This window comes from Lates calcarifer, linkage group LG7_1 (assembly GCF_001640805.2).
Source record: "Lates calcarifer isolate ASB-BC8 linkage group LG7_1, TLL_Latcal_v3, whole genome shotgun sequence".
Classification (NCBI taxonomy): domain Eukaryota; kingdom Metazoa; phylum Chordata; class Actinopteri; family Centropomidae; genus Lates; species Lates calcarifer.
The window spans coordinates 2,323,470-3,196,895 of NC_066839.1; the positions used below are offsets into that span (position 1 = coordinate 2,323,470).

General features: G+C 41.3%; 46 protein-coding genes, 8 long non-coding RNA genes and 1 other non-coding gene across 151 annotated transcripts; 29 read left to right on the top strand and 26 right to left on the bottom strand.

Moving 5' to 3' along the window:
- Positions 1 to 17,137: 17,137 nt before the first annotated feature.
- hivep2a (HIVEP zinc finger 2a) lies at positions 17,138 to 118,793 on the bottom strand. 5 transcript variants are annotated; one of them, XM_018682962.2, is made up of 19 exons: positions 118,539 to 118,793; positions 118,310 to 118,387; positions 102,067 to 102,124; positions 83,955 to 84,008; positions 67,629 to 67,698; positions 38,540 to 38,612; positions 37,091 to 38,439; positions 35,009 to 36,897; positions 34,636 to 34,896; positions 34,299 to 34,467; positions 34,079 to 34,169; positions 32,126 to 33,902; positions 31,891 to 32,048; positions 26,678 to 26,853; positions 26,044 to 26,145; positions 23,200 to 24,079; positions 22,310 to 22,418; positions 21,169 to 21,288; positions 17,138 to 20,479 (listed from the first exon to the last, which is right to left on the bottom strand). In XM_018682962.2, the coding sequence occupies exons 7-19, from the start codon at positions 38,082 to 38,084 to the stop codon at positions 19,712 to 19,714; spliced, it is 7,494 nt and encodes a 2,497-aa protein (XP_018538478.1). In that variant the 5' UTR covers positions 38,085 to 38,439; positions 38,540 to 38,612; positions 67,629 to 67,698; positions 83,955 to 84,008; positions 102,067 to 102,124; positions 118,310 to 118,387; positions 118,539 to 118,793; the 3' UTR covers positions 17,138 to 19,711. The 5 variants fall into 5 exon arrangements, with proteins under 5 accessions (XP_018538478.1, XP_018538477.1, XP_018538481.1 ...); XM_018682961.2 differs by lacking the exons at positions 118,310 to 118,387; positions 118,539 to 118,793 and adding an exon at positions 111,114 to 111,679; XM_018682965.2 differs by lacking the exons at positions 83,955 to 84,008; positions 118,310 to 118,387; positions 118,539 to 118,793 and adding an exon at positions 111,114 to 111,679.
- Positions 118,794 to 122,755: 3,962 nt separating this feature from the next.
- Positions 122,756 to 138,646, top strand: aig1 (androgen-induced 1 (H. sapiens)). Its single transcript, XM_018682960.2, has 6 exons — positions 122,756 to 123,102; positions 127,534 to 127,689; positions 130,028 to 130,129; positions 137,203 to 137,318; positions 137,413 to 137,579; positions 138,028 to 138,646. Exons 1-6 carry the CDS (start codon positions 122,962 to 122,964, stop codon positions 138,045 to 138,047), a joined length of 702 nt encoding a protein of 233 aa, XP_018538476.1. The 5' UTR covers positions 122,756 to 122,961; the 3' UTR covers positions 138,048 to 138,646.
- Positions 138,647 to 141,596: 2,950 nt separating this feature from the next.
- adat2 (adenosine deaminase tRNA specific 2) lies at positions 141,597 to 143,432 on the bottom strand. Its single transcript, XM_018682959.2, has 6 exons — positions 143,164 to 143,432; positions 142,861 to 142,965; positions 142,456 to 142,606; positions 142,272 to 142,378; positions 142,036 to 142,108; positions 141,597 to 141,745 (listed from the first exon to the last, which is right to left on the bottom strand). The coding sequence occupies exons 1-6, from the start codon at positions 143,257 to 143,259 to the stop codon at positions 141,717 to 141,719; spliced, it is 561 nt and encodes a 186-aa protein (XP_018538475.1). The 5' UTR covers positions 143,260 to 143,432; the 3' UTR covers positions 141,597 to 141,716.
- A 296-nt stretch (positions 143,433 to 143,728) lies between these two features.
- pex3 (peroxisomal biogenesis factor 3) lies at positions 143,729 to 149,624 on the top strand. Its single transcript, XM_018682958.2, has 12 exons — positions 143,729 to 143,961; positions 144,745 to 144,876; positions 145,048 to 145,129; positions 145,279 to 145,322; positions 145,434 to 145,555; positions 145,807 to 145,873; positions 145,972 to 146,026; positions 146,105 to 146,243; positions 146,326 to 146,396; positions 146,507 to 146,629; positions 146,906 to 147,002; positions 147,124 to 149,624. The coding sequence occupies exons 1-12, from the start codon at positions 143,889 to 143,891 to the stop codon at positions 147,205 to 147,207; spliced, it is 1,089 nt and encodes a 362-aa protein (XP_018538474.1). The 5' UTR covers positions 143,729 to 143,888; the 3' UTR covers positions 147,208 to 149,624.
- Positions 149,625 to 163,512: 13,888 nt separating this feature from the next.
- LOC127142641 (uncharacterized) lies at positions 163,513 to 173,928 on the bottom strand. The gene is made up of 2 exons (XR_007813581.1): positions 173,250 to 173,928; positions 163,513 to 164,867 (listed from the first exon to the last, which is right to left on the bottom strand). It is a non-coding gene; the product is annotated as an uncharacterized LOC127142641 (long non-coding RNA).
- Positions 173,929 to 174,106: 178 nt separating this feature from the next.
- On the top strand, positions 174,107 to 178,700 carry atf3 (activating transcription factor 3). Of its 2 annotated transcripts, none has more exons than XM_018682957.2 (4): positions 174,107 to 174,263; positions 175,450 to 175,708; positions 175,845 to 175,952; positions 176,134 to 178,700. In XM_018682957.2, exons 2-4 carry the CDS (start codon positions 175,451 to 175,453, stop codon positions 176,443 to 176,445), a joined length of 678 nt encoding a protein of 225 aa, XP_018538473.1. In that variant the 5' UTR covers positions 174,107 to 174,263; position 175,450; the 3' UTR covers positions 176,446 to 178,700. The 2 variants fall into 2 exon arrangements, with proteins under 2 accessions (XP_018538473.1, XP_018538471.1); XM_018682955.2 differs by having other exon boundaries at positions 174,120 to 174,263; positions 175,398 to 175,708.
- A 2,634-nt stretch (positions 178,701 to 181,334) lies between these two features.
- LOC108887494 (uncharacterized) lies at positions 181,335 to 185,940 on the top strand. The gene is made up of 3 exons (XR_001961643.2): positions 181,335 to 185,406; positions 185,496 to 185,644; positions 185,735 to 185,940. It is a non-coding gene; the product is annotated as an uncharacterized LOC108887494 (long non-coding RNA).
- A 2,397-nt stretch (positions 185,941 to 188,337) lies between these two features.
- batf3 (basic leucine zipper transcription factor, ATF-like 3) lies at positions 188,338 to 190,314 on the bottom strand. Its single transcript, XM_018682974.2, has 4 exons — positions 190,146 to 190,314; positions 189,770 to 189,874; positions 189,237 to 189,281; positions 188,338 to 189,135 (listed from the first exon to the last, which is right to left on the bottom strand). Exons 1-4 carry the CDS (start codon positions 190,218 to 190,220, stop codon positions 188,992 to 188,994), a joined length of 369 nt encoding a protein of 122 aa, XP_018538490.1. The 5' UTR covers positions 190,221 to 190,314; the 3' UTR covers positions 188,338 to 188,991.
- Positions 190,315 to 190,672: 358 nt separating this feature from the next.
- On the bottom strand, positions 190,673 to 193,405 carry nsl1 (NSL1 component of MIS12 kinetochore complex). Its single transcript, XM_018682953.2, has 6 exons — positions 193,178 to 193,405; positions 192,732 to 192,804; positions 192,471 to 192,601; positions 192,304 to 192,358; positions 191,748 to 191,815; positions 190,673 to 191,644 (listed from the first exon to the last, which is right to left on the bottom strand). Exons 1-6 carry the CDS (start codon positions 193,364 to 193,366, stop codon positions 191,387 to 191,389), a joined length of 774 nt encoding a protein of 257 aa, XP_018538469.1. The 5' UTR covers positions 193,367 to 193,405; the 3' UTR covers positions 190,673 to 191,386.
- A 53-nt stretch (positions 193,406 to 193,458) lies between these two features.
- Positions 193,459 to 199,482, top strand: tatdn3 (TatD DNase domain containing 3). Of its 2 annotated transcripts, none has more exons than XM_018682951.2 (11): positions 193,459 to 193,646; positions 193,948 to 193,980; positions 194,156 to 194,229; positions 194,524 to 194,608; positions 194,911 to 194,973; positions 195,829 to 195,938; positions 196,368 to 196,423; positions 196,520 to 196,632; positions 197,065 to 197,145; positions 197,229 to 197,359; positions 199,094 to 199,482. In XM_018682951.2, exons 1-11 carry the CDS (start codon positions 193,590 to 193,592, stop codon positions 199,176 to 199,178), a joined length of 888 nt encoding a protein of 295 aa, XP_018538467.1. In that variant the 5' UTR covers positions 193,459 to 193,589; the 3' UTR covers positions 199,179 to 199,482. The 2 variants fall into 2 exon arrangements, with proteins under 2 accessions (XP_018538467.1, XP_018538468.1); XM_018682952.2 differs by lacking the exon at positions 199,094 to 199,482 and adding an exon at positions 197,506 to 197,632.
- Positions 197,481 to 199,095, bottom strand: LOC108887493 (spermatogenesis-associated protein 45). The gene is made up of 2 exons (XM_018682954.2): positions 198,025 to 199,095; positions 197,481 to 197,617 (listed from the first exon to the last, which is right to left on the bottom strand). The coding sequence occupies exons 1-2, from the start codon at positions 198,263 to 198,265 to the stop codon at positions 197,598 to 197,600; spliced, it is 261 nt and encodes an 86-aa protein (XP_018538470.1). The 5' UTR covers positions 198,266 to 199,095; the 3' UTR covers positions 197,481 to 197,597.
- An 81-nt stretch (positions 199,483 to 199,563) lies between the features above and the next one.
- On the top strand, positions 199,564 to 212,379 carry flvcr1 (FLVCR heme transporter 1). Its single transcript, XM_018682950.2, has 10 exons — positions 199,564 to 200,767; positions 201,453 to 201,597; positions 202,813 to 202,953; positions 204,006 to 204,073; positions 205,033 to 205,136; positions 205,379 to 205,489; positions 206,553 to 206,658; positions 206,881 to 206,992; positions 207,102 to 207,169; positions 208,204 to 212,379. The coding sequence occupies exons 1-10, from the start codon at positions 200,051 to 200,053 to the stop codon at positions 208,300 to 208,302; spliced, it is 1,671 nt and encodes a 556-aa protein (XP_018538466.1). The 5' UTR covers positions 199,564 to 200,050; the 3' UTR covers positions 208,303 to 212,379.
- A 627-nt stretch (positions 212,380 to 213,006) lies between these two features.
- On the top strand, positions 213,007 to 225,137 carry LOC108887489 (uncharacterized). 11 transcript variants are annotated; one of them, XM_051071701.1, is made up of 8 exons: positions 213,007 to 213,115; positions 213,734 to 213,876; positions 218,476 to 218,641; positions 222,700 to 222,987; positions 223,115 to 223,219; positions 223,385 to 223,410; positions 223,762 to 223,833; positions 224,532 to 225,137. In XM_051071701.1, the coding sequence occupies exons 1-8, from the start codon at positions 213,070 to 213,072 to the stop codon at positions 224,580 to 224,582; spliced, it is 897 nt and encodes a 298-aa protein (XP_050927658.1). In that variant the 5' UTR covers positions 213,007 to 213,069; the 3' UTR covers positions 224,583 to 225,137. The 11 variants fall into 11 exon arrangements, with proteins under 11 accessions (XP_050927658.1, XP_050927656.1, XP_050927657.1 ...); XM_051071699.1 differs by lacking the exons at positions 213,007 to 213,115; positions 213,734 to 213,876 and adding exons at positions 216,669 to 217,105; positions 218,890 to 219,021 and having other exon boundaries at positions 218,333 to 218,641; positions 222,832 to 222,987; XM_051071704.1 differs by lacking the exons at positions 213,007 to 213,115; positions 213,734 to 213,876 and adding exons at positions 216,675 to 217,105; positions 222,330 to 222,451 and having other exon boundaries at positions 218,336 to 218,519.
- A 3,274-nt stretch (positions 225,138 to 228,411) lies between these two features.
- On the bottom strand, positions 228,412 to 232,185 carry LOC108887476 (cytochrome P450 2K1). Its single transcript, XM_018682927.2, has 9 exons — positions 231,860 to 232,185; positions 231,563 to 231,725; positions 231,313 to 231,462; positions 231,057 to 231,217; positions 230,676 to 230,855; positions 229,982 to 230,123; positions 229,695 to 229,879; positions 229,097 to 229,238; positions 228,412 to 229,011 (listed from the first exon to the last, which is right to left on the bottom strand). The coding sequence occupies exons 1-9, from the start codon at positions 232,064 to 232,066 to the stop codon at positions 228,824 to 228,826; spliced, it is 1,518 nt and encodes a 505-aa protein (XP_018538443.1). The 5' UTR covers positions 232,067 to 232,185; the 3' UTR covers positions 228,412 to 228,823.
- Positions 232,186 to 232,889: 704 nt separating this feature from the next.
- LOC108887475 (cytochrome P450 2K1) lies at positions 232,890 to 238,243 on the bottom strand. 2 transcript variants are annotated; one of them, XM_051071663.1, is made up of 9 exons: positions 237,959 to 238,243; positions 236,264 to 236,426; positions 235,975 to 236,124; positions 235,730 to 235,890; positions 235,389 to 235,568; positions 235,073 to 235,214; positions 234,788 to 234,972; positions 234,234 to 234,375; positions 232,890 to 234,146 (listed from the first exon to the last, which is right to left on the bottom strand). In XM_051071663.1, exons 1-9 carry the CDS (start codon positions 238,163 to 238,165, stop codon positions 233,959 to 233,961), a joined length of 1,518 nt encoding a protein of 505 aa, XP_050927620.1. In that variant the 5' UTR covers positions 238,166 to 238,243; the 3' UTR covers positions 232,890 to 233,958. The 2 variants fall into 2 exon arrangements, with proteins under 2 accessions (XP_050927620.1, XP_018538441.1); XM_018682925.2 differs by lacking the exon at positions 237,959 to 238,243 and adding an exon at positions 236,680 to 237,055.
- A 1,015-nt stretch (positions 238,244 to 239,258) lies between these two features.
- Positions 239,259 to 242,917, bottom strand: LOC108887477 (cytochrome P450 2K1). Its single transcript, XM_018682928.2, has 9 exons — positions 242,557 to 242,917; positions 242,293 to 242,455; positions 242,055 to 242,204; positions 241,797 to 241,957; positions 241,487 to 241,666; positions 241,067 to 241,208; positions 240,168 to 240,352; positions 239,759 to 239,900; positions 239,259 to 239,671 (listed from the first exon to the last, which is right to left on the bottom strand). Exons 1-9 carry the CDS (start codon positions 242,761 to 242,763, stop codon positions 239,484 to 239,486), a joined length of 1,518 nt encoding a protein of 505 aa, XP_018538444.1. The 5' UTR covers positions 242,764 to 242,917; the 3' UTR covers positions 239,259 to 239,483.
- On the top strand, positions 242,712 to 247,771 carry LOC127142638 (uncharacterized). Its single transcript, XM_051071707.1, has 7 exons — positions 242,712 to 242,804; positions 244,468 to 245,579; positions 245,781 to 246,107; positions 246,250 to 246,519; positions 247,027 to 247,122; positions 247,207 to 247,235; positions 247,371 to 247,771. The coding sequence occupies exons 2-7, from the start codon at positions 245,522 to 245,524 to the stop codon at positions 247,431 to 247,433; spliced, it is 843 nt and encodes a 280-aa protein (XP_050927664.1). The 5' UTR covers positions 242,712 to 242,804; positions 244,468 to 245,521; the 3' UTR covers positions 247,434 to 247,771.
- Positions 247,772 to 248,851: 1,080 nt separating this feature from the next.
- Positions 248,852 to 252,239, top strand: LOC108887480 (uncharacterized). Its single transcript, XM_051071687.1, has 8 exons — positions 248,852 to 249,004; positions 249,165 to 249,497; positions 249,640 to 249,927; positions 250,272 to 250,367; positions 250,465 to 250,493; positions 250,620 to 250,676; positions 251,302 to 251,370; positions 251,724 to 252,239. Exons 1-8 carry the CDS (start codon positions 248,944 to 248,946, stop codon positions 251,841 to 251,843), a joined length of 1,053 nt encoding a protein of 350 aa, XP_050927644.1. The 5' UTR covers positions 248,852 to 248,943; the 3' UTR covers positions 251,844 to 252,239.
- Positions 252,240 to 253,588: 1,349 nt separating this feature from the next.
- Positions 253,589 to 269,838, top strand: LOC127142637 (uncharacterized). 7 transcript variants are annotated; one of them, XM_051071691.1, is made up of 8 exons: positions 253,589 to 253,850; positions 254,042 to 254,371; positions 254,479 to 254,748; positions 254,868 to 254,933; positions 255,139 to 255,240; positions 255,331 to 255,359; positions 255,459 to 255,515; positions 255,612 to 256,262. In XM_051071691.1, exons 1-8 carry the CDS (start codon positions 253,778 to 253,780, stop codon positions 255,681 to 255,683), a joined length of 999 nt encoding a protein of 332 aa, XP_050927648.1. In that variant the 5' UTR covers positions 253,589 to 253,777; the 3' UTR covers positions 255,684 to 256,262. The 7 variants fall into 7 exon arrangements, with proteins under 7 accessions (XP_050927648.1, XP_050927653.1, XP_050927652.1 ...); XM_051071696.1 differs by lacking the exon at positions 255,612 to 256,262 and adding an exon at positions 269,184 to 269,838 and having other exon boundaries at positions 253,590 to 253,850; XM_051071695.1 differs by lacking the exons at positions 255,459 to 255,515; positions 255,612 to 256,262 and adding exons at positions 261,478 to 261,534; positions 269,184 to 269,838 and having other exon boundaries at positions 253,590 to 253,850.
- On the top strand, positions 257,373 to 261,119 carry LOC108887504 (uncharacterized). Of its 2 annotated transcripts, none has more exons than XM_051071677.1 (8): positions 257,373 to 257,476; positions 258,091 to 258,399; positions 258,542 to 258,805; positions 258,994 to 259,218; positions 259,420 to 259,500; positions 259,596 to 259,624; positions 259,944 to 260,012; positions 260,140 to 261,119. In XM_051071677.1, exons 1-8 carry the CDS (start codon positions 257,416 to 257,418, stop codon positions 260,281 to 260,283), a joined length of 1,182 nt encoding a protein of 393 aa, XP_050927634.1. In that variant the 5' UTR covers positions 257,373 to 257,415; the 3' UTR covers positions 260,284 to 261,119. The 2 variants fall into 2 exon arrangements, with proteins under 2 accessions (XP_050927634.1, XP_050927635.1); XM_051071678.1 differs by having other exon boundaries at positions 257,377 to 257,476; positions 258,094 to 258,399.
- Positions 265,981 to 333,133, top strand: LOC108887474 (uncharacterized). Its single transcript, XM_051071660.1, has 16 exons — positions 265,981 to 266,112; positions 266,498 to 266,566; positions 274,661 to 274,729; positions 275,563 to 275,889; positions 276,032 to 276,256; positions 276,359 to 276,667; positions 282,786 to 283,061; positions 286,299 to 286,394; positions 296,484 to 296,813; positions 296,956 to 297,231; positions 313,730 to 313,843; positions 313,932 to 314,018; positions 314,112 to 314,140; positions 321,824 to 321,880; positions 332,297 to 332,365; positions 332,555 to 333,133. The coding sequence occupies exons 1-16, from the start codon at positions 266,052 to 266,054 to the stop codon at positions 332,690 to 332,692; spliced, it is 2,532 nt and encodes an 843-aa protein (XP_050927617.1). The 5' UTR covers positions 265,981 to 266,051; the 3' UTR covers positions 332,693 to 333,133.
- Positions 267,553 to 276,674, bottom strand: LOC127142642 (uncharacterized). The gene is made up of 3 exons (XR_007813582.1): positions 276,597 to 276,674; positions 272,047 to 272,205; positions 267,553 to 267,656 (listed from the first exon to the last, which is right to left on the bottom strand). It is a non-coding gene; the product is annotated as an uncharacterized LOC127142642 (long non-coding RNA).
- Positions 317,403 to 319,285, bottom strand: LOC108887486 (uncharacterized). Its single transcript, XR_007813578.1, has 3 exons — positions 318,457 to 319,285; positions 318,154 to 318,382; positions 317,403 to 318,063 (listed from the first exon to the last, which is right to left on the bottom strand). It is a non-coding gene; the product is annotated as an uncharacterized LOC108887486 (long non-coding RNA).
- Positions 324,576 to 326,950, top strand: LOC108887483 (uncharacterized). Its single transcript, XM_051071688.1, has 8 exons — positions 324,576 to 324,743; positions 324,890 to 325,219; positions 325,362 to 325,613; positions 325,730 to 325,827; positions 326,073 to 326,178; positions 326,269 to 326,297; positions 326,396 to 326,452; positions 326,678 to 326,950. Exons 1-8 carry the CDS (start codon positions 324,683 to 324,685, stop codon positions 326,759 to 326,761), a joined length of 1,017 nt encoding a protein of 338 aa, XP_050927645.1. The 5' UTR covers positions 324,576 to 324,682; the 3' UTR covers positions 326,762 to 326,950.
- A 137-nt stretch (positions 333,134 to 333,270) lies between the features above and the next one.
- Positions 333,271 to 339,796, top strand: LOC108887482 (uncharacterized). Of its 10 annotated transcripts, none has more exons than XR_007813566.1 (10): positions 333,271 to 333,590; positions 333,713 to 334,051; positions 334,194 to 334,475; positions 334,650 to 334,784; positions 334,892 to 334,975; positions 335,056 to 335,084; positions 335,576 to 335,635; positions 336,114 to 337,189; positions 337,435 to 337,767; positions 337,886 to 338,041. XR_007813566.1 is itself a non-coding variant. In XM_051071689.1 (7 exons), exons 1-7 carry the CDS (start codon positions 333,539 to 333,541, stop codon positions 339,225 to 339,227), a joined length of 963 nt encoding a protein of 320 aa, XP_050927646.1. In that variant the 5' UTR covers positions 333,271 to 333,538; the 3' UTR covers positions 339,228 to 339,796. The 10 variants fall into 10 exon arrangements, 3 of the variants coding, with proteins under 3 accessions (XP_050927646.1, XP_018538454.1, XP_018538452.1); XR_007813567.1 differs by having other exon boundaries at positions 337,435 to 337,695; XR_007813569.1 differs by having other exon boundaries at positions 334,659 to 334,784.
- A 119-nt stretch (positions 339,797 to 339,915) lies between these two features.
- Positions 339,916 to 374,563, top strand: vash2 (vasohibin 2). 5 transcript variants are annotated; one of them, XR_001961640.2, is made up of 13 exons: positions 340,026 to 340,850; positions 341,718 to 342,157; positions 349,868 to 349,956; positions 350,158 to 350,214; positions 351,536 to 351,610; positions 356,023 to 356,260; positions 356,363 to 356,506; positions 360,239 to 360,357; positions 364,253 to 364,458; positions 370,312 to 370,342; positions 370,537 to 370,609; positions 370,682 to 370,787; positions 374,328 to 374,563. XR_001961640.2 is itself a non-coding variant. In XM_018682915.2 (9 exons), exons 2-9 carry the CDS (start codon positions 341,837 to 341,839, stop codon positions 364,320 to 364,322), a joined length of 1,113 nt encoding a protein of 370 aa, XP_018538431.1. In that variant the 5' UTR covers positions 340,026 to 340,850; positions 341,718 to 341,836; the 3' UTR covers positions 364,323 to 369,981. The 5 variants fall into 5 exon arrangements, 3 of the variants coding, with proteins under 3 accessions (XP_050927641.1, XP_018538431.1, XP_050927642.1); XR_001961642.2 differs by lacking the exons at positions 370,312 to 370,342; positions 370,537 to 370,609; positions 370,682 to 370,787; positions 374,328 to 374,563 and adding an exon at positions 368,380 to 369,981; XM_018682915.2 differs by lacking the exons at positions 370,312 to 370,342; positions 370,537 to 370,609; positions 370,682 to 370,787; positions 374,328 to 374,563 and having other exon boundaries at positions 364,253 to 369,981.
- On the bottom strand, positions 352,760 to 352,832 carry trnat-ugu (transfer RNA threonine (anticodon UGU)). The gene has a single exon. It is a non-coding gene; the product is annotated as a tRNA-Thr (tRNA).
- A 3,681-nt stretch (positions 374,564 to 378,244) lies between the features above and the next one.
- LOC127142640 (uncharacterized) lies at positions 378,245 to 379,871 on the top strand. The gene is made up of 3 exons (XR_007813580.1): positions 378,245 to 378,594; positions 378,671 to 378,850; positions 379,469 to 379,871. It is a non-coding gene; the product is annotated as an uncharacterized LOC127142640 (long non-coding RNA).
- A 68-nt stretch (positions 379,872 to 379,939) lies between these two features.
- On the bottom strand, positions 379,940 to 388,878 carry angel2 (angel homolog 2 (Drosophila)). 8 transcript variants are annotated; one of them, XR_001961637.2, is made up of 11 exons: positions 387,778 to 387,945; positions 386,216 to 387,219; positions 385,648 to 385,868; positions 385,458 to 385,527; positions 384,930 to 385,360; positions 384,671 to 384,806; positions 384,379 to 384,451; positions 383,923 to 384,053; positions 382,920 to 383,468; positions 380,930 to 381,132; positions 379,940 to 380,149 (listed from the first exon to the last, which is right to left on the bottom strand). XR_001961637.2 is itself a non-coding variant. In XM_018682913.2 (10 exons), exons 3-10 carry the CDS (start codon positions 387,210 to 387,212, stop codon positions 383,305 to 383,307), a joined length of 2,223 nt encoding a protein of 740 aa, XP_018538429.1. In that variant the 5' UTR covers positions 387,213 to 387,219; positions 387,393 to 387,454; positions 387,778 to 387,926; the 3' UTR covers positions 382,192 to 383,304. The 8 variants fall into 8 exon arrangements, 4 of the variants coding, with proteins under 4 accessions (XP_018538429.1, XP_018538428.1, XP_018538430.1 ...); XR_001961635.2 differs by lacking the exons at positions 379,940 to 380,149; positions 380,930 to 381,132 and adding an exon at positions 381,153 to 381,564; XR_001961639.2 differs by lacking the exons at positions 379,940 to 380,149; positions 380,930 to 381,132 and having other exon boundaries at positions 382,192 to 383,039; positions 383,161 to 383,468.
- Positions 388,879 to 390,060: 1,182 nt separating this feature from the next.
- galnt14 (UDP-N-acetyl-alpha-D-galactosamine:polypeptide N-acetylgalactosaminyltransferase 14 (GalNAc-T14)) lies at positions 390,061 to 527,084 on the bottom strand. Its single transcript, XM_018682908.2, has 15 exons — positions 526,716 to 527,084; positions 502,063 to 502,232; positions 442,413 to 442,511; positions 432,538 to 432,605; positions 428,924 to 428,989; positions 423,523 to 423,644; positions 418,551 to 418,638; positions 416,116 to 416,200; positions 413,313 to 413,416; positions 410,129 to 410,255; positions 406,509 to 406,601; positions 405,303 to 405,386; positions 403,237 to 403,381; positions 398,332 to 398,451; positions 390,061 to 392,097 (listed from the first exon to the last, which is right to left on the bottom strand). The coding sequence occupies exons 1-15, from the start codon at positions 526,881 to 526,883 to the stop codon at positions 391,939 to 391,941; spliced, it is 1,698 nt and encodes a 565-aa protein (XP_018538424.1). The 5' UTR covers positions 526,884 to 527,084; the 3' UTR covers positions 390,061 to 391,938.
- On the bottom strand, positions 465,609 to 470,555 carry LOC108887470 (uncharacterized). Of its 2 annotated transcripts, XR_001961634.2 has the most exons (5): positions 470,376 to 470,555; positions 469,261 to 469,367; positions 468,105 to 468,211; positions 467,094 to 467,200; positions 465,609 to 466,042 (listed from the first exon to the last, which is right to left on the bottom strand). It is a non-coding gene; the product is annotated as an uncharacterized LOC108887470 (long non-coding RNA). The 2 variants fall into 2 exon arrangements; XR_007813577.1 differs by lacking the exon at positions 468,105 to 468,211 and having other exon boundaries at positions 470,376 to 470,543.
- A 2,598-nt stretch (positions 527,085 to 529,682) lies between the features above and the next one.
- Positions 529,683 to 543,034, bottom strand: LOC108887468 (AN1-type zinc finger protein 3). 2 transcript variants are annotated; one of them, XM_018682907.2, is made up of 7 exons: positions 542,479 to 543,034; positions 538,166 to 538,206; positions 536,876 to 536,935; positions 535,293 to 535,484; positions 533,493 to 533,558; positions 533,234 to 533,404; positions 529,683 to 532,660 (listed from the first exon to the last, which is right to left on the bottom strand). In XM_018682907.2, the coding sequence occupies exons 3-7, from the start codon at positions 536,883 to 536,885 to the stop codon at positions 532,506 to 532,508; spliced, it is 594 nt and encodes a 197-aa protein (XP_018538423.1). In that variant the 5' UTR covers positions 536,886 to 536,935; positions 538,166 to 538,206; positions 542,479 to 543,034; the 3' UTR covers positions 529,683 to 532,505. The 2 variants fall into 2 exon arrangements, with proteins under 2 accessions (XP_018538423.1, XP_018538422.1); XM_018682906.2 differs by lacking the exon at positions 536,876 to 536,935.
- Positions 543,035 to 544,067: 1,033 nt separating this feature from the next.
- Positions 544,068 to 551,941, bottom strand: btbd9 (BTB (POZ) domain containing 9). The gene is made up of 11 exons (XM_018682905.2): positions 551,795 to 551,941; positions 551,226 to 551,434; positions 550,359 to 550,722; positions 549,552 to 549,819; positions 549,222 to 549,441; positions 548,966 to 549,085; positions 547,780 to 547,889; positions 547,469 to 547,658; positions 547,035 to 547,142; positions 546,643 to 546,721; positions 544,068 to 546,421 (listed from the first exon to the last, which is right to left on the bottom strand). Exons 2-11 carry the CDS (start codon positions 551,408 to 551,410, stop codon positions 546,233 to 546,235), a joined length of 1,833 nt encoding a protein of 610 aa, XP_018538421.1. The 5' UTR covers positions 551,411 to 551,434; positions 551,795 to 551,941; the 3' UTR covers positions 544,068 to 546,232.
- A 173-nt stretch (positions 551,942 to 552,114) lies between these two features.
- Positions 552,115 to 592,470, bottom strand: LOC108887506 (uncharacterized). 9 transcript variants are annotated; one of them, XM_051071670.1, is made up of 11 exons: positions 592,336 to 592,470; positions 592,124 to 592,251; positions 578,500 to 578,835; positions 578,079 to 578,357; positions 572,748 to 572,816; positions 571,963 to 572,058; positions 558,607 to 558,693; positions 555,004 to 555,032; positions 554,000 to 554,065; positions 553,633 to 553,701; positions 552,115 to 553,294 (listed from the first exon to the last, which is right to left on the bottom strand). In XM_051071670.1, the coding sequence occupies exons 2-11, from the start codon at positions 592,143 to 592,145 to the stop codon at positions 553,196 to 553,198; spliced, it is 1,152 nt and encodes a 383-aa protein (XP_050927627.1). In that variant the 5' UTR covers positions 592,146 to 592,251; positions 592,336 to 592,470; the 3' UTR covers positions 552,115 to 553,195. The 9 variants fall into 9 exon arrangements, with proteins under 9 accessions (XP_050927627.1, XP_050927625.1, XP_050927632.1 ...); XM_051071668.1 differs by lacking the exons at positions 578,079 to 578,357; positions 592,124 to 592,251; positions 592,336 to 592,470 and adding exons at positions 572,917 to 573,195; positions 573,338 to 573,437; positions 579,669 to 579,835 and having other exon boundaries at positions 578,600 to 578,835; XM_051071675.1 differs by lacking the exons at positions 558,607 to 558,693; positions 571,963 to 572,058; positions 572,748 to 572,816; ... (1 more) ...; positions 592,124 to 592,251; positions 592,336 to 592,470 and adding exons at positions 555,125 to 555,217; positions 555,835 to 555,924; positions 556,025 to 556,300; positions 556,443 to 556,464; positions 579,669 to 579,835 and having other exon boundaries at positions 578,522 to 578,835.
- Positions 576,368 to 626,640, bottom strand: LOC108887455 (uncharacterized). Its single transcript, XM_051071679.1, has 9 exons — positions 625,950 to 626,640; positions 624,962 to 625,865; positions 610,009 to 610,344; positions 609,588 to 609,866; positions 609,326 to 609,487; positions 594,677 to 594,778; positions 594,126 to 594,212; positions 593,999 to 594,027; positions 576,368 to 576,882 (listed from the first exon to the last, which is right to left on the bottom strand). Exons 2-9 carry the CDS (start codon positions 625,020 to 625,022, stop codon positions 576,763 to 576,765), a joined length of 1,176 nt encoding a protein of 391 aa, XP_050927636.1. The 5' UTR covers positions 625,023 to 625,865; positions 625,950 to 626,640; the 3' UTR covers positions 576,368 to 576,762.
- On the bottom strand, positions 587,666 to 606,136 carry LOC127142636 (uncharacterized). Its single transcript, XM_051071667.1, has 9 exons — positions 605,787 to 606,136; positions 596,057 to 596,395; positions 590,358 to 590,636; positions 590,150 to 590,257; positions 589,359 to 589,454; positions 588,999 to 589,085; positions 588,871 to 588,899; positions 588,660 to 588,728; positions 587,666 to 588,583 (listed from the first exon to the last, which is right to left on the bottom strand). Exons 1-9 carry the CDS (start codon positions 605,923 to 605,925, stop codon positions 588,458 to 588,460), a joined length of 1,272 nt encoding a protein of 423 aa, XP_050927624.1. The 5' UTR covers positions 605,926 to 606,136; the 3' UTR covers positions 587,666 to 588,457.
- LOC108887453 (integumentary mucin C.1) lies at positions 607,272 to 632,762 on the bottom strand. Of its 5 annotated transcripts, none has more exons than XR_007813575.1 (10): positions 632,555 to 632,760; positions 632,091 to 632,420; positions 630,517 to 630,675; positions 630,324 to 630,407; positions 630,186 to 630,214; positions 629,715 to 629,771; positions 629,498 to 629,566; positions 628,933 to 629,127; positions 621,704 to 621,730; positions 607,272 to 607,568 (listed from the first exon to the last, which is right to left on the bottom strand). XR_007813575.1 is itself a non-coding variant. In XM_018682895.2 (8 exons), exons 1-8 carry the CDS (start codon positions 632,613 to 632,615, stop codon positions 628,987 to 628,989), a joined length of 930 nt encoding a protein of 309 aa, XP_018538411.1. In that variant the 5' UTR covers positions 632,616 to 632,760; the 3' UTR covers positions 628,798 to 628,986. The 5 variants fall into 5 exon arrangements, 1 of the variants encoding a protein (XP_018538411.1); XR_007813576.1 differs by lacking the exon at positions 607,272 to 607,568 and adding an exon at positions 620,537 to 621,454 and having other exon boundaries at positions 621,702 to 621,730; positions 632,091 to 632,417; positions 632,555 to 632,762; XR_007813573.1 differs by lacking the exon at positions 607,272 to 607,568 and adding an exon at positions 620,537 to 621,454 and having other exon boundaries at positions 621,702 to 621,730.
- On the bottom strand, positions 614,373 to 647,364 carry LOC108887450 (uncharacterized). Of its 6 annotated transcripts, XM_051071680.1 has the most exons (10): positions 646,603 to 647,364; positions 646,253 to 646,497; positions 640,976 to 641,072; positions 616,760 to 617,038; positions 616,591 to 616,659; positions 616,115 to 616,210; positions 615,755 to 615,841; positions 615,627 to 615,655; positions 615,416 to 615,484; positions 614,373 to 615,339 (listed from the first exon to the last, which is right to left on the bottom strand). In XM_051071680.1, the coding sequence occupies exons 1-10, from the start codon at positions 646,661 to 646,663 to the stop codon at positions 615,214 to 615,216; spliced, it is 1,158 nt and encodes a 385-aa protein (XP_050927637.1). In that variant the 5' UTR covers positions 646,664 to 647,364; the 3' UTR covers positions 614,373 to 615,213. The 6 variants fall into 6 exon arrangements, with proteins under 6 accessions (XP_050927637.1, XP_050927640.1, XP_018538405.1 ...); XM_051071683.1 differs by lacking the exons at positions 614,373 to 615,339; positions 615,416 to 615,484; positions 615,627 to 615,655; ... (4 more) ...; positions 646,253 to 646,497; positions 646,603 to 647,364 and adding exons at positions 637,926 to 638,703; positions 639,287 to 639,355; positions 639,492 to 639,548; ... (3 more) ...; positions 645,350 to 645,585; positions 645,825 to 646,246; XM_051071682.1 differs by lacking the exons at positions 614,373 to 615,339; positions 615,416 to 615,484; positions 615,627 to 615,655; ... (3 more) ...; positions 616,760 to 617,038; positions 640,976 to 641,072 and adding exons at positions 642,300 to 643,197; positions 643,377 to 643,433; positions 643,532 to 643,560; ... (2 more) ...; positions 644,851 to 645,111; positions 645,254 to 645,289 and having other exon boundaries at positions 646,189 to 646,497.
- Positions 647,365 to 647,911: 547 nt separating this feature from the next.
- On the bottom strand, positions 647,912 to 652,649 carry pnrc1 (proline-rich nuclear receptor coactivator 1). Its single transcript, XM_018682897.2, has 2 exons — positions 652,017 to 652,649; positions 647,912 to 650,595 (listed from the first exon to the last, which is right to left on the bottom strand). Exons 1-2 carry the CDS (start codon positions 652,359 to 652,361, stop codon positions 650,119 to 650,121), a joined length of 822 nt encoding a protein of 273 aa, XP_018538413.1. The 5' UTR covers positions 652,362 to 652,649; the 3' UTR covers positions 647,912 to 650,118.
- Positions 652,650 to 653,589: 940 nt separating this feature from the next.
- Positions 653,590 to 660,498, bottom strand: crip2l (cysteine-rich protein 2-like). Its single transcript, XM_018682901.2, has 8 exons — positions 660,306 to 660,498; positions 657,216 to 657,310; positions 655,842 to 655,899; positions 655,617 to 655,748; positions 655,141 to 655,209; positions 654,903 to 654,997; positions 654,640 to 654,697; positions 653,590 to 654,206 (listed from the first exon to the last, which is right to left on the bottom strand). Exons 1-8 carry the CDS (start codon positions 660,346 to 660,348, stop codon positions 654,142 to 654,144), a joined length of 615 nt encoding a protein of 204 aa, XP_018538417.1. The 5' UTR covers positions 660,349 to 660,498; the 3' UTR covers positions 653,590 to 654,141.
- Positions 660,499 to 662,180: 1,682 nt separating this feature from the next.
- On the top strand, positions 662,181 to 665,330 carry LOC108887449 (uncharacterized). Of its 2 annotated transcripts, none has more exons than XM_018682883.2 (7): positions 662,181 to 663,125; positions 663,253 to 663,585; positions 663,761 to 664,021; positions 664,156 to 664,191; positions 664,343 to 664,429; positions 664,514 to 664,542; positions 664,761 to 665,330. In XM_018682883.2, exons 1-7 carry the CDS (start codon positions 663,089 to 663,091, stop codon positions 664,833 to 664,835), a joined length of 858 nt encoding a protein of 285 aa, XP_018538399.1. In that variant the 5' UTR covers positions 662,181 to 663,088; the 3' UTR covers positions 664,836 to 665,330. The 2 variants fall into 2 exon arrangements, with proteins under 2 accessions (XP_018538399.1, XP_050927663.1); XM_051071706.1 differs by having other exon boundaries at positions 664,159 to 664,191.
- Positions 665,331 to 666,021: 691 nt separating this feature from the next.
- LOC127138926 (zinc finger protein OZF-like) lies at positions 666,022 to 669,417 on the top strand. The gene is made up of 2 exons (XM_018682881.2): positions 666,022 to 666,338; positions 666,922 to 669,417. Exons 1-2 carry the CDS (start codon positions 666,188 to 666,190, stop codon positions 667,986 to 667,988), a joined length of 1,218 nt encoding a protein of 405 aa, XP_018538397.1. The 5' UTR covers positions 666,022 to 666,187; the 3' UTR covers positions 667,989 to 669,417.
- Positions 669,418 to 670,744: 1,327 nt separating this feature from the next.
- Positions 670,745 to 672,849, bottom strand: LOC108887451 (zinc finger protein 239). Its single transcript, XM_018682892.2, has 2 exons — positions 672,229 to 672,849; positions 670,745 to 672,046 (listed from the first exon to the last, which is right to left on the bottom strand). Exons 1-2 carry the CDS (start codon positions 672,398 to 672,400, stop codon positions 671,184 to 671,186), a joined length of 1,035 nt encoding a protein of 344 aa, XP_018538408.1. The 5' UTR covers positions 672,401 to 672,849; the 3' UTR covers positions 670,745 to 671,183.
- Positions 672,850 to 672,943: 94 nt separating this feature from the next.
- Positions 672,944 to 680,738, top strand: LOC108887443 (putative mediator of RNA polymerase II transcription subunit 26). The gene is made up of 7 exons (XM_051072065.1): positions 672,944 to 673,318; positions 673,712 to 673,735; positions 673,882 to 674,397; positions 676,856 to 677,338; positions 677,696 to 678,130; positions 680,459 to 680,648; positions 680,735 to 680,738. The coding sequence occupies exons 1-7, from the start codon at positions 673,078 to 673,080 to the stop codon at positions 680,736 to 680,738; spliced, it is 1,893 nt and encodes a 630-aa protein (XP_050928022.1). The 5' UTR covers positions 672,944 to 673,077.
- On the top strand, positions 680,649 to 687,273 carry LOC108887445 (zinc finger protein 850-like). Of its 2 annotated transcripts, none has more exons than XM_051071661.1 (2): positions 680,649 to 682,081; positions 684,352 to 687,273. In XM_051071661.1, the coding sequence occupies exons 1-2, from the start codon at positions 680,860 to 680,862 to the stop codon at positions 685,470 to 685,472; spliced, it is 2,343 nt and encodes a 780-aa protein (XP_050927618.1). In that variant the 5' UTR covers positions 680,649 to 680,859; the 3' UTR covers positions 685,473 to 687,273. The 2 variants fall into 2 exon arrangements, with proteins under 2 accessions (XP_050927618.1, XP_018538394.1); XM_018682878.2 differs by lacking the exon at positions 680,649 to 682,081 and adding an exon at positions 683,195 to 683,513 and having other exon boundaries at positions 683,836 to 687,273.
- Positions 687,274 to 687,761: 488 nt separating this feature from the next.
- LOC108887446 (zinc finger protein OZF) lies at positions 687,762 to 692,183 on the top strand. The gene is given in 3 exon segments (XM_051072066.1): positions 687,762 to 688,071; positions 691,142 to 692,149; positions 692,152 to 692,183. Coding segments are annotated over 3 exon segments (1,212 nt in total). The 5' UTR covers positions 687,762 to 687,899.
- Positions 692,184 to 695,553: 3,370 nt separating this feature from the next.
- LOC127142644 (uncharacterized) lies at positions 695,554 to 718,190 on the top strand. 4 transcript variants are annotated; one of them, XR_007813593.1, is made up of 10 exons: positions 695,554 to 695,992; positions 696,233 to 696,568; positions 696,711 to 696,977; positions 697,157 to 697,345; positions 697,784 to 697,879; positions 698,121 to 698,213; positions 698,297 to 698,325; positions 698,489 to 698,557; positions 698,810 to 699,060; positions 717,790 to 718,190. XR_007813593.1 is itself a non-coding variant. In XM_051071729.1 (9 exons), the coding sequence occupies exons 1-9, from the start codon at positions 695,929 to 695,931 to the stop codon at positions 717,473 to 717,475; spliced, it is 1,257 nt and encodes a 418-aa protein (XP_050927686.1). In that variant the 5' UTR covers positions 695,554 to 695,928; the 3' UTR covers positions 717,476 to 718,188. The 4 variants fall into 4 exon arrangements, 3 of the variants coding, with proteins under 3 accessions (XP_050927686.1, XP_050927685.1, XP_050927687.1); XM_051071729.1 differs by lacking the exon at positions 698,810 to 699,060 and having other exon boundaries at positions 717,362 to 718,188; XM_051071728.1 differs by lacking the exon at positions 717,790 to 718,190 and having other exon boundaries at positions 698,810 to 699,382.
- LOC108887501 (uncharacterized) lies at positions 701,902 to 765,781 on the top strand. 28 transcript variants are annotated; one of them, XM_051071715.1, is made up of 10 exons: positions 701,902 to 702,381; positions 702,622 to 702,957; positions 703,100 to 703,366; positions 703,546 to 703,746; positions 715,993 to 716,088; positions 716,336 to 716,428; positions 716,512 to 716,540; positions 717,041 to 717,109; positions 739,682 to 739,703; positions 765,019 to 765,780. In XM_051071715.1, the coding sequence occupies exons 1-10, from the start codon at positions 702,318 to 702,320 to the stop codon at positions 765,108 to 765,110; spliced, it is 1,269 nt and encodes a 422-aa protein (XP_050927672.1). In that variant the 5' UTR covers positions 701,902 to 702,317; the 3' UTR covers positions 765,111 to 765,780. The 28 variants fall into 28 exon arrangements, 19 of the variants coding, with proteins under 19 accessions (XP_050927672.1, XP_050927669.1, XP_050927673.1 ...); XM_051071712.1 differs by lacking the exons at positions 703,546 to 703,746; positions 715,993 to 716,088; positions 716,336 to 716,428; ... (1 more) ...; positions 717,041 to 717,109; positions 739,682 to 739,703 and adding exons at positions 731,781 to 731,984; positions 732,425 to 732,520; positions 732,758 to 732,850; ... (1 more) ...; positions 739,361 to 739,429; positions 750,329 to 750,350; XR_007813588.1 differs by lacking the exons at positions 717,041 to 717,109; positions 739,682 to 739,703; positions 765,019 to 765,780 and adding exons at positions 733,784 to 734,778; positions 741,389 to 741,837.
- A 2,265-nt stretch (positions 765,782 to 768,046) lies between these two features.
- On the top strand, positions 768,047 to 803,129 carry LOC127142646 (uncharacterized). Its single transcript, XM_051071733.1, has 8 exons — positions 768,047 to 768,185; positions 775,718 to 775,981; positions 801,202 to 801,300; positions 801,407 to 801,490; positions 801,590 to 801,618; positions 801,755 to 801,811; positions 802,022 to 802,090; positions 802,343 to 803,129. Coding segments are annotated over exons 1-8 (717 nt in total). The 5' UTR covers positions 768,047 to 768,184; the 3' UTR covers positions 802,457 to 803,129.
- Positions 782,871 to 785,880, top strand: LOC108887466 (uncharacterized). Its single transcript, XM_051071731.1, has 7 exons — positions 782,871 to 783,122; positions 783,302 to 783,502; positions 783,955 to 784,050; positions 784,282 to 784,374; positions 784,458 to 784,486; positions 784,650 to 784,718; positions 784,964 to 785,880. The coding sequence occupies exons 1-7, from the start codon at positions 782,969 to 782,971 to the stop codon at positions 785,075 to 785,077; spliced, it is 756 nt and encodes a 251-aa protein (XP_050927688.1). The 5' UTR covers positions 782,871 to 782,968; the 3' UTR covers positions 785,078 to 785,880.
- A 1,774-nt stretch (positions 803,130 to 804,903) lies between the features above and the next one.
- LOC108887442 (fatty acid-binding protein, brain) lies at positions 804,904 to 806,484 on the top strand. Its single transcript, XM_018682875.2, has 4 exons — positions 804,904 to 805,056; positions 805,217 to 805,389; positions 805,736 to 805,837; positions 806,207 to 806,484. Exons 1-4 carry the CDS (start codon positions 804,984 to 804,986, stop codon positions 806,255 to 806,257), a joined length of 399 nt encoding a protein of 132 aa, XP_018538391.1. The 5' UTR covers positions 804,904 to 804,983; the 3' UTR covers positions 806,258 to 806,484.
- Positions 806,485 to 807,306: 822 nt separating this feature from the next.
- On the top strand, positions 807,307 to 813,907 carry smpdl3a (sphingomyelin phosphodiesterase acid like 3A). The gene is made up of 8 exons (XM_018682874.2): positions 807,307 to 807,542; positions 808,371 to 808,584; positions 810,119 to 810,263; positions 810,369 to 810,465; positions 810,672 to 810,835; positions 810,948 to 811,128; positions 811,575 to 811,699; positions 812,376 to 813,907. The coding sequence occupies exons 1-8, from the start codon at positions 807,449 to 807,451 to the stop codon at positions 812,679 to 812,681; spliced, it is 1,326 nt and encodes a 441-aa protein (XP_018538390.1). The 5' UTR covers positions 807,307 to 807,448; the 3' UTR covers positions 812,682 to 813,907.
- Positions 813,908 to 825,435: 11,528 nt separating this feature from the next.
- On the top strand, positions 825,436 to 856,787 carry clvs2 (clavesin 2). Its single transcript, XM_018682873.2, has 5 exons — positions 825,436 to 825,853; positions 827,969 to 828,143; positions 846,521 to 846,631; positions 847,401 to 847,633; positions 849,362 to 856,787. The coding sequence occupies exons 1-5, from the start codon at positions 825,465 to 825,467 to the stop codon at positions 849,453 to 849,455; spliced, it is 1,002 nt and encodes a 333-aa protein (XP_018538389.1). The 5' UTR covers positions 825,436 to 825,464; the 3' UTR covers positions 849,456 to 856,787.
- A 2,360-nt stretch (positions 856,788 to 859,147) lies between these two features.
- On the top strand, positions 859,148 to 863,491 carry LOC127142648 (uncharacterized). Its single transcript, XR_007813598.1, has 3 exons — positions 859,148 to 859,198; positions 860,494 to 860,555; positions 861,264 to 863,491. It is a non-coding gene; the product is annotated as an uncharacterized LOC127142648 (long non-coding RNA).
- Positions 862,236 to 865,509, bottom strand: LOC127142647 (uncharacterized). 2 transcript variants are annotated; one of them, XR_007813596.1, is made up of 3 exons: positions 865,448 to 865,509; positions 865,025 to 865,252; positions 862,236 to 862,794 (listed from the first exon to the last, which is right to left on the bottom strand). It is a non-coding gene; the product is annotated as an uncharacterized LOC127142647 (long non-coding RNA). The 2 variants fall into 2 exon arrangements; XR_007813597.1 differs by lacking the exon at positions 865,448 to 865,509 and having other exon boundaries at positions 865,025 to 865,281.
- Positions 865,510 to 873,426: the final 7,917 nt, after the last annotated feature.

Sequence of the window (873,426 nt, forward strand, 5' to 3'; positions counted from 1 at the left end):
TTTTGACACCTTACTATACTATGACATTTTTTGATGGTTTTTGACACCTTACTATACTATGACATTTGTTGATGGTTTTTGACACCTTACTACACTATGACATTTTCATGACATTTTGGACGCCTTACTACACTATGAAATTTTTATGACTTTTTGGACGCCTTACTACAACATGACATTTTTATGACTTTTTGGACGCCTTACTACAACATGATATTTTCATGACATTTTGGACGCCTTACTACAACATAACATTTTTATGACTTTTTGGATGCCTTACTACAACATGATATTTTCATGACATTTTGGATGCCTTACTACAACATGACATTTTCATGACATTTGTGACGCCTTACTACACTATGAAATTTTTATGACTTTTTGGACGCCTTACTACAACATGACATTTTTGAGGTCTTACTATACTATGACATTTTTATGACATTTTGGATGCCTTACTACACTATGACATTTTTATGACTTTTTGGACGCCTTACTACAACATGACATTTTTATGACTTTTTGGACGCCTTACTACAACATGACATATTTATGAATTTTTGGACGCCTTACTACAACATGACATTTTTATGACATTTTTGAGGTCTTACTACACTATGACATTTTTATAACATTTTGGATGCCTTACTACAACATGACATTTTTATGACATTTTGGACGCCTTACTACAACATGATATTTTCATGACATTTTGGATGCCTTACTACAACATGACATTTTTATGACATTTTTGACGCTTTACTACACTATGATATTTTCATGACATTTTGGACGCCTTACTACAACATGAAATTTTTATGACTTTTTGGATGCATTACTACAACATGACATTTTTATGACATTTTTGACACCTTATTACACTATGATATTTTCATGACATTTTGGACGCCTTACTACACTATGACATTTTTATGACATTTTGGACGCCTTACTACACTATGACTTTTTAATGACATTTTTCATGCCTTACTACAACATGACATTTTTATGACATTTTTGAGGTCTTACTACACTATGACATTTTCATGACATTTTGGACGCCTTACTACACTATGAAATTTTTATGACATTTTCATGACGTTTTGGACGCCTTACTACACTATGACATTTTTATGACATTTTGACACCTTATTATATGTTTTTATGACATTTTTGATACCTTACTACAGTATGAAATTTTTATGACATTTTCGTCACCTTATTATAGTATGACATTTTTATGACATTTTTGACACCTTATTATACGATGACGTTTTTATGACATTTTGGGTGCCTTACTACGCTATGACATTTTAATATTTTTGATGCCATCTTATACTATGACATAATTTTTGTTACTATAGATTGCTACACATTTTTAATATTGCAGATTACTTTGATTTTAATACTTTTCTGATACACTGAATACTGAACATAAACAGTTTAATGTCAGTGCTGTTTGTGAATTACCTGGAGGCCTCTGTCCTGGTCTCTAAGAACTTTTTGTTTGAAGATTCTCTGTGGCTATGTCTCTGCAATCATGGACAATATCTTTGTGATTAAGGACAATGTCTTTGTGATCATGGATGATATCATCAAATCAAGGACCTCCGTTACTGTGATTTTTGATGATCTTTCCATGAGTCATGGACAATGTCTTTCTGATCTTAAACAATGTCTCTGAAATTGTGAAATGTGTCTCTCCAATTGTGGATGATGTCTCTGCAGTCATGGCCAGTGTCTCGAAATTGTGGACAATGTCACGGACGAAGTGGTGACACCTAGGGGAAACCAAAGAGAAACATACAAAGGAAAGTGATCAATACACTACTACCTATTCCTCATCCACAGATTAACCATGAAAACACAGAAAAATATTCAACATTACAGCTGAACCAGAGGATTTTACAAAACATTAGAGGGGTGTTTCAGAAAATTAACAGTTGACTGGAAGAGGTCTTTCTCTGTAAATGCCAAAAAAGCCAGGTAATGAAAAGATATCCTGGGTATGTTGAACTTCATAGTACAGGCCTCTGGTGTGTTTGTTAGCAGCCATAAGGTTGTGGCAGGTCTTGTAGATCCTGGTTCAGTCCCATATGCAGGAGCACCTCCTAGTCCACAAGAGGGTTAGGGGGTTGGATTTGGGGCACTGAGTCTCCAGACACATAGAAGTATGAATTTATGAAAGGCTGAAATATTAAGTTACAGCAAGTTTTTAAAAATGTTGGAAGAATTTCACACTATACAGGTAGTAGCTGGATATATAATATAAATTATTTATATGTTTATATGTTGTTTGCAAATCCCTTTAAAGCACATCACACTGGTATAGTGATTCACTATTTTTTGCACAGGTGGAAAGGTAGGAAATATCTATACTACTACCTCTATAAATGCAGTTTAGTAGTAAGTAGTAGAGAAGCTCCTGTTGTTCAAAGTTTACTGACCATAACTCTAAAGGAGAAAATGTTCAGTATAGTAAATCACACAGTCATTAGAACCCTGTATTTGCATGAACCAGTCTAATTAACATGAATCCGGTGAATCCCACTGAACCCTGATAAACTTCAACAGGCTTGAGGTCATAGCAAGTACTTGGACTGTTAAAGTTGTGACCCTGAGCAGCTTTTTTTTGTGATGTACTCACAGGCCTGAATAGGTGATTTCATTACATCTGACAGACACCTCTGTCTCTATTTCCCTGTTTGTCCCTCACAAACAGACAATGAGGAAGAGACTACTTATCTATTCTGCAGCAAACATAATGAATATGGAAGAGAGGGTAATAGAGGAAATGATACTTGATTGTCTCTCATTTTTGACAGGAACATTATAGCTGCCAGGCTCTGTATATGTGTGTGTTAGTGCTCAGATACTGGTTCCCATGGGTGCTACCACAACATCAAAACCTTGAGCTGAACCCTGCTGCGGATTCCTCCCTAGAGTCTCTATCAAACTGTCAGACCGACCCATGGAGCACTTTGAGCTGTCTGACATTTTGGGTTTTAGGCTTTGTATCCATCCAGAGCTGACACTGACAGGAACAAAACTCAACATGCTGTCAGACCGCCATCATTTCAACAAACCAACAGGAAAGAGTGAAAGTGGTCAGTGCCAATCAAATAGGATCTAGAGTTTTTGCAGCTTAGCCCATTCGATGGACTCAAAGTTTCCTACTTTAGAAGTGTAATATTCTGATAGCAAATGAACCCAACTCTCACAAAGAAAGTAGAGTCCTTTTCCTCTTTGGATGTGAACACTGAGTGACTCTGTTCTGCCAAAGTGTTTCCAGTAAGCTCATCAACTAACCACACATAAAGTGCTTTATGAATGGGTTAAAATAACACTACCAAGCATTCAAGCTCTCGACTAAAACGTTTTGCCCCAATGTATTTTTTTTAAATCATGCAATTACACCCAAACCATAAAAACACCCCTTTCTGAATTGCTGCTTGTAGCAGTTTTACTGTGTTTTTTTATGGGGTTTGGTGACTCCGGGAGTTCCTGCTGTGATGCTTTGCGAACACACTGAAAACATGTTGGGACACATTTGGCATCAAAATTTCTGGCATCGTTTGAGGGAAAATAACCGACCTGCATGTAACATGAAGGTGGATGGCCTCCTATTGGTTTGGCACATTCAGCCCAACATTTATAGGAGTTTTTACTGAGATTATATAACTAAGATTTTGTTAAAATGTATTTCCTTCTGTTAACTATTTCATTTAAGTTAAGTTGAGTTTCTTATGGAAAAACACTTGTTAAAGGCTAAATGCAAACTATACCATATCTGCGTTTGCACAGCGTGCTATAGGATAAGCTTTAAGACAAAACACTACAGGTGAACAGGGTAAAATGTAACTAATAACTAATAGATATCACCATAAAACTTCATCACTTACATAAAACAATTATTTTTTGTAGTACAAATGCAATGTTATGTTTAACATATTCAAAGAATTCAAAGAATGCATTATCTTATTAAAAATGTACAAATTTGCATACACTCCCAAAAGAGAAATCTGAACACTGGATAAATCCAGGTTCAAAATTGTCTTGACATTTTAGATTCAAAGATTTTTACAGAGGCTATTTTGAGTGAACAGCTATTTTAAAAAACATATTTTTTAGCAAGAAAATGTCATATAAATCCGGCTATGAATGATGTATGAACAAAGCCTTCAGTAAAAACTAGTGCAAATGACAATAGTCAGATTTCCACTTAATGAAATGTTACATGACAAATGAAGACACATTTCCACTTCTCTGATGTGACCACCACAGGTTGAATTGAGATTAACAGTCGGTGCCACTTGTCCAAAGCAGAGAAGATTCAAGATGTAGATGATGTAATATAATAATATAACTGAAAGAGCTGCAGTCAAAAACACAAAAACAAGTTTCTGTTTGTTTCATGTATCTGTGCGAGGAAGGTCATCACTCCACACAGATCTGATGTTTTCACATGATTCATATATGTCATGATTTATTCACAAAGTCTGTTTTCACTGCACTTTGTCACATTTTGTTTTGATCATTTTGTTTTTTGTTTCCACCTCAGCCAAGCATAGAACTCCCTTTTTTATAGGTAAATTGAAAATGTGCATAAAAAGAGTTGATGGAAATGCACTTAATGTTGTTGAATCAACAGGGAAAGAAAAAAAAAGCCAGGAAAATTTGTTTACATTTTAAACAGTCTTTAGATATGTTAAAAAAGAAGAAATAAATCTTGTGTTCGCAGCACAATTGATAGAAAAGGGCATCTATTCATAATGAACTAGCTGCCCCCTCCAACACACACACACACACACACACGGTGTGACAGCTCAGTGTGTAGTTGGGTACAGGCCATGACGCGTGCTGATGGTTAACATGTTGCATCTCAGCGTGACTTTCTGAAACAGCAGTGGCTTGCTTGGAGCTGATGACGCCAATCAGGACTATGAATAACACACACACACACACACACACACACACACACACACACACACACACACACACACAGAAAGGAGTCCACCTTGTGCGTCACATGGATTATAAATGCCACCAGCTTCTTTACCCCACATCCATGTCTTTCCTCTCTCTCTACCTTTTCCTGGCTGCAGAGCCGTCATCTGCTCTCATTTTCAAGATGGAAATGATTATTAGAAAAGGTTAATTTACATTTTCACGCTTTATTACCATCCAGACACAAAGCAACAACACGAATCTTCTCTTCCTCAAACCTCCCAATTACCTCCAGCATTATCACTGAAATCATTAGCTGCATGTTTATTTATTCCCAGCTGATGTTCGTGCTTATATTCTTTTCTTTGTTGTAAACCTGACTGCACGTGCGCACACACACACACACACACACACACACACACACAGACAGAGGAAGAGAGAGAGAGAGAGAGAGAGAGAGAGAGGGAGAGAGATCTCGGCAGAGTTATCACTCCTGTCACAGTCTCTCCATAGACCTTGGCTCTCAGCCTAACACAGAACACTTTCAAGGTACAAACAGGTGTGTGTGTGTGTGTGTGTGTGTGTGTGTGTGTGTGCATGTCATGTTCTCGTGTATTGTTGTGTGTAAGGTGTATACCTAGGCATGCTACTTGCACATGCACTTGCATTTGTGTATTTGTGTGCTGGTGTGCATGTTTATTGATGTTGTTCCATCTTTTATTAATATTGGTGAGTGTAATAAATCTTCTGCAGGTCACACACACACACACACACACACACACACACACACACACACACACACACACACAGACCATCAATTCAGCTGATGTCTGTAAGAAAGGGCAAGGGCGTGCTGGATCATAAACAGGTTACTTTTATAGCCTGAGTGTGTGTGTGTGTGTGTGTGTGTGTGTGTGTGTGTGTGGGTGATTTAAATTGATGCTGTCTTTTCTCTGAAAGTCCATAAGTAAATCAACTCTACCTCCACACACACACACACACACACACACACACGTTGTCCTGCATGACAGCAGTTGTTGCTGCGGCCACAACTCAACCAGTGTTGACAGAGCCTGTAAGGCACAGTTTGCACGTGCTCTGTCTGGGGCACCGAGGAGGATGAGAGGAGTGTGTTTATTGTCAGGATAATAAATCAAAAACAGAGACGTCCAGTACACCCGCTGCTGAAGGTGAAAATAAACCGGACTTTACTTACAGCTTATACACTGAGTTTAAAGGAACAATATCCTCCAGTGCTCACTCTTCAGTTCTCTTTTTCTGACACGTGTGATTTTTTTCTGGATCCTTTAAAATCCAAACAAAACAGTGAATGTGCCACGAAAAAAAGTACCTAAAAGAGGCTGAAAGACCTCTGCAGAGCTGATGAGAATTCTCTGTGAACAGATTAGAGGAACTTTAAGCTCTTGAGTTGACTTTGACAATACATAACTTCCATTTCATGTGCTTTTTAACTGAAATAAATACAGAAGAAGACGACAAAACTAAAACCATCCACTGCATGATGGTCTGATCAGTAGCCATATGTTAGTTACAGCTTTAAATAGTGCACAACCTTTTGATATTTTTAAGAGAGTAGAGAGTGTGTTTCTGGCAGTGGCTCTGGACTGGCACCATCTACCTTGGCTGTGATGAACAGTCTGGACGATGGGTAGCTGCCAGTGTGGCCGCCTGGAGGACACCCAGATGGAGAGGTGCCCAAGACTTAACAGATATATGGTGGATGTCGTCATTAAAAAGCTTCACATGATGCCTGTAAACAAATATCTCAGCTCCAGGTAATGTGTACGTTTTTCTGTATTTCAGGAAAAAAAAAGATGCAAAAACTGTGAGAAAGATCAGAGTCACAGCAGGTTTTTATCCACGTTAATAAAAAATAGAAGCAGTTGACCTCTGAGGAAGGAAGGACAGAGTTTCACCATCTAACACTGGAAACTCGGCTCTGAAACAGAATTGCATTTACAAGCTACCTAAAGTCCAATTAGTCAGAATGACTGATGAAGCATTTCAGCAGATTCTTTCCAGCTGCATTTCCAAACCGACTTTAAAAAGAAAGCAAACACATAAGAGCAAACAAACAAGCCTTTCCATGCGGTCAGCCAAAAACTAAATATAGAACTCCCTGATGCTGAAGACTGAGAAGACATATGGCCAACATGCAGGGCTGCAGATGCAGGTGGTGAGGAGACCCAGAGGGAGGATCCTCCGAACAAAGCTTGACCTGCATCCTGCTATATTTACACCATCAGCAGATCCTCCTCTCTACTGTGTCTTCCTCCAGCCTCCTGATCTGCTCTGCAACTGACAGAGACTTAATCCTTTATCATTCTGCAACAAGATGAACAGAGCGCACCATGCTCACCACCTGAGCTCTGCAGAACAATCATCTACTGAGTTCTGCTCATGCTGCAGTTTAGTTTTAATAACCAGTAGGTGGCTCGTAAAAAAAAAAAAATAGGAGGAAGGTGAACAATGCAGAAAATCTCCTTCTTTATAAAGTGTTTTTATAACTTAGTCCATCCTAAACCAAGTGAATAAAGCTAGTTCATTATGTCAGCCTGTGATTAATGCAAATGAACATTTCATGAAATTAAATGTCATCTTTAACCAAAGTTATTTCAGGAAAGATGGGAAAATTCACTTTGTGCCACTTTTTCCAGCAAAAATCAGCTAAAAGTCAGATTACTGCAGACAGCACTAAAACTGCATCTAAGAACCAGTTGGCTCATTACTGCAGTGTCCCAGTCAAACTGAACACAGCAGCAAAGATGTTTGGGTTAATGGGTCGACAGTCACCTCTGCTGACAGATGAAGACGGCCTGTGTGAATGAAGAAGTTACTCAGCCTCATGACATCAGTCTGCAGATGGTTATGGGACAAGCTTTAGGAAAAAATAACATTGGGAAAGTCAATCAAATGAACACAGAGATGCAAAATGACTTGTGGCTCTTGCACAGAGGAGCCTCCTGTCTCAGAAAACAAGTGATCTACCTGTGTAACTCAGCAGCTCATCACCTGTAGCCACTGCTTGGTCTTTTAATGGAGATTTATGGAGGTAAGTTTTATTGTGTGGAGCAGAGGACGGTGGATTTTTAACTTTACAGCTGGAGCAGAAAAATCTCCATCCCTCTATCTGGACTAACTTACATTGATAGATGATAATATTTATTTAAATATATACATAGTGAAAATATTTTCAATATATAACTCGTTCTACATGATCTCCTGGACACAGCTGAGCCACTGCAGTAATTCAGTCTTCTTTACTTCTGCCTATAACCTGGATTCATCTGTAGCCTGCTCTTGAATGTGTATGGCCCATTAACATGTCAGCGATAGAAATGTTTCTTCTGGTCACCACATTTCTAACTGCTCGTATGAAGAGCTTTGGTCGTATAATTTAAAGCTGGAAAAACTGGTTCTAATCAAAGAAATGGCAGCGTACAGCAGATAAATAACGAATATTATCTCCACAGAGGACTGGGGGGTTTAGGGGTTGGGGGTTTGGGGGGTGGAGGTTCACACTGCGGCTCTGCACCAGCCTCTAAGTCACGCCACAAACAAGACGAGACGTTCCAGTAAACAACCAGCAAACAACTTATCTGTGTCCACATCTGGTGCTGGTTAGACATGGGCCTGATTCACTTACCACCACCACTACCATCGACCCCCCTCCACACACACACACACACACACACACAGGACAGATACACAGATTACAGATACACTGATTCACAAATTACACCTGTTTTTCATGTAATTCATCACAAAGCCAGAAAAGGAGACAATCAGCAGTTTTTCAGGCGGTTTGATGCCAGCTGCTACCTGGAAGTGCTTGGCTGCTCTGAAAGTGAACAGTCATGTTTTCAATTTTAAGGTGTGGTTTGGTTCCTTTGATGAAATAATGTTTGTCTTTTTTTCTTTCTTTTTTTTTTTTAATCCCAGCATCCCCGTGACTCAGGGTGTTTTATGGGCTCTAACTTTCTTGATGCCCTTCCAGGAAACAGAAGGAAAACAACATTTGTCATTTCTTCCAAATGACCACATCTCTGGGTGCAGTACCTCCGTCGACCAACAGGGGTCAGTGTGTAACTGTGGTCACATCATTTCTCCCAGTTACTGTTTCTGAAGAGTTTCCACTCTCTCCATTCTTCTTCTCCCGCCTCATCTCCTCGTCTCCGCTCTTATTTTGGAAACAACAGGACGAAGGTTTTCACTGTTGATCCTCTCACCTTCGTCCATCTCTCCTCTCTCCCCTTCTCCTCCTCTCTTTTGTCCTCTTGGAAATCACAGAGGAAGGAGGTCTCAGTTTTTCTTCTGTCTTTCCTCAGACTTAAACCTCTTTCCTTCCACTTCATCTGGTCTCTTTGTCTCTTAAAGGCAGCCGTTCTGAGGTTCTTCTCTTCCTCCATCCTCCTCTTTTTCTTCATTTCTCCTCATCGTCTGGCCTCCCCCTCTCCTCTCCTTCTTTGCCCTTCTCCCTCTGTAGTGTCCTCATCCTCTCTCCTGGATATTAAAGAGGAAGAAGAGTGTCTTTTTCCCTCCTGTAGCTCATCTCACCTCCTCTTCTGTCTTTCACTCTTTGTCTTATTATTTCAGAGAGACTGTCTCTTTCCTTCTTGTGTTCCTCCTCTCTTCTTCCTCCACCTCCTTATCTCTGGTATCCAGACTTTTGTAGTGTCCCCTTTTTTCCGTCTCCTTTTGTTTTGGAAATGATTACTGTAAGCAGCCAGAGAAAACTTCTTGGATGGAGATCTGACTTCTCCATTTTCTATATTTCAGATCATTAAATATGATAAAACATCATTTAACTTCAGCAATAATTCAGGTTTTTCATCTGTTGTGAGAGGTTGCTGCACCTGTTGCATCATGATCTTTAGAATATTTTTTCAGTGTGATTCTCTTGTCAAACCAACACAGTGTATTTACAGTTTAGCCAATGAAACCACAGCATTACAGCTGTTCTACATTCTACATCTAAATCATGTTATATGTTAGTGACACAGTGCGACAGTATGGAAACAGCAGAGTCAGTTAGAATCTGAATCTGATCCAAACCTCTGACACAACAGATCAACAGACAGATAAATAACTACCACTTTTTCTCTTCTCATCCTGTGGAGTCGTTTCCTCTCCTCCTCAGTGTCCTCCTCCACTTTCACCTTTTTTCTCCATTTCTTATTCCTCTGGCCTCTGTTCCTCTCTCCTTATCTTTAATCCACCCCCTGTTTTGGAAATTATAGTGTTGGATGGTTTGTCCTCTCCTCTACCCTGCTCTTTTTTCAGCTCCTCTCCTCTCTTCTTCAAGTCTTTCCAACAGTTCTCATTTTTCCTCCTCTTTGCTTCTGCGTCTCGTCTTGTCTTCTGACCTCTTCTTTCTCTTTCCGTTTATCTAGTTAATTTAGGAAAAAAAAGACTCCTCTCTTCTTTTTACTCTCTTCTCTCTGGGTTCATTTCACCTCCTCTCCTCTTTAAAGAATTAATTTTAGAATTGTTCCTGCTGGCATCTCCCTGAGAGAGAAAACAAATTGAGCTATCTCGCTTTCCATTTGGACACACACACACACACACACACACACACACACGCACACGCACGCACGCACACACACACTAATGTAGAGGGGAAGGATTTTTTGCTAATTCCACCTCTTTTTTTTCCTGGCAGCTAAAAATGGAAAGTTGTTTATTCCAATGAACAGATGCCTCCATGACACACAAACACACACACTGACCATCAAATACACTCACAGGCACATGTACAGACCGCCACAGCATGTACACACACACACACAGAGACCACCCATGGCTCTGTGCAGACACACACCATTCATTTTACCTCACATCAAACACACACACACATGCATAAACACTGAAGTGTGTGTTTCCCTGTGAGTGTGGCAGTGATCAGCTGAAACATCTCTGATGTCTGACTTGATGTTTTTTTTTTTTTCCTCCTGCAGCGAGAAAAACTGAAAATATTCTTGTGTGTGGGAGAGAATGGATCTGTGCAGATTTGAAAGCGTCGGCGGACACGTTGGATCGCTCAGTCGGGGGACAGACTAAACCACTTTCAGGCCAAATTGACCCTTTGTCAAGTCTCGCCTCTCCGCCGTTCTCCTTGGTTACGGTTGCTAAGTAGGACAAACAATAGCCTCAGAGAGTCTATTTCCATTGAGAACACCTGTTGATTTAATTGACTCGTATTTCTATTTAGCCTCATTCAGCCAGTGCTTTAAAAAATGTGGTTTTAGTATCTTGGTAGCCTTAAGAAACCAGTGACTGAGCACTATATAATAATATTCTGAGAACAAGTGAAAAAACATGAATAATTTTTCTCATGTCTGCTAAAGTCAAGTTGGTCTGCTGCAATCAGGCTCGGCTTTCTCAGCAGATTAACCACAGAAATCTATCTGCCACCATGTGTTAGTTTTCTTTAAAAAAGAAAGATGTGTGCGGATGCTGTTTAACAAACGCTACATCACGTCCACCATCAAAGAGCTGTGACGAGGCCTCGCTCAGTCACAGTCCACATTTTCATTTCTCATTTCCCATGTGTCACGATGTTGTCAGGACGTTACTGATGTGGTTCTCCACAGAAATGAATGAAAAGGAACTGATGGTGCATGTGATGGAAGCTGATTATCATCTTGGCTGTGAAGCAGGAAGAGACGGGACCACCAACGTATTTTCAAACTTGTGAAAATGGCGTCCAAGAAAGGAAGACTCATCATCATCTGCCTGAGACAGTGACCAGTGTTGGGGGTAACGCACTCCAAAGCAACATGTTAGAGTATTATTACTTTTTGGTTGGTGTGGCAACTCAAGGAATCATCAGTTTCATTTTCAAATAAGCAACAAAAGAAGAGAAGAATATCTGTTTCACAAACTTTACTGATGCAGACTTTACTTCTGTCAGAATCAGGACAGCACAGTCTTTCTATATTCAGTCCTGGCTTGGCCTTGAATGCAGCACGTTAGCTTCAGAGCCTCAGTCTCTTTTTGACAGAAACAAGACGTACAGCTCCACTTCCTCTCAGGATGAGTAAGATATGATGACAAGTCTTCAGCCTTCAGCTCCGTTCACGTTTCAATGGAAAACAGTCTCATGATCCATCGGAATTCTCAGACCTCTCACACTGTGATCGACATTATGGAAGCACAAACTCAGACGTTTGGACGTCAGTCAACTTCACAAAGTCTCACAGACTTGGAGCTCAGGGACTTCACTTGGACTTTAACCACGAATGAAATGACTCTCACCACACGATGATGATTTATTTCTGACTTGAAACGTCAGATTTAAGGACTTGGACTTGACTTGTGGCTCAATAGTTCTATAAATGTGTCTGTTTGCATGAAACACTGCCTGGGATGTTTTTAATTACAACATAAAACGGACACAGAACCAGGGAACGCCGGGTCAGTCGACACCTGTGGTGAGTGTCTGGATCAACACCACATGTCCGCTCATGTCTTTTAATCATCTGATTTCTTGTTCTGTTCTTCCTGAACAGATCACCTGACATTGTCTGCACAGTTCGCAGGTTTTATATAAACAGTGCAGACAAACAATCAAATTCTGCAGCCAAACTAAACTTCAGTGAACCAAAGCAGCAGGAGACCTTGAAGTAAACACCAAGAACTAAGACAAAGTGCAAAGAGATCAGGTGAAGAAGTCTGGGATGTTAGGAGGTGTCAGGAGAGGAGGTCTCAGAGCATTCAAGAGATAGAGAGGGACGCTCCTGCTCTGATCCACACACCGGAACAGCGTGGACTGTGAACGCCTCGTGTGCAGACGATGATCCTCGGAGCAACACAGCAGCTGAGAAGGAGGATGGTGCAGACACAGAGGTCTCTCTGTAGGCTGCGTTAGTGACTTGACTTTGATTCAGGTGGTCATGGGCAGCCAGGAGAGGTCATTGACCCAGGCACGCCGTAGAGTGGTAGTTCATTATGCCAATCACTGCCAGAAGGATTCGAAACGACTGAGAGGCTCAAGTCAAACTTAAAAAAACGGAAAATGTAAAAAGTGAATATAAAACTGCTGCGTATTGAAGTGAAATCGTGTTCGAGCTGCTTTGGTGGATCATCACAGGCTGAAGTTTTCTAAACGAGCCAGAGAAATCTCCTAAAAGCTGGCAGAAGAACACCCTGCTTTATCTTTAGAGTTAATTACAGCTGGGAACAGCTCTGCAGCTAAATGTGGTATTCCCTTTTACACACACACACGGGGTGTCCCACCACAGGCTGTTTGCTACTAACCATTAAGGCATGTAAACAAGCCGATCTGGGCGACACACAACCAGAAATGAGAGCTTTCCCAGGGTGCACTCACAGATCCGTCCCGTGTCCGTCGGCCTGCGGCTCCGACAGTGCGGCAGCGATGGCGTGAGTTCGCAAAATAACTCCCAGTGGTGAAATGATACGCTCAGCGAGATGTCTGACATAATGGTTGCCTGCTAAATGCTTCATTATAAAATCATAATAGTCCCTGCGTGTGATAAGGAATGTGAGTACAGGATATTTTTGGAGCTGGTGATCCCCACAGCAGAAAACTGATGGGTTTTCATGTTTATTTTTGTTGTTGTCATGTGAGCAGGTCGGCTGCCAAAAAGTGCAGAAACAAACTACTGGTTCCACGTCGACTCCATGTTGGCACCATCTTATCTTTACATTCACCAGTTCTCAGTCTAAACAGCCAATTCAGTTTCTGAACCGTGTATTAAATTCCTGATACATGCCCAGGCCTTTAACCCAGTTTAATGTAAAGCACTAAACTGGTGCCACAGAAAAAAACCTGACTTGCCTTATTTTGAGTGGTGGAAAAATAATCGGACACCTGCTTAACTAACTAAACCACATTAAAGAAAACATTCACCCACCTGAGTAATGTGCTCTCTGTCCTTTCAATGGAGTGTGATGAGACCTCAGCACCAGTACACAGCGACCTGGAGCTGATTCGTCCTCGTCGTTCGGTCAGATACTCGTCTGTTGAGCTGCAGGTTCAGCTGTGGTTTGTCTTTTCCTCACAAATCATGAAAAAACAACCTGTGTGAGCAAATAAACATTTGATTAATATCTGTTAAATATAAACAGCACCAGATCTTTTTAGTTTTTTAAAAAGTCTTAGCAGGAGATGATTCAGGTCAAACACAAGAAGACATGAAGTCTTACCGAGAAAACTTTCCTCTTTGCTCAGAAATAAACTGATACAAAGACTTGTCTCCCTCTTTCTGCTTCCTCTCTGTTTGTGTTGCTCTGATGGACAAAGACTAACTCAGACTGTCTGACTGTAAATTACACACTCTGGTGGTGATGCATTATTACCTGTTGAAGAAGCCACCACACAAACACCCACTGCAGTTAGCAACAGTTAGCAGGCTAGTTAACCCATTAGCTGGTTAGCTGCAGCTCAATACACAGCTTAGCATGATGGCTAACAAAACCTGGTCCTCCCTTCGCTCTCTCACTGCCTCTGGTCTTTGTAGCATTGATTCCACACGATGATGATTTTCCTTTGAGATTCTGCTGCACGTTGACATGACTGCACCTTCATGCTGCAGCAGGGTGGACAAAAGAGGAGGCCCAACCTAAAGGCCTCCCCTTATAGATGCAGCACAGGTGGCAGCCAATCAAATGATGAAGCTGCAGCTGTGGACAGGAAACACCAAAATAAAACAGGATGCACCACTCCTCCTCTGCTGTGCTGCAGCTTCTCTGGGCCTGTGAGGAGTTCAGCAGACAGGGAGATCAATACCTGCTGAGATTTCTGTCCTGCACCTGCACCACTAAACCCAGAACTGTACAGTAAATTCTGAATCTGGACACTGAATTAAAAAGCTGCAGGGTAAATATAATGAACTATTCACTCTCCTCGTCCTTTTAGACACTTAGATATTAACAATACAATTTTAAAAATGACCATAACATAATGTTTGACTTCTGAAACAGATACCTAATTGTGATTTGTGTCGATCTTCTGTGTAAATACTGACAAAGCAAATCAGAAACAGTTAATGTTGAAGTCTTATGGATGATTTTGGACCAGTTCTGTCATTATAGAATAAGAAACTGTGTATCCAGAGTTGTTTTAATGTGAAAGTGTTAAAGGATGTTTGAAGGTCTGCTCCTGAACAGTGAACACTGTGTTAGCAATAGATTCCTGGATGTTAACAGAGAGAAACGAGGTGTTAAGAAAACCTGTGTGACAGCCTGTAAAGGTGTTAATCACACGTCTATCTCCTGAAACATAAACAATAATTGGATGATTGATTGATTGATTGATTGATAGGACCTTATTTCAACTGCAATCTGCAATAGTTGAACAATGTTACACACATGCAGACACACCTACAAATACAGACACAAAGGCAGTGACACACACACATGCTACAAAACCACAACACATATGAGTCCCAGGGGAGATTTCCATATGCTCGCAGCGCTGAACCATGAAAACGACTCTCACACCCACACCTTACAAACCAGTGATGAAAGCGATTCCTCGAAACGCTAATCAGGACCAAAATAACTCGCTTGATCATCTTCTATCAAAGGCCACGGGACTCACCGACATGTGGACAGACTGACAGAATAAATGTAAGCTGACACCAACCTAGTTGTGTCAAAAATAAAAAAAATAAAGAATTAAATAAAAAACACACAAAAAAAGTAGACAGGTAGACATATGTGGGACATGGCTAATGACAGGGAGTACATTAAAATTAGAAATAAGAGTAAGACAGAAAGAGGGTGAAGGCAGAATAAAGACGTTAATACAGGTAGAGTCGTATGTGGTGAAGACTTATTAGCTGACCTTGTTCAAAGAGGATTTTAAAAGAGTTTTTGTGCAGAGCTACTCGCCAAATGCTGCTGCTGACACCATTATCACTGCAGCTACCACCATTATTCTAATGCTACTACCACTAATCATACATCTGACATTACTCTCTGTAGCTGTTATTAATCATGGCTGCAGTGTATAGATGCAGGGTCTCTGCCCACAGTGAAACTACGATGCTGTTACTACATGCAGTTTAATTTTTCTACTGATAGGAAGAAAACTTATATCCACCAAAAATAATCCTTTAGCCTGTGAACCTCTGAGGGGAGAGGATGATGGATGTGTCTGATAGACAGCTGAGACAGCAGAGGTGTGAAAATACTTGCAGAAGACACTGAGGAAATTGTTCTTTTACTGCGTATCTCCCTGTATTTTATCCTGTTTTTACCTCCAGTTTTCACACTCCGGTCCCTGATCTCCTCTGCTGAGTCCCTGTGGGTGTTGGTCCGGGGGGGGGGGGGGGGGGGCTGAGTATCCCCTCTGATACACATGAATTCACCACCTGCGTCTTTTTTTTTATCTGCCTCTGAAAGATTTCCCAGCAGGTTCATGTTTTCCCCACAGATTTGCTCAGGTGCCAGTAGGAATTTGCCAGCGCAGCGACATGGACATGATCCCTCACCGGCTTCCCACCTGCCAACAGCCAACACACCGCCAAGACACAAGCACTACTGCTGGGTTCTGCATCCGGATCTGTTTGCTGAGGCACCCCCTGCTAGCTGTTTGAAACAGGTACATCTTTTTTATCAGACAGCATGGAGAGTATCTTTAATAAACATAACGATTATTATATTATTTTAGCATTATTACAAGTTTTGGAGTCAAAACAAGCTGTAAACACAACATCTGCCATAAGACAGAACATAGAACAACACTTTTATTAATGTGGGGTCTGGAACGATCCGGTTCTTTAGCTGCTATGTTGATGTTCCACTTTCTTCACCAGCTAGTTTCTAATTTTGTCATTTGTCACTGGGCAAACATCCACCTCCTGCTGCTCCCACGATCCTGTTTAACATTTAAAATCTATCAGTGTTATTTGTCGTCTTATTGCTATTACTATCATAACTGTCATTATTATTTTTATAGCTGTCATTACTATTATTAATATTACTTACATCTCTATATGGAATCTGTATTCAGCTATGTTTTCTTTCCCTTATTCCCCTCCTTTCCTTCTCCACACCGACCGGTCAAGGCAAGATGGCCGCCCACCCTGAGTGCGGTCTGGCAGCACCTCGAGATAACGTCTGTTGTGATTTGACGCTATATGGATAAAGATTGACTTGATGATTGAGGCCATGAAAAAAGCCGCACAGACAGACAAACTACTGTATTCATATTTATTTGAAAACAACAATCCATTTTTTTCCACTTCTACTGCGATTCCTCGTTGCAACTGGGGTCATACATGATATTTGTATTAATTCCACGGAACACCATCACAAAAGTTACCCTTTTATATGCACGTTTACCTTTTTTTTGTCCTTTTTTTTTGTATTGTTGTCATTTCTATACAATGACTTGTGCTTTGATATTTTTGAAAGAGAGAAAGATTTTTTTAAAGACATCATCGTCGTCATGATAAGTGTACATAACAGAGGGAGGATCGAAATAGAAAAAAGTCGTAAGAAGAGGATATACTGGTCGAATACACACCGATACAGAGTACAGAGATACACACTCAACATTGCAGCCTGCCCGACTCCACCCAAAACTGTCAAAAAGAGAAAAAGAGTTGTGTCACTGAAATCACCACAACCCCCGCCTGCTCCCTTCTTCTCCTGATTTTAGGATTTTTAAGTACGCTGTTGTTGCCTTGCAACAAATACACTCCCTGCTGGTGAGCAGAGTTTTGGCTAAATATTGCTTAGCTACAAAAGGGATATCAAGGAGAGGAGGAGATCACAGAGGGGTCAGAAAATGCAGTGCAGAAAGCCTCAATGTCACAACTGTTAAATGTATTATTATTATTATCATTATTATTATTTTCCAGACAGTTTGAGGGTTCAGAGCGCAGAGCAACTCCCCACCTTAACACTTCCATTTCAATCAAAGTTTGCTGCAAAGAAACGGAGCAGAGTGCTGGGACTATCAGAGATATAAGGTGCATTTGTCAGAGAGTTTGGTGTATGTGGTTTCTTTTAATGTGTCCCTGGAAATAAAGCCATTAAATAAGAGCTTCAGTGGGTTGATTGCCATGGCCACAATGTGCATCAATGCCAAAGAAATGTATGTGTATGTGTGTGTGTTTAGGGTGTGTGTGTGTGGGGGGGTGGCTGGATATTTACACAGACTGGAATGTTTTCCCCATTTAAAAATCTGATGAATAAAACTGTGTTTGTTCAAGCAAAGTCGTTTGACAGGATGTGGAGCTACCGTGAATTATCGTTAACGTTCGTCTTGAACGCCGTCGGCGGCTGGTGTTGGGGAGGAGTGCAGGGTGGTGGTGGTGGTGGGGTGTGTGTGGAGGAGGAGGAGGAGGAGTTAAAACCAACAATAGAGCAGAATGCCACGGTGCAAGAAGGCATGTTCATTCACTTAATGCTGAGGGCAAGTCTGTGCCTCATAAAAATCTAAACAAAACAAAAACAAACAAACAAACAAAAAAAAAAAAACAAGAAGAAATAATACCACGAAAATAAGTAAGTAAAAAACAAGAGAAATCACAACCAGGGACAGGCAAAGAGCAGCAGAGAAAATGTACAAGCAAACTACCATAACCTTAATGTGAATGTCATTCTAAATGTTAAGTGCAGAGATAGATAGATAGATAGATAGATAGATAGATAGATAGATAGATAGATAGATAGACAGGTTGATAGATTCTATATACTGTATGTATTCATATGCTGGGTAAATATTCTGGTAAATCTTACTTCTATGTGTATATACCTCCAAGTAGAGGGCGCTCACTTAGACGTATATAAATAGGTCTAACATATAAAGCCATATTACAGTGTACATATCCTCGCCCTAATGTAAGCAATAGCAAAAAACCCATGCTTTACATAGAAAAAGGCATCCACGACATTTAAGAAAAAATGTACAATTTATGAAACATGGTAACAATAATAAATAGTATTATAGAATTGCTGCTGTACACAAAAAAAGCCATTTTTTAAATTTCACTCATATAAAAATATGTTTTAGTGCAACCGTACGTAATAGTAATATCCATAACTTCACATCGCTTGTCGAGACTTTTAAGGTGTCCAGAAGAAAAAAAAATAAAAAGAAGGAGAAGAAGAAGAAAGAAACACAGGTGGTGGGAGGAGGAAGAGGAGGAGGAGGGTGGGACTGCATTTATTACAAAGCTGATACGCAAAACGTGGTAGTATTGTATTTACATTTACCTTCCTGCTTTGTTTGCTTATAAGAATATAAGCAAAAAAAACAAACAAAAAAAGATGAAAGAAAAGGCACACACGTAGCTGTCCGCTTTCTGTTGCTGTTGTTTGTTTTTGTTTTGACGTACCGTTTAGAACCAGAGTCCTTTTTAGTTTTTTTTGTTTTTTTTGTTTTTCGCAGGTTTTGGTCGGGCTCATGTGGTGGTGGTGGAGTTACCGTACATGTGTAACCGTATGCAAATCCTCCTGTAAAGTCTTTAAATAAGAAAGTCTCTGATAGCAGGCCCCGGTTAGAACAGGCATGTGTACAGCATGCTGCAGGAGTCCAACTCAGTTTTAGTCTTTTTTTTGACAAGAGCTGTTTCTTTGTATGTGTGTGTGTGTGAGAGAGAGAGTGTGTGTGTTTATGTTTGAACTGAATTAGAAGAAATATGTGTGTAAAGTGTGCAAAAGTCATTGTTCTCTCTCTGTTGCACTTCATCCCTTCCTATTATCCAAAAACAAAAAAACTGAAATCCATTGTTTCTCCTCCCGTTCTTCTTCTGCTGCTGCACTACGACACGTCTTTGCTCCTCTTTGTGCTTTCTGCCTCCCTGTCTCTCTCCAGCTTGAGAGGTCTGGGTGCTGTCGGAGGCTGGAGGGTGTCAGATCCGGGGCTGGGAGGGTGAGGAGAGGAGGAGGCGGCGGGAGAAGGGGAGGAGGAGGAGTGAGGGGAGGAAGGCATGGAGGGGTGGGGAGGCCTGAGCTCCAGGCCGCTAAAGTGCTGAATCCCAGGGGGGGATGGCGAGGGGTGAGGAGATGGCGGCGACATGGAGATGGATGGCGAGCGGTGCGGTTGTTGTTGTTGGGAGTCGGGGGACAGAGCGGAGGGGGAGGAGGAGGACGACGGAGCTCGGCCTCCATCTTTCCCCTCATCCCCTCTGCCTCCTCCTCCTCCTCCTCCTCCTCCTCCTCCTCCTCCTCTCTCGGCAGGATCCTCGGAGTCGATGCAGAGCGAGGCGATGGCCTTGGTGCAGGTCTGGATGCCCTCCTCCTGCTCCTGCCTCACTCCCCCCGCCTCCCTCTCCTGCGAGGAGGGGTGAGGCGACGATGACGACTCCCTCACTCCCCACTCCCCTCGTCCTCCCCTCTCGATGAAGGAGGTGAAGTGCGGGGAGGCGGCCTCGCTGGCGGTCGACTCCTCTGACGTGCTCTTCTGCAGCGCCAGGCGGGACGCGGCCTGCTGCGCCCCCTGCTGGCCCAGAGGGGTGGAGACGGACGTGGGGACGGAGTGTACCATTTGGATCCCTCCGATGGGGATCATCGGGTAGGGAGAGCGCACCTGAAATCACAGGTGTAGCTTAAAGTTTAGAGCTCTGTTGTTCAGAAACACTGGGTGACGTGTTCCTTCATCACCATGAACACACACCGTGATCAGTCCCACACACACACACACACACCATCCTGCTGCCACAAATACTCACTGGAGCAGCAAGTGTGGATTAATCCGCCGCTGAAAATAGTCCCTAACAAACACACTGTTTTCAGTGCCTTTTCTATTAGTGACCGGCTGTTTTAAAAAGAAAAACCAATAATAATCACAAAATGAAAAAGTAGCTGTAAAAATATTGTAAATAAAATATGTGTTTTATCATTTTCTGTGTATTTATTTCAGTAGGTATGATTTTTTTTTTTGCCTATTTTGCTCTAGCAGGTCTATAAAATTGTTTTATGGTGTAATTAATGATAAATAATAAACTGTATTTAGGCAGCATATCCTAAATTCTATATTTACAAAGTCCTTTGCATCTTTAAAGCCAGATTGAAATATGTAAAATAGCCAGAATCTTTATTTAAAAGGTAGAAAATAATAATGACAATAAAATGAAGAAAATTTAAATATTAAATAAGATAAAATGAAAAAACAAACATACAAACTGTAAAATATATTTTTCTAAATATAATACTCAAACAAAACAAAGCACAAAAATAAAATGAAATACACTGGGGAAATATCTAAAAATGAAATACCTGGAGTTGAGAATGGAGAGGAAGGTGACTGAACAGGACTTGGTGAGGTGGGCTGGACTGGTTACCATGGCTACTGGCCTGGTCCTGTTCCCCTGGTGACGGTGAACCTGGACGATGTTCCTGGAAACACGAGAGGAGAAGAACTAAAATACACCGTCGTTCACGGACGTACTCATGAACCAGAGCTGATTTAAAAGAAGAAAAAAACATCACACAAAAACTCTGTTCATGTTGAGACAAAGCCACAAGAGAAACACACTCCCTCATTGGACAGTGCTAGTTACAATAAACACACATTTGAGGCTTTGTGATGGAAAACCAAATATTATGGAACAAAATAAATTAAGGTTCCTTGATGAAAAGTGCAAAAACAGAAATTTGTGGCCGCTGGGCAGCAGGTGTGGGGAAGACATAACAAACATAAAGCACGAAGGCTTCAGTCGAACTCCTGGTGCCTGAGAAATGGCTGTTAAAACATTAATCTATCATTTGGAGAACGGACGGTTATCAAAGCCGAGTCTCTCTGCTTCACGCTTTGTTTAAGTGGGACCAGCAGCAGAAGCCAGAGTTTGAAGTGGGGGCTCTTAAGAAGAAAAACAGCCGTGTTATTAACCACACCACCGGCAGCCAAGATCCCATTACCACCAAAACCCAGCAGCCCTATCTTCAATCATCCCTCTCTCTAACGCTCTCAGTCCATCTGACTCGCTCTTTATTCCCTCATCCTCTCTGAATGTTTCTGTTTGCCAGACGATTTTCTTCTCTCTGCCTTTCTCTGCTCCCTCTTTCTCTTCAGGTTTTCTGCACTGAAACTTCAGCCTGAGAGTTTAGAACATCAGAGCTAAGAAGCTAAAGGTTAAAGGAGTTTAATTGAAATGTTGAGGGAGGTGAATGTTTGATGAAGTCAGTCTAAAAACAAGGTTTTTTACACAAGACTGTTGAGGTTCATCCAAACTTTCAAAATAAAATGCTGCTACCAGCTGATGTCTCAGTTAGGACTTAACGCCACTAGAGTGTGCCAAAAAACAAAGATGCCTAAACATGTTAAAACCTTTAGTATCCAACAAAAATCACCTTAATGTTCTAAACTTAAAAAGTGCATGAATAAACGACCTACACAGTAAAATCAGAGGAATCTTACCGTCTCCATTTCTGTGCTGGTTCTGCGACGTCCCAGAGCGCCGAACTCTCCCTGACCCATCGCCCCGGTCTGATGACTCGGCCTCAAGCCCCTCGCTCCGCTCTGCTGGCTGGACGTCACAAACACACACATACACCACATTAAATCTGCAGCAAGTGTAAAACCTCTATCTGTTACTGTAACTTAATGTGATGACAGTTTATAGAATGAAACAGAACAGGAGACAGTAAAGGACTAAATGATCTCACTGATTAAAGAAAGGCTGATAAATGTGTGCTGTCCTTATGAATAAAAGGAAAAGTAAAAGCATCAGTCTAACATTATAAAGTGTCAAATACAATAAAAGTTCTCATTTGCTGTTATTTCTTTGAATTCCTCCTGGGTTTTACATCACTGTCAAATAAATGCAGTAATGAAAAATGTGGAAGAATATTGTATATAAGATATTATTTCATTGATTTACCTCAGGTTGTTTCAGTGTGCAGGTATGAGTCAGTAGAAGCATCAAAACTTAAACCTACAATAACTGAGTTGTTTTTTGAGTTGTGTCTCTTTTCTCTCTGTGTTTGGTCTCCACCTCCTCCTGAGGGAAACCTGTGGCTCTTTAGCAGCTAAATGCTTCACTATGTTCACCAGCTGCTCTCTGACTGAGTCTGTTGATGAGCAGGTGCTGTAGAGAAGGTTTACAACAATGCAACAGCTCTCTGAGCGCAGTGAGAGTGAACTAAACTGTGAAGTTGTGATCTGAACAAATAGACAATGAGCTGAAATTCAAGCTCTGTAAATCAGGTGATGAGTAAGTAACGACTCCCTCACTGTCCTTTGGAAAAAACAGGCCTGAGTTACACAGTCACTCATACAGTCAGTCAGGTCGTCCTCCCCCGGCTCACCTTTGGTGGTGGAGGTGTTGGTGCAGCCCTCGGCGGGGAGACAGAGGCCGGATCATCCCCCTGTGGCGCCCTCGTGGTGAGAGGTCTCTCTTGTAGTCTCTTCCTCCCGGAGACGTGGGTCGAGAGAGAGGGGAGAGCAGCGACAGGTGCCCCCTCCTGGGGGACAGGTCTCGCCGGTATCCCCCCGCCGCCCCCAGGTCTCTCTTGGGGGAGATGTGACGCAGAGGGGAGATGTCCCGCCGGGGCGAGAGGTGTCCGGCACGGGGCGAGAGGTCGCGACGTGGGGAAAGGTACCGACGGGCCGAGGGCGAGGAGGAAGGGGAGATGGGGGAAGGGCAGCCGGAGTGGTCCAGCCCGGGTGAGGACAGGCGGGAGGAGGGGGAGGAGAGGTCTGGGGAGGGGACGGAGAGGTCTTCATCCATGGAGGAGGAGGAGGGTGGGACCAGCAGCCTGCTACCTGGCGTCCTCTGCAGGCCTCGCTGGTACTCCTGACATCGCTCCCTCCCCGCCGGGTCGCTGGGCGGAGCCTGCGGCGTGATCTGGATGCTCGGCACGGTGGTGAAGTAGCCGAACAGCGGAGGCTTGTTGGTGTTTCCCAAGAGGTCGGACGCAGAATGCTGAGACAGGTGAGGAGAGGGGTGGGAGGCGGCCACAGCCGTGATGGACATGGAGGGCAGGCCGTAAGGCTGCGGGCTGGTGGAGCGCGAACGAGTCTTTGGAGTGGAGTCGCCATCGTAGTCGTCCTCTTCGTCGTCTTCGTCCTCCACCTCGTCGCCGTCTTCCTCGCCACCCTCTGAGTCGTCTGCATCTGAGAACTGATGCTCGGCCATCGCACCTCTGGAAATCTTCTCCGACGACCTCTGACCTTCATCTCCGACATCTACAGGTGGAAAGAAGAAGAGGAGGAAGAGAAGACGGAGGCAGAAGAGCAGGAGAGAGACAGACAGTTCAGGAAGCAGGAGAGGAAGAAGGAGGAGAAGAAAAGAGGAGGAGAAAGGAAGTAAAACAGGAAAGGATGAATAAAAAGAACAAGAGATAAAAGAAGGAAGAGGAAGCAGGAAAAAGAGAAAAGGAAGAAAAAGAGAAGGTTGAAGAAACAGGGGATGAAGAAGAAAAAGAAGCAGAGGGGGAAAGGTAAGAAGAAGTGGTTCATAATATGTGCTAGCAGAGTTGAGATGTGAAATAAAACAGCAGTGAAACCACATTCCCACCAGCTCAAACCAATAAAATATAAAACACAATAAAACAACGTTATTTGAGACAAAACCCTCGACACTTGAGTTTCTCTCTGCAGGATGGACTCCTGCCAAACGCTGGCAAAGTCTCATCGTACAGTAGCTGCAAAGTTACTGCTGGCAGGTGACCAAGCATCACTTAGAGACTTTATCCTAAAATACAGCTGATTGGATGATAACTGAGTGGAACAGAGAAAGTTTGTTTGTTGTTGTAAAAAGTCAAAGATACAGTTTTTACAGAGGAGTTCTAAGAATATTTATAAAATACATTTTCTCCTCCTCTTTTTAAAACTTCTTTTCTATTTTTTTCCGTCAGATTTTATTTGGCTCTCCTGGGCTTCCTCCAAACACAGCGTAGACAAGCAGCAGCCGTTTGGAGTTAATAAATTGTATTTAGACGACTGCTATGAGCGGAAATCAGATCCACTAACACTGGACTACTTTTCCAGTTAGTCTCTTATATACAACAGTTTTTCACAAACCACAGATGTTTATGTCTCAAGGACTTGCTGACTGACTTTCTGTAGCGCTCTCTCTTTCCCAAAAAGCCCCTGTACATGTGTGGGTTTGCGTCCCAATTAGATGGCGAGCCAACAAACACACCGGGGGTCAGCCGGAGTAAAATTTAATTTGGTGGTCTACATGGTGGGAAATTACCACCAGTCAGATGTTGGTACAGAGTGAGGAAACAGCCTCCATGATCTGAGTCTGTCTCATCAACCTTCATCTGGAGGTTTTTATTCTGAAACACCTGCTTTGTCCCTGATTATTAACACTGAAACATGTTTCAGTACATGTTGATGGAGAGAGGTTTGTTGGGGGACTACTTTCAGCGGCGGATTAATCCACATTTAGTGCTCTAGTGGGTGTTTGGTGCAGCAGGATGGTGTGTGTGGTGGTTTTTGGACAACAAAGGGAGGATATATCCAGGACGACAACTGGAAATGTTGTTATTAATGGCAAAAACTGTAAATTATATAAAATGGATCCCACTAATTTCCAGCCTCATTATCAAGTCATCAAAAGATTAACGGGGACGCCGAACGCGAATCATCTGTTCAGAAACCGTCACAGCCCCGAGAGACAGCTGACGAGAATTTATTATTTGTGAATATTTCATGGGAAATCACATTCATCCCTCCCAGCCCACAACATCGTCCCCAGTAATAATTTTCAGATTATTTCCATATCAGCTGATTAATGGGATGCCACGGCTGCTTGGCTTAAACTCGCGAGCCCCGTCATCGCGTGTCGTCGGTGGTCTGAGGCAATGAACGGCAAATATTTGCTGCTATCTCTTAGCAACTGACGGAAAATAAAACTGCGGCTTTAAAACTGTTCCTGAAAATCTTCATGGGAATATTTTAATGTAATAAGAAAAGAATGGTGGAAGGAGCTTTTTTTTTTTTTTTTTAAGGTGGCTTGTGTCAAGTGTGGTTGTTTGACATGAGCCCTGGCTGTCAGGATGAGCTCTGCTTTCCATTACACTAATTGTCCTTGTGCAACCGCACTCAGCTGAAGACACTGCAGGCAGCACTCAACCAGATAGCAGGAAGTGTGTGTGTGTGTGTGTGTGTGTGTTTTTGCTGGTTTTGTGTGTGTTTCCTACCTCCTTCGTCCGCCTCGGTGTCCTCAACCGAAGACATGGAGACTCCCAACTCCAGACACTTTTTCATATGAGCCTTAGACTTCATGTGCTTTGTCAGGTTTCCTGCAAAACACACACACACACACACACACACATGCACCATTTAATGACCCTTCGACTAGTCTTACTGGAAACCAGAGCTTGTTTGGCTGCATCAACACAAGAGTGAAAAAGAAAAGAGGGTGAAGTGGAAATAGAAGCAGTGGAAAAAAGAGCAAGACCACAAAATTATAATTTACAAATTACATATAATTTATACATAATGTAATTTAATGACAAAATTACTCAACCTGGTCTGAACTCTGCTTCAGTTTGTTGAATGAAAAGTCAGATAGGCAGGAAGATAACGGCTTTTTATTAAAGATCACATATCAGCCACTCAGCATCTCCAACCTCCGATATGATGGAGGTTCCTGTCTGACCACAGCTGCACAAAACACGCTCTCTGCATGTTTTATTCATCCATTCAAACACTTAGTTCTACATTTTAGAGTTAATTCTTCAATTAAAGCTCTAATATTTGAGTTTTTCTACTAAAAAAAAGAAAAGAAATAACGCTAACGTGTCATGAACAGTGAGTAAAACTCAGCCCTACCTTTCGTCTTGAAGGCAAAGTTGCAGAACTTGCAGACATATGGCCGGACGTCGGTGTGTGTTCGGATGTGTTTCTTCAGCATGCTGGGTTTCTTACAGCGGATGCCGCATTCCTCGCAGATGTATTTCCCTCGACCGCGGCCGCGAACGTAAACGTAGTCCTCGTTGGATTTGTACCTGAAGGAATGAGAACAAGTGACACAGACTGGATGATGAATCAGTCTGAACAATTTCATATGTTTCAGTTAAATTTAGTGAAGAAACTAATATGAATTCAGACTTAATTCAGCCTCTAACAGGCCGCAGCTTGTCATGATATAAAAGCATAATCATCTGCACTGGTTGCTACGGAGAGAGAGAAATATATATCCTGTATCATCCTTTCTTTGTTGGATATTGATCCTCATAGAAACTCTCTCTCTCTGTGTCTGTGTCCTCCACAGAGAGGTCAGAGGTCATGGTCAGCAGCCCTGCAGCTGGTACAGATTCGCTGTCACGCTCCAGGACACAGATGCTTGCTGACACAGAGGTTCTGCTTAAATAAGGCTGAAATCAGTTTTTCTCTGCTGCTCAAAATGCAGCTGTGAGCATCAGAGAGAAAAAGACCTGAGAGGGCTCAGAGAGCGTGACATCAATCTGGATGCAACACATACACTAATCCCTGAGTAACTAGAAGCAATGAGATGTTACTGGGCATCAGAAATTAAACAACTACAGCGCTTTACTGCTGGAGGAGAGGATTCAGAAAACGCTGAGTGGAGAACAAAAGCTTCATCATCCCCCTGATGAGTGATACTGTTTCAGTTCATGTTGCTGGAGGTTGCAGCAGGAGATGTACGTGAAAGGAAAGAGGATAAATTCCAAGGAAAACACAGTAACATTTGTCACTGTGCAGTGAAAATAAACAGATTTATACAAACTCCACTCTTTTTAATGGCATTTTGGTTAGGGTTAGGGTTTAACAGGTCCAAGCATGAAAAGCTAAAAATGCATCGTGATAATATGCAGAGTGACTTACGACATTTGGTGATACCAGGCTGAATATATTTCCCGAACTCTAATGTTAAAATCTTTAGCTGAACTCTAGTGGTCCCAACCTGAATGGTGAATCCTAACTGGATCACAGACACTGTCCAAAACGTGTCTGTGGGTCGTCTGTGCAGCAGCTTATCACAACCCAGAGTTGAGATTTGTCGTAAAGTGACACCTAGTGGTCGTAGTAATTATGACAAGAAGTGTTAGGAGGAGGTTGTGGTGGATGGATTGGTCAGTTTCTGTCTTAAATCTACGACCAGTTTTAACCCAAACCATCTTCTCCTAAACCTAAACCTACAGAGACTGCTCCACACTGTTACCCCTGTGTCATCTACGTTTAAGGACTTGTTTTTTTTTGTGATTATATTAGGCCAATATCAATATTTGAAAGACTGAAAGGGCACGTTAAACACAGCCTGAGTGGGACATTTTACAGCTGAAAAATAATCTCCTCTCTGCTCTCTGAATGAAATATCCTCAGACATATCTTTGGCTTTTCTATACTGCAATTTCTCGTCACTTATCAGCTCATACATACGCCGATAATGACACGTCTGCGCTGAGCTGCAACTGGTGGAGAACTTTGGCTCTGCTGACGTGCAGCTGGATGATTTACAGGATTTAAGCAGAAGACAACATGTACACTATCCAATAATCTAATCATTTTCTCAGATGTTCCTTTAATCTATTCAGATCAAACTGTAAGAAAAATCCCTCTTAAGTTGACCCAGTCATAACCCACAGACAAGCTTCACTGTCGCACAGATTTCTTTGTTTTAAGGGGTCACAAGCTAAAACAGGAACCAATGCAGCATTCCACCTCTGGGTTTTGTCTTCACAGTCTTTTATACTTCTCCTTCTTGTCTAAAAAAAGATAACCACAGTCCTCCTTCCAGTTCCACTTATTCTTTTACAAGAGTTTCTTTTTTTTTTTTTTAAACATCACTGTCAGACATGATTTTCAATCCCAAATGAGGCTTCGAGTGAAACAGCGGACACTTGGCAGCAGGATCAGTGCATGTCTGCATGAGTCTGTCTGTCATGGAGGGAAATTACCACCAACCACCAGTCAAACGCTGGTAAATTTTGTCTGTCTTTTCTCCGCCACAGAGGCATCACATTCAGGTTCTTTTTTTTAAAGGCAAAGGGAAAAAAAAGTTATTTTCTTTGTGGTGGGATAGTGAAAACGGCTGGTGAATTGTGCCGTTTCCTGTCCTGTCTGCAGCGGCTGGACGAGTAGGTAATGGGTAGTTCAGGGGCCTCATGTGTTAGAAGGAGGTCGAATATCAGGTACATCAAACGACCCGTCAGCATCAGCGAGGGGAAATTTGTCTTTCAACTGCGCGGCGGAGTGGGAAATACCTCTGAACGCTCGTCTGAGTCGAGACGTTTACACAGCTGAGGCCAGTTATGAAAATGAATCACGATGATGATTATTTTGTTTTATTCTGTTTTATTCACAGCACACGGTAAGATCATAAAGCAGATTCGCTTTCGAGACCACTGAAACTTTCAGGGGACACAGAGGTAGAGCCGGTAATGGGTTTGTTTCCTCTGCCAAAACTCGCACTTTATGGATTTCTTTCATCTTGAAAGATTTCAATCCTGTCATGTTGTGTGTGTGTTTTTTTTACAAGCTTCAGTGTGTGTGTGTTTTTATGCTTAATGTTTATATAAGTGCATGTGTGTCTGTCTTTTTCTGTTCGCCCTGTTTGTTTGCTTTAATCCACTTATTGCTTCTAAAGTGTCCTTTGGGGACAAAGGAGAATTACTTCACTGTCTGCTGCATTTAATAACTCCCTGCATACGTGTGTGTGTGTGTGTGTGTGTGTGGTGTGTGCGGGCATATTTGCATGTTTCTGTGTGTCTCCTCCGTCTGTTCCCTTCAGTAACCTTGGTCTTATTGGCTCTACTGTACGACTATAAAACATTATGATTCTGTAGGAATGTCTCTCACTACGGGGGTTTGTAGCTTTAACTCCCTCATGCAGCCTTTATTTGACCATTTAATACACATTTAAGGACAGATTCCGGTGCTTTCTGTGTGGAAAAATAAGCTTTATGTGACTTTAATAACATCATAATTAATAATAAAGGGTCTTCTTGGTTTTACTGCTATCAAACCAAACCTTTTACTGCCCTCAGAATCTGTTTTTGGATCAGTCCATGTCGGACCACAGACCAGATCTCTAAGAGTTTAAGTATCGATACCAATATATAGAAATCTTACAATCTCATAAAATCAGAAGCAAACAAAAACAGATTTTCCTGAATATAGTACAGTAAAAAAACTGGTAAAATGTGATTTGAATACCTGCATCTAATCAAAGAGTGAGGATGTGTGAACTGAGCCAGTTTTCTGTACATGACAATTCAATGCTCAGTTTTATCTAGAAGTTATTATTTCTATAAGAGATGAGAGTAATTTTCTGGAGGTCCACTCATCAGCTTTTTCCTCTTTATGAAGGTGGGAAAAAACTTTTTTCTCTCATAAATATAGAATAAATATCAATAATCAGGTGAGAAAAAATCTAAATTCCTACAATGGTCATTTGTTCTGCACCAGCCCAGCAAATTGTTCTGAAGCAAATAAACCATATGCTAGAAAAAAATTATAAAACTGTCCTCAGACTCACCTGTCATAATGTAAACAAAAAAACTATGTAATTATGTGAGATACATGCTGTAAATACAACAGTAAAATACATCTAATAAAATGCAAATAACTATATGAAGTCCTACTTCTCTTGACATTAACATAAGCAAAATAAAAAATAAATAAATACTACAGTTGCAGATTTTAGAGAAACAGACTGAAAAAGGCTTTAAAATACAACTAATGAGGGGCAGATTCCACTTCACACCAGTCTATAAAGGCAAGCGCAAGAATTATGAAAGTCGACGTCCAATTACAGCGATGCTCAAGTCGTCAGCCTGTGATGGGTTTACCAGGCTCAGGCTCTTGGCCCGACTCTCACAGGCACAAATTAAGCCCAAAGAATAGGTTGTAAAAGGATCAGTCTTTTTTTTTTCATTTACCTAAGAAGATTTTCCGATTAATCATGATGAAACAGATGTCGTAAACGTTCATACAGAGGTCACTGGTGTTCATTTTATCGAATATTGAGCTGTTAGGATTAAGAGAAGGACAAAAAGACGGCTCAGACAGACAGCTCAATATTTTGTGAGTCTGAGGCCCAGGCTGTCTCTTTGTGTGGAGAGCAGCAGATGTAAATGGAGGAGTTCAGGTATCAGAGGTTCTTATTCCGCCTCACATCTCCGCTTCAGTTCTCATCTCTACTGTGTTTCATTTTAACTTATTTCTGTCTTTGTTATAACCTGGTTTTATTTGTTATACGTTCATCATCTTCTTCAACATTTTACTTTTTTCTTTTGTTTTAGTGTTAAATTCTTAATTTGTTCGTGTAAAATCACCTTGTAACCTTGTTGTGATAAGTTCTGGATAAAGACGTTTCTATAATGGATGACACTGTGTCTGCTAAAAATAAGAGACAGAAAAAACTGAGCTTGCTGTCACACTCAGACATCGCTTTAATCAACGAGTTGATTGATTGATTCTTGACTCAGAAAAGTACCTTTAAGGTTTGGAATTGGGTCTCTGGCCCTTCACGATTCCAGCTTGTAAAGTTAGAAATCCCAGATCTCAATCACTGTCAAAATCTAACCAGATATTCCTCAACCAAAGAGCTGTCTGTGCACCAGATGTCACTGAAACTCCTTTTGAGATATTGTGCTGACACAGAGACCAAACAAGAAACTGAAATGGAAACAATAATTGTTTGGATTTATCAAGAACAGTCTGTAGCACGGGTAATGAAGATTTAGTATCTGAAGGGTCGGAGGATCATTGCAAAACACTGATTTATTTCTACTTGCGGTGATGTTTAGAAAACTTTTTCCTTAGATGATTGACTTTTTCATCTCACTGGGGTTTGGACTGTTGAGCAGATGATTTATATTCTTGTAGTGAAGTCCATTCTCAGTCAGAAAAGTAAACAGACTTTCAATAATGGACTTTCAATCTGATTTCTGCTCTTTATCCCACTGGTCTCAGAGCACGGATGAAACAAACTCTAGAATAATCTATTTAAATTCTTAGGCAAAAGTTGCCACTAAAAATGTCCTAAACATAACTGTGTGTGTGTTTGCTGGACGTACCCGCCTTCGAAGATCTTGATGCGGGTCGGCTCAGTGGCGGGCTGCTTGACCGAGACCTCCTTCTCTATCTGCTCCTCCTTCGAGCGGTCCCACGACACGACTCCCTTCATCTTCCTCCCGAAGTTACTGACATCAACAGGCATCAGCTCCGGTTTCAACTGTAGAGAGAGAAGCAGCGTGAAGGATGGAGCTGATGATTTATTCTGCATTTGTCAACTTCTTTTTTCATCATTACCTGATCAAACCTCAGCTTCCAGGCCACAGATGACACCAGTTTTCCAGAGCTGGGCGGTGACATGGCTGCTGTTGTGTACATCGAGTCGGTGTTTCTCCTCTGTTTGGACCTCAGCAGAGCCAGCGCAGCCTTGGTGCTGAGGTTCAGAGGATTGGGATTGTATGAGTTAACACACCATGAACTGTAGACGGAGCTTCGCAAAGCAGCCTGGATGCTGTTGGGTTTGGTGTATTTCAGGAAACACCAGCTGACTCTGCTCATGGTGCGCAAGCTAGGGAACTGGAAAAACTGCTGAACATCAGCCACATCCGTGAGCAGCAGAGTCTGGCCCACTGTCCCGGATAATCCTGCGCTCTGGTTAGCAGCGAGCTGAACCAGCATGTTGACTTTACCGGGTGCAGGCTGCTTTGTTTTGTCAGTATCTTCTGCGTCGTTAGAGGAGACCATAGACTGGGGGCTAAAGTTGGGCTCTGGAGCTGAATCGTCCACGTCTAGCTCCTCTGGTGAGTCCCGTCCACCTGAAACCGGCGAACGGTCTGTGACAATCTGGAGAGGAGGGGTGAAGCTCTCCGCCCGGGGTACATCAGGGAGGTGGGGGGCAGAGGAACGGACAGGAATGGCAATCTTAGTGGCAACAGGGAAGTCGCTTAGCGGTGGAGAAGAGGACATCCTTTCAGAATCATCCATGGAGCCTTCGCTCTTCAGACGGGGACGCTGACCTCGGCCATGTCCCTTCTCAGGCTTGTTACTGCTCTCAGTTCCACTCAGCTCCACGGCGCTCATCTCCTTAACAATCTGTCCATACATCCTCTCCTCCTTCACTCTTTTCTGCTGCTTAGTCTCGATGAAGAGCTCCAGAGAGCTGGCGGGGGAGAGCATGCGCTTGCTGCCGCCGATGCCAGACCCCGAGGCATCTGTGGTGGATATGGTGCCCGACGTTAGTGACAATGGGATCCCTGTGTTCAGGCGTTGCTCTGGCAGTGAATCTGGAACCTTCCACAGCGGGTAGCGCAGCACCGTGCTATCGGTTTGTCCCAGGAAGTGTGAGAGGTTGAAACCTGTTCCACTTATGCCTCCTCCGATTCCTCCAGGTGGTTTGCTGATGCTCGCAACACCAACCGGAGGAGACATGTTGCTGCTGTCAGCACCGCCCGGCCTTGCTAAGCCTACCCCCTGTGCTGCACTGCCATGGGTAGCTATCAGCTGACTAACACTGGTGTACATAACACTACCAAATGATGGCACATTGGTTTGGATCCGCACAGGAACCAGCATACCAGGCAGAGAGGCTTGGGATCCCAGGTTCTGGGTGGCAAAGACGGGTTGGATCTGCTGCAGAAGCATGGAGGCGTTGGTGGAGCTGGGCAAGGAGAGCTTGGAGGAGAGAGAGCCAAAGCTTTGATGCTGCTGGGACAGAGGGGAGGTGCGAGACGAGAAAGAGGCAGGGTACATCTGAGAGCTCAGATTTTCTGATTTTCCATCATGTGGCTGTTGATCATGGATTTGCTGCAGGGAGTGGAGTGGCTGCTGTTTGTGTGGCGGGTTTCCGGGCAGGGCGCCTGGCGACCTGATGTGGAGTTTCTGGAGTTGCTGCTGGGTCAGCTGCTGCCTGGTCGTCTGTCCGGCCTCCTGACTCCAGAAGAGACCTGGCTGCTGGAAAGAAAGGTAGGGGGGACCGCTCTGGTATTGCTGGATTACGTCCTTGTTCATGACCTCATGACCTGGATGTTCTCCCTCAGATGATGAGCCCTGGGTCTGCAGACGATGCTGCTGCGACCTATTATGGAGAAAATGTTGAATATTCTTCTTAAAATCAGCATTATATAAAATATAACAAAATAACGTTGTAATGGTAGAACTAGTTTGCAAAACAGTAATTAAAACACTTGTATTTTATATATGAGAGGATATTTGTATTTTTAAGGTTGCGTAAGAAAACCCAGACTTTCGTACCTGCCATAGAGTGGTTCATCCTGCAGGCTGTCCTCACTTATACTCTGCTGAAGGAGATGCTGGTGGTGCTGGTGTTGGTGAGATCCTATACCTATGAGAGCAACATAGAGCAACTATGAATTGTGTTCTTGCTTCAGGCTTGGTGTGTTTATCACTGGAAAATTATACAAATATTTAAAAAATCATATAACACAGATTAGTACTGTAATACAAGGCTTACCACCCGTGCTACTGCCAACTCTCTTGGTTCTGCTGGCTACATCGCTGCTGCTGTGGGGGGATCCTGTCGGTCCAGGCCATGCCCCATGTTCCAAACTCTCCTGCTTGATTGACATCTCAGAGCCCCCTGGTTCCTGAGTGACGGCCTCTGGATAAACACTCAGTGAAGCCTGTCAGATATAGGTGTAAACAATAGAGTGGGTCAGTTGTTAGGAAATAAAACTTTGTGTAGGTGTGGGTGCTAGGTGCAAAGACATCAGTTTTAGTGCCTTAGATGTTTTACCTCCAGGGTAATTACATGCTCAAACTAAGGATAGTAGGGAATAATTTTATGCTACCTGTCGGACAAGATATCCACGCCGGCGTTCCTTCATCGCAGAGGCACTGGAGTACAGCTCTCCCTGTCTAGACGAGGACAAGCTTCCATAGTCGAAGGATTTGCTGCGCATTTCAGGCAACTCTGTGGGCAGCGTGCACGGTGCCTGCTCCGATGAAGACCTCCTCATCTCTCTCTGCTGGTGGTGGCTGGAATGACCACTGCCAGGCACCGTCAGGAACTCCGACTGTTTAGCTCCACCACCGGAGGCTGACGAGTCATCCTGGTTCAGAATCACAAAGAAAAGTGTTCAAAATATTTATCATTTTGTTTGTAGAAGTAACGATACTGCCGGGACAACCCCGACAAAACTGCTGGAGTGGTAGTTCAGATACCTGTTTGGTGGGAGAGACAGACTTGAGGCCTTCATCTCTGTCGAAGGACATGGAGAAGGAAGAGGAGTGGGACAGGTTGCTCTCCTGACTGGGACTGCGAGAAAGGCTGGTGCAGGTTGACTCAAAGCTCGATTCCCCGGACGAGTGCTCCATGTCCGTAAGACGCAGCCTCTTCTTCTTGGGCGGGAGTTTTTCCGATGGCATCTGGGAGAGCGTGTCGCTCCTCTGTGGCAGCTGAAACTCCTCGACATGCTGCTGCTGCTTCTCTGGCTCCTTGGTCATCGGAGCTTCTGTATCTTTCTCAGGTTTGTCTGGCTCCTCCGTCACCCTGATCTCAGGAACCTGGATGTTGGGTTGTCGGACTAGCTTGTGTGGGATGTGGTAAGGCTGGCCCGGTGAGGCTGCAGCTGACGAAGACGAAAGCGAGGCAAGGTCGCTGTCACTCTGCAGCTGCTGCTCCATGCTCTCTGTCCTCAGCAGGGCAGATTCAGGACTCAGAGCATCTTCAAAGATCTCGGTGTCGGACTGCTCAGAGTACTGGCTAGGTGGACCTTTATCTGAAGGCTGATATCCTGGCTGCTCAAAGGACTCTGACTTCTCAAAGGAATTTGGCCGGCTGAGGGAGTTGGTGTGTTGGATGACTGATATGACATTACCAGCTGCCTTCCTGCCCTCAGAGTCAGGAAACAATGCAATGTCCTCAGAGCACATGCTGGCACAGGTGTCAAAGCTGTCAGACTGGCTGTGAGCGCTATGAAGAGAGCCCTTCCCTGTTGGGGTGGCTCTCGACCCATCAAAACTACTTTGTTTAAACTCATAGTCCCCTATCATCTCCACTGAACCACTGCAGCTGCTGTCACAGTGTCCAGGGCTGTCCTCCTCATCCCCAACACTCTTCTCTTTCCTCCTTTTTCTTGTGGTTGTTTCTGTCGTGCTAACTTTAGTACCGTATGGGCTGTAGGCAATGTGCTCTGGGAGTCCTGGGCTGTGCTCGCTGATCTTCATACCCAGAGATGAAGCTAAATTCTTAGGCATGTGTCCATAGCCCTCAGCCTCTCCTCCATGGGCTTCATTGGCTGAATGTTCAAACGCAGCCTGTCTTCTGAGTCTGCGAAGCCCTTGTGGGTAAAACACATCGTCCGACGTCATCATCTCATCAAAGGAGTGGCTGCCCCGAATCCCCGGGGGCACGCTGAGGTTAGGAGGGGAGGAGGTTGGCATGGAGTTACTCCTAATCAGGGGCCCAGAATCTGATGGAGGCTCCAGAAGCCCTGTGCTGCTCTGACAGGGTCCTGTTGGATAGTGCTTAGGATCCCCAGAGATTCCTACATCCCCTCCGAAACAGATACGATCCTCAGCTATCTTCCCCATGTCCAGAATAGCACCTGATTGCTTTAAGCTAGCCAGGCTGCCTGGGTCTGCCCCCGCCATGCCCACTGTGATAGACTGTCTGGATCTGGAGTTGGGTCGGTAGTACCAAGTCCGACCAAACATAATCTCTTCGTACGTCTTGACATTAGTATTCGGAGGGCTGATCTGCTGCTCCGCACTCTCGGAGCGTGAAAAGTAGCCAGAGTCTGTGCTGCCTTTACTGTGAGGACTGAGGAGGTTCAGGGACTGGGACATGGCAGAGTCAGTGTCGTGGCCTTTTTTCTCATTCAGCCTCAGGGCCAAACGCTGTTTGATGGTGGGCGAGTCGTCCAGTGAATGCGCTCTGGCGCCAGCCTGCGATGCCAACATGTGATGAGACCCCTTTATGTCCTGAAAGGGTGGGCACTCCATCCCTGTGGAGGGGACTCCCCCAGGCTTGGGGACGATAAGGATAGGCACTTTCATGGGTCCCACAGGCAGCTCTTCAGCTGAATCTGCATATGCTGGTTCCACACCACCTATACAGAGGAGCACGATCAAAGGAGAACAGAAAAAAGGTTTAGATTATGCTTTAGATTAAGTTTTAGATAATGCTCATTAAGAGAAGTCTTTACTAAGCAGTACTTAAAGAGAAATTGAGCTTTTAGGGAACAGAATTACATCCAGTTCTTAATAACTTAAACATTCAAAATGTTGTTGAGGAGAAATGACCTGTATTCTTGTCAGCTTCAAAGGAGATCTGCGGGATGGGGCTGTCTTTGTCCGTCAGCATGGTGGAGCCCTCCACACCTTCCTCATCTGTGTCGGTGCTCTGCTCTCCGTCTGAGTGGACCTCAGCCTCACCCACGGGTGATGCCTGGTCCAAGTCCCCACTGCGGGCCACAGCTAGCTCTGAAAATGGTACGAGTCCAGCCTTGATGGCGTGAGCGTGGGACTTGCGATGCTTGTAAAGGTTGCTCTTGGTTTTGAAGGAAAAGCCACAGGGCACACAAGGATATGGCCTTTCCCCGGTGTGTGAACGGATGTGCTTCTTCAGGACGCTGGGCTTGGCGCAGGCTCGTCCGCAGTAGTGACAGATGTACTTACCGGGCTTTTTCGGCTTCTGCTCTTTTTTGCTGTAGCCTTCCTCTCCAGGCTCGGGGCCTGACTGAGAATACTGTCCAAAGGAGCTGGGTAAACTGGGAGATTTCTGTCGGGGAAACCTCCCTGCCCCACCCCCATGAGGGTGAGTATGTCCCGGGTGTCCTACAGGGTATAAGTCATCTGAGGGCAACTGGCCGGCAAATGGCCAGGCGTGAGGCTCTAGGCCTGGCTGTGGTTTGGCTCCTGAGAGGAAACGTTCAGTTTGGGGGTGCTGAGGGTATGGCTGGCCCAGCTGGTAGGAGTATCCCCTTGGGAACCCCTGAGCGAAAGGCCCTTGGGGGTCTTGAGATGGCGGGCCTCCTATGGCCCCGACTGCAGAGGGTCCAGATAGCAGCTTTCCAGAATTCCCTGTGATTGCGTACTTCTGCTGAGGTGCTGATCCCCCGGTGGCACCGCACGGCAAGCTCTCGCGGTGTTTTGCCTCTGGGTCAGCAAAAGTGCTTCGTTTGGTGGTGGCAGAGGGCTCAGATGCCCACTTTCTCTGCAGCGGCGCCTTCTCCTTCACTGGGTCACTATTAAGTGAGCATTTCTGCCCAGCGGCAGCTGATTCACGAGCCTCCATTTTCGTGAAGCTCTTCTATGGGTTAGAAGAGGGAGGAGAGAGGGGATGGTAGGGGGAGGAGTTGGGAGGGCGGGTACTGGAAGGTTACCAGTTCCCCAATCTACCAGACATGATCGCTGAACCTTTGAAGGCTGCCGGCAAGTTCACAGAAACAGGAAGTACCCATCCATCGCTTGAATAGACTGATTGTAGAGCCCGACTGGAAACAGGAATTAGGAAGTGGAAACGAAAGGGGAGCTTTAATGGATAACATCAGAAATGTTTCTCCCCTTTTGCCATTTTGTAAACACGCTAATGTTGATGTGCGTCGTTTTTCTGTCCAGTTCATCTAAAGGCAGAAGGATTCTTGAGTGATCTGGAGAGAGTGCACAGACAATTTGAGAACTCACGATCAGCATTTACAGTTAAATCAAGGTTAACAACATAATGAATATTATTAAAGGAGAAATACTAACTTTTCTGTAGGTAAAAGTGCTTGCAGATCCTCTTTCTGTAGCTTCAAAAGTCATTCAGTTTTCTCAAAAAGACCTGAAACAAAAGAGAAAAGACGATAATTAGTTTTGTTGTCAAATTCAATGACGGCACAGTACAAATTAACCTTGGTTCTGTGTTGAAATCTTAAGGAAATTTACAATAAGATTTAAGAATTTTGTTGCTGAGAACAACACACCACCTTATACTCTGTTGTACAGAGAACATGCCTGATGTGCGAATGTAAATGTCATTGATTGCTCAGTTAGTTTCTTCACACTGGAATCCATCTGTGCTTTTTGCCTTTTCCACCCCTTCCTCCTCCCTCCCGCCCTCCCTCCTCCTTCCACTCAGTGAGTCACCGATGCAAAGCAAACCCACGCTGTTCCTAAAAAGACACAAAGGCTTATAAATAGCGCTGTGGAAGTGACGTCGGAGTGTCATAATGTGTGTAGGCGTCCAAAAAGGCCAAGTCGAAGAGCAGTCAGCAGCGCTAGCACCTTTCCTTCCTCTCTGGGTGTCATAGTTTGATCTAACTTGGTATGTACACTGCCAGACAGCAAACAAGAGAACACACACACAGAAACTAAGAGACACACACACATACGAACATACAGTACTTGAAGGCACTGCAACTGTGCTGCAAACACTGCAGTAGACACCGTGTATATGTGTGCGTTTCCGTTGTTTAACGTTTCTTAACCACACTAACACCTGACAGCAGACGCGTACACACACACACACGCCTGCTGAAGTTGCAGTTTTGCTTTGTATTTCCTCATCTCAGGGTTTAAACAACCTCCCTCGCAGTCTGATTGCGACACACACACACACACTGTGGCCTCAGTGCTGGTAAGCAGGGCTCAGTGACGTGTGTGTCTCGGGGCCCAATGTGAGATCTATAAATAGCCGCTGAGGGAAAACATGTTTTATTCTTAGCAGCAGGAACGTTAACTTTGAGCTACCTTGTGTATTTCACCCCCCTCTTTACACACACACACTCACACACCACAACCATTATCTCAGACCTGGGCCATATTTTTATGTTTTCCATGGTGTCAAGTGAACAAAAATGTGGTATGAAATCCAGAGGACTGACTCCTCTGTTAGTGATTGTGTATTCACTTTGGCCAGCATCAAACTCAGGATGATGCTGATTGGTTATTCAGAGGGTCAGCTGACATAACTACAGGAAAACGTAGACAATCTGTGGTGATGACTTAGAGGTAAAGTTGGTGCTAATAATAGGCAAGGCTATTCCAGACAGATTTATTTGTAAAGCATCTTTGTGGCAACACAATAGCGTGCATGGTACAATTCCCTGGAGGGTGAAACACACCAGTATCGAAGCGTTGTGGCTGAAGTGTCCTTAAATGGCTTTAGCACACATTGGATGTGCTGCACACACAGAGGGAGAAATAAAGACAAAGTAGCTGGGATGTGCCAAAGCCAGACGCAGATTAATGTCAGTGTTGGGTTAAAAACGAGGCCAGGGTGAGTAAAGATTTAAATAAAGTTATGATTCCCATCATTCCACAGGAAGAAACTGAAGTCACATCTGAGATATAAACTTACACATCACCTTTATTTGTAGCTGTGACCCAGGATAATGATCACACATCGGTGTAAGAGGTGAACACTTGCGTCACTCAGGCATCGTCTCCTGATTTAACAAGGCTTTTCTGAACAGCTGTGAACAGACCGTCTTTTCTATTTCTGATGCCACAAATTCACCCAGTTTGACCAAATTAATTTCTGCTGCTGAGATCTTTTTCACATACACAGGTAGGGCTGAGTATCGTTCAGAAATGTTCGATACCGATACCTTGACTTCGATACCGGTTCCTGAATGATTACATATCGATACATATATGGTACAAATCTTGAGTTTTATTTTTCAGCTTTGGCATCTTACCACTCAAAGCAGTTTTCTAACATAAAAAAATATACAACACATAATTTTCAGTGCAAAAGAACAAGTGACAAGTCAGTGTCTGATGCTCGTTGCTGCATAAGACAGACCTTTAAATCTTCGTGCAGTTGAACACGGAGAAACTTTCTGCTCGTAAATTGATTCTGTGTACGTTCAAATGCTTCATCAAGTTGGTCGTGATGCTGGCCTTAGCAACGGTGTCCTTTTTGCAAATATTTCATCATGCACTATTGGCATCAATCTTGCGAAAATGGAGCCACACTTTCGACCTTGGTCACATTTTTTAAACTGCTTTGAAACACACACACTGTAGTTCACGTCACAGATACTCGTGAACCCTGTCTGTGGGCGTATTTTTCCTGCATGCCTCTACCGCGTGCAAAGTTACAGCCAATCACCAAAACAAGGCATCTTTTGATACCGGGTAGTATCGAAGCATTTCAGTCGGTGCCATAAAAGAACCGAGGTTCAGTACCCAGCCCTACACACAAGACAACTTCAGTGACTTGAGAGCAAAAATACATATACACTGAAAGTTGAACTCACCAATGGAAGTTCAACCTCTTGTCCTCTCAGTCCAAACATCCACATTTTATCTCCTGATTACTGATCTCTGGCGACTGACGTCCTCAACATTCACTTACTTTAACTCTTGCTGCAATTTTGGGGGTTGCCAGTGGATGAACGAGCTTGTTGTGCGGCTGCAATCACACACACACACACCTCGCCCGGTGTCTATCTGACCTCCTGAATCACACACACCCATGATAACCCAATAATGAGTTTGACCTTTAAGCGTGCAGATAATTATTGGTTAAACTCCGGTTTAACATTATGTAAAGTGACTGGTTTTGTAATGAAAGTGCTGAATGGTTGCAGGCTGCAGAGTGAGTGGGAGCATGTAGTGAATGGCTTACATAAAGCTTTATTCATACATGCACCGACACAACCTGCCCCAGTTCCTGTGCGTAGGAGAGACATAGCTACTGGCGTTGTTTATGTGTGTGAGCGTGTGTGAGCGTGTGTGAGCGTGGGAAGTGAGTGTGTATGGGGTGGGCTGGCAAAGGGCATGACGAGACACCCAAGTTGTAGGTAGGTCAAAACAAGGCGCATTTGGAGGCTATACTCAGAGGTAAAAATAGTAAGGAACACACACTCGAACACAAAGTGATTTATCAAAAAGCTTTAAATAACCAGTTACTTAACATAAAGGAGCAGAGATCAGCTCAGCTTTCATAGACATGGAAATAGATCTAGGTGTTTTGAACACACTGAATACTTTAGTAGACTATCAAAACTGATCTGAGTTTCTCCTCTGTTGTATGTGTGTGTGTGTGACTACCGTGTATCCCGAGTTATGTAATCGCAGCTTTAAACAAGTGTGATTGCATTCAACACATGACGAGGCACCGGGATCCAACCGCTCCAGCCACATTTGGATGTGATCTGGGATGCCGGCGGGCGAAATGAACGCAAACACCTACATGAGTTCAATGAACAACCACTGATTTGTTTATGGTCGAGTTGATACTCACAGCAAGTTGGACGACAAACCTCAAATTACCCAAGAGAAGATCCACAGCTCACAACCAGATAAGATATTACTGCTATTTATTGACCTGAATTTAGTTGTGCATTAAGCTTTCATGCCTCCTTTAAAACATAGAGTAACTTCACTACATACTACATTACTTGTGTTTTCTGTTTCGTTTCTGATGCTGCTGGCAGTTGTTAATAGTACTTCTACTGCTATAATACTTCTACTGCAATGAACATTTTCTCTAACAGCACAATTTTAAAGCAGTAGTCTCCTATAAAATAATGAAACAAGGCAGTTAGTAAATGCATGCACCATCACCCTATATCATTTCTGCTTAGTGCTGCAGTGGAACTATAAATGGGTTAAATCCAACTAAAACAGAATTAAACATGTGCGTCTCCTCCATAGACATAAGGACCAGTGTTAACTCTTTGCATAAATGAAATTTTGTCTTAACTACAATCAGCTATGTCTGAATAAACACTCATAAACACTAGTATTCAACAGTTCAGTGTAACAGACTTCTGGATTAGCAGCATCGGTTTTGTGTTGTTTGCCCTGTGGTGACCTTTTCAAAACACCTGCTCCTCCAGACTTTCGTACAGTTGCGCAGACGGATTGTCTGTGTCTCAGTATCCCAAGATTTTCTTTATACCCGCTGAACTTGAGGAGACAGATGTTCGCTGGAAACTCACCAGTTGATACACAGTGATCTACGAGAGGCTGAAGTAACATACACGCAGGTATGTATGAGTACACTTATACAAACATACTGCCCAAACCCTGGAGGTACGGATACTGTGTGGGCATTAGCCAGGCACTAAGAACAGAAAGCTGTGAGCGAGTGTGTGAGTGTGTGGTGCTCGATGAAGTGTGTGGGAGGCTGTTCAATCCTGTGGGCCAAAGGCAGTCAGTCTCTCTCCCTCTCTCCCTCTTCCACTTCATTTCATCCGGCTTCATTGGATTGACATTTGGGAATAATGTTGCCAAAACGACGAGATAATAGATCAATATTTGTGCAAATCCTCCTCCCTCCTTGTATCATTATTAGCGCGTGTGTGTTTTCGTGTTGCGATGCATTCATCTCTCACTCTCTCTCACCAATAATCCCTCTTTCCTACAGTGTCTTGTTCAGATATGCAGTAGATAAGCCTCTCATTTACTTTCATTGAAAGACCCAGACGAGGGCAGAGCTGGCTTCTGGTGTAACAGTGTGTGTTTGTGTGTCTCTGTGTGAGTGTGTGTGGTGGCTAGTTATTCTTAAATTGGCCCGCCAGGGTGCCGCATTCCAACGGGAATGGTTGGAATTCCTGTGACACAAAAACAGAGAGAAAGTATCTTTGTGTGTCTGTGTTTGTCGTGTCAGTCTTTTGCATATGCAGCATAATATATTTCTAACAATAAAACCATGAGCAGAGCACAAAGAGTCAGTGGATAACAGCAAGAGAGGACAAGAGGGAACAAGGGCGGAAAGAAAAGAGCAATACAGGAGAAGAAATAAGGACAATGAGGACTGAGGGAATGAGGATGCAGGAAAAAGGGAGATACAAGAGGAAACTGAGAGGGAACAATTAAACAATCAATGAGAGTGAAAATAAATGAGGAAAAATGACGAGGAGAAGAGAAATGAGGAGCTAAAGGCAACAAAGACTAGGAAACGTGGATGCCAGGGAAGTGTGCAAGAGGACAAGGATACAGAGGACAGAACAAGGATGCAGGAAAAGGACAAAAGAGGGAACAAGAACACGGAAGATGAAATTGGGATGTAGGGACAGAGGAGAAAACAAATCACCCACAAGAGCAAGAAATGGGACAAGGATACAGACGAGGGAGTAAGGATACAGCATAAGAAAGGAGGAGGGAGGGGAACAGTTTAAAAATTCAGAGGGAAGGAGGAGGGAACAAAAACTAGGAGATGAAATGAAAAACAAATAGGGAGAAGGATACAAATGAGGGAACAAGGACACAAAAAGGAGGCCTAAATACTACATAGATGAGGAAGCAAAGACCAAAGAAAGAAAACAAGGCTACAACAGAATTAGGATGAAGGAGAGGGTTTAAGGACTCAGGTGAGGAAATAAAGGTGCAGGAGAGTAAACAAGGAGACTAAAACTGTACAGAGATAAGGAAACAGTGACAACAAAATGGGAACAAGGATAGAAATGAGGGAACAAGGACACAACAAAGAGACCTAAACAGTGTGGTTATTAGGAAAGAAAACAAACAAGTGAATGTGGATAACAGAAAGGACAAGGACACAAAGACAAAGGGAACAAAGATAAGAAATTGGGAACCATGCAAATAAGGGAACAAGTACACAACAAAGAGACCTACACTGTGTGGAAACAAGACCAAAGGTAACAAGTATACAAATGAGGGAACGTGGACACAAGAAAGGGACTAAAGCAATGCAGAGACAGGGAGACAAAGACCAAAGAAAGGGAACAAAGATACAAATTTGGGAACTAGGGCAGAACAAAAAGACCTTAAAAGTACAGATAGGGACAGACAGTGTGTTTTGAATTGGGACGTAGCATTCGAGAACGAGAGTCGTGCCAGCTGATATCAGGTTATACCACCAAGTTCGTCACACACACACACTCTCACAAAGGTATACGTACACCAAATACATGTATGCATGGATTAGACACACACAGACACACACACACAAAGGCTGGGTTCATATTTCTGAGTGGTAGGCGAAGTGTTCTGGTACTTTGGGTGGTCAGACGCTGTGTAAATTATTTAAACATGTTACTAATGGTTTCCATTCAGTGATTAACCACTTTATACAGCCATGGAGAGAGAGAGGGAGAGAGAAGGGGCGATCGAGGGCAGCTGGCAGTGTGTTTGTTTTTTGGCTCTGCTCTGTTTGGCCCCAACTGGACCGAAACCACACACACCTCCATTAAAACACTACCTTTGTTTTACCTGGAGGGAGACAGAAGTTACTGGAACAATAAGCCGGAGTGAAGATTATGTGTGTGTGTGTGTTTAAGTGTGCGCTGGGAATTGATCCATCCACTGGCACAAACACAAGGTACTTCAACTGTCCTCCATCCGCTGGTTGATGTAGAAGTTTGTTAATGCGTTACAGTGCAGGATAAGCCTGGTAATCAGACTGAACTGATCAGTTTCCATTTTCTCTTTGTTCAGTCTGATACTGTGCTCATTCACCACTTTCTGTCGAGAACTTAACTTTGCTCTAAACATCCTTACGTATAGCATGTAAAGTATATATCCCATTAACACAGAGGCTTGAGCAGTTAACACGTGCAATGTCGATTGAAGAGACGTGTCACTCCTGTTAAGTCAACTTAGAACAACCCAAATACCCCTGTGTGATGTGTTCTGTCTGTATTTGCTGCTAGAAACGTAATTTCCCCGAGGGAGTCATCCCAAAGGGATCAATAAAGTCCGTCTAAGTCTAAGTCTAAGTCTAATAAAATCTGTAAGCGCTCGTTCTGTAGCACTGGACACACTTTTAGTTCCATCTTTGTAGGGCTATGCTCCCAGTTTCAGATGATATCAGGTCTTGCTCCTACACTGCTTGAAAGCACTTATTGTAAATTGCTTTGGATAAAAACGTCTGTCAAATGAATGTACTGTACTGCAGGAGGTTGTGTGTCTTCTATGTAGTGAAGTGAAAATGAAGGGTTTTTAGTTTTTGTACGTACCCATCGGTTTAATTTGTGTTTAATACTACCTCTTGCGATTGTCACACAGAGTTAACTTAAAAAACAGAGAAACAGCAAAGAAAGGTTAAAAATTTAAATCCACGTCTGCGTGAAAAACTCATAATGAACTCTTCAGTCTGAAAACAGCGCTGTGGTTTGACGGGATTATCATAATCTGAGCGAAATGTGAAGAAAAGCACTTATGTCTGAGAGAAAACATCCCTTTTAATTCCTGGGTGAAAACAAAAACAGTATGTGTGTGAACCACAAGCAGGCCGACTGCAGGTCCCTGCAAAGTTAAATTTAAAACATTTTAAGAGCTTCTCTGTGCCAGGCCAAATAAAATTTAAGGCCAATTTCACCCCCTGCCAGAAGTTTTATAAATAAAAATACACTTGCTCAGCAGTTATATTACAATACCTGCTTTCTTACATCAGGCCAGGTAAAAGTTTTATGCAACTTTGTGTTGAAAATTAAAAAGTCATGTGTGAAGTATGAACATCGCCTTCCCTCTACTGTGCTACACCTACTGTGCCCTTGAGCAAGGCACTTGAGCTCAAGCTGCTCAAGTGAAGGCCACCGGCAGGAGGCTATGGTTTAACCAGGAAACTCGCAGCACGACGTGAGTGCAACTTAATGAGCGTGAAGAAGGATTTTGCAGAAGAGGAACATGTGGACCTATGAAAATAAAGGTTCTTAAAGGAAGCTGGTTATTTTAATGTCAGCTGTGAGTGTTAATTCATCTTCAGGAGTTTGTTTACATCTTAGGCGTTAATCTACAGCTCCGACGTTATATACCATCGTCTCTATTCCCATTTTCCTTCTACCTGTCTCTTCTACTTCTATTTCTGTTGCTCACTTCCTACATTTCCCAGAGAGCTTTTTGACAGCCTCCAAAGAAAGTGTCTGAGCTGGCTGCTGTCACCTCTGGGTTACATGTGTAGGTGGACAGAGAGCTTTTCCAGTCGAAATTCAGTGAGACTTTCTCGTAACCCATTCTGTCTTTTACTGGAGCTGCATTGAATTCTGGTCTATTTTCTGCTCTTGTGGGTGCAAAAATCGGCCTCTCTGCCTCTTTTACAATGGATTTTTTTTCCTCTGTGAGAGCAGCAGCTCCAGAAAGACCTCGCTCTTTCAGGGAGCTACATTCTGACATTAACATTTTTGCACAATTACCTGTGAGATTTGACATTTTCAAATTTAGGGAAAAAAACATACCCCAAAACATCCCCATTACAAGGCGAGAAAAACAGGAAAAAACCAAAGTGAAGACATTAACGATCCACGATCAAGTGATCACAGTCTGAACTGCTGCTGTGACAACTTTGTACTTCAGTTTATTGTGATTTTCATGCTTTCAGATAAATTAAAGGGCTTTTTAAGATTTTTAATCCTCAAGGCTCATAAAAACTTCAAACCTCAAAATGCATCATCAGCCTGAAAGAAAAGATTGGTTATTTTTCATTTCTGCCCCCCAAGGACTCCCAACACAGTCGAAGGCTCCGCTCCCTGTTTTAATACCTCGGTACCTGAGAAAGAACCAGTTTGGGCTTGAAATGTTGAACTTTTAAAGTAGAATTTTTTACAACATTGTTGAGAGTCCTTGGGAGGCACAAATCACAATTTGAGCTCAGCACCTGGACCAGAAGGTTTTTCAGTTGGGCTCTTTAATTCCACAAAAAGCTGACAGATACTATTTGAGAAAAGTTTTGAAGATTATACTACAGGCCCGATCGCAGCAGCGTTTATTACAGCAGATCTTAAATTGAACTGTGCAGCTTCCCTGCTGATTTAACTAGTGAATCCAAACTAGAGGAAGCGATCATGTTAGCTGTGTTTCTGCCAAAGTATAAACTGCACTGACTTGTGCTTGTGTGAAGATGCACAAAAGACACTTTTCTGTGCCACTTCCTGGTGTGTCAAGGCAGTAAGAAATGAACTAAGGTCCAGTGGCTGCTTCTAGAGTTACAGTACAGTGTTTGAGAGTTGAGTTTCACATGAAACATCGAAGCAGGGAAGTATGATCGGCCGCAGAAGCAGAAATAGAAATAAGATCAATTTGCGAAATAAAAATATCATCACCTAAAGCTCATTACTTCATCTCTCCGGAGTCTGTGCTCGGCGTAAGAGCATCATCACTTTGCAATCCAAGGACTTAAACTGCCTACTGTTCATGCTGGAGCGGCCATGTTTTGTTTTAATTTAGTGCTGTCAGTCACTGGCTGAGCTGCAGCATCGCTGTAGATCTGGATTTGAAAGAGACCCGAGCGAGAAGAACAAGCAGCCGGAGAGAAGAGGCTCTCCAGAAATGACTGAAATTAAATCTAAAGAGTGTGAGAGAGATGAAACAAATGAACTTCATCTGAACTGTGATGTACACACACACACACACACACACACTTGAGCAGACAGCTTGTAGACAGTGATTTACAGCAGGTAGGAAGTCAATTATGCTACTGGATATTTCAGACAGAAAAAAAAAATGTGTGTGTGTGTGTGTGCCCTGAATAGAGTATGTGTGTGGGAGGTGGCAGCACAGGCAGGTTTGCTGAGACAGGATGAGTGAGTGTGTGTGTGTGTGTGTGTGGGAGGAGGAAGTTCTTGGTGTGCCAAGGTTACAGTGCTGCTGCTGCTGCTGCTGCTGCTGAATTGCTGTTATAAAAGCCTCAGTTACACAACGGAAATACTCCAAACTTAACGCCGCTCTGTGACGGAGAAGGGATCTGACTTTCTGATCCCTCGCTTCACATTAATTCAATAATTTGACCAAGACGTTTTCACAGTAGAGATGAATCTCCAGACGATGTTTGAATCCTAAAATTCCTGATGATCTGTGGGATGTGCAGCACAGAAACACCACAGTGGTTAAAACTCCAGAATTAAGACTCCTCAGATTATAAAGACGATGCATTAATGAGTATAATCCCTCAAAGTACTTGTGGCAAAAACTCCTTCAAAGTCGATAAGAGGAAATTAAGACTGATGGGTCGAACACTGTGGCAGCCAAACAACAGTCGTGTTTTACATTCCCACAGCTTCATGTTTCACTTGTTGGTTTCCTTCACGCACAAATGCAAATACTGTCCCCTGCAGGCTTCCATATAGATGCTGTGATGATGTGTTTTTAACCAGAGAACATTTGTGTGGTTTCCAATGAAAGGAGAAACTGAGAAGAAGAAAATGCTGACCGACTAAAACCACTGCAACATCTAAACTAAACCAACAACTATGGTAAGGAAAAAAAGGTTACAATAGAGGGTGGAGATGCAGCTTAATTGGTCAATAAAATCTGTCCAGAAAAACACCAGAAAATCTGGTAAAGGAGGAAATATGGCTGCTTAAAGACTCGTTCTAACCCTTGGATGCACTCAGAGAAGAACCTGCAGGGTTTAAAGATGCAGAGTAAACACAGGATGAGGGTCTCTGTTTGTTTCTGTCTTTGTTGGTTTTTTACTTTCCAGACGGGATTGTGGAGTAAATACAGCAGCACCAAACACAACAGACCAAAACCACTGAAGGAAGACTGGCTTCAGTCCTGAATGTGAGATATGTTAGTCAGTGATTGCTGTACGATTCTATACGTGCACGTGTAATTATAAGGGTGTGTGTTCAGTCTTTAAGTCTTGAGAGGTGAGGTCATCCTCTGCTCTGTTTCAGCGCTGTCCAATGTACACAAGTGACGTGTATGTGCAGTATGTGTGCGTTGGTATGTGTGTATATGTGGTTACAGCTTTGTATGACATACACAGGACGGTTGCTTCCATATTAGTCCTGGAAAAGTACCTTCAGCGTCACACTGAACGACCGTTAGATTCTGGTTTCTTTGATTCTTGAAAAATGTTAAATCAGCTGATAAAAAATGAGCTTCTGCTGCTACAACACACAAAAAACAGAATCTGTGATGTTTGGCGGCGAATAGAATGACCTCCCTGACATCTCAAACAGCGGCCGTGTTCTCTCATTTACTCCCATTTGTTAATTTGCTGTCACTGCTGTGTGCTGTTCATGCAGCGTCAACACTTCCTCCATCTGTTCCCATCAGCTCATCGGGGATACTCTTCCCTGGAAAACGTTAACTCTGAGCCGTCTGAAGGAAGCGGTCAGCTTCATTATCGACTGTGAAATAATGTCAGAGCGCAGGAAGAGTGTTTCTGTTCAGAAAGTGAAACAGTATGGTGAGTGTGATTTGACTCTTTGGAAATTAATCAATAATGAATTTACCATAGCAGCCATTAGGATACAAGAACCACTAATTGTGGTCTTTTACCTCCTTTTCCAGACTTTTATTTTGGCCTAATTATGTCAAACAACCTGCGTCGGTTTTTGTTTTCCAGCTGTTAAAATCATAACTGTCAGCTTAAAGTCAGCAACAGAAATTCTTCAATTTATTTTGAGACTTAAAGTTGATTATTGACCTTGGAAACAGCAGCTGTCAAAACCACCAGGTCCATTTAGTAGCTCCTGTGTAACAGGACCGTCCTCAGTGCTGCTCAAACCAACGATTACTGATAAATCTACTGATTATTTTCTCATTTAAAAGATTAATAAGATTCAGCAAACCCACAGCGATGCCTTCAGTGTTCTTGTTTGGTCCAACTAACAGCTCCATTCAATCTGCTGTCGTATATAACAAAGAAAAGCAGCTAATTCTCACATTTGAGAACCTGCAACATGAAGTGATTGGACATTTGTGCTTAAAATCCATGATCAAATCAATTGCTGACTAATACCTCATTGATTGTCTGATTGATTAATCGTTGCAGCTCTATTCCTCAGCAGATCCACCTCTCACTGTGTCAGTGCTAAAAAAAAAAAAAGGTAAACTGAGCAACTTGGCAAACTCTGTGTTGAGGAAGATCATGTGATACGATCAAAAGCTCCAGAAAAACTACTGAGGTGGTATTGTTTGGTTGATTTTTTCATCAGTGTTTCTTTATATTTCTTTATCTTTTCACTCATCTGTTCCAGCGTGGCTCAGTATTCAGCATTAATACGTACATTTACTGAGTCGCAGTCGCACACACACACACACACACACACACACACTGTGGTTAACATGGGAAACATGATGTTGAAGAATTCCATGTTCGGTCTCCTGGCACTCGCTCACACATACAGCATATACACTGTACCTACAGAGCTCTCTTTTTCCCAAACAGCGGGTTCTTCCACAGCTGTGGCTGTTTGACCAACATGTTTCCATTTAACAGAGAAAGCAAAAGGAGACAGAGAAAAAGATGGAGAGAGAGAGAGAGAGAGAGAGCAGAAGAAACAGAGAGGAAAAGGAGGAGGGGGGGTGAAGAGGTGAGGAAGGGAAAAACAGGCGTCCTGTTGGTGTAAATTGCCAGTGGAAAAGAGAAGGCAGTCATATTTTCCACAGGGCTGTTGCGCCAGCCTTGAAACTATTACTGAGTTAGCCCTGTGTGTGTGTGTGTGTGTGTGTGTGTGTGTGTGTATGTGTGTGTAGCTTCATTACATTTTCCACAACAGTTTGCAAAATACACCAGGAAGCAAGATGGACAGAGGAAGGAGTAGACGGCTTTTGTTTAGTGGATGGACGCTCTGGTTTTTATGATGTTGGAGGAGTTTAGAGTTTTTTAAAGGGTTCTCCTGTGATCCAGCAACTTCCAATAAGCACCTTAAAGTTCCTCAGAGAACTTATAATGCTTGAGGTTTTTGGCAGAGCTAAAGTGGGGGTTTTTATATACACTACTATCCAGGGTTGTCCTCTCTCCTCAGAGATATTTTGCTGGTTGGCAAAGATCCCTGTAGTTTTTTTTCCCTGTAAACCTTCCCTTTCCCATCTGAAGTCAAAGTTCCCGTCAACAGAACACTTAACCTGTGGCTGCTCCACTTGTGAGGCTCACGATCTTTATGTTAACGCCCTGAAAGAATCAAGACCTAAGATGGATTAGACAGAAACTTTCAGGAGACAGTGATGTCCAGGTCTCAGTTTCAGGACAGGTTCTTAGGACAGATTTCATCTTGGGTTCAGATCTCAGTTTTCAGTTCAATCCTGAGTTTTGGATTTGGTTCTCCAGCGTGGGTTCAGATCTCATTTTTTGGGTTTTGACTTCAGGTTCGAGTTTTGGTCTTGGTCTAATTTTTTGGTAACAGGTGCTGATAAGTTTATTAGTTTAGATCTCAGTTTCAGGTTGCAGTTGTTGGTTCAGGTCTGAGTGTTTGGACTTCAGATCTGAGTTTTAGGTTTGACTCTCAGATTCCAGTTTGTGTCTCATGTTTGAGTCGGAGTCTAAAATCTGGCCTCAGGTCTCAGTTTTGTGTTTAGGTCTTGGGAGTTTCAGGTCCCTTGTTAGGAGGAAGGTTATGGGTACAGATTTAATTTTGGGTTCAGATCTGAGTTTTAGGCCTGGTTCTCAGTTTTGGGTTCAGTTCAAATTTTTTTAATGTTTAGTTCTCAGTTGGGTTCTGGTCTCAGTTTCAGTTTCATGTCCATGTAGACCTCTAGCAGAGACTGAGGAAGTAACAACCATTAAGACACAGAACTCTACTTTATCAGACACTTCATTTTTACTCCAAACTTCCCTTTACTGACCTAAAGCCACACCACAACAATCTCCTCTCTCTTTCCTGGCTGATATATATTTAGCCACGATGCCTCCAGCTGTGGCCACAGAGACGTTTGTGACGCAAACTGCAAAAACCTCTGCACACTGGCGGCCATTTATAGGAGCTCTCCTTCATGCATTCATCTTGAATTAGCATCGTGTGCACAGTGGCATCCGTTGTACGAGTCGGTGTGTTTTATGCAACGAGCCTTTAGAGATTCTGGGAGTCTTTGAATGAATGATGCACCGACACTCTGCTGCGTTCAGAGTGGGAGCTTCCAGCCCACAGCAGCTTTTTAAAAAGTTTGAGTCAAATTCAGGGCACAACACTATTCCTGGTATATAAGTGTGTGTGTGTTTGTGTGTGTGTACATGATACTCAGACTTATGTAAGCTGTTTTCTTTCATGTGGATCCCTCTTGCTTTCCTTCAATTTCTCCTCCTCTCCTTGTTACCTTCCCTCTTCCAGTCTTTCCTCCTCTCCTGCCTTGTTTACTTCTCTTTGTGCCTCCTCCTTCCTTATCTCCTTTTCATTCATGCTTTCTCCTACTCAAACCTTCTTTCCTCTCCTCTCCTCTCGTTAAAAAAGCCTGCAGGCAGGTTTTAGCTTCTCCATAATGCTGAGTTAGTTTTCCTCTCAGGACCCAAATCATCCTGGAGGCCATTTTTCACAGTGTTGCATCAGAAATCTGCAATCTGAGCCTCGCAACAACACCAATAAGAGAGCTCACACTATGTAGGGCGGATAATTACCAAAACTTTCACTTACAGACTTCACAAACCAAACAGGATACAATTAGAGCTTTTGTTAGCTGTATTTATGTCAGGAAGGCTGACAGAGAATAACCCAGTATAACCAGTGTTTTGCTGCCGGGCACTGGGGGTTGCCCATTATGGAAGGTAATAAAACATGTATAAACTGTGGAACCAACACCTCAAAAATAAGGGAAATTATATTTTTAAACCGCATGAGGTTTTAGCAGAACTCAACGTGATATCCTGCAGAAGCAGAAGCCTTTTTACCTTGTGTGTAATGAAACCTTCAACATTTATTCCCTCATTTTCTAATACAGAGATCAGACCACTTGATATTAATGATAATGGTCCCATCCCGACAGATGTGACGGGAGGGACAAGTGAACAACTACTCATTTTATCCCATGTAGAGAGTCACAGTAAACGACTACTCTGTACAAAGACGAGAGCGCTCGTGATGTGAAATAAAAAGACATTAGTGTCATAAAAAGGCTTAGGTTATATACTGTGAAAAGGTGTCTCTGATTTAGTATCTGCAGATGCTGTACACTGGATACTGATTTCTAACCATGCGGCCTGTGACATGTGACCAGTGTGAGTCTGGGTCAGGATCTTTGTTGCATGGCACCTCTGTCGTCCTTTTCAAATAAAGTCAGAAAAGCCTGAAAAATGTCTGAAATACTTTGTTATAAAATAAATAAATACGACCTCATGTTAGCTCAGTCGTTCCTTCTCATCCAACAAAATACTAAAAAGAAGTGTGAATGAATCTGGCTGTTCCGTCCAGGATCAGCTGAATCATAACTGGTCTTCTTGATTTGAGCTTCCAGCATTTTTAGTGATGTGTCACGTCTTGACACCATGACATAAAATAAACCTTGAAGCAGTTACGCAGCGCTGATATCAACCCTCACTGCTCTTGCTGACACTTTCTTTTCACCTGAGAGGTGAGGGAGAATCAGCACTTCTTCAGGGCTGAATGTTGATGAAAAACTCGAAGGCCGTGCTCAGTTCAGTTCTGAGAAAAAGAAAAGACGAAAGAGAAAAGAGACGGAAGTGGAAACTGATTTCTAAACTGTTTCTCCAAGAAAGCCGCAGCCGTCACTGTCGTTCATACAGCTCAGAATCCGTCAGCCAGTTTCCTTATTTTGCCAGTCAACTTGATGTTTGCAGGAGAGTACAACTCCAGAAGGACAAAATGACGGTTGGTTAGCTGCAGAATTGGCCGGCGGAGTAGAAAAACCTCCTCAGACTCTGCCAGGATGTATACCAGCATTTGGATGATGGCTGCCGGCAATTTCACTGCCTCTTTTTTTTTAGCGTCTTCTCCTGTTCTGGCTTTTTATTTATAAGCAGGGAAATGTATGTGCAGTGTGTGTGAGTGCACTGCAGTTTATTCTTGACACAATGGGGGCGGGTGGTTCAATGACTACTGTCCCCAACACCCGTTACTCACTCACACACACACACACACACACACACACCAGTGCTGACTGTCCACCCACGCACAGAGCTAATCTCTGTCCCCTCACATCCGCAGAGCAGCAGGTAGGTAGGAGGTGTGTGGTCTGAGTGTGTGTGTGTGTGTGTGTGTGTGTGTGTGTGTGTGTGTGTGTGTGTTCAGCAGGATGACTAACATCTTATAGAATTAAAAAGCCTGAACTCTCAGTAGCACAGATGGCTCGGTGAGCAAACTAGACGAACAAAAAAAACATCTCATTTCACTCGGTTTCTGCCTGAAATTCTCCCTAAACGTTTCCACGGTTTCATCCCAAAACTATAAGAACTGTAACTTGTACTGTGCACCTGCATAAAAAATGTTCCTGTTCCATTTCCTGCTGCAGTTTCTGCTGCTGATTTGCATCTCTCTTCCTTTCTCTCTCTTGCAATTTCCTTTTTTTTCAGCTTCAGTTTCTTCATTGGCGTGACATGCAAAATACACTGACGTTACCAGAGCATTTAGAGAAGGAAAACCATCTACCTTTTCCTCCAGCTCCTCCAGTGTCATTGTACGTGCATACTTTCCATTCAAGAAATGCTCACAGCCACTCACATGTGATATGCAAACTCTCCGCTCTGTCTTGCTTCACCTGATGGAAAGGAAACGATGCTGATCTATCTTTCTAAAAACAGCTGACAGCATGGCCAAAAGTGCGAGGACATTTGAACATTACACCCACATACACTGAACAAACTACAGCCTTTAATCTGCTGCTTTATCAGCCTCCACTCTCCTTTCCACCAGATGTCGAACCTGGCTGCAGGGATTCAGACACTGAGGTCCAGCACTGATGTTCGCTGATAAGGCCTGGCTCATGTTCACGTTGTTGGATGGGGCTGAGGTCAGGGATCTGTTCAGGGCAGTTACTAAACTGGGAAAATCACTTCTTTATGGAGCTGGTTTTGTGCACAGGAGCAGAGCTGCTCCGTCGATCGTTTGCTGTAGCATTAATATTCAGCTTCACTGGAACTGGAAGAGGCTCAAAGTACATAAAAGTACACACTGAGTAACTCAACAACAAAGCCATCAGTCTGACTTTAATTTCTCAAAGTCTCCAATCAGGACATCTGCTCGAGTGTGAGTGTGTGTGTGATGCATGCCAGCCAGTATATAAATACATACAGCATATAGTGTATGTGAGTGTTACTGACAGGAGCCGACACGCCACTTGTACATGACACCCGAGTGCTGCAAAATATCCCACACGGGGGGTCCTGACACATCCGTGGCAACCACATGGATGTTTACTGTCAATACGCTGACGTGCACCAGGCACCAGAGGACTGGTTTTAATGCTGCAGCAGAGAGTTTCTTTTTTTTAAATAAAAGAGATGAGGAGAGGAGAGAGAGAAGCTGGGAGGAACAAAAAGCCGTACAGTGGATGAAACAAAGAGGGAGGGGGTCATGTGCAGAGGTCAGGTGCATTTCAGTGTCAGGAAACTGAAAACAAAACAGTTCATTCAGAGCATCGTTACATGTCTGTTGATTAAAGATTCAGTCTTCCTGCTGCTGCAGACAGTTACAGACACCAGTGTCTGATTTTTACAAAAAATTAAAAGTAAAAAAAAAAAGATCAGAAAATGCTTTTTTTTTTTTTAAATAATCCCATGAAAAAGAAATCTGCTTTTTCCCACAGATTTTGTCCCCAAAAGTAGCCAATGACAGAAACACACACACACTGGATTTACTCCTGCAGGCTTCACTACTGTTTTCTCCCTATCTGTGAGGACACACACACACACACACACACACACACACACACACAGGGTGAGGACGCCATAGGAACAGATGAAGGCGCTGTCAGCAGCACCTGCTCCTCCTTCACAGCCTGCACTCCTCCCCTCACCCTCTCTCCCTTTGTGTCTCCCTCCTCCCATACCTCACCTCGCCTTCCCTCCTTTCCTTTTATTCCCCTCATCTCCTCCCCTCTCTTCCTCGCTCCTCTGTTTCACCTCATCTCCTCTCTCTTGTCTCCTCCCTCCATCTGGTTTTTTCTTGATAATATAAACAATCGTCACGTCTACAACTTCCTTTACTTCATAAAACATGAAACGCACAAAATCATTCAGGGAAAAACTTAACATTTGTTCTTTTCTTCCCATAATGAATCAGTGTTTCAGATATTTACAGACAGAAAATGAACTAAAGGCTGAAAAAATAAGAGGAGTTTTTCAGCAAAGTGTTACAAAATGGAAAAACGAAGTAAACTTCCAAAGTATAAAGCAGCCTGACAGCGCTTTCCAAACAAATGAAAGTAGGAGAGTGGGACAGGAGGTTGTTGATTTGAGATATTTATGCTTTTTTCTCTCAGTTTGCAGTCGAACGCTTTGGACCGTTTCCTCTCAAGGTCGAATTCCCCCAACCTCAGATGTCCAGCGAGGGGAGCAATCACATGACTCGGCCTCTGCACCAGCGAACACAAAGAGCCGACATTCAACAAAGTGTGTGTGTGTGAGTGTGAGAGAGAGAGAGAGAGAGAGAGAGAGAGGTTGTTGTATTAAGCCTTTGTTTTTCTCTCCACAATCTCCCTTTGTTTTAACGTCTTGATGTCTTTTTGACCTCTGCCACCTCTCTCTCTTTCTCTCACCCATCTCTGGTTGTCCACAGTTTCTTTCTCTTTCATTCTCTTTTTTCTTCTTCACCTTCTCCTGTTTACTCTCACTTTCTTTTCCTCCTTTATTGTCCATCTCTTTCTCTTTTGTCTACTCTTTTCTGTCTTCCTTCTGTCATCCATCCTTCCCTCTCCTCTCTCCTGTTTCTGCTTCATCCTTTTCTCCCCCCCCTCTCTTTCACCTCTTTCCTCCCCTCCTTCCGGTGCTAGTAATCATTCCTCACCTTTTTTCCCCATTTAAAGTTACACTTTCTGTCGTCTGTAGTTTTAATTAATCACGCGACTCGTTAACGAACTCTTCCCCTCGACTGTTAATTAATCAGGTTTCTGCCTTAATGAACAGTCTAAACTTGTTAAACCTGTTTCGCTCTTAATTAGCCCGTTAGCTCCGGGGCCTAACGCTCCGACAAGACTATTAGGCACTACTACGCCTTAATGGCAGCGTCCGTGAGTGTGTGTGTGAGCGTGTGTGTTAAGATTACCTCACTCCCTAATGGGGCTGCTCAAATATTTATAGGGCAGGAAGCTGAATGGGAAGAATGATAGCGCTCAGGGAGACAGCAGACACTGAGGGAGTACATGAGAAGACTGATGCTGCCTTCAAGTGCTCCTCGTAAGCTCCAACTTCCGACCTCGGAAGTTGTAAAGCTATGGAAAGCCCAAAGGGTCACAACACGCCTCTCTGCTCCTCCTACTGTAAAAATGTGGATGTGGCCCACCGGCTGGAGCTAAATGAATTCAGACGAATGTTTCTAAATTAACACCGACCATTAAGGCCAAAGTCACTTTACCCGCAGCTCACGGACGGACATTTTCATAACGTTAGCATTTCGTTTGCCCCCAAGGACGTAAATATGAAAATGGCATGTCATTGCCAAGATCTCACATTTTTGGATGAATCTGAAGCTCTTCATCTTCATCATCTTCATCATCAGGGTTATAAAACTGTGGAAACGAGATGCTAAAGCCACAAGAGTCACAAGAGTCCATGTGAGTTTCATACGTCCACGAGTGACGACGACTCAGGCGAATACATCTGCCTGCTGCCGACATAGTATGAAAGCCATCATCACTGTCATACGTCCTCAGTTCTGAGGACATGTGAAACTGCAAAGATCCAGAGTTGCGTCTACGTTGCACTGGGACTTTGTCTCCCTCGAGTTTTGACTTGACACAACTTGATGACTTCAGCTCTGCAGAAAACACAGCTTTGAAAGGAAATTGTTCAGATGTCATGTGGTCAGCACACAGACCAGACCAGCATCTGGACTCTGCGTTTGCTTTAAAAGATGACTTATAAACAACCGTGCCAAGAGCCGGCGACTGGATTACGTCCAGTAACAAGCAACATGAGTTGTCAGGTGATAACACAGGATGTGCACTGATCTTTATCTGCAGGTTGAGCCACGAGGGAGAACAGTTAAAACACAGCTTAAAATCAGTTTACAAAGTCAAAAATAGCATGGCAAATAAAGTTAAAATTTTGTCTTTCAAATACCGTAAGTATGACTGTGATTCATGTGACCACTCAGCTTACTGTTATCGATGCTGCCTGCAGATCTCAGGAGTTACCGTAAGTTAGTGAGTAAACTGCTGTCACAGCAAAGAGATAGGACAGACTGAACTGTGAAAATAACTTTAAAAAACTCCTTTATGTGTGCAGACGGAGCTGGAGCTGCTGAAAGATCTCACTTTCCCTTTAAAGAGATGATTTTGGATAATTACTGTCACTCAACACAGCGTGATTATGTGTTAAGTGAAGACTCGTATCACTCACCACCAACCTATGCCAAAGTATCACAACATTAAACACTGGAACAATCTGCTGGGGGCCTTTGGATTATTTATGTTCTCGTCGGGCACCGGGGGAAGTTTACAAAACACGAATCTCAATGATTTGCTGCAGTAATTTAGTTCATATCTGAGTCTTGAGCTGTTGTTTCTTCCTCCAGGCGAGTGAGAACCCCCTCTGCCAACAGAGTGAGGTAATTCCACTTGTTTCCAATTCTGTCTCACTTGTTTCAGAAATTCTCTGGCAACAAGTGTAAAAAGGAAGATAAAGGCAGATTGCTACACGCATATCGAGAGAACGAAGCAGAATGTGTGTAAACTGGAACATGATTCAAAGAAACTTGTGGCGCAACTTGTGTCACGGCGTCGGAAACAAATGAAGTGATCTCACCCCCACCCCCCCTCATTCACAGATTTCTCTTTATTTTGAGACAAATGGGATTTTTAAGACTTATAATTAGATGAAATTACATGCTGATGGTTATCTTTAGCAACGCAGGATGCAAGATGACAGGCAACAAATGAGCGAGAGGGAGGATGACGGCATGGACGTGGTATCTGGCTGGGGGAAAGTTGGGGCAATGACATCAGGGTGTTGAACACAAACACACTGAAACAAGCGTGAGGTCAAGGTGTTGTGTTACGCTGATGAAAGTAAATGGGTATGGGAGGATGGAGGGAGGAAATGAGAGAGTCAAGAGAGGAAGAAATGAAGGGGTGAGAAACACGGGGAATAAGTGGGAGAAGGAAAGAAAGAGAGAGAGAGAGAGAGAGAGATGTGGGGGGGGTATTTTGGCGGATAAAGAAAGAACAAAACAATAAAAGAACGAATGAAACAAAAGAGAGGAAGAAAGACGAGGGAAAGAGGTCAGCATGAACTCAGTGTTGAGGGACTGGGTGGAACCAGATGGGAAACACATGCTGTGAAACACACACACACACACACACACACACACACACACACACACACACGTTGCAGTGAGCGTAGGTGGAGTCTTCTGATGACCTCTTGACACCAGATGGAGGGATGACACTCTTCCTCTTTCCTCCCTCGTTCTGTCATTCACTTCTAAAACTCAGCCGTCTGATGTAACCTCACAGACTCACTTCACTTTGTCACCGTCACATCCTCGGCATTCTGGGTATTTGAGCCCCCCCCCCCCCCAGAATAGTTTGGAGCGAGCGTCTCCGGTCAGGAGTAGAGAATACTGTAACGTCACAGGAATGCTGTGTTCAAGTTACACGAGAGAGGAGGTAAATATGAGTATTTGCCTTAATCTAAGAAATAAAGGAGACTCAGATTAAAAATACTGCTCCAGACAAATCCATCTCCAGATAATACTACAAATCACAGCTTTAGATTGTAAATATTCCTGGGAAATACTGCCAGAGATGGCTTCAGATTACAAATAACTACAGTAAATACAGGCACAGATTATTAATACTACAATAACACTGCCAAACTTAGTTTAAGAAAACCATTCCAGCCAGTCCAGCTACTAAAATCATCAGCTCTCAGATGCTAAATACTATTAGAAAATACCAGTGGACTAGGTTTCATATTACAAATATGAACTACTGGGGTCTTCCAGGAAGTAAACACTTTCAAAAGACGCCCCTCAGAGTCATTCACAGTCCTGAGATGAGGTCTAATCAGGTAAACTGTGAGGACACGCCTGTGTGAGCGGACCATGAAGAAAGAAAGAAAACCCATCAATCTTCCCTCACGTTTACGCAGCATCACGTTAACACCTGCGATTATTTTAAATAACATCTTATGAAATTCACGTGTTGCTTGTGTTCATTCACTTTACACGTGAAGATATGTGCTGCAGCTGTGTTTCTCAGCGTACATGCGTGGATGTTTGCATTTACACTTTTTAGGCTTTGTGTGTGTGTGTGTGTGTGTGTGTTAGGGGGGTGGGATGACACAGCATGACGCCAAAGCTCCCCCGCTTTCAGAGAAGCTGGAGCGTGAACGGCTGATTGTCTCCATGGTGATGATGAGCCCTGCTTTCAACACCTGTAGTCGTCACGCCCCGGCGACGACGTCAAAGTGTGCGCGTGGGATCATTAAGCAACACACACACACACACACACACGTGATGTATAGCTCATTAATCAGTGCTTTTCAAGACTGAACACAGAAAACGAAGCGTCAGATTTTTGTACCGAGTCAAGAGACAGTTAACTCCTTTAAAACTTTGACTGTGAACTGACGTGATGCTGAAGCTTAGACTGAGAAACAATCTGCTACGAGAAAACAGCAGCTAAGGTGAACATTTGCAAGAAAGAGCATTTAAATAGCATTTATTTTTTATTGAACATCTTGGAATAAAATTGTAGCAGAAAAAAAATTATATAAGGCTCTACTGATGCTGAATGTTGCTCTGATTACAGTGTATGGGTCGGTTGGAGACTTCATGGCCGACATATGAAAGCAGTGCTGTGATTTAAGATGGTCAAACTATGTGGACAGTTTCACCACACACCATCCTTCCAGTGAGATAACAGTATTCATCCAGACCATGAGTCAGTTTCAAACAGTCGATCCCGTCTGATCACTCCAAGAATGAAATAATAGAAATCATAACAAATGTGTTCCTGAGCATCTCAGCCGTGCTTCGTGCACGTAAACATCCTAATCAGAAACCTCAGTAAGACCTTATCTCAGTTTTCAGAAACCTGGAAAACAACAGTCGCAGTAACACAATGGAAACTCACTTAACGTCCAGATTAATGTGTAGCCAGAAATCAAACTGAGCCACCTCATAACCCCTAACTGTATGAATAACCAGGCTCATGTATGTCCCATGTGAGCGCTCTGATCTGAAGCAGGAAACGACTCGTCAACATGTAAACACGCTCACTGACAACTAAAGATGTCAACAATAACCACAAACCCTTAAAAAAAGACGCTCCTATGTGATTCCGGCTCAAATCACATCACATCATCTCAAAGTAAGTCATCATGACTGAAAATGATCAAAACCATGTGATCTACAGTCTCGTCACATCAGAGTGCTTCCTGTGGTAATTGCCTGGGAATAATTTGGGATTTTCCGCACGTGCAACTGATGTGGTTCCTCTGTAAACATATTGGAGGAGCCGAGCGGCGACCACTAATCGCGATGGTCGGGGATACTGCCAGCTGCTTCCTGTGTCAGGTGTCCTCAAGTCGCCTGTTTGTACGTCAGCACATCCATGCTGTTTTTTCCTGACTCTACCCTTGTAAAACCTCTTATATACGGAGCAGGATTTTCACTTTTTTATCTTTCTTAAAGAACCATAAATTACTTCTCTGCTTCTCTTTAATCCTAAACAAATGTAACGTGCACAGACGAACAGTTAAGACACCAAGTCCTTCCAGTTCTGCAGGTACTTCGACAGGTGTGACCAGCTGCAATCGTACGTCACGGCCGTTTTTAATTCTAATTAAATAGTTTTCTTTTGTCTTCATGGGTTTCAACTCAAACAGCTGACGCGTAATTTGTTTCAAGTGAGTCAGTGGTGGATTCTGGGAAAGGGTTGGGTAAGGATGACCAGGACTGATGGGAAATACATCAACACACATGCACACACACCCAGCACACGCACACACACACATACACCAGTTCCAGATTGTTATGCATTTTATTGCTTTGGCAACACAGTAGTGACAGTCGGGCCAATGATGGATGTTTGAATTTAACAGAATAGAGGGAGAAGAGAGAGAGACAGAAATGAGGAGAGAGGAAAGAGAGAAAGGAGAACAGAGAAAATAACTATAGGTACTTCATTCTTCCAAGTCCTCTACTCTTTAAAGTATCTCAGATTTCAAAATAAAGCCACACAAACTGGGCAACAGAGGACGAAAAGAAGGAGATACGACGTCTTTTACAGCTGTGTAGCTCTTAGCATGTGTATTTCTACACTTGACGACCACTGACATACCTAACCTTAACCTTTGTCCTGACCTTAACCTAAACTAAGTCAGATCTTAACCCTAAAAAACAACCTTCAAACGGTCCTCTGCAGAGATGAAATTTAAACTAGAATTAAAATAGAATTAAACTAGAATAAATGCATCCTCTATTTACAGATTTGTCCATTACCTAATGGAAAAATTGAAATGTACACTCAAAAACTTAATTTTCTGCTGTTGTGCAAACCCCAAGCCAAAGTGATATTAGTGGTAGAAAATGATGATTATTACACGCTTGATGCTGAAACTGTACAGATCTCTGGAGCTCAGGCTCTGAGAGAATCATGATGCTGGGTCGGCTGCACGTTCATTTATTCATTCCTTTTCTCTGGGTTTTAACCAGTGTGAAATAAAAGGACTTTAAAATCCAAATCCTGGACTGGTTCCCAGTTGGTCACAAGGTGAAGCCTTAAAGCTGAAAGTTTCATTTCTAATCATATGAACTTTTTTTTTTTTAAAATCATGTTCCACTTTCTTTTGAAATGACTTCTTTCAAGTAAAAGATCATTGCAACAGACTGAAAATGGGAACTTCAGGGTCAAAGTTCGTCACCTTAAGTAGGCATTGCTTAAAAAAAGAAAGTCCTGACCTGAGACGTTCGGTAAAAGCTCCTCCTGAAAAACCCCTGAGACGTCTCCAGCGCCTGGTTTGGGATCCAAAACACGAACACACTTGACAGTTTACAACAAACTGTATGATTTTCTATAAGAAAACTCCCTCACAGAAAACAGAAGTTGGTCAGTTACATCATGTTCGATTGGCCAATTGCAGGGATTGTCGTTCGCTGCAAAATCATGAATATTGGAAGGATTACACACATCCATTTACTGTAATGTGTGTGTGTGTGTGTGCATTACAATACTTTGTTACTGTGTGGTTATACAGGTTAATCGAATACAACATAACCGCTGTACAGCAATGACCCTCGCCCATTATTCACTCCTCGCTGCTGCACACTCAGCAAAACGCTGAAGCGTACAGCTGTTCTCACCGAGGTGCTGTAGCGGGAAGTATTCGAATGAAAGCATCCCACACTCACTGCTTTGAAAAACAGCCAAGAACCTCGTCTCACCGGGTCAGAAACGAGCAGTCCTCTGTCACGGTGACACAGCACAGACACACAACAGTTTAGTAACGCACAAATCTGCAAGACAGGAGAAACTACATAGAACACTGTGATCTGTTTCACTGTAGAAAGAGCACAGGAACCAAACCAAACCAAAAAAAGACTGAGTTGCTCTTTTAGCTCGATTGTTGGTCTCCACCACCTCCTGAGAGAGGTGGTTCACCACTAACTGTGTCAGTCTGCTGTTTACACAGGGTTTCAGTAAAGAAACGACACTATGACAGCAGAACAGTAAAGTTATGGTGTGGACAGATCAACAATGAGCTGAAACTCAACAGAAAGCTCAGTAACACAGCAGCTCCTTTCACATTCTCATTTGATGCATCCTTACTGTAAAAGTAACGATTACAGCTGTTGTAACAACACAACGTAAAAATAAGTGAAACATGAATCTGCCTATGTCAAATAATCTTTACATTATACTTAAGAGAAGTAGTTGTGCTTGGTCTAATATATTAAAGACTAATAAACATGATTGATAACTGTAATCAGACTCTCTTTTAAAGTATCTTAAACATGAAGCTTCACCTGTAGACGACTGTTTTAACACCTTGTACGTATCATAAGGAGATTTTTCTCCAGAACAACATGAAGAACAAACTCTGTTTAACATATCACAGATGGTGATGAATTCAAGGCTCCAGAACAGCTGAGTTTCTCCAAGTCTCTAAAACTCAACTGGAGCAATGAAACGGCATCTTTTGATGAGAGCGATGTGTAACACGCTGCTCTCATAGGTGTTTAATTAGGTTGAGATTTGGTGAGTGGGAAGATTATGACATACAGTGTGACTCACGTCATTTTCATAATCATCAGATCGCTCAGTGTCTCCCTCATGGAACCACGTGCACTTATTACAACACAAGATTTTAATTATGTCTGAACCTTGCAGGAGCACACGTGTCCTATGTTGAAACGGTGATGTTCTGCTGAACCTGCTCGTATTTCCATCCTCTAAAAAGACCGTGAGCCGCTTCGAAAAAGTCGCCGAGGACAGCGCGGGCAGCTGAGGAGGTTGTAGTTTTATATAGTTGTTGTCATGACTGTCAGTGTTGCTCAGACCTTAATTGACAGCAGGCGCTTGCTTGCTCCTAATCCACAGCAATCCACTGTTTTTTATGAGTTAATATTTTCAATACTCGCAGCTAGTTTAAAGTTACTATCCCAGCTGTTTGCCACCTGTTTGCTTTGCGTGCATTTCCCCGCTCTGTCCGCATGCGAACATGTACTTCCATTTACGCCGTTGCCGTGCATGGGGGCTGCAAAAACAAACCGGATTCATGCTGATGATGATATCAGCGCAGCCGAATGCCTCCTCTCTCTCTGCCTCTGGAGGTTGTCGAGGGCAAATGGATTTCTCGCACGTTGTCAATAAACCGAGGCTGGGTGCATTTACCCCTGAATTATTCTGCTGTTTAGCTCTATCCAAATACTGCGGTGACCTGTAATTTCAGCCAGTTCAAACAGTTTGACGTTCGTGTTTACTCTGCGTTCTGGGGCACAAATTTTGCGACAAAACTGCACCAAACAAACTCTCACACTGCATTTCAGCGGTGAATCACTGGATTGCTCTGTCTATTGTTTCATTTGATCTTATGTTTATGTATATTTAGTTTATTGTGAGCGTGTATTGTGTTGATGAAAGCCACATTTCCCACTGGGGAGAGTAAAAATCCTCGAAGCCTCAACCTCTCCCCCCCGAACACCCCTCTGCCTCTCTGTGTCAAGGGAACGAGCATTACCCAACTGGAGCGAGACAGCTGCAACAATATCAGACTGGAGGCAGAGAGAAAACGGGGAGAGAGGGGGTGAGAGAGGGAGGGAGAGAGGGGAGGGCAGGGGGGGAGAGAAAGAAGAGGTCAGCGAGGTTCTATTTTTATCTCTCCTGAGTCGTGTCTCGGCTTGAATGGAGGCAAAGAAGCAAACAAGAATTGTGTTGAAAGGCGCGCGCAGGCAAATTATTTCATAACCTTGGCACACAGCAGGCAGCTGAAAGCCAGTGTGTGTGTGTGTGTGTGTGTGTGTGTGTGTTATCATGAAGCTCTCACCACAACCTCACTCTGACTTCCCCCCAGAGAACTTCAAACTCATCTTCTCATTGCAACATTTTCTATTGTACTAATTTGTTTTTTCATGATGTCTTTTCATGATTTACTAACTTTGTAGTCTCTGGGTAATATTACAGTGTGTGTGTGTGTGTGCATTAGGGCAGGTAACATATTCTTTACAGTTTTCTAACACACTTATTTTTTGTCTACCAAAACCAAAATCATCAGTGCTACTTACATCGACCAATGGTAATTTAGCTCCCTGGAATGTGTGTGTGTGTGTGTGTGTGTGTGTGTGTGTGTTACAGCTGACTTCTAGCTCCATTTCTGGTTGTGGTCACATTGAAATTCTGTCCTCTCCTGCCGTTGTAACTACTTAGATTCTAGGAATTCTTTTTACAGCATCAGGATGCTGCAGTCGGAGGAAACAGAAACCAGTAAAACCAGACTGGGATCTATCATAACAACAAGAAACAATTCAGCTCAGAAATCAACTGTTAATGCTCCATAAAGAAGAACAAATACCAGTGAAACCAGTAAAACTACAGTACGCTTCTGTGATCATCTGTAGCAACGTAAAACAGTCAAAAAGTCAGTCAGCTCAGTCCAGAAACAAGCTGCACAATAAAGGAACACACCATAAAAAATGCATCATTCAGCTGTATATCAAACGACATGGAAACCAGTCAAACCAGCTCAGCAACAACATCCCCAACAACTACATCACAGAAACCAATCAAACAGATTGATGTCCACTTCAGTAACATGTGTCTGTGCCACAGTTACCGCCTGTAAACCAGCTGGTTAAAGCTGCAAACTGACCAACTTAAATCCTGCACCTGTGCCTTTAAAAACGTCTGGCCGCCACTAGTTTTTTTGATGAAGGCTTGAGGTGACTCAGATTGGAGAGAGTGCTTTAATTAGAGGAGAACAAGAGGGAAGAAACCAAGAGTCTAAATCCATTTATCAGCATTTTCCTGAGCTTTCAACCACATCCCTGCAGATTAAAACGTATAAGGCCACGAGATCTGTTGAGAGCGAGTAAGTAGACCTTGAGACCCTGAATTTAAAGCTGAGAGTTTGCACTTTAAACATTTTCTCACTGTGGGAAAACTTCTGATCTCTCTTTGTTTACATTGAAATATTTATATTCTGCTTCTGAAATATGTACATATCTTTTTTTTTTCATCACAGAACATTTCTCTGTGGTAGATTTAGGTTTTAATTTAAATGCACCGAGTGGAAAATAGTCTGCAGTTGTTTGGAGACCATCCAGAGGTTACAGATACAAAACCCTGCATCAGCCTGAAGAAGCGAACTTTGTGTTTGATATGAGGAAGGAAAATGAGCTTTTTAGGAACATTCTTGGCTGAAAACACACTGCTCTGTTTCACACTGCTGTTTATGAACCTCACGCATTTCATCACACACGCACAATCAATCCGTGTTACACAACTCGGACTGTGCTGTCAAATAAAAAAAACCTCTGTGGAGTCATTTCAGCTAGAAGAAGTACATCACACATCTGGTGAGTGTGGTGACGGAGGGGAAGCCTACCTGATGGTCTGCACATGCTCAGTTTGATTTCAGCGGGAGTCCCGACAGAGAGCGCGCTCACGGGGCCGTCCTGTAAGAAAACACACACGAGAATATTCATGAGTTTAATCACTGAAAACACACCGCCCGACCCGTCGTTACAAACTCCAAACACCTGAAACTCCACGAGAAACCAAAGATAACAGATACAAGTACTGCACTTCAGTACAATTATAAGGTATTTGTACTTCACTTGAGTATTTCTAACTTGTTCTGCTTCATACTTGTAATCCATTACATCAGTTTTCCAGCTTTAGTTACTTTGATTTTACATAGAAACACATGATGCATTATAACAGATTACTTTTTACAGAATACTTTTACTTTAAATACATTTTAAGTGTTTTAACTTTGTGGTATTATTACTTTTTCTTACCTACAGGTTCTCAGTACCTCCCCCACCCCTGTGCCAAATACTATATGAATATATATAAATATTTAAACTCATTTTTTGTATAAAGCTTTTGTATATTTTTCCCTCGGTGAAGCAGCGCAGCCATGTTTCACTGAGTGTAAACATCATGTAGCTTCAGATACTCTGAGGTAAACTGTGTATCAAAGGGTTAAATGTGTGTTTGTTTATTTGGGTTTGTGCGTCTTGAATATGGCTGTGTGTGTGTGTGTGTGTGTGTGCAGAGTGTGTAGTTGTTTTTGTGGTGTGTCTTGGTATTTGTGTATATTCAAGCAGCTCAGTAGTGTGTGTGCATGTTTGTAGATTTAGTCAGAGGTTTCTGTGACTGTGTGTGTGTGTGTGTGTGTGTGTGTGTGTGTGTGTGTGTGTGTTTGCATTTCTGAGGGAGTCCGGTCACTATCGCAACAGGAAATAAACAGGATGTGGCGGAGGAAGTGGTCACCGGAGGTGTGAAGCAGAACCCCCCCTCCCTCTCCCCTCCTCACCCTCCTCCTCCTCCTCCCTTTTTACAATCACACACACATCGACACACACACTAAATATTTTGTGAAGGAAAAAGAAATAAGACAGAGAGAGACGAGGGGGAGGAGGCAAAGAGAGAGGGGAGGAAAGGGAGAGAAAGAATGGGAAAGCAAGACAAATGGGGAGGGGAGGAGAGGAGAGAGAGAGAGCAACAGGGGGAGGAGGAGGAAGGAGAGGAGACAGAAGATAGAAAAGATGGGGGGGTGAGAGAGCTGGGGGTGGGGGGTTAAAGAGAGAAAGAGAGAGGGACAGAGAGGGTGAGGAAGAGAGAGAGAAGGAGAGAGAGACAGTGACGAAGAGAACAAGAGTATGAATCAACAGGTGAAAGAACAGAGGAGGGAGAGGGGGGAGAAAGAGAGACAAGAGGGGAGAGTATGAGAGAGAGGGGGAGGAAGCCGAGACAGAGAGAAGAGAGAGGGGGAGGATGAAGGGGGAATGAAAGTGAGAAGCAAAGGGACGAAGAAAAGAAATGACACTGGGGGGGGCAGAGGGGAGAGAGAAAGAGAGGCGTGGAGAGGGAGCATGAGAGGCAGAAGGGGGAGGGACAGAGGAGGAAAGAGAGACAAAAATAGGGGCAGAGAAAGATAAAGAGAGGAGGAGAGAGGAAACAGAAAGAGGGAGGGGTGAGAGGAACGACAGGGAGCAGAGGGGGAGAAAAGAGAGAGAGAAAGAGAGGGAGGGGAGGAGAGCGAGATAAAGAAGTGAAGTTACAGAGGGGTGAGAGATAAAGGGGGAGGCAGGAGAGAGAGAGAGAGAGCGAGCAGGAAAGTTCCTTCAATTCATCTGATTCGTCGTGGCAGAGAACGGAAACACACACACACACACACACACACACACACACACACACACACACCACTGGAAAAGGCCAAACACAAACACACAAACACACACGCTGTAAACATCCATACACATGTCGACAACGTAATGGATGGAAAACATCAAAACACACAGTGACAGAAAAGTGGACAGTCACATGTGCCACAGGAACACACACACACACACACACACACACACACACAGTGGGACGACTGTTTTGAGATCAGATTTTTCCGAGTCGTCCTCTTGCTCTGGTCTGCCAGAGGAAGGCAGGGAAAACTATGACACTGTTTTTCTGTTTCATGTCTGTCAAAACAGTGTGTGTGTGTGTGTGTGTGTGTGTGTGTGTGTGTGTGTGTTTCCACCCGTCTGTAGCGAGCTTTCCAGAGAGGAAAATAAAGCCGTCCAGCTGTGCCGTGATGGGTCTTTTTATTGGACTATTCCTAACAACATGATCACACTTAATCTACAACGCAGCTCCTCTGCATGTTTTACCCATAACCCTGTTACACTGAGAGCGCTGAGTGATTCAGAGTTCCTCAGAGGAGCTGACATGAAACTGATCAGGTCTGGTTATTGATTATATTACCACAGCTACTGCTTCACCTGAGGCTGAAAACTCGTTCTTTTTCCAGACTGACGTAAATGTCAAGAATTTAATGTTAAAATCATAAAAGTTCCTCCAACACTTGGAGAAGTCATCTCTTCTTCTCCTTTATTTGTCTGCTGACCTTTGACACACAAAGTTACAGCAGTAACTTATGTTTGTTTTCATTATTGATTACTCTGACTCCACCAATCGATTAATAGTTCAGCCTATAAAATGTGAAGTCCAGTGTAACATATTCAAATATTCAGTTTACAGTCAAATAAGACCAGAGATCTGCTAAAGTAAAAGCACCAATACCACTGTGTTAAAATACTCAAGTTACTACTACTACAAGTTACTAATGCAAGTAACTAGTAACTAAAGCTGCCAAAAAATGCAGTGGAATAAAAAGCACAATGTTTCCCTCTGAAAAAGTGGACTGCAAATATGAAGTAGCAGAAAATGAAGATACCCTGGTAAAATATAAGTGCCTTAAATGTGTACTTGTATTGACAGTACTTGAGTAAATGTATTTAGTTACATTCCTCCCCTGCATAAGACAAAGAAAAGAAGCAAATCGCAGCAGTTGAGAAGCTGGAAGTGGAAAATTTTTGAGCATTTTTACCTGAAAAATGACTAAAAATTAATGATCAAAACTGTTGCTGATTAATCAACTTATCACTTCTGCTATAAACAGACTATCAATTAAAAAAAATGTAAGTGTGTTATCTTGGTTCCAGTTACACTCATTATCTCATAACCACAGATACGATAAGTGGGTGACGTCAGCAGCAGAGAGGATGATATCATTTTAGTAGTCAGTGCTTTACAGTACATTTAATCAGGTTAAGATCATTAGTGTGAATGTAAACATACTTATGGAAGTTTAATGAAGCTGATGTAAGTAATGTGACACCCTGCGCTTTAAAAGAAAAGCCCATTAATTATTGCTCCTCTACATTTTCTATGTAGTATTGGGTCTTTTTCTTGTTAACGATTTCCACCACCTCCGACTACTACTACAACTTTCCCACACTCCAACAACCTGAGACACAATGAATCACTACGCCACATTCTTGATGACATCTTATCACAAAAATGGTAAATTCACAAGATAAAGCTATTATTAAATACTGAAACCTCATAAAAAGGCAAAACAAACAATATGTCAGTCAAATTTTATTTATATTGCCCAATATCACAAATCAAAATTCGCCTCAAAGGGCTGAATTTTGACTTTACTTTCTGACTTCACTACTCCGTCTCCATCACTCAACTCCAAGCCCACTGGTTCCTACTGAAGAGAAAACCTTAAAAACAGTAATTCTTCTGGTCACTGTAGTTTCTAGCAAATGTCACTCAAATAGGAAGAATCAGTGCATCTGTCAGGGACTATTTTCAGCAGCGGATTAATCCACATTTATAGCAGCAGGACGGCGTATGTAAACCTGACAATAGTATGTGTGTTCATGGTAATAAAGGAAGATGCCATGCAGAGAACTACTGTGGTTCACTGATGTGTTTTTAATTGGACAACAGGTGGAGCTATGTGGAACACAGGAATATATCAACTCATCAACTCGTCATTTTGGCAGGTTGGCAGATAAAAACCTTCTTCCCATCGTTCCTGGTTGTCTGCTGAGAGTTGAGATTAATTCCTGATAATCACATCTCTTTCATTCTACTTCTTTTTCTCTCTTCTTTCCATACTTAAAGATGGAAAGATAAAGGTGGAGAGGAGACACAACAGAGCAGAGCAGAAACAAAGAGGTGTGGAATATTCCTCTGTTGATTTTCCACTCATTGTAGACTGGGAAGTAAGAAGGCCTCCGGGTGAGGAAAAATTTGGATTCTATTCTCATCTCTTCCCTATTCTCTTTTTTCCTCGTCTCTCCTGTAGTGAACCCGTCTCTTACAGCCACCAGCTATTTGTACTTCTGTTAGTATCCGAGTCCTGCTTCTTTCCAGCTGTGTCCCAGTTTTATCGTATAGGCAACCACACAAACAGCCACCACAGACATCTACTGCATAACAAGATAATAAACAGATAATTCAACGTCTGACAAGCTGAGGAACTGACTAACTTTTCTGATGCTTTCAAAACAACTGCCGAGAGTTTACAGGCAACAAACTCACTTGCCTTGTGTCACTCTACTTTTCTCAAATGTCCAATAAATGCAATCATCAAGATATATTTTGAATAAACATCCACTCGGTGAATCAGCCAAATCACAACTACAAACAAAGGACCAACATACAAATGAGATGATTTGACAATCAAATTAATTTACTCAACAAATCAGTGAACTCAAAATCTGCGATAACTGCAAACATCTGTACAGTAAAGCTAAAGTTATGAAGCTAATAAACCAACTAATTCTACTTTTGACACATCAAACCAACCAAACCTTAGACATTCAAGCAACTACAACCTATATAACTTAAAGTCTGAGTGGTGTCAGAGCATTAAAAGGTGGATTCAACAAGCAAGCATCCACCAACCAAACAGTTCACCTAAGACTAATATCAATATCAAAACATTAACTAATCATCAGATGTCCTCATTTTCATTGGATGTCCAACTGTCTGTCATGAAATGCTCAGCTAGCTACGATGCTATGAACCACTAAGAGACTATCCTCCTCTAGTAAACCAAACATACGTTGTTTGTGCAGCAGTTGCATCTTCTTGTTAAGTGACATCTAGTGGCTGCTCTAAGTATGACATCTTAATGTAAAGAGGAAAAAAGTGGCGGTTGGGGTGGATGGATGGGTCAGTCAAGCACAGGACTTTCTCATGGGAGACCCTGGTCCAGTTCCCATTTGAATTTGATAGTTTAGTTGTTTCTTTCACAAGCCACGTGATGATTTAGGTCTATCTGGTCGAGGTTTGCACACTCTTGTGGGTCGTATCTGAGGGTAGAAGGTTGGAGGACCAACCAGCCAATTCACCACCAAACCTTAACCTGTAAAACTGAACCCAACGATCAGGCATCCATCAGAATAAACCAATTTGCTCAGGGTAACAACTAAGAATGTCAACAACTCCATTAATATTAAACTCTTCTGATTTAAAACCAAAGTTTCCAATAATTCTGCATGCCAAAACTAACCAGTCAACCACAAAATACCATCCAGCCATTTATCTGACATCCCAGCATAAATATCAGCATATTTCTGAGCTGTGTTTCTGTGCAGGAATGAAAAATGTGAGACTGATTTTTGGGCAGTGTTTATGGTAGTGCTGCACTGTCGAGAGGAGGAAAATGCCCAGTTTTTATTCTGCTGTTAAGCTGCTCATTATGGAGCCAGACACCACACACACATACACACACACACACAGATACGCACATAACCTCCCACCTGACGCAAACACACACACTTTCACATGCAACACATGCAGCTTTGCCGCTTGAGACTTCACACACACACACATACACACAGAGACCACAGAGGAATTTCCTAGTTTCATATAAAACTGATAATGGGATGTGTCCCAGCGGGAGTGGAAAATCAGAGGTGACTTACGAGCCTCCACATTCCAACCTCACACACACACACACTCAGCTCTTTCCTCAATCACACACACTCAAACACACTAACTTCTGCACCTCTGGGAAGAGAACGAGAAAAGAGGGAGAGAGACAGAAGAAAGTTTGGCAGAGAGAAAACAGTTAACTCCTCGAAGTTTCCATGTCTTCACAGCGTCGGGCCTCTTTATCGTTTTTCTTTCGTTTTGACGGTGATTGAAGGGGAGGCAGCTGGGCCCTTTTTTCCTGAGAAGTCAGCAGTGTGTTTTTGAACATGTTGCTGCAACGTACAATGAAGTTAGTGTTGAATTTAGATAAAGGTGAAAAGAGGAGATGAGAAAGTCAGTGGGCATGGACAGACAGATAAGAATGAGAACGTACAGAAAAGATATAAAGATATAAGACTAAAAAGGGGGAGGAGGAATAGATAAGAGAGAGAAAAGAGAAGAAGAGGAGTTGTGGAAAAGAGAAAGGGGGTTAATGGAGGTGAGATGAGGACAAGGGAGGAAGCAGAAGGAACAACAAGAGAAAGATGAGAGGAAAGAAAAGAGGTGCGAGGAGTGGATGAAGGAATATGGGCAGAAAGTATTTTAGCGCGATAAGTTACTCCTCTTTCGCTTGTCTCCCTCCATCACTCAGCATTCCTCTCTTCTTCTAACCCTTATTCCATCACTCAACTTTACTTTCATCTCTGCCTCAGTCATCCCATCATCCTTTCATCTGCTGTATCTTTCCCCCCTAAATTACCCTTCTCATCACTCATACGTTGCCTTATAATCCCCTCCTTCTTTTTTCATCTTTACCTCTGTCACTCCCCAATCCATCAGTCACTTATTTCCTTTCCATAACTTCATCATCCCTCCATTTCTGCCTCTATCACTCCCTTTGACGCCTTCCATCATTCATTCTCTCTTCCCAAGATTTTATCATAAATTCTTGACTTTCAATCACTCCCAATTCCTGCTCATCCCTTCATCTCTGCCTCTGTCACTCCCCAATCCCTCAGTGACTTCCGTCCATCGATCATTTTTCTCTCCTCCATCTGCTCCTTATTTCGTTTCTCTTTATCATAATTTAATTTCTCCTCTGTCAATCCTCCCATCACCTCATCCTCCCTCTATTTCTCCTCTCAATCACTCCATCTGTGATTCTCTTCCATCACTCCTCATTTCCCTTGATTAATGCCTCTTTCTTATCAGTCACTCCCATCTCCAATCTCTGCCTCTATCACTCCCCTAGTCTTGAGTCACTCATCTACATTTTTCTTTCCTTCTACCCTTCATCACTCCCTCTGTCTGATTCATTAATTTCTGATCACTCTTTCCTCCTTCCATCACTCCATCAACATCCCTCTACCTTTGCCTCTATTGCTCCTTTCATCCTGTGTCAACCCTAACCCCTCTTTTCTCCTCCCTCCATCTGTGCATCCCCCCCTCTCCTGTCATCCCTCCATCATGGAGCTCTGTTTGCCAGGCGACCAGAGGCTATGATATGCTGCCACTACCTGCTGTGTGTGTGTGTGTGTGTGTGTGTGTGTGTGTGTGTGTGTGTGTGTGGTCCTGGCAGCGTTCGTAGCACAGAAGGTATAAGGGGCTTATACCTGCAGAGAGAGAGAGAGGGAGAGAGAAAAAGAGAGAGAGAGAGATGAATGTAGAGTGTGTCGTAAAACCTGGACGTCAAGGTGATACAGCCACCTGTCCCACTCGAGTGTGTGTGTGTGTGTGTCAAAGAGGAAGCTGGGTTGTGTTTGGTAACATGAGTTTTGTGGTTGAGTTAAACACACACACACACACACACCAAAGAAGCAGAAATATAGGTCAGATGGAAAGATGGATACATGTCAGAGAGGAAGAATGGAAAGGAAAACAAAATGATGCAAAGACACTTTTGACAGAGTCACTAACATTAAATTCATTTTGTTAAATGAGTAAAGTATGTGTACAGTTACTTTATTGTAGTTTATTAATTCTTTTGTGTATCTTTAAATTTGAGTTGTTTAAAGTTGGATGTAAACATCCGTCACAGTTTACAGACAACAATCATTTATTTCTAAAGCTCTAACAGTCTTATGGTAAACTATTCATCCTTTGCTAATGATGCTAACTGCATATCAGCTAAACTGCATGCTAACTATCCTGTTACCAGTTCCGTGTGTTTATTCAAAGCGGTCAACATACACCACTTCCAGTGTAGCAGAGGATTTTTTTCTTTCCTGAGAAACAGCTGCCGGACTTTACCAATAAACGGTAACGACAGCGTGGACAAAAATAAAAGCAGATACTGTTTGGTGTTCGCTGTGATGGACTAGCTGTCATCATTTTCATACCGTACGCAAATGAATGAATAGCTGCCTGGAAGCAGGAAAATCATATTAAAGAATCTGAAACACTGAGCTATTCTTTGGCAGGTTAGCATTAAGATAAAGTGTTGTTCTGGTGGTAAAAGGGTTAAAATATGAAAAAAAATATGATTGATATTCATCCCTCAGTTACAGGCAGTGATTATCAGTACATTAATAGCTGCAGCTAACAGAGCTAAAGGCTAATTTTGACAAGGATGTGGTTACACTTCATAAGCCAAGTTGTATAACAGCATCTTTCTGGGAAGTGACATCTCAGAAAAATTCCCATCGTCAGAGTCACATCTCCCCAAAACGAAATTTAAACCAACGCTGTTATCTCTGCTAAAGTAGAAGCGAGTGATCGGCTGTGGTCTCAGACACACATCGCCTACTCACCCGACTCCAGAGCATCTCACGGCGCGTGCATGTAAACACACACACACACTCACACGTGCACAGCAAACACACACGTGCACATACCAGGGCAGAAGCAGCACACTTCACTGTCTGAGAATTTGTGAATGGAAAAATGGTTTAACACACTTGGCGGACCAGCAGGACTTCCTACGCTCCTCTTTAGGAGGACTGCAGGGACCGACTGTTTCTCTATCTCTCTGTCTATTGGTGTTTCTATCCATCTATACGTCTACTCATCTTTCAGACTCTGTATTTGTATATCAGCCTTATCAGCCTGTCTCAGTGTTTGACTGCTTTACTGTCTCACTATTTGCCTGTGTCTGGATGTCTGGCTGTGTTTGGCTTTTTAGCATATATGACTGTCTGTCTTCTTCTATTCGTCTGCCTGTCTTCCTGTCTGTCTATCTTTTTTTTCTATTTGTTTACCCGTCTGTCTGTCTGTCTGTCTTTTCCATGTGTTTACTTGTCCATCTGAACGCGTCTGTTTTTATGTGACTCTGCCTCTCTGCCAGCCTGTCTGTCTTTTTATTTCTAAATCTGTCTGTCTGCATGACAGCCCGTCTTATGTTTGTGTCTATCTGTCACTTTATTTGTCTTTCCATCTACAGTATTTACTGAACTGTCATTCTTTTTCCAGAGAAAGAGACAGACAGCTGCATCTTTTCCACCGTCTCCTCTGTCTATCACTAAATCCAGACAGAGCACAGCCATTATGGTGCACATATCAGATTAAAAGCCCTTTTTAATAAGTTCAAAGTCAAAGTAAATGAGCACATTCAAATTAAAAGTCTGTCCAAAGGTCAGAGGTGATGGATGAAAGGAGACGGGGGAATAAGGGTGAGAAAGAAACGAGATGGAGGAGGATAAAAGAGAGATGACAAGAGTAAAGAAGGGATGAGAGGAGGAAAAGCAAAGAGAGCACATACATTTCAAAATAAAAGTCTTTCCGTGGGTCACAAGCGACAGACAAACTGAAAAAAGGCAAACAAGGGGGATGAAATGAGAAGAGGTGGAAAGTGAAGACAGACTATGAAAGGAAAAAAGAAAAGATGAGTATAGAAAGGAAAAAGATGAGAGGAGAAGAGGCAGGAAAATGTGAAAAAGAAGTAAAATAAGAGTTAGAAGCAGATAAAAAACTAAAAAAGAGATGAAAAGAGGAAGAAAAAGAAGACAAGGAATCGCTCTCAAGGTCACTGTAATCGCACCTCTGTGCTCTGGCAGACAAATGGTTGTGTGTGTTTCTCTGTGTGTGTGTGTGTGTGTATACTAGAGTAACTTGTTATGCAAGGGAGGTCCCAGCAGCGACGTGAAACATAAACACACACACACACACACACACACACACACACACACACTGAGTTCAACCTGTTTTCTTGTAAATCACTGTTCTCAAGGCTCGAGACGACCAACACCCTGTGTGTGTGTGTGTGTGTGTGTGTGTGTGTGTGTGTTGTGGTGGCACCCCTCGGTTAATGGAGGGAACTGACACCACTGTGTGAGACTGTCAGCTGTCCAGTGTGTGTGTGTGTGTGTGTGTGTGTGTGTCCATTAACAGCAGCGCCCTGGGAGAGAGTGGAGGGTGATGATGGATGAGGGTTTGAGTAGATAGATAGATAGAAAGGTGAATTTATAATAAAGAGCCTTATGTCACTGTCACTCTGTCACACACACACGCGCGATTACCACACGCTGTCACTCACGGCTGCTGCATCGCCACGACAACAGCAGACGAGGACATCCCCCCTGCTTGGTTGCAACATACCAGACGCACACACACAAACACACACAGGAAAGCACCCCCTTAACAGACTTAAAAAAAGAAAGGAAGGCAACAAAAAAGAGAGGAAGAAGATAGATAGACAGATAGATAGACAGACAGATAGACAGACAGACAGATAGATAGATAGATAGATAGATAGATAGATAGATAGATAGATAAACTGTGGACCGACCTGGCCAGCTCTCCCTCTCTATCACCAAAAGCATTCCTCCGTTTTCACACTCCCTCCTTCCATTGCCACGGTAACAGACACACCGACCGGCCGACCCTCTCTCTCACACACTTTCTCCCTCTCTCTCTCTCTCTCTTTCTCTGTCTCACACACACACACACACTTACACACACTCACTTACATGCACACACACGTAACACGCGCACACTCAAGTTTAAACTCCCATTATGTCCAGTTCGCCATCAGCAGCCATCCATTCATCCATCCACCCGCTCCTCTGTCCGTCCGCCACTCTCTGTTTACATCTGAGTGTGCTCACTCGTTCACCAGGCAGGCATGTGTGTGTGTGTGTGTCTGTGTCGGAAGGTGTGTGTGTGTGTGTGTGTGTGTGTGTGTGTGTACAGCAGAGTGGGAGCCCTAGAGAAACACTCCTCTTGCCACAGGAGTAAAGCCCAGGCGTGACGCAGAGCCAGAAATAGATGGAGGGGCCCTGGCTGGGGGGGAGGCGCTGGGCCAACACATACAGCACTTCTGCAAGGACGCACACATACTTGTACTGTACATACACATACAGTACATACACTACACATACAAGAAGAAAACGTTAGGGCTCGAGTACGCTGATACACTGCAGGCCGTCAGATGTATTTGCATTTATAAATATATAGTGTTTGTACTGCGTGTGTTTGTGTGTATATTACAGTGTATTTTTAACCCAGAAACAAACAAACAAATATTTAAATAAAGAAAGCAACAACCATTCAGTCATAAATGCCAGACATCATCTGCTGAAAGCAAACAGACCCTGAAACAAGCAGGAAGCCCAGCAGAGCATCACCAGGGGAGACAGAGCACAAGGCGTCTGCTGAAGTCTGAAGCTACCAAATAACTTCTGTCACCTGACGCTGAGGGACTGTGCATTAAAAACAGCAACAGATAGTTGGGATGTAAAAACCCTGAAATTAAAGCAACAAGGAGACATTTTAACCACTCAATGTCCTGGAGAACACAGCCAACTTTAAACCCTCAATCTACACCATGATCAAACCACATTCAACACATTCATTTGTTTCTTCATTTGACTAAAGATGCAGCATGTGTTGCTGATCTGACTGTTGGTTTAGGTCGAAGAGAACACTGTGAGACTGTACATGTATATGACAACACACATACAGTATACAGATGAACAAATATGCATAAACAGACACTGGTGATACTTCTTCACTGAATTTAACTGACTTTTATTTGTAACGGTGCATTTTCACATCTTTGTATTTCATTATTTCTTCCACCTCTTTGCATTGATGTGATCACACAGGAGCAGGTGTAGGACACATACTCAGGACTTAGAAAAGATCTATACATTCTCTGCTGTGTGTGTGTGTGTGTGTGTGTGTCACTGACACTGTGGTCCGTCCTGTTGTGCACTGAGAATACTAAACATCAATACATTTGATATGATTTATTCATGCATGCACAGTGGGCCAAGCTGAGGTCAGTGCTGGCATGTACTTACTGTATGTGTCTGTGTGTGTGTGTGTGTGTGTGTGTGTGTGTGTGTGTGGATGCAGTATATTTGCAAACCTCGACACTATGCAGCTTGTGCCTGGTTTAACTCTGATGTATACACCATGTATTATGTATGGCCATACACACAGAGAATTATGAATTACGTAGCCTGCATGTGCAGCCTGCTCTCTATAAATAGTCCTTCTCCTGTTCAACTTCACATGACAGTGAGTGTTATAGATTTTTAATTATTTTCGATTATTACTTATAATCTCTCTAAACAGAAGTGGGTTTGCAACTGGGACAAAAGGCGACATATGGACACACACACTTCTTCTAACTAGGCCAGATAGATGTCTGTTCTCTCCTAAGCATTAACTGCACATTTATAATTCAGTGCTTTATTGTTGACTATCAGCTATCACACAACACAGACTCGTTAGCATCCACACACACACACACATATATAACACACACATATACCAGCAACTGCCTGGTTATGAAACAGCTGTTGAGTCGAGGGCTGTGTACGTATCTGAGCAGTGAGAGTGCGGCTTACATAAATACTTGATCATATCTGGATCGCTCTCGGTCTGAAAATATATAATCCGCCTTGTTAGGATCGCTCACCACGAGGAGGGAGGAGCGACGGGGAGCGAGGGAGGGATCAAGGAAGAAAGAAACTGTCGATGTTGAATGGATCCGGAGCCTGAAGCGCATCACTCGAACACATCATGGTTTTAACGAGATAAAACAGTGTTAACGTTCAGCAACTAAAGCTCTGATAAGGCTCCGACACCTGTCGTCATCAACGCTGCCACGTTCACTTCATTCATTGTTTGTGCAATTCACAGCATCAGTGCTAACAAACAATTAGCATGTTTACTACACCATCATGAAAAAAAGATGTCAGATTAAACCAAACAAACATTCCTTATCCAGCAGTTATCTGTGTATGTTTGACTGTGTTTATAAGATCTACGATTTGATCGATCAGTGTCTACTTCCTGGTCGACAGGAAGTGATGTGTTCTATGCTTCTGGTGTGTTTGGAGTAAACAGAGGAAGAGAAACTGGCTCAGAGAAAAGAGCGCCACCTACAGAGACAAGATAGAAAATACAGGTGAATTCAGGGGAAGTTCTCCAACACGACTGCTCTGATCTGAAAACAAAGCACGAGGAACTAATGGATTATAAATCTGAACAAGTGTGAAAAGGGGAAGATGGAGGTGACTGTGACGGATGTGCAGTGTTTATGGATCAGACGAGCGTGTCGAGGTCATGGTGGAGGACGTAGACCGTGACCTGATCTGGATCCTGTGATCAGGAGGGACTAGAACAGAACGTAAACCGCTGAATGGGAGCCGTTTGTCTTTTGCAGACGTTACGACCCCCCACTTGCTCTTCTTCTTTGTTAATGGGGAATATTAATTTCCTGTATTCCATCTTTACTGCATTAATATTTGATGATTAAATATGACTAGGAGAGTCTCATTCTGGTTTCCAGCCGGGCGCTGTCTCGCTCTTTGTCTCTCTCGTCGTTTTATTTTCTGTCTCCCTGAAAGTGGTTTATTTCCGTCCTTCTTTGTCTTATGTTTCTTTGTCTTATACTTTTCTCTTCCTGTAGGTCTGTTGTTCTCATGTCTACCCTCAAAGTGTCTGTGCTTATATATCGATCTGTGTCTCTCTGTATCCCTCTTTAAAAGCCTCTTTGTCAGTTTTTTATCTTCTTCCTCTCGCTCCTCTCTCTCTCTCTCCTTCTGTCTTAAGCCCCGTTCAATCTGGTGGTTACTGACCAGATCCCTGTGGCTTACATTCAGTCGTTCCCATGAGCGATAAGGCTCGACGCGGATCCAGGCGGAAACGCCAACATTCGGAGTCGCCAACCCAGCAACAGTTGTTTAAACACGTTTCATCTCCAGCAGCCAGTTGTGGGCCAATGAGGAGGCAGCGAGAGGCCAGTGAGGATGAATCTGTGTCGAATCCATCACACAACACAAACGCTACTGCTCACGTTTACCACGTATACGTTCCTCCATTGGCCAGGTCAGAAATGTGACTGTTTCTCCAGGTTACCCACACACTTCTCCAGGTAACTGGACTGAGCTGCTTTGGCCAATTCAATTTTAATCCATCTCCAGTTCTTCTTGCATGTATGATTTCAGATAGCTGCCTCACTAATGAAGTTTTGTCATTTGTCATTTTGTAAGTGGTGCAGTGTAAACTACAAGCAGACTTTAATCCGAGGCAGCTTGGTCTTCCATGCCAACGGTCTGCACACGTCTGCTCCTCTCTTTCCTCACCTTCAAAGATTCACTGGTGAACTGATGTTAATGCACATGCACACACACACCTGCATGCAAACAACTGAGAATGCCTGCAAGCGCCCACATGTGGAGTGTTACACACACACACACACACACACACACACACACACACACACAAGTGCATCTACAATCATATTCACACACACACAAGCATGCAACACTTAAAATGCATGGCCACACACACAATGTTGCGTGCCTGCAAGCTTGCTCATAAAATAATACACACACACACACACACACACACACACACACTGTATAGACAACAGAGAGCAGCCAGTATCTTAGGAAGTGGAGCAGAGAAAATGCAAGGCCTGTTCTTTCCACAGCAGAGTTGACCTATAGCAAAGCATCATGGGAAACACAGTGTGGTCCTAAATACAAGGTGTTTCTCCGTGCAGCACCCAGGAGAGCTTCAGAAAAATGAAGTGAAATTGTTTCCTTCCTGTTTGTTTGACAAATTTCCGACCACAGTTGAAAGTGTGATTTGAATTTCAGTGTTTTTTTCATGTTTTATTTTTTATAAATGAATCTTCGGCTGCAACATTTCTTTGTGTTTCTCCGACAACATGCACATTTTGTTTTATCAAAGTTTCATTCGATTGAATCGAGAGAGAGAGGGGAAGACAGAGAGGGACCACTTTAGCCTCTGAGCCACAGGGGGACCCAGTCGAGTGTTATGCAACCAAGCCATGCCAACACACACACACACACACACACACACACACACACACACACACACACACACACACACACACACACACACACAGGCCAGCTGTCCCTGATTCCAGCAGTGAAAACTATCTCTCTGTCTATTTGTCTATCTCTGCTTCCCTGTCTCTCTCTCTCTTCCTCTCTCTTCCACTATCTCTCCATCTGCCTCCATCTCTATCTGTCGTTCTGTCAGCCCTTTAACACAAGATGACCAAAAGTATGTGGACACTCTCAGGCTCAGTGAAGGGAATCTTAATGCAACATAAAGTAATGGTTGCAGGAGTTTTGTTGAGGATGACCTCTGACCTCACCTCCGTCCAACACCTGTGGGATGAACTGGACTGTGACATTATCACCCAACATCTGGTGGTCGGACTGAAGCCAGAGGAGCGGAGGCTGCTGTAGCAGCAGTGGTGTGTGTGTCCACAAACTTTTGGCCATGTTGTGTATCTCATTCTCCTCCTCTTCACCCTCACTTTCTTCCTCACCCATCACTTCACACCCTCTCTCTCTCTCTCTCTCTCTCTCTCTCTCTCTCGCTGTGTCACTCTACAGGGTTTCATGTTGCCCGCAGCACCTGTCGCCCCCCGGGGTGGCACGTGCACACACACACACACATATGCAGACACACATTTACACAGAGGCGCACACTCGACTCCACTTTCTTGAAAGGTGGTGTTCATTAATAGAAGTCTTGCAGTATGTATAGGGGGCTTCCCACTTATAACAAGGGCCAGACACACACACGCACACACACACACACACACACACACACACACACACACACCCGTATGCCAGCAACCTTCCCAGCAGGCCGAACAAAGACTGAGCACAAACCCTCGAGTTCACCCTCATTAAAGAGAATCCAGCCTGCCTCTCTAACACACACACACACACTACACACACACTACACACAAGCACACACACAGCAGTAGCCGGCTGTGCGGGCACAGCTGACAACAGTGGCTGACGTCAGCTCTTAAAGGTTACCATAAACTTCCCTCAGTGGAAAACACAGCAGATCCAGGCTGATTACACAAAAAAACACAGTGTTTACCCCAAACTTCTGTTCATTAAAATTAACGAGTCAAACCTCAAAGCACAAAGGTTATCCCTGACTTTAATCACAGAAGATCAACACAAACTCAAATCATCACACATACCTTATTTCTGCACCGGAGAGAGGACACCTGTGACAGGGAACCATGGCAGAAGACCTGTGAGAGGAGACGGAGAAGAGCCGATAAGATGAAGACACAGATTTAGGACTCGTCTGTTTTCATGCTCAGTGTCGCCAACAACCTGTTGTTGTTCACTTGTGTCTTTGCCCTGTTCCCTCTCTTATCTAGCTCTTTACACTCTGTCTAAGAAGAATGCCTGTCTGTAGCTGCACGTCATTTTTAAGATGCTAATATTGTGTTGGAATTTAACAACATCTCCCGTGGGTCTGAGCTATCAAAGCCTCATGGGAGCTGTAGTAGCTGAATGCTAACATCCATGCAGGCTCCTGACAATACACCTCATTACAGTAAGAGTGACACTAGTTCTTTTCCTTAAAGGATCAGCCTGGTCATGTTGTATATTTTGCTTCTATCACACCACATGTGTATGAATCTGCTACTGAAACTAAAACACTTTATTTACTTCTGTTAAAGTGACGTTTATTTAAAACTACAGCTCTTGCTGCTGAAGGAAGTTAACGAGCTATTATGGCCCATTTTTTAAGATTTCCATCTCCACTGGGACTGAGCGTAGGGAAGTCAGAAGGTGTTGAGAGACAAAACTCACTGGTGGTTTATAAATAAATCAGACTTCTGCTTTAATGATGAACACAATCTGTACATATGAATTTTTATGTTTTGTAAAACGCTAAAATTCTGTTTTAAACACAAAAAAATGCAATTTATTTCATATTCTAGTCAGATTTAAAGATATTTCCTGATTATACAAAATAAACCAGCACCTCTAATCTACGAATATCAGCAATATGAGACCCTGGTGATAGCCATCTGTCCTCCTGTCTGTCTGTTCAGCATTTGTCTCTGTGTGTGTGTCATCCAGTTCAGGCTTGCCCCATAAAGCTAAAATTATTCGGGGCTGTCCCCACGGACGCTCCAGCTATGCGTCTGTTTCATGGAAGCCACTTTGGTCCCAGAGACATCAGGGGTATCCAGTTTAGTGTTACACAAGCAAAAACTACGCCAGTAACACACACACACACACACACACACTCAACTACAAGGTCTATGATAAACAGCAGTGTGTCAGGGTTATAGGGGCAGAGCTGTCAATCACAGCTGACTGAGCCAAACTAACTTTTACTGTCGTACTGAAAGAACCCTCAGACGACTGTTGGTAACTGTGAAGTAACTTCACCAAAACCAGAGTGAGATCAGAAACAGAGCGAATAAAAAGCCTCTTCAGCCTGGATACGTTTTTGGAACGATTACTCAAACTACCAGCCAATTTCAGTCTCATCCGAGTGAAATCTTTTCCAACATACTCCTGGCATTAAATTCAGCACCAATTCCCTCACGCGTTTTTTCGGCAAATTCTCACAGGCGAAGCTGCTTTTATCCATTTTAAAAGATGATTTGGGTGTCATTTGTGCCTCTTCATCATTCACGTGGTTAAGAGTACATGAAGAGTTTTTCTTTTTCGTCCACCTGTGAAAGGGAAAACAAGCTTGTGTGGAAATGTGGGAAAAAGATTTCACTCATTTATCTCAGTCTTCTGATCCAATAAGGAAAAAAGTCCAACCTAATAGATCAACATTTTAGGAAATACATTTGTTCACTTATATTCCAGCACCTAGCTTGGCTCTGCCCAAAATACACAAATAAACACACCTGCCAACACCTTTAAAACTCACTGACTGATGTGAGTTTGGCAGCTTCACACCTGCACAGAGACCGATATTAAAATCTGTGCTCACCGACTCATGCTACAGCCAGGTGATGTTTTTAAAATGTCTGTTTCTGTGCAGCTTAAACAAGTGTGAGCTTTAAAGGTACCGGTCGGTGCGCTCTGGACAGATCCTGGCTAGCTTTTTCCCCCTGCTTTATGCTAAGCTAAGCTAATTAACTTACACCTCTGATACACAGACACACCATCTTCTCATTTAGCTCTCAGAAATAAAGTGAATATCTGCACTTATAAAACTGTTGAGCTACTTTTTTGAGGGAACCAGGAAATGCACATTAAAGAAATGAATCCAGATTTAAAACCCATTTCAAGGTTTACTCTTAAAACTGTTTGCATGTAAGATGATCAGACTGTACTTTAGACTGTAAATCAGCTCTGCTTGTTGTTTGTATTTAACAAAGTCACATTAATACAGTATTATCTGTAAACCATATGAAAATCAGTTAAATAACGACAGTCTGTTCAAAACTTTGTCTCTAAACGAGGCATTCAAAGTCATAGCTGTAGGAGCAGACTGATAAAACTTCCAGTTAAGAGGTTTTTTCAATCCCTGATGCTTTAAAAGATCAAATTGCACTGGACTACATTTAGTTAAGGAACTCTTGCCTCGTCTTCCCCTGAGCTGACAGGAGGAGAAGCTGCCAGGCTGGCTCTGTGTGCGCCTGTGTCAGTCAGTCAGCCAGCGGTTCGTTAACTAATTAGTGAGCTCGTTTATCTCATTAGGCTCTGATTGATCTGCCAGCTGATGGACTGGCAACTGAGCGCCCCGTGTGTGTCTGTTGTACGTCAGATGGAGCGGGCTAATCGATATTAACAACACAGGGAAGAGTTTAACTGTTACGCAACCTCATTATCTGGCAGCGACTGCACAGGGGAGGGGGAAGGATTCCAGCGTTACACCAATGTCACCAGAAGGGCAGCCTTCCTGTTAGCTTCAGGAAATTAGCGCAGATAGCACGGCTAGCTGGCTGTCAGATGATATCTGATGGTCCGGGCGGTGCACGGGCAGACTCACACAACTTTCAACTGTGTGTCAACCTGCCACACACAAACACACACACACACTGCCACACACAGAAACAAGACACTTGGTGTGTTTTCTCTGAAGGAATATCAGTGTCCTTTTGTGCTTCTGTATTTTCTTCCTGACATTTTTGGAAGTTGTTTCTGCGGTTCTCATTTTTCCATTTCAGCTGCTCCTGTTTGGCAGAGCCCGACCTCACTGTGACTTACTTCCTCCAACAAATTAAAAGAAGGGAAAAAACACTCAAATAAAGGAGTGTGTGTCACCCCTCGCTTCCCGACAAAAACAAAACAAAACAGGTTGTTTACCATCAGAACGCGGGATTCGGGATCCGAGGCACCCGGAAAACTTGAAGCATGTCGGGAAAGCTTCATTAAGGCACTGTGGGAATGTTTTTTGTTTTTTAATTCAGTCTTTATTTCTCTGAGGGGAAATTCCACACATTCCCACCTGGGAGCTGCCCAGTATAACCACAGCCCTGCACCTCTGGGAGGTAACAGCTGTACTGGGGCAGACTGGGAGTTGAACCAGGGACCTACAGAGTGCCAAGCTGCTTCGTCAGGCTGTAAACTGCCACAGAGCAGAAAACAGAGCCAATAATAAACTTCTGGATCATCTATGTAGAGCTTAATCTAATTCACTCGATAGCACGACAGCTTTTTAAAAACATAAACCACAGTAGATTCTCACAGAGCACCAGCGTTGTTTTCAGATTGCATCAATAAATTCACAGTTTCCGAGTTGTAAAAGCAGCGTGAAGACAAGAGGGCTCTTTCTGCTGACGAAACAAACATAGAAAAGAGGTTAAAGGGGCATTTCACTAATTCTACACATCCACTTCAGTTTACTCGTCACAGAAAGTCACACTCAGCTGATAAGAAAAGCTGCATAATGGCTCTGCAGGGACATTTCCAGAGTTTGAACAACAATGTCATTAGGGTTACCTTCAGTCTCTTTACAGAAATACTTCATTCTGCAGTGCCTCTTTAAAGAGGTTCATCTGAAGAGTAAAGTAATGAGGCTGCAGCATTAACCCCATCCACACCCTTCCTAACAGTGCCTTCACAGAGAGTATAACAGAGTGACATTAACATGATATAACTCCTCCTGATGTTAAAGCAACTCAGCAGAAAGTTGATCGCTACATCTGAAATTAAATGTGCTCCATCACTGCACTGTACCCTGAGTGTGTGGACTTCTGATGAAGTGCATTGATGAGGCGAATCCAGGTAAAAGCCATTAACCTTCACTGATTCCTCTTATTAAATTTATATCGATCACAGGAGGAGGAAATGGAGATAAAAGAGAAGCAGAAGAGTGAGAGAGGAAGTTTTTAAACTCTGAGAATCTGTGGTCGAGATCAGGAAACAGAGACGGCAACTCAAAGTCAGGAGGCCGTTTTAGTATTTTCTAGACTCAGAATTCATGCACACACACACACACACACACACAAACACTCCTCTAGCTCTGACTGCCCGTTCACCTTTAGCTTTCCCTGTGACGCAACAGCTCAGGGAGGGCAAAGAGAGGCCAAACTGTAAAAATCTGGCTTTGAACCCCTACACACACACACACACACACACACACACAAAGCTTTCTGCGTTGCTACTGCACCATTCAGCATCAAATATGCATCAAATTATATAAGAGAGACTATTATGTAACAGACTCTATCCCCTTCTCTACCCCAATGTGTGTGTGTGTGTGTGTGTGTGTGTGTGTGTTTCATGCTGAGGTCTATGGCTAATGAAGCCATCTTTGCAGGGGTAAAACACAGAAACAGAGGGAGAGGAGGAGGAGGGAGGAGCTAAATATAACTCCTCTGGCCGTGAGCAGCATCTGAGAGGAGGAGAGGAGAGGAGGAGAGGAGGAGAGGAAAGGAGGAGAGGAAAGGAGGAGAGGAGAGGAGACATATGGAGAGAAAAGAGGGAGATGACTGTGGAAAAAAGTAGACAACAAAAAGATGGAGAGGCTGACCAAAATTTCCCTTGATGTCAGCTACAGTTAAGAGTTCTGGATATTTGTTTAAAAAAGATGTAGAGAGAAGCAGACGACTAGTTTGTCCTCTAGTGTATTTTTAGTATATGAACATCCATTGTATATCCAGGGAAAGTTCACACATCCAGCCTGAAGCGCCTGTTTCCAGGGTTCACCCAGCGAACTTTAAAAAATGCAGCTGTGTGTGGACTTCTCCTCCGTCTCTCAAGTTAATGCCTTCCTACATTTCCCAGAATGACTTTCAGCTATTCCTGAAAAGGCTCCACTTGTTCCTCAACATACTCTATACACAGCAGACATCATATGTATTGGATTCTGGTCTGTTTCCTTTGATTCCCACACATGTATTGATCCACGCAGCTGATACACTCACTGTGTTTTCTTTCACCTGCAACACAGAAGAATCATGTTCTTTCCTCCTTTGTTCTTCTTCTATAGTTTAACATTATGATATTTATATTCGTTTGGCCTGATTTGTGTTGAAGGACTTTAAATGTTAAACTCCAAACTCTATCTGCTGAGGAAGACCATGTGACACGGTCAAAAGCTTCTAAATGCAGTTTAAGGAGTATTTTTCTTATAACTGTGTCCCAGGCTTCTCTGTGATCAGATTTACAACTAAGATCTGTAATATTATTCAGTGTTTTTGCAGTTGTCACCTCGCAGGTGGGAAAGCTTCGTCTTCCTCATGCAGCTGAGTTCAGCTCAGATCATCAGACCCGAGCAGTCTCCACCTCAACATACACACACACTGCCTAAAAAAGCAGCACCCCATGGACAGAAACACAACACGTATAGCATAGCAATCTGCCACCGCACAGCAGCCTCTCTGCCCGGCGCTGGAATCCACAGCTCTGACATTTCTGCCCGCCACAAACCGAACGGGAAACCTTTAACGGCCTGAGGTTGGACTGAGAGAGAGATGGAGATAAATTACAGTGTTTGGTTTGGTGAGGAGAGCGAAAACCAAACGGGAGTGTGAGTGGGTTCACGTACAGCATGTCTGGCTCTGTACGAGTACATATACATCTATATGTCTGGATATGTGTGTGACTGCATGTGTGAAAGCGTGTACGTGTGTTTATGTGCAGTTCTCTACAAATGTGCTGCATATACACATAAACACGTGTATGTATGCAGTATTTAAACATCAGTTTAAGAGCCAAAATAAACTCACAAAGCTGTCGAGAAGCAGCTGATCTCTAACATGTAAACACATAAAAGTTGTGAAACGATAAAAATGCCAGAAAGAGAAAAAGGACACCAAAGAATGACAGTAAGAGACATGAAATCCAGCTGTGCTAACACTGGAATGTGTTAATGACTCCGGTCATTACAAAGTCAAACCTCAGCGTTATTACATGTACAGTACACACATTACATGCCCTGATGTACTTGGTACGTGTGAGATTGGAGGGTCAGCACTGATGTGAAACACCTGGACGATGTTTAAAGGTAAACAGTTTTACAGCTACTCCTACTCAAGTTTTACTTCATCATCCATTTGTTACACAAGAGAAGAAGACATCTAATATTTACGATTAAAACAAAAGAGTGTGGTGAAAACTGTTAGCTAAAGACATCAGCTCTCAAAAATGTCCTCAACTTTTTAAACAATGAATCAATTGATTGTAAAGTGACAGATTTGCTGCTAATTAAAATAATACTTTCAGCCCTAACATATCTCACATACATAAACACACAGTTGCCAGTTGTATGAGGTAAACTGAGCTAAAACTCCCATAATTGTGATGGTTCTAATGTTTGTTGTTGTTTTGGAGGCAGCAGTTCCTGTTTCTGTTGGACTGAGGTGTTTCTAATATTCAGTGGACCTTCACTGAGATAAACAGAGATGGAAGAAATATTAAAAACACCTCTTTTTCTATATAAGACAATAAAATCTTCACCCTACTTCTGTTTTTTCTTGCTGCACCTTGTTCTATGGGGTGTGTTTACCAACTCCACCCGTTAAAATAGGATGAAACCCCTCCTATCATATAAAACCTGCAGGTATGTCTGCTTCATCTTACCTGAGCAACGAGCAGAAACATGGGTCAGAGCTGCAAAAAAGGTGTTCCTGTTTTTCCAAACCTCTGTGTCTGAACTCTCCCTCCTGACACAGGTGTAAGTCATATCATTAAAAACACATGGGACTGTGCACGCTGGCTCAGTGTCACGGTTTACCGGGACACCTGATGGAACTGAGCCGTCGTTAACGAAATTTGTTTCACCTTTGCATTTCCTGCTACGACACGTCAAAACATTTGTCATGAAAGAGGATCTATAAAGTCCCCTATAAACTTCCTGTATCATGAAGATGTGTCTAAAAGGAAAGAAGGTGATCAGCTGAAAGGTGAGTTTAGTGCAGATCATTACACACATGGCATCAGTGGCTATTTTACACACAGGTGAGCAATTCTGCCCAAAAAAATGTAAGTATTTGGGAATGAAATACATTAAGATGACTCATAACGTGCTTTACTTTCATGCCAACAATCATGATTTTGGAAGGGACATCTCCATATTTACATTTTTTTGAAAAACGAGACTTTCTGAATATATTTGCATAGATATTTCTGGCCCTCAGCTGAAACGTCTCTGCGTTTAATATCCAGTGGGAATTAGAAAGATGGAGTACAGAGCAAAAAAAAAAATTACTGATGACATTAAGACAGTCTAACAAGAGATCACACACACAGACGGCTGACAGCTGCTTCTGATCCTCCTATGTAGTTTCAGTTAACGGAGAGGTCTAATATCACCGAGTTGTCAGCCAAATCCTGTCACTGACACCGTTATAGTACGTGTGTGTGTGTGTGTGTGTGAGAGAGTGTGTGTGTTTGTATCTCTCTGTGTGTCACAACATGGAAACACACTTCAGGTACTTTAAAAACAAACAGTGAATATATCTAAGTGTCTTCTAATTTCGCCTCGTGCCTCATCAGTTAAAAGACCGAAGATGAGGAGAGAGACAGAGACAGACCGTACGACTGACAGCTGAGAGGAAAAGGAGGATCTGTTTTGAATTTTTGGATTTTATTTTGCTGCATCTGGATAAAAGAGGAGAGGAGGAGGGGAAAGAAGACATAGGAGAGGAGAGAAGAAGAGAGAGGATAAGGGAGGAGAAAAGGAGATTGGAAAGAAGAAAACAGGAGAGAGGTTGAGACGAGGGCAGAGGGAAAGAATGATGGCAGGAGAGAGAGATGAACAAGGGGAGGAAAAAGTAGAGAAATGATAGGAGAGAAAAAGAGAGGAGGGGTGACAAAAAACAGGGATTAAAAGAAAAGAGAGGAGAACAAAGGAGGAAGTTTGAAAGAGAGGAATGAGGGAAGGAAAAGGCGAGAACGATAGGAAGAGGAAATGATGAGAGAAGGGGAGGATGTAAAAGAGGAGGAAAAGAAAGAAAAATGAAGGAGAAAGGAAGAGAAAAAGTGAGGTGGAAGAAGACATGAAAAAGAAGAGGAGGTGCTGAGGAAAAAGGAGGGGAAACCAAAGAAAATCCAGGAAGAGAGAGGAGGGGAGATGAAAATAAGGAGGAGGGGAGAAGGGAAGGCAAGGAGAAAAGACGTGAAGTGAGAGAGGAAAGGAAAGGAGAGGAGAAGAGGAGGGAAGGGAGACGAGACAAAAAAGAGGAGATGGACAAGAAAGTAGATGAAGAAATGATGAGATGAAAGGAGAGAAGAAAAAGATGTTGGAGGACAGGTGGAGAGGAGCGACTAGAAGGAGGAGAAGAGGGAGGAGGAGAGATGAAAAGGTGGGAGAGGAGAGGAGAGGACACGAGGAAAACCTAGGAGAAGAAGGAGAGGAGGAAATGAGGGAGGGCTGGGGAAGGAGAAAATACAGTGGAGAAGTAGACGAGCAGCAAGAAAAGAGGAGAAGAAAGAAAGAAGAAATGAGAGGCAAAAACCAAAGAGAAGAGGAAGAGAAGAAGGGAGAGGAAAGAGGAGAGGAGCACATCAGAGGAGAGACGAACACAGAGGAGACGAGTCAAGACAGGATGAGAACAGAGAGGAGAGGGGGATGAAAGGGAGGAGAGGATTGAATCCAGAGACGGATAGACAGAGCTTTGAAGAGGAGGAGGAGTGAGGGAGGGAGGGAGGAGAGAGGGGGATCAGAGTGAGTGAAGGATGAAACAGGAGGCGAAGGGACGGAGATAGAAGAGGGAGGCATGGATGGAGGGATGGAAAGGCTGTGAAAAAAGGAGGAGAGTAACACTCGAGATGAAAGGAGCAAGAGTCAGAGATAGAGAGTAAGAGAGGGAAAAGTTTAAGTCAACAGCTGAGGAAGAAGAGAAGAGGAAGAGGAGGAAAGTGAGGGATGACTGAAAGAACGTGAAGTTATTCTATCAATAAAAATACAAATGGCGACGATGCACCGGCTGCGTTCACTTCACACATCTGTCACAAAAGAGAAAATTACATGTTTTTCAAATGTTGGATGGAAAATAGAATATATCAGTTTGAAAAGAACCTCCATTTGGACGTGGAACTGTTTGTAGAGGAGGATGAATTTCAAAGGCGGACAGACAAACGCGTCGATCCAGGAGTTTGCGGGAAAAGTGGAGAGCTCTGCAATGCATTGGTGGTAATTGACTGTGACAGCTTTGAAAAAAAAAACAACTCAGAAATAAAACCTTAAACACAAGGAGACAATGTTAGCCAGCCCAGCTGTCAGTGTGCTGTAAAATAAGATATCACAATTACATTTTAGTAGCCTGTCAAAAAATATTGATAATAATCTAATAATTGTTTTAGTCTGACAATAAAGACGTCTGAAGACGTGAACTTGAGACGTGAACCTGCAGATGAATCAATAAAAAACTAAAAGGACGCTCAGTAGAGCGAATACCTCCTCCTCGTGGATCTCAACACCATAAATTATTTCCTGAAAATTTAGTGACTTCCTCCCCGATCTATCCCCCATCACTACGCCATGTTTGGTGTAAACAGGTTCAACTTTTTTTTTTCCTGCTGACAAATACGTAAACAGAAACAGATGAACTTATACTTCTTCTAGTAGAGCTTCAGAGCCGTGCACTACACAGATGAGTACCTTTACTAGCTTCCTAGTTCTCAGTCTCACTCTGGTTTTTGATCATCTAGAGGATGTGACAATGCATATCTGAGGAACCTGTTTACACAGCTACTGCATATACACAATCATAACAATATCCATGTTTCTATCAGTATCTGTGCAGACATGTTAATCCTCCACATCCAGCCACTTTCTGTTTGTTTTGGATAGAGTTTTAACTTTAAACTTTAGACGTTAGTGTAAAGAAACACATAATAGAGAGGTTCAACGAGAGCTACCGAGTCAGTGAGTGTGATCTTTGGAGTATTCCTCAGATTACTTCCAGTGAAAACTTTGTAGTTTATCTAAAAAATGCCAAAAAGAAACAGCTTTGATTTCAGCTCGACCCTGATGGATTTCCGAGTTCATCCAGTGAGAGCTTCAAAGGCTTTCACCGTAGAAGATAAAGGGTGGTTGGGTTTTGTCAACCTACAGAGGAGCATTTAATCCCTTGACTGGAGGAAAAGTATGAAGAAAATCTTTTGACTGAACACCATGAATGCTTCTTCTTCTTCTCCACCTTTACTGGTCCACATATTCAAATTGGGAGCTGCCCAAAGACGCCACACCTCACTGATGCTGGTTAAAGTCTTGCTAAAAGGTACCTCATTAAAAGCTGTGAGGCTGGAGCAGGCGTTAGACGTGCATGTTTCCCTCCCTCATCCAGGTATTATATGTAGGCCATAACATATATTTCTTCACACTTAAACACTTATGACTGCAGCAGAGACAGTGGGAGTGTGTTTTCAGGTCGTGCCAGATTTACTTCCTCTCTTTGAAGCGCTAATTCTTAGCCTGCATGGCCGCTCTCAACGCTAACTGTCGTTAGCATGTGCTAATCCCCTGTCGTATGACGGACGGGAGGAGCGAGGTGCTAGCCAGCTGTGCTAGCTTTTAAGCCTTAATACCCTAAGAGTGAGTGAGCTAGCGTGGAGCTAATCAGTCTTAATGCCATGCATATGGAGTTAGCTCCGGAGATGGCTAGCTACTGTAGCAGCAGCAGTGGCTAATCCTAGCAGCTACAAGAACAAGCCCAATCCCCTGTTTTCCCAAATATGTCAATTTTAGAAACTGCAGCATGAGATTAAGATTAGAGGAAGAGAAGAAAAACAGAGCAGAGGAGAGGGGAGAATATGTTGGAAAGAAGACGAAGCTCTGAACACTTGTAACGTGTTATTTGGGACGGACGCTCAGTTTTTGTTCCAGCTGAGGCAGAATGCACATACTTCATGATTCTGTCTGAACTAAAACGTCCGTCAAATTAATGTATGTCTCGTAAACGAGACGTAAAGATGAGGCATGAGGAGGTGGGGAAAGTTGAAACAACAGGAGAGGAAATACAAACTGAGTAGAAGCAGCAGGGAAGGTAAGAGCATTTAGAGCATTTCCCTAATTTTGCTGGGTTAAAAAAAATGGCTGAGACACACACACACACACACACACACACACACACACACACACACACACACACACACACTCTTTAGAGTGTTGACTTCCTGCGCAAGGACAGGAAATGAAGTCATGCTGGTGTGGGCACAGAAATATCTTGGTAGCTCTTATCTTTAAGTGCATGTGTGCGTCTGTACAAGTGCTTCAAACTGAAGCACCTGCTGCTCTCGTTCTCTCTCTCAGTCTAGAAAATCATAGCCTTCGGTCGGACCCCTCCTCCTCCTCCTCCTCCTCCTCCTTTTCCACTTCCTCCCGCTCCTCCTCCTTCCGTCCGTCACATGTTACAAGCCTGAGAGCCAGGGCACTGACATGGGCCACGATCTCTCTCTCTCTCTCTCCCTCCCTCCCTCCCTCTATCTATCTTTCGCTCTGTTTCGGGCAGGAAGCCACCAAGTGGCACAGCAGAGGCGAGCCACCTGTTCCTCCCTGGCAGAGGAGATCATGGAGGGATGGAGGGAGTGATGAAAAGATGAAGGCAGGGGGAAATGACAGGAGGGGGGAGCGAGGTGAGGAGGAAAGGCGCAATGATGGGGTGAGGGAGTGGAGGACGAGGGAGGGGTGAAAGGATGGAAATGAGGGAGGGATGTGAGGCAGGAGAAACAATAAAGGGTTAAAGGGAGGATGAAAGAAAGAAGAGAGGGAGAAGAAGGTATGGAAGAAGGGATAGAAATAGGGAAAAGGAAAGAGAGATGGAGCAAGAGATGCTGAAAAAGAAGGGGAGATGGAAGATAGGAGGAGGTATAGTAAGAGAAGAATGGAGGGAGAAATTGAAGGAGGGGATGAAAGAAGAGAGTGGACAATGGAGGAAGAAAAGAGGTTAACTGTGGCGGAAGTGAAGGGTAAGAAAGGGAATGATGGAGGGATATGAGAGTAAGAAACTGAGAGAAAAGGGATGAAAGAAGGAAGAGAGCAGACAATAAAAGAAGAGTTGAAACTGAAAGAAGGATGAGAGGGAGGAAAAGATGGAAGGATGAGGAACAAAAAGGAGAGAGGGCCGAACCGGAAAGAAAAGACTGGAACAGGTAAGAGAGAGGACGAGAGGGGAGGATAATGGGGGATAAGGTGAAGACAGAAAGGAAAAAGAAAAGATGACAGAGCGAGAGGAGGTGGAGGAGGTGACAGCGCCTAATTACAATCCCTCCCCCCTCCTCTTGACCTTGTCCTCCCTCCATTCATCACTCGGTCTCTCCTCCCACAAACATCCTGTCTCCCTCTGAATGATCCTTCAGCTGATGGGTCTCCACGTCATCCTGCACTCACAAGTCAGAAAAATCACCCGAAGGCTTTTCACTGTGAAAACACCACAAAGGTCAGATTCATGAATGAAGACAAAAGATTCCGTTCATCATACAAACATTTCAAACTCTACGTGTTATAAACGTTGGTTTCAAAATGTGTCACTGCTGTGTGTAACGTTCGGTGCTGATTAGTTAGTTTCAGCCTTGAAAACTCAGTTCGTTCACGTGGATCAATTCACAACGAACGATGAGAGGCGCTAATATAGTTCATGCTGTCATATTCACTACTTTATAGCTGAACCTGAGCAGCAGGACCAGCCCTACAAACACAAATGTTACATTTACACCACTGGTCAGCAGCTGTTGGGCTTTTCCCATCAGCTGTCACTCAATCAAAATGATTTCTTTTTTCTTTCTATCGATACTCGCTAAGCCTGTCGAGGACCACAGGTCTGCTGCAGGAACACACATGGCTAAAGCAGAAACCACCAGCTGACAACAGTGTCAGCAGCCCGGCAGGAGAGACACTCTGTGGTACACCTACACAGTTATTCTCATGTTTATCAGTGTTTTCTGTTTGGGTAGAAAACAAACAATCCTGCACTTGTACTTCGTTCATGCTGACAAACTCTGCTTTGCCTCATGAAGGTCTGAGGATCAGAACATTAACCCTTTAACTAATATCTGCTAGGATTCAGTAGCTTGTTTTATTTTAGTGATGCTAACGGCCTGCTGCTGGGGATGGCAGTGTCAGAGGATCCACCACTTTGTTCCACACTACAATGCTGTAGACATTCAGGTGAAAAGAACATAAACTCCTGACTTAGTTCACCCCTTGACCTGTTATCGAGCAGCACCAGCAGGTAAAGGTTTCCACTTGATTGGCAGAAAGTTTCAGTTTGTGCAACACTTACTCCAAATAACTGCAAACTAACGATCTTCCCAATCAGCCTCAGCTGTATTTTATCTTTAGCACGCTGACATACCACCAGTTTTCACACCTACTGTCATGATGAGTGTGTCTGCATGCTGACATTAGCATGTAGCTCAAAGCCTCACAGAACTGTTGGCATGGCCTCAGACTCTCAGTCCTGTTATTCCTGTTTATTCCTGTGGTTTATTAATGTTTTTGTGACTGACTAGAGGAGCAGGTAAAACACTAAGTGCCGGAAACTAATCAATCAAACAACCCAGTACAGAGAAACACAGTGGTGTCGAAACACAGATGAACACAAAGCACATACAGTCAGGATGTACAATCACACACAACGTATCACTGACGTAGACTGAACATGCATGGACCAAAGCAAATACACATGCAGAAGTGAACCACCTATGTAGAGTATAGACTCCCTAACACACACACACACACACACACACACACACACACACACACACACACACACACACACATATAGAGCATGTACAGGAAGTGTGCAGGCTGCAGAAGCAACAAAGCCGTCATTTGCATGAAGAACGATGCGGAAGCGAAACCAAAGCTCCTTATTGTGCTGCACGATACTCAGACACACCACTACACCCTCTCTCTCATACACACACACACACACACACACACACACACACACACACACAAACACACATATGTTCATGTTCATTCATAATGCATTCACTAGACCCTCACCTTAACCATCACAGCTAAATGCCTGACCTCAGCCCCGACCTAATTCTAAGCTGAACCATAGAACAGCCATGTGAAGGTGTGTAGTGGCTATAATGTCCTCACAGTGATGGTTTAGGATTAAAATTTGTCCACACAACCATAGAAATTCACATGCACACACACACATCAACACACACAGACACACACATACACACACTCTGCTTTCCATGTGATTTGAATCGACAAACAAAGAGGCCACTGGACTTCTGGGTACCTGGAGGAAATGGGAACCAAACTAACTGCTGTTGTCTCGGCAACAGTCATATCCCATAATGCTATTCAAATTCTGCTGCTCTGTTATCTCTTACACACACACACACACACACACACACATGAACACACACACACTCATTTAGAAGGAGGGAGGGAGAAGATGCTCAGCCAAAGGCCATTCATTTGGACACAGCTGTTCGTCAATACACATGATCGTCATTTTGCCCTGTGTGTGTGTGTGTGTGCGCGTGAGTGTATGTATGTATGTGTGTGTGCATACACAACTTCCTCTCCATGCGATGCTGTCAAGGGCACAGCTTGCATCCATCCTACCAAGCCGTGGTCGCCATGGCAACAGAACATACACTTCTTCTCCCACTTCACCTCCAGCTTTTTTTTTACTTTCTTCATTTGAACATACTATTGTGTGGGAGCGGAGGTGAATGTGTGTGTGTGTGTGTGTGTGTGTGTGTGTGTGTTTCAGTCACTTCCTGGTCAGTTTCGGCCAATCAGAGAACAGAGACTGATGTGAGGCTCTCATTGGCTTACTGTCCACTACTGGGTTTTTTTTTTTTTTTTCATTTTCAGTGTACTTCTCAATGTACCAACTCTGTGGTTACCATGGCGCCCGTATCCATTTGGTCTCTCTTTGTCCTCTCTCTTATTTTTTTGTTATTTCCCTTCATTCATTGGCAGTTTCAGCTATTTTTCATGGTTCTTTTTTCTCAGCTTTTAGATCTTGTGTAGATCTTGTATCGTGTGGTAATTTCTCTCTCTGTGTCTTTTTGAAACAGGGATCTATAGACCTGGAGCTTTCTGCCTTCTTTATACACTTATTGTTGGTTTTACTTTCATTTGTCACCCAGCTGTAGCTTTTATTATTGTTCACGCTGGATTTAGACTGCTTGATGAATCGATGATGATGAATGTGGCCTGTGTGTTTATGCAGCTTTACACCATTTTTGAGACAGATTTTTAAAATTTGGCCTAAAGAAATCATGAATCTGTAACATGTGCTGTGTCCAGAGAGAGTTAGACACATAAAGTAATGCAAGTCTTCAGTATTTCCCACCAAAAACGACACTTTCAGGCATTGATCCTTTGTCCAAAGACACTTAGATATTTGTCATCTGTCCTGTTTATTCTGTAGCCTGTGCAGTGCTGTGTTTGTACTGCTGGAAATTAAAACTAGAAGAGGAAGAAGAAAAAACAGAATCAGGGACAAATACAGCACATCAGCCCTGCTGTCAATTTGCCCCAGTGGCCAACTGTGGTACTGCAACACAAAAAATCCTCTGCAGATCAAGAAGTATTTTCTGAGGCACATCAGCTGCTGAGAAAGGTCACATGTCATGTCTGTGCATTTGAAGTTTTTCATGTGTCATTTAGCACAGTTTTGGGGTTAAGTTTAGGGAGAGAGGGACAGTTAGGGCTTAGTCAGGACAGAAATGATGCGGGGTGAAATGACACTGAAAAAGCAAAAAATGTGTAAGAACAGTTAACATGTTCTCGCCCGGGGACAAAACCATAGACACAATCACATCTGTAAGACTGCTGATAGGAAACCTAACATTACAAAGATGACTAATGATTACTCTTGAGAATACAGAGTGCGTCACACAACAGAGGAACAAACTGGGAACTGCACTCAGCCTTTATCATTTGTTTTCTTCATCCATCTTCTCCACACTGTCACATTCACACAGTTTGCTAAGTGTAAATTCAGACGGCACGTAACAATATGGACGTGCATGAAGCCATTCTTTCTGTCTCTCGCTGCAGCTCGCCACAGTTTGGAGCAGCCGTTGACATTTGTCACCTTCTACGTCCTCATAACCCACCTAACACACACAATATGTGCATTTTACAGCATGTGCACGGTCTGCAAGCACTGACGCACATCCTGTGTGCATGTTGTGTGTATTTGTGTGTGTTTTACAGGGATGACACTGTGCCAAGTTTAAAGGCCCACACCTTTGAGGCGCAGATAGTAATCTCTGCTTTACATGATCTATTTCTGTGCACTGTCTGACTCAACCACACACACACACACACACACACACACACAGTTTCGTGGGTGAGGACACATATACAAGGGGGGGATGATGTGAGAGTGAGGGAGAGATAGAGAAAGACAGAGGGTGTTTGGATGACATAGTTCATCTCATCTTTGATACGGAGCCGCCTGCTACACAGGAAGAGGAAGTGACACCGCACACAATACACTGCTTCTTCTACTATCCAGCGTATTTGCAACCGCTGCACATTTGAAAAAGAAAAAGAAAGCAAAGGGCCGGTCTCTAATCTTCAGCCTCCGATATCACTCCTCCTCCATCCTTCATGTTTTAGCCTCCACCTGTTTTAATCTCCACCACAGAAGCAATTACACACGTCCCTCTTCATGTATTATCCTGTATCTGGCTGTGCTCAAGTAACCTATTTTGCACCAGTGCTATTCTTCTACTTCTCCTTTCTCTATTATTATCTTGTTTTGTTTTGTGTCCTTCCTCACCTAAATGTTCAATTCCTTGTTTGCAAGATGCTCTTGACCTTTGACCTTCGCATTGATGCTGCTGCATGTACAGTCACATTTTGTCACACCAGCACTCAAATCTCTCCTTATTTTTCGATTAGCTTCTTCAGTTTTACACTGGCCGAGAAATTCATTTATCCTGACACAAAACTGTTGTGTCTGTGAACAAACGGCCACCAGATTATTGCTGATAACTTCTTCTGCGTGTGCAGAGAGCAGGAGTAGATCGGTGTGGAGCATGTAAAGGGAGCAGGCCTACAGAAACTTTACATGCTGGCAGGCAGCGGGACCATTAAAGTGAGCTTTTTCATTTACACTCCCAGCCGAGGTGACACCTCCGGTAACGAAGCTGGACGGTTGCCCCGGCAACCAGCCGGGAAAAAACAGCAAGAGTAATTCTGGTTAAATGAATACAGCTCAACTCTCTCCTTGTCTTACCGTCTGTTTCTCTGTGTGAGCCTCTCCCGCCCTCTCTCTCTCTCTCTCCCTCCCTCCCTCTCTCTCATGACAAAAGCATCAGCCATTTTAAACCATAACGATGGTTATTATTACAAAGACGGTCTTTTCCCACCATTTTCTCCGTGTTTTTTAGGCACTCTCACTTCCTGTCGGGAGATTCGACCTTAAATGTCGAGTTAAACTCACATAGTTTCTTTTCATTGGCTTAAATTTATCTTACTGTGAAATTTCCTGACATTAAAAGTATATTTTATATTAAGTTTCACATCATTTTACAGGATTTACTTGAGGTAATTTCACTTATAGTTATATTTCCCACCTGTTCTAAAGCATTTAATCCAAATTCCTAATTTTACATATCTTTTTCTTTCCACCTGAAATTTCATGTCATACATGTTAACTAACATGTTAACTAACCTTGACTGACAAACTACTGACTAACTATCCACGCTCAAGTTAGAGCTCACAGTAACAACTTTTGCTGCATAAAGTCACTTCATCTTATCTGATTTTTACTTGCTCTAATCAATACTTAACGTGACCTTATGACCCAGTTTATGTATCTTCACTTCCTGTCAAATGGTGACTCTGTCTACCTGTGACTGTGAGCTATAACCATGACACACACACACACACACACATAGAGACAGACACACACTGTTATCAGTTTCGCAGATCCTACCTGGTGTAACTGTTTGTACCCTGGTCCAGTTTAGCAAGTCCTCAACTGGTCACAGCCCCTGAGGGACAAAGAGATAGAGAGCATGATAAAGATGTACAGTACGTTTATGTAAATACACCTGGTGTTAACACACTCTCTGCAATATAAGACCATGTGCATTCAACATGGCTACCTCGCGGCCTGGAGTCCTGGCACAGCGCGACATGCGACACACCACCGGTATGTTTTTTAGGTAGTGTATCATGGTCTCATGGTTTTTATTATGTTTTTCAGGACAAAAGAAAAGTTTTTGTTGATGTCCGTGCAGTTTTCAAATTCCTGTATTGCCAAAAAAATAAGAAGCCTATATAATATACAGTATATGGCTAAAAGTCCTCGTCCCAGTGTTGCTCTTAAAGCAGCAGTTCAAACATTTTGAGAAATATTAATTTTCTGCTGAGATGCTTCTCTCACATGTGTCTGTTAAATACAAGGCTACAGGCAGCAGCTCGTTAGCTTAGCTTAAATCAAAGACTGGAAACAGGGGAAACCGTTGGCCTGGCTCTGTTTGAAGCTAACAAAATCTGCCTACCAGCACCACTAAAGCTAGCTAAATAACATTATAGAGCATTTTTTAAATTTGTACAAAACCGAAGTAACTCTCTGGAGTCTCCAGTGGTTGCCTGGCAAACGCTCCCAACCAAACATTTGTGGCAAACTGTCATAGCATATTATCCAAAGGCAGTAAGTGTATTTCCCTGATGATATTTTAGGCAGTGCCCTGAACTCTGTGGCAACAGTTTGTGTTTGACTCTGTGCACAAAGCCAGCTCCATAAAGAAACGGTTTTCCCAAGTTGGTTTGGAAGAACTCAGCCGGCCTAAGTAGAGCCTCAACATCGACTGAGAGTCAGATCTTATCACTCAACATCAGGCCTGGACCTCACTCAAATCCTAATGGGAGCAAATACTCTGCAGACCTCTTCCAAAATCTGGTGGAAAAGGTGTAAAGTTCTTTTGAATAGTTTTAAAGGTCAAAAGGTCATGAGACTCTCTCAGCGTATAAATATCAATGTAGTATTTAAATCTATGTCAGGAAAATAATAAAACAAGAGTGTTTTCTTTGTAAAAAAATCTCCCTGACATGCTGGTCCTGTGGTTTGTAATCATAAATTTCTAAAAACACTTCTTCATTCCCCAAAGTCTCTGTTGTTTTCGTAGCAGATTCTGAGCGTTTGACATTGACATTTCAAACCCTTCGATGAATCCAACAACAAACAAATAAAAACAGATGACACACTGTTTCAGAGTTTCAGATCACTCGTGTCATCCGTTTGTCATCTTGATTTTCAGTTTTCTTTTGTCACTTTTTTTCTTTTGGGTGTTTTTTTTTTTTTTTTTAAGCCCATTGGGGTTTCTAGTCTGTCTCACCCGCTGAGATTGGATTTCTTTTCAACCTCTGATATTTTTTGAAGTGTTTTTATCTTTTGTATGGATATGCAAATAACAGAGGTGGCTGTCTGTGTGTTTTCACTGTACCACTGCTAACACTCAGACTGGGCAGAAAGGCCTGGGAACAGAGCACCAACCTGGTTCACCACACTGATGTAAGGTTAAGGTTTGGTGTTACCATGTACTGAGTTTTAATGAAAAATACTCCTCTATTTAAAAAAAACAAGAGAAACAAGGACGGCTATGAAAATATTTCTATTAATAGATGATGAAGAAAAACTAGAGCATGAATGGCTGAATTTACCGATTATATTTCCTTAAATAACAATAAAAAGTAGCTAAATTACCTTATTTTTGTCATTTTTATAACCCAGTTTTCACCAGATTTACATCATCCTTTATTTTTGAACAAGAAAATCGTCTCTAACAGATCTAAACAGCCCCATTTACTCATTTTACACATTAAGAAAATGCCATAGATACATTTTGATGTCAGTTACTGTAAACAAATAAATCCCCCACACCAAAAGACGTCATCAGTCTGTGACGTTCAGCTCGTTCCAGTAATTATTTAATAACAAGGTTTTGTAATTTACCACTTTTGGTTCACCTACTTCACCTAAACCTGCTTCATGTACGTCATGTAGATTTCCTACATTTCCCAAAATGCCTTTGGACATCCCCAAGAGACAATACCAGTATGCAGCAGTGTTTTACGTGTGTGTAGAAGGGCATGGGCGGGAGTTTGATGAAAGTGAGATTTTCACGCTTTACTCAAAACTCAACAACCACGTTTGTCACCTCAACGTATTCTGGTTCTGGTTTCATTCCTGCGGGGGCAACAGAGCAAATTTCTCGCCGTATGACTGTTGAGCATGGTGCAAAATAGCGGCTGTAGATCGTAGAGTGACTGACATCAAACACAGATGGTTACCGCTGTTTTACTGTGGAGCTGAAACTTTTTTTTTTTCAATCATGCTAAACTGGAGCTGCTGGGAACACAACGTCATGTCACGTCATCGACATTTGAGCAACAGTCTGTTTCTGAATAAGAACAACAATGAAACTTAATGATGACTTGGTTTGAGTGCAAACAGGTTGTGTGACATTTTAATAAATCTAATCTCAACCATTCTAAGAAACAAGTTATAAACGACAGTCAAAGACCAGGATCTAAAGACTTAGGAGGTTGCTATTTGGCACAATGACGACCTGAATGTTTTGTATCTCGCTCTAATCTCTCCAAGCTTAAAGGACACTTAGTTTTCTTAAATAAACTTGCTTTCTTACACGGAGTCAAATCCTTTCTGTGCTTGTTGCTCCTGCAAAGCGTTCAGCATAGCTACGCATAAATATGGAAAGCGTGGGATAACTCCTAGCCGAGCTCTGTCGAAGGTGTCCTCTCACCATCCAGAAGTCGTATTTACAGGTTATATCATTATCATCTAGTTCACACTGTAAAGTAGAAATCACTGGGGTTTCCAAGCAGTTAGCTCATTTAGTAACCAGCTTACACAGCAGGGCCCAGTTTCTTCTCTTCATTTTATTTACTCAGAAATCCCAAGTGAGTCTTTGATGTATTGGTGGCTAACCTGCTAGCTAACAAGATGCAACCTGTAGATGCTGTAGGAGAGCTGTTGGAAGCCATGTAGCTGCTTCCCTCTGCCTCCAGCAATCGTGCTAAGCTAGCTTGTTCCCACTGAACAACAGGGAGGGTTTCTGCATATTCACAAGCAGCTACAGGGAAAAGAAAAGTATCTGAGACCGTCACGATGCTGTTGTTCACCAGAAAGTACTTTACAGAACAAAATAAAGACATGCTCCAGTAGGTCAACAGCTCAACCCCGACTCCTACGAATTATGTTTTTGTTCACAATTAAACCACAGTGACAAATACGTTTTGAAGGAAATTTGTTGCAACCATGCACAACAGTCCACAGACTCCAAGCAGGCTAGAAGGTAGTACAGTACTACATGCATGTCTGCAAGGAAATAAGAGAGGCTTAAGATTATAAAAAATATAATCTGGTCACAAGTGTTTCCCACAAAATGTAGTTTCTAAGCAAGTGTGTCAAAGAGTTTTAAATATTGCAATAAAGAACAGTACAGGAAGAAACAGATTTAGATGAAGAGACTTGTACTGCTCTTACACCTTGAGCACATCATCAGGGGAAACAGCACCTTTTACAGTGTTAATCAGATGGCATGGCTTCAGTGGTCGCGGCTGTTGACTGTAGGAGTTAAACCGCACGTGATTTATGATCCATTCACAGAATATTGGCAGCGTACAGTAAAGGGAAAACTGGATAATGGCTGTTGCAGTTGGGATTTTCTGATTACAAAACACTGATTTAGCTCTACTGTCTGATGCATAAATGCATGAAGTGAGACTAATTACAAGCCGTTGAGAAAGTAGGCCAGTTTGGGTAAAGGTCTCTCTCTCTCTTTCTCTCTCTCCCTCTATCTCTCCATCATCTCCTTGTCCAGTTAAATAGCCACACACACACACACACACACACACACAGAGTCCACCTGACAGCCCATCCACTGCCTCCCTTTGAGTAAAGAGAGGTTGGGTTACAATATCAGCCTCTTTCCCTGTTGCGCACACAAACAAACACACACATAAACACACACACACACACACTCTTTCTAGCAAGAAGAAAACGAAGGAGAGCGATCATATTTCCCCGCTCGTTAAAAAGCTGCCACGTGGTTGGCTAACGTGGAGTAACAGACGTGTCAATCAGCAGCAAGGTGAGCGCTGATTGGTTCCTGGTGATAAAATAAAATGTCCTCAGACGGCTGTTGTATAGGGACTGAGAGAGGGAGAGTTTCCTTTTGTACAGCTGAGGACAACAAGCCGACACACACACACACACACACACACACACACACACACACACCCGACTGAGCGAACTGCTTCAGATGAAAAGTGTGTCAGCAGCTGACAGAACAGACACACTCCTCTGTTGGTACAGCTTGGAAACCTCTCATCCTCTCTCCTCTCCTCTTCCTGCTCTCAGTTACTCCTCGTCCTCTCCTCTCCTCTCTCCTCTCCTCGTCCTCTCCTCTCTCCTCTCCTCTCCCACCATCTTGTTCTTTTTTAACTTCTTTCCCCTCACGTTCTCCACTGGCTCATTCTTTCTCCTCCTCTGTCCTCCTTCTCTCCCATCACCTTCCTCTTTTCCATTTTTTTCCTATCCTCTCTCATCCTTCTATTTCCATCCTTCCTTTTCTCTCTCCTCCTCTTATTCCCTCATCTCCTCTTCCTCCACTATCATCCCCTCTTCTTCTACCTTAGTTTACTCCCTCTTCCTCCTCTCCTCTCTTAAACTCCTCCTCTCTTCCAGGTGTAGTTCAAACAGGTATAAAAACCAAACCACAGAGGAGCAGTTTACCAGGAGAAACCAGTCAACCAACTCATTAGGCTTTATGTGTGTGTGTGTGTGTGTGTGTGTGTGTGTCTTAATAATTTAGCCATCGCTGTCAGGACCTCGGTCACCGGCGCGCTCTCAGGTTCCTCCACAGCTCTCAGGTGATCACTCACACACACACACACACACACACACACACACACTCCAGCGTGAAGTTTAAAATCCTCTTTAAATGCTCTGAATTAATTTCTCTGTGGAGGGAGCCGTTCACTGTGCTGCAGGTGCATCATGTTGCAGTGCAGGTGCTGTTTATTAGCAATAATCCAGTGTGATGTGTTAGAATAACAAACTGAATGAAGCAAAGAATCATACAACTCAAAGTGGAGCGGTGTTTCCTCTGTTGATTTATGTATTAAAGAGCCAAATCAGTGAAAGGTTAAAGGTTAAAGGTTCACTCTTAATACCTGATGACCTTACAGTATAGAGTATGTATTTAAACATGTGTGTCTTATAAAGAATTTAAAGTTTCATATTTGACACTTTTCTGGTGTTTTACTTGAAGAAACCATCTCAGTGTCGTTTTAAATCTCCTCTCTCGCTTCTCTCTGGAGCTCTAGCAGGAACAGGCCGCTAAGTGCCCGTCTCTGAGCGTCTCTTCTGATTGGCTGACTGTTTTCTGAGCGACTCGCTGCCAGGCCAACCACAGGTAACAGATCGTAGCCTACTGCTGTAGCTTGGTAAAACTCAGCGGTGAATGCAGATGAGGAAATGAACCAAACAGACGTCAAATTCAGACTAAAATGCTCTGGTATTTCAGAAAAATAAACATAAGCCACTGGACTGATATTAATATGCTTCAGAAGGCTGTGCAGTGATACACCAGCTTCCTGACGTCCAGGGAAATGACTGCTTGGTGTTACAGAAAGTTATGGAAGTCCTGACGGCTCATTGGATTCAGTGCTTTGATATTTTCACAGTATTTACTTACATAACACCTGGATCTGCTTTATGATTTAAAAAGATATATAAATCTCTACATTACAGAGAGCAGAGGAGCTGTAATGAGCGAATGTTGACTGATTTACATAGACTGTGATCTAAGTCATCAAGAACGAGCACTAGATACACGATGTTACTGAGAGAGAGAGAGAGAGAGTGTCTCTAAGTGTCACTTCATCACACCATGCCATACATCTGTAGTCATTTCAAATTCTCAAGCTATGATGTGTGTGTGTTAATTGACAGCAAATGCAAACATCTGCAGCGAACAGAGAGACAGACAGAGAGACAGACAGAGAGACAGAGAGACAGACAGAGAGACAGAGAGACAGAAACCAAATTAATAAATGGAATGAGTTCAACATGTGAGATTACAAAAATAAAATCCAGTCTGCTGTACGTTTTACAGGACAGCCAGATGAATGTAATGTAATCGATCAGATCAAAGATGCCTTTCACATTCTGCACCAGCTCTGAGCAGAGACGAGGGTTAAAACACACAACTGAGCCAAGTGTGTTCACTGGGAAAGACCGTGAGATACAGCTGGTATCTCTAATAAGTCAACTTAGAGGAAGGAGGAAGTCATTTAAAACTAGCATACAACACTGTCCTACTGTTCACGTTGGAAGAAAAAAAGATGAGAGATAAGTCTGAAAAAGAAACAAAAATTCTGAAGCTGATTTTTTTTTCCTGTTTCCTGAACCAGAAATCATCTCGTGACCTCGTCAGGTCTCAGTCTCCAGGCTGGAAACCACTGACTTAGTCTAATATATTAGCGGTAGCTAAGCTAGCAGGCTAGCTGTACTGTAGGTAAATACTAGCCATAAAAAGCCAGTGTGGCAGTTCAAGTGCTGGTTCGGAGCCGGTGCCAAATCCTGTACCAGTTCTACAACCAAAGAACCAGTTCTCCTCTGGCAGTAAATCTGGATCAAGAGCGGTGCCAAGACTTTGCTGGTCTGGATCCAAGAACTGCTCACATCAGGACCAAGACCAGCTACAACTGTGTGATGTTTTATCCTTCTATTCAACTTCTCTGTTTGAAACCACGAATGTTTGTTTTCATTGCACACAGTCGATACACTCTGCTGTGTCAGTGACTAAAATCTTCCAGGCACAGACTTTGAATCCAGGTTAACCTGAGTAATCACATCAGCCCTGTTGACTAATGCTTGTACAACTGTAGTGTGTTAGATAATGGTAAGTGGACTTCAACTCACACACATGCATGCATGCATACACATATAGAGTTCCCACAAGGCCTCAGTAATACAATAATTGAATGTTTCGTGCAGAAAATGAACTCACACCTCATGCACATTCTCTGTACGCCTGTCCACCCTGGTAACAGAGTGTGTGTGTGTGTGTGTCGCTCCCACACAGTACACCACGATGGCCATCTGAGGTGGCAGTGAGACAGATGGTACGTAGGTCGGCCTTTTCCCTCGCACTCTCTCACACACACATCTACCCACAGACGCGTGCACGTGCACAGTCACCAGCATGTGTCCTGACGGCAGAATGCAAACTGTAACGATGTCTTCAGCTGCAGGACTGTAACCTTATCACCGCCACAAACAAGAGTCGAGACACGTTTCTGTCGCTGCTTTTGCTTTTGCAGCTTTGACAAACAGCAAACAAAGCATTCATCTGTGGTAGTTTTCTGTCCGATTCACGGCTCATTTGTTTCCTCCATTTTCTGTGGCTGTTTTGCAGCGCACACAGCCTCTCATTGTTTCTAAAAATACTATCTTTACAGTGTCAATCCTTGTTTAAAATTAGCTGCTTTCCCTGCCGACAAAGACCACAAAAACACACAGATGTGACAGTGAAGTTTGTAACAATAAACCCTATTTACTTCCTTCTGTCACAATATTTAAATCTTAGATTTTCTTTCTCATCTGACTCATTTATTTATCTCCTGGCTTTACTGTTAATGTGTCCTTTATTTCAGCTTCCTGTGACATATTAAACATCAAAGAGAAGCAGTCATGTTGGCAGCAGCTGGGCAGCTCAGTGTCCTTCAGCTGTTTCAGACCTGCACTTTAAATCACATATTGCCAATCATCTACCATGCTGTAGTGTCCTTGAGCAGGATCTCCACCTCCTGTTGCACATAGTAGGTGTGACCCTGACCTTTGACCTCTGACCTCTGCGTGGAAGGGTGGAGGTGCAGAGGGCAGAATGGAGAGCCTCCCCACAGGTCATCACAGGATTAAGATTTGCAGTAGCACACGGCCTTGCTCATATGATGAGGCTGTAAATCTCTCTGGAAAACGCAGCGAAGAAAGACTCAAATATTTTCCAGCACAAGAGCATGAGCGGCTTGTTAAAGAGAGAGAGGCAGAGGGAGAGAGAGACGGAGAAGGGCCGGGCCGTGAGTCGGAGTCTCCCCGGCCGGGGCCCCTCTCTAGACGGCAACACGTCATGGAACATTCCCGGAACCAGCCAGCGCACCACCCACCCTCTCTCTCTCTCTCTCTCTCTCTCTCTCTCTCTCACACACAGACACACACTCACACACACACAAAAAGAGGAAACAAACGATGATCATATGAGATAAAGTCACTCCCTTTCTGAAATAGAGGTCGCCTTTAAAACAGTTTTCATCTCTGGACACATACTGTACAACAACACACACCGTGGCAGCGAGCCTGTGTTTCACCATCTGAGGAATGCCACTCCGGTCATACTGTAGCAGCAACAAGGAAATACCAAAGCGAGTGCGCTAAGGTCACAGCTTAAACTCACTTTTGAACACTCCTCGCGCGCTACTCAGTGACTGTGGGGACATTACACGGATCTGCAGGTGAACTTCTCACTGAGCTGAGCTGGTTTGTTGCTGCACGTAACGCACAAACGCAGATAATCGAGCGTCCAGACACCAACAATCACACCATCACACCTATCCGAGCTTCCACTTTCACAGCTTCATATCCACCCCCCTCCCCTCCCTCCTCTCCCGTCCTCCCTCTATCTCTCTCCCCCGGCCTTGCAGCCACCCTGGCCGTGCAGGCTACTGCAAATTCCTCAGGATATTACGCAACCCGGGTAATCTGCATGCAATGCAATGCGTGCCCGGGGTATTCCCCCTGCATAGCCTTGCCCTTATAAGCTAAACAAAAGATCAAGTGCCATGAAAACAGCCCATAACGCCCGTCATGGCGCAGAAAACCCCGCTGTCACTGTGATATGTGTGAGAATATGTCCGGTAAGGTTTCGCTTTTTCCCTCCCTGCTCTTACCTTCTGTCTGCGCTCCGGCTGCGCGTCTCCCGTCTCTGCGCGAAAATGACAACAAGCAAACCCGGTGACAGGAGATCCGATTCCGGGCGGGCTTGACACCTCGCTGGTCGTCCGTTAGAAACAGCCAGGAGACGGTTGTTAGAAATCCACAAGAGTCGAGGAGCGGCGGTGGAAACGTCGCGGCCGACGGAGGAAAAGTTACGCGTAAAAATGGAAGGAATCCTTTCCGACCGGATTTCTGCTGCCGGAGCTCCACTACTGCAGTCAGACAGACAGTAAATGTGTGCGTCTGCCTGTGTTGTGAGTGTGTATGTGTGCGTGTGTGAGGGTGAAATCAGGAGACACATACACACGCACACACACACTCATACGCACACGGGGGTTATTCCAAGCGCCACTTCCCAGAATAGCAGCATAGAGGAGAGGGAGAGAGTGAGAGAGACGGAGCGGCAGAGAGCGAGAGAGAGAGAGAGTGAGTGAGAGAGAGAGAGAGAGAGAGAGAGGGCGTGTGTATGTGTGTGTCTAAGTGTGTGTGTGTGTGTGTGTGCTCGTGTGACGTCGTCGGATCCCCCAGCGCGCAACCAGGGCAGAGGGAGGGGAGGGGAGGAGGAGCAGTGGCCGAGGAGGAGGCTCTGTCTGCAGGCGCAGAGAGAGCAGGATTCCCCGGTCACCTCTGGAGCGACCTGTCTGTCTGACTGTCTGACTGACTGAATGTCTTACTGCCTTGTTGTTGCCTGTCTGTCTGTACATTCAGCTACGCGTTAAGACTGGAACTGAGCGCATTAATACACGGTTTGCAGCACAAAATGGACATCCTACCGCATCAGTATCATAAATATATTTGTAATTATAGATATATTTTCATATGAATAAAATTACTAATACACACGCTCAGTCTTCAGCATCGTCATAATTGCCATCATCATTATTATTATGATGTTGTTTATGATAAAAGGACGTGCACCTGGACCCCTGCAACTTATCATTATAAAATTAAAATCTACCGATTGATTAGCCCCGCCCCCACCCCTCCTGAAAATATTATGATCACTAGACTCTTGTAATCTGGATTTAGAAATATCAAGGATTTATTACAGTGTTTGACCCCCATTAACCCATCTTCCTCTAACTCTTTCTAACCGGTACGGCCCCTCTATGTGCAACTTAACCCACCTTAAGACCTTTACTATGCCAGCTGATATCCTGGTTTAACAGTGCATATAAATTAGCACACACCAGACGTCTGATTTGCCTCCTACAGCTCAGATTTGTTCAGCGAGTCAGACTGCAACTGAGCAATCACAACAAGAATGGAGACATCACAGCTTTAAAAAATGGGTACGTCCCAAGGAGAAGGTCTAATCCACTATGTATGTAACACGTTCATATTCGTGCGATTCTTAATAGCACTAGAAGACCAACAAATTTATGCATGAGCTAGTATCCCACTGGTGGAAAACTAGGTCTGCAGGTGGATTGCATCCGTTTGCAGCAACATGCACAACAATAGGAAGCCACCTTGTCTGCCTCCTGCCAGATTTTGAGGTGGAGCCTCTGCATTCAAACAACACACCCACTCCAGCTCTGAGTGCTTTCATCTGTAAAACACATTTAGGAATACAGACGACCTCATTTAGCTCAGCCCTCCTGCTAATAAATTAAATCAGGCTTGATAAAGTCCTTTTTTTCCGTTTGGACAGTTTTTTTTTTTTAAGCGACAGGTGGCAGGTTTAATAAATGACTGAACACAGAGTGTCCTGTACCTGAGGCATCACAGGTTTGATTCCCTCTAACAGGCACAGCATCAACCTGCCTGAGAGGTGAGATGCATAGTGCAAATTCAGACGTAAACCAGTCAGACTTGTGCACGGCTTCAAGAAGTCAGCCTTCCTCAAATAGCTCCCATTGTACCTGGGAACAGATAATGACACATAATGGTCTGATAATTGTCTTGATGGCATCTGTCCATTGACAGCGCTGCAAGAAGTTATCCGAGGTGAGAGCGAATAAGAAGCAGGAATAGATGCTGATTGGCAGGGGCAGAGCCATCGATGGAGCAATTAGAAATATAGGGACCTTTTGTTGTCGAGTTTTCACAGATGTCACAGCTCTTTAACATCATCCACTCTCATCTCAGAGGGTTTTATTTGTCATATTAGACCTTTATTCTGGAGGCTCACAGCGCAGAGAGGCAGAAAAATCAGGGCTGATGTGCACCACACATCCTGGATCTGATTTTCACCACTTCACCTGAGCCACCGGGAGAAACGTCATTTTTTCAGGGTGTATTTCGCGATGTTCCAGCACACGCTGTCTGCCAAGCGCGGTGTGAATTCGCAGGGTGTGAATCCCACCTTCTGTTAACAGCTTTGATGCCGGTTAATCTGGCAGTTTACTTCCAATTCCATCTCTTTAAAAACGCTGCAGCTCTCTATACGTGTTTAGCAGTCTGTGTTGTCAACATCAACACATCAGAAAGTAATCTATATTTATAACCATTTGCGCTCCTGTTCAGAGGATTTTGAGAAATAATCAATCGATTCAGAACCCAAAAAGTTGGTCCCAGTTGGAAACAAAAAACTGACCTTTAGTGTGATTCAACCCCGGGATGATTCCTGAACAGGCCTAGGTACAGCATCCAGAGGTGGCAGTGCATTAGCTACTGTTGCTGGGGCAAGTTACCCCAGCAACAGCTAATACAGGGGTCTAATTTCTGTGTTTACCTTCAGTCGAGGCAAAGTTTATTTGGAAAGCTTAGCTTGTGCTGGAGTCTGTTTCCTGAATCTCTATGGCAAAGGTGACGAGTGCAAAGTTAGCATGACTGATTTAACCAGAAAAATAACATGAGGACATTTACAGCACATCTACTTAGAATAACCCGAACAGATGTATACACATTTTGTCTGAGATCATGTGTGGATGTATCATAAGAGCTAGATACTGGACTCCAAGATGGCGTCGATTCATCGGAATGAAAATTGCTCATCCAGGCCTCGAGCCAAAAAACTTTTCTAAATACCTGGTTTGCTTCCAAGTTGTGGAAGACGACGACATGCACATTAAAAACTGCTTGGTCTATGGGGTAAAATGCTTTAAGGGCAGTGGGTTTAAAGGGGGTTGTTTCCGCTGCAGTGCCACAAGTGGGCGCTCGGACAAACTGAGAGACGATGCCGCACCTAGCTGCCTTAATAAATCCATGAGATGATTGTCCTGCATACAAAGGTCTGATTGGCGGAAAAAGCCATCAAAGAACAGCCATTCAATGGTCAGGAACCAGGCTAGAAATCACCAAAGTTCATTACAGACAGACAGATACTTAAACCTCTCAATGAAAGTCCTCTGTCTTGATCCATATACTTTCTTATGTTTGGTGTGGGTGTGTGTGTGTGTGTGTGTGTGTGTGTGTGTGGGTGTGGATGTGTTTGTGCTGGCCAGAGCGATAAGTGGATTAAGGTCTGCCATCTCCCATAAGAGGCTCATCGGGACGTGATCTCATCACCAGTGACCCCGGAGTCCCCATGGCGACACCGTGGCAACACAGCACCATGGCGACAGAGAGCTGCCGCAGCTTCTGATGCTGCTGCAATTTGCATCTGCTTTTCATATGAAGCCCGACAGGAAGGTGTGTGCAGCTCTGGAGACTGCACATCAACTCTGTGTGTGTGTGTGTGTGTGTGTGTGTACACTGTATAGATACTGTATGTAAGCTAAGTAAATATCTGCAGCCTACGCTCCTGAACGTCATTCGTCAACCTCTGAAAGACGATTTATTTTATCAGACAGAACTATTCTACCAGCAAATGTCTTCAGGTGACTCATAACTTTAATAATTTGTTTTGTGTTGGAGCCAGCTGTCATTCTGATGAAGTAGGTGTGAGAGTTTTTCACATATGCCGTTTCACTTTTATTAAAATTGCATGAATTTCTTCTCGTTAAATGTCGCTTCAGTGTGTTATTCTCGTTAAGTCTTTCTGGATAGTTAAGTTAAAAATAAGTACAGTGGGAAAACGCATCAGCTGTAATATAAAAAGAAATAACCTTTACCTGAACCAGAATCCATTTTAACACTGTTTCCCTGTTTGAGATTCCACAGCACTGACAATAAGATTAAATACATGTTAATTTAAAAAACAGATCTGTGAGCAGTTTCAGTTGTAGCACTATTCATATTGCTGTTAATCATCATTTCACTGGGAATGCTCAATTTCTACTCGCTCATGTAGACACATGACCCCCCCCCCCCTCTGCAGTACAGGGTGTCTCCCATGAAGGAGAAATTTAAAGCAAAGAAACATCATGATAGAACTGCGATTGCACAACACAGATGGTGGGAATTTTGCAAAATCTTGTTATCTTACTGAGATGGATGGATTCCTGGATTGCATGTGTATACCCTGCAGGTACAGACATGTAAAATGCCCCCTCACCCCTCCGGCATGGGAGAGCAGAGTGATTATACTGCCTTTGTTGCTGTTTTGAGTCTATTTGTGGTCATTTTGCATCTTTTTATTGTTCTTTGGTTGGTTTTCTGAAGAGAAATGTCACTTTTAGTGACTGGACCAGGGTCTTCCCTGGTCCCTGGACCCAGGCCTGTTCAGTAATCACCCTCGGACTGGTTCAGGAAAACCTGCTATTATTTGGTTCCAGCAGGGAACCAACTTTGCCTTCACATTACACTCAGTCATTTAGCTCATTAATCAGTGGAGCTTTAAGGACACTGGGATCATTCGATGTAATGACTCAGAGATAATGCTACAGCTCCTCAGTGTTAGCATGCACAGAGCTCCGTATGACACAGATGTGATTTGGTGCCAGTCCCCTCACCAGACCGGGTATCGGCTAAAGTAACAAGTGTGGCCACAATCCCAGGATGTGAGTCATGTGTCATGCTCTAATGTACTGGTTACAGTCCCAGACTGGAACCTTAAATCCTCTCTATTCACAGTTTGCATTCACTGTACAGTTAAAAGAAAAACAACCATGAACAAGGAACCTGCTGAGTAGTTACGGGAAGTTATGAATAATCCATTACATCAGAGAGGTGGACACACACACACACACACACACACACACACACACAGAGAGAGAGAGAAACAGCCAGGCAGCAGCCTCAGGCTCTTGTCCCAGAGTCGAACTGTAACGCTCTGCAAGACAAAGCACTTCTGTGACAGCTGACTGATTACTAATGCTTATTCATACACACTCACACACACACACATAACACACAGAGAGGGGGGGGGCCTCCCCTTTGCTACCACTCCTAGTTTCCCACAGATTGACAAGTGAGCAAGTTGCGTTCGTCTGACACACACTTTTTTTGTACACACACACATTAAGGTTGTGTATCTTTCCATCTGCTGGTCTTTCATTCTCTCCCCGCAGCCACATTAATCCCTGTCACTGTGTCTTTCCCCTTCCATCACACACACACACACACACACGCACACACACACACTGTAATCAGCATGCTGAGGTGTGGCCCAACTGTTACGTAACAGCTCCAGGGTAAAGGTCAAACTACCTGGGAGATAACAGTTTCAAGAGGACATCTTCAGAGGGCGTGTGTGAGCGATAGAAGGAGGGAGGGAGTAACACACAGGTACACACACAGTACAACCATCAACCTCGTCATTATACAGGCTGTTTAGGGCTAAACTGTGCCCCCTACTGGTCTGTATCAGTACTGAGTTTAACACTTGAATTTATTTTATTGATCTTTTTTGACACACTGCAGCTACTTTAACAGTAAAAATCTTATTTTAGATAACTGCTATATAAATAAAGATTATCATAATTGTTCATTTAAAATTTTTTTCCCAATTTCGTTCCACAAACAGTCAAAATGATGGTCGATCCAAATCACAAAAGACACATTTTCTCAACTGTACTTGTAACTGTCTGAGATTTCTACCTTTATTATCTACTCTCTACTGAAGAAACACTACCTACTGTATATGATTAACAGTGAGTCATCCACACTGTTCACTCTTTCTGTTGAGACAGTTTTTCAAATGTAATTTTTAAGCAGCAGAAATAAAATTTGTGTATTAGGCAGATTTAAAAGGATAGATGGCTCTTACCTCCTCAGCCTTATCAGACGTCAGCTCATTTCAACAATCCCATAAATATTTATTGTCTTTGTTACAGATTTAAACTGCAGCTGCACAGAAACAGTGGTTAGGAGGTGGAGCTTTAATCCAGAAAGCTGAGATGGTGGTGTAACTGTGATTATTATATTGTGTAACCTGTATAATTACTTGACCCTCTACTTACTTTCTCTTTCTGTCTCTGAGGCAGTCAGCACAGTTTCCACTGTGGAACATTTTGGAGGGTGAAGGAGGGAGGTGAGGAGGAGGAGGAGGAGGAGGAGGAGGAAGAGGGAAAGAGGAAATGTGTTGCTGCCAACTCTTCAGAGACCCCACAGAGCTGGCAGTGTGTGTGTGTGTGTGTGTGTGTGTGTGTGTGTGTGTGTGTGTGTGTGTTTGTGTCCCTCTATGAAGTGGGAAACTGACATCCTGGTATAGAGAGGCTTATTTCCACAATGGGAAACTTTTCACACATGTCCTCACACTCACACACACACACAAACACACACACACATTCTCTGGGATCTACAAGGGTCAAAATATTCTGTCCTGTCACTCTGTGGCATTTTCCACAAAACTTTTCCAAACAAGCTTTAGTCCTTCACTTGATGGCTTTTTATCTGCCACTTGTAAATGACAGTAAATGAGGTTCTGAATTATCCCTCAAGACATTGTGTTAACATTGCTGAGCTTGTTGACAGTGATTGGCAGCTGCTAAGGAAATTCTTTAGGAAAAAGTTGTCAGTGCAGACATCTACACTGTGTCCTTGGTTTAGACATTTAATCCACACCAAACCTTTCAAACAAAATGTTTTAACCAAGGTGATGCACTCATGTGTGTTTGTTGGCGGAGGCATTGAAATCCGTTATTTATATTTATGCATTATAAGACATTTGGAGGGCAAAAAAATTGAAAATATTATCTTTAGTTTGGGTCATTTTGGATTTAACTTATAGATCTTAAACAGAAAATAACATGAGCAACATGTGTTGTACAGTAGTATATTCATACAATAATGTGATATTATGACTGTAGTATTGTCATATGGTGGGATCAGGTCAGTTTGTGTTTGTGTTGAACAGCACAGGGACATGATGCTGATTCAGTACCTGCTCTTCTCATCCTCATCACCTTCCTTCTTCCTTGTCCTCTCAGTCTCCTCACTCATTGATGCAGTCTTTTTTCTCCTGTGTCAGTGAAGACAGTAAACACAGGGTCAACTGATATATATATGTAAATATCACCTGTCTATGCTCGGATTATCTTGCAATAAATATAATCATATGCATAGGATTACCTCATTTTAACATGCATTTAATCTTCTTTACACAAACTCACCTGAAAGAATCGGCCTGACACTGGATGGATGGAGTTAATATTAGCTAGTTAGCTAGTTAGCTAGCCAGTTAGCTAGTTAATTCACTCAACTGAAACTAACTGACATTAATCATGATGGACGGCCACTGTTTAACGTATCGTGACAGCAGCTCTCGGTCAGATAAAGTCTTAAGATGACCGACGTTAAACTACAAAACTACAAACAGTCAGTTCGTGAAGTTGCCTAGTTACCGGTATCACGCTTCAGCAGATTCATCTTCCGGTCCGGTTTGTTGACGTAATAAAAAAACACTGCGTTGAGCAAAGATTTTGCAGTGACGACAAGATAGTTCACTCCACCCACCTAAACACACACAAACGATGACGCAGGTGGTCAAATGTTTAAAAAATGATCTCTTGGCGTTGAACAATATCTTTGCAGCACCAAAGTAGAGTTATTTAAACAATTATTTCACGACTTCAATTATATATTAACATGAGGAATGTCAGTTAACAACTGGGGCGCATTTTGGGGGATAATAACCCCCCCTCACCCCCCCTCAAATCGTGTTTTCACTGACATATATATTTTGTTTCCACTGCAACATTGAACAAATTGTGATTTGATAAAGGGTCTCAATACAAAATAGTCAAAAGTTCATTGTTAGCAGTTAGCATTTGTGACCTTTAATGAAATTGCTATGTGGAAACAGACACAGTTGCTGGCAACACCTTTAAAGTCATAACTGGAGACTGTCTTTAGTGGAAAAACATAATTTTGTCTTTTGTTCAGGCACTTAAAGTTGCTATATGGAACATTTTGCTATTGCTACATAGCCAGTGTTAGCATTAACAGCTGTTTACTCACCAGTCTGGAAGAAATGTTGGGCGTTCAGCATCAAACTTCATTACTTTTCTTGCCTAGAGCTGTCCCCAGCAGTGGAAAGCTGCTGCTCCTAACTTCAGCCGATATCTCTTCAACACAACACACAGACCGCTTATTTCTTCATGTTTTGTTCATACTTTTAGTTAATTCATGAACATTTAAAACTAAATACTTATATATAGTACCTTTAAACATTTTACATGCATTGGATGGTGAGATGTATGAGCTAGAAGTGTTATTTTGACATTCATCACAGTGGTCATTATCATTTCTAACTGTTTTTCCCTAATTTTGCAGTTTAAGTTGCCTAAACTCAACCAAACCAGACCAGATGAGAGAGCAAGGCTCTGACAAACAAACAGGTTCGAGAACTTGTTTCATCATTAATTAGTCTGGGAGAGAAAATTAGCAATTAGTGTGGGAGAGCTGGTGGTACCATATAATGGAGGTTTATCCCGCTGAGACCAAATGGGATGTTCAGCCATCTTTGTCAAACCAGTCTGACCACTGTCCTCACCAGATGGTGGAGGTACTGCACCATTTCATTGCTGGCCAACCGCCATTCATTTCTAAGAGGGGGGAGAAGAAGACGTTTGAGGCTGTGGTCCGATGTTTCTCTCAGTGTTCATGCAATTTAATTCATTTTTACTGGTTACACCTCGTGCAGGGACCAAACAAAAAAGGCCCTGTTAGTGTCTTAGTGGTTCTAAATGCCATGATGTGTTCCTGGACATGCTGTATGTTCATACGGCAGTTATGTAACTAGACGTATTGACTCTTCTGTCTGAACTGTAGCTTCTGCAGCTTAAAGAGTTTTTGAACTAAAATTGATTTAACCGCAGCAGTTCCCAAATACACAGTAAATGGTTGAAATCAGTTAAGTGTAAAAAACATGTGTGACTTAGTTTCTACCTGGAAACTCTAATGAAGATCAAAATAGGTGACACATGACGCAGACAGTCATACATTTGTATACCAAAAACCTGAGGTGCAGCAGTGCACATCTCATCTAATCACATCTGGATTTACAGAAGCTTTTGTCTCACTCTTGTGGAAATCCGGTGGTAATTTGGTGTCGTCAAAACTAGTGATCCCCTCTTTCTGTCTGACAGGTGTTACAAGAAGAGGAAGTTACACACAGATAAAAAATGATGTGAAACTTGTTGGTTTAACCTGTGATGACTGATTTCCTTTGGGCACTTGAGGCCCGTGGAGACAAGTTGTGAACATGAGACATCATCACCTTTTAGGTTGATTATTGATTTGGAGTGGTGTTAGCTCTGTGTTTGGTCTCCACCACCTCCTGAGGGAAATGTCTGACTCTTTAGCAGCTTAACGCTCCACTGTGTTCACCAGCCAGTCTCTAACTGATAACTGTCTGCTGTTCGTGTTGAGCAGGTACTGTACAGTTTTAGTTTGAGAGCTATTTGCTGCAAACAGCTGCTTTCTGTGGCTGAAAACAACACTGAGAGCTGTAAAACTGTGGGTTGGATAGTTAAACAATGAGACCGATGAGGAGAGCTGAGGATTGAGGTGATTCATCACAATATCTGGCTGCTTTCACATTTGATACATTGATATAAAACATATAGATTATATCTGATTTCCTGCAGATTAAGCAGCAGCAATAAAGGGAGTGTTATATGCACTGTATTTTGGACTTGCAGGTAGGTGTGACGGCTTAGTTACAGTTTGTCCCGTGTCCAAACCGTCACATGTTTGATCTCCACTGCAGCTGTGAATGTAAACACCTTGAAACACAATCACGTGGAGGTTGAGTGCACAGTGTGTCATGTTAACATTCAGAGCAGATCTGTGTAATATGTATCTGTGCATGTGCCCATCCATCCATAAAGCTGTAAGTGCAGGAACAGCACTACACTCCTGCCTCAGTAGCTGTTAAGGGTTGCCGTGGCAACAGCATCACTTCTCTCCTCGCCTGCTGCCGGAGCTCTTTTTATAATATCTGTCTGCGTCCTCTCTGTTCTCCCAGTTGGATTTTAGTTTGAATGGCTGATTTACTGACACGATACCTGTTCTCCCTGTGTCACCAAACCAGGAGATGTAATAAACTGACACTAAAGCTACTGAGAATAATTTAGAAAATAATATTTCATGTGATGAGGGCTTTTCTTTTTCATTCAGAACTGCAGCTACATGAAACTCTGCAGTGAAACACATGACAAACATCTGATGACAGTTCAGCATAAATATTAATCAAAAACAAGAGGAAATCAAACAACAAAAATTCAGTTTCCAGCTAAAACAGCTCACAGACTTGTGTTAGTATCAGTATTTTAACAGTGATAAATGTTAATATAAATGGACATTTACTATGTTGGTACTCTTATGTAAATATCCATGTTTGAGTGTTTACACCAAATGTTCTCCTCTGGTTTTTAAACCTCTAATATTTTTAGATCTTTAAATAACAGCTTTGCTGCTGTGTTTACAGTCTCCTAACCTGTCATGTATAAACAACATTTATCAATATAATTATCAGCTATAATTAGGGATTTTATTTTCCAGCTCGAGTCTGTGTCAGAAAGCAAATAACAGCCTTCAACCTTTATTAGAATAAATGCTGGATTACAGCATGAAATACCAACTGAATTTAAAATGTAAAGAAATTAATAAGTCGCAGCCTGATGCCTTCACTGTTCAATGTTCTAAGCTGCAGATGAAGCGAGTCAGGAGTCGGCTGTCACCATTAATCACCCTTTCATACAGATGATAGATCAATGATCTGTCGCTCAGCAAAGGATCTTCAGCAGCTTCTTCCATTAGTGAAAAATGATGATTTCTGTCATTTAATTTTCAGTGAAACCTTTTCAGAGCTGAATGCTCCCTGATCGATTGTCTGCATCTGTATCTGTGGACAAACTCTGAGCAGCCTGTCATACCACTGTGTTCAGCCCTGCCTGGCTGATGGAGTACCACTGAAATATTATGTACAGATCCTTTTAGATGTTGTACAGGGTTAAATCATGCAGCTGCGTTCAGATGTACTGCATGAGTTTACACACATCATGACGCTTTATGGTTCTTTCATCTTGTCTGCTCCTACGTATTGTTTGTATTTGTCCACTGCTACATTTACAATCTCTAATTTTACATTTCCTCTTGCAGGGTTAAAGGCCAGAGGATCCTTTAATAGTCTATTATTATTATAATCAGGCTGTTAGAATTATTAACATTAATATTATTTAATATGGTTATAAAGAATTCATGATAATGAATGTTTTTCATTCCTTAAAAAACTATATCTCCATGGTCTTTGTATGTATTCCTCTGTACAGAGCTGCACGCAGAGGAGATCACGGCTCTTCCCCCCTCGTCACCCTTCTCCTCCCCCTTGCATCATCATCACAACACGGAAGCAGTAAGACAGACGGAGGGGGGCAGGAGAGGCGCAGACACAGGGAGGGAGGCTCAGGCAGGTAAAAAAAAAAAAAAAAAAACCCAACAGCGGGGTAAAAGAGAAACAGAGAGAAAAGGTGGAATCAGGCGCAGAGAGGATAAAGGTAAACAGGTGAACAGAGACAGAGCGCGAGCATCATGGCGCTGATCCCCTCGCAGGTTCTCCGGGTCGCCATCCTCCTGTCTTATTTCTCCATCCTCTGCCACTACAAAGCTCTGGACATGCCGGCACACCAGACCTACGGAGGCAGCTGGAAGTTCCTGACCTTCATCGACCTGGTGAGACTGAACGTTTGGTCTGATTGTAACCGCACAGAGCAAGTTAGCTTAACGCTGCACGCGCTGCACGAGCTGCAGAGTCGGTGCTCGGTGTTGTCATTAGATTGAAATGATCGTTTCCGCTTCCCTGCACCTCATTGGTCCGGTGTGTAATTCATCGCTAATGAGAAAGGAGGCGATGAGACTCGGTAATTCACGTTAGACTGAGCGTGGAGTCGCTTTTGAAGCCTCCAACGTGGTTGGCCGGTGAGCTCGGTGCACAGCGCCTGAACCGGAACAGGTGTTGTGGCTCAGACTGTACCGCTGCCACAAAGGCTCCCCCTCTGCGCGGGAGCGCGCCGCGCGTACACTACTGATTGCAAGGGCTTCACGGCAGCTGAGGGCAAATTAATGAGGGGGAGGGTGGGGTCAGAAAAGAGAGGGGTTTTCATTTTTCAGCGCCCAGATTTCTATTTTATTTCACCCTTTAGATGCAGTAAAGCTCTGTTTCAAAATACACAGAAAGCACCAAAGATGTGTGTGTACCAGGGCTTTATTTTCAGGTTTATAATGTGTCAGCTAATGATGATATTCAACATAATCCAGCAGCCACAGGCACTTTATTTTGTGTCAGGGTGTGGGAGGAGTCCCATTCATTTTCCCCACAGACGATGTGAAGTGACTCACAGATGGAGGCCTCCAACAGCTTGAATCAGCCCTGAACAGTCATGGTTAAATCATCAGTACAAAAGAGCTGAGTTAGAAAATACCTCTTTGATTTAAAAGCTGGAGGCACAAGCTTCCAGGTGGACGTTCACCACCAGTCCCAAGAGACTGCAGCTGAAATCAATGCACTTTATTTGTGGTTCGGTTGTGGGTCAATGCTGAAATCACTCTGACTGGCCTCCTGGCAGCTGAGGTTCATGGGTATTGTAGTATTTAGACTCACCAATGACATAACATAAAGCTATAGGGCTGCTTCAGTGTCGGGGGCTGACAGTGTGTGTGAGGTTGTTGCTGCAGTTGACATGACTCTATGTTTGTGAATGACTAATAGAATTGGTCTCTAATAGAGCGGCCTCTGTGTGAGCGCCTTGTTCTCTATGAATGGGAGCTGTGTGTGTTTGTGTCTTCTTCCAATTTTTGCCGGTCATTATAGTGTAAAAGTCCTTCATTTGATTTGACTTCAGAATCCATAACACACGGCTCTGTCGCCTATATAACAGCCCTCTGTTCGTGGTGCCTTCACTGCACCCTGTGACAGAAGAACAGGGATCTGGTTTAGTGTAAATAAAGAACGAAAACAGCAACAACAACAACATCAGTTATACTTATTACAACTGTTATACTTTTATACTTAATGCTGTTGATAATAACATGTTTCTAATAAAACACTGATTAATAAAAGGCCTGAAAGGCTGAACAGACTTTCTAGTTCTCTCAGCAGTGATTCAGTTAAAGTCAGTTTAAAGGCAAAATATCCCCTCTGAAGTGCATACCTGTGTGTGTGTGTGTGTGTGTGTGTGTGTGTGTGTGTGTGTGTGTGTGTGTGTGTGAGAGAAATAGCTGTGTCATATTTTCCACATTAGACCTCTCCTCCTGGTTAACTGTGCTTTTAATGACCTGTACACACCAGCAGCCAGGAAACACACACACACACACACACACACACACTGCTGCAACATCTGGCTCTTAATCACTGTGTGTGTGTGTGTGTGTGTGTGTGTGTGTGTGTGTGTGCAACATGAACCCCTGCATATTGTTGCTACACTGACACTGAAACGCCGGACATGATTGCTTTTAGATCCATTTCATGAACAGTTGTGTGTGTGTGTGAGCTGAGAGGAGAGACGGAGCGTCTTTACTGATAAGAGCCTCGTCGCTAGCTGAGTTCTCATAGGAAACCATTATCTATGTAGCAGGCAAGCTAAGTTAGGAGCAGCTTTAGATTTGTACTGTCGTCAAACGGGTAAAAAACAACGCACACTCAGCTGGATGTGATCTAGCACCTGATCGCGTTAAAGCCCAAATCCCTCCAACATCCAGCCGTCCCTTCACCCACCGGGTGACACCAGATCCTCCCAGAGGGAGAGGACGAGCTGAGAGGAGGAGAGATGAGTGTGTTCACCCTCTCCCTCTTTCTGAAGGAAAAGAAGGTCAGATCCATCATCATGAACATATCGACGGGAGTGTTTCATTACCTCTCTCCCACCACAGTCCACGCAGTCACCCTGCAGCTCTGAGCGTGAGCGCTTTAAATGCAGGATCTGAGACAAGTATTTATGGTGCGTAGTAATACTGAGATAGTGTCAGTAGGAAAACAGTTTTTTGCAGAGAGTTTTTTATTCATGGTGAACGTCCCCTGAGGAAAACGACTTCAACCTCTGAGAGCTGAAAACAGTCTCACATTCACAGGGTCTTATTAAGAAAGTAGCTTCTCTAATCTGCACAAGAACACACAGCTTTAATTGTATTTCCACTCAGGTTTAATTATACACAGCAGCTCTGAAGTATGAATCCTTGAATCTCATTATGACACTGTTTAAAAAGGAGAGAAAAGCTGGTGCTGCTGATGGTGAAGAGGTTACATCATGTTCATTTACAGCAGCTGTGGCGAGGTTGTATTTTAACATGGGAAGTCAAGTACAGGATACGTGTGGCATTCAGGTGATTAGTAAGTTTGAGACACACTGTTGCTAGGTGATGGGCCATAAAATGGAAATCACCTTGCTCCCTCTGTTAAAGACTGTTTTTGTGTTTATTGGATTTCAGCATTGAGTTTAGGCAGAAGATTAAACCTGAGAAATGAAATGATAAACTTACTTCCACAGGCTCAGAGGACGGCGACGCATCTTAACTCTCATTTAAAGCTTTAAGTCGTGAGTGTGTGTGTGTCTCCGTCATATAAGAGGCCTGGTGTTCACAGTCTCAGGAAAGTGACAAGAAAAGAGCTGTGAACTGAAGTCGACTGACTTTTCTGCTAGTGTCAAATTTTCATGATACATTTTTAAGCTCAGCTCTCCATATTCCTACATCCCATAAACTCTCCTGAAACACTACTGGTGCTAAAATATAATGAAATGACTTCACACCATGATGGCTTTGAACGCAGCACAGCGCTACTAGAAGCTACCAGCACCACCTGCCCCCACTACACACCACCTCTGCTAATCCACTGCAGAGCTGAGCCCTGAGGAACATGTGTGTATCTTTACACAGGGAGTTTCCTCTGAACATTACACACTCCAGACACACAACCTTATCGTGCTGAAGTAGGTCAGTTAGTTTATGTTAGCATAGCAAGTCATGGCTATGGTAGGTAGAACTAGAGAGACGTGGGCTGTTAGCTTTTAGCTTTAGGAAGGTTCCTGACTGAGTGAGATGACCCTGAAGTATCTGAGCGGCAGCCATGATCAGAGAGAATGCCGTCCCACAATTCCTTGCAGCAGCAGTGTTTAGTGCGACGCACCGTTGTAGTTTCTGTCTGAATATCATTTGCACACTTCCTTTTTTCATCGTTATCTTAATGGCTCAACTTTCTCCACTTGTACAGTCCTCTCATGTTATTAGCCAGTGTTATAAATAAAGTTAAAAATAAACTAAATAAAGTGCAATTGATTCTCTAAACACCGGTTCTCTTTTCCTAACTCCTCGTCACTTCTCCTCGTCTTTCCTTCACCTCATGACGTTTTCCGTCGAGGTCGAGGAAACGTGTTTGGCAAAGGAGATGTCTTTGAGTGTTCGGCCGCAGCCGTGGAGCCTGATTTGCTGATTCTGCTGAGGCCTCTGTTTGATTGGTTGAACGCCGCTCCCCTGTGGCTGATGATGGCTGACATACTTGTCCAATCACCCAGCTCTGGTTTTGGCTAAAGCTGCTAAAGCTGACATTGTAATGGACGCAAACGTGTGTCGCTCTCAAACACAGTTTTATGATTCCAGTTTATTGACGTTCAGAGCCAATAAAAAAGGACACAGGCTCTGTGGAGGAAAATCTCCTGGTAAGTTGTGAGAGCAGTCGAAGGCTGAGCTGCAGCTCGTGTCAGCACAGTTGAGCTGTTTGTGCTGAATAAACATGAGCTGCAGAAACACTCCACTGGTCATATTTGCGTAACAAACTGTCTCCAGCTGGCTGTGTTCTCACACACTCATCTTAGATTGAAGTCAGTGTTTCACGCTCCGTCTCTTGAGGGAGATGATTTGGGGATAATGTATGAAATTACTGAGTGAAGGAGAAGTGGGCGAAGCAGGTTCAGGAAAAAGTGGCTGCCCCATAAACTGTAATGATGGTGGTGCAGTTTGTGCTTTAATGTGGGGTTGTCCTCTCTGAACTCTTCTGCTTTTGCTTCCCTCTCTCTCTCTCTCTCTCTCCCCCTCTGTCCATGTTTTTGAAGTGTTAGTCATGTGAAAGCGCAGCAGCTGCTGAGCTCCCTCTCTCTCTGTGCGTCTCTGCAGGTGATCCAGGCGGTGTTTTTCGGACTGTGTGTCCTGATCGATGTGTCCAGTCTGCTGACTAAGGGAGGCGACAGCAGGGAGCAGGAGCGGCAGCTGAGGAAGCTGATTGGCCTGAGGGACTGGATGATGGCCGTGCTGGCCTTCCCTGTCGGAGCGGTGAGCGGATGGATGCATACGACCAAACACACACACACACAGCGACACACAATAGCCCGGGGAGGGATCAGCCTGGCTTGCAGGAATCAAAGGCTTGAGTAATGTGTTTGCAGTATAATCAGCTCTCGCCCTCCTTTGCTCTCTCTGATGGGTGGTGACAGTAGTTTTCTACAAACCCCTCATTAAGGAGATTTTTAGTGTCAAACGGCCTGAATGTTAGTTTCAGAGTTTCTCCTCTTTTCTGAGTCTCAGAAAACACAGTCAGGTCTGAAGCTCACCATACATTTAGACCTTGATGAGAAAAGCTTGTCACATGGTGCAGTTAGCCAGAGGCTCGATGGTTTACTCAGCAACAACAGTGAACTATTCCACGGCTTCTCAGAGTTATTTTAAAACGGTCCACAAACAGAGATGCTGCTCGACAGGGGAAGAGAGAGGAGCGCTCCTTGTACAAAATTTCAGCAGGTGCATATGAGGCACAAACACTCTCTAATACATGTGACTGTGTTCCTCTTGGAAAGTGAATTTAAAAAAGTCCATCTGTAGTGCTGATACAGTTACAGAGTGTATAAAAGGGTCTTTAAAGGAACTAAAAGGTCTGCTGCTGCTTATCCAGGTCACATCATGTTTCACTAATGACAGAAATCATTAGTTGCTGCCTTCACCTTGTCTGTGCTGCTGAGCTGAGCTGAGGTGGCCTCGTTCAGCTTCAATAAACCTGTCTCCCCTTTCTAAATGTTTAGAACCATCATATTTATTTTGATAAATGACATCAGCCAGTGCCACAGACAGAACGTCAGATACAGTTACCAATTCCTGGTGCTACAGAGACAGACTTTGTTTGGTAGGAAAAAAAAAAAGAAAAGTACGGAGGTTCAACAAATAGCCCGAGTGTGGACATGTGAGCGTGGCCCCTCACATCAGCTGAAGCTCAGTTACATCTCACAGCGAATAAACAGAACAGAGGAAACGGTGTCGAGTCGTCCTCTGCTGCTTCAGACAGCCAGACGCTGACCTCTGTCTGATCCTCAGGCTGCTCTCACAGCACTGGCAGACTCCAATCACATGGTTCTACCTCTCTCTCTCTCACACACACACACACACACTTTTTTATTCAAGATTACAAGATTTAAGTTGGCAACGTGCCCTGTTGCTGCCGCATTGAGGAACCTGTCTGACCACAAACATAACCTAAGTTTCGACACATGCACACACACACACACACACACAGACACAGAGTCATGAATATGCACAGTGTACACCCACAGACACTAATCACACACAGTTGATAGCTAACTGCCCTGAAGCAACCTTAGTGCCGGTTAGATTGCTGCTACAGTCGAGGCTACAACACACATCCTGTCTCTGTGACACACACACACACACACACACACCTATAGACTCAGTCAGCTGGCGTGGTGCCGTGAGCTGGGCACAGAGTTCAGTTTACACACACACAATAGACATGATTATCACCACAGCTAATGTCTGGAAACCTAGTCTGACCGATATGGAAAGACTGCGTGTGTGTGTGTGTGTGTGTGTGTATACATGCATGAGAGCACAGGTGTGTATACTACATGTGTGTATGTGTGTGCATGTACATATGGGCATCTACTCTGTTGTACATCAGTGTGGAAGTGTGTGTGTGTGTGTGTGTGTTTCCTGCCACCAGCAGCCTGTTGAAAGCAGAGAACATACCGGTCAGGGTACAATGATTGGGGGGGGGGGGTCAGATGCCACGAACTGGAACCCAGATGACGGTCAGGTAATTCCACCCCCCGGTCCTGCCAGAACATGGTCTGGCCTGAGTCCAAGCCGTCTGCTGGAGATACATTAGAGCAGGAGTTTGTTAGCTTATGTAGCTTATGGTGCATTCAGGACGCGTGGGACAGGAGGTGGTCTACCATCTGGGTGTTCTGGGTGCACACGGAGGGGGGGAGCCATGCTACTGGGTTTGAGATGCTATAACATATAGCATGTTACTGTGATGATATTTCAATGATGTTAGCATGTTAGCTTTGATATTTAGAGCTACAGTGGGCGACGAGTAGAAATCTGACCCACAGCCACCAAACTTAGAGGGATTCATCCTCTGGGGACCAGGACTAACTGAACCAGATTTAATGGAAAGAAATGAATGATTTTTTTTCTTTTCACTGGGTTTTGTTGCGTCTCTGTGACAGATTTTGTTTCATATTTAGCATCGTCAATAATAGAATTTTAAATTAAATACTCCTGAGACAGATGGACGTTAGCTCCGTTGTGTTGCTGTGTGGAAGACTCCTGCACATTGTTCACTAACTTTGTGTTTGTCTTTCTCTGTGTCTCTCTTCAGTTTGTGGTCTTTACCTTCTGGAGTCTCTACCTGTACGACAGAGACCTGGTCTACCCCAGACTACTGGACAACTTCATTCCTCAGTGGCTCAACCACGGCATGGTGAGTTGATATTTCATATATTTATATTTATACATATTTCAGTAGCTGCCAGCTGAACTGAGCCACTGTCGGTAGAAAGTGGTCAACTTTGTTTGAAGGAGTGTGTTTGTGCAGCAGGCAGCGGGCGGAGGTGAAGAGTGAGCTGAGGCTGAGCTCTTGATTTTCCCTCACTGTCCTGCAGTGGGTGGAGACAGACAAATATAATAATAACTTTAATTTAATGGGGAAAATGCTTCACTGAGATTAAAAATCTCTTTGACGTGACTCTCTTAGCCAACATACACTGTGGGGGGGTTATATAAGAGTCCTAGACCGGTCCAGTTTTGCAAAACCAGAACTGTCCCACACCCCTAAACCTCAGGACCCGAACCCACTCGTTACCAACAACGATCTCCAAATCAGTTCCAGATGTGTCATTATTTTCATCTCTTTTTGTTCTCCTCTTTCACTCATGTGTCGCCTGAATCTAATTAATTTTTATCCACACCAGTAAATTAACTTTTACCCATGAAGTGCAGTTTTTGTTGGTCAGGTCGGGGACTCCTCTTCAGTCCCCTCAGGTCCTGCTGTTGGATCAGTGGCACTAACTTGTTTGATTGATTGATGGTCCAGACGTCTGCCTGTCTCCTGCTCAGATCATCACTCATATCACCGGATCATGACCTCCATAAAGTATCTGTTAAATCTTATCGGTGGTCAGAGTTGGTGCTGGTGAACCTCTGAATTTGAATAGAGCCATTCGCGGGTCGTTAGCTTTGATTTGCCATCTAGAGGAAGTGGGTTTAATCTAATGTTTAGACAGCGGCTAACACGCCGCGCACCATGTCGCCTGACTGATAACGCCGTCAGCTGTGTGTGTGCGTTTAAATCAGCCGGTGAGATAATCTGAAATGTTTCCAGCTCTCTGTCTGTAATATGCAAAAAACCTTCTCGTCAAACTTCCTGCTGCCAGAGCACTGTCCGCAGAGCGTGAGGTGAGGTGAGGTGTGTGTTCTGCTTTAAAACTGATCATTCCCATAACACTGCTTTGAAAGACAAAGACAGCGTGTGTGTGTGTGTGTGTGTGTGTGTTTGGTGTCTCTTCTTGTACTTCCAGGAGGTGATGTAATAGCCCAGTGGTTGCTATGGCGGCGTCGCCAAGGACCAAAACAACCAGAGCACCACCAACGGCCATGTGTGTGTATGTGTGTGTGTGTGTGTGTGTGTGTGTGTGTGTGTGTGTGTGAGACAGAAAACGTGAGGAGGTTTGTGCACATGCCTCTGTGTAACAATGTGTGTGTGTGTGTGTGTCCAGCGGTTGTAAATATTTTGCGGTATTCCATGGTATCACTGTTGTTTGTTTATACCGGCTGCCACGGCAACCGTGTCGCCATTCCCATCGGAGGAGGGAGGGGTGAGTGATGTGGAGTGAATGAGAGAAAAAGATGCAGGATTTTAATAAAGTGCTGAGCAGCTCTGCCAGAGGAGCGACTGCAGCAGAACAAGTGGAAGACTGACTGCAGACGTGTTGCTCTTTGTCCACTGATACTGATGCTCTTGATGTAATCACTTCACACAAATAGAGGTGAAAATAACACATTAATCAGCTTTACTGTCTTATTGTGTGCTACTTTAACGTATGTAAAGGATCTGAATTCTTCTTCAACCACTAAAAGTCACACAATAACACAAACTAATTAACTGATGGAAGCAGAAATGTTCCAGCAGCTTCTGTCTTCTGCTCGGTAAAATTCCTGTTTTTGTCAATGGAGTCTGGTACTGATTTCTGGTGAAACAAAAACGATGTTAGTCTTAATAAAAAGCTCGGTCTCTGTAGGAATCCTGTCCATGATGTTGTCAGACTCTTAGAACAACAATCTGAGCCATCTTAGTGAACGTACGATGACGTGGACAAATGTCCTTTGGATTCAATTGCAGCAGCTGTTAGCGATTGCCAGGAATGATTCTGCACCGAGTCCAGAAATTTGAATCCTTTTCAGTCATTTTTACCCAGAAACAAGGTTAAAACAACACCAGGATTATTCTTTAAGATATTCAGATAGGTCTCTGACATCTGAAAAATGTTCTTGGTGTTTCTACTTAAAACTTTCCGTGACAAAGGAAAAAAAAAAAATCTGTCTTCTGACGCAGCATTTCTTCCCCCATAATAAAGCATGTGATTCAGGGGCGGCGTCCCCTTCTGTTCAGTGTTGGTTACTAAGAGAACAACACAAATCAAAACAAAAACTCCACTGTAACCATTTGTAATTTTCATTTCTAGTTTCATATTCTCCACTGAGTGAATATGAGACAGCACAGTGTCCCCGCGAGTGTAGCAAAACCAGCGTTCAGTCTCTGTGTTTGCATGTGTGTGTTTGTTGGTCTCACACTCGGTCTGATGCTGTTGACCTCTGACACACACACACACACACACACACACACACACACACTCTCTGCTCTGTAGTGCTGTTATAAAAGCGCTCCTGGCTCATAATCAGATGTTTGTTCACATCTGGTGAATCATTGTCGGGTTTGGGTACATTCACACACACACACACACACACACACACACACTCACAGATCAGCATCCACACTTAACCTTCATCTCACTGTTAGCAGTCTTGTGTGTGTTTGTTCCAATGTGACAACTCGTGTTATTTTTAGTGGCTCGTGTAGAAAGCAGCAGCCGTATAATCAGTATCAGTCCAACCAGTAGTAAACAAACATCAAAGGCTCCTCGTGATGCTTTTAAATGCATCGTCAGTTTAATGGTGAGCTGTTGTCATTGTCAAACCAGACGTTTACCACTGTAATGTCCCTCTGGTGGACCTCCCATCTGCTCTCTCACACAGGCTCATGCTCCTTCTCAGGATCAGCTGTTACCATCCCTGCACACAAGATGTTTTCGTCCCTCTCTGTCTTCAACAGTCTCTCACTAACTCACACTTACTGTGCATTTCTTTAACTGATCTCACACTTTGTCTCCTTCAGTTGTACGTCTCTTTTCATGAAAGCCTAATGAGTGAATGTAAATGGACTCACTAGAAACAAATGAGATCGTAGAGGAGATAATTGATGACACAGCACCAGTGTACTTTTCTAGTCACTGACTTAAAAGTTCCTGCTGCTGTTTTGAAACTGAATCACAACAGAACTGTACAAACAGAGCAGACTGTACTCTTTGTATTATTATCTTTACAAAGAGAGACCCAGCAGTTCCCACCATGAGCAGCACATCAACCTCTGGATGTGGTTGATGAACATAAACAAACTTAAGATCCTTTAGGTTTGTTTTGTTAAAAAGCTGTGACCACAATATTCTCTGCACAGCTGAAAAATAAACTTTTTAGTGGAGGCACTGTTTCTGCACGGACACGTGTTGTCACACATCAGCTGACATATACGCAGATATTAATAAACTGTATCTGCAGTGAGCTAATACTGGCTGATTTATCAGTCTGGCTCTAATCAACACTTTAAGTGCAAGACAAAACACAGCAGCATTGTGACACAGAATGATTATAAGCCCGTCTCTTTTTGCTAAACACTGAGACACTAAATGGCTTTAATGCACAATGTCACTGCAGGGTTACACAAGTTCAAATTCAGTCTCAATTTCACTGAGTGTGTGTTTTTGTAGAAAGTGGAACAGGATTGTCCCTCTGTGACATGATAAGCTCCTTAAGTTGGAAAACTGGTGTGAAAAGGAGACTTTTCATTTTTCAGGGTTCAAGTGGAGTTCAGTTTAAAAAGCTTTAACAGAGCTGAGGTACAGGACCGAGCAACACGTTCTGCATCTGCAACACACAGCTAGCTGCTGCTTCACTCGCTTCTGTAGCTGGTAGCTGGGTTTTCTTTGATCGGCCTCTCTGAAAAGCTGCTTTCTGGGCTCTGTCCACCTGGAGCTCAGTAACAGGATGACAGCACGAGTTTTAGACGCAGAAACGAGCCGTGATGCTGCGCACAGATGAAAAAGGGTGTGTGTGAACTGAGTTGGTCGTGTGAGGGATTAAAATACTGTGCATGGAGAAAATAGCCATTAAAATTGCACGTCTTGATGATGTGAGGCGTCAATGTTTGCTTGGTTTTCAGGCACCTTCTTGATAAGTCGGCCATATTGGAGCCTTCCAGTTGTAATTACAATGCAGAGGTTGACGTGAACGTTATAAAAAGTTCGGCTTTAGTGCCTTGCTCAAGAGCTACACAACAGCAAGTACTGATAGAGTCGGCAGTGTTTCCCCAGTTAATTGTTTGACTTTGACTTTGGACTAGAACCCACAGCGTTCCTCCATCCCAGAGAAAGTCTGTTTCTGATGCACCAGTCTCAGTCGTTGGTCGACAGTGGAAGATGTTTGACCCCGTGAACCCGCCCTCAGCCGCGTGACCCCACCCACCCCCATCTGCGTATCTCTGCGTGAAATGGTTTGTCCCGTTTTTAGCCCCAGACCGCAGGATCAAACCACCGCTGTTTGCCGAAGAGGGGGGATTTTCCACAGAGGCAGAAAGCTGGCTGCATGAGCGGGACCGCAAACCTCCGGTGGGGGGGCGGGGGGGGCAGACGGGGGGAGAAAGAGAGAGTGAGAGAGAGAGAGAGAGAGAGAGAGAGGGGACAATAAAGAAAGACCTAGAAACAGAAATGGAGAGAGAGAGGGACAGCGAGAATAAAGGGAGTATTATTTACGAGCGGCGAGTCCTCTCAACAGAGACTAAACTTAAACATGACCAGGAGACTGGAATTCCACTGAGGCACTCTGGGTAAAACTGCAGTGTCAGGACATGTGTGTGTGTGTGTGTGTGTGTACAGTATAATGATGGGAGGGAAACCTAGAATTTAAGACCCCAGGAGAGAGAGAGCTATTCTGTCCTGGTGTTGTTACTCTGCACATACTTGGCGTCTTCGGTCGGATTTTTTCAAATCCTCTCAAGCTGATTGGTCAAAGTCAGGTTGTGACACACAGGCCGCCTCCTGTGGCGTACAGTATACAGAGCACACTCCTTTAACAAATACACACTCAACAAAAGTTTTTAGATTTTGCTGTAAAATCCACTTTCAGTATTTAAGAGTTGAGAAACTGTCGCTGAATGTTTTAATTTAGTGACTTTGATGCCAAAAAATTTGCCAGATTTTTATTCTTTTGACACTGAGATATGAACTATCCTGAAGTTGTGGGAAAATCATTCCATAATATCTCATTTGATTCACATCCAGATCCAAATTGGCAGAGACTTGTGATCTCTGGGTGCTTTCTAGTTAAAATTAGACCTCACTGACATCATTTTCAAATCTAAAAAACATTGGCTGCATCAAAGAATCAGTCAAACCTAAAATATCATTGATGTGGAAGAAATTAGATTTTTGAAGACAATTTTGTTTCATCTTTTAGGCCAAATGTATTTAGAGCCGGCACTACTAACTTCCTAAATGTGTGTTTTACATTAGAACGACATAAAGTCAAACAGCCTGAGGTTTTCTACCTGCTGTGTGTCGACACCTCTGAACTTCTGACAGACGCCTCCTCCAACACCAGCTGTCTCCGCTCAGCTCTGTCTGCTGCTGCAAACTGCTGCAAAGTCACGTTTTAGGAAGGGAACAAAAAAAAGGTGATGTTAATGAGTGTGAGTTTAGTTTCGTCTAATGAGTCCGTATGAGATCTGATGTGTGGGGAAGGAAAATTAATCTGCCATCATTCTGATGCTTGATTAATGAGTCGTATTTAGCAAAAGCAAACAAGCAAATTCTCCGATGCTGATATGAAATATGAAGTGTAGCTCAGTTCATTCGGAGCTGTTAGTGATGTGGTGTTATTGAGCGGATCTGCCCGGTGACACCTGTTTCTCACTCTTTGAGAAGTTGAGGTTTGGAGTGTGTGTAAATGAAATCCCACAGAGACTGAACTGAGACAGCCACAGCTCTCTGACTGACTGACAGCTGAACTGCATTAGTGTGTTAAGACCACAGATGTGCCTCTTGCCACTCACTCATATCATGTACTGGAAATCAAAGACAGCGGTGAGGAGACAGTCTCAGCCTGTCAGTAACAGGTTGTACTCTTCAGCTTCTTTTTTTAAGTTTAACAGGAGAAAAGCCTGGATTCTAACCAAACCTGTTCCCACTTTCACACCTACTGAAGCTCGCAGCATCAAACCAAACCGCTTCCATCATTTCAAACCGTCAGGCTGGGAATAATTAACGGATGGAAGATTCCCAGTTGTTGTTTTTCTCGCTGCAACATAACGAGGCCGAACAGCTCGACTGCTGGAGACCGAAGAGTTCGGCAGTCTGGCTTCGCCCAGGGTGAACAGTCACACACACACACACACACACACACACACACACACACACACACACACACACACACACACACACACACACACACAAACGCACACACTGATCTACAGCTGTGCTCCTGAGAGTGCAAATGAGGTAAGAGGTCGCAACTCTGCTGAGACATTTATGCCTGGTGTGTTTCTGTGTGTGTGTGTGTGTGTGTGTGTGTGTGTGTGTGTGTGTGTGTGTGTGTGTGTTGTCGTCTGTATTTTGTATGTGAGTGCCCCCTGGTGGACAGAGAGAGCAGTTCATGTAAAGGCAGCAGCACAACAGCTGCAGACGATTGAGTTTGATTGGTTTCATTTCTTCTGTTTGATTGAACACAAAATGGACGTTAAAGGCCAGATGATTGGTCGAGGACACACACAGGTGTGTGACTTCATAGGTGTGTGTGTTTATTTACTGCTGTTTGATGGTGAGTCACAGCAACACAGATTAAAAACAATTGTGTGTTTGTGAGAAACGGCTTCACAGAAAATAGCAGCAGATGCCCTGACCTCCATTAAATGTGTTTGTGTGTTCAGGTGGATCACACACACACACACATCCTGTGCACAGAGATGAATGAATTATTCAAAGAGAACAGAGTCAGACCCAGTCACCACTGCAGTTAAATGTGACATGATAATAATAATACGACAGATATGAGCTCAGATAAAACAGTTCGACTGTGTTTTTGGTTTTTTTCAGGCACCAAATGTAACGTTATATTTACTCTCTTCAACCACTAAACCTGCTTTTCCCCTCTGTTTTTTGTCTCTCTCAGCACACCACCGTTCTTCCCTTCATCATCATCGAGATGCGGACCACCCACCATCGGTATCCCAGCAGGCTGTGGGGTCTGGCAGCAGTGTGGTGCTTCGGCATAGGATACATCCTCTGGTACCTAAAGTTCCAACTAACTGTCCCAAATGAAACATGAAACTGTTCTCTGTTCTGCATGCGTATTAACTTTAACTTTGTCCCCCCCCCCCAGGACGTGTTGGGTGAACCAGGTGACAGGTGTGTGGGTGTACCCGGTGCTGGAGCGCATCACTCCACTGGCTCGAGTCATCTTCTTCAGCGCGATGACGGTGGTGATCAGTGTCTTCTACGTTCTCGGAGAAATCCTCAACAGCTACATCTGGGACCAGCCACACACAGGTACACCACACACACACACACACACACACACACACACACACACAGCTGTAGTTGTTTTTGGACATTTCAATGTGGCAAAGTTCTATATTATAAATACAGGTAAACACTGTTGATAATAGGCTGAAAAGTGATAAAAAGCAGAAAGAGACAAACAGAAGCAGATGAAGCACCTGTCGACCAACCACCTCCCTCTCTTTCCCAGTCACACACACACATTAACACACACTCTCACTCCCGCTCTCATCCATCCATCTGCTCAGCGGGTCGGCAGGTAGCACTCCACCCACACCACAGAGAGAAAATCTGTGTGTGTGACTTTTTAGAGAAAAAGCTGCAGCTCTGTAGTTGTACTCTCTCTCTCTCACACACACACACACACACATTCACACATTCACACTCACAGTCTTCTGCCTTCTTCTTCTTCACACTCCTTTCTTTTCTCTCCCAGAAAAGGTCAAAGGTGAGTGATCGTCTCTCGGCTGCGCGGGCGTTGAAGTCCTCGCTCGGACAAAGGAGGACGAGTGGTGCCCCGCCCACCCAGGACAGCACAATGAAGGAAACAAGGGACCTCTCTGGAACTGGAAGTGACCGTTACCTTTGAACTGTATCCATAACAATAACCATAAAAAGACAGAAGCATCACCAGTTAATGTAAATAGAGACGGCAGATGAAGCAGAGTCAGAACTCATCTTTTTGTTTCTGTGTTTTCTCTTTTTGTTGTTTTTCAGCGGCAAAAGCAAAGCGACCATGTTGCATCTGGCTTTGTTATGTGGAGGACAATGAATTAAAGGCACAAATATACATCTACACTACACACACACACACACACACACACACACACACAAGCTCATCACACTCACATACAGGAACAGTATTTGTAATCTGCTTTTCTGGGAAGAACGACTAAAAGTAAATGAATTCTTCCATAAGCTACTACACCACCACTGAACATCAACAATGTGTTGAACCTCATTATTATTCATCGTATGAGTCACTACATGGCCATGACATGTATGGGAGAAACTAGATGTCGGTGCAAAATCAATAAAGTTTGAGTGGAAAATCATTCCTGTCAGTCAGTCCGCTGTGAGTTCTAGTTTTAACTCTGCTCTGTAAAATCCCTGTTTTTGTCAGTGGAGTCTGGTGGTGATCTACACAGGTGAAGTGAATAACATTGATCACCTGGTTACAACACAATGTTCTGCTGGGAAACCTTGAGTCCTCTGACTCGCACCACCCACCTAAACACTGTTATAGGCCAGCCACCCCCTCCATGGCAACAGGGGCCTGCCCCAGCGGGACAGTCCTCCCACCACACCACAAAACCTGCTCAGAAATGTCTGGAGGAACACGACAAAGAGCCGAACGTCATGCAGTATCAGGCTGGATCAGATTTGGATCTGGGGAGTCTGGAGGTCAGCTCAACGCCATGGGCTCCTTGTTGTTTTTGTGGTGGCAGCGGTGTCCAGCTGGGGGCAGTCCCTGCTGCTGTGTTGTTGAGTGTTGTTGCTGTGGGGGTGTGTGCGTAGGGTACAGCAGTGTTTAGGTGGGTGGTATGTGTCACAGTAACATCCAGATGAATGTCAGCTTCACCTGTCAGTGCTTTTAATGTTGTGGCTGGTCGGTGTGCAGTGATGAGCCTGTCAGAGGTGAAAACAAGAACTGCAGCAGCTGGTTCACTGTCCTCAATCAGTCCAAAAGATGTTTGTCATTTACACCCAAAACCATGTGGAAAATAAAGCCCAGGTTCAGAAACAACACTTATTCTTTAACAGATGGAGATAAAACTGAGTTGGAGGAACGCCAACAGTGTGACAGAAAATCTGAGGCTTCAGTGGGCGCCGTCTCCCTCCCTCAGAAATGAACAGGGAAATGGTGCAAGACCGTTTTTCTTTTTTGGACTGCAAAGGTTAACAGAGCAAGAAAAAACCCCACATCAACGCAACACTTCCTGTCAACACAAACCAAACTCCCCCCGTCTGCTTCCTCCTCACACGTCGTCCTCAGGTCACTTCAGACTGAAAATAATTAAAGAATAAAGAGAAACTTTGTTTTTCCTGGCACTGTTGTTCTCTCACCTTTACACAACATGACATCTCTTATTACACTGCTTTTTAAAACATGTTCGACAGTGTGTGTGTGTGTGTGTGTGTGTGAGACTCCTCCACTCCTCTCACTGTCAGTTTGGAAAGGAGAGTTTGACACAACACACTCTGTTCATTAGCGCTTAACAGCTAACTCTGCACCGCTTTGTGTGTGTGAGTGTGTGCAAGTGTGTACACGTGTATGTGTGTGCGCCGTCTCTTCATTAACACGTCAACTCCTCCACTATGAGGTGACACATTAAAACATTCAGGAATATTCTGCTCTGCATTCATTAGCATAGATTTACATGCTAACGAGCAGAGAGGAGCTGGACCTGCTCCAGACAAAACACAACACGTTTTTATTTGGGATTTAAACGATGATGTAAACATCTATAGGACAAAAAGAGAAACTAATGTGTGTGTGAGATGTATGTGGTGAGGAACATGTGACTGTGGGAAACTTTCATGTGAAAAGCTGTTTGAATTCAGGCCAGTGGATGAGTTTAACATGTGTGTTTGAAAAGGAAGGAAAAAGACGAAGCAGAGAAAAAGCTAAAGCAAGAAAGTGATATGAGCAAGGAAGGAAGGAAGGAAGGAAGGAAGGAAGGAAGAAAAAGAGGAAGGTGAGAAAGCAGGAAGGAAGGAGAAAGGGTGTATGCAGGAAGGAAGGGAACAAAGAACAAAACAAGACAGGAAAGAGTGCGAGGAAGGAAATAAGCAGAAACAAAGGGAAGGAAGGAAGGAAGGAGGAAATAAAAGAGGAAGCAAGAAAGGAGGAAAGAAAATAATAAAGAAAGAAATAAAAAAAATGGATAATAAAAACAACCAGATGTGAAAGGAGACTGGAAGAAAGATGAGGAAGAAAAAAAATTAAAAAGGTGGCAGAAAAAGCATGAAGGAAGGAAGGAAGGAAGCAGGAAGGAAGGAAGTTGTAAAAAAAAAACAGATGAGGGAGGAAAGGAAAGAAGTTGAAAAGCCAACAAAGGAAGGAAGGGAGGATGCAGGAAGGAAGTTATAAAAGAAAAACAACGTGAAAGGAAAAGAGAGAAAGTGAGAACTGAGGGAAGGAAGGAAGCAGGAAGGAAGTGGAGGAGGAAGGAAGGAAGCTGACGGAAAAAATGACGGAAAAAGAGAGAGACACAGAGAAAGTGGAGAGAGAGGGAGAGGGAGAGAGAGAGAGAGAGAGAGAGAGACGGTGTGTGAAAGAGTTTAAAAATCTCTCCATCGCTTTGTTGGAAAAACAGCGAGACACCTGAAACACACAGACACACACAGCGCACTCTCTCCGACACTCAGCAGCACACACACACACACACACACACGCAGATATATATATGTCCGTTTCTTTCTGCTCCTCCCAGCTGCAGATGCTGCGAACACACACACACACACACCGACACACCACAGAAAGTGTGTGTCAGAGAGGAAGTGAAACAACAGATCTGAATTGTGTCAGCGGTGTGTTGGTGTGTGTTTATGAGAAGGTCACTCCTGTTGAGAAGCACCGCAGACACAGACACACACACACACACACACACACTTCCTCGCTGTTTCTCACGCTGTCTGCCTCGTTCTCAGAAAAACACGACAGGAAGTGGCGCGTTTTATATTTACAGAATAAGAGCAAACTCCGCCCTGTGGTTCTGAACATTCACCAACAGCCACACAACCTTCGTCTCCTCCTTAAATATTTCAGCTGTCTAACGCTGAGTCTGGTCTGGTCTGTGAGAGGAAGACCCTTCACACTGAGTCCAGATGACACGGTGCTGGAGTTCCTGAAAAGCTGATGTTTTGGACGGACAGTGTTTATCCCTTGAAAGTGGCGAGTTTCATTTCTCCTGTGTGAATGTTGAGGGTGGTTATTTGACCTGCTGCTCCCCCTGCAGGCAGACTGACGTTACAGGACGTCTGTACACAACACACACACAATCACTTAGAATGTCATTTATTAAATTACAAAAGTATAAAAAAGGTCAAAACAAGCGATATAAAAAGTAAATCTGCAACTCGTGTGTGTGTGTGTGTGTGTGTGTGTGTGTGTGGAACTTCTCAGTCCTTCCTTGTTTTGGGGTTTGGAGCTGAAACAGACAGACAGGATAAAACTGTTAGAGAATTACCCATGATCCCCGGCTTCTGGAACAGGAAGTGCAAACACACCAAACTCTGTTTCTAACTCTTGATCTTTGCGTCACTTTCCTGGATATCAGAGATAAACTCTGGTTTTTAATGACTCAGCTTTACTCTGAAGTTAGAGGGAGATCGAACCTGAAGAACCAAAGTTACAGAGAAACTACAGGTTCAGAGAGCAGAGTGGGAATGACAACAAAAAGAAGAAGAGGAAGAAGAGGAGGAGATAGTTTCTAATCACCGTTTGGATTCTCCTGCTTGTAGAAAGTCTTCAGCATCTCTACAGCTTCTTCTGCTCTGTGACCTGAAACACACTGAACACACAGGACACACACTCATATACACTACATGGACAAACGCATGTGAACACTCAAATGTTACACCCACGCGTGACTCCTTTCCAAGGGGATGACACACACACAAATAATAAAAAATAACCATTACAAAGAGAAAAAGACATCAGGGACAAACACAGACCTTGAACGTGGTCCCAGTTTGAGGTAGGTTTGCAGAGGACACCTCCAGAACCGAACCACAGCCTCCAAAGCGCTCGTTCCTGCAGCCGTACACGACCACTGGGATATCTGACAGACAGTGAAGGAACAGTGCTCGAACACTCAACCCACAAATACACACACACAGAGAGAGGCTGAGAGGATACTGAGCAGGCGTAGGGCTGCAGCACACATGATGCACGGCTCCACGGTGACGTACAGGGCGGTTTGCTCGCACACACTCCTCACATCCAGGTTGCTATGGCGACACCAGTCCAGGAGCTGGTCCAGAGCAACCATCTCAGCGTGACGAGTCGCCTGAAAAACCACCACACACGTGAACACAGGCTCAGCACATGCAGGGAAACATGTTTTTATGTCATGAGAAAACCCTACACCAAACTCCCTTTAAAAAACTCAAGATTTAAGAAGCGCAGGCTTTGTTAACATGAGTTAGCTCAGTAGCTGCTGTGTGTCTCGATCTCAAGTGTTCTCAGTGATAAAAACAGGAAAACGGCTGTGTATTTTATGACTTATTTCACACAGAGACAGCGCATGTTCATGTTTCCTACATTTTTGGTCTCGTTGACTTCATTCCGTCCCTTGCCCACGACTTCATCGTTATAGACCATCAGACATCCAACAGGCACCTCTCCATTCTCCAGAGCATCTCTGGCCTGCAGCAACACATCCACACTTTATTACCGCTGCGTATGTTTACATTTATTCACAGTATAGCATTAAATTCCTCCCAATATTATCCATTTTGAGGATTAAACACATGTTTTACCTCTTGTTATGACATGACAAAACCTCTCTAGACTCCAGACGATCATTTGACTAATATGTCGCTCACCGTGTTTGTGTTCACCCACCATGTCAAACGCGTTGGCCATCCACTTCTCTCTGTCTTCATCACTCGGGTAAAAGCTCTCCGCTGCAGCAGCTTCACTTCCTCCCTGCGTTCCCATGGCGACAACCACTACTACTACGTCACTTAAATAAAACTCACATCATGATGGCGGTTTGTGGCCTATCTCCTAACTTTTTAATCACTTTTTTTTGCAACCCACTACCACGCTCTCACACGGCAGAGAGAGGAAGATAATATCGGACGGACCACTTCCAGGCGTGAGCAGTCGATCTCCGCGGAGACACCGCGCCGATGTTATCGATGAATCAAGATGATTACAGTTGACTAGACGTGGACCGGAAATGAGGGAATGTTACCATAAAACAAAATAAAAATTGTAACGGTTTGACAGATTTGAAGTAAACTTACAGGTGAAACACATCTACATACAAATTCAGTAAAACTTTAATTTAAAGTTTTTTCTTGCAATACGGGGTTAATAACCGATTATATTGTAGTTGTGGATATATAGTGTCAATTCATCTTTTATTTTGAAATTGAAAACCGGAACTTAGATTATTTACTGTGCTTACTTTGATCTGGCACGTTCTGACAGCTAGCACGTTAGCGCGGAGATGCTAACTAGCCGAAAGTCCTCACACACCATGTCCGTTAAGTAGTCCGCACAAAGTTAAAAGCACGAAGTGTTTTTGTAGTTTAAGTCCGTGAACCCCTCACTGTCCGAGGATGTTTTCGTCTGCCTGGAATTTTGTTAAACGCCACAAAAGGAAATTTATTTTCGCCGGAGCTGTAGTTGGTGGTAAGTAGAGTTCCTGTTAGCTACTGTGCTAATAGTGGATTGTAGCAACTCGTCAGGCTCTGCTAAATTATCGTGAAATAGTATGTTTATTCGCTTATCAGCAAAATGCATGCTTCGTATTATGTATTTAAAGTATATTTAATAATCTAGACGGTTGTTTTCTTAATTCGGCATGTAGTTTCTTCTCCAAGCGGCAGAATTTCCAGTACATATGCTGGTCTCAACCAGCCCCCGGGTTTATTTTACTGGATAACAGTTGTAGCATAACCAGATGACAAAAGTTAAATTTTACCAAAGCTCAGGTTCCGCAGTAACAAGTTTGTGTGCCGAGTTTTAAAATGACTTGCAGTGACTCAGTGAGCGCGTTTAATTACATTTTGTCTGAAGCTTTGCGTATTAGCAAGGCATCTTTAAAATATCCGAAAATTTGAATGAAGTTTGGCTTAACGCTTCATGCATGAGAACAGCACCTGTGGATGCTAATTGTTAGCATATTAAGTTATCACTAAGCTGCTTTATTCAGGGCAAGAATCAAACACTAGAAGTAAACACAGGCTTGAACTGAACCTGCTGAGAATTTGTGGTTTGTCTCGCGTGGCTTCATGGAAACTGCACGTTGGCTGAAACTGATCCTAATTCATTAATTATTTTGTGATAATTTGTCATAGCTCATCATATAGTGGACCTCTGCAGCATTTAGTGGACACTTCAGTCTTTTCAGACTCATCTCAGAGGGTGTTTATACTATTTCTCTATTTATACTTATTTGCTGTTGATCCACAGGGGTGTACTTCCTGGGTAAATATGCCCAGAAGATGATCAGGGAGCTCCAGGAGAAGGAGGCGACGGAGTACATCGCTCAGGCGAGAAGGCAGTTCCACTTCGAAAGCAACCAGAGGACCTGCAACATGACCGGTAACCACTTTACACTTGTTAATCTCCTAAAAATCCTTTTGGGTTCCACTCAGGTATTTGCTTCTTCTAATCAGGATTGGAACTAAAATGGAAAATTTTGAGTTTAACTTTGCTCAGCACACACAAAACATTGTTTTAATTTTGTCTTCTATGTGTGTTTGTGTGTCACAGTGCTGTCCATGCTCCCTCCACTGAGAGAAGCCATCGTCAGTCAACTCAACTCAGAAAGTCTCACTGCGCTACTCAAGACCAAGTGAGAAGAAGTTCCTTTAACTGTTAAAATCAGTGGATGCAGACTCTCTCTAATCCATCTACATGCACAGTTCGTCCATGTTGAAATACTCCATTACATTAGTGAAATAAAACTGTTGTTGCTTTTTCTTTTTTCATGTTGTCTCACAGACCAGCCAATAAGCTGGAGATCTGGGAGGATTTAAAGATCATCAGTAAGTTCTGTTCATCATCACTGAAACGTCTAATACAGTGTGTAACAAATAGTTTTTGATTTAAGATCCTAGAGCCAGTATTTCATGGCAAACACGTGTGGTCTTGTCCAGGTTTCACCCGGACTGTTGTTGCCGTGTACAGCACCTGCATGCTGGTGGTTTTACTGAGAGTCCAGCTGAACATCATCGGAGGATACCTGTACCTGGACAACTCTGTAGGAAAGAATGGAACGGTGAGGAGCACGCCGTTCATGAGCTCCTTTCACATACAGAACTGTTGGAGTTCATGTTCATTTTTTATTGATTTAAAAGACAGCAGGCAAGACCGGTGTGTCTCATTTATCTTGAAATGTGACTTCCTGATCTTGTCCAGAGAAGAAGAAACTGTATAATTTTTTTTCTTCTGCTCACACTTTGAGCAGAAGCACTCTTCTGCAAGTGCAGAACATTTAATGCTTATTTACATGTGTGTGTCTTCTTTCAGACTCCTCTTGCTCCCCCAGACGTCCAGCAGCAGTACCTGTCCAGTATCCAGCATCTATTAGGAGATGGTAGGATGCACAGACACACTACCATCACATCACTGTCTCACCACGTCTGTCAGTCTGTCAGTCTGTCAGTGTTGACGTCTCTCTCGGTCTCTGCTCAGGTTTGACAGAGTTGATGACAGTGGTGAAGAAAGCAGTACAGAACTCACTGGGAGGGTGAGTCTCTGAAACGATGTCTGACATTCTTCCCTCTTATCAGTATTTGTTGTTGACATCCAAACTCTCTGGCTGCAGAGTGTCTTTGAAGCAGAGTCTGTCCATGCTGGAGTTGGAGCAGCAGCTGAGTTGGATCAGAGCGGAGGTGGAGTCCGGCTCGGAGCGGTCGCTGTCCTGGTACATGCTGGCCGACGACGAGAACGCGCTCGCCGACCAGGTGACGACTGGCAGAGTTCGACTGAGAGCAGCGTTCACAAACACTGCACCACAGTGTGTAACACATGTTCTCCTCTCTGCAGGCGTGCGGGCTGACAGAAAACGACATCATGACCATCAAACTGTTAAACGAGACCAGAGACATGTTGGACAGGTAAAACGCCGTGGTCACTTTAACTTGTATGTTTTTACATCTGTGAACGTTGTGACTCTGATGTGTGTGTGTGTGTGTGTGTGTGTGTGTGTGTGTGTGTGTGACTGCAGTCCAGACTTCAGCACCGTCCTAAACGCCTGTCTGCACCGGGGTTTCTCTCGTCTCCTCGACAACCTGGCTGAGTTCTTCCGCCCGCCTCCCGGTGACTCCGCCCCCAGCTCTGCACCTGACAGGTGAGCTGCTTCAGTGACACACCTGCAGATCAGTAACAGTCTGTTGCATGTGCTGCGTCTCAAATCGGATACTTCAGTTAGTACACTTACATGTAGCGCCGAGTTTTTTTCTGCTTTCCACGTCTCACCTCCCACAATTTATCTCTCTTTCTCCCAATTTATTATTTGAGTGTAGTTCACAAAAAAAGATTAATTTGATTTAATAAAATAAATTCTGAGCAGGAATTTGAAGTTGAAACCTCAGCATGACTCCTGTCTGTGTGTCTGTGTGTCCAGTCTGTCTGCAGTCAGTCTGCCGCTGGCGAAGATCATCCCAATCATCAACGGTCAGATCAACACTATCTGCAGTGAAACTCCCAGTCACTTTGTTCAGGTAAAACCAGGCTTCAGCCACGAGTGTGTCCCTGTTGTCTTTGTTCAGACACACAAACATCACAGCGGAGAGACTTCAGAATGAGACGCTTTCCTCTTTTAATACTTAATTGTCTGTGCAGGACCTGCTGCTGAACGACCAGGTGAAGGAGTTTGCAGCTAACGTCTATGAGACCTTCAGCGCGCCGCAGGAGCTGCAGAAATAATCAACCAATCATGAGGAGGAGCAGACAGGGTAAAAACAGAAACGGACGGTTTACTCCTCCCTCCTCTCTGAGAGACTTCTCACTCTGTGACGGTGAAGATTTGTGGTGAAAACGTCCACAACAAAACATTCACAGGAGCATCTGTGTCCTGAGAGCAGCGCCATGATGGATTATTGAACTGAGCGAGTAGGAGGAGGAAAGAAGACCTGCACCAGGTTTGTTCTCACAGCAGAGCCTGTGATAAACCCCAGGACCACAGCATCATGGGAACTGGAGTCTTGTTTAACCTGGTAATGTTTTTATTTACCCTGAGAGGAAAACACAGACTGTGGAAAGGTGCGGTGAAGGATCAGGTGCTGCTGATCTCCACGTTTTCACACAGAAGGACACTGAAGCAACATTAGTTTCATTTGTCAGTTTTAGAATGATTTTCCTTTTCTGTCGGCGGCGGTGAGTGTTTTATGTCTGTTCACGTCTCCACCTGTTCAGTCTGCACCTCAGCTCAAGAGTTTACTAAGTGTTAGGTTTTCTTTTTTGTTTTTTTTTCATGACTTAATCCAGGTGATAGAGGGTTGTGTGTAGGGCTGTACGGTGATGATACTCAGAGTTTTTAAATTTGACCATTTTTGCATTTTCTTGTCATGGTGGAAAAAATCTGTTGGTTATTTGGGGAGATTACAACTTCTAAAAACACACCAATCAAACACTGAGGATGAAGAAGCTGATTAACATACAGGACTTTATCAGTCCAAATCTTATTGTTAATTAAACACCTCTACTGCTGCAGAGTCAAAACAAATCATCGAAAATAACATGACATACAGACTTCAAAATTCTCTGGAGAGCACTTAATGATTTCAGTCTATCAGTTGGTGTTTCAGAACTTTTAATTAAGACCAGCAGGTGGCACTCTTCTCCAGCCTTTGTGGGAATCCTTCTGCACACAGGTGAGGGGGGGTGTTTGTAAAGTTTCAGTCAAATTAAATCTAAATGTCTGTGTGAATCAGTTGCAGTACTGTACTGAAGTTTTACTTCAGTGACATCAGTCATTTTGTGGGAACGGCACCATAGTTATTTTTGTCACAAATAGCAGGTAATTTGTTTGTAGATCAGTGTTTCCCTCATCTCTCTGTCAGTGTGTGTGACTCCCTGCAGAGCAGAAATGAGTGTTATTTGTTGTGATTACAAGTAGAGCTGCCACGATTATTTTCATTCTTGATCAGTTTATTTGAAAAATTCCTGTTATAGTTCTAAACATCAAGTTTAATATCACGTGTGAAAAAAACAGCATCAAATCCTCAAATTTAAGAAGCAGATATTTAACCTTATTTACTGTTGACTAATCGTTGTAGCTCTAATCACAACACTGTTCTCCAGAGCTGCTCTTTAAACTGCACAGTGGTTCTCAGTCTTCCTCCTGTGCTGCATGTCTCCTGACACGTGAACTAGGTGTTTTCAGTCAGTGGAGAGCTGATGAACATACACACACCTGATTCCACTCATCATCTGTGGATGGAGCTTGCTGAGATGGAAAAACATGCAGCACCTGGAGACCCAAAGAACAGGATTAAAGTCTGAGTCAGTGAGATGAGGGGAAGGTCACAATTCCTAGTTTCAGCGGAGCGATCGGTCAGTGACGAGTTTCACTTATGAATTCTGTCTAAATCGTGGTGTTTCTCATTTTGTTATCTTATACTACTACTACAAACTTTTCAGCTTTTTAAAATTTTGATTACAGGTACTTTAGGTCAGGCAGGTGCCTGCAATCAGAGTAAAAATACCCTTTAGATTACAAGATGATTTAAGTCACCTCAGTGCCACAGAGAGGTAATGGAAAGTTTGTCTTTTTAAATCTGCAACCAACTCCTCACTCAGCCGCTCATCAGGAACTTCATGACAAAATGAGAAGATTTACTTTCAGACATTTTATTCAGCCCAAACCAAACCAGTTTTAGCTGATGAATTTGATTCAGTTCTGTGGCTTGAAAGGACAAAAACTCCCAGCTGCTAAACTCTGCTGATAGAAGAATAGAATCAGGCAAACTTTCGTTTTCACTCTCAATCTCACAAAACAGAAAAACGGTCGAAAAAAATGCTTTGGTTCTTGGTGAGATTTACCTGAAAAATGTGAATCCACCTCCTGCGGTCTTTGTCTGTGGATGACGGTTTTTGTCGGGACAGGTGTCACAGTTTCCTTCTCAGGAGATTAGAAACCATCAGGTGGCAGTTCTGCTAACTTAGTTCCTGATTCCTCTGTTGCATAATAAACACAGTCAGGTGAGAATGTAACCTCTGTATATAATGGAGGATGTTATGCCTTTTGAAGCATAACGTCCTGAATGACAGCTGAAATGTATGTTTGTAGAAATTTATTGAAGAGATAAATAAATAAAAGTAAAATGTGATTTAATAAAACACTGTTCGTCTTCTGTGTGTTTTCACAACCTCTGGTAAAATACGTGAAAAGGTTTTACATGGATGCTTCAGTCATTCAACAGGTGACAGGACGTTATTGTGTCAGTAGGGGGCGCCCTACTGCAGTAGGAGTCACCATCAGATAAGATCCACTGTGTTGGAAAATACTGATCTTGGAAAATGATTAGCGTGCTGGCTCAACACACTGGAGGATGACACCATTTCTTAATTAGTGATCAATGAATTTAGGGAAGAAATTATTTTTCCAAGATGGAAATTTCACAGTCAACCATGGGCGTGTTATTCCATAGGAAATCGTGTTATTTATGGAAAAACTCAGCTTGACATCATGAGTTTCAATCACATTAAAACAAAGATAAATCATTTTATTTTGATTGGATCATGTAACAAACGTCCCAGAAGTCCTGTGGTTTCAGTTCTGATGAAAAAGATTTGTCAGTGTTTTTACTGAGAATCAAGGACATAAAAACATAAAAGAACAAAAACAACCTGTTATAAATCTGTGTGTGTGTGTGTGTGTGTGTGTATTTGCATGACTCATGTTGTGGGGACATAAGTCTTGTGTACACTGTCACACTGTGGGGGCTTGACAAAAAGTACCCCCCCCCCCCCCCCCCCCCCCCCCCACACACACACACACTTTTTTTCTTCTTTTTTTTTAAGGTGAGGACTTGGCTTAAGTTAAGGTCCTCTGAAGTGGAGGAAACACAACTCTGTGTGTGTGTGTGTGGTTTTGTTTTACTACATTTGAGGGGTCCAAAATCCCCAGAGCCCAGTAAACCAGTGTGGTTGAACAGCTTTGTGAGGACCAAAATGCTGCACTGTGTCAATGACAGGTCCCCAGAAAGATAGATGTACAGGCTGTGTGTGTGTGAGAGAGAAAGCCATTTGTTTTTCTTTTGTGGACGTGATGATGGACATGATTGGAGGATTTTCTGGGAACTACTTCACATTTCACAGACTGTGTGTAACATGATGTGCTGTTGTGTTTTTAGTCATATTGTCCGTTTTTTTGTGGTGGTTTTAGACAGTGGAGTTGTTCCCATGCTTTTTTATCTACTCATAAAGTTAGTTGTAACAGTTAAACTAGTTAAACAATCTTTATCATTACTAATTAATGGCTTAAAGGTTGGAGAACCAGAAGCTAACACTCAAAAACCAAATAATAAAGTCAGTTTTAAGGTTAATTTCAGAATTAAAAACTTTATTAAGAATCAGGATTAGGTTTAGAAAACATTTTGCTTTAATCTGAGATTGACACAGACTTTGCATGAGATTATATAACACACACAAATAAACATTATGTGGACAGTGACAGAGTCTAAACTACGATTAAAGTGAACATCACCTGAGTTGCGTAACACTCAGCCTTTTAAGGAAACTTCCTGGTGATACATTTGACGTCTGAATGCATTTTGTCCTGTGTGAGCTCCAGACCTGTGAGCTAAAGTTAGCTGTGATGCACAAACCAGTCACCTGTTAATTAATACCCAATGATGTACTTTTCCCACAGCAGCCCGATACCACATAGACCACATAGACGAATAATATCAAGATGAATTATTGTAACTCTCTCATAGAAGTCATTATTCAGGCCAAATTAAACAATGACGAAGCACAGCCTTTAAATACACAGAGAGAGGAAGAGAATGGGTTACAGATTAGATACAGACAGATAAACTCACACAGGAAGTGGTGAGTTCATGTAATCACAACACAAAGACAATATGAACCTTTTACAACCTGGTGCTGTTTTCCAGTTGTGCATCATGTTTTGAGGATAAACGTCACAGCTCAGGCTTTAAATCTGAGACTCTGTCGTCTGTTTCATGGAACATCCTGCTGAGAAACTTAATATTTTTTACTCTAGTCTCTCTGTGAGGTCTAGACTGTGTCAGTTTACAGAGGCAGAAGAGTTTCAGTTTGGAGCTTTGGGTCATCTTGCGGAAACATCCTCACTTGATCATGTTCTGAAGTTTCATCCTCTAAATAAAGACACAGTTTCTGTCTCTCTGACTTTAAGGTTAATCTGTCTCAAACTGTGGTCAAGCTCAGGTTGTTTAAAAACATCACTGTTCATTGTATGAGGCTTTTTCACATTTACTATATTCTACACATTGAATTTAAAATGATAAATGTCAAATATCTTCAAATAGTTTTCCTGAGGGGCCAAATTTTCCCACAGATTTCTTCAGCCTTAGTTGTGGTGACTTGTCGTTCCCTGCAGAGCTTTGGAGGAGCCGTCCACAAAAGTTCTTATCAGGACGAAAGTGCACAAAGTGCAAACAGTGGAAAAAGCAAGTAGACAAAATATCAGCAGCAGTGAAAACAAACGAGACGTCACACACACACGAGTACAAGGGTCAGAGCTGCTGCTGAGAGGAAGGACACCGATCAATCATCTACTTTACTGATTTATTATGCGTCAGGTAAATATTGTTGAGACAGGGATTCGAATCAAAACCGGTTTACTGTAATTCTAGACAAGTGCATGTAGGGAGGCATGTGTGTGTGTGTGTGTGTGTGTGTGTGTGTGTTTTCTTGGATACATGATGACATTCATTTTCTTCCTGGTTAAGTGTGACTCAAAAGATGACTTCATCTTCTCTCCTGACCCTCTCTGACATTTTACCTTATAAGGAGGACTGAAGAGTAGCTGTTCTTTCCCTCTCTGTGGGCGGGAGGATGAAATGGTTAAAAGAATCAAATATGACACTGAACTGAACTTCAGACGTGTGTTGTGATGGGTATTGTTTTTGATCCACTTCATTAAAGCTGAATCACTTCCTAAAATCCGCTAATCTAACAGCGAAATGAATTCTTTCTTTTAAAAGGTGTGCTGTCACCGAGAGACTGAGATGAGTCTTCCCTCTGGTTTCAGTTTACAGCTTTAGTGATGGCATGAATTTTATTGTAAAGGCTTTTCATTCCTGACGAGAAGAAGAAAAGAGAACCAGCCGACACTGTTTACACAATAATAATAATCTGTACCTGTGGGACACGGTGCATCATACTGTAGGAATAATCACACAATCACAAAAAAGGAGGAAGAGTTTATAGGTAAACAAATCACATTAAACTGAACTAGACTGAAGCTAAAATGAGGTAAACAAGAAATAAAAGGGACAGCTCAGGTCAGTTCAAATAGAAAAGCTGAGTAAATGCAGGATCAGCTGGATAAACAAGATCTGACTCAGGTCTCTGGATCCTGTAGTTTTAAGTCTGGACACTAAAACAGACAACAAACGTCTACCTGAGGATCTCAGGTAGACACAGGGGCTGAAACGAAGCAGTGTACCTGGAGATAATGACCAAAAATCAAGAATCTGAAGCCTAAAATTTGATGGTTTATCTTCTGGGGACCTGTGGAGGAGGCGCGTCTCCACAATGTGACTCAGTGACCCTGATCTTGATCCTAATCTGAATCTGAGTCTTAACCCTCAAACAGCCTGTCGAAGAAGGGAGGACCAGACAGAAAGTCCCGATGAGAGCACACACACTCACACACACTCACACTTTGTCAGTCAGATGGTTAATAAACAGCCACATGATGAGAAAAGCCATGTGGTTCGAAACTGTGTGTGATGAGTCTGACGTCCAGTAAGTTTCAACACAGAGCTGCCAGTCAGCTGCAGCCTCGTGACCCCGTGAACCCGCTCTGCTCCACACAAGCTCCAGACTGACAGCACTCTCCTCCTCCGACTGTCGAGACGTGCCACCAGACCAGCCGTGCTGATGAAATCATTTTTTGCGTCCCGAAATAGAGCGCGAGCCCCACGTAAACATGCCAATTCATGCAGAGTGGCAGAATGGAGGCTTTGTTCTGTGAAAACAAGGCCTTTATTTGCTGAGTAACTGTGTGCGGTGAGGCAGTTTTCCATGAAAACGCTGCGGGACACAGTCACGTTCAACAGAGCAAAAACAGGTTCAGCTCAATTTAGCCTGTGCCACATGACTGCGTGTCACAGTTTGAACTTTTGTCGCCGTGCTGTTTGTTCTTGCTCTGCGGTGAGTTATCGTCTTTGCCCGGTTTGTGGCACAGAGCTGGAAATCCCCCTGCTGCTGAGCTGAAAAGTCTGAGCCGCTGGTGCTTTTAACGCCGTCTGGCTGCGTGATGCTGCTCACGTCTGAACCACTGACCCATATTGCAAAAGTGGAAACACATAAAGTACGGGAACAGGTAGTTCCTATCCTGACAGACAAAAACACGTTATGCTGCAGGATTCTTCTGTTGTAATCCCAGAAGGCAAACACTGAAGTGTCAGTCTTCAGTAGCCGTGATGTTCAAGAAACAGGGAAGCAGATTAGATTTTTAGCTCCAAATTAACAGGAGCAGCAGGTTCTACCAGTGCATCAAGATGCTCTAAGGACAAATGCATTATTTCTTTGGTCCAAATCTCTGTAATGTTTGCACAGCATATAAAAATATGTTTCCTTTCATTTTCTGTAAGTTTAATCTTTCTAAGTGAAGCCTGTTTAAATCCACTCAGATTAAACTGACTTCCAGTAAAACATGACACACACAAAGATGCTATCAAAGTTCAACATAATAGTACATGAGCAATTTTCACTGTCCTGTAACCCAGAGACATTAACAGCTGCTGTTTACACAGTGCCACTGACTAAACAATTACTTTATCTGGGCACAGAGATTTTTGCACTTTCTGTCTTATTTAAAGAAATCTCCCCACCCCCTCACATTTTCAGTCGTTTAGTGATGCAGGAAGTTGCTTCAAGTGGGCGACAGCGGCAACAAAGACTCATTCTCAAACTCAAAACAGGAAAAAACAGAGGTTTTACTGAAATAATCAAAGGATCTGGATTTAGGTGTGAAACTAGGAGAAGACATTGTTCAGGTCGAGTCATTAGTCCGACGATGTCATTCCAGGTAAACTCCATTAAATGTCAACTTCAGACTTTGTTCATACATGTAAACACATGGGCTTAACTTGTGATTTACAGAGTTACAACACACTTAGTTACAGTAAAGGCATCTTTACACAAGACGTGGTGTGTTCATGAAATAATACATAGTGTGTTGTGTAAGATGAGAGTTAATAACTGGAATCATACTGACATATCATCACCTGTTTAATTACCAGAGCGACATTATTGTTTGTTTGGAGTCTTGTCTCTGAACATTTGGATGAATGTACGTCCGTCACTCTGTTTTTAAACTGCTGAGGGAAATATCGGACTCTTTAGCAGGAAGTGAAGCTTTTTCACTGAAAGCAGAGGATTTCTACAGAGAGAGACTGTTTTATTAAAGAGTAAGATCCTTTTTGTTTGACCAGAAACATCTCTATATATCACCACCAGACTCCATTGATAAAAACAGGAATTTTACCGACTTTAATGCAACTTAAGAGGAAACAACATGAAGAAACTCTGTGTTGTTAAATCAGGAGAACAAAACTACTTTTTCCACATATTTGACACATTTGGTGTTTTTATTTTCGTCAGTGTAAATTTGTGTGAGTTCGTCTGTGTATCAGGGTTGAATATTAAAATACGGTGAAGTCAAGAACAAACATTAATTTGGGAGGCATGAAGGGATCATTTCTGTTTTCATATAGATGTAGGAAATATAGGAAACAGCATCTATCATCCACACACTCATTTTTTTAAGAACGTCTGACTCGTGCTCCTCCTCCAGTAAAACATGAAACAATAAACAGGCACAAAAGGCAGAAATCTATCTTTGAATCTCTGTTTACTCGCTCTTATCGGCTGTGGGAGCAGTGCAGCAGTTCCTGTGTGGTTTGGTACCAGTATCACAGTAACCACAGGACAATCAGCCAAACCAGGCGTTTAATTCCTCCTGTGAAACCTGCTGAGTGACACGTTGACTCAGGTCATGTGAGCTCTGAGCTGGCATCAGATTTTTACATAATCGCAGTTGTACTACAGAGCGTGAGTCACGGAGTCGCTGTTTGAAATTTTCCCCTCGATGGGACAGTTCCTACAGAGAGAGAGAGGATCTGTGACGACCAGGGCAGGTGTGTGGGTTCTTCCAAAACTTTCCACCACAACAACGCTGACTCAGCAGCTTCAACCTCCAAATTCATCTGAGTTTATTTTTCAAACCTGCTTTTAACGACAACTCCACTGTAACGTTTATAAGAATACCACTGACAGAACTACTGCTACTACCACTTGTACTGAAACTACTGTTTGTACTACTACTACACGTATCCAGGTACAACCACTACAAGTACCATACACCTACCCTTACATGTAGTACTACTATTCAAGGAAAAACTATTTGTGGTATTACCACCTCTACTGCTACCGTTACTACACTTACTATACTTTGAGTATTACACATACTACATATTACTACTAATACACAGTTACCTCTACTGACAGCTGCTACTACTAGCTCCTGTTGATGTAACAGGTACTACTAGTTGTACCTGCTACAAATACTGTGACTGCTGAACAGTACTGCGATGTACTGTACGTGTGTGTGTGTACAAATCTATGACTAAACTATCACTACCACTACTTTTATTATTTCCAACCATTACTACTACTACTACTGCTGTTACTACACACCTAGTATTACATCTAGTACTGCTGTTAAAAGAAAAACTTTAAATACTACTACCTCTATTGCTACTTCAGTGATTGTTAGCATGACACTAGCATTATTACTAGGCTTATTACTGCTGCTACCTTTACTACTAACACTACTACTGTTACCTTTAGAGCCATTACTGATGCTAATGTTGTGATTACTACAAATATTACTGTTTGCCTGATACACGTAGTAAATAACTAATCATCATTATAAGAAGCTTTTAGCATGTGATGCTAAAACAGCTACGTCTGTAAAACAAACCCACAGACGTATTAGAAACTTTCAGAGCTGGAAAAAGAAAAGGATGAGGAAAAAGAGAGAAAGAAAAACACATGCAGAAACTAAAGTCAGGGAGAGAGCTGAGTCAGCGGTTCAGATTACAGTCTGTAGTATCAACAGAGCTGACAGCGGCAGTGACGGTGAGTGGCAGGTAACAGATTCATCTGACTCCATCAGGCTGAGTTTACATCGCTGTTACAGCAGTGACTCACAGCTACTGGCAGTGAATCACACAACAACACACTGAGATCATCTCTCTGATTCCTCACTCTACTCTCACTTTTCTTTATTTCTTTCCTCACTTGTGTTTAAGTCGCTCTCTCCTTCCCCTTCTCGAGTATCTGCCGCTCCGTCATTTACAGTAATGGTAGTAAGAGCAGGCCCTCTCTCTCTCTCCCTCTGTGTGTGTGTGTTTCTACATTATTGATTCCATCTGAGGCAGGCAGTAATCTGTGTCCTGAAACCTGATTGGCCGGTTGCCGTCAGGCCTCATTACCTGATAACCCAGGCCTCTGCTGATTGGACGCTGTAAAGAGCCCTCGTTAGGGATTCATGATGAGACAGAGTGAGGTCACGCTACTGATCGGAGGGGTGATGTCACCTCACCTGAGCAATCCGATTGGCCCAAACTGACCCAGATAGATAGATAGATAGATAGATAGATAGATAGATAGATAGATAGATAGATAGATAGAAGTCTGATGGAGACAAGATGATAAGATGAGGTGGTTCAAATGAATAAATTAATAATAATGAGATGAGATTTAAAAAGTGATCAAATGAGATGAAAGACGACAGTAAAAAATGAGACAAAGAGAAATAATATTAAATAATTTGAGCAACATGAGTTGGACAATGAAACTAGATAAGATGAAGAATATATAACAATAAGATGATGTAAGATTTTAAAACAACGGGACGAGATTAGATGAAAGATGAGAGGTGATGAGGTGACATGTGGGAATTTAAACTGAGATGAGAAACAGTGAGAGCAGATGCTGTGACACATAATAATGAGAGATAAGATCAGATCAGATCAGAGACATTAATTACATGATACATTTAAATATGATAAAATGACATTAAAGACACAATCCAGACCCCGATGAAGTGTCCCAGTACTGAAGTTAAAAACGACTAAAACCAGGAGAGGATACACAGCTCTCACGTCTTTAACACAGACACATCAACATCAACAGTATTTCACGTTTACACTCTTTCACTGCGGCTTTTTGACGTGTGAATATTAGAAGGAGATGAACAAACAACCTGCAGGTTTAGACTGATTGATCCTCAAAGTATCAATACTGCTGATCGGCTCACATCCAGGACACGTGATAATGACTGAGTGTGTGTGTGTTGTGGGCGTGGCCTCGGTTACCTGACACCTGCTGTCAATCACCTCATCAGCTCCAGTACAAGTACCCCAGCTGTCCCTCCACTCATCACAGCTCTGTCAGTGGTAGTTCTACTCTGAGGACAGTCCTGACATCTCCAGCTCCTCTCCCCTCCTCCCCTCCTCCCCCAACAACAAGTTCATCTTAAACCTTCCTCCTCCCGCTCTGACGAGTGGAGGGAACTGAAACATGTCCGGAGGTAGCCTTTTAGTAAAGCATTCACCTCGTCCAGAAAGGTCTGATATCTGTGTAACATCAGAGATCCTGACCCTGGAAACCACGTCCACCTCCACTGATCCAGCTCAACAGCTTCAGTGACCCTTCATACGCTTTGAATTTATGCCTCAAATTTAGAACTTGAGTGAGAACAGTTGGACTGAGAGACTGAAATGAGATTAGCTAACATGAAGCAACATGACAATGCAAAAAAAAAAAAAAGGGGTTATGATGAAATGACTCAAGGTTACATGAGACGAGCTGAGGTGAAAAAAGTCTTATGAAATGCGGTGTAAGACGGTGTAAACTGGGTCACTTGTTACCTCACCCTGCAGCCTCAGATCTGCTGTGTCATGCAGGCTGAGAACATGTGAGCGCGAGGGAGAGGGAAGAACTGCAACCAACAAAAACACGGTGACTCTGCTGAGAGGGAATGAACCTGCCGAATCACTGTCAGCAGAGCGAAACGACGGGGTTTCAGGATAAAACAGCGCTGCTGTTTGTGTGTAGAATCAGGAAGCAGACTGACTTCAGGAGAAATTAGAGGAAACCTCGAGTTAAAGTTTAACTTTAATGAGGGAGCAACAGTGTCAGAGGGAAGAGGAGTGAGTTATATCACTCTGGACGCCAGCGTGGTGTAAAGATTAGAATATAAGTAAATAAAATCTACGTTTTACCTCTGAATTCTCTACATGTTGAGGCCTTAAAACCAACTTTCTAATGTCATTTTTGCATATTTATCCTCCCTCTCTTCATCTCTTGTTTTTCTGTATCTGTTTTAATGACATAAAACTGTATAAATATAAAATATACTGATGCTAATTTTAGCCAGTGGCCCAGAAATGTCTTCTATGACTACGAGTCTATTTACACAGTAACATATTACCCTTATTATTATCCACACAGTTACGTAATGTCTTTTTATGTGCGACAAATAAAGCTCAGTAGTGTTTTAACGTCACTGACGCTTGAAACGGGTTTTGTGTGTTCATGCCTGTGTGTGTGTGTGTGTGTGTGTGTGTGTGTGTGTGTGTGTGTGTGTGTGTCTGTGCATTCTGGCTGCCAAGGCCACAAAACCCAGTTTACACACGATCTAAAAATAACAGCACAGAGCCGTGGAGGATGTGACGCCATGTCGAGCCTCGGGGGCCTGGGAATCCTGGGATTCATCCTGTGTCCAAAACAGTGTTCACTTGTGTGTTTCCTCACTTTGCTTTAGGTCCAGTTTAAGTTCAGATATAAAACATCTGAGTGAGAATAAAGAAGAAAAGAGAGGGAGAAAACTTTATTTGGACTTTACAGTAAAGGTGACTGTGACACTTTTATTCTTCACTTCTGCTGTTTTTATTGTTTTGATTTTAGTTTGACAACTTACTCGCTCTTTCCTGAGCTCTCAGCTGTATTTTCTGGTCTTCCTCAGAGGACAGAGTTTGAAAAAAGTTCTTTTTTTTTTTACTCATTTATTAAACTTTTATCTCAGTTAAATTTCAATTTTCCCTTTTTCTTCCAAAGGAAAAATACTTTTTGCAGCTGCAGGTATTAAATGATAATTGTTTTAGATCCCAATTAGTTGTTACCGTGGCAACAGCGACTAATCTTGGGGTCACACCACAACGATAACCTTTACTCTCAACACAGAAACAAAGAGAACAACAGAGGAAAATAGACGGGCTAAGGGAACGAGCAGAGGATGTAGACTCCTCAGAATGGGACGCAGCCCTGGCAGAGGGTTCCCTTCCCTCCTCTCTCTCTCTCTCTCTCTCTCTCTCTCTCTGTCTCTCTGTGTCTCTGCCTCGCTCGCCCGCTGTGTGTGTCTGCGTGCCAGGGGTGGAAGTCCGCGGGGCGTGAAGATGTTGTCGCCGTGGTAACAGCCATGTAAACATAAACAGAGGGGTTAGTGGAGCAGAGTGAGAGGAGGAGGAGCTGCAGGATAAAGCCTCCGTCAGGGATCCACTTACACACATGTAATAATGAATGAGCAGGGGCAGAGGATTCATGGGAAACCTGCTGAAGTTACGTGTTTTCTATAAACTGTGTTTTGTATAAACAGGGTGTGGTTTGTCTCCTAGAAGTCATGAATAATATTTGAATGCTTGAGATCTGAATAAAAGACTCAGAGGTCAGAGAGGTCAGAGAGGTGTTCGTGTTGGGACGTCACGTCCTATAATCTTCATGAATTTGTGGAGTGATTATAGAGAAAATAAAGAATGTTCTCAGGAGCTTTAATGTGTGATATTGATTTTTTTTCTACCTTTGTTTGACAGTGAGACTGTGCAACAGGTGAATACACCTGGATTATCCCGGTGAACCTGTGTCTTTGGGGAAACACCAGATTCTTTGATTTTTTATTGTAACTGTGTGTTTTTGTATCAGGTTTTTGTTTTGGTTTAGTTTATGTTGTATTTGCAGCAGAATTCCCCTTCAGTCACTAAAACTCCCAAACTCCCTGTAAAGATCAGGCAGAACAACAAAGCAGTGTTGTGCAGCGACCGGATCGGAGCTTGAAAGCAAAGTGAGTGTGTACATGTGAGATAAAGGTGGTGTGTGTGTCGTTTGTGTGTGTTTGAAAAATGTGGAGCAGCAGGAACGTGGATCAGGCCTCCACGTCTCTGTGGTTGACAAAGGTTTAAAAATACTTCAAGCATGTTAATTTTTTAAAGATATGACTCATCCTCTCTCTTTTTCTGACATAATACGACTCAGTCATCGCACAAGACAAACTCACAACACAAATCAAGAACGCCTGCAAAGCATTTCAGGAATGAAAACCTGTCGGGCTTCATTCTCGAGGGCAGAGTCACAGAGAAACTTCCACATGAACATCTGAGACAAGTCTCTGGACTTTTCTCACTTTCCCCGCGTTGGTTCTCAGTTGATCTGTGGGAGTTTCAGGTATCGAACCTGCAGCTCTGCAGGTACGGGTCAGTGAATCAACCCGTCTTCTACAGGAGCATTTACACTCACAGGTTACACACGAACAAATCACAAAAAAAGCAGCTTTCTATGAGGCATAAAGTGACGGAAAATAAAGTCGGTAACGAAGCATCTTCACCAGGAAGTGTGTGTTTTATGAAACAGATAAAATAAAATGTCGAAAATAAACTGTTATTATTAGGAAAAATGAAAGGAAGTCTCAGTCTCAGGCTCTTGAACTACACGTCAGCTGAAGGAGGTGGGAACAATGATGGAATGCACCTTTAACTGAAGTAGCTAAGACATTATAAATAACTATGACTGGAGCAGCTGGAGCATGTTAGAGTACTGTACAAGGAGGGGAGGGGCTGAGGAGGAAGAGGGAAGGAGGGAGGAAAGATGGAGGAGAGGAGGGAAGAAAGCAAAGAATGAGGTGACGATGGAAGGAAGGACGAGGGAAGATGTTGAACAAGAAAGGAAATAAGCACTGAGTGGAGGAATGCAGGGAAGGAAGAGAGGAAGTGAGGGAGGAATGTAGCAGAGGCAGCTCTGAACTATTTTCTCTGGCGTGGTGTCATCGGTCGGTGCTGCGTTCCCGTGCCGTGAGGTCGAGCGGCTGGGTTTAGAGTCCCAAAACCACAACGTCACCGGCTGCGTCACCGACCGACTATATTTACAGCTTCAGCTGCAGACACACAAAGACACAGTGCATACCTCCACTGAGGCGGCGCAGTCCTGTCGAGGTGTTAGAAACCTGATCTGCACCAAAACACACTCGGTGACACATCATCCAGATTTTTTTCTCGTTCTAATTAAGTAGAAAATCTGGAGATTTATAATCATGTTTGACACTTTTTGCATCAGCACAGAAATAAACAAACAAATAAACGACAAAACTTGTGTCTAACTTTCACAAATATTTGCAGAAGTAAGAAAGTTTGTGGTGAAAATGTGATTTTATTCCTCTAATTTTTAGTTTCTTTCGTTGTGTTGTTTTTATGTCGTGGTTAGCCTGTTCCACTCTTCTTCTCTTTTTGTTTCCCTCCTGTGTGTGTGTGTGTGTGTGTGTTAAATGTTCTCCTGCACAGCTGAGGCTCATCACGAATTCAACAGCTCAGCCTGCTGCAGCAGAAAAACTCCAGCTCAGTCCTGCGTGGTGATAAACACACTCCTGATACTTCCTCAACTTTACACCTTAACGTTCGTCCTGATTCACAGTTTGTTCATCATTTGTGAAAACTGTGAAATAAACCCCACTGAGCCCCCTCAGCTTTAGGCTGTCTACTGAGCCTGGTTTTAGTTTTATTTGCATTCCCAGGTGGAAATGTTTAATGTCTGTGTTGCTATACTATAACTGGAGTTTCTTATGTTGGTGATGAAACATAAATAGGAAGAAAAAAGGAAATAAAAAGGCAGAAACGTGTCAGAAAGTCAATTTAAAAGAAGCTCTGATGAACTTTAGTGAGGACCCTGTTTTAGTGCAGAGTTAACATACATCTGTGATCATGTTAAAGTGAAGTGAACTTTATTCAGAGTCAGTGTTTTGTATATCTGTTCATATTTACAGTTGTGTTACGTCACTTTCTGTAACCTCATTCTTTAGTTTTATTCATTGTTCCTTGTATTTTCTGCTCTGACGTCGGCTCCAGTTGATTATGAGCACAAACACACACGTACTTGGTGCAACACGTGATTCTGATGCCAAAACACTAAATGAAATGAATTAAATTTAACCTGGTAATTTGACACCAGCTCTTAAAAAGAGTAAGAACGGAGCCATGTGAACTTGTCAGTGCAGAGCAGGAACCGTCTCTGCAACACCGCGCTCTTCCTCTGTTGCTTCATTCCAGAGTTTACTGCCGTGCTGGCACAAGTCAACAGAGAGATAATGAATCAAAATTACCATCACTGGTAAACAGTCAACTCTTCTCATCAATGACACCACACCAGAAAATACCACAGGGTGTTTCCACCAGGCTGCATCAGTGCACAGGTGTGTGTTTGACACTGTTCCTTCTCGTTTTAACTATTTGTTTTCCAGAAAATGACATTTGACTGGTGAACACAATATGTATGTTTTGTTATAATGTTGGTTCCTGTCTCTTCTGCTGCCAGCACACACACACACACACACACACACACACACACACACGGTCAACAGGGGCATTTCTGTTTTGCACAGTTATATGTGTAAACATGTAACTGTGGTGTTTCTCTCTGTTGAGAAATCCAGCGACACACAGCTTTAGTTCTGATAATAAATCAGTTTCCCTCAGTGAGCAGAAACATAAAAGGCACAATCAAATCTGATCCCTCAGCTGTTGAGACCAGCCCCATAATATTCATCTGAAATGCAGAAAACTTGTATGAACCTGCTCTTTCTGAGAAAGCAGTGATTAAAGTTTAATCAGGCCTGCAGGGAATTATGGGACGCTGCAACAAAGAGACGAACTAAAGAGGAGATTAAAAGTTCACAGAGACTGAGGGTGTTTATGATACTTTATTACACTGCAGCTTTATGGCAAAATGACGCAGAGCTTATATTATGGCAATAAGCACATTAGCATACAGAATTCTTGGTAGTTTTTTTAGTGTATGTTGTATTTGTACTGTAGTTATTTTTCATTTATAGAAAATGTCAAATTTATGTGAAAGACAAAGAAAAACACAGCAACAATAAATGATCAGTGTTTATATATCTGTCAACTTCTTATAACAAATTATTACGACCAAACTAAAAAAGTCTGAGTCTGAGTCTCCAACTCCAAAGTCCAAGTCACGAGTCCTGAAAGTCAGAGACACTGATCACAGCTGAGGCAAAACACAGAGTCAGAACTCCTCATTCAAACGATAAGAGCTCACAAAGACTCTCAACACTTCCTGGACCTGCATGATGTTTCTGGCCCTGTGGCGTAACTCAGCTGAACTTTCACCAAATTACACAGAAATTTGAAAGTGTTTGAAAGACTCTGGAAGGAGGAAACAAACTGACTGCAGCAGGATGAAGGTGTGGAACGTAACAGCAGAGGGTTGTGACATCTCGTTAATTTCCCCCATTAAATCAACTTCTGTCATGCAGAGACACAAACGAATCGGACGAGAAGTTCTGGACCGGAGGTGGTTACAGCTCCACTTCAGTGAAAGGTGATCATCACAAACTTCCTCCTGAACTTCTTCCTGTTTGGAGTTTTGTCCTGATGCAGATGACAGCTCTGTGATGCATGGTCTCTGCTGCTGCAGTTAGAGAGCAGTGAACAAGTGTGTGTGTGTGTGTGTGTGTGAGATGAAACTTAAATCAAACTTTAATGAGCCCTGAGGGGAAACTGGGTCACTGCAGCAGAATATGAGTCAAACTACAACAAAGAGAAAACACTGAGCTGCAGTGACTTCATCGCACTCACACTCAACATGGTTTGGTTTTTATCCTGTGATACACGATGTGGAGGAAACACACTCGGAGAAATGAATAAAACACATATATACGGTCCCAGGTCCGACACAGGAGGGATGCTGTATTTACATTTGGAGACAAAATGAAGAAGCAGCGTGCAGGAAACTCTCACCCACACGTGGTTCAGTTTAGACGTCTGTCTGTCTATTTGATCCGTTTCTATCTGGAGTCATGGCCGCAGGTTAAACAAGGCAGTCCAGGTCAGGTCTCTCCAGCATGGAAACCTCCAATGGAAGGAGCCCAGGAGGGATCCGGATCAGACTCCTGAACCTCCTCAACTTTCGAATGGAAGCTCGACGGCTCTACTCCGGCCTCCCTCCGGTGAGCCCGGCCTCCTCGTTTCACTCTTATATTCCTGAGCTTTGTGTAGTGGCTTCTGTCTGACCTGCAAAACACCAAATCACCGCTCACTGGGAAGTTGCCACAACATGTCTCCATTTTATCACTAAAATAAAACGATGACACGCAGCAGCTCTGAATCAGTTAAAGCTGTATTCACATGTAAAGGAGGCCAACACATGACGACCCCTCAGATTTATCCTCTGACCCTTCATACAGACTCAACCACAGCCTCCGTCCTGTGACCGCCACAGCACATTTAACTGATCTAACTGTGTGAGCTGAGGTTACCTGCGGAGGAAGGGAGAAAGGAGAGGGTGGTAGAGGAGGAAAGGATGACGAGAGCCAAGAGGAGAAGTGAAAGGAGGTCATAGAGTGATCGGATGATGGAGGAGTGAAGTGAGGAATGTGGGGGAAGGAGGAAGGAAAGGAAAATGCTTATTGATGTGGTTTTTCAAGATGAAAAGATAAGCTGCGAAGCAAACGTTCATATCACATGATCAGATTCCAACATGAGCCAAGTCGCTGCTTCTACCACAGTAACATTTAAAGGACCATTCCATGTTTCAGCTGTGTTTATGTCGACACAGTCCTCCTGTTTCAGTCAGCTCTATCAAACAAACCCCTGATGCTACAGCATGTTCATGTTTGCAGCAGCCGGGGAACAGTTCAGAGCTATCAGCTGTACCTGAGCGCTGACCTTTTCTCTTGTTCGTCCATCACCTGCGTGATGACGACATCAGCAGCGGTGGGACAAGTCTGTGCAGTGAACTGGTGCTAAGGTAATAACACTGTGCCTTTGACCCAGTCCACTTTGTGCACACTGTTTTAAAAGTCCACAAATAACAACTGACACCTACGCAGCTGCAGCTCTGCGCTGCTGCAGGTCCAGGAGCAGGAAACAAACTCTTTCATCACACTTTTATTCTAATTTTTTCCAAACAGCTCCAGTTTATTTACTGCATTGAAAAACCGCCTGGAGGTAGCACAGACTGTGTTTCAAGTAAAAGAAACAAAGTGGTCACAGATCAAACACAGTCTGACGGTATAAAACCAGCACAGCAGAGTTCATGTGGTCCAGAGTCCAGGGACGGGCTGTCCCCTGTCCCCTGTCAGTGTGAATCTCTCCATGATGAGCGATGTGTCCCCTGGACCAGAACCTCTACATGACTTTTTGGAAAGTCAATCAAACAGACAGAAAGAAGCCAAACCAGAGTGAAACGACCACAAAGAGACAGAAAATGATAAATAAGAGAAAAATAACCAGGAAGGGAAGCAAACAGTCACAATGACAAGTTAAATGACACGACCAGCCAGAGGTGCACAGAGAGGTGAAACCACCACAGTGACCACAGGACAAAACAGGAGGCTCACGGAGCCTTTAACTCCCTGCATCCATTCATTTTCTCCTGATGTCTGAGCTGCAGCTTATTGATCCAGATATTTAAAGTTGTTTAGATGTGAATTACACGAATAAACAAACATATTCCAGGTCAGAAACAAGTCCAGAGTCTGATCCAGGTCAAAGTTGAAACCCTGCTCCTCGTATTGTGGCACATGTTCCTTCATAACCTTCAGTCTCTGAATCATCGCTCTGTATTCTGTCTAATTATGATGAATCATAACCACATCAGTCTGCTCTCACACCGACATGATGTGTGTCTCCTCTGTTTCTGCTGTGGCCACAGTAGAAAGTCATTAAAGCCTGAGTGGGAAAAACATATGAACTTGTTGCTCTGTTTGGATCGCTGTGTTCCCAGACTGAAGAGAAACAAACAACAAGTGCAAAAAAATAAAAGAAAGAAATAAGCTGACAGGAGGTGCAGAGTACAGATGAGTTACTGAGGTTACTGCATGTTCCAGATAAACTCACAATCATTTCATTTTTATCCATTTATTTTAATTTGCTTCCATTTCATTTTTCTTTTTTGAATTGATTTCATTTGATTTCATTTTATTCTGTTTTTTTTTCCAGTGCTTCTTTTCCTGTAAAGCACTTTGACTTTGAAACATATTGTAGAAATAAACCTTAGTGTGTTCTGCAGCTTTAATATACATATATTCATAACCAGGAAATATACCGTGTGGTTTGAATCTGTTATCGTCATTTACACTTAGAAAGCTTGTTTGCAGTCACTGATGAAATAAACAACAAACACATGTTGTTCTCTGACAGTAAAACTGAAGCAGGCTGTTAATATCTTCTCTGGAAACATAACCTGCGGTGTTCCTGCTGCTGCTCATCAGCTCGAGCTGCAGCTCCGTTTCAGAAGCGCACAGATTTACAGGAATGCGGTGAATCACTCAGATCGAAAGTGCAAATGATCCCGGCCGGCTGCCGTAACCTGAAAACACCCGGTTACCACGTTAACACGTGCAGTAAAGAGCTGCAGCGCTGTCATCACATCCATCAGCCGCCGCGCGCCTTCACACCCCGCCCCGCTTCTCATCAGTGGCGTGATGGTGGAAGGAGGAGGGGGAGGGGAGGAAGACAGGAGGAGGACGGGAGGGGGATTTCCCGGATCCCCTGTGATGAAGAAGAAGAAGAAAGAGAAGAAGAGGAGGAGGAAGAGCCACCGTTTCCCGGAAAGGATGACGCAATCCAGGACGACAGAAATAAAATAAAATAAAATAAAATAAAATCAAAATAAATAAAAAATACTGGGGCTAACAATGTAAATTAAACATATAAATAATCTACTATTTAATATATCATTAGGTGGCATTGTGACATGGTTTGAATGATCATTACTGTAAGCTGTGTTATTGTTTATATTTCTAATGATGTCAAATAAAACAACTAGAATTCATGTATATTAATACTGGTATTTTAATTATAGAATATAAATATTATAAATAATATTATTCACAGTAGAAGTAGCCAACATTCAAAATCCTTATGAATATTGTTTGTATACATGAATGTGAATGATCATAAATATACAAATAATCAAAGAAAAATTAATATAATGTTTTTCTAAAATTCTCAGATTAAATTCAGAATTAATTAGATTTTTACTGTGTTGCAGCAGGAGAACAGAAATCTGATTTATTCAACTTTTGTGTTTTTATCTCCTATTTTTTCCTCTGTCCTCCTCCTCCTCCTCCTCTGTTCTCCTCCTCCTCTGTCCTCCTCCTCCTCCTCCTCCTCCTCATCTTTTATGCTCAGCAGGAGCAGATTACATCACCCTCTTCCTTTCCGGGAAATAATGCCTCTCATCCTCCCGATGGCTTTACCGGGCACCCAGCAGGGAACCGGGAAAAGACACCGGGAGGATGGGAAGCCTCCTCCTCCCCCTCCTCCTCCTCCTCCTCTTCACCAACAACACTTATCATCATCACCATAAGCACTTTTATTTATATTATCAGAACACTGATAAGCTGGAGTCTCATTTAGAAAGACAGGAAACAGGGAAGGTCACTTTCTCTGACAATGAAACAATAAATTCTTTGTTCTTAATCTGGATCTCTGGGGTGGGGAGGTTTAGATTGGACCAAACAGACCACTGAAGCTCCCAGGAAACACTTACATCATGAAATCATTCGGCTTTTCCTGTGCATTGAACTGCACCCAGAAGCATTACCATTAATGAATATCTGCTCTTTTGAACCATGTACTAGAAGTAGCTGAAAAAGTTCTCAACAGGATACCACTCATGAAGATAATGCTGTATATGGCAACAGGATAACTCAGATAGTTATTATAAGTGTCAGGATTCCTACAGAGACAGAGCTTTTTCTTAAAGAGTAAGATCCTTTGTCCAGAAACATCACCATATGTCAGTACCAGACTCCATTAACAAAAACAGTAATTTTACCAAGCAGAAGACAGGAGTTGCTGGGATACCAACTGCTCTGACTGGCTGCTTAGTTTGTGTTATTGTGTGGCTTTCAGTGGTGGAAGACGTGTTCATTTCATTTACAAAAGTAAAAGTACGACACAATAACACAAACACACTAACAGATCGAGACAGCAGCTCCTGTGTTCCCCCAGGTAAAATTAGTGTTTTTGTCAATGGAGTCTGGTAGTGATATATAAATCCCAATCAATCATTTACACCCAGAAACATGGGGAAACACAGCCTATTTCTCTAAAGAAGAATGTAAGGTGAAGATGGGATTTAAACCGACAACCTCTCTGATCATTAAACTGTTGTTTTTACACCATCATGGTCATCTGAGCTACATCAGAGTAAACTCGAGTTTCCAGATCTGGGTCAGAAAAGTTGACAGAAACCTGTTAACAAACATGAGGTGTGACCTGTCTCTGTGAGGACCTTCTCTGGGCAGGTATAATATCTGACTATAATCTGTTGGCAGTCAGTCAGTCTCTCCCTCTCCACTCACTTCCATCCTGTTTGGTTTTGTCGTGTTTTGGCAGTTTGTTTGTTAGTTTCCTTTCCAGCTGTGTAAAATAAACACATCATTAGTTGTAACTGAGGTTGTGATTGTGCAACCGTGCTGCAGTTTACCAAAATAAATAAAGTATTTCTGAGTTAACTGAAGGGAAACAGGGTGGAGGTATGTCTGTTTAAACCAGTGACCACACTCCACATCTTTTTTTCACTTTCTCTTCTACTGAGTCCAGATTCTCAGAGTGAGAAAGTCCCTGATGTCCTGATTCTGTTCTGTCAAAGTGAAACTCAAACAGCTCACAGGAGCCGCGACATCTGTTTCCTTCAGCGACCCAGCGTCTCACACATCCAGCTCACTCTGCGGCGCAGGAAGTGAAGTGAAAACTGACAGCAGGTGAAAGTGAGAAGCAGGATGGGTTAACTGAAATCTCTGCTGTGGTCCCTCGCTCTCACATCAGTTTGTATCAAACGTGAAACTAAGGTTCACAACTGTGGGTGAAACTCAATAACATGACATAGTATTCTAATTAGCTGATGTAATAGTTGTTTTTTTCTTTATTAATTTATTGACTGCTTAAGGTTATGCAACAGCCTGGACATGACCTGAAAATACTTTTTAAAAACAGGATCAAAACCTTTAAGCAATAATCAGTTTTATATCCACCTTAAAGCATTTAAACTCAACTTTTATTAAATGTACAGTTTGTTATTTACAAAATGAGACCTGTTAAAAAGTGTAACACTTCATGTATGAGCTGTAGATCTCACAGACCAACATTCAGAAAGTCTTAAAACTGTTAATGAATCAGTCTTAGCTTTTTAAATCAAACGCAGACAAACACAGAGCTCAGTGTCTCCCTGCAGTTGTGTGGGTGTGACTACACACAGTGCGCTGGCACGAAACCCTTCAAATGTAAAAATAGAGAATGTAATATTTAGCTGGTGGGTTAGCGCTCCGATCATATGGTATTAATAGTCAACAGGGTCAGCAATGACTTCACGTCGCAGCATCAATCTGGATTACCACACTGACCTCATAAACTTTTCAACACCCGTCTGCCTGCTGAGAGAGGCTGTGTGTGTGTGTGTGTGTGTGTGTTTACGCCGCTCAACTACATAATTTTTTTGATTGTCCACAATCCTAAAAATAAAAAATACAACTGTGTCATCTGTAATTAGACGCAGGCATCATCTCATCTTTTAACTGGTGCATTAGCTAAAGCTGGAGTGTGGATCGTGTCCGACGTCACGTTTGTGAAATGAGACTCGTCACAGGTCGCCACGACTCGAACACTCGACTCTCTGAAGCAAAATCACTTTATTCCAAGTGAATTTCTTCACTTAATGTAGAGTCAAAGTTTGGTGAACTTTGCCACGTATAATCACACTGCTGACCAATTCCAAACTGTCTTGTGACACTGGTGAACTTTGAGGGCGATGTAATATCACAGGATGGTGTATAAATACCACAACAACACATTTAACGTGTCATTTCTACGTGTTTTAAACTTTTCGTGTGTCACTTATCACTGTTTTCGTTAGAGTGTGTGGTGAGTCAGTAGAGAAATGATGTGCCGTGAAATGACACACGAAAAACAAAAAACATGAAGTGATAACGTGACATGACTTTAAGAAACTGGCGTGTTATTTATTCACCACTTGGTGATAACATTGTTCTGTCACAGCCACTTAGAGGAGACTGGAAATGGAATTTAAGTTGATAAATGTAGTTTAGTTTTAGCTGTGGGAGGAAATGATGAATAATCATTTTCTATCTCTGTTCTGTTGATTTAAAGGCAAATCTGATAAAGCTTTTTAACACTGTGCGAATAAGTAGGTGCATGACCTGACTCCACAGTGTTTCACCGAGCTTTTTTTCTTTGCCGGATCACGGTCTGGTCAGACTGGGCCCTGAATGCACCGCTCCAATTAAAAACACTAACCTCTAACTGAAACCGACTCCCTGCCCACACTGGCCCAAGTTAACACTTTCATATCTGTGCAAAGTTTTGTTTCTCTGTAACTGAAACACAGGCTGGTGTTGATGATTCCCTCAAGTCATCTCGACTGATTGTTACCATAGTCAGTATAACTTCTCCGTGCTCTGGTTTGATCTGTTGCACACAGTGTAGCTTTGACTAAAACGAGTCGAAACCCTCCTTTACGCCACATGATGTCATTTCCTGGCTGGTCTGACCATCACTGCTGACTCTCAGTTACTCTGAAGAACCGGTGTCACCACATAGTTTACTATTTTACAAAGATATTACAACACACTAATGTCTGGCGGCTTAGGCCACATCTCTACGTGTTTTTTCACATGAATCAAAACCAAAAGAAAACTGGAATCAAAAACATGAAGTAGGGCTCTGTGACATATCACGGCCTACATGTCGTACAGCTCAGACATGGTGACACTGTGCTGGGGGAGGTTTTTAAGGAATACACGGCTTTGAATTTATTTTAGTTCACATTACTCAGTCTCTCAAATCCTGCAGGAAAAAAACAGTTACAGCAACATTTAGATACATATCAATAACTCGAACCTAAGTTTTCAGTTTACAGTCGGAGTAAACACAAACTCCTCATGTTTTTTCACATCAGTTTCCTGAGAAAAGATGTTTGTATAACTCAGCCAGATTTCATCTTATCTCTAACCTCTCAACCCTTTAAAGTGAAGCAGAAATCGTCCTATCAGCAACACTGCAGGTGAACTTGCCTTTTTTTTTCCACCTGAAGGCCTGATGTGTTTCTCAGCTGGGGGACACCGTTTGGTTGATTATTAACCGTTTTATAGCTTTTACAGTGCTGGGATGCACTATGACACGCTAAGTTATATGACCAACACACAATCACACTCACATACAGAATATGGCGGCTACTCGGGATGGAAAAAAACAGGGGTGTTTTCAGGCTTCCCTGGAAACATTGCATGACCCAGGATGAATGTAAACACAGGACAGTCGTCGCACACCGACAACAGATATGGAAGTTTCAAGATCAGTCACGACGTTCGTAGCACAAAGTCATATTTCCTGTTGTGCAGTTCTCTTCTGGTAAAGTCATGAACAGTCATGATGCCAACATATGGGCCAACATATTTCCACCTTTCACAATTTCTAAACTATTTAGGAAATATTATTTCAGAGAAAGACTGAGGTCAGAGAAAGTGAAAGTCTTTCAGTCGCAGGCAGAAGAAACTGGAAGTTTCTATATTGCAGCAGTCACAGGTTTTGAGCTGGAAATGACATGAAATGAGTGTTACAGAAGGAAAACAAAGAAAAGAGTGAAGAGAGTGGAGGAAAGGAGCTGCTGCTCTCTGATGAAATTACTACCACATCTACTACAAACTGTGTTACTGCTAATAACACAGCAGGGTTTGGGTTTGGTTTGGAGAGTCAGCAGTTTGAAGACTCACAGCACTTTGTCTCCATGTAAATATAATCTACTGAATTCCTGTACATCGACACAGATTGATCTTTTTATTTGGTGACAGGCAGCACGACTCCCAGCTCATTAAATAATCACAATATGAACAAACCGACATGTTAATAAATTAATATTAATTCTATCACAGCAGCATTATTGTCACAACATAAACTACCAGGTGTGTTTCTGCATGTGTGTACTGATGAATAATGTCGTGGCAACAGTTTTTACTTTGTTTGTTTGTTGGTTTGAGTGGTACTGCCTCTCCTGCAGCCAGTACATTCACTACAACTACTACTAGCAGCACAGTCGTGTAACTAAAGCTACTGTTACTCCACCACTGCTATCAGTTACCAGTAATATAACACTAAATGCAGTACTTTTTACTTTTCATAATATCTACTAGCTACATCTTTTCTTGTAATAATGATATTGATCTTATATTAGGGTGAAAACACTGCACCACTCAGGAAATCCTCCATCTGTTTCAGCAGGTGATTAACAAGATCAGCTGATTAAGACTAATCAAGACACAGACAGTGTAGTAGATTACAGTAAAGCCAAACCACAGCAGGGATCGAGCAGCAAACAGCAGATTTCATCCAAAAAAAAAAACAAAAAAAAATCAACTTTTCTTCACCTACCTACCAGCTGATCATCAGGATCATTTCACTTCTCAGGGGAAATGTCAGAGTTTTTTTAACAAATGAAAATCAACATAACGTGAGATGAAGAAGGGGAATACACCCCATCATCATCCATTCATCTGTCCCTGTGTCTCTGTCCAACCTCACAGTTTTATACCCCGGCTGGTGAGAGGTAACCACAGAATAAATAACCGTCTGCTGTCACTGCCTGAAGAGCTTTATTCACTCGTTAGTGTGGAATCTGTGGAATGGAAATCCATGTCAGTGTTAGAAGACAGGGAGCGAAAGACAGAGAGAGACACTAATTATATCAGCTTCAATCAGAGTTTTAAATGTTATTCATGGAGGGAAGGAGACAAGGAGGAGAAAACGAGTGAGGAAAAGAGTGGGAGTAGACAGAGGAGGGGAAAAGAAAAGAGGAAGAGGAAGAGGAGAAGATGGGGGGAAAACAAAATACACGGGAGAGAATGAGGGAGGGGGGAAAAGAGAGGAAGAGGAGGAGGTGATAAGGGAAAAGTGAGGAAGAAGAAGAAAGAAGAAGAAAAGAAAAAAAGAGTGAAGAAGAAGAGGGAGAGGGAGAGGAGGGAAAGACAGGAGAGGGGAGAAAAAAGAGCGAGAGACAGGAGGGGAGGAGGGAGGGAGGAGGAGGGAGGGGAGGGCTGTCCTGTTATGGCAGAACAGCTCGGCCTCGCTGGATTGCATCATCGCAGGGATCAGCCTTCTATAAATAGGATGACGTCACCCCCCCCCCCCCCGCGCGCTCTTCAGCGACTCTCACCCCCTCCCTCCCGCGTAGCATTCCTCGTTGCGTCACCGGCCCCGCCCACTACCACTATCCTCGCCCCCTCGCGCGCTATAAAAGAGGTGATGCAACGCGCTGGTTACAAGCGCAACTTAACGCAGCGACAAGAACAGAAAGGAGAAGGAGAAGAAGCGAAGCGAACATAAAAGGAGGACTTTTGTTTTCTCCACGTCCACTTCACCCGATCCAGTCACTCAAAGCTTTAACAGGTAGGTCGGAGTTTTTGTTTCCGGGAGGGTGAGGGAGGAGGTGGAGGGGTGTTTTGTCGCTGACAGAGGCGGTGTTGTGACTGTGTTGTCCCGGCTTGCTCAGCGGAGAAGTCCCGGTGCTTCCCTGCGCTCGGACGTCCCGGGACACTTCGCTAAAACTTTAAAACTCGCTTCTTTCTGTCTCTTCACATTTATATTGAGAAGGATAAAAGTTTTTGGCTCAAGTTAAAGCAATATTTCATGATCAGCTGTTATTTTTAAAGTTTGGAACACTTCGGAGAGATGTTTTCCTGATTGTACTCGGTCATTGTTATTCATCATAATCATTTAGAAAAAGGTAGGTTTTCTCAGGAAGCCATGAATGTGTTTTATCATTTTAGTGAGAGGAATTGAAATTTATTTCGCTGTTTTCTTTAAAGATTATGAGTTTTTTGTTGTTGTTTTTTAATTGATAACAGCTATTTATTCTCAGACAAATTTTAAAATGAAAACATTTAGATATCATATACAGACAAAAATTAATATATATATATATATATATATATATATATACATCAGTAGCAACGTAAGATGAATTGAAAAATCAATTAAGTAAACACAGTTAATTAAAATTAAAACAGTGAGACTTTCTGACAGCATTACAGGAGAGATAATGTTCTTATCTTCTTAATATACATAACCTGTACATGACTGTGTTTGTTTTGGTTTCACATCGTTGATACAAACAGAATAATCATCTTATAAAACTGACAGTTACAATGACTCACTCTCTGTTTAGATAACAAACATCCACACCTATTAATCATTATCTCTAATAGTTAATGGCAATTTTCCAAACAGCAAATATTTGCTTGAGTTCAGGTGAAGCAGATGTGACTTTGGATTATTCCTCCTCCTTCCCTGTGTTGCCTTGTGTGTGATATTTGAATATAAAACCCATCCTACTGTTTTGTACCAAAAAACAAAAACTCTAACATCTACATAGACTTTGAGTTACTTGTCTGTGGTTCCTAAATGTAAGTTTATATGAACCTTTAAGGTGTTTTAATCACCTATAATATTATTACAGTAACTTATTGTGTGTTTGTGTTACTTAATATTGTGGTAAAAGTTGCTGTGTTTTGTTGTATCCAGCCTCAAACATAATCCCAGTGGTTGTGACTGACATGATGACTCCTGTTTCCAGAATGATGCTGCAGCACTCTGGTCCCTCGCTGGCTGACATCAGCTGCTCCGCCCTGGTGCCCTGCCTGTCCCCGCCGGGCTCGCTCACCCTGGACGACTTCACCAACTTCACACCCATCGTGAAAGAGGAGCTGCGGCTCGCCATCCAGACCAAGCGGCTGTCCAACGGGCTAAGCGCCGACATGAGCTCGGACGGAGCCAGCTCCAGCTCGGACCGAGCCTCCGAGCTGCCCAGCGGCGGGTCCGGGGTCAAGAGAGAGGTGAGACACGGGGGGAAATTACAGCATGTTGTCATTTGTATTTCTGGACACTGACCATGGTTAGTGTGTTTTCTAAATGAGTGTGTTGGCTTTTTTTAGGGGTAAAATGTTGACCGCAATTCTCTTTGGTTTTTAGTTGACATTCGAGGAGCACGAGAGGAGGAAAAGGAGGCGAGAGAGGAACAAAATTGCTGCTGCCAAGTGTCGCAACAAGAAGAAGGAGAAGACAGAGTCTTTGCAGAAGGTACTTTTCAACTTCCATCAGTTTAAGAAAAGATCACTGAGCTCTTAGGTTTTTTATATCCCTTTGTTTCATATGAATTTCCACTTTTGTTTCAACATTTTTAGATCAAAAAATACAAAGAAGCTTGCTTAAAAAGCAGCCTCAACATCCAAATTAACATGGAATTGTCTGTCCTCTGCAGGAGTCTGAGAAGCTGGAGAGTGTCAACGCTGACCTGAAGGCTCAGATCGAGGAGCTGAAGCAGCAGAAGCAGCAGCTCGTCTACATGCTCAACCTGCACCGGCCCACCTGCATCGTCCGGGCCCAGAACGGCCAGACGCCTGAGGACGAGAGGAACCTCTTTATCCAGCACATCAAGGAGAGCACCTTACAACTCCACAACCTCACCTCCTCCACCACCTCCTCCTCCTCGTCCACATCCACCTCCACAGTAGCGCCTCTAGACGGAGGACTTCTCACCCTCGATCACATTCATTGTCCCAGCCACCTATGAGCGACGAGTTTTCTAAGACTTGGCGATACCTCCACCTGTTGCCTCTGATGTAGCACAGACTGTTCAGGTGGAGCCGCCACATAGACTTCTGATGTGAGAATGACAGTGAAACATAATAGACGCCACCATTGGATGACTCCTCAGTCTCATTCAGCATCCACAAAGCTGCTAGAGAGTGTGAGGCATAAAGTGACCTCAGCACCTCCCACTCCCTGAAACCGTAGCTGCTGATTGGACAGAAAGTGACAGCACCTTGGCATGCATAACGCATTTCTCTTTTTTACAGTCAGGGCCAAGGACACATGCTAAAGCACTAACCAACAAAACAAAAACAACTTTTTTTTATTTTTATTTACAGGTATTTTGAATAGATGAGAGTCTGATTTAGTGTCTGATTTTTTTTGTACCAAAGTGTGATTTCAAGGTGATCAAGGCACATAATTCAACTGTTCACCCTCAATGAAAGGCAACACAGAATGACAGATGTGAGTGTGTACAGACACTTGAGTGAGTTTGAGCTGCAAGTCACTGACTTTAAAAAAAGACATTGTTTGTGCTTAGTGTATGAAACATAGTATATTTATTAACTACCCACCGTATGATATGTTGTTGCCGTATCAACCCTGTCTGCTTGTTCAGTATATAACATGAACTACTAAATCTGCTGCTACTACTAACCACTCAGGACATACTCTGGCTGTAGAAGTCAATGTCATGTTTATTTTAATGTCTCTTTAAGCGCTAACCTCTCAAAGTGTAAGTGAGTGTAAGTCAGGTTGTTGGCTGTTGAGTAGGGTAGCAGTAGCACTCACAAAGGGAAATGTAATTTGCAGGCAGGGTTTACAAATCTGCACTTAAAACATGATAAATATGACTATATGCTCATATATGCAGACGATACTTTACTTTTCTTAACAATTTGAAGTTAAAATTGTCCCAAAAAATTGAATACTGTATATAATTTCACAGGCACACTTTACTTATCACTGCGTGCCCTCTTAAACAGACCTAGTAGTTGCTTTTTACATCCTCTGTGACGATGAAGCTACATGAGTACGAGTGTTATATTTTACAGATGTGTTGTTTTCTACCTAAAAATCTTGTATATTGTATTAACTGCGCATTAACTCTGTGCTACTGTATGTAAACACCAGATGCCTCCTTTGGTTTTGACAGAGCAAAACGAAAAAAGATTGTAATTTTTAAAGAAAATATTTATTGATGACAAGTTGGTGTGGAAGTTATGTTCACTAGATATCATTAGCTAGGTATCAGAAGTGTTTCATCAGCTTTCGGCTCGTCCTTTAACATGCCTGACTCTGAAGTTACGCAAGATATTATGATATTACACTGTGTTTTGGACTTTTACCAGTATCCAGGTTTCAGTTCACTGCCAAATATTTTTCCCACCCTCCACTCCCTCCTCCGCCTCTTCTCGCCCGTTGGCTTTACAGTTAAATCATCCATCAAGGGAAAATGTGGTTTATTGCACAAACAGAAACTGAGGAAGTTTAATGAGCGACGGTTTTTCTTCTGCCAAATGCTAATCATCCAATCAGGACAGAGTGTTCATCAACAGCCATGCGTCTGTGAACACTGAAACTTCCTCAGTCAGTGCAGTTCACTCTAAAGCTAACACTTCAAAATGGGAACTCTTCTTATCAGTATTTAAATAATTGTCAGTAAGTTACTTCACCAAGCAGACTGAACATCACGGCAGCATCATCTTAGTATAGCAGCACCTAAGAAACGCTTCAAACGGGTACATAACAGAAGGGTAATCGTTTAAGTCTGAGGTTTTTCACACAGCACATTACAGTATATTGGTTCATGGTGAGGACTGAAGTGTTATATTTAATGTTTGCATGGCAGAAGGTTTTTATTGTTTATCGTGTGTGTTATGTTGGTAAAAAACTTTTGAGAGTCACACGGTTAAAGGGACGCAGGCGTCTGTGTGTGTTCAGTGTGTATGTTGTTTTTGTGGTTGAAGTTGTTCGTTGTCCTGTCGTTCGTCATGGCTAGATAGCTACTGAGCACTGAGTTTGACTTGTATGTACTCTACTGTGCCTACTTCTACTGGAGGCTGATCTATTTCTGTAGCTGCTCGACCGTCAGAGCATCGTAGTCTAAGTGAATAAACTGTAGGCCGTCAGGTACAACTGCACTGCTATTACCAATGTGTACTTCCATCTTTGTGATCTGTCGATTTTTGTTTTTGATACTTTGTTAATTAAAAATATATATTGCAAATGAAACCTCTCATGTTGTCGTTTATAAAAAACAGTCTGATTACATTTGTAAAAGGGCCAAGCCCATATGATTCATATGGAAAATACTAGTCATTGCACAGAATACTGTTCTACAATGTTGTTAAACTAAAGGTTCAGATTTTAATAAGTGTTGTAAAGCTGCAAAAAGAGGACTACACCACTGATTTCACTTTATACCTGTGAAACTCAGCTCAGCTAATTTCTACAGAGACAGACCTTTTTATTAAAGATCCTCTTTGTTTAACCAGAAACATCGCTATATGTCACCACCAGACTCCATTAACAAATGCAGTCATTTTATCTTTAATTAAATTAATGCTAGAGAGGAAATTTGATTAAACTCTGCGGTCATCTCCGAGGTTTTACTGTTTGTAATGTTGTATCCTCTTCACCCACATCACATATTCTCCATCTAAAAATAATAAAACAAAATAATTAAGTTTAGGCTTGAATAATTTAGTGGCACCCTGAGCAGCTTTTATTTGTTGTGTTACTCAGAATAGTACTTTTGCCACTCAGTTACATCAGCACCAACCCTGCTGTGTCTTATGAAAAGATATAAGGATAAAGATATAGGAAAATATAGGAGAGAAACAACAACACTGTTTCCTCAAAAAAACAAATGCTAATAAAGAAAAACACTGATTCAGACGTAAACACAGGGAAGTTATCGGGAGAGGCACTTGACTTTTAACTCGCTGTGTCATCTCTTTCAGCACCTCTTTTTTTTTTATTTTCCTACAAGAAAAAATGTCAAAACATAAACTTGAGTTCACTGGCAAACTTCCTACATGTGAACTCAGGGCAGTTGTGTTTGAACAGAAGAGGGACAAGACCAGACATGTCGGCTGTTCAGAGAGGGAAAGAGAGGGAGAGGTGGGATTGTGTGTGCCGTGCCAGCTGATCAGATGTGAGTCAGTGTCAGTCATCTGTGAAGATAAACTGTAAAACACAGCTTAAATAACAACAAACCCACCTATACAGACTCATGTGTAGCCTAGAGAAATGAATGAACAAATATCCAACAACCTTTCAGTTTGTCAGGTGCTTTTTCATTTCATTTTTACTCTTTGAAAACAGGATGAGAGAAGCAGAGAGTGGCTTTTTGACCACTATCGTCAACCAAGTTTGGTGAAAACTGGATGACATTTCTTGGAGAAGTGTTGAAAAAAAAAAACTGCAGGAAGTTCAGTGTGGTGAAATACCTGTTAACATCTTTCTAAATGTCTTCACTTCTGGTGAAAAATGTGTCATTTCCTGTGTGAGAATGGCAGTTTAATCACAGTGTAACATTATAACTCTCCTGTTAGATGGGTGGGATTCACCATGTCAAGCTAAAACACAAGGTTCTGTCAGTTACACAAAGGTGTTGTTGAAAGTCAGTTTGGTAGATTTCTAATTACCCAATTACACAACCAGCTAATTGGCATAAACTAATAAATCTCCTGCCTCAAGACACATCTCACAACCATGCTAGTTTACTGCTTTCTGTTTTAGAGTTAATATCTTGTGGTTTGACCCCACCTGTCTGGTACTCAGAGGTGATGAAAACAAACACTAAAATACATCGCCACTATTTTATATTTCACAACTGTTGCCACATGTTTCTCTAGTAATTCTATAAGGTATCTTATAATCTAAGACTCACTTAATTTCCATGGAATGCTGGTACGTCAAGACAAAAGCAGGTGTTATCATTAATCAAGACTGTGCTGTGAGACTTTGGGTGGTGTTCTGTTTACTTGAGGGAAATGTTTCAACTTGATTCCATGTTGTTTGATATACAACTGGTATGTTAATTACAACTTATACCCTGAAACCACATTCCTTCCTCTACTCTCTTCTAGTTTCTTCCTCTGCCTGCTCTGTCAGGCTCTCCTTAAAAAATGTAAAATGTAAAATCACCTCTTTTCCGCCATTGAAGTTAGCGTGCTAACCCAGCTAGCTTGCCTCATCACTTTCTGATAGCGACTCACTGTAGCGTCCAGAGAGGACATACTCTAACCTCTTATATTAGAAATTAGAGGGTAGTTGTGCAGCTAAATGGAATGCAGCCGTTGTTGCTCTCTTATCTTTACTGTTATTAGTTACATCTGCGCATGTGGATTTCTGCAAAGGGACGACTGCATATTGGCTCAACTCACTCTTCTCTCCACTGTAAAAGAGGAGTATGAAAAAGTAGTTATTTCATCTGGTTCAAGCATGCAGTATTTGCAAAGGCGAGCCAAGGTTCAGCTGTCTTTTCTGTGGGCTTTAATGAAATGATTTCAGTGAGAATGCTGGCAGCAGAAACTCTGGTGGCGTGAACAGGATCTGACATGAAGGTTGGTTTCTGCTTTCTTTTTAGTGACGTAGAATTAGTCTTTTCTGGTATCTTTTGCCAGGTTTTTCAGGAATGGTAATGTAGTTTTCCAATTCATAATTAAATGTTCTTCTGTCACAAAACTATTTCACTAAGTGTTTACTGAGAACACTGCGTTCATATGTGTTTATTTCTTTATTTTCTTTTTGATCTCATGAGCTGTTTGTGGAAAAGTACAGTTGGTTAACACATGGGAAGTGGAAACAGAGGTGGAAACTATACGTTTCAACACACCCCGAGTGGCCGACAGCACAGTACAGTTTATTCTCAGTTCAGCTTGTGGTCACAACCGAGGTCACTGTAAGTTGAGCTGCTCTCCATTCACATTTCTCTCCAGGAAGTGATCACAGTTTTTACCACTAACTTTGATCTTATTGATCAGACACCAGGAGGTTTCTAGCTGGTTTTGTCTTGTTGTTTCGTTTACTGTGGGCTGAAACCTTAATTCTTGAAGTATTGTGGCCTGTGGTCCAGACCAATGGTTGCTCTTCCCATATGGGATATTGGCCAACATGGGGCCAAAGTACACACACACACACACACACACACACAGATGAAGGGGAGGAGGGTAAAAAGGAGAGGGAAGATGCTTTGTCATTTTCTCAACTGAGGGAGAAACTGATGCAACTCAGTCACAAGCGGAGGCAAGGTGACTGATGCAACCACGCTGTCATAATCTTTGACCAGCAACATCCTGTATGGTCAAAGGTCACAGCTACACACATGGACACACAACCGCACATAGATTTGGAAATATCATCGTCACTCAAATACCAGGTAAAATAATTTCACAGTATGCACAGTAGCATGACACAAAGGAACTTATTCACTGATGTGTTAAATACAAGGAACATGAGTCTGTCTAAGGAAATAACACTGAACGTGATAGAAACCACATTTATTATCAATCACTGACACCCAGGCATGACTGGTGTAAAAAATAAACTAGTAAAGCTGTGAGGGCGCTGATGTTAAATGTTTTATATACATAGCACTTTCCAAATCAAAGAGATAACAGCTTTTAACAAAACAGGCAATAAAATCAAGGAAGGACAAAAGGGGAGATAGAGGATTACTGTGTAAGAAGGAAGGAAAATCCAAACAGCTGTAAAAATCTATAAAACAATTGGACATATCAAAGCAAGGGATTATATTACAGAGAGTATAAACGAGGTATAAAAAAGTCATCAGTAATTTTCACAGATAGAAAAGTGGTGCTATGGGGCTGTGTTTGTATTTCTGACACTTTTAATGTGGGTTTATGAAAATAGGTGCAGAATTGATGAGTCTGACTCATTTTTTTAAACCAGTTGTTAAAACAGAAAAAATAAGTTAACAAGTCCCTATCCACAGAATATGATGCAACACTGGCTTCTGAGCTCTTGTTTGCTTTGGCGGTGAAGCTGTTATGAGCTCTGTGGCTGTTTGGCAACTTTGACATTTTTCTGTTGCTGCTTCACATTAAAATTCATTCACCAGCAAACCACTGTTGAGCTTATAATATTGACAATTGTCAGTAGATCAGTTTTTGAGGACGGTGGAAGAAGAAGCAGCAGCAAGGCCGTCCTGGTGGTCACTCGTCTGAGTTAAAGGGGCTTTTTTGTGCGTTTCCTCTGCCACTGAAAATGGTCTCTTGTTGGGTGGTCATGCCAAGAGCTTCAGCCATTATTGCGTTTACAGCACAAGAGGTTAAGAGACTGCAGCGCTAATCTGCAAGCTACGGATTAGCTACTAGCTACTGAGTCACTATCGGATAGTGGCGAGACAGGCCGGGGCTAGCTGGTTAGCATGCTGACCTCAGTAGAAGAAACAAAGTGACAGAACTAGAAACAAAACACCTACATTGCTGTCCATTGCTGGAGACAGCTCTTGGCGGTTAAAGGAATGAAGTAAAGAAGAAAAAAAAACCATTAAGATCATTTCGATAACAGCTATGAGGGATCAGCCGTGGGGGAAGGACAGATGCTTTCTGCAGATTGAGCAAACTTAAAATATGTCATGAAGATAAGCATCTGTTACTAAAAGTATGGGTGTTGTTAGGGTTGGGTTTAACACCGGTGCTGTTCTGCTCTGACTGCGGCCGTCTGTGGGATCGCACGGTGTCAGTATCCAAAGTATGTCATACTGAAACTCTGTCACATCAAAGTGAACTTTTCAAGGGTGTAAATCGAAGCAAAAAACAGTGTTCTGCCCCAGTGCTCATAACAAATTCACAGGTATAGATGTTCAAGAGCAGGAGGAATGTGTGTCTTGACAGACTTGTACAGTTAGATTTAGAGACAGTGTCTTTAGCCATATAATGAAGACAGCATGTGTGTTGTGGAGAATATGGATGGACAGAAGATGTGGATTAAACTTCAGAGGTGGTGTGAGAAGTTTCTCTACACGTTTAAAAGACTGTGAAACCTGCTCCTTTACTTCTAGATTTTCTTCTCTGTGAAAGATGAAACTGCTGACTTTTTACAGCCACTGGGTGGAGTATCACTTTAAGCTTAATTCATTATAAATCCATCCAGCTGAATCAATAACTGTGGGAACCCCTGTAACCTGCCAACAATACAAACAATATTGCTAGACTTTGCAAACGACTGAATGTCTGCAGAAACCCTTCAGGAACCTTTTTGCAAGACAGGCAGTTTCGATGTACAAATTTAACCACATTCGACAGATGGATCATGAGAAGTCAAAGTCAAAGACACTGAAATAGTGTGGGCAGACTGCATCAATGACCATTTCAAGGAAAACATTATCCAAGCAGGGCGAGGATTTCACATGAGTAATGGTATCTGTGTGGGTGGGGAAGGAAATAAAACTGCAGAAAGAGGAAGAAGATAGATCAAAACCAGGAGGGGGGAAATGTGGTATCCGCGACTCTCGATTTCTCAATTTGTATATGAGTTGAATCAGATATTTCTCACAGAGTTTTGGGAAAGCTTCAGTAACATCTGTTGGATGACTCTGTAATGACGGAATTTATGACATTAATAAATAATCCCATAAAATGTGTGATATTTCTGTCAAAATATGCAATAAATGTTTTATTCTTGCCTTCTTTCAACTTATCCTCTCTGGAGCCTGGAGTCGCTCGACAATTCTGATGATTTGGACGAAACACCAATGCGGTGTGTCACTGTCGTACAGCGTGTGTGTTGTTTGTAGTTGTGTTTTAGAGGGAACCGGGTCCAAGCACCACCAGAACTGTACAGCGGGCCGAATGTGGCTGATGTGGAAACACATTTTACTGCAGAGTGTGTTGGACTTCGGAGGTTCATGTTATCCTCCTGTACCCCACAAAGACACCCACACCAACCAGAAGGGTTTGCTAGCGAAGTGACAAAGACATAATCCCGCACTGACTTCCCACCCATGAACATTTCTGTTTGTGTGTGACCAACCAGACCACACCTGATGATTTCACAGATTCTCAAAGTTTTTAACTGTGTGCACATCTGCACATCCTCAGGATTTAATGTAACGACTCCACCTCAGATTAAAGAGCTGATGTCAGACTGCCATCTCACTATTTGTGCATTATTTGCTTTTTAGGGGTAATTTGTTGTTGTTAATGTTTTTTTTTTTTCCTTCATCTGAGTTAAAAATTTGCTTTACTTGGCACAAAATTAGGAAGTTTGCCTAGATGTGAAGCATGAAGAAGATGCACGCTGACAGCCACCAAAAGAGTAACAAGATGCTTGATAACTTTTCTTCCAACGGCTTCAGTATTCTGTTGATTTCCTGAGGAAGTTATTTTCTCTTTACCTTGGATCGACATTCAAAAACACTTGTTAGAAATGCGTTCGTATCTCGTAAGAATCGACTTTAACTCTAGTCTTAAAGACTAAAGACTCTAAGATAGGAAATGGAAAGTCCAGCAATTCAGTATATTTCCTCTGCCCTGCCTTTCCTTCCAGAGAAATTACCAAGAATTCAGTCCAATTCAGGAGAAGCTTATGCAGCTTTATAGTAGGTGGAAGGTGTGTCTATACCGGTGCCTTTGTGTGTTTTGTTTTGTGATGCGTTCTTCCTGTTTGGGCATGTGTGGTTTTTCCACACTGGTCCCTAATTTCTTTTTCGTGAGAATTTTTTAGGGAAAACATGGACTCAATTCATCAACAGGCTGGAAACATTAGCAGGTGGATCCATGACAGAGACTATGACCATGTTTTCCACTTCTGAAGCAACAGCTGCCCACACCGTGTTTTAATGCCAAGCTCTGGCAGAGCGCAGTGTAAAGGTGATGTTTGGATGTAACACTTTCATTTCCTGCCTGTAAAATTATCAAGAACTTCAGGATCAGGATTTCACCACAAGTCTGGATGTAGTGGGATGGTGTGTATTTTTGTGAATTTTTCTGCATGTATGTTTGTGTCACAGCTGTGTGTTTTTGTGTCTGAAGCAGCGTGTCTGTGTCTTTGCAGGCATCACGCTGTATTCCCCAGAAACACTCTGAGTGACATGTTACTTCTCGCTCAGGAACTGTGCCATCAGTTTCCTGCGGAAGTCTGGCTGCTGAACAAACGCTCGAGTGTTTGTGGTGAGCGGAGTTTGACGTTTGAGGTTGTGCAGGGTGAGTTTAAATGTTGATGACATTACCTTTCTGTGCTTTATAGTGTTTTTTTTAATGTTTAACGTCGCTCACCTCCCTTTTTTATTCCAGATCCTGCTTCCTGCACCTTGTGTGTTTTGTGCTGCTATGATTGTCTTTATTCCTCAGTGACGTACCAGCCATTATTCCCAGTGTGAAGTCTATCAGGTTTATTGACCCTGTTGTTAGTTATCTGGCCTCGCTGCAGCTCTCTCCCTGGGTGTTTTTGACTTCCTGTGAACTGACCAGTTTCTCATTAAAGACTTTTAATTTTGGAATCCTGTTTTTGACTCCCAAGTCCAAAACCTGGCTTTTTGCTGAGTCATTGAGAAAGGCACAAATAAGAGTAAATGAATCAAGGATTCAAGGAGCTTTATTGTCATTTCAACACATGTGAACATGAGGTGAAACGAAATAGGATACTCTGGTCCCGGTGCAAGCCAATTACAGAATAAATAACTAAATAATAAATAACTAATAACTAAAAGGGAAATAAAATGAAATGACATGACACAACAACAATATCCAATGTGATATGTAGCCAAGAGTATTTGGACATCTGAATGAGGAAATCAACTTGTGACTGTCATGATCTGCCCCTGCCCTGAGACTCCCTGGCCTTTGTGTTAGTTCCTGTTTTATTTGGAAATTATTTTCCTTATTGTGTCCGTTATAATTTTGTTTCCTGGTCCTGTGTGTTCTTCCATCCTATGTTTCATCTCCTCACCTGTTCCCACTTCCTCTAATCAGCCCTGCAGTCACCTGGTCTCTCCACACCTGCACCTCATTCCATAATCAACCTGGGCTCTATATATACAGGTGCTCAGTTTGCCTGCTCTGTTTCTTTGAGTCACCTCATGCTTCTACCTCAGAGTTTTCTTAGTGTTCCTGCTTCCAGTGTTTATTGAAGAACTTTCTTTTGGGTCCTGAAATCCTGAACCATAATGGCTTGGTGGGAAAAAATCTCAAAAATCTTTCTTATCATGAAATGGATGAAATACTTCTCCATCCAGATGTCTGAGAAAAAGGTCGAATTCCTGCTCGGTTTCACCATCGAGTTTATTAAAGACATGTTTCATCTCCAATAAACACTGTGTCTGATAAAATCTGACACTGTGTGGGAAGAATTCAGCCTTTTCTTTCACATGGTTTCATTTACTTCTGCACAAAGATTTCCAGGTGTATATCTCTGCAGGGACATTTTGCCTGAATGGCCTTCTTTGACCTTGTTACGTTTTCCATTGAAATCAAAGAAAAGTGGTTTCAATTCAATTAATGTTTTGTAACTCACTCCATTAAAGGAGCAGTGTGTAACATTTCTACCGGCAGAAGTGGAAAATCATATATATAAGTACGTTTTTATCAGTGTATAATCACCTAAAACAAATCGTTGTGTTTTTGTTCACTTAGAATGAGACATTTTTATCTACATAGGGAGTGAGTTTCTTTCCACGGAGTCAGCCATGTTTCTATGGTAGCCCAGAATGGACAAATCAAACTCCTTTCATGTTTTTACATTGACGCTACAGCTTATATGTGGAAGATGAAGAGGAAGATAGTACCAGTAGTTTTATATATCTAAATGTAGCTATATAAATAAATGCCTTTACGTGACAGAGTAGTTGATACGGTACTTGACACCATTTTGTCACCTGACGACCACCGTAGACTCTCAGACACAGTTGGAAAGGGAGGGGTTGGGGGGATGGTATTCAGGTGGTTGTAATCTGAGTTGTCACACTTTAAATTCAAGTCTGTTTTGGTGTCTTTCCCTGTGACAGAGGGATACAACATTAGACCTCGGGATGCAAACGGCAGGTGCTCAGACGGATGTCCAGCTCTGTAAATTTAATAGATTCTGATGTGGGTTGATAAGAAGAGGCCTGGCTTTCGGTTTCTCCATTTCAGCTTCCAGAGGTGTTGGATGTGGCTGAGGTCAGGGTTCTGTTCAGGCCAGTCGAGTTATAGCTTGTAGGTTTAAGATTTCCCTCAACTGGAACTTTGCTGTCCAGAACAAACCCTGAAAAACTTCGCCAGACCGAAAATTTGCAACAACACAGTAACTCAAAATTGTTGTAACTGAAACATTTACATGTATTAACCTTAAAAATTTGCCTTTGCAACAGAAAAAGCAGAACAGTCTTGGCTGTTTCTAGAAGTAATAGTCAGTCCAGTTTCCCAGAAGTCTGCAGCAGAGAAATGGGTCAGTTCCACTTAAGTTTACCACCTTTGTTTTGCGTCAGCATCCTTTACATCGAGATTAACTTTTATTCACCTCGGCGTGAGAGAGGAAGGAAAAACGAAAGAGAAACACGGAGCACATTATATAATCGTAACGTCCGATGCAACTGTGGTCAGATTGGGGAACTGTGACTTTGTTCATCAATGTAACCGAACCACAGATTTCTATCTCGTTGCAGGTGAAGCAGAGTTTATGGAGCAACTTTCTGTGACTTAAAAATGACCTTTAGACCTGTGGTAAAATGAAGTAATATCCCAGAAGACCTCTGTTTTCCTTCAGCATGATTAATGATGGTGGTGAACGTGACCACAGTCACAGGAAACTTATGACAAATGCAAGGGTTTTGCAAAGGTTCCATACATGAGTTTCTAGTCCAGATCTGTGAAGCTGAACTTTATGGGAATGTGTATAAAATGAAACAGAAGACATCTAGAATATTTCCATTTATTGATTTTTATTATTATATTATTATTTTTTATTTTTAGTGTGAATGAAGCAAATCGGTTAAAACCAGTTTATATAACAAAGTCTGTATGTCAGGTGACAGGTTTGACCGTACAGAGACATTCTGTTGTATTTTTCCATGAGGAAAGATGAAAATGTGTAGTTAAACAATTTCCCCCTCAGATCAACACATCACACAAACTGTATGACTTTTATTTATTTATTGAATTGGAAAGATTGGTGGAAACTGTCACTCGTGGCAGAAAAAAACCCAATAATAAATGAGCTAATGGTTGAATACATTCTCCAGATCAAGAATGACATTTAGCTTTTTGAACTACATGTCGTTTTTCACCTGCAAGCCAAGAGGAGAGTCGAAACCATCTGTATCAGTGATGAAATCTATTACTGTATTTACATTATGAACATGAGCTGCTGTGTAAAAGTTCAACCACCAGAGGGCTCTCTTCACTCTGATTATTAAAGCTGCCACCGGAGTTCAGCAGCAGCAAACACCTGCCCGCAGTTACTGCTTTAACTCTGAACATGGTGAACACTGCCCTCTAGAGGTTCACTGGTGCATTACACAGAGCGTAGCTGTAGACGACAGGCTGCTGTGGTCACAGAAACATTACTCCTTGTCTCAGACGGAGCAGGCGGCCATGTTGTCAGGCTGCAGGTTGGGTGAGGTGGAGGAGGCGAAGAGGCAGTGCATGATGGGACAGAGGGGCTCATGGGCTCTGAGAGCTTCAGTCAGCAGGCGCTGCTCCTCAGACAGAGAATCCACCTGGAAGATTCACACCATGAATATCATAATGTCGCCTCTGTAGGAGTTTAGAACTGGCAGAAGAACGCCAGACAACAACATGGCACCATGTGATCAAGTACCTCTCTCCTCAGCTTTCGGTTCCTCTGCTCCAACAGCTCACAGGCCTGGAGGAGAGGGAAAGAAGGAGTAAAGAAGAGAGGGAACAAAAAAACAGGAACAGGCAGAAGTTATATATGAACGAAGGCTCATATATGCTGTGATCCTATTTTTAAATCTGTCTTCTCTGAGTGCCTCAGCTTTACTGAACTGAAATACCTGGAGTTTTCTTTTAACCTTAAATAAACAGTAATCTAACTTTAATCCTGCAGGTCGCAGCCGTCAAACAAAAGACAAAATGTCCTCAGTGCCAAAGTCTGCAGCTGAGGTGGAAGTACAAGAGAACACACACACCTATCTTTGTGGTGTGCTCTCCCTAACCCCGTCACCATCACCACTGATTGCCTACACCCAACCCTAAATCCAGCCAGTTTAAACTCGTGGGGTCTGGCCCCAAGAAACTGTCAGACCCCACAAACATAGAGGACTCCAGGTTTTCGGACCCCATGAATATAGTAAAACAAGGCCGCATACACACACACACACGCACACACACCTCATGCAGCAGGTCGGCTCTCTGTGTTTGTCTCTTGCGACTCTTCTGAGCTGCAACTCTGTTCTTCTCTCTCCTCTTCAGCCTCCTGCCTTCATCCTCTGAACCCTGCAACACACACACACACACACTGTACATAATAATATACACACTGAGCATGATTACATTTTGTCTAATCCCTTTATTCAGTTTGCATTCCTTGCATCTGCACTTATCATATTGTATAGTTTTGCATGCTTCTCTGCAGCCCAGTTTTACAGTTCCATCTGAGAATCACTCGTCTTCATCTGCCTCTGAGTGACCATTAAGAGATGCTAATTCTGCTAATAATGACCTCTGACCTCCCTGTGGTTTAAGGAGAAAAGCATCGTGATCTTACCTCACATGTCTCACAGAGGAGGTTGCTCCTGTTAATCTTCTGATGAGACTGGAAGGACGAATCGCAGTCTGACATCACAGGTTTTTAATGCGTTGCATTAAAATGAGAGAAACAGGAGGCTCTCCTGCTGCACTGCCTCTGTCACACAATAACAAAGTGCTGGCTGTGGGACTGGGCATCGAGTCCAGTGTGAAAACAACCAGGTTTCACTTCAGCTTTCTTTTCACTTTTCAATTTCGTTGCCATTTTAGAAGAAGCAGCGAGGACAGTTCACGTAAGTCATGTGACCATAGGGCCACGGCTGACCAGCACATCATCAGCGAGCCATATCATTACTGTAGTTTATGTTGACGTGATCCCCACTCACCAGGAACAGCCACGACATTAACCCACAGCTAAAAATAACCCCTGCACTTTTCACTTCTGTTTGAGTAGTGACATGACGACAGACCAGCACACTGTTGGCTTAGTTTATTTTCTGGAAGTTGCCATTAATAAGACAAATATAGAAGACTGGACACAGGAGAGATTGTGGAAGTTGTAAAAACTTTATATTACGAGAAAACATTTTTACAGGTTCTGAAAAATGACCATAAAACAAAGAAAGAGAAATAGTTAAAGCTGGTGGAGAGTACAAAGTTTCTGGAAATGAATTTTTACACAATATAAGCAGGATAAGTCACTTTTAGACTTTCATGTGATTCATTTTCATCCTAAATACGACAGTTTTTTACTTTATTCTTTCACAGATTCAGTGGCAAAGTCTCTCTCCAAAATCTGAGACTTAAAATTAAGACGTTTTCTAAACCAGACGAGATTAAGGTGATGGGTTAATGTTTATATGGTTCTTACTTTCACTTTAATAGTGATTTATTGGTGAGTGTAATAAGAGAGTTAGAGGTCCTCTGTGGCTTAATTCAGTTGGATGCTGTGTGAGGTGTAACTGAAACATGTTTGTCTTCACTGAACAGATGAACATATTTAAGGTGATTTTTTTTAGGCTGCATTTGTTTCAGGAGAACAGCTCCCTCTTATGGTTTGTGACTGAGTCAGAGAGTTACCCAGCAGTGATAATGTAAGACATGGAACCTTAACGACACAAAGTTTAAATGAATAAACCCCCAGAGTCAGATCCTGTTTCACCACTGTTGTCTATTCTTTTAAACAGCTGTAGAAACAAAACTTGTTGGTCCATTACACCACACCATCTTATTGTTCTGTGCTGGTGGTTGTGGAGAGCGTCACTCGGGTTCGCCCTCTCCCACGGAGCGATCTGGTTTCTTGGCGAGAGGCACATAGCAGTCTGTGGCTGCTGCTTCCTCTACGGCTCTCTTGATTGGCTGTTTGATCTTTGTAGCTGAGCCAGCAGGAGGCAGCGAGGCGTCTAATTGACCGCTGCAGCCGAACACTTCTCTGTGGATCTCTAGAGTGGCGTGACTCGGTTTCATGTTGAGGATCTCACAGAGGCCTTCGGCTTGTTTCTGCAGAGTGTTGATCGACTGCAGAGAAGAAGAAGCATGCGTCAGTAAAACTTTTATACAGTATATCCGTCTATTTAAAGCACATCTGCAGGTGAGAACTGGCTCAGGTTTGCTGTGTTACCTTTATGACCTGGATGGCCTGTTTCACCATCACAGGAGCTGCTGCTGACAAATCATTCATGATGCTCTCTGGTGAAACAAACACACACGAACAGAATCGTTACACCGGGCAAACAGCCAACAGGAACATCTGATTATATCACATCACATTAATCACTCTGACCCTCACTCACTGCCTCCAGAATCACTCTTATCTCTGGACTCTGCAGACAGACCACTGCAGCGTTTCATGATGTGTCCAGAACCTGCTGCTACACAGTCCACTGAAGTCGACTGAAACTCACAGCGTGAACAAAAAGCACTGATGCATTTAGGTATCTCGGCTCAGAGAGGGTGAAACTTTCAAAGAGAAGTAGTTCTTCCTGATCATATGAAAGCAAGAAAATGTCCGGAGCACAGTGTACTGTAGATCTGTCTGTTCTCACAGGAGGGAGGATACGACACGTTTAACATTTACAAACAGGTGCTGAGGAAATAAAGTGTGTTATTTTAGAAATGGTAGTGATGATAATTTATTTAACTGTTATTGATGATTGATTAGAGGTACAGTAGCTAACCTTGATCAGGGTCTTTGATCACCTCTTGAGGTTTGACTGCCTGCTCATACAGCCCCTGAAAGACACACAGAACAACACACAGCAGCAGATGTTAGAAAAGGACAAATCAGCTCTGGATGGTGCAGCTGTAGTGATGTGTATTATCTCTCTGTTACTCTGACACCCACCATGATTTTGCGTTCAGCCTTGAGGGAATGGACCACATGGGGCAGGATCTTTCTGGGGTAGGCACGGCGCCTCCTGGTGGTCTCAACAATGGTGTCATCCAGGATGCTTTCCAGATCCACAGCCTCATCCTCTGCTCAGTGTGTTAGTGGTGGCAGGAGGGGACAAACAGAAACTAGTTTATTAAACATTTTATTGATTATGGAGGTAACTGAACTCTTAACGCCTAAAAAAGTTGTTTGAAGTAAGGGGTGATGAATCACCTTCAGCATCAGGTGCCTCCTCCCAACGCTGTCCATTCACCAACACATTGTCCTGAACAGCCGCCTCAAAGTTCTGCACAGATGCAAACACTAATCAGTACTGAACACAGACCTGACTGGCTTAAATATAAAGTTGAGATTGTATATAAATAATGTGCTGCCCTCTATCACGTGTACGCCGAACGTATCAATTAATCTAAAAAAAACATTTAAAGGGCTCTTAATGTTGTTTTTGCTGGTGTGTGTTAATGTTGACAGCAAAACAACATTAAATACGAGATTTTCCGAATGGAATTTGGTGTGCACTTCTGGAAGCCTTCTTATGCGGAATTAACTCCACATAAAACAACCATCAGCAGTCTGTTGATGCTTGACAGGAACAGTTTGGAACCCCTGACTTATCTACATTTACAGTTAGTGATATTAAGATGTGAAGTCCAACCCACCGCCAGCAGCTCCTGCAGTAAAACTCGCTTCGTCTCCTCTGCAATTTCCGGCTGACCGTTGAGGGCTGTCTTCAGAATATCTTTATATTTATTTATCTGTTCGACGACTTGTTGTTTAGACGTTACTTGAACTCTGTATTCTTGATTTGTTTCATCGCTGGGCGAGTTCTCTCTCTCCACGGTCTCCATCTTTACCGCCAACTTTGTTTATATTTTTTTTTACGCAAACCGGAAGTGAATTAGGAACTTCCTTGTCCGACTGCAAAAATTGTCCCCGCATCAACACCTCGAGCATCACGGAAGTGTTCCGCGCGGCGTTAGCTATGCTTCGAAAGATAAATTTAGCAAATATCGTTGTTTTTCCGCATTGTTTGCGCTTTTAGCCGTTATTAGATTATTACTTAGATTTTCAATGGACTCTGGCTTCGTTGACTGTCACTGTCACATATCAGCCCGTGAATTTGAAGAGGTAGGCTGTCAAATGTCCATGTGGCTGTAAACAGCACTAACCTTTAGCTAATATAAACAACAGAAAAACACGTTTCAAAGAATTTTGCCCTCACTCCATCAAATGAAGACTACACACATACATATGCTGCCACTTAACACCACAGATATTCATTTTAGCCTGTAAAGTACACGACAACATTTTAACTTACACTCACTGTTTATCATTTACAGACTCTTCAGAGTTGTTAGCTACAGGTTTTCCTCTGTTTATTTCACTGTTGTGACGTTAACGTTAGTAACGTTTTGTTTTTTCTTCGCAGGATCTGGAGGTTGTGATCCAGAGGACCAGAGAGGTCAGTTATAAGATAACACACTGCGTTTCAGGAGCTTTATCAGAGCAGGAAATAGGAAATAGGCCTGAAAAATATGGTTGAAATTAATGCAAGAATGTTCATATTTACAGTACATTGATACTATGACAGAGTCATGATGAATATGAAGCCAGGTTGACTTTTTGTGTGTGTGTAGGCCGGGGTAAAGACTCTGGTTGCAGTTACAGAAGAGGTCGGGGAATTCAACAGAGTTCTCCAGCTGCAACACCGGTCTGTATACCTTCACTGTTATGTGATCGGTGCTTGCACATACATAGAGCCTGTCTCATAAACTTCTGTGCAGGGAGGTCAGGTGCAGTAAACATATAAAAAGACAAGAGAAAGACTTTGAATAAAAACAGGGGCAGAGATTCAGATTTCAGATTTGGGACAGAATCTGAGTGAACGTACCTTCTCATGCACAGTGTGTAGAATAAAAAGATTTACATTGTGCCATACAGCTGCTCTCAGCTGGACAGCCTGGTGTTTATTATTCTGGATGTTTCTCTTAAATTCCTCTCACAGCTATCCAGATCTGGTGGCTCCATGTTTTGGCATCCATCCGCTGCAGGGCGGTGGGGGGCCTGAGCAGCGCAGCGTGAAGCCTCAGGTAGGAAAACAGTCCACTCTGCATCCATCTCTTTTAGTATTTTACTTTACTGACTCTGAGAAAATGAGGAGTAACTGTATCCAGTCTGCTCAGTGGGAGAGAGGGTGAAGGAAGCATTAGACAGAGGGAGGAAGGGTGTGTTTCTAAAGCCTCTGGAAGGGATGAAGGTGTATTTATTTTTTACTCACTGAACTGAAACATTCCCAAACAGTGAATATTACCCACGATTCCCTTCTCCTTCTGGAACACGAAGTAACAAACAGACCAAACTCAGTTTCTAATTGTAGATGTATTTTTCACAGGACCTGGATGCTGCCCTGCCATTGTTCTACAAACACAGAGAACGCCTCGTTGCTATTGGAGAGGTAGACACACACACACACACACACACACACACACACACACACACACACGTTTGTACTTCTACACCTGTTGGACCAGTACAGCTCCTTACTGTAACCTAAACCTCTGTCTAATATGAACCTTAGACCCAGGTCATAGCCCTCAAACAGCTCTTCAGAGGGTTAAATACCTGACAAACTGTCGTCACACTCAAGGTCTAAAACTGTAATTGGTCCTCACAAAGATCGAAGTCCATGAGCACACACACACACACACACATAATACACACAACCTTTTTACCTACATTCTTACATCGTTTTCAATGATTGTCACTAATTACATCACAGTTCCTATGGCTTAGGGATGTGCAGGGATTTAATAAAACATCTCTCTCACACACACACACACACATTAACACACACTAGTACACACACACACACACACACACACACACACACACACACACACGTGGCTTCCCTCCAGTGAATAAATCCAAACTTTGATGTGACTTCTGGAGAAGAAAAGAAGCTTAAACTTGTTAAAACTCCAAACTCACCTTTTAATCTTCTTTGTCAGGAAACGTTAATGAACAGTCGCACACATACTGTTCTGTGTCATTAATGCTGTGGAGGTCTATAGATCCTCCTGTGTGGGGAATGTGTGTGTTAGTCAGGGCAGTTTTCAGGCCTCAGAGGGCTGAGTCAACAGTCCCAGACTCCTGTTTCCATAACTGTTATTTTTATGGATCAGGTTGGAGGCGCAGCGAGGCCGACTCCTGCTGCTCCAAACACTTTCCCACATGCATTTAACTCTGAAATGATGGGACCAGTTTTTGGGATCTAATGAGTTCTTGTTTTTTTGTCTTCTTTTGGTTCCAGATTGGCTTAGACTTCACACCGTGGTGCGCTCCCACTCAGCAGGACAGAGACGACCAATCAACCGTCTTCATTAAACAGCTCAACGTCGCCAAGGAGCTGGACCTACCTGTGTGAGCTCAGTGGAACAGAACGTGATATCTGAAAAACACCTGAGGGATTTTCTTTTTGACACAATTTGGCACAAATGTTCTCTCGGACTGGAGGATGAAGTGGTTAGATTTTGATGGTCAAAGGTCAAAGGTTAAGGTCACTGTGACCTCACAAAACAGTTTGGCCATAACTCAAAAATTCATTCACTAATTATGACAAAATTTAACACAAATGTCTAAGAGGATAAAATAAAAAAATGATGACTTTTTATATGTCAAAGATAAAAAAAATTAAAGTTATCAAGCACAGGCTGAAGCTGCAGGTCATCTCAAAACAAATGTGTGGAAATCCAACCATTTATTATATTATCGTCTGTTAAAACGGAAGATGAACAAGACTGTGCTGATGAATGTGTTGATGACTCGTCTTTCTTCCTGTTCTCCGCACAGGAACGTCCACTCACGATCAGCTGCTAGAGTCACCATAGAAACCCTGAGAGAACGAGGTGAGTGTTTGGCTGCTGAGCCTCATGTTCAGCACACACTCTGTACACAGCTGCAGAACACACAACCAGAAGCTACCACTCTTGATTTCCTGTCAGGTATCAGTCGCGCTCTGCTTCATAACTTTGCCGGGAAGCCGTCGGTCGCTCTGGAGGGTGTGAAGGCCGGTTACCTCTTCTCCTTTCCCCCTGCTGTCTGCAGGAACCAACAGGTCAGTGTGAGTTCAGCGTACAGATGAAGCCATGAGAGGATAAAACAACTATGATTCTGTAGGTTAACCCCTCAGGGAATATACTGTATGTTCAAACCAATAGGTACCTAATGAAGTGCATATGTTTACATCAGAATGGATTTTCACACGTGTACGACAGAAACGTCTTTCTCTGAACATTAAATCCATAAAACTTCAACTGAACTTTGGTCCATCTGCAGTCATATAAAATGAATACACAGTATGTTTTCACTGACATGTGATGCACTGTAGTTCACTACAGTTCAGCTTTGACTCTGTTGGCAGTAATTTACTGAACGTATACTGAGTGTTTTATGTGTATAAGTCGTGTGTCAACCTGTTCTGTATCTGCTGTATCTGTCAGTCCATTATAATGAGGCGACAGTGACAGATTTTAATGTTACCACACAGAGAGACAAACTGATCAAGCAGCTCCCACTGGAGCACATCTGTCTGGAGACCGACTCTCCTGCACTGGGGCTCGACAAGCACGTAAGTTTCAAACGATTAAACTTCATCATGTTTAGATGTGAGTGCAGCTTTTTAACCTCCTCCTGTCTCCGTCGGTCTCCCAGGTGAGGAATGAGCCCGCTAACATCGCTCTGTCCTGCCGGTACATCGCTGACGTCAAAGGTCTGTCACCGCAGACTGTTCAGCTCGTCACGGCGCAGAACGCTCGCAGACTCTTCCCCAAGGCCGACAGCCGGTAACACACACATACACAAGTGTTTGTTTGTGTTGGTTTGAGGGTGAAGTTTTACAGGAAACACACAGAACGTGCTCATTGATCCTCAGAAACAAAGTGAATTATGTTCACAGGTTTGTTTATTATGTTGTATTCTTGTTGAACAGTTGCACAACACAACACTATTTATGGAAATAAAATCCTGAAGAGTTGAGGTGTGTTCAGGTGCCATGTGTACATGTGTGAGGTCTGCAGCCGTCTACACCAGGTGAGATTTATCTGCAAGAGAAGGAAAGAGGAATTACAGACGGAGGCACAGGCAGATTGTTTAAAGATTCAACCAAACCTGATCAATATAGAAATAATTCAGATGTATTAAAGTCAGTTCTGTTTTTCTACACGTGTAATTAAAAGAAATGCAGTCTTATCTCCTCAAGGCAGTAAACAAATATGGCAGCATGGCTTTGTGTTCCCTCATAAATAATCCATCAGATATCTGATACTGACAAATATATCTCTGAGAAATGATGTAGATTCAGATGTGTAGCTTCCACCTCCTTCAGTATGTTTAGGGTATATTATAGACGTATATAAACTGACAAGACCCGCGTTAAACTGCACTCTGTGAGTTAAACCATATGGAGACATTAGGTCCACAGGAGCAGAGGGTTTCAGTCGCAGCTCACAGCTTTCTTCGAAGTGCCTTCTCTCTGGAAGTTTGACGGGGGGCGGCCTCTCGGTGCGGGCCGTCGTGCTGCGCTGCGGTCCGGTCAAAGTGGTGAGGAGGACCGGGCTGGTCCGCAGGTGGCTCCCGCAGTGTCTCCTCTGGGTCCTCTCCCAGGACTGACGGGGGTTCATCTCCACCTGACACCACGTCTCCCTGCGCAGGTTCAGCTCCAGTAGAGCCCGCTCTCTAGATCCGGACATCGCCGTGTTTTTTTACTGGTGTGTTTCTTTTTTTGTTCCTTCTATAAATTATCCAAAGTGGAGTCAGTTTGTGATGCGAGAGTTTCCATGGCAACGGGGAACTTGAGGAAGCGTGTTTGCGCGTCAAAGATCTTTTATGTTTTGAAGGACGTCTTACTCTGTCGCGAGTTTAAGAAACCAGAGTTTACTGTCTTTATCAAACAGGTTTAAATACCTATGAAGCTTTATATTCTGCTTTATGTGGCAGCTGTGACTCAGACAGAAGTTATGGCTCCTTCTGTAAATACAGACTTGAGACCAAACTGACCCAAAATATACAACATCTCATTTCATCTCACTGGTAAAGGACCAGTGTCTCCTATTTTTAACATAAATCTTCTTTTCTTTTCTCTTTCTGGACAAAATTACCAGTAAAAGCAAATTCTTCTTTTCCCTGTTGGTGCCTGAAAACACAAGCAGAGTGAGAGCTCGCTCCCACCTTCTCCCTCCCCCCTCCAAACCCAGGCAACAGGATGTCAGGAGGTTATTTGACCCTGAACAAAGGAGGGATTTTCAGAGGCCTCTCAGAGAAAGGTGGACCTTTAAAGAGCAAGTAAACACAAACGTAAGATCTTGTTTTCTCTGCAGAGATACAGAGGTGAGTGACAGCACAGGCTCATCAATAACCTGGATATTAATGGACCAAAGTGTCAGTAATGTGGTTTATTAACATACAAATGCATCAAAGACCAGGACAGTGATGTATCAGAGCGACAGAGCCGATCGCTGATCTGAGTGTGGTGCAACAGAGAAGCAGTAAAATACTGTTCTACTTTGTTTTTGGCCCAGAATGAAATCACCTGTGGGCTCAGACTCCTTCACCTGCACCTTGCACCTCCTGCAGCAGACTCCCACTGGGTCAAACCCTGATTAGGATTAGAGCAGATAATGGCCTGAGCATATGGACGGGCTAATTACAGGAGGACCAAGCATCAGCGTTACAGAGCTGACGGTTAGTCCAGGAGTTCACATCTATCAACAACTGTCACATCATTTATTTGATTGTTCTACGTCAACATCTTTCATTAAATCAGCTCTTATAGAAATGATAAATGTGTGTAAGCTGATTAAACACACATTTAATGTGCACTGCTCCTTAATGTTTAATATTGCTGTTGTATTTGATAATAGTTGTCTCATTAAATTACTACATTTGTTAATAAATAGTGTTTTCATCAGTGTTTTTAGAAGTAAATTGGATTATTATCATCAACTCTTACAACATGTGACTTACTGAGAGTCTACAGGCTGCAGGATATTTCACTGTACACGCTGTTGCATCATGGTTTACCAGCTTCCACATGGTCACCGATCACATTCACAATTTCACATACACGCACTGGGCGTAGTGCAAGATACTACAGGCTGTAGCTGCTTTACTATTGGCTCATCAGCATCGGAAGGCCGCGTGTCAGCGTCGGATGAACAAAAGATAGAGGGACCGAGAGGAAATCAGAGAGAGACGCAGCAGACCGGCAGACGGGCAGCATGCAGGTCCAGAGGAGTCGGACAGAGGGAGAAACAGGTTTCCTGATGAGCAGGACGTCGTTTTAGTCTTTATCAAGTCTAAGTCTGGTTTCTCCGACAGTCACTCGTGTTCTTTAAAGCGTCACTGCGGTTTCCAGTAGTAACCGAATGAGGAAACCACTCAGTTGTGCGCCTCTTCGCTTCCTGCCTCCTCTCTAGCAGCCATCTACCGACTGAGCAGCGGCGACAAGAAGAAAAAAAAAACACCAAACCGGCATCATGGTGGCCGGTGAGCTCGTGCAGGAGCATCTGCGCGCGGATACCGGCGCACCTGACGACATCACGGTCGGCAGGAAGAGTCCCGAGCTGGAGGGCGCAGCCGAGCGCTACGCGGATCCGAAATACGAAGCTGCGCCGACGGGCGGGGCGGGGGAGGCAGACACCGACCCCGCGCTGGAGCAGGAGCAGGAGAAGGAGGCGCCGCCGGATGAAAGAGAGGCGATGCTGCCCAACGGAGGAGGAGGGGAGGCGGAGGAGGAGGAAGGGAAGAAGCTGGAGACGAAACTGTACCGGCGCCGGTTCGCCGTGCTGACCGTTTTCAGCCTGTACTCTCTGGTGAACGCCTTCCAGTGGATCCAGTACAGCATCATCACCAACGTGTTCACCCGGTACTACGGGGTGACCAACGACAAGGTGGACTGGCTCTCCATCGTCTACATGGTCGCCTACGTGCCTCTCATCTTCCCGGCCACCTGGCTGCTGGACCGGAGAGGTCTGCGGCTCACGGCCCTGCTGGGCGCCGGCCTCAACTGCGTCGGCGCCTGGCTCAAGTGCGCCAGCGTGAACCCCGAGCTGTTCGGAGTCACCGTCACCGCGCAGGTCATCTGCTCCGTGGCGCAGGTCTTCATCCTCGGCCTGCCGTCCCGCATCGCCTCCGTGTGGTTCGGACCCCGGGAGGTTTCCACCGCGTGCGCCACGGCCGTGCTCGGGAACCAGGTCAGGACGTGCACGAGCGTGTGTGCGCGTGCCACAGATTATTGAAAGGCTAAAGTAGACATGCACTCAATTAAAGAGATATAAGAAGAGGAAAAACCTGTTATTATAGAACCTGTTATTCATAGTTTATTAACACGAGTATTTCTAATTGACTGAGAAAAACAAGACCTATATTTATATCATGCAAACATTTACAGCTGCAAACCTGATGAATCCCTTAGTACATGTTTGTAACGTGTGACATTAATCAGCAGTTTGTAAGTGGACTTTGGTCCAGATGTCCTGCAGCTCCTCCAGAAGAGAAGTGGTCAAACAGTCTGAATGAAAGTAGTGGTTTAACAGACAAACAAAGAGCAGTGCTGGAGGAGGATTCTCCACAACCTGGCAACCCATTATTATTGGTTTATATCTCAATAACCATTAATGAAGCCGTTAATTACAGCTTATAAACCTTTGATTAATGATGCCGGTATACATGCAACACAATAGCATAGAACATAACATAACTCTGTGTCTCTCTGTGTCTCTGTCTCTCTGTGTCTCTGTGTCTCTGTGTCTCTCTGTGTCTCTGTCTCTCTGTGTCTCTGTGTCTCTGTCTCTCTGTGTCTCTCTGTGTCTCTGTCTCTCTGTGTCTCTGTGTCTCTGTCTCTCTGTGTCTCTCTGTGTCTCTGTGTCTCGTCTCTAGCTGGGAACAGCCATAGGCTTCCTGTTGCCTCCAGTTTTAGTTCCCAACACGCCGGACGACATTGAGCTGATGGGCCACAACATCAGCATCATGTTCTACGGTACCGCCGCTGTCTCCACGGGCCTCTTCATCCTCACGGTCATAGGTACACACCACAGTCACACACACACACACACTCAAACACTGCCCTGCGCCATGGGAGGTAGCATACTTTTACTGTGTGCAGCCATCTGCTCCAGATGCTGAGAATTTATGGTTCAGTCACCTCAAAGCCATGTGAGCTGACTACAGGCCTCACACACACAAGCAGCCAGCTAAAGATCAGGACTTGAGTTTAGGATTAAGATTAGAACAGGATTAGGTTTAAGTTAAGGAAAGACCTGTGGTTAAGAGTTATGGTTTTATGCATCAACTTTGTATTGTGTTGTGGAGAGGAAGAGGGTGGGGTTAGTGGTGGGTGGAGAGGGTGCAGCAGCCATGCATTTGCATTTCAAACCTGCTTTATCATGTTGGCTCTGAACAGGCACGGAGTATTATGCAAACATTAAAGCATAGTGTTGAGACTGTGGTTTCAAACAGCCAATCAGATGTGGAGAAAATATCTCCGGTCAACATAATGAGTTCCAGAAGAGTCTCAGGGCTGTGGCTGTGATTCGGTAGTCACATGCAGCTAACAGGGTCTCAGCTGCCAGAAACACTCCCACAGCCACTTCAGCACAGCAGCAGGTGTTAGCCCCGAGCTAACAATTTACAAACGTGACAGCTGGCAACCTGCAGCCTCAGGCGTATCAGTCAGGTTACAGCAGAGAGGTGACGCAAGCTGTAAACTTAACAACCACCTACACCTCCTGTCCACTCACATGCAGGCAAGAGGCCACAGTGGAAACAGATCAGCACAAAGGAACGTCCGTCTAAAATGACATTACATTCAGCAGCTTGATTTAATGGAACTGAACTGAACAGCTGAGCTTCTTTGCAAGGTTCTGTAAAGACTTTCCTGTGTGCAGGTCTAACCCTGCTGATGAAATAAAGCATGTTTGGTTTGTGAATGTACAAAATAAAAAACAATAAAGTTTTCAGAAGGATTGGCTAAGCCATTGATCTCTTAAACAGCTGAATATGTAAATATTCATTGATAAAATATTGATTTGATTGAACGTACACTGAAGTCAGGTATTATAAAAAGTTTCTTTGGGTTAGCAGTGTTTTTATTTAACATTTAAGCCCAGAGGAGTTCCTCAGGGAACCAACCTGGGCCCCCCACTGCACATTAGAGACCATCATATGTTTATCTCTCCATCTCACCAGTAAGAAGACTGGTAAATGAACCCAAACTTTACTGTTTCTGTGTGTTCTGCAGTCATAAAGGACCGTCCCACCCTCCCTCCCAGTCAGGCCCAGGCTGTCCTACCAGACACTCCTCCTGAGGATTACTCCTACAAACAGTCCATCCTCAACCTGATAAAGAACAAAGCCTTCGTCCTGCTCCTCATCAGCTACGGTAAGCACGAGCACAAGCAGTGATTTCATGGGAACGTTTAACTTTAAGCGACTAGAACAGACGAGCAAGTCTCCCTGATGATCATCGGGAGGAGAAAAAGATGGTGAGGATCAGTGGATAATGAGCCCTGACAGCTTTCCTAGAAACGTCAGAGAAGAGAAATAAAATCATGAGATGTCGGGAAAGGAGCAGATCAGTAGGGAAAGTTTTCCTCCTGGTGTTTGTGTGATGAGAAGTAACATAATAACAAACCTCTCAGCACTAGATATATATACCTACAGTATACATGGTACTTCCTATAGGTTTACACATGTACTTGCAGCTCCTCACCGCTCTTTTTATAACTGCTCTTACACGTACAGAATCACACATTAAGACCCTGCAGCTCATTAAACCTGTTTCTGAGTGTGAAAACATTTCCCCTGCAGAGACACTACAGCCACGTTAATACGGCTGAAAGGGCTTTTCTGCACTCTCATGTTTCTAGCATGACTATCTCCCACCACATGTTGTATCATGTGACTCCTCCACGTGTGACAGAGCAACACACACACACACACACACACACACACACACACACACACACACACACTTCACAACCACAAACACTCTCAGACTGACTTTCCTTTGCTCCCGTGTTTGACAGGTCGACTGAAAGAAGAAGCAGCAGCCGTTTTTAATGTCGTTCACATTTGACCTGCATGCACCGTGACTCTGACTCTGTAACCTGGCAACAGCCAATCAGAGACACACACACACACACCCACAGGCAGTCATACGCACGGTGGGAGAGGCAGAGAGAGCTTCTCATCTGTGCTAATAACATTAATGAATGTGTCCTTGTCATGAAGCAGTGACACTGACTTTTAGAGAGATGAATCTTTTCTATGATCATGCAGCTGTGCCTGTTTTTTAAAATTAGATTTGAAAACATTAAAACCAAACACAGACATATTCCTTAAGGACGAACTCAGTTCTATTCCAATGGATTCGCTTCGTATCCAAGACAGAACTGCTGAAGCGAACCGCTCACTCTTTGTTTCTGTCTGCAGGTATAATGACCGGCTCCTTCTACTCTGTCTCAACACTTCTCAACCAGATGATCATGGCCTGCTATGAGGTACAAACACAGACAGCAGCATGAAATGATCCTAATGACTCTGCTGACCCTCAACATCTTTAAGCCTGCCTCGTGACACTTTTGTCTTCCTCTTCTGTCAGTGAGAGTGATCACACAAACACTGATTAAGACACGTCAGGTTTCTTTTTAATCTGGAGCATCAGAAACATTTCTTGGACACATACGTCTGTACTCCAGCTGCTGTAGCCTTCTCGTTCATTTGTAAAACACAGCTTTAAATTTCAAGAGAAAACACAAAGCAAAGCTTTCAGTTGATCTTTGTTGTGACTCTCATCTATTGTTAAAGACTGCAGATACAAACAGGTCAAACAGCTTCTTCTCTCTCGGCACATCCTCTCTTATTGGTACACTAGCTGTCGCACCTTTTGCCAAACCTTTTTGTGGTACTCAGGTGTTTTTTGTGAATGTGCTGAACCCATTCAGGTACATAAAAAGCAGGTGGATGGAGGGTGAATGGTGGAGGGAGAGAAAGAGATGTATTGAGAGAGAAAAGAACAGCGAGACTTCTGATGGCTTTGATGAGACGTGAGTTTATTGTCTGCGGCTCCGAGGTCATTAGCTGCTTTCACGCATGCCTGCTGCCCACCATAACACTGTCAGCGCCCACACACACACACACACACACACACACACTCTGAGAGATTCTCACCCTTGTGTGAACTCATAAACTCTTTGTCTCTTGTCTGTCAGATGACTTTGCAACTTTCTCCCACAGAAAACACAGGAAGTTCCAGACACTCCAAACTAAACACTCACCCTCATACTGCACACACCTAAAGAACATGTGACTGGCTTATAGTTTACCTGTAAGGGAAAATCTCTCTGCTGAGATTTGATGAGTTGAAGCCCTTTGTTCAGCTGTTTGTTCTCACAAAGGCTCATTCTCCTCCTCTCCTCCTCCTCCTCTCCTCCTCCTCCTCTCCTCCTCCTCTCCTCAGAACCAGGAGTTGAACGCCGGGAGAATTGGTTTGACCCTGGTTGTTGCTGGGATGGTTGGATCCATCCTCTGCGGCCTGTGGCTGGACCACACCAAGACGTACAAGTAGGCAAACACATGCATGCAGTCTGAGTGTAGTGCAGAGAACTGCTTTACTCCCAGACACTCAACACACACACACACACTCACTTCCAGTTTCTGTACATCTGGAAAAAATCTTCACAGTGGACAGTCAAAGGAATGCAGGGGGGCCCAGGAATTTCCTGTTGGACTGGATATTACAGGGGGGTTTAAACTAAACCCTCAATACTGCAAAAGCATATCAAAGTTTTGCTGCTGTTTCACAGGATGACGACTCTGATCGTGTACACCCTGTCGTTTCTGGGCATGGTGGTCTTCACCTTCACTCTGGACCTCAACAACATCTACCTGGTCTTCTTCACTGCTGGAGTCCTGGGGTACAGTAGTCTGATTCACTGAGTTACACACTGAGTTATGTTACAAACACCCTCTCTATAATTCACTGCACAGCTCTATGATCTTCAATTTAAGAAATACAATAATATGACAACTCCGGGATTTTTTATGCAGTTGGAACATTTGAATCATCAAAGAAAATATTGAATTGTAACGGCTTAAAAATGAAAATCAAAGTTTAGAGAGCTCTGTGTGAAAAACACTGTGTGAACATTAAATAGCTACTTTGGTTTCCAGGCTGCACAGTGTCATATTATCTCAGCGTTTGACCTTGTGAGCTGGTGGTGGGGCCTCTGGGTGGGACCTGGAGGGGGCGTGGAGGGACAGGGGCACTGACATGTTACATGTGACCTTTTAAACCATCTCCAGTTATGTCAGAGGCTCCATAAAGACCAACCACCCTGCACAGTCTGCACCTGTTCACACTGCACTGACCTGCAGCAACATGCAGAGTCCTGTGAAGGCTTTTCTTGGAGTGACGTTGCTCGTAATCGTGAAATGAATTTTACAGCCTGTAGCGTTTGCTATGTGTGTGTGTGCTGAGATATGAGACTGTAATATTTCAACAAGTTTACAAATCCTGAAATGCTAGTTATTCTGTTAATCTGTGGCTGAAATTCTGTTATATATATTGTACCAAGTGTCCTCAGATCACTGCACTGAATATATGAATGTAATTCTGTTGTAAGAACCTGAAACCCTCATATATTCATTGGTCTCTGTAGGGAGGAGCAGGGAGCTTTTTTTAAACAGTCACTGCTCATAAACACTCCTGCAACCAGCAGGAAATTGAAGACTGGGTTCTGTTGAAAACAGACAGACACAGGGCGTGAGCTCTGTCTGTCACTGTTGTAGGGTTAAACACACCTGCTGTGGGTATGAAGCAGGGCCTGAGCACATGTTTACATGTAAATGAGAAAATGTGCCAACAACAGATAAAGTGCACATTTACAAAAGTGCACATATAACCTCTATCACTCATCACAGACTGTGATCACATGTTTAACCAGGACAGACAGATGTGATTTGACGTCTGTGTTTCAGGTTCTTCATGACGGGTTACCTTCCTCTGGGCTTTGAGTTTGGAGTGGAGATCACCTACCCAGAGTCCGAGGGGACATCATCAGGGCTTCTCAATGCTTTCGCTCAGGTATCATAAAGTCACATAAATAAATCATTCAAACATGAAACATCAGCCATCTGATGAAGCAACATTCCCTCTGAACAGAAATCAGCTGATTTTAAAGAAAGTCCTGTCTGAGAAGCATATCCACCAACTGTTAATCAGCAGGGATCTGCTGAAGTGATTGAAGTGGGTGATAATGTAATGTGTACTGAAACTCTCTGATGTTGTGTGTGTGTGTTTGTGCAGATATTCGGGATCATTTTCACTCTGATTCAGGGCCAACTGACCACAAATTACAGTCCACTGGCTGGAAACCTCTTCCTCTGCGCCTGGATCTTCCTTGGAATAGTGCTCACTGGTAGGACTGTGTGTGTGTGTGTGTGTGTGTTTATATTCTGTGTGTGTGTTCATTTGTGCATGTCTAACCAAATATTAGAAATGTAATATTACCTCGCTGTCTGTTTCAGCCTTAATCAAGTCAGAACTGAAAAGACACAATGTCAACATGGGTGCAGACAGCAGCCACCTACAAGCAGTAAGTTCACAAAAACACACACACAGACACACTTTTACACTTTTTTAACACTTTAGCAAGCTGAAGCTGTAGGGCAGGTAGGGAGCAGTGATTGTGATGGTGCAGCTGAAAAACCATCAACCTTCATCCCTGTGTTTTCAGAAAACATGTGAGATGCACCCAGATTCGTTCATGTCTCCTAAACTGCTCTGCCATTTTCTTTTCCTTTGTCTCTGAAATCTGTGTCCCTGTGAAGTACCCTTTACAGAGTCTGAGTGTCTCTTTGTTCAGCATTTGTCCTCCTACGAACTGACCTTATGATGAGACAGATTCTTGAACCTTCCTCTACTTTCCCTGAACACAGTCTCTTGTCAGTTCGCTCTATTTTCTCTCGGCTTTGGCGTTTCTCCAGACAAATTGTCCTTTAAACAGACAAAGCTATAAAATCCTGCCTCCTCTTAAATTTAACCTCGCCACCAGCTGATTATCTCTAATGATTTCTGAAGGTGCCCTGCGAAGCACCCCTCAGAAAAGCCAGGCCATTAAATCTGTTTCTGCCCCTTCAATCAGCCTTTACTCCGCCCTCCCACCATCCTGCTGAGTCACAGCTGAAGTGCCCTTCACAGAAGGCAATTCATCAGACCCATCCTCTCCTTCCTCTCCTTCCTCAGGTTTCCAAATCAGGGTTTCACTTCCCTTGAGATCACACAGTCAAGTCTGAGGTTTGGACGATGGATTGTGAGATAGAAAATCAGCGTTTATTAACAATACCATTTCTCAGAGTGATGTTTTCAGATTTTTTACCCTATTTTTTCCTTTTACTTTGGTCAGATGTATTTAGAGAAACTCTGATTGATAGTGTGGAGAGACTTCCAGAACATTTTTAGCATTTTCTAGTGTGAAAATCAGATAAATATAAATGGCAGCCCAGCTGGAGGTGCATTTGTTTAATCGGGATTAATTAGCACCATGCAATGCAATGCAAAGCATAATGGGATCTAGAGTTATTGTTGTGCTGATCCCTGCCTTCATTAAGTTTTCTTTTGTTCTCGTAGCTCCCTACTGAGTGTCCCGGGGACAACCCTTCAGAGAAGAAAGCCAACGGAGTCAAGCTGGAGCCCACGGTCAGCTTCTCCACTGAAACCTCACTGTGACCCTGCCAAGCCACTGAATCACGGGACAATAAGAAGGCCTCCCTGCTGCACCACAGTCTTTGTGATGTACCTAAAGGTGTACTTGATTTTTATAGCCAGGTATAATGTCCTCAATATTTGGAAAGGTGAAAGCTCTGGATTTGAGCCGAGTCTAATCAAGCACAGCCACAGTCTACACTGGATACAGACTGGGCAGGGCGACCAGCAAGGATCAGAGGGAGCTGGTTAAATCTCCACCCAACACTTCTCTGCAGAGGGATCCAGGTCCCTCGAGCTCCCAGACATTTGTGTAGAAGAAGCATTACCTCCAGCTTTCCAGTTTCATCCTGGAAAAGTTGTTTTGGATTGGTTAAAAAAAGTATGCAAGCAATGGCATGCAGAAGAAGCTCCACTGCACTTTATTTGTAAAGTACTTTGTGAGGCGTGGTGCTTGTAGTTTGGTTACTGGATGCAAATCCGGCTTTGAAGGAAAACAGACTGGTAAAACAAGCATCCAACTCACCATCACGTTTCTTGTCAGAGTCTGCAGGTGTGCGGGCGCAGGAAATAGAGAGCTGTTCTTCTTGGTTCTGTCCTGTGGCCTCTGCCCACCGCACAGGGCCAACATTTCCTGAGTTTACTTGAATTATTCTTTGAAGCTCTGGACTGGACTGCAGCTGTAAACGTCATATTATGTTATTGTTTCATTTACATACAACAGTGGCTGTGTCGGTAATCCTAGAGGAACTTTGATTCACATTTGTGCTGGATTTGGAAAAATGAACGTAAATCATGTTTATTTTACGACAAGTCTGTCACAAGACAAGAAGCAGCTGCAAATAATTCTGCATGGTTTGCTTTAGTCTGCACAATCATGGGTGGACTTTGTCATGAATGATATGACAGTACGTCCTTTAAGCTCTGGACAAATACAAAGTCCATGAAAGTAAATGTGTCTCATGCTGCTGACATCATTTAAAATTCACCTGGAAATCCACAGGTTTTTATTTGCAGCTTCTTTTTCCACGCAGGTTTACATATGAATGTTGAGATACATAAATATCTGGAGTTGAACTGTGCCTACCTGGTTCAGCTTAGTTCAGCCAGGATGACAAGTCTTTATGTTAAAGTCCAGTGGATGAGGCTTTCAGATTTCAGAGGTCCAAAGAGAGTGGAAGGTGAAGTTATGTTAGGATCCTGACATAACTAACACCAAAAATAAAAACACTATGCTCATTACTCATTTAATTCTAACAGTAAATTAGAAGGAATTCTCCGAACTTTTGGTTTAGCTGTCATAGTTTTTTAATCAAGTTCAGATCACAGTAAGTCCTAGCAAGGCATCAGTGACACCTTGAAGAAAAGTGACAAACTTGTTTTGATGATATCTTCATGTGGCTCCGACTAAAAGAGCTGAAGAAGACCATGACATTAGAGAAACAACTATCTGCTGTAGTTAATTAGAATATGTACTGTATGTAATATGTGGATGGCTTGTACAACAGAACTAATGTGCTGCAGTGTTTTCCTACACAAGCCACTATGGACCAAACAGAATGTGAACATTCTGAGTTCAGTGCACAATAAGAAACGCACGCACAACTTCAAGTTTTCTACTCAAATGCATGACTTCAAATGTGTTTTTAATGTCGACTCCTGTCTGTCACTGTGCTGTGAATCTGTAAGTCACTACTGCCATACAGACATGGAGGCATGATAGAAGCATAGCGCCATCTTGTGGGTATTCCGCAGTAGTAACAAAGTGAGCAGAGAGGACAGGAGAAGCACAAACGTGTAATAAAAGAATATGCTAGTTTATTTTTTCAGATTCACCTGCTTTCATTTCCCATTTATAACTAAAAAAACTATACTTTTCTTTTTTGTAAAACCTGTGTTTAGCTGACATGTAGCCAACTTCCATTTTTGTGTCAAACGTCCACACTGGATTTGTTTTTCAGTTGTTTATTAGATCTTTTACCCTCTTTTAAAATCAGTGCTTGAAAGTAACTAAATACTTAACATGAGTATTTCTGTTTCCTGTTACTCTATACTGTACTTCTACCATTCAGACTTCGAAGATTCAGATTGAAAATATAAATTATGATGCTTCATCATAATCTTTGAATTTCTCATTCATCTTTTTCTGAACTGGGTCATTCTGCATGATGACTACTTTTATGTTTGGTACTTAGAGTATACAGTAATTTGATGCTAATACTTTTGTACTTTTACCTAAGTACATTCTTGAATGCAGGGCTTTTACTTTACAACAGCGTTTTTAATATAAAGTACTTTATTACTTTATTGATATAAAGTGTGTACGTTTTTGTTATCGCTACACAGCCAACGTAAGCATTTACAGCTGTTTACCTCCCAGTCTTAAAGAAATGTTGCACCAAGAGCTGCTTCTATTTCTATCTCTTCTTTTCTTTTACTGAAGTAAGCAGTCCTTTCCTGTAATACTACTCTGATAGTGAGTCACTGTAGTGTCCAGTCTTCCCTCAGTCCAACATGAGAGGATGACTGTTAATGTTAAGTAATGCTAATGTTGGCTATTGTCTGTAGCGATAGCAAAAACTTACATACAGCACCTTTAAGTTTCAGTTAACTATAAAATATCATCAGACTAATTCAGCAGGTTTCTTCAATTTCAAGATCATTCTGTGTTATTTAAAGTCGAGACTAAAAAGCCACATTTCAGAATTAATCAAAGAAGTTTTTTATTAATTAATGGGATTTGACAAAGATGTTATTTTACAAAATTATTACGCAGTTATCACATATATGTGTCACACTAAACCTGTATGAGAATATTCATCAGTTTTGACTGTAAATCAGCAGAGGTGTCTTATTTATTTTGCCCTGACCACCCTTCATGTTTCTCAGTATACCTTGAACTTGGTTGCATGTTTCTCTAAACAAAATATTTGTCTGATTCTGTTTTTTTTTCTTTCAAACCCATGAAATACATTTTAAGCATAAATCTGCGTTCTTCTGTTTTCCGGTTCTTAGTAGATTAGGATCTAACATTTCTTTGTCTTTCTCTAATTTTTATAAGAGAAACCTTTATACAGCACAAAAATGTGTTTATTTGTCGAGTTAGGTTATTTATTAATCTGTGAGTAAGATATAGCAAATGGCACTGAGTAAAATGATGAAAGAGTTAATACCATATGGTTCTCTGGTCTTCAGCATCTCAATATAACCAAAAAGATTTTTACAAGTGAAATCAATGAAGGATATTTTCCATTGTGTTACTGTGAAACCTGCTGAGACAATTCATGTATTAAACTCTCTAAATTCGCTGCAGTGCTCGGTCATCTCCTGGCTCTACTGTATCCATGAAACAGATCATTTGTGTTGAGAGGCTGGTTTACATTGCCATATAAATCACTGTCTGGATGTAAGTATGCTTTGTGAACAAAGGACAGCCTGAAGTTCACAGTGTATCTGACCCATAACTTGATGGCAGAGGACAAACTGATGAGCAAAGAGAGAACCTCAGTGTACATTTTCCAGACAGCAGTTACTGTGGTACTTTCCTTGACACTCTAATTGTTTCTCAAATCCCACCAATAGACCAAAACCAGTAATGTGTTAGTCTCTTTCCCTGTACTTTACAACGCACCTACTCCATTATTGGTCGTAAGTCAAAAAGTGACCTTGACCTTTGACCCTTATCAAATGACAACTGCTGTTGTCATCTCAGAGGTATAATTAGTTGTTGGTTTGGGTTTTTTCATGGGATTTTTCGACAGTAAGAAAAGTATAGAATGTTGTCTGACTTATCTTTTTTATTTGGATGTATACTGAACCAGACTTGCAGTGTAGATACTTAAATGTGTGCATACTATTGCACTGTCTAAATGTGTCCCACTATTTAAAAATGTTTATGTTTAGTTTTATTTATCTGTAAAGCTGTTGGACCTTCAGTTATTGTAAAATCAATTAAAACACTGCAGGATGTCGGAGAAACTCATATGCTGTCATAAATACTGGAAACACATTATATGCAGATGACATTACTGTGTATGTTTCTGTTAAAATCAAGAAACACAGAGCAAGATCCCAACAATAAAAGCATTTTCCTCTATTATCTATGAGTGTCTTCATGCTGTTTTTTTCTTACACACACAAACACACACACAAACATAGATTTCCTCTTGAGCTGCACTCAAAAACACTCCCTGTTTACTTTATCGAATCACTTAAAACAGCAACTATATGTCTCTGATTTTCGTGATATCCAAAGGACTAGTTTTCAGTTTCTCAGTTTTACATACCTGCATTTGTTTAAATATATAGTGCTTAAATATGTTTGGTGGAGTTTGTCCTGTTACTGTAACTAACAAAACTACACCAAATTAAGAAGAAAAATTTGGCAATAATGCTGTTCCCTTGGAAGGAAAAATGTTGAAAATACTATTTCTCCTTGTAGCTAGTAGACGCAACTGATTGCGTATCAGTTGTGTGACCAACACTCAGTCCATAACTTTTACAATACTTCCATGGCTTCATTTTTCTACACATAGAAATGGATCCATGACTTGGCAAATTGAGTTTTACCATGTTTCCATGTGGAGTGTGAACAGATGATGCTGTTTGAAGGATGTGCACATACAGATACCTACAGACATGATCCCTGTATCATCAGGATTTTTTTTTACAGGCTAGGCGGTGACTAATGCTGTGACGCAAATAGTTTTTAGTAAGAAGTTCAACCTCAAAAAGGAAATTTCATCATTACCAACTCGTTCTGCACCAGAGACAAGAAGAACACAATCGAGAATGAATCCACTGCTATTAATCTTCATTTTGGTGCTTCACTTTGAAGGTAATTAATTTTCTCATTGAACTGTTTATCATATTTTTGGGTTCTTTATTCTGACCTTTAAATTGGTGAATTCAGTCTTTAATGTAAAAAAAAAAAAGTTCTGATATCAGATAATGTGGTGTAGTGTTTGGCACACAGTACTTTTCAATACGTAATATTTTTAGCTAACAGGGAAATTTAGTTTGTTTCACTTTTAAAAAATATGTTCTGTTCTTCAGTCGGCACCAGCGGAGACAGACACAGTAGATATTTAGATTCTCAAATGTTTACAGACTCTCCATCAACCTGATAGACTATTCTGTATATATACTGTAGAGTACCTACAGAATATTCTAATGTGCATGTCAGTATATGATTATAATCCCTGTATGTTTTGAAAGCTTGTGAATTGAGATGTTAATGAAAGTTATTCTGATATGATACCAACCACTAGGGGGTGTAGTTTGGCACATTCCTGCTCTGTGGTTGTAAATGTTAAAGCCCATGATAAGCTCTGTTTACATATCTGTTCTCAACATTAAATGAACAAATGAAACCCTCATATTCTTCATTTTGATTGTAGATGATGATGATGTTTCATGTGTCACTTTTTCAGAATATGTTTTCTTGTCTTTGCAGCAGGTATCTGTGAAGGACTCAACAGACTCTATCACAGACCTGGACATGATGTTACTCTGCCCTGTGGCAGTGGATCATCACCTCACACATGCTCCAGCATCACCTGGATATTCAACACAGAACAGTTTTCAACAATAACTGAGGTCAAGAATGGAGTTATTCAGAGCTCAGATCGAGCTGCCAGGCTGAGACTGAACACTGACTGCTCTCTGCTCATCAACAACATCACTGCTGAAGATGTTGGTCTGTACGTCTGTCGACACATCGGTCAACATGAGGCTCGTGTGTTTCTAAATATTATGACTGGTGAGTTTCATGTGGAGAATGAGAAAATAAGAGCTCTGCCTATCTAAAGAACTTACTTAGAAGGAGTGTATAAAACTAATTTTGAAACATTTGGCTAAATAATCAAGTAGTCATTTGACATTTATCAACAACAATTTTGCCAATCAAGTAATTCTTCAAGTCATTTATTAAGGAAAAATCCACCACTTTCAGCTTCTCAGATGTGAGAATTTACATACATTTTGAGACTCGGCTGATACGTTAATAAAAGTTTCCCATTGCATTGATAAAAACATCATGTTTTTTTAGCCACACATATTTGAAGAATGAAGTATATTAGTAAAAATTGTTAATTGATAGTAAAAAGTTGATTTATAGGAGTTGCTTTTAACAGTAACTTTACTATTGACCATGAAAATAGGGAAGTGTTTACATCAGGTTTGCTAATTACTGAGATTATAAATAGGTAATTTGTGAATAGAAATTGTGTAGTTTTTAAATGATTGATGTTTCTTTTAGGGATCCTTGATTCACTACACCTCATTTCACATTTACTTCAGTTCATGTCAATTAAACAGCAGTTTGAGAAAAATAACTGAGCTAAAACACAAGGTACATATTTAATGTGAAGCAAGTTACATGACAGTTGTTACATAGCTTGCTAACACACAATATATGTAGTATAGTGTGCATTGAGTGCATGGAGCAATTAATAATCACCTGGAAGAAAATGATAGCTTTTAGTTCTGTTCAGACTGGGGTGTTGGTGCACCTCAGCTCCTGTAGCTGAAATGAATATGACACTAGGAAAGTGTCAGATTAACAATAATCACTTGTTTTCTCTCAGTCTCTCAGTCTTCAGACACTGATCCAAAGAGAGATGGTGAAGAGAGAATGGAGTGCTCTCTGTCAAGATACAGAGCGCTTGGTCCTTGTAGAGAGACAAGTATCCTCTGGCTGGATGAGACAGGAACTGTTCTGGTTGGTGAACATGACGAGTACAATGTCATACAGATGGACTGTGTCTCTGTTCTGACTGTGAAACATCAGAGAGGCCACAACAGAAGATACACCTGCCAGATTGTTGATGAGAATAACAAGGTTCAGATGGAGGCTGACTACACACCTGTCTTCACAGGTGACATGAATAAAGGTTTGGTTCTAACTGAAGTTACTGAAAGTTTCACACATTGGAGTTAGAGGACTCTCACACTGAAAAGTATAAAAATATCTTATATACCATGTGTTCTCCACAGACACATTCTGGTTATTTTGTCTTAATGTCTGATTGTCCTGTTCCATGTTCCACAGATTCCACAGACTGGTCTCCTCTGAGCTACGTCATGTTGACTCTGCGTGTTACAGGACTGATCCTAATGATTGTAATCACTGTTGCTGTCATCAGATACAGTGGTGAGTCAATGCTGATCACAACAGGACTCAATAACAGAAACCATGATTCAGAATTTAATCCTTTCTCTCATTTATTATTCTTCTTTTTTTTCCCAGGGAGCAAAAAACCACTTGAAGACAACTTGAACTGATTTGAAACATGAATATACTGACATACTGTAGCTAAATGGCTTTTACAGATGTATGTGTTCACACCTTAAGATGTTAGTGTGCTTCACCTTTCCATAAAAGTGTGATTTCATTTTGGATGGGAATCTTGAAATTGTAGCCTACAGCACTGAGCTTGTCATTGTACTGATCTTCCATGTGTTATAAATAAAGTTGATTAAAAATAGTCCAAGTGCAGCTGTTTTTTTCTAAATAGGAATTCAAGGCACAGTGGTGCCAAATGAGACTTTTCTGTTACTCTTTATGACTGTATGAACCGCTAGAGGGCTTTTAATTTGAAACCCAGTTGTTTGCCAACCGCCAATAAACACCAAAGAAGAAGAAATTAAAACCCAAACAGGAAGCGGCAGCATCCAGCGACTGTAGAGTTACATGTGAGTCACAACAATGTTTTGTAAACTAATGTTACAGTTAATTTGGTAACGTTTGCACAGGACACTGTTCTTAAACAACACTTAACAGGCTAATATTCTAATGAGGTTAGCTTAGCTTAGCTTAGCTTATCTTAGCTGTCCGTCTGATTTAGCTGAAGTTACAGACGCTGTTCACTGTGTCAGTAACACGCACAGTTTTTCGACATGTTCGTGGTTTTTCGCTCTTCACTGTGTTTGTAGACGTGTTTTCAACCAGACCTCTTCATCATGAGGAAACCTGAGGCTCAGAGCAGGAGCAGTCTGTCTGAAAGCAGCAGCCACGGAGCTCCAGGTCCAAATACAGATATGAAGAAACTGATTTAAGGTGCAATGATATTTAAACCACATATGATCTAATCTGTTGTTCTGCAGGATTTTACAGCTGCTCAGTGAATAAAGTGACTAAACTACCTGCTTTTAATTACTAAATGAACCTGATGGCATTGTACTCTGTGTAGTTCTTAATAGTATGACTTTGTTAACCATCTTAATCTCTTGAATACAGTTAATGAAGTGTTAATTATGCCAATCAATACTTTAAGATACATCCTGGGAGGAGACCACTGACCCTGATGATGGAAGAATCAGACGAGAGCAGGAGGAACCTCCCAGCTCAGGGCAAAATGAAAAGGTCAGGTGCTTCATCCTTACAGGTTAAAGAGTTAATGTAACCCACAAACATAAGATGAAGACATAAAAACCGTGTAACAAAAGGACACCAAATTAAGGAAGAAGAATGTTGTCAATGTTGTGTGAACAACACTCAGTCAACTGCTTCTTTTATACTTCCTGTGACTTACTTTTTCCTCACATACATGTAGATCCATGACTGAACAAATGGTCTCTCTTTGCATGTTGTGGAGTGTGAACACATGGTGGTGTCTGAAGGATGTGCACATACAACCACCTACATTATCTCCTCCATATCGTCAGGCTAGGCGGTGACTAATGATGTGACGTAAATAGTTTTTACTCAGAAGTTCAACCTCAAAGAGGAAATTTCCTCATTTCTTACTTATTCTGCACCAGAGACAAAAGGAACAGAGAATGACTCCACTGCTTTTAATCTTCACTTTTGTTTATCACTTTGAAGGTAATTGCTTCAATTTTCTCATTTAAGTGTTTATTGCAGGTTTAAATAAATGTAGACATGTTAATTATTCTCAGTGTAGTGTGGAAAAGTAAAACCAGCACAGCAAACTAAAATCATTTTGGTTCTTTATTCTGACCTTTGAACTGGTGAATTCTGTCGATAATGTCACAAAAAGAAAGTTGAGAAATCTGATAATGTGGTGTAGTGTTTGTGTACTTTTCAGTATGTAACATTTTTAGCTGTAGGTCATACTTCCTTCTCTGAAAATGTCGCCCAGCGTGCACTGCTGTTTGTTCAAGGGTTTTGATGACGTCAAGAAGAAAACAGAAAAACACCAGACCAGGTTAAATAAGAATAAGGAAAAAGAAAACAGGTGGAAAAGTTAACCTTCATCACAACAGTGATGTGAATGTGTGTGATGTGTTTACAGAAACAGTGCAGTGTGTAATTTAAGTTCTGTAGTGAACAAATTATGGTTCCTAATGTACCTTTTTATACATGGTCTATGTGTTCACCAAAAGGGACAGTGCCATCCAGTGGTGTTAGGGAACAACTACAACATTTCCCCTGCTGCAACATTAAAACTACCTGTAATATTATAAAGGTTTATCGTGCAGCAGCTCTGAACCTTTGAGGCATCGACTCCAGCATGAAAAACTTGATCACATATTTACTGTATACAGATAATCTTGTGTGTAAAGTGCCAAAAAATATAATTAAATATTAGAAGATTTTATTTAATAAAGTGAAAAAAATCCAGAGAGCCATTAAAATATTTATACAGATTTAGTTTGTTTCACTTTTAAAAAACATGTTCTGTTCTTCAGTCGGCACCAGCGGAGACAGACACAGTAGATATTTAGATTCTCAAATGTTTACAGACTCTCCATCAACCTGATAGACTATTCTGTATATATACTGTAGAGTACCTACAGAATATTCTAATGTGCATGTCAGTATATGATTATAATCCCTGTATGTTTTGAAAGCTTGTGAATTGAGATGTTAATGAAAGTTATTCTGATATGATACCAACCACTAGGGGGTGTAGTTTGGCACATTCCTGCTCTGTGGTTGTAAATGTTAAAGCCCATGATAAGCTCTGTTTACATATCTGTTCTCAACATTAAATGAACAAATGAAACCCTCATATTCTTCATTTTGATTGTAGATGATGATGATGTTTCATGTGTCACTTTTTCAGAATATGTTTTCTTGTCTTTGCAGCAGGTATCTGTGAAGGACTCAACAATCTCTATCACAGACCTGGACATGATGTTACTCTGCCCTGTGGCAGTGGATCATCACCTCACACATGCTCCAGCACCACCTGGTTTTTCAACAGAGAACCGTTTCCAACAATAATTGAGGTCGCGAAGGGAAATGTTATTCAGAGCTCAGATCGAGCTGCCAGGTTGAGACTGAACACTGACTGCTCTCTGCTCATCAACAGCATCACTGCTGAAGATGCTGGTCGGTACGTCTGTCGACAGAGTGGTCAGAGTGAGGCTCGTGTTTATCTAAATATTCTGACTGGTGAGTCTCATTTCTATAAAAGCTCATTTACATCAAACTCTAACTCTGCAGCAAATGACATGTCACCTTTGCATACACCTGTCCACTGGGTGGGGTTAGGGATGGGGGATGGGTGGGAGGCCGTTGGCTGGGTTAGTTGTGGGGGTTGGCCCTCAAGTAAACAGCAGCCATCATCATCATTTATCTAAACATCATGGGGGAGGATGTCAAACATTCACACTGAACAGTAATGAATCATTTTCTCTCAGTCTCTCAGTCTTCACATAGAGATGATGAGGCGACATTAAACTGCTCCCTGTGGAGATACAAAGAGCTGAGTCCTTGTAAAAAGAACAGTATCCTCTGGCTGGATGAGACAGGAACTAAGCTGGTTGGTGAAGGTGACGGGTACAATGTCACACAGACGAAATGTGTCTCTGTTCTGACTGTGAAGAGTCAGCGTGGCTCCAACAGAAGATACACCTGCCAGATTGTTGATGAGGATAACAAGGTTCAGATACAGGCTGACTACACACCTGTCTTCACAGGTAAGATGAGAGACAATCAGCCACTTACTGCTGTGAATAAAGCTTTGGTTCTAACTGTAGTTAAGTTACAAAGTTCACACATTAGAGTTAGAAGACTCTCTCTATGAAATGGTAATATGAAAAGTATGAAAATATCTTTGTACCATGTGTTTTAGTTCTTTAATAACTGACTCTTTTTTTTCTAAACCATGTTCCACAGATTCCACAGACTGGTCTCCTCTGAGCTACGTCATGTTGACTCTGCATGTTACAGGACTGATCCTAATGATTGTAATCACTGTTGCTGTCATCAGATACAGTGGTGAGTCAATGCTGATCACAACAGGACTCAATAACAGAAACCATGATTCAGAATTTAATCCTTTCTCTCATTTGTTTTTCCAGGAAGCAAAAAACCACTTGAAAACAACCAACTTGAACTGTTTTGAAATATAGAAATATACTGTAGCTGAATGGTGCTTACAAATGTATGTGTTCACACCTGAAGATGTTAGTGTGCTTCAACTGTCCACAGCCAACAAACCAACAGTCACACTTCACACAGTAATTGTCTGGGGCTGTGGGTGAACAGTCTGCTCTGTTCCTGACTGAGTGAAGTGACCTGAGAGTATCTCAGCAGCAGCCGTGACCACAGCCGGTCAGATCCTCTAAATGTGAAGGGAAAGAGCTTCAGTTCTTCCTATCTTATCTCCTTCAGCAGAGGAGACACTGGACCTTCCTTTATGAGAGGAAAGTATGTAATGTTGTCCCACAATTCCTTGCGGCAGATCCTTGCATGATTGGCTGAGCTCCAGATCCATAAAAACAGATTTCCCCTCTTTCAAATCCAGATAGGAGTCATCATAAAGAGCAGACATACTGGATTTTTACTTAACAATATCATCATCATAAGAAAATACTGTGCACATTAATGTCGTTTCAATAAATACCCCCCAGTGTGAAATGGACTAAAATATAAATGTTCTCAAATTAACATGTAGAAAAAGCTCATACCAGGGAACTCTGTATACTTATCTTCTGTTGCTCAATTCCTTATTTTTATTTAATTATCATTTTAATGGCTCAACTTTCTCAACCAGTGTGTTCTTCTCATGTTATCATATTATTTGAGTATTTCAATCCTGTTTGTTTTTACTTTATTTTCAATAACATCTGTTTTGTTAATGTATAATTGATGGTTAAATTTAATCTGTGTATGAGCTGAAAACATTCTTGTTCTTTCTTTGTGACTGTATTGGACAGAAAACCTTATTGAATTGCAGTCTACAGTGCTGAGTTTGCAGCTGTACTTATCTTCCATGTGTTATAAATAAAGTTGATTAAAAAAGCCAGGTGTAAATTTAGTTGGATTTTGTAAATACAAGGTTTAGTATGACTGGACAGTGTATGAACCGTTTGAGGGCTTTTAATTTGAAACATTCAGCAACTGTAGAATTACATGTGAATCACATCAATGTTTTGTAAACTAATGTTAGAGTTAATTTGGTTACGTTTGCACAGGACACTGTTCTTAAACAACACTTAATATACTAATGTCTTCATGTGCTCAGCTTAGCTTAGCTTAGCTTAGCTTAGCTTAGCTGTTGGTCTGGTTTAGTTGGAATCACCATGGACACACTGTTCACTGTGTCAGTGACACTTAACCCAGGTCTTAAAGAGATGCAATGTGACTCGTACAGCCCTGGGCCTAGCTTAACTCTAGGTTAACTGAGTGTGTGAGTGTGTGGTTGGGTTTATGACTAAAACACCTGCAAGACTAATAAGGTCATTTTCAGTTGAAGTTCATGTTTCCTGCTAATTATGTTTGCATGCTAGGAAATGTATATTTACGTCAAAGCAGTTCACAGTATCACAGAGCTGCTGCTGTAGCTGCTCCTCGTTTCTACCTTGTTATTCTATTTTTGTTTTCTTGCTAAACACTTCCTCATTTGGCTCCATCACTGCAGTGACAGAGAAATTACAACATTTCCGTTACTCTGCACTGTCTCTATTTCAGTCCAGTCATTTTAAACGATCATTTGAAATGTTGCATTAGTTCTGTTTCAGTCAGCCTGTCCAGGAAGTACGTTAAAACAAGGAAGTCAAATGTCTTCTTAAACTGAATTTCTTTTTAATTTTCATTCTGGCACAGCTGTTGCACGCAGTGTGTTAAGAAGAAGATACAGGTGGATGTGATGAAATCTTACTTTCCTGGCACTTAAGACAGGGTGGGTGGTGATGGTGTTTGCTGGTTCATTTTTACTTTTCAACACTAAAAAAGGGAAACAGCCCAATCACCCTCAGATCTGTAGCAGAGAGGAAACATTCGCCTCTTGACAGAGAGAGAACACAGAATGGCTCGACTGGAATTCATCTTTTTTTTTGTGCTTCAGTTTGAAGGTAAAGCTCTGTTTCCTTATTCAAGTGTTAATCACTGTCTTACTGAAATGTAACAAATTCATTGTTGTTAAATGATCACTTTGATAAACTTCAGTGACCTTTCCAGCCTCAGAGACTGTGAGAAAAGAAAAAAGATTTAACAAGTTTGGTTCAGTAAGGTTTATATTTAGATTCTCAAATGTACACAGACGTCTGACAGAACACACAACTATCTACATGTGCATGTGTTTAGTACGTACACAGTGCACTGTACCTAATGATAAAAAGACACATTAAGACAATAACATCAGATCAGCAGATTAGATTTCATGTCCAATGATTATGTCAGTATATGATTATAATCCCTGTATGTTTTGAAAGCTTGAGAATTGAGATGTTAATGAAAGTTATTCTGATATGATACCAACCACTAGGGGGTGTAGTTTGGCACATTCCTGCTCTGTGGTTGTAAATGTTAAAGCCCATGATAAGCTCTGTTTACATATCTGTTCTGAACATTAAATGAACAAATGAAACCCTCATATTCTTCATTTTGATTGTAGATGATGATGATGTTTCATGTGTCACTTTTTCAGAATATGTTTTCTTGTCTTTGCAGCAGGTATCTGTGAAGGACGCAACAATCTCTATCACAGACCTGGACATGATGTTACTCTGCCCTGTGGCAGTGGATCATCACCTCACACATGCTCCGGCATCACCTGGATATTCAACACAGAACAGTTTTCAACAATAACTGAGGTCAAGAATGGAGTTATTCAGAGCTCAGATCGAGCTGCCAGGCTGAGACTGAACACTGACTGCTCTCTGCTCATCAACAACATCACTGCTGAAGATGCTGGTCTGTACGTCTGTCGACAGAGTGGTCAGAGTGACGCTCGTGTTTATCTAAATATTCTGACTGGTGAGTCTCATTTCTATAAAAGCTCATTTACATCAAACTCTAACTCTGCAGCAAATGACATGTCACCTTTGCATACACCTGTCCACTGGGTGGGGTTAGGGATGGGGGATGGGTGGGAGGCCGTTGGCTGGGTTAGTTGTGGGGGTTGGGCCTCAAGTAAACAGCAGCCATCATCATCATTTATCTAAACATCATGGGGGAGGATGTCAAACATTTACACTGAACAGTAATGAATCATTTTCTCTCAGTCTCTCAGTCTTCACATAGAGATGATGAGGCGACATTGAAATGCTCCCTGTGGAGATACAAAGAGCTGAGTCCTTGTAAAAAGAAAAGTATCCTCTGGCTGGATGAGACAGGAACTAAGCTGGTTGGTGAAGGTGACGGGTACAATGTCATACAGACGAAATGTGTCTCTGTTCTGACTGTGAAGAGTCAGCGTGGCTCCAACAGAAGATACACCTGCCAGATTGTTGATGAGGATAACAAGGTTCAGATACAGGCTGACTACACACCTGTCTTCACAGGTGGAACAGGTAAGGTAAAAATCAAATTAGAATCAGAAAAATCTAAATTTGACACTGTTTCTGTGTCATGTTGACTCACTATTTAACCAAATAATCAGTTTGTATTTAAAAGCTACTTTGTGTCCTCTGACCACAGATCATCTCTACATCATCATCGGTTCTGTGGTCGGGGTGGTGGTGGTGGTGGTCGTCATCACTGCTGTTCTCATCAAATGCAGGAGAAGAGCCACAGCGACAGAAGGTCAGTAAAACAGGACGAGTGTCGCACAGCATTTGTTTAAATATAATATATTACAGGATACAGGATATACATGGTATAAATCATAACGTGTATGTTGTGAATGTACAGAATGATATTAAAATATATTTTTAAGATTAATCCTTGAAATTTTACCTTTTGTTCCAGGTGTTCAAAAAGCAACTCATACCCCTGTGAGTAAAATATATTTTCAGGTCAAATATTTTCTAATATAAGAAAGAAAAGAAATATCCATTGAGCTACTTCACAAATGAACACAACAGATTTTTAATCTATTGTATATATTTAAAATGTACTTATATGCACTCACATTATATTAACTCATCAAAAGACCAGTGATGTATGTTTATACTCAGTGCTGCCACCGGTGGCAGAAGCTGTATTGCAACAACACTGTTAAACCAGGAGTATTTTCCTGCACTGTAAAACTGATGAAGATGAAGTCTCAGTGAGAATAGAATAGAGTTCAATCAGTTTGTATTATATATTTAGACTCTGTGAACCACTGTGTTGTTTTCACTCAGGATGAGGCGGAGAGCAGTCTGACCTACGTCACTGTTAACCATGATCATCAAAGGGCCCCTCCTAAGAAAAAGGTGAGTGAAGTAGTGAAGAAAGCATCTGCTCACATATTTTTGTTAATTTAAAAACTTAATGAGACTAATTAATATTATATATAAGACAGTTGTGTGTTTCCAGTTTTGTGGCAGCAGTTTGTGCGTGTGGCCCTTTCCTGTTCAACATAATGAAGCCCCTGTCCCTCCTGTAATAAAACCCACAGTGTCATTTTGTTGTTTAAGTGACCTAGTTATTATAACAGGAACAAAGTAGGATGAGGTTGGGTTAATGGAACAATAAGACTTTCACACAGGAGGTCGATGTTTGGTTCCCATCTGAACCCAGTTTTGTTGTTTCTTTGATCGTACTTTTCCTAAACCTGACCAAACCAAGACCGTTCCACAACGTTAACTGTCTGTTAATTGCTGTTACCGTGACAACAAAGCTCCAGTCCGCCTGCTGCTGGGTCGTACCTGAGGGCTGGAACGAGCCTGTATGGTAGTTTAGAACTTGTTGGCACAAAACCAGGTCCAAGAAATGGCCTTCACAGAGCCCTGAGCTCAACCCCACCCAACACCTGCAGCACCAACTAGAAAGCACATTAGTAACCATGATTTTGTAATGAGATACTATCAGAGCCACATGTGGGTGTAATGTCTCAGTGTTGAAGTGTGAAAACAGAAAACCCACAGGCTCCCTGTTGATTTGAACAATGAGGATTGTTTGTGTTGTGCAGGTCAAAGAGGAGAATGTGACTTATTCTACAATCAAGACTCAGGAGAAGTAGATGATCCCAGCAGCCTCCACGGCTAAAACACATCAGAATGTGAGACTGCTCAGGGACTGTGCCTCAGGGGTTCTATCAATAGTCAAGCAGTTGTTTATAGCTTGTGCTGGACCTGCTTTGCTCAGCATTATGATGGTTGTAAAAAACACTTAGCCTGTTCTTAGCCTGTTTATCTGGTTTGAACCAGATAATTTTGGAGGAGTGAAAGTTCACTCTGCCAGATACAGCTTCCATTTTTAAAAGCTGCTCAGTGTTGGAACTAAATTGAATCACCATGAACAGTCAGATGAGTTCCTGCTGTCACTGAAATTTCAGTTTGCACATATTGTAACGTTCAAAGGTTTCCCACCTCAGGGCTTAGCGTTGTATGAGGCTGATCATAAGCCTCGTTTATTGTTCTTATTTTGCCACATTTGATTTTGTTGTAGTTTTGTATCATATTGCATCAGCACTGCTATGATATCCAGTTAAAAAAGCTTCAATGGATACTGTCATCCATTGTGTGTATATTTAGCTTGTCAGTGACACAAATAAAAATGACTCACTTGAGAAGAATTCGTCTCTCGTCTGTAAGATTCAAGCCTGAAGTCACTTCAGTATTTCATCATATTTCATATTGTGTCATATTACAACTCATTCACCACAAATCACACGTGATTTAGATCATTGTCAACTATTTACGAGTGTTTACAGAATTCAAAAGGCACATTTCTCAGCTCCCTCTATCCGTAGACCTGTAAATCAAATGCATCCCATAATGCACCTTACCTTAGTAATAAAGAATCAGAGTCAAAAAACTGCAACTACTTTATAATTTGATGGTGCCCAAATGTAGCATCTATGTCATTGTGGTTCTGCATGGAGGAGAACTTGCTTTTTAAATACTGTTCTGTTTGCTATGGTTCTGTTTGGCCTTTCCCAACACTTAGAAATAAACGTGCCAGTCACTGCCTGTTGCTTCTCACACTGTTGTTTTACAAAGATGAAGAAAGAGGCAGTTTCAGGTTCCTCCCTGCTGTGTCACACTGATTACATTATATTTCCTGTTGCACTCATCAGTGTACGCAGCTCTGAAACTTTCAGGCACATTTTATAAACTCATCATATAAACACTTCACAATAAAACCTAATAAAACTTTAGTGATATTTATTTTTTCTTTAACATATAAGCTCTGTTTTGAAGGTTAAACCCTGCAGGATTGGTTTTACAGGAAGCTGGAAAGCTCATATCAGTGTCCTTCACATGTATTCAACTGCTTATCACCTGCAGCATTACAAGAACGTCTGAGTGACCTTTAACCTGTATGTGCCCTCCTCCTCCTCCTCCTCACATTAGGGAGACAACACACAGTTGATGAGGTGAAGGGGTGAGGGTGGAGCCCACACGTGGAGTCAGATCCAGTTCATCCTCTGAAACTCCAGGTGGAGGAGAGAAACGAAAGTGCTGCAGGAGGGTGGGAACCCTGCGACCTGTGAGAGGGAAGAAAGGAAACGCTTCAGTTCATGCCTGTAAACTAAACATTAAGATGAAGTGATGCCTCTGTGTGAGGTGAATGCAGATATGTAAATTATATGGTTTAAAAGTAACAACCCTTGCCAGGTTAAACACTCTCCCCCTCCCCCCTGTGCTTTTAATTTTGTTGCCAAATAGAGTTTCCTGTTCCAGGTCACCTGTGGCAGCCAGGAACACAGGTGTGGGGGTGTGGCCAGGGGAACAAAGAGGAGACAGAATTGTTTGGGGCTGGAGAAACAGTGACAAAGAACCTCTTATAAATGTTGTCAGTCTACTACAGTGATGACATGTAGCCTTGTGTTGGTTATCCACATGAAGAGGGAGGGGTGGAGGTCCATAACACCTGAAGCTGAGGACCAGAGATCAACACTAGGCCTGAATACTAATCTCCAGTTCTGCATCTGGTGAGTTTGATTCTTTTTGTTCCTTCTCTGCAGTGCGTTGCTGTTCCTGGATTCTACTTTTTGCATTTTGAAGAGATGGTATAAATTCCATTTTGTCTCTGGATATTTCAGTCTGCTGGTTGTTTAAGTGGATTTAGTTTTGAGTTGTGTCTTGTTTTATTTAGTTTAACTTTACAAAACTAGATTAATGATACCTGTATTGTTGGGGTGCCCACAAGTTGAATTCTTTTGTTTGTTTGATCCATCATGGATGTAAACTTTGGGTCATTGTATTCAAATCTGCTGCCATAGACCATGGAGCAGATAATATTAGAGATGGCATAGTTCACTGGTTGGGCTGTATCAAAGGCTTGTCCAAAAACAAAGCAGAATTCCAGCAGATTTTTTTTTGTTTGTTTAGCACCCAAAATATAACTATTTATACATTTAATAAAAATGAACACATCAATTAGGTAGTCACATTCCTCAATGATCTTGTCCTCACAAGCCTTTTTACGCATCCCAAAGTCTCTCAGGTTTGTCAAAGCAAAATGCCTCATCTCCCTCCAGGAATCACCATTGGACCATAAAACCCCTGAGATAAATATCTGCGTCCTGGAGGTTCATTCACGTCTCTCTGAGAGCTGAAGCTGGAGGAGGAGATGAGGTAGACAAGCACCAGAACCACCAGAGCCCCCAACTGGGAGACAGAACTGGAGGATTGAAGAAAAATGTTGACTATCCCCATGACTTTAAAACTTGGGTTTTGATGTTGCTAATGCATGGGCAAAATGTGCTGCCCTATGGAGCATTTTAGTATTTATGTATGCCCTCTGTGGCTGCCAGTGGAAAATTGGCACAGTCCAAGGGGAGGGACGAAATGTGGAAAAGTTCACCCCCAGTACCAGTAAATATTTGCTTTCAGGTCTTTTCATGTCAGGGTTTTTGTAGTTTGTTGCCAGTTGACTATAAATTTGTGTGAATGTTGAGTTATTCTCTCAGCAGCATTGTGGCTTGACAACAAGCATTTTGGTGAAACACAAGTCCTCTTCCATCGAGCCCACTTTCCTCAAATTCTCCAATTTAGAAAGTGATGAGGTGTAACGGGATCCTAATATACCTTGATCTCAGATCTGTTTTGAAGTTTTCCTTTTTCCACTATTCAAACTGTCCTTGTGTTCAATCTGGGGTCAGTTCTCCTGGGGTCAGTTCTGCATTCGGGAGCCTGGCTACAGTCCCATGGACTTGCAAATTCTTTTTAGCAACTGTGGTCACAGGAACATCAAGCTGTTTGGAGAGGGTCTTGTAGCCTTTACCTTGACCAGGCCTGGCAAATGTTTTCTTTTTTATTCCCTCAGACAACTCTTTTCTTTGTCCATGTTCAGTGTGGTGCACACTATGATACCAAACAGCACAATATGGACTTTACTCTTTTTAAAAGAGGATGAATGACTGATAAGACGATTGAAGACAATAATCTACTTGAAATGTCACTGTAATCCAGTCATCACAATCTGTGAGGGTCCAAGTCATTTTGTCCAGGCCATTTTAGAAAGTCTTTGTAGAATAAGCAAGAAGCTCTTTTCAAATCTTCTTTGTTGTAATCTGTGACTAACTTTGCACTCAATGAACAGGTTTGATTAAGTTACCATTTTTAGTCTGAGTTGGTCCTGGAGATGGTGCTGCCTGGTGGACTTAAGTGCTCATATGGGCAAGAATGGAGGCATGTATGACCCACCATAAGGAAATTTAAGAGTGTATCTTGCACTAAAGAGATCGAAGAGATGAAGCCCTGTTTTGGAAGTCAAATTCCTGTGCTTTGTATGCCCACCATCTATTCTGACCTTACCCGTAATGGCCTCTGTATGGTACATTTTTGTTTCCTAAAGACTCTCTGCACCATGGACTGGATAAAACATTACCATTGGACAGATTAATGCAGCATTATTTATTGTGGACAATTGCATCAAAATATGACATTTTCATTTTGCATCACAAGTTATAAGAGAGATTTGTTACAGATGCTATTGCTCTGCAGGCATAGTACGTAGCCATTGATGCTAACCCATTGCTAGGACAGGAGTCCCTCTGAATATGTAGCTTAAAGGATCAGTGTGCAGGATTTAGTGGCATCTAGTGGTGAAGTTGCAGATTGCAGATTTGTCCACTCTGGGCTACTGTAGAAAAAATGGCGATGCAAGATGGCGTGCTTCGTGGAAGACGACTGGCACCATATGTACACATATAGGCCTCATTTTAAGCTAATGAAAACACAACCATCTTTACTTTCAGGAGATTTTACACCAACGAAAACATTACTAGTTATTACTGTTACTACCTCCTCCTCACATTAGGGAAACAGCACAAAGTTTATGAGGCGCAGGGTTGAGTGAGAGGCCCATACGTGGAGTCAGATCCAGTTCATCCTCTGAAACTCCAGGTGGAGGAGAGAAACGAAAGTGCTGCAGGAGGGTGGTGAAGAAGATGAAGAGCTCCATCCTGGCCAGACTCTCTCCGAGACAAACCCTGCGACCTGTGAGAGAGAACAAAGGGAATGCTTCTTTTCATCTGCCAGTAGAAGTGAATACTGACATGAAGTGATGTTTGAGCTCACAAACCTGCAGAAAAAGGCATGAAGGCGTCTCGCTTGACAAACTTTCCATCTTTGTCCAGGAAGTGAGCAGGATAAAAGGAGTGAGGTCTCTCCCACTCACTCTCATCGTACAGGACAGAGGTCAGGAGAGGATACACTGTGGTCCCCTGTAGACAACATGAAATTGAAAACCTTTTCTGTACACATTATTCTTTTCTATTTAAAAAAAACAACTTTTTATACACATTAGCTGCATGGCTCTACAGATGGCCGTCTGTACACCACTTTAGTCCATTAACATTATCACTTTTCCTCTTGTGCTACGATCAGGTTGGCATTTTTGTTCTGAATAAATGGTCTCACTGGATAAACTATATGGATTGTACAGTACTTTGGCTTTTGATCAAATAACTGCAAAATTAATGACTTTCCTGTCAGCATTAGCTGTACATGCTTAGCCAGCCTCACAGAGTTGTCAACTGTAGTCCAGTTAGTAGTCTTGTAAATTTATTATACATTCTGTCATTTGATTAAATTTTTCTGCATTTTTATTTAATTTTGTATTTTCTTTCTTATGTTGGTTGGATTCTGTCCTCCATTTTACTTGTTTTGTTCAGTCTGACCTTCTTAATGAAGTGACCCTGGAAGGTGACGTCTTGGGTTGTTTTATGAGGCAGGGCCATGGGGAGGATGTTGGCCAGTCTCTGTGTCTCATGGATGACAGCATCAGTGAAAGGCAGGTTCTTCCTGTCTTCAACCTGCACCTGACGACTTCCTATCACCCTGCTCAGCTCCTCTTGGACCTGGTCTGGGAGAGATGAGGAAAACTTTTTCTATTTAGATTAATCTTTTGATTAGGCTTTGAATGTGTGTTGATGTATGAAAGCTGTGCATATTTACAGCTCCTTACCTTGTATTGTTGGATATTTAGTCATAAACAGGAGTGCCCATCTGAGTGTAGTGGCAGTTGTATCAGTGCCAGCACCAAACAAATGAATAACTGTCATTAGAAGGTTCTCACTATGGAAGTGACTGTTGGTAATCTCAGACTTCTGCAAATACAGAGCAAATCATGAAAACCTTGATGTAAAATGTTGGTGGTAGTATGTGTAGGTTTTGTTGAAACCCCAAATGTCCAATCTGCATATGCCTTTTGTTACTGTTTGATTCTAGCAAGTGTGTGTGTTCATTGGGTCCAAAAGACTAAGTACAGACTAGACAAATTGAGTGTAACACAATGTTGTCATGGCTGACAGATTTCGAATGGGCCTTGTGATATAGTGGAAGTCTGAAGTCTCCTATGACATGTTCTTTCACTTTGACCAAAGAATGACAGAGCACTCTCTGGTGTAAACATTGCATTAAACTTAAATCACTGCTTGTTGTTTTGACATGCTCTCGACAGCATGTTTACAGTTTCTTGACCATTCTCTAATATGACATGCAAGGATGTGAATGACGATTGGTTGGTCAGATGATTACTCAGCTATGTTGAAGTCTCAAACATCGACATGTTAAATTAGATATTCTATTTAAATATTAATTGGAAATGTCTGAGTAGCAATGACAACTTTTGCAGTTATGATAGGTAAATGCTTTCCAACCTCCAGTTGTTCCTTTCGGACCAGAAAGGCGTCCACAAATCCTCTGCACATGTGTGGATTGAGGGTCTCTTTCAGACGTCTGAACAGCTCTAAGTTCTGTTTCTTATTGGCGTCAGCCACTTTGTGGAATGTCTCCCAGTTAGCGATCCATCTACCGATCCACGGGAACAGGTTGTATATCTGTAAAAAATTTGTTAAAGATATATAGTTCAATAAATGTTAGTTATATATTATAGCATTGTATGTCAGAATTTGAATATATAAATAATGTTACGATTTGACCAGTTAATTTAGGTTCAGTTCTGTTCAGCTGCGAGAGTTTATCATGTGTTTAAATCACAGTGCTGAATATGTTCGATTCACAAACATATGAAATGATACCTGTATTGATGGAGAGCCCACAATTTGAGCGTTCCTGTTTGTTCGATCTACCAGAGATGTAAACTCTGGATCATCATATTCAAATCTGCTGCCATAGACCATAGAGCAGATAATATTAGAGACTGCATAGTTCACTGGTTGGGTTGTATCAAAGGCTTCTCCTGCAACCAGAACAGAACAGACAAAAAAAAAAAGTTGATTTTTTAAACCTTGAAAAGATGCTTATTATGCAGGTGGTTAAAATGAAAACACTCACCTTTGAATTTCTTAAACACATCAGTGAGGTAGTGACTCTCCTCAATGATTTTGTCCTCACATGCCTTTTTACCCATCCCATAATCCCTCAGGTTTGTTAAAGCAAAGCGCCTCATTTCTTTCCAAGAATCCCCATTGGACCATAAAACACCTGAGATTAAGTATTAAACACAACGTTTAGTAAGTGACTTATTATAGGTAAAGCCTCTCAATATTTGATAAAGGTTAAGTGATTCACTGTCTTGTCTTACCGTGTCCTTGACTAACTTCTACCATAATTAGCATCGGGTCTCTGTCTCCAAACTCTTCACCATAGTTGACAAGTGCCTCCTTCACTGTCTTGTATCCTGCCAAGACCACCACTTTCTTGGGTCCCAAGTAGACGGTGAACACTGGTCCATATTTCTTGGAAAACTAAAACCAGCCGCATACAGTGATATTTTATTGCTAAAAACACACATACACAAAACATCCTCACCCTGTAGGGTCACTATCTGGAGCCAAACAATACACTATGCTGAAACAAAACTACCCAGTCACTTCTTTACCTTCAGTAATGTGTTGTAGGGTTTCTTGAGGTCCAGCTGCAGCAGGTTACCAAGCAGAGGAAGCGGTCTGGGTCCTGGAGGTTCATTCTTGTCTTCCTGAGAGCTGAAGCTGAAGGAGGAGATGAGATAGACGAGCAGCAGAACCACCAGAGCCCCCAACACGGAGACAGAGCTGGAGGTCTGAGGTAAAATGTCAAGTATTCCCATGACTTTAAAACAAATTGTATTTTGCTGTTGCTAGTACACCGGCAAAATACATGGAGCATGTATCTCTCTGTGAGTTTTTTTTAGAGTTGATATATGCCTTTTTTGGCTGCTAGTAGAGAAAAGGCACAGTCCAATGGGAGGGACAATATTTGTTAAAGTTCATCTACAGGCCAGGCCTTTTTAGGTCAGTGCTGTTTATACTTTGAATGTTCATGTCAGACTGTGAATGTTTTATCTCAACGGTCCTCTTGATGTTGATCTAAAATGTGTTGACTTTTGCCTGCTTTGGTGGCATCTAGTGGTGAGGTTGCAGATGGCAACCAACTGAAAACCCTTTTCTCTCTTCCCTTCCTCTCCAAGCATGGCGGAGACACTTCAAAAGGGTGGCCTCCAGGAAGTGTAAAAACATGAAAGGCCATCTCTAGAGCCAGTGTTTGTTTTGTTTGTTCTGGGACACTATAGGTACATGGAGGGCTCATTTTAAGCCAACAAAAACACAGTGATTTTTAGTTTCAGGTGATTATACATTAATGAAAACTTAATTATGGTGCTGTGCATATTCAGTTCTGTTAAACTGCAAGTGGGTTTTCATTGCTAAGCTCTCCTCCTCCCAATAACTTTCTTCAGTAATGTGTTGTAGGGTCTCTTGAATATGAATATTAACAAAAACCTGATCAGCAGTTTGATGATAATGAAAATTTGTCAGTTTGCACAGTTTATCCAGATTTAGAAACTGTATTAGTCTGAATATGTCATCTTTATTAAACCCTGTTAGTGTGTAGAGTAATACTGTATGTGACTGAATTATTAACAAGAAAATCTATTCATATAAAAATAGAATTTATTAAACAAAGTAACAGAGTTTAAGACCATAGAACTGTTTTTAACCACCACCCCAGATCTTGTTGTGGAGTCACAGTGTTCAGTCACAGTGTGTAAATGGAGGCTCCAGCTCATTGTCGGATCTCATATTCAGGAACAGAAATGCAGATTACTTTACTGATGGGCCAGCTTTGAGGGCTCATGGGAATTTCTGTGCAATGTGCTAGTCTGATTTCAAGATTACCTCTTTTATTTGTGAATGATGCATTTCTGCAGGCCTCATCAAATCATGACCTCTAACATGCAGTTGATTTGCAGCTGAAGGTGGAAGGGTTGGGTTGTTCACAAGTTAAGGTTAGACTGTAAGATTATTAGGAAGTACACAGCTGTAATTATGAACATATACCGTAATTTCTGGACTATAAGCCGCTACTTTTTTCACACGCTTTGAACCTTGCGGCTTAAACAATGATACGGCTAATTTATAGATTTTTACAGGCTGACGAACTTCATGCTGGCAAAACATTTAGCCTCGTCACATCAGACCAATGAAATTACCGAACAGGTCACAGTGGACCAATGAAACTGTTCGAATTAGATCAAATGCACTCACACTAAATTCTTCAGATCAGTCATTTTGCGCTTAATGCACACACCCTCATGGAAAACACACTAAGAAATGCATATGATGCAGCTTTTAAGTTAAAGACAATCGATCTGGCTGTCGAAGAAGGAAATAGAGCTGCTGCATGTAAGCTTGGATCAATGAATCGATGGTGAGACGTTGGAGACGGCAGCGTGAATGTGTAAATATCTCATGTTACAACGTAGACACCTGCGGCTTATAGACAAGTGCGGCCTGTATATGTACTTTTTTTTTCTTTTTAAATTTAGTGGGTGCAGCTTATATTCAGGTGTGCTCAATAGTCCGGAAATTACAGTACATCAAATCATCACATTTTCATGATGTAACAGTTACATTTAATTTTCTGATAACTTCTACAAAGTAGCTGATTAAGAAATGAACGTCTCCTGTCTTGAATATAAGCAGTATTTTCAGACCCTGCCGCTCACATATGAGAGACAGCACACAGTTTATGAGGTGAAGGGTTGAGGGTGAAGCCCACACGTGGAGTCGGATCCAGTTCATCCTCTGAAACTCCAGGTGGAGGAGAGAAACGAAAGTGCTGCAGGAGGGTGGTGAAGAAGATGAAGAGCTCCATCCTGGCCAGACTCTCTCCGAGACAAACCCTGCGACCTGTGGAGGGCCAGCAAAGGAAAAGGTTTGTGTCCTCTGCAGGTAAGTGAACGTCAAGAAGAAGAAGTGATGCCTGATCTGACTAACCTGCAGAGAAAGGCATGAAGGCGTCTCGCTTGACAAACTTTCCATCTTTGTCCAGGAAGTGAGCAGGATAAAAGGAGTGAGGTCTCTCCCACTCACTCTCATCGTACAGGACAGAGGTCAGGAGAGGATACACTGTGGTCCCCTGTAGACAATACACACATTTAAAAGCTTTTATTGTCACATCTCTTACATGAAAAGATGAAGTAGAATTAGATAAAGTAGTAATTAGAAAGAAAGTGAATCAATAAATAAAACTGCTTTAATAAATAAAAATGCATATTAAAGTTACAGCAGTGGGCAACAGAACTGACACATAAAACTGAAAATATAAAGTTGATTGATGTTAACCCAGAATGAAAGTTAACCAGTTTAAGACATTATTATATTTTAATGAAGAACTGAAGTTCACTCCCTGTAACTCATTAGAAAATAAATATTGCAGAAGATGCACAAAAAGATTTAAATAGAAAACTATACATTTCAGAAAAAAAAACATTTCCAAAAAGTCCAAGTCATGTTTGAGCTTTCACATTAGTTGTTTTATTCAGTCTGACCTTCTTAATGAAGTGACCCTGGAAGGTGACGTCTTTGCTCGTTTTATGAGGCAGGGCCATGGGGAGGATGTTGGCCAGTCTCTGTGTCTCATGGATGACAGCATCAGTGAAGGGCAGGTTCTTCCTGTCTTCAACCTGCACCTGACGACTTCCTATCACCCTGCTCAGCTCCTCCTGGACCTGGTCTGAGAGAGAGGGAGAACTTATTCTTTGTAGGTTTGTGTTTTGATAAAGTTTGGGATGTGTGTTTATATATGAAAGCTGTGCATATTTACAGCTCCTTACCTTGTATTGTTGGATATTTAGTCATAAACAGGAGTGCCCATCTGAGTGTAGTGGCAGTTGTATCAGTGCCAGCACCAAACAAATGAATAACTGTCATCAGAAGGTTCTCACTATGGAAGTGACTGTTGGTAATCTCAGATTTCTGCAAATACAAAAGGATGAGGCCTTAGTGGTGGGTAGTTCCCCTGGATGTAACGTTTACCATCATTACCTGTTCCATTTGGATCAAGTGGAATTAATCCACACAGATCATAATGGAGAATTATTTACTAGAAATGAGCACAATAGCACTTATTATAGGTAAGTACTTTCCAACCTCCGCATGTTGCTTTCGGACCAGAAAGGCGTCCACAAATCCTCTGCACATGTGTGGATTGAGGGTCTCTTTCAGACGTCTGAACAGCTCTAAGTTCTGTTTCTTATTGGCATCAGCCAGTTTGTGGAATTCCTTCCTGTTAGCGACCCATCTACCGATCCACGGGAACAGGTTGTATATCTTTAAAAATATATACAATTTCATCAGAATTTAAAATAACTTAAATAACTTAAACTTAAAGTTTTGGCCAGATTCAGTTCTATTCCGCTGTAAGAGTTTACTCATGTGTATGTAAATCACAGTGCTGAATGTATTAGATTTACAAACATATGAAATGATACCTGTATTGATGGAGAGCCCACAATTTGGATGTTTTTGTTTGTTCGATCTACCAGAGATGTAAACTTTGGATCATCATATTCAAATCTACTGCCATAGACCATGGAGCAGATAATATTAGAGACTGCATAGTTCACTGGTTGGGTTGTATCAAAGGCTTCTCCTGCAACCAGAAATAAAGACATGGCTGAATTTGAAGGCGAAATTGATGCTTATCATTGCTGATGGTTAAAATGAAAACACTCACCTTTGAATTTCTTAAACACATCAGTGAGGTAGTGACTCTCCTCAATGATTTTGTCCTCACACGCTTTTTTACCCATCCCATAATCCCTCAGGTTGGTCAAAGCAAAGCGCCTCATTTCTTTCCAAGAATCCCCATTGGACCATAAAACACCTGAGATGAAGCATTTCATCAAAATATTTTTAATAAGTAACTGATTATAGTTAAAGCCTGTAAACCTTTGTTAAAACTTAACTGGTACATGTTAAAGGTTTAAAAAAGAAAGTTATGTTTCTTTTTTTTCTTGTCTTACCGTGTCCTTGACTAACTTCTGCCATAATAAACATCGGGTCTCTGTCTCCAAACTCTTCACCATAGTTGACAAGTGCCTCCTTCACTGTCTTGTATCCTGCCAGGACCACCACTTTCTTTGGTCCCAAATAGATGGTGAACACTGATCCATACTTCTTTGATAACTAAGAACAGAAGCATACACCAGTTAGCCACATTAAAACCAGTTACCTGAGTGATTATGAAGAGGGGTTGAGGTTAAAAATGTTTGTGGTTTTTCAGTTTCAGGTGATTAAAAATTGCAAGTCAACTCCATTTTGACAGTGATGGTGATGTCATTACAAACAAGAAAGAAAAGATAACAATTTCACTGTCTAAAGCCAAACGCAATACTACAACAACACTACTGAAAGAAAAACTACCCAGTCACTTCTTTACCTTCAGTAATGTGCTGTAGGGTCTCTTGAGGTCCAGCTGCAACAGGTTACCAAGCACAGGAAGTGGTCTAGGTCCTGGAGGTTCATTCCCATCATTCTGGAAGCTGAGGCTGGAGGAGAAGACAAGGTAGATGAGCAGCAGGACCACCAGAGCCCCCAACATGGAGAGAGAACTGGAGGTCTCGAGAAATACATCGAATATCCCCATGACTTAGACCAAAAGTCTTCTGATGCTGTTAGTGCCCTGACAAAATATTCTCTGACAAAAACACGCTACTCTCTTGTAAAAAGGATGTCTTCTGTGGTTTCAAATGAGGAATAGTCACAGCACAAGCAGAGAGCCAAACAGTGGAAAACTGCCCCAACCAAAATGAGTGAGATTCTGTTAAATCCCTTTAAGGTCAATGTACTTTGAAATATGAGTTACAGATTCACAGACTACCCCTCTTGAACTGGTGTTGCCTAACACTTATCTAGCATGTGGTGTGCATAATGTGTGTGTGTGTGTGTGTGTGTATGTTTGTGTGTGTGGTCCCATTGTTTAACCACTGATAAGGATTCAGTGTTTTGCCTATTGTTGTTGTTTCAGTTGACTGCAGCATGTATTGTGTTTAACGATCTCCAAAATAGCTCAGATTCTGAGCAGGGCATCGATGACTTGAGAGGTTCTCACACTGAAAAAGGCCTTTTGGAGTCTGTTGGGTTTTATTTCAGAAACTAAGAATACTATGACAGAGCTAAAGAATGCACTGAAAACTAATTCTAAATATTCACACAGTCCAAAGGTTGACACTGACAAATGCTCTTGCCTTCTCAGCTTTTGTAAGTTACGAAACTAATTGTCATCCATATAAATGGAAGCCCTACATCCTTACGTAATGTCAATATCCAGTCATTGCACCTAAAGCATGATAACCTTATTTTTATTATTATGAAGCAACTCCGGTCTACTCTGGTCAACCATTTGTCTGAAATGGGGTCAGTTTGATACAATGATTGAAAGACATGAGATAGGACAACCGGTATGATATGGACATCTTGGGCAAAACACCATCTTAATTTGAATCCTGTCTCACTGTATTTAACAAGTGCCTCCTTCACTGTCTTGTATCCTGCCAAGACCACCACTTTCTTTGGTCCCAAATAGACGGTGAACACTGGTCCATATTTCTTGGAAAACTAAGGGCAGGGCACAGTAATATCATAACACACACTCTTAGAAAAGCAAGCAGATAAGATAAGCTGCCTCTACAAGAAAGCTACTTCAGCCCCTTCCTCACCTCAAGTAACGTGCTGTAGGGTCTCCCGAGGTCCAGCTGCAGCAGGTTACCAAGCAGGGGAAGTGGTTTTGGTCCTGGAGGATCCTTCCTGTTCTCCTGGGAGTTGAAGCTGAAGGTGGAAACAAGGTAGATGAGCAGCAGGACCACCAGAGCCCCCGACAGGGAGACAGAACTGGAGGTCTGCAGAAACAGATCTAATATCCCCATGACTTTAAGACAAGCTGTGTTCTTTCCAGTGCAGTATCACAGTAAGTTTCCTGCCCTGCTGTGTTTGGATGTGTGAGTGTGTTGACAAGGAGAGATGCCTTTTGTAGCTGGCCTTGAGGGAAACAGCCCAGCCCATGGGTAGGCTTTCAGAACAGGTTTGACAAATGTATTGTCTTCAAGGTCATACTATAATCTTGGCATTTCATCAGGAAATGAGAGTAATCAAGTCTGTATAGAGGTTGCAAAGAGAAGTGGAATAAAGTTTAAGCTAGACTGTTAACTCTATGACTCAGTTCTTTTAGCTGATGCTTCTGTAATTTTTTTTCACTTTAACAATTTCTGACAACTGTGGATTGATTTTGCTCTGTGTTTCATCAATCATCATAAGATATGATATCTCCATGTCTTGAAAACAAAACAGGTTTTTCTTTGACAGCTCAGGCTGTCAAAGAAAACTAAAGCAGTTGAGGGAATCCTTGTTGATTTGATTTACTACAGTCTCCAGAATTCAGGAGGCAGCCAACACTCACTGAGCTGCTACTGTTTATACAACAGAAGAGCAACTGGTGTATCACTTTACAGCATAGCCAAAAATACTGCTGATATCCTGGTAGTTTCAGGAGGAGAAAGTAGTCTCTCAGTAATCAGCTCAATACTCCTGCAATATTTAAAACTTGTCCACTGTGAAAAATGCAGAAAATGACCAGGTCATTCCTCTCTCCAAACTGATGAAGGTGAATTTTCTTCAGATTCCTCCTCAGTCTGATCTTTCTCTCTCTGCTTCTTTGTTTTTCTCAGCGCTGAAAATAGTCCAGTTTGTCAGTTTGCACAGTTTATCCAGATTTAGAAACTGTATTAGTCTGAATATGTCATCTTTATTAAACCCTGTTAGTGTGTAGTGTAATACTGTATGTGACTGAATTATTAACAAGAAAATCTATTCATATAAAAATAGAATTTATTAAACAAAGTAACAGAGTTTAAGACCATAGAACTGTTTTTAACCACCACCCCAGATCTTGTTGTGGAGTCACAGTGTGTAAATGGAGGCTCCAGCTCATTGTCAGATCTCATCTTTGAGGGCTCATGGGAATTGGGAACAGGATTACATCTTTTATTTGTGAATGATGCCTTACTGCAGGCCTCATCAAATCATGACCACTAACATGCAGGAAGTACACAGCTGTAATTATGAACATATACATCAAATCATGATGTAACAGTTACATTTAATTTTCTGATAACATCTTAAAAGTAGCTGATTAAGAAATGAACGTCTCCTGTCTTGAATATAAGCAGTATTTTCAGACCCTGCCGCTCACATATGAGAGACAGCACACAGTTTATGAGGTGAAGGGTTGAGGGTGAAGCCCACACGTGGAGTCAGATCCAGTTCATCTTCTGAAACTCCAGGTGGAGGAGAGAAACGAAAGTGCTGCAGGAGGGTGGTGAAGAAGATGAAGAGCTCCATCCTGGCCAGACTCTCTCCGAGACAAACCCTGCGACCTGTGGAGGGCCAGCAAAGGAAAAGGTTTGTGTCCTCTGCAGGTAAGTGAACGTCAAGAAGAAGAAGTGATGCCTGATCTGACTAACCTGCAGAGAAAGGCATGAAGGCGTCTCGCTTGACAAACTTTCCATCTTTGTCCAGGAAGTGAGCAGGATAAAAGGAGTGAGGTCTCTCCCACTCACTCTCATCGTACAGGACAGAGGTCAGGAGAGGATACACTGTGGTCCCCTGTAGACAATACACACATTTAAAAGCTTTCAATATGCTAAACAATAGTATTTTCTAGTGTGATGAAAGTTAATCAGCTCAAGTCTGAAAAGACGTTATTATATTTTAATATTTGCCTGGAGAACTGACGTTCACTCCCTCTAACTAGAAATTTAATATAAGAGGCACAGACAGATTTAGATACATTTAAAAAATAAAAAATTAACACGTCAAAAAAAGTCCAAGGCAGGTTCGAGCCTCCATATCAGTTGTTATGTTCAGTCTGACCTTCTTAATGAAGTGACCCTGGAAGGTGACATCCTGGCTGGTTCTGTGAGGCAGGGCCATGGGGACGATGTTGGCCAGTCTCTGTGTCTCATGGATGACAGCATCAGTGAAGGGCAGGTTCTTCCTGTCTTCAACCTGCACCTGACGACTTCCTAAAACCCTGCTCAGCTCCTCCTGGACCTGGTCTGACAGATGGAGGGTTTTCGTTTTTATGGTTGGAATTCAAATAATTTAGCTCCTTGTCAAAAGTGAGTGATTGAGATATTCGCTCTTGAGACAGAAAAGACATAAGAGAAAAAAACGGAAACTTAATCATAGTTAGAAATAAATCAGTGTGTTGATATATGAAGAATGAAACAGTAACTCCATAATGGGAAACATTTTTTAAGGCAACCAATGGGGTTGTGCTGAGTAAGTACAATTTTTTTTACTTCTTTATTTTGACTGGTCAGTGAAGGTGTAGTTGCAGTAATTGGCTGCAGGTGCGGAAGAGGGGCGGAGACCGCGAGAGAGGCGCGCGGAACGAGAGGAATTGTAAAGCAGGGATCGATTCACCTGGAGAAAGTTTAGGAAACGAGAATAATACTTGTAGACATTCACGCTCGTTCCTAATTTATTTACTGTATGTTCGTTTTGTTGAGCTACGAGGTCGGAGGACTGCATGGCGGACCGGACGACCGAGTGTTTTTTTTTTCTGAAGAGGATTTCGCCTTCATAGTCGTCTGGTTTCTCTCAGACTTTCAGCCGCATCAGCCGAACTGACGCCGAACTGTGAGTTGGACTTTATTTGTCCTGCTGTTGTTTGAAGAGGATTCTGTTGGCAGTGCTACTTAGACCTGATGTTATTGCTTGGACTGGCTGTTGCTGTATGAAAGCTGCAGATGTTTTTAGTTCCTGACCTTGTGTCTTCGGATACTTGGCCATCAGCAGAAGTGCCCATCTCAGTGTAGTTGCTGTTGTGTCAGTGCCAGCAGCAAAGAGGTTGACGACTGTGGCTATAAGGTTTTCATCATGGAAGTGACTGTTGGTAATTCCAGATTCCTGTATGTAAAGATGAACCAGTGCAGTCAAACACATCTGATCCCACACTTTGATATATTACATTACTTTGAATGTTCACACTTGGAGCCATATCGCTCAGTTCTTGTTCTGAAGTCAACATTTATGGATTCATCTATAAATTACTGTGCACTGGAAGACACATTTGTGAGCAGATGATAACGAGGAGAGAGGATAACGAGGTATACAATGACCAAATCTTGATGACATATAGGTGTGAATTAGGGTGTCTGCATCTGCCATGGATAGATGATCCCAACCTCCGCATGTTGTTTTCGGACCAGAAAGGCGTCCACAAATCCTCTGCACATGTGTGGATTGAGAGTCTCTTTCAGACGACTGAACAGCTTTAAGTTCTGTTTCTTATTGGCATCAGCCAGTTTGTGGAATTCCTTCCTGTTAGCGATCCATTTGCAGAACCATGGGAACAGGTTGTATAACTGTAAAACAGAACATGAATGTGTAAAATAACATGTTTTATCTAGTGGAAAAAAACTTTTCTTCAGTTGCAACAGTTTATGTGTCTTGTATATTCATATCATAGTGCTTGATAAACACATTCAGTGATACCTGCATTGATGAAGAACCTGCAAGTTGGATGTTTCTGTTTGTTCGATCGACCAGAGATGTAAACTCTGGATCATCGTATTCAAATCTGCTGCCATAGACCATGGAGCAGATAATATTAGAGACTGCACAGTTCATTGGTTGGGTTGTGTCAAAGGCTTCTCCTGCAACAAAAGAAACAAATAATAAACAAAAATCACAGTGGTTTCTAAAAGCCTAAACTGTCGTCCATAATATAAGTGGATAAATTACATACATTACCTTTAAATTTCTTAAAGACTTCAATCAGGAAGTTACATTCCTCTATGATTTTGTCCTCACATGCCTTCTTGCCCATCCCAAAGTCTCTCAGATTGGTCAAAGCAAAGCGCCTCATTTCTTTCCATGAATCCCCATTGGACCATAAAACCCCTGAAATGAAGTATTATGGGCAAAGATATTAAACACTGTAGGTTAAAGACAATGATTTGAAAAGAAGCTCAGGTTTCTATTTCCTCACCATGTCCTTTATTGAAGTCCCTCACAATTTGTAACTGGTCTCTGTCTCCAAACTCTTCAGCATATTTAACAAGTGCCTCCTTCACTGTCTTGTATCCTGCCAAGACCACCACTTTCTTTGGTCCCAAATAGACGGTGAACACTGGTCCATATTTCTTGGAAAACTAAGGGCAGGGCACAGTAATATCATAACACACACTCTTAGAAAAGCAAGCAGATAAGATAAGCTGCCTCTACAAGAAAGCTACTTCAGCCCCTTCCTCACCTCAAGTAACGTGTTGTAGGGTCTCCCGAGGTCCAGCTGCAGCAGGTTACCAAGCAGGGGAAGTGGTTTTGGTCCTGGAGGATCCTTCCTGTTCTCCTGGGAGTTGAAGCTGAAGGTGGAAACAAGGTAGATGAGCAGCAGGACCACCAGAGCCCCCGACAGGGAGACAGAACTGGAGGTCTGCAGAAACAGATCTAATATCCCCATGACTTTAAGACAAGCTGTGTTCTTTCCAGTGCAGTATCACAGTAAGTTTCCTGCCCTGCTGTGTTTGGATGTGTGAGTGTGTTGACAAGGAGAGATGCCTTTTGTAGCTGGCCTTGAGGGAAACAGCCCAGCCCATGGGTAGGATCTAAATATGGGAAAAGTAAACCACAGAGACGATTTTGTCACTGTTTGTCCTTTCAGAACAGGTTTAACAAGACAGGTTTATTATCTTACAGGCAATACTTCACTCTTCACCTATTACTAGGGAAGAGAGAGTAATCAAGTCTGTACACAGGTTGCAGAGACAAGGGGAGTAAAGTTTAACCTAGATTGGTAACTATATGGCCCAGTTCTTTTAGCTGATGCTTGGGTAATGTTGGTTTTTGACTCTGTCTTGGTAGATGAGTATACTGCAGGCCCTCTCCACCTCACCCATTTGTTACAATGGGTATTGTGGGTATAAGCTGTAAACCTGTATATGCACCACTGCATCTCTGGTTTTGGGATAAACTCTTGCAGGAAAATATAATTTCTCTGTATTTATCCCTGTTACATGATTTCTCTGACATCTAACCTGCTCATACAAACATACACTCAGATTAAGACAAAGACGCTTTAAGCTGGTGTGTACTGTCATGTTTCCTTTAACACAGGAAGGACCACTCTTAATCAAACTAGGTGATAGAGACATGAATGTGGCTTTTCTACAATCCAATATTGATCTAAAGTTCCAACCCTTTTGTGGTTTACTGATAGGAAGCAGATAACACCACAGACATGTGGATGAAAGGTTAGATCTGAATGATTGATGTTCCATTGAAGGAAATTGTGTTGTAATTCATTAGATGACTTTTCAACCTCTAGGACTGATGTGTTGAGTTTGTATGTTCTCCCTGTGCTTATAAGATCTTCAGGGTGCTGCACTGATGCATGATGAATCCATCCATAATTGAGCAATAGATAATGAAAAGACTGTGCAGAGGTATATAAGTATTTACTCTATCCTCATAGATATGAATGGGGTGGATATAGCTCCTCTATAAAACTGTTTCAACAGCAACAGAACATTAAAAAAAAACGTCTTAATGTGCAGGAATCTGAGAACGAGGACACTCACTGAGACAATGGAGTAACAATTACCATCCTGCTCACTGCTAGTTTGAGTATGACAGAAACTAAACTGTCATGAGGATCAAGTATCAACACACTCACATGCACACCCTAATGCACATACACACACAATCTCAGATGTACCCTTTACCTAGATACTATAAACCCATTTTATAGCTTCCTTTACATAGAGTAAGCCTTTCTCAAGACATGAACCAGGTTACTGGGAACAAAGAGAATGTCACTATAGGTTTTATTTTAAACAGACCTTTTCCTTTGTTCTGTCACCTTTCACCCGGCAGCAAACAGGAACAAAACATCAGTAAATATTTTATGATGTACCTCATGATCTTCACAATAAAGTTTCTTAACATTGTCAGCACCTCAGACTATTGAATAAAATAAGATCGAGTGCCTGCATGTGTCTCTAGGGACAGCTTAGGCCTTATACCAGTAAATACATATATGTAAGATTAGGGACTGTAAGTGAGGGTAAATGAGGAGAAGTGTCTATTGGACTGTAATACAGGGCTTTTGATATTTTAAGACTGATTTACCCTTTAAAAATATTACTTTATTATCTGTATTTTCCAGGGAACCAGAGAGCTCCTGCTGAAGATATTTTAAGTACAAAATGAAGAAGAAGTGAACTAATGTGTAAAATGAAAAATATATACGATCAGGAACTGTATGGTTGGATTCTAGTGAATGTTTGATGAGTTGGTCTGGATGAGATTTGAGCCTCACTGGGATCAGAAATGTCTTTTCTTTATCATAACATAGCACAGTATCATCCTCTACAAATGATGATTGATATTCAGTTAATCATGACTCCCTGTGAATGTTGTTGGTAATTTTTTCTTGCTGTGTGTGGATAAGCAACTGTCATAAGTGGTGTGAATGTTTCAAATGTGGTTTTAGTTTGTTCTGCTTCCCTCAAGTGGCCAAACAGATTATTGACATATCAAAGGTCAAACTTGCAGTGTACAGAGTCTGGCTCTCAGGTTTGGCAAGACATAGATCATGTTCTCAAACTTCCAGATTTTTTAAATTCTGGCACAATACATCAAATAACAACACTGATATTTCATATTGTACCTACATGGTGCCTTTAAAATGATGGAGAAATTTAGTTCTTTAAAGAACTCAAATGCATTTTTTGTCTGTTTCATCTTGACTTTTTGTTCCAATGAGTCTTGAGTCATTCTCAGTCTTACAACAGAGCTGTAATAAGCAACCAGCAGGTCACAGGTTACAAAATGAATTCAAAATGATGTGAGATTACTCAAGAATCTGATAATCTGATGAAACATTTTATTTTCACTTACGTGAACCTTGCTTTCTTAGATGTGAAGAATTGGACTGTGTGTCCTTGACTCAGGCAATTAAATGTAGTTCAGTTAGAGTTTTCATCAAGGTGTTAACCACACCTGATGTTTGTGTGGTGTGACTATTTTATATTGCAAAAATTTCCAGAGCTTTGCTGCTGTTGTGCCAGCATTTTCATCAATACACTTCCCCTTGAGTTCTTACTAAAGATTGACTCAAGAGGTGCAATGAGGAACCAACAGGTCTCATACCAATAAAATCTCATCTGTGGTCTCTCTCACTATCACCTTAACTCTTGACTTTTATAGCGAGAAGCACGATGGTTATATTCAAATGGATTAAAATGTCTTTATTTCTGACAGTACTTCTGTTTACAGGTAAGGATTTATTAAACACATGTATTTGAAAGAGGCAATATCAGAACTTTGACAGTTCATGAATTATTACTCAGGACAGCTAAGTTTAAATGATAGATGAGACACATTTACACTGTTCAAATGTCTGTAACTTAAAGTAAGTCTGAACATTAAAGCTGTTTTATTTATTTATTTTTTTATCTTTCTCTCTTGTTCTCTTAGCAGCAGTAAATGGAGAAATTTCCTATACTGTCAGAGTTGGAGATGAAGTCACTTTGTCTTGTGAAAATGTGATAGAGGGTCAGGACAAATGTGACAGAACTACCTGGATGCTCGGTGGTTCGAAAAACTCTGTAACTCTGTTTGAACATGGGCAGATTCATAAAGATGCAGCATCTCAATCAGACAGACTGAGTGTCACAGAGAACTGTTCTCTGGTTATAAAGAAGGTCACAGTTGAGGATGTTGGTCATTACGGCTGCAGACAGTTTAACAGATCAGGACGACAACAAGGTCCAGATGCTCATGTTTTTCTGTTTGTTGTTTCCAGTGAGTATTTCCATCATAATGTTTTCAGCTCAAACTGTCTTGTTAGAACAAAATACTGAAACATTACAATAATTCTGATTACAGTGATGAAGTTCATTTTACTCTTGTTGTCTTTCTCTCACAATATCTCCATCTTCACCAGTGACTGAACAGAAGAACAGAGATCAGGTGACATTAAACTGCTCTGTGAGGACATATGACCACTGTAGACACACAGTGAAGTGGCTGTATGAGGGTAAAGATTTGGATAAAGACTTGAAGACATCACAGTCTGGCTGCTCAGCCAATGTGACCATCACAACTTCTCGTTTGATCACAAATCACAACTTATTCAAGTGTAATGTGACTGATAAGTACACAGGAAACATGCAGCTGTTTACCTTCAGCCTTCAGTCGTCTGATGATAAAACAGGTAAGAACATGGTGAGCTGTGAAATCACTTCAGGATGATGTGAAAAATAACTAATTATGTTTGTTCATGAGACAGACAGGATAGACATCTGTCTTTTCTGCTTACAGTTGTCACTGCAGATGAAAAACGAGCTTTTTTTCTCCACAAGTTTGTTTGTAGTTGTTTTGTCATTTGTCCAGCAGAGGGCGCAAAAACAGCAAGTTTTATATTTAGTAGATTTCTGCTCCAAAACAACAGTACACCTGACAAAAACAAATGTGCATGTTTAAACCAGTTGTAACTCTAATGTAACGGCAACTGCTGTGTTTAAGACTGTGCATGAGGATATTCTTTAAAAAAATGACTCAGCAGTTCTGTCTCTAAAATACACATTGACCCAATCTGTGTGTCAGATATGTGCAGGTAAAGAGTTTAATCCACTGCTCAGAGAGACCTGCCTCTGTGTGTTCCCCATGTTCAGTATCTTTCTATTAACATGTTAATTTTTAACTAAACCTCACTTCACAGATCACTTTGTTCTGAACAACATATTGTTGGCTGTGCGAGTCGCACTGTTGGTTCTCCCCCTCATTGTGATCACTGTTCTTCAGGTCAGAGCTCGAGGTGAGAAAACTTCCGGTCAGTGTTTGGCATTTTAAGACTTTTTACACTTTAAATATTCAACTTACTCTGTAATTTATTTTCCAGGGAACCAGAGACCTCCTGCTGAAAATATGGTAAGTACAAAGTAACAAGTGAAGTGAACTGTATGTGTATATGTGTGATTAGGGACCGTAAGTGAGGGTAAATGAGGATAAGTGTCTATTGGACTGTAATACAGGGCTATCAGTGTGTCACTGTCTGTTTTTCAGGATTTAAACTCTGTAAGAACTGAACAGCGTTCTGGTCCAGCTGAAGGTGGTTTGGGAAAGTGACTCGTCTGATCCAGTCACTGTCACTGATGTTTCTGCTGAGCAGGACATTAAACTTCAGCTGTTCCTCTGGAGCTGCTCTGCAACATTTATCTCTCTCATACTGAAGATTTTAGTCGAGTGATAATAAATAAATAACTCCTGTATATAGTGAAAGTTAAGTTATTTGTTATGTACCATGGCCTCTTTCATAGTTATATTATTGAATTATTATTATTGATACAACAACATGCAAACTTTGTTCTCATGTGGCTGGTGGAGTGGGAGCTAATTATAGCTATTTTATAAAATGGTAAACTGTTGTGTTTTTTTAAGATAATAAACAGAGATGTTGAAACCAGTGTTGTTGCAGTTTTGCGTGTTTATCACAGTCTCACACACTTGTTGATCAGCTTGTGTCTAAAAAAGAAGAGATTGTAATGTCAGAGTTTGACCTGCTGTCTGTGGTGGTGCTGTTTAGACAAGTTATCTCAGAGCTTCACACTACTGCACCTCATACCTGAGCAGCATGACTGTAACACACACATGCATGATGAAGCTTACCACTGCTATGGAAAGCAGAAGTATTAACTAGTCTACGTTTGAGTCTGTGTTAGGTTTTGTGTCCAGTTTTATGACTTGGCTCTTCCTTCATGTGACTTTCCTTTGACTCTGAAAGCACCATGAAGTCTTCCAGGATATCGTCCACAAATTATTGTAGCTGTGCTTTTTCTCATTGTGTTTTGGCAGTTAGCGTTTTCTGTTCCTGCCACAACTCAGTCAAACTCTGTGATAACAACATAATGAATCTGTGAGCAGCCTTAAAACAAAATGGAAAGGTTGGTTAAAAGCTCTAATTGGCTCTAATATCTGGCACAATACATCAGATAACAACACTTATATCTGACATTTCACCTTTATGTGAATGTCTTTTTATGTCTGTCTCATGCTCACTTTTTGTTCCCATGAGTCTTGAGTCATTCTCACTTTTTATCATTAGACCTCTGCTGTCGTGGTTACCCACATTCTTACAGAAACACTTCCACCTCAGTTCTTACGACAGAGCTGTAACGAGGAACCAGTGGGTCGCAGGTTACAAAATTAACTTTAAAAATGACGTGAGATTACAAAAGTATCCAATCACTCAATCTACACTCAGCACAGTCCACTGTTCTAGTTGTGTGTCTGAGCATTATTGTGCATTTTCTTCAAGGCTCCTTGTGATAAACCATTTGTTTTTAAACAACATGAACCAACATGCTTTCCCAGATGTGAAGAATTAAACTGTGTGTTCTTGACTCTCAGGCAATTAAAAATAGATTAATTAGATTTATGTGGAGAGGGTAAAAATATGTTGCTATAACTTCCATAGCTCTGCTGCTGCCCACATTCTCACCAACACACTTCCCCCTGAGTTCTCAGAAAAGAATGACTTAAGAAATACAATGAGGAACCAACAGGTCTCAGACCAATAACATCGTCTGTGATCTCTCCCTGCTGCTACAGTATCACTCTGACTTTTACAGCGAGAAGCATGATGATGGATTTAAAATGGATTAAAGTGTCTTTATTTCTGTCGGTACTTCTGTTTACAGGTAAGGATTCATTAAACACCTTCAATTATTTAAAAAATCAGTATTACTTCTGGTAGTTTATGAAGTCATATTCAAGTTGCCGTAGCTAAAATTAAGTCTGAACATAACTGTTTTCTTGTTTTAGTTTATTTGTCATCTTTCTCTCTTGTTTTCTCAACAGCAGTAAATGGACAAACTTCCTCCATCACTGTCAGAGCTGGAGACGAAGCCACTTTGTCCTGTGGACATGTGATAAAAGATCAGGATCAATGTAACGGAACTACCTGGATCTTCAGTGGTTCAGGAAGCAGAGCAGCAGTAACTCTGTTTGAACATGGGCAGATTCATAATAATACAGCATCTAAATCAGACAGACTGAGTGTCACAGAGAACTGTTCTCTGGTTATAAAGAAGGTCACAGTTGAGGATGCTGGTCGTTACACCTGCAGACAGTTTAACAGATCAGGACGACAACAAGCTCCAGATGCTCAGGTTGAACTGTCTGTTGTTACCAGTGAGTATTTCCATCATAATGTTTTCAGCTCAAACTGTCTTGTTAGAACAAAATACTGAAACATTACAATAATTCTGATTACAGTGATGAAGTTCATTTTACTCTTGTTGTCTTTCTCTCACAATATCTCCATCTTCACCAGTGACTGAACAGAAGAACAGAGATCATGTGACATTAAACTGCTCTGTGAGGACATATGACCACTGTAGACACACAGTGAAGTGGCTGTTTAAGGATAAAGATGTGAATAAAGACGAGAAAGACTTGAAGACATCACAGTCTGACTGCTCAGCCAAAGTGACCATCACGACCTCTCATTTTATGTCCATATCAAATAATTATGCGTTATTCAAGTGTAATGTGACTGATAAGTACACTGGAAACATGCAGCTGTTTACCTTCAGCCTTCAGTCGTCTGATGATAAAACAGGTAAGAACATGGTGAGCTGTGAAATCACTTGTTCTTAAAGCACTTCTTACTTTTCCTGTGTAGTTGTGTGCAGATGGTAAATAATCTCTCTCTTTCCTGTGAGTGGAGACATTGTCTTATTCTCAGGCTCAGATCCTGTCACTCACTTCACTGCTGTTTACAAACCAGACGACTACATTAACAGTCAGGAAAGATCAGTCAGTCAGTTTAAATACAGAAAAACTGAATTATATTTAGCTGTGCTTGATGAAGTACTAGGATGGCATTGAGAGTCTTTGCTACTTTAGCTGCAGGATTTTGGTTTGAACTGAACTGTACAGTCATGTTGTTCTTCATGTTTTCAGATTTTCCAGAATGGGCGACGTTCATCATTGTGGCTGTTGGTTTACTAACACTCTTAATGATTTTTGTGGTATTCATCAAATGGAAGAGAAATAAAGGTGAGAGCATTTAGAGATGAAACTTGAACCTAAAGTTTTGGTATGGGTACTGATCTTGAAACCTCATTGTTGAACTGACTCTCATTTGTCTTTTCAGCAAACAAAACACAGATGGATGACAAGATTGTGAGTATTAAAACTGAATAATGAAATGTTTGTGTGATGATGACTTTTCAGTGTGAACCAGTATTTGTGGTCATGATATTTTGTTTTGAGTACACCTTGATTTAAACTGTAACTGTGTTTGTTCAGGGGTGGAGCTTAGACTCTGCAGTGCCTCCTTCTGCCCCAGAAACCATTCAGGACACGGTGAGATCACACACTACTTACTCACGGTATTTGTTCTCTGACATGTGCCAAACAGTGACTTTAGTCTGATTTCCATTTTCAACTGAGATGTCAAGAGAAAATAATGTGACTAAAGCAGAACAGAAAAAAATAGAAAGGAGTGAGTCAGTATGAGTCCATGTGCAACTGGAGAGTGACTGTGTTATCTTCAGTGGTAGAGATATAAAAGTAAAAACTATGAAAGTCCTCACAGCCAGATGTACTTTGTACAGGTACTCATGATGCTTAAACCTCCAAATTTACTGTAGTATCATCTCTATCTTTAATTTAATCATAAAAAAACTAAATACGGTTTTTAATTTATTTTTCTGAGGAATGTTCCAGAGGTGAGTGTCATGTCTGTAACTTGACAGAATATGAAACATGGCAGGTTGCAGCATTCGATTTAATAAAAATTGATATGATTATGGCATTCTGTGTCTTTTGTCACCTGAAGGTCACCATAGATTCTCCTGCATGATTTGAGGGAGGTCATCCAGTTGGTTGCAATCTGTGACCTCACCACTAGATGTCACCAAATCTTACACCATGGTCTTTAAGCATTGACTAAATTAACCTAGTTACATTCCTTGTCCTCACTGTGCAGGCTGATCCTGAAGATGGTCTCTCCTACGTCTCCGTCAGCTACACCAAGACATCCAACAGTAAAGCCCAGGTGAGCTGTCTGATTAGATATATTTTATCTTATGTAAGTTTGTGATTGATGGCATTGATTGTGATATTAGTCTGTCCAGCTCATTAGTCTAAAACAATATAAACAAAACATAACAACTAAAGACCACACTGAACTGAAATCTGGATATTTGTGGCCCTCAGTGGTGAACCCTAATGTTTTGTCAGTGATCTCTTCTGATGCCACCATCAGACCAACATGTCAAATTCACACTCAACACATCTAATAGCCTAATGACAGATAAAAGCTGCAGCAAAGTAAACACTCCTGTTGTTAGATGGCAGCAAAATCTGGATTTGAAACTAATTTGTTTAACCTTTTTCTCACGGGTTCAGGGTAAAGATGGTGAAAATGATACTGTCACTTACACCACGGTCAAAGTTCACTCCTCTTCTGCTGGAGCCTCCACTGATCCCTGCGACCTCTATGCTACCATCATTGACCCAAGCATATAAGAGTCAGTATAGTCATAGCTCATATTATAGATGAGACATTTATAATTTACCATTTACCATATTTGACACTGATGAATGTCAAATATATGTAAATAAATGTTACCTGTATCTCTGTGGGGAATTTATCTATGCAGAGAATTTGATATTTTATCCTAATAATAATAAGTTATTTACAATATGCAATATTGATTTTGTTTGATGCATGAAGGAAAAGATGAAAAACATATTTAAGATGTATTTTTTTTCTTTTGCACCATTTGTTTTATCAACATTTTAAGGATTGTTGCAAAAAGCTTTTTGTCCAGAAGGTGGGGTAGTAGATTAGCTAGAAGCATGTGGTAAAATATAGTATAGAAGTAATGACCCCTCCACTCGCCATGTGTAAAACAAATAAAATAAAAGTGAGTATAATACTTTATATGGTATATTTCACTCATTACTTTCATTAGTGAGTTTTTGATGATATTTTATTGAGTTTTCTTGTTATTTTCCTCTGTTTAAGCATTAGCTACATCTGTTATTGTTTGACACTGAGCAGCGTCTATGTCTCTGTTGGGTTCGCTTTGAAAAATACACTGATGTGACGTGATGTCCCACATACATGGCATCACTCTTGAGAGTCAGCTGAATATGTGGAAACCAATTTTTTCCTGCTTTTTTCAGATGTTTTTAGAAATGAACATCTTGAAAAGTCAATGAAAGAATAAAGAAATGACAGTCAGTCAGTACTCTGCATGTTGATGCTCCTCTTATTCAAAATGTCGCTCTTTTAACTTTTAAATTTGACCTTTAACTTTTACTCCTTTAATTTTCACACAGCATACAAAAATCATATACTTGATGTCCACCAGAGGGTGCTGATGCTGACAGTGCTGCCGTTACTCACCCTCTTGTAACCTTGTGCTCCCTGTTTGATAACTACTGTCACATAGTGCACAGGTGCTCACATTTTACTGCAGCTATGGTCAATGAATAGGCAAGCTGTAACTGCAGGAATGTGACAGGACACCACCAGTGGACAACCTAAACACACGGTCAACATGAACCTAAATTCTAGCGACTCTGGGCTTCGGTTACAATAACTGAGTAGTTACAGTATTATCACTGAGTGAGATCTGATATAAACATCTGCTATGATCATTATCTAGAGTTTCCAGCACAACTCAAATGACTGTGCTGATTCTTCTTTCCAGTTCTCAGAAAAAAAAAGACCTGAGAGACACAATGAGGAAGCAACAGGTCTATCTGTGTTGTTTCCCAGGTGCTACAGTATCACCATGTTGCACCACAGATATCAAAATTAAAATTCTGGTGAACCAGGAGTTTGACTCTTACTCTGTTCATTTAGAAACATCCAATTAGTCTCCATCCTTACAAGATGGTGCAGTGAGAGCAGCAGCCTGCAGCAGCAGCTCTTGAGTTCCTGTATATATTTTCAAGATTTTCTTAGTATTTTTCATTATGTTGTTGTTACCTATTGTTGCTGTCTCTGCTGCTGTTATGCAAGAATTTCCCTCATGGGATCAATGAAGTACATTTATCTTTATCTTATCTACACACAATTATTAAGAAATTAGACTCAAGTTTCTCTTGTTGAACTCTGACTGAAGGAGTTTGGTCAGCCAGAGCAGATGATTCTCTCTACGTCGTCCATGAGGCTGCAAACTCAACTGAAAACACATCAGTGGCTCGTGTCCTTTATCTCCACACTGATTTTGATTCTACAAGAATATATCTACAAGAAGTTCAGAGAGGTGGAGGTGAAAAGCTTATAGGGCGTAACAACATAAATAAAAATGTGGAAATAGAAGTTTGAAGTCACCATAAGGAAGTGACACTCAGCTAATAATGGGAAGTACATACAGTCTGAGTGTCTTAGAGGCTTTGATAGCTGACGGCGTGAGAACAAGAGAAAGCAGACGATACAGAGAAGCATGATGGCTGAATTCAAGTGGACTAAATGGACTAAAATGTCTTTATTTCTGATGCTGGAGCTTCAGTTTAGAGGTAAGGACACATATAACACGCACTATTGATGCTTTAATAACCGCTGTCTTATTACAGCTAAGTATGGTGTTTGTCTTTATCACTGTTAGTTTAATGGACTCTTCAATCAATGATTAGATACTTGCTGTACTGTAAAGATAACAGTTTTATTTCAGTTAATTTTTCATGTTTCTCTCTCTTCTTCTCAACAGCAACAACAGGACAAGAGTCCTTCCTCACTGTCAGAGTTGGAGATGAAGCCACTTTGTCCTGTGAAAACAGGATAAGAAATCAGGACAAATGTGACAGGACTAACTGGGTCTTCAGTCAAGGACGTTCACCATCAGTAGAGCTGATAAGTTCAGGGCAAATTGGTGAAGATGGCAAAGATAGATCAGACAGACTGAGTCTCACAGAGAACTGTTCTCTGGTTATAAAGAAGGTCACAGATGAGGATGTTGGTCGTTACACCTGCAGACAGTTTGACAGATCAGGACGACAACAAGGTCCAGATGCTGTGGTTCATCTGTCTGTTATTAGCAGTGAGTAAATTAACTGTCTTATTAGGAGAAAATACTGAAACATTACAATAATTACAGTGATGAAGTTAATTTGACTCTTGTTGTCTTTTCCCCATATATCTCACCAGTTTATGAAGTCAAGAACAGTAATAAGACGACATTAACATGCACCGTGTTGACATATGAACAATGTACATACACAGTGCAGTGGCTGAATGTGGGTAAAAAGGAATATTTCAGAGAACTGCACAGATCACAGAGTATCTGCTCAGCCACTGTGACTTTGGAGACTGCTCATCTGAATCAGAAGTCAAAGCATGAGGAGTCATACAAGTGTAATGTGACAGACAGTAGAGGTGGGAAACAGCTGCTGTATAACTTCTCCTCTCAGTCCTCATGTAAGAAAACATGTTTATCTTATGGATTTAAAATGACATTATCTTTCTCAGTTAATGCAGATGGAAAACATTTCATATTTTCTCATCACTTGTTTTTAATTTGTTCATTTCCTACTCAGCTATACCAAATGGAAACAGAACAACATCTCCAAAACATGAAAACAAGGACCCAACAAATCAACCAGGTAGAAACTAAACATTTTGATTTGGTCAAAACTGAAGATGCATGTTTAAATCAAACAAGTTACAGATCACAGCAGGTGGTGTTTTCTTACCTGATGCCCTTTAATTTTGGAAAACACAAACATGCTCCTTCATTTCTTTAATATCTGTGTCTTTAATGTATATTGGAAAGAATAAAATCTGTTTCTGTTCATTTCTTCTTCACAGCTGGTTCAGGTTGTTCAGCTCTGAACTCCATCATGTTGCTGATGCGTGTGGCTGAACTCCTCCTAATCACTGTGATTACTGTTCTTCTGATCAGAGCTCGAGGTGAGAAAATTCACAGCAACATTTGTTCAGACTGACTGACACAAACTGTGAGTTTACAAGTGAAATGTTCCTCTGTGATTTCTTTTCCAGGGAACCAGAGACCACCTGATGACAACACTGTGAGTGGAAAACCAATGATGATTTTAAAATGCTGCTGGTTAATGTTGATGTTGGTTTAATGCAGGACTGTTAATGTCTCTCTGTTTGTGTTTGTGCAGGTTTTAAACTCAGTAAGAAGCCGAGCAGTGACGCCTTCTGGTCCAGCAGCCAGTCAGGTAAAGATCAGATCAGACAGTAACTGATGGTGCGTTCAGGGTCTGTCAGATTAGTTCTTATTTGCTGGTATTAAAGGTGGGTGTTGTTTTTCACAGGTGAATGATGATGATTGTACAGTGAACTATGAAAACTTTGGAGAACCTTCTGTTTCTGTCAGACTCCGCTGATCAACAACTTCTACAGCAACATCGACTCAACTGAGCAACGAATCCATTCATTCATTCGTTCATTCATTCATTCACCCAGCTGTCATTGGGTGAGAAGAAATGAATCCACTGCCTTTAGAGATACAAAGAACCATAGAAATGACTTTGAGATTTTGGATGATTGATTGGGTTTAGGGTTGGTGTATCTAGTTGTGATGTTGAGGTCAGTGTAATAGATTGGGGAGTGCATAAGGACAGAGGTATGTGTGTGATTTCTATAATTCTCAGAGTTGTACATAAATATTCATATCTTAACTTTCAAACATCTTTTCCAGCATCAGTTGTTAAACTGATAGAAAGTATCTAGACTTCATGTTAAGATTTACTGGTTGGTTTTGAAGTTGCAGCAGCTTGAGCTCAGTTTCATGACTCAGTGTACAGAAGAAATGATTCTGATTAACTTGCAGTTAGCCTCGTTGTTATTTGTTTAGAGTCCAATATGTGTTTGGTTTGAATGATGTTTGACTCCTAATGGAACAGTTGTCTCTTTATTATATCTGAAAATATTATAATCTGCAAATAAAGACATCTTCAGCATTTTATACGACTCTTGGGTATTCTATGGGGATTGTGTGTGAGTGTGTGTGTATTAACAGAATCATGACTTATGAATATAAAAGGTTGATTATCATCACCATTGATGGATTACTGGGCTCAGACCCACTAGGCCTGGTTGGTTAATAGTTATTTAAAACAGAGACCTGAGTCTCTCCTTTAAATAACTCCAGGACTTTGCAGAGTCCGTCCTTCCTTCTGGTCAGTTCCCAAACCTGGTGCTTCCTGTTTGATGACTATTATCACATAGTGCACAGGTGCTTTTTCAATATTCTCACATTTTACAGTATCTGAGTCCTGCACCTGTGGATTAATGAAAGATTATGGTTAATCAGTGATGATTTGCAGGAATGGAGGAAGGTTTCAACACAACTCAGATGAATGTGCTGTTTCTTTGTTCCTGTGAACCTTGTGTTTTTCTGCTGCTGTTGTACCTACACTCTGATCAAAACACCTCCCCCTCAGTTCTCAAGAAAATGACCTCAGAGACACAATGAGGAACCAACAGGTCTCAGGTCAGTAACATATCATCTTATCTGTGATCTTTCCAGCTTCTACAGTATCACCATGTTGCACCACCAAGAGTTGAATTCTGGAGGACGAGGAGTTTGACTCTTCACCTGTCTGTTCATGTGAGCTGTCAAACACCTGTTTACTAATAAACACTGTGGAAAGAGAAGAAGAGCTGCATTGATGCAAACACTTATCTTCACTAACAATCTTCACACAGTCAACTTCCTCACTCCTCTCCTTCTTCTTTTCAGACGTCATCACCACAAACACACCGTGGGACCGGACACACTGTGAACTAGTTCAGTCTTAATACTTCACCTCTCTTATCTCAGTGATGTCTATTTTCACAGCAGCTTTGTCAGACCTCTGTGACCTGTGACCTCTTTATTGTTGGTCAGAGAATCGGGGATCAGTTGCCTTCGATGTAAGTTACAGTGTAGATTCAACTTTATCACATTAACACCTTTTGGCTGTTTGCAAATTCACAGAGACATGCTCCACCTACATTAAAAACAGACTGGGAGGAAGTGTCTCTTTCTCAACCACTGATAATATAAACTTTGTTCCTTTATCAGAGCAGCAGTTTAGACACTGATGATTAGAAGCAGAGACACAGAGCAGCACGATGGCTGAATTCAGATGGATTAAAGTGTCTTTATTAATGATACAGCTGCTTCAGTTTACAGGTAAGAATACATATAAACATAATATATATTAACCTTGTCATGGTACTACATTAATTATCCCTCATAGACAATAGATAGTCAGGTATGCTTAGTGCTCTCTGTCAGGTGTGGCAGTAAAAATCTCCTCATTCAAATTACAGTATGTTTTCATGTCATAACACTTTTTAAATCTTTTTCCACACGTCTTGAAGGGGACGCATGATATTTAAGTTAGGGGTGGGTTCGATCTGATACCAAGTAAAACCACAGTCCTGATCACCAATATTGATATCGAGGTTGATGTTCCTCTGTTGCTAAAAGCAGATAATCATCATGTAAGAGAAAGACATTTTACAGTAGAGTTTCTTTGTTTGCCACCTTTTGGCTGTTATATGAAAATACAGTTGTGATGTTACGTCATGGTTAGTAAACAGATGACAGTCTCGTTTGCTCAGCTCTGCTGCAACATGTTGTGTAGTTCTACTTCCTGTTGTCTCCAAAATAAAGGCGTGTGTTGAGTTCATCTTTCTCCCCTGATTTTTTGGAACTGGCCCAGTTTATCAGACTAACAATGACCATAACATTATTTTCTTTTCTTCAGTTTATTATTCACATTTCTCTGCTTTTCTCAACAGCAGCAGCTGAACAGTTTACTTTCTTCACTGTCAGAGATGGAGAAGTCACTTTGCCTTGTAACAGAGTGACAGACAAACAGGATCAATGTAACAGTGTCACCTGGTCACTCAGTGGTTCAAAACCCTCAGGACCAGTTGAACTGATTTTATATGGGAAGATTAATAAAAATGCCACATCTAAATCAGACAGACTGAATCTCACAGAGAACTGTTCTCTGGTTATAAAGAACGTCACAGCTGAAGATGTTGGTCAGTACACCTGTCAACTGAAATCAAGACAACATCAGGTTTATCTGTCTGTTGTTTCCAGTGAGTATTTCCATCATAATGTTTTCAGCTCAAACTGTCTTGTTAGAACAAAATACTGAAACATTACAATAATTCTGATTACAGTGATGAAGTTCATTTTACTCTTGTTGTTTTTCTCTCACAGTATCTCCATCTTCACCAGTGACTGAACAGAAGAGCAGAGATCAGGTGACATTAAACTGCTCTGTGAGGACATATGACCACTGTAGACACACAGTGAAGTGGCTGTATGAGGGTAAAGATGTGAATAATAACAAAGACATCAGGACATCACAGTCTGGCTGCTCAGCCAATGTGACTTTTCAGCCTTCTCTTACTGAAAAGTCAAAGTATCCTGAGTTCTTCAAGTGTGAAGTGACTGATGGTTACAACAGGCAGCAGTTTACCCTCAGCTCTCAGTCCTCAGGTGAGAATATGATGAGCTGTTTCAAATCATTTCATCCTGATGTGAAACATAACAAACTCCCTTTGTTTCTTTTATAAATCTGATGTGTTCAGATGCTTTGATTCATTCTCATTTAGTTACTGCAGATGATGAACATGAGGGATTTTCTCACTGTGCACTTTGTCAGGCTTTGTTATTCATTTGTTCAGGTGGGGATGGAACAGCAGCAACGACAGCAGGAAAACCAGCAACTGAATCAACACCACCAACAACAACAAGGAGAGGAAAACCAGCAACTGAGTCAACACCAGCAACAACTGAAGCAACAACTACATCATCAACACCAGTGACTAAATCATCATCAACAACTGAATCAACACCAACAACTACATCAACACCAGCAACAACAACAGCACCACCTGCAGCATCAACAGGTATATAAACAAAACAGTATCTACAAACTGACTCCATAACAAGGTGACTGTATATTTCCATGTCATTGAGAATCTCCCATTGTTGCTTTGTTTGTATTTAGCCCTGTTGAATAGATCTCATATAGGAAAAAAACATTTCTCTTCTACATTTGTGATTTTTAACATTTCAAATGTTGTTTATTGTTTTCATTGTGTCTCCAGGTTTGTGGGGGCTCATTGTGTTGCCTGTGGTTTTAGCAGCACTGATTGTTGTGCTCCTCATCAGAAGGAAGAGAACTAAAGGTGAGAAGATTCACTGAGGAAACTTTTCTAAACATGTTGTAATAAATCTGGATTTTTCACTGTGAAGCTGATTCTGACTCCTTCTGTCTTTTTAGGGAACAAACCACATGTGGATACAGACACTGTGAGTTCATTAAGCTACAGCTCATTTTATGGCTGTCAAGCTCCGCAGTTTATTTCCAAACATATTCATTTTACAGTGGTAATAGAGGCAGGTTTTCCACTTGACATTTGTGGTAAGTATTATTACTGAAAGACCAGATACTTGAGCTCAGACACAACAGACAGCCAGTGGTCTTATGGGATGCTTAGCCTGACCCCAGCCTTATCCTAACATTTATCTCTGCTATGATAAACCTTAACCTAACCCTGAGGATGGAGGGGAGCACTACAGGGACCAGTATTTGAACGGGGAAACTGATTTCACTGTTCTCACCGTGTAGGCTGATCCTGAAGATGGTGTCTCCTACGCCTCCATCAGCTACACCAAGAAGACCAACAGGAAAGCCCGGGTAAGCTTTGAATTACACACACACACATTATGTTGTGTTGTACTACACTGCATTTCCTTCCATTGTGTTAAGTTGTGACTCTGTGTGTGTCAGTTTATGTGTTGTACTGTCTCCCTGTTATTGCCAGGCTCGAGGTAATGATGGTGATGATGATGAAGGTGATGCTGTGGCCTACACCACAGTCAAAGTTCCCTCCTCTTCTGCTGGAGCCTCCGCTGATCCCAGTAACCTCTACGCTACCGTTAACAAACCAGAGAAAACACAAGGCTGAAACCTGATTGTCCAGGCTGTATGTAGGTGAACATGAGCTGGGGTCGTTCAGGGACGTTCCTGTGGCTGTTTCTTCCTTCTCCATTTTGAATCCACCTCTCATCTGTCCCTGAATCATCCAATCAGCTTGTTTGTATGAAACCTACAAGTGTATGGACACAATTGTTAAGTTATTTTATGTTTATATCTGTTAAAAGGCCGCATTTAAATGTATTGTCACTGTGTGTTTGGGTAATATTTTTGAAACTGTAATTGTCCAGCCACACCACAAGGGGGAGCGTCTCCCTGGGTGAGCGCTAGTCGTAGCCATGGATGTATTTTGAAGCAGGGCTGCGTGAACAACCTGCAGATTACTCACAGCTAGCATCTCCTGTCTGCTTTTCCTGCACAAAACAGCCACCATAGAAACACTGTCCATGGGTTGTGGTGATATTTTGTGTTGTTAAAAGCCCAAAGGTGTTTGTGTAATGTGTGTTTATATTTGATAAATATATTTCTAGATGATAAATGTTTGTAGGTATGCTCATAAACAGTAAAATAAGCAGGCTTCAGTACAGTGTTAAAGTTACTGGTCAGATATTTTGAGGCTGGTAAACAGTGGTAACTGATGGTGAGCTGTTGTACATGTTAAGACTTTGAGGAGTCAAGTATCTGCTCAATTTAAAATCAGATTTGTGCACTTAAAAGTTGTAAAACATGATCTCCCAGTGGTTCAGTATATGAACTTTTGTGCTGTAATGTGAAATGTAAATTAGCTTTATGGAAGATAAAATGGACAAAGGTGATGTAAATGAGGATAAAAGGGAGATTCTCAGTTTATTAAAGACAGAACATCAACTTGCATCTCTTGTCTGCTTTTCCTGCATTAAACAGGTCTGAGGCCTGTAACCATAGCAACATTAGTGAACAGTGTGGAGGTCTCGATGGCCTCAAACCAGCCAGGGGTGTGAAATGTTTTCATCAGCGTCTGAATCACAGTCATAAAGTGTCAAGTGTCATACTGCAGATGATGAACATGAGGGATTTTCTCACTGTGCACTTTGTCAGGCTTTGTTATCCATTTGATCAGGTGAGGATGCAACAGCAGCAACTACAGCAGGAAAACCAGCAACTGAATCAACACCAGCAACACCAGATTTCTGAGATGTTGGTTTAATGCAGGACTGTTAATGTCTCTCTGTTTGTGTTTGTGCAGGTTTTAAACTCAGTAAGAAGCCGAGCAGTGACGCCTTCTGGTCCAGCAGCCAGTCAGGTAAAGATCAGATCAAACAGTAACTGATGGTGCGTTCAGGGTCTGCAGATTTTAAAGGTGTTTTGCTCTATGTGGCAGGTTCATAGTGATGAAGATGATGGTACATTGAACTATGAAAACTTTGGAGAACCTTCTTCTTCTGTCAAACTCCGCTGATCAACGAGCTGGAAACTTTTCTCCTCTGCAGCCAGCTGAGAAACAGCAGCTGGATTTGAACTTCATCAAACAGGAAAAACCACTTAACTCTTGTTTTAGCTCCAACTTTTACTTTTAGACGTGTTAGATAGAAGATCAGCTCTTGTTCTTGAAGCTGTGAGTAGTTTGGCTTGGTTTCATCACTCAGTGTATAAAAGTAGTTATTTCACTTCACTGTCATTCAGCAGTGTTGTCACCTCAGCTTTGTTGGGATATATGTGTCTGTTTGTTGTCACTGATAATAATATACTGATGATGATTAACAATCAACTGTCTCTCATCTTTTCATAATGGAGCTTTCATTTTGTCCTGCCTCTGTAACCTCTGTCCGTCCAAACCATAACACACCCCCAAACACACCCACCCACACAAACACACCCACCAAACATGTGTGAGTGCTGTTCTCACAGACCACAAGCTGCCTCTGTCATCTCTCTCCTCCCTCCTCTGACAGTGATCTCCTCCCTCTGCAGACTCTGTAGCTCTGTCACACGACTTCCTCCTTCGCTCCAGACAGACGACGCTCATTATTCATGTTGGCGCTGGAGGTTTTGGTCACTTGAACATAAACATATGTCTTAACTGATCACTTCCTGCATTGACTGATGCTGTCATTTTTCTCAGGACAGTCTCCTGTGCAGTGTGCATGCTGCATGAAAAACCTCCCCAACACAGACAAAGACTTTCTGTCTCAGATCAGTCTCAGAGTCACAGCCTCTGAAGTAAACTGTTCTTACTGTGTGGGTGAGAACAAAGGTACTTAAAGACAGTTCAGTCAGCCACTCCTATGTGTGTTAACCACTTGTGTTTCTTGTGTATGTGCTTACTCTTTGAGGCTAACACCTCCAGAGCTCTGCTGCACATCCTCACCACAACACTTCTGCTTCAGTTCTAAGAAATAAAATGACTTCACCTCTTAATTATTGTCTGTGATCTTTCCCAGCTGCTACAGTATCACCATGATGCACCATGAACATCAAGAGTCAGATTCAGGAGGACGAGGAGTTTGACTCTTCACCTGTCTGTTCATGTGAGCTGTCAAACACCTGTTTATTAATAAACACTGTGCAAAGAGAAGAAGAGCTGCATTGATGCAAACACTTATCTTCACTAACAGTCTTCACACGGTCAACTTCCGCAAGCGTCTTCTTCTTTTCAGAGTCTAACGTCAGTGTCTAAAATACACCGTGGGACTGGGCTCAGTGCTGAGTCTAAATCTGTTTTCCTCTCTCCTCTGTTTTTTCTCAGCAGCATCCCATATGTTTAATCCAGTTCTACAGGATCTTCATCAGACTGCTGTGACCTCTGACCTCTTTAACACTGGCTCCTTTTAATGAAGAAACTCAACAACTGAGCTTCAGAAGAGAGAGAGAGAGAGAGAGAGAGAGAAGACGTGACAATGAGGAAGTTGGACCTTGTTAACCACAGGTAATATAAACTTAGACTTTACTAACTTAGACAGTTGAGAGCGTCAGAGCAGCAGAGATCAGTAGGACAGAGACAGAGCAGCACCATGGTTGAATTCAGATGGATTAAAGTCTCTTTATTTCTGATCCTGGTTCTTCCATCTGCAGGTAAGGACACATCCACCTCACACTGTGACAGGAACAGAGCTGAGTTCATATTACTGCTGCTTCTTTATTTACTAACCTTATGCAGACGCCTGTCCTGTGTGTGGATAACAGTTACCTCAGTGAACTGCTGCAGTTCACATGTGTGTGTGTGTGTCTGCTGTCAGCTCATAGACTGTATATGAAGTGTCAGCTGTGTCTTTCTACACTGAGTTTACCTTTGATAATGGTCGTTCACAACAGACTGATTTCATTTTATCAGTTTACCCATGTTCATAGAGAGATCGACCGTCCCTCACCTTCAGTGACAGTAAAAGGTGTCAGTTTAATGTGATGTTACTGATGTGATGTCAGTACGACCATCAACACATCATTTCATTCATCATTGAACAAATGTCTGTAACTAAAACTAAGTCTGAACATAAAAGCTGTTTTCTTCTTTTAGTTTATTTCTCATCTTTCTCTCTTGTTTTCTCAACAGCAGTAAAAACTTCCTCCATCACTGTCAGAGCTGGAGATGAAGTCACTTTGTCCTGTGGACATGTGATAAAAGATCAGGATCAATGTGACAGAACTACCTGGATCTTCAGTGGTTCAGGAAGCAGAGCAGCAGTAGTACTGTTTGAATATGGGAAGATTCAGGAAGAAGCCAAATCTAAATCAGACAGACTGAGTGTCACAGAGAACTGTTCTCTGGTTATAAAGAAGGTCACAGTTGAGGATGTTGGTCGTTACACCTGCAGACAGTTTGACAGATCAGGACGACGACAAGATCCAGATGCTGCTGTTTGTCTGTCTGTTGTTACCAGCTTGTTTGTATGAAACCTACAAGTGTATGGACACAATTGTTAAGTTATTTTATGTTTATATCTGTTAAAAGGCCGCATTTAAATGTATTGTCACTGTGTGTTTGGGTAATATTTTTGAAACTGTAATTGTCCAGCCACACCACAAGGGGGAGCGTCTCCCTGGGTGAGCGCTAGTCGTAGCCATGGATGTATTTTGAAGCAGGGCTGCGTGAACAACCTGCAGATTACTCACAGCTAGCATCTCCTGTCTGCTTTTCCTGCACAAAACAGGTCAGTGTGTGTGTGTTATCTCATCACAGCGCATTTCTAAGGACCTTAACAGCCTCTTTATGTTGATTTGTCGAAGTTTGATGTAGGAAGTTGTGGGTTTGGTCAGGTGAGAAACTTTCCTGCCCACTGCGATGGAGTTTAGCTTCCGTGTAAAGATGGCGGCGTTAATGTTGATATTTGATTTTATTAACTGTTGCTCATTGGTACATGTACCTTCATTTGTTTAACTGATGTTTTGAGGGAAATATGTTAATTTAAAGTGATTTAAATGTTTTCTCTTGTCACTCATTCAGGTCATGTCACCATAGAAACACTGTCCATGGGTTGTAGTGATATTTTGTGTTGTTAAAAGCCCAAAGGTGTTTGTGTGATGTGTGTTTATACTTGATAAATATATTTCTAGATGATAAATGTTTGTAGGTATGCTCATAAACAGTAAAATAAGCAGGCTTCAGTACATTGTTAAAGTTACTGGTCAGATATTTTGAGGCTGGTAAACAGTGGTAACTGATGGTGAGCTGTTGTACATGTTAAGACTTTGAGGAGTCAAGTATCTGCTCAATTTAAAATCAGATTTGTGCACTTAAAAGTTGTAAAACATGATCTCCCAGTGGTTCAGTATATGAACTTTTGTGCTGTAATGTGAAATGTAAATTAGCTTTATGGAAGATAAAATGGACAAAGGTGATGTAAATGAGGATAAAAGGGAGATTCTCAGTTTATTAAAGACAGAACATCAACTTGCATCTCTTGTCTGCTTTTCCTGCATTAAACAGGTCTGAGGCCTGTAACCATAGCAACATTAGTGAACAGTGTGGAGGTCTCGATGGCCTCAAACCAGCCAGGGGTGTGAAATGTTTTCATCAGCGTCTGAATCACAGTCATAAAGTGTCAAGTGTCTGTTCCTGTGAACGTTGTGTGTTTCTGATGTTTATCTTGTCGTCATTAGAGGGTAAAACCTCCAGATCTCTGCTGCTGTCCAACCCACATTCTCACAGAAACAGTTCCGCTTCAGTTCTCAGAAAAAATGACTTCAGAGACACAATGAGGAACCAACAGGTCTCAGGTCATTAACATATCATCTTATCTGTGATCTGTCCAGCTGCTACAGTATCACCATGATGCACCATGAACATCAAGAGTCAGATTCAGGAGGACGAGGAGTTTGACTCTTCACCTGTCTGTTCATGTGAGCTGTCAAACACCTGTTTATTAATAAACACTGTGCAAAGAGAAGAAGAGCTGCATTGATGCAAACACTTATCTTCACTAACAGTCTTCACACGGTCAACTTCCGCAAGCGTCTTCTTCTTTTCAGAGTCTAACGTCAGTGTCTAAAATACACCGTGGGACTGGGCTCAGTGCTGAGTCTAAATCTGTTTTCCTCTCTCCTCTGTTTTTTCTCAGCAGCATCCCATATGTTTAATCCAGTTCTACAGGATCTTCATCAGACTGCTGTGACCTCTGACCTCTTTAACACTGGCTCCTTTTAATGAAGAAACTCAACAACTGAGCTTCAGAAGAGAGAGAGAGAGAGAGAGAGAGAGAAGACGTGACAATGAGGAAGTTGGACCTTGTTAACCACAGGTAATATAAACTTAGACTTTACTAACTTAGACAGTTGAGAGCGTCAGAGCAGCAGAGATCAGTAGGACAGAGACAGAGCAGCACCATGGTTGAATTCAGATGGATTAAAGTCTCTTTATTTCTGATCCTGGTTCTTCCATCTGCAGGTAAGGACACATCCACCTCACACTGTGACAGGAACAGAGCTGAGTTCATATTACTGCTGCTTCTTTATTTACTAACCTTTTTTAGCTGTTGTTACTCATGCAGTGCAGGCTGCCTCAGTGAAGTGCTGCAGCTCGTACGCCTTAATGTGTTCACACTGGCAGTGTGTCTGCTGCTGTCAGCCCATAGACTCTATATAAAGTATACACATACTCACAGATAATGGTGCTGTGTTTACTAAGCTTCTCTAAGTGAGAAAGTCTGCTGTTTATTTTTAACATGGTGAGTTCAGTGTGCTGCAGCACATCTGCAACATGATGGGTTTGATGGACTCTGTGGTATTTTCTCACTGTGCACTTTTTCGGGCTTTGTTTTTCATTTGTTCAGGAGAGGATACAACAGATGATGCAGCAAAAACTGCAGCAGAAAAATCAACAGATAAAGAAACGTCAGCAGGTAAATCCTCAACAACCACAGCAGGTAAAATCAAAACTATAAACTGACTCTAAAACAACAAGGCAACTGCACATCTCACATATTTCAGCGTTAGATTAGTCAGAACTTTATTTGTGAATTTCTCTCTAATCCTTTTTAAAATAACTGGAAATAATATTTAAGATCATAAAGTGTGTCAGATCGCCAGAATTACACCTGTACAGGTGGTCTGGATCCAGGTCTCTGTCCCACAGGTCTGAGCCTTCAGCTATGGAGGGAAAAACCTTAACCAATAGTTACTGAAGCTGTTTAAACTGGTGTCGAGGAGACTCGTCTAGCTTCTAACTGCCTTCATCCAGATGCCTTCCCTGCTTCCACTAGAGCTGCACTCGACTGCTGATTAGATATTTATTAAACTCAGATTCAGCAGTGGCAAAGCAAACAGCTCAGAATTAAATTAGAAATAGAACAATCAATCAAAATAATCTTCAAAAATAAATCACTCACTGAACCAGTTGAAGAGCTGAGGCTGGTTCATTTGTAGTGAGAGAGACAGAGGGAGTGACAGCCTGGCCACGGCTGAACTTCCTCTTTTGTGGCCGGACCTGAAAAGGAAGAAAGCCTCTCGACTCCTGAGAGGCTCCTGTCCAAAACTCAGTTCCTTCTTGATCAGGCGAGATTTCTCTGAATGAAGCACAGAGACTTTTAGAGAGAAAATGAGAGAGAGAGAGTGAAGCATGATGGTTAAATTCAAATGGATTCAAATGTTTTCTTGTTCTTCCATTAAACACACACTTGAAAGAGGAAATATTCAAAATCTGGATCACTGTTGTTAATATATGAACTAACGTTTGCTGTTTGGTTTTAACGTGGTGAGTTTGCTGAACTCTTGGAAACCATAGATGAGACACATTTACACTGAACAAATGTCTGTAACTAAAACTAAGTCTGAACATAAAAGCTGTTTTCTTCTTTTAGTTTATTTCTCATCTTTCTCTCTTGTTTTCTCAACAGCAGTAAAAACTTCCTCCATCACTGTCAGAGCTGGAGATGAAGTCACTTTGTCCTGTGGACATGTGATAAAAGATCAGGATCAATGTAACGGAACTACCTGGATCTTCAGTGGTTCAGGAAGCAGAGCAGCAGTAGTACTGTTTGAATATGGGAAGATTTACAGAGCAGCCACATCTCAATCAGACAGACTGAGTCTCACAGAGAACTGTTCTCTGGTTATAAAGAAGGTCACAGTTGAGGATGTTGGTCGTTACAGCTGCAGACAGTTTGACAGATCAGGACGACAACAAGGTCCAGATGCTCAGGTTGTTCTGTCTGTTGTTTCCAGTGAGTATTTCCATCATAATGTTTTCAGCTCAAACTGTCTTGTTAGAACAAAATACTGAAACATTACAATAATTCTGATTACAGTGATGAAGTTCATTTTACTCTTGTTGTCTTTCTCTCACAATATCTCCATCTTCACCAGTGACTGAACAGAAGAACAGAGATCAGGTGACATTAAACTGCTCTGTGAGGACACATGACCACTGTAGATACAGAGTGAAGTGGCTGTATGAGGGTAAAGATGTGGCTACAGATGACAAAGGGTTGAGGACATCATCGTCTTCCTGCAGAGCCTCTGTGACCTTTCTGACTTCTCATTACATTTACAAATCAACATCTAAGCTCTTTTCTTGTGAAGTGACTGATGGTTACAACAGGCAGCAGTTTACCTTCAGCTCTCAGTCCTCAGGTGAGAATATGATGAGCTGTTTCAAATCATTTCATCCTGATGTGAAAAATAACAAACTCCCTATGTTTCTTTTATAAATCTGATGTGTTCAGATGCTTTGATTCATTCTCATTTAGTTACTGCAGATGATGAACATGAGGGATTTTCTCACTGTGCACTTTGTCAGGCTTTGTTATTCATTTGTTCAGGTGGGGATGGAACAACAACAACAACAACAGGTACAAACAAAACAACATGTACAAACTGACACACAAGGTGACTTTATGTGTCTCACTCTGAGATTTAAACATTATTGATCACTGTCACATGTGAAACACAGATACAGGACTTTTATTCAGATGATTTTGATTAAAGCTTTATCTCAACAGTTGACACAGATCAGCTCCTGAGCTTTTCTGACAGGATGTTTGATGTTTCACAGCTGGTTCAGGTTGTTCAGCTCTGAACTCCATCATGTTGCTGATGCGTGTGGCTGAACTCCTCCTAATCACTGTGATTACTGTTCTTCTGATCAGAGCTCGAGGTGAGAAAATTCACAGCAACATTTGTTCAGACTGACTGACACAAACTGTGAGTTTACAAGTGAAATGTTCCTCTGTGATTTCTTTTCCAGGGAACCAGAGACCACCTGATGACAACACTGTGAGTGGAAAACCAATGATGATTTTAAAATGCTGCTGGTTAATGTTGGTTTAATGCAGGACTGTTAATGTCTCTCTGTTTGTGTTTGTGCAGGTTTTAAACTCAGTAAGAAGCCGAGCAGTGACGCCTTCTGGTCCAGCAGCCAGTCAGGTAAAGATCAGATCAGACAGTAACTGATGGTGCGTTCAGGGTCTGTCAGATTAGTTCTTATTTGCTGGTATTAAAGGTGGGTGTTGTTTTTCACAGGTGAATGATGATGATTGTACAGTGAACTATGAAAACTTTGGAGAACCTTCTGTTTCTGTCAGACTCCGCTGATCAACAACTTCTACAGCAACATCGACTCAACTGAGCAACGAATCCATTCATTCATTCATTCGTTCATTCATTCATTCACCCAGCTGTCATTGGGTGAGAAGAAATGAATCCACTGCCTTTAGAGATACAAAGAACCATAGAAATGACTTTGAGATTTTGGATGATTGATTGGGTTTAGGGTTGGTGTATCTAGTTGTGATGTTGAGGTCAGTGTAATAGATTGGGGAGTGCATAAGGACAGAGGTATGTGTGTGATTTCTATAATTCTCAGAGTTGTACATAAATATTCATATCTTAACTTTCAAACATCTTTTCCAGCATCAGTTGTTAAACTGATAGAAAGTATCTAGACTTCATGTTAAGATTTACTGGTTGGTTTTGAAGTTGCAGCAGCTTGAGCTCAGTTTCATGACTCAGTGTACAGAAGAAATGATTCTGATTAACTTGCAGTTAGCCTCGTTGTTATTTGTTTAGAGTCCAATATGTGTTTGGTTTGAATGATGTTTGACTCCTAATGGAACAGTTGTCTCTTTATTATATCTGAAAATATTATAATCTGCAAATAAAGACATCTTCAGCATTTTATACGACTCTTGGGTATTCTATGGGGATTGTGTGTGTGAGTGTGTGTGTATTAACAGTGGTTGGTGATGGTTGGTTAATAGTAATTTAAAACAGAGACCTGAGTCTCTCCTTTAAGGAAGAGAAAGTGATAAATGTGAAAAGAAAAACAAACCCTGCTGTCCTCTCTGTTCATGTGTGTGGTCACTCCAACATCAAGTTTGCTGATGACACAGTTGTGTTCGACTGGATCACCAACAGTGATGAAAAGGTCTGAGTGAGGATGAGGGACCTGTCTCTGTGGTTTAAAGCAGCCTCTTACTGAGAGTCAGTAAAACCAAGGAGCTGTCAGAGGAGCTGTACAAAGACAAACAGGGTTTAGGGACGTCCAAACAAACTTGTGTAGGTGCTGCATCAAAAAGCAAACTGAGGGTGAAGTCAGACAAAAGACCTGCACACTGTGCTGCATCTGTTTCACCACTATGTGACACTATGAACTCATTTTCAGTTGTCAGAAATGTATTTCCTCTGCAGCAGCAAAACACAGAAACTCCTGCAGACGCTGAGCAGTATTCAAAGAGTAGATCTGAAGTGAACAAACCCAGTTTCCTTTCAGCACAGTCTAAGATCATGACACATTGCATTTTGTTACACAGGCTCTTTGTGTGTGTGACAAATGAACCTTTGAATCTTTGAGTCCTTTCTAGTCACACTAAAGGGCTCCAGGACTTTGCAGAGTCTGTCCTTCCTTCTGGTCAGTTCCCAAACCTGGTGCTTCCTGTTTGATGACTATTATCACATAGTGCACAGGTGCTTTTTCAATATTCTCACATTTTACAGTATCTGAGTCCTGCACCTGTGGATTAATGAAAGATTATGGTTAATCAGTGATGATTTGCAGGAATGGAGGAAGGTTTCAACACAACTCAGATGAATGTGCTGTTTCTTTGTTCCTGTGAACCTTGTGTTTTTCTGCTGCTGTTGTACCTACACTCTGATCAAAACACTTCACCCTCAGTTCTCAAGAAAATGACCTCAGAGACACAATGAGGAACCAACAGATCTCAGGTCAGTAACATATCATCTTATCTGTGATCTGTCCAGCTGCTACAGTATCACCATGTTGCACCACCAAGAGTTGAATTCAGGAGGACGAGGAGTTTGACTCTTCACCTGTCTGTTCATGTGAGCTGTCAAACACCTGTTTACTAATAAACACTGTGCAAAGAGAAGAAGAGCTGCACTGATGCAAACACTTATCTTCACTAACAGTCTTCACACGGTCAACTTCCTCACTCCTCTCCTTCTTCTTTTCAGAGCATCTACGTCATCATCACAAACAGTCTTAATATGTCTCGCTTCACCTCTCATCTCATATGACTTCTACATCCCTCATGCTTAATCCATTTTCACTGAGTCTTTGTTAGAGCTCTGTGACCTCTGACCTCTTTACTGTTGGTTGCCTCTGATATTGTTAATTAGAGAACTGGAGGTCGGTGTAAGTCACTGCACATTCACAGAAATGAAAATTCTACATGCTCCACCTAGATAAGAAAAAAACAGACTTTGAGGAAGTGAATGTTTCTCAACCACTTTTAATGTAAACTGTATTCCTTTATCAGAGCAGCAGTTTAGACACTGATGATTAGAAGCAGAGACACAGAGCAGCACGATGGCTGAATTCAGATGGATTAAAGTGTCTTTATCTCTGATACAGCTGCTTCAGTTTAAAGGTAAGGACACATATAAACATTAGATGAGAGAGATTAGATTAGAGATGTAGCTCCAAAAAAAAGTCTGATTATCTTCACTACACACTTGCAACACACTGGAAACAGAAGGCATCCACTGCTTTTCTTTGTACTTCTTTTGTTTGCAAAGTTAGTGCTCTCCGTTAGTTCCCCATTCAAATTACTACAGGTTTGCATGTCATGTCTTTGCTAACTGCTTTATGTATGCTGTATCATGAGAAGCCATCTAACCATAGGTAGAAGGAGATGAGTTAAGCAGCTCTTGTTAGCTGCACATACTTTTACACTGAACAAATGTCTGTAACTAAAACTAAGTCTGAACATAAAAGCTGTTTTCTTCTTTTAGTTTATTTCTCATCTTTCTCTCTTGTTTTCTCAACAGCAGTAAAAACTTCCTCCATCACTGTCAGAGCTGGAGATGAAGCCACTTTGTCCTGTGGACATGTGATAAAAGATCAGGATCAATGTAACAGAACTACCTGGATCTTCAGTGGTTCAGGAAGCAGAGCAGCAGTAACTCTGTTTGAACATGGGAAGATTCAGGAAGAAGCCAAATCTAAATCAGACAGACTGAGTCTCACAGAGAACTGTTCTCTGGTTATAAAGAAGGTCACAGTTGAGGATGTTGGTCGTTACACCTGCAGACAGTTTGACAGATCAGGACGACGACAAGATCCAGATGCTGCTGTTTGTCTGTCTGTTGTTACCAGCTTGTTTGTATGAAACCTACAAGTGTATGGACACAATTGTTAAGTTATTTTATGTTTATATCTGTTAAAAGGCCGCATTTAAATGTATTGTCACTGTGTGTTTGGGTAATATTTTTGAAACTGTAATTGTCCAGCCACACCACAAGGGGGAGCGTCTCCCTGGGTGAGCGCTAGTCGTAGCCATGGATGTATTTTGAAGCAGGGCTGCGTGAACAACCTGCAGATTACTCACAGCTAGCATCTCCTGTCTGCTTTTCCTGCACAAAACAGGTCAGTGTGTGTGTGTTATCTCATCACAGCGCATTTCTAAGGACCTTAATAGCCTCTTTATGTTGATTTGTCGAAGTTTGATGTAGGAAGTTGTGGGTTTGGTCAGGTGAGAAACTTTCCTGGACTTTAGCTTCCGTGTAAAGATGGCGGCGTTAATGTTGATATTTGATTTTATTAACTGTTGCTCATTGGTACATGTACCTTCATTTGTTTAACTGATGTTTTGAGGGAAATATGTTAATTTAAAGTGATTTAAATGTTTTCTCTTGTCACTCATTCAGGTCATGTCACCATAGAAACACTGTCCATGGGTTGTGGTGATATTTTGTGTTGTTAAAAGCCCAAAGGTGTTTGTGTGATGTGTGTTTATATTTGATAAATATATTTCTAGATGATAAATGTTTGTAGGTATGCTCATAAACAGTAAAATAAGCAGGCTTCAGTACAGTGTTAAAGTTACTGGTCAGATATTTTGAGGCTGGTAAACAGTGGTAACTGATGGTGAGCTGTTGTACATGTTAAGGAGTCAAGTATCTGCTCAATTTAAAATCAGATTTGTGCACTTAAAAGTTGTAAAACATGATCTCCCAGTGGTTCAGTATATGAACTTTTGTGCTGTAATGTGAAATGTAAATTAGCTTTATGGAAGATAAAATGGACAAAGGTGATGTAAATGAGGATAAAAGGGAGATTCTCAGTTTATTAAAGACAGAACATCAACTTGCATCTCTTGTCTGCTTTTCCTGCATTAAACAGGTCTGAGGCCTGTAACCATAGCAACATTAGTGAACAGTGTGGAGGTCTCGATGGCCTCAAACCAGCCAGGGGTGTGAAATGTTTTCATCAGCGTCTGAATCACAGTCATAAAGTGTCAAGTGTCTGTTCCTGTGAACGTTGTGTGTTTCTGATGTTTATCTTGTCGTCATTAGAGGGTAAAACCTCCAGATCTCTGCTGCTGTCCAACCCACATTCTCACAGAAACAGTTCCGCTTCAGTTCTCAGAAAAAATGACTTCAGAGACACAATGAGGAACCAACAGGTCTCAGGTCATTAACATATCATCTTATCTGTGATCTGTCCAGCTGCTACAGTATCACCATGTTGCACCATGAACATCAAGAGTCAAATTCAGGAGGACGAGGAGTTTGACTCTTCACCTGTCTGTTCATGTGAGCTGTCAAACACCTGTTTACTAATAAACACTGTGCAAAGAGAAGAAGAGCTGCACTGATGCAAACACTTATCTTCACTAACAGTCTTCACACGGTCAACTTCCGCAAGCGTCTTCTTCTTTTCAGAGTCTAACGTCAGTGTCTAAAATACACCGTGGGACTGGGCTCAGTGCTGAGTCTAAATCTGTTTTCCTCTCTCCTCTGTTTTTTCTCAGCAGCATCCCATATGTTTAATCCAGTTCTACAGGATCTTCATCAGACTGCTGTGACCTCTGACCTCTTTAACACTGGCTCCTTTTAATGAAGAAACTCAACAACTGAGCTTAAGAAGAGAGAGAGAGAGAGAGAGAGAGAGAGAGAGAGAGAGAGAGAAGACGTGACAATGAGGAAGTTGGACCTTGTTAACCACAGGTAATATAAACTTAGACTTTACTAACTTAGACAGTTGAGAGCGTCAGAGCAGCAGAGATCAGTAGGACAGAGACAGAGCAGCACCATGGTTGAATTCAGATGGATTAAAGTCTCTTTATTTCTGATCCTGGTTCTTCCATCTGCAGGTAAGGACACATCCACCTCACACTGTGACAGGAACAGAGCTGAGTTCATATTACTGCTGCTTCTTTATTTACTAACCTTTTTTAGCTGTTGTTACTCATGCAGTGCAGGCTGCCTCAGTGAAGTGCTGCAGCTCGTACGCCTTAATGTGTTCACACTGGCAGTGTGTCTGCTGCTGTCAGCCCATAGACTCTATATAAAGTATACACATACTCACAGATAATGGTGCTGTGTTTACTAAGCTTCTCTAAGTGAGAAAGTCTGCTGTTTATTTTTAACATGGTGAGTTCAGTGTGCTGCAGCACATCTGCAACATGATGGGTTTGATGGACTCTGTGGTATTTTCTGACTGTGCACTTTTTCTGCTTTGTTTTTCATTTGTTCAGGAGAGGATACAACAGATGATGCAGCAAAAACTGCAGCAGAAAAATCAACAGATAAAGAAACGTCAGCAGGTAAATCCTCAACAACCACAGCAGTGGCAAAGCAAACAGCTCAGAATTAAATTAGAAATAGAACAATCAATCAAAATAATCTTCAAAAATAAATCACTCACTGAACCAGTTGAAGAGCTGAGGCTGGTTCATTTGTAGTGAGAGAGACAGAGGGAGTGACAGCCTGGCCACGGCTGAACTTCCTCTTTTGTGGCCGGACCTGAAAAGGAAGAAAGCCTCTCGACTCCTGAGAGGCTCCTGTCCAAAACTCAGTTCCTTCTTGATCAGGCAAGGCCAAGACCTGCAGAGTTGATCTATCCTCTGCTGCTGGCAAAGCTGTGTGTCATAGTCTCCTCTGGGTTATGGTTTTCAGCAGCAGGATTCTTCACAGTCTTTTTCCTCTGGACGACAGAGGAGCTCACTGAGTCTGTCTCTGTTGGTGGTTGTTTGAGGAGTTTCTCTTTGAGGAGACAGAAGTGACTATGACGAGGAGACACTTTACTAATCACAGGAAGTAGATTTCTCTGAATGAAGCACAGAGACTTTTAGAGAGAAAATGAGAGAGAGAGAGTGAAGCATGATGGTTAAATTCAAATGGATTCAAATGTTTTCTTGTTCTTCCATTAAACACACACTTGAAAGAGGAAATATTCAAAATCTGGATCACTGTTGTTAATATATGAACTAACGTTTGCTGTTTGGTTTTAACGTGGTGAGTTTGCTGAACTCTTGGAAACCATAGATGAGACACATTTACACTGAACAAATGTCTGTAACTAAAACTAAGTCTGAACATAAAAGCTGTTTTCTTCTTTTAGTTTATTTCTCATCTTTCTCTCTTGTTTTCTCAACAGCAGTAAAAACTTCCTCCATCACTGTCAGAGCTGGAGATGAAGCCACTTTGTCCTGTGGACATGTGATAAAAGATCAGGATAAATGTGACAAAACTACCTGGATCTTCAGTGGTTCAGGAAGCAGAGCAGCAGTAACTCTGTTTGAACATGGGAAGATTCATGAAGAAGCCAAATCTAAACCAGACAGACTGAGTCTCACAGAGAACTGTTCTCTGGTTATAAAGAAGGTCACAGTTGAGGATGTTGGTCGTTACACCTGCAGACAGTTTGACAGATCAGGACAACAACAAGGTCCAGATGCTCAGGTTGAACTGTCTGTTGTTTCCAGTGAGTATTTCCATCATAATGTTTTCAGCTCAAACTGTCTTGTTAGAACAAAATACTGAAACATTACAATAATTCTGATTACAGTGTTGAAGTTCATTTTACTCTTGTTGTCTTTCTCTCACAATATCTCCATCTTCACCAGTGACTGAACAGAAGAACAGAGATCAGGTGACATTATACTGCTCTGTGTGGACATATGACCACTGTAGACACACAGTGAAGTGGCTGTATGAGGGTAAAGATGTGAATGTAAATATCAAAGACATCAAGACATCACAGTCTGGCTGCTCAGAGTTCTTCAAGTGTGAAGTGACTGATCATCACGGTGGAAAACCTCAGCAGTTTACCTTCAGCTCTCAGTCCTCAGGTGAGAATATGATGAGCTGTTTCAAATCATTTCATCCTGATGTGAAAAATAACAAAAAACTAACTAACTCTCTTTGTCTACTGGTTCTACTTTTCTTAACAGCAGTAAGTGTGCAGTGTATTTCCTTCACTGTCGGGGATGGAGGAGACGTCACTTTGCTTCGTAACAATGTGAAAGATGGTGGCAGTAATACCAGGACCCTCTGTGGTTCAAGCACCTCAGATCTAGTTGAGCTGATTTTACATTACAATGCCAAATCTAAATCAGACAGACTGAGTGTCACAGAGAACTGTTCTCTGGTTATAAAGAAGGTCACAGTTGAGGATGTTGGTCTTTACACCTGCAGACAGTTTGACAGATCAGGACAACAACAAGGTCCAGATGCTCTGGTTGAACTGTCTGTTGTTACCAGTGAGTATTTCCATCATAATGTTTTCAGCTCAAACTGTCTTGTTAGAACAAAATACTGAAACATTACAATAATTCTGATTACAGTGATGAAGTTCATTTTACTCTTGTTGTCTTTCTCTCACAATATCTCCATCTTCACCAGTGACTGAACATGAGGACAGAGATCAGGTGACATTATACTGCTCTGTGTGGACATATGACCACTGTAGACACACAGTGAAGTGGCTGTATGAGGGTAAAGATGTGAATAATAACAAAGACATCAGGACATCACAGTCTGGCTGCTCAGCCAATGTGACTTTTCAGACTTCTCTTACTGAAAAGTCAAAGTATCCTGAGTTCTTCAAGTGTGAAGTGACTGATGGTTACAACAGGCAGCAGTTTACCTTCAGCTCTCAGTCCTCAGGTGAGAATATGATGAGCTGTTTCAAATCATTTCATCCTGATGTGAAAAATAACAAACTCCCTTTGTTTCTTTTATAAATCTGATGTGTTCAGATGCTTTGATTCATTCTCATTTAGTTACTGCAGATGATGAACATGAGGGATTTTCTCACTGTGCACTTTGTCAGGCTTTGTTATTCATTTGTTCAGGTGGGGATGGAACAGCAGCAACGACAGCAGGAAAACCATCAACTGAATCAACACCAGCAACTAAAGCAACGAGAACAACTGAAGCAACAGCAACAACTACATCAACACCAGCAACAACAACAACAACAACAGGAAAACCAGCAACTGAATCAACACCAGCAACAACAAGAACAACAGGTACAAACAAAACAACATGTACAAACTGACACACAAGGTGACTTTATGTGTCTCACTCTGAGATTTAAACATTATTGATCACTGTCACATGTGAAACACAGATACAGGACTTTTATTCAGATGATTTTGATTAAAGCTTTATCTCAACAGTTGACACAGATCAGCTCCTGAGCTGATGCAAAAAGAAATAACAGCAACTAAATCAACACCAACAACTAAGTCATCAATGTCAACAGCATCAAATGCACCAGCAGCTTCAACAAATATAAATAACAGTATCTACAAACTGACTCCATAACAACAAAATGACTGAACGTCTCACATATTTCCAGGTCACTAGAGAATGTCTCTCTATTGCTTCGCTTGTGTTCAGCACTGTTAATTTCATACAATAAAACATGAAAAATCAGGCAACTTTCTCCTCTTGTACATTTGTGATTTTAAAAGACATTGCATAAAACTGATATTTATTGTTTTCATTGTGTCTCCAGGTTTGTGGGGGCTCATTGTGTTGCCTGTGGTTTTAGCAGCACTGATTGTTGTGCTCCTCATCAGAAGGAAGAGAACTAAAGGTGAGAAGATTCACTGAGGAAACTTTTCTAAACATGTTGTGATGAACCTGGATTTTTCACTGTGAAGCTGATTCTGACTCCTTCTGTCTTTTTAGGGAACAAACCACATGTGGATACAGACACTGTGAGTTTTTTTATACATATGACCCCTCATGAGGCTCCAGCTGCTTTTTCTATGATTGTCGAACTCTTCAGTGTTGCTGTGTACACACTCAATTTACAATGATAACAACTGACCTCTCAGTTTTAGTTAGACAATATTTTGTGTCAGCTGAAATGGCAATTCTTGTTGTAATTTAACTAGCTGTTGCTAATAACTCTCTAAGTTAGGAGAATTTGGGTCCCTGGCTCAGCTGATTAAGGGTGCTGCTATGACAAACCTTAACCAACACCATTTTAATAGCAGGGGAACACTTTTTTTCAAAGGGGAACCAGTGATCAACATAACACTGATTTCACTGTTCTCACTGTGTAGGCTGATCCTGAAGATGGTGTCTCCTACGCCTCCATCAGCTACACCAAGAAGACCAACAGGAAAGCCCGGGTAAGCTTTGAATTACACACACACACATTATGTTGTGTTGTACTACACTGCATTTCCTTCCATTGTGTTAAGTTGTGACTCTGTGTGTGTCAGTTTATGTGTTGTACTGTCTCCCTGTTATTCCCAGGCTCGAGGTAATGATGGTGATGATGATGAAGGTGATGCTGTGACCTATGCCATGATCAATGTTCCCTCCTCTTCTGCTGGAGCCTCCGCTGATCCCAGTAACCTCTACGCTACCGTTAACAAACCAGAGAAAACACAAGGCTGAAACCTGATTGTCCAGGCTGTATGTAGGTGAACATGGAGCTTGGCTCCTCTGTAATCTCTTTGACCTACAGTTACTGTTATATGTTAAAGTATAATCCCGGCTTTAGAGGTGTCTGTGCTTTGGATGCTTTGTTGCTTGATAAGGTGAGGTAGTTGAGGAAGTTTCTTTTGTTTTATCGGTCGAGCAGTCAGTGAAGGCAACATGCTGGGTAGCTTAACATGACATGAGCTGGTTGCTGTTATCTAAGGTGACGTTACCTGCTGATCTTAGTTGGTGATGTTAGAGACCGGACTGAATATATGGCGTTGATTAAATACAAGACAATAGTTTGCTTTAGAAATTAGGTACAAAAAAGACAATTATATGTTGACGACAGTAGATTCTTTTTGAATGGAAAGAGTACATGTGTAATACAGTCCTCTACAGACAGTGTTGAATTATGGGTTGTTTGTAGCCTCAGTGTTGCGTGTTAGTGAGTGTTTTCAGGCTGTTTCAGTCTTTCTGAGTCCGTCAGCACTAAAAGTCTTTGGTTGTCCCAGTTTATCCTGCAGGAGTCGGTTCACAGAACCTCCTGACGTCTTCACCGCAGAAATGAACCAGGGAGAAAATCTGTTGAATTGTTGTGACAGAAGAAAAAGATTGTGACCTTTTCCAAAAGCCTGACAGGAGACAGAGTCCTGGTCTTACCTGGATTTAACACTGGGTTCAATCTGATGACAAGTGGACAGCTTTAAGGTGTGAATGCACTCAGGACGCATTGAGGCTGCATTTCAGATCTGATCGATCAGACCACATTTGGAGGTCTCACTCTCATACACAGATAGAAACACATTGACAATAGACCCAACGGCTTCACTGATGCCGACTCTCTTAGCCTTGGATTACTGGTATCTCAGGGGAACAGGACCACAGTCTCAAAGCAGGGCGCTGTCTTATAATCAGGGTCGGTTCAGGGTCAGGGTGACTTGGGCCAGTGTGGGAACTTTATTCAGTGTTGAGTGTCTGTGTACAGGTAAATAATGAGTGACTGTGATTGATACTGTATTCATTCTCTTGATACAGTTTGATTAATCTTAATCTGGATGTTACTTTGAGCACATTTTCTGTTTTGCCGTCAGGTTCTTACTCAGTTCATGTGCAGCGCTTGTTGTTCTTGATGAGTGTAGAAAAAGAAAAGTATAGTAGAAGTGTTACATCTTTTTTTTATCTGACTTTTTTCTCTTTATGCATATTTTTGTACTACTGTAATACTACTGTAATACTACTGTAATACTACTGTAATACTTGAAGAAAAAAGGCTTTGTAGTAGGTTAACAAGTAGCACACTGTAAAAAGTAGACAGTCAAAACATAATTGAGTTTTCTGTTGGGAATTTACTCTCAGACACATGATTGTGTTTTGTGAGGCGTGTGCATGTGTGGGGAGGTAGTTTAGTTTTTACATATATATGCTTTTTCTGCTTAATAATACAGAACTCTCACTATTTGAAATGAATTATCGTGTTTCTGTTCAGTCGGTTTTGAATGTTCTGGTATAAAAGTGTCCAGTGAACTGAAAGGAGGTGGGCTGTGATATTCCTTATTTAGACTGAGGACATTACGTCACTGTTGAGTCTTGTTGAGTAGATGAACGAGTGGAAACACAAGATGCTTTGGATTTTATCACTTTAAACCAACTGCTGTCATATTAATGTGTAGACTGAGATTACTGGCAATAAGCAATTCACACAGCATCATCATTATTAATAAAGTGTTAAGTGTCTGTTCCTGTGAACTCTGTGTGTTTCTGATGTTTATCAGGTCGTCATTTTCACAGAAACAGTTCCGCTTCGGTTCTCAGAAAAAAATGACTTCAGAGGCTTAATGAGGAACCAACAGGTCTCACACCATTAACATAACATCTTATCTGTGTTCTTCTGTAGCTGCTACAGTGTCACTATGTGATACAGCTGCGTTAATGCAAACCTTTATCTTTACTAACGATCTTCACACACTCAACTTCCGCAAATGTCTTTTTCTTTTCTGGGTGTCTGACATCAGTGTCACAAGTACAAGCAGCATGTTATATGTTTAATTTAGTTTTAGAGGATCTTTGTCTGACTGTGACCTCTGACCTCTGTAACACTGGCTCCTTCTAATGTTGATGATCAGGTCTGTTCACTGTCAAACACCATGAATCTAGAGAGAAGAGCTGCATTAATGCAATCATTTTATCTGGAGTAACAATCTTCACACGTTCAACTTCCTCAGCCGTCGTCGTCTTTTCAGGGTGTCACCGATGTCATTGTTAGAGACCGAGCACACGCCCCCATGGCAACAGGTTCACCACACAATCAAATAACATTTTACTTGCTGTGTTACTTTTGGTGTTTCCTGACAGCAAACATTTTCCACTTCAGTCAGCATGTTAGTGGATTCCCCACATACGACAGTTAACAGTGGCGTATATGGAAAGATGTTCATGTTTGTGACTGAAAGACTAAATCCACAGTTATGTGACACAATGAGAAGGTAGAGGGTGTAATATTTATTGAACAGATATTCTGCTGCTCTTTGGTGCTGCGGATGTTTGCACTGTCCACTCTCATATTCTGGATCAATCAATTATGATATGCTTCTGAATTTGAATGACTTTAGTCTCATCAGGCCTCATCAGGCCTCCAGAGATTTGGTTGATCAGAAAAGGGTCTGAGGGTCTAACAGGAACTTTTTTTGAACTGTGAATCATGCAAAGATGATGGTTTGATAACTGTTTTCTGCATGAGTTGTATTTCCTTCTTTTCACCTCAAAAACCAATATAAGATGGAATTTGTGCACAACTCATCTGAAAGTAGCTGCATCAGTGACTCACTGAGCCGCAGCTTCTTCCTCTGCTGCTGTATTTTTAGGAAATGTTGGTAACACTTCATCTTCCCTAAAAAGGAACTAGCAGCTGCAAATTCTTAAGAAGCGTGTTCAGAGGGACAGTGTTACCTAGCTCTAATTATAGGAAACCTGAGACAATTGCAATGAGCAAACTTTCACTTAGTGTCAGTTAATTTGTCGCTTTGCCTTTTGAAGTGACTGAAAAAAGAAAATTATTAAGATCTTATAGGGACATTAACAAGGCATTAACCCCCCACACACACACACACATTTCTCCACAGTTTATCTCCACAGGTGCGTTTAAAGACCACTGTGATATCTGATGTCTGGATCCATCTAAATTCAGCAGCTAACAACAGAGACCACAAATGTCTCCCGATGAGGAAGTGACACATTACTAATGACAGGAAGGAGGTTCTTTATTCCTCTTTAACACACATCTGCTCAGAGACGCTGAGTCAGTTCATAGCTGAAGAGAGACAGAGGATATGATGATCGGACTAAAATGCCTTTATTTCTGATACTGGTGCTTCAGTGCACAGGTAAGGACACAGACACTTTTTAAAGAAAACGTCATCCTCACACTATTAACATAAAAACCACATGAATATTTCTCATCTTTTTCGCAGCAGTGACTGGACAGTTTTCTTCCTTCACTGTCAGAGTCGGACATGAAGTCACTTTGCCTTGTGAAAATGTGATAGATGGTCAGAATAACTGTGACAGCACTTTCTGGGTCTTCAGTGATTCAGGAAACACAGTAGAGCTGGTTACACATGGGAGGATCAGTGCAACAGACAAATCTGAATCAGACAGACTGAGTCTCACAGAGAACTGTTCTCTGGTTATAAAGAAGGTCACAGATGAGGATGTTGGTCGTTACGACTGTCAACAGTACAGACCAGGATTAGAACAAGGTCGAGACACTCTGATTGTTCTCTCTGTTGTTTCCAGTGAGTATTTCCATCATAATGTTTTCAGCTCAAACTGTCTTGTTAGAACAAAATACTGAAACATTACAATAATTCTGATTACAGTGATGAAGTTCATTTTACTCTTGTTGTCTTTCTCTCACAATATCTCCATCTTCACCAGTGACTGAACAGAAGAACAGAGATCAGGTGACATTAAACTGCTCTGTGTGGACATATGAATGGTGTATACACACAGTGAAGTGGCTGTATGAGGGTAAAGATGTGAATGGAGGTAACAAAGACTTGGAGACATCACAGTCTAACTGCTCAGCTGCTGTCACGTTTCCTTCCTCTCATCTCAGCCAGCAGTCAAAGTATCAGGACTTATTTCAGTGTGAGGTGTCTGATCGTCACAGCAGGAAAGTGCAGCTGTTCACCTTCAGCCCTCAGTCCTCAGGTGAGAATATGAATCATTTTAAACTACAGGTTTTTTTCTTTGCCACTTAGTTCCTGCAGATGATAAATCAGATATTTTTTGCTTTTGTCGTTTCGTTTGTCCAGGTGAGGACAAAACATCATCAACACCTACAACAACAAACCCAGGTGACACCAGCACAACAGCTCCTGAAGTCACTGATACCTCAACAACAACACAAGGTAAAGACTCAGAATTTACTCTGTCTCTTTTTTAAAGTGTAAAGTGTGAATGTCAGAGTGACTCTGTGGGTGGAGATATTCTCTTTGGAAAAACATGTTTATTCTCTTTTAGCTGCAGGATTTTCAACAGATCAGCAAAAATGTTCTCAGTGTTTTTATTCTAATTTCCAGGCTGGCTGAGGTTTGTTATTGTGTCTGTGGGTTTAACAGCGCTCATAATAAGTGTTGTGACAGTCAACATATGGACGAGAACCAAAGGTGAGAACTTTGACAGATTCAAGAAGATTTGATGATCCTGGATTTCCACAGTGAAAGTTAAGCTCAGCTCTTTTTTCTCTTTTCAGGAAAGAAAACACAGATGGACGACAATAATGTGAGTTTTACTGTTTAATCAAACGTTTGTGTTTGTGGTCGTTCACTGGTTTCAGTGGTTTGTGTAAAGAGAGCGAGAGAAATCACTGCTGACTTTATGGTTTCAAATATGAAGCTGCAGCAACAAAGCTCATTCATTTGTTCTGTTTCATCTCTGAATCTCAAGTGTGTTGTGTTGTTTTTCACAGCTGCACAATGATGAAGATGAAGATGATGGTAGAGTCAACTATGAAAACGTTTGACTCCACTGATCAACAACTTCAGAATCAGCTTCATTTAACCTGAGCTGTTCAAGTCTTTAGTCAGGAAAAGATCGTTTTGTGTTTTGCTGAGAGTCACATATCTTTTCTGAACTTGACTGAGCTGTGATTTCTAACAGCTTCAGCAACTATTCCTCCCTGAAGTGGTGGATATTCATTGTGTAGATACTCATATATAACCATCAAAGTCTTATCACTGTTATCATGTTTAGATTTACTATTAAAGAGCTGCATCAATAATCATCACAGTTCTGAATCCTTTTTTTTTTTTTGGATGGGATGGCCCCTTCCTCCAATTAGATAAATCTAGATCTTTTTATTATTATTTTTATTTGATGGCATATAAATGAATGTATAAGGTAAATGTGATTTAACATTTATTGACTGTTGATCCATTAACTAATCACGTTAAATACTAGTGACAGCAACAGGGATTCATCACTTCCTATTATACATCAAATACTTCATCATCATTCATCATGATTTATGCATTAGTCATGCATTACTTCAGCATTTAATTTGCTCTCTCATTACATTATGTTACCGTGGTGTGTTACTATTTTATCCAGTAAAACTTAAATACAGGCAGTTCAATTATGACCAAACCTGACACCCCAAATGTTTGTGGTGTGGTTTTGTACATGCAGCCAACCCGTCTGTCAAAAAGTCTGTGGTGCCCTCTTGTGGTTGCAGTGAGTTATTTATTTATTTTCATCACAGATCTAAGCTGATGTCCTGAAACTTGCCCTGTGCACAGAAAGTGAGACAATGTGTTTTCAAAATGTCAGACCAATCACATGAAAAATTCTAAAAACTACAAACAGAAAACACTGACACAGTGGATTGGAAGTGTTTTGTGGTTTTGGTTGGTGTGGTAGTAGACACTTCCACTTTCAAATCCACAAAGCCAGATTTAGCTCTCAGTCTTCGAGGACTCATGTTGTTTCATCATCATCTGTGAAACCCATCAGTGGCTCAGCTCATGTCCTTTATTTCCACACTGAATCACAGCTTCCTCATCTGCTGCTGTATTTTTTAGAAAAGTCTCTTCTTCTCACATCAACCTAAATACTTTCAGAAAATCTCTGTCAGACTGTTGTGACATCTGATGTCTTTACTGTTGGCTGCTGCTCAGACTGATGATTTTGATGCTAATGGCTTATCAGTTGGCTTTTACACATATTGTAAATCACAGTGAACTAGAGAGTGTCAAAGTAAGAAAAAGCCTAAGGCTGCTGGAATTCAGAAAGTCAGGGAAATCAAAAGTTGTGACAGGGCTGAAAAGCTGATGTGCTCCGCCCCAAAAAATTTTGCAATTTACCAAAAGAGAGAAAAGTTGACGTCCACGATGAGGAAGTGACACTTTACAAACCTCAGGACTCAGTCAAGAGAAAGAAGAAAGAAAACAGAGAAAAAACTCTGCTCGATGGTTGAACTCAGGTGGATTAAGATGTTTTTATTTGTGATTCTGCTGCTTCAGTTTACAGGTAAGGATACATATTACAGAAATACTAGACAAACACAGCATTATCAGTATTTCTTATGGTTATTTGTTACACAACTTGTGTTTAACATAGTCAGTTGAATCTTGGACATCTTCTCCACAGCAGTGACTGGACAGTATTCCTCCCTCGCTGTCAGAGTTGGAGATAAAGTCACTTTATCCAACGAAAACTTGATGGAGGATCAGGACCAATGTGATGGTACTTACTGGACCTACAGTGGTTCAGGAAACACAGTAGAGCTGGTTACACGTGGGAAGATCAGTGAGGATGCCAGAGATAAATCAGACAGACTGAGTCTCACAGAGAACTGTTCTCTGGTTATAAAGAAGGTCACAGCTGAGGATGTTGGTCTGTACAGAAACAGACAGTACAAATCAGAACAACAGCAAGGTCGAGGTGCTCTGATTTACCTGACTATCATTAACTGTGAGTATTTAAACTTTCATAATTTCTTACAATGATGGAGATAATTTTACTCTTGTTGTCTTTCTCTCACAATATCTCCATCTTCACCAGTGACTGCACATGAGGCTGATAAAAGAGTGACGTTGTCCTGCTCTGCATCAACACATGCATGGTGTGGACACACACTGAAGTGGCTGTATGAGGGTAAAGATGTGAATGAAGCTGACAACATGCAGACGTCACAGTCTGAGTGCTCAGCTACTGTCACGTTTCCTTCCTATTATCTGAAACTGAAGTCACAGTTTCTTGAGTTCTTTCAGTGTCAAGTGACTGATCTTTACAGCAGGAAAGTGCAGCTGTTCACCTTCAGCCCTCAGTCCTCAGGTGAGAATATAAATCATTACAAAAAATATATTTTAAAGACTTTCAAATTTGAGGATGACATAAGTCTTTGCCGTTCAGTTCCTGAAGATGGTAAATGAGATATTTTCTCAGGTGAGGATGAAACCACATCAACACCTTCAACAACAAACCCAGGTGAAGACAGAACATCAGCTCCTGAAGTCACTGATACCTCAACAACAACACAAGGTAAAGACTCTCTCTATCTTCTCTTGAAGTCTAAAGCAGTGGCATGCTGTCAGGACAAAGAAGGCTTGACCAGTGAGAGGTAAAAATTGACATCAGTTAGATTGATACCGAGGTGGAAGTAATGTCTCAGAGCAGTGGTCCTGTAAAGGATCTGGTATTTACTGCCTTCTTGTGACCACAGTAGTTGGTTCTTTGGCTCTGCTTGCCTGTTGTATCAGGTGCAGTCTGCTGAACGGGGCTTGGTTTGATGTTGAACCTTGAATTCTGCCCACCAACCCTAACCATCCAATCACAACTTTAACTCTGCACAAATCTGACAGTTAAATAACGCTGGGTGGGATCAAACGTTCAATGTTGAACCCCAACACAGTAAAGTACACTTGTCTGTGAAAGTCACTGCAGTGCCCTGTTGTGCCCTCTTGTGGTTGTAGTGAGTTATTTACTTATTCTTTTATTTATTTTCATCACATACCAAAGCTGATGTCCTTAGACTTGTCCTGGGCATAGACAGTGACAGAACTGTGTTGTCAAAATGTCAGAATGATCAGAGGAAGAATTCATAACTGAAACACCACAGTGGATTGGAAGTGTTGGTAGAAGAGACTTCCGCTTTCAAAACCAACAATCCAGATTTAGGTCAGTCTATGAGGGTTTATGCTGTGAGTGAGTTTATGTTATGTTTATGTTTTGATGCTGCAGATTCTCTTTGCATCATCTGTGAAACCCCATCAGTGGCTCATCTCATGTCCTTTATTTCCACACTGAACCACAGCTTCCTCATCTGCTGCTGTATTGTTAGATAAAATCTCCTCTACTTCTCTCTTTTCTCCAGTTTATTTCACAGCATTTCTTACCTCATCTTAAATGCTGTGACACCTGATCTCTTTACTGTGGATTGCTGATTATGATGCTAATGGCTTGTTAATCTGCTGTAAATCACTGTGAGAGTTAACAAAATGGCTCAAATGTAAAAGTATGAAAAGTCTTAGGCTGCTGAAATTCATGAATTCAGAGAAATCAAAATCTGAAACGGATGTCTTCCATCTACAGAAATTTAGCTGTAGATGGAACACATCAGTTTAGTTTACAAAGAGAGAAAAGTGGACGGTCACAATGAGGAAGTGACGCTTTACTGACCACAGAAAAAAGCTGTTTGATTTCTCTTGAACACACAGCAGTTCAGAGACTCTGACAGTTCAGAGCTGAGAAGGAACAGAGAAAAAACTCTGCTCGATGGTTGAAATCAGGTGGATTAAGATGTTTTTATTTGTGATTCTGCTGCTTCAGTTTACAGGTAAGGATACATATAACATCCACAAATACCAGAGACATTACAAACAGAACTTTATTGATATCACTGATGTTACATTATTACAAACACTAACCACTAGCAGCTTCTATTTAACTAAGACAGGCAAGTATTCACAAAGATTATCCTCACTCTAACTATCAACATTAAATACCTGGTGTCATATTTGTCATATTTATATTTCAGCTCATTTATTTGTTTGTTTCTCATCTTTTTCACAGCAGTGACTGGACAATATCCCTCCATCGCTGTCAGAGTTGGAGCTGATGTCACTTTGTCCTGTGAAAATGTGATTCATGATCAGGATCAATGTAACAGAACTAGCTGGTTCTTCACTGGTTCAAGAAACATAGTAGAGCTGATTCATCATGGGAAGATTCATGAAGAAGCCAAATCTAAATCAGACAGACTGAGTGTCACAGAGAACTGTTCTCTGGTTATAAAGAAGGTCACAGTTGAGGATGTTGGTCTTTACAGCTGCAGACAGTTTGACAGATCAGGACAACGACAAGGTCCAGATGCTCTGGTTGAACTGTCTGTTGTTACCAGTGAGTATTTCCATCATAATGTTTTCAGCTCAAACTGTCTTGTTAGAACAAAATACTGAAACATTACAATAATTCTGATTACAGTGATGAAGTTCATTTTACTCTTGTTGTCTTTCTCTCACAATATCTCCATCTTCACCAGTGACTGAACAGAAGAACAGAGATCAGGTGACATTATACTGCTCTGTGTGGACACATGTATTGTGTATACACACAGTGAAGTGGCTGTATGAGGGTAAAGATGTGAATGGAGGTAACAAAGACTTGGAGACATCACAGTCTGAATGTTCAGCTGCTGTCACGTTTCCTTCCTCTCATCTCAGCCAGCAGTCAAAGTATCAGGACTTATTTCAGTGTGAGGTGTCTGATCTTTACAGCAGGAAAGTGCAGCTGTTCACCTTCAGCCCTCAGTCCTCAGGTGAGAATATGAATCATTTTAAACTACAGGTTTTTTTCTTTACCACTTAGTTCCTGCAGATGATAAATCAGATATGTTTTGCTTTTGTCGTTTCGTTTGTCCAGGTGAGGACAAAACATCATCAACACCTACAACAACAAACCCAGGTGAAACCAGCACAACAGCTCCTGAAGTCACTGATACCTCAACAACAACACAAGGTAAAGACTCAGAATTTACTCTGTCTCTTTTTTAAAGTGTAAAGTGTGAATGTCAGAGTGACTCTGTGGGTGGAGATATTCTCTTTGGAAAAACATGTTTATTCTCTTTTAGCTGCAGGATTTTCAACAGATCAGCAAAATGTTCTCAGTGTTTTTATTCTAATTTCCAGGCTGGCTGAGGTTTGTTATTGTGTCTGTGGGTTTAACAGCGCTCATAATAAGTGTTGTGACAGTCAACATATGGACGAGAACCAAAGGTGAGAACTTTGACAGATTCAAGAAGATTTGATGATCCTGGATTTCCACAGTGAAAGTTAAGCTCAGCTCTTTTTTCTCTTTTCAGGAAAGAAAACACAGATGGACGACAATAATGTGAGTTTTACTGTTTAATCAAACGTTTGTGTTTGTGGTCGTTCACTGGTTTCAGTGGTTTGTGTAAAGAGAGCGAGAGAAATCACTGCTGACTTTATGGTTTCAAATATGAAGCTGCAGCAACAAAGCTCATTCATTTGTTCTGTTTTATCTCTGAATCTCAAGTGTGTTGTGTTGTTTTTCACAGCTGCACAATGATGAAGATGAAGATGATGGTAGAGTCAACTATGAAAACGTTTGACTCCACTGATCAACAACTTCAGAATCAGCTTCATTTAACCTGAGCTGTTTAATACTCAATTATGAACTGTGTTTTGGAATAGTGTCATGTTGTATGAGTGCCATTTCCTTTGCAGAGGTTGGTGGATATTCTTAATGTATGGATATATATCCACCAAGGTCTTATTGTTATCATGATCAGATTTACTATTAAAGAGTCTGAACTGACTGGGTCCTCTCTGCTGTTGCCTGCGATGAGCGACACTGCTGTGAGTTTTACAGCTGTTTAATCAAACGTTTGTGTTTGTGGCTGCTCGTGACTTTGTCCCATTTTATCTCAGACTCTCACGTGTGTTGTGTTATTTTTCACAATGATGAAGATGATGGTAGAGTGAACTGATTAACAACTTCAGCATCAGCTTCTGTTAAACAGCATCTCATCACATTTAATCCGAGCAGCTAAAGGCTGCAGTCAAAAAAAGGATCTATGGTCATTTTATATTATATGTTCGCTGGGAGTCAGATGTTTTCTGAATATTGTAGAATACATTTTAATGAGCTTTGGAGTTTAGTACTCGATTGTGTGCTGTGTCTTTACAAAGGTCAATCACTTTAAATACCTACAATAATGCACAAACCTGGCATCAACTGTTTGTGATGTGGTTTTACCCATCTGTCAAAAAAACATCTGTTGCGCCCTCTGGTGATTGAAGTGAGACATTTATTTATTTGTATAAAAGTTAAATAAAAAGTTGCTGTGCCCCGCCTACATAAATTTAGCAATTTACAAAAGGGATTAAAAAAAAACTGAGGGTGTGACTGAACTATCACAATGAGGAGGAGGAAACTCACACAGGAAGCAGATTCTTCATTTCTCTGTAACACGCATGAGTTCAGAGGAACGGAAAAACGAGACACAGAGAGAAACATGCTTGAATTCAGATGGATTAAAATGTCTTTAATTCTGATCCTGGTGCTTCAGTTTACAGGTAAGAATTCACATCACACACAGAAATACCACTAACAGGATGAAAATAGAAGCTTTCAGTGTTGCTAATGTTGTGTTATTGCACACAGTGACTTTTATTTACAACAACCAAGCTGCAAACTTCAACTATATACTCACATGCAACTGTCAAATTAAAACCATGTTCATCTTCCAGTTAATTGAGCATCTTCCTCTCTCATCTTCACAGCTGCAGCGACTGGACAGTCTTCCTCCCGCCTCGTTGCCAGGGCTGGGGATGACGTCACTTTGCCCTGTGACAATCTGAAAGGTGATCAGGACAAATGTGGCGACACCAACTGGATCTTCACCGGAAACAAGTTATCATCAGAGCTGGTTTTACTCGGGCGGATCAATGAGAATGCCAAAGCTAAGTCCGACAGACTCAGTATTACAGCAAACTGCTCTCTGGTGCAAAAGAAGGTCACGGTCGAGGATGTTGGTGTTTACACCTGCAGGCAGGCCAATTCAGGAGACTTTAAAGATGCTCATGTTCATCTGTTTGTTGTTACCTGTGAGTATTTACATCACAACCTACAGCTCAAACTGTCAGAAACATGACAGTAACATTCATTTTACTCTTGTTGTCTTTCTCTCACATTACCTCCACCTGCACCAGTGACTGAACAGAAGGAGGGTGATAAGGTGATGCTGTCCTGCTCTGTGTTGACATCTGAATGGTGCAGACACACAGTGAAGTGGCTGTATGAGGGTAAAGATGTGGATAAAGGTAACAAAGAGGAGTCTGAGTGCTCGGCTGCTGTCACGTTTCCTTCCTCTTCTCTGAAGCAGAACTACGGTGAGCTGCTCGAGTGTAAAATAACAGATAAAAACATTGGGAAAGTGCGACTGTTTGCCCTCAGCCTTCAGTCCTCAAGTGAGAATAATTACAAACTTTATTTTAAAGATTTAGATTAGATGATAAAGGTGGTATTTTCTCACCTCACAGTTTGTATGCTTTTATCGTCTCATTTGTCCAGGTGAGAACGCAACAACCAACGCTATTCCAGGCTGGCTGAGGTTTGTTATTGTGTCTGTGGGTTTAACAGCGCTCATAGTAAGTGTTGTGACAGTCAACATATGGACGAGAACCAAAGGTGAGAACTGTCACAGATTAAACTTTTAGTAAACCTGGATTTACACTGTGGAGGCTAAAGTCAACTCTTGTGTCTTTTCAGGGAAGAAAACACAGACGGACGGCAATGATGTGAGTTTTACATCTGAGTATTCAAACGATACAAGATGAGACGATGAGACTAATCTAAGTGGCTGCAGCAACAATACTTGTTCCATTTTATCTCAGCATTTCAAGTCTGTTGTGTTGTTTTTCACAGGTGTGTTATAATGACTATGAAGATTACAACATGATAAACTGAAAAATTTGGACTCCACTGATCAACAACGTCCCCTTACCACAGAAATACAGCGGACAACTGTAGGTAGAACAATATATCCTCTGAGACGACCAAGACCGAAGTCACAAATTCTGAGAAAAAACAAGAAAAAAAAAAAATTCAGGAAGTGCCACATGACCACACCAAAGGATGAGTATTTCCTTATTGTAGATCTTGGACCTGAGTTCTAACTCTTGTGTAATTTTTAAATATAACATCATATGCAAAAACATCTCCAGTGTCAATAAGGTGTCAGTTATTCTTAAACAGTAACTTCAAACTGATGTACTTGTCAGAAAACTCAAATATTCCACCAAACAGATTCATTACATGATTTCATTACAAGCTACAGTTTTATCACTCAGAGTACAGAATAACTCATTTGATTTCCTTTTTACTCAGCATTGTTGTTAACATGTTTGCTGGGAGGTGAACGTGTTTGAGCCTCAGCAGTCACTTAGATTCTTCTCTTTGTTGTACTGCAGTATAATCTGCAAATAAAAGCTCTGTAACTCTTATTTCTACAGTGTGTTTTGTGTTGTGTCACGAATGTCTTTCATAATGGAAGGTGTAACCTCTACTAGTAGTACAACACACACACACACACACACACACACACACACACACGGTTCACTGATGGCACTGAAATGTGTAAAAATACAAATGTACTGTAAATGAAGTAAGATGCATCTTAGCTTAGCTTCAGCTTAGCTCAGCTGAAGTAGAGATGTCAACAATCCCAAACAAGACTAATTCTGTGTCTTATTTAGTTAAAAACACCCTGTCGCTCAACATTTCATTTCCTAACGAGATGAATAGACAGTGAGGAGGCCCAGGTCTGTACCTGCAGACATGTAGAGACAGACGCTCAGCAGTGTGTTAACTCCTTCAGATGTTTACCTGCTCAGAGTTAGAGGAGAAAACCTCCAGAGCTCTGCTGCTGTAAAAACACTTCCCCCTCTGTTCTCGGAAAAATGACTTGAGAGACACAATGAGGAACCAACAGGTCTCAGACTATTAACATATCATCTTATCTGTGTTCTTTCCTATTCACAACCAATTATCTTAACTAACAATCTGTAACATGTTCATCTTCCTCTTCTTCTTTTCAGGAGGTCAGAGAGGTCATCATCACAGATCCACTGTGGCACTGGATCCAGAGTGGACTTGGTGAGTCTTTCTTTTGTTGAGTTCAGAGCTAAAGTACAAGAGAGCTCTGTTACTGAGGCTGGATTTTAACTCGTGTTTTCACAGGTCAGGCCACAGACAGCCACTGCTCTCCAGACCTCGAGGCCATGTCTGTTCAGTGCAGACCGTTCTACCTGCCTCGGGAGCTCACAACGCATCTGAGTTTTCCCAAACAGGAAACCCTGGATGACAAGTGAAGTCCAGGCCCTGATCAGAGAGCGTAACTCAGCCTTCAGGACGAGGGACAGCTCACTGTACAGCACTGCCAGAGCCAACCTGAGGAGAGGCATCTGACAGGCAAAGGAGGCCGACAGGAAGAAGACAGAGGGCTATCTGATGGACAACAACCCACAACAGATGTGGAGGGGCATCCAGGCCTTAACCACCGGCCTGGTTCCTTTCCAGTCCCCAGTATCATCCGCCCTGCAGCGGCCTGCCTCCTCTTCCCGGGAACGATGAGGATCCATCCCACATTCAGTGTTTTTAGGGTCAAGCCCTCTGGCTCCTGCATCTAGGCCTCCTCCTCCTGCCTGGAGTATGAAGTCTAGTCAGATCACATCAGGGAGGGAGGGGTCTCCATTACCTGGTAGACCAGGAAGGACAATAGGACCACTCATGGGTACCAGCGTAGCCCATCCTGAATCCCATTTTCTGCCTGTCTTTGTCAGACCCTGCTGTTCCCTCCTGCCCAGCAGCAGTCCCTCCCCTTCCCAAATTTCAGCTTCCTAACTCCTCCCCACCCACCTGCTCACCTGTCCCTCATTCCCTCATCACCTTCTTGTTTATATTCCAGCCCATTTCCTCTTATTCCCTGCCAGATTGCTTTACAGGTTACAATACTTCCCTGAGAAACATATACACTCTGACATGTCTTCTGCCCTCTGGTGGATCATCTGTGTACTGCAGCCAGTTGTGGCCTTTAATTGCTGTATCCAAAATGGCTGCCTGCATGCAGTGACTCTGGTCACAGTTTGTCTGTTGTGCTTTCCTCTCAGTAGCTTCATAGGTCACATGTTTGACCTCCTGCCTGTGTCTGGATTTTGCCTCTCACCTGGTTTACCTGTCTGCCTGTTGCTGACCACTGCTCCACACCCTGACTTCACCTCCTGTTTATCCTTGCCTGCTTTTGTCTGCTGAGCCTGATTCAAGGTGAAGTGTTTTTAACTTTCATCAGTGTCTCTAGGTTGTGCAGCTGAGTCCTCAGCCTCAGCCATGACAGAGAGCATCACGTGTTTCTGTTGTTTATCTGGTCGTCATAGATACTAACACCTCCAGAGCTCTGCTGAAGTTAAAGAAAAGAGCTTATTATGAAAGATCCCTCTTATCTTGACCAACAGTCTTCACACATTCAGCTTCCGCAGTTGCCACCTTCTTCTTTTCATGAGTTGAAATGTGCCTCGTGTCACATTATCACAAATGCATCATGTGACAGGACACAGTGTGAACATGCAGAGTCTTAAATTAGTTTTCTTGGTACAGTGTTACAGTGACTAAAGTTCAGTTTTAAATGCACAAACATATTTATTCTCATTACAATCAATGATCGTCTTACAGCCAGTTCTCCATCTGACAGAGTCTTTGTTTTACAGGATGTTTGTCAGACTGCTGTGACCTCTGACCTCTTCACTGTTGGCTGGTTTTAATGTTATTGATCAAGAAATCACTGTCAGTGCTGATCAGAGAGAAATAAAAGTTAGAAATGTACAGTTTCAGAAAGAAGAACAACTGATATACTCTGTCTACATGAATTGGAGAGATCTATTTAAGAACTGCCACGAGGAAGTGACCTCAAACTAATCACAGGAAGTTTGTGCCTCTCTATAAGATCCACTATCTAAAGACTCTGACAGTTGAGAACGTGAGAACGAGAGACAGAGCAGCACGATGGCTGAATTCAGATGGATTCAAATGTCTTTATTTCTGATCCTGCTGCTTCAGTTCACAGGTAAGGACACATGGACATATAGAAATGACAGGATCATAACAAGACAGAACTGTTCTTATATAATTTTTTATTAATGAATAGATGTAGCCTTTAATGAGGCTTAAAGCAGACTTTGATACTATTATCACTGTGCTCACACTCCTGCTGTAAATCCAGCTCCCATCATCAGTTTTATTAGCTGCAGCTGTGTTGCTCTGACAGTGTCGTATGATTACTATTGACATAATAGACTATGTAACTAAATAAAATCCAGTTCTCATGGGCCCCCTCTGGAGGCCACAGGGGCTCTAAGCAGACACTCAGTTCACTTCTGCCTCCGCAGGCTTTGTGTAGCTGCGCTCATTAACAAATGCAGTGGAAGTACACACCTACAATGATGAACAAACCCTGGTTGTAGAGTGTGTTGTTGTAGTGTGTGATGTTGGTTCTGTGAATAACTCGTCTATCAGAAAGCCTGTTTTACCCTCCGGTGGTTGGAGTGAGAGATTTAACTTCTTTGTGACAGATGTATGGAGAACAAAGTGTGACTGTTTTTATCACAGTATTGGTAAACACTCAAACACATTGGATCACAAGTGTTGTGTGGCTTTGGTTGGTTTCCACTTTGAAACCCAACAACCCAGGTTTAGCTCTCCTGATTTAGGTTCATGCTGTGAGTGAAGTTTATGTTTCACTGCAAGTTTCCCTTATTTAACTCTAAATGGAGGAGGAGCAGCTTCTCTCTGCATCATCTGTGAAAACCCATCAGTGGCTCATTGTTTATTTCCCCACTGAACCACAGCTTCCTCATCTGCTGCTGTATTTTTAGAAAAATCTCTTCCTGCTCAGTTTATTTCTCAACACTTCGTACTTCACCTTCAGTGCTTTCACAGGATCTTTGTCAGGCTGCTGTGACATCTGATCTCTTTACTGTCAGAATGATTCATCTGACTGCACACATTGTAAATCACTGTGGATGAGAGAGTTAACAAAATGCTTAAATGTAAAAGAGTCAGAAGTTCAGGGAAATCAAAAGCTCTAACAGAGATAATGAGCTGATACGCTCCTCCTACAAAAACTGAAGAGAGCAAAAGAGAGAAAGCAGATGTCACAATGAGGAAGTGACGCTTTACTGACCACAGGAAGGAGATGCTTCACCAGTTCAGAGACTCTGACAGTTCAGAGCTGAGAAGGAACAGAGAAAAAACTCTGCTCGATGGTTGAAATCAGGTGGATTAAGATGTTTTTATTTGTGATTCTGCTGCTTCAGTTTACAGGTAAGGATACATATAACATCCACAAATACCAGAGACATTACAAACAGAACTTTATTGATATCACTGATGTTACATTATTACAAACACTAAGAGTCAAGTTTGTTGTTTGGAAACAAAGTTCTGCTGAATCTAAGATTATCCTCACTCTAACTATCAACATTAAATACCTGGTGTCATATTTGTCATATTTATATTTCAGCTCATTTATTTGTTTGTTTCTCATCTTTTTCACAGCAGTGACTGGACAGTTCTCTTCCTCCATCGCTGTCAGAGTTGGAGCTGATGTCACTTTGTCCTGTGAAAATGTGAGAGATGATCAGGATCAATGTGACAGAACTGACTGGTTCGTCACTGTTTCACAACATGCAGTACAGCTGGTTAGTCATGGGAAGATTCATGAAGAAGCCAAATCTCAATCAGACAGACTGAGTCTCACAGAGAACTGTTCTCTGGTTATAAAGAAGGTCACAGTTGAGGATGTTGGTCGTTACATCTGCAGACAGTTTGACAGATCAGGACGACAACAAGGTCCAGATGCTCTGATTGTTCTGTCTGTTGTTTCCAGTGAGTATTTCCATCATAATGTTTTCAGCTCAAACTGTCTTGTTAGAACAAAATACTGAAACATTACAATAATTCTGATTACAGTGATGAAGTTCATTTTACTCTTGTTGTCTTTCTCTCACAATATCTCCATCTTCACCAGTGACTGAACATGAGGACAGAGATCAGGTGACATTATACTGCTCTGTGTGGACACATGTATTGTGTATACACACAGTGAAGTGGCTGTATGAGGGTAAAGATGTGAATGGAGGTAACAAAGACTTGGAGACATCACAGTCTGGATGTTCAGTTACTGTCACATTTCCCACCTCTCATCTCAAGCTGAAGTCAAAGTATCAGGAGTTATTTCAGTGTCAAGTGACTGATCTTTACAGCAGGAAAGTGCAGCTGTTCACCTTCAGCCCTCAGTCCTCAGGTGAGAATATAATGAGCTGAATCACAAAGTACATTTGTTTATTTTATATATTCATGATGATCTCATTCATTTCCATTTCTTCCTGCAGATGGTAATTCATGAGGGATTTTCTCACCATGTAGTTTGTTGTGGTTTTGTTCTTTCATTTGACCAGGTGACGACAAAACAACAGCAACAAAAACAACTGACAACAGCCAAAAGACCAACACAGAAGTGCCTCCTGTTGGAATTAATCCACCTCATCCTCCATCAACACCACAAAGTAGTGAGTGAAGACTGAGTCTTTCTCTTTTTTAAAGTGTAAAGTGTGAATGTCAGAGTGACTCTGTGGGTGGAGATATTCTCTTTGGAAAAACATGTTTATTCTCTTTTAGCTGCAGGATTTTCAACAGATCAGCAAAATGTTCTCAGTGTTTTTATTCTAATTTCCAGGCTGGCTGAGGTTTGTTATTGTGTCTGTGGGTTTAACAGCGCTCATAATAAGTGTTGTGACAGTCAACATATGGACGAGAACCAAAGGTGAGAACTTTGACAGATTCAAGAAGATTTGATGATCCTGGATTTCCACAGTGAAAGTTAAGCTCAGCTCTTTTTTCTCTTTTCAGGAAAGAAAACACAGATGGACGACAATAATGTGAGTTTTACTGTTTAATCAAACGTTTGTGTTTGTGGTCGTTCACTGGTTTCAGTGGTTTGTGTAAAGAGAGCGAGAGAAATCACTGCTGACTTTATGGTTTCAAATATGAAGCTGCAGCAACAAAGCTCATTCATTTGTTCTGTTTCATCTCTGAATCTCAAGTGTGTTGTGTTGTTTTTCACAGCTGCACAATGATGAAGATGAAGATGATGGTAGAGTCAACTATGAAAACGTTTGACTCCACTGATCAACAACTTCAGAATCAGCTTCATTTAACCTGAGCTGTTTAATACTCGATTATGAACTGTGTTTTGGAATAGTGTCATGTTGTATGAGTGCCATTTCCTTTGCAGAGGTTGGTGGATATTCTTAATGTATGGATATATATCCACCAAGGTCTTATTGTTATCATGATCAGATTTACTATTAAAGAGTCTGAACTGACTGGGTCCTCTCTGCTGTTGCCTGCGATGAGCGACACTGCTGTGAGTTTTACAGCTGTTTAATCAAACGTTTGTGTTTGTGGCTGCTCGTGACTTTGTCCCATTTTATCTCAGACTCTCACGTGTGTTGTGTTATTTTTCACAATGATGAAGATGATGGTAGAGTTAACTGATTAACAACTTCAGCATCAGCTTCTGTTAAACAGCATCTCATCACATTTAATCCGAGCAGCTAAAGGCTGCAGTCAAAAAAAGGATCTATGGTCATTTTATATTATATGTTCGCTGGGAGTCAGATGTTTTCTGAATATTGTAGAATACATTTTAATGAGCTTTGGAGTTTAGTACTCGATTGTGTGCTGTGTCTTTACAAAGGTCAATCACTTTAAATACCTACAATAATGCACAAACCTGGCATCAACTGTTTGTGATGTGGTTTTACCCATCTGTCAAAAAAACATCTGTTGCGCCCTCTGGTGATTGAAGTGAGACATTTATTTATTTGTATAAAAGTTAAATAAAAAGTTGCTGTGCCCCGCCTACATAAATTTAGCAATTTACAAAAGGGATTAAAAAAAAACTGAGGGTGTGACTGAACTATCACAATGAGGAGGAGGAAACTCACACAGGAAGCAGATTCTTCATTTCTCTGTAACATGCATGAGTTCAGAGGAACGGAAAAACGAGACACAGAGAGAAACATGCTTGAATTCAGATGGATTAAAATGTCTTTAATTCTGATCCTGGTGCTTCAGTTTACAGGTAAGAATTCACATCACACACAGAAATACCACTAACAGGATGAAAATAGAAGCTTTCAGTGTTGCTAATGTTGTGTTATTGCACACAGTGACTTTTATTTACAACAACCAAGCTGCAAACTTCAACTATATACTCACATGCAACTGTCAAATTAAAACCATGTTCATCTTCCAGTTAATTGAGCATCTTCCTCTCTCATCTTCACAGCTGCAGCGACTGGACAGTCTTCCTCCCGCCTCGTTGCCAGGGCTGGGGATGACGTCACTTTGCCCTGTGACAATCTGAAAGGTGATCAGGACAAATGTGGCGACACCAACTGGATCTTCACCGGAAACAAGTTATCATCAGAGCTGGTTTTACTCGGGCGGATCAATGAGAATGCCAAAGCTAAGTCCGACAGACTCAGTATTACAGCAAACTGCTCTCTGGTGCAAAAGAAGGTCACGGTCGAGGATGTTGGTGTTTACACCTGCAGGCAGGCCAATTCAGGAGACTTTAAAGATGCTCATGTTCATCTGTTTGTTGTTACCTGTGAGTATTTACATCACAACCTACAGCTCAAACTGTCAGAAACATGACAGTAACATTCATTTTACTCTTGTTGTCTTTCTCTCACATTACCTCCACCTGCACCAGTGACTGAACAGAAGGAGGGTGATAAGGTGATGCTGTCCTGCTCTGTGTTGACATCTGAATGGTGCAGACACACAGTGAAGTGGCTGTATGAGGGTAAAGATGTGGATAAAGGTAACAAAGAGGAGTCTGAGTGCTCGGCTGCCGTCACGTTTCCTTCCTCTTCTCTGAAGCAGAACTACGGTGAGCTGCTCGAGTGTAAAATAACAGATAAAAACATTGGGAAAGTGCGACTTTTTGCCCTCAGCCTTCAGTCCTCAAGTGAGAATAATTACAAACTTTATTTTAAAGATTTAGATTAGATGATAAAGGTGGTATTTTCTCACCTCACAGTTTGTATGCTTTTATCGTCTCATTTGTCCAGGTGAGAACGCAACAACCAACGCTATTCCAGGCTGGCTGAGGTTTGTTATTGTGTCTGTGGGTTTAACAGCGCTCATAGCAAGTGTTGTGACAGTCAACATATGGACGAGAACCAAAGGTGAGAACTGTCACAGATTAAACTTTTAGTAAACCTGGATTTACACTGTGGAGGCTAAAGTCAACTCTTGTGTCTTTTCAGGGAAGAAAACACAGACGGACGGCAATGATGTGAGTTTTACATCTGAGTATTCAAACGATACAAGATGAGACGATGAGACTAATCTAAGTGGCTGCAGCAACAATACTTGTTCCATTTTATCTCAGCATTTCAAGTCTGTTGTGTTGTTTTTTCACAGGTGTGTTATAATGACTATGAAGATTACAACATGATAAACTAAAAATTTGGACTCCACTGATCAACAACGTCCCCTTACCACAGAAATACAGCGGACAACTGTAGGTAGAACAATATATCCTCTGAGACGACCAAGACCGAAGTCACAAATTCTGAGAAAAAACAAGAAAAAAAAAAAATTCAGGAAGTGCCACATGACCACACCAAAGGATGAGTATTTCCTTATTGTAGATCTTGGACCTGAGTTCTAACTCTTGGTGTAATTTTTAAATATAACATCATATGCAAAAACATCTCCAGTGTCAATAAGGTGTCAGTTATTCTTAAACAGTAACTTCAAACTGATGTACTTGTCAGAAAACTCAAATATTCCACCAAACAGATTCATTACATGATTTCATTACAAGCTACAGTTTTATCACTCAGAGTACAGAATAACTCATTTGATTTCCTTTTTACTCAGCATTGTTGTTAACATGTTTGCTGGGAGGTGAACGTGTTTGAGCCTCAGCAGTCACTTAGATTCTTCTCTTTGTTGTACTGCAGTATAATCTGCAAATAAAAGCTCTGTAACTCTTATTTCTACAGTGTGTTTTCTGTTGTGTCACGAATGTCTTTCATAATGGAAGGTGTAACCTCTACTAGTAGTACAACACACACACACACACACACACACACACACACACGGTTCACTGATGGCACTGAAATGTGTAAAAATACAAATGTACTGTAAATGAAGTAAGATGCATCTTAGCTTAGCTTCAGCTTAGCTCAGCTGAAGTAGAGATGTCAACAATCCCAAACAAGACTAATTCTGTGTCTAATTTAGTTAAAAACACCCTGTCGCTCAACATTTCATTTCCTAACGAGATGAACAGACAGTGAGGAGGCCCAGGTCTGTACCTGCAGACATGTAGAGACAGACAGGACGCTCAGCAGTGTGTTAACTCCTTCAGATGTTTACCTGCTCAGAGTTAGAGGAGAAAACCTCCAGAGCTCTGCTGCTGTAAAAACACTTCCCCCTCTGTTCTCGGAAAAATGACTTGAGAGACACAATGAGGAACCAACAGGTCTCAGACTATTAACATATCATCTTATCTGTGTTCTTTCCTATTCACAACCAATTATCTTAACTAACAATCTGTAACATGTTCATCTTCCTCTTCTTCTTTTCAGGAGGTCAGAGAGGTCATCATCACAGATCCACTGTGGCACTGGATCCAGAGTGGACTTGGTGAGTCTTTCTTTTGTTGAGTTCAGAGCTAAAGTACAAGAGAGCTCTGTTACTGAGGCTGGATTTTAACTCGTGTTTTCACAGGTCAGGCCACAGACAGCCACTGCTCTCCAGACCTCGAGGCCATGTCTGTTCAGTGCAGACCGTTCTACCTGCCTCGGGAGCTCACAACGCATCTGAGTTTTCCCAAACAGGAAACCCTGGATGACAAGTGAAGTCCAGGCCCTGATCAGAGAGCGTAACTCAGCCTTCAGGACGAGGGACAGCTCACTGTACAGCACTGCCAGAGCCAACCTGAGGAGAGGCATCCGACAGGCAAAGGAGGCCGACAGGAAGAAGACAGAGGGCTATCTGATGGACAACAACCCACGACAGATGTGGAGGGGCATCCAGGCCTTAACCACCGGCCTGGTTCCTTTCCAGTCCCCAGTATCATCCGCCCTGCAGCGGCCTGCCTCCTCTTCCCGGGAACGATGAGGATCCATCCCACATTCAGTGTTTTTAGGGTCAAGCCCTCTGGCTCCTGCATCTAGGCCTCCTCCTCCTGCCTGGAGTATGAAGTCTAGTCAGATCACATCAGGGAGGGAGGGGTCTCCATTACCTGGTAGACCAGGAAGGACAATAGGACCACTCATGGGTACCAGCGTAGCCCATCCTGAATCCCATTTTCTGCCTGTCTTTGTCAGACCCTGCTGTTCCCTCCTGCCCAGCAGCAGTCCCTCCCCTTCCCAAATTTCAGCTTCCTAACTCCTCCCCACCCACCTGCTCACCTGTCCCTCATTCCCTCATCACCTTCTTGTTTATATTCCAGCCCATTTCCTCTTATTCCCTGCCAGATTGCTTTACAGGTTACAATACTTCCCTGAGAAACATATACACTCTGACATGTCTTCTGCCCTCTGGTGGATCATCTGTGTACTGCAGCCAGTTGTGGCCTTTAATTGCTGTATCCAAAATGGCTGCCTGCATGCAGTGACTCTGGTCACAGTGTGTCTGTTGTGCGGGGGCGGCTGTGGCTCAGGAGGTAGAGCAGTCGCCCACCTATCAGAAGGTTGGTGGTTTGATTCCCGGCTCCTCCAGTCTGCATGCCCTGGGCCTCCGATGTGTGTGTATCGGTGTGTGAATGTATAGAAAAAAGCACTTTGTATATACATGTGCTGTGTGAATGGGGTGAATGTGATCTATAGTGTGAAGTGCTTTGAGTGGTCCAAAAGACTAGAAAAGCGCTATATAGGTACAGTCCATTTACTTTCCACTCAGTAGCTTCATAGGTCACATGTTTGACCTCCTGCCTGTGTCTGGATTTTGCCTCTCACCTGGTTTACCTGTCTGCCTGTTGCTGACCACTGCTCCACACCCTGACTTCACCTCCTGTTTATCCTTGCCTGCTTTTGTCTGCTGAGCCTGATTCAAGGTGAAGTGTTTTTAACTTTCATCAGAGTCCTCAGCCTCAGCCATGACAGAGAGCATCACGTGTTTCTGTTGTTTATCTGGTCGTCATAGATACTAACACCTCCAGAGCTCTGCTGAAGTTGTAACCACATTCTCATTGAAACACCTCCCCCTCAGTTCTCAGGAAAATGACCTCAGAGACACAATGAGGAACCAACAGGTCTCAGATCAGTAACATATCATCTTATCTGTGATCTGTCCAGCTGCTACAGTATCACCATGTTGCACCATGAACATCAAGAGTCAGATTCTGGAGGACGAGGAGTTTGACTCTTCACCTGTCTGTTCATGTGAGCTGTCAAACACCTGTTTATTAATAAACACTGTGGAAAGAGAAGAAGAGCTGCATTGATGCAAACACTTATCTTTACTAACAATCTTCACACCTTTAACTTCCTCACTCATCATCTTCTTCTTTTCATGAGTTGAAATATGTCATTGACACAAATGCATCATGGGACAGGACACTGAGAGCACCGTCTTAAAATAGTTTTCTTGATACAGTCTTACACTGATTTAAAATTCAGTTTTGAATGTGACCTCTGACCTCTTCACTGTCGGCTGGTTTTAATGTTATTGATAAAGAAATCACTGTCAGTGCTGATCAGAGAGAAATAAAAGTTAAAAATGAGTCATTTCAGAAAAACAGCTGATATGCTCTGTCTACATGAATCTAACTTAAACAGAACAAATGAAGAAGTGACTTCATACTATGACAGGAAGTGTATACCTCTACACAAGATGCACTATTTTAGAGACTGACAGTTGAAAGCATGAGAATAAGAGCTCAGTGAGACAGGGCACTTTGGTTGAATTCAGGTGGATTAAAATGTTTTTTTTAATAATTCTGCTGCTTCAGTTTCCAGGTAAGGATACATGCACACATACAGAAATACCAGAGACATTACAAAACAGAACTTGGGTATTACTGATCATCTTGGCAATGCTCTTGCATGGTTCTGCTGAATCTAAGATTATCCTCACTCTGTTTTTATTCTAATAAAATACCTGGTGTCATATTCACCATATTTATATTTCAGCTTATTTTTCATATTTCTCTCATCTTTTCAGCTACAGAAACTGGTTTCTATTCTGCTATCGCTGTGATGTTTGGAGATGAGGTCACTTTGCCTTGTCTAGATGAAGGGTTATATGATCAGGACAAATGTGACAGTACTAGCTGGCTCTTCATCACTGATACAGGAAACACAACAGACCTGTCTACATGTGGGAAGATCAGTGAAGACGCTAAGTCTAAATCAGACAGACTGAGTGTCACAGAGAACTGTTCTCTGGTTATAAAGAAGGTCACATTTGAGGATGTCGGTTATTACGGCTGCAGACAGTTTGACAGATCAGGACGACAACAAGGTCCAGACACTAATGTTTATCTGTCTGTTGTTACCAGTGAGTATTTCCATCATAATGTTTTCAGCTCAAACTGTCTTGTTAGAACAAAATACTGAAACATTACAATAATTCTGATTACAGTGATGAAGTTCATTTTACTCTTGTTGTCTTTCTCTCACAATATCTCCATCTTCACCAGTGACTGAACAGAAGAACAGAGATCATGTGACATTATACTGCTCTGTGTGGACACATGGAGAATGTAGATACACAGTGAAGTGGCTGTATGAGGGTAAAGATGATGAAGTTAACAACATGGAGACATTACAGCCTGAGTGCTTGGTTAATGTCACATTTCCTTCCTCTTTTCTTAAGCAGAAGTCAAAGTATCATGAGTTATTTAAATGTGAATTGTCTGATCTTTACATTGGAGGCACACAACTGTTTACCTTCAGCCCTCATTCCTCAGGTAAGAATATGAATAATTTACAAAATAATTTAAAACATTTTACATTTGAAGGCATAATTCTTTTCCATTTATGTTAGTTGGTAAATGAGATATTTTGTTCTATGAATATCTTCTTTGGTTTTGTCTTTTCATTTGTTCAGCTAAAGACAAAACAACTTCATCAACACCTACAACAACAAACCCAGGTGAAACCAGCACAACAGCTCCTGAAGTCACTGATACCTCAACAACAACACAAGGTAAAGACTCAGAATTTACTCTGTCTCTTTTTTAAAGTGTAAAGTGTGAATGTCAGAGTGACTCTGTGGGTGGAGATATTCTCTTTGGAAAAACATGTTTATTCTCTTTTAGCTGCAGGATTTTCAACAGATCAGCAAAATGTTCTCAGTGTTTTTATTCTAATTTCCAGGCTGGCTGAGGTTTGTTATTGTGTCTGTGGGTTTAACAGCGCTCATAATAAGTGTTGTGACAGTCAACATATGGACGAGAACCAAAGGTGAGAACTTTGACAGATTCAAGAAGATTTGATGATCCTGGATTTCCACAGTGAAAGTTAAGCTCAGCTCTTTTTTCTCTTTTCAGGAAAGAAAACACAGATGGACGACAATAATGTGAGTTTTACTGTTTAATCAAACGTTTGTGTTTGTGGTCGTTCACTGGTTTCAGTGGTTTGTGTAAAGAGAGCGAGAGAAATCACTGCTGACTTTATGGTTTCAAATATGAAGCTGCAGCAACAAAGCTCATTCATTTGTTCTGTTTCATCTCTGAATCTCAAGTGTGTTGTGTTGTTTTTCACAGCTGCACAATGATGAAGATGAAGATGATGGTGATGATTATCATGTTTTGCTATATATCCACTGAAGTCAGAGTCATTTAATCCTTCTGGTCCTGAGAAGGAGTTTCTAAATAGACTCAGTCTCAGATGTAAATTTAAATTTCTGTGTTGTTGTCACTTTGCCTTTTACCTGCCTGTTAATCTTTGTTGTCATCATCAGATTTACCATTAAAGTCTCTGAACTGTTCCTGCCTGCATGTCTGGGTTTGAGTCCTCCCTCCTATTCCTTCCTCCATCAACATCATTAAAACAGTTTACCTGCTACCACCTTAAAAACATACTGAGAATCCAGCTATTGATGTGTTGTAGGCTGCTTTAATATAATGGTGTCAGTAACAGTCTATAATTAGAGCATTAAATCTATGCTTAACTACTGCATAATTAATATATGACTCATTATGACAACATGAATTATAATGTAACAGATATGATACAACTGCAGTTGTTTTATATTTGTTTCATGAGTTTCTGAGACCAGAGATCAATACTTGCTGAAAAACCTGTCATATACACTCTGACATGTCTTCTGCCCTCTGGTGGATCATCTGTGTACTGCAGCCAGTTGTGGCCTTTAATTGCTGTATCCAAAATGGCTGCCTGCATGCAGTGACTCTGGTCACAGTGTGTCTGTTGTGCGGGGGCGGCTGTGGCTCAGGAGGTAGAGCAGTCGCCCACCTATCAGAAGGTTGGTGGTTTGATTCCCGGCTCCTCCAGTCTGCATGCCCTGGGCCTCCGATGTGTGTGTATCGGTGTGTGAATGTATAGAAAAAAGCACTTTGTATATACATGTGCTGTGTGAATGGGGTGAATGTGATCTATAGTGTGAAGTGCTTTGAGTGGTCCAAAAGACTAGAAAAGCGCTATATAGGTACAGTCCATTTACTTTCCACTCAGTAGCTTCATAGGTCACATGTTTGACCTCCTGCCTGTGTCTGGATTTTGCCTCTCACCTGGTTTACCTGTCTGCCTGTTGCTGACCACTGCTCCACACCCTGACTTCACCTCCTGTTTATCCTTGCCTGCTTTTGTCTGCTGAGCCTGATTCAAGGTGAAGTGTTTTTAACTTTCATCAGAGTCCTCAGCCTCAGCCATGACAGAGAGCATCACGTGTTTCTGTTGTTTATCTGGTCGTCATAGATACTAACACCTCCAGAGCTCTGCTGAAGTTGTAACCACATTCTCATTGAAACACCTCCCCCTCAGTTCTCAGGAAAATGACCTCAGAGACACAATGAGGAACCAACAGGTCTCAGATCAGTAACATATCATCTTATCTGTGATCTGTCCAGCTGCTACAGTATCACCATGTTGCACCATGAACATCAAGAGTCAGATTCTGGAGGACGAGGAGTTTGACTCTTCACCTGTCTGTTCATGTGAGCTGTCAAACACCTGTTTATTAATAAACACTGTGGAAAGAGAAGAAGAGCTGCATTGATGCAAACACTTATCTTTACTAACAATCTTCACACCTTTAACTTCCTCACTCATCATCTTCTTCTTTTCATGAGTTGAAATATGTCATTGACACAAATGCATCATGGGACAGGACACTGAGAGCACCGTCTTAAAATAGTTTTCTTGATACAGTCTTACACTGATTTAAAATTCAGTTTTGAATGTGACCTCTGACCTCTTCACTGTCGGCTGGTTTTAATGTTATTGATAAAGAAATCACTGTCAGTGCTGATCAGAGAGAAATAAAAGTTAAAAATGAGTCATTTCAGAAAAACAGCTGATATGCTCTGTCTACATGAATCTAACTTAAACAGAACAAATGAAGAAGTGACTTCATACTATGACAGGAAGTGTATACCTCTACACAAGATGCACTATTTTAGAGACTGACAGTTGAAAGCATGAGAATAAGAGCTCAGTGAGACAGGGCACTTTGGTTGAATTCAGGTGGATTAAAATGTTTTTTTTAATAATTCTGCTGCTTCAGTTTCCAGGTAAGGATACATGCACACATACAGAAATACCAGAGACATTACAAAACAGAACTTGGGTATTACTGATCATCTTGGCAATGCTCTTGCATGGTTCTGCTGAATCTAAGATTATCCTCACTCTGTTTTTATTCTAATAAAATACCTGGTGTCATATTCACCATATTTATATTTCAGCTTATTTTTCATATTTCTCTCATCTTTTCAGCTACAGAAACTGGTTTCTATTCTGCTATCGCTGTGATGTTTGGAGATGAGGTCACTTTGCCTTGTCTAGATGAAGGGTTATATGATCAGGACAAATGTGACAGTACTAGCTGGCTCTTCATCACTGATACAGGAAACACAACAGACCTGTCTACATGTGGGAAGATCAGTGAAGACGCTAAGTCTAAATCAGACAGACTGAGTGTCACAGAGAACTGTTCTCTGGTTATAAAGAAGGTCACATTTGAGGATGTCGGTTATTACGGCTGCAGACAGTTTGACAGATCAGGACGACAACAAGGTCCAGACACTAATGTTTATCTGTCTGTTGTTACCAGTGAGTATTTCCATCATAATGTTTTCAGCTCAAACTGTCTTGTTAGAACAAAATACTGAAACATTACAATAATTCTGATTACAGTGATGAAGTTCATTTTACTCTTGTTGTCTTTCTCTCACAATATCTCCATCTTCACCAGTGACTGAACAGAAGAACAGAGATCATGTGACATTATACTGCTCTGTGTGGACACATGGAGAATGTAGATACACAGTGAAGTGGCTGTATGAGGGTAAAGATGATGAAGTTAACAACATGGAGACATTACAGCCTGAGTGCTTGGTTAATGTCACATTTCCTTCCTCTTTTCTTAAGCAGAAGTCAAAGTATCATGAGTTATTTAAATGTGAATTGTCTGATCTTTACATTGGAGGCACACAACTGTTTACCTTCAGCCCTCATTCCTCAGGTAAGAATATGAATAATTTACAAAATAATTTAAAACATTTTACATTTGAAGGCATAATTCTTTTCCATTTATGTTAGTTGGTAAATGAGATATTTTGTTCTATGAATATCTTCTTTGGTTTTGTCTTTTCATTTGTTCAGCTAAAGACAAAACAACTTCATCAACACCTACAACAACAAACCCAGGTGAAACCAGCACAACAGCTCCTGAAGTCACTGATACCTCAACAACAACACAAGGTAAAGACTCAGAATTTACTCTGTCTCTTTTTTAAAGTGTAAAGTGTGAATGTCAGAGTGACTCTGTGGGTGGAGATATTCTCTTTGGAAAAACATGTTTATTCTCTTTTAGCTGCAGGATTTTCAACAGATCAGCAAAATGTTCTCAGTGTTTTTATTCTAATTTCCAGGCTGGCTGAGGTTTGTTATTGTGTCTGTGGGTTTAACAGCGCTCATAATAAGTGTTGTGACAGTCAACATATGGACGAGAACCAAAGGTGAGAACTTTGACAGATTCAAGAAGATTTGATGATCCTGGATTTCCACAGTGAAAGTTAAGCTCAGCTCTTTTTTCTCTTTTCAGGAAAGAAAACACAGATGGACGACAATAATGTGAGTTTTACTGTTTAATCAAACGTTTGTGTTTGTGGTCGTTCACTGGTTTCAGTGGTTTGTGTAAAGAGAGCGAGAGAAATCACTGCTGACTTTATGGTTTCAAATATGAAGCTGCAGCAACAAAGCTCATTCATTTGTTCTGTTTCATCTCTGAATCTCAAGTGTGTTGTGTTGTTTTTCACAGCTGCACAATGATGAAGATGAAGATGATGGTGATGATTATCATGTTTTGCTATATATCCACTGAAGTCAGAGTCATTTAATCCTTCTGGTCCTGAGAAGGAGTTTCTAAATAGACTCAGTCTCAGATGTAAATTTAAATTTCTGTGTTGTTGTCACTTTGCCTTTTACCTGCCTGTTAATCTTTGTTGTCATCATCAGATTTACCATTAAAGTCTCTGAACTGTTCCTGCCTGCATGTCTGGGTTTGAGTCCTCCCTCCTATTCCTTCCTCCATCAACATCATTAAAACAGTTTACCTGCTACCACCTTAAAAACATACTGAGAATCCAGCTATTGATGTGTTGTAGGCTGCTTTAATATAATGGTGTCAGTAACAGTCTATAATTAGAGCATTAAATCTATGCTTAACTACTGCATAATTAATATATGACTCATTATGACAACATGAATTATAATGTAACAGATATGATACAACTGCAGTTGTTTTATATTTGTTTCATGAGTTTCTGAGACCAGAGATCAATACTTGCTGAAAAACCTGTCATATACACTCTGACATGTCTTCTGCCCTCTGGTGGATCATCTGTGTACTGCAGCCAGTTGTGGCCTTTAATTGCTGTATCCAAAATGGCTGCCTGCATGCAGTGACTCTGGTCACAGTGTGTCTGTTGTGCGGGGGCGGCTGTGGCTCAGGAGGTAGAGCAGTCGCCCACCTATCAGAAGGTTGGTGGTTTGATTCCCGGCTCCTCCAGTCTGCATGCCCTGGGCCTCCGATGTGTGTGTATCGGTGTGTGAATGTATAGAAAAAAGCACTTTGTATATACATGTGCTGTGTGAATGGGGTGAATGTGATCTATAGTGTGAAGTGCTTTGAGTGGTCCAAAAGACTAGAAAAGCGCTATATAGGTACAGTCCATTTACTTTCCACTCAGTAGCTTCATAGGTCACATGTTTGACCTCCTGCCTGTGTCTGGATTTTGCCTCTCACCTGGTTTACCTGTCTGCCTGTTGCTGACCACTGCTCCACACCCTGACTTCACCTCCAGTTTATCCTTGCCTGCTTTTGTCTGCTGAGCCTGATTCAAGGTGAAGTGTTTTTAACTTTCATCAGTGTCTCTAGGTTGTGCAGCTGAGTCCTCAGCCTCAGCCATGACAGAGAGCATCACGTGTTTCTGTTGTTTATCTGGTCGTCATAGATACTAACACCTCCAGAGCTCTGCTGAAGTTAAAGAAAAGAGCTTATTATGAAAGATCCCTCTTATCTTGACCAACAGTCTTCACACATTCAGCTTCCGCAGTTGTCACCTTCTTCTTTTCATGAGTTGAAATGTGCCTCGTGTCACATTATCACAAATGCATCATGTGACAGGACACAGTGTGAACATGCAGAGTCTTAAATTAGTTTTCTTGGTACAGTGTTACAGTGACTAAAGTTCAGTTTTAAATGCACAAACATATTTATTCTCATTACAATCAATGATCGTCTTACAGCCAGTTCTCCATCTGACAGAGTCTTTGTTTTACAGGATGTTTGTCAGACTGCTGTGACCTCTGACCTCTTCACTGTCGGCTGGTTTTAATGTTATTGATCAAGAAATCACTGTCAGTGCTGATCAGAGAGAAATAAAAGTTAAAAATGTACAGTTTCAGAGAGAAGAACAACTGATATACTCTGTCTACATGAATTGGAGAGATCTATTTAAGAACTGCCACGAGGAAGTGACCTCAAACTAATCACAGGAAGTTTATGCCTCTCTATAAGATCCACTATTTAAAGACTCTGACAGTTGAGAACGTGAGAACGAGAGACAGAGCAGCACGATGGCTGAATTCAGATGGATTCAAATGTCTTTATTAATGATCCTGCTGCTTCAGTTCACAGGTAAGGACACATGGACATATAGAAATGACAGGATCATAACAAGACTGAACTGTTCTTATATTATTTTTTATTAATGAATAGATGTAGCCTTTAATGAGGCTTAAAGCAGACTTTGATACTATTATCACTGTGCTCACACTCCTGCTGTAAATCCAGCTCCCATCATCAGTTTTATTAGCTGCAGCTGTGTTGCTCTGACAGTGTTGTATGATTACTATTGACATAATAGACTATGTAACTAAATAAAATCCAGTTCTCATGGGCGCCCTCTGGAGGCCACAGGGGCTCTAAGCAGACACTCGGTTCACTTCTGCCTCCGCAGGCTTTGTGTAGCTGCGCTCATTAACAAATGCAGTGGAAGTACACACCTACAATGATGAACAAACCCTGGTTGTAGAGTGTGTTGTTGTAGTGTGTGATGTTGGTTCTGTGAATAACTCGTCTGTCAGAAAGCCTGTTTTACCCTCCGGTGGTTGGAGTGAGAGATTTAACTTCTTTGTGACAGATGTATGGAGAACAAAGTGTGACTGTTTTTATCACAGTATTGGTAAACACTCAAACACATTGGATCACAAGTGTTGTGTGGCTTTGGTTGGTTTCCACTTTGAAACCCAACAACCCAGGTTTAGCTCTCCTGATTTAGGTTCATGCTGTGAGTGAAGTTTATGTTTCACTGCAAGTTTCCCTTATTTAACTCTAAATGGAGGAGGAGCAGCTTCTCTCTGCATCATCTGTGAAAACCCATCAGTGGCTCATTGTTTATTTCCCCACTGAACCACAGCTTCCTCATCTGCTGCTGTATTTTTAGAAAAATCTCTTCCTGCTCAGTTTATTTCTCAACACTTCGTACTTCACCTTCAGTGCTTTCACAGGATCTTTGTCAGGCTGCTGTGACATCTGATCTCTTTACTGTCAGAATGATTCATCTGACTGCACACATTGTAAATCACTGTGGATGAGAGAGTTAACAAAATGCTTAAATGTAAAAGAGTCAGAAGTTCAGGGAAATCAAAAGCTCTAACAGAGATAATGAGCTGATACGCTCCTCCTACAAAAACTGAAGAGAGCAAAAGAGAGAAAGCAGATGTCACAATGAGGAAGTGACGCTTTACTGACCACAGGAAGGAGATGCTTCACCAGTTCAGAGACTCTGACAGTTCAGAGCTGAGAAGGAACAGAGAAAAAACTGCTCGATGGTTGAAATCAGGTGGATTAAGATGTTTTTATTTGTGATTCTGCTGCTTCAGTTTACAGGTAAGGATACATATAACATCCACAAATACCAGAGACATTACAAACAGAACTTTATTGATATCACTGATGTTACATTATTACAAACACTAAGAGTCAAGTTTGTTGTTTGGAAACAAAGTTCTGCTGAATCTAAGATTATCCTCACTCTAATTATCAACATTAAATACCTGGTGTCATATTTGTCATATTTATATTTCAGCTCATTTATTTGTTTGTTTCTCATCTTTTTCACAGCAGTGACTGGACAGTTCTCCTCCATCGCTGTCAGAGTTGGAGCTGATGTCACTTTGCCATGTGAAAATGTGAGAGATGATCAGGATCAATGTAACAGAACTAGCTGGTTCATCACTGGTTCACAACGTGAACAATGGCTGATTCTTCGTGGGAAGATCAGTGAAGAAGCCAAATCTCAATCAGACAGACTGAGTGTCACAGAGAACTGTTCTCTGGTTATAAAGAAGGTCACAGTTGAGGATGTTGGTCGTTATGACTGTCAACAGTACAGACCAGGATTAGAACAAGGTCGAGATGCTCTGGTTCATCTGTCTGTTGTTACCAGTGAGTATTTCCATCATAATGTTTTCAGCTCAAACTGTCTTGTTAGAACAAAATACTGAAACATTACAATAATTCTGATTACAGTGTTGAAGTTCATTTTACTCTTGTTGTCTTTCTCTCACAATATCTCCATCTTCACCAGTGACTGAACAGAAGAACAGAGATCAGGTGACATTATACTGCTCTGTGAGGACACGTGGCCACTGTAGACACACAGTGAAGTGGCTGTATGAGGGTAAAGATGTGGATAAAGTTAAAAAGATGGAGACATCACAGTCTGAGTGTTCAGTTACTGTCACATTTCCCACCTCTCATCTCAAGCTGAAGTCAAAGTATCAGGAGTTATTTCAGTGTGAAGTGACTGATGGTTACAACAAGAAAGTGCAGCTGTTCACCTTCAGCCCTCAGTCCTCAGGTGAGAATATAATGAGCTGAATCACAAAGTACATTTGTTTATTTTATATATTCATGATGATCTCATTCATTTCCATTTCTTCCTGCAGATGGTAATTCATGAGGGATTTTCTCACCATGTAGTTTGTTGTGGTTTTGTTCTTTCATTTGACCAGGTGACGACAAAACAACAGCAGCAAAACCAACTGATAATATCAACAGCAAGAGCAACGCAGATGCACCTCCAGTCGGAAACACTCCACCTGATCCTCCATCAACACCACAAAGTAGTGAGTCTAGGTTTTGTGTCTCTCAAGAATTTCTGTCTTTCAGTCTCTCAGGTTTTGAATTTGAGCTGAAACCAAAATCTCTTTCCAGGTTGGTGGATATACGTTGGTGTGGCTGTGGCTTTATCAGTGCTGTTAACAACTGTTGTAGCTGTCGTCATATTGAAGAGAAGAAAAGGTGAGAACATTCACAGATGAAACTTTTAACAGGATGAAAGGCTTTAAAAAGGTAGATTTTCTAACATGAGCTTTTTCTTTTGTCCTTTTTTAGGGAACAAAACACAGATGGATGAAAGTGTTGTGAGTTTTGAAGCTGAATCATAAAATGTTTATACAGTTATGACTTTACAGAAGGTAGTTCTTCATCACAGCTTAGTGTGGTTCTGTAGCTGAAAGAGAACAATAGTGCTCACTGCGATGTACGAGGTGCGATTAAAAAGTTCAGAGACTGCTCCATAACAAGCAGAAACTGTACCTGACTTAGATTTGGCTGCCGTCCTTTTACAGGTAGTCATCTTGTGCAGTGATACACTGCTCCTGCTTCACTTGCAGAGAGATCCACCCAGACACAGAGACAGTACTGCTTCTGCTTGGGATTCAGAAACCTGCAGTTTAAACATGTATAACACAGGTCCAGATGTTGACTGTGCAATGTAATGTGGAATACTGACTCAGGAAAGTTATCATTCGCACCTTCATTACTGTGCCACGCTCTGTTTGTCCACAACAGTAACAGTCTCTGAACTTTTTGATCGCACCTCATCCTTCAGGTGAAAGGATTCTCTGAGTTAGTGCAAAAGAGTATATTTTAAAAGAATGGTCCAACATTTTGGGAAATATGCTGAGAGATCAGTGGGAAGAAAGTTAGTTAGCTTAGCTTAGCATAAAGCAGGAGGGAAAGGCAAGCTTGGCTCTCTCCAGAGATGCACCGTGCCTACTAGCTCTTATTTGTTAAATCTAAATACAGCTAATTTTAGACAAACAGAGCCTGTGGTGCAGTGATGACATGACTCCAGGATGCTCTCTAAAAACACAATTTTTCATGTATGGAATTATGAACTGTAACATAGACTGTGTTTGTCCAGGGGCAGAGATTAAACCCTACAGAGACTCAACCTGGTCCAGAGACCAGTCAGGACACGGTGAGATCACACACCACACCAAGCACTAAGTTACACTCACTGTTTGTCTTCTAAAATACTGTATACTGTAAGTGTATGAGACACAGGGAGACTCCTGAGTTTAATTTGCTTCTGCAAGAGTCAAGAAAAGGGAAGGAAGACGATGCAGCTGGACTTCACAAATAGAACAGAAGAGTGTGAAGAAGGAAGTCGTTAGTGTGTGATGTCGGGTGACACAGAGAAAAAACTGAAGCAAGAGACCAACAAAAAAGAAATGAAACCATTAAAGGCATTAGGAGTGAGTCAGTATACTGTAAGTCCACATGTTACTGAGCAGTCATTATGTCGTCTTCACTGCGTAGGCCGATCCTGAAGAGGGTGTTTCCTACGCCTCTGTCAGCTACATCAAGAAGCCAAACAGTAAAACCCAGGTAAGCTGTCTGCTTGACTGGTGGTGTTACTGTGACTGAAAACAAGTCAAATAAACACTAGAAACACAATTAAGCAATGAAAGCTCATTTATTTTTCAGCTATAATCTGCATTTTATAACAATGGACCACATGATGATGTGACAGTGTGAGGAGGGATGTCTGAGTCTAATCAGCTGATAAACCTGCAGTGAACAGTTCAGGTGTTAGATCTGGATTCTCTGAACTCTCCTCAGGTTGTGTTGTGTCACATGTTGAGTTTATCTTCACTGTGTGTGTAATTTACTGTATGTGTGATGCTGTCTCAGGTTCAAGTTAAAGTTGATGATGATGAAGGTGCAGTGACCTACAGCACTGTGAAAGTCTCCTCTTCCTCTGCTGGAGCCTCCACTGATCCCAGCAACATCTACTCCACCATCAACAAACCAGACAAATGAGAGACCATCTTCACCTGTCGGCGAAATCCAAAATGGACAGATCTCTAAAACCAACCAGGAAAATCCAAAGATGTCTCCAAAATGTACTAAATGATGACAACTGAAGGTAAATGATTCTTGATATGGTGTCTCTCTGGTGCACTGTGCATGACTGCAGAGGGGAGGGGTGAGGGCTGAGCTGCAGACTAACTTTCAGGATGGGTTGTTGTAAATAGCTTTTTGTCCAGAAGGGGGCGTAGCAGGTTAAAAATGTCACCTTGTCTGAAGCTTGATTTCTGCTGTGATGTGGAGATGGTAGTCTCAGGGAATTGATGTAAAAACATAAATCCAACATTTTTGAACCTGGGCTTTTTTATATGTACTGTACATATATTGTTTATATATAAAATATTTGGGTGCTCAGTGGTGTACACAGGGGATTACAATGTCAGTTAAAGGATAACACCAGTATCTTTGAACCTGGGCTTTATTTTCCCATGTTTCTGGGTTAGGGTTAGGGACAGAAATCTGTGGAATCTGTGCAGTATTGAGAAAGAGAGCTGTACCAAACAGCTGCTGCAATGTAATCCAATGGGCTATTTTCTACGTCTGCAGAGCACAGCTGTCTCGATTGGTTGGTTTGTTTGTGTGTTGTGTCTCTAAGGGATGTTTTCAGCACCTTGTTGAATTCAGATGTACCTATTTTAATAACGAGGCCACTGAGTGTAAATTAGTATAATTTATGACACATTTTGCTTGATGAACTCTCTGTCCAGCACGTTATTACACCCAGTGAGGAATATACGGGTGTGTTCGATGCTGTTTTATTTGTTTGTGCATCACTTGTTTCATTTGCATTGATTTGAACATTTATGCCTGTGTACAGATTTTTTTTGTTGGTTTTATGTGTTAACAGAGAAGCAGTATGACATGACATCTCTCAGTGGAACGAAATAAAAAATGTTGAATAAATGGGAACTGGGAACTGTTATAATTCCCCTTCTTTCTCCTGCTGTAAAGGTAATGTCAGGTGTCGCAGCAGTAGCAGCTCAGGGAGCAAAGTTTTGGAGGCATGTGGATGGAAACATTCATCAACGTCACTCATGGGTTTATTAATACATTCATTCATTTTCTGTCTTTGCCTTTATCACTATCTTTCATTTCAGACCCTGCTGCTCCCTCCTGCCCAGCAGCCCCTCCCCTTCCCACCTCTCAGCTCCCTAACTCCTCCCCACCCACCTGCTCACCTGTCCCTCATCACCTCCTAGTTTATAATCCAGCCCATTTCCTGTTCTTCCCTGCCAGATTGTCCGTTCTTTCCACTCATCCTTGCCTGCTTTTATCTGCTGAGCCTGAATCAACATTACTGATCAAGAAGTCACTGTCAGTCAGTGCTGATCAGAGAGAAATAAATGTTAAAAATGGACAGTTTCAGAGAGGAGGGAGGCTGTTCTGCTCCTTTTAACTTAGAAAAAACAGAACAAAAATAACTGATGAAATGACCTCATTACTAATCACAGGATGTTCATAATGTGCCTCTCCACAAGATGCACTATTTTAGAAACTCTGACAGCTGAGAGTTTGACAACGAGAGACAGCAGAGAAGCTTGATGGCTGAATTAAAGTGTCTTTATTTACACATGTACAGGATCATCACAAAACTGAACTTTTCTTAGAGCAGTTCATTAATAAATGAACTGTTATGAGCCATTGTTCATTTATGACCAGGTCTGCTGTTTGTCAGGGCCTAAGCCTGATTGATTGTCCAGGGTGTTCAGTGCCTCTCGACCAACGTCTTGTATGATTATATAACAAAAAATACCATCTAACAGAAAGCCTGTTTAACCACAGACTTAACATTTAGTAGCCATAATATGTAGAATTCTTCTTCATAAACACTGAAACACCACAGTGGTTTGGAAGTGTTTTGTGGCTTTGGTTTGGTTGGTTAGTAGGGACTTACGCTTTGAAACCCAATAACCCATTTCCCGGAAAGGGAATGTATTTCAAGAGATTTTGTTATCTATTAAAAAAATGTAATAAATGCTCATTCTTTGCTTTATTTTTATTCATATATATATACAGTTCAGTTGCAGACTGCCAGTACTCTGGCTTCTGAAACTGATTGTTCTCCAAGGCTAAGTCCAAGTACTCCTGCACGTTTGCGTCCCCACATGGAGCTCTTGTCAGGCGAGCCTTGGGAAAGACATCCAGTTCAGCCTCTTCAATTTTAAATCCACAGTCTCTGGAGCCAAACCTATGTTAAACAGAAGACATAATTACATTTATTTAAATTTAAGATAAAAGGAAAACAAGTACAAACATCAATCTATCACCAAAGTATTACCTGTGTGGTAAGTAGTCGAGCTCACTGGGCACTCCTCCTGGACATGATGCTGTTCTGGAGGGGCGAATCCTGTCATTGTTCCACAATCTAACACACTCATCCAAGTCCTTCTGAATAACATCACCAAAGCAATATCTCAGTAGACACTGATGTTCATGACTCCCGTTGAAGTATCCGGCATCTCTAAGGTCTGCAAATAGCTCCATCCAGAACTGACTCCTATAGCAATCTATAAAATAATAAGTTATAATTTTAAGCATATGTTTGAATGAATGAATGAATGAATGAATGAAGGCCTCTTACCTTCCCTTTCTGAATATGGACCACCAGGACTCAATCCTCTGGTTGTTTGTGGATGAGCCATACATGTGGCTGGACGCTCCAGAGTAGTGGTCATTGTGGTGGTGCCGTAGGGTGCACTGAATTGCGGTCATGGTCCTGTTCTCCGTGCCACAATCAGTCCTCAGTCTCATGGGAATGACACCGAGGTTTCGCACACATGACAGAAAATAGTGAGCGATCACACCTGGGTCATTATTTGTTGGTCCACATGCAAGCCACAGCACTTTACGTGAAAATCAGCCGGAAAGAGCCAAACCAAATGGCTTAAGTTAAGGGTCCTCTGATAAACCTTCTGCGTGCTCTCCGCTCGCACCCTCGAGGATTGACTCCCGGAGCAAATTCATCACGCGATCCCTCTTCACTCGCAGATTGTACATTTATTTGAGTACCTGCCACATCGTGCGGGAGCCAAACAGCTGTCCAGGTCCACGAAGTTCCAGTCGGATGGCCCTAATTATGGCGTTTGTAGAGGAGTAATCCTTTCTGCCATATAACCCGGCTCCATTCAGTTTGCTTTTCAGAGACCTCGAGCTGATGTGACCACCGTGTAAACATGACATCATGTCCACGATTACAGCGTACGAGTGTCTCATTAAAACATTCTATGCAGTGCTGCAGCATATCTGGTCCGTCGACCTCGTCCATGCCCCTTAAACACTCTAAAGACCGACCAACCGAAAAACAAAACCGCGTTAAGCGCCTCATATGTTGTCCACAAAACGGGCAAAACATCGTTCGATTGCTGTCCATCTTGGGTCACCATGAACCCCATCAAGGACAACAACTCGTAGTTGCACTTTCGGTTCAACCTCGGAGTTGGTACATTCCCTTTCCGGTTGATGTTACCTGTAAATTTGTCTCGGCGTTTGTAAAGGTGTTTCGCATCTTGTTAATTTGTTTTCTGAAATGTAAATTTGTTTCGCGACTTGTAAATGTGTTATGGTAATGTTATTGTGTTTTATGATATGTAAAATTGTTTTCTAAAATGTAAATTTGTCTCAAGCTTTGTAAAAGTGTTTCACATTGTGTAATGTTGGTTTGCACCTTCCGGCCACCTGGCGCTGCTCAAACCTGGAAATTCAGGGAAATCAAAAGGCGAAACAGTGATAACGCGCTGATAGGCTCCTCCTACAAAAACTCAAGATAGCAAGGAAGGAGAAAGTGGAGTGAGGAAGTGACATTTTACTAATCAACAAAAAAAAAGCTGTTTGATTTCTCTTGAACACACAGCAGTTCAGAGACTCTGACAGTTCAGAGCTGAGAAGGAACCGAGAAAAAACTCTGCTCGATGGTTGAAATCAGGTGGATTAAGATGTTTTTATTTGTGATTCTGCTGCTTCAGTTTACAGGTAAGGATACATATAACATCCACAAATACCAGAGACATTACAAACAGAACTTTATTGATATCACTGATGTTAGATTATTACAAACACTAAGCGTCAAGTTTGTTGTTTGGAAACAAAGTTCTGCTGAATCTAAGATTATCCTCACTCTAACTATCAACATTAAATACCTGGTGTCATATTTGTCATATTTATATTTCAGCTCATTTATTTGTTTGTTTCTCATCTTTTTCACAGCAGTGACTGGACAGTTCTCCTCCATCGCTGTCAGAGTTGGAGCTGATGTCACTTTGTCCTGTGAAAATGTGAGAGATGATCAGGATCAATGTAACAGAACTACGTGGCTCTTCACTAGCACAAGCAACACAATAGAGTTGATTCATCATGGGAAGATCAGTGAAAGTACCAAATCTAAATCAGACAGACTGAGTCTCACAGAGAACTGTTCTCTGGTTATAAAGAAGGTCACAGTTGAGGATGCTGGTCTGTACAGCTGCAGACAGTTTGACAGATCAGGACGACTAGAAGATGCTCTGGTTCATCTGTCTGTTGTTACCAGTGAGTATTTCCATCATAATGTTTTCAGCTCAAACTGTCTTGTTAGAACAAAATACTGAAACATTACAATAATTCTGATTACAGTGATGAAGTTCATTTTACTCTTGTTGTCTTTCTCTCACAATATCTCCATCTTCACCAGTGACTGAACAGAAGAACAGAGATCAGGTGACACTGACCTGCTTTGTGTGGACACATGTATTGTGTGCACACACAGTGAAGTGGCTGTATGAGGGTAAAGATGTGGATAAAGTTAAAAAGATGGAGACATCACAGTCTGAATGTTCAGTTACTGTCACATTTCCCACCTCTCATCTCAAGCTGAAGTCAAAGTATCAGGACTTATTTCAGTGTCAAGTGACTGATCTTTACAGCAGGAAAGTGCAGCTGTTCACCTTCAGCCCTCAGTCCTCAGGTGAGAATATAATGAGCTGTTTATGTGAATCACAAGCTACAGATGTTTATTACATATATTTATGATATTATTGTTCTCCATTTTGTTCCTGCAGATGGTAATTCATGAGGGATTTTCTCAACATAAAGTTTGTTGGGTTTTGTTATTTTTCATTTGTCCAGGTGATGACAAAACAATGCAAAGCTTAAAAAAAACAACCAAAAAACGAAGGCCGAACATAAGAGCGCCTCCTGTTAGAAACACTCCACCTGATCCTCCATCAACACCACAAAGTAGTGAGTCTAGGTTTTGTGTCTCTCATGAATTTCTGTCTTTCAGTCTCTCAGGTTTTGAATTTGAGCTGAAACCAAAATCTCTTTCCAGGTTGGTGTATATACGTTGGTGTGGCTGTGGCTTTATCAGTGCTGTTAACAACTGTTGTAGCTGTCGTCATATTGAAGAGAAGAAAAGGTGAGAACATTCACAGATGAAACTTTTAACAGGATGAAAGGCTTTAAAAAGGTGGATTTTCTAACATGATCTTTTTCTTTTGTCCTTTTTTAGGGAACAAAACACAGATGGATGAAAGTGTTGTGAGTTTTGAAGCTGAATCATAAAATGTTTGTACAGTTATGACTTTACAGAAGGTAGTTCTTCATCACAGCTTAGTGTGGTTCTGTAGCTGAAAGAGAACAATAGTGTTCACTGTGATGTACGAGGTGCGATCAAAAAGTTCAGAGACTGCTCCATAACAAGCAGAAACTGTACCTGACTTAGATTGGAAGTAGTCTCCTTGTGCAATGATACACCTCTCCCTCCAGAGAGATCCTCAGACACAAAAACAGGGGTAACACAGGTCCAGATGGTGAAACAACAGTAACAGTCTCAGAACTTTTTGATTACACGTCATACTTACAAAACTACACCTGCTAGCTGGCCTAGTGCAGTGATGACGTGACTCCAGGATGCTACTAGTTTGGTATTTGCCAAGAAATAGTTACAACACATAACTAACCCTGTGTTTGTTCAGGGGCAGAGATTAAACCCTACAGAGACTCAGCCTGGTCCAGAAACCAGTCAGGACACGGTGAGATCACACACCACACCAAGCACTAAGTTACGCTCACTGTTTGTCTTCTAAAATACTGTATACTGTAAGTGTATGAGACACAGGGAGACTCCTGAGTTTAATTTGCTTCTGCAAGAGTCAAGAAAAGGGAAGGAAGACGATGCAGCTGGACTTCACAAATAGAACAGAAGAGTGTGAAGAAGGAAGTCGTTAGTGTGTGATGTGGGATGACCATTAAAGGCATTAGGAGTGAGTCAGTATACTGTAAGTCCACATGTTACTGAGTCATTATGTCGTCTTCACTGTGTAGGCCGATCCTGAAGAGGGTGTTTCCTACGCCTCCGTCAGCTACATCAGGAAGCCAAACAGTAAAACCCAGGTAAGCTGTCTGCTTGACTGGTGGTGTTACTGAATGAAGAAAAACAAGAAACTAGAAAATACATGGACACAGTTACGTAATGAAAGCTCATTTATTTTTCAGCTATAATCTATATTTTATAATAACAATGGACCACATGATGATGTGACAGTGTGAGGAGGGATGTCTGAGTTTAATCAGCTGATAAACCTGCAGTGAACAGTTCAGGTGTTAGATCTGGATTCTCTGAACTCTCCTCAGGTTGTGTTGTGTCACATGTTGATGTGTGATGCTGTTTCCCTCGTTCGACTCAGGTTCAAGTTAAAGTTGATGATGATGAAGGTGATGCAGTGACAGCACTGTGAAAGTCTCCTCTTCCTCTGCTGGAGCCTCCACTGATCCCAGCAACATCTACGCCACCATCAACAAACCAGACAAATGAGAGATCATCTTCACCTGTTGGCGAAATCCAAAATGGACAGATCTCTAAAACCAACCAGGAAAATCCAAAGATGTCTCCAAAATGTACTAAATGATGACGACTGAAGGTAAATGATTCTTGATATGGTGTCTCTCTGGTGCACTGTGCATGACTGCAGAGGGGAGGGGTGAGGGCTGAGCTGCAGACTAACTTTCAGGATGGGTTGTTGTAAATAGCTTTTTGTCCAGAAGGGGGCGTAGCAGGTTAAATAGTATGTAAATCACTCAGCATTCACATCTTCTCACTGTGCTCGACAATACACTGAGTGGCCAGTTTATTAGGTGACCTAACTCATTAATGCAAATGTCTTATCAGCCAATCATGTGGCAGAAACTCAGTGACGTTGACCCTGACACAGCTGCCTCGATTGGTTAGTTAGTTTGTGCTCTGGAGCTCTCTCAGGAATGTTTTCAGCACCTTAGTGAATCCATTGCACAAATAATTCAGACGTATCTGTTTTAATAAAGAGGCCATTTAGTGTAAATAAGCATTTATGACACATTTTGCTTGATGAACTCTCTGTCGCTCTGTGACGAATATGTTCAATTTTCACTCATATTTGTTTGTGTATCACTTGTTATTGTTTGATTTGCATTAATTTGAACATTTATGTCTTTGTACCGATTTTTTCATTGTTGTTGTTCCTGTGTGTTAACAGAGAAATCATTTGACATGACATTCCTCATTGGGACATAGATAATGTCATCGCAGAGAGTCTCATCACACAGTTGAGTGAATGGAAACTGTAGGAATCCAGAACAATTATAATTGACCTTCTTTCTCCTGCTGTAATGGTTAATGTCAGTGACCAAAGGACTCAGTCAGAGCAGCACATCATCAGTGGCTCATGTCCTTTATTTACACATTAAACCACCGCTTGCTCATCTGCAGCTGTAATCATTAGAAAATCTTAGTCATACTTTACTTTAAGGCTAAAAAAAGTCATTGAAAGGAAATGATATTTAACTGTAAGCTCTTAGGAAGGCTGTCTGGTGCTCATTATAGAGAATAATGACTTACTTGCAGTGGGTGCTTTTTAATCAAATGCAGTCAATTCATTTCAATCAGTCACATAAACAACAAAATGTTTACTTTCTAAAACATGGTTTATCCAGTAACAGGTATGTTGCTGAAAAATGATATTATTGCACTGTTCTCTCTCTCTCTCTTTTGTATCTATATATTTTTAGTTCTTTCAGACTTTATGATCCAGTGCAGACTGTCTGGAGTGAAATATATAACATGGCTCACAATCAGCTGATTAAAGTCCTGTTACATGTGCCAGATTGCAGGTTTTATTTCTGTTAGTTCTGCTTTTTAGTCCAACTGAAGGTTAATGCTTTTTCTGATCAAGAGGTTTTATTCTTTTGTTTTTAATCAAATAGGTTAAATTCAGTTCAGCACTTTCTGACCTAGTGATAAGCAGCACACTCACTGCACAGTCTGACGTGTCACATCCATATCATACAGTCTGACACAGACTGTGTCCTAAAGATTTTATCCTTGCATAGAGCAACATGCAATAAACTTACACAATAGTTGCAGTTGCACAGTCTCACAGCATCCTCCTCTTCAGCACCACGGACAGCAACAAGAACCTGACAACAGATCCTGGTACGGTGTTAATGTGTGTGTCTGCAGGATGAGCAAATCAATAGAACGGGAAGCATGTTTATTGATGGATCAGGTAATAGTGAGGATGAAGAGAGAGGAGACTACAGTGAATGTAACCATCGCTCAGTCTCATCACTCAACTGCTATAAACTTCCAAAATGTCTCAGCCAAAGTCAAAAACATCCTTGCTTCACACACACACACACACACACACACACACACACACACACACACACACACACACACACACACAAAACACTTCCTTTCTCAGAAACAACGTCAAGAAATTACACAACGAGGAGAAAGTGACGCCCAAAAAGCTCTAAATTTAAGGAAGTGTCAGACACTGAGGTAGACCGGCAGCAGAATGTCTGTTTTCAGGTGGATTGAAGTTTCCTTGTTCCTGAAGCTGCTGCTCCATTTGACAGGTAAGACAACATTTAAAAATGATTCCAACAACATTTCATCCATGTGATTGTTCATGTTATTCATTGTGTATGAAGACAGTGAATCTAAACTCTGATCTAAATAAGTATTTCAGTTTTCTCATGTCGTTCTCTTGTTTCATTCACAGCGGTTATTGGACAGCACTCTTCCTCCTTTGTCGTCAGAGTTGGAGATGAAGCCACTTTGTCCTGTGAAAATGTGAGAGATGATCAGGATCAATGTGACAGAACTGACTGGATGTTCAGTGATACAGTGAACACAGTAGAGCTGGTTAGATTTGGGCAGATTAGTGAAAACATTAAATCTAAATCAGACAGACTGAGTGTCACAGAGAACTGTTCTCTGGTTATAAAGAAGGTCACAGCTGAGGATGTTGGTCGTTACATCTGCAGACAGTTTGACAGATCAGGACGACGACAAGGTTCAGATACTGATGTTTATCTGTCTGTTGTTACCAGTGAGTATTTCCATCATAATGTTTTCAGCTCAAACTGTCTTGTTAGAACAAAATACTGAAACATTACAATAATTCTGATTACAGTGATGAAGTTCATTTTACTCTTGTTGTCTTTCTCTCACAATATCTCCATCTTCACCAGTGACTGAATATGAAGATGAGGATAACGTCACCTTGTCCTGCTCTGTGTGGACACATGGACCCTGCAAACACACAGTGAAGTGGCTGTATGAGGGTAAAGATGTGGACAAAGACATGGAAACATCACAGTCTCCCTGCTTAGCTACTGTGGAATTCACGACTCTGCATCATTTAATCTATTATAAGTTCTTCAAGTGTGAAGTGACTGATGGTAACAACAGGCAACAGTTTACCTTCAGCTCTCAGTCCTCAGGTGAGAATATGATGAGCTGTTTCAAATCATTTCATCCTGATGTGAAAAATAACAAACTCCCTTTGTTTCTTTTATAAATCTGATGTGTTCAGATGCTTTGATTCATTCTCATTTAGTTACTGCAGATGATGAACATGAGGGATTTTGTCACTGTGCACTTTGTCAGGCTTTGTTATTCATTTGTTCAGGTGGGGATGGAACAACAACAACTACAACAGGAAAACCAGCAACTGAATCAACAACAACAACAACAACAACAGGTACAAACAAAACAACATGTACAAACTGACACACAAGGTGACTTTATGTGTCTCACTCTGAGATTTAAACATTATTGATCACTGTCACATGTGAAACACAGATACAGGACTTTTATTCAGATGATTTTGATTAAAGCTTTATCTCAACAGTTGACACAGATCAGCTCCTGAGCTTTTCTGACAGGATGTTTGATGTTTCACAGCTGGTTCAGGTTGTTCAGCTCTGAACTCCATCATGTTGCTGATGCGTGTGGCTGAACTCCTCCTAATCACTGTGATTACTGTTCTTCTGATCAGAGCTCGAGGTGAGAAAATTCACAGCAACATTTGTTCAGACTGACTGACACAAACTGTGAGTTTACAAGTGAAATGTTCCTCTGTGATTTCTTTTCCAGGGAACCAGAGACCACCTGATGACAACACTGTGAGTGGAAAACCAATGATGATTTTAAATGCTGCTGGTTAATGTTGATGTTGGTTTAATGCAGGACTGTTAATGTCTCTCTGTTTGTGTTTGTGCAGGTTTTAAACTCAGTAAGAAGCCGAGCAGTGACGCCTTCTGGTCCAGCAGCCAGTCAGGTAAAGATCAGATCAGACAGTAACTGATGGTGCGTTCAGGGTCTGCACGTTTTCAGTTTTAAAACCCTAACCCTAACAGTCAGCTGGAAGGAAAAATGTGGGAGTCCGGGGATCTTATGGGAGCTAAAACAAAATTTAAAGGACTGCTCAGCAATCAAATTCAACATCTGCTTGTTCTTTTTTCAGAAACTCAGAATCTCAAGTGTGTTGTGTTGTTTTTCACAGGTGCATAATGCTGAGGGTGAAGGTGATGGTAGAGTCAACTATGAAAACTTTAGAGGCACTTGTGTCTCTGCCAGACTCCACTGACAACTTCCAGATGTTTGATCAGTGATTTAAAGTATTAAGTCAGTTTTCATTTGTAGCATTGTTTGTAAATAGTTGATAGTCCAGTGTATTTTTGGAAATTTTGAGCTTTCAGCCTAGAGTTTTATGTATAACTGTACAATTTCTAAATGGAAAATACTCTTGCTAATAAAATAGATGGAGTCCCCCAGGGATCGATTCTTGGGCCTCTTCTTTTCAAACTCTAAATTTATTCATTCGTGATTCATTCATGAGCAAACTCGGAAAATTTAAAGGAAAACTCCTGTATTTTTGAACCTGGGCCATTTTCCCATTTTTTGGGTGTTAATGATTGATAGGGTGAAAATCTTTGGAATCAATAGAGTATTGAGCCAGAATGGTGTACCCAGCATCTCCAGAAACATCACCATATATCACTACCAGACTCCACTGACAAAAACTGTAATTTTACCAAGCAGAAGACAGGGGCTGCTGGAACACCACTGCCTCAGTCAGTTAGTTAGCTTGTGTTGTTCTGTGTGTGTATTATGTAAAAGATCTGGATGCTTCTTCCATCACTGAAAGTCACATAATAAAACAAACAAACTAACAAGCAAGTCCCATGTTCTGCTTGGTAAAATTACTGTTTTTGTCAATGGAGTCTGGTAGCAATATATACCTGCCTTACTCTTTACTAAAAAGGTCTATTTCTGTAGGAATCTCATCCATAATGTCTAATATCCAAAATACTGGAGTTTAACTGACATTGTAATCCCTTGTGTAGAGTCATGTTTTTTTGTATTGCAACATACAGAGGCACCTTAACCCACCCCTAAATAACAACTGAATGAATGTGAGCACAGGAAGTGAAACTGCAGGGAAAACGACAGTGGTGCAGCAGCAGAGACACAGCACTGAGCACCCAAAGCTTTTTATATGGATATGTATGACTGGAAGATGGATGTAGCATGAGACTTTAAAATACCCCAAAATGCTCAGTATACAGGGGTTAAATTATTATTATTTTCTATCAAAATACTTAGGGCCTCGGAGTGTGACCCCAGAGCTTTGCTGCTTTTGTTTACACATTCATGTCACAACTTCCCCTTAAGCTGCACTGACGGACAAACCACAAACATTTCATCACAGTTGTTTTTACCCTCCTATTCTAGCACAGCGGTGGGTAAGGTGTTTGTTTTACTTTTGCATTCATGTTGAACATACCCATGAATGTTAGGGTCACAGTGGTTGCTCAACTACTTTTATTGCTAATCTCTCCAGTCTATCTACTTTTGTGGATGTTGAAAACATCGTCATAGCAGACTTATTAAATCTACTGTCCTCCTTTTGTTGTTTCAGTTTAATGTTGTTGTTCATATCAGTGTTTCTAATGTTTCACACAGCAGTAATTTGCTGTGCATTTTTCACCTGCTGGGCTGAATCTGGTTTCCTGAATTAGCTCTGTGCACGGAACATGAGAAAATATAAATAGAGTGTGTGACGACAACACTGAAACACCACAATAGGGCGGAGGTGTTTTGTGGTTTTGCTAGTAGCTTTGCAGAAACAGCTAGTTATTCTCTGTGTGCAGATGCAGTTAATGACATTAGCCTCAACTTCCCCCCCCTCAGTGAGGTTTATCTTTTCATCTCATCTGTGGGAGGAGTTTGGTCATCAGCCAAAACAACAGATTCTCTCCACGTGATCTGTGAAGCTGAGAACTCGACTGACAACACATCAGTAACTCGTGTCTTTTATCTCTACACTTGAACCACATCTGGATTTCCATGGATATCTACAAAAGATTCAGAGAGGTTAAAATCTTACAGGGTGGGACTACATAAGGTAAATGACTAAAAGCCGGAAATAAAAGTTTGAAGTCACCATAAGGAAGTGACACTCAGCTAATAATGGGAAGTACATGCTGTCCAAGTCTCTTAGTTAGAAGCTTTGACAGCTGTAGGCGTGAGAACAAGAGAAAGAAGATGAGACAAAGAAGCACGATGGCTGAATTCAAGTGGACTAAATGGACTAAAATGTCTTTATTTCTGATGCTGGTGCTTCAGTTTAGAGGTAAGGACACATATAACACTTTTACAAATAAAGAAACACTGTGAGTTTAATGGACTCTTGAATCAGGGATTAGACACATTTAACTCTGGGACTGGAAAAGGAAACCTAGTATATGGCTGGACTGTGTGTGGTCAATGTCAAACTGTTGTGAAGTATTGTAAACAACTATTTTCAATGGAAAGTAGCTTCAGCTTGTGTGAAAAGTTGCTGAATGTCGCTCGTAATGACGTAATACGCTATTTAATATAGTCATGATGTGATTGCGTGGTATTTGCATTCTGCCCAGTGTCAGTGAGTTTCAGGCCTTTATCTGTTGGCTTCTCTGCTGCACTCTGTGCTCACACTGAGATACATGGAGAGGTTTGTCTGAAGGGGGTAAAACCCAACCTCAAGCTCGCAGGGCAACACTGGCAACTTCTACAGAAAGTAGCTAAGGTTTGTCCAAGAAGTCGTTAGACGTGTTGCTGGGTGCTCTTTTGAAAAAAAGCTAGGAGGCTCTGAAAAGTCTGTGAATCTAGCAACAGAAAAAGCCCCTGATGACGTAACAGAAACTGTTGGCACCAGTTTATTTTGAGAGAGAAGAGGCCAATGGAAAACTCCCAACACTCGACTGATCAACCAGTGGTGTAACTTCATCACCCAGTTGGTCAGTCATGGACATTCACGTGGGGTAAGCAGAGATACCAGGCAGCTTGCTGGGTTCATATCAGCGAAGGCCATGCTACCTAAACTGAGCAACAATTTACTCCTTAGCTTTTTGAGTAAATGGCTCTCTACGCATGGCTCTCTGCTGAGTTCACACCCCTCTCGCTGTTGTGGTGGACCAGGGGAGGCGTTCCTCTCACCCCCTGCATTTAGAGTACAATTTATGCACAACTACGCACCACTGACTTGAAGTGATGCATGCTGGTTAGAAATTCTGTTCAACTTTGGCTGGAGGTGTGCAATGTCACCATGTCACATGACATTATAACCCACAAACACCTGTGTGACAACACTTTGCCCTGATTGGCTCAAAACTTCACTGTGACACATGGCGTGTTTTATATTAAGAACTTGTGCAACATGTATAACTTCCCCCCTATACACCTGAACACATCACCCCAGATGTTTTCATACTTGTATTTTTCTTCCTCATACTTTTCTGGCCTGAAATGTTTCAGACATTATATCTGTGGCTGAGCAAACAGCATGTATAGGTTTACAAAACACACATTGCTTTTGGTGCAATGGCGGTTGGTCTGTAAATACCCCTGACCTGCTATAACCCTGAATATCCTTAACGTTCTACAGTGCCTCTGTCAAACACCATGTCTCACTGTGAACTGCACACCTCAGTCATTGCTGCCACTGACAGAGCTCCAGAGCAGAGGTCCTGATGTGGAACAGATAGCGTGTGGAGGTTATGAAACCTTTCATGTTTCCAGCGGTGAACTGAGAGGAGCCTTCAGTCTCTCGGTCCCTCCCTTTTCTCCAGTTAATCTTATCAGGCGCAGTTGGCTGCTGTCGGCCCCCCTCGTTACACGATGTTCTCTGGGGTTAAAGTTTATTTTGCCTGCAAATTACATGAATAATAAACTCCTTACTTTACAACATGTTGTAATGCTCTCCACCTCACGGCAGCCACCTTTTTATCATAATATTGGTTGTTTTGATTGGTCATTGTGCTGATTTTGTTAGAAAGATCTGGCAACCCTAAAGATGTCACTGTAAAGATAAAAGTCATCACTCTTACTGCAGTTAAATTTTCATGTTTCTCTCTCTTCTTCTCAACAGCAACAACAGGACAAGAGTCCTTCCTCACTGTCGGAGTTGGAGATGAAGCCACTTTGTCCTGTGAAAACAGGATAACAAATCAGGACAAATGTGACAGTACTAACTGGGTCTACAGTCAAGGAACTTCACCATCAGTAGAGCTGATAAGTTCAGGGCAGACTGGAGAAAATGCAGCATCTAAATCAGACAGACTGAGTCTCACAGAGAGCTGTTCTCTGGTTATAAAGAAGGTCACAGTTAATGATGCTGGTCGTTACACCTGCAGACAGTACAGATCAGACAAAGAACAAGGTCAAGCTTCTGCAGTTCAACTGTCTGTGACTAGCAGTGAGTAAATTAACTGTCTTATTAGGACAAAATACTGAAACATTACAATAATTACAGTGATGAAGTTAATTTGACTCTTGTTGTCTTTTCCCCATATATCTCACCAGTTCATGAAGTCAAGAACAGTAATGAGACGACATTAACATGCACCGTGTTGACATATGAACATTGTCCATACACAGTGCAGTGGCTGAATGTGGGTAAAAAGGAAGATTTCAGAGAACTGCAGAGATCACAGAGTACCTGCTCAGCCACTGTGACTTTGGAGACTGCTCATCTGAATCAGAAGTCAAAGCATGAGGAGTCATACAAGTGTAATGTGACAGACAGTAGAGGTGGGAAACCGCTGCTGTATAACTTCTCCTCTCAGTCCTCATGTAAGAAAACATGTTTATCTTATGGATTTAAAATGACATTATCTTTCTCAGTTAATGCAGATGGAAAACATTTCATATTTTCTCATCACTTGTTTTTATTTCATCTAATTTCATACTCAGCTATATCAAATGAAAACAAAAAAATATCTCAGAATGAGGACAATGAGGACTCATCAGATCAACCAGGTAGAGACTTCACATCTTACAAAGCTCTGTGTCCAGTATTTCAGTTTCAGCTGGGTTTGGACTGAGTTTGATTCTTGGGATGTTTCACAGAACAGAAAGCCAATCAAATATGTTTTTAATGCTTTCAGGTTCTCCTTCCTTGTGGTTGGGCATCATTGTGGTTGTTGGTGTAGCAGCACTCGTCATAATTGTCGGAGCACTCATCAGACAGAGAAGAACCAACGGCAAGAGTACGTACAGATGGACATATTTTAAATAAATACATTTATAAACCTGGATTTTAATTGTGTGTATCTTTGTTATTGTTTGTTTGTTTGTTTTTCAGGAAACAAAATGCAGATGGCTGACAGCACTGTGAGTTGTGTTTTAAATTTCAAAACTGAATCATCAAATGTTGTACAGTGGTTTTAATGTTTCGTCTTGTAACCACAATGATGGTAGTGAGCAGCTGTTGAAGCTAATGTTAGCTATATAGCGATAGCAAAAACTTGCACATAGCACCTTTAAAAAAAACCTCAAGTATGGCTCATAGTATGTTCTATAATAAGTGCCACTGACGTAAATGGAAAACGGTATTTTCCAGGGACTAAGGTTGAACCCTGACGTGACTCAGTCTGCTCCAGAAACCAGTCAGGACACGGTGAGATCACACATTCACCCGGTACAAAGTTACACTTACTGTTATTTGTGCAGCAGCATGGGACACTTTTCTTCCTCTTCTCTTTGCAACTGAGAAAAAGAGAAGTAAAATTATGCAAGTCATCTATCATGCTCACATGTTACTGAGCAGTCCTTACAGTACCCTGTCTTCACTGTGCAGGCCGATCCTGAGGATGGTGTTTCCTACGCCTCCATTAGCTACATCAAGAAGGCTAACAGTAAAGCACGGGTAAGATGTCTGACTGGTTAGAAACATGTCTGTAGTGAATGAAAAAATAAGTCTATGAGTCTACAGCTAATCAACAGCTGCAGAGAAACAGCCAGGATTCATCCTCTGCATCCACTGCAAAGTCCTTGAATTTGATGATTAAGTTGCAGGAACCGTGGATTAATTCATTGTTTTATTTCTCGGGTTCAGGGTAAAGGTGGTGATGCTGATGATGAAGGTGATGCAGTGACCTACAGCACCGTCAAAGTTTCCTCCTCCTCCTCTTCTGCTGGAGCCTCCGTTGATCCCGATGCCCTCTACACCACCGTCATCACACCAAACAAATAAGATGCCACAGTATAGTTACATCTCATGTCAGTGTGCTCATTTTTACACTGATAACAAATGAGGAAACCAAGACTTCACTCATAACAGTGTTACTGATAAGTATTGATTGTAATAGGAAAGTAATCCATTCTGTCCAGTTCCAAGAGAGAATTTTATATTGATATATATTTTTGTTTATAATCCTGGTGCTCTTACCCAGTTATTTATAGTTATTGATACATACTTGAAGCTTGAAGGAGTTATTGTTGTAGGAAGCCTTTCTGTCCAGAAGGTGCTGCTGACGTTTAACTAAAAGCACAATGTGAGCAGCAGGAACCTGACGTTCATAGAGCTGGTTTCTCAGATAAATGAGTATATGACTTATTTCCAGTATTATTGTTTGTGTGTTGTGCTGTTTTGCATCTGAATAAATAAATAAAATGTGGTAGTGTTCATTGTTAAGGATTGATTAGATTCTTTCTTCTTTCTAAGAATGCAAAAGCAGCAACAACAACAACAAAGAGGAAGTGGGCTGTAGCATCCTCTAACTACACCGAATCACCCACAATGCTAATTTTAAACAACTGAATGAATGGAAGCTGTGGTTGATGAAAAAAAAAGACGTATTCTCACTTCATATATTCACCTGCTGCAGCTGCACCATGTCAAGAGTTTTGATGACAGGTTCATATAGAAAAGAAAGAAAGAAAAAAAGTTATGCCTCAGTTGAAAAAAAGCAACTGAGAACAGGAAAAAATAAAGTAATCGTGAGGAAGTTACACCTTACTGATCACAGGAAGTAGACGCTGTATATTCTGTAGTGTTCTGTTGACAAGAGCATGAGAGCAAGAAACTCAGAGAAGCAGGATGGTTGAATTTGGATGGATTCAAATGTATTTTTTGCTGCTGCAGATAACAGGTAACATACAACACACACACACACACAGTTTAAATTTGTATCTCAAATCATCCTCACACTTACTATGAACATAATTATCTTTTTATTATTTGATCTAATTCTAACTTTTCATCTCATCTCAGGAGCACAAAACAGACAGTATTTGCTTTACATCTTTGTCAGAGTTGGAGATGAAGTCACTTTGCCCTGTGAAAATGTGATTGGAAATAGGTGTAACTGTGACGGCACTACCTGGATGTTCATCGGTCCAAGACACACAGCGTCAGTAGAGTTGGTTAAACTTGGAAGGACTGAAAGCGATCCAGTATCTAAACCAGACAGACTGAGTCTCACAGCAACCTGTTCTCTGGTTATAAAGAAGGTCACAGATGAGGATGTTGGTCGTTACAGCTGCAGACAGTTTGACAGATCAGGACGACAACGAGGACCAGACACTGATGTTTATCTGTCTGTTGTTACCAGTGAGTATTTCCATCATAATGTTTTCAGCTCAAACTGTCTTGTTAGAACAAAATACTGAAACATTACAATAATTCTGATTACAGTGATGAAGTTCATTTTACTCTTGTTGTCTTTCTCTCACAATATCTCCATCTTCACCAGTGACTGAATATGAGGACGGTGATAAGGTGACATTAAACTGCTCAGTGTTGACAGATGGACGGTGCAGATACACAGTGAAGTGGCAGCTTAAGGATGTGGATCAGGATAACAAAGACTTGACAACATCTCGGTCTGACTGTTCAGCCAGCGTGAGCTTTACAACATCTCATTTTATTCACATGCCGGAGAACTATGGATCATTGAAATGTGAGGTGACGGATGGTTACACTGGAAAAGTGCAGCAGTTTATCTTCAGCCCTCAGACATCAGGTCAGAAAACAGGTGAGAATATGATGAGCCGTTTAAAATCATTCTGATGTGAAAAATAAATAGCTTTTGTTTATTTTATCAGCTGGAGGTTTTTAGATGACACCATTCTTTTCTTATTTCTTAGCTAATACAGATGGTGAACGTGACATTTTATCATTGAACAGTTTGTTGGGTTGTGTCATTTAGTTTGTCCAGGTGAGGAACCAAAATCAGCACCAACAACTAAATCAACAACGGCAAGAACAACAGAGAAAAGCACAGTAAGAGTAACAACAAACCACACAGGATCTTTAAACAAAGACACAAATGAAACATTAGAAGGTAATGACTCAACATCTCATATCTCAAGATCAGTCTTAGACTCTGTTTGGGGTTTGGCAAACCACACTGCAACCAGAAATGATCAGAGTTTTGATTATCTGTTCCAGACTGGTGGTGCATCGTTGTAGCTGTGGGTTTAGTAGCACTCGTGATCACTGTTGTTGCACTTGTGAGATGGAGGAGAACTAAAGGTGAGAATATACACAGGTTTTATCAAGATAAACTGTGATTTTCACTGTGGAGACTGAAGTCGACTCTCTTGTCTTTTCAGCTAACAAAACATGGATATATGGCAACATCGTGAGTTTAAAGCCTGAATAATCAAATGTTTGTTTATGTGTGACTTGACATTGTAAATCTACACTAATATTATAAAAATGATTCCATACAGAGAATAATAATAAACCATTGTACTGTATTTTATTGAATGAAAGTAACATTCAGATCAGTGTCAGGACTCAAGGTTTCCCAGCAGAACATTGTATTGTAATGAGATGATCAGTGTTATTCACGTCACCTGTCAGTGGTTTCAATGTTGCAGCTGATCAGTGTAAACACAACTATGTTATATGAGCAAAATATTAGGCACACCGAACAGTATAATGTAGGGCCCAATGCTTGATTTTGTCCCACTAACACGACGATCCAACCATTAAGAACATAACATAGATATACATATTATATTTCAGTACAATGCACATGTGTTGATAGTGTTGTGCTCCAGTAAAATGTGCATTAACTGAACTGTGAGATGCTTTCTGACCAAATGTAACCACTCTGTTTTCGTCCAGGGTCCGGCCTCCATCCCTGCAGTGACTCAGTCTGCTCCAGAAACGGGTCAAGAGGACTCGGTAAGGGCACACACTACACCCCAGTGCAGAGTTACACCCACTGAAATGTGTGTTTGATCTCTGAAATACAACTGTGAGAAACACTCTCACACCCCGGAGCAGCAATTTCCTGCTGCAAGAGCGAGAGAGAGGGAAGGAAACTGATGCAACTGGACTCAACCAGAACAGAATAAGTCTAAGGGTCATCAGTGTTAAAGACTGGGCCAAACTTTTTCAAACAGTTTGAGACTGACACAAGATACATAAGATAACCTCCTCAGTCCAGGTCACTGAGCAGACATTATTTGCCTTCACTGTGTAGGCTGATCCTGAGGATGGTGTTTGCTACGCCTCCATATACATTAAGAAGACCGACAGTAAAGTTGTATTGGTTTTGTTAGGGACAAAAAGCTCCTGTGTTGTTGGGGATTGTGGTTCCATCTTCTAGCATTGCTCTTGATGTTACTTTTTGTCACGTTGTTTCCCTCATGTTTCCCAGGATGATGAAGATACAGCCATGTGAAAGCTTCTTCTCCGATGATCCCAGCGACTTCTACGCCACCGTCAACATACCAAAAAAATAGTTACAGAACACATGATTTAAATTACTCTGTCATATTTTACATTATTCGACTGATGAGCTAAAGCTGGCTAGAATCCACCCATTGTGTTTTATTGTGTAATTCTTACTGTTTATCTTTGTCCAAATCTTGGAGAGTGTTTCATATATTATCCTGATGCTTGCACTCAGTTCTTTCATAGCATGCAGCTGTTTTTTAATGTTGCTCTGTTACATTTCAGTGACTTTTCATTTCCAGGATTTATTGCTATAAAATGCTTTTTGTCCACAAGGTGGCAGAATAGGTTAACTAACCAAACAAGTCATAGGGCTGGTTGCTTTAAACATAAATAAGCATAATATATTCACATACATTGCTGACATTTACTGTAAAGGAACACTATGCAACGTTTGCTGAGCAACAGCGCCCTCTGTAGCCACTAGTGGTGATTAACTCTGTTGGGCTCAGAGCCTGAGGAGTTAGAAGTAGTAGGTAACAGTTAAAACATTTAGAGTTTTTACCTTCTTGTGTTGAATCTGTTTATCATTTAAATATGTGCCACATGTCAATGTTGTCATTTTAACATTTAAGCATCTGTTCAGCTAAATTTTAATATCCTAATATGAAAGTGCTTCTGTCTAAACTGAAAGGTGTGATATGATTTCCTTTATTTGGACAGAGTAAGCAATTACATCATTTGTATTTTGTATCTGTATTAAACATCTGAATGAGTAAGAAGTGTATAAATCCAAACGTAACCTGCAGCAGCTTATATACACCATCACATGTCAAAGTGGGTGGTTGTCAGTAATATACTCTTTCTACACAAAGATAGCATATGACAAAAGAGGAAAACTGTCACTGTGGGGAACTGATACCGACAAGCCACAGACATTTTGCTAAGAAGAACCAGTTCAGTGAAAACAAGAGTCAGAACAGAAAAGAAACAGAAAAATGGTTGAATTCAGATGGATTAAAATGTTTTTATTTCTGATACTGGTCCTTCCACTTAGAGGTAAGAATATATTTTCTAGAGCACTTTACACAACCTGATTAATATGAATAGTAGAAATAGTACTTGATTACTCCATGCTGTTTGTTTGTAATGTGTGGTGAGTTCAGTACAATCTTGGAAACCAAGTTTTAAGTTTTAGAGTTATGTTGTATCTGAAATGATACTGATACTAATCAGTGTAGGAAATTATCAGTCATATTCTTACTTTAGTTTATTTGTTCATGTTTCTCTTGTTTCCTTCACAGCACTGACTAAACAACCTCCTACCTCCTTCATTGTCAGAGTTGGAGATAAAGTCACTTTGCCTTGTGAAAATGTGAGAGATGATCAGGATCAATGTGATGGAATCAAGTGGCTCTACAGTAATTCAGAGCGCACAAACGGAGTAGATCTGGTTACATTTGGGAAGACTGGTGAATCAGGGATTTTCAATTCTAAACCAGACAGTCTAAGTGTTACAAAGACCTGTTCTCTGGTTGTAAAGAAGGTCAGAGTTGAAGATTTCGGTCAATATGGCTGTAGATGGTTCAAATCAGGACATTTTAAAGATGCTGTGGTTTATCTGTCTGTTGTTAAAAGTGAGTCAAACTGTCTTGTTAGAACAAAATACTGAAACATTACAATAATTCTGATTACAGTGATGAAGTTCATTTTACTCTTGTTGTCTTTCTCTCACAATATCTCCATCTTCACCAGTGACTGAACAGAAGAACAGAGATCAGGTGACATTAAACTGCTCTGTGTGGACATATGGACAGTGTACACACACAGTTAAATTGCTGCCTGGGGGTAACGATGTGGATGAAGATAATGAAGACTTGGAGACATCACAGTCTGACTGCTGGACCAGTGTGAGCTTTACAATGTCTCACTCTATTTACACTAACTACCAACCATTGAAATGTGAAGTGACGGATGGTTATACTGACAAAGTGCAGCAGTTTACCTTCAGCCCTCAGACATCAGGTGAAAAAACAACAAACTGCATTTGTTTATCTTATGGATTTTTTTTCCTAATGTAGGAAAAACCACAACAGCACCTAGAAAAAATGAGACAACAACAAACCCAGGAGGTATACTTGGTGCATCTCTCAACAGTCTTGAAACGCATATAGATACATGATGTTTAACAGAAATCCTCTCATTCTGTCTCTAGATTGGTGGTGGTACATCATCCTCGCTGTGGGTTTAGCAGCTCTTTTAGTCACTGGTGTGGTGCTCGTTAAACTGAAGAAAAATAAAGGTGGGAACATTTATAGATGAAACTGGACAAAAAGGTTTGATAAACCTGTTTTTTGTGGATGTTAACCAACACTCTCTTTGTCTTTTCAGGGAACAATACACAGATGGATGAAAACATGGTCAGTCTTAAATCTGAATGATAACTCTGGTATTTTTGAACTTAACTTATTTAACCTTAAAAACTCAAGAGACAATATAATAAACTGGGAGAATTCCATATTAGAATGATTTCATAATGTTTGAGACATCCTGGAGGACACTAATAACTACTAAGACACACTTAGTTGTAAAAGTGAAAGTGTAGACCGGAAGGGTAAAAAGAGGAAAATGGAGTCTGTATAAATTCACATAACTGAGCCATCATGTTGTCTTCACTGTGTAGGCTGATCCTGAGGATGGTGTTTCCTACGCCTCCATCAACCACAACAAAAACACCAACAGTAAAGCCCAGGTAAGCTGTCGGTTACAACAGAGGTACTGGTGGATTAACAGAAACGTGTTGTGTTGCATTGAGTTGTTGAACCCTGCCATGGCTTATTTTGTGTTTTTTTTCTTCTTCGATGTATTTCATTCAAGTGTTGTGTTAATGTGGTGCATTGTGTAATCTTTCCTGTGTTGCCTCACTGTTCTGTTGTGTAATTTGTGTGTGTATGTACTGTGTCACTTTTAAAACCTATAGATTCGTGGCAGTGACGATGCTGTGACCTACAGCACTGTGAAAACTCCCTCCTCCTCTGCTGGAGCCTCCACTGATCCCAGCAACCTCTATGCTACTGTCAGCAAACCACACGAATAACAGACCTCAGTATGGTTACATTTGATATCAACACATGTATTTTACAGTGAATTAGTTAAAGCTTTCTGGTGTGAAAACAAAATCAGTCCAAATCCTGAACAGCTAATCTTCATGGACCAACTCAGTTACTTTTGATAGAGCTGCATAACTTCAGCCAGCTGTTATTTTCAATCATTGTAATACTGAATTCTTGTTTTTTATCACAACCAAGTGTTGTTGAAAAAGAAAAGGAAAAAAAAGGCTTTTTGTCCAAATTTCCAGAAGGGGGAGCTGTAAGTTAAGTTACAACTGCAATGTTAAAGTAATAGCCCAATATTAAACTGGTGTATTTCCCTGTAAATAGGACATATTTTGCTTAATGAACTTGATGGCGGGCATATTATTGTGCTGTGGGGGTGATATATTGTTGGGTGGTATTTTAAGGGTAACTCTAATTTATTTTAATCTTTTTTCAAGAATGCATCACCTGTAGATAATTTACATGCAATGGGATCAACATAATCTCTCTCTGTAAGTATTTGTTGGCGACAAAAAATTGAGCGTAAATTAAAACTGATATTCTGTCTGTATTTTGTGAGGTAGCTGCATAGACTTTTGTTGTCAGATTAACTGTAATGTATTCTGTTCAATTCAATTCCATTCTATTCTAACTGTGAGTGTGAACTAACCCTGTCTCGCACCTGAAAATGTACAAAATGTGCAAAATCAACAGTTGCAGTATAGGGCCGAAAATCTCATTTGTTGCAGATTTATCACTTGTTGACGCCTTCGTCAATCAAAATTCACCAATCAGAGAGCGCCGTCACTTCTAAATATGGTAGCGCCTTCTCCTCGGCCCGCCCCTCTTTGTTGGCTGGACCAATGGGAAGCCGCCGAACGTTGGTGGATGCCGGGGATACGAGCAACAGAGAGATTCGGGAGAACAGTCGGTAGCTAGTGGGACCGTTTTATCCCAGTGATTTAATCATGTGAGGGACTGAAGAAGCGCTTATTTTATCAACATGGAGGAGGATTTTCTGAAGAGGTAGTTTATACCGAGGCGCCGCACAGGCTGCTGACGGGGAGGAATGCACCGAGGAGGTCATTTTCCCGGACTGGGGTGGTGGGAGGCAACGGCCCCCGCAGTGTTGTGAGACCGAAGATAGAAGAGCAGTGTCAGCTAGCTAGCAAAACCAAAAGGACTTCCGGGTGGGATTTTCAAAATAAAAAAAGCTCGGACGAGAACTACATTCGTTTGGTTAAGGTTTCTAATGCTGTGCCCTTACCGATGCTCTTAGAACCAGTACACATGAAGAAGTAAGGGGCTCATGAGTTTGCCGCAACGATTCGTAGTACTTATTCTTAATATACGCAAGAACGACAAACCTATTGCTTTTACTTTGAATGGAACCAATTGTATTTTCAACCCAACGGCCGTAAGCTCTTGCTAGCTTGACATATACAAGAAGGGGTGAAGTTACAAAGCCTCCAACCAAAACAAGACTTCACACAGCCTGTGATGGACAACGACGCCTTGTTATGAATGGGACCTACCTCGTCTCACTGTGTGTTTATCGAGTCAAATGCCTTTTAAACCGGAGGGTTCGTCGTTTATTTGAAATCGGAGTCCCGGTGGAAAACACGGTACGGTTAGTTTAATAACGGTTGACAGATTTCTGCAAATTCACCCGAACGAAAAAAAAAGCCAAACAAAACATATCGATATAAACATGTGCCTATGTGTGGTAACTTACTCAAGCGAGTTTGGAAGTCGTTTTTGTTCTGCAGTGTGGTTAATTTTGTACATGCTGTCACTGTAATATGATTTTAAAGAAGCTAGCATGTATGACACTGTTGAATGAGTTCATAGGGTCCTTTTCGGTTCTGGAGGGTCCTTTGATAACACCAGGACTTAAACTGTCCGCATTTCCTTTATTTTACTATAACCTCTTGCCATCGTACTATGCCATCGTGCATTTTACACCTGTATTACTCTAGACTACTTGTGTGATTCTTAATATTGATTTTTATCATGTTTATTAGGATTTTGCTATCATCCACTGTACTACTGTAGAATGTTCTGTTGGACATTTTGGATCCATGATGTGTCTACACAGATTTTTAGTTTTTGCTCATTTTTCTTACATTTGTTGAAGGGTTTCTGTAAAAGAAATAAGCCTTGGTCAACTGTTGCTACATTGAAGAGGCTTTTGCCTCCCTACAGGGATTTATAGTTCTGTAGTTGAGGCTTGGTACTCTGCTGTAGCACTATCATTCCTCTTCCAAAATAGGAAAGGCACAGATCTTCCTTGGGTGTACCATCTTGGCTGGACGTACCTTATAAAAACACAACTGTACCTTTATGTAAACATTGTTTCGAAGTGATTTTTGCAGTACAGAAATTCACCTGTGCTGTAGAACTATTTCAGAAACATGTTTGCTGTATTGCAGGCCTGATTTGAGGATTCAGAAAGTGTTCTGGTGATGCTGAAGTTTTTTTTTCTATGCCAGGTTTGCCCTTGAAAATCAAAATGTACTGCCCAACACTGACAAACAAGGAGAGGCTCTCGTAGCTGGGGAAGGATTCCCTGCCCTGACTTTTCCTCCTCTTCTTGGCCCTCCTGGGATCAATGACTGGCCCCAACTCCCCAAGCCGGGCCGGCACCTCCCCGGCCAAGCTGAGCAGGCACGGCCGGTCAAAGAGCACCAGCTCGCACTGCCTCCTCCGCTGCAGCACCCAGGAGGAATCCTCAGCCTCCCCACCTAATAACAGTTCCCGGTCCCCAGGAGAAGAAGAGGAGAAGGATGGAGGAGTTCTTTTCTATGTCAACCGGACTGGTTTTCCCATTGAAAGCATCACCTGGGAGAGGATGTGGTCCCATGTGGCTGCCGTGCACCCCGAGGGACAGGATATGGTGGATAGGATACGCAATGCTGCATACCTCCCCAAGGTAAGCTCGCTAGATTAGAGCTGTAGACAAACTGCACTACATTAGCTGTAATTTTTGACTGCTTACTAGCATACTGGATATTTATGTTGTTTATGTTGTTTCAGATTGTTGTTTGATCGTTTGTTTTCATGATTTCCAAGCACATCCCCTTGTCATTAAGTGTGTTGAAGTTTTTCTGACAAGTGCATTGGCATTTTGGAGGTCTGTTGTCTCAGTGCTGCTTTGACAGACCTGTCTAAAATCAGTTACATTCACAGAAACAGACAGCTGAATTCCTGCCTCATTTCCCTGCTAGTCTATTTCTGAAAGGCATCATATGGGGCTTGTCCATTTCTGTGTTTGGCAAAAAGTCTTATTTCTAGCATTTTTTCTACAATTCATCTACACTGTCACTATACTATACTATATTATAGTATAGTATATGTACCATTTCAGTAGCTCATGAAATGTACCATTTCAGTAGCTCATATTATATACTATACTCACTATACAATGAATAAAAACACATGGCAAGAGACTAGTGGGGATATGTGGCTGGATTTTGCTGGCTCCTATCAGTGTTCAGTATTATGTTTTATTTTAGGAGTATGTAATTGTGTGTTTGAAGTTAAAAACTTGAAAAATCAACACAGTTGGACATGAATGATGTTCACATGACAGCAGAAATATGTCAGAGGTCCATGGTAGTGCAGTCTGTGTTAATGGACTCTTTATGCAGGGTTTCCTCATGGAGCCCTCAGGGGTTCCCCGTGGCTGCTGTATTATGAAGGAATCCAAAGGTCTCTAAATTTCTTCAGAGCGCTGGAACTAGAGCTGCTGTGACAAGATAGGATTAATGGGTGTGAGAGCTCAGGGTTCTTCCTGTGGGCACTCAGTATATGATGGTACTGGTTTCCATTGTGTTTGAGATGTGTATTTAGAGTACAAATGTTGGCAGGTCTTATTGTTGCTCTGTTCTTCCTCCGTGCGAGTTTTGTCCTTCAGACTTGATATTTGCAGCACAATGTTTATTTGCGTTCATTTTCACTATCAATTATACTATAGATTATTTCTTATAGATTATTGGCAGGTAATTGTGAAATATCACTATTTCTCAAAGTTCAAGATAACATTTTCAAATTGTGTATTTATTAAAACCACAATATTTAGTTTAAGATTATAAAATAGAAGTTCTCTTACTGTAACAAGCAGATATTTGGTATTTTTTTGTCAGTCAGTTAACTGGTTTTAATTAATCTGCTGGTTAATTAAAACTGTACACTTAGTAGATTAAAAAATGTTTAATCTACTAAGTGTCAGAGAACAATTACAGATGCCTGTTATTATTTTCCAGAGCTCAAGGTGACGTCTTTAGATGGTGCAATGAGGAAATCTTTGACATGTTTGCTTTAAAGAATGACTAAAACAATAATTCTGTTAAAATTCTTCATTGATTTTTTGTTTGTTTGTTGATTTTACTAATTGTTGAGGCTCTAGACTAAACGATTAATCTACCACTTGTTTTTAGCAAAAGAAATATTCAATAATATATTTTTTTAACAAGTATGTGTATCTTACAATATTACGACCTCAAGATGTTCTGTTCTGACATGAAGGAGGAAAGTGCGACAATGATGTGAGTCATGGTGTCAGATGATCTCCCAGTCAGTGTGAGGCGAAGTCGCTGTCTGTGGAGTAATGTGTGTTTTTACAGTTACATGTCTTAGGTGTTAATGTTAACCTCTCGCTCCTCGTCCATAAATACACCGTCACACAGGTGACATACTCACACACTGAAACAAAGCATGACAAGAAAATTCACATCACATTACAATGTGAGCTTACAGCATGTAGAGGTTCATACCAGAATTTCTATAGTACACAGCAGAATCAGAGAAGTGGTGCTGATTAACCAAGTCAACGTCATTTCAGCAGTACACTAGCTATCACTAACATTTAAGTTTGTTAAAATTCAGCAGCAACAGTTTTAGTAGTAATGATAGTAATTGCAGCATCATCACTAATAGTAAAAGTGTCTTCTGCCATTTTCTTTTTTATTGAGCAGAATCCTTTGTGAAGCAGCAGAAAAGTCAGAGGCCTGTGAAAAAAAAGACTTGGTCTTCAGGGTAAATGAAACAGCAGCTCCACACACGATACACATCTCTGTCTGCTGCTGCTCAGGCCCCTCAGCCCAGATTTTCCTCATAGTTTTCTCGTCAGTGATTTGGGTGAATGCTCGTTGTGTTTGAGGCTGAGGAGGAGGGGATCTGTTTCTTGTTTAGCCCTACTAATTGGCCATGTGGTCATTAGTGACCTGGTTGGCCAGCAGCGCCAAAATCCCATGCTGTTGTTCTGGACAGAAGGATGACAGGAGGACATGTGCACACAAACAAACACCAACAATACATGCACATTTAGAGTGTGCACACATGAACCTTTTGTCTGTGTTGTTTTAGAAGCCTTCAGACGCAGCTTTCAAATGTACCATTTCAGTAGCTTATGGGTATCACTGTGAAGTTAGAGCCAACTGTAACTGTGGAGCCACTTGGAAGCATTTTAGGTGAGAGAATACAGTATGTCGCTGTAGGAGTGTGAAATCCGTGTGAGCCAGTTTAGTGTTTTAGGACAGTGATGCTGTAAATATAAAGAAAAACTACAGTTTCCACCTTGGAAAATTCAGAAGGCAATTTTACTATGAATTGTTTTGCAAATGAATTGTTTTTTTTAGTGTGGGTGAACATGAGGTGTCCATTGCTTTACACTGCAGCATTGTTGTATTGTCAGTATGCAACCTGACTCTGGTATGTGTGTGTGTGTGTGTGTGTGGTTACCACAGATACAGTCGCTGATACACTAAATGGTTTAACTGCTCCTGTAGTGAGGGAGAGAAGTAACTTTGTGTGTGATATGAGAAAGAGTTTAAGAATGTTAAAAAAAACATATCAGAATTTAAAGTCTGTTGTGTTAAGAAACAGGCCAGCCAGTGTAGGTTTTATTGTGATTGTGACATTTATTGCAGCTGCTGTGTAGAAGGTTTAACAATAATCAATAATTGGCTATAAATTAGAGACATTTATAGAGTTACTACAGCTCTATGGTGAGGAGAGCTCTATACTATGTTGGCAGCCACCTGACCTGATCTATTTTAGGACGATGGATTACTCGAGGATACAAATCAGTTAGTACACATAGGTCATATAGTTGCTTTCAAAATGCAGCATGTGGTACCTACAAGCAGCCTTCACACAGTATAGGTCTGTGTTATTGTCAGTGACCAGAGTACATGTTGCCTCTGTCTGTGCCCTCATTAACAGAATAGAAGTCTTGGCACAGGGACTAAATAATCCCTCTAATACAATCCGGGTAGTGGATAATCTCTGGATACCAACTGGACTACCTAAAGGTCTTTTGGGAAACAAAACTAGCTAGAACTTGCCTGAGCAAAGATCTCTGTCAGAGCTCTGTAAACAAAACTACAAAACCAAATCTTGTAGATCAAGATATGGATTCAGTATCTCTGAAATATAGATGATTGAAGTGGAAAAGATTTGTAAACGAAGGTCGGTGTCCTTTTACTTTTATCACTTTAGTGTGATAATAATCAGAGACTCTCACTTTTCACTTTTTGAATGTTTTAATTTGAAATAAAAGTATGCCCCTTAAACAAAAAGTGACAGATGTGACCTTTGTTACATAAACTGTACAGTATATTTTGTCACTAAAGAAGTAGGATGGAAGTCATTTTTCATTTCCCTAATCCACTGTGGTCCCATTGTTCTGGAGTAAAACGTTTCTGTTCAAGCTGTGGCAGTAGGATTTTATTTTGGATGGCATTAACAGATTACAGTCTGAAACCAGGCGTTTTTAGCACCAGTTAAAAGAGCTCAATGATGCACAGTAACAATACAGCAGCAAGCAGAAGTGATGCATGATAGATGTGACAAACTAATGTTATTTATGGGTTTTCTTTGTCAGTGTGACCTTGTGTTAACTATGAGGGTCCACATCAAGCCAGGACTGATTCAAAGGACATGTTTTTGTTGTCTGCAGAAGTTCATGTCATTTTGGATAATTCAGGATAGAAATGTCATGTTGTGGATTGAATGGTGGTACTTATGGATGCTTGCCAACATGGATTAGTTTAGACAGATGTGCTCTGAGGCATAGAATTACAGACTACAGCAATAATCTTCAAGAAGGTGTTCTTTAGTATGATTACTGTTGTCCTGCTGCAGATACAAACCACAGCTAAGTAGTACTGAAGTACTATATGTCCTCAGGAAAATGTTGACGTCATCATTTATACAGTCAAAAAACAGGGAGTTTTGTTTGTTTCTTTGCTGTCTGCCCTGCCACACACACACACACACACACACACACACAAAGAGAGAGAGGTATTCCCCGGGATGTCCCGCTCTGCAGGAAATTCGATCCCTCTCCCTCTCCATCTTGTCTGGTTGTTTCCATTTTTAATGCACCCAGACCCAAAGTGCTTTAAAGGTAATAGAGGCACTGCTATCTGTAGTATCTCTTCACCTCAGTGGTACTCACACCTGGTACTGTAATGGTACAAAAAACACATGGCTGCTGAGCTGTGGGAAAATAACCTGTGTTTCTGTTCCACTTCTGGATTTGCACTTGTGTTGGCTGCTCAAATGGATAAAGAGCCTCAGTTCTTTCTGTAATATCATTAGTATTGAGCTGTATCTATGCAACTCTTTAAATATACTAAAACAATTGTAATTAAATAGTTGTTAAAAGGGACCTCTTTTACTTACGTTCTTCTTAAGCCTTGTATTGATTTTGTTGTACTCTGCTTACTCGTGTGACTTTTTGTTTAAACCACCCTCTGCTCCCCAACCCCCACTTCTCTTTTGAACAATTCAAAAACTAGGAAGGTCATAACCAGCACTAAAAGATATCCGTCTTTTCTCCCTCTCTGTGTGTTATCTTTATGTCTCCCTGTCTCTGGTTTCAGTGCCTCGTTTTTTTTTCTCTGTGCTGCTGGCTGGGTCAGGTTAGTTCTAGAGCTCCAGCAGAAAAGAGGCAGACAGAGGACTTTTACACCCAGTGGAGGGTGCCGAAGCTGGGCAACCGACGCAAACATCCCCCCTGGTTCTGGAGTGGAGAACTGAGAAACAAAATAGAGCTGTGTAAAAAAAAAAAGTTGGGAAGCATGAGGGAGGTGAAGAGGAGGGATAACTGAAAAGACAGAGTGACATGAGAGAGGATGGAGAAAGAGGGTGTGTGACCAAGAGAGGGGGGAAGAGATTGAGAAGGGAAAGGGAAGGAGAAAACAGAAAGAAAGATCTGAGATAACTATACAGGGAAAGGACAAATGGCAGAGGACGAAGAGAAGAAGGCAGAGAGAAGATAACAGAAGAGGGGCAGGGTGAAAACAGGAAGCAGATTACTTACCAGTCTGAACTGGGACGATGAAGAGATGCTCTCAATAGAGAGGAGACATGTCAATTGTCACTAAGGAGGTGTTTGAACAATATAATGTAACATTAGGTTGCTGAGAGATGAATTACCTTGTTTAGAAGTTTATGTTTAACATTTAGCTGCCTGTGTTTCCCAGGGTGATGTAGGCTACGCTCACGCTGCACCTGGGCAGACAGTAATTTGACTCCTTAGAATAACGCTGACTCCTGTGTAAGTTGACTCACAATCAGGACATAAAAAACGCTAACAGCCATAACTGCCTGAAAGTCATTAGTGTTCTGCTGTTAACAGTGCTGTGGTTGTGTTGTAAGTAAATTGCATAATATGAGTCCAAAACACAGTCGCCGAATGTTTAGTGCCTTGCTCAAGGACACACTGAAAAATCAAGTGGCTGACTGAATTGTTAACTTCGTCTCTGCGGATTTAAAATTCTCTCCTTTTTGCATGGAGGTTCTGCACTGAATGTGATTGCAGCAGCAGAAAGATGGCAGCTCTGACTGACACTCCTCTGTAGCAGAGAGAAGAGGGTGATAAAAGTGAGGGATCACCACTCATCTCATTCCCTGACCCAGCAGAAAGCAGCTTTGGTGTGTGTGTGTGTGTGTGTGTGTGTGTGTGTGTGTGTGTGTGTGTGTGTGTGTGTGTGTGTGCGTGCGCTGATGCAACCAGTGTGTTACGCCTTAGTGAGGATTTCACTACACAAGAGATTATATGGCAATAAAATCTGCTACTTACTGGTCTTGGTTGGCTGGCAGATTGATTTATGGACTGCATGACTGTTGGCTGATTGTTTTATTTGCTCAGTGATGAGTGACAGGTTGACTGATCGTCTGTCGTCTGGTTTGACGTCTGACCCACTGTTTGCATTAAATGAATGGTTGATTGGCTCAATAACAACATTACTGGCTGAGTAACTTGTTGAATGTCTCCTGTGCAAAATATCTGAATGGCTGACAGCAAATGAAATCACATATATGGTTCTCATTGTGAGTTTTGAGGATTCCTTGGGTGCCATGAAAAGTTTACATAATTGTATTGAGTATGTATTCACATGTGAGTGTCCATAGTGTTTGTAAATGTGGTCATCCCCCACAAATATGTGTGTGAGGTTGTATAAAAAGACAAAGATTGTACCAGAATTTGTAAATGGCTTCTCTAAATGAGTACATCTTAGAAGATCACATGGGTTCCAGTTTTATATCAGGACCCTAGCTTTTTCAAAAACAACAAAGATGTTGTTCTGTTGACTTCCTCCTCAGCTCCCGTATCATGCTGTAAATAAACAGTGAGGCAGAAACACAGAGGAAATGATAGGGCTGCTGCTACGGTTCACCCTTCCTGCACGGCCACATGCACAGAGCACAGAGGAAGTGTTGGTTTGTGTTTGTGAGTCTGACTCACTCTGCTGGTTGTGGTCATGTCCTTTCATAAAGCCACATCTGTGACCCCTGCTTCCTCTCTGAGATGGTTCTTGCTGAGGTGAAACAGCAGCGTGGTTTTATTTTCACCGCAGTGTGGGCGTCTGTAAGCCCAGAGGTCCAAGGTAATTCATACCACATAACCCCCAACATTCTGGGTTAGTGACTGGTTCGTCATGTGTCATCCACTTCTTTATCACATTGGTTCCTGCGGCTACCCACTGTCAGCTGTCTAATAAGGATAAATACATTGGGTTTGTTGCTCTTGTTTTGTTACCACAACGACCACTGGTCATAGCAGTGGTGATAGCTGCAGTAGAAATAACAGCTCTGCAGATGTTTTTCAGTCCTGACAACACTAACATTTTTACATATGAACATTTGGTTTGCAAATGTTCGAATTTAAAGATCTACATCAAGAAACCTTTTAATCTCTGTGGGAGTGTTAGCATCTGTATTAGTAAATCAGTCAGTTACACAGACCTCCTCACTCTCACTAAAGAGGGATGAGCTTCAAATAAGCTTTCTGTAGTTGCTTAACAATAAGAGCAGCCAGGGCTGAGAGTTTCCACAAGCACCTGTGAAGTGCTAGTGACTAAAGAAGAGCCTCGATCCAGGCACAATAATTCCTGGTGGGTTGGAAAGAGTGAACAAGTAAGTCTTTTAATGTGAGAGCTGTATGAAGAAATGAGCAGTGAAGCTTCAGTCAGCATGAGCCAGAATGAGTCACGAGACATTGAGGAGAAAGATTTTTAAAGATGGTGTGGAGGTGGTCTGGGGGCTCTGAACATTACCACATGTTGACTTTGCAGGAAATAATGTGTACAATCTCTCAACACTGTCTCTTTGTCTCTTTCTGTTTCTCCAGCATCCTGTTCCCTCGGTCCCGACCTTCAGACCGTCTATGTCGGTCCCAGACTGGCTGGTGGCCATCCAGAACTACATGAAGGCTCTGCAGTATCCTTTAACACAAACATGTTGCCATGACAACATGTCATGATGAAAGCTGCACCTGTCAGGTGAAGTTAGCTCTGTTTGTGTCTCATCATGTTTGACATTTCTATAGAGAGACCGACATGACACCAACTTCAGGAGCACTGCGTCAGTAGTGGAGGAGCAGATATACAAATATTCTGTTGTCCTTAACATTTCTCTCAGATACAACCATACAGGAACCCAGTTCTTTGAAATCAAGAAGAGCCGGCCACTGTGTGGGTAAGTGGACTGTAGCTTTGAAAATATAATAGTATAATTAAAAAATAACAAGATTAACACAAACATCCAGTTAAAAGAATCTTCATGTAAGCACTTTGGTCTGATCACCCACACACTGAGGTGTTCAAATCTTAATTAACTAAACACTTTCACAAACACATTCTAAAGTTTCTAAGTTTTATTTTATCTCAGTTTGTGTTTTGAGTTAAATGTGCCTGATATCAAGACATGTTTCTTCACACTGACATCAACATAGCTATCAGTAGTGGCTGTAGCTAATCAAGCTTGAGTGACTGTAAATATGTAAATAAGCTGGCAGCAACAACCAATCATGTAACGCTGGTTATTGAGGAGGTGATGTTACTGTGAACCATGTAAATGAGTTAATCAAGTTAGCTGTTTAATCTGGTTACTCACAGTAATCAGGTTATAATGTGGACGTAGTGACTGAAGAGATTTTCTAATCATCTTATTGATGAGACCTTGATCTAATCAGAGCAAAAATCCCAACAGTTGCAGTTGTCTTTTTATTTTGATGAATAGTGATATTTGTTCTGCGTGCACTCAGCGCTCTAGTTTCTCTAACTAAAGATGGCTGATTAGTTAGTTTGATTAAAGGACATCTTTCAGGAAGTTTTCAGAGCCCTTCATGTTTTTAACATTTTATATGATGCTTTAGCTTTGTACTAAAATCCCTGAAATTATGTTTTTCCCTCATCAGTCTACACTCAGTATCTCATAATGACAAAGCAAAATCAGCATTTTTGAAATTTATTAAAAAGGAAAAACTGAAGTAACACAGACAGTAAAGCCTCATATTACATAACCGGGTGTTCACAGTACACTCAGACATTAGCAAATGAAACACTGAAACACTCACTGGTGAAGTGAGTGTTATGTCCTCAATCCATCAAATCCATCAGAAATCCCACATTTTTGAAACATGCAGACATTTGTAAAACTGAAGGAAATCTGGCTGAAAATCTTGTTTGGAGTTGATGTGACCTCGTTTAAATCCTGATGTAGCTCTAGTTTTCCCATGAATTTTAAAATTGAAATGACTGCTTTGAAAATAACAAGTATCTTTTTTTCCACCTCCTCCTCTTGCCCCATCCTCCTCCTGCTCTTCCTCCTTCATATCTTCACTTGTTCTTTTCTTATTCTCTTCCTTCTGTCTCTGGTCCACCTTTCTGCCTCTCCTCCCTCCTGCTGCTCCTCTTTTCCCTTCCCGTTTATGCTGCTTCTCCTTCTCCTCATCGCTGCCTCCCACTCACACTCATCTTCTCCCTTCTCCTTTCTCCTCTTCCTCCTCCTCCTCCAGGTTAATGGAGACAGCAAGAGAGATGATCAGGGAGTCTTTGCCAATCAAATGCCTTGAGGCGGTCATCTTAGGGATGTATCCTTTCCACACACACACACACACACACACACACACACCACACACCACACACCACATACTGGGCCAAAAGGTGATTTTGTTATCTGTGGGTGAAATCAATGAGACACGTTGCTCTAATGTCCTAGTGCCCCCCCCACCACTGCCATGCTTTCTAGCTCTTACTGAACCACGTTGCCTGGCAACAAGCCCACTTCAAAGTTTAACCCCCCGCCATACATACACACACACACAAACACACACACACACACAAGCTTAGTATCATCCGGCAGAGCTTAAATTTTAAAGCAGCAGTGTGTAATTTTTTTTCAACAGCTGTAACATTTAATCGTGAGAAAATCTGCAGTTTTGTTCTTTCACAATAGATTTGTTTTTATTAGAAACTGATCAGATTATTCACTCCACATACTGAAGTTTTGGTGTGACTACAAAGACCATATCATATTTGATCTAGTAGCCTTAAGTCGGAGTTTCAGGTAAAGGTTAATCATTTTCAGGTAAAGACAAAACAGCAACAGTAATACATTCATGCTGCAGCAGTGCATCCAAATAGTTCTCTAAGCAGCAGGTCACATCTCCAGTGGATTGTCAGTACATTTTTGCAGATTACTGAGCTCCGTCCAAATATGAAATTAACCTACAATACAGGATGTATAGGAATTCATATGTGGTACGTGGTGCACACAGTTTGGTCCAACAGTTCTTGGAGGATTTTCACATATCAACAGATGATAGATTTCTCTGTCTGTCTATGAATGGATGGTCCAGTTTCACATGTGCTAGTTTCACAGTGGCTTTTCTCCAGGGCTGTCATGGTGGCTCTTGACAGTGACTTTAATTGAGACTGGCTTTAGCCTACAGATGAAAGGAGGAGAGATGGAGGGAAATAGAGAAAGTGGCAAGAGCTCAACAGAAAAATAGATTAAAGGCGAAGGAAAGAAGGGACATGAGAGTCAGAGTGAGGGGGAAAATGAGAGAAAAGAAGGAATGGAGTGGAAAAAAGACAGTCTATCAGTATGAGTAATGTTCTGTTGCTCCGTGTCCTTTAAACAACCTCACACTGTCGCATTCATGTCACCAAGGGACAGTGAGTGTTTGTGCAGTGTCACCTTTCGCAGTGCCCTGAGGTCAACCACACTGAAAAAGATCAGGCCCCAGCGAGAATTGAACTCGCGACCCCTGGTTTACAAGACCAGTGCTCTAACCACTGAGCTATGAGGCCTCACCTGAGCTCAGAGGTGAATGACCAGTGTTTTCAATGTTGACAACAGTGGTGGACACACCCTTCTCACATACCAGCTATTGTTGTGATAATGTGATACCAACCTAACCAGTTAACTCTTGACTTAATGACAGTATATCCTGCTCTGGGCTCTAGAGCCACCAAATAACTAATATAAATCCATCTAGAATATACTGAACACCCCAATCAAACAAAACAAGAGTATGGTAGTGGGAGGAGAAGACAGGAGACAAAGAGAAAGAAATCAAAGACAGAGAAGCAAAGGGCAGAGAAGGATGAATAGCAACTGTTGTTGTAGCTTGTGGCAGTTGGAGCTGTGTGTCTGTTTGTCTGGCTTCAGTCTGTCCGCTGCCTCTGGTCCCTTTCCTTCCCTGTTAACAGTGATCTGAATTCTCTCCAGGATATTCAGGGTTTGTCTTAGGTCACACCAGCTCTCTGTGTTGACTGTGTGTGTGTTTGACTTTGTGTCTCATTGTATCAACGAGCACATCTCTATTGTTTTGAAGAATGAGGCTGGAGTATAAAACAGAATAATAATCAAAGTACTGACCTATTTCTAAAGAACCACTCAAAATAAAGTAATAGGCAGCAAAACAGACCTCAGGGCCAAATGTATGTGAACACCTGAAAATTACACCCATGTGTGATGGAACTCACTGTGAAACTTACTCCTGTTGAGGCACAGAGGTGTCAGTGAGGTCGGCTGCTGATGCTGGGCAATAAAGCCTGTCCCATTCCAGTTCATCCTGTAGGTGATGGATGAGGATGAGGTAAGGGCTCTGTGCAGGCCAGTCAACTTCACCCTGCCAGAGTAGAAAAAACATGTCTTTGTGGATCTTGCTTTGTACACGGTGTACTGTCATGTTGGGGGAAAAAAGTTGGAAGCACAGTATTTATTGTTTTAGAACTAAGATTTTCCTTAATGGAAATTAAAATTCTTGCAAACCATTAGAAGAAGCCTGTACTCCACATACTTTTGGCCACATCTCAAGACCATTTCCAAAGCTGCTACTAAAGAAATTCAGAGCATGAAGTTTGCTTATGATGAAACCACATGACTCAGACACCGTACATAAAGAGGATTTTATGCCTTTTGCAGTATTTTCTTATCTTGAATCTTTCTGCTTTGAAATTTAGAGAAAGTAGAAAGAAACTCGAGGAAGAGAGGGGGAGGGGAAGTGACTGAGAAAGAGACAGTGGTATGGGGATGGAAAAAGGGTAGGGAACAGCATCAGAGAGGGTGAATTTGAAAATCCATTGGATTAACTGCATTATATCCATATACAGTATAAAGGTTTGTCAGTTACCTCTGCTAAAGAATAAAACAGTGATATATGGTAGTTGAATGGTGTGATGTAGCATCAGAACATGTCTGCGAGGGAGAGTATTGTAACGTTCATATTGAAGCATTACAGTGTGTGTGATAGTGATAGGTGCTCTCATATTCACAGGCAGCATTTTAACTGACGCCACTCGTAGTAGTTTCTATGGCAACCCGTCTCTGCTGACAGAGAGAGAGAAAGAGAGAGAGAGAGCGCTACTGTTATCGGTGTCACGTGTCCTCCATCACAGGAAGTGTGTCTGTTTAACTGTTCATTAGAGAGGAACAGCAGGGCGTGTTGTGTGGTGTCTGCAGACTCACTGCACAGTCCTCATGTTTCTGTTAACTCTGAATAGTAGTAGGCTCAAGGTCCTCCAGACAAACAGTTAGCATCCAGACACCATAGCAGTTAGGTAACGCTGAGTGTGTGTTTGTATGGGTGTCTAGTTTTTAGTCTTTTACATTTTAATTCATTGTCTCAAGCTTCAGTTAATCATGATTTTAACAGTTTATCTTCCTTTATTAACGACAAAAAAAATAATCAAGGCACATGCATATACATTTTGACTGTGCTCACTGTACTGACTTAACAGCAGTGTTCCCTCTAAGCTGTTCGCCTGCGCAATCGTGCACTGCTCCCGCTTTCTCCGTGCACAGCAAAACTATGTAGCGCATAAAATTACTGTGTGCGACAGTGTGCACGTCTGATGTTGCTCACAATGGTCCAAGGAATTCTCAGGGAGTTTGTGTGTGTGCTCAGACACATGAAGAATTAGAGGGAACTTTGCTTAACAGTACTATTTAAATGCTTGGTGTAGTCCAAACACTTCCTCATTCACAAGGCTAACCTTCAGGTTCAGGTCTGCAGACTTCTCTACAGCACGCAGACACACACACATACTGAAACAGATTGGTGTGTGTGTGTTATCAGTGGTCTAGTTGTGCGGATGGCCCTGTGTGAATATTTAATGAAAAAACAGCAGTGCTGTGGCATCCAGGCTGCTGAGGTGACAGACAGGCGCTCTGGCCAATGACAGGCCTCCATGGACACAACAGAGCAGATGGTTGGCTACTGGCCGATAAAGAGACTGTCCAGAACTTTGTGTGTGTGTTTGTGTGCATGTGTTGCACATATTGCTACATTTGGATCAGTGCACAGCATGAGAGCTGGCTAAATATAGATCTCATTCAGTCGTTCATCATTTGGATTCGCTGTTTTTAATTTTACATCTAAAACATTGAATCCTGAAGCAGCTCAGCTCTGCAGCAACATGTTTCTCAACCACAGAAGTATTATTACATTTCTGCTTGCATTCATACTAAAATGAACTGAGAACAGAGAAAGGAAAGATGAAGAAAAAATGGGAAAATAAATCAGAAGAGGAAGAGGAAAAGGAGGCCAGAGGTCAAGAGGTGCACCTTAATCTACCTGAGGGCTGTCACTAGCAGATAAGAGTTATCACCACTCTTGTTTCCCAACATCCCTTCAGGCTTCCAGTCACACCAGATAGCTCAGAAACTTCTCTGTTTTTGGTTTTCTTGTTAAATAAGAGAAAAACACAACGACTCTGAAGGATTCAGTCAGACAGAAGGAGCAGAACAAACACACAACCTGTCTGAGACCCATTGTTTATCCTGTGGCATTTTCATGGTACTGGCCCTCTGAGAGTCAGACTGAATCTAATTTCACATGACTCACACGTCTGTGTTTCTTCTGCTGTGACATATCCAAACAAATATACTTTCACTTTCAGGTTTGAGCTCAAATTCAGTTTCTTTTTGCAGCGGTGCAGTCAGAGTGTTAACATACATAGAAAAGATTCTCCTTAACTCCAGTGTGTTGACCAGCTACCTGACGAACGGGCTGACGTCTCTTGAGCGTTTCCCCATCAGCTTTAAGACTCAGTTTTCGGGCCACTGCTTCCACCATGTCGTGCTGGGCGTCTACTGCAACGGCCGCTACGGATCGCTGGGCATGAGTCGCCGCCAGGACCTGATGGACAAACCACTGACCCACCGCACACTGGGAGAACTGGTGGCTGAGTTTGAGAGCTCCTACAAGAGATACCAGCACACTCTGAAGAAGGTAAGAGAGGGAGGAGGACGAGGAGATGGGCTATGGAGGCAGGAAAGACGTATTAGTAGAATCAGTAAAGGTGTGTTTAAACCTATCATCTGCTTCTCCCAGGTGAAGATCGGCCTGTATGTGCCTCATGACCCCCACGTCTTCCAGCCAATCGAATGGAAGCATTTGGTGCTGAATGCTGCCAGACTGGGAGCTCAGGAGATGAGGAAGGAGCTGGAGAAGCATGGGCGGGACATGAGGATGAAGGTACATATCGTATATACACACGATAGTACTTTTAACGTGTGTTTCTCATTCCAAGGAAATCCAACCTTTAAGTGTTTTCCTGTATGTTTTCTCTACTGAAGCCATAACAGAACACCAAACACTAGATCATACTCAATTTTAACAACCTGTCAAAGTGTTTAATTGTCATCAGTCAAGGTAATGTGTTTCCTACAGACCACCAGTGTTAATAAAACTACATTATATAATCATAACTTTTGATATGGATCAGAAATGAAAGGGCACTCAGGACAAAAATGCCCCAGTAGGTACAGAAAACGTGAATTAAAAGTTAAATTCCCTTTACGAGCTTCAAAGTGGTTTTGTTTGGAGAGTAAGTAAGTGTGTAGCCTGGAGCAGGAGAAGAAAATTGGCACCATGCAGCCAGCACTAGAAGAGCACAGTGTCTGTTAACAAAACCACAATATAAATCAACCAGGACGGTTAAAAAAAAACTGAACAGTGGAGGGTGAAAATGGATCGCTTGGGATAAATGGGCAATTCTAAACACAGGGACAAAAGAAAAACAGTACTTAGTGGTACTCCTAATGGAGTGTTTAGCTGCCAAAATACAATACAGACATGTTATTTCATTGCTGAACAGAATTTCCCTTGAAAACACTAAAATGCTTCTCAACATCAGATCAAATGTGACCTTTCAAAAAGTGAATTTCTGCTTAAATCAACAGATGCAAAATAAACAGTTGATGTTTAGGGTCAGATGAATTACATGCGCTGCCTATTAGTCAGGTCCAAACTCAGTTTTGCACATTAACTTCATGTCTTCTGCTGCATGTCATTTCCCCCCGTGACTGATTTCATTTATGTAACCCAGCAGCCAGTGCTACTTCTTAACCACAAGCTTCCTGCCTGCTTCAGCACCTCTGGAGCTAAGCTGGAGTTTATATTTGTATTTCAGTCTCCTCTTACCTTCAGTGTTATTAGTCTTGATGTTGCCAGTCTCATTTTTAATCTCAGTGTTTAGACAGATTTAAGGTTGCTGTTTCAACAGCAGGTCGTCTTGTGTTGTGATGATCCTCTTGGCTTGACTCATCATCAGAAACACACTCGTGGATATTTTTTCTTTTTTAGACTGAACAAGGGGAAACACCTTTATTACATTTTTCCATGTAACCAGAGATGGATGTAGTTTCCGTTGGGATGAACATGGAATATAAACTGTCAGGAATTATTTAGGGCATGAGGGGAAGGAGGGAGTGTGTATATGTGTGTGAGGAAGAGAGAGACACGGAGACTCAGGTTGTTTGAGGTTAAATCTTTTATGAATCCCTTTAGGTTTTTATCTGTAATTTTCTATGGTTTTATTTGATATTTTCTGTTCCATTTTTCCATATTTCTTCTCCATGTGCAGTTCCATGAAGTCTATGTGTGAGTCTGTGTGTGCATGATTATGTGTAAGCATAGTGTACAGTATATGGACTGCACTGCATGTCAGCAGGATATGTAGGTCAGTGACTTTGCAGCTGTCACACACACACAAAAGCTATCATACACACATGTACATGCAAACACATAATCTCTGCTGCACTCCAGAGAATGTGAATTTATTATAAATAGACTTCAGTGTGTTTGTCTGTGTCTGTGTCTGTGTGTGTATCTGTGTGTGTTCATGTACCACTGTCTTCACAAGGACCCAATCTGAGTTTGGACAGTGAGGGAATGTTTTCAGAGTGAGGTCATTTTGTTTGTCTGTCTGAGGTTTAGGACTTGTTTTTCTTTTTTTTGAGTTAAGGGTAGAATTAGGGTCATGTTAAGGTTATGTTTAGTGGTTATGGAATGAGTAACTGTCCTCACAAGTATAGACTTAAAATGTGTGTTTGGAATGTGAAGAATTCACAGTAATGCAGTACTAGATTACTGTACACAGAGGTAGATATAAAATTTCACAGTTTAAAAAATAGTTGAAGCAGGGAACTAAAAAAGGCTTTAGGACATGTGAGGTAGAAACACACACACACACTCACACTGACCCACATATCTGTCAGAACCACATGACGAACATGACCAGCTGTGAAATATCAGCCACTTCCTGGCTTCTGCTTTGTCCAGGAAAACTTGCCATCCATGTTCATCCTGCAGTTTTCTTCTCCCTCTGAGTTCTTAATGATAGTTTCAAATTGCTATTTTACACATACACAAGCAAGATGCCTCATTTGTAGCTTTCTCTGCACCTTTCATCTGTCACAGCAGTTTTTGTGAGATTGAGGAAGATTAAAAAAGAAATTATTACACGCTCACACATGAACGTGCACAGATGGATTGTTTTTCTGCAGCCCCATTCATCACAGTTGTACTTTCTGCCCTGCAGCTGAATAGCAGCAGTGGTTGTTGGCGTCATGCTTGCATAGTTCCTGTGCATTAAAACGCCAGAGGAAGTTCAGTAGTTCTTCACAAACATGAGGCAGGGTGTAAATGGAAAATCAGCATGTGTCCTAAATACTAAACCATTTTCACTGGGTGAAAGATTTCATGATGGTTTGGTTTGTCCAGAACCTCTTAAAGGCTGACTAAAAACCATCTGAAGGACCTCTGGGACGTCTTAAAGGAACACTACAACTTCTAAGACTCCTTGAACCTTCCAAAGCGCCTCTATGACCTCCTCACTGACCGCTTAAGCCTCCAAAACTACATGTAGAATGTTCTCCATGCCCATTTGAACTTCTCCTAGTGCACCTGAACTTCCTCATTCACCACTACAACCTCCGTAACCTCCTACATGACCACTAGAACCTTCTTAATGACTAATCGGCATGGATATTCAGCATTTTGACGCATATCGGCATCTGCCTTTTTTTTTTTTTTTTTAATCCGACGGCCGGTAGGAGATCAAATTAAACTCTGTCTGCAGTCACTACTCTGTCTCCAGCATTGTCCCGCCCACAGCTCCATCTGATTGGTTACACGCAGAGCCACGGCAACAGCCAATCAGCAGTGAAAACTGTGCATGCACAGTGCTCACACACACGGCGGAGAGGAGAAAACGTTTGAACTTAAAACAAAGATAAGTGAAAGATAAAATAACATTTTAGTTATATTGAAATTTTGGAAAACTTTATTTACTGTAGAAAACTTTAGGGAGCCATTTATTTGTTTAAGTTTTCATTTAACTTTCTAAGACATGCCGCTGAGCCTGGGAGCTCCCTGCACTTTTAGTTAGAATTTTAAAATATAGATGTCTATTGTCTAAGATAAAAAAAAATCTTTAACATGTTGCAAATCTGAAAAGCTGTTTAATAAGCATATGCTTAAAGGCATTTAAATGAAGTGTTGAAGTTTGTATTATTCAAAATTTTGACGCCATTATTTTCACTTTTACTGTAAATGAATATATATAAATATCGGTTGTTGGCCGCCTTGACTACTAATAATCGGTATGGGTATCGGCCCTGAAAAAAACATATCGGTCTATCTCTATTAATGACTACTAAAACCTCTTAAAACTATTAGTAGAACCTTTTCAGTGACCACTTAAACCTTCTAAACAACCTGTATAACAATCTAAAGTACCTCTAGAACCTTCCCATCGACCAACAAAACATCCTGAACGATCTTGAGAACCTCCTCAGTAACCAGCAGAACCTTCTTTAGATTCTGTAAATAATGTACCGACGTGCTTAAAGACATGAAAGTAAAACCCAACATAAAAAACTTTAATTTGTCACTATTGTTGTTTTGTGTGTGTGTGTGTGTTAGATCCTGAAATCATCCAGCGCCCAGTCACCAATCAAAGAGCGGAGCCGGGGAAAATCCTTATCACCACGGCGGCGACAGAGCAGTCCCCAGCGACGCTTCACACACCGCAGAGACAAATCGTAAGTGTTCTGCTCGTGCCTCAGGACAGGAATCTTGGAGCAGATGGTGTGTGTGTTTGTGTGTGGTCTTGTTTGTGCTCTTCTAGACCACTTTCTCTATTTTAGTAGGTAATGAGATTTTTAGGTTGAAGACTGTTTCCAAACTTACCAGTGAGTTCACCAGCAGTTGAAAAGTGGCTGCCGGTGTTTTCTAGACCTTGTGTGGTACTTCCTGTCTGCTCTCTCCTCTGCCCTTAAAGTCAAGTAGAGTTTAGACTTAAAGTGAATACATTGTTCTGACATCTTAATGGTAACAACCCATTGTGTGTGTGTGTGTGTGTAGCTTGAGAAAATGCAGCGTTAGAACCAGAGCCACTCACAGGCGCTAATCTCAACCTACAGCTGACACTGAAGAGCTTGCATGCATGTGTCTTTGTTGCCGACAGCTCAGCATTATCACCAGGCAGACGTCCTTGTTCTGTTCAGCTGACACTAGGTGCTGTCATCTGTGTGTGTGTGTGTGTGTGTGTGTGTGTGTGTGTGTGTCTGTGTGTGTGTGCGTGTGTGTGTGTGCCAACACTCAGCAGCAGAGTGCCTCTCTTCCTGTCTGAGATAGAGGATGTAAGGCCACTGATGCTGCAAGTAAAACCGTGGTCATTGTATCGAATAGAACACTGAACCAAACTCCATAAGGAAATCTGGAAATTTAAAGCCACTTTGCTCAGTGGCCACCATATACATACTGAAGGACATGACTGAAGATCTTGTTTGAGTTTTTAAGTGCTACTCTTTAATTTGGCATTAATACAGTCCTGCAGTTATGAATTATAACTTGTTTTTTAAAATAGTTCTTTTTTTGTTTGTGTGTGTGAACTCCTCAAAAATAGATTTCACTGCTTAATGAACCAGCTAAATTCCTGGCTGCTGAAAGACACATCTTCACACATTACTCTTTTCCAAACTATTACCCGAGGGTCAAACTATCACAAACACTAAATTAGATAATGTCCAGTGTAATTAACGTAGAAGTGTCTGTTGCCAACAAATTTGTGGGTAAGAAAGTGTGTTAAACTCTCCATTTGAACGGCTGGAGTTCTTTCAGGGTTAGCAGCTCTTAAAAACAGGGTGACTCACCACTCCAGTCTAATGCCAGGGAAACTTTGACACACATACACAGGATGCTGAGTGTGTTTGTGTGTGCTGGCAGCTGTGTGGTGGGATGTAACACAATCTGACTTGGACAACAGCTGCAGCCCAGCCGTACTGCAGAGTCACCACAAACACACACACACGCTGCACCAGAATAAGTGACAGTCGTGGTGTTGCCATTTTGACGTGGCACCACGATGACCTTTCTTATGAGAAGCTCAAGCAGTCCAGTTATTCAGACGTGTGTGTTTGTGTTAACAGATTATTCAGTTATGTGATAGATGATTTCAGAATGCAAATTATAAAACTCCAAATGCAAATCAGCCATGAAAACATTAAATGTTATAGTTGATAGGTTAATATCTTGTCCTCAGTAAAGTAACAAACCAAATCATGTAGTTTATAAAGCACTGCGTTCATAAATAATGTAGATTCAGTCACAGTTTGTTCCATCTTCTTTGTAAAACATAATAGTTCAGTTACTAATAACAGTGTCTTGCAGAGTTTCAGTGAGAAAAACAAAATGAAAAAGGAGCAGTTGTGTTTTAGGCAGTTAAACACGTTGAATTTTACACCAGAGCCTCATTTTGCATGTAACTGCATTTAACCAACATGCCCCCTAGTGTTTGGTAATGAAAATCTCTGGGCTAATGAGACATAAGACCCTGCTGCTCTGCCTAATACAGCAGCTGTCGTCATGTAGAGTTCTTGTAGGCAAAGAAAAGAAAATGTATCTGAGTATGTTTTGACAAAAAAGCAATTCAAAGTGCTTTACATAAGACAGAAAGGCATTAAATAATATATAACAGAAACACAAGATGAGATAACAAGACACACATATAAAGAAGATTTACAAGGATTAAAACAAAGTAAAACTGAAAATGAAAATAAATAGCAAATCCAGTATTGTTGATTTTTTTCCCCAGTAGATGAAGGATTACATGTTTATAACCCTCACCCTCAAGTTAAAGCCAAACCCTTAATTTAATACATTCTTGTCAAGTTAAAAACGGAAAATTCTAGATCCCATACATTCTGTATTTTTAAATATGAAAAATTAAAATGTGAATGTAAATCCTGTCTGATTAACAATAACTCTGTAACTAGTTTTTCACTGACAGAAGATTGTATTATAACCTGTGCCTCCCAGGTTTAACCACTTCTAACAATCCCTCTGTCAGCAGCATGTATTTTCAGTTGTGTGAGCTGAAAACTAAAACTTGATCAGCTGAACTGCTGCTGTAAATTATAAAGAGCACTAACTGTGCAGAATAGAGATACGTGATATTTTAATGTCTGTACAGGAGGTGAAAGCAGCTAAAGTCGGTTATCACCCACTGATTTCTCTCATTAAATCTATAGTCAGTAAACAGAGGCAGGTGAGATGTTAACTGTGAAAAAGTTTCTTTATTAGTCTAAATGTGATTCTTTTTCCTTCAGGGTTCAGTTAAATTCATAGGTTTTTAAAAATCTTAGTCGATAGTTTCATCAGTTCAGAGGAACAGTGTAAATGATCAGGAGAACAGCAGAAGAACACATTACTACTCTAAACCACTTGAATGTGGCACTTAAAAAGCTATTACTGTTATCAGCAGAGCACTTAACAACATGTTGCCACTTCAAACAAACAGACGACTCCAGCAGAGGCAGCCTAATAATCTGCTGCTGGTTTTAACAGCTGAGAGCACGGACACTTGAGCAGCACAGGGTTATTTCAGGAGCATGAGTAAGACACGACACAAAAGTAAGAGGCATTTTAACACTTTCAAGAAAAAAATGCATCTTGAAATATATGAAAGCAACATTAAAATAGATTTTAAAAATACATTTCTGTAATTTTTGACTGGAAAATGACAAACAGAAGCAAGAGCACAGTGGAGAGAAAGGTTGGAAAAAGAAAAGGTGGAGAGGGAGATAAAAAAAGAGGAGGGTGGTAGACAACATGAAGAGGAGAGGAGGAATAAAAAGGCTGTCAACTCCCCACATTGACTTCACCAAATAACATTTTCTCCTTGATGTGTCAGAGAGAGAGGGAGAGCTTGAAAGCTTCCTCCTAAGCAGAAATCACTGAAGAAAATAAAAGACAGGATAAAGACAGGAGAGAGAGAGAGGACATGACATGAGAGGGAACCAGCACTGAGGATTAAATCTGATGACTGGCTTTTCTAACCTCTTACTGAGAAATACGAGAGACCTGAATCTCCTTATTTTCTATCGTCATGTCTTTTGCCTCCATCCTGCTCTTCCCTTTCCTTTGCAATGTATCCTACAGAAAACAAGAGACAAACTGTTCTGTTTATATTCAGCATTACTCAACCAATTACACTGCACCTGTGCTTAAGGCCTTATACAAACTTACAGGATCTACCTCATAAAACATCAGCAAACTGTGTGAAAGTAGAAAAACAGCAGTTTGAACAAAATGTGATTGAACGCTGCAGATTATTTGTTTTATTCATGTTTTTTTAATCTATAATGGTTTACAAGGACTCGGGTCCAATCCCAGCTCCCCCCTTAGCCCTAACACTCTGCCTCTCATGTCGCTCCAAACGGAGCATTTGGCAAAGATTTAAACTCCTACACCTTGCAGCTCCGTTCTGAAGGGACACTCCAAAACAAGGGGCAGGGTCAAGAGAGAGAATTGGGATTGGGCCTCAGTCTTATGGCTAATGTTAGCTGGGACATGAGGGATCACTTCTACAACAGCTGCCTCTGTGCTTTTAGTATGCAATGTATGATCGGCATGTTTACCTGCTTCATCTCTCAGGCCGGCCTCGGTGGAGAGGAAACCTCCGGAGCTCAGCACTCTCAACGACGGCTACCAGATCCGCATCTGATCCCCTCCCCTCACCCCCAGGACACTGTCATCCCCTCCCACATCCGTCCAGATGTCTCCACCACCCTGATCCAAGAGTCTCCAACAGCCACCAGCGTTTTTAGGAGAGGAGTCCCTGCAGCTTTGACACAGTCAAGGTGGATGATAAACACACAAAATATATGTCAAGAGCTTTTCTGACCTTTAACAGGAAGAACTTCTTTGAAGCTGAGACTCTGGTCTGGTTTTCATACTTCAAGGTGTTTACCTGTAGCATTGGATCCTCGACAACAACTTATCACACACAGCCGGAGAGTGGCCGCTTCTTTTTTTAACACTTACACATTTCAGCCATGTAACTGAAACACTTAACCTCTGATGTAGAAGTATAAGAAGTGATCACTTCCACCACTGAAGTCATGTGGTGGTAAGAAATTAAAGGTTGATCGCCGTCGTGTCCTGACAACATGTTAACAGTTGGTTCTGTGACCCCTCAGAGACTGTGTCTTAGAGAAGAGCTAAAACAGGAAGTGAGACAGAAGAAAAACTAGATACTTAAAGAGATAATTTGCCATGTTGGAAGAGTCACAACAAAAAGATGCTAACCTCTCTTTGCACAAAACAAAACTAAGAAAAGATACATTTATTGGTGCCAGTTTAATAGCACAATTAGACTGCTGAGAATTTAGGCAGTTAATATGTTTTGAGGCAATTTTCATTTTGTTGTCCGTTCTCCAACATGTGGTGGCGTTCGTAGAGGCTGGAGGCTACAGGGAGGCAACATGAGATCAGAAGGAAACAGGACATTAGCAGGTGTAGCTGTTATCCCACTTTAATCTCAAACACCTGTGGAACCACTGCGGCCCCTCAGCCTCGTCTTTAAGAGGAAGATCACTGAAGTAATGTTCTAGTTACACTTTGACTTTCCTGAAACCTTTCCGAAACAACAGCAGTTTAAATAAGATGACTAAGTAGACTTCTATATGTGGAGGGTATTGATCAGAGCGGATGAGTTTAGAATGAGGAGAGGACGTTCAATAAAGTATGCAAGGCGATCAAAGACGCAGAGTCGATAGAGTGGAAACAGGAGGATAAAACAGAGGAAGAGGAGGAGGAGAGGGGGGACGAGTGAGGAGAGTCGGGGAGGATTCACTGCAGATCAGAGAATCATCATTAGGACACTGCGGCAAACCTCTCTCTCCCTCTCTCTCTCTCTCTCTCATTCCCTCTTCTCCTCCTCCTCTGCCCTCTGTTGACACATTAACTGAATATATATCCACAGCTCTGTTTCCATCCAAGCTTTCAGAACGACAGAAAGAAACTCCTCAGCTGAAAAATCTCAAGAATGGATTCATCTTGCACTCAAAGTTATTGCTCCTTGGTGTTTCCAGCCAGTGGTCACAATGGTTCATGCTAAACAGGAAGACAGAACAGCACTTTAACAAGAGGAAAGAACTGAAACATTGATCATTCAAAGTCCTGATCATTAGTTACTTAACAGATTGATTTCTATTGTTATGTATTGTGTAATTGCAACAGAAAACATCAGCTGTGGGATGGAAAAACAAGCTGTAGGAAGTATGTATGAGAGGACTGATGTCTGTATTAAAAATGATGTTAAACTTCCACAAACAATCTAGACCAGTGGTTTCCAACCTGGGGGTCAGGATGAGGAAGAATCTGACGGGTCACCAGTTGATTAAAGGAAAGAAAAAGTTGCAGAAAAGTTGCCTCATCATCTTAATTCACTGGTGACCCACTCAGATTTTTCTTGAGACTCCTTTAGGTGTCTCAGTCCCCAGGTTGGGAACCGCATGCTTTAGATAAATATGAAGGATAGTCAACTGCAACACAGTTATATGTAATAGAAAGGGCATAAACAGTTTTGATAGTTTGACATGTGAATGAAAACACACGGCTTCATGTGATGTACTGTGTGAGCAGAAGGCCAGTGGAGTCTCATACGTGTTGACCGAGCTCAGCTCAGTAAACCAACATACTGTTCGCCGTCTGGCTGCAGCCACCACAGCTGTTGCATTAACAGCTGGAAAATAAAATGACTCAGCTGGTCCAAGCTCAGCTGCAGCCAGTTTGTCCACTCGGACAAACAGTGAGCGAAGGCAGATGTTGTTGGCCGAGTGAACGCTCTGTAACAAAAGCCTGATTCAGGACACATTAATTTGACACGAGGGATGAACAGCAGATATTAAAGTGAGGACTGTGGGGTCAGGATCCTCTGAGGGCTCTAATGTGATCTTGTTGGTCACAAATAAAAATGTGATTTAGAGTCAAAGGACACGACCGTAAGTCTGTGACATGAGAGTGATGTGTCGACCTGAAACATCACAGAGGTCAAAGTGTTTGTGTTTAAAGGAGTCTTTCAATCAGTAAATCATATTTTCAGTTCAACACAGGAGACAAATGAGAGTCAGGAAACCCCGTAAGTTCTCAGAGCAGCTCGATGAATCGTCTTTTCGCTCTGTGAAGCTTCGGTACCAAGTGACCTACGAGAGTCCTTTCAGTACTGTATGCACTGTTTCACGCTCATACGCGTGACGTATCATAAGGATTGTCCAAAAGGCAAATCAGAGTTAAAATTTGGTTGGTTTTTTTGGACTCTCCTGTTGAGGCCTTCGATGAATCGCAGCTGAGAAGCTTGAAATCAAAGAAGCTTGAAATCTCACGTGTCCAGTATGATATTCAGAGATGATTTTAACCATTCTGATACAACACATACAATGTCACATATCAAAGCCAGAGATCAAACAGTATTCACTTCTTATCACACAACATGGAAACCTGAAATCAGAACACATTATTCATGTTATGTCCACAGAATGTACTGTACTGTTTTAAGCCGTTTTAAGGAAAGATATGGACAACAGTTGACACTTCCCCAACCACTTCTACTCACAGAGTTAAGGGGATAAATGCCTTGCTCAAAGGCATCTTGAGGGTAGCTATCAGGAGAAGTAAACTAAAAGTATTTAGAAAAAGGCTAGCCCGCTAAAAGTTAAGGCTACTTAGAACTGAATTGATGATACAACTGAAGAACAACAACTGACTTCTGCAGTTTTCATCTGAAGGATTAACATAAAAGAAACTGGTGTTTCCCAAAACCAAGTGTGAAGGTGATCACCAGGCATTCTAAGACATTTCCTGACTAAAATGGTTTCTGGGTTTCTGGTGCAGCTTTAGCTTTGGCTCTAATGGAGCGAAAACGATCTCACGTATCTGTAAAATTTTGGAAAAAACAAAACAGCCTTGACTTTAGTTGTGGTCTATTCAATCATCAGCAGGAGGATTTCAGAAGTCTGTGTTTCATTTGATTGTTTTATCACTTTTCTTTGAATGTTTCTCGGTGTCTTCTCACTCACAGAACAAGTGTGTTTTGTTGCCAACTGAAAACTACAAACATTGCATCTTAGCTTTTTGGTTAAACAATAAGCTATGCACACGCTGTGTTGGAGAACAGATTGTGATTAAAAAAAAAATCCTAGTCTTCCACAGTTCAAACGACGATGGTGGAAGGTGTTTGTGGCTCAGTCTGCACAAAAACAAACCACATTTTCAACCATTACAGAAACAACTCTTGATCATTTAGAATAATTGTACTTGCCAAGTACGACCAGGACCACTCTGTAGCTTAACTAAACCTACAGCATTCTCTCTGTGTAGATTCAGCCTGAGCCATTATCACTGATTCAAGGTGCTGTGAGAAAAAGCAGAATATTTTTACATATTTCTGATGTGTGGCCAGCAGTGGACCATAGCACAGCCCAGAGAGAGATCTGACTGTCACATCTCCAACTCTGGCACAAACCAACCAGCTCAACATGATCAAATATTTGTACTGAAAGTTACGTGTTGATACTTTCTAAAGGCTTCATTTTTGTTAGCATTCAAAAAAAAAAAAAAAAAGCACAAAGCTGCTTTGCTTTTCCAGTATTTAGCCCTTTTTCTCACCGGTGTTGTGGACAAACAAAAGTAAAGAAATGAAGCATTTTCATACTGAAGAAGCAACATATCTTGGAGTACATTTTTCTGACTGATGTTCATGTATTTTTGGAACTATACAGAGATTCAACAGTTTCCAAGGGCCTAAAAGTTTGCTAATAACTCTGGATGCACAAATGACTGTGAAGACTTTGGATTCAAAAGACAAACATCACAACTGCAGATCTGGAGGTTTTTTACCCAACAATGACAAACTACCTGACTGCTCAGTGGGGACACAGAAACACAAGCTGCCACGCTAAGTGTGACCGGAGACAAAAACAAAACAACAGCCCAAAACAGTAATAACTCGATGTAGCAACTGAGTTTGCAATAGAGACTTCTGTGCTTGACAATTTATCTTTCTGAATGTTTTCTTTTTGTTTTTTTGTTTTTTTTAATAAGATTATCTTTGGAGTTTTGCATTCTCAAATCTGTTTTATCATTTGGGTTTGATTCTTTGATTGTACACTATGATTTTGAATGAGAAGCATTTGTTTGAAAAGAAAAAAAAACACCTTGTATTTGTAGCAGGTGTTTTTCTAAGGCCTTTGTTTCCAAAGTGCTGAACCATGTTTCTCAGCTCCATCCAAGTCCTAAACTCCCTGTACTGTGAAATGTTCTGTGGTCTGTTGTAAAATCAGAGATTAATACAGCAACCTTTAACTGGACACAAATTTGACAACACAAAGATCTGAAATCTCTGATGTGGCTGCAATTTCAATAATATAATTTTCAGATTTTAGATCAAAAAGTGTCCTGTTGTATATGATAACACAAATGAAAAAGATATTTAAATTTTTGCTGGACAAAAAAAATTTACATTTTGTATTTGTGCACTGCGGCTGCTGAATTGACAGAAAATATTTATCTACACATATCTAGACAATATTTGAAATAAAGAATTGATGGATATGAAATTGTGCCCATGTGAAGCTTCCAGTGCCTCAGCAGTGTTGCTTTAATCAGACTGAAACATCTTTATTTAATGTGTGACTTTGTGTCTGTACTGTGTTGTCTGGAGGAGAAAAAAATTTGCCGATTCTGCAGTCGTATCTGCCACTGAACAAAGATACAGTTCTTTGTTAAAGGTGTCATTCACACTTGCTACTACTACCTTCTTATTTTGTTTTCTTGTTCGACCATGTTCTGTGACAACAAACGTAGTTTAGTTTCCCTTCTTCTCGCCTGTTTCTGCGAAATCTTTTGCTTGTTACAAAGTTTGAACCGCAGACAGATTTGCTCTGTGCTGTGAGGGACAAAGGGAACGGACAGTCAGCCTTCTATCAGACTCTGAGAAATTCAGTCTGTGTGATGTGTTTGTGATGCTCTGCGGGAATCAAACCCCCGACCACTGTAACAGTATTCAGCCAGCAGACTGACAAATCAGACTGATGAACACACACACAGCCCTGAAGAGCTGGCTCACACACAAACACACACATTGATGTTAGTATTATCAATATTTTTATTGAGCGCTGTTGAGTCCGTCCAAGTTTCCTGTGTGAGAAAACGGTGTGGTTTTGTATTCCTGTGGAGATCTGTAGTAGGAGAAGATGTGACCCCCCAGTCAATATTATTATTGTAACTCTCCTACTGTTACAGTATCAGTGGTCTGGCAGCAGCTGTTTTTATCAACAACTGTAGCAGCATGTGTTCTTTTAATAAATGATCTATGTTTTTAACTCTGTGTTGTCTTACTTTTCAAAAAGTGGTTTTCAAGAACTGATAATGAGATGTTATTTACTTCACTACATTTATCTGATGGCTATAATTACATTTTGCTTTGCAGAAAGTTTATTTAGCATGAAAGAAGTTTATTTATCAGGAACCAATGAAATGTACTGATAGTTTAAACCAGACTGTTGCATTTTAGTGATCAGTCCTATTCACTGCTAATCTGAGTTTACTGCAAATAAATAGCAGTGGTTTTGAGGGAGAGTATAAACAGCATCACAGTAGCTTGGTCACAAATCTCTAAATCTCTAACTAACTCTCTTAATTTAAAAAAACAGATGTTGACTGATGCATCATCAGAAGCTCTTGGTAAGTGAACAGCTAACGATGGCTATGTAGCAATAACAAAAACTTACATAGAGCACTTAAAAATAGCTATGAGCACAGTTCATCAATAAAACTTGAATTTGAAAGTTTAGCTGATTGGTTATTGGCTGCTGAGGAATCTGACTGAGTAACATGTTGATGGATTGATTTCTGTTCATCTTTCTCTCCTCTGTCAGAGGAGGAGTTCAGGTAAACAACAAAACTGAAAACATCCCAGAACGAGTGGTGTGAAGAACGGCAGAAGGAAAGGTAGAAGGTACAGAAGTCTTTCTGACTACAAAGTGGTGAGTTCAAAACCTACAAACGTTTTCTCTTTTCCAGTTTACTGTTGGACACTCAGTGGATGTTAAGAAAATGAGCGGTGTTCTCAGCAAACCTGAACTTCAAGAAGAGACAAACAACAGGAGGAAACTGCAGGAAAAAAGAGGTTTGAATAATGTTATTCATGTTATTCATCTATAGATGATATAGTCCTGTATATACTCACACCACACCCACACACACACAGCTGGCTTCTTCTGATAAAATAATCTGCTTATGTTCTGCTGCAGATGTGACAGTGTGTGTATGTGTGTGAATGTTTAGACAAGCACATGGAGGCAGCAGATTTATAGAAATAATCCTTCATTTCTCATCTCTGCAGCAGCTTAGGGATTGGTCACCTTGCTCTGTGTGTGTGTGTGTGTGTTTCTGTCAATGGCTTATGATGATGTAAGGTTTGTGTATATGTGTGTGTGAGCTTCACCTCCCTCTCTGTTGTGAGGATCAAGCTGGTGACTGAGCAGTAAACGTGAGAAGGTAAAAAAAAAAACCAACTCACCTGAGTTATTATTGGAAATACCTACTCACCATATCAGCGTCTGGGAAAGAGTGTGTTTGTGTGTCTGTGACTTAAACGGCTCTCACAGGAGGTGTGTTCCCCTAGCGTGTAAGGATGAAAAAGTCACTTGTTTTGCATCTCTGTGGTCCCTCTGTAGACATTATGCGTCTCTTAGTAGTTCTGTGTGTCATCTTGGTAATTATTAATCCGTTTATAGTGGCTTGGCATCTCATGATCGTTTGCATCTCTTTAGGGTCAGCCTTTTGCCCCTTTGTGTTCATTTTGCATCTTTGTGCCAGTTTTGCTTCTTTGTTGTGTCATTGTGTGTGTGTCTATACCTGGCTGATGTACTTCTATTTAAACTCAGCTTTTTCTCTCATTGTGGTTGCTTTGTATTATATACTGTGTGTCTGCACTGTCATGTGTCTCTGTAGCAGACTTTACTTGAGTCAGAACATGTCGACATTTAATCGATGTCCTGTAGTTGTCTGTTGGGTGAAAATATCACGAGCCAAAAACAAAGACTGGTTAACTATAAAGGCATCAAAAATGGAAAAAAATCATAGTATACTAAGGCATGAAAAATGGTCAAAAAATGTCATAGTATAGTAAGGTGTCAAAAACCATCAAAAAATGTAATAGTATAGTAAGACATGAAAAATGGTCAAAAAATGTCATAGTATAGTAAGGTTTCAAAAACCATCAAAAAATGTCATAGTATAGTAAGGTGTCAAAAACCATCAAAAAATGTCATAGTATAGTAAGGTGTCAAAAACCATCAAAAAATGTCATTGTATAGTAAGACATGAAAAATGGTCAAAAAATGTCATAGTATAGTAAGGTTTCAAAAACCATCAAAAAATGTCATAGTATAGTAAGGTTTCAAAAACCATCAAAAAATGTCATAGTATAGTAAGGTGTCAAAAACCATCAAAAAATGTCATAGTATAGTAAGACATGAAAAATGGTCAAAAAATGACATAGTATAGTAAGGTTTCAAAAACCATCAAAAAATGTTATAGTATAGTAAGGTGTCAAAAACCATCAAAAAATGTCATAGTATAGTAAGGTGTCAAAAACCATCAAAAAATGTCATAGTATAGTAAGACATGAAAAATTGTCAAAAAATGTCATTGTATAGTAAGACATGAAAAATGGTCAAAAAATGTCATAGTATAGTAAGGTTTCAAAAACCATCAAGAAATGTCATAGTATAGTAAGGTGTCAAAAACCATCAAAAAATGTCATAGTATAGTAAGACACGAAAAATGGTAAAAAAAAATGTCATTGTATAGTAAGGTTTCAAAAACCATCAAAAAATGTCATAGTATAGTAAGGTGTCAAAAACCATCAAAAAATGTCATAGTATAGTAAGACATGAAAAATGGTCAAAAAATGACATAGTATAGTAAAGTTTCAAAAACCATCAAAAAATGTTATAGTATAGTAAGGTGTCAAAAACCATCAAAAAATGTCATAGTATAGTAAGGTGTCAAAAACCATCAAAAAATGTCATAGTATAGTAAGACATGAAAAATTGTCAAAAAATGTCATTGTATAGTAAGACATGAAAAATGGTCAAAAAATGTCATAGTATAGTAAGGTTTCAAAAACCATCAAGAAATGTCATAGTATAGTAAGACATGAAAAATGGTCAAAAAATGTCATAGTATAGTAAGGTGTCAAAAACCATCAAAAAATGTCATAGTATAGTAAGGTGTCAAAAACCATCAAAAAATGTCATTGTATAGTAAGACATGAAAAATTGTCAAAAAATGTCATTGTATAGTAAGACATGAAAAATGGTCAAAAAATGTCATAGTATAGTAAGGTTTCAAAAACCATCAAAAAATGTCATAGTATAGTAAGGTGTCAAAAACCATCAAAAAATGTCATAGTATAGTAAGACATGAAAAATGGTCCAAAAATGTCATAGTATAGTAAGGTGTCAAAAACCATCAAAAATGTCATAGTATAGTAAGGTGTCAAAAACCATCAAAAAATGTCATAGTATAGTAAGACATGAAAAATGGTCAAAAAATGTCATAGTATAGTAAGGTGTCAAAAACCATCAAAAAATGTCATAGTAAGACATGAAAAATGGTCAAAAATGTCATAGTATAGTAAGACATGAAAAATGGTCAAAAAATGTCATAGTATAGTAAGGTGTCAAAAACCATCAAAAAAATGTCATAGTATAGTAAGGTGTCAAAAACCATCAAAAAATGTCATAGTATAGTAAGGTGTCAAAAACCATCAAAAAATGTCATAGTATAGTAAGACATGAAAAATGGTCAAAAAATGTCATAGTATAGTAAGGTTTCAAAAACCATCAAAAAATGTTATAGTATAGTAAGGTGTCAAAAACCATCAAAAAATGTCATAGTATAGTAAGGTGTCAAAAACCATCAAAAAATGTCATTGTATAGTAAGACATGAAAAATGGTCAAAAAATGTCATAGTATAGTAAGGTTTCAAAAACCATCAAAAAATGTCATAGTATAGTAAGACATGAAAAATGGTCAAAAAATGTCATAGTATAGTAAGGTGTCAAAAACCATCAAAAAATGTCATAGTATAGTAAGGTGTCAAAAACCATCAAAAAATGTCATAGTATAGTAAGGTGTCAAAAACCATCAAAAAATGTCATTGTATAGTAAGACATGAAAAATTGTCAAAAAATGTCATTGTATAGTAAGACATGAAAAATGGTCAAAAAATGTCATAGTATAGTAAGGTTTCAAAAACCATCAAAAAATGTCATAGTATAGTAAGACATGAAAAATGGTCAAAAAATGTCATAGTATAGTAAGGTGTCAAAAACCATCAAAAATGTCATAGTATAGTAATGTGTCAAAAACCATCAAAAAATGTCATAGTATAGTAAGGTGTCAAAAACCATCAAAAATGTCATAGTATAGTAAGGTGTCAAAAACCATCAAAAAATGTCATAGTATAGTAAGACATGAAAAATGGTCAAAAAATGTCATAGTATAGTAAGGTGTCAAAAACCATCAAAAAATGTCATAGTATTGTAAGGTGTCAAAAACCATCAAAAAATGTCATAGTATATTAAGTCGTTACACTGTCTTTTTCTTCTATAATTCCTCTATGTACTTAAGTGGTTAACTTGCCGTCTCTCTGCAGGACAAGGAGAAGACTGTGTCACCTGAAGTGGACAACAAAAGGAGTTCAGTGTTCCTAAAGATGTTTAGAGATGTTTATTTTTAACAACCATATCCTTATGTGTGATCATGAGTACATTAAATCTGGGGTGAGAGAATAAAACAAGATGTCTCCAAGTGGTCAAACATTTGTCATCATGCTTGCTGTGATTTGTGAAATGTTGTCTAGAACAGAATCAATAAAGTTTTGTAGCTTAACTTCTGAGTTGCATTTGTCTGTTTTCAAAGTAACATTACAAAAATGATTTTGCAATCTAAGCTATTCTTTACTTACAGTTTGTAATTAAAATGCATAATTGAGGCTCACAACCCTAACCCTAACCCTAACCTGTGGCTTAAAGCCGTAACCCTAACCCTAATATGTGGTTAACAGCCCTAACCCTAACCCTAACCCTGGTTAAAAGCTGTAACCCTAACCCTAATATGTGGCTTTAAGCTGTAACCCTAACCCTAACCTGTGGCTTAAAGCTATAACCCTAACCCTAATATGTGGTTAAAAACCATAACCCTAACCCTAACCTGTGGTTAAAAGCCGTAACCCTAACCCTAACCTGTGGCTTAAAGCCGTAACCCTAACCCTAATATGTGGTTAACAGCCCTAACCCTAACCCTAACCTGTGGCTTAAAGCCGTAACCTGATATGTGGTTAAAAGCCGTAACCCTAACCCTAACCTGTGGTTAAAAGCCGTAACCCTAACTGTAACCTGTGGCTTAAAGCCATAACCCTAACCCTAATATGTGGTTAACAGCCCTAACCCTAACCCTAACCCTGGTTAAAAGCTGTAACCCTAACCCTAACCTGTGGCTTAAAGCCATAACCCTAACCCTAATATGTGGTTAAAAACCATAACCCTAACCCTAACCTGTGGCTTAAAGCCATAACCCTAACCCTAATATGTGGTTAACAGCCCTAACCCTAACCCTAACCTGTGGCTTAAAGCCGTAACCTGATATGTGGTTAAAAGCTGTAACCCTAACCCTAACCTGTGGTTAAAAGCCGTAACCCTAACTGTAACCTGTGGCTTAAAGCCATAACCCTAACCCTAATATGTGGTTAACAGCCCTAACCCTAACCCTAACCCTGGTTAAAAGCTGTAACCCTAACCCTAATATGTGGCTTAAAGCTGTAACCCTAACCCTAATATGTGGTTAACAGCCCTAACCCTAACCCTAACCTGTGGCTTAAAGCCATAACCCTAACCCTAACCCTAACCTGTGGCTTAAAGCCGTAACCCTAACCCTAATATGTGGTTAACAGCCCTAACCCTAACCCTAACCTGTGGCTTAAAGCCGTAGCCCTAACCCTAACCCTAACCTGTGGCTAAAAGCCGTAACACTAACTTTATTGTCAATTTGCTGAATCAGCTTATGAAGTTTACTATCACTTGAATAACCTTGAAATAATAAATTTAGAGTTCTACAGCAGAGAGGTTAGCAATGTTCACTTTCATACAATATTAAACAGACCAGCAAAATATTCAGGGTTCAGAAGTATTTATTTGAACAATACACAAACACAAAAACATAACCTAACTTACAAACATTGTGTAGAGGTGTGTGGTCAAACATTGTCATAGTATAGTAAGGCATGAAAAATGGTCAAAAATGGTCAAAAAATGTCATGATATCGTAAGGCGTCAAAAATTGTCATAGTATAGTAGGACATGAAAAATGGTCAAAAATTGTCATACTATAGTAAGGTGTCAAAAATTGTCAAAAAATGTTATAGTATGGTAAGATGTCAAAAATGGTCAAAAAATGTTATAGTATGGTAAAATGTCAAAAATTGTCAAAAAATGTCATAGTACAGTAATGTGTCAAAAATTGTCAAAAAATGTCATAGTATAGTAAGACATGAAAAATGGTCAAAAAATGTCATAGTGTAGTAAGACATGAAAAATGGTCAAGAATTGTCATGATATCGTAAGGCGTCAAAAATTGTCATAGTATAGTAGGACATGAAAAATGGTCAAGAATTGTCATGATATCGTAAGGCGTCAAAAATTGTCATAGTATAGTAGGACATGAAAAATGGTCAAAAATTGTCATACTATAGTAAGGTGTCAAAAACCATCAAAAAATGTCATAGTATAGTAAGACATGAAAAATTGTCAAAAAAATGTCATAGTATAGTAAGGTGTGAAAAATGGTCAAAAAATGTCATAGTATAGTAAGACATGAAAAATAGTCAAAAAATGTCATAGTATAGTAAGATGTCAAAAACCATCAAAAAATGTCATAGTATAGTAAGGTGTCAAAAACCATCAAAAAATGTCATAGTATAGTAAGACATGAAAAATGGTCAAAAATTGTCATGATATAGTAAGGCGTCAAAAATTGTCAAAAATTGTCATAGTATAGTAAGACATGAAAAATGGTCAAAAAATGTCATAATATAGTAAGGTGTCAAAAATGGTCAAAAAATGTCATAGTATAGTAATGTGTCAAAAATTGTCAAAAAATATCATAGTATAGTAAGACATGAAAAATGGTCAAAAATTGTCATGATATAGTAAGGCGTCAAAAATTGTCAAAAATTGTCATAGTATAGTAAGACATGAAAAATGGTCAAAAAATGTCATAATATAGTAAGGTGTCAAAAATGGTCAAAAAATGTCATAGTATAGTAATGTGTCAAAAATTGTCAAAAAATATCATAGTATAGTAAGACATGAAAAATGGTCAAAAATTGTCATGATATTATAAGGCGTCAAAAATTGTCAAAAATTGTCATAGTATAGTAAGACATGAAAAATGGTCAAAAAATGTCATAATATAGTAAGGTGTCAAAAATGGTCAAAAAATGTCATAGTATAGTAATGTGTCAAAAATTGTCAAAAAATATCATAGTATAGTAAGACATGAAAAATGGTCAAAAATTGTCATAGTATAGTATGATGTCAAAAATGGTCAAGAATTGTCATGATCTAGTAAGGCGTCAAAAAATGTCAAAAATGGTCAAAAAATGTCATAGTATAGTAAGACATGAAAAATAGTCAAAAAATGTCATAGTATAGTAAGATGTCAAAAACCATCAAAAAATGTCATAGTATAGTAAGACATGAAAAATGGTCAAAAAATGTCATAGTATAGTAAGGTGTCAAAAACCATCAAAAAATGTCATAGTATAGTAGGACATGAAAAATGGTCAAAAATTGTCATACTATAGTAAGGTGTCAAAAACCATCAAAAAATGTCATAGTATAGTAAGACATGAAAAATAGTCAAAAAATGTCATAGTATAGTAAGATGTCAAAAACCATCAAAAAATGTCATAGTATAGTAAGGTGTCAAAAACCATCAAAACATGTCATAGTATAGTAAGACATGAAAAATGGTCAAAAAATGTCATAGTATAGTAAGGTGTCAAAAACCATCAAAAAATGTCATTGTATAGTAAGACATGAAAAATGGTCAAAAACTGTCATAGTATAGTAAGACATGAAAAATGGTCAAAAATTGTCATGATATAGTAAGGCGTCAAAAATTGTCAAAAATTGTCAAAAATTGTCAAAAATTGTCATAGTATAGTAAGACATGAAAAATGGTCAAAAAATGTCATAATATAGTAAGGTGTCAAAAATGGTCAAAAAATGTCATAGTATAGTAATGTGTCAAAAATTGTCAAAAAATATCATAGTATAGTAAGACATGAAAAATGGTCAAAAATTGTCATGATATTATAAGGCGTCAAAAATTGTCAAAAATTGTCATAGTATAGTAAGACATGAAAAATGGTCAAAAAATGTCATAATATAGTAAGGTGTCAAAAATGGTCAAAAAATGTCATAGTATAGTAATGTGTCAAAAATTGTCAAAAAATATCATAGTATAGTAAGACATGAAAAATGGTCAAAAATTGTCATGATATTATAAGGCGTCAAAAATTGTCAAAAATTGTCATAGTATAGTAAGACATGAAAAATGGTCAAAAAATGTCATAATATAGTAAGGTGTCAAAAATGGTCAAAAAATGTCATAGTATAGTAATGTGTCAAAAATTGTCAAAAAATATCATAGTATAGTAAGACATGAAAAATGGTCAAAAATTGTCATAGTATAGTATGATGTCAAAAATGGTCAAGAATTGTCATGATCTAGTAAGGCGTCAAAAAATGTCAAAAATGGTCAAAAAATGTCATAGTATAGTAAGATGTCAAAAACCATCAAAAAATGTCATAGTATAGTAAGACATGAAAAATGGTCAAAAAATGTCATAGTATAGTAAGGTGTCAAAAACCATCAAAAAATGTCATAGTATAGTAGGACATGAAAAATGGTCAAAAATTGTCATACTATAGTAAGGTGTCAAAAACCATCAAAAAATGTCATAGTATAGTAAGGTGTCAAAAACCATCAAAAAATGTCATTGTATAGTAAGACATGAAAAATTGTCAAAAATTGTCATAGTATAGTATGATGTCAAAAATGGTCAAGAATTGTCATGATATAGTAAGGCGTCAAAAATTGTCATAATATAGTAAGGTATCAAAAATTGTCAAAAAATGTTATAGTATGGTAAGATGTCAAAAATTGTCAAAAATTGTCATAGTATAGTAAGACATGAAAAATGGTCAAAAATTGTCATGATATTATAAGGCGTCAAAAATTGTCAAAAATTGTCATAGTATAGTAAGACATGAAAAATGGTCAAAAAATGTCATAATATAGTAAGGTGTCAAAAATGGTCAAAAAATGTCATAGTATAGTAATGTGTCAAAAATTGTCAAAAAATATCATAGTATAGTAAGACATGAAAAATGGTCAAAAATTGTCATAGTATAGTATGATGTCAAAAATGGTCAAGAATTGTCATGATCTAGTAAGGCGTCAAAAAATGTCAAAAATTGTCATAGTATAGTAAGACATGAAAAATGGTCAAAAAATGTCATAATATAGTAAGGTGTCAAAAATGGTCAAAAAATGTCATAGTATAGTAATGTGTCAAAAATTGTCAAAAAATATCATAGTATAGTAAGACATGAAAAATGGTCAAAAATTGTCATGATATAGTAAGGCGTCAAAAATTGTCAAAAATTGTCAAAAATTGTCATAGTATAGTAATGTGTCAAAAATTGTCAAAAAATATCATAGTATAGTAAGACATGAAAAATGGTCAAAAATTGTCATAGTATAGTAAGATGTGAAAAATGGTCAAAAAATGTCATAGTATAGTAAGACATGAAAAATGGTCAAAAATTGTCATAGTATAGTAAGGTGTCAAAAACCATCAAAAAATGTCATAGTATAGTAAGACATGAAAAATGGTCAAAAAATGTCATAGTATAGTAAGGTGTCAAAAATGGTCAAGAATTGTCATGATATAGTAAGGTATCAAAAATTGTCAAAAAATGTTATAGTATGGTAAGATGTCAAAAATTGTCAAAAAATGTCATAGTATAGTATGGTGTCAAAAACCATAAAAAAATGTCATAGTATAGTAAGGTGTCAAAAACCATCAAAAAATGTCATAGTATAGTATGGTGTCAAAAACCATAAAAAAATGTCATAGTATAGTAAGGCATCAAAAATTGTCAAAAAATGTTATAGTAAGACGTCAAAAATGGTGATCATGGATAATGTCTCTGTGATTAAGGATGATGTCTTTGTGATTGTGGACGATGTTTCTCTGCTCATGGACAATGTCATCAATCGGGGAACTCTCACTGCAGTTTTTGTCTCTGTCTCTGCGAGTCATGGACAATGTCTCTGTGCACAACATCTCTCAGATCTTAGCAATGTCTCTGTGATCGTAGACAATGTTGTGGACAAAGTGGTGACACCCTGAGGAGACAAAAGAAAAACATACAAAGGAAAATGATCAATACAGTACTACCTATTCCTCATCAACAGTTTACCCACAGAAAAATATTCAACATTACAGCTGAACCAGAACATTTAACAAACATTAAAGGGCTGTTTCAGAAAATGGACAGTTGACTGACATCACCTGACTCACTGAAGCAATCACATATGTTACTGTGAACTACACAATAATAATAAACACTATCAGTTAAGCATATTTTCAACTTGTTTGTTATACTTCAATAAAAAGTCTGAGTATTTCTTCCACTACAGACGGTCACATACAGAATCATGATCTCAAATTTAACGCATTGAAAATGTCTTTGTTGTGTGTCGTTTTAGTTTAATGAATAACAACCAAATTCACAAAGGTCTTAACAGCAGCTCATGAAAAAAATTTTTAAGCAAATAAATGTAGAACTGGTCATTATATAATATAAAGATATTTTTAAAATCTCACTCTGACCAACAGTTAAAATTAACACACCTATGAACTAACTCCAATGTATATAGAATTGATTTTGTTTTGTACGGCATAGTCTAGTGTGTCTAGCACAAACTCATAATTACAAAATTCTGATCACAAGTTTTATGAAGTACAGTAACACATGCTGCTGTGTAGTGTTTGAATCAGTGAATATCTTTCTGCTGAGAACTTACTGTGTCAGCATAATTCAAAGTTTACTTGTTGTCAGAATCATGTCTGCCTTATGCAACTGTAATCTAAGACACTGTGCCTACACTTATTAATACATTTACCTTGTCAATCATTTAACTTCTCATAGATGTCCTCTGGGTTCTCAGCTGACTCATGGAGGTCCAGAAAGGCCTCTGCACCTTCTGTGTGTCTTTGTTGATTTTCTCTGGACTTCATTCCCCCCTCTTGTAGACATGCCCTCACCTCTCTGATAACCAATGTTAACTGTAGGAGCCCAAACAACAGACACCATGTTGTTTAAAACCTAAAGAGAACAACAAAACCATAATTAAACACATTTAGCCACAAGATTTGTCATTTTTAAACAAACCAGTTTATTGTCATTGAACACTGTGTCATTATCAGTAATGCAGAGTGGTAATTCAGTGTTATGACTAGTATCTCACTCTGTCAGGTAGGAGATATCTATGAGAATGGACTAATATACAGGGGATGGACACAATAATAGGAACACCTTACAGTACAACAGCACAGGAGTAAATGTGGTAAATCTAAAAAACTTTCAAGAAGACTGTATGTAACGATCACACTGTGTCCTTAGTTTATGTTCTTCCCTGTGAATGGAGATGACAGCAACAAAGGTATTGAAGCCCGGTCCCTGCAGGCTCTGCTGTAAGAACAGGTGTGAGGGAGCCTGTGAAGCCTGTTGAGATCCGGCCGAGCGTCTTGCTGCAGTCTGCAGAGTGATGCACAGAATAGTAAGAAGCCTGAGAACACGGTGTTTGTGAAGGGGAGTCGAGGTAAACGGTGCAACCATCTGTCACCATCACACACACAAACACACACACCAGCCTGCTAAAGTGGCTTAAGATGTGGAACCTGTTTCACTGAGATGAGAAAATGGGAGACGCACACAGGGGAAAGAAACCTCCACGTCCCATTAGAGGACAACAACAAAAAAGAGCCACATCTATTCATGACTTAACATAAAGACCAGCAGTGTCTCATTATGCATCATGAATATGAGAAAAAGACGACTTCATCCCATCAGGCTGTGGAGGACAAACAGCAGACTCCCTGCAGAACAATGAATGGAAACAAAAACAGCTGCCTCCTGATTTAAGCTGGTGTTTCTCCTGTGACAAATGAACAGAGGAAAACAAGTCAACTCCCCCTATACAAGAAGAAACAGCCATCTGGCTTTAAAATAGAGAAATAGAGAACATATTGTAAGCTACATTAAATGCACAGGCTGACAAACAGACCAAACTCCTATAGATTCACTGTCCCTTTAAGCAGCACATGTACAGTATGTCTGTATTAAAATGCAGAGAACAACCATTAAACTGACAGCAGCCACATGTAAAAACACATCTTTTATTTAATTACAGAGCGTCAACTTTTCAAAACTGGCAACAACTCTCTTTCCAAAATGATAGAAAAATATATCTACCCTTGTTATTTGTAGATTATGTACAAGTCTGAACTTAGAGCAGACTGGCCATGAGGTAAACATTAGAAAAGTTTCACTCACTGTTGGCACCAAATACAAACTCCAATACTTAACAGTTAAAAATAAAAGCTTTTACAATCTGAATCTGCAGATAAAATGTACAATGTAAATCCTGAATATATGACTCATACAACATTTATTTCCAATTACATGTTCTCACATGTAAAGAGAAAAACTTTACTGCTGTGCAGTTTCATTTAATGTGGATTTTAGTAGAAAACACACTTCAGAGGCGATGATACAGAAGCAACTGTTGACACATATCTAATTTAAAATACAAATTTAGTTTTATTTCCCAACAAAATATTTAGTAAGTAACAATACAACACTCTTAACACCCCCCAGAAAACTTAAACTAAGTTCTTATCTGTGTGTGTTGCTTTGCTCCTCCATCATGGCCAAAAACTGTTACCAAGTCACGTTCCTCATCAGCAGCTCTTAATCTTCAAGTGTTAATTTCAAGTTTTTAAAAATAAAATTCATACTTTCATGGATTCACATCCTGACAAAACTTTATATACATGTAAAACCATTAAATTAGGAGAAGTTATTTTCAAAGGGATGCATATTAATGGTACCTGACAGATGACAACTGATGTTTCCAAAATGATCGAAACTGAACGATGGTGCTGTGGTCTCCCGGTCGAATGGTTGGTTGATATGTTCTCATCTGACTAAATTCCCACCGGTTGGACAATCTTTAATTTCATGAGAAGAGAAGAGCAACATCAACAGCTGCTGGGATTAATCCATTATTTTCGGCAGCAGGAGAGACAGAGCACCAGCCCAACCTAACGGAGACGGTCAGGTCGAACTTACTGAACGTTTCCTTGGACTTAGCTCCAAACTGACACAGTGTCAAAGAAGTTCTGTGTGGCTGCAGATCGTTTCCCCCTGTGATTAATCCATTGGTTGAAGAGCAGGTACCATGTCAGCTGACTCTCATGTCAGCTGACTCCCAGGTCAGCGCTTAAAGCGGAAGCGAGCGAGGAGAGGGAGGTGGTCAGACGAGTGGTGCTGATTGGGCAGGGAGTTGACTTCCTCCAGCTCAGACTGGCCGACCAATGACAGCCTGCCCAACAGCTGCAGCCCCCGGCCACCAGGAAGTGAAGGAGAGTTGGTGAATTCTTTCAAGAGAAATAGTGACAGGACAAACAGAGGAGAAACAAAACATGAGACACCCGTGACAGAAATGAGAAGAAATACAGAGAAAAAATCTAAGGAAACATAAGACTGAGGAATAACGGCCACTGAGCTGAACAGACTCTAAAACTGTCACATACACAAACTTAGCACTGAACGCACATCAGACTCTGTCTTCTTGACTTAGTCTTTGATCAGATATTTGTGAACTTTATTTAGGCTTAGATTTAGGCTTTAAACACTGACGCAGCTGAGACCTTTTTTTTTTTTGGAGTAATGAAGAATCAAAAAAATAAAATATCATTTAGGTAGAAAAACTCAAGTATTTTATTGGCACCAGTATTATGTTTGTACACAGTGCCAGTATGGAAAGGCACTGAGTGTGTGTGTGTGAGTGTGTGTGTGTGTGTGTGTGTGTGTGTGTGTGTGTGTGTGTACCTGGAGTGAACAGGATGTAATCCACAGTCAGGGCAGTGCGGGAGTGACAGGTGGTGATCTCAGGTCTCCCATCAGGCATCAGGCGGTGCTGATAGGATGACTGCAGCTTCAGGCTGTGCTCGATCCTCGCTCTAAACACACACACACAAGGTTAGAGTGTGTGTGTGTGTTGGTACAGACCACAGACTCTGCTTTACACTTTGACTTTGGACAGAAATCAGACCTGTGGTATTTAGTCACCATTATCAAATCAAAATGAATCTAAATGTATTTTTTAAATAGAATTGCGACAGAAACATACATGCAGCTTTCATTCTAGTTAGTAATTTACTGTTTTTGCAACATTTCAAAACAAAAAAAAACAAAACACAAAAGTGCTGTGATTGTTTCTGCAGTCAGATAAACTGATGACTGTGAGCCTGTGTTTGACCACAGAAGAAGAAAGAGACGCGTTACCTGTTATAAGCAGCTGCAGCAGCTTTGCTGGTGAGATCTTCTACAGTCAAATTAGAGATCGCTCCCTCCACAGCTGAGAGAGACAGTGGTCAGTGATGAAGCTTAACAATAAACAAAATGTGATTTAAACCAATCATCAAGCTCATTCTCATCAAATCACAGCAGAACTAGACTTTAAAGTTTCCTTTTCACATTAATATATAATCTGGGAAGATCCTGGTTTAACGACTGATATAAGCTCATGTACTGGACTATGAGCTGAGCCTCCAGCTAAACTGCAGAGTGAGCGTACCTGTCGGGCTGCTGGGGGAGGACTCAGCAGCAGGTTTGTTCTCGTACTGACACTGATGGTTGATTCCTAAACTGTGAGACCAGATCGGACACGTGAGGGGACGATGACCTCTGGGACTGCTCTCCTGCCCAGACACCTGCACACAAACACGATGGTCCTATTTTTAATGGTTCGATTGATCGATTCTTCTTTCAATGTAATGGCTGAAACATGAAAACTGGTCGTGTGGTCGGTGTTTGTACATGTGCTTGTCACACACCTTGCTGCTCTGCAGTCCTCCGTAATCCAGGCAGCCTGTGGTCAGGAAACTATAAAGTGGACTCCAGGGGGTGGAGTTAAAATCCCCGCAGAGCACAACCGGATTGGTCGACCCATCTGGAAGGCGGGACAGCCGGTTGATCTCGGCCAACAGGATGGCGAGCTGAGCCAGCTTGATGTCACCGCGGCGGGGGTTGTAGAGAAGGTGGGTGTTGGCGACGCAGATGAAGGCGGAGGGATCCGACTGGCTGACGCCGTTGTTGGGTCGCAGCAGCACGACCAATCCCACGTTGTCCCGGTCGAGGAGGGTGTCACCAGGGCGGAAAAACTCAACGGGATTAGAGGATATGAGGGAGAGGCGGGATGATCTGAAGATGATGGCACAACCGTCTGGTTTCTTTCCTGTCCGCTTCTTATACTCACACTGGTAGCCTAACACACACACACACACACATACAGAGGTCTTCATAAACACACAGAAGTTTTGTAGGAGAAAACACATTAAGTATTCACCATGTCACTGAAGTACCTAGTGTCTGTAGAGCAGGTTTAATCTGGTTTTCATAGTGGTCCTCCTGGACTTCTTGCAGACACAGGATCTAAAAAAAACAGGTTTCAAAATCTGATGTTCAACAGTGATGTGTGTGTGTGATGTTCAGGTGTCCACAACCTTTAGAGCTGCTACACGTCATCTGTTTTATCTGATCCGACTCACTCACATCAGCATTGTGCTGCTGGATCTCTGCCAGCAGGTTGGGCAGCCGGTACTCCCACGGCAGCACGGCGGGGTCACAGTGTCTGTACAGGTAGGCGTTGTCCTGCAGCAGCTCCTGAGACAGGATGTTGTAGGACATCACTGAGAAGTCAAAGGCTGTGCTGACCCCTGGTGGCTCAGGGTAGGCACTGCAGGCAGGGGAGGTCTCCCAGTGTCTCTGAAGAGCTGAGGAGAAAGAGGCGATGGAGATGGAGAAGAGAAAGCTTGTGAATTTGATCTCAGACAGATCACGATCAAAAGGCAAAAGACTATCCTGATGATGAAGCTGTGGCTGGGGCTTGACTTTACAAAATAACAAGGCTGATCCCAAATTTACTTTACAAGTGAAGAAAATAAGCAAACATGAATCTGGTTTCACACCTTTTTTAGGCCATGATTCAATGAATTCAAACCAAGGACTGCCTTGAGGGAGAAACTAAAAAAGCGTGCTCTGTGACTGTTAAATACAGTATAATATAAAATGTAGTTAAGAGGTTACATTGTGCAAAACCTCCTTAAAAACCTGGACTTACATTTCACTGGTGCAGCCTCGTCCTGCTGTCTGACAGGCTGGGAGGTTCCAGGTGGAGGAGGCTGTCTGTTGGCTCCAGCTACCTGCCACGGGTTTGGGGGATGGGCGGTGCTGCGGGGCCCCGTCCACGGACCTCCACTGCTGCTTCTGTCCCTCGGATGTTCCTCTGGTCCTTTTATATTCCTGTGATGCCCTCCCTGCTCCTCTGCACCTCTGTCTTTGAACCAGGGGTTAGGCCTGGGTTTGGGTACAGGAGGTTTCTCCTGTTCAGGTTTAGACTGAGGGGTTTGAGTCCTGGATCCTGCAGGCTGTGACTCTTTATGCCTTTCTTGCTGATGTTGGCTCCTCCTTTGACCTTGGGTTCCATCTTGACTGCTGCTGTCTTTTCTCTGTCTGTCTTTATTCCAGGTTTTAGTCCTTTCTACGCCTTCATCGCTGCTCTTTTCCCGACTGACACCTCTTCCAGCTCCATCCCTCCCTCTGTCTCGACTTCCCTCTCTGAAGCTGTGGTTTGGTCGAGGCCTGCCGTCCGCGCTGGGTTCCAGGTGATGGTGCTCCCTCTTGGAGTTTCCATCCCTGTCCTTGCCTCCTGTTGTCCCTGCGGCTCCTCCTCTGTGTCCTCCTCTTTCCTCATTGTTTCTCCTCTCCTCTTCACTCTTCCTCCGCTTGTGAGGAGGCCCTCGATCTCTGTCGGCCCGCTCCATCGAGAGGTCGGCCGAGGTGTAGAATGAACGCCAGCTACCGCTTAAGTTACCAGGGTTGATATAAAGAGGGTGCAGCAAGCTACCATAGACAGGCTGACGTGCTGCTGGGTGGGCGTGGGTGAGTTGTGGAGGCCAGGGGGAAAATCCCCGCACTGACCACCATGGATGTGGAGTGGGGATAAAGTGGGGGGCAGAGGTGAAGGAGGCACTGCTGCTCCTGAAGCCGACACTGCAGAGAGCAGGATGGCTGCGGGGGAGGAAGGAGCCGAAGGGGCTCAGCCAGCGAAGGAACATGGGGTGGCTGAAGGGAAGAAAAAATTACTTAATTGATCAATTATTCATTTGATCTAGAACAAAGTAAGAAAATTGTTATAAATGTTCATCAGACTTCTCCAGCGTCCAAAGAGAGGTCATCAATCGTGTTGTTTGGGTCCAAACCCCAAAGATATTCAGTTTTCAGAGATGATTACTTACTGTCAACTGATTTTCTGTCGATTGACTCATCAGGCAAATGGATTAATCATTACCAATCAGCACTAGTGAATACAGAAGCACACAGTGGAGAGAAAACAGATGTCTGTAGAAGTAAAAGCAGTAAGACGCACTGAGGTCTCTTTTACAGAACTTTTAACAGGACTTGTGTTGATTTAACTATGAAGTTCACTACAAACATGTAGCCGGCAAGTTAAAGAAGAAAACCCGAGTGAAAAGACAGTGACGTGAAAAAAAGAAGGTACAAATATTACTTGCTTCAACAAGTTAACTCAAGTTAGTTGTTTTTAGCCGCACTGAATTTGAACACAGCTCAAATTTTCTCTTTATTTTTTTAATACTGAGTAGCTAGCTCACATTGACTTACTTCTCTCCGGGGATAGAAGAGTCATTGTTTATGTTTCGGCTTGGAAACATTGAGATAAACTGTTAAAAGCCAGCATAATCGATGTTTTAAGTCTGTGTTTGTTCGACTGAATGTAAACTAAGCTAATGATCTTGAGTCCCCAACATATGACGTACAACTAAGCGCCAGGGAAACCTGTGCTGCATTCATGTACCTCGGCAAAGCTCGTGTTTCTCATAAGTACAGTTAAAAAAAAAGTGCTACAAGTGCGACTGGGCAGACAGAGGAAGGCCACAGCTGAGCTAGGTTTTTAGTCTTTCATAAAAGATGCAGTGTGAACTCCTATCTGCTATTTGGTAAAAATAAGAGCATATTAAAACACTGGAGCTGCGGTTACAAGCTGAATGTTTAACGGAATACAACGACGACATAAGTTTAGGTTTTCGCTGGAGTAAAAACAGTAAATTACCTTGTTCTGTTTCGTATTATCGTGAAATGAAATAAATGTCACCTACATTACTCCATTTGCTTGCTAATTATGCTAATTCCAACATTTCCGTTACCATGAACGCAAAATTTCAGTCGCTCTTTCTTCCGCCTCTCTTCCTGGAACTTGAAGTCTTAAAGTTCTGTTGCTTAGCGTCGATCAATAGGATGCGAATCAGAGAGCGGACTACAGCCACTTCGGTGCAGCGGAAAAAATGTCCCGACTGGAAACGTACCTCAATATTTCAATTTAAATTTCGTCTTTTATTATTTTTTTTAAATGTCACGATATCTGACGTCATGGTCATCAGTCGTTACGACTTAAATTCAGGGAAACTGTGAATTAGGTTAAACATGACAATCACTGGTTGGTTGGTTTGTTTTCTGTTTGCTGAGGAGGTGAAAAATGGCGAGATGAAAAAAGGTCACTGTACTTACGCAAAAAGCGAGCCTCCTCCAAAGGACGGCGGTGTCGTTAAAAACGGCCTGAGGAGATAAAATGTCAGCTTCCAATGCGCGACATCTCCCGTTAATCCGTGTCGTTAAAGTATAAAGTAAAACTGACGGTTTGATGACTCGCGGCGTTGTTGAGGAGCAGTGGTCTGACAGAGGAGAGTGGGGTCTGACCACAATCTCTCTCTCTCTCTCTCTCTCTCTCTCTCTCTCTCTCTCTCTCTCTCTCTCTCTCTCTCTCTCTGTGTGTGTGTGTGTGTGTGTGTGTGTGTGTGCATACACCCCTCCTCTCACTTCAGTTTATTGTGTTTTAATTTGCTTGAAAGCAGCAACATAAAAGATGATCTCCCCACACATTTCTTCTCTCTTCGGGCTCATCTTCTGATGTGGAGCTTGGCATCTCTGGAGAACTGAGAGCTCATTCTGATGTAAATACTCATTCACTCCCACTGCAGAGGAAAATAGTTCCCAAGGATGTAATTTACACTCCCTGTAGCTGCCTTCTTATGAGCAGCATCGTGTATTCTACAAAGAAGACTTAATCCTGAAGGTGGAATGGTGGAAAAATTGATGAAATTAAGACCAGGCTACACACTCACTGAGCACTTTATTAGAAACACCTGCTTATACATGCAATTATCCAGTAATACACCATTGGGATATGGTGGAACATGAGACTGGCAGCATGAATGTGCAGCTGACAAAGAAATCAGGTCAACATGGACCAGAATCCCAAAGAATTTCCATACAACAATAAATCTAAAATCAAGTCTCAAGTAGCAGCTTTAATATTTGTGATAGAAGAAGTAAAAGTAGTATTAGCAGTAGTAGGAGTAGTATCAGTAGCAGGAGCCGTTGTGGCAGCAGTGGTGTTAATAGTCAGTGAGTGTATCAATGGTAGGAAACTGAAGTGATTATTCAGGAAACAGCAGATGTTTTACTGATATTATTTAAAGTACTTTAAGTAAAAGTATTAGATGTAGTATTAGTGGTAGTAATAGCAGCATTAATAGTTATCAAACTACAGTAGTGACAGTAATAGTGAAAAAGCACAGTATAGAAGTACAAACAGTAAAACAGTGTTTTAATACTGTACCTGTTGACACAGGTTGGTGAAGCTGCAGTTCTGCTGATGTGTCCTCAACTGAAGCAGCAGGATCTGCAGCAGTGCTACCTGTGGAGTAGTAGTAGTGGCAGATGTAATGATAAAAGCATTAGTAGCATATATATATAATGGTAAAGTGGTTTTCTATATTAGCAGTGTGTGTGTGTGTGTGTGTGTGTGTGTGTGTAGTGTCTGCACCGGTGGCAGCTCATTTTCTCAGACCAACATGTAAACATCATTATTTCAATAAAACAGAAACAGCCATTAGAAAACCTTTATTCAGGAGTCAAACAGGATATCAAAGATGTCAGAGACACAGGAGGAGGGACACGATTTGGAGAGAATTTGGTTTCAAAATGAGAAATCCATCTTTTGAAAAACTGACTGCTAACCTTGCAAAATGACTGTTAGGGAACTTTAGTGATTATTTAAACATTTGTAGGTCTGTGGTTCACTTCAGTTGTGTTTTGACTCTGTCACATGACCGGAGGGTCACAACAGCTGCAGTTTGACCATCAATAACAACCCTATGTCCTGCCAGTGTGCTCCAAAATAAAATCAATCTCAGGTATGTGACCAACACGAGGTCTGGTAGCTTTTAAATATCGCTCAGATTCTAAAGAAGCTTCAACAACAGGCACTCTTTCTTAAAAACAAACCCCAAACAGCAGAATCACTTTTATAAATCTGAACTTGAACAAGAAACATGATGAAACATCATTAGGGCAACTGAACATTGACAGTAAAGCTTTTCCCCCAGTTTGATTAAGTTAAGGTGAGTGGAAAACACAACGTCAACTCTTATAGAAAATTCCCACATGCACAGCAGCGCTTCACACCAGGCGTGTAATACGAAGCAGCTGCAGCAGCTGCTTCCTCCAGGCAACTGAAAACAGAAATCTGCTGAGCGACCCCCAGAAGAGCAGACATTACGAGATGTACTGCGTTCATGCTGTTCTCTGTGTTACATGTTGCTTCTCACTGTGTGTGTTTGTCAGTGTCCATCTGCCTTTTCTTTTCTGTCTGAGTTTAGGTTAATTCCTCTGTTTTTTCTTGTCCTCCTTTGTGTCTTTCTTCCTTCTCCTCTGCGCTCCTGCTTTTTTCTTCTTCTGCAGTCAGATCTGCTGACATGGTCGTGGAAGCTGCCGTCGGCAAAGCTTCTGCTGGGAAATTATGGTCGTCTAAACAGCCTACAGCCGACAAAATGTCCGATCCCCTCTGCACACTTCAGAACAGTAACAGACACAGACAACATCATTTTAACAGCATTACAGAAACTATCCCAAACACTGATGTTACATCTTTTGGTTCTGTGATATTTTTACTCTCCTTTGGAACAAATCAATCTGGTCTCACACAGCAGGGTTACTTTACGTTGTCGTGCAACTGCAGAGTAAAAATAGAAAAGCTTCTTTTTTCATGTCAGTTTCCAGATTTGAGATGATTTGATTGTGTTTGATGAGACAGTCTGATCAGCTGGATCACTGTCCAGAGTGCTTATAAGGTATGAATCTTAAATTTAGAGCTAGAAGAGATGCATCAGACTGTTTGTGCGTCAGTTTCAGTCTTTAGAAAAAGCAACAAGTCAGCTCTGAAGATCAGGACGTGTATACAGCAGTATGTGACAGGTATTTGACCGAGTGAACTCCAGTTGTGCTTGGTTTTAATTCCCAAATTATTTAACAGCCTTAAAAACAGACACTTTCATTGCAAAAGATTACAAGACACATTCTCTGATTGATGATTTTTTTTCCTCAAGCAAAGTTTCTGTCTAACTCAGATCTTTGACAGTTCAGGGTTTTAAGGTGCACTTGGTTTGACTCTCCACCAAACGTCTGAACAGCCTCAAACAGACACTTTAACCTCCAGACAAAACAAACTCGACATTTCTGATGTGTCTCTTCCTCCAGCGATGTTTCCATCCAGCACAGATCCTCAAAGAATCAGGGTTTTAAACCTTCCAAAGTTCTGAGGAGGCATCAAAAACTTTCTGTTCAACTCTCTTCAACACAGCATCCTGACATGACGTGCTCATGCATCTTCACTCTGTCCGAGCAGCTGTCTCTGCCCAGGTGTTTGAGGCGGAGAATGGGTGACGGGGCAGATTTTTGCAGGTGAAAGGTCACAGGGGTCAGAGGTCAGGAGAAGGGGACCTCCCATCTCTGTGTGTACGCGCTCAGTTCACAGGGGCTGATGACCAGCATTCGTGAGGAGTCCATCCCATCCAGAGCCATCTCCGAGTCCAGACAGAACCGAGAGACCAGGTGCTCCAAGTGAGTCCCCGACTTCTGCCACCGCTGCGGGGGAAAAAATGAAAAACTGTTCAGAAGAGAAAATATGATGCCGTCTAAAAATAGATGCATGCTTCTCTTTTTGTAAAGGTGAAAGGTTTAAAACAATCACAAATTACCCAGACAAGACGTTTCCCAAAATGTTTACTGCTCAATTGAAAAGTGAGCCCTTAGTTTGGTTTCTAGCACTGATTCACCCTGCGTGCTATCACTTCCAGCTCTGTATTGTGTAAGCAGCACTGCAGCATTGAAAGCAGGTGAAGAAGTAGAATCTTTATTGTGAGCGCTGCTTATTGATGCTGAGACCTGCAGTCACTGGAGACATCTCTGAAAAGGTCTTCAGTCATGCTCTGCAGAGCAGGTGTATTACTGTATATGACCAAGGTGCAATATGCAAAGAAACATGAATCTGTCAGAATACGCAGTGAGATCTGCTGTCACTCTCTGCTGCATACAGAGAAAGGACAAAATGTCTCGAGGCAAACACTGAGGAGCAGACCTTTAGTGACTCCTGAAGGAGCCCAGGTTGTATGTCAAACACAGAATCTACAGAGGATGAACTGGGTGCAGTATTAACAGTCCAAACCCTTCACCGACAGAAGAGACACTGCAGCAGAAACTCCACAGTAATGAGAGTTTACATTTCCAACACCACAACTCTCATTAATGTTAATTACAGAGAACTGGGTCTAAATTATACATGCTCTCAATTTTATAACAACTAGCCTTGTTAACGAACACGCCTCTCAGATCTGCTCATGGACTCAAGACTGAGCTGATTAACAGCAGCGAAGGTTATTAAACATCAAGCTACTGTAATGGGGGGATGGGGGGAGGCTAGTATGTTTTAAGATGACAATAATATTTTCCTTTATTTCATCTCAGGAGAAAAAACTTTTGGTTCATGACAAATACTTTTTTTTAACCAACTCATTTTGGTTTCTTTTCCTACATAAGAACTGAGGAGCCAACCAACACTTATTGTCATTTACAACAAACAAAGACACACGCAGTTTGTTTTTGGACTAAATTATTATCACATTTGTCACTCATTAAATTCATGTGTTGGACTCTTCTGTTCAAAGTAACTCATATTTTTCCTCATTCACACACTTCAGCTCCTCCTGTCCACTTCCAATGGGAAACATGTGATTGCTACTGGTCACCACTAGGTGGAGGCCTCTGCTGACTTTTTGCTTTGATCAGAGGTTGTCTGGGGAGGCAGGGTGTGTGTTTGGTTGTGTGTGTGTGTGTGTGTGTGTGAGAGAGAGAGAGAGAGAGAGAGATTGTGCTTGTGCGTGATTCATAGCTGGATTCTTTAGCTGGAAAACAAAGCGGCAGATATGATCAGACATGAAAAGAGGCTTTTATCCAGCTGTGGGTCTGAAACCCAGTCATCAGAGAGAGAGACAGAGACAGAGAAAGAGAGCGAGGGAGCAGATTGACAGATAAAGGAAGAGAGAGAGAGAGAAAGTGAGGAAAAACAGAGACAAGAGCAAAACACGATCTGGGCATCTTTGTGTGTGTTAGTGTGTACATTTTGTGTGTGCATGTGATATCTGTAGGAGCATCTTTGTGTACCAGTGTGACTGTAATTTGAGTGTGCACATACATCTTGTGTGTGTGTGTGTTTATGTATCAGTGTGTGTGTGTTTGTGTGTATGTTGGCAGGGAGCGGCCATATTGTGTTTGCTGAGCCTCTGAAGCGTATCGCTGTCATGTATCTTGATCTCGTAAGACCTTGTAATAACACACACACACGCGCACACACACAGGCACAGAATTGCATTGTGGGTCTAAGCCTGCATTGTCAAGATGACACGCTCATCACAGTGTAGCGACGGGCTGCGGAGCTTTTTAATTGAAAAAAAGACGGAGGGATAATTAAAAGTAAATCAATTAGTATTCACCTCATTACTGACTGCTGCACTTCTGACATCGGCCTGTGAGAGAAACACTTGGTATCTGTCTTTACATTTACATTATATTTACATACATTAAAGTTCTTAATCCTTTTGTTCTTTTCCAGTGTGGACGGGTGACTGGAGCCTGTCCCAGAATGCACTGGGGTTAGGCTCAGGTCATCACAGGGTGAACACAGACAGACCCTCCTCTGGGCATCAAAGTTTCATGACTGCCTCAGAAAAACAGCTGAAATGTCAAAGTAACACAATCAATCAGCTGTAAAATACATCCTGGGTTTGCTGATTTCCAGCAGCAGGATGAAGTGAATGAAACTTTCATCCTCCTCATGAACAGGTGACAATGATTTGGAGACTTGAAACGCTTGTTCGAACCTCTCTAGACATTCCCCGGTGGAGCTGTATGTGTTAACGCAAATGTCTGAATCAGTCAGTCCGGATGTTAACCAGACTTTATCCTGCCAGTTCCCCAGACCTCTCTGGAGTTCATGTAAGTAAGAGTACCAGGATGCTCTTGATTTAAACCAGTTTTTTGTGCCATTGCGGCTGCTGCTGTTGAACATCTGTTACTAGTGAATCCATATTTTTGGGATTTGACTAAAACTGTGGCGTCATCCAACAGACAAGAGGTGGGAACAAATACTGTACGAAACCGCTGTGTTTTGTGCCACAGCAGAAGACAACTGATACAACAGAGGACACAATGTTCCTGCCTCTTCTCACCTACTCTGACTACACCATGGTTGTTGGCATCCCTGACCCCAGAGCTCTACCTCAGGACCCTTTCCTCACATCATATCTGCCCATCATGGAAAGTTAAGACCACAAAGCTGTGACTGAACAGGACTGACTCTTTCCAAGTAGCGGGGATTTAAGGCAACATGATCACCTAATCTGACACAGTGGCCATCTCAGAGGACAAACATGTCATGTCTGTCATGTTTGAGTGCTCAGAGAGAGGAAGTTGTGTTTGCTCAGTGGGTCGTTTAGTTAAAAAATGTTCGAGGGTTCAGCGATTGTCTAGCCCAGTCATTTGCTGGAAAAATCCTTCCTGTACAGCAGGTATCCCCCGAGATGAAGACGGGAGCCAACAAACACAACAGCTTTTTAGATGTTGCTGTTCCTGATCCAGCTGCTACAGCTGCTCTGTAATCACAGACTGCACACACACACACAGGTAACAGAAAAAGTACAAAGAATTTCAGGTTACTTTACTGGAGTACGTCCATTTTATGCTACTTCATTCCTCCTGGACAGGTGCAGATGCTAGTTACTCTGCAGATGAACATCTGATAACCTTACATAATACCATGCATTGTTAACAAGCAATGTGACCTCTGCTCTTTTACTTGGGGAGGATTTTGGATGCAGGACTTGTAACAGAGAAAGTTTACATTTGTGTCAAAGTCCTTTTAGGTAAGTCTCACCGTGCGGCAGCCATCTTGGCAACGTACTCTGGCAGTTATTTCAGGCTAACAAGACCAGGCTCCTACTAAATGAATGAAGGAGAGAATGATGACTTCACTTTCAATGGTCACCAGTCAAGTCTGATTAAAATCACTAAAACATTTGGTGACTTTGCCCCAAAATAAGGTTTAAAACACCTTTTTCCCACAGGTTATAATGGCTTGATATGTTTCCTGGTTTGGCAGACTGGCTGTGTCTTTGGTGTTTTGTCTTTGTTGTTCTATTCAGGACGGTGAAGTGGTTCGTCTCCTCCCTCATAACGTCTCTGGTAAAGCATCTGAACACTCGTCTCGTGAGAGAGCGTCTACTTCTCAGTTTGAATCAGTGGATACTGGCCCAGTTCTTATTATATGTATATTCATTCCCTGTCCTATTATCGCAGGATATTTCTCTGAATACCTCACACTCCCTCTGCCTTCCTCCCCCAGCACCATCCCTCCTCTTCCTCTCTCTGTCGTGGTCTGTTTAGTTCTGTCTCCACCACTTTCTCTCTCTCTCTGTTTCTCTGTCTTTCTCTGTGTCTCTCGTCCCGTCATCCTCCCCGTCTCTCTCTCTATCCTTAATTTAACCTCCCTCTGCATTTCTTCCCCCTCTCTCTCTCTCTCTCTCTCTCTGTGTCTCAGTGTCTCTCCACCAGTCAGCTCTGGGCTGTTTCTCCAGTGGATCTTCGTTCTAATTAGCTATCATTGCTCTACTTCCTGCCTTCTGACACACACACACACACAGTGCTGTTACATCCCAGTTGTGTGTGTGTGTGTGTGTGTGTGTGTGTGTGTGTTGGTACAAAGGTTTACTAGTTTCAGTTACATGACAGCGATGTGCTTCAGTGGTTCGGTTAAAATACACACACATACACACAAAACATACACAGACACTGGTGTTTGTGTTTGTGTGTGTGTGTGTGTGTGTGTGTGTGTGTGTGTGTGTTTGTGTGCTGAAGTTTTTTTTTTAGTCACTTAATTTAACAGTCTGGTATCTGAGCAGACCCGAGCTGCATCTCCTCCAGCTATATAACACCTACCTGTCTGAACTGTGTGTGTGTGTGTGTGTGTGTGTGTTGTGTGTGTGTGTGTGTGTGTGTTGTGTGTGTGTGTGTGTGTGTGTGTGTTGTGTACAGCTCTCTCAATTACCTCTTTCCTTCACTTTTTTCTCTTTGTTCCTTCGTTTCCTCTCCATCTATTTCTCCCTCTAATGCTTTCGTTCTTTTTTGGTTTTCTTTCTTTCATTCTTTCCTTCCTCCCAACCTACCTACCATTTCTTCCTTTCTTATTTCCTTCCTTCCTTTCCTTGTTTCTCTCTTCCTTCTTCCTTTTCCTTTCATTCTGTCTTTCTTTCTTCCTTCACACCACATCGGCAGCACCATTTTCATTTGTTGTTCATTTCGTTGTTGTTGTCTGTGTTGCTCTCTTCTTGTCTTAACTCCATACCTGTCAGTGTGTGTGGTGTGTGAGGAACATTAAACACTTGCTGGTACAGAATTCACCACTGTCCTAATTTTCAGTGTTGACACTCCAGAAAACCCTTTTTCTCCCTGGTTCCCTCCCTCATTTGGCGTCTACTGTAGCTCAAGGTTCGTCTTGTTTGGTGATAGCACATCTTCTTCTGTGGTGCTGCTGCTATCACAGCAGGGAACATGTTGCTGAGGTATAAAAATATCCAGACCTGTCGAAGCCACAGTCTCACTAAGTGGCAGAGCAGGAAGGACTGAGTGGGTCTTCAGGTGAGAGACCAGGTGAAATGACTCACACACGACTCCTGAATCCAGGGTCCAGATTCATTTTGTCTGATGTGATATTTTTCTTTCTCTGAGGTGCTGCTGTGTGCTACAGGCACACAGTGACCTGTTATATGACGCACCACTTTGTTTTGGACTTTACTCTTCCTTTCTTTCTACTATAGTTTCTACTTTTCTTCTCCCTCCTCCTCTCTTTTCTTCCCACTTCCTCCTCCCACTGCTGTCTTCATTTCACCTCTTCCTTCTTCTCAGCTTCCACACTTTTCACTCTTCATCATCACTTCCTGTCCCTGTTTTCTTTTCTTATTTAACCTCTCCCCTCCTTTCCTCTTTTGTATTCATCTCTCTCTTTCTCTCTGGCCACTTCGTCTCTCTCATCAGTCACTGATGACTCACCGAGCAAATAATACGTCATAACAGCAAAGACAAAAAAACAGCGTGACTCACATCACACTAACATGTGTGTATGTAAAAAACATGTTGAGACTCTTCATGATCATATCCACACACACACACACACACACACACACACACACACACACACACTTAAGCACATTTTTCCACGCAGACTGAACAGTTGGTGAGGTGTAATGAGCTAATCTTCCACTAACTCTCTCTCTCCCTGGACTCACCCTCCCTCCCCACTTTCCTCTCTCTCTCTCCTCTCTTGCCTGTCTTGCTTCACCTTTCCACCTGTGCCTCTCTCTCTCTCTCTCTCTCTCACTCTCTCTCTCTCTCAAGTGATTTATTGGTTGTCAAGTTGTTCTCCGCTGCAGGGGCTTCTGGGACGCCGTCAAGGTGCCCAGTGGTCAGGTAATGACAAGTGTGTGTGTGTGTGTGTGTGTGTGTGTGTGTGTGTGTGTGTTAAGAGTATTTCAGGCTGCCTGTCCAAAAAAGTGTCAAGCATCTGCCCCTGCAGCGTGAATGTGTGTGTGTGTGTGTGTGTGTAACGATCATCTTTAGACAAATTTAGCTTTAGATTAATTAACATTTAGATTAATTTATCAGCCATATGATATATGGTACTGACTCGCCTGCAGGTACACACCACCTGTCTGCCTGAAATATGTGTGTGTGTGTGTGTGTGTGTGTGTGTGTGTGTGTGTGTGTGCAGACCTGCTTGCCGTCGGCCATGTTGCAGGGCAGCAGGAGGACCTGGGAGGCAGGGAAGGTGGTGGACAGAGACAGACAGTGCTGCTGCTGACGGATCTGCTGCCCATGAGTGTACACCCACTCCTGTAGGCAGAAAGAAAGACAAAGTCAATCATTTCCCCCCTTTTTTTATCTTTCAGCTGTTGTTTGTTGTTGCTGTTGACATTTCCAAGTGCTGCTGTGGCTCCGGTTTTGTTTCCGATAAGTGGTCATGGAGATAAAGTCACTCAGGGAGAAGAGAGGCAGAGGCAGGAAGCAGAGTGACATTTATGTAAAAGCACAATTACAGTTAACTGGTACTTTACCTGTGCTCTCTCATTTTGTGCTCCTCTATGGTTGTAGGTAAAAAAAATGGACGCTCAAACAAAGTGTTGACAGAAAGTCAGTGTGTGCTGCAGCGTTAAAGCTCCAGTATGTAACTTTTCTCTAATATTTTTTAATTGAAATAGGCTCCTTAATGTGGAGAGGTGCTGTCAGAGGCTCCTCTCACTCAGACCTGTTGAACAGCCTGCAACAGAGTGAGTGATAGATGTTCCCTGCTAAAATTTCAGAGCGAGCCTCGGCTTTTTAACCCATCAGAGAAGGCTGTCAGTCAATATCTGAAAACACTTGTTGTCCACTGCTCTCACACCGAGGCTTCAGGCTAGCATTAGCTGCTGGAAGACGTTGCCTTGGCTGACCCTCAGAAAAATGAGCTCATGATTCCTGCGTTTGCTGAGACAGTGAACACAACAAAGATGAGAGATGTAGGTAAAGTGCTGAACGGAGCGTAACAGGTTCAGAGTATTTTATGACAAAGATACGATACAATATGTAACTAGGTCAGTGTTATTATGGCAGCTCGCACGACCCATGGTAAATTCAACCTGTCTCCTGTGTGTGTGTGTGTGTGTGTGTTTCACTGGTGAGTTAATAATCATAATACTAACTGTCTTATTACACAATAGGACGTCATTCACTGAAACTGCGGCTCTCAGCCACGGTGGAACAAAACTCAAGTTACTTTTTACTCTATTACATTTATCTCACAGGTGAACAAAGCAGGACTTTTACTTTTCATATCGCAGTAATAACACTTCTACTTAAGTGAAGGATCTTAATGGATCAGTCCATCATCAAAATAATCACCAATAAAAATAATAATCACCCACCAGTAATTCAAGCATATATTGATTAATAATATGTGATGAGGAAATAATCAGTTTTCTCTCCTGCATTAAGAAGGACGCACCGTTACATTTTTACACTTTATTACTGTCATCATAAATCTGCTGGCTGGGGATATGAGGGGACTGAGGTGGGAGCTGGCTGAAGGGACAGTGGGAGGTCTTTTCACACCAGCTCTGTGATGGACTGAGTTTTATCTTAAATATCTCAGCGCTGCAGGGTTTATTTCACCGGGTGATTGATTTATTGAGCTGCAGCACAGAGAATGACATTGGAGGTTAATTGGTGCTGTAGCTCAATATATCTTGTCTGCGCTGGAGCGTCCTAAGGTTCAGCTGGTTTACATGTACACACACACTGATGATACAACTCAGCCCAGGGAGAAACCTCACGACTGAGGCCGTTATGTGAACGCATTTTAAAAGATTTAGATTGATATGAAGTCTTACACTTAATTCATCTGTTTATTATCCATCTGTGTTGGTTCTTCTTCTTCTTATTATCATTATTCATTCTGTGATATTGTAATCTGTTATTTTATTTTTGGAATTATATGCATTTATAAAAACATTATATTACAAATATTACATTACAGAATTCATACAGATTTTCTCTCTTTGCTCAAGAATATCAGGGAACTACACTGTTGCCTGTACACTGGTTTATTGTGTATTGCTTTCTAACTTTTTAAAAAATGTATTTACTATTTCTACTTATTTTCATGCACTCTACTTTGATTGCTGATTGAAACAAAGCCTCAGTGATTTATTTCTGAACCAAACACAATGGAATAGCAGAGTGATAAGTGTCTGAACGAATGTTAAGTGAAGACATGTAAACAAGGCTATCAGAGAAATGAAACAGGGCTTTAAGCAGATTGCCTTCTGTAATCACAGTTATTGGTTTGCAGGTAAACACACACACACACACACACACACTCACACACTCACTGGTTTATGTGTTTAAACATGAAGCAGGTCAGAGCTGAAACAAAGCCTGCACGCTCAGCAGAAATGTCCCTCGGACAAATAAAAGGTTAAAAACAAAGTGCACTTTGGCTCAAAATAACGTTGACACCTGCAGCCTTGTCTACAAAGCTGTGAGTGTAAGCTCTATTTTTCCTGAGAGAAGTTGGCTGAGCTGTCTCGTATTCACGTCAGCGCTGACAGCAGAAACGACACGACGGAACAACTTCATGCCTGCACACTCTCGGGCCAGAATGATGTTTTTGTGGCTCAGTGGGTCGCATTTCATGCCCGTCACTCTCCTACTCCTGCTGCTCTGTTATACACAGCCGTCACCCTTAAATTATGTGAAACTTCCCATTAATGGAACAGTAGAATACATTTGAATCCTAGATGACTGACATTATAATAATTCTGTCTGTTTTCTTACAAATTGGTCTCTCTGCTTCTACTATTGATCCCTTCCTGTATTTGAAATGCTGGTGCAAAATGGTGGAAATCCTCACACTTTGATTCAGAGGAGCTGAAAACCTAATCTTTGTATTTACAACGTTTTCAACAATAAGATTCTGTTCTGATTCTGGTCTAAATCCCTCAATGTTTCTCTCAGCGTTTCTCTAAACAGCCACTCAAAGCACTTTACACTACAGGCCATATTCACCCATTCACACTCATTCACACACATGGCCATCAGGGGCAGTTTAGGGTTCAGGATTGTGTCCTAGGTTCTTGGACGACCTGCTCTCCAGCCGCTGTCTATGAAGTTATTAAGTGTTTCATACAGTTAAAAAACAAAACAAAACAACAACAGCAACAGAAAGTGCACAGCCTGTTCTGCAGAGCAGACGCTGAGGCCTGCAGGGCAGACTCACTGAGAGCAGACCTTCAGTGAAGTAAGAGACATCTTATATCCACAAGTTAAACTTTTGCAAATTTTAAAAACATTTGTAGAATTACTTAATATATTAATAGATTCTGGATTTTGCCATTTAAAAATGTTTAACCATGAAATTGAAGTTTATTTGGGAAAAAAAACCAAAATGATTATTCAAAGCTGAATATTTTTCTTCTTATCTTCAGACATGTCTGGAGGGGATCTTTAAAAAAAAATCAAATGTGTTATTCCCATTGAAGAGTGCATCATTCACTAACTAACAAATCCTATAGATTTCATTTACTTTACTAACAACCCTTTAACCCTTCTTTTAACAGACTGGGAGTTTGCTTATAACCTGTGCAATCATCAGCTCTAACATGATTAATCTGATCTGACACTGCTATGGTTTAGGTTTGGTTACATTTATTAATACTGTACAAAACTGTGAGACTTGAAATTGAAATGTTCCATCAACACAGATTTTTTTTGTTTTATTTAGATTAGCTATGGATATTTGCAAACACCAGGGGAATAAACTGGTTTTTCTTTCTTTGTGGGAGAAACTGACAGAAAAAGAAAAACAAATTTGATTCTTTAAGTTCAAAAACGTTCCCACCTGGGAGCCGCTCAGTTCAAACCAGACTCCTGAACATGAACAAACAGGGATAAGCAGCCTCCCTTCAGGGCTTTTCTTTACAGTAGTTGATAAGCGAGAGTTTCTCATCCACACTCACACACATCCCAGTGGTTTTCACTGTGAGTTGAGGGATTTGAACCGGCGACCTTCCAGTCACAGGCCGGCCTCTTCAGCCTAAAGGCATTTCAGCTGCTGACATGTTGGCTCTCTGCGCGGCGGCTTGTTAGAGCGGATCACAGCCTCCACACTCACTCTACACATGGAATAATGAGAATCCTATGGGTATTAATTATGGCTGAGCGGAGGCAGAACACACACACACACACACACACACACACACACACACATACACACACATACACACACACTCGCTCTTTGGTGTGTTGCTGTGCTACGAGTAAAAAAATGAGCAGAGTGAGAGCAGGTCGGACACACACACACACACACACACACTGAGCAAACATAAGTACAGGCACAATAAACACACATGAACCTGCACACACACACACACACACACACACACACACCACCTTACACCCTGCTTGTCAATCACATACACAAACACACACACACACCTTTTGTTGTAATGTTATTATGTTTTTGTTTGACGGGAATCTTAATTACATCTACTAATGACCAATAAGAGAGAGGGCAGAGGTGAGGTCAGGTGAGCAGCATTTCCCCTTCTCTGTTGGTACACACTCACACTCAGCAGTGAGGGGAGGTGGAGTGAAGCTGTAAAGTAAAAATGTCTGATTCTCAGTGAGAATGTGTTTAATAAATAAATAAATAAAATATATAGAAAATAAAGAATGCTTCTTTGATGTGTGTTGATGTTGTTATTAGCATTTTTAAATGATCTAAACCTGATGAAAAATGTCACATCTTCCTGTTTTATTATTGTTTTATTAAGATTTGTATTCATTTTTTTCTCTTTTAGAAACACTCACTCAATTCAAGATAAGAAGCAACAGTAAATTAGAGGACAAATCCACATATTTAGCTAAAAACAATGTTTTGAATGCATGGAATGTGTCTTGTTTTTTGAGGATTTCTCTTAAAGGCACAATGAGTAGATTTTTGATGCTACAATCACTTAAAAATGTGACGTGTTTTATGTGCTAAGTCTCCTCCTCTCTGTATCCCTCATTCACCTGTTTCCTCTCAGTTCACGTCTTGGAAACAGGATGAATGGTCGTATTTCTAACTCGTGGTCGACTCACCTGGTTGATGGCGGGGACCCCCTCTGTTCCGATGCAGGGAGCCAGTGTGAGGACGGGCTGCTCCTGCCCCTCCACCCTGCGAGACTCCAGACAGTTCTGCCGCTGTTTGATCACCCCGGACTGAGAGTCGGAGTCATCTGGGACCCTGATGGAGGAAACAGAACGTCAAAACTACACAGACACCTCTGGAGGTGAGACTTTTTGTTAATTTGGGTTAACTGACCCTTTAATCTCCAAAGCCACATTTCTCCTGGGTGGAGGCAACAGGGTTTAGAAGTAATATGGTCTTCACTTTAAGCTACACCAACAGCCTCACTGAGATGAGAAGGAAGACCCCAATCATCTCCACTACCGTCTCATTAACTACATCAAGATATCGCCGTTAATTTGACAGTGATTTATCGGTATTTTCAAAAACGACGCGCTGCACCTTTAACAAATCCACTGAAGGCCACGATTCTCTAAACTCATTACTTCAGAAAGTTTCCTCCCAATCTTCCTCTTTGATAAACTTTCTCAGTCTTTCTTGTTAAATTCTCGGCTGCGCTATAAACTCGGGCTTAAGCCCTGTAGCATTAATTCAATCTGCTATCTCTCTCTGTTTTAATAACCCGTTAAAGGTTATTCCGCGTTTTAAGGGTCAGGTCTGTCTTCCCCTGAGAGCAAGCCTGTTAATTCCATTCTGGGGGATTAACACCAGCCTCCAGTGGATAAATGGGTATTTAAGTGTGTGTGTGTGTGTGTGAGTGAGTGTGTGTTGAAGTGTGTGTGAAAGAGAAGGGAAGCGTTTAAATGAGAGCACTTATGTGTCTTAAAGGTATTTGTATTCGCATGTTTGTGTGTGTGTAAGTAGTGTGCACTATAGTGTGTGTATTTGAAAGCGTCACTGCCACGGCTTATGATGCTATAACGACTGTGTGTGTGTGTGTGTGTGTGTGTGTGAGGAGCCAGGGCCTGTGGGAGCTCAGGATGGAGAGAGACTTAACACACAATGAACGAGGTTTTCAAAATTTTAAATTATTATCTTTGTATTTTTAGTTTCAGAGTGAATTTATGAATGGTGAATTGTCACCACCAAATATCAGGACAGGACAAAGACAGGATTTTGCAGTGAGTTGTTCTGTATGATTCTAATTGCTGTTTTCTTCATGGACAGTGAGATGTGCCCTCCCTCTGCTGATGCACACGTTAACATGAGCTACTTCCCTGAGGCTCCGATGGCTTTTGGACTCGCCCCCTGGTTTGGAAATGTACAACACGCTGTGGCAGAACTGAGTCTGTGACATCCTGAAAACAGAGCATCCCACCTGGGACGATGAACAGCCTCATCATCACTGCTGAGCTAAGGCAACATTTTAAAGGAACACTTTGACATTTGCAAAAGAATCCAGCATGTAACACCCCATGAAACCAAAAAATGTTGTTTTTATGCTTTGCTTGTTGCACAGATATAAAGTGCCTACACATGAACTGCAGAGGTGGATTTCACCTGGTGATTTCAACAGATATTTATGTATTTTGCCTCAAAATGTGAGAACGGTCCGGAATCAAACCTCTAAGCTTTTTATTAAGGCCAGTTTTCTGTTGGGAAGTGAAGCTGGGGGACTGACAGTACAGGAGACATACAAGTTAAAGCAGCAGAGGCAGGATGTCCTGACTTACAGTCCTCAATAATGATCAATCTGAAAACACTTGACTGTGTCTTTCAAACTCCAAGGTCCCAGTTCATTATGCAGGATTCCCATTAAAACATGTTATTATCTCAGACTTAACAAAGCCTCAGAATATAATTACATACACAAGCATTGCTCCCTGTGATGAATAGACTGTAAATACTGTGGCATTCCCCTTTAAGAGTTAAAAACAGACACACACAAACCTAAAAAAGAAGAAGAGAATAATAATAATGATAATAATAATCTTCTTTAGAAATGAAGGCAGTAATAAAGCCAGTTTTGGCACCAGTCTTGAAATTTCTCCTCTTAATTTGCAAGCTCAGCAGAAGCTTTCCCTGGACAGATAACACACACACACACACACACACACACACACACACGCTTACTTACTTGAGCTCTGGGTAGACATTGTCCAAGTACCACTTAAAGGATTTGCACTTGAGCTTCTTGCGCAGTTCCACTCTGCCTCGGACACTGGAGACATACAAACACAAACACACATAATAATCACACACCAACGGAAACAGCAGATAGAAAATCTACAATAATCGAAGACATGACAAAACTGACAAAGTTAATGAAAAAGTACCGTACAGTCGAGGAGGTGTGTGATGTGAAACTGCAGCTAACACCTGAGTTTACCTGAGTCTGACAGATAAATACTGACATTTAGTTACAGCTGTGGGCCTCCAGGTCTGTTCCTCCTGTTTCTTACATTAATCACATTGTGGGGACTTGCCTCCCATTTTGGAGATAAAACACTGGCCCAAGTTAAATATTTAACAAGGTTTAAGACTTTAAATTTAAAGCGTAACCCAACACCAGGCTGAAAAAGCATTTCACTGCCTTTTTTATTTAAATATTTCATTTTCAGTTTCTCCATTACTTCAGTTAGTTAGTACACTGTGTACACAGTACACTCTCTGGCATAGTGTGTGTGTTTCGACAGGATGGTGTTGTCTCAAATTGAACATGGAGATTGTGAACTTTGTCTGTTTTGTTCACTTGACTTTAAAATGAACCCTGTTCTTTCTTGTTTCACGCTACATGTGACTTATAACATCCTGTCCTCCCTCTGACGCCATTTCACCTCCTCGTCTGTTATGGAGCCAAGATGGCGGCTGTTGAGCGTGAAGAAGTGTCCACTGTTCCACGCTCAACTTTCTGAGTGCACTTCTGAGTTCATAAGTCAACCTACGCAAGTTGCAACAATCTGTGTTGCTGTGCCAATCCACCCTTGCTGCCATTTCCATGGGAATTTATTCTATCTTTTTGTTGTTGTTTTTTCATTTTGTTGACAGTTTACAGTCGAGATAAAAAGGAAACCTGCAGAAAAAGCCAGATGGATGATATGCAGTGAACCCAGAAACAAACCAGGGACATTGTGATTATCCACCTTAAACCTTAAAGCTTTTTTTCTGGCTGTGGCACAGGAAGATGACACTGACAGTCCTAATCCTGCCCACAAAGGTCTCCTCGGCTTGATTGGTTTTCCAACCAGGGAAACAGACATCAACAAGCACAATACCAGAGACGTTTAGAAGAAGTCTGGAACCAGGTTGTTGATGTCGTCTGTGAGCGTGTGTGCGTTCTTACTCTCCGTAGGATTTCCCTCGAGCTGCAGGTCGAGCAGAGTAGTAGAAGAGACGGAAGTCGTCCATCCACACCTCAGCTGTGCGACGTGTGTTCCTGTAAACACACACACACACACAAAGATATATTTAGAGCAGCATATCTCCAAGTCTAATTTCCTGCTGTACTTGCTTCATGTCATAAGTCATACAGCTTGAAACCACAAATGGCAAGAAGGGACAACTTTGAAAACAACAACACTGCTGACAGTCCCTACCTGCAAATGCAAAAACACAAAAATGCATGTTCACATGGATGAAAAATAAACAGAGAACAACAGCTGTCTGGACGGCTGGAAATCTTTGGAAAATTGCCGGCAGAATCAAATATAGAAAATATAATTTCTAGGTAATAGACTTAAAACATAATGGACTATTTGTACGTTTCTTACACTGCCTAAGGCATCAGGAGTTTTAGCGGATTTCATCATGCAGTTGTGAATGTGTTTGACAAAATGCAGACTTCGGGGCACAGTGGTAATTACACAACCTGCACACAGTCTGAATGCACAATCACAAACACACAATCCCAACTTCTGTGCCCTGGATGTTTGGGGACGACGTTTAAAAAAGATAATGCAGGAACAACACTTCCTGAATGTGAGCGAGCTCCGTCCTCTCCTCCATGGAGATCCAGCTGATTTTAAACACAGTGGAGGAGATGCTGGAGGCAGGAGGTGGAAAGATAACGAGTAAAAACCGACCTCAGCGGTGTTCACCTGCTGCCTGTAAACAGACAACCTGCAGAAACAACAGCCCACCTTCAGACGTGGGCTCTGCCTCAACACCTGTTTTTTCCTCTTCCAGATACAGATTACATGTTAGTTCCAGGTGTAAACAGTCTCACTCCACCTCCAGATGTGATCCGCCTGATCCGATCACATGCTCATAGTGATGAGTTCTGTGTTTGTTTACAGCAACACTCACACAGACAGCACATCCAGATGTAGAAGTGTGTTTAGCGCAGGTGTCAGTTCAGCCTACTGTCGTTTCTCTGTTCAACTCACTGTGCTTTACTCACCCACACTGCACGAACAGTGAAGCACATTTTCTCTATCTCTGTTCCCCATTTACTCGTTTTCTCTCATTCTCTTTTTCTCTCTGTAGTAATTAGCTATTAGCTGAGTTTCTCTGAGCTGTGAACTATCTCATTGAAATGACAGAAACCCTCCATTACAGGCGGTACACACACTGGCTGTGGTGCTTTAATGAAAGGGGAAGAGAGAGGGGATATGAGATGCATGTAGGCGTATAAACATAAATATGTGTCACACACAGGCTTACAATTAAAACCTCCCTCCCTCTCTCCACACACACACACACACACACACACACAAGGTCACAGCAGCAGGCCTCTGCGAGGGAGGAAACAGCATCATCTTTGTAATCGAATTATTAAGCAGCTCTTTTTATTTTGCATATTCATAACCCAGACTGCCAGCACCGAGCCTCCAGCTAATTAACCGGCAGAGCAACACACGAGCAGACAACAGCAGCTTTGTTTGGGAGATCGGCGTTGATCACAAACATCAGGCCACCGTGATACGAATAAAAGTCATCATCCTCTGCACAGAACAGATGTTGCCTCGGTAACGGCCAACAGGGAACGAAATGAGCGACTAAACAGCCCAGGCTGGAAGAAGGAAAAAAAAACAACAAGAGGAAAGTCTCAGTGTTGGTGTGGATTAGCTGGTTGACACAAAACAATAAGTTTATATGAGCCGTTTGGCGGCTGCTTTGCTCCAAAGTGCCGTTCAGCAGCGGGAGCGCTCGTTGTGGGAACTGAACCCTTCCAACCTGGCAGCGTTACTGCCACGCTCTGCCCATTCAGCCGCGAAGGGAACTCAACTCCCAACCCTGGCAGTATTAATGCCTTGCTCACACGCTGAGGTTTATGAATTACTGAACTGTTAAAGGAATAATCTGCGAGATGAATCATCAGTCTGTGGCGCTCAGTGGATCCCAGGAGTTATTCTGTGATGAAGTGCTGCAATTTAGTTTTCGGTGAACTCACTCTCCCTGTCTTCTGCTTCACTTTGTCATTTACAATGTTTCCCAGAATGCCTTTCAGCACATGGCTAGACTTGATATTGGCCTTTCTGCAGATATTGACAAAAGGGGCAATTTAAAAAACAAGTTTTAAGAACTAAAGGACTCGTGTCTATCTTGTAACTTCAGGATGACTCCGGTGCTTTGTGTGTAAATGATTGATAGAGACAAAATATTTGTGATCCTGATTGTTATTATGTGTTTGATAACTTTATGGAAAGGATTCCTACAGAGACAGAGCTGTTTATTAAAGAGTAAGATCCTTTTTGTTTGGTCAGAAACATCCCTATATCAGTACCACACTCCATTGACAAAAACAGGAATTTTACTGAGCCAAACACAGGAGCTGCTGGAACACCACTGCCTCCATCTGTTAGTTAGTTTGTGTTATTGTGTGCAACTGTTAGTTCTGTAAAAACCTGAATACTTCTTTCACCGCTGAAAGTCACAAACTAATTAACAGATTGAAGCAGTGGTATTTTCTCAGCTCCTGTGGTCTGCTTGGTAAAATGACTGTTTTTGTCAGTGGAGTCTGGTAGTGACATACAGGGATGTTCTTTCTCAATAATGATAAATGAATAAAGTCATTTACACCTGAAAAAAGAGGAGATAACAAAAATAAGACCCAGGTTAAAAACACAGGAGTTATCATTTAAAGAAACAAGCACCATCTCCTGATTCCATACTATGTTTTGTTATTATTCCTCTGTGTCTTTATGATATAATGTGCTTTACACTCTGCAGTAATGTTGAAAGTGCACTTGGTTTTATAATAATGGAACCAGCATCCTTATTGTAGCCTTGATTAATCTGTTTCTGTGAGATCAATTCACACACAGTCTGAGCACATTAGTCCTGTTAATGGATTATTCGACTGCCTGTAAACATCTTTCTGTCGGAACTCTTTGAAAGGGGCAGAGAACAGAATACAGCTTATGCTAATAGGATAATATTGTACTCGCAGCTCAAAGGCTCCCAGGCAGCTGTAAATCCACTTTAACAATGATGTGAGCGGCGTTCGGTGGCTGCGACACACAGCTCAGAGTGGAGACGCTGCACGTCTGTTCCCTCTGAATGTTTGTGTCAAACACTGAATCAGTCAGCAGGAAAGTTAGAGGGAACTTTGGTGAGTGTGTAAAAACAAACTGAAGGAAGTTACAAACAAATCAGGCAGTGAAGTCAGCTGGTAGGTTAGAACCAAAAACCCACACACCACCACAGCACACTGTCATTTTAGTCTTCAGCAGCCGGACAGATAGACGATGATCAGAGTCACTTCCTGCAAGAACACACTTACACATAATCCCACATAAAAAACAGTTTCATTTTCCTAACATACACTGCAGCTCCTGTTCAGAAGAGCCAATGAAACTAAAGAAAAATGCACAATTTGAATGAGATGGTGAGTAGAAAGGTTTTATAATCCAAATATTCACAGCAGTTGACTCAGACTCGTCCAGCGTGGTCTCATGAGTCGTCACACACCTGAAATAGAAAATTTAATCTAAATCAAAGTCTAAATGCAGAGAGACTTACTTGATGTAGGTGTTGGCGTTGCCCTCGGGGAAGACGTACGGGTGTTTCTTCCTGAAGACGTGACCCACTCTGCTGCAGGGAAGGATCTCCAGACTGCCGCCGCACTGCCACACCCGGAACGAGATCTCTGCACACACCACAGACACACACATACACAACCCTTAAACTGTCCTGTGTTTTCATAAAGACATTTGTAAAGTGCCATATTGTACTGAAGGTACAGTTTACACTGCACATGTAAACACTGAATATACGTATTGTGTTTGGGGAGATGGATTTTAGGGCATATCCCACCTGTCACACACAGGGAAGAAAGGTGGAGTCCACCCCACACACATCTCCTGGTATTAATGTAAAGACATCCTCTAATAACTGTTCTTCTTGGCATCTTTTAATAAGCTTTAAAAAGGCATTAGTCCAACAAATGTAATCACTGTGCCAAAAGGAAAAATGATGAAGCATTTCCTGTAGTTTGGTATAAGAAGTAAGTAGATAGTAAGATTTACTGATCACTACATATCTCATCATTTCTGACAAATGGCTGCTTCATTCTGTGCTCTGTTATTCTTGCAACATGTTTTTGTTTCATTTTTTAGTCCAAGAAAATAACAAAGATCTCAAAACCCATCCATAACACTGTATACATGTAACCCTTACTGCCGCAGTCTAACTCTTGTTAAGTATGTTGCTTTGATTTTACAGTGAATCACACTGTCTCTTTGTTAGTTTCCTCTCCTGCACATCACGGCTAAGTGGGTCAGATCTCCCTGAATATTTGATGAACCACTGATGGACTCTGATTTGTTTGTTTGACTTAGTGTGTGTGTGTGTGTGTGTGTGTGTGTGTGTGTAAGAGAATGTGTGTTGTGCTACTGTGTGTGTTTGTGTGACCTGCTTACACTGTGCTCGTTCTCTGATGTGAGCTCAGCAACACACGATAAAGACAACTATCTTCACTGTGTGTGTGTGTGTGTGTCTGTGTGTGTGTGTGTGTGTGTGGTAAGAGTTGGTGTTAATTCACAGAGCTGCTGTCTGTGTGTGAGCCACGAGGAGAGACAGAGACAAGTAACAGAGTTTCCCCAAAGAACGAGAGGCTGAGAACTTTACAAAGTTTTACAGCCACTGAGAGAGAGAGAGACATAGATAGAGAATGAGAGAGAAAGAGAGAGAGAGAGAGAAAATGAGAGCATGGACTGGGTTTGATGAGGAAGAGGAGAGATGGAAGTAAGGATGAAACACCAGAGAGTACAAAGGAGAACAAGAGAAGTCTGAGTTACTGAGATTCTGACACAGAGCCTGTGAGACTGACAGAAACATGACACAGAGCAAACGAGTGTGTGTGAGTGTGTGTGTGTGAGTGTGTGTGTGTGTGTGTGTGTGTGTGTGTGTGTGTGTGTGTCAGAGAGAGGGAGGAGAAAAACAGGCTAACAGTCTTTCATTGATCTGAGAAAAGCAGCACTACAGCAATCAGCAAACTGTCTCCAACACACACACACACACACACACACACACACACACACAGTGTGGATGACTGGAGGCAGATCGCAGCAGGAGAGCCAGATGTTGCAGCTGGATGAACGTCAGACTGCTGAATGAAAAGTTCACCTTCCTTCAGCTTCAGATATTAAAGAACTTAACTGGCCAGCTCAGTCGTTCCTTTCTCTCCACCAACACTCCGTCCTACAGAGTGTGATTATAGAGTATTGATCTGTTTTATTAAGGTTTTAGGGGATGTAACTGCAGCATGGGTTGTGTTCACTGGCTTCATTTTCTGCAGTTTTAGAAATGTGATGTGATAAAGGAAAGACGTCACAGAGAGGTGAGTGGGATAGATGATAGATGGATTCATGTCGCTGAGTTTAGGCAGCACAAGATAAGCTAAGAGAAATATGTGTGTATAGGATTCAGTTGGAGTGTTTTCTGCCGGAGCTGAGAGTAATGGAAAACACAGTAATTAAATAAATTCAGTACAGTGGAGGATTTCTGTACAGATCAGAGTTTTTGGTCTTATACGCCTGTGGCTAAAACTCCATGGTGTGTGAAAAACTTTTAAAGTCTTTAAGCAGAGTGTGGTGATTATTATTATTTCCTTTTATTTTCTCATAACTGCAGAAATGATCTTATAAATACAGCTGCAGCTGTTATTTTTCCACCATCCATCCCTGGTAGGATATGATGATGAAAGAGTTACAGATGCCAAAAAAGGATCAATAACCGCTCTCCATATGTTCAAACCTGTGGATCTCATCACTGTGAATGGGCTGGTGGAATCATCAATAAGAGATTATTATTTCTTTTATTTCAAAAGAAATTGAGAGAAAAAACAGCAAAGAAGAGGGAGAGGCTCAGAGTGATCATTTGTCACTAAACAACCGTTGTGATGTTTTTAGACACATTTGACTGAAATTTAATCACAATACGAGGTGCAGTTAAAAGGTTCAGAGACGGATCCTGTTGCGGACACAGTGTGGTACAGTAACGTCCATGCAGCAGGTCAGTATCCTGCCTTATCTGGACCTGGGTGACGTGTTTTTGTGACGACTAGCAGGTGCACAGCTGTGATTTCACCATGGACCTCAAATGTGAAAAGACAGAAAACATCTGTGTCATGTCATGTGGAGTTGGATCTACAGCTGTGACCCTGAGACCAAACAGCACTCTTTACAGTGGAGGAGCTGCTGTCTCCAAGACTGATGAAGGCGCGTCAGGATGTACAGAGTAAATTCATCCCCAAGGGTCAGACTGTCAACGGCGAGTTCTAACGCACCGCTCTGAGGCGTCTGCAGAAAGATATTCAGCACAAATGACTTGAACTGTGGCACGACGGCAAATGGGCGCTCCATCATGAAAAGAAAGAAAGTTTTTTTGGCCACACCAACACAATCATCACTCCCCTCCTGCCCTACTCATCTCATTTAGCTCCCTGCAACTTCTTCCTCCTCCCCAAAATCAAATTCAAGCTGAGGGGTCGCCATTTTGCCATACGGGACTGCAAGTATCACTGCACAAGGTGATTACTTCGAAGGGGGCGGCAGCCAGATTTAAATCAGGTACAGTTTTAGCTTGTTACAGACACAGTCTCTGAACTTTTTGATCGCACCTCAACTGTAAAATATCTGTTTTTCTCTGTGATGATTTGTCTGTTTGTTTCTTTGAGAGACCAGTGATAACAACAGCAGCTCACCAAAGTTCTCCCCGCCCCAGATGTCCATGGCGGTGTCGTATTTGCCGAGGTGATTGAACCAGGACCTGTCGATCACAAAGAGCCCGCCTGCGATGATGGGAGTCCTGTCAGAGAGAAAAACAAGAGGAGGGATGAATGAGTTCAGGCAGGTAATGTTATCTGAGGATACAGGGATTTGTAACAAGTTGTTGGCACAGTGTAATAGCATCCAAAGAATCCTCTGGCTGTGAGTTTAAAAAGCAGTTTTATACACAGAAAACAACATGTCATTTTATTGACCAATAAACACTGTCACCATCCTTTTCTCATTTGACTCCAAAATCTAATCTGATCTCATCTAAAAACAAAAAGACACCGTCACCACTTGTGTTGCTAGAATAGAAAATAGCTTGTTGGTTTGCTGTGTCTCACACACACACACACACACACACACACACACACACACAGAAAGACAGGCTGAATCATGATCTGGACAATGTGACGAGAGACTAGCTGAGGGCCAGCACGCGTCATCAAATACCCTCTGTTTATCAACAATTATCCTGCTGTCACCGCCTGCAAATAGCACTCAGTGTGTGTCTGTGTGTGTGTGTGTGTCCCTGTGTCTGATTGTGTGTCTGTGTGTGTGTGTGGGTGGAGGAACATAAAACCTTTTTCAAGCTCAATTTGTCCTCGTGTGTTTACAGGAATGTAAAGTGTGTGTGTGTAAAACTTTGTGCTCGTGTTGAGTGTGGAGCACGTATGTGACTGAGGAAATGAAACAGCATAAAATAACTTGGCAAATAAACACACTGAGACAAAGCTGGCACATATTTCTGTGTGTGTGTGTGTGTGTGTGTGTGTGTGTGTGTGTGTGTGTGTGTGTATCTTTATGAGGATCCATGAGGACCGTTTTACCTCCTCCATGAGTTTCAAGGCTTATCAGACACAACACTGCGCTGTGGTTACAATATGATGAGACAGGACTTTACAACTCTGGAAATGAAGTCACACTCACATTATGCAGCAGGAACACGAGCTCCAAGCATCACTAATGTGGGTCTGGAAGGTGGAGGACAGTAACTACATACATTTAGTCAAGCACCTGTATCATTGTGGTTGATAGTAACAGTATGATACTTGCAACACATTCTCACTCCTCAGTATTTGGTCAGGTGTCCTTGGCATCACCTTTAAACGCACTGGTTGCCATTTAGCCTCATTTTTCAACATGCAAAGGCAAAGTATTAGTGCAGGTTAGTATTATCAAACTAACCTGCACCTTAAAATAATGATGCTACAGTGGTACCCAGAGTGATAAACGTGACACCAGGAGGTCCAGAGTGTCTGTATATGATGGTTAAGGTAGTGATGGTTCTCACAAGTACACCCTACAAATGTGTGTGTGTGTGTGTGTGTGTGTCCAGACAGACACAATGACTCAGCCCAGCCTCCGCAGTTTGACATTACACAGACAGAAGCAGCACACTGACATCCAGGTAGAGACAGAGCGTCATTATAAATAAGCAACAGTCCATCTCTCTATATGTCTCTCCACCACACACACACACACACACACACACACCACCCGTCCATCTGTGAGTGTTTAACACTCTGTCCCCACTAAAAAAAAACATGCACGAAGTCAGGCAGGCACAAGTTGGCACAGCGGTAAATCTGGGTTCCTGCCACCAATCTGACTTATGAAGAGGGAACAGTGCCAAAGTTTATTATTCATAACTCTGTGTTTGTGTGTGTGTGTTGTTGTGTGTGTATATTTGTGTGTTTGCTCTGTGGTTTCTATGCCTTCCCTTTGTTTGTTTATTCATCTCTCCACAGCAAATGATTTGTCAGGCACTGATGATTCAGTTTGTGTAAACTTGCAGTAAGTTAAGTTTTTGCAGCACAGACAGGTCAGAACGGGGAGAAACATTTGTTGCTGATCGTTACAGACTGGGATCTTCCTCATTTGACATTTTAACAGCATTTCATTAACCACAGCAACAGGAAATGTGATATTGTGGATGTGTTTATTAGGTTTTAAAGCTTCATTTCTATTTTTCAAGTTTTGTTGAAATAGTGTATGATTGAGAGTCCATGTGGGAGCATGGTGATAATGTGTGGTCACCTCCCTCAACAGACATTCAGACCTTAGATTAACCCATGGTTTTCATTTGCCTTCAAACGGACGCAGACACGGACATGCACTATACTACATACTATTTATCTACTGCTATTTAGATAAACTACCATACTTTTAGAACACAGCTGTAAATAGCTGTAACCAGAAAAGTATAAATAAATCATTCATGTAGACAGACATATATTTGTGGTGGAATATTTGTCTGTATTTTTTCTCTTCTCTACAGAGATTACTGAGATTACTGAGATCAAACACACACACACATCCATGAACACAGAAACACTCAGACGACATTTAGCAGCAATTAAAACTCTCCACTCGAGCTTGAAAATGGGAAGTGAAGATCAGGGGTTGAACGCCCACGTTAAAGTTTTTCTGACAAGTTTTTGAGTATTTATTTATTTAACTTTGTTATCTAACTCTGTAAGAATCAGAGGAGGGGGATGTTTACATGTCAGAAATTAACTTGAGAAATACCTCTTTCCTCCTCCCTCCTCTCCTTCAATCTCCTTCACACATCTCCTCACACCTTCTGTCCTCTTTCTCCCTCTTTTCTGCCTCCTCCCTTCTCTCCGTTGTCCACACACACTTAATGAGCTCTGGGGTCAGGACATGTACACTCTCTATCACACTCTTGTTTTATACCATAAATGCTTGTGTGTATGTGTATGTGTGAATTACTTGATTGGCTGAGTCGGGTCGATCCGGCGAGCCCTCTGTTCCGGCGACAGCTGCTCCCACTTAAAATGGAGACTCCAATCGAAACCTGAGAGAGAAAGAACGTAGAGTACATACAGTATACACTGACCAAGCACACACACCCCATGGCAACAGCACTCCCTGATGGCAGTGGCCTCTCCTCATAGGACAATGCATGATCTAGTTGCTTTCTTTTGAATATTCATTCACCAATAACTAGTGAAAACACACACTGATATTTCCATTTGTTGACATGATGGAAAACGCTCAATAAATACTGACTTTAAATACTGAGATGAATCAGTTAGGTCATAACTAACTTTTTACAAATTGTATATTAACTGTTACATTCCTGCATTTGATTTAGCTCTTTTTAATTATCATCTACTTTGTCAATAAGTCTCTGTTCGTGTTGATGTGCAACCAAGTAAACGTGTGTGTGCATGTGTGTGTTGACTCGTGTAGGTGTGTGTGTTTGCTGAAATGGCAGTCCAGCAGGTCAAAGAGTTGCTGCCACAGCACTCCCATCCCCCACCTGTGTGTGTGTGTATACACACATGTGTGTGTTCCAACGCGCGTGTGTGTGTCTGAGTGTCTGGATCAATGAAAGTCCATCTTATAACCATCTTTTTTATATTATGAGCGACAGCTTCATCTATAATTAAAACGTCCTTTGTGAGCCCAACTATCACCATCGATTCTCATGTTGGTGTGTGTGTGTGTGTGTGTGAGAGAGAGAGAGAGAGAGAGAGAGAGAGAGAGAGAGAGAGCAGTAGACAGGGCTATTATCAGCATTGATTGGCAGACTGCTGTTACCAAGAGAAGAAGATTGGAATAAGACAGGCTAATGGAAAGAGAGAGCGACTATGAAGCTCTTAGGGGAGACTGTCTTCAGAAGAAGTGAGGGATGACGGTGGGGAGACGGGAGATGAGTGGAGAGCACAGTTGTGTATTGTTCTGATGTATTATCAGGTCATTTGGTTTCAGCTCATCTGTAACTGCAGAATCAGGTCGAGCTAAAACGAAAAGCCCTCCCCGGATTCTCCGTTCTGCATCATCGATCTGTGATGCTCAGCGCATTAAGGGACGGTTACAGATTCATCCGCAAAACCTGCGTCCTCCATTTTCACTGCTATTAGTGATTTCCAGGTTTCAGGTTTTCTAGACTGCAATACAGCAAAAATAATTCTTAGTGTTTCAAAATAGAAGAAGCTCTGACTGACTGATATTTTCATACACTCTTCCTGGATCTGTAAGATACATACATGATGACAAGTGATGGGCGTTGGAACGCTTTAAGGCTTTGATGGACATAAACCTCTCTCAGACTGGAGATGAGCTACAGTGTGAAAAATATCTGTGTCTTTGATAAAAAGCCAAATGTACCACACTGTGTAGATAAAAACTACGGGACAGAAGTCAGTTACTACTTATGTCAAAGTGTAGAAAACACATTGAATTACCAAGGTTAAAATTCTGTTGATTGCTCTGCCAACAGTGAGCAAAGGATTCACACTACACTCTGTACAAACCTGATAACACATTCAGCAATTTAGGTGCATTAAATTTGACATTCTTAGTTTCATTTTGGATGGGTTGGATGTTTTATTGCCAAGTGTCCAGAATTTGCTACAACTCTGATTCACACCTCTGACTGATTTCTTTTCCAAAGTAATGGCAGCTGAGGCTCACGGGTACGGTAGTATAAGAGAAAAAAAAAGTTGAAGTTTACATCCATGTCTGACCAGGGTCAAATAATATATGTAGTTAAGACTAAATAAAAGGAATTAAGTATATTTTTTCATAATTAGTGGATGAAGAACATACGAACACCAAAAACATAATGCCTCTGGCCACAGTTGCTGATGTGGAGGCATGAAAACACAACTCCTTAGAACTGAAGCAGAAATATTAACCTATATTATCGTTACATTATCCAGGGGATTTGTGTTTCTATGTCAAGAAACAAACCAACAGTTCCTCCAACTGAACAACTTCATACTTTCCTCCCAGCTCAGTGGTGATGAGTTTGAATGTCATCACGGATTGAAATCGAGTTTAAGAACATCTGGGTGGATCACTGGGTGGGATTTGGGGGTGATGAAATGCTGCTCTTACAAAATCACAGTGCAGGTTCACACTTACTCGAATAGTCAGGATATTTTTATGTTTATTCCTTTATTGAATATAAAATCATATTCGAGACTCCCTCAGGGATCCTGAAGGTCATTGCTAGAAACAAATACCTCAAATGCTCGCTCGATGTTTACAGCAGAGAGAGCACGGTCCTGAACTCATCTTGAAGGGCTTCTTCATAAACCCCTCTAGGGTTGTTTTTGTCATCAAAAGACACCCCGAAGGTGCCTCAGGGCCATTTTTATTTCTCAGAGTGTAGATGGAAGAAAACATTTCCATACCTCCACGGAGATCAGCGGAGGCTGCAACGTAGGCAAAGGTGTCCATGTTGATGATGTCAATGACCGGGCTGACCACACGGCTTGGGTCCTGGACACAAACACAAAAAAACACACACATTCAAACTGGGTCAAGGTTATAAAGGAAATAAAAATAGCATAAAGAGTGCCAAACAGACAGGAGAGGGAAAAAGAGAAAAGAAATCCTGAGAAACAAAAAGAAATAACAGAGAGATTAAGAGAAAAAGAGACCGGAAAGGTGAATGTGTTCGTGTGTGCGGATCATCAAATTCTGTTCCAATAAATGAGATTTTCAGTCCAGTGTGTGTGAAACAGACTGTATATTTCAAGGTCATTATACTGCACCACATTAAAAGGAATTTCAGTCATTCAACACCAATCATGCACACAGCACATTTAGTGAGGTGAGAGTGACCTCTACCTCTGTTCACTTCAATTCAGTTCCATTTTATTCACTTTGCTGGCATTAATGTAAAGACTATTGAGCCATATGAAAATAAAAAAATACAGAAAAGACTTCTAAATGAAAGCAGAATGCATCAAGGAGCTGAAAAAAGAATAATACAGTGAATGAATATAGAATCAATGCATGTGAACACATAAGGACATAACACTCAGTACCTGTGAGGGTTTTCAGATTTTTAGGGATATGCAGGGTAAGGAGCCCTGTTCAGAACTGATAAATCAATTATGGCAGGGTCCTGACACCTCAAAAAAAAAAAAAAAAAAAAAAAGAGAGAGAAACAATCACAGGGGAACACTGGATGTACTTTGAAATGGGTGTTGCCAGAATAAAGAGGCATAGAGACAAAAAGAACTGTTTAGAGACACATGGCAAAAGTTTAAAAGTTCTGACTTTCAACCAGACCTACATACAATTCCCAACAGAGACTGGTATAAAAACTTTTCATCCCTCTCATTCAAAAAACTATCATGTTCAAGATGTAGGTGTTAATGCTACTCTAAACTTCAGGCTGACACAGTGTAGCGTAATCTTCTGGTCTACTCTTCTTTGCAGATGATGCACTTTTCTCAATGCTTCAAGCTTAAACTGCTCTTAACATTACGTCATCTGCTTCACAAAAAAGACCCTCAGTGTTACCAATAATTACTGTAGTGTACTGTAATTTCTAACTAACCCTGAAACTACACTTTTTTTCTTTTTTTTCTTCTTCTTTTTTTTTTTTACATTACTATGGTTCTAGTAGACTTGGTGTAGTTTTAAACTTTGGAGAGTCAGGCTAGCTATTCAGGCTCTATACTTAGAGTAATATAACGTCATTTTGCTGAGCATCAGTGGCCTCCGCAGCCATGAGTGGTAATTTATTCTGTGGTTTTCATATTCAGTCTGGGAAAGAAAGCAAGCCACTCCTTTAACTACAGTATTACAACAAGTATGCATTTAATCCCTCAGTGCCTGAATAATTACTATTTGCAAGATCAAACCACATCAGCGGGGTAAAGGATGAAGAGGTTAAGTTGCAAATTCTTGAAGTAGACAAGTGCTCATTTAATTACAAAAGTAATGCTTAATATTTGTGACTGGTCATTAAGACTATTGTTTCCTTAAACTCTAATTCACAGATCCATAATGAACTACACATGACATAGGGTGTATAAAATGAGAAAATATCAAGTATCAGCACAGCAAAAATGCCCATATCCTTCAACCCTGTTTAATCATCCATAAGGCCATAAGACTCTTATGGATTTAGCTTAGTTATTGCCTCCTTAACCCTTAAATAGAGTCCTTAGCCCTTGTAAAAGCGAGAACTGGCAAAATGTCTGTACTTGATTTCCCTCATATTTCTACCTTGATGGCACCATTTGCTCTTTACAAGGATAAAAGTATAACAACACACACACACACACACACACATATACACACAAGTGCCAGACTTGAGCTCCCTGTTAAATCATAGAGTGTCCCTCTATTAGTTTGGCCAAATGGCTGGATGCGTCTTCAGCCAGTGATATTACAGAGCAGGTGGAGCGGTTCTGGACCATTAGCTGCAGGGTCAGTGCAAGGGGACGCAGGCTGCATCCCTCTACAGCTCCAGCCACATTACAAAGCACTGCGTCTGCTTTAATAGCTGTTAGGGTAATGACACTGTGCGGCACTCAGGGTGAAGCATTCGCGACATTACTGTTGTAATTGGATGAGTGTTATTTTCAAATCGCTTGGGAGCAATTTCTTAATCTCAGTCATTTCTTCTTTTTTTCCACCTGATTTGACAATGGGAATATTTGATGACTGAGCAGAGAGGAAAACTGACCCCAAAAACATCCTGCATCATCATCGCCATCATCATCCTTAATGTATCTCTCCTGCATCAGTGATACACACAGTTATTTACCACCATTATGTTCTGCCTCCACAATAGAATATGATAAAATAATGATTCAGTAGATACAGTCTGTAAACTTTCATGCCCAAAATGCTACTGAGGAACACAGAAGTCAGTACCGCTGTGGCATTTAATGGTTTTAGACTTCTCTCAGCTTGTCTGATCATTTCTGGGATGTCATCTTTTATATGACTTTTTTTTTAATGATAAATAAAGTATCTATCCATCTTAGCTCGATTATCACTTCAGTGCTCAGATCTAAAGACTGCAGCTAATATGGAAAAGCTAAACCTGTCACTCTAAAATATATGCTTCATTGCATTTTCTCCGGGTCTTTTTTTTTTATCTTAGAAAGGCAGTGTTCACTGTACTTCTGTCTCGTAGACACTCTCTCCCTGCACACCTGCTGCTGCAATTAGTCTGTTTCCTTTTTCTTTATTCGCTGAGTGAAGTCTGAGATTCTTTCAGTGAGACTCTTTTCTTTCTTAACCCACAGTGGCTAAATATTCTTTTCACTGTTAAAACATGAAACATGTCATTTGCTTTGACAACGTTTCCCGGGAAAGAATCATCAGATACTAAGAATACACCTGAAATCACTCACTATTCACTATCTGTTGTGTTTAGCTGTTTTTATCTACAATACATAATTATCAAATTATCCCACAGTGCAAAATAAAAAGTAGCAAATATGCTATGTCACTAATCAAACCCCATTTACCATAATCTCTTGTGCACCATTTTCTAACTAAAAGAAAACGTGCCGTGAAGGTGCATATTCGTCACACCCCCAGTGTGTAAGGCCTTAATAAAGGTAAAACATTTTATTATTCACAAAAAATCTAGTAAATAATCATTGGGTGAAGGATTTCAGATGCAGACTGGGCTGAGAAAGAGAAATCCATACACTTTAATGTGATGGATGTGGGTTGAGTCAGTGCTGTAGAGTATCAGCATTAAAGTTTATTTATATGAGAAATATGCATAATTTTACTTTGAATCACTCTCACTTTGAACTTGACAGCAAACTAACTGCACAATACTTATTCGCCATTAATGACGAAACAATGAGAATTAGTTTGTTGACATCTAACAGCAACATTCGCCATTAATCACAACAGAGCCGTCAAAGCCTCATGGAAGCTGAAAAAAGTGTTTGTTTGCTGTAAAGTAGTGGACACAAATATGGCTGAGAATATGGACACAAAAATATATGGTTAGAGTGGAAACATATGGGAGAAGACACTGGGCTGTGAGAGCAAGTAGAACAGAAGTTAACCTGGAAGTTAATCTGGAAGTTGGCAAAGAGACAGACAATTATTTTGAGGGGAATATAACTTTATGTTGGTTTGAAGTTTGGCCTGTGTGTGTGTGTGTGTGTGTGTGTGTGTTTACCTGGATCAATACCTCATACATTTAAATCTAAATATATGACTATGAAGTGACTAGACAGACAGTGACAAATGACTCCTCTGCTCACACACACAGACTCAGTGTGAGCATGAATATGGATGATGTTGGTATAGACGCAGAAACAAATCAGGCTCTGTGGTGGTTTCACTTATTGATCGCTGCTCTATAGATGGAGATCAAAGGTCTTTAATATCAGCAAAAACAACTGTTGACTGGATGGATGGGAGAAGGTGGAGATGACTGAGAGAGTGAAGAGAAAAGAAGACAGAAGGTATGTCAGGAGAGGAGTCAAATAAGGTGATAAAAGAGAAGAGAGGAGGGTGGGAGGAGGTGTAAAGAGAGGAGACTGGGGGGGTAAAGATGGCAGAGGACAGGTGTGGAAAGGAGGAGATGGGTAGTGAAGAGAAGACGTGTGAGGAGAGAGAGAGGATGATGAGATTAGACAAGAGGAGAGAGAAAAGAAGAAAAGAGGAGTAGAGGACCAGAGAAAGGAGGTGAAAGCAAGGAAGACAGGAGGTGACAGGGCAAGGAAACTATGAGAGAAAATGAATGAAGAGAGACGTGACGAGAAAAGAGGAGAGAAGAGATGAGACTGGAGGACAGACAGAGGAGGTTTGAAAGGAGAAGAGGAGAGGGGAGGTAAGGTGAGAAAAGGGAGGAGGAGAGGACAGGATGAGGACAATGGAAGAGAGAAGGTGAGGGAGGATAAAACAAGGCAAACATAAGGAGGAAGAGAAGAGAGAGAGGAGGAGGAGGAGAGGAGAGACAAACAGAGGAGAGCAGAGGGGAGGAGCAGGGTGAAGGAGAGACAGCAGCACTTATTTCTTAATGAGAGGCAATCAGACCGACAGCTATTTTCTCCCATGGCGCTATTTCACCTCGACCACTGGAGTCACACACACACACACACACACACACACACACACACACACACACACACACACACACACACAACCACACACACAAAAAACACACACACAGACTTTTTGTAGTGCAGTGAAGTGCTCTGTATTTTTTTATGTGGCCCCGCTGACGTTATTGACACTTATGATCCCACACACACACACACACACACACACACTCCTCTTCAAGGTTAGATACTGTGTGTGATGAATTAGTATTTATGAGTGAAGCTCTCAGTGCCACACACACATTGTTTTTCAGTGGAGTAGTGTTGTGGTCTTGTGGTCTACCTGTTTGATCCTCTGCAGGAGGGGGGGCAGCCAGTCCTTGTTGACCTCACAGTGGCTGTCCAGGAAGGTGAGGACCCCGGCCCTCGCGGCATCGGCCCCCCGCACTCTGGACCTGATCAGTCCTGACACACAAAGACAAACACAAGCGTGCTGGTTTGAAATGCCTATTTATTGTTTTCCACCACATCTGTTTGAATCTGAATTTGTTCATAAATTTGACAAATGTATGCAACAGGAATCCTTACTATCCCTACTATACTACTACTACTACATCTAATAATAATGATCATCATAATAAAATCTTCCCTTCTGATCTATGTCAGTTTATATAGAGCTGGTTCTGGTGCCTGGCTGGAGTTTCTGCTTTGAATGACAAGCAGCCTTGACTCCTGTTAACCTCATCTCTCATACTCCACACATAAATCTTTTCATACATACTTGAACATCCAAACATACATTTTCCATACAGTACATGCTCTTGGATGCAGCTGATATCGAGCACACTGTCTCAGAGCCGCCCGAGCTGCTCTCTGCTAAATTGAAATCTTCCACTTTGCCTCCTGAAATTGATTCTTTTCAGGGTGGCAGATCGGATAAGACAGTATATATTCAACTTTCACGCTCACAAGCTGTGACTATCAGTTACACACATTCACAACCTCCATCTTCCTCCTACAAACACACACACACACACACACTCTTTCATCCACACAGACCTCACAGCTGCAGGGAGGACAGGATATCTGTGAAGGTGCTGGGTGGGGAATGGAACCCTGAACCTTGGTTAGTGCCTTGCTCTTCTTACTGACACGGCCCCGTCTCCCTCCTCCTCTCTCAGTCTCTCAGTCAGTCAGCAAAGGGGAAAATCGATGCAGGGCTCTTAGAGGCCCTGTCAGACATGGACGCAACCTTTTAACAGGCTCATCACACTCTGCATGTGTGTGTGTGTCTGTCTTAAGGTTTGTGTGTGTGTGTGTGTGTGTGTGTGTGTCCATTTTCAAACAGGAGAGAGGGGATGGGAGTGGAGGTTATAGTGTCAGGAAGAGCAAATTCGTGGGCCAGCTGAATGCGGTTGTGTTGCAGAAAGACAGAGAGAGACTGAGTGTGTGTGTGTGTGTGTGTGTGTGTGTGTGTGTGTGTAAATGAGCCTGTTAGGGAGGTCTCCCTGATGGGGGCCAGTGTTCTCTTCTATTTGGACTAAATGGTCTAATCAATACTCCCTGACATAAAGACATAGTGTGTGTGTGTATGTGTGCTCTTTATATGCAAGGCTGACTGTGCAATGCCGCATGTGTGTGTGTGTGTGTGTGTGTGTGTGTGTTGCTGTGGCTGTGCGTGGGTCCATTGTGAGTGTGTGTGTGTCGGTGACATTGTACGAGGGGCCGTGAAGTTTCACGCGGCGGCGTTAGGCCGAGGCTCAGCCAATTAAAAATCCCATTTCATCCTCAATAAGGCTTTATTTTCTGGATGGATGGACACACACACACACACACACACACACACACATAAACTGGACCCACATCCAACAGGCACACACAGATACACAAGCACACTCATAGAAGTTGATGCCCATTTACTCAGAAACACACTAACACACACACACACACACGTACAGTGCAGGACAGGCTGACTTTGTACGGGGGAGAGTGTTGATCTGTTGATAACCTGATAACTATCTCCACCTCACACAGCTGTGTGTGCTGGTGCACTTCTATACTTGTGCTACACGTGAGTCTGAAGGCCACAGTGATTCCATCAGTTCTGAACGGCCACACTGAAGACCACATGTGACGAATGGGGATCACAGTGCAAACTATAAAACAGCCTCTCGTAGGCTTTCCTGGTGTGGCACTCGTTCACACTCGTGAGAAGTGGCAGAAGTAGTTGTGTGGAGAGCTTGAGATAAAAGCTGAAACAATGTTTAACTCCTCACCTCCACAGAGCTGACACATCACTGCGTGACGTTAATGTGAGCGTGAGATTTGGGATTGACTCAGACCGCCTGGGAGAGACCAGCGGCTGGTGCTAGCTGGTTAGCATGCTAACTTCGGTAGTTAACTCTGTGTCTTTGATATAAAATCAAAACAGCTTTTTCTTCACATCCCAATGATACTTTTGTTTTAAACTAAAATACTTACAACCTTTATGACTTGGTTTTAGGGTTAAAGGAACAGCCCACCAAAAATCATTTCAGCATCTAAAACTCACTGAACTTAGGACTGAAGAGCGGCGTGCACAGAGGTCAGCAAGAAAAACAAAAACAAAAGCAAAAAGAAAAACAGTTTAGAAATGACCCCAGTGACTGAGCCTCTTCCCTGCTGTTGATCTGTATGTTCAGTATGTTCCCAGCACTCTCAACATACTGTACAGTACTCTGCTTCTGTGTTGTTCAAAGCCTCCTCACAGCTCTGAAGCTCTGCCAGAAGAGGGATATGCAGCAATTTACTGTGGAAGCAACAGTTTGAAACATACTGAATATACAGTGTACGCTTCTCACTCAAGATGGTGGGGTGAAGAGGCAACCACACAAGCTGAAAACACCTTAACTTAGGCCAAAATATCACGTTTATCCAGAAGATGCAGCACATATGGAGACCAAAGGACAAATCTGACTGTGTAGATGGAAGTGAGAGAAAGAAGTTTTTGGATTAATTGAGACATCTCATATGAAATCCAGACATTGTCCGGTTGCTCTTGCAGGAGGGAGAATATAAACATCATCAAGACGACCTCTCACTAAAATCAGACATTACACTGATGTTTTACCAGGGAGCTAGCAGGGTGAAGTCTGTTTAATGTCCAGTTCAGCTAATTCAGCCATTTAAGTGTTCTCACATAAAGCTCCTCTGACTAAGACCAGGCTGTGGTGCATGTGTGAAACACACAGTCACAGGTACGCTCCACATGCACACACATAGTTGGTGAGTAATATTAGAGTCCGTGCATTTCCTGTTTGTAGCAAATACATATGGACATAATAAGATTCAAATTTCCCTGGATAATGCAAACAGTTTATCTGAACTCAACCTTAAGATTCACGTTTTGGGTTAATGTTAGAATGAGGGGCTGGGGATTGTATTAAGACAGTGATGGTCCTCAGAAGTATATATGAACAAGCATGTGTGTGTTTATGTCACCAAGAAGACGTACAGTATCAGCCTGCTGAGTTTTATGGGCATTAAAAAGACAATCAAGTCGGAAGGCCTGAAGCCATAAACTATTAACTAGCCGAACTGATGAACCCTGCATGTGTGTATGTGTGTGTTTGTCAGAGTGTGATCAGCATGACTGTGCTATAATGAAATCCCTCAGAGACAGCATGTAGGACAAGTGTTCCTGTTGTTATGGAGAGAGAGAGCGAGAGTTGAGTGAGTGAGGAAGGGAATAACTACAACAAGAAACAGAGTGAGGTAGAAGGGAAGATAACATATGAGAAGTAAAGAAGGTGTGAGACATGCAGAGAGGAATAAAGAGAGAGATTACAGGAGCAAGAGTCATTTTCAGACATTTCAGAGCAGTAATCTGAGTTCAGCTGGCACTGCTCTGACCTGACCCAACAAGCATGATAGAAGTGGTTTCAGACTGTTTTCTACTTCAGTTTGCCTCAGTGACTGTGGTGCTATTTGAACTCAGGTGGCACCAAATAACAGCAATGGCACACACGTCTGAAAAAGTCTGTCTGATTCCAGGAGGACTGCACTGAGGACAGTTTAAAGTGAAAGTGTATTCACACTCACACTGATATCTGTACAAAGTTAAACTCTGAGATGACTATTCGTTTCCTCTGCAGCTGATAATGGTGTCTTGTTGGGAGCAGCTGGTGGTGATGGTTGCTTGCTGAGAGCTTTGGCCATCGTTGTGTTTAGAATATGCTGTTGTTATCAGAAAGTGACAACACAGGCTGACAAGTCAGGCTAACTGGTTAGCATGCTAACTTCAGTAGAAGATAAAAATAGAAAGAACTAGACCAAGCAAACCATTGGCGTTGGTTTTCTACCGCTGGCTCTTGGCGAGGAAAGGATGGATGTCCTGTGAGTAAATCTTACATTTCAGGTGCAGCTTTCTAAAGGAGGCTGAAACATGTTTTTTAAACACGATGGGGAATAAAGGGGCCATGCAATCAAAGGTGGAGACTTCAGCTAGGTGCTACTTCACTTGGAGGTGAAATGGGTTTCTGAGATGGACTTTATCTTGTTTCTGATATGTAACGTGTCTTCGTAGTCTGAATGCTCTGTTTATCTGTTTATCTGAATTTGTTTGTTTATAAATATATGAAAAGTTTATATTCTTAGGAAGTTAGTGTCAACCAGGAAGATGAGAAAACACTGAAATTCTATTGCATGTTTTGCTTGAAAAGGATCTAAAATATTACCTCTCAACACCCACCTCTACTTGGCAGAGGTTTGTTCAAATTACATTTTATTAAAATAAAATTAAAATTATCCACAATATGCCACCTCCACTATTGTTCAGGAGAAGAATAAAATGTCCTGTGAGCCCTGAGCATTAAACACAACCAGGATCATCTGCAGTCTCTCCAAACGTTTTTCTGTCCCTTAAACATGCTTTCACTTCCCAGAACGCTCATGACCCCATCACATTGTCAAGCTGTCATGTTAATTTATGTATTACAATCATTTGTATTCTATATTTAAGAGCATGGAGGCAGCTCCAAACGGATTATATAGAAAAATGATAAGCATAGCCATGACGCATGGCTGTATTAACCATTAAAATAAGGGGAGCAACATCCATATTTAGTGTGACTGAAGCATTAGAATCTCCACTGGTTGTCATTTGTGATTTTTTGTGAGTTATTTATACATTTTGCAGCTTTTTCTCACATTTTACAAAGAAGTCGTCAAAATGTGAGGTTGTGGTCTGTCCTTTGCGTCTGTGGTGCGTTTGGTTTAGGCTTGTGGAAGATATTTTCTCTTCAGTAGCGTTTTCTTTTTCGACAGTCTGCGACTCTTTCTGCCTCTCTGGGCTCTGTTTCAGTAGCAACTCCTGTCACTTCAATTCACCTCAGGTCATTTCAGCTCTGCAGTTCCATATGTAGCCAGAGATGAATGAATCAATTTCACTTCACTCACTGTCTGTCCGTCTGTCTGGGAGTGAGTGAGAGTGTGTTTATATATGGAGATGTTTAGGCGAATGAAAAGCTCAGAGGTTTTTTTTTATTAACACCAGGACAATTTATTCTGATGACAACGTGTGCAGAGACGCACACATGCATACAAAGGAAGTATGGATAATTAAACATGCTGAAAATGCAAATGCAAATGTTAACTCTCACACTGTCAGAAATAAACAAAGGATGTAACAAACAAGTTCACATCTACAGCACACACATTTAAAGACAAATACACACACACACACACACACACTTTAGTTTCCATACCTTCTCTCTTGTTGTTGCGGAGACATTTGACTTTGGGCAGTTTGGTGAGAAGCTGGCAGTCGCTTTCTGGAAAAGACAGAGCATGAAGTCAAATGAACTGAACAATATATAATGGAATAGAACACAACATTGTGTGCTTTGTAATATTTATCTTTATAATTTCTCTAAAACCCTGCAGGGAAATTAGCAGCTTGTTGAAAAGCTCTGTAGCAGCAAAACGACAATTCAGAGCTTTCAGTCTGACAAGTCAGACATTTTGTATAGTTGCTGTTCAGCCGGCTGTGCGCTCCCCACTGAATTTTTGACTTATATTAATATATTATTTTAAATATAACTGTCTGCTGTAATACATGCTCAAAACATACTCTGGTGGAAAGTGTCAAAATGAAAAGCAGAAAAGGAAAAACAGGGAGAAAAAAAGGAACCGCTGGGACATGAGTCATTTACCGAAGTGAAATTAATATTTAATTCATGTTTTGAAAGAACAGAGGCATTTGAAAATATACTTACAATATCAGAACTGGATTCAAAACAATCCCTTTATTTTTGAAAAGAATAAACTTGAACTGAGGCAATAATGAATAAAATAGAAAAGAACTGAAACCTTAGCCAAAGAGTAAAAATTATAATATATTCCATCAGCGATGAAACAATATTAGAAAATAGCATTGTTATCAAAAGGTTTATCATCATATGATGATAAGTATATATATAAAAGGGTCTTGAGGGAAAGTAAAGAAACCTTGTGTCACAGTGCGTCAGAGTTAAATGGCTCTGAATGACTGAAAACCTCCATCAGAGCCCTTTGACCCGGAGGAGACGCCTGGGCGCTCTCCTCTCCACTGAGCTTCTCCTTTCAAGTGAGGAAACTATGAACTCTTTGACAAAAGGAGAAAAAAGTACTTTGACCCAGACGGAGATGTTTTGACCCGTTATGAAGGTTAATGCTTTAAAACGTTGTTTTTTGGGGATTCGAAAACTTTCTTCCAAACCTACACGTTAGGAAATCAGGAAGTCAGGATATTCTGTAACGGCAGGTGACACAGACAGTCCCTGAGCTCACAAACTCTCAACAGATTAACATTTAATGAACATGAACATGAACTCCCTTAGCTCTAACATGAAGTAAAACATCTAACCTTCAAGGCGACGGGAGTAATTGCAGGATTGTTGTGTCTAATAAACTGGCAGCTGAATCTATATCTGCACATATTTGTGTTTAGGAAGAAAATAAACACAAGAAACAAGATGACAGATTGGTGTGAGGCTGATCTGCAGTATATTTGTCACAAGCCTCCCACAGACCTGAGTCAGTTGTAACACTTTAAGATCACCAGCTGCAACTGAGAGTTTGTGAAAACTAGTTAGAAAGCACGCAGAGAAGTCAAAATGGAAAGATAGGAGGATAAATGGCTTCAATGTCCAGTTTTAGCCACTTAAAGTGGCAGTGATAAAAATGTAACCTTGACTAAACCTACTAAAAAAGCAAGAAAGAAAAAGACCAAGACTAAACATTGACAAAAATACTTTCCACTAAATGTGAAAAGAGCGAATGAGAACGAATTTGTGCTAGGTCAAATATTGAAAAACAAATCACTGCAAGAAATTGGGACTGTAGCCAAAGGCGAGATATAAACACTATTAAATGACTCGCTGCTGTGTGGGAGGAGAGGAAATGAACTTCAACAGTTTTTCCTCAGTGGTTTTTGGATCAGACGTGACACGTTTGAGGTCGACATACAGTATTGTTAACACTGTTTACCCTGTTGCTCTTTTCTCTGATTGTTTACCTGCATGTGTCAGTCTGCTCATTCCATCTCTCTGCTGTTGCTTCATCTGTCTTGATCATTTCTTTCACGGTGTAAATCTGCCGCTACTTAACCTTGATCACTTGCATTTTCGATTCACCATCTGTCCTGATTGGCTGTCAGGTTGGTGACTCAGCAGGTGTCACTGATAATAGCATGTTGGAGAGACGGAGGGGAAACATCAGCAGGTAGCGCCGAGGCTCCAGTCGCAGAGTGCACGTTCTGCAACACTGATTTTTCTTTACTGGAATAATTGGTGTTGATGTTTTCCTGCCTGCTGTGAGGGGATTTTTTATGTTTGTAGTTAATGTGCGTGTCTCGTGTGAAGTTTTTATTGCTCTCTCTGTTGTTTCCTTGAAAACATTTTAGCTGTGACTTTAAAGTTACACTGAGGAGGATGAATATACCTGCAACACTTGAGCAACCTTGAATACAGATGAAAAAACTTTGTGTCAGTGAACTCAGATAAAGGAACCAGGAACAAATGAAATCCTATTATCAGGTGTTTGGTCCCACTTCTCCTGAAGCTGCTGCTTCACACCGAGTTTTCAGTTGTGTTTTTCTTACCACCGCCGTACTCTGGCCATAAAAACCAAAGTGCAGACACATTGTTTTTGATTGCATGAAGGTCATTTCAGCAGATATGGAGGAGAACCTTTTTTCCAGGAAGAGAGGGAAGAAAAGTGGAAACAACAGCTCATCAAAACAATTTCAGTGATCGCTCCATTAGTGTTCAAGGCTTTTAACTTTCTATGTATTTTATTATATCTGTAGTTTCAAGGGATATATTTTAGTCCAGTTTATACCTCTAATCCGTTGCATTTCTGCAATTACTCGCAAAGATTTTACATAGAAAGCATGGTCCCCCTGTGAATATAATGCATGGTTACAGATTAAACTCAGTGTATAAACAGGGTAAAACTAGCTCCACATTGGCTAGCTATGCTAAAATACTGCTTATGCATTTATATACCTGTATGATTATTATTATACTGTATGTAATAATTATCGTCCATTCTGTGTAATGAGTACTTCTGATACCTTAGAACATGGCCAAATGAACCCACTCTGAGCCCCAGGGGCAAAAATACATCTCAGATACAGAGACTGTATATTTTAATATTATTTTTATGACTACATGATTTCCTAAAACAACACTTTATTTTTTAGCTTCAAACAGAGGTACGTTTTTGGGGACTATTTTCAGTGGTGGATTATTCTGCATTTGCTCTAGTTAGTATTTGGGACAGCAGGATGGGGTTTGTGGGACTGAGTTAAAATAAACTACAGTGTGTGTGTTCATGGTAACAAAGGAACATATCACCCACTGTAAGTGTGCGGCTCACTGGTGTGTTTTAAGCTCTATGGCACACAGGAATAAGATGTATCAGGCTTCGGATACGCATGGAAATCTTTAGTCGGATCAATGCACAGTTGGTTTTGGTCTTTCCAGTGGATTTTCTGACAATGAAAACCATAGCTTCTTTCTAAAGGATCTAAAACCTGACAGTTTGTTTGGTCTATTTTCACCTTGACTTTGAGTCTCTCTGGAGACAGAGTGAGCACAGCTGCTGGCGAGACTCTGTTCATACAACTCGCCTGTCTCCTCTTTGACCCAGAATAGAGGTCTTTTTTCATCTCCATTGTAATTCTTAAACTGTGGACCCAGCTGCTTCAGACCCTCTCCTCCCTCTGACCTGTTGTGTAGGTCTCATCTCTGTTATCTCTGACCTGGAAGAGACCTGGAATGTGTGTGTTTGCATTTGCATGTGAGTGTGTGTGTGTGTGTGTCCAGCTGCAGCTCACCGTCGTCGCTGAAGTCATCCACCAGAATGATCTCGTGGATGAGATGAACCGGAGTTCGGTTTAAAACGCTGGAGAGAGAGAAAGAGAGACACAAGAAAATATTAGTCCCAAATATGCACAAACAAAAATGACTGTGCAATATACAGAAAGCTGACAAGTAAATGCCAACCCACTCACACACACACACACACACACTCAGGTGCTCATGAATCCATTATGTACGCATTGCATGCCATATGAAACAACATATTGAAAATGTCAACCCAAATTCCTGTTATGAAAATGTATGACGTGTCGCCTCTAAAAAACTATTTCATTAAAGAGGAAGATTGAAACATAAAAAATTCATAACTTTTACTGGAAGAAAATGAGAAAATGTGTTTTGTTCTGGGTGGGTTTCTGCTCTATTTTATTTCATTATTTCTACTCTTCAATAACCTCTGTGTTCATCACCCCCTCTGGATAAAGCTGTGGAGGGAGGGAGGGAGGAGGAGAAGGAGGAGAGAATGTCGGAGAGGAAGGAAAGACAAAAGAGCAAGGGACAGAGGACAAGAAATGGAGGAGGAGAAGATGGAAAGGATGAAAAAATGACATGAGGGAAAGAAGAAGTGGAATAAAAGAGAAGGGAAGGAATAAGAGAGATGGAATGAGAGGGAATGAAGAAAGAAGAGAAGAATAAAAGAGAAAATTCATCCTCTGCAGAGGATGAATGAAAGGAAATGGGGGAGAACAGGCAAGAAGAAAAGAGAGAAAAGGAGAGCACTGGAATGAAAGGATAAAGAAAAGGAGGAGATACAGAAAGAAAGGGGCATAAAAGGCAAGGATGGAGGAAAGGAAAAAAGGAAAGAAAGGTGAGAATGAACTGATAAGAGGAAAGGGGGAGGATGACGGAGGAGAGGGGAATGAAGAAATGAAGAGAGGGTAAGAAAAGCAAAGTGAGGGAAGGAAAAGAGGAGGGGAGAAATGGAGAGAACCAAACAGAATATGAGGAAAGGAAAAAAGAGGAGGAGGGAGTGATGACAGGACACTGGTTGATTGAGACAGGACCAAAGATGGAGGTGCAGGGATAAAGATGGATGGAATTCAGGAGACGTGAAAGTGAAGAAGGGAGTGAGGGACGGAGGAATAGGAGGAGCAGAGGTTGATAATGCAGGAGGAGGAGGTGTGGAGCGAACCTATGAGTCTCTGAGGCACTGGACCCCATCAGGAGGAGTGATGGATACAGGGAGGGAGGGGAGGTGAAGCGAGATGAAAGAGTGAGGGATAAAAAAGGAGGAGAGAGGGGGAGAGAGAGAGAGAGGGAGAGAGAGATGGCAGGCTAGTAAGGGAGACAAATAACCCTGATTGTAAGTCTCTCTCTCTCTCTGTGGAGTCGAGGACCGATCAGGGGAGATGGATGAACGGATTGATGGATGAGATGGAGGGAAGGAGGGAGGAGAGAGGAGGAGGAAAGGTGTGGGGCAAGCAAATAAATGAGGGGAAAGAAAAAGGGATTGAAGACGGGGGGAGGGGTAAAGAAAAGAGAAATGAGGCGACCAAGCAGAAAGAAAATAGAGTATTTATCTCATTAGTCCACATTAAATCGTCCGTTGAATGAATCTGTCTGTCTGTCTATCTATCTTCTTTCTTTTCTCTGTTCTTTATTTTTCTATCATCCTTTTTTGTGTCATCCTTATCATCCTTTTTGGTTTTTATCTTCTTTCTTCCCTTCTCTCCAGTTCTAGTTCCTTAACTTTTTTCTTTCTGACCTATCTATCTATCTATCTATCTATCTATCTATCTATCTATCTATCTATCTATCTATCTATCTATCTATCTATCTATCTATCTATCTGTCTATCTATCTATGTTGCAGTGAGGCAGATGGACATGTATGGATGGATGAACACAATCTCTTTTCTTTTCTTTATTCTTTCTCTCTACACCTCCTCTCCTCCCATCACTTCTCTTTCTCTCTCTTTCTCTCTCTCTCTCTCTCTCTCTCTCACACACACACACACACACACACACACACAGAGGAGTTCCCATTCTCTGGTTCACAGGCCACTAGCTATGAGGCTTAACCTCCCCTCAGGCGTGCTGAGGGAGAAGCTATCTTCAGCTCACAGAAAATATTATCACCGCTGACAATACCGCAGTCGGCTGCCACAGAATAGCAGCTCTATATCTGCGCCGTTCATTTCCAGCATTCTATATATCAATTTTAGGGGGAATTTTTTGAAAAATGTTCATTACCTACAGCTGCCATTTGGAGAGCACTTTCATCCAAAGTGCCGTGAGAGCGAGCATTTTTAGAGCTGCATGTGTGGGCCTCCGTTGGGAATTTAACCCCGCTCTCTGGCAGTGAACATGCTGATGCTAAATGGGTGCTGGTTTATGACGACTGTCAGGGTGAGGTCCAATTCCCACAGGAGCCACCCGCCTCCACTCACAGTACATTTGGATAAAAGCTGCTATCAAAATGCAGAGCTCTTCAAAAAGAACAAAACAAAAGCAACAGAGGCGACGTCACAGCCTGCTCTCCTGCTGCAGGTGATCAGCTCTTCAGAAGCAGCCAGAATGATCAGAATTACAACGTCACCATCTTACCAAGATTTAAAGCAACATTATGTAACTTTTGCTGAACAACAGCGCCCTCTGCAGCCATACGTGGTAATCAGTTCTGTTGGGATTTGAGTGTGAGAGGTAAAGTCTTTTTCATGCACAGAAAACAAAGCTTTAAACGTGGCTCAAAGGCGTATATTACCCACAATCCCAAACACACCAAACTCTGTTTAAAATTCTTGATATTTCCCTCAGTTTCCTGGCTGGATATCAGAGATGAACTCTGGTTTTTAATATGTGATTCTTCTATGTGATTTTAACTGATCTACAGTTCAGCATTACTCTTAAACCTGCTGGACCTGATTCCTGCAGTTTAAGCTGCTGACTATCAGTTAGAGGGAGATCGAACCTGAAAAACCAAAGTTATATAGAGCAACTACAGGTGATCAGGGAGCAGAGTGGGAATGACAGAGGCTCCATTCTCCCTGTTACAGTCAGTGAACCATTAAGATAAAACAGTTATATGATGTTGCTTTAGCAGGCCTGCTGAATTTCTCTCTTTCTCCGTTCAATAAATGAATTTTGATGAGATTTTGTGTCATGTCAATAGCTATGACTGGCGACCCGTCCAGCTCATATCCTACACTTCTTGCCAAGTGCATGTCGGGACAGGATCCAGCCCCACACAGCCCTGAACAGGATAAGCAGTTTAGAGGATGGACAGATGGATGGATAGTCAATTAGCTCTCTAACTGTGGGATCAGGCTTGCTGAATGTGAAACAGGTGTGGACCGGAGATGAGAAGCAAATTTTATAATTTGTATATATTCAGGTCAGTGTTCAAGCTGTAGGTAACCTCTGTTACAGACTTCAGATTGTCTTACCTTTCTGCTGCACAGGATTTATGGATTTATTTACAGCTAAGAAGTGATGCTTTCAGCTGCTGTGAGCTGGATATATTCTGCTCAGTTGGTTACTGTTAAAACACATTGCAACTCTCTCCTTCATGTGTATGGGGCATTTTGTTTTACTCCTGTTGTAAATCAGCTGCAGAATTGTTTTTCACCAACTCCATTCCCTACAGGTGAGAAGTCAAATTAATTTCTGCAGTTCATGCGGTATTAGACTTTGCTCAAGGCAGAATTTTGCTCTTTTTTATCCTCTCTAAAGCTTTCCACCTTCCTCTGCTCGTACCCCAGCTCCCCACCCCCCGCTCTCTGCCTGATTGGTTAGCTGACAGCCAGTTCTTCCATCCTCTACCTTGCTGGAGTAATTCATTACTCCTCTTTCTCTCCACGTCTGCATTCACTGCTTTTTTCATCCATCCACATCCCACCCATCTTTCTCCAGCTTATTTCTCTATCAACCTCCGACAGAGGTCATCACTGGAAAAATTAGACATCCATTATTTGAAAATAAAAAACTTTTCATTCTGAACAACACCCTTTTTTTTAATAGCAATCATTCCTTAAAAAACACAGACTTTGCTTTTTAAAATTATACACTGCACCTTTTTCATTGCATCTTACATCTTGCTCTGACAGAAAAAGCCTTTCCCAGCAGATCCACAGAAACAAATCCTGATTCAGCCACTTGATACGTTCTGTTCTGTCCAACCACCAGTGATGCATCGTGCTATAGATCTGCACCCAGTAAATACTGTCTCATCACTGCTGATCTACAGTGCTATACGTCTACATTTATCAGTCTGTCCGGGATCAAAAGGCTAGTTTGTCCACATTAAATACAGTGTCGTCACAGCTAATCTTCAGTAATCTATATCAGTGTTCACTAATTACAGTCTGATGACTGATTATGTTGTGGATACTGTATGTATAAGCTCATTAGTGATAATCACATGCCTCAAACAAGCACCTCATGGTATCCTGATGGAATCACTGATGATCTATAAAGCTACATATCAGCATCCTGTAAACACTGTCTGCATGCATGTACCCAGTGAATGCTGACTGATCAGAAATGTTAAATCTGATAACAGGATCAAACAGGATGAATTTCTGGGGGACTACACGTGTTTTTGGGACTTGGGCACACTAGCCAAAATCTGTGGCGAATCAACGTAAATCAGTGTTTCAGTTACATAATTTGTTTGCTTCAGTGGGGTGAAGAAGTGGATTAAGATAAAGGAGGAGACAGAAATAGAAGAAGAGGAGGGTACAAGAGAGTAGTGTCTAAGGCCTTTATAAATCAGTGAAATTGCAGTAGAAAGCAAAGACTATAAATCCACCTAATGACCTCTTCCTAATAAATCCTGAGTGATCAGTTGTAGAGGAAGCGATCCGAGCTCTTAACTGTGCGTTTTTAGGACCGCTGAATCAGAAAGTGCTGAGCTGGTGCTGATCTAGAAGTGGCATTTCTACACTCCCAGTGACTGCTGGCTGCTGAGTGGAGCAGGATGGCTGGTTGGCTGGATTACAGACTGATGGACCAAGTGGGTAATTAGATGGCTAACTGACTAGAATCCAGTCATTTTTCAAGTCTTTTCCACAGATGTCACCGTGGACCAATTTCATCACCGACCACAGAAATAATGAAAATGAAAACTGTTGACAGCAAGGTCTGTTTATCCACTAATTAGGACAGTGTTTCCTTTTCTGTTGAGTTGTCCTTTTTTTAGAGGAGGTGACAAAAGTCTCTACAGCATACTTCAAACCAAATTTACCTGCTTGGTTAGACACCGCAAAGAATAAGCGAGAAAATATGTTGATTGTGATCTGGGACTGGGAGCTGACTCCACCACACTTTGGTGGCTCTACATGGAAACTAGACTAATCAGTGAGCTCATGTTTATCTGCAAAAATCTGCAAAAAGTAAAAACTGGCACCTTGTGCTTTGCCCAAAAAGGTTTTTAGAAAAAAAGGTAATTAGTAATAAAATTGCACATTTAAAAATGGCCAGTCTGCAAATTAAGAAAGAAAATGATGCATCCTTGCTTGAAAATAAATTTTCACACAAAGGTATTTGCTGGTTAATTGGAAATGGAAAATGAATGTGTCGTTACGGTGCAGGAAGGTGAATCGCTTCCTTTCTCCACCTGCAGTTTAACACTTTTTAACTTGCACTGTACAGCAGTGTTTATGTGTGAATGTGCTCAGCATGTTCTTACATAGAGTGAGGAAAAATGAATCATTTGGTTAATGAATGCAAGCAAACAAAAACAAATGGTAAGTGCGGGCTGGATATCAAAACAAACATCACACTCAGATATTTAATTAACCGCTTTCTACAGTCAATTAACATTCAACATGTTTGCACTGGTTCGATTGCTTGATGATATTGAAGTAAAATGAGGTTAAAACATGACAATGATAATTATTTTTTATATTTCTTCATTTGTATTTGTGCTGTGAATCAGGGATGAGTTGTTTAATCTGTCGTCCATTTTAGGATTAATGAGTCAAAATTCTCAAAGAAGCAGCTTTGATCTCACAATGTTTGTCACATTGGAGGAGATTTCTCTCCGCCTGTCCCTCTTCCCGTGAACGCTCCAGCAGCTCCTCTATAATAATGGAACCTTTGCAGCTCAGGAGGCTGTTTTACATGAACACACACACACACACACATGCAGAGTCAAAACAGACTCATAAAAACCAAATATGTCCTCAAAAGCTCCACATCTCTTTTCTCTCTTGTTCTTTTTCTTTCTCTCGCTCTTTCTCCGCCTGCTTATCTCTTGCCCAGCGGAGGCAGAGAAGATGAGATCAATTTTCGGATCAGAGCTTGATTAAATATCGACAAGGGCTGGCTCTCCCTCAGAAAGCAACTCTTTGATCACGAGATGAAAAGCTTTCAAAGTGCCCATCATTGTCTCAGAAATCAAACTTATTAAAGTTCGGCCTGCATATCGCCGAGCCCCAGAGCGCACAAAACTCCAAAATTATACCCTTTTATAATGCAATTGTAGGCATTCAATGTGCTTTCAGTGTTTTCAGAGTCTCTGGAGCAAAGCATGATTGCAGATAGTAAAAAGAAAACTTATCTAGCTATTATCTTACTATTCAAGTTTTTTTTTCCTGCTTGAAAACTGACGCTTGAAATTAGATTGCTTTTTTTTTTTTTTTTTTTTTTTTGCCGTCTTCAACTAAATATCTTTCAAAGCCTCTTAGAAAAAGTTCCATAGCACTGAATATCTTGTGTCAACTTTTCAGCTCTAAGTTTACACAGGTTTTCACCCATAAGGAGTGATGATGGAGGCTTCTTCTCAGCTGGGTACTTCACATTATCACAGTCTCACACATTCACTAACATCTTCTGCTGCTGGTTGTCAAGCAGGTTGAATGCCTTGCTCAAGGACCACAAGGTGTCTGACAGCATTATGGATAGGGTTCCTGACTTGCATATCTTGGAAGTCCAAGTTCACTGTGGTGGATTATATATCTCAGATCATTTTGAAGTTTCTACAAGTTTTACTTTATATACTGAAATAAGCTGGAACCAGTGGCTGGCTGTAAGGTAGAAAATCAATCTAAAATTGATGAATTGCTTTGGGTCAGCAGTATTGTAAATTACACAGAATTTGTAGTTAATGGGCCAAAACAGGCAAAAACACTGGATGGTTCATTAAATCTCCTTAAGCAGAGCACTTACACTTTCAGATCCAGACCTCTAACCTCTGACCTCTGACCTCTCTGTGAAATACTTTGTGAAACAACTTTGTTTCCATAGCAACCACCCACCACTCTGAAAAAAACAGTTGCATGTTCAGCTTTTTAACATTTAAAAACTCCATAAATGTGAGAAGTTGCTCTACACTTAATGTCTCCTGAGTCATTATGTCACCATTTCCCCCCCCTGTGTGGCTGTGGTTGTTGTTGTTGTCAGCTGCCTGCTTGAGATTCAGTGACTAATACAAAACCTGTAAATGTCAAGTGATCTCTTGCAGCACACTTAACTTTTCTCAACTTTAGCAAAGTGCTGCGCTCTGCCTGTAAGGACACCACATGAAGCACCATGAACCCGCAGCTCCTTCACTCTGAAGTGAACCAGGAAGATAAAATAATGTGAAATGTCAAGAGCTGAAAGCTGTTACAATCAGTTCCACACATTTTTGCTTTTGTCTTGTTGCTTCTTCTGGTAATGTTTTTTTTCTACACTGCACTTCCGGCAGAGCAACTGTCAATCAAACAGAGCAGATTCTTGGATCTGTTGATGCAGTTTCCAGTAGGTGGAGCATAATGAGTCAGCCTTGCTGCCAATTAGTCCCAGTGCTCCCAGAAGCCTTTTCCTTATCATTACATGTCTGTAAAAACTGCTGACAGGTCAACAAAATCAGTTATTAATCTTTGTGTTATCTTCAACACATAAAGATTTCATATTTTAGCAACTTTCTCTGTGTAAGTTATGTCATGTCAGAGCAGAGTGTATCATCCAAACCACATGGTCCTGGGCCGAATAACGCAAAGCAAAGAAAAAAGAAGTAAATATAAGAATGCTAATTAGCTTAGCTTAGCACAAAGACTGGAAACAGTGGGAAACAGCTAGCCTATTCCTGTCCAAAGGCAACAAAATCTACCTACCTGCACCTGAAAGCCAGTCTTGATGCTATGCTAGGCTAACCAACCACTGATTGTAGTTTCATATTTACTCTAAAGGCATGAGAGTGGTTTCAATCGCCTCATCTAACTCTAACAATTTACCAAAGTGTCAAACATTTCCTTTAATCTAAAATGAATCTAGAATAGGCGTCCATTTTGGAATATCGGCTTCCTTTGTTAAATACATTGTTTCTCTGATCATCAGCTTCTGCTCATGTACTGTTTGTTACAAACAGACATAAAATGCATTTGACTGAAAATGTTGAATTTAGAGCAGCTAAAAATCATGAGTCACTTTTTGTTAAATCAGTCAGCATTCAAGGGCAGTAAAACATATTAATGTCTACATTAAAATGTTATGGATTATCACTGCCATGGATATATTTTGAACAGAGGATATTTTCATCCTAAAATGTTTTCATGTAAAAATATTTGCAGCGGTAAAGAAACTTAAGAGGATCCTGTGCATCCTGGTGAGAGCCACTGCTCCAAATTCACAAACTAAAAATAAAAGGCAGCTAAACCACTTCCAGCTCCAAGTCACCACTGGCAAGCACACACACACACACACACACACACACGTATATACAGAGAGAGAGCCAGAGCCAAAGGGAGCAGAGGGGCCCAGGGAGACAGATTGTCTTTTAATTGGTTGAAAACTGCAGAGCTTTGAGAAGGGCTGAAGGGGAGGACACACACACACACACACACACACACAATGTCCTCTGTGATAGTCAGGAGACGCAGCAGTCCCTGCTGACTGACTGGTATAATGAGCTGAACTCGGGCCAAAACCTGGAGGTGTCTGTGTGTGTCTGTTTGTATTGTATGTGTGTGGCAACCTGCTGATATCATCAAACTGAAAGACAGAAAGATGGTTCAGAGACTGAGGGTCAGGAGAGTTTAAATGTATGTGTGTGTGAGTGTGTGTGTGTGAGTGAAGGTTTTGTTCTGCTGTAAATTTTGGCAGCCGAATGTTTCTTCGCTCACCGGCCAACATCTACACAAAAGACCGACCAGTGCAGGTTTTTCCGAAGGCTGATACTCGTACTATTAATTTAAGATTAAAGCTCTTGATAGCCAATATTCTGCCAGAATTCAGTGTCATGAAAATACACCATTTCCTTTCATATACAAACAGCACATGCAAATATACATCAGACCTGGCTGTGCATGTATAACACAAAGTTACACCTTCAGCTGTTATAAAATAAAGACACCCCTATGTTTTGCTAATGCTACATAGCCAACAATACCATCAATAGCTGTCCACTTAGCAGTCCAGAAGAAACGCTGCTAAGCTTCAGTCCTTCTGTCTGGAGACAGCTCTCCAGTGGTGGAAAGACAGAAGTGAAAACGCCAATTCTTGGCTTCAAGCTCTATCACTTTCTCTTTTACCAACGTTAGCATGCTAAACAGTTAGCGCCAGCTTGTCTCATCATTTTTTGATAGCGACTCACTGCAGTGTCCACACTGCCCTGAAGAGGGAGCCCTGCTCAGAGAGCGTATATTCTAACTTCTTGTTCTGTCAATGTAACGATGGCTGAAGCTCTAGACCACCTCCCACATTTGGCGACAAATAGCCCCTTTAAACATCTAATGAACTTATAGATAAAAGAACATCAGTTACAAATAAAAGCTGGATGTGTTTTAGAAAACATCATTACAACACCAGCTTTACTGATGAGCCATATTCTCTAAACAGTCTCAGGTACTGTGAGGTGTTCTTAGAATTGATGAGCAGAACAAAATTATTAATATGTGTATGTGTGTTACCTCCTGATGGTGCGCAGCAGGGTGGATCTGGCCTCGTTGTGGAAGGTGATGATGATAGAGGTTGGAGGAAGATCAGAGTCGTAGTGAAGGGTGGTGCACCTGCAGAGAGAGAGAGAGAGAGACTGTGATTTAAGTATACAACATTCACAACAAACATGTTTTTCTTTGTGTGAAACAAAAAGTTCTTTCTTTTAACTGTGCAGACTGTAGGACGCCAGGTGAGTCAACAAGCAGATAAACGACAAAATTTCATTCAAAGATCCATCATCATCAAAAAAAAAAAGAATCTGCTGGACTCACTGCGAAGAACAATTTCACACCTTTTATCATCTCATTAACAACTACTTTCAAAACAAACTTCAAAATGAGCAAATTTCTGAATGAGCAACTGAACAACAAAAATACACTGTGTTGATATGTGTGTTCAAAATGAAATCATGGCAAAATACACCTGCAGTATATTGATTTTTGAACACCAGATTTCAACCCACTCGTTTGCCTGTTTTTCCAGCTCTGGGGCTGTTGTTTGAATAACATGTATTTTTATATTTAAAACCATGAAGCCATCTAAAGTCCACTCTGGGTGCAGACAACATGGAGGGAAAATAAACATTATTCATTTCCATATACTGAAGACACTGATGACACAGATCATGATATAAAACTGACTGAAAATCTGCAAGGTTGGTGGTGAAATAATGAAATCATGTTGATTTACCTGATGATGTTTCAATTCTGTCTCTTACTTTACTTCTGCCTTCAACTGTCTTACACACTCACACACACACACACACACACACGGTGGCCAAGCGATCAGACCAGACCTATTGAAGATGAATTATAGATGACCAGAGCCTCATTAAAATACACCACAGGACAGTGTGTGTGTGTGTGTGTGTGTGTGTGTGCTGCCTTCGCTGGGTCAGCAGCCTTTTCCCTCTAAAAGAGCAGAGGCAGACACTCACACACACACACACAGTATAATGAGAAGACTGGCCTTTACCTATCAGATTGATGGATTGGTGACATTTTCAAACAGAAACAGTCTGCTTGCTCTGTTCTGGCCCTCATTTTTAAAAACCTCACCTTTCTCAAATGTGTGTGTGTGTGTGTGTGTGTGTGTGTGTGTGTGTGTTTGTATAAAATTTAACACAACACAGCAGCAGCAGCAGCTGAAGGTGTGGTTCTCTGCTGTTGGGTCACAGAGTTTGGGATATTCAATTAGAGATTCTAAAAGAAAGTCACAGGTCATACTGTAAATAAGCAAAAATACTAAATACTAAATGTCACATAGAGTCTGTTTGCACAACATGAAGGCGTCATTCATAGAACAAGTGATTAAACACTAACAGATTGTGGAAAGAAAGAAAGTCTACAACCAGACACTGTACATATACTGCTATTTGGATGTCATGTTGTTGGTATTACTTTTTGTACTGTAACATTAAAGTTGACAGAAAAAGAACTTCCTACAGACATGTCCAACATCACAAATGTATTCTGAAGCGAAGATGTGCTGCTGTGATTCCAATGATTCCCCACGAAAAGAACTATTTTTGCAACATGACAAAAAAAAAACATATTTATCCTGACCCCAACACGTTTCTCAGCTTGCCAAGAAAGGTTGGAAGACTCTTCTCTGATGTTGTCCCACTTTGTAGTTCAGAAAGATAAGATGTATGTTTTTTTCACAGAAAAATCTTCGCCTGTGTAGGTCAGAGGCAAGAAAACGAATCTTAGTTTTCGAGCATCTGAAATAAGACGACACCAAAAAAACATGTTGACTGGCTGTGATCTGGGAGGGGATTCTATATCAGAGGACATCAACAGGATGTCAAGTTAAAAGCTAGAGTCTCTGTGAAGTTCAGCCAGCTCAGTTTATCCGTCAAACCCAAAATCACGACTCATAAAACATGACTATATGGAATAATTCTGCCTCATATATGCACAATCACAGATTTATATATCCCATATTTGGTGGTTTGAGCTCTGGTGTCCTGTCGAAGTGTCCTTGAGCCAAACGTTGAACTTCTCAGTGTTATTTGCTGTGGGGTTAGAACACAAGCTCAGCTCCTAATTTGTTGTATTAACAGGTCGGCACGCAGCATCAGTCAGTGCACACGAGCACCCGGCTGTGAAATAATACGATCAGCACCTCATTAACTCGCAATTTGATTTTTTTTTCTTTAGTTTAGAGGCTCGATGATTAAGTGGGGAAACAATATCACCAAAGCAGATTACAGAATGTAAAAATGCAGAAACAAGCGTCTGAATCCTACTTTTATTGTTGTTCATGTACAGAAGGTAGTGTAGACAGAAAGAGGAGGTTCAGTGCCTTGCTCAGGGGCATGTTCGCCAGTGGTGGTACAATGTAGTAGTATAATATTTATCTATTTATGTCTCTCTTTCTTATCTTTCTCTTGTCTTATCTTTTTGTCTTTCTTTCTTTTCATCTTCTACCTGTCATTCTCATACTGTTTCTTTCTATCATCTGCTCTTTCCTTATCATTTTGACTCATCCTTTTTTCTATCAGATTAACTTTAACTTTAATATCTGTTTAAACTTTTCTTTTCTTTCTGTCTCTGTTCTTTTTTTCTCTCCTCCATCATCAGCTGCATTTTCTATCATTAAAATTTGCAATACCTGGATAAAATTAAATGAAGATGGAAAACATAATATAAAATAGATGAATGGAGAAATGCATACTTGCCTGGGTGTAGCTCATGGTGCAAACACACACACACACACACACACACACACTTTTGAAAGCTGAGGTTTTTTCAGTTGAAGGCCAGAACAGGCTGTGAGCATACCGTTGTCGCTTTGCATTCAGTCGTTCTTTCTCTGCTTCCTCCCTCCCTCTCCTCATCCATTGTCTCTCCCTCTCTCTCCTAGTGAGAGTAGGACTACACACTGTATATATTTGTCATATCATATCCCATCATGCCCCTCTCTGCCTCCTCTGTCCCTCCTATCTCCCTGTCTCCATCTCTGGTTTTCCTGCAGTTGATTTATTCAGCAGCTCTACCAGAGAGGAACGATAAGAAGATAAAGACGAGCCGCTACTGTGAGTGTGTGTGTGTGTGTGTGTGTGTGTGTGTGTGTGTGTGTGTGTGTGTGTCTCAGAAAGAGAGAGAGGAGGACGAACGAGGCCGAGAGACACAGTGACAGACAGGCAGAGAGAGAGACAGACAGAGATGTACAGATAAAAGTTGTGCTGACAGATGACTGATGTTGAAGCTGATATGAACAAGCTTCCATACTCCCCGAGCGAGTGTGTGTGTGTGTGTGTGTGTGTGTGTGCATGCAAAGTTCCTGATGCGTCAAAGCTCCAGAGAAAACACACATGGTGAAGGAAACGAAGGAGGAGGAGAAGGAGGAAATGCAGGAGAGGGAAGAAAAATAGCTGAAGAAGAGGAGAGGGTGAGAAGAAAACAGATGAGAAATAAAGGATGGGTAAGGAAGGAAGAAGAGGAGAGAAATAAGCTCATAGAAGAGAAAAAAAAGGAAGGGAAAGAGATATGATGACAATAGGGAGTGAGAGGATGGAAAGCAGGAGGATAAAAGGAGGTGAGAGGATAAGAGAAAGAGAAGGAGAGAGGGAGAGGAGAGGTTAGGAGAGGATATGGAGAGAAAAGACAAGAAAAAGAGAGAGATGAGAGGATGCTCCGCTAGAAGAAATGAGAAGCTATGAGAAGAGGAAGGGACGTGAGATGAAAAGCAGATGAAGAAAGGGGAGGATGTGAAGGGAGAAAATGTCATAATTAGCAAATGAATTCCTTAGTTATGGCAAAAAGGTCACACGGAAACTGACCTTGACCTTTGACCTTTGGTCACCAAGTTTTACTTCCTTCATCCTCCAAGTGAACATTTGTGCCCAATTTGAAGAAACTCCCTGAAAGTGATATCATGTTCTCGAGATCCGAAATACAACAAAACACACCGACAGTGAAAACTAAAGAGAGGAGAAGACAGGAGGGAAGAGGAGAGGAGATGAGAAGAGGAGAGGAAATAAAAACTGAGGTTAAAAGGAGTGCAGGGGGTAAAAGAGAGGATGAAATGATAAGATGCTACAGGAGAAAGAAGACAAACAGGAGACGAGATGAGTGTGGACTGTAGATTTCTGTCCAGATGGTGCGAAAATCATTCATATTTGATGAGCAGAGCCATTTGAGGAGTGGATGTTGTTTGTGTGTGTATGATTGTAGTGTGTGTGTGTGTGTGTGTGTGTGTGTGTGTGTGTTGGCTCATCAAAGTTCATCTGGAGGTGAGATAAACACATGAAAGGAGAGGTCAAAACCAGCAGTGCCCACATACACACACACTTGCAGACAGGGACACGGACACACACACACACACACACACACACACACACACACACACATACACACACACATACACATGCATAGTCCCTCTCTGCGGGCGGTTGCTGCTGACCTGTCAAAGTGTGTGTTCGTGCTGCAAAATACTAATGGCCACTGATGTAGCCTTGAGATACTGTCAGACCTGTTCACACACACACACACACACACACACACAATACCTACCCACCTACAGCCTCTGATTAACACCTCTAACACCCTTCTCTCTCTCTCTCTCTCTCTCTGTCCTTTACTTGTTCTGCCTCTCGGCTTCTTTTTATTCTTTTCCCTCCATTTCTCTCGCTCCTCTCAGCACTCTGCCTCGCTCGCTCTCTGTCTCTCAGTCTCCTCTTGTTTTCACTCCTGGCTGAAAAGTCACCACCATAAAGACAGAAAGACTCAGAGTTACTGTGATTGACTGGTGATTTAAAGCACGGCTCCAAATTAAGAGCTAAAGGCTTCAGTTCTCTATCAGACGTCTGCAAAGTCGACGAAACTCCTCCGACCCAGACCACGGGAGAGTGTGTCCTGATCTGGTATTGTCAGGAAAACAAATATGATTTAAACAACTGTGAGTGGTCACCTCCAAGTTTTAATAAAGTTTAGGGAATTCATAAACAAATAAATAAACAAATGTTGGCTATGGGCAGGAAACAGGATGCTAACAGCTGTTCCCCGTGTCAAAAACACACGCTTTGTAAACACAACCGTTCACTGTAGCATATAATATAATGTTTGTGCTTCTTCATTTCTTCAAGTCGGTATCAAATTTATAAAATCAATCAAAAGTTGTCCTTTTTCCAATCAAGTGTTAATAGTAGAAACACAGCATTTAGCAACAGTTGATGTTATATCTCATGTTGAAACATACTGACATATACATACAAAAATAGATTCAAAAGTAGAAGCCCTGGTAACAAATGGAAAGTAAACACAATCTACAACAGTTACTGAGAACCAAACCTACTGCAAATTTACAATCTACACCCAGTTCTGAGTAAAGGCCAAGACATCGGCGCTAACAGAAACTCTCCTCTCCACATTTATGGATCTCTTACTACTTGCATTCAACAATTCTCCCCCACCACAGCACTTTTTGACAAGGTCTAACATTTGTTCTTTGACCTTGTTCTTCAATCAACCTGTTCTATTGAAAAAAAAAGCTGACTCTGAAGCTTTTACACGCATTTTGCAGACACTTTTTTCCAAAGCTACTTCCATTTTCAGCAGCACACAAACTTTTGATTAATGGACATCCTGTTCTAGTACAAACTCCTCTGCTTGGCAGAGCCGGGGAGCTAACATGTGAGACTTAGACTGGAGCTGGTTAATCTTTACACACGAGGCTAACAGGACATCGGTTGGTCTCTTTGTGTTAAACATCCATACTTCCCTGTAGGATGTGTATTTGCAAACTTCATGCAGAACCGTTGAACTTCTCATGCAAAAGTGGAAAACAGAAAACGTGCCTTTAGTTTGCTCTTAGCTCTTTTTTATAAAGAGGCAACTGAGAAAAGTATCAAAGGTACTTTTTCAGTGAGATATTCTTAGGATATACAGGTGCAATGGGAAGTATAATATCATGTTGTTTTTACTTGGGTGGCATGATATGGAACAATGTCAGTTTAATCTGAGCAAAGTAGCGGCACACCTGTTGGAGTAAGATATTTTGGTAAGCGTTTCACCTCCGGCCTTTCTTTCTTTCTCTTCCCACTATCTCCGTCTCGCTTCTATTCAGGTGTTCACAGAGGAGAAGGTGGCCTAGTTTTGGCTGGTTGGGCAACAGCCATTTACATATTTATACTCACACACACACACACACACACACATACAACGCTGGTGAATGAGGGAGCAAGGGATTTCACTTCTCCTGATCACAAGAAAGAAAAGAAAAGAAAAAAAAGAGACGGCCAGGGACAGTTGATAATGCCTCATTTCTTCTGTTACTGGAAAATTCCATTAGGAAAATTTCCGAGTCAATGACTCCAATGAATGAATAGCTCAAATGAATAGTTTCAGTAGATTCAACTATTTTAATTGAAGCAGGTTTAATCCCTAAAAGGAATGAAGGAGTGTAGGCATTCTGCAGGAGAAAAACTGACCAGGTTGTGGCCTGATATTCACTCGTTTCTGCTGCTGAGGTCTGGATTATTTCTTTAATTTCTGCTTTTACAAACCAACAACAAAGTCACTCACAAGAGTAAACTACAAACACTGCAGCAAGTGCAAGTAAACACATTAAAGCAGGATGAAATAACACAATCTTCCTCACACAAATGACCATTAGCTTATGATGGCTAATTGTAGCCAGTGGCAGCCAGGCCTGCTTCTGCAGTTTAACATTTTACAGCCTGAGTTGAAATTTGATTTGAATGGTGAGTGGTGAGTGGGAACTCTTGCTGAACACTGAATGAACTCCAATTCATCTGCACAGTGATTATTTCACGGCTCATGGTTTAAAAACAGAGAATATTCCTGCATAAACGACGCCATATTTTGCTACACGACAGACATTTCGGTTCAAATGACAATGCAGATGTTGCATTCACTGCCTCTGGCTACAGCAACTGACGGCATGCTGTTGTGCATATTAAGGGAAGGGCTGAATCAAGGAAAGAGTGCACACTGTGGAAGGAGATAGGTCTAAATGAAACCTTTCTAGGTAGCGTGTCATTACTCTCATTACTTCTCTTGAATAAGGATAATAAAGGACACACAGTTGAATATTATATATCCTTTATGACAAAAACTTCCACTTTCTGACATCTATATTCAAAAATGCAGACATCTACTTCAAGTCAGAGTAACTTTGTGGAAGTAAATGTCTCTCAGGAATGTGCCTGTGTGTTTAAGAAAGAGAAGGTTTGCTGTCATGTCTGAAATTTCTGTTGTGTTCTCCTTTACATGACAGCTGATGGACAACACTGCTGTCAGTTAAACAGCCAGTTCCTCTGTGTGATCCTGTGCTTCATTTCCTCAGAAAGTCAATTCCACCCAACAACTGATGTGTGTGTTTTTGGTGGTGCAGACTGAGCAGAATCTATATGGTGATGTGTCCAGTGAAAAAATATCATTAAGATCATTATGCTGTATGATCCACTGGTTGTACTGAGCTGTGTATTACTAACATCATTGTTATGTTATCATATACAGATACAGTCATGATGTGGTGGCTGGGACAGTGCAGCTACTACAACAAACAGTGGATCTAAGGAGGCAATTTCTTTCAAAATAAATATACAGCATTTCTGTTTTTTTTTTTAATTCAGACTCAAAGCATCACGGCTTTAAAAGGGAGGCAATCTCATTTTGGAGGAGTGTGCTTCATAATCATCACTCTACAACTGATTTGACTGCAGACTCTGATCTGATCCATTTAAAGGGATTTCAGCATCAGACACCCTCTGGTTCTGTTTCTCCAGCAGCGTCGCAATTTTATGTTTATGTTGTTTAAATGATGATGTACAAATAGAAAAAGAGGGAGAGCATTTAAAAGATAAGGTGACACTGTTCAGTGAATCCTGCATGAAAGGAAACTCTCCAAATCGTTGTCTTTAAAAGTATGAGACTTGTATCATGATCTCTGTTTTTAAACTTTCAGTTTTGTTGTGAAAGTACGCCTCAGAACGACTAAATATAGGGGAGGAGGGGGCGAGGCTGTCACACATACTGCAGATCCTGGCAAAGGAGAGCATCTTCCCAACTAACTCCAACACCCACCATCAGGTTATATGGAGAATGTTGTCACCCAGGAGAGCTCGTTTTGGCCTCTCCGACAGGCCAACCTGAGAAACATGAAGACTCCTGTGGCAGGAAAGCTAAAAACAGATTAAAGAGACGACACACGACGGCTTCAGAGCCAAGCAACAGTTAAAGACTAGTTGTTATTGGTGGAGCTGGGAAAGGGGAAGGGGGCGTCAGAGATGAGAGGCAGAGATTTTCAGAAACGACAGAAGAAGAGGATGCTTTTTTATTTTTTTATTTTTTTGAAGAAAAAAAATTATTATTTTAACAACTGCCAGTGCTCCTCTGGTTCCTTGTTAGCGCTGCTGCGATTTCCCCAGTGGAGCAGGGAGACTCGTGTTTTCCAGACTTTTCTGACTGTTTGAAAAACATGAGGCTGGAACTGCTGGGAGAGACGCTTCACCCCCGTGCTGCTTATATATTCATGCTTTACAGTTCCACAACTCTGCCTGCCTCTCACTGTGAGTGTGTGTGCAGCAGTCTGTGTTTACGCAGAAGTGTTTGCACGTCTGTGGAAACATTTTCCATGAATTTTAGCTTGTGTGTATCCTCATGTATATATGAACATTTAATGTGTTTGCACATGTGGTAGAATGTGTATGTGTGTATACAGAATGTGAATGTTAACGTGTTGTGTATGTGCAGGTCTTTGTGTAACTGATGTAATTACTGCACAGCGCTGACACAACAAAGAATCCTCTAATTATCGAGACATGAAACCACATGGAAATACTGTATGTACTCTATATAACATGCTACACAACAGGTACCATCAGCCATTTCATCGTTTGAAGTCATTAAACTGGTCTCTCTGTTATTTTCTCTTCCACCTCTTGTAGGAAGCAGGGATCTTCCCATCTTTCCCTTCTTCTGCTTCGTATTGTTATGCAACTAAAACCTCTTTGAAGAAGAAGAAAAAAGAAGAAGAAACTTTGCAGACAGACAGGCAGACAGACAGACAGACAGCACACATGAGCGGGTAACTGTGCTGTGAGAGTCAGAAAACCCCATGAGAACGTTCTGCGCTGGGATTTTAGGAGCAGAGGAGAGTGGAACAAAGGAGAACTGAGCTGCTTTATCAAGGAAAACCTGTGATGTTCATACAGAGAGATACATTTAATGTACTAATACTGCTTTAATTACTACATTACTTCAACTACTGCCCAACAACCACCATGACTACCTCTCCTTCTGACAACTAGTACTAAAACAACTAGTACTGTCAGTACTTACTGCTGCCTTTACACTGCCTAAATCTAACTACTTCTGTTACCTCTAGTACTATTTCTATTATCACTACCATTACTAATAACAATACTACTACTAGTAATACCACTACTATTAGCAATAGTGCTACTCCTGTACCACCAATAGTAGTACTACTATCAGCCAACAATTACTACTCTCACCTTGTTGTGCCTGTGTCTGTCTGTGTAGATGCTTATGTATGTATATAGCAGGTGTGTGTGATACTGTGGGGAGGGGGAGTATTGATTTAATGCTGCTATAATTACTAATGATACAAATACAATAATGTCCTGATTCACACACCCACTTTGTCCATCTGTCTCTCTCTCTCTCTCCTAATCTTTCCCTCTCTGCAGACTCGCTGCACCTCCCCTCTCTCCTCTCTGTCTGTCTGTCCATCTCCTCTCTTTCATCCTGTCATGTCAGAGCACAGACAGAAACCAGGATCTAAACTCAGACAAGGCTTTGAACAATAAAGCAGATGAAAGATGTGTCAGTGAGGATGACAGAGAGAGAGAGAGAGGGAGAGAGAGAGAAGTCTGTTTCTGCTCTGTCTCTCTCTGTTTCACACCCTCGTCTCTATTTATGTCTCTCTATCAGCTGAATGGACTTCAGAGAGAGAGATTTAGGGAGTCGGGACAGAGAGAGAAAGAGAGTGACAGAAAGAGAGAGGAGGAAGGGGTGAGAGTGGGTGGAGGGAGAGGAAGAGTGAGGATGAGAGCAAAGAGGGGAGATGAGAAAAAGAAAGAGGACGATAAGAGAAAAGAGGATAGAAAGAGGTAAGTAACAAACTAAAATAGATTTTAAAAAATAAGGGATGGTGAGGGAAAAGAAGTGATAGAACACCAGAAAAAAACTAAAGTCAAAAACATCAGACACTGAAACAAAAGGGACGACAACAGAGTCCTTTTTACAGCGTCATCTTGTAATCACAGCTTTTAAATACCTCCCTGGGACAGAGATAATTGCTGGATGTTTTGTTTGTGGTTGTCATCTCAATGCATTGTTCAACAGAAAACAAGATCTCTGCTGCATGTGTGAGTAAATGCACGTTCAGTGAATGTGAAAAAGTTGATCAGAGGGCAAGAAAAATGCACAAATCTTTATCAATATGCAAACATCTGAAAACCTTTAGTATCATCATCATGGGAGTGGTGGTCATTTCTGTAATTATGCACCTAAACACATGAGGTAATTAACATTTTCTCATCGTGGACTGAGATCCATGAAGCCTTCTCTTTACACCTGTACAACTGTCCAAACCCAAATCTCTGCACTGCTCTTGTTAAACAACATCTTAATGTTTAGTTTCTTGTCTCAGCAGTGCTGATAAACCTGTGCAGTTCAGACTGTGCAGTCGACACATGCGAAAGGTGACAGTTTTTCAGGTGATTTCAACATGCCAGATGGAGCTTGACGTGCAGCAGCAGCCTGCCATTTTTGTTGCCTGTGCACTCTTTTATGCAGAGGAGTGAAAAAGAAAAGTGCCAGAAAGTGAATTTGGAGCGAGGAGCTGGAGAGTTTCTGCAGAGAGAGCTGGGAGAAAACTGTAAAGCTCCACCTGTTAAGAGCAGAGAGGCTGTACTTTATGTTGTTTATTGTTTGTGCTACATATGGTGATGCACACATTCTGCTACAGCAGAGGACTCAAAGCATCACATCTGTCAACAAGTCGCCCTCCTGTTCTAGCTGTTAGTGCTGAGTTGAGCAGATTTAAGAGCAAAGATGCATCAGGATTCAGTCAAACTGAGGCAGACTCTTCCCTCAGTGTCAGGAAGCTCCACATTATCAGCCAGTGGTAAAAACCATAACAGCATTAAGTTAAATGTTCAGTGTAACTACTTTTTAAACTTTATGGCTTCTTGTCCTGTACTGTACAGTCAGCTTCTGACAGCTGTCTGACTGACATGGGCTTCAGGTGCAATTCTGACAGGATGACTCACTGAGTTTTAAGAACTGGTCCTGAAATGGAACCAGCTTCTGTCCACCATATGGATTCCTCACTATACGTACATGTAGTTTAACACTACTTGAAGATCTAACATGATGAGGAATCTTTCCTGCAGGATGGTGCAGTTATGAACACTCTGCCATTGTTCTTTGTAAAACTAAAATACTGGAGATATTTCTACAGTTTTCTGTCCATATTATAATCTACAGTGAATCAGCTTCTGTTCTGAACAGCTACAGGCCTCTTTAGTTTTTTTACTGATGTTAGTTAAATGCTATTGATGTTATTGTTTTACCATATTGGCCTGACATATGTGTTTTCGAGTAGGGGTCACATTATGTATGTTCAATAACTGGTCATTTATGTCTTTCCTACAGCAGATCTCAGGTTTAAAAACACCACAGTTTTCCTTTAATGTTGTTATAGACAGTTCATTCATGTCTGTTTATAATGTGTCTTTTTGAGTTGAATGCTTTGTTGCTATGAAAGAGGTAAATTCCTGACGAATATAAGTCCAAAATGTCTCCCAATGTCTTTGCAGCAGAAACGAACCCAGGACTGAATCATCTGTTACGCAGCCAACAGCTGCGGTTGTCATCATGTCACAGTGAGGAGCTCAAAAACACAATCTGTCTCCATTGTTTTCAATGGAAACACAGTGCCAACCATACCGCCGCTTCAACTTTTTCAACTTGCCCCCACCGCTCACTACATGACCATGGAAACCACAGGAGCTACGGAGAGAGAAACGATAAAGTGAAGCTGTATTGGAGCAACATCCCATCCAATAACAATGTTTATGATGCTAGCTAGCAAAACTTCCTCTCTGTCTTTTACCAGAAACAGGAAGTTTAGCTGTTTAGCTCAGAGTAAGGACACAAGCGACGGTCAGCGAGGAAAACCCAGTGAGGCAAGAGAAGCTGTGCCATTTACAGTTCTTCACTTGTATGTTTGCAGATGACGAGTTCATCACCACCTTGCAGGGCAGATAGTATGGCAGCCTGTCACACTCCTCCTCTACACTCCTGCTCACATTACAGCGTGAGGGACAGAGACTCGGTTAGGAATCCATATATTCTACTACTGTGTGTGTGTGTGTGTGTTTGTGTGTCAGTCCTGACATGGCAGCAACTCCCAGGTCAGTCTGCTTCACACATGCAGGAAACCATCATTCACTCTGTAGCCCCAGGTCAGGCACACACACACACACACAGTACGCAGTGTAGTAGATGAATGTTTGGAGGCAGGCAGAGGGAGAGGTTTTCCACATGGGGGATTTTGTACAATGGATCTGTGGTCACTGTACATCACTAACACACACACACACACACACACACACACACACACACACACACACACACACTGAGTATATCGATGCAAAAAACTGTGTGTGGGTTCTGCCGAGTGATGAATGAAGCAATATTTCAGTCTAAAGCAGCATCCAACCACAGATGGTGGTATAGAGAAATGCTTATACATTACACACCAACACACACACACACACACACACCAACACACACACACACACACTATCCTGTGAAAACCCAATCTGTCAGAGTGCGACAGGGTCTGCAGCACAGAAGAATCACCTGTCTTATTACACATACACACACCAATGTATATGCAAAGACACTTTAATGCACATCTATATGCAGAAAACACGATCACACAAACACAAACACACAAACACAAACACACACACACACACACAGGCAGACACACTCATTAAACTCTGCAGAGAGTGTTGTGTTGTTTCATTGTGTTAGGCGAAAGCCCGGAGGGCAAGAATCTCAGTGCCAGGCAGGCATTAGCAGCACACACACACACACACACACACACACACACACACACACACACACACACACACACACACACGCTATAACACTGACAAACACAGGCATATAAGCCAAAACACACAGACAAGCAGGATCAGATACACACCCTTACATTTACACACATACACACACACACAAAATAAATGTATATAAACACATTAACCAACACCTACAACCACACGTTCACAAATACATTCATACACACACACACACTCACACACACACACACACACTGTTGGCTTAGCAGTTTGTGTGATGCCATGTTGCCTGCAGGTCTGGTACCAAGGGCCTCTGCTGTCCTAGTTGTTTTCTATCCAAACCTGTCACACACACAGAAACACACACACACACACTGAAAACACAGACAGCTATTTCCAACATCAGGATGTTCCGTCAAATATTTTTTGTGAATAGAGCTCAATTTTCTCCTCTTTCAGTGACACACACTGAGTGAGTATTAATGCCAACAAACCACCATCGAACCTCCTGAGTGAGACACCGAATCCCCTCACACAGAGTCCAGAATCTGATCTCCAACCTTGGATCTTTCTGACGGAGGAGAATACAGAAAACAGACACGAGGCATGATCATTACACTTAAAGCAGCACGAGGCAGGAACTGTATGTCACTAATTAAGCCACAGTTTGTTCATCCAGGAAAGACTGGTGTTCAATAGAAACACAAAACAGCAGCATAACTGGAGCCTGAGCCAAAGGGGTGAATCTAATTAACAAATATCACATTTAAAGGATAAAACCCAAGTTAATTACAACTTGAGTCTTATTTCTGTAGTGTTGGCCATCTGTTCAATTAGTGTACTCATCAAATTAATTAATTAATGAGCTTTAGGAATAAGGTGATATCACCAAAAGGAAGACATGTCAAGAAACATGAGCAGTCAGACAATCAGGCCGAACAATAAAATGATTACTCAGACCCTCTGTTGCCAGGTGCACTGTTGTGTTTGTCTCTCAGTAATAAAGGTGTTTGGATCAGGAATCTCTATTGCACTGTTTTAATATGGACATTGTCACCTCTCATACTGAACATGTACATTAGTTAAAAACCAGCATATTGATGTTGGGGGACTGACAGGGATTGATGAGAAAAGTAAGTTCAATTTATGCTAAAAAATAAGGGCCAGGTTGTAGTAAAATGGGACTTTCCTTTAACAACTGCTGAGGAATAAAGTCCTTTAAACTTTGAATTTGTTTTAATCTTTCCCTGCTGTTACAAACTCTACAAATGAGTTACCTAGAGGACCCATAAATGCTACCAAAGTAAAACATAAAGACTGTCATTATGAGGAAATACAATCTGTGCTGTGCTGCATTTTTACAAACTTGCCACTTCCCAGTCTGGTGTCACTGCAGCAATTTTTCATCTTTAGAAAATCATTCCAACACCATATTTTCCTCCCTTATTTATATATTTGTTGCTGTACCATTTTCCTACTAGATGAGCTCTTATGTCATTTGTGTTTTTCATTTTGATCTCTTGCAGGGAGATGCTTTTATGAAACCCTTGGGGAGACTTTTTGTCTCATCTGCACTGTTTGTATATGATACACTTTCATCTATCTTCTTTCCAGCAGAGACGCACGTTACAAACCATATTTTACAGCAACAACGGCTGTGACTGGTATAAAAGCTTGTCCGAGACATTGTTTATGTGCTTTCATTTGGTCCTGTTCTGGTATTTACTGGCCTGTTTCTGCAGGCCAGGTGGAAAACACCACCAGACATTTCCAAATTTGGTGCAACTACTTTGGCAGGTAACCAACCGGGCTGCTAAGTTGTAAGCGGGATTCAGAAACTATTAACTTGACTGGTGGGGAAACAAGTTGAAGCAAAGCAAAATTGAGCAAAAGTAAACAGTGAGAAACATTTTGTGGTAGGAAATGAGCTCAGGCTGCCGGCTACGTCCTGAGAAATGTAGAGTTTGTCCTCACAGAGTATCATTTTGAAGTTAAAAAACACAGTCAATTGGTAAATCTGAAATGAGCTGCTGATCAAAGATGAAGTTCTCTGTCCTGGTGGTGAGGACACGTCTTCTGATATTTTAGCCGAAGAAAGTATGTGTAATATACAGAAACATGTTCAACATCACTTTGTTATTTCTACTCTCAGTGTTGGGCACTTGCGTTGCTAGTAGCAGTGCTACTAGTTTAACTACATCTGTCAGTAGTGTGGTGGTGTCCCAGACACCTCTGAGGCTCAAGTACAGTAGATTATTAAGACATTAAATAATACTGAGGATCAGTACATTTACAGATGTAAATGTGTGGGTGGTCACAGAAGCTAATACCTACAACAGGGGAGTAAAGGAACACAGACACACAAACATGAGTTTACTTAACGGAAAGGAGGCAGAATCTGTAACAATCACAAGTTATGCTTTAATTAACAATTTAACATTTCAAGTCAGGAAAGTGGTATCTTAACTCACCACACTTTCCAAGAAGCTTACCCACCGCTGTCTACTCTGTTCTTCTCTCAGTCTCCTCCATGCTAATGTAGCTGTTGGCTGTTCAGTGCCCTGCTGGAGAACACCTCTGTGCTATTCATCAAAGTAATAGAGGACATTTTGCTCCCCTCCAAATAAGGATTTCAGCTGCTCTGTTTAGAAAATTAAAATTAAACTGACAGTTGAGCATGAGGAGGAAAATCAAAAATGACAACTCACAGGGTTGCTAATGACCTCTGGGTTTAGTGTTTTAAGTTTCATTTTAGCCTTGAAGTTATCAAACTATTTCTGGGACAAACTGTAATTGAAACATGCCAACCAATTCTCCTCATCGTTTCTTAAAACTTAAGAAGTCCAGACCTATTTTAGTGTCACGTCGTAGTAATTAAGTTATTTTTTTGCTGTTGATTTAGTCACTGAACTTAAATGCTCTTATCAACATTACACTACTTGACATTCACAGAGTTTTGCACACTGAACCTCAGGAGTGCAACCAGTCCATTAATGATGCTGGTTGAGTGCCTTGCTCAAGGTTACTGCAGGAGAGGAACGGTGACTGCTGCTCATTTTTCCTTCCCAGCATGTCATATCCAATAAAGCAGGAGATGCCTTAAAAATAACTTCAGAAAAAATACAAATATACAGAGCTGTGGAGGAGCGAGGGAGCGAACGGTTCTCGGGGGGTCTGAGTTACCTGAGTGGCACTGCTGATGATACATTTAGAAAAAAAATTTCCACAAGTTACCATATGTTTGAAGTCAAACTAATTTCATCTACCGGGACACACGAGTTAAACTGACCCAGTTTGCTTGAAGCATGCCAGTGAGTGATGATACCTTGTGAAAACCAATTAAAAAACATGAAATTTTCATTTCAAATGCTCATCAGTGTCACATTGTAATAATAAGTTAGAAATAATATTAGGTTTAATTTGCACAGGGAACATTCACTGAGCCGTACCCTTTATCATAAAAGCTGTAATTCATTCTCACTCAGCTTCACATTTTTACTCCTGAGTGCTGCAGCACTGTCAACATTAATCCCTTCAGCTGAGCTGCAGAGGCTGCCGTGCATTGCTCAAGGGCACTCCTGCAGAGGTGTTTGAAAGAAAACAGGAAAATCTGACAGAAAAAACTTGAAGGAATTAACATAGGAGTGTTTTACTCTCTTTTTCTCTGCAGGCAGATTTTATAGTTTCAGTAACCAGCTGTCCCCTGGTTAACTGAATCATAGTATTCAGACCCCTTTACTTTATTGTGTTACAGATTTCATTCTAAATCGTCTACACTCAGTAATCCATAATGACAAGTGAGAACATGTTCTAAACATCTCTGCTAATTCATTACACATCAAAAACTGAAATCTTTCTCTTTTTAGTTTATAAGGCACACACCTGTGAAAATTAGTTCCCACAATTCACACTGCGTGTCAGGATAAAAACCAAACCACGAAGTCCAGGGAACTCTCTGTAGACCTCCAAGATAAAATTATGGTGTGGCACAGATCAGGGCAAGTGTATAAACGATTTCTAAAGCTCAGAATATTCCCAGGAGCACAGTGGCCTCAATAAATGTGAAACTGAAAAAGTCTGGAACCACCAGGACTCTTCAAGTAACAGGGCAAGTGGGGTCTTTCTCAGGGAGGTGACCAGAAACCTGATGGTCATTCTAACAGGGCTGCTGAAGCCCTCTGCAGAGACGGAGGAACCTGCCGGGAGGACGACCATCTCAGCAGCCTCCATTAATCAGGCCTTTATGGTAGAGTGGTGAGTCAGAAACCACATGATTCTCTGGTCTGATGAGACGACGCTGAACCCTTTGGGCAAACACTGTGTCTGGTGAACACCACTCAGTGCTCATCACCTGGCTGACACCATCCCTACGGTGAAGCACGGTGGTGGCAGGGACCTGAGACTGAGGAGACTGAGGCGATGGTTCAGGACAAGTCTCTGACTGTCCTCGAGTGGCCGAGCCAAAGCCCAGACTTAAACCTATAGAACATCTGTGGAAAGACCTGAAGACTGGCTTTAGAGGATCTGGCAGGAGGGATGGTACAGACTGTAAAATCCAGGTGTGTGAAGCTCGTAGCCACAGAACATTAGATAAATCATTGAAAAAATATCATCCCTGATTTAAACACTATTTCAGTTAAATATCATTTTTCAGCTGCATTTCAGAGCCGTGGGTCCCTCGCTATCAATATGCACACCTCCACACATGCACACAGTGCAGTGTAAAACAGCGCTTTCTAATATTTATTGGATCTCCCATCTGTGATTCAGGTCTCGTCTAGTGATGCCTCCAGGCTGAATGTTGCAGGAAGTGATGCTGAAAAAGAGTTGTGTTTCTCCCTCTGGCCTTCTCCTCCCCTCATCTGTTTTATACACACACACATATATAGACCTCCACTGCTACACTAGTGAGGACAGTGTATTGATTGCAGCCACATTTTTGCGCCCAGGTGGCAGGTGAGTCTTCACTTTGATATATAGTACATAACACACACACACACACACACACACACACAAGGACATACACTTAAATGAAGTCCATGAAATTAGATTTGAATTTCCATAAGGATGAATAATTCTACATCATCAACATTGTTAAAGGAAATGTAAGGACAGAAATTCACATATACATGGATTTAGGCATACACACACACACACACAGACACACACAGTTAGCTTAAGGCTGAGAGCTGAGGTGGTGTGTTTTGATGAGGGTCGCAGTCTGACCAGGCCACAGAGCTAAAAGTGGAACATCACTGACATTGATCTATGACTAACTCTATGACTTGCTCTGGAAAACCTGAATCTAATGAAAGTTAATGATATTTTCAGCCTTAAACCTTCACATTTACTGACACCTGGACAGAAGTGCTTCTGCATATTGTTTTCCTTTAATAATGAGCAGTTTTGTCTTAAAGCAGTTTGGCGTTCAGTGTTTTCTCATGGACGCTTCAACACACAGACAGGAGGAGCTGATGATCGAACCACCAACTGTAACCTGTGATGTATGGCCAACCCACTTTACCACCTGAACCACAGCTTTTCTCTGTATCACCAACCTACAAAAGTTAACCCAAAATAACACAACAAAAAGCTTTTTGGTATGATATTACATTAATGATAAGCATAAAATTTGAATTCCTCCCTCTGAATCAATAAAATCCCATCGACTCTATTGTTACTTGGCCAGCTGCTGTGATTTCAGGCGATCAACACTCATTTTCTGGCTCTGTTTTCCATCTTCAAACATGAAATGTTAATCATCTTAGCATGCTTACAGTTATGGTTCATGTGGCCCAGCTGTACTTTCAGCTTAATGCTAATATAGCATGTAAACTGTGAGCATGTTTACATGCTATATTGGGTTTAACCGTAAAGAACAGCTGAGCTCTCAGCTGAAGCTTCTCATGTCTGAAAAAATATACAGTTAATATAGATTTAGCTTCATTTTTTCTTTGAATGGATCAAAACAAAATGGACATGAACTGTACTGCACACCATGGTGCCACCATTTGTGAATAACTGCCTCTTGTGCTTGTAAAAGAGGAACACCACTTCTGTCCACTTACATCTGAACCCTGCAGGTTTTTCAAAGAGTTTTCACCACAATTGACACAATCAGTTGAATGGAGAAAGCATTTAGAATCAGAATGCAGTTCATACTGGTAATTGTGGTTTTTGTCTGAAAGCGTTTTGTATGTGTTCATGTGTCTACTTGTGTTCTAAGTCTGTGCATGTATGTGTGTTGTTTGTATTGTGCATTGTTTTGCAGGCATTCAAGAGAAAGAGAGTGTGTGTGTTATCTAGTCTAATACTATTGTGGTCATGGTGCTTCTTCACACACACACACACACACACACAGGTCCACAGTTCTCTTGCAGCCAGCAGGCAGATGACCTTCTCTTCAAAGTGCTGATGTCCAGTTTCCTCCAAACCCCTCAACACTTAGCCGGCAGAGCTCTGCAGAGGAGCCGCCGCTGCTCCTGCTGTTGCTATGAGACAAATGGAAATCTGTCGGGGGAACAGCCGCCGCTCCCCTTCCCTCTCTGAAGATACAGTAAAACAGTGGTGTGTTGTGAACTAAAAGAATCTTCCCCCAGAAGAAAATCTTAACAGAATATGCAGAAGCTTGTTTTTTATAATTTGCTAGTATTTGTTGCTTTTTATGTTTACAATTAAATTTCTTATTGACATCTGCAAATACGGCCAATATTAACCATCAGGGGACTGTGGATAGACCAAATATTACTGCTGATTTTTCAGTGAGCACAAAATGGTGCTGCATAATTCTGAAAAACTCAGGAGAACCAGACTCCCTGATGTTTAGGAAACAAAGATTAAAACTGCCTTTAAAGTCAAGAAGTGAGTGTATGTAAGTGTAAGACATACGTCAGTGTTAAAGGTGGTTAACATGGATCTATGGATCTGTACTCATGATGGATTCAATTCATAACAATGGGGCCAAGCACCATAAATTTCCATTCACACTGGACTGAACACTGAACACTGAACTCCTCTCACTATCATTGCAGGGAGCAGGGCTCTTGCTCAGGAGCACTTCAGCAGCGTGAGGGGCTGTTGAACCTGTCACCTTCAAGGTTCAGGATGATTTCAGTGAGCACATGGCCATCTGGCTGCCATTTTATAGAGCAGTATGAGGCTATTAGAGCAAACACACACACACTCACATACACACAGTTGGTTAGTTAGTCAGTCAGGCAGTCGGTCAGTGCTCTGTGCTTAGTCCTTAATTGGGCACTGTCACAACTCTGGAGGAGTCACACACACACACACACACACACACACATGTCAATCTCACGCTCACATGAGTCCACCTTAGTGTCATCCAAAGATCGTCTAATCAAATCTGATGGGGAGAGAAAGTGAGTGACAGTGTGTGTGTGTATGTGTGTGTGTGTGTGTGTTAATAAATGTGTGTGCATGTGTGTGGGCTCGTGCATGTATGTGTGTGTGTGGTCCTCCAAATTTAGTGGCAGCTATCTGAGGTAAACAGCTGGTGATTGGAGGGGGTACATCCTATTTTGGAGAGCTTCCCAGACACTCATTCACTCACACACACACACACACACACACTCAGAGAGTGACAGTGAAGAAGGAAAAAAAAACTATCCTCGCTCTAATATACTACATGCCTCATCACTTCCCTTAACACTTACACTCACACACAGACACACACACACAAAATCACACACTGAACTGTTGACACACACTTCAGCAGAAGCACATGAATAAACAAAGACAAACACACAGAAAACACAATAACAGGCCACCAGAGTCCACAGTGGCTATTAACACACACACACACACACACACACACACACACACACACACTCTGCCATTACAAAAGGCTGTCATGTTCCCAAAAACAATATTTATCCATCAAGGCTTTCACTGAGCCTTATAATAACTGTCATATAATACAAAAACATGTCAAAACACAATATAATACTGGAGCAACGTTTCCACGCTGATACTGAAAGTGAAAATTAGCAGCTGCGCACAGTGACACAGCCAGCGTCTCTCCAGAGTCACACATCGCCTTTAAAACATAAAAACATATCAACACAGTATATATGTATATGTACAGTATGTATTGTGTTGCTGAGTCGTTGTATAAGTAGAGATTTGAAACTTTAAAAGTACATTTCTTTGCAGTCCAGTAGACCAGCAGTTTTCAGCCAGGGGCTGCAAATGATTTATTGAACCAAAAAAACATACATTTCTAAAATGCAAATGTCTCGTAATGTTGTTAATCTTGGTGATAAATGCCCTTTTCCTGAGAAATAATAAATGCTTGCAGTCTCTAGGCGTCCCGCTCTTTTTTTATTATTTGGATTAAAAAAAAAAAAGAAGCAGCAGTGTTTGGTTTCAGTTCAGTGTTTCATGGAGCCACTCAGTTAAACAGCCAGTCATTCAGTCCACCTTAAACAACCCACAGTCCTTAACACAACTTCAACCTTGTCTATTGTTTATGTTCTGTGTTACTGTTGTCATGCACAGAAACTAATCTGAGCTTCTGAATCCACCTTCAGTCTAATTTGCTTAAAATTCATCATGACGCAGTGTGGAGACGCAGAGGAAACCCAATCTGTAACCTGTTTTAAGATTGTGGATTAAGAAAAGGAGCTGATGTAAAGGTGAATGAGCCAGCAGCCTCCATCAGAGTCTCTATGTTCAGATAAATGTGACTGGTTTAGTCCAGAAACTTCTGCTGTCAGCGGTAAAATTAAAGATTACTAATGTTAAATAAAGCTTTTTATATTATGATGCAGAGACGACCTACACAGCCCCATGTTTTAATTAGCTTCTCCATCGTCGCTCTGCTTCAACACTCGCTTGTTCTATTGATTACATTGAGGTTTTTTCAGCGTTTTGCCGATACTGAACAGGTTAATAAACATCCAAAGGCAGCAGCAGACGTGCACAATGTTAATGAGACACTGAGACCTCTGCGTGATTTGAAACATTTTTTGGGGATAAAGGGAGACAGAGACAGATATCTGTGTGATATGACCAGTACAGATAATTTTTTATCCGAATAACAAAACATATGGTTTGTTTATGGTGTGGTGTGGAGGACTGTAAAACATCACCCAAATGATGAAAAATACTGCAGTAAAGAATCTCAGTCACTCAGTATTTATCATCATATTGCACGGCTCTGTCTGGGATTAGGAAGCTCAGCAGCCATGATGCTTTCAGCATGATGAAGCAAAGAGAGAATCTTTCCATCGTGGCTTCATGACACATTCAAGATCAAGAAGCAGAACTGATTCTCCTCCACTCTGGTTTCTGATCAAATGTTGTTTTCAAATCAAAAACAGGTCAGTTTTTTTCCACAGCCCTACTTACACTTATTAAAAATATGAGCAACCCGTCAGCCAATAAGGTTAGTTATTAAGTCAGCCTACCCACCAGTCAGTGAATCAGTTCATTAGACAGTCAGTCACTGGTGGCCTGGATGCTCTGTTGTTAAGGAGCATGCTCATTAGGCATAAAACACACACACAGACACACACACTCACAAAAAGAAGCTGCAGTCTCTGTGGACCTATTAGTGCATCCCCATGTCATCTATCTGTGCTTAAGTTTCTATTGTTTGTGACACACCAGACACACACACACACATTTTTACAGATGCTGAGATACAACTATACAACCGCCTCCTCAACACACACACACACACACACACACACACATACTGGTTTCCATCTTGTATGGGGACCACATTTCTGATCATCACTTGTGGGGACCACCATTTCTAGAGGTTGTAGAGGGCTGAAAAAAATCAGGTAAACCAATCACAGCCTTGTTAGCTCATACACGCGTTCAAACACCTGAAATGATGAAGTAATGGTTGGAGCGTGTTCAGTGGGGACCTCTGAAAAATCCAGTGAACATTATTGATGGGGACCTCATTAACATATTATTTGCATAATTCACACAAATTCCCATGTGTTTAGTGGGGACCTCATAATAACAATATGCCTATTACTAATGACAAAATGACACATGATATGCATCTCTTATTAAATAATAAATAATTAATAATATTGCATTTGTTGAAAGAAAAGTTTAATCTGCAAATTTGTAGAAAAAATACAGGTGTAGTAAATCAATATCAAATTTTGAAATTTAGCTCAGCTTACTTCCTCATAGTTTATGTAAAGACATAGTATGAGGCCAGAAAATGGTGCTACTGATACAAAGCATAGTGCTGTTTGCTGTGCATGTAGTCAACTGCACAACACAGCAGAAATAGGATAATACATATTAAAAAAATAAAAATGGAAGGCAACTTTTACATGCCTGTAGGCCGTAATGTGGTTATAAATGAAGAATTTCAGTTTCTGCTGCTCCCAGTTCAGCCCATAAATACTTCTCACAGTCAGTTGACGCTGGTACAAGATGTGATGAATCGATTCATGCGCCTTTCCATCATCTGCACATCTGTTTGCTGCCAGGATGTTTTCTTCATCTGGGTGGCCTAACCTTAAAGATAAAAAATAAAAATTCAAGATTTTCATGAAGATATATAATTTACAGTTACTACAGAATGTTGACAATACAGAGTTAATGTATCATTTGTTAATCAATAGTATAGAATTGCCTTGTAAGTATATTTGAACTACATCATTTAACTAATGAATCATTTCCACTAATGAATCAGCATTTTTTGAACTTTTTTTTCTGTTGACTCCTGATACTGATGTTACTGACAAAAATCTGTCATGGATTTAGAGCAGATTTGATTTAAGTACACTGTGAATTATGTTCTAGTTAGCTATATCAATGTATCTTAATTGAGAACTTACTATGACACTTTTAGTCTGTCTCAGTGGGATGACACTCTACGTTTTGCTTTGAAATTCTGTCACAATCTGTTCACAAGAGCAACAGTATAAACAACATTTTACATTATTATAGTATTTGCTATTTAGAAATAAGATTAAAAGCTCAAAGATGTGATACATGCCATCTTAAATAAAGCAGATTTTGTGTGGACATTTAACGCAGTTTGCCAAGAAAAAAAATCTTTGAGAAGGTTAAATTCTGCCCTAAATATGCCACTCCTACTAACCTTCTACATGCGTTACATTAAACTGTTAAATGTACTAATTAACATGACTCCTGCCCAGCCAGTACCTGTCAGAATAAAACAGGCTTTATGGGGACCATTCACACACAGTGTTACAGTTACTTGTGGGGACCAGTTTTGGCCATGTTTTCACACAGTTTCTAGTCAGACGCTGACTGAATGTGTGTTGTGGGGACACCGTAAGTGTCCAAAACAAAGTAATAATAAGCTAAGGAAAAAGATTCCTGTGAAGGTCAAATTCTGCCCTAAACATGCCACTACCACTAACCTTCTATATGCAGTTCATTAAACTGTCTGGTATATTGATTCACACTAGATTATCATCACAATACACTTAATTTCCAGTGTAAACTGCCTAAAAAAGCAAAAATATTAAAAGAAAGAATAACAAAATAACAAAGACAGACTGTAGAAGTAAACCTTAAGTGATGAACATGAATGTACCTGTTGAGGAGAGTTGTTTGGACCTGTAGCATCATCTTTCTGAGTCTTTGGCATAGTGAAGGATGGAAATCAACCACTGCTATGGAATCAGCTGCAGTGCTGGTTGTCTGTAAATACATATTTTATGACATAATTTTAGAAAATAAAACCACAAGGCACAAATGGTCACTTGGATGTAAAGACTGCATAACATGCAAATAGATTGACCACCTGTTCAGACAAAATCTCTGAGATACATGCCATCATAAAACACACTTGGAAGAAAAAAATAATCAAATCCATACTGAAATATTTCTTCTCGCCCAGCCATGCTCTATCTGCATTCACACACTTTGAATAAAACAGGCTTTGTGGGGACCTTTCACACACAGTGTTACAGTTACTTGTGGGGACCAGTTTTGGCCATGTTTTCACACAGTTTCTAGTCAGACGCTGACTGAATGTGTGTTGTGGGGACACCGTAAGTGTCCAAAACAAAGTAATAATTAGCTAAGAAAAAAAAATCATATGAAGGTTAAATTCTACCCTAAACATGCCACTACCACTAACCTTCTACATGCATTACTTTAAGCTGTTAAATGTATTGATTAAGATCATTCCTGCCCAGCCAATATGTGTTTGAATAAAACAGGCTTTGTGGGGACCTTTCACACACAATGTTACAGTTACTTGTGGGGACCAGTTTTGGCCATGTTTTCACACAGTTTCTAGTCAGACGCTGACTGAATGTGTGTTGTGGGGACACCGTAAGTGTCCAAAACAAAGTAATAATAAGCTAAGAAAAAAGATTCTTGTGAAGGTCAAATTCTGCCCTAAACATGCCACTACCACTAACCTTCTATATGCAGTTCATTAAACTGTCTGGTATATTGATTCACACTAGATTATCATCACAATACACTTAATTTCCAGTGTAAACTGCCTAAAAAAGCAAAAATATTAAAAGAAAGAATAATAAAATAACAAAGACAGACTGTAGAAGTAAACCTTAAGTGATGAACATGAATGTACCTGTTGAGGAGAGTTGTTTGGACCTGTAGCATCATCCTTCTGAGTCTTTGGCATAGTGAAGGATGGAAATCAACCACTGCTATGGAATCAGCTGCAGTGCTGGTTGTCTGTAAATACATATTTTATGACATAATTTTAGAAAATAAAACCACAAGGCACAAATGGTCACTTGGATGTAAAGACTGCATAACATGCAAATAGATTGACCACCTGTTCAGACAAAATCTCTGAGATACATGCCGTCATAAAACACACTTGGAAGAAAAAAATAATCGAATCCATACTGAAATATTTCTTCTCGCCCAGCCATGCTCTATCTGCATTCACACACTTTGAATAAAACAGGCTTTGTGGGGACCTTTCACACACAGTGTTACAGTTACTTGTGGGGACCAGTTTTGGCCAAGAAAAAAATAATCAAATCCATACTGAAATATTTCTTCTCGCCCAGCCATGCTCTATCTGCATTCACACACTTTGAATAAAACAGGCTTTGTGGGGACCTTTCACACACAGTGTTACAGTTACTTGTGGGGACCAGTTTTGGCCATGTTTTCACACAGTTTCTACTCAGACGCTGACTGAATGTGTGTTGTGGGGACACCGTAAGTGCCCAAAACAAAGTAATAATTAGCTAAGGAAAAAAAATCATATGAAGGTTAAATTCTACCCTAAACATGCCACTACCACTAACCTTCTACATGCATTACTTTAAGCTGTTAAATGTATTGATTAAGATCATTCCTGCCCAGCCAATATGTGTTTGAATAAAACAGGCTTTGTGGGGACCTTTCACACACAGTGTTACAGTTACTTGTGGGGACCAGTTTTGGCCATGTTTTCACACAGTTTCTAGTCAGACGCTGACTGAATGTGTGTTGTGGGGACACCGTAAGTGTCCAAAACAAAGTAATAATAAGCTAAGGAAAAAGATTCCTGTGAAGGTCAAATTCTGCCCTAAACATGCCACTACCACTAACCTTCTATATGCAGTTCATTAAACTGTCTGGTATATTGATTCACACTAGATTATCATCACAATACACTTAATTTCCAGTGTAAACTGCCTAAAAAAGCAAAAATATTAAAAGAAAGAATAACAAAATAACAAAGACAGACTGTAGAAGTAAACCTTAAGTGATGAACATGAATGTACCTGTTGAGGAGAGTTGTTTGGACCTGTAGCATCATCTCTCTGAGTCTTCGGCATAGTGAAGGATGGAAATCAACCACTGCTATGGAATCAGCTGCAGTGCTGGTTGTCTGTAAATACATATTTTATGACATAATTTTAGAAAATAAAACCACAAGACACAAATGGTCACTTGGATGTAAAGACTGCAGATGTGCAGAATCATATTTCCAGGGAGAATTTAAGTACTTTTTGAACCTAACTTACTGCATCAGACAACTTCGCCTTACAAATCCTTAATTAATTCAACGAGATTACGCTGAAAACCTTAATCCCTGTTTTAGGTATCTTAGGTAGATAACTAGATATCTAGTTAGTGTACTTTCAGACACAGTAAACATGATGTTTGGCCAGCATCCAATAACATTCAAGTAGTGTGGTGCATACATTTACTCATAACATATAAAAATTGTGTTGGGTTTCATTTGATATATCTCACAGAGTCACAGACACTTACTGAACAATTTTAAGCACCTCACAGCCCACTGCATTATGTTTTCAGCCTTGAAAACATAATGGGCTTTGATGGGGATGTAGAACAAAGTTAGCATTGTTAATGTTAAGGGTGCTTCCTGCACAGTTTCAAATTAAAAGCTTCACAACGGAAGTCTCAGAGAAATGGCATTTAATATTTTTGTGTAAAAGCACTTTGGTCAAAGCTTGTTGTTTTTTCTAGCTACCTTATAAATTCACTTTTACCTAACATCAGTACAAATATTGATCCTAAATTCATAGGGAAACAAAAATCACATTTACATTTATAAAAGCTAGAATTTCACCATATAAGCCTATCATCCGAGATTGAACAATTTAGCTAAAGATCTAACTGTATCTTTTTAGTGTGCATTAATTTATTCACACCAAAATGCATGCAACTAATTGGAAAAACATAGTAAAACATTTCAGAATCACAATCAGAAACAGAATCAGATAAAGTAACATTTAAAGTCTACACACGGCCTCTCTAGCTAGTGCTAGCGCTAGCGCTAGCTAGCTATTCTGCTAACCAATGAAAGCTAATCAACTTAATTTGATAGTTGAATAGTGGTTATTCTGGTTTGTCATACAAATGTGCTTACCTTGTGTTTCACTTTTGCTCCTTTGCAAAAATTCCAAGGTCATAAGCTGGTATATCTTCTGTAAATAATCCATCTCTTCATCCACCGTGTGGATTGCAGCCTGTAACATGCTGGTAAAATCCTTCCTTATGGGGACAAGGAAGTGGGCAGTGCCCAGCCATATTTGGAATAAGTGTGTGTGTGGAGCAGCGAGTGCACTACCAGTCCCAAACTACGAGGGGCGAAAGTGAGCACTCCACACACACACACACTGACTGAAAAACATGTGTGATGGGCCAATGCTAAAAATCACACAGGCACCTTCAGAATAGCTCCTGCACTCATTTAATAGGGCTTCCTTCATGGGGACCTGATTTTTTGTCCCCACACCGTCAGAGGTCCCCATGACGTGACTGTGTAAACAGATTTTTGTCCCCACAACGTGATGATTACCAGAACACACACACACACACACACACACACACACAGAGAGAGAGAGAAAACACTGCGGCACCTGTTAGTGCCTCCAGGGAGCTATATTGGTGTTTAGGAGCAACCGTTACAGAGGCATACAGGCTAATTAAAACACACTGCTTCCTCGACAAGTCTCCACACACACACACACACACACACACACACACACACACACACACTCATGCCAACACACACTAAAATCAGAAGGTGTCTGAGAGGGAGAAAGGGAGAGGAGCTGGAGAGTGTGAAAGAAACACAAAAGAGAAAGACTGACACTGCTTGTGTAGCGGGGTGTGTGTGTGTGTGTGTGTGTGTGTGAGAGAGAGAGAGAGAGGTAAACCAAGAGAGACAGCAGTAGGTAGCTGAGGGCAACGCCAGGTGGTGGATATGCCTGTTTGCTTAAATCACAACATGTTGATGTGTGTGTGTGTGTGTGTGTGTGTGTGTGTGTGTGTGTGTGTTTGTGTGCACAGCAGATGGTGCGTGACGACTGTATTGCTCCCAGCAGCACAGCTGTCCGAGGCAATACAGCCTGGACACACACCTCTTCATCAAGTTAAATAACAGCCACACACACACACACACACACACACACACTCACATGCATGAACTCACACACAGGAAATGAACATACTGAGCTTTTCAATCATTCAATTTTAGAGGTTTCACCCAAAGACAAACAAAAAAACCCTGCAGACATGTCATCCATGAACTTCAACACAATGATTAACACTTTCAACATCACTAAGCTACCAGTACCACCTAATTCACAAGACTGCATGAATCAGCTTTGCTGTGGTTTAACCAGGAACTTAGATGCAATCATTTTATCAAACAGCTCACAGAGGAGGTTATAAAAACACGTACATGTGGTTCAGAGAAGTAATGAAATGCCACAGTGATTTTTAAACTTTTTCTACCATGTGACACAGTGAAGTTTAAACTTTTCATTCCCACATTCTGTTTCAGTAAACATTAAATTGAATTACATCTCCTGTCATTCACATCAAACTGATGTTACTGTGCCTTCAGCTTGTTTGTGGCTGATTTTGACATCCAGACAAAATGCCACTACATCAACTGTAGATAAAAATATTACCTGTCTTTATCAGCCTTCATTAGTGTCTGCGGTTCCTCCAGGTTTCATACAGCCCCAGTGACCTTCACCTTCGCCTGTATGTAGCCTGAAAGCCTAAACCCAGGGCAAGAAATGTCCACAAAGCACTGCTCATTAAGCTCCCGGCTCTGAGCATGAGGAACATGGAAATAACGGATGTCGACTCAGATGAGTGTATCAACATTTTTAACAGTCAGATCTTCCCACAGCTGGAGGTAGCAGAGTTCAGAAAGGTTTTAGTTTGAAAATCAACCTGAAACTATAAATATCATTTGAAAAATGAGGGTGACATGTTCCCATCACCCACAGTGGAAATTATGCCCCTGATAGCTGTGACTGGGTCTAGGAGTTTTGTGGCTGCATAAACACACACAGACACACACAGTAATACATCAGAAGTGTGGCTGACAGTTAACACAGATTCAGCAGCCGACAGTGACTGAATTCATCTGATGAAGTGAGAGGCATACGGCGCTAACACTATTAAACTGGATTATTTACTTGCAGCGTGAATCTCTGTGAATCGCTGAACAGGCAAGAGGGAGGAAAACGCTCACTGACACGCTCAATAACACACATTAAACGTCTCACACCGACACATGAAAAATAAATACATCACAAGATATTAAACAATCCAACAGCCCTGCTTCCACACAGAGGAGAGGGAGGAGGAGGGAGAACCAGCTGGAATAACTAGTGATTATAATAATAATATGAGGCTGTATTAGTTCATTCAGTGCTGCCCACCTGCTCCACCTCACTCCACAGCTGGTGAGAATTGTTAGGATTTATTTTGTTTTTAATTTTAACATTAAACTGGTGTGGGAGTGCTTCAAGCAGTCCCATTGTCCTGCCTTAAACAGCTGCTGAATCCACCTACGATTCAGATTTCAGAAGATAATTTAAGTGCCGTCATGGCTTTGTTGCTGTTCCCAAAGACTGTCCAGCTGAAGTTTTAGTTTTAGTTGTATTGTGAAGAACAAAACCTGGAGGAATCTCAAATTTGATGCTTTAGACTCTGGGTCTGAATCAAGAAAACATGTCTTCTAAATACTGTTCATAAATGTCTCTGACTTGCATTTTCAATTTTTTTTATATTTTGAAATCATTGTAATGCAATGTCTCTTTGTATCTGTTGATTATTTCATTATGTACTCTGTAATCATGAACTTAAGTATTAGATCTCAGAGTTACTGTAACAGGTTTTGCATGTGTATAACGCAGAGATACCTGCAAAAATGAGGTGTTTTCCTTCAGATAGACAGAATCTGTATTTAGCTGGAGCAGGGGGATTCTTCCATATTTTCCCTCATTAACACAAGTCTTTTGCTCAGAGTTAAACAAGACAGCAGGACGTTTATTCCAACATGTAGCAAACAGACTTAAACTGATGCACTTAACGGGAGCAGAAGAGAACAAGTGGAAACAGGAAATGTTGCTGAACTGGGGTGAAATATTGTTCTAATGCACCTCCCGTCGTGAAAATTTAATTTCCATTTAGACATGAATGGAGTCAAAACTAATCTAATTTAATCTGCCCTCTCCTCTCATTTCCCCCGCCGTCTCTTCTCATTGCCACTGCTGTCTCCTCAGCTCCTCTCCATCCTTCATATCCTCCTCTCCTCTCCTTTTATCTGCTCTCAACTCTTCACCTCTCTCCTCCTCTTTCATCTCCCTCCACTCTTCCCTATTTCTTTCCTTTCCTTTTACTTTCCTTTCCTCTCCTTCATCATTGCCTCCCCTATTTTATTTCGTTACCTCAACAGGGTTTATTAATGAAGTAGAGATTTATATATAGAGTGAGAAAGAGGGAGGCAGTGAGATAGATAAAAAACAGAGCAAGTGAGAAAAGATAAGAGAGAGATGGAGAATGAGACAGGGAGAGCGAGAGAGGCAGGAAATGAGTGAAGCAAAGAGAGAGAGAGAGGGAGAGGTGGCCGTTGGGTTTTTATAATTGGCTGTCTGTGACTCAGAGAGGGTGAGTACAGTATCCTTCTGCCTGCACACACACAAACACACACACTCAAAGAGATCACATTTCTTCCTCTCGCCTCCCCTAACATGACATGAAACCAGCTTCTGAAGCCTCAGGGCTCTGAACATTTAAATTATCTCCTATCTCCTCGGCTCACTGTGGTCTAAAGATCACAGATTCAGCTTCGCAGCAGCAGCACCGACTGTCATTTCCTTCTGATTCACCTAATTAGCGTTGCTAACGACTTCTCTGCACAATGTCCCTATTTTAACCTGCGCATTAACCCATACATGGATTTTGTGACTAGCTCTTACTCTTATTGATGGAGCAGAAGCATCACTGTTGGCTGTGAGCAGCCTGTCTTGAACTGTATGTATTCATAAGTGCATGGAACGTTTGGAAAGTACTGTGAAAAGAGTAGGGCTATAATAATACAATGCAGGTGCATAATAAAACTGTCATGCGTGACAGATAAGGGAGAATTTCATTAATTCAGTGACTTCCCATTAACATAATAACAATTTTCGGCTAATAATGTAATAAAATGTATAATGTCCCATTTATGCAATAAAGGTTAGGATGAATGCACAATGAACTTTTCCTGCTAGGATAATTATTAATGCATACATTTCCATGTGGGTTGACATTTTTCTACATTTTTAAATATTATCATCTGCGTTGTACATCACATGTGGTGTGCATGTGGTCGTGATGGTCTCTTGTGAGGAGCTACAGCCATTGTTGAGTTTACAATACAAGAGGATAGAATACGCCCTCAGGGCAGCCTGGACACAGTAAGTTGCTATCGGAAAGTAATGAGACAGGACGGAGCTAACTGGTTAGCATGCTGACTTCAGTAGAATAAAGGAAGTGATTGAACTATAAGGAAAAGATTGCTGTTGCCTTCCACTACTGGAGACAGCTATTGGCTCATAAAGGAATGAAGATTGATGCTGAACTCTCAAAGTTTCCTCTAGGCTGGTAAGTAAACAGCTTTTAATGCTAACATTGGTTATGTAGTGATAGCAAAGACTTATATATAGCTCCTTTAAAAGAAAACAACATGAAAAACAGTGATTCTTTTATTGTCAGGTTTATTGTATTGTTGTTTTACTAATTAAGTGAACAACAGTTTAGCCCTGATTAAGTGTGAAACACTTTAAAATTAAATTTTTATTACATTTTTTCTAAGAGTGTTGCGTTCAATCAGAGTTAAATGACAATCTGGATATACCTCCAGCTCTACGGGGAGAAAGTGAGGGAGTGAGGCAGATTTGTAGAAAGTGAGCAGCATGAGAAAAAACTGTGCTGCTCTTTAATGAAACCTACATACATCAGACTCGGTCTGCTAGGTAGCTGCTTCTTAATATTCCCAAGGTTTCCACAGATGTAAGTAAAACTGGCTTTTCTTATAATGGACCCTGGGCAATGGAAGAAAGCATCTACAAGGCCTAATTAAACAAGACACACTACCTTCTGTTCAGGACTTTAAGAACCATATTAGAGTCACTTTCGCAGGAAGTAGGTGTCATTGTTTCTGATTGTAACAGACAAACCTCTCCTCTCTCCTTCTGTAAACTCAGCTGCGAGTGTTATCGATGACACTGCAGTCCTCCTTTGGTCTGTCTTGTTATAAAATAATGGCATCTCCTGAGACTAAAGGTTAAATAAAAGTAATCGATAAAACAGAGAGAAACAAAACAAACAAAGACTCACTATGCAGTAAGACGGGAATGTATGTTATCATGACCGGAGGCTGGTGCAGTTCTGTCAGGGTGGGGCTACAGCTCTGTGGTCACACTGACATGTAGAGATACTGTATAGACATTTATTCCAGCTGTCTCTGTGGGTGGAGTACATACTGTGGTGGATGTGCGCTATAATAAAACTGACCAACGCGACAAGCCTGCAGCGGCTGGACAATCCAAACTCCACTTCTCACATTTGTCGGGGTGATCTATTTTGATTAGGAGGATTAAGATTTTATTGAAACCTTCCTTTGAAGAGAGAAATTAGTTTCAGCTTTTAATCCCTTTCTAACATTTTCTGGAAGAATCTGAGCCGGTGGTGCACGTCAGAAAGCACACAGAACGTAATCCCACAGACTTTTAGCCATAAAGTAACTTGGACTCATGTGGAGCATTCACATAAAACTAGAATTACCACCTCGAGGGTGTATGCCTCCTCCAAACAGTCTGGTTGCGGTTAATTATCATGTGAATTCTTGAGTTGTGGCCAAAAACATGTTTTGTGAGGTCACAGTGACCTTGACCTTTGACCTTTGAGCACCAAAATCTAATCAGTTCATCCTTGAGTCCAAGTGAATTCTTGAGCTTAATATGAAGATATTCCCTCAAGGTGTTACTGAGCAAACCACAGTCTGTGCTTCTCCCAAATTCACCGTCCAATTTCCAACACTTATCTCTACATACAATTGAAACATTAATACTCGCCATGCTGTGAAGCTAGATGAGCCTTCAAAACTGGCATCTGCAATACTATCAGAGTTCTCATTAATAATTTACACTGCAGCCTCCACAATTCTTGACCCAGAGGAGGAAGAAAAAAACTAAACAGATGCTGAGATACTGATTCACACGGGACCTATAGTATAAGAAGACTGCTGTGTTTGGGGGAAAGATGGTCAGTAATTTGTAGTGGAATCTTTAATTTCCAGATTAAGGCCTAACGTTATGCATAATGTTAAAAACATAAACAACCACTGCAGTTCTTAGAAATTACTAAAGAATAAAAAGTCCCATGTGAATAGGGTTTTTATTTAGGAGAAGATTTGCTGGCTCACACAGAAAACAGTTCAGTGCTAATGCTGTGGGCGAAGCAGCATGAACAGTTTGGCTGGAGTCTTAATAAAATCAGGTAATCCTTGAGATCACAACTGCATCTCAACCTGGCCAAGAGAGCCCCAACTGCACAACTTCCCTACGCCAAGTCACCGAGGCTGGAAAGTGGATCCAATGAAATTCCATTTCACAGAGTCACGCCTCTCAACATGCACTGTCGCAACATCTGAGCCTTTTCCCCTTTTTACACTTTGAGATTTTCTCACTCCACTGTAGCTTGGTAAATTCATTTCTTTGGCGAGTTGTTGACAAGGAGATGCTATAAATGGATTGCAGCAGAGGCAGCAGGCATCAGCCGGTTCTGTCCCGTATGAGTGTTTTTTGGTGAACTGATTTTCAGATACAGCAGCAGCACCTCATGGTTCACCAGGAGACCTGAGCTTTCCTGCAAACTCAAGAGTGAGGAAAAGTTCACAGTCAGAAAATACAATACAATATTCATTTGCTATGGGTGAGAGGTGTAGATTAATGTTTTGTTAATATATGTTTTTGTGTTTGGCTGTGCTGCACTATGCTGTTATTGTGTGTTACTGTTACTTGTATAAAGGATCTGAAAACTTCTTCCACCACTGAAAGTCACACAATAACACAAACAAACAAACTGATCGAGGCCTGTGGGGCAAAAACAGCACAATGCAGCAGCTTCAGTCCCTCATCAGTGTCAGTACCAGCTCTGGAATATGGAAGTTCAATAAAAAAAACTTCCAAATCTACTGCAGGTAATGAGCAAACGGATGGATAAGTATCTCATACAATCCCACTTCAAATAATCCAAACTATCTCTTTAACATGAAGCACAGCAAAAACCTCAGCTCTGCTATATAGATACACTGAAGACAACAAAAAGCTAACCGCTACATACATGCTACAGCACTGTTTTCCATGTGTATGTAGAGTATGTGTTCCAGCCTGTCTGTTCATCAGTTCTATCTACCTGCAGCAGAAACAAAACTGTGGCTGATCTCTGTAATTGATCCCCACACCGGAATAAATGACAGTGATTTTCTTTTTCGCGTCATCCCAGCAGCATTCAACGTGCCCCCAAGCATGTAGCGTAATGTGAATCCAGATGCACACACACACACACACACACACACAGACACAGACACAGACACATAAACACATGCATTGAGCCGAGAAATAATATCTTCCTGTCCTGAGGACGACATATTGATTGTGGCGCACCAAGCACAGAGTTTCAATTTACTCATTTAGAGTTTGACGGCAGCCGTGTCGGCCACTTGGCTGTCGTTCGCGGCAAAATGCTCATAACTTACAGCATAAATGGCTCAACAGGAAATATAAACCACTAAACACTTTTAGTCTAACAGAGGGAGAGGAAAGGGAGAGATAATTAGAAAGGAGAGATGTTTGTTTGCTTGAGCGCAGGTTATGAGCAGAAATCTGGTTTTTGCTCAGTCTGTCTCACATTCACGGTTGTTTGGAGGCTGCAGAATACAATATGCAGGTGGGAGACGAGGGTCATTTGTACTTGTGTGGGCTGTTTGTTTTTCCCTGTTCAGCTGTGCAGCCGTTGCAGGTGAGTGTGTGTGGGAGCTGGTGAGCTGTTGAGTTGTTTTTATTTACGATCGTACTTTTGTTGTGAGATGTCTTATTAAAGACCATCAGAAGTCTCTCTCACTAATGCTCTTTCTTGCTGCTGAGAACTGAGCAACAAAAAATTAAGTAATGAATTCTCGGGACGATTGCCTTAATGACATCCATCAAGCCCAAATTCATTATAAGGTGCTTTTTAAATGGTTTCAACACACACACACACACACACACAGAACAGAAGAAGGCAGTTAATAGTAAAGTAATGAAGAGTTATGGCATAAACTCTTTATAAGCCTCTCATCGTTCATAAATCACTTAGAAACCAATTTCATACTAAAGCAGGGAAGAAGAGAGAGGAGGAGGTCTGGATTGACGAAAAGAATTAGCAAAGAAGTGAAAGTGGTTTGAGGAGGAATATGCTTAGAAGAAAAGTGTTGAGGGAGAAAGGGGAGGAAGAGTGGAAGAGGAAGAAGAGGTGACAAAGAAGGCAGATTAGAAGGAGGGATGAAAGGGAAGGAGTGAGTCAGGGATTTTTGTTGCAGTGACAGAGGAAAAGGAAAGAGGACGAGTTGGGAAAAGGAAACTTGGGAGGGACAGAGAGAGATCTTACAGTCTGTGTTAAGTCGGCCGCAGTGATTAAACAGACGTATGAGCGTTTTCTAGGTGCTCAGGTGGATGTAGAGGCGGGAGTTGGGTGCATGCCTGTGCAGCATTTTGCTGAACAAAATGTTTAATTCATGGATGTATTTAGTCTGTAGCGGGTGGGAAATCCACCAGTTAATTCCAGGTGGGAGGATGCGCCGCTTGTACGAATTTGATGCTTGTTTGATTTCTGTTGTGCAGCTTGGTATAGAAGCAAAGGTTAGATTTACAGGTACACAGTGCAGTTCCATTAAAAAGTCTGCATTGTAACAAGACAGGCTGAAAGTGGTTTGTGTACGTTTGAAACATTCTCTGTATCTTAGCTGCAAACAAATGAGATAACGCTCTGCGCAGGTTAAAGGTCTTTTTACATACAGCAGATCTAGAATAAACAGCACATAAGTTGTTGCAGCAGAAGGATTTACATTTACAGCTAAGACTCATCTGGGTGTGTTATGAAGCTGCAGTCACTACATTCTACTGCAAGATTATATTACATATATTGGTACATTCAGTGTTCTGTTTTTAAATGACCCACACTGACAGTATTTATACCAACAGCAAACCATTTTGCTTTACTGATCTCGGCAGCCTGTACAGCAACAACTTCAGAAGAGACTTGGTCTGGTTGCCTGGTTAATTCAGGGTTAAAAACATAACAGAGACAGAGGGAGATATAGCTGAGCAGGCCAAAAGAAAATTTCACTCACACTTACACACAGAGAGACAGAATCACAGACTGGAAAAGGCTTGGAACAGACCTTGTATTAATCTGCAGGCAGAGCCAATGGAGAAGCTCCTGGGAGGCTATTAGCTTCAGGACTATTCAGCGCTCCATTTGGATTAGGCTGCACAGGGACGGGGATTAAACGAACTCTGCTGCCACATTACAATAGATCCAGCAACCCTCGCTGTACCACTGGGTCACCTTTGCTGCTACTGTCTTTTGAAAACAGCACAAAGATACTCAGATACACTTTGGTGATAATTCAGTTTGCTTTAGATTTGTTTTGCAGTCTTGGCTGTTTTTCGATTCGAGTCAACTGGATGATAAATTGTCTCAATCCCTCAAAGCCCTGCGGATGTCAATTTGTCAACACCTGTTTATTTTATCTTCAATGTTTGATCCCTGAGAAACTCCCTGAACATGCTAAATGCATTTACTGCACATCTATCACCTGTTAGTTTCAAAAGTAACCTGATTTCCTCTAGACTTGGCTGTTGAGAAGTAAGTTCAGCTTTTTTTTTTTTTTTCCAGTTTATATACATAACTGGAAGTTACATAGTCAATATAAATATTCTACTACTGCCTTGATTCATTAGTTTAGTGCTGGATAAAATCTTCATATGGACAAAAAATTCCAGTTTTTCAGGTTCCAAAACCTGGATTTATCCTTTACAGGTGCGTTAGACGCTTGAAGACGTGATGAACAGTCACTTTACCAGTTTATATTCAGGAACAGTAGAAATAAATAAATAATGATACCAGCCGCCGGATGATAATATCTGCCTTTAACAATAATAAGTCCTGCAGCATTGCCTGTTAGAAAACTAATACCTGAGACAGTGAAGCCGTTGGGTTGAAGTCCTGACCCCGCTGAGGACGTCTGTGATTAGAAGTCCGGCGATGCGGCTGGTCTGCAGCAAGTGCTCATAATCACAGTAAAGGACATCCTGAGGAGTATTAAGGTTTTTTATTCAGCAGTCACCGATGCATGTGTGCTGACTGAACCGTTTTCTTTAAAGTAGTGCGCATACATTAACGGCAGGGGCATTCAGAGCTGCTCACACCAGAGAAGGTTATTTATTCACGCGGTACAGTAAGAGCAGAGCATCAGACGGGCATTTACATTTAGAGTATTTTCAGGTCCAGATGAGTTTGTTTGTTTGGCCTGAAAGTGTTGCAGCATATGACTTTAAACACAAGTGTGGTAGTTTAGATCACAAGGAAAGAGGCAGAGATAAAGACAGAGAAAGTTCAGTTTTTCAGCATCAAACCATCTCTCTTATCTGAGCTTCACCAGTCACTTTGTCTGTCAGGCCATCTGCCCAACAGTCATTTACATCCCTTTATCTGTTCACAGGGAGCGCCAAAGAGAGAGAGAGAGAGAGAATACAAAATGAAAAGTAAAAGGGTGAATGTGGGAGAAAAACAATAAAGGGAATGGGAGAGCAGCAAGGATGAAAAGCAAATGTCGCCGGGAATCAAAGCGAACAATCGGAGGCTCGCTCCTCATTTCCTGTACCAGCTTCAGAGGGCAGAGCCAGAAAGAGGAAGTGGGCATCATTAACATGGAAAATCTGCGTCTCCTCTGCTCTGACAGCGTGCAGAGGTCTGCGTCGCCTCACTTCGTAACATCCACACTTTTATGAAAATGCCACGCGTCTGCCCGAAGGCTCCAATCAGCAAGAAACGTGTCATCAGTGTGCTTCGAGGCTGCGAACAGATGTTATAGGCTACATCCTACAAGGAGTTCAGTTTCAGATGCCTTTGAGCAAGGCATTTAGTCCTCAAGGGACCCGGTGCTGCAACAGCAGAGAGAGCTGATCGTAGTGGGAAGAAAAAACAAACCCTAAACTGCAGAAAAAACTCAATGAGCACATTAACACGTCACCTTTTCTCATGTGCTGACATTTTTCATTTCAGAGTTCAACACAGTTACAGACCAAAATAAGAATTAAATTTTCACTTATTTGACCAAAAATACATTCAATCAACAATTCATTTCTCACTCATGTTCATCCACCAGCAAAACAAAATATTTCAGCCAAATGTGAAAATGGTTGTATTTTCTGAAACTCCGCCAAAACACAAAACTATTTTAGCTTTAAGAGCGAATACTGCGCTGCAGAAATCCCTGGAGTGCCCTAAAATGTCTCTGTATAATTAAAGGTTTCAAATCCAAACAGGATGAATTCAGTGTGATTCACTAAAACACATGTTCTGTATATACACACATCATCACATATTCAGTATCTTGTTTTGGTTTCCCACGACAGTCTAAATGTTTCAAAAGATTTTCTAACGTGTCAGAGCTGGTCTGGGGAAGAGATATTTTGCAGGAATGTTTGGATTTCATCAACATTACACGCTCCTCTGTGGATTTGGAACATTTTCAAAAACTACTACAACCTTTTCATCATTTTTTTTATTCATAGCGTTCAGGCAGAAAACAAGAAGGTTTTACATGTTCCTCAAAGGCTGAAGGAGACGTGCACATACTCCAATTTCCAGTATTGTTGGACTCATATTCTACTCTGCTAATTCCTGTCTCTGTCCTACTCTCTATCTTTCTCAATCACATCCACTTTATTACAGCAGTGGACTTGATTAGAGGGAATTAGTGATCTGCAGCCCTCAGCTAGCAGAGGTTGAAGCCTCTGTCACTGCGGGGCAGATCGATGCTCAGTTAGCTACTGTCAACGCAGCTTGTTAACTCCTCTGCATTACCACACAGACACATACTGGCCTGCACTGTTGTGTGCTCTAAAGGTCAAATGTCATGACCAGGGATTTACTGTAAATGTGTAAATGTCATATTAAGAAAATAATATATATTCACAATCGCTGGTGAATAATGAGTCTTTTCTCAGGGAAGGAGACAAACATGTTAATCATTTGATCTCTGGAGTCAAAGTTCACCAGGAGCATTTACTGTATTGATGTTATTTCATATCAGCACAAATGATGCTCATAAAGTGCTACTGAAAGATGAGGTGGTGAGGCTGCCTGTTCCTGGAAGCTCAAACAACATTATTTTACTTTTAATCAGGCCTGAATGTGCTCGGGCCAAAATGCCTGGCTCGTTTATTTACAGTACTGTAGCGCACCACAAAGCATTAATGGGAAATGTATCTGAGGAAACGCACGCCATATTACCACATCAATACTGGTAGTGCTTTACAAGGGTCTGATTTACAATTACAATTATACAAAAGTGTTGTGAATAATCTGGCAGAGATAAATTAAAGCTTAAAGTGCTCCACCAAGCACCTGCTGAATCCTGGCTGCAGCTGTCAGTCAGTCCACGGCTGTCTGGACCCACCAGGCCCGTCACTATTTTAAGATGCATCATACACTCTGTTTGTGTGTGTGTCGGCTCTATACTGGGGGTGTGACAGCACGTCTTGTGGTAAGACGAGAAGCAGTTTTCTCTGCCAGCAGAACGTGACCCAGTCTGTCTCTCCACTTAACTACATGCTCTCTCTTTTTCTATTTCTCTATTCAATTTTTATAAGCTTTTTCAGCATGAGGTAATTTGTAGCTATAGCCGTGGTTAACAAGACAAAATTCTTTATATCTCATCCAGCCTCTGTAAACGTCTTCTCCAATTTGATTTCATTTGGCTGATTCCTCTTTTTAAAATAGGGAATCATCGCTGTTCACCTGAAACCAACAACTGGCACTTTATGACTAATCTAAGAATAATAAAAGTTTGATTCTGAAGTAGTTTGCAGCAGGTATAAACACATCGAACTAAACTACACGGCAGGCTTTTACCTAAGCTGCACTAAATGAAAGGCTTCATCTCCTGCCAGGGAAGATAAGCAAACGTAGGCTACGGAAATAAAATGTCAGCGATGCCTATTATGAGCCTCAATTTACATTTCAGTTGTAAATTGCATCTTAAGAGGAATTAGCTCCCCATCAACACTTGTCTATATAAGATGTCTACGTCATGAGTTTGCACAGGGTGTAGTGCTCCATCTGTGTGTCTCTTTTTTGACACAGAACTCTGTATGGTAGCTTAAATCTGCCAAAAATAAAGCTATTTTTCTCTCTCAACAAATTTTGGTTTACTTTCTCAAATGATTTGATGCCCAGCCGTATGATTGATTAGTTGAGCTAAAGTAACCTCATTTTAGAGACGTGACCTGATGTGAGGTAAGAGAAGAATAAATGTTGTTGCCACTTGACAGTGCTCAGTAGTTCATAAATAATTTAGTGCATTCATATGCTAACTACAATTAAACACAAAGTACTGTTGAGTTCAGTCCATCCAACAGTCCAGATATTACAATAAAAGTAAAAAAGGAAGGGTCACTGGAATCTATCCTCTGAGGACCATGAATGTCTGTACAAAATTTCAACACAATCCATCCTGCAGTCGACAAGATATTTCAGTGTGGTGGACTGACCAACACTACCATCTATAAAACAAAAAATCTGTTTATGTTTTGTCCAGAACTTTCACTTTATGTTGCAAAATAAAATGAAACAATAAAACCCAACTGAATTATGTTGCAGTGCAGATAATACAATGTAAGTCTCCAACTACAGCAGGTTATATCACTGAAATCTGTGACAGAAAATGATACCTACACTTGTAATGACCACTAGAAGGTGGAGGGATGTGTTTTTCATCGTTGGCAGCTAATATTTACAATATATCCAACCTGACATGAAAGCAGCAGCAGCAGTGTAACACTGCTGGGAGGAGCTGAGGAGAGACTCTGACCGCTGGTGTCGTCTCTCCTCCACCCCTCCTCTCCTTTCTCCTGTCCCTCGCTCTATTAACCCGAGCTATTTGCATGGACTGTTCCATTAGACGGCTGGACAGCAGAGCAGATGAGACCAGAGACAAAGAGGGGAAGAGAGAGAAAGAGAGAGGGAGAGGAAGAAAGAGGAGAAGACGACAGACACCGGCAGCCTTGCAAGATAATGATACAACACCCGAAGATCCTGACAGAACAATTTCCTCTCTCTCTTTGTCTTGTTTCTATCTCGCTCTCCCTCACACACATGCTTGTCTGATGAGGCTGTCATGTTGGGAGATCGGCTGATCCATCTCTTTTTCTCCTCCTTTCTTTTTGTCTGTCTTTCTCTCTGTCTCTCCTCCCTCCATTAAACTTTTATTACTCCTTCTCCCTCGTTCTGTCTCTCCCAGGCACTCAGTTCCCTTTCAGTCTAATTCAGAAAATTACAATCCATGAATTTATAGAAGAATGTAATGTGGTGGGAATGGTATTATCACCTCCGGTCAGTGATCCTGGCTCATTTGCTTTTTTCTTTCCCATCTTCTTCTTCTAATCCCTCTCTGAGTGATGAACATCGATCCTCCACATCCTCACAAACTGATAACTATTATTTCAAGACGGAAATTTGGGAACCAGTGTGCAGTGTGCATGCTCATCAGTGATAATCATCATCATCCCTTCATCAATCAGGGGTCAAAGGTCAGGTTGATTACAGTGCTCTATAAAGTCTGTGAAGATTAGAAGAAGTAGAAGAAGAGGATGATCATGCCTGTGCACACTGGTAATTTGTATTTTGCGATTTCAATGTAAAAATAAAGATTTAAAAAACGTGGGAGAAAAAAAAGTGGTAATTCAGACACAAAATTTGTTGTACAGTATTATTTCTGTGGCTACACCAACCTAATTTTCCCACAGAGACCAATAAGTTCAATCAAATCAACTCTAATCTGATCTGATTTAATCTAATCTCAACACTGATGCTGCTCTATCCCACCGCTGAATTTTCTGGGCCTTGTAATCCAGACGGACTTCAGTAATTGTGTTAATCACCATGTCGAACCAAATGGGATTAAATGATGCTGCAGTGCTGTCTGGATGGGATTAGTGTTACATAATGTAACTGTGCACGCAGCACATCAGTCATTTTAATGAGAAATACCAACGTCATTCATGTGAAACTACAGCATACAGTGCTCCTATAGGTTCCTGTTATAGTCACAGTTTCATAATGTACTGTTCTTCAGTTTCACTTCATGGGTCCAAAAATTTGTGCCCAAACCCAAAAAGACCAGGGAATGTAAAACCCAGAGCAGAACAAGACCCGTGTATCACGTGAAAGCTGAGACCTGAACCCGGCCAAGAGACACAGATCGTTACTGAACGTTCATTTGCAAGTTGTCAAAACAAAACTTTGAGTCTAGTTCGTAGCCTTCTCTCCTTTGTCTGGGCACGTTGCATGTAATTCGTCACTTCTCCCAGGCCCACGAGTAAGACGTACAGCAGGCCTGCTCCCTGCCAGGACAGTTGGTAAAATACATCCAGGCTTTCTGTCACAGTGATGACAAATGTGATTCATTCATATCTTCTCTATGAGCAACCACTGTCCCGACACATCAGGGTGAACACAGTCCTGTATAGTGGTCTGGTCATCACTGTGGTTAAACCCTGCATCATGATCTCACAGGTTCTGAATGGATCAAAATTGGAGGCGGACCGACATGTGCCAAAGATAGTTTGGGCCAGTTCTCTCTGCCTGCCAAGCTGCCCTGACCTGCCTGCCTCTGACTGAAAACGAACAGCGTCTGAGTGGGTGCCACTTGTCATTTGAAAGCCCCTCAGAGCTGATTAGAGTAAAGGCTCGGGCTTCAAATTTCAGCCTGTGCTCCACTTGGTCTGATTCATTCCAGTCCTGATACAAAATACTTTTTTTTTTCAGCTCAAAGACAATGATACAAGATAATCAGTATGGATGATACAAGATTATCTGGAGAAGCCAGTTCCAATTTAGATCTGGTAGAATATCAAAATTCGTTAAGCTCACAAAGGCTTTCGCCAGTTTGAAAGACAAACACTGCTGCTGACTGGTTAACGTGTCCTCAACCAAAGATGACTCTTCTCTAGCTGAGCACGTCGCTGTAAAGGCAGAGTTCTCTCTCATATCATATTCATATAAGGTTTTAGGCTGATGAAATTATAAGAGTAAACTGTAATAACACCTGTTGTTCAGTGTGTACAGACAGTCTGATGACCACAGTACAGACAGTGGTGCTTCTAGCTTCAGACAACAAAAGATTAGATTCAATAAAGAGATTCAGAAGGATTCATATTTGGATCGGATGAAATGCAACTGAACTCTGACTCTAATTACAGTAAGTACGTCATCGTACTTAAAGTGACATTTAATGGCTGATAGTAACATTTTTATTTTTGGCCTAACCAAACCCTAACCTGTGATATGGATGTGAACGATGGACAAACCTGAATCTGTCGAGCCTGTCAGGCTCCAGTCAGGCAGTTCAGTTCAGAGGAGTGAACTGCAGTAAGAATCGACAGTCATCTGTTTTTAAAACTTTTTTCAATTTGAATCCTGAAACTAAACAAAATGTATTTTTGAGTTAGTTAAGAAATCGGGCCTTTCTCCTTCGTGTGACTTCTCACTGTTGCCAAGCACTTTCTCTTTAAATTCATGGGAGACAGGCATATATCTGTTTTCTGTGACCTCTGACCCCTGACCTTCTCTCTTTCACTCTCTTATAAGGAGGTTGACCTGAGATCTGAAGTTTTTTCTGCTGTTACAGTGTTTGTTTGTTTGTTTTTTTTGAAGTACTGGCTGAACACTTTAAGTTTAAAATGTAACAAAACAACATGGAGCCTGTGTGCACTTGTTTCAGCTTGTGTGGGTGTTAACTTGTGTTTGACAAAGTCTTCACGCCCGAGCGAGCCACTTAAAAGCCAGTCAGCTAAATGTAATGTAATGTGAGGCGATGTTTCACTCGGCTATAACATCTATATATTTCACCACGCTCGATTTGAGCTGATGAACGGTCGACCTCCGCCGTTAGCCGCCACGACGATCCATCTGCATTCTGGGTATTTCTCAGCTGTCATTATTGATCACTTCAAACAAGGAAAACACTCCCAGTCCCTCTCTGCACTTTCTGCATCTGTGTGTGTTTATTCAAGCACTTAAATGTGTGGATTTGTTTTTTACCTCTTACGCGCTTTTTTATGTCGCTGTGTGTATTTGCATATGTGCATGCATACCTGACTGTAGGTACAGTAAATGCAATGCGTATGTAATGTATATGTGTATGAATGCATACATATTCACACTGAACTGGATTTAGGTACAGGAAAACTAAGTAGCTGCTCAGGGTCGTAGGAATGTATGAACAGAATACAAACGGAAAACAAATAATAATTCTCCTACACACCTGTCCCACAGGTGGCACACCAGGAAGGTGCTAAATGTAATAGGAAGAGTATAACAAATAAAAACACATCATACAAAATATTGGCATTATAACAGAAATTATTATAAATCTTAACAAATATACCACATTTTTGGTATTATAGCAAAAATAAAAAATAAAAATCAAACCAAATATGGGATTTAAAATTACAAAATGGGATTACAACAACAAATTTTAGGGGAGCCACACCAAATTTTGGTCTTTACGAGTGCTCTGAAAAATTTAGCAAGTATGACAAATACATTTTGGAGCACTGTACAAAAGTTGTGAATTTAATGGGTTATTTAATGGTAATCCTGCTTAGGGCACCAAAAAAGGCTTGTGTGTGTGTGTGTGTGTGTGTGTGTGTGTGGGTATAAGCCAGGATCTATATGAGTCTGTTCAGCCTGCTCTCTGTGCACTTCATCATGCTGAGCTGGAACATATTGCAGTTGTTCGACAAAAGCCGGAAGGAGGAAACAAATTCAGGCTGAAATTCTCTAATCGTTACAGACCAGCCAACTGAAACTGCCCGGCAGTGTTGTGTGTGTCTTTTCATGTGAACACTCAGCCTTTTATATACACTGTAGGTACTGCGTGTGTGCCCAGACGAACCTGTCTGAGTGGTTGTGAGTCTGTCCACTCATAAATAGGAGTGTGTGTTAAACAGCAACAGGAGAAAATGGCTTGTAAGATGAGTGTGTGAGTCGCTCGTTTCAGCATTCTTCATTTCAATCATTTACTCAGCTCAGTGCAACGGTTCAACTGACCTTGACTCACGAAGGACGACCTGACTGTTTCCTGCTGCAGAGGTCACATGATGTTTATACATTTAGAGTTACATTTAGAGGTGTATTAAAGGGGCTATTTGTGAGTTTTCTCTGCTGCCGAACATGGTTTCTTGCGCGGTTTCAAATCTAACAAAGAGCTCCTGTAAAGCACAGATGTTTGGGGCCGACACTAACCTCCTGCCAGACCTCTGAATCTCTGCCCACATCTCCTGTTTCTTCATCTATTCAGATGGGCCAAGGTCTCTTGGTGTGTTCACTGACAGCTGTTTCCCTTTGTTTCAGGGCTGTGCCGGCCAGCTGATAATAACAAAGATAAAATCAAAATAAGCTCCTTTGATTCAAGTCTGTGAGAGCTGAAAGGTTTTGGCAGTCTGTGCTGCCGACTTCATCTCTCTGCCGCTTCGACAATCTGATTAGTTTGTTGTTTCGTGCACTCGGGCGTCTGCTCTGTCACCTGTGTTCATTTTCTCCTTTGTTTACTTCCTCGCTCTCTTGTTCATTTGTTAATTATTCATCTCATCCTGTTAATCAGTTCATTTAATTATTTACTTATTCGATCTCTAACTCGTTAATTAGTTTATACATGTTTTTCAAGTTTTTATAGCTCTGTTTAATCCGACAGCTCCTGCCTCTGTGCTTCTTCAGCTGAAAGTTGTTATTAGTGAACTCTGCATGCTGCTTGGAGAACAGAAGCCCAGCAGCTCCAAACTGCAATAAAACTCCTCCTCAACTTGTGTGTGTGTGTGTGTGTGTGTGTGTGTGTGTAGGTGGATGGTTACTGCAGTGTTTTACTTGTAATTCTCAACAGCTCAGCAGGGGCGACTGATGGTGCCTTTGTGTGATTGTGTGCATGATTTGGATTGTGTATGTGTGCGTGTTTGTCTGCCTGCCTGTGTGTGTGTGTGCCCATGCATGAAGAAGACGTTGGAGGGCTTCAGCATGAAGTAACATCCAGCTGTTTGCAGAATCATCAGCAGTAACCCTGCACAAGTCCAGACAAGCAGAGTGTGGGTCTGTTTCAACTGAGGAAACTTTATGGCCATACTGAGATAATAATTAGAATAAGTGATAATGATTCAAGTCACAAAACAGCCATTTACTAGAATAAAACAAGAGATTATCAATAAACTCTAATGTTTTTCAGCCATCTAGCAGCCACAGTGGTCTGCAGCAGGGTATGTTCATTTACATACTGAAAACATCTCAGAGGAATGGCAAAAGGCTGGAGATTATGCCTGGTGATTTTAAAGAATTCGCCTCATTCTGTATTCAATCCATCTTTGCAGGTCATGTTAATGATCAATAATCCATGAATCATTAAAGACTTGTAATAAAAGACAAATGTGGGCTATTTCTAAGCACTGCACCAAAATTGGTGCCATTAAAAATAAATTTGGACAGCACTGCGACAAATTTTAGGATTGGAGAGAGCTACGGAAAATCTTTATTTTTATAATAACTGGCAGATTTAGAAAGACTGTGGCAAATTATTTAAAGTAGAGCTGCAACAATTAGTTGATTAATTGATCAGTTAAATGAAAAATAACTGACAGTTGTGCCTTTGCTTCACAGTAAGATAGAAAACAGTGAACAACACATCAGTGAACAGACAGAGAACACTAAATAAAAGGTTTCTGTTGATATATGTTTCTATAGTCTGTTCTCAAGTCCTCAGGAGGTCTGTTCCACAGGAAGGTGAAAGAATAACTAAAAGCCCCTTCGATGTATTTTAACAAAACTCTGGGTACTTCATGAAGACCAGAACCAGAGGACCGGAGCGGTCAAGTTGCATTAACAATTTCTGACAAGCTCCAGCTCTTGTTCCGATGGAGTTTGGATGCACTTAATTGTGGCTTTGGGCAAAAGCGTCTTTTAAATGAATTAGAGATGCACCGATCGGATCAGGCTGATGCAGAAATTATTAGGCAGACTGAGTGTCGGCTAAATATGTCCAGTCCACATTAAATACAGTTCCATCATCAGCGTCATTATGATATTCAATGTTTCTGCTCTCAGTCACAATAAAAGTCGTCCCAATCACTTCTGTGCAGATTCAGTCTCTCCCTCAAATTAATGTAATGTAACATAAATTAAATTAACATAATGCAGTCAATAAAAACTGCTGCTCCTGCTCCCACTCCACTGATAAACAAACTCATTTACAGTCTTTCAGTCACATTTTCACACCTGAGATTTACTTCCTCATTTACATCGTATAGAAGTCATAGATTACTTCAATCACTTGTCAACAAACACATCTGTGTCTAAAATGTAATGGACTGGATTTATAATATTGAGTAATTGGAATCAGTGTTGCTCTGTCTGTCTCTCTTTCTCTCTCCATCTCTTTTTTCTATCCACCTCTTACTTTCAGAACACACACCTGCAGGGAACAGGCAGTATTGACTGTTCTCTGGCTCCAGCTCAATTTAAATATTATGGCCTGGAGCAGACATGAGAGAAGATGGAAAAGAATAAAAAAGAGAAGGACAGAAAAGAGAGGAGGAGGAAGAGGAGTGCAAGGAGGAAGAAAAGAGAAGAGTCAAGCAAGGGGAAAACAGCTGGAAGAGAGGGGGAGGGAGAGAGAGGAGAGAGGAGGAATGAAGGAGGAGGGGAGGGCTGGTTGAGACTGTCAGGGCCTGAAGAGGATCAGTGCTGCTCAATACAACACACACACACACACACACACACACACACACACACAGCGGAGAGGAAGACAAGAAGAAGTGGTTGTAACAGCGATCTTTCTGGTGGTGACAGGATAGTTGACAGGCACTTACACCAGCCAATCAATGAAGCCAGATCAATATGTGACTTGACCAATCGATGGCTGCCACAACCTCTGTGACACACACACTCCTGTGGACAGCCATTACGCAGCGCCTACTGAAAGCCATCTAAAGGTAGACGGTACATACATTTCAGATTGAAGAGTGAAATAAGTTCAATGTGACAACAATGATCATGTTTCGAAGCATGTGATGGAAGTTGTGTGTTTTTAATATTGATGTTGCAGCAGCCTTCAGGCTGTGAGCAGACATGTATTGACTGAGATCCTGCAAACTCACACAGTTGTTCTTAATGTTAAGTCACTGCAGCATGTTACAATAGTCATTACATTATCTTTAGGTTAGAAATAAACTGTAATTTTATCCATATCCCGCTGCATCCCATGCATTAATTCCCAAGCTTTATCCAGGTTAATACATTTCATCAGCCACAGATTTGAGAAAAAAATAAATTAAATAAAAGCACTCAGAGAGCTCATACATCAGCCAGGGCTGAACAATCTATGGATTTGTTACTGATTAAAAATCATTTTAAAATTGAATTCATTCAAATCTGCATTAAAATACTCTGTAACAGGCAATCAGGGAATACGAGTCCACAGATTACATTCAATAGTTAATCAGAGGTTCAATCACTAGACTAGTGTGAAAGTATGAAGAGTAATGATTCCAAAATGATTGTTACTTACAAAAAATGCTGAACCTGAATCTTGTCCTGACCTTGAGGTTCCTGTGTCTGTAGCGTTGCAGCAGTTCTGTCGGTTGTGGTCTTTTGTGAAGAGCTTCAGCCATTGTTGTGTTTACAATACAACTCTCTCTGAGCAGTGCTACTTCTCCAGCAAAGTCTGGACGTTACAATGAGTCGCTATCGGAAAGTGATGAGACAGGCCTGCCAGGTCAGGGCTAGCTGGGTAGTATGCTAACTTACACAGAAGTAAAGTGATACAGCTAGAAGGAAAACATTGGCGTTGCTTTCCACCACTGGAGACAGCTCTTGATGAATAAAGGAACGAAGGTTAGGTTTTATTACACTGATGGTATTTTCTAGATAAGTGCTCAGTGTCTCTCTTCAAAAATTCTTGTCCCATATTTTTTTTCTGCTCTCCCATTCTATTAAACCTCTCAGATTTATCGTGCAACTCACTGGAGGTGCCCTGATGCGATTTGAACATTAGTTTTCTTCAGCCTGCTTTGTCTGCTTCTATTGAGAGACATAAAACACCATGCAACACAATGAACCCAGCAGAGCCAACCACAACACCAATAGCTCTGTGTTGAAGTGTGTAAGGCTGGACTGTTTCTTTAAGTTGTACTATCCATGCCTGAAATATATGAGGGCTTAAAAACTCTGTCTTTAATCTGCCTCCGCCCCTTCCTCTCCATCTCGCCTTCACGACTGAAGTGGATTTAAGAGGTGAAATCAATGAGACATCAGAGCTTCACTCGGATCCACCGTCTCAGTCTAGCTCTGCCTCATGTTTCAAACACACTTGTGTGTTTTCTCACAGTGTAACTCCCTGTAACACCCTGCACTCATTAACAAAGCAAAAAATACAAAAGAAAAGTAGGAATTTGAAGAAAACCACTGCTGTGAAGAGGAGAAAAAAGAACACAATCCAAAGGCTGTGAGGCAAAATGCGAGCCAAACAAATGTGATCAGGTATCGGAGCAGATACAGTTGTAACGCCGTCTGCTCTGCGATTGTTTCGACACGCAGTCGTCTCAGAGACAGAGCAGGATGGTTAGCTGAGGCGCTAGCTACGGTAAAGCCGCTTAGCATCACTGTCACTCTGCGCTGTTGTAGAGCGCCGGGGTGCTTCAGAGCTCAGGTTCCACATCAGCAGATTACCCACAATACACCAAGGGGATTTCTTCGCCTCACAGAGAGCTTTCTGCCAAGGTCTGTGCTGTTTGTTAAATTCAGTGTAAACAGTGGTAAAACGTGACAGGAGTCATCATGTGCTATCAGGCCGAGAATTTAGGGTTTCTGAATATTTTTGAGCATCGATACCTTGTTCAGTTTCAGACAGATTGAAGTGAAAGCATCAGTCGGATTTAGTCCGCTGTCACTGGTGTGGACAGGAATTCTTCACTGCCTTTACAGTCTGTAGACATTTTGCCATTTGAAACCATCCATCCAGTCATTTGCTATCCTGCTTATCCTCTAAGAATCTCAGAGGAACTGGAGCTGAATACCCAGCTGAGTGGGAGAGAGGCAGGGTGCGGCCCACACTGTGGCACACTGGGCGTTTCCTTCCTGTAATGGGCACAGCTCACATCAACATGAAGTCAGACTGAATAATGAAGTGAAACCAGTTCAGATATGCTGAAAAGATAAAGAGCCAGTGACTCAGCCCAGTAATCACTGAGCTGGGTCGCCCTGGCTGTTATCTGTTATTGTTGATTGGAAGAACTATGTTGATTTTGTTGAGGGTTGCTATTTCTGTCTTCCAGTGTGTGCAGCCATGTCCATTTTCTATCATCCTGTGCCAGAGCCAGGAAGATGATGTCTCTATTCTTAATTCCAAATACAAAGCTGTGATTGCCTTCGTTGTTTTTCCAAGAGGAGAAACAGTTGTCACTTAGCACAGTGGGTGGTTAGAACCAGACGGGTTGAAACAGCAGCTGTATTGTACTGTATGTCTTCTAGACATCTCAAAGTTTAGCCCATTTCTAATCTAAACGTCTAGATATCTATTGAGCTGCAAATCACCAAATCAGTGTTTACTGGAAGAAGGTAAATAAAGCGATGGAGTGGAGGACGTTTAAAGTTGTTAGAGGTCAAATGTGTGTTTTCAAATCGCAGCCTTTTTGCAGAGCCCCAAGGATGTTTCATGTTTCCTCCATCTGCTTTTGATACCAGACTCTGTCATCCATCATCCATCAGTGGAGCAGGTAATCAAATAAACGAGCTTGACGAGGGAAAATAAAAATCATTCATGTCAGAGTTCAGAGGGTTTTTTTGTGTTTTGTGTTTTTTTCTCAGGGGGTTGTGATCTGAGAGGGATGAGGAGCAGCAGTGTAGGAGGCACCTCAGCTAATACAGTGATTAATGTTTAGCTGCATGTTGTGATTCATGGAAACATGACTAAGTGGCTGACTGAGTGTGAAAGGACGCTGACGCCAGTGTGCACACATGACACACACATTCAGACTTTACAGATACAAACACACACACACAGGGTTACTGAATGACTGCATGATCTAGTTAGTGATAAGTGTGCAAGGATCGCTGGGTCACAATTCAATAAAATAATTAGTAACCAACTCAGCGGACTGTTGATTTTTTAATCCCCTCTACAGCACAGGCCTATCTCCGGTTGCCGATAGTTACGAGGAGGATGCCTCCATTTTGGAGCAGTGACAACAAAACACTGGAGCGTTATCACATCTCCCACCCTGGCAAAACAAAGAAAATGACAAATGTGTGCAGGGTGTGTGTTGTTGGGCTCTGCTTCAGAGGAGAGAGAGGATGATAATTTTACACCCTTTAAATGTTACAGCTTCACACAAGATGCCTCTGGAATCACAGACTGTTGTTTTAGTGGGAAAACTAAAGAAACAGTTTCTTCATGCCACATATCAATTAGTGAGATTTTAGAATCTTAAAACTGTTGTGTTGCACTATTACCCTCTATTCAAACATCCCTATGAAAACCATCCTTTCTCTCTAACCCCCACTGATATCTATAGCAGCTATGCTGATAGTTTGGAGCCTCTTTTACACAGCCTTTTCAAGGCGGGAATATTGTGCTGTTATTCCGCCTCGCCTCACCTTTAAGCTGGCAGCAGAGGTATAGTCACAGAGCCGAACTGACATCTGTATAAAAGTGAGGCCAGCACAGCAGAAAACTACAGAGGCTTGATGTGAAGCACCCAAAAAATGTCTCCTGGGTCCCAGGCTGGAATCAAACCTCAGATGTTGAAGCATGAGGCGGAACCATTCAGCTGGTGAGGCCTGTGGATGCTTCTGGATCATCCTGCTCATATTTGAACTTCACATTAAGAGTTCCTACACAGATCTTGCTGTTAGGTCACGGTGGTGTTCATTCATGAACGTACTTTCTCATTCTTTTGATAAATTATGTCTTTTTTTTTTTGGTAATTGTTTAATTAAAAGTACATCTCCCCCACACACCCTGGTGATAATTGCTTAATTATCAATGTGTGGTTACTTGACAAAAAGAGACGAGATGAAACTGTTGTGGTGTTTCCATGAAGGCTCGTTTGACACACACCAGCCAAGGAAAGTATCAACATGTTTTGGGATTTTTTGCACTTTTTTGGAGGGCTGCTGTGTTGCAGTAACTTTAGCAGAGCCCTCAGATCACTGTGGAGAGGAGCACCTGTCTCGTATCACAGCACTCCGACCATCAGTGCTGCTGCTGCTGGGCTGTTACTAACACAGAGCCAAAGAACAAATACAACACAACTATCAAACTAACACCTCAGCTGTTTTGTCAGTTCATTAATGGAAAACAGAACTCACCAGAATATATAAGCTGCTGACTGACTGACTGAGACCAACCAGAAAATGTATATTTAATCATATTACGGCAAATATATGACTGTAACGCTTTGATCGTACAGTTGAACTGTGGAAAAGTTGATGCTGCAGGAGGAATTTAAACACTTAAAGATATTTTTCCACAGTGAAATTGAATCGGTGTTGTAATCTGTTGCAACTGTTGTGAAAAAAATCTGGCGAGCTACAAACTACAAACTTTTTAAAGTCACCTTTCAAATCCCCAGACAGTGAGTATGTGATCGTTCTCGGCGGAGCGTTCCTCTAAAATGTGCATTCTTGTTATATATCCTGAATTGAAAGATAGTGAAACAGTACACTCACACACACAAAACACACCAAGGTGTTTTTCTTATCAATGCTTTCAAAAAAGTTCCATGAAATCACCTTTTTCCTGCCATTTAAAGCATCTTTTATTGTACAATGCACTTGCTCTCTGCTTTCCTATTGTCTTGCATTAGAATTAGATTTTTTCTTTCCCAGTTCTGGTTGCCATATCAACCCATTGTGTGGTACTGTAGGACATGTTTCCTCTCTGTCCTGTATCAGCCCATTGTCTTCATGCTTGGATCTAATCCCTGCGGTGGAGCGGCTGTTGGGCTTATAGACTGTCTGTCTGTCGGAGAGCAGACGGAGGGAGGTTCCCCTGTTCGCCGAGATAATGGCAGAGCACTGGAGTGGAGTGGTTTATACACACACACACATACACACACACAAACAGCCTCTCAAGCTCTGCATGTGGCAATTATCTTTCCTCTCAGCAGCTTGTGGCATCTCCCCCATCTCCTCTCTCCCCTGCTCTTCTCCTCCACCTCTCCTCTCCTCCTCCTCCTAATCTCCTCTTGACTTTTCCTCATCCTCACCCCTCAGCCTCTCTTCCTCTTACAGCCACCCTCTCTCTTCTATCTCCCCATCTTCCCCTAAGCCTTTTGTAACTCTCCTCTCATCTCTTTCCTCACCCCCTTTCTGCTCCTTCTTCAAACCTGAGATAGTGACATGCACAGTAACAACCTGGACAATCTGCCTCCCCTCCCAAACAAATACAACACACTGCACTGGAGGAAAAACTTATTCACACCTCTCTGATCCCCTCTCCAAACCAACACCGCTGTTTCTAATGCAGTGGCTCTGCAGCGTACAGACACATACAACACAACCAAACGCTTGAGTAAACAGGCACTTTGAGGATCAATGTCAAATTCAGACAGCCAGAAAGGTAAGACTGTGAAATATATGTCAACTATGTTTTTTTTTTTTTTTTTTTTTTGGAAGGGACATGTTACATAACCTGGAGTTTGTCTTTGCTACTTTCTTTTGACTTTAGATACTGGAGCCAAAGATTTTCAATTTCAGTGACAAAAAGGTCGAGCACACCAGTCTTTAAATCTTAATATCTGCTTAATCAAACAACTGTAACGGACACCAACACACACACATGTAAATGTAGCTCATGAGAAATGATTTAGTGACTTTGCGCTCTGGGTGAGTATGCATGCTTAAAAGTTTATGTTGTGACTGTATCTCAAGAAATGCAAATATTAGGCAAAGTAAAGCAACGATGGAATAAAACCTGAAAGCTAATTTTGTGTGCAGCGAAACAAAAACACTCAGTTATTTAATAACATTTCATACTTGTTGGAAAGAGAGAAAACGTGAAACTGGTCTTTCTCTTTTATTCAATTCAAATATACAGTGAAGTATCACACTCATTGATTTATACTTGGAACTGTGGCCCAGGAACCAAAACTGGAACTAGTTTCTTGTGGTCTCGCTGCAGGCCAAGTCCCCGAGTTCCTAAAAATGTTCACATTTAAATATGGGAGGAAGACACTCCATTAAGCAACACTTAAATTTATATATCTAATATAGGACTCTTGTCCAGACTAAATTATCTCCTCTAAAGATTATTAACATGGAAACTGTGGCCACAATCTCAAAGAAATTACACCTGCATTTCACTGAACCCTGTGGAGGCTGGCTGATGTAGTCTCTTACTGTCAGCAGTTATGAGTACTGCTGGATTTCCAGATTTCTTCTCACCTGCAGGCTATAGGGAATCCAACCCAGCATCTTCGGGTCAAAAGCTTGCCTGCCTAATCTTTAGGTTATCGTTGCCCCACTGGGAAAATAACAGACCTGGAGCCTGTTCTCTGAACCTGCTGTGCTTTCTCTACTGGAGCATCCCCTTACAGTGGTAATCCTTCAGCGTCTCCTGTTTCTGTGTCTGTACGTTCAGTTTTTAAGGCTCATTGCTGAGGTGGTTCTGTACTACAACATCCACTCATCACTTGTTAATCTCTCCTTGGATTTTCCAGCGACGAAGACACGTCTGTTTGAGAAGAATATCTCAAACAGCACTTGAATTAAAATTTATGCTGACATGACTCCTATGACTCCATGAATGTGAGGGAAGGGAAAGAAAAATAAGTTAAACCACTGAAGATCGGCCTGTTTTGAAACCAGTCTGTCTGAGCTGTCACACAGAATGGATCCTAAGAAGGAGCCTCACTGTCACTCCACCAGCGCGTCCATTGACAGAGACTGAAAAACAACTTCAGCTGAAAAATGTGTACTTCACATTTTGCCTGCAAATGCAGCTTGGCTCAAAAAAAAAAAAAAAGAGTTCATCTTGGGGTGAAATAACACAAATAGAGCTCTGCACACAATATTTGGAAGCCAATGTATAAGATTAGCATGACAGTCTGACCATTTTTCAGCTCTACAATGCATGCTTGCATTGCAACCAAGAAATACTGTGCAACATCTGAGGTTAGATAATAGACTTTTGTAGCATCAAGTACAAAGACTTGGCGAGACACTGCTGCATTTACTGACAGCTACGTCTTAAGACAAAATATATCACTGATGCATTTGAAAGATTATTCTCACACAAAAACATGTTTATATTCTTAAATGTGACATGACAGAAAATATAGTTTCTTTAACTAAACTCCACATTTCCTTACACCTGTATTTATTTACAGGAAGTCAGTCAGAGAACTCAGAGGTAATGGTAAATGCTCGGCCACCACGCCATCATTTTCAGCTGCTCCATTTCCATGACTTATCAAACTTCCTCTGGCCAGTCCTTTGATGATGACTTTCTCTCACTTCTTGTGCTCTTTTTCTACAAATTTCTGTCACACCATCATGAATTTCCACCAAACGCTCCCAATCGGGAACAGAGCCAAAGTGTAGGAAGCACCTCAGTGAGTCTGCAGTGGAAGAGAAGGTGTTTCTAAGAATACAAACCCTCTGTGTCTTCAGTCGAGGATTTCACTGCAGTTTTTCTTTTTTTCATCCTAACAGAGTACGGGGTGCTATCATTTTCCCTGCCAAGCACTCCTGAGATCTACAGCTACATGGTAACTGAGTTAACTGATAATCACATAACAGCAAAACCCCCCTCATCCTCACAGACACACACACAGAGACACACACACACAGAGACACACACCCTTCATCACAGTCCTATCCGAGATAAATGAGCACTATCAGCCCCCTACCTCACTGCTAACAGATTAGTGTGTAAGCGTATCCCCTGGTTTCCCCCCTCCTACACACACTTCTCACTTTCTTTGACAAACACACACTCACAAACACACACACACACACACACACTTCTCAGCTGCCTTATGTCAGCTCGACAGTGAATTTCCCTCCTCCGGAAACACAGCAGACGATGCAGGCGATCGACACAACACGCATTTACGCACAGCACAGCGTTCACATATGGATGTGTAGAGACACTCTCACACTGTTTGAGACACACAAGTGTTAGAAGCAGCAGACAAGCTTTGATTGAGTCAGACATCATACATCCCGTCATCTGCGGGATACATCTTCAAAACGTCGTACACATCCACACACGCAGAGTGATGTACGTGCCAGTTATGTTAACAGATTTCAGCTTCCTACGTGAGTCGTGGAGCCGTAACCCACTGTGCTCACCACCACCACCACCACCAGCTGCAGCAGCAGCAACCATCCAGGACTTAGTCATGTTCACCCTAACTGCCAGAACAAACAGCCACCCAATTAACGCCCACATGCAGCTTCCTATTAAAGAGCTGGGTCACCATGAGCTGCCTGATAACCTTTAATCACACGGTGAAGATCGGCTGAACGCCACACACCGTCACTACAGGAGAATGGATATTCCAGCTGGATGTGTTTGTCTTAGGCATGAATCTACTGCTTCTGTACTTTTGCAGCTCCATAAAATACAGAAAACAAACATCCCTCAGCTGTAGGTCACACTGGCAGACGAATCCAGATCATTACAGACAACATGATGCCAGTGCCACCTCTGAACTGAAGTATGTGGATCTTAGGAAAAAGAATAAATCAGAAAAAGCAGTGACAGCAAATAGAAACGCAGTAAATCAATCTCTGTAAAGGATAAAAATGGCACTAATATATCTATTTTTTAAATTACCAGCAAATCCCACAAGGAGACCACAACCTATAGTGTTCTCATCTGTCTTTAAATACTTTTGGACTTCCCTACGCTGCCTGTGTCTCAGCTCCAGGCCTGGTCTCTGCTGAAGATCTTTAAAACCAGCTCACATATAATTTCCTAAAACACCATAGTTAATAAGGCATTTGTTGGAGACTATTTTCAGTGGTGGATTAATACATGTTTGGTTCTCTACAGTGAGTATTTGGGGCAGCAGGATGGTGTGTGGGGGACTGAGTCAAAATGTGTCACCCAGTGCAACAGTGTGACTCACTAATGGACGACAATTTGAAGCTCTACAGCACAGAGGGATGAGCTATATCAGGCTTTAGCTGCACATACGATACTTGTTGGTGGGATCCATTGTTAGTCATTTGAATACAGAGTATCATGAGAGACTCTTGTTAATCGTTACAAACTGAGTTAGACAAACAATCTTTGCTGAACTACACAAAATTTTAATTTCAATTCTGCTCAGGATCCCAAACTTTCTACACATATCAAACGTGTCAGGTTGAATTTGAGGGGAAATGTGGATTAATTCATGCACCAGACATCTATAATATTTCTATGTGATGAAAAAACAAAGCACCTTAGGCGTGAATATTTAACTCGGTGAAGGCACAAACTAGACGCAATTAAGGTTTAGAAGCAGGCGCACAGCTCGTATGATTTTATAATACAATGAAAAAAAAAGTTTCCTAACTTGAGGCAAATTAAGGGAGCCTATAAGGTTCATTATACTAGAAAATAAACTGAACATCCTTCTGTAAACACTCATAAACCTATTAAATCATTCATCAGAGCAGGACAGGAAATACTCTGATGTAATCCTGTGTAAAACTGCCCTGCACTGACATTCACAGCATTTCTGACATATCACCATATATGGATGTCAAGACTGATATAAATAAACATGTAAGATCAAAGTATGCTGAAGTGTGTGTCTGTGTGTGTGTGATCTCAGCCCGGCTATGGTGGACCTCTGCACGCTTTCCACAAGTGCCTGGAAGTTTTTATCTGCTGAAATGTGTAAGAAGGCAGCTGTTGTCAAAGCGGCGTGCTCCTTATCTTCCTGCTGAAGCGTCTTTCCAACAGACGAGGACGGCGCTCCACTAAGAGGATTTCTAGTTTGGTGTTTAATTTAATTTCTTAGCAGACAGACGGAATGTAATTTGGTGGTTTCTCTATGAAAACGTGTTTGGTTCTATAATCTAAATTTGTTTTAGCACAGATAGGGGATTAATCGTGAGCGCAGAGAGCTGCTGCTGAGTTACTGTTTGACTCTGTGTGTGTGTGTGTACATACCTGTAATACTGCGAGCTGTGTCACATGTGTGTGTTTTGATGTGTTTGTTTATGCCTGTAGGCTACTGCAGTTTGGGTTAGTGTGTGTACTGATAGGCTTTATTTCTATGCGCTACACTGTGGACAGATCCATACATCACACTGTCGACTGTGTGTATGATGAACAGATTCCTCCGGAGGCCGAGTTGAACATAGGAGACTGCTGTATCGTGCAGAGAAGTGTGTGTAGTGTCACGTTTTGTTTTTTTGACCAGCGTGTGTGTGTGTGTGTGTGTGTGTACCTGTAGTGTCTTGTGTCTCTCAGGGCTCGGTTGCTGGGGATGCGTTCGCTCTCTCTCTGGTTGAAGGCGTACAGGGTGTACGGGTCGTCGCCGGGTTTCCAGCGCCGAGCGTTCAGGTAACTCCGCTCATCAAATCCCTCCAACATGTCCTCCCACTCTGCATCCGAAATCTGTCAACCAATCAGTCATCAATTATTGATTAATCTCTTGATATTTGACTTCATGTTGCAAAGATATTCAACAGGACTTTTTCTGGAAACTTCTTTAAGTAGAAATCATGAGTGCTTATAGAAATTAGCAGTAACTCCATCAATGAATAAATCAGTAGGTGACCTGTTTATTCATCACGTACTCTACATGATCTGATTATCATGCTGCTGTAAATGAGATGTATCAGGCAGCCACTCGGTCAACAAACCAATAAATCAATCAATAAGTCAGTGAAAGGTCCAAAGATTCTGACCCTTTTCTGAACACTAATGTCATTCACACCTGTATTAAAACCACAAATGAGAACAATGAGTTTGTTGCCTTGTTTGAAGAAAACCAGTTCCAGGTTTTGCAGCCTGACGTTTTCTCTGCATCAGTCATCAGAGTGGACGACAACTGAATGTAAGATTTAGTCATAAATGTCACAGTCTGCGTCTTGGATTCTTCTAACCTGTGATTATCGACCAAGGATGTGTGTGTGTGTGTGTGTGTGTGTGTGTGAGTGTATACAGTATGTGTGTGTGTGTTCTGCGGTCCACAGCGAGGGGCTTTTTAAAAGCGTCTGGAGAGCTTTTAGAGGTCATTTTACTTAAAGAAGATTCAGAGAGGTTTTTAACTTCCTGTTCTTTGGTATTTAACAAGATGAATGTTGGACTTCAGTTCCTCATCTTCTTTGTTCTCTTCTTGTTTTGTGACTAAACGCTGCACTTTGTCTCTCAGCAGCCTTTGTTGTACTGATCTCTGCTTTGCCAGAGGCTTGACCTGCTTTAAAGCCCCAACACTTTATTTCCATATTACGGAAATGTGAGCTATAACCACAAACATAAACGAAGGCGAGTCGATCATTCACTGAAGTCATATAGGCCCATTTACCTCCTGTCTTTACAGACACAACAGATGTAAATAAACCATTAACAGCATCAGAAAACACTAATTCAACTTAATAAGAATGTGAACCAATTAGTTGCAAACCTGTGTTTTGAGTTATGCTGGTGGGAGAAATATACTTTGTTTTTATTTGGATCACAAATTGTATCTTTATTTTTTTACTGAGACTAACTTGCATCTAAAAGGTTGTTTTTTCCCCTCTCGGATGTCAGGGTGTCCTTGAACACATCAATAGAGTTCGTTTTCAAAAGAGACTCCTCATCTGCAGCAGCACACAACACAAACACAACTCTGACAACAAAATAAAGGTAACTAAATGTTTGCCGTGATGAATTTCTGAGCTCAGTCTAGTTTGAAGTCTCTGTAGGTTGAATGTCTTGCCACAGTGAATAAATGGAAATCAATACAACTGCCTGGAAGGTAGGAAATCAACCATAGAACTTATGGTGTGCTTTGGAAAATAGGCAGCAACGATGTAAAACATATGCAGTTTGTAGTTAATGGCCTGAGGCGTGCGAAAGCAGCAGCATGGTCCTTTAATATGCTAATCAGAGACTAAGTTCACACACAGCCGGAGTAAGAGTCAGTCCTCCTACATGTTATTCCAAAAAGAATCGAGTGTCGCACAGTAGAAACAACCAACTCTGCAGAAACCACCACTTCTCCGGAAAATACAAACGTTATAAAATAAGATATAAAATGTTAATGTAGCACATAAATCCCGTTCAGCTCCTAACAGCTGGTGGAGAAAAACACAAGGTGGCAACGAATTTTAAAAAAAGAAGAAAAAAAAAGCTACAGCTGCACTTTCTGTCTGTTCTGCTCTGCTGTGAGTGTGTGTGTAGTTTAAAAGAGACTGTATATTATTTATGAGACAGTACAGACGCCTGTTTGCATGCAGGAAGTGTGTGTGTGTGTGTGTGTGTGTGTGTGTGTTGTTTGAACGACTGAGGGAGTGGATGTGTCTCATTTATGAGTGTGTGTGCTTGTAGGTATCATTTGAGAGGCTGTTTGAGAGCGTGTGTTTCAGTTGATGGAGAGGGTGTGTGTGTGTGTGTGTGTGTGTGTGTGTGTGTTTGTGTAATGCATAAGAGAGAGGGGGAGAGAGAGAGATAAAGAATGTACATTATCATTCTCTCTCTCTCTTTTGCCCCATCATAAACATAACACAGGAGCTTCAGCAAAAAACCCCCGGAGGCAATATTTCTCCCAAACGACCACACACACTGGCACGTAGTGGAGATGAATGGACGCGCACACACACACACACACACACACACACAGAGTCAAGGCGCTGATGGTGTGTCTAACAGAACAACATTTACGGTGAGGCAGCAGTGTGGATGGAGGGATGCAGAAAACGACTGACACTCCTCCTCATCTTCGTCTTCACTCGTCCTCCTCCTCCTCCTCCTTCTTCTTCTCTCCTCATTATTCAGCCATACGACTTGCTGATGCGACACATTGTCTAAATGGGGCCATTAGAGGGCTGGGAGTCAGACTCTTTCTGTGTGTGTGTGTGTGTGTGTGTGTGTTGCTGGTTCTTCCCCTGGTGGCTGTAACAAAGAAGCATGAAGAACAAGAGGGAGGGACAGAAGGAGGGAGGGAGCAAGGGAGAGAGGAAGAGTGAAATACAGAGGGAATGAAAGAGCTACAGAGAACTGAGAAAGAAAGGGAAAGTGAAGGAGGGATGGGTGTGAGGAAAATGGAAAAAGAAAGAGGTGGAAATAAGGTGAAGAGAGAGAAGGTGAAAAGACAAAGTAGATGGATGAGTGGAAAAAGAGACAATGGGGAAGGAGAGGAGATAAAAAGAGTGAGAGCGAAAGAAGAAAGCAAAAGAAGGGACCAAACAGGAGGATGAGGAGAAAAAGGAGGGAAAGAAAAAAGAGAGTGAGGAATTAAAGAGAGTAAAAAGTGAGGGAGGAAAGGAAACAGTGATGGAAGCAGAGGAGAGGAAACAGAGAGGAGAATAGAGAGGTGGAGAAAACAGAGGAGAGGAAAAGTAAGAAGGACAGATGGATGAAGGAGAAGAAAACAATAAAAACAAAAACAGAGAGACAGGACAAATAATGGGAAAGAAAGAGGGAAAAACAAGAGAGGGAAGAAACAACAGAGACTGATGGGAAAGAGGAAAAAGTTGTCCCACATATTCTGCCCTCTTTCTCTTTCTCTTTCTCTTTCAGTTTGTTGTTCTGCCATTTAACATTAAGGCTGATGGTGGTAGGTAGATCATAAAACTGTACAGGTTACAGGTAGAGATGGAGGAGGAGGAAAAGGGGAATTAAGAGAGAAAACAAGGGAGGAAAGAAACAAAAAAGAGCAAAGAAAGAATGAGAGGACAACAAGGAAAGATGAAGGAGTAAAGGAGAAAGTGAGAGGATAAAAACGTAAAAAACAGGCTAAAGAGGGTGGGAACAAAATAAAAGAAAAGAAGAAGAGGAGGGAAATGAGGGAAGAACAGAGAAAAAAGTAGATGTTATGAGGAAGAGATAAGACGAGCAGAAAGAAAAGAGAAAGGGAAGAAAGGAGGAGAGAGAAGGAAAATGGAAGGAGCAGCAAAGATTTGAGGGGAGGAGAGGGATGGTATGAGGAAGGAAAAAGGAGGGAGGAAAGAGGAGAGGAGATACATGAAGAGGAGGGGACATAAAGACAGAGCGAGACAGAAGGAAAACAGAGGAAGGAGAGGAGAAGAGAAGTGGGTGATAAAATAAGGGAATGAAGGGGAGAGAGAGAAGTAAAGCAAGAGCAAGAGGAGGAGAGGAAAAAGAGTGGGAAGGACAAGAGGAAAGGAGGAGTGGAGAGAGGAGACGAGATGAGAGAAGGAAAAAGACAAGGGCGGGGTGCGATTAAGCTTGTCTGAGTCTCACACACACACACACACACACACACACACACTCAGACACACCTGCGGCCTTCTCACCTCTCTGTGAGATTTGTTTGCGTCTCGTCTCGCTAGGAGCTCAGGAGAGGCTGCGTTCAAGGTCCTCTGGATTCTATCCTATTTACAAAACACACACAAACACACACACGGCTTGTCTTCCTAATGCACCGTGGCATCCTCTCAGTGCCTCTCACGACCGCTTACATGAACACAGACATTCAATTAACGAACCTGAGGCACGAACCGCTGGACAAACACAGTGTGTAAGAGTGTGTGTGTGTGTGTGTGTGTGTGTGTGTTAGAAAGAGAGAGAGAGAGAGAGAGAGAGCGTGTTGAGCCAAGCCACCAAGGAACCTATTAATTCATCCAGACGAGACAGACTGATACATTTAGAATCATAATGAGAAAGCTGAAGCCTGCACACACACACACACACACACACACACACACACGGGTGTCTCAGCCATTGCGTAGTTTTTGACAGCTCACATTGGAAAAAGACAGCAGAGGTAAAGGGAGAGAGAGAGAGAGATTTGAAGGACAGGATACAGAGCAGAAGGTAATCTGTGCATTAAAACCTGCAGATCTCAGTCACAGGAAGGTTGTTGGTTTGAATCCCTCTGACCAGTGTGAAAGGTCCAGACAGAGACAGACAGACAGACAGTACCTAGCTTAGTGCTGGTGGTATTAGCAGATTCACCACTGAGGTGAATGTTATTCTTCTCACCAGTTGTCATAATTAAACTGAAAATGTGTAGTTTGTTCATTAATTATTTCAAAGTGTGTTCAAACCAAACTGGAAGCAAAGTTTAGAATTCAATTCAAATAAATTTGCCTCACAAATTTGGACAAAGACGCGTCCTTGACGCAGCCTTGAGCACTGTTCAAATGACACGGTGGCTTTTATTTACAGAGGATCTCACTGCCTAATACCAAGAACTGCAAAGAGGAAGAAACACACAAATATAAAAAACTAAACTATCCTGTGAAATAGCTTCTTAGCTGACTGTTTCAGCTTAGTGTTGTTTTGTTTGTAGCTATCTGTGTGTGTGTGTGTGTGTGTGTGTGTGTGTGTCTGGAGGAGCAGTCAGTGGTGGTGAGGACGAGTGTGTCTATCTCCAATCTTGTCTGATAACATCTTTGTGGACAACTAGCTAACACTGCATGGACCGACACCAGGTCACAGTCTGGGCGCTGCACATCACTGAACTGTCTGTGCACAGTTTATGCATAAATAAGAACAGAAAATAATATCACTCAGTCATGATGGATAGAAAACTACATCCTGCTCACGTCCACGAAAATCATTTCATACAAGTATAATCGACAAAAGATGAAGTCTGCCACATTAATAAATGCAAAACCGGACATTGGACGTTGGAATTGAATTAGATTTCGATCATTTCTTAAAGACTATCATTCACAGCATCATTAGAAATGTGATAAGATAAACAGTCTAGGTGTGTAACCTTCTGTTTACGGTGAACTCCAGTCTCTTATCAGAGCGAATGAAACAACATAAATACAGTGACTGAGACAGAACAGCCTCATATCCAGTAATAAAACAAGGTGGACATTCCCACCATTGTGAATGAAAGAGTGTAAACACAGTCACTTTGGGGAAAATGAAAAAGCACAATATGGCCTCGTGACGTATGAAGCGTCTGTGTAGCGCTGCAGTGGTGATATCAACGAGAGAAATGTAACACTGAACTATAAATCAAAGCCTCTGCACAGGATCTACTGCAGGACTCAGCAAGTCTTAAACTCAGCTTCAGACTGTATCAGTGTGGTGGGAATAGTCACGGCACATTCATCAGTATGGACACAATCAGTGGTGTACTAGTATCTAGATCAGTTTCAGTGTCATTACCTGTATTAGTAATCAGCATCAGTCTTACTATCAGTGTCAGGTTAATTATCAACAGTATTAGTATTAATATTTTCAGTGTGTCACCTGGTTGTCAGAGTGATTCACACACAGCAGTGAAGACTGAAACATGAAAGAAGAGAGACATCAGCTTCTGAGCACACGACGGCTGCTAATGAGGACACTGCTCTTTGAAGACAGCCATTATACGAACGAGAGAGAGAGAGAGAGAGTCAGGTTTGACTAGATCTACATCTAAAAGTCCTCAGCATCAATCCAAGCCTTTGTTCTTGCTGTCACTGTGAGGACATTTTATCTGCTTTTATCCAAAGTACTTCAGAATTGCTCTCTCACTCAGCCATTCCCACACCAATGGCAGCAAGTTTCCATGCAAGACACTGACAATCAGGAGCAATTGTCCATGAGGACAAGTGGGGCCAAGGATCGAAACCGCCAACCCCTGCGATTAAAGAGGACCCATTATGCTCATTCCAGGTCTATATTTTACTCTGGGACTCCACTAGAGTAGCTTTGCATGAGTCACAGTTCAAAAAAAAAAAACTGTTGTACAGACCCTCAGTTGAGCCTGTGACTGAAATAGACAACATTAGCTCAGGCCTCCTTAAAAGCCCATTTTCTTCTGATTGTCCAAACTTCTGGAAGCCTGCAGAAGGCATTCTGTAAAACTAACGAAACTGAAAAGCTAGTGTTCAGAGGAGTCTTTGTCTCACAGGGATCACGTTTACCTCAAAACATTATCCAACACTGCAACGTTATATACACATATATATGAAGGAAAAGCACAGTAGGTCCCCTTTAAAGAGCAACCACACAACCTGCTGAGACAACTCAGATGTGAGTTAACACAGACCAGTGCACAGCTGGTGCTAGAACGAGTGAAGTTCTTGGGTGAAGATATTTGAAATGAGATATTTGTGTGTGTGTGTGTGTGTGTGTGTGTGTGTATCCAGCACAATGACCAAAAAGGAAGACGAGTGTGTCGTTTTATAAAAACAGACATTACAAATCAAGTTTTCAATTTGCTGGTACAGTTACATCTGATAAACCACACTAAGCTCTCTCTCCCTTTCTCTCTCTCTCTGTCTCTTCACCTAAATGTGTCCCAGTCAGATGATGAATTATCCATTACATCCAAGGAATAAATCATGTGTGGAGTGTGTGTGTCCTCTTTATTATTCCCTGTTCATGTGCACCATATGAACAACGACCTCTCTCTTTCACAAACACACACGTCAACCTCTCTATTACACTGTGATGTATCCTCTCTGTAACAACTGTAACAAAGCAGCCAAACAGATGTGATATCTGCATTATTTCAGATTTCATCTTGACGTATTACTTTGCTTTTTCACTGGCAAATTAAATCTGGAGACTTGACAGTTATCAGTGGCTTTATTGTGTAGTAAGAGGACTATCATCCTCCATCTCATTTCAGAATGATCTCTCTCAGGTTACAGAGGTGGGATTGAGGTAAAGAGGCTGCCAAGCATAATTTATGTCAGGGATTATTTTTTTCTGTACTACTGTGGCTTTTAGTTTTTCTTTTGTTTCCTTTTTCTTCCTTTCCTTACTCGTCTTTTTTCAGAACAGATTGGCTCTGTAACTTTATGTTGCTGCAATTTTGGCCAAGGCTATCTAAAAAAAAAAAAAGAGTTTTCTATCACCTTCTAGCTAGTGGGATAGAAAGAGACACTGGTTTTTTTTCAGAGCTTGGTAATGTATGAGAGGCAAAAAGTAATCAGTAAGACAAACGAATGAATATGCATTTTCAGTTGCAGATTAAGCATAATGCATCAAAGACTGACAAACAAACAGCAGACAGTACACAAGCAGCCAGAAGACAGATTATACATGATCAAGAAATAAAAGGAAAAAAGAAAGAAAACAGAAAAGGTGGGATTAGTTGCAGCCCAGACAGGTCAGACGCTGCAAAAAAAAAGATCCATGTTTAAAAAAATATAAATCAGCAGGATTGTCTAAATGACTCACAGCAAGACAGATCTAATTTACATAAACTTTTTTCTAATCCTGTTATCTCAGGCTTGCCAATTAGTTTTTGTGCCACAGCCAAGCATCAAACTTTTGTTATCTTCAGGTCACAACTAACTATCTTGTTACCCCATGAAGCTGAAAACTGTTACGTCAGATTGTGACTTAAGATCTTCAGATCGACATCAGAGCGGCGTCGCTCTTCATAGTCTCACTCACTGGAGAGAAAGCAAAGCAGCGGAGACACAGTCAGAGGAGACGACTGATCAGCGCTTCACATTCTGCTTTAATCAGTGCAGAACAGGCAGAAACTGCACCGCGCATTTCTATTACAGATAAAATTCAAAGTTCACTTGAACTTCTGGGTTTGTATTTTGCCGTCTTGAGACAATGAGATAATTAAACCTTGATCTTGAGAAAATGGAGTTTGATGTCTTTTGGTAATGATAATTAATTTGTGAAAATGAATGCAAATACAAGTAAGAAAGAGAGTGAGTTCAAGGGTGGACATGTCAAGAAGCAAATGTTTACAGACCTCAGATTTAAAGCTTTTCTGCCTCATAATGTCTTCTACAGACATGAAACCATACTTTCTTTTCTTTTGGTTCTTTACTGTTTTACATGGATCATAACAAATAACAGATCATTTTTAGTGCTAATGTTCTTAGCCGAGTCTGTTTTAGTATTTACACATTACATGAATGTTTGTGTTAAGGAGGCAACTGATCCCCTGCACACCTTATGGTCAAGTTTGCCTAAATGGAGAAAGATGTTTTATTTTTGGAATCAGTTTTCCTGCTGAAGACAGCTGTTATCTCATCCTCAGACAGCAAGAATCCAGGTAACAGACCAATCAGGACACTGAATGTGTTTGTTTATAAAATATACACAAAGCAGGTTTATGACCATTTTGAATGTTGCAGGTTTTACATCCATGTTTACGTCAGCTGGCAGCCTGACTTTGCTACAGTACATCGATTGTTACATTACCATCACTAACAGTCCATCAGCAGAACAGCGTGAAACCATCTGCAGGAATTCAAGTTATACAGAGATTCAAACTTAGAGAAGGGTGTTATGGGTAACTGATCGCAGAGGAGCCATTGCACAAATTTCCCATATCTCAACATCCTGTGTCTCTACGTGACGAGGCAGCTGACGGCGTGGCAAACGTTACACCTCAAATCTGTTACAGTATACAAGAGTGTTACACGTGTCTGTGAACCACATCCAGGACTGTTACAGACACTTGCTGCTGTGCATGAGCCTACAGAGCCTGAATCAGATGGCTGAACCGTGTTTCAGAGTTTTGATCAGAGTGATTTTCTCTGTAGTTACTTATGAGACTGAACACTGTAAAATAAGTCTTTGTTCTGTACTTGAACACATCGTTGCTCATGTGAGATTAGAAAACGACACCACGCTCACATCAGCTGCATGGAGTAAATTATTTTTCTCACTGCTCATCCTTCTTGTTTCCTGTTTTCCTCCTTTTCCTCATCATCTTTTTTCTTCCCCTTCCCACCTTCCCTTCGTTCTCATCTGTCCTCTCATCTCTCATCATCTGCTCCTCTTTCTCCATTCCTGTCTATTTCTGATGCCTCCCCATCATCACTCCTACTCTACAGTTATCCTACACCGCCTGACTCCTCTTCTCTTCTCCTTTCCCTTCATTTATTTTTACCTCCTCGCCCTTCCTCCTCTCCTCTCCTCCTGTGTGGAGTGGTTGCTGTTTGTTTGAAGTCAGGGCTTATTGAGCTCAGGTCTGGAGAGAGCACAGCTACGTCAATACCACACACACACACACACACACACACACACACAGGCAAACACCTTCTCCTCTTTCTCGCTCTCTTCCTTCAGTGTTGTCACACACACACACACACACACACACACACACACACACATATACACACTGCTCAGTCATCAATTAAGGCTGTGTATAGATCTCTCCCTGCAGCAGCGGTGCTTGTTTGGTTTCTACATTGTTTTCTGTTCCAGCTCATACATCTCTGTCTATGACCTTAACACACTCACACACACACACTCACATACACACATACACAACCACCTTAACACACAGATGCACACACAATTTGGTTATTGTGATGTAGCAGTACAGGGAAAGAGGAGGAAAAAATGTAACATTACATTTAAACAAAATTATGTGACTGACTTCCTGGTTGGTTTAAAAACAATGATAAAGGATACATGGCAAAGCTAAGAGTAGCAGTGTTGGGAGATCTGATGAAATTTTCCAACCAGCCACCTTCAGACCAACGAACATTTATTGTCAATATATTCACCTGTGTGTGCTGCACCTGTAAAGACTGAACAGCTGCCCGACACACAGAGAGTCTGCAGGCAGATGAAGGACGTCTCCGCCTGCAGCTTCCAAATGAACAAACAAGAGGGGATAACGTGTGTTAGGAAATGATCAGGGTTTGGTGAAGTCCTCAAATATGATTCATGAATTGATGTAGCTTTTCAGCACCAATTACAACAGCTTCATTGTCATTAAGTCACTGCCTTGTTTTGTGAAAGATGCAAATTGGTGCAACTAAAATATGGTTCAACTCCAATATTTACCAAATTGAATCAAGTCGGCAAAATAAAATGACAAAAATCAGCGATGGACTTGCTGATAGTCAATATGTAGCTCTGTACTAAAGCAGAAAAACAGCCAGAGAACATTCTCTGTAGCATGTTGTTACTTTAGCTTCCACCTCTGTGTGTCTCCTTTCAAACATCACACAGCTGCACAACAGCATTAAGTAAGAAAACAATGAATCTGTGTTGCCTCAAACCAGATTTGAGTTTTTGCAGATAATTGTAAACAATACCCTGCACACTGCAGAGTTTTCACATTTTCAACATAGAGCTGAAATGATTAGTCTATTAATCATTTAGAGGATGAATAGAAAATTATTTTGAAAACTATTTGTCATTTGAGGGATTTCTCAAACAAAAATAATCATTACATGGAGCCCTGTTTCAGTGTTTCATCTCTGCATGTCTCCTAACCAGCACCCGCTCAATCAGAGCCACAAAACAGGAAATTAAAGACTGACATGTTGCCTCTTTGTTGTCGTCTCATCAGGTGCAAAAATTACAAACCACGCCGATGCTTTTAATTTATAATTGGACTGATTCGCCTAATCTTCACAGCTCTGGAGACGTCTTAGATCAAACATGAATGTGTCAGTGCCTGAGGTTCCTGTGAATGGTTTAAAAAAACACACACACACACTCTCCAATAAGCATCCCCACCAACACACACACACAGATATGAACATACACATCACATCTCATAACACAGACACAAAACTCTCCAGTGAACCTGAAATCTACCAGCGGTGCAATGAATCACAGGAGCACAGGGACATGAGAGGAATTGGTCTGACAGTTGTTGGGTGGTATGTGGTGTATGTGTGTGTGTGTTTCTGTGTGTGTGTGTTTTCTATCTCTACATCTAAATGTAGGACAGCAGACAAAATAAGCTACAACACTCGTCTTCCCCTTAAAAGCACAGAAATGTTTCCTACACACATGAAGAGTGGTCACACACGAGTCTTATAATGGATCCATGGGAAAAACACTAAATGCCTGGCACACACACACACACACACACCCAGACACATTCATCTTCATTCAAACCTACTTTTTCAAAAATGTCCCTTAAAATAAACACAACAAATCAGAACTAGACTCCTCCTCAACTAAGACTCACAGTCCAGCTGAAGTGCCTTTAAGCAAGGCACTGAATCTGCACCAGGGTTTTCCATCTAGTCTCATGTGTGTTCTTTAATGTGAAAATCTCATTTTACTGAAACTTTACATCATTTCTTTTCTTCAGGTAAACAAATGAGTCTTTGTTAATGAATAGGGATTTCATTTGTCTGTACATAGTTTTTTTTTATATACAATTAAATTAGAAAAATAAAAGCAACTGGTGATGGACAGACAGACATATATATATTATATATATATAGATATATTCGACCAGCTCCAGGTTACAGCTGCTCTGTAGCTGAGCCCCGACCTCTGACCCCCTGACCTCCCTGTGGAGGCGGCAAAGCGGAGACAAGGACAGAGTTTCCCCACAAGGATCAAGAGACGATCACATCGCATATTCATGGTACAGCAAAGAGGCAGGGATAAAAGCATCCACCATAAAGAATTCAGAGAAAGAGGGAGAGTGATAGAGAGAGGGAGAGATAAACAGAGAGAGAGAATATGTTTGTAGGTGTTTACATCTAAAATTCTCCTTGAATTTAAAGTATTTTTATTCGCAGCTCTGCAAGGCTTTCTGTCTCTTCTCAACTGAGCTCAACTGGAGAGAAAAACAACCAAGGCCAATCTTGTGTGTGTTCATGAGTGTGTGTGTGTGTGTGTGTGTTTCTACATGCATATGTATGAGGTGACAGATGGGATGTAATTTAAACGTTACCTTGTACAGATGCACATTTTACCCTTCACACACATATTGGAGATGCTTTAGCTTGAAAACTGATGCAAGAAATTCACACTGAAAATCTGCCGTACACACTGCTGATACACACTGCTGATACACACTGCTGATACACACTGCTACAGCAGACCACGATCACCACTGATCAAACACGTTTATATACACCATATTTTTATATCTATATCTCTGGATTTATTGTTGTTTTGTATAAACAAATTATGTTTTGGGGGAAACTCGTATCTGCAAAATATTCAACATCTGCCAGTGTTTCATGTCCCACAGCTCATTTTTGCCCCCGGTCTCCTAGCAGCTTAATTCAGCCATTCTGGCAAATGGCATGTTTTAAAGGAGATAATCCACAGTAAGGTGAGCTGATTTGGAAAACTAACTACAAAAACAGACATCCTCAGTGACTCCCTTAAACTTTGAAACAAAAGATGCTTGTGCAGCTTTGCAGCTAGAAAGCTGAGTTGTGTTGCATTTTTCTCTCCTGTGTCGTGCTGCGGTGATGCAGTTAGCCAATCACAGCTGTCCTTGAAACATAACAGTGTGTCTTCTTTGAAACTGAGACAGTTTGCTGCTTTCACTCACTGTCCTCACATTGTCTGCACAGACAGGAGCAGGCATGAATCCAGTGTTAGAAACACACACTGATACACCCATCCACCACCTTGTCCTCCATACATTCCCTGTTCTGTTATCATATAAACGTGCCTGCAGACACTCCTGAAAGCCGGGATGATTCCCCTCTCACATCAACAATTCAGGTGCTGTTGTTGCCATAGATATTACTGCTCTCTCTCTCTCTCTCTCTCTCTCTAATCCATACATAAATCCCAGTGGACAACAGACTGGGAAACTGTTTATCCAATCACCACTGTTCAAAATTCCTCACCTTCTCCCACAAAACCCTACCTCCACTGGTGAATATAAATGTCCAGGACTGTGTGTGTGTGTGTGTGTGTGTGTGTGTAGGGGGGGTGCTTAGCAAACACTGCAGAGCAAGCAGTCTAGAAGCAGAGCAATAATTCACCCTCTGCAAAAGCCATGAATAAAAACAAACTTAAGAGAAGCGACAAAATACAAAATGTGCTCGTTTTTTTTCCTCTGTTCCTCTGTCTCCCCCTCTCTCCCCCTCTCTCTCCCTCTCTCTCCCTCTCTCCCTCTCTCACACACACTCTCCCTCTTTCACCTTTGCTTGAAGTCGAGCCTCTTTCAAGGAAAATATATTTTTGGTAACTGAATGAAATGAAATAAATATGAAATATGAAACAGCAGCAACACACACACACACACACACTCACACACATAAACACAATTAATGGTTATCAAACAACAAACAGGAGAAGTAATAAAAAACTAATAATGACAGAGAAGTCTGCTCTCTCTGCGGAAACATACTCACATACACACTCAAGGACATAATCACAACAACAGACACACACAGACGCCTTATTAAATGTTGGCTGTGTGTGTGTGTGTGTGTGTGTGTGCGTGCGCGTGTTAGAGGTGTGTGTAGAGTTTAGAGCTTTCAATCTAATCCTTTTCTTTATTGGCCCACAGTAGCAGGGCCAGTCAGGGAATACACAATAATGTGTGAGTGTGTGTGTGTGAGTGTGTGTGTGTGTGTGTGTGTGTGTGTGTGTGTGTGTGTCTTTGTTGCACAGGGAGAATGAGAGATTTGACTTTTCAGAGGGGAGTTGAGCGGGAGGAGGAAGAGGAGGAGGTGGAGGAGGAAGAAGAAGATAGGGGAGCGCTCGTTTAAATCCTCCCGGTAATATTGCTTTCTTCACTCTCTTGGCGAGGAGATTAACTGCTAATGGAGAGGATATATCTGCTATTAGCCCCAACAACAACAACAGCAATGACAACACCGACGGCAAGGAAGCGCGACGGTGACGATGACAACTACAACGACAGCAACAGAGCGAGCAGAGAGATGACAGACTCTGCTCTCCGGGGCATCACAGACAACATGGAGTCAGCTTCAGTCTGAAATGAAAAAGCAGAGCTGTGAACTTTTGATTTGATTCTGATTTTCTCATATTTGAGTCACAAAGATGAAGATCTGAGACTTGACGTGGGCTTGACTGCTCTGACTTTCCATTCAGACAAATTAAAAATCACTGGACTAAAATTGTAGGCTTGGAATTTTAAAGTGAAAAATAAAACTTTAGACTTTATATTGTTATATTGCAGTGCATTATTCATTTTGTCTTGAAGCTGCTCATCCATTCAGGTAGATGAATGACAAGAGCCTCTACAGAGACCTGACTAACTTCCCTGAAGACTGATAAGAAATTTCAGTCTTATCAGTCTCAAGTTCTGACTGAGTAAAATAAAGGAAGACGGTGAAAGGTAGACAGGATTGCACTGCTACACATCTTAGATTACCCATTTCTCAGCCTCTCAAAGTCTCTCATTAATTTTCAGAGAAAAGGCTCCACTGTACACCAAACAGCAGAGACACAGTTAGAGATTAGCTGCTGAACACAGTGAAGCATTTAGCAGCTAAAGAGCCAGATATTTCCATCAGGAGGAGGTAGAGACCAAAAACAGAGCTAACAGCTAAGCTAACAAAACACGACTGAATGAAAAAGTGAAAAAAAAAATCAGTGCTTGCAGGTTTAAGTTTGAGAATCACACTGGGTTGTTCTCTCTTCCTTGTATGTTTAATTTCCATACTACAGACACTACAAACACACGTGTGGTAGTACTGGTACTATCTTGTGCTAATACAGAGGCAGTGGCAGGAGACGCTGTAACTGGCACTGAGCAGAGAAATGACACATTGAGCACAAATGACTGGCGACAGCGAAAACAGCTTGTACTCTGTCTGCTTTAAACCAGTTCATTTGCTCCCTGTCGTCTCCCTGTTGTTCTTCTTGTTGTGTGTGTGTGTGTGTGTGTGTTGCCCCACCCCCTCTCCTTTATATTTCTCTCTTTTTCCTTGTCTTTTATCCATTTATGTCTTTCTCGTTTTCATCCTCATCTTGCATCACGTCCTCCTTTTGTGCCGCCTCTCCTATTCTTCATCCTCTTCTCTTTTCTCTCTCGTATTCTTCTTCTCTCCACTTTCCTGTCCTCCTTTTCTGTTGCCTCTGCTTTCTCTCCTTTGTGCTCTTTCTCACTCGTCTCTTAGTTTTTGACTTTCCTCTGTGGTTCACCCCGTCTCCCCCTCTCTCTCCCTCTCTGTTATCTTTCTCCCCCACTCTCTTTATCCTCGTTTTACCCTCCGCTCTCTATAAACTAGATTGATGGCTCAATCCTACATGCATCAAGGTGAGAATTACAATTTTCGCACCAGCACACGCACACACTCACACAAATGGAAGTAGACAATGACAACCCTATTCACACACTCACTCCCTTTACCTCCCCCACGTACACACACACACACACACACTATCCTTCTCTCTGTTGACACTGGCAAAAGTGACCAGGTTATTGGCAGAGATCAGGTTTATGGGAACATATCAGAGAGGATGTTTACATGGGACAGAGAGGCATATTTTCAGTGATACAAGCCTCACTGAGTCCTCCAGGTGACTGAGGCTATTAAAGATTGAAAATACCAGTTTCAGAAAGCTGACACTGTCTCCAGAACAGAGGTAAACAATGTCCAGTCAGCAAACTTTAAATTCATCCTCCGTGCAGACTGTTTACCACTGTTTACATGGCAGAAAACATCATTTTCTGAAGCATTTCTGATTCAAAATCTAAATGAAAATCAAGGAAACCACTGATGATCTTGACTAAATGTACAAAATGACCACAGACATAAAGCTACTACAAATGCTGGTCACAGAGCTCAGTGAAAAGATGCAAAATGACCACAAACAACATCTCTGTCAGTCTGGGGGTCCAACCAATTAAAATACTGAATGTGTTAAATGAAGTTTTTTGTGCTAAAATCAACACTTGTACATTATGTGTTAATGAGCCTCCTACAAACGGACTCCTGACAGATCTGTCTCCAGCAGGCAAGAGACAGATATTCACAATGTTGTAAACTTCTTTTTTAATGCTCTCTAAGGTCGTTTTTGAGGAAACTGAATCCGGTGCTTTTTAAGACTTTTCAAGACCAGTAGATTTAATAAATTGCAGGTAACCATAGTAACAATACTTCTGCTCCATGCCACGGCGATGAGCATTTTCTCAAATGCCACATCTGCAGTTAAAGTTCGGTTAAGTTAGTAGGTAACTAAAAATATTTGGTTGAGGTTAAAATGTCAGCTCTGTTCTCTGCTGTCAAACACTTTCTACACGCAGCCATCCACACTGGCCTCGTCTGTAGGAGCAGTCGCAGCATTAAGAGACTTCACTCCACTTCCTCTGTTGTAACTAGAGTGGGCAGTCGTTACTGACACGACCGCAAGAGGTTTCTTCCCAGAAAAATGAAACCACAGCTTGTTTTAACATTTAACAAACAATCAGTGATATTGTTCTTCTGGTGAGGACAGTTGTTTGAACACAGCTTCTGACAGGCTGTCAACCCTCAGCTGTTTATCTTTATTTATTCATTTTACTTTCACTTTATATTATTTTAGATTTTGGATACAAAGAATCATGGCCACAAGTAATGATCTTTCATCCCTCTGTGCTGCTGTCATGGTGATACTCTCTCTGTCTGAAGTCTTTATCATGCACCTGTGCTCTGTTAAAACCCTGTCAGATTCCTCTTTACGTCTTCATCACCCTGAAATCAGGTTCCTTTAGCAGCTGTGTTAACCTGCTTTCTCTCGAGTTCCTTCCTGGTTTATGTGTCGTTGTGGTCACTTTGAAGAGCTGAAACTAACTGACTCTCTCTCTCTCTCAAACACACACACACACACACACACACAGGCATGTGTTGTGTAGCGTGACAGAGTGGTTCATGCCTCATCACTGACAGTTAATTTCCAATGAATGCTTGTCATTTACATACAAACATAATGTATATGTGTGTGTGTGTGTGTAGCACAAGTGTAGACACGAATTCACACAGTAGCACACAAACTGACAAACATGACATACTCATATCAATATAATATGAATTACATACATCTGAATGTAACTTCAGTGCATGTACAGTTATGATTTATTGACACTGTGCTGCTGAGCCTGGATGACAGCATCCTTAAAGCTAGAATTATCAACTGCTTTCAGCCTTTCCACGCCTGTGTTTATCTGTGTGTGTGTGCATGCGTGTAAGACACACACACACACACACACACACACACACACACACAGAGCATACTTGGATAATTTCACAGTCAAAGATGCTTGATTATGCCGCATCCCCAACTTTAAAAAATCCCATTTATGCTGATTCTTGCTGTTTTTTTTTTTCGTTTTTTTTTTTTTTTTTGAATCGTCTGAATCATTTATAAAGGAGGAAGGGATGAGGGGAGGGGGAATGCAAAACACACTTTTCTCATGCTTTTGTGAGAAACGTGCTTCTTAATGCAGGAATGGCACAGTGATTGCAAATTGCCTGTCTGTGTGTAATATCAGAGCAGCCCTTCATTTAGCTGAAAGCCACAGAGGAGCAAAACAAGAAATCACTGGAGCTGGTGTCTAAAACTCCTCACTCACTTATCTGTCATTTCCTCAATGAGCACTTCTCCACTGACATTTACCTCCACCTGCTGTCTGGTAACCTTTGACCCCTGGCCTTTAAATTGCCAGGTGCCTCTGCATAATAATGCATTCAGTTTCTTAAGGAAATCTGACAGTCGAGCGCCTTATTTCACTCTTTCCAAACAAACTAAGATTTGTCCTCACACCTGTCTGAGTTGCGTACACTGCATTACACTGCACACGTACACTCTAGCTACAGAAAATAAGCCAACAACCTGTAGGAAACACTAGAACTAGGAAACTGACGTGCTGCAAGGATTTTACTGAGAAGCAGCTGCAGGAAATGTTGAGTTTAACTCTGCAAAGTGTGGGCTTGAACTACAGCACCAACTCCTGTTCATCTGTTCTACAGAAGGTGATCGTCTCTCTCTGCAGAGATGTAAAAAGTGACGTACAAATACAATCCAAAATCTTGTGCTAAATGGTAATGACTTAATACAAATATGAAACATCAGGGGCTCAGTAATTTCCTTGGTGCTAAATGGGCTGAAATAAATTCATTTTCTGTCCAAATGAATTAATTATTTGAGTTGAACATTTGTTAGAAGCCCACAGTCCATTTAAACTTAATTTAACCTTTGATAATGTTTTAAAAAAAGATGGACTGGTGCCATTTCAGCTCTCCCATTGAGCAGCAATTTTCACGACAAAAATAAATAAATAAACACTTGACTCTAAATTCAGCTGTTAAGTTATTGAATGAGGCAGGTGATTCATTTTTCCAGACCAATGTTCACTGACGGGTAAAGAGCTAAACTGGCAGGTGGCCTTTGTGATCAGCCACTGTAGCTGTTGAACCACAGTCAGGTTCGTTTCCCCCCTGCGTTAGGAGTGTTTCACAAATGAGGCCCCAGTGCCAGAGGCCAGTCTAGTTAGCCAACCTGTGGGTCCTGCTGTTCAGAGAGCCTCATATAAAACATTATTATTATTATTCCCTCCCTGGGAGCTGGTTATAGCTGCTCTGAAAACTCATTTCCCTCTCCTCTTGTCCATGTGAATACCTCCTGATAGGGAGAGGGAAGGAGAAAGGAACAATAACTGCATTTCATATGACGGGAAAATGAATAATTTCAACTGCGTGTGTGCATGGCGTGTGTGTGTGTTAATGTGCAGTGTAGTGTGGGGTATTGTGGGTGTATTTGCCTTGTGCCATTGTGGAGCGATTGGGCGTTGTGATACACAAGGCGAGCACAGTGATTGGAGCATCGATCTTGTTCCCTCGAGAAAGGAAAGAGAGAGAAACTGAGACAGAAAGTAAGAAATGGAAAGACAGATTCTGTTGCAAAGAAAGATGAAATAAAAAGACATGAGTTAGAAAATGATTGCTGTTTTAAAAATGAGAGAATGAACAAATAGAATAGAGCACAATAGAACAGAGCTTTATTTTGCCAATTGAAACTGTAACTCTGTCTCATGTATGATCTCTCAGAGAGTCCGTTTTATTCGTCTTTGTCGCTTGTGAATTTCAAAACATCCATTCACTCCGGCACATACTGAAACTCATAAGGAAAGGAAAGACTGAATGCTGCAGTGAGAGATTTTCATTTTTACCTGACTGTCAACCAGCCGGCCTCAGTATAAATGACTCTATTTTAACATGACATTTCATTTTAAATTGAAATTTTGGCTGAAGTTTGACTCATCCAAGTCTGAGCTCAGCTGCTGCCACAACCCAAGGATCAACTGGCAACCAACCATTGAGGAGAAGAACCGGAGTCGATTTGCCCTGATGTAAGAGCACGATCACAGAATGCACATTCAGAAAAACACACAGCCAAATACCTTCATGCTAACACGAGCAGACAAGTTGCATCAAGTTGCTGTAACTCTGTCTGTTGCATATGACCTGGAGTGAGACATCAACATTATCATCAGTGTGTATTACAGCCATGACATGTTCAACAGAAACTAATATTTGAAACTGGAGCAGAGCTCAAATCAACAAAACGCACAACAGAACGCCACAAACTCAAACAGTGAGTGTGGGTGTGTTTGTTGTGTGTCAGGCAGCACCTGCACCACTCATCCCCAGTGTCAAGTGTGATATGAACACTTGACACCAGAGCTAACAATCAGCTGACACACATGGATGGTTTTGGTGACAATGTTCTTATCGTTTAAAGGCAGAATGAGCCATAAAATAACTCTAAGTCCTTGAATTGCCTGATGTCTAATCATTTCTGTCTGGTCCCTCCCTGAAATCTGATCAAACACCCGCCCTGGGACGGCCGAGATTCATCCACTACAGAGAGAGAGAGAGAGGTACACACAGAGAGGCAGAGTGTCCTTCAGTATTCAACGAACCAACAGATCGTTTCCTCTCTCGTGTTTGGACTTCTGAAGGCAGAAACTCCATAAAGACCCCCTGCCAACCTGCCTGAGGACACAGGCACACTCCAACCACGCTGCTTCAAAGGCGCTCCGACGGCTCCCTCACTGTTTGTGTGTCAGTGTATGAGCGTTCCCACCTCTGTGGAAGAAATACCATTTTTTCATGTGTGCACATGCAGATGAGGGTGTGATCCTGCATATAAGTGTGTGTATTTGTGTGCACGTGAGCACAGGAGTACTATTCCTTGTACGGGAAGTAGTCGTGCAAGGTAAACAGGAGTGCAGGCTAATCCTGTGAGGAATGGGAATTCTGCATTAGCATTTGAATAGCACACAGTGCCACGAGTACTGCTGACAAAACTAACACACATCCTCAGTCCTGGCTTACACTCACACACAAAAAGCTGCATATATTCAGAAGAGGAGAGCAAGCGTTTTTATACCAGCCACACACATGGCCTATATGTGCACAATAACTACCTGCTGATTGTTTTTAACATACTGACAGGTTATTCACTGGAGCAGAAACCTCTGAACACTCTCACCTGCAAGCTGCCCCGCACAACCACAGGCTACATTTACATGCACATTAATAATGTGATTATACCGTAATTAGGCCAATAAGGATGCTAAGAGCCCATGTAAACAACATCTGATTACATGCAAGTATGCATAATCACAGGAACATATGCTGGTGCCTGGATGAAAACCTTGCATCTCCACAGTTTTTAGCTGCTACTGTAAAATCATGATTGAGGATAAACATCCACACTGACACGTTTTGGCCTTTTTGCCTTTTCCTGGAACATTTCAGCTCAGCAGAAGCAGACACACACCCCCATGTTTGTAGAGAAACTTCTGATTTTGGCTCAAACGTCTTTGCTGTAATTAAGACTCTGTCATTTCCCTGATGCACTTGTTTCAACTTGTGCTTGAATAATGTACCACTGCGCCAAAAGAGAGCTCAATTTATGTTTCTTTTTTTAATGATGGGAACAGACCATGTGTATGGTAATGATGATACGAGGCGGGCTGTACCTGCTGACAGATCCTACAGTTCTACACTGGCTGTGAAATACTGTAGGATTAAGTTGGCAAGTCTGTATCTGGCGCGGGTATTAGCCGAGGTGTGCTACAGCATGTGTGTCCTGTCTTGAAAATGATACACACACACGCACAGACTGCCCTGCTGAATGAACAGAGACTCTCTCATTAGCTTGTAGGCTCACATCTCACAGAACAAGTCCACACAAGACAACACAGTCTTTTTTTCTTTTTCTTCTTCTTCTTCTTCGGCTAAGTGGTTGCAGCTGTTTCTAGCCCTACAACTGAAGTAGTTTAATTGCATTTCAAATTTCATATTGAGGCATTTAGCTAAGGATCTTATCCAGGTCAACTTACAATGAAAGCAACAGCAGATTAAGCCTCAATGCCTGAATTATCCACCAAATGAAAAACACCTCCTACTCATACAAAATTATGGCAAGCCTCAAAATTAAGACAAAGTGCGGCGCTTCTTGAAGAACTGTTTATGTCTTAAAAGCTTTGTTGACACATAGTTATTACATTTTTACTGATTGATTATATATGCTGTTAATTGCAGTTATGTAAAGTAGTGCATTTTATATTTTGAAAACAAGTATCAGCTAATAATTTTGATCATTTTAGATGAACCTTAACCTCAGCTCTGCCTGCCCATCGCTCACCACCTCATAGTAACTGGCGAGAGAAGCTGCCACCCAAAATCTCTGTATCTGCCCTTCCTCACCTGTCCAGTAGAGGCCACTGCAGAGATTCATGCCTCTGCACACCACCTGACCCTGTCACCTGCCTGCCCAGCTGCTCCCCAGTAATCATTAGACCTGGTATATGTTGCAGTTTCTTCCCAATCATCTGTTACCTCAGTGTCTCAGCCTCCTGTAATATATCTGCCCGTTTGTCTTAAACCCTGGTTTTGTTTGCCTGATCTAAGAGTCTCCAGCCGGACCAGAAGCCGTCTGAATTTCACAGGTTAGCATGCTAACATTTGCCAGTTTAACATGTAGGTCATAAACAAAGAACATTTCAACCTGCTGGTGGCACTAGCAGACAAGTCAATAGATAACCAACATCTGTAGGTTTTATCTTCTTGGGACCATGAATGAGGTATTTCAGTCTGGACCAAAGGAGTGGACCAACCCACTGACTGCCACTGCTATCCTTTTAACCTCACTACAACCTGACAACATTCTGCATCTGAGCCCGACCTCCTGAGTCAATATTCAGAACTGCTAAAGGGCCAAGCTCGACTGGCTGCTGCTTTCGCCTGCTGTTCAGAAGTGTAGCAGTGAAGAGTTACTGATCCGACACGAGGGGAGTACGAGATTCCTCCATTCTTTTAAAACAACGGTGGCTCTAAAATCACAGCAACGCTACAGATCACACACAAAGTCAAACTGTTACAGAAATGCACACATGCTTTTGACAACAGGTGGTCTTCCATTAATGTGTGTTTACTCAGACCTTTCTGAAAGCTTCCATTCAGCGACTGATGCACATTTGCATTTCACTTTTCAGCCATTTAACTGATGCTCAAATCCAGAGCAACTCGCAGTGAGAAACACACCAGGCTAAGCCTCTGTTTCTAAATCATCTGCATTACAAACCATTAACAGGAAGGTCAGAGGTCACGACGTGCTGTAGATCAACAGAACAAATAATCCTGTGATTCAAAAACACACATATATATTCTAGGAAACTGAGCTGAGTGGAGAGCTATCAGATTTTACATGCAGCTCTTTGCAGTATTTATGTATTTCTGTTGTCTCTACACAAACACTTGTCACTTTGACATGTACACTGCTGAGTCTCGGGGTATGATGGAGGAGCTGAATATGCAGCAGTCCCCGCACACACACAGAAATGCATCACACACTCACCGATACAGTGGTCTTTCCATTTAAAAGTGCTTCGTCTTGATGCATTGGAAATATTCATCAAATTCATGCCATTAACGTGCACCGGACCGGGTGGATTTGTCCTGTTCTGTGGTGAAGAGTGACTCATAAATAAAGCAATAAATTCTCATTGTCATAAAGTTTCATTACTCAGACACTCTGCTAACCTTCGCGGGTACTTCACTTTCACTGTGCTGTTAACATGAAACCTCACACACTCTAATCCAACAACATTCATACACAAAAAATGATAACAGCATGTAGTGTCTGTAATGCTAGGAAAGATTTATATGTTAGTGTTTCTAGTTTGTGTGTGTGTGAGCTTGTGGTTCAATAAAACAAGGTAAAAGAGGCAGGATCAATACAATTTAGACCACCAGCAACACTTAACATGCTGTGGGTCTTTTGCATAACAGACATCCTGCAGTGCACACTGGGCACGCACACACACACATGCACACACACCAACCTCGTCGAAAATGAACCTAATTATCTTCAAAGGAGCCACAGCAATCTGATAATGAATTTAAACAATGATAAGAGCCCCTACAGTGGATGTATGACTAAATTATTCGAGTATTATGGGAACTGCACTTATAGTTTTATCATAGGAAATTACAAATAACAAGTTGCATATTACAGCACAGTCTGTAGAGATACTTCTGTCAGAAATACTGTAGATTCAACAGATATATCCTGTGATGAATAAAGGTAAAGGTAAAACTACAGAGGTTGATTTTTTTACATTTACAACAAAGCAGACTTCCTTTAGTTTAAATTGGGAGCTGACAGAAACACCAGAGGAAGGAAGAACATTTACTCACCTGACGGAAATTCTATGGTTATATTTAGTATTTTGGTTTTATGAGACTAACCACCTTCACTGCCTTCACTGCCTTCCATTTCATAGGCCGTTTTGTGGTTTTTTACTTCACCGAATGAGTAAGAAACGAAGATAAGTTGCAGATCAATCAATCCATTTTCATTTGGCAGACGCTTTTATCCAAAGTGAATTATAACACTAACGCTTCACTGGAAGAATTTCAGAGGCTGAGTTTCACCTTCAAAACCAGGAAAAAGTCTCATAAAACAGGAGAGCCGCCATCTTTAAAGCTACTAAACAGACTCAATTAGCTGCACACCAACATTAACTTCATTAAGAGGCTACATTTTATGCTCATTTGTTTATAGTCAAGTAACAAGTTGCAGCAGCAGTATCAACAGCATGGTGAAGTGCTGCATAGACTCAACTTCTTACTTTTCACTGAGTCACAAACAATATGAGTCAAACTGCACGTGCTTATCAACAACCAGAAGGAACCACTTGTATATTGAGGTGGGAAACTGGAACCCCCACAGCGAGGTTCTCTCATACACACTCAGTTAATGTCGCACACACAAACAGCAGCACAGGTAGTAGTGTCGGTACTTCACCTGGTTGTACGCGGTCTCTCCGCCTCCTGCTGCAGCTCCACCCCCTGCTCCTGCTCCGGTACCGAGCTCCGGCAGCTTCCTCCGGCTCAGCACCAGCAGGTAAACCAGCGCTCCCAGCCACACCAGCACCGCCACGGCCACCGCCAGCCTCCGACAGAGACGCTTCATTTTCCGGTCAGGAGGAGCCGGCGGCGCCCGCAGCCCGGCTGCTGTCAGAACCGCATTTTAGAGAAGCGAGAAAACAAATAAAACAACCGCACCAACCGGACGAGCTACACTAACTAACACAACACACAAGTCTGCCCGGTCCCGCTGACGGTAAAACACTGACTACACTGAGCGCGCGCTCCCTCTCACGCTCTCTCCCTCTCTCCCTCAACTCACAGAAGCTCGAGCGCTTCTCTGACACGCCTGACAGCCGTGTGCGCGTGCGAGCGGCGTTGTGCGCGTGTGTCTGAGCGTCTGTGTGTGTGTGCGTGTGTCTGTGATTCAGTGTGTTTCGCTGAGGGAGTCCTGGACCCTCCTGAAGGTTTGAATGGGAGAGCGTGGAGCTCCACCTGCCGACACCCACAACTACTCCAGTAAAGTACAACACAACAGAATCGAGCAGAAGAGACAAAGGAAGACGACACAGAGCTCTGCCAGTGTTTACAGTCAGTTAGCCTGTTTCATGTGTTTTTAAATTAAATAATCTTATATGATATTAAAGTGAATCTGTTAAAGCGCCTTGTGTTTCTTTACTCGTGCCTAGAAAGAAGAGAAAAGGCAGATGAAGAGAAGATGAGAAAAGAAGTCAGGATGTGAGAAGAAAAGAGAATCAGTAAAGAAAAGGAGAGAGGAAAACTGGAAGCGAGAAAAGATGAAGAGAGGGAAAGTTTTTTTTTCTGCCACTTGAACTGCGAAGGTGACAAGAAGGAAAACCATCTCACATTTTATTTCAATAAATTATCAGCTCCAGCGCTGAGCACATGGTTCCATCTTAGTGTTATTAATAAAACATGTGGAACAAAAATAAAAATGATCCTTCTAATGTGAGAGCCTGAGAACTCATGACTCTTTACTGTCTTAGAGCACCATCTAGTGTTTACTCAGAGTAATGCTGTTTGTCTGTGTCTGGTGTTTGGGACGAACAAACCTGTCAACAAAACCAGTGGTAAAATGGCTGCAAAGCTCAGACTGATGATAATTAAAGTTGCTAATTGAAGCATTTTACCATCTTGGAATCACTCCAGAATAACAGGAGGTTGCCATGTTTTTTCCAATCTGCCAACAGAGGGATTCAGAGGGACGTCATGGCCAGACTACAGCTTCATGACCAGGTGAGTTATGAGAGCTGTCTGAGCTGCATCAGAGGATAGTTAGATGGATTTCACATCATCTGGATCAGACTCTAACACAATCATATTATCTCAGTCTGTGTTGTCACTCAACCACGTTCACCACCTCTTTAGTGACTCTGCAGTGTAGTTAAACTGACAGGTGAGTGCTCTGATGCCTGAGGTCCCCCTCCAGTCTGAGATGTGTTTTTCTTCTCGTTAGTTGACAGTGATGTTCGAGCTTCACTGTGCAGAATGATGTGTGCACATTCTGTTTTCACATTTATCTGCTGAGGGTGGGAAGTTTCCTTAAATCTGAGTGTAAGACGTGTCGCGTGGTGTTGATGTGACATTGTTTTAAAGCCAATTATGCTTCAATATGCAGCTTAGACAAGTGTGAAGTGGAAACTATACTGAGAATGGGCTTCACAGGGACGTAGGAGACAGCAGGTGTCCAGCAGTTACATACATGAAACAGAAAACATTTGGATATACATGCATTTTTGGATTTTGAGTTTTTTCCTTATATTTTTTTAACATTTATCACAGTCTACACATTTAATCATTCCCCAGATCCCAGGACAGAAAGTAGAGAAATAAATGGATAAATAAATGAGAGTATTTTTAAATGGACGAGTGTGAAGGGCATCTTTAAAAACATTTTGTGGCTGGCAGCTGATTAGAGCTCATTCACCTCTGCTTTCTCCTGTTTCTCTTTCTACATTACCTTGTGTTTTATTTATTGTCGTTATGCACCTGTATGTCTTATAAAGCACTTTGAATTGTCTCTTGTTCCTGCCTTTAAAAGGTGTCTGAACCTCTTTACACCCTCCCCACTGTATTAATAACTCACTGAAGACATCGCTCACTGACTATGTAACATTTTAAGGCGACATTAGTTGTCAGATTGTTTTCTGAATGCTGGTAGACTGCTACACGTAGCCATTTAGCTGAGTTGAAGCACCTCTAACAGCTGACTTCAGCTGAAAACATTCAGCTGTGATGACTTCAGCACGACAGACAACTGTGAGGGCTTTTCTTCAGTACTACCTCATCAGCTTTGTGCTGGTCGTCAGTGGAGTCTGTTATCAGAACCTTTCTGAACTCTTTATCTCGCAGCCTTAATCTAGCTAATTATTATATGAATCAAACTTGCTCTTTGACCCCACCTGTAACTGTTAACTCAATGAGCTCTTAACCTCAGAAGCAGCAGACGACCAAACAATCAACTCAAGGTCCACTTACTTACCTGTTCTTGAGCTTTCAACTGCATCACACAGTCCTCATCAGCAGATCCTACTGTCAAAAACAGAAAGTCACAGACTGGCCAATCACTGTTGTCCCAGAGGTTTGACTACAGACACCATGAGAATAGATCTATTACATGTTATATGAAAACTATTTCTGTATAGGCGTATTACACTGATGCTGATTTGTTAGAGCTGCAGTGGCTAAACTGATCCTGAATGAACTGAAGGTCTTCTCCCTCTGGCACCGGACAGATACATTAGATACATATCATACACATATTAACATAATTTACCTTTCAATGTCAAAATGTGAACAACTCTAACACAATCACTGCAGGACAAACAAAATATATGGGTGACATCTTATCTATTAATAATGAACTGTGATGGATACTGTGGTATTCTGTTCATGGTTTATTTTTTTACTTTCAAACAAATGTTAACATGGGAAACAGAAACAGACACGTTAACACACACCACATCCTCTAATCCAGTTTATTTTCCTCAGCAGAAAATGGAACACGATAAAATTAAAGGAGAAAATAGGACAGAATTATGTTCTTGCTTTTTTTTATACATTTAACTAAATATGCCACTCTATGCTAGGGTGTAAGTAACTCAAACTGATATAAGGTTAAATAATTTTTTTCTTTAAAAGGTACAGAAAGATATTCCATTTCTTCCATTTCTCATTAGCACTCAAAAAAGGAACAAGTTTTTCAAATATTCAAATATCAAAATAAGAACCAGCCATGACATTTCTCCAGACTCCCTTTATCCTTCGCTGTGTTCTCATTGGAGAAGACGAGAAGGGGTGGTGAGAGGTGAGGGGGAGAGGAAACAATAACTTGTGCATGAGGATTAGCATAGTTAAGTGGTGTCTGGTTATAAGGGCTGTCCACCTGAATCAACATTTTCATAGTTATTTTGCAAAAAAAAGAAAAAAAGAAAGACATTTTCTGTTTTTCCTGCCATTCGAGGAAATCTACTGCTTCATATTTCTGAGTTCTCCAAATAAAAAAAAATCAGTTATACACAATCCAACATCATATTGCACTTCCTGCAATGCTGCAAAGTACATTTAATGGAGAGTCCCGCACCTGTATTAAAGTAACTGCAGTTTATACTTTTAATGCACCAAAAATGTTTACCAAATTCCAAAGTAAACTAACAAAAACTTTTATTTGAGGAAGAAAATGTCAGCTTCTGCAAAGTCACAAACAAAAAGGTTGATTTTGGTAGAATAGCCCTTTTTAAGGATAAGAGGGAAGAGGTGTGTAACTGAACAATATGCACAGCACAGAGTCCAAGCAGTCAGACTGTGTAGGCTGATTGAGAGCGAGGAGTTTAGAAACAATGACAAACAATGACGAAACTAAAACATATGAGGAAAGGGAAAACCACTCAATTTGAGGATTCACATGTTATTTCTGCCAAAACCAGCTGAGGAATCATTAGACGCCGGAGAGCAGAGCGACAGTTTGAATCTGTGATGTCAACAGATGTGCAACCTCGACTGGGTCCGACAGGAAAATAAGAATCAAAGAAGAACATGCACAATGGACCGCCGGGAGTCTTAAGGTCACATTTGATCTTACGCCTAAATCCACCTGAATAAGGTTCATTGATAGCTAAACTGAAGTGAAGAGAACCAATCATGATTAGTTACTTTGCTGAAGTGGTGAGTTAAGAGTCCAGCCATATTCAAAACTTACCAATACGTCTCTGTTTTTTCCTCGGGCACATAATGTCTCCAAGTTTACCAGCATTTGGTTCATTTCTCAACCTTAAAACCAACATTCAGCTGACATCACTGATTTAAACTGTGGGACAAAACCATCTCTGTCTCTTTCATTTGTATTAAAGAATTATGTTTCTGAAAATTAAATGACACCTAATCCTACCCACAAAACACAAAATAAGAAATAAATTATAGAACTGTTTAGAGGGTGGTAAGTAATTTATGCATTCAGTTTAGCACTTTTAACTGATCATCTACAACTGTCGAGACAATCCGTGATGAACTTCGGATTATTTGTTTTTCTCAACAACATTTTGGCGAAGAACTCTTCATTTGAATACAAAAATTCAGTCGTATTCCCCTTTATGTATCAAGAACAACAGTACCACTCAGTAAAAGAGGGGAGGGAAAGAGGGAGAAGAGGATCTGCTACACAGAGGATTTATCTGAGTTACTCTTGTCCATTAGTGTGATTTTTGTTGTATTTTTTTTCATATTTATTTGTATTTTTCTTTTTGTCAACAGTCCATGTGAGCAGAGGCAGGGATTGGCTGTATTGTCCTCCACGACACCGTGGTTAAGCAGTAAAAACGAGCTAATCACCATGACGGCCACACGAGAAAAAAAAAAACTGAAAAAAATAATAATCAAACCATGACAGCATCCTTGGACTGCCTCACATTACCAAATGACACACTCAAACCTGCACAAATACACTGTTGCTGGTACCATGCACGAGCAGAACACGGCCGTTGATGCTGCGCATGGACCTTAACGTTGGTGGAAGAAAAAAAGAAGAAGAAGAAGAAGAGGAAGGCGGGGTTACAGGTTTGATACTCCAACCCCTTGATGACGACCTGAGGACTGGTCGTGGGATAGAGCTGGACCCCGCTCCCGCGACCAAGAAATGGAAAAAAAACAAACAATAACTCTGTTGAATGAGAATCCAAACGAATCAGTTCAGCCGAACGCTACAACAGTTCAACTTCCGTTACTTCCTGTACTGAAAAAAGGAGCATGAGCAAAGAGGAGGAAACCATGGCGAGAAACAGCGGAGCTGTGCATGATGTACGACTGACTGGATCCATCTCTGCGGCGTCCTTCCTCTGAAGACGGGGGGGTGGGGGTTAAGGCTGTGTGTGTGAACATGCGATACTGAATGTGGCTCCGCAGAACAGCCACCAGGCCCCCTGTTGGCCCCGAGCTGCCTCGTCCAGAGCCGAGTCCAAACAGACGCTCCAAACAGGACGGCAACAGGGCGGCGTCAAGCTCAGATCCAGAATCGTCGGGTCAGATGCAGGATGTTACGACCGTGTTCCCTCCCCTCCTCTTCTTCCCTCCCACCCCTCCCTCCCTCCCCCTCCCACCCATCACCCCATTTGTCATTCCTCCTTGCTCTCCTTCCACCTTCTCCTCCTCCTCCTCCTCCTCCTCTTTGTAAGCGCCTCATCTCTAACTGGATGGCTGGTCACGGTGTGGCCAATCAGGAGCACTCCTCCCCGATGCGTTGGCACGAGCGGCCCACCTTGCGGTCCAGCTTCACCATCTTGAGGACGGCCTCCTCGCGCCCGCGGCCCAGATGGTCGAACAGACAGTCGTGCTGCTCGGGTAGACGGTGGAGCATGCAGAATACATAGCCTGGGAGGGAAACAGAGACAAAGTGGTGAGGGAGGAAGTGACCCCGTTAAATGTTCTGCTGTTCCCACTTTGTGTGGGAGAAAACATCACATCAGTGCTTTTACCTCGCCAAGCTTACTGCAAAACACAAACGCAGAAAAGGAACTCAACTTATGTAGCAATCACTGGCAAAATGGCAAAGTTCACATTAAACAAGTCGTCCAAAAGCCCTAATGAGCCACACAGTGCAGGGACAGAGTGGTGTGATCACAGATAAACTTCCTGTCATTTGCTGCTGCGTCAGGTTTGCTTGTTGAGTGTTTAACAGTATCAGCAGGCTGAAATCTTGTGCTTTTATTTTTACTGGCAGAGTCACACTCTTTGGACTACAGACACAGCACCTGCTATAGATCAGTGGTTAATGTAGTTTCAGTCTTATGTCAAACACCACAGCAGCTGACTGTGGTGCTTGACACATTTTCAACCACAGCATGGAAACCAAGTCAGTGAAATGGTATTAAAGTGGAAATGGGTGCACCCTTTTGGGTCAAGACTCCACGTGACTGAAAGCCACGCTGAAGAGTTGGTACTGACCACAGCGGCAGGAGCCCAGTTCCTGCTGCACCAGCTCTAGTTTGGTTTGGCAGCGATAGCAGCGCCGACGGTTCTTCTGCTTGGGCGTCCCGCGGGCCTCCTCGCTGCTCCCCTCTTTCTCGTCTGTCCGAGGCCGTTTCTCTGGCGTCGCCTCGCTCTCTGAGCCCGAGGCTGAAAACAAACGGCAGGGTTAAGAGTTAGCGCTGAAAGTGGGGCAGCTCACGCAGAGCTACTGGCAGGAGGAAGGCGCTGAGCGTACCTGATTCTCGTGGACGTTTTGTGGGTGTGCAGAGTGTGCCTTGGGCTGTTTCTGTGGACGACACGCCTGCAGATGGAAATGAAGAGACGTGTAAGGCAGGATATGAAACGTTTTAATCCCACGCCATACATCCAACACTACTATACAATGACCAAATACTACATGTACTCAAAGTGTTAGGTTCCAGCCTTGAAGAAAAAGCATAATGTACTTTCATTTTGTGTTAAAAGAGCATGAAATCTCTTTACAAAGTTGAGAGGAATCTTACTGAACATAGAAGTTTTCTGAATTCGTTCCAATTTTAAGTGAAGACGGGTGAATTCATTAGAATCAACTCCACAGCAGGAGATGGAAATTAATACTTAATAAAAATGATTATTTAGTCATTGGAAATAACTAGCGGCAGCAGAATGTTTTCTACAACATTCTTTGAACATGTATCTGTAGTGGAAATAAGTTTCTTTCCCTGTTGGCACTTGCTTTAAGAGCCATTTCACAACTCAGAAACAGTCACAGTTATATCTGTGTTTCGACCACAGGAACCTTCCCCAGGAAATAGGAACCTCTGTGCGTTTCCACCACAGGGACCAGGGTCTAAATTAAGTTCTGGGAATTTTTTTACCCCCAAAAAGCCCATTGCTTGAGGATTTGTAGTTTCCAAAAGTTCAGGAGCGTTTGGGGTTGGCTGTGCAGTGGTGACCATTCCTGATTGGTCAAGCACCATTTTAAAAATGTGGTGTGGCATATACAGTTTTCATCGTGCTTCAACACATCAACAGGGAGTGCTCATAGTTACTTTTGCAAAGCAGTAAATCACGAGCACAATTTGAATCTCCTCCACGTTTAATGTTGCATGTCCTCCCCTTTATATGGCATCTTCTTGTTGGACAGTCCTCTGCTTTACCACTAATTTGCCTAATCTTCCCTGGTCTGTGGACTGAGGGTGAAATGCAGGCGACCCACAGTCTGAAGGAACCTTTTGGTTCCTTGAAAAAAGTTTGGGTACTTTTGATCGAAACGCAGCTTAGAGGGGACCTTTAACAGAGGTCTGCTGTACAGAGACATACATGATAAACATACTAGACATTCAGATTTGAAAAACTAAATGCTTTCACAGAGAAATGTGTGTTTATGGATAAGTTTATTGTATATCTTGAACTGTGTGCGAGGTCTAGTTGTCCCTGTAGCATTTGTTGCTTTGTAATAAGGCATTTGTTGTTGGTGTATGTCAAAAAAGCAAAATTCAGACTTTTTCGTGCGTCTTTATTGTGATTCTACCACTGAGCCGATTTGAAGATAGAAGGCTGCAGAACTTGCAGAACGGCTCCAGCCTCAAAGATTCATATTACTGATATCTATGATAAAAACGCTGCTGCAGTCTGGAGCTCTGCAATTGTTGGAGGAATTCCTGCACGACATGATTTCCTGAGTTGTGTAATGTACTTCACATTAAATTGTACTTCCTTGATGCAAGTAGTTGAATCTCCTGTTTGCCCTGCTCTCTCTACTTTCCCACTGGATTTAAAGACAAAAGGAATAAACAGTTACACTATCAGCTGCCTGCCACAGACAACCAGTGCTGTGTTTATCAATTAGGTGATAAATACTTAACTGTGGAATTTATATCAGCTGACATTTGATATTAATGGAAAAACTGCTCCCTGTGATCATTTTCCCACTGTTTCGGGACATTTTAGCAGGCTTTGGGTTAAATAAAAAAACACCTTTCCTGAACAGAAAAGAAAAAAAAAAACAAGCGAGCACGTGTTGGGTGTGAAAATGTTGGTTTTCCCATCTTACCTTCCCTCGTGCTGGGAAACGTGGGCGAGGGCTCTTCGGTTGACGGCTGCTCGGAGCTGGAGGGCGGCGACGACAATAGGGATTGGCTACTGCTACTGCTCGTCTCGCTACTGAAAACTGGTGATTGGCTACTCCCAGTGCTTTGGATAGGCTTGGAGGTGCAGTCCTCCCCTGGCTGCTTCTTCTGGATGTCTGTGGTCAAGGACAGTAAGTGAGGGAGTAGAGAGAAATGTAAATATAGGACGGGGAAACAGAGAGATACAGGCAGAGAGGGAGGAAGAGAAAAAAAGAGAGATGACACAGAAACAGTCAAAACACTAAAATCTGGACTCACGCACCTGTTAATGGTGTGTAGTACAAAAGTGCTGCTAACCCCAAACCTCCTTTCACTACGTCTGTAATAACAGGTTTTACATAGCAAGTGCAAGTGTGCTGAAGGTAGTGTTTTTTGTTACCAGGAAGGTTGGCATTACTGACATATTCACATAATGAAGCAAGACAGTCTTGTAAAAATAAAACTTTTCTTCTCTTCTTTTTTATTTTAAGCAGAACTGTGGCTGCAGCAGCAGAATCTTCCATCACTTCTTTTGCATTTTTACACAAATTCAATTTAGATTTTTAAACTTGAGTGCCCTTTCCACAGCAAGAGCTCTCATATACATTAGATCAGTGGCCTGCACAATCCCACCGCATCCTGTAATATAAAGTGGTCAGACTGCTTTGGTTGGTTGGAGTGTTGATGCTCATTAGAAATGAGTTAATCGATTGGCTGGTTGATAGAACATTTCTTAAAAGTAATAATGACAAAAATTCACAGGCTCCATCTTTTCAGCTGTGAATATTTGCTGGTTTTCTGAGGTATATCTTAACATGGGCCTTATTTTCCCATGTTTTGGGGTCTAAATGATTGGAATTGTTACCGTATTGTGCACCTGGCAACCGCCAACAGCGGCTGCAATGTAATGCATTATTGTGTGGTACTTTTACTTTTTAAGGATCTGAATACCTTTTTCCATCACTGAAAGTCACACAATAACACAAACTACATGAGGCAGTGGAATTCCAGATGTTTTGAGAGGAGTCTGCCGGCTGGATGTTTCTGGTTAAACAAAAAGAATCTTACTCTTTAATTAAGGTCTATCTCTGTAGGAATCCTATCCATATTGTCGTCCTGTCCGTGGCAAAAACACACACTGGAGTGGATGTACTTTGACGTGGGCAATTGCCCATTGGATTACATTGCAGGCAAGACTATTAGACTGTAAGTTAACTTTGTCAGCTGAAACATGATTTAGTAAGGGGCAGACATGATCACCTTGGAAGGCTGAACTGATCTATGGACCTCTCTATATAACAATGATCTCAGACATTATCGATCCATGAGGATATTGTCTTTACTCTTCCCCCTCCAGGGAGGGTGAGGGAGGTCAGCCTAGATTTTAGTTTCTCCTCCACGTGTGGGCTAACCCACTTCTGCTCAGCCTCCATACTCATGTGTATTGAGTCTATTCTGAGCGTTACTGCTGTCTGTGGTGCTAGACTCAAAGCCGGGCCCTTAGGTCCTCGCAGTCTGCCATACTCACTGGTTGCCATGGCCACCGACAGGGCTGCAGTGCACCCTCAACCCATCATCCCGAGCCAGACTGGAGGCGACATTGAGAAAACTTAATGCATACCTTGACATTTTCAAACTTTAAATTGTGCATTTTTCTTTGTCTGGCACGTTGGAGAAAAACAGACTTTCTACATTCAAGGGAATTTCATGGAAAATGTTGAATTCTGTGACTAGTCTAAGTTTCATTGGCGTGTTTTCCAAATGTAGAGTTGACTCTGCCCTTGTAACACAACTGCTCTATCAAAAGTAATTTAAGATTATTGTTTAATATAATGGAATCCCATTTTCCTGTATGTAAGCAAATACCTTTTAACTTTAACCAACACTTTCCTCTGAAAGGTGGATACCTTTTTTCGAGTGAGACTCTTAACTTGTCCTTCCATTTTCCTCAAGTGACTTCTTAGCATTGTTAGCATTCCTAACTGAAATCAGCTGGCACACCTAGCCTCAAGCTGCTGCTAGCTTTGTCCCTGGCTGTCAGAGAGAGAACGACTCTGCATGCCAAGAAGCAACTTAACAGAAAAAACAAATGTGGAACTGTTTCCCCCATTTATATGTGACAAGTAAGCAGCTGGAAGTAACCCTCAAAAACAAAGTTGGATGGGAAACATGAAATTCAAAGTCAGCTTCTTATTATTCACAAAGGCATGCATACATTTGCTCATTTACATCCGTTAACCCTGAAGTCGAGCAACAACTGTGCATTTTCCAGACAAAACACTTGAGACAACTGCTGCACAAACATGCTGATATAATGACATCTGAGTAGCCAAGTGTTTTTTTCTGGTTTACATACTACTGAATCTCAAATTTATGTGTTGTACAATTTTGGCAGACAAACTGAATTTTAGAACAGGAAAGGGACAACAAATGACAGCTGGTCCCCAGCCAGTGAACAACAGAGTGATTCTCCAAACACAGTGACAATTCTGCCAGTGATTATCTCGCACTGTTGTAAAATGATTGCATGACAACGCTGACTCAAACTGCATAGCTGTGAAGGAATCATATGGTGATAAATGAATAACTCTGCCATCAGTGGAAACTGTTTGTTTTGACAAGATTTAAACCCAGGACGATGTAGATGCAAGATGAAACTTGGTCATTTTGGCTCATGACCTTGTGAACTGCTTTTGAACTCTTTGCCGTGGAATGCTGTTGAGTGGTATGCAGATGTCAACCGGGATACGAAAGTAATTTCATCTCACTCTGTAACTTCTAATTGTTGTAATTAGAGAAATTGTGTGTTGAGACTTACCAGCAAAACATTTGGAACAGAGGTTCATGGTTTTACTGGACCTGAGGAAACAGGACAGAGTGTAAATGTTAGTGATTTCCTGAGACAACCTTTTCTGATGCAAACCCAACGTAAAATGGTTTTAATTTTAATTATATAATAATGAGAAGATCTTGGAATTTTAACAAAATTCAAATCTGTGCACATTATAAGAAATTATTTGGTGCATAATTTTTTGTCAAAATAAAGTTACTCTCTCTGTAAAATAAGACTTCTGTTTCTGCAGAGTGACTAAACATTAACATGGAAGACAAATGAAATATGGTACAGCCTTCACAACAAACACTAGTATTAACTCTCTCAAATTATATCACATCCTGAGTGTCAACCATAATCCCTCATCTCAGCAACCCTTTAAAAACAATCATGCTGGCAATGAGGTCTGTGTTACTACAGGAAGGATTAACAGAAGTCACTATGGCTGCAATGGGGACCCAAAAATCAGTTATAGAAGGAGCCTAAGGTTGTAATAAATTTGATTATGTTAGTGTTAAACTATTGTTGTTGTTGCTGTCAACTGACTAATTGTTTCAGCACTAATAGTTTTGAGCAAGAAAAAACAAGTCCATCACCTGTTACATTCGAGTGTAGATTACTGTGGATCTTTTTGCAGTCAAACAAGGAAGGGTTGAGCTTAAATCAGCACTAGGCAATTTTCCGTTATGACGATTTGACACCAGCGTACCACACCTCTGAATATGCAAACAATGCATATGTTTGAAAATGATAAGCCCACATTCCATCAGACTGGACTCATCATAGCATGTTAGCATTACGCTCAAAGTACAGCTGAGGCTGCCATAGACCACCATACAGGCGAGTATGTCGAGGTGAGTATGAAATGCCCTAAAATGGCCACCGTACCTTTGGGGTTTGGCTACACTACACTCAAAATGCTACAGGCTGCCCTGGGGGTGAGGGGGTGAATGTGTAATGGATGGAGGTTTTGCTTTCAGGAGTTCTCCGTCAGTCACCTGTTTCCATCATGGCTGCACACCAACCCAGCCTGCTTTCTTTCTTTTTTACCATGACATGCCATCATGATGACTAATAACAACATTAAGCAGACTGTAACACTGCATGTGATTGTGTGTTACATTCAACAGTTCATTTAAGACCATCCACTGGATGATGGACAGTTTTATCAACGTTGGTCTAATGGTATTTTTAATCTTTAAACACTGAGCATTCTGCCTCCTGCTTTTCTTAGTGGTGGGTGGTACCTTTCCTACAGGTATGTCATGTCTTTCCCTCACTTTCTGGACCTCTCTTTAATGTTCATTTCACCACAATACATTAGGCTGGTCCAGTTCTGTCAGCTTTGAGTCCTGTCAATAGTCAACAGACGCTGGAACTCCGTAGGGTATTCAGATCATTGTTTCTACAGGAGCTATTTGACTAATGCAGCATGACAAGCCTGCGCAGACTACTTTCACTCTCACCAAGGAGGTGATGTTTTTCACAGTCAGTACATCTGTCACCAAGATTTACTCAATATCTACAAACAGATGAAGTTTGGTAGACATGTGTCTTGGACAATGGAACAACTTATTAGACTTTGGTGGTGGCCCAGATCTGTCATTATCATATTTTTGCTATAATTATACTACTGGATATAGACTTAGAAAGGTCCCTCTATTGTTACATCCAACCTATTTACAAATGTGAGGCTGTCTGAATGTTAGAAACTATAATGCAACACCACCAACCACAGCCTCAAGAACTGACAAAGTTGAATCAACAAACTCTGACACAGTGTCAACAAAAACTGAACATGAGAGGCTTCATAGATAGCATTTACTACAGGACTGTTGGATTTCTCACATGGTACAGATGTAGCTTATAAACTGGAAACTCTTGACCAATGAAAAGCAAACAAACTGCTCGGTGCAATGAAATTATTGTAGTTTTCACAGGGGTGCAATCACATTTTCAAATACAGTTCAGATCAAATGAAATCTGTTTGTAGACAGACCAAGTCTTCAGAGACTAGACACATGCAGCGCAAACCAATTCTGAAAAATCACTTTATCTTGGCCTCACTTCATGTTTGATAAAGCTTAAACACTCCTAGGAGCCAAATTGATAGCCTGAATTTATCCAGATAGGGTGACCTAAAAAAAGGAGACACAGAATCTCCTTTGTGTGGCTATAATTATGCACTTTACACCAGGTAAATGAGAAATCAAGACATGCTTAGCCAAGAGAGCACTACAGAGTGCCCTCATCCTCCCATACAGGTAATACTCCATCCGGGAATATCTGATTAATGTCTGCAGAAAAAGTACCTCAACCAGGTAAAACATCCTGTTGAGGTGCTTATAATACATCCGGTTCATCAGACACCAACATGCAGGGGTGGGAAAAACAATGACTGAAAAATCCCATTAACCTTGAACACTGGAATAGGACTGGACTGGGGCTGTAAATATTATCAATATTTCTCTCATTCTCTCAGACATATTGCCCAGTATTAGCCAACTGCATCAGCACAGATGTATGTATCAATCAATATTGAAGTGCTGATACAGTGCACAAATTTCAAAGATATGTTTGATGTATTTTAAAATCAGCATCACTGCTTCATATTTTGCCAACCAGAGAGCACTGACAAGTCTATGTTTTGAAGGTTAAGTGTGCTCTTTGGTGCATATCTTGGTCACATTGCTTTAATAACCAAATCAGCCATTTTTTTATCAGAAATGCTTATGTTTTTTCTAATTTTCCTTCTTTAATTTTTACTTACATTGGTGCCGGGCCTTATGTATGGGCTGGGCTATACTGCTAACCTACCCTAACAAACCTCAAACTGATGGCCTTCTTCGCCGACTAATGGTTCTCAGGTTACTACTCCAGCTAGGTGACTTCATTGATTAGCATAATGCCAAGTGAAAACTGTCAATGAAATCAACTGGTAAAGCCTTTGATTGGTGTTAGAACTTAAACACTTTTAGCACATGCTTGCGTATGTTTGATCTTAATATCCCTGGCTTTTGAATGTTCTTATAAAGTAAAATCTTAGTGGAAACACAGATTAAATTCACTGTAATGTTGCTTAAAATACAAAATATGCTGTAGTTACTGTTGAGGGGACTCATGCCATTGATGCTGCCAGGGTAAGGGCCTGCAAAGAGCTTCAATACTGGATTTGGTCCTTCAAAATGCTGTTCCTAACCTTATTCAAGATCTTTTTAAGGGGCCTTGAGTTTCAGTGACATGTGTAAAGAGCCTGTGCGGGACAGGCCAGCCAGCAGCCCCAGGCCAGGTGTTATTCTGAGCTGAGGCAGACAGGGCCATAAACACACACAACGCTGCCATTTGTGTCACCTGACATTGACAGGTGGGTTACTGGTTCCAGTTTGCTTTACTGGACACCGCAAAATGAAGGCAATTGGGGGCTGGGGCTTAGAGGGGGAGGGGGTTGGTAATCAAATGACAGGTCATATGACAATGCTATGTATTGATAATACATCAAAACAGGACTGCTGTTATCTTTCTGGTTGTATTTTTCACAATGTATTTTTCACTAATACACTGTACTGCAGGTATTACAGAGGCTTATGGTGTGTGTATGGTGCTCTGTAATGTGATAACAGTAATCTTATCACAGTGTATGTTTTTTCCCCTTTTGCTATGACTTAGTTACAGCCCTAAAAGGAGAATCAGACGGTCATGTTAAAGAGTCGCTGTTAAATGGTTTAAAGGTTAGATGTAGTCATTTTTCCTATGGGGTAACACAGGAGACATCAGTGAATCACATCCGGTATGCAACACACATCCACCACTTGACAAGACCGAATGTAAAAGGGGTGTAAAATAATTATTTAAAAAAAGACACAGGCTTTACCAGCACGGCTCGGTTTGAGGGTTTAACCAAAGTAACCTGCTAATCGTGTTATTGCCGCTTTTCTTCGAGGTGGTTCAAGAAAACAGGGCAGGTTTAAAAGGAACCTGCTGGCAATAAATCATTTTCTATCTCGGGTACGTCATCTCCTGGGTCTACAAATTGCCTTAAAACACGATATCGCTCGCTTAAAAAACAACAGCCGCTGTTTGAGACGACGAAAGTGGGTTTATAAACTTAGAAAACAGCGGAAATGTAGCTGGTTTTCAAGCTGGGAGGTTTATTTATTAGCTAACTTCCCAACCCCCCACCCTCGGCCTGCACAACAGAACAACAACAATGGGTTTGGACTAGTTGAACCCGTTGAGCATATTTCATCCGGCTTTAAGATAGCGGGTTTAATCCAGTTTATATCAGGTTTAAAACTCACCCCCAAAATCCACAGGGACACCGGGGAGGTAGACTCGGAGGTTTGCTTCGTTCACTGGTGTCTCCCATGACTTCCAACAAAAAAAAAGCCGATATGGAAACGCGAGGCTGGGGATGAGACCGGGGCCTGGTCGTTCAGTGAGAAAAACGATCCGACACTCAAGTTAGACAGAAAAAAAGATAAATGTCCTCTTTATGTTAAAGTCCACAAGTCGGCGAAAAAAGGGGTGGCGAACTCGGCCCGTTTCGGCCACAAAAAGCCTTCCGTTAAGTGAAACAAAACGGCTCAGTTTGAACTGGAATAACTGAACGGCACTCAAAGCAATCAGCTGGACGTTCGGACGTTACGATCGACAAACGAAAAGACGGGGGCGCCCCGGTGTTTCAATCGACACCAAAAAGCTTAGAAAAATCGCCAGCTGTCCGCCAGCACAGATAGAATACAATTACAGCGATGTTAAATACGTGGGAGGGTACGAGAAAAGAAAAAATAAATAGATTGACTAAGGCCTTCCCCTCTTTACAGTTCAGGACCACCCCTATTCACACGTCGCTGGCACGAAGTATGCTGGGCCGGAAACGCGTCCATCAAACCAGAAATGTCAATATTGCCCAACGAAATGAAGGTGCCATAAACAGACATGTAAATGCAACATTACACAAATAAATACCAACTTAAAAAACTGCAAAGTGATAAATGCAGGCAGCTCTGTTCACTTAAAATGAGCACGAAACGAGAATGTATAAGGGTCTGACTTGCTTTGATCACTGGCTTTACTGTAATCCGTTTTACCAGATTACAGTGAAGTCTTAACTCTCTAAGACATTTGTAATTAACAAAAGAAAAGAAAATCAATCTGGAATAGGATTACATCAAAACATTATCATGTTTTATCAATTAAGGGAACTGACATCGAATAGTTGGAAGGAAACCTCTTGAAACAGTATGCATTTCTCAATAAAACATTGTGTTCATCAAATGCTGATTTTGCATAGGTAAATTAGTGCTAGATTGACTGCCTACATGGCCCTAATGCTGATTAACCTCCCTGTTTTCACCAATCTTTTTGCGCTGTATTCTGTATTGGTTTGTGGTTGGTTTGTTCTACTTTGATTAACCCAGCGTTGATTGATTCTTTTGAGCTGCCTGTTTACACAGAGGCGACATTAGCATTCATGTAGTTGTGTTTCAGGTGGCCTAATGACTGTAACTCTGCCTGGCTGCTTTTTGGTGCTGGAAAGGTAGCGAGTATTTTCTCTGAAGACAGCTGCTGAGAGTGAACCAAGACTGTAAAGTTGCAGGCTATAAAACCAAAACAATGAGCTGAAAGATGTAAAAAGGTTCAGAGAAGTGGTTTGTCTGTTAACATAGAAATAGTGACTAGTGCATATTTTAGCATGAGTGCATTTAGGAATATGTTATATGTAAGTACAAGATAAACAATGGTTGCTTTAAAACTGGATTTTATCTCTACAGGACAGATTCTCTAGATCAGACGATGCCTTAAGGCCCCTTGCTTTTGATGGTGTATTACCAAACTAAGGTGCAATTATTCAAATTACCACAAAAGACACATGATGAGCCTGAAAGTCTTTAGCTCCCTGAGGGTCTGAAGCCTCAGGACACTTTTTTTGAAAATGCTGAATAACAATTATGACTTTGATCAGTTCTTACATAAGACAAAAATCCCACATAGTCTTTTTTCCCCACATCAGTTCAACAGGTGAACTCTGCTGATTAAATAAACAGGTTTGCTCTCTATCACATCCCTCTGATGTTTTTCTCTGCCCCACTGTTCTGGTTAATACCTTCTGGTTGCTGTTCCCACAGCCTTGGACACACAAACCAATTATTTGGGCAACAGAGACAAGACTAATGTGTTATTTGAGCTTCAAAATGAGAAGTTTTTAAATGTTTCATGACAAAAAAACAGCTCCTTGGACGGCATTACACATCAACATAGCCTAAAGAGCAAGCAGGGCATCAGTGACTGGAGCATGATGAACAACAGCATGTTGACTGATCAAACAGCACTGTTGGTCTGTAACAGAAGCTCCCAAGACTAAACAGAAGATAGAGATCACTGTATTGCTTGTATCAAAGACCTCCACTGTGTTTAACAGCAGCGATTCAGGCAAGCAGACGGGTGTGACCCCTCACAGCAATGAACATTAACAAACAATATCAGTTGTTTCCATAATCACATTTTTGACAGGCAATGTACTGAACAAGAGGCAGTGAAATGCAATCACACGTCAATGGTCAAAACAAATATATATTAGGTAAAACTATACACATACATAAAGTTAGATGGGGGATGGGGAGTGTGTTGTCTACATTACAATGTAACCTGAACAAAGCCCTATTTAAGTTCTCTGGTTAGTTATTAAAGACTTCATCTAACTAACGGGTGATCTCCTAAAATATACACAGGGATGACTAAAGAGGGTCTACAGAAACATCAGTGTGTCACCCAGGGTAGTTAGGTACTTCAGATTATTGAACATCAAACAAAAGGTTTCAAAAAAAAGGAGCTTTTTAAAGACAACTCAAAAGTGCAACATCAGGACACAAAGGAAACAAACAAGAACCACAGCACTGATAGCTTAATTTAAAACAAACCTCCAAAAACACACAAAAGACAGCTCAAACCTGACAGATCCAAGAGTGAGGAAGTGTTTAACTTAATTTAACATACAGAAAGATACCAAATCCAGCACTCCAGTACTGTACTTCAGTCAGAAGAACCAAGCTGCAACCTTTATTTCTGTATACTTGAGTAAAGTAAAGTGCCAATAGCAGCTGCTCATGTATCTACTGTATATAAACTTTCTTCCAGGTAGCCCTAGTGCATATGTAATTTGGTCCGAGCCTCTCAGCCCCAGTTTTCAACAACCTAATTGATTTCCCCGATCATTTGTGCTAAGCTATTCAAGTGCTTAAAGTACTAAATTAAGACACTTCAAATCTAGTTTCAGTTTTAGTGAGGTTTTTCTTGAGGTATGAATTTTAACTATCAAAAAGCCACACCAGATAAGGACCACACATTTTGGTTTCAGGTGTGAAAGTCTGTCAACAAATACTCAACAGCTATTACTTAATATGCAAACGCATAATTGGATTAAGTGCTATTTGCATACAAAATGCCACAGAATGCACTAGCTCCACAGCTTTGGCAAACCCTTCAAGAATTGAATTCAAAAGTTTGAAAAATACTTGACTGCTACTCTGTTAGCTTGATGGTACGAAAAGTGAGTAGAGTCCTTTTAAGACAATTTCTTAAAAAAATAGCTTGTTTTAGGATAAAATCCATTTCTCTCTGAAGTATTAACTCGTAAAATTCAGATAGCAACCCCCACCCACCCTGGTCTTACTGCTCTTTGGTGGTACAGTATAACCGCATTTCAGTGTGTGCCTCATCTTTGGAGAAGTAAAGATTCCTCTTGATTTTGAAGGGATAAAAGTTGTGTTTTAGTAGCTACAAAAGTACCTTCACAAAAATGTATGAGCCAGTGGATGTAATACCTAACTTTCAGTTTCAAAACTGGGAAGACTGGAGCCCTAAGTGCTGCTGCTACAGATATACCAGTCTCTAATGTTGCACTTATGACAGAAGGACCATGGGTTATGACAATGAGACGATCGCCTTTAGCAGCGTTGTAGCAGTGCAGTCTGGATGATGAAGGCTGTGCAAAATGGCATTCTGAGGTCTTCTTTCCTCTCATCACCTTGCAACGAGGTGGCGAGGGTGCTCTTAATGATGGGACTGTGAGGACGATGATGAGGTGGAAGAGGGCTGGGAGGGCAGCAGGCTGTGCGTGCGTGACGGTCGTTGGGGTCGTGGCTGCTGGGAGGCCGGCCCAGAATCGGACGAGCCCGGACTGCCTTCATTGACCTCTGTGTCAAGCTGGGCCGGACACTCAAAGTGAACACAGTGGAACACCTGCAGAGAGATCACAGTCAGACACTCACAGGAGAAATTACCACCACGTATAATTCACTGTTTCAGAATATGCATTCTGAGACAGATAGAACTGACAGCTGGAAGGGGCCACCAACACACACATCAACACAGATATATTTCAGAATCAATGACTGCATGTTCCCTATAGCATTAAAAAAGAAACAGAAAGAAGCCTGATAACCATAGAAAACTGTTTTCACCTCATTAGCAGTGTTGTGAGTCCCAACAATACGGATGAAGGAAGCAGGCTGCTTATCAAACTTCAAGGTCTGCCATGATCTGAGAGAGACGGTGGTAAAAACATCAAAACAAACACATTAAACATTCTGAGTTAATCTCTGTTCATGTATGTTTTTATTTACAACATTCATGTCTGTTATCATTACATCTTCCTGGCAGGTCCCTGATTATAACATTAAAGGAAAAATATGGTATTAGAGAGTCTGGAATTTTCTGTAAGTCTACCTATAAGAGTAACAACTATTTAAGCACATGTTTATCAGAAATGAAGACTCAGTTAATAGTAGCTGGATTATAAACAGGTGGTGGTAATAACAGTGATTCAAGTGAAAGGAGGAAATGGGAGCCTCACCGACATGCCACCCTGGTGCGGTCAACCACCTTCGTCCACTGCTGCTGGTTGGTGGAAACTTCAACGTAGTAACTGTAGGAGCGCTCGTCACAGTCCCAGAGCAGCAGCCTGAACAGATGGAGAACAATTAACTCTGTTGATTTGTTTTGTACGTCACTGCTTTAAAATGTATCAATAATCACTATGAGGTGTTAATGTCATTTCACATTATAGATTAAAATGACCACAGTGGTGATCATTTTGATTAATGCTGTGATCAGTATTGAGAAAATGGCTTACAGAAAGAAATACAACATCACTTTCTGCATTCTCTCTCAACATTGTCATCATTGTCAGTTGTAGCTGGTAAACAGATTTATTGTGTATGCCACAGATGAATAAAACCTGCTCAGTTCCTGAATCATACTTAGAGATGACAATGTGGCCAAATCTACCTTAGGGATCCAATAGAGTAGGGCTGAGCCAGCTGGATGACAATGGCTCCTGAACCCAGCTGATGACAGGTGTATCCAGAGTCCCAGTCATAGTTGCGTGTGTCGCCGTTGAGCAAGGCATTTCTGCTTCGGCTCACACCCTCGATGACACTGGCACAGGATGCGATGGTTGCCACATTCTCACTGGGCACTGACAGGAAGCACAGGAGGTTTGCATGGCTTTGCACTTAGCCAGAAAAGTGCAAATGTAGAGGAGGCTTTGAATTCCTCAATTACAAATATTACAATCAACTCAGAGTCAATCAACTTACCCACAAGTCCATTCTCCAGGGTAAACGGGCGGTTGGTGAACATGCATTCGAAAGCCACGAGATGGAAGACCTTGTTGACTGTGTTGTGTGTTCCCACAATGCGAACGTACCTGAGACAAAAAGAAAAACATCAGATGTGACTGAGCAGGAAAAAACCAGCTGACCATGATCCAATATGTCAACAATGAGGAAACTGACGAGGCTCGCTGTACATTATCAACATGGAGTAGAAGTTCAAGCTAAAGAGATTTATACTTTATTATTTTTCCTTGGGATTAAATCTTTTATGTTGTGTTTCTGTTTTCAATATTCATTGCCTGATTTATTGTTTCTTCCACATTAATGACTTCATACTTTTTTCATTCCCATGCCCTTCTCTACAGTGAAGCACACACTATTGCACAAAATGTACAATTTCACTGATGTTCCTTTACCTCAAGAACACAAACCACCATAAATGTAACTATGCTTTAACTTAATAAAATGCAGCAACATCTCCCACAAAAAGTGCACAACATTAGTTGCAGGACTCTCCTTAGATTATATCAATTTCCAAAAAGTGTAGAACTAATATACTGTATTTTTATTGTTTGTTTTAGTGAAGTTGCATGTAAATTAGCATTTAGCACCATTTCCAAATGGAATGATGTGACAATGATGAAGCAGCACCATTACTGCATTCCTTAGGGCACGTTAGAGTCATATCTTCTGACACGCGTGTAGATGTTTATTGACTGTTATCTCGGACCAGGCAGGCCCACAACAATTTATTCCAAATCTGGAGTGTCTCCAACCTGGGTTCATCTGACAAAGGTAGAACAAGGCTATCTGAACTCAGGAAGCACCAAACTACTGCACAGGAATGCCTGAAACATTCTTCTCTGTCCTGTGCCAGGAAAACATCAGTGTGGTTTGTAAAAACTGAGAACATAATCCAAATCAACTACAGGCAACACACTGTAATTGCTATGTACGCCAGGTTGAGGCAAGTTATGGCAAAGAGCACAGACAAGGCTTTTGTGCTTGGCAAAAATTACAGAGATGGAGTCAGATTTGTTTTGACTCATTCTGCTAACAGAACACCAAAAAGATGCCAAACTACTTGTGAGTACCTTTGTTGTATATTTAGGAGCCCTAACTGTTGGTGTGAATGAACTGGGAGCCAAATGTTTTAGCTTTCATTTACCTGCAAACTTGTGGTGTGAAGTACAGGTTCTGCCAAGAGCGGCAGAGGTACTTGGAATGGTCCACGACACGCACCCAGTCCAGCTCATCCATAGATACCTCAATGTAGTAGGAGTACGACCTTAGAGAATTAAAAATGACATTTTAAATTAGGACACAAACTATATACTATTAATACTACATATGAAAAAAGAAAAAATTTAAACCCTACTAGGCTAGTTTGTTTGCTTTAGCAGGGTGAGACCAGCTTGTCTTACCGGCTGTCTCTGTCCCACAGAAGAAGGCGGATGTGGTTGATAATGAACGGTTGGCCCAGTTTGACTTGGATCCCAGCCCTGCCGTCCTCCTCGATGGGATGTCTGGAGAAGCCGTGGTCCAGGTCGTAGTTCTGGGTGTCCCCATCCAGCAGTGCCGACTTCAGCTCCCCTTTCACCACCTGCGCTCCATACTTCATGGTGGCGATGTTCTCCTCCGGTACTGAAATCCAAGAAAGAAGACATGAATGAGAGCTAAGAGCAAACACATTCATAAATACACAGATAATACACAAAAAGCACTGAAATAGACAGAAGAGTAACACCACTGACTGAGCATTCCTCGATAGTTCAGGTCCATGTTGCGGCTCTCAGAGCGAGTCTTAATGGCGTCCAGCAGATCATCTGGGCTCAGAAGGCCGGACGGTCGCACCACATTCAGCATCTCCGTCAGGGTCATGAGCGGCAGCCGCACTGCTGACATCACTTCCTGTGTTTCAGCACCCTCCCCGTGCTGCCGACACCAACGACACAAGGCCTGGAAGATCTCCTTCTCACTGGCAGCAAATGAGTCCCGGCTGACCACAGTCAGAAGAGCGGTCTGCAAACACAAGAATTTTATACCACATATGTAGTACTTCCAGTTTCCCACCAAGGAGTGTTTGCTTGTTTTCCTGCATTTCATATCACTGTAATTCAAATACTTGCCAAATAAGAAGCTGAGAATTGATTATCATTTTTTATTTTCATGAGCTAAATGATTAATTGAAAATAAAAAAAATTACTTTAATATTATAATAAGAGGGAGTTGTAGCCATACAGGTAATGGGACAAGATTGAGTAAGCTGTGGGACTGTTTCTATGTCATCAGCTTAGCTTATATCATATCAAGTGACTGTGTCCTAAAACACTGTGGTTTCATACACACCTGCATTTAAGGCTGAATGCTGCTGCACTGCCTAAGAGAGATCACATACCTGCCACTAGAGGGCACTGTGTCTCAGGTTTCCATTACACCAAAAGCTCACATGAGATATTTATTGCCCATATCTAATATTTATAACCATATGTTACGATGTATGGAAAAATTAATGAACTAAAACTCTGCATACACCATTTCATCATCCTGAAATCTCATACCTTGGAGAGCATGAGGAAGCCGTCAGAATTCAACACTTCAGGTGCGTGTCTGTCCATGTAGGCACAGCAGGCTGCACTGAGCGCGCTCAGAGAGTAGAGACTGGCTACATCAAACACCAGGCAGACGTTGTTGGTGTGCAGGATGGTGCGGAGGAACTCAGAGGTGGAGTCCTCTAGTGGCTGCAGGCCGTAGCGGTGAGCCAGGCCAAGGAAGTCCAGCAGCACCTCTTCCCGGGCGGAGCTGAGGCTGGCTCGGCCTGTGTACAGGTAGTGTAGCAGCATTGAAAAGGCTTCAGCCCGCGTCTCCTCCAAACACACCTCCGCCTGGGGCTGGGACTCTTTCATTCCACCATACAGCAGGGCCCTAAAGGAGCCGGAACAAGCAAGAAGCTTAAGGGAAGAAGCTTTATACTTGTTTTTGATTCATTTTCTCCATGCAATATTCAAGTTAAGATTTAGACTGTCACACATACTGAACAACAAAAACTGGAATAGTATCCAGACTGATTAAATCCCATGTAAATGTGGTGTTATGTGCTCCTTGTGTGAACAAAACAAATTGTGGGGTTGGAAAGGCATCAAATTACAGATACACACTGACAGCAAATGTGGATAATTTCCAACAGATGGAGGGAGCACTGGTAAGAAAATTTAGATAAAAGAGGCCCCCAGGACCAAAACACAACTTGAAAGCATGTATCTTTAATTTAATCTGTGCAATCGGCAACCGGAGGTGATTTACTATTTCTCAAGCTCGTGGAATAAAGAGCAGAAGTGTATGCACGTTTGACGGGAGTCTCAAGGATCCGTAGGATTGAGAGGTAACATAAGCGACAAGAGTCGTGAGTTTCAGTCATTCACAGTTACCTGAAATAGTGACAGCGAGCGGCCAGGATGACCCGGTGCGCCGGGAAGCGCTTCCCCTCTACGATGAAGGTAACATCGCTATACTCCTCGCCGAGCACCAGGGCTCCCAGCTGCTCCGACAGCAGGTGGATGTGGTCGATCTCCGACACGGAGGCCAGTGGACGCAGAGGGTGACTGTTACTCATGGTCGATGGGTGCAACAGTCACATCTGACACAGGGATATATATATATGTCAAAACCAAAGTAAACCAGACTTTGACTAACACCAGCAGAGACACATAAAACACAGCTACTTAATGCTAAATGCTAACTAAAACACCATGAAATATCACGGCGGACGAAAACAAGTTTAGACCAGCGTTCAGTTACTGTATTTCCTATAGTGTCTGCTGTTAATGTTTCAGTAAAACAACTCAATTAGCAGGTAAAAATCCTCGAAACACGATGTGGATAACTAGCTAGCTGAGCCGTGTTGTTTACAGCCGCTCTGTTGTCGCGGACATTTGACACCCGAACAAACGTTAGCTAATAGCTCAGATATGTTCCATTTTCACAGTCTTAAACTTACCGAGCAGCTCCCATTCACTCCTGTGTTCAAATAAAGATGATTTAAAACATACAGTCGTGATTATTTCCCCACTGTGCATGAAAATTATGCACCGAATTTATAATTCTTCCAACATGAAACCAACGGAAACCGATTCTGGGTCGACGGGCAGACACTTCCGGTTCGAGAGACAGCTTTTCAAAATAAAAGTCCAAAAGGAAGCGATAAAATGGTAATTAAAACAATAACTTTTTAAATACAAATTTTAACATTATTTTCACCCATTAAGAAGTGACTGGCTACTTCAAGACACATGCACTTCACAACTTGACTTTAGGTCATAAATCTTTAATACATTGTGCAACTCAGATCAAATTTCAGTGGTGGAAAGTACCTGTACTTACAGTAAATACAGTTCTAAGGTATTTGTACTTAACTTGAGTCATTTTAAAGGCTACTCAGTACAGGGAACACTGTTTTTTTTTTAATTGCACTACACTTATGAGAGCATATAAAATAAAAAATACCCAACAGCATATTAAATAAATAAAATTAGCTCCACCACAGCCAGCTACAATGCTATAAAGCTATTTACATTATAATACATCAGTTATATAATTGTTTCTTTATATTTGTTTCTTTTACCCAAATAAAGGACCTGAATACCTCATCCGCTACTGCCACATTCAAGTGCCCACCAACTCTGGCCAACTATGTAAACTTATTCTGACATTTCACCCACAGGTGGCACTATAGCAACATATACAATGTGCCAAACAATTTGTACATTTCTTTCTAGTCCCAAGGCCCAGTTAATCATGGATAGAATTTCAGTATTCTCCAAAGCTCATGACTGTCATCAGCCCAAAGATATCAGCTTTTCTCTTTGCCCTTTGTTTATCTCAGATGTGTAATAGCCTCTAAACTTGTTGCTTCTTAAAGAAAAATACATTATCTGGTCTGATCGAGAGCCTTTGATCAGTAAGATGTAACTTCCTCACAATGACTGGACTTCCTACTAACTAAATTCTCTGTAGTTATATGGGTCATAGTTACATCTAGACTGCACAGTTTTCACTCATTCAATTTTCAAGGGTGACATCATTTATGTTGTTAAAATAGCTCATATCACATTCCTCCTCATGCTTTGAATACTCTGAAACCAGCTAAGGTAACTGAGCATAGATTAAATGGTCAAATTTCTGATATCAAACAATAAAAGATGACACTAAACAGAATAAATATGAAAATAATGATTAAGAATATGAACAACAAAGTCAGTAAAATTGTTTAACCTTGATATCCTACAGCACCCCCTTCAGGATAAGAGGCTTTTTACACCAATTTATCATGAAAATTCTGATTTAAAGAATCCCAGTGAACAGAGGCAATGATCTGATGACATGAGTTTTGATTGTCTGGTTAGCTGATGCTCGCATAGAGGTTGTTGGGATCCGCGGAAGAAACTTTCACAGCGCTGTAGGTTACTGCATCATTTTCATCACCAACATGTTTATGAACCTGGGAGGAAACAGCACCACACACAAATTACACAATGCATGCCTTACCCACCACAACGCACTGCAACAGAAGGAAGGAGAACACAGTGCAGAGGCACCAATCATATCCACAACACAACATTAACCAGGGCAATGAACCAAACTCAGTACATTACAGCTAACAGCAACACACATCATGAACATCATGAAACATGACAACACATAAAACAACACAATGCAGTGCAGCAAAATAAAATACAGTGCAAAATCAAAGTGACATCACAAGCCTTAATCAGAAAATGACACTGTTCAAATGGAAACTATTCTAACGTGATGAGAACAACCAGGCAGACTGCTCACCCGGGGTTTGCTGTCAGTCTTCTTGGTGTAGCTGACAGAGGCGTAGGAAACACCATCTTCAGGATCGACCTACACAGTGACGATATAATGACTTGTTAGAGCATGTGCATTCACACTGACTCATTCTTCTGACTTTATTCCATTAATGATTTATCATATTTCATAATGTTGTGCATAGTTTTTTTTACAACCCTCAGATCAACATCACAGTTCCTTTTTGGTTTAGTCCAGTTACATAAGCAAACTTCTCTTTTTTATCTTTATCACACATTCTCACACACAAGAGTGTGAGAGTGTTAAAGTTTAGAGAACAAATACAAGTAACAGTGAGAGCAGCTGTGAACTGGGGTGGAGTGTGCAGTCTCACCGAGTCCTTTTTCTGGAGTCCAGTTTCTGGAGCAGACTGAACCACAGCAGGGACAGGGGTTAGCTGCTGCACAAATAAAGAGTGCAGGTGTTGGTATGGCATAATACAAACAACACCTCTACAGTGTCTGCAATATATCTGTGCAGCTCTCAGGTACAGGTAGTAGAACAGATCAAAAAAAAATTTCTGACTTTAGTTCAGTGGACAAATTCAGCTTGAAAAGAGTCCAATGCAACGGTCCCACCAGAGATTCAGTTTGCATGAGGCATATTATGCTCAGTTTTTGCTGACACTGTGTCAGAGCTGAGTCAGTGAAACTCTAAGCAAATATGCAAAGCAGGAAGCAGCTTTTGGGCCACTACTGATTGAGCCACACACCCCTTCCTGCCAGACACTGAGGGTTTGGCATCTGGGGGGCAGCTGTGAGTTTCGCCTGACTGGTCGTTCAGCCTTAGTGGTGTTATTGTATTCAGCTGTTTTTGGAAGTGATTGATAAGATCAGGTCCTAAGATAGAAGGAGATAAGACAGCTCATCGTATGTCTGAGAAAATGGCATTAGTGCAGTCATGTGCTGAATGTGGATTTGGACTCATCCACCATCCGCTCTATTCACCTGATCAGGCTCCTCCAACTACTACCTCTTTCCCATGATGAAGGAGGAGCTCAGTGATTCCCATTTTGAAACTGATAATGACGTCATCGCTGCTGTGAACCAATCAGAGCTGACTTGCAATTTTCAAGTACCAGAAACAAATACAACAGAAGTTTTCAACCTCAAACTTTCTGCAGATTCACTCGAGTTGAAGTTGAGTTGAACTGCTTGTGTCTGTAACAAGAGCTGTTTAACTCATCTCCTTCTACCTTAGGCCATCAACTTATCATCCCCCCTCATATATTGTACAGTGTGCCCAGAGTGTTTACGTTCTATTTTTTCCTCCCCCACAAGCATTACCTTGACTTTAGAATCAAAATTTATAGTGAGGAGCAGTTTTTTTTAAACTCACAACATTGTCATCCGTCTGTGTTTTGTTCCCTGAAAAGACAAAAATGGGAGTTGACTTCAGCCTCCACAGAGAAAAATCTACTTTGTTGTTTTATAAAAGTTTAATCTGTAAATGCTCTCACCTTTAGCTCTGTGCCGCTTGATCCCAACAGCCATTACAAGTGCTATCAAAAGTGTTAAAACCACAGCCACAGTGATGTACAGCCACAGCCAGTCTGTAAAGATAACATGGATAATAAATCTTTAAAGCATTTTGGCTTCAGCTTTCTGCTCTGTTCACTGGATACTTCTGACAGAATCAAACAAACAAATAACACTCAACTCAAGTTCCACCAGCTGGTTATTTAGCAGAATGTTCAGCTGCATATCACAGTCAAAATATGGTTGAGAGCTCTACAAACACCAGTTAGTGCAATGGAAACAAATTTAACCATCTAGGTTTTTGGATGTGTAAAGGTGTTGGAACTTTTAAAAATCTCTTTTGCTGTGGAAAAAGTTGAAGGATGATGACTGTATGATTGTGGGTTGAGAAAATTCCTCAACATTTTTTCTTTTCCAAAACGTTTGTGTGTTTGTGTCACTGTGTCTGTAAAGTACTGATTAGTCAACAGCTACTGCAAACAGAGAATTTCTAAACAATCAGTCATTTCCAACTGAGACAGAAAACAACATCTAAGTATCAGTTAAATGTCCTGTGTGTCTGTTATGAGTTTAGTCGTCCAACTGAAAGCTCTGACTGTAACTGACTGAATGAGATCCCATCAACAGCCGAGTGTCAGAGAGAGAGAGGGAGAGAGAGATTCTAGAAAAACTGTAAAATTGTTGAGTCTACCCTCTGTTTTTGTTGAAGCACCATCAGTTGTAGTTGCTATCGTGGTCGCACCTGCAGTTTTTATTGTTGTTGTTGTTGTTGAGTCGTCACCTGGACAAATAAATAAACCCACAAAAAATGATTGTTTAGAAAACAGCTCATGTTCTTCATCTTCAGTTAATAAATGATCATCAGCTCATAATGTTCTTACCTGACTTCTCAGGTGAGGACTGAAGGCTGAAGGTTATCTTGTGCCGGTTGTTATTATCAGTCACTTCACATGAGAAGAACTTATGCCTTAATTTGTAAATGTAATGAGAAGTCAGAAAGTTCACAGAGGAACTGCAGGAAGACGATGTCTTCAACTCCTTGATATCTTTGTCCACATCATGACTGTTGTACAGCCACTTCACTGTGTGTCTACAGTGGCCATGTGTCCTCACAGAGCAGTTTAATGTCACCTGATCTCTGTTCTTCTGTTCAGTCACTGGTGAAGATGGAGATATTGTGAGAGAAAGACAACAAGAGTAAAATGAACTTCATCACTGTAATCAGAATTATTGTAATGTTTCAGTATTTTGTTCTAACAAGACAGTTTGAGCTGAAAACATTATGATGGAAATACTCACTGGTAACAACAGACAGAACAACCTGAGCATCTGGACCTTGTTGTTGTCCTGATCTGTCAAACTGTCTGCAGTTGTAATAACCAACATCCTCAACTGTGACCTTCTTTATAACCAGAGAACAGTTCTCTGTGAGACTCAGTCTGTCTGATTTAGATTTGGCTTCTTCATGAATCTTCCCATGTTCAAACAGAGGTACTGTTGATCTGCTTCTTGAACCACTGAAGAGCCAGGTAGTTCTGTCACATTGATCCTGATCATCTCTCACATTTTCACAGGACAAAGTGACTTCATCTCCAACTCTGGTTATTTTGGACAGGAAAAGCTGTCTGGTTACTGCACCTGAGGGAAAATAATAGTAATAATAATTACTAATAATGTCAGAGTGAGGATATTTTAAGATTCAACAGATACATGTGTGGTTTCCAATAGTGCACTAAAGTCATAATTCTCCTGGAAAACACACAGACTAGAATAGTCATTTTATATAAATCTTTACCTGTAAACTGAAGCAGCAGTATCACTGATGAAAACATTTTAATCCATCTGAATTCAGCCATCCTCTCTGTGTCTCTTTTCTCTCTACTTCTTGTTTAAGTCTCTAAACTTGTGCTTCTTGAGGAGAAATGTTGCATCTACTTCCTGTCATTAGTGAAGTGTCACTTCCTCTTCAGTGACTTTGGATGAAGTTGCTTCTTGTCCCTCTTGTGTCTTGTTGCTTTCATGCAGACAGACCTTACATTCTTCCTTTGCTCATACAAACAGAAACTCCACACTTTCCTCTCACTTATCTGTTTCATTTGACTCTCAAAAGTAACTCAGCCAGGACGAGTGTTGTTCCACTTCCTCTTTGCTTTAATGACTTTCACATCAGAACATAAAGAAAGCTTATTTACATTTCAAGCAGCCATGTGGTGTTGGGTTATTACTTATGCTTTTCACATTGTCCTGCTAGTGAACCTACTACTCCCCCTGCTGGACAACAAGGCAACTTACAACAATAAATCCTGAAAATGATCATTAAAATAATTGAAATAAAAAACACAGTTAAACATTAATTAAAGAAAAAATTAGAAGTAACACAGCAATATCAATTTAGCTAAATTTAAAGTAACATTATGAAACTATCTGACTTTAGCATTCATTTTGATGGTACACTGACTTCTAATAGGGAGAATGGAGCCTCTGTCATTCCAACTCTGTGCCTTGAACACCTGTTGTTGCTCTATTTAACTTTGGTGAGCAGGTACGATCTCCCTCTAACTGAGTGATAGTCAGCAGCTTAAACTACTGGAATCAGATGCTGAACTATAGATCAGTTAAAATCACATAGAAGTCATTAAAAACCAGAGTTCATCTCTGATATCCAGCCAGGAAACTGAGGGAAATATCAAGAATTAGAAACAGAGTTTGGTGTGTTTGTTATAATGACAGCACTTCCTGCTTCAGAGGCTGAGGATCATGGGTAATATACACTGTTAAACTGCGTTTCAGTTCAGCAGAATTAATCACCACTCATGGCTGCAGAGGGCGCTGTTGCTTAGCAAGGTTACATTGTGTCTCTTGAACTAATCAGTCATTAATGTAAAGTAACTGATGATATGAGATGTAACTATGCTGTTTCTTTATTTTCCTGGGTTGTTGATGGCAGCGTAGAGGTTGCTGAGATCAGCAGAGGCTCCAGCAGAGGAGGGGGAGGCTCTCACTGTGCTGTAGGTCACTGCATCATCTTCATCATCTTTACCCAGAACCTGGAAAACAACAGACAAACAGCTCAACACATTAATTACACAACATTAAAGAAGTACGACCCGTCAGACAGCTTACCTGGGCTTTACTCTTGGTCTTCCTGCTGTAGCTGATGGAGGCGTAGGGAACACCATCCTCAGGATCAGCCTACACAGTGAAATAGGGGATGGTTATTGGTTGGTTGTATATGGTGTTCAAGACTTCTTCTTGGCTAATCCTGCAGGACCATGTGACCAAACTCAACTCTTATAATTGTGTAAAAGTTTGAATGTTCTGGTTCAAAACTCACAGTGTTTTCATCCATCTGTGTTTTGTTCCCTGGAAAGACAAACAGAGTCAACTTTAGCTTTGACAGTAAAAATCCAGCTTTATTAAAACCTTTTGTTTTATAAAAGTGTCGTCTGTGAATATTCTCAACCTTTAGCTCTCTTCCTTTTGAAGACTGCTATGGCAATCATCAGGAGCACCAATACACCAACAGCCACAATGACAAACCACCACCAATCTGGAAAGAGAATGAAGACATTAAAAACACTGTGACAATAGCTGGCTGATATCTGCACTGGCTAGGACTGATACTTGGTATCCTCTGATGCTTTCACCTCACTCTCCCTACATGACAGTACACTAGCTGCTTTAAAAAACAGAATGCATCCAACAGGTCCTCCACATGAAATGATACAGTCTGTTGTTTGTCCATAGATGCACAGATGTTTAAATCAGGGTTTAAAAAACTCATCATTCTTTTTTAAGATACATAATAGTTGAGTCTCTACCTGTTGGTTTTGTTGAAGCATCACTGGTTGGAGATGCTGTTGTTGTTGTTGTTGTTGTTGTTGTTGCTGTTGTTGTTGTTGTTGTTGTTGTTGTTGTTGTTGAGTCGTCACCTGGACAAATAAACAAACCCACAAAAAATGATTGTTTAGAAAACAGCTCATGTTCTTCTTCTTCAGTTAATAAATGATCATCAGCTCATAATGTTCTTACCTGACTTCTCAGGTGAGGACTGAAGGCTGAAGGTAAACTGTTGCCCGTTGTAAACATCAGTCACTTCACAAGAAAAGAGCTTAGATGTTGATTTGTAAATATAATGAGAAGTCAGAAAGTTCACGTAGGCTCTGCAGGAAGACGATGATGTCCTCAACCCTTTGTCATCTGTAGCCACATCTTTACCCTCATACAGCCACTTCACTGTGTGTCTACAGTGGTAACGTGTCCTCACAGAGCAGTATAATGTCACCTGATCTCTGTTCTTCTGTTCAGTCACTGGTGAAGATGGAGATATTGTGAGAGAAAGACAACAAGAGTAAAATGAACTTCATCACTGTAATCAGAATTATTGTAATGTTTCAGTATTTTGTTCTAACAAGACAGTTTGAGCTGAAAACATTATGATGGAAATACTCACTGGTAACAACAGACAGATGAACCACAACATCTAGATCTTGTTGTTGTCCTGATTTAAACTGTCTGCAGGTGTACTGACCAACATCCTCAACTGTGACCTTCTTTATAACCAGAGAACAGTTCTCTGTGAGACTCAGTCTGTCTGATTTAGATTTGGCTGCTCTGTAAATCTTCCCATGGTCAAACAGAGTTACTGCTGTTCTGCTTCTTGAACCACTGAAGATCCAGGTAGTTCTGTCACATTGATCCTGACCATCTCTCACATTTTCACAGGACAAAGTGACTTCATCTCCAACTCTGACAGTGATGGAGGAATATTGTCCAGTAGCTGTTGCTGAGAAGACGAGATAAAAGACAATGATCTGATGTTAGAATATGATTGTTCTGTTCTAGTTCATGTGAGAAGGATTTGACATCAAGTAGAAGTTTGTTAATGTGTCTCATCTTCAAACACAAACAGCACACTGGACTGATCGGAAATGAACGATCATCCATCAGAAGCCACTGATAACAGGCTCCCTCCAGTGGCAGACGACTGGAAAAGTACTCGTCTGATACTTTCATTAATATTTCTGTAACGCATTGATGTAGAAACTAACTTTAAAAACTGCCCTGCTCCGCTCTGTTCTGCCTTTACAACAAGCCGTCGTTTGTGATTAGAATCCTTCCAGGGTCTTTGTAATCCATCATGGAACCTGGTGCCATTGTTCAGCATTTCCGGAACAAAGCAGTGGATAACTCCGTGTTCTGCGTCCTCATTAATGCATTGTTCATTATCAGAACAACTGTTACCGTGTTCTGATTAAAGACATTCATGGCAGCCATATTGACTGTGTAAACCAATCATAAGCTGTGTTGTTGAACCGTGAGAAAACAGTTGAAAAAAAATTATAGCTTTTGGTTCCGTTTTATTTTTTCTTTTGGGTTTATGGTGTTCAAACTATTTAAAACGTCTTGTTACATTATAGAGACACACATATTCAAATAGCCCAGGTTGTGCTGAAGAAAATTCTATCAGTTACTTGCTTATATCTTGCAGTATTGGATTGATACAGTTGTTTAAATAGAAAGTGGTCTGAGGCCCAACTACACTGACAAAAGTGGCCTGGAGCCCAAAGATCAGTCTTGCAATGATCCTGTCATTTCTATATGTCCATGTGTCCTTACCTGTGAACTGAAGCAGCAGGATCATTAATAAAGACATTTGAATCCATCTGAATTCAGCCATGGTGCTGCTCTGTCTCTCTCCTTTCTCTGTCCATCCTAACTGTCAGAGTCTCTAAAATGGTTCATCTTATACAGACCAACATCACATACTTCCTGTGATCAGTATGATGTCATGTGGTCATGATTATTTTTGCTCTGGTTTTTGAGTTAGAGTCATGAGCAGAAGGGCGGCACAGTGGTGCAGTGGTTAGCTCTGTCACCTCACAACAACATGGAGCTTTTCTGTGTGGAGTTTGCATGTTCTCCCTGTGCCTGTGTGCCCTTCTTCTCACAGTCCAAAGACATGCAGCTTAGGTTAACTGGGACTGGATCCAGCCTCCTGTCATCACCCTCAAAGGCTAAGCAGCATAGCTAACATAGTGAAGAGGTCAGAGGTCACAGCAGTCTGACAAAGATCCTGTAAAACTGCAATGAGCATGTTGGATGGAGACCTGACTGTTAGACAATAGTTCATTATTAAGAGAAGGAATAAGTTTCTGCAGATAGAACAGGATCTGAGCTCATTTAATGCTGCAGAGAGAAAACTATATTAAGATTCAACAAGTGCAGACTGTGTCTCTGACAGTGACGTGTTTGACACCCTGAACAGAAAAAGGACTGAGGAGGCTAAAGGTGTGAAGACTGTTAGTTAGAAATGTTTGCATTAATGCAGCTCTTTTTTTAACACGTCTGTAGCAGCTGGGAAAGAACACAGATAAGATGACATGTTACTGACCTGAGACCTGTTGGTTCCTCATTGTGTCTCTGAAGTCATTTTTTCTGAGAGCTGAAGGGGAAGTGTTTTGATGAGAGTGTGGGTTGGACAGCAGCAGAGCTCTGGAGGTTTTACCCTCTAATGACGACCTGATAAACATCAGATAAACATGTGAGGCTCACAGAAACACACACTTGACTCTTCATTAGGACATAAGACAAAGAGACACTTACTGAACTCTGTTTTTGATGCTACATGCTCCCTGCAGAGACGACCTGGTCCTTTAAGCTGTTTGAAATGTATTTACATTTATATTAGCTCAGAGTGTTTGGTGATGTTGATCCATTTCTCAGGTTCTGTGTGTTCTGACGTCATTTTGTCTGCATTTCTATCTGGATTCAGACACATCTTAGTGTGAACAGAGCTGTTCAACCAACACAGGGAAGGTTTACTACTAGAGGAGGATAAGAGGAGGGAGGTTATATATGTTGAGTCTTTTTGCGCCTCCTTGTGGTCATTTTGTGTTTTGAATAGAAATGTTGTCATGAGTGAAGTGTCACTTCCTCTTCAGTGACTTTGGATGAAGTTGCTTCTTGTCCCTCTTGTGTCTTGTTGCTTTCATGCAGACAGACCTTACATTCTTCCTTTGCTCATACAAACAGAAACTCCACACTTTCCTCTCACTTATCTGTTTCATTTGACTCTCAAAAGTAACTCAGCCAGGACGAGTGTTGTTCCACTTCCTCTTTGCTTTAATGACTTTCACATCAGAACATAAAGAAAGCTTATTTACATTTCAAGCAGCCATGTGGTGTTGGGTTATTACTTATGCTTTTCACATTGTCCTGCTAGTGAACCTACTACTCCCCCTGCTGGACAACAAGGCAACTTACAGCAATAAATCCTGAAAATGATCATTAAAATAATTGAAATAAAAAACACAGTTAAACATTAATTAAAGAAAAAATTAGAAGTAACACAGCAATATCAATTTAGCTAAATTTAAAGTAACATTATGTAACTATCTGACTTTAGCATTCATTTTGATGGTACACTGACTTCTAATAGGGAGAATGGAGCCTCTGTCATTCCAACTCTGTGCCTTGAACACCTGTTGTTGCTCTATTTAACTTTGGTGAGCAGGTACGATCTCCCTCTAACTGAGTGATAGTCAGCAGCTTAAACTGCTCTGGTCCCGGGGCCCCTGACCTCTGTGACCTCTGTGACCTCTGTGACCTCTGGACCTCTGTTCACACAAAAATTGAGCTCAAAGCGAGTGTTAAATTCTCCTCCCTGTTTGGTGAATTTAAAACCTGATCTGGACACAGATGAGAAAAGTTTGAACAGCTGATGCAGGAAAAGACACATGAGATGAAATCAAGACTTGAATATTGTTGTCCAAGTCAGACGAAACTCTAAATAATAACTCTCTAAAAATGATCTTTGACTGTTTCTGTTCTTTCAAAGCTTCAGTTCCTCAGGTAAACTGCACTGATGCAGCTGAAATGGACTCATTTCTTCATGTTGTGCTGATCAGTGGAGTCTGACAGAGGCAGAAGATTCAGTCAAACTCCATCAGAAGATCTGATGTTTTCATAAGTCACTCTACCATCATCTTCATCATCACACACCTGTGAAGAACAACACAACACAATCAAACCCAGACTCTGACACACTGACAACTTTCCAGTCCCAGTCCCACCTCTGTGATCTTTAGGTGTCCACTGTCCCAAACTGAGCATAAGTTCATCAGAGAGAACTTGACAGTGTAAAGATACCTGTTACATTACATTACATTTATTCTGCAGGTGAGTTTGTCTAAAGAAACTTAGAAGAACTGTATTCAAACTCAAAAAGAACACAATGTTAAAAACTCACTGTGTTTTCATCCGTCTGTGTTTTTTTCCCTGAAAAGACAAAAAAACAGTCGACTTCAGCTTCAACAGTGAAAATCCAGCTTCATCAAAACTTCCTGTTTCTAAGTTTCATCTGTGAATGTTCTCACCTTCAGTTCTTGACCATATGTTGACTGCCACAACTATTGTTATGAGTGCTGCTAAACCCACAGACACAATGATGAACCTCCACCAGTCTGGAAAGAAAGAGGAGGGAAATGTTATGTATGTACTGGTGATGCATACATCACTTATTCCTGAATGGGCTGATATAAACACATGCGTGCTTTCAAACATGGTATAACATTTTTGACATTTGAAGTACAAATAAAATACTGGACTTCAACACTCACATGGGCAGCAATGAGGAAACCTGGAGGGGCGTGGTTGGGAGGAACAGCCTCCCTGATCTAAACCTGAGTGGTGCTTTGTTATTGGACTTCTGTGCTAGTCACAGTTTGGCCATAATGAACACCATGTTTGAGTAGAGGGTTGTTCATAACTCCGGAAGAACTTTTCGTGTATCATGAGGGAGGCTGGGGACATTGAGTCCGAGTCAACCATATTCAAAGCCTCCTTTGCAGATGTAGCAGGCAGGAGCTGTGTTCAGAAGGTTGTCTGGGCCTGTTGAGGCAGCAACCTAAGAACCCGCTGGTGACAGTGGTGAGGGAAGGCATCAGGCTAAAGAAGGAGGCCTTTCAGGCTTGGCTGGCCCAGGGGTCTCCTGAAGCAGCAGACAGGTACCAGGAGGCCAGAAGGGCTGCAGCTTCTGTGATCGTGGAGGCTAAAACTTGGGTGTGGGAGGAGTTCGGGGAAGTCATGAAGAAGGACTTTTGGCTGGCCTCAAGGATGTTCTGACAAATCGTCTGGCGGCTCAGGAAGGGAAACCAGGGCCTGCCTCAGACTGTGTTCAGCCGAGGGGGACTGCTGACCCTGACTGGGGATATTGTTGAGCGGTGGAAAGAGTACTATGATGAACTCTTGAACCCGGCCAATATGTCTTCCGGGGAGGAGGAAGAGTCTGAAGACTTGGGGGAAGCCTTGCCCATATCTTTGGCAGAGGTTGTTGAGGTAGTCAAGAAGCTGCCCAGCGGCAAGGCACCAGATGAGATTCGTCCTGAGATGCTAAAGGCTCTGGACATTGGGGGGCTGTTGTGGCTGACACACCTCTTCAGGGTCATATGGAGGTCGGGGACAGTACCTGGAGAGAGGCAGACCGGGGTGGTGGTCCCCATTTTTAAAAAGGGGGACCAGAGAGTGTGCTCCAATCATCGGGGTATTACACTACTCAGCCTCCCTGGAAAGGTTTACTCCAGGGTGCTGGAAAGGAGGCTCAGAACGATTGTCAAACCTCTGATTCAAAAGGAATAATTTGGATTTTGTCCTGGCCATGGAACAGTGGACCAGCATTTCACTCTTGCAGGACTTCTGAGGGAGGCATCGGAATCCATGCATACATGTGTTTTGTAGACTTGGAAAAGGCTTATGACTGTGTCCCCCGAGAGATCCTGTGGGGGAGTATGGGGTCCTGGGCCGCTGATACGGGTAATCCGATCCTTGTACAACCAAAGTGAGAGCTCTGTTTGCATTCTTGGCACAGAGTCAAACATGTTTCCAGTGGGTGTTGGACTCCGCCAAGGTTGTCCCCTGTCTCCGGTCCTGTTCGTGGTATTCATGGACAGGATCTCAAGGCGCAGCCGAGGTGAAGAGTGTGTCCGGTTTGGGAACCTCTGCTCTTTGCAGATGATGTGGTTCTGTTGGCTGCATCAGAGCTGGGGCGGTTTGCAGCCGAGTGTGAAGTGGCGGAGATAAGGGTCAGCACCTCCAAGTCTGAGGCCATGGTTCCCAGTCGGAAAATGGTGGATTGGATTGTTCCCTCTGGGTGGGTCAGAGTTGCTGCCTGAGGGGAGGATGGAGCATGAGATTGACAGGTGAATTGGTGTGGCGTCAGCAGTGATGTGGTCGCTGTACTCAACCGTTGTGGTGAAGAGGGAGCTGAGTCGGAAGGCAAAGCTCTCAATTTACCAGTCGATCTACGTTCCAACCCTCACCTATGGTCACGAGGTCGGGGTGTCTGGGCTCAGCTTTAGAGATAGGTTGAGAAGCGTGGAAATCCAGAGGGAACTCTGCGTAGAGCCCCTGCTCCTTCACGTTGAAAGGAGCCAGTTGAGGTGGTTTGGGCATTTGGTTAGGATGCCTCCGGGGCAAAGCTCTCATTGGCTGAGCAGTTGATGATGTCATCATGTCTTTGTTAGCTTTGTCCACATCTTTACCCTCATACAGCCACTACACTGTGTAACTACACTCTCCATATGCTGACACAGAGCAGTTTAATGTCACCTGATCATCATCCTTATGTTCAGTCACTGGTGAAGGTGGAGACTGAATAAGAGAATATCTCCACCCACAGCCGAGAGAGAGAGAGAGAGAGAGAGAGAGAGAGAGAGAGAGAGAGAGAGAGCGAGAGAGAGAGAGAGAGAGAGAGAGGAAGAGAGGAAGAGATTTTTGATTTTGATTTTTTAACAGTACTTTATTTACATTTGGTTTAAAAATCACACAGACAGTTTTACGATCAACAAATCAGTTGAGGAAAGGTGTAAATATTAGCTCTGTGCCGGTCACTCTGCACAGCAGCTCCTCATGAGCCCATTGCTGTTCAAACACATCTATATTCCCTGTGATCCTGTGGAAGCTGAACTCCAGCCTCAGTCTGGCCTTCACGTTGAGCTTCCACAGGGTCACAGCGTCAGTAATCGGCCCACCCTGCAGTTTGTCTCTACGAGTCAGGTAGATTGACATTTTTGCTTCACCAATTAAAAAGTTCAGGAGTTGACACTTTGCTTTTTCTGTTTTCTTAAAACCAACTCCACAAATGAAAACAGGGGCAGTAAAAACGACACCAAACAGGTTAAAAACACGAGTTAAAACGTTAAAAATCTCTGCCAGTCTCCTGCACTCAGTAAAAACATGAAAGATGTTTTCAGTCAATCCACAGAATGGGCACTCATTCACAACACTGGGATTAATAACAGATAAAAAGGCATTGGTTGCGATAGCACCATGTAAAATCCTCCACTGGAGATCTCCGGTTCTCTTTTTCACAGGAGGTTTATAAAGTGTTCTCCACTGTGGGCTCAGGCCGCCCAGCCTCTCAGTCCACACACACTCTGCTCTGTCACACAGCCGTGTTTTGAAAATAGTTTTTACACAACTTGTGTACAGAGTTTTTTTGTCAGCCTTGTGCAAGCTTAGTGTTTTTTTGTCAGTGTGCTTCAGTAGGGGGCCGCTGAGCTCTATGAACCCAGGGCACAGGTGGATCTCTGGGTACGGGTCTGTGGGGTCAGGCTCAGCTTCTCCCCTGCTGTGTTTAAGGAGCAGGACTCTCTCCTTCTCTGTCAGCCTCTTCTTCCAGAGCTCCAGGCTCCTCTGCGTCAGACGGACAGAGCGCAGTCCCAGCACAGAGCTCAGAGCTGGGCTGTCCATGAGCGCCGGTCCTGCTGCTTCTACCAGCTGCTTCAGGCAGAACATTTTTGATCTGCACAGCGCCCCCATCAGCCCAGGCACGGTGCTGCAGCACACGTCCAGTTTGGCACCACAGATTAAAGGCTCCTTCAACAACCAGTACAGAGAGTTACACTTCTCACTTCTTTTACATTTAAACAGCGCCCAGGATTTAAAAACACCCTGATAAAAAGGAGGCAACCCGCCTAACTTTAAAAACTTAGAATCAGTTAAAAACAGAGCAGCATCCAGCCCCAGGTTATTAACACGTCTGAGTATGCAGCTGGCCACATCTCTCCACACCAGATCCTCAGGTCCAGTCAGGTATCTCTGAATAAACTGGAGCCTGAAGGTGGCGGCCCTGCTGGCCAGGTGGACCAGGCCCTGGCCTCCCTCATCTCTGGATAAAAACAACACTGATTGTGGAACCCAATGTAATTTATCCCAGAAAAAATCAACCATCTTTGCTTGGATCTGAGCAATAAGACCTGATGGAGGGTCCAGACAGGCTAACCGGTGCCACAACAGAGAAGCCACCAGGTTATTCAAAATAAGGACCCTCCCTCTAAAGGACATCTGTGTGTGGATCCACCTCCACTTAGCCAGTTTATTATCTACTTTATCTATAATGTTTTCCCAGTTTTTCTTTTCGATGTCGCTGTTTCCTATATAAACACCAAGATATTTTAAACCCCCCCTTTTCCATGTGAGGCTCTGAGGGAGAACAGGGAGGCCCTCACGCCACTCACCAACAGCAAGGGCTTCACTCTTCCTCCAGTTCACCCTCGCAGCCGACACAACAGAAAACTTCTCAATCACAGAGTTTAAAACACACACGTCTTGTTGATCTTTAATAAAAACAACGACATCGTCAGCGTAAGCAGATAAAACCACACTGCTGTTAAAACCAGGTAAAATCAGGCCTCGAACAGATGACCTTATCTTTTGTAGGAGGGGTTCCAGGGAGAGTGCATAGAGCATCCCAGACAGAGCACAGCCCTGCCGGACGCCTCTATGCACTCTAAAAGGAGCACACAGGCCACCATTAAACTTCAGCACACTCTCAATGTCACTGTACAACACCTTGATCTTGGCTATGAGACCAGCGCTGAACCCAAACCTCTCCATAACCTTCCAGAGGAAGCCGTGTTCAACGCGGTCAAAAGCCTTTTCTTGATCTAATGAGATCAGTCCAGTGTTTATGCCTAATGAACTGGAGACCTCCAAAACATCCCGAATGAGGTAGATATTATCTACCATGGACCTGCCGGGCACACAGTACGTCTGGTCCCGGTGGAGAATCTGCTCCATGGTTCCTCTCAGCCGATTGGCCAGAGCTTTGGACAGTATTTTGTAGTCGGTGCAGAGGAGAGAGACAGGACGCCAGTTCCTGATATCCTGTAAGTTGCCTTTCTTGGGCAGGAGGGTGATGATGGCTCTGCGACATGACAGAGGCAGTGACCCTGACACCAGGCTCTCATTAAAAACATCTAAAATGTCATGAGCCAAGATGTCCCAGAAGGCTTTGTAGAATTCCACAGTGAGGCCGTCGATGCCTGGAGCCTTTCGCCCCTGCATACTCTGCAGAGCAGCGTACAGCTCAGGTAGAGTCAGTGGGCTGTCGAGCTGTGAGTTAGTCTCACTGGACACTTGAGGAAGTCCACCACAGACCTCCTCCATCAGTTCCTCATTTCCCTTAAACTCACTTTTAAACAAAGAGGTATAAAAGTCAACAGCCCTTCTCCTTATCAGGCCTGGCTCTGTCAGCTCTTGTCCCGTCTCAGAGAGTAGAGAGTGGATCTGTCTCCTCTGCCCTTGTCTCTTCTCTAGTCCAAAGAAGAAACTCGATGGAGCATCCATCTCTGTGATGTTCTGAACCCGGGACCGGACCAGCGCACCCTGTACTTTAGTGTCCAGCAGGTTGGCTAATGCCATCTTTTTAGTCTTGAGGATTTCAATATATCCTCGATTTCCTGTGGAGTCACCCACACACTCGAGATCCACAATATCAGTCTCCAGATCTCTGATAGATCTGGTGATGTCTCGTGTGACATTGAGCGTGTGCTGCTGACATAAAAGTTTAATTTGAACCTTTCCATGGTCCCACCACTGCCTCAGACTGACAAACTCCTTTTTCTTCTGTCTAAAATCATTCCAAAACCAGCTTAAAGCCTCTTTGAAAGATTTGTCGACAGTTAAAACAGAGTTAAAATGCCAATAGGCGCTTTTATGTAAAATGTTTCTGATAAAAACGTTACATAAAACCAAAGAATGATCTGTAAAACCAACTGGTAAAATCCTACACGCTTTAACAGCACTGACTCTGTGCTTAAGAACATAAAACCGATCCAGTCTGGCCAAAGAGATGGTGTTTTCTCTAACGTGGGACCATGTGTACTGTCTGCAGCCCGTGTGCATCCTTCTCCACACGTCCACCAGGCCATGAGACGAGACCAGCTGCCTCAAGGCATGCTGGGATACTGGATGAGGCTCTGCATGGTTTCGATCTAAAAAACCATTTTCAGTGCAGTTAAAATCCCCGCCCACGAATAAATAATCCTCCAAGCTACAGCTGTTTAAAACCTCATTCACTTTTTCAAAGAAGTGCTTCCTCTCTGTACCACTGTTTGGAGCATAGATGTTGATAAAAACCACATTAAAATGATCAAAATGAGCTTTGGCTAAAAGGCACCTCCCCTCCACAACAGGCCTGACCTCCAGAGAGGTTGGAGTAAAACCTCCAGAGAACAGGAAGCCCACTCCACCACTGAGGGTGGTGTTATGGCTTAAAATCACTTCTCCTTCCCATTCTCTGCTCCAGTCAGCCTCATTCCCAACATCACTGTGTGTTTCTTGTAAAAACAGGACATCAATGTGTTTCATTTTAGCCATTTCAAACACTACTGCTCTCTTCCGTGATTCTCTGGCACCATTAACATTCAGACTGCCTACTTTAAAAACATCCATAATGATGAAGATGCTAAGAACAAGACTAAAAACAATCAAAGAAATAAATAGGAATAAAATCTGTTCTTTCATCATCATTAAGAGACGAGTTGTTTTCTGACTTTAATGATCAGTTTTTTCAGTCTGAATATTTCTTGGTCTGTCAGCTCTGACTCAGCTCTGTGTTTGATGATATATCTGGCTGACTTATAGAAACCCTGCATGTCAGGGAAGTACTGCTCTAACATAAGATTCCTCATTCCTTTGGTCTGCTGCAGAAAGGACTTGAGTGCATTTGCAGGATAGACCTGAGCAGCAGCCTGCTGAGTGTGAGACAGGTCACTGCTGTCAGACACACAGCCTTCAGTGTCACTGCTGTCAGACAGAGCTGCTCTGTTCTCTGCAGCACTCGCTTTACCTGCCAGACGTCCGGCTTTACCCCCGACCTCCACGCTCACCATATTTCTCCTCTTACTGCGCTGTTTAAGAGGAGCAGACTTCCCCCCAGCCTCACAGGCCTCCATCTCCTCAGCCTCAGCCACTGTGTTCTCCTCACACAGCTCACCTGTTACTGTACCTGCCTCACATGACTCACCTGTCACCTCACCTACCTCTCCTTTCTTACCTGCTTCACCCTGGTCACCAGCGACCTCAACTCCTTCACACAGCTCATCTGTTACTTTACTAACCTCACCCAACTCACCTACATCCTCACTTGCCTCTTCCACCTCACCTGGTTCACCCACCTCCCCAAGTTCACCTGCCCTTTGGTTTTCCATGCCTACTTCACCAGGAACCTTACCTGCCTCTCTCCCTACACCTGTTTCACCCACATCCTTCACCAAATCACCAGCCACTTCATCTGAAGTATCACCTCTCACCCCAGCCTTACCTGTCACCTCACCTTTACCAGTCACCTCACCCGTTTCACCTCCCACCTCCTCCTCACCACTCACCTCAGTGCTCTTTTCAACCTGGCTCTGCATCTCTGTAGCCTGTTGTTTCTCTGCAGCTCCTGCATCTTTCCCTCGCACCGCGGCAGCGGGCACCGCAGCCGCACGCCTCGCCGCCGGAACGGGTCGGCCAACGGCAACGGCAGCGGCAGCGGCCACCGCCCGCCCCGCCGCCGGAGCGGAAGGTCCAGCGGCAGCAGCGGCGCCAGCCGCGTTCGGGGGGACAGGGGGGGAAGCGCGGTTAGGACAGGCCTTGATTAAATGTCCCTCTTCACCACATCCAAAGCATTTTACAGAGGATGATGTTGCAAACAAAATGTAATCAAAGTCGTCCACACGGACTCGGAAGCGGTAATCAAACTCTTCATTCTTGTTGTTAAGCAGCATGAAGAGCTGCCTGCGGTGAGACACCACGTGTCTCAGCAGGGGAGACTTACAGCCCGATAGCACTTTCCTTATCGGGGACACCACCTTCCCATGTCTCGATAGTTCTTTGATCAGGAACTCATCACTTATAAAAGGTGGCACGTTTGACAAAGTGATTTTTGTGGCCGGCTGTGTCAGCGGGATCACCGGCTCAAACATCCCATTCACCGTGATGCCTGTCTCCACCAACCTGTTCACCTGTTCTACCTTCTCCAGGAACAGAACCACCGCACTGTTCATACGGGCAGCGGACTTCACAGAGCCGTGCCCAATTATTTCCCCCACAGCCAGTGCTACCTCCTCCACACTGCACGGAGAGCCAGCTCCGGTTTTAATACCGTGCTTCCGCGTCAGCCTGGAGAAGGCGCTGCTGGACGCCATGCTCAGCTCCTCAGAGCGAGGCTGACAAACAAAGGACAAACAAACAAACACTAAACTAACGAAGAGAAACCAACAAAAACGAAATTAAACTAGAACACCTACATTCATAAACACGCACCACCGAAAATAATACAGAAAAAAGAAACAGAAAGAGAGAAAATACTCAATTTCATCCAACTCCTCCGCTCACACTCCAAAACACACTCACTCAGAGAGAGAGAGAGAGAGAGAGAGAGAGAGCGAGAGAGAGAGAGAGAGAGAGAGAGGAAGAGAGGAAGAGAGAGAGAGAGAGAGAGAGAGAGAGAGGTGGTAGAAAAAGGTACATAAAATAGTTGAGTCTCTACCTGTTGGTTTTATTGAAGCATCACTGGTTGTAGTTGCTGTCGTGGTCACACCTGGTTTTACACTGTTTCTTATTGTTGCTGTTGTTGTGTCGTCACCTGGACAAATAAACAAAACCAAGCTTTTTAGAAAACAGCTCATGTTCACCATCTAACAGAGAAGGGGGGATATTGTCCAGTTACTGCTGCTGAGAAGAAGAGAACAAAGACTTTGATCTGATATCAGAATATGGCTGTTATCTTCTGATTAATGTGAGAATGATACAACACAAGTTTAATGTGTCTCATCTTCAAATGCAAACAACATAACTGGCTGCTCATAAATGAAAGATAGTAAATAAAATACATTAACACTACTAATAAAGTTTGTTTTGTCATGAAGCATCGAGCTGCTCTGTCTCTTTTCTTTACATGTTCTCATTCTAAACTGTCAGCCTCTAAAACAGAGCATCTTACAGAGAGAACTGACTGTAAAACTGCTGTTGATCACAAAGAAAAGAAAAATGTTCCTGCATTTAGAACTGAAGTTTAACCACTTTAACACTGAATCAGGAAAACTATATTAAGATTCAAGAGCACACTGTGTATCTGTGACAGTGACGTGTTTCACACCCTGAAAATAAAAAGGACTGAGGAGGCTGAAGGAGTGAAGATCGTTTCCTCTAAATTATTTATAACTGTTTTATTTTCATGACAAACAACCAAACAGTGAGAAGGTTTACTACTAGAAGAGAATGAGAGGGAGAGAGAGATCGGACAAAAGATACATACAATAGTTGAGTCTCTACCTGTTGGTTTTGTTGAAGCGTCACTGGTTGGAGATGTTGTTGTTGTTGTTGTTGTTGTTGAGTCGTCACCTGGACAAATAAATAAACCCACAAAAACTGATTGTTTAGAAAACAGCTCATGTTCTTCATCTTCAGTTAATAAATGATCATCAGCTCATAATGTTCTTACCTGACTTCTCAGGTGAGGACTGAAGGCTGAAGGTAAACTGTTGCCCGTTGTAACCATCAGTCACTTCACAAGAAAAAAGCTTAGACGTTGATTTGTAAATGTAATGAGAAGTCAGAAAGGTCACAGAGGCTCTGCAGGAAGACGATGATGTCCTCAACCCTTTGTCATCTGTAGCCACATCTTTACCCTCATACAGCCACTTCACTGTGTGTCTACAGTGGTCATATGTCCACACAGAGCAGTATAATGTCACCTGATCAATGTCAACACGATCAGTCACTGGTGAAGATGGAGATATTGTGAGAGAAAGACAACAAGAGTAAAATGAACTTCATCACTGTAATCAGAATTATTGTAATGTTTCAGTATTTTGTTCTAACAAGACAGTTTGAGCTGAAAACATTATGATGGAAATACTCACTGGTAACAACAGACAGAACAACATGAACATCTGGATCTTGTTGTCGTCCTGATCTGTAAAACTGTCTGCAGATGTAACGACCAACATCCTCATCTGTGACCTTCTTTATAACCAGAGAACAGTTCTCTGTGAGACTCAGTCTGTCTGATTTAGATTTGGCTGCTCTGTGAATCTTCCCATGGTCAAACAGAGGTACTGATGATCTGCTTCCTGAACCACTGAAGATCCAGGTAGTTCTGTCACATTGATCCTGATCATCTCTCACATTTTCACAGGACAAAGTGGCTTCATCTTCATCTCTGACAGTGATGGAGGAATATTGTCCAGTAGCTGTTGCTGAGAAGACGAGATAAAAGACAATGATCTGATGTTAGAATATGATTGTTCTGTTCTAGTTCATGTGAGAAGGATTTGACATCAAGTAGAAGTTTGTTAATGTGTCTCATCTTCAAACACAAACAGCACACTGGACTGATCGGAAATGAACGATCATCCATCAGAAGCCACTGATAACAGGCTCCCTCCAGTGGCAGACGACTGGAAAAGTACTCGTCTGATACTTTCATTAATATTTCTGTAACGCATTGATGTAGAAACTAACTTTAAAAACTGCCCTGCTCCGCTCTGTTCTGCCTTTACAACAAGCCGTCGTTTGTGATTAGAATCCTTCCAGGGTCTTTGTAATCCATCATGGAACCTGGTGCCATTGTTCAGCATTTCCGGAACAAAGCAGTGGATAACTCCGTGTTCTGCGTCCTCATTAATGCATTGTTCATTATCAGAACAACTGTTACCGTGTTCTGATTAAAGACATTCATGGCAGCCATATTGACTGTGTAAACCAATCATAAGCTGTGTTGTTGAACCGTGAGAAAACAGTTGAAAAAAAATTATAGCTTTTGGTTCCGTTTTATTTTTCCTTTTGGGTTTATGGTGTTCAAACTATTTAAAATGTCTTGTTACACTATAGAGACACACATATTCAAATAGCCCAGGTTGTGCTGAAGAAAATTCTATCAGTTACTTGCTTATATCTTGCAGTATTGGATTGATACAGTTGTTTAAATAGAAAGTGGTCTGAGGCCCAACTACACTGACAAAAGTGGCCTGGAGCCCAAAGATCAGTCTTGCAATGATCCTGTCATTTCTATATGTCCATGTGTCCTTACCTGTGAACTGAAGCAGCAGGATCATTAATAAAGACATTTGAATCCATCTGAATTCAGCCATGGTGCTGCTCTGTCTCTCTCCTTTCTCTGTCCATCCTAACTGTCAGAGTCTCTAAAATGGTTCATCTTATACAGACCAACATCACATACTTCCTGTGATCAGTATGATGTCATGTGGTCATGATTATTTTTGCTCTGGTTTTTGAGTTAGAGTCATGAGCAGAAGGGTGGCACAGTGGTGCAGTGGTTAGCTCTGTCACCTCACAACAACATGGAGCTTTTCTGTGTGGAGTTTGCATGTTCTCCCTGTGCCTGTGTGCCCTTCTTCTCACAGTCCAAAGACATGCAGCTTAGGTTCACTGGGACTGGATCCAGCCTCCTGTCATCACCCTCAAAGGCTAAGCAGCATAGCTAACATAGTGAAGAGGTCAGAGGTCACAGCAGTCTGACAAAGATCCTGTAAAACTGCAATGAGCATGTTGGATGGAGACCTGACTGTTAGACAATAGTTCATTATTAAGAGAAGGAATAAGTTTCTGCAGATAGAACAGGATCTGAGCTCATTTAATGCTGCAGAGAGAAAACTATATTAAGATTCAACAAGTGCAGACTGTGTCTCTGACAGTGACGTGTTTGACACCCTGAACAGAAAAAGGACTGAGGAGGCTAAAGGTGTGAAGACTGTTAGTTAGAAATGTTTGCATTAATGCAGCTCTTTTTTTAACACGTCTGTAGCAGCTGGGAAAGAACACAGATAAGATGACATGTTACTGACCTGAGACCTGTTGGTTCCTCATTGTGTCTCTGAAGTCATTTTTTCTGAGAGCTGAAGGGGAAGTGTTTTGATGAGAGTGTGGGTTGGACAGCAGCAGAGCTCTGGAGGTTTTACCCTCTAATGACGACCTGATAAACATCAGATAAACATGTGAGGCTCACAGAAACACACACTTGACTCTTCATTAGGACATAAGACAAAGAGACACTTATTGAACTCTGTTTTTGATGCTACATGCTCCCTGCAGAGACGACCTGGTCCTTTAAGCTGTTTGAAATGTATTTACATTTATTTTAGCTCAGAGTGTTTGGTGATGTTGATCCATTTCTCAGGTTCTGTGTGTTCTGACGTCATTTTGTCTGCATTTCTATCTGGATTCAGACACATCTTAGTGTGAACAGAGCTGTTCAACCAACACAGGGAAGGTTTACTACTAGAGGAGGATAAGAGGAGGGAGGTTATATATGTTGAGTCTTTTTGCGCCTCCTTGTGGTCATTTTGTGTTTTGAATAGAAATGTTGTCATGAGTGAAGTGTCACTTCCTCTTCAGTGACTTTGGATGAAGTTGCTTCTTGTCCCTCTTGTGTCTTGTTGCTTTCATGCAGACAGACCTTACATTCTTCCTTTGCTCATACAAACAGAAACTCCACACTTTCCTCTCACTTATCTGTTTCATTTGACTCTCAAAAGTAACTCAGCCAGGACGAGTGTTGTTCCACTTCCTCTTTGCTTTAATGACTTTCAGAGCAGAACATAAAGAAAGCTTATTTACATTTCAAGCAGCCATGTGGTGTTGGGTTATTACTTATGCTTTTCACATTGTCCTGCTAGTGAACCTACTACTCCCCCTGCTGGACAACAAGGCAACTTACAGCAATAAATCCTGAAAATGATCATTAAAATAATTGAAATAAAAAACGGAGTTAAACATTAATTAAAGAAAAAATTAGAAGTAACACAGCAATATCAATTTAGCTAAATTTAAAGTAACATTATGTAACTATCTGACTTTAGCATTCATTTTGATGGTACACTGACTTCTAATAGGGAGAATGGAGCCTCTGTCATTCCAACTCTGTGGCTTGAACACCTGTTGTTGCTCTATTTAACTTTGGTGAGCAGGTACGATCTCCCTCTAACTGAGTGATAGTCAGCAGCTTAAACTGCTCTGGTCCTGGGGCCCCTGACCTCTGTGACCTCTGTGACCTCTGGACCTCTGTTCACACAAAAACTGAGCTCAAAGCGAGTGTTAAATTCTCCTCCCTGTTTGGTGAATTTAAAACCTGATCTGGACACAGATGAGAAAAGTTTGAACAGCTGATGCAGGAAAAGACACATGAGATGAAATCAAGACTTGAATATTGTTGTCCAAGTCAGACGAAACTCTAAATAATAACTCTCTAAAAATGATCTTTGACTGTTTCTGTTCTTTCAAAGCTTCAGTTCCTCAGGTAAACTGCACTGATGCAGCTGAAATGGACTCATTTCTTCATGTTGTGCTGATCAGTGGAGTCTGACAGAGGCAGAAGATTCAGTCCAACTCCATCAGAAGATCTGATGTTTTCATAAGTCACTCTACCATCATCTTCATCATCACACACCTGTGAAGAACAACACAACACAATCAAAGCCAGACTCTGACACACTGACAACTTTCCAGTCCCAGTCCCACCTCTGTGATCTTTAGGTGTCCACTGTCCCAAACTGAGCATAAGTTCATCAGAGAGAACTTGACAGTGTAAAGATACCTGTTACATTACATTACATTTATTCTGCAGGTGAGTTTGTCTAAAGAAACTTAGAAGAACTGTATTCAAACTCAAAAAGAACACAATGTTAAAAACTCACTGTTTTCATCCGTCTGTGTTTTTTTCCCTGAAAAGACAAAAAAACAGTCGACTTCAGCTTCAACAGTGAAAATCCAGCTTCATCAAAACTTCCTGTTTCTAAGTTTCATCTGTGAATGTTCTCACCTTCAGTTCTTGACCATATGTTGACTGCCACAACTATTGTTATGAGTGCTGCTAAACCCACAGACACAATGATGAACCTCCACCAGTCTGGAGAGAAAGAGGAGGGAAATGTTATGTATGTACTGGTGATGCATACATCACTTATTCCTGAATGGGCTGATATAAACACATGATGTGCAGCATTTGCACTTTACACTTGAATAACTGATAATTCTTTGATGTGTGAACGTAATGAGATGTTGTAAAGCTCTCATTGGCTGAGCAGATGATGATGTCATCATGTCTTTGTTAGCTTTGTCCACATCTTTACCCTCATACAGCCACTACACTGTGTAACTACACTCTCCATATGCTGACACAGAGCAGTTTAATGTCACCTGATCATCATCCTTATGTTCAGTCACTGGTGAAGGTGGAGACTGAATAAGAGAATATCTCCACCCACAGCCGAGAGAGAGAGAGAGAGAGAGAGAGAGAGAGAGAGAGAGAGAGAGAGAGAGAGAGAGAGAGAGAGGGAGAGAGAGGGAGAGAGAGAGAGAGATAAGAGAGAGAGAGAGAGAGAGAGAGAGAGAGATAAGAGAGAGAGAGAGAGAGAGAGAGAGAGAGGTGGTAGAAAAAGATACATAAAATAGTTGAGTCTCTACCTTTTGTCGAAGCATCACTGGTTGGAGATGGAGATGCTGATGTTGTTGTTGTTGTTGTTGTTGTTGTTGTTGAGTCGTCACCTGGACAAATGAACAAACCACAAAAAATGATTGTTTAGAAAACAGCTCATGTTCTTCTTCTTCAGTTAATAAATGATCATCAGCTCATAATGTTCTTACCTGACTTCTCAGGTGAGGACTGAAGGCTGAAGGTAAACTGTTGCCCGTTGTAACCATCAGTCACTTCACAAGAAAAGAGCTTAGACGTTGATTTGTAAATGTAATGAGAAGTCAGAAAGGTCACAGAGGCTCTGCAGAAAGACGATGATGTCCTCACGTCTCTGTGATCTGTAGCCACATCTTTACCCTCATACAGCCACTTCACTGTGTGTATACAGTGGTCATATGTCCACACAGAGCAGTATAATGTCACCTGATCTCTGTCCTCATGTTCAGTCACTGGTGAAGATGGAGATATTGTGAGAGAAAGACAACAAGAGTAAAATGAACTTCATCACTGTAATCAGAATTATTGTAATGTTTCAGTATTTTGTTCTAACAAGACAGTTTGAGCTGAAAACATTATGATGGAAATACTCACTGGTAACAACAGACAGTTCAACCAGAGCATCTGGATCTTGTTGTTGTCCTGATCTGTCAAACTGTCTGCAGATGTAACGACCAACATCCTTAACTGTGACCTTCTTTATAACCAGAGAACAGTTCTCTGTGACACTCAGTCTGTCTGATTTAGATTTGGCTGCTTCATGAATCTTCCCATGTTCAAACAGAGTTACTGTTCTGCTTCCTGAACCAATAAAGATCCAGTCAGTTCTGTCACATTGATCCTGATCATCTATCACATTTTCACAGGACAAAGTGGCTTCATCTTCATCTCTGACAGTGAAGATGGAGGAATATTGTCCAGTAGCTGTTGCTGAGAAGACGAGATAAAAGACAATGATCTGATGTTAGAATATGATTGTTCTGTTCTAGTTCATGTGAGAAGGATTTGACATCAAGTAGAAGTTTGTTAATGTGTCTCATCTTCAAACACAAACAGCACACTGGACTGATCGGAAATGAACGATCATCCATCAGAAGCCACTGATAACAGGCTCCCTCCAGTGGCAGACGACTGGAAAAGTACTCGTCTGATACTTTCATTAATATTTCTGTAACGCATTGATGTAGAAACTAACTTTAAAAACTGCCCTGCTCCGCTCTGTTCTGCCTTTACAACAAGCCGTCGTTTGTGATTAGAATCCTTCCAGGGTCTTTGTAATCCATCATGGAACCTGGTGCCATTGTTCAGCATTTCCGGAACAAAGCAGTGGATAACTCCGTGTTCTGCGTCCTCATTAATGCATTGTTCATTATCAGAACAACTGTTACCGTGTTCTGATTAAAGACATTCATGGCAGCCATATTGACTGTGTAAACCAATCATAAGCTGTGTTGTTGAACCGTGAGAAAACAGTTGAAAAAAAATTATAGCTTTTGGTTCCGTTTTATTTTTCCTTTTGGGTTTATGGTGTTCAAACTATTTAAAACGTCTTGTTACATTATAGAGACACACATATTCAAATAGCCCAGGTTGTGCTGAAGAAAATTCTATCAGTTACTTGCTTATATCTTGCAGTATTGGATTGATACAGTTGTTTAAATAGAAAGTGGTCTGAGGCCCAACTACACTGACAAAAGTGGCCTGGAGCCCAAAGATCAGTCTTGCAATGATCCTGTCATTTCTATATGTCCATGTGTCCTTACCTGTGAACTGAAGCAGCAGGATCATTAATAAAGACATTTGAATCCATCTGAATTCAGCCATGGTGCTGCTCTGTCTCTCTCCTTTCTCTGTCCATCCTAACTGTCAGAGTCTCTAAAATGGTTCATCTTATACAGACCAACATCACATACTTCCTGTGATCAGTATTCTGTCATGTGGTCATGATTATTTTTGCTCTGGTTTTTGAGTTAGAGTCATGAGCAGAAGGGCGGCACAGTGGTGCAGTGGTTAGCTCTGTCACCTCACAACAACATGGAGCTTTTCTGTGTGGAGTTTGCATGTTCTCCCTGTGCCTGTGTGCCCTTCTTCTCACAGTCCAAAGACATGCAGCTTAGGTTCACTGGGACTGGATCCAGCCTCCTGTCATCACCCTCAAAGGCTAAGCAGTATAGCTAACATAGTGAAGAGGTCAGAGGTCACAGCAGTCTGACAAAGATCCTGTAAAACTGCAATGAGCATGTTAGATGGAGACCTGACTGTTAGACAATAGTTCATTATTAAGAGAAGGAATAAGTTTCTGCAGATAGAACAGGATCGGAGCTCATTTAATGCTGCAGAGAGAAAACTATATTAAGATTCAACAAGTGCAGACTGTGTCTCTGACAGTGACGTGTTTGACACCCTGAACAGAAAAAGGACTGAGGAGGCTAAAGGTGTGAAGACTGTTAGTTAGAAATGTTTGCATTAATGCAGCTCTTTTTTTAATATGTCTGTGAGGGTTCTCAGTCATCCCGGTCATCGTAGTCTTAAGTGCTAAGGTTGAAGGCAACTGGACTTCTTTTTTGGTTTGAAGACATTTCACCTGTCGTTCAAAAGGCTTCTTCAGTTCTGAAAACTGGTTGGGGAGTCCCAGGTATTTAACCTCCAGGGTTGGTTATGGGCATCGTTGACCCGCCCAGTCGTTATGCGAGTTGTTAGGGTCACATGAGCCCAGGTGTGACTCCTGCTTTCTTCCATCCTGGAGGAAGTTTCCAACTTTGTGGAGAGGGCCCAGCAGGCTCAACACACAAAAGGCAAGGAGCAACAAACCCGCAAATTCCTACGCCTTCAAACCAGGACCTATGCTACGTCAAGACCTCTGGGATCATCCAAACCTCCACAGAATGTTGCTGCTTCTGGAGACAACCAGAACAAGTGGGTTAAAAATCCGGATAGGGACCTCACCACAACAGAAAGGGAAGTCGTAGCCAAAGGACTCAACTTTGCCGTATCTCCACAACAACTGCTCACAGTGGATCTCATTACAGCTACAGAATCAGCCATAAAAACCAACAATCACAATTACACAATCAGAGGCAGAACAGATTAAGGTATCCGCAGCCCTATCCAGTGCCAAGATACCTCTTTCCAATGTCACCACCCAGGAAAGAAAGGCCATCACTACCCTGAGTTTCTACACTACTCAGTGACAGTAACACCTATGAGGTCCTCAAACGAGACCCCACGGCTGGCTACAAGAAGTAAGTCATAGACATGTTTACAGAGACTGGAGGGGGATAAAGTTATTGACCACCGAGCATATTATCGCCTCTACCCTGGTGATAATACTCCCTGCATTTATGGACTCCTGAAGATACACAAAGTGGGAGCCCCACTCAGCCCCATTGTAAGTAGCATCAACTTGGTCACCTACAATATTACCAAACACCTTGGCGCCATTTTAGCTCCGCTGGCGGGGAACACCGTGCATCATGTCAAGAACTCCATGGATTTCACCAACAAGGTCCGGAGGCTCAAACTGGCTCCAGACAAAACCATGGTGTCCTTTGATGTCATATCTACAACTGCATACCCACAGCCGAGGCTGTGGAGACTGTTAGGAAGCGTCTACAGCAGGACAACTGCCTCCACCACAGGACCAACCTCATGTCAGACCAGATCTGTACCCTACTTGACCATTGCCTCACAACTACCTATTTTAAATACAATGACAGACAGAAGCATGGATGTGCCATGGGTTCCCCAATGTCACCCATCGTGGCCAACCTCTACATGGAAGAGGTCAAGGAGAAAGCACTTATCACTTTCAGAGGAGCAACACCTAGCCACTGGTTCTGGTATGTGGATAACACCTGGGTCAAAATCAAAACCCAAGAAGTAGAAACTTTCACTGAACATATCAACGCAGTGGACATACACATCAAGTTCACCAGGGGAGGACACCAAAGGCCGTAGGTTATCTTTTTTGGACGGTGCAATGCTCATCGAGAATGATGAGCCTCAACATCAAAGTCTACTGAAAACCCCCACACACGGACCAATACCTATTCTTTGATTCCCACCATCCCCTGGCACACAAAGTTGGTGTGATCAGAACTCTACATCATCAGGCACAGAACATTCCCCCCAAAGCAGTTGGAAAGGAAAAAGAACACAGACCCCTCAAAACAGCACTTAAGACACGTGGATACCCTAACTGGGCTTTCATCAAATCAACAAAAAAACATCAGGAAGAGCCATGGGCAGCAACTGGTGAACAAGACAAAATACAGAACAACATTGTCAAACCATATGTGGCAGGACTGTCTGAGAAATTCAAAAGAATTTTCTCCAAACATAACATCCTGGTGCATTTCAGACCTGGCAACAACCTTAAGCAGATACTGGTTCATTCCAAAGACAATACTCCCAAGCACAAGCTGAGTAATCTTGTGTACACTGTTCAATGCAGGGAGAAATACTAGACCTGTACATAGGTGAAACAAAACAACCACTCCATAAACACATGGCACAACACAGAAGAGTCAGCTCATCAGGACAAGACTCAGCGCTTCATTTACACCTGAAGGAGAAGGGACACTCTTTTGAGGACGACAGTGTCCACATTTTGGATAGAGAACGTCCTGGAACGTCCATCTCAAAACAGAGGTGGTGGCTTACAACACCATCTTTCAGCCACTTACAATGCAGTCCTGAGATCCTTGTCCAGGAGGTTCAACCCCCATGCACACCCTGACGTCATGTGAGTCGTTAGGGTCCCATAACCATAACCCATAACCATGCCTGGATGTTAAATACCTGGGACTCCCCAACCAGTTTTCAGAACTGAAGAAAACTTTCGGATGAGAGGTAAAATGTCATCAAACCAAAAAAGAAGTCCAGTTGCCTTCAACCTTAGCACAAGATGTTTTAAATCAGGGTTTAAAAAACTCATCCTGACCAATGCTGCTGTTCTGATTATTTCAACAGTCTCTAAATAAATGAGAACAAATGATGTCATCTTGAAATAGGCAGATTATTTTTAAAAGATACATTGACACTGTCAGCCTCTAAAACAGAGCATCTTACAGAGAGAACTGACTGTAAAACTGCTGTTGATCACAAAGAAAAGAAAAATGTTCCTGCATTTAGAACTGAAGTTTAACCACTTTAACACTGAATCAGGAAAACTATATTAAGATTCAAGAGCACACTGTGTATCTGTGACAGTGACGTGTTTCACACCCTGAAAATAAAAAGGACTGAGGAGGCTGAAGGAGTGAAGATCGCTTCCTCTAAATTATTTATAACTGTTTTATTTTCATGACAAACAACCAAACAGTGAGAAGGTTTACTACTAGAAGAGAATGAGAGGGAGAGAGAGATCGGAGAAAAGATACATACAATAGTTGAGTCTCTACCTGTTGGTTTTGTTGAAGCGTCACTGGTTGGAGATGCTGTTGTTGTTGTTGTTGTTGCTGCTGTTGTTGCTGTTGTTGTTGTTGTTGTTGTTGTTGTTGTTGTTGTTGAGTCGTCACCTGGACAAATAAATAAACCCACAAAAAATGATTGTTTAGAAAACAGCTCATGTTCTTCTTCTTCAGTTAATAAATGATCATCAGCTCATAATGTTCTTACCTGACTTCTCAGGTGAGGACTGAAGGCTGAAGGTAAACTGTTGCCTGTTGTAACCATCAGTCACTTCACAAGAAAAGAGCTTAGACGTTGATTTGTAAATGTAATGAGAAGTCAGAAAGTTCACGTAGGCTCTGCAGAAAGACGATGATGTCCTCAACCCTTTGTCATCTGTAGCCACATCTTTACCCTCATACAGCCACTTCACTGTGTGTCTACAGTGGTCATGTGTCCTCACAGAGCAGTATAATGTCACCTGATCTCTGTCCTCATGTTCAGTCACTGGTGAAGATGGAGATATTGTGAGAGAAAGACAACAAGAGTAAAATGAACTTCATCACTGTAATCAGAATTATTGTAATGTTTCAGTATTTTGTTCTAACAAGACAGTTTGAGCTGAAAACATTATGATGGAAATACTCACTGGTAACAACAGACAGATGAACCACAACAGCTGGACCTTGTTGTCCTGATCTGTCAAACTGTCTGCAGCTGAAATAACCAACATCTTCATCTGTGACCTTCTTTATAACCAGAGAACAGTTCTCTGTGAGACTCAGTCTGTCTGATTTAAATTTGGCTGCTTCATGAATCTTCCCATGGTCAAACAGAGTTACTGTTCTGCTTCTTGAACCACTGAAGATCCAGGTAGTTCTGTCACATTGATCCTGATCATCTCTCACATTTTCACAGGACAAAGTGATTTCATCTTCATCTCTGACAGTGATGGAGGAATATTGTCCAGTAGCTGTTGCTGAGAAGACGAGATAAAAGACAATGATCTGATGTTAGAATATGATTGTTCTGTTCTAGTTCATGTGAGAAGGATTTGACATCAAGTAGAAGTTTGTTAATGTGTCTCATCTTCAAACACAAACAGCACACTGGACTGATCGGAAATGAACGATCATTTATCAGAAGCCACTGATAATATTAATAAAGATAAGTCTTGCAATGATCCTGTCATTTCTATATGTCCATGTGTCCTTACCTGTGAGCTGAAGCAGCAGGATCATTAATAAAGACATTTGAATCCATCTGAATTCAGCCATGGTGCTGCTCTGTCTCTCTCCTTTCTCTGTCCATCCTAACTGTCAGAGTCTCTAAAATGGTTCATCTTATACAGACCAACATCACATACTTCCTGTGATCAGTATGATGTCATGTGGTCATGATTATTTTTGCTCTGGTTTTTGAGTTAGAGTCATGAGCAGAAGGGCGGCACAGTGGTGCAGTGGTTAGCTCTGTCACCTCACAACAACATGGAGCTTTTCTGTGTGGAGTTTGCATGTTCTCCCTGTGCCTGTGTGCCCTTCTTCTCACAGTCCAAAGACATGCAGCTTAGGTTCACTGGGACTGGATCCAGCCTCCTGTCATCACCCTCAAAGGCTAAGCAGCATAGCTAACATAGTGAAGAGGTCAGAGGTCACAGCAGTCTGACAAAGATCCTGTAAAACTGCAATGAGCATGTTGGATGGAGACCTGACTGTTAGACAATAGTTCATTATTAAGAGAAGGAATAAGTTTCTGCAGATAGAACAGGATCTGAGCTCATTTAATGCTGCAGAGAGAAAACTATATTAAGATTCAACAAGTGCAGACTGTGTCTCTGACAGTGACGTGTTTGACACCCTGAACAGAAAAAGGACTGAGGAGGCTAAAGGTGTGAAGACTGTTAGTTAGAAATGTTTGCATTAATGCAGCTCTTTTTTTAATATGTCTGTGAGGGTTCTCAGTCATCCCGGTCATCGTAGTCTTAAGTGCTAAGGTTGAAGGCAACTGGACTTCTTTTTTGGTTTGAAGACATTTCACCTGTCATTCAAAAGGCTTCTTCAGTTCTGAAAACTGGTTGGGGAGTCCCAGGTATTTAACCTCCAGGGTTGGTTATGGGCATCGTTGACCCGCCCAGTCGTTATGCGAGTTGTTAGGGTCACATGAGCCCAGGTGTGACTCCTGCCTTCTTCCATCCTGGAGGAAGTTTCCAACTTTGTGGAGAGGGCCCAGCAGGCTCAAGACACAAAAGGCCTGGACTCCTGAAGATACACAAAGTGGGAGCCCCACTCAGCCCCATTGTAAGTAGCATCAACTTGGTCACCTACAATATTGCCAAACACCTTGGCGCCATTTTAGCTCCGCTGGCGGGGAACACCGTGCATCATGTCAAGAACTCCATGGATTTCACCAACAAGGTCCGGAGGCTCAAACTGGCTCCAGACAAAACCATGGTGTCCTTTGATGTCATATCTACAACTGCATACCCACAGCCGAGGCTGTGGAGACTGTTAGGAAGCGTCTACAGCAGGACAACTGCCTCCACCACAGGACCAACCTCATGTCGGACCAGATCTGTACCCTACTTGACCATTGCCTCACAACTACCTATTTTAAATACAATGACAGACAGAAGCATGGATGTGCCATGGGTTCCCCAATGTCACCCATCGTGGCCAACCTCTACATGGAAGAGGTCAAGGAGAAAGCACTTATCACTTTCAGAGGAGCAACACCTAGACACTGGTTCTGGTATGTGGATAACACCTGGGTCAAAATCAAAACCCAAGAAGTAGAGACTTTCACTGAACATATCAACGCAGTGGACATACACATCAAGTTCACCAGGGGAGGACACCAAAGGCCGTAGGTTATCTTTTTTGGACGGCGCAATGCTCATCGAGAATGATGAGCCTCAACATCAAAGTCTACTGAAAACCCCCACACACGGACCAATACCTATTCTTTGATTCCCACCATCCCCTGGCACACAAAGTTGGTGTGATCAGAACTCTACACCATCAGGCACAGAACATTCCCCCCGAAGCAGTTGGAAAGGAAAAAGAACACAGACCCCTCAAAACAGCACTTAAGACACGTGGATACCCTAACTGGGCTTTCATCAAATCAACAAAAAAACATCAGGAAGAGCCATGGGCAGCAACTGGTGAACAAGACAAAATACAGAACAACATTGTCAAACCATATGTGGCAGGACTGTCTGAGAAATTCAAAAGAATTTTCTCCAAACATAACATCCTGGTGCATTTCAGACCTGGCAACAACCTTAAGCAGATACTGGTTCATTCCAAAGACAATACTCCCAAGCACAAGCTGAGTAATCTTGTGTACACTGTTCAATGCAGGGAGAAATACTAGACCTGTACATAGGTGAAACAAAACAACCACTCCATAAACACATGGCACAACACAGAAGAGTCAGCTCATCAGGACAAGACTCAGCGCTTCATTTACACCTGAAGGAGAAGGGACACTCTTTTGAGGACGACAGCGTCCACATTTTGGATAGAGAACGTCCTGGAACGTCCATCTCAAAACAGAGGTGGTGGCTTACAACACCATCTTTCAGCCACTTACAATGCAGTCCTGAGATCCTTGTCCAGGAGGTTCAACCCCCATGCACACCCTGACGTCATGTGAGTCGTTAGGGTCCCATAACCATAACCCATAACCATGCCTGGATGTTAAATACCTGGGACTCCCCAACCAGTTTTCAGAACTGAAGAAAACTTTCGGATGAGAGGTAAAATGTCATCAAACCAAAAAAGAAGTCCAGTTGCCTTCAACCTTAGCACTTAGGTCTCTTTTTTAACACATCTGTAGCAGCTGGGAAAGAACACAGTAAAGATGACATGTTACTGACCTGAGACCTGTTGGTTCATCATTGTGTTTCTGAAGTCATTTTTTCTGAGAGCTGAAGGGGAAGTGTTCTGATGAGAGTGTGGGTTGGACAGCAGCAGAGCTCTGGAGGTTTTACCCTCTAATGACGACCTGATAAACATCAGATAAACATGTGAGGCTCACAGAAACACACACTTGATTCTTCATTAGGACATAAGACAAAGAGACACTTACTGAACTCTGTTTTTGATGCTACATGCTCCCTGCAGAGACGACCTGGTCCTTTAAGCTGTTTGAAATGTATTTACATTTATATTAGCTCAGAGTGTTTGGTGATGTTGATCCATTTCTCAGGTTCTGTGTGTTCTGACGTCATTTTGTCTGCATTTCTATCTGTATTCAGACACATCTTAGTGTGAACAGAGCTGTTCAACCAACACAGGGAAGGTTTACTACTAGAGGAGGATAAGAGGAGGGAGGTTATATAGTAACTCAGCCAGGACGAGTGTTGTTCCACTTCCTCTTTGCTTTAATGACTTTCACATCAGAACATAAAGAAAGCTTATTTACATTTCAAGCAGCCATGTGGTGTTGGGTTATTACTTGTTCTTTTCACATTGTGCTACTGGTGAACCTACTACTCCCCCTGCTGGCAATTTACAGCAATAAATCCTGAAAATGATCATTAAAATAATTGAAATAAAAAACACAGTAAAACATTAATTAAAGAAAAAATTAGAAGTAACACAGCAATATCAATTTGACTAAATTAAAAGCAACATTGTGTAACGATCTGACTTTGAAATAACAGCTTCACATTCATTTTGATGGTACACTGACTTCTAATAGTGAGAATGGAGCCTCTGTCATTCCAACTCTGTGCCTTGAACACCTGTTGTTGCTCTATTTAACTTTGGTGAGCAGGTACGATCTCCCTCTAACTGAGTGATAGTCAGCAGCTTAAACTACTGGAATCAGATGCTGAACTATAGATCAGTTAAAATCACATAGAAGTCATTAAAAACCAGAGTTCATCTCTGATATCCAGCCAGGAAACTGAGGGAAATATCAAGAATTAGAAACAGAGTTTGGTGTGTTTGTTATAATGACAGCACTTCCTGCTTCAGAGGCTGAGGATCATGGGTAATATACACTGTTAAGCTGCGTTTCAGTTCAGCAGAATTAATCACCACTCATGGCTGCAGAGGGCGCTGTTGCTTAGCAAGGTTACATTGTGTCTCTTGAACTAATCAGTCATTAATGTAAAGTAACTGATGATATGAGATGTAACTATGCTGTTTCTTTATTTTCCGGGGTTGTTGATGGCAGCGTAGAGGTTGCTGAGATCAGCAGAGGCTCCAGCAGAGGAGGGGGAGGCTCTCACTGTGCTGTAGGTCACTGCATCATCTTCATCATCTTTACCCAGAACCTGGAAAACAACAGACAAACAGCTCAACACATTAATTACACAACATTAAAGAAGTACGACCCGTCAGACAGCTTACCTGGGCTTTACTCTTGGTCTTCCTGCTGTAGCTGATGGAGGCGTAGGGAACACCATCCTCAGGATCAGCCTACACAGTGAAATAGGGGATGGTTATTGGTTGGTTGTATATGGTGTTCAAGACTTCTTCTTGGCTAATCCTGCAGGACCATGTGACCAAACTCAACTCTTATAATTGTGTAAAAGTTTGAATGTTCTGGTTCAAAACTCACAGTGTTTTCATCCATCTGTGTTTTGTTCCCTGGAAAGACAAACAGAGTCAACTTTAGCTTTGACAGTAAAAATCCAGCTTTATTAAAACCTTTTGTTTTATAAAGTGTCGTCTGTGAATATTCTCAACCTTTAGCTCTCTTCCATTTGAAGACTGCTATGGCAATCATCAGGAGCACCAATACACCAACAGCCACAATGACAAACCACCACCAATCTGGAAAGAGAATGAAGACATTAAAAACACTGTGACAATAGCTGGCTGATATCTGCACTGGCTAGGACTGATACTTGGTATCCTCTGATGCTTTCACCTCACTCTCCCTACATGACAGTACACTAGCTGCTTTAAAAAACAGAATGCATCCAACAGGTCCTCCACATGAAATGATACAGTCTGTTGTTTGTCCATAGATGCACAGATGTTTAAATCAGGGTTTAAAAAACTCATCATTCTTTTTTAAGATACATAAAATAGTTGAGTCTCTACCTTTTGGTTTTGTTAAAGAACCACTGGTTGTAGTTGCTGTCCTGGTCACACCTGGTTTTACACTGTTTCTTATTGTTGCTGTTATTGTGTCGTCACCTGGACAAATAAACAAACCACAAAACCAGCTTTTTAGAAAACAGCTCATGTTCACCATCTAACAGAGAAGGGGGGATATTGTCCAGTTACTGCTGCTGAGAAGAAGAGAACAAAGACTTTGATCTGATATCAGAATATGGCTGTTATCTTCTGATTAATGTCAGAATGATACAACACAAGTTTAATGTGTCTCATCTTCAAATGCAAACAACATAACTGGCTGCTCATAAATGAAAGATAGTAAATAAAATACATTAACACTACTAATAAAGTTTGTTTTGTCATGAAGCATCGAGCTGCTCTGTCTCTTTTCTTTACATGTTCTCATTCTAAACTGTCAGCCTCTAAAACAGAGCATCTTACAGAGAGAACTGACTGTAAAACTGCTGTTGATCACAAAGGAAAGAAAAATGTTCCTGCATTTAGAACTGAAGTTTAACCACTTTAACACTGAATCAGGAAAACTATATTAAGATTCAAGAGCACACTGTGTATCTGTGACAGTGACGTGTTTCACACCCTGAAAATAAAAAGGACTGAGGAGGCTGAAGGAGTGAAGATCGTTTCCTCTAAATTATTTATAACTGTTTTATTTTCATGACAAACAACCAAACAGTGAGAAGGTTTACTACTAGAAGAGAATGAGAGGGAGAGAGAGATCGGACAAAAGATACATACAATAGTTGAGTCTCTACCTGTTGGTTTTGTTGAAGCGTCACTGGTTGGAGATGCTGTTGTTGTTGTTGTTGTTGTTGTTGCTGTTGTTGTTGTTGTTGTTGTTGTTGTTGTTGTTGAGTCGTCACCTGGACAAATAAACAAACCCACAAAAAATGATTGTTTAGAAAACAGCTCATGTTCTTCTTCTTCAGTTAATAAATGATCATCAGCTCATAATGTTCTTACCTGACTTCTCAGGTGAGGACTGAAGGCTGAAGGTAAACTGTTGCCTGTTGTTACCATCAGTCACTTCACAAGAAAAGAGCTTAGATGTTGATTTGTAAATGTAATGAGAAGTCAGAAAGGTCACAGAGGCTCTGCAGGAAGACGATGATGTCCACAACCCTTTGTCATCTGTAGCCACATCTTTACCCTCATACAGCCACTTCACTGTGTGTATACAGTGGTCATATGTCCTCACAGAGCAGTATAATGTCACCTGATCTCTGTCCTCATGTTCAGTCACTGGTGAAGATGGAGATATTGTGAGAGAAAGACAACAAGAGTAAAATGAACTTCATCACTGTAATCAGAATTATTGTAATGTTTCAGTATTTTGTTCTAACAAGACAGTTTGAGCTGAAAACATTATGATGGAAATACTCACTGGAAACAACAGACAGATAAACATCAGTATCTGGACCTTGTTTTTGTCCTGATCTGTCAAACTGTCTGCAGCTGAAATAACCAACATCTTCATCTGTGACCTTCTTTATAACCAGAGAACAGTTCTCTGTGACACTCAGTCTGTCTGATTTAAATTTGGCTGCTTCATGAATTTTCCCATGGTCAAACAGAGTTACTGTTCTGCTTCTTGAATCACTGAAGATCCAGGTAGTTCTGTCACATTGATCCTGATCATCTCTCACATTTTCACAGGACAAAGTGATTTCATCTTCATCTCTGACAGTGATGGAGGAATATTGTCCAGTAGCTGTTGCTGAGAAGACGAGATAAAAGACAATGATCTGATGTTAGAATATGATTGTTCTGTTCTAGTTCATGTGAGAAGGATTTGACATCAAGTAGAAGTTTGTTAATGTGTCTCATCTTCAAACACAAACAGCACACTGGACTGATCGGAAATGAACGATCATCCATCAGAAGCCACTGATAATATTAATAAAGATCAGTCTTGCAATGATCCTGTCATTTCTATATGTCCATGTGTCCTTACCTGTGAACTGAAGCAGCAGGATCATTAATAAAGACATTTGAATCCATCTGAATTCAGCCATGGTGCTGCTCTGTCTCTCTCCTTTCTCTGTCCATCCTAACTGTCAGAGTCTCTAAAATGGTTCATCTTATACAGACCAACATCACATACTTCCTGTGATCAGTATGATGTCATGTGGTCATGATTATTTTTGCTCTGGTTTTTGAGTTAGAGTCATGAGCAGAAGGGCGGCACAGTGGTGCAGTGGTTACCTCTGTCACCTTACAACAACATGGAGCTTTTCTGTGTGGAGTTTGCATGTTCTCCCTGTGCCTGTGTGCCCTTCTTCTCACAGTCCAAAGACATGCAGCTTAGGTTAACTGGGACTGGATCCAGCCTCCTGTCATCACCCTCAAAGGCTAAGCAGCATAGCTAACATAGTGAAGAGGTCAGAGGTCACAGCAGTCTGACAAAGATCCTGTAAAACTGCAATGAGCATGTTGGATGGAGACCTGACTGTTAGACAATAGTTCATTATTAAGAGAAGGAATAAGTTTCTGCAGATAGAACAGGATCTGAGCTCATTTAATGCTGCAGAGAGAAAACTATATTAAGATTCAACAAGTGCAGACTGTGTCTCTGACAGTGACGTGTTTGACACCCTGAACAGAAAAAGGACTGAGGAGGCTAAAGGTGTGAAGACTGTTAGTTAGAAATGTTTGCATTAATGCAGCTCTTTTTTTAACACGTCTGTAGCAGCTGGGAAAGAACACAGATAAGATGACATGTTACTGACCTGAGACCTGTTGGTTCCTCATTGTGTCTCTGAAGTCATTTTTTCTGAGAGCTGAAGGGGAAGTGTTTTGATGAGAGTGTGGGTTGGACAGCAGCAGAGCTCTGGAGGTTTTACCCTCTAATGACGACCTGATAAACATCAGATAAACATGTGAGGCTCACAGAAACACACACTTGACTCTTCATTAGGACATAAGACAAAGAGACACTTACTGAACTCTGTTTTTGATGCTACATGCTCCCTGCAGAGACGACCTGGTCCTTTAAGCTGTTTGAAATGTATTTACATTTATATTAGCTCAGAGTGTTTGGTGATGTTGATCCATTTCTCAGGTTCTGTGTGTTCTGACGTCATTTTGTCTGCATTTCTATCTGTATTCAGACACATCTTAGTGTGAACAGAGCTGTTCAACCAACACAGGGAAGGTTTACTACTAGAGGAGGATAAGAGGAGGGAGGTTATATATGTTGAGTCTTTTTGCGCCTCCTTGTGGTCATTTTGTGTTTTGAATAGAAATGTTGTCATGAGTGAAGTGTCACTTCCTCTTCAGTGACTTTGGATGAAGTTGCTTCTTGTCCCTCTTGTGTCTTGTTGCTTTCATGCAGACAGACCTTACATTCTTCCTTTGCTCATACAAACAGAAACTCCACACTTTCCTCTCACTTATCTGTTTCATTTGACTCTCAAAAGTAACTCAGCCAGGACGAGTGTTGTTCCACTTCCTCTTTGCTTTAATGACTTTCACATCAGAACATAAAGAAAGCTTATTTACATTTCAAGCAGCCATGTGGTGTTGGGTTATTACTTATGCTTTTCACATTGTCCTGCTAGTGAACCTACTACTCCCCCTGCTGGACAACAAGGCAACTTACAGCAATAAATCCTGAAAATGATCATTAAAATAATTGACATAAAAAACACAGTTAAACATTAATTAAAGAAAAAATTAGAAGTAACACAGCAATATCAATTTAGCTAAATTTAAAGTAACATTATGAAACTATCTGACTTTAGCATTCATTTTGATGGTACACTGACTTCTAATAGGGAGAATGGAACCTCTGTCATTCCAACTCTGTGGCTTGAACACCTGTTGTTGCTCTATTTAACTTTGGTGAGCAGGTACGATCTCCCTCTAACTGAGTGATAGTCAGCAGCTTAAACTGCTCTGGTCCCGGGGCCCCTGACCTCTGTGACCTCTGTGACCTCTGTGACCTCTGTGACCTCTGTGACCTCTGGACCTCTGTTCACACAAAAATTGAGCTCAAAGCGAGTGTTAAATTCTCCTCCCTGTTTGGTGAATTTAAAACCTGATCTGGACACAGATGAGAAAAGTTTGAACAGCTGATGCAGGAAAAGACACATGAGATGAAATCAAGACTTGAATATTGTTGTCCAAGTCAGACGAAACTCTAAATAATAACTCTCTAAAAATGATCTTTGACTGTTTCTGTTCTTTCAAAGCTTCAGTTCCTCAGGTAAACTGCACTGATGCAGCTGAAATGGACTCATTTCTTCATGTTGTGCTGATCAGTGGAGTCTGACAGAGGCAGAAGATTCAGTCAAACTCCATCAGAAGATCTGATGTTTTCATAAGTCACTCTACCATCATCTTCATCATCACACACCTGTGAAGAACAACACAACACAATCAAACCCAGACTCTGACACACTGACAACTTTCCAGTCCCAGTCCCACCTCTGTGATCTTTAGGTGTCCACTGTCCCAAACTGAGCATAAGTTCATCAGAGAGAACTTGACAGTGTAAAGATACCTGTTACATTACATTACATTTATTCTGCAGGTGAGTTTGTCTAAAGAAACTTAGAAGAACTGTATTCAAACTCAAAAAGAACACAATGTTAAAAACTCACACTGTTTTCATCCGTCTGTGTTTTTTTCCCTGAAAAGACAAAAAAACAGTCGACTTCAGCTTCAACAGTGAAAATCCAGCTTCATCAAAACTTCCTGTTTCTAAGTTTCATCTGTGAATGTTCTCACCTTCAGTTCTTGACCATATGTTGACTGCCACAACTATTGTTATGAGTGCTGCTAAACCCACAGACACAATGATGAACCTCCACCAGTCTGGAGAGAAAGAGGAGGGAAATGTTATGTATGTACTGGTGATGCATACATCACTTATTCCTGAATGGGCTGATATAAACACATGATGTGCAGCATTTGCACTTTACACTTGAATAACTGATAATTCTTTGATGTGTGAACGTAATGAGATGTTGTAAAGCTCTCATTGGCTGAGCAGATGATGATGTCATCATGTCTTTGTTAGCTTTGTCCACATCTTTACCCTCATACAGCCACTACACTGTGTAACTACACTCTCCATATGCTGACACAGAGCAGTTTAATGTCACCTGATCATCATCCTTATGTTCAGTCACTGGTGAAGGTGGAGACTGAATAAGAGAATATCTCCACCCACAGCCGAGAGAGAGAGAGAGAGAGAGAGGGAGAGAGAGGAAGAGAGAGAGAGAGAGAGAGAGAGAGAGAGTGTAGAAAAAGATACATAAAAATTGTTGAGTCTTCACCTGGTTTTACGTTGTTTGTTGTTGTTGTTGTTGTTGTAGTTGCTGTCGTGGTCACACCTGGTTTTACACTGTTTCTTATTGTTGCTGTTATTGTGTTGTCACCTGGACAAATAAACAAAACCAGCTTTTTAGAAAACAGCTCATGTTCACCATCTAACAGAGAAGGGGGGATATTGTCCAGTTACTGCTGCTGAGAAGAAGAGAACAAAGACTTTGATCTGATATCAGAATATGGCTGTTATCTTCTGATTAATGTCAGAATGATACAACACAAGTTTAATGTGTCTCATCTTCAAATGCAAACAACATAACTGGCTGCTCATAAATAAAAGATAGTAAATAAAATACATTAACACTACTAATAAAGTTTGTTTTGTCATGAAGCATCGAGCTGCTCTGTCTCTTTTCTTTACATGTTCTCATTCTAAACTGTCAGCCTCTAAAACAGAGCATCTTACAGAGAGAACTGACTGTAAAACTGCTGTTGATCACAAAGAAAAGAAAAATGTTCCTGCATTTAGAACTGAAGTTTAACCACTTTAACACTGAATCAGGAAAACTATATTAAGATTCAAGAGCACACTGTGTATCTGTGACAGTGACGTGTTTCACACCCTGAAAATAAAAAGGACTGAGGAGGCTGAAGGAGTGAAGATCGTTTCCTCTAAATTATTTATAACTGTTTCATTTTCATGACAAACAACCAAACAGTGAGAAGGTTTACTACTAGAAGAGAATGAGAGGGAGAGAGAGATCGGACAAAAGATACATACAATAGTTGAGTCTCTACCTGTTGGTTTTGTTGAAGCATCACTGGTTGTAGTTGCTGTTGTTGTTGTTGTTGTTGTTGAGTCGTCACCTGGACAAATAAACAAACCCACAAAAACTGATTGTTTAGAAAACAGCTCATGTTCTTCATCTTCAGTTAATAAATGATCATCAGCTCATAATGTTCTTACCTGACTTCTCAGGTGAGGACTGAAGGCTGAAGGTAAACTGTTGCCCGTTGTAAACATCAGTCACTTCACAAGAAAAAAGCTTAGATGTTGATTTGTAAATGTAATGAGAAGTCAGAAAGGTCACAGAGGCTCTGCAGGAAGACGATGATGTCCTCAACCCTTTGTCATCTGTAGCCACATCTTTACCCTCATACAGCCACTTCACTGTGTGTTTACAGTGGTCATATGTCCTCACAGAGCAGTTTAATGTCACCTGATCTCTGTTCTCATGTTCAGTCACTGGTGAAGATGGAGATATTGTGAGAGAAAGACAACAAGAGTAAAATGAACTTCATCACTGTAATCAGAATTATTGTAATGTTTCAGTATTTTGTTCTAACAAGACAGTTTGAGCTGAAAACATTATGATGGAAATACTCACTGGTAACAACAGACAGTTCAACCTGAGCATCTGGACCTTGTCGTCGTCCTGATCTGTAAAACTGTCTGCAGATGTAACGACCAACATCCTCAACTGTGACCTTCTTTATAACCAGAGAACAGTTCTCTGTGAGACTCAGTCTGTCTGATTTAGATGTGGCTTCTTCATGAATCTTCCCATGTTCAAACAGAGTTACTGTTGATCTGCTTCCTGAACCAATAAAGATCCAGGTAGTTCTGTCACATTGATCCTGATCATCTCTCACATTTTCACAGGACAAAGTGGCTTCATCTTCATCTCTGACAGTGAAGATGGAGGAATATTGTCCAGTAGCTGTTGCTGAGAAGACGAGATAAAAGACAATGATCTGATGTTAGAATATGATTGTTCTGTTCTAGTTCATGTGAGAAGGATTTGACATCAAGTAGAAGTTTGTTAATGTGTCTCATCTTCAAACACAAACAGCACACTGGACTGATCGGAAATGAACGATCATCCATCAGAAGCCACTGATAACAGGGTCCCTCCAGTGGCAGACGACTGGAAAAGTACTCGTCTGATACTTTCATTAATATTTCTGTAACGCATTGATGTAGAAACTAACTTTAAAAACTGCCCTGCTCCGCTCTGTTCTGCCTTTACAACAAGCCGTCGTTTGTGATTAGAATCCTTCCAGGGTCTTTGTAATCCATCATGGAACCTGGTGCCATTGTTCAGCATTTCCGGAACAAAGCAGTGGATAACTCCGTGTTCTGCGTCCTCATTAATGCATTGTTCATTATCAGAACAACTGTTACCGTGTTCTGATTAAAGACATTCATGGCAGCCATATTGACTGTGTAAACCAATCATAAGCTGTGTTGTTGAACCGTGAGAAAACAGTTGATCCAATGAGAGTCACAATACGGCGGATCGTCGATTCACGGACATGACTTACTCTGTTGATGCTGTGTCCTTAGCATTTAGAAATCTAGTGTAGCTTCAACTCACACTTCAGGGAAACAATAATGTGCCAAGATGTCATCTGAAAGCAGCTCATCAGTCCGTGTGCGCTTGGAGAGCGCTGGAGTGCGCAAAAAAAAAAAAGACGCTCTCAAAGGATACGGCCGCCAAGATGCGGCTGTTCCGCGATAACGACCCGGAGGAGTTTTTAGACATGTTGAATGTAGAGGTTCTGGAGATAGTGGTGACCATATTTTGAACAGTTTGGTGCCATGGAAGTGCAGTGTGTGCGTGATGAAGCTCTCTGTCTGATCCTGGTCAGAAACTATGGAGCAGAATGGCCCCAGTGAAAACAACGAGTGGACGCACCGAAATAAATGTGAACATTTCTGCCTGTGTGTGCACTAGAGACTTCATTTAGCTTTAGTTTGTTCATTGAGACCTTGGCCTACATGGATTTAGACTCCAAACACTGATACATAGTTTTTCTGTTGAAAAATAATAAAAAATTATAGATTTTAGTTCCGTTTTATTTTTCCTTTTGGGTTTATGGTGTTCAAACTATTTAAAATGTCTTGTTACATTATAGAGACACACATATTCAAATAGCCCAGGTTGTGCTGAAGAAAATTCTATCAGTTACTTGCTTATATCTTGCAGTATTGGATTGATACAGTTGTTTAAATAGAAAGTGGTCTGAGGCCCAACTACACTGACAAAAGTGGCCTGGAGCCCAAAGATCAGTCTTGCAATGATCCTGTCATTTCTATATGTCCATGTGTCCTTACCTGTGAACTGAAGCAGCAGGATCATTAATAAAGACATTTGAATCCATCTGAATTCAGCCATGGTGCTGCTCTGTCTCTCTCCTTTCTCTGTCCATCCTAACTGTCAGAGTCTCTAAAATGGTTCATCTTATACAGACCAACATCACATACTTCCTGTGATCAGTATGATGTCATGTGGTCATGATTATTTTTGCTCTGGTTTTTGAGTTAGAGTCATGAGCAGAAGGGCGGCACAGTGGTGCAGTGGTTAGCTCTGTCACCTCACAACAACATGGAGCTTTTCTGTGTGGAGTTTGCATGTTCTCCCTGTGCCTGTGTGCCCTTCTTCTCACAGTCCAAAGACATGCAGCTTAGGTTAACTGGGACTGGATCCAGCCTCCTGTCATCACCCTCAAAGGCTAAGCAGCATAGCTAACATAGTGAAGAGGTCAGAGGTCACAGCAGTCTGACAAAGATCCTGTAAAACTGCAATGAGCATGTTGGATGGAGACCTGACTGTTAGACAATAGTTCATTATTAAGAGAAGGAATAAGTTTCTGCAGATAGAACAGGATCTGAGCTCATTTAATGCTGCAGAGAGAAAACTATATTAAGATTCAACAAGTGCAGACTGTGTCTCTGACAGTGACGTGTTTGACACCCTGAACAGAAAAAGGACTGAGGAGGCTAAAGGTGTGAAGACTGTTAGTTAGAAATGTTTGCATTAATGCAGCTCTTTTTTTAACACGTCTGTAGCAGCTGGGAAAGAACACAGATAAGATGACATGTTACTGACCTGAGACCTGTTGGTTCCTCATTGTGTCTCTGAAGTCATTTTTTCTGAGAGCTGAAGGGGAAGTGTTTTGATGAGAGTGTGGGTTGGACAGCAGCAGAGCTCTGGAGGTTTTACCCTCTAATGACGACCTGATAAACATCAGATAAACATGTGAGGCTCACAGAAACACACACTTGACTCTTCATTAGGACATAAGACAAAGAGACACTTATTGAACTCTGTTTTTGATGCTACATGCTCCCTGCAGAGACGACCTGGTCCTTTAAGCTGTTTGAAATGTATTTACATTTATATTAGCTCAGAGTGTTTGGTGATGTTGATCCATTTCTCAGGTTCTGTGTGTTCTGACGTCATTTTGTCTGCATTTCTATGTGTATTCAGACACATCTTAGTGTGAACAGAGCTGTTCAACCAACACAGGGAAGGTTTACTACTAGAGGAGGATAAGAGGAGGGAGGTTATATATGTTGAGTCTTTTTGCGCCTCCTTGTGGTCATTTTGTGTTTTGAATAGAAATGTTGTCATGAGTGAAGTGTCACTTCCTCTTCAGTGACTTTGGATGAAGTTGCTTCTTGTCCCTCTTGTGTCTTGTTGCTTTCATGCAGACAGACCTTACATTCTTCCTTTGCTCATACAAACAGAAACTCCACACTTTCCTCTCACTTATCTGTTTCATTTGACTCTCAAAAGTAACTCAGCCAGGACCAGTGTTGTTCCACTTCCTCTTTGCTTTAATGACTTTCACATCAGAACATAAAGAAAGCTTATTTACATTTCAAGCAGCCATGTGGTGTTGGGTTATTACTTATGCTTTTCACATTGTCCTGCTAGTGAACCTACTACTCCCCCTGCTGGACAACAAGGCAACTTACAGCAATAAATCCTGAAAATGATCATTAAAATAATTGACATAAAAAACACAGTTAAACATTAATTAAAGAAAAAATTAGAAGTAACACAGCAATATCAATTTAACTAAATTTAAAGTAACATTATGTAACTATCTGACTTTAGCATTCATTTTGATGGTACACTGACTTCTAATAGGGAGAATGGAGCCTCTGTCATTCCAACTCTGTGCCTTGAACACCTGTTGTTGCTCTATTTAACTTTGGTGAGCAGGTACGATCTCCCTCTAACTGAGTGATAGTCAGCAGCTTAAACTGCTCTGGTCCCGGGGCCCCTGACCTCTGTGACCTCTGTGACCTCTGTGACCTCTGGGCCTGTACCTGGTAGGCCTGTTCACTTATCTATTCATGGCAACTGTTCACACAAAAACTGAGCTCAAAGCGAGTGTTAAATTCTCCTCCCTGTTTGGTGAATTTAAAACCTGATCTGGACACAGATGAGAAAAGTTTGAACAGCTGATGCAGGAAAAGACACATGAGATGAAATCAAGACTTGAATATTGTTGTCCAAGTCAGACGAAACTCTAAATAATAACTCTCTAAAAATGATCTTTGACTGTTTCTGTTCTTTCAAAGCTTCAGTTCCTCAGGTAAACTGCACTGATGCAGCTGAAATGGACTCATTTCTTCATGTTGTGCTGATCAGTGGAGTCTGACAGAGGCAGAAGATTCAGTCAAACTCCATCAGAAGATCTGATGTTTTCATAAGTCACTCTACCATCATCTTCATCATCACACACCTGTGAAGAACAACACAACACAATCAAAGCCAGACTCTGACACACTGACAACTTTCCAGTCCCAGTCCCACCTCTGTGATCTTTAGGTGTCCACTGTCCCAAACTGAGCATAAGTTCATCAGAGAGAACTTGACAGTGTAAAGATACCTGTTACATTACATTACATTTATTCTGCAGGTGAGTTTGTCTAAAGAAACTTAGAAGAACTGTATTCAAACTCAAAAAGAACACAATGTTAAAAACTCACTGTTTTCATCTGTCTGTGTTTTTTTCCCTGAAAAGACAAAAAAAGCTTCAACAGTGAAAATCCAGCTTCATCAAAACTTCCTGTTTCTAAGTTTCATCTGTGAATGTTCTCACCTTCAGTTCGTGACCATATGTTGACTGCCACAACTATTGTTATGAGTGCTGCTAAACCCACAGACACAATGATGAACCTCCACCAGTCTGGAAAGAAAGAGGAGGGAAATACATGTGCTTTCAAACATGGTATAACATTTTTTTTGTGATTGGGAGGAACGGCGTCCCCGATCTGAACCTGAGCAGTGCTTTGTTATTGCACTTCTGTGCCAGTCACAGTTTGGCCATAATGAACACCATGTTTGAGTATAGGGTTGTTCATAAGTGTACTTGGTACCAGACCATCTTAGGCCAAAGATAGATGATCAATATCATCAGATCTGCTGCCATATGTCTTGGACACTTGGATGAAGAGAGGGGCAGAGATGTCAACTGATCACCACCTGGTGGTGAGTTGGAACAGATGGTGGGGAAGACTGTCAGACAGACCCCAAATGAGTAGTGAGCGTGTGCTGAGACCCTCATCTTCAACTCCCACCTCCAGAGGAACTTTTCGTGCATCCTCAGGGAGGCTGGGGACATTGAGCCCGAGTTGACCATGTTCAAAGCCTCCTTTGCAGATGCAGCAGGAAGGAGCTGTGGTCAGAAGGTTGTCTGGGCCTGTCAAGGCTGCAACCTAAGAACCTGCCGGTGGACACCAGCGGTGAGAGAAGCCATCAGGCTGAAGAAGGCTAGCCCAGAGGTCTCCTGAAGCAGCAGGCAGATACCGGGAGACCAAAGGGCTGCAGCTTTGGCGGTCGCGGAGGCAAAAACTAGGGTGTGGGAGGAGTTTGGGGAAGTCATGGAGAAGGACTTTTGGCTGGCCTCAAGGATGTTCTGACAAACCGGAGGTTGCGCACCAATTATTGGGGTATTACACTACTCAGCCTCCCTGGGAAAGTTTACTCCAGGGTGCTGGAAAGGAGACTCAGACCAAATGTCCAACCTCGGATTCAGGAGGAGTAATGCAGATTTTGTCCTGGCCACGGAACAGTGGACCAGCTTTTCACTCTTGCAGGACTGCTGAGGGAGGCATTGGAATTTGACCATCCAGTCTACATGTGTTTTGTAGACTTGGAAAAGGCCTCTGACCGAGGTGAAGAGTGTGTCCAGTTTGGGAACCTCAGAATCGCGTCTCTGCTCTTTGCAGATGATGTGGTTCTGTTGGCTTCATCAGAGCTGGGGCGGTTTGCAGCCGAGTGTGAAGCGGCAGGGATAAGGGTCAGCACCTCCAAGTCTGAGGCCATGGTTCTCAGCCCGAGAATGGTGGATTGTTCCCTCCGGCTGGGTGGAGAGTTGCTGCCTCGAGTGAGGGGAGGATGGAGCGTGAGATTGACAGGCAGATTGGTGCAGCATCTGCAGTGATGCAGTCGCTGTACCAGACGGGAGCTGAGTTGGAATTCAAAGCTCTCAATTTACCAGTCGATCTACGTTTCCAACCCTCACCTATGGTCACGAGATCTGGGTAATGACCGAAAGAACGAGATCATGGGTACAGGCAGCTGAAATGAGTTTCCTCCAGAGGGTGTCTGGGCTCAGCCTTAGAAGTTGAGAAGCGTGGACATCCAGAGGGAGCTCAGAGTAGAGCCCCTGCTCCTTCACGTTGAAAGGAGCCAGTTGAGGTGGTTTGAGCATTTTGTTAGGATGCCTCCTGGGAACCTTCTTTTGGAGGTTTTCCAGGCACGCCCAACTGGGAGGAGACCCCATGGTAGACCCAGAATGCACTGGAGAGATTGTATGTCTCATCTGGCCTGGGAATCCCCAAGGAAGAGCTGGAAAATACTGCCAGGGAGAGGGATGTCTGGAATGTCCTGCTTAGCCTGTTGCCACGACCCGACTCCGGATAAGAGGAGACTGAGACTGAAATAAACTACTGGTAAGGCAAACATCACTTATTCCTGAATATTAGTGTTCAAGTCTTTTAAAAGTCTGGCAGTAATTCCTAAGGATACTGGGCTGATATAAACACGTGATGTGCAGCATTTGCACTTTACACTTGAATAACTGATAATTCTTTGATGTGTGAACGTAATGAGATGTTGTAAAGCTCTCATTGGCTGAGCAGATGATGATGTCATCATGTCTTTGTTAGCTTTGTCCACATCTTTACCCTCATACAGCCACTACACTGTGTAACTACACTCTCCATATGCTGACACAGAGCAGCTTAATGTCACCTGATCATCATCCTTATGTTCAGTCACTGGTGAAGGTGGAGACTGAATAAGAGAATATCTCCACCCACAGCCGAGAGAGAGAGAGAGAGAGAGAGAGAGAGAGAGAGAGAGAGAGAGAGAGAGAGAGAGAGAGAGAGAGAGTGTAGAAAAAGATATATAAAATAGTTGAGTCTCTACCTTTTGGTTTTGTTGAAGAACCACTGGTTGTAGTTGCTGTCGTGGTCACACCTGGTTTTACACTGTTTCTTATTGTTGCTGTTATTGTGTCGTCACCTGGACAAATAAACAAAACCAGCTTTTTAGAAAACAGCTCATGTTCACCATCTAACAGAGAAGGGGGGATATTGTCCAGTTACTGCTGCTGAGAAGAAGAGAACAAAGACTTTGTCAAGATCATTTCCTCTAAATTATTTATAACTGTTTTATTTTCATGACAAACAACCAAACAGTGAGAAGGTTTACTACTAGAAGAGAATGAGAGGGAGAGAGAGATCGGACAAAAGATACATACAATAGTTGAGTCTCTACCTGTTGGTTTTGTTGAAGCGTCACTGGTTGGAGATGCTGTTGTTGTTGTTGTTGTTGTTGAGTCGTCACCTGGACAAATAAATAAACCCACAAAAAATGATTGTTTAGAAAACAGCTCATGTTCTTCATCTTCAGTTAATAAATGATCATCAGCTCATAATGTTCTTACCTGACTTCTCAGGTGAGGACTGAAGGCTGAAGGTAAACTGTTGCCTGTTGTAACCATCAGTCACTTCACAAGAAAAGAGCTTAGATGTTGATTTGTAAATGTAATGAGAAGTCAGAAAGGTCACAGAGGCTCTGCAGGAAGACGATGATGTCCTCAACCCTTTGTCATCTGTAGCCACATCTTTACCCTCATACAGCCACTTCACTGTGTGTGGACACCATCGACGTCTCAACACAGAGCAGTTTAATGTCACCTGATCTCTGTTCTTCTGTTCAGTCACTGGTGAAGATGGAGATATTGTGAGAGAAAGACAACAAGAGTAAAATGAACTTCATCACTGTAATCAGAATTATTGTAATGTTTCAGTATTTTGTTCTAACAAGACAGTTTGAGCTGAAAACATTATGATGGAAATACTCACTGGAAACAACAGACAGATAAACATCAGTATCTGGACCTTGATATTGTCCTGATCTGTCAAACTGTCTGCAGGTGTAACGACCAACATCCTCAACTGTGACCTTCTTTATAACCAGAGAACAGTTCTCTGAGACACTCAGTCTGTCTGATTTAGAATTGGCTTCTTCCTGAATCTTCCCATGGTCAAACAGCCATACTACTGATCTGCTTCCTGAACTAATGAACATCCAGTCAGTTCTGTCACATTGATCCTGATCATCTCTCACATTTTCACAGGACAAAGTGGCTTCATCTTCATCTCTGACAGTGATGGAGGAATATTGTCCAGTAGCTGTTGCTGAGAAGACGAGATAAAAGACAATGATCTGATGTTAGAATATGATTGTTCTGTTCTAGTTCATGTGAGAAGGATTTGACATCAAGTAGAAGTTTGTTAATGTGTCTCATCTTCAAACACAAACAGCACACTGGACTGATCGGAAATGAACGATCATCCATCAGAAGCCACTGATAACAGGCTCCCTCCAGTGGCAGACGACTGGAAAAGTACTCGTCTGATACTTTCATTAATATTTCTGTAACGCATTGATGTAGAAACTAACTTTAAAAACTGCCCTGCTCCGCTCTGTTCTGCCTTTACAACAAGCCATGTTTGTGATTAGAATCCTTCCAGGGTCTTTGTAATCCATCATGGAACCTGGTGCCATTGTTCAACATTTCCGGAACAAAGCAGTGGATAACTCCGTGTTCTGCGTCCTCATTAATGCATTGTTCATTATCAGAACAACTGTTACCGTGTTCTGATTAAAGACATTCATGGCAGCCATATTGACTGTGTAAACCAATCATAAGCTGTGTTGTTGAACCGTGAGAAAACAGTTGAAAAAAAATTATAGCTTTTGGTTCAGTTTTATTTTTTCTTTTGGGTTTATGGTGTTCAAACTATTTAAAACGTCTTGTTACATTATAGAGACACACATATTCAAATAGCCCAGGTTGTGCTGAAGAAAATTCTATCAGTTACTTGCTTATATCTTGCAGTATTGGATTGATACAGTTGTTTAAATAGAAAGTGGTCTGAGGCCCAACTACACTGACAAAAGTGGCCTGGAGCCCAAAGATCAGTCTTGCAATGATCCTGTCATTTCTATATGTCCATGTGTCCTTACCTGTGAACTGAAGCAGCAGGATCATTAATAAAGACATTTGAATCCATCTGAATTCAGCCATGGTGCTGCTCTGTCTCTCTCCTTTCTCTGTCCATCCTAACTGTCAGAGTCTCTAAAATGGTTCATCTTATACAGACCAACATCACATACTTCCTGTGATCAGTATGATGTCATGTGGTCATGATTATTTTTGCTCTGGTTTTTGAGTTAGAGTCATGAGCAGAAGGGCGGCACAGTGGTGCAGTGGTTAGCTCTGTCACCTCACAACAACATGGAGCTTTTCTGTGTGGAGTTTGCATGTTCTCCCTGTGCCTGTGTGCCCTTCTTCTCACAGTCCAAAGACATGCAGCTTAGGTTAACTGGGACTGGATCCAGCCTCCTGTCATCACCCTCAAAGGCTAAGCAGCATAGCTAACATAGTGAAGAGGTCAGAGGTCACAGCAGTCTGACAAAGATCCTGTAAAACTGCAATGAGCATGTTGGATGGAGACCTGACTGTTAGACAATAGTTCATTATTAAGAGAAGGAATAAGTTTCTGCAGATAGAACAGGATCTGAGCTCATTTAATGCTGCAGAGAGAAAACTATATTAAGATTCAACAAGTGCAGACTGTGTCTCTGACAGTGACGTGTTTGACACCCTGAACAGAAAAAGGACTGAGGAGGCTAAAGGTGTGAAGACTGTTAGTTAGAAATGTTTGCATTAATGCAGCTCTTTTTTTAACACGTCTGTAGCAGCTGGGAAAGATCACAGATAAGATGACATGTTACTGACCTGAGACCTGTTGGTTCCTCATTGTGTCTCTGAAGTCATTTTTTCTGAGAGCTGAAGGGGAAGTGTTTTGATGAGAGTGTGGGTTGGACAGCAGCAGAGCTCTGGAGGTTTTACCCTCTAATGACGACCTGATAAACATCAGATAAACATGTGAGGCTCACAGAAACACACACTTGACTCTTCATTAGGACATAAGACAAAGAGACACTTACTGAACTCTGATAAAAACCACTTTAACCTTTAGTAAGTTTGGAGTCACTGAGATCGCACAACTAGACAGTGTTGACATCAGTGTCTGTGTAGTCTAACATGTTGTCTGACATCAGTACTTGTGGTATCACACCTGTGGTTTCAGTGTTTTTGATGCTACATGCTCCCTGCAGAGACGACCTGGTCCTTTAAGCTGTTTGAAATGTATTTACATTTATATTAGCTCAGAGTGTTTGGTGATGTTGATCCATTTCTCAGGTTCTGTGTGTTCTGACGTCATTTTGTCTGCATTTCTATGTGTATTCAGACACATCTTAGTGTGAACAGAGCTGTTCAACCAACACAGGGAAGGTTTACTACTAGAGGAGGATAAGAGGAGGGAGGTTATATATGTTGAGTCTTTTTGCGCCTCCTTGTGGTCATTTTGTGTTTTGAATAGAAATGTTGTCATGAGTGAAGTGTCACTTCCTCTTCAGTGACTTTGGATGAAGTTGCTTCTTGTCCCTCTTGTGTCTTGTTGCTTTCATGCAGACAGACCTTACATTCTTCCTTTGCTCATACAAACAGAAACTCCACACTTTCCTCTCACTTATCTGTTTCATTTGACTCTCAAAAGTAACTCAGCCAGGACGAGTGTTGTTCCACTTCCTCTTTGCTTTAATGACTTTCACATCAGAACATAAAGAAAGCTTATTTACATTTCAAGCAGCCATGTGGTGTTGGGTTATTACTTATGCTTTTCACATTGTCCTGCTAGTGAACCTACTACTCCCCCTGCTGGACAACAAGGCAACTTACAGCAATAAATCCTGAAAATGATCATTAAAATAATTGAAATAAAAAACGGAGTTAAACATTAATTAAAGAAAAAAATAGAAGTAACACAGCAATATCAATTTAGCTAAATTTAAAGTAACATTATGAAACTATCTGACTTTAGCATTCATTTTGATGGTACACTGACTTCTAATAGGGAGAATGGAGCCTCTCATTCCAACTCTGTGCCTTGAACACCTGTTGTTGCTCTATTTAACTTTGGTGAGCAGGTACGATCTCCCTCTAACTGAGTGATAGTCAGCAGCTTAAACTGCTCTGGTCCCGGGGCCCCTGACCTCTGTGACCTCTGTGACCTCTGTGACCTCTGGGCCTGTACCTGGTAGGCCTGTTCACTTATCTATTCATGGCAACTGTTCACACAAAAACTGAGCTCAAAGCGAGTGTTAAATTCTCCTCCCTGTTTGGTGAATTTAAAACCTGATCTGGACACACATGAGAAAAGTTTGAACAGCTGATGCAGGAAAAGACACATGAGATGAAATCAAGACTTGAATATTGTTGTCCAAGTCAGACGAAACTCTAAATAATAACTCTCTAAAAATGATCTTTGACTGTTTCTGTTCTTTCAAAGCTTCAGTTCCTCAGGTAAACTGCACTGATGCAGCTGAAATGGACTCATTTCTTCATGTTGTGCTGATCAGTGGAGTCTGACAGAGGCAGAAGATTCAGTCAAACTCCATCAGAAGATCTGATGTTTTCATAAGTCACTCTACCATCATCTTCATCATCACACACCTGTGAAGAACAACACAACACAATCAAACCCAGACTCTGACACACTGACAACTTTCCAGTCCCAGTCCCACCTCTGTGATCTTTAGGTGTCCACTGTCCCAAACTGAGCATAAGTTCATCAGAGAGAACTTGACAGTGTAAAGATACCTGTTACATTACATTACATTTATTCTGCAGGTGAGTTTGTCTAAAGAAACTTAGAAGAACTGTATTCAAACTCAAAAAGAACACAATGTTAAAAACTCACTGTTTTCATCCGTCTGTGTTTTTTTCCCTGAAAAGACAAAAAAACAGTCGACTTCAGCTTCAACAGTGAAAATCCAGCTTCATCAAAACTTCCTGTTTCTAAGTTTCATCTGTGAATGTTCTCACCTTCAGTTCTTGACCATATGTTGACTGCCACAACTATTGTTATGAGTGCTGCTAAACCCACAGACACAATGATGAACCTCCACCAGTCTGGAAAGAAAGAGGAGGGAAATGTTATGTATGTACTGGTGATGCATACATCACTTATTCCTGAATGGGCTGATATAAACACATGATGTGCAGCATTTGCACTTTACACTTGAATAACTGATAATTCTTTGATGTGTGAACGTAATGAGATGTTGTAAAGCTCTCATTGGCTGAGCAGATGATGATGTCATCATGTCTTTGTTAGCTTTGTCCACATCTTTACCCTCATACAGCCACTACACTGTGTAACTACACTCTCCATATGCTGACACAGAGCAGTTTAATGTCACCTGATCATCATCCTTATGTTCAGTCACTGGTGAAGGTGGAGACTGAATAAGAGAATATCTCCACCCACAGCCGAGAGAGAGAGAGAGAGAGAGAGAGAGAGAGGGAGAGAGAGAGAGAGAGAGAGAGAGAGAGAGAGAGAGGAAGAGAGAGAGAGAGAGGAGAGAGAGAGAGAGAGAGAGAGAGAGAGAGAGAGAGAGAGAGAGAGAGAGAGAGAGAGAGAGGAGAGGAGGAGAGAGGAGGGAAGAGAGAGAGAGAGAGAGAGCTGTCGTGGTCACACCTGGTTTTACACTGTTTCTTATTGTTGTTGTTGTGTTGTCACCTGGACAAATAAACAAAACCAGCTTTTTAGAAAACAGCTCATGTTCACCATCTAACAGAGAAGGGGGGATATTGTCCAGTTACTGCTGCTGAGAAGAAGAGAACAAAGACTTTGATCTGATATCAGAATATGGCTGTTATCTTCTGATTAATGTCAGAATGATACAACACAAGTTTAATGTGTCTCATCTTCAAATGCAAACAACATAACTGGCTGCTCATAAATAAAAGATAGTAAATAAAATACATTAACACTACTAATAAAGTTTGTTTTGTCATGAAGCATCGAGCTGCTCTGTCTCTTTTCTTTACATGTTCTCATTCTAAACTGTCAGCCTCTAAAACAGAGCATCTTACAGAGAGAACTGACTGTAAAACTGCTGTTGATCACAAAGAAAAGAAAAATGTTCCTGCATTTAGAACTGAAGTTTAACCACTTTAACACTGAATCAGGAAAACTATATTAAGATTCAAGAGCACACTGTGTATCTGTGACAGTGACGTGTTTCACACCCTGAAAATAAAAAGGACTGAGGAGGCTGAAGGAGTGAAGATCGTTTCCTCTAAATTATTTATAACTGTTTCATTTTCATGACAAACAACCAAACAGTGAGAAGGTTTACTACTAGAAGAGAATGAGAGGGAGAGAGAGATCGGACAAAAGATACATACAATAGTTGAGTCTCTACCTGTTGGTTTTGTTGAAGCGTCACTGGTTGGAGATGCTGTTGTTGTTGTTGTTGTTGTTGTTGTTGTTGCTGCTGTTGTTGTTGTAGTTGTTGTTGTTGTTGTTGTTGTTGTTGCTGTTGCTGTTGTTGTTGTTGTTGTTGTTGTTGTTGTTGAGTCGTCACCTGGACAAATAAACAAACCCACAAAAACTGATTGTTTAGAAAACAGCTCATGTTCTTCATCTTCAGTTAATAAATGATCATCAGCTCATAATGTTCTTACCTGACTTCTCAGGTGAGGACTGAAGGCTGAAGGTAAACTGTTGCTCGTTGTAACCATCAGTCACTTCACAAGAAAAGAGCTTAGACGTTGATTTGTAAATGTAATGAGAAGTCAGAAAGGTCACAGAGGCTCTGCAGGAAGACGATGATGTCCTCAACCCTTTGTCATCTGTAGCCACATCTTTACCCTCATACAGCCACTTCACTGTGTGTATACAGTGGTCATATGTCCTCACAGAGCAGTATAATGTCACCTGATCAATGTCGTTACGATCAGTCACTGGTGAAGATGGAGATATTGTGAGAGAAAGACAACAAGAGTAAAATGAACTTCATCACTGTAATCAGAATTATTGTAATGTTTCAGTATTTTGTTCTAACAAGATAGTTTGAGCTGAAAACATTATGATGGAAATACTCACTGGAAACAACAGACAGGTGAACTGCAGCACCTTGACCTTGTTGTCGTCCTAATTTGTCAAACTGTCGGCAGGTGTACTGACCAGCATCCTCAACTGTGACCTTCTTTATAACCAGAGAACAGTTCTCTGTGAGACTCAGTCTGTCTGATTTAGATTTGGCTGCTCTGTGAATCTTCCCATGGTCAAACAGCCATGCTGCTGCTCTGCTTCCTGAACTAATGAACACCCAGTCAGTTCTGTCACATTGATCCTGATCATCTCTCACATTTTCACAGGACAAAGTGACTTCATCTTCATCTCTGACAGTGATGGAGGAAAACTGTCCAGTAGCTGTTGCTGAGAAGACGAGATAAAAGACAATGATCTGATGTTAGAATATGATTGTTCTGTTCTAGTTCATGTGAGAAGGATTTGACATCAAGTAGAAGTTTGTTAATGTGTCTCATCTTCAAACACAAACAGCACACTGGACTGATCGGAAATGAACGATCATCCATCAGAAGCCACTGATAATATTAATAAAGATCAGTCTTGCAATGATCCTGTCATTTCTATATGTCCATGTGTCCTTACCTGTGAACTGAAGCAGCAGGATCATTAATAAAGACATTTGAATCCATCTGAATTCAGCCATGGTGCTGCTCTGTCTCTCTCCTTTCTCTGTCCATCCTAACTGTCAGAGTCTCTAAAATGGTTCATCTTATACAGACCAACATCACATACTTCCTGTGATCAGTATGATGTCATGTGGTCATGATTATTTTTGCTCTGGTTTTTGAGTTAGAGTCATGAGCAGAAGGGCGGCACAGTGGTGCAGTGGTTAGCTCTGTCACCTCACAACAACATGGAGCTTTTCTGTGTGGAGTTTGCATGTTCTCCCTGTGCCTGTGTGCCCTTCTTCTCACAGTCCAAAGACATGCAGCTCAGGTTAACTGGGACTGGATCCAGCCTCCTGTCATCACCCTCAAAGGCTAAGCAGCATAGCTAACATAATGAAGAGGTCAGAGGTCACTGCAGTCTGACAAAGATCCTGTAAAACTGCAGTGAGCATGTTGGATGGAGACCTGACTGTTAGACAATAGTTCATTATTAAGAGAAGGAATAAGTTTCTGCAGATAGAACAGGATCTGAGCTCATTTAATGCTGCAGAGAGAAAACTATATTAAGATTCAACAAGTGCAGACTGTGTCTCTGACAGTGACGTGTTTGACACCCTGAACAGAAAAAGGACTGAGGAGGCTAAAGGTGTGAAGACTGTTAGTTAGAAATGTTTGCATTAATGCAGCTCTTTTTTTAACATGTCTGTGAGGGTTCTCAGTCATCCCGGTCATCGTAGTCTTAAGTGCTAAGGTTGAAGGCAACTGGACTTCTTTTTTGGTTTGAAGACATTTCACCTGTCGTTCAAAAGGCTTCTTCATTTCTGAAAACTGGTTGGGGAGTCCCAGGTATTTAACCTCCAGGGGTGGTTATGGGCATCGTTGACCCGCCCAGTCGTTATGCGAGTTGTTAGGGTCACATGAGCCCAGGTGTGACTCCTGCCTTCTTCCATCCTGGAGGAAGTTTCCAACTTTGTGGAGAGGGCCCAGCAGGCTCAACACACAAAAGGCAAGGAGCAACAAACCCGCAAATTCCTACGCCTTCAAACCAGGACCTATGCTACGTCAAGACCTCTGGGATCATCCAAACCTCCACAGAATGTTGCTGCTTCTGGAGACAACCAGAACAAGTGGGTTAAAAATCTGGATAGGGACCTCACCACAACAGAAAGGGAAGTCGTAGCCAAAGGACTCAACTTTGCCGTATCGCCACAACAACTGCTCACAGTGGATCTCATTACAGCTACAGAATCAGCCATAAAAACCAACAATCACAATTACACAATCAGAGGCAGAACAGATTAAGGTATCCACAGCCCTATCCAGTGCCAAGATACCTCTTTCCAATGTCACCACCCAGGAAAGGAAGGCCATCAGTACCCTGAGTTTCTACACTACTCAGTGACAGTAACACCTATGAGTTCCTCAAACGAGACCCCACGGCTGGCTACAAGAAGAAAGTCATAGACATGTTTACAGAGACTGGAGGGGGATAAAGTTATTGACCACCGAGCATATTATCGCCTCTACCCTGGTGATAATACTCCCTGCATTTATGGACTCCTGAAGATACACAAAGAAGGAGCCCCACTCAGCCCCATTGTAAGTAGCATCAACTTGGTCACCTACAATATTGCCAAACACCTTGGCGCCATTTTAGCTCCGCTGGCGGGGAACACCATGCATCATGTCAAGAACTCCATGGATTTCACCAACAAGGTCCGGAGGCTCAAACTGGCTCCAGACAAAACCATGGTGTCCTTTGATGTCATATCTCCAACTGCATACCCACAGCCGAGGCTGTGGAGACCATTAGGAAGCGTCTACAGCAGGACAACTGCCTCCACCACAGGACCAACCTCATGTCAGACCAGATCTGTACCCTACTTGACCATTGCCTCACAACCACCTATTTTAAATACAATGACAGACAGAAGCATGGATGTGCCATGGGTTCCACAATGTCACCCATCGTGGCCAACCTCTACATGGAAGAGGTCAAGGAGAAAGCACTTATCACTTTCAGAGGAGCAACACCTAGACACTGGTTCTGGTATGTGGATAACACCTGGGTCAAAATCAAAACCCAAGAAGTAGAAACTTTCACTGGACATATCAACGCAGTGGACATACACATCAAGTTCACCAGGGGAGGACACCAAAGGCCGTAGGTTATCTTTTTTGGACGGTGCAATGCTCATCGAGAATGATGAGCCTCAACATCAAAGTCTACTGAAAACCCCCACACACGGACCAATACCTATTCTTTGATTCCCACCATCCCCTGGCACACAAAGTTGGTGTGATCAGAACTCTACACCATCAGGCACAGAACATTCCCCCCAAAGCAGTTGGAAAGGAAAAAGAACACAGACCCCTCAAAACAGCACTTAAGACACGTGGATACCCTAACTGGGCTTTCATCAAATCAACAAAAAAACATCAGGAAGAGCCATGGGCAGCAACTGGTGAACAAGACAAAATACAGAACAACATTGTCAAACCATATGTGGCAGGACTGTCTGAGAAATTCAAAAGAATTTTCTCCAAACATAACATCCTGGTGCATTTCAGACCTGGCAACAACCTTAGGCAGATACTGGTTCATTCCAAAGACAATACTCCCAAGCACAAGCTGAGTAATCTTGTGTACACTGTTCAATGCAGGGAGAAATACTAGACCTGTACATAGGTGAAACAAAACAACCACTCCATAAACACATGGCACAACACAGAAGAGTCAGCTCATCAGGACAAGACTCAGCGGTTCATTTACACCTGAAGGAGAAGGGACACTCTTTTGAGGACGACAGCGTCCACATTTTGGATAGAGAACGTCCTGGAACGTCCATCTCAAAACAGAGGTGGTGGCTTACAACACCATCTTTCAGCCACTTACAATGCAGTCCTGAGATCCTTGTCCAGGAGGTTCAACCCCCATGCACACCCTGACGTCATGTGAGTCGTTAGGGTCCCATAACCATAACCCATAATCATGCCTGGATGTTAAATACCTGGGACTCCCCAACCAGTTTTCAGAACTGAAGAAAACTTTCGGATGAGAGGTAAAATGTCGTCAAACCAAAAAAGAAGTCCAGTTACCTTCAACCTTAGCACTTAGGTCTCTTTTTTAACACGTCTGTAGCAGCTGGGAAAGATCACAGATAAGATGACATGTTACTGACCTGAGACCTGTTGGTTCATCATTGTGTCTCTGAAGTCATTTTTTCTGAGAGCTGAAGGGGAAGTGTTTTGATGAGAGTGAGGGTTGGACAGCAGCAGAGCTCTGGAGGTTTTACCCTCTAATGACGACCTGATAAACATCAGATAAACATGTGAGGCTCACAGAAACACACACTTGACTCTTCATTAGGACATAAGACAAAGAGACACTTACTGAACTCTGATAAAAACCACTTTAACCTTTAGTAAGTTTGGAGTCACTGAGATCGCACAACTAGACAGTGTTGACATCAGTGTCTGTGTAGTCTAACATGTTGTCTGACATCAGTACTTGTGGTATCACACCTGTGGTTTCAGTGTTTTTGATGCTACATGCTCCCTGCAGAGACGACCTGGTCCTTTAAGCTGTTTGAAATGTATTTACATTTATATTAGCTCAGAGTGTTTGGTGATGTGGATCCATTTCTCAGGTTCTGTGTGTTCTGACGTCATTTTGTCTGCATTTCTATCTGGATTCAGACACATCTTAGTGTGAACAGAGCTGTTCAACCAACACAGGGAAGGTTTACTACTAGAGGAGGATAAGAGGAGGGAGGTTATATAGTAACTCAGCCAGGACGAGTGTTGTTCCACTTCCTCTTTGCTTTAATGACTTTCACATCAGAACATAAAGAAAGCTTATTTACATTTCAAGCAGCCATGTGGTGTTGGGTTATTACTTGTTCTTTTCACATTGTGCTACTGGTGAACCTACTACTCCCCCTGCTGGACAACAAGGCAATTTACAGCAATAAATCCTGAAAATGATCATTAAAATAATTGAAATAAAAAACACAGTAAAACATTAATTAAAGAAAAAATTAGAAGTAACACAGCAATATCAATTTGACTAAATTAAAAGCAACATTGTGTAACGATCTGACTTTGAAATAAAAGCTTCACATTCATTTTGATGGTACACTGACTTCTAATAGTGAGAATGGAGCCTCTCATTCCAACTCTGTGCCTTGAACACCTGTTGTTGCTCTATTTAACTTTGGTGAGCAGGTACGATCTCCCTCTAACTGAGTGATAGTCAGCAGCTTAAACTACTGGAATCAGATGCTGAACTGTAGATCAGTTAAAATCACATAGAAGTCATTAAAAACCAGAGTTCACCTCTGATATCCAGCCAGGAAACTGAGGGAAATATCAAGAATTAGAAACAGAGTTTGGTGTGTTTGTTATAATGACAGCACTTCCTGCTTCAGAGGCTGAGGATCATGGGTAATATACACTGTTCAGCTGCGTTTCAGTTCAGCAGAATTAATCACCACTCATGGCTGCAGAGGGCGCTGTTGCTTAGCAAGGTTACATTGTGTCTCTTGAACTAATCAGTCATTAATGTAAAGTAACTGCTGATATGAGATGTAACTATGCTGTTTCTTTATTTTCCTGGGTTGTTGATGGCAGCGTAGAGGTTGCTGAGATCAGCAGAGGCTCCAGCAGAGGAGGGGGAGGCTCTCACTGTGCTGTAGGTCACTGCATCATCTTCATCATCTTTACCCAGAACCTGGAAAACAACAGACAAACAGCTCAACACATTAATTACACAACATTAAAGAAGTACGACCCGTCAGACAGCTTACCTGGGCTTTACTCTTGGTCTTCCTGCTGTAGCTGATGGAGGCGTAGGGAACACCATCCTCAGGATCAGCCTACACAGTGAAATAGGGGATGGTTATTGGTTGGTTGTATATGGTGTTCAAGACTTCTTCTTGGCTAATCCTGCAGGACCATGTGACCAAACTCAACTCTTATAATTGTGTAAAAGTTTGAATGTTCTGGTTCAAAACTCACAGTGTTTTCATCCATCTGTGTTTTGTTCCCTGGAAAGACAAACAGAGTCAACTTTAGCTTTCACAGTAAAAATCCAGCTTTATTAAAACCTTTTGTTTTATAAAGTGTCGTCTGTGAATATTCTCAACCTTTAGCTCTCTTCCTTTTGAAGACTGCTATGGCAATCATCAGGAGCACCAATACACCAACAGCCACAATGACAAACCACCACCAATCTGGAAAGAGAATGAAGACATTAAAAACACTGTGACAATAGCTGGCTGATATCTGCACTGGCTAGGACTGATACTTGGTATCCTCTGATGCTTTCACCTCACTCTCCCTACATGACAGTACACTAGCTGCTTTAAAAAACAGAATGCATCCAACAGGTCCTCCACATGAAATGATACAGTCTGTTGTTTGTCCATAGATGCACAGATGTTTAAATCAGGGTTTAAAAAACTCATCATTCTTTTTTAAGATACATAAAATAGTTGAGTCTCTACCTTTTGGTTTTGTTGAAGCATCACTGGTTGTAGTTGCTGTCGTGGTCACACCTGGTTTTACACTGTTTCTTATTGTTGCTGTTGTTGTGTCGTCACCTGGACAAATAAACAAACCACAAAACCAGCTTTTTAGAAAACAGCTCATGTTCACCATCTAACAGAGAAGGGGGGATATTGTCCAGTTACTGCTGCTGAGAAGAAGAGAACAAAGACTTTGATCTGATATCAGAATATGGCTGTTATCTTCTGATTAATGTGAGAATGATACAACACAAGTTTAATGTGTCTCATCTTCAAATGCAAACAACATAACAGGACTGAGGAGGCTGAAGGAGTGAAGATCGTTTCCTCTAAATTATTTATAACTGTTTCATTTTCATGACAAACAACCAAACAGTGAGAAGGTTTACTACTAGAAGAGAATGAGAGGGAGAGAGAGATCGGACAAAAGATACATACAATAGTTGAGTCTCTACCTGTTGGTTTTGTTGAAGCGTCACTGGTTGGAGATGCTGTTGTTGTTGTTGTTGTTGTTGAGTCGTCACCTGGACAAATAAATAAACCCACAAAAACTGATTGTTTAGAAAACAGCTCATGTTCTTCATCTTCAGTTAATAAATGATCATCAGCTCATAATGTTCTTACCTGACTTCTCAGGTGAGGACTGAAGGCTGAAGGTAAACTGTTGCTCGTTGTAAACATCAGTCACTTCACAAGAAAAGAGCTTAGATGTTGATTTGTAAATGTAACGAGAAGTCAGAAAGGTCACAGAGGCTCTGCAGGAAGACGATGATGTCCACAACCCTTTGTCATCTGTAGCCACATCTTTACCCTCATACAGCCACTTCACTGTGTGTCTACAGTGGTAACGTGTCCTCACAGAGCAGTATAATGTCACCTGATCTCTGTTCTTCTGTTCAGTCACTGGTGAAGATGGAGATATTGTGAGAGAAAGACAACAAGAGTAAAATGAACTTCATCACTGTAATCAGAATTATTGTAATGTTTCAGTATTTTGTTCTAACAAGACAGTTTGAGCTGAAAACATTATGATGGAAATACTCACTGGTAACAACAGACAGATAAACAGGAGCATCTGGACGTTGTTGTTGTCCTGATCTGTCAAACTGTCTGCAGATGTAATAACCAACATCCTCAACTGTGACCTTCTTTATAACCAGAGAACAGTTCTCTGTGAGACTCAGTCTGTCTGATTTAGATTTGGCTGCTCTGTGAATCTTCCCAAGTTCAAACAGCCATACTACTGCTCTGCTTCCTGAACCAATGAAGATCCAGGTAGTTCTGTCACATTGATCCTGATCATCTATCACATTTTCACAGGACAAAGTGATTTCATCTTCATCTCTGACAGTGATGGAGGAGGAATATTGTCCAGTAGCTGTTGCTGAGAAGACGAGATAAAAGACAATGATCTGATGTTAGAATATGATTGTTCTGTTCTAGTTCATGTGAGAAGGATTTGACATCAAGTAGAAGTTTGTTAATGTGTCTCATCTTCAAACACAAACAGCACACTGGACTGATCGGAAATGAACGATCATCCATCAGAAGCCACTGATAACAGGCTCCCTCCAGTGGCAGACGACTGGAAAAGTACTCGTCTGATACTTTCATTAATATTTCTGTAACGCATTGATGTAGAAACTAACTTCAAAAACTGCCCTGCTCCGCTCTGTTCTGCCTTTACAACAAGCCGTCGTTTGTGATTAGAATCCTTCCAGGGTCTTTGCTTTGTAATCCATCATGGAACCTGGTGCCATTGTTCAGCATTTCCGGAACAAAGCAGTGGATAACTCCGTGTTCTGCGTCCTCATTAATGCATTGTTCATTATCAGAACAACTGTTACCGTGTTCTGATTAAAGACATTCATGGCAGCCATATTGACTGTGTAAACCAATCATAAGCTGTGTTGTTGAACCGTGAGAAAACAGTTGATCCAATGAGAGTCACAATACGGCGGATCGTCGATTCACGGACATGACTTACTCTGTTGATGCTGTGTCCTTAGCATTTAGAAATCTAGTGTAGCTTCAACTCACACTTCAGGGAAACAATAATGTGCCTAGATGTCATCTGAAAGCAGCTCATCAGTCCGTGTGCGCTTGGAGAGCGCTGGAGTGCGCAAAAAAAAAGACGCTCTCAAAGGATACGGCCGCCAAGATGCGGCTGTTCCGCGATAACGACCCGGAGGAGTTTTTAGAGATGTTGAATGTAGAGGTTCTGGAGATAGTGGTGACCATATTTTGAACAGTTTGGTGCCATGGAAGTGCAGTGTGTGCGTGATGAAGCTCTCTGTCTGATCCTGGTCAGAAACTATGGAGCAGAATGGCCCCAGTGAAAACAACGAGTGGACGCACCGAAATAAATGTGAACATTTCTGCCTGTGTGTGCACTAGAGACTTCATTTAGCTTTTGTTTGTTCATTGAGACCTTGGCCTACATGGATTTAGACTCCAAACACTGATACATAGTTTTTCTGTTGAAAAACAATTTAAAAAAATTATAGATTTTAGTTCCGTTTTATTTTTTCTTTTGGGTTTATGGTGTTCAAACTATTTAAAATCTCTTGTTACATTATAGAGACACACATATTCAAATAGCCCAGGTTGTGCTGAAGAAAATTCTATCAGTTACTTGCTTATATCTTGCAGTATTGGATTGATACAGTTGTTTAAATAGAAAGTGGTCTGAGGCCCAACTACACTGACAAAAGTGGCCTGGAGCCCAAAGATCAGTCTTGCAATGATCCTGTCATTTCTATATGTCCATGTGTCCTTACCTGTGAACTGAAGCAGCAGGATCATTAATAAAGACATTTGAATCCATCTGAATTCAGCCATGGTGCTGCTCTGTCTCTCTCCTTTCTCTGTCCATCCTAACTGTCAGAGTCTCTAAAATGGTTCATCTTATACAGACCAACATCACATACTTCCTGTGATCAGTATGATGTCATGTGGTCATGATTATTTTTGCTCTGGTTTTTGAGTTAGAGTCATGAGCAGAAGGGCGGCACAGTGGTGCAGTGGTTAGCTCTGTCACCTTACAACAACATGGAGCTTTTCTGTGTGGAGTTTGCATGTTCTCCCTGTGCCTGTGTGCCCTTCTTCTCACAGTCCAAAGACATGCAGCTTAGGTTCACTGGGACTGGATCCAGCCTCCTGTCATCACCCTCAAAGGCTAAGCAGCATAGCTAACATAGTGAAGAGGTCAGAGGTCACAGCAGTCTGACAAAGATCCTGTAAAACTGCAATGAGCATGTTGGATGGAGACCTGACTGTTAGACAATAGTTCATTATTAAGAGAAGGAATAAGTTTCTGCAGATAGAACAGGATCTGAGCTCATTTAATGCTGCAGAGAGAAAACTATATTAAGATTCAACAAGTGCAGACTGTGTCTCTGACAGTGACGTGTTTGACACCCTGAACAGAAAAAGGACTGAGGAGGCTAAAGGTGTGAAGACTGTTAGTTAGAAATGTTTGCATTAATGCAGCTCTTTTTTTAACACGTCTGTAGCAGCTGGGAAAGATCACAGATAAGATGACATGTTACTGACCTGAGACCTGTTGGTTCCTCATTGTGTCTCTGAAGTCATTTTTTCTGAGAGCTGAAGGGGAAGTGTTCTGATGAGAGTGTGGGTTGGACAGCAGCAGAGCTCTGGAGGTTTTACCCTCTAATGACGACCTGATAAACATCAGATAAACATGTGAGGCTCACAGAAACACACACTTGACTCTTCATTAGGACATAAGACAAAGAGACACTTACTGAACTCTGATAAAAACCACTTTAACCTTTAGTAAGTTTGGAGTCACTGAGATCGCACAACTAGACAGTGTTGACATCAGTGTCTGTGTAGTCTAACATGTTGTCTGACATCAGTACTTGTGGTATCACACCTGTGGTTTTAGTGTTTTTGATGCTACATGCTCCCTGCAGAGACGACCTGGTCCTTTAAGCTGTTTGAAATGTATTTACATTTATATTAGCTCAGAGTGTTTGGTGATGTGGATCCATTTCTCAGGTTCTGTGTGTTCTGACGTCATTTTGTCTGCATTTCTATGTGTATTCAGACACATCTTAGTGTGAACAGAGCTGTTCAACCAACACAGGGAAGGTTTACTACTAGAGGAGGATAAGAGGAGGGAGGTTATATATGTTGAGTCTTTTTGCGCCTCCTTGTGGTCATTTTGTGTTTTGAATAGAAATGTTGTCATGAGTGAAGTGTCACTTCCTCTTCAGTGACTTTGGATGAAGTTGCTTCTTGTCCCTCTTGTGTCTTGTTGCTTTCATGCAGACAGACCTTACATTCTTCCTTTGCTCATACAAACAGAAACTCCACACTTTCCTCTCACTTATCTGTTTCATTTGACTCTCAAAAGTAACTCAGCCAGGACCAGTGTTGTTCCACTTCCTCTTTGCTTTAATGACTTTCACATCAGAACATAAAGAAAGCTTATTTACATTTCAAGCAGCCATGTGGTGTTGGGTTATTACTTATGCTTTTCACATTGTCCTGCTAGTGAACCTACTACTCCCCCTGCTGGACAACAAGGCAACTTACAGCAATAAATCCTGAAAATGATCATTAAAATAATTGACATAAAAAACACAGTTAAACATTAATTAAAGAAAAAATTAGAAGTAACACAGCAATATCAATTTAACTAAATTTAAAGTAACATTATGTAACTATCTGACTTTAGCATTCATTTTGATGGTACACTGACTTCTAATAGGGAGAATGGAGCCTCTGTCATTCCAACTCTGTGCCTTGAACACCTGTTGTTGCTCTATTTAACTTTGGTGAGCAGGTACAATCTCCCTCTAACTGAGTGATAGTCAGCAGCTTAAACTGCTCTGGTCCCGGGGCCCCTGACCTCTGTGACCTCTGTGACCTCTGTGACCTCTGTGACCTCTGTGACCTCTGGACCTCTGTTCACACAAAAATTGAGCTCAAAGCGAGTGTTAAATTCTCCTCCCTGTTTGGTGAATTTAAAACCTGATCTGGACACAGATGAGAAAAGTTTGAACAGCTGATGCAGGAAAAGACACATGAGATGAAATCAAGACTTGAATATTGTTGTCCAAGTCAGACGAAACTCTAAATAATAACTCTCTAAAAATGATCTTTGACTGTTTCTGTTCTTTCAAAGCTTCAGTTCCTCAGGTAAACTGCACTGATGCAGCTGAAATGGACTCATTTCTTCATGTTGTGCTGATCAGTGGAGTCTGACAGAGGCAGAAGATTCAGTCAAACTCCATCAGAAGATCTGATGTTTTCATAAGTCACTCTACCATCATCTTCATCATCACACACCTGTGAAGAACAACACAACACAATCAAAGCCAGACTCTGACACACTGACAACTTTCCAGTCCCAGTCCCACCTCTGTGATCTTTAGGTGTCCACTGTCCCAAACTGAGCATAAGTTCATCAGAGAGAACTTGACAGTGTAAAGATACCTGTTACATTACATTACATTTATTCTGCAGGTGAGTTTGTCTAAAGAAACTTAGAAGAACTGTATTCAAACTCAAAAAGAACACAATGTTAAAAACTCACACTGTTTTCATCCGTCTGTGTTTTTTTCCCTGAAAAGACAAAAAAACAGTCGACTTCAGCTTCAACAGTGAAAATCCAGCTTCATCAAAACTTCCTGTTTCTAAGTTTCATCTGTGAATGTTCTCACCTTCAGTTCTTGACCATATGTTGACTGCCACAACTATTGTTATGAGTGCTGCTAAACCCACAGACACAATGATGAACCTCCACCAGTCTGGAAAGAAAGAGGAGGGAAATGTTATGTATGTACTGGTGATGCATACATCACTTATTCCTGAATGGGCTGATATAAACACATGATGTGCAGCATTTGCACTTTACACTTGAATAACTGATAATTCTTTGATGTGTGAACGTAATGAGATGTTGTAAAGCTCTCATTGGCTGAGCAGATGATGATGTCATCATGTCTTTGTTAGCTTTGTCCACATCTTTACCCTCATACAGCCACTACACTGTGTAACTACACTCTCCATATGCTGACACAGAGCAGTTTAATGTCACCTGATCATCATCCTTATGTTCAGTCACTGGTGAAGGTGGAGACTGAATAAGAGAATATCTCCACCCACAGCCGAGAGAGAGAGAGAGAGAGAGAGAGAGAGAGAGAGAGAGAGAGAGAGAGAGAGAGAGAGGAAGAGAGAGAGAGAGAGAGAGAGAGAGAGAGAGTGTAGAAAAAGATACATAAAAATTGTTGAGTCTTCACCTGGTTTTACGTTGTTTGTTGTTGTTGTTGTTGTTGTAGTTGCTGTCGTGGTCACACCTGGTTTTACACTGTTTCTTATTGTTGTTGTTGTTGTGTTGTCACCTGGACAAATAAACAAACCACAAAACCAGCTTTTTAGAAAACAGCTCATGTTCACCATCTAACAGAGAAGGGGGGATATTGTCCAGTTACTGCTGCTGAGAAGAAGAGAACAAAGACTTTGATCTGATATCAGAATATGGCTGTTATCTTCTGATTAATGTGAGAATGATACAACACAAGTTTAATGTGTCTCATCTTCAAATGCAAACAACATAACTGGCTGCTCATAAATAAAAGATAGTAAATAAAATACATTAACACTACTAATAAAGTTTGTTTTGTCATGAAGCATCGAGCTGCTCTGTCTCTTTTCTTTACATGTTCTCATTCTAAACTGTCAGCCTCTAAAACAGAGCATCTTACAGAGAGAACTGACTGTAAAACTGCTGTTGATCACAAAGAAAAGAAAAATGTTCCTGCATTTAGAACTGAAGTTTAACCACTTTAACACTGAATCAGGAAAACTATATTAAGATTCAAGAGCACACTGTGTATCTGTGACAGTGACGTGTTTCACACCCTGAAAATAAAAAGGACTGAGGAGGCTGAAGGAGTGAAGATCGTTTCCTCTAAATTATTTATAACTGTTTCATTTTCATGACAAACAACCAAACAGTGAGAAGGTTTACTACTAGAAGAGAATGAGAGGGAGAGAGAGATCGGACAAAAGATACATACAATAGTTGAGTCTCTACCTGTTGGTTTTGTTGAAGCATCACTGGTTGTAGTTGCTGTTGTTGTTGTTGTTGTTGTTGAGTCGTCACCTGGACAAATAAACAACAAAAACTGATTGTTTAGAAAACAGCTCATGTTCTTCATCTTCAGTTAATAAATGATCATCAGCTCATAATGTTCTTACCTGACTTCTCAGGTGAGGACTGAAGGCTGAAGGTAAACTGTTGCCCGTTGTAAACATCAGTCACTTCACAAGAAAAGAGCTTAGATGTTGATTTGTAAATGTAATGAGAAGTCAGAAAGGTCACAGAGGCTCTGCAGGAAGACGATGATGTCCTCAACCCTTTGTCATCTGTAGCCACATCTTTACCCTCATACAGCCACTTCACTGTGTGTCTACAGTGGTAACGTGTCCTCACAGAGCAGTATAATGTCACCTGATCTCTGTTCTTCTGTTCAGTCACTGGTGAAGATGGAGATATTGTGAGAGAAAGACAACAAGAGTAAAATGAACTTCATCACTGTAATCAGAATTATTGTAATGTTTCAGTATTTTGTTCTAACAAGACAGTTTGAGCTGAAAACATTATGATGGAAATACTCACTGGTAACAACAGACAGATGAACATTAGTGTCTGGACCTTGTTTTTGTCCTGATCTGTCAAACTGTCTGCAGCTGTAATAACCAACATCCTCAACTGTGACCTTCTTTATAACCAGAGAACAGTTCTCTGTGAGACTCAGTCTGTCTGATTTAGATTTGGCTGCTCTGTAAATCTTCCCATGGTCAAACAGAGTTACTGCTGCTCTGCTTCCTGAACCAATAAAGATCCAGGTAGTTCTGTCACATTGATCCTGATCATCTCTCACATTTTCACAGGACAAAGTGACTTCATCTTCATCTCTGACAGTGAAGATGGAGGAATATTGTCCAGTAGCTGTTGCTGAGAAGACGAGATAAAAGACAATGATCTGATGTTAGAATATGATTGTTCTGTTCTAGTTCATGTGAGAAGGATTTGACATCAAGTAGAAGTTTGTTAATGTGTCTCATCTTCAAACACAAACAGCACACTGGACTGATCGGAAATGAACGATCATCCATCAGAAGCCACTGATAACAGGCTCCCTCCAGTGGCAGACGACTGGAAAAGTACTCGTCTGATACTTTCATTAATATTTCTGTAACGCATTGATGTAGAAACTAACTTTAAAAACTGCCCTGCTCCGCTCTGTTCTGCCTTTACAACAAGCCGTCGTTTGTGATTAGAATCCTTCCAGGGTCTTTGTAATCCATCATGGAACCTGGTGCCATTGTTCAGCATTTCCGGAACAAAGCAGTGGATAACTCCGTGTTCTGCGTCCTCATTAATGCATTGTTCATTATCAGAACAACTGTTACCGTGTTCTGATTAAAGACATTCATGGCAGCCATATTGACTGTGTAAACCAATCATAAGCTGTGTTGTTGAACCGTGAGAAAACAGTTGAAAAAAAATTATAGCTTTTGGTTCCGTTTTATTTTTCCTTTTGGGTTTATGGTGTTCAAACTATTTAAAATGTCTTGTTACATTATAGAGACACACATATTCAAATAGCCCAGGTTGTGCTGAAGAAAATTCTATCAGTTACTTGCTTATATCTTGCAGTATTGGATTGATACAGTTGTTTAAATAGAAAGTGGTCTGAGGCCCAACTACACTGACAAAAGTGGCCTGGAGCCCAAAGATCAGTCTTGCAATGATCCTGTCATTTCTATATGTCCATGTGTCCTTACCTGTGAACTGAAGCAGCAGGATCATTAATAAAGACATTTGAATCCATCTGAATTCAGCCATGGTGCTGCTCTGTCTCTCTCCTTTCTCTGTCCATCCTAACTGTCAGAGTCTCTAAAATGGTTCATCTTATACAGACCAACATCACATACTTCCTGTGATCAGTATGATGTCATGTGGTCATGATTATTTTTGCTCTGGTTTTTGAGTTAGAGTCATGAGCAGAAGGGCGGCACAGTGGTGCAGTGGTTAGCTCTGTCACCTCACAACAACATGGAGCTTTTCTGTGTGGAGTTTGCATGTTCTCCCTGTGCCTGTGTGCCCTTCTTCTCACAGTCCAAAGACATGCAGCTTAGGTTAACTGGGACTGGATCCAGCCTCCTGTCATCACCCTCAAAGGCTAAGCAGCATAGCTAACATAATGAAGAGGTCAGAGGTCACAGCAGTCTGACAAAGATCCTGTAAAACTGCAATGAGCATGTTGGATGGAGACCTGACTGTTAGACAATAGTTCATTATTAAGAGAAGGAATAAGTTTCTGCAGATAGAACAGGATCTGAGCTCATTTAATGCTGCAGAGAGAAAACTATATTAAGATTCAACAAGTGCAGACTGTGTCTCTGACAGTGACGTGTTTGACACCCTGAACAGAAAAAGGACTGAGGAGGCTAAAGGTGTGAAGACTGTTAGTTAGAAATGTTTGCATTAATGCAGCTCTTTTTTTTAACACGTCTGTAGCAGCTGGGAAAGAACACAGATAAGATGACATGTTACTGACCTGAGACCTGTTGGTTCCTCATTGTGTCTCTGAAGTCATTTTTTCTGAGAATTGAAGGGGAAGTGTTTTGATGAGAGTGTGGGTTGGACAGCAGCAGAGCTCTGGAGGTTTTACCCTCTAATGACGACCTGATAAACATCAGATAAACATGTGAGGCTCACAGAAACACACACTTGACTCTTCATTAGGACATAAGACAAAGAGACACTTACTGAACTCTGATAAAAACCACTTTAACCTTTAGTAAGTTTGGAGTCACTGAGATCGCACAACCAGACAGTGTTGACATCAGTGTCTGTGTAGTCTAACATGTTGTCTGACATCAGTACTTGTGGTATCACACCTGTGGTTTCAGTGGCATTCATTTTGATGGTACACTGACTTCTAATAGGGAGAATGGAGCCTCTCATTCCAACTCTGTGCCTTGAACACCTGTTGTTGCTCTATTTAACTTTGGTGAGCAGGTACGATCTCCCTCTAACTGAGTGATAGTCAGCAGCTTAAACTGCTCTGGTCCCGGGGCCCCTGACCTCTGTGACCTCTGTGACCTCTGGACCTCTGTTCACACAAAAACTGAGCTCAATGCGAGTGTTAAATTCTCCTCCCTGTTTGGTGAATTTAAAACCTGATCTGGACACAGATGAGAAAAGTTTGAACAGCTGATGCAGGAAAAGACACATGAGATGAAATCAAGACTTGAATATTGTTGTCCAAGTCAGACGAAACTCTAAATAATAACTCTCTAAAAATGATCTTTGACTGTTTCTGTTCTTTCAAAGCTTCAGTTCCTCAGGTAAACTGCACTGATGCAGCTGAAATGGACTCATTTCTTCATGTTGTGCTGATCAGTGGAGTCTGACAGAGGCAGAAGATTCAGTCAAACTCCATCAGAAGATCTGATGTTTTCATAGTCACTCTACCATCATCTTCATCATCACACACCTGTGAAGAACAACACAACACAATCAAACCCAGACTCTGACACACTGACAACTTTCCAGTCCCAGTCCCACCTCTGTGATCTTTAGGTGTCCACTGTCCCAAACTGAGCATAAGTTCATCAGAGAGAACTTGACAGTGTAAAGATACCTGTTACATTACATTACATTTATTCTGCAGGTAAGTTTGTCTAAAGAAACTTAGAAGAACTGTATTCAAACTCAAAAAGAACACAATGTTAAAAACTCACACTGTTTTCATCCGTCTGTGTTTTTTTCCTGAAAAGACAAAAAAACAGTCGACTTCAGCTTCAACAGTGAGAATCCAGCTTCATCAAAACTTCCTGTTTCTAAGTTTCATCTGTGAATGTTCTCACCTTCAGTTCTTTTTAAATTACTCTCACTACCAGAAGGGGGAGCCAAAAGTTTTGTACTGCAGATTTAAAGCTACAGTCAGAGGTCATTTGAACCTGTGCTTGAGCCTCTGCAGCCCAGTATCAGTCATGTTTATCTGTCTGATAGCTGGAACAGGCAAAGTTGATCATCTAACCGATAAGGCAGACAGTGTGTCACTGACATGTTAGTGTTTCATGCTGGTAGTTGCCTGAAATGTGAATGTGTTCAGCCACAACATTAAAACCACCTGCCTAATATTGTGTAGGTCGCCCTCATGCTGCCAAAGCTGCTCTGAGCTGTGAGGACATGGAAACAGAACTGCTGGTGGTGTCCTGTGGCATCTGGCACTGGGACATTGGCAAGGGATCATTAGGGGTCTTGGGGGGTGGGGCCTCAATGGATCTGACTGGTTCTGTTGCAACCCACAAATAGGAGTTTAGAGGCCAGTCCAAGGTCAGAATCAGGTTTCAAATTCAGTAGATCCAGGTGGGTTTGGTCTGGTAAAGTCTTGGTTTTAGGCCAATGCAGAATTTGACACCACTCCTCTGTCCCAAAGAGTTACTCCTAAAGCTCTCACCAGAACAAGACATAGCTTCTCCCTCATTGTGACAGGTGTTTCTATTATTTTGTCCAGCCCAGTTAAATCATTGAGGGTAGGCTGAATAGTAGAAACATCTCTGCACAGCACAAACTACATCCTCCAAAACAATTTCAATAACTGGACATTATCTTGAACATATTAAGGGACTGTTGTATTAGACTGCTTTAGTTTTAGCCAGGTGTTCCTAATAAACTGCCAACTGTTCATATTGAGTAGGTCTGCTTTTCCCTCACACTCTCCACCACTAGAGGGAGCCTCAACTCTCTCTATGCCTACATACCTGAGGACCAGTTCCAAATCCCCCCCTAAGCCCCAGGTCCTGCACTTTCACAGACTTGTAGTGGAAAGGGTCTGATGAAAAGGCTAAATGTAAAAGTATGAAAATATAAAGTACTCATTCAAAGGGCTCTCAAACATTGAGTTGAGGCCCCAAATTATGTCAGGACCCCCACAAAAGGGCGTCCAACACAAAGTCAAGCAGCTGCAGCAAGAACAAAAGGCTATTGGGCCAAAATTAACACCAAGAAAGGAAACCACTCAGACCAACTCACAGAGGGTCGTAGGATCTGGTGTCTTCCCTCTAACCTAGACAAACAAACCTAACAGAAATAAAGCCTTGAAAACAGGATGACCAGACCATCAGAAAACAACCAACATGAAACCAGACACCAACTCCCTGCTCCCTCTTTATAGATTCAGCCTCAATCAGACCAGATTAAATACACCTGAGGTAAAAGGACCTCATGAGTCAAGATCATTTGACACATCATAGCCAGCAGGGGGCGTAGATGTTGCACTGATGCATCAACATGTGGCTCAGTGGTACCCAACCTATGGATTAGGCCCATTCTAGGAGTCACAAGTTGAACCAGATGGGTCATGAAATGATTAAAAGATTTATTATTTTTTTTTTTTTTCCCCATTCTTTGGACTTTCCTTCATCTTTGCTTTACTTTTCGTTTTTGGTGATGTGCAGTTCTACATTGTCATTGCTGTCACTGACCTGTGTTCATTCATCACTGTGCTCTGAGAAAAAACCTATTTCCTCACAGGACTAATTTACATCAAACACAATGGCACCTTCAGACCTCATGTGTTCTGTGACAGACATCAAATATCAGCCAGTGAAGAAGAATTGTTTTAATATGTTTCACTGTATTCTCATTTTGTCATAATTAGGCTATGAAACAATCAACATGACAGTTTGACAGTGTTAGAAATTGTTAACAGTATGTTCATCATCAATGTGCTGAGACTCACATGAATCACAAATGGAATCCCATAAATAACATGCTGCATTAAATGAGTGAGATCTTATTTGTTCAGTTTGTTGACGGTAGCGTAGAGGTCGCTGACATCAGTGGAGGCTCCAACAGAAGAGGAGGAACATTTCACAGTACTGTAGATCACTGCACTGCATTGATCATCATCATCAGTGTCAACTTTATCTGGAACCTGGAGCACAACACAAACTCAACACAGTGTAATACTAAACAACATATTGCAGTAGCTCTGAAAATGTTCACAATGCTGCCACCTATGGGTTCAAATAGTTTGAAGGTGTAAATCAGCCTTTGTAAACATGTAAAATAAATCTGCATCAGAAATTCAAGTTTATACAAAATTTGTATTTGTAGAAAAAAATCTAACAAGTGAAATGTTGCAGCTTTTATCTGCTCGTTAAATTCTGTGAAGTTGACATGTTGGTCTGATGGTGGCGCCAGAGGAGAGGTGAGTGCATCACTGATGATTGATTACAGGCCAACTGACGTCACATACATTTCAGTGATTTATCGTCACTAGTGTAACCAATCAGACAGCTTACCTGGGCTTTACTCTTGGTCTTCTTGGTGTAAGTGATGGAGGTGTAGCAAACACCTTCTTCAGGATCAGCCTACACAGTGAAGACAACATAACAGCTGCTCAGTAGACTTAGACACCTACAGGTCAGTCTCTGCATGTGTTTCTCAGGTGTCGTCACATCTACGCTTCAGACAATCAAAACAAACCTAACAGTGACTAAGTGTAGTGTGTGATCTCACCATGTCCTGACTGGTTTCTGGAGCCGTCTGAGTCTCTGCAGGGCTGGAAGTCAGTCCCTGGAGGACAAAATACAGTTGAGTGACAGTACAACATGTATTGAATATACTATGATCCTGATTTGCTTGCAGCCATGAGTCAAATTCATTTACCGGAACAGTTGAAACACAGGTCTGATCAACGAGTAACCACCCTGGAAGGCAGCTGTTTAGTACTGTAAAATTGATGGTAACCATAGCAACCAAACTTCTGTAAATTTAGCCAAACAAACTTTCAAATGATTGGTCTGAGGCCACTGTATAAAAGACGATGTTAACAAACCCTGGAGTCATTTTGGAGGCTGTAGTTTGTGGTGTAGCAGCTTCTATTTTTCTTGTCCCCACAATGGATCATTTGACCACTGTTTCTGCAACCACCTAGTGTCACTACAATACACTCAGGACTATACTGCAGTTAATACAACATAAACTCACAATGTTTTCGTCCATCTGTGTTGTGTCATCTGAAAAGACAAAAAAAAAAAAGTCCACATTAGCTTCCACTGTGGAAATCCTGATTCATCAATAAGTGAAATTTCCAAACAACAACGTTTCACTTGTGAATGTTCTCACCGTCTGATCTCTTGCATGTCTTGACTGTCACAACAGTTATTATGAGTGCTGCTAAACACACAGCCATGGTGACCCTCCACCAAACTGGAAAAAAAGATATAAGAGGAACCTGTGAGTGCCACAGTGTTGTGATCATGAGCTATTTTATACTGTAATTCTGTGTCAGAGGGAGAAATATGAAATGAGAAGTCACCTTGTGATTCTGTTGGTGGGTCGCTGACTGCAGATACTGTTGTGTTTGTCTGTGCTTCTGTTGCCGTTGTTGTTGTTGATCTAGTCGCACTTGTGGAGGTTGATTTAATTGTTGTTGTTGTCGTTGTTGGTTTGGTTGTGGTTGTTTTTGTGCTCTCACCTTGACAAATAAAAAAAGAAAAGAATTTCTATCCTCCATCTTCACATAACTACATGTGAAAGAATCATGTCAGGGTTGATGATAAACTGCTGCACTCTTCTCTGTTGTTAATATTTGTTACCTTACACTTGAATTATTCATGTTTTTTTCACTAATTAAAGATGTTTTGATATTCATAAGAAGATGTGTTTGTGGTTTTAAGTACAAAACCAATGTTGTTTCACACTTCCGCTCTCACGCTTCTCTCTGGAGCAAGAGAACAGGGCGTTTGTCTCTTAGCCTTCCCTCTGATCGGCTGCTCTCTGAGCAGCACACAGCCAGGCCAACCACAGGCAACAGACTGTAGCCTACTGTTGTTTGGCAGAGGAAAATGTTAAGCAGTCAGCGCAGAAATGAGCCAAACAAATTCAGACTGAATATTCTCTGGTAGTTCAGAAAAAAACTATTTAGCCACTGCACTCTGATATTACTGTCACTGGGAAGGCTGTGCAATGATGCATTGGCTTTCTGACATCCGACTGAATGACTGCTTGGTGTTGTGTTGATGATAAAGCTAAAACAACTTCAACAAAAAGCGATTGAACAGTGAGTCAAATTGAGCCGTGCTGAGAGTTTAGCTGAGGACAGTGAATGTATCATTGTGACACCAGAAAGTTATGGAAGTCCTGACGGCTCGTTCAGAGGAACGGTTCCTGAATACAGGCTGTGTTCATTTCTCCGTGCATAAAGCATTTTGATACTTTGACAGTATTTATACAGCACCTAGACCTGCTTCATAATCAAAACAGACACCGAGATCTCACTTTCTATAATATGGAACCTTTAAGAAAAGAAGTCATAAAAGAAACAGTGACTAATCAGAGCTAACATTAGCCTCATCAGTGTGTTTTCACAGCAGTTCATAAAATAGTCCCAAAATGTATCGACTGAGTTTATGTTCATGGACATGGATATGCGATTTTTCCGTGATAATGCACACAACTTTCAAACTGTATTTCAACTGGAAATATATATTTTTGACTTAAGTACCATAATCAGTGACATAAGCAGGGTGAGTAGCTGGCGTACAAAGTGCACAACCGTAACACAAGAGGCCAGGATCTACATCCAGAGTCCTGTCTGTCATTTAAGCAACAAAAACATTTTGGGTAAAGTTTGTGTGATTTTGGTCAAATTTAAATCAAAACTTTGTGTCTGAACTCACTGTGAACGTTTTCTGTTTTAAACCAGACCATGATCTTTCACTAATCTTATCCAAGTGCTGGGAGTGCCTAAACATAACCATAAATAAGTGTAATATTGCTACAGTCACCACAAGTTGATATTTTACGGTAACAAAAAACTGAACAACATCACCTTATACAAGATTAAAGTTAACATCATTGTAAACAAGACACTTTGCTGTAAATACTCACCGTTAACAACAGACAGAACATACTCTGGGTCCTGCCCATGTTTCTGTCCTGGTTTGTTGAACTGTCTGCAGGTATAATGACCAGAATCCTCAGCTGTGACCTTGTTTATATCCAGAGAACAGTCCCCTGAAAGACTCAGTTTGACTGATTTAGCTTTGGCATCTTCATGAATCTTTCCATGTTCAAACAGTGTCACTGTGTTGACTGAGGAACTGAAGATCCAGGTAATATCATCACATTTCCCCGAGTTATCTGTCACATTTTTACATCGCAGATGGACGCCATATCCAGCTATGACAGCAAACGGACTTGGATGTTGTACAGTTACTGCTGAGGACAGGATCAGACAGAAACATGAGAAACTGAGTTACATTTGAACAAAGACTCAAAGGCTCATAGTTAACTTGACAATACGTCCATAAAATGTTCCTCTTTCTTGGCTTTGAAGAGTTCACTGTACTTACCTGTGAACTGAAGCACTGGTATCACAAGCAAAAATATTTTAATCCGCTTGAATGCAGCCATTATTATTACTCTCTGCCTTCTCTATCTCTTGATTTCATGCTCTGAACTTGAGTTTTGCACATAAACGTTGTGCATATATATACTGTGTTTCCTGTGATTAGTAAGGTGTGACTTCCTCATAGCTTGAGTCTTTCTGTTTTTTTCTCTTCTGTCAGGTGTTGAATTTCTCAGAGTTTTTCTTTTCCCGACTCACCCGGACTTTTCTTATTCAGTACGTTGAATACATAATCCAAGACGACATACTCTCCAGTTCATGGACCAGCACTAATGAATCAAACAAAAATAAAAGGTCAGAGGTCACAGCAGCCTGACAAGAATCCTGTGAAACTGAAAAAGGCATGTAGGAGGGAGAGGTGCGGACAGGATTCATGGTATTTGACAGCTCACATGAACAGAGTCAAACTCCTCATCCTCCAGAATCTGACACAGATAAGATGATATTTTACAGGTCTGAGACCTGTTGGTTCCTGATGTTTACAGACATTTTTCTGAGAACTGAGGTGCAGGTGTTTTGGTGAGAATGTAACAACTGTAGCAGAGCTCTGAAGGTGTTACCCTTTGACAATGACCAGAAAAACATCCAATGGTTAACACATAGATGGGTGTCTAGACTAAACTGTGTTTTGTTTCCTTAAGTCAAAGCATCAAGTTCACACTTTACCACTTGTGAACACCTGTAGTAGCAGGTGTGTTCATGTTGTGTAGAAATGGTTTGTTGCCAGGAGCTTTCTGCAGAATTATACATTTGTTCTCTGCCAAATTAAACATGACGTAATGTAACCACTTCAGGGTTTTCATGCTGTGCACGCTGCAGAGATGAGTCTTTGGTCCTTTAATGTTGTCTGAGAAGAATCTGGAGTCATATCTCAGCTGCAGTGAGAGGTCGTGTATCCACCAGGAACTCTTCTGAATGAAGTCTGAGCGACTGCAGTTCTGTGCATTTTCTTGTCATTTTGGATTCATTCATATGTTGTTTAGACGAATGTCAGAGCCCAGTGCAAACAGAGCTGTCCAACCCAACAGAGGGAAGAGGAGAGAGAACAGGAAGTGGAGAGCTGAGCAGAGATGAGTCTGAAGTATGGTCTGAGGTTCAGTGTTGTGATCTGTGTGTGTGAGCTTGTTTTACTATACTTACGGGGTCCAAAAACCAGAAGCCCACCATTGTGGGATCCGGCGTCTTCGTGGGGACCACAATGCTGGACCCCACAGCTTTAAAGGGCTGTTTGAAGGTTAAAAGTTAGGTTTAGGTTAGGGTTGGGTAAGGCATTCAGTTGCGATGGTTAAGGTGAAGGACAATGGATGAAGTCAATGAGGGGTCCCCACAAAGATAGGTGTACAAAGATGTGAGTGTGTGTGTCTCTGTATGTTTGTTTCTGTTCAAAAGTGGATAAAGGTCGTGCACCATCAAACAAATCGTCTGTAGAGCTTGACATTTTATGAGAATATCATGGCTGATGAGTTTCAGTCTTAGGTCTTCATCAGATCATGAACAGTATGAACAGAAAGGTGTTATCAAGACAATGACCTGATTGAACACAGGTGAGCAGCAGACTGCTCCCAAAAGGCCTGTGTCCTCCCAAACAGCCACAAGGGCCGAGTAAAAGAACAAGAACTCTGACAAAGTACAATCTAGTCTAGAGAACAGAAACACAACAACACAAACACTGCATCATACATCAAGATCCAAACACTGTCATGAGAAAGGTTTGAAACTAAAGCTCTCATTAAGGCCTGTGGGCTCCACAGTATTGAGCCTGTCAATCCAAAACATCACTTCCTCTGATGAGGTCGACTTTTTCAAGGCCAGTGAAACAAAGAGGATGGAGGCCATGTTTAGTCTATGTAATGCTTGTCCATTACATTGTCCAAATTTGACCAAACTCCTCCTTCAGTTCAACAAGAGACACTTCAGATCAAAATGTCAGGTGACGTCTAAAATGAGGTGTCAGAGTTAAACTCCTCTTGCCACCAAAACCACAATCAACTTCCTTTCCACTGTGGTGCGTCAGCTCACTTTCTTAACAGGTTTGACTTCTTGTCTTGACTGAGGGAAAGAAGCATGTAAAGGATGTTAGTTAAGATAAATATTTGCAGTGATGCAGCTGTTCTTTAGTGTTTCAGAAAAGTAAAGGTGTTCATTTTTGAAGCCAATGTGAGTTAAAGAACATCTCGTCTTAAATCACAGCAGATATAAGAAAAACATCAACTGCTGCAGGAAAAGACATTTTTCCTCATCACCTCCAAAGACGGCTTGTTTACATTAGACACATCCCAACACAGTAATCTAAACAGAGTTTATGTTCTTGATCAATGAAAAGGTCTAAGTTCTCATGGAACTTTCTACTTTTTCAGGTTTCCATCCCACATTTTGCAACAGGGAATCAAAATAATCAGATATTTTAAAGAGAAACTCAGATTTCTCATTCAAAAATATCCAAAAATCACCACATTTCCCTTCCAGCAGCAGGCAGGAGTCAACAGCACATGAACACACCATCTGTTGGTGCCGGATCTGACCTTTACCTGACTGCTGATGAAAATTGTCAACATTTTTAAAGATGGAATTTAGTTCCAAAAATACATAATTAAACCGACCACTCACAATGTACAACGGAGAATCTTTGTATGTGCTTAGATGTCAGCCTCTGAACGAGTGCTCCAACACAGCATCTGTTTCCATGTTAATATTACTGCGTCACACATCACAAATGATGCAAAAAAAATAGATAAACTAATCAGTAAATGCATAAAAACATAACACAAAGTTTCTGACATCAGTTTAACAAAAATACATCACATACTCATTATACTGTATTACACAGGAAGAGACGTGAATGTTGGGCAGAGTTACCTTCTATATTGTGCTACTAGTGAACTCACTACGCCCCCTCCTGGATAAAAAAGCTTCTTACAGCAGTAAATCTAAGACACTGAAACACAGTATAATTTTAACAGAGAAACATGAATGTAATACTACAACATAGTAGTATAAACTCACCAACTCACAGAGGGTCGTAGGATCTGGTGTCTTCCCTCTCACTTAGACCAACATCTAAAAGTAACCTAACAGAATTAAAGATCAACCAGATCCATCAGAAAACAACCAACATGAAACCAGACACAAACACAAACTGCTGCTGCAGTGACCAGCAGGAGAAAGAGCCAAACTCCCTGCTCCCTCTTTATAGATTCAGTCTCAATCAGACCAGATTAAATACACCTGAGGTAAAAGGACCTCATGAGTCAAGATCATTTGTCACATCATAGCCAGCAGGGGGCGTAGATGTTGCACTGATGCATCAACATGTGGCTCAGTGGTACCCAACCTATGGATTAGGTCCATTCCACGGGCCACAAGATGAATCAGAGGGGTCCTGAAATGATTAAAGTTTTTTTTGTCTTTGGACTTTTCTCCAATCTTTGTACTTTTGTGAGTAAATCTAGCTGTCAGATAAATATAATCTTCCTTCCTTCATACTGTTTTTTCCTTTTGGTGATGTGCAGTTCTACATTGTCAGGTAATATTGTCACATTTTTTAGTTACTGCTGAAGACAGGACCAGATAGAAACATGAGAAACTGAGTTAAAACAACAAAAGATTCATGGTTAATTTGAGGATATGTCTGCAAAATGTCTTTGCTGACTTTGAAGAGTTCATTACACTTACTTGTGAACTGAAGCACTGATATCTCAAACAAAAATATAAAATTCATCTGAATGCAGCCATTATTATTCTGTCTCTCTCCCTTCTCTATCTCTTGATTATATGCAGTATTTCTTGTGACTAGTAAGGCATGACTTCCTCATAGCAACTTCACACCAGTTTTTTTCCCTCCTGTCAGGTGTTGAATTGATGAAGCTGGAGCCTATATTCATTTAATTTCTCTGTTGTTTTTCTTTTGTTTGTCATTTTGTCAAAATTCTGTGATTCTGTGAAACTGAAATGAGCACATATGATGGAAAAGTGCTGGGAAATAAACTTGGGGGAAAAAGCAGAGGGGATTTTAAAAAATACAGCAACAGCAACAACTGTGGTTCATTGTGGACATAAAGGACACGAGCCACTGATGATGTGCAGAGAATCTGCTGCTCTGACCAGACTGACGACCAAACTCCTCCTTCAGTCAGAGTTCAACAAGAGAAACTTCAGGTCAAAATCAGCTGCTACATAGAGTAAACTGCCCTTCTATTAGACAATCTATTAATAACACCCCTGCTACTGCAAGACACTGCACCATGAAAACCAACAAGTTCACACTCTGTCGGTCTCATGGTCTATTTGTGCCATCTTAAACCACATGAAAAGAGGAAGAGGACTGCAGAAGCTAAAAGTATGAAGATTGTTAAGATAAATATCTGCATTAATGCAGCTCTTCTTTTCTTTCCACAGTGTTTATCAGAAACAGACAGGATTCATGGTGTTTGACAGCTCACATGAACAGACAGGTGAAGAGTCAAACTCCTCGTCCTCCAGAATCTGACTCTTGATGTTCATGGTGCAACATGGTGATACTGTAGCAGCTGGACAGATCACAGATAAGATGATATGTTACTGACCTGAGACCTGTTGGTTCCTCATTGTGTCTCTGAGGTCATGTGTTTTCTGAGAACTGAGGCGGAGGTGTTTTGATCAGAATGTGGGTACAACAGTAGCAGAGATCTGGAGGTTTTACCCTCTAATGACCAAATACAGAAACACAAAGTGGTTCACACACTGATGAGTGTCTGAACTGTCTTTAATTTCCTGGAGGTGGAGCATCAAGTTCCCACACTCCCACTTTGAACACATGTAGCAGCAGCTCTGTTCATGTTGATTAGAAAAGGTTTGTTATGAGGAGCTATATGCAAAATTATCTACTACAGTTTCATTCATATGTTGTTTAGATGAATGTCAGAGCCCAGTGCAAACAGAGCTGTCCAACCCAACAGAGGGAAGAGGAGAGAGAACAGGAAGTGGAGAGCTGAGCAGAGACGAACCTGTAGTGTGGTCTGAGGTTCAGTGTGATGATCGGTGTGTGTGTGTGTGTGTGTGTGTGTGTGTGTGTGTGTGTAAGCTTGTTTTATTTTATTCATGAAGTCAGAAAACCAGGAGCCCATAGAGTTCAGGTTAGAGTAAAGTTTAGATTAGAGTGAAGGGCTGTGGAGTGCATTTATCAGTTATTAGCAATTAATTGTACCTTTTATATTGTGCTGCTAGTTAACTTACTACGCCCCCTCCTGGATGAAAAGCTTTTTACAGCTGTAAATCCCAGAAGCTGAGATAAGGTGTAATTGTAACAGAGAAACATTAATGTAACACTACAACAGTGATCATTTTTCATTCTTATTCTTTATTTATTTGACTTAAGCTCAGTCAAAATCAGTTATAAACTCTGTCAATACACACAGTGAAATACTCACATGGAAATCCAGTATTCATGTTAAATGATGTTTTCATTAGGCCCTGCAGTGGGTATCAGGCTGAGCCATCATACTGTAAATCTACTGGACCCTCTGACTCATACAAGCAAAGAACAAATACTCAGCCAAGCCTCCTCAGCTACCTCACCTTAGCAAGCAACAAAGCATCTGTGGAGCATCACCAGCTAACACCCTCAGCTAACAAAATGCTCGCTAACAACATCTTGTGCTAACTAGAATGCTGCTAGCACCGGCAGCATGCGGCCTAAAGGTGTGCTCAGACAGGTGAAGCCTTGCATGTGGCAGCTCAGCCTCTGTCTGATTTCAGAGCTCATCAGAAGCTCTGGTTCTTGGTTATTTCCCTCCAGTCTCTTAAATCTGACTCTTGCGGACACACGTCTAACCTTGTCTTGCCATTGAATTTGTATGTAGTCGTGCTGCCTCTGGAATTTGCTTCATGTTTTGTCTTTGCACACACCATAAACCACCAAACTCATCAACCAAGCCAAACTACCTCTCCATGAGATGATAATGATATTAGCTATGTCTTATTATTGTACTCTTATATGTTTGGATTGTTGATGGTGGCGTGGATCCTGCTGAGGCCAGTGGAGGCTCCAGCAGAGGAGGAGAGAAGTTTTACAGTGCTGTAGGTCACTGTATTATCTTCATCATCATTACCCTGAAGTTGGGAAACAAAAGGGAAACACTATTAAACACAAATTAAACAGAAATACATGTAGTAGAGAGACCCAGCAATTCCCACCATGAGAAACACACTGGCATGGAAAAACCTCAGAAACCTCGAGCAGAACCAGACTCTGTCACATCCTGAATATGCTGCCGTGTAACAAGTAAAGTTTTCTACATCGTTCAGTGGAACTCTCAGGCAGAACTGAATAACTACTAAAAATAGATGTTGCACCTCAGAATAGATTAGAGATAGCATGTGCTGTTCTGCACAGTCGCTCTGGTCTTCATCTCCACCCGTCTGTAAACCACTTCCTCTATCGACTCTAAAGTCACAACAGTTGTGGAGCTGAACCTCCTGATGCCCCTGTCGCTGCTTCTGAACATTGCTCCCCCACTAACACTGTGGTAAAACATTAGCTTCTTGCTACACACACATCTCTCTCTCCAGACTAACTTGCTGTTCAGGTGCACCCTAAGGTGTTTGTACGATTTGACGTGTCGTAAGAAAGTCAGTACCATCTCATCTTTTCTGTTTTCCTTCTCTGAAAAGTGTTGTTATTCACTATCAGGATACTTACCTGGGCTTGATTGTTGGCCTTCTTGATGTAAGTGACAGAGGCGTAGGAAACACCATCTTCAGGATCAGCCTACACAGTGAAGGAGACATAATGACTGCTCAGTAACAGTGAAATGCTGAGACAGACCACAGTCACTGCACGTCTCATTTCAGACAACAAATATACAGTAAATAACAATGAGTTATAGTGGGCGTGGTGATCTCACCATGTCCTGGCTGGTTTCAGGAGCAGACTGAGTCCCTGCAGGGTTTAATCTCAGCCCCTGGAGAAGAAAAAGAAAACAAGAAACAGTGTAGTTAATGTGTGACACTGTCTCTGTGAAGGCCGTTTAGTTTTTAATAACACAACATCAGAGAGGAGCTGATTCAACTCTGTCAATCATTTCATTCTGTATTTTAAAACTCACAGCGCTGTGATCCATCTGTGATTGGTCCCCTGAAAAGACAAAAGAGTCGACTTTAGCTTCCACAGTGAAAACAAACCATATAGTTTTATAAAAGCTTCATCTCACCTTTAGCTTGTATCCACATGATGAGTGCTGCAGCAGTTATCAAGAGCACTACTAAAATCACGGCTAAAATGACGCTCAACCACCACCAGTCTGAAAAGAGAATAAGAGTTGTTTGCCAGTATGTTTAGAGATGGTCAGTCTGTCTGTCCTCCACTTTAGCCCAGACTAAAATATCTCGACTATTTGATGCATGTCCGTGACATTTTGCCAGTGCTACTTGTCTGCATGTTTCTGTTCACTGTGAATGTAGTTGTGTGGTTTGTGAGCAGTAGCTGATGTTGTGGATGGAGAAGTGAACGACAAGGTTTAAGACTCAGTCATGTGTGAACACACTGACTGACACACACAGCCAAGAGAAAGTGAGAGAGCTTTCACTGAGTTTCACTGACTTACTGGAAACAATCCAATAATCATTTTCATGATCTCTTTCCTTTTTTATACTGAGACAATGGCCAGCTTTGTTTTCCATAAAGTAAGTTAGAAACAATAACTTTTTCTCTCAATCTTTTGCTATGAAAAACCAAAAACATTTTAAAAGTTCCATCGATTTTAAGCTTTTTGTTGTGGTCACACCTCATTTTGTGGTGTTTTGAATCAAATAACACCACCCAACCAACTGTTCAGTCAAACAACACCTCATATTTACCATTATCTGTTACTAAATTAAAAAGAATGATACAAATCTAAAACATCTAATTTATCAAATAAATTAAATTTGCATGTATCGTTACTCATCTTCAACAGCTTTTCATATTCTCACCTGCATTCTCACCAGAGGACTGAGGTCTGAAGGTAAAGAGTTGCTCTTTATCAGCAAAAATATCTCTTACTTTACACTTCAATAACTCAGACTTTGATGTGTTAATAAAATGAGAAATCAGAAAAGTCACTGTGGCGTAGCAGCCAGACTGTGATGAATTCAGGTCAGTGTTGGAATACGCATCCAGGGACAGCCACTCTACTGTGTATCTGCATGCTTCATGTGTCCTCACAGAGCAGTTTAATGTCACCTGATCTCTGTCCTCATGTTCAGTCACTGGTGAAGATGGAGATATTGTGAGAGAAAGACAACAAGAGTAAAATGAACTTCATCACTGTAATCAGAATTATTGTAATGTTTCAGTATTTTGTTCTAACAAGACAGTTTGAGCTGAAAACATTATGATGGAAATACTCACTGGTAACAACAGACAGATGAACCACAGACCGACTATTTTTGTCTTGACCTTGTTGTTTAGTCCTGCAGCCGTACAGACCAGCATCCTCATCTGTGACCTTCTTTATCACCAGAGAACAGTTCTCTGTGACACTCAGTCTGTCTGATTTAGATTTGGCTTCTTCATGAATCTTCCCAAGTTCAAACAGAGTTACTGTTGCTTTGTTGTTTCTTGAATCAGTGAAGTTCCAGGTAGTTCTGTCACATTTAGGCCAATCACTTTTCACAGTTCCACAAGACAAAGTGACTTCATCTCCAAGTCTGACAGATAAGTAGGAAGTTATCGGAGTAGCTGCTGCTATTGAGAAGATGGAGGAGAAATGTGAAAAATAAATTAAGATCAATTTATACTTAGTGTAAAGATCATTTTAGGTGCAAATGTGTCTCATCATTCATTCCAAGAGTCTGTTAAAGTTATCGTGTTTGAGCAATATTCTTGGCTGTCTTAATTACCGTCAGTGAGAGTCAGTGAATAACCTTCATTTTGGAAATAAAAACACTTAATGATATTGATAAGCTTTTGTTTTTACACAAAGCTGTTCTAATATTGCATGTATCCTTACCTGTAGACTGAACCATCACGATCAGGAATAAAGACATATAATCCATCAGAGCCATTGTGCTTCAGCCTCTCAGCTGTCAGAGTCTGATCTGATACTTTATCGCTGTGCAAAGGGGCGTAACTCCTGTGCTTAATTAAGAGGCACTTCCTGAGCATTATTTATTTTTATCTCTGTTTTGTTGACTTTGCAGAAGTGACACCTATCATCTTTTCATCTCTAAAACTGTTTCTGCATTTAAAACTGGGTTTCTGAACAGTGTAACGCTGTATAAGAAAATCATATTAAGTCTCTTCATGCTCACATTGTGTCCTGTCCCATGATGCATTTGTGACGATGTCGTGTTTTACACTATATACAGTTTATGACTTCACATCATGAAAAGAAGAAGACATTGAATGTGTGAAGATTGTGATCTTTAAATAAACATCTGCATTAATGCAGCTCCTGATTCATGATGTTTGACAGCTCACAAACTCTACCATAGCAGCTGGGAGAGAACACATACGATGATAATTTACTGGTCTGAGACCTGTTGGTTCCTCATTGCATCTCTGAAGTCTTTTTTTTTAAATCTCTTGAGCACTGAAGCGGAAGTTTTGGTGAGAGCAGCAGAAGTTCTCTAATGATGAGCAGATAAAAATTAGAAACACTTGAGACTTACAGGAACACAGACTCTGCACATTATTAAAGGGAAATAAACAAATGATCACTCAAAACCAAAGAGTTGCTCATTTGAGTTCTGCTTTCGGAGGACCGTGGCAGGTTTAAGGTCCTGCACGCTGCAGAAAAGGTCTTTATTCTAAAATAATGCACATAAAAGAACATTTTAACACAGATTAAGCACATGCTGAAAACTTGCAGGGCGCCACTACAGTAAATACATTTTATTTATTTAACACAGCTACGACAGCAGACATCTTCCCCTCAACATCATCCTCACTATTCTCCTCCTTCACCTTGGAACCTCTCTCCACAGCTGCATCTGTGCTGCCCTCTCCTGGCTGAAGTCATATCTCACAGGCAGACCTCAGTTCACGAGCATCAACACCTGCACCTCCTCAACTCCCCCCTCTCTGTCACTGAAATTAAACTATGGATGCAAGCCAGACATCTCAAACTAAACTGTGAAAGGTCTGATATGATCAGCAGAAGTACCAAAACTCTCCCCAAAACCTTGCTGAATCTTTCCTTCCCTGCAGCTCCACCCTGTCTCCCTCCAAAATAAACTCCAATAAACTCTTTTCCAAAGACACCACCACTATCTCTCTGTCCCACAGTTGCAGTTGGATCTCCATAAAACCACTCCCTACCTCCCAACCTACCTCACTTCCCCATAACACCGCCCCTGTCTGGAACTCTCTCACCAAACACATCAAAGCCTGCACTTATCTTCCTATGTTCAAGAAGCTGCTTAAAGTCAATGCTGCTGAGCATATAAACATAACTTCTGCACTTTATATATATATCCTCAAAAATTAAATCTGGATTCAACAGCAGTGAGTTCTTTACTCTGCTGTGTTGATGCTGAAGCTGTTGATCTGTGGAATCTGATATAAAGTGAAGGGTCTCCAACGTTTTCATAGTTCACCGTAAAATCACGTTCACCTCCTTCATTATCCATCTGTGGAAAAACAGCACAACACTGTGGGGTTAACATGGAACAAATAAATGCTGAATTGGAATTCATAGCAGTTTGTACATTTTATTGATGTACCAAAAAAGTGCCCCAAAGTCCCAGGTTTTTCCCCCCGAGCTGAACGCCTGAACGCACCATCAGTTGCTGTCTGATCTGATCTTTACCTGACTGGCTGCTGGACCAGAAGGCGTCACTGCTCGGCTTCTTACTGAGTTTAAAACCTGCACAAACACAAACAGAGAGACATTAACAGTCCTGCATTAAACCAACATCAACATTAACCAGCAGCATTTAAAATCATCATTGGTTTTCCACTCACAGTGTTGTCATCAGGTGGTCTCTGGTTCCCTGGAAAAGAAATCACAGAGGAACATTTCACTTGTAAACTCACAGTTTGTGTCAGTCAGTCTGAACAAATGTTGCTGTGAATTTTCTCACCTCGAGCTCTGATCAGAAGAACAGTAATCACAGTGATTAGGAGGAGTTCAGCCACACGCATCAGCAACATGATGGAGTTCAGAGCTGAACAACCTGAACAAGTTGTATGAGCTGTGACACATTCAGAAATGCCAATGTCAGTGAGTCAGGAAATTTTGTACAGACCACAGCCACAGCTGTGTTATTTCATTACAATCTTAATTTTGAAATGCTTATTAAGGAACAATCATCATTTCTTAGCTGAGGAAGGAACCAGAATCCATCTTTCATTTCCACATATTTGGATCATACAAATCATCCAGAATGCAGCAGCCAGATCTCGAACAAAACACCAAAAGGAGATTCTACTAAAGTCTTGACATTGGCTGCCTGCTTTTAAATTTTACCCACTACCTGCTCAGCATCTAAAGCATTTCACGGTCTGGTTCCAGACCATATACAGTACCTGAGTCACTCCCTCCTTATCAACCTGACTACCTCTTCATTCTATAAACTGACTGTTGTCTAACCCCACCCAAACCCGAGTCCAAACTGATGAAACTGGTGTTCAACTCCGCCCAAATTCAACAGTGGTGGGTGGGATTTAACACTGAACCCCGTCCCACTCTGCAGACTGCATATAGTTGGTTTAACTTCACCCAGGGCACTGTAAACATGCATCTATACTTATAACTAAATCTGCAGTATTTGTGTATAAATTGCCCAATGATCCAGAGTCAAACACCTCTGAACCAGCAAAGAGGAGCGCGTTACTTCCTCCTGGTTGCTTTCCAACAGCTACAAAATAAATGTTATCCTCCACTACATCTGAGTGACGCTGTAAACCATTGCTTTTGTTTAACTGATGTGTTTCTGAAACCTTGCCTGTCATAATTATGTGACTTACTTTGAAGGCTGTTTCAAGCGGAGGTTAGGTTACTGAGAACGCCCTCAGAACGCCCCTTCACTGTTCTTATTGCTTTATTCTCAACCCTTAGATTTGTTTTAAGTTGAATACATATGAGTGACTTACCTTTTTCCAAACCTTCCTGTGTTGGTGCTGATGGTGATGTTGTTGCAATCTCGCCTGACAAACAAGAAAAACATAAACCAGCAAACTGTGAATGAGCTCAGCTGTTTTTCAGAAACAGATCAATCAAATAATCAGATGTAATTTATTGGTTATATGAGGATGAACCATATTCTGACCTGGTCTCTCACCTGAGGACTGAGGGCTGAAGGTGAACACCTGCACTTTCCCAGTGTCAATATTTGTCACTTTACACTGTAAAAACTCATACGTGTTTGACGTGTAGAAAAAATCTGAAATGGAAAAGGAAACAGTGGCCGAGCATCCAGACTGTGATCTTGTCATGTGTTGGGCATCTTCCACATGCAGCCATTCCACTGTGTGTTTACATACGAAAGGAAATAACACGTGGCAACCGAAGGTCATCTTATCACCGTCCTCATGTTCAGTCACTGGTGAAGATGGAGATATTGTGAGAGAAAGACAACAAGAGTAAAATGAACTTCATCACTGTAATCAGAATTATTGTAATGTTTCAGTATTTTGTTCTAACAAGACAGTTTGAGCTGAAAACATTATGATGGAAATACTCACTGGAAACAACAGACAGAACAATCAGAGTGTCTGGACCTTGTTGTTTCCTGATTTAAACTGTCTGCAGGTGTAACGACCAACATCCTCAACTGTGACCTTCTTTATAACCAGAGAACAGTTCTCTGTGACACTCAGTCTGTCTGATTTAGATTTGGCTGCTCTGTGAATCTTCCCAAGTTCAAACAGATGTACTGTTGATCTGTTTCTTGAACCACTGAAGATCCAGGTAGTTCTGTCACATTGATCCTGATCATCTCTCACATTTTCACAGGACAAAGTGACTTCATCTCCAACTCTGACAGTGAGGACTGAAGGGTTTTGTCCATTTGCTGCTGTTGACAAAGAGAGAAATATGAAAAATGAATTGAAATAAAATCTGACTTAATGTGACAGTAATTTTAGATCCAATAGAAATTTACAAATGTGTCTCGTCCTTGGTTTCAAAGAGTCCATTAAACTCACTCACAGTCTAGACTGTCTGATTAAACAAGACAATCCATAATAAAGTACCATGAGTAATATTAATGCAGTTGTGTGATGTTGATTTAATGTGTGTTCCATGTGTCCTTACCTGTAAACTGAAGCACCAGGATCAGAAATAAAGACATTTGAATCCATGTGAATTCAGCCATCATGTTTCTCTGTCTCTCTCCTACTTTGTCAGTCTCTTGTTCTCAGACTCTCAACTGTCAAAGTCTGTGAGGTGGTTTATTCTTAAAGATGAATTCAGCCTCTACTTCCTGTGATGAGTGACGTGTCACTTCCTCATGGTGACTTCAGTCTGTGTTTGCTGTTTTTGTCAGGTATTAGCTTGTCATCTCTTGTACATATTAAAATGTGTTTATGTTCGGTGCATTTCACTGACCATCTTATCTACAGTGATTTACAGTGAGGACAACAGTAGATCATCAGTAGATCAACCCAAGCGCCTGGACCTTGTTGTCGTCCTGATCTGTCAAACTGTCTGCAGGTGTAACGACCAACATCCTCAACTGTGACCTTCTTTATAACCAGAGAACAGTTCTCTGTGAGACTCAGTCTGTCTGATTTAGATTTGGAAAGCCTGTTTCCATCAATCTGCCCAAAACTAACCAGCTCTGTCTCTGCTTGCGTTAATAAATATCTAACTACCCAGCAAGTGCTGTCACATTTATTCTGATCTTCTTTTGCATTTACACAAGGCAAAGTGAATTCATCTCCAACTCTGACGATGGGAGAGGAAAGCACGTACCGTGCAGTTCCTGCTGCAAAGGAAATGAAAGACATATTATGTAAATGAATTAACTTAAAAATGCTGCTGAGTGAAGATTAAATGTCCTCTGTTGCAACAACATTAAATATTTTCTCACCTGTTAAATTAAAATTAAGCAGAACCTGAAATAATGAAATGATCCATCTGGACCCAGACATTCTGCTCTGTCTCTGTCAGTGTCTAATGAATTAATGCCTCACAGATAGAAATAGAAAAAGTGTTCTTGTTGTGGTGAGATAAGCACGTTACTTCCTCCTGGTTGCTTAATTTTATATTTCTGTCACTGAGAGAAAAGACACCTTTTCTTGTGAAGGTTTGACCGCACCTACGGAGACAAATCGAAAACAACAACATGTCATGACCACAATGACTGACTGATAGGAAGCTTTATCAACATAAGATGATTGTGTCAGTGGTTACTGAGCTGTCAGTTCCTTATTCTGTAGAAAGTTGCACAGAAAGGTGTTGCTCAGTTACACACCTGTCACTTCCCCTTTATATTCCCTCTGCAAAAATAAGACTGAAATCACTATCAGGCACTTACAGTTTCCATCCTATAAAGCACTTTGGATTGCTTTTATATGAACTTAAACTAGATGAGAACACCCAGGACTCAGACTTTAATCCTCATTTTCAGCACTTGTGACTCGGACTTGAGCATTGACTGCATCTGGACTCAGAAGTTGGAGATAAAGATTTCAGACTTTGTTTGTTTGTTCTTTTGTAATACACCATAATAATTATATACATATTATATATAGCTATGTTAATACCATAAAATTATTCAATTCGTGCAAAGGCAGTCATGTGTTCAGCCAAGACGTAGATTCACATGAATACTGTGACAAACAACCAAGATGACTCAGACTCACTGAATGGAACCTGTGTAAACCTTTCTAAAATCACAGACCTCTTTCTTCATCTTTCTACTTTTATTGTGGTTTTCACCTGCTGATCATGCAGATAAAAAAATGTTTTATTCCAATTACGACCGCGATTAACGAGCAACTCTTATCAGCTCTATAATCCACAACAGATAGTACCCTATACTGAAGGCCATTACTCTGGGCTGATCTTCACAGCCCTGTTGCCAGGACACAGTTACGCAGGACACATCCGCTGGTTACATTTTGTGCAACAAGCACCAGTGTTGCAAAACAACCATGGAAAAACCTCAGTACTCAAACTTCTCATTTAGATTAATTAATCAGAAGCTGTGCTGGGAACTGACACAGGACAAAATGTTCACATGGTCTCATTAAAAATTGTAGAACAATCAATAACTACTAACTTTTTCTTTTTTTAACATAATAGGGAAACTTGTTTTGTAAAAAAATTGCTGCAGAAAACAGAAAAGTATCAATGTCAACTGTCTTGGCCTGTAATAAATACAAATCAACATGTAGTAGGGGTAACCAATTTTTTAATTTAATTTAGATATGAAAAGCTTCATAAAAACCTTTGTTTTTCCAAATTGTGAGATGGAGGTGAGTTGTTAATCATATTCTTGGAATGGACAGGAATGAAATAATGTTAAAACACTGCAATAACATGGGCAGTTTTTGCTACATTAATACAATTTTCCATTTACATGACGTCACAGAGGTCAAGAAACAAGATCCAGCAGCTGCCTGCATCCACAGAAACCATGTCAGTAAAAAAAAGAGAAAGAAAAACACACGTGGGACATCATCGCAAGATCAGCTGTGACAAATTCCACACATACTGCTCCTGGTAAACATAAATGTGCTTTGAAGTTGAAGAAATGAAAATGTAAAGAAGAGGTATGTGAAAACAAGTATGACAAACAAAGTAAGACTACATCCACATGAAGCCGTGTAATTTTTAAAAACGCAGTTAATGTTTTCATTCAGCAAACAATGAACCAGATATCGCGGCTGATATCTGGTAAGGAGTGGCTCCAAACCCCTTTAAATTTTTCATCTGTTTCCTCTTTGCAATCACCTATTTTGTATTTTGTCCTCACTTAATATTTATGTTTCTGTTTCTACTGCCAGAAAACAGAACAAGTATAGAATCATGATTTAAAAGCTGGTCATAAACACTAAATGTTAACATTATTTTTATTACTGTTTAATCAATATGTCAAAGTGACCTCGTTTTGTTCGATCGATAGTCCAAAGATATTCAGTTATAAAACAGAAAAACAAAACAAATGCTCATATTTTGGACGTTGGAACCAGCGCCTGTTAACAATTAACACATCATCAGAGCTGCTGCAGATCATCGTTCTGTTGATTGACTAATCGTTTCGGCTAAGTGTGACATACTGACAAAATGAACACTAATGCTGTTCAGTAACAACAGATGTGTTGTGTGATCTGTTGTAGTATTAAAATGAGTGATCAAAAAGAAAAATAGAGGCAACTAAAGATTGTCCTGTTCAGCTGGTGTTTTAAAGGCTGCCTCAGGATGAGGACAGACGGTGGAGAACGGAAAGAAAAATGTGTTTTTAAATTTAGCCGGATTAATGTGGACGTACTCTGGATCAGTGCAATAAAAGTAAAACAAAAAGCACTCGGTCTGGATGCTGGCTACTGGCTCTCTGCAGCAGCTGGTTGTGAGACTTTTCACATTGTCATCTCTTCAGTTTGCTGAGGCTTCGACAGCCTCATCAGCTTCACAAGTCCCTGATTTGACGCTAGGTTTTTCATCAGCTGGACCCGTGTTCAGTGAAGGGGAAGAACTTCAGCCACCGGCAGGTAAACTTTAACCGTGGCTTTTTGATTTGTCCGCTATCCGAGCCATTTTGAAAGGTAACCAGCCAGGACCTGGAGGTCCTCTCCTGTGCTCTGAGCTGGCTGGTGAATTCATCAAAGTGGCTGGTCAAGCTTTGGAACATCAAAGTTTGGTTTCCTGCCCTTCCCAATCTTTGTTTTCAGTGCAAATCAGTAAGAAGAGTCTCTCTTACATCCACTGTGCCTCACACTGAAGGAGCTATAACAAAGTGCCTCAGTTTGCAGGGAACTTTTTCTTTCATTCTTTTTTTTTTTGTGGAAAAAATCTCAGTAACAAAACTATAATCTCAGTTAAAATAACAAGGAAAAATATACACAAATATATGTTTACAATATATTATGTACATTTACACAAGCTCTTTAAAAAGACAATGAACACAAGGCTGCCTCTTCAAAAGTGTTCACAAAGAAAAGTGCCATCATCGTGTTGCAATATGTAAACAGGAGACACTGATCGTGCTGCTGCTGGTGACGACCTCAAACTCTTTCTGCGCTCTTTCTTTCACGTTTTCCTCTTCAAAATAACAGTCTGCTCACAAACTCAATCACAATCAATCTTATTTTCTATTTCCCCTGTCAACAAAAAGGCAGAAAATATTTGACAAACTCCTGACATACACAGCATGTCAGTCACATCTCCAGCAACAACACAGCGTCTCCAAAATGTTCACAAATGCAGGCAGCGTGTTGGTTAATGGGAAATTGTAGTTAAGTTAATAAAAACTCCCTACATTTTATTGCAGTGTGTTAAAGGCCAAACTCCATTTATCGCATTATAATTTTTCCAATCGTTGGCGTTCATCATTAATCAGATTTCGGATAGGTCAGCTCCAATTTGAAAATCCAGACTGTGGTCATGACGTATCTTGCACCTTCAGCAGCGACTTTAAATGAACAGTCATTTGCTCTCGGCTTTGGTTGCTATGTTGAGGCTCGTTTTCTCCGACCCAGTGACTGGGCGGTTTAGGTAAGACACTGGGTGAGGGCGGCTCACTGAACTTAGCTCCAGCATAGACTTTCTCACCATCTTTGAGGTATTCGGGCGCAGTTTCAGCAGGCGGTGCGCTCACGATCTTCACGTTGTTGGAGGCATGGAGAGGTTTTTTCTGCTCTCGGGGTGAAGGCTGGCGAAGAGGGGAGGGCTTACTGGGGCTGCTGTGATCCTTCTTCTTTGTAGTGTGAGAAGCACCTGGTGTTTGGTCCTGCTTGGGCTTGTGGCTCCGGGCGTTCACATTTTGGGTCATTTGCTCGTGTCTGGGAAGGTTGCGGGCAGTTTGGCTTCCTGGCTGCACGGCCCCTCGCTCCGATCTACCACCTTTGGATTTCAGCAGCTACAAAACAGAAATAAGCAGTTATTGATCCAGGAGTGTAATCCTGGTATTGAATTCATTTAAAATGAGTTATCATCATGCTGTCTGCAAAAGTTGATCTTTGACCTTGTAAACAAAATGTCTTAAATATGTAATAACCAATTTTTTGGCCACTTGGGGGCAGCAGCAACAACACAGCACTGACATATCACAACATACATTTCATCACCTTTGAAGCTGGTATGGTGAACTTGCTGATTTACACATCCAGCAGTGAAATGCTATATGTCACAATACTGATAATCAGTCACATTGTCTGTGGATTAAGTACAAAGCTAGGACATTGTTAGCTTAGCATCAGAGCTGAAACAATTAGTCGACTATTTTCAATTGTTTTTATTTATTTTTTTAAAAAAGCTAATTTTTTGGTTCCAACTTCCCAATTCACTCTTCCATCAAACATCTTTCACAAACCTCATGTCCCCTCTTTTTATCCTCTAATACCTGACCTATCAAATTAAACACACAAATTCATATTCTATTAAAAATGTCTTCTACGCCAAGTTACACAGGAGTCTTGATGTAAGTACCTGCCCATAATAACTACAAACTTAAAGTCAGCAACCCGCTGCTCTGTGACAAAGTTTAACACACTTCCATCATCATAAAACATCTGTGACGCCTTTTCTTTTGAGTGTTGTGAAACCTGCAGCTTCCTCTCCTCTTATGTCAGCAGTGCACAACCTGGGGAATTTTTTCTTTCTCAGTGAAGCAGCTGGTAGAAAGAGGAAGACAGACTAGTTCATCACATGACTACTTTCACCACCGCAAGGATTAGTAACTGCGTCACTTGACACTGCCTCAGGCACTACAGTGGGTACAGTCACAATTAAACCCACTTTGTTTCAGGAATGCTTCAAAGTTTTGTTTAATAAAATTTAAAGCCTAAAAAGAACTTGTGAGCACCTAAACTTCAAAAATAGTCATATAAATAGGTCTGAAATTAATTATTATTTTCTCTCGGTATTTCAGTTCACTGTCATTAAGGAAGTAAACTGGGAAACACTCACATTTAAGGAGTCAAAACATGGTGTTTTAACTTTTAAAAAAAAGTTAAACTATCAAACAATCACCAAAGCTGTTGCCAGCTGATGTTCTGCCAATTTACAAATTAACTAGGAAGCTCTCATGAGAGGAAGATTTGTCAAATCTGAGGTGCTGGTGCTTCACTTGACTATCTCCAAGTGAAGTCAGGGATTTATTTTACTTTCGACTGCACTACCTTTATCTGTCAGTAGTTACTTTACAGGTAAATATTCTTACATATAATTCATATGAAAAGCTCATAATGTAATGATGCATATATAATTATCAAACAGTCAAAATACAACAGTATTTTTACAGTGTGTTTTGATGATGGCAGCTACAAACGGGGAACTTGCCTCTTTCTTGGCCCCCTGGTTGAGATGATGGAGGGTCAGTACGGTCTGTGTACCGGCAGGGAGCTCGGTACCGGGCTGAGCCGCAGGTTTGTTCGCAGGTGAAGCCGTCAGCGTGTTGTTGTTGTTGTGGTCGGACAGGTGTATGCTGGGACCGTTTCTCGCAGGTTTCTGATGGTGCAGCGGCGCCGTCGTCCGCAGCTTCCTCCCTCCTTTCTTCAGCAGCGCCTGCCTCGCTTTGTTGCCCGTGTTCACCCCATCGCCGCTGGAAATCAACGTTACCGGGTTGTTGTTTTCGACGTTGCCGATGTTGGCTTCATCGCTGTGAACCGGAGATCCGTCTAACATTTCTCTGAAGTGGCGAAAACATAAACGGGCTGTTAAATTCCTCTGCAGCTCAGTTGTTTTAGCTAACAACGTCACAAGCTAACAGTTAGCTAAGTGGATAATACACTTTTATATCCAAGTTGCCCTCCCGAAGAAAAAACTGCTCAACGATTAAAACGTTATATTGTCGTCTCAAAAGTTCCTGCGTGGAAACTAGTCGGGTTTTGATTATTTCGGCTGTTAAAATGATCGATGGACGTCTTACTCCGCGATGGCGCGTCTGTGCTAGTAAGCTCGTAAAAGCAGAAGTGGCACTAAAGCTAAATTGGTCAAAATAAAATACACGACTTCCGGTGGTGCCTTTCAAAATAAGACGGGTAAAGGCAAAGCACAGAGATGCATTGCGGACTGCGGAATCTGCAGTGCAGTCAGTGAATAGTCTGAATACGGATCAAATGCTGTAGTTTTACTCCCCACAGATATCTGACAGCTTTAGATATTAGTGATTTACCAGATGAAAATATTTGCATATAGATCAGCTCGTGTAATATGATGTTTTACTTCAGATTAAACTACACAAGTGTACTCAAAGTATAAATTGTAGAGGACCTATAATGCAGCATACAGTACGAGTACCTCGAATTTGTGCTTAATTACTGTCCTTACGTATGTGCTTTGCTACTCTTTATTACTTTTTAATGCAGAATTTACTTTATACACTATTATTGTGTTGACACATTCTCCCAACTTCTGGTATTATTCTGTGTAACTTGTTGTAGCTTCCGGGCCCCTGTTTCCAGTAAGGGGTGTTGCCAACTTCAACCTGTCAGTGACGTTTTACCTTTTAATTTGGCTGCACCTTTGAAAGGCTGGTATGTTAATAATACAGTGGGTAAGTTTCGGTTTGTAATTACGTGACTGGCCAAAACCAGACCTGTTGAAGCTTGTTAATGTGCTGGTCTCCAACCTGGATTACCAACTGAGCAAAGAGCTGGTTTGTTGTAAAGTTGTGTTTGATTAAATTCAGTAATAGTCAGCAAACCTAAGTCAGAGTATTATTGTTTCATCATAGCAAAGCTGTAAAGCAATCTCAATTATTTCATATAATCAATGACCTGAAAAAAGTTGTATATGCTGTGAAATAAATTCATCTTGCCTAATTCTAACTTGTGAGAATTGTTGCTGTTTTGTAATAAATAAATACAGTATGTGTAGTATGTATGAACAAACACACATCCACTGACACTGATTTAGTATCACACAGTTTTACTGTAGAAAACGTTTGATCACTTTTTGCTCAAAACAGACCCAAAACTCAGCTTCATGACAATCAGTAAAACACGTGTCTGTGTGTATTTTCACTACATCTACATTGTCGTCATTCATTTGTAAAGCCAGGATGAACTTGTTCAAAAAACACTGACGATAAATTTGTGGGCTGGTACTTTTTTCATACAGTACATGTCTTAAGTGCACAAAAGTTCAAAAATCTATTAATCATGAGTGAAAAAACACAGGCGCTTTAATCCACCACATAATAGGCTAATAAGTATTTGGCAAAGAGAACCGAGAAACTGAAAGGCAAATCTGAAACTCACATGGGAGGACATATTAAAGGTTTGTTTCAGTACAAAAAATAGATATATAAACAATATACAAATACAACAAAAACATCTAAATATCCATCCCTGTGAGTGCAGTACATATCATTTGTCACCATGATGTTTGAAGGCAAATCAAAGAAACATTGAGGGTCCGGGAGGCGGTAACTTCGTCTGGGTGTTGGAGGCAGCGTCAGGGCTCAGGGCTGTGCTTCAGCTTCAGGGTCGTCATAGATGTAGCTGCCGACGCCTCCAGTGTTTACACCTGAGAGAGCAGGACACGGCCTTTAACTTTGAAGGGTCAGTGGGAGATAGTTTTGACAATGTGCAGAGGTTTTCAGATCGTTTCCCTTTCGACTTCTGTCATTAGTGATCACAAATACACATTAACACAGGTCCTGATGTAGGTCGTATGACGTAACGTGAAATACTGACTCATGAAAGACTGGAAACACTGGAAAGAACACATGAAATATTTAAGATAAATAGCTGAAGAAATGTACATATTGGAACAATAAACATTTTTAGGTCAATCTCAGCCTGAAGTTTGGAGTAGCTCTTGTAAATGAACTGGTTTCTGTCTGCTATTATTTCCCTTTGCAGACTGATCGTGGCTCAAAGACAGTCTCTCTCTAAGCACTGGCGCACCCTGCTGTCCAGTTCCCTGTGCTGCATCAAAAGTGTTTCTTGCTTCATACCTTTGGGTCCAAACAGCACAGCGTAGCACGGTTTGTGGCAGTACGGCTGTCCATCATGCTGTAACAGAGAGACAATAATTACACATACTGATGTTTCATCACCTAAACTTTCAGCAACATAAGATCATCAGTAATGTCAGTAAAAGTAACAAGAACTATATGAACCTCATCAGAATATATCAAATCAAGGTATTTTCTGCCTGTAAAATGCATTCATTTTTCTCTTTAGTAAAACGCCCTACGATCATAAACCTGTATCTCACCTCTGCATGGCTGCCAGGAGCCAGAGTCTTACTGCATCTCTCACAGCGCAGACAGGGCCGGTGCCAGTTCTTCCCGAGAGACGACACCTTCTCAGCTGCGCGCACACACACACACACACACACACACACACACAGGCCACCATGGAGATAGTCACTATGGCAACAAGCCGACTTAGTCACCGAGACACATTCCAACACTCAACTAATAGAGAGATATGAAGGCACACGATCTGCTCACCAAAATATACCGTCTTGTTGCATCTGGGACAGATGTTGGGTCCTCCAGAGAAAGATGAAAAGCTTGCAGCTGGAGAAGCAACAGTGGACATTATTATTCTGATATGTAGACTTACAAGTTTTTAGGGAGAATCAACTTGTCTGCTGTGTGTGTGTGTGTGTGTGTGTGGGGGGGGGGGGGGGGGGGGGGGGTCACACACAATCTCTCATGTCATCACTTTGACTGAAAAATCTTCATCTGCATCAGTGTGTGTGTGTGTGTGTGTGTGTGTGTGTGTGAGTTTCCTGACAGTTTGATATATTTTCTTCCTCTGTGAGTTTCTCCTTTTGTCATCCTGATTTCCCTCTGTCTTCAGTGATGTGCAGATAAAGAGACCTAAACTTCCTTCTTCCTAATCTGTCCAGAGCGTGTTCTATTCTAACAGACGCTGAATGTCTCTGACAGTTTTTCTATTTTTTGCTCCTCATATTTCTCACCCTTCACTGGTCCCCGTGCAGGGGCTTTTTTCTCCTCCTGTGGTTTAGCATCTGTTTCCATGGAAACGGCTGCAGGGGCTTCGTTGACAGGAGTGTCATACACATAGGAACCAGCTCCGCCGATATTCACACCTAAAAATACATGGAAATCTTGCACTTACAAACCATGGCATTATCATTATGCCCCATTTCCACTTTTCAAGTGTGAAGAAGAGGAAACGGCACCTTTTGGTCCAAAGAGGGCAGCGTAGCAGGGCTTGTGGCAATAAGGCTTCCCATCATGCTGTAAAAGACGAGGGAGGAGGGACAGTAAGAAAACGCAACCATTCCTCAGAGACTCCGAGTGAATCTAAGCTAAACCGACTGTTTTTACTGTTCTGACCCAGAGTGGGAAAGTTTAGTTAAACATATTTTTGTTTTCAGTCTGTTTGGATTCACATAATGCCAAATAACAAGTGAGCCAGAACTTATTCACATGAGTTTATAAGACTTGTCTGCTCTCTGTTATTTTCTCTTCTCACACCAATTTATAACACATGACAAAAGAGCTACATATCAGTATCAGTCTATCATATGGTCTGTTTATCATCACTTCATCTTACTATTCTCTGTGAAAGCCAGAAAAGACTAATTACTCTTTTTTTATAACTATGAGCTGTTTAAAACTGTCAACGTCTTTTCCAGTAAAAATCTTGGCTTTAGTGACCACATATATTTTTAGACATGAAATATGCAACACTGGTGGCTTCATCGATCTATTAAAGCGATGTATTTTTAGACATGGACGTGTGTGACGTAAAAAGTTCAGTGAGTTTACTCAGTAACAAAGTATGTTTATTTATTTTAAGGTACAACTTTAAGGTACTTGAGGTCTTTTAATTATCATTTCATGCCTCTACTTCACTACATTTAAGATACTTTCAGACATCTCAGTGCAGCTGTTTTTTTTTTATTGAGGTATAACCTGTTTTATTTTGGTCTCTAACCTCTCCCTCTCGTTTCAGATCCACCTGCTCTGATTGCCTGCCCTGCCCTGATGTGTTGCACCTGTGTCTAACTGTCTCCTCCTCTGTGCTCCCTGCTCTTTGTCTTTGATCTCTGTGACAGTGTTAGTTTTCCAGTATTTTTGCCTTAAGAGTTTCCTGACCTTGAGTTTGCCTTACCCTCTGGATTTGTTTGTCTTCCTGCCTGTGAACCAAATGTTTTTACGAGTAAAGACTTTACCCGGACAAACTGAACCAAAAATAAACTAAATACGAATAAACTTAATGTGAACAGATCCTCAAACTAAAGAAGAGGAATAACTTTTTAACCTTTGATGACAGAGAATGTAACCTCAGCATGAAGGGCATACCGTTTCTTTGTGGTCAAATTTGTGCAGTCATTGTACAGCCTTTCCTGTGTGGTTTCCTCTGGGTTAGAAAGTCAGTTGAGTGACTGTACAAATGTGACCACAGAGAAACACAGCACTTCCTGCTGAGGTTACAGTGCATATTTGAATCAGCCTACACAACTATTCACATTATAAATCACAAAAGTTAAAGCTTTTGATCAGATTCATCACTTTAAAGTGGAAATCCTGAGGTCAGCTCCTCTCACCTCAGCATGGCCTCCTGGATTCAAAGTCTTGTTGCAGCGCTCACATTTCAGACAGAACTTGTGCCAGTCTTTCCCTAAAGACGACACCTTCTCCGCTGTGGAAGAAAAGGAGGCAGAAATCAGGAATTTACATCAAACTGCATCATCAAACAACAGTTACATGCTCATGAGACATTAAGCTCCACATCTAACTGAGGTTCTCTCAGCCAAGGGTCACCTGGTTTTAGTGGGGTACCCCAAAAATGCACCAAAGACAGAATCAAGATCCAATCATCCAAGCCATGCCAAGTGCAACCAGGTGTGGGTTAATTTCAAAACACACACAGAAACACTGGAAGAACTGCGAGTCCTTCAGTGCAGAGAAGGGAAAAGATTTGACAGACAGCTTAGATAGCACAGCAGAACTGCAGAGCTTTTCAAGCTTGGCATTCCTCCTCAGACAGCATCCCTTTGCCTCTGCTTTGAACAGCTCTCCTCATTTTTATGTGCAATCTTCACTATGTCTTCAAACAAGCTGATTTTAATCCCAGATGTAAAGGAGGTCAAGGTTAAAATGTGACTATTTATTCAAACACAATCCACAGTGCAGCAGCTATTTCATTTTTTGAATAAACAAGACCTAAGTAAAAAGTAAGAGCGGAGGAGTTTGTTATAAATTCAGGCCATGAGTCTAGGTGATAAGACAGCACTTGACAGATACTTAAGAGTTCATATCAACCTGAAGCACATTCCTTCCCCAGCGCTCTGAAGGGCAGCGCAATGACTCAGACAGATTTTCACTTTCATATCAATTCAAACTTTCTGCATGACCTTAACCTCAAATATGTTCGTCCATCCCTGCAGCTTTATTGACACTACATTCTGTTCAAGCACCTGGTTAGCTTAGCTTAGAATGAAGACTGGAAACAGAGGGGAACAGCTAGCCTAGCTCTGTCCAAACCTAACAATATCCACCTTCCAGCACCTGTAAGCTAATTAAAACGTTACATCTGATTTGTGAGGATAAAAACCAAAGTGGAAAAATGACAATTCATTGGGCTATTTCTTGGCTAGGACCAGTTGCCAGGCAACTAGCTGTGATTTCAGGAAGTTACTACTCCTGGCCAAGAAATAGTTGTGTTGCTGCTAATAGTTGGATTTTGTTACCTTGGACACAGACGAGCTAAATGTGTCCCCCTGCCTCCAGCTTTTATGCTAAGCTAAGTTAGCCGGCTGTTGGCAGATACAGATATGAGATTGGTATCAGTCTGTCAATATTAAACAATGTGTGAAAACGTCAACAGAATTATGGAAACTCCCAGAAAAGTTAAACTGCACAAACCTCCCCCTCTTCTGTCCTCTGCCCCCCAAAATGTTTGAGTCCCTGAGGAGAAGCCTTTGACCAAACTACTCAGTGTCATTCAGAGAGACGTTTGTAGAAAGGACAGAAGGATGAACAGAGGGAGAGAAACTTTCCCTAACAGTCATTTATCTGTTTGTCCTCCTCCCAAAATATCCCTGCAGATACACTGAGGCCCTGATACAACATGACACTTCCTGTTTAGGCTCACTGACTGGCCAGCCTGTCACTGTGATATGTGACAGTAAGTCACCTTGGCACACAGGGAGCACTGTGCACTGATGGTGGATGGCATGTATGTGTGTAACAAGTCAAGTGTACAAACATCAGTTTCATTATCTTTGCATAACCTTCAAAATTAATCACATTACCCCACTGTTATATTTCATATAAACAAAGTAGATAAAGTTCTGAGCTTGCAGTCTATTAAATGCATCTCAAACGGAATAAATTCACCATGCACCTGCAAAACAGCAGCTGCCTGGGGGAACGTATTCCTTCTGAGGTGCACATTTCATTTTGGCATCAGATTTACTGCAGAGTTTCAAGCAGGCAGATTGAGAGATCAGTGTGTTTGGCTGAGCCAACAGGGCGTGGTTTACTGCTGTTCTCTCCAGAGAGAATGAAGGAGAAAGAACAGAAAGAAAATCTATACAATGATCAGTGTGCAATCAATGAATTATTTACGATGCCATGTGGTGTGGCTCCAAAATGAAAAGGAGCTGAAAATTGATATATGGTGGCTAAACCCCCTCTTTAAACTAGAACATAACTGCTTATCAACACCAGTGTCCAGTGACCACTGATGAACTGATAAATGTGAATGCGAAGCTGTCAGATAACACCATTCAAACAGGCTCACTGTAATCTTATCCAAAGACCCTGAACCCACCACAGTCTGGTTTGAGCCTGGGACTCACCATCTGAGGCATTTATGTTGAGACACTGTCACTTTCCTTTCACTAACAAACTGCTAATCTTGTATTTAGGAAAAGGACGGGAGCATGCTGATACAGCCCGGGGCAGACTCCAGATAATTACAGTAAGAGCTTATTAGTGAGTATTAGCAGGTATTAGCGACGGGTATTAGCTGTTTTTGGCCCTGCTGGAAAACGACTGTACTCCTACATATTCCTGATGAAGCCATCTGATGTATTCAGGCTGCAACTAACAACCATTCTCATTATCAATTAATCTGCCAATTAGTCTAGTAATTGATTAGTCTAAAAACTAATAAAAAATAGTCATCACAGTTTCCTAGAGGCTGAGGTGTGTTCATCAAATAAACCTAAAACTATTCTCTACTAGTCTCTTTGGTTGATGTATTCAACTCCAGAGCTTTAAAGGTGAATTTAAACAATCATTTGTTATAATGTTCTCATTCCTACAACAAGGTTTTACAGATATAATTCCATAAAAATGCACAGTCATGAATTAAAACACCAATGATCTCCATGTCTGTCAGAAGAACTGCTGTGATCAGACACAATGACTTTATCAAATCTATGGATTCATGAAACAAAAGCCTTTTTATGAATGGGTGATATACGTCAGCATGGCCTCCTGGCCTGTGATGGATCTGCCTAACACACGGACCCAGCTCACTGGAAACACACAGTATGGATTAGATAAGATGAAGCAGTGAAGAACAGCAGACATCACACTCATGCTAACACTCCCACCCAGCAGGCGAGTCAAAGCCATCGCCTCTGGTCACAATCACGATGCTGGGCGGCTCCGGCTGCACTCACCGAAATACACCGTCTTGTCACATTTAGGACATTTCGACGCCATGTTCCGTGAAAACCGGATCGGGACAGAGTGAACGGGTCGTTTTCAGTCGGTCCTGTCTGTCTCCTGTCTCTGTCTGCAGCTGCAGCGGCGCAGACACACCTCAGAGGATGGCGGGGATGGTGATGGTGATGAGGATGATGGGAGTGACCGAGGCTCACATCCTCGCTTTCCTTCTTCTCCTTAATTTGCATAGCCCCGCCCTCGCGATGACATCATGCAGTAACAGTAGAGGAAATGGTACCAACACCCTGTCCCTATGTTTTCCTGACTGCATCTGTGTCTATTATAACTGTTACTTTATATTTCTGCTGCGCTATATTTCATTAGAAAACATTCTTTACTCCACTCACCCACTCACTATCTCCTTTACATTTATCTAACAGCCAGCTCTGTCTCCTAGAAATAACATTTAAATCCAATTAAACTGCAAGGACCTTTTCTGTGTTTCTGCTCATTAGGTCATGTTCTTATTCTTTCATGTCATATTGAATTTCCTGTTTTATTTAGGTTGTACTCACCCTCTCGTCTCATTTCAGAGTTTGCTTCCTGCACCTGTGATCGTCAGCCCCTTAATGTGTTGCACCTGTGTCTAATCATCTTCCTCCTGAGTGTATTTAGTCTGTGTGCTCCCTGACCTCTGTGGACAACAAGCCTTCAAACATGTTCCTCTGTGTCTGTCTGACGTCTAATCACTAGATTACAGAACATAACATACATCAGTTAGCCATAATATGAAAGCAGGAAACTGGTTTTAATGTTGTGTTTATCCATGGCTTGTTTCAAAGAGTTCCTACTGACTCATCACTAATGTGATTTAAAGTTTGTATTGTAGTTTAAATTATTCCCCATGGCTTCATGGCTTAACAAAGTTAGGAAATACACTGATTAAAACAGGTGATTGGTTTTAATGTTGTGGCTGATTGGTTTATAGTTCCAGTATTCAGTTATTATTTTGTCCTGCTAACGGCACGATGACGTTAATTCGCACATCTGTGGCTGCTAAAGAGCTAAAACTCTCCACAGTAACACACCGGTGCTTTTATTTTGGAAATGCAATTAATCCTAAATCCTAGCAATGTTGCCTGCCCTGCATTCGTCAGTGTCGCTCCTCGGCTCTGTTTGTTGCCTCTGTGCGGTTGTTAGGTTACGCTTCCTGACAGTGCAGCTCTTCACCGGGAATGTTAAGTGATGCTCTGCAGCTCCCAAGAGTATTGCTCTGTATATTCTTGGCACCGTGATACTAGAAGGGCTGACACTGGATGGCCTTTAGTGTGTAATTAAGAATAAAAATAGATTACAATTGAAATGTAGCTTGTTTACTTTCTGTATTTTTAAGGCCAGGCTTTTAAAATATTTCACTTGAAACATTAAAAGAGCCGCTGCAGCTGCAACTGATTCATCACAAAAATTTAATAATTTAACAATTGAATTAGTGAATCTCTGTTATGGGCCCCTATAATTAGTTTGCTCCACATAATATACAATATACCATGCCACAAAAATGAAGGCAAACTGGAGACTGGGGACTAGAACACTAGAAGACACTGAGCAGTGGATATTCAAGCAGAAATGTTTTGTTAGTGGGACTTTCCTTTAAGTCTCATTGACTAACCAGTCATGCTGTATTTTCAATGAGATAAACACACATAAACAGAATCAGCAAAGATGGAAACAGTGGCAAATTTTTCCAGTTAGTGCACTTAGTCTTGAGCCATCTAGGGCCTGGGAATGCACTAATCTTAAAATAAACAGCTCCAGATTGTGTCTGTCTGTAGTTTTGGCACATACATCAACAATGACTGGATGTGTGGGATGTGGGGGGGGGGGGGGTCGACTCCACAACGACTTCTGTCTCATATCTACTTAAAAGCTTTCCCTTCACATTTGTCTGTCTGACTGCTCTGCTGTCCAACTGAAAAAATAAGCACCCAATAAAATATGTTTAAGAATACTACTCACTCTTTTTAAAGTACACAAAGTGAGCTTTAAGACAAGACTGAGAGTCTACAGTTGAGCCCAGAATTGCTCAGGCCAGCACCTTGCATGGTAGCTTACTTCAGTTTGTATGTTAATGAATGGATGAACTGTACAGCACTCTGAATAAAAGCACTATAAAAATGCAGCCATTTACCATGCACACCATCTCAGTTTAGCATGTAAGCATGCTAATGCTAACTGTCATTTAATTACTGTGTTCTCTATCACAGGGGCCGACAGAGACAAACAACCTCTCATGCACATATTCACACCTGTGGGCAATTAAGAGTAATTAGCATAACTCTCAGAAACAGGATTTAGTCTGTGGTCACATCTTCTTCTGCAAAGGAAACAGAAAAGGGAAATGACAGATGCAAAATTATGAACATACTGCAAGTTTAATCCTGCAAGTCACTTCCTGTACATCTTTCAGCATAACATAGGAAACAAAGAAGAAACACACATACTGACATGTTTTTAAAGCTTAATACCAGTTGATCCTGATACTGGTCCGATATTATGTTTTGTTTTGTTTAGCTGAGTTTTATTTTTTATGTTTTCATGGTGTTTTTGACTAAATCTTTTAATTTGGCCGCCTTCACTCAAATACACTTCCTCTCACACTGACAGAAACATAAACTCTAAGTTAAGTAACAATGGGGAAGTGACATCTTCATTTCACGACATTTTCTATTTGAGGGAACATTAGTGCCCTAGACACTGATAGAGAGAGAGCAGAAAGTCTGGTTTTAACTGGATTAACATGGCATTATCTGTGATGCTGCTGCTTCACCTCACAGGTAAGAAAATATTTAACCATATAACAGAGAGGACATTTGATTAGCCACTGTTTTGTCTGATTTTGCCATATTTGTCATCACACTGTGAGTACAGTAGTCAGATACTTCTGATTATCTCCTTTTACAGTTGTAACTGGACAATACTCATCTTTCCGTGTCAGAGATGGGGATGAAGTCACTTTGCCTTGTGAAAATCTGACATACAGCCAGAGGGACTGTGGAAATACACAGTGGACACTCAGTGGTCAAATAAACACAGCAGAAGTCAAGCTCGTCACATTTGGGAAGATCCACGAAGAATCCAAATCTAAATCAGACAGACTGAGTCTCACAGAGAACTGTTCTCTGGTTATAAAGAAGGTCACAGCTGAGGATGCTGGGAAATACACCTGCAGACAGTTTGACAGATCAGGACAACAACAAGGTCCAGATGCTCAGGTTTTTCTGTTTCTTGTTACCAGTGAGTATATATATTTCATATATATACATATATATATATATATATCTCATAATGTTTTCAGCTCAAACTGTCTTGTTAGAACAAAATACTGAAACATTACAATAATTCTGATTACAGTGATGAAGTTCATTTTACTCTTGTTGTCTTTCTCTCACAATATCTCCATCTTCACCAGAGACTGAACAGAAGAACAGAGATCAGGTGACATTAAACTGTTCTGTGTCGACATATGGATGGTGCAACCACAGAGTGAAGTGGCTGATCGAGGACAAAGATATCAGAGATATGAAGACATCACAGGTTTACTGCTCAGCCACTGTGTCCATTTTGACTTCTCATTACAATTACACATCAAGGTCTGGATTATTTAAGTGTGAAATGACCGATACTCACTCTGGAAAGGTGCAGCAGTTCACCTTCAGCCATCAGTCCTCAGGTGAGAATCTGATGAGTCTATATGTCTATATGTCATGGATTTGAAGTTTTATATTATTCATTTAGTTTCTGCAAATGTTAAACATGAGGCTGATGTGTTGTTCCCTTCTGTTACTGGTGTGGATGCAATAAAAGCAGCACCTGCAGATGAAGAAGTGGCAAAACCGCAAGGTACGGACTAAACGTGTGGAATACCTCATAACTCTCTCTCTATGCTGTGGAAGTCAGATGTATGAATGTGAAGTATAATGTATGTAATGCATTACAGGATTTACAACAGAACAGAAAACTGCAGTCAACATGTTTTTTTGTTCATTCTCAGGTTGGCAGAGGTTCATCATCGTGTCTGTGGGGTTGGCAGCGCTATTAATAATCGTTGTGGCAGTTAATATATGGGCGAAAACTAAAGGTGAGATAAACACTCACAGATGAGACTTTTACACATAAGAAGCTCTCATAGATCTGAAGTCGACTCTCTCTTTTATCTTTTCAGGAACCAAAACACAGATGGATGAAAACAATGTGAGTTCTAGAACTGAATCATATTTTTATGATTTTATAAACCTAAATATTTTTGTGATGTTTCTTCTTAACGATTACTTGTGATTCTTTAGTTGAAACAGAATAAGACAAGAATAAATACTGCTGACCATTTAAAAACACTGTTGTTCCATTGAAAATCTAACTGAAGTCCAAAATTTGTTTATTAAATTAAATTTCTAATTCAATTTTTTTAACAGCTGCACAATACTGAGGGTGATACTACAGTGAACTATGAAAACATGAATGATCTTTATGCCTCTGTCAGATTCTGACATGGAGCAAAATGGACTGCATAGTTGTGACACTTTCCTTCAAATCTCACTCTGAGTGCTTTAACCAGACAACAGCCAAGTTGCATTTTATAATGTTTGTCATTTTTACTGGTGAAAGTGTCAGCAGCAGGTAAAAATAAGAAGCTGTGAATTGAATATTTAACCGTTAACACTGATTTCAGCAAATATGACAGGAAGAGGACAGTTAAAGATTCAACTACAAGATGAATTTTATTTGCATATGTAAGTGAAATTAATCCTAAAGGCATTTTATGATGAATGGACGAAGACCTTGCAACTTGTGTTTCTGAATTTCTGTAACTGTATGAGAACACAACTCTTTAAAGATATAAGCTTGGCAAAATATCAGCGTACAGCTTTAGCGATCAACCTCTCTAAACCTGTAAAATAAATCTGCGTGAGAAATTTAAGATTGTAAATGTGTAGAAAAGATTTGTATATGTAAAAAATTAAATAAAATCTGTGAACTAATGATATCAGTGGTGCCTTTACACTTTATAGGAGCTGCTTTTGTGAACATCTGTGTACAGATACAAAGCAGAGAAGTGAAAGTATGACGTCTGACCCTGATCTCACACCTGTGATCAGAGCACAGGTGGTATTAGATCTTCAAAATGGACGACAGCGCGGGCTCTCTTTCGACCCGTGAGTGGGTTTGAATATATACACAGCACATAAAATGCTTACTATTATTTTATACTGCATTATCATATATAATTAAAGCCACTCGTGTTTAACACGGATTTTCACCAGAGGACGTCTTAAAGTCAAGCAGTAGAATGAACTGAGCCTCGTGCAGGAAGCGGTATCTGAACAAACGTCCTCTTTACAAAATAAAGACAAAAACATCGTTGTCTCAGAGACACAGTTCTCTATTTCATGGTAAACAATTACATGATGTTGCTTTAAAGTACATTTTACCGACAGTCATTTTGTTTACCTTGCTAGCAGCTGGAGTTCAGGTGTATTTTTTTTTAACGGTCATTAATACTTAAACGTATCTGTGTTAAATTCCTCTTCGTTCTTGTTTAAATGATTGGTTACGACATAGCGAGAATTGTCATCAAGGAAATGTTGTAGTACAGAGAAACTTACCCAATTTCCTGAGAAATGAAGCGACACAGATAAAAAAAAAAACAAACAAACAAAAACGTTTGAACTGAGGGCGGAACGAAAGCTGACTCGCGCTCACTGCCGGAACTTAACAGCGCGACACCAAACAGAAGTAAACAAAAGTAAGTGCACGTAGCCGGAAGGAGCTATGAAATTAGCTGGAAGGCGGCGGTGTGGATGTATCCCATGTTAAATATTTCAGTTGTAAAGAAGCAGCGATGTCTTCGGTTCAGTATCTGAAAGAGTTCATCAACCAGCGACTAACTGCTGCTGCTGAGGAGATATTCAGAGTCTTTGAAAAAACCATCGTCGAGTACGAAGAAGAGGTCGACCGTCAGCGCAGACTGCTGGACAAGTTACACGGGACAGGTCTGTAAAACCGGAGTGATCTTATTCAATATAAACAATAAACCAGAGGCCTGTACTATAAAGCAAGGTCAACACACCCCCGGGTATCTTGTCGTTATCTGACTTTACTAAACCTGACAACTACGACGGTGGCAATCCAGGATTTCTCCATCTAACCATGAGCGTCTTGATGTGACAGAGGCGGAGTTGTCAACGTTATCACAACCATGAAGTATTTACTGTCATATGATACACTGACACCTGTAGGTAAATTCTTTATATGGACCTGGTCTGGATGAGGTGAAAAGCAGTGATTGTGTTTTCACAAAGTCAGCAGAACTGAAATTGTCTTTTAACACTTTCAGGAGTTTTCTTCTTGTGGGTAAAATTTGTGATTTTAAACTAAACCTGGTCTGTTGTCACAAATTTGAGAGTGGGCTTCAAACAGAATGAAAGATTGGATATGTGGCACTAAAACAGAGGAATCAGTATCTTCATAAGTTAACTTTCTTTCCCTGTAACTGTTTATCTGATGCTAACTCCAACATTGTCATTTTTCTATCAATACACTTGTAACCTGTTTCTTGTGTCTTTGTTCCTCCAGATCTCCCACAGCAGCATGTCTGTAAGGAGGAGGAGGTTCTCACTGACCAGCAGCTCTGTAACCAGGAGAGGAACTCCAGTCTGGACCAAGAGGACCCAGAACCACTACAGATTAAAGAGGAACAGGAGGAAATCTGCACCAGTCAGGAGGGAGAGCAGCTTGTACTGAAGCAGGAGATTGATACCTTTATGTTGACTTCTGATGATGAGGAAACTGACCACAGTGAACCAGAACCAGGCAGTGACCACCAGCTCCTCTCTCACAGCTCTCCTGTAGCTGAGAGTCAAGATCAGAGAGGAAGCAAACATGAGGACTCAGGATCAACTAGAAATACAGAACCAAAGCCACAGAGGAGACGACGCAAAAACAGCAGTGACAGTGATAATGAATACAACTCTCCCATGTCAAAGAGTGACTCTAATACTCAGAGAAGTGAAAGGCCTTTCAAATGTGACACTTGTGGAAAAGCTTTTAAGATTCAGTCCAGATTGAATCGGCATCTGAGAGTCCACTCAGATGAGAAACCATATTCCTGTGAAACTTGTGAGAAAAGTTTTAGATACAGTCGTAACTTGTCAGCCCACATGAGAACCCATTCAGGTGAGAAGCCGTACTCCTGTGACACATGCTGGAAAAAATTTGGTAATATTTCAGCCTTGAAAAGGCACATGAGAACTCACACAGGTGAGAGGCCATATTCCTGTGAAACATGTGGGAAAGGTTTTATTGACACAACAGCACTGAAAGTGCATATGAGAACTCACACAGGTGAGAAACCATATTCTTGTGAGACATGTGGGAAAAGTTTTGTGTCTAGTGGTGATTTGACAGTCCACATAAGAACCCATACAGGTGAGAAACCATACCCATGCAACACGTGTGAGAAAAGATTTAGTGATAAGTCAGCATTGAGACAGCACGTGAGAACGCACACAGGTGAGAAACCATACCCCTGCTACACCTGTGGGAAAGCATTCTGTCAGTCATCAGATTTGAGAAAGCATTTAAAAACTCACGTAGGTCAGAACTGTATATTTACAAAAGACGAGGGAGAGCTTTCAGACTGAGCAGTTTACTGGTGACCCACAGTGGTGCAAAGTCAAATCACTGCTACGCCTGAGAGAAAAGATACATTGGCGTCTCAGTAGAGAAGATACAGTATGTGCAGGCGTCTAGCTTTGTGTTTGCCAAATATGTGGGGAAACATTCAGTTTTAGTGGCTCAAGGACAAAAACACAGGGACCAACAGAAGAGCTTCTTAGTTGCAGCTCTTGTGGGAAAAGATTTATGACTGAATCAGTATACACAGGAGAAACCATCAGCATGAAACTGGAGTGAAGCTCTTGAATGAATCACACTTTAACAGTAGCTACATCTCTTTAATTTAAGAGGTCTTACTTTAACATAGTGCATTGCCAACAATACCTTCAGGTTCTTTTAAACTACCTTCATTTTTCACTTCATATGACTGCATTACTCACATTTATGTTTACATTATTTCTTTGACACTTGTACTGTAGTCTCCCAATCCTTGACTTCAGTCTCAAGTGGTTTTTATTTTACTGTTGTATACATTACCTGTTATATGACTGCCTTGTCAACTCTGATGTTGAAGCTGAGAAAGTCTTTTCTCTAGAACATGTTCTAAAAAACGCTTTCAGGCTTCAAAAGTTAAACACACACACACACAGTTGTAACAGATGATGTGTGTGTGAAGGATTTTTTCTAACCTTGAGTGTGTTTTAATATTTTCTAGGCTTTATACTCACTGTAATGACTGAGATCATAAAAACCTCCATAGTGAATTACAGTGGACTACTGTTGAGCCCAAACAATGATTGATAGTGGACATCTGGAGAAATTTCCCCTCCGTTGCTGTGGTAACCAAAGTCATACAGATAAGGATGCAGTCAAAGACATAAACTTAGACAGCACTGTCCAAATCCAGTTTCGGTCAAGGACAAGATACAGATGACGGTAATAAGGTAAGAATGTGATGGTGAGATTTGAGTAACCAGTAAGGTGCTGACTGAATTTTATTCATTTATTTTAGATAGTTTGCTTTATTTTTTGTCAGTGCAACAGTAGAATATCACTATGGGCGTCTCGCACGTTCAACTATGTAGGCAGGTATAGGGCCAGCATGCACCGGGTAGGACCTATGGGTGTTTTTCATCAGTGCAAGAGGCAGGATTCTTTGGTTTGTTCTCTTGAAACAACCAATAAATCAACAAAAACCACAGATGTTGTTTGGAGAATGAACTTCTTTTGCCTGTATACATGACACACCCACGGTGCATCAGTGGCTCTTTGATTTTTTTGAGTTTGAATCGTTTTGACTAATGGCCACCAGAGATAAAGTCTGGAAAAGTGCTGCAACCATGTGACAACTGGAGTTATATCTGAGAGAGTTTTGGTGTAACACTACTCTGGCACACTTGGCACTGTATCATGTATAATTAGTATGTTTTATAAAAGATTCTATAGAAATAAACGTAGCCAATGAAAAGCTGTGTTTCATGTGCTTGTTCTATATCAGAATTTTCTATTAACAGTCTTTTGAGAGTCAAATATGTTGAAATGACCACTGGAGATAGGCAAAGTCCAAATGTCAAGTTTATTGAAATATCAGAGCAGTAACATCAGTAAACCTGCAGGAGCCCTGGGCCGAGCAACGAGAAGCTGCAACAGACAAAGGACAAAGACGCAGCTCCCCTGGGCCTCCAGTTTTATACACAGAGCATCTCCACCTTCTGTGAATATTCTCATTCATCCAGGTCATAGTTATCTCAAGGAAAAAGTTTAATCGAAAGCAACTGGACTTAGTTATAGTCTAGAAGACGTTTCACCTCTCATCCAAGAGGCTTCATCAGTTCGTGTTCGCAGCTGACCAGGCTGGGACTGCTCCAACTGAGTTGATCTCCACCTTCCTTATAAAAAACTAAACATGAGAGTGTTAGACTATCTTATCTTATCTGTGTTGAAACAGATACTGGAGTCAACTTGTGAATCAAGTCCTTGTTTGGTTTTTAAGTTACATCTAACTAGCGTTACCAGGATGGAGAAGTGAAATAATTCAAATATAAGTCACAGTCACTTCTGACGGTCGACCTCTTCTTCGTACTCGACGATGGTTTTTTCAAAGACTCTGAATATCTCCTCAGCAGCAGCAGTTAGTCGCTGGTTGATGAACTCTTTCAGATACTGAACCGAAGACATCGCTGCTTCGTTACAACTGAAATATTCAGCATGGGATGCGACCACACCACCATCCTCCTGCTAATTGCACGCAACCACGAAGCTAACAGTGGTTTGTTCTCTTCCGCTTGGTTTCACACGTTAAAGGTTCCGCAGTGCGAGCAAGTCACAATGTTTTTCCGTCCTCGGTTCAGATTTTTTCAGCTATTTCAGTTTTTTCTATGCTTTACCTATATCGCACATCAGTAAATAGTGTAATATTGCATCATATTTGATTTGCTCATTATGTTTTTGAAACTGTAACGTACATGTAGTAAACTAAAAAGTGTATCGCTTGTTAAATGTGGTGAGTTAATTTTACATTCAATCTTGGCCATCTGAGGAAAATCAGTCGTACTTAGGTAGAGTACTTAAGTAAATGTACTCTGTTACATATCACCACTAAAAAATTATGTTAATTGAGGCACTCCTATAAATTAAATGAGCAAACTATATAATAATCTACATACATACAAGAGAGTTTGGTTGTAGCTTTCGACTTCAGTGTGAATCTGTAATTCTAACATTATCACCTTACAAAGCTTCATTGTTAGAACAAACACAAGATCAGAAAAACTGCATTTCATTGTCCACTTTCCTTTGTCCTGTCAAAATTCTGTCTTAGAAGTTTGTTTATTTCTATAGAACCTCTTATAAAACCACATAGAACATCTTCTACAACTTATGAAACCTCAAACAACAAAAATATTTATCAAGTTGATGTGATCAAAGATTCACAAATATATAAAAGTAAAGAACATGTTCTAGACAAAAAAGAAAAGGCTTTAGTTGGCAGGATGACAACTTAAGTGACATAACAGCACTAGAGGCTTTCTCAGCATCAACATCATGAACATAAGGTAGTTTGTTTAAAATTAGGAAAATAAGTATCATTCAATAAGTCAGACATTTACATTTGCGAGAGTTATACACTCAGTGTTTTTTCCCAAGATTGGGGGATTACAAGTATTTCAAAGAAATACTGTTGCAAATGGAATTCCTGCAAACACCACAACTGAATGCTCTCACACATGTGGAAAACACAAGGCTGTTGTATGCGGAGCCAAACTGAGGTTGAGGTTAGAGGACAATGGCTTTTTACCTTTGTGAGTTTTCATATGCTTTTTACATGACGACCTGTCACGAAATCTTTTCCCACAGGTGTTGCAGAGGTACGGCTTCTCACCCGTGTGAATTCTTATATGGATTCTCAAGTCACCACTACGTGCAAAACTTTTCCCACATGTTTCACAGGAAAATGGCCTCTCACCTGTGTGAGATCTTACATGGATTTTCAACTCACCACTACGTGCAAAACTTTTCCCACATGTTTCACAATGATATGGTTTCTCGCCTGTGTGACTTCTTATATGCCTTTTTAATGTTGAATTGTCACCAAATCTTCTCCCACAGGTGTTGCAGGAGAGTGGCTTCTCACCTGTATGAGTTCTTTTGTGGACTTTCAAGTCAATATTGCGCACAAAACTTTTCCCACATGTTTTGCAAGAATGTGGTTTCTCACCCGAGTGAGTTCTCGCGTGCACCAACAACTCAGTTCTACATCCGTCCCCTAAGTCCACATGTTTGCTTCCTTCCTGATCTTGGCTCTCAGCTACAGGAGAGTTGTGAGAGAGGAGCTGGTGGTCACTGTCTGGTTCTAGTTTACAGGAGTCACTTTCTTCACAACCGGGTGTCAACATTAAGGTATCAGTCTCCTGCTTCAGTACAAGCTGCTCTCCCTCCTGACTGCTGCAGATTTCCTCCTGTTCCTCTTTAATCTGTGGTGGTTCTGGGTCCTCTTGGTCCAGACTGGAGTTCCTCTCCTGGTTACAGAGCTGCTGGTCAGTGAGAACCTCCTCCTCCTTACAGACATGCTGCTGTGGGAGATCTGGAGGAACAAAGACACAAGAAACAGGTTACAAATGTGCTGATAGAAAAATGGCGATAAAGTAAATTTCAGATTCAACAGTTAAAACAAAAGTTATGTTACAATAATTGTGTCACAATTTTGCACCACATATTGTTAAGGACATTCTCGTTAAACTTTTCATGCACTCTGGTTTTACAGACCTATCCTGTGTAACTTTATCTCAGGTTTCAAAACGATATCCAGCAGTCTGCGCTGACGGTCGACCTCTTCTTCGAACTCGACGATGGTTTTTTCAAAGACTCTGAATATCTCCTCAGCAGCAGCAGTTAGTCGCTGGTTGATGAACTCTTTCAGATACTGAACCGAAGACATCGCTGCTTCGTTTCAAATGAAATATTTACCGATGATATGACCACGCCGCCGCCTTCCCACTAACTCCCGCCGCGAGTCACACTGTAAAGGTCCGGCAGTCCATATCCTGTGCGCACTAAATATTTTCTCCACTACATTTCACTGATGACTTTTCTATCATGTTGCATAAAAACCTGTAAGCAGAGATGGAAGAATGTAATACAGACAAAATGCAAAATGTTAGTGTGGTTAACGAAATTACTTTCAGTAAAAAATAGTTTGAAGTATGTAATTCGATACGTAATTCAAACTCCACTGTCCAATGAGGAAAAGTTTAGAAAAAACCGTCAGTGGTGTAACACCCCGGAAGATGTAGATAATGGCAGGAAAGATAGGGAAGACGACATACAGAAAAAGGTCCGCTGGGGCCGCTGCGGTAAAGACTAAGCCTTGTTAATGTTGATGTTAAACGCCGTACTGATGCTACAGACGTTATAAGGGCGAGGAAAACCTTTGCCAATGGCATAACGCCTACACGTTCCAAATCGACGCAGTAGGTGGCGGTCAGCACCTTCAAAGTTGGTTTAAGCACCGCCAATTAACTCGTAGAAGAAGAAGCAGAATCGCCGGAACTTCACAGTGTTACACCAAGCGGAAGTAAACAAACAAAGCGCTAGCAACGGTAGCTGTATGACTGAATGTCATTAGCTCGGGGACTGTGGTGTGGTCATATCACCGGGAAATATTTCACCTGTAACGAAGCAGCGATGTCTTCGGTTCAGTATCTGAAAGAGTTCATCAACCAGCGACTAACTGCTGCTGCTGAGGAGATATTCGGAGTTTTAGAAAAAACCATCGTCGAGTACGAAGATGTGGTCGATCGTCAGCGCAAACTGCTGGATATCGTTTTGAAACCTGAAATAAAGTTACACAGGACAGGTCTGTAAAATCAGTGTGGTGTTAATAAATGCTAGCAAAGGGTGGTGGCTTATACTGGACTCTTTTCACTGTGTTTTCTCCGTCCAGATAACAGTAGATCAGTTCTAATTCAAACTCAGACTTGGTTAACCAGTTGACTCCTAATAACTATTTAAACACAGATTTGTTCTGTTTGTGAATATACTACAAAAGGGAGATTTCGCTGCTTTTGTTCGGACCATATTGGTTCAGCCACTTTACTTAACCTGGTTAAATCTAGACGGGATTAACTCAGAGAAGCCAAAGTTAGTTTGAGATTCATGAAACCATTGTGTACATCACTTTATTTCCATAGAAGTGTATAACTTAAGGCAATTTCATAATTTTCATTTATTTTTCCGACTTTCAAATTAGGTTTCAAGCAGCAAGAAACAGTCAGTGAGTGTTCTTACATAACATATGGAGTAAAACCAAAGAATCAAGTTCTAAGTATTTTAATTTAACTTTTCTGTTTATTGTTGAATCTGAAGCTAACTTCAGCGTTGTCATTTTTCTAATTAATAACCTATTTCCTGTTTATCCAGATCTCCCACAGCAACAGGTGTATGATGATGAGGAGGTTCTCACTGACCAGCAGCTCTGTAACCAGGACAGGAACTCCAGTCTGGACCACGAGGACCCAGAACCACTACTGATTAAAGAGGAACAGGAGGAAATCTGCAGCAGTCAGGAGGGAGAACAGGTTATACTGAAGCAGGAGATTGATACCTTCATGTTGACACCTGGTTATGAGGAAACTGACCACAGTGAACCAGAACCAGGCAGTGACCACCAGCTCCTCTCTCACAACTCTCCTGTAGCTGAGAGCCAAGATCAGAGAGGAAGCAAACATGAGGAATCAGGATCAACTAGAAATGCAGAACCAAAGCCACAGAAGAGACAAAACAGAAACAGGAGTCACAGTGATAATGTATACAACTCTCCCATGTCAAAAATTCACTCTAATACTCACAGAGGTACCAAGTCTTTAAAATGTGACACTTGTGGAAAAGATTTTAAGTATAACTGGTTATTGAAGAGACATCTGACAACTCACGCAGGTAAGAGACCATATTCTTGTGAATCATGTGAGAAAGATTTCAGAATTAAAAGGGACTTGTTGGCCCACATGAGAACACACACAGGTGAAAAGCCATATTCCTGTGAAACATGTGGGAGAGATTTTAGATTTAGACGAGACTTGTCGGTCCACATGCGAACTCACACTGGCGAGAAGCCATATTCCTGTGAAACATGTGGGAAAAGTTTTGCGTGTCATAGTGTCTTGAGAGTCCACAAGAGAATTCACACAGGTGAGAAACCGTACTCCTGCAACACCTGTGGGAAAACATTCAGTGACATTTCAGTGTTTAAAAGGCATATGAGAACTCACACAGGTGAGAAGCCATATTCCTGTGAAATATGTTGGAGAAGTTTTGTGCACAGTAGTGTGTTGAAAGTCCACAAGAGAATACACACAGGTGAGAAGCCATGTTCTTGCAAAATATGTGGGAAAAGCTTCATACATACTAGCGTCTTGAAAGTCCACATAAGAACTCATACAGGTGAGAAGCCGTACCTCTGCAACGCCTGTGGGAAAAGATTCCGTCAGCTGTCAAACTTGAAAAGGCATGCAAGAATTCATACGGGTTAAAAGTCGCTCATTTACAAAACACATGGGAGAGTTCTCAGACTCAGTGGTTAATTGATGGTCCACATAAGAAGAGCCCACACTGGTGCAAAGTGACATCACTGCAACATCGGAAGGAAAAGATCCTTTGCTGTGTCTCAGTTGAGAAGATATATAAGATCACATACAGGCAAGTAGCTTTGTATTTTGCTAAGTATATGGGAGAGTATTCAAAAGTATGTAAACCTACTGGGAATATCCTGTTTTCTGCATCAGTTGGTAATAAAATCTAATCGGATTGTCATGTAAATCACAACATGCTTCAGCTAATAAGACATAATCAGTTATGGTCTTGGTCTGTATTACCCATATTTCTGTTTGTTTCTTTGAAACCTCCAAATCTTTGAAAACACTTTGTGATCGTGCACTTCCTATATGAATGTAAATGTAGAGTTTTATTTTACTATTTTATACATCACCTCTCTTCTATGACTGGTTTGTGAACTGTGATGTTGAAGGTGCTTTTGCATCACTTATGCTGTCATCCTGCTTTTTCTTTTTGTCTACAACAACTTTATGATACATTTTTTAAATGTATGGGGCATCAAGGGTGAAACACCAACACAGTTTCTAGAAGATGTTCTTTGTGGTTTTGTAAGAGGTACAACTGAATTAAACTTGCTTACTTTTGTGAACAAGAAGATTTCTTTCAATGCTGGTTATTCAGTCTGAAATTAATCGATTAAAATATTAGAGTGACAATGAGCATCATCAGTCAGACAATGAAATGCTGTTGATCTCATGTGACTAAATTTATAAAATATATAATGCACTCATAAAGGATAACGCTATATTAAACTATCCATGGATATGCAACCTACACTGTTACACTGACGGGACACATGGCACATGAATGTATTTTCGTTTACCATACTAACATTTTAAATGTGTTTTCATGCTGAGTTATGGCTACTTCAACAACTGCCTACGTGTTTTGACGCAAAATATCTGTGAAATAGCTCGAGAAGTCAGTAAAATGAAAAAGTACAGAGAAATCAACCTAATTCACCCGTAAAGTGAAGAGAGAGATGAAAAATCTGAAGGCGGAAAAACATAGTGACTCACTCGCTCTGCCGGACCTTCACAGTGTGACACAAAGCGGAAGTAAACAAGAAAGCGCTAGCAGCGTTCGCTACATAGATGTGTGCAATTAGCTGAAAGGCGGCTGTGTGGTTATATCTCATGTTAAATATACCAGGTGTAAAGAAGCAGCGATGTCTTCGGTTCAGTATCTGAAAGAGTTCATCAACCAGCGACTAACTGCTGCTGCTGAGGAGATATTCGGAGTTTTAGAAAAAAACATCGTCGAGTACGAAGAAGAGGTCGACCGTCAGCGCAAACTGCTGGATATCGTTTTGAAACCTGAAATAAAGTTACACAGGATAGGTCTGTAAAACCAGAATGTTTTTAATACATGCTAACAAATGTATGTGACTTATACTGGACCCATTTCACTGGCTTATGGCTATTTTTTCCATCCAGGAAACCCACAATGTACCAGGTCTTAAAAAATAGATGCTTTCACTTAAAAGACCTGGATTTGATGAACGAGTTGAGTCCGTTAACTGTTTGAAACGTAGTTCCACATTAATGAAATCTTTATCCCGATATTCTGCAGATTTCAGTGTTGTTGTTTTGTATTTGTTTGTTTATTTGTTTGTTTTTGTAAGGGTGAAGATGTTCATTAGAATCAGGAATGAAATGGAGAAACGTAGACGTTCGTAGACACATACAGTCAAATCTCTCTGTGAAATCTGATGCTAACTGCAGCATTATCATTTTTCTATCATCACATCTGTAACCTGTTTCTTGTGTTTTTGTTCCTCCAGATCTCCCACAGCAGCATGTTTGTCAGGAGGAGGAGGTTCTCACTGACCAGCAGCTCTGTAACCAGGAGAGGAACTCCAGTCTGGACCAAGAGGACCCAGAACCACCACAGATTGAAGAGGAACAGGAGGAAATCTGCAGCAGTCAGGAGGGAGAGCAGCTTGTACTGAAGCAGGACACTGATACCTTTATGTTGACCTCTGATCATGAGGAAACTGACCACAGTGAACCAGAACCAGGCAGTGACCACCAGCTCCTCTCTCACAACTCTCCTGTAGCTGAGAGTCAAGATCAGAGAGGAAGCAAACATGAGGACTCAGGATCAACTAGAAATACAGAACCAAAGCCACAGAAGATCGATTTTAAAAAAACTGCTGAAGAAATATCAGGAGTCAACACCATCGTCGAGTATGAGGAAGAGGTCGATCGTCAGCACAGACTGCTGGATATCATTTGGAAACCTGAAATAAAGTTACACAGGATAGGTCTGTAAAACCAGAATGGTCTCAGTTAATACTAATAGAGGAATAAGACTTACATTGGACTCACTTCACTTTCTCCATCCGGATTAACAGTCTAACTTAAAAACCAGACATTCACAGTAATAAGACATGGACTTGATTAACAAGTTGACTCCAGTAACTGTTTACACTTTCTTAGATCTTTATTCTGTTTCTGAAAATGCAAAAAAGGGAGATTATTTTATAGAAGTCTATAAAAGCCCCTGTCTCTCCACTTTACCTCTGATTCCCATGAAGATCTCAACCGTCTCATTAAAAAAAAGTTTTTTTTCCTGTTATCAACACATCTGTAACCTGTTTCTTGTGTCTTTGTTCCTCCAGATCTCCCACAGCAGCATGTCTGTATGGAGGAGGAGGTTCTCACTGACCAGCAGCTCTGTAACCAGGAGAGGAACTCCAGTCTGGACCAAGAGGACCCAGAACCACTACTGATTAAAGAGGAACAGGAGGAAATCTGCAGCAGTCAGGAGGGAGAGCAGCTTGTACTGAAGCAGGAGACTGATACCTTTATGTTGACTTCTGATGATGAGGAAACTGACCACAGTGAACCAGAACCAGGCAGTGACCACCAGCTCCTCTCTCACAGCTCTCCTGTAGCTGAGAGCCAAGATCAGAGAGGAAGCAAACATGAGGACTCAGGATCAACTAGAAATGCAGAACCAACGCCACAGAAGAGACAAAACGGAAACAGTGGTCACAGTGATAAAGCTTTTAAGCAGAAGCATCCACTCAAAAGACATCTGAAAACACACATGGGTAAGAAACTACATTCTTGTGAAACATGTGGGAAAGGCTTTCTATATATGAGTGGACTGGTAGGCCACCTAAGAACTCACACAAATGAGAAACCACACTCCTGCAACACTTGTGGGAAAAGACTTGGTTACATGTCATCATTGAAAAGGCACATGAGAGTGCACACTGGTGAGAAGCCATATTCATGCAAAATGTGTGGGAAAAGTTTCAGACATGGAAATACCTTGAAAGTCCACATGAGAACACACACAGGTGAGAAACCATATTCCTGTAAAATATGTGGGAAAAATCTCAGTACTCCTAAAGGCTTGGTGATCCACATGAGATATCACACAGGTGAGAAACTACATTCTTGTGAAATATGTGGGAAAGGCTTTGTATATATGAGTGCACTGAAAGCCCACATAAGAACTCACACAGGTGAGAAGCCGCACTCCTGCAACACATGTGGGAAAAGATTTGGTGTCGTAGCAGGATTGATAAGGCATATGAATGTGCACACAGAGATGCCATATTTGTGCAAAAAATGTGGGAAGGGTTTCAGAGCTAAAGATGTCTTGTTGATCCACATGAGAACTCACACAGGTGAGAAGCCGCACTCCTGCAACACCTGTGGGAAAAGATTTATTTCCATGCCAATATTGACAAGGCATGAGAGAACCCACATTTGTGCAAAACCTGTGAGAAGAGTCTCAGCACTAGAGATGGCTTGTTGGTCCACATGAGATCTCACACAGGTGAGAAGCTGTACTCCTGTGACACCCGTGGGAAAAGATTCAGTCAGTCCCCATTGTTGGAACATCATGCAAGAATTCATACAGATTAAAAGTCATACATTGTCAAGATGTCAGTGGGCTTTTAGACTTCGTGGTTAATGGACGGCTCACATGAGAGGAGACCACACTGGTGAGAAGTCAAATCACAGCGTCACCTGAGAGAAGATTTGTGTATGTGTCTCAGTTGCAAAGGTGTAAAAGATCACACACAAACAAGTAGCTTTGTGTTTGCAAAACATACGGAAGACGTTTTTGTCTATAACATGTTCTTTACTTTTAAATCTTTGCTTTTATAAATTTAATATCTTAAAATTTTTGTAATTATACTGTTTTGTTTTGTTTTTTCAAAGGTGAAACACCCCAGGGGTAGAGGATGTTTTATGTAATTTTATAAAAGGTGCTATAGAAATAAACTTGCTTTTGTGACAAAATTTTATTTCTTTTAGTGATGGTTATTCAGACTGATGTCTCCAAATTAAATTCTTTTGAAACAGTCAGAAATGTGAAGTTTCTTGGAGTGAGCTTAGATGAAAGAATGACACAAAAAGCGTTATTAAAGCATGAAAAAAATCTGTGTCTTTAGGTTTGTCGCAGGCTCTGACTAGGGGACTGACAAAGAATTAGTGATGATGATGTATTGAACATTAATTCGATCAGTTATTGATTTTGCGTGCGTGGCTTTGTTAAACTATCCACTGATGTGCAAACTAGGTAAAGTTTCATACTTTAATCCACGTTTTTGTCGAAAGTATTTTTGTTTTCCTTACAACCATTTTGGATGTGTTTTTATACTGAGTAAATCATCAGTAAAATGTAAAAGCACAGAGAAACTAATGAATTTATCCGTGAGGTTGAGACGGAGATGAAATATCTTAACTAAGGGCGGAAAAACATAGTGACTCACTCGCACTGCCGGACACCTCCACGGTGTGACACACAGCGGAAGTAAACAAATACAGCGCTGACGGCGTTAGCTTAATGAATGTGTTCGGTTGGCGGGAAGACGGTAGTGTTGTTGTATCTCATGTTAAATTTTCCAGTTGTAAAGAAGCAGCGATGTCTTCGGTTCAGTATCTGAAAGAGTTCATCAACCAGCGACTAACTGCTGCTGCTGAGGAGATATTCAGAGTCTTTGAAAAAACCATCGTCGAGTACGAAGAAGAGGTCGACCGTCAGCGTAGACTGCTGGATATCGTTTGGAAACCTGAAATAAAGTTACACAGAATAGGTCTGTAAAACCAGAATTGTCTTGATAAATACTTACAAAGTCCATAGTTAGTTATTAAGTATAAATGTAGGGTTTTTAAGTTAGACCTGGTTTATTGTGTGGATGGAGAAAACTCACTGAATTCACTGTTCAGACAGTATCACAGATTCAACGAGAGTGTCCTTACACACAAATATGTGGTGCAAAAAAGAGACATAATTATTGTAACGTAGCTTTAGTTTACTAAGTTATTAGCTAACTATTTAACCTGAGGCTAATGTTAGCACTGTCATTCTTTTATCATAACATTTGTAACATGTTACATGTGTCTGTTTGTTCCTCCAGATCTCCCACAGCAGCATGTCTGTAAGGAGGAGGAGGTTCTCACTGACCAGCAGCTCTGTAACCAGGAGAGGAACTCCAGTCTGGACCAAGAGGACCCAGAACCACTACAGATTAAAGAGGAACAGGAGGAAATCTGCAGCAGTCAGGAGGGAGAGCAGCTTGTACTGAAGCAGGAGACTGATACCTTTATGTTGACTTCTGATGATGGGAAAAGTGAAAACAGTGAAGTAAAACCAGACAGTGACCACCAGCTCCTCTCTCACAGCTCTCCTGTAGCTGAGAGCCAAGATCAGAGAGGAAGCAAACATGAGGACTCAGGATCAACTAGAAATGCAGAACCAAAGCCACAGAAGAGACAAAATGGAAACAGTGGTCACAGTGACAGTGAATACATTCCTCCCATGTCAAAGAGTGACTCTGAGACTGACAAAGGACAAAATCACATGGGTGAGAAACCACATTCTTGCAAAATATGTAGGAAAAGCTTTGTACGTAGTAGTGTCTTGAAAGTCCATATCAGAACTCACACAGGTGAGAAGCCGCACTGCTGTAACACCTGTGGAAAAAGATTTAGTCACAAGTCAACATTTTTAAACCATATGAGAGAACACACAGGTGAGAAGCCATATTTGTGTAAGACATGTGGGAAGAGTCTCAGAACTAGATGGGGCTTGTTGATCCACATGAGAACTCACACAGGTGAGAAGCCTTATTCTTGTGAGACATGTGGGAAGAGTTTTATATGTAGTAGTGTCTTGAAAGTCCACATAAGGACTCACACAGGTGAGAAGCCGTACTCCTGCAACACGTGTAGGAAAAGATTCAGTCAGCTGTCACAGCTGAAAAAGCATACTAGAGTGCACACAGGTGAGAAGCCATACCCGTGCAACACCTGTGGGAAAAGATTTGGCGACACTTCAGCACTGAAAACGCACACGAAGACGCACATAGGAGAGAAACCGTATGTTTGCGACGGCTGTGGGAAAAGATTTAGTGACACTTCAGCATTGTCAATACATATGAGAACTCACATAGGTGAGAAACCATATGTTTGCAACACTTGTGGAAAAAGATTTAGTGACACTTCCTCAATGAAAACGCATATGAAAACTCACATAGGTCAAAAACCACATATTTGCAACACTTGTGGAAAAAGATTTGGTGACACTTCAGCGCTGAAAATGCATATAAGAACTCACACAGGTGAGAAGCCATATTCTTGTGATACGTGTGGAAAATGTTTTGTAAGCAGTAGTGTCTTGAAAGTCCACATAAGAACACACACAGGTGAGAAGCCGTACTCCTGTGACACCTGTGGTAAAAGATTTATTGCCATGTCATTATTGAAAAGGCATATGAGAACTCACACAGGTGAGAAACCATACTGTTGTGACACCTGTGGTAAAAGATTTAGTTACAGGTCAACATATATAAACCATATCAGAGTGCACACAGGTGAAACGCCATATTCCTGCAAAATATGTGGAAAGAGTCTCAGCACTAGAGCGGGCTTGTTGATCCACATAAGGACTCACACAGGTGAGAAGCCGTACCCCTGCAGCACCTGTGGGAAAAGATTTAGTGTAAAGTCGAAATTGAAAGGGCATATGAAAGTGCACACAGGTGAGAAGACAAATTCTTGCTAAACACGAGAAAGGTTTTGAATGTAGAGGTGACTTGAAAGTTCACATAAGAACTCAATGGAGGAGCTGAACCCTGCAACACCTGTGGGAAAAGATTCTTTCAGTCATCAGATTTGAAAAAAGTCATATATTAACAAACGAAATGGGAGAGCTTTCAAACTTAGTGGTTAATTGACGCCTAACATGAGAAACCATCAACATGAAACTGGAGCGGAGAAGAGTTCAGCAACTGAATGAAACATACAGCTACATTGAAGAGGTCAGTGTATCTTAGTTTACAATTGTACATTGCCGACAGTGCCATCATGTTTTGTCAGACTAATTTCAGTTTTCCCTTCATATGACTGTATTTCTGTACTGTATTACTCATATTTCTGTTTATGACAGTATTTTTTTGAAACTTTTATTGTAATCTCCCAAATCTTGGAACAAAATTTTTGGGGTGCGTACTTCTGACTAATGTAAATGACTGTTTGCTTAAATGATTTTTATTTTACTTTTTTTTTTTATAAACTACCTCATGTTTATTATGTTGAAGCTGAGAAAGCCTCTAGTGCTGTTGGGTCACTTATGTTGTCATCCAGCCAGCTACAGTCTTTTCTCTATTGTCTAGAATGTTTTCTTTACGTTTATGTTTTTCTGTATTTTCCATTGCATGAATTTGATACAATTTTTGTTGTTTCAGACTCCAAAGATCAAACACAAGTTGCAGTAGATGTTCTACATGATTCAATAAAAGGTGCTATGGAAATAAACTCGCTTACTTTTATGACAGAATTTAGACAAGAAGAATATTTCTTTCACTGCTGGTTATTCAGACTGTTTCCAAATTGATGGATTAAATGCATGAGGTAACTATTAACAACACCAGTCTAAATGGTAGCAATATATACAGTGATCAGTACATAAAGGAACATGGACATGATTCAAATTCCTTAATCCCTGCCTACATATGTTGACGCAAAACGATTGTTGTGAAATAACAATCAAAGAGAAACCAAACAAATGTAGCAAATTTAACAATCAAAGAGAAACCAAACAAATTTAGCTCTTAAGTGAAGACAGAAATGAGAAAAATGGCACCGGAAGTCGGAAGAACCGGACCTTCACAGTGTGACACACAGCGGAAGTACACAAGTAAACCGCTAGTAGTGTTAGCTCTGTGGTTGAGTGCAGTTAGCTTGAAGACGGTAGTGTTGTCGTGCCCCATGTTAAATATTCCAGTTGTAAAGAAGCAGCGATGTCTTCGGTTCAGTATCTGAAAGAGTTCATCAACCAGCGACTAACTGCTGCTGCTGAGGAGATATTCAGAGTCTTTGAAAAAACCATCGTCGAGTACGAAGAAGAGGTCGACCGTCAGCGCAGACTGCTGGATATCGTTTTGAATCCTGAAATAAAGTTACACAGGATAGGTCTGTAAAACCAGAACGGTCTTGATAAATACTTACAAAGTCCATAGTTAGTTATTAAGTATAAATGTAGGGTTTTTAAGTTAGACCTGGTTTATTGTATGGATGGAGAAAACTCACTGAATTCACTGTTCAGACAGTATCACAGATTCAACGAGAGTGTCCTTACACACAAATATGTGGTGCAAAAAAGAGACATAATTATTGTAACGTAGCTTTAGTTTACTAAGTTATTAGCTAACTATTTAACCTGAGGCTAATGTTAGCACAGTCATTCTTTTATCATAGCATTTGTAACCTGTTTCTTGTGTCTTTGTTCCTCCAGATCTCCCACAGCAGCATGTCTGTAAGGAGGAGGAGGTTCTCACTGACCAGCAGCTCTGTAACCAGGAGAGGAACTCCAGTCTGGACCAAGAGGACCCAGAACCACTACAGATTAAAGAGGAACAGGAGGAAATCTGCACCAGTCAGGAGGGAGAGCAGCTTGTACTGAAGCAGGAGATTGATACCTTTATGTTGACTTCTGATCATGAGGAAACTGACCACAGTGAACCAGAACCAGGCAGTGACCACCAGCTCCTCTCTCACAACTCTCCTGTAGCTGAGAGCCAAGATCAGAGAGGAAACAAACATGAGGACTCAGGATCAACTAGAAATGCAGAACCAAAGCCACAGAAGAGACAAAACAGAAACAGTGGTCACAGTGACAGTGAATACATTCCTCCCATGTCAAAGAGTGACTCTAACACTCACAGAGGTGAAAAGTCTTTCAAATGTGACACTTGTGGAAAATATTTTGTGTATAAGTCCGGACTGAAAAGACATCTCAGAATCCACACAGGTGAGAGACCATATTCTTGTAACACATGTGAGAAGACTTTCATATGTAAAAGTGACTTGTCGATCCACATGAGAATTCACTCAGGTGAGACTCCATACTCTTGCCTCACCTGTGGGAAAAGATTTATTGTGATATCAGGTTTGAAAAGGCATATGAGAACTCACACAGGTGAGAAGCCATACCTGTGCACCACCTGTGGGAAAAGATTTAGTGATAGGTCCAACTTGACAGGTCATATGAGAGACCACACAGGTGACAAGCCACATATTTGCAACTCTTGTGGGAAAACATTTAGCAGCATTTCAGCACTGAAAACACATATGAGGACTCACACAGACGAGAAACCGTATATTTGCAACACCTGTGGAAAGACGTTTAAAGGAACTTCAATACTGAAAAAGCATATGAAAACTCACACAGATGAGAAGCCATATTCTTGCGAAACATGTGGGAAAAGTTTTCTACATAGCGATGTTTTGAAAATTCATATAAGAACACACACAGGTGAAAAGCCATATTCTTGCAAAACCTGTGGCAGAAATTTTACAAACAGCGGTGATTTGAAAGTTCACATAAGAACTCACACAGGTGAGAAGCCGTACCCCTGCAACACCTGTGAGAAAAGATTTCGTCACAAGTCTGTACTGAAAACACATATGAGAACTCACACGGGTGAGAAACCATTTTCATGTGAAACATGTGGGAAAGGGTTTATACGTAGTGGTATCTTGAAAATCCATATGAGAACTCACACAGGTGAGAAGCCGCACTCCTGCAACACATGTGGGAGAAGATTTACTGACAAGTCAGCATTGATCAGGCACATGACCGTGCACACAAATGAGATGCCATTTTCGTGCAAAATGTGTGGGAAGAGTTTCAGAGCTAGAGATGGCTTGTTGGTCCACATGAGAACTCACACAGGTGAGAAGCCGTACTCCTGCAACACCTGTGGGAAAAGATTTAGTTTCCATTCAGGATTGAAATACCACGAGACAACTCACGCACGGGAGAAGTCATATTTGTGCAAAACGTGTGGGAAGAGTCTCAGCACGAGATTGGGCTTGTTGATTCACATGAGAACTCACACAGGTGAGAAGCCGTTCTCCTGCGACACCTGAGGGAGAAGATGCTTTGATGTGTCTGAGTTGAGAAGGTACACTGCCTTTATTAATGTTTTGGACAATGTTTTTTTTAATATGCCCCTCCACTCCACAGTTTGAAATTTAAAATCAAACTATCTAGATGTGTTTAAAGTACACATTCAAGACTTTAAATTAAGCAATATTAACTGAGAGGGTGTGCTTTAACGTCATTTGAGCACAACAGTGATGCAGTCAGCTGCGGCCGCAAGCATCACTGAAGTATAATATTATACAACTATTACCAACAAAGTAAAATGTATAATCAAAATCTGTTCATGTTGAGGAGCAATTTGCTCTCAAAATTAAAAGGTTTGGCGAGTGTTTTTCCCGTTTCCATGGAAATACATGGGGTCTGACTAATAACTGGAACACAATCAGTCACATCAGTGGACTCCTATGTGTAATGGAACCGAGTTTACCACTACAGCAAATAATCAGACCCTTAGTAACGACGTAGCAACAGAAATGATAGATGATGATAAATAGTCCTAGATGAGTGAACTCTGAGCTGACGGTAATGCTTTATCGAGGTCTCGGTCTTTACCAAACTAAATGAATGCTTACTTTTATCAACCACGTTATAACAAAGACGCTGCATTTTTTTACTCACACAGATGTAGCTTCTGCAACCGCAAACTTTTACATGAATTTTAAGTTATAGCGCCGTGTCACCGGCACAGCTGATGGAGAAAGCCGAGGCGCTTTGCTCAAATGACATTAAAGCACACCCTCGAGTGTAATCTTGCGATTATACAACTATTACTGATATTACTGATTTGAGCACATTCTAAATGTCTTGTTGACCAATCAGATTGCTTGGTCAGAACTACTTTTTGTATAATAATACTTAAGGTGTTTCATACATTTCGGTTTCACCATGTTGAAATTCTAGCACTTTTTTACACAGCTCCCTCCTTTCAGTGTACCACAATGTTTGGGACATTGGCCTTACAGCTTTGTTTGTATGTATGTACTTTAACTGTGGAGCAGAGGGACATATCAAGGATAAAAGTGTTTTTGTCCCAAACATTATAGAGGTTACTGTGCAGAGGAAGTAGCCTTGTGTTTGTAAAATATGTGTGAGAGCATTCAGTTGTAGTGATTCATGGACAAAACACAGAAACTGACGGAAGTGAGGAGCCACGTAACTGCAACCCGATGAATCACTAGTCAAACAGCAACATCTTTCATTGAAGAGGTCACTGTATCTTTGTATTACATTGACAACAGTGTCATCGAGTTTTCTTAAACTACCTTCATTTTTCACTTCATATTACTGTATTACTCATATTTATGTTTATAACATTATTCATTTGAACCTTGTATTGTAATCTCCCACTCCTTGACTTCTTAAGTGATTTTTATTTTAGTATTTATATACACTACCTCTGTTATTTGACTGGTTGGTGAACTCCGATGTTGAAGCTGAGAAAGCCTCTAGTGCTGCTGAGTCACTTATGTTGTCATCCTGCCAAACACAGTTGTTTCTTTATTGTTGTAATCTTTATATTTTTCTGTATTTGTGATTGCACCAATTTAATACATTGTTTATTATGTGAGGCGTCAAAGGTGGAACATATAGAAGATGTTGTGCATGGTTTTATAAAAGGTACCATAGAAATATTCTTGCTTATTTTAAAAGCAAGAATATTTCTTTCAGTGTTTGTTATTCAGACTGATTGATGCACTTAATGATTAGAGTAACTATGAATATCATCAGTCTAAGTGGTAGCGATGTAAACAGTGATGAGTAAATAAAAGTATGTGGACTATGAAATTATGTTTTTCTGATCTCGTGTTTGTTCTAACGATGTAGCTTTGTAAGGTGATCAGAATACCAGATTCACACTGAAGTCTTATTTTATTTTGTCTTATCTACACTTCTATGTTCCTGTATTTACCAGGCAAAAATACTGTTTCAGTTCCTTTCCTGAATAACATTTCATATTAAAAATATATTATGAGGTCATAAAGTATGCTGTTTTAATAAACTATTAAACTAATTTTAAAAGCTGTTTAAATAGTATAGTCTTTGTTACATTGACAGGAGACACGACGCGTATGTTTCAGACTTTAAACCACATTTTGTTGAAAGTAATATCGTTTACCTCACTAACACTTTGAATTTATTTTCATACCGAGGTATTATTACTTTAACTTCAGTCAATGGCTATATGTTTTGACGCCAAATGCTCCGACTGAAGCGACGGAGGTGAAAAATCTAACCGAAGGCGGAAATACTTAGTGACACACTCGCACTGCCGGAACTTTTCAGTGTGACACCAAGCGGAAGTAAGCAAGTAAACCGCTAGCAGCGTTAGCTTTTTGAATGTGTTCAGTTGGCGGGAGGACGGCGGTGTGGCTATATCTACCGTTAAATGTTCCACTTGTAACGAAGCAGCGATGTCTTCGGTTCAGTATCTGAAAGAGTTCATCAACCAGCGACTAACTGCTGCTGCTGAGGAGATATTCAGAGTTTTGGAAAAAACCATCGTCGAGTACGAAGATGTGGTCGACCGTCAGCGCAAACTGCTGGATAATGTTTGGCAACCTGAAATGGCGTTAAACATGACAGGTCTGTTAAACCAGAATGGTCTTAATAAATACTTACGACGGAATGTGACTTATATTTGAATTATTTAACGGACGTGTTTCACTTTTCTCCATCCAGGAAACGGGTCAAACTTTAAACATATATAAATAGAGATCTAGACTTGATGAACAAGTTGAGTCCGGTAACTGTTTCATCAAATGCTACTATACGTCGACTGTTGATATTTGGACTAGATTAACCTAGAGAGGCTAAAGACCTGGCGGCGACTGGGAGATTTGACTGTTCTTCCGCACGCCTATGAAAGACTGTTTCCTCATTTCATTTTTTGATTCCCTTTAAGATCTTCTCTCTCGCGCTCACATAAGTAGAAAAGTAATTTTTTTCTCTTTGAAATAGTCACACATCTTCGTAGGTTAAATTTTGTTCACTTACTCTCCATTAATTCAAGCCTACTTGTTAATTAAGGCCAGGTTTCATGAGTATAAATGTAGGGATTTTTAAAGCTGGACCTGGTCTATTGTCTGGACAGAGAAAAATCACTGAGATAACCTTTTTGTTGTTGTTGCTTTCATAAATAAACATTTCACAGCTTTGACGGTGAGTGTCAAAAAGCAAGAACGATCAAACGAGAATGCACTAATATCACAATGTGTGGTGCAAAATTGTAATTATTTTAACAAAACTTTACCTTTTACTGTAGAATCTGAAGCTAACTTCAGCATTGTCATTGTCACATTTGTAACCTTCTTCTGTCTTTGTTCCTCCAGATCTCCCACAGCAGCATGTCTGTAAGGAGGAGGAGGTTCTCACTGACCAGCAGCTCTGTAACCAGGAGAAGAACTCCAGTCTGGACCAGGACCCAGAGCCCCTACAGATTATTGAAGAACAGGAGGAAATCTGCAGCAGTCAGGAGGGAGAGCAGCTTGTACTGGCATGGGAGACTGATACCTTTATGTTGACTTCTGATCATGAGGAAACTGACCACAGTGAACCAGAACCAGACAGTGACCACCAGCTCCTCTCTCACAGCTCTCCTGTAGCTGAGAGTCAAGATCAGAGAGGAAGCGAACATGAGGACTCAGGATCAACTAGAAATGCAGAACCAAAGCCACAGAAGAGACGACGCAAAAACAGCAGTGACAGTGACGATGAATACATCCCTCCCATGTCAAAGCGTGACTCTCGGACTCGCAGAGATGGAAAGTCTTTCAAACGTGACACTAGTGGGAAAGATTTTGTGCGTAGCCTTGTCTTGAATAGACATCCGAGAAGTCACACACATGAAAAACCACATTCGTGTGAAACATGTGGGAAAAGTTTTAGACGTAGTAGTGAGTTGAATGTTCACATAAGAACTCACACAGGTGAGAAGCCCTACCCCTGCAACACCTGTGGGAAAGGATTTATTTCTGTGTCAATACTGAAAAGGCACATAAGAACTCACACAGGTGAGAAGCCGTTCCTGTGCAACACCTGTGGTAAAAAGTTTAGTTACAAATCAACATTTATCAACCATATGAACAAACACACAGGTGAGAAGCCACATTCATGCAAAACATGTGGGAAGAGTCTCAGCAGTAGAGCGGGCCTGTTAAGCCACATGAAAACTCACACGAGTGAGAAGCCGTATATTTGCTACACCTGTGAGAAAAGCTTTAGAGAAACCTCAGCACTGAGGATGCACATGAGGATTCACACAGAGGAAAAGCCATTTACTTGTGAAACGTGTGGGAAAGGTTTTAAACGTAATGGTGATTTAACAATCCACAAAAGACTTCACACAGGTGAGAAACCATACTCCTGCAACACCTGTGGGAAAAGATTCTATCACCCGTCAAACTTGAGAAGCCATGAAAGAATTCATACGGGTTAAGAGTCAGACATTTACATAACACAAGGGGGAGAGCTGTCAGACTCAGGTTCGTTGACAGCTCACGTGAGAGGAGCCCACACTGGTGAGAGGTCAAATCACTGCAACACCTGAGAGGAAAGTCTGTGTGTCTCAGTTGAGGAGGTACATAAGATCACATACAGGCTAGTTGCTTTGTGTTGGCAAAAGATGTAGACTTCAGTTTTTGGAAACTTCAGTTTTTAGAAAATCAATTTCAATCTAAATACATTTTCTGTAAGCATTTGTATATTAAGTAATTTTATTTTGTGTTATGTGTACTTCTATGTTACTGTATTTACCAGGCAAAAATACTGTTTCAGCTCCTTTCCTGAATAAAATTTCATATTAAAAATATATTATGGGGTCATAAAGTATGCTGTATGCTGCAATCAAGGGCTACGTGTTTTGACGCCAAATGATTGTTTATGAAATGGCTCGGGAAGTTAATAAAATCCAGTAAACCAGTCTGATTTACCCGTGAGGTGAAAAATTAACCGGGGGCGGAAATACTTAGTGACTCACTCGCACCGCCGGAACTTCTCAGTGTGACACTCTGCGGAAGTAAGCAAGTAAAGCGCTAGCAGCGTTAGCTTTGTGAATGTGTTCAATCAGCAGGAGGACGGTGGTGTGTTTACCGTTAAATATTCCACCTGTAACGAAGCAGCGATGTCTTCGGTTCAGTATCTGAAAGACTTTATCAACCAGCGACTAACTGTTGCTGCTGAGGAGATATTCAGAGTCTTGGAAAAAACCACCGTCGAGTACGAAGAAGAGGTCGACCGTCAGCGCAGACTGCTGGATATCGTTTTGAAACCTGAGATAAAGTTACACAGAATAGGTCTGTAAAACCAGAATGGTCATAATAAATTTCATTTTGTTCACTTACTCTCCTAATTCTTATATTAAATACAACGTTGTCACATAATCTCCCATTTTTCTTAAAACATTTCCTAAAGACTTGGACTTGTAATGAATTGCAAACCACTAGTGGATATGTTCTGGTTATACTGTTAACCTGCTAAATGGCCATATTTCTGTGTTCACAAAAAGAATAACGGCTTCACAAAACTGACACTGTTTAAACCAGTATTTATACTCTCCTTGTTTCTGAATTCTAGATTTGGGAATTATAATGTTCTTTACATGGACCTGGTCTGACCTTTTTATTGTTCTATGTCATGTGTCTGTTTATTCCTCCAGATCTCCCACAGCAGCATGTCTGTAAGGAGGAGGAGGTTCTCACTGACCAGCAGCTCTGTAACCAGGAGAGGAACTCCAGTCTGGACCAAGAGGAACCACTACAGATTAAAGAGGAACAGGAGGAAATCTGCAGCAGTCAGGAGGGAGAGCAGCTTGTACTGAAGCAGGAGACTGATACATTTATATTGACTTCTGATCATGAGGAAACTGACCACAGTGAACCAGAACCAGACAGTGACCACCAGCTCCTCTCTCACAGCTCTCCTGTAGCTGAGAGTCAAGATCAGAGAGGAAGCAAACATGAGGACTCAGGATCAACTAGAAATGCAGAACCAAAGCCACAGAAGAGACGACGCAAAAACAGGAGTCACAGTGATAATGAATACAACTCTCCCATGTCAAAGAGTGACTCTAATACTCAGAGAAGTGAAAGGCCTTTCAAATGTGACACTTGTGGAAAAGCCTTTAAGCAGAAGTGCAGATTGAACAAACATCTGAAAACTCACACAGGTGAGAAACCATATTCCTGTGAAACATGTGGGAAAAGTTTTATATGTAGCGGGGACCTGAAAGTCCACATAAGAACTCACACAGGCGAGAAGCCGTTCCTGTGCAACACCTGTGGTCAAAGATTTCGTTACAAATCAACATTTATCAACCATATTAACAAACACACAGGTGAGAAGCCACATTCATGCAAAATATGTGGGAAGAGTCTCAGCAGTAGAGCGGGCCTGTTAAGCCACGTGAAAACTCACACGAGTGAGAAGCCGTATATTTGCAACACTTGTGGTAAAAGATTTAGAGGATCTTCAGCGCTGAGGATGCACATGAGGATTCACACAGACGAGAAGCCATTTACTTGCGAAACATGTGGGAAAGGTTTTAAACGTAATGGTGATTTGACAATCCACAAAAGACTTCACACAGGTGAGAAACCATACTCCTGCAACACCTGTGGGAAAAGATTCTATCACCCGTCAAACTTGAAAAACCATGAAAGAATTCATACGGGGAGAAGTCAAATCACTGCAACACCTGAGATAAAATATACTTTGCTGTATCTCAGTTGAGAGCGTATATAAGATCACATACAGGCAAGTTGCTTTGTGTTGGCAAAATATGTGGGAGAGCATTCTGTTACAGTGTTTTATGGACAAAACACAGGTCGAGCGCCACATTATTGCAGCTCTTGTGGGAAAAGTTTTGTCAGAGAATCTGTATACACAGGAGAAACCATCAACATGAAAGTGGAGTGGAGAGGAGTTCAGCAACTGAATGAAACAAAGTTTGATAATAGCTACGTCTCTAATTAAAGAGGTCACAGTGTTCTAACTTAACATAGTACATTGTCAAAAATGTCATTGGTTTCATTGAACTACCTTCATTTTCCCCTCATATGATTGTATTATTCACATTTCCGTTTGCAATTGTATTTCTTTTAAATTTGTTTTGTAATAACCTGAATCTTGGGGAAACCTAATGAGACCTTATGAGTGAATACTTATAACAGATGTAAATAACTGACTTCTTAAATTATTTTTATGTTAATATTTTGTAAACTACCTCATGTTTATTATGTTGCTGCAGCTACATAACATTGCTGCAGTGCTGCCAGCTATAGTCTTTGTCTAAAACATGTTCTTTAATTTTTTTCTGTATTCTTGATTGCATCAGTTCGATAAATTTTTTATTGTTTGAAACTTATTTACAGTGTTTTTGTGTAACTGAATAAATTTACTCAAGTACTCCACCTAAGTATGACACTGATTATCCTCTGATAGCCAAGACTGCATCTAAATTACTGCTTGTTTATTTATTTAGAAACTTATGATGGCCTCATATATTATGAAGCTGTGTTATACTATACCACCAGAAGGTACTTAACGTGCGGAACGTAAAGCTGACCCGCTCGCGCTGTCGGAACTTCACAGTGTAACACAAAGCGGAAGTAAATACACTAAGCGGGAGCAGCGTTTGTACGAATGAGTGCAGTTAGTTCGAAGATTGTGGTGTGTTCGTATCGCAGGTAAATTTTTCAAGTTGAAATGAAGCAGCGATGTCTTCGGTTCAGTATCTGAAAGAGTTCATCAACCAGCGACTAACTGCTGCTGCTGAGGAGATATTCAGAGTCAGTACGAAGAAGAGGTCGACCGTCAGCGCAGACTGCTGGATATCGTTTGGAAACCTGAGATAAAGTTACACAGGATAGGTCTGTAAAACCAGAATGGCCTTAATAAATGCTAACAAAGGAATATACTGAACTAATTTCACCGACTTTTTTCACTTTTCTTCATCCAGGTAACAATAGACCAAGTCTAACTTAAAACCCGACATTCATACCTCCAAGACCTAGACTTGATGGACGAGTCGAGGCTGTTAGGACCAAATCCAAAAATCAGCAGTTTTCAAGCTAAATCAGGGCCAACAAGGTTTCCTAAAGTCTCTGTGTCAGAGCCTTAAAAATAGTTATTATATGAATTTCTTCTTATTTAACTCTTACTTGGATACCAGATGCAAAGTTTATCTTTATACTTCACTTTTGTCACTAACTTAAACACTGGTGTTAACGTGTTTCCCGTGAGTCCATGATGTGTTTGGCTTTAATAGACTCTGAGTCTTATGTAACAATGTTCTCTTTGTTATGGCAAATGATACAATTTTCAAATAAAAAAAAGTATTAATATTCAATTGTATTCTGGGATTTGTAGTCCCCCCCCTCTCTTAAACACACAGATCACAACACTGAACCTCAGACCTCACCACAGGCTTGCCTCTGCTCAACTCTCCACTTCCTGTTCTCTCTCTGGTAACAAGCAGCACATTTTTCACTGGGCTCTAACATTCATCTCATTAACATATGAATGAATCCAAAATGGTACAAAAATGCACAGATATGCAGTCAGGCTTCATTCAGAGGAGTTCAATGCAGAAAACCCCTAAAAAAACATCAGCGTGAACAGAGCTGCTGCTACATGTGTTCAAAAGTGTGAGTGTGAGACCTTGATGCTCCACCTCCAGGAAATATAAGAAACTTGACGTTCACCAACGTGTTAACCACTTTGTATTTCTGCTGTTCATCAGGTCATCATTAGAGGGTAACACCTCCACAGCTCTGCTGCTGTTATACTGGGGAACAACACGACACGTGGTCTGACATGCCACAAACAGATCATGAGATCAGATATAGTTAGTGCTTGATGGTTTGCATGGGGCATTGTCTTATAATACCAGTAGTGATACTGATGAATTCATAATTTGATAAATTGTGTTTTTAAGGCAGTTTATTCTGTGTAGCAGCTGATTTTACAGAACCAGCAAAGTTTCCAAAAGTCTCAGTTTGAGGACCTCAAAAGTGTGGGAGTCAGACGTTCACCACCACAACATGTCTGACATTCATCAGGTCATCATTAGAGGGTAACACCTCCACAGCTCTGCTGCTGCTGTTCTCACTGTGAACAGAAATAGACAAATAAACAGGTATGTGGTTTAAGATGGCACAAATAGATCGTGAGACCGGACACAGAGTGAACTTCTTGGTTTGCACGGTGCATTAGTGGTGGTGATATTAATAAATAGTGTGTTTAAGGCAGTTTACTCTGTGTAGCAGCTGATTTTGACCTGAAGTTTCTCTTGTTGAACTCTGACTGAAGGAGAAGTTTGGTCGTCAGTCTGGCCAGAGCAGCAGATTCTCTGAACATCATCAGGTGATGATCCAACACCTGAACAAATAAAAGTCACATCATCATTCCCAGCAGCTCTTAATTTGTACCCACAATCTCACCAAAACACCTCCCCCTCAGTTCTCAGAAAACAAATGACCTCAGAGACACAATGAGGAACCAACAGGTCTCAGATCAGTAACATATCATCTTATCTGTGATCTGTCCAGCTGCTACAGTATCACCATGTTGCACCATGAACATCAAGAGTCAGATTCTGGAGGACGAGGAGTTTGACTCTTCACCTGTCTGTTCATGTGAGCTGTCAAACACCATGAATCCTGTCTGTTTCTGATAAACACTGTGGAAAGAAAAGAAGAGCTGCATTAATGCAGACAGTTATTTACACATTCAGCTCCCACAGCCCTCCTTTTCTTCTTTTCATGTGGTCTAACGTGCTACATGGCACAAATAGACAGTGTTCATCAGGTCATCATTAGAGGGTAACACCTCCAGAGCTCTGCTGCTGTTGTTCTCACTGTGAACAACAGGACATGTGGTTTAACATGCTGCAAATAGACCGTGAGACCAGACACAGTGTGAACCTGTTGGTTTGCACGGTGCAGTGTTGTGCATTAGTGGTGGTGATATTAATAAATAGTGTGTTTAAGGCAGTTTACTCTGTGTAGCAGCTGATTTTACATTTTTCTCTTACAAGTTTCTCTTTTTTAAACAATAGAACAAAATCTCTTTTACTTTATTTCCCAGCTCTTCTTCATCCAACATGTTCATTCCAGTTTCACAGTATCTTTGTCAGGCTGCTGTGAGATCTGAATAAACCTGATCAAGAAATGATCTACTGTTGTCCTCACTGTAAATCACTGTAGATAAGATGGTCAGTGAAATGCACCGAACATAAACACATTTTAATATGTACAAGAGATGACAAGCTAATACCTGACAAAAACAGCAAACACAGACTGAAGTCACCATGAGGAAGTGACACGTCACTCATCACAGGAAGTAGAGGCTGAATTCATCTTTAAGAATAAACCACCTCACAGACTTTGACAGTTGAGAGTCTGAGAACAAGAGACTGACAAAGTAGGAGAGAGACAGAGAAACATGATGGCTGAATTCACATGGATTCAAATGTCTTTATTTCTGATCCTGGTGCTTCAGTTTACAGGTAAGGACACATGGAACACACATTAAATCAACATCACACAACTGCATTAATATTACTCATGGTACTTTATTATGGATTGTCTTGTTTAATCAGACAGTCTAGACTGTGAGTGAGTTTAATGGACTCTTTGAAACCAAGGACGAGACACATTTGTAAATTTCTATTGGATCTAAAATTACTGTCACATTAAGTCAGATTTTTATTTCAATTCATTTTTCATATTTCTCTCTTTGTCAACAGCAGCAAATGGACAAAACCCTTCAGTCCTCATTGTCAGAGATGAAGATGAAGTCACTTTGTCCTGTGGACATGTGAGAGATGATCAGGATCAATGTGACAGAACTACCTGGATCTTCACTGGTTCAGGAAGCAGATCAACAGTAACTCTGTTTGAACTTGGGAAGATTCACAGAGCAGCCAAATCTAAATCAGACAGACTGAGTGTCACAGAGAACTGTTCTCTGGTTATAAAGAAGGTCACAGTTGAGGATGTTGGTCGTTACAGCTGCAGACATTATGACAGATCAGGACGACAACAAGCTCCAGATGCTCTGGTTGAACTGTCTGTTGTTACCAGTGAGTATTTCCATCATAATGTTTTCAGCTCAAACTGTCTTGTTAGAACAAAATACTGAAACATTACAATAATTCTGATTACAGTGATGAAGTTCATTTTACTCTTGTTGTCTTTCTCTCACAATATCTCCATCTTCACCAGTGACTGAACATGAGGACGATGATAAGATCATCTTGACCTGCTCTGTGTTTCCATATGGAGGCTGTAAATACACAGTAGAGTGGCTGAAGGATGATTTCACAGTAATGGAGACATCACATCATTACTGTTCAGCCTCTGTGAACATTAAAACATCTCACCTGAATGAGATTCAGAATTACAATGCATTAAAGTGTAAAGTGACAGATACAGACACTGGAAAAGCAGAGTATTTTATCTTCAGCCTTCAGACCTCAAAGGAGAAAACAGGTGAGAATATGATGAGCTGTTTAAATCATTTCAAACTGACATGTATAATTACACACATCATTGTTCATTTGACAGATGTGAAGTTTGAATATTGAACCATTGTTTGTCATGTGTTTGTTGCAGATGTTAAACATGAAGTATGTTTTCACTGAACAGTTTATTGACTTTTATTTGTTCAGATCCAACAACAACAACAACAACAACTACTACTACTACTACTACTACTGCTGCTACTACTACTACTGCTGCTACTACTACTACTACTACAGCAACAACAACAACAGCCACAGCAGCAACCATGAGAGAGAGAACATCAGAAGGGACAAATAAAAAAACCTCCACAAACGTTAACCCAACAAAACCACAAGGTAGAGACTGAACCTCTCTCTCTCTCTCTCTCTCTCTCTCTCTCTCTCTCTCTCTCTCTCTCTCTCTCTCTCTCTCTCTCTCTCTCTCTCTCTCTCGGCTGTGGGTGGAGATATTCTCTCATTCACTCCATCAGTGGCTTTGTTAAACAGTTGTAATCCTCTTCACAGTATTATCAGCTTTATGTCTCTTTATCATAAACTATGATGAGTTATTGAAGTGTAAAGTGACAGATATTGACTCTGGAAAAGTGCAGCAGTTTAACTTCAGCTCTCAGAGCTCAGGTGAGAGAACAGGTGAGAATATGATGAGCTGTTTGAATCATTTCAACCTTGTGAATAAAATCACACAGAACTTTTCTTTATTTCAGGGATTTGAAGTTTACTTTGTCACATTTTAACATGAGGTGTTTTCTCACTGTTCACATTGTATTTGTTCAGGTGAGGATGGAAGTGGAGTGAGAACAACAATCAAACCAGGGACATCAGGAGGAAAAAACAACACAACATCTGCAAACAACAATCCACAACCACAAGGTAATGTCTCTCTCTCTCTCTCTCTCTCTCTCTCTCTCTCTCTCTCTCTCTCTCTCTCTCTCTCTCTGTGGGAGGAGATATGTCTGATACAGGAAAAACATTTCTGCCTGATAATAACAGACATTTGATGTTTGTCAGTTAAAATATTACAGATACAGAGACAGTAAATGAACATGATCATAAACAGCTCATCATCTCAACACCAATGACTATTTTTATCTCTTCTAAATTCTCTCTCCAGGTTGGTGGTGGTGGTGGCTCATCATTGTAGCTGGAGGTTTAGCAGCACTCATAATATCTGTTGTTGTGTTCGTCAGATGGAAGAAAACTAGAGGTGAGAACATTTGCAGGTGAAACATTTAGATGAAAAATAAACTTTCACTGTAAAAGCTAAACTCAACTCTTTTTTCTTTTCAGGGAACCAAAGACAGACGGATGGAAACATGGTGAGTTTTAAATCTGAATGATCACATGTTAATACAGTTATGGTTTTAGAAATGGAAGTGCTGTTTGTGGTCTTTGTTTCTCATTATTAACTGTTAGTTAGTTACTGAACTAATTATTAGTTCAGTATTAATTCACAGTCTTTATGTTGTCTTCACTGTGTAGACTGATCCTGAACGTGGTGTTTCCTACGCCTCCATCAGCTACACCAAGAAGACCAAGAGTAAAGCTCGGGTAAGCTGTCTGATTGGTTATACCTGATGATTTGATTTTTTGTTTTTTGTTCTTTGTGAAGCCCTCACTACACAGCAGCACCACCATCAGACCAACATGTCAACTTCACAACATATTTCATCATCTGATCAGCAGATAAAAGCTGCAGAAAAGTGAACATTTCAGTTGTTAGATGTCAGAAACATCAGGACTTCCTGAACTCCTGTCAGCTGATGTTGTGTTAAGTTTATGTGTTGTACTGTTTCCTCCCAGGTTCAGGGTGATGATGGTGAAGGTGGTGCAGTGACCTACAGCACTGTGAAAGCCTCCTCCTCTTCTGCTGGAGCCTCCATTGATCCCAGCAACCTCTATGCTACCATCAAGTAACCAAACAAATAACATGCTACTTGGCTGATAACTGATGTCCATTACAGTGGACACAGGGTCTGAATCTTATTCAATGTTTAACAGTATCAGCTGTATGACACATGAAGTCATTGAGAGAGTTGAGACGCCATCTAGAGGTGAACAGTGTGAAAAAGGGGAACAGACATGATATAAACTGTAATCTTCATACTGTGTCCCCACATTGGCACAATGAGGATTTTTAAATTCTGTTCATGAAATATTTTACTCATGTCCACATTTTCTCTGATTTGTTGTAAATTATTTACAGAATGGTTTAACATATTTTAAGTATGAATCATATTTTTGTTTTTAGTGTTTTAAGTGTTTTTCTGTGTATTGGTTTGTGGTAACTAATGAAGGCCTTACAACAATTGGCCTGAAGTCACATGACCATAAACCCAACCCATCCTTATAAGAGCCCCATTGGCTGATGTGTATGTGGATGCATGTGATTGAATTTTTCTACTTTACAGCTTCCTTATCTAAATGTTATCTGTAGTATGTTTTTAGAATGACTTTGATGAAGGACACAAACTGGAACATGCTGGTCTGACAATAAAGTTGTTCTATAAACTACAAGTGTTGCTGGAGTTTTGACCTCTTTAATGGGAACTAATAGACAGACCAACCAAACCACAAGCTCACGTCACCACAGACGTAACTGCTCACTGAAGGTAAAGAGACAGCACTGTCTGCAGGCCTGCAGGTTTTTAACAAGGTTAAGTCAAACCTTTTGTAGCCTCAACTGATTTTCAGGAAAAATCTAATTCTACTGGTAAATTTCTTCTTTGGAATCAGGTGATCATTTCACCACAATTACCTGTTTGTCTTTTGACTGTTTCTGTCAGCACTGTAGGTTTTCCAAATGTAAAGTTTTAATCATCAGAACAAACCACCAGACCTCTGCTGCTGTGTCCACATTCACACCTAAACATTTCCCATTACTCATTCAATGCAAAGTAAAGGTGCAGAACAGAAACTAAGACCTCACTGACCACTGAACCACCAACATGTCTCATCAGTTTATTTTAACTTTGTTTCACTGGCCTTGAAAAAGTCGAGCTCATCAGAGGAAGTGATGTTTTGGATTGACAGGCTCAATACTGTGGAGCCCACAGGCCTTAATGAGAGCTTTAGTTTCAAACCTTTCTCATGACAGTGTTTGGATCTTGATGTATGATGCAGTGTTTGTGTTGTTGTGTTTCTGTTCTCTAGACTAGATTGTACTTTGTCAGAGTTCTTGTTCTTTTACTCGGCCCTTGTGGCTGTTTGGGAGGACACAGGCCTTTTGGGAGCAGTCTGCTGCTCACCTGTGTTCAATCAGGTCGTTGTCTTGATAACACCTTTCTCTTTACTCTGTTCATGTTGTGGCTGAATCTCATCAGCCATGGGGCCTCCATGGATCTGATTTGTTCAGGCACATCTCACAGATTTGGATTGGGATCTGGGAAGTTTGGAGGTTGATGCCTTTGGCTCTTTGTCGTGTTCTTTGATAATGACACATGCAAAAGGATCACTTTTTCCCACCAGAACATTGTATTGTAATGAGATAATCTATAATATTTACTTCACCTTCAGTGGTTTTTAATGTTGTGGCTGATCAGTGTTTGATTCTGCAAAAAAGCATCTTGTAACAAATCATTTAACACATCAACATGAACTGACCTGCTACTACAGGTGTTCAAAAATAGAAGTGTGGGAACCTGATGCTTGGAATTTAAAGATAGTTCAGTCAGACGTTCACCAACATGTTAACCACTTGTTTTTCTGATGTTCATCAGGTCATCATTAGAGGGTAACACCTCCACAGCTCTGCTGCTGTTGTTCTCACTGTGAACAACAGGACATGTGGTTTAACATGCTGCAAATAGACCGTGAGACCAGACACAGTGTGAACCTGTTGGTTTGCACGGTGCAGTGTTGTGCATTAGTGGTGGTGATATTAATAAATAGTGTGTTTAAGGCAGTTTAGTCTGTGTAGCAGCTGATTTTACATTTTGACCTGAAGTTTCTCTTGTTGAACTCTGACTAAAGGAGGAGTTCGTTTGTCTGGTCAGAGCAGCAGATTTTCTGCACATCATCAGTGGTTCATGACCTTTATGTCTGCACTGAACCACAGTTTCCTTCTCTCTGCCGTTTTTATCAGTAAATTTCCAAACACTTCTTAATTTGACATGTTCATTTTATTTTCTGTTTTAACATATTTTGAGTCTTTGTCAGGCTGCTGACAGATCTGAATAAATCATTTACCTATATGTACAAGACCTTAACCATTAATAAATAAATAAATTCTGTTTCAGATTTATTTTTAGTATTTGGTCATTCGAGGGTAAAACCTCCAGATCTCTGCTGCTGTCGTCATATTCTCACCAAAACAGCTCCGCCTCAGTTCTCAGAAAACAAATGACCTCAGAGACACAATGAGGAACCAACAGGTCTCAGATCAGTAAAATATCATCTTATCTGTGATCTTTCCCAGCTGCTACAGTATCACCATGTTGCACCATGAACATCAAGAGTCAGATTCTGGAGGACGAGGAGTTTGACTCTTCACCTGTCTGTTCATGTGAGCTGTCAAACACCATGAATCCTGTCTGTTTCTGATAAACACTGTGGAAAGAAAAGAAGAGCTGCATTAATGCAGACAGTTATTTACACATTCAGCTCCCACAGCCCTCCTTTTCTTCTTTTCATGTGGTCTAACGTGCTACATGGCACAAATAGACAGTGTTCATCAGGTCATCATTAGAGGGTAACACCTCCAGAGCTCTGCTGCTGTTGTTCTCACTGTGAACAACAGGACCTGTGGTTTAACATGCTGCAAATAGACCGTGAGACCAGACACAGTGTGAACCTGTTGGTTTGCACGGTGCAGTGTTGTGCATTAGTGGTGGTGATATTAATAAATAGTGTGTTTAAGGCAGTTTAGTCTGTGTAGCAGCTGATTTTACATTTTGACCTGAAGTTTCTCTTTTTTTAAACAACAAAACAAAATCTCTTTTACTTTATTTCCCAGCTCTTCTTCATCCAACATGTTCATTCCAGTTTCACAGTATCTTTGTCAGGCTGCTGTGAGATCTGAATAAACCTGATCAAGAAATGATCTACTGTTGTCCTCACTGTAAATCACTGTAGATAAGATGGTCAGTGAAATGCACTGAACATAAACACATTTTAATATGTACAAGAGATGACAAGCTAATACCTGACAAAAACAGCAAACACAGACTGAAGTCACCATGAGGAAGTGACACGTCACTCATCACAGGAAGTAGAGGCTGAATTCATCTTTAAGAATAAACCACCTCACAGACTTTGACAGTTGAGAGTCTGAGAACAAGAGACTGACAAAGTAGGAGAGAGACAGAGAAACATGATGGCTGAATTCACATGGATTCAAATGTCTTTATTTCTGATCCTGGTGCTTCAGTTTACAGGTAAGGACACATGGAACACACATTAAATCAACATCACACAACTGCATTAATATTACTCATGGTACTTTATTATGGATTGTCTTGTTTAATCAGACAGTCTAGACTGTGAGTGAGTTTAATGGACTCTTTGAAACCAAGGACGAGACACATTTGTAAATTTCTATTGGATCTAAAATTACTGTCACATTAAGTCAGATTTTTATTTCAATTCATTTTTCATATTTCTCTCTTTGTCAACAGCAGCAAATGGACAAAACCCTTCAGTCCTCATTGTCAGAGTTGGAGATGAAGTCACTTTACCTTGTGAAAATGTGAGAGATGATCAGGATCAATGTGACAGAACTACCTGGATCTTCACTGGTTCAGGAAGCAGATCAACAGTAACTCTGTTTGAACTTGGGAAGATTCACAGAGCAGCCAAATCTAAATCAGACAGACTGAGTCTCACAGAGAACTGTTCTCTGGTTATAAAGAAGGTCACAGTTGAGGATGCTGGTTATTACGGCTGCAGACAGTTTGACAGATCAGGACAACAACAAGGTCCAGATGCTCTGGTTGAACTGTCTGTTGTTACCAGTGAGTATTTCCATCATAATGTTTTCAGCTCAAACTGTCTTGTTAGAACAAAATACTGAAACATTACAATAATTCTGATTACAGTGATGAAGTTCATTTTACTCTTGTTGTCTTTCTCTCACAATATCTCCATCTTCACCAGTGACTGAACATGAGGACGATGATAAGATCATCTTGACCTGCTCTGTGTTTCCATATGGAGACTGTAGATACACAGTAGAGTGGCTGAAGGATGATTTCACAGTAATGGAGACATCACATCATTCCTGTTCAGCCTCTGTGAACATTAAAACATCTCACCTGAATGAGATTCAGAATTACAATGCATTAAAGTGTAAAGTGACAGATACAGACACTGGAAAAGCAGAGCATTTTATCTTCAGCCTTCAGACCTCAAAGGAGAAAACAGGTGAGAATATGATGAGCTGTTTAAATCATTTCAAACTGACATGTATAATTACACACATCATTGTTCATTTGACAGATGTGAAGTTTGAATATTGAACCATTGTTTGTCATGTGTTTGTTGCAGATGTTAAACATGAAGTATGTTTTCACTGAACAGTTTATTGACTTTTATTTGTTCAGATGATCCAACAACAACAACAACTACTACTACTACTACTACTACTACTACTACTACTACTACTACTGGTGCTACTACTACTACTGCTGCTACTACTACTACAGCAACAACAACAACAGCCACAGCAGCAACCATGAGAGAGAGAACATCAGAAGGGACAAATAAAAAAACCTCCACAAACGTTAACCCAACAAAACCACAAGGTAGAGACTGAACCTCTCTCTCTCTCTCTCTCTCTCTCTCTCTCTCTCTCTCTCTCTCTCTCTCTCTCTCTCTCTGAGTGAGTGTGTTTTGGAGTGTGAGCGGAGGAGTTGGATGAAATTGAGTATTTTCTCTCTTTCTGTTTCTTTTTTCTGTATTATTTTCGGTGGTGTGTGTTGATGAATGCAGGTGTGTTAGTTTAGTTTTGCTGTGGTTGGTTTCTCTTCGTTAGTTTAGTGTTTGTTTGTTTGTTCTTTGTTTGTCAGCCTCGCTCTGAGGAGCTGAGCATGGCGTCCAGCAGCGCCTCCTCCAGGCTGACAGGAAGCACGGTATTAAACCCGGAGCTGGCTCTCCGTGCAGTGTGGAGGAGGTAGCACTGGCTGTGGGGGAAATAATCGGGCACGGCTCTGTGAAGTCCGCTGCCCGTATGAACAGTGCGGTGGTTCTGTTCCTGGAAAAGGTGGAACAGGTTAACAGGTTGGTGGAGACGGGCATCACGGTGAATGGGATGTTTGAGCCGGTGATCCCGCTGACACAGCCGGCCACAAAAATCACTTTGTCAAACGTGCCACCTTTTATAAGCGATGAGTTCCTGATCAAAGAACTATCGAGACATGGGAAGGTGGTGTCCCCGATAAGGAAGGTGTTATCAGGCTGAAACACCGCAGGCAGCTCTTCATGCTACTGAACAACAAGGATGAAGAGTTTGATTACCGCTTCCGAGTCCGTGTGGATGACTTTGATTATATTCTATTTGCAACATCATCCTCTGTAAAATGCTTTGGATGTGGTGAAGAGGGACATTTAATCAAGGCCTGGCCTGTCCAAGGCTGTAGCTCAGAGGGTTATTTATTCGTGGGTGGGGATTTTAATTGTACTGAGAATGAGATTTTAGATGGAAACCATGCAGAGCCTCATCCAGTATCCCAGCATGCCTTGAGGCAGCTGGTCTCGTCTCATGGCCTGGTGGACGTGTGGAGAAGGATGCACACAGGCTGCAGACAGTACACATGGTCCCACGTTAGAGAAAACACCATCTCTTTGGCCAGACTGGATCGGTTTTATGTTTTAAAGCACAGAGTCAGTGCTGTTAAAACGTGTAGGATTTTACCAGTTGGTTTTACGGATCATTCTTTGGTTTTATGTAACGTTTTTATCAGAAACATTTTACATAAAAGCGCCTATTGGCATTTTAACTCTGTTTTAACTGTCAACAAATCTTTCACCCTCCTGCCCAAGAAAGGCAACTTACAGGATATCAGGAACTGGCGTCCTGTCTCTCTCTGCACCGACTACAAGATTCTGTCCAAAGCTCTGGCCAGTTGGCTGAGAGGAACCATGGAGCAGATTCTCCACCGGGACCAGACGTACTGTGTGCCTGGCAGGTCCATGGTAGATAATATCTACCTCATTCGGGATGTCTTGGAGGTCTCCAGTTCATTAGGCATAAACACTGGACTGATCTCATTAGATCAAGAAAAGGCTTTTGACTGCGTTGAACACGGCTTCCTCTGGAAGGTCATGGAGAGGTTTGGGTTCAGCGCTGGTCTCATAGCCAAGATCAAGGTGTTGTACAGTGACATTGAGAGTGTGCTGAAGTTTAATGGTGGCCTGTGTGCTCCTTTTAGAGTGCATAGAGGCGTCCGGCAGGGCTGTGCTCTGTCTGGGATGCTCTATGCACTCTCCCTGGAACCCCTCCTACAAAAAATAAGGTCATCTGTTCGAGGCCTGATTTTACCTGGTTTTAACAGCAGTGTGGTTTTATCTGCTTACGCTGACGATGTCGTTGTTTTTATCAAAGATCAACAAGACGTGTGTGTTTTAAACTCTGTGATCGAGAAGTTTTCTGTTGTGTCGGCTGCGAGGGTGAACTGGAGGAAGAGTGAAGCCCTTGCTGTTGGTGAGTGGCGTGAGGGCCTCCCTGTTCTCCCTCAGAGCCTCACATGGAAAAGGGGGGGTTTAAAATATCTTGGTGTTTATATAGGAAACAGCGACATCGAAAAGAAAAACTGGGAAAACATTATAGAGAAAGTGGATAATAAACTGGCTAAGTGGAGGTGGATCCACACACAGATGTCTTTTAGAGGGAGGGTCCTTATTTTGAATAACCTGGTGGCTTCTCTGTTGTGGCACCGGTTAGCCTGTCTGGACCCTCCATCAGGTCTTATTGCCCAGATCCAAGCAAAGATGGTTGATTTTTTCTGGGATAAATTACATTGGGTTCCACAATCGGTGTTGTTTTTATCCAGAGATGAGGGAGGCCAGGGCCTGGTCCACCTGGCCAGCAGGGCCGCCACCTTCAGGCTCCAGTTTATTCAGAGATACCTGACTGGACCTGAGGATCTGGTGTGGAGAGATGTGGCCAGCTGCATACTCAGGCGTGTTAATAACCTGGGGCTGGATGCTGCTCTGTTTTTAACTGATTCTAAGTTTTTAAAGTTAGGTGGGTTGCCTCCTTTTTATCAGGGTGTTTTTAAATCCTGGGTGCTGTTTAAATGTAGAAGAAGTGAGAAGTGTAACTCTCTGTACTGGTTGTTGAAGGAGCCTTTAATCTGTGGAGCCAAACTGGATGTGTGCTGCAGCACCGTGCCTGGGCTGATGGGGGCGCTGTGCAGATCAAAAATGTTCTGCCTGGAGCAGCTGGTAGAAGCAGCAGGACCGGCGCTCACAGACAGCCCAGCTCTGAGCTCTGTGCTGGGACTGCGCTCTGTCCGTCTGACGCAGAGGAGCCTGGAGCTCTGGAAGAAGAGGCTGACGGAGAAGGAGAGAGTCCTGCTCCTTAAACACAGCAGGGGAGAAGCTGAGCCTGACCCCACAGACCCGTACCCAGAGATCCACCTGTGCCCTGGGTTCATAGAGCTCAGCGGCCCCCTACTGAAGCGCACTGACAAAAAAACACTAAGCCTGCACAAGGCTGACAAAAAAACTCTGTACACAAGTTGTGTAAAAACAATTTTTAAAACGCGGCTGTGTGACAGAGCAGAGTGTGACGCTACTGACGCTGTGACCCTGTAGAAGCTCAACGTGAAGGCCAGACTGAGGCTGGAGTTCAGCTTCCACAGGGTCACAGGGAATATAGATGTGTTTGAACAGCAATGGGCTCATGAGGAGCTGCTGTGCAGAGTGATCGGCACAGAGCTAATATTTACACCTTTCCTCAACTGATTTGTTGATCGTACAACTGTCTGTGTGATTTTTAAACCAAATGTAAATAAAGTACTGTTAAAAATCAAAATCTCTCTCTCTCTCTCTCTCTCTCTCTCTCTCTCTCTCTCTCTCGGCTGTGGGTGGAGATATTCTCTCATTCACTCCATCAGTGGCTTTGTTAAACAGGTGTAATCCTCTTCACAGTATTATCAGCTTTATGTCTCTTTATCATAAACTATGATGAGTTATTGAAGTGTAAAGTGACAGATATTGACTCTGGAAAAGTGCAGCAGTTTAACTTCAGCTCTCAGAGCTCAGGTGAGAAAACAGGTGAGAATATGATGAGCTGTTTGAATCATTTCAACCTTGTGAATAAAATCACACAGAACTTTTCTTTATTTCAGGGATTTGAAGTTTACTTTGTCACATTTTAACATGAGGTGTTTTCTCACTGTTCACATTGTATTTGTTCAGGTGAGGATGGAAGTGGAGTGAGAACAACAATCAAACCAGGGACATCAGGAGGAAAAAACAACACAACATCTGCAAACAACAATCCACAACCACAAGGTAATGTCTCTCTCTCTCTCTCTCTCTCTCTCTCTCTCTCTCTCTCTCTCTCTCTCTCTCTCTCTCTCTCTCTCTCTCTCTCTCTCTCTCTCTCTCGAACATGATCATAAACAGCTCATCATCTCAACACCACTGACTATTTTTATCTCTTCTAAATTCTCTCTCCAGGTTGGTGGTGGTGGCGGCTCATCATTGTAGCTGGAGGTTTAGCAGCACTCATAATATCTGTTGTTACAGTCAACGTGTGGACAAGAAGTAAAGGTGACAACATTCACACATGAAACTGTTTGAAACAAAAAGTTGAACAAAGCTGGATTTTTCCTGTTGAAGCTGAAGTCGACACTGTGTTGTTTTCACAGGTGAATAATGATGAAGATGAAGATGATGGTCCAGTCAACTATGAAAACGTTGGAGACCCTTCTGCTTCTGTCAGACACTGATCAACATCAACTCACCACAGAAATGAGTCCACTGCTGTTAAATATCATCTCAGATCAACACAGCTCCTAAAGTCTGTATTTCTGATCACACAACAATCATCACAACTGGAAATTTGGACGATGTTAAATCACAAGTTTAGATACCCAGCCTTCCCTGAAATCACCTGTCAGCCTATTAACCACACCCAGGAAGTTCTATAACCCCTCCTCCTTTGGCCTGCAGGCCCTTTTCCCTCCAAACCAACCAAGACAACAAAGACAACTACTGTGAGTGAAATAATGGACTTTCAATCCTAATGTTTAGTTCCCTTATAACAGTTATTTTCTTGTTGTTTCCTTGTTGCATCTTTTTGTCTGGGTTGTTGAATGTTTGTTTCTGTTACATTACATTAGATTCCTGTGTTAATATGCTGAAGATGATGAGACATACAGAAATAGTGGATGTGTTGTTGTTTCACTGGCCTTGAAAAAGTCGAGCTCATCAGAGGAGGTGATGTTTTGGATTGACAGGCTCAATACTGTGGAGCCCACAGGCCTTAATGAGAGCTTTAGCTTCAAACCTTTCTCATGACAGTGTTTGGATCTTGATGTATGATGCAGTGTTTGTGTTGTTGTGTTTCTGTTCTCTACACTAGATTGTACTTTGTCAGAGTTCTTGTTCTTTTACTTGGAAATTCATGTCTTATTGAACTTCTTTAAATTCTAGATGCAAAGTTTAGCTGTGAGTAGAAGCTGCAACAGTGACACTCAGTGTACAGAGGAGAACATTGCAGTTGACTTAGTTAAGCACTGGTGTTAACATGTGTGTCCTTATGTGTGTTGTATGTGTATGTATTTGGCTTTAACAGACTTTGAGTCTTAATGAAATCTGTAATAATCTTCTCTTTGTTGTGGCTGATGATGACAACATTTGCAAATAAAGTTTTTATATTCAATTTTACAACTGACAGCTCCCCAGTTTCCTCCCCAGAGTCTGGGTGTCATCCTCGACAGCACACTATAATTCTAATCCCACAATAACATCACCTGGTTCACATACTTCCATCTATGCGACATTAATCGACTCCACCCCTCCCTCACCCCCCATGCTGCCTCCATCTTTGTCCACAGCCTTGTCACCTCCCGCACTGATTACTGCAACTCTCTCCTCTTTGGCCTCCTTCAAAAGATCCTCCGTAACCTCCACAACCCCCTCATACCATCACATCACCCCCATACTACAGCAACTCCACTGGCTCCCAGTTCAGCAATGAATTGAATTCAAACTCCTCCATCCACAACATTGTCCCTTCATATCTGTCTGACCTCCTTCACATCACCAACCCATCCTGCTCCCTCAGATCTTCCTCCTCCATCCACCTCATTGTGCCCTCTGCCTGCCTCAGCACCACGGGGAGCAGAGCTTTCAGCCACTCTGCTCCCCAGCTCTGGAACTCTGCCACCAGCTCTCAGGTTCAAATGTATGGAGCCCCCTGCTGGTCTGTTACAGAAAGTGCAGTCCATCATGGTTCATCAGTGAACTTTACCTGGGCAGCAGAGTAGCAGCTTTTAGATTACACTTTATCCAACGTTACCTCACAGGAAATGATGATGTGGTCTGGAAACAAATAATGAGCAGCATTTTAAGGAGAGAGGTTCAGGTTTAGATGCATCCTTGTTTTTAATGAACTGTAGTTTTATAATTAAATGTGAGACTTGCCTCCATTTTATCAGAGACTTTTTAGAACATTGACTCTTTTTAAATGGAACAGACTGGAACCTGCATCTTCACTGTTGTGGCCTCTGGAGGAGGCTCTGATTGAGGAGCAACTGCTGTTAGACGAGAGATCAGGTGATGTGCAGTGGAGGATCCAGCAGGGGGCGCTGGCTGTCAACAGCTCTGATTGAGGAGCAACTGCTTTTAGACGAGATTCGGCGCATTCTGGATCACTGTTACACCACAGTAAGCAACGTTTTTCACGCCCCCCACCCTGCACTGGGCCACTCTGACCATGTCATGGTCCACCTGATTCCTGCATACAGGCAGAAATTAAAACTCTCTAAACCTGTTGTGAGGACATCAAAGAAGTGGACCAGTGGGGCTGTGGAGGATCTCCAGGCGTACTTGGACTGCACAGACTGGGATGTATTCAGGACTGTCACCAACAGTCTGGATGAGTATACAGAGGCTGTGACCTCATACATCAGCTTCTGTGAGGACTGCTGTATACCAACATGCACCAGGGTGAGTTACAACAACGACAAACCCTGGTTCACTGAGTGGGGACAGAGTCAGGTTGAGGGAGTCAAAGTACAGGTTCAGCAAGGCGGTGAAAGAAGCTAAACGCCTGTACTCTGAGAAACTACAACACCAGTTCTCAGCAGGAGACTCTGCTTCTGTCTGGAGGGGGCTCAGACAGATCACTAACTGCAAGCCCAAAGTCCCCCCACTCCACGAACGACTCACACCTGGCCAACATCAGCCTCTCACCCTCCCCCAGCACAGCAGGGGTCAGGGCCTCTCCAAAGCTGCACACCTTAGAGGCCCCCTCCTCCCCCAACACAACGACAACTCTCTCCCAACCATCAGCACCGGTTCCCCTCAAGGCTGTGTTCTCTCCCCTCTACTCTTCACCCTGTACACCAACAGCTGCACCTCCAATCACTAGTCTGTCAAACTTCTGAAATTTGCCGACGACACCACCATAATTGGGCTCATCTCTGACAAGGACATAGTTCAACCTGCCAAGGACAGTGATGGTGCACTTCTACACCTCCATCATTGAGTCCATCCTCACCTCCTCCATCACCATCTGGTACACTGCTGCTACTGCCAAGGACAGAGGCAGACTGCAGCGTGTCATCCAGTCTGCTGAGAAGGTGATCGGCTGTAACCTGCCTTCTCTCCAGGACCTGTTCACCTCCAGGACCCTGAGGCGGGCAGGAAAGATCATGGCCAATCCCTCCCATCCTGGTCACAAACTCCACAGGACACTCCCCAAGAACAGGAACAGTTTCTTCCCCTCTGAAACTGGGCTCCTCAACAAGATGTAGTGCCCCCCCACCCCCCATGCTCCTTGTGCATATATTTATGTTCCTTGTATATATAGTTTTTGCTTTTTCCTTTTTTTTTTTTTTTTACTATAACTGTCCTTTAGCACCAATATACCAAGACAAATTCCTTATATGTGCAAACTTACTTGGCAATAAAGTCTGATTCTGATTCTGATCAGAACAAACTGGTTGAGAGCAGTGTTGTAATTGAGGAGGAGGGTCACTTAGTCTGAGTCTGTCCTGAGAGAGTCTCCTCTGCTGATAAAACACAGAGGGAGGAGGAGAGAGGAGACACAGAGACAGACTAGTGGAAGGTGGCTGTTACCTCACATGAACAGAGGAAGAGTCCTGATCATTCATAATCTGGCAGCATCAACTCTTTGGCACAGGTTCATGTATGGAGCCCCCTGCTGGTCTGTTACAGAAAGTGCAGTCCATCATGGTTCATCAGTGAACTTTACCTGGGCAGCAGAGTAGCAGCTTTTAGATTACACTTTATCCAACGTTACCTCACAGGAAATGATGATGTGGTCTGGAAACAAATAATGAGCAGCATTTTAAGGAGAGAGGTTCAGGTTTAGATGCATCCTTGTTTTTAATGAACTGTAGTTTTATAATTAAATGTGAGACTTGCCTCCATTTTATCAGAGACTTTTTAGAACATTGACTCTTTTTAAATGGAACAGACTGGAACCTGCATCTTCACTGTTTTGGCCTCTGGAGGAGGCTCTGATTGAGGAGCAGCTGATGTTAGACAAGAGATCAGGTGATGTGCAGTGGAGGATCCAGCAGGGGGCGCTGGCTGTCAACAGCTTTGTTTCTAACATCAATCCCACAGTGTCCAGTAAATGTCCTTTCTGCCAAGAACCAGAAACAGTTTTTCACTGTAGTGAGAGTTGGTGTGAAAGTGTTTTTATTTTTGCTGCTGGCTGCAACAAAATGAATGTAAAGAAGTGTGAGCTGTTAAACTTTGTGGTGGGACAGGCCAAACTGTCTGTTTCTAAAAGCAGGAAGAATCAGGTAGAAGGTGTTTGAGGTGAGGAGCTGCTCTCTCTCTCTCTCTCTCTCTCTCTCTCTCTCTCTCTCTCTGTCAGACACACAGATCACAACACTGAACCTCAGACCACACTACAGGCTCGTCTCTGCTCAGCTCTCCACTTCCTGTTCTCTCACCTCTTCCCTCTGTTGGGTTGGACAGCTCTGTTTGCACTGGGCTCTGACATTCGTCTAAACAACATATGAATGAAACTGTAGTAGATAATTTTGCATAAAGCTCCTCATAACAAACCTTTTCTAATCAACATGAACAGAGCTGCTGCTACATGTGTTCAAAGTGGGAGTGTGGGAACTTGATGCTCCACCTCCAGGAAATCAAAGACAGTTCAGACACTCATCAGTGTGTGAACCACTTTGTGTTTCAGATGTATATTTGGTCATTAGAGGGTAAAACCTCCAGATCTCTGCTGCTGTCGTCATATTCTCACCAAAACAGCTCCGCCTCAGTTCTCAGAAAATACATGACCTCAGAGACACAATGAGGAACCAACAGGTCTCAGATCAGTAAAATATCATCTTATCTGTGATCTGTCCAGCTGCTACAGTATCACCATGTTGCACCATGAACATCAAGAGTCAGATTCTGGAGGACGAGGAGTTTGACTCTTCACCTGTCTGTTCATGTGAGCTGTCAAACACCATGAATCCTGTCTGTTTCTGATAAACACTGTGGAAAGAAAAGAAGAGCTGCACTGATGCAAAGATTTATCTTATGTTCACACATTCATTGTCCTCTTCTTCTTCTTTTTTTTCTTCTTCTTCTTTGCATGTGGTCTAACTTGCAACATGGCACAAATAGACCGTGAGACCAGACACAGTGTGAACTTGTTGGTTTGCACAGTGCAGTCTTTTACAGTAGAGGTAATACTAATACATTTAGATTTTGTTCATCGTTTAGTCTGTGTAGCAGCTGATTTTATATTTTGACCTGAGGACAATTATGTTACATAAAAGTGAAACTTTAGGTTTTCATGTTTTTAACATGTACAAGAGATAGAGAGCAGCCGATTCTCTGCACATCATCAGGTGATGATCCAACACCTGAACAAATAAAAGTCACATCATCATTCCCAGCACTTCTTCATTTGTACCCACAATCTCACCAAAACACCTCCCCCTCAGTTCTCAGAAAACAAATGACCTCAGAGACACAATGAGGAACCAACAGGTCTCAGACCAGTAAAATATCATCTTATCTGTGTTCTTTCCCAGCTGCTACAGTATCACCATGTTGCACCATGAACATCAAGAGTCAAATTCTGGAGGACGAGGAGTTTGACTCTTCACCTGTCTGTTCATGTGAGCTGTCAAACACCATGAATCCTGTCTGTTTCTGATAAACACTGTGGAAAGAAAAGAAGAGCTGCATTAATGCAGACAGTTATTTACACATTCAGCTCCCACAGCCCTCCTTTTCTTCTTTTCATGTGGTCTAACGTGCTACATGGCACAAATAGACAGTGTTCATCAGGTCATCATTAGAGGGTAACACCTCCAGAGCTCTGCTGCTGTTGTTCTCACTGTGAACAACAGGACCTGTGGTTTAACATGCTGCAAATAGACCGTGAGACCAGACACAGTGTGAACCTGTTGGTTTGCACGGTGCAGTGTTGTGCATTAGTGGTGGTGATATTAATAAATAGTGTTTAAGGCAGTTTAGTCTGTGTAGCAGCTGATTTTACATTTTGACCTGAAGTTTCTCTTTTTTAAACAACAAAACAAAATCTCTTTTACTTTATTTCCCAGCTCTTCTTCATCCAACATGTTCATTCCAGTTTCACAGTATCTTTGTCAGGCTGCTGTGAGATCTGAATAAACCTGATCAAGAAATGATCTACTGTTGTCCTCACTGTAAATCACTGTAGATAAGATGGTCAGTGAAATGCACCGAACATAAACACATTTTAATATGTACAAGAGATGACAAGCTAATACCTGACAAAAACAGCAAACACAGACTGAAGTCACCATGAGGAAGTGACACGTCACTCATCACAGGAAGTAGAGGCTGAATTCATCTTTAAGAATAAACCACCTCACAGACTTTGACAGTTGAGAGTCTGAGAACAAGAGACTGACAAAGTAGGAGAGAGACAGAGAAACATGATGGCTGAATTCACATGGATTCAAATGTCTTTATTTCTGATCCTGGTGCTTCAGTTTACAGGTAAGGACACATGGAACACACATTAAATCAACATCACACAACTGCATTAATATTACTCATGGTACTTTATTATGGATTGTCTTGTTTAATCAGACAGTCTAGACTGTGAGTGAGTTTAATGGACTCTTTGAAACCAAGGACGAGACACATTTGTAAATTTCTATTGGATCTAAAATTACTGTCACATTAAGTCAGATTTTTATTTCAATTCATTTTTCATATTTCTCTCTTTGTCAACAGCAGCAAATGGACAAAACCCTTCAGTCCTCACTGTCAGAGTTGGAGATGAAGTCACTTTACCTTGTGAAAATGTGAGAGATGATCAGGATCAATGTGACAGTTCTACCTGGATCTTCACTGGTTCAGGAAGCAGATCAACAGTACCTCTGTATGAACTTGGGAAGATTCATGAAGAAGCCAAATCTAAATCAGACAGACTGAGTCTCACAGAGAACTGTTCTCTGGTTATAAAGAAGGTCACAGTTGAGGATGTTGGTCGTTACACCTGCAGACAGTTTGACAGATCAGGACAACAAGTTCAACAGGCTCAGGTTGAACTGTCTGTTGTTTCCAGTGAGTATTTCCATCATAATGTTTTCAGCTCAAACTGTCTTGTTAGAACAAAATACTGAAACATTACAATAATTCTGATTACAGTGATGAAGTTCATTTTACTCTTGTTGTCTTTCTCTCACAATATCTCCATCTTCACCAGTGACTGAACAGAAGAACAGAGATCAGTTGACATTATACTGCTCTGTGTGGACACGTGACCACTGTAGATACAGAGTGAAGTGGCTGAAGGATGATTTCACAGTAATGGAGACATCACATCATTCCTGTTCAGCCTCTGTGAACATTAAAACATCTCACCTGACTGATCAGTATTACAAATTATTGCAGTGTAAAGTGACAGATATTTACAGTAAAATAGTTCAGGTGTTTAACTTCAGCCTTCAGACCTCAAAGGAGAAAACAGGTGAGAATATGATGAGCTGTTTGAATCATTTCAAACTGACATGTATAATTACACACATCATTGTTCATTTGACAGATGTGAAGTTTGAATATTGAACCATTGTTTGTCATGTGTTTGTTGCAGATGTTAAACATGAAGTATGTTTTCACTGAACAGTTTATTGACTTTTATTTGTTCAGATCCAACAACAACAACAACTACTACTGCTACTACTGCTACTACTACTACTACTGCTGCTGCTACTACTACTGCTACTGCTACTACTACTACTACTACTACTACTACTACTGCTGCTGCTACTACTACTACTACTACTACTACAGCAACAACAACAACAACAACAGCCACAGCAGCAACCATGAGAGAGAGAACATCAGAAGGGACAAATAAAAAAACCTCCACAAACGTTAACCCAACAAAACCACAAGGTAGAGACTGAACCTCTCTCTCTCTCTCTCTCTCTCTCTCTCTCTCTCTCTCTCTCTCTCTCTCTCTCTCTCTCTCTCTCTCTCTCGGCTGTGGGTGGAGATATTCTCTCATTCACTCCATCAGTGGCTTTGTTAAACAGTTGTAATCCTCTTCACAGTATTATCAGCTTTATGTCTCTTTATCATAAACTATGATGAGTTATTGAAGTGTAAAGTGACAGATATTGACTCTGGAAAAGTGCAGCAGTTTAACTTCAGCTCTCAGAGCTCAGGTGAGAAAACAGGTGAGAATATGATGAGCTGTTTGAATCATTTCAACCTTGTGAATAAAATCACACAGAACTTTTCTTTATTTCAGGGATTTGAAGTTTACTTTGTCACATTTTAACATGAGGTGTTTTCTCACTGTTCACATTGTATTTGTTCAGGTGAGGATGGAAGTGGAGTGAGAACAACAATCAAACCAGGGACATCAGGAGGAAAAAACAACACAACATCTGCAAACAACAATCCACAACCACAAGGTAATGTCTCTCTCTCTCTCTCTCTCTCTCTCTCTCTCTCTCTCTCTCTCTCTCTCTCTCTCTCTCTCTCTCTGTGGGAGGAGATATGTCTGATACAGGAAAAACATTTCTGCCTGATAATAACAGACATTTGATGTTTGTCAGTTAAAATATTACAGATACAGAGACAGTAAATGAACATGATCATAAACAGCTCATCATCTCAACACCACTGACTATTTTTATCTCTTCTAAATTCTCTCTCCAGGTTGGTGGTGGTGGTGGCTCATCGTTGTAGCTGGAGGTTTAGCAGCACTCATAATATCTGTTGTTGTGTTCGTCAGATGGAAGAAAACTAGAGGTGAGAACATTTGCAGGTGAAACATTGAGATGAAAAATAAACTTTCACTGTAAAAGCTAAACTCAACTCTTTTTTCTTTTCAGGGAACCAAAGACAGACGGATGGAAACATGGTGAGTTTTAAATCTGAATGATCATATGTTAATACAGTTATGGTTTTAGAAATGGAAGTGGGGTTTGTGGTTTTTATTTCTCATTATTAAATTAACTGTGCAGTTTTACACCTGAAAGAATCGATGAAATTATAAACATGAGTGATTTCACAGTAGAAAAACAGTAAGTGTTTGCAGAAGAGAGGGTCAGTTAATTGTTGGGAGTATAAGATGCTGAAGATGTTTCACCATCTCATTCATCACATTATCTTTACGTCGTACTCAGATGTTGCTTGTGTTGTGTTCACTGTGATGTGCTTTCAGGAAACACAATGACTGAATGTTACTAAACTGTATTTTTACAGGGACTGAGCTTAAACCCTGCAGAGACTCTTGAATCTAACTTTGTCCTTCAACAGAGAAGAAGAACAAAGAACAGATTCAACTGGATTTGATGTGAATGAAATTAAACTATTAGTTCAGTATTAATTCACAGTTATTATGTTGTCTTCACTGTGTAGACTGATCCTGAACGTGGTGTTTCCTACGCCTCCATCAGCTACACCAAGAAGACCAAGAGTAAAGCTCGGGTAAGCTGTCTGATTGGTTATACCTGATGATTTGATTTTTTGTTTTTTGTTCTTTGTGAAGCCCTCACTACACAGCAGCACCACCATCAGACCAACATGTCAACTTCACAACATATTTCATCATCTGATCAGCAGATAAAAGCTGCAGAAAAGTGAACATTTCAGTTGTTAGATGTCAGAAACATCAGGACTTCCTGAACTCCTGTCAGCTGATGTTGTGTTAAGTTTATGTGTTGTACTGTTTCCTCCCAGGTTCAGGGTGATGATGGTGAAGGTGGTGCAGTGACCTACAGCACTGTGAAAGCCTCCTCCTCTTCTGCTGGAGCCTCCATTGATCTCAGCAACCTCTATGCTACCATCAAGTAACCAAACAAATAACATGTTACTTATTAAATATAGCATTATATTTTTATAACAACTGCATGATTGTTTAGCTCATAGATTTAAAATGTTAAGAGTTATGATGAGGATGATCTTAATAGTTTCTCATATTGTTTCTTTTCTTGGCTTAGTTTTGGTAAAATGACGACACAGTTACAAAATGTTAAATCAATACATTATAACTGGCTGATAACTGATGTCCATTACAGTGGACACAGGGTCTGAATCTTATTCAATGTTTAACAGTATCAGCTGTATGAGACATAAAGTCATTGAGAGAGTTGAGACGCCATCTAGAGGTGAACAGTGTGAAAAAGGGGAACAGACATGATATAAACTGTACTCTTCATACTGTGTCCACACATTGGCACAATGAGGATTTTTAAATCTGTTCATGAAATATTTTACTCATGTCCACATTTTCTCTGATTTGTTGTAAATTATTTACAGAATGGTTTAACATATTTTAAGTATGAATCATATTTTTGTTTTTAATGTTTTAAGTGTTTTCTGTATAATTGTAAATTGGTCTGAAGTCACGTGACCATAAACCCAACCCATCCTTATAAGAGCCCCATTGGCTGATGTGTATGTGGATGCATGTGATTGGTTGTTTTTGAATTTTTCTACTTTACAGCTTCCTTATCCAAATGTTATCTGTAGTATGTTTTTAGAATGACTTTGATGAAGGACACAAACTGGAACATTCTGGTCTGACAATAAAGTTGTTCTATAAACTACAAGTGTTGCTGGAGTTTTGACCTCTTTAATGGGAACTAATAGACAGACCAACCAAACCACAAGCTCACGTCACCACAGACGTAACTGCTCACTGAAGGTAAAGAGACAGCACTGTCTGCAGGCCTGCAGGTTTTTAACAAGGTTGAGTCAAACCTTTTTGTAGCCTCAACTGATTTTCAGGAAAAATCTAATTCTACTGGTAAATTTCTTCTTTGGAATCAGGTGATCATTTCACCACAATTACCTGTTTGTCTTTTGACTGTTTCTGTCAGCGCTGTAGGTTTTCCAAATTTAAAGTTTTAATCATCAGAACAAACCACCAGACCTCTGCTGCTGTGTCCACATTCACACCTAAACATTTCCCATTACTCATTCAATGCAAAGTAAAGGTGCAGAACAGAAACTAAGACCTCACTGACCACTGAACCACCAACATGTCTCATCAGTTTATTTTAACTTTGTTTCACTGGCCTTGAAAAAGTCGAGCTCATCAGAGGAGGTGATGTTTTGGATTGACAGGCTCAATACTGTGGAGCCCACAGGCCTTAATGAGAGCTTTAGTTTCAAACCTTTCTCATGACAGTGTTTGGATCTTGATGTATGATGCAGTGTTTGTGTTGTTGTGTTTCTGTTCTCTACACTAGATTGTACTTTGTCAGAGTTCTTGTTCTTTTACTCGGCCCTTGTGGCTGTTTGGGAGGACACAGGCCTTTTGGGATCAGTCTGCTGCTCACCTGTGTTCAATCAGGTCTTTGTCTTGATAACACCTTTCTCTTTACTCTGTTCATGTTGTGGCTGAATCTCATCAGCCATGGGCCCTCCATTGATCTGATTTGTTCAGGCACATCTCACAGATTTGGATTGGGATCTGGGAAGTTTGGAGGTTGATGCCTTGGATTCTTTGTCGTGTTCTTTGAGCCATTTCTGAGTCATTTTTGTGGTGTGGAGGGAGCGTTGTCCTGCTGGAGGAGGCCACTGCCACAGAGAACTGCCTTTGCTTGTGATTGGTCTGCAACAATGTTTAGGTATGTGACGCATGGAAAAGGACCAGTTTTTCCCACCAGAACATTGTATTGTAAAAAGGTGATCTATGTTATTTACTTCACCTGTCAGTTGTTTTAATGTTGTGGCTGATCAGTGTGTGATTCTGCAAAAAAGTAACAAATCATTTAACACATCAACATGAACTGACCTGCTACTACAGGTGTTCAAAAATAGAAGTGTGGGAACCTGATGCTTGGAATTTAAAGATAGTTCAGTCAGACGTTCACCAACATGTTCTGATGTTCATCAGGTCATCATTAGAGGGTAACACCTCCAGAGCTCTGCTGCTGTTGTTCTCACTGTGAACAACAGGACATGTAGTTTAACATGCTGCAAATAGACCGTGAGACCAGACACAGTGTGAACCTGTTGGTTTGCACGGTGCAGTGTTGTGCATTAGTGGTGGTGATATTAATAAATAGTGTGTTTAAGGCAGTTTAGTCTGTGTAGCAACTGATTTTACATTTTGACCTGAAGAGGTTTTTTTACATAAACCTTTTTACAGTTTTATGTTTTTAATATGTACAAGAGATGACAAGCTAATACCTGACAAAAACAGCAAACACAGACTGAAGTCACCATGAGGAAGTGACACGTCACTCATCACAGGAAGTAGAGGCTGAATTCATCTTTAAGAATAAACCACCTCACAGACTTTGACAGTTGAGAGTCTGAGAACAAGAGACTGACAAAGTAGGAGAGAGACAGAGAAACATGATGGCTGAATTCACATGGATTCAAATGTCTTTATTTCTGATCCTGGTGCTTCAGTTTACAGGTAAGGACACATGGAACACACATTAAATCAACATCACACAACTGCATTAATATTACTCATGGTACTTTATTATGGATTGTCTTGTTTAATCAGACAGTCTAGACTGTGAGTGAGTTTAATGGACTCTTTGAAACCAAGGACGAGACACATTTGTAAATTTCTATTGTTTCTAAAATTACTGTCACATTAAGTCAGATTTTTATTTCAATTCATTTTTCATATTTCTCTCTTTGTCAACAGCAGCAAATGGACAAAACCCTTCAGTCTTCACTGTCAGAGTTGGAGATGAAGTCACTTTGTCCTGTGAAAATGTGAGAGATGATCAGGATCAATGTGACAGAACTACCTGGATCTTCACTAGTTCAAGAAGCAGATCAACAGTAACTCTGTTTGAACATGGGAAGATTCATGAAGCAGCCAAATCTAAATCAGACAGACTGAGTGTCACAGAGAACTGTTCTCTGGTTATAAAGAAGGTCACAGTTGAGGAATGCTGGTTATTACAACTGCAGACAGTTTTACAGATCAGGACAACAAGGTCCAGATGCTCTGGTTGAACTGTCTGTTGTTACCAGTGAGTATTTCCATCATAATGTTTTCAGCTCAAACTGTCTTGTTAGAACAAAATACTGAAACATTACAATAATTCTGATTACAGTGATGAAGTTCATTTTACTCTTGTTGTCTTTCTCTCACAATATCTCCATCTTCACCAGTGACTGAACATGAGGACGATGATAAGATCAACTTGACCTGCTCTGTGTTTCCATATGGAGGCTGTAAATACACAGTAGAGTGGCTGAAGGATGATTTCACAGTAATGGAGACATCACATCATTCCTGTTCAGCCTCTGTGAACATTAAAACATCTCACCTGACTGAGATTCAGAATTACAATGCATTAAAGTGTAAAGTGACAGATAGAGACACTGGAAAAGCAGAGTATTTTATCTTCAGCCTTCAGACCTCAAAGGAGAAAACAGGTGAGAATATGATGAGCTGTTTAAATCATTTCAAACTGACATGTATAATTACACACATCATTGTTCATTTGACAGATGTGAAGTTTGAATATTGAACCATTGTTTGTCATGTGTTTGTTGCAGATGTTAAACATGAAGTATGTTTTCACTGAACAGTTTATTGACTTTTATTTGTTCAGATGATCCAACAACAACAACAACTACTACTACTGACTACTACTACTGCTACTACTACTACTGCTACTACTACTACTACTACTGCTGCTGCTACTACTACTACTGCTACTACAGCAACAACAACAACAACAGCCACAGCAGCAACCATGAGAGAGAGAACATCAGAAGGGACAAATAAAAAAACCTCCACAAATGTTAACCCAACAAAACCACAAGGTAGAGACTGAACCTCTCTCTCTCTCTCTCCTCTCTCCTCTCCTCTCTCCTCTCTCTCTCTCTCTGAGTGAGTGTGTTTTGGAGTGTGAGCGGAGGAGTTGGATGAAATTGAGTATTTTCTCTCTTTCTGTTTCTTTTTTCTGTATTATTTTCGGTGGTGTGTGTTGATGAATGCAGGTGTGTTAGTTTAGTTTTGCTGTGGTTGGTTTCTCTTCAGTTAGTTTAGTGTTTGTTTGTTTGTCCTTTGTTTGTCAGCCTCGCTCTGAGGAGCTGAGCATGGCGTCCAGCAGCGCCTCCTCCAGGCTGACAGGAAGCACGGTATTAAAACCGGAGCTGGCTCTCCGTGCAGTGTGGAGGAGGTAGCACTGGCTGTGGGGGAAATAATCGGGCACGGCTCTGTGAAGTCCGCTGCCCGTATGAACAGTGCGGTGGTTCTGTTCCTGGAAAAGGTAGAACAGGTGAACAGGTTGGTGGAGACGGGCATCACGGTGAATGGGATGTTTGAGCCGGTGATCCCGCTGACACAGCAGCTACAAAAATCACTCTGTCAAACGTGCCACCTTTTTTAAGTGATGAGTTCCTGATCAAAGAACTATCGAGACATGGGAAGGTGGTGTCCCCGATAAGGAAGGTGTTATCAGGCTGAAACACCGCAGGCAGCTCTTCATGCTACTGAACAACAAGGATGAAGAGTTTGATTACCGCTTCCGAGTCCGTGTGGATGACTTTGATTATATTCTGTTTGCAACATCATCCTCTGTAAAATGCTTTGGATGTGGTGAAGAGGGACATTTAATCAAGGCCTGGCCTGTCCAAGGCTGTAGCTCAGAGGGTTATTTATTCGTGGGTGGGGATTTTAATTGTACTGAGAATGAGATTTTAGATGGAAACCATGCAGAGCCTCATCCAGTATCCCAGCATGCCTTGAGGCAGCTGGTCTCGTCTCATGGCCTGGTGGACGTGTGGAGAGGGATGCATACAGGCTGCAGACAGTACACATGGTCCCACGTTAGAGAAAACACCATCTCTTTGGCCAGACTGGATCGGTTTTATGTTTTAAAGCACAGAGTCAGTGCTGTTAAAACGTGTAGGATTTTACCAGTTGGTTTTACGGATCATTCTTTGGTTTTATGTAACGTTTTTATCAGAAACATTTTACATAAAAGCGCCTATTGGCATTTTAACTCTGTTTTAACTGTCAACAAATCTTTCACCCTCCTGCCCAAGAAAGGCAACTTACAGGACATCAGGAACTGGCGTCCTGTCTCTCTCCTCTGCACCGACTACAAGATTCTGTCCAAAACTCTGGCCAGTCGGCTGAGAGGAACCATGGAGCAGATTCTCCAGCGGGACCAGACGTACTGTGTGCCTGGCAGGTCCATGGTAGATAATATCTACCTCATTCAGGATGTTTTGGAGGTCTCCAGTTCATTAGGCATAAACACTGGACTGATCTCATTAGATCAAGAAAAGGCTTTTGACCGCGTTGAACACGGCTTCCTCTGGAAGGTCATGGAGAGGTTTGGATTCAGCGCTGGTCTCATAGCCAAGATCAAGGTGTTGTACAGTGACATTGAGAGTGTGCTGAAGTTTAATGGTGGCCTGTGTGCTCCTTTTAGAGTGCATAGAGGCGTCCGGCAGGGCTGTGCTCTGTCTGGGATGCTCTATGCACTCTCCCTGGAACCCCTCCTACAAAAGATAAGGTCATCTGTTCGAGGCCTGATTTTACCTGGTTTTAACAGCAGTGTGGTTTTATCTGCTTACGCTGACGATGTCGTTGTTTTTATCAAGGATCAACAAGACGTGTGTGTTTTAAACTCTGTGATTGAGAAGTTTTCTGTTGTGTCGGCTGCGAGGGTGAACTGGAGGAAGAGTGAAGCCCTTGCTGTTGGTGAGTGGCGTGAGGGCCTCCCTGTTCTCCCTCAGAGCCTCACATGGAAAAGGGGGGGTTTAAAATACCTTGGTGTTTATATAGGAAACAGCGACATTGAAAAGAAAAACTGGGAGAACATCATAGAGAAAGTGGATAATAAACTGGCTAAGTGGAGGTGGATCCACACACAGATGTCTTTTAGAGGGAGGGTCCTTATTTTGAATAACCTGGTGGCTTCTCTGTTGTGGCACCGGTTAGCCTGTCTGGACCCTCCATCAGGTCTTATTGCCCAGATCCAAGCAAAGATGGTTGATTTCTTCTGGGATAAATTACATTGGGTTCCACAATCAGTGTTGTTTTTATCCAGAGATGAGGGAGGCCAGGGCCTGGTCCACCTGGCCAGCAGGGCCGCCACCTTCAGGCTCCAGTTTATTCAGAGATACCTGACTGGACCTGAGGATCTGGTGTGGAGAGATGTGGCCAGCTGCATACTCAGGCGTGTTAATAACCTGGGGCTGGATGCTGCTCTGTTTTTAACTGATTCTAAGTTTTTAAAGTTAGGTGGGTTGCCTCCTTTTTATCAGGGTGTTTTTAAATCCTGGGTGCTGTTTAAATGTAGAAGAAGTGAGAAGTGTAACTCTCTGTACTGGTTGTTGAAGGAGCCTTTAATCTGTGGAGCCAAACTGGACGTGTGCTGCAGCACCGTGCCTGGGCTGATGGGGGCGCTGTGCAGCTCAAAAATGTTCTGCCTGGAGCAGCTGGTAGAAACAGCAGGACCGGCACTCATGGACAGCACAGCTCTGAGCTCTGTGCTGGGACTGCGCTCTGTCCGTCTGACGCAGAGGAGCCTGGAGCTCTGGAAGAAGAGGCTGACGGAGAAGGAGAGAGTCCTGCTCCTTAAACACAGCAGGGGAGAAGCTGAGCCTGACCCCACAGACCCGTACCCAGAGATCCACCTGTGCCCTGGGTTCATAGAGCTCAGCGGCCCCCTACTGAAGCGCACTGACAAAAAAACACTAAGCTTGCACAAGGCTGACAAAAAAACTCTGTACACAAGTTGTGTAAAAACAATTTTTAAAACGCGGCTGTGTGACAGAGCGGAGTGTGACGCTACTGACGCTGTGACCCTGTGGAAGCTCAACGTGAAGGCCAGACTGAGGCTGGAGTTCAGCTTCCACAGGGTCACAGGGAATATAGATGTTTGAACAGCAATGGGCTCATGAGGAGCTGCTGTGCAGAGCGACCGGCACAGAGTTAATATTTACACCTTTCCTCAACTGATTTGTTGATCGTACAACTGTCTGTGTGATTTCTAAACCAAATGTAAAAAAAGTACTGTTAAAAATCTAAATCTCTCTCTCTCTCTCTCTCTCTCTCTCGAACATGATCATAAACAGCTCATCATCTCAACACCACTGACTATTTTTATCTCTTCTAAATTCTCTCTCCAGGTTGGTGGTGGTGGCGGCTCATCATTGTAGCTGGAGGTTTAGCAGCACTCATAATATCTGTTGTTACAGTCAACGTGTGGACAAGAAGTAAAGGTGACAACATTCACACATGAAACTGTTTGAAACAAAAAGTTGAATAAAGCTGGATTTTTCCTGTTGAAGCTGAAGTCGACACTGTGTTGTTTTCACAGGTGAATAATGATGAAGATGAAGATGATGGTCCAGTCAACTATGAAAACGTTGGAGACCCTTCTGCTTCTGTCATACACTGATCAACATCAACTCACCACAGAAATGAGTCCACTGCTGTTAAATATCATCTCAAATCAACACAGCTCCTAAAGTCTGTATTTCTGATCACACAACAATCATCACAACTGGAAATTTGGACGATTCAATGTGTTAAATCACAAGTTTAGATACCCAGCCTTCCCTGAAATCACCTGTCAGCCTATTAACCACACCCAGGAAGTTCTATAACCCCTCCTCCTTTGGCCTGCAGGCCCTTTTCCCTCCAAACCAACCAAGACAACAAAGACAACTACTGTGAGTGAAATAATGGACTTTCAATCCTAATGTTTAGTTCCCTTATAACAGTTATTTTCTTGTTGTTTCCTTGTTGCATCTTTTTGTCTGGGTTGTTGAATGTTTGTTTCTGTTACATTACATTAGATTCCTGTGTTAATATGCTGAAGATGATGAGACATACAGAAATAGTGGATGTGTTGTTGATTCACTGGCCTTGAAAAAGTCGAGCTCATCAGAGGAGGTGATGTTTTGGATTGACAGGCTCAATACTGTGGAGCCCACAGGCCTTAATGAGAGCTTTAGTTTCAAACCTTTCTCATGACAGTGTTTGGATCTTGATGTATGATGCAGTGTTTGTGTTGTTGTGTTTCTGTTCTCTACACTAGATTGTACTTTGTCAGAGTTCTTGTTCTTTTACTTGGAAATTCATGTCTTATTGAACTTCTTTAAATTCCAGATGCAAAGTTTAGCTGTGAGTAGAAGCTGCAACAGTGACACTCAGTGTACAGAGGAGAACATTGCAGTTGACTTAGTTAAGCACTGGTGTTAACATGTGTGTCCTTATGTGTGTTGTATGTGTATGTATTTGGCTTTAACAGACTTTGAGTCTTAATGAAATCTGTAATAATCTTCTCTTTGTTATGGCTGATGATGACAACATTTGTAAATAAAGTTTTTATATTCAATTTTACAACTGACAGCTCCCCAGTTTCCTCCCCAGAGTCTGGGTGTCATCCTCGACAGCACACTATAATTCTAATCCCACAATAACATCACCTGGTTCACATACTTCCATCTATGCGACATTAATCGACTCCACCCCTCCCTCACCCCCCATGCTGCCTCCATCTTTGTCCACAGCCTCGTCACCTCCCGCACTGATTACTGCAACTCTCTCCTCTTTGGCCTCCTTCAAAAGATCCTCCATAACCTCCACAACCCCCTCATACCATCACATCACCCCCATCCTACAGCAACTCCACTGGCTCCCAGTTCAGCAATGAATTGAATTCAAACTCCTCCATCCACAACCTTGCCCCTTCATATCTGTCTGACCTCCTTCACATCACCAACCCATCCTGCTCCCTCAGATCTTCCTCCTCCATCCACTTCATTGTGCCCTCTGCCTGCCTCAGCACCACGGGGAGCAGAGCAGCTCTGGAACTCTGCCACCAGCTCTCAGGTTCAAATGTATGGAGCCCCCTGCTGGTCTGTTACAGAAAGTGCAGTCCATCATGGTTCATCAGTGAACTTTACCTGGGCAGCAGAGTAGCAGCTTTTAGATTACACTTTATCCAACGTTACCTCACAGGAAATGATGATGTGGTCTGGAAACAAATAATGAGCAGCATTTTAAGGACAGAGGTTCAGGTTTAGATGCATCCTTGTTTTTAATGAACTGTAGTTTTATAATTAAATGTGAGACTTGCCTCCATTTTATCAGAGACTTTTTAGAACATTGACTCTTTTTAAATGGAACAGACTGGAACCTGCATCTTCACTGTTTTGGCCTCTGGAGGAGGCTCTGATTGAGGAGCAGCTGATGTTAGACAAGAGATTCGGCACATTCTGGATCACTGTTACACCACAGTAAGCAACACTTTTCACGCCGCCCCCCACGCTGCACTGGTCCACTCTGACCATGTCATGGTCCACCTGATTCCTGCATACAGGCAGAAATTAAAACTCTCTAAACCTGTTGTGAGGACATCAAAGAAGTGGACCAGTGGGGCAGTGGAGGATCTCCAGGCATGCTTGGACTGCACAGACTGGGATGTATTCAGGACTGTCACCAACAGTCTGGATGAGTATACAGAGGCTGTGACCTCATACATCAGCTTCTGTGAGGACTGCTGTGTACCAACATGCACCAGGGTGAGTTACAACAATGACAAACCCTGGTTCAGGGAGTGGGGACAGAGTCAGGTTGAGGGAGTCAAAGTACAGGTTCAGCAAGGCGGTGAAAGAAGCTAAACGCCTGTACTCTGAGAAACTACAACACCAGTTCTCAGCAGGAGACTCTGCTTCTGTCTGGAGAGGACTCAGACAGATTATTAACTGCAAGCCCAAAGTCCCCCACTCCACGAACAACTCACACCTGACCAACATCAGCCTCTCACCCTCCCCCAGCACAGCAGGGGTCAGGGCCTCTCCAAATCTGCACACCTTAGAGGCCCCCTCCTCCCCCAACACAACGACAACTCTCTCCCAACCATCAGCACCGGTTCCCCTCAAGGCTGTGTTCTCTCCCCTCTACTCTTCACCCTGTACACCAACAGCTGCACCTCCAGTCACCAGTCTGTCAAACTCCTGAAGTTTGCCGACGACACCACCATCATTGGGCTCATCTCTGGTGAGGATGAGTCTGCCTACAGGAGGGAGATTGACCAGCTGGTCATGTGGTCCAGTGAAAACAACCTGGAGCTCAACGCTGTGAAGACAGTGGAGATAGTTGTCGACTTCGGGAAGAACACAGCTTCACCCTCCCCCATCATCCTGTGTGACTCCCCAGTCAGAACTGTGGAGTCCTTCCGTTTCCTGGGGACCATCATCACCCAGGACCTCAAGTGGGAGCTAAACATCAGCTCCCTGATCGAGAAGGCCCAGCAGAGGATGTACTTCCTGTGGCAGTTGAAATAGTTCAACCTGCCAAGGACAGTGATGGTGCACTTCTACACCTCCATCATTGAGTCCATCCTCACCTCCTCCATCACCATCTGGTACACTGCTGCTACTGCCAAGGACAGAGGCAGACTGCAGCCTGTCATCCAGTCTGCTGAGAAGGTGATCGGCTGTAACCTGCCTTCTCTCCAGGACCTGTTCACCTCCAGGACCCTGAGGCGAGCAGGAAAGATCATGGCCAATCCCCCCCATCCTGGTCACAAACTCCACAGGACACTCCCTTCTGGCAGGTTCATCAAAATCAAGACCTCACGCCACAAGAACAGTTTCTTTCCCTCTGCAACTGGGCTCCTCAACAAGATGTAGGACCCCCCCCCCATGCTCCTTCTGTATATATTTATGTTCCTTGTATATATAGTTTTTGCTTTTTCCTCTCTTTTTTTTATTATTTTTTTTTACTATAACTGTCCTTTAGCACCAATATACCAAGACAAATTCCTTATATGTGCAAACTTACTTGGCAATAAAGTCTGATTCTGATTCTGATCAGAACAAACTGGTTGAGAGCAGTGTTGTAATTGAGGAGGAGGGTCACTTAGTCTGAGTCTGTCCTGAGAGAGTCTCCTCTGCTGATAAAACACAGAGGGAGGAGGAGAGAGGAGACACAGAGACAGACTAGTGGAAGGTGGCTGTTACCTCACATGAACAGAGGAAGTCCTGATCATGAATAATCTGGCAGCATCAACTCTGGCACAGGTTCAAATGTATGGAGCCCCCTGCTGGTCTGTTACAGAAAGTGCAGTCCATCATGGTTCATCAGTGAACTTTACCTGGGCAGCAGAGTAGCAGCTTTTAGATTACACTTTATCCAACGTTACCTCACAGGAAATGATGATGTGGTCTGGAAACAAATAATGAGCAGCATTTTAAGGACAGAGGTTCAGGTTTAGATGCATCCTTGTTTTTAATGAACTGTAGTTTTATAATTAAATGTGAGACTTGCCTCCATTTTATCAGAGACTTTTTAGAACATTGACTCTTTTTAAATGGAACAGACTGGAACCTGCATCTTCACTGTTTTGGCCTCTGGAGGAGGCTCTGATTGAGGAGCAACTGATGTTAGACGAGAGATCAGGTGATGTGCAGTGGAGGATCCAGCAGGGGGCGCTGGCTGTCAACAGCTTTGTTTCTAACATCAATCCCACAGTGTCCAGTAAATGTCCTTTCTGCCAAGAACCAGAAACAGTTTTTCACTGTAGTGAGAGTTGGTGTGAAAGTGTTTTTATTTTTGCTGCTGGCTGCAACAAAATGAATGTAAAGAAGTGTGAGCTGTTAAACTTTGTGGTGGGACAGGCCAAACTGTCTGTTTCTAAAAGCAGGAAGAATCAGGTAGAAGGTGTTTGAGGTGAGGAGCTGCTCTCTCTCTCTCTCTCTCTCTCTCTCTCTGTCAAACACACAGATCACAACACTGAACCTCAGACCATACTTCAGACTCGTCTCTGCTCAGCTCTCCACTTCCTGTTCTCTCACCTCTTCCCTCTGTTGGGTTGGACAGCTCTGTTTGCACTGGGCTCTGACATTCATCTAAACAACATATGAATGAAACTGTAGTAGATAATTTTGCATATAGCTCCTCATAACAAACCTTTTCTAATCAACATGAACAGAGCTGCTGCTACATGTGTTCAAAGTGGGAGTGTGGGAACTTGATGCTCCACCTCCAGGAAATTAAAGACAGTTCAGACACTCATCAGTGTGTGAAGCACTTTGTGTTTCAGATGTATATTTGGTCATTAGAGGGTAAAACCTCCAGATCTCTGCTACTGTTGTACCCACATTCTGATCAAAACACCTCCCCCTCAGTTCTCAGAAAACAAATGACCTCAGAGACACAATGAGGAACCAACAGGTCTCAGATCAGTAAAATATCATCTTATCTGTGATCTGTCCAGCTGCTACAGTATCACCATGTTGCACCATGAACATCAAGAGTCAGATTCTGGAGGACGAGGAGTTTGACTCTTCACCTGTCTGTTCATGTGAGCTGTCAAACACCATGAATCCTGTCTGTTTCTGATAAACACTGTGGAAAGAAAAGAAGAGCTGCATTAATGCAGACAGTTATTTACACATTCAGCTCCCACAGCCCTCCTTTTCTTCTTTTCATGTGGTCTAACGTGCTACATGGCACAAATAGACAGTGTTCATCAGGTCATCATTAGAGGGTAACACCTCCAGAGCTCTGCTGCTGTTGTTCTCACTGTGACCAACAGGACATGTGGTTTAACATGCTGCAAATAGACCGTGAGACCAGACACAGTGTGAACCTGTTGGTTTGCACGGTGCAGTGTTGTGCATTAGTGGTGGTGATATTAATAAATAGTGTTTAAGGCAGTTTAGTCTGTGTAGCAGCTGATTTTACATTTTGACCTGAAGTTTCTTTTTTTAAACAATAAAACAAAATCTCTATATGTACAAGAGATGACAAGCTAATACCTGACAAAAACAGACTGAAGTCACCATGAGGAAGTGACACGTCACTCATCACAGGAAGTAGAGGCTGAATTCATCTTTAAGAATAAACCACCTCACAGACTTTGACAGTTGAGAGTCTGAGAACGAGAGACTGACAAAGTAGGAGAGAGACAGAGAAACATGATGGCTGAATTCACATGGATTCAAATGTCTTTATTTCTGATCCTGGTGCTTCAGTTTACAGGTAAGGACACATGGAACACACATTAAATCAACATCACACAACTGCATTAATATTACTCATGGTACTTTATTATGGATTGTCTTGTTTAATCAGACAGTCTAGACTGTGAGTGAGTTTAATGGACTCTTTGAAACCAAGGACGAGACACATTTGTAAATTTCTATTGGATCTAAAATTACTGTCACATTAAGTCAGATTTTTATTTCAATTCATTTTTCATATTTCTCTCTTTGTCAACAGCAGCAAATGGACAAAACCCTTCAGTCTTCACTGTCAGAGTTGGAGATGAAGTCACTTTACCTTGTGAAAATGTGAGAGATGATCAGGATCAATGTGACAGAACTACCTGGATCTTCACTGGTTCAAGAAGCAGATCATCAGTACATCTGTTTGAACATGGGAAGATTCATGAAGACGCCAAATCTAAATCATACAGACTGAGTGTCACAGAGAACTGTTCTCTGGTTATAAAGAAGGTCACAGTTGAGGATGCTGGTCGTTACACCTGCAGACAGTTTGACAGATCAGGACAACAAGTTCAACAGGCTCAGGTTGATCTGTCTGTTGTTACCAGTGAGTATTTCCATCATAATGTTTTCAGCTCAAACTGTCTTGTTAGAACAAAATACTGAAACATTACAATAATTCTGATTACAGTGATGAAGTTCATTTTACTCTTGTTGTCTTTCTCTCACAATATCTCCATCTTCACCAGTGACTGAACAGAAGAGCAGAGATCAGGTGACATTATACTGCTCTGTGTGGACATATGAACGGTGTAAATACACAGTAGAGTGGCTGAAGGATGATTTCACAGTAATGGAGACATCACATCATTCCTGTTCAGCCTCTGTGAACATTAAAACATCTCACCTGACTGATCAGTATTACAAATTATTGCAGTGTAAAGTGACAGATATTTACAGTAAAATAGTTCAGGTGTTTAACTTCAGCCTTCAGACCTCAAAGGAGAAAACAGGTGAGAATATGATGAGCTGTTTAAATCATTTCAAACTGACATGTATAATTACACACATCATTGTTCATTTGACAGATGTGAAGTTTGAATATTGAACCATTGTTTGTCATGTGTTTGTTGCAGATGTTAAACATGAAGTATGTTTTCACTGAACAGTTTATTGACTTTTATTTGTTCAGATCCAACAACAACAACAACAACAACAACTACTACTACTACTACTGCTACTGCTACTACTACTACTACTACTACTACTACTGCTGCTGCTACTACTACTACTACAGCAACAACAACAACAGCCACAGCAGCAACCATGAGAGAGAGAACATCAGAAGGGACAAATAAAAAAACCTCCACAAACGTTAACCCAACAAAACCACAAGGTAGAGACTGAACCTCTCTCTCTCTCTCTCTCTCTCTCTCTCTCTCTCTCTCTCTCTCTCTCTCTCTCTCTCTCTCTCTCTCTCTCTCTCTCTCTCTCGGCTGTGGGTGGAGATATTCTCTCATTCACTCCATCAGTGGCTTTGTTAAACAGTTGTAATCCTCTTCACAGTATTATCAGCTTTATGTCTCTTTATCATAAACTATGATGAGTTATTGAAGTGTAAAGTGACAGATATTGACTCTGGAAAAGTGCAGCAGTTTAACTTCAGCTCTCAGAGCTCAGGTGAGAAAACAGGTGAGAATATGATGAGCTGTTTGAATCATTTCAACCTTGTGAATAAAATCACACAGAACTTTTCTTTATTTCAGGGATTTGAAGTTTACTTTGTCACATTTTAACATGAGGTGTTTTCTCACTGTTCACATTGTATTTGTTCAGGTGAGGATGGAAGTGGAGTGAGAACAACAATCAAACCAGGGACATCAGGAGGAAAAAACAACACAACATCTGCAAACAACAATCCACAACCACAAGGTAATGTCTCTCTCTCTCTCTCTCTCTCTCTCTCTCTCTCTCTCTCTCTCTCTCTCTCTCTCTGTGGGAGGAGATATGTCTGATACAGGAAAAACATTTCTGACTGATAATAACAGACATTTGATGTTTGTCAGTTAAAATATTACAGATACAGAGACAGTAAATGAACATGATCATAAACAGCTCATCATCTCAACACCACTGACTATTTTTATCTCTTCTAAATTCTCTCTCCAGGTTGGTGGTGGTGGTGGCTCATCGTTGTAGCTGGAGGTTTAGCAGCACTCATAATATCTGTTGTTGTGTTCGTCAGATGGAAGAAAACTAGAGGTGAGAACATTAGCAGGTGAAACATTTAGATGAAAAATAAACTTTCACTGTTAAAGCTAAACTCAACTCTTTTTTCTTTTCAGGGAACCAAAGACAGACGGATGGAAACATGGTGAGTTTTAAATCTGAATGATCACATGTTAATACAGTTATGGTTTTAGAAATGGAAGTGGGGTTTGTGGTCTTTGTTTCTCATTATTAAATTAACTGTGCAGTTTTACACCTGAAAGAATCGATGAAATAAGAAACATGAGTGATTTCACAGTAGAAAAACAGTCAGTGTTTGCAGAAGAGAGGGTCAGTTAATTGTTGGGAGTATAAGATGCTGAAGATGTTTCACCATCTCATTCATCACATTATCTTTACGTCGTACTCAGATGTTGCTTGTGTTGTGTTCACTGTGATGTGCTTTCAGGAAACACAATGACTGAATGTTACTAAACTGTATTTCTACAGGGACTGAGCTTAAACCCTGCAGAGACTCTTGAATCTAACTTTGTCCTTCAACAGAGAAGAAGAACAAAGAACAGATTCAACTGGATTTGATGTGAATGAAATTAAATTATTAGTTCAGTATTAATTCACAGTTATTATGTTGTCTTCACTGTGTAGACTGATCCTGAACATGGTGTTTCCTACGCCTCCATCAGCTACACCAAGAACACCAAGAGTAAAGCTCGGGTAAGCTGTCTGATTGGTTATACCTGATGATTTGATTTTTTGTTTTTTGTTCTTTGTGAAGCCCTCACTACACAGCAGCGCCACCATCAGACCAACATGTCAACTTCACAACATATTTCATCATCTGATCAGCAGATAAAAGCTGCAGAAAAGTGAACATTTCAGTTGTTAGATGTCAGAAACATCAGGACTTCCTGAACTCCTGTCAGCTGATGTTGTGTTAAGTTTATGTGTTGTACTGTTTCCTCCCAGGTTCAGGGTGATGATGGTGAAGGTGGTGCAGTGACCTACAGCACTGTGAAAGCCTCCTCCTCTTCTGCTGGAGCCTCCATTGATCTCAGCAACCTCTATGCTACCATCAAGTAACCAAACAAATAACATGTTACTTATTAAATATAGCATTATATTTTTATAACAACTGCATGATTGTTTAGCTCATAGATTTAAAATGTTAAGAGTTATGATGAGGATGATCTTAATAGTTTCTCATATTGTTTCTTTTCTTGGCTTAGTTTTGGTAAAATGACAACACAGTTACAAAATGTTAAATCAATACATTATAACTGGCTGATAACTGATGTCCATTACAGTGGACACAGGCTCTGAATCTTATTCAATGTTTAACAGTATCAGCTGTATGAGACATGAAGTCATTGAGAGAGTTGAGACGCCATCTAGAGGTGAACAGTGTGAAAAAGGGGAACAGACATGATATAAACTGTACTCTTCATACTGTGTCCCCACATTGGCACAATGAGGATTTTTAAATCTGTTCATGAAATATTTTACTCATGTCCACATTTTCTCTGATTTATTGTAAATTATTTACAGAATGGTTTAACATATTTTAAGTATGAATCATATTTTTGTTTTTAGTGTTTTAAGTGTTTTTCCGTGTATTGGTTTGTGGGAACTAATGAAGGCCTTACAACGATTGGCCTGAAGTCACATGACCATAAACCCAACCCATCCTTATAAGAGCCCCATTGGCTGATGTGTATGTGGATGCATGTGATTGGTTGTTTTTGAATTTTTCTACTTTACAGCTTCCTTATCTAAATGTTATCTGTAGTATGTTATTAGAATGACTTTGATGAAGGACACAAGCTGGAACATGCTGGTCTGACAATAAAGTTGTTCTATAAACTACAAGTGTTGCTGGAGTTTTGACCTCTTTAATGGGAACTAATAGACAGACCAACCAAACCACAAGCTCACGTCACCACAGACGTAACTGCTCACTGAAGGTAAAGAGACAGCACTGTCTGCAGGCCTGCAGGTTTTTAACAAGGTTGAGTCAAACCTTTTTGTAGCCTCAACTGATTTTCAGGAAAAATCTAATTCTACTGGTAAATTTCTTCTTTGGAATCAGGTGATCATTTCACCACAATTACCTGTTTGTCTTTTGACTGTTTCTGTCAGCGCTGTAGGTTTTCCAAATTTAAAGTTTTAATCATCAGAACAAACCACCAGACCTCTGCTGCTGTGTCCACATTCACACCTAAACATTTCCCATTACTCATTCAATGCAAAGTAAAGGTGCAGAACAGAAACTAAGACCTCACTGACCACTGAACCACCAACATGTCTCATCAGTTTATTTTAACTTTGTTTCACTGGCCTTGAAAAAGTCGAGCTCATCAGAGGAGGTGATGTTTTGGATTGACAGGCTCAATACTGTGGAGCCCACAGGCCTTAATGAGAGCTTTAGTTTCAAACCTTTCTCATGACAGTGTTTGGATCTTGATGTATGATGCAGTGTTTGTGTTGTTGTGTTTCTGTTCTCTAGACTAGATTGTACTTTGTCAGAGTTCTTGTTCTTTTACTCGGCCCTTGTGGCTGTTTGGGAGGACACAGGCCTTTTGGGATCAGTCTGCTGCTCACCTGTGTTCAATCAGGTCTTTGTCTTGATAACACCTTTCTCTTTACTCTGTTCATGTTGTGGCTGAATCTCATCAGCCATGGGCCCTCCATTGATCTGATTTGTTCAGGCACATCTCACAGATTTGGATTGGGATCTGGGAAGTTTGGAGGTTGATGCCTTGGATTCTTTGTCGTGTTCTTTGAGCCATTTCTGAGTCATTTTTGTGGTGTGGAGGGAGCATTGTCCTGCTGGAGGAGGCCACTGCCACAGAGAACTGCCTTTGCTTGTGATTGGTCTGCAACAATGTTTAGGTATGTGACGCATGGAAAAGGACCAGTTTTTCCCACCAGAACATTGTATTGTAAAAAGGTGATCTATGTTATTTACTTCACCTGTCAGTTGTTTTAATGTTGTGGCTGATCAGTGTGTGATTCTGCAAAAAAGTAACAAATCATTTAACACATCAACATGAACTGACCTGCTACTACAGGTGTTCAAAAATAGAAGTGTGGGAACCTGATGCTTGGAATTTAAAGATAGTTCAGTCAGATGTTCACCAACATGTTCTGATGTTCATCAGGTCATCATTAGAGGGTAACACCTCCAGAGCTCTGCTGCTGTTGTTCTCACTGTGAACAACAGGACATGTGGTTTAACATGCTGCAAATAGACCGTGAGACCAGACACAGTGTGAACCTGTTGGTTTGCACGGTGCAGTGTTGTGCATTAGTGGTGGTGATATTAATAAATAGTGTGTTTAAGGCAGTTTAGTCTGTGTAGCAACTGATTTTACATTTTGACCTGAAGAGGTTTTTTTACATAAACCTTTTTACAGTTTTATGTTTTTAATATGTACAAGAGATGACAAGCTAATACCTGACAAAAACAGCAAACACAGACTGAAGTCACCATGAGGAAGTGACACGTCACTCATCACAGGAAGTAGAGGCTGAATTCATCTTTAAGAATAAACCACCTCACAGACTTTGACAGTTGAGAGTCTGAGAACAAGAGACTGACAAAGTAGGAGAGAGACAGAGAAACATGATGGCTGAATTCACATGGATTCAAATGTCTTTATTTCTGATCCTGGTGCTTCAGTTTACAGGTAAGGACACATGGAACACACATTAAATCAACATCACACAACTGCATTAATATTACTCATGGTACTTTATTATGGATTGTCTTGTTTAATCAGACAGTCTAGACTGTGAGTGAGTTTAATGGACTCTTTGAAACCAAGGACGAGACACATTTGTAAATTTCTATTGTTTCTAAAATTACTGTCACATTAAGTCAGATTTTTATTTCAATTCATTTTTCATATTTCTCTCTTTGTCAACAGCAGCAAATGGACAAAACCCTTCAGTCTTCACTGTCAGAGTTGGAGATGAAGTCACTTTGTCCTGTGGACATGTGAGAGATGATCAGGATCAATGTGACAGAACTACCTGGATCTTCACTAGTTCAAGAAGCAGATCAACAGTACATCTGTTTGAACTTGGGAAGATTCATGAAGCAGCCAAATCTAAATCAGACAGACTGAGTGTCACAGAGAACTGTTCTCTGGTTATAAAGAAGGTCACAGTTGAGAATGCTGGTTATTACAACTGCAGACAGTTTTACAGATCAGGACAACAAGGTCCAGATGCTCTGGTTGAACTGTCTGTTGTTACCAGTGAGTATTTCCATCATAATGTTTTCAGCTCAAACTGTCTTGTTAGAACAAAATACTGAAACATTACAATAATTCTGATTACAGTGATGAAGTTCATTTTACTCTTGTTGTCTTTCTCTCACAATATCTCCATCTTCACCAGTGACTGAACATGAGGACGATGATAAGATCAACTTGACCTGCTCTGTGTTTCCATATGGAGGCTGTAAATACACAGTAGAGTGGCTGAAGGATGATTTCACAGTAATGGAGACATCACATCATTCCTGTTCAGCCTCTGTGAACATTAAAACATCTCACCTGACTGAGATTCAGAATTACAATGCATTAAAGTGTAAAGTGACAGATAGAGACACTGGAAAAGCAGAGTATTTTATCTTCAGCCTTCAGACCTCAAAGGAGAAAACAGGTGAGAATATGATGAGCTGTTTAAATCATTTCAAACTGACATGTATAATTACACACATCATTGTTCATTTGACAGATGTGAAGTTTGAATATTGAACCATTGTTTGTCATGTGTTTGTTGCAGATGTTAAACATGAAGTATGTTTTCACTGAACAGTTTATTGACTTTTATTTGTTCAGATGATCCAACAACAACAACAACAACTACTACTACTACTACTACTACTGCTGCTACTACTACTGCTACTACTACTACTACTACTACTACTGGTGCTACTACTACTACTGCTACTACAGCAACAACAACAACAGCCACAGCAGCAACCATGAGAGAGAGAACATCAGAAGGGACAAATAAAAAAACCTCCACAAACGTTAACCCAACAAAACCACAAGGTAGAGACTGAACCTCTCTCTCTCTCTCTCTCTCTCTCTCTCTCTCTCTCTCTCTCTCTCTCTCTCTCTCTCTCTCTCTCTCTCTCTCTCTCTCTCTCTCGGCTGTGGGTGGAGATATTCTCTCATTCACTCCATCAGTGGCTTTGTTAAACAGTTGTAATCCTCTTCACAGTATTATCAGCTTTATGTCTCTTTATCATAAACTATGATGAGTTATTGAAGTGTAAAGTGACAGATATTGACTCTGGAAAAGTGCAGCAGTTTAACTTCAGCTCTCAGAGCTCAGGTGAGAAAACAGGTGAGAATATGATGAGCTGTTTGAATCATTTCAACCTTGTGAATAAAATCACACAGAACTTTTCTTTATTTCAGGGATTTGAAGTTTACTTTGTCACATTTTAACATGAGGTGTTTTCTCACTGTTCACATTGTATTTGTTCAGGTGAGGATGGAAGTGGAGTGAGAACAACAATCAAACCAGGGACATCAGGAGGAAAAAACAACACAACATCTGCAAACAACAATCCACAACCACAAGGTAATGTCTCTCTCTCTCTCTCTCTCTCTCTCTCTCTCTCTCTCTCTCTCTCTCTCTCTCTCTGTGGGAGGAGATATGTCTGATACAGGAAAAACATTTCTGACTGATAATAACAGACATTTGATGTTTGTCAGTTAAAATATTACAGATACAGAGACAGTAAATGAACATGATCATAAACAGCTCATCATCTCAACACCACTGACTATTTTTATCTCTTCTAAATTCTCTCTCCAGGTTGGTGGTGGTGGTGGCTCATCGTTGTAGCTGGAGGTTTAGCAGCACTCATAATATCTGTTGTTGTGTTCGTCAGATGGAAGAAAACTAGAGGTGAGAACATTTGCAGGTGAAACATTTAGATGAAAAATAAACTTTCACTGTAAAAGCTAAACTCAACTCTTTTTTCTTTTCAGGGAACCAAAGACAGACGGATGGAAACATGGTGAGTTTTAAATCTGAATGATCACATGTTAATACAGTTATGGTTTTAGAAATGGAAGTGGGGTTTGTGGTCTTTGTTTCTCATTATTAAATTAACTGTGCAGTTTTACACCTGAAAGAATCGATGAAATAAGAAACATGAGTGATTTCACAGTAGAAAAACAGTCAGTGTTTGCAGAAGAGAGGGTCAGTTAATTGTTGGGAGTATAAGATGCTGAAGATGTTTCACCATCTCATTCATCACATTATCTTTACGTCGTACTCAGATGTTGCTTGTGTTGTGTTCACTGTGATGTGCTTTCAGGAAACACAATGACTGAATGTTACTAAACTGTATTTCTACAGGGACTGAGCTTAAACCCTGCAGAGACTCTTGAATCTAACTTTGTCCTTCAACAGAGAAGAAGAACAAAGAACAGATTCAACTGGATTTGATGTGAATGAAATTAAATTATTAGTTCAGTATTAATTCACAGTTATTATGTTGTCTTCACTGTGTAGACTGATCCTGAACATGGTGTTTCCTACGCCTCCATCAGCTACACCAAGAACACCAAGAGTAAAGCTCGGGTAAGCTGTCTGATTGGTTATACCTGATGATTTGATTTTTTGTTTTTTGTTCTTTGTGAAGCCCTCACTACACAGCAGCGCCACCATCAGACCAACATGTCAACTTCACAACATATTTCATCATCTGATCAGCAGATAAAAGCTGCAGAAAAGTGAACATTTCAGTTGTTAGATGTCAGAAACATCAGGACTTCCTGAACTCCTGTCAGCTGATGTTGTGTTAAGTTTATGTGTTGTACTGTTTCCTCCCAGGTTCAGGGTGATGATGGTGAAGGTGGTGCAGTGACCTACAGCACTGTGAAAGCCTCCTCCTCTTCTGCTGGAGCCTCCATTGATCTCAGCAACCTCTATGCTACCATCAAGTAACCAAACAAATAACATGTTACTTATTAAATATAGCATTATATTTTTATAACAACTGCATGATTGTTTAGCTCATAGATTTAAAATGTTAAGAGTTATGATGAGGATGATCTTAATAGTTTCTCATATTGTTTCTTTTCTTGGCTTAGTTTTGGTAAAATGACAACACAGTTACAAAATGTTAAATCAATACATTATAACTGGCTGATAACTGATGTCCATTACAGTGGACACAGGCTCTGAATCTTATTCAATGTTTAACAGTATCAGCTGTATGAGACATGAAGTCATTGAGAGAGTTGAGACGCCATCTAGAGGTGAACAGTGTGAAAAAGGGGAACAGACATGATATAAACTGTACTCTTCATACTGTGTCCCCACATTGGCACAATGAGGATTTTTAAATCTGTTCATGAAATATTTTACTCATGTCCACATTTTCTCTGATTTATTGTAAATTATTTACAGAATGGTTTAACATATTTTAAGTATGAATCATATTTTTGTTTTTAGTGTTTTAAGTGTTTTTCCGTGTATTGGTTTGTGGGAACTAATGAAGGCCTTACAACGATTGGCCTGAAGTCACATGACCATAAACCCAACCCATCCTTATAAGAGCCCCATTGGCTGATGTGTATGTGGATGCATGTGATTGGTTGTTTTTGAATTTTTCTACTTTACAGCTTCCTTATCTAAATGTTATCTGTAGTATGTTATTAGAATGACTTTGATGAAGGACACAAGCTGGAACATGCTGGTCTGACAATAAAGTTGTTCTATAAACTACAAGTGTTGCTGGAGTTTTGACCTCTTTAATGGGAACTAATAGACAGACCAACCAAACCACAAGCTCACGTCACCACAGACGTAACTGCTCACTGAAGGTAAAGAGACAGCACTGTCTGCAGGCCTGCAGGTTTTTAACAAGGTTGAGTCAAACCTTTTTGTAGCCTCAACTGATTTTCAGGAAAAATCTAATTCTACTGGTAAATTTCTTCTTTGGAATCAGGTGATCATTTCACCACAATTACCTGTTTGTCTTTTGACTGTTTCTGTCAGCGCTGTAGGTTTTCCAAATTTAAAGTTTTAATCATCAGAACAAACCACCAGACCTCTGCTGCTGTGTCCACATTCACACCTAAACATTTCCCATTACTCATTCAATGCAAAGTAAAGGTGCAGAACAGAAACTAAGACCTCACTGACCACTGAACCACCAACATGTCTCATCAGTTTATTTTAACTTTGTTTCACTGGCCTTGAAAAAGTCGACTTCTTCAGAGGAGGTGATGTTTTGGATTGACAGGCTCAATACTGTGGAGCCCACAGGCCTTAATGAGAGCTTTAGTTTCAAACCTTTCTCATGACAGTGTTTGGATCTTGATGTATGATGCAGTGTTTGTGTTGTTGTGTTTCTGTTCTCTAGACTAGATTGTACTTTGTCAGAGTTCTTGTTCTTTTACTCGGCCCTTGTGGCTGTTTGGGAGGACACAGGCCTTTTGGGAGCAGTCTGCTGCTCACCTGTGTTCAATCAGGTCATTGTCTTGATAACACCTTTCTCTTTACTCTGTTCATGTTGTGGCTGAATCTCATCAGCCATGGGGCCTCCATTGATCTGGTTTGTTCAGGCACATCTCACAGATTTGGATTGGGATCTGGGAAGTTTGGAGGTTGATGCCTTGGATTCTTTGTCGTGTTCTTTGAGCCATTTCTGAGTCATTTTTGTGGTGTGGAGGGAGCGTTGTCCTGCTGGAGGAGGCCACTGCCACAGAGAACTGCCTTTGCTTGTGACTGGTCTGCAACAATGTTTAGGTATGTGACACATGGAAAAGGACCAATTTTTCCCAGCAGAACATTGTATTGTAACAAGATAATCTATGTTATTTAATTCACCTGTTAGTTGTTTTAATGTTGTGGCTGATCAGTGTTTGATTCTGCAAAAAAGTACCAAATCATTTAACACATCAACATGAACTGACCTGCTACTACAGGTGTTCAAAAATAGAAGTGTGGGAACCTGATGCTTGGAATTTAAAGATAGTTCAGTCAGACGTTCACCAACGTGTTAACCACTTGTTTTTCTGATGTTCATCAGGTCATCATTAGAGGGTAACACCTCCAGAGCTCTGCTGCTGTTGTTCTCACTGTGACCAACAGGACATGTAGTTTAACATGCTGCAAATAGACCGTGAGACCAGACACAGTGTGAACCTGTTGGTTTGCACGCTGCAGTGTTGAGCATTAGTGGTGGTGATATTAATAAATAGTGTGTTTAAAGCAGTTTAGTCTGTGTAGCAGCTGATTTTACATTTTGACCTGAAGTTTCTTTTTTTTAAACAATAAAACAAAATCTCTATATGTACAAGAGATGACAAGCTAATACCTGACAAAAACAGCAAACACAGACTGAAGTCACCATGAGGAAGTGACACGTCACTCATCACAGGAAGTAGAGGCTGAATTCATCTTTAAGAATAAACCACCTCACAGACTTTGACAGTTGAGAGTCTGAGAACAAGAGACTGACAAAGTAGGAGAGAGACAGAGAAACATGATGGCTGAATTCACATGGATTCAAATGTCTTTATTTCTGATCCTGGTGCTTCAGTTTACAGGTAAGGACACATGGAACACACATTAAATCAACATCACACAACTGCATTAATATTACTCATGGTACTTTATTATGGATTGTCTTGTTTAATCAGACAGTCTAGACTGTGAGTGAGTTTAATGGACTCTTTGAAACCAAGGACGAGACACATTTGTAAATTTCTATTGGATCTAAAATTACTGTCACATTAAGTCAGATTTTTATTTCAATTCATTTTTCATATATCTCTCTTTGTCAACAGCAGCAAATGGACAAAACCCTTCAGTCTTCACTGTCAGAGTTGGAGATGAAGTCACTTTACCTTGTGAAAATGTGAGAGACGATCAGGATCAATGTGACAGAACTACCTGGATCTTCAGTGGTTTAAGAACCACATCATCAGTACCTCTGTTTGAACATGGGAAGATTCATAAAGACGCCAAATCTAAATCAGACAGACTGAGTGTCACAGAGAACTGTTCTCTGGTTATAAAGAAGGTCACAGTTGAGGATGTTGGTCTTTACACCTGCAGACAGTTTGACAGATCAGGACAACAACAAGGTCCAGATGTTGTGGTTGATCTGTCTGTTGTTACCAGTGAGTATTTCCATCATAATGTTTTCAGCTCAAACTGTCTTGTTAGAACAAAATACTGAAACATTACAATAATTCTGATTACAGTGATGAAGTTCATTTTACTCTTGTTGTCTTTCTCTCACAATATCTCCATCTTCACCAGTGACTGAACATGAGGACGATGATAAGATCATCTTGACCTGCTCTGTGTTTCCATATGGAGACTGTAAATACACAGTAGAGTGGCTGAAGGATGATTTCACAGTAATGGAGACATCACATCATTCCTGTTCAGCCTCTGTGAACATTAAAACATCTCACCTGACTGATCAGTATTACAAATTATTGCAGTGTAAAGTGACAGATATTTACAGTAAAATAGTTCAGGTGTTTATCTTCAGCCTTCAGACCTCAAAGGAGAAAACAGGTGAGAATATGATGAGCTGTTTGAATCATTTCAAACTGACATGTATAATTACACACATCATTGTTCATTTGACAGATATGAAGTTTGAATATTGAACCATTGTTTGTCATGTGTTTGTTGCAGATGTTAAACATGAAGTATGTTTTCACTGAACAGTTTATTGACTTTTATTTGTTCAGATGATCCAACAACAACAACAACAACTGCTACTACTACTACTGCTGCTACTACTACTACTGCTACTACTACTACTGCTACTGCTACTACTACTACTACTACTACTACTACAGCAACAACAACAACAGCCACAGCAGCAACCATGAGAGAGAGAACATCAGAAGGCACAAATAAAAAAAACCTCCACAAACGTTAACCCAACAAAACCACAAGGTAGAGACTGAACCTCTCTCTCTCTCTCTCTCTCTCTCTCTCTCTCTCTCTCTCTCTCTCTCTCTCTCTCTCTCTCTCTCTCTCTCTCTCTCTCTCCTCTTTTGTTAAAGTACGACTGTCAGAGCAACAACATTTCTAAAATATTACAGATACAGAGACAGTAAATGAACATGATCATAAACAGCTCATCATCTCAACACCACTGACTATTTTTATCTCTTCTAAATTCTCTCTCCAGGTTGGTGGTGGCGGCTCATCATTGTAGCTGGAGGTTTAGCAGCACTCATAATATCTGTTGTTACAGTCAACGTGTGGACAAGAAGTAAAGGTGACAACATTCACACATGAAACTGTTTGAAACAAAAAGTTGAATAAAGCTGGATTTTTCCTGTTGAAGCTGAAGTCGACACTGTGTTGTTTTCACAGGTGAATAATGATGAAGATGAAGATGATGGTCCAGTCAACTATGAAAACGTTGGAGACCCTTCTGCTTCTGTCAGACACTGATCAACATCAACTCACCACAGAAATGAGTCCACTGCTGTTAAATATCATCTCAAATCAACACAGCTCCTAAAGTCTGTATTTCTGATCACACAACAATCATCACAACTGGAAATTTGGACGATTCAATGTGTTAAATCACAAGTTTAGATACCCAGCCTTCCCTGAAATCACCTGTCAGCCTATTAACCACACCCAGGAAGTTCTATAACCCCTCCTCCTTTGGCCTGCAGGCCCTTTTCCCTCCAAACCAACCAAGACAACAAAGACAACTACTGTGAGTGAAATAATGGACTTTCAATCCTAATGTTTAGTTCCCTTATAACAGTTATTTTCTTCTTGTTTCCTTGTTGCATCTTTTTGTCTGGGTTGTTGAATGTTTGTTTCTGTTACATTACATTAGATTCCTGTGTTAATATGCTGAAGATGATGAGACATACAGAAATAGTGGATGTGTTGTTGTTTCACTGGCCTTGAAAAAGTCGAGCTCATCAGAGGAGGTGATGTTTTGGATTGACAGGCTCAATACTGTGGAGCCCACAGGCCTTAATGAGAGCTTTAGTTTCAAACCTTTCTCATGACAGTGTTTGGATCTTGATGTATGATGCAGTGTTTGTGTTGTTGTGTTTCTGTTCTCTACACTAGATTGTACTTTGTCAGAGTTCTTGTTCTTTTACTTGGAAATTCATGTCTTATTGAACTTCTTTAAATTCCAGATGCAAAGTTTAGCTGTGAGTAGAAGCTGCAACAGTGACACTCAGTGTACAGAGGAGAACATTGCAGTTGACTTAGTTAAACACTGGTGTTAACATGTGTGTCCTTATGTGTGTTGTATGTGTATGTATTTGGCTTTAACAGACTTTGAGTCTTAATGAAATCTGTAATAATCTTCTCTTTGTTATGGCTGATGATGACAACATTTGTAAATAAAGTTTTTATTTTCAGTTTTATCATGTGTGTTGTTGTTTTCTCTCTCTCTCTCTTTGAATGGAGGGAGTGACTGGCTGAGCGGTCATGAGTGTGTTTCTACCTTTTTTCTGCTTCTGTAATTGTTGTAAATAGTGTGTAGGTGTTTTACTGGTAGTGGTGTGTATATGGGGAGTTTAGGGTCTTGAATTTGTGTGTTTGTGGTCAGTCAGTGTTTTTATGGAGTTGACTGATCTGATCAAGAAGCATGGTGTTAAGATCTCCACTGCTTTCTCTTGCTCAGTGGAGGACTGTTAGTGTGGCAGTGGGGAAAGTTGTTGGTTATGGCAGCGTTAAATCAGCTGCTGGGATGAACAGAGTCGATGTGATTTTAGTGGATGATGATGAAAAGACAAACAAAGTCCTGATCATGAATAATCTGGCAGCATCAACTCTTTGGCACAGGTTCAAATGTATGGAGCCCCCTGCTGGTCTGTTACAGAAAGTGCAGTCCATCATGGTTCATCAGTGAACTTTACCTGGGCAGCAGAGTAGCAGCTTTTAGATTACACTTTATCCAACGTTACCTCACAGGAAATGATGATGTGGTCTGGAAACAAATAATGAGCAGCATTTTAAGGACAGAGGTTCAGGTTTAGATGCATCCTTGTTTTTAATGAACTGTAGTTTTATAATTAAATGTGAGACTTGCCTCCATTTTATCAGAGACTTTTTAGAACATTGACTCTTTTTAAATGGAACAGACTGGAACCTGCATCTTCACTGTTTTGGCCTCTGGAGGAGGCTCTGATTGAGGAGCAACTGATGTTAAACAAGAGATCAGGTGATGTGCAGTGGAGGATCCAGCAGGGGGCGCTGGCTGTCAACAGCTTTGTTTCTAACATCGATCCCACAGTGTCCAGTAAATGTCCTTTCTGCCAAGAACCAGAAACAGTTTTTCACTGTAGTGAGAGTTGGTGTGAAAGTGTTTTTATTTTTGCTGCTGGCTGCAACAAAATGAATGTAAAGAAGTGTGAGCTGTTAAACTTTGTGGTGGGACAGGCCAAACTGTCTGTTTCTAAAAGCAGGAAGAATCAGGTAGAAGGTGTTTGAGGTGAGGAGCTGCTCTCTCTCTCTCTCTCTCTCTCTCTCTGTCAAACACACAGATCACAACACTGAACCTCAGACCACACTACAGGTTCGTCTCTGCTCAGCTCTCCACTTCCTGTTCTCTCACCTCTTCCCTCTGTTGGGTTGGACAGCTCTGTTTGCACTGGGCTATATATATATATATATATATATATAATTTTGCATAAAGCTCCTCATAACAAACCATTTCTAATCAACATGAACAGAGCTGCTGCTACATGTGTTCAAAGTGGGAGTGTGGGAACTTGATGCTCCACCTCCAGGAAATCAAAGACAGTTCAGACACTCATCAGTGTGTGAAGCACTTTGTGTTTCAGATGTATATTTGGTCATTAGAGGGTAAAACCTCCAGATCTCTGCTACTGTCGTCATATTCTCACCAAAACAGCTCCGCCTCAGTTCTCAGAAAACAAATGACTTCAGAGACACAATGAGGAACCAACAGGTCTCAGATCAGTAAAATATCATCTTATCTGTGATCTGTCCAGCTGCTACAGTATCACCATGTTGCACCATGAACATCAAGAGTCAGATTCTGGAGGACGAGGAGTTTGACTCTTCACCTGTCTGTTCATGTGAGCTGTCAAACACCATGAATCCTGTCTGTTTCTGATAAACACTGTGGAAAGAAAAGAAGAGCTGCATTAATGCAGACAGTTATTTACACATTCAGCTCCCACAGCCCTCCTTTTCTTCTTTTCATGTGGTCTAACGTGCTACATGGCACAAATAGACAGTGTTCATCAGGTCATCATTAGAGGGTAACACCTCCAGAGCTCTGCTGCTGTTGTTCTCACTGTGAACAACAGGACATGTGGTTTAACATGCTGCAAATAGACCGTGAGACCAGACACAGTGTGAACCTGTTGATTTGCATGGTGCAGTGTTGTGCATTAGTGGTGATGATGAATAAACCTGATCAAGAAATGATCTACTGTTGTCCTCACTGTAAATCACTGTAGATAAGATGGTCAGTGAAATGCACTGAACATAAACACATTTTAATATGTACAAGAGATGACAAGCTAATACCTGACAAAAACAGCAAACACAGACTGAAGTCACCATGAGGAAGTGACACGTCACTCATCACAGGAAGTAGAGGCTGAATTCATCTTTAAGAATAAACCACCTCACAGACTTTGACAGTTGAGAGTCTGAGAACAAGAGACTGACAAAGTAGGAGAGAGACAGAGAAACATGATGGCTGAATTCACATGGATTCAAATGTCTTTATTTCTGATCCTGGTGCTTCAGTTTACAGGTAAGGACACATGGAACACACATTAAATCAACATCACACAACTGCATTAATATTACTCATGGTACTTTATTATGGATTGTCTTGTTTAATCAGACAGTCTAGACTGTGAGTGAGTTTAATGGACTCTTTGAAACCAAGGACGAGACACATTTGTAAATTTCTATTGGATCTAAAATTACTGTCACATTAAGTCAGATTTTTATTTCAATTCATTTTTCATATATCTCTCTTTGTCAACAGCAGCAAATGGACAAAACCCTTCAGTCTTCACTGTCAGAGTTGGAGATGACGTCACTTTACCTTGTGAAAATGTGAGAGACGATCAGGATCAATGTGACAGAACTACCTGGATCTTCACTGGTTTAAGAACCACATCATCAGTACCTCTGTTTGAACATGGGAAGATTCATAAAGACGCCAAATCTAAATCAGACAGACTGAGTGTCACAGAGAACTGTTCTCTGGTTATAAAGAAGGTCACAGTTGAGGATGTTGGTCTTTACACCTGCAGACAGTTTGACAGATCAGGACAACAACAAGGTCCAGATGTTGTGGTTGATCTGTCTGTTGTTACCAGTGAGTATTTCCATCATAATGTTTTCAGCTCAAACTGTCTTGTTAGAACAAAATACTGAAACATTACAATAATTCTGATTACAGTGATGAAGTTCATTTTACTCTTGTTGTCTTTCTCTCACAATATCTCCATCTTCACCAGAGACTGAACATGAGGACGATGATAAGATCATCTTGACCTGCTCTGTGTTTCCATATGGAGGCTGTAAATACACAGTAGAGTGGCTGAAGGATGATTTCACAGTAATGGAGACATCACATCATTACTGTTCAGCCTCTGTGAACATTAAAACATCTCACCTGACTGATCAGTATTACAAATTATTGCAGTGTAAAGTGACAGATATTTACAGTAATATAGTTCAGGTGTTTATCTTCAGCCTTCAGACCTCAAAGGAGAAAACAGGTGAGAATATGATGAGCTGTTTAAATCATTTCAAACTGACATGTATAATTACACACATCATTGTTCATTTGACAGATGTGAAGTTTGAATATTGAACCATTGTTTGTCATGTGTTTGTTGCAGATGTTAAACATGAAGTATGTTTTCACTGAACAGTTTATTGACTTTTATTTGTTCACATCCAACAACAACAACAACTACTACTGCTACTACTACTACTACTGCTACTACTACTACTACTACTACTACTACAGCAACAACAACAACAGCCACAGCAGCAACCATGAGAGAGAGAACATCAGAAGGGACAAATAAAAAAACCTCCACAAACGTTAACCCAACAAAACCACAAGGTAGAGACTGAACCTCTCTCTCTCTCTCTCTCTCTCTCTCTCTCTCTCTCTCTCTCTCTCGGCTGTGGGTGGAGATATTCTCTCATTCACTCCATCAGTGGCTTTGTTAAACAGTTGTAATCCTCTTCACAGTATTATCAGCTTTATGTCTCTTTATCATAAACTATGATGAGTTATTGAAGTGTAAAGTGACAGATATTGACTCTGGAAAAGTGCAGCAGTTTAACTTCAGCTCTCAGAGCTCAGGTGAGAAAACAGGTGAGAATATGATGAGCTGTTTGAATCATTTCAACCTTGTGAATAAAATCACACAGAACTTTTCTTTATTTCAGGGATTTGAAGTTTACTTTGTCACATTTTAACATGAGGTGTTTTCTCACTGTTCACATTGTATTTGTTCAGGTGAGGATGGAAGTGGAGTGAGAACAACAATCAAACCAGGGACATCAGGAGGAAAAAACTACACAACATCTGCAAACAACAATCCACAACCACAAGGTAATGTCTCTCTCTCTCTCTCTCTCTCTCTCTCTCTCTCTGTGGGAGGAGATATGTCTGATACAGGAAAAACATTTCTGCCTGATAATAACAGACATTTGATGTTTGTCAGTTAAAATATTACAGATACAGAGACAGTAAATGAACATGATCATAAACAGCTCATCATCACAACACCACTGACTATTTTTATCTCTTCTAAATTCTCTCTCCAGGTTGGTGGTGGTGGTGGCTCATCGTTGTAGCTGGAGGTTTAGCAGCACTCATAATATCTGTTGTTGTGTTCGTCAGATGGAAGAAAACTAGAGGTGAGAACATTAACAGGTGAAACATTAAGATGAAAAATAAACTTTCTCACCTCAACTCTTTTTTCTTTTCAGGGAACCAAAGACAGACGGATGGAAACATGGTGAGTTTTAAATCTGAATGATCACATGTTAATACAGTTATGGTTTTACAAATGGAAGTGGGGTTTGTGGTCTTTGTTTCTCATTATTAACTGTTAGTTAGTTACTGAACTAATTATTAGTTCAGTATTAATTCACAGTCATGATGTTGTCTTCACTGTGTAGACTGATCGTGAACGTGGTGTTTCCTACGCCTCCATCAGCTACACCAAGAAGACCAAGAGTAAAGCTCGGGTAAGCTGTCTGATTGGTTATACCAGATGATTTGATTTTTTGTTTTTTGTTCTTTGTGAAGCCCTCACTACACAGCAGCGCCACCATCAGACCAACATGTCAACTTCACAACATATTTCATCATCTGATCAGCAGATAAAAGCTGCAGAAAAGTGAACATTTCAGTTGTTAGATGTCAGAAACATCAGGACTTCCTGAACTCCTGTCAGCTGATGTCGTGTTAAGTTTATGTGTTGTACTGTTTCCTCCCAGGTTCAGGGTGATGATGGTGAAGGTGGTGCAGTGACCAACAGCACTGTGAAAGCCTCCTCCTCTTCTGCTGGAGCCTCCATTGATCCCTACAACATCTATGCTAATATCAACTATCCAAACAAATAACATGTTACTTATTAAATATAGCATTATATTTTTATAACAACTGCATGATTGTTTAGCTCATAGATTTAAAATGTTAAGAGTTATGATGAGGATGATCTTAATAGTTTCTCATATTGTTTCTTTTCTTGGCTTAGTTTTGGTAAAATAACGACACAGTTACAAAATGTTAAATCAATACATTATAACTGGCTGATAACTGATGTCCATTACAGTGGACACAGGGTCTGAATCTTATTCAGTGTTTAACAGTATCAGCTGTATGAGACATGAAGTCATTGAGAGAGTTGAGACGCCATCTAGAGGTGAACAGTGTGAAAAAGGGGAACAGACATGATATAAACTGTACTCTTCATACTGTGTCCCCACATTGGCACAATGAGGATTTTTAAATCTGTTCATGAAATATTTTACTCATGTCCACATTTTCTCTGATTTGTTGTAAATTATTTACAGAATGGTTTAACATATTTTGAGTATGAATTATATTTTAGTTTTTAGTGTTTTAAGTGTTTTTCTGTGTATTGGTTTGTGGTAACTAATGAAGGCCTTACAACGATTGGCCTGAAGTCACATGACCATAAACTCAACCCATCCTTATAAGAGCCCCATTGGCTGATGTGTATGTGGATGCATGTGATTGGTTGTTTTTGAATTTTTGAATTCAGCCTATTAGCCACACCCAGGAAGTTCTATAACCCCTCCTCCTTTGGCCTGCAGGCCCTTTTCCCTCCAAACCAACCAAGACAACAAAGACAACTACTGTGAGTGAAATAATGGACTTTCAATCCTAATGTTTAGTTCCCTTATAACAGTTATTTTCTTCTTGTTTCATTGTTGCATCTTTTTGTCTGGGTTGTTGAATGTTTGTTTCTGTTACATTACATTAGATTCCTGTGTTAATATGCTGAAGATGATGAGACATACAGAAATAGTGGATGTGTTGTTGATTCACTGGCCTTGAAAAAGTCGAGCTCATCAGAGGAGGTGATGTTTTGGATTGACAGGCTCAATACTGTGGAGCCCACAGGCCTTAATAAGAGCTTTAGTTTCAAACCTTTCTCATGACAGTGTTTGGATCTTGATGTATGATGCAGTGTTTGTGTTGTTGTGTTTCTGTTCTCTACACTAGATTGTACTTTGTCAGAGTTCTTGTTTTTTTACTTGGAAATTCATGTCTTATTGAACTTCTTTAAATTCCAGATGCAAGGTCCACCAGCATCATAGTTTATGATGCTGGTGTTAACATGTGTGTCCTTATGTGTGTTGTATGTGTATGTATTTGGCTTTAACAGACTTTGAGTCTTAATGAAATCTGTAATAATCTTCTCTTTGTTATGGCTGATGATGACAACATTTGCAAATAAAGTTTTTATATTCAACTTTATCATGTTTGTTGTTGTTTTCTCTCTCTCTCTCTCTGAATGGAGGGAGTGACTGGCTGAGCAGTCACGAGTGTGTTTCTACCTTTTTTCTTTTTCTGTAAATGTTGTAAATAGTGTGTAGGTGTTTTACTGGTAGTGGTGTGTATATGGGGAGTTTAGGGTCTTAAGGAGTGTGTGTGTGTGTGTGTTTATGGTCAGTCAGTGTTTTTTCAGTGTTACCTGCATCACGGACTACATAAACTTCCTGCCTACAAAGAAGGTGCTGTGTTTCTCCAATAACAAACCCTGGGTGAGCCCAGAATTAAAAACTCTGTTGAACGAGAAGAAGCAGGTTTTTAACACTGGGAATAAGGAGGAGATGAAGAGGGTGCAGAAGGAGCTGAGGAGGGAGATAAGAAGGGGCAACGACAGCTACAGGAGGAAGCTGGAGGAGCGCCTTCAGGGGAAGAACACCAGAGAGGTCTGGAGAGGCCTAAAAGGAAGTTTAGGATGATCAAGGTGAGGAAGGCTACGGGCCCTGATGGCATCAGTGCCAGACTGCTCAAGGACTGTTCAGATCAGCTCTGTGGGGTTTTTCTGCACATCTTCAACTTGAGCCTCCGTCTGGAGAGAAAACATCCTGCGTGGTCCCAGTTCCAAAGACTGCACATCCCAGTGAATCGAAACACTTCAGGCCAGTAGTCCTAACCTGTCACCCGATGAAGACAATGGAGAGGATCGTCCTGAGCCACGTCCAACACCTGGTGAGTGATGTGACGGATCCCCTCAGTTCGCCTTCAAACCTGGCATTGGTGTGGAAGACGCTGTCATCTACCTGCTGCACAGATGCCTTTCACACCTGGAGAACACTGCGAGCACTGTGAGGGTCACCTTCTTCGACTTCTCCAGTGCATTCAGCAACATCCAACCATCTCTGCTCAGGGGGAAGCTGGAAGGAGCTGGAGTGGACTGTAACCTGGCTGCTTGGACCACCGACTACCTCACCAACAGACCACAGCATGTGAGGCTTCAAGACTGTCTGTCTGATGTGGTGGTCTGCAGCATGGAGACCCCGCAGGGTACAGTACTGTCCCCCTTCCTCTTCACCCTGTACACATCGGACTTCAGACACAACACTGACAGTTGCCATCTCCAGAAGTTCTCCGACGACACAGCCATTGTTGGGTTTGTCTCAGGGGAACGATCTGGAGTACAGGGAGGTCATCACTAACTTTGTCGACTAGTGTTGTAAGAACAATCTGCACATCAACCGCAGAAAGACGAAGGAGGTGGTGATCGACTTCAGCAGGAAGTCACCTCTCACTGCACCAGTGAACATCCAGGGTTTGGACATTGAGATCGTGAAGGGGTACAAATACCTGGGACTGGTCTCACCACACCAACGCCCTGTACAAGAAGGGCCAGAGTCGTCTCCACCTGCTGAGAAGACTGAGGTCCTTCGGAGTGTGCAGGTCACTGCTAAGGACTTTCTATGACTCTGTGGTGGCCTCTGCCATCTTTTATGCAGTGGTCTGCTGGAGCAGTGGATGCTCAGAGAGAGACAGGAAGAGACTGAAGAAGCTGGTCAGACGGGCCGGCTCTGTCCTGGACTGCTCTCTGGACTCCATTGAAGAGGTAGGTGAGAGGAGGATGTTGGCCAAGCTGACGTCTATCATGGACAACCTCTCCCATCCCCTGCATGAGACTTTGGGAGACCTGAGTAGCTCCTTCAGTAAAACACTGCTGCATCCACAGTGCAAGAAGGAGCTCTACCGCAGGTCATTTACTCCAACAGCCATCAGACTGTACAACACCAGTCTGACCCAACAATAAACCTGCAATCTGGACTCCACTTTCTGGTCACTTTATTTGCACATACTTCTTCATCTACCTCACTGATTATCACCATTTTCCTATATTACAAACTGCACTTTTCTGTTTATTACAGAGACCTTTAATGCTGATTGCTGCACTTTAATTTTTTTTACCCTTCTGTGTCTTTTTTTAATTGTTATCTTTTCTTTTTCAATTTTTGTCACTCTTGTCTTTTGCTGCTGTAAAATGTAAATTGGGGATAAATAAAGTCTATCTCATCTTATCTTATCTTTTAAGGAGTTGAGCAATCTGATCAAGAAGCATGGTGTTAAGATCTCCACTGCTTTCTCTTGCTCAGTGGAGGACTGTTAGTGTGGCAGTGGGGAAAGTTTTTGGTTATGGCAGCGTTAAATCAGCTGCTGGGATGAACAGAGTCATTGTGATTTAAGTGGATGATGATGAAAAGACAAACAAACAAAGTCCTGATCATGAATAATCTGGCAGCATCAACTCTTTGGCACAGGTTCAAATGTATGGAGCCCCCTGCTGGTCTGTTACAGAAAGTGCAGTTCATCATGGTTCATCAGTGAACTTTACCTGGGCAGCAGAGTAGCAGCTTTTAGATTACACTTTATCCAACGTTACCTCACAGGAAATGATGATGTGGTCTGGAAACAAATAATGAGCAGCATTTTAAGGAGAGAGGTTCAGGTTTAGATGCATCCTTGTTTTTAATGAACTGTAGTTTTATAATTAAATGTGAGACTTGCCTCCATTTTATCAGAGACTTTTTAGAACATTGACTCTTTTTAAATGGAACAGACTGGAACCTGCATCTTCACTGTTTTGGCCTCTGGAGGAGGCTCTGATTAAGGAGCAACTGATGTTAAACAAGAGATCAGGTGATGTGCAGTGGAGGATCCAGCAGGGGGCGCTGGCTGTCAACAGCTTTGTTTCTAACATCAATCCCACAGTGTCCAGTAAATGTCCTTTCTGCCAAGAACCAGAAACAGTTTTTCACTGTAGTGAGAGTTGGTGTGAAAGTGTTTTTATTTTTGCTGCTGGCTGCAACAAAATGAATGTAAAGAAGTGTGAGCTGTTAAACTTTGTGGTGGGACAGGCCAAACTGTCTGTTTCTAAAAGCAGGAAGAATCAGGTAGAAGGTGTTTGAGGTGAGGAGCTGCTCTCTCTCTCTCTCTCTCTCTCTCTCTGTCAGACACACAGATCACAACACTGAACCTCAGACCACACTACAGGCTCGTCTCTGCTCAGCTCTCCACTTCCTGTTCTCTCACCTCTTCCCTCTGTTGGGTTGGACAGCTCTGTTTGCACTGGGCTCTGACATTCGTCTAAACAACATATGAATAAATCCAAAATGACAAGAAAATGCACAGAACTGCAGTAGATAGTTCCTCATAACAAACCATTTCTAAACAACCACACAATGCCTCAGACCAGTAAAATATCATCTTATCTGTGATCTTTCCAGCTGCTACAGTATCACCATGTTGCACCATGAACATCAAGAGTCAGATTCTGGAGGACGAGGAGTTTGACTCTTCACCTGTCTGTTCATGTGAGCTGTCAAACACCATGAATCCTGTCTGTTTCTGATAAACACTGTGGAAAGAAAAGAAGAGCTGCATTAATGCAGACAGTTATTTACACATTCAGCTCCCACAGCCCTCCTTTTCTTCTTTTCATGTGGTCTAACGTGCTACATGGCACAAATAGACAGTGTTCATCAGGTAATCATTAGAGGGTAACACCTCCAGAGCTCTGCTGCTGTTGTTCTCACTGTGAACAACAGGACCTGTGGTTTAACATGCTGCAAATAGACCGTGAGACCAGACACAGTGTGAACCTGTTGATTTGCACAGTGCAGTGTTGTGCATTAGTGGTGGTGATATTAATAAATAGTGTTTAAGGCAGTTTAGTCTGTGTAGCAGCTGATTTTACATTTTGACCTGAAGAGGGTTTTTTTATGTTTTTAATATGTACAAGAGATGACAAGCTAATACCTGACAAAAACAGCAAACACAGACTGAAGTCACCATGAGGAAGTGACACGTCACTCATCACAGGAAGTAGAGGCTGAATTCATCTTTAAGAATAAACCACCTCACAGACTTTGACAGTTGAGAGTCTGAGAACAAGAGACTGACAAAGTAGGAGAGAGACAGAGAAACATGATGGCTGAATTCACATGGATTCAAATGTCTTTATTTCTGATCCTGGTGCTTCAGTTTACAGGTAAGGACACATGGAACACACATTAAATCAACATCACACAACTGCATTAATATTACTCATGGTACTTTATTATGGATTGTCTTGTTTAATCAGACAGTCTAGACTGTGAGTGAGTTTAATGGACTCTTTGAAACCAAGGACGAGACACATTTGTAAATTTCTATTGGATCTAAAATTACTGTCACATTAAGTCAGATTTTTATTTCAATTCATTTTTCATATTTCTCTCTTTGTCAACAGCAGCAAATGGACAAAACCCTTCAGTCTTCACTGTCAGAGTTGGAGATGAAGTCACTTTACATTGTGAAAATGTGAGAGATGATCAGGATCAATGTGACAGTTCTACCTGGATCTTCACTGATTCAAGAAGCAGATCAACAGTAACTCTGTTTGAACTTGGGAAGATTCACAGAGCAGCCAAATCTAAATCAGACAGACTGAGTGTCACAGAGAACTGTTCTCTGGTTATAAAGAAGGTCACAGTTGAGGATGCTGGTTATTACACCTGCAGACAGTTTGACAGATCAGGACAACAAGGTCCAGATGCTCAGGTTGTTCTGTCTGTTGTTACCAGTGAGTATTTCCATCATAATGTTTTCAGCTCAAACTGTCTTGTTAGAACAAAATACTGAAACATTACAATAATTCTGATTACAGTGATGAAGTTCATTTTACTCTTGTTGTCTTTCTCTCACAATATCTCCATCTTCACCAGTGACTGAACATGAGGACGATGATAAGATCAACTTGACCTGCTCTGTGTTTCCATATGGAGGCTGTAAATACACAGTAGAGTGGCTGAAGGATGATTTCACAGTAATGGAGACATCACATCATTCCTGTTCAGCCTCTGTGAACATTAAAACATCTCACCTGAATGAGATTCAGAATTACAATGCATTAAAGTGTAAAGTGACAGATACAGACACTGGAAAAGCAGAGCATTTTATCTTCAGCCTTCAGACCTCAAAGGAGAAAACAGGTGAGAATATGATGAGCTGTTTAAATCATTTCAAACTGACATGTATAATTACACACATCATTGTTCATTTGACAGATGTGAAGTTTGAATATTGAACCATTGTTTGTCATGTGTTTGTTGCAGATGTTAAACATGAAGTATGTTTTCACTGAACAGTTTATTAACTTTTATTTGTTCAGATGATCCAATAACAACAACAACAACTACTGCTACTACAACTACTACTACTACTACTACTGCTACTACTACTACTACTGCTGCTACTACTACTACTACTACTGCTGCTACTACTACTGCTACTACTACAGCAACAACAACAACAGCAACCATGAGAGAGAGAACATCAGAAGGGACAAATAAAAAAACCTCCACAAACGTTAACCCAACAAAACCACAAGGTAGAGACTGAACCTCTCTCTCTCTCTCTCTCTCTCTCTCTCTCTCTCTCTCTCTCTCTCTCTCTCTCTCTCTCTCTCTCTCTCTCTCTCTCTCTCTCGGCTGTGGGTGGAGATATTCTCTCATTCACTCCATCAGTGGCTTTGTTAAACAGTTGTAATCCTCTTCACAGTATTATCAGCTTTATGTCTCTTTATCATAAACTATGATGAGTTATTGAAGTGTAAAGTGACAGATATTGACTCTGGAAAAGTGCAGCAGTTTAACTTCAGCTCTCAGAGCTCAGGTGAGAAAACAGGTGAGAATATGATGAGCTGTTTGAATCATTTCAACCTTGTGAATAAAATCACACAGAACTTTTCTTTATTTCAGGGATTTGAAGTTTACTTTGTCACATTTTAACATGAGGTGTTTTCTCACTGTTCACATTGTATTTGTTCAGGTGAGGATGGAAGTGGAGTGAGAACAACAATCAAACCAGGGACATCAGGAGGAAAAAACTACACAACATCTGCAAACAACAATCCACAACCACAAGGTAATGTCTCTCTCTCTCTCTCTCTCTCTCTCTCTCTCTCTCTCTCTCTCTCTCTCTCTCTCTCTCTCTCTGAGTGTGTTTTGGAGTGTGAGCGGAGGAGTTGGATGAAATTGAGTATTTTCTCTCTTTCTGTTTCATTTTTCTGTATTATTTTCGGTGGTGCGTGTTTATGAATGTAGGTGTTCTAGTTTAATTTCGTTTTTGTTGGTTTCTCTCAGTTAGTTTAGTGTTTGTTTGTTTGTTCTTTGTTTGTCAGCCTCGCTCTGAGGAGCTGAGCATGGCGTCCAGCAGCGCCTTCTCCAGGCTGACAGGAAGCACGGTATTAAAACCGGAGCTGGCTCTCCGTGCAGTGTGGAGGAGGTAGCACTGGCTGTGGGGGAAATAATCGGGCACGGCTCTGTGAAGTCCGCTGCTCGTATGAACAGTGCGGTGGTTCTGTTCCTGGAAAAGGTGGAACAGGTGAACAGGTTGGTGGAGACGGGCATCACGGTGAATGGGATGTTTGAGCCGGTGATCCCACTGACACAGCCGGCCACAAAAATCACTTTGTCAAACGTGCCACCTTTTATAAGTGATGAGTTCCTGATCAAAGAACTATCGAGACATGGGAAGGTGGTGTCCCCGATAAGGAAAGTGCTATCGGGCTGTAAGTCTCCCCTGCTGAGACACGTGGTGTCTCACCGCAGGCAGCTCTTCATGCTGCTTAACAACAAGAATGAAGAGTTTGATTACCGCTTCCGAGTCCGTGTGGACGACTTTGATTACATTTTGTTTGCAACATCATCCTCTGTAAAATGCTTTGGATGTGGTGAAGAGGGACATTTAATCAAGGCCTGTCCTAACCGCGCTTCCCCCCTGTCCCCCCGAGCGCGGCTGGCGCCGCTGCTGCCGCTGGACCGTCCGCTCCGGCGGCGGGGCGGGCGGTGGCCGCTGCCGCTGCCGTTGGCCGACCCGTTCCGGCGGCGAGGCGTGCGGCTGCGGTGACCGCTGCCGCGGTGCGAGGGAAAGATGCAGGAGCTGCAGAGAAACAACAGGCTACAGAGATGCAGAGCCAGGTTGAAAAGAGCACTGAGGTGAGTGGTGAGGAGGAGGTGGGAGGTGAAACGGGTGAGGTGACTGGTAAAGGTGAGGTGACAGGTAAGGCTAGGGTGAGAGGTGATACTTCAGATGAAGTGGCTGGTGATTTGGTGAAGGCTGTGGGTGAAACAGGTGTAGGGAGAGAGGCAGGTAAGGTTCCTGGTGAAGTGGGCATGAAAAACCAAAGGGCAGGTGAACTTGGGGAGGTGGGTGAACCAGGTGAGGTGGAAGAGGCAGGTGAGGCTGTAGGTGAGTTGGGTGAGGTTAGTAAAGTAACAGATGAGCTGTGTGAAGGAGTTGAGGTCGCTGGTGACCAGGGTGAAGCAGGTAAGAAAGGAGAGGTAGGTGAGGTGACAGGTGAGTCATGTGAGGCAGGTAAAGTAACAGGTGAGCTGTGTGAGGAGAACACAGGGGCTGAGGCTGAGGAGATGGAGGCCTGTGAGGCTGGGGGGAAGTCTGCTCCTCTTAAACAGCGCAGTAAGAGGAGAAACATGGTGAGCGTGGAGGTCGGGGGTAAAGCCGGACGTCTGGCAGGTAAAGCGAGTGCTGCAGAGAACAGAGCAGCTCTGTCTGACAGCAGTGACACTGAAGGCTGTGTGTCTGACAGCAGTGACCTGTCTCACACTCAGCAGGCTGCTGCTCAGGTCTATCCTGCAAATACACTCAAGTCCTTTCTGCAGCAGACCAAAGGGATGAGGAATCTTATGTTAGAGCAGTACTTCCCTGACATGCAGGGTTTCTATAAGTCAGCCAGATATATCATCAAACACAGAGCTGAGTCAGAGCTGACAGACCAGGAAATATTCACACTGAAAAAACTGATCATTAAAGTCAGAAAACAACTCGTCTCTTAATGATGATGAAAGAACAGATTTTATTTCTATTTATTTCTTTGATTGTTTTTAGTCTTGTTCTTAACATCTTCATCATTATGGATGTTTTTAAAGTAGGCAGTCTGAATGTTAATGGTGCCAGAGAATCACGGAAGAGAGCAGTAGTGTTTGAAATGGCTAAAATGAAACACATTGATGTCCTGTTTTTACAAGAAACACACAGTGATGTTGGGAATGAGGCCGACTGGAGCAGAGAATGGGAAGGAGAAGTGATTTTAAGCCATAACACCACCCTTAGTGGTGGAGTGGGCTTCCTGTTCTCTGGAGGTTTTACTCCAACCTCTCTGGAGGTCAGGCCTGTTGTGGAGGGGAGGTGCCTTTTAGCCAAAGCTCATTTTGATCATTTTAATGTGGTTTTTATCAACATCTATGCTCCAAACAGTGGTACAGAGAGGAAGCACTTCTTTGAAAAAGTGAATGAGGTTTTAAACAGCTGTAGCTCGGAGGATTATTTATTCGTGGGCAGGGATTTTAACTGCACTGAAAATGGTTTTTTAGATCGAAACCATGCAGAGCCTCATCCAGTATCCCAGCATGCCTTGAGGCAGCTGGTCTCGTCTCATGGCCTGGTGGACGTGTGGAGAAGGATGCACACAGGCTGCAGACAGTACACATGGTCCCACGTTAGAGAAAACACCATCTCTTTGGCCAGACTGGATCGGTTTTATGTTCTTAAGCACAGAGTCAGTGCTGTTAAAACGTGTAGGATTTTACCAGTTGGTTTTACAGATCATTCTTTGGTTTTATGTAACGTTTTTATCAGAAACATTTTACATAAAAGCGCCTATTGGCATTTTAACTCTGTTTTAACTGTCGACAAATCTTTCAAAGAGGCTTTAAGCTGGTTTTGGAATGATTTTAGACAGAAGAAAAAGGAGTTTGTCAGTCTGAGGCAGTGGTGGGACCATGGAAAGGTTCAAATTAAACTTTTATGTCAGCAGCACACGCTCAATGTCACACGAGACATCACCAGATCTATCAGAGATCTGGAGACTGATATTGTGGATCTCGAGTGTGTGGGTGACTCCACAGGAAATCGAGGATATATTGAAATCCTCAAGACTAAAAAGATGGCATTAGCCAACCTGCTGGACACTAAAGTACAGGGTGCGCTGGTCCGGTCCCGGGTTCAGAACATCACAGAGATGGATGCTCCATCGAGTTTCTTCTTTGGACTAGAGAAGAGACAAGGGCAGAGGAGACAGATCCACTCTCTACTCTCTGAGACGGGACAAGAGCTGACAGAGCCAGGCCTGATAAGGAGAAGGGCTGTTGACTTTTATACCTCTTTGTTTAAAAGTGAGTTTAAGGGAAATGAGGAACTGATGGAGGAGGTCTGTGGTGGACTTCCTCAAGTGTCCAGTGAGGCTAACTCACAGCTCGACAGCCCACTGACTCTACCTGAGCTGTACGCTGCACTGCAGAGTATGCAGGGGCGAAAGGCTCCAGGCATCGACGGCCTCACTGTGGAATTCTACAAAGCCTTCTGGGACATCTTGGCTCATGACATTTTAGATGTCTTTAATGAGAGCCTGGTGTCAGGGTCACTGCCTCTGTCATGTCGCAGAGCCATCATCACCCTCCTGCCCAAGAAAGGCAAGGAACTGGCGTCCTGTCTCTCTCCTCTGCACCGACTACAAAATACTGTCCAAAGCTCTGGCCAATCGGCTGAGAGGAACCATGGAGCAGATTCTCCACCGGGACCAGACGTACTGTGTGCCCGGCAGGTCCATGGTAGATAATATCTACCTCATTCGGGATGTTTTGGAGGTCTCCAGTTCATTAGGCATAAACACTGGACTGATCTCATTAGATCAAGAAAAGGCTTTTGACCGCGTTGAACACGGCTTCCTCTGGAAGGTCATGGAGAGGTTTGGGTTCAGCGCTGGTCTCATAGCCAAGATCAAGGTGTTGTACAGTGACATTGAGAGTGTGCTGAAGTTTAATGGTGGTCTGTGTGCTCCTTTTAGAGTGCATAGAGGCGTCCGGCAGGGCTGTGCTCTGTCTGGGATGCTCTATGCACTCTCCCTGGAACCCCTCCTACAAAAGATAAGGTCATCTGTTCGAGGCCTGATTTTACCTGGTTTTAACAGCAGTGTGGTTTTATCTGCTTACGCTGACGATGTCGTTGTTTTTACTAAAGATCAACAAGACGTGTGTGTTTTAAACTCTGTGATTGAGAAGTTTTCTGTTGTGTCGGCTGCGAGGGTGAACTGGAGGAAGAGTGAAGCCCTTGCTGTTGGTGAGTGGCGTGAGGGCCTCCCTGTTCTCCCTCAGAGCCTCACATGGAAAAGGGGGGGTTTAAAATATCTTGGTGTTTATATAGGAAACAGCGACATTGAAAAGAAAAACTGGGAAAACATTATAGATAAAGTGGATAATAAACTGGCTAAGTGGAGGTGGATCCACACACAGATGTCCTTTAGAGGGAGGGTCCTTATTTTGAATAACCTGGTGGCTTCTCTGTTGTGGCACCGGTTAGCCTGTCTGGACCCTCCATCAGGTCTTATTGCCCAGATCCAAGCAAAGATGGTTGATTTTTTCTGGGATAAATTACATTGGGTTCCACAATCAGTGTTGTTTTTATCCAGAGATGGGGGAGGCCAGGGCCTGGTCCACCTGGCCAGCAGGGCCGCCACCTTCAGGCTCCAGTTTATTCAGAGATACCTGACTGGACCTGAGGATCTGGTGTGGAGAGACGTGGCCAGCTGCATACTCAGGCGTGTTAATAACCTGGGGCTGGATGCTGCTCTGTTTTTAACTGATTCTAAGTTTTTAAAGTTAGGCGGGTTGCCTCCTATTTATCAGGGTGTTTTTAAATCCTGGGCGCTGTTTAAATGTAGAAGAAGTGAGAAGTGTAACTCTCTGTACTGGTTGTTGAAGGAGCCTTTAATCTGTGGTGCCAAACTGGACGTGTGCTGCAGCACCGTGCCTGGGCTGATGGGGGCACTGTGCAGCTCAAAAATGTTCTGCCTGGAGCAGCTGGTAGAAGCAGCAGGACCGGCGCTCATGGACAGCCCAGCTCTGAGCTCTGTGCTGGGACTGCGCTCTGTCCGTCTGACGCAGAGGAGCCTGGAGCTCTGGAAGAAGAGGCTGACGGAGAAGGAGAGAGTCCTGCTCCTTAAACACAGCAGGGGAGAAGCTGAGCCTGACCCCACAGACCCGTACCCAGAGATCCACCTGTGCCCTGGGTTCATAGAGCTCAGCGGCCCCCTACTGAAGCACACTGACAAAAAAACACTAAGCTTGCACAAGGCTGACAAAAAAACTCTGTACACAAGTTGTGTAAAAACTATTTTCAAAACACGGCTGTGTGACAGAGCAGAGTGTGTGTGGACTGAGAGGCTGGGCGGCCTGAGCCCACAGTGGAGAACACTCTATAAACCTCCTGTGAAAAAGAGAACCGGAGATCTCCAGTGGAGGATTTTACATGGTGCTATCGCAACCAATGCCTTTTTATCTGTTATTAATCCCAGTGTTGTGAATGAGTGCCCATTCTGTGGATTGACTGAAAACATCTTTCATGTTTTTACTGAGTGCAGGAGACTGGCAGAGATTTTTAACGTTTTAACTTGTGTTTTTAACCTGTTTGGTGTTGTTTTTACTGCCCCTGTTTTCATTTGTGGAGTTGGTTTTAAGAAAACAGAAAAAGCAAAGTGTCAACTCCTGAACTTTTTAATTGGTGAAGCAAAAATGTCAATCTACCTGACTCGTAGAGACAAACTACAGGGTGGGCCGATTACTGACGCTGTGACCCTGTGGAAGCTCAACGTGAAGGCCAGACTGAGGCTGGAGTTCAGCTTCCACAGGATCACAGGGAATATAGATGTGTTTGAATAGCAATGGGCTCATGAGGAGCTGCTGTGCAGAGTGACCGGCACAGAGCTAATATTTACACCTTTCCTCAACTGATTTGTTGATCGTAAAACTGTCTGTGTGATTTTTAAACCAAATGTAAATAAAGTACTGTTAAAAAATCAAAAAAAAAAATCTCTCTCTCTCTCTCTCTCTCTCTCTCTCTCTCTCTGTGGGAGGAGATATGTCTGATACAGGAAAAACATTTCTGACTGATAATAACAGACATTTGATGTTTGTCAGTTAAAATATTACAGATACAGAGACAGTAAATGAACATGATCATAAACAGCTCATCATCTCAACACCACTGACTATTTTTATCTCTTCTAAATTCTCTCTCCAGGTCGGTGGTGGTGGTGGCTCATCGTTGTAGCTGGAGGTTTAGCAGCACTCATAATATCTGTTGTTGTGCTCATCAGATGGAAGAAAACTAGAGGTGAGAACATTAGCAGGTGAAACATTTAGATGAAAAATAAACTTTCACTGTAAAAGCTAAACTCAACTCTTTTTTCTTTTCAGGGAACCAAAGACAGACGGATGGAAACATGGTGAGTTTTAAATCTGAATGATCACATGTTAATACAGTTATGGTTTTAGAAATGGAAGTGCTGTTTGTGGTCTTTGTTTCTCATTATTAAATTAACTGTGCAGTTTTACACCTGAAAGAATCGATGAAATAAGAAACATGAGTGATTTCACTGTAGAAAAACAGTCAGTGTTTGCAGAAGAGAGGGTCAGTTAATTGTTGGGAGTATAAGATGCTGAAGATGTTTCACCATCTCATTCATCACATTATCTTTACGTCGTACTCAGATGTTGCTTGTGTTGTGTTCACTGTGATGTGCTTTCAGGAAACACAATGACTGAATGTTACTAAACTGTATTTCTACAGGGACTGAGCTTAAACCCTGCAGAGACTCTTGAATCTAACTTTGTCCTTCAACAGAGAAGAAGAACAAAGAACAGATTCAACTGGATTTGATGTGAATGAAATTAAATTATTAGTTCAGTATTAATTCACAGTTATTATGTTGTCTTCACTGTGTAGACTGATCCTGAACATGGTGTTTCCTACGCCTCCATCAGCTACACCAAGAAGACCAAGAGTAAAGCTCGGGTAAGCTGTCTGATTGGTTATACCTGATGATTTGATTTTTTGTTTTTTGTTATTTGTGAAGCCCTCACTACACAGCAGCACCACCATCAGACCAACATGTCAACTTCACAGGATATTTCATCATCTGATCAGCAGATAAAAGCTGCAGAAAAGTGAACATTTCAGTTGTTAGATGTCAGAAACATCAGGACTTCCTGAACTCCTGTCAGCTGATGTTGTGTTAAGTTTATGTGTTGTACTGTTTCCTCCCAGGTTCAGGCTGATGATGGTGAAGGTGGTGCAGTGACCTACAGCACTGTGAAAGCCTCCTCCTCTTCTGCTGGAGCCTCCATTGATCTCAGCAACCTCTATGCTACCATCAAGTAACCAAACATATAACATGCTACTTGGCTGATAACTGATGTCCATTACAGTGGACACAGGGTCTGAATCTTATTCAATGTTTAACAGTATCAGCTGTATGAGACATGAAGTCATTGAGAGAGTTGAGACGCCATCTAGAGGTGAACAGTGTGAAAAAGGGGAACAGACATGATATAAACTGTACTCTTCATACTGTGTCCCCACATTGGCACAATGAGGATTTTTAAATCTGTTCATGAAATATTTTACTCATGTCCACATTTTCTCTGATTTATTGTAAATTATTTACAGAATGGTTTAACATATTTTAAGTATGAATCATATTTTTGTTTATAATGTTTTAAGTGTTTTTCTGTGTATTGGTTTGTGGTAACTAATGAAGGCCTTACAACGATTGGTCTGAAGTCACGTGACCATAAACCCAACCCATCCTTATAAGAGCCCCATTGGCTGATGTGTATGTGGATGCATGTGATTGGTTGTTTTTGAATTTTTCTACTTTACAGCTTCCTTATCCAAATGTTATCTGTAGTATGTTATTAGAATGACTTTGATGAAGGACACAAGCTGGAACATGCTGGTCTGACAATAAAGTTGTTCTATAAACTACAAGTGTTGCTGGAGTTTTGACCTCTTTAATGGGAACTAATAGACAGACCAACCAAACCACAAGCTCACGTCACCACAGACGTAACTGCTCACTGAAGGTAAAGAGACAGCACTGTCTGCAGGCCTGCAGGTTTTTAACAAGGTTGAGTCAAACCTTTTTGTAGCCTCAACTGATTTTCAGGAAAAATCTAATTCTACTGGTAAATTTCTTCTTTGGAATCAGGTGATCATTTCACCACAATTACCTGTTTGTCTTTTCACTGTTTCTGTCAGCGCTGTAGGTTTTCCAAATGTAAAGTTTTAATCATCAGAACAAACCACCAGACCTCTGCTGCTGTGTCCACATTCACACCTAAACATTTCCCATTACTCATTCAATGCAAAGTAAAGGTGCAGAACAGGAACTAAGACCTCACTGACCACTGAACCACCAACATGTCTCATCAGTTTATTTTAACTTTGTTTCACTGGCCTTGAAAAAGTCAAGCTCATCAGAGGAGGTGATGTTTTGGATTGACAGGCTCAATACTGTGGAGCCCACAGGCCTTAATGAGAGCTTTAGTTTCAAACCTTTCTCATGACAGTGTTTGGATCTTGATGTATGATGCAGTGTTTGTGTTGTTGTGTTGCTGTTCTCTAGACTAGATTGTACTTTGTCAGAGTTCTTGTTCTTTTACTTGGCCCTTGTGGCTGTTTGGGAGGACACAGGCCTTTTGGGATCAGTCTGCTGATCACCTGTGTTCAATCAGGTCGTTGTCTTGATAACACCTTTCTCTTTACTCTGTTCATGTTGTGGCTGAATCTCATCAGCCATGGGGCCTCCATTGATCTGCTTTGTTCAGGCACATCTCACAGATTTGGATTGGGATCTGGGAAGTTTGGAGGTTGATGCCTTTGGCTCTTTGTCGTGTTCTTTGATAATGACACATGCAAAAGGATCACTTTATCCCACCAGAACATTGTATTGTAAAGAGGTGATCTATGTTATTTACTTCACCTTCAGTGGTTTTTAATGTTGTGGCTGATCAGTGTTTGATTCTGCAAAAAAGCATCTTGTAACAAATCATTTAACACATCAACATGAACTGACCTGCTACTACAGGTGTTCAAAAATAGAAGTGTGGGAACCTGATGCTTGGAATTTAAAGATAGTTCAGTCAGACGTTCACCAACGTGTTAACCACTTGTTTTTCTGATGTTCATCAGGTCATCATTAGAGGGTAACACCTCCACAGCTCTGCTGCTGTTGTTCTCACTGTGAACAACAGGACATGTGGTTTAACATGCTGCAAATAGACCGTGAGACCAGACACAGTGTGAACCTGTTGGTTTGCACGGTGCAGTGTTGTGCATTAGTGGTGGTGATATTAATAAATAGTGTGTTTAAGGCAGTTTAGTCTGTGTAGCAGCTGATTTTACATTTTGACCTGAAGTTTCTCTCTTTTTTAAACAACAAAACAAAATCTCTTTTACTTTATTTCCCAGCTCTTCTTCATCCAACATGTTCATTCCAGTTTCACAGTATCTTTGTCAGGCTGCTGTGAGATCTGAATAAACCTGATCAAGAAATGATCTACTGTTGTCCTCACTGTAAATCACTGTAGATAAGATGGTCAGTGAAATGCACCGAACATAAACACATTTTAATATGTACAAGAGATAAAAGCTAATACCTGACAAAAACAGCAAACACAGACTGAAGTCACCATGAGGAAGTGACATGTCACTCATCACAGGAAGTAGAGGCTGAATTCATCTTTAAGAATAAACCACCTCACAGACTTTGACAGTTGAGAGTCTGAGAACAAGAGACTGACAAAGTAGGAGAGAGACAGAGAAACATGATGGCTGAATTCACATGGATTCAAATGTCTTTATTTCTGATCCTGGTGCTTCAGTTTACAGGTAAGGACACATGGAACACACATTAAATCAACATCACACAACTGCATTAATATTACTCATGGTACTTTATTATGGATTGTCTTGTTTAATCAGACAGTCTAGACTGTGAGTGAGTTTAATGGACTCTTTGAAACCAAGGACGAGACACATTTGTAAATTTCTATTGGATCTAAAATTACTGTCACATTAAGTCAGATTTTTATTTCAATTCATTTTTCATATTTCTCTCTTTGTCAACAGCAGCAAATGGACAAAATGTCTTTGTCAGAGTTGGAGATGACGTCACTTTACCTTGTGAAAATGTGAGAGATGATCAGGATCAATGTGACAGTTCTACCTGGATCTTCACTGGTTCAAGTAGAACATCATCAGTAACTCTGTTTGAACTTGGGAAGATTCATGAAGACAAATCTAAATCAGACAGACTGAGTCTCACAGAGAACAGTTCTCTGGTTATAAAGAAGGTCACAGTTGAGGATGCTGGTTATTACACCTGCAGACACTTTGACAGATCAGGACGACAACAAGGTCCAGATACAGACATTGATCTGTTTGTTGTTTCCAGTGAGTATTTCCATCATAATGTTTTCAGCTCAAACTGTCTTGTTAGAACAAAATACTGAAACATTACAATAATTCTGATTACAGTGATGAAGTTCATTTTACTCTTGTTGTCTTTCTCTCACAATATCTCCATCTTCACCAGTGACTGAACATGAGGACGATGATAAGATCATCTTGACCTGCTCTGTGTTGACATATATAGACTGTAGATACACAGTAGAGTGGCTGAAGGATGATTTCACAGTAATGGAGACATCACATCATTACTGTTCAGCCTCTGTGAACATTAAAACATCTCACCTGACTGATCAGTATTACAAATTATTGCAGTGTAAAGTAACAGATATTGACAGTAAAATAGTTCAGGTGTTTAACTTCAGCCTTCAGACCTCAAAGGAGAAAACAGGTGAGAATATGATGAGCTGTTTAAATCATTTCAAACTGACATGTATAATTACACACATCATTGTTCATTTGACAGATGTGAAGTTTGAATATTGAACCATTGTTTGTCATGTGTTTGTTGCAGATGTTAAACATGAAGTATGTTTTCACTGAACAGTTTATTGACTTTTATTTGTTCAGATCCAACAACAACAACAACAACTACTACTACTACTACTACCACTACTACTACTACTACTACCACTACTACTACTACTACTACTACAGCACCAACAAAACCACAAGGTAGAGACTGAACCTCTCCCCCCCCCCCCCCTTTTTTTAAAGTCTAAAGACCGACTGTTACTGTTGACTATTTTTATCTCTTCTAAATTCTCTCTCCAGGTTGGTGGTGGTGGCGGCTCATCATTGTAGCTGGAGGTTTAGCAGCACTCATAATATCTGTTGTTACAGTCAACGTGTGGACAAGAAGTAAAGGTGACAACATTCACACATGAAACTGTTTGAAACAAAAAGTTGAATAAAGCTGGATTTTTCCTGTTGAAGCTGAAGTCGACACTGTGTTGTTTTCACAGGTGAATAATGATGAAGATGAAGATGATGGTCCAGTCAACTATGAAAACGTTGGAGACCCTTCTGCTTCTGTCAGACACTGATCAACATCAACTCACCACAGAAATGAGTCCACTGCTGTTAAATATCATCTCAGATCAACACAGCTCCTAAAGTCTGTATTTCTGATCACACAACAATCATCACAGCTGGAAATTTGGACGATTCAATGTGTTAAATCACAAGTTTAGATACCCAGCCTTCCCTGAAATCACCTGTCAGCCTATTAACCACACCCAGGAAGTTCTATAACCCCTCCTCCTTTGGCCTGCAGGCCCTTTTCCCTCCAAACCAACCAAGACAACAAAGACAACTACTGTGAGTGAAATAATGGACTTTCAATCCTAATGTTTAGTTCCCTTATAACAGTTATTTTCTTCTTGTTTCCTTGTTGCATCTTTTTGTCTGGGTTGTTGAATGTTTGTTTCTGTTACATTACATTAGATTCCTGTGTTAATATGCTGAAGATGATGAGACATACAGAAATAGTGGATGTGTTGTTGATTCACTGGCCTTGAAAAAGTCGAGCTCATCAGAGGAGGTGATGTTTTGGATTGACAGGCTCAATACTGTGGAGCCCACAGGCCTTAATGAGAGCTTTAGTTTCAAACCTTTCTCATGACAGTGTTTGGATCTTGATGTATGATGCAGTGTTTGTGTTGTTGTGTTTCTGTTCTCTACACTAGATTGTACTTTGTCAGAGTTCTTGTTTTTTTACTTGGAAATTCATGTCTTATTGAACTTCTTTAAATTCCAGATGCAAAGTTTAGCTGTGAGTAGAAGCTGCAACAGTGACACTCAGTGTACAGAGGAGAACATTGCAGTTGACTTAGTTAAGCACTGGTGTTAACATGTGTGTCCTTATGTGTGTTGTATGTGTATGTATTTGGCTTTAACAGACTTTGAGTCTTAATGAAATCTGTAATAATCTTCTCTTTGTTATGGCTGATGATGACAACATTTGCAAATAAAGTTTTTATATTCAATTTTACAACTGACAGCTCCCCAGTTTCCTCCCCAGAGTCTGGGTGTCATCCTCGACAGCACACTATAATTCTAATCCCACAATAACATCACCTGGTTCACATACTTCCATCTATGCGACATTAATCGACTCCACCCCTCCCTCACCCCCCATGCTGCCTCCATCTTTGTCCACAGCCTCGTCACCTCCCGCACTGATTACTGCAACTCTCTCCTCTTTGGCCTCCTTCAAAAGATCCTCTGTAACCTCCACAACCCCCTCATACCATCACATCACCCCCATCCTACAGCAACTCCACTGGCTCCCAGTTCAGCAATGAATTGAATTCAAACTCCTCCATCCACAACCTTGCCCCTTCATATCTGTCTGACCTCCTTCACATCACCAACCCATCCTGCTCCCTCAGATCTTCCTCCTCCATCCACCTCATTGTGCCCTCTGCCTGCCTCAGCACCACGGGGAGCAGAGCTTTCAGCTGCTCTGCTCCCCAGCTCTGGAACTCTGCCACCAGCTCTCAGGTTCAAATGTATGGAGCCCCCTGCTGGTCTGTTACAGAAAGTGCAGTCCATCATGGTTCATCAGTGAACTTTACCTGGGCAGCAGAGTAGCAGCTTTTAGATTACACTTTATCCAACGTTACCTCACAGGAAATGATGATGTGGTCTGGAAACAAATAATGAGCAGCATTTTAAGGACAGAGGTTCAGGTTTAGATGCATCCTTGTTTTTAATGAACTGTAGTTTTATAATTAAATGTGAGACTTGCCTCCATTTTATCAGAGACTTTTTAGAACATTGACTCTTTTTAAATGGAACAGACTGGAACCTGCATCTTCACTGTTTTGGTCTCTGGAGGAGGCTCTGATTGAGGAGCAACTGCTGTTAAACAAGAGATCAGGTGATGTGCAGTGGAGGATCCAGCAGGGGGCGCTGGCTGTCAACAGCTCTGACTGTGGAGCAACTGCTTTTAGACGAGATTCGGCACATTCTGGATCACTGTTACACCACAGTAAGCAACACTTTTCACGCCGCCCCCCACGCTGCACTGGGCCACTCTGACCACGTCATGGTCCACCTGATTCCTGCATACAGGCAGAAATTAAAACTCTCTAAACCTGTTGTGAGGACATCAAAGAAGTGGACCAGTGGGGCTGTGGAGGATCTCCAGGCATGCTTGGACTGCACAGACTGGGATGTATTCAGGACTGCCACCAACAGCCTGGATGAGTATACAGAGGCTGTGACCTCATACATCAGCTTCTGTGAGGACTGCTGTGTACCAACACGCACCAGGGTAAGTTACAACAATGACAAACCCTGGTTCACTGAGTGGGGACAGAGTCAGGTTGAGGGAGTCAAAGTACAGGTTCAGCAAGGCGGTGAAAGAAGCTAAACGCCTGTACTCTGAGAAACTATAACACCAGTTCTCAGCAGGAGACTCTGCTTCTGTCTGGAGAGGACTCAGACAGATTATTAACTGCAAGCCCAAAGTCCCCCCACTCCACGAACAACTCACACCTGACCAACATCAGCCTCTCACCCTCCCCCAGCACAGCAGGGGTCAGGGCCTCTCCAAATCTGCACACCTTAGAGGCCCCCTCCTCCCCCAACACAACGACAACTCTCTCCCAACCATCAGCACCGGTTCCCCTCAAGGCTGTGTTCTCTCCCCTCTACTCTTCACCCTGTACACCAACAGCTGCACCTCCAGTCACCAGTCTGTCAAACTCCTGAAGTTTGCCGACGACACCACCATCATTGGACTCATCTCTGGTGAGGATGAGTCCGCCTACAGGAGGGAGATTGACCAGCTGGTCATGTGGTCCAGTGAAAACAACCTGGAGCTCAACGCTGTGAAGGCAGTGGAGATAGTTGTCAACTTTGGGAAGAACACAGCTTCACCCTCCCCCATCATCCTGTGTGACTCCCCAGTCAGAACTGTGGAGTCCTTCCGTTTCCTGGGGACCATCATCACCCAGGACCTCAAGTGGGAGCTAAACATCAGCTCCCTGATCAAGAAGGCCCAGCAGAGGATGTACTTCCTGTGGCAGTTGAAATAGTTCAACCTGCCAAGGACAGTGATGGTGCACTTCTACACCTCCATCATTGAGTCCATCCTCACCTCCTCCATCACCATCTGGTACACTGCTGCTACTGCCAAGGACAGAGGCAGACTGCAGCCTGTCATCTGGTCTGCTGAGAAGGTGATCGGCTGTAACCTGCCTTCTCTCCAGGACCTGTACACCTCCAGGACCCTGAGGCGGGCAGGAAAGATCATGGCCAATCCCCCCCATCCTGGTCACAAACTCCACAGGACACTCCCTTCTGGCAGGTTCATCAAAATCAAGACCTCACGCCACAAGAACAATTTCTTTCCCTCTGCAACTGGGCTCCTCAACAAGATGTAGCCCCCCCATGCTCCTTCTGTATATATTTATGTTCCTTGTATATATAGTTTTTGCTTTTTCCTCTCTTTTTTTTATTTTTTTTATTTTTTTTTTTACTATAACTGTCCTTTAGCACCAATATACCAAGACAAATTCCTTATATGTCCAAACTTACTTGGCAATAAAGTCTGATTCTGTTTCTGATCAGAACAAACTGGTTGAGAGCAGTGTTGTAATTTAGGAGGAGGGTCACTTAGTCTGAGTCTGTCCTGAGAGAGTCTCCTCTGCTGATAAAACACAGAGGGAGGAGGAGAGAGGAGACACAGAGACAGACTAGTGGAAGGTGGCTGTTACCTCACATGAACAGAGGAATAGTCCTGATCATTCATAATCTGGCAGCATCAACTCTTTGGCACAGGTTCAAATGTATGGAGCCCCCTGCTGGTCTGTTACAGAAAGTGCAGTCCATCATGGTTCATCAGTGAACTTTACCTGGGCAGCAGAGTAGCAGCTTTTAGATTACACTTTATCCAACGTTACCTCACAGGAAATGATGATGTGGTCTGGAAACAAATAATGAGCAGCATTTTAAGGACAGAGGTTCAGGTTTAGATGCATCCTTGTTTTTAATGAACTGTAGTTTTATAATTAAATGTGAGACTTGCCTCCATTTTATCAGAGACTTTTTAGAACATTGACTCTTTTTAAATGGAACAGACTGGAACCTGCATCTTCACTGTTTTGGCCTCTGGAGGAGGCTCTGATTGAGGAGCAGCTGCTGTTAGACAAGAGATCAGGTGATGTGCAGTGGAGGATCCAGCAGGGGGCGCTGGCTGTCAACAGCTTTGTTTCTAACATCAATCCCACAGTGTCCAGTAAATGTCCTTTCTGCCAAGAACCAGAAACAGTTTTTCACTGTAGTGAGAGTTGGTGTGAAAGTGTTTTTATTTTTGCTGCTGGCTGCTCTCTGTCAAACACACAGATCACAACACTGAACCTCAGACCACACTACAGGCTCGTCTCTGCTCAGCTCTCCACTTCCTGTTCTCTCTCCTCTTCCCTCACCTCTTCCCTCTGTTGGGTTGGACAGCTCTGTTTGCACTGGGCTCTGACATTCGTCTAAACAACATATGAATAAATCCAAAATGACAAGAAAATGCACAGAACTGCAGTCGCTCAGACTTCATTCAGAAGAGTCAAAGTGTATGCTTTCACAAAAAGCCCCTGTAACAACTACATGAACAGAGCTGCTACTACAGGTGTCCAAAAGTAGAAGTGTGGGAGACTGATGCTCCACCTCCAGGAAATTAAAGATAGTTCAGTCAGACAGTCACTAATGTGTTAACAACTTGTGTTTCTGACATTCATCTGGTCATCATTAGAGGGTAACACCTCCACAGCTCTGCTGCTGCTGTTCTCACTGTGAACAGAAATAGACAAATAAACAGGCATGTGGTTTAAGATGGCACAAATAGATCATGAGACCGGACACAGAGTGAACTTCTTGGTTTGCAAATTCTGGAGGACGAGGAGTTTGACTCTTCACCTGTCTGTTCATGTGAGCTGTCAAACACCATGAATCCTGTCTGTTTCTGATAAACACTGTGGAAAGAAAAGAAGAGCTGCATTAATGCAGACAGTTATTTACACATTCAGCTCCCACAGCCCTCCTTTTCTTCTTTTCATGTGGTCTAACGTGCTACATGGCACAAATAGACAGTGTTCATCAGGTCATCATTAGAGGGTAACACCTCCAGAGCTCTGCTGCTGTTGTTCTCACTGTGAACAACAGGACATGTGGTTTAACATGCTGCAAATAGACTGTGAAACCGGACACAGTGTGAACCTGTTGGTTTGCACGGTGCAGTGTTGTGCATTAGTGGTGGTGATATTAATAAATAGTGTGTTTAAGGCAGTTTAGTCTGTGTAGCAGCTGATTTTACATTTTGACCTGAAGTTTCTCTCTTTTTTAAACAACAAAACAAAATCTCTTTTACTTTATTTCCCAGCTCTTCTTCATCCAACATGTTCATTCCAGTTTCACAGTATCTTTGTCAGGCTGCTGTGAAATCTGAATAAACCTGATCAAGAAATGATCTACTGTTGTCCTCACTGTAAATCACTGTAGATAAGATGGTCAGTGAAATGCACTGAACATAAACACATTTTAATATGTACAAGAGATAAAAGCTAATACCTGACAAAAACAGCAAACACAGACTGAAGTCACCATGAGGAAGTGACACGTCACTCATCACAGGAAGTAGAGGCTGAATTCATCTTTAAGAATAAACCACCTCACAGACTTTGACAGTTGAGAGTCTGAGAACAAGAGACTGACAAAGTAGGAGAGAGACAGAGAAACATGATGGCTGAATTCACATGGATTCAAATGTCTTTATTTCTGATCCTGGTGCTTCAGTTTACAGGTAAGGACACATGGAACACACATTAAATCAACATCACACAACTGCATTAATATTACTCATGGTACTTTATTATGGATTGTCTTGTTTAATCAGACAGTCTAGACTGTGAGTGAGTTTAATGGACTCTTTGAAACCAAGGACGAGACACATTTGTAAATTTCTATTGGATCTAAAATTACTGTCACATTAAGTCAGATTTTTATTTCAATTCATTTTTCATATTTCTCTCTTTGTCAACAGCAGCAAATGGACAAAACCCTTCAGTCCTCACTGTCAGAGTTGGAGATGAAGTCACTTTACCTTGTGAAAATGTGAGAGATGATCAGGATCAATGTGACAGAACTACCTGGATCTTCAGTGGTTCAAGAAACAGATCAACAGTAACTCTGTTTGAACTTGGGAAGATTCATGAAGACAAATCTAAATCAGACAGACTGAGTCTCACAGAGAACTGTTCTCTGGTTATAAAGAAGGTCACAGTTGAGGATGTTGGTTATTACACCTGCAGACAGTTTGACAGATCAGGACGACAACAAGGTCCAGATACAGACATTGATCTGTTTGTTGTTACCAGTGAGTATTTCCATCATAATGTTTTCAGCTCAAACTGTCTTGTTAGAACAAAATACTGAAACATTACAATAATTCTGATTACAGTGATGAAGTTCATTTTACTCTTGTTGTCTTTCTCTCACAATATCTCCATCTTCAACAGTGACTGAACATGAGGACGATGATAAGATCATCTTGACCTGCTCTGTGTTGACATATGGAGACTGTAGATACACAGTAGAGTGGCTGAAGGATGATTTCACAGTAATGGAGACATCACATCATTACTGTTCAGCCTCTGTGAACATTAAAACATCTCACCTGACTGATCAGTATTACAAATTATTGCAGTGTAAAGTGACAGATATTGACAGTAAAATAGTTCAGGTGTTTAACTTCAGCCTTCAGACCTCAAAGGAGAAAACAGGTGAGAATATGATGAGCTGTTTAAATCATTTCAAACTGACATGTATAATTACACACATCATTGTTCATTTGACAGATGTGAAGTTTGAATATTGAACCATTGTTTGTCATGTGTTTGTTGCAGATGTTAAACATGAAGTATGTTTTCACTGAACAGTTTATTGACTTTTATTTGTTCAGATCCAACAACAACAACAACAACTACTACTACTACTACTACTACTACTACTACTACTACTACTACTACCACTACTACTACTACTACTACCACTACTACTACTACTACTACTACAGCACCAACAAAACCACAAGGTAGAGACTGAACCTCTCCCCCCCCCTTTTTTTTAAAGTCTAAAGACCGACTGTTACTGTTGACTATTTTTATCTCTTCTAAATTCTCTCTCCAGGTTGGTGGTGGTGGCGGCTCATCATTGTAGCTGGAGGTTTAGCAGCACTCATAATATCTGTTGTTACAGTCAACGTGTGGACAAGAAGTAAAGGTGACAACATTCACACATGAAACTGTTTGAAACAAAAAGTTGAATAAAGCTGGATTTTTACTGTTGAAGCTAAAGTCGACACTCTTTTCTCTTTTTGTCTTTTCAGGGAACAAAACACAGATGGAAGAAAACACTGTGAGTTTAAAGTATAATCCCTCCTCCTTTGGCCTGCAGGCCCTTTTCCCTCCAAACCAACCAAGACAACAAAGACAACTACTGTGAGTGAAATAATGGACTTTCAATCCTAATGTTTAGTTCCCTTATAACAGTTATTTTCTTCTTGTTTCCTTGTTGCATCTTTTTGTCTGGGTTGTTGAATGTTTGTTTCTGTTACATTACATTAGATTCCTGTGTTAATATGCTGAAGATGATGAGACATACAGAAATAGTGGATGTGTTGTTGATTCACTGGCCTTGAAAAAGTCGAGCTCATCAGAGGAGGTGATGTTTTGGATTGACAGGCTCAATACTGTGGAGCCCACAGGCCTTAATGAGAGCTTTAGCTTCAAACCTTTCTCATGACAGTGTTTGGATCTTGATGTATGATGCAGTGTTTGTGTTGTTGTGTTTCTGTTCTCGAGACTAGATCTTCTCTTTGTTATGGCTGATGATTACAACATTTGCAAATAAAGTTTTTATATTCAATTTTACAACTGACAGCTCCCCAGTTTCCTCCCCAGAGTCTGGGTGTCATCCTCGACAGCACACTATAATTCTAATCCCACCATAACATCACCTGGTTCACATACTTCCATCTACGCGACATTAATCGACTCCACCCCTCCCTCACCCCCCATGCTGCCTCCATCTTTGTCCACAGCCTCGTCACCTCCCGCACTGATTACTGCAACTCTCTCCTCTTTGGCCTCCTTCAAAAGATCCTCTGTAACCTCCACAACCCCCTCATACCATCACATCACCCCCATCCTACAGCAACTCCACTGGCTCCCAGTTCAACAATGAATTGAATTCAAACTCCTCCATCCACAACCTTGTCCCTTCATATCTGTCTGACCTCCTTCACATCACCAACCCATCCTGCTCCCTCAGATCTTCCTCCTCCATCCACCTCATTGTGCCCTCTGCCTGCCCCAGCACCACAGGGAGCAGAGCTTTCAGCTGCTCTGCTCCCCAGCTCTGGAACTCTGCCACCAGCTCTCAGGTTCAAATGTATGGAGCCCCCTGCTGGTCTGTTACAGAAAGTGCAGTCCATCATGGTTCATCAGTGAACTTTACCTGGGCAGCAGAGTAGCAGCTTTTAGATTACACTTTATCCAACGTTACCTCACAGGAAATGATGATGTGGTCTGGAAACAAATAATGAGCAGCATTTTAAGGACAGAGGTTCAGGTTTAGATGCATCCTTGTTTTTAATGAACTGTAGTTTTATAATTAAATGTGAGACTTGCCTCCATTTTATCAGAGACTTTTTAGAACATTGACTCTTTTTAAATGGAACAGACTGGAACCTGCATCTTCACTGTTTTGGCCTCTGGAGGAGGCTCTGATTGAGGAGCAACTGCTGTTAGACGAGAGATCAGGTGATGTGCAGTGGAGGATCCAGCAGGGGGCGCTGGCTGTCAACAGCTCTGATTGAGGAGCAACTGCTTTTAGACGAGATTCGGCGCATTCTGGATCACTGTTACACCACAGTAAGCAACGTTTTTCACGCCCCCCACCCTGCACTGGGCCACTCTGACCACGTCATGGTCCACCTGATTCCTGCATACAGGCAGAAATTAAAACTCTCTAAACCTGTTGTGAGGACATCAAAGAAGTGGACCAGTGGGGCTGTGGAGGATCTCCAGGCGTACTTGGACTGCACAGACTGGGATGTATTCAGGACTGTCACCAACAGTCTGGATGAGTATACAGAGGCTGTGACCTCATACATCAGCTTCTGTGAGGACTGCTGTATACCAACATGCACCAGGGTGAGTTACAACAACGACAAACCCTGGTTCACTGAGTGGGGACAGAGTCAGGTTGAGGGAGTCAAAGTACAGGTTCAGCAAGGCGGTGAAAGAAGCTAAACGCCTGTACTCTGAGAAATTACAACACCAGTTCTCAGCAGGAGACTCTGCTTCTGTCTGGAGAGGGCTCAGACAGATCACTAACTGCAAGCCCAAAGTCCCCCCACTCCACGAACGACTCACACCTGGCCAACATCAGCCTCTCACCCTCCCCCAGCACAGCAGGGGTCAGGGCCTCTCCAAAGCTGCACACCTTAGAGGCCCCCTCCTCCCCCAACACAACGACAACTCTCTCCCAACCATCAGCACCGGTTCCCCTCAAGGCTGTGTTCTCTCCCCTCTACTCTTCACCCTGTACACCAACAGCTGCACCTCCAGTCACCAGTCTGTCAAACTCCTGAAGTTTGCCGACGACACCACCATAATTGGGCTCATCTCTGACAAGGACATAGTTCAACCTGCCAAGGACAGTGATGGTGCACTTCTACACCTCCATCATTGAGTCCATCCTCACCTCCTCCATCACCATCTGGTACACTGCTGCTACTGCCAAGGACAGAGGCAGACTGCAGCCTGTCATCTGGTCTGCTGAGAAGGTGATCGGCTGTAACCTGCCTTCTCTCCAGGACCTGTTCACCTCCAGGACCCTGAGGCGGGCAGGAAAGATCATGGCCAATCCCTCCCATCCTGGTCACAAACTCCACAGGACACTCCCCAAGAACAGGAACAGTTTCTTCCCCTCTGAAACTGGGCTCCTCAACAAGATGTAGTGCCCCCCCACCCCCCATGCTCCTTGTGCATATATTTATGTTCCTTGTATATATAGTTTTTGCTTTTTCCTTTTTTTTTTTTTTTTACTATAACTGTCCTTTAGCACCAATATACCAAGACAAATTCCTTATATGTGCAAACTTACTTGGCAATAAAGTCTGATTCTGATTCTGATCAGAACAAACTGGTTGAGAGCAGTGTTGTAATTTAGGAGGAGGGTCACTTAGTCTGAGTCTGTCCTGAGAGAGTCTCCTCTGCTGATAAAACACAGAGGGAGGAGGAGAGAGGAGACACAGAGACAGACTAGTGGAAGGTGGCTGTTACCTCACATGAACAGAGGAAGAGTCCTGATCATTCATAATCTGGCAGCATCAACTCTTTGGCACAGGTTCATGTATGGAGCCCCCTGCTGGTCTGTTACAGAAAGTGCAGTCCATCATGGTTCATCAGTGAACTTTACCTGGGCAGCAGAGTAGCAGCTTTTAGATTACACTTTATCCAACGTTACCTCACAGGAAACGATGATGTGGTCTGGAAACAAATAATGAGCATCAGCATTTAAGGAGAGAGGTTCAGGTTTAGATGCATCCTTGTTTTTAATGAACTGTAGTTTTATAATTAAATGTGAGACTTGCCTCCATTTTATCAGAGACTTTTTAGAACATTGACTCTTTTTAAATGGAACAGACTGGAACCTGCATCTTCACTGTTTTGGCCTCTGGAGGAGGCTCTGATTGAGGAGCAGCTGATGTTAGACAAGAGATCAGGTGATGTGCAGTGGAGGATCCAGCAGGGGGCGCTGGCTGTCAACAGCTTTGTTTCTAACATCAATCCCACAGTGTCCAGTAAATGTCCCTTCTGCCAAGAACCAGAAACAGTTTTTCACTGTAGTGAGAGTTGGTGTGAAAGTGTTTTTATTTTTGCTGCTGGCTGCTCTCTGTCAAACACACAGATCACAACACTGAACCTCAGACCACACTACAGGCTCGTCTCTGCTCAGCTCTCCACTTCCTGTTCTCTCACCTCTTCCCTCTGTTGGGTTGGACAGCTCTGTTTGCACTGGGCTCTGACATTCGTCTAAACAACATATGAATGAAACTGTAGTAGATAATTTTGCATAAAGCTCCTCATAACAAACCTTTTCTAATCAACATGAACAGAGCTGCTGCTACATGTGTTCAAAGTGGGAGTGTGGGAACTTGATGCTCCACCTCCAGGAAATCAAAGACAGTTCAGACACTCATCAGTGTGTGAACCACTTTGTGTTTCAGATGTATATTTGGTCATTAGAGGGTAAAACCTCCAGATCTCTGCTGCTGTCGTCATATTCTCACCAAAACAGCTCCGCCTCAGTTCTCAGAAAATACATGACCTCAGAGACACAATGAGGAACCAACAGGTCTCAGATCAGTAAAATATCATCTTATCTGTGATCTTTCCCAGCTGCTACAGTATCACCATGTTGCACCATGAACATCAAGAGTCAGATTCTGGAGGACGAGGAGTTTGACTCTTCACCTGTCTGTTCATGTGAGCTGTCAAACACCATGAATCCTGTCTGTTTCTGATAAACACTGTGGAAAGAAAAGAAGAGCTGCAGTGATGCAAAGATTTATCTTATGTTCACACATTCACAGTCCTCAGTCCTCTTCTTCTTCTTCTTCTTCTTATTCCTCTTCTTCTTTTATTTATGTAGTGTAACTTACCGCATGCTGCAAATAGACCGTGAGACCAGACACAGTGTGAACTTGTTGGTTTGCACAGTGCAGTCTTTTACAGTAGAGGTAATACTAATACATTTTGATTTTGTTAACCGTTTAGTCTGTGTAGCAGCTGATTTTATATTTTGACCTGAGGACAATTTTGTTACATAAAAGTGAAACTTTAGCTTTTCATGTTTTTAACATGTACAAGAGATAGAGAGTAGCCGATTCTCTGCACATCATCAGGTGATGATCCAACACCTGAACAAATAAAAGTCACATCATCATTCCCAGCAGCTCTTAATTTGTACCCACAATCTCACCAAAACACCTCCGCCTCAGTTCTCAGAAAACAAATGACCTCAGAGACACAATGAGGAACCAACAGGTCTCAGATCAGTAAAATATCATCTTATCTGTGATCTTTCCCAGCTGCTACAGTATCACCATGTTGCACCATGAACATCAAGAGTCAGATTCTGGAGGACGAGGAGTTTGACTCTTCACCTGTCTGTTCATGTGAGCTGTCAAACACCATGAATCCTGTCTGTTTCTGATAAACACTGTGGAAAGAAAAGAAGAGCTGCATTAATGCAGACACTTATTTACACATTCAGCTCCCACAGCCCTCCTTTTCTTCTTTTCATGTGGTCTAACGTGCTACATGGCACAAATAGACAGTGTTCATCAGGTCATCATTAGAGGGTAACACCTCCAGAGCTCTGCTGCTGTTGTTCTCACTGTGAACAACAGGACATGTGGTTTAACATGCTGCAAATAGACCGTGAGACCAGACACAGTGTGAACCTGTTGGTTTGCACGGTGCAGTGTTGTGCATTAGTGGTGGTGATATTAATAAATAGTGTGTTTAAGGCAGTTTAGTCTGTGTAGCAGCTGATTTTACATTTTGACCTGAAGAGGTTTTTTTACATAAACCTTTTTACAGTTTTATGTTTTTAATATGTACAAGAGATGACAAGCTAATACCTGACAAAAACAGCAAACACAGACTGAAGTCACCATGAGGAAGTGACACGTCACTCATCACAGGAAGTAGAGGCTGAATTCATCTTTAAGAATAAACCACCTCACAGACTTTGACAGTTGAGAGTCTGAGAACAAGAGACTGACAAAGTAGGAGAGAGACAGAGAAACATGATGGCTGAATTCACATGGATTCAAATGTCTTTATTTCTGATCCTGGTGCTTCAGTTTACAGGTAAGGACACATGGAACACACATTAAATCAACATCACACAACTGCATTAATATTACTCATGGTACTTTATTATGGATTGTCTTGTTTAATCAGACAGTCTAGACTGTGAGTGAGTTTAATGGACTCTTTGAAACCAAGGACGAGACACATTTGTAAATTTCTATTGGATCTAAAATTACTGTCACATTAAGTCAGATTTTTATTTCAATTCATTTTTCATATTTCTCTCTTTGTCAACAGCAGCAAATGAACAAAAACCTTCAGTCTTCACTGTCAGAGTTGAAGATGAAGTCACTTTACCTTGTGAAAATGTGATAGATGATCAGGATCAATGTGACAGTTCTACCTGGATCTTCAGTGGTTCAGGAACCACATCATCAGTAACTCTGTTTGAACTTGGGAAGATTCATGAAGACGCCAAATCTAAATCAGACAGACTGAGTCTCACAGAGAACTGTTCTCTGGTTATAAAGAAGGTCACAGTTGAGGATGCTGGTCGTTACACCTGCAGACAGTTTGACAGATCAGGACAACAACAAGGTCCAGATGTTGTGGTTGATCTGTCTGTTGTTACCAGTGAGTATTTCCATCATAATGTTTTCAGCTCAAACTGTCTTGTTAGAACAAAATACTGAAACATTACAATAATTCTGATTACAGTGATGAAGTTCATTTTACTCTTGTTGTCTTTCTCTCACAATATCTCCATCTTCACCAGTGACTGAACAGAAGAACAGAGATCAGGTGACATTAAGCTGCTCTGTGAGGACATATGAACGGTGTAAATACACAGTAGAGTGGCTGAAGGATGATTTCACAGTAATGGAGACATCACATCATTCCTGTTCAGCCTCTGTGAACATTAAAACATCTCACCTGACTGATCAGTATTACAAATTATTGCAGTGTAAAGTTGTTCACAGTAATATAGTTCAGGTGTTTATCTTCAGCCTTCAGACCTCAAAGGAGAAAACAGGTGAGAATATGATGAGCTGTTTAAATCATTTCAAACTGACATGTATAATTACACACATCATTGTTCATTTGACAGATATGAAGTTTGAATATTGAACCATTGTTTGTCATGTGTTTGTTGCAGATGTTAAACATGAAGTATGTTTTCACTGAACAGTTTATTGACTTTTATTTGTTCAGATCCAACAACAACAACAACAACTACTACTACTACTACTGCTGCTGCTGCTACTACTACTGCTACTGCTACTACTACTACTACTGCTACTACTACTACTACAGCAACAACAACAACAGCCACAGCAGCAACCATGAGAGAGAGAACATCAGAAGGGACAAATAAAAAAACCTCCACAAACGTTAACCCAACAAAACCACAAGGTAGAGACTGAACCTCTCTCTCTCTCTCTCTCTCTCTCTCTCTCTCTCTCTGTCTCTCTCTCTCTCTCTCTCTCTCTCTCTCTCTCTCTCTCTCTCTCTCTCTCTCTCTCGGCTGTGGGTGGAGATATTCTCTCATTCACTCCATCAGTGGCTTTGTTAAACAGTTGTAATCCTCTTCACAGTATTATCAGCTTTATGTCTCTTTATCATAAACTATGATGAGTTATTGAAGTGTAAAGTGACAGATATTGACTCTGGAAAAGTGCAGCAGTTTAACTTCAGCTCTCAGAGCTCAGGTGAGAAAACAGGTGAGAATATGATGAGCTGTTTGAATCATTTCAACCTTGTGAATAAAATCACACAGAACTTTTCTTTATTTCAGGGATTTGAAGTTTACTTTGTCACATTTTAACATGAGGTGTTTTCTCACTGTTCACATTGTATTTGTTCAGGTGAGGATGGAAGTGGAGTGAGAACAACAATCAAACCAGGGACATCAGGAGGAAAAAACAACACAACATCTGCAAACGACAATCCACAACCACAAGGTAATGTCTCTCTCTCTCTCTCTCTCTCTCTCTCTCTCTCTCTCTCTCTCTCTCTCTGTGGGAGGAGATATGTCTGATACAGGAAAAACATTTCTGACTGATAATAACAGACATTTGATGTTTGTCAGTTAAAATATTACAGATACAGAGACAGTAAATGAACATGATCATAAACAGCTCATCATCTCAACACCACTGACTATTTTTATCTCTTCTAAATTCTCTCTCCAGGTTGGTGGTGGTGGTGGCTCATCGTTGTAGCTGGAGGTTTAGCAGCACTCATAATATCTGTTGTTGTGTTCATCAGATGGAAGAAAACTAGAGGTGAGAACATTTGCAGGTGAAACATTTAGATGAAAAATAAACTTTCACTGTTGAAGCTAAACTCAACTCTTTTTTCTTTTCAGGGAACCAAAGACAGACGGATGGAAACATGGTGAGTTTTAAATCTGAATGATCACATGTTAATACAGTTATGGTTTTACAAATGGAAGTGCTGTTTGTGGTTTTTATTTCTCATTATTAACTGTTAGTTAGTTACTGAACTAATTATTAGTTCAGTATTAATTCACAGTCATGATGTTGTCTTCACTGTGTAGACTGATCCTGAACATGGTGTTTCCTACGCCTCCATCAGCTACACCAAGAAGACCAAGAGTAAAGCTCGGGTAAGCTGTCTGATTGGTTATACCTGATGATTTGATTTTTTGTTCTTTGTGAAGCCCTCACTACACAGCAGCACCACCATCAGACCAACATGTCAACTTCACAACATATTTCATCATCTGATCAGCAGATAAAAGCTGCAGAAAAGTGAACATTTCAGTTGTTAGATGTCAGAAACATCAGGACTTCCTGAACTCCTGTCAGCTGATGTCGTGTTAAGTTTATGTGTTGTACTGTTTCCTCCCAGGTTCAGGCTGATGATGGTGAAGGTGGTGCAGTGACCTACAGCACTGTGAAAGCCTCCTCCTCTTCTGCTGGAGCCTCCATTGATCTCAGCAACCTCTATGCTACCATCAAGTAACCAAACAAATAACATGTTACTTAGTAAATGCAACATGTTATTTTTATAACAACTGTATGATTGTTTAGCTCATAGATTTAAAATGTTAAGAGTTATGATGAGGATGATCTTAATAGTTTCTCATATTGTTTCTTTTCTTGGCTTAGTTTTGGTAAAATGACGACACAGTTACAAAATGTTAAATCAATACATTATAATTGGCTGATAACTGATGTCCATTACAGTGGACACAGGGTCTGAATCCTATTCAATGTTTAACAGTATCAGCTGTATGAGACATGAAGTCATTGAGAGAGTTGAGACGCCATCTAGAGGTGAACAGTGTGAAAAAGGGGAACAGACATGATATAAACTGTACTCTTCATACTGTGTCCACACATTGGCACAATGAGGATTTTTAAATCTGTTCATGAAATATTTTACTCATGTCCACATTTTCTCTGATTTATTGTAAATTATTTACAGAATGGTTTAACATATTTTAAGTATGAATCATATTTTTGTTTTTAGTGTTTTAAGTGTTTTTCTGTGTATTGGTTTGTGGTAACTAATGAAGGCTGTACAACGATTGGCCTGAAGTCACATGACCATAAACTCAACCCATCCTTATAAGAGCCCCATTGGCTGATGTGTATGTGGATGCATATGATTGGTTGTTTTTGAATTTTTCTACTTTACAGCTTCCTTATCTAAATGTTATCTGTAGTATGTTATTAGAATGACTTTGATGAAGGACACAAGCTGGAACATGCTGGTCTGACAATAAAGTTGTTCTATAAACTACAAGTGTTGCTGGAGTTTTGACCTCTTTAATGGGAACTAATAGACAGACCAACCAAACCACAAGCTCACGTCACCACAGACGTAACTGCTCACTGAAGGTAAAGAGACAGCACTGTCTGCAGGCCTGCAGGTTTTTAACAAGGTTGAGTCAAACCTTTTGTAGCCTCAACTGATTTTCAGGAAAAATCTAATTCTACTGGTAAATTTCTTCTTTGGAATCAGGTGATCATTTCACCACAATTACCTGTTTGTCTTTTGACTGTTTCTGTCAGCGCTGTAGGTTTTCCAAATTTAAAGTTTTAATCATCAGAACAAACCACCAGACCTCTGCTGCTGTGTCCACATTCACACCTAAACATTTCCCATTACTCATCCAATGCAAAGTAAAGGTGCAGAACAGAAACTAAGACCTCACTGACCACTGAACCACCAACATGTCTCATCAGTTTATTTTAACTTTGTTTCACTGGCCTTGAAAAAGTCGAGCTCATCAGAGGAGGTGATGTTTTGGATTGACAGGCTCAATACTGTGGAGCCCACAGGCCTTAATGAGAGCTTTAGTTTCAAACCTTTCTCATGACAGTGTTTGGATCTTGATGTATGATGCAGTGTTTGTGTTGTTGTGTTTCTGTTCTCTAGACTAGATTGTACTTTGTCAGAGTTCTTGTTCTTTTACTCGGCCCTTGTGGCTGTTTGGGAGGACACAGGCCTTTTGGGAGCAGTCTGCTGCTCACCTGTGTTCAATCAGGTCGTTGTCTTGATAACACCTTTCTCTTTACTCTGTTCATGTTGTGGCTGAATCTCATCAGCCATGGGGCCTCCATTGATCTGCTTTGTTCAGGCACATCTCACAGATTTGGATTGGGATCTGGGAAGTTTGGAGGTTGATGCCTTGGATTCTTTGTCATGTTCTTTGATAATGACACATGCAAAAGGATCACTTTTTCCCACCAGAACATTGTATTGTAAAAAGGTGATCTATGTTATTTACTTCACCTGTCAGTTGTTTTAATGTTGTGGCTGATCAGTGTTTGATTCTGCAAAAAAGCATCTTGTAACAAATCATTTAGCACATCAACATGAACTGACCTGCTACTACAGGTGTTCAAAAATAGAAGTGTGGGAACCTGATGCTTGGAATTTAAAGATAGTTCAGTCAGACGTTCACCAACGTGTTAACCACTTGTTTTTCTGATGTTCATCAGGTCATCATTAGAGGGTAACACCTCCAGAGCTCTGCTGCTGTTGTTCTCACTGTGAACAACAGGACATGTGGTTTAACATGCTGCAAATAGACCGTGAGACCAGACACAGAGTGAACCTGTTGGTTTGCACGGTGCAGTGTTGTGCATTAGTGGTGGTGATATTAATAAATAGTGTGTTTAAGGCAGTTTAGTCTGTGTAGCAGCTGATTTTACATTTTGACCTGAAGTTTCTTTTTTTAAACAATAAAACAAAATCTCTATATGTACAAGAGATGACAAGCTAATACCAGACAAAAACAGCAAACACAGACTGAAGTCACCATGAGGAAGTGACACGTCACTCATCACAGGAAGTAGAGGCTGAATTCATCTTTAAGAATAAACCACCTCACAGACTTTGACAGTTGAGAGTCTGAGAACAAGAGACTGACAAAGTAGGAGAGAGACAGAGAAACATGATGGCTGAATTCACATGGATTCAAATGTCTTTATTTCTGATCCTGGTGCTTCAGTTTACAGGTAAGGACACATGGAACACACATTAAATCAACATCACACAACTGCATTAATATTACTCATGGTACTTTATTATGGATTGTCTTGTTTAATCAGACAGTCTAGACTGTGAGTGAGTTTAATGGACTCTTTGAAACCAAGGACGAGACACATTTGTAAATTTCTATTGGATCTAAAATTACTGTCACATTAAGTCAGATTTTTATTTCAATTCATTTTTCATATTTCTCTCTTTGTCAACAGCAGCAAATGGACAAAACCCTTCAGTCTTCATTGTCAGAGTTGGAGATGAAGTCACTTTACCTTGTGAAAATGTGAGAGATGATCAGGATCAATGTGACAGAACTACCTGGCTCTTCACTGGTTCAAGAAGCAGATCATCAGTACATCTGTTTGAACATGGGAAGATTCATGAAGCAGCCAAATCTAAATCAGACAGACTGAGTGTCACAGAGAACTGTTCTCTGGTTATAAAGAAGGTCACAGTTGAGGATGCTGGTTATTACGGCTGCAGACAGTTTGACAGATCAGGACAACAACAAGGTCCAGATACTCTGGTTGAACTGTCTGTTGTTTCCAGTGAGTATTTCCATCATAATGTTTTCAGCTCAAACTGTCTTGTTAGAACAAAATACTGAAACATTACAATAATTCTGATTACAGTGATGAAGTTCATTTTACTCTTGTTGTCTTTCTCTCACAATATCTCCATCTTCACCAGAGACTGAACATGAGGACGATGATAAGATCATCTTGACCTGCTCTGTGTTTCCGTATGGAGACTGTAGATACACAGTAGAGTGGCTGAAGGATGATTTCACAGTAATGGAGACATCACATCATTCCTGTTCAGCCTCTGTGAACATTAAAACATCTCACCTGAATGAGATTCAGAATTACAATGCATTAAAGTGTAAAGTGACAGATAGAGACACTGGAAAAGCAGAACATTTTATCTTCAGCCTTCAGACCTCAAAGGAGAAAACAGGTGAGAATATGATGAGCTGTTTAAATCATTTCAAACTGACATGTATAATTACACACATCATTGTTCATTTCACAGATGTGAAGTTTGAATATTGAACCATTGTTTGTCATGTGTTTGTTGCAGATGTTAAACATGAAGTATGTTTTCACTGAACACTTTATTGACTTTTATTTGTTCAGATGATCCAACAACAACAACAACAACAACTACTACTACTACTACTACTGCTGCTACTACTACTGCTACTACTACTACTACTACTACTACTGGTGCTACTACTACTACTGCTACTACAGCAACAACAACAACAGCCACAGCAGCAACCATGAGAGAGAGAACATCAGAAGGGACAAATAAAAAAACCTCCACAAACGTTAACCCAACAAAACCACAAGGTAGAGACTGAACCTCTCTCTCTCTCTCTCTCTCTCTCTCTCTCTCTCTCTGAGTGAGTGTGTTTTGGAGTGTGAGCGGAGGAGTTGGATGAAATTGAGTATTTTCTCTCTTTCTGTTTCTTTTTTCTGTATTATTTTCGGTGGTGTGTGTTGATGAATGCAGGTGTGTTAGTTTAGTTTTGCTGTGGTTGTTTTCTCTCAGTTAGTTTAGTGTTTGTTTGTTTGTTCTTTGTTTGTCAGCCTCGCTCTGAGGAGCTGAGCATGGCGTCCAGCAGCGCCTCCTCCAGGCTGACAGGAAGCACGGTATTAAAACCGGAGCTGGCTCTCCGTGCAGTGTGGAGGAGGTAGCACTGGCTGTGGGGGAAATAATCGGGCACGGCTCTGTGAAGTCCGCTGCCCGTATGAACAGTGCGGTGGTTCTGTTCCTGGAAAAGGTAGAACAGGTGAACAGGTTGGTGGAGACGGGCATCACGGTGAATGGGATGTTTGAGCCGGTGATCCCGCTGACACAGCAGCTACAAAAATCACTCTGTCAAACGTGCCACCTTTTATAAGTGATGAGTTCCTGATCAAAGAACTATCGAGACATGGGAAGGTGGTGTCCCCGATAAGGAAGGTGTTATCAGGCTGAAACACCGCAGGCAGCTCTTCATGCTACTGAACAACAAGGATGAAGAGTTTGATTACCGCTTCCGAGTCCGTGTGGATGACTTTGATTATATTCTGTTTGCAACATCATCCTCTGTAAAATGCTTTGGATGTGGTGAAGAGGGACATTTAATCAAGGCCTGGCCTGTCCAAGGCTGTAGCTCAGAGGGTTATTTATTCGTGGGTGGGGATTTTAATTGTACTGAGAATGAGATTTTAGATGGAAACCATGCAGAGCCTCATCCAGTATCCCAGCATGCCTTGAGGCAGCTGGTCTCGTCTCATGGCCTGGTGGACGTGTGGAGAAGGATGCATACAGGCTGCAGACAGTACACATGGTCCCATGTTAGAGAAAACACCATCTCTTTGGCCAGACTGGATCGGTTTTATGTTTTAAAGCACAGAGTCAGTGCTGTTAAAACGTGTAGGATTTTACCAGTTGGTTTTACGGATCATTCTTTGGTTTTATGTAACGTTTTTATCAGAAATATTTTACATAAAAGCGCCTATTGGCATTTTAACTCTGTTTTAACTGTCAACAAATCTTTCACCCTCCTGCCCAAGAAAGGCAACTTACAGGACATCAGGAACTGGCGTCCTGTCTCTCTCCTCTGCACCGACTACAAGATTCTGTCCAAAGCTCTGGCCAGTCGGCTGAGAGGAACCATGGAGCAGATTCTCCAGCGGGACCAGACGTACTGTGTGCCTGGCAGGTCCATGGTAGATAATATCTACCTCATTCAGGATGTTTTGGAGGTCTCCAGTTCATTAGGCATAAACACTGGACTGATCTCATTAGATCAAGAAAAGGCTTTTGACCGCGTTGAACACGGCTTCCTCTGGAAGGTCATGGAGAGGTTTGGATTCAGCGCTGGTCTCATAGCCAAGATCAAGGTGTTGTACAGTGACATTGAGAGTGTGCTGAAGTTTAATGGTGGCCTGTGTGCTCCTTTTAGAGTGCATAGAGGCGTCCGGCAGGGCTGTGCTCTGTCTGGGATGCTCTATGCACTCTCCCTGGAACCCCTCCTACAAAAGATAAGGTCATCTGTTCGAGGCCTGATTTTACCTGGTTTTAACAGCAGTGTGGTTTTATCTGCTTACGCTGACGATGTCGTTGTTTTTATTAAAGATCAACAAGACGTGTGTGTTTTAAACTCTGTGATTGAGAAGTTTTCTGTTGTGTCGGCTGCGAGGGTGAACTGGAGGAAGAGTGAAGCCCTTGCTGTTGGTGAGTGGCGTGAGGGCCTCCCTGTTCTCCCTCAGAGCCTCACATGGAAAAGGGGGGGTTTAAAATACCTTGGTGTTTATATAGGAAACAGCGACATTGAAAAGAAAAACTGGGAGAACATCATAGAGAAAGTGGATAATAAACTGGCTAAGTGGAGGTGGATCCACACACAGATGTCTTTTAGAGGGAGGGTCCTTATTTTGAATAACCTGGTGGCTTCTCTGTTGTGGCACCGGTTAGCCTGTCTGGACCCTCCATCAGGTCTTATTGCCCAGATCCAAGCAAAGATGGTTGATTTCTTCTGGGATAAATTACATTGGGTTCCACAATCGGTGTTGTTTTTATCCAGAGATGAGGGAGGCCAGGGCCTGGTCCACCTGGCCAGCAGGGCCGCCACCTTCAGGCTCCAGTTTATTCAGAGATACCTGACTGGACCTGAGGATCTGGTGTGGAGAGATGTGGCCAGCTGCATACTCAGGCGTGTTAATAACCTGGGGCTGGATGCTGCTCTGTTTTTAACTGATTCTAAGTTTTTAAAGTTAGGTGGGTTGCCTCCTTTTTATCAGGGTGTTTTTAAATCCTGGGTGCTGTTTAAATGTAGAAGAAGTGAGAAGTGTAACTCTCTGTACTGGTTGTTGAAGGAGCCTTTAATCTGTGGAGCCAAACTGGACGTGTGCTGCAGCACCGTGCCTGGGCTGATGGGGGCGCTGTGCAGCTCAAAAATGTTCTGCCTGGAGCAGCTGGTAGAAACAGCAGGACCGGCGCTCATGGACAGCACAGCTCTGAGCTCTGTGCTGGGACTGCGCTCTGTCCGTCTGACGCAGAGGAGCCTGGAGCTCTGGAAGAAGAGGCTGACGGAGAAGGAGAGAGTCCTGCTCCTTAAACACAGCAGGGGAGAAGCTGAGCCTGACCCCACAGACCCGTACCCAGAGATCCACCTGTGCCCTGGGTTCATAGAGCTCAGCGGCCCCCTACTGAAGCGCACTGACAAAAAAACACTAAGCCTGCACAAGGCCGAAAAAAAAACTCTGTACACAAGTTGTGTAAAAACTATTTTTAAAACGCGGCTGTGTGACAGAGCGGAGTGTGACGCTACTGACGCTGTGACCCTGTGGAAGCTCAACGTGAAGGCCAGACTGAGGCTGGAGTTCAGCTTCCACAGGATCACAGGGAATATAGATGTTTGAACAGCAATGGGCTCATGAGGAGCTGCTGTGCAGAGCGACCAGCACAGAGTTAATATTTACACCTTTCCTCAACTGATTTGTTGATCGTACAACTGTCTGTGTGATTTCTAAACCAAATGTAAAAAAAGTACTGTTAAAAATCTAAATCTCTCTCTCTCTCTCTCTCTCTCTCTCGAACATGATCATAAACAGCTCATCATCTCAACACCACTGACTATTTTTATCTCTTCTAAATTCTCTCTCCAGGTTGGTGGTGGTGGCGGCTCATCATTGTAGCTGGAGGTTTAGCAGCACTCATAATATCTGTTGTTACAGTCAACGTGTGGACAAGAAGTAAAGGTGACAACATTCACACATGAAACTGTTTGAAACAAAAAGTTGAATAAAGCTGGATTTTTCCTGTTGAAGCTGAAGTCGACACTGTGTTGTTTTCACAGGTGAATAATGATGAAGATGAAGATGATGGTCCAGTCAACTATGAAAACGTTGGAGACCCTTCTGCTTCTGTCATACACTGATCAACATCAACTCACCACAGAAATGAGTCCACTGCTGTTAAATATCATCTCAAATCAACACAGCTCCTAAAGTCTGTATTTCTGATCACACAACAATCATCACAACTGGAAATTTGGACGATTCAATGTGTTAAATCACAAGTTTAGATACCCAGCCTTCCCTGAAATCACCTGTCAGCCTATTAACCACACCCAGGAAGTTCTATAACCCCTCCTCCTTTGGCCTGCAGGCCCTTTTCCCTCCAAACCAACCAAGACAACAAAGACAACTACTGTGAGTGAAATAATGGACTTTCAATCCTAATGTTTAGTTCCCTTATAACAGTTATTTTCTTCTTGTTTCCTTGTTGCATCTTTTTGTCTGGGTTGTTGAATGTTTGTTTCTGTTACATTACATTAGATTCCTGTGTTAATATGCTGAAGATGATGAGACATACAGAAATAGTGGATGTGTTGTTGATTCACTGGCCTTGAAAAAGTCGACCTCATCAGAGGAGGTGATGTTTTGGATTGACAGGCTCAATACTGTGGAGCCCACAGGCCTTAATGAGAGCTTTAGTTTCAAACCTTTCTCATGACAGTGTTTGGATCTTGATGTATGATGCAGTGTTTGTGTTGTTGTGTTTCTGTTCTCTAGACTAGATTGTACTTTGTCAGAGTTCTTGTTCTTTTACTTGGAAATTCATGTCTTATTGAACTTCTTTAAATTCCAGATGCAAAGTTTAGCTGTGAGTAGAAGCTGCAACAGTGACACTCAGTGTACAGAGGAGAACATTGCAGTTGACTTAGTTAAGCACTGGTGTTAACATGTGTGTCCTTATGTGTGTTGTATGTGTATGTATTTGGCTTTAACAGACTTTGAGTCTTAATGAAATCTGTAATAATCTTCTCTTTGTTGTGGCTGATGATGACAACATTTGTAAATAAAGTTTTTATATTCAATTTTACAACTGACAGCTCCCCAGTTTCCTCCCCAGAGTCTGGGTGTCATCCTCGACAGCACACTATAATTCTAATCCCACAATAACATCACCTGGTTCACATACTTCCATCTATGCGACATTAATCGACTCCACCCCTCCCTCACCCCCCATGCTGCCTCCATCTTTGTCCACAGCCTCGTCACCTCCCGCACTGATTACTGCAACTCTCTCCTCTTTGGCCTCCTTCAAAAGATCCTCCGTAACCTCCACAACCCCCTCATACCATCACATCACCCCCATCCTACAGCAACTCCACTGGCTCCCAGTTCAGCAATGAATTGAATTCAAACTCCTCCATCCACAACCTTGCCTTCATATCTGTCTGACCTCCTTCACATCACCAACCCATCCTGCTCCCTCAGATCTTCCTCCTCCATCCACCTCATTGTGCCCTCTGCCTGCCTCAGCACCACAGGGAGCAGAGCTTTCAGCCACTCTGCTCCCCAGCTCTGGAACTCTGCCACCAGCTCTCAGGTTCAAATGTATGGAGCCCCCTGCTGGTCTGTTACAGAAAGTGCAGTCCATCATGGTTCATCAGTGAACTTTACCTGGGCAGCAGAGTAGCAGCTTTTAGATTACACTTTATCCATCCCCTCTGAAACTGGGCTCCTCAACAAGATGTAGTGCCCCCCCACCCCCCATGCTCCTTGTGTATATATTTATGTTCCTTGTATATATAGTTTTTGCTTTTTCCTTTTTTTTTTTTTTACTATAACTGTCCTTTAGCACCAATATACCAAGACAAATTCCTTATATGTGCAAACTTACTTGGCAATAAAGTCTGATTCTGTTTCTGATCAGAACAAACTGGTTGAGAGCAGTGTTGTAATTGAGGAGGAGGGTCACTTAGTCTGAGTCTGTCCTGAGAGAGTCTCCTCTGCTGATAAAACACAGAGGGAGGAGGAGAGAGGAGACACAGAGACAGACTAGTGGAAGGTGGCTGTTACCTCACATGAACAGAGGAAGAGTCCTGATCATTCATAATCTGGCAGCATCAACTCTTTGGCACAGGTTCAAATGTATGGAGCCCCCTGCTGGTCTGTTACAGAAAGTGCAGTCCATCATGGTTCATCAGTGAACTTTACCTGGGCAGCAGAGTAGCAGCTTTTAGATTACACTTTATCCAACGTTACCTCACAGGAAATGATGATGTGGTCTGGAAACAAATAATGAGCAGCATTTTAAGGAGAGAGGTTCAGGTTTAGATGCATCCTTGTTTTTAATGAACTGTAGTTTTATAATTAAATGTGAGACTTGCCTCCATTTTATCAGAGACTTTTTAGAACATTGACTCTTTTTAAATGGAACAGACTGGAACCTGCATCTTCACTGTTTTGGCCTTTGGAGGAGGCTCTGATTGAGGAGCAGCTGCTGTTAGACAAGAGATCAGGTGATGTGCAGTGGAGGATCCAGCAGGGGGCGCTGGCTGTCAACAGCTCTGATTGAGGAGCAGCTGATGTAAGACAAGAGAATCGGCACATTCTGGATCACTGTTACACCACAGTAAGCAACGCTTTTCACGCCGCCACCCACGCTGCACTGGGCCACTCTGACCATGTCATGGTCCACCTGATTCCTGCATACAGGCAGAAATTAAAACTCTCTAAACCTGTTGTGAGGACATCAAAGAAGTGGACCAGTGGGGCTGTGGAGGATCTCCAGGCATGCTTGGACTGCACAGACTGGGATGTATTCAGGACTGCCACCAACAACAACACCAGTTCTCAGCAGGAGACTCTGCTTCTGTCTGGAGAGGACTCAGACAGATTATTAACTGCAAGCCCAAAGTCCCCCACTCCACGAACAACTCACACCTGGCCAACAGCCCGAATGAGTTCTACTGCTGCTTTGAAAGATAGTACAGCAGTCCTGATACCATCCCCCGTGACACCATCCACCAGCCCCACCACACCAGCCTCTCACCCTCCCCCAGCACAGCAGGGGTCAGGGACTCTCCAAAACTGCACACCTTAGAGGACCCCTCCTCTTCCACCACAACAACGACTGTCTCCATCCTGGAGAGAGACGTCAACAGACTCTTTAAGAGACAGAACCCCTGCAAGGCAGCCGGGCCAGACTCTGTCTCTCCATCCACCCTGAAGCACTGCGCTGATCAGCTGTCTCCAGTGTTCACAGACATCTTTAACACCTTACTGGAGACATGCCATGTGCCAGCCTGCTTCAAGGCCTCCACCATCATTCCTGTCCCCAAAAAACCAAGGATCACAGGACTTAATGACTACAGACCCATCGCCCTGACCTCTGTGGTAATGAGTCATTTGAGCACCTTGTGCTGTCCCAACTCAAATTCATCACAGACCCACTCCTGGACCCCCTGCAGTTTGCCAACAGAGCCAATAGGTCTGTAGATGATGCAGTCAACATGGCCCTCCACTTCATCCTGCAGCATCTGGATTCCCCAGGTACCTACGCCAGGATCCTGTTTGCTCAGCCGTCATGACCGGCACCATCTTAGATCGATCTTAGACTGCTGCTACTGCCAAGGACAGAGGCAGACTGCAGCGTGTCATCCAATCTGCTGAGAAGGTGATCGGCTGTAACCTGCCTTCTCTCCAGGACCTGTACACCTCCAGGACCCTGAGGGGAGCAGGAAAGATCATGGCCAATCCCTCCCATCCTGGTCACAAACTCTTCAGGACACTCCCTTCTGGCAGAAGGTTGTGGTTCATCAAAACCAAGACCTCACGCCACAAGAACAGTTTCTTCCCCTCTGCAACTGGGCTCCTCAACAACACCCCTCCCCGACACACACACACATTACATTAACGTACATCTCTCTGTACAATCACTGCCGCCTTCAAACATTTGCACTCCACACTTTATATTTTAATTATGTATATTTATGTTCCTTGTAAATATAGTTTTTGCTTTTTACTCTTTTTTTTTTACTATAACTGTCCTTTGGCACCAATATACCAAGACAAATTCCTTATATGTGCAAACTTACTTGGCAATAAAATCTGATTCTGATCAGGTGATGTGCAGTGGAGGATCCAGCAGGGGGCGCTGGCTGTCAACAGCTTTGTTTCTAACATCAATCCCACAGTGTCCAGTAAATGTCCTTTCTGCCAAGAACCAGAAACAGTTTTTCACTGTAGTGAGAGTTGGTGTGAAAGTGTTTTTATTTTTGCTGCTGGCTGCAACAAAATGAATGTAAAGAAGTGTGAGCTGTTAAACTTTGTGGTGGGACAGGCCAAACTGTCTGTTTCTAAAAGCAGGAAGAATCAGGTAGAAGGTGTTTGAGGTGAGGAGCTGCTGTCAGTGTTGAAGTCGATGGTGAAAGAGTGAGAGTGGATTATAGATTCTACTCACTCATCAATAATGTTGATGAATCTTTGTCTCAGTGGTGTTTCACTAAAGCTCTCTGCTCTGTTGATGAGGGACAGCTGAGGTTTAACTGTGTTTCTCTCTCTCTCTCTCTCTCTCTCTCTCTCTCTCTCTGTCTCTCTCTCTCTCTGTCAAACACACAGATCACAACACTGAACCTCAGACCACACTACAGGCTCGTCTCTGCTCAGCTCTCCACTTCCTGTTCTCTCACCTCTTCCCTCTGTTGGGTTGGACAGCTCTGTTTGCACTGGGCTCTGACATTCGTCTAAACAACATATGAATGAAACTGTAGTAGATAATTTTGCATAAAGCTCCTCATAACAAACCTTTTCTAATCAACATGAACAGAGCTGCTGCTACATGTGTTCAAAGTGGGAGTGTGGGAACTTGATGCTCCACCTCCAGGAAATTAAAGACAGTTCAGACACTCATCAGTGTGTGAACCACTTTGTGTTTCAGATGTATATTTGGTCATTAGAGGGTAAAACCTCCAGATCTCTGCTACTGTCGTCATATTCTCACCAAAACAGCTCCGCCTCAGTTCTCAGAAAACAAATGACCTCAGAGACACAATGAGGAACCAACAGGTCTCAGATCAGTAAAATATCATCTTATCTGTGATCTGTCCAGCTGCTACAGTATCACCATGTTGCACCATGAACATCAAGAGTCAGATTCTGGAGGACGAGGAGTTTGACTCTCCACCTGTCTGTTCATGTGAGCTGTCAAACACCATGAATCCTGTCTGTTTCTGATAAACACTGTGGAAAGAAAAGAAGAGCTGCAGTGATGCAAAGATTTATCTTATGTTCACACATTCACAGTCCTCAGTCCTCTTCTTCTTCTTCTTCTTCTTATTCCTCTTCTTCTTTTATTTATGTAGTGTAACTTACCGCATGCTGCAAATAGACCGTGAGACCAGACACAGTGTGAACTTGTTGGTTTGCACAGTGCAGTCTTTTACAGTAGAGGTAATACTAATACATTTTGATTTTGTTAACCGTTTAGTCTGTGTAGCAGCTGATTTTATATTTTGACCTGAGGACAATTTTGTTACATAAAAGTGAAACTTTAGCTTTTCATGTTTTTAACATGTACAAGAGATAGAGAGTAGCCGATTCTCTGCACATCATCAGGTGATGATCCAACACCTGAACAAATAAAAGTCACATCATCATTCCCAGCAGCTCTTAATTTGTACCCACAATCTCACCAAAACACCTCCGCCTCAGTTCTCAGAAAACAAATGACCTCAGAGACACAATGAGGAACCAACAGGTCTCAGATCAGTAAAATATCATCTTATCTGTGATCTTTCCCAGCTGCTACAGTATCACCATGTTGCACCATGAACATCAAGAGTCAGATTCTGGAGGACGAGGAGTTTGACTCTTCACCTGTCTGTTCATGTGAGCTGTCAAACACCATGAATCCTGTCTGTTTCTGATAAACACTGTGGAAAGAAAAGAAGAGCTGCATTAATGCAGACACTTATTTACACATTCAGCTCCCACAGCCCTCCTTTTCTTCTTTTCATGTGGTCTAACGTGCTACATGGCACAAATAGACAGTGTTCATCAGGTCATCATTAGAGGGTAACACCTCCAGAGCTCTGCTGCTGTTGTTCTCACTGTGAACAACAGGACATGTGGTTTAACATGCTGCAAATAGACCGTGAGACCAGACACAGTGTGAACCTGTTGGTTTGCACGGTGCAGTGTTGTGCATTAGTGGTGGTGATATTAATAAATAGTGTGTTTAAGGCAGTTTAGTCTGTGTAGCAGCTGATTTTACATTTTGACCTGAAGTTTCTCTTTTTTTAAACAACAAAACAAAATCTCTTTTACTTTATTTCCCAGCTCTTCTTCATCCAACATGTTCATTCCAGTTTCACAGTATCTTTGTCAGGCTGCTGTGAGATCTGAATAAACCTGATCAAGAAATGATCTACTGTTGTCCTCACTGTAAATCACTGTAGATAAGATGGTCAGTGAAATGCACTGAACATAAACACATTTTAATATGTACAAGAGATGACAAGCTAATACCTGACAAAAACAGCAAACACAGACTGAAGTCACCATGAGGAAGTGACACGTCACTCATCACAGGAAGTAGAGGCTGAATTCATCTTTAAGAATAAACCACCTCACAGACTTTGACAGTTGAGAGTCTGAGAACAAGAGACTGACAAAGTAGGAGAGAGACAGAGAAACATGATGGCTGAATTCACATGGATTCAAATGTCTTTATTTCTGATCCTGGTGCTTCAGTTTACAGGTAAGGACACATGGAACACACATTAAATCAACATCACACAACTGCATTAATATTACTCATGGTACTTTATTATGGATTGTCTTGTTTAATCAGACAGTCTAGACTGTGAGTGAGTTTAATGGACTCTTTGAAACCAAGGACGAGACACATTTGTAAATTTCTATTGGATCTAAAATTACTGTCACATTAAGTCAGATTTTTATTTCAATTCATTTTTCATATTTCTCTCTTTGTCAACAGCAGCAAATGAACAAAAACCTTCAGTCTTCACTGTCAGAGTTGAAGATGAAGTCACTTTACCTTGTGAAAATGTGATAGATGATCAGGATCAATGTGACAGTTCTACCTGGATCTTCAGTGGTTCAGGAACCACATCATCAGTAACTCTGTTTGAACTTGGGAAGATTCATGAAGACGCCAAATCTAAATCAGACAGACTGAGTCTCACAGAGAACTGTTCTCTGGTTATAAAGAAGGTCACAGTTGAGGATGTTGGTCGTTACACCTGCAGACAGTTTGACAGATCAGGACAACAACAAGGTCCAGATGTTGTGGTTGATCTGTCTGTTGTTACCAGTGAGTATTTCCATCATAATGTTTTCAGCTCAAACTGTCTTGTTAGAACAAAATACTGAAACATTACAATAATTCTGATTACAGTGATGAAGTTCATTTTACTCTTGTTGTCTTTCTCTCACAATATCTCCATCTTCACCAGTGACTGAACATGAGGACGATGATAAGATCATCTTGACCTGCTCTGTGTTTCCATATGGAGGCTGTAGATACACAGTAGAGTGGCTGAAGGATGATTTCACAGTAATGGAGACATCACATCATTCCTGTTCAGCCTCTGTGAACATTAAAACATCTCACCTGACTGAGATTCAGAATTACAATGCATTAAAGTGTAAAGTGACAGATACAGACACTGGAAAAGCAGAGCATTTTATCTTCAGCCTTCAGACCTCAAAGGAGAAAACAGGTGAGAATATGATGAGCTGTTTAAATCATTTCAAACTGACATGTATAATTACACACATCATTGTTCATTTGACAGATGTGAAGTTTGAATATTGAACCATTGTTTGTCATGTGTTTGTTGCAGATGTTAAACATGAAGTATGTTTTCACTGAACAGTTTATTGACTTTTATTTGTTCAGATGATCCAACAACAACAACAACTACTACTACTACTACTACTACTGCTACTACTACTACTACTGCTACTGCTACTACTACTACTACTGCTACTACTGCTACTACAACTACTACTGCTGCTACTACTACTACTACTACAGCAACAACAACAACAGCCACAGCAGCAACCATGAGAGAGAGAACATCAGAAGGGACAAATAAAAAAACCTCCACAAACGTTAACCCAACAAAACCACAAGGTAGAGACTGAACCTCTCTCTCTCTCTCTCTCTCTCTCTCTCTCTCTCTCTCTCTCTCTCTCTCTCTCTCTCTCTCTGTCTCTCTCTCTCTCTCTCTCTCTGTGTGTGTGTGTGTGTGTCAGTACATGCTGGGAGTGGAAGACAGTGAGAGATGCTGTGTCTCAACGTTAGTATGTGTTCTGTCTTTTCCTGTGGTTGTGAATTGGTTCAGAGGTTCAGTTGTTCAGAGGTTCAGTCTGTCCAGGTGGCACATGCAGTGTGTGTGGCTGGACAAGCTCACACACTGACAGGAAGTAAACTCGACTGTTAGTCACTTTGTGAAACAGTGGAGTTTGGTTTGTTGGTTGTGACAGCATCAAGTCAGCATCTATAATAAATAATGGTGTCGTCATTTTTCTCCACAGTGTTGATAAAGTCAGAGCAGGGTTGTAGAACAAGGTGCAGTGATTCAGGACACCTTGTTAATGTCGCCAAGCATAGTTATTGCTCTTGTTTTTAATCCTCTTTCCTTAAACATGTTGTTTCCTCCAGAGAACAGGTTTTTATGATTCTGAAGAACAACACTGAGAGGTTTCATCTGATGTTTCAGAGTGGATCATTTTCTCATCCTACGTTTCACTGCATTTGATTGTTCTTTTCAGGGGAGGGTGGAAGTGGAGTGAGACCAACAATCAAACCAGGGACATCAGAAGAAACAAACAACACAACATCATCTCCAGATAACAATAATACACCAGATAGTGAGTGAATCCCTCTCACACACACACACACACTGACTAATAATAACAGCAGCTCATCATCACAACACCACTGACTATTTTCATCACTTATAAATTCTCTTTGCAGGTTTGTTGTGGCTGTACATCGTTTTGGCTCTGGGTTTAGCAGCACTCATAACTGTTGTCCTCATCAGATGGAAGAAAACCAAAGGTGAGAACATTCACATGTGAAACATTTAGAAGCAAGAGGTTCTAATAAATCTGAACTTTAGCTGTTGAAGCTAAACTCAACTCTTTTTTGTCTTTTCAGGGAACAAAACACAGATGGATGGAAACATGGTGAGTTTTAAATCTGCATAATCAAATATTAATAGAGCCTTCAAAATGACCACAGAGCTAACACATGTCTAATCAACTGTGTTATATTGACAGTATTTGTTGTTGTTGCGAATGTTGCTAAACTGTATTTTTACAGGGACTGACCTTAAACCCTGCAGAGACTCTGTCTGATCCACAAACCTTTCAGGACACGGTGAGATCACACACGACACCCAGTACAAACTTACACTCACTTTATATTCGTCCTGTGAAATGTGACATACAGAGACTGTTGAATCTAATTTTGTCCTGCAAGAGAAAAAAATAACAAAGACCTGATTCAACTAGACCTGATTTGAATTAAACAGGTGTAACTATTAGTTCAGTATTAATTCACAGTCATGATGTTGTCTTCACTGTGTAGACTGATCCTGAACATGGTGTTTCCTACGCCTCCATCAGCTACACCAAGAAGACCAAGAGTAAAGCTCGGGTAAGCTGTCTGATTGGTTATACCTGATGATTTGATTTTTTGTTTTTTGTTCTTTGTGAAGCCCTCACTACACAGCAGCGCCACCATCAGACCAACATGTCAACTTCACAACATATTTCATCATCTGATCAGCAGATAAAAGCTGCAGAAAAGTGAACATTTCAGTTGTTAGATGTCAGAAACATCAGGACTTCCTGAACTCCTGTCAGCTGATGTTGTGTTAAGTTTATGTGTTGTACTGTTTCCTCCCAGGTTCAGGGTGATGATGGTGAAGGTGGTGCAGTGACCTACAGCACTGTGAAAGCCTCCTCCTCTTCTGCTGGAGCCTCCATTGATCCCAGCAACCTCTATGCTACCATCAAGTAACCAAACAAATAACATGCTAATTAGTAAATGCAACATGTTATTTTTATAACAACTGCATGATTGTTTAGCTCATAGATTTAAAATGTTAAGAGTTATGATGAGGATGATCTTAATAGTTTCTCATATGGTTTAATAATTGGCTGATAACTGATGTCCATTACAGTGGACACAGGGTCTGAATCTTATTCAGTGTTTAACAGTATCAGCTGTATGACACATGAAGTCATTGGAGAGTTGAGGCGCCATCTAGAGGTGAACAGGCATACTGAGTATAAACTGTAATACTGTGTCACCTCATGGGCAGAGTAAAGTTTTTTTTCATCAGTTCTTTTTTTTTTTGGTTCATTTAACTGAATATAGCTTTCTGTTCACTATATTTACATAGTTTAACATATTTTGAATAAGAATTATATTTTTGTTTTTAGTGTTTTAAGTGTGTATTGGTTGGTGGTAGCTAATGAAGGCTGAAGTCACATGACCATAAACCCAGTCCATCCTTATGAGAGCCCCATTGGCTGAGGTGTTGGTGGATGCATGTGATTGGTTGTTTTGTTTATTTTTTCTGTTTAATATCTCTCTTATTTAAACATCATCTGTAGGATATTTTATGATGACTTTGATGAGGAACACAAGCTGGAAAGCGCTAACAATAAAGTTGTTCTATAAACTACAAGTGTTGCTGGAGTTACGACCTCTAACTTAGAGACAAACCCAATCACAAGCTCACGTCACCACAGTCATGTTGTGGTAAAAACCTGGGTTCAAACCCAGAGCCTTCTTGCTGTGAGGAGACAGCTCAGTTGTATTTGGCCTTGAGTAAATCAGCAGTGAGCTGAGTGTCCTCACAATCTTAGACCCTTTATGAGAATGATACTAATGAGGGAGTTTACCAGATCATTGTGGACAATTTTAAGTAGCCACAAGAGACACAGGCAGCAACTGTTGCCTGGGGGATTGACCAGTTACAACTCTTTTATTTCAACCACAATGCCAACATGTTTCTATTTCTCACCAGAGAGTGGCACCAGAGATCCTTTACAATATGAGGAGGTCACCATCTGTAGGCTCACACCATGTGGCCAAAAGTATGCAGACACCCAAACTTAGTCAGGACCCAAATCACTATCAGATTACGTCCTGTGATCTAAGTTTTTGCAAAGTAAAAGTTGTTTTATTGCAACAATAAAATGCATGCAGGTTTTTAAAGTGTACTTCCCTATGATGAAGAACAGAGAATTCCTGATCTTGGGGTGACGGCATCTTAATTTTTGGGGATTCTCATGTTTTCAAATGAGATGAAGAAGAGATTAAAATTAGGGATTAAAAAAGGCAAGAAAGTGAAAAAGAAGCAGTGAATGCATGAGAAAAAGAAAGAAGGGAGAGGAAAAGAGGGAAAATGAAAAGATATAAGGACACTGAGGAAAAAGGAGAAAATAGCGGATGAAACTTCTCAGAGGTATTTCATGCGTTTACCTGTAGAAAGTCCTGGTAACAACACCATTTTGGTCTTGAGCAGCAAATATTTGAGTATATTAACTTAAACATCATGTGAAATAGTTTTTTATCACGACAACGATAAGAGAAAAGAATAAACACTGTGTCTATAAATCATCTGAGGATAGTTGTAACAGAAGTCACAGTTTTAATTTAGTTTATTGTCACTAAACTTCCTTTGGTACAAACCTTTAAACAGATATGACACTAACATACATTTACTGTGTGTGAGAGATCTACACTCATACTTTCTGTCTCTCTCTCACACACACACACACACATAGAGTAGTAGCAGTAATTAGAGTGTGTGTTGAGCATGAATAAACTGCAGTTGGAGGGGGGTTGTTAATGCAGTTAAGGACAAAGGGCTGTCAAACAAACTGATTCTGCTTCACTGACACTCCAGGACACATTCCAGACACAAGAAGGTCTGTGTCTAACACCAGGCTGCCAGCGGGTTAAGATGAGGAAATTAATTAGAACATAAATATGGATTAGCTCCTGAGGCTCGCTAACTGATTGAGGGGAAAAGAGCAATGAGTCTGCTCTTTAAAGCTGCTACCATCAACTGTCTGAAGCCCATTTAAATCCAGGTTCTTTTTTATTAGGTTCTGTTTTTAGGGAATTTTAATATCGAGTCCATCCTTGTTTGTTGCTCTTATTGTTATTCTTATTTTTGATGAAATGCAAATGAACATCTAGGATTTTTCTTGAAGCTGAGATGTGGCAAGCACCAAACTTTACCTCAACAAACCCAACTTACGCCCGTGCATGAGAGTAATTACATCATTAGGCATACAAATGGGCTAATTTAGCTCTTTTTTTCTCGTCTAAGCATCCATAAGACCATGACCCAATTTCAATACCCAATCGCAACTCAGTGAAAATCTCCTGAGCCAATGGGACGCGTGGAGCCTCCCACCTACGTGCATAATAATAAGAGGCAGAATAATAACACAAGGGGGGAAACTTGCAAAAGCTGCAGCTTGCTCAGTGTGCTTTGGAGATTACTCTGCCTCTGAAAACCTTCACCATGGTCGACGCCTTCTGTGCCACTTGGAAACTGGTCGACAGTGAGAATTTTGATGATTACATGAAAGCACTTGGTGAGTGACAGTTTTTTTTTTCTTTGTTTTGTTTGATAAATCAAGGTTGAAATTTTAGTCTGCATCATGTTAGACCCCTCAGATCTTCATGTCAAATGAAATGTTCAGAGGTTGCCATACATCAGGATGTTAACCACATGTCACCCTGTCCTCTCCTCAGGTGTGGGCTTTGCCACCCGGCAGGTTGGTAATGTGACCAAGCCGACTGTTATCATCAGCCAGGAGGGCGACAAGGTGGTGATTCGCACCCAGAGCACCTTCAAAAACACAGAGATCTCCTTCAAGCTGGGAGAGGAGTTTGACGAAGCCACCGCTGATGACAGGACCTGCAAAGTAAGCTGACAGAAAAAGACACATTATTTAAAAACCTTCTGCTTATGATAAAACAAACACTTTAATGCATGCAACTTCAGTGGCCAGTCTAGAGGCATCAGGATAAAAAAATATTTAATCCAAGATTTCATTTTTACCACCATTCTCTCCCCATGTATAGAACAGATAATCAGCTAAAAAGTATTTTTTTCAAATGCAGTTCTGTCGGTGTCGTTCTTTTCTTTCTATTTGTGGATCAGTGACAAGCATTGAGACCTCCAGAAATAGGCCAACATATGGCAGCATCTTAATGCACGACTTTTCCGCCTCACTTGTTGAAAACGTTCTCCTCTTTTGTCCTCTTCAGTCCACAGTGACTATGGACGGAGACAAGTTGGTCCACGTCCAGAAGTGGGACGGCAAAGAGACCAAGTTTGTCAGAGAAATCAAGGACGGCAAGATGGTCATGGTAAGAACAGACGCAGATCACACATGCCTCTTATTTACTAACAAAGTAGAGCATATGCTGCCACCTGACTACAAATGACAGATCATCATTTTTATAAAACGTTCATGTTGATGTTTCAGGAGCTCCGTCTATACAGACAGCAAATTAACAGACAGAAATATCAATTGTCTGATCATTTTCCTGTCACTGGAAACACTGACGATATAATGGCCATTATTGGAGACTTGTTTTGTCCACCAGTGTTTCCATTAATACACCTCACTCACTCCTCTGTCAGCTGCCGAAGCTGCCTCCACCTAACCACAGCAGTCAACCAGGAGAGCGATCAGTTCCCTGTGGTTGTAACTCTCTCCTCTGTCTCCTCTGCAGAATCTGACCTTTGAAGACATCCATGCAGTGCGTACCTACGAGAAGGCATGAGTGCTCCGACCGACAGCGTCCCAAACCAGCCAACAAGTGTTGATTTTATAATTATTATTGACTGACTGTATGCTTCTCTTTGCACTTCATCCTCCTCCACATGTTCACGGCCCGCAGGCTGCACGTTTTGTAAGAATTTTTTTTTATATGAGTACATTTCGGTGGTGATGGATGGATCGTCTTTGCAACCCTGTGTGAAACATGAAATAAAAAACACAGAGAGTAAACGTTTGTCTCTTCTCTGATTTATTGAACAGATGCAATGAGAGAGTATTTATTTCTCAGCTTGAAGACACTGAATGCCTGCCTGACCTCTGACCTTTCTGCTGAGGAGAGGAACAGAAAAGACTTTGTCTGCATGAGGCCATTAAGCATCAATGACTAGAACATATTGCTCTCTGGTTGCACAAGACATGAATACACAGCAGTCTGATTGTGACACAGACGCCGCATGTTTGCTAACATTTACCTCCAGTGGTGTCTACCCATGCTGATAGCTTTACCTTTAGATCTTCAGTATCAGTCAGTGCCTCTGTTACTCTGAATAACCCATAGACTTCACTGTCAACCATTTTCATTAAAACTACTTTAGTCATTAATAACAAGGTATCAAATGTGGAGGAGGTGACTGATAATCAGAAACCTAAAGGGAATTATCACCTGAATCTGCAGCTCCTCTGCTTTTTGAAGTAAACAGAAGGAGTTTAATCCAGCAGTATTTTATTGTTGGTGGTGATAATTTTGACCAAATCATATTTACATTTCTAAAACACACCCTAATTTATAAAATCAACATATGTTTTGTAGTAAAGTCTTGATGTGAAACCTTTAGCTGTCAAATAAATGTGGTGGAATAAAAAAAAATAAAATACTTGACACTGAATTTTATCGTGTATTAAAAGTATAAATGGCACTAAACTGAAATGCTCAAGAAAAAGTAAAGTATCTCCATCTTATATTTGAGAACAGTACTTAAATGCCAAACCAGAAACCCCCGCAGACTTTCAGTTTTCATTTCCGTAAGTTCCTCCCCCTGAGCTCCAAAACACAGCGAGTCACATGACCTCGCTGTGTTTTCGCTCGCTGCACTTCCTGTTTATTTCAGAGGAGAATGACCCACCTAGGTTAGCAACTTTAGTTTATATGTAGGTTATGTGATACTCCGTATTGTTAGTTTTTAAAACACCGAACATGGCACAACTTCCGTGTTTTGCTCTGCTGTTGTTGTGCAGCGCTGCTCCGCTCGCGGCGGCACCGACTAGAAGAAGCTACCTGCCGGGCACAGGTGAGTGGATTTCCCGCTAATGAGGACTCCGTTGAAAAGCTAGCAGTTTGTTTCTTCCTTGTGTCTCCAGCCACAGAACTACTAAGGCTACAGTTGTACAGCTTGAACTGACACTTTAGGTTTATCTGCTGTAGGTTTCACTGGAAAATATAAATAAATATAAAAATATAAATATGTTTTGTGCGGTTGCGAGGTAAAAAGCGACATTTTGTTAAATTTAGCGCTGTATGCTGGATGTCACTCTGGCCGAATTTACCCTAAGACATTGTGGATTCATACTAAGTGTTGATTTTTCTGTTAAGGGTACAGTTTGTTTGCGAGTGACTAAAAACTTTTTGTTCGACGTACTTTTAAACGCAGTCTGGCAGAGACGCCAGAGAATCGCACTCTCTTACTGTTCAAGAAAGAAAAACTAAGCTGTGAGATAAAGAAGAAGTAGAAAATAAGACTCAGTATTTCCTATTATGTCACCACACAACAACACAGCAACCAAATAAAGTCAGAACAGATGAGGTGAATATATCAGCCCTGTGATACTTTACAGAAGGAAATGATGTGCAAAAAACTAAATCAGATACAGCAACCTGAAAGAAACTTGCATCCTAAATTACACATTTTTTAACCCTTCCCAGCATAACTGTTGTCAAAAATATCCCACGCACATCTTCTATATTGAGTTTTTTGCACAACAGATACATTGATTTTTATTCTTAAAAAATATTTTAACCTAATTTTCACAAACTCTATTTTAGGTTTTTCATCTCTGTCCACATTTTCTCCAAAACGTCTCATCCCTTATCATTTCTCCTCGTCCCTCCACCTTTCCAGGCAGGTTCTGGCACATCACTGACCTCCACCTGGACCCCACCTACCACCTGGCCCCAGATCCCACCAAGGTTTGCTTCTCCTCCAAAGGAGCCCCGGCCACCCACGCCGGCCTGTACGGGGACTTCCTGTGTGACTCTCCCTACCGCCTCATCCAGTCAGCCTTCACTCACATGGCGCCACTCACACAGCAGCAGGACTTCATTATATGGACCGGGTCAGTACTCTGATGAGGGAGAGATGGATATCATGTGTGTTTTTGTCGTGCTGCCTTGGGGATAAACACTGAATAACTTAACGTCTGTTGCAGTTTCACCAACCAGCTCATAAACTAGTTACAGTAGTTTCATATCCTGTTCTCTCACTACAGTAGCAGTCCTATACCTTGTGTGTATTTGTGTGTGTCCGTCTGTTCAGTTTTATGTAAGACTCAAACCACTTTGTGGCTTCAGACTGAAAGATTAAAGATGGTTCTCTGAACAAACTTCACTTCTTCAAGGGAATGTTTTAGAGGTGAATGACGTGGACGGCCATTTTATTTATCACAGACATTCATGTTCTGCACAGTGTTTACAGGTCTTGCGGAGCTGTGCGAGGTCTGATTAATTGTCTCATGTGATGCCAGTTGTGTCAGTGTTGTTTGGGGCTGAAGTTGAAAATAGAAAAAGCTGAGGGTTCGGGAAAGAGGTGAGCTCACCAGACCAGATAGAAGCTCAAGACTACATTAGGTGCTGCACATCATGAAACCAACATATATATATATTTTCATTATATAAATGCAGCACTAAATCAGTGGAGTACTCGCTTAATGTCAGCTCATATTCTGTTTATTCTGTTTAGGGACAGATGACATTCTAATTTTAGTTTCCAGTGTTTCCTCTCTCGTCTGCTGAGGTGATAGAGTGATGACTAAGTCCAGGGTTTTGATTGTCATGTGGCTTCCTGTAAGAAGCACAGGACCGTGTGTGTGTTTGCTTTCATGTGTGCTGGGAAACAGAAGTGTCACTTCCTCCTGTTGTGTCTGACTCTGAAAACCACTTTCACTTTACTTTACTTTATTATCTCCTGTGTGGTTTGTGGGTGAGCACACGATGGAGCTTATTCATCAGGCGTCCGTATGAACAGATTATAATCTGAACCTCACTCACTCGTCATGTTACCATCATTAGAGGTGGAAAAGCATGTGACTGACGCTGCACAAGTTATTTAAAGTTAAGTAAATAAAGCTCCATTTGAACACTTAAGCATCAAGCCTTCAGAGATGACAAAGACGTGTCTACTTGCCATGAAAAGTGGCTTAGATAACGCTCTGTATATTCTGGGGGAAGTGGAAGCCGGTGTTCACCACACTATAATAAAAGCGTAGTTGTAAGCATCAGTCACAGCAGTACTACCTCCATACAGCTCTCTATTAATCTGCAGCTAATCAGCTAAGGCAGGAATTCGTAGTCTTATTAAATATACTTAAGAGAACACCTTGCCACTTAAAACCTGAAAAGACGCCCTGGGGTAGAGGATTACGTTACTGTGCAAGCAGATTTTTTGCTTTATTCTGTTGTAGCATGAGTTCGCCTTTTTACTCAAAGAGGAAATCCATTGTACAGTGGAGTCCTTGTTATTGCTGCAATACTGCCTGGGTCTTATCTTCATACTTTTTGCATTTATTTCTATCAGTGACAATAACACTGTGCTTCTGTTGTTCATTTGAGCACTCGGGTTGACACTGGATTTTATTTTCCCCTCTCTCACAGTGACAGTCCACCTCATGTCCCTGCAGGTGAGCTCTCTACAGACATAGTGATCCAGGTGATCAGTAACATGACTCAGACCATCAGACAACACTTCCCCAACCTGACGGTCTATCCCGCCCTGGGAAACCACGACTACTGGCCACAGGTATTGGACGTCCAGTATTGCATTTTAGAAAGATATTCTAATTCTAGGAGACTCACATTTACAGTAACATGTTGTCATGTAACATCTTTGCATCATTGCTCTTAGGACCAGATGCCGACCTCTACTAACGCCATCTACAAAGCTGCTGCCCAGCTGTGGAAACCCTGGCTGCAGGCTGAAGCTCTGCTCACACTCTCACAAGGTAACTGGAGCTTCTGTGTGTGTGTGTGTGTGTGTGTGTTTTGTCCAGTTATCCCAGTCTCTCAGACCTTTAGAATATGTTTTAGACACTTTAAACACATTATTCACAACATTATGACTGTACAGATAAAGATAAAGTGATATCACTCTGTGGCTATCATGGCGTAAACATCAGGCTTCATTTTATGCTTTGCTGTGTTCCTGCAGGTGGTTTCTACTCCCAGCTGGTAAAGCCTGGTTTGCGGTTGATCAGCCTCAACACTATCCTTTACTATGGACCTAATAAAGTCACAGAGAACATGACAGACCCTGCAGGACAGTTTGAGTGGCTGGAGAAAACTCTGGAGAAAGCTGCTCAGAGCCTGGAGAAGGTCTGATATTTCCTGTTTTCTTATAGCCCTGACCTTTGACCTGTCACCATCACTGCCAGTGATCCTGACACCGAACAGCTGGGATTTAAATGTGTCTCTTTTCACGCTGCAGGTGTACATCATAGCCCATGTACCTGTGGGTTACCTGCCCTTTGCCAGAAACACCACCGCCATCAGAGAGAGCCACAACGAGAGGCTGGTTGCCATCTTCAGGGAGTACAGTGATGTCATTGCGGGTCACTTCTATGGCCACACCCACCGCGACAGCATCATGGTGCTGCTGGACCAACAAGGTAACGATTAAATAAAGATAATAAGGAGGTAGTTATGTAATTTCTAAAAGGCTGTTTTAACACAATGCTGCCTAAAGCTGCAGAGGCTGTTTGCATCACTGCTGCGTGAAAAGAGAAGCAACAAAAACTAAACACAGGACACAGATTTACATGTGATGCAAAAGTCTCTTCTGAGATTATTCACCAATTTCATTCAAACAGACTGGAACCTCTCAAAGTAGCTATTCTTGGATAAATACTGTTATGTGCACAGAGGGTAGATTAGCCAGGGTTTTGCAGTGGGAACTCATCTGACTTCTCAGGTGCAGTGAGCAGGAATGATTAAAAACACAGATCCACTGACTGACTGTTTAAAATAAGCTACTTGGAAACAGATCCCACATGTTTACACCTGGATGCATTCACAGATTGGTTGAACTGAATGACGTTGTGTTTGTGTTCTGTAGGTAAACCAGTGAATTCTCTTTTTGTGTCACCGGCTGTTACACCAATCAAACATGTTTTGGAGCCGTACTCAAACAACCCAGCTTTCCGTATGTACTTGTACAACACCAAGGACTACGCTCTGTTGGTAAGAAGCTCAGTGCTGCACAGTCACATCACATCTTAATCACATGTCAGATGCTTTTAGTCAGACGGCAGATTTACTCGCCTTCAGAAAACCAAGGTGCATATTTCATCTACAGTGTATGGTTGCAGTGTTACATTCCACCCAGTATATGACTGTTGGGCGTCTTATGCTATAACAGCCTCTGCTCTTTTGCCTCAGGAAACCATCAAATCAACCTATAAAACATAAAGCAGAGGTTATAAACATGAACTCATTTAATGCTTACGTATCTGAAAAACTGAAATCTGGAGGATTGACAAATTTTGTTTGACAAATTAGTCAGACCTGGAGCTTCATAGTTGGTGTGACTTTCTCTTTCTCCAAGGAGGTGTGCTTTTTACTAAACAATAAAACCTTAAAAAACAAAAAACAAACTTCTGCAAAGACACAGATGAGAGCTGCTCGTCTTTGTAAGAGTGATGACAAATTTAGATCAAACTACAAATGCTCTGCACTCGAACACCTACTCTAACTTTTATCTCCCTGATCAAAGACAGAAGAAACAAGTCTCTCTTGATGATTAATCACGGTGTCGATCAGCAAACAAAAAACTGTTTCTGCCATTCAAAAAGACTCAAAGACTTTTTTCTCACTCCCCTCTCTCTCCCCCTTTTGGTGCCTTTCTCTCTCTCTGAAGGATATCTGGCAGTACTATTTGAATCTGACGGAAGCCAATGAGAAACAAAGATCTGACTGGAGGCTTGAATATATCATGACTGAGGCTTTTGGACTGACTGACCTGCAGCCACAAAGCCTGCTCCAGCTGGGCCTGAGCTTCAGGCTGCCGCAGACCAAGGCCTTTGACAAGTATTTCAATAACTACATGGTCAGTTACAACAGCAGTATCGTCTGTGACGGAGGCTGTAAGGTCAGTCAGGTGTGTGCTGTGCTCTACCTGGACCAGCTGTCCTACTCTAAATGTGTGGCAAAGGGAGAGTGGTAGCGTGAAGGTGGATCAAAATACCAAGGGATTGTCTCAGGTGTCACATTTAGTTTTTGATTTTTAAAATCATTATATTTTCTTTAATTCTGCTGGAACAGTGAAAAGGGGGATGCCGTGCACCGACTCTGCTGCTCTGACTATTTTACTAAGATCTTACTTTCTACTGTCTGAAGATGCACCTCAGGTTATCTATTGCACAACTCCACAGTAAATCAGTAGTTTAAGAAGTATAAAATACACTAATGCATCGTGAAAAATATTATGATCATACTGATTTACTGTCCTCACAGTATAAAAGTCCTCTAACTCATCTGCTTTGGTTAAAAGGCAGAATGGCTGCATGAGTGTGGATCAGAATGAAGGATTCTTAAGGGATTTGTCTCAGGAGTCAAATTTAGTCGACGATTTTTAGGATTATTCTTAAATCATCTATTTTTTTACTATCATAACAAAAAGACATGCTATGCACGGCCTCTGCTTCTCCTAAACATGAATCCAGTTATCCCATATTTTTTCCCAAGCTGGTTATTCATCAGATGATAATTGATCAAAGATGTTTTATACTTGCCTCAAGTCATCCACTGTAGATCCAGAATACATATTTAACAAAGTAATCTAATGGAATATACAGTGAATATAATTAAAATATACTCCTATAATAAAAAAAAAGATTGATATCTTGATCATATTGAGTTGCAGACTTATGAATGTAGGTTAAATCAAATCAAATTGGAGTCACATTCAGACTTTGAAATGACAGACTGTTACTTGAATAACTCCTCTGCCTCTCAGGTTCAAGTGCTGTAGATTTCATGAGGGAAACCAGTTTATTCCCTGTATCTTTATCTCTTGCTCTGATGGATTATTCCTAATCTGTGGAATGATCTAATTGCTGCAGTGTGTCGACCGTCACTTGAGCTGATGCTGCTGATTAACCATGAATACTGAGCCATTTTTATTTTCTGTCATGTCACTTATTTCTGAGTGAAATGAAACGTGAGCGGGGTTTAGTGACAAGAACTTTTTAAATCAGCGCCTTGGATTTGATTTGATCACTCAAAGGTGTTCATACAGAGCTCACTGAACCATGTTTGTTGAATTGACAACAGGACTCTCGAGTATAAAATGTGAACAGTAATCATGTTACATATCACAGCGACAGTATTGGTTCTAATTTTGCTGTTTATTTTTCTACTAAATAAAGATCTTTATTCGACGTGTTTAAACCAGCTTGTCTGTTTCATAGACAGGTTTTCAGAGCGCACGTTGCCTCACTGCAGAGCTGTAAGAGTTGCGAACTTAAAAAGCCAGAGTAGAACTTGTGCAGGCTTGTTTGTCTCCACAGGGGAGGCAAAGGAACAGCGACTAACCTCATCTGACCCTCTCACTTCAATTTCAACCCCCTCCCACCGAAGCCCCCCCGATCTTATTCTTCTCCTGTCCAAACTTTCCAGAAACTGCCCTCGTTTCTCAGCCACCGCCTCAAGCATTTGCCTCTCTCCTCTTCCCCTCCACCCTCTCAGCTCTTTTGTCCCTTTGCCCCCCTCCCCAAAGGTTGATTACACCTCTGTTAGAGCTTCACAAGAAGCTTTTTTTATTTATGTAAAAATGCACCAACCCAGATCACTAAACGTTGAGCTGGGCTGCGACAGAAACGAGCTGAATGATAACTTTATTTTGCTTAAATTCGATTTTTGGCACCATCACACATTGTTCTGTAGAGCAGCGGTTCCCAACCTGAGGACAGCTCAGGAGTTACAGGATAAATCTTAGCAGAAAAAACACGTCTCCACAAAAGAAAAGAGAGTTTACTTTTAGACCTGTTTCTCATCCCCACTGTATTTGTTTGAGTTACTGAATCATTTTATCTCTTAAACCTGAGGACACTGTGTGGGGAGGTACCAAGAAAACATAAGCGTCTTTTTAAGGTGTCACATCCCAAAAAGGGAATCACTGCCCTATAGAAGAAGTGAAGAACTGAAGAGTGAAATACAGAACCAGAGAAAACTGTGCTGAATAACTTCACACGGAGAAAAGAAAGTTTAGAAAAAGTTTCCTTTAGAGCTTTGAGGAGTGAATCTGTAATGTGTGTGTGTGTGTGTGTGTGTGTGTGAGTGAGTTAAAATCTTTCCCCTCATGTGCCCCCATCACCATTATTATTCCCGGCCAACCCTGGCCCTCCCTCCACTCAGTGCCTGACAGAACGTAACCGTGGAGACAGAGTTAGTGGCGAGCATGGCGATGGAGAGGACTCGATCGCCACGGTAACGGCAGCAGAGCTCCCAGCACCTCTGAATCCATCTCTGAGGTCACGGTTAGCTGCTATTATTTAACCACTGAACTGCCAGTTCGACACAGCAAACAGAGTCTGTGTGTGTTTGTGTGAGAGCGAGACGATAACAGCAGCTTCTCTGGGTCTTAGATTTGGTTCTGGACTGATTGATCGCCATGAAAACAAACAGTCATTTGTGCTCAGTTTTTCAGGTAGATTGTTCTGAGCATCTTGGAGAAGTTGCCACAGTTCCTCTGTGATTTAGTCTGTCTCTGTGTGTCCTGTCTCTTCACGTAATCCCAGACTGACTCCATCACGCTGAAATCAGGGTCTGTGGGGGTCAGACCATCTGTCGCAGAGCTTGTTCTTCTCGTCACTGAAGTTCTTTAGGGTTGTCGTCGTGCTGCAAAATGAATCTGGGACTGATCAGATGCTTCCTTCATGGTGTTGTGAGATGCATAAAAATCTAAACGTCTAAAGTGCTTCAGACTTTTGCACAGAAGTGCAAAGTTGCATACAACTGTTTCAAAATGTCAGACTGTGAACTCAACTTGGCAACTTGACGAGACGACAGGAGTGTTAATTCTAGCAAAGTATAAAGTCATGGCTTAAGTCTTTTTTGATTATGTTTTGTATCTTTGTCAGAGATTCAAATCAGAATAAAGACTTTTAGTAAATCAGATAAACGTATCCAACACTTCAAAGATCTGCCTCAGAACAGCTTGAATTTTCTGAGGTGTGAAGTAAAAGTATCAGAAAATGATCCACATCTTTGGTCAGACAGTTTTGTTGATATGATCTCAGTGACAACAGTGTAAAAATACCACCAAACTGTGAGCAGCAGGGTACAGTATTTCACACTGGAGTAGAGTAGAAGTATAGCATGACGTTAAATATATCTCATTTCCACCTGTTCAAATTAAAACGTTGTGATAACAGAGCTAAGGAGACGTCGCTGCAGCGTCACAGTGAGCAGATCCAGCGGCTAAAAACCTTTAGAAACGGTATTGTTGGCTGTTTGGCCGCCTGCTGCACTGACTGTCTTCATAAATGACTGTCTGACTGGCCGTCTCTCTCTTTGGCTGACTGACCCACATGTTCAGGTTTGCATACATTTCTGCTTTTGTTCCAGTTGGCCGGCTGTCTGGCTGGCTGACTGTTGGCTGACTGGTGGTGCCTCACAACCAGTTAATCTGAGGATTACTGTCAGGACAGTATAGCCATCCAACTGCCCTCTCCTGGGGAGCAGGAATCTGTGTGTGTGTGTGTGTGTGTGTGTGTGGTACAGATCACCTAATCCCTTTAAACATCTTTAAGTTTGAAACACTGTCCCTCTCTTGAATTTAACAGCCTGTGTTCTCCTGTTGAATTAGTTTCATTCCTACCTTCAGCTCTTAAACTGCTGATGTCTGACTTTACCTGTCACTTATCACTGCACAGTTTTTGTTTTGAACGTCTGTCTCCCGTTCTTCTCTTCAGTTTAGTCACTGCAGAGGAAGAAAGCACCTAGAGAGGATGATCTCTGGTAAAAGTTGGAATTACAGTTGATTCTCTTGAAGCCTTTTAACAGCACAAGAGATCCAAGCACCATTTTCCACTTAGCTAATTAAGACGTCTCATCAACCTTTGCTAATTAGAGGGAGGAACATCGATTTTTTGGGATTTCCAGGGACCCAGTTAACGCTGCATGGTGGTTTGCAGGTCAGAACATGTCTAGACGTCTGCAGAGTGGCCCCCTCAGCTGTGAGGCTGATTTATAAGTAACAGCAGACCACAGTGAAAGGTCAGTGAGTAGTGATCAGTTTGGAAAAAAGCCCAAATTCCAGCGTGCAGTCAGGACCTGGGTTACAGTGAAATATAAACATTTAAATGTTGCAGAAACATTGGTGACACTGATTTCCTGTGGACATCTTTTAACTGACACATGAGGCCATAATTATCTCCTCCAGGTATAAGTACTGACCTAATGAGAGGGTCAGCACCTGAAACCTGGCTCACTTCAGATTTAGGATTTACCTCCTAGGTCTGAACGTTTGCTGCAGTAACGCTGACACCACAGGTCTTGAACGTCCTTTACCTCGTGTGCAGGGTCAGCAGTGTGACCGCAGGTTACCTTCGTCTTCTAGACCTCAGCTAATCCTTCTGTGTAAAACCGACCTCGTCTGGACTAAAAGTGATTAGTGCTGTTTGTTGCTGAGTTGCCATTTTACATCTGCAACATTTTGAATCGCAAAGCAAATTTATTTGTGCAGCACATTTCAACAACATGGTCATTCAAAGTGCTTTACATAAAATAGTAAAAGTGTAATAACATAGTTAGAAATTATAGACTTAAACTAAATATAAGAAATAGAGGAGCTAAAGTTACAGATACAAATTAAAAGCAGAGCTGCAGCAGACCTGCACCTCTCTGTTAGTTTAACATCAGTTTGACTTCAAGCTCAGGTGAAGATATCGAGCCCACACCAAATCTAACTGTTGCCTTTCTGCATTGAAGCTGCCCACCCTGCATCATGTGTGAGAATACAACCTGCTAATCACTGCGCAGCTCATTAATGGCTCTGTTAAGGCAAAACCGAGTCTTAATCTGTCGTCTTTGTGTGTTGGAAAGATAAATGAACTGAGGCTTTATTCTCATCTGTAACACCAAAAGACAACAACATTTTATTCCAGGTTTATATCTTGTCTTCTTGTGAAGCACTTTGCTGCCTGTTTTTATTCATTACAGTGGAGCTTGCACTGACACCTTCAGGTTGCTAGGTTTATACTGTACATTAACACAACCATCAGCTTTCTGTTGTTGCTCAGATCAGCTCAACATAAAGCTCCTTTCATAGCTCTGCTCTCCCGTGTGATATTCTCTCACACCCAAGTCTCACACAGTCTATAATGGAGAGAGAGGGGGACAGAGACAGAGGGATGGGGGGTCTCTTTAGTCTCATGCTTCAGTAGTAATTTGTCAGCGGGCATGAATGGGCTCCTTCATCAGTGATGGAGACAGCAACAAGCAATCGGAGGTTGGTGTGTGTGTGTGTGTGTAGTGTGTGTGTACACTAGTGGGGGTCCAGTCTCAGATTGGAGTTTGCTCTAAGCCTCTTGTAGCCCAAATCGCTCCTTTGTATGGGCCCACCATAGGCAGTTCCCCGACAGCCAATCAGCCTCCACAGAACCCATTACATCACTCTCTGATGGTGGCCGTGCCAAGTTGGACCAGCATCCACCCAAAAAATGCTAATTTGAAGAGAGCAGGAAAGCGGGACAAAAAGAAGAAAAATGCTGCTCTGTAAATGAAAAGACGTTTAGTTCAGAATTTGTAAATACATACATTTCTAACTTTAATCTGTTAGCCTGTCGTAAAATAAATCCAAAAATAATACATGCCGGTGATTATTTGATCGGTAGAAAATTATGAACCAAGATTTTTATCACTGCTTTGTCGTTTTTAGTAATTTATTAATTTAAAATGTTTCTCAGTTTCCCTGCACGTCTGAACACCACCCATCCACAGCTATATAATCTTGATTCTTTTTGATTTTTCTAAAACTTGCGAAGGTCAGAAAGTAAACTCAAAACAAAGGAGATGCCACAAAGAAACAAACACTAAAAACACACACTTTCTAGAACTTGAGACCTTCTGTCTAAGATGGTGAAAACAGGTTGTGTGTCTGTATGAGTGTGTGTAAGAGTGTGTGTATGCATTCATGTGCTTTCAGTATGAATGAGCTGGAAGGAGGCCAGCTATTGACATCCCAGCTGCACGGCTGAGTCTCTGCTTCCAATTAAAATTTCACCCGGTAACGCGAGTTGTACATTTCCCACTGGAGTAAAGCTATTGTGTAAGAACACAAAGCTTTGATTATTGTGGTGGTGATGAATTTGTGAATGGGCACAAAAGATGGTGGCCATTGAAAAAAGTGTCTCATTATATGAGAGTGTTATGGAATTTGTCTGTGTGTGTGTGTGTGTGTGTGACATAGAAAAGTATTAAAGAGTGAAGTACAGAGGTGATTTCCTGTTCTGTCATTATCAGACTTTCAGATGCCGTGATGAAGGTTCTCAGCTCCTGAACAACAACCTGCAAACATTTGAAACCAACAAAAAACTTTCAGCTTTATTTAATGTCCAGTGTTTGGCTTTTTCTGGACCTTTCAACCACATCTCAGTCTCACAGTGTCACAGCTTTGAGCAAAGCTGTTTTCACTGCAAACTGATTAATCAGTGTTAATTCACTTTTTTTAAAAATTGCTCAGTAGTTTGACATTTTGGGAAATTTGGAGTTGGCCTCATTGCATATACATAGCATGGTCAGGTTTAGGGGTTGGCGAGGAGAAAGATGACGAAGCATGAAATAACAGCAAAGATGCATAGTGATAACATGCAAAATAACTTGAGGAAATTGTATGTTATTCATTCTGGAGATGAGTCTTTAGTTTTTGTTTGTGTTATACAACCATAATGATTGGTTAATTACTGATTTGGCTGATTTTCTTACCTACAGACGGAGCTATGCAAGCTGTTTCCCCCTGTTTCCAGTCTTTGTGCTAAGCTAAGTTAACTAGCAGCTAGCTGTAAAGTGACTGAACTTATTTCACAGTCTCACCATATAAATACCATAACCTACCAAACTAAAATATTTATCACAATATCTTTTTTCCCCAATTTAACCTCATTTTAATCTGCACATCCTCTCACCAGTCGTGTGTTCTGGTATAGAACCAGGTCGGCTTTGTTTCACAGTCAAACAAATACCATGACCTGGCTCACGTCCATAAACTAACTGTTACGTAAACACAGATCCTGCAGTTGTATGTGGGATTTCACCTTAACTGGATAATCTCTGTGCTCTAATGTGGAGTGTATCGTATTTATTGTGGTATTGCTGTGTTAATGCTTCCTTCTTTGTCAGGTCTCTGTTAAAAAAAAATTCTAATCTAAATTAAACTTTTACCTGATTAAATAAAAAAGCTAACGTAAGTCACCATGTACATCCCTCTAAACAGCCAACAAACTTGAGAGTTGCTGCCAGTTTCTACAACAGTTTAATTTGTTTGATTTAGTCAAATATAAACGGATCAAAATGTCCGACAGGAGTTCATCAGACATTCTTTCATTCCTGTAACTCCCTCTCTCCTTCAAACAAACCTGCCATATTGCAAAGACGTGCAACAGGCAGTAATTCTCTGAGGGAAATCCAGGAGGTTAAGCTGACTGTTAATGCTTAATCTCTCCGTTCTTTCCCCCAATCCATCCTATCCATCGCTCCATCCATCCTTCCCTCCATCTAAAACTCACACAGGATCCTCCTCCCTCCCTCCACCTCCCTCTCCACCCTAGTCTGCTCTGTTTGCAGGGTCAGTGGGTTTACCCTCAGAGAGGTTTGTACAGGAGGAGAGGGGCAGAGGGGTGTGGCATGTTGACCAGTGTCTTTGATCACTATGGGGGTCACGACCCTCTTTATTCCACCTGATCAACATTGTACTGACCTTCTGGTCCGACCCCCAGTGGAGAAACTGCTGCGTCTGGGGCTCAGTGGAGGTGCACAGGGAAGCCATTCTGCCTTTTCCAGTCTTTATTTCCCACTCTTACTAATTTACCCTCTAGTTGGAATTCAGTGTTTTCTCATCCAGTTCCAGTTTCAATGTAAGTGACAACCCAGTGAAGATAGATGACATGAAACTACATTATGAACAATTTATTTTTACTGTGGACCAACAACATTAACGCAAAACCAGAATGTTCACAAGGAAAACAAAAAAAGATAGTAAATATTAAAAATCTGAAAATGAAAACTTTAATCTGAATTCACTTTAATGTCTTTCTGTTTTCTTTTCTCCCACTGTGAAAAACTGACTCTTTATATGTCAAACATTTTACATCAAAATATTCCAAAATGTATATGCTCCTTGGAGTCATTGGGAAAACAGAGGGAAAAAAAATAATGTGAAGATAAATGAAAACACATTATAATAGATTAATGGAAGTAAATTAATCCAGTATGTTTAATAACAGATACTTTCACCTTGATTCTGTTTCATCTTGGTTGAAGCCTCAGGCGTGGTTTTATGAGTTAGTTTATTATGTGTTAATGCTGCCACCTGCTGTTCATACAGTGTTATCGCCTGGTTCTGAGCTGCAGAGCGGATGATGCTGCTGCTGCTGCGGCTTTGGAGCTTTAAGACTCGACTGTCCATAGAGAGAAGTTTAAAACAGGTTTTTCTTCTCTGTGCAGTTGTAAAATTTACAGCCACACTACAGCCAGTGTTTCATATAGAGATGGATTGTAAGTAACACTTTAGATTACAGCTAACATTAGTTTACACTAAAATAATAAATAAAATAAACAGGGAAACAATCAGGTGGTAAACAGTGTCAGGCCCTCACACATTGACTATTACACAGTAAAATTACATTATTGCAAGAGTTGCATTTACCTACATTGACCAGCAGAGGGAGCCATGGTGCCTCAGTGTTTGGTTCACAGGTTCAGTCTGCTGTTTGATTTAAAACTGGCTCTAAACTCTAAAAAAAACCAAATGTCACTGATGTTCCTGATCCTATCTACGCTCTAAAAAGAGATCTAATAGATGTATTATTAGTCGTACAAAACTCATCATAAACATTCTCAAAGCTGTGCATGGATTGGATGTTCTTCACTGGCTGCATAAACAAAATGACGGCACATTTTGAGGGGTTTTATTGTCCAGCTGCAGAATCAGCAGAGCCTCAGACTCCCAGGATCACCTGGACGTCCTCGCTGTCATTGGTTAATCAGCCACTCAGCCCTCAGAGACCTAAAGAAGCTCTTCAGAAAATGACAGCTGTGCCACTGAAAACCAGAAGTAATTTCCAATGCATGTTCACAATTCATTTAATTCACTCCAACACCGGCCCATCAGAGCTGAGGGCAATTATTGTTACCCCATGCCTCCCCTGGGACTTTCTCTCTCTACCCGCCCCCCTGCATTCAGGCTTTGCCCCTTTCCCCCGCCCCCACTGACAGGATATTCTCCAGACTCTGGACTTTATCCACCGCCCAGTGCAGGTAGACAGAGGGTGTACACGACAATATGCATCATGTGTGATTATTAGTTAAGAAAAATAGCAGCATGAGGTTGAGAAACCGTCCCAGACAGTGAAACAGCAGCGTGGCTGCGAAGTCTCCTGCAGCGTCAGAGCATCATAACACGCTTGGATCCGTTTTGTTGTGAGTGGGAGGTCATTTCGTTTGTGTTTAATTCAGTAGGAAATGTGCTCACTGAAAAATTAATTCCTCATTTAAAAGGCTTAAAAACATTTACATCCCTAAATGAAATAAGGTTTTTGAGGAGCATTTCCTCTCATGGTGGCACTGAACTGTTCAGAGAGATGAAAGCAGGAAAAATGAGAAATAAAACACAATAAGTAATTTTCAGGTTCATTTCCAGGAGTTTGGTTTGTGCCTGTGAGAATGTTTCTGTGGGACGGTCAGGACCATAAAGTCAGTTGTACTTGATGATGGCGATAAATAGAGTCCAGTGTGGTACCAGGAAATCTTTGGTTTTCTAACAACTAACCAGGGATGTTCGACCTTAACTTCCTCTCTCTCTCTCCCCTGTCTCCCATCATCTACCCACTATTTCTATCTAATAAAAAAATACATAAAATGCCATCAACAAAAAGATAAACAATACACCACGCTCTGTTGCTCTGTGTGAAATGGTTTAAGGCTGAAGTTTTATAATGCTGTAAAAACACTGTACCTGTGTGTGTGTGTGTGTGTACACTGCTCAGCCACAGCATTAAAAGGTGAAGTGAATAATATTGATTATCTCGTTACAATGGCACCTGTCACAGCGGTGGGACGTCTCAGGCAGCAGGTGAACAGTCGGTTCTTTTCTGTTTGAGTGGTGTATACACTCCAAACCTGCAGTGTGAACAGATCTGGAGGCTCTGGACGCTACAGGATGTGAAGCCTCAACTGACTTCTGAGCTGGAGGCAGAAACTTCATGTCTCTGTGGTGGGTGAGTGATTTTTTAAACTCTATTTGGGCACAGCTGAAAATAAATTCTCTAAGAGCAAACCAAGGAAAACAACAGTAGAAGTTGGCTGAACAAGTTTCCCAAAATGGAAAATGATCACGTGTAAATGACAAAGTCACTGCTCATCCTGTTTCCTACCAACAGTCAACGTCTGTTTCTTTAACCATCACCTGAAACACAAACCATGATCTTTCCCTGAACTCTAACCAAGCAGCGTTACATCGTAACAGATTCATGTTTTTTGGACGACACTGACAAATGATATTGTCCTGCAGATGTTTGAATGTGTCATTCTTGAGGAGAATTATTTCATTTTAGAGACTTCCTGTAGAGTCTTTGCTCTAAATTTCATATTTTTCTTTCTTTCTTTCTAAAAAGTCTGAGTGGTAGCCAGCCTGGCTTATAATGTCATTCATATTGGATGAGCAATGTTTTTGTTTGGTGACAGGTTTGTCTCTGCAGGTCATGTTTCCATTTCTTCTTCACTTTTTGACAGTTTCTCCTTGTATTTCTTATTTTTTGTACTCAGGTCTACAGTTTTAACCAACCTTTGGTCCTCAGCTGTAACAAAACGAACCAGTTAATCTCACCAGTCTACAGGACCGAAACAGAGTCGTATCTAACTCCGTATTCTCTGCATTTCTCTTGTTAGTCCTACTTTATGTGCTTGTGCAGATTTAGAGGCTAAGAATGGAAGTTACAGATACAGGCAGATACAATAGAAATTAATTCAGTATGTTAAAGCTGTGGGCTGTCTGGAGTCCACAGAGCAGGTGCCTCCTCCTCCACACTCACCCCCCCACTTGAACCCCACTATTCACCCCTTTATTTCCTCTGGGTCACTATTGTAGCCGCACTTAATCTAACCAGTCGTCAGCGTTTCAGTAATGAAGCCATGTGGAGAGCACCTTGTTTTGGTATGTAAATGATGACGATGATGAAGTAGTATGATTTAACTGTCCATCCCTCCTTCCCCTCATCCATCTATCACCTTCATGTTCCTCCATATCTGTCCCTTAGGTAGAGTTTACCCCGAGGCCCCACTTTACTGACACGTGTGTCCTGAAAACATGCTCCCACTACTTCACGTGCACAGTGAAGACACCAATTCAAAGACGAGTGCAAAGAGAAGAGAATGACGTGTGGTTCAGGAGCTGCAGTATGAGGAGGTGGGAGAGGCCTTTCTAATTTTGCCTGGGGCCCAAAACACTGACTCCACCCTGCTGTCGTCCCTTCACCCTTTCAGTTTTTTTTTATTTTGCCTCACCCCATCCTCCCATCATTCCTTACACTCCCCTCTTCCTCCCTGCCTTCATCCCTCCATCTATTGTCCCTCCTTCACTTTATAGCTGCTCCATCTTTCTGCCACCTTGCCCCCTCTCCCTCCCTGCATCCTTTTTTTAATATATCTGTTGCCTTTTCATCTCACACTCCACCCCCCTCCTCCTCCCGTCCTCCCACCACCTCCCCCCCCCCGCCGGTGGCGTCCATACACCGACCGGAGCACACACTCTCTTGTTGTCAGTCACTTCCCCAGCGAACAGACGGCAGCAGCAGCAGCAGCAGCGGCAGCAGCAGGAGGAGCGGAGACGGTAATCCACCCCCCTCCACCACCACCACCACCACCGCCCCTGTCAGCCCACCCCACCCCTCTCCAAAACCCAGAAACCAGGAGGCAGGAGGGGAACAAAACCTCGCGGGACACCTGTGCTGCCTGATGCCTCCCTTCTGGGCTTTATGCAACACGAAGTAAGATCCAAATTCACCCCCAGGCTGCGGATGATGATGATGAGAAGCAGCGGTGATTAAAACGGGGATGTAGAAGGAGGAACGAGCGGACAAATCTGACACGATTGACGGTGACGGAGCGATCGGCGGCGGCACCAGCAGCAGCAGCAGCAGCAGCATCAGTCGGTCGGCGGATGGAGATAGGTTGTGAAGGCGGAGGGATGATGATGATGATATAGCAGGTGCTGCAGGGTCGTGCCGCATTGCCTGGCCGCCGCGAGCGACGCCGGGGAGACGGTGATGCTGTCGTCGTCATTGTGCCACAGAAAGAGAGAGAAAGAGAGCAGAGGCTTTGACATGGAGGGAAGCAGCTGTCTGTCGGCTCTGAGCTCAGGCCGCCCGGATCAGCAGGTTGGATGTACCGCCTGAAGCCCGGAGGACCTGATTCAAGATAAACGTGGTGGGAAAATAATGATAAAGTTGAATTCTCGAAGCTGGAATTGAAATGCTTCTGTGCGTAAAAGTGAACGGCCCATATGTTGATAATGCATCATAGGAGCATCATAGCAGCAGCGTCTGTGCCAGTTCAGGGTGGATTACGTCTACAGATCAGCAGGCCTCCATCTGAAGTCCGCTTCTGATCAGGAAACAGACGGAACAGAACTGAATATCTGCCCCTGTTGCTGGAGGTAACAATCTATTCAGCTGTTTGACTGGACGCTGCTGTGGTGTGGTCCCCCGTGGAGGGACAGCTGTTGCAAAAGATGACTCACTTACAGGCTGGCCTCTCTCCAGAGACCCTGGAGAAGGCCAAGGTGGAGCTGAAAGAAAACCCGGAGACTTTACACCAGGACATCCAGGAGGTCCGGGACATGATCATCACCCGGCCGGACATCGGTTTCCTCAGGACAGACGACGCCTTTATCCTCAGATTCCTCCGGGCGAGGAAATTCAACCACTTCGAGGCGTTTCGGCTGCTGGCACAGTATTTTGAGTACCGACAGCAGAACCTGGACATGTTCAAGAACCTGAAAGCCACAGACCCGGGCATCAAGCAGGCCCTGAAGGATGGTTTCCCCGGCGTGCTCTCCAACCTGGACAGATACGGCAGGAAAATACTGGTCCTGTTCGCAGCCAACTGGGACCAGAGCAGGTAATAAAGAGGCAGAGGGCTGGTGGTGATGCGGCTGTGAAGTGTGTGTTGAGGTTATCTGATCAGACAAACAAAGAGAAACCAGACACAGGCAGAGCAGAGGAGACTGCGAGATTTAAAGTCATTATAATTAAGTGGACTCTGGTTCATGGACCAAACTGTCACTGTCTACAAAAACTACAGGAAACCAACTCCTCTTTCTTCTTTAACCAGGCTTGACTGAAAGTAGCAGTGACAAAATGGAAAGAATAGACCACATGGCCAAAAGTCTGCAGACACAGATAAAGAAAACATCCTGCATTTTGTAGAAGTGAAATCAAACTGAGGGAGAATATTAAAACCGTTTTTATGGACCTGGTTTTGTGCACATGTTGAAACAGGAGTGTGTTTTCCTTAAACTGCTGCTGCAAAGTTGGAAGCACATTGTTGTTAAAATATGACTTTATTATAACTAAAGCTCCAATCATGACAAACAGCCTGTGGACAGGTAAACAGGTGACAGCATGTCCACATACTTCTGGCCATGATCAAAGTCACAAGTGAGCACAAAAAACGAGCACAGATCTTGTCGTCTTTCCTAGATCAGCTCGAAACTCCTCATGTGCACGTTGTGACCTCTGTGAAGGGCCTCGACCTACAGAGTGAGAAACACTGATCTAAACCACAAACTGTTGCTCATCATGTTGCTGTGAAGCACCTGCTTACAGCTGACAGATAAAACCCTACAGTGCAGTGAATGAAAATGATCTGAGGTAAAAGTATTTAGTCTCATCCTCCATATTAATGCTAAGTTCATCATCCTCATGACTTTTTATGTGAGTTCACAGCTCTGTGCTTTAAAACCATTAGCTGAGGAGACTTCACTGTATTTGGGTTAAATCTCCAGAATCCTTCCTCCTCCCTGTTTGACTGGAGATATAAGACGAACTGTTCATTCATTCAGCCTACTGCAGACACTCCTCTCTCTAAAACAGACTGCACAGTCTCCAGTGAATGAATCAAGGTTAGTATCCAGGCTAAGGTTAAAGGTAGAAGTAGGGCAATGACGTGAGTTCATTTCATTTGCCTTTAATAAGGGATCAGGCCTGTTCAGTGAGTCTGTAAGCAGAGTTTATAGAGATGTTGACCTCTTCACCTCACGTCTAACTCTATCATGCTCTGGGAAATGGAGACAAACACTTACTACAGTATAGATGTAATATGTAATAATGCAAAGAGAGTTTCAGAAATCAATCACTGAATCTGTTCGGTTGTTTATTCAGTACATTTCAGAAACACTTGTAGAGAAACATGGCTGTTGAATGTGACGGTGAAGTGTCCGGGGCATCAGCTGGACGAGAACGCACAAGGACAGCACGAGGACTGGTGACACCAGAAGCCACATGGTGACAACTGAAACCAGTTAAAACTCCCAACAAAAACACCAAGCAGAGAGTTTACTGCTTCTTCTGAGACACAAACACCTGACACTACAATAAAGACAGAGAGGAGGAGCATTTAAAATCACTGAGGAGGTTAAACATGGCTGAGAGAGTGAGCATGGAAAAGAAAGAATAATACCTACTTGCTCTCTTAACGATCTTGCTTCAGTCTACAGTTTATTTTATTCCATTTTATATGTTTTGTCTTTGGACGTCTGTATCTCATGTGTTTGTTTACAGAGAACTCTTTATTAATCCAACATTAAATCACTGTGGAATAAAGTCCATCAGTGAAACTGTGCTGACATTTATAATATTAGAAAAAGTAATTATCCTTATCCCAACTATTCTGTAATTTCAATCACTGTTCAATTTCAAAATTCACTCAAACGTAGCAAGAAAACCCCAAAATGTTGTTTATAGAGCTGAGATGAATGGTTGATCAGCTGATTAATATTAATCAAGTCCTTTTTCAAACAATAATACCAAGTATTTGCTGGTTCCAGTATTAAACATGTGAGGATCTGCTGCAGTATTTGTGGGTTTTGGAATGTTGGTCAAACAAAACAAGCAATTTCAACACTTCACCTTGAGCTTTGCAGAGATGGAATGAGTGTTTTCACAAAAAATACTTTTGACGACTAAACTATTTCTCCAGTTCGCTGCAGAATAAAAACACATCTCTCTTTTCCAGATACACGTTTGTGGACATACTGAGGGCCATCTTGCTGTCACTGGAATCTATGATCGAAGACCCGGAGCTGCAGGTCAACGGGTTCATCCTCATCATCGACTGGAGCAACTTCACCTTCAAGCAGGCGTCCAAACTGACTCCCAGCATGCTGCGGCTCGCCATCGAGGGGCTGCAGGTAAGAGGCTCAGCTGATGGTTGATCTGTTGGTCTGAATCAGAGATACTGTAGATTGTTCTTTAACCACGATCGTGGTCTTTCTCAAACCCTTACCAAAGGGTTTCAGTTGCCTAAACTCAACCAAACCTTAACCATAAAGGCAGACAACACATTTTATCTCACTGGTAAAAGCTACCAGTTGCTGTATAACACACAGATTAACATAGATTTTGCACATCACAGTCACAATGGAGGTTCATAATATTAAAGAAGACGAGGTTTTAAGATTTGTAATGGTGTTTTACTCTTAACGATTTTCTAATACAATTGAGAAATGAAATGTCGCAGCCCGACACTGTATGTTTTCCCAGCGTTAACTGGGCATTTAAAAATCTGCAGGCTGCTCCCCCAACAAAGCCGTTTTAAGTTTGCTGTCGGAGCTGAGGGAAAAGCCAAATTTTGAGCTTTACTCAACTCTGAAGTAATATTTTTCAGTTTCTGACCGTGGCAGAACAAACCTCCAGCTCCCTTCCCATCATCCTCTCTGCAGTCAAAACGTTCCACTTAAGAACAAGTCAAGCACCGCGTTAAAGCCATGAGCTCGTTTAAAGAGCAGTAGAAGGGAATAATGACATTTCCATTTTGATTACACACTGCTGGGTGTTTTTTTCAAGCCTGGTTTGGCAGGTAGATGATGCAAAAAAAAGTCATTTTTTGTGCTCGTCAGTTTGGGTTTGTTCAGTTCCTGCTTTCTCTAATGGGAGTTTGTATTCCAGTTATTCTCACGTGACATAAAGGAAACAGAGTCGGTGTATGCAGCATTTTTTATGGCATGAACGCGCATTAGTCCTCTCAGTCGTCAGGACACCTCTAACATCATTATTGAAATGAGCTACAGAAGAAAAGGCTCGCAGACAGAGTGTACGGCTGTCCTCTGGTAACCAGCCAAACCCGAGAGGAAATGTCTTGCCCGTTGGTGTGTGTGTGTGTGTGTGTGTGTGGATGAAGGGGGCTGTTATTGCTTTCTCGACATCCTTGTGAATCATCTGCCAATTTGCGTTGGGCTCCATTAGTCAAAGTGAAATCTAAGGGGAAGTGTTTCTAGAGGGAAGTGTTGAGTAAGACGCAGCGTGGTCTGAAAGGATTATCTGATGGTGCTTGTGATGAATGACAAACTGTCAGAGTTGCAATGTTTAGATTCGCACTGAATTCACCTCCTATATTTCTGTTACTGAGCTCAACAAATACACAGAGTCGAACACTAATCCTGGGTTTAGGCTTTTGTACCTGTCCATGATTTTATTTGACTTTTCTCACTTTATCTTTTTAGCATTTAAACAGAAAAAAGTGAATTTAATTTGCACCAAAGTCGTTGTAGCTTCTTATAGACAGAGCGCCTCTGAAAACCTGTGTTACAAAGTGATTCCTAGTTACAGATGAAATAATATAAACACATACAAAAGAACAAAAACAGCCTGTTTAAAGGAGGTTACAGTCAGCAGGAAAAAAATGCTGACACAAGGAAATCTTCTTATGAATGAACAGCTTTATTAGACATCTTATTACTGTGTTTATTTTCCATGGTGAAAGAAAATCAAACAGCGTTTTATGAACAAGTGTTGCAGTTGGTTGTAACAGAAACAGAAAAGAGGCTGAAAGATACTTTTATTAATTACAACATATAAACATATAAACTGTCATTTCAGTTGTGAGTTTTGTTTGATAAGCAGCTTGTTCACAAGTAAATAAACTGTAGACCTTTTACACCAGAGGGTTGGTTACAGAACCTCAGCTCGATATTCTGGTGGCATGTGTATTTTTTGATCAGTTTTTCTACTTTAAATCAAAGTTTTTCCAATTTTGACAGTTTTAGTTACGTACCACACTTCTTCCCCCGGCAGCCCTCTGAAGGATGAGTGGGTGTAGCTGATGGATGGAGGGGAGGGTTTTATCCTGCTTTTGTAAACACACTGTTTGTATCCTTTAAAACAAAACCGTTTAATGCATCTCCATCCTCATTAAACAGTCGTAAAGACGATTTTATACGTATCATTTACATTCACTGGCTACCAGCCGTCTTCTTCCTTCGTGTATGCAGGCGAGCAAAATAAAACAAAACCAGGATCCACTCATTAGTGGTTAAAACTGCACAAAGTGTGTTTAACGTCCATCCATTAATCCATTATCCATACCCACTTCTCCTCCTTATTTAACATGAACAGAAAAGTCTCCATTAGTGGAGCTTATTGTTGGTTTTTAACAGGTAGTTTATTAGTCAGCTGAGCCCTGAGTCATCCCTGTGCAAAAAAACAAACAAAAGGAAGATGTGGGTGATTTAATTTCTTCTGGTTTTACAAGTAAAATGCACAAAACAGGTTTTTAAAATCGGTTCTGTCTCGTAATATAAAGGAAACGCAAAACTGTATGCCTGATGCAGCTGTATGAGACTATATAATTCAGTTAGAGAAACAGATGTAAATCAGTGCGTACAATATCTTTCATCTAATTAATTTGTCTCGACTTAAGCACCAGCAAAATTTAAATAAATACATTTAATAAATACTTTTTTCCTCTACATAAGCAGGATGCTTTGATTCTTTCTCCCACCTCCTCCACTTTCTGTAAACATTAGTTTTGTGCTCTGTCAGCACAGAGTTGAGTTGGCCAGGGGAAAATCTCTCTCCTTTTTCAGACAGAGGGGATAAGTGTAGACTCCAGCCGGTGCATCACTGTGACGAGTCCATATATAACACATTTCTGACGGCTCTCCAGACACAGATTAGAGCCTGAATTATTGATGGGAGCTATTAGCTGAGCCCTGAGTCATTCCCAACTGTGCAACTGCTCACAAGAATGGCTGCTCATCATTTGCTGCAGAAAACAAGAGGAAGACGTGTAACAGAGTGATTTGATTTGATTCTGCAAATAAAATGCACAAAACAAGTTACTAAAATCATCAGGGATGTGGCAATAAATTCAGTCTTATTTTCCTCAGAATGCCACGATTGGAAAACACATTTAAGAGCGGCCATGATTTTCATTTTGTTTAATGTCAACAAATCCCATGAAAGGACCAAAAGAATATTGTGTCTTTGTCCAAAGTCTGGTACGTCTTGTTCCTCTGAGCCATAGAGAAGTATTGAAAACACATCAGTGATCCAGACTGTTGCACTGACATGTTCCTTCATTAAATTAAATGTAGGAACTGTAGTTTATTTTGACTCTATCCCACAATAACTTACGTGTATTAATCCGCCAGTGAAAATAGTCCCTAACAAATTCACTATTTCCTCTCGTTTGAATAATGTTTGGTGGAAACTACAGTGATCAGCTGTCTCAGGGACACACTGACACATTGTTGGTCTGAATATTGCCAAACAGCCACAGGGAGTCACTTCAGTCTGAGCAGGTTTGGTTATGAGTCTGAAGAACACTAAGTGTTTAAAAGCAGCTGAGTCACACTGATCTGCAGGGCAGTCGTACACAGTTTCTTCTGCATGATCGCTGGATGTAGTCTGACGACTGATTTACACTGAACGCATCACTCAGTTAACTTCTGTGTGCATCAGCAGCTTTGTATCTGCTGCCGCTGTCCTTTCTCTTTGTTTCCAAGGATTTTTCTTTGCATTCAGCGCAGGATTTTATGATGCCGATATGAACCGACAGCAAGGTGACAAATGACAACAGAATTACACTGCAAAAAATCCCAGGCATGCAAATATACTTTATTATTTAATATCAATCTCTGCCAAGGGAGGAAACATAATTACTGAGCAATTTATCACTTTAAAGTTCAACTACATTTTTAATTTAATGCAAGAATATTTCCATTTTTTTGTCTTGCTTTATGATATTAGTTTGACCACCCTGCAGTTTGTTTTTTTTATTAAATATCTTTCTTATCAGCTGAGAAAGAGATTTAATATCTACCTGAGACAAATCAAGATATGAGATAAGTTTAATGATCAAATATAAATTGGGTTTAACAGTATTATTTAGCAGTGATAAGGGACAATCAGACAATATGACATTCTGCCATTTTTGCAGTACAAGAAGTCACCATCCTTCGTCCTCCACCTCTGCCTGTGTTGAGTCATCTGCTTTCCTTTCTTCTCACTGTTTCTTCTCAACCTCCGCTCAAAACCACCTCAATTGTGATTTACTCTTTGTCATGGCAACCCATGACAATGTTAGTTTGAACAAATGCAAAAAGCATGTATGCCACATTCCTCGGGATCCAGATTTGTTGCACAGTGTGTCGTACAGCAGAAGCAAGACTGTTAGTCCAGATCCCTGCTGGTGGCCCCTAGAGGGTTCAGCAGTTATTACAACCCTGAATATGCAACTGCTTTTTTGTTTTTTGTTTTATTTTTGTTTCTCCTGAGGATTATTTTTGGGGCATTTTGCCTGAAGTAGAGGCAGACAGGAAATGTAACATGCAGTGCAGGCCAGATTTGAACCATTATAGTTTACCTGTTATTTGTCTTATGCCACACCCCACAGAATAAACAGCATTCTCATAATTCTGTTCTTGAATCTTTGACAGTGGTGACACTAAACATTTAAAGTTTGACTAGAGGCTGATGCTAGCTATGTCATAGCAAACTGAAACAGAATTACAGGCAGATAAGAGATGTTTCTGTTCAAAAATGACATTTTTGAATGAGTGTGGTGCTGAGGCAAAGCTTTTGGAAATGGAAAGGATTCATCCTCTGGGGACTCTGAATGTTCTTGGTAAATTTAATGGTCATCAGCTTGATAAATCTTGATTGTCCTGATTTTGGGGTTAGGGGGAAACAGGGAGTCACCAGAGGGATTGAAACATTAGGGTTCATCATCAGGGGAACATGAATATCCATCAGTTGTCAGCTCAGATTAAAGTGCTGGTCCAGCGGAAACTTTGACCTGCAGCACAGGTGGAAAAGTGAATGTGACACCAAAGTAATGAATCGCTTTTAGGGGACCGAGAATATCCACACCAAATGTTACTGCAATATGACTGATTAAAATAGAATGGGCTCAGTCTTTCGGGAGCATGAATATCCAAAGCAAATACAATGGAAACTGGGCCACTAGCTTTTGAGATTCCTTATGCTGAAAACTTACACATTTTCCTATAAACTCAAGCTCCACTCAAAGCTTTTCCCTGAGCTTTCACAAAAGCTTGAGTTTAGAATATTTTTATCTTTTCTGCACAGCCAGAATCTGTGACTGTTCACACTCTTCAAATCAGCTGACCTGATGTACATACAGTATGTGCTCATATTGAACATGGGCATGAAACTCCCCCTGGCATAAATTCAGTCTGATTCTAAAATTAGACAGTGAGCAGCCAATTTATAAAATCAGGCCAAATCCGTGCAGTGTTTGCCCGACTTTAGGAATCATCCTCTGGGTATCATGAATAACTTGTTTTGTGCATCCGTACGTGGTTGTGGTTGGATAAACCAACTGACAAACATTAAAGGAGAAAAATCTGTTCCCTGTATTATTATTTTTATTTATTTTTTACTCTTCTCACTGTTTTATATCTGAAAACAGAGAGAGACAGATTGAAAATCTAATGGGCAGCGAGGGACAAGTTTAGAATTGGTAGCCAACACAACAGAGGTTTGTGTCCTTAAGTTGACCCTCTCTACAGTCTAGCTCTTAATGTGCTGCCTGGCTGTTTGTGCCGCAGACTGTATTGTCTGGGGTTTGCGTGCTTACCCCTCTTAGATACATCACATACAGCACAGTGCATGCTCCATTTTCCCCAGCTGAGTGAGAGGCGCCTCTTCCATATACATTTCTTTATGCTCTCATAAAAGAGATTACATTAAAGAGACTGGGGAAACACAGGAGGTGAGACAGGGATTCAAACCCATCCAGTCATAATCCTGCAGGATTACAATATCACAGAGGGATTAAAGTTTCACATCTGCAAAACCTTCTTTTGGGTTGCTCTTTTTTTTTTTTTTTAGTTTAAAAAATGTGTTTAAACTGGATTCAAATGAATGTATAAGAAATGTTGTAGCTGTCTTTAATATTGCTGCTTTCTTATAGATTATACAGTCTGTTTGTGCAGGCTGGACGAGGTCCTGAGCAACCTCCTGTGTTGCGTAGATGTCTCATGTCAGAGACGTGAATCACCTCGTTAATGTGATCTGTCACAGCCTGACACCTTCTGACCTTAGATCAACTACCTGCCACTCACAGTAATGAATGAGCCGTCCTGGATCTCTGACAGTGAACTGACTGTATGCAGCCGCTGACGGCCACTGGACCCAACACTGCAGCTTCATGTGTGCAGCATTTAGGTTTTCGATTGTGTTGATAATGATGTGAACTGGAGTAACGGTCTTACATCTGTCTGTCTGTCTGTTAGCAGGATTTGGCTCAACCTTGATCGACCTTGACGTAGGAATCAGTTGATTAGATACTGGTGGTGATCTGGATCTGGGATTTCGTCCATTAGGCGGGTTTTGTTATTTCCAAACCTCTTAACGCTGCGTTCACGTGCTTGTGGGAACATCCAGCATGTGGGACTTCTTACAGGGGGGCTGATAGGAGTTGTATTCTTGTGCTTTTAGCAAACAGGAGAATGATGAGGTTCAGCTTTAGTTAAATTATTCAAACCGAGCCTGATTTGCATGTGTCCCTGGAAAATATAAATTCATTGTGATCTGGGCGGCGGTGGCGGCGCATGTATGAGGCTAGGTGTAAATGAAAGAGCCTTAAATCCCTCCGGATGCGAGACACTTGAAATGACGTGTTAATGGGGCCATTATGTCCAACAGCTGAATGGACCCAAGTGGACTCTCTATCCGTCAGCTCAGAGAGTGTTAATTGTGAAGTGCAGGAAAAATTACAATCAACCTCGGCTGCTCGCTGATTGGTGGAGCATCGTGCTGCTGCTTGTGCTGACACTCTCTTTTTGTTTGGGTCTATTTGCATCAGTTCTGACCGTCTCTTTCAGATCAGCGTTTTGTTTTTGTTGTTTTGTTTTGTTATCTTCGTGTCTCCAAATCACAGGGTTGGCAGTTTAGTCCTCAGCTCCTCCTGTCGAAGAGCGAAGCATGACATTTGTTACAGACGTTCATGCTCCCCAGTGGATGAATCCTAATGATTTTGATGAGCTCATTACTTTTAACTGTCTGATAAAAGTGTGCAGTATAATCCTCATCAGCTTCAACATTTCCAGGGTTAAATTAACACGTTTCCTGTTACAGTGATGTTATGCCCTTTCAGCTGACACCATGACCTTTTCTTAAACCTCTAATTGCACTTTACCATGCAAGTGTTAAATAAGGAAGCAAAAAAAAAAAAATAACTGGACTCACTGAGTCAGGGAATACAGAAAGAGAATTTCAGACACATTTTCTTTTAAAACTGTAATGGTACAAATGATTCAGCAAAGATCAAGAGAGCATCCATATCATAGATAAGTTCAGGCGTCCTCTGCTTTCACTCTCCTCCTCCTCCTCCTCCTCCTCTCCCTCCGTCCCCTCTGGCCTCCCCACCCCTCTCACTTTTGTTTTCTTTACCCTCCCCCTCTCCTTTTAACAGCATCATCTTCCTCCCCTTCCCCCTTGTCTCTCTCCTCCCTCCCTCTCTCTCAGTGCAGTCACTCCATCATTGTTCACCAGAGACAATATTGGCAGGGCAGCTTATGTGATGTTACAGCAGCCTGAGCATTTAAACCCCCGAGATAATTATTCGTTTTGTCTAAAAAAAGAACTCGATAATCACGCAGAATCACTGGTATTTACAAGAAATGTTTCACTGCCATGAATCAGTCGTTTCTGTAGAAACATAATGCAGAACATAAATCACATAATCAGTCATAGAAACCTTCCAGAAACTCTCTAAAATCTCTGTTTACTTTTGATCTTTAAAGAAGCAACATCTTCACCAGCAGCCAGTTGCATGATACAAAGTGCCTCGTCTCATCCCTCCTCCTCCTCCTCCTCCTCCCTCCCTCCCCCCTGCTACATCCCACCCTCGCCACGTTGCCACGGCAACATGTTGGACTGCCGCGCTATCTTGCTCTGCCCTCTCCTCCAGATGGGCTCCCTTTTGTTGTGCGTCTGTGTTTGTGCTGAGACAGAAACACATTTCTCCATCTCCTTCTTTCTTCTTCTTCTTCCAAGATGCTCGGAGGCGGCTGCTCGGCCGTCTGACTGCGCCATTAAACACTGTAAATGTATAATGCTCTATGTAAACGTGTGATGGATTATTAATACTGTGATGGGCCAGACAATCCTAAAAAGTCACCCCACATACACAATCCTGTCAGGGAAAATAAACAGACACAAAGTAAAGAAGTAGTTCCTTTATATTCAGTAGTTTTTTATCCATTGTCTTTTTCTTTAGAGCATGTTAAGCCCCTTTAGGACGCGCACCACTTTCCATTAATCTGACAGCAATTAAAGTGTCTGTCTCGTATCTGAATAAGCATCCTGGTCTCATTTCTGTGGAAGTCACGAAGGAAATCTTACCAGGTCAGACCCAGTAATATTTCTGTGTCACTTTCAACAGAACAGCTACGAATGAATGCTGAAGATTATACTCATTATTTTTACATAGTGTCTACCAATCAAAAAAGCCCAGGAAGTGTTGCCTTCCATTAATCCAGACCATTAGAAAGTGTCAGGTTTGACTGCAAAGAGGAATTATATTTTTTGAAGGAATGACTGGAAACTGGTCTAACGACGTCCCTTTACACGGAGGACGAGATAATCTGGGAGCCTAACGCAGTGGAGATCCCTAGACTCTCATGGGCCCCAGGCAAAGAAGCCCATCAACGAACCCCTACATACACAAGGGTGCGATTCTTTATACGCAACTTCCTGTACTGTACTGGGCTCTCTCCTCGCTTGATGAAGGCAGCAATGTTACGAACTCCATGTCTGAAAAAGGTTTTAATCTTGATGTGGGTTCGTCATCATGTTTGTTCAGAACTGTAATAACTTTTGTGATCACCTTTATTTTCATCACATTTTTCACTGAAATATCTCAACATGTATCAGATGGACTGGCTCAAACATTTGCACATACATTCATGGTTCCCAGATGATGAATCCAACTGTGGAAAAATCTGTTACTGTTGACATTTTCTGTATAGATTTGTCCTTGTTGATTTTTGACAAAATGTAAAACAGCGACCTTTTCTAACTTTGTTGCACATGTGTCCCTCTAGGAGCCCAGATATCTGCAGATATTTAGGCCACATTAACATAAACAGTAGTACAGTTCCAGTCAGTGAGCTCCCACTGGGTTTCCTCTGCATTAGCATTGTTATGTAACATACAGACCCCTCCAGAATAACCAGGACTCCAGAGAAAATTGTGCCAATAATGGCTCCAGAAAATCCATGAAATTGATATTGACCTACTGTATCTTCTCAGGAAGCAGCTTAAACTGTGTGGAAACACTTTCTTTCTCTTTTAGAGAAAATCACTTTGAAAATACCACTTCATTAATAAAAGGAGGCTGTCTGACATTTTGGGACATTAATTTGAATTTACTGAATCATATTCCTTCTTCTCATCATCATCAGTGATGAAAGGTTTTTTTGAGCAGCCCATAATTTGCCTTTTTCCAGCTCAAGATGTATAATTTAACAGCAATTTCATTACATGTTGAAATCAGTTAACAAGAGCTGAGTTTAATGAGCTAAGAAGTGTTTATTACATTTTATTTTATTAGAAATAACCAAGACTTGTAGCAGTCAGTAGACGCTTTGCCCTTAACAGCAGATAACAGCTCAGACATGCTTTGAAGTGTTACAGTCTGTTTGTTGTCAAACAAGCTCTTGACCATGTCTGTGTGTTCGAACAGAGTCTGAGCCTGTCAGGGTTAGGTTTTGTTTTCTGTGCATGGAAACTGATTAACTGCTCAGAGTGGAACAGAATAAATTATCAGTCATATCTGCAGAGGACGCTGCTGCTCAGCAAAGTCCTGTTTTGTTCAGCTTATATTTTGATTTATTCAGATGACCTGGGTTACATGGTTAAAATGTAATGTTTTACAGGTTATTTAATGTGTTTTATGGTCAGATAAAGTCATGAATATGAGGAGTGTAAAACAGCTGAACACAGAAAATGAGACGATTCTTACAACTCCTGGTATAAATCTGACTACAACAGAAAACAGATACAGGTAGTAGGTTTGTGTTACATCTCTAATATCCAGGGCCTCGATCAATATTAGCAGTGAATATTTTTCCTGCTCAAAACCTTCAGGAACCATGACACAGCGATAAACAGCGATGATTGGCCAGATCAGTCCTGCATATCTCTCCCTCCATCTCCTCCTCCTCTCTCCCTCTCTCTCTCCTTCCCTCTGTGTGTTTGGCAGCGAGACAAGATCTGTTTGAGCTTCAGCCCACAATCTGGACGTTCAGGTCAACTGCACCAAACACACACAGTATGAACTCACAGAGCCAGACGAGGGGCAGCCACCTACAACGTTAAGAAATGCTGTAATAAATAAAAAGAAAAACCTTCTTTCTTGTTCCCTTGAAGAAATTTGTTTTTGAGATATCCTGCTCACAGACAAACAAACAAAATGGCCACTCAGCATGTGAAGTGAAGCAGCAGGACACTGACAGTTTGGTGAACTCCTGTTCAGGCAGAGTAAAACAGACCACGCGCAGCAGAAATAAAACTATACATTTAGATATCTCTGTTGGAGAGGAACGTCTCTTCCCTCTCTGGGCTCCTGTGTGGAGTTGGCAGTAGTTTAATTGGTGTGACCTTCTCTTAGTGAGACTCTGAAGTGGAAAAAAAACTGTAAAGTTACTTTTGATATCTGAGATATTTTGGAAATGCTGTAATGTCTCTTTCCATGTGAGAAACCTGCTGTTACAGTCAGGAATGACCACTCCAACAGCGTAATTTAATTTACTGATTAAACAGTACAGTTTAGTGTAAATAAAGCTGTTGTATAAGTGCTGACACACCTTTTCCTTGTAATCTGCTCTGATTTCATTTGTTCTAATTACATGCACCTGGCACAGTTTACCTGTTTAAACCAGGCTGTTCTGACTGAGGCTGCAGACTGAGGAAGGCATCAACCCAAACATTCGAGCCTGATGCATCTGCTTTTCAAAAGCATAAAGCTGCAGCCAAAAGATCGTTTTTTTATTCTGAGTGTGAACCAGTTTACCTGCAGTTGGATATTTTGGCAGAAATTTTATCAGACAGGCTCCAGTGTTTTACATTTCTAATGTTTCGAGTGAGTTGAGAGACGAGAGGACTGTGATACTGAGTGTTGAAGCAGGAGACTGAATCCACAGTTCCTCTAAATGTAACTGTGCATACAAGAAATATGCAGATCCTAACTAAACATTAGACTTACTGCACTTAAATGTAGGTGGACTGGAGTTAGCACTTTCTTGGAGCAAACAGTTTGAATTGTTGTGAACATTACAGTCACCACCAATAACAAACGACCCTGAAACTGACATTGACCGTCATTGATGAAAACTGTGTAAAAATGTCAAAATATCCCAAAAACGTTTTTGCACTTGGCTGGAATTTGGTTTAACAAAAAAAATCAAAATGTGACGATGTACAACAGAAACAGTCCGGCATCTTTTAATTAAATCATCATTGTGCCCTCCTCTAAAATTTGCACCACCACTTGTTTATCTCCATTAACCAACTCTTAATATAAATATTATTCAATGTGTATTTTCAAAATTCAGTGAACATTTGTGCCACATCTGGACAGAAACGTAGCTCGTGACTTGTCAAAATATCTGCTGAGAAAAAAGGCCAGTCACACAATATTAGTGCGTCCAGTTGAAGTAATAACAAGTGTAAAAGAATTCACCTTTTTGCCCGTGGCAGCCTAAATGTGCTAAAAATAATGGGGGCTTTTGTTTGTGATGCAGTACAAGGAATCCATGTGTACAGCAAGTCATCCCTGCTAAGTTCAGTTACACTGAAATGAACTAAATCCAGCCTCTGTTTTTTTAAAAACGTATTTATGTCGTTTAAAAGTGTGTTTGTTGGTTCTGTGTAGCCGCGTGTTTATTAGGTGATGTTTTTAATGCTGCACGGTGGAGCCACACAGTAAATCTCCTGATGAACTGAGACATGTTAGAAATGGAAAAGATTTCAACTTTATTTGACCAGAAAGGAACAAATTGGACAAATGGTTTGAGCATGACTGTAGGGAGAAAGGGAACAGGTCTGATTAGTTAAAAGGTTTTGGAGTAAAGACAGAGATGAAAATAAATTGACCTGATGTGGAGAAACAGCAGAAGGAAGAGAGATGTGGAGTAAAGAGATTGGATAAAAGGCTTCAGAGAAATAAGAGGTGGAAGAGTCCAGGAGTCTGAGCTCGATCTAATGCTGCATGAGTCCTTTTTCAGAAAAGTGTTTGATTTATCAGAGAACTGGTTTGTTCTTGGCGTTTTTTGTGGATCTTGTGAGTAGAGATGCTTGAAAAATTCAACCAGCGGAGATGAGTGAAGCAGCACTGCTCTATTTTCTGTCACATATTGAGAGATTCACTGTTGATTTACTCCTTTTTCTACATTCAGCGTTCACTCCAGTCAGACGTCTTCCCATAAAGGTGGCCTTTTGTAAAGAACAAGCCGGCAGCAAAACAATGTCGTCTCTCGAGGCTACACTTTACATCCTGAAAAGAGGAGCACTCTCGAACGGATGGCGTCTTTTTTCCTCTTTCTTACTGGAGGACACGTTTACTCACGGTCGTGTGGATGGGAAGTGACAGGAGCAGAGCAGAGAGAGCTCATCAACCTGATGTGCTGTTCAAAGACTGGAAAAGCATGACGGAGAGAGGAGATGTATGACCACAGCTCGGACACATATAGAGCGGTAGACGACACACGTCAGATGCTGTAACATCAGTGGAGTGGAGCTAGTGGAGTGCGAGAGAAATGCTTTGCAGTTTTTACACTCCGTCCAGAATCAGCTGATTTGTCTGATTTATTTATTTGCTGCTGGAATCAGCCTGAACATTTCAGACTGGGAGGATGAGTGTGGATCTGGATCTGGATCGGGATCCTGTCATCATCCCACTCGCCTTGTATGACCTGGTGTTACAGCTGCAACAGGTTCAGCCATAAAAAAACACTTAACACGTCAGAGTCCAGCCTCGGTCTGCTGATGTCTTCCTCTTTCCTCCTGCTGCTGCAGTTTTACCTCAGATGGATTTGTTCTTTATTTTCCAGGAAAATGCTTTAATTCTGCTTCATGCTGATTCAGTCACTGGGCTCCTCTGCCAACGTCAGGTTACAGTATGTGTGTAAATCAGAGGTGTTTATTTTGCTGTTTTTGTTGTTGCTGGCGTATACGTCAGATGCTGACTCACCTCACTCTAATGAGCTGCTATGACTGAGCTCCACTGCCAGATTCAATTTATATCCGTGGTCTGTGGAGCCCGACCGAAACTGGGTTTGTAAGGCCGATTCAGAATCCAGTATTTTAGCAGCAAGATCCCAAAATGTTGCATCAGCTGATATTCATTCTTTAACATAAACACATAAACATTTTTATGAAGTATATTACATTACAGCTGAAAAATAAACAGAGACAGAGACCCAGTATTAGTCATAAACTAATCAACATTTTTTTCTCGTTGCTGATTTTGTTTAATATGTCCTCCAAATGGAAGAACAAAATGTCTGTAACTGTCCTTCACAATGACACGTAAAAGCATCTTTCATCTGAAGCCCATTTCTCTTTGCTTCCAGAACCTTTACAAATCACTGTTAAAAATGTTCTCTGATCTGACAAAGCTGTGGTTAAGCTTTGGTTTGGTTTAGGCACGTAAACGAGTCGGTTAGGACGCAGAAGGGTTGGAATAAGTTTGAGGAATAGTTTGATGATTTGTCTGTTTCAGTTTGTTGCTGATTTCAGTCCAAAAACCAAAGAATCAAAATGGTATTTTGCAGTTACACAGGTGTTTATGTGGCAGACCGTTTACTCATCCAGGTCAAGAGGTAGTTAATGTGTTGGTGCTACTCTCGATATTCTCATCTGACTCTTCTCAAAATGTTGAACCAGCTTTAAGGCTGTGGACTTTGTGGCTCCATTAAAACATCACACTGTTTACTCCTTTGCTTCTGTCAGCCATAATTCCTGCAGCTGCCCGAGGGTTTTGCTGCTCAAATCTAAACGTGTTGTTTTTAAGCCTTTGCTGAAAAGACTAATGCTGCTGTGCTTGCTTTGCAATCTGTACAATATGCCGTTTATATCCACACCACTTACACTAACAAGACTTTTTCAATCAGTTTGTATTTAGTTTCTGCACGTTCAAGAGTCTGACGGCCTGCTGGGCCGCAATCCAACCATGATTACATCCAATCAGAGCTCCTTGCCGACTGTGGAGCTCTCAGCAGTTCAGAAACAATTACGCTGCTTTATGACAATGAAGCAGCGGTTAATACTTCAAGAGGCTCTCCTCGGTGCCCATATCAAGTTTAATGAGACTATGTTAAGAGCAGTTTACACTTTTATTGTCTGTATCCTGAGTGAAGGAAACCGTGTGGTGGATGCATCAGAGCAGATCATATTATCATGTTAATGACTGAGCAGAACTACAAGGAGCAAACTTTGCATTTTGTTAAGACACAGGTTCTTAAAACACACATGTAGTGGTTTGTCATGCAGTGTGCAGATGACTTCATATGTAAACCCTGAATAACTCTAAAGTCCGTCCTCTCGGCCTGACCGTTTCTGAAAGGTACATCACTACAGCTGTTAAATATTCACCTGACCTGACAGTTACATAATACCTTCACAGGCAGAATCCTTTCAGTCATGCTGGAGCTCTCCCAAAGGTTCCTCTCTGTCAATGCTGCAGGGTTTGAACTGCAGGTAACCGTTGGCTTTTTCCCTGAGAAAGACCTGAAGTCAAACACGGCAAATAACAAATGTTTGAAAAGGATTTAAGACAGAAAGGCAAGAGAACAGGTGGAAACACTGTCAACTAACAAACTCTCTTGTGTCTTTTTTTGTCTTTTCTTTTGGAGAATATCATGTCACATTTTATTTTGTCCTTTACGGCCTGAACTAATCCTGATTTTGACCGTCAGTCCATCAGCCCTGGAATCAAAATGTAAAGACTGCCAGGAGCAGAGCTCTGGGTCGTGGTTGTGTGTGAAAGGATGTAACGTATCTTTAAGGAGGACTCACTTCCTGAGTCGTCAGAGTGCAGCTTTTAATCCCGGTGGACAGACAGTTTCAGTACAGAAGCAGCAGACGATTGGCTGACTTCATCTGTTCTTTGGTTCAGCCGTCGAGGGGAGGTCGACACGTCGCATGTCATTACCGCTGAGTGTCTGCGAGCTTTTGAACACACACACAGTGTTTAACCCATAGTGTTGGTGGCAGCCTGTCTGTGTGTGTGTGTGTGTGTCCTCTGGATCTGTGATGTTTTGTAACAGCAGAGCACCAGAGAAACTGCACCAATGCTGCGTTCAAGTCACACTTTTCACTGTAACCAAGGTTTTATCATAATGAGAACAGCTCAGAAAGTGATTAAACACCACGTCTCCTCTAAGCAGTTCAAAACAATACAAATTATAAATGGTGAAACTACAGAGTCACTGAAAACAGTCACAGATTTAAACCTCATTTTAATGTGAATGATGCTTACAGGTCAGAAACTGATAAATACAGTGACTTCTATGTGATGTGAATGCACCATAATGCTAAACTCAAACACTGACCCATCTTGGTCAAGTTACATTCGCTGATAAAACTTTTATAATGTGCATAAAAATGCAAAATGCTCTTTAAATGATGAGCCTTGTAATGTTTATTTTGTGTTTGGCATATTATGGATATATTTCTGTTTATATTATCTATATATTTCAAAGCAAAAGTAGAGGGAGTCACTGGAGTATAGTCTAATTTTTTAAAAAACAGCGTGAAGATTAATCTGAGTCATTACTATAATTACTGTAGAAGACAAAAAGACCATCACCAACAAGATTGGCAGCTCCCACGCTGCATCTTACAGGTTGTGGCTTCAGGTCAGATTTAGAGGGAAATCTGCCGGATTGCTGAATGTCACAGAGCAGGAGGTGGGAGCTGTTGTTCCACAGCTAACTGAGCTTTGAAGGGAGAATCAGCGGAGGGAGGGGGAGGGGGCGAGGTGAGAGATGAAGCAAAGGGACATTTTAACTAAACGCACCTCGTGATTAAAGTGATTTTAAAAACGACCCCTCAGTTCCACACGTTGTCCCGTTGGTGTCGACGGACTTCTCTTTGTCTTCTGTCGCCTTTAATTCTCGTCAACCTTTGCTGTAACTGAGCACGCTCAGCAGTGACCTGGAGCGAGAATCCAAAAATAAATCCCTGCAGTCGCTCATTTGTTTAGAATCGACATTTGCCTCCCAGAAGCCAAACATCACAGAAAGATGCTGGTGTTTGTGAGCGGCCTGTTTCCTGGTACTGGCACTTTGAGCTGAATATTTGAGCTGTTTACTCATCAACCAGCTCACCAAGTTAAAATTCTACTCATTTTCAGCCCCAGCACGACTTGCTCCTGCTCTCCTCACATCTTTCATTCCCTCTTCTACCTTGTATTATTCTCTCCACCCTTATTTGAACACTCTCCTCATGCATACAGCACTTCCTGCCTCTTCCAGCCCCTCCAGCGCAGCAGAGGCCCCCGCAGCTCATATTCCATTTTCAGTGTTTCATGTATAATACAGCAGGTCCCTTCATCAAAGTGAAAATGTCTGTCAGAGCAGAGGCCAGAGGTTCAGTCAGAGGGGTCCAGAGGGATGTGACAGCTGAGGAGGGTCTGTCCGACCACCGCCTGAACAAAATAAGTCTCTTTATTACCAGTATCTTTGCACCAGGATTCACTAGAGTCAGTGTTTTATAGACAAGTTCAGTGTCATAGAGGAAAAACTGTGTTTATAGATCCTGTAAATGCTTCTTTCAAATATATCTGGGTATTATTTATTAGGACACATCACCAGTGGCAGGATTCAAATCCTTAGAAAACAATAAATATGAACAAAAATAAGATTCAAATCAAATTTTTAAATCTGACTCAAAATTAGCTTTTCAACCATTTTTCTCTTTGTTCTCTGTGAATTGTTCTTGTCAGTGTGTATGTATGGTATCTGTTGGGTTCCAGCTCTTTGTGAAACATCTGTGAATTTCATGGCGAACCAGCCATTAGATATTTAGTGCACAAAGAAGGAGGCACTGTGAGCAGAATAGAAGGGGTCTGTTTTATCTGTGCACTGGATGTGTATGAAGACGACAGCCTTTGCAGCCCAATATACAATCATACAGTTACGTGCACTTGTTGGAAGAACATAGATTTGGAGAGTAAAATGCCCTTTGGGCTGTAGTTAACAGGCCGTTATACAGCTGATGTGCAGACAGACAGTGTGATTTATGTTTTACTCCTGGAGGTTTGGACCTGATGGTGGAGCTGCAGGAAAGATCAGGGAGGATTAATCCTCTGGGGACACCCACAACAAGCGTGACTGAATGTGGCTATCATGGTGCTAAGTGAAAGGTCAGGAGGTCACCAACTTCAGCGGGGATCATGGTCTTGGTGCCACGAATGAACACGCCAGATTTCACATTAATGTGCTCAGTAGACGTCCAGATACTGTATCCGTATCTGGATTACAGTGCTGGACAGGGAGGCAGTCGACGTCCCCGCTTGCGGAGCAAAAACACCGGCGGCGACTTCGGCCTTGATGAGTCATATCGGTCAAAGCCTAATTTACAAACCTGGACTGACCTCAGAGACTCTCACTGTCTCTGTGGCTCCCACACACACGGCTAACAGTTTTTATATAAACGTCTGCCCCGAGCCATTTTCATCAGCCAACTCTGTTATGTCAGAATATAATCTCAGCATACTGTTGGATCACAGCCAAATTATGACTCACTCACACACACACACACACACACAGTGGAGTGTAATTATCATAATTGTGTGCAGCGTCCTAGGAAACAGTGTCAGGCCCAGACTCCACACACTAACCTGTACGAACAAGGACTTACTTCCCACAGGCGTCGTGCTCTGCGGTGACTCCAGAATACACCGGACCATTTCCTGTTGACTATGAGATTAGAGCCCATTTACAAAACTAATCTAATGAAAGGGGACAGGAAACTCACAGAGGCAATTTTTCATTTGCTGGAAAATCCTCTTAATTGTGACTAGCTCTTTGTTATTTGTGATAAAACACAGAGTTTATTCAACTCAGTTTTTTTAAAGACAGTAGTGATTACACTTGTCATCAAGTCTGTGAATCCACTTTCATTAGTCAATAAAGAATAAAGACACAAAACACAGATGGAGGCAGAGGTATTCCAGCAGATCTTGTCTTCTGCTCGGTAAGATTCCTGTTTTTCCTGCTTGTATTTACCTGCTGTGTGTGTGTGTTTCCAACAGGACAGTTTTCCTGCCAGGTTTGGAGGGATCCACTTTGTGAACCAGCCGTGGTACATCCACGCTCTCTACACCGTCATTCGACCCTTCCTCAAAGACAAGACCAGGAAGAGGGTGAGGCCAGAAGATCCTCAGTTAAAGCTATAATCGCTGTTCTTATATGAACAGCAGAGTGAGGGGGGGGTTGCTGCACCTGCAGACGGACACAGTTAGGAACTAACTGAACACAGTGCATCCTTTAGCAGCTAAAGAGGAGTTAGAAAACAGAACTAAAAAAAGAGTAAATACTGAACTTACATCCATCATTTGGACGTAAAATCACTCTGAATAGAGGATAAGGTTTCTCTGTAAAAAGGCAACTGATATGTCAGTGTTGTATTTACAGCTTCTGCTGTTCTCAGGTGGCAAAAACATCTATAAATGTTTATGAAGCTTTTTTTAAAATCATAAATAAGTGACGCAATTGCCAGAAAGGATTTTTGTCTGTGTTGTAATGACTTGAATGAATTGCTGCTCAGGCTGATAGAACTGCGTTGGAGATTATCATATATTATCATTAGTCTACTGTGAAATGCCAAAGTAATTTAGTGATTCTTTCATTTTGTAACACTGACTTAGGAAATACAGACAATGATCTTCCTGTGCCTAAAACCCAGGACATTATATCAACATCTAGTTTTGCTATAGAGATTAATCAGCAAACAAGGGTTTTTAAGTCTTTTGTCTCAGAGGATACCATCTTTGTCTTGTCTGCACAAAAGCTTTACACAGTTAGGATGGATGGTGATGAAGCTTTTCAGTCTTTGTTCTCGTTATTATTCACAGACTGAAGAAGAGTCTGAATCTGAAACTGTCTAACTGTTTGCATCCTGTCTCTGTGCAGATCTTCATGCACGGTAACAACCTGAACAGCCTCCACCAGCTGATTCACCCTGAGATCTTACCGTCGGAGCTCGGCGGGATGATGCCGCCGTACGACATGGGCACGTGGGCGCGGACACTGCTGGACCACGCCTACGACGAGGAGACCGACTACTGCCCGGAGTCCTACACCCTGTCGGTACAAGACCTGGAGAGAGACCTGGAGAAAAACCTGTCCCCAAAAACCATGAAGAGGTGGGCTCATCATTTCTAACACCTCCACATTTATACTGTTGTACTGTTAATGTGATGAATCAAATGAAAGGCTTGTTCTGGAGGAAATTACAACACGTCCAGATTAAAATATGAAAAGAGGTGAAACTCAGGTTCCATTTGCCAAAACCCTGACAGTGATCCCTCTGTCCGTATGACAGCAACAGAAAATCAATATACTGTCAAACTAATGATGTTATCTTTGCATAATTAGAGTAAACAAATGAGAGAGTAATGGAGTTAATATGTAGATTTTATCTCGCTGTGGTATTTTAGTCTCCTCTCACCTCCCACTCTCTGCTTGGATTAACATGGTGTAGCTGACGATATATTTATTTATTAATTTCTTTATTTAACAGCAAAAAATGACTCAGGCAAAAACTCATTGCTTCAGGTTTCCTGTGTTTGTGCAGAAACAGTAAAGACTGATCAAACATGATATATAAACACAGTTTATAGGTAAATAAATAGCTGAATAACTAAACCGATAAGTTGGCGTTTGTTATTTTAGCATTTTTGACACTGAATATTGTCACTGAGTTTTAGCACAATGGAAACCTCATCTGTTTAAAAAATCTAATAAAAGATTTCTGGCCTTCAAAAACCCACAGTGATTAAATCACTGAGTTTGTGGACAGAAATTTTACCTTCAGAGGAAAGTTCAGGTCAGAGTTATCTGTGCTCGACGATGCTGTGAGTATGTTTGACGTTTTATGAAGTATCATTCTCCCCTATAGGCCACCACGCTGTGTGATTCACGCTGACAGGAAACCACCTGACCACAGAGTGATACCAACTGACTCATTCACTCAGAGATATTTAGACTGTGCCAGATGCACAGCAGTATGAGCTGAGACAGAGGACTGTCACTGCAGGGCAGCACAGCTCTGCCAACCACCAATAAATCATAAGTCAGTCATAAATGATCTGGTAATTACGCTGTGGATTTAAAAACCAAACTCATTTGATAATTCAGCTGCAAGTACAGGAATCATTGTGTTTGAATGTGCACGGCTAGAAAGAGCGCCTCAGTTCAGCCACCATTACTGCTTTAAATTTAGGGTATTTGTATTTCACACACATATGTTACACTTCATACTAGATGCCGACTGTTTGTGCACGTCACGCCTCTGATTCTGGAACCAGCATGCTTTCTGAAATCAGACATGGGAGCAGCAGAGCACCAGCTTCACTTGGTTCTGTGTGAACACACAAAGCCGTAATAATGAGGTCTTCTGCAGCAGTATAGCAGAGATTGATTGCAGTTTGGACTTGGTGTGTAGTTTGCTGTTTTCAGGAAAGGGTAGTGTTGCTGTAGCTTATCTCCTTCCAGTGAAGAGGAGAAACCCTGCTCAAAAATAAAATGATTTTTTTTTTTTTAAAAGCGAACTGATCAGAAGGGGACACACGAGGTCTGAAATAGGCTCCAGCAGGATTATTAGACCCGATACAAAACACTGTCGACCCAGACAAACAGAGAAGAACTGACAAAAACACATTTTCCCTGTGATGATGTTGATCAGAGCTGATAGAGTCCTCTAGGACGTGTTCAAGTATTAGACACCTTTGGGAAATGAATGGGACCACGCCAAGCAGACTGAGTTTAATCTGAACCTCTACTCAGCTTCAAGGTCTAGTCACAGTTATTAGAAAGTCAGAGGAGCTGTGATGACCTGTGGTGCTGATCGTCTTTCTGCGTCTCCTCTCCAGGTCTCAGTCGGTGGTGGAGCCCGGCGTCCTGAAACGACCAGACAAGGTCAAGAGCGAAGAAGACAACATGCAGCCGCTGCTCTCGCTGGACTAAAACAACACATTTACAGCTGAAAATCCTCCTCGAATCAATATTCACACACACAAATGCTCAAATAGACTTACCTGTGCACATACTGTAAGCGACACACACACACACACACACACACATGCACACACACGCTCTGGAAAACACCCCCCTCCAGAAAATGCTGCTGCTGCTGCTGTTGGATTCTTGTTTCTCTTGAACTCAGTGATATCGAGATGAGCTGATACGAAGCAGACACATGGCCAGAGACGAGAGGGACGTGTTCCTCTGAACACTGAAGGGCATCCTAAGAACCACTGATGGTGTTCTATATATTTATTTATTTAGTTATTTGTCAAGTGCCAATTCCAAAAACTGTAAATTAACGTCTTTAAACAATCCAGCCCCTCAGTGCGGAGCAGGGAAGCGTCGGCAAAGAGAAAGAGATGTGAAGGTGCCACATAAGTGTGAAAGCAGTGTTTCCTACAGCTGTATAGTATATAGGTGATGAGGGACGTGGGAAACTGGAAATCATACTTCAAAGAGGGCTTGGGGCTATGATTCCCAAGCTGCCATTTTTTTCCTTCTTTGTACAGTAATTTGGAGAAAACGCCTCGTCGGGCGTGAAGCACGGCTCAGGATTAGCAGAAGTGACGATATTGAGTTTGTTCGACTTCCTGGACCCAAACTGGCAGACAGGCAGTTGGTTTACTGGGAGTTTACTGGGAGTTTACTGGGAGTTTACTGGGGGTTTTTGTTTTGGTTTTTTATTTTCCTGTGAAAATAATGTCTGAAATATCAGTCTCGCTCCAGTTATCTCTTGGAAAAGCAAACCCCCCTTTACGGTCAGAGTCGGCTCTATGAATCACCTGCTTTTTCCTTTTGGCCATTTTCTCTCTTGTCCTGACCCCTGTGTCACAGAGTACAGCGTTTCTTCTGCCATTATGAAAAACTGCACAGCTGCAGGCTCTTTTTAAACAGTGACTCACATCATCAAGTATTTGTTTGGCTGAAGACGACCAAAAGATATATTTTCAGAATCTAATGGATAGGATGTCTGACCAAATAAATAAGGCAAAATGTGATTTTGTAAAAGCAGCCAAAGGGCAGGCGCATCACCTCTTCCTGTTACTTTGTGACACAGTTGTTATATTTTTAGCAATAATAATCTGATTTCTGACATTCAAACATTACCACAGCAAAACACTGTGTTTTCTGTTGACTAGAGTTGATTTCAGTATCTCAGTCTTATAAGAATTAGGTATTAAAAGGACTGTAGAGGTATTTTTGCATGTTTTAGACCATTTAAATCTCATGTACCTGAAACAGTATTACTGATTATTACTGATTATTTTCTAACACGTACTCCAGTGCAGTTATATTGCATTCATTATGCACATTATTATGCAGTTGAAAATCCATTTCATAGCTTTTTCAAGACTCAACCATGTCATGTTCAGCTAATAATTTATAGACTTAAAGATTTCAAGTGTTCATGTGATAACAAAATAATTTGAGTAATACCATCAGGCAAACAAACAAGAGATAGAAATAGAAACAAAACAAGGGTTAACTTTGCTGTTAGCTTGTGAACATGGATGGAAACAATGCATAAAAAACAGCTTTGCAAACCTTTAATGAGAAAAGAAACAAGGAAACACACAATGCATTTTGATGAGGAAAACTGAATGTAAACATAACTTTTGTTTGTTTACAAGAAAACCCCACAGAGCACCTTTAGGTCTGAAACATCAGAGTTTCCTGACAGCACGTGAACACACCAGACCTGCAGGCCACAGAACAATAATTAAATTAATGAGTCTGCAAACTGAGGTGAATGATTTGATCTGTCTCAGGCAATGTTGAAGTTAGCAGTATCAGAAATATAATTGGCAGTTAATGGGCTAAAACATGCAAACCTTAAAGGGTCCTTGTTTCAGCATTGATTGCTTTTTTAGTCAAGGTGTTTTGAAAGGACTGAATCTATGTCAAGTTTAATTTTACATATTTAAAGTACAGTATTATAATTACAGAGTTTGGTTTTAAATTCAGAAGATAGACAAGCTACGGCTGCAGTGTAGATACAGTAGGATATTTAAACTGACTCCACTCACTGTTCCTTTTATGCTTCTGACGTCCCAGAAATCCTTCTTCATATGAAACCGACACCAGCTGAAGGTGTCTGACACAGTTTAGGTTCCTCCAAATCAACCATTCACCGCAGGCTGTGAAGTGCAGAAGGTGTGACAACCGAATGTTAAGAAGGTAGACAGGCCAGCAGATGGGAAAGCTGCGTCTCTGACGAGCGGAGCAGCAGAGGAACAGGCAGTCAGGCAGGCAAACAGACAGCCGAGCAGAGCGCAGAGAGGCCGGCGGGCAGGAAGCGTGAGGTGGCCGGCTGCAACGAGAGCAGACAGCTGGAATGTTAAACTATCACACCAGCGTACATGACATGTCATCCCCACTTACAACAGCTCAGAGGCTCGACCCTGCGCAGAGTCGACTTAGACTGCGGTCTCTGTGGTTTACCCCTTTGGCTCTGTGTGATCTGTCAGGTTCCACCGCAGTCTAACTCTGTTAGATGGAGATAATCTGCCACATGTGATGGTGATGCTGTTCTCTTATTTAATATGTGATCAGTCCGCTGGTGCAGAACAGACAAGAACTGCAGAAAAGCAGCCTGGGAAACCTATGATTGTATTATTTACCCTCATGACACTTCGCTAACCTTCTCCCTGTCTATATCTAGGTTTCTACCATCAGTTTTGTCGGCTGAGATGAAAACTGTCTGGAAAGACCAGGACAGAGCTGCTGATGTTACTCTAAACCCTGATATAGAAGCGGATCTCGGCTCCCTCTCAGTGGATGCTCCAGTCATGAAATGGAGTTTTTCCAAGATACTATTGTTACACTTGATGGCTTTAAAAGTAACTGAGTACTCCTGTCAGTAAGGTAGGCCCTCCAACTCTTTTTATAGAGAGCATCGCTCTTACTAGAGCCCTGTTCACTCAAAGCTTGACAGACCTGCGGTGTCTATATCTTCAGTTGAGGGTGGTTTTAGTGAAACGTCAGTTCCCAGGATTCCCCTCTGTGAATTTCCCACAGTCAGCCACAGCTCTATTCTTTCAGCAGCCCTCAAATCACAGCCTCCTGTTGTTTAGCTGTTTCTGTTGCCTTCATTTACTGAGGCAAAAACATCCTCTTCAATCAACAGAAGTACAGTTTAGTGCTGACATCTGTTAAAATGCTGCTGATCTGGGTTTTTAACAGAGTGGAAAACATCGAGCACAATCACATTCAGTTCTGTTAGAATGAACCTGCTCTCGATGCTCTCCAGCGATTGCAGCATTAAAAGCCAGTGTAGGAGAGAAAACACTAAACTATAATGTGATTTAAACTGCATTTGTCAAGATCGCACTTTACAGGATTTTTAACAAGGTTGTTCAGTGCAATGGAACCAGGTGGTGTCTGAGTGCTGATGATTATTCTCTGAACGTGCACGAGGCAAATCAAACCTGCAGTAATATGCAAACGACGAAACAATATGTGAACTTTGGAAAAATAACTGATGATGACGACAGTGACAAAAACTCAAAATAACTTAAGTCTGCTTCTGATCACAACTCAAACCTCAACAAAAGCACTGCAATCTCTGCCAGTGATGGAAGTTTGTTGCTCAGCTTTTATGAGGCCTGAGAAGAGCATCACTACTACATCAGCAGATTTACTACTCTCTCCACAGACTCTCCACAGTAGACTGATAGTAGTAGGAGTTTCTCTGGCAGTGGATATGTTGCTGCAGCCTTGAGAAACAGTTGTTCCAGAGGCTTTTCCATCAGGAGTGGAGTCAGGTTACATGATCTTTCATGGTCTTTTTGAACGCCCCCGTTTCTTCTTTGTCCCGCATGTCCTGCCAGGTTTCAAATTTATTTGCTGAATGTTACAAACAGAGTCAACACAATTTTTACTTATGAAAAAATCTTATACATTTAAGGTCCTTAAGATAACAGCTTTGACCCTTTACCTCCTCAAACCCCCACAATTCCACTGAAACAGGAGAATGTTTCTGTATGCGACATTAAATATTTGTAATTTTACAGCCAAGTATACCAAGGGATTGTGTTCATATTGGGTGACTGTGCAGCATTATTTACATCACACAGGTGTTCATGGTGCGTGGAGCACATCTGGTTTTCATACCAGAGACCAGACTATCGCTCCACTCATCAACATTTAATATATTTCCCTAACTTTACCTAGGTCATAATCGTTGCCTAACCTTTACCATAAATTGAGAAAAAAATCATTTTAAACATTGGCACTGAATGCTTCAAGAATGTTGTTGGTGAACTCAATCTGGGTTTATGTTTTTTGGCTTTTTGTTGTTTTTTTCAGAATTTTTGAATCTCTTATCTAGGTGTGAATTCAAAGTTAACGACCTTCAATCCATTCTAATGTCAGTTTTCAAAAATGTTATCTTAACACTTGCTTTGCTCAGCCATTAAGGCATTAAAAGGGTGCTTGTTCCTGTTCAAATCAATCAACATTTTAGGGAAATGGAGAAAAGCCAGCTTTGATATCAGAGAGAGTACTGTGGGTCAAAGGTAAAACCATGTTCATTGTGTGTTTTAGTCGAGTGATTTCTGTGCTTTAGCAAATATCTGAGATGAGTTTTTTCACAGCTAGAACACACATACAGTAGAATAATTTCAGGCTGTAACGTCAGGATTCAGTTGAGCTTTTATCAGTGTCAGTGAGGCTGTGAGTTGTTCAGGAGGAAATGTGAAGGAAAACACACATATTTAGTACCATAAACAGGGAAACACACACTCACACAGCCACTGTAGATGCTTCCAGTTGTTAGGATATAAAGTTTACATGTAATAAACATCTGTATACTGCTTGAATATAGCAAAACTGAGTCTATCTGAATCTCACTCAGAGCGTTCTGCAGGATTATTTTTAAGGTTTGAGTTAGGTTTTGTTAGAGGTTGGTATCAGAGGCTGCTTTGTTCTGTTGTAAAAACTTATTGTATGTAGAGGAAATTAAACACAGTAACACACAGGTGAAGATTTTTAATTTTATTACAGATTTATGTGGTGATGCTTTGTGCTTTACCACACATTTAAGATTTTTTAAATGTTTCATTTATTTGTCAGTATTTTATTAAAATTGCAATCTACCTTGTTTATCACACAGGGGGCAGATTGGTATATGTTGTATGAATTGTAAACTGAATTATGAAGTTAGAATCTGTTTTATTTAAGAAATTCAGCATTTCGAATGTTATTTCTGTGTTGTTGTTACGTCTTTCCTGCTGACTTTGGATCAAAATATTGTTGAATACATTTCAGACACTTACTGTAACAGACCAGTATAGGTGGCTCTCACAGCTTTAAAACCACCAGGGAAGCCATCGTGGAGGTCCTCAGTGATTATTTATAAATTTTAATTTTACTATCTCACCAAATCTGAACATTAACTATTCATTTCTGAGCTGGTTTTAAATGTAGACATCCTTTCACTAATACTTAAGAGCTGGTTTGTCAGTTTATTGTGAACTAACCTACCATGAGTTATTGTAAAGACATAAATATTCACACGAGTCTGTGTGTGAGGAAACTGTTGTTTGCAGACACCCTGAGAGGCCGGTCAGAGACAAAATTCTGCTGATTCATTTCTTAGTTCTGATCTAAATTGTTTCCTCTCCTGTCTCTGCTTCATCTGTCAAACAAGTGGAGAAAAGGTTTTGTTAGGTGAGAAAGAAAAAAAGTTTTACCAGTGTCATTTTTCTAAGATATTTAGTTTTTATCTGTGAAAACAATTGAAATAAAAAAAAGTTTTGAAAAAAATCACCTGAAAGAAAACATCAATACTAGACAAACAATTACAGAAATTCATGACAACAAAAAGAAAATTCTTAGACAAGAATAAAGAAACTTAGAAGAATTTTGCCCTTAAAACTTTTCACATTTTCTCAAGTCATAAACACAGAACAGTAAACAGCTTAGATCAGAAAATGGATCAGTGGAAACAAAATCTTATTTTCCTCCCTTGCCTCTCAGGGTTTCTGTAGTTATTTGAAAGAAGAATAATTGTAACTTGCTTCACTTATCGGAACAAATGCCTCACTTGCAAACCGTGCATGAGTGTATAGGCGCCCCAAAGGACAAATTTATCAGCAGTTTGCAAGCGAACACTTGTGAAACATGACGCTGACACCATTTACAATTCACCTTATGCAGTGCTCACAAATCAATTTATTCCTCCCTCTAGGAGCTGGTGATTGCTTTTTGGATTTGCATGCTCTTTAACACATGACTAAACACACTAACTAAAATACAGCATTTGAAAACAGAGATTTTTTTATTTGTAAGTATAATCACATTTATTTTGACTCCGTCCTGGTCTGTTCTGATATAACGTTCAACATCTACAGTGACTCACCAGTAGACCTCCATGATGGTGCCAAATGTGGTTGATAGTATATTAGTGATTAAAATACAAAGCTTCCACAGTTGGGGCTGCATTTCTCCAAATCAGAGCTAAAATCCCAGTTTGAAACATACGCAGTGATTGGGTAAACTTGTGACAGTTTGGAGGATTGTAGAAGAGAGGACATTGCTATCATTCATAGAAACTGAATAAATATATTGTTTGCATTCATCTGGTTCATAACATTTGACACTAAATGGTTCAAAAATAAGGAAAAAGTCAACTTCAATGTCTGGTTTGAGTGATGCACATGTCCTCTGCTTTTCTGTGCCTATGAGTTTGACAGGCAACCTAAACATCACTGACCGACAGAACTTTGTTTTTCCAGTTTCCAGATAATGTAAAACTGGCAGCAATGACAGCACATGCTCTGTATAGATCAGTTAATAATTTATTGTTCTTTTCTTTATGATGTTGGAATCAAACTCTCCAAGTCTTTATCAGACTAAGAAGAGTCATTTCTCACTGACTTTGATTAATGTTTCATTTATCTCAGCCAAAGCCACCTCTCCAGTTAAAAACCTAATGTATTGTTTCTAATCATTAAGTATTTGTGCTTTGAAGATTTGGACATTGAATGACATTTTTTTTAATGATTGATAATTTTCTGAAAATGAATGCAAAACTTTCAGTTGTGATATATTTATTGATTTTCATATCACTTGTTCTTTGATTGTATAGTTGCAGTAGGAGCTGTAGGGAGACCAAACTCAAAACCGAATTGTGAAGTCGTTATGGAAAGCCAGTATATTATAGGAGCAAAAAACTGTTCAGTTAGCAGGTGTTAAATGTATAAATGTCCTCAAAGACAATTTGCTGAAATGCATTATGTAAAACGAGCAAAATAAATATGGACACACGTAGATTTTCTCACTGGTCACATTTCTCTTGTTTCTGTTTCTTAAGACTTGTCTCATCACTTGAATTTTTTAACAACAATGCAGTATTTTAGAGTGGGGAGTGGTGCTTGAGACATTGCCTGTCACTTAGTTTTAACTAAATGGGGAAACAAATTGTTATAGCTCTTTAGCGGCTATACAGTATATAATGCACAATATATGTGTAAACCTCAGTTTATTTGTTGAAATGTCATTGACCAGTCCTGTGGCCAACCCAGAAACTCCGATGTCAAAATTTCAGTGAACGCAACTACGTTGTACGACCGCAAGTGAAAGCAACAATTAGATGACGCGGTGACGGTAGAAGCAAGCCTAGCTTACAGGCGTATACTGCGAACAGGTAAGTTAAATCCCTAATTGTGGACAAATTTCATCTCGTGTTACATCTCTGTGTTTCACAAAAGCATTTAACAAAACACTAAAAGATTTGAGTGTCTGTGTTTTATTTTTCAGTAAAACTTCTTTTATGCCGATACTTGTTTGAGCCACAGACTAAAGCTTCCCCCAGTAACGCCCGGTCAATCAGCGTATGTCGACGTATGACGTATGTCATCATTGTCTGCGACGTGTCTCGCCATTGGTCAAGAGCTCCTGGAGGAGCGCAGAGAGGCGGAGACACGAAGCTGGAAAACAAATAAAACCAAGTTTAACCCATATCTTCTGTTTGCCAGTACTGAGAGAAAACGTTGTTTCTGCAGAGGCCTGGATGCTAAAACAGAGTGTTTTTGTCAAACCCGAGTGAGACTGGATGCTGAGCACACCTGCGGTATGGTATGGTATGGTATGGCAAGGCAAACAGTTAGCGGCTAGCCTTAGTATTAGCGTTATCGGAGAGCATTAGCATTAGCATTTCCTTGTAGTGATATAGTTCAACTCCATTTTCAGTCGTTTAATCGCGCGGGTGAGAGTGTGTTTGTGTTTCTGTGACTAAGGTGTCCCCGACAACTCAGGCGACCCTGACTTTTGGGCTATTTTATGGTCATTTTATATCATTTTGCGTCTCTGCCTGGCTGTTTTACACATCGGTGTTAGCATTAGCAATAGTGGTGAGCGTTAGCATTGGAGTCGAGCGTTAGCATTAGCTCTGTCTTTTATTGATGTCTTTATTTGTGTGGGTTAAAGTGTGTTTGTGTTTCTGTGACTTAAGCGTCCCTGTCATAAGTTGTGGAGGGTGGTAACTGTTTAGCAGTCTGTTTGTCTGTTTGTCTGTTTACACACTGTTTGCATCTCTTTACAATTACCTTGCAGACATTTTACTGCTTCTTTGTAATATTTGTGCTCCGTCTTGGTCATTTTAAGTCAGTGTATGGTGGATTATCATGTCTATGTGATAATTTTGTGTCTTTTTGTGGTGGTATTGCATCGTTTGGCGTTTCCAGCTGGCTGTTCTACATCTTAATGGTCAGCTTCTTTGTAGTTGTTTTGAATGGTGTCTTTGTAGTTTAGTGTCTATTTCAGGTCATTTAATGTTTCTTTGTGGCCATTTTGTGTTTCAGGTGACAGTTAAGCATCTCATTGTGATCATTTTGCCTCTGTCGTTTTGTGTGTCTTTGTATCTTTGTGGTAGTAATCTGTCCATAGCCATCCAATGATCCCCTGTTGTGTATATTATTGATTAGAAATTTGTTTGTGGTGACTTGAGACAAGCTTGAAAACTAGATTTTAACTCTGTGCTCTTACGTTTTAAGCCTCACTAGTAGATCACAATATGTGAGCTGAGATTGCTGTTATCGTGTTATTATTATAAAAAGTATTTTAAAAATAGCTTCTGTCTCTGAGATCAATAAAGTCATAATGTAGTAACACAAGTAATTTATTCACCTCAAAACTCAAAGTATTATTGTCAAGGTTCTAGTGTTTAGTTTGCTGTATTCTTCTACACTGTTCAGGTTTTGGAGGTGAACTGTTCTTTATTAATGAGGTCATTTGTTTTTGTGTACTTGTGTTTTGCAGCTTTACTGGTTGAGCTGCTGCAGCCTGGACAGAAACACCAGCTCTCACCGTACGAACCAAACAGGTGTGTGTAAAGTAATATAGAAATTAAGATTTAAGTACATTTTTTTCCCAAATATTTAATATATTATTGATTGTTAAAGATGTGATGGTTTTTTTTCGTCATATGTGACAGTAAACAGCCCATTTTCTGAGACACTCCTTCAATGTTTGGAAAATATTCTGGTTCGAATATTTCTCTGTGTTTTGGGGTTAAACTGTCGATGAGGAATAGGTCATAGTGTATTGATCGTTTTCCTTTGTATATTTCTCTTTTTATTTCTTCCAGGTGTCACCACTTTGTCCATGATCACAAAGACGTCATCCACAATCAGTCTTCATACAATGAAGAAGTTCTTTGAGACCAGGACTGAGGTCTCCAGGTAATTCACAAACAGCTTTACATCAACTGTCCAACACAGAGCACTGACATTAAATTATATATCTTCAGATATTTAGAATTTAAGAATTTTAGCATCAGCTCTCTCTCTCTCTCCCTCCCGCTCCCCCACTCTTTCTCCTTCTCACTCTCTCCATCTCTCTCCCTCTCCCTCACTCTCTTAAGCCTGGCACACACTCAAAGATTTTTAAAATCTTTTAAAATCTTACCCAACAATGTGAGAGACCACACACATGATGACAAATAATGTCACATTTCACTGTTTTGTTCTTATAGTGCGTGGTGTGCAACCAACACAGTACACCTCACACTAACAGATTCACCACCAACAACCACAGTCTGGACTCTTAAAATTCTAAATCTGACGCAGTCAGAAAAGACTTTAGAGTAAACAAACATGGCAGGCGATGATGTCTCTCGTTTGCTTCTGTCTTCAGTCAGCTTGCTTCCTGATTGGTTATCGGCCCGTTCCGTGTGACAATCTGCAGAGTGTGTGCTCAGCTCTCCTCCCCTCACACGACAGGTTCTCTGATTGGAACTATTGAACATGTTTAATATTTATCAGGGCGGCTCCGATCGTCTTCAGAGCAGATCAGGGAGCGTAAAACCACTCTGAACACACCTCACACCACAGGACAATCTGACAAGATAATCTTTAGAACCACCAGATAATTGGGCCTTTGCTGACTTTGATCGGGAGGGGGGATTTGGGCCGATAAATTGCCCCATTATCTTTTGGTGTGTACCCCGCTTTACTCTTTCTAATTCTCATGCTTTCTCTCGTTCTGTCTCCATCCGCCTCTCTCTGCCTCCTTCTTTCTCTGTCTCTTTCTCCTTGTGTCTCATTCTCTCCCTCTGTCGCTCTCTCTCTCTGTCTTCCTCATTAGTTGAGTAAATCAGAAAAAAAGTGAAGAACTTATTGATTTCAGTATCACACTAGAAACACTGTCATTTCGCTTCATTTTGGCTTCTCTCAGCCAAATGTAGTTCATATTTTAACTGACTTTAGAGAAACAAACATTTCAATCCCCTGCTGTTGTGTGAATTTCAGGAGCTGGTGGAGTCGGTTCTCCAGTCAGCAGCTTCTTCTGTCTTTGTGTAGCTCTTGGACTAGTTCTGAGAAGTCCAGAACCAGGGTGTCCACACTCTGGTTTCTTTGTAGATTTACTTCTCTATCTTTGGACAGTTTGAAGTTCAATACCCAGGAACTCTCGCTTTTATCTTGATATGTTAAAAGTCACATCTTTATATTAATGTTTGTTGTGTTTTTCTCCATAGGATTCAAACTTCAACTGTTAAATCACAGAGAGAAGAGACAGATGGGAAGACATTTCCAGAAGGTCAGTGTTAGTTTATTCTTTTCAGTCATTATCTCAGCTGCAGTTTAACACTTTAAAACCTCTTGTCTGGAACAAATAGCAACAAATGAAAGCTGCTGTAACTTATCAGTTTTAATTAGTATTTTTCAACAGTGTAGCTGCAAAATAAGGTGTCAAACTAGCATACAATTTTTTGACCGTTTACATTTTTTTTTTCCTGTATTAAGACATTTTTACACAATTTTTTGACACTGTACTAGACCATGACATTTTTTTGAAACTTTCTAATGACTTTATATATTGACAGTTTTTGATGTCTTACTATATTGTGACACTTCTTGACACCAGCGGCAAGGGTTACGACTTTTAGCTACATGTAGCCAGAGGTTAGGGTTAGGGTTACGGCTTTTAGTCAGAGACCACTTGTAGATAAGTATACTTTTTAGCCTCAATTATACACTTTTGGCATTTTTGCATTACAAAGTATTTTTTGTGATTTACGTGATGTGAAAATAGAGAAATTCAACTCAAAAGTTAAGAAACATAACTTTATTGAAATAGTACACAACAAAGAATAATGACAGATGTTTGACCACTTGAAGACACTTTGTTTTATTCTCTCACCCCACATTTAATGTAGTGATGAATGCACCGGAGGACATGCTTGTTTAAAATAAACATCTCTGAACAACTTTCGTAACATTTAACTACTTTTGTTGTCCTCTTCAGGTGACACAGTCGTTCTCCTTCTCCTCCTCCTCCTCCTCCTGCAGAGACAGAACATGTTAATTACTGAGACAGTCCAAAAACTTTAATATATGTATTAAAATGTTTATATAAAGAAAAGAACAGTTTAATTAGCCCTCAACTTCCATTTTTTTAAAACTATTTTTCATGCCTTACTACAGTATGACATTTTTTGATGATTTTTGACACCTTACTATACTATGACATTTTTTGACGATTTTTTACACCTTACTATACTATGACATTTTTTGACCATTTTTGACACCTTACTATACTATGACATTTTTTGACACCTTATATACTATGACGTTTTTTGACCATTTTTGACACCTTACTATACTATGACATTTTTTGACCATTTTTGACACCTTACTATACTATGACATTTTTTGACGATTTTTGACAACTTACTATACTATGACAATTTTTGATGATTTTTGACACCTTACTATACTATGACATTTTTTGACCATTTTTGACGCCTTATATACTATGACATTTTTTGACCATTTTTGACACCTTACTATACTATGACATTTTTTGACCATTTTTAATGCCTTATTATACTATGACGTTTTTTGATGATTTTTGACATCTTACTATACTATGACATTTTTTGACACCTTACTATACTATGACATTTTTTGATGGTTTTTGACACCTTACTATACTATGACATTTTTTGACCGTTTTTGACACCATACTATACTATGACATTTTTTGATGATTTTTGACATCTTACTATACTATGACATTTTTTGACCATTTTTGACACCTTACTATACTATGACATTTTTTGACATTTTTGACACCTTACTATACTATGACATTTTTTGATGATTTTTGACATCTTACTATACTATGTCATTTTTTGACCGTTTTTGACACCTTATTATACTATGACGTTTTTTGACCATTTTTGACACTTAACTATACTATGACATTTTTTGACCATTTTTGACACCTTACTATACTATGACATTTTTTGACCATTTTTGACACCTTACTATACTATGACATTTTTTGTTGATTTTTGACACCTTACTATACTATGACGTTTTTTGACATTTTTGACACTTAATTATACTATGACATTTTTTGACGCCTTACTATACTATGACATTTTTTGACCATTTTTGACACCATACTATACTATGACATTTTTTGACACCTTACTACACTATGACATTTTTTGACCATTTTTGACACCTTACTATACTATGACAATTTTTGACCATTTTTCATGTCTTACTATACTATGATATTTTTTGACAATTTTTGACACATTACTATACTATGACAATTTTTGACCATTTTTCATGTCTTACTATACAATGACATTTTTTGATGGTTTTTGACACCTTACTATACTATGACATTTTTTGATGGTTTTTGACACCTTACTATACTATGACATTTTTTGATGGTTTTTGAAACCTTACTATACTATGACATTTTTTGACCATTTTTCATGTCTTACTATACTATGACATTTTTTGATGGTTTTTGACACCTTACTATACTATGACATTTTTTGATGGTTTTTGACATCTTACTATACTATGACATTTTTTGACTATTTTTCATGTCTTACTATACTATGACATTTTTTGATGGTTTTTGACACCTTACTATAGTATGACAATTTTTGACCATTTTTCATGTCCTACTATACTATGACAATTTTTGACGCCTTACGATATCATGACAATTCTTGACCATTTTTCATGTCCTACTATACTATGACAATTTTTGACGCCTTACGATATCATGACAATTCTTGACCATTTTTCATGTCTTACTACACTATGACATTTTTTGACCATTTTTCATGTCTTACTATACTATGACATTTTTTGACAATTTTTGACACATTACTGTACTATGACATTTTTTGACAATTTTTGACATTTTACCATACTATAACATTTTTTGACCATTTTTGACATCTTACCATACTATAACATTTTTTGACAATTTTTGACACCTTACTATAGTATGACAATTTTTGACCATTTTTCATGTCCTACTATACTATGACAATTTTTGACGCCTTACGATATCATGACATTTTTTGACCATTTTTGACCATTTTTCATGCCTTACTATACTATGACAATGTTTGACCACACACCTCTACACAATGTTTGTAAGTTAGGTTATGTTTTTGTGTTTGTGTATTGTTCAAATAAATACTTCTGAACCCTGAATATTTTGCTGGTCTGTTTAATATTGTATGAAAGTGAACATTGCTAACCTCTCTGCTGTAGAACTCTAAATTTATTATTTCAAGGTTATTCAAGTGATAGTAAACTTCATAAGCTGATTCAGCAAATTGACAATAAAGTTAGTGTTACGGCTTTTAGCCACAGGTTAGGGTTAGGGTTAGGGCTACGGCTTTAAGCCACAGGTTAGGGTTAGGGTTAGGGCTACGGCTTTAAGCCACAGGTTAGGGTTAGGGTTAGGGCTACGGCTTTAAGCCACATATTAGGGTTAGGGTTAGGGCTGTTAACCACATATTAGGGTTAGGGTTACGGCTTTAAGCCACAGGTTAGGGTTAGGGTTAGGGTTATGGCTTTAAGCCACAGGTTAGGGTTAGGGTTAGGGCTGTTAACCACATATTAGGGTTAGGGTTACAGCTTTAAGCCACATATTAGGGTTAGGGTTACAGCTTTTAACCAGGGTTAGGGTTAGGGTTAGGGCTGTTAACCACATATTAGGGTTAGGGTTATGGCTTTAAGCCGCAGGTTACAGTTAGGGTTACGGCTTTTAACCACAGGTTAGGGTTAGGGTTACGGCTTTTAACCACATATCAGGTTACGGCTTTAAGCCACAGGTTAGGGTTAGGGTTAGGGCTGTTAACCACATATTAGGGTTAGGGTTATGGCTTTAAGCCACAGGTTAGGGTTAGGGTTATGGTTTTTAACCACATATTAGGGTTAGGGTTATGGCTTTAAGCCACAGGTTAGGGTTAGGGTTACAGCTTTTAACCAGGGTTAGGGTTAGGGTTAGGGCTGTTAACCACATATTAGGGTTAGGGTTATGGCTTTAAGCCACAGGTTACAGTTAGGGTTACGGCTTTTAACCACAGGTTAGGGTTAGGGTTACGGCTGTTAACCACATATTAGGGTTAGGGTTACGGCTTTAAGCCACAGGTTAGGGTTAGGGTTAGGGTTGTGAGCCTCAATTATGCATTTTAATTACAAACTGTAAGTAAAGAATAGCTTAGATTGCAAAATCATTTTTGTAATGTTACTTTGAAAACAGACAAATGCAACTCAGAAGTTAAGCTACAAAACTTTATTGATTCTGTTCTAGACAACATTTCACAAATCACAGCAAGCATGATGACAAATGTTTGACCACTTGGAGACATCTTGTTTTATTCTCTCACCCCAGATTTAATGTACTCATGATCACACATAAGGATATGGTTGTTAAAAATAAACATCTCTAAACATCTTTAGGAACACTGAACTCCTTTTGTTGTCCACTTCAGGTGACACAGTCTTCTCCTTGTCCTGCAGAGAGACGGCAAGTTAACCACTTAAGTACATAGAGGAATTATAGAAGAAAAAGACAGTGTAACGACTTAATATACTATGACATTTTTTGATGGTTTTTGACACCTTACAATACTATGACATTTTTTGATGGTTTTTGACACCTTACTATACTATGACATTTTTTGATGGTTTTTGAAACCTTACAATACTATGACATTTTTTGATGGTTTTTGACACCTTACTATACTATGACATTTTTTGACCATTTTTCATGTCTTACTATACTATGACATTTTTTGATGGTTTTTGACACCTTACTATACTATGACATTTTTTGACCATTTTTCATGTCTTACTATACTATGACATTTTTTGATGGTTTTTGACACCTTACTATACTATGACATTTTTTGATGGTTTTTGACACCTTACTATACTATGACATTTTTTGACCATTTTTCATGTCTTACTATACTATGACATTTTTTGATGGTTTTTGAAACCTTACTATACATTTTTTGACATTTTTATTTTTTTTTGACATTTTTTATTTTTTCATGTCTTACTATACAATGACATTTTTTGATGTTTTTGCACTTACTATACTATGACATTTTTTGTCCTTACTATACTATGACATTTTTTGATGGTTTTTGACACCTTACTATACTATGACATTTTTTGATGGTTTTTGACACCTTACTATACTATGACATTTTTTGATGATTTTTGACACTTACTATACTATGACATTTTTTGATTGCATTTTTGAGACACCTTACTATACTATGACATTTTTTGATCGCATTTTTGACACCTTACTATACTATGACATTTTTTTGACATTTTTGACACCTTACTATACTATGACATTTTTTGATGATTTTTGACACCTTACTATACTATGACGATTTTTTTGACATGTTTTTGACACTTACATTATACTATGACATTTTTTGACCATTTTCCATGCCTTATCATACTATGACATTTTTTGATGTATGACATTTTTTGACCATTTTTCACTTACTATACTATGACATTTTGATGACATTTTTTTTTTCATGCCTTACTATACTATGACATTTTTTGATGGTTTTTGACATCTTAATATACTATGACATTTTGACCATTTTTCATGCCTTACTTACTATGACATTTTTGATTTTGACATCTTACTATACTATGACATTTTTGACCATTTTTCATGCCTTACTATACTATGACATTTTTTTTCATGCCTTTGTACTATGACATTTTTTTTTTGACACTTAATATACTATGACATTTTTGATGGTTTTTGACATCTTACTATACTATGACATTTTTTGATGATTTTTTGTACTATGACATTTTTGACTATACTATGACATTTTGACCATTTTTCATGCCTTACTATACTATGACATTTTTTTGATGGTTTTGTTTTGACTTGATACTATGACATTTTTTGACCATTTTTCATGTTTTACTCTACTATGACATTTTTTGATGACTATGATTTTCATACTTTTTTTTATACTATACTATGACATTTTTTGACATTTTTCATACTATGACATTTTTTGAACATCTTAATATCTATGACATTTTTTGACATTTTTGCCTTGCTGTACTATGACATTTTTTGATGGTTTTTGACATCTTAATATACTATGACATTTTTTGACTATTTTTCATGCCTTACTGTACTATGACATTTTTGATGTTTTTGACATCTTAATATACTATGACATTTTTTGATGGTTTTTGATACTATGACATTTTTTGATGCTTGACATTTTTTGACCATTTTACATACCTTACTATACTATGACATTTTTGACCATTTTTCATGCCTTACTATACTATGACATTTTTGACCATTTTTCATGTTTTATCTACTATGACATTTTTTGACCATTTTTCATGCCTTACTATACTATGACATTTTTTGATTTTTTGACATCTTACTATACTATGACATTTTTTGACCCATGACTATGACATTTTTTGATGCCTTACTATACTATGACATTTTTTGATGATACTATGACATTTTTTTGACCATTTTTCATGCCTTACTATACTATGACATTTTTTGACCATTTTCATGTACTATGACATTTTTTGATTTTTTGACATCTTATACTATGACATTTTTTGATGGTTTTGACATCTTACTATACTATGACATTTTTGACCATTTTTCACCTTACTATACTATGACATTTTTGATTTTTGACTATGACCATTTTACTATACTATGACATTTTTTGACCAATTTCATGATACTATGACATTTTTTGACATTTTTCATGGACTTTACCATACTATGACATTTTTGACCATTTTTCATACTATGACATTTTTTTTTTGTATACTATGACATTTTTTGCCTTACTATACTATGACATTTTTGATTTTTTGACATTACTATACTATGACTTTTTGACCATTTTTTCATACTATGACATTTTTTGATTTTTGACTATGACATTTTTTGATTTTTGACCTTACTATACTATGACATGACTATGACATTTTTGACCATTTTACATTTACTATACTATGACATTTTTGATTTTTTGACATCTTACTATACTATGACATTTTTTGTTTTTTGCCTTACTATACTATGACATTTTTGACATTTTTCATTACTATGACATTTTTTGATGGTTTTTGACATCTTAATATACTATGACATTTTTTGATTTTTTGCTATACTATGACATTTTTTGATGCATACTATGACATTTTTTGACCATTTTCCCTTACTATACTATGACATTTTTTGATTTTGTATACTATGACATTTTTTGACCATTTTTCATGCCTTACTATACTATGACATTTTTTGGTTTTGACATCTTACTATACTATGACATTTTTTGACCATTTTCATGTGACATTTTTGATTTTTCATGCCTTACTATACTATGACATTTTTTTGACCATTTTTTCATGCCTTACTATACTATTTTTTGCTACTATACTATGACATTTTTGACATTTTTCATACTATGACATTTTTTGATTTTTGACATCTATACTATGACATTTTTTGATTTTTGTACTATACTATGACATTTTTTTTGATGACATTTTTTGACCATTTTCATCTTACTATACTATGACATTTTTGACCATTTTCATGCCTTACTATACTATGACATTTTTGACCATTTTCATTACTATACTATGACATTTTTTGGCCTTAATACTATGACATTTTTGACATTTTCATTTACTATACTGACATTTTGATGCCATACCATACTATGACATTTTTTTGACCATTTTTCATGCCTTACTATACTATGACAATGGACATTTTTTGACATTTTTCATGCCTTACTATACTATGACATTTTTTGATGTGACATTTTTGACCATTTTTCATGACTTTTTTATACTATGACATTTTTGACCATTTTTCATGCCTTACTATACTATGACACTTGCATGACATTTTTTTGACCATTTTTCATGCCTTACTATACTATGACATTTTTTGACCATTACTATACTATGACATTTTTTGACCATTTTTCATCTTACTATACTATGACATTTTTGATTTTTGCTTACTATACTATGACATTTTTGACCATTTTTCATGCCTTACTATACTATGACATTTTTGTTTTCATACTATGACATTTTTTGATTTTTGCTATGACATTTTTTTGATTTTTGTACTATACTATGACATTTTGATGTTACCATACTATGACATTTTGACCATTTTCATACCTTACTATACTATGACATTTTTGACCATTTTTCATGCCTTACTATACTATGACATTTTTTGACCATTTTTCCCTTACTATACTATGACATTTTTTTTGATACTATGACATTTTTTTTTTATACTATACTATGACATTTTTGACCATTTTTCATGCCTTACTATACTATGACATTTTTTGACCATTTTTCATGCCTTACTATACTATGACATTTTTTGACCATTTTCATGCCTTACTATACTATGACATTTTGCCTTACTATACTATGACATTTTTTGACCACATGCCTTACTATACTATGACATTTTTTGATGGTTTTTGACATCTTATATACTATGACATTTTTTGACCATTTTTCATGCCTTACTATACTATGACATTTTTTTTTTTTGACATCTTACTATACTATGACATTTTTTGACCATTTTCATGCCTTACTATACTATGACATTTTTTGATTTTTGACTATGACATTTTTGATGACTATGACATTTTTTGATACTATGACATTTTTTGACCATTTTTTCATGCCTTACTATACTATGACATTTTTTTGATGACTATGACATTTTTTGACCATTTTCATGCCTTACTATACTATGACATTTTTGATTTTTTGTTTTTGTTTCATGCCTTACTATACTATGACATTTTTTGATTTTTGATACTATGACATTTTTGGCCTTACTTACTATGACATTTTTTGACATACTATGACATTTTTTGATGGTTTTTGATGACATTTTTGATTTTGTACTATACTATGACATTTTTTTGATTACTATACTATGACATTTTTTGACTATACTATGACATTTTTTGACCATTTTTCATCTTACTATACTATGACATTTTTTGACATTTTCATACCTTACTATACTATGACATTTTTTGATGGTTTTTGACACTTACTATACTATGACATTTTTGACCATTTTTCATGCCTTACTATACTATGACATTTTTTGATGGTTTTTCATCTTACTATACTATGACATTTTTGACCATTTTTCATGTTTTACTTACTATGACATTTTTTTTTTTCATTACTATACTATGACATTTTTTGACCATTTTTCATGACTATGCATGCCTTTTACTATGACATTTTTTGATTTTTTGTTTATACTATGACATTTTTTGATTTTTGCCATTTTTTTTTATACTATGACATTTTTTGACCCCTTACTATACTATGACATTTTGATACATACTATGACATTTTGACATTTTTCATGACATGACATTTTTTTTCATGACATTTTTTGACCATTTTTCATGACATTTTTGATTATACTATGACATTTTTGACCATTTTCATGCCTTACTATACTATGACATTTTTTGATGCCATACCATACTATGACATTTTTTGACCATTTTTCATGCTATACTATGACATTTTTTTTGATGACTATGACATTTTGGTGACATTTTTGATGCTACTATGACATTTTTTGACATTTTTCATGTGACATTTTTTGATGTACTATGACATTTTTTGGGATGCCTTACTATACTATGACATTTTTGACCATTTTTGCCTTACTATACTATGACATTTTTTGACATTTTTCATGCCTTACTATACTATGACATTTTTGATGACCATACTATGACATTTTTTGACCATTTTTCATGCCTTACTATACTATGACATTTTTTGACCATTTTTCATGTTGACATTTTTGACCATTTTTCATGCCTTACTACTATGACATTTTTTGACCATTTTTCATGCCTTACTATACTATGACATTTTTTGTGGACCTTTGTACTATGACATTTTTTGACCATTTTTCATGCCTTACTATACTATGACATTTTTTGATGGTTTTTGACATCTTACTATACTATGACATTTTTTGACCATTTTCATGCCTTACTATACTATGACATTTTTGATTTTTGACATTTATACTATGACATTTTTTGACCATTTTTCATGCCTTACTATACTATGACATTTTTTGATGCCATACCTATGACATTTTTTGACCATTTTCATGCCTTACTATACTATGACATTTTTTGATGATACTATGATTTATACTATGACTGACTATGACATTTTTTGACCATTTTTCATGCCTTACTATACTATGACATTTTTGACCATTTTTCATTACTATACTTTTTTGACCCTTACTATACTATGACATTTTTTGACCATTTTTCATGCCTTACTATACTATGACATTTTTTGACCATTTTTCATGCCTTACTATACTATGACATTTTTTGATTTTTGACATCTTACTATACTATGACATTTTTTGACCATTTTTTTACTATACTATGACATTTTTGACCATTTTTCATGCCTTACTATACTATGACATTTTTTGATGACTATGACATTTTTGATTTTTTTACTATACTATGACATTTTTTTGCTGACATTTTTTGCTTACTATACTATGACATTTTTGACCATTTTTCATGCCTTACTATACTATGACATTTTTGACCATTTTTCATGCCTTACTATACTATGACATTTTTTTTTTTGGACATTTTTTGACATGCCTTACTATACTATGACTTTTGACTATGACATTTTTTGACCATTTTTCATGCCTTACTATACTATGACATTTTTGATGCTTACTATACTATGACATTTTTTTGATGCTATGACATTTTTTGTTTACTATACTATGACATTTTTTTTACTATGACATTTTTGACATTTTTCATTACTATACTGACATGACATTTTTTGACCATTTTCATGCCTTACTATACTATGACATTTTTTGACCATTTTTGGACATTTTTTGACCATTTTCATGCCTTACTATACTATGACATTTTTTGACCATTTTTCATGCCTTACTATACTATGACATTTTTTGACCATTTTTCATGCCTTACTATACTATGACATTTTTGATTTTTGTACTATACTATGACATTTTTTGTACTATGACATTTTTTGACCATTTTACCTTACTATACTATGACATTTTTTGACATTTTTCATCCTTACTATACTATGACATTTTTTGACCATGACTATACTATGACTTTGTGACATTTTTGGATGACATTTTTGTTTTTCATACTTACTATGACTATGACTATGATTTTTTGACCATTTTTCATGCCTTACTATACTATGACATTTTTTGATTTTTTGACTATGACATTTTTGACCATTTTTCATGTTACTATACTATGACATTTTTTATTTTTGACTATGACATTTTTGACCATTTTTCATGCCTTACTTACTATGACATTTTTTTGATGGATGACATTTTGCCTTACTATACTATGACATTTTTGATTTTTGACATCTTTATACTATGACATTTTTTGACCATTTTCATGCCTTACTATACTATGACATTTTTTGATTTTGACCTTTATACTATGACATTTTTTGACATTTTTCATGCCTTACTATACTATGACATTTTTTTTGGGACATTTTTTGTTTATACTATACTATGACATTTTTTGATGACTATGATTTTTTGACCATTTTTCATGCCTTACTATACTATGACATTTTTTGACCATTTTTCATGCCTTACTATACTATGACATTTTTTGACTTTTTTGCCTTACTATACTATGACATTTTTGACCATTTTTCATGACTATGACATTTTTGACCATTTTTCATGCCTTACTATACTATGACATTTTTTGACCATTTTTTGCCTTACTATACTATGACATTTTTTGATTTTTGACTATGACATTTTTGACCATTTTTCATGCCTTACTATACTATGACATTTTTTGAGTTTTTGACTATACTATGACATTTTTTGACCATTTTTCATGCCTTACTATACTATGACATTTTTTTGATTTTTTGACATCTTACTATACTATGACATTTTTTGACCATTTTCATTACTATACTATGACATTTTTTTTCATGCCTTACTACTATGACATTTTTTGACATTTTTCATGCCTTATACTATGACATTTTTGATTTTTTGACATCTTTATACTATGACATTTTTTGACATTTTTGACTATGGATGATGACATTTTTGACCATTTTTCATGACTATGACATTTTTTTTTACTATGACATTTTTTGACCATTTTTCATGCCTTACTATACTATGACATTTTGACCATTTTTGCCTTACTATACTATGACATTTTTTGACCATTTTCATGCCTTACTATACTATGTTTTGACTATGACATTTTTGACCATTTTCATGCCTTACCTGACTATGACATTTTTTGACCATTTTTCATGCCTTACTATACTATGACATTTTTTGACTTACTATACTATGACATTTTTTGATTTTTCATGCCTTACTATACTATGACATTTTTTGATGCCTTACTATACTATGACATTTTTTGACATTTTTCATGCCTTACTATACTATGACATTTTTTGACCATTTTTTGCCTTACTATACTATGACATTTTTTTTTTTTGGACATTTTTTGATGATACTATGACATTTTTGACATGACTATGACATTTTTTGTTTTTGCCTTACTATACTATGACATTTTTTGACTATGACATTTTTTGACCATTTTCATGCCTTACTATACTATGACATTTTTTGATTTTTTGTACTATGACATTTTTTGACCATTTTTTTACTATACTATGACATTTTTGATTTTTGACATCTTACTATACTATGACATTTTTTGACCATTTTTCATGCCTTACTATACTATGACACATTTTTTGTGACATTTTGACATTTCATGCCTTACTATACTATGACATTTTTGATTTTGATGCTATGACATTTTTTGACCATTTTTGCCTTACTATACTATGACATTTTTTGCTATGAGTTTTCATTTTTTTTTTGACATTACTATGACATTTTTTGATGTATACTATGACATTTTTTGACCATTTTTCATCTTACTATACTATGACATTTTTTTGCC

Bases quoted from the DNA above. Each gene is read 5' to 3' on its own strand.
- flvcr1 (XM_018682950.2), top strand. From the start codon at position 200,051: ATGGTGGCCGGTGAGCTCGTGCAGGAGCATCTGCGCGCGGATACCGGC. The intron at 200,768-201,452 runs GTCAGGACGTGC...TCTCGTCTCTAG, and splicing joins CGGCCGTGCTCGGGAACCAG to CTGGGAACAGCCATAGGCTT. The intron at 204,074-205,032 runs GTACAAACACAG...TCCTCTCCTCAG, and splicing joins TGATCATGGCCTGCTATGAG to AACCAGGAGTTGAACGCCGG.
- LOC108887442 (XM_018682875.2), top strand. From the start codon at position 804,984: ATGGTCGACGCCTTCTGTGCCACTTGGAAACTGGTCGACAGTGAGAAT. The intron at 805,057-805,216 runs GTGAGTGACAGT...TCCTCTCCTCAG, and splicing joins TGATTACATGAAAGCACTTG to GTGTGGGCTTTGCCACCCGG. The intron at 805,838-806,206 runs GTAAGAACAGAC...TCTCCTCTGCAG, and splicing joins AGGACGGCAAGATGGTCATG to AATCTGACCTTTGAAGACAT.
- smpdl3a (XM_018682874.2), top strand. From the start codon at position 807,449: ATGGCACAACTTCCGTGTTTTGCTCTGCTGTTGTTGTGCAGCGCTGCT. The intron at 810,836-810,947 runs GTCTGATATTTC...TTCACGCTGCAG, and splicing joins CTGCTCAGAGCCTGGAGAAG to GTGTACATCATAGCCCATGT. The intron at 811,129-811,574 runs GTAACGATTAAA...TGTGTTCTGTAG, and splicing joins GGTGCTGCTGGACCAACAAG to GTAAACCAGTGAATTCTCTT.
- LOC108887445 (XM_051071661.1), top strand. From the start codon at position 680,860: ATGTCAAAGAGTGACTCTGAGACTGACAAAGGACAAAATCACATGGGT. The intron at 682,082-684,351 runs GTGAGAAGACAA...GAATCCACACAG, and splicing joins GCATATGAAAGTGCACACAG to GTGAGAGACCATATTCTTGT.
- LOC127142636 (XM_051071667.1), bottom strand. From the start codon at position 605,925: ATGTTTATCAGGTCGTCATTAGAGGGTAAAACCTCCAGAGCTCTGCTG. The intron at 596,396-605,786 runs GTCAGTAACATG...TCGTCTTCTCAG, and splicing joins GAGGAACCAACAGGTCTCAG to CAACAGCTACTGGACAATAT. The intron at 590,258-590,357 runs GTAAGAACATTA...TTATTTGTCCAG, and splicing joins GTCCTCACCTGAGAAGTCAG to GTGACGACTCAACAACAACA.
- LOC108887477 (XM_018682928.2), bottom strand. From the start codon at position 242,763: ATGGGGATATTAGATCTGTTTCTGCAGACCTCCAGTTCTGTCTCCCTG. The intron at 240,353-241,066 runs GTCAGGAACTAA...TCCATCTGTCAG, and splicing joins CAAGTATCCGAAGACACAAG to ACCAGGTCCAGGAGGAGCTG. The intron at 239,672-239,758 runs GTTAGTCAGATC...GGCCCTCCACAG, and splicing joins CTTCATGCCTTTCTCTGCAG to GTCGCAGGGTTTGTCTCGGA.
- adat2 (XM_018682959.2), bottom strand. From the start codon at position 143,259: ATGGGAACGCAGGGAGGAAGTGAAGCTGCTGCAGCGGAGAGCTTTTAC. The intron at 142,607-142,860 runs GTAGGAAACATG...GTGGTTTTTCAG, and splicing joins AAGTCAACGAGACCAAAAAT to GCGACTCGTCACGCTGAGAT. The intron at 142,109-142,271 runs GTCTGTGTTTGT...CTGTGTGTTCAG, and splicing joins AAACTGGGACCACGTTCAAG to TGTGTTTCAGGTCACAGAGC.
- LOC108887475 (XM_051071663.1), bottom strand. From the start codon at position 238,165: ATGGGGATATTAGATCTGTTTCTGCAGACCTCCAGTTCTGTCTCCCTG. The intron at 236,125-236,263 runs GTAAGACAAGAA...GCTTCATCTCAG, and splicing joins AGAAGTTAGTCAAGGACACG to GTGTTTTATGGTCCAATGGG. The intron at 234,376-234,787 runs GTCAGACTGAAT...TATTGTCTACAG, and splicing joins AGGGTCACTTCATTAAGAAG to GGGACCACAGTGTATCCTCT.
- LOC108887453 (XM_018682895.2), bottom strand. From the start codon at position 632,615: ATGGCTGCATTCAAGCGGATTAAAATATTTTTGCTTGTGATACCAGTG. The intron at 630,676-632,090 runs GTGAGTATTTAC...TTATTTGTCAAG, and splicing joins TGTTCTGTCTGTTGTTAACG to GTGAGAGCACAAAAACAACC. The intron at 629,567-629,714 runs GTGAGATCACAC...TTCACTGTGTAG, and splicing joins CAGAAACCAGTCAGGACATG to GCTGATCCTGAAGAAGGTGT.
- LOC127142637 (XM_051071691.1), top strand. From the start codon at position 253,778: ATGATGGCTGAATTCAAGTGGACTAAATGGACTAAAATGTCTTTATTT. The intron at 254,749-254,867 runs GTAAGAAAACAT...TTTCCTACTCAG, and splicing joins CTTCTCCTCTCAGTCCTCAT to CTATACCAAATGGAAACAGA. The intron at 255,241-255,330 runs GTGAGAAAATTC...TTTCTTTTCCAG, and splicing joins TCTTCTGATCAGAGCTCGAG to GGAACCAGAGACCACCTGAT.
- LOC108887449 (XM_018682883.2), top strand. From the start codon at position 663,089: ATGGCATTATCTGTGATGCTGCTGCTTCACCTCACAG. The intron at 663,586-663,760 runs GTGAGTATATAT...CATCTTCACCAG, and splicing joins TTTTCTGTTTCTTGTTACCA to AGACTGAACAGAAGAACAGA. The intron at 664,192-664,342 runs GTACGGACTAAA...GTTCATTCTCAG, and splicing joins AGAAGTGGCAAAACCGCAAG to GTTGGCAGAGGTTCATCATC.
- LOC108887504 (XM_051071677.1), top strand. From the start codon at position 257,416: ATGGCTGAATTCAGATGGATTAAAGTGTCTTTATTAATGATACAGCTG. The intron at 259,219-259,419 runs GTATATAAACAA...TTGTGTCTCCAG, and splicing joins ACCACCTGCAGCATCAACAG to GTTTGTGGGGGCTCATTGTG. The intron at 259,501-259,595 runs GTGAGAAGATTC...CTGTCTTTTTAG, and splicing joins CAGAAGGAAGAGAACTAAAG to GGAACAAACCACATGTGGAT.
- LOC127142646 (XM_051071733.1), top strand. The intron at 801,491-801,589 runs GTGAGAACATTC...TTGTCTTTTCAG, and splicing joins CAGATGGAAGAAAACCAAAG to GGAACAAAACACAGATGGAT. The intron at 802,091-802,342 runs GTAAGCTGTCTG...GTTTCCTCCCAG, and splicing joins AGACCAAGAGTAAAGCTCGG to GTTCAGGGTGATGATGGTGA.
- LOC127142644 (XM_051071729.1), top strand. From the start codon at position 695,929: ATGATGGCTGAATTCACATGGATTCAAATGTCTTTATTTCTGATCCTG. The intron at 697,346-697,783 runs GTAGAGACTGAA...GTATTTGTTCAG, and splicing joins TAACCCAACAAAACCACAAG to GTGAGGATGGAAGTGGAGTG. The intron at 697,880-698,120 runs GTAATGTCTCTC...TTCTCTCTCCAG, and splicing joins CAACAATCCACAACCACAAG to GTTGGTGGTGGTGGTGGCTC.
- batf3 (XM_018682974.2), bottom strand. From the start codon at position 190,220: ATGTCAGACTGCGATTCGTCCTTCCAGTCTCATCAGAAGATTAACAGG. The intron at 189,875-190,145 runs GTAAGATCACGA...TGTGTGTTGCAG, and splicing joins TCCTCTGTGAGACATGTGAG to GGTTCAGAGGATGAAGGCAG. The intron at 189,136-189,236 runs GTACTTGATCAC...TGAATCTTCCAG, and splicing joins ACCGAAAGCTGAGGAGAGAG to GTGGATTCTCTGTCTGAGGA.
- LOC127142638 (XM_051071707.1), top strand. From the start codon at position 245,522: ATGGTTATATTCAAATGGATTAAAATGTCTTTATTTCTGACAGTACTT. The intron at 246,108-246,249 runs GTGAGTATTTCC...CATCTTCACCAG, and splicing joins TTTTCTGTTTGTTGTTTCCA to TGACTGAACAGAAGAACAGA. The intron at 247,123-247,206 runs GTGAGAAAACTT...TTTATTTTCCAG, and splicing joins TCTTCAGGTCAGAGCTCGAG to GGAACCAGAGACCTCCTGCT.
- LOC108887501 (XM_051071712.1), top strand. From the start codon at position 702,318: ATGATGGCTGAATTCACATGGATTCAAATGTCTTTATTTCTGATCCTG. The intron at 702,958-703,099 runs GTGAGTATTTCC...CATCTTCACCAG, and splicing joins TGAACTGTCTGTTGTTACCA to TGACTGAACATGAGGACGAT. The intron at 731,985-732,424 runs GTAGAGACTGAA...GTATTTGTTCAG, and splicing joins TAACCCAACAAAACCACAAG to GTGAGGATGGAAGTGGAGTG.
- crip2l (XM_018682901.2), bottom strand. From the start codon at position 660,348: ATGGCGTCGAAATGTCCTAAATGTGACAAGACGGTGTATTTCG. The intron at 654,698-654,902 runs GTGAGATACAGG...TCTCTGTTACAG, and splicing joins CTCCTGGCAGCCATGCAGAG to CATGATGGACAGCCGTACTG. The intron at 654,207-654,639 runs GTATGAAGCAAG...CTGCTCTCTCAG, and splicing joins TGTGCTGTTTGGACCCAAAG to GTGTAAACACTGGAGGCGTC.
- LOC108887482 (XM_018682936.2), top strand. From the start codon at position 337,129: ATGGTTGAATTCAGATGGATTAAAATGTTTTTATTTCTGATACTGGTC. The intron at 337,190-337,434 runs GTAAGAATATAT...TTTCCTTCACAG, and splicing joins ACTGGTCCTTCCACTTAGAG to CACTGACTAAACAACCTCCT. The intron at 338,883-339,110 runs GTAAGCTGTCGG...TAAAACCTATAG, and splicing joins ACACCAACAGTAAAGCCCAG to ATTCGTGGCAGTGACGATGC.
- LOC108887474 (XM_051071660.1), top strand. From the start codon at position 266,052: ATGGTTGAATTCAGATGGATTAAAGTCTCTTTATTTCTGATCCTGGTT. The intron at 266,113-266,497 runs GTAAGGACACAT...TCATTTGTTCAG, and splicing joins CCTGGTTCTTCCATCTGCAG to GAGAGGATACAACAGATGAT. The intron at 283,062-286,298 runs GTGAGAATATGA...ATATTTTCTCAG, and splicing joins CTTCAGCCCTCAGTCCTCAG to GTGAGGATGAAACCACATCA.
- angel2 (XM_018682909.2), bottom strand. From the start codon at position 387,827: ATGTTTCCAAGCCGAAACATAAACAATGACTCTTCTATCCCCGGAGAG. The intron at 384,807-384,929 runs GTGTGTGACAAG...GTTTGTGTGCAG, and splicing joins GAGGACTGCAGAGCAGCAAG to GTGTCTGGGCAGGAGAGCAG. The intron at 384,452-384,670 runs GTACGCTCACTC...TGTCTCTCTCAG, and splicing joins CTCCCCCAGCAGCCCGACAG to CTGTGGAGGGAGCGATCTCT.
- LOC108887451 (XM_018682892.2), bottom strand. From the start codon at position 672,400: ATGTCTTCGGTTCAGTATCTGAAAGAGTTCATCAACCAGCGACTAACT. The intron at 672,047-672,228 runs GTCTGTAAAACC...TTGTTCCTCCAG, and splicing joins GATAAAGTTACACAGGATAG to ATCTCCCACAGCAGCATGTC.
- hivep2a (XM_018682962.2), bottom strand. From the start codon at position 38,084: ATGGAGGCTCGTGAATCAGCTGCCGCTGGGCAGAAATGCTCACTTAAT. The intron at 34,468-34,635 runs GTAGCATAAAAT...TATATCTGACAG, and splicing joins GTGGATATCTTGTCCGACAG to GCTTCACTGAGTGTTTATCC. The intron at 26,854-31,890 runs GTACGTCCAGCA...TCATTCCTTCAG, and splicing joins ATCAAGATCTTCGAAGGCGG to GTACAAATCCAACGAGGACT.
- LOC108887450 (XM_051071680.1), bottom strand. From the start codon at position 646,663: ATGTCTGGGTCCAGATGGATCATTTCATTATTTCAGGTTCTGCTTAAT. The intron at 616,660-616,759 runs GTAAGAACATTA...TTATTTGTCCAG, and splicing joins GTCCTCACCTGAGAAGTCAG to GTGACGACTCAACAACAACA. The intron at 615,842-616,114 runs GTAGAGACTCAA...TTCTCTTTCCAG, and splicing joins TGCTTCAACAAAACCAAAAG to ATTGGTGGTGGTTTGTCATT.
- LOC108887489 (XM_051071701.1), top strand. From the start codon at position 213,070: ATGAATCCACTGCTATTAATCTTCATTTTGGTGCTTCACTTTGAAG. The intron at 218,642-222,699 runs GTGAGTCTCATT...ATTTTCTCTCAG, and splicing joins TTATCTAAATATTCTGACTG to TCTCTCAGTCTTCACATAGA. The intron at 223,220-223,384 runs GTCAGTAAAACA...CTTTTGTTCCAG, and splicing joins AAGAGCCACAGCGACAGAAG to GTGTTCAAAAAGCAACTCAT.
- LOC108887466 (XM_051071731.1), top strand. From the start codon at position 782,969: ATGGAGACATCACATCATTCCTGTTCAGCCTCTGTGAACATTAAAACA. The intron at 784,051-784,281 runs GTAATGTCTCTC...TTCTCTCTCCAG, and splicing joins CGACAATCCACAACCACAAG to GTTGGTGGTGGTGGTGGCTC. The intron at 784,719-784,963 runs GTAAGCTGTCTG...GTTTCCTCCCAG, and splicing joins AGACCAAGAGTAAAGCTCGG to GTTCAGGCTGATGATGGTGA.
- LOC108887493 (XM_018682954.2), bottom strand. From the start codon at position 198,265: ATGTCCGGATCTAGAGAGCGGGCTCTACTGGAGCTGAACCTGCGCAGG. The intron at 197,618-198,024 runs GTGAGCTGCGAC...CTTCTCTTGCAG, and splicing joins AAGGCACTTCGAAGAAAGCT to ATAAATCTCACCTGGTGTAG.
- LOC108887468 (XM_018682906.2), bottom strand. From the start codon at position 542,546: ATGGGAGACACCAGTGAACGAAGCAAACCTCCGAGTCTACCTCCCCGG. The intron at 538,207-542,478 runs GTGAGTTTTAAA...CTGTTTCCTCAG, and splicing joins TGTCCCTGTGGATTTTGGGG to GTCCAGTAAAACCATGAACC. The intron at 533,405-533,492 runs GTACGCTCAGCG...GTTTGTTTTCAG, and splicing joins AAAACGTCCACGAGAATCAG to CCTCGGGCTCAGAGAGCGAG.
- LOC127138926 (XM_018682881.2), top strand. From the start codon at position 666,188: ATGTCTTCGGTTCAGTATCTGAAAGAGTTCATCAACCAGCGACTAACT. The intron at 666,339-666,921 runs GTCTGTAAAACC...TTGTTCCTCCAG, and splicing joins GGACAAGTTACACGGGACAG to ATCTCCCACAGCAGCATGTC.
- LOC108887506 (XM_051071668.1), bottom strand. From the start codon at position 579,729: ATGGCTGAATTCAGATGGATTCAAATGTCTTTATTAATGATCCTGCTG. The intron at 572,817-572,916 runs GTAAGAACATTA...TTATTTGTCCAG, and splicing joins GTCCTCACCTGAGAAGTCAG to GTGACGACTCAACAACAACA. The intron at 558,694-571,962 runs GTAGAGACTCAA...TTCTCTTTCCAG, and splicing joins TGCTTCAATAAAACCAACAG to ATTGGTGGTGGTTTGTCATT.
- btbd9 (XM_018682905.2), bottom strand. From the start codon at position 551,410: ATGAGTAACAGTCACCCTCTGCGTCCACTGGCCTCCGTGTCGGAGATC. The intron at 550,723-551,225 runs GTAACTGTGAAT...CGGCTCCTTTAG, and splicing joins GCTCGCTGTCACTATTTCAG to GGCCCTGCTGTATGGTGGAA. The intron at 547,890-548,965 runs GTAAATGAAAGC...TTTTTGTCTCAG, and splicing joins TTCACACCACAAGTTTGCAG to GTACGTTCGCATTGTGGGAA.
- vash2 (XM_018682915.2), top strand. From the start codon at position 341,837: ATGACTGGCCCCAACTCCCCAAGCCGGGCCGGCACCTCCCCGGCCAAG. The intron at 342,158-349,867 runs GTAAGCTCGCTA...CTGTTTCTCCAG, and splicing joins ATGCTGCATACCTCCCCAAG to CATCCTGTTCCCTCGGTCCC. The intron at 356,507-360,238 runs GTACATATCGTA...TGTGTGTGTTAG, and splicing joins GGCGGGACATGAGGATGAAG to ATCCTGAAATCATCCAGCGC.
- galnt14 (XM_018682908.2), bottom strand. From the start codon at position 526,883: ATGAAGCGTCTCTGTCGGAGGCTGGCGGTGGCCGTGGCGGTGCTGGTG. The intron at 418,639-423,522 runs GTAGACCACAAG...GTTTGTGTCCAG, and splicing joins TCCTGCAGAGGATCAAACAG to GACCCAAGCCGTGTGGTCAG. The intron at 398,452-403,236 runs GTGAGTCGACCA...TTCTGCCTACAG, and splicing joins GGGTCCCCGCCATCAACCAG to GAGTGGGTGTACACTCATGG.
- tatdn3 (XM_018682951.2), top strand. From the start codon at position 193,590: ATGGACTCTGGCTTCGTTGACTGTCACTGTCACATATCAGCCCGTGAA. The intron at 193,647-193,947 runs GTAGGCTGTCAA...TTTTCTTCGCAG, and splicing joins CAGCCCGTGAATTTGAAGAG to GATCTGGAGGTTGTGATCCA. The intron at 194,609-194,910 runs GTAGGAAAACAG...TATTTTTCACAG, and splicing joins AGCGCAGCGTGAAGCCTCAG to GACCTGGATGCTGCCCTGCC.
- nsl1 (XM_018682953.2), bottom strand. From the start codon at position 193,366: ATGGAGACCGTGGAGAGAGAGAACTCGCCCAGCGATGAAACAAATCAA. The intron at 192,359-192,470 runs GTGGGTGTCAGA...TGTGTCTTTCAG, and splicing joins AGGCTGAACGCAAAATCATG to GGGCTGTATGAGCAGGCAGT. The intron at 191,816-192,303 runs GTTAGCTACTGT...TTGTTTCACCAG, and splicing joins GATCAAAGACCCTGATCAAG to AGAGCATCATGAATGATTTG.
- atf3 (XM_018682955.2), top strand. From the start codon at position 175,430: ATGATGACTCCTGTTTCCAGAATGATGCTGCAGCACTCTGGTCCCTCG. The intron at 175,709-175,844 runs GTGAGACACGGG...TTTGGTTTTTAG, and splicing joins GGTCCGGGGTCAAGAGAGAG to TTGACATTCGAGGAGCACGA. The intron at 175,953-176,133 runs GTACTTTTCAAC...TGTCCTCTGCAG, and splicing joins AGACAGAGTCTTTGCAGAAG to GAGTCTGAGAAGCTGGAGAG.
- LOC108887476 (XM_018682927.2), bottom strand. From the start codon at position 232,066: ATGGGAATACTTGACATTTTACCTCAGACCTCCAGCTCTGTCTCCGTG. The intron at 230,856-231,056 runs GTATCATTTCAT...AATTTTTTACAG, and splicing joins TGGGCTCTCCATCAATACAG to ATATACAACCTGTTCCCGTG. The intron at 229,239-229,694 runs GTCAGACTGAAC...TGTTGTCTACAG, and splicing joins AGGGTCACTTCATTAAGAAG to GGGACCACAGTGTATCCTCT.
- pnrc1 (XM_018682897.2), bottom strand. From the start codon at position 652,361: ATGTTAGACGGATCTCCGGTTCACAGCGATGAAGCCAACATCGGCAAC. The intron at 650,596-652,016 runs GCAAGTTCCCCG...TCTGTTTTGTAG, and splicing joins ACCAGGGGGCCAAGAAAGAG to CTGCTGAAATCCAAAGGTGG.
- aig1 (XM_018682960.2), top strand. From the start codon at position 122,962: ATGGCGCTGATCCCCTCGCAGGTTCTCCGGGTCGCCATCCTCCTGTCT. The intron at 127,690-130,027 runs GTGAGCGGATGG...GTCTCTCTTCAG, and splicing joins TGGCCTTCCCTGTCGGAGCG to TTTGTGGTCTTTACCTTCTG. The intron at 137,319-137,412 runs GTACCTAAAGTT...CCCCCCCCCCAG, and splicing joins GGCATAGGATACATCCTCTG to GACGTGTTGGGTGAACCAGG.
- clvs2 (XM_018682873.2), top strand. From the start codon at position 825,465: ATGACTCACTTACAGGCTGGCCTCTCTCCAGAGACCCTGGAGAAGGCC. The intron at 825,854-827,968 runs GTAATAAAGAGG...TCTCTTTTCCAG, and splicing joins GCCAACTGGGACCAGAGCAG to ATACACGTTTGTGGACATAC. The intron at 847,634-849,361 runs GTGGGCTCATCA...TCTCCTCTCCAG, and splicing joins TCCCCAAAAACCATGAAGAG to GTCTCAGTCGGTGGTGGAGC.
- LOC108887455 (XM_051071679.1), bottom strand. From the start codon at position 625,022: ATGGCTGAATTCAGATGGATTCAAATGTCTTTATTAATGATCCTGCTG. The intron at 609,867-610,008 runs GTGAGTATTTCC...CATCTTCACCAG, and splicing joins TCACCTGTCTGTTGTTTCCA to TGACTGATCGTAACGACATT. The intron at 594,028-594,125 runs GTGAGAACATTC...TTGTCTTTTCAG, and splicing joins CATATGGTCAAGAACTGAAG to GGAAAAAAACACAGACGGAT.
- LOC108887443 (XM_051072065.1), top strand. From the start codon at position 673,078: ATGTCATTAGCTCGGGGACTGTGGTGTGGTCATATCACCGGGAAATAT. The intron at 673,736-673,881 runs GTGAGTGTTCTT...CTGTTTATCCAG, and splicing joins CAAGCAGCAAGAAACAGTCA to ATCTCCCACAGCAACAGGTG. The intron at 674,398-676,855 runs GTAAGAGACCAT...TTGTTCCTCCAG, and splicing joins ACATCTGACAACTCACGCAG to ATCTCCCACAGCAGCATGTT.
- LOC108887480 (XM_051071687.1), top strand. From the start codon at position 248,944: ATGATGATGGATTTAAAATGGATTAAAGTGTCTTTATTTCTGTCGGTA. The intron at 249,928-250,271 runs GTAAGAACATGG...TCATGTTTTCAG, and splicing joins GTCGTCTGATGATAAAACAG to ATTTTCCAGAATGGGCGACG. The intron at 251,371-251,723 runs GTGAGCTGTCTG...TCACGGGTTCAG, and splicing joins CATCCAACAGTAAAGCCCAG to GGTAAAGATGGTGAAAATGA.
- pex3 (XM_018682958.2), top strand. From the start codon at position 143,889: ATGTTTTCGTCTGCCTGGAATTTTGTTAAACGCCACAAAAGGAAATTT. The intron at 145,323-145,433 runs GTAAGTTCTGTT...GGTCTTGTCCAG, and splicing joins GGAGGATTTAAAGATCATCA to GTTTCACCCGGACTGTTGTT. The intron at 146,397-146,506 runs GTAAAACGCCGT...GTGTGACTGCAG, and splicing joins ACCAGAGACATGTTGGACAG to TCCAGACTTCAGCACCGTCC.
- LOC108887483 (XM_051071688.1), top strand. From the start codon at position 324,683: ATGTCTGTTTTCAGGTGGATTGAAGTTTCCTTGTTCCTGAAGCTGCTG. The intron at 325,220-325,361 runs GTGAGTATTTCC...CATCTTCACCAG, and splicing joins TTATCTGTCTGTTGTTACCA to TGACTGAATATGAAGATGAG. The intron at 325,828-326,072 runs ACAGGAAAACCA...GTTTGATGTTTC, and splicing joins ATGGAACAACAACAACTACA to ACAGCTGGTTCAGGTTGTTC.